Source organism: Lissotriton helveticus, chromosome 3_1 (assembly GCF_964261635.1).
Source record: "Lissotriton helveticus chromosome 3_1, aLisHel1.1, whole genome shotgun sequence".
In the NCBI taxonomy this organism is placed as follows: Eukaryota; Metazoa; Chordata; class Amphibia; order Caudata; family Salamandridae; genus Lissotriton; species Lissotriton helveticus.
This window is the reverse complement of record NC_136061.1, coordinates 678,834,727-679,850,658: the sequence shown is the minus strand read 5'-3', so window position 1 is coordinate 679,850,658 and position 1,015,932 is coordinate 678,834,727. Positions and strand designations below refer to the sequence as shown.

At 45.9% G+C, this 1,015,932-nt stretch overlaps 1 protein-coding gene and 2 pseudogenes across 2 annotated transcripts; all 3 read left to right on the top strand.

Annotated features, from left to right (window-relative positions):
• Positions 1 to 188,012: 188,012 nt before the first annotated feature.
• On the top strand, positions 188,013 to 188,861 carry LOC144824712 (calcium-regulated heat stable protein 1 pseudogene; annotated as a pseudogene). The gene has a single exon (XR_013609074.1). The product of XR_013609074.1 is annotated as a calcium-regulated heat stable protein 1 pseudogene (transcript).
• A 1,545-nt stretch (positions 188,862 to 190,406) lies between these two features.
• On the top strand, positions 190,407 to 938,370 carry ICE2 (interactor of little elongation complex ELL subunit 2). The gene is made up of 15 exons (XM_078680821.1): positions 190,407 to 190,681; positions 201,315 to 201,419; positions 223,357 to 223,618; positions 262,834 to 262,953; positions 358,713 to 358,847; positions 392,812 to 392,934; positions 497,139 to 497,298; positions 556,087 to 556,256; positions 585,600 to 586,509; positions 686,625 to 686,803; positions 764,410 to 764,539; positions 849,164 to 849,248; positions 897,624 to 897,674; positions 935,639 to 935,897; positions 937,578 to 938,370. Exons 1-15 carry the CDS (start codon positions 190,650 to 190,652, stop codon positions 937,770 to 937,772), a joined length of 2,916 nt encoding a protein of 971 aa, XP_078536947.1. The 5' UTR covers positions 190,407 to 190,649; the 3' UTR covers positions 937,773 to 938,370.
• LOC144825298 (SLC35A4 upstream open reading frame protein pseudogene) lies at positions 845,360 to 845,673 on the top strand (annotated as a pseudogene).
• Positions 938,371 to 1,015,932: the final 77,562 nt, after the last annotated feature.

Below are 1,015,932 nucleotides of genomic sequence, written 5' to 3'. Positions count from 1 at the left end.
GAAAAGATGACTCTCCATAATGTCAGCAGTCCGAAGTAGGCTTTATTTAAACAGCGCCTTATCCACAGCTCGCCAGCTCAACAATTCGTAACACCTACTGACACACATAGAATAGTATAGATTTAAGAAACATTCTATTTGGTGTACAAGCAAAGTCTCGGGCAAATCACTCTCTGCATCACCAAGATTTAATGAACATGACATTGCTTTGAGTAGGACGGTGCTTTGTGTCGCCAGTAGATTTTCAGCAGTCCAAGGTGGCACCATCACCACAGGTAGTCTTTCAGTGCTGTGAGGATGTGGGTCCTTCTTTATCCAATTAATCTGTGTGAACAGCGGGGTCTCTTTTGACGATTTTCAGCACAGAAACAGCCAAAAGTGACATATATAGTTTTTTTTATTGCCTATAAATCAAAATCTGGTACCAATTAGGGTCACTGGTAGCTAGTGAAACACCCCGAGGTAAAATGCTTTAAACTTATTTTACCAATCCTCTTTACTGCAATAAGCTTTGCACTATTACATGTGAACCAATCCTATTTACTGCAATAAGCTTTGCACTATTACATGTGAATGATAACCCAACTTTTTCATTTCATTCTCCTTCAAGGATGTAGTCTCAAAGATGTGCCTCGGTGTGGGTTAAAGATTACCCTCCAAACCTAGCTTTATCTTCACCAATATCTGAGATTACGTTGGAGGCTGCACATTCACAACCACTAGGGATGAGGGAAAGCAGCTCAAGTGCGAAGAAAACAAAATGTTTCTCTTCAGATATTAAAGTTGTAAGAGACAAAACCCTTTAAAGTGAGCTTAGTCACAGCCTGGCTCAAAATTGGTCTAAAATGCCTCAAAATAAAACAAGGATCTTCGGCAATGTATAAATCACTGTTTAAGATAATTTGGTGAGTTAGTTTACGCTTGTCATGGCATGGTCCATAATCTTCAGAGTTGGATTGGCTTTTACAAATACTTGCAAACAGTTTCAGATCAACTGTGGGACTCCTATTTCTTTTTCTTAATTAAAAGAAAGGGGTGTTTTATTAGTGGAAGTCAACATATGACAGCATAACACTAGCTGGAGACCAGTGTAGACCAGTCTAGAACCTGCCCCCTATATAGTCACAAACCCAAATAAGCATCAGATGGTTAATACTTGATTTAAAAAAAATAATAATAAAGTACATCTCTCTTTTTTAAGATTATAGTCAGGGTTTGGGCACATATACTGCAATTGTAAAATGACACCTGTCGCACAAGGTTGACCTCTGCGCACTACTTCAAAGAGATTGTGCTCCTACGACAGACCAGTAAATGGTACTGCGTACCTGTCTGTCTTGTAAGAGTAAGCAAAAGATATGGTCTTGCAACGAGGCATGATTTGCTGCTCCATCTGGAGCTCTGTGAGCCATTGGCATCTGCCCCATCTCACTTAGGTACTGATTTCCCTTTGCTTGCAGTAACTCTCACTATACTTTTTGCTTAGTGGTGTTCGTCTCCTTTCACTCTAGCTTTGTTTTCCTTATTATGTCCACCTTCTGGTGCACTTTGGTGCTGTAAGTACAGCTCCTTTTACCTTCTTGTTCTATGGCTTATCTTGTCATCTTTGCACAGTTACGGGGTGAAAAATTATTTTCGTTAGTCATTTATATTCTTTAAGTTGAGCTACTATACAAATGTAGTTGAAGTTGTTACTATATCTTATCTATTTTGTGTTTTTCAGAGGTTCCCCTTCATGCTCTTTCTGACTCTGTCCTTTTGACACTTTAAGTAAAAGTGGGCTTATCTAGAGGACATGTGCTTGCTTGCAGTTATATCTACAGTATAAAAAAAACAACGTTCCTCCCGACTTAAATGATTGTTGTCAATGTCACTTTTACACAAGGATAAGACACTGAAAAAAGGAGTCGTATAAGAGCAGAATCTGCTTGACAGTGCCTTGTTCAGTTTGGCAAATGTTTGCGTTGTCATTCAGTATAGTAAGGCCTGGTTTTAATATAGCCAACTAGTTAGAAGACGTCTTCTGAAATGTTCAGAAACATCTATCTGATCACTTTTCCTATGGAGATAATAACAGCACTCCTCAGAGGGATCCTAAAATATGCACTGGTCTGCAAAATGCCAAACTAATATGAGACTTTTGCACATTCTGGCAAGCCCAGTGATTTTTACGTGGCATAGACTTTACTTCTTGTGCGGTGCTTGATCTACTTTGTGGAAATATTTTCCAGGGTATTGTGAATTTTGTGCATTGGTGAAACTGGTGGAGCCAACTACAACTGAAGCTGAGGAAATTGCCAATCATGCTAATGGCAGATTGTGAATTTAAATAGCATTAAATAGCATTAAAACAGTCATTTTGCCAGAAAAAAAGAGCCGAGTGTGCTCTATCTTTGTGTGAACTAGGTGGGAAATATTTGCAATGGCTGTTAAGAAACAGTATATTGGTTACAGTACTTAAATCGCGGACTGCCTATTCCTTTTAAACAAACATTTTTCCCAAGAAGTATTTGTACAAAATCGGACCAAGAAACTGCTCTTCCGCCAAAAGGCCATGTCATGTCACTATATTTATAACCAGTTTTGTAATCCTGTTATTAGTGTATTGAAGGATACTTATCGTACCACATGACCAAATATAGATTCCTTTTCAACACTCATCATCTTCTGTATGCTCATGTCAGCCATTTTACCCAGGGTTCTTCAGTGTTAAGACTGGTGCACTAGCTGGATGTATACCTACATTCTATAATTTTCACCCCAACCAAACTTTCTTTAAGATGCAGCAGACTTCCATTAACTAGCTCACACCTCACTCAACCCACCTTTGGCCATACATGTACTGTGGGACAATACTGCTTGCCTAGTCTAGTGGTTGGGTATTTTTAAACTCATATTTTCATGCTATCCTTAGATATCACTTACTCTGCTATCCACCACACCAGCATCTTTTCAGACCTCTCACCTGAAGAACAGTTGGAAAGTCCTGGAGTATCATTGTTTGCTTAATGTATTGCACTTGATGTACTGTTGTTTTTACTAGTTATTTTCTTCACAATGTTTGGAATATCTGGCATAGTAGGATTCTTCCAACTGAAATCATTGAATTGGGCTGTATGTGAAACAAAAAGGACAACCAATACTTGCCTTTTATCAAAAGCTTTCTGAATATGACCAGCCTTTCATACAAGCGTATTAAAGGGCAACCTGTTCCTCATTTCTCTTTATGTTCACAAATGTCTAATTGTATCTTCTTGCACCAGTTTCCATGGTTGAAAGTGAGGCAAAAACCCTTGATAAATCCATTACAGTCATGCCGAGGCGTAAGACCATTCTATGCACTAAAGAGTAAATAGCTACTCACAACTTAGCACTTCATCTGATACAGATCAATTTATGACCCTGGCATGTTGCACACTGGAGAGTTGCTGGTAATCGCCATCACATTTTGTACATAGGAATAGCATGACTTGCCAAAGGAGTCTCTGTTTCATCCCTATTGTTTATGGAGCATCAGGAATATGTTCAGCCCTATTCCAAATACAGATGTCAGCACTCAATTGAGGTTAGGACACAGGTTTGCAAATACATTTTGCTTGGTTACCCCAGTCCTAGTCTTCAAACTCACTTCGGTTAGTTGCAGGCAGATACATTTAAAGATGCTGACTTGGAATCTTCATTTGGGACTACAGAAATGTAGGATAATAAATGTACCAATCATCAGGCCACTTTGCGGGTAAGGTATGTGGGTTTGTTTATGTAGTAAGTGTCCGAGCTCTTCTTAGATGTCACCTTCTTAGCCGTGTGTACCTAACTACAGGGTAACTCTATTCCTTTTGAAACTTGGATTTTATTGTTATATACAAAACCAAAAGCTCCACTTAGTGGAATTTAAATTAAAAATTAATGATTTCAACATACAGTTGTTTACAACAATGAACGAATGAAGTCGAATCATTTATGAAAGGCCATAAAGGAAGTACAGGTGTGGATGGTCTAACTCCCGAAAAAAGTGTCACACACTTTGGTCATAAGTGAAAAAGAGATTTGAAAACAATGAGCCCTGATTTAGATGGCAAGTGGCAAGATGCAACTGTAAGGGTCTCAGTCCAGCAAAAGCTGTGTTACATTCATTGTTAGCAATTGTAGGGTGAAGTCACATTTGTATAGAATTTGGATACCCACGAGTGAAATTGTTGCTTCTTTTCTGACTCTAGCGCTTGAACTGAGCTGCATGTGAAAATGCACATTCACACAAGCATTTCCAGGAGCAAACGTTATTACTATGCTGCAACCACACTGACCTTTCATTTTCACTCACATCCGTTTTTTTTAATTCCATTCATTTGGAAAACACCTCTTTTGACAGGAACGTGTATGGGCAAGATCCTTTCAAATGGGAGGCTTGTCGTAATTTAAAAGAAACCCATCATTTTCTAACTGTGCAGAAGTGTTTTCACTGTGGTTTGTCCATATTTGTGATACATCAATAACATGTAGTTGCATTTAGTATGGAACAAACCATTGTCCTCGGAATATATCTTTGATTTCTGTTCTATGCAAGAGTGATGTAAATGCCTGTTTGCCCAGCATTTGCTCAGTGGAATGCTATATGAGCTACCTCTCCCACCAGTCCTCAGGTCTGCAGCAGAGAGGCTACACAGGAGGATATTATCAACAGTTGATTTCAGATAGGTTTCTTCATACTTCACAAAACGTATTCTGAACCAGGCAGAATTTCTGATCCAGCAAGCCTAGGAGGTTAACTGATTCGTGCTCAGGTGAGGGACCAGCACCATTAGATTTGGTGGGTTTAAGTGGCACTCACATTTACGTCTCCGTGGATACTTCTGTGTTTTGAAATATATGTTGTTCTTCTGGTTCATCTTCCTGATGCAGACTTCACAGGGAATGTGGAATCTTCAGCAGACTAGGGTAAATCTTTCGAATGTATTAATAATTTTCTAAAATCACCATTGTTGGTTTTGTAGCATTCTAATTAATGAACATTTATGTATTCTGGTAGATTACCTTCATTTGGTTGAAACAACACGTTTTAGTATTGCAAGCACTAGGGGCACTAACTATATGTGAAACGGTCAGTTCTAATATTATTTTATTGCACTGCAAAGGCATTTTCATTCTGTGACTGGGCCTTTGAGAAATGCATTCAGTTAGGTGACTGAGTTTACTGACCAAGGAAATTCTGAACTCTCCTGTCATCTGTTTGCTGCCAATCCCACAGAGCACCAGCAATTCTACTGACTTTTTGTCTGGTTCCATTTCACTGCTGTGCACGACTGGCTTAGTTAGCTCTGTAACTTTATGTGATCATTCCACCTATATTGCCAAACATGTTTGTATTTCACATGCAGCAGCTTAGCAGACAATTGGTTTTGCAGCAAAATGATATTTATTTTTATCCAAAACCATGCCCAAATTCCATTATCTTATGCATGTCGGGACAATCACGGGGACCCCTTGTATTTGTCTACATATTTCCCAATTTGGGCCAGTGTTAAGAAGTGCACCAAGGAGACAGAGCATCATTTGAATATATCATCCTCTCATTAGATCACCAAGTGCAGGTAAAAAAGAACACGATGTCCATTCTACCAGCACAACAGATTCCCAAATATTTAGCAATTGCATGATTGATCAGTTTGCTGTAATTAAATCGAATGTCAAAGAATTAGCAGGCTGCTCTTTAATACGCAACACCCATCTTATGTTACCAAGGTTCTCAGTGTATGTATATAATGTATGTGTGCTTGTGTCTGTGAATGTGTAGGTGTGTGTGCTGCTGCTTCTAGATTGATAATGCCAATTAATTAAAAAAAGGCTATGTATTAAAACATAAGCATTGGAAGGTGGGGAAAGATTTTATTCTATACAAAGCCTTGTCTGGACCACTTTAGAGAGACTTCTATTTTTTTAGCCCTTCTATAAATATGTATGGCACTTGAAATGTTCCTGCAATAAAATGTGATTTGTTTGAAGATAAACAAAAAACGATTTTGTAATGTGAAACAATGAAAGAAAGTTATGTAATTTTTTAAGAAAAGAAACCTCAAAAAGGAAACTTTGTATTATTTTCTTGATGGAATTTGTCTATCTGTCTATGAAACTTATGTCATTAAATGTGCCATAACAGAAATGTGCTTTTGTATAAAAAGAATTGTTGGTAGATTAAAGGTTTAGCTGTTTTGTGTTCTGACATTCCGAAATGTGAGACGAGAGCTGTGGTAAAATCCGATTGGATCACAGGCTTCCATAAGGGAGCACTGCTCTTGTTTGCACAGGTTTTTCATTCCTCTATAGTGCAATATGTACCTAGAGCACTTGCGGGTGTCCTTGGATCCCTCAGGGAAATAAAATACAAATGTGTACAGGTTTTCTTTCACTTTTGTTTTTGTTTGTTTGCTAAGGAATGTCAATCACATCACTTCATTGTTATTGCAAGAACCAGCCAAGTATTAATCCCAGAACCCACAATGTATAAAGTTTAATTTGATCATTTTTAGCACTCAGAGAAAGCTGACATTTAAACCATGATTCATATAAAACATTTTTACATATTAGACAGGATCATAATAACACTGACTTAGAGGTTAACACCAAATTGTCATTATAAACCGAAAGACCTAATTATTTCCGACCTTGACTTTTATTGCTACCGTTTTTTGGTATGTTTAAAACAGTCAACAGTAGGAAGAGGAGGCAGCAGTTCCATATTTTAAAAGGAGAAAACAAAGGGCCTGATTTAGAGTTCGATAGATCGGTTACTTCGTCACAAACGTGGCAATATCCCGGCCGCCTTAATACAAGCGCCACAGTATATAATGCACATGTAATACAGCAGATGGGATATCCTTCACGTTTGTGATGGGGTGTCTCATCCACCAAGATCTAAATCAGGCTCAAAGTGTTTTGTGACTGCATTTGTAGAATAGCACACGATGCATACCACCAGGTTCTTTTTGGATAGACACCATTTGCTCAGTTACCCGTATTGGAATCTTTGAGAATGTAAGCATTACATGTGTGTACATGCTACCGACCAGGCGTGGCAGAGCAATCAGAGGAAAGCCGGTCTAGAGATGTAGGACGGCCTGGATGGTTTTATTTTGTGAACCTTTATCCTTCCTTAACACGAGGAAGGTCTAAACAGAACTGCAGCAGCTGTTCTGAAGGGTTGACTAAAAATAAATGTTGTCTACTATGCACCGTATTTCATTGGGTGTCACAAAATTTCGGGATGACTATTATCTGAGCGCAAAATCCGCTCCGATCGCGGATTTTGCGGATTTTCGGTAAATCCGCGATCCGCGAACTCTCGCGAATTTACCGAGAATCCCCAATCCGCGATCGGAGCGGATTTTGCGGTCAAAAGTTCAAGCCTACATCATTTACGATGGCGCCGGCAAGCTGCCAGCGCCATCCTCAAATGGTTACTTAATTAGCTTCGACAGGAAGCTCTAACAGATAAGATAAAGCAGGGGCTCGAGCGCCTGCTTTATTTTATCAGTTGGAGCTTCCTGTTGAAGCTAATTAAGTAACTTTTGCAGGATGGCGCTGGCAGCTTGCCGGCGCCATCGTAAATTATTCAAACGGTGGTGTCTTCTTGAATAAATATGAAGGGCAGGGTTCATTCGGGCACGACGGTCCTGGCACAAAAAATAAACCTCAGCAGGAAACACTGCAATCGTGAGCGTTGTGGGGGCTGGGCAGGTGTGCCTTCTTCCCAAATATACCATCGAAAATCCGCTGTGATGCTCGCCAGAGGCGTTTGCATCTTTGACTTTGACGAGCGGAATCCCCGTGCTGTTCCTGTGACCAGGGGCTTCTGTCTCTTAATCTGCTGCTCTGATCGGTCTCTGACCTTTTATACACACACGCGGCATGCACCGTCTTCCCGCCATTTACCCACTATGATGGACATTTCACTCAAGGGACCCCTGCGCACTTCGGCGCGATTGCATAGTAACACACACTTGGTCGCTGGAACTAGTTGAAGCGCAAATGCAGTGACTCATTCATCAGCCCTAAAAACAATCGTGAGCGTTGGGAGGCTGGGCAGATGTGCCTTCTTCCCAAATATACCAGGGGCTTCTGTCTCTTAATCTGCTGCTCTGATCGGTCTCTGACCTTTTATACACACAAGCGGCATGTGCGCTCGCATGGAAGCCCCGTCCGTTTGGCCCCGCCCACACACTCGAGGAAGCCCCGCCCCCAAATCCGCCGATCCGCATAATCCGCGGATTTTGCGGATCCACGATCCGTGAATCCGCAAATTCGTGAATCGTGGATCCGCAAAATCCGCCCATGCTTAGTTGGTACACATTATCATTTACTAGTTGAGCAACTTTAGCATTGGTTTCTAAAACAAAAAGTGAGGTACCAGCACTGCATTTATTGTTGAACTGGAAACCCCTTGGTTAAGGATAATCCAGTTGGTATAATTTAATTTTAAAAGTAATTGGAGACATTTTGATTACTTTTTCTAGTAATTTGATGAAGAGCAGAAATTGATTAATGTGTAATTAAAATAAGGTTGTGTTAACTCCAAGTTAGAAAATTGCTCCTCATCATCAGATATTGGATCTCTAAAAGGGTGCAAGGATTTTAAAGATGATTGCCATTCAACAATGGGAGTCTCAGGCCATCCAGGCCCTTATATGCAATTTGTGATGATCCATGTTAACCCTTAGTGGAAGGAAAGAAGAATCAAGTCTACTTTAATTAAAAAAAATAAAACACATTTCAGTTTCCCCAGCTCTTCTTTTTGGCTTACATCAAAATGATGAAATAATAGATATTCCCATTTACTTAGATGTGTACACTAAATCTGCATGATGGAATACAATTAGGCTTGCTTAGATAGAAAATCTTGCAACAAATAGCATTGGAATGACTGATATGTAAAGCATCGTACAGCTCTGTCAGCTTATAGTACAGATTTTTTGCATTTGGGTAGAGCTTCCCTTTTCTCAATTTGCTATCACTGCAATCCATTTTTTAGCTTTCAATATTGTAATCTGTATTGTTTATTAGTACCTTTAGAGACTTCCTTTACACTTAATATTGGATCATCAGCATTGCCATGGAACAGTGCTAATTATAGTGCTTCAGATGATTTAAACCAAATTTAATTATACGATGAACCATAAACTAATCCTTTGAAGCTGTTAAAAAGATTAATACTTTAAAAAGTATGTAAGATCTCTGCAGCTAAAAAAATCAAACAAACATCAGTTGATAAACCTATTGCTAAAATAAATTGTATATATTAAATATTTTCAAGTCATGGCAGATTATGAAACATTTGCTTAAATTAATACAAACATTGAAGATCTTGGCATACTCACCTTGTTTAGATCTACAAAAGTGACTGGTAAAACTCATACATGTGTTGTGTTAAAGATAAATATTGACAGTAAGGCCTTTGACGCTGCACATTCTAGGCTTTTGTTTTTACTGTCACTGGTTTAAAAGGCTTCACAAATACCATTGTTTTAGAGCACCCTGCAGTGTGAGTGTGTCTGATATTCAAATAGACATTTGAGTGGAAAATAAAAGCTATATATTTGGCACATTTTTCAAATTGAAGGAGGTAGAGGGTTTCTTTAAAATGCAGAGTGATATTAGCTTATGGTGTTTGGTTGACAATCAATACTAGATATTTTATGTTCTAGGTGTAGGAGCCATTCGCTACAGCAATAACCTTGGTTGTTAGGGTGAGCCCAACTCTTAAAACCAATTTTGCATTTTTGTATACGCTGCAACACTATACAGATTTCAAAATTAGAAAATAGTTACTTAAATGTATAAAAAAGGGCAATACTACACCAAAGGAAAATGTTTGTGATACTGACGTTTGAGATTTCAAATTGACAAGTTTATGTTTCCTAGTGTAATACATTTTGTTATTACTCATTTTTGTAGAAGAAATGCACATACAATAGCAGTAGGTAGTTGATTTGGGGCCATCAGAAAATGCATAACATAATTCAAAAGACAATCTGCTGAGTTCCAATCTTTTGATGAGGTAGCGGACGATTGCGCGTATTTTATACAAAAAAGGGTGCCAATAAAATTTTGGCTGTAATCTCATAGAAATCTGTTTCCAGACATTTATATAAAGCTCATTACAAACAAAGCTGCCAGTGAAATTATTATGTCTCTTTAACAATAAAAATAAAATCCATAGTGCTGATCACGGACAGTCATACAAAACATTCATATACATTTATCAGTACTACTAATTCCTAAAAGTTATTTTATAATTTAGATAAAATGAGGACAACTCTTTTTCATAGTTATCTAAAGAATATAGCGCAAAGTGTATTCTCTGTTAGCATATACTATTAAACAATTCTCTACGTGTATATACTCATAGAAGTTTAATTTCACTTAGTCACTCACTGCATTCAAGCTCAGACTAAATGAATCAGTCAACTTTAACGAAACACAGCATTCCTGATTAATCATAGAATTAATGTCCTAGAAATGGTGGTACTGGAAGAGGTTTCCTGGTAAACTTTCACAAATTTCAGTGGTACATAGGAAGCGATCTTAATGTCCTTGTTGAATGTGGTAAATGCCTACATTTTCAGATATTATCCTAAATGCTGCTAAATATTTTCCAGTGCTCTGTAAATATTTGTGGTTGAAAGACACCTTTAAGCAGTTGCACTTGAAGCATGGCCATCGTACAAAATATAGCATTCATAATAATGCACCAATAGAGTATGCACATTCAACTCCATTTTTTTGACAAACATTGACATAAATAATGACAATACAGAGCTGGAAAATACCTTTAACATGCAGAGATTTTTTTGAAAGTTCAAAAGTAGACGTGGTCCTAGTTTTACATCGTATTATCTATTTATAATCTGGGAATAGTGGTTGGCTGATTCTTCGTATTTCATTGTGTCTGTCTGCTCTCTAATGGAGACCGATTTTTGTATACAACTATCTGGGCAGTTAGAGGCTTCATCAAATTTTCCCAGTTTTATTCAATAAACGGCAAGCCCCAGACAAGGCTTTACATTGTCACAGAAATGCAGTGTTTGGTGGTTTATGCGCAAAGAGTTTTAAATGTTGTCCATTTTATGGCACCTTTATAGATTTTCTTGTTTCCAAAGTACAATAACAATAAATTATATATAATAATGTAGCCATAACTGAATGTCAAGCAATAGAAAAAAAAACTTGTGCATTGATAACTCACAGTGTGTACATCTGCATGTAAATGCAATCTCATGTTTTTTTCTACGCAAGCCTCAGATATCTTTTTATTGCTGAGTTAAGGACTGCTAACAGCCCAAATTTATTTTTCATGAACATTTATTAACTCCCTTCATAATCTTCTATTTTATTGACTTTCCTTCCTGTTCAGTACTATACAAACTGATGTTCTGGCTTTCTTTCTGTATAGGTTTGAAAAAAAGGTATGTCACACTATAAACAGCCTATTCAGTGCAAATATTTATCTGTTTATCAAATACCACAAGATGCTGTATAATATCGGTTTTGCAATATATTCTATTTTAGGCGTAATTGTTTAGAACCAGAGGTGTGTTAGTTTTGTGTTTTTCTAATGTGTGGTGCTAGAAAAGGTTCATTTGTGAACAAAAACAAAATCTTTTAACAAACAATACGACCTTTGGGTCTTGTTAATTTCATGGTGTACATATATACACATTATTGTAAATGCCCAACAGGTACCTGTATCAGAGTGCTAGGCTTGGGATATGCTTCTCTCTTTAAATACAGAGGATACTTATATAAAACATTCTGTAATATATTTATTCCAGACATTATTACCTCTTTAGCTTTAAACATTTGACATCAAAACATCGACATTGATTTAGGAGGTTTCTACTTCTTTACTATCAATGCCATTTGGCTGTTATTATCAATCTGGATTATGTTTACCACAATTTTCAATTAAGTTAATTATTGGTATTCTAATAATATCCACTTTGGATAAAGAACATCTATACTTGGTATTCTAGTTGGCTTAAAGTTTAGCCACTACACCTGTAGACTCTGTATGTTTCAGTGCACTTGTTAAGGTGCTGTGTGTACAAATTAGTGGTTTTGCAGCCTTAGATTTGTACCATTAAATGGCTAAAAAGAGAAAGGCTTTTGCTATAAAAATCATATTAAAAGGTTATTACTGTACACAGATGACTGAAATATTACAGGTTTCCTTAAAGTCAATATTGTCAGCAACTTTAAACTAAGTTTAATTTAAAAAATAGTCATAGTTTTCAGAGAAAAATGGTGTTTAAATAATCAATGCACTCAACATGCAGAGACACATTGTTTAATTCAGAAGCAGTGCATATGCAGCTGTTGGAATAAATTATAGTGTTTCAGAATTAATGAAACTGAAATAAACAAACATATTAGTCCATCAGTTAATTGTAGAATATATCAAGCTTTCTCAAATGTTTGACTGATGGTTTACAATATTAATAAATATGACTTAATTGTTTAATGATTTTAATGGACCTTTATTAAACATTTTGAATCAACAGGCTAATCACATACAATTTAAACATTTATAATTTTGTGGTTCGGGCATATTGTTATCAAAATGAAAAGCACCCACAACAGGAATGCTTTATTACTTTTTTGATATGTCAATGCATGGTTAATATTTTCTCCAACAACCAAATGTCTGAAGTAAAAAGAGGGTATTTTTCATGCTGAGAAAGTGTGTTGTTTGAGGATACACACCTAAAACTAAAGAACAAAACCTCAAAGGCAATAAGCTATTTTCCCGTATTTGTGTGTAAACTGCATGCAAGTTTCATTATAATTATACTGTACTTGTAAATATGTTTTCTGTTACATCTATGGTATATAGAAACAAACTCACAGACATGATGGAAATGTAAGCTGCTTGCAGGGATAATCAAGTATTACTTTCATTAAAACCTTGCTCATGGTCTTTTGTTTTAGATATTTTTAATCTTCTGTTACCAGACAATTAATCTTCCTTTAACTTACTCTTACAGCAATCTGCTAACACTCACAATGTGTTAATTTAGTCTGGAAAATAGTATTTTGATCCATTTTGTAAATATAATTGTAAAAAAGAGATTTAATGTTGTCTTTTAAATACTTCAATTTCCATTCTAATATGAATGTTGTTATATTGTTCTTAGAAGCTGTACCTTTAATATTACCTTTAATAAAAGTACAATGGCCACATCAATTTTAGATGTGCTTTATGTACAAAGACCCTATAATAAAACTGCAGCTTGTAATGGATCCTTTGCCTTGTACTTTCTGTTCCATATTCTGCCTGTTTACATTTGTAAGATGCTATACACTTTTTTATATACTTTTGACAGAATGCTTTTTCATTTTCTTTGTTTTGTTCTTTGTTAAATCCTAACAACACACTCAGTATAAGTGTCTTCTTTGGTACTTAGCCATATTGTCTAACACAGCCATTGAAGAGACCAAGGACCCTAAAACAGTGTTTCTTAGCTCCATTAGTGGGGACCTCAGTGAGGTCATCATTATGCTGTATTGTGAGCTCCTGGTCATGCACATCAATCAGTTAAAACCAGGGCTGCTGAGATTATGTATGCGGGCGTATGTATGCAGCAGGAATGACTAAATCATTCAGCAAGTAAAGACATGTTGTGCAGAAGTCAGGTAACACAAGTGTCTTAGTAGGAAGTTCCTAAGATTCAAAACCCAGTACCTAAAAAAATACAACATATTTGTAATTTTTAATACAAAAATAAGTACCCTGTTTGATCCACTGCAGTTTTGAAAACTATGGGACCGATTGATAAAAGCATATATGAGTATAGGAAATAGTACCACATGTGTACTCTTTTACGTACTCTTACATGTCTTTTGGAATAAGCCTCAAAAGTTCCAACTCCCTAAAAGTACCAAGAGTGTTAGTCCTTTCTGTTTATACCTATTGTACATGAATATTCCCATTGTAGGAATACCGCTTTACAGTCTACAAAATGCCTTCGTGAATAGGCTGCAGTGTCTAAGATGTGAATAAGTGTTAAATGTGAAATAACAAAAGGAAAGACAAAGGAGTCAGTTTATCCACCCCGTGTGGGATACTTTTCAATATTTAACATTTTTTATTTACTGTTACAGCAAAATACCCTACCCATTCCATTAAAAGATGCTATCTACTTTGTCTGGGCAACCTTGTTGCCTTTATAAATGGATAGTTATGGCCGCAATTAGGTTTTGTAAAATATTTTGCCCATCATAGCACTGCAAGTGCAATAATCGTATTAGCTTTTGATCTGTTTGAGCTAAAAACTTCTTTATATTAATGGAGAACTCGCCAAACAAACATGTTACTCCATTGGCCATCATTATAAGTACTGCTCAAATTAGTAACTTTGGAAATGCAGGTTGCGGGTCACTGTAACATTTATCTTGGGTTACTGTGGGAAGTGTGATCATGTCAGTGTAATGCTTGAGAAGCTATTAGTAGTGGTAGAGCATGCAGGCATAGAAATACATTGATGTTGCACAAAAGACTTATAAACGGTTTCTTTTACAAGTGAAGGAACTCCTAGTGGAAGATTATTTGGGATCTTGTTCTGCTTAATAAGTCATGGATACAATGTATTAGTCAGTTATGCTACTTAAGAAGTGTATTTATTTAACTTTCAGAGCTCAATACTGGTTGCCCAAAAAGTGTAATTGGACCACTGCTCAAAACTTGACAAGGAACATTAAAAAAAAAAACAACATAAAAATACAACATTTTACAGAAATGATGGTCAATGGGCAAAAAGGAAAAATTATAATACAGAATAAAAATAACTCTGAAGTAGAAAATGAGACAGAATAACTATTCAGTTGTTTCTTCTATGGAGCATGGGTTGAGAAGGAGTTCCTGGACTGTCAAAAAGTTGGGAAACCATTTTAGAAATGATAACATCTTGAAGCATGACAAAGAGTCCACTGTGAAAGGGAAGGCATAATCTTTGGTGGAAATCAGCCCTCATCAATGGAGCACCAAGCTAATGCAGAAGGTTGAGAATAAAGTTGCCTTGGAACTAAAAATATAGATTTCAAGTTTGGGTGTAAACTATTCTGGCTGCTGTATGATCAGTCTTATGGGCGCTGCAATAATAGAAGGAAAACCCAAACATACTGGAGAAACCACTGAATAAAAGAATCTGATAATCTGGTGAAACTACCACTCCCCAAGATGTTTATTTGGCTGGCAACACCGGTCATAAAATAATTAAGTTTATTATCTCCTGTGTTTCATAACACTGCCTAAAGACTTGTATCCACAATGAATCTTACAGCATCCTCTGTGTCATTCAGTTATATTTTCATGTGTGTTTCCCTGCAATATTATAAAGCTGGCATCAGAGGATCAAATGATACCTCTCTGAATGGAAGCGTCATGTTGTAGCTGTTTTTATAGTATAAACCAATGGACCTATTGGGAAAAACTACCAGTCTGTTAGTTTATGCGAAGGACCGGCTTCCATCTTCCAGGAAATGTGTATATTATTTGAATTACTTAGAAGAAGCAGGAATAATTGTGTAAGATAGATAACATGATGTAATCACATGTCTATCCTCTTCATAGAGCAGTTATGACAGACAGTCCTTTGAATAAGAACTTTTGAATCTTTTCAGCAGCGATCAGCAGAGCCAGGGCAAAAAAGATGGGAGTATTGAAACTACATTTTGTAACCAGTAACAAAAACATCGATACAGTCAATGAAGCTAGGAGACACGTTTGAGTAAAGATGTTTTTAGGTCTTGCTTGACAGCTTGGGGCCCGATTCACAGAAGTAATCAGACAAAATCCTAACTTTACGACTTTTGGTATTCACAGAAGGCATTTAGGAGTACTAAAGTTAGATTTTGTCTTAGTTAATCTTACATTTTGGTCTTAAATTAAACTTAAGACAAACTTTAGTTTAACTGAGACAAAATCCTAACTTTATGACTAGGATTTTGTCCCAGTTAAACTTAATTTTGTTTTAAGTTTAACCTAAGACCAAAATTTAGGGTTAATTGAGACAAAATCCTAACTTTAGTACTCCTAAATGCCTTCTGTGAATACTGAAAGTCCTAAAGTTAGGATTTCGTCTCAGATTACTTTTGTGAATAGGGCCCTTGGTGTCTGCTTGAGCTCATGTTAGCAAAACATACAACTAACAGTGAGGATCTACCTTCACCCATTGGCTTATTTAGGTGAGCACCCTTTAGGCATTGGCCTAAAGAGTTATCCATCATGTTTTGTTAGCCCCTGCATTTCATGGATGTGTACATTTTCCACAGTTGAAAATCAGGTTTGGTACTCATACCACTAACATCATTATGTAGTCCACTGACAGCAGTAGCACTCATGAATGGCACACTGTTTTGACGACTAGCACAGTTGCATGCAGGCCCTCGCTTCTTTCCTTGTTCATATTGCTATATAAAAACTGCTCTTTTTTGTCTTTCCATTGGCTGGATTTAATTCCTATTTCTGAAACCTGGAAACCAACTCTTTTCTCCAGATGCAAACCCAGACTGGTCATATGTTTTACAGTTAATGCGGAGAAGTGGCAACACAGTAAAAAAAATATTGGGTGTTGCTAAGGCTAGTGGCATAACGTGGAATGATGGGAGCTGCATTGAAGACAATGAATTGGCTCAGCGCTAGTAACGCCTGGTATAAGACTTCTGCTCTAACAGTACATGGTTTGGCTTTCTGTTGCTCCTTATTTAATTTAGAAGGTTGTTCCCAGAGTGGGCGACTTTTCTAATAGCATAAAAGCCCATCTTTCGCGGGCTATATCGGTTATTAACGGCCCTCTCTTTCGTTACAGGTCAGCACATGAATCGCAGGGCTATTACTCTAAATCAGGGCCTTTAACAACCCATTTAGCACTCTGCAGCAGGCTAAAAGATTATAATTATTGTGCCCCCTACAGAATTTGATTAAGGGGCCTTCAGTCTCTGATATCCCACAGATATTTATTAGCATTGGACTGTATTGGGGCCCCAGAAGGATTGCCCCCCTCGCCCCACCGGTACTGCAGGGGCTTGTTTTACGCCCTTGGATAGGGCAGGCTGGTACAACCACACACCTGGACAGAGTGGGATTGCAGACCAATCATCATTTTGTTCGGACCATGCTGTTCGGCCTCTGGCAGTCATTCAGTGTATGTGAGCTAGTCATGAGATATGCTGCAAAAAAGATTAATGAATTTCATTAGAGGGAGAGTTTGTGAATGAGTATGTGCTTTGATAAGCAGATTGAGGCTGTGCCTATGACTGCACTGCTGCTCCCCCTGCAGCTGACAGTCATGACTGTAAAAATGTATTCATAGTCGTGGAAGATATTTTCAAATGTGATTCTCTCTCTGGACATGCCATAATAATTCTGAATTTCACAATTCCCTGCAGCTGTCCAAAGTTGGGAAAGCGTTTTAGTACCTCTGCACATATGAGGCAGATCCTCTGTTGCCAGAATATCTTTTTAATGGCAACCTGCCACCTTCCTCGATTGTCATATTCACTAAGACCACATCCTTAGTTTTAGAAATTACGGAAATTCTGAACTGCACAGTTCTTGCTTTCAAACTTATCCTAGAAAGTTCATCGGCTATATGTTGGAGACAGTTTGCAAAAAGCGTAGGGCACTTTTAAGATCACTTTGCTCACAACTGTGAAATGTAGTTCAACTTGTTTCTGAACATCACCAGTTCTGGCAGATAAGAGGCCTAAAGTCTGTATGGTGGTGGTAGGGCAGTTATCCAGGATCACACTTTTTTGGTTATATGTCTAAGCTGGGATTAGAGTTCTACATTTTTGATTCCACAGATAGGACTTTGCAATCAGGCCTTCGTTGAGCCTAATTAAACACAATCAGAGTTTAGGTCCGCTTATGCATCTAGCTGCACTTTGCTCGGCTGGAGTTTCGAACTTCATAACTTTCTCTGTTCTTCTTTTGTTCAGTGCTCTTAAGCTACATAGGTGATATGTATTGTTTCACAAAACTACTCCTATGTGAATAAAGATACCTATTACAAAATCTCTCTCATTGTATGGCAGACCTTATTTTAGTTGGCCACAAGGCAGAAAGGAACTACTGGACCCCCTACCATGGCAGTTGAGATCATTTACCACAGTTGTCTTGTGGCCCATCCTACTATGGCTGTGCAAACTGGGCCAAATATACCCTTTTCCCTTTTAACTCTCAAGGTAGTGAGGGCGAGCAGTCAATGGCTTCTCAGGGAGGTAGTGTGGGGGTGCAGGCTCAGAACCCAACGAAAAATCCACATCTCTAATAACTCACCATCTAGCTTAGTGCTTGTCTTTTTAGAAATAAATACTTTTACAATCACAGTGGTATGACATTCTACACATTCTAGTAAGTGTCAGACTTAAAGTTAAACAATCTCATTACAAGGCTTACACTTAAAGGCTGAACCCCTACCCCTCCCTCCTCCACACTTTGTGGTTCCTCCCTCGTGTCTCCATAAGCTGGGTTTATGTAAAATTAGGCACAGGTGCAAGTTTCACTAGGCTGTTTCCCTTGTCACATGTCAGATCAGTTCATATAGTTTAACTAAAAAGAGTGTTACTGGTAAGGATTTTCCCTTATTGCAGTTTGGCTTTGTTTGTGTTTAGTTTATGGAGTCTGTGTCAATTTGTGGAAAATTAGTGCGTTTTGGTGAACATTATCTGCGCCATCTTGCCTCTTCCCCTGATGCCACACTTTTGTCGTGCGCGCCCGCCATTTTAAGATGCCCCGATCAGAACAAACCCTTTTGCATGCCGCTGGCCCCTGACATAGCCCTTTGCCTTCGCTAAGCCTGCACGCTGACCACCCCCTGCTTGCACCTGCCTTGAGTCATAAACCCCTCTTCGGCGCTGCTCTGCCCCAGGCCCTCATCCTGTTCCCAGCGCGACACCTCCCTGCTTTCCTTTCATGATCTCCGGCCCTTAGATGCAAACCCCCTTTTTCCCCGTGTGCCCGTTTTGTCCTCCCCGTTCCCAAGCCGGCACCCAGCTCTGCCGATACCATCCTTGCCCCTCCCCGTACAATAGAAAGCTCCCCCCCATCAAAGAATCCCCGGGTTGATCAAAGCCCCCACCCCATGAGATCCGATCAAACTCCCCACATTCCGTGAATCGGCGGATTATCCAGCTGCGCGATGCTCATCACCTGTTGTGACTAGGGTGGGGACTTCAACTGTAAATGTGTGTGGGAACGGGCCCAAAGGGGAGTTCCGAGAATGTCTTTTCCGTACATCAAAGCTTTTACATGTATGTGTAATCTCCAATAAAGTCATAAATGTGGGTATAAGAGGCCAGGCCTCAGAAATACAGTTAGAGCACCTCAGAACGATACCTTCTGTCCGTTTCGTTGTGTTCTCCTCCGGAGAGAATAAAAAAACCTTGTTTCCTGCTTTCCAGTCTCCAGCGCCTGCCTCTTCATTGATTTAAATAACTAGAGGGTCACAGAGGCAATACCGCCGGGCAAATATCGATTGTCCCCGACCCGATTGAACTTTTTACAATTGGCGTCCCAAGCGTGGGGCCCATCAGCGACTCGTGGATCCAGTGGGAGAGGTCCCGACGACAGAGTGAACGACTGCAACGATCGGGAGAGCTCTTGCCCAATAGACCCTCGTCTGGCAGCCGATCATCCGAACTTCACTAGTTCCGAACAGACCTCTCTCGAGTGATCTACGGTCCTGACTGGGAACCATCAGGAGTGCCGTGAGAAATACGAGAAAAAGAGGACGATCGGGCGCTGGATTCGGAAGACAAGAAACTGTCCACATGGTCCGGGTAAGGTCGTGTTGCCACGACAAGTTGCGAAAAAAAAATTTGTTTTGATTGCTTGATTGTTCAAAATACTAGTATTGCTTTGTTTATTTTTATTTGGAGATTCACTGTCTGCAAACGGAGAAGCAACAGGCTCTCTCTCCCTTTGCAAGCAGTGGAGGATAGGTAGGGTAGCAGCCGTGCTTGTTCTTTTTCTCCCCCACTCAATAATTGCTTGAAACTGAACTGTTGTTCACAAACTATTGTTTCCTGGAGATTCCCTGTCTGCAAGCAGGGAAGAGACCACCCTTTTTGCAGATAGTGAAAAGGGTAGGTAACGCAGATCTTTGCGGACCTACTCATTCTCCCCATTGTTATTTATTGGTCGTTTGGTTTTATATTTTTTTTTGATCCATGAGGTATTCACTACCTGCAAACAACGTAGAATAGAAATATTCTGTCTAGTCTTTGCACCTAGTGATAAGATAGGCAGTGCTGACTTTTTAGTCCCTCGTTACGAGCCGTCATGTCTGTCTTCTCCCCACTGATAAATAGCCTGTTTAGCCCGGACCGGGTGTTAGAGGTGGACCATATGGCTCCACTAGAAGGCACCCCTAATAAGGACATGTTCATAAACTATGGGTTAGTCACCATAGCTTATAATAAATTATGGCACAGGTATACCGAAGATAGCCAAGACAAACAGTGGCCACTGGCAGGATCCTTTGACCTTGATAAAATAGAAACGTTAGAAATAGCCTTTCGAAATAATAAGACGACGCCAATTATGCTCGACAGTCTCGGTATGTGGCGCAGAGAGGCTACGAAACGACAGAGAAAAGACGAGGATAAACCAAGTAGGGAAATATACCGACAGGACAACCCCAGGACACCGCTACCCACAACTTATCCCCTGACACTATGCAAAGGACGACCAGACTTAGGGTCAGACCAATGCGCTTTTTGTAGGTATGTCGGACACTGGAAAGCCCAATGCCCGACTCTACTGAGCGTGAGTAAAGGCAAAGGGCCGACAAGAACGACAGACCGACAGTACGAGAAAAGGCGCGAGACAGAGAAGAACCCGACTTACATAGACAGACCAGACAGAACCACCACGTTTGATTATGCCCGATGGCACAGATTTCGCCAGGAAAATCTCAGCGGCATGCTCAAGTTCTCCTAGGTCGGGCAATGTCAAGACGGGAACCCAGCCTCGTTTAAAATTCACAGACGGAAAGAGATAATTATGACCAATAACTGTTTTTATATTTGTCTTGGGTCTTTGTATGTCGTACTTGTACTGTCCCCCGTCTGAGTTCGTGTGTATGTAATGTACAAATCTGCGTCATCCCTCTACACGTGTTTCCGTGTTACTCGACCCCTGTTAGCAGAAACTTAGCATAAAAGCAACCTGGAAAGAAAGAAATGATAAAACAAAACCCGTAGACCATTAATAAACTTGAACTTTTAATTTAACACAACAAACAAGGAATAATAACGATAAACTGTAGAAAATGAAAGTCAAACAGAACATTCGCCCCCCCCCCATTCTGGAACCTTCCAAAGTAGGGCAGGGTTACGGCTACGCCCAACCAACGGCAACCCATATAAGGCGAGCCCCGCCGCCAACTCTTGGTCAGGAAATCTTAACGTATGGGGGAGCCGGAGGAGAGGCAGGAGCCCGCAGCCTGGGCATTTGCAGGTAGTCCCGCCACATGTCTCCTTGGCCGGCCGCAACGGGCCTGGAAAGACTAAGGTAGTCCCGCCACATGTCAAGAGGAGAACGAGGCACCTCTTCCTTTTCTCTTCCGTCACAGCCGCAGCAGTCCTGGACGGCGGGATGTCCTGCACGTACCTCCACAACAATTTGTCCAAGTTGGGCTGGGAGGGAGAGGCGACGCGGACGAGCCTCTCCCACCTCCACCGGTAGGAGGTTTCCCAGCCCCCAGCCCGACGCCGAACACCCCCAGTCAGGCGATGGTGCCCATACTTCCACAGCACCGGACACACCATGGTGGCACCCCAGTACTTGCGCAGCACCGAACGTACAATGGTGGCACCCCAGTATTTGCGCAGCACCGAACGTACAATGGTGGCACTTGGGGAACACCGGATGTGGAGAGGCCTTCATGCGGGGCGATGAAAAGGAGCGGCATGGAGTGCACCGGGAGAAGGAGACGATGTGAACGAGTCTCCCTCGCCCCCCATGTGGGGGCATCACAGCTGCACCCCAGCTGAACGTCCCGCTCTCACAAAACAGGGACCTCTTCCTTTCACTCCGAAGGGTCTCTTCCATTCTTGCAAACTCGACGAGAGTGGCCCCTGTAGGGCCTCAAAATGGCGTCTGGATCCGCCGGAAGGCGGGCCCCGGCCACTAGAGTAACTTTGGCCAGCCATACAACTCGAACATTTGTCCCATGGAGCACGAGCCCCCATCTCCGACAGCATCTCCGCAGCCTTGAAGATCATACAAAGGTCCCCGGCGGAACCTTCGGCCTTTGCAGGTTTCCGGTAAGGGACGGCTGCCTTGATCGCCAACGAAACAAACATGACATTGCCACACCTTCTGTTAGCGTGAATTCTAGAACTGCCGAAAAGGACTCTGGTCCAAACTGCCAGTAATGGAAACATTTCCCCCTGATGCTGCTTCCGGACTGTGCCGGCCCCGCCCAAAATGGCGCTGGTATCGATCGGAACTTACGAACACCTCGTGGTGTTCCTTCGCACTAATATAAACTTGATGTTCTGAGATTTTATATGATCCTTTGTACACTTGGCTAGAAAAGACGAAGAGAACTCACTCGACGAATAGTGTGAAAAGATCCCCGTTACAAATGTTGATTACGAATGTACAATGTATTATATTTTTATAACTGATGTAAACCTCATTTACGATGCACACGTACGGTATGCATATAGGAAATCTGATTACAACTGTTATGATTATGCTTCTAAATTATGAAAATATATGCCCCCGAACCCCCAGCCAATTAATAGACGTTTTAGTCTCTTACAAATGAATGAGTAAAACTTTCCGATGTTTTTATTGTTGCAAACGACACCCCCCACTGTACGCACTTTAGCCATTGCCACGACCGACCAAATACGACCACACCCTCCTAATCCATATGCTGAAATGAATTTGCAAAATAAAGTCTTTGAAACTATGGACGGGTATTGCATGCTTTATTTTAAAACAATATGGGATGGGTAGGAAAGTTCTTTTTCTGTGCACCCTACTCTGCTCTCTCTTTAAGGTTAAAGGAAGATGGTTGCCCAGCCCTGGAGGACGGATCGGATCGACAACACGACACTCCGTCTTAAAAGTACGCGACTGACTCATGAACTCTCGCGTAGAGGAAGACCGTGACTTCCAAGGATGGGTAAAACGAATGGTGTAAATGAGGGAATGTAAAAGGAGGGTGAAATGAAATAATGTAAATATTGTAAAGTACAACGTTCCAAAGTAGCAGGGACCCAAGAACCGAAGAACTTTAGAACGCCACGGCGTTGAAAGAGGTTTAAGGATCCCGATAGTGAGATATATCCTTTGACTAGATACCTCGCACTAGGCACCTCTGGTTTCCTTTTTATGTTTCCCCGCACACGCCCTACATGAACACACTACCCCCCCCTCGACTCCGAAAACTATATCCCCGGGGACCCTGCCCCAAGGAGGAAAGACGAGTAAGAGGTAAGTAAAGGACTTATGAATCCATGTATTTGAATGCGCGCGAATGCTGTCTCCCCCACCCCCCCCCCTTTTTTTCCTCCCTCTGCAGGTTACATCAGAGATTACAGCCAAGGTGTGGCGAAGATCTGAGACCTTGCCATGTCTAAATACACGAAACGGACTAGCGCCGCAGGGTGGTGTCTAAGCACGCCTGCAAACTACTCACGTATCGAACAAACCCGAAAAATTAGCACAACCTGATAAAAAGTGATCACCCTTAAACCAGACCGGACGAATGAACCCATGTCACGTATGATGCGAAACTGTGAGGGAATGTGTGTGTGTGTGACTGAGGCGTTGACCCAACTGGTCAAAGGACCGAGAATGCGAGAAAGTGCGACAAAGTGGTACCTCCTTTTTTCTTCTTTCCTTTTCTCAAAGCACGTCCCCTCTACCCTGTCTAATGCTCAAACTGCATGATTACAAGATTCTAACGCGGACTCGTGAATACCCTTTACTGTGTAATGCACTAAATAGCCTTTCTTGAATGCACTGCCGCCCTCTCTGTTGCACGTGTACTATTTAGCCTGCCGTTGCACTCTCTCTCTCTCTCTCTCTCTCTCTCTCTCTCTCTCTCTCTCCCTCTCTCTCTCTCTCTCTCTCTCTCTCTCACTCTCTCTCTCTCTCTCTCTCTCTATTTTTACACTACCACTCTTCCGAGTGGTTAGCCCCGAAATTGGCAGATTGCCACCCCTAGCACACCACCTAATTGGCTTCAAATACCGTCAGTATTTGCACAAACGCTTGTCTTTAATACAATCACCCTGAGGCCGCGTCATTACCTCTCCTTTTCCGCTAGAAGTCAATGAACCCAGGTTGGGCCGTAAGGGAAAGGACAGGTAAGACGACAGAGGTTCCCTAATCTGGCCCGAAATAAGGGAACTACATGTCAACGGCTCCTATAGTATAAAACAAGGACCTCAGAATACGCGACCCTCCCCTCCCCGAATCGTCGCAATACCCAAACCAGAAAAACGATCACCCCCGTTACCTCCCCTGTCTATGTCCCTGGTTGTTTCCCATAAAACCCCTGTCCTTCCTAGTTAAGTAACCGGGCTGTAAAAGGTTACGTAGGACCCAGAATGATGTTTTACAAGGTTAACAGACTAGACCAAGGTAAAGAAATCATCAAAATGAACCCCGCAGTAGTTGAAAAACAGGATGCACCGATAGAAAGGAAATGTTTAGCCATGTTCGTCTCTCAGCAAAATACCTGTGTAGTACCATGTTGACGACTCACTGTACCCTTTTGTAAATGTGAAACTCTAGAGAACGGCATATCTTTGCCAGATTTGTCTCCCGAAGGTGGGTTACCATCAGATGAACTGTCATGCCTGTAATAAATGATTATGAAGGAAAGTCATAGTAAATCCAACAGGTCCGCCACCGGTCATTCATATGCCAGTTGTGAACGTTAAATATAACGGACATTTTCATTCTTTGCCTGGAGCTGGGAGAGAAATAGACTTTTTGATTATCTTCATCTGCAAATTTTCTAAAAACTGTCTTTTCAAACTTGTTTAAGGGTACTGCTGTTGGAGGAGAGAAGGACCGGATGTGGGAGCACGAGGCCCGACTGCAGACTAAGGGACACCTGCGACATTAGCCAAGGCGAGACCACGACTGAAAGGAGCTGCAGGACGAGGCACTGTTTTCGACAGCATGAAAAGAAAGGGTCGACCTGATGCCCCTGCTCGACGTCCAGTGCCTTTCGACAAGTCCCCGCTCTCTGAATTCCGTCGCACGCCCGCCCATTTGAAGTCTCTCGTTCCCCTAGTTTGTTCCCAATTTGGCCTTGCTCCATCCCCCTTTTTCCTCTGACCTACCCTATGGACTGTTTTGAACGCTCTTCTTCCATCGGAACTTTCTGACAATCACCTCAAAGGACACAGGGCGAAAAGGACCTTTCCGACCAGAAACGCGAGGAAAGGGTCGTGCCCTGCAACGCAGAACTTAGAACAGAGCTGGACTTGTAGCTCCACCGCCGGTGCTCAACAGCGCCAACGAAAGACCACAAAGAACAATGAGAACTCATAAAACTTCGAACATTCGACATCCTCAACCACCGTTTTGCTACGCCTCATTTCTCTCCCAGCCGCCATTGTATTGATCCTGCTCCAATCCGAATCTGAAATATGTATTAACCTGCCAGTTCACGTTATGATATGTACTTGCTGCTCGCCGTTTTTGTATTTCATTCCTATGACTTTCCTGCTGAACAAATTTATCAAAGTTTATCAAATAGGTGCACCTCCTAAAAAAACTAGAAACCTCAAAATGTATTGTTTACAACTCTTTTTTCATCTAGGGTTCCTACCGTTTTCTTTCTCATGCTCACCACAGTAGAACCGAATAGAAAATGAACCAGCAAGATGTCTTGAATATGTTAAAGGGAGGACTGTGGAAAATTAGTGCGTTTTGGTGAACATTATCTGCGCCATCTTGCCTCTTCCCCTGATGCCACACTTTTGTCGTGCGCGCCCGCCATTTTAAGATGCCCCGATCAGAACAAACCCTTTTGCATGCCGCTGGCCCCTGACATAGCCCTTTGCCTTCGCTAAGCCTGCACGCTGACCACCCCCTGCTTGCACCTGCCTTGAGTCATAAACCCCTCTTCGGCGCTGCTCTGCCCCAGGCCCTCATCCTGTTCCCAGCGCGACACCTCCCTGCTTTCCTTTCATGATCTCCGGCCCTTAGATGCAAACCCCCTTTTTCCCCGTGTGCCCGTTTTGTCCTCCCCGTTCCCAAGCCGGCACCCAGCTCTGCCGATACCATCCTTGCCCCTCCCCGTACAATAGAAAGCTCCCCCCCATCAAAGAATCCCCGGGTTGATCAAAGCCCCCACCCCATGAGATCCGATCAAACTCCCCACATTCCGTGAATCGGCGGATTATCCAGCTGCGCGATGCTCATCACCTGTTGTGACTAGGGTGGGGACTTCAACTGTAAATGTGTGTGGGAACGGGCCCAAAGGGGAGTTCCGAGAATGTCTTTTCCGTACATCAAAGCTTTTACATGTATGTGTAATCTCCAATAAAGTCATAAATGTGGGTATAAGAGGCCAGGCCTCAGAAATACAGTTAGAGCACCTCAGAACGATACCTTCTGTCCGTTTCGTTGTGTTCTCCTCCGGATAGAATAAAAAAACCTTGTTTCCTGCTTTCCAGTCTCCAGCGCCTGCCTCTTCATTGATTTAAATAACTAGAGGGTCACAGAGGCAATACCGCCGGGCAAATATCGATTGTCCCCGACCCGATTGAACTTTTTTTACAAATTCACCAGCTCAGCAGAGGACTGGGCATGGTGGCCAGTGGCGTAACGAAACTTGAGGGGGCCCCCCTGCAAAGCACATGGAGGCCCCCCCCCTCCCCTGGCGGCGCGGCCCACCATCTACCACTTTGCCCTACCACCCAGAAATCTAGCATATTTTGATTTGAAACCTCCAACATTTAAATAAAATGCCTCTATATTGTCTTTCTCTAAGTTCTAATGAGAAAGTGGGAAACACTTTTAACATACAAGCTATGCCATTTGTAACAATACTGTCAAAAGCAGATTATTTAACTGAGGCAGCAATCAGAACAATGCCAAGGAGTGATCCTATTGTTTCAGGAACTGCCTATGGCTGAAGAACAAAGAACAACTATGAAGGGTCTGAAATAGAATTGACAATACCATTATTCTCTTCTTTCCTACTTCCCTTCTCACTCTCCACTCTTCCCATTTCTTCACCTCTCTTCTTTCTCCCTCAACCCTTTCTGTAGCTCCAATCTTCTTTTCCTTCTTTGTTCCTTCTCTTTCTCCCTTGCAGTCTTCTTCCTTTACCCCATCACTCTCTCCCCATCTCCTTGCAAGCTTCCTTCCTTCATTTCTGCGTTACCAAATCTATATCTTTCTTCTAGCTTTTCTTCCATACTTACCTTCCACCTTCCTTTCTTCTCTCCACCACTCCCTTTTCCTTTCTTCCTCCCTCCCTTCAACTCCTAACTGTCGTCTCCCCACCTCTCCTTCCTTCCATTCCGCTCTCTCCTTCCCCTCTTTCTGTCTTTAAGCGCCCCACACCCCTCTTTGTTCGCTCCCACCCTTGTTACGTAGCTGTAAGTCTGGCCCAGCTTCATATGAAGTGCAGCAGACACCCACTAAGGGTTTCTCAGAAATCATTTAGCAATGTTTTGTTCTGATCTCATATGTAATTAACAGCTCGATTAATATTTAAATATTAACTTGCTTTATACACCCTAACATCTCTGTTAACTCATTTATTGATGTCACTTTTCAGACTGGCAATGGGGGTCATGTCATTATAGAACAAAGAGAATTTAAGACAGTAAAGACAGGTGTAAGACACACCCCTGACATGAATCAACTGCAATTTAAAGAAATATGACTCTAAACTGCTTGATACGCAGCCAGCCAAAAAGGCAGCGCTACTTAATGAATGCATGATGTCAATGAGCTTCAATGACATCCACACAAGTCTCCAAGGAGCATCATTTATACATTATAGTCTAATACCTCCTGCCTTGAAGGAACTGCACTGGCTTTCCATTAAACTAAGAATTACCTTCAAAGGTAATGTATACACATCCTTTCAAGTATATGGTCCTTTCTATCTCGGTAACTTGACCCCAAATGTAAACCAGGAAACAACCTGAGGTCAAGCAGCACAAGTCCTCCAATAGTCCGACATGCAGATGAAAGCAGCATGCGGAAAACAGTGAGAGCTCAGGGGATGCTTTTTGGAATTCCTTGCACCACAACCTTTAAGTCACCGTCAAACTTGCATCCTCAACAAAGTACTGAAGAAAAAGTTATTCAAAGAAACCTATGACCATGAGCAGACACTATTCAGGACCACCCATCACCCTTTTTATCATAGCGCTCCTCAAGGTCCGTTGGCTCACAGTGTAGCTCCCACCAATATCCATCTCAAATATGCACCCCTAACAGTTGCCCACGTCAGTTTTTAAGCCAAATGTTTATACTGAGAATTCCATCTCTCTCCTACTCGAAGTGTAAAGTCTACTTAGCAATAGGTTAGGGAATTACAAATGAATTATAAAACAAGTACATAACTAGAACAATAAAGGCAAGTGAACAAAGTGTGTAACTTTTTGTGGAATTAAATATAAACTCCCCCCCAGCACCATAAATTTAGAGGGTGTTCCCTCCACATTCCCAATTTGGATATAGATAATTTAAGCCCATGTCAAATTCATGTTCTCCGAATACATCAAGGCTTGCTACCTGCCCATCCCCACACTAGATAGCTATTTATTCCCACCCTTAAAAATGTGTAAACCCTCTACTAGATCAAGGTTGGGAAAGCCTTCCAAACTTTGCAAATAACCGCACACTGCAAGTTTCCACTATTTTTCAAGGACCCCCCCCCCCACTTGAATGACCACTCCACACCACTCCAGTGAGATGTTTGCTCTACCATAAAATTACATCATGATTAAATCAAGTAGCAAGTGAAAATTCACGACTTTTGTAAACACTACATGCAACCTGTAGAGCGGCTAAATTAATCTTAGTTACGCAAATGGCTTTGGTAGTTACATCCTGTGTCAAACAAATGGAAATATCTGGCAATTGACTGATTATCTATCACTTAGTTTATTGGCGTCAGTTTCTACCTGGAAAATACCCAAACAGTATGCACTTCGCTGGACTGTTGATTAATGAATATGAGGTTTCTAAGGACTCTGTGTCTGATAATCAGTCTTAACCCACCTTAATTTAAAATATGTATTGGGCTTTCTTATTTCTCATCCACAAAGAATGAAGAAGTTTTTCTGTGGGTGGCACACTGTAGACTGAATTATCCCTAGACTTTCCCAGTAATTTTCGGCAGATTATGAAAGGTGGAGAAGGTGGGATAATTGCTCAGGATAACACAACGTGGTCAACTGTGAACGTTAGGATTTGAACCCTGGTTCTCCGTTCACGCTGCCTTCTTTTTCTATTTTCAAATCCCAAGCAATGCATCTGTCTACTACCTGGCAGCGCAGCAGTGGCAGGCAGCTCATCGCACAGCAGCTTACAGTAAAACGTTCATTATTAACACGCGCCTGCTGCGGTATGTACTTCCACTGGTCAGCTAATCCGGGACAGGGACTAGGACTCTGGCAATGTGGCAGAACAGCATTCCTCAGGAGTTGTGATGGGAGTAGGACGACTCTGATGTATGTGCACCTTTCAGGGAAAGCAACTTGCCTGGCTTTTTTATGCCAAATCCGTGTACAAGTAAATGTCTGTGTTTAAACATGCATCTATTTATAAGTGTGTGTTTGTAATCTGGGCATTTATGTTTCCATCCCTGTGTGAGTGTGTGCCTATATAAAAGTGTTTGTGTAAATTACGTGTATGCATTTGTGGGCATTATGACATTTATGCGTGTGCCCGTTTGTTTGTATGCGCCTACAATTTTGTGTTTGTTTATATTTTTATGTCTCTGTTACTCTGAGAATTTGTGTGATTGTGTACATCCCAGTTTACCTGTGCATTTTCACATTTTTATCTATATACCACATATGGGTTTTTCATATGGGAAACTTTATATGTGCGTGTGCATAAGTTTGCATCTCTCAGGCGTAGTATACCCTGTGCATGCCACGTTTGTGGATTGATAGTTTATGTTCATATTCCCGCGTGTAAATGCCTGTGTAATATTGTGTGATTTTCTACTACTGTGGTGGGGACTTGCCATATTCACCGACCTGAGAGGTCTGGGAGGCCATCGCTTGGGCCCTGACGTCCACCGGGTTCTTCTGTTGTCCTGCTGCCTCCGTTTGCCTGCCGCCTCCCGGCCATCGCGGCGAGGCGGCGTTTCGGGACTACATCCCCCGGCATCACTTGCGCCAAGGAGGGCGCGCATCCTGTCCCGCCCCCGGAGGTGCGCATAAGGCCAGCGCGAGCCCCGGGGGAGTGGGGGACTTGCCATATTCACCGACCTGAGAGGTCTGGGAGGCCATTGCTTGGGCCCTGACGTCCACCGGGTTCTTCTGTTGTCCTGCTGCCTCCGTTTGCCTGCCGCCTCCCGGCCATCGCGGCGAGGCGGCGTTTCGGGACTCCATCCCCCAGCATCACTTGCGCCAAGGAGGGCGCGCATCCTGTCCCGCCCCCGGAGGTGCGCATAAGGCCAGCGCGAGCCCCGGGGGAGTGGGGGACTTGCCATATTCACCAACCTGAGAGGTCTGGGAGGCCATTGCTTGGGCCCTGACGTCCACCGGGTTCTTCTGTTGTCCTGCTGCCTCCGTTTGCCTGCCGCCTCCCGGCCATCGCGGCGAGGCGGCGTTTCGGGACTACATCCCCCAGCATCACTTGCGCCAAGGAGGGCGCGCATCCTGTCCCGCCCCCGGAGGTGCGCATAAGGCCAGCGCGAGCCCCGGGGGAGTGGGGGACTTGCCATATTCACCGACCTGAGAGGTCTGGGAGGCCATTGCTTGGGCCCTGACGTCCACCGGGTTCTTCTGTTGTCCTGCTGCCTCCGTTTGCCTGCCGCCTCCCGGCCATCGCGGCGAGGCGGCGTTTCGGGACTCCATCCCCCAGCATCACTTGCGCCAAGGAGGGCGCGCATCCTGTCCCGCCCCCGGAGGTGCGCATAAGGCCAGCGCGAGCCCCGGGGGAGTGGGGGACTTGCCATATTCACCAACCTGAGAGGTCTGGGAGGCCATTGCTTGGGCCCTGACGTCCACCGGGTTCTTCTGTTGTCCTGCTGCCTCCGTTTGCCTGCCGCCTCCCGGCCATCGCGGCGAGGCGGCGTTTCGGGACTACATCCCCCAGCATCACTTGCGCCAAGGAGGGCACGCATCCTGTCCCGCCCCCGGAGGTGCGCATAAGGCCAGCGCGAGCCCCCGCGTCGCGGGATCGCGCGCGGGTCAGCGCCCGGGGCTTAGCCCGGGCAAAGGGCGGGCCCTCTGTGGCCCTCAGAGGCACAAGGAGGATGGGGACGGGCTTGACCCCTTGCCATTTCCGCCTAAAAGAAGGTACATTGCCCATTCTCGGTTGTAGAAGATTCAAGGACATCAAAGTTTAGTACCTACTTAGCCACATTATAAAAAGTATGACTTCCAAGGGGGACTATCCTATCTTCTTTCAAAAAGCTCGCCTGGGCCAGGTTTTGGACACGTTCACTCAGAGCCATCTGACACTCATCACTATCAGTGACACAGAATCTGATGACCGCTGTCAACTCCTAGATCCAATTTTAACCCTCCCACAATCCTCTGGCAGGACAGAAAAAGGGTCATATTGGGAGGAATTAAATGCTTTGTGCGGGACAAATTTTATTCCAGTTATGGCCCCTTCCCCCGCAACAGCTTCTACTATCGACCCTCGTGCAGATAAACTTTGAGAGTCACCCCTCTGTACTGATTTCCCATCGCCCACCATTATTCCTATTCCATCCAAGGTGCACACTGGAACTTTGGAGGACGAAGCAGCTTCCCCCTACCTACAACTATTGCCCCACTTCGATTTGATGCTAAGATCTGTACTAGCACCCCTGCTTGACCAAATTAACATCTTAAGGGATAGGTTGACAAGCCTAGAGGCTATCATCAAAGCCAATTCTTTCCAACCGGCAAACTTAGTTATACCTAACTGTTCCACTTCCCCCACTGTCCCCAAAGTGTCTCTCACTATAAAAACTGTCCCAACTGCAAGTCAATCCTATAACTGTTCCCCTAATACCGCTATTAGAACAGTCCATACATCCATTAGACCTCCTAAGAGAAAATCTCCAATCGCCACCAAACTCCCTCCCAAACCAATGCCATCCAATTCCTCTGCTACTGGAGCAGAACTCAACAGAGCCTCCTGTATAAATTTGCCCCCAGAAGCGGCACCCTTTGTGCTTGTTCTTGCAGGAGTACCTCCACCTACCCGCGGAAAACCTGAAAGTCATCAGGACCTATTTCACAAAGTCCGGTTTTGGCTATCAAAAAATAGACCCCTTCCACCCAATAAAAACGGTGGCATCCTCTGTGTCAGAAGGGTGGGCTGGCTGGGGACAACAGCTAAAGATATTCCTGGGGACCTAATCCTAGTTAAATTTAGGGACAGGCACACAGTCCCCTATTTACGATTCTCCCAGCCCCATGAAAAAGATGGCTCCATTTCCGTTCTGGATCTTCATGATTTTTACCCGAGTACCCCACCTATCCCCTCATCAAGTTCAACAGCCTCGTGCAATTATTTGTCAGGTAGGGTTTCTATCAACTATTAACTTTCCAACACCCATAAGATTAGCTCTAGTCATGAGAAATCGGAATGAATGTTTATGTAATTTGTTATTATGTAAAATATATCGTGGTTTTTATAGAAGCTTGTATTTTTTATATCGCTGTATACTTTTATGATTTCTTTGAGGAAATCGAAATAAAGTTATATTTGATTTGATTTACTACTGTGGTACCTGTAGGTACGCTTACTGGGCTCTGTTCTCATGTGTGTGTGTCTTTAAGTGTCTCTGTGACTGCAGTGTTCGCACACGTGCCTCTTAGCTTATTACGTTGATTGAATCGATATGTGTAGGTAACAGTGGCGGCAAGTGACATTTGAAAGTGGTGAGTATAAAAAATTTGTCGTAGTTCACTGTGGCTAGCGAGGGACCCTGAACCACCTACGGGAAATTCGGGGGGGTTCTCCCCCGAGAAACTTTTGAAAAAAGAGTGTGCAAATGGTGCTTTTTCAAGCAATAATGAGAAGAACAGACGGAATTGGTGATGAAAATAACGGAAACAAAAAATGAGATAAAGAGAAGGGATCAGGGTGAGGCCTGCAAGCTATGCACAGGTAACGTGTCAGGTCAGAGATCTACAAATAGGGACTGAAGAAACAGTGTGATGGACACAGGCAGACGCAGGGGTGATGGACCAATAGTGTGACCAGGCAGGTTGGTAAGTGATGTACAGGTCTTGTGCCATGTATTAGAACAGGAAGAGACAGATGGGTGATGGAGGTACAGTGTTTGTCGGAATAGACAGTGTATCAGGCACGTAGACTGTGGGTTGTAGATAGAGGGACTGACCGAACAGGCATGAGGTAAGTGATGGACAGAACACGTGTCAAGGTTTCAGGATAGGCAGACAGATGCTTTATACAGGGGATGGTGATGGGTAGAGGGGGTCAGGACAAACAGGATGCAGGTGACATGAAAGTTCCAGAGTGTCCAAATAAAGAACATTCAATGACAATACAAGTAAGGTCCAGTAATCACAATCTAACTATGCATTAATATTTCGGGTAGGGTGCAGTAATCATAACAAATATGTTACACTGTCACTCTACCTCTTATTTGTGAAGATGTGAAAAGATCACTAGAGTTGCAAATTTACACTGCTGTCCATAATTTCCGCTCAAATCTCTCAGTCTCAATTGAAGATCTATATTAAGTAAACAGAGCAATGGGTGAGCAGCGCTGGCGCACGTTATAAGAGATTCTAACAGAAACTTTTAGTGCTACTGTATGGGAGGGAATACACGCCTTTAGCATGTGCGAACTGGGGCCTCTGGGATTTAGGGGCTGTTTTGGCACTAACCAATTAGCGGATGGGGGCAGTGGCATTTCATTGTTTGCACCAAGGGCCTTGGCATTCCTGCTTTGCTACCACGTCAAGGCAGATTCTTAAATGCATACCTCGGCATTCCCTGCCGCACACGGACCTTGAACTCCACAGAATAAACACATTTAGATATTGAGATGAACCCTTGTACACATTAAAGGCACAGAAGAATGTGCATTGCACCCTCATACACACTGCCCCAATAACAAAGACATGGGGTGGGGGGCTCTAAAGGACCACGAGATTTGGGCATCACAACCTTACAAACACTTCCCCAATAACAAGGGCACAGGGGGCACTGGAGGAACACGGGCCCTAAAGAATCACACCTTCATATGCACTGTCCCAATAACAAGGGCACTAAAGTACCACACGATCTGGAAATCATAAGCACTGCCCTAATAGCAGGAGTAGACCTAGCACTAAAGTACCACGAAGTCTGGGCATCACAACCTCACAGACACTGTCCAAATAACATAGACACAGCGGGCACTGGAGGAAGACCAGCTCTGGGCATCAAAACCTTACAAACACTGCTCCATTAACAAGGGCGCAGTTGGCACTGGAGGAACAAGGGCCTGGGCATCGTAGTTTTACAACTGCACACTGTGCCAATAACAAGGGCAGAGCGGGCACTGAAGGAACAAAAACCCAGGACATCACACCCTCACAAATACCGCTCCATTAAAAAGGGCAGAATGGGCACCGAATATATACTGCTCCTGGGTAGTACAACCTTAAAGAGGTGGTGCCTGTATTAAGAATAGAGCGGGCACACAAAAAAGAATGACTTGTACATCCCACCTCACACCCCCTGTCCCAATAATAAGGGTAGAGCAGGCACGGTAGAAACAAGGGACCCACATCGACACCTCACAAACACTACCCCAGTAACAAGCATGTGACGTGTGCCCGGGCTCAGAGTGCCAAGGAAGTCGTGGCCGGCAAAACGGGCGGGTGGGTTCGCGCAGAGGGGAGGGGGGTGGGGGGAAGAGGAAAATAAATCTATATAAAATAAAAAAAACTTCACTTACCTTCCTCTACAACCGCGCCGCCGCCTCAGCTCCTGCTGCTCCTGGCATGTAGGCAGCCTCCCTCCTCCAACTTGAACCCAACTTCTGCATTAATCATGCAAACATGATTGCAGGTACAATGGTGGACATTATTTCTTTAAGTTGTGACCTTTCTGTTGCACGTACTGACAGGGACACTGCAGGTTCCACAAGCCCTCAGTTACCTGACCCCACCATGTCCCACGAGCACTGAATTACCCATGATAAGGACAATGCTGACTCCACTATAACCTGCGAGCCGACAGTTAACTGTGTTACGAACGCTCCTACCCCACCAGGCCGCACGCCCCTCATGCCCCTGTCTGTTTCCCGCACGGCGCACACCAAAGATACAGATAGGTAATATATTTAAAAGTTTCACGTTTCATCCTCGTAAAGACATGTCGGAGCGGGCACTGGCCACATAGCAGCTATGAGCTACTAGCTTATTGCGATTGCCCTGGAAGTCACCTGCCTCAGAGTCAGACATACTCACTCACCTGTAGCTTCTGAGGCGAGCGGGCAAAAGATGGCGAAAGTCAGCGCACTATTAATTACAATGCGCATGACAATGGAGGCATTAAGCACCAGCCCGCCCCCGCCCTGAAAACCGCGGCACCGCGCAGACGCATAGACAACTGCGCACTGCCAAGCCCACGTACCATTTAAATCGGAAGAGCCGGGCATACAGTACAGCGCACCAAACTATTTAATTAATTTATTAAGAGGCTCAGAGTCAGACGTGCGCACGGCACCATAATTAATGAAAAAATAGTCTGAGGTTTAGAAGAGGCTGTCACCGTTGCATGCGCGCCACCGTTTAATTTATGGGGATTGACCTTGGGAGGCCTGGACCAGGCCGTGCGCGCTGTTAACTCTTGAGCACCATTTTATTTGCGAAGACTGGGCTTGCTTGCAGCCGTCTCCCTACGCTGAGAGTGAGGGGCCCTTGGAGCATGGGGCCCCCCCCCCGCACCGCGTGGGCTGCGGGGGCCTGTGTTACTGGCTGGTATGCACATTGGGGTACAATGGTCGGGCTTTCGGTGGAGTCTCTTCATCTGTGCCAGCATCCTGCTTCTCTCTGGTGGACTGCTTCAGGTGCCGACTTATCAGGAAGGCTAACAGATGCAGCCTCCAGACTAAGTATCCTTGGCAGGTGTAACCTACAGACCAGTTGTTCCCAGCAACTACAGCTTCCAGGCAGGGGTAGACTTCCCAGTCTGGCTACGACTAGTCCTTCATGGTTGCACTGCACACTGGCAGCAGAAGCACTAGTCCTCTGGCTGTAGCTGTGCCAGTTGGCATGCAGTTCACCAACAGAACTGCGCCTGTGGAGACCAGATGACCTCTCACAGCATCATTCGATCTCTGTGACCCTTCCATTGATAGCTTCTTCTGGGTAACCCACACATTAGGGATGTATGAGTTATACAAGTCAAGCCTACTATGTCCCACAGGACAAGAGTAATCATATAATATAAAACATTGTGTATTGTGGGGTTCATTAAATATGATATCTTCCATAGTTATCGCAGGTTATCAGAACAAATTAAGCACAATTTGATAACACCAAAAGGGGATATACAAATTAATTTCATGAAAAATCACAACTCAAATGCTTTTCAGTTCTCATTTCTATCATTGTTCATCACTTATTTTCATATACAGGTGTAAACAAAGAAAGCCAGTGCAGACGATGCACACTGCTTGTGACCAAGAGATATATTCAAGGATGTAATAAAAACACTTAAGAAACTTCCCTTGTGGGTATCCTAGCATAATACAGCAATGAATCCTATCCTATAGATTGAAAGTGTTCCATATTCGACACAATCATATACCCAATGCTGGTGGGATGCATACATTTCAACTCGTAAATAATTTGTCAGGTCTCCTCAGGACAGATATGTCTTGCTACAGCACCAGCATAGATTGTAAGTTCAGACATCATAAAAAAACAAGCATTTGCAATGCAATAGATCTCGCATTCACACCAGTTTGAGCTATTGACATTGTAAATGACAATGCCTTTTATTTTTGTTTTCGTTTTTAAAACATAAATAAAAGTCATTGACATTTATAATGCCAATAGTTTAAACTCTTGTATACCGAACACGTAGGTATTCTATATATCTGCAGTGATACTGATCTGACCCCTATATCTGCACTGATGGTGTATTCACACCTATATCTGCAGTGAGTCATCTCACATCTATATCAGCAGTGAAAGTAATCTCATACCTATATCTGAAGTAATGATGATCTCACACCTATAGATCTGCAGTGATAGTGATCTCACACCAATATCTGCCGTGATAGTGATCTCACACCTATATATGCAGTTGTGGTTATCTCACATCAATATCTACAGTGACAGAGATCTCACACCTATATCTGCAGTGATATTGACCTCACCTATATCTACAGTGATAGTGATCTCACACCTATATCTGAAGTAATGGTGATCTCACACGTATATCTGCAGAGATGGTGATCTCACACCTATATCTGCAGTGATAGTGATCTCAGACCAATATCTGCCGTGATGGTGATCTCAGAGCAATATCTGCTTTGATAGTCATCTCACACCCATATCTGCAGTAATAGTGGCCTCACACCTATATCTGCAGGGATAGTGATCTCACACCTATATCTGCAGTGATAGTGATCTCACATCTATATCTGAAGTAATGGTGATCTCACACCTATATCTGCAGTGATACTGATCTCACATCTATATCTACAGTGATAGTGATCTCACACCTCTATCTGCAGTGACAGTGATCTCACCCCTATAGCTGCAGTGATAACAATCTCACACCTATATCTGAAGTAATGGTGATCTCACACCTATATCTGCAGTGATAGTGATCTCACACCTATATGTGCAGTGATAGTTATCTCACACCACTATCTACAGTGATAGAGAACTCCCACCAGTATCTGCGGTGATGGTGAACTCACACTTATATCTGCAGGGATGGTGATCTCACACCTGTAGCTGCAGTGATAGTGATCTGACACCTATATCTGCAGTGATGGTGATCTCACACCTATATCTGCAGTGATGGTGATCTCACACCTATAGCTGCAGTGATAGTGATCTCACACCAGTATCCACGGTGATGATGATCTCACATCAATATCTGCAGTGATAGTCATCTCAAATCTGTTTCTGCAGTAATAGTGATTTCACACCTAAATCGGAGGTGATAGTGATTTCACACCTATATCTGCAGTGATAGTGATCTCACACCTATATCTACATTGATGGTGGTCTTGCGCCTAGATTTGCTGTAGTAGTGATCTCACACCTATATCTGCAGTGATAGGGATCTCACACCTATATCTGAAGTAATGGTGATCTCACACCTATATCGGCAGTGATGGTGATCTCACCCCTGAATCTGCAGTAATAGTGATCTCACACCTATGTCTTCAGTGATAGTGATCTCACACCTATATCTGCAATGATAGTGATCTCACACCTATATCTGAAGAAATGGTGATCCCACACCTATATCTGCAGTGATATTGATCTCACACTTATATCTACAGTGATAATGATCTCACACCTCTATCTGCAGTGATAGTGATCTCACACCTATATCTGCAGTGATAGTGATCTCACACCTATATCTGAAGTCATGGTGATCTCACACCTATAGCTACAGTGATAGCAATCTCACACCTATATCTGAAGTAATGGTGATCCCACACCTATATCTGCAGTGATAGTGATATCACACCTATATGTGCAGTGATGGTTATCTCACACAAATATCTACAGTGATAGTGATCTCACACCTATATCTGCAGTGATATTGATCTCACCTATATCTAAAGTGATAGTGATCGCACACCTGTATCTGTAGTAATGGTTATCTCACACGAATATGTGCAGTGATGGTGATCTCACACCAATATCTACAGTGATAGAGATCTGACACCAATATCTGCAGTGATAGTGATCTCATACCAATATCTACAGTGATAGAGATGTCACACCTATACCTGCAGTAAAAGTGGTCTCACACCTATATCAGCAGTGATAGTGTTCTCACACCAATATCTGCAGTGATGGTGATCTCACACCTATATCTGCTTTGATAGTGATCTCACACCTATATCTGCAGTGATGGTGATCTCACCTAAATTTACAGTGATAGTAATCTCACACCTATATCTGAAGTAATGGTGACCTCACACCTATATCTGCAGTGATAGTTACCTCACACCTATATCTGCAGTGATAGTGATCTTACACCTATATCTGCAGTGATAGTGATCTCACACCTATAGCTGCAGTGGTGGTAGTCTCACCTATATTTACAGTGATAGTGATCTCACACCTATATCTGCAGTGATGGTGATCTCACCTATATTTACAGTGATAGTGATCTCAAACCTGTATCTGAAGTATTGGTGACCTCACACCTATAACTGCAGTGATAGTGACCTCACACCTATAGCTGCAGTGATAGTGATCTCACAACAATATCTGCAGTGATGGTGACCTCAGAGCAATACCTGCAGTGATAGTGATCTCACACCTATATCTGCAGTAATAGTGAACTCACACCTATATCTGGAGTGATAGTGATCTCACACCTATATCTAGTGATAGTGATCTCACACCTATATCTGCAGTGACAGTGATCTCACGCGTATATCTGCTGTATTAGTGATCTCACACCTATATCTGCAGTGATAGTGATCTCACACCTATATCTGAAGTGACAGTGATCTCACACCTATATCTGCTGTATTAATGAACTCACACCTATATCTACAGTGATAGTGATCTCACACCTATATCTGCAGTGACAGTGATCTCACTCGTATATCTGTTGTAGAAGATAGGAGGCTTCCTCGGGGTGGGCATCAATGAAAGTCATAAAAAAACACAAAAACAAACAAAAAGGACACCACGGTTGCGGAGCAAATTAGGGAGAAAAACGAAAAAAATATCCTCATCAGCTAAACTAGAAGGAGTTCACCGGGAGGACAAAAATGAATTGAAAAATGAAACAAACTTAAGAACCTACAAAAGAAAAAAACATGATGACAACATCTAAAGAATTCAAAATTCTCTCATGGAATGTCAATGGGCTCAGAACAGCCAGCAGACAGAGAAGGATCTTTGAATACTTAAAGGAAGTGGATAATGAAGTGATAATTCTTCAAGAAACTCATCTCCTGAAGGTAGAATGGGAACAAATAGTGGAAACCATTGGCTGGGTTGACTCCTACATATGTACTAATCAAGACTGCAATGTAAAAGGCATCGCAATACTTTTTAAAAAATCACTTCATGTGAAAATTGAACAGAAGGTAGTGGACAGCAAAGGCAGGTGGGCCTTAGCTAAAGTAAAAATACATGATAACAGCTTTACCATAGCAGGATATTATGGATCAAATACTGATGACCCAAATCCCCTCTAAAGATTATACACAGAATTATTATCAACAACAGCTCCAATATTACTAAGAGGTGATTACAACATTATTCTGGATCCTAAAGTGGATAGATCTCCTCCAGGAAGACAACTCAATCTACCAAAAAATTAGAGAATGGCTAGGTATTTATAAAAATGACCTAGACCTGATTGACATGTGGAAAGAGAAGGGTAACAAGGGGTCACCTTTTACTCTCCATAATAAAAAACTAGGCCACAGATCCAGAATTGACTATTTTCTGATTAGTAAAAACTTGCATAACAACATTAAAGCTATAGATCACCTACCTGCACATCTGTCTGATCACTCGGCAGTACAACTAACTATGCAAACTACAATAAATAAATCACAACCCAGATGGACAGTCGACCGCACTTTATTATTAGACCCTAAGATACGGGAAGAACTGGGTATAACCTCAGCAAACTTCTTTGAGGATAATCGAGTAGGCACTACAGACCAAATTACTTGGGACTCATACAAGGCAGTTATAAGAGGGAAACTAATCAGCCTGGGAGCTCACAGATCAAAACTGGCTAGACATGAGATTGGAGACATGGAGAAAAACATAAACCTAATCGATGCACAGATAACCACAGAAAGCGACATTGGTAAAAAAGATACAATGGAGAAGGAAAGGAGAGAGTTAAAAGAAAAGTTAGCGGACTACCTAGAAAACAGAGTGAAGATGAAGTGGGAAGCTAGCAAACTCGCCAATCATGAGTATGGTGAGGGATGTGGAAAACTGCTGGCATGGAAAACTAAAACTGACCAAAACAGAAATAAAATAGCCAGCATACAACAGAACATTCAAAGTGGCCTAACTTCCGAAGAAACTGCAATTAAGCAGGAATTCGAAAATTTCTTCGCTGACCTATACAAGGAAGACTCCATCTCTTCAGAAGAACAAATAGGAAATTATCTAGACCCTTTACTACTACCCAAATTGTCGGAAGAAGAAAAAGAGGAGCTAAACACAGAAATAACGATTGAGGAAGTGAAATCCACACTAAAAGGTCTGAAAAGAGGGAAAGCAGCCGGTTCTGATGCTCTACCTAACGAACTTTATTCAGTTCTGAGAGAAGTCTTGGCCCCACCGATAACGAGGTTATTGAATACAATATATAAGGAACAGGGCAAAATCCCAGACTCATGGAACGACGCAAATGTCAGCATCATTTTAAAGCCAGGGAAAAACCCCGCAAACTGTGAATCTTACAGACCCATCTTGCTGCTTAACTGCGATTATAAAATCTTTATGCAAATCGTAGCAAAGAGAATGGCCCAGGTAATGCCAAAACTGGTGCATCCGGACCAAAAGGGATTCATAAAAGGAAGGCAAATATGCGAGATAACGCATAAGCTTTTTGCTGCGGTTGATGTAGCAACTTGCGAAAAGATCCCCCTGACTATAGTTACTTTCGACGCTGCTAAAGCGTTTGACAGGGTCAACTGGTCTTTTCTAAACAAAGTCATTATTAAATATAACCTTGGACAGTGCTTTAGTCATCTGGTGGCTGAGACTTACAAAAAACCAAGAGCAAAGATCCTAATCAACGGCGGCCTCACCAATAACATAGAGATACAAAGAGGAACGAGGCAAGGATGCCTGCTGTCTCCGTTGTTATTCAACCTTTACATTGAACCACTTGCAAACACTCTCAGGAACAACGGGTCAATAACCCCTTTTAAATACCATGAGTGGGCTAAAAAGGTGGCGTTATATGCGGACGACCCAATGATCTTTACAGATAATTTCCAAAGTTCCTCCCCAGCAATAAACAAGGCAATTGCGGAATTTGGCAAAGTATCTGGATACTTGACCAACGCAGCTAAAACCGAATCTATGAGCTGGAACGTACACCAGAATACCCCATACTCTAAAGACAAAATAAAATATCTGGGTATAACATTGGTCAAGGATCTAGGAAAAGTGCCCCAGTTAAACCTCAATAGGATTGCACTTGAGACCAGAAAACTCCTCAAAGTATGGGACAGGTTAGGTTACCACTAAGTTTTATAGGAAGATCGAACATGGTAAAAAAGTCGATCCTCCCCAAATTATGTTATACCACTAGAATTTAAGAGAGACTACCTGAAGAAGATCCAGGGAGAAATCGCGAGCTTTATATGGGCATCAAAAGGATCAAGGATTGCCTGGAACAAAATAAGGAGGAAAAAAGAACAAGGGGGAATAGCCAGCCCAGATCTCGTTGAATACTGCAGGGCCTTTCAGTTCAAGAACACGAGACCCCTTGTAAAAAAACTACGAGCTCTACCCTCAATTTCTCCAAATACTGACAAACAAAACTGACCACTTTTTATTTAAATTCGGACACCTGAAATTCTTCAAAAAAATAAAATTAAAGACACTAAACAACGCAGCAAGATTATGGTATCAAGTCAGAAGCACCTTGAACATTCCCTACTACAGTTCCATGGCCCCCATTTGGGATTCCCCTGGTACTCCAGAATGCCTTAAAGATGCCCTGGCATTACCACTAAAAGCGGATGGAATCAAGGAATGGGGCCAGCTGATGAGAGAAAACTCAATAGAACCTTGGGAACACCTAGTAGAAATCACTAACTCAGCAGTGTCAAAATTCAAATACTACCAGCTCACAAGCTGAGCAAGCTCACTAACAGATAAACGAGCAGGGAATGTAGACCTAGAGAAGGAAATGACTAAGACCACCCCAATAAAGAAGGAAATATCAAGATGGTATTGGGCTCTAATCTAATCGGAGAAGAGAATGTCTTGATCCCAGAGTCAGCCTGGAGTAAAGACATTATAGAGCCGGACCTGCAAAACCTATGGCAGAAGTAAGTTGGAAAATGTTGGTCAATCATCAAACCAGCACGCTTGAAGAGAAACCATTTATTCACATTGCATAGGGCTTATTGGACACCCAAAAGATTGTCAAAATTCAAAGGAGCCAGCGTAAAGTCCTGCCCCAAATGCAGGCTAGAAAAGGCAGACGACCTACACATGTTCCAAGGCTGTCCCCTCTTGGATCCCTTCTGGCAGGAAGTTGGTAAGACGTTATGCCGGGTACTGGGAAAACATCTAGAAGTAAGTACAACTCTAATTCTTTTGCGAGCGTGTGTGATGTGTGGATCGTCCTGAGGCGGAAGCCGGGACCTTGCCAGTGACTTTTTCGAGTGTTGACAAATTGTTGCTGTGTTTTAAATTATCGTCCCTGCTGCCCAGTATTTTAAACTTATTGCTCTTTGCTCTTTTGCACTTGGTCTCACCTTTCATTGGAGACTCTTCCCCCTGGGTCCCGCCATCTTGGGTGAGGAGGCGGCCGAGCAGACTAGTGCACCGCTCCTCCCGCCCCTTCTGACATAAAAACCCGAGCATTGTCGCATCCCGCTGATTGCGAGCGTGTGTGATGTGTGGATCGTCCTGAGGCGGAAGCCGGGACCTTGCCAGTGACTTTTTCGAGTGTTGACAAATTGTTGTTGTGTTTTAAATTATCGTCCCTGCTGCCCAGTATTTTAAACTTATTGCTCTTTGCTCTTTTGCACTTGGTCTCACCTTTCATTGGAGACTCTTCCCCCTGGGTCCCGCCATCTTGGGTGAGGAGGCAGCCGAGCAGACTAGTGCTCCGCTCCTCCCGCCTCTTCCGACATAAAAACCCGAGCATTGTCGCATCCCGCTGATTGCGAGCGTGTGTGATGTGTGGATCGTCCTGAGGCGGAAGCCGGGACCTTCCCAGTGACTTTTTCGAGTGTTGACAAATTGTTGCTGTGTTTTAAATTATCGTCCCTGCTGCCCAGTATTTTAAACTTATTGCTCTTTGCTCTTTTGCACTTGGTCTCATCTTTCATTGGAGACTCTTCCCCCTGGGTCCCGCCATCTTGGGTGAGGAGGCGGCCGAGCAGACTAGTGCTCCGCTCCTCCCGCCCCTTCCGACATAAAAACCCGAGCATTGTCGCATCCTGCTGATTGCGAGCGTGTGTGATGTGTGGATCGTCCTGAGGCGGAAGCCAGGACCTTGCCAGTGACTTTTTCGAGTGTTGACAAATTGTTGCTGTGTTTTAAATTATCGTCCCTGCTGCCCAGTAGTTTAAACTTATTGCTCTTTGCTCTTTTGCACTTGGTCTCACCTTTCATTGGAGACTCTTCCCCCTGGGTCCCGCCATCTTGGGTGATGAGGCGGCCGAGCAGACTAGTGCTCCGCTCCTCCCGCCCCTTCCGACATAAAAACCTGAGTATTGTCGCATCCTGCTGATTGCGAGCGTGTGTGATGTGTGGATCGTCCTGAGGCGGAAGCCGGGACCTTCCCAGTGACTTTTTCGAGTGTTGACAAATTGTTGCTGTGTTTTAAATTATCGTCCCTGCTGCCCAGTATTTTAAACTTATTGCTCTTTGCTCTTTTGCACTTGGTCTCACCTTTCATTGGAGACTTTTCCCCCTGGGTCCCGCCATCTTGGGTGAGGAGGCGGCCGAGCAGACTAGTGCTCCGCTCCTCCCGCCCCTTCCGACATAAAAACCTGAGCATTGTCGCATCCCGCTGATTGCGAGCGTGTGTGATGTGTGGATCGTCCTGAGGCGGAAGCCGGGACCTTGCCAGTGACTTTTTCGAGTGTTGACAAATTGTTGCTGTGTTTTAAATTATCGTCCCTGCTGCCCAGTATTTTAAACTTATTGCTCTTTGCTCTTTTGCACTTGGTCTCACCTTTCATTGGAGACTCTTCCCCCTGGGTCCCGCCATCTTGGGTGAGGAGGCGGCCGAGCAGACTAGTGCTCCGCTCCTCCCGCCCCTTCCGACATAAAATGTCACCCCCACCCAGGAAGCGCAGCGGACGAGCACAGCGGGCGCGCCGGCGGCGCGCCAAAGGCGAGCCCGTCTGCGCCTGTCCGCGGCCGGCCGGGGACAGGGGCCACGACCCCTGGTCAAAATCGGACAATGATATGCTGGAGCGCACAACAACTTCGCGACCTCTGTCCCGGCTATACCAAAGACTGCCTCCACAGTCTTAACGCGGAAGATACCAACAGCTGCAAAGTGTGTCAGTACAACTGGCAGAGTAGACCTCCTACCAGGGCTGAGCACACTAGGTTTACGTGTGGGCTACTTAACACCAGATCCATGAGGAAACATAGTCTTGATATATATGACCTGCTTTCAGATATGAAACTCGATCTTCTGTTTCTCACGGAGACCTGGCTTGATTTCAACTCAGAGCCGGACATAGTTGCCTCTCTTCCTGCTGACTACACTCTGGTACACCGGAATAGATCTGTAGGCAGAGGTGGGGGGATAGCTATAATATCTAAACAGCCATTGTGTTGCCAACTTGAACCTCTCGCTATCGTTGATAGCGAGACAGGAGCTTTCTCCATTAAGGTGAACGCTGGGAACACGGTGAATGGCCTATTGATTTATCGTCCACCTGGTCCCTCTACCCATTTTACCACCAGCCTGACTGAAGGCATCACGGAGACTGCCCTGCGTAGGGATAAGTTTCTGCTTTTGGGTGATCTTAACATCCATTTGGACAATCAATCAGACAAAGGAGTTACTGACTTCTACCAGCAATTACAATCCCTCCAATTATCCATTGGATCTAAGGCCCCTACCCATCTAAAGGGCCACTTGTTGGATCCCATCTTTGTCAACTGGGAAGGTGTAGAAGTTAAGTCCCCAGTTCCTGTCCCCTGGTCAGACCATTTTTTAGTACCTTTTATAATAACCATCCCTGCTAGTAATACCCAAAAGTTTGCTAATACTAAATACCTGAGTCGCAAATGGACTGTGTTCTCCAAAGCCAAGTTCGATTCTGCCTTGACCAAAGGTGGCAGACCAGGAGGTGAGGATGCTGCCACGGCATCAGATAGACTTGATGATCGCATTACTAATGCCTTGGATGACACAGCCCCTCTTTGTCATAAAAAACCTTGTAGTAGACCTCATAAATCCGCCCCTTGGTTTAGCGAAGAACTTCGTCTAGCTAAAGCTGAATGTAAACAACTAGAAAGGCAGTGGAGGGTTGCCTACCTTGATCAAGCAAAACTGAGATGTATAGGCAAACGCAGGGAATATCATAGCCTGATCAGGCGTGCCAAAACCAATTATTTCTCAGGTAGGATTGGAGAAGCTCATAACTCTACCAAGGAGCTATTTAAAATCTATAAAGAAATCTCTCTTTGTGGCTCATCTGTTGACCCATCCTCGGTTTCAGTGGAATCCTGTAACCGTATTGCCACCTACTTCTCTGACAAAGTGGCTACTATCTATTCCGCTTTTTCAGGGGGAAAGGAAAAGGCAACAGAGTTCAGTGGAAATATATCGTTAGATACCGGTGCTAATAGGTTAGGCAACTTTGTCATTCCACCCTCTAATGAGCTTCAGCAGATCTGCCGCTCTATCAAGTCAGGGTCCCCTCGTGATCCGGCCTCACCGAAACTTCTTGGAGAGAGTATTGAAATCCTTGAACCTTATATCAGAGATGTTCTGGATCTTTCTTTCGGGACCGGCACCGTACCCGTGGAGAAGTGTGGCTCAGGGGTTAGAGGCAGCAGACCCGGAAGCTGAAATCAGTCCTGGACCAGGGTTCAATTCCCCGCCTCGGCGGGGTCTTGGGCTAAAAATTCCACGGACTCGATAATTCTCACCCCGGTGCCTCCTCGACTCACGGGTTCACACTCTGCGACTCTGGGCAATAGCTTGCTTAATCTCCACAACGGCCCCTCGCGGCGGGATGCCTGACTTTCACCTTGTGGATACCCTGCTATCTCACAGGGGAATACCAGGAAGGGTTCCCTAAGCAAGCGCCGGGAAACCCACTGCGGGTAGCTGTGCGCTATATAAGCTCAACTACATTTACATTCACATTTACCCAAAATGTGGAAGCAAGCGATTGTGCACCCGCTTAAAAAAAAAACTAATCTCAGCTGGGACAGGCTGGACAACCTCCGGCCTATTTCCCTTCTTCCCTATATGGCCAAAGTGGCAGAAAAGGTGGCCAACCTCCAACTCATGACATTTGTGGAGGAAGCCAACCTTCTTCATCCCACTCAGTTTGGCTTTCGCTCACGCCACTCCATGGAGTCTGCGATGCTCATGGCCACTGAGACCATCAGGCAAGGGGTAGATGAGGGACATACTATGGCTCTCATCTTAGTTGACCTAAGTGCCGCCTTTGACACTGTAGCACACTTCACCTTGCTACAGTGTCTCAACAATGGCGGAGTAAATGGGGCGGCACTCAGATGGATCCAATCCTTCCTGACAGATAGGGGCTTTCAGGTTAGACCGGGAGAACACTACTCCCGCGTGTTCAATCTCGATCAAGGGGTTCCCCAGGGCTCGGCCCTGAGCCCCACCCTGTTCAACCTTTACGCCTCCCCTGTAGCCACTATTGTGGAAAGGCATGGCATCCAATTAGTATCATACGCCGACGACACACAGCTGGTCATCTCTCTGTCACGGGCACCCGGAATTGCGGCATTCAACTTCAGTGCTTGCATGCAGGATCTTGCCTCCTGGATGTCTAACAACTGCCTGAATTTGAATGGGTCCAAAACTGAAGTGCTCGTGGTGGGGGGGGGGCGTCTGTATGGTCCTCGGCCTGGTGGCCAGACTGTCTGGGCTCTACTCCAGTGCTGTGTCAACAGGCCAAAAATCTTGGGGTACTATTCGACTCCGAGTTGTCTTTTGCTCCCCAGGTTAATCAGGTGGTTGGAATGTGCTTCGGGATACTCAAGAGCTTACGTAAGGTCCTTGACCTACTTCCTGTTGGTGCCAGGCAGACTCTTGTGCATACCTTGGTCACATCGAGACTCGACTATGCCAATCTCTTATACCTGGGTATCATGGCCAGAAGTCTTAATCGTCTCCAAGTACTTCAAAATGCCACAGCCCGGCTGGTGCTGAGGCTTCCTAGGAGAACGCCCTCTAAAGCCGCTCTAAAGTCCCTTCACTGGCTTCCGATCCGTGAACGGATTACCTTCAAAGCCTTATGCATGTGTCATCGCATCCTTGGAGGTAGAGCACCCGCCCCCCTAAACAGCCTCATCACCCCTTACAGACCAGAGCGGATGCTTAGATCCTCTGGCACTGGTCTGGCTGTTGTCCCCAAAATCCGTAAAGCTCGTATGGGGGGCAGATCGTTCAGGCTCCTTGCAGCCAAGAACTGGAACTTGCTCCCCATTGAACTACGCCTCGAACCCTCTGAGGCCAAGTTCCGCAGAGCCTTCAAAACCTACCTCTTCCGCCTAGCACTACTGTAACCTCCTGATCCCCTCTTCGCACGCTCACTCTCAGCGCGAGAACACGCCAGAGCGCGTAACCAAGCGCTTTATAGAATTCCATAATAATAATAATTATTATTATTATTTTTGGGATCAACACCAAGGCTGACTTAAGTGAGGCGAGGTTAACCAGAAAAGAGGAAAACCTATTATTTGTATTAATACTTCTTGCAATAAGAGAGATATGCCTGAACTGGGTTAAACCAGTACCACCACTACACGTGGACTGGCTAAACTCCATAATAACAACGCTCAAAATGGGGAAACATCCTTTACAACGAAACTTTTACAACGCAGTGCTATTACAACGCAGGTTTTACAACGAAAACCATTACAGCGCATTGCACTGGGGGGCGCTTTAGGATAGGGAATAGATTTAATTTACTATCCAACACCTTCCCTACTACCCACGGGGACTGGAGTTGGAATAGTAAATTAAACTATTCCCTAACCAGCACCCCAAAGCGATATGCGTTGTAACAGCATGCGTTGTAAAAACTGCGTTGTAACAGCATGCGTGGTAAAAGCATGCGTTGTAATGGCATACATCCCTCAAAATGGATAGGAAAGGAAAGCCCACCAAAAAATCTAATTTCTGGGAAATTTGGGAAAATCATCATGCACTCAATAAGTAAGACAATGAAGGAATCCGAATAAACATAATATGTCCAATGATTAAAGCAGTGACAATAATTCAGACGGGAATCATTCCCGCCGAGTAGCCAGGAAGGCTAGCTCCCCACAGCCGATACAAAGAATTATTGATTATGGTAAAGGATACAAGAGGACTAAATCTGACAGATGCAACAAAGGGATACTCTCCGCTGCCGGAACAGTAAAGTTGGGAGAGTGAAGGCACATTACTTGGATGTCACAAAGTCCCGTCACACTCCTTATACATTCATGCGCAAAATGAGGATTACAAAAAAAAAAAAAATAGTGATCTCACACCTATATCTGCAGTGAAAGTGATCTCACGCGTATATCTGCTGTATTAGTGAATTCACACCTATATCTGTAGTGATAGTGATCTCACACCTATTTCTGAGTGACAGTGATCTCACACCTATATCTGCTGTATTAGTGAACTCACACCTATATCTACAGTGATAGTGATCTCACACCTATATCTGCAGTGACAGTGATCTCACGCGTATATCTGCTGTATTAGTGATCTCACACCTATATCTGCAGTGATTGTGATCTCACACCTATATCTGCAGTGACAGTGATCTCACACGTATATGTGCTGTATTAGTGAACTCACACCTATATTTGCAGTGATATTGATCTCACACCTATATCTACAGTGATAGTTATCTCACACCTCTATCTGCAGTGACAGTGATCTCACACCTATATATGCAGTGATAGTGATCTCACACCTATATCTGTAGTTATGGTGATCTCACACCAATAGCTGCAGTGATAGCAATCTCACACCAATAGCTGCAGTGATAGCAATCTCACACCTATATCTGAAGTAATGGTGATCCCACACCTATATCTGCAGTGATAGTGATCTCACACCTATATCTACAGTGATATTGATCTCACCTATATTTACAGTGATAGTGATCTCACACCTATATCTGAAGTAATGGTGATCTCACACGTATATCTGAAGTGAGAGTAATGTCACACCTATATCTGCAGTGATAGTGATCTCACACCAATATCTGTAGTGATGGTGATCTCAGAGCAATTTCTGCAGTGATAGTCATCTCACACCTATATCTGCAGTAATAGTGAACTCACACCTATTTCTGCAGTGATAGTGATCTCACACCTACATCTACAGTGATAGTGATCTCACGCCTATATCTGCGGTGACGGTGATGTCACGCGCATATCTGCTGTAATAGTGATCTCACACCTATATTTGCAGTGATAGTGATCTCATACTTATATCTGAAGGGATGGTGATCTCACACCTATATCTGCAGTGATAGTGAACTCACACCTATATCTGCAGTGACGGTGATCTCACACCTATAGCTGCAGTGATAGTGTTCTGACACCTATATCTGCAGTGATGGGGATCTCACACCTATATCTGAAGTAATGGTGATCTCACACCTATATCTGCAGTGTTGGTGATCTGACACCTATATCTGCTTTGATGGTGATCTCACACCTATATCTGAAGCATTATCTGCCGTTATAGTGATCTCACACCTATATCTGCAGTGATAATGATATCGCACCAATATCTGCAGTGGTGGTGGTCTCATACATATATCTACAGTGATAGAGATCTCACACCAATATCTACAGTGATAGTGGTCTTACACCTATATCAGCAGTGATAGTGTTCTCACACCAATATCTGCAGTGAGGGTGATCTCACACCTATATCTGCTGTGATAGTGATCTCACACCTATATCTGCAGTAATAGTGATCTCACACCTATTTCTGCAGTGATACTGATCGAACACCAATATCTGCAGTGATGGGGTTCTCACCTATATTTACAGTGATAGTGATCTCACACCTATATCTGAAGTAATGGTGACTTCACTCCTATATCTGCAGTGATAGTGACTTCACTCCTATATCTGCAGTGATAGTGTCCTCACAACTATATCTGCAGTGATAGTGATCTCACACCTATATCTGCAGTGATAGTGATCTCACGCCTATATCTGCAGTGACAGTGATCTCACGCGTGTATCTGCTGTATTAGTGATCTCACACCTATATCTGCAGTGATAGTGATCTCACACCTATATCTGCAGTGACAGAGATCTCACACGTATATTTGCTGTATTAGTGAACTCACACCTATATTTGCAGTGATATTGATCTCACACCTACATCTACAGCGATAGTTATCTCACACCTCTATCTGCAGTGACAGTGATCTCACACCTATATCTGCAGTGATAGTGATCTCACACCTATATCTGTAGTTATGGTGATCTCACACCAATAGCTGTAGTGATAGCAATCTCACACCCATATCTGAAGTAATGGTGATCCCACACCTATATCTGCAGTGATAGTGATCTCACACCTATATGTGCAGTGATGGTTATCTCACACCAATATCTACAGTGATAGAGATCTCACACCTATATCTACATTGATATTGATCTCACCTATATTTACAGTGATAGTGATATCACACCTATATCTGAAGTAATGGTGATCTCACACGTATATCTGCAGAGATGGTGATCTCACACTTATATCTAAAGTGAGAGTGATCTCACACCTATATCTTCAGTGATAGTGACCTCACTCCTATATCTGCAGTGATAGTGACCTCACAACTATATCTGCAGTGATAGTGATCTCACACCTATATCTGCTTTGATAGTTATCTCACACCAAAAACTGCAGTGATGGTGATCTCAGAGCAATATCTGCAGTGATAGTCATCTCACACCTATATCTGCAGTAATAGTGAACTCACACCTATATGTGCAGTGACAGTGATCTCACACCTATATCTACAGTGATAGTGATCTCACACCTATATCCGCAGTGCCGGTGATCTCACGCGTATATGTGCTGTAATAGTGACCTCACACCTATATCTGCAGTGATAGTGATCTCACACCTATATCTGAAGTTATGGTGATCTCACAGCCATAGCTGCAGTGATAGCTATCTCACACCTATATCTGAAGTAATGGTGATCTCACACCTATATCTGCAGTGATAGTGATCTCACACCTATATGTGCTGTGATGGTGATCTCATACCTATAGCTACAGTGATAGCTATCTCACACCTATATCTGAAGTAATGGTGATCTCACACCTATATCTGCAGTGATAGTGATCTCACACCTATATGTGCTGTGATGGTTGTCTCACACCAATATTTACAATGATAGAGATCTCATACCTATATCTGCAGTGATATTGATCTCACCTATATCTACAGTGATAGTGATCTCACACCTATATCTGAAGTAATGGTGATCTCACACCTATATCTGCAGTGATGGTGATCTCACACCTATATCTGCAGTGATGGTGATCTCACACCTATATCTGCAGTGATAGTGATTGCACACCTATATATGCAGTGATAGTGATCTCACACCAATATCTGCAGTGATGGTGATCTCACACCTATATCTGCAGTGATGGTGATCTCACACCTATATCTGCAGTGATAGTGACCTCACACCTATATATGCAGTGATAGTGAACTCACACCTATATGTACAGTGATAGTGATCTCACACCTATATCTACAGTGATAGTGATCTCACACCTATATCTACAGTGATAGTGATCTCACACCTATATCTGCAGTGATAGTGATCTCACACCTATATCTGAAGTAATGGTGATCTCACACCTATATCTGCAGTGATATTGATCTCACACTTATATCTGAAGTTATGGTGATCTCACAGCCATAGCTGCAGTGATAGCTATCTCACACCTATATCTGAAGTAATGGTGATCTCACACCTGTATCTGCAGTGATGGTGATCTCACACCTATATCTGCAGTGATGGTGATCTCACACCTATATCTGCAGTGATAGTGATCTCACACCTATATATGCAGTGATAGTGATCTCACACCAATATCTGCAGTGATGGTGATCTCACACCAATATCTGCCGTGATAGTCATCTCACACCTACTTCTGCAGTAATAGTAATCTCACACCTATATCTGCAGTAATAGTAATCTCAACCCGATATCTGCAATGATAGTGATCTCACACCTACATCTGAGGCAATGGTGATCTCACACCTATATCTGCAGTGATATTGCTCTCACCTTTATCTACAGTGTTGGTGATCTCACACCTATATCTGCAGTGATAGTGATCTCACACCTATATATGTAGTGATAGTGATCTCACACCAATATCTGCAGTGATATTGATCTCACCTTTATCTACAGTGTTGGTGAACTCACACCTATATCTGCAGTGATAGTGATCTCACACCTTTCAATCGGAGGCCACCGTTTAGCATAAACAATGACACCAGCCAATGAAAATGATGGGCCGCCCTCAAGTCCCCTTCTGAAATCTCCTCTACCACAATATGGCTCGCAGGCGTTCAGTGCATACGCGCTACAATGCTAGGTGAGATCTAAAAACATTACTGGATACTGAAAGGGATCTTGGATCCACTCTGGACGAAAATCACTTGAATTAACTTTTAGTGAGACGGTTCTTTAATCTGAAAAGTGTGACCCGATCACAACCAAACCATCAAGTACTGACCTCAATTGCACAGGCATGCACGATGCACTCATCCACTATGGGGGGTATCCATGGCATATGATTGTAGAGCATGTACTTTTGAAGCAAATTCTGTGCCTGTGCAGCATTTGTACAAATAAGTACATTGAAAAAAATGACCATTTAATGTTTGGGGACTAGCTTTACAAATAATTTAGAAAACGGAGTGTGGTTGCCTAAAAACGGAAGAGATATTTGATTTATTTTCAGAAAGAGATATGCTGATAAAGACAAAGTAGTAAAATTTCCAAGCCATATTTGAACCAGATAGCTAATTCGAGCTGAGTTGGAGATACTTGCTGCTGTGGTTATGTACTTTGTGCCAGAAGGTGCCTGCTACTTCGGTTATTATTTCAGTAGGCATGTGAAAGCAGTACATATAGATAACGTTTTGCCTGGAATTGTTGTGGTCACTATGGTGCAGTGAAGTTTTTAGTAGCTCAGAATGATTTTCCTTGACCAGAAATAGCTCTTGTTATAAAAGCGGTTGGTGTAAGGTGATGGCTCTCACAGCAGGTAATGATGAAGCTGGCTCCAAGCAGGAGTATCCGATACATGAGCATAATAAAGCGCCAAGACTCTACACCTAGCTGTAATGAGCTTTCCTGAGGTAGCATTGAGGGACAGACAAAAGTGCAGGCCATGCCTAAGAACCTCCTTATCTTTAACAGCAGACATCGTGGACTTACCCCTTCTCCCTTTCCATCTACTAAATGGCAGTTCTCAGGAAAATCTAATCTGTGGTTCCTCGCTAAAATATCCTCATGGAATTTCTGAGTGTAGCCATGGCTCCTTCCTCCCTCACTTAAATATCTGGGTCTCCACCCCCTGGCTTCAAGAATGGAAGCAATACGCTTCCACTGTCTGTGAGAAGCCATCTCTGGCCTTCATCTTATGCCATGTTAAACCAGGAGCCACCCAAAATGGATTTCGTAGATCCTAATAAACATATCCACATTGCTCTCAGTGTTGCATGCACTTGACACGCAAACTGGAATATCAGCGCAAAGAAGGATGCTAGACTGAAGCAAGTGGGGAGTGGCAAAAGTAGGCCATACTTGTTTCCAATGCAGAAATAAGGTCTGATCAGGAACATACATTCGCACAAAAATGGTAGGTTGCCACTGCCAATCTATGTAAGCAACCAACACCACAAGCAATAATCATGTAATTAGAAAAAAGGCATGCTCGGTGCGCCCATCCCGGTTACAGAACAATTTCTGGACCGTGGCATTACCAGGGACAGGCCTAGGCTTTAAGAGACTTACTTGATTACCACGATAACTGGGTCAGTAAAAGTCAGAATAAGAGATTCAACGGTAGTTGAGGTCACTCAGGGTAAGAACACACGCCTGTATACCATGTAGGGTGCGGGTAAGGGGGGACATTCTCAGCCAAACACATGTATTTCAGAAAATTGGAAATATGTGAAAAAGGTAGCACCCACAGGGGTTATATTTTTGTTTAAATAAGCCTTAATTAATTAATATGAAAAGTCAAGGAATATAAATCAGCTTTCAACAGTTATTTGGTTTTTTTAATAAACAAATGACTTTCAAGTCACAGAGGTGAAACTGTAATGGTGAAAACGTTTGTATCTCTGAAAAAAATGTTCTAAATATTTTTTCTATGTCTATAACAAAAACTCTTCTATGTATTCACTGCAATTTATGGTCCTATGGTGAATAACAAACTATTGCGAACAAGGCAAAAGCTAAAACGCTTTGGTTTGTTGCAAAATACAGTTGAAAATCACTGTGCGAGTATGCCCAGTTAGTTTTTTTATGGAAATGGCAGAATCAATGGGAATGCATTTATTTATTTATATATATTACCCAGTGGCGCTTGCCACTGGGTAGTTATAGTTAGAATCGGGTTTCCATAAAAAATTGATTTTTTTGTATTGCTAATAACTTTGGCACCTTTTGACAAATTTCCACAAAACATTCCAAAAAGGTGCTGCTTATTGCCTAATGTGGGCATGGAAAGTTTCGGGGTGATCAGTCAGGGGTGGGGCTGAGAAAAAGGAGAGTCCCAAAACACGTTTTTCCCATTTACTTTCCCATAGGAACTTTAGACACAGCTACAGCTGAACGGATTTACACCAAATTTGGCAGAAAGCTAGTTCTTGGTACAAAAAGAGTGCTGTAGTTTTTGAGCAAATGATACTCAAAATCTTTGTACATCTAGGGATGGGAGCCTCCATGTATCCCTCAGTTCTCAAGTGACAGAGGGAGATAATTTTACTGCATAGTTATCCAAGCACACCCTTATCACATAGCTAGCATGAGCCCCCGTGTAGGCCCTGCTGCTTGGAAGTTATAGGCCTCAGTTACATTGGCCTGAGCACTGCCATTTTCTATTAGCTTAGAGCAGAAGCAGAAAGCAGGTCTGACCAAGCTTCACTCAGCTCCACTTGTCTGCGTGGCTTCGCACCCCTTCATTTAGGCCCCCACCCTACTGTATGCTAGGTTCACGAACGATAAAGTTCAAGTTCCTTATTAATCTTGCAACACACCCCAGGCCCCCCACCTGAAAGCTGTGAACAGAGAACAGAGAAAGAGGAAGTTCCCACCACAGCTAAGGCTATTCCGATAAATGAGGACAAAGTGGCAAATCAGTATCACAGACTGGCACATAAACGCATGAATAGAACCCTTCAAAGTAATAATAACACATTTGTGTTGTGCATGATAAATTAATGACAAACCTCCAGTCAAGATGCCAGGAACTCAGCCTGGACTGGCGTACGTGCCACACACAATTACGAGAAAGGGGTTACATCTACACTTATGATGGGAAGGTACCAGGCAGGGGCGTGAGAGAGGATGGAAAGATACGAGTTGGCGTGATATGACGTAATTACAGTCTCATTGTTTGGTCACTATAAAAGGGTGGTCCGCGAGAAGATCGTTGAACTACTCCGCGTCTGCACTTGAGTGTCGGACAGTAGTTTTCCCAGGGGTTACTCGAGATAGCCCTTGTTCCATGTACTTAGGCTCTGCTCCTCTATTGTATATTCTGCTTTATAATACTATTTTCTTATTGCATTTAAAGTTATATTTCGCCACTTGAAATGTTATGCTATGTTATGTTTTCTCTGACCTTGTTTTATCTTCACTGCATTAGAGGTGTTTAACTTGTACTTGCAGGATATGACTTTATATACAGTGGTGAGTGTTCCCAATACTATGTGCTTAACCTTTTTCTATGCAATCTGCCTTAAGGCTCACAAGTGTACTTAAAGCATATTTTCTCTCTCATAGCAGCTGTAAACTGTTTTGTAAATCCAAACTGGTCCAAGCGACTTTCAAGAGAATGCTAGGAGCATTACCAAGTACTATGTGATTTCTTGTGATATCATTGAATATTTCCAGAAGCTGTGTCTTCTAATAAAACTTGTACAACTTTCAGAAACAGTCTCCAAGGCTCATATATCCATTTTTTCCTGTTTTTAGAGCAAGCGTTCCAGGAGCACCGGTTACAAATTAAGGTGTGCCATTTCCCTTAGTTCTCTCTCACGGTCTCCCCAGCGCGGCTTCTGAGCTGCTGCGCCAAGCCCCCTGACCCCTCCTGCCCACAATTAATTTTCCCTCCAAGATCTTGGTGACCTCGCTACGTGATGGCTAGAAACTAACTGAACAGGATGCATCTGGATTAAAGGGAGGAAGTACGAAGCTGTTAAGCGGTTCTGCACCACTCTCCGGCCGGGCCATTGGGTTGAACACAGCGCATGGGTAAGCATCATATTATTTGACTGCCCGTCGCTGCCATTGTTCTCTCTTGGGTGCGGAGGAGAGGTGTGTTGTGTCGTGACGCAAGCAGTACTCTTGCCTGTTTTTCCATGCTCCCTGTCTGTTGGCCTCGCCATTTGATCTTGCGCAGAGGAGGGATTGTGTGCTAAATGGAGACTGAGCCTGATAGTTAGGTCATTACTATGATTTACGTGTTTCTCTTTCTGTAAATAGCTAGCTGCATGTTATTGCTGCGCCTCGTGTACTTACAAAGAAGAATTGCATCTGTCATTTTGTAACGCTTATTTTTACATTTAGCTTTTTTATTCAGCATTTATTTAGCGGTTAAAGGAAGCCCCTGTTGTATATAGGATACAGGGAAGGAGAGAATGCATGTGGCAGTTCTTTCGACATTTGTTTGTATCTCTGAAGGGAGAACCTCTGACTAAGTCTAATAGATTATCGGGGAAGGGAAGGTGCGTCTGGCGTCTTCCAAATACATATGTCTGTTTTTTAGGAGTTCCTCTGTACTTATAAGGTTACGGAGAAGGAAAAGAGTGGAGTAAGTCATCTTTTCGGTATTTATCAAGTGAGAGTTCCTCTGTACTTATAAGGTCACGGAGAAGGAAAAGAGTGGAGTAAGTCATCTTTTCGGTATTTATCAAGTGGGAGTTCCTCTGTACTTATAAGGTTATGGAGAAGGAAAAGAGTGCAGCAGTCATCTTTTCGGTATTTATCAAGTGAGAGTTCCTCTGTACTTATAAGGTTACGGAGAAGGAAAAGAGTGGAGTAAGTCATCTTTTCGGTATTTATCAAGTGAGAGTTCCTCTGTACTTATAAGGTTACGGAGAAGGAAAAGAGTGGAGTAAGTCATCTTTTCGGTATTTATCGTGTCAGTGTGCCTCTCTGTATAAGGAAAGAGGGGGCCTCCATTTCAGTACTAATGGAGAAGAAGCTAATCTGAAGATCCGCGTAGCTAACGGTATTTTCAGACACCGCTTGTCCCTGCTGTGTGACCAGGGAAATTCCTGCTGTGTGATCAGGAACATTTATCATTTTAGCCAGTGTATTTTCGCCAGTTAATAGTACCCTCTGTGTTTTTCTCTTCTTTTGCGTGCGCTGTTGTACATTGCTTTTTCTTTCTGAAACACAGGTACTAAGGCTGCTAATTATTAGGTACTCTTTTAAGATTGTATGTTGTTGCTTAGTGTCCAAGTAAAGAGTCCTTTGTTTGATTATATACATATGTAGGTTGATTGTAAAAATATTGTATTTCTTAATATTATGTTGACTGGCCCCATACCAATCCTATTATTTTTGGGTAAGGGCCTGCTAAATATTGCTGCAAATATTTTGTGAACAGCAATTAAAGACTGGGTTGTTAGTGAGATTCAATAACTAGGGAGATCATAAATGCATTTTTATGTATCCCCATGTGTTGATCTGCCACTGATAAACTAAGAGTTTCCGCAAAGATACAGCATATTGAGCACCACAATTGTCATAGATATATTGTTTTTTATTAATGCTGCTACTCTCCTGTGTGCACACGTGGCATTCAGGATAGACCCCTCCCTCCACGAGCACTGCAGGCTTCACGAGGGAGGACACAGAGAAGTACTCTGCGCTCTCTGGATGACTGAGTGTCATTTAGTATAGCATGGAATGTTTATTTTTATTTTTATTTTACCTACATACCACACAAATGAACAGGATACATAGACAATAAAATTATATCAGTGCAGAACGTTAGTGCACAAACCCATAGGAAATTTAACAGAAGCCAAATTTCCTTAATATCTAGAGCGTGGGACTTATTGGGAATCCCACTCACACAGGGTACCGAGATAAGGGCATCTACATTGCATCTAGTGAGACTGTGCCTCCCAGTAGCAACGTATACATCCCTCACTGATAACACACAACTCACACTTCAGTCAGTAGGTAGTGTAATTAATAGTGAAAGCCCTGATATCGCCAACCAGTGTTCACTCACACCGCCTCCTCCAAGCACCAGCTACCTGGAGGGGCAGGGAGATTCACAAGATACCCTCACTCCACTAGGTTGTGAACATCACGCCCACGAGTTGCATGACCAGCTGCAGCAGCAGCCATCACCAAGTCTCACAGAACTACTACAAAGACACCCTTCCACGACGCGTTATCCAGAAATGTGGGCATATTTACAAAGCCGCATGTTAAAAGGAGATTAGTATTGCCACATTCACTGCCACAGATTGCTCGCCGCCCAAAGACAACCCTAGGATATGAGCAGACAGCCCAGACAAAACCCAAGACTACAGATCACGGTACACATAGTGAACGGCTGTATTGTTGCCCTTTCTGAAGGTACAGCAACATCCCCTGGGTCTGTCTCACACCTGACATGTACAGTCATTTTGACACTAATCTCAGCCCTAGGAATTGACGTAACATCCTTGCAGCAGGTAAGGCTGACAATAACACCCGGTGGCGTTACACTCTTACCCCTGCTTACACACAACACAGAAGAATAATGTCCACACCCACAGCACATCCACCAGCCTATGACGCAGATGAAATGTATCCAGGACAGAGTATCAAGACTGACATAGAACTCTTATCAAATGTCCAGGCAACTATAGGCCGTGACGATGCCTCAGCCCCAGACATCTCAGATAATTCCCAAAACGCAGTACTGCAAGGAGCAGCATCAGGAATGCCAGGTCAAATTGACACGCTATTGACAGTAAAGATGAGATGTGTCCAACTCTGCAGCCCCCAGCAGGAAGAAAATAAAGAGAGCAATGAAGCCTCTGGAGGTTCACAGCACAGCTCCCACATGCCACTCCCCAGACTTGACCGCCCAGCACCCACATCCCTCACTGAGGACCATAATCCCACAAGAACAAGAACAAGACATTATGGCCCATTCCGATCCCCTAGTCATCAGCATTATGATACACAGACATATTGGAATGAGTGGCAGCCCCTTAACACAGGTTCTAACAGAGAGAAAGAACCCCAGTTACAGTTCAATGAAGTAAGAAGAGACAGCGAACAGTATCCCTCTGAGGTAGTAACTGAGGGAGACCTTAGCAGAAATAGGACAGAAAGTGACCTATGCCAAAGAATGGATAGAGAAGCAGGGGACATGTCACACAAACAGTACTCAAGAAGCCCCACAGGTAATACAGCAACACTCAGCAACTGTCATTATACCTAGCCAGTATAGGGGATAGCATGACTGAGCTGATGGGTGACTTGGGCCAATGTAGTAAAAAGAAAAAACTAGCACCAAATGGATTAGCTAGTGGTGCAAAGGAGGTAGGGCCACACAGTGGTGGGGTCCCAACTATCATGCCACAGCAAGGGCCATGGGTAGACTTACATCAGGAAGCACAAAGTGCAGCCCCACCACAGATCAACACAGCAGCTTCTCTCACAGCCAACTTAAGTGTGCCCCAAGCTCCGTCCACAATAATTAATTATAACACTCAGGTGACACGACCACCTACGCCTATACCTCAGACGTCACCTCCAGTGGTTATACCACGTAGGCTAGAGAGACCACAGCCAGAGCAAGACTATTTGGATCTACCAAAATTGTTCGAACAGGCAGAAAAGAGGAGAAGGCAGAGAAGAAGAGAGATAGAAATTGCAGTGTTAGGTAACGAAGGGCGACCTGAAAACATTCCACAGGAATATGATGTATCAGGTACAGCACGCCTGCGCACAGCAAGATCTAGAGAACTGAACAACATTGCCCTTTACAGGCCAAGACAGCCATTGACCAGTGGTCTGCTGACGCCAAATGAGATAGTAATACTTGGAGAAGGGAGCGACCTTTATGTCAATCCATTTTCAGATAACTTGGCAGACTGGACAAAGGCTAATGCACTTCAAAAGAATATCTGGCCCCGAGAAGGATCTTTTGAGCCAGAGCAAATGGCCACTGCTGATGAATGTATCTTGCAGGAAGAAGGAGATGATGATTGGAACTACACCTACATGCGCCAAGGCCTAAGGGTCTCGAAGAAATACGCACGCAGGTATGATAACACAAGACCCACAGGGGTAACACACCAGCTGCCCCTGCCGTCCGAAGAGGTCAATGACCTCCCTATCTCAGTCACTTGGTCCCTAACGGACAAAGAAAAAATGAAGAAAGAACTCCCACCCCTCACAGAGGGTGCTGGAAAGTGGATACAAGCCTTTGAAAATGACACTACAGGTGTGTCATTGGCTATTTGGGATATGAGAAGCCTACTCACATCCCTGATTGGAAAGGATGCAGAGGATATGTTTTCACGCATCGACGCAAGGCTTTCCACCACTAATTCAGAATTAGATGGTGATCCTTTCAATAAGATAAGATCAGCGCTATGGAACGAACTGCGCCGAAAGTTTCCCGATGTCTCAGACATTGGATCTCTAATGTCACAAACAAGGCAATTAGCTATTAAGAACGCAGCTGCTAAACTAGAACAGCAAAAGTTAAAGAAAACAAAGGCTCTTGATGCAGTTAGGCTAGCTACACCAGTGAGTCAAGTGGCTACTGTCACTAATTCTTCACAAGATGCCTTGAATATACTAGGAAGTGACACACAGGTAACAGCACAACGACCAGAAGAGCAACACATGCCTGAGTACCAAATGGTGCCCCAGACTCAAGCTCCTGTATCACAGGGAGCTACAGTACTGCCCCCCATCAATTCGGTTTCACAGGGCACCACCCAGCAGTACCAGGATGGAGGTTATTCAAGTTAGGAAAGCCCACAGATAGCTCTAGTGTGTCCCGTGTTGTCATGTATCACAAACATTAGAGAGGACCCAGTTGTGAATGTCATGATTAACAACAACACGTGTAGTTTCTTGATTGACACAGGTGCCACATTCTCCTGTATAAAGGAGGGGGCACTGCCCATTTCCAGCCAGAGCGCAAACACACTAGATTTCTCTGGGGCGATATTAAGGGTCCCTTTCACAGAGCCAGTACAAATAGAAATAGGAGGTAAACGTATTCAACAGCATCTACTTTACACACCACAGTCCCCAATAAACCTCTTGGGACGTGATCTGATGGCCAAAATAAATATGAGAATATATTTCAGTGAGAACGACACAATGACGTTCTCTATTCCTGATACACCACCGACCAGAATGATGTATGTCAAACAAAAATTCCTCAAGTTATGTCGTATTGTTTGATCACTGGCCTGAAGACTGCCCTCTTCAGTGTCCCATTGCACGCTAACAACGAGTATACTTTCAGTTTCAAAAGAACATAAATGTCTCTATGTGGAGGATCAATTATAATTCACACTGTAAACTTCACCAAATATTGCAAGTCTGAGCAACTGAGTAGAATAAATTACTCCTGCCTCCCAATATTCAGCAAGCAGCTGACACAAGCACAAGCCAGAGATAAACGATGTAATGGAAAGCACACTAGTTGCATCACGTTTCTTTTCAGATAAATAAATATCACGAGTCACGAGATCATGTGCTGCTAGCATTTCATCCTTCTAAGGTGGATTCAAAGAATACCTTGAGTTGGAATACAAATAAAGATCTGCTGTTTATCATCAATATATACCATTTTGAGTGAACATGTGCATTACAAATAAGCCATCTTTATTTTATAATACAACACGTATATTTTGCATATTGCAAATAGAGACAACACATGTTTTCAGATATTATAAAGTGCAGAGAAATTAATAGAGTTTCTTTTTATTTTCGGGCCACGTAGCACTCCTGGCCAAACTGCATATTCTGGGCATAGAGCCAAACAGGAAACAGGCTTCCTGTAGTTGGCAGCGAACAATAAGATTGATAAGAAGGAAAAAGGTCTTGTGAAACAATACATTGGTCTATGGAAATGAGCAAAAGAAATGAGTGGCCTAAGACCACACAGTTTGGTAATACAATTAATAAGGAATATGTATGTGCAGATGGATAAGAAGAGATAAGGAATACGTTTCCAGATATGCACCGCTGTGTACAGCTATTGCTTCACACTTGCCCAGTGCTAGGAAAATGCAATTTAATGCAGAAACACAGTAGATTTCAATGTTAAAAGTACGAATGCAGGGAGTAAGCAATGCTCAGTATTACAATATTGTCAGACTAGAATGTGCGGACTTTAGAGGTGGTTGTATATCTGACTTGTACTTCATTGATGGTTTTTCTACCAATAATGAGGAAAAAGGGATGAGATGTACAGGAGCTGCAGTAGTAAGAGCGATACGGAATGACTACTAAGACAGCAGATAGCATTGCCATCACATTACTCAGCACAAACAGCAGCTAGAAGGCCCAGACATGCACCATCTCTATCCCCTGCACAAAATGATTGAGCCCCCCCCCATTCTGCTTGCCCAAAATGCACCCTCAACAGTGCAAGAAGATCCATCATGCCCATACACTATTGGAAATACACAGCACTATGATTTCATTGCACAGCTGCACCTTAGAGAGATACAGGGAAGTGCCCCACCTGAAGGAAAAGAGCTGTGGAAGAAGAGGGGAGTACACAGGAATCAGATTTTATTTGTTTATTTAATTTTCAGACACACAAGGACAGGAAGGCTTTTGCAAATAGCACACACTCAGTTACACCTTCCTACACATGCTCCTAGTGATATCATGTCCACCACTTTGCAGACAGAGTGGTCCATCCCCAATGCACATGAGCATATACAACTCTTGGTTCATTAATGCCTCATGGTATCGACGGTATTTCCCTAATTCAGCTATAGAAACAGTAGCATCAACAGTACCAGGGCCCAAGGTTCCATTGACTATGTTGACATGCTTGACAAATGCCAGAAATACAGACACGTCATGGTAGTGGTAGCCGGACCGTGTGTCCATTGTGACACAAAGGCCGCAACTACATTCCTGCTTTGTGAGGTCATATGTCACTGAGGATTACTGGATGCCATTCGCAGTGACTCGCAGTGACAATGACGGTCATAGTGCCCAATTGGAAGGTAATGGCTACATTACCTTTCCGTTGCTCTGTTTACACTAAGGAACACTCCCAGCGCTGTTCATCACATCTCACCGGCTTGTCACTGACAGATCAATGTATGTGGTTGTTCTCTCCACCAGACTTAAAACAAGTCACTGGGCCCTCTTCTGATATTGTAGGCGACGAATTGTTGTTCGTTTATGTGCACTAATGCGTGCTCCAAAGTTCTTTTTCATTCAGATATCAAAGACAAAGAACAAGGGTCCGATCTCTGATGAACTTCCGTCTAACTGCTTGGGGACACACATCTTTGTATATGAAGCAGTCCGGAAGTGGAGAAACTTCAATTCAATGAACATTTGCAAATGGACTTTTTTGAGGTTCCACCCGTCACCGTCCAAGATCTGAACATTGACAGCAAAGAAGACATCATGTGCCAGCTAACTATCCAAGATCAAGGAAGTGGAGATCGTATGATGGCCTACGGACTGAGACGCAGCAACAGAACCACCCTCCATGTCAAGCTTTCAATGAAAAAGATATGTACAATTGCAATAATATTCTTTGTTATGTTTGTAGTTTCAGTAGCAGCATTCCGCTGGTTAGCAGTGCGATCAGAGAGAGAGAGAGAGAAGCTATTAGCAATATTAAGTTTGTCACGACCACAGAGCTTCCCGTGTTCCAAACACTTCCTGGTAACAAGCAAACTGGGATAAGCACCAGCAGTAGCTATGACATCTATGCACCACCCACCTCGACACCTTCCTCACCCCAAGCAGACCCCACAGATAGAGACTTGGTACCTGAACTCACCCTGAATCCCCCTATGACAGGTACACCTGAACGTCCCCGCCAAAAGAAAAGACGTGTTAGATATAGAATGAGTCGCGAGATAGTGCCAGTTCGATATACATCGTGTACCCAACGTAAGGAAAAACAGGCTTTGCAAATTCCAGACTGGATCACTAATCTCCAAAAGACAGTTGTTTACACCTTCGACCAGCACTCTATGCCTGATTCCCACTCCCAGCGCCCTAGTGAGAGAGCAGAGGATAATGAGATTCACAACGTTCTATTAGATAACATGTGGTATAGAGACATGAGGGAGGTTGTAAGAAGGGTCAAAAATGAGTCCTGCTTTGTATGTTCACACATTCCTCACGCAGTAGGCGCAGATAGATTGCTCTTTCCTAAAGAAATCCCACCACCCACAGCCAAATGTCTTCTACACCTGTTTCTTTGCCGCATACATGGTCAGATACAGCTCCACTCAGCCAAAGTGGATGATGCATTTGTAAATACCACAGAGTGGGATGACAAGTATGTAACATTTAGGGTCATCACTAATACATTGGAAATTGAAAGGAGAATGGAGGTTTATCGTGATATGAAAGTACCAGCCAACATAATGCAGGTTTGGGAACGTCACTATAAGAAACTAGGGTTCTTCACCTTCCCAACACCCCCATCGAAATGCCACTCACCTGAACATCACCAATGTAACAATACCCATGACACATGCCCTTGTCAGTGGAGACCAATTCTACACCTGAAGGCCAACATTTATTTCAACAACAAGTGCAATGGTCCACATGACTTAATATGTAAGGCAGCCTCTTTAGGTAGCACACCTGTAGGACAAGAGCACAAACATAATTTAAATGAGGATATAGAGAGGGAGTGTGCTGAGATATGGGGTAGGCAAACTAGAAGATACACTTTTAATGAGGGTACACCATACAATACGAAAAGAGCATACAAGCTAAAGTCTCCTCTCCTTTGCTTCCTAGGTAATGGAACGGTTCCTGTGGGTTGGAATACTAATTGCAACAGCACTAGTTTTAATTCGAACTTGAAGTACGGCACATCCATCCTCATGGACATCTATTGGATCTGCGGAAAGAATCTCTATCTGCAGTTGCCCCCCCAATGGCAAGGACTTTGTTCCATCGTGACGATGCATGAATTGCATCTCGTCGTCCCAGCAGCGAACATTTCCCACATCTATGCACACCCAATGGCAGGTGATATCACCCTGCTCCACCACCGACAAAGAGAAGTCAAAAAGTACTCCTCAGATGACACATTTCAGGAGATTCCGGAAGATTTCAACGATGCTGAACTTTACTTTGGGGGAGTTATCCCCATGTTCCAGACCAAAGCCAATGCTCGATGGCTCCAAGTAATGAGATATGAACTGATGCAGCTTGTTAACAACACCCGTGATGGGTTCAACACCGTGAAAGAAGAACTACGTCCTTTGAGACTCATGGTTCTGAAACAACACTATGTTTTGGACCAGTTAATTGCGATGAATAGTGGTGGATGCGCCAGGATGGGAAAGTCGTTCTGCTGTGCCTTGATATTGGCCGATGATGCGGATAACAGAACACTTACAAAGGCCATTGAGGACTTGGACAATTTGGGACAACAGATGCCTGAGGATGGAAGTGCAAAAGCAGATGTTTTAAGTAATTGGTCAAATTTGGACTGGATGCCTTTATGGCTATCTGCAGTACTAAAATGTATAAGGCCTATATTATGTGTGCTTGTAATTGTGTATTGCGGAACACAGATTATGTTGCATTATGTTAGAAGATTAAGGTCTAAGAAAGTTGAGATGAACTACACAGATGTGAACACAGGTATGCACAGGGGACAAGGGGAAGATGTAGAGATAGCAGTGTTGAACATAGAGCGTACTGTCCCCGACCCTCACTTAGAGCAGGTCCCTTCTGAAAGTCAGTACCAGTCCCCAGTACATGGTGGCCCATCACTTCTCTCAGGGAGAGACTTGGTACGTCCCTATGAGACAATGTGTAAGAGATTAGGAGGACCAGGTGAGGATTTAGGAACTACTTCTTTATAACTCGCCCTGGCCACTTCCCCCATTTCCAGTTAAGTATGCAGTTCCTATGATGTTTAAACATGTTTGATTGGTTCAAATATGAACCAGATGGGGGAATGACAGAGGGAGATAAGTTTACTGCATAGTTATCCAAGCACACCCTTATCACATAGCCAGCATTAACCCCTGTGTAGGCCCTGCTGCTTGGAAGTTCTAGGCCTCAGTTACATTGGCCTGAGCACTGCCATTTTCTATTAGCTTAGAGCAGAAGCAGAAAGCAGGTCTGACCAAGCTTCACTCAGCTCCACTTGTCTGCGTGGCTTCGCACCCCTTCATGTAGGCCCCCACCCTACTGTATGCTAGGTTCACGAACGATAAAGTTCAAGTTCCTTATTAATCTTGCAACACACCCCAGGCCCCCCACCTGAAAGCTGTGAACAGAGAACAGAGAAAGAGGAAGTTCCCACCACAGCTAAGGCTATTCCGATAAATGAGGACAAAGTGGCAAATCAGTATCACAGACTGGCACATAAACGCATGAATAGAACCCTTCAAAGTAATAATAACACATTTGTGTTGTGCATGATAAATTAATGACAAACCTCCAGTCAAGATGCCAGGAACTCAGCCTGGACTGGCGTACGTGCCACACACAATTACGAGAAAGGGGTTACATCTACACTTATGATGGGAAGGTACCAGGCAGGGGCGTGAGAGACGATGGAAAGATACGAGGTGGCGTGATATGACGTATTTACAGTCTCATTGTTTGGTCCAGTGCTTAATTTGTAAAATATGAAGTGCAGGTGCTCCCATTTTTTAGGAGGCCACACCCACTTCCCTGGCTCCACCCACTTCCTCAAATGGCTCCACCTACCTCCTTTATTGGCTCCATCCACATCCACAAGCCTAAACACATCAGAGCCACCTCCTCACTTCTAGAGTCCAGCAAGAAGCTGTAGACCTGGCTCTTTACATAAGCACCTCGAGTACCTCACACCTACACACCTGCCCATTGCCCAAGCACCTGGATACCCTCTTGGGTGATTAGTGCGCTATGCAAATCAATATAATATAATATAAAATACGGAAAGTCTATAACAACAACTTATAAGTCAACTTGAGTTACAGAATGTGAGTAAATGTCAAAATGCAGCTTTAGGAAAGGACGTGAGGAAGCTTCCCAACTTAAAGGCAATGTGCTTGTACTGTGCTGCTTGAAAGAAAGAAAGGAAGGGATGAAGGAAAAAATACATTAAGGAAGGCAACAATAAATGCAGACAGGAAGGGGAGTACTCGTCTGGAGTGAGGAAATAAATGACTAAAGGATGAGAGGAGGGGAAAAAAAAGAATGTGGAAGAAATGAAGGATAGAGAGAAAAAGGAAGCAAATGATGTGTGATGGATGACTACGAAGAAGAATGGAAAATGGAAGAAAAGCAGAAGGAATGGTTAAGTATAAGAAAGAAAGAAATTAAAGAAGGGATGGAGGGAGCAGGAAAAAGATTAAGGAACGAAAGGAGGGAGAAGGAAGAAATACACTAAGTGTAGTGATTGAATAAAAGATCTCAGGTCCCCTTGAGACAAGTTGTACTAATAACCTTTATATTCTGCTTTGTACACCCCCACGCCCTGGCCAGTGAGCCTGTTTTGCTTAAACAGGTGCCTCTCACAGGGACATGCTAAAAGCGCGAATACTTGCACGTGCTGCTAGCCTGCTGATCCTGTACAAGAAATAGGTATGTTATATTACATTAATAATATCCCTTTCAATAACCTGCCCATGACAGGAATGTCTTTCCATTCCTCCGGAGTGCCTGTGAACTTCCATCCACAACACCAGCCTGTTCCTCCCATTTCAAGAGGAATCATTTCTTTCATTAAACATGCTTTTTCAAGCACAGTCCTCTCCCTATTTTGAAAATAAATTACATTCCAAGCAGATTCTCACATAATATGCCTGTGACAATGCTAGCTAACGCAGGGCTGACTCACAGTATAAAAACAACAACAGGAAAATACTGCTACAAGAAATAATTAGGACGCTTGAACTTCTACACTGCATTAAATTTCAGTCTAGAATGCCAGTAATATAGCTCAGTAAGTTAGTGCCTAGTGTAGCAAAGATTTGAATACATGAGATTCTTTCATTCTATGACTTAATTTTGAAGTCATTAAAATGAGCACCACCAAGTTAGTTTTTAAAGTACTATGAAGTCCCAAGACTAATGCACTAAGTACTATATTAAAAAAAAAGGTTATTCCTTACAGGTTGCAGAAAGAGTTACTGCCCCCGGCACACACCTTACCATCATGGCTTCTGCCTGACTGCAGCAAGGACCGGGCTGCCCCATATTAGCAAACTGAATCGAACGTAGTGAGATGAAACACCAGAACCACAGGCTTCACTTTACTGAGACTGCCTTTAAGTTCATAGCTGCCAAGGTTTCAGATTGCTAAGTGTTATATTTTCACAATTTCAGTGTAATTATGAGTGACATTTTAACGACTATGAGTGACACTTTCTCACGAGAGCATTAAGCAATTTAGACATACAAATAATTTCAGAAATGACACCCATTTGAGCAACGAGTAACTAAGAAGCCACTTAACTAAATTGTACTAAGGGCAGGCAGCTGAAAACTGAGCAGAGCAGAGTCAGGCTGCATGACTGCACAGTTTTCAGACTCAGTACACCACAGGACAAGGGCGCAGGCAACTCCGATTGATTGAAGCATCAATGTTATTTATCAACAGTATCCATAGCAAGTTAGCTTAACTACTAAAACACAGATGCACTAGCAGTCTCGCCCACACTGGCCCCCTTGGGTCCACCTTACAGCCGGCAATCAATCAATCAAGTCAGCATGCAGAGAATTAGTGTAGATTCCAGGGCCTCTGTCCCACGTGGGACCCGGCCCACAACAGAAGGACCTGAGCCCCGAACATGAAAAACACGTACCTCGTCCTCAGCTGTAATGTCTCTAAGCTGCAACACTAGTGGACACACTCATTGCAGTCACCTGTTCTCGAGTCTTGCCTGTTCAGTACTGCATGCAGTGCGGGAGTCGGACTCGGGCTTACTGTGCAGCTCATTTATAATGGTAGCAGATTCACCACTCTGAGACAAGCTCTTCTGAGACCGTGACTGCAAGCCTTGTCAGCCGGCCTGTGCCTTTTGAGAGAACCGTGGTCGTGGAGCAGTGCTACCGGCATGTAAGGCAGCAGGTGAGTTGGCACAACACAATTGACTCTAACGGCCCTTATACAGACAAGCATTGGAAATGCAATAGGTCTCGCACCATTAGAGTTAGTGTTTTTAGAATTGTTTATGGGTTTTTTTTGTAAATGTTTAGCATTTTTGTTTCCTGTAGCCAATGCTAAAGTATTACAAATAAAAAAAGCCATAAACATTTCTAAAAGCTCTAACTGAAATGGTCTGAGAACTATTGCACTGTGTGAGGGTGAGTGAGGGTGAGGGTGAGTGAGGGTGAGTGAGGGTGAGGGTGAGTGAGGGTGAGGGGTTGAGGGTGAGTGAGGGTGAGTGAGGGTGAGTGAGGGTGAGTGAGGGTGAGGGTGAGGGGTTGAGGGTGAGGTGTTGAGGGTGAGTGAAGGTGAGTGAGGGTGAGGGTGAGTGAGGTGTTGAGGGTGAGTGAGGGTGAGGGTGAGTGAGGGTGAGGGGTTTTGGGTGAGTGAGGGTGAGGGGGAGTAGTTGAGGCTGAGTGAGGGTGAGTGAGAGTGAGGGTGAGTGAGGGGTTGAGGGTGAGGGGTTGAGGGTGAGGGGTTGAGGGTGAGTGAGTGAGGGTGAGGGGTTGAGGGTGAGTGAGGGTGAGGGTGAGGGGTTGAGGGTGAGTGAGGGGTTGAGGGTGAGGGGTTGAGGGTGAGTGAGGGTTTGAGGGTGAGGGGTTGAGGGTGAGGGAGGGTGAGGGTGAGGGGTTGAGGGGGAGGGGTCGAGGGTGAGTGAGTGAGGGTGAGGGGTTGAGGGTGAGTGAGGGTGAGGGGTTGAGGGTGGGTGAGTGAGGGTGAGGGTTTGAGGGTGAGGGGTTGAGGGTGAGTGAGTGAGGGTGAGGGGTTGAGGGTGAGTGAGTGTGAGGGGTTGAGGGTGAGTGAGGTTGAGGGTGGTTGAGTGAGGATGAGTGAGAGTGAGGGTGAGTGAGGGGGTGAGGGTGAGGGGTTGAGGGTGAGTGAGTGAGGGTGAGGGGTTGAGGGTGAGTGAGGGTGAGGGTGAGTGAGGGTGAGTGAGGGTGAGTGAGGGTGAGTGAGGATGAGTGAGAGTGAGGAAGATCACCTGCCAATGTGAGCCCAGCATTCACTCGAAAACTGAACTCCAGTTGTCTTACAGGAAGTATGCAGCGGGCGTAGATAAATGGGTGAATAGTTGCGACAGTCAGAGAAAGTGTATCAGGCCCTGCGAAGATTATATTTCTATAAAGCGTACTGGAGCTTTACAAGGCCCCTTACTATGTCAAACTCAACCCTACTTGTTGGGCCCTCCGAAGGAGGTGAGGCTGGGTTGGAACAGAGGGAATCGAATCAGTAATTCGAAATAGTGCTCCCAGACATGTCACATTGGCGCTAGGCAGGAGTAAGTACGCCATCTCTGCAAAGAATGCTCATCAAACCAGAAGGCAAAATGAATATAGTTTCTACCCTGGGAGTCATCCATTAATTCTATTTTAAAGTGCCCCAGAAGTAAGGCAATGCAAGAACTCAGTTAAAGACGGTGCGAGATAACTGTATTCTAAACTTTTTTTTTCCAAACAAAAGGGGGCAAGAATTGTTCAGTTACAAAACAGCTGAACGAACTAAGTAGTGCAAAACATACAAAATATCAGGCAATAACTTTGGAGCCACGGTGGCTTGCACTTGAAATCTAGTAAAGCAAGCTTTGCCAAACAATGTCCACAATAATGTCACTCAATGGTCAGTTTGTGGCATTGTTTTAGAACAGTCGACGTTTCGATCCCTAGCTCCTAGATAAGGGGGATCATCATCAGGACTAATTTAAATACAATTGCCTGGTGTCTATCGTTGGAGCCTGTTGGGATAAGGAACAGGAAAAAGGGGGGAGGAAAAACAGACAACAGCGACCTGTCAGAATTACTGTAATAGTTGCATTTCAATATGTCAACAACTGGTGTAGGGATCAAGTGCCACCATATTTGTAGACAACATAAGTTAAAACAATGTTGGAGTCGGGTACTCGTGCCACCTGTGAGATGTGTGCTCCTAGATAGCACTTGTGCATGTCAGGAAAACTGCTAGCTTTGTGTTATTCGTGGCGAGGTATACTGTGCAAGTGTTTTCACAAGTGTTCAAGAAGGTGATACTTATGTTCTAATGGATTTATGGGGGTGATCGAGTGTATGCGGAGGGTCAATTAATTTAGTGGCGAGACGTGGGAAGAGAAGTTTGCAAGGCGGCAGGGTAAAGTGAACGAATGGGCGGAACTTCGTAAATGGACTGCCTTACCCTAGTTCAAGCGAAATATTGCTTGAATCCGAATGATTAAGGTGTATAGAGCGCTGCGTCATTCCTTTTGAAAGAAAGTGATGAATGTCAGGGCTGGTTGCCGGGCATATGGCGTCAGAAAAGAATGTGAATAGCCAAGGGTTGAGCATTACCTTTTCTTCGCTCAGTGCGGTCCTTGGAAGTGGTTCCATGGTTCGTATTTGCTCGGAGTGGCTGGTAGGGCAGCTTAACCTCGCTGTTTAGCGGTTTCTTGCTGTTGGAGCTGGGGAGTGGGAAAGGGTGTAGGTTGTGTCAGCGGTGCCATCCTTTACCATTGAAAGGTAGAAGGCATGGGGAGCACAAGGGTGCGCTCAGCATGATGATAAGGGCTTACCTCTTAGGAGTCTCGTGGAGGTTGCAACGGTGTGCGGCTCCGGTCCTCGGCACAATGGCAGGAACCTCGATAGTCTGAACTAGGCTTCGAATAAAAAAAAATGCGACACGGCGGGCAGGGGAGGGGGCGGAGCGGGTAAAATAAACAAACGAGACGGAGGGAAGAGAGGGGAGGGGGGAGGAGAAATGCGACACGGCGGGAAGGGGAGGGGGTTGAGCGGGTTAAATTAAACAAACGAGACGGAGGGAAGAGAGGGGAGGGGGGAGGAGAAATGCGACACGGCGGGAAGGGGAGGGGGCGGAGCGGGTTAAATTAAACAAACAAGACGGACGGAGGAGAGGGGAGGGGGGAGGAGAAATGGTACACAGCGGGAAGGGGAGGGGGCGGAGCGGGTAAAACAAGACGGACGTGCACGCGCTTTTAAGCTCAATGCGCATGCGCATTGAGCTTAAAAGTCACGGGCACTGCAAGGAATCGCCACGATTCCTTGCAGTGGATAAAGAGTGGATAAGCCCCCATAGTCTCGCTTGCTCGATGCGCATGCGCATCGACAGGCGAGACATAAAAAAGGCTCTATGGTGAGAGAGCACCAATCTGGGAAAAAATGTATAAGTGCACCATATTTACAAGCACATAGTTAGTTAACATATACCTTGCACCAGAGTGTCTTATATTCAGTAGTGAAATGTATAGAGTGTTCAAGTATGGTAACAATAATCATAGCAGTGTGAGACTAATGTAGAAATGTTGGAATGAATATGAAAACCTCACGTTCTCATGTTAAAGGAATCATGTAAGAGTTAAGTGGAACCTTGCAAACCAGTTACATTGTGTAGGCCTCATGGCAATTCACAGAAAATCTAAACGTGCTGCTAAAGTAATGTGAGGTGGGGTTAACGTGGTTCTTCCAAAAATGTATTATCGAATTTAGTATTGAAATATATGCTTTATAGATGTGTTGCTTTTAGAAACGTATGTTAGTTAAGAATGCTGTTTAAATCAAGTTAAATGTTTTCAGAGTGCAGGGACCCGCTTCATGTAAATCAAGTAGGCCCGAACTGATAACGTTGTTCCTTTGATCTGTAATGTGCTCGTTAGAGAAGAAGTTGAGAGGCGCCAAGTACTGTGCTTTCCATATGCTTTACGACCTATAGATATGGTGGAGCCTGGAATTTGAGGCCCACTGTAGGACGGCCTGTATGCAGGTGCGAGGGGTCCTAATCAGTCGAAATGAATGGAGCTTTGTTCAGTGGCGCTTGGCGCAGGCCTGTAGGAGTCTTCAGGAATTTCAGGGGGTACCGGCGCACTGAATGAAGAAGCCTGGGAACCAAGGTCAACTTTAACGAGGGTCTTGAAGAGTACCATCATGGAGTTTACCGCGCAAAGATGTACCACGTGAGGGGCGTCCCAAGGGGCGTTCCTATCGGGAATGTGATTTTGTATTAGGGAAAGCGACCCGGGAGGAGAGCAGAGCAGATGATTTTGGGAGCCTAAGGAAGCGGATGGGTAGGCAGATAGGCTGATCAGGAAAGACCCATTATCAGAGAAAAGAAAAAGAGAAGTGCGTGATCTTCTTAGGAAGTCACCAGGGCTGACACCTTTTTGGGGTAAAGATCTTGTTAAGTAGGGATGTCACTTAGTCTAGTGTAGGGACAGACTAACCTGGATTTTCTTTTCTGTAATGACTCTTAAGTTGCAACTTGTATCCATTTTGGCCACACTAATGATTTTTGAACTTGTACTTATTATTCTGTTTTGTAGACTCAGACTATTCAAAGAATTTATGTTTATAGTGATACCAGTATACCTTTTAAACCTTATCTTGAGAAGTTTGTATCTTCAGTTATCTTTGGCTTTATATTAAATCTTTAAACTTTATCACTGGTCAGTGGTTATTTAGAGTGGTGTAAGTTCTTAATTGACTAACCTAGTAGTAGATTATCTTTTACTCAATGACAGGTACCAACGATCCAGTCGACTTGATTTGGGATCTGGTAAGGTAATTAGAAACCAGAAACCCCGCGTTAACAGTTGGTAGCAGTTTAGGATGGTTATCTTCTTGAGGAAGGTAATCTAGAGAGGTTAGTTTACCCCAAGGCCCCTAGACATCGAGAGACGAGCAGCGGAAGAATCGTGAGCCGAAGGTGCAGACGGTGCGAGAAAAGCAGCAGTATCGGAGGAGAGTGAGTATAACAAGGGTCATGCGTGAACAGATTGCGGTGTTTTGTGTTGTATTTGTATTGTAATGTCTTGCGGAGTTGAATGCCTGTAGTGTGAATGAGAGAAGGTTGTGAGCGCGCGCAACCTGGTGAACTGGTAAACCTGGTAAACGGGTGAACTGGTGAATCTTAAGTTCAGGCCAGAGCTTAAGTGGTTTTGGGTGTATCGAACATCCAGAGTAGTTGTCGACCATAGTACGGAGGTCACGAGGTACCATTGACCGCCGTGGGACCGAGATAGGGGGAGTGTAAGAGTGAGCGTATGAGTAACGGACGCTGGTCGGAAGTTACTGTGTGTGAGTAACCTATCAGAGAGGGCGATTGTCTGGAAGGAAACGGAAAAGACATTTCGTCAAGTCAAGGTGACAACTACAGAAAAGACTGTGGGCGTACAGTCAAGAAAGGTGATCGCTTGGACGGAAGTAATCATTTTTTAGAGTATGAATGGGACGCATGCATGACCGAGGAGACGAGCTGAGAAAGGAGGGGAACTGCTGCGAAGGGGGACGGGTGACGTCGGTTAGAGCCGCGCTGTGATTGAGCGGTCGGTGTGACGTTAGCTAGAGCCGCGCTCTGGTTGGGCGGCTAGAGTGACGTAGGAGGAAAGCCGCGCTCGGATAGGCCAGTTAGCGGGAACAGAGCGGCGATTGGTAGATTGTCATTAGGAAGTAAACAAACGCGGAGAAAAGAGAAATCATGAAGTGCTTTAAGTGTTTGAAAGGGATTTTTAAAAGAAAAAGAAGTGAACATTATTACGGGGAAGAGGCACCGCCGGAGGGTACACCAGCTCATTATATGGCAACGAATGTGGGGCTGCATACAATATTATGGATTGGGGCTTGGAATAAGCTTACGGAAGGGAATGAGGAAATGCAGTTCCCGAAGTATGGGCCGTTTAAGTTAGAGGTGTTACATCGGCTGAAAGCAACCATTTCCTCATTGAAACCCTCGCCTAGACCAACACAGTTTGAGGCCCTTAATGCATGGATTAGGGCTGCGCATGACAGGAATTTGAACAGGCGTCAACAAAGATTGACGCGATCGGTAAGAGCAGTGCGAGATTCCAAATGGGACGAGGAGGCAAAGAGATGGAGGGTACAGGCTATTGAAGTAGAGAAATTGTATCCCATGAGGGAGGTGGGAGGAGGAGGAAACCTCATGGAAGAGGACGAAGAAAGTGAGTCGGAAGACAACCTGATAAACAGGTTGCTGTTAGATAGACCACCTCCGAGAGTTGGGGAGATTGAAGATAGGGGACTCGCAAGGGAAGGTGGGACTGCCATAGAGGGGTATACACCACTCCCTGTATCAGAATGGACACCTATTAAAGGCGAGGAGACACCTCACAACAACACTGTACAGAGTGTGGTGGGAAGGTTTGTGGTGCAGAAAACGCCAACCACCGAAAGGGTTGAGTCTTTTGGATTGCCAGACGCTCTTCAAGTGCCTGTTACCATAGGACCTATAGTATCGATCTATAACCCTGAGAGAGATAGAGAGGAAGAACAGAGGCAATTGGATAGAGAAAGGATTGAGATGGAAAGGAGGAATAACGTGACAAATGCATGGAAGCAATTGCCAGGTTCGGTAACGTGGAACACCCCATTAGATACAACGGTAGGTCCCAACTCAGGACAAGGAGGTCAGAGAGGACCGATGGACCTAAGGGGACCGCGGCCGAAGTCCTATACAGAATTAAGAGCTGATCTGAGGGAATGGGATGGGTCCGCAGTAACCCCGAGTAACAGGCCAAGAACAGAACCAGAGTGGGAAAACAGAGGTAACGGGACTGTATCTCATTGTGGGGCCAGCGAAAGCAGTCAGGGGCGGGAAGGTCAAAGTCAGGAGAATAGAGGAGTTACACGTCCTACGGATGAGAGGGAACAGCAGGAGCAAAATAGTAGGAGTGTAGAGTGTGAGGAGATGTCCCGTCTCTGGGAGAAAGGTGGAGACCAAATGGTACATGCTTTTCAGAATAGGTTTAGGTGCCTTCATCATGCACTCGGAGAAGACGTCCAACATTGGAGAAAGGAGAACAGTGATAGGTCCCGCCATGCCTCGAGTAATCAGGAATCGCAGGGAAATAGTGAGGAAAGGGGGAGCAATGGAATGCCTTACTATACATCCAGAGAAAACAGGCAGAACGGGGAAGGTGGGAATATGAGAAGCAATGGAGTATTTCACCATCCACCCCGAGAGGATGGAAAAGCCTGGGATCTAGAGAGGTGGGAGCATGGGAAGACTCCGCATAACTCACCGGAGCCTGAACGTAGATCTCGGAGCTGGGATGGGAGAGATGCGGATGGAGTAACTAAATTTAGTGTGTTGAAAGCTGCAATTAAGGCAAAGAGACTTGATGTCACCAGTTTAAAATCAGATGTCGATGAGATAATTGATGGTACATTGCCTTTAGAAAGGATAGAATTGTATGAACAGGATGAGCTGTTGTTCATGGCAAAGGATATTACTAGGAAAGCTAGAGCGTTTCATGAGAAACTGACCAATTTGGCAGACAGGTACGCCGTAGATTTATCTAGGACAAGGGCATTGCTGAGTAACCACAGATTGCAGTACTCGAACCAAGACCTAGATGAGAAGAGAACTACCGGATTAAAAACACACATAAGAGAATTGGTATCAGGAATAAGGGTGTGGAGAGAACTGGACAAATGGGAAGAGAGGTGGTCGAAGAAGGGCACTGTTAGGCGGAGTACAAGTGTGATGACCCCAGAGGGAAGGGTAATGCAGATGGAGGCATTCCCTTTGCGAGAAATATCAAACGGAAATTATGTACATGTGCCCTGGAGTAGAGGAGACTTAGCTGCGTTTACCAACTCATTTCCGAAGTTAAGGGACAATCCAGTAGAGTGGTATAAGCAGGTAGAAAGGTTTGTAAAGATCTCGAAGGTATTGTGGATTGATTTGAACACGTTGTTTGACATCGTGGTTCCATCTGATTTATGGACATCATGCACCGTCCGAGATTGTCATGCAAAAGTATGAAAGGGTAATAGCTTGGCTGAAAGATAAGGTACCACCACAGGACATAGATTGGGTAAAAATAGACCGAACGAGACAAGAACCAAAGGAGACCGTTCATGAGTTTTATGAGAGGTTGTTGAAAACATTCAAGCAATACAGTGGACTCGATGTAATGGATCCCAAAGATATAGGGCAGTTTGTGTCAAAGTTTGTTTTGGGGTTGAGACCTGATATTTGTTTGATGATTCAGCAACATTTAATATGTTGGCAAAACAAACCACTAGATGAGATCCTGCGATATGCGAGATACTGTAGTGACGAAATAGATTCTAAAGCCAAGAATCTAAAGGAGAAATTGATGGTGGTGCAAATGCAGTCAGCCGGGAAGGGCGGACAGCAGAAACAGGGAACGGGGACAATGGGACGGAAGTCAAGTGGTCAGAACAAGGATAATGAAGAAGGTCAGAGACCTAGGGTAGACTTTGCCACTCTTAAAAAGACGACAAAGTGCCACCAGTGTCACCAGGTGGGACATTGGCGTCGCGAGTGTCCCTTTAACCCTGAAAATGGAGAGCTAGAAGTAGAAGAGCAGGTTCATGAAGTTCCAGCTCCGAAGGTGACAGTTCCAGGAAGCAAGGTGGCCAAAGGGGGGACTTCGGCTCCACGGGCCCAGTTCCCACAGCCACCGAAAATAGCGACAGGGGGAAAGGTCTATAAACAAATGCCTCTCTTTATCGAGGAAGAAAAGTGTTATTATATTGATCCATTGACAGGACAACGTGTGAGTGGAGAAGAGGACTGTACCCTTGGGGCAGTCCTAGAGGTGGATCAGAGAGGGCCGTTTGTAGAGGCAGAAGTGGCAGGGTGTCCTACAACGTTCTTAGTGGATACTGGAGCTACTCGATCAACTCTGAGGTCAGCGGTGGTTCCAGACTTGCCGATGTCAGGGGAAACAATTCAGGTGGTAGGAGTCGCAAACAAAAGGCTGACTAGTCCATTGACAGAACCCGTGTCTGTGAAGATAGGAAACCATATGAACGAACATCAGTTTGTGGTTTGTGATTCGAGTCCTGTATGTCTGTTAGGAAGGGATTTGCTGTGCAAATTGAACTGCACAATATACTGCACCCCGCAAGGAGTGGAGGTACAGACTACAGACGATGATGCTACTTTCAAGGTAGCCAATTCAAAATCCTGTGTAGAACTATATCCTACTCTGACAGTAGAAGATCTTCCCCAAGACTTACGAGATGCAGTAGCGTCAGATGTATGGGATTTCACAGGAGAAGAAATAGGATTGATTAAAGGGGTAGAACCAGTAAAAATAATGGTAAAGCCAAATGCCGAGTTTCCAAGAACGCCTCAATACAAATTGTCCCAGGAAACAATTGCAGGAATAAAACCTGTGATCGAGTCAATGATTCAACAGGGAATACTGAAAGAAATCGTGGGTAGTCCCTGTAACTCCCCGATTATGGGTTTGCAGAAACCTAGCGGGAAGTTCAGGATAGTTCAGGATTTACGAAAAATTAACAATATAGTCGTTTCATGTTGTCCAGTGGTACCGAATCCATCAGTGATACTGTTTCAAATCCCATGTCAAGCAGAATGGTTCACAGTGATAGATCTTTGCCAGGCTTTCTTTTCAATCCCATTGGATGAAGAGAACAGGTATCTTTTCGCTTTTAAAATGGAAGATCGCGTTTTAACATGGTGTCGAATCCCACAAGGATTCACAGACAGCCCATCTATCTTCAACCAGTTGTTGAAGAAGAATCTCGAAAATCTAGTACTGCCGCAGAATTCGGTTCTGGTCCAGTACATAGATGACCTACTTGTTGCGTCAGAGACTGAGGAAGCTTGTAAAGTAGATTCCATTGCCTTATTGAACCATTTAGCTGAAAATGGACATAAGGTATCTCCGAGTAAGTTGCAGTACTGTCTGACAGAAGTACAGTATTTGGGGCACCGGTTAGAAAAGGGAAAGCGCAAGGTGTCCCCAGAGAGGATTGAGGCGATAATGAAGATGAATGCGCCTACGACACAGAGAGAAGTTCGGATGTTTTTAGGAATGGATGGTTATTGTCGACAGTAGATAGTTAACTTTTCACTGAAAGCAAAACCCTTACAGAAACTGACGCACAAGGAGGTGAGTGATCCGGTACCATGGGACGACGAATGCCTAGTGGCGTTCTTGCAGCTGAGAGACGACTTGTGTCGTGCTCCGGCTCTGGGGATGCTCGACTACGAGAAATCATTTTCACTCTATTGCTGTGAGAAGGAGGGATGTGCTTTGTCAGTCTTGGCACAGACCCACGGAAATGCCCGTAGACCAGTTGCATACTTTTCGGCTACATTAGATCCGGTAGCCGCAGCGTTGCCCGGATGTCTCAAATCCGTTGCTGCAACGGGTTTCAGCATTGAAAGGAGTGAGAGTATAGTAATGGGACACCCGTTAGTGGTGTATGTACCGCATTCTGTAGAATTGTTAATGACCAGGATGAAGACGCAGCATCTGACTAATAGCAGGCTCACGCGCTACGAGCAAGTTATCCTTGCCGCGGAGAACGTGACCCTCAGGAGATGCTCTGTCTTGAATCCTGCTACTTTGATGCCATTACCTACTGTAATAGAAGGCGAAGGATGTGAAGACCACGATTGCCTTGATGTGACTGAACTATGCACGAAACCCAGACCAGATATTGTGGATGAGCCGTTGTCTGACCCTGACGAGATTTACTTTGTCGATGGCTCATGTTTAAGAGACGATACTGGTCGGTTGAGAGCAGCTTATGCTGTTTGTACCATTACTGGGGTTGTGGAAGCCGCTTGCCTGGAAGGAGTACATTCCGCACAGGTAGCAGAAATTATTGCCCTAACTCGTGCCTGCATAGCAGGAAACGGAAAGAGAGTCACCATATACACTGATAGTCAATATGGTTTCGGTGTGGTTCACGATTTCGGGCAGTTGTGGTCTCAGAGAGGTTACATGACCTCCTCTGGTTCGCCCATTCGAAATGGAGAATTTGTGCGATTGTTGTTAGAAGCACTACAAGGTCCAGTTGCCATAGCAATAGTAAAATGTGTAGCTCATACTAAGAATACAGATTTTGTATCACAAGGCAACAGGTACGCTGATGAGGTCGCACGCTATTGTGCGGAACAAGATTATTCTTTCTCAAAAGTGGAAATTGATGGTGCTGAAGAAAAGACAGAATTAAGCATGATGTTAGAGACCGTGGATACCTGGGAAGATTTAAGGGTAATGCAGGAGAACGCACCGGAAACTGAGAAAAAGGCATGGGAAATAGCAGGTTGTGTGCGAAGTGAAATGGATTTTTGGGTTTCAGCAGATGGGAGGGCTGTGTTACCTGAAGAATTAGCTAATCCCATGGCAAGAGAAATACATGGTCCAGTACACCTAGGAAGAGACGCTATGATGAGAGTGTTTAGGCAGACTTGGTATTGCCCAAAATTTAGAATAGCAGCAGAATCAGTATGCAAGCGATGTGTTACCTGCCAACAACTGAACATAGGCAAAAGGACACCAGTCACACTGAGTCACATTGGGAGGTCGGGGGGCCTTTCAATAGAATGCAATTAGACTTTATTGAAATGCCAAGAGTTAACCGCCTTAGGTATGTGTTGGTGGTTGTATGTATATTTTCCAGATGGGTTGAAGCGTACCCTACACGTAGGTGCGATACACTCACAGTAGCTAAATTGTTGCTCAGGGAGCTGATACCGCGCTTCGGGGTGCCTGCCTCTCTGGAATCGGACAGAGGAAAACATTTTAACAGCGAAATAGTGAAGATGTTGTGCTCCACATTAAAGATCGATCAGAAACTGCATTGTAGTTATCGACCAGAAGCCTCAGGGATTGTGGAACAAGTAAACGGCACTCTGAAGAATAGATTGGCTAAAGTTTGTGCATCCACATCTTTGAGTTGGCCAGATGCTCTTCCTTTAGTGCTCATGAGCATGCGCAGCACACCTGACAGGAGGACAGGTCTCTCTCCACACGAGATTCTGATGGGGAGGGCCATGAGACTTCCCACGGTTCCAACTGCTGCCCTATTGAATATTACAGATGATCTGATCTTGGATTATTGTAAGGGACTGTCTGACGCCATCCATTCTGTGTCCCTTCAGGTGCATGCGGCTGAAGTTCCAGCATCAAGGAATCTGTGTCATGATCTGAACCCAGGGGATTGGGTGTTGGTCAAGAAGCACGTCCGGAAGAACTGCCTAGATGTACGCTGGCGTGGGCCCTTTCAGGTAATCCTGATCACGAACACCGCGGTGAAGTGCGGAGGGCTGCCAAATTGGATCCATACATCCCATACTCGAAGAGTTCCAGCACCTCTAGAAGAAACAGCTCCTATCCCGGATGAAAGTTCAGTCGTGGAAGAAGAGTCACAAGAGGGGATTGGATCAGCTGAGGGGGTGTCGGAAGAAGGTGGGAACGCATCGGATCCAGAAGAAGAGAGAAGACAGGACGGCAGTGAGACTGAAGACGCAACTGAAGGGGAGAGCTGCAGTGAATACGACTCAGACACAGATCAGTACCAGAGCGACCAAGAATTGCGATTCTCCTATTAACATGACCAGAGAATCTGGATTTCATTAAAGACACGGAGGCTGACATTATGCATTTATCCTTTAATAGCAACTCACACAGCCGCACTACATCACAAAGGATAAAGTTCTAGAGTCATAACAAAGGATGTATCTAGGAGATGATCTGCCTCTTTTAAAAGAATCGCAGCAGGAAGAACTTCAAAAGGAACTGAGAGATCCGGTAACGGGAAACAACTTCGTGAGATGAAACATCAAGGAAGGAACTTCAGCAAGTCGAAGGCCAGCCGGTTAAACGGAGTTGCCTGAAAGAAAGAAATGAGTAAGAACCAAGAGCCTGAAGAGTAAATTCAGTACATGGTCATAACAAAGATTAAAACCATCTGAAGCAATTCATAAAATCATGCACAAATACAGTACATCAAAGATGTAGATGTAATAAGTTGACACCCCTCAAGTTGTGAAAGGGAGGAGGGAGGGATAATGTCAGCCTCCGTGTCTTTAATGAAATCCAGATTCTCTGGTCATGTTAATAGGAGAATCGCAATTTCATTACAAGACCGGAGGCTACATTATGCATGTTCGTAGCCCCGAAGGACCACCTCAGACATATGCTCGATAGGCTTACAGTAATGACGAGCAAAGGTATTAGCATTTGACCAGTCGGCAGCTTTCAGAATATCATCCAACTTACCACCTGACCAGAAGGACTTACTGGCCATAGCTCCTCTGACAGAATGAGCTTGGAACTTAGAGAGGTCAACACCAGCGAGCTTCATGGTAGACTTAACCCATCTAGCAATGGAGGTGGAAGAGACAGGTTTGAAAGGTTTCACAAAGGAAACTAAGAGTTGATTTGCGCCATTGGGGCGCAGGAGAGACATTCTAGCGTCATATTCCTTCATGCAAGCAACCACACAAAGTTTAGGTAAGGTGTCAAAACGAGGATAGAAGATAAAATCTGACATCGTTTTGGTTCTTCTAAGTAATTCGAACTTGACACCAAACATATCATAACATCTATTAGAAATGTCTAAACTTCTGATGTCAGAAACCCTTCTACAGGAAATTAAGCACAAGAGTGTAGCAAGCTTAAAGGAGAGAAACTTTCTATTAAGGGAAGAGTTATCTGGCCAGGAACAAAAAAGGTCTAAAATGCACTTGACGTCCCAAAGGGTCTGGTATTTAGGCCTAGGGGGTCTCCTTAGTCTTATACTCTTGAGGACCCTACAAATGATAGGATTTTTACCTACCGATTTACCGTTGATAGGAGCGTGACCAGCGGAGATTGCGGATCTGAAGCAGTTAATAGAGCGATAGGAAAGGCCTCTGTCGAATTGTTCGACCAGGAAATTAACGATATTCACGACAGGAGTCTCCACGGGATCCAGACTCCTTTCCAGGCACCAATGAAACCATTTCTTCCAAATGCTGTTGTATCTAAGGTGTGTCCCAGGTGCCCAAGATTCTCCGAGGAGGGAGAGAGCTGTCGACGAAAGTCCAGACAGCTCGTTAGATTGCCTGACACTTTTCAGGCAAGAAGGTTCAAATTCCCCTCGAGAATAAGACGGTGGTCTTCCCCGTCTGCGTTTGAGACCAGGCCTGGAGAGGCTGGGATGAGAAAGGGAATGTCGCATGCTAGTTCCAGGGCTGTCGGGAACCAGGCTTGGGACGGCCAAAAGGGGGTTATCAGGATTAGGGAGCATTGCTCCGATCTGACCTTCTGAAGGACCCTCTGAATCATGGCGAAAGGAGGAAAGGCATAACCCAGGAAGTGGGACCAGGGTTGGAGAAACGCGTTCACAGCAAGAGCGCCCGGGTCTGGCATCCAACTGAAGTAGTTGGGAAGTTGGAAGGTGAGCCTGCTGGCGAATAGATCCACGTCTATGGGACCCCAAAAGAGGGAGAGGGAATTGAAGACGTTCACGTCGAGTTTCCAGTCCGAGAAGTCTATAAGGAATCTCGAATTCCAGTCTGCTGAAATGTTCGATTTCCCGGGGAGATATTCCGCCCTGAGGGAGATTTTGTGTTCCAGACAGAACATCCAAAGTCTCCTGGCAAGGTTGGAGAGATCCGCAGATCTCGTCCCTCCAAGGCGATTGATATAGGCCACGGCGGAGACGTTGTCCATTTTCAGAACAACGGACCTCCCTTGGATGGAGTGTTTGAAGCTCATAAGAGCGTATAAACCAGCCATCAACTCCAGAAAATTTATGTGTTGGGAGGATTCCGATAGGGTCCAAACCCCACCGGTGTCCTGGTCTCCAAAGCGAGCACCCCAGCCATGAAGACTGGCGTCTGATTCTAGGACAAAATCCGGGGATGAGCCAAAGATGGCTTTGCCGTTCCAGGCATCTAAGTTCTCTAGCCACCAAAAAAGCTCTGTTCTCGCATCCGGATCTAGGGAGACGAGGTCCCCATACCACAGGCCTGAATTGAGGGCTTTCCTTTTTATTCTCTGAAGTGCGCGGTAGTTCAGAGGGCCGGGAAAAATGGCCTGGATGGACGAGGAGAGGAGCCCAAGAAGTCTGGCTAGTTCGCGGAGAGTTAAAGACTCTTGTTTCAGAACGGATCTGATCTCCTTTCGGATCTTGGCAATCTTCTTGGCCGGAAGAAGGAGGAGACATTTCGTGGTGTCTAGAGTGAAGCCGAGGAATTCTATAGTCCTGCAGAGAGAGAGCATGGACTTGTCTCTGTTGATGATGAACCCAAGGCTCTCTATCAGGTTCATGGAGGTTTCTAGGTCTCTTAGGAGATCTGAACGGGATTGGGACATGATAAGAATATCGTCCAAGTAAATGATGAGGCGGATACCCCTCTCTCTTAGAATTGTAACGACACACTTCATGATCTTGGTAAAGCACCAAGGGGCAGAAGAGAGGCCGAAGGGAAGAGCTTGGAATTGGTAGAGATGTTCCTTCCAAGCAAATTGAAGGAAGGGTTGATGTTCCTTGTACATAGGAATCTTGAAGTAAGCGTCCTTCAAGTCTAACTTGGCCATCCAGTCCCCTTCCAGAAGGAGATCCCTCAGGAGGTGGATACCCTCCATTTTGAAATGGCGATAAACTAGGAATTTGTTGACTTCTCGAAGGTTTATTACGGGTCTCCAACCCTTGTCCTTTTTTTGGACGAGAAACAGGGTGCTTATGAACCTTGCATCGGACCAAGGAACCTCCACTATTGCGTCTTTTTTGAGCATGGAAGCGATTTCTTCCTCCACGATCTTTTCTTGATCTTCTGAGAGGACAAAGGGGTGGGGTAGGTGTGACTGGAGGGGAATCTGTAAGAAGTCTATCTTGAAGCCCCTGACGGTTTCTAAAACCCATGGATCTTGGGTAATTGAATCCCAAACATGATAAAACTGTTTTAGCCTGCCCCCTACTATGGGGATAGAAGAAGGAGGAGTAGTACTTACTTGTAGAGTTGGAGGTGTTGGGAGCGCCTCGGCCTCTTGAGCCACGGTTTCTCGGGCCTCTTCCTCTTTGGGGGAAGAAGGGTTGTCTAGGGGGGTAGAAGCCCCTTCCTGTTCCTCTGAAGGATGAGTAGGGTCGTTGGTTGCCTCGGCCGGAAGAGCGACCCCTTCTGCCGGCCTGGCCAAAAAGGTTGGTGTTGAAGACCCGTCTCAGGTTGTTCTGGGCTCTATCAAGGGCAGTAAAGGTGTTTACATATTTGCCAATTTCTTTGATTATGTCCTCTCCGAACAGGAGGCCTTTGGGGTTCTGGGAGGGTTCTTTCTCCGCCATGTCACCTAATTTGGGGTTGATTTTGTTCAGAATAGATCTCCTCCTCTCAATGTTCAAACCAGAGTTGGCGTTGCCAAGGAGGACGATAGCCCTTTGGCTCCAGCCTCGAACGAGGTCGACGTTCAAGGGGGTAGAGGAGAGGTGGGACTGCTCCGCCATATCTAGGATTCTAACCAAGGGTCCCAGGACGTCCAGGAGTCGGTCTTGGCAGCCCTTGAGGGCCCTCTCCAAGCCTTTTCTGGGGTCACGTCCTAATTTAAAAAGGAATTTAATGAGGCTAGGGTCTAGGTTTGGAGTTTGGCAAACTCTGTCATCAATGGTAGGTCTGGGGGATTCAGACCTCATTGTGTTTCTGGTGTTTCTATCCAGAAGGTTTCTCAACCAGCGTGCCACAAATTTGGAAACATGATCCTGCGGGAACCATTTAGAGCTGTTGGGGTGAGAAATGTTTAGGGGGGAAAACATTTCCTCCCCAATAGGGTTTAGAATAATATTCTTTGGAGTAGGTTCCGGATCGAAATGGGAGTTGAGATCATGTTGGACCTCATCCAGGTCAAAGACGAACTCGTCTGAGGGGTCTTTGGAGGAGTTGTCATCCAAGGAGGAGGGAGAGGAGTCAAGACCAACATTTGTATTTGTTTGAATAGCACTATTCCAAAGTGTGCCGCGAGGGACACCGTACACATTTGTGCCGCCATGGGCACCGGTCAAAGGAGTGTCCCGAGGGACATCAGGTTCAAGTGGGGCGCGGTGGCCTCCCATCCAAAGCGAGGTGCTAGGACCTCCTATGTTTTGAAAGGCGCTAGGGCCTGTAGTGCTTTCGCAATGTTTGGTCTTTTTGGGTCTCTTACCGTGTAAGGGGAGATCCTGGGGGTCACCTGGTCTTTTAGAGAGCATGACATCCCTGAGGGAGGACATCATGCAAGACTTAATTTCTTGTTGCAGGAATTTTTTAAGCGAATCGTTAATGGGGGCAGGTGAGCTAGCAGTGGCATCATCAGAATCCACGTCAGACATGGTGTGGTGAAGAAAGATTATTAACAGGTAAGGTAATAATTAGATCCCCCTATTACTCCTCTCCTTTTTTTTTTTTTTTTTTGGTATTCTTTTTTTTTTTTTTGCAGGTGAAGCCTCAGGCTATTCCCCCTTTTTTTTTTTTTTTTTATATTTAAGTTATTTAATTATATTTAATTAAGGTAATTATTTATTTAATTAAGGTAATTATTTATAGGTGGATTAATGGGGAAGTTAAGAGTTTTCAAGGCTACAGCAGAGTATTGAAACGGCAGGGAAATATTGATGGAGTGAAGGGACGCTTAAAAGCGTGTTTAGATATATTCCCAGATGAGAGCGCAGTGGTCGCAGGTCCCCGGCGGCTGAAGCAGAGCAACTGACAAGCTAAATCAGTCGCGCTCGAGCTCAGCCGCCGGGGGAAAGGAAAGTGGCTTGGCAGGGAAGGCACGCAACGCGGGTGTCGCGAGCGTGCTTTCCTCTAATCCCAAGTCAGGAAATGGATCCAAATCTCAAGCGCGCCTCTACCGCATGAAGCGGAGGTCCGACGCGCGTTTAAGGGGAGATCCGACGCGCGTTTAAGGCGGAAAGAAGGAGGGTCAGAAAGCCGGTATGAGGGGAAGCGCGGTCGCGCGTTTTATGAGAAGGGAGGTGGACAACCATAAATTGGAAGTCCATTAGTAGGGAGGTGGGGTGGGAGGGGGGAAGCCTGCGCCACCCACCACCCTCAAGATCTGTGCTGAGACACAGAGTTGAAGGAAGAGCATGGCGAGGTTGCCAGAAAACGCTGAAAAACAGGCTTAAAACACTGAAAGTAGGTCCAAATAGGCATAAAGGTACCTAGGTTATACAATACAATGAAAATAAAGCAATATAGAGATAAAGAGTAAGGCAAAGTACAAGTCTAGGCTTAAAGACAAGGAGCAAGTAATAGTAGTGACTTATCTGCTGGCGAGCCGCTTTTAAAAGAGGCAGATCATCTCCTAGATACATCCTTTGTTATGACTCTAGAACTTTATCCTTTGTGATGTAGTGCGGCTGTGTGAGTTGCTATTAAAGGATAAATGCATAATGTCAGCCTCCGTGTCTTTAATGAAATCCAGATTCTCTGGTCATGTTAATAGGAGAATCGCAATGACAGGACGGCAGTGAGACTGAAGACGCAACTGAAGGGGAGAGCTGCAGTGAATACGACTCAGACACAGATCAGTACCAGAGCGACCAAGAATCGAGTGTGAGGACGAGAAATAGGAGAACAAGGCTTGGAGCTGCCACTTGGCCGGAAAGAAGAAGGAGGCTAAGTTTAAGGTCGGCTCAGGAAGAAACGCTTGCTCCTATATCCGAAGACTCGGATCCAGAAGAAGATACCCAGGATCAAGCCGAGGAAGGTCTTAGAAGATCAAGGAGGGTGCGAGTGCCTAGCAGAAGTTACTCTACTCCCGATTGGACCTACCTCGTTGCAGATGTCCGTGGGACACAGAAACGGGAGGGTCAGGGAAGTGAGCCTGATCAGAACTGATCCGATCATTACAGTGCAAATAAGATTCCTGCTGCCAGGAGCGGAGACCGAAAGGTTGCTGACACTCAACATCGTCTATCCTCCTCTCCTGAGCGGAATAAGAAAATTGATTTTAGAGACAGTTGATTTTCCGGTTTGCTGTTCACGATATCCAGTGTTGGAGGGAACTCTTCTTCGACTGGAAATGCTTGAGCGAGTAGTGGAAGTTCTTGGAACACTCATTGTCTTGGACTAATACTTTGTTGTAAATGTCTTCAAAGGGGCGTAGAACTGGGAAAGTGAAGAAGGTGATCCTGGTCAGAACGGACCCCTTTGTAACTGTGGATGTAGAACTGATAGTACCAGGAGTGGAGATTGAAAAGACATTAACTCTTCATTTTGTTCGTCCACTTGTCCAGAGTGAAATAAGGAGAATAATCCTAGAGACAGTCGAATTTCCGTGTTGTTGTGAGAACTGCCCAATATTTGAGGGAATCCTTCTTCGTATGGACATTTATGAAGACGTAGTGTCACTCCTTGCAACATTCATAGATTCTGATTGATAAAAGACTTTTGAAAAGGAATTGTAAATATTGCTGCAAGATAACCTAGCGCCGAGTGGAAGAAGAAAATGATAGGGTCTCCCTTTTAGAGGATGGAGAAGGGCTAGGGTTGTCTATTTCCTACAGGACTTTAAACTGTTTTGCGGAGCAAATTGTCAGCTTCTTAGTGTTCAAGAGAGAGACGTTGTTTGAAAGAAAATATTTGTTCAGAGAGAAGGAGAAGCTGATGCTGGAAGAACATCCAGAGCTACACTGTTTGAGAACATGGAGGCTGGCAACCCGAACCGCAGGGCAAAATGTATAGTTGGCACACTTTTAGGAGTGGTGATTTCACTTATAGTTTTAGTGGTTACTGTCTCATACATAGTGGGACATGAGAGAGATGCAACTGCAGTCAAGGAAGTCAAGGAAGTTAAGGGAGTGTCAACACAGAGAACAATCACTGTTAATCATAAGGGAAACATCAATGATAAAGACAAAGCTTTGTTAGACGCGGAAATTAAGAGGTTGCATACAGATGAATCACAGGGGAACTTCAGGTCAAATGCTTATGCCAAATTGCTTTACGAATACATTGATGTCATGGAGGCAAAGAATTGCTACGTTTGTATGCAATTACCAGCTTCGGTGGAGGAGGGTATCAGATACCATCATCTTCCATTGACATATGGAATTACATGTAGTTTATTGTTAAGCATATTCTATGGACGAGAGGGGTTCGAGTATTATTTCTCGAACTTTGACTCGACATTGCCAGAGGTCCCAAATTACAAGCATCTGAACAAGTGGGACTATTACAAGAGCGAAGACAGATTACACAAATGGTTCATTCCATGGAAAACGTTAGATACTTCACATGCCCGAAGAAATAATCTGACTTGTCAAGTGTCAGAAATTGAGAAAAAGTTTATAGGGCAGGTAGATACTAGATATAGGAGGCAGAAGATTCTAAAGGCTTCAGGACAATGGGAAACAGATTGGACCAAGGAAGAAAGGATACATCAAAGAAAGGGTAGCTTTGGTCCAATTGCTTTAGACAAGGAGAAATGGGGGAAACTGTGCATTCACAGGAGTTACTCCTATTATGAGAATCTGTATGTAGGTCAAGTCAGTTGTGAACATGCTTTTCAATTGGAGTACTACTCCAAAGATTTTCTGAAAGAGATGCAAGCAATTCCAAATGTATATTTTGTATGTGGAAGAAATGCCTATGTGAAGCTACCAGATAATTGGTACGGATCATGCTATCTAGCAATTGTCTTCCCCAAAATATATCATGTTGAGAACTTGGAAACGATAAAGAAAGGAATACCAACTAGAGGGAAGAGAGGGCTAGGTGCAGCAGAAGTAATTGGGGATGTATTCGGTGTTGCATTCCCTATCTTGGGAGTGATACTGAATGACATCAAAATTAGGAGATTGGCTACAGTCGTAGATAGGTTATCTGCCAGTACTGCTAGATCATTAATGCTGGTGGAGGGTGAGATGCAATCGATAAGGGCAATGGTTCTTCAGAACCGACTTGCTCTAGACGTTCTGTTAGCCAAAGAGGGCGGAGTCTGTAAGGCTTTGAAGGTCCAGGAATGCTGCACTTACATTCCGGACAATTCAAAACCTTTAGAAAAGTATATACGAAACATCACTGCAATTCACCATGAAATGGAGGATCTGACAAAAGTGAACGTGTGGGAAAAAGTAGGTCATGGAATGGGTAAAGTTGGAGGTTGGTTTGCCAACCTAGGAAAGGGTATCGTTTGGTACATACTGAAACCCATCATCATAATTGTGATTTGTGTAATCACTTTGTGGGGATTGGTGCGTTTGTATCAGTGGTACAGAGCAAACAGATTGCAGAGATCTATGAGAGAACAGGAGAAAAGGTTGACAGCGATGCAAGATACACAATATAAGAGTCTGAAGGCATTGGAGACAATGAAAAGAAGTGGTTCTGCCACGACTTCACTTTGAAGAGTCCTACATTTTTGTGATGGTGTTTTGATGGTGATGACCCCTGAAGGTCATCAAAGGGGGGACTGAGAGAGCACCAATCTGGGAAAAAATGTATAAGTGCACCATATTTACAAGCACATAGTTAGTTAACATATACCTTGCACCAGAGTGTCTTATATTCAGTAGTGAAATGTATAGAGTGTTCAAGTATGGTAACAATAATCATAGCAGTGTGAGACTAATGTAGAAATGTTGGAATGAATATGAAAACCTCACGTTCTCATGTTAAAGGAATCATGTAAGAGTTAAGTGGAACCTTGCAAACCAGTTACATTGTGTAGGCCTCATGGCAATTCACAGAAAATCTAAACGTGCTGCTAAAGTAATGTGAGGTGGGGTTAACGTGGTTCTTCCAAAAATGTATTATCGAATTTAGTATTGAAATATATGCTTTATAGATGTGTTGCTTTTAGAAACGTATGTTAGTTAAGAATGCTGTTTAAATCAAGTTAAATGTTTTCAGAGTGCAGGGACCCGCTTCATGTAAATCAAGTAGGCCCGAACTGATAACGTTGTTCCTTTGATCTGTAATGTGCTCGTTAGAGAAGAAGTCGAGAGGCGCCAAGTACTGTGCTTTCCACATTATACTTACATTATTAATGGTATTTTATTTTAACATTTACCACTGAAACCTAAAGCCAACATTTCCATTCGAAAGACTATTTTATAGCACCAAAAGACCCATAAAAAGTGAGTGATGTGCTCTAAGATATCCAGAAATAATATTAATAATAATGCACCAGACCTGGCACCAGAATCATGTCTGCCATATTGAAAAAGGTGAAACAGGTGTTGGATGAACACTCAGGGCCTCTGCTTACACTGGAGCACATTCCAAAATGTGCCACGGGATACAGAGGCCATAGTGGTCACAGCTCTGCCTGGAATCTTGCAGCTTTCTCCAAGACTGTCAGATAATTTACCCTGCTTTTCACTGGCTTGATCTTCTCTATGGCATCATTTGCACGTAATTTTCACAATATAAACTAATCAATTCTATTTTTTTTTCAAGAGTGGTAGGTTCCTTAAAAGGTGCACTGTCTCACCAATGTTAGCCTAAAAGTATGCACCAGTCTTGTAGTTCATGTTGGTCTTTGGTGAGAATACTATGTGCAGTCATATCAAATCCAGAGCGGTCATACTGACAGCAGCACATGCGTGTCTGCCCAAACATGGAGTGGTGCCACACACTTTAACTTTCTTTTCTGTGGTCACACTGTCATGGTGCACGACTTTATCCTATCATTCTGAGCTCAGAAAAGAAGATTTCAGAAGAATTAATCGACAGATTAATTAAAAAGCAAATGTATTAAACAGATATGTTTGGTTGCAACTCAAAGTGATTCAAACAAGCTGCTTGTTCAGCTGCTTCTGTCTCATCTTTCACTCTGTAGTCGACCTGTGAGTCTGAAAGAATCTGACTATCTTCCAATGATTAGGACTTTAAGGACCATGATAACAAGGCTCCACTGGATGTCCCCCCTGTTAAAGTCGATGATATAAGGCTGTGCACCCGTCCCACACATCCTGCATGTGCATCATTTCATTTTCTGCCATTAACCATTCTTTCTCAGGCTGTTACTATTGTTCGCAGAAATGATGGAAAGGCCACGGTGATGCTGACTACATGCATAGAACACGAGAGCATCAAGACTTTCTTTATAGAGGGCTACCTAGAGGGCTACCTAGGGTGGGCTATTGACAGGAAGGCCGCTCTCAGCACTTGCTCTGATAAAAAGATGCAGGAAGCTCCATCTTTACACAGTAGTGTGATGGTTACTGGGGATATTTCCTAATGGTGAGGCTTCTCCCATTGGTTCTGTGGGGAGGGTAAAATGAAAGAGAAAAGGCGCATTTTGCTAGAATTTCTTAATAAGAAAATAAGCATTTACCCATAGAATAGCTAGGGAACGATGCCGACATCGTATCAATATTGAGGCTTCCCAGGAAGGCAAAGTGCAGCAATTGGGAAACCAGCAGCTGCATACATGGAGCAGCGGACGGACCCCATTCATCTACATAATTTAAACAAATAATAACAGCTCTTTCAGTGCAGGCAGTTAAAATGTGCTCTGGAAACTTCAGCAGTTAGTTTCTTGCATCTGTCAAGACGCAAATGCAGAGGAATAACAGTTTAATACGCTACATTTACATATTTTCCCAGGCAAGGTTTAAAAGAAAATTTTACACTCCAATGGACTCACACTTACTTGTGAGTAGAGCATGGAATTCCGGTTTACAGGCCGACTGCCCGCCTCTCCAGAGTCTGGCCGCAACTTCTCTCACTCGAACGGCAAACGTGCCCCCAGCCTCCCCACTCAGTCAGGCTTACAGCAGGGACAGCTCAGTGCGGAGCGGGGCAGTGGGCTGCTGCGGCCCCCCGCAGTCCGTGGCCGGGGGCCGGGGGTCACCATTAATTTAAAGTTACCGCCGCCGGTGGAGTTTTAAATTACCTGAGGCCTGCTGCGCAACACTCAGTTCGCTTCTTCTGCTTTCAGCGCCCGATTAGTACTGAGGCTGCGCAGTATGCTGCTGGGGCGGGCCGCGGGCGTAAATAGTGATGATCACTGGTCCATGTCGGAACCCATACGTAAGGATTTGCGATCGAGGGACGGGGCCTGCGTACTAAAATATTTTCCAATCGGTCATGATGTCGGTGATGTATTGGTGTAAGCTGAGGCAGTTTCTGGCAGTGTGTGTTGCATAATAGGGCGGGCGTCCACAGCACCCAATTTGAAATATGTCGAGCACAGTAATACGAGCGATATCAGCTCTCCGCTGCCACCGGGGAGACCTGAGTGAACTCTGAGCAGGCAGCAGCTTATATCATGTATAGACCCGGCCCTGACAAATAAGTGCCGGTGCTAAGCACCGGAAAGCACCGGCACAAATTAAGCACTGGTTTGGTCACTATAAAAGGGTGGTCCGCGAGAAGATCGTTGAACTACTCCGCATCTGCACTTGAGTGTCGGACAGGAGTTTTTCCCAGGGGTTACTCGAGATAGCCCTTGTTCCATGTACTTAGGCTCTGCTCCTCTATTGTATATTCTGCTTTATAATACTATTTTCTTATTGCATTTAAAGTTATATTTCGCCACTTGAAATGTTATGCTATGTTATGTTTTCTCTGACCTTGTTTTATCTTCACTGCATTAGAGGTGTTTAACTTGTACTTGCAGGATATGACTTTATATACAGTGGTGAGTGTTCCCAATACTATGTGCTTAACCTTTTTCTATGCAATCTGCCTTAAGGCTCATAAGTGTACTTAAAGCATATTTTCTCTCTCATAGCAGCTGTAAACTGTTTTGTAAATCCAAACTGGTCCAAGCGACTTTCAAGAGAATGCTAGGAGCATTACCAAGTACTATGTGATTTCTTGTGATATCATTGAATATTTCCAGAAGCTGTGTCTTCTAATAAAACTTGTACAACTTTCAGAAACAGTCTCCAAGGCTCATATATCCATTTTTTCCTGTTTTTAGAGCAAGCGTTCCAGGAGCACCGGTTACAAATTAAGGTGTGCCATTTCCCTTAGTTCTCTCTCACGGTCTCCCCAGCGCGGCTTCTGAGCTGCTGCGCCAAGCACCCTGACCCCTCCTGCCCACAATTAATTTTCCCTCCAAGATCTGATTTGCTGCCGCCACCTCAACCAGGAAGAGGTTGCAGCCACCTTAGGACTCGAGACTCGATTCTGAGTCCTAAAAAAAGACATAAGGGACAGGGTAGGGATACCCTGACCCCTAGGCCTGATTGCGGGGTCCACAAATTTGCAACTAAAGTTTAAAAAAAGAAGTGCAGGCTTCTGCACTCGTTTTTTAAACCACCGCCCCCGGGCTAGGTCAGGACCAGGGCTTGTGAGGATGAAGGGTTCAATCAATTTCATCTTTATTTGGGTTCAAAGGTATCCATAAAAACACAACAAAAACCACATGCAATGTACGATACATGAATAATTAAAACATTTGTTTCATAAAAATACAAGTATAAGATCCAAAACGTAACAACCATAGCATGACATCCAAACAAGGGACAAAGCTGCTTAAGTATACATACAAATCTAGACAGTACTCATCGAAAGATGAGCTTTGACAGCAGTTTTCAAGAAAGTACATATATGAAAAATAGACTCCTCATCATTAAGTTGAAGCAGCATACTAGATGCTACCTTAAAATCAGTAATATTATGCCTCTTGATTTGGGGGAGCAAAATACGCTTTGTATACATAGAATAAGAAATCACTTTTTTTTTTAAAGTGCAGCATTTATTTAACCAGAAATCCCATTGCACGGGCAAGATAAAGAATCAATGTTCACCTTGAAGCCTAAAGGGAAGCATAATAGATATTTAATAGTACCAGTCTTAAAGCGAACCAACAGGCTGCGCTCCCAATGGCCCAAGGTTTGATCTAATACCTTGCAATCAATCTGTCCATTCCGCTATTCCTATAAGCCGCAACACTCTGCTTCTTAGTCTCTAAAGCCAATCTTTTGTCCTGAAAAAAGTTTAAACTGGGCTAACTCCAACTGCCTTTTACTGATGGCTTGGAAACCCACAGGATTCTCAAACAGATGCTGATAGCCAACCTTACATCAAGCGGGATTCCACCGATGCGAACCAAGAATGCACTTGCTTTTAGCGCAAGAGAGGCAATCTAAAATAATATCTCTTGCAAGACTTGCCTCTTTGTTTCTCCAAACTACTAACCATAATAAAGAGGGATGAGTACTGATGTAATCTTCAATAAAAGGTATCAGTCGGGGCCGGAATTAGTCACGGGTGGTCGTGCGGGCAGGTGGCAAATGTAAAAAACAAAATTAAAAACCGTACCTGGCCGCCATACGGCTGGGGCCTGCGTTTTCTTGGCTCCTTCTTCTGTTCTCCAGCCTCCAGCAAGAACAGGAATCAGGCAGCCTCCCTCTCCTGCCCTAACCCAATCACAACACTGCAATAGTAGCGTTGTGATCGGTCGGGACGGTGCCCAGCCAGGCGCCTATGGGGAGACCATTTTCTCCATGTAGGCTGCATTGTAGCCTGCATGGAGGAAGAGCAGAGTGTGCATGACTGGTTTGGGTTGCCCCAGAGGGCCGACCAAACTAGCCATGCTCACTCAGGAGTGGGCACACCACTCCTCCCCTGCCCAGACCTGCTCGTAGAGCAGCCCCGCCCGCCTGCAACCAAACACTTCTGCTTTCTCACAGTGTGAGAAGCAGAAACATAAAAGGGTAGTTTTACCATTTTATGTTTCTGCTTCAAGCACTGCAAGAAAGCAGTGGGGTGACGCTCCTCTACCCTAGTGGAGGACTCGCCCCTGAAAGGTATATTCAATTCACTGTGACAGATAAAATTGGAGGTTGAGATGGGCGCCCCAAGACTCTTCGGCAAAATCTATTTTCTTCTGCCTGAATTGTATTACATTTGATAATGCCCTAGACCTCAGCCCCATATGTAGTCATCAGGAGGCATTGCATTAAAAAAATATGCACAAGTGGCAAGAGAAAAACACCCCACCTGGGTTGCGGCAAACTAAACAGCGAGCCAATCACCCTGGAAAATGTATTCCTACAATGCGCAATATGCGCCATCTAGGACCCATGAATGGCAAACACTAGGCCTAAATACAAAAAAGTGCATGTGCGTGGATAAGGCAATGCGCGGTAGGGCTGGCAGACGGACGGAAGCAGGGAGAGTTTGGTGATGACATCAGTGGGGCTGAGGGGTCAGTCGGGGTACTTTTGTGGGCTGCTGGGGTCAGGGATTTTGTTGCGGGCTGGGGTTGGGTCTGGGTTGTTTTAAGTGTGGCTGGGCGGTGGGCTGGAGTACTTTTGTGGGCTGTGGGGGTCGGTGTTTTATGGACTCGGGGGTGGGTCGGGAATGTTTTGTGGGCTGGGTAGTGGGTCGGGAATGTTTTGTGGACTGGGGGTGAGTCAGGGTAGTTTTGTGGGTGGGGGTGTCGGGGAAGTCTAGCTTCAGACGGAAGCAAGGAGAGATCAGTGGTGAGGTGAGTGGGGCTGGGAGGTGGGTCGGGGTAGTTTTCTGGGCTGGGCTAGTCGGGGTTGTTTGCTAGACTGGGGGAGAGTCAGGGCCAGTTTTCTGGGCTGGGGTGAGTCGGGGTAGTTTTCTGGGATGTGGAGAATCAGGGCTAGTCTTCAGGGATGGGGGGGGATTGGAGCTAGTTTTAAGGGCTGGAGGGGTCAGGGGTAGGTTTCAGGGCTGGGGAGGTCAGAGTCGTTTTCAGGGCTGGGAGAGTTGGTTTAGTTTTTTTTAATTAGAGGTTAGGGTATTAGGCCTCAGGGAGGGGAATGGGTAGTCGGGGTAGTTTTTAAGGCTTAGAGGAGGGCGGGGAGTTTTTAGGGCTGGGTCAGGGCTGGCTAGGGTCAGGTTAAAGGACAGGGTTAAGGGACAGGATTGTAGGCATTTAGGCAGGGGAGGACACAGCATGGGATTTGGGAGGGGGTAGGGATATTTGGTCAGGAAGGGGATGGGGGAGTTTGTACCTTAGGGTGGTGGGGAGGGAGGTGGCAACCTTAGCCATTCATACTCCTTTACCATGCATGCCTTTACCACTAAAATGTGTGGTAAAGGCATGTGTGGTAAAGCAATGCGTGGTTAAGGTGCCGTTGTTATTCAGACCGCGTTGCTTAGGTATGCGGGGTTGAGGAACTCGTTGTTCCATCATACAACCAATTAGGTGGCCTCTCTCCACCCAATACGACCATCAAGCACCCCTGAAGGCTGAGGTTCCACTGGAAAATCCATCCAGAGCTGCTTCGCGACACTCTCCAATTTAGCATGATGTAAGAAGTAGGCTGGTTTGACCCCAAAAGACTCCTGAGTATCTGGAAACGTAAAGAAGGTATCGCCTGGGTATTTCTCACCCACCACCAGACACCGCCCCCACTTTTGTTCCATAGACTTGTCCATATCTATAGTCCTAAAGGGAGCCAGATCTCACAACTGTAGTTCCTTACTGAAGGGGGCCCTACTGAGAACCTTTTGGACTAACTTCTCCTAAAGTTCAGCGTGTTTCGAAATAAATACGGAAGTGTATTGTCTGACCTGCCCTTGCATCAACAGCTGAGGGAAAGTGTCACCACCAAACTTGGTCCCAAGGAACCGTTTCCACCATTTCTCAGAATCTGTGAGGCATCTAGCAGGAGCATAATAGTAGAAATGTAAATCCAGGCCTGTTTAGCTCCCATCTTCCAAGTCCTTCTTGAGCGTTGCCAGCGCCACCCTGCTGCACTTACCCGCCTACAGGAGATTCACCAGCAGGCTATCCAACTTGCAAAAAAAATGGACGAGGTACAGGCAGCGCGGAAGGAAAACCATTTTAGCTACAACTGCCCATACCATTATTAAGAGAGGACGCTTATTCCAAAATTTAATGGAGTTCTCTAGCTCCGTCAACACCCTAACCACGTTTTTATATTGATGATGGGCCTCAGTGTGCATAATCTAAATTCCCAGGTACTGAAAATCTTCCAACTCCCAATGGAGACCCACATCCTGCAGTTGGACCAACGGTTTCTCAATTAAGCCACCTAAGAGGAACAAGAGTGAATTACGGATATTGTTCCTAAAACCCGAGGTCGCACCTAAGGACCCCAGTAATTGTAACAGAATAGGAACGGACTCCCCGGGCACTTGCAAATACAACAGTGTGTCATCTGTGTATAGGGAAATAATGTGGGATGTGTCCCCCACCCTAACCCCCCAGGGTTCTAGCTCTGCATGTAGCAGCAGCACAAGGGGTTCAATTGCTAAGGCGAATAAAAGGGACAAGAGAGGGCACCCCTGACGAGTGGCACTCCACCCTGGCCAGGCTTCAGAAAGCTCACCACCCACCCTGCTAATAGTATAAAAAGCTCAGTATTTAGAAGTATCCAGGCGCAGAAGACTGCCATTAGATAGGCCCACTCCACAGTATCAAATGGCTTTTCAAGATCAAGGGAGACCAAAGCCATCTAACTATCTCTATCCAAGGTGTTGGGTAGTACATAGACCAACCTATGGAGGTTATGAGTGGTGCTACGCTCTGGCGTGAAGCTGCATTGGTCCTCATGGATCAGCTCCCAAACCACCCCTCGCAGCCTTGCTGCCAGTATTTTGCACAGTACTTTAAGACCTGTGTTGAGCATAGTGAGGGGCATGTAAGCAGAAGGGTCTGCAGAGTCTCCTCCAGGCTTTAACATCAAACACACTATCCCCTCTCGCATAGTTGGAGGGAGAAGATGTTTCTCCTTCACCTCTATATAGACCGCCAGTAGTTTGTCTTTGAGGACAGAAAAGAAGGCCCAATAGAACTCTGCTGGGAACCCATCTCCACCCAGAGCCTTGGACCTGTTAAGCACCTAAATGGCTGCACCCACTTCCTCCAAAGTAATGTCCTACTCCAATTCCTATATGACTTCCCTCTGTAACTGAGGCAGCCCCACTCTGGCCAAAAACCTATCCACCTCTCCCACATTGTCCAGTGGGCCAGCTCTATACAGCAACTTGAAGTGGTCCAGCAGGGGAATAGAATTTCCACTGCTGCATCTGCAACTGACCTCATGCGCGCCGTATGGATACAATGGAGAGTACCTCTGTTTCTCGCCCGTGGACCCATGCCAGAAGCTAGCCAGATTTATCACCTTCCCTGTGTAACAGCTGACAATAGGATTTCAATGCAGTTTTATCCAATGCATCCCAGAGGTAGTGTAGCTCCCTGTGGACCACTAAAGTGATTGCCCATACATCAGCCGAGTGTACCTCCTGTTTATGTAGGTCAGCTAGTCGACCCCCTTGTCTTCTGGTTCGCTATAAGCCACTGATGAACTCCGCATATGGTCACAATGCATCCCCCCAGAATTACAGCCTATAATGCTTCCCATATGATCGCCCTGGTGTCCATGGTCCCCTAGTTCCCAGTGAGGTAATTCTCCAGAGCAGTCCATAAGTCCGTTCTACAGGTCACGTCCGTAAGAAGATCAGAGGGCATAAGCCATGCCCAACCCAGCTCGACTGCTTGCCCCAGGCTAGTGTCAGCAACATCAGGCATGATCAGAAAGGAACCTTACCATGTGCAACACCGCACCTAGTCATGCATGATCCAAATCTCTCACCAAGAACCAGTCCAACCGACTGTAAATATTATGAATCCAGGAATGACAGGTATATATATGACCACCCAGGTGTAGTAACCACCACCGATCCAGTAGACCCAAATATTGCTTCACCTTCCTCAGCGAGATCACCATTAGTGATTTGGTACCCTGTCCCATTTTACACACAATTAAAATCTCCCACATAGATTATGGGTGCATCTACACTGTCTGCCAACATGTCCTGCAGACCTTCAAAGAAATGTCTATCATCAACATTGGGGATGTAAAGTTCAGTACTGGGATCTCCTTGCCATCCAGGATGCCCTGGACCAGGAAGTAACACTCCTTCACTTCCGCCTCGATGTAGGTGTGCCTGAAGGGGACCCCTGGAGCCACACAGATGGCCTCCCCCCAGCATAGGAAGAATTTGAAGCAGAGAAAAGTTGACCTCTCCACTTTTTTTTTTGCAACTTCTGTGTCTCCTCACCCATGAGATGTGTCTCCTGAAGACAAGCAATTTGGATCTTATAAGGCCTAACAAATGAGTGCACCCTGTATCGCTTGGAGTACCGTCGTAGCCCACAGACATACCACATGACAGCATTCAGTTTATCAGCCACAGGCGCAGCAGATTCTCATGCGAAACTCCCCCCGCCCCTGCCACCCAGAATGTCCAGCCCAAAACCGCCATAAAAAAATATCTGCACCATTGAAAATAACCCACACCGTTATAAAAAGCAACAAACAAACCCAAACAGCGGAATCCAAAAAACAAACCCCTCACCTCAAATATGCAGCATAGCAACAAACTTTCACACTGCAAATCCAACTAAGAGCTTGCTGTCAGACCTACAGCTTAACTTAACTCCCTCCAATCATGGCCTACCACTAACGTGGGGCGGTTACCCACCAAGACATGACCCACACACAGAATATCATGCCGGCAGAAAAAATCCAGGTATTGCATATGCTGATAATGATTACCAGGTAATCCAACAAACCATGCACACAAATCCCCACCCTCAACACTCTACAGGCATTGAAAGAACAAGCATTGCAATGAGTCCTTTCTGCCAGCAGAGAAAAAAAATTTGAGTATTGCCGAGGTTAAGACCACATTAAGTGCCACATCGGTTGACATCAAATCGTACTCCTGCATTGGGGAAGTCCCCCCTGACCCTATCCGCCGGGTCGACTGGGCCAAAGCCATGGTCCCATCCTCCTGGATCTCACCCTGGTAGGACCATCCTTTTCAGGGGACCGTCAGTGCTCAGAAGCTGACCCGTCCTCCAGTCGGAACTCTCTACATTGGCCGACCTCCAGTTTCCAGGATTCGGTATGTATTCAGGATTTGAGTTGCGCCCCCGAGATCACTCCCAGCCTGGCTAGGTATAACAACATGTAGCGAAGGCCCATCGTGCAAACCTTGGCTTTAACCTTCAGGAATGTTTTTCAGGTGCCCTGTACCTTCTTGGTGTAATCTGGATTAATGGAGATCCTCTGGTTCTTATATTTGGCAGTATCAGTGTCGCTTGCCGCCCTGAGGATACAATCCCTGCCCTTGTAGTTTGTTATGCGTGCTAGGAAGGCCCAAGAAGGAGGCCAAGGGTGAGGTGAAGCCACCACCAGGCGGTGAGCCCTCTCAATGATGAACATAGGGGATTGTCCACTGGACTTCAGGGTGCCACACAACCAAGACTCTACACACTGCTCAGTGTTCTCCCCTTCGGCCTGCTCTTGGAACTCCAGTAAGTGCATGTTATTGTGGTTCGATCGTTCCTCCGCATCCTCCATCCTAGCCTTCAGAGCCCCAGACTGAGACGTGACCACAGCCACCTGTTTCCTCAAAGTAGCCACCTCAGTCTGAAGTTCTTTAATAAAACCTTTGGCCAACTGGACCTTCTCAGAGACCTTCACAGAAGATTTACTTTAAGGGCCATCATCTGTACCTTGTTCTACAGGGCCCGGAATGACTACCAACAGCTTGGCTCTCGAAGGCTTCCCTACCGACATCTCAGACTACTAGTCACCCAGGCCAGAGGTGTGTCGTATAATGCGCACGAGGCAGGGGCCGGAGTTGTGTAATGTTCCATTATGTTCCGCTGGGTAGTTCAAACTTGCTTATTCCTACCAATGGGGAGCAAGAACCTCTGTGTGCACTCACACCCCGATCCCCCTCCTGCAGCAGTTTCAAAGGACCCCCACGCGCTTCAAGGGGGCAAGGTAATGGGGCCAGCAGCAGTCAGGTGCACCCCTTGGTCCCCAGATGGCCAAGCATGCAAAATGCAGGTCGGCAAATAAGACCCGAGAGTCCAACACTGCCCAGACTGTGCATGTCCGAAAACAACAGAAGGCACAACCCAGTGGATCCAAGGCTGCCCCAGGTACCTACTTGACAGCCGCAGCAGGCTTCCCTACGCCGTTCTCCGAGCCACAGTAGGGGCAGTGACAGCAGGTGCCGTCCGTACGGTGCCGCCCCCGGCAATGTTGCTCAGCGCTTCAGATGCCTCCCACTTCACAAGCCCCGCCAGGGTGCCCACAACAGGCCCGTCCAGTGGGGGAGGGGAACACCCCCCAGCCAGCGAAGGCCTACGAGCCCACACGTGCAATGCTGCACAACAGGACACAGGAGTTCCCCAGGCAAGATTACAGGATGTAAGGCTTTTTAGGATGGCACTCCAGCAGTGTGTTGGGCAAATTACCCCTGTATGCAGCAGGATTACGCAGGATAAATGGGGCTGGTTGGGAGCATGGCAGCGCCCCCACAGTTATAATTTTAAATTGGATTTCATCATAATTTGTTTTATTTTATTCTTTACATGCAGCAAACACAGGTCTTTATTATTGTAGACCTGTTAAAGTTCAAGATTGATCGAAACACTCTGGCAGCAAGTGTGTGTGCAAAAAACTACAATTAAATTCAAACTTTCTCTAATGAAATTAGTCTGTAAGGCTTGTAAAGAAACTCTTATCATATGTTTTTGTTTGCAAAAGCGAAGCGATTACTCTTCAGATTTCTTCACCTGAGAATATGATTTTTTGCACTTTGTACAATAGCTTGTAAGCAACTTAATTCTAGGATCAGTCACATCAACTTCTTTCTAGGATCAGTCACGTTTTTCTGTGCTTGCAAGACTTCAGAAATCACAGATTCTTTTCTTCTCTGCTCGACTTGAGCCTGGGAAAACTCACTAAATTTACTTCAGTTTTAATTTTTGCCACCCCCTGTAATTAAGAGCTGATGCTACTTTTATGGTAGCTCCAAGCATCATCCCACTGCCAGGCTAATATGGTCTTAAAAGAACAGTATAGTTAGGGGCTGCATGTCAGCAGAAGGTCTCATCATCTTAATTAATTCTAATGCAAACCTGCTTCTGCAAGACCACAAATACTTCTTAGAACTTCGTAGGTGTCACACAGTTTAAGAGCATCCTTACACTTCTGATAGAGAGGCACGTTTTGGGTCTGTGGTAGGGTTTGCCTGAACTGTCACAGGACATACTGTGGCTCTATTTTACTCATTTGTGCCTCTAATGAGGTGTAATATAAAACACATCACACTTAAACAGGAATTGGCAAACAATTAGCTTTGATCCTCGCACTCAAGCCCTGACTGAAGCAATACAAATTGCTGGTACATTGCAAAATAATAGAAACATGCATTGCTAAAGACAATAGATCATGGCTATTTTAGGTGAATGGATTTGTGCTGCACTGGCTGTACATTACTTAATATGTGTGACTACTATACTGAGGTTGGTCAGATCTGCAGGCAGACTACTCTGTGTCCCTAGATAGCAAAGTTACTCCTGGGACTGAGTTATTGGTAGCCCCCCCACCTCACTACAAACTTTGAAGAATGTATGTTGGGATGGAAATTACGCTGCATGGTAATGGACGTGTAGCCCAACTATACTGTTATCTGGATCATTAATGCTGCTTTTTGTTGACACAGGCAAACGCTGAAAATGAGTGTACGTCGTGACATAAGCCTGTCTCACAGAAAGCGGTCTTGTTCGACAGGGAGAGGCACCGAAAAGCTCTATCCTCATAGTGGTGGAGGGCTACTGACTTCACCAACAGTTAAGCAGCACATATCAGGGACCACCCGGTATGGGTGGTGTTCGGTAGGGGAATAGGCCTCCTTTGTACTAGCCCCTTTTTGATGGCACTCGAGATCTCATGGGATCTCGAGCATCTCTAGCGGTTGCGTTACTGACCGCATTGCAGTTGTGGTCTATATAGACCACACCTAATCTAGGAACACTGCTTGGCTTACTGCTGTACTAGTGTCATCGTTTCCCATTGGTCCTCAGCAGGCTGCTCTCACCAGCTCCTTTCCCTAACATATGACCGCTTGTTCTTGGTGAGCAGCTTATTCCTCGGTTGCTGCCTTTGATTGCTTCCTGCTTTTTTGAGGCAAGCGGGTTTCTTCTCACTGGCTGCCAGTAACTCCTTTCCTCTAGTTTGCAGCGAAAGGCTTTCTTCACAGCTGCCATCCCTGAATCCTCATCGTTTGTACCTGGTGATCTACTCTTGCCCTAGCTTCCTTTCCTGATCTACTCCGACTGCCTTCGACAATCTGCCTTCACCTTAGCTGCCTTTTTGTGACTCGCTCCTGCTTGATGACAGGGAGCTCCTCCCTTACTTTGTTGCAAACTCCTGCTTGTTCTGATATTTGAAATCCTTATTCTTTTTTGTGCTTCTTTTCCACGAGGAGTTTTGCTCCAGCCCTCCCCATTCTATGTTTATTCTGCCTGTTGTCTGGAGGATCCTACTGCTGATTTATTTGTTATAGCACCATGTCTAGATTGCCTTTGTGAATAAACAAAAGGGATTGTGATTAGGTGTCCAACTACATGGATATTTTCACCTCGCAGCATCACAACAGTAATGGAGGTCAGTGCACTTAACCTTATGGACATATTTCTTTGACTCGATATTTGATACGGCGCTTCAAACATTTGCTTAGTGGAAACTTGAGAAAGCATCATGGATCGTATGTATTTTGGATATTATTTTGAACGACTTTAATGGATTGGTCTTTGTTGAATGGCTGTCCCCTTGAGTACACGCTTTTGCATCCTATGGGTAAGTTGACCAGGGCATGTTGTTGATGATATATATCATTTATGCGTGGTGTATCCTTGGACAAATAATCACAGACTTTCTTTCTTTCTGTAGTGCAAGGTTGTACCAAGGGGTATAGCATGCATTACCAGATGGACATGGGCATCCTTCACGACATACAGCACATACAGCACTAGAGCAGCATGAAGGTTGTCAGGCTGACTTTTCTTTTGTTATTTTTCCTAATATCTTTTTACCTGAGGGGTCAGTCGCCGACTCTTGCTTCTGGAGTGTGAGAGTCGAGCGTTGCCTTGAGAGGGAATAGGGAAAACTATCTTCGCTCCTGGAGAACTTGGGTTCCTTGGGTGAGTGATTCTGGACAGCACGAGCAAGTTGGTGGCAGCATATTGTGTAGTGATCAGTAGGAGTGGACAGGTCCTTTTTAGGTCTCGCCTAGGCAGCGCATGTGCCGTCTCTTCAAGACATGCTGTATTCAGGTATGGCCTTTAAGCGCCGCCCATTTTTCACCCATCTTTTCAATTGGCTCTTGTTGCTGTCCTTTGTAAATGATGCCTTTTAGTTCGTGAATAGGCTTGGTAGTCCCTTCTTTTACACTTTTGTATTCTCCCATGATCACTGCCCCATCTTCATGTGTTCTTACTTTCACTGTTATTTATGGTGCACGCCGCTTTGACTTTAAGTGCGCCTTTAATTGTTTAAGAACAGCGCTGCTTTCACTACCACAAATTTGTAGTTCTTTATTTCACACTGTAGCATGGCCTTGCCCCTTTGTTTATTTATAAATGCCGCCACTTTCACTTTAAGCATGCCTTTAATTGTTTAATAATGACACTGCTTTCAGTACAGCATTATTGAATTTCTTTATCTCACACAGGAAAACCAATTTATTTGCTTTTCCGAAGGAGCTCAGTTACATCTCTTCATTTCACACTGTAGCATGGCCTTGCGCCTTTGTTTATTTATAAACAGCACCAATTTGACTTTAAGTGCACCTTAAATTGTTTAAGAACGGCACAGTTTTAGTACAGTGTATTTGCATTTATTTTTTCAATCTGGCAAACCAATTTATTTGCTTTTCCGAAGGTGCTGAACCCACACAGATGGTTGTTCTCCCGTACCCCAACCAATCAATGAAATCACTTTATTTAACTTTTGCAAAAGAAGCATAAAAGTCCATTAAAGTGTTAGAACCGGGGTCTCTAGTTGGCAGGGGTATGCACCCTAGTCCAGGTAGGGACCACCGCTTAGGACAGGGTAGCTTGGCGCAGAGCAGAAAGGCTTAACTTAAGAGGCGGTGTGTAAAGTATTTGTGCAACATACACCGACAGTGACACAGTAAAAGCACTCATAAAAGGACACACCAGTTTTTTTCAATAGAAATAAGTGTCTTTATCCAAAAACTATGCAAGATCCAAAAATACGGCGAGAATATTCCATGTATAGTGGAAGGTTCCTAATATGTAAGGTCTCTGGGAGATTGCCACCAATACTGGGAAGTAGCTGTCTCTTGAGGGAAAGTACTGGGGCAAGCACAACAAAACAGTTCCCAAAATGTATTGGAAAAGACGCTGTTCCTAGAAGTTGTGAGTATAAGGCACTTTGGGGCACAGTTCACGATATTCAGGGCAAAGGAAAGTCTCAAGCAGGCTTGTGCCCACAATGCCCAGATCAAGAGGATAAGGAGGGCGTGTCACTCATAAAAGTGTGGATCACCTTATTGCACTCATTGGCTGTTGGCAGTGTGTTCTTAGCTACAGGGGGACCAAAAAGGTGCAAAGTCAATAGACCCCAGACGTTTTACACAGTCCCCGATAGGCCCGCTATTAAATGAGGGCAATTCCTGGCAGGCCCGTTAGTAAATGTCTACAGCCCCCGGCAGGGTCGGATTGGGATCACAATTCGGCCCGGGCACTGACGAAAAAAGTGGCCCACATTCAAGAGGCGTGGCCCATATTTAAGGGGCATGGCCCACATTCAAGGGGCGTGCCCTTTCATGAAACACCATTTGCACAGACAAGGAATGAAAGTGGGAGGATACTGTTCTTGCACAGGACACAGGGCCAAGGTGACAATGGCCTACATGCTGAGCAACTAAAAAAAATAGCAAGGCCCCTTTCTGTCACAAAATTATTCCAGCCCAGGAGCACCTGAAAAGCAGCAAAGCCCCTGCTATTACTAACCTACTTAGCCCTCCCCAGACCTTCAGCTCAGGAGCACATGAACAGAGGTAAGCCCCCTGCAATTAGTAAATTAATCAGCCCTCCAGGCCTCGGGAAAATGTCCTGGCAGGGGAGCACAAAACACAGCTTTCTGGGTCATTCAAGGTAGCCAGGTAGCCAGGGGGAGGCTGAGGTGAAGCTGGAGCATGGGAATTGCCTTCCCAGTGTGTTCTGGCAGTTTGAGTGTTTACCATTTACTGTAGTATTACACTTGTACCTGTGTATGGTACCCTTTTGTAACTTGCAAACGTCACTTTTCTCTGGTATCACACTGTATGCTACCTCTCACTTTTGCTTGCTTTAGATACTTGCACAAGTGCCACCATTGCCTACGTAACGTTTGTTCTTGTGCTGGAGTGTCTGCCATTTATTGCAGTATATACCTCTACTTGTACTTTGTACGCTTTTGTAACCTGCACACATCACTTTTTCCTCCTGTAATGTACCGATTGCTACCTCATGTATTTTGGTTGCTCACTATTGTCACTTTTGATTCATGTAACTTAACGTTTGCTTTTGTAATTTGTCCACTTGTAATTTTTTTCCTCATGTATTATTGCTGTTCCTAGTGTGAAGCGCTCTGACACCTTCGGGTAAAGTCCGCGCTATATAAAATCGCATAAATAAATAAATAAAATAAAAAAATTCCAAACATCACCTGGGCCCCACACCAAGACCCATTCTTCCTCGCCCACTATGCCCTGAATGTGAAGGGCTGTGGGCGAGGTGTTAAGACTAACACCGTTTCTGGGCTGCATGGGCCCCAGGTGAAAATGTCTCAAAGGGTTGAGAAACACCTGGCCCCCAGGGAGGCCGATTCTTGCAAACAATCACCCCTCCCCAGCCCAGCCTCAGCTTGATTGCTTGGCAGGGCAGGGGTGAAGGAGAGGCCACAGCTGACAATCGCTGTACGGCCGCACAGCGAGGCTGCTTTCATTTTCTCTGTCTGTCTCCGTGCACGCTGTGGGCCGGTTTTTTTCTCCCCTTTCCTAGTCCACTCTCTGTGGACTGGGACAGGGGAGAAAAAAACAGCCCACAGAGGGCACCGAGGCACCGGCCCATCGGCCCATGCCCGAATGCCCGCCTTGCCAATCCGCCCCTGGCCCCCGGCAGTCCTGGTGACTCCCTGACGAGAACAGTTCCCCCAAGCAAGAGCAAGCTCCGCTGAGTCAGGCCGCAATAAAAGAATGATGGTCCCTGGCAGGCCGCTTCCCAGCCGATAGCCTCTCCACGGCCCCACTCGGGAAGTTAGCTGGCTGCGGCACGAGGATCTTTCGGTGTACAGGTGTTCTCACAGCTTCTGTCCCGCAGCCCGTACTGAGCAACTCCAGGTGAAGCAGCAGATCGTTGGGACTCGTTCGGGTTGCTCGGCAACGCCTTGTGTCTCCTTCACTCAGCACTGCTCCTCCTCATGACGAGCCCCTCGTTGCCGGGCAACCCTGTGCATCCACCAATCCCAGCGCAGCTCGGCCACTGGCGTCAGCAGTGATGGGCACAGGGAACCCAAGGCTCCCGGGGGCAGCAGCGATGATTTACAGTCACAACACTTCACCGCGGCGCCTTCAGGGGCAACGTTAGAAAGGCTCCCCTCGCGCCTGCAGGGCAGAGTACAGTCGGGTGGCCCGGACCAGCAGCGGTGATCTCTGGCCAGACAGCGGTTCAGTTCAGATCGCTTTACAATTCAGTTAAGGTCCCGCCGCAGCGCTCTCACTTCCCAGCACACTCAGGCCCCGGGCGGTGACTCCACGGGCACCCAGCGCTTTTTCCACACAGCGCTCCCCATCACAATGCTACAGAGACACAGCACAGTGCTAAACAGTCCAGTTAGGTCCTGGGCGGCGGCAGCAATTCAAGGGTGCTGAAGAAAACAGTTTGGCACACCCAGGGCTGCAGAGGCAGTCTGATAACAGGGCTAAAATGTTGTAGTCCTTATAACTTCTCCACCAAGCAGGGGGACAGTCAGCATACAGTTGTGGAGTCACTCTGAAGATGGTATTCCTGGTTCCCCTTTGGCCGGGCAATATCAGCAGGCAGGGCAGCTCAGCTAACTTGGGGCAGCAGTTTCTAGGAGCAGTCAGCCTCAGCAGTGTAGCAATCCTCCTAGCACAGCAGTCTTCACTCCAGCAGAGTATCCAGGTCTAGTAGTGTAACAGGGATGTGTGGCCAGAACCTTCCCTATTATACACTAAGTAAGGTCAGGTGACCGGTAGGGGTGGCACCTTCTGGAAGAATCCAGGGGTTAGAAATCACTGGAAAAATCAAGGAGGCTCTGGGGTGTTCCCCTTCCTACCTGTCCATCAACCAGGGACAAAAGGCTACAGTTACAAAAAGTCCCAGAACATGCAGACTACCAGTATGTAAATAAAGGGTAGGCCTCACTGCAGTAGCAGGGCCTGGAGCTGATACTCTAGGGTCATCATGATTTTACAGGAGAGCACCTGCACCTCAGCACTGTTTAGCAGTGGTGAGGGGCCCAGAGTCCTAATGTCCATCACAAATATAGGTCTGTTAGGAGGCAAAGAGGGCAAAACATAAAGAAGAAGACCATCCTAGGGCTAACAGGTCTAACAAACAGTATATGTACAAATAATCATATTGATAAAGTGTCTACCAAATTAAATCAAGCACTATTTACAAGAATAGAAATGACTGCTATATTATATGTAATATAGCCCCACCCATCCCCTCTCACTGTTAATCCAACTAACTCTAGTGTCCCAGCCTCCCTACCCCTCCTCCATCATGAACCACTTCCATTACCCCAGTCTCCTAAGCGCTGATCGCTTGTCACAGCAGAAACATTGCTTCCAAGCAGCCATCCCGGGTCACATGTCTAAAGATCAAATATTTGCATTTCTTTCTTTCACACTGTAGCATGGCCTCACCTCTTTATTTATAAATTGCGCAGTTTTGAATTTAAGCACACCTTTAATTGGTTCAGAATAGCGCCTCGTGGAAAACCCTGCCAAGAGGACTCCCGGTTCGAGGTGTGAGGAGACAGCTGTACACCAAACGTGTTGTTGCCAGTGTGCAGGATCAGTTTGGGGTTCCTCGTATGCCAGGAGAGAGGCGTCGTGAAATCAGCTGTGAACTGAGTGCCGTACAGGGAGTGTAAAGGCCATACTACTTCGTTACTGCAGCTCAGTTTGCCGGGAGGGGCCACTGCAGAAGAAATTGCCGCCGACAAGGTGCCAAGACCAGTGTTGGTGTTAGCAGTGACCTCGTATTCCGTTGGGGCTGCTGTGCAGTTAAGACCGATGCTTTACCAGCAGGTACTGTGACAACCCTGTATGCCAGGAAGGGATGCCAATTCCAGGTACTGAGAAGTTCAGGCCACCATCTGAAGAACTAAAAGTTGTCATCTGTGGGTCGTAACCAGCATTGAGGTCTGCCCCAACCTGCCTCGAGGACTTAGGAGGATGCATAGAGGACATTGCCACATTGCTGGGACCAGAGAGGATCACCATGATCAACCACCCCCCCTGGTTTCGGAAGCACTGAACTTACCTTGCTGATGGAAGACCAGGAGCACTACCAATTGTTGTTTGAGCTGGTCATGCAGCTCAGGTGAGCGTGTGTCGACTACTGCTGGAGCTGGTTAGACTTGTCACTGTAGACAAACTTGACTGTTTTCTAAGAGTCGAAGAGCACTTTTGAGTAAGGCCTACTAGTGAGCATTCCCTGGATACAGCCACCAGTGAATGGGGAATAACCCTAACCAATTTACGAAGAGAAGGTGGGACAGTGATATGCCAGTGAAACACAAGAGCCTCACCTCAAGGGGATTGTGTTATTGCTTATAAATATAATACTTCTTCTAATGCATTGAATATAAATAAGCATTTGACTGGACATTGATTTATTGACAATGCTATGGCATTTTTGTATTTTGAGTTGTCTTGTTCACTTACCTATATCTACTCTCCCCACCTCGCCTCGAGGGAGCCTTAAACTGCTCGTCCACAGCTACCACTGAGATTCAAGTGCAGAAGGGGTGCTTGACCAGTTGCTCAGGCTCCATAGTGGGACAGGCCCTGGGACATCAGGAGTAAAAGGCCTTAATGATTATGGTTAGCGCTGTAGCTTCTACATGCCCCGTGGCCCTTCTGAAAGGTATCATGACGATGTAGCTCTGACAATTCGACTTCCAGATACCACAAACCTCACGAAATACCTTTAAAGGTAAATTAACTTTACTGATTAATGCAGAAGATGTTCTCTGCAATATAACACCCTACACTACAATGCCTGCTATATACCTTATCTTTGTACAACCATTGCAATATCCCAAATATAAATATGCCAGTTGTGGTCTTTGGCGGGCGTAAAGAACTTGTAGACCATCTGTCGATCATTTGAAATGGATCTTTACGCCTTCATAGCAAACTGTTTGTTCCATTGCCAAACACCTTTCCTCTGCCATAATCAGGATATCGTCCAGGTAAACAATCAATGTAATACCCCTGGACCTCAACCAACCCACAAGTGGTTTCATTACCTTCGTAAAACACCACAGAGCTGATGCCAGAACGAATGGGAGACTCTTGAACCTCCACTGATTGCCGTTCCACCTGATTTGAAGATAATCTCTGTGCTCGACACACACAGACACCGTCAGATATGCATCCTTCAAGTCCAACCTTGTCATCCAATCTCCTTTTCTTAACACATCTCTCAATAAGTGTAGGCCCTCCATTTTGAAATGGTTGTAACAGACCCAATCGGTCAGCTCCCTCAAATTTATAACTGGTCTCATTTTTTTGTCCTTTTTTTCTACCAGAAAAATGTTGCTCACAAAACATCCTGGAACATCCCTTGCAAGCTCTCTAGCACCTTTCTCTTCTAATGCTTTTACCTCTTGAGTCACTAACTCCTGATTCTTTGCAAACCTCAGCATGCTTGGGCGCCTTTCCTGCACTGGAAAATCCTTTAAATCTGTATGATATCCCTCTACCGTTTGCAAACCCAAGGGTCCAGAGTTATTTCCTTCCACCTTAAAACAAATTGGGCTATTCTGCCAGCCAATTTTATAATGGTAAAAATAGGGCCTTTGCATTGTCTTACCTGTTGAACCTCTTCCTCTCCTTTCAGACCGCATCCCACTGGCTCTAGATCTCTGTCTTTGCGGGAAGAAACTACCCTGCTCAGATCTTGAATTGAATCTTTATCCATAACCATAAATGTAGGGTCTGAATCCCCTCGAAAAAGATCCTCGAGTGATTACCTGACCTCGACCAGGGGACCGACCCTGCATCCTCCTGGCCAAACCAAAAACCTTCCTTATGTCTTTTTGTAACGAATTAAAGGTGCCCACGTACCTGGACAAATCCCTAACAAACTCTTCCTCAAAGAGCATCTCTTTGCTTAATTCACCAAATTCTTTTCTTTACTTGCCAAATCTGCTAACTTCTGGTCAATTTTCATTAAAATGCTTTTCCTTCTTTCCATACACAAAGCGGCATTAGCATTACCCAAAAGACGGATGGCCCTCTGCACCCATTTGCGCATCTCATCCACATCCACTCCTGAGTTACTTGTATGTGCCTCTTCACACATATCGAAAACCTTCATGAGAGGTCCAAGTATGTCAAGCAATCAGGCTTGACACCTTTTAAGTCCCTTCTCCAAACCCTTCCTAGGGTTGTGACCTGTTTTATTGAGAAAACTAATCATCTTTGGATCTAGCTCAGGAGTATAAGCCACTTTATTATCTAAACTCGGTCTCTGACACTCCGATCTAAGACGTGTCCTTACCTCCTTAGGGATTCCTCTCCGATTCCAGTAAGAAATATACTTAGCCACGTGTTCTGCAGGCATCCATTGTGGTGACAAAGGTGCTGAATTAATGAGGGATCAAACATCTTAATGTTCAAATCAAATTTATTTTTTCATTGTTTTTTCACGTTGGTTGATTCACCAATCATTGATTCGAATATTCAATATCATATCCTTGTTGTTGGTTTTATCATGCTGTTAACACATCCCTGTTGGTTTTATCATGCTGTTAACACATCCCGATGCATTTCGGGCACCGCCCTTCCTCAGGGGATTACTCTACAAAAAACAATCCAAATAAACGATATTCAAATAAACAGTTCATAAAAATGTAAGTCAAACCATCTAACACAAGATGCAGCGTGCACATGTATAAGTACACCCATATTCAAAGTAACTCCAAATTATGACAATAATCACCAAAGTCAACTCATAATAGAATCATCAGCAAAATCAACGTACACTCGAACAAAGTGGGCAAGCACAAAGAACGTGATTAATTAAGGTGACTAAAAATGTGGCTCGAGAAAAATATATTACCAGAGAAAATAACCGATAATGTGAACCCGCTTCCAGAACGCGGGTGTTAAAGAAAGAATAATAAAGTGCTGCAAACAAACTCATTAACAGCGTGGAGTTCAAACCCAGTGAATCACCATATCTACACGAAGTACTAACAAGGTGAAGTTAGCGCATATAGCCTCAAGTCCCGTAGTGAAAAAGACGGGTTCCCCGGAGGGGTGACTTACTTGTGCATGTGTCTAACAGATTCGAATCAATGATTGGTGAATCAACCAACGTGAAAAAACAATGAAAAAATAAATTTGATTTGAACATTTGGATGATTTTCCTTCATATACCTCATGACTAACTGTGGGATTTAAGCAATAAGACCTGATTGGTCCTTTACGTAGTGCTCGGAGTCGCCTTCTCCTGGTTGAGAGGGCCTTGTATTAGTTCCTTGGATTTTTCACTGCAAGGCCAGGCAGTGTTCAACTCCAGCAGCACACTTCACCCTGCACCCTTGGTTTACCTGTGATTTATTTAGCTGTGCGAGTTCCCCCTGCATATAGTTGGATCAAACATCTTCTCACCAAGAGAATCTACAAAATCTCCCAACTCCATTTTAAACATTTTATCATCCATATTCCTTTTCTTTCTCACAATCTCCTCATCATCTGTGTCCTCAAAACTTGTTGAACACGTTAATACAACATCCCCACTTGAAGATGAGGAATCACACGTCAAAGCACTGTGGCTTCTCTTCTTCCCCTTTATTGCAACTCCTTTGGCCCTTCTTTCCTCCTGAGCCTTACGCTCAGTACCTTTTTCCTTCATTTTTGTTTCTACATTTTTCCTCTTTTGCGCTCTTTTAGCGCACTCCTGCTTTGACCGACTTGCCACTACTTCCACCTCATCCGTGGACCAATATACTGCCTCCTCTACACCCTTTTTCTTCTTACCCTGCTCAGATAAACTCTTCTCCACTGTATTCTCAATTTTCTTATCTATAGAAACAGATAATTCCCCAAACATTTTCTCCATTTATTGTTTACATTTCTCATCAAACCCGGAACCCTCATTCTGCTCCATCATTAACTACTATCTTAGCACAATCAAATAAATATACCTATCTTTTATAAACCTTCCTGTAATGAATAATTCCATTTATTCAAATCTCTTTTTTCTTTCTTCACTCGTTATAATTAGCTCCTAACAACTCCTCGATTGACCTCTGAATGCCTCCGGACTCTGTGAGACTGTCCCTCGATCCTTTCTTTCCCATGATATGGTGTTCCCTTGTTATTCCTTATCCCAACTTCTTAATATGGCCGCCTTATGCTACATATGCTTATGGCAGCCCAAAACTAAACACTAGTCAATTACCTCAGCGGGAGCAAAGTCGAACGCTCTCCTACCGCTGTGAAACACCGAAGGAATGCACGCTAGTCAGGCGCTTGACTTAGAACGCTCACACTGCTCACGTGCACTAATGCGATGATCTAATCATCTGCGAGCTACCAGCTGCTTAATCCTCATGCCCGTCTCACTCCAGCACGCGCAACTATCAACGGTAAGCTAACAATAAAATTGAAAATTTAAAACATAAAAACAATGCCTTAAAACACTTGTGCTTCTAAATAAAAATCATTTTAAACGTGAAATCTCCATTCCTACTCCTTATTCATTTCGCTGCGAGAAACACATTTTCACATTTTAAGGCAAAAGCACATGTTCACCACACAACAAAACTTTATCAAAAAGGACAGTTATAGCATCCATTTCCAGTAAAGAGAGTTCTTTAATTTTTTCTCTCTTTTATTGTTTCATTTTCATTTCATGTAGATAAAACACAGCGTCCTGATTTAATGATTCAACACACAGAACAGCCAACGCGTTTTGTCCTAGTGCAGGACTTCTTCAGGGCTGTTAGATACAAACAAGAGCATATACATGGCCCTTAACCTGCTTTATTATATTCCTAGATAGATTTAATACATTTAGAACATATGCATGCTCCTCACCCACTGTGGTTCTGACCGATATTAGTCCCTAACACTTTTGGGCGATGCTGTACTCCATACCCCTGGTGTATTTGAGCCTGGGTTCTATCCATATCAACATAGGCAAATATGGCTGACAAGCTACCGCCGCTATTGGGATACTATCTATGTATTAGGTAGAAGGCCTCCTTGAGAGCTCGAACTAGGTTGAGTCATTTTCCCTCCTTCTAAAGTAGTTTGAACCTACAAATATGAAACTTCTGGCTACTCTAAAAAGTGGTTGCCTGCGCAGTACATGTTATTCATGGGCACTGACATTTTTAATAGTGAGATTGACTGTTATTGTGCGGATTAATGTTGGAACGCCTCCTTATATTATGGCAGATTGGAAACTAATGATTAGTTTACGCTTAGTAGTCGTTGGCGTTTCAAAATATACCAAATATAAGTCAATCCTGGTTACATTTCCTGCCACTATAAGATGGCCGCCACGTTAGAGCGAACCACATGACCTTAGATTGGACGCCCCCTCCGCTTGACGCAGGTGTTCCGGCTTCTCGAGGTTTCCGGCGTTATTTAAACAAGACGCCGATATGAGGGCGTTTCCCTGCCTGGCCGTGTTGCTGTTACGTCCCGCAGCGCCCTTTGTGAACTGCGACAGCTCTATCTTGGTAGGTCGCATGCTGTCATGCTGTTGCTTAGGTTATTTAACCTTTGTTGATCTTTTGGTTATTAGCACAACGGATGTTTCCGCAAGTCTATGTTCTTCGCTCCATGGTTTCTCCTCGGGGGGTCCTAAACCGATTATGGTTTGATGTATGTGGACCTCTTGATTCTTCCCTCATGATTACATTGGTAGTACAATCAATACGCTTAGTGACGCTGTGTCTTGGAATTGTTGACCCGTTTTTTTACTACTTTAGCCTTCCTTCCATGTACTGGGAGAGAGGTGGGCTAGTAGGTTAATCGTGTGGAATAGAGGTGCTTTCGCAGAGGGGGTGGTAGAATCAAAGACACATGAAGGCAAGTTCTATCTGATATGATTCAAATACATGATAGATACAGGTCTCTCATGCTATATTGTGATTTAACCTTTATGGACGGCTTTCTCATTTGGTGATTTAATTCTTTTATAGACTGTTATTTTCCCGCCTTATTGGTTTGCAACTATTCAGTTGTTTGCAATGGGACGTCCACTCTGCCCAGATGCATTATAGGTAAGATTACATATACCATTAAGGTGCTCATGGTCTTGAGGAGCAGCTAGACAATATATTGCCCTCCTGACCAAGTTTGATATGGTGTTAGTTAGCTTGCCCAATTGAGTTTTTGTATCTCGTTACATTGTAAGATTTATTGATCAGAATATATTGATTTCCTTGCAGGTGTAGCGGTTTTACCTACTGCACAGGTCTAACCTTTATCAGGGGGTGCCACTCTCTCTTCTTGCCTCTAGGCCTGGTGTGATAATTTGAAAGGTATGTGTTGATTCATCAGATTGTCTTATCTTGGCATGATATTATGTAAAGTTTAATGTCTCTACATTAAGTTTAATCAGAACTGCTGATAATGATATTTGTTATGCCTCTATGGTGTGTTTATGTTGGATTTATATTATTCCTTTTTCACTTTAGATAACTTTCCATAGGATTTACGTAGAGCATCATCACAATATAAACTGGCGGAGTTGGACATCACTACAGTGGGATGGTCCTCTTTAGTTTTTAATTGATTGTTGCCTCTATATAGACGGAGCTATTCCTAGATATAATGTAAGTGTAGAGTATACGGGTTTTGCTATGTCAATATAATTCTATTTGATGCCACCACTGTTAAATTTGCAATTACCTGATTGCTGTTTTTACATTGTAGATTCTACCAGACAGGGAACAGCTCTCCTTAGGGAAACCTAGAACCAAAAATGTATGGAGGTGTTTGACTCTACCTTCATCTAGTGGCGGGTACTCTCCTCCCCTCTTGTACGCATCAGCCTCTTGGTGTTTTTGTTGCCTCTTTTGTCGTCCCCTTAATATGGGGGTAGGCTTTTGCGACCAAGCTGCGATACTCCATTCTCTCTTTTAGGCCATCCATTCTATGGTGTCTTTGCATTCTTGCCATCAACCAATCAATCAAGACACTTATAAAGCGCACTACATACCCGTAAGGGTCTCAAGGCGCGGGCAGGGGGGGGGGGGGTAAGGGGGTGCTGCTACTGATAGAAGAGCCAGGTCTTGAGGAGTCTTCTGAAGGCCGGTAGGTCTTGGGTCTGCCCTAGGTTGGTGGGGAGGGTGTTCCAGGTCTTGGCGGTGAGGTGGGAGAAGGATCTGCCGCAGGCAGTCGTTCTTCGGATGCCAGGTACTGTGGCAAGGGTGAGGCCAGTGGATCGGAGCTGGTGGGTGGGGGTGTAGAAGCTGAGTTGTCTGTTGAGGTATGCTGGGCCGGTGTTGTGGAAAGCTTTGTGCGCGTGGAGGAGGAGCTTGAAGGTTATCCTCTAGTTGACGGGGAGCCAGTGCAGGTCTCTCAGGTGGGGTGTAATGTGGCTGCGGTGGGGGGTGTCGAGGATCAGGCGTGCTGAGGCGTTCTGGATGCGTTGCAGCCGTCTCAGGAGCTTGGCCGACGTTCCTGCGTAGAGGGCATTTCCGTAGTCCAGCCTGCTGGTGACGAGGGCCTGGGTGATTGTTTTTCTCGTTTCGGTGGGGATCCACTTGAAGATCCTGCGGAGCATTCGGAGGGTGTTGAAGCAGGATGAGGAGACGGCGTTGCCCATCTTAGTCATGGAGAGGGTGGCGTCGAGGATGACCCCTAGGTTGCGCGCGTGGTTGGTGGGTGTCGGTGCTGTTCCCAGTGTTGCCTAACGAGACCCGGGTTTTTTTGGAGTGAGGGAAATACTAGGCGCACTGCTCACGGTGGTAGACGTAATACTGATAGGTCAAGGTGCAAGTAGGTGAGGGGACAAATGCCCTAAACCCCTCCAAGAGTGTGTGCCGAGACACACGCCGTACATATAAAAACACAAAACCTGTTGCACACCAGTTCAAGAGAATATAGAAAATTATGTCTCAATGGACATTTGTAAGTTAAAGTTTCCACATTTGAAGAAAGGAAAACGATGGGTAATACGATTCCTCTTTTATTGGAAGGATGACCAGCCGACACGTGTTTCGTCGCCAAGTAGTCACAGTGCTTACACGACTCCTCAGGGTTGGGGAGGATACAAAATACATAATGGAATTCATGGTAACATATCAATGAATATTACGTTTCTTGGGTGGCTAGTGCAAGCGCAGGGTGCAGGTGGAAATCGTAACAATATGAAGTGACAATCTTGTGGAAGCACACAACACCGTTCCGCCGTCCAGTGTGGATATCTACAAGTGTGGACGCAAACAGGATCGTGGTGCGCTAGGGGGTTCGTCTGTGCAGCAAATAAATCTAGTGAAATTGTGTTAGAAAAAATCTAATCGCGGTGACGGAAGGACCGGGCGGGAGAGGAAGGTGCAATAAATAAACATTGAATGCAGATCGGTGTACACAGGACAAATCATATGGTGAAAAGAAGGTGCGCTTCCTACCTGTAGCGGGGGGATACTGAACCACAGGTCTGTAGCGTTACCAAAAAGGAGGGAACAAAAGGGGCAAAAGGAATTCAAAACCAGATCTTGGATGGCAAGACGACAAAGGCACTCAAAAACTACTAGTGAAGTATGTGGAAAAATAAATGAACAGGGTGATTAAGGAATGGGGAAGCTCACCGCTTTGCCGGTGATAATTCCGACCCGGCCCCGCTCGAGACCATTTTGAGTAGTTTCAAAACGTCTAGGTAGGTTGTCCAGAGTTACTAAAAGTTTGTGAGATAATAGAGCTAAAAGGGGGCAAAAAATGAATTTACAGATCACTAAGCTTCATCTAATTCGCAGAACATTGGTGAGAAGAGCTATAACTTGCAATTTCTACAGTGTGGTTTAATGGCATCTCACTTTGAAAATGGGTTAGTGGTGCTCTGGGTCGACTTCTGTAAAGCGGTACCGCAAGAAGGTAAACGCATCCACTCGGTCAATTATGGTAAGTGTGAGGGCACATCAGCGTTGAAACTGGATATTTACGATTTCCACCTGCACCCTGCACTTGCACTAGAAATAACCACCCAAGAAACGTAATATTCATTGATATGTTACCATGAATTCCATTATGTATTTTGTATCCTCCCCAGCCCTGAGGAGTCGTGTAAGCACTGTGACTGCTTGGCGACGAAACACGTGTCGGCTGGTCATCCTTCCAATAAAAGAGGATTCGTATTACCCATCGTTTTCCTTTCTTCAAATGTGGAAACTTTAAAACTTACAAATGTCCATTGAGACATCATTTTCTATATTCTCTTGAACTGGTGTGCAGCAGGTTTTGTGTTTTTATCTGTTCCCAGTGTTGTCGGCCACCAGGAGTCTTCCCAGGCTGAGGGGGTGAGGCCAAGGATGAGGACCTCCATCTTGTCTGAGATCAGCTTCAGTCAGCTGTTCTTCATCCATTCGGCGACATCCTTCATTCCTTTGTCGAGGTTGGTTTTGGCGGTGAGAGGGTCTTTAGTGAGAAAGATGATCAGCTGGGTGTCGTCGGCGTAGGAGATGATGTTGTGGTCGTGCTGTCAGGCAATGAGGGCGAAGGGTGCCATGTAGATGTTGAACAGCATCAAGCTGAGGGATGAGCCCTGGGGTACACCCCAGATGATCTCGGTGGCCTTGGAGCGGAAGGGGGGTGGTGGACGCTCTGAGTTCCGCCGGAGAGGAAGGATGTGGTCCAGTCCAGGGTCCTTCTCATGGATTCACGTCGTCGTGCAAGCGTGTTCGTAGTGTGTTGTGGCAGACCGTGTCGAAGGCAGCTGACAGGTCCAGGAGGATGAGGGCCGTTGTTTCTCCGTTGTCAAGCAGGGTCCTGATGTCATCCGTGGCGGCGATGAGGGCAGTTTCGGCTTTGTACTTGCTGCGGAAACCGAACTGGGATGGGTCCAGGATGTTGTTCTCTTCGATGTAGTGGGTCAGTTGTTAGTTGACGATTTTCTTGGTGACCTTCGCCGGGAACGGAAGCAGGGAGATGGGTCGGAAGTTCTGGAGGTCCTTCGGGTCCGCCCTGGGTTTCTTAAGTAAGGCATTGATCTCTGCGTGCTTCCAGCTCTCCGGAAAGGTTGCTGTCTCGAAGGAGATGTTGATTACTCTCCGGAGATGGGGTACGATGGCTGTGCTGGCTTTGGTGAAGATGTGGTGAGGGCATGGGTCTAATGGTGATCCGGAGTGGATGGTGTTCATGATCTTGCTGGTGTCCTCGTCGTTGACGCTGGTCCAGGAGAGCAGGCGGTTGGTGCGGGTGGTGGTCGTGGGGGTGGTGGTTGTCGGGGTGTTCATGGTGCTGAAGCTGTCTTAGTTGTTGGCGATCTTGCGCTGGAAGAAGGTGGCCAGTGAGTCGCACAGGTCTTGCGAAGACGGGATTTCATTGGTGTTGGAGCTGGGGTTGGAGAGTTACTTTACCATGTTGAAGAGCTCTTTGCTGTTGCGTGCGTTGTTTTCTAGGCAGTCCTTGAAGGACACAGAACAGCCAACGCGTTTTGTCCCAGTGCAGGACTTCTCCAGGGCTGTTACATACAAACAAGAGCATATACATGGCCCTTAACCTGCTTTATTATATTCCTAGATAGATTTAATACATTTAGAACATATGCATGCTCCTCACCCACTGTGGTTCTGACCGATTTTAGTCCCTAACACTTTTGGGCGATGCTGTACTCCATACCCCTGGTGTATTTGAGTCTGGGTTCTATCCATATCAACATAGGCAAATATGAGCTCTGATGAGTTCATGGTGTCTGCGGATGGCATTCTTGTGGGCTGTGTAGCTGTCCAGTGATCGTTCTCGGAGCCAGTTCTTCTCCAATTTTCGGCATGTTCCTTTGGAGGCCTGGAGGTCTTCGGTGAACCAGGTGGCTTTCTTGCTGGTGTGGCTGTTGGAGGGTGACTCAAGCGGGGCGAGGGTGTTGGTGCAGTCGTCGATCCAGAATGTTTGAAGAAATTGAATTGGGAAAACAGTGAGAAAGTTGGCATCTGGTTCTATTGATTTGTGATGATATAAAATATCATCAAAGAGGGGATTGATGGAGCAAGAATTCGCACGTAAAGCGTCTTGCTTGTATTCATGAACCTCGAATAACCCTAATGAACTAATTCAACCTGTTTTGTGTTACTAATATTGCACATTTTACATTACACGGGGTGTCCCAGTGACGCTTGCCTATGTGTTTACTTATCCTAAACCGCTTGTCGCTAAAATGGCCGCTGCTTAGCGGGGTTTTCTTCTGCGCATGCGTTGGTCACAATCACGTGACGTGACGTACTCGCAGTTCTGGTGGGAATCTTTGCGCTTGCGCACTAGCATTAAGATGGCCGCTTTGTGTTCTCACATGCCGAAGCTTGCGCTGCTGCTTTTGCGCTACTGTTCGTTTGCACTAATAATAATGCTATAAGTTAGTATAAAGTAAGGGGAACCACATAGGGATTCCTGGTATACAGTGTATTCATTTATTTCTGTGTTTTTAATTTGTTTTCGCTTACTTTTCATGTGCCAAAATCTGTGGGCATGAGGGATGGGAATACTTCATATTGAACAGCCTTTCTGCGCATGACAGTCTTCTGCCAGTGGACGAGCTCTATGACATTGAATCCGTGCCAACCCGAGGTCCCCGCCAAGATGTGCCTGGGAAGATGCACCTTCGCCTAGCAGAAGAAGCTGACATGAACTAAATGTATCATAATTCATAGATGCGCTATTGTAATTCAGAGACTTATGTCATGGGAACCCCACATTCAATAGGCGGTCCCAAAAGATGCAAAATTTGACTTGTAGAAGTCTGTCCTAATTGGTGTGTTAACCTGTCCTACTTGAGGACCAATCGAAATTTGGGGATTCTTACACTTGCAACATTTGGGGGGTGGTACACTGACCCGAAAACAGTATAACTAGCCTAGGTTTTAGCTAGAGAAATTGTCCGACTTGTCCGAATAGCTGACCTGTCACTGACCCAACACACTCAATAGGTGACTGATACAGAGAGCTGCGGAGTACTCTGTCCGTAATTTCCATAGACTCAAGCGGGGTTTTGGAAACCTTAAGTGCTGGCGGCGCACTTTGCTGGGGAATTCGATAACCCAATCGGGGTTCTGACTGATAGCTGCAGAGAGGGTGGAGCGCAGGCGTTGCTTCCGAACTGCGGGTGCTGGTCTTACCTTGGTGATCCTGTCCTGATCCTAATCTGGTTTTCCTGTCCTGTCCTGGGGTGTCCATTCTGCACCTGCTGGCCTACTGGCGACTGTCCTTCCTTGGGGTTTCTCCTGTCCTTAACTGACCCGTGGCCAGGGTTGGTCTTCACACTTCTAGGTAAATATAGTGCTGGGAAGTCTATTCTGCATCTTTCATTCTTTCCTTTGCTCTAATAAAACGTGGTCTTGCATATTAATTTTCCATGTTTTCTTTGCACCAACAAACGAAAAGGTCATACATTATAATTGTTATTTTAGCATGTTCCATTTCTTACCCATCCTTTAAGTACATTCCTGTTTTCAGTCCATGAAATGCAGTTTGTTCCTTTTTCTTTACCTTCCCTTAGCTAAATGAAACGTTTGCTCTGATATATTAGCGTGTTCCACTTTTACCTTCCCTATAGTTACATACTACTTTTCGAGTCTCCATAGATTGATTACATTTTCATATTGTGTCACTTTTAAAGAGGTATATTTTAGCATGATCCTTATCTTTCCCTGTCCCTTAGTCACTCTATGCCTAGTCTAAACTCCTGAAAATCCTTACTAGAATGTTCCTTGTCCTTACCTCCCTTTAGAATTCTAAATGGTTGGCCTGATTCATTTCCTTTATGGATATGTGCTCTTTGTAATCTTGGTTATTGACTGTTTACTCATTGTAAATCTTATGCTTTCGGAATTTGATGAATTTTAGATAAAGGTTTTCAAAACTTCCCGAGTTTGTGGTTATTATGAAGATAGAAAATATAGAAAAGGTATTTTTGTGTCTGCCTTTCTTTTACAGCTAGCTCCCTGATCCATTGTGATCATAGGTACCCGTAACAGTGGATTGGTAAGTCGGGTACAGTGGAAAATAAATAGGAAGGAACAAGGGTTACTGGTAGTAGAGTGTAAGGTTACCCGATTAATAAATGTGGTGAATTGGATTTTTATGGGCCCGATACGTGTATGGTAAAATTATAGTCAGGTGACCTGCGCGCTCTATCACTCCGGCAGGTGAAGTGTCCTTGGGTGTGCTTCGGGGAGGTCCGGTAGCAGGTGTGTTCTCAGCCGTTGTCAAGTGCTTGGAGGGTGCTGGCATCGTAGCTCAGTCGGGTGTCGTTGCGTCCGTGGGGACCAGTGGTTCTGGCGCTGGGCGTGGTCCAGGCGCGGACGGGCGCAGATGGGCTTGCCTTAGGCGCGCCTGCTGCGCGTGGCACAAGAAGGAGAGGTGGGGAGGAGCAACTGGGTGGGGGAAACGGACGAATGGGAGCGTGGGGGCGGGGCCGCAGGGGACGCAGCGGCGGGAAGCAGGACCGGTGAGGGAGCAGAAGGGAAACGGACGCAAGAGAAGGCAAAAATCCCAAGCACAGGCAAAGGCAGGAAAACAGCACAAAATACAAAATAACAGTTTTAAATAACAACTAAAGACAGTCACAGAGTACAGAGCAGTCAGAAGCAAACCAAGGCGGGCTTCGAACTCGGCAGCAGCTGGGTAGTAGCACAGGCGCAGTCAGGTGGAGCTACGCAGTGTGGTGAGTGACCTGCCTGGAAGCAGGGTCAAAGGTCGCTCTGGTTGCCATGACATTGTTTATTCCTCTAAATCCTTGGTTTTTCTGCCCCTCCCTTTCTTTGCTTTTTGCTTTTAAGCCCCGATGGGTAAATTCACTTTGTTCTTTTCCTCTTTCGTGTACCTATTGACAGTGGATTACAGTGTATCCGTCTCATATAATGAAGTGCATCAATATGATGCCACTGGAGACATGTAAAAATGAGGTTGTTTTGATCCTCATTCGTTGCCAATGAATATTAAATATTAATGTATCGTTTATCTGATGTAAATAGGAACTTTTATAGCTGTTTAATACTGTTGGTCTGTCTGTGTCGTGTATATGGGCAGGAAGTTAGCCCACACGTTTCTATGTATAAACTGTGTTATATTTGTTGTAAGTGGTGTTTTAATATTTGTATATTTATTGGTTTGTATCTAACAGCCCTGAAGAAGTCCTGCACCAGGACGAAACCTGTCGGCTGTTCTGTGTGTTGAATCATTAAAACCGGACGCTGTGTTTTATCTACGTGAAATGAAAATGAAACAATAAAAGAGAAAGAAAAAAGAAAAAAATGAATAACTCTCTTTACTGGAAATGGACGATAGAACTCCTTTTTGATAAAGTTTTGTTGTGTGGGGCACCTGTGCTTTTGTCTTGAGTTGTTAGGTTCCTGTTTGGAACAAGCACTGCGACGGTGGGTGCTATCCAGTGTGCACACAGATCCCACCTAGTATAGAAGGGACAATATTTAAGGAGTGTCAAACAGGTTAGGTGCTGGTAATCAGAAGGTTCCACTGTCAGGTCTTTTTGTTTATGTACATTTTATATTTAATCACGTTTATAATCAGAAACTCACTCCAAAACTAAAAATCTCTTATGCAAGTCACATCCCTTTCACACGCATTTTAAACACATTATATAAAGACGCTTTCATAAATAAAAAGGACATTTTTAAATATGTACTTATCTCTGTATGAGCAGCAACAAAAGAAGGAAGATGGCTGCCTGTGTTGGGTTTATATGCATGTTCTGTATTCTAGACTTTTGATAATGTTCGAGTTCTAGGTTTGGAGCAATAAAGGAATACTGCATAATATTGGCCTCCGGGTCTTGCCATAAAATTAGAAACTATAACTTTTTCACACTTTTTGAAGTCGGGAGTAAAATCATGTAGTAAAGCCTGTTTATTGTGTCAGCAAGCAGATAGGAAGGATCGATCCTTAAAGGTTTGAACTTTTTTGAAGGCTTTTTTAAAACCTGAAAAGCAATGAATTGCTGATAATATTTTACCATTTGTAGAGAATAGTCAGGTGTTTATTAGTACATTGCAGAATCATGCTAAGATTTGTACACTCCAAATATACAATAAAGTTTACATGTTACATCTACACTTGCAAGGACATGTGAATACATGCCAGCATATGGGGACAGTCAAAAAGGACATTTTTAGACTGGCAAAGTGGGAATTAAATACTAATGATAAAATAAAGTGTACTATCACCACTTTAATGAGAACGAGAGGCTAAAACAATGTGCAAAGTAACAACATATTAACAAATTGGCATTCGGCTGTCTCAGGGAAAGATTACATACTTGATTACCCGCCGTCAGAACAATATATAAACCAGATGCGACACTGATCATAATCTTTTACGTGGTTCCTTTGATTTAAAAAATCACTATATTAGACAACACATAAAGAATTTTTTTTCCCTAATAGTTAATTTACGCAAGGAGACTATGAAACATAAATCTGATTAGCTATGTTTTATTAAACTTTTAAATGCATCAAAAAGGAGAACAGTTACTTAGGTGACTCAAACAAGCACCTTAGGGAGTGACAGAGGCGACTGCCAGAATTTATGCATTGTGACTAGGTTCTGCTGTCCCAGCACAACATTCAACATAATCATCCCTTTAATTCTCTCTCTGGCATCAACCGACTGCTGGAAACTGCACTTGAAGAACTGTGAAACACATTAATGGGCATATGATCCTTCTGTGGTATGCGCCACTGCCGGAGAGCTGGGGGAAGGATATTCTCCCTCGGAGCATCTTGGCTGTGAAGCCTCGATGATGTTGGTGGCTGAAGATGGAATAGCTGACCAAGTGCCTTGCCTGAAACGCTAAACTGAACATGCAGGTGTGAGTACACTATGGGGTTAAGACAGGTGTCTGAATAAGCACTCGGATCTGGCCATAGCACTTCAGCCTATCTTGGGCCTGACGACACTTTGACACATGATGAAAGAAGAGGACTGTGGTGCTGGCAGGATGGGCAAATTGGAGACCGCGGCAAGACTCAGAGCGCCGAGAGAGCAAACCTTGAGGCAAGCAGTCCCCCTAGGGCTGGAAACACTATGATGCCTGCAGGTTGGCCTAACCTGAACTTCTGGATCGTGGGCACTAAAGTACATGATTTATAAGGGATGCGAGTGCATACCAGCACTTCCTCCCCAGCTGTCAACTTTCTTTATATCGTAACTTGGATACATGATAAACAAGCCCTAGCGAAAAGGACTCCCTTGCATCAACAATTACACATAGACTTCAAGTTTGATCGTGAGTGACTGTCACAAATGTGCAGAGCAGAGAGTTGCATGGAAGGGCCCAACAAGTTGTAGACTGCAGCACTGCAAGGGACACTGGGGGTGACTTGCCCAAAAGTAAAAGATTGGAACAGTCAAAGAACAGGTGACATTAATGATTTATTACCCTGGGGTTTGGACACCAGTTTATATTTTAAAGGTACTCCACTAAAAACAATATCATGTCCACGATTTTTTACACCCTGGCTAATTCTGCAATTAGAGAACTGACTTCAGCAATATTTTTTAAGACAAACCTTTATTTACATACACTTGACATCCGCATTTGATAGAATGTCTTTGTAAGAAATTGAGTTTAGAGGATCAACATAGCACCAATCCTCACGCAGCTGTACCCTATTCAGATTGTTGCCTCTGCATCGCAGTTATAAGAGGAAAAGAAATATGTCATGCTTAAACTGCACAGAATTTTCACATTAACAATACTTAGAATTGTGATACCAATAACTTCATATGTATATTTTGAAGTGTTCCTGCAGCAGGCTTTACATGGGCAAACTGAACATAAAATAAGAAATTGGTTATAAAACATAACAAAATGATTAGACATAACTTAACATTAGCCAACTTAGCGACTTCAAGTCATTGAACAATTTCCCACAACTTTGAATTTTACCTTTTGTGACACGTGATACTCTATTCTACTCGGCTGGCGAATGCCAACTTACTTAAATGAGCGCCTAACTATTTTCATTTGCCCTGAAAAAGTCCTATGGTTGACATCAGTATAAGACAAAACACATGTTGGCTAGAAGTCTGTTGAGCCTTATCAAGAGGAAATAAAGAAGACAAACAAAAGCCTTTCACGAATACTGTTGCGGACTTTTTCTAATAAATTGGATAATTTTTGCTCAGGACATTAATCCATTTTTCGCGTTAGCTGTAGAACTTTGTTCTATCTAGTTGGTGATGGTGGATGGCCCTCACTTATGTCCTTAGAGCATTTCGAATTGTGAAATATTTACAGTATGCAACTCAGTGCGAAAAGTATTCCAATCATCCTTTGCTGTGATAATATCTATAAGCTCCCTCTGGTGCATGGATACTCACAAACATTTCCTCAGTTGCCAAAATGCATAGTCCTGGGTGTACCCCGGGGGCTGCAGAGATTACGCTGGGGATGTGGGGGGCGATTTGGGATCAGGCGGGGCTTAGTTGGACAAGGCATGGCGGGGAGTTTGGTGGACAAATTGTACTACATGTAGTGAAACCATTCATGGAATTCACAAAGTACTTCTTTAAACAAACGGTTCAAAAGATTGGGAAAATGCTGCATTTTGAAATAAACATGTGGATAGGTTTGACATCTAACCATTTCAAAGGATGTTCAACTAGTAGGTGCCCAAGATGTTTGCTACGAGCTCAGACCATGTGGTCTAGGTAGGTACACTCTCAGAGGCCGGGCTTGCCCAGGACAGAGTGCCGTGACTACCTAGGCGAGACAACTAGTAGCGCTGTATCGATTTGCCCGGCTCCTACAGCAAGCTCAACTGCCTACCTACTAAAAAAACAGACAGTCCTAAAAAAAGAACACACTGATGTTGCTTGGTTAAATAACTTACCTACTCAAAATGAGGCGGAAAAAATTAAATTGCCATTATTACATTATCACTAAAAGAAAGACCAGCATTTCTGCCTGCCAATAGCAAGCATGTTTATTTTATCTGCTTGACAATACGTTTAATCTTTTATGTGGCTTTTTAAAACCGCCGAAACCTATATTTACCTCTTTAATGCTCATTACATGTTGTGTAAATCTGGAGAAACCTGCTATGGAACACCATCATGCTTCTACAAAGCAGAGTCGGACTGAATGCAGTGGTATGTTGAGGATGAGTCCTGTTCCTTAAACAAGCAGAACTTCCTTTAGAAACAAGCCCAAACTAAAAAAACGATGTTAAGTGGATTAAAAAAAGTAACGTTTTAAAAACTGGCCAAATAAATACATTTAATCCCACACTAATACTAAAAATATTGGAATTTAATAGTGATCATGGTAGAAACCATGCATAAGGCTCCTTAAAATCACTATCTCTGCACCTTTTGGGCTTCCACCCTCGCTTCACCAAACCCTCCCTGCCCCCACCTTACTGTTCTCTGGCGCCTCCCATTTCCTGATAAGCTTACATTTGTAAAAATGAAATTCTGTCTGCAGATCCTTGTGAGGTGTAGGAGTTTTCCTTTCTCATTTAGGTGCATTTCTGCGGGCAGCTTGGCTTCAGAGGAACTCGGGGTGCTGGTCAGGTGAGAGGCAACGCAGTCTGCGACCGGCAGGCTGAGGAGAGTCTTAATTCTGGCCAATGCCGGTAAGCTATAACTTGCTTTATTGAGGGGAAACATCTAGAGGGATTTCATAGTTTTGTTACATGAAAAACGACCCTTGCCCTTGTATTGCTGCAGCCTACAAGCACACGTCTCAATCTATAACTTGATCGAGTGCTGATATTAATACAGGTGTCCGAGTCGTTTTGGCTTAATTACCTTGGCCAGCACGTTGTTGTTTTTCTGATCCCCCGTTTTTACATATATAATTGTGACAGTCACTGGAACTACGAGTCGGGAATTGTTACTTTTATTTTTACTCTTATTGAATACTGCCATCTTTGTGATTGCCACATTTTTAGGTCGAGGACAGCTTCCGGTCGGAGATTTAATGATTTTGAGTACGGGGCTTGAACCCGCCTCTGTACTCCACCTCTCCTCCATTGGCTGGCTTCCTAAACGGAGGCCAGCCATTGGAAGAGAAAGGAGTCACTCGAAACAAGCCCCGTCTCTTTTGGATTCGGGGGCGTGTTTTTGGCGTTCTTTCACCCTGTGACGTCACCCGTCACTCAGAACGCCTAAACCCCCCCCCAATCCAAAATTTTCAGATGCTTGCGGCCGCCATTTTTTTTATCGTCTGCCGGTGAGGGTCGTCTTGGTCTTGAGCCGTTGCTTTCTTGTCTTCTTCTCCCTACCTATTCTTCCTCTCTCTTCCGGTCCTCTAGAATTCCTCCTACAACCCATCCTTCTCTCCTTCCTCTCCTCCTCTGTCTATCTTCCTCGCCCTCTCTTTCCTCTCCTTTGCCGTCTACTATGGGTCTCTTCCGCCCCGTCCTGCCTCTCTTCCCCCGTCGCAATCAGTTGGCTGCCATCCCCGGCATTCGGATTTTTTAAAATACTCCTCTTATTGTGTTGCCAGTGTTTACAGCAAGCATGGGTGTCGCCCCTTGCCCCTGACCCCTGCAAAGTGCCCCCCCTCGAGCAGAGCACACACGGACAGCAGACGAGCCCGCTTTTGACCCCCTGCATCGGTGAAGGAGGCTGCCGGAATACTTAAAGATACACAGTACCTCCCTTTGTCCCAAGAGGGCCGGAGAAGTGAATCAACATTGAGGTGAGTCTGGGTCCCGGTTCTTACTCGGTAGCAGCTGGAGGCACACGTGAGAGAGAAGGGCTTCTCCCCCCTTTAACACCCGCGGGGCAGGAAGCTCTCCTTCTACACGCCCGCAAACCCACCCCAAACAGCAGTGGGGACTCGCACCATCACCCGAGTGCACCCGCGTCGCTCTCAGTGTGCTGGTCGTGGTTCCGGTGCTGACCGGTTCTTCAGGTACTCCACAGGCTGTCGGACGGATCAGCTGGGCTCACCACTTGCTTGCCGTCGCTCAGGAGTTCCTGCTCCGCCTGGCCTCACACCAGCAGGAATTCTGCTCGCCTTCCTGGGCTGTCTCCTCCGCTGGGCCACCTTCAGTCGTGTTGGTCGCGGACCTGGTTCCAGCCCGATTCGGCCGGTCACTCAGTGGGCTTGCTCGTCTCTGCTGCAATGCACTTCTAAATTTGCTGGACAAGAGTCTCGCTCACCAGGCTTGGCTTCCGACGGTTCTTCTTTACAAACGGTGACACTGCCTTTTCCAATGTAACAGGTGAGCGTCAGCAGGAGTTGGGGGGGACCCCTCGTCGGATCTGGGGGCAGGGGGCGTCCAGCAGCACTGCACGGGCGGCTCTCCGACGTGGCTGCCGCAGGAGCCGGGTGGGTACCTAGCGTCACCGTTCGTTTCTCTTTGTTGTTCGCCCCTGTCTCTTGTTCTGTCTTGTGCAGTGTTGTTGGCCTGTCCGTTTGTGTGCGCATCAGCCTGTCTCTCTGGCGTTGTCAGCCTGTCCCTCTTGTGTCACTCTGTATTTGTCTAATGCTGTCTGTCTGCTTGTATTGCTCATCAGCCTCTGTATGTATGTCTGTCCTTTGTGTCGGTCTCTCTTGCCTCCTGACTGTCATACTGTGCATGTCTGCATCGTTGGCAAGCTTGTGTTTTTGCTGGTCAGTCGCTTGCTGGGTGTCAGCATCTCTCGTGTGTCAGTCTGCCTTTCTGGTGCAGCTCCTGTGTGTGTGTCAGTCTGATCTCTCGTGTGTCTGTCTGTCTCTAGTGTTGTCAGTTTGTGTCTCCAGTTAAAGGGTTGGTTTGTGGGCACAGGGCGGGAGTCGCCTTTCCTGGATACATGAAACCACTCCCACTATTTAAAGCGCCGAGAGAAGGTTGAGTGTGCGGTGGCGCTATATAAAGAATTGTCACAGTGATGAGCATCGCCCCTCAGACCTGCAGTTGGCACTCTGTCTTCCCGACCGGTGCAGTGCCCGCTGGATCCACGCAAGGCGTGCCGCAGTGCCACTGGGCGCTGTAAAAATGCAGCTATACCATTACCCAGCGCTGTGCTGCCCTGGCACCGTGCCATGCAGTGCCAGCGCCTGCCATGCTCGGGCAGATAGTCCGCACAAAGGGGCAGTCATGGTTCCGCAGCACCGCCCCCACTGCGGGTTTTTAGGCTCCGGCCCTCACTCTGCCTTTGCCAAGGGGCTGTGGCATGGTGCCAGCCAAGGCTACGAGACCAGGACACATCCTAGTGTCGCTGCTGTTCACAGGAGTCACTGTGAAGCTCAAAGCCTGCCAATTGTTCGGCTTCTTGGCGCTGTCTTGCTTGTCATCAGGTGGGACCCGCACTTCCCAGGCTCAGAGTGCTGCTTCACGCCCCTTCCCGCCCATGGCTTGGGTGGCACCCGCCCTGGTTTTCTAAGGATAGTCCCTAGTTTGAGGCATCATATTCCCTTGTCATTTCTTCATTGTATAATTTATAAATGGGTCACATCCATGGCGGTGACTAGCAGCTCCGCTGTGTCCTAGAAAGCAACAGGTGAATGGCATGTCTCTCTGCGGGTGGAGGGGGTTGGCTGAGGGCGCTGTCCGGGCAAGTGTTTATCTGGCCCTTCTTGCCCCCTCATTAGAGGACGTATCCTCCCCCCAACAGTTCAGGCGTCTAGCGCTTAAATGGATAATGGGATTAGCACATCTCGGCCGAGGCGGTTTTAGCCTGATGTCAGGCTCCTTAGAGGGTGGGGGTCATGCAGTCCTTGAACTGGGAGGCGATAGTTCTTAAGAGCGCTTGATTATGCCACTCAACTGCTTTCTAAATGCTCCAGAACAGCGAGACATAAGGGGGTCTGCCCAGGATCACACAGACTGTTCACGCCTGGACGCCGGGATTAAGACTTTCGATGCATTTTATTTGTTAAATATGCCACGTCTCGTTCAGGTGCAGTAAAACATAGATTTGTGTTGATAGATGGGATGGTCGGTCCTGGTCGCTTTTTAGCTTCTTTGACATTTTGCAGCTTTTTAAAAGTAATATACGGACTGTGGTTGTGTATACATGATATGGTTGTGATAGTGTGAACGAACATTGTCTACGTTTCGCAGTCTATGTATGTGCCCTTTTGCACTGTGCTCTCTGCTGCGGCTGTGCGCAAGGGTAAGAAACGGGTACTCTATTAACCTCACATGGACCTTACAAGAATGAAACCCAGAGAGAGCCCTGCGAAATGTTAACATATGTGCAGTTATTGTAGGTACACAGTCGTCAGCTGGTCCCCTGTCGAGGCTGTTCCCCTCAGAGGACAGCACCAATGGAAAGTGAAATACAGGCCAGCATGTTTACTGTTGTTAAAACCAAATCTCCGCATTACGCGTGTGCTTGTGGTGGTGGTTGGGGGGGGGGGGGAGGGGATTGGCGTGTAGCTGTGCAAGTGTATATTTAAACCGGAGTTTAGGCCGTTTCGAAGAACTCCCGGAGTTTGGCAGTCTTTTTTTGTTCCTTTAAATTGTGTAATCTTAGCAACGATAAAAGCGCCAAGGAGTCTTTCAGTTAGTGTTGGGCGCTATAAAAAGCGTCTGTTATACTATTGCTTTTGTTGTTGTTATTAATATTATCGGTCGTTCCAGTGTGTTTATTATCATCGATCGGCTGCTTTTTCCGCAAAGCACTGGAGAGGGGCCTCTGCGTCGAGTGGTTTCTAAAGAATCTCTAATAACCACAGTTGGCACTCTTCACCTTCCCCCTTCTCTTAACCCACACCGAAACCCCCTCTATCAAGGCGCCCTGGCTCTTCTATTTACCTTTGTGATCCGTTTTAGGTCTGGCGGTAGCCATACTACATGAACTTACCAAACGTAAGTAATGTAAAGGGACTTGTGACCTGCTATCTTCATCCATTGGTCTGTTTTTGTGTCATTTACATTTTTGTCCGCCCACTACAGCACGGGGCAATGGGTCAGCCCTCCAGGCATTGGATAACTGCGCTTTGAGTGACGGAATTCTTTTCTTCGTGCCAGGGGCAATATGGCAGTGTGTGTTTTTTGAGACAAACTGCTTTGCGTTAAGCCATTTTTTTAAATAATTTTTTTTAATAAGGGCAAATGCCCCCGCCTCACCCAACAATAAAGTTTTACAAGAACAGTAATGGAACATAACAAATAATTAAAAGCACAAGGCTGGTAGCCAATGTTAGACCGGCCAGCTTTGCCAATGCTTGTCTAGGTCTGGCTTGATGGTGCAGCTCACTGGAGACCTTTTGTTACCAATTATTTGGAATGCAGATGGGGATGGAGTTTGCTCCGCCCAGAGGAGTTCTTTCCACTATTTTCATGCTATGTGGCCGTTTGATATATCATTCCACCTCCTATGCAGCGCTTGCATTGCAATGCACAAGGGAATATTTTACATCTGAATAATAAAATGAATCTTGGCATTAAAACATTTACCTTTATAAATGCACTGATAACAGAAATAACCTTTTTTTGTTCCTTTTTTCACAGTAGCAGACTTAAAAAAAAGTATTTGAGTCAGTATTGAATTTGCAAGCCAGACCTATTTGCTTTGTAAATTGCATTTCTGTTCCTCTTCAAGTGCTGGGTGGGGGTGGCTCTGTCTGTGTGAGGGTGGCTTTGTGTAGGTGGCTCTAAGTGAATGACTGTGTGGGTGGCTCTGTGTTCTCTGTGTGGGTGGCTCTATGTGTGTGTGGGTGGCTTTGTGTGTGTGGCTCTGTGTGGGTGTAAATGCAATAGGTCATGTATTTGCGAGCGATTAAGCTAGTGGCATTGTAAATGACAATGCCATTTATTTAACGATTAAGCTATTGGCAATGTAAATGACAATACCATTTATTTATGATAAAAAAAAATCATGAGCAGTGCCAATAGCTCTACCTTTAATAATGCCGAGACCATTGCATTGTAAATGCTTGTTGTCTCTAGTAATGAGCTTTGTCAGCGCATTGCTATGTCCTGTATTGATGATTCTATCAGGCGTTGACATTTGGGTGGGTGCCGAGGTGTGTCTCGCTCATTTATTTAATTGTCTGTCATGTTTTTGGATCGTAATAATAATATGTTTTGACATTATTAGAATCCTCTGTACTTACTATGCGCATCAAAGTTACGCTTTTGATGGTTTCTCTTTGTAGACCGCTCTGCTTTTTACCAGTGCTGAGCATAAAACGGGACGCTTTCATAAGGCTCCGTGTCATTGCAGATTTGCATGCTTCCGTGCATGATGGATTTGCTCACGTTTAAGATTGTAATATTGATAACATCTTGACCTATTTTGGTGAACTAATATGGCACCTCCAGCAAGTGTCTTTAAGCAAATTACTTTGGAAATGTTACCTATGAGGTTACATTAAGATACCTGTTTGGTTCTTTCCTAGCCAAATAATTGGGCGCTCAGTTGGTTGAAGGTCTGATGCCACTGCCATAAAGTATATGCAGCTTTCCAGATTCAGTGTGGCTTAATTCATTATTGCCAGTAAGTCTGTATCATTTGGGCTTGATTATAAATCAGCTCTTGCCCATGCGAGTGGTATTAATTTTGTTTTCTTGTTCTAGTTGTTTTAAAGTATCTACGGTCGACCATAAGTAACGATTGGTCCCATCATTTTTATACAGGTGATGTTGCCTGCTCTTTTTACACACTTTGGTGCAAGCCCCTCTTTTTAAGCCACTTTGGGCTTTGGTGGTGGCTTACTTTACTCTTCTTTACCTGATCTTTCACGTGGTTTTTGACCTTGAAGCCTTTTTTCTTTCAAAGAAAGCCTATAATGACATGAATGTATGTACAAATGAATGAATATGTTTTAAAAATGATTTTTTGTACAGATATACAACGCTCAAGAAAAAAAAGTCCTGAAGATGACCGCACAATAATATAGCGGTCGAAACGCCGTAGACGCTTCTTTGTGGCCCAAATTGAATTAAGGACACAATATTTAATGTCTATGCTGTTCCTTTCTTCTAATATGTAAGGTTCTGTTTGCCACATGTTTGGTTTGTGTTATATGTTTCTCTTTTACGTACACCAGCACTTTTTGTCTTGAGCATAACTGTTTTTAGAATTGCTTTTTGTACTATATGTAATAAATTATGTTCTTTTGATATCAGCAATACTGTCTAAAGGGCTTCTTTATCTTTTCTAACTACTTTTCGTTGTTTCTTCCTTTATTCTTATTTTGAGTATATTGAATCACATATAGTTTTGTTTGATCTTTTCCCTGAACCAATTGTTAGATGTATCAATTCCTTTGATGAGGCAGGGCTGGCAATGAGGCACAGCTGTGGACCTAAATGCGAGTGGCGAGGAAAGGCTAGAGCAGGTAAGACAGGACTGCTGGGCTGGAATAGAAAGCCAGAATCCTGCATGCCCTTTTTAAAAGCCTCTTCTGCATGCAAGTGAAGTCACTATGCAGGGGAGGGTGGGCAGGTGAGACACTAATTGCCGTACTTTGAATACCTAGGCTCTGGTGTCACAAAAGATGTTACATGGCTGGAGTCTGGATGAATTATAATCTGATGACAAGCCTTAGAAAAATCAATTGATGAAAACATTTTCTTTTCACCAAAGTGCTCAACATTTGGTTGATATTTGGAAAACTGATAACTATCCAATTAGACTAATCAGGTTGCATAAATCAATACATATGCAGTCTACCATCAGATATCTTAGCTAGAACAGGATTCAACCGAATCTGAAGCTTCTATGGATTCTATCATCCCTTCATCAATAAGCTTTTGCAACTCTGCTTTTAATGCCTCCTTCAAGTACAGAGGTACTCTCTTCAATTTGGGTACTTTTTTGGTATCGCACCCGGTCTCAAAACCATATGATGGGAAAATCCTTCCAATGTTCCTAGAGTGCTATTGAAAACTTCTAGAAATCCTCTTTTTCATGTGTTCACTTCCAATACTTCTGTCACCAAGACATGCTGTGAATGATTTCGGTCTAATGAAATGTCCAACCCCTTTTGCTCTCTTCATCCAAGGAGCAATCTTCCCTTCTGTATCACAAACATTCTTTCATGAGGAAACCTCCTCTTATATGACAGAAATGTGTCAAACCAACCTACTATTGGTAACCTCACCCCACAATACCCAGCACGTCTAATATCTGGCATATTTAATTTCACAGCTTTGAATAGTCTCCATGTGTTCCAATCGATTATTGTACAAGTAAAATAGGAGTCTGCCCACATCTCCACACCCACTTCATGAATAGCCACACAGCATTTTGGTGGCTCGTAAGGTTCAACAACTCTCAGTACAGTACATTCATTCACTCTGTCATGGTCCATGGCTTTCACATCCTCTTTTACAACCCAAACTTCACCCTCTTCACTGGTCTTTGATACACCTGGAAGCCGTAGGGTGGGTTTCCCCCAAACATTTTGCCTTACTCATCTATATTTTCTGATCCCATTTTTGTTGGCCTTAGGACTCTGTGATGATAGTTGCGATAGAGACGGATCACGCTTTGACCAGAGAGAAATGTAAGAACTGTATGCTAAAAATAGCCACATGGATGAGTAAGTACTTCCTACAGCTTAACTCCAATAAAACAGAGATCCTGCTGTTCGGGAAAGCAGAGGAGTTATGGACCCCTGACTGGTGTCCTGCAGAACTCGGGCGAAGCTCCTACACCAAAAAAGTGGGCGAAGAATCTGGGCATCACAATTGATGACAGACTTTCCATGGAGGAGCACGTAAAACCATCTCAGGCACATGCTTCGGTATGATGTGAATGCGGAGAAAAATCTTCCCTTGGATTCCCCTTTTGGCCAGAAAAGCCCTTATACAGGCTCTCTAGTCAGTAACTGGATTATGAAAATTCGCTACTGGTAGGGATTAGGGAAGACTTATTATCAAGGTTGCAAGTTGCCCGAAACACAGCAGCGTGTCTAGCCTTTAACAAACCCGCACAAACTCAGTCAGTACCCCTTCTGCGACAATTGCACTGGCTCCCTATCAGGAAAAGAGCAGTTTCTAAGTTCTTGTGTCTAGTGTTTAAATAACTTCAGGGAATGGGTCCTGCCTATCTAATGATGAAATAAGAACCATACATTCCCGTGCGCCAACTTAGATCGAGCAGCCGAAATCTGCTCTGCACTCGGAGAATCAGGAAAGCTAAAATGGGCGGTCGTGCCTTTTCTCACCTAGTCCCAGCCCACTGGAACAGACTGCCAGACTGCACAGTTCAAGAAACTGCTGAAAACCTGGCTGTTTTAAACTAGCAATTTTTAATATATCGTCTGCTACCCAGGCGCCGAGAGATCCCCCTGGGATGATTAGCTGCGCCATACACATTTTAATAATAATAATCTGTATATTCCAAGAAACATGGGCCATGACTATCCATCACAGATTGGGATTTGCTACTTATGCTGAGCTTGCAACTAAGGGACCTAGAGGTAGACCATCTGGTGGTTTGACTATATGGGTGGGTGTCCACCTTGGGTTTACGGTTAAAAGGATTAACACCAATAACCGTGATATACTATGCATTCTCTTAACTCGCCCAAACTCACCCAAAATAGCAATTATCAACATCTACCTACGCCCTGTCCAGGGGGGTGGGGCTTCACAGACTCTAGAGTCCTTAACCGTTTTATTGAACAGCTTCTCAAGCGAGACCAAGGTGTTAATGGGGGGAGACTTCAACTGCCATTATGAGCCACTTGGGGGGGCTTTTCAGATAACAACAGATGAGGATGACGCTTGCCGGATCCCACCCCCCAATGTCTACCAAACCAAATCTTGGACTCCTATGATCATGCAGCTCACCTCACTGACGTACACATTCTCGCTCAGAGCCTGTAATGGTCGCTTCCCGGGGGATAGCCCAGGAAGGAGTACCTATAATGGAATGGGCCACTCATCAATAATAGATTACCTCATGGCTAGCTCGTCCCTATGGCCACTAATCCGACAATTTCATGTACATGATCGCTCGGAAAGTGACCACAACCCCTTGGTAGCAGACTTGGATTTGCCACTTTCCGTTGGGGCGTATCAAGAGGATGATATGGTCTCTAGTAACATCAGGATCATACAGGGTGGTAAAAGAATCCGATGGGCCTCTATTAAGGCTTCGCCAGATAATCTGGCCTCATTGTATAAAAGTGTCACTCCTCAGCTTGAGCGGCTGATAGCACTGCACGAGAGCGTCCTAAATCATGATAAAGGCGCTAAGACCTTAGTTATTCATAAAGAACTAATAACGGCCCTGGCGGGTAGCTTTTATAAACCATCAAACCAGTCCCAACGACAGTTACGGGACACTAATCCCTGGTATAATCAGTCTTGTAGGAGGGCGAAAACCACTCTAGTTTCCGCTCTCAAACTAGGCAATAGAACCTCCATTTTGACTGCAAGGAATGCCTATAAGAATCTCCTCTCTAATGCAAAGTCCGAATGGGAAACAGAGAGATGGTTTGCTATTAAACAGGCATTAACTGCGAAAGATGCCCGAACCTTTTGGATTTTGGTTCACACTGGGAAGCCAGAGGGCAAGGCAAAGATCGATCCTAACATTGCTGAGGAAGCCTGGTGTGCCTATTTTAGTGATCTTTATTCTAGTCCTGCTTCCCAAAACAAAGTCTTATCAAGCCCGTCCTTGAGATTGGCCTCCGGTTGCCACCCTCCCTCCTTTACCCTGTTGGAAGTCACACTAGCGGTACAAGCATTGAAATGTAATAAGGCCCCAGGGCTGGATAAGATCCCTGGTGATCTTTTTAGAGATGAGCCGAAGATCTGGGTTCCCTACTTAACCGTCATACTTAACGCTATCCTTGACGGCCAACAAGTTCCAAGTACCTGGCTGGGGGCCGAAATCATCCCGATCTATAAAAAGGGCTCTCCGCTGGCCCCGTCAAACTACAGGCCAATTAGCCTTATCGACGTTACCCAAAAAATCTATGCCAGACTGCTTTTACAACGCTTGCAGGATTGGATTAGTGAGAATAAGATCCTTTCCCACCTGCAAGCGGGGTTCAGAGCTTAAACATCAACTATCGACCAATTACTACGGCTCCAGGTACTTTACTGGAAGCATGTGGTCTTGGAAGGGGGCAGCCTCTACCTTACATTTGTGGACCTCAAATCCGCCTTTGATATGGTGGACAGGAATCAACTGTGGAGCATATTAACCACAATGGGGATTCCTCCCTACTTGTGTTACCAATTTAAAAGACTCCACGAAGGAACCTTTGCGAAGGTACGATATGGCAAATTTGGCCAGCTGACATGAGCTTTTCCAATCGAGAAGGGAGTTAGGCAGGGATGCGTACTTGCCCCTACCCTATTTTCTCTTTTCCTAAATGGCCTTGTTGATGACTTGACTAGTGTAAACAATATTGACGCACCCAATTTATCTGGCGGTAAATTTCCTGCACTTATGTTTGCGGACGACACCCTGCTGCTCTCAAAAACACCAATGGGGATGCAGCGGGTGCTAGACCAATTCACCGAATTCTGTAAGAAAAGGAATTTGGTGATTAATATAGACAAAACAAAGTACATGGTGTTTAATGCCAGCACAACCAATTGCCCTCGCCCGAAAATGGATGGACGAGCCTTGGAAAGGGTAAATAATTTCACCTACCTAGGTCTGACATTAAATGATAAAATGGGCTGGGATACCCAAATGTCAAAGGCTAACCTAGGGCTTTCTCAGTCCGCGGGGGGGATCCTTAAAGTGCAGAAATCCTGTGTGCATAAAATAGTGAGTGCACCGTTGGAAATATACAAGATTCAAGCCAGATCTTCTACTCTCTATGGGGCGGAACTCTGGGGGCACCGACAAGCGAGTGAGATTAGCATAACTGAGAACAACTTCATTAGACAGTTGGTCTCTCTACCAAAAAATACTCCACTAATTCCACTGAGGCTGGACTTAAACCTGAGGCCAATTGCAGAAGCAATTGCCTCACGCCCGCTTCTCTACTGGCGTAGACTGTGGAGTGTCCCGGAGCTTGAGTGCTATAGAGAAGAACTGAAGATTGTGATGGCATGTCTGGGTGTAGGGAGGATAAAGTGGCTATCATTTATAAGGGGGCAGGCGTCCAGGATTGGCATGGAAAATCTCTGGTCCAATCCAGAGGTCGCGTGCCAAGTCATCTCGAGGCGAACCCTGGCAGAGACCATTAAATATCATAACTTACAAGAAGCTCTCCGATCAGCCAGGCCCTCTAGTCTCACTGATAGCTTTCTAGATTCCAAGAATGTCTATAGCTTTGAGAAGGAACTAGACACTATAGAACCGGTTCTAGCAAAGAAACTGTATCTACAGTTCAGATACGGTACACTACCCCTGCACTCTCACACAGATAAATGGAAAATGGGTCCAGCTCGCCCTTGCCCAGGTTGTGAGGATCCAAATGAGTCTCTAATGCACGTGATTTTGTTCTGTCCTGCTTATTCCGCTAGCAGAAAGAAATGGATTATACAGCTATGTGTGAACCTAGGAGTTAGGAACTACTTAGAGTTTTTTAGAATATTAAAATATGACACTAATGCACTTATAGTTACAGCTATTGCTAAATTTTTGTTTTCCATGTGGTTAACTAGACGGAGAATGATTCGGTAGCAACAAGGTATCCTGATTGTAGTTAGATAACTCGTCTCAGGAAAACTTGGGCTTCCACTGTCTTCAATTTTTTTTAATCTGTGCATACATAAATTATTGTTTTAGCATTTTAATTGTTACTGCATAAACTATATGTTAACCTATTGACTGTATATATGAAATGAGATGTAACTTGTGTATTAGCTTATTGCTTCAAATTTTTTTTTCCTTGTTGTACTTTTATGGTTCATAAACAAACGAAATAAAGTTTAAAAAAAAAAAAATAATAATTTAACTATGCTAACCAGTGCTTAAGTGCTGTGCTCACTCCTTATAACACGGTAATACTGGCTTATCCCCAATTGGCATATTTAATATACTTATAAGCTCTTTGTAAAGTGGTACTACATGTACACAGGGCCTGTAGTAGTGGGTCTGCAGCACTTGTTGTACCATCCACATAAGTAGCCTTGAAAACTTGTCTCAGGCCTGTCACTGCAGCCTGTGTGTGGAGTTTTAGACTGCCATTTTGACCTGGCAAAATCAACTATTTGCCAGGCCAAAACCTTCCTTTTTAATACATATAGGTTATCTCTAAGGTAGGCCCTAACACATTCCACAGGGCAGAGTGCAGTTTATTTAAAAAATAGAACATGTACTTTTTACGTTTTACATGTCCAGCCACAGAAAAACTCTTACATTTGTTTATCACTATTGCAAGGCCTACTTCTCCCATAGGATAACATTGGAGTTCCCCTATTACATTTAATAAGGATAACTTCCAAATTGGAACAGGTGAACAGTTCATGTTTGGTGTCTTTGGAATTGCAATGAAACATTCTCTTTTATGGTAAAGTCAGATTTCACATTACAATTTTGCAAATGCCTCTTTTTAGAAAGCTGCCATTTTTCTGTCATTGCCATTTAGTGTCTGCAGCCTGTCTATGGGTGTCATGACTAGGTGTAGTTGACTATTGGTCTTTGTTTATTCCTCCTGGACAGCCCATACACAATGAAGAACTTAGGTGTGCCTGGATGGGTTATCACTGGCAGGAAGGCGGGGCTGGGCACAGCCCCACTTACACAGGAACAAGTTGTGTCCTGTCTTCACACAAAGGCTTGTATATCCCCCTGTAGTGAGTCTGGAGCCAGGGGAGGCAGGAAACCTGAGCACTTCGAAGTGAATTCTCTAGAAGTCTCTCCCACTTGAAACAAGGCACCATAAATATTGGACTTCAGACACCAACTCTTCAGTACACTTCTGGAAGACTCTACCAGGAAGGACTGCCACTCTGCTGCCCTCTTGCCTGAGTGAAAAGGACTGGATCTGCAACCTCTGCCATGGACAGCCAGAGTGGTATCCAGACATGCTTGTGCACAGGACCCCTACAGCAGATAACTCTCACTGGTCACATGGAACACTCCAACTTCCACAATTCATAAGGGAACTATATTGACTTGTAGATACATGGGATATTACACCTCCCTCGTCCCCCATACCTCCCTCAAATGACTTGCCCCACCCTTTTTTCTTACATATTGTTGTGAATCCATCTAGGACCTTAATTAGATATCCCCGATTCATGCCCTTATGTGGTTATAACAAAACATATCCTTATAAAGGCATAAGAATCATATCCATATTTAGTCATAGCCCATGCAGTCCACATACGGCAAGGCTACTCCCATAGACTCCTAGAAAGTACAACGCGTTCTTTAAAGAAACCAATCCTCCAGCAGCCCGGGAAATCCCCCTGCTTTTGTTTTGGATTTGAACAAGAACTCCTGGAGTCCAGAAAGAACTGTTAGTTCTTAGTGACGCCTTATGTCCAACCTTACGTCAAACTCGGCACCTTTCAGGTATAAATATACCAACGTTGCCTTAAGCAAACACACAGTGGTTTGGAGCAGAGCGGCTATCTACTTGCCCGACGCCCAGCTGATGCAAGTGCCGAAGGAAGCCAACCCTCCACTTGACGCACTGAGAGAGACGCTGTCTTTTCTCCTGCCGAGAAATTCCAGCTCCGGTGTTTCCAGTCACCCTTGCGGGTTGCTGGGAGATCGAGTCCCGAGAGAGAGATACAGGACCTCCTTCATTCTATAACCAAGGTACGGAGCTGATTAAACCCTTGAGAGAATTCTTGATTCAGATTCTTGGCAAAAACTAACTTAACTTAAACTGCAGCTCACTTACTCCTTCCCACGTACTAGGCTTAGGTTAGGTACACCAGGGTAGGCGTATCTTAGAAGCACCAATTGAGTACTTTTAGTCAATGATTTTATGTATGTATATATTTTATCCGTTTTAAAGTATCACATGGCTCAGAAACCATATAAATGCTTTTACAGTATTATTTTATAATACTCCTTTTACTGTACGCACTTTACTTCATGATAAGTATTGCATTTGTGGCAATTCACTTCTCTTGCATGAGAAAGAAGACTGCTCAATAAATAACAACTTTTATTGAAAACGCCCGTCTCTCTATTTCTCTGCACTGCTGGTGAAATTAAGCATGCACGATTGACTGAGTGAAATAGTTATCTATTGTTTTCACACGACTCTAGAGATATACTCTTGATTCTGAGGGAGCAAAGTTGTCATGTTTATGCGGTTGTCAGAAACTAATCCCTTCTTGTCTAATCAGGAAAGTTAACTCCTTCCTGAACATTCGAGAAAGTTTCTAGTGACCTCTGAGCTAGCTGGCAAACCTAATTAAGTCTAACAGTCAGTAGAGACCTAGATGACCTCAGTCCTACGTCTAAACTGCTGTTTATGTTATTCCAATGCGCAGAGCCTATTGGGAATATAGGAACTACACTACATGGCGCCCAACGTTTGGTAAGGCGATAATCTAACGCAAGATATTAGAGTAACTCAGTCGTGCTTTTTCACACAGACCCTTTTTCCCGTAAAAACTTCAATAGACATCTGGAGTGGGTAAAAGGTTAATATCCGCCACAACTTAGTAGGATGAGAATCCTATGTATTAGTTTTTGGTTTAGTCAACGTTGAAGGATACAGTGTTCCAAAATATTGTGCACCTAATCTTTGTTTCCTTGAAACTTGCTCTGCAACAAAAAAAACTTTCTTTAGCGAAGACAAAAGGGAGAAAGCTAGAATAGCAGCTCAACTCCTAGCGGATGACACAAGTCTCCAAAATGATGACCTGAATGCTATAATCATTCCGGTAAATGTAAGAAAAACTATAACTATTAAACTTATAGAAAATGGACTATCATCGAGAGCTGGTACAGTCATATTTGTGGTAGAGGCCCATGAATATCGACAGACAGAGGTGTTCTATTCCTGGATACATTTTCCAGCAGCACATGCTGTGACACACAAATTCCACTATTACAAAATAGAGGAACCTCCGGACGAATACGCTCCTTTCGAGGATGTTGAAATTCCACTAACATACCAAGAGCACCTGCTCTGGTTTAATGGCGCCCTAAAACATCAAAATCACATTACCAGGCTCGGTCCACTAGGTAGACCAGGAGCCACATGGCCGGTTTTAGCCAGCTACACACCACATCCCGACATTGAAAAAATGTCAGACCGGGAACTTTTAGCTCAGTTAAAACTACTAATTAAAATACATAGACAATTGGTCCAATATGTCATGCGGAGTCCAACCAGCAATTAAAATTCCACAGCACACCCCTCAACAGGGGAACACAAATAAAATTACACCACAGAATATACAATCAGCCATTGGCAAAATACCCGCAAAACGGGAACAAATTCCATTCTGGTTAGCTCAGAAAAATCACTCAAATAGAGGCAGTATTTCCTGATACCACACCTCATGAGAAACACAGGATTCTGACTATCTGCCTTCCAATGGGGATCGCACCACATGTGGAGGACTGTGACACTTGGGGCACAGTCTTTGCTTTGATTTACACAAAACCACATGGTGTTCCGTCTATGGCGGTTATACCAGACGTACTAAGAGATTCAAAATGAATACAGTCCAGAACCTGCTTTAACTCTGGGTATGAAATTACTGAATTACTTTAAGCAGGTCTAGGCTATATTATTAGCAAACATAAAAGGAGAAGCAGCATCTGTGGCGATCCGCCAGAAATTGAAAGAAACAGATATAGCAGAACAACCTTTTGAACTTGCCAGAATCATAGAAAAATCCTATGAAGAACTAGGTAGAGATAGTTTGGTGGGAAACCACTTAAACCACAACTAATTGAAAATCCTGAAAACACTTTTATTAAAAATAGTCTGAATACTCCAAAAAAGAGTTGGGATGGTGATAAAGAATCTACTCCCAGAGAAAAACGGTTTCAGTCCAGAGGAAGGTCTCCTCAACGGAGAGATAGATCTCCAGAAAGAGGAAGCAAGTCTCCCCACAGGGAGCCCTCTGAGAAAAGATACAACCTTAGAGATAGGGATAAATTGAGAAAACCTGACAGATATCAAGATATTGATACACGTCCCTCTCGATCGTTTCAGAATTCCTCACAGAAATCGGAAAGTAGAGGACGGTCAGAACATAAAGAAGAGCACGTCAAGTCCAAAGACAAGGAACCTGCTCATCAAAGTAAAAATTTACAATTTACAAAAAGAAGTTAGCTAGTATTAAAATAAAACATGCAGAGGATTCTGAGGACACAACTGAAAAACGGAGAGTGGCCCAGACAATGCTAGACAGCGCAGCAGAAGTAACCATAGCTCGCAAGATCCTGATGAATCTTCTGGAGACAGTGGACACAAATTAATACATTCAGGTGGAAACTGCAGACACCAAAGTTAGCAAACCCCATAAATTATATGAAATAACATTACGTATAGAGGGGGACAAAACTAGGAAAATAAAGGGTCTCTTTTGGGATAACCTTTTGAAAGGCCATGATATCCTGTTAGCTGAGAAAGACTGGCCACCAGAGTTTGTCAGGGAGTGCCCTCATGGCGAAGAAATTATTATGCCTGCCTTCTCAATTCACATTCCAATTCATAAAAAATACACATTTGCAAGAAAATGGGCAGTGGCCCAAGCTCCTGCATTATATAAAAATCATGTAGGATGGGATGAGGATTCTCCTCCTCACAAAATCCAGTTAAAAAAATCAACCTACTGCACAAAGGCAGTATCCTGTTAAGCAAGAAGCCAAAAAACAAGTCAGGGAGATCTTAGATCAACTTGAATACCAGAGGGTGATTGAAACATGCACCTCACAAATGAACAATCCTTTGTTTCCTGTCTCCAAGCCAGACGATTCATATCGTCTAGTTTTGGACTACAGACACTTAAACTCCTGTTGCAAAACATTTGCAGTACAAAACTCACACAGTGCAGCATTAATGAATAACATCGTGCGCAAAAAATATAAAACGACATTAGATATCTCAAATGGTTTCTTCTGTCAAAACATTGCACCAGAAAGCCGGTATTTGACCGCTTTCTCCTGTATGGGGGCGCATAAACAATTTTGCCGTCTCCCACAGGGATTCAAGAATAGCCCAGGATTATTCTCAGCAAGGGTAACAGAGTTACTACAAATGTATGATGATGAGGCATTATCTTATGTCGATGACCTCTATCTCGCAGACGATGACCTGGAGACACACTTGAAAAGAGTGAACACCATAATACTTGGGTTCGCAGCTGAAGGGTACAAATTTAACTTTAAAAAGTCACGAATTGCTCACCTAACTGCCCTGTTTTTAGGATATGAATTATCAAGTAAAGGCAAAAGCCTAGCAGACAACTTCTTAGAGAAGTGTGCAGTACTCCAAGCACCAAAAACGCTGAAGAACTTACAATCAATACTAGGTTTCCGGAATTTTGGAAGAACATACATTCTAAATTATGCAGAGAGGGTTAAACCTCTCTACGAATTAATAAAACCTGATTTCAAACAAATCAATTGGACTCAGAAACACACAGAAATTTTAAGATCATTACAAACAGACATGTTAACTAAAACAAAACAGCAAACACGCGCAAACGAACGCAACCTTGTAATCAGAGTCATCCCAGGAAGATGCGGATTCACGTACCTAACCTCTAATGAGGGAGAAACGGTACCAATAGCTTACAAATCACACTTGTACACACAAGCTGAAATGAAATTCAGCTCTACTGAAAAAATTCTAACAGCGGTTCAAACTGCTGTAGCAAAAGAAAGAGCCCTAGTCCAAGGGAGAAACATATCTGTATTAACAGCAGAATCAGCCCTTGAGGCAGTAACAAGACCACGCAATCCGAATGCTGTGGCATTAGATCCAAAATGGATACAATGGGAAAATTCTCTTGCTGCAGAAGACGTGAAACACGCATTTGATCCGAAAATGAAAAAACTAGAAAATCTGGAATACGAACATGAATATCCTCTGCCAATCGAAATTCTGCCTCTAGAACAGTATACCTGTGTAATCTACACGGACAGATTTGCACAACACTACGATGTGGATAAAAAAATCTTACGATGCAGCGTGCGCGATTGTTAAAGGTCGCTGGCGCTTAGGTAAATTCAGACCGATAATCACCAAAACTGAATCACTCAGAAACTGTACAGCTCAGCGAGCTGAAATAAGATCTTTAAAGATGGCGCTTGACAATGCAGATCGCAAATTCCCGACACTAATAGTGGGCGATTCGCATTATTGCGTCCAGTCTTACAATAATGACATGCAGACATGGATCAAAAATGGTTACAAAGATGAGACTGGTGCCACAATAAAGCATAAAAAGTTTGGGAACAAGTAGTTCTTTTAGAGAAAGAACTACAAAAGACTCACGTGATACATACACTGAGTCATCAGCGTGATGGCGTTCACGTTGCAGGGAATTCATTGGCTAACAAAGCCACAACGGCAGCAGTTCAACCGGCTTCCGTAGTCACAAAAAAGCGTACTAAAAAACAAATAGACGGTGAAACGCTACTAGCAGTAAAAGCCTCAATGAAAGGCAACTATGCGGTGTTACCTCTAAATTATCCACCTGGAAATAAATACATAATTGATGCAAACTCAGTTCCTTTTGCTCAAATCCCTGGAGTGGGGGATAGAGTAATTCTAAACACGAACCGGAGGGCTTACTTGATTCAAGAAGCACATATGGGACAGGGTCTGAGGCACCAAGAGATCTTGACATCTGTAATAGAATTACAATCACAATACTGGTGGCCGGGGATGTGCGTGCAAATTTACAACTTTGCAACTAATTGTCAGAACTGCAATAGAGATTGCAGTGGGGAACCGGACGAGACACCAGCCCAGATACCTTTATTAGAAAGCATCAGGCTATCTATATGCAATCACAATACTGGTGGCCGGGGATGTGCGTGCAAATTTACAACTTTGCAACTAATTGTCAGAACTGCAATAGAGATTGTAGTGGGGAACCGGACGAGACACCAGCCCAGATACCTTTATTAGAAAGCATCAGGCTATCTATATGCAAAAATCCAGAAGGAAAAAGGCGGTCCCATAATTATCAAGACGAAATTCACTTAAGATGTAGGCCCTAGCGCTCGGCTGACGCCAGAACTGTAATAAAAGATTTGCGAGACTTTATCGGCACATATGCAATTGGCATGCTACATTCTGACCAGGGTCCTGCGTTTAGCTCTCGAGCTTACAAAGAGGCCATGGCCAGCATGGGCATTGCATTTCGGTACTCTTCTCCCTTCCATCCCGAGGGAAATGCGGTAGTGGAAAGAAAAAACCGTGACATAAAGCAATCTATAACGGCGAGGGTATTAGGTTCGGGTGATGGGTAGGTCAAACATTTAACAAGTGTCCAACGTAGTCTTAACAATCTGCCAAGAAATTCTCTAAAAGGTATCACTCCATACGAACTATTGTTCGGTACTAGAATGAAAATCCAGGACTTAGATTGTCAGACTTCAGTGGTGAAAGAAAAATGCTTTGATATCAAAGATCGTTTGTCTGTTTTACAGGACTTAAATGAAACAAGAAGAAGTCTGAGTAACATAAAGCTAAAGCCAACGGCCACTGAAGAAAAACCACCTGTCCCAGCAAGACCTGTCTGGATTCCAAAGATTGGGGAACTAGTCAGAGAGAAGATCGCGGTGAAGAAGGAATTTGGGCCTTTTTACCGAAAAGCAGTACCTGTCTTAGCTGTCAGCGGAACAAGATCAGTAGTACTACCGCCCCTTGCTGGTAAAAAGGAGAACAGAGTTGTATCAATCGACCTGATAAAACCACAATCATGTGGCCAATAATAAGTAGTAGGCCCAGTGGACTCCCAAGAAGTAGCAGAAGACCAAACCGTGCTACAATCCAAGAGGTTCAAACTGAGAGACTAATCACTTTTGATAAACCTGCAGTAAATAAAAAAGGACTATGGAACAAAGCCATGGAACTTGTGCCTCTTGAAACCCAAATTGCAACAGTTCGTCATGAAACACCTGTCTACAATGATGTAGCTTCAGACTATACTAATGTGACAAAAGAAGATTCAAAGACTAAAGAAAATCCGGAAGCAATTCCAACAATTAACAGAACTGCATCTGGCTACTTCATCAATTTCGATGACTTTTCTGATGATCCAAGTGAACATGAAGAAACGCCAGCAACAAAAAGTTTAACAAAAAATGACTGAAATCTTTCATCAACTCAAAGAAACATATCTGATTTCACCATGGATTGAATTTTGGATTGTGTTAGGTGTACTTTTCCTCCTGCTTTGGCTCATCATGGTTTTATGTTTGGGTAGATTTATTGATGGAAAATATAGTACAATGGACACAGCAAGTCTGAACATCAACTTGGTCCTAAAGCCACACAGATCCTCTCACATCGAGAAAAGAGAACTGTCATCAGTGAACATCACAGCCAATCCAATACCCGGTGGAGTAGCATGGGACAAAACGGATTACGAAATCTATGGCCCGATTGAGCTCTTGAAATATCCACATCAGTTCAAGATTTCATTAAGTGACTTTGTAAAACCAAGTACTTTCTCTGATGATTGGGACTTTAAAAATATTAATAATCTGATGTCAGATTTAGTAATGTCAGCAAAATTCACAGAACAAGATTTGCAGGGTTCAACAAACTATGAAGAAATGTACTGTTATAATCATTATGGTCATCACTATTTGCATAAATCTGCTAATCCTAGGAATGTTTTTACTTATAACCAAATGGGAACATTGTCCAACACCGCCAAAAGGCAGCTCGAAAACATTTTATGAGAAATTCCCATACTTCTCAGGGTTTAACACAACTGATCCAGAAACGTTTTATTTTAAAATGTTAAATAAGACAGGAGTGAAAAATATGTTGACAAATACTAAATTGATTTATTCTGAAACATTTTATGAAAAAATGGTTACATTTGGTTTTGAATTTTGGAAAAACAATATTGAAACAAAAACCATCTGGGGTACAAAAGACTGGCAGGTACAAGGTCTAGAAGCATTATTTAGAGCCTGCATGATCCCAGAACAGATAATATTCCTGAATGACACCATTCAGCAAACAACCTGTCTTGGTTTAGCCAAGATAAAAGACAAACAAACCGTCTATTCCAAAGCCCATACCTGATAGTAATAGCACTACAGATGTGGAGATGGACATATCCCATATTTTACACCAAAACAGAACAAATTCTGATTGGAAAAAATGGTTGATCTGGCCCACAGACACAAATAACTGTCAAGATAGATTCCTGACAAAACACAGGGGTTCAAATAGACCAGGCCAGACCCAAGATAATCCCAGAGACAACATCCAGGGATAGTTACAACATACAGTGTAGGGAAACTATGCCTCGAGTGGCTACAAAAATCCACACTGGCTGAAATTAAGCAACACTTGACTTTACTTAAGGACGGTGCTGACTTGCGAGATTTCATAATGGGACCTCGCAAACGGCGTCAAAATCGTTTCATATACGCCGGTATATACGGTGCTTACAACGAAGCTTGGAAAGTGACGCAAATTGAAACTGCAGAAAAAATACGAGAAATTGATCGTATTCATTTGGAAAAATCACTTTCTGTAGTGGACAATGGGTTAACGACTCTGTCCTCCAGAATGTATTCACTGGACAGCATTGTATCATCTGCTATTGATATAACAGAGCAGGGCTTGCTAATGTTACAACATGGCCAGTCCCAATTGCGTTCTATTGTACAGCTAGGCTGGACGTTACAAAATCTGCGTTCAGGCCTCGTGCCATGGCGTCTAATCAACATAACGTCATTATTTTCTATCTTTAACCTTACTGATAAACACATCAGTTTGGCAAAAAAAGGAGCAGACTATACGATTCTGAGCATTGAAAAACTTGAGAGATTACCATTGACAATGTCAGAGAGACCTGACATTGAATGGATAATACACGGAACAATTACAATTCCCATAACAACTTTCCAGTTTAAGTATTGCCAAAAGTATATACCAGCAGGCCTGTATGAAAGGTTGGGTAACGGATACATCAAATCAACCTGGAATTGACCTTATACACACAAATGTTAAAGTGAAGGAAAAAAAAGAGGTATTTCTTAGTGGTAACAATTGTACAAAATCACTAAGCGGTACACTTCTGTGTCAAGGTATTAACTTTCATGGAGCCTGCGATGGTTCATCAAATAACCTTTCATGTCACCTGCATGGCACTCCTGCAACACAGATAGAGCCATTTTTCAGACAGCTTTCCAATGGCAGCTACGTTCTAATACGTGACCACAGCTGTTGTGGCATGGTGCCAGGAAAAGCCTATCTCGTAACAGTTACGTCCAGGGTCATTTGCTGTATGCAAGTATTGTATCCGAACAGCAATCCAGACATGGAGGCGGCAATATGGCCTTCTTTGAATATCTCTTCTATTCGAATTGATACTTTAAGCAGAATGAAGTCTATTCTTTTACAGACAAATGTGCCTTTAACCTCATCCAAAGAGACGTATGATCTGTAAGTTGCACGGTCAGCCGCAGAGATACATACCCTATTATCAACAAATTGCCCCGTACATTTCGTAGAAATGTTAGGTAAAATTTTAAACATGTCTGATACCAGTGGCATCGTACATGTAATTAAGACAATTTTTTCGGGACTGTTAGCACCCTTTGAAACAGTTCTGGGCATTTTCCCGAATTTTGAGCATTCTTTATTCGGCGGCCTGCCTCTTCTTTTGGGACTCATAGCAGGAATTTTATTTTTGATCCTTCTGCTCCGATATGGCAAGCCAAGCCACAGACAAAACTCCAGCTACGATGGAAGAAACGATCCTAGCAATACGCTACCGAGACCGAATCACTAGAGTCCTCGGATTAGCCCGGCTAAGAGATCTGAATACAACCTGGTTTCTTTCATTCAGACCAATCTGGCAAGATTGCATCTTACCTGTTCTTCGATGTCTGCTATGCGGAGAAGAATGCGTGTTGGACATCTGTCTTACACTACCATCAGCAGTACCAATGGATATCGATACTTTGCTTGGTTCGGTAACGGCTCATGCAACGTGTTGTCCCCAGCGGCTACCTATTCTGATGATGGCATTCGTTGAGACTTCACCATTACGAGTAGGTGGCGGTGAAGTACGGAATGAAAGCAGCACCACACAGGTACAACCTTCGGTGAGCATTGCTGATCCAGACACCGATGATGGCAATGATTTGCACTATTTCAGCTTTTTCGAACTTGGTCGAACTTTCACCTGATGTTGCAGACCAATTTTTCGCAAGCCTGTCTGATCTGATGTTCTCTCCCAACAACGAGAATAACTTTTAAAACAACGAGCACACAGCGTTCCCTGAACTCTGAATCCGGCCTTCAGTTTTTGATAAACAACACTACTTAAAACATTTGGAACTATTTTTTCCCCTGAAAGCGAAATTATTTTTTCCACTTCCAAAATATTAACTTTTTTCAGGCACATGGTACTCTGCTTAAAGTAGAACTATTCTTAGAGAACAGAGCTTATATTTTTAGAGACACTAGAGACAATATTTTACCTCAGCCTCTAGCACATGTACAGTATTGTATAAATATGTGATGAAATGGTCTCGACCTTCTTTTCTCTATTAAGAGCCATTTCATAAATGTAATTTTCGCTATTCATTCAGCCAATATTTATATATGCATTTCCTGAATGATACCACTGCTTGAAAACCGTACAGTATAAATACTCATTTTTGTGTATATACCATACACCAGTGTTTCCCAAACTGTGGTCCGCGGACCCCCAGGGGTCCGTGACACATTCCCAGGGGGTCCGTAGGCAACAGTTTTAAAAGCACAGAAACATTTCATGTATAATTAGCAGCCTTCCAGCAACAATAAAAGTGTCAAGAGAATGCCAGTGATTAATGTACCTGCTGGAGAGCGAGGAGAGTGTTGTTCAGTGGCAGCTTTGATTTAACTAATGTAGCACAACGGGTTAATGTGTCTACTGCAAAGAACGTGTAACATACATCTTAAAAAGCAGCATTTTATGTGCCTAGGTTCGTGGTTACTGCTTTTGTCACAGAGATTCCTTTATTACTGTGCACTTCATAAGTGACAATCATAATCTAGCAGAGGGACCTATAAACTGTCACCAAAGAGCTGCTTGCAAACTGCATGGTACCAGTTAGTAACTTATATTTTGTCCCAGTTATTCATTATCCTGATGCTGCTAAAAATATATATTTTTAATGTTAAAGTCAATGCTAGCCACTGTGTTATGCTCTAAATCCGGAGTTTGTGCTTTTCCAGACCAAGCACTCTTTAAACATTTTATATACACACTGATTTACATGTATGATTCAATGTCTCTATATGTGTGTGATGTAGAGTGCTCTGGCATCCTACAATGGTATGAGAGATGCTACAAAACAAATTAAATACATTTGACAGAGGGGCTATTACTTCAATATAAAATACTAAGGGCCAGATGTACGATCTGTTTTTATATGCGCCGAACGGGTTCGCGAACCCGTTTGCGCATGCAAAAACCTATTGGGCCATGTACATAGCCTATTTTGCGAGTCGCAATTTGTTTGCCTCTCTCTAAATAGGTTTTGCAACTTGCTATTTGGAAGGGGAATTCTCTTCCAAATAGCGAGTCTCAAAACCATGTACAAATGTTTTGCGGTCGCAAAACAGTCACAATTACCACCTACTTCAAGTAGATGGTAATGCATTCGCAAATGGGAAGGGGTCCCCAGGGGACCCCTTCCCCTTTGCAAATGCATGCAAAATTATTTTTAAGGTCAGGCAGTGGTCCCAGGGACCTCTGCCTGCCCTTAGAAAATGAAACAAAAACGTTTCATTTTTTTTAAATAAATGGTAAACAAGCTGCATTTTTTTTTTAAACTGCTTTATTTAAAAGCAGTCCGAGGCATGGTGGCCTGCAGAGCCCAGCAGACCACCATCGCTGGGAGGGCTGGCATTCCCAATGGGCTCGCAAATTGCGAGAGGCTCATTAATAATAATGAACCTCACAATTTGCGACCCCATTGGGAATCCCAAACAGTGTTAAACAAACTGTTGTTCATTTCATTTAGCAACTCGCAATTTGCCCCTCGCAATGTGTCGCCAATTGAGAGGCGCTAAATGAAATGGTTGTACATCTGGCCCCAAAATCCTTAGTACTTTGAGTATTTGTTTTGTGTGCACACGTGTGTATTTTTTTGCGAATTACTGTTTTAATGTTTGAAATTTAACTCATACAAATTGCTTGGGGGTCCCCGGCTTCCAGTAGTGACTCAATGGGGGTCCTCAGGAGTCAAACGTTTGGGAACCACTGCCATACACCATTTCAAATGCAATTTATGTATTTTGGGGTGGGTTGGAAAACACATGCATCGGTATATGTTTAGTATTACTTAGTATTTAGTAATGATTGACATTAATACGTGGATTGGGTGTTGTGAATCTATCTAGGACCCTAATTAGATATCCCCGATTCATGCCCTATATGGTTATAACAAAACATATCCTTATATAGGCATAAGAATCATGTCCATATTTAGTCATAGCCCATGCAGTCCACATACGGCAAGGCTACTCCCATAGACTCCTACAAAGTACAACGCGTTCTTTAAACAAACCAAGCCTCCAGCAGCCCGGGAAATCCCCCTGCTTTTGTTTTGATTTGAACAAGAACTCCTGGAGTCCAAAAAGAACTGTTAGTTCTTAGTGACGACTTATGTCCAACCTTACGTCAAACTTGGCACCTTTCAGGTATAAATATACCAAGGTTGCCTTAAGCAAACACACGGTGGTTTGGAGCAGAGCGGCTATCTATTTGCCCGACGCCCAGCTGATGCGAGTGCCGAAGGAAGCTGACCCTCCACTTGACGCACTGAGAGAGACGCTGTCTTTTCTCCTCCTGAGAAATTCCAGCTCCGGTGTTTCCAGTCACCCTTGCGGGTTGCTGGGAGATCGAGTCCCGAGAGAGAGATACAAGACCTCCTTCATTCTATAACCAAGGTACGGAGCTGATTAAACTCTTGAGAGAATTCTTGATTCAGATTCTTGGCAAAAACTAACAACTTAAACTGCAGCTCACTTACTCCTTCCCACGTACTAGGCTTAGGTTAGGTACACCGGGGTAGGCGTATCTTAGAAGCACCAGTTGAGTACGTTTAGTCAATGATTTTATGTATGTATATATTTTATCCGTTTTAAAGTATCATATGGCTCAGAAACCATATAAATGCTTTTACAGTATTATTTCATAATACTCCTTTTACTGTACGCACTCTACTTCATGATAAGTATTGCATTTGTGGCAATTCACTTCTCTTGCATGAGGACTGCTCAATAAATAACAACTTTTATTGAAAACGCCTGTCTCTCTATTTCTCTGCACTCCTGGTGAAATTAAGCATGCACGATTGACTGAGTGAAATAGTTATCAATCGTTTTCACACGACTCTAGAGATATACTCTTGATTCTGAGGGAGCAAAGTTGTCATGTTTATGCGGTTGTCAGAAACTAATCCCTTCTTGTCTAATCAGGAAAGTTAACTCCTTCCTGAACATTCGAGAAAGTTTCTAGTGACCTCTGAGCTAGCTGGCAAACCTAATTAAGTCTAACATAGTCAGTAGAGACCTAGATGACCTCAGTCCTACGTCTAAACTGCTGTTTATGTTATTCCAATGCGCAGAGCCTATTGGGAATATAGGAACTACACTACAATATTGCACAGCAGTGCAAGCTGCTATGCAACATGGCTTAAATAAATGATACAGTTATAAATGGCCGCTTCATAGCACTTTTTGTTTTTGACTTTAAGCTATGTTGCACAGCAGCTTGTTCTGCTGTGCGATATGTTACAAAAAACACTGACGAAGACAACAGATCTCGCATAAGCGAGATCTGTTGTCTTTGCCTTTGCTTCTGTTTTACAGGCTCCCCTACCCAGCACAACATTAGCCATGACATCCTGGCACACTATATTTTCTTATTCCTCCCGCTCGCCTGTGCCACTTACCCACCTCTATCAAGGGACAGGGGTTGGGCCAATAATACGCCAGCAATCCTAGGCCACTGGAAACTTTAACAACAATTCAAATGTCAATGCTAATGATCCTTTCACACTTTCAATACTTACTTCATGATAGTGCAAGTGAATTCATGTGATTTTTTTTTAATACTTACGTTGTGGTCGCGCAATTGAATTCATGCGATTACCATTTATTTTCTTCTTAGTCAAAAACATTCAGTAATTTTTTCTGAACAGAATCATAGACAGTGGACCTACAAACATACATATAAACCTTTTTAGGTCTTGCTGAAGCCATTCCGTTAGGGATGCTTTGGCGAGATTAAAGTAAGGGCTTTGAAAAGTGCACCCAATGTGCGGATCGGGTACAGTGCATGTGAGCACAACCACGCGCATTGTGCACAGCTCCCAATTGCCACCAGACACTTACATCTTCCTGTGTGCGCGCCGCGATCTGCCTCTGCTGCCAAACGCATTTAGCTCACCAGGCTGCACACCCCCTCACCCCCCACATGCTCGCTCGCCAATGTCCTTCCCACCCTTCCTCCCGCCGCAAATTCTGACATCCTCCTCTCCGCCCCCTTCCTTTAATGGCCCTCTTCTTCCTCATCACATTCTCTCACATTTCGGCTTCCGGACATCAATGCTGCTTGTTTGATATTAATCTCCCACATGACATTTAACACAACATATCACTATCACATGTGGTTCACAAAAAGAAACATAACAACAGATTGTATATCAACAACAGCGACAGGTGTACCAAGTTCTGAATTTGAAAACCCAAAGGGAGCTCACATAACTTTACCCAATACTACTAGCTCCTGTCTATTGGGCCATAACCAGACAGTGCTAACCCAATTCGTTTAAAGACTGGCTGCTAACAGGAATGAGTCTATTATGCCATTAGGTCAACTTATTTTCTGTATTCCAGTGATGTCTCTTAAGTACACTTTCTGGGTTTAAACACTGTTGACGCTTTTCGAACCAATTTCCAATTTGGGGGTTCTCAAGACTCAGAACTACTGGATACATCGAAAGTATAAGTACCCATCATACCACATCCATACAGGTCACAATAGCTTCACACTGCAAATATAGAAAATGGAAGTACGCACGTATATGATCATAAGATTTTCCTTGTGGTAGTGGTTATCATACAGGCGAGGGCAGAGTGCACCCAATTCGAAAGAAACAGAGTGGTGGTGGCCCCTTAGGCCCAGAAGTGCAACAGCAGCAAAAGAGAGTGCTACATAACACAACCAATATTAGTTAAATCACCCGTTTTTTTACTTTTATATAGCGCAAACTAGACCCAAAACATCGGGTATCACAGCGCTTTACATTAGCACCAGTTTCGTTACACATGGACACATTCATTTTTGTTAGGCACGGAGAGATTAAGTGATCTGCCCAGAATCACAGGGTGTCGAGGGTCGTTGCCGAGACTCGAACCTGGTTCCCCAGCTTCAAGTCTGACCCCTCTAGCCGTAAGGCTACATCCTCTCCTGTGTTAGCTACTATCCAGTTAAGACCTAGAGCGTATTTGGAGAAACAAACTAGAAAGAACAACATTATCATGGCACCATCATGGGACACACTAGGTCACACATATTACCGGCTGTATAGATTTTATAGTATACAGGGGTGTTGACAGCAGGAGCCTTATCTGCTTATTAAAAGCAGATAGTTGGTATTGTAGTTGCTTCAAATGGGCTAAACACAGAAAAGACAAAGGAATAAATCACTCAGCTAGAGCCACCATGACACCCAAGCAAGCAGAATAGAAATTCTGCAAAGCTGTAGTATGAAAGTGATTTAACTGCATGAGCACAAAGAAGGGATGGAAATGGTAACAGTCTATACTGCAATGTCACTGCCCAGTTAGGGGCAACAGAGGTGCATGTAAGAACTCCAGATGACATTGGGATGGTACAGATTGTCACCTATAACACATGTAGGCCGACTGTAGAATATACAGATAGTCTGCAACAATAGCATGCCAACAGCCCACACAGATATTGAGACGTTTAACTATCTCATGGAGATCTTTGGTATCTGCTCAGCTTAAGGATGGATGCCCGTTTCAGCGGCAGCCAAAACTGCCACAGCACTTGCCAGCAGGAGAGGCGAGCAGGACCACAGCTCCCAGCATTCCTAGCGGCCGAGAACCGCCGACGAGGGGGAGGTCGGGCCAGGAGATGGCTAAGAACGTGCCAGGGCTCCCGCTGCACCGGACACATGCGGGCATACCCGGGCCAAGGCCTGGCCCGTCTGCGACCGCCAGTGACAGACAGAGGCAGGGCAGGGCCATCCCCCGTTGTCCTAACATTGGTAGCACCTCCAAACTGTAAGTAGTGCACTATACAATATAACTTGGGAGCATTGCTAGCATCCTCTCGCTTATTTTGTCCTTCATTTTATTTTTCCCGTCCACACGCTGGTCATTGTGCACATCTTCGCTTGCTCCTACGCGTCCCCTGTTTAGAGTGCTTACCATAATAGGAAAAAGGAAAGCAGCGGATAAAGGTATGGGCGCAGCTGCACCATGCCGCAGAAAATTGCACTTTAACAGAAATTGATGAGTTGACAGAGGAGGCAAAGGTTCTTTTGGTTCCCCAGTCAAGATTGCTAGGCACCAAGGTTAAGATGAAGGAAAAACGTCCCAAGGAGAGCTGAACCACCACTAGTAAAAGCATAGCCTCTTATTTTGGGACCTCTACTGTTAAAATCGCATGTGCTATTTCGCCTAACTCCAATCCACCCATAGTCCCTCAACAACAGCCTTCCCCATGCACAGTAGATTCTGGAATCAATAGTGAAGACCATTAGGGCGTGGCCATCAACAGGGCAGACTAGCCGCAAAAGCCGAAGCTCCGGCTAGCCAACTTTGATCCGACCCGAAATCCGGCATCTTCCTCACTCTTTTCACACTATACTATTCTCCGAATCACTCCGATACCTGGTAAAGAAGGTTATGCCGTCCTGTTTCGCCAGAGTAAGGGTGGCGAGGATCTCAGACTGAGGGCGCAGCTGGTGAAGATGGCGCCTGCCTCCAAGTCTGGTCCGGGAGCTCGCTGAAGAGAGGTGTCCGGATTCCACCGCGACTTCGGACCGGGTGCAGGAGAAGTCACTCCAGTAATGTTCTGGGTGCGGTGGAGGCCTGCACTGGCAGAGAAGCTGCAGAAAAGATGACTTGAGCTGATGGGGCTCCTGGCGGGCTCTTGAGAGACGGGGCACCGGCCTGGCACTCCCTGTAGCGGCCCCTGCGGCACAGGAGTCAAGAGGCGAGAACCTGCGGCAGTGAACAACCCGGTGAGTAGAGGTGGGCTAATCCAATAACGGCCGACAGTGTATGTGCGGCGAGCTGATCCGGCGTGACTGTATGCAGGGAGACACTGGGCTTGAGTGATGCCGGCCGGGGCTGATGTGCCTGGGCCCCGGTAGTGTGCTGGGGACGCAGCTGAGGTGGGCCCGCTGGAGGGAGGAGTGGCGTAGTCCAGCAGGACGCCCGGAGAGTTCGACACGAGGCTGAAGAGTGCATGTACTGATACCCTAACTACCTAGAGACCATACCTTGGAGCCCAGCTGTGCGCTTGTCTTGGGCCCAATAGAAGACGCCTGAGTGCCATGGGGTGCAGAGAGTGCCTGAGGCCTTGGCAGAGGGAGTGTCGAGCTCCCTCTGGCTCAATCATAGACAGCAGTCTCCCACCCCTGTGAGACACCATTTACTATATAGTGGACACGGAGGCTGTCGACCCGGACGGTGAGCCCCCACGATACAGCCAATTGTGAAGACTGGCTGAGGCAGGCCGTGGACATTGGTGAACAGAGTTAATAGCCATACATAGCGGTCAGGTCCCCAGCTGGAGCCAACTTGGAGGAGAGATACCCTATCGCGATGTGGGGAAGGAAACAGAAGTCTTGCAGCACCATCATTCTGAGGTGGGACGCCGGGTGGAGCGAGTGAGGGTCCTCACTGACGCTTCCTTGAGGGGTCTCACTCGTCCAGCCTCTAGTGTGAACAAGCAAGAGGCGCTAAGCAACGATATTGAAGGTGAGTCCGGAGGGAATCGAGGGAAGACATGGGGAGGATACCTCCTCAAGTGGCTGACAGACACACTCACAAATGCCTCATTCTCTTCCTGTTTCGTGACAGAGCGAGCACACAGGATGTCCAGACCACTGCCGGGTGCGCCCCCCAGGCTGGTAATCACCCGGTTCCTCAACTACCAAGACAGGGTTCTAATACTCCGAGAGATGCTTCGACTGGGAGAAGTTCGGATGCAAAACACAAAAATAATGGTGTTCCCGGACAACTCTAGAGAGATGAAGAAGCAGAGGAGAACTTTTGACTCTGTCAAATAGAAGCTAAGAAACCTCTGCATTCAATACATGCTCCTCTTTCCGGCCAAACTAACAGTCATATTCCAGGACAAACCCTACTTTTTCCAGACTCCGGAGGAGGCAGGGTTATGGGTAGAGGAGAGGCCCATTGTGTCGTGAACCAAGGAACGGGGTAGCTCCAGGAGTCAGGCGCCGGAAACGGTGGTAAGACCCAAAACCATGAGAGTCAAAATTAAACTACGATTGGGGCTCGGGTCCGACTCTCACAGCAGCACTCCGAGGCGGCGCAAAGTGACGATGGAGAGGACAAGGTGGGAACGCGACTCGGAAGAAGACTCAAACCAAAAGACACAGGATCGGCCACACTATTGGTAGACCTCAGCTAATTTTACTGTTGGGATAAGGAGGGGGGTACATAGACCTCTCAAACTGTAGCTTCTACACAGTTGTCATGTTGACACATTGGGGTAAGTGTGGGGGATGTGGGAGAGAGAGGTGTGGGGGAGAAAGTTCAGATGGAGGACGCAAAGGGTGGCTTCCGGAATACGATGATCGGCATTGCGACACATGAGCTTGCAAAAAAAAAGACAAAGGCGGCAGGCTAGGATCTCACATCTCGGGTAGGCAGGGCGGAAATACTTTCAGGAGATATGACTGACAAGGGATACACGGTTATGACCTGGAACGTAAACGGGCTGGGACACCAGATTAAGAGCGTCCTCATAATTAAATACTTTAAAAGAATGAAACCTGACATAGTGCTCCTCCAAGAGACACACCATGTCTGGTTAGAATGCACCCGGAGGTACAAGGGTTCAGAGCAGGCGGAAGGGAAGAACGCTTCTCGCTTTACTCCGATGACTTCCTCTTGTATGTCACCAATCCCCCATCCACAATTCTGATTCTTTTTCGATAACTGGGCATATTTGGGAAACATGCAGGCTACAAGATTAATTGAGGTAAATAAATGGTTTACCCAATGGGCGGGCCAATTTATACGCAGGATTTACCCCAAGAACTTCAAGTCACATCAGAGGGTTTTAAGTACCTGGGGATCTATGTATCCAAGGACAGTTCACAAAGCCACAAGCAAAACATTCGGAGGGTTTTGACAGAATTTAAGGCTGATGTGGAGAGATGGAGAAGGTTGCCCCTCAATCTGTTGGGAAGAGCTGCAATGTACAAAATGGTTACACTCCCTAAGCTACTGTATAGCCTGCAAAACACATACCATAAGATCCCCGAGGACATCTTTAAGGCGATAGAGGGGGAAGTGCGCGCTCTCTTATGGGACGGGGGCAGCCACGCATTGCACTCACCACGTTGCAATGCAATCAATATAACAGAGGGATTTCCCTCCCAGAATGCACCTTTCTGGGACGAGGCAAGTATACCACTCTGGTTCATGCAGGATTCACATCCGGCTCTCAGGGGTGGCGATACTGGCCCAGAGGACCACACCCTTTCGTGTTTCCAAAACATGGTCCGACCCTAGCGGCACTTACCTGGCGGTACAGAGAGTTTGGGGACACAGGGAGATCCTTTTAGCTAGGGTTTGCACACCCCCTTAATTACAGCCGCAGACTCTCGAGAAGGTAGCGGAGGTCCTGCTGGCGGCAGATTCTCCCCTACATTTGGTGGGTGGGGATTTTAACAACGTGATGGATCCTGCCGTTGATAGGTCAACACAGGCAGGTAATGTGCGGGGAAACACGAAGTTGGCTGACTTTGCCTGCACCTTGGGTCTGCAAGATGTTTGGCGCCAGCATCACCCCACTGCACGGACGTACTCATATTTTTGGAAGCACATCCAGTGTTCTCTAGACTAGCTTATTTCTTAGCCCCAGCGGGAGAGCTAGGCGAGTCACATCGGTGGATTATCTAGCGAGAGGGTTGTTGGATCACTCCTCCCTTTGGCTCAAACTAGGTGGGCAGACCGGGGGAAGGACTGGAGACTGGAGGCTAAATGCCAGAGAGCCTAAAGATCCTGGGATGATGAAGGGGTTAAGGGTTGAATCAGAGCTGTATTTAAAAGATAATAAGGGATCAATAGTCTCTGGCATGGTCCTTTGGGAAACCTTTAAGGTAGTGTTGGGCTGCAGAGCCCAAGATGCTATTGCACACAAGAATAAGAAAGAAATACAACAGCTGGAGGGTAAACTCCTGGAGCAGCAGGTGGGGCAGGGACCCAGTCCGTCGATCCTCCGACAAATAGCAATTATCTGTGTGGAATACCAATCGCTTGCACGAAGAGAGGTGAAACAGCAATACCTGGCCCTTAGTCATCAGCTATATGAAACTGGAGATAGTTTTCTGCACTATTAGCCTGGTTGGGCAAGAAGGAGATAGCATCCAGATGGGTGGGAGTCATTCACAATGATGGAAGGGACCTTATTAAGGCACAAGATATAGTGAACGCCTTTGCGGATTATTATTCCGCCTTATATAAAGAACAGACCACAATGGGAGATGCGCCGATTCGGGATTATCTTGAGAGGATAGACCTCCCAGTCCTGTCCCCAGAGGACAGGGATGCTCTAGAAGAGGAGATGACTTTAGAGGAGGTGACCGAGGCCCTGAACAGGCAAAAGTCCAGGAAGTCCCCAGGCCCTAATAGTCTGCCAGCAGAGTTTTTTTTAAGCTAACTCCACATTACTAGGGCCGCACCTGTTGGACATGTTCAAAGCAGCTAGGGAGGAGGGTACGCTACCACCTGATGTGTGGAAAGCCACATTAGTGGTGATCCACAAGCCAGGGAAGCCTTGCCAATGGATTGTGGGTTGGACCAGCAATTTCACTCCTGAATGTGGAGGTTAAGGTGCTAGCTTCTATTCTGGCAAGGAGATTAGCTGGGGTGATAACTTCCTAAGTGCACGCTGACCAATCGGGGTTCATGCCAGGGAGAGCAACACGATTTAATCCGAGACGACTAGCGAACTGGATGAGTATGACCCAGGGAAGAGCAGAGTGCATATGCTGCTCTCCCTGGAGGCAGAAAAGGCATTTGATGCAGTCCACTGGCCTTTTAGGTGGCAGATACTAGGGAAATTCGGATTTTGCCCCAAATTTATAGCATGGATCCAATTGCTGTACAAGTCGCGAGGGTGAAGGTGAACGGGGCATCGTCAGAGGAATTCGAGTTAGAAAGGGGTACTAGACAGGGTTGCCCGTTGTCTCCGATGCTTTTTACACTGACTCTGTAGCCGCTAAAGTGTCTGGTTAGAATGCACCCAGAGGTACAGGGGTTCAGAGGAGGAGGAAGGGTAGAACGCATCTAGCTTTATGCGGATGACATCCTCTTGTATGTCACCAATCCACGATCCACAATTCTGATTCTTTTCGAGAACTGGCATATTTGGGAAACATGCATGCTACAAGATGAATTGGGGTAAACCAATCCTTTACCCAGTGGGCGGGCCACTTGATGCGCAGGATTTCCCCCAAGAACTTCAAGTCACATCAGAGGGAGTGGTATTGAAACTTTATTGTATAGTTAATTAAAACCATTACAAGAATACAATTATGATAATATGCTAAAACACAGAAAATTTACACTAATGTGAGAATGATGAAATTTAAAAATGGCGGTAAAAACAAATGTCTTTCTGGGGTAAAGAATAGCAGTTCCAAGTTCAAGATTTTGCCAATGTTCTTTGCTTTTTCTCAAAATATTCAATCAATTTGATTGACCTACAAATGAATTGCGGGTCTGTAGTACATAATGTTTGTATAATCGCAGACCTACAGTCACATCAGAGTATCCATGGACAGTACAAAAAGCCAAACGCAAAACATGCAGAGGGTTTTACCAGAATTTCAGGCCGATGTGGAGAAATGGAGAAGGTTGCCCCTCATTCTGTTGGGAAGAGCAGCTATATACAACATGGTTACACACCCTAAGCTACTATATAGCCTGCAAAACACATACCATAGGATTCCCGAGGACACCCTTAAGACGATAGAGGGTGAAGTGCGCACTCTCTGGTAGGACGGTTGCAGCCTCGCACTCACCACGTTTCTACGCAATCAATATAACAGAGAGATTTCCCTCCCGGATATCAGGTCATACTACAGGGCAGCGCAGTTGATTGCAGTAAAAGAGTGGGGGCATATGCCGAGATCCCATCCAACTTATGCGCTACAACAGGACCAGTTTGTAATACAATCCCACCTGCACTACATATATGAGGGAAAAGGGGTCAAACAGTTGCCCAAAGGGCCCTGGAGGCTTTGAAGGGAGCCGGGAAACAAAAGGGTTGGCACAAGAAAGTAACAAGACAAACTCCATTGTGGAAGGGTAGGCGACTACCAGAAGTGGGGAAACTGAAGGGGTTCAGGGATTGGGACATGATAGGCATCTCCACAATTGGGGACCTAATAAAAGAAGGTTCCTTGATCTCGTTTGCAGCCCTGCAACAGGTATACCAGACGGGCAAGAGACAGAGGTATAAGTACACACAATTGCAACACGCATGGATGGCTGAGGGACTAGATGTGGTTGGAATTCCTGAATTCGCACCATTGGAGGGCAAACTCCTGCAAGATAAGATATCGGAGAAAGCCATATCTTGGACCTATAAGACTCTTATCAACAATGTCCCAGACAACTTAGTGACCTTGAGAGGGACCTGGGAAGAGGTGCTGGGAAAGCTGGAGGACTTCGACTGGGAGGCGGCCCTAATGTACCCACAAGAAGTGGCAATTAAACTGAGGCTGTGGTTAGTTCAACTCAAAATACTGCATAGAACGTATATAACCAGGTCCCGACTCCACAAAATGGGAATGGCAGAATCTCCAGCGTGTCTCCGCTGTCTGACTGCGAAAGGCACGTTTATACATACATTATAGGAATGCACACAAATACAACAATACTGGTCTCTAATAGTGAAGGAACTAAGTGAAGTCCTAGGGGCTCAGCTACCGAAGGATGCTAAGTATGCATTGCTGGGGATACCCTCCGACATAGACCTACCCAGGCAGAGTCTTAACCTGTGTAATCTAGGCATGTTAGTGGCCAAAAGGGACATAGCTAAAAAATGGGGAGCGCCAGAGATCCCGACCCTTAGTGACTGGAAAACTGGGATGAACATGTATATGGCTGCGGAGCAGGTGACTTACAGAATGAGAGGGTGTCCGCGGTAATTCTTCAAGATTTGGCACACCTGGCTCCAATAGTACGGGCTTGAACGTCAAGACACACAGGGGGGGCAAACAACGTAGTATCGCCCTTGGAAGAGAGAGGCCCCGGTGAACAGTCGCCTCGGAAGGGGAGTAGATCCTAGTGGTAGTCCACTGCCTTGTCCATTAGAAGTATCATGATGAGCTGACAAGAAAAGCATTTACTGTATCTGCATGAGAAATGTGTAATGCCTGTTGACCATATGTGTACCAAAATGTGAAACTGATGTGTCTTGCAAATCAAGGAAAAGTTTCAATAAAAAGAGTTATAAAAAAAATTGTGGAGACCATGTTGTCATCAATGTGGACTGAGCAAACAAATACTTACCCCAGGTTCATTGTGACCCTACAGGAACTGACGTTATAAAACTAATTGGTGAGGAGGTGCCAACAGCAGCCTCCCCACCTCTCATTGTCTCGGGACTTGTTGATCAATTGAACACCATTAAGCAAGAAGTAAAATCCCTAAAGGCGACTTTAGAAAAAATGGTTAATCTCCTAGTTGTAAAATTGAACTCCCTTTTTGAGACTGTAACAGTTTGGGGACCCTCTGACTTTCGAAAGAATACTGCCTCTAATAGACCGGTAGACAACGAGCGCCACAAAAGGACCCTTAATGTGCCACACACAAACCCACCTTCACATATCCGACTCCCCCAATGCAGCAAAAACACCCTGCATGTCGACAACTCATCTTATTCTCATCATCCTTATGCAAGGATATTAGGGCAGAACAAACCTGTTACTTTGTCAAACGTTATTGCGAATAACAAATTCTACATTCCTTCTATAAAGAAAACGTATAGTGGTTCCAACAGTAGTGGAACGCCCTACATGCAAAGCTTTGATGCATACATGATGAATGTTCCAAAACCTCAGAGGCCCCAATTTGAGTCACGTGAGGCCCTAGTGAACAAGGTAATCCATTGGATCCGCAACAAAAGGGACTGTCGCTCATTAGGGAGGACATAAACGCCAGGAGATTCTCAACAGATAACTCCGAGAAGGATTATGTAGGTGCAGCTTTTAGGGATGTGGTTCTGGCAGAAGGTCTGATTGCAATGGAATTGTGGTTGAGACCAGATATAGAGTTACAGATAACCTTAAAAATTAAACATCCTTACCACACATTGAATATACCAGCTAAAAGCCATTATAATCAGTCTTACAACCCATTGAAGCTCAACACCCGCGAAAATCTCAGAAACTCTAACACTTCTGACATTGATTGACTTTCAACCGATTTGTCCGACCTGTCCATTCCAATCCAATCCCCTAATGCAGAAGCAGCCAAGGGGTTCTCAATAGTTAACGAAGGGATAGGTAGGCAGAGGAGTTCAGACATAGGCTATGATAAAGGGGAACCCAAAGCAATACAGGGAGAGCCGGTTATGCTCACCACGAGATCTATGGGGGTGTTAGAAGGAGAACATCTAAGACTATTATCATGGAACATTGCGGAAATTAGAGCTAAACTCCGACCCTGAGTGGGGAACATTTATTGACGGCCACCATATCATCTTGTCCAAGAAACCTGGGATATTGAACCATTACCTCGCCCAGGCTTTTATTGCTTTTAGTGAAAGCGCAGTTCCTTCATGTGCAGGGCGACCTTCAGGTGGGCTCTTAGTCTAGCTTAGGCTGGACTTGTTTCCAATAATTAAAATGCTTCCAATTGATCCTAAAGGTCTACTTGCCCTGCAAATTACCATCAAACCCCGTTCTAGGCCTTAGACAAATAATCTTAGTTTATATGTACATTTGGTCTGTAACACCAAATATGCAATCGATGATAAGTAACCAAGCTGGACGATTTCTTAGGACAGTCTGCCCCCAAAAAAGCTTACAGATTGTAGAAGGAGATACCAACACCTGCATTGCTACATCAGTATGGTCTAGAAATGTAGAAACCTCACCCCATCGTGATTATAAGAATATGGGGAAAATATCGACGGTAGCTACTCAATTTGCTGATCTTATCATTGACCATGGCTTGAGACTAGTTAATGGCAACACCAAATCTGATTCTCCTCCTAGCTTTACCTTTAAGAGAGGGTATAGTACCTCAAGAATTGACAACATACTACTGTATAACGACCTCTGGCCAGAATTATTGGATATGCAAGTGTTTCCTAGACCAGACAGAGACCACCAGGCCCCAAGTGCATCCTTTTCAATGACTACATTTAGGGATACAATGCTGGAGTCAGTCACATCTACCCCTTTAATTACAATCTCAAACAATATGAGAAACATCAAGTGGGCAGAATTGATGGCAGACGAAAACAAACTAATTTACATTTATAATCAGTTTGTGTCCAAACTTTCCTAGACTGTTCCACATAATATTGAAGATACTAACTTTATCCAACTTCACTGCAAGCTCATGGACACATTGAGACTGTGTTTCATGAGGGAACAGAGGAGAGGAGCATTCACAAAGATAACACCTAACTGGTGTAATAAAGCTTGCCGTCAAGGAAAGCCACATCTACTATGTGCAATCAAAAAAGGCTTGAGGCCAGATATTATAATGTTCAGGAGGGAGTATAAAAACTGTTGGACTTGGCCCTTTTAGCATGGTCCTCCCTGAACGTTTTTCCTTCCTCCTATATTTTCTCTGACCTGTTAGCTGTTTTATGACTCTGGGCACTTTTTGACTGCTGATCAGTGCTAAAGTGCATATGCTCCCTATTGTAAATTGTTGTAATGGATTAGTGACTCCATGATTGGCTTATTTGATTTACTTGTCAGACTACACTACAGTGCATCATGTGTGCCCAGGGCCTGTAGATCAAAGGCTGCCAGTGGGCTTGCAGCACTGATTGTGCCACCCAGAGAAGCAGATTGTAAAGTGGGTCTCAGGTCTGCCATTGCAGAGCCTGTGTGCAGTCTAGTACTGCCATGTCGACTTCGGAAGTGCACCCACTTACCAGTCCCTAAACCTTCCATTTTCTACATGTTAACCACCCCTCAGGTAGGCCCCACGGCATGATGCATTGTAAGTAAAAGGTAGGATATGCCCTGGTGTGTGTGGCATGTCCGGATAGTGAATTACAGCCAATTTCGTTTGTCCCCATTGGCCAGAATGGACAGTTTGGTTATAACATCTTATAATCCTAACTATTCCAGGGAACATCGTAGAAAAACAAATTTAGTATGCCTGAACTCAGAATGTCAAAATACATCTTTTAGTGAAGGTGATTTGTACATTCTGTGTTTGAAAATACGACTTTTAGAAAGTAGGTATTTTCTTACCCAACCACCCAGCCTGCCTTTCCTAGGTTGTGTATTGCATGTCTGGTTTGTGAGTGACAGGACGGCTTGGGCTCCAGCAGTCTGATGAGTCAGGGCTGGGCTGAATAGGACCTTGGCTGCATAGAGAGTGGGGGGGGGGGGGGGCGGATATTTCCTTTCACTCCCCTAAACCCTCATAGAATAGAGAGTAGGAGATTTCCTTTCAGCTACCTGGGCCAGGTCTGCTTTCAACAATGCTGTCTCCACCTCCTGCCAGGAAGCTGCACAGAACTGGTTTTGGCCAGGCAAAGGCACCCTCTGCCTTCAGAGGACAAAGGATTTACTAGAATAAATATTGGGGCCTAGACCCCAAGACGTTGGATCACTTCTGGGAATCAAGACAAATCTTTGCCAAGGAGAGGAACCATAAGAAGCTGAAGGAGTTGATTGCCCCTGTGCCAGTGTGCTATTTTCTGGGGTTGGCCTGCGGTGGTTGCTTATTTGCCAAGGAAAGGAGAAGGAACTTTTATTGATCTTTCGTCATCTTGAAAAAGAATCTCCAAGTGCTTGAATTGTGCTTGCCTCCTGCTGAAGTCTCAAGGATACAAGACTACACCACCAGCTCCCCCCCCTGAATTTCCTTGCTGGGAATTCTGCCTGCAGAAGCCTGCATATTGTTGGGAGCTGGAAGCGCGACTCAACGAGAAGAAGAGTGTCGCATCCGCAGCTGTTGCCGTTGCATCATAAGAGATCGATTTGCCACCGCAAGGGTCGCTGTCGCATCACCAGTGAAGCGTGTCTCCATCGCAGCTGTTTGTCGTCGCAAGGGTCGCATCACCAGTGAAGCGTGTCGCAGGGCCTGTCGCGGCTCAGAAGTTCCAGAATTGCCATCGGGCATGCATACATCGCCGTCACGTTGTCGCATCGCATCAAAGACGCCATCTTGTCGCATCGCACCAGATCGTGCCATCGCGGAGCCATCTTGCCGTATCGCAACCGGAATGCAACAAGAGAACGACGCATCACCTCCTCTCTGGTAAGGAACAAACGCATCGCCTACTTTGCTCAAGCACTGAGGAACAGACGCATCTCCTTCCTCGAAGCAAACAACGACACATCGTTCTCCCTGCGATCCTTTTGGTGCCAAAGGTGCTTTGTGAGAAACGGGTCGCATTTACCATCATCTTTGAACTAAGCTTTTTCTACCATCTAAAAGTTATTTTTCTTAACACTATTGTGGATTTTTGTGGTTTGGGTCTTGTGTTAAGTCTATATAAAGAATACTTATTTTTATAAAACCAGTGTGGTGTACATCTGTAGTGTTTTCAGTGTATTACTGTATGTGCTCAAAAATGCTTTACACACTGCCTCTCAGATAAGCCTTCCTGCTTGGGCCAAGCTACCACAGGGTTGAGCAGGGGTTATTTTAGGAGTGTAGCCCCTTTACCCGGATTAGAAGCAAGGGTCCCTATTTGGACAAAGGTGCAAACCATTGCTAACTAGAGACCCCCAGTTCTAACAAAAACCTATTACCGTATTTTCCGGCGCATAAGACGACTTTTTAACCCCTTAAAATGTTCTGGAAAGTCGGGGATCGTCTTATACGCCGGGTGCCAAATTTGACATATGTTTTCATGCGTTTCTTACATAGCGCGGACTTTACTTTTAGTTCTGCCAGCTTTAATACTCCTGTACTTGACCTCACAGCGCTGAAATGTTGAACTGCTACTCTCAGCAACCGTGACAGGGGTGGCGCTCCTCTTCCCCTGAATTGTACTGTTACTTATGACAGATTTTCCATCCAGGGGCTGCTTGCTGTTTTTCCCATCAGGTGTCAGAGCACTTTACAGTAGGAACAGTATTGATACAAGAGGAACAATTACAAATGAACAAATTACAAAAGCAAACGTTAAGTTACATGGATCAAAAGTGACAATAGTGAGCAACCAAAATACATGAGGTAGCAATCGGTACATTCCTGGAGAAAAAAGTGATAAGTGTGCAGGTTACAAAAGCGTACAAAGTACGAGCCAACTATGCAGGACTGCGTTGGACTGCGCTGGAAGCGGGGGTAGTCTTATACGGTGAGTATAGCACGAAACCTACATTTTATCAAGCAAAGTAGGGGGTCGTCTTATACGCCGGAAAATACGGTAATTAAAACTCAATGGGAGTGGGATGAGGAACAGTGGCTAACCCTAGCAGATTCCTTAGACAAGGGTGATCAAAAAGGTGTTTGGAAACTCGTAGCAGCGAACCCCCCAATTGTAACCCTTTAGACCTAGTGATAATGCCTGAAACTTGGGAAACTCACTTTAGTAGTCTTTATGAATGTCCCTAGAAGAACATGGCAGAGAGCTCTACCCTAGAGGCTAAAAGTTCCTATAGACCTAATGGGATCACACCATTTTCCATGTCAGCTGTTCATTCCCCCCTTACATTTAATCTATTAGATACTTATAGGAAAAATTTACAGACCGAAAAGGGCAAGGCCCCAGGTATGGATGGCATCCCGTGTGACCTTTACCGCTCTGAACCCAATATATGGGCTCCTTATTTGAATGCTTTATCAGAAAACATAATAAAAGATTATACGATCCGTCTGTCTTGGCAAGGTGCTGTGATCATACCTGTTTACAAAAAAGGTGAGCGTAACATCCCCTCTAATTACAGGCCCATAAGCCTGCTTGATAACACTCAAAAAAATTTGTAGAGAGGTCTTATATAGACTAAATGAGTGGATGCTACAAAACAACATTCTGGAGGAGTCTCAAGCAGGCTCTCCTACGAAAGTTAGCACACTGGACCAGGTCCTCCGCTACAAGGTGATAACCTGGAAATATATCACACTGTTACGTGATCATCTTTGAGTCGCTTTTATCGATCTAAGAAGGGCGTTTGACCTGGTACCAAGAAGTACGCTATGGGAGGTGTTAGATGGGTATGGCATCCCTCTAAACCTCCTAAGAATACTTAGGCTCCTTCATGAAAACACCTATGCAAGAGTGAGATGGAACATGACTGGGGATTTGATAGGAAAAATTGCAATTTCAAAAGGGGTTAGACTGGGATGCGTCCTTGCACCGACTCTATTTAGTATTTTTATAAATGGAGCTGCAAAGAGTTTGAAGGCATGCACGGTACCTGCAGATTGCCTGGGCCTTAAGAAGGAAGGCTACTCTCAATCCCAAAGGTTGATAGAGAGTTGATAAAACTCTTGCTTGGACAGGACTCTGCTCGGACATGACGTTCTCTCTTTATACTGGTTTTGCCTCAAAACTCGTACTGAGTGCATCTATTTTTACCATTTACTCACGTTTTAATGGCTATATGGAAAAACTAAGTATATAATATAATAATAATAATAAATAATAATAATATATACTGCTGTACTTTGTTTTCTTTTCCAACTTTGTTCAAACCTCTGACTGCCTTTTTGCACACTCTCTCTGTTGTAAATATATGAATGTCCTTGAAGTAACACGGTCAAAAGTAACCTAATTGTGTAATTTTTTGTATCCATAGCCTTTTAACCCAGCTGTTTAGATGATGACTTTTCCCTTTTTTTTGATATATTAACTTTTAATCCGTTTTTATAGTATGACATTTCGACTCATGATTTCTGTTTTATTTTCCTTTTGTTCTTTTAGTGTAAAATTGCACAAAGTATTCTAGAGCATTTATGCTGTATGTTGTATTGATTGATTGCGTTTTATGGGCTGTGCCCGAAAAAAACGGTATTAAAAAACCAATTATGGATAGCAGCACTTCAAAAGCCTAAATCGGTAGCCATCTAATTAAGTTAAAAGCCAAAAATTGAATAAGTAAATAAGAAAATAAACGAAACGTTGACAACTACATCTATTTCCTCAGTGATTTATTTTCCTTAAGGAATTGATTTCTGTGCTGATCAGTCTCATTTTCTGTTTATGTATTTTGTTTGGAATAGATGCTCACACTAATAACTCGGAAGTATCAGTAATCACGAATAATTTGTAAACCTCGGTCGTCGTATGTTTTAGTCTTTTGTACCCTTCTCTTTTTTTCATCATCAAAGTTTGTATTTTGAAAAACTCACACCCGTTTTAAGAGTATCTTTGGCAGATTTACTGTGATAAACATTAGCTAATTGGATTGTTCATTGTTCAATTGTAAGCTACCGATTGGAGCTTACGAGCACTGTTGTGTGTATCAAATGTCGAACTAAGTGCACTGAAAGAAATCCCTTGTAAGTACAGTTATATGTCAGTAGATATATTACCCAAGCCTCCCAGGGTCAACTGGGTTCCCCACTTTTTCTTGTCGGATCCCAACCTAAAGCACACCCGGAGGGCAGGCGCGAAGGAGCCCCACCTACTGAATTTACACTTAGGGGTAACGACCTTCCCACACTTAGCAGGGGCTACCTGCTATATGACAAGGGACACACTGACTAGACTAGTAGCAGACCTGGTCCCTGCAACATAATCTGGTCTGAGATAATTCCCAAGGGCGAGTGGCAGGGCGCTCAATCACACTCAGCAGTGAAGCCTCCAGGAGAAGGAAGAATGCTACAAGGCAAAACTTTGCTAGAAAACCTGAACTTGGAGTTGTGAAGCACGGCCCGCTAAGCACAAGGATGCCCACCCACTTTGCTCAAGTTGGGGTGCACCTATCGGACTTGGGCAACAAGCTATTTGCGTGGAATATTTGTTGGGGCCAATGCAAATCAACCCTAGATCTACACAGCTGGAGGGACTTAGGGTCATGGTAGGCCACCCTGAGCCATGGCGGGTCTCATTGGTGATCCTAATGCAAAAAGCACTGAATACCCCATCCGGTCGAGATAGGGCCACTAAACATGACATCTTCAGGTCAAGGGGGCCATGAGAAGAACGCAACGGCGACCACTTCATTCCGTAAGGGACAATTGGTATCCTGACAGCTGGTAGTTAGCCTTACATCGCTCTGTGGTGGCATGGGTGCAGCAACCATTAAAATCATTGGGCTGCAGCCCGAATGCAAAATATACAGCACCGGATTAATAATAAGCCGGCATGGTAATGCCCGGTGGCTGGAGACTGTTTCAGGATGGGTGTCAGTGGTTAGTCCTAAACAGTGCTGCACTAGTATGATCACCCATAAGATAACACTAAATGTGACCTGCATAATAGAATATGAATAAACTTGCAACAGCTTTCCCGCAAAAAGTGTGGTCTTTTTTGTTTAAGATGCAACTGTATTTTGTCACAAAAGTAGGTGTGTACTTATGATTATAATGATGCTTCCTGTTGTTTGTGAGGTCGGAAGACAGACATTCTTATCACTGGCATTTTCCTGCTTTCAAATGTCTGTCACTATTATGAAAAAAAAATTAAGTTGTATATAATTTTATTTAAAAAGAGTACGTGTGTACACGTTAGATCACAGAAAGGCTGGGGTGGATGGACAAGTCACCTGCAAGGGGACACTAAAGGGAACAGCTCCTTAGTGTTTCCTCACCGCAAAGGGGTAGTATTTTTTTTTTATGTGGCCATCTGGCCTATGAAGATAACCACGGCCAACGAAAGATCACGCCTCCCCGTGACCCCAGGTGTATGACGTCAGGTTGGGGAGGTCGTGGGGTATTTAGGTGGGCCTTTACACCTGAATATTCCTCTGACGGTAGCCCGCAGCAGAGGAATTTGCTACCCACCACCCTGAACAGGAGAGCAGCCAATCACTAGACAGCATAACAAGTGGGGTTCCAGGGAGATACTAATGCAAAAGTAATGAACACCCCATCAGGTGGAGATGCATGAGACTCCTCAGGCCAGATAGGGCCCATGAGAAGACCGTGACAGTGACCCCTTCATCCCGTGAGGGTCAGCTGGTATCCTGACAACTGGGGGTTAGCCTTACTGCGCTCCATGGTGGCACGGATGCAGCAACCATTCAAATCAGTGGGCCACAGCCCAAATGTGAAATACATAGCGCCAGATAAATAATAAGACAGCAAGGTTATGCCTGGTGGCTGGAGATGGTTTCAGAATGGGTGTCAGCGGTTAGTCCTAAACGGCGCTTGATAAAAGCTCTTAAACAGGATAAGTTGGAAGAGCAGGTTTATTGGCACAACCATCAGCAGCAAGCAACAGCAACTGACTCAGTATTTAGAATGTAATCATTCCATCAATGATGTAAAGTACACAGTGTTCCATTAAAGAGACAGTAACCATAACACATCCCCTAACCAAAATAAAAAAGGAAAAAATGAATGAGATTTAAGGACAAAAACAGCATTAAAAGAAACTGTATAAAAATAACTTAATATAGAACATAATCCTTAAACTTCCTAGGAGCCTGTCTTGACCTAGGAACTAGTCTTGAACTACCAAGAACATTTTCTTGGCTATAACTAGAGGAAGTGCAAGTATGACTGGAATTATCAATAGGCCCAGAACCACTATTAGGATGATTTTTAAACTCGGTACACTTTGCCAATCTAGACATGTTCCAAGTGCACCCATTGTCTAACATCACAACATTTTTCCTAATAGCAGTAATGATGAAACGACCACTGAAATTGGAAGTACCCTTGTGTCCATATGTTGGCTTCTTCACAAGAACACAATCACCCACATTCCATTTATTAAATTTGACAGCCATCCTATCATAACGTTGTTTATACTTCCATTGATATTCAGCCAGCGCATCTCTCCTTCTCAACTCATTCTCAACACTATCATCACAAACCCTCTCAGGAAGCCAAGCTGGGTTGAGCTTGGAATTAGCCATTCTCCCCCTCAATGCTTCAAAAGGACTTTTGCATGATAGCATTGGGAACTGTTCGATGTGCCCACCAGGTCTCCCTCAACACACTACTGAAAGAAACCTTAGAATGCAAAGCCCTTTGCGCACAACTCTTTACAACCCTATTCATTCGCTCAGTAAGTCCATTCGCTTGAGGGGAATAAAGAGCTGTCATCTGGTGAACAATCCCAAGATCTTTAAGAAAACAATCCATCTCATTGGAGGTAAATTGTACCCCATTGTCAGTGAGCACATACTTAGGCACCCCTTCTGACACAAATACATCCTTAAAAAACTCAATTATGGCTCTAGAATTCACCATACCCATGCATTTTGAAATCACCCACTTTGAAGTGTAATCCACCAGCAAAACCACAAACCTCTCATGTGAGGGCATGAGCTCAAAAGGACCCGCTATGTCCAACCCTACTTTTGTCCAAACTGTAATAGGAACTTCTACTGGAGAAAGAGGAGATTGGCTAATGGTGTGTGATTTGTCATTAGCAGCACACAAATGACAATCCTTTACAACAACTTCCACCATCCGATCCATACCAGGCCACCAGTATCTCTCTCTGATGCGAGCCTTAGTGAGATTCCTCCCCAGATGGCCCTCATGAGCCAAATTGACAACTTTCTCTCGCAAATCACCTGGAGGTACCAATCTGTCCCTTCTCAATAAGTTTTCCTGACAAAACGTCAAATCATTTTTAACTGTCCGATATGGCTTTAATTCATTATCCAGTTGATCATACATAGGCCAACCATTTCTGATGACATCCCTCAAAGATTGAAAAACAACATCATTCACAACACAACTTAACCATTCATCCTTAGACAATGAAGATTCGAGTACCCAATTTACACATTCTAGGCTACCTGAAAAACCATCCCTTTCAATCGGCAACCTAGATAAACAGTCCGCAGGCTTGTTATTTTGGCCAGAAATGTACTGTACAATAAAATTAAACTCTTGTAGTCCTTCACTCCATCTCTTCAATCTAGGTGTCATATGGCCACTTTGATGACACGAAAATATCTGAACAAGAGGGCGATGATCAGACCTCACAACAAACGGATTGCCCCATAAAAAGAATTTAAAATGATGTATCGACCAAAATACAGCCAACGCTTCTCTCTCAATGCAAGAGAGATTCAATTCTGCATCCTTCAAAGCTCTTGAAGCAAAAGCCACCACAACTTCCTCCCCATTCACAATCTGAGAAAGTACCGCGCCAAGACCTTTAAGGCTGGCATCGGTAGTGACAATAGTTTTTAATTTAGAATCAAAATGACCCAAAGTGGGCATCTTGCCAATCTAAGTCTTTATTAAACGGAATGCTTCCTCACAATCACTAGACCAAGTGAACCGTACGCCCTTTTTCAAAAGAGATCTTATAGGCTCAACAATGCTTACAAAACCTTTGACAAATTTGGAATAAAATTCCGCCATGCCCAAAAAAGACTTAGCCTGGTCTTTATCTTCTGGAGCCGGTGCCTTAACAATACTCTCTGCTAATTCTAACTTCGGTTGTATCCCTTTCCCAGAAATTACATGCCCAAGATAAGGGACTGAATCCAAACCAATTCTACACTTCTCTTTCTTAACTGTGAGTCCCCTATCAGATAACCTGTCTAAAACTGATCCTAACACTGCATCATGTTCCCTTGCATCTACACCATGAATCAAAATATCATCCTGGAAAAACATCACATTCCGTAGATCTCCAAGAACCATTTTCATCACCCTTTGAAAGCAAGCAGCAGCCGAGGCCAACCCAAAGGGCATTCTTAAGAACTGATAAGCACCAAGGGGTGTTACAATTTTTTTTAAATGTCTGGACTCTTGATGTAAAACAATTTGGTGGTACGCAGAAGAGAGATCTAGAACACTAAAAATATTTGCTCCTTTCAAGATACTGATTGATTCAGAAATATTCGGCAGCGGCTGCCGATCAACCCAAATACATTCATTTAAACCACGCAAGTCCACACACATTCTCACCGCTTTACCACCATCCTTGGGTGCTAAAACTATCGGACTCAACCATTCTGAAGACTCAATCTCTTCTATTACTCCCAATTTCAACAATTTCTCAATCTCCAGTTTCAAAGGCTCAACCATCATATTCGGAACTTTCCGAACTTTATGTACACAGGGTTTTGCTGAACTCTTAAGAATAATCTTGTGCTCAAATCCCTTTAAACATCCCAGTGTATCAGAGAACACTTTAGGATATTTTGAAAATATTCTGTCAGATTCAGACACACTGCTAACTCCATCAGGAAAAGCAGAAGAAAGTAAGTCTTCCATAGGCATGACTTGATCATGAGGATTTTTAGCACAAGGATTTAGAATTATTCCAAAATCATGTTGATGTTTCCATCCAAGAAGATTTTCTCCTCTAACAGCTACATAAACTTTGCCAGTAATTTCTTTATCCCTGAAAGAAATCTTAGCTACTGTGTACCCTAAAATATCAAGTCAAGTCAAAAGATCTTTATTCGGAATAAAAACATCCATAAAAGTACGACAAAATCGATCAAAACAATACAGTACAGTAATATGTCAGCTGGCTAAAAGACGAAAGGTCAGTCAGTCAATTTCACATTAACATACAAAGTATCCCTCCTTATTAAAAACAACAACTTTTACACAATTAGAACAAATGATTTCTAAAAACATAGTTAAAAAGGATGAATGTTATCAGCATCATTAATAGGTCCACATCAGTAGTGTGCAAAAATGCAAAAATGTGCAAAAATAGAATTACAAAGTGCAAAAAGAGCCCATGTGCGGATGTTATACATCAATATGTAAAGTGGCTCGTGAACGGACGGCAGCTTTGAGGAAGCAACTCACTCTAAATATTACTTCATCTGATCCCAGTAATAAAAAAGACCTCAGTGCAGTTCTAAAACTAGACAAATTATGTTTTCTACAATAGGGCATTAAATAATGAGCGGAGAGATTTTTATAAAAACCACAGAAAAACAAAAAGTGCATAAGGCTCTGTTTCATATTAGGGTTACATGGGCAATACAAAGTTTCTAAATGTTTGTTGTAGCCCAGAGGGAAGTTTAGTAAATTTACTATACTCCCATCTCGAAAGCGAAACAATAACCTCCTATTCCATCTGCCAAGGTGTAAACATAAATACCTATGTGGGGGACCTGGATTTTTAGTGTGAGGTTCAAAATAACCCTTGTATTTTATGATAGTACACTTTGACAGGTTCTTCCTCTCACGCTCGTCTCTATACAGCTGATATAGTGCCCTATGAATAATAGTTTTATGAGTGCGATTTATTAAACTGGGTGATGTAAACAAAAAACCATGTCCTACGCTATCAAGGCATTCTTTTACAGCTTTTAGCCATGGTATACAGTGTGCCCTATCACACTTTAAACAGTCCAAGATTATGTCACGGGTGAGGGTGGCTGCCGGGTTAATCCATATCTTTAGCCAGAAGAGAGCGGGTCTAGATTTTACAAAGTCTTCTATATATGAGATGTTTAGTTCACTGTGACATATATAGGAAGGGGAACAAATAACCCCACCCAGCACCTTCCGGCAGAACCTATTTTCTTCGATTTGGATATGGGTACAATTTGTATAACCCCAAACCTCGGCGCCATAAGTACCAGTTGGGATGCATTGAGTTTGGTAAATCTTTACTAGTGGTGTAATCACATCAGCATAGTTGGGTTGTCTCAAAGAGGTGACATTTATAGCTTTACCCAACTTGTTCCTAGCGTAAGATACATGTGATTGCCACGAACCAGTATTCGAAAATAGCAGCCCCAGATAGGGAAAAGTGCAAGTACTTTTCAGAACATTTGACCCTGATTTAATCTCAGAAAATTTATATTTTTTAGGCCCACAGCTCATGATTAAAGATTTTTTTAAATTAGTGGTCAGACCAAGGTCTGCCATAAAGTGAACAAAGCCTGAAATTAAAGTACGAAGTGCCTTTGGTGTGCGGCCCATTAGGACCGCATCGTCAGCGTAAAGGAGAGTTAGTATAGGGACTCCATTTACATGGGGGACATCATGTGTAGAAGTACTCAACCAGCAGCTCAGATTATTTATATAAAGAATAAAAAGGAGGGGGGCCAGCACACACCCCTGTCTGACCCCCCTACCAATCCTGATGTCGTCAGAGACTTCGCCAAATTGGTTAATACGCACTCGTGCTCTTAAATCACTGTGCAAAAAAGCTAAAAAGTGGACCAAATAATCATCTAAACCATAATTAAGAAGGGTGGACCAGAGGCGGGAACGGTTAACAAAATCAAATGCAGAACTTAAGTCCATAAAACCAAAATATAGAGGGGATTTTTTAGCAATGTTATATTTTGCCATAATCAGACTCAAGTTCAAGCATTGTTCCACCGTGCCAACATTGCTACGGAAACCAAGCTGGCTGGGATGTAGAATCTTACTCTCATCCGCCCAGGTTCTGATCCTTTTAAAGATAACCCTCCCCAAAACTTTCAAAGTGTTATCGATTAACGAGATGGGGCGGTAGCACCCGGGATCCAACCTATCACCCTTTTTAAAAATGGGGACTATTGTACTGCAAGACCATGTTTCTGGAATTTGTTCATTCGTTAGGTTGTTAAAAACGTTACACAGCAATGGGGCCCAAAAGTCAAGCTCACATTTTAACTGATCAATTGAGAGCCCATCGGGGCCAGGCGCTTTATTTCCGGCGCTTTCAGATATGGCATCCTCAACCTCAGACACAGAGATATTAAGAGGGCTTAGAGGGAGGGAGGTTAAAGAGGGGTTGTCTGGTGTGGCATAAACTTTAGCAAAATGTTCAACCCACGTAGGACCAGTAATGTTACAGTTAATTGCTGTTAAATTTGAACCTAAAGATCTTAGCTTCTTTACCTCACTCCAAAACCCAGTGGTGTCTTTCAATTCGGCCAAGCGTGCCAAAGAACCCCAGTGGGTCTTAACCAGTTCATTTGTTCTGAACCGTAGAGTAGATTTATACTCTGCTCTGAGTGACCTTACTTGGGAAATATCCCTGGGTTCTACTTTTAGAGCGGCTCTCAACTGCCTGTTTGCCTTGGAGCAAGCAGCATCAAACCATCTGGGTGTTTCCTCAGATTTCCTTAAAACTGGTTTGGAGATCTCACTTTTTATTGCAGAGCAGAGTTCAGTAAATGATGTAATTATATTACCCTCATGTATATCAGTAGTGAGACAGTTTTCAATCAGAGCTGGGTGTTTTTTAATGACGTTTGCCAGGATTCCCCTATTATCCACGCCCCTCCAAATTACCCTCAATTTATCTGTTGAAACCTCCAAGTTTCTTGCACCTATTTCGTTTTGTGTACGCTTACCCCTCGGAAGTAATAGGTGAATTACGATGGGGTAATGGTCGCTATATACTTTGCAGACAACTTCCGCCTTCGTTAAAACATTTGCAACAGGAGGTGAGACAAATACATAATCGATTGTAGTACCACTCCCATGGCCAATGAAAGTTGGAAAAGGGGCAACGCTGGTTTCCCTGCCAGCGTGCTCCATGCAATTTACAAGATCTCTAGTTGCAAGGAGATTTGACAGTTCTGTGCCCCTCCTACATGGGGGATTTCTAGAATGTATATGGGCATTGAAATCCCCTCCTAGACAGATGCCGTCAAATTTCCCATATTTCTGTCCATCCATAATTCTATCGATAAAATCAAATAAAGCAATAAAATTACAGTTAGGTTGGGACAAAAAGTCGTTATTGTAAAAATTGATCAGACATAGCCTTGTCTTTTGGGTATATGATAATGCCATGAAGCTTGGAGAATCGCTTTGGAGTGTGTCGACTTTAACTTCTGCAGCTATTTTGACCCAGATAGATAAGCCCCCACTAGGGCGACCTAAAGGGGAGGCCAAAACAGTCCTATTATGACAGCTGTACCCCTCAAATAACAAATCATCGGTACACCAAGTTTCTTGGAACATTAATACGTCGTGGCAATTAACCCAATCCTTCCAGGATGTAATTTCCATTTTAGCCTTTAGGCCAGCAATGTTCCAGCTAAGGATTGACAAATTTTTATCTGGCTTCGAGCAAAGGCCTTGGTCAATTCCTGGGGAGGGTGTGATTGTAAAAGGCCTCTGTTGTTCACATAATGTTTCAAGTAAGGAAGTTTTAGATGTTAGCAGTGGTGCCTCAGATGATGTTCCCACTGTGTGATCAAGAACTGGACACACAGGGACAGGTTCTACAATAGTAGGGGACAGTCAATCCAGTGTTCCCTGGTCATAGAGTATTGAGAACCTAATATGTACAGGGAATACAGGTGGTGGCTGCATCATTTTGTGTGGGGGACGGTAAAAGTAATTTAACGATAGAGGAGTCACCACAGTGGGTGGGCCATGTTGAGCAGAATTTTTGTTCAACAGAAATTTCGCAGTGCCCGGGTTCCTAAAGTTAACTACAATACAGTCCCCGTTAATATTTTTAAAAAGAGGACCTACCCAAGTTACTCGGCGTGTGGATATAATTTCTTTAGAAATATCATAACCCACCCCCTTGTACTTAGCTAGCCAGTCGATACATTTATTATGCAATTGGACCCACGATTCTCCTTGCCCTTCCCTAAGTGGTGGAATTCCAGCCAGAACCAAGACGTAGGGACACGCCTCAGGTGGCAGATGTAAGGCAGGGCCTTGATGTTTAAAAGGCCTGGTGTCTTCGTCAGGAGTCTTATTGTGACGTTGGCGTTGGCTGGAATTTATGGACGTCTTCTGCGTTGTAGTGCTTATAGCAGGGTTACTGTTATGATTAGTTTTTAGGGCACTAGTAACAACAATGGGAGGCAAAGGAGATTTATTCGAGGAAACAGAGGGATTACTTTCCCTTACGCTTGTAGTCGCCACAGATGTTATAGTCGTGGGTAAGTTAGTGGCAACCTTAGGTTCCTTGGCCCTATTTGTAATATGATCGCCGCTAGTTAACGCACGAGTGGTGGATTCCAAGTCTTTTAGCAGGCGTTCACCTCTTAGTTTATCCAAACAAACTGAGCCTTTTCTCTTGGCATCATCATTTTTGATTAAATTTTCCAGTCTATCAAGTCTTTTAAAAATATTATTAAATTGTTTGATCATTTGACCTTCAAGTTGCTTACTAATTGTATCCGCGATGGTCTCAATTAAATTCCCCTCTGATTTTGGGTTATAGCCATTTACATTGAGGAGTTCGGTCTGAGTGGAAATAGACACTGAATTGGAACCATCATTGTTTATAACTACAACGTCATCCAGGTGAGGTTGGTCCTGCACGGATACTATGTATTGCTTTTGTTTCTGTTTCTTACCCCTGCTCCACATACTTTGTGGTGTCGGTTGGTTGGCACTCCTAGGGGGCTGCTTCCTTTTGTTATATGTCGGTTTCGCTGGGCCCCTTTTACGCTTAGCTCCTGTGTTCTCAGCAATCTCAATGACCTCAGTAGTTGATGGTAATGAGGTAGGGTCAGGAGCTACAACTGGGGCAGTATACACAATAGTATTTTCATCTTCATGGACAATGGGCACACTGGCAGCAGAATGGGGTGGTTTAACCACGATGACTTCAGGGGTTATGTGCATATTGTCACTTAGATTGCCTATTTGCACTTATTGGACTTGATCTTGATCTGTTAATAGTGCGTGAACCCATGGAAAACCTCCTCTCGGTTTCGGCAATTTCATTGAATGCAGTGTCTATCAATGTCTCGAAAGATGTAATAAGAGATGCAGAGGTTTCAGCGCCCTGAGTGACGAAAACTGTGATGTTACTAATGGCGTTACAATCACCCATTTTAAGAACTTGCTGGAATGCTCACCTCTCACAGGGGATGTTAGAGGGGAGGCCCGCCCGACCACTGCTGACCTCTGAGGGCCTCAGAGGGCCCACCCTTTGCCCAGGCTTCGCCTCGGGCTCTCCCGCGGGCGCGACTCGCGGGGCGAGAGGGGTGTCAGCCTTTTACTCGCGCCTCCGGGCGCTTGTGTGGCGTCACGGGCGCGCTGCTGCCCCAGCGCCTGCTGGGTAGTGAAGTCCGGTCCGGGCTGCCTCCCGGTAAGAGCTCCGCTAATCCGCCGTTGCCCTCACGGCTCCACTGGTGTCTGTGGCAAAGCAGGTACGAGCGTCTGGTGTTCCCCACTATGCTCGCGGGGGTCAGCCTTTTACTCGCGCCTCCGGGCGCTTGTGTGGCGTCACGGGCGCGCTGCTGCCCCAGCGCCTGCTGGTTAGTGAAGTCCGGTCCGGGCTGCCTCCCGGTAAGAGCTCCGCTAATCCGCCGTTGCCCTCACGGCTCCACTGGTGTCTGTGGCAAAGCAGGTACGAGCGTCTGGTGTTCCTAAAATATCTATTTTTGACCGACCATAGCTTAGAGGAGCAATGTCTGGAGGTAAAAGTGGAACATTTTCTAGACCAACAACCTCATCCCAAATTTTGTTTCCTATTAAAGTAAATGGAGATCCAGAATCCGCCATAAGTTTAAATACATACTTGTCAATACCTATATCACAAAATGGCATAGTAATTCGTTCAGAATCAATGCTCTCTCCGATATCTTTTACATTTGACACAACCACAGTGCGTACAATGTCAGACATATTTTCATTAGACTCTTTCTTTTTGTTAGACTTACAAACACGAGCATAGTGACCTTTACCCCCACAATTATTGCAAATGCTATATCTTGCAAAACAATTCGGAAAATTTGAAGTGTGAGAAAAACTTCCACATCTGAAACAACGCATTCTCTGATTAGTATATGAGCATTGTTGACGAAAATCTCGTTCTTTAGGTAAAGCAGACTCTTTAGTAAAAGAGGGACGATTTTCTTGAGAACTTTTCTGAGCTAATGAGTTCTTTTGAGACAGTTTGTTTCTTGAATTAACTGAAACTTTGGCAATACCATCAGGAGTTTATCCAAAAATTCCTCTTCTTCCAGTCTATGTACTACATCTTGATTTTTCTTTTTTACGTCAACCAAAGTGTGATTCACTTCCTCTTTATTTTTTCTAATCTCTTTAACCCAAGTAGAAGTATTCTCCATACCCTCAACAATAGCCATAGCCTCTTTCAGGGTAGGGTTTTTGGATAACAATGTTTCTTGTACTCTTGTGCTGTTCGTGCACCTCACAAGCTGATCCCTCACAAGTGATTCTGATAATTCTCCAAAATCACACGTGCGTGCAAGAGTTTTTAGAACAACTACATAAGTACCTACACGTTCAACAGGACCTTGTACACGAGTGAAGAACCTATGGCGTTTTAAGACAACATTAATTCTAGGGCCAAAATAACTTTCCAACATAGACTTTTCAAAGATATCTGAAGGTTCCCCATCAGCTCCACCTACTGGTATGGTATCCATGCTATCATATGTGTGCCTGCCTTCAACTCCTAAATTATGCAATAAAATTGCCTGCTTTCTAGTGGCAGAAAAATGTTCCCCCCCAATCGGCACCAAATACGAATCAAAAAGATTTTGCCATCTCTTCCAAGGAAGTATATGTTCTCCTTCCTCAGAAAGAAATGGTGGGGGTTGTGACATGCTGGAAGTAGTAGCCATATTGTTGTAATAAGTGAAATGAAATTAAATCAGAATTAGAAAAGAGAGAAAAAAGAATAACTCACATCCCACACAAAATCAATGAAGAGTTTCACTACCCAGACAAAATCATGAAGAGTCAATATGCTGTCATGCACATCGACGTTGTGAATTAAAGCTAATTATTAAGGAAGCATCAATGCGCTGCCGTGCGCATCGGCGTGATTAGTTACCGTGGCAATCCCAAAATGCGCTGCCGTGCGCATCGGCGTGTTTCCAATCTAAAATGCGTTGTTGGCTAAGGTAACAGTGATCTAAAATGGCCGCTGTGACGTTGCACGTTGCGCGCGTTAGACGTCAAAGGTCAGAGTTCCTTTGGTTATTTCCAGCATCGTATCGCGTTTCCAGCGTCGTGTCGCGTTCAGGAGCCGCTCTTAGAATGGAAGATGCCGGAGAAGGGAACACGCTGAAGAAACGGGTAAGCTATACACGATGCCACACGCGGAGCTGGTTTCAAAGCAAAACAAAGTCTCGAGAAGCAACCGTAACTGTTGAACAGGCAAACGAAATCAAGTGAAAGTTACCTGTTTTAAGAAATATTCACATAAACAATCCAGTAATCCTTGCAGGATAGCAGTTAAGGAATATTTCTTAGTTTATTGTGAAATTGCCGATTTTCACAACAAGTAAATAGTCAATCCAGAGGAAGATGAAGGCATAAATAGACAGTTCAAACATCTAAATCCAAGTCCGAATAAGAAGTGCAGTAGTAATCCAAATCCAAATAGTAAGAAGAATCTGTAGAGTGTACCAGTACAGTAGTTAGTCCAAGATGAATCCAAAATCCAAATTTGTCCAAGTCAAGTCCAATTTAAAATGTAGGGGAATTGATGGTTGTAAATGCTTGTCCCCAATCAAGCCTTGACCCTCGTCGCCAGTGATGAAAGCTCTTAAACAGGATAAGTTGGAAGAGCAGGTTTATTGGTACAACCATCAACAGCAAGCAACAGCAACCGACTCAGTATTTAGATTGTAATCATTCCATCAATGATGTAAAGTACGGATGAGACGGGGGAGGAGTCAGAGGGCTGTCCTTACTCCAGCTCCACACTCAGGACGGCACCGGGGTGGTACGTTCAGCGCTCGGTACCACAGACGCGACCTTCGGTGGAGTAAAGCGGCTCAGAACTTCGGGGTCAGGCCATGGTGTAACCACAAATATGTCTACTGAATCGACAACTGACATCCCTGCCCAAGCAAATGGCTCTCCAGTGTCTTTCTCACCACCAGCACCACCAGGAAAGCACCACCTGCCAGGGAACCACAGACCCAGTGATCGCTCGCACTCACCCATGAGGGGGCTCCGCGTTCCCAGCCCGGTACCTACTCGGCGGAACAGGACATACTCCGCGTCGACGCGTGCTTCAGAAGGCCCAGAGTACAAAGGTGTCTGCAAATGTTTCTGTCGTTCTAAAGGTCATGGCTTTATCACTCCTGCAGATGGTGGACCTGATATATTCCTTCACATTTCAGACATCGAAGGGGAATATGTTCCAACAGAAGGGGATGAGGTCACCTACAAGCTCTGTACTATTCCGCCCAAGAATGAGAAGATACAAGCTGTTGAAGTTGTGATCACCCACCTGGCCCCAGGAACCAAGCACGAGACGTGGTCTGGCCATGTTATCAGCCCTTAAACCCCAATCCCCATGATCACTGATCCTTGACAGAGACTGTGGGCAGATACAAAGATGCCTGTAATTTGCCCTAAATACCTCCATCCCTCCCACCCCTCCCCATGAATGTGTGACACACACTGCCTTTCACGAAGAGAATATATTACATTTGTCAATCATTTTGTATAAGTGTAAGAGGAAAAAAATATTTTTAAAATAAGCTGAAACATACATTAAAGAGGTTAAATCCCCCCAAAAAAAAATCAATGATGTAAAGTACACAGTGTTCCATTAAAGAGACAGTAACCATAACAGTGCTGCACTCGTATAATCACCCGTAAGTTAACCTTACCTGTGTATACTGCATAACAGAATATGATTAAACTTGCAACAGTTTTACCACAAAAAGCATGCAGTCTGTTGAGTTAATGATGCAACTGTATTTTGTCATAAAAGTATGTGTGTAGACATGTCAGATGACAGAAGGGCTAAGGTTGGAAATCCTAAACTGGATTACCCTAAATCAGAGATACTCAAAGTACGGCCCTGTGGCCGCATGTGGCCCTCCTTCCCTTTAGTTGTGGCCCCCTGGTGACCAGCAGCACTGGGCTGTTGTTCACTTGACAGAGGAGGAACATTCAGGAAGCTGTGAAACGGTAAGACTTTATTTTCAGGTTAACTAAACTAAAGGTGAAGAAGCAAAGAATGTTTTCTAGAAAACTTATCTTTATCATGCACCTGTTTTGCGTTCCCCCTAAGCGAGGGTGACCAGGTGTCTAGGATTTGCCAGGGTAGTCCTGTTTTTTCACCAGCTGTCCCGGCAGACTTTGGTAAATGTGTCCCTTGTCCCGGTTTTTAGAGAGGGTCTAGTAAAAACGCTGGGAGGTGCCTTTTTATGTTTTCCAAAGCTGGGACAGTAACAACTGTTATAATAAAGCAATTCAATTACAATGACATACTGGCTTCAAAAAATTAGTTGACTTTATGCTCTTACTATCTTTTCTGTAATCCTATGGTGATTAGCACGGTCATTCTGTACGCTCAACTGAGGTAAAATTGTAGTCCTACTTTGTGAAATGTCCCACTTTTTGGCTTTAAAATTCTGGTCACCCTACCCTACACCCACCTTTTAACACCCCGCCCTTCCCATGCTGACATCGATGCGACCCTCGGAAAACTACAACCAGTACTTTGTAGCCTCTGGGGAAACGTTTGCGGGTATCCATGCCCTAATTACCGGGTCTGAGATAGGCCCACTTAAAGCCCGGAGAATATCCAATGCTGTTCATGCGCTCTATAACTTAGTGATCTGTAACCCTCTTAAACCAAACACCACAGAGCGCACCCGGCCAGCCGCGAGCCAAACATCAGTTAATTCAAACAACCCCTTCATCAACCCAAATGCAGCACGAAAGTCTGAAATGAAGGTGAACCTCCGCTCATTATAAACTCCCGAGGGATTAGCCCAGATAAGTGCTGCCATGATATCGCTTCTCACATTTCCCCACTTCCGCCCGTTCCAGAATCACAAGCGGCCCAAGCTTGGTCTTTCCAGATACCGACCAACTATCAGCAACCAGGCGAAACAACCGAGAAGACTTTTCTGCGGGATGTTGTCTCGGTTGTTCAAGGCGGCTTCTGAAGAGGCACATGTGAACTCTACAGCCAATCAGCGGTTCGGACTCCACAGCCAATCAGCGCTTCGGATTTCTGCGCAGAACATTCTGATTGGTCATAGTGCTCCAATCCTAAACCCTTTTATATTTTACCTACTTCCAGCATTTGTACCGCCGTGAGATTGGTTGTTTTGCGACCCGGAAGAGTTGAAATTATGGGCAAACAACATCCTTTTTAAAAAACAAAACTGGAGTTTTGCTGAATAAGTGGAAATAAAGGATAGCCGATACTCGCTTTAGCGTGCGCTCACCACTACCACTTAATGTATTAATTAAAAAGAAAATACAAAGATTGTTGCGTTTCCTATAGAAAACGCCTTTACAAGTCCTCTCTCTGCTGAAGAAGGTATCTGGTCTTGTTATGGCTGAAGGCAAAAGTGGAATTCCTATGCGGTAAGACTTTGCAACAACAAGTGCAGTGGAGGCTGAGCTGAGGAGCCAGAATATCTAAAATGGGCATTTGTAGGGAAAGCAAGCGGCTTCCGGGCTGACAGTTGGAGATACTGGCTGGTAGAGGAATTTAGAATAGAGTGAAATTGGCATTGAGGTTTGGGTGCACCAATCACATAGCCAGTCGTACGCGGGAGGGAAATGATCCTTAGTCAAGGGGGCATGATAAAGCACAGGAAATAGGCACAGAGCCTAAAGAAGTGCTGCAAGTAGTGCTGGTCTTTGCCCAGAGAAAGCCCTGGATGAAACCGAGTTAAGCACCCACACCTCCACGTGTCCCCTTTTTGGTAGGAGGAAGGTAAAGGGGTCAAGATTAAAGAGCCCCATGATGAGAAAAAAAACTGAAGCAGACAAGTCTACCTGAAGTCTTAAATACCCTTTTCTTTAGATCTAAGCCATAGAGAGACTGATACAGAGAGATCCAACATCTAGTTGTCGAAGTGCATACAAAAAATGAGAACTTTGATGCTGCGCGTAAGGGGCGGGTGAGTGAACGTGCAGGCGTGGCTAAACATATTCTTTAACTTTTTTCGGTCTTTCACCTTCCAGTAACTACTTATAAAATAACACACAGCTTACATGAAAATTAAACAGAAGTTATGTTAATCAGTGGAAAATGCACTACCATGTATTATGAAACCTCTATTAGTTAAAGCACTGCACCAAATCTTGGTTGGTGCAGTGGGGAATAGCACTTATATATGTTCAGTGCTACAGGGTCCCAGTCTGTGACAAAGCCCTGTGAACATGCAAGTCATAACTTTAACCTTGCATTAAACACAAGGATGCTACAGAATGCACTAAAAGTTTTAAGATAACAAGTGTTTCCTAAAGATAGATTTTTTGCAAGCACATTCTTGACAGATTTGCTGGTAATTCCCTTACAACACCCCTCAAAAAGAATAAATGTGAGTCATCGGGAATCAATTGTTTGGGGAACTGTCTTTTAAAAGCACACACTTCACATCTTAGCTGGTAGTTCCCTTACAATACCTCTCAAACATAATAAATGTGTGCCTCCAGGAAGCTGCAAGTAATTCCATCAATTAAACCCAATACCGGCTTTCAGGCGCCCTTTATATTTGCAGATTGACCGGTTGCGCACATTTACATTTCTTTCAGGTGGCAGCACCCTGACAAGAAGGCTTGTTTAGCTGTCTGCCACTTGCGCGTTTCCACAGCATAGGAGGTGACCTGAAGGACACTTCAGCTGAAGCATTTCAGCTGATGGAATCCCCCCCCCCCGTACCGGACGGTTGTCTGTTGACAAGAAGTAGGGGAACTGCTTTCCTAAAATAAAAAAGTATGGGCATGATGTTTCCCTCATATCCCTTCCACTTGGACCATTGTCAGCGCTACTCTGCAGTTCGGCACCCAGGGCGCAGTCCCAGCCCACTCACGCTAAAGGCCATCCCATTTGGTTGGCCACCAGAGAGCTAGTTTGGTTTCCTTGTTATGTAATCGCTTTCTAGCTAGCCAGAATTAATGATACAGAGCTGTATCCCTCCATTAGATAGAACTATGGTTCCCAAACTTTTGACTCCTGAGGACCCCCATTGAGTCACCACTGGAAGCCGGGGACCCCCAAGCAATTTGTATGAGTTAAATTTCAAACATTAAAAAAGTAATAAAAAATAAATACACACGTGTGTGCACACAAAACAAATACTCAAAGTACTAAGTATTTTGGGGCCAGATGTGCGACCATTTCATTTAGTGCCTCGCAATTGGCGACACATTGCGAGTGGCAAATTGCGAGTTGCTAAATGAAATGGACAACAGTGTGTTTAAAACTGTTTGGGATTCCCAATGGGTTCGCAAATTGCGAGGTTCATTAATATTAATGAGCCTCTCCCAATTTGCGAGCCCATTGGGAATGCTAGCCCTCCGATTGACGGTGGCCTGCTGGGCTCTGCAGGCCACCATGTCTCGGACTGCTTTTAAATAAAGTAGTTTTAAAAAAAATTGCAGCCTTACCATGTATTTAAAAAAAAAAAAAGAAAATGAAACATTTTCGTTTCATTTTCTAAGGGCAGGCAGAGGTCCCTGGGACCACTGCCTGCCCTTAAAAAATAATTTTGCATGCAATTCCCATTTGCGAATGCATTACCATCTACTTGAAGTAGGTGGTAATTGTGACTGTTTTGCGACCGCAAAACATTTGTACATGGTTTTGAGACTCGCTATTTGGAAGGGAATGCCCCTTCCACATAGCAAGTTGCAAAACCTATTTAGAGAGTCGCAAACAAATTGCGACTCGCGAAATAGGCTATGTACATGGCCCAATAGGTTTTTGCATGTGCAAACGGGTTCGCGAACCCGTTTGCGCATATAAAAACAGATTGTACATCTGGCCCGTAGTATTTTATATTGAAGTAATACCCCCTCTGTCACATGTATTTCATTTGCTTTAAAGCATCTCTCATACCATTGTAGGAATGTCAGAGCACTTTACATCACACACATATAGAGAAATTGAATCATACATGTAAATCAGTGTGTATATAAAATGTTTAAAGAGTCCTTGGTCTGGAAAAGCACAAACACAGGATTCAGAACATAACACAGTGGCTAGCATTGACTTTAACATTAAAAATGTACTTCCACCCAAATATATCTTTTTAGCAGCATCAGGATAATGAATAACTGGGACAAAATATAAGTTACTAACTGGTACTATGCAGTTTGCAAGCAGCTCTTTGATGACAGTTTATAGGTCCCTCTGCTAGATTACGATTGTCACTTATGAAGTGCACAGTAACAAAAGAATCTCTGTGACAAAAGCAGTAACCACGAACCTAGGCACATAAAATACTGCTTTTTAAGATGCATGTTACACGTTCTTTGCAGTAGGCACATTAACCCTCTGTGCTACATTAGTTAAATCAAAGCTGCCACTGAACAAAACTCTCCTCGCTCTCCAGCAGGTACATTAATCACTGGCATTCTCTTGACACTTTTATTGTTGCTGGAAAGCTGCTAATTATACAAGAAACGTGCTTTTAAAACTGTTGCCTACGGACCCCCTGGGAATGTGTCACAGACCCCTGGGGGTCCGCGGACCACAGTTTGGGAAACACTGAGATAGAACACATTAAAAGTTATCTCATCCAGAATGTGGACTAACACACACAACTGAGACTGCCAGTCCAGTTCTACATTTTTCCTCCTTCCGAGGGAAATATCCGGCTCAAATCCACAAAGTTTACCACCTGCTTTGTGCATGTGCTTAATGTTGTGGAGCTTTTTTGTTTTGCCATTGGAAGGCGGGCATGATTGAGGCCGGAAGAGGGCAGATTTCTTTTAACTTCAGCTGGAGGGAGCTTCTTCTATTTCCCATAGCTGAAGAATGTGGTTTAGTGGAGCTGGGTGCGACAGCTCTGCAGGGAGGTCTGGGCTTAGTGTCTCCAGGCCTGTAATTATCAGGGCTGGAGGCTATGGACCTGATAATTCTGAGCTCGAACAAACACCAGCAAGAACTTAGTTGCCCTGAGCTAAAAATCCCCTGGGAACACCATCCCAAGCAACTCATAATGGGCCACATAATGTACTATTTGGCAGCGGACAGCCAAATGGATAAGTAGCTTCATGTTCCCCTTTTGTAACTTAAATACATTCGATAGTGAGTGGCCATGCAAGTAGACACATTTTATTTTCTTCCAGGTGCTGGCTAATTAGTAGAGATTCTGTACTTAGCCACCTGGTAAAATTGTATAGTTTCTTTTCTATTTCCATGACCAGCAAACATAAAAGTACTTATTTGCATATTGTCAGAGCTTCTTCTATGAAACTTTAGTTGGAAACTTGTTGTACAAGAAGTGGATATTTTGCTCTTTTTATTTATATATTACTGTGAAAAGAATGCAAACACCATACATTATATCATGTTAGTGAAAACTCCATTCTACTTCTGTACACTGATCTACTGAGGTACTTAAAGCTGCTTTACAAACCTTGTTATGAGCCACATAAATGGGCTGCCGGCTTATCGACTGGAATATTTTTGGGGGGGATGCACATGGCTCCTAGGCATGTAGACAGTGAAGTACCGGCTCCCTTTCCTAATAAATGGTGGGGCAGGGGGATGAAAGGGAGGTGTGAGGGTATATTATTAAAAAAAAGCACTTACCTGCTGCTGCACTGCCTGCCGCCATCTTGGGGTTTTTCTGCTCTGATCCCTGTGCAGGCTCCTTGATGCCAATCAAGACTTTGCTCTCATGAGAGCAGTGCTGTGATTGGCCTGAGCGGGCTTGTTTAGCACTTGCTCACGTTATAGGTGCCTGTGCCTCCACTCTACCTGGCTGTACAACACAGTTTAGGTGGTGAGAAATCAAGGTGTGTTTGAAGTTTTGGACGGCCTTAGAAAGCCGGATACCACGTCATGTGCACTTACAGTGTGCACTACTCCTCGCCCTGCTCTCGCCATGGCCCGCCTAGACTTTGCTGCATTTAGCCAAAAGAAAAATAAAATGAAAATTTATTTTTCCAGTTTGTCAGCTGCCTGACACTTAAGGGGGGCTGGGGGATGACGCTCCTCCGCCAGAGAGGAGGAGCCACGGCTGAGACAGTCACCCCCAAAACCTCCTGTGATTCTGGGCAAATCACTTAATCTCCCCGTGCCTAAAATGAATGTGTGTCCGTCCTCATGTAACATAACTGGTGCTATGTAAATCGCTCTGATACCTGATTCGGTTCGGGTCCATTTCGCGCTATATAAAACTCTGCAAAAAAAACCAACAAAAAAAAACCTGTCTAGGTGCCTGAATAGGGCAGTTGTTTGTTGAAGATTGCATGTTGATCTGTTGCTGGGTGCTTGTGCGTGGTAACTCTTTGCTAGGTGAGAGAAACTAGTAACCGTTATGAAGCCCAGGTGCTAAGTGACGTGTTGTTAATCAAATCTCATGGCAGCCAACGTATTGTAGGGGACCCCAATGTAAAAGCCAATAGTAAATATTTTACACTATTCTGTAATTTGTAGAAATTGTGTAATGAGGTAATAGTGTGCTTCATAAATAATAATGAATGATAATAGAACAGAAATCCCTCCTACATGTGAAAGAACACCACATTGCAACTCGAGAACAAATTACCTATGTGAAACCTGATAATTTGCACTGGAGCGCTTTATAAAAAATTTGAGTCTATTCCTTACTAACACCCCAACACTGAAAAGTAATATTGCAGGTGGTGATGGTCTTATGTCTAGATTACAGAACGTTATGGCAGCATATCTAAATCATCTACATCCCTCTAAAAAATCCATTCTGAAAATTCAACGGATGTAAAAAATTCATCTGCATCAACCATGGTCTGACGAATAATCATCACACTTCTCATTAAATATTATTTTTGGCCTGGCTGACCATATACAGAAGTCTCAACACAGGTCGCTAAACCTGATATAGAAAGCGATCAAGGAGAATACCCTATAGTTTTTGCCATAACTCTTCCGTTTCTATGAACTTGCTTGACTGCATACAAGTTGTACTTCCCTATGCAACAATTGTACGAATTTTGAAAACAAATGGGGCAAACTATCAAACATTGTCACCAAAGGCCTAACACTCAACAACAATGTCACCACTGGAAATTTGAACAACATCTGCTTAATCAGCAAGCATTCACAACATGATTTTCAGCTGCCCCTTATTCTAGCTTATCTAGATTATCATTTATCACTAGGGCTATTCTACCAGCCTGGACATGCGTAGTCATATACCTTGATCTATTTGACCTACAGGACCATAGTTAATGCAAGTGAACCTACAGAGTTCAGCAGCGTAGTACCCCAGGGCTCCTCACTGAGCCCCACCCTCTTCAACATCACCATGGCCCACCTCGCAGTTATCATCAGAAACCACAGACTTAACATTGTCTCTTAAGCCGACGACACCCAGCTGATCATTTCCCGACCAACTAACCCACAACTGCCAGAACCAACGTCCACAACGGGATGAAGGCAGTCGCTATCTTGATGCGAGGCAGATACCTCAATCTCAACACAGACAAAACCAATGTATGCATCCTGGGACCCTGACCCTCAGCCTGGGACAACTCCTGGAGACCTGCCACACTATGAACCCCTCCCATCCCTACGGACCACGCATGCAACCTTGAAATCATACTGGACTCCCTGCTCTCAATGAACTGCCAAATCAACGCAGTATTCTCATCCTGTTTCCGCACACTATGCCTACTTTGTAAGACTTTCAGATGGCTCCCCACAGAATCCAGAAAGATCGTCACCCACACACTCATCACCAGAAGACTTGATTATGGCAACGTGCCCTACGTCCGTGTCACCCAGAAACAGCTCAGAAAACTACAGAACGTCCAAAACACCACAGCAAGACTGGTCCTTAACATCCCCCGCCGCAACCACATGACACAACACCTCAGGCAACTCCACTGGCTCCCTATCAACAAGAGAATCACCTTCAAGCTCCACACACACGCCTACAAAACTCTCCACGACGCAGGACCAGAATATCCGAACCACCACTTCGCTTTCTACACACCCGCCAGACAACTCCGCTCCGCCCAACTTGCCCTGGCTTTCGTCCCATCGGATACACAAGACCAGAACCACCTTCTACCTCGCCGCCTAGACCTGGAAAACCCTGCCCCTCCACCTAAGTCAAACCACGTAATTGACACAGTACAGGAAGGACCTCAAGACCTGGCTCTTGGACTGAACCCCTAGACCGATCGGCAGACCCCCCAGCGCCTTGAGACCCTCACGGGTGAGTAGCCGCACTCTACAACTCACTGTTTGATTGATTGATCAAATGATTGATTGAAAGGCCTTCTAGGCATGTAAAAGAACTACAACAGCAGGTATGTTAGGATGTATTACAGTGACTAAAGTGCACATTTTGGGCAATGCCAGCCTGTCAGGAATAAATCCCATTTTGTCTGGGTGTATTAGCCTGTAAATTTGTGAGTCAGATGTTTCACTATGTCTTGAGCTAGCATTTTGGTTTCTAAGTTTGTTAAAGACAGTGGTCAATATGACTGACACATTTGCATGTGTTTACATTGCTAGTTGTAGAAGCACTATAAAAATTTCCTCATTGGTAGAATCAGGTAGCATACTGTTTTAGAGTGCTTCATTGTAAGCTGGCAGAAAAGGAGAGCTTAGCAGCAACTTTTGTGATTTACAGAATTCAGTTGTAAACCCTGAAAAATTACCATTGACTAAACCATCTATGGCATCATGTATTTCTTCCACAGTAAAAGGTTTATTCAGTGGTCGTCTATTGGCCCCTTCACCCAGGCCATCATCATCTCATTCAGGTGTTCTGTTATTTGTTTCAGTGTGACATGTGCCTGCACTGTAAATTGGTGCTTATAGTAGTATGTAAAAACATCAATCATTTCTTCAATAGTGGTCATTGTTTCTCCTTGCTCATCTCTAACGCTAGCATTCTGTTATTTTTGGTTGTGGCTCTTAAGAGCAATGGAAGCCTTCTTGCAGGCCTCTTTCTCCATATCTCTTTGCTTCGGCATGTCTGCCTACATGTGCAGTTTCCCTATGCAATTGTTCACTAACCGATTTTAGGATGACTAACTGGAAATGCACACCCTTGTTATCTTATAGAGCATACCTCACTTGATCTGGTGGTGAGAGACATCTGACAGTTCTCCTTTTCTTCGAAAAGTTTTTTTTTCCTATTGGGGCTGAGAGGATGTACTAGGGGTGATTCGAATGAATGGTATTGGGGTGAACACTGCTGTAGGATGCATCGTTATCCATTCTTGACTGTCTAGGATGCCATCGTAGGTGTTTCTGGCCCTCCAAAGTCGTAGCGGAGAAGGGATTGAGTACCAGATAGCGAGAAATAAATTTGAGACTTGGGCATGCAGTGCTCAGATTAGCTAGTACATACTCTATATAACCCCCTACCAGCTTACAAGAATCTTAGCAGAGTCCTACACACACATCCGGTAAATGCAGCTGACAGACACCATAGAGCAGGGCATAGGCCTTTTCATAGCCCCATCCTCCATAATCTTGGTTGGATTGACGCTCCCCTGGCACATGTAAATTAAACGAAAATGGGAAACTTGGTCACTTGCCCTAAGGCTTGCCTGTCCACCACCCCTTCTATGCAACCAGATAGCACCCACTATGAAAACACTAATAACATATGAACAGAAGATATACAGTAACTTTTCAAAAATTACCAATAGGAAATTAAGAACATTCAAAATTGATCTTTTATGATTGTTTAAGCTGGGGGGCACATAAGGAAAATCAGCGCTCAAAAACATAGTAGACAATTATTTAAGCATGAATACAAAATTTGTGTGGTACTACAAGGAGAGGAATGTCAGCCCTGCATCCCTTCAACTAGAAGGTTACAATAATTGACAGATGCCTCTAAGCACACGCATATATGTACAAGTTCAGTTGTATAATTTATCTAAGCGTCCATGTATTCTCAGGTATTTTATCTATTCAATACACTCTGCCAGCCAACATGTTTCATTCTCGTATAATCATCCAAGCCAAGTTCACCCATTGCGGTGTTGCAATGGGTGCACTCGCTGTGGATGATTATACGAGATTTAGTTAGACTACGGGCAATCACTGATACAAACGGAAACGGACTCGCTTGAACATTATGGATTGGGGAGTATTTGACTCCCATATCGTATCATGTCACTAGGAGAGGACCTAAGCTGGGAGCAGATTTTATCCCGACAACAGATTGGATTTATTCGAAGCGGCCCTGAGGAAGTCGTGGGGTGAATTTCCCAATGATGAAACATGTGTTGGCTGGCAGAGGGAATTGAATAAATAATGAAAGAACCTGAGACTACACAGACGTATCGATAATTTATACTACTGTACTTGTACATATTTGCATGTGCTTAGAGGCTTGTGTCAATGATCTCTCATGATTGCCAGAATATTTCCACACACTTCGTCTGAAACATTTCAAGCTAGAGATCCACAATAAAAATGCAATAGTGAATTAGCATCAAGTGATGCGATTGAGTAGATTCAGAGACCCAAGGAGAGATACAAGAGGAAGTGGTAAAAAAAAAAAGCAACCAGATTTATTTTTTGTATTCCAAAGTTGTAATGCAAAATAAGAGAAGGCAAAATACAAGAAAAGTATATATTGCAGAGCCAACAAAAGAAAACCTAAAAACATTTGAAAGTGTTAACTTCCATAGCTGAACTTGCACTATTAGAAAAAAGGGATTCATTTTATTGCAACAGAAAGTACAGGTGTTTTTTAAAACGTTTTTAAACAACTAAAGTGTTCAAATTCATGCGCAAACTCAGGCTAAAATTGTTTTTTGGTAAAATTGAACAAATATACCAGCGGAAGACAAAAAATACAAATATATAATTATAAATATTTATATTCAATTCTTTCCCACCAAAGAGCTTAGCTAGCCGCAGGGAATGAATACTACAGTGTATCTGTATGAATAATTAATTTGTAAGGATTCAAAGTAATTGTAACAGGAAGCAACATAATATTTGAAAACATAATATTGATTTCAAGTGAATTATTGCCCACTTGGGCGCTGTGCATTAGTACGATTTGATGAGATTATACCATGAATATTTGACATGGCTGTCGTTTCAACTTGTGTATGCTAAAGAATAGCTACTGTTTATCTGCTATAAAACCCTTATTCTTAAACGGCATTGGCGTAGTTGGTAAGTCTTTTCTATTGGAAAAAAACACAATTTCACCATCATATTGACAATTGTTGATATTTTTAAAGACTAATTGTTTGCATTTAGAATTATTTTCATCGTGCTATGAACAATACTAAGCCTGTTTTCTACATTGATCTTAAAAGTGCATTTTAATGATTTCTGATTCATGCACATAGCTTTATTCTCTTCAAGAAAGACTCACGTTGGTGTCTGGGCAGCATGGAGAAAACATCATGCATTTGTGTGCTCAATTCATTTCTGTATTAGAAACTTCAATTAAAATAGATAAATTAAAAAATAGTAGGGTTTTCTGACTTTTAAAGGATTCTGTTTTTACTGAATAAACGTATAGGTACTCACCCCTTTAGAAATGTATGGTATTGGGTTTCACCCCTCTCTTATATGTGCCAATTTCAGTGCACATTGCTGCTAATGTCTGCAAAAGGAACCATTAAGGTGTGCTTTGTTTTTTATTTACGGTGTTGTTCCTCAATAACATACTGTTACTAAGTGCAAAATAAGGTCCTCTGATACCTAGTGTGGTCCTTTAGAAATACTAGGAAAAGGGCACTAACTAAAGCAGTCTTTTCTATCATGTGCATTGGTAAATTGGCAAGTATTTTAGGGTCACACTTAGTTGTATCATTGATGTCCGAGGTATTGATTAATTTCCATAACAAATGATTTAGGATGATTTAAATTTCTGTTTCCATATTGTCGTAGGTCTTATTATATTAGTTTTCAAACGCTGATGTTCTTGTCTTTTCACATTATTTCAATATGTATTTTTTAATATGGTTAGAATTATGAAATTAACTCAGCATAGTGTAGTTACATTTTACATTTGTAGGCATCCAGTGCTCTTAAACTAATCCGATATTCTTTCCATAGCGACGTTGTGCGAAAAAATGGAATTGATGTCTTCTTCTCTCGAGAATCATATGAAAAATATTCAATGTCTCCAAACCTGTTGGAACTGTGGCATTTGGCTAACCGGTACGTGTTTTGTTATTTTCATCTGGGTTACGATTTAATTTTCTTTATCTTTGCCTGTATTGAATGCTATGTACCTTTTAGTCTTTCCATCTGCTTGCTCAATACTTGTGAGTCAGTGATGGTGACACATTTTTATTCCCTCGTCCAACCTTTGTTAGTAGTCCCTGTTTAATTCAAAACTGTACATCAAAGCCACACACATTGGACCCGATTCACAGAACTAACTTAAGACATAATCCTAAACTTACAACCACTTTGGTATTAACAGAAGGCTCTTACTCATTTTGGTATTCACAGAAGACACTTACTCATTTTGGTATTTACAGAAGGCACTTATTCATCAATGAGTAAGTGCCTTCTGTGAATACCAAAATGGTAGTAAGTTTAGGATTATGTCTCAAGTTAGTTCTGTTATGTCTTAAGGTAGTTACTCATTAATGAGTAAGAGCCGTCTGTGAATACCAAAATAGGCAAGTGCTTTCTGTGAATACCAAAACAGCCTTTCCTGATGCAGTTGGTGCACGTTCCCTGGGTAACTCTTGCCGTAGCGAACTCATTTATTTCGCCCGAATCTTGCCCCACTTCATATTTGGGTTTCCAAAGATTGCACAGCATGCCTGTGTGATGGGAGCACACATGCCTGCCCCCGCCTTTGTGGGACAAACTGCCACGGTAATGGGAAGGCAAAGAGACTACATGTGCTACAAGTACCAGGACTGGGCACAGTTTGAGACTGGTACAAGAACGAGCAGGCACATAAAGGAATTATAGAGAAAGGCACATCAACACAAACACGTTTAGGAGTGGACAACATTATCTGTCCGGCAGAGTAAGATACATTTTGTATAGGTAGTCACTGGGAAAATGGTATTATCAGAATACCATAGTTTCAAGGTGGGTCTTTAAGGATTTACTGAATTTCAAGCTGTCCTTTAATAGTGTAAAGCAATTAGGTAGGTAGTTCCAGGTGGTGGTTCCTTAATGAAAATGGATGCTGCCAGAACATCTTCTTTCACAGAGGCATACTGATGTATTGTAAACTGGTAGCCAAAGGATTTGTGCTGCCAGGAATGGGCCTACTCCTCTGGTGGACAAAATAAAAACAAAAATGTGATACCCTTGATCCCTAAATAATGCATTCTGGGTGTTGGGCGTTCAGAATGCCATACTGCTGCCATGGCATTTTGATGATGGTCACATATTAGGTTTAGATGATGGTGTCTAGTAGCCCTTTTGTTAGACTGTAAATGCAGTCATGTGTAACATTTATTTGAGAGCTACTCAGTGTTTGATGTAATTTCTTTGGCGACATGATTACATATTAATTGCAATTTATAGATTTTCTAAATTCTGTAAGGGTTTGCTGTTGGTATGCATCAGCATGATATAAAGTAACAGTGCTGTTCATTAATTACTCTTAATAATCCATTTGTTTTACTTTGCTGTCATGATATGTTGTTGGATTTATGTATTTTTTTTCAATCAAAAAGCAAAGACGTGCGTACGTGCTTTTTCCTAAAGCCGAGTATGACAACTGTAAATGATTTCTTTAATCATTTACCAACTGCAACTCGAAAAATGTGATCTACTGTATCAAGTGCCCGTGCCAACTACGATACATCAGACAGGCAACGCTACAGATCAAGACACGGATCTCCCAACATAGAAGTCGAATCCGTTGCAAAGTGCTTACGGCACCATTGGTGGAACATTTTTTGGCAAAAGGTCATTCGGAAACAGACTTCACCTGGCAGGTGATAGATAGCCTGATACCAAGCACAAGGGGTGGTAACCAACAGTCTATACCAAATCGCCTTGAGTGCAAATCGATCTATAATTGCAAGACAATTGAGAGGGGACTGAACACTCTAGATGAGTGGAATACGTGTTTCTAATACAGACCTTGATTCCCACTCTATGTCAACCACCTGCAACAAATGACTATTTATGTGTACCTTTGTGTAAATGTATGACAGCCCTGCAATAGGTTTTCTATTTATCTGATTCCTTGCAAAATGTCTTTTCCTTGCTAATCATGCCAAATGTTATGTTCTCCTTCTTTTGAAAAACAACCTCCAAAAATGTCTCGCTTTTTTGGCAAACAATGGAATGTAATTCTAGCAGCTGCTTACTGTATGGAATTGTTCTCTCAATGTTATTGTCACAAATTTCCCCGAACATACTGTAGTCCTAAACGGTGTTAAAAAGCACATTAAACTACATTGCCCCTCATGCACTCGTGAGCGCAAGCCAGGTTAATTTTCCGAAATACGCAGGTGCGGTAGCATTGCCACTAAAAGGACCCATCGTGCATGCGCGTAAACATAGCGTCACTCCCGGAAGCTTAAATCACCAAGCCCATCATGCCCCTCGTCCGCAGCTTTAGCACTAACGGCAGCTGTCGCCAGGACGAGAAGAACCTTTCTGGCCATGTAAACGAGGAGATTAAGTAAGTGCCCCTCCCGCCGCTACACTATGGCCTGTCTATGCCGCCCCTCACTCAGCCAGCGTATAATACGCAATATTGTATTGCAGATCCAGACCCGAGGCAAGAGTCCGGGATCCACAAGAGTAATTATGAGCACGCCCTGCCACAGTCGACAACTCTTTAATTAATTCAGTCGTCCCTATTCAATCAATCAGAGCATTTGTATAGCGCACTACTCACCCGGAGGGTCTCAAGGCGCTGGGGGGGGGGGGGGTCCGCTACTGATCGAACAGCCAGGTCTTGAGCTGCTTCCTGAAGGCGAGGTGGTCCTGGGTCAGGCGGAGGTGGGTCGGAAGGGAGTTCCAAGTCTTGGCGGCCAGGTAGGAGAAGGCCCTTCCTCCTGTGGTGGCTCTTCGGATGCGGGGGACGGCGGCGAGGGCGTGGCTGGTCGATCGAAGCTGGCGCGTGGGAGCGTAGAAGTTGAGGCGGCTGTTGAGGTATCCAGGTCCTTGGTTGTGTAGGGCTTTGTGTGCGTGGGTGAGGAGCCGGAAGGTGATTCTCTTGTTGACCGGGAGCCAGTGCAGGTCTCTCAAGTGTCCGGAGATGTGGCTGCGGCTGGGGATGTCCAGGATGAGTCGTGCTGAGGTGTTCTGGATCCGCTGGAGTCTCTTCTGGAGTTTGGCGGTGGTTCCGGCGTAGAGGGAGTTGCCGTAGTCCAGACGGCTGGTGACGAGGGACTGGGTAACTGTCTTCCTGGTCTCGGTGGGGATCCATCGGAAGATCTTGCGTAGCATTCGCCGGATGTTGTAGCACGACGATGAGACGGCGTTGACTTGTCTGGTCATGGAGAGGGAGGAGTCCAGGATGAAGCCCAGGTTGCGTGCGTGGTCAGTTGGTTTGGGTGCGCTGCCCAGGGCGGGGGGCCACCAGGAGTCGTCCCAGGCGGAGGGTGAGGATCCCAGGATGAGGACTTCCGTCTTGTCCGAGTTCAGTTTCAGGCGGCTGTTCGACATCCATTTGGCTACGTCTGTCATCCCTTCGTGCAGGTTGGCTCTGGCGGTGGTGGGGTCGTTGGTGAGGGAGAGGATCAGCTGGGTGTCGTCGGCGTAGGAGATGATGTTCAGGTTGTGCTGGCGTGCGATGGCTGCGAGGGGGCTCATGTAGACGTTGAAGAGAGTTGGGCTGAGCGAGGAGCCTTGAGGAACGCCGCAGATGACTTCGGTGGCCTCCGATCTGAACGGGGGGAGGCGGACTCTCTGTGTCCTTCCGGCGAGGAAGGAGGTGATCCACTCCAGTGCCTTCTCCTGGATTCCGACGTTGCTGAGGCGCCGTACTAGGGTGCGGTGGCAGACAGTGTCGAAGGCCGCGGAGAGGTCCATGAGGATGAGGGCCGCTGTTTCTCCGTTGTCGAGCAGGGCTCGGATGTCATCTGTAGCTGCGATCAGGGCGGTCTCGGTGCTGTGGTTGGCCCGGAAGCCAGACTGCGAGAGGTCGAGGGAGCCGTTCGTCCCGAGGAAGGCGGCCAGTTGCTTGTTGACGGTCTTCTCGATGACTTTGGCCGGAAACGGGAGCAGCGAGATGGGGCGGTAGTTCTTGAGGTCGGTAGGGTCTGCTGATGGTTTCTTGAGTAGAGCGCTGAGTTCGGCGTGCTTCCAGCTCTCCGGGAAGGTGGCGATGTCGAAGGAGGTGTTGATGATGTCCCGCAGGTGGGGTGCGATGACAGCGTCGGCCTTATTGAAGACGTAGTGAGGGCAGGGGTCTGTCGGAGATCCGGAGTGGATGGAGTTCATCGTGCGGATGGTGTCTTCGGTGCTGATCGGGGTCCAGGCGCGGAGGGTGGTGGGGGGCGGTGGTTCGGTCGTGGCGTGCGTTGGTTGAGTGCTGAAGCTGTTGTGTATGTCCGCGATCTTGTTGTGGAAGTAGGAGGCGAGGGAGTTGCAGAGGTCTTGCGAAGGGGTGATGTCGTTGTTTCCGGCGTTGGGGTTGGAGAGCTCTTTCACGATGTTGAAGAGTTCCTTGCTGTTGTGTGCGTTGTTGTCCAGTCGTTCCTTGAATGCGGTTTTCTTGGTGGCGCGGATCAGCTGGTGGTGTTTTCGGGTGGCGAGCTTGAGGGCAGTCATGTTGTCCGGTGTTGGGTCTCTGCGCCAGGTTTTCTCGAGTGCTCTGCAGTTCTTCTTGGAGCTCTTGAGTTCGTCGTTAAACCATGGGGCTTTCTTGCTGCCGGGTCTGCTCGGCGGGGTCTTCAGCGGGGCGAGGTCGTCTGCGCAGTCGCTGATCCATTTCGTGAGGTTGGTGGCTGCTTGGCTGGGGTTCGTTGTGCTGGTGGGAGGGTTCTTGCTCAGGGAAGTAGTGAGCTGGTCTGCAGTGATCTTGTTCCAGCTTCTGCGGGGAGCCTGTTGCTGGTGATGGTGGAGCGTGGTCCTTCTGTAGCTGAAGTGGACGCAGCTGTGGTCCGTCCATTGGAGTCCCGTGGCGTGGCTGAAGGCGATGTCCTTGCTGGAAGAGAAGATCGGGTCGAGTGTGTGTCCGGCATAGTGGGTGGGGGTGGTCACCAGTTGCTTGAGTGCGAGGTTGGTGAGGTTGTCCAGCAGGGTGGTGGTGTTGCGGTCGTTGTTGTTCTCCAGGATCACAATCACGCTAATTGTCTTTCTAAAATAGTTTTTAGGATACAGAGTGCATTCCACTCCAACTACTAATGTTTCGCCTTCAATTAAATAGCGAAGTAAGCAACAATTTATGTTATCCCCTTGATATTTACACTGAAATGTTCAATGGGCCATTATAATATACACTATTCTTATCCGTCCCAGACCAAGCCTCCAAACACGATGGTCTAATCATTCCTATACTAAATTTCCGCAGACGCATGGATTCATACTCCAGATGTTAAGATCGACTCCATAAACAGAGAAGTAAGACACGCACACCTCCTTATACCTAATTAGATTAGTGTATTTGTGACCCAGTAGGCTTAACTCCTGTTCTGGCACCATGTTAGAATTGACGAATGATACATGCTTGATTACCCTCATATCAATGAACTCCTACTATAACTAGTAGAGTTACGTAGTACTGCGCAAGCGCCTACGCATGCGTTAACTGCTCTTCCATCCATTTGCATGGGATCACTACTGCAACCTACATTAATCGGTATATGACTAAGCACTGGGAGCACATTGGCACTGCATTGTACTAATTAACTGTCCTGTAGGGCACAGCGCTAATACATGCTCATCTCTCAATTTAGTTTCAGAACGCTCACTCTGTCCTGATGATGATCTTGACTAACTAAAGATTGAAACGTCGTCGACCCCCAGTTGAAAATCCCCCCATTTGTACATATTGTTCTGGATTTCTTTTTTGTTATCCAATATTTCGTATACTGCCATTTTCACTCAGTCACGCTACGCACCCGTGTCACTTATGTGAGCACCTTAATGTACTCGTGTAAATACTAATCTGCCTATTACTATGATTAAATATATACATGTTGCCCTATGAAGCCTGCTCCCCAATTGATTTATTCATTAGACAAAATAATACTTAACCTTGTGTTACTGGGCCTAGTCAGGCCTCCCTTGAACCATTGTTCTTCTCATAAGTATATGCCTTTACAACACAAATTTCATCTTCTGACTTCTTTTGAAAACATATTCCTTTAAGGACACCATTGTCCGCATTATTGTAGCCCTAGATGTTACATGATTATGGGATTTTCACACTAAGGCAGCTGGCAGCACCACACTGAAAGTGACCCACCTACTACCAAACCTTTCTCCTAAAAATGCAATACAAATATGTTTTTCTGAGGCTTGTCTTGTGTAGTGCATAATACTGGTGTTTAGCCAGTTAACAGGCATTTCCAGTTTTGACAGATAAGGTAACTGATGCTTGAGGGACATACAGTGAATTTCCTAGTGTTGCACGTGTTTGCTCCAATTGAAAATCTAAGGTTAGGACTATGTTCTCCTTGTTCTCAGTTGGCAGCTTGAATATGAGACTACTGCCTCCCAGGTACCCCTCTGGGTGTCTACTGTGATCTAAAGGTCTCTGTATTGTTTGTGGCATTTTATACTTCGCACATTTCCCCATGTTCTACCAATTGACTATTCTTTTAGTTTGGATGTAACACAGTTGTCACTAATTTCTTTCTTCAGACCCTAGTGTCCATTTTATTCATTTACATAGTGCTAAATCCCAACATAGACGATCAATGACTGGGAGTTGAGCCTCCTGTGAATTTAGGCTGGAGTCCTGCTACTACATTTCAAATTCAACTCCTGTCATTGAAGTTTCATTCCAGAATCGTCCATCACAAGGCATTTACAAATATGAGTTTCCAAATGAATCCTTGAGTATTCATTTTGCCTTACCTTAAGTTTTTTTTTAATTTGATTCTGTGTGTTTAAGAAGTTCAAAGATTGTTGTTATATTTCCAAGTCGGAGACTTTTATTCTCTTAATGTTGTAGCATTTCTTTCAGAAGGAAGCTTTAAACATACACCCATTGATAAACTCCCACCAGCCTGTTGAAAAATGTCATGTCTCATCCATCTCTAGCTTTCCTATCCGAGAAAATGTGAATTTAAGTGTTGCAGACTTTGTTCTTGTGGTAAAACCAAAGTACATATCCTGGCTTGGCAATTGGTAGTTATAAATACATATGCATCTTCCCAGTTGTATAGCAGAATAGTTGAAAACACACTGCTGAACACTAGTGAAATGGGCAGCAGTGCGAAGAAAGTTTTAAGGTGGACAACCAGGGCTTTAAGTGGGCCGGGTCTTAGCACCAGCAGTTTTTTTAAAGGGGACCTCGAAACGGGTCTCTATCGGGCTCTGTTTTGTGCCCTGGCACAGGCGGTCTGTTTTTTTTCCGGACTGCAGTGACAGCAGGCACTTCTATGTCTGCCTGCTCTCACTTCTCACTGCTCACTTCTCACTAGTGGAGACATTACGGCATGAGGTCATGCCAGGTGAGCATTGTAAAGGAAGGGAAATCCTTTGAAGAGAGTCATTTTCACTCTGGATTTCCCTTCTCTTTTTGAAACTCCGGAGCAGCAACATTGTTGTGGTATCACCAGGGCTTAAAGCGGATTCTTTTTCAATATTATATACAAGCCGTAGTTGCTGCTTATTTATCTTATGCAACTAACAACCACTGACTAATAAAATAGTCCTGACTAGTTGTAGGTATGATGTTACTTGTTGTATATATCTGGATGCTGTGACAGAAACAGCAAAATACAAGTCGGGCGGCTCACTATGCTAAGCACTGATTTTTAGCTTTCCTGTTTTTAAGCCACACCCCATTGGCCACACCCCTTCGAGAGACCCCCTCAGTTTTTTCATCACACTTAAAGCCCTGTGGACAACAGAAGCATTCAAGAGCACAGCAACGAGAGGGTTGCAGCCATCCTGCTGCAAAACAAAACAGGGCTTGAAATATTATTTTGAAATATGAAAGGGGGCGCTGGTAAACGACAAAATATACTGTCCACACCAAACTAAGGAGCCCAGCCGTGGCAGAGAAAATGCCCCTAAAGATCCAAACACACTAAAGAGAAAACAAACCGAGGGGTACACGGGGTACCAAACAAGAGAGCCTAAACCCAAGAACCACTCTAAAGCCACACGAGTGGAATGACAACGGCCAACAAGAGCGGATATCCCAACCGATACCACAGAGCAGTAACAAGAGATTCGAACTCCTGCAAGCTAAAAGAGGGCTAGGAAAAATGGCCGGTAATGAAGGTAAACTGGCGCAACAATTGAAGAAAACCAAACCGGAAGGTCACCCAGAATCCCCCTTTAAACAGAAGGCGGAAATCAGCAGCACACTGGACAGCATACTTAAAAAGCTGGCTGAGGTCCACGACTTGGCCAAAACTATGAAGAAAACTACAGATGCCATACAACTGGAACTAGCAGCAGTCAGAGCAGACATCCACACGACAAACAACAGACTATCAACAGTGGAACAAAGAGTCAGCGACATAGAGGACAGATCGCAGCTCACAGGCAAGGCGATGGGCACCATTGCCAAGGCAACCACAGATCTCCGCAAACAAGCAGCAGAGTTTGAGGACCGACAAAGAAAAGGAAACATAAGAATCCTGGGAGTGCCGAAGGGAGAGGAGGATAAAGCTGGCTCATGTGTGGCAATGTTACAGGATCTCATACCCAATCTGATGGATCTCAAATTCGAAAACCCATTCGAACTGGAGAAGGCCTACAGGGTCCCGGCATTAAGACAAACCAACAGATCAGGCCCAAGACCGATAATTTGCAAACCACTACGCTCACACTAAACGGTCGCCATCTTCGGGGTAGCGAGGAAGAACCACAACCTACAAGGGAGCAGACACAAGATTATCCTCACACAGGACTACTCGAAGACAACAGTAGATATTAGGAAAGGCTTCCTGGCCCAGAGAGATAAGCTGAGGGAAGAAAACATCAACTTTTCATTCGCCGGCCCATCAAGATTTAGGATAAACAAGAAAGGAATCACGCTAACCTTCGAGCACCCAGATGAACTGTCACGATGCCTATCAGGCCTGCTACTACAGGAAATGGAGATGACAACCCAGACAAGCAAAAGAAGTGCCTCGCCAGACCTCCAAACTGACTAGACAAGACTCGCATCAGCCGAAAACATCTCAGATTGCACCCAACTACCAAGAACAGAGAAAGGAAAACTGCAAGCACCTTACAAAAGAACCTACCTCATGGAAAAGACAATGTAAAAAATCAGCCTAGACACTAAAAGAAGAGAAACCGTCCGCAGGGGCTCCCAAGCTCTACTGCATTTTACAACAGAGCCTACCTCATTGAAAGACAATATAAGAACAGAATGGTACAGATGGCGAAACAAGAGCTCATAGAAGGAAAGACTGATCCGACCAAGCAGATGTCTGACTGTATCCTTTAACCTCTATGCAATAACTGCCACTGACCAACATAGAATAAGCAAACTAGACTAAAGTATTTGACTATCCCGGGGTTGTAGCGGGGTGGGAGAGGACCTTGCTATCTCACGTCTACAGTATGACACACTATAAGGGGGGGGACTGATGGGAGGTTTGGGAGGGGGACAGGGAGGAGAGGGTTTGTTCCGTCCGTCATGTTTGTACTGTCTGTCAAGTGCGCTCTGTATGTCTTTTTTGCGTCTTCGTCCATGTCCATACCAAACTCTCAGACAGAATGTCCGGGTCAAAGGAACAACCAACTCCAACGAACCTGACTCACACCCACAGACGCCTAATGACCGCAGTAAATACACTACGGCAGAGCCGCGATCTATCTGCCTGCACACTGAATAACAACAACGCACTACAGGCTGACCTAAAGATTGTCTCTCTCAACGTCAAAGGTCTGAACCACCCGATTAAAAGAAGGAAAGTATTAGACTACCTGGCTAAAACTAAAAGTGATATTATCCTTCTACAGGAAACCAAATTCTCCTTGGAAGATGTGAGTAAGCTTAGAGCGAGATGGATAGGTCAGCTAGCCTGCTCACCGGCGGTAGGCATAAACAGGGGGTAATCACCCTAGTGAACACTAACTCCATGTTAACCAGTGAGAAAGACTAGTATGACAACGTAGGCAGACTACTGATTACCCAACTCAAAAGAGGTGAGGAAACCATACTAGTAGCAAACATATATGCACCAAACACAAATGACACAACATACTGTGAGGGGGTGACAAGGGAACTAGAGGCAAATCAGTCAAACGACGTGACCATCGTGGCAGGTGACTTCAATCTAGTTTTTGACCACACCCTAGATAGACAATCAGGGTCCCAATTACAGCCTCAGGCCTCCTAGAACATCCTAAAAAACATATGTAACAGATTCGACCTGCAAGACACATGGCGCTTACAACACCCAGACACCAGAGATTACACTTTCTATTCCAACCCACACAACTCCTATAGCAGAATTGACTACATCCTCATCTCAGGCTCTCACACACACCTGATAGAACACACAGCAATTGCGGCAAGAACAATCTCAGACCACTCTTGCATCAGTCTACAGCTAACAGGCCGCCGTCACAATGAGCACATCACTCGTCGATGGAGGTTCAACAACATAATGATGGTAAAACAGGTGGACAAAGACAAAATAGAGAAGGCCATTAAGGACTATATCAAAGAAAACAACACACCGGACATAGATCCAAAAAGCCTATGGGACGCCCTTAAGGCGACCATCAGAGGTGCGCTAATAGAAATCAAGGCCAGAAGAGACAGGGAAACAAGAGCTCAGCTAGAATCGGACATCAAACAATTGGAAACTAAACATATCGGGGACACTTCAAGCCGTTCTGATAGAACTCACAGCGAAAAAGTACGAATTCAACAGAATTCTTAGTGAGAGAGCGGGTCTGTGGATAAGAAAGTACAAACAAATCAACCTCTGCGAAGCCAATAAAGCAGGGAAAATCCTAGCATCATATCTCAAACACAAACAAAGACAACACTGTATCTCCACAATCACAGATGCTAACAACAAGACACTGACCCGACACAAGGATATCCTACACACGTTCATGGAGTTGTACAAAGAGCTCTACAAAAGAGACGACAATCTCGACCAGGAGGGCAGCTCAGTCTACCTAGACAGACTAAATTTACCCACGATAACGGCAGAGGGAGCTAGGACACTAGGGCAAGACATAAAAATGACTGAGATCACTATAGCCATAAAGTCACTAAAAGATAACAAAGCCCCAGGGCCAGACGGTTATACAGCAACCTTCTACAAAACCTTCCAAGACCAGCTTCTTCCAGTCTTGGCTAACGTCTTCAACCACTGCGGAAAGGAGGGGGTAGTAACAGAATCCATGGCACAAGCCAATATAATTTTTATACCCAAAGAAATGAAAGATTCACAATGCCCCACGAACTACCGCCCCATCTCACTAATAAACCTAGATTGCAAGTTATACTCCAAAGTTCTAGCTACAAGACTAAACATAGTGCTACCACAGCTGATTGGGAACACACAGGTAGGCTACATGAGAACACGAATGTCTCACGATAACACAAGACTCCTCTGCCAAATAATAGAGCACTCCTCAAAATCACACAGCTCGGCGGTAGCAATCACGCTAGATGCAGAAAAGGCCTTTGACAGAGTATCCTGGCACTTCCTAGAGAAGTGCATGCAAACATACAACCTAGGAGACAGCTACACGAAGAAAGTCATGGCATTGTACAAATACCCCAAAGCACAGATAGCTATTAATGGAACTTCATCGGCCCAATTCAACCTTGAGAGGGGGACAAGACCAGCCAAGGTTGCCCACTATCCCCGCTACTGTTCCTACTAGCGCTAGAGCCCCTGATTAGGGACACATTAGCTAACAGCGATATTGCGGGCGTTACCATTAACAACACCACAGCCAAACTTGCCGCCTATGCAGACGACTTACTCATTATAATGGAGGAACCCGATCAATCCATACCAGCACTCGTGCAAACCATCGAAACGTACGCCAAACACTCGAGATACAAACTCAACAGAGACAAATCTGAATGCATGCCCCTCAACATACACACAGCCAGAGAGGTAATAGGTACCTCAGTGCTGGCCTGGCAACCTGGGTTTGTCAAATACCTGGGTATTCAATTTGGGAAAGCCTAAGAATCACCCTAGAACAAAATGAGAAAACAACACTGGGAAAGATCCAAGGGCTACTAGAAACGTGGTTACTCAGGCTCATCATCTGGTCGGGCAGAATAGACACGGTAAAGATGATGATCACTCCCATAGTAAACTACTTAGCAAGTATGCTTCCCTGGCCCTCACGGATGAATTCCACAGGAAGATAGACCAAATTTTAAACAAATTTATTTGGCGGTATAAGAAACCCAGAATAGGCCTCCCAAAACTAAGACTATAGAAAAGACTAGTAGGCCTCAATGTGGCGGACCTGAGAACCTTCTAGACAGCCTTCATAGCCATACAGGGAATGCACTGGGTAATTCCAAAACAGCAATACACACTGACATGGCTCTCTATAGAGAAAGCCATCCTAGACAACACAGACCCTTTAAATCTCCTCACCGCCAACAAGCAAGCACAAAAGAACAACCCGATCTTTAAGATCACAAGGGACGCGTTGCTCAAAGTAGACCGGAAACTCGAACATAGCATCAAGAACTCGCAATGGTAAACACTCTGGGCAAACCCCAAGATTAAATACAGGGAGAAGCCCCTTGACATAGAATCATGTAGAAAACTAGGACTCTCGTACCCAGCACAGCTGGAAGCTGAGGGGGTGCCCCACACCTTCAACAGCTTGAAAGCACGACACGACCTCCCAGACATAGAACTATACAATTTCCTGGCAATCAAAACAGCCTTAACAAAATCTAAACTAGCCAAGCACAAACCTTCAATCTTTCAGTACATGGAAACCATAAACATGACAGGTCACCAAGTCTCACACTTATACAAACTCCTCCGACCTGTCTCCACCAAACTCAACGCCAAGAACACCAGTTACTGGGAAACTCAGCTAGGCTCCAAACTCACGGAACAAGAACTACAAACCTTCTGGGCGGCCCCATCAAAAAATATGATATTCCCAGTGCTGGCACAGACAAAATTCTGGCTATTACACCAACCATACTGGACACCAGCTCGCCTTGCTTCGATAGGCCTGAGAGACAACGATAGCTGCTGGAACTGTGGTACAGAAATGGGAGACCTCGCACACCTCATATATCTTTGCACTAAGGTCAGCAACTTCTGGGGGAAGGTGCTCAGCTTCATCAACAAAACCATAGGTTGCAATCTAGAACAAACATTTGCCACAACTACCACGGCACACACATAACAGCAGACATTGCCACACAACAGGATAGAAATCTCCTAGACTTCCTCCTGACGACAGCAGTCAAAACAGTACTAACCAAATGGAAGGACACCTCCAAAGCCACATTCAAAAGTTGGCTGAACTGGGTGACCTTCCTCAGAGGGGCCAACAACACTGCACGTTGACTCACACCATGGAGGAACCCTAACAGAGGGATGTGGTCAAAACTAGACATATTCCTAAACCCTTACAAACCCCCATAAACAACAGAGATATGCTTAGCGAGCCAAACCAGCTCAACACAACTCCACGGTAGCCCGTCGCTCATGTGACTAAACAACGATAAAACATTTCTATGTTTTATGTACCAACTAGACACGTGTCCATTCGCAATAACTTAAATGTTCAATTTTCTATGTGTGCTGAACTGTGGGGCAGACAAGCGAAAAACTAGAAAAACAACCACCGTTTGCCCTATACGATTGACCGTGTAACTTGCTATATGTTTTTTTTCTTTTGTAACAGTGCCTTTTGTATTTTGTAACATGTAAATACCAAAAAAAAATTATAAAAAATAAATAAAAAAAAAGAAATATGAAAGATTCCAAAAATGTTCTAAGCAAATTGACAGAAATAGAGGACGCAGCTTTTTTTCTTGCAGAGTGTTACTGCCCTCCATCCATCAAGGGAGCTGACAATAAAGGAGATGGCTGCGGAAAACGAGAGCTAGAATTTGGGCTTGCGGGGGTCATGGGTGAATGGTTTACCCATTGAAAATAGTCTTTGAGCAAGACAGTATGAATTACGGCTGAAAATGCCAGTTTTCTGTGCAATGCCAGCTTTTATGACCGTCTAAAGTATAATAATATGCATGTGAGCAGAATTAGATTCAGTGTCTGCCTGCAACACTAATAAAATGCTATCGCTGAAAGCTAAGGCACTAATAATGTACACTGCGCATTTCAAGTGGGAGGATGTGGTGTAACATATAGAGCTGTCAACTTTGGGACTGGAAAACCAGGTTAAAGTCTCGGCGTCGGCTCTTTCTGTGCCTACAAAAAACATGCCCATCGGAACAAATACAATTAGACAACAGGGAAACCAAACACAATTTCAAATGTCTTACAAATGCTGATCGTAGTATAGCAATGGTTGAGCTCCCTTCCAATGTACACGTATGGGGTGAATGCATAGAGGAACAAAAGCCCACGCGAGCGGCCAGGCGAGAGCAGAAAGAAGTAGTAGTTCTCCAAAACTAAAACATATGATCAATAGTGCAAGGATCCATGTGGCAGCGGTAGTTTCCAAGGCGGAACAAAGCAGCCAAAAGGCACGACAAGTGTATACTATTCACCATCAAAAACAAAGGAATTTCTAAAGGCAGGCGAAAGAACCAATGGTAAGCGCGGGGCGTGTTCAAAGTCCATAGACTGATTACCACATGTCTCGAAGACAGCGCATGCGCTGCCTAGTGAGACCTAAAAAATAGACTAAACAGTTAATGGATCACTAATTATATACCTTGAATAGGAGGAGACAACAAAGGACTGTATGCAGGCTCATGAAGATATTTCTAAATGACCATGTTTTCATACGGTATTGAAAAGCAGAAAGGAGGGCAAATAGATTGCTCTGTTTATAGAGGTGACAACATTGCACGTGTAGTGTAAACATTCCTTATTTAATAGACGGGCTTTCGTCTACTGCAGAAAACAAAACCCCTAAGTACTTTATTTAATTCCAATAAAGTGGAAAGAAACTTTGGATTGTTTTAAATGTCTCTATTAACAAATTCATGTTCAAGTGCCAAACACTTAGCACAGTCACTGTATATGAATCACAAATATGTTGCATCCATTTTAAATGTTGAATTTATTGCTTCCTGGAGTACCTCTTAAGAAGAAACTTATGAAAGATACCATTCCGCTCGGTAGAATTTTTTTATTCTAAAGAGTTACTGCACCTCTTCTGCATAATTTTGGCTGTTCAAGGCTGCATAATTCCAGTGATTCTGATTAATTCTTCCTCACCATTCCCATCAGCCATGCCTCTTATGCTTTCCGCTGCTATTTTGCTGTCAGTAAATTTGTCTTGAAGGGTATTACACCTAACATCGATTTACCCAATACCCATTCCACTTCTAAAGCCTGGAAAAATGCCCTAACACACCCAAAGCGTAATCAAAAACAAAACCCACCATTGAGAAAAAAAAAAAAGAACCTGAACATCTAAAGCAGTTTCTAAATCCAAAAAGATTCAGAAAAGGGGGTGGTGATGAACAGAGTGTCTGAATTAAGTAGACCACTCTTACCTAGTCCAAAGATCAGGGCTTGATCCATCACCGTTATTTAGCTCACTGCCCCATCCCAGCTCAGAACCTGGCTATATGCAAATTAGTCTGTCCCTGGCCCAGTGCATCATGGGAACAGGGCAGACCAAACTACCAAGCCAATTCTTCACCAGAAAGGAGACAAGCTTCCGGGGACCGGTTTCTGCCATTTCAGGCGTCGTCGGCCCGGCTTGCTTGAATCCTGATGGAGCAGTGAGCAAGGGACTCATGTCTGAGTATACCCTTCCACGCTTATGGTGGACAAAATGATTCAGAAAAGGGGGTGGTGATGAACAGAGTGTCTGAATTAAGCAGACCACTCTTACCCAGTCCAAAGATCAGGGCTTGATCCATCACCGTTATTTAGCTCACTGCCCCATCCCAGCTCAGAACCTGGCTATATGCAAATTAGTCTGTCCCTGGCCCAGTGCATCATGGGAACAGGGCAGACCAAACTACCATGCCAATTCTTCACCAGAAAGGAGACAAGCTTCCGGGAACCGGTTTCTGCCATTTCAGGCGTCGTCGGCCCGGCTTGCTTGAATCCTGATGGAGCAGTGAGCAAGGGACTCATGTCTGAGTATACCCTTCCACGCTTATGGTGGACAAAATGATTCAGAAAAGGGGGTGGTGATGAACAGAGTGTCTGAATTAAGCAGACCACTCTTACCCAGTCCAAAGATCAGGGCTTGATCCATCACCGTTATTTAGCTCACTGCCCCATCCCAGCTAAGAACCTGGCTATATGCAAATTAGTCTGTCCCTGGCCCAGTGCATCATGGGAACAGGGCAGACCAAACTACCAAGCCAATTCTTCACCAGAAAGGAGACAAGCTTCCGGGGACCGGTTTCTGCCATTTCAGGCGTCGTCGGCCCGGCTTGCTTGAATCCTGATGGAGCATTGAGCAAGGGACTCATGTCTGAGTATACCCTTCCACGCTTATGGTGGACAAAATGATTCAGAAAAGGGGGTGGTGATGAACAGAGTGTCTGAATTAAGCAGACCACTCTTACCCAGTCCAAAGATCAGGGCTTGATCCATCACCGTTATTTAGCTCACTGCCCCATCCCAGCTCAGAACCTGGCTATATGCAAATTAGTCTGTCCCTGGCCCAGTGGATTATGGGAACAGGGCAGACCAAACTACCAAGCCAATTCTTCACCAGAAAGGAGACAAGCTTCCGGGGACCGGTTTCTGCCATTTCAGGCGTCGTCGGCCCGGCTTGCTTGAATCCTGATGGAGCAGTGAGCAAGGGACTCATGTCTGAGTATACCCTTCCACGCTTATGGTGGACAAAATGATTCAGAAAAGGGGGTGGTGATGAACAGAGTGTCTGAATTAAGCAGACCACTCTTACCCAGTCCAAAGATCAGGGCTTGATCCATCACCGTTATTTAGCTCACTGCCCCATCCCAGCTCAGAACCTGGCTATATGCAAATTAGTCTGTCCCTGGCCCAGTGCATCATGGGAACAGGGCAGACCAAACTACCAAGCCAATTCTTCACCAGAAAGGAGACAAGCTTCCGGGGACCGGTTTCTGCCATTTCAGGCGTCGTCGGCCCGGCTTGCTTGAATCCTGATGGAGCAGTGAGCAAGGGACTCATGTCTGAGTATACCCTTCCACGCTTATGGTGGACAAAATGATTCAGAAAAGGGGGTTGTTGATGAACGGAGTGTCTGAATTAAGCAGACCACTCTTACCCAGTCCAAAGATCAGGGCTTGATCCATCACCGTTATTTAGCTCACTGCCCCATCCCAGCTCAGAACCTGGCTATATGCAAATTAGTCTGTCCCTGGCCCAGTGCATCATGGGAACAGGGCAGACCAAACTACCAAGCCAATTCTTCACCAGAAAGGAGACAAGCTTCCGGGGACCGGTTTCTGCCATTTCAGGCGTCGTCGGCCCGGCTTGCTTGAATCCTGATGGAGCAGTGAGCAAGGGACTCATGTCTGAGTATACCCTTCCACGCTTATGGTGGACAAAATGATTCAGAAAAGGGGGTGGTGATGAACAGAGTGTCTGAATTAAGCAGACCACTCTTACCCAGTCCAAAGATCAGGGCTTGATCCATCACCGTTATTTAGCTCACTGCCCCATCCCAGCTCAGAACCTGGCTATATGCAAATTAGTCTGTCCCTGGCCCGGTGCATCATGGGAACAGGGCAGACCAAACTACCAAGCCAATTCTTCACCAGAAAGGAGACAAGCTTCCGGGGACCGGTTTCTGCCATTTCAGGCGTCGTCGGCCCGGCTTGCTTGAATCCTGATGGAGCAGTGAGCAAGGGACTCATGTCTGAGTATACCCTTCCACGCAAGCCGGGCCGACGACGCCTGAAATGGCAGAAACCGGTCCCCAGAAGCTTGTTTCCTTCCGAGTACAAGAATTGGCTTGGTAGTTTGGTTTGCCCTGTTCCCATCATGCACTGGGACAGGAACAGACTAATTTGCATATAGCCAAGTTCTGAGCTGGGATGGTGCAGTGAGCTAAAAAACGGTGATGGATCAAGCCCTGATCTTTGGACTGGGTAAGAGTGGTCTGCTTAATTCAGGCACTCTGTTCATCACCATCCCCCTTTTCTGAATCATTTTGCCCACCATAAGCGTGGAAGGGTATACTCAGATGTGAGTCCCTTGCTCATTGCACCATCAGGATTCAAGCAAGCCGGGCCGACGACGCCTGAAATGGCAGAAACCGGTCCCCGGAAGCTTGTTTCCTTCCCAGTACAAGAATTGGCTTGGTAGTTTGGTTTGCCCTGTTCCCATCATGCACTGGGACAGGAACAGACTAATTTGCATATAGCCAAGTTCTGAGCTGGAATGGTGCAGTGAGCTAAAAAACGGTGATGGATCAAGCCCTGATCTTTGGACTGGGTAAGAGTGGTCTGCTTAATTCAGGCACTCTGTTCATCACCACCCCCTTTTCTGAATCATTTCGTCCACCATAAGCGTGGAAGGGTATACTCAGATGTGAGTCCCTTGCTCATTGCACCATCAGGATTCAAGCAAGCCGGGCCAACGACGCCGGAAATGGCAGAAACCGGTCCCCGGAAGCTTGTTTCCTTCCCAGTACAAGAATTGGCTTGGTAGTTTGGTTTGCCCTGTTCCCATCATGCACTGGGACAGGAACAGACTAATTTGCATATAGCCAAGTTCTGAGCTGGGATGGTGCAGTGAGCTAAAAAACAGTGATGGATCAAGCCCTGATCTTTGGACTGGGTAAGAGTGGTCTGCTTAACTCAGGCACTCTGTTCATCACCACCCCCTTTTCTGAATCATTTTGTCCACCATAAGCGTGGAAGGGTATACTCAGATGTCAGTCCCTTGCTCATTGCACCATCAGGATTCAAGCAAGCCGGGCCGACGACGCCTGAAATGGCAGAAACCGGTCCCCGGAAGCTTGTTTCCTTCCCAGTACAAGAATTGGCTTGGTAGTTTGGTTTGCCCTGTTCCCATCATGCACTGGGACAGGAACAGACTAATTTGCATATAGCCAAGTTCTGAGCTGGGATGGTGCAGTGAGCTAGAAAACGGTGATGGATCAAGCCCTGATCTTTGGACTGAGTAAGAGTGATCTGCTTAATTCAGGCACTCTGTTCATCACCACCCCCTTTTCTGAATCATTTTGTCCACCATAAGCGTGGAAGGGTATACTCAGATGTGAGTCCCTTGCTCATTGCACCATCAGGATTCAAGCAAGCCGGGCCGACGACGCCTGAAATGGCAGAAACCGGTCCCCGGAAGCTTGTTTCCTTCCCAGTACAAGAATTGGCTTGGTAGTTTGGTTTGCCCTGTTCCCATCATGCACTGGGACAGGAACAGACTAATTTGCATATAGCCAAGTTCTGAGCTGGGATGGTGCAGTGAGCTAAAAAACGGTGATGGATCAAGCCCTGATCTTTGGACTGGGTAAGAGTGGTCTGCTTAATTCAGGCACTCTGTTCATCACCACCCCCTTTTCTGAATCATTTTGTCCACCATAAGCGTGGAAGGGTATACTCAGATGTGAGTCCCTTGCTCATTGCACCATCAGGATTCAAGCAAGCCGGGCAGACGACGCCTGAAATGGCAGAAACCGGTCCCCGGAAGCTTGTTTCCTTCCCAGTACAAGAATTGGCTTGGTAGTTTGGTTTGCCCTGTTCCCATCATGCACTGGGACAGGAACAGACTAATTTGCATATAGCCAAGTTCTGAACTGGGATGGTGCAGTGAGCTAAAAAACGGTGATGGACCAAGCCCTGATCTTTGGACTGGGTAAGAGTGGTCTGCTTAATTCAGGCACTCTGTTCATCACCACCCCTTTTCTGAATCTAAATCCAAAAAGAGCATGACTTCAACAAACAGAAAACCACCTAGCTTAACTATTTTAAAATGCAGCCACAACACCTCTAAATTCAAATACACCTCCATTCCAAGAAAATACTTAGTCATAAAAACATGTAAAATGATGAACGTCAAATAATCACATCTAACTTAAACCGCACCGAATATCATCAAAAGAGCGTCCGGTCAGTTTAATGATTCCAAATATCATCGAATGTCAGAAAACCTAAAAAAAAATGCCCTTCATTTAAAATATACTTAAAGCATTTACAACGCTGTCTTGTGAGCCCTGCTGCTTTCTCGTCATATAGAAACAAAGTATTCTAACTCGGTCTCTGTTTCTTGATTGGGAGAAGAGGGTTTGGCAATGTTAAAATGATCACATACTTATTTACAATAGTGCTGCATGTACGTAAAGCTAACAGAACAGCACTTAGCAGCAGATGAAAATTACACGAGACCCCCGCCCCGGATTTCAAACAGGACGAAGCACCAAAGCCCAACCACCTCTCACAGTGGGTCATCTGGTGCGGTCTGCTCTTTGCAGCAGCCAGTCAAAGATCACTCTGTTCTTCAAATCTCGCCTATGTAGAATTGTTTGGGTTAAGTGTCTCTCTACGATGTAGGCCAATCAAGCTTCATTCTACTCGGGTGTTTGTTTGGCAAAAACTAAAACATATGGCCAATAGTGCAAGGATCCATGTAGCAGGGGCAGTCTTCAGGTTGGAACATAACAGTCAAAACGCGGGACAAATGTATACTGTTCAGCAACAAAAACAAAGGAATTTCTAAAGGAAGAGGAAAGAACCAATGTTAAGAGCTGGATGTTCAAAGCCCATAGACTGAATACCACATGGCTGGAAGCCAGTGAATGCGCTGCCTAGGCGAGGCCCAAAAAAAGAACTGAGCTTCTCACAGGTAATACTACTTCAGATGTGGCACACATGCTTGTAATTGTTTCTCCAGCTGAAATAAGAAATTGTGTTTCTTGCAGGTCAAGAAAAACAGAGTGGTTAAAAAAAAACACACTCATCATGCTTGTGTTTGTAGCACACGCTGCTGCTGACCTCTGCATACTGAAGGGCGCACCAGCCTCTCACTGCTCATGTAGCAGGAGTGGGGCGGTTGATAAGTTAAGTCTCTGAAACTACAGAAGTAGCCGCATCCTTTCTGAGCTACAAACCGACAAAATTAGGACTATAGATACTTAATATACTTACGACGATGTATTTGAGGCATGACTAGAACTTCCAAATTCCGATCCTGATGAAATATCCAAAATGGAAACTGCATTATCAGCATCATTTCCAGCCTTCCTTTGGCCATGCTATTATTTGCATAAAATACTTCCTACCTTGTAAATATCACTAGTAAAGCTCCGGTATTATCCGTTATTTGGTAATGAAGACAACATTAAGAAAATGCTAATATAATGGCCAGCGTCTGTGGACAGACATTTTTTGGGGCCAAATTTGCAATATGGGAATAAGAAAATAGCCTCAAAGGAGGCACTAGGCTAATATGCTTGTTTATATAAGAGTACAAAGTAAATAGTGATCAGAAGGCTTACATTTCAAAAGTTATGAAATAATATCTGGCGTTTTGTGAATTAAGTTTGTGTAAGATCACATGCATCCTTTTGTGAACTCCGAGTGTTAGCAAAAGAGAATACATATTAGGCCACATGTATGTTACTTCATCGTGAACCAGTTTGATGAATGTATGCCTTTGCTATTTTCTTATAGATATGGTGTGGTGCGCAGAAGCAGGAACAACCTATTAAATATACTCAATTGAGGCAAGAGAATGCATTCTTACCGACAGGCATTTAAAGGACCAATGTAACATTAACAAAATATTTTGAGGACATTTAAATATTAAGGAGTTTTGTATTTATTTTTATGATTCATTTACATTTTATGGAGTTTGATGTATGACACAGCTCGTTTAGTGAAATCATCAATTAATTTTTACTAGTCGAAACTGAATGTTTGTAGATTATGTAACATTTACATTTTTCCTTTCAGTCCGACAAGTGAAAAATCCTCAAGGAAGGATGATCAAGTTTCTATGCCTCGTGCAACCACATCATCTGACGAGGTTAAGGAGATACCACAGACGACATTGACCATTGTTCCTCTCCCAGAACCCGTCACTCCGTATCCTGCATTTTCTAATTTAACTGCAGCACAGCAGAAGGCTTATGTTCATTTAATGGCACAGTACCCCAGTCGACGTTATACGGCCAATCAAAGGGGGCCTCAAAAGCTAGCATACCTTGAGTACCAGGTACATGTAATTTATTGTATTCTCGCATGCTTTACAGAAAACATTTGAACGCTTTGTACTCTCAGGCAGTGGTAACCTATTCACTCTTATTTACAAAGGGGTGGGGTAGGCCCTTACAAAGACAATGGAAATGACTGCCTAATTTTGTGCTGTTATTGTGTTTTGGAATTGCATGGATAAGCCTTAAATACATATCGGATCCCGCAAAGCTGTGGGAGCTGCACAGAGTGAAAAGAAGAAAGCTCAAACCAACATAACACCACAGAGAGTCAGAACCACACTTTAGAAAAAGAAAATGTACTGTTTTGCTTCAGACAATCTGCATACACTTGAAGAATTTTTGCAAATGGATATGCATCCATGGAATTGATGTCTGACACCAGCAGTTTGAAACTGCCTCATACATGTGAAATGCAGTTCTACAGAATTCTAGTCCTTCTGGCAATGTAGGCCATAGTGGACCCTTACGTGGGTTCCTGATCTAATTAGGAACATGAATTGTTTCTGTTTTCGCTCTTTTCAGGGTTATTCTTAATAATAGGTTGATGGGCAGGCTTTCTGTACCCTGGATGTTCACCACGGCTCAATCTACTTAGAGCGAGCAAAGGCTGTGGCTTCTGAGACCTTGCTTATGATGCTTGGCTCTGCAGGTAAACGAAGGAGGACTGTTGCTGCTATGTTAAGTTGCTGTTTCACCTGGCCGTTAAAATTGACTTTAATCTGAGCCGGGTAGTGTTCCTAGCACTCCACAAAAGGAAGGGAAATGTCTTGATCTCAATCTGAGTGCTCTGTAACATGACATTTGTGTGTCAATCACTTGGCTTCTCCCACATACCTTTAACCTCTTATGCAGGAGTGAGGTGGAGGAAGTGTAGCTAGGCTTTTTTAGGGGGGAGAAGTGTTGGACACCGAAAATATGTAATTCACTTGGCGTTTAATTACAGATCTATGTTACATCTATGATTTGATCTGTCATTTTCTGCACTTTTAGCTTGCTACACCCTAATAGAGTAAGGACTGTGACAAAAACTTTTAGCAATGGTAATGACCTCATAATGTACCAGTTAGCTTCATTATGAAGAGGTATACTCTTAATTGTAAAAGTTATAATTCTCATAGACTACATCTCTTTCTGTGTTGTTGACCTTCTAACCTGGAGAAGTCTAAACCCAGTTTTGGCCGCTTACTCAAATTGGTTACAAACTGCGTGGGTTCTGCAGGTCTCCTACTTCGAATGTGTTGTTTGAATTTATTTGTCCCTGAGTAGGGGGAAGGGCAATCAGAAAGTAACATATTTATTAGGGAAGATGCTGAATCAACAGGGAATAAAATCGAAACCAATATAGGGATGCGCATAATTACCAGAGCAGTGAGGCAATTCTGTGCTCTACGTTTTTACTGAAAGAGGATGAGATTCACATTATGCCTCAGTGCATCAGGGTTTTAACCACGTGAACACATGTACACTTCAAATGGCAAACAGTGCAGATATCTATGATCCAGCAAACAAACCTGTTACAGAAAGAAGGCTCTCCTTTAGTAATAATTCTGAATCTTTCACATTTAATGAATGGTAGTGCTGCTGTGGCTGACCCAGATATAAGGTGATTTTTATGTGAGCTCATATGGTGTGCTAAATACACATATAGAACAGATCGGAAGCAGTGGCTACAGTCCCTCCTGGGACGTTTCTCCAAGATGCAACTGATTAGAATCAGTCAATATGGTTTATTAGAAATCAACAGTGAGCATTATCTTATAATCATAGGCAACATATTTTCTTTGCATGTTCACAACTTATATTTAGGATCTTCATATTACATTATGAAGACTAGAACTAAAAGAATGTTTCCTTTACCTGCTCTGAAATATTGAGACAAGACCACTGCCCAACCATGATTGCACCGTTGTATCGGATAGATAATGTTAGAAAAGCATACCGGCAGCCACACTGTAAGCCACACTGCAAACATCAGTGGATTTCTCCAGAAGAGATCTTTATATTTCAGCAATGTCAAAAATTTTGCCAGTAGCCTCCAATCTATATCAGCTGAAGTTAAGGAATAGATTAGGCAGGTGATAGCCCAAGTACCCCGCCTCCCCCTCAGAACTTACCTACAAACAGTTCTCTGTCTGGTCAAAGCCCTTGCGAACCCAGTTCCTGTGCCTCGAGGCTTCTGCCTCACTTCTCTTTTCATCTTGCGCTCTCTCTCTCTTTTCATACTGCTCTCTCTCTCGTGCCACTGTTATTTTGTGACTGCGTTTGCCACTGTTCTCTCTGTTGTGCTTTTTTCACCATATTTCTCTTTTCTTCGCCCTCTTGTCTTGCCACTGTTGTGCGTACATTTTGTTTTTCCTCTGTTTTGTGCCTTTTGTCTTGTCATTGTTTTTCTTTTGTACTTGTTTCTTTGTCACTGCTTTGTGCTTTTTGTCTTGTGAGGCTTTTTCTTTTGTGGCCTGTTGTTTTGCCACTATTTCCTCCTCGTGTGTGCTGCCACTGGTGCGTTTTTCTATGCCTGCTGTCTCTGTCCCCTTTCCAACCTGTTTTCTGCCCCCCCTGCCTCTCTGCTGCCTCCTATGACTTTCTAGCCCTACCCGCAATACTCCTTCCCCCGGACTTACTTCATTGTGGATGAAGCTCCTTGCTCCTTCCGACCCTCTTCAACATCAACATGACTCTGGTGGCGGAAGTCATCTGAGCACACAACATCAACATACTCACCTATGCAGAGGACACACAACTTATACTGTCCCTCTCGTACAAAATGCCCAGCGCAGTAACCAATTCAACACCTGCATGACTGAAGTGGCCACCTAGATGCAGTCTAACTGCCTCAAGCTGAACACAGACAAGAGCAAAGCGGTGATCTTTGGAAAGTATACCTTGTGGCCTCCAGACCTTGGACCCAATCCCAGCCCACAAGCAAGAAATCTCGAATCATCATCATCAACAGCAAGCTGGAGTTGTCCGCCCAGGTGAACACCGCCACCATCGCCTGCTTACGTAACCTGAGGTTGTTGACAAAAATCTAGGAATGGCTACCAAACAACATGAAGAAGACCTTCATCCAAGCCCTGATCACCAGAAGACTCAACTAGGAATGCCCTTTACGCAGGAGTCACCAAGTATTTCACTAAAAGATTACCGACTGTCCAAAACAAAGCTGCAAGACTTGTCCTCAACCTCCTGCACAGAGCTTGCGTCACCTCTCTCCTGATGGCACTCCGCTGGCTGTAAAATGAACATTCCTCACAGTTCAAGCATCTCATCCACACATACAGAGCAGTACACAACACAGGCCCAGCCTACCTGAATAGCTGCATGCATTCCAGTCAGCTGAACTCACTAGCACATTACCCACACATGTCCAAAAGCAGGTCAGGAGGTCAAGCCTTCTCAGACATTGCTCCTAAAGCGTGGAATGACCTCCTACGCCACATTATGTTATGTTAAGATTTTATTTATATAGCGCACGGCTACTCAACAAGAGTGTCCCGGCGCTTTCAAAGGGCGACTCAGCAATTAAAAAACATAACAGTAAACAAACAGAGAAAAAGAGTGAAATAAAAGAAAACAGCCTAAAGATTAAAAAGCCAGGTCTTCAGGTTTTTCCTGAACAGGAGCAAACTAGGAATGCTACGTAAAGCAAGGGGCAAGGAGTTCCACAACTGTGGGGCCTTAAAGCTGAAAGAACGACCCCCGATGCGAGCCTTCCTCACACGGGGCACCATGGCCATGAACAAAGATTCCGACCGCAAGGAGCGGGCCGGACGGTACAATGCCAGTCTGCGCTGCAGATACTTAGCTCCAGAGCCAGAGAGTGCCTTATGCACCAGCGTCAGCGTTTTAAACATTATCCGCTTTCGGATAGGGAGCCAGTGAAGTGACTGTAGCACCCCAGATGTTCTTGCCCGCCTATGAAGGCCGTATATGGCGCGAGCCGCAGAGTTCTGCGCCACTTACAGCCTTTGGATCAGATACTCCGGAAGCCCCAAATAAAGAGCATTAGCGTAGTCCAGTCTAGATCCTATAAGAGCTTGGACAATGATCTTCCTATGCTCCTCTGTAAGCAGGGGTAGGAACTTCCGGAGCATCTTGAGGATGCCAAAACAGGTGCCCGTCAGACCAAGAATGTGCGATCTGAACGTGAGGTCATTATCGACCTTGACACCCAAATTTTTGGCCGCCACAGATGGCTGGGCACATATCAACTGGCCACCAATCGCGCCATTCCGGTTCCGAAGCACATCCAAATAGCAGTACCTCAGAGTTTGCCTTAAGACCATTCTGCTGAAACCAGTCAAAGACCCTCTTCAGACATCCCTGGATGCTCTCCCCGTCAAATGACTGGTCTTTCCTGCAGGTGAAGAGAAGCTGCGTGTCGTCCGCATAGGACACGATCTGGGCCCCCGAAGTCTCCACGAGTGCCGCCAGAGGGGTCATAAAGATGTTAAAAAGGGTCGGGCTCAACACAGAGCCCTGAGGGACCCCGACTCCCAGTGGCGGCATCTCAGCGGAACTCGAAGAAGCCCAGACCGTTTGTCGACGGTCCTCCAAAAACGATGTAAACATTAGAGCCTCCTCTCTTCTTGAATGCCACTTGAAGCTTAAAACCTGGCTCTTTGAGTAAGTCCCTTTGAGGCTAGCCTCACACACCTGAGATTAGCTTACGGGTGATAGGGCACTATAAAAATAAACATAACATAGGATGTAAGCCAATCTGTATGATCTGTTAAAAACCAAATGTGTCTACTTGTAAAAGATCTTCAGCTATCTCGGCTTCAGTAGTTTCATTTAAATAATGCTGTGTTTATATCTCACCCAAATAATGCTTTATTAATTGATGATACAACTGCCAAACAATGTGCTAGATGAGTCAACAAAGGGGTCATATTCTATCACATGGTACCTAAGTGTGTGAAAGTGGTAGTTGACCACCTTTAAAGCTAATAGGTAGATAAGTTGTATTTGTACCTTAAATCATTTTGACTTTGGCGTCATCAAGGAATTCAGCCAGCTTGGTAGACCTGTTGCGGGGCAGCCGTCACGAGGACTTGTTTTGGCTCTAGTTCCTCGAGGAACTACCACTTTCACATACTTAGGAGGCACAAAAGGCTCTTAAACGATTGGTCCTGACGAAAGCTTCTAGAGATACAAGGATGCTGAAACATGTTGACCGTTCTCACCAGTGCGTAAGGCTAGTAACTAGGCCTGAAGACGCACTTTTCTGTTTTTAATTTCCTATACCATTGATCTACAGAATAAAACACGAGAGACTTGGCATAAGGAATTTTATTTCACACTCACCTGAGCACAAACACGCCCTCATTTTTATTTCTGGCCACTACTGTCACACCGGTTGGTCTTCCTCCATGTGGAGGTCAGCATAACATACTAAGGAAAAGAACCAATGATAATGCTGTTGCTGCACTGAATGGCGGAGAACCAAGATATACCGCCTGACGCCTGTGTTCGCATATGAGGTTTTTTTTTTACAACTATGGCCCCTCCCACGTTATCATAGACCCTGGGAATACAGGAAAAGTGTTACATTCTCCCCATCTTGATTTTTTGCTCTAGCCTAACGAATCAGAATGGACTTCATCTTCTTATTTTTCCCCCTTAATTGATTTTTGAGTCTCTGCCTTTTAGAAACATTCTCAGGAAAGACAGCATCACCTGGACCATGAGCGGCAGAGATGAATCAGAAGCACCTGTTTGTAAGTTAATAAAATGTCCTTGAGGAAAGAGAATGCAGGCACCTCCAGTATCTGCCACCGTATAGAGTTGTTTGCATGATTTAACATCTATAAATAGATTTTGACTGGCTGATCCTGCAAAAATCTGTTTAGCAAGCCCATCTACTGCTACCTCTGCGACTAGCGTAACTAGTGCCATAAAGCCTGTAGTTCTACAGTGGACTTTGTGGCACATGGCCAAAGTGAGTGTCAACTTACAATAACTGCAGGTGTCAGAAGCAGTACCTGAATTGTAGCTCCGCAGGAACGATACAGCCAGGAGATGAGATGCTAGCTCCCATTTCCACTACACCCCAGGACCCAGTCTAGGCTGGATACTGAGATACGGGGGAAAGGGGAATGGGACAACAAACAAGAGAGACTGCCACACACACTGGAGTCTTCGGAATTCTTCTTGTAGTAGACTTCCTGTAAAGCAAGGCAACAATAAGCAAACTTTCCTAACACTGTTTCTACCTAAGAACTCCCCAAGACCTTTTCCTACCTGAAAGTGTGCGGGAATTTGCCTCCCTCTATGGTTGAATAAAGAACGTGTAGCAGAGAGAATATTGTAGTAATGAAAAAAGAATGACACCTCTGCTCACGACGAGCTCCTTGTAAATAGCCCAAAAGTCGAATGAAGTCTGTGGTGGTGGTAAGCACAAATATATATATATATTTATATTTACTTGAAGACTTTTGAGAATGTTCTTTATTCAAAATGCTGGCAACTGGTGAAGAATTCTGCTCACTGCACCAAAAGTTCGATAGTGTTCTCAAAGAGGAAAAGTAACTGAATATTGCTAGAAGAGTTCTAATGTCTTTAGCAATGACGTCCTGAACCCAGAACACTAGGAACAATAATTATACTAGGTAATGGATTCTGACACTCAAAGAGGCTTCAGTCTCTGGAGAAAAATAAAATGAAAATGTAGCTCTTACCCAGGCTCTCTCGCTGACTGGAAAAAGAAGAGAGAAGATAAACTGCTACCTTACTGGGTCGGATTCTTCCTCAATAAAGGCTCGAGGAAAGCAAGGGAAGTTCAAACAAGCTTCAGACTGAGACGCCGAAGCTCACTGGAGACAGGAAACTGGACCGGAGCCTTCCTCGCTAGAAATGCTGGATAGCGAGCGAAGGGACGACAAACTTCAGAAGAAAGTCTGAAGCTCACAGGATTCAGGATTCAGAAAAAAGGAACGCAGACTGAAGAAAAGGCTGCTTCTCAGTCAGCGCGACGGTTGAAGTGCGAAGCCTTCAAATTGCTCGCGCACCACCTAACCGCTGTCAGCTGGGGAAAACAGAAAAGACTAGAACGCTAACTACAGACTAAACGTGGCAACAGGGAAGAGAGTCGAGTGATCTATTCTGAAGAGGAATGTCGGCTAAAGGACCTAGCAAGCCTCTGTGTCCAACCCCACGGGGAATGTAAAACTGAATAGCCTTGTCTGCACCTAAAGATAGGAACCTGGTGTGTGCGTTGAGGGCAAACCTGCTCAGTCCTGACAGTACCCCCCACCAAAACCCCCTCTCTAGGCTTTTGTGGGAATGTCTTGTGAAATTCTCTAACTAATCTGGGAGCATGAACATTAGAAGTAGGTTCCCAGGATCTTTCTTCAGGACCAAAACCTTTCCAATCAATCAAATAGAACAGAATTCCGCCTTTATTCTTGGAATCCAGAATTCTTTTGGTTTCAAATTCCTCCTCTGACTGTACCTGAACAGGTATTGATGGGGAACTAAGTCTTAAATCTGGTGGACTTCGTTTCACTAAAGACACATGAAAGGTTGGATGGATTCTCATTCTTTTAGAAAGATCAATCTTAACTGCTACTGGGTTTACCATCTTTAAAACTGAATAGGGTCCCACAAACCTCGGCTGAAATTTTCGATTTCCCCTCAATCTCATATGACGAGTTGAAATCCAAACTTGATCCCCGGGCTTAAAAACGGGACCCTCTCTCCGTTTCTTATGTGCCTGACCTTTGTACTGATTCCTAGCCTTAATAAGATTTTCAGTGGCTAACTGATAGTTCTTTTGTAGATCTTTTAGAAGATCACCTGCTGCTGGAGCCTCAACCTCAACCTTCCCCAAAATCATATTTGGATGCCTACCATTATTCAAGTAGAAGGGAGTGAAGCCTGTAGCTGAGTGAATGGAATTATTATACGCAAATTCTGCAGTACTAAGCAAAGAGGGCCATTTATCCCTCTTGATCCATTAAGTACAATCGCAGATATTGCTCCAGGTCCTGATTAACTCTCTCAGTTTGCCCATCCGTTTCTGGATGAAAACTTGAGGACAAACGTGAATCTACACCTAGACCAACCAGAAAGGATTTCCAAAAACGAGACACAAATTGAGGGCCTCGATCTGAAATCACCACTTGTGGAATTCCATGCAATTTTACCACATGCTGGATAAACAAAGTGGCCAATTGAGAAGCTGTGGGAAGATTTTTTAGTGGAACAAAATGACTCATTTTAGTTTATTGATCCACTACCACCCAGATCACTGAATACCCCTGACTGGAAGGCATCTCAACAATGAAATCCATAGACACAGTGTGCCAAGGAGATGGGGCCAGAGGCAAAGGCTGAAGAAGTCCCTGTGGGGACTGGCGAGCAATCTTCCCCTTTACACACTGCTCGCACGTGGCTACATACTGTCTTACTTGAGCGTCCATACCTGGCCAATTAAACGTTCTCTTCACAAGTTCTAAAGTCTTTTTAACTCCTTTATGACCAGCCAAATGATTATCATGGCATAATACTATGACTTCTTTTCTCAAATCATTTGTAGGCACAAACAGTTTTCCATGATGATAAGGCAGACCATCTCGGATCAGTCGATTTGGTTCTTTAGATTCCCACTGCTCCACATCTTCTTCTTTCTGGAACTCTTTTCTAATCTGATCCTCCAAAACTTGAAAAGAAGTGGTTCTCACAATTTTCTCCACTGGAATGATGTGACCTTGTACTGAGGCTTCTTGTCCATCCCTCAAACCCATCCGAGAAAGAGCATCGGCCTTTCCATTGGCAGATCCAGGTTTCTAGATTAAAACAAAGTCATAATCAGCAAAAAAGAGAGACCACCTAAGTTGCCTAGGAGTAAGAGTTCGGGCTGACTTCAGGAACTGCAGATTTCGATGGTCAGTATAAACAGTGATTACCTGATTGGCTCCAAACAAATAGTGTCTCCCCTCCTGAAAAGCTTCCTTGACAGCCAGAAGCTCTTTGTCAGCAATGGAATAATTGATTTCTGCCGCAGAAAGTTTTCTTGAATGAAAGGCCACCGGGTGGAGTTGACCTGTGTTCTTATGCCTCTGGGATAACACTCCACCTATTGCAAGGTTGGAAGCGTCAGCTTCCACAAAAAATGGCTCATTTAAATCGGGATGCTGAAGGATAGGGGCGGAAATAAACATTTTCTTCAAATTTTGAAAGGCTTCTTCAGATTCCACTCCCCAGATGAATTTCTCATTCTTCTTTAGTAATCGCGTGATCGGACTCACCTTGTCCGACATTTTTTGAATGAAACGTCTATAAAAATTGGCAAAACCCAAAAAACTTTGTATTTCCTTGACTGATCTTGGAGCTGGCCAATCCTCAATAGCCTTAACCTTGGAATTGTCCATGGACACTCCTTCAGGTGAGAGTATGTATCCCAGAAATTCCACTCTGGTGGAATGAAAAACACACTTTTCAAGTTTTACAAAGAGGTGGTTTTCTTGGAGACGCTCCAAAATTTTTCTCACATGACAAACATGTTCCTCTCGGTTCTTGGAAAAAATCAATATGTCATCAATATAGACGACGGCAAAACGATCCAAAAATTCTCGTAAAACATCATTTACAAAGTGTTGAAATGCCGCCGGGGCATTGCACAACCCAAAAGGCATGACCTGATATTCAAACAAGCCAAACCTAGTGCGAAATGCCGTCTTCCACTCATCTCCCTTGGCCATTCGTACTAGATGATGAGCGCCTCTTAAGTCCAGTTTGGTATAAATCTGGGCGTCTTTAACTTGATCCAAAAGTTCTGAGATCAGTGGTAAAGGGTACCGATTCTTTTTAGTGACAAGATTCAGGGCACGATAATCGATGCATGTTCTTAAACTCCCATCCTTCTTTGGAATGAAGAAAAGGGGGGAAGAGACAGGTGACTGGGAGGGACGAATAAATCCATTAGCCAAATGTTGATCCAGGTACTCTTTCAAATGCTCGTTTTCAGATTCCGAGAGGGCATACATTCGACTACATGGCAGGTTCGCCCCTGGCTCCAGTTCAATCTGACAATCATAATCTCGATGTGGAGGGAGTTTCTGAGCTTCAGTTTCACTAAACACTTGCTCCAAATCCGAGTACTCATCAGGGATACTGGGAACTTCAATGGTGCAGACCATTTGAGAAGAATCTGCCAGACAGGAAGACGAAGTAACCTTTCTCTCTCCAAGAACTTGATGAAAACAATTCTCCAAACAATAACTTGAATCCAATTCCATAGATCTCTTGGCCCAATCTATCCTTGGATTGTGTTCCGTCAGCCATGGCAATCCTAAAATCAATTGAAACTGGGGAGCGTCAATTAAACTGAAATTTATGTAGCTATGATGTTTACCAGGCCCCACCAAATGGATTTCTTCTGTGTCGTAGATAATGGGGCCAGAAGATAAGGTTGTTCCGTCCACGGCCCGAACAGGTTCTGGTTTCTCTTTTCTGACAAATTGTATTCCTAATTTCTTGGCAAATTGAATGTCGCAGAAATTTCCCATAGCCCCTGAATCAATCATCACGGCCACTTCCTCCATGCGATTTGAACCAAAGAAAATTTGACTGGTAATTAACAAATGAGGGGCTGAATACTGTAACGTGTTAGCTAGAGATTGAATATCTGGAGTTGTCTCCTGAGCAGCTCCCACCAGAGCAACTCCGTCTACTGGTGGAGCCTGTCTTTTACCCATTGGTTAGTCTTGGGTTTCTTTGGACATTCCTTTACAAAATGTCCCGAACCCCCACAGTACATACACAATTTCCCCTGACGACGTTTCTCTCTTTCTTCTTTACTTAAAGGCCCCCGCACTGTGCCGATTTGCATGGGTTCTTCATTCATAGCTCCTTCATTGCCCTTCACAACTTCAGTTCGCATGCGATCGAATCTGGGGGGAATTGGACGAACATCCTTCCTTTGTTCACTTTTTCTCTCCGATTGACGCTGATCAATCTGAAGAACCAAGTCTATTAATTCTGACACCTCCGTGGGTCTTTTAGGAATCTGAGCCAAACCATCTTTAAGTTCATCCTTCAAGCCTCTGTAGAAAATGGCTGCTCTCTTAGATTCCGGCCACTTAGTTTCTACAATTAATTTATTAAACTGAGCGAGGTATGCAACCAACTCTCGATTCCCTTGTTTCAATTCCAGTAGTTCATTATCTGTAGACTGCGCAACTGCTCTTCGGTCAAATATACGTAAACACTCTGTTTTGAAATCTGCACAATTGTACAAAATGGGATCATTTGAAGAAACTATGGGCATAGCCCATGCCGCTGCATCTCCACCCAAGTAAGACAGCATAAACGCCACTTTGGACTGATCTTCTTTAAAGATAATTGGCTTGCATAGATAATGCAAGGAACACTGTGTAATAAATACCTGTGCCTTGTGAGGATCTCCCTGAAACCTTTCTGGAGGGGCCAAAGGTATAGTGGGAGACATGGCATGAACTACTTGTGTAGTTAATTCAGATGAAGAGGGGGATAATGACTGAGGCTTTTGTGCTCCAAAGTTTGGACTAGGACTAACCGTAATTTCATCTATCCTTTGCCGCAAGTAACTCGCCTCCCTATTAGATTTTCTAACCTCCTCTTGTGTCTCACTTAACTGCTTTTGCAACCCCTCAAGAATACTAGCCAAGGCCTTGACATCAAATCCTTCCGCCATAACGTCCAAGCGAAACAATTGCGGGCACTTCAATCTGTCAGAAGCAGTACTTGAATTGTAGGTCCGCAGGAACGATAACAGCCAGGAGATGAGATGCTAGCTCCCAATTCCCCTACACCCCAGGACCCAGTCTAGGCTGGATACTGAGATACGGGGGAAAGGGGAATGGGACGACAAACAAGAGAGACTGCCACACACACTGGAGTCTTCGGAATTCTTCTTGTAGTAGACTTCCTGTAAAGCAAGGCAACAATAAGCAAACTTTCCTAACACTGTTTCTACCTAAGAACTCCCCAAGACCTTTTCCTACCTGGAAGTGTGCGGGAATTTGCCTCTCTCTATGGTTGAATAAAGAACGTATAGCAGAGAGAATATTGTAGTAATGAAAAAAGAATGACACCTCTGCTCACGACGAGCTCCTTGTAAATAGGCCAAAAGTCGAATGAAGTCTGTGGTGGTGGTAAGCACAAATCTATATATATATTTTTATATTTACTTGAAGACTTGTGAGAATGTTCTTTATTCAAAATGCTGGCAACTGGTGAAGAATTCTGCTCACTGCACTAAAAGTTCGATAGTGTTCTCAAAGAGGAAAAGTAACTGAATATTGCTAGAAGAGTTATAATGTCTTTAGCAATGACGTCCTGAACCCAGAACACCAGGAACAATAATTACGCTAGGTAATGGATTCTGACACTCAAAGAGGCTTCAGTCTCTGGAGAAAAAAAAATGAAAATGTAGCTCTTACCGAGGCTCTCTCGCTGACTGGAAAAAGAGAGAGAAGATAAACTGCTACTGATAAAAGCACTCAATTCAATAGAAGTATAAGTTGAAGAGTAGCTTTAATGTACAACCATCAACAAGCAAAAGTAACAGCAACTGAATTCTCAGCAATTGCAATATAATCATTCCATTAATGATGTAATCCTTCAAGACACTCTTAAAGAGACAGTAAACATAACACATCCCCTATTCACAGTAAAAGAAATAAAAATAGAATTCGAAAAAAGGATATTAAAACATCAACTAGAAAAGAGAATGTATAATAATAAAATAAATTAACGCATTACATAATCATTGAATTTCCTAGGAAGCTGTAAAGACCTTCTAGGAGTATCTCTCTGACCACTTGTAGGAGAAGCAACACTGGGATTGCTGGAGAATCCGGAGCCACCAACACTAGGATTGCTGGAGAATCTGGAGTCACCATTAAAGTGATTCTTGACATCATTGTACTTAGCTAATTTAGACATATTCCAAGTGCAACCATTATCCAAAGTGACAAAAAATTTTCTTATGGAAACAATGGTGAAAGGACCAGTGAAATTCGAAACACCTTTGTGACCAAATTTCGTTTTTTTCACCAGAACACTGTCACCCACATTCCATTTCCTAAGTTTGACAATCATCTTAGCATCTTAACGTTGTTTATATTTCTGCTGATGATTTGTCAACACTTCTCTCCTCCTCACCTCCTCCTCAATACTGTCACCATAAACCCTCTCCGGAAGCCAAGTAGGATTGAGCATAGAACTAGCTAATCTCCCCCTCAAAGCCTCAAAAGGAGATCTCTGCATGATAGCATTGGGAGTCGTGCGATGTGCCCACCACGTTTCTCTCAAAACACTGCTAAAAGAGACTTTAGACTCCATGGCTCTCTGTGCACAACTTTTCACAACTCTATTCATTCTCTCTGTGAGACCATTCGCTTGTGGAGAGTAAAGAGCTGTTTTCTGATGGGAAATTCCAAGACTTCTCAAGAAATTATCCATCTCTCTGGAGGTGAATTGTACCCCGTTATCAGTGAGCAAATACTTTGGCACACCTTCCGACACAAACACCTCCCTCAAAAATTCAATCACGGTTCTAGAATTAACAACACCCATGCATTTGGAAACCACCCATTTGGAGGTATAATCCACCAACAGCACAACAAATCTCTCATGTGAGGGCATGAGCTCAAACGGGCCTGCAATGTCCAACCCTAATTTAGTCCAGACAGCAACAGGAACCTCAACAGGTGAAAGAGGAGCTTGACTAGTGGTACGTGATTTGTCATTGACAGCACATAAATGACAATCTTTGACAACAGATTCCACCATACGATCCATACCAGGCCACCAGTATCTCTCTCTAATCCGAGCCTTCGTGAGATTTCTACCCAAATGCCCTTCATGAGCGACATTAACAACTCTTTCTCTTAAATCACTTGGGGGCACAACTCTGTCACCTCTCATCAAATTATTTTGGAAAAAAGACAAATCATCCCTCACCGTCCAAAAAGGCTTCAATTCACACTCCAGAATATCATAATTTGGCCACCCGTTCCTGATGACATTTCTTAACAATTGAAAAATGACGTCATCATTAACACACTGTAACCATTCCTCCTTGGATATGCTAGACTCCAATACCCAATTTATACATGTAGTGACACCAACTGCAACACCATCTCTTTCGATAGGAAGACGTGATAAGCAATCAGCAGGTTTATTGTTTTGTCCTGGAATATATTGTACTATAAAGTTAAACTCCTACAAACCTTCACTCCATCTTTTCAACCTAGGCGTCATATGATTACTCTGATGACAAGAAAAAATTTGAACCAGGGGACGATGATCAGATTTAACAACGAATGGAATACCCCACAAGCAAAATTTAAAGTGAAGTACGGACCAAAATACTGCCAACGCCTCTCTCTCAATACAAGAATAATTAAACTCAGCTTCCTTTAAGGCTCTTGAAGCGAAAGCAACTACAGCTTCTTCTCCATTCACAACTTGGGAAAGTACAGCACCCAACCCCTTAAGACTGGCATCAGTTGTCAAGATGGTCTTAAGTTTGGCGTCAAAATGACCCAGAGTTGGCATTTTACCTATTTCCATTTTAACCAATTCAAAAGCTTTCTCACAATCAACAGACCAAGTAAAGTGTACACCCTTCTTTAAAAGAGATCTTATGGGCTCAACAAGACTGGCAAAACCCTTAACAAACTTGGAATAAAATTCCGCCATTCCTAAAAATGACTTGACTTGGTCTTTGTCTACAGGAGTCGGTGCATTCACAATGCTCTCAGCCAATTCCAATTTGGGTTGAATTCCACTTCCAGAAATAACATGTCCCAAATATGTGACAGACTCTAGACCAATACGACATTTTTCTCTCTCAACTGTAAGTCCACTGTCATGTAACTTATCTAAAACTGATCTCAATACTTTCTCATGTTCACACTCATCTACACCATGAACTAAGATATCGTCTTGAAAAAACATCACGTTGGAAAGATTGCCAAGGACCATCTTCATCACTCTTTGAAAACACGCAGCAGCCGAAGCTAAACCAAATGGCATTCTTAGAAATTGATAAGCACCCAAAGGTGTAACAAAAGATGTTAGATGTCTGGAATCCTTATGTAATACGATTTGGTGGTAGGCTGAAGATAGATCAAGTACACTGAAAATCTTTGCACCTTTCAAAATACTAATGCTCTCGGCTATGTTGGGCAATGGCTGTCGATCCACCCAGATCCACTCATTCAATCCACGTAGATCCACACACATCCTAATCGATTTCCCACCATCCTTGGGTGCTAAAACCACTGGACTTAACCATTCAGAGGATTCAATCTCTTCAATCACACTTAAATTTAACAATCTATCAATCTCATGTTTTAGTGGCTCAAGCATCATGTTAGGTACTTTTCTAACTTTGTGCACACATGGTTTGGCAGATTTCTTAAGAATAATTCTGTGTTCAAATCCTTTTAAACACCCTAAAGTGTCAGAAAAAACTTTAGGATAATCAACAAAATATTTGTCAGATCCACACACGAAATCTACTTGAGTAGGAAGAAAACTAGAAAGGAAGTCTTCCATCAGCATGACTTGGTTCTTAGGATCTTTGGCTCCAGGATTAAGAATTATACCTAAATCATGTTGATGTCGCCATCCAAGAAGGTTGTCTCCTCTGACAGCAACATAAACTTTGCCACAAATATTCTTGCCTTTAAAAGTGATATTGGCTACGGTGTAACCCAAAATCTCTATCTTTGACTTATTATAACTCAGAGGAGAAATGTCAGAAGGCAAAAATTGAACATTTTCTAAACCTACAACTTCATCCCAAATTTTGTTCCCAATTAAGGTAAAAGGAGACCCTGTGTCTGCCATAAGCTTAAATACAAAATTGTTAATTCCTATATCACAGAATGGCATGAAAATATGTTCTGTGTTAACCATTTCACCTTTAACATTGGAAACCACAACTGTACGTACAATGTCAGAGATAGTTTCATTAGTATCCCTTTTCTTACCAGACCTACATACGGGTGCTTAATTTCCTTTGGTTCCACAGTTATTACAGATACTGTCTTTAGCAAAGCAATTAGGGAAATTAGAAGTGTGGGAGAAACTTCCACACCTGAAACAACGTATTCTCTGGTTGCTAAATGGACGTTGTTGACGAAAATCACGTTCTTTAGGCAAAAGAGACTTTTTAGAAGAAGAAGGACGATTTTCAAAAGTGTTTTTTTGAGAAATTGAAGTCTTTTGAATAGGTTTGTTCTTTGAACCTGCATTGATTTTAGCAACTTCTACATGACACTCACCAACAAGCTCATCCTCTTCTAACATGTGTACTGAGTCAAGGGCTTTCTTTTTATTAACACTAACAGTATGACTTTCATCCTCTTTATTTTTTCTTATTTCTTTGACCCATGTAGAGGTATTCTCCATGCCTTCTACAATGGCAACAGCTTCTTTTAATGTAGGGTTCTTAGACAATAACTTCTCTTGGACCCTAGAACTATTCGTACATCGAACAAGTTGATCCCTAACAAGAGATTCAGATAAATCGCCAAAATCACATGTATGTGAAAGAGTCTTTAAAGCAGCAACATATGTCCCAACACGTTCACGTGGACCCTGAACACGAGTAAAAAATCTATGTCGTTCTAAAACAACATTAATTCTTGGACCAAAATACTGTTCTAACATAGTCATTGACATTTCAAAAACGTCTGCAGGTTCACCATCAGCTCCGCCAACAGGTATACTGTCCATACTGTCATAAGTGTGTCTGCCCTCAACTCCCAAATTGTGTAACAAAATGGCTTGTTTCCTAAAAGCCGAAAATTTCTCTCCACCAATTGCAACTAAATATGAATCAAACAAGTTCCTCCATCTCTTCCAAGGAAGAATGGGTTCACCTTCTTCTGAAAGAAATGGCGGTGGTTGTGACATGCTAGATGTTGTAGCCATAATGAAGTAGTAAATAAACAAGAAAATAAACACCAAAGCAATGTGTTCCTAGTAAATTACACTAACACAGAATAAGAAAAGAAAATTAATAAACTGTGCTAAACATAAGGAAACATTGGTAAAAGCTCTAAAATACAGCAATTATCAATGTACAACTGTGTACATCAGTGTAGAAAATATCAATGAAGAGTTACAGAGTTAAAATTGAGTGATGCACAGCTGTGCACATCAGTGTTGAAAGAGTAATCCAAATGTTTAAATGAATCGATGTGCAACCATGCACATCGGTGTGGAAGCAATAATCCAAATATATATAAATAATTGATGCGTAACCGTGCGCATCGGCGTGGAAACAATAGTCTAATTATACAAATAATCGATGCACAGCCGAGTGCATCGGCGTTGTAAGCGTAGTCAAGGAAACAAGAAAATGGCCGCTTGCGTGATGATGCGGGACGTTGCGTGAAGACGTGGACGTCGGGCGTCAGGTCAAAGTTCTCAGCATCGCGTTGGAACGAAGAAGTTGCCGAATGGAGTCACAAAGACAAGAATCTGAAACGTTGCACGCGATATGAAATGCGAGGTAACTCCACCGATGCAAATTTTAAATCCAAACAAAGTAAGCGAAAATTGGTGAATCCGATCCGATTTAAGATATAGGAGGATTTTAATCGGAATTTCTGTACACTGTTATAAAGTACACGGCTATTGCTTCTTGTTCAGATAATTTTGACGACAAACCAGTTTCATAGTCATTGTAACAGCCAAAAAAAAACATAGTGAAGAACTTCACAGGAACTCTAATTGAACTTCAAATTCATTAAAATTGTAAAAAAGTATATATGTAGACAGCAGTTGAATATTGAAGTAAAGTGAAAAAATCCAATGAAAATAATCCAAACGGTTTAACAGTGTAAATGAATTTTCAGAGTCAATCCAAGAAACATGAAATCCAAAGTAGAACTGTTGTAGTTCAAATTCAACTAATTAATAGCATTAGTGGTACCATGCTATAGTAAATCCAAATAAAGTAGTACCTGTAGGGTATCCAAGTGAAGTAGATAGTTCAAAATTTGTCCAAGCCAAGTCCAAAACAGAATTTTCAAATCTAGGGGAATTGATGGTTGTAGTTGCTTGTCCCCAATCAAGCCTTGCCCCTCGTCGCCAGTGATAAAGGCACTCAATTCAATAGAAGTATAAGTTGAAGAGTAGCTTTAATGTACAACCATCAAGAAGCAAAAGTAACAGCAACTGAATTCTCAGCAATTGCAATATAATCATTCCATTAATGATGTAATCATTCAAGACACTCTTAAAGAGACAGTAAACCAAAAGTTCGATAGTGTTCTCAAAGAGGAAAAGTAACTGAATATTGCTAGAAGAGTTATAATGTCTTTAGCAATGACGTCCTGAACCCAGAACACTAGGAACAATAATTATACTAGGTAATGGATTCTGACACTCAAAGAGGCTTCAGTCTCTGGAGAAAAATAAAATGAAAATGTAGCTCTTACCCAGGCTCTCTCGCTGACTGGAAAAAGAGAGAGAAGATAAACTGCTACCTTACTGGGTCGGATTCTTCCTCAATAAAGGCTCGAGGAAAGCGAGGGAAGTTCAAACAAGCTTCAGACTGAGACGCCGAAGCTCACTGGAGACAGGAAACTGGACCAGAGCCTTCCTCGCTAGAAATGCTGGATAGCGAGCGAAGGGACGACAAACTTCAGAAGAAAGTCTGAAGCTCACAGGATTCAGGATTCAGAAAAAAGGAACGCAGACTGAAGAAAAGGCTGCTTCTCAGTCAGCGCGACGGTTGAAGTGCGAAGCCTTCAAATTGCTTGCGCACCACCTAACCGCTGTCAGCTGGGGAAAACAGGAAAGACTAGAACACTAACTACAGACTAAACGTGGCAACAGGGAAGAGAGTCGAGTGATCTATTCTGAAGAGGAATGTCGGCAAAAGGACCTAGCAAGCCTCTGTGTCCAACCCCACGGGGAATGTAAAACTGAATAGCCTTGTCTGCACCTAAAGATAGGAACCTGGTGTGTGCGTTGAGGACAAACCTGCTCAGTCCTGACAGCAGGACTAGAATCATCTGTAGTAACAGAGAACAGATCTAATTTTTTAACTGACAAGGGAGAGACAAAACCCAAAACTTATTGGAGGTTTAAGAGTTGAGGGGAGATCCCTCTCTGAGTTCTAAGGAGGAGGAGAAGTGTTGGGAGACTAAGTCAGTGTCAGACTGGAGTAAAAAAGGCCTGGATACCAAATAAGAGGCACCAGTTATGAACTGGGTTCATGAGGCAGAGATGAAAAAGAATGGGTAAGACTCGGAGAAAGAGAGAGAAGTGTAAGGTGGTGCACAGAAGATGCCTGAGCTGGAATCAATAGTAAGCAGCCTTGTTATTTGGTCACCCTGGTGTTCAGCAGTGCTGCTGGCAGTTTCTAAGAAAAAAACACTGGGTCCCTAAACCTATTTATTTACTTTTTTACAAATTAAGTACTGGAAATAGCACTGGAAACAGTACTATAAGAAGACCAAAAGAGAAATTAAGAGTGGGAGGACCGAATAGAAACATATTCTTCCTGGTTTTATGCAGTTTGTGCACATTGTACAGTAATTAAGCCAGATCCAGTGCAAGGACTGAGAAAAGCACCCCCGAATGAGCTGGAAAATAGATACCCCTTCCTCACAATCAGACAGCAGCTGTTGTTTTTTGGCCCTTATGTTAGCACTCAAAGCAGTGGATTCAACAAAAAGAGAACCATCAGAAAGCTTCGGTACGAAATCTTTGGCAATAGTAAGCAGTACACAAGATAGTTAGTTAGTCTCAGATCATCGTGAAATGTACATCCACTTGGCCTCTCAAGTAATGTTACTTGCACTTGTAATCACAGTCATACTCTTAGCCGGTTAGCCTCACATAAAAATTCCAGTGATCCGTGGTGTACATCGCACACCACTCTCTTGCCTGGTAGAAGCATCGGAATTAGCTTCAGTTTCGGAGCACAACAGAAGGGGTGGTGAAAATATATTTAGTCCCAGACCAGAGGTGCAACTAGAGCCCAAATTTGGGGGGGTGGGGAGAGGCTACTACAAATTTTGGGGGGCGGGCTAATTCTTCCAGCAATAGGCAGAGTGGAGATGAAGGGGTGAAAATACAACAAAACCTCACAAACAGCCTTGTTAACACGTAAATGGTCTTTTAAAGACCTGTGAAGAACTCGGGTGCGGCTGCAAACAAGACGGTCGCAAGCCCGGGAAGCTGTCTCAGCCCGGGCTGACACATACAAGGGGGGGGAAGGATGGGGAGCTCCAGGGATCCATCAGTGTGCAGAGATTCTCTACTTAGGGCACCAATAATCACATCGGACGATGGGGTCGCCGTGAAGACTAGATGTGCTGTTAGTGGTGCGGGCCCCTTACACAGTTGAAAGTGCACAGTAGATTGAAGTGCAGATAATCTGTGAATTTAGAAGCAGGAAGTTCGGTGGACGACTTTGGGGCATTCTTGGCTCTTTCCACTATTTTTCCTGTGATTATTGGTGCCCTACATAGAGAATCTCTGCACACTGATGGACGGTCGTTAGATATATTCCCTTTGAAGATTTTCTCAGGAGTAGAACCCTCTGGAGTAACTACTAGACAATTCTTAACAACGAGACACATAGTTGGATCGCCTCAGATGGTGAAATTGGTCTAATGTGCATCTTGCCCTCACAGGATTTTGAGAGCGGCGCTCGTTATCATCTGGTCAAGAAGCGTCTGACCCTCAGACATTCTATTTAGATACAGCAGTCTGTAGTATAATGTAGGATATTTGGAGCTGTCCTTGCGGTGGTATCTCTTTCCCGGGTGGAGTGGCCCTTGTTTTAGGGCAATATATCTGGCAGGTACTGATGAAGGTGGCATCTCATCTTTCAGCCACCGAAACGCGTCGACCACTGCTCTGATATCATCCTGCACATTTGCAGTTTTTCTCTTTGGCCCCTCCAACTACGTTGTTATTCTGTAGTTGAGACCCCCAGATAGGTTATGAATGTGAAAGTTTGTTTGCGTGTGTGTGAGTAGGTTTTGTATGGTTGTTGTGAAGTTGTATTGCTTCTCTCTACCTGGGTTCATTTGACTTAGTTGTATCTATTGTGTTGTGTTGATTTATGAACTTAGAATTTATGTTGAAAATGCAAAAAGTATTTAAAAATATGTTTAAGCAATGAAAATATTTTTGATAAAAGAATTGAAATAAAAGAAATATATTTTTATTATTGTTGTAAGACTTTGTTTAGTGGGTTACTAATTTGGTCAGGGTGCTCATTGTATGCAGGTGGATTAAATCCGTTATAGAATAATTTAGGTCTTGAGGGAGATTTTTTGTTGTGTAGACATTTTTATTAATACCATTCATATTATCAACGCTAATAATTACAAGTAGTTGGGGTATCCCTTGCAGCATTACTATACGGAAAGACCTACTCTCCAAACTTTGAAGCAAATTGTTGCCATTGTGTGCCCTCGTTCTCAGACCTAGAAAAACCAAAGGAAATGATGGACGGCGCGTTGACAATACAAGCACTCACCCCCAGTCAACTGATCTGGGTTTAATCCATCACTGTTCTTTAGCCCACTCTCCCACCCCAGTTCAGACATGGCTATATGCAAATCAGTCTGACACTGTGCCTCATGGGAATAGTCCAGCCCGAACTGCCAAGCCATGCCTTCCCTGGACCGGAAACAAGCTACCGGGGACCGATTTCTGGCATTTCAGCCGTCTTCAGCCCTGCTTGCTTGAATCCAGTGGCAAAGTGAGCAAGGGACTCACGTCTGAGCATACCCTGCCAACGTCTGAGCATACCCTGCCAACTTATGGCGAACAAAGAAAAACCAAAGGAAATGATGGACGGAGCGTTGACAATACAAGCACTCACCCCCAGTCAACTGATCTGGGTTTAATCCATCACCGTTCTTTAGCCCGCTCTGCCACCCCAGTTCAGACATTGCTATATGTAAATCAGTCTGACACTGTGCCTCATGGGAACAGTCCAGTCCGAACTGCCAAGCCATGCCTTCCCTGGACCGGAAACAAGCTACCGAGGACCGATTTCTGGCATTTCAGCCGTCTTCAGCCCGGCTTGCTTGAATCCAGTGGCAAAGTGAGCAAGGGACTCACGTCTGAGCATACCCTGCCAACGTCTGAGCATACCCTGCCAATTTATGGCGAACAAAGAAAAACCAAAGGAAATGATGGACGGAGCGTTGACAATACAAGCACTCACCCCCAGTCAACTGATCTGGGTTTAATCCATCACCGTTCTTTAGCCTACTCTGCCACCCCAGTTCAGACATGGCCTTATGCAAATCAGTCTGACCATGTGCCTCATGGGAACAGCCCAGCCCGAACTGCCAAGCCATGCCTTCCCTGGACCGGAAACAAGCTACCGAGGACCGGTTTCTGGCATTTCAGCCGTCTTCAGCCCGGCTTGCTTGAATCCAGTGGCAAAGTGAGCAAGGGACTCACGTCTGAGCATACCCTGCCAACTTATGGCGAACAAAGAAAAACCAAAGGAAATGATGGACGGAGCGTTGACAATACAAGCACCCCCCCCCCAGTCAACTGATCTGGGCTTAATCCATCACCGTTCTTTAGCCCACTCTGACACCCCAGTTCAAACATGGCAATATGCAAATCAGTCTGACACTGTGCCTCATGGGAACAGTCCAGCCCGAACTGCCAAGCCATGCCTTCCCTGGACCGGAAACAAGCTACCGAGGACCGGTTTCTGGCATTTCAGCCGTCTTCAGCATGGCTTGCTTGAATCAAGTGGCAAAGTGAGCAAGGGACTCACGTCTGAGCATACCCTGCCAACTTATGGCGAACAAAGAAAAACCAAAAGAAATGATAGACGGAGCATTGACAATACAAGCACTCACCCCCAGTCAACTGATCTGTGTTTAATCCATCACCGTTCTTTAGCCCACTCTGCCACCCCAGTTCAGACATGGCCATATGCAAATCAGTCTGACCCTGTGCCTCATGGGAACAGTCCAGCCCGAACTGCCAAGTCATGCCTTCCCTGGACCGGAAACAAGCTACCAAGGACCGGTTTCTGGCATTTCAGCCGTCTTCAGCCCGGCTTGCTTGAATCCAGTGGCAAAGTGAGCAAGGGACTCACGTCTGAGCATACCCTGCCAACGTCTGAGCATACCCTGCCAACTTATGGCGAACAAAGAAAAACCAAAGGAAATGATGGACGGAGCGTTGACAATACAAGCACTCACCCCCAGTCAACTGATCTGGGTTTAATCCATCACCGTTCTTTAGCCCGCTCTGCCACCCCAGTTCAGACATTGCTATATGCAAATCAGTCTGACACTGTGCCTCATGGGAACAGTCCAGTCCGAACTGCCAAGCCATGCCTTCCCTGGACCGGAAACAAGCTACCGAGGACCGATTTCTGGCATTTCAGCCGTCTTCAGCCCGGCTTGCTTGAATCCAGTGGCAAAGTGAGCAAGGGACTCACGTCTGAGCATACCCTGCCAACGTCTGAGCATACCCTGCCAATTTATGGCGAACAAAGAAAAACCAAAGGAAATGATGGACGGAGCGTTGACAATACAAGCACTCACCCCCAGTCAACTGATCTGGGTTTAATCCATCACCGTTCTTTAGCCTACTCTGCCACCCCAGTTCAGACATGGCCTTATGCAAATCAGTCTGACCATGTGCCTCATGGGAACAGCCCAGCCCGAACTGCCAAGCCATGCCTTCCCTGGACCGGAAACAAGCTACCGAGGACCGGTTTCTGGCATTTCAGCCGTCTTCAGCCCGGCTTGCTTGAATCCAGTGGCAAAGTGAGCAAGGGACTCACGTCTGAGCATACCCTGCCAACTTATGGCGAACAAAGAAAAACCAAAGGAAATGATGGACGGAGCGTTGACAATACAAGCACCCCCCCCCCCAGTCAACTGATCTGGGCTTAATCCATCACCGTTCTTTAGCCCACTCTGACACCCCAGTTCAAACATGGCAATATGCAAATCAGTCTGACACTGTGCCTCATGGGAACAGTCCAGCCCGAACTGCCAAGCCATGCCTTCCCTGGACCGGAAACAAGCTACCGAGGACCGGTTTCTGGCATTTCAGCCGTCTTCAGCATGGCTTGCTTGAATCAAGTGGCAAAGTGAGCAAGGGACTCACGTCTGAGCATACCCTGCCAACTTATGGCGAACAAAGAAAAACCAAAAGAAATGATAGACGGAGCATTGACAATACAAGCACTCACCCCCAGTCAACTGATCTGTGTTTAATCCATCACCGTTCTTTAGCCCACTCTGCCACCCCAGTTCAGACATGGCCATATGCAAATCAGTCTGACCCTGTGCCTCATGGGAACAGTCCAGCCCGAACTGCCAAGTCATGCCTTCCCTGGACCGGAAACAAGCTACCAAGGACCGGTTTCTGGCATTTCAGCCGTCTTCAGCCCGGCTTGCTTGAATCCAGTGGCAAAGTGAGCAAGGGACTCACGTCTGAGCATACCCTGCCAACTTATGGCGAACAAATAAAAACCAAAGGAAATGATGGACGGAGTGTTGACAATACAAGCACTCACCCCCAGTCAACTGATCTGGGCTTAATCCATCACCGTTCTTTAGCCCACTCTGCCACCCCAGTTCAAACATGGCAATATGCAAATCAGTCTGACACTGTGCCTCATGGGAACAGTCCAGCCCGAACTGCCAAGCCATGCCTTCCCTGGACCGGAAACAAGCTACCGAGGACCGGTTTCTGGCATTTCAGCCGTCTTCAGCATGGCTTGCTTGAATCAAGTGGCAAAGTGAGCAAGGGACTCACGTCTGAGCATACCCTGCCAACTTATGGCGAACAAAGAAAAACCAAAGGAAAAGATGGACGGAGCGTTGACAATACAAGCACTCACCCCCAGTCAACTGATCTGGGTTTAATCCATCACCGTTCTTTAGCCCACTCTGCCACCTCAGACTGTCAGAGTTTTAGGAGGGTTTCGGTCTCTGATCTGACCATACTGTGTCCTCTCCTGGGCTGTGCCTGAAATATGCTCTCATCTTATCCAGGAGGTGCAGCTACCTCAACTGGTACCGGAGGCTGGACCAGCTGTCAGCCGTTACCTTCACCACCACACAAGACAGTGGGAGTCACAGTCTGCAGTGCAGTACACACAGCTTAGAGGCTCGAGTGGTGGTACTTGCGTGGCACGCCGATCCTTTGTGGTGCGGCCTATTCCAGGACAGCAGATGGCAGTTTCTTCCGGGATGAGGGAGCACTCATTTCCGGGTCACTCTGCCCCAGCATATTGATAAAGTCACTGCCCAGCCATCAGCCCATCTCACACTGGGATTTTATTTTATTTCTCATTGCTGTGAGCTGACACACTTTTGCTCATTGTTGAAGACGTCTGACATATTATTTAAGATGTCCCCGTACTCCACAAGCTTATCATACTACACAGCGCTTCATACTGGTGCTTCATAGCATGTGCCTTAGTGAGTGGGTGCTGATAAACTCCATAATGCAGTGGGTGGCAGAGTCTTTGCCGAACTCCACGCTCCAAGCAGAGCACAGAATGGTAAAACTCTACAAACTCTGCCGGCGGAGCTGAGTTTACCACCCACTTCTAGTTTTGAGAACTCTCCCTTTCTTTTGGACCTTGCCATGAGCAAGTATTTTGCCTGGAAAGGAACATCTGCTGGCAGACTATCCGAGCTTGCTAAGCATTATCACAATTATGACCTGGGGTTGTCCATAAAGGTGCTTGAGACAGTGTTTAGCCAATGTGGGAAAGCAATTGATAGACATATTCACGAGCAGCACCAATTCCAGTTCAAGACATTTTGATCCAGGAATTAAAAAAAAATATATATATATATTAATTGGCATTTCAAGCAATAGTACATCAAAGTGTAATATTTTGTAACATCATAGAGCAACTGCCTATTGCACATGACCGTACAACAGGCTGGTAAATTAGCAGGACAGTTTGGTACTTTGTGAAAAATGTATTATAATTAACGCAAAATAATCATCAACAACTGTTTGCACTTCAGTTAGTGCACTGTGCTCCATCAAAGAAACATAAAAGTACTATGATCAACAACCTAGACATGCACAGCTTGCAGTAACACTGTAGTTAACACTTAACTCCACCTCCCAATCTCTTCCCTCCCAGCTTTCGATCCGTTATTGGGTCACACAAAAAAGATTGCCCCCAGTTGAATCTACGAGTCTTCAGCTACCATTTCTCTGTGTGATTGGTCACTCATTCTCTTGTGGTCAGGCATCCTTTCCCCAAAGCAGCTCTACCATACTGCCTCATTCAGTCAACTAGCTTTCTAGGAGGTTTGTTGTAGATGTCTCTTGTATATCCTTTTAACATCCCATGGGAGTTTAAATTGCACTGTGTTTCCTCTCAAATCTCTAATTCCCAGGTTACTTCAGAATAAGACATTTCATTTGGCAAATTTGATACTCATTGAGCCAGTCTCTTAGCATCGCCCACATGGTAGGCATCTCTGCTGATGTTCAGTTTTATGCATATAGCAAAGTGCATGTGATGACATAACGTCTGTCATAATATAGAGTACAAGTGGCCCATGTGAATTTCCGAACACTTGTCTTCGAATTTGGAGGTCAAAAAGATATCCTAGATGCAGTTATGTATGTGATTTTGTGAAAGGGACCTCTTCTTGGCTAGAGATAGTCTGAAAGTTAACACAGTTGATGGTTACTTTATTGGTATTTCGGCCGATACAGGTTCCTATGAAGATGGATCATTATTTAAAATATTAAGCTTTTGAAACAACTAGTCAATTGAGTTATGCTGAAAACATTTGTTCATGTTCAGTGAGACTATAAATTGTGATGTTACAATGTTCTCAGTTTTCACTATAAATGACAAGCTTACCTACTTGTTATCTTCTGTGATGTCAATATTATTTACACTAGATCCTGGCATTTAAAAATAACTATTTTAAAATGTATATGGTAACTTACATATTCAGTTCCTAGTGATCTTGAGTGTGCAAATCATTAACGAATGATCGTTTGGATTACCACTGCTCCCTTTTAATATTTTAAAAGCATTGAGACCACCTCAATTATGTACTTGAGCGGGGGGGGAGGGGTTCTGCAGAACTAAAATAAAGGATGTGAAAGCAAACCTTGTAGAGCTGAGCCACGGACTCAGTTTATGCAACATTGGTGCTTCATCTTTCGGCGTTTTCTGATTGCACACTAAAAGATTAGCTTTATGCTTATAAATGGCTGTCTGGACCACCGAGCGTAATATTGGTGTTATCTCCTACTGTGCCTCTCCACCACCTATGCAGCCACTGTTGGCCACACAAGGACAAATGCATCTCCTGAAGGTATGCTGTGTGTATGACGTTGCGCCACAAATACTGCTAGACTCTGTATCTCTTGACATAATTAGCCATCCCCGAACATTCCAGGTCAGAAGGAGGTGGTAGTGGATACCGCTGTGGATCCTGTCCCTAACCCCCAGGCTAATGCACCCCTCAAGTGTGGTCCAATAACAGTTGCCAACATTGCACTAACTCAATAAAGAACAATGCAAGAACAATAATACCACATTAAGAGCACCCCAACCCACAGTTCCAGGCCAATGCACCAACGGGTGCGCAACCATAAGCACTACAATGCTCATAGTTGTGGTCTATCAGCAAGTATCAAAAGTGGTGGGAGATTGACCCATAAGGAGTTCCAGACAATTGATGTGGAGAGCCTCGTCTTGCTCTGATCACTGTCCTCCTGTGATATCTTCACAGCATGCGCTGCATCCCTGGCGGCTTCCGTAGGACTCAATATCCAGATCCAGGACTGATCCATACATTGCTCTGCTGTTCCAGGCATGCATGTGATCGAGCCACAAACAAAGATTCCTCCAGGCCTCTGGAGAAAGATCTCCTGTGCATACATCAGGCCTCTCCTGAGGCACTTTGCCTTAAGGTGTTGCAGGGCCAGGTAATTCAGTGGACTAGGAAAGATCGCCTGGATAGAAGAAGACTAAAGGTCTACTATCCTGACCAGATAATGGATGTACATTGTCTCCTTCTCCAATGTTTTGCACAACTACAGACAGATCAGAAGCATATTTTTCTGGGCCCACTATAAACCCCAGGTGTTGTAGAAGGGTCTTGGTCATCTGACGTTGGTGCATTAGGAGAATGCCGCCCAGGTACACTATTAGCTATCAATTAATAAATTGTGCATTATTATGTAATAATTCTTAGCTGCGATTTATCAATTACTGAGCTATCTGATAATTTTACAGTCTATTTGCGCCTCCGTCATGCGCCACTTGCACCTCAGTCATGCCGTTTTCTCTTCAATAATTTTGTTGCAACAGTGATATTATCAGTGATGGCATAGAAGATGTCATGAGTGATGTAATATGTGGGGTAATTAGCAGTGCATGACATGAGTTATAGTTACTGAAGCTAAACGTAACTGGTGAATTTCTGTGGTTTTTAGAGTTTAAAATGTTACGGTGTTGGTGAAAATTTCACCTAATTATAATGTTACTTTAAACTTTGTTTTTTCTGTGAATTTGCAGGTTGTTTTTTTACCGTAAAGTAATATTTTACTAGCATACGTCAAGCCAACCCCCTACTGTGCGTGGCTTTCAGTGTTTGGTGTGAGTTGACCGCAGCCAGGCCATGCATCCAAGTTCCTGCAGGCAGCCAACCCCACACTTAGCACGAGCTTTAGCCGTACTCAGCGGGGGTTGGCCATAGGACTTGGCCTGACGGATTGGGAACTGAAAGCAGCCCTGGCAAATTTTGCCTGACCAACCCTCGTCCGGCATGTAGTGAACGAGCGCAGCCAGTGAGCCCGACCACTACCAGGGGGGTTGGGGGTGGGGGGGGGGGTTCTCCCCTCAAGAAAAATTTGGAAAAAGACAGACCAAAATGGTGAATTTTACAGCACATTTTTCATTACATATTCAATTGTATCAACTTTCAAAGCACAGTAAATAGTAGATGACGACCTTAAAGAGCACCAGGTTACCCACCCAGTCATATGTACCCATAGACATTCTTTCAGAGAGCACCATAAATAGACAAGAGTAGTGAATCAGAGAGAACAAAGTAAAAGTGAGACCAGCCCCACATGGTGTCTAGCGAGTAAGCATTCTCTCATGTTATCTCAATTCCCCCTCGCTCGACTGCATGGCTTTACCTCTGGCCTCCCTCCCCTGCAGTGACGTTTCACGACTTTCACATCTTGCCCTTCTCTTCAATCTCTGCCCTGGCATACTCCCAATATGCACAATTTCACTTCTGGACACCCCCCCACCCACTACTCTGTCATCTCTGCCATCCCTCACCCACTGGTGTAGTATCTCACTTCTGGCTCCACTCTCCTCTGTCACCTATGGTTCTCCACTGCTTGTCACCTCTGACATCCCCACACATGTGTCCTCGTCACAAATTGGGTTCTCTCACCCTGACCACCTTCCGCCTACTTTTGCATTTAATTTTTGCTGCATACATTCGCAGCCCTCTGTCACATCTTGTCCCTTCACCCCTTGCTGCCCAGTCTTACAAAGGATCCCTCACTGCACTGTCTCACGTCATACTGTCCCACCTCACCGCTGGCCCCCTCTTCACTCACAGCTCCATCTCATGTCTATCCCCTAAGCCTGCGCTGCACTGTCCTCATATTAGGCTATTCCTGCTGTCCCTTTTCACACCTTGTCAACAAACCGGCCCCCACCCCATCCAGCCTACCGGGGGATTGCCCGGTGCCTGGCATTATCAGTCCGGCCCTGCCTGTGGCCAACTCCCAGCATGCTTCCAACCCCATGCCTCGCAAGCCTTTGGCATGCTTGGCATAGGGTTGGCCATCAGACCCCAAGGACCCCATCCACTGAGCCAAACCATATATATTAAGGCGAGGGGCCATGCAGCCCCCCCCCAGCCTTAATTGGCCTTGGTACCCTATCCCCGGGGCACAATTACACTAAAAAGGGGTGGAGGGCCTCATGACCCCCATTCCTGATACTTAAAAAGCCCAGGAATCTTCTTTCTAGGGTCAATTGCAATTAATTAGGGATGGGTGTGTGTGGCCTTCTCTCACCCAGTCTTAAAGAGCCAGGGCACCCCATTCCCCGGGGCCAAGTAGAATAAAAAAGGGGAGGGGGCCTTAATAGGTCTGGCACCATATCCCCTGGGGCCACATGTTACAATAAGGAGGAGGGAGAGCGGCGTGGCTCCCCCTCACTGAGACTATTTTGGCCTCAGGGACCCCATCCCCAGGACATTACTAAATTGTTGGTGGGTGCCCCTCTGCCCATCCAGGGTACCCACCAACCACCATGTTGGGGTCTGCCGAGGCAGCCCCAGGGTTACTACGGTGCCACCAGCTCTCCGCATTGTTCGGTAGGAGGCATTTCTTCCACCCAGAGGGAGCAGATGTTTACTGCTTGCTCCCTCCGAGCAATATGTGTTCTGTTTGATGGATCACCCCGAAACCTTCCATGTGTAAACTAGTAAAAAAGAAGCTCTTATTGGTAAAGGTTTGAGGTGATTGGTCAAGTCATCAAAGTTACACAATCCGATCGATAACTACCCAGTGGTATCTATGCACGTGTGAATATATGTATGCATCTTCCAGAGGAGAAGAACATGCACTCCCAGCAGGTAATTAGAAATTTGCAGTTTATTGAGCAGCACGCTCAATGAGTTTCCACTTAAGAAGAAGACACTTTGGTGTTGAAACGCTTGCTTGCTTATATAGGCGCCACTTCAGCTCACTGACCTCAGTTCTTTTCTTTCCTCGCCAATCAGCTCAGATCTGGAGAGAGCTACCCTCAGTTAATTTTTCACAGACTTTTTTTTAGTCTTTGAAAAAATGTATATAAATCTTTTTTTTGTGTTTTGAGATTTTTCTCCTGATGTAGCAGGATGTTTGCTAGGAAGGCTGGCACCTGTCATCATCAGATTGTGCCTTGAGTGCGACCACAACGCGACGGCCTGCGTTGACTGCTGCTTCATGCACCCTAAGACTTTACTGCCCGACTTGCTGTGCCGATAGGGTCTCAACCTCTGTAGAGAGGAAGGTCCCAGGATCGGTCGGCATCGACATCCCCATTTTCATGCCTGACTGACACGAAGCCGGGGGCTTCGTCCAATACAGACTGGAGCCATGCCTTCCAGGCCAGAGCCTGGGCTCTGTTTTAATGGGCTGGGACTCGGGGAGGATTGGAACGAGACGCTGGACTCTGAAGAATATCAGCCCCTAGACTCCAACATGGACTGGTGTGAGGAATTGGCGGACGACAGTGGACTGGACACCTCTCCAGATGCTCTCCCCCACTACAGGAGCTACGGAGGTGGGAAGCTTCTTTTGGTATGGTGGTGAGAAGGGCAGACGAGGTCCTGGACCTTAGCTTACCCTCAGTAACGGTCAAGACTAACATCTTGACTGAGGTGATATCACCGAAATGGAATAGCTATTCGAGGACGGACAGCTCAGACCGTTCCAACAGCTTATGGACGACTACAATCTCCCCCCCCTGGCCAGTTCCTTCTTCATCGCCAACTACTAGAAAGCTACCGTTTGAACTACGACCTCTCGACGGGGGAGCCAGCTACTCACCCGGTCATCCACACAATCCTCTATATGGGAATGCGGCACCACCTGACCACATGGCTTTATAAAGCAGTCAGGGAACTTGCAAACAGACCCCTAGAGACCCTACAGACCACTTGAGAGGAAGAATTAGGGCGTCCACTGCATGAGATAGAATGGGAGATGGCCCTCGAATACCCCAAAAAGGTATCTAGAAACGCACGTTTTAAAATATACAATTCTATATTCTACACAGGGCGTATCTCACGCCAGCACGCCTCCACTGATTTTATCCTGACACCCAGTTCCTTTGTCCCAGATGCCTCTCACAGGAAGCAGATTTTTACCACATTTTTTGGAGCTACCCAACACTACAAGCATATTGGCAGAATGTTCACAAGTCACTTGGCGATCTCACAGGGCTTACACATTTAACTACCTGGGAAGCATGTGCACTCAGTATTTTCCGGAGACAGAAGCAACACAAAGTACCCATTCAATTAATCTCACTGGTCATTTTGTTGGCTAAAAGGAGTATAGCCAGTGTGATCCCCCACAGGCCCTCTGATCGCGGCATGGGTGAGAGATGTACACAAATGGGCAACGGCAGAGGAGGAAACACTATATTGAGGAAGAGGTGAAAGAGGGACGTAAACACCCCATTTCTATGGAGTGGGACCTATTATTGCACCAATTCAAACAGGCGCCGACCAGTGATGAGGCAGACTGCGACCCGCACACACCGACGGACCCACAATCTCAAGCCCAGACCAGAAATATACACATCAGATCTCCTCCTTCAGTACACACATAGCGTAGATTGCTCTTATTGCCACACATCACACAACACTCGAAGATCAGACTTGGGAGCAGGACCAACCATATTTTCCCCTCTCACCCACGGTAGCAGCACACTCTTACTAAGGATGAGGAGTTGGTCCTCTCCAAAGGCCTGGGTTTTGTCCCTACACCAACCAACGACCCATTCACCCTGAATACAGAACTAGCCCAGTTCTTTAGAAAAATAAAACTCAGGATTCACTTTGGGGATATCGTAGATGAGCAGGACGACAAATCCATCTCAGACCATCCCATGTCATATACTAGCATTCGAGCAGGCGTTTCTGAAAGAAGTGGAGGGGATTAACTTCCGAAACAAAAAAAGGCTTCCAGAACCTGACAAGGGGAGAAAGGACAGCACTCCAAAAACTGAAGAACAATACTGATCTCATCATCAACCCAGCAGATAAGGGGGGAGCCATTGTTCTGATGAACCAGAAGATGTATTGAGCAGAATGTAACCGTCTACTCTCTGTTGTTTCCAGAGTGCAAGTTGTTCTTCTCTCTCCTGGGGTAGTGTTTTCGCATGTACTAGTTCACCCCACAGACTTGTGTCATCAGAGACCCATGGGACACTACCCATGTGGTATTCGCGTCTATACCGACCTGCCCAATTAAGAGCACTTTAAAAACCACTCTCCCCACATCCGTTTACTGTCGGGGAGGAGAGGAGCACACACATTGGTGCACTTACGGGAGACACACTTTGATGTAGTAAGTGGGTGACTGAAAAGATTGTTTAGAAAGGGGGTACTTTTAAGCTCTTTTCAACTTTCTGCAAATTACATTTTTAACATGAACTTGTACAATTGTCTGTTCTTAAATTTCTTCCACTTCCAGAGTTTGACTGCAGGGGTCTTCCCTTCTTTTGCTCTCCTCCCATTGGGCATTTAGGTCTCTACTCCAGGTTAAGATGGACCCTGTCTCATGTACTATGTTTGAAAAATATACACAAAAGAACGTCACATGTTGCACATATAGCCACCCACCATTAATGAATTGTGCATGTGGTTCAATGGAATATTGGCAAAGTGACTATAAAGGTTTTTCATTGTATTTTCATTTTTCATTTATTTTCCAGACTTTGAAATAAGTCCTTTCCTCTCTGGAGTGTGACATAGGTCACCCCACCTAGTTGCATCTTCTCACCACAAGGCTGGTAAGAACGGAGCCCTTCATTAATTTTATGTCCTAATGAATGCCACGACCCGACTGGGCCACACGGCAGAAACATGTTGACCGCACCTACAACGGTGAGGGGACAGTAATTTCCCCATTGCACCGTTCACTTGTTTTTAATACCATATAGCTGCCTGCCATATTCAAATTAATTTGGTAACTATAATGGTTTTTAAATCTCACTCACTTGTCATGGGCCCCCACTTAGTTTAGTAGTGCATCCTTGTCGTCAGGTGTATGCCTGCCCTCCACCAAACCGACTTTCTGGAGGGTGAGGATTGGTCAATGATGAAGCATGACACCAAGTGGTGTGTGAGACCAGTCCGTCACATTTTGTGAGATGCCAACACTCACAATTTAAGCTTCACCTAGGGCACTACCCTAGGAGTGGCCCCATTTTGTGTTGAACATTGTATGTTGGAGGTTGGGCTGCTCCTAATGCCAGTGCCTTTAGTTACTTCTCCCAGGTGCCCCTGGGAATAGAGTGTTTCTCTTGTGCATCCCATCAAGCTGTATGATAAAAGGGGTTTCCTGCTTGAACAATCACTCCCCCTTGTCCATGACTCCCTGTGCTCACTATTCCTGTGCCTTCACCTGAGGCTGGCCTCCTGCCTGAATTACAGGTGCTGATGTCCCTTGAACAAGTACATCAGCAAATTGCTGTAGTGGCATATAAAACTGTGGTAGTGGAGTTGTTTGTTGTTGGGGGACATACTGGTAAGGCTGGCCCTGACAAGTTCACATTTTGTCGTTCCCTTCATCTCCGTATCCCTGCGCTTCATCACTCTTCTTAAAGCGGCATTCAGCAATAATATGTCCAATGTTCTCGTAGTAATTGTATTTAAAATGTCTTCATTCTTGCATCTGTCTTTCCTCTCTTTGACCCCTGACTTTCTCCCTGTTTAGAACAGGAGCCTGTACAGTAATTTATTTATCTGTGTTTTTTCTTTCTCATTTTTCTGTATTGTTTGTGTCACCAGTTTGGCTTGGGCTCTGTCACTTTAGTCTTTATTTTTTCCACTCCTTTTCTTCCTTTTTTTCTACAAAAATGTATAATATGTGCTTGTATTTCTGCCCAAGGTTTTACACCTAAGGCCACAACCTAATCTAAGTGGTCTTGTGTGTCTCCTAGTACCCCCTGTTTTAAAACATTGTAGAATAATCTACAACTACCTCTCATGTCTACAGGTCCTACATCTGCTTCCCACTTTTTTTTTCATCATTGTTATGAAGTCTGCACAGGATTGTCCTGGAGACATAGTTTGTGTCATCAATGCCCCAATGTCTGATCGGTCTGGGTACCTATATTTAAAGTCAGTCCACACCCTAGAGCTTACTACTCCAAAAGCAGACCCATCATATTTTCCTTTAGTAATAGTTACTCCTTTTATCTCTGCACTTCTCATTATACTGTCCACCGCATCCCCTACTGTGGAGCTCAGCAGGCTCTTTACATCTCCAAGAGCTAAAGGTATCCCAGCTTTTGCTTTTTCAAAAGCATTTATCCATTTCGCTGCTCCTTCATGTAATGAAGACAAGCCTTTGGTAGTTTAGATTTTCTTTATCAATGTGTTACCATCGAGCATAGACAGGCTGTGATCATTGTGTCTTATACACCAGTGACATCTGCGTTACAGTTATATGCCTGCCACCATGTCCCTCATAAGGTGTCCAATACCTTATGGCATATTTCTTCCACACAAACAGACATTGTTGCATGTAATCATAATCCGACTCTCAGTCCCCATAACCTTGAAAAATATATAAATCGGCCATATTTATCAATTCGGTGTCAAAGGATCCTGCTCTTGACCACACTTTCATCTGTGGCACCATACCTTCTGTCCACCCCACAAGGTTATTAGTAAATGGGACAACAACATACCAACTGTTTTCTCCCTTTGCTACTATTTAATTGAGTGTCAAGTCACTATTCCCTTTCCTTTCTTTTCTCTGTATTAAACTTGTGATTCCCTGCATATTTCGTACATGAAGGAATCTTGCTCCCTCCGGAGGGGTCTTTGTCCTTACTCTATCATACCCTTCTCAAAATTGATGCCCAGACCTTGTTATACTACTGGGAAACACCTGCTCTGCTCTTGTTTGTTCTCCAAAGGCACTTTGTTACCCTAATCTTCTTTTGTTTATTTCAGCGTCTCTTCTCAGCCTCTTGCCACAATTACATGCGTTCACAGTTGAGAACCCTTTTTATTTCACTCCGTTCTGAATTTATTTCTTCCTCATCTTTTCCCGTCACATTCATGAGTTCTACATCATATCCTATATCCCTTACAACTGGCTTTTCATCTGTCTTATATAATATAGATTTTCATATATTTATGTGAAAAGTCATCAGCAATATGGCTTAGTCTCTCAATTGTGTTCTCTATTCCCATTACCCTGGTGGCCATGTCACGATACCCCTTACCCTCTTCGTGATATATCTTTGATCATGCCCTTAAATCAAACTTCATCTGTTGGGTGCTAGTTTAGTATCCATTTCTTTCACTTGAGTTTTTAGGTATCTTACTAGCCCATTCTAATATGTCTTTTGACCCATCAATTTTCAATTATTGTCTTGTCTTAATTTTACGGAAATATCTCCTGTTAGGGACACTGTTCCCTCACATATAGGACTTGAAAAATCCACTTTCCCACTTGCATTTGTGAGCCAGAATTAATTAGGGTGAGCTATTTTTAGGTCCTACTCGCCCTTTCCGTCAAATAGGAAGACAAACTGACTTTTGACCTCTTTCTCTGAAAGCAGATTAAATGTGACAAGATAGCAAGATTTAAAGGCATCTTTATTGCTCATAAAAGTGAATGAGCAATAAAAATGCCTTTAAATCTTGTTAACGTGTCACATTTGCTCACAAAGTTCATGTGCATTACAGTTAGGTTGAGTTGATTTTTTAAGTTAATAGGCATGCAGGTCTTCAGTTATCCCTAGATAAGCAAGATGTTAGAGAGTTTCATATGACACACTTATACTCTTTCTCTGACGTTTTCCAAATTCAAACTGTCAGGATATACGTCTTCTATATTTCCTTTTTCTCTAATAATTCCATAAGGGAAAAATAGTCTGCCAAGTTTAGCTAAATACACATCTATTTCTCTGACGATTCCTAAACAAAGGTCTGCGAAGATCAACCAAATACACATCTCCTTTTGGAGCGGTTGTGGATCACTACACAAGGAATCGCTGATTGCCCTTCTGTCTTACCTTTTCTGGCTGCTGCAGACGTCCCCCAGACCAGTATGCTTGTAGTAAAAAAAACAGATCTTTCGTCTCAACTGGCGTCTGTCATCCTCCTCAAATTGTGCACGACTAAATTAGTTCTCGAAAGGGAACTCTTCAGCGGCAGGCCGGAGCAAAGGGGATCTCTTCGCTGACGATGTCAGCCTCAAATTACACACACTGCGAGTCCTCCTTTTAATTGTATTTTTGGCAAACAGCCATAAATTCAGTACAATATTAGCAATAGAAAAAGTTTTCTGCTTTTCCGTTCTGTCCCACCCAGACTACACACATTTCCGTAAAGTACAACTTTCCTGTTTTCGTGACTCTAAAAGTCACGCTACCTATACAGATCTATGTTTGGAACATCCTCTGCTGCTCTGAAATTCCTGCAATATATTCTAGTCACGAAGGTTCCCAGGAACACACAATAAGAGGAAAAAACACTTAAAAGTAAGACTGCGTTTAAGCCTTTTTTCAAAGTAGGCTGTAGATTATTACCAGACAAAATGTGCAACTTAAACATGCTATTTTAACCACACATTTAAAAAGCCTCAAATAAAATGTCCTTCTTTACACGATAATAATGCATCACAGTTTCTGGGAAAGAGACAGGTAAAACAGAATAATGAACAGAATGATTAGGGCCTAAAACTAAATTTGGCTTTTTATGCTTTTCAATCAGAATGATGTTATCACGGTGTGCACATAGTTTGAATTCAGAAGGGGTTGGGTGGGTGGTGCAGAGCAGATGGCTAAGCGGATGACCATGTTTTACATAGTTTGTACATGAACAAGTGGGCAGCAAAGTGCTTGCTTTAGGGAGAATTACAAGAAGAATATGAACACCATTAAACAGCATTTCCTTAGTACAAAGATGGTATCTTAACAAAAGTAAAAGATAAGATAATGTATTTAACCTTGTACATTTCTTGTAGAATAGCTAAATGTCACATGAGTGGATAGGAAAGTATCAAAGGTAGAAACAATTACAATAAATACAGTCATTAGAAACCGACTGGTTAACTATTATAATGAACAAAATCTACAGAAATATTTATTGATATAGAGCTCAGGTAAATAAGGGTCCCAAATCACTAAAATCCGAAAGATGAAATCTCACTGTAAATCTGGTCTTAGATCAGGAATAACAAGATTCTCAATCATTGCTGGAGGTATTGTTGGGAAAGCAGCTTTTCATTTCACTTTATAGGTGGGATTGGTTCTGATAAAATTTGCAATGGTGTTTTTCCGAGTATGCATGAGGATTAGGTAGTGATAGACCAAAGATGACCTGTACTAATGATTACGGAGTGATAGAGCAAACCTGAACATGGCCTATGATTAATGAGTGATGGTGCAAATCTAGTCAGGCAAGATAGTCTTCAATGCATGTTCAGACATTAAATTAGATAAGTGGTGGTGTGAATATGAACATGTGTCAAATAATGCTGAGTGATGTGGCAAATTTCAACATGCAAAATGTTAATTAGTCTTGAAATATTGTGTTGTGTCTCCTGACAATAGTATCTTGTCATCAGTAATGCTTGAACTGGCACAATTATTATAATTATTATCATGTTGTAGGTAATATCCACTCTTGGCACAGTGGTGTTTTTTCCGTGTGTAATAGTTGAACTGGCAAATTATTGACAATTCATATCATTCTTATGTAATTATTATTGCTATGATCAGAGGCCAAAGCCTTATAGATTTGTGTACTCTGTCTTCATTCATCCATGCTCTCACTTACCCGTTCACTCATTCTTGACTCTCACAGTGATCGATCCACCAATGCATGCAATTACATATTCACTCATTCATCTCTGTCCTCACCTATCATACATGCAGCCACTTAACTGCTATTTATCAATGCACTAGGTCTGTGACTCACTCAATGTTCGAGTACTCACCAGTACCCACACGCACTGAGATCCTGACCTCCTTTGTTGCCAGTTCTTGCCTTTTTGCCAGTTGTTTCATTTGTCGTTATTTCTCTGTCTTAAATGTGGTCATTCACTCTAGAACTACTACTTTAGGCATTTTAATCTTACTATTATTATTTTTGTCTGGTTTCCTTCTGCTATGAATTGTTGATGGTATACCCGTGCATGGAACGTTTATTGTTATAGTTTTCAGCATTTTTGTAGAAATTGGATTTGGATCTCCATCTTCAAAAACGGAGTTCTTAATGAAGAAATTTCACTAGCTTGTATTAGTTTTATAAATTCTTAGACTGCTAATAAACTCAAGATGTCATTATTTGTAACATATACCCACTTTATTGCTCTTCCCCAGAAGAGGTTTAATGTAAATACAAGACATTTTGATCATATGCTAAAAGGGCAGTTGTTCACTTGTGGTTTAAAACTTTACAGTTCTTTCTTTTTCTTTCAGAATTACAAGGCGATGTTGGATAAAGAAATAGCAGATTTTTTAAAGTTCATGCAAAACAATGCGAGGAATTGTGCTGCCGATTATGAACACATTTCAAAGGATGCACTTCAGTACATGGAGGTTAGCACGATTTTGACTATTTTTGTTTCATTAACGTGCAATATATTTTTTATATGAACTATGCACCAGGGCCCATAGAACCCTTTCTACTCTATTGGTGGTTTGGTTGCGTGTAATTTTAGGTCAGTAAAGCGCAATCTGGGTGCAGAGTGTACGTCAAATCCATGTATTTTTTGTCATTCAATTTTGTCCCTGCCAATCGAAATTTGCCTAGCTTAGTAACGGTAAGTTTCAATTCTATTAAGGACATGGAGGCGAGGATTATGCTTTTCTTCCTCGCTTTATTCTTATGTAAAAACTCACAGCAGCCAGAAAAGTAATACAAAATTATTTTCCTTACAGAGAAAACATACATCATTTGTCTCATAAATGAGCAAAATCAGTCCAAAATCAGTCATAAAACATCAACGCCCATGAGTCCCAGGGATAACCTAGCAACGGAGTCCTTCCACTCGGTCAATGGCACCTAGAAAGCTTCACCATCCTGAGAAACCCCCCTCTTTCTTCGCGCAAGTCACGCCTGATTGTTACTGGTCCTGCTTGGCTCCATCGTGTCCTGTAATGTAAGAGAATCTTGTGAGGTTACTGCATCACCGTTTCCCAAAAGCTAACACCACAAGCTGCAAAAACTTTGAGTAGGGCAACACGTCTTGCATCAGAAACCATAAAACTAGTTTACTTACGTAAGTACGGGTGGGTTCACACCAACGGTGCAACGGGAGGGATTATCCTCGCCTCCGTGTCCTTAATAGAATTGAAACTTACTGTTACTAAGCTAGGCAAATTTCGATTCTATGTCAGGACTGGAGCCTCTGAATATGCTAGTTCAAAGCTTACTTACCACCAACTGAGCAACCTCCACCACCGGTTTGAAATAAAACCTCTTGAAGGTGGAATCAGAAGACCAATCTGCCGCACGCATAAGGTCCTCTAACCAAGCTCCTAAGGAAAAAGACTTCGAGGCCATCGCCCCCTAGCCGAATGTGCCCCAAACTGTTTCGTGTCCATACCCGCCTCTTGCATGACCCAGCTCACCCATCTGGCCATCTTGGGGGAAGAGACAGCATGATGCGGTTTCCGTAGGGCAATCAAGAGTTGCCATTCGCCCGGAGGGCGAAATTCAAGCGTCATTTCCTCATAGGATTTCAGACAGTTTACCACCCATAGTTTGGGGACATCTGCAAAGGCTGTATAAGAGATTGTCCTGGAATCTGACTTAGTACGGCGACCTAGAGTAAACGTACCCCTTCTGGGGAGAAGACTCTCGCCGTAATGTCCAAAGCTCGGACGTCCGAAACCCTGCGACAAGAGACTAAGCACAAAAGCATGGCCAATTTGGCTGAAAGTTCCTTCAGAGAAGATATTTATTAGGCTGCCAGGACAAGAAGAGGTTCAGGACCAAATTAACGTCCCAAAGGACGGAGTAACGAGGTTCCGGGGGCAAAGACAAACAGATCCCTCGCAAAAGCCTACAGATGAAGGGGTGTTCCCCGATCGGGGCACCGTCCCCCGGACAATGAGCTGCCGAGATCGCCAATCTTATTGCATTGTGATAGTTCTGTAAGCCAGCCCCTCTGTAGCGGATTCAGCTAGAAAATTCAACACGGGAATGACACCTGCGACCACGGGATCCAAATCCCCTCGAAGACACCAGAGCGCCCACGCGGACCGATAGCATTTAGATGTACTGTCTGCCCAGGCCTTTGCCAAAGGCCCAAGAGCGACCAATGTCTCCTGAAAGCCTCCATGCCATGAGGTGGAGAGACCCTTGGAGAATGAGGTGGTGACGCTCCCCGTCCAGATTCAGAAGAAGATGAGGTAGAGGGGGGGATAGGATACGAAAATCCCAAGAAAGCTCCAGAAGAACTGGAAACCAGACTTGAGACTTCCAATATTGCGTTACCACCACCACATCCGGCTTCAACAGACGTATCCGGGCCGCCGTTCGAACCGGTGGGAAGGCATAATCCTTCTCTAGACTCAAATCTTGTAGAAACGCGCCTGTGGCCTCCGCCAGAGGGTCGGGTCTCCAGCTGAAAAAGCACGGAAGCTGATGATCCAGACGGGACGCAAAGAGATCTGCCGAAAACGGACCCCAGAGGTGTTCCAACCATTTTAAGACCGGAACATCCAGCTTCCCCAGGCTGGAGTCGCTAGGATGTTTGGAATGCCAATCTGCCACCCGATTGGCCTGCCCTGGGAGATACTCTGCTGTCACTGAGACTTGGTGTGCCCAGCAATATTCCCAAAACTCTCTGGCTAGGTCTGCCAATGCGCGGGGATGGTTACTCCCCAGACGATTGACGTAACGGACTGCTGATACGTTGTCCATTTTCAACAGAACACACAAGTTCACTTGATGTGTGGCCCAACAACAGACGGCGAATGGTCCCGCGAGAAGTTCCAAGCAATTGATATGCAACTTCTGCTAGTCTAATGACCACACGCCGCCGGTGGAGAACTCTCCGCAACGGGCACCCCAACCGGACCTGCTGGCGTCCGACTCTATTACTAAATCCGGGGTTGACCCAAAGATTGCCCGACCATTCCAGGCCTCCATATGGGTCAGCCACCATGTCATCTCCTCTATGACTTCCTCTGACAGGGGAACTGACTGGTCGTACGATAGCCCCTTCCTGAGGTGATGCGCTTTCAGGCGCTGCAAAGCTCGATAATGGAGAGGGCCTGGGAAGATCGCTTGGATGGAGGAGGAAAGGAGACCCACCACCCGAGCGATCTGACGGAGTGACGTCCTGGGCCTGGAGATTGTCTGTCTCAAGGTGTGACGGATCTTTGCCATCTTGCGGGAAGGCAGACTCAATAAAGAATTCACGGAATCTACAACAAACCCGAGGAAGACCAGACTTGGAGTCGGAGAAAGGATAGATTTGTCCTTGTTGATGACAAAACCTAAGCTCTCTAAAAGGGATACCGTTTGCTGCAGTTGGGAGATCAACGTCTGTGGACAGTACACCATAAGAAGGATGTCGTCTAGATACACAATCATCCTCACGCCTTGTCCCCTCAGAAATTCTACCACCGGGTGAAGCACCTTTGATAAGCACCATGGTGCCGAAGACAGCCCGAAAGGAAGGGCGGTGAACTCCTAAACCTGACCCCGCTAAAGAAACTGGAGGAAACGTCGATGAGGAGGATGGACTGGAACTACCAGATACGCATCCGTGAGGTCCAACCTGACCATCCAATCCTGTGGTAAGAGAACATCCCGTAAAAGATGGATTCCTTCCATCTTGAAATGATGGTACATCAACCACCCGTTGAACTCTTTGAGGTCGGTCACCGGGCGTCGCCCCCATCCTTCTTTTCCACCAGAAAGACGTTGCTGAGGAAATCGTTGGGGTGCAAAGCTGATCGACACATGGCGCCCTTCCTGAGTAGAGCGGACACCTCCTCGTCGATCAGCTCGGCATCGGGGCGGAGAAAGAAGTGGGGTGTGGACGTTCGCCCTGCCGTGGTTGGTCGTAAAACTCTATATGAAAACCTTTCACGGTCTGTAGAACCCAGGCATCTGCCGTTAGAAGCGCCCATGTGTCTTAAAAATCCGCTAAGCAGTCCCCAATACGCACTTGCTCAGCCGGTGTTAGTCTTGAAGCTGCCGCGGCCTGGAAAGCGCTGCCCACTGGTCCCCTACCATTGGTCTGCTGACCGCCAAGGCCGGTCACGCGGCCCCTACCGGCCCCTTGGCAGAAACGAGTCTGAAAAACTCTCTTTATATTCGATTGTGCCTTATCTAATGGGGTAAAGGTGGCCACGAATTTCCCCAGTTCTTTCACAAAGGGGTCCCTAAACTGGCCCTCCTGGGCCACAGCTCCAGCTTCGGAAGATGCCAAGTCGCTCAACTCTGGGTCGAGCTTAATAAGCAAAGAGCGACGGCGTTCTGTCGACAGGGCACAGTTGGCGTTCCCCATAAAGGCTATTGCCCTCTGCGCCCAGTTAGACAGCACGTCGGGGGAGATGACTTGGCCACCTTGTCCCCAGGAGCCCAGGCTGCGGAACGTAGATGGATAATATCATCCGGATCCAGCATACCGGAGGCATCCTTAGGCAAAGTGCCCGCGGAACTGGACGGGCGCCAAGAACTCAAAGACCCCTCATCGTCGTCCGTGTCAGTAGAGGAACCCCCATCTTGCGACGGGGAAGGAGGTGCCGTAGATACTGCGGGTTCCTGTGGCGGGGGAGGCACAGAAGGAGGGGGGGCACGGACTTGGCAAATAAAGCACTCTTCAGGTGCTCAAAGGCATCCTTGTCCAACCCCTGCGCCAGAGAGTCTATGGCAGGTGGAAGCCTTAACCCTAAAATAGCAGTCAAGGGAGTCCATGCATTGCAGGCAACTATGAGGGATGACACCACCCCTATCTCCACACTGTATTGAGAAGGCCTCTTGGGACAGAATTAGAAACAGAGGGAGGAATAGCCTGCTAATGGCGGCTGTTTCTCCCTCTGGCGGTTATCACTCGACATCACACGCTCCCCCTAAAGACATGCGGACCATGGCTCTGTTCATCATGCCGATCCTCTGCTTAGTTTGCACCCCCTTTCATCCGGATTATGGTGATCCTCTGAATTCATCAACAACTCACCCCCCCCCCCCCTTACAACCTTACGATGGTCGCCTCAGTCATTGACTCTGAACTCTCCATCGACAGCTGAGACCCAGCCATTTTAACTGATGCCTGGTGGAGCTACCTCGCGAGCTAAAGGGGAGATGGGCTATGGATTCCCTCCTTGGCCATCACCTACCCAGCCGGTCCTTGGGCAAACTCTCCTGCATCTCTCCTGAGCTTATCTCCCTCTTCCCCCTTCATCCTACCCCCTACCGCTCTACTGTTCTCTTCTTTCCAGCTATTGACCCCTGCCCTCACCCGTCCTTGCTCATAGTTCCCACCCTGTTTATCCACTGGACTTTCTTTTTTTTTTTTAAATAGTTTTATTGATAAATTGCATGGCAGACAAATAGGCAGTAATTACAAACAATACTTGCAAGTTACATTTAGCATGGCACTTGGGACAAAGGCCGGAAAAACATATGTATTACACAGTTGTTTCGCTGTCTCTACTTCTCCGCATTTCCAGTTCCACCACAGGTGATACACATATCTCCCCCCTATAGGAATTCCACTTTGACCATCTCCTATCCCACGTCTTCGAGCACCCCCTAGCTATAAACACTTCTTTCTCAGCTACCATACATCTGTCGAAGTCTTTCAGCTATATTGCCACTGCCGGCGGCGCCACTCCGCCCCCACCCTCTCGCTATCTCCCTCTTGATTAGCGTGAAGCCCAGCATCGCCAACTGCTGCTCCGTCTCAGTCAGGTCTGTATCTTCCCATACATTAAGCAGGCCCAAGCGGGGCGTCAAGCTGAGCGTCTTCCCCAAGGCTGATTGCACATGAGTTGTGGCCCTGTCCCATAATTTCCGCACTAACGGGCAGTCCCACACCATATGATAAAAGGTAGCCGGCTGTCGGCAACCCTTCAAACACAGGTCATCTTGTCGAGACCCAATTTTTGCTAGTGTTATTCCTGTCAAATAGGAGTGGTGTAGGATACGAAGCTGGATTAGCCTAAATCTGAGCATGATAGCAGCCTCTCTAGGCGACATCAGCATCTGTCGCCAATCTTCCTCATCAATTGGCCCAAGGTCTCCCTCCCAGCGCTCCTTAAGCTTTCCAAAGGAATCAGGCAAATTATTACTACGTTTTTTATAGGTCAAGGAGATCGCCTTGGACTGCAACAGCCCATCCAACAGGCGATCCTCAAGGGGTGACGATTCCGTTATGTCCTCGCAACTGGGGAAGGCCGCCTGCAAAGCATGCCTGATTTGTAGATACCTAAAAACCTCTCTTGAGGCCAATTGGTAGGCCTTTGTAACTCCTCACATCTAAGAATCGCTCCTCTTTTTACCAGGTCTTTAACTGTTGAGATACCAATGACATTCCACCTATCAAACCCCGGGTGATAGCAAAGCATTCCGAGTTTCTGTGAAGACCACAATGGAGTTGCCTTGGTGAGCACCCCTGCCCAGCCCAGACGTGAGTTAGTCAACCGCCAGATCTGTACCGTATGCAGAGTGGGGCCAATATATTGTTGCTTCTTAGTGCGGGAGTACAGAGCCCCGAGATAGCCCGAACGATCCATCTGATACCTTTCCAGGGCACATGCCAGGTCATCCGGCGGGGCGTACCGCCATCTATTCATAGCCACCAATTGCGAGGCCCAGTAATACAACCTTACATCGGGCAGCGCAATGCCCCCATCATACCATCCTTTCATCAATTTCTGAAGAGCATACCTCTGGGCTTTACCATCCCATAGCAACGTGCTTATCTCCCCCTCCAGCGCTACAAAATATGTATCTGGAATCCTGTGCGGGCAGTTCTGGAGAATGTACAAAAAACGTGGGAGGGCCAGCATTTTAAAAAGAGCTGCGCGGCCCACCAGCGACAGAGGCAGTTACCTCCAATGCTTAACATCCAAGCGCAGCCTGGCCAACGGGGGTGCCAAATTGAGGCTATAAAAGAGAGCAGGATCCGGCGTGATGAAGACTCCAAGGTACTTAAATCCATTTGCTGAGACCACCAGCGCACAGTCTTTAGGGAGACGGGGGGGGTCTGCCCATGCAGCACATACAACACGGACTTACTCCAGTTAATTGCGTACCCCGAATACTTCCCGAAGTTCGTGAAGATGTTAAGAACAGTATGAATTGATTTGTATGGAGAAGCAAGATATAGCAATATGTCATCAGCATAGAGAGATATTTTATCTTCACACTTCTGGTGACTATCTAAAACCCCATACCATTACGTCATGATGAATTGAGGCCGCCAAGGTCACCAGCATGAGGGAAAACAACAACGGTGACAGAGGGCACCCCTGCCTGGTCGTCCACCGGCTTTCCGGCCTATGGATAAAAACTATACTGGCTAGACGCTGGTCAGGCGGCAGAACTCCCTTCTCCCAGCTTTCCTGATACATTGCCCACAGGTGCAGGACCACTTGGGAGGCCACAGCCTTGAGGAACTCCACTGGGGTACCCTTGGGCCCCATCGTCTTCCCAGATTTAATTTGGCTGATAGCCTTTTGGATCTCCTCATCTGATAGATCCGCATCTAATAGATCCCTATCCATATCCGAGAGAGTTGGTACGTTACTATCCGCCAGAAGTTGATGTGAGTCTTCTGCTGTATATGTCGTGGAGGGAGAGTACACCATCTCAAAGTAATCTGCAAACCCTGCCGCTATATCACCGGGGCGATGTAGAACCTCACCACTGGGCAGCATTAATCGGGGCACCCACCGCGCACTCTGCTCCTTTCTCTCCAGCCACGCTAACGCCTTTCCTGCCCTGTCACCAAGCTCATAGAGCCTATGTTGGGTAGCTGCTTGTTTACCCAACATGTGTTCCCGTGCCTTGAGCTTGTACTGCTTTAATGTCAAACAATGCAGTGCCTCCTCTGAAGGATGTAACACGTGAGCTGCCTCAAGCTCTCGAAGGGCTCTCTCTAGCTGTACCAGGATCTCACGCCTTTTTGCAATATATTTCACTTTCAACGAACAGGCATATCCCTTTAGAACAACTTTGTACGGCTCCCATAGCGTTTGCGCCGATTCCACCGACCCTAAGTTTTCTTCCAGGAAGTAACCAGTTTGCATCCCGAGCTCCTCCCTGATATCCGGAATTTTCAACAGCCACGGGTTAATGACAATGGCGCATCGCTGCTGCCTTTCCCCATGAGTGAAATCCACTCTCACTGGGGAGTGATCTGAAATACCTCGGGGATATGTCCGGGGATGCCTAAAGTTACCCACTGAGGACGTGTATGTTAAAAATGAGTCTATTCGGGAGAGACTGCCATGCACACTAGAAAAATATGCCTACAGCTTGCAGTTCCCTTCCCACATCTGAGAGGCCCAATGCTGAGGTAAATTCCCCCATAAGCTCGTTCGGCCCTGCCCCCTGCCTCTGCGGGTACCTATCAACCGTGTCGTCCATTGTCATGCTATAGTCCCCGCCCATTCGCAAAGTACCGTCAGGAAGGTTGGTCAATCCTCGGCCTAGTTCTATTAAGGCATCTCTACCCAACGCTGGTGGCAAATAAACAGAAACTACAATTAGGGCCCTCCCCTCCCACTGGGTCTCAGCCACCGCAAACCGCCCCCCGGATCCGCCCATGTGTTATGTACGATCAATGGTGTGTTTTTCCTAACCAGGATACATGTGCCCCCATCTCCCAGCACGGCGATACTCCTAGCCAAAGAGGTCAATAATACAGCAATCACTTCTGTACGCAACTTGCAAATAAAGGCAACACCATCCCATCTAAGTTTGTCGCATTGAATAAGAACAAAGAAAACAGAACATTGCAACACAGTACAGTCATTGCGGAACTCGTCTCCGAAACACATGTTAAGAAAGCTATCCAATCCGCAGCAGATGAGTTCACCACCACTTTGAAAACAGCAAATAGCTGCAAAACACCCCCCTCCACCCCTTACCCCCAAGCCCACCCCCTCCCTACCTGTGGATTTAGAACTACCCACCCCCAAACACAGCAGAGTGCCTCTCACCCCCCCTGAAATGCTAGAAATGCAGAGGGAACCGACCCCCCCCTGCAGATACACGTCACAGTTATCGTAGTTCGTAGCCATCCTCTACTTACAGTAACAAAGCAACGTCATATCACATCAAAAAATCCAGCAAATAGCACCATATATCCCTGAGTACCTAAACAGTCTTACATAAGTGAGTTTGCCCACCCCCCCATCCATGTCCCTCTAATTGCGTAAACTGCTAGATCCAAACTCCTCAGCCCAACGCCAGAGTTATCAGTCCTGCTCCTCCAGCCGACTAGTATCCGCAGTAGGATCCGTGCTCGCCGCCTCCAGCCGGACTCCTCTTTGTGGGCCAGATCTGCTAGGGCGGTCTCTCCTGCGGCCCCCCACCGTGTTCCAGCCCTCCATCCAGTCCCAGACCACCTCTGGTGAATCAAAGAGCCACTCAAATTAAAAAAAACATTCAAATTCAAAAAAAACTTGTCCATAGGACGTTGCTACTTCAATATATTATTTCAATAGAACGACCAAATGTCAGTTTCTACTGTAGAAACTGACATTTGGTCGTTCTATTGAAATAATATGTTAAAGTAGCAACGTCCGAGGGACAATGTTTTTTGTTCTTTTTCACAACCGTGTTTATTAGAAGTTTAAGCAGATCATATGTACAGTCCTCCAAAATCAGGAGAACACGTCAGTGGTCTACGTACAATAGAGTATATGCATAGCTTAAACGTTTAACTGGCCCCACCCACCCCTCTGTCCCCCCCAACAATCTTAATATTCCCCACTACCCACCCCTTATCCCGCCCTAACCCGGTGCACGTGATCACAATCAGCTGCATTATATACATTAAAGCAAAAACAGGTGTCATGGAGCCACCTAGGCCCCGAGGTCTCTATCAGTAGACAGTCCATCATCCATTTCAATGGGAGGTTCCAAGGTCAGGTCCCTGTAGTCTGCCCACCGCTTCCAGATCTTATAATGTTTCCGAGGGCAGCCCCTGGCCTCAAACACTGGCAATTCCAACCCCATGAGGAAGTCTAAGCCCGCCCTCCAGGCGCCAAGTGGGGGAGCGCGATCACTCTTCCAGGCTCTCGCCAGATCCCTCTTGGCCACGACGAGGCCCAGCAGAAGGAGATGACGCTTATAGATGTTAACTCCCACTTGATCTAGGATATGAAGAAGACCCAATCTGGGTGTACGAGGAAGATCCCACCCCAGCACCTCCGATAAGCAGTCCCACACTCCATTCCAGAACCGGACCAGGCCCACACACGACCATACAGTATGCACCAATGTGCCTCTCTCAGTCCCGCAGCGCAGGCAGTCTGGGGAAGCAATAAGGCCCGCCTTCCACAGTCTCTCTCTGGTGTAATAGGCCCGATGCAGGTACTTATATTGTATGAACCGTAATCTCACTGCAATTGCCGCACCTCGGGGGGACTCTAGTGCCTCCCGCCAGTCATCCTCATCCAACGGACCGACATCCACCTCCCAGGAGGCCTTCAACGACATAAGGGAAGAGGAGCTGTGAGTGACCAGCGTCTGGTAAATTTTGGAGACTTTTTTATCCCCCAGATCTCCCATGAAAAGCTTAGCTTCCACGGGGCTCCGGAAGCCGGTCCAGCCCTACCAGACTCGGCGCAAGAGCATGTCGAAGCTGTAGATATTTGAAAAATTGGGTCTTAGGCATGTCAAATTCAGTGCTGAGTGCTTGGAAGGATTTGAGGGTAGTCCCGGTAAGGACATGGCCAAGTGACGAGATCCCTATGGAGTCCCAGCCACCAAACCCCTGCAGCGAGGCCAGCTCAGGGAGCTGTCCGTTATTCCAAAGTGGAGTTTCGGCCGTCAGCCGTCCCCACCAGCCCATGCGACGCAGTACCTGTCTCCAAATCAGGAAGACTACTTGAGTAGCCTGCGGCAGTTTCCTCCGCTGCCCGGCCGAATACAAGAGTGTATGAAGCGTGGCATCCCCCATCAGAAAATGTTCCAGGGCATATGCCGGATCGCCATGTCCACCGTACCACCACTCGTTTAAAACCAACAAATGGGAGGCTTGGTAGTAGGACAAGATGTCTGACGTTGCGAGACCTCCACAGTATGTGGATAAAAAACAAGTCCGCAGTGCCACTCTGGAAGCGCCCCCAGCCCATAAAAAGCGGCCCAGCAATGAATTCACGCGACGGAACCACTGCGGGTCCACCCTGTGTGGATGGTTTTGCAGTTGGTATAGTAGTCTAGGAAGGGCCACCATCTTGAAAATTGCAGACCTGCCATAGATATTAAGGGGCATGCGCGACCATGTTTTGACGTCTGATTGAACCTTGTCCCATACCGGCTGTATGTTACGCTCCCATGCAATGGCAGCAGACTCTGACAGGAAAACTCCCAGATATTTCAGTCCACCAATCGCTACTTGCAGATCCGATGCCCAAGAAGACACCTCGGACCGTCCCCCTAGCACCCAGAGAGTCGACTTTCGCGGATTGAGGTAGAGTCCCGAGACGTCACCAAAAATGCGCAGTATCTCCAAAATTCGAGGGCCTGAACGATCAAGGTCCGTTAAAAAGAAAAGGACATCATCCACATAGAGCGCGATCCTGTCTGAGAGTCCCGCCCCCCATACAAAGCCACGAAGCTGCGCATCAATGCGCACCCATGCAGCTAGTGGCTCCATGACCAACTCAAAGAGATACGGGGACAGGGGGCACCCCTGTCGGGTCCCCTAGCAACCGGAAACCTCTCCGATATGGCTCCTGAAATACGTACCGAGGCGGTGATGTCAGTGTATAGCAGTTTGACGTATGAGACAAAAACCGGACCCAGATTGAGGCGCGGCAATAGAGCAAAAAGGTAAGTCCAGCTGACAGAGTCAAACGCTCTGTCGATGTCCGCAAGCAGGAGCGCCGCCCGCTCCTCTGTCGCCCCCATCGCATCTACCGCCACCTGCGCACGTCTGATATTGTGCCTTGTCGCTCTGCCTGGCATAAAGCCCGCCTGATCCGGGTGGACCAAATCCACTATATACGGGAGGAGACGATTCGCTAACGCTTTAGCCAACAATTTGGCTTCAAAATTGATTAAAGATATTGGGCGATACGACTCGTGCCTATCGGGAGGCCTGCCCGGTTTCTGGAACACCACAATCTCAGCCTGACGCCAGTCCACCGGCAAGCTACCACACTCCCGCGCTGCTTCCAAAGCCCGTCGATAGTGCGGTCCCAGCTGCAAGTGAAATTTCTTGTAGAATTCACTGGGAAAGCCACTCGGTCCGGGCGCCTTACCAGCGTTGAGTTGTCCCAGTGCATCACCCAGTTCCTCCGCAGTCAGGGGAAGGTCCAGAGCCGTCCTGGCCTCATCCGATATCGCCCGGGGGGGAAGGTCAGCTATGAATTTGTCAATGGCCTCCGGTGGGAGACTGTCCCGTGGGGCGTATTGTACCGCATAGTAGTCAGCAAAACTCGCCGCAAGGGCAGCAGGATCTGTCATGGCAATCCCCTCCCCGTCTGTGAGACCCGGTAGAGTGATCGGCTGTAGAGTTTGTTGACACAACCGGTGGAGCATGGTGCAGGACTTGTCGCCCCATTGGTAAACCCTGCTCCGCGTGGCTAGCCAGGCTTGTCGAGCCTCGTCTAGTAGGACCGAGGCATAGGATTGCTGTGCCTGCAGGAGCAGTCTTAACGCTACATCGCCATTGTCTTCCCTACACCGATCCTCCAATGCTCTCACCTTAGCTGCAGCTGCCACTGTGACCTCCCGGCGCTTTCGACGGGCGGCAGCACACCAGGCGATGTCCACGCCCCTCAGCGCTGGCTTCATGGCCTCTCAGACCGTCACACTATCTACACCCTCAGTCAAGTTCTCCTGCCAGTATTGGGCTATCGCTCCGCGCATGTATGTCGTATAATCTGACTGTTGGAGATGCCACGAAGACATCCGCCACCGGAACGGCCGGTGTGACTTGCGCAGCTCGATCCGCACCACGACCGGGGAGTGGTCCTACAGCCCTCTAGGTTGTATCGCGGCCTGCTTCACCCTATCGAGGAAGGCCCCTGGTACAAACACACAGTCCAGCCGGGAGAAGGAGCCATGTACTGCTGACACATACGTGTATTCACGCGTCCTGACATGCAAATGTCTCCAAGCGTCCACCCAGCCCAACCCATCCACCATTGCCCTCAGACGTGTAGGGGAGGTTGCCACTGCGGCCCCTTGCATTCTCTGTCTGTCCAGACCCACATCCACCACATCATTCCAGTCGCCACCTATCACAGCCAAGCAGTCCGGAATCTCAGCCCACAATTCAAACAGGCGCTCCGCCAGTGCCCATTGCAGAGGTGGGGGGGCATATACACTACCAAACACCACAGGTTCCATACCAATCATGCCCTTAACAAACACATATCGACCCTGGGGGTCGAGCCAATGGCGTTCGTGAGTATAAGACAGTCGTCGATGAATGAGGACGGCTACCCCCCTCGACCTCCTGGTAAAACCTGCATGGAACACCTGGGTATATCCAAACCGTTGCAAGCTTAGAACCTTCGTTCCCAACATATGCGTCTCCTGCAATAGCATGACATCAGCTGAGTCCCTCTTACCCCAGCGCAGCACTGCCCCTCTCTTAATTTTGTCCAGCATTCCCCTGACATTCCAACTGAGGATTCGCATGGAGCCACTAGTAGGCGCCTTCTCTGGGGAATCACCCATAGTCTCGATGGGAAAGTCTCTGAAAGTCCCAGGACCCAGCCCAAGCTCCCTGTACTACAGAAATCTTGGCAGCAAAAATCACGTGCATCCCTATCCAACCACCCCATACCCCCACCTCCCTGCCCACCAACACAACCCCCCCAACTACCCAACCTCCGTCCATCCCCCACCCCCACCCCTATACCTCACGGAACTTTGAAGTATCTGTCGCGGCATGGGGAGCTCCAGGCCCAAAACAGAGCGCCTACAGCCACCCATACCAATGGATCCCACTACTCTCCCCAACTAACAGTACCTCCCCTTAGGGCCCCCCCTCGAACGTGAGAGGACTAGGCCGCCCATGGGTCAGTACCCCGAGCCCCATTGAACCACATGTGACCCACCGCTTAAACGGAGTGGGACAGTTCAACAACACTCATAAAGCCCCTCCTGTGCCAAGCCATGGCCCAGATCTCACCACACCAGGCGCCAGGTAATTGATCAGTGAGGCAACTACTCAGGGCCACTAGTATAGACCAGTGACGAAGTGTCGCCTGGGAAGCAAGAAAGGGGCTTCACGGCCCTCAGGTCCCAGACTCGGATTGAGTAGTGTCAGACTGTGCACCATCCAACGGGCCGCCCCCGGATCGGGAGCGTCGCCGTGACCGAGACTTCCTGTGTCTTTTACCCTTGTTGGAAGATTCGACCCTCTCCTGCGACGACCCACGCGATGCTCCGGGGTTCAAGCCCGGCTGGGCATTCGGTCGGATCCTGACCGTCTCATCAGTCCAGCTAAACACTGCCTCCGGGGTATCAAAATAGTGGGTCTTGGATTGGAAGACAACTCGGAGACGAGCCGGGTACAACAGTGAATATTGAATTTTCAGACCACGCAATTTGGCCTTCGCATCTTGGAAGGATCGACATTGCTGCTGCACCAGCCTAGTATAGTCCGGGAAAATCATAATCCTGTGACCCTCGAACAACAGATCTTCCTTGGCCCTCGCTTCACGAAGTATAGTGTCCCTGTCGTGGAAGTTGAGGATTTTAGCGATGACCGGACGTGGCCGCTCTCCCACCAGCGGTTTCTGCATCAGGGCCCTATGGGCGCGGTCCACTACAAAGCAGCGCGACAGGACGTCCGGGGGAAGCCAACTCTCCAACCAATGCGTCAGGAACGCATCCATGGACCCCTTCTCACAATCCTCTGGAAAGCCCACGAAACGCAGATTATTTCTTCGCGCTCGCCCTTCCGCATCTTCGACGCGTAGTGCCAGCCCCTTTTGGATCTTGGCCATGTCCTCCACCTTCTTTTTCAGGGCCACTACATCATCTTCCACCCCTGTAATCCGAGTTTCCGTTTCTGTGATGCGAGCAACAGCGTTGCGGAGGTCCTGGCGCAGCAGCATGACATCAGCTCCAACCGCACCTATCTTGGCATCAAGCATGTCCCTGGATTGTGTAATGGCGGCCATCAAGGCCGCATTATCAGGACCCGTGCCCTGGCTGCCCCCGGAGTCTCCGGATCCCCCACTGGGTCCAGTGAATTTATCAATCGTTCCTTGTTTGGTGGAACCAGTGCCGCCCCCACCTCTCGTCATGGTGAGCGATAACTGAAAGGTCCGCTCTGCACCTGCGGTGGGGCCTTCCCAAACAGCAATCTAACAGCAGAGTCCACTTGGGGGGCCAAGAAGACACTGTCGAAGCCTGGACGCCGTCTCCAGCGAGCACCCCCAGATATCGGGCACCGCAGCCAAGTTCCGGGCGGTAAGCCCCGGTAGAAAACGTTCGTCCCCACCAGATGTGCAAAATAAGTCAGTCTCCTTACTTGTTCAGGGCCTCCAAGTACCAGGTCCGGACCTCCACCAGGACCTATGATCCAGGGCGCGTACAGTGTAGTCCCAATTCACCGGGATGCCCAGCCGCGTCGGTCCTCCTGGCTCCCCCGCACCCTACTCGGGTCTCAGATCAGCAGATGCAGGACAGGCACCCGGGCCCCCAAACTGAATAGTACAGATCACCCCTCGGGCCACGAGTCTCCTCACTGCGCCATAGAAGCAGGCCCACCAGGGAGGAGGGGGGGGGGCACTCACAGTTTGTCGCGGGCCATCTGTGGACAACTCCCGGTCCCCACCAGGGTAGCAGGCGCGTACCTCCAGGCACGTATGTAGGTTCCACTGGACGGCACTACACAGCGTCAATCCACCGCTCCATCCAGCACTGCGAAATCAGTCCCAGCCCTCCAAATCGGACGTGGCGCTCGGCCCTCCAGCACCCCGGCTGCACAGTGCTTGCACCCTCGTCCAGGAGCCAGCGAGGATACTGCCCGGCGGGGGGTCGCCAAATTCAAGGCCTCGGCGTCCCCAGGGCCAGGCAGGCCGCAGTCGCACTCTGATGCCCCAAGTGCCCGAAGCAGGATCCAGCAGGGACTCCCTCCGTCGCGCCGCAGGTTCCAAGCGGCCCCGGGCCAGGCCAGGGGAAGCGCGCCTCAGGACTTACTTCACGAGCAAAGTCTAGGCCACCGGGCAGCCGGGCCCCAGCTGCGATCCACCCCTTCGTGCTCCTCCTGTATGTGCCCAGTGGTCTTCGGGCGCTGCAACCGCCCCACCGACACCAGGGGTGAGCCTCGGCGACCCACCGTCATCCGGGCCCGGGCCGGCCCGGGGTCGCGAAACTCGAGGCCCCGGCTGCTCGGGGTCCGTACAGGCCGCAGCGCCTCCACGCTGTCTCAGAGTCGCCTCAAGGTACTAGGCCGCTCCACAGGGCCCCACAGTGGCGTCCACAAGCTCCGGTGTTGCTGTCTCCGGGTGGGGAATCGCCCGACCGGCCCGACCACCGGCCGTCGGCGTCCGACCCCGAAAATCGAGGTCCCGGCGCTGCCCGTGAATTCCAGGCCGTACCTCGCTGCTGATGATCTCGGGTCACTGGGACGGCAGAGGGAGCGGGTCGGCACACCGGAGAGATCCGGATGCCACCAGGAACACTCTCCACACCGGTAGGGCAGTTAACGGGCTCGGGGGCCAGGATAATGAACAGATTATGAATGGGCCGGCGGGAGCTCCTCTAAGCTGCGACCGCCATCTTCGCCCTCCAAGCCACGCCCCCCGGGTCAATGTTTTTTTTTTATTTGAATGGTATTTGAGTGGAGGGCGACCTTGTTTTCCCTTTTCCCTCTTGGCTCCTTTTTGGAATAGAGTCAAAGAACCACGACTTGCCATCCAAATCCACTCCCAACCGTGCCGGGAAGAACATCGCATATTTCACCTCCCGATCTCTCAACTCCTTCTTCACCACTTCAAAGCTTCTGCGCTGTGCCTGAACCTTGGCCGTGAAATCCGGATAGAACGCCACCTCATAGTTATCTAACTTCAAGGGCGGGCTGGACCGTGAAGTCTGTAGTATTATGTCCCTATCACGGTAGTTGAACACCCGGGCCATAAGGGGTCTTGGAGGTGCACCCTGCTTAGGTCTACCACCCGGTACCCTATGGGCTCTTTCTATAGAGAGTAGCTGGACAACGTTTTGGGCTTTAGGTGTTTCATAATGAGCTCTTCCACGTACAAATCCGCAGCCGGCCCTTCCGTCCATTCCGGAACCCCTAAAATTCGGATGTTATTCCGGTGGGCTCGACCTTCATAGTTATCCAGCTGTTGCGACATTCTTGCCTGCTTATGCTGCAAGTCGAGCATCTGTCTCTGGAGTTCTGAATGTGTCCGTCTGCAGGGCGCTTGTCACTAGCTTAAGTTCCTTAACCTTCTCATCCATTTTCTTAAAGTCTGCTCTAAGCAGCCAGACCTCAACAGTAACTGAGTCCACTGAGGTACGCACCCCACCTATTGCCGCCATGGCATCATGAAGAGTCGGCTCCGGTCCCGGTGCAGGGGCCACCGCTGACCCCTCTCTTACCGATCGCAGCGAATCACTTTTTTCTCCCATTGTAGTCCATGCAAACTTCGCCAGTTGTTTCTGGGCGTTAGCCTTAGGACCCTTCCCTCCTGTAGCCATGATTGCAGAGCCTGAGATCTTCAAACAGATGTAGTGGGCAGCCAGCGGACACAACCGCAGCCAGGCGAAGGACACAACCAAGCCAGAACTTCAGCACTGGGAAGTGTCTCCTGTCAGGGCCCGACTCGCCTAGAAGGTCTTCACTATCAATGGCTAACCCCAGGAATCGGGCCAGCCACCCCCACGTCCAGGTAAGGATACCCACTCTTCGCAAGGCTCGTTGGTACCAGTGCTTCCACTCCTCAGGGCGCAACAGGGAGGGCCGGCTCTCACCATGGCAGTACAGGCACTGGGACAGGGGTCCTCAAGGGCCATGGCACAATCTCAGTGCGCCGCACACACCAGGGGTCCTGGTCTCCGCTGCATTCACCAACAAGGCACCCAAGCAGGACAGCGCCCGCACATCCGTCCCACCAGGCTTCTATCTGCAGTGGCCCACGCACTATCAATTATCCATAGGGGACCCAGCCAGGCCGATCACCGTCTCCCAGACTGCCTCTCGATGCAACTGCCGTCACGCCACTCTCCGCACTCCTCCTTTGCCGGGGCCTACCACACAATCTCTTGGACAGGCCGCACCCTTTCCTTGCAGTGGGCAACAGCCAGCGCTCCCTTAGCCCACCACCTGCAGCCAGGCATCCACCGACTTCAAGTCTCTTATCAAGCCCCCGCAGGGAGTCCAAGTGTCACCACCCCCGGGCACACGTTATGGGGGGACGCAATCCAAAGGCCACAGCGGTCGCAGATCAGCTCATCTTATGGCCTCCATAGCGCCACCACGCCCCGCTCTCCCAGGTCCCCTCCGCCTGCCCACAGCAATAATCGGGCCAATGTGTCCTCCGAGGCCCCCCGCCGTCACCACTCACAAGCCTCTTTCCACTCCTTAGGGCACCGCAGGGCTACCCCACCAGTACGCCGGCCGCCGCTCAGCCCTTCTCACCATTCAGGCCGCAAAGCCGGGGCCTCGATTACCAGGGCGTCCTCCGGAGCAGCACCCGCTCTTCTGCAGTGCTGAGGAAGGCTTCACGAACCCATCAGCCCAGGTCTCGCGCCTCCGCCGTCAATCGCTGCACCCCACCGCAGGCAGCAGACCCCTCGGGGCAGGATCTCCGTCACACTCCTGGGCCGCCTCTTCTCACCGGCCGCACCTCGGGTCCGCCATTTCCCCACCGGAGCACCTTACAGTCTAGACGATTCCCGGGAGGCAGACACTATGTCAGGGGGTCCAAAAGGCTGCACGGGGGTCGGGAGTCAAGCCCCCACCATCTCCCTGCAGCACACGATCTCGGATGGCGTAGGATAGTGGAAATATCAGCGGAGGGAAGGAGCTAGTCTAGGCAGCGGCCATTTCCCACAGCTGCAAGCCACGCCCCTGCCACTGGACTTTGTATGTGAACTTTCCCTCGTCAGTTGAGACCTAGCTAATTGACTGATGCCCGATGGAGCTACCCTATTTAGATAAAGGTGAGACGGGCTGTGGATTCCCTCCTCGGTCGTCACTTACCCAGTCTGTCTTTGGGCAGACTTCCCTTCGTCTCTCCTGCTGTCTTTTCCCTCATCCTCCCCTTCGCACTTCCCCCCCTCCCTACTTTTCTCACCTTTCTTTCCTCTTTTAATGTGTTGTTTATTTTTGACTTAATGTGTAATTGTTATAATTTTCTGTAACATTGTATAACCGAATGTAAAGTGCTCTAATAGCTACGGGTCTAGCCAGCGCTATATAAAACTCATTAAATAAATAAACAAATAAATTAACCGAAGTGTCACAAGACAAGCCGCCAACCTCCTGCCAGAACTCCGCAGTTGGTTTTCTGGGCAGACCGTTGACTCATCATTCTGCAGTGCAGCCACCTCTGCCGCAGCCCATATTTCCACCTGTCAGATATCTACTGTGAGGCAGGCCATGTGGTGATTTCCAGTGGCGTGCCATGTCTCTACGTGCTATTCCCAGGGCCAGGCCTAGAAACCTATTACCCACTTTTTTCCTCTGGCTGCCTGCTATACAGCACTAAGCAGGCATATCTTCTCTGTGCAAACTTGCGGTCGACCAAGGGCATGCTCTAGGTCTGGGCAGTCCCATACCATATGTAAAAGGCCAGCATCCGCCATAGCGCAAATGTAAAAAGCACTCCTATGGCAAGAGTTTGTTGAAGGGAGTGTTTGTCTACCAACTCCATGGTCAGGCGAGTACTAGTGTGTTCGCACATGCGTTTGAGGCATGCGGCTTCTTGGATAAATGCTCCCTGAATGACCATCTGGAGGTGTCCCAAATTACCAGTTTGTGCGTGTGCCCCATATCATTCAGAGTTAGAAATTCCGTGTGTTTCTCTCGAACCTCAGCAAGGACCACCGAGTCCTGGAGGAGAGAGTCATTCAACCGCAGGAGTTACCGGAGCGCCTAGTCTGGGGTCGATCCCATCGAAGAGCAAAAGCTAATGGTCTAACAGAGTCAGGTGGTCGGCCTCCAGGAGAGTGTCTTCAATATGGTATTTATAAATATAAGGCCAATTCGAGCATTTGTAATGAGAGTTATCTATTGTGAAGGGGTGTCACCTGCACCACACATCTATTAGACCTAAGTCTGTCCGGCAATGCCCGTCCCTTAGGTGACAACATGATGTTTTCTCCATGACTGTTGCAATCCATCATGTGGTAATCTAAGGATCATGTTAAATTCTCCTCCAATTATCCAGGGGCCCTCAGTGTAGGCCGTAATGATCTGTATTGTTTCCTTGAGGAACAATTCCTGACCGGAGTTGTGGAATAGAAATAGGCTATACATCTGCAGTCAAACGTTTTTTGAAGTAGGAACAGCAGTACCCAGCAAACGAAGCTCACTCAAAATACCCAGTTGTTTGGAGGGATTGTTGAGACCTTGAACATTAAAACATTGCAGGACTACTGGCCTTTGAGGACTAATGACTTAGAAAGGTTTACTCTCTCACTTTCATCCCAGGCCAGATATACAGCTATCATGAAGGATAAATGCCAGTGGATACCCTCCCACCCTCTTCTCAACCCCTAAACGTAAAGGCCACGAAAATATAAGAAACATCAAAGGGAAGAATGCAAACAAAATCAACCAGTGAGTGTGCCTACCGTATAGACTAAAGTTATCTTCTGCAGTGTAGAAGGTCAAAGAGAGGTAAACTGGTGCATAAATATCAAGCCTCTCCTGGGCCCCACGCCCGCTGCGGTAGAGAAGGAGAGAAGTGTGAGGCAGGGCCAGTCCCATTGCGGGACAGGCTTATATGAGTAGAAGAGTGCAGCTGGGAGGCTCCGTCTCCTACTCACTGTTCTGTGAGTTATCATCTACTGAGCAGCACAAGTCTTCCAAGATCTCGACATTGCTAGTTTAAATTTCGGCAGGGCTGGGTCAGTTCTGCCTCAGCTGCCCTGGGACCATGCTCCACCCGAATCCCTGGGGGTCGCTGCGCCCTTCGAGCCTCGGAGGTCCCTTCCTCCACAGTCTCCACAGGCAGACCCAAACTTTTCTTTGCTTCGGTGAGTGACGCTGCAGTGTGTGTTCGGACAACACTGGAAAAGACTATGCGGAATGGGTGGGCCCAGCCATATTTATTGTCATGGGAGATGAGGAGATCTCTAACAGCTTTGAAGCAACAAAACTTAGCAAGCGTGACCGTCAAGAGGTCCTGGAAAAGGAGAAGCTGTACAACAGTAAAAGAGCTGGCCCCCTTTTCCACCCCCGCCTTGGCCATAAAAGCTTCTTATCTGTGAAACAGTGGATGCAGGTAAGAACATCTGGTGTACGTTCTCCAGCTCTTAGGAGACGGATAACTCCATGGGCTCTGTCACCATGTATGGAGGGTCTCTCAAGGATAGTGTCAAGGAGGTCATAGAAGTATTTGGGGCGTTCCGCAACTATGCTTGGTATACCTCTAATTGTTGAAACAAGAAGTTTTTTAGGTCTCGCTAGCTATCGCGAAAGCGATGCTTTGCGAGATATAGTGGGCCTTCTGAAAGTGCTCCCAAACAGGCGGATCAGGTATAGTGCATGTGCGCCGGGCACGCACACCATTTGTTAGCCTGGTACAGCTGTACTCCTTGCATTCCCCCTCTCCCTTTTAGCCCATGTCTTTCAACAACAGCAGCAGCTGGCAGGCACCGTAAGGGGCAGAGCGGCGCAAGCAATTAAACTCTGTTTACCCGATTATGTGTTTCTTTTTTATCTTTATTTGATTCAGAGGCTTTAAAAACGCAGGAAACAAAGTGTGATTATTTCCGTGGTGCAAGACTCGGCGTTTTAATTTCTGCATTTCGCAATGTCCTTTGATAAGTTAGGTACAAGACAAGACAGATGACACACATTCCCTTTACTGCAGCTTTTTCACGAGTAGATGCAAACAGAACACTTGTTGGTGCTTCATTATATGTCTGATTTTTTTTTTCCAGCCGAGCTTACTCTGCACGTTTCTTTTATATTATTTCCTTACTGCGTTCCTATACAAAATGAGATTAAAGACCCTTGCGTGGCTAAAACCTCAACTTAACACAATATTCACTTTTGTAACTCAATTGAGCTAGTTGTCATCGTTGTTTTAGTGTACCAGTTCTTAACGTAAAATAGTTATAATAAAGTATTATTTCTGTTATGGAGTCGTTTTGTGTCCTAATACTTGAGGAAGAGTTAAAATATGTGGTTCCTAGAGCCTTACACGTTTCTGAATGGTTGTAAAATGTGCCGAAATTCAGCCTTTAAGCACATAGATCATGATTGGAAGCCGCTAAATATGTTGCCACTGCCGCAGGATGGTTCCAACCAGTATCTCTTCACAAGGCAGGCATATCGACATTCCTTTTCCGTGCTTCAGGAATCTGGCCTTGTGTGATGCCATATTCTGTGTGAAGTCCGTGCATTTCAACAAACGCCTAGAGGCGCTGCTGAATTTTGCACTGCCTGCTGGCAGACTCCTGCAGGATTACTACCACACCCACCTCCACCACCGCAACGTCCACCACCCACCACCACCACCATGTTCACCACCTCTACCACCATGTCCACCACCACTACCACCACCACATCCAACACCACCACATCCACCACCACCACATCCACCACCACCGCCACATCCACCACACCCACCTCCACCACGTCCACCACCACCACACCCAGCACCACCACCACCACTTCCACTACCACCACCACCACCACATCCACCATCTCCACGTCCACCATCACCACGTCCACACTCACCTCCACCACCACCACATCCACCACCACTACATCCACCACCACTACGTCCACCACCACCACGTCCACCACCACCACGTCCACCACCACCACGTCCACCACCACCACGTCCACCATCACTACGTCCACAATCACCTCCACCACCACCACATCCACCACCACTACATCCACCACCACTACATCCACCACCACTACGTCCACCACCACTACGTCCACCACCACCATGTACACCAACACAACGTCCACCACCACCACGTCTACCTCCACCACCACCACATCTACCTCCACCACCACCACGTCCACCACCAAGTCCACCACCACATCCACCACCACATCCACCACCACCACGTCCATCACCACCATGTCCACCACCACGTCCACCACCACCACGCCCATCTTCACGTCCACCACCATCACGTCCACCACCACGTCCACCATCACCACGTCCACCACCACCATGTCCACCACCACCATGTCCACTACCACATCCACCACGTCCACCACCACCACGCCCACCACCATCACATCCACCACCACCACAACCACATCCACCACCACTACGACCACCACCACTACGACCACCACCACTACGACCACCACCACTACGACCACCACCACTACGTCCACCACCACTACGTCCACCACCACTACGTCCATCACCACGTCCACCACCACCACAACCACCACCACTACATCCACCACCACTACATCCACCACCACTACGTCCACCACCACTACGTCCACCACCACTACATCCACCACCACCATGTCCACCACCACCATGTCCACCACCACGTCCACCACCACTACCATCATGTCCACCACTAACACCAACACATCCACCACTAACACCACCAAATCCACCACTAACACCACCACATCCACCACTAACACCACCACATCCACCACGTCCACCACCACAACCACCGTCCACCACCACCATGTCCACCACCACCACGTCCACAACCACCACCACCACAACCACCAACACTACATCCACCACCACCACATCCACCACCACCATGTCCACCACCACTAAGTCCACCACCACACCCACCACCACCACATCCACCACCACCACGTCCACCACTACCACCACTACCACCACCACGTCCACCACCATCATGTCCACCACCACGGCCACCACCACATTCACCACGAGTCCACCACAACGGCCACCACAAGGCCACCACAAGGCCACCACCACGTCCACCACCACCACGTCTACCTCCACCACGTCTACCTCCACCACCACCGCACATCCACTACCACAACCACATCCCCACCAAGTCCACCACCAAGTCCACCACCACATCCACCACTACATACTCCACCACCACATCCTCCACCACCACCACGTCCACCACCACCACGTCCACCACCACTATGACCACAACCACCATGTCCACCACCACCACATCCACCACCACCACATCCACCACGTCCACCATCACGTCCACCACCAGCACCACGTCCACAACCACCACCTCCACCACGTACACCACCACCACATCCACCACGTACACCACCACTATGTCCACCACCACCACGTCCACCACACCCACCTCCACCACCATGTCCACCACCACCACCACCACGTCCACCACCTCTACTACCACCACCGCCACGTCCACCACCACCATGTCCACCACCACATCCACCACCACATCCACCACCACATCCACCACCACCACATCCACCACCACCACGTCCACCACATCCACCACCAGTACGTCCAACACCACTACGTCCACCAACACCATGTCCACCACTACCACGTCCACCACCACCACGTCTACCTCCACCACCACCACGTCTACCTCCACCACGTCCACCACCACGTCCACCACCAAGTCCACCACCACATCCACCACCACCACGTCCATCACCACCATGTCCACCACCACGTCCACCACCACCACGCCCATCTTCACGTCCACCACCACCACGTCCACCACCACGTCCACCATCACCACGTCCACCACCACCATGTCCACCACCACATCCACCACGTCCACCACCACCACATCCACCACCATCACATCCACCACCGCCCTCTATCTATCTATCGCCCTCACTCTATCTATCGCCCTCACTCTATGTCTCTCTATTGCACTCACTCTATCTATCGATCGCCCTCACTCTATCTATCGCCCTCACTCTATCTATCTATCGCCCTCCCTCTATCTATCGCCCTCCCTCTATCTATCGCCCTCCCTCTATCTATCACCCTCCCTCTATCTATCACCCTCACTCTATCTATCGCCCCTACTCTACACTCAACACCACCATATCCGCCACCAACACATCCACCACCACCACCAAATCCACCACCACATCCACCACCACCACGTCCACCACCTCTACTACCACCACCAACATGTCCACCACCATGTCCACCACCACCATGTCCACAACCACCACCACTACATCCACCACCAGGTCCACCACCACATCCACCACAACCACATCCACCACCAGTACGTCCACCACCACTACATCCACCAACACCATGTCCACCACCAACACCACCACACCCACCTCCACCACCAACACCACCACACCCACCTCCACCTCCACCACCAACATCACCACACCCACCACCACCACATCCACCACATCCACCACCACCACATCCACCACCACCATGTCCACCACCACCACAAGGCCACTACCACGTCCACCACCACATCCACCATGTCCACCACCACGTACACCACCACCAAGTCCACCACTACCACGTCCACAACCACCACGTCCACCTTCACGTCCACCACCACATCCACCACCACCACGTCCACCACCACCACGTCCACCACCATGTCCACCACCACCATGTCCACTACCACCGTGTCCACCACATCCACCATGTCCACCACCACCACATCCACCACCACTGCCCTCACTCTATCGCCCTCACTCTATCTGTCTATCTATCACACTCACTCTATCTGACTATCACCCTCACTCTATCTATCGCCCTCACTCTATCTATCTATCTATCCCTTCCTCTATCTATCACCCTCCCTCTATTGCCCTCACTCTATCTATCGCCCTCACTCTATCTATCGCCCTCACTCTATCTATCGCCCTCACTCTATCTATCGCACTCACTCTGTCTATCGCACTCACTCTGTCTATCGCACTCACTCTGTCTATCGCACTCACTCTGTCTATCGCACTCACTCTAACTATCGAACTCACTCTATCTATCGAACTCACTCTATCTATCGCACTCACTTTATCTATCGCACTCACTCTATCTATCTATCGCACCACCACAGCATCACTCAGGGGCACCACAACATCACTATGTGCTACCACAGCATCACTGAACGCAACAGCATCGCTCGTCGTCACCACAACATCACTCAGCGCCACCACAGCATCAATCTGGGCAACAATTCAACAACAACTGGTTCAAATATGTTCTCTCAATGTTTCAAGCTTTATTACAAATGTCACAAAAAGATGTTATTTCACTTCTGTTCTTGGATTTTCGTCACAATAAAATACACTGAACATAATCTTCACAAAAGTTATTTACAAAAGCTTAAGCTATTGCCATTATAAATTACAATAACTTTTATTTAAGTATTAATTATTAGAACAAAATAAAAGTCATTGTTATTTGTAATATCAATACATCTAAGTCACGTAAATACAACACATATTGCATTACAAATGCTATAGGTGTCACATTTGCGAAAGTTATAACTATTGGCATTGTAAATGACAAAGCTATTCATTTTGCTATTTTCAAAACCAACACATAAATACAAAATTTGTCATTTACAATACCAATAGCTCAAACTTTCCTAATGCGAGACCTAGTGCATTGCAAATGCTTGTTTTCAAGGTGAGTATGGAGATTGTGTTGGAGGTCGGTTTCAAACCCCTGTGAAGTTCCTGGAACAACTTAAGGAGCAAGTCTTTAGTGATGGGCTGCTATTGGTCCTTTTGGGACTCATTAGGCCATCCTGATGCAGATAAGGGCAAGTCCTTGTCTTTCAATTTGCTTTTTAAGGACTGTTGGAGGAGGGTCTAGATATTGGAGTCTTTCTTGCTCAGACCAATAGTGATGAAGAAGATGAGGCCAAGGGACTTTTGTTTTGGCTGCGGTTGTCAGGAAATCTGTGGGTCCCATACAAGGGTTTTTGGTGGTAGCGATAATAGAAGGCACTCCCCATATAACTAACAACACAGGTCCAAAGGGTGACCACCACAGTCAGTGGGGGAGGTGGGGCAGTAGTGGTAATGAAGAGTGTCTGTAGAGGGGACCACAATGCCTGTGGTGGGCCCCTGAAGAAGTGGGCACAAGTGAGGTGGGGCCCCTGTTCATGGCTGATATGTTATGTGATCTGAGGATCTAATGCAGATTAAAAAGGTAAACAGCAAGCCTGGGGCACAATGCACATGCAGACTAAGGATCTCAGGCACCCTCAAGCTCTGTGGCAAGGTCGATGGCAAGAGTCGTCCATGCAGGCATGGAAAGACCTGGGTGAAATGAAAATTCCCTTGGAACCAATGTCACTAACAACCACCGTTAATCTTTTCCATTCAACATTACATCCACACCAGTGCCAAAATAGGAGATCCCCACAGTTATAAGTACAAACACAAAGCAATTGAAACTCCCAATTATAAGAAAATATTCAAATTTATTTCTTAATCAATATAAAACAAAGACCTGCGAAGAGGGGCAAAGCAAAGTGCTACAGGTAAGCGCCCCCTGTCCCTCTCACCTCATCCAAGCGGCGCGCTAGTGGCGAAGGGCCGCAGATGAATGCACTCGGCCCCAGGCCCAATAATTAGCCGGCCCATGTAGTCCCTGGCCAGGGGGCGCAGTGTCATCTCATCCCACGCCACTAACAAGGAGCGCTAGGTAGGGCCACCAAAAGCCAGGCTGTACAGTCCGGAGCTACGGTGCTCCCGCAGCGCAGGCTGAGAACCAGTGCGACAAGTCAGTGAGCCCATCGACAGTCCAGCTGGCACCACTCGGCTCAAGGGGCAGAGCTGGAGGTAAAAGATCTGCCAGTGCTAGGACTAGTTTTTTGGATGATTGGGCCGGGTGGGAAGCCCAGGAATCAGGTGTCTGCCATGTTGAAGGGCTAGGCCAGGACCTCTCCTTCCCATATCTTAATTTTTAATAGCGTATTTTTTGGTTCTTTTTGGGTAACATTTGGGGGAAGAAAGTTGATGTGGGCATCATCGATCACGGATGAAAAAAGTGGGTAGTGAGGGCTTTTGAGGAATGAAAGCTACATCTTTCAAGTGTTCAAGTTGTCTGCATTACCTCCAGTCCTAGAAGGAATTATGTAGACACTCAGTAACGGTTCCCATCCTCTCTGCATTTTCTGGTGCAAAATCATTTTGGGGTGCATGAGATCTTTGAATAAGTTGTACATGTGGGAATCTACACCAGGCTAGCCTCTGTAGAAATGTTTGGCGTTCTCATTCCCTGGGGTAATGACTTTAGTCTCATTTCAGTCATTTTAATTTTCAACATGTCTTCTCTACTGTAAGACCCCACATCCTTGGTGTGGTGTTTACACAAACTTTTTGGCTTCTCCCCTCCTGTTTTCTGAATTTTGTTTATATCGGTATTTGGGCTCCATGCTCTTTACAACTGCTAACCAGTTCTAAAGTTTTTGTGCTCTGTCCTCTAAACATGGCAAAATTGACTTACACCCATTTGGCACATATATTTACTTACATGTCCCTCATTGAGTGGTACTACATGTGCCCAGGGTCTGTAAATTAAATGCTACTAGTGGGCTTGCAAAAGAAACAATTAATGGACGGAAATCTGCACAATGCAGACATTCACCCCCAGTCACAAGGATCTGGGTTAAATCCATCATTCTTTTGCTCACCACACCACCACAGTTTGGACCCAGCCATATGCAAATCAGTCTTGATCCTGTTCCTTGTGGGAACAGTCTAGCCCGAACTGCCAAGCCAGGTCCTCCCTGGACTGGAAACAAGCATCCTGTGACCAGTTTCAGGGCATCACCCTTCATCAGCCAGGCTAGCTTGAATCCAGTGGTGTAGTGAGCACGGGACCCACTTATGGGCATACCCTTCCCACTTAGGGTGACATATGCAAAAGAAACAATTGATGGACTGAATGCTGGACAATGCAAACATTCACCCCCAGTCACAAGGATCTGGGTTTAATCCATCATTCTTTTGCTCACCACACCACCACAGTTAGCAAAAAACACGATGGATTTAGGCCCAGATCTCTGAACTGGGGTGAATGTATGACATTGTTCTAGATTCTGTCTATCAATTGTTCTTTTTGCATTTGTCTCCCCAAGGGACGGGTATGCCCAGGGACGGGTATGCCCAGACGGGGGTCCTGTGCTCTCCATGCCACTGGAGTCAACCTAGCCTGGCTGATGAGGGCTGAAAGCCCAAAACCGGTCCTAGGATGCTTGTTTCCAATCCAGGGAGGACCAGGCCTGGCAGTTCGGGCTGGACTATTCCCATTGGGCGCAGGGTCAAGACTGATTTGCATATGGCTGGGTCCAAACTGGAAAGGCTTGGTGAGCAAACAAAACGATGGATTTAGGCCCAGATCTCTGTACTGGGGTGAACGTATGACATTGTTCTGCATTCTGTCCATCAATTGTTCTTTTTTCATTTGGCACCCCGAGTGGGACGGGTATGCCCAGATATGGGTCCAGTGCTCTCCGTGCCACTGTAGTCAAGCTATCCTGGCTCATTACGGAACATATGGCCCAGGTTCAAGCTGTCATGCACAAAACGTCGGTTAAGATTTAGCTCATCCTTTGACCAGAGGGATAACAATAAAAGCAGAGGTCGAAGGTAATTAAAACCGGAAATAAACGTCAGCCCTAGTTCTTCATGCGCTATCTCACTAGGAATACCTTGGAGGACATTTAAGAGGCCTCAGGAAAATGTTTTCAGTACCTATAAGGGAGATATTGGTGCATAACCTCAGATGTTGCACCCTAAGCTAACTGTGGCAATACATTTGGCCTTCTAAACTTGGGAGCGTTGACTCAATATGTGTATGGCTTAAGCATCTTGAAAAAGCACTAATACTGTTGGTAACCCTTTTGAATAGCATAGTGTTTTTCTTAAGCAGTCGTTGCCAGGAAAAATAGGAGTCCAGTAGAATGCCCAATTAAAAGAATTTCCACCCTGCTGACAGGATGGCCCTTAACCCCAAATGTTTTATAGCTGGTATTTGTAGGGCCTAAGACCATAATATGGGACTTATAGTGATTAGTCGAAAGGTCAAGGTCATCCATGAAAGTGATTAAAAGGTCTAGGAGGCACTGTAGACCCTTGACCGTGCTTGCTATTAAGATGGCGTCATCTGCATATAAGAGTGCTGGCAATAAACGACCGGCCACGCGTAGCGTGTCTGTCCCGAGTTCACTTAAAGCTGTCTCTAGGCCATTGATGTAAAGGATGAAAAGAAAGTGGCCAAGATACATCCCTGGTGCACCTCTCTCTTCAGATGAAAAGGCTGTGTACATTCACCGTTGGCCCCGTACCTCACAGAGACGGGGAGGCCCTCATGCTGATCACGCAGGGTGGTGACCAGAGCTGGCTCGACCTGCATGGCCCTCAGCATGATCTAGAGCTTTGCTCTATTGACCCTGGCAAAGGCCGAGCTGAAGTCCATGAAGGCCAGATGGATTGGGCCCCCCTTGCCCTTGTGTATTTGGAAATCAGTAAATAAAGATTCGGTTTTGTTCGACAGTCCCTCCTCCCGATCTGAACCCATATTAGATCTCTGACTGAAAATGATTGTTTTTACCCGTATAGTGAGGCGATTTAATAGCTCCCAACCTATAATTTTAACTTTGCTATCCACCAAAGAGATTGGGTGACAACAGGCAGGGCCCATTCAGTTACCCTTTGTAAAAATGAACACGATCACAGAATGGCACCAACTTGTTGGTAGGGAGCATTGGGTGTCTGCATTAAGATGATGAGTCGCTGTCGGGGCCCATATGTCAACTGCTAATTTAAACAAATCTCCCGGTACCCCATTCGGGCCAGGGGCCTTACCATCTGGAAGAGACAGAATGGCTTTCCTGACTTCCTTCCACTGAAAGTTAATCCCCTGGTCCTCACAACCGCTACGGTGCGAATCCACACCCTTCTCAAAGCCATAAATGGCCTCAAAACGTCAGTGAGGCATTGGTGAGGATTGTGCTGACATCTGCTCCGAGCAAAACAGAGGGTGGTTCACTACCCTTCAGAAGGCTGCACCGTCCCGTTTGGCACAGGCCCCCAAAAGATGATCCCATTACAACTTTTTTAGAAGCCTCTTTCTTTCAATACGTGCCAAGCGATATAAAGACCTGGCTTTCCTCACCTCTTCTTAGTTACAGGGCTGCTGGTGCAAGGATGCCATAAGCACTCTATGAGCCTGCAAACATGTCTTTTCAAACCATTTATATGGAACTGCATAGTATGCTACACTGGGTAAGGAAAGGACCGTCTTAATACATCCTGTGAGACTAGAGAAAGCAGCCAGGATCATAGCATGAGTGGCTTCCTCATCAAGGCAAATATAAAACTCAAATTGGCAGGAAAGTAGCAGGTAAAGATTAAAGTCAACCGGTACTACCTTGTCCCCACTTTAACCTTCTCCCCTGATATTTTATGCTAACTTATTCTGTGGATAGGCTGTCAGCCTTATCAGGTGTCTGAGACTGCAGAAAGTTAACCAGTGGGCGGTGTTGGTCCCTTTGTGTGTGCCAGACTACATTCAACTTAATGAGAGAAGAAGATAAACAGGTAGAAACAAACAAGTAATGAATTATTGAACCAGAACCTGCCCCTTAAAGGCTGGCATTCGTCCTGGGCCAATAACATCCCCCTTGTTAAACATGTTCACAAAATTATGTTTGACGATCAGGTTGTTAAACAGGTCCCCCTGTGAAAAATTAACTTGGTCCATGCCATGAGGTGCATCAGCAGTATCACCATACGAATAACAGTCCATAAAAAGGTACAAGTTAAAACCCCCCATCAGCATCCTCACCATAAAACTTGGGAGAAATAGTAGTAAAATCATTTAAGAAATTCCCAGGATTGCGCACCACGTCATGTTCCCTTCGGGCTGAAATTGAGCTGAGCCCCAGCAATATTCCAGCAGATCACTGTAGGATCTTTCTGGCATAGTCACCTCCATTTTATCTCTGGTGTCAGTGTGTTTTGACTGTGGTACACTGGGTCCTGCTAACCAGGAACCCAGTGTCAGTGCTCTCTCTCCTAAATTTACTGGTAAGTACTTTTAACACCCCACAATTGGCAGACTGGTGTACCCCTGTAAGTTCCTAGTATATGGTACAACAGTGGGAGCTTATGAAAACTGTCTCTACAGGCCTTCTGTTGCAGCCTGTGTGAAATGGTGTATGCACCATTCACCTCAAATATAAGGTTTTCCTTGTATCCCGGTCACTGCATTTAAGACCTAAAAGTCATCCCTAAGGTAGGCCTTTCAGCCCATAGGCAGGGTGCATGGTTCTAAATGTTAGGGACCAGGCATGAGCAGAGGCACACCTACAAACCCTGTACTCCAGTTTCTGGGCTTTGTAATTATAGGAAAGCCATTTTAAGGTATGTAGTGGACAATGGCAAACTCGAAATGTCCAACTACATAATGGCTTTACCGAACCTGGTAATTTTGGTATGAAACATGTTGGAATCATGCAGCTACACTGATTCCAGTGTCAGTTGCATGATACCTTGTACTAGGGGGTTTCCTTAGAGGAGCCCCCCAGCTCTACCAACGTATGCTTGCAGGGTCTGCGTGCAAGCCTGTGCTGCTGCCGACCCCAGACACTGTACTGTCCTCCTGCTGGCGAGCCAAACTCAGGCAGGGAAGGCAGAACAACGAATTTCCTGTAGAGGAGAGGTGTGACCTCTTCTCCTTTAGAATAAGGTCGGGTGGGGGTGCTTGTAAGAGCCTCCAGACTGCTTTGAAGGGCGCATTTGGTGCTCTCCATGCATAAACCGGGGTCCTCCAATGCAGGAGCCCTTGGTGCGAAACTACACAAAGGACAGGGGAGTGACCACCCCTGCCCAGCTCCTCCACCGGGAGGTGCCCAGAGCTCCTCCAGGTGGCCACTTGATTCTGCCATCTTGATTCCAAGATCAGCAGAGGCTCCTGGGAGCAGTCCTTCAGAGTTGCACCCCTGCTCTCCCCTCCCCTTCTTCCCCGATAGGTGGGTCACCGCAGAAAACCTCCTTCCCCCTTCCTGGGTTACTTAAGGACTTCCCTGATGGTGGGTGCTTAATTTTATCAACCGACTGGCTTTGCCTGAAGGTTTGTCTAATGACTCTTCTGCTGCACCGAGCCAGGAACCAAGACAAAGACTCCTACTTCAACTTAGTCGCCGTGCTCTTTCCAAGTTCTGCAACCTTCGTGGCTGTGCATCCTGCTGAGTCCCCCACAACTCTGCATGCATGAAGATAGCAAAAAGGAACCTCGCTTGGAGTGAAGGAGTCACTTCCATGCATTCACAGGCACCTCAACGACGACCGGCTTGTGGATCATGCTGTCCCACGGAGACCCGAAGTGTCTGCAACACAGGTGGTGGCCCTCCAGAGGCCTAACCAGTCTTCTCTGCAACTCGGAACTGCATCCCTGTGCACCACATCTGTCTCCGTTGCCAAGGCTTGTTGACTCTCCAGCTTACAGATCTTTGAACTCCAAGAAGCCCCAGCCTCAAGCATCACACAGCTCCAAAAGCGACATCCTCTCTGCATCTCCTGTGACGTGGGTCTGCATCTTTTTTGTGCTGCCAATGCCTCGCTGCGACTTCCTGTGCCTGCTGTCAGAGGGTTTTCCATTGATTCCTTCTGGCTTGCTGAGGGCCGACTCTAACTTACCCTTGCTGGATAAATCCCACAGACCTTACTGGTCTGCAACTAAGCATTGTTTTCTGCAACACATCTGTTTACGTTTGCCAAGGCTGGTTGGTGGTCCTGCTGGCCATTGACCCTCCTGCATGGGACTGCTTGTCGGTGGCTTCTGTGATCCTGCATCTTTGCCTGGGCTCCACAGCTGCATCTTGAAAACCTCTGTGCTACAGCAAAGTACTCCGATAAGGGCCTACTATATGCTCCTGATGTACACTTCTGGGTGATTTGGACTCTGTCTCCTCTCTCTTCATTTACTTCTTATCTAGAATCCACATTTGGGTTCCACCGACCTGGTCCACGAGACTCTGTAGTTGCCGGACAGCTGAGGTCCTCCATTGACTTCAACGGGCGGTTCCCACACACCTTCACACCTATGCAGCTGGGCTATCTGGGTAGACATCCAGGTTCCCTGGGTATCTATATTTGGGGGTGTCCTCCAACCTTCCTTGATCCAGCGGGTTTCTTCAGGGTCCTGTGGGAAGGATCCTGAATCCATAAAACATCAACTGTGACTTACCCACATTATCCTATGGATGTTGACACTAACCGGGCACCTTGGGAATCCTAACTACTTACCTTTGGTGGTTTCTTGCTTCCCCTGGTCTACAGATCTTGGTGGGATGTCTCGTTTGGGTACTCACCTCACATTCCATTTTTTTAGTATATGATTTGGCCACCCCAAAGGGGCCCAAGTGTTTTATGTGCTTTCCTTACCTGATTTGAAGTATAACTTCTTGTGTATTGATATCTCCGGGTAGGAGATATAGCAAAGCAGTGCTAATGTTGTGTGTAATAAATACAGAAGTATTTTTCTAATACTGGTGTGGCTCTTTCTTCTCTAAACTTTACTGAATGACTAATGTGGTAAATGCACCCACTTTAAACCCTCCTGGATAAGCCTTAGCTGTTCTCCACAGCTACCCCTTGAAAGCTTTGGTTATCAGGAACCTCTACAACTATCACTAAGAGTTGCCTGGACTTGGTGCAGGGTGCCTCACCAATAGGTGTACACAATATACTGAGCCAGCCTCCTACATTATCACCTTTAGGAAATTAGAAATGCTATAATGGTTAGTCTTGACCGAGTTATCCTTTCAGAAGGTGAGTCAATCCTGAGTGTCTAGCTCGCTAAGGGGGATCAAAGCAATTACTTAGTGGTAGACTGGGGGCATTCTCCTGCTGACGAAAATGACTGACACCAACCTCTTGGGTAGAGTTCAAATCTCCCCTCCCACCACCCCTCACCAGCCGCAGGTCTAAAGGTTTGTAAAGGAAGCCCAAGGGGAGCAGGGATGTATTGCTGCTCCTCAAGGCAAAAGTAGGGGTGACCTTGTTTTGAAGGTGTCCTGCCCGCCTCGTATTGCAACAATTAATAACAATACAGTTTCCATTTTGTTGGAATTCCGATCCACCCCACTCTCCGGGCATTGTAAAAAAAGAATTGCATTTTACATGGCTCGGTGAGTGGGGTGTATCCATAACAAAAGGTTATTTTTAAGCTTTCGGTAGGCCTCAGAATCCACTTGTTTGAGGGGAAGGACGTTAACCATAACCAATACATAGGGGGTGGAAGCAGGGGGAAGTTGAATAACAACATCACAAGGTGAAATCCCCACAGGGGCCTTGAAGAATTTTGGGTGACCCCTTTCTATATGTCGTTGTACTAAAGGTTCTTTGGAATTGGCCAATTGGGTCAGGAGCACTGCAAACCTGGACACCACTCTGAAGAGGGGGAGGCCGAGACCGAGGGAGGGTACTGACGATGGAATCAGTTATGGGACTGGCAGGCTTTGGCCTCTTCACCTGGTTGTGGGGGTGGACCCGGTACCATCAGCGTGCGTAGGAGCACTTGGATTAACAGAAAGTAGTGTCGGGCAATGCGCCCGGTTTGTTAAAGGTTTTGACTAAAAGAGTATGAGTTGCGGGCTCAGAATCACCCACTTTGCCCATAGACTATTCCAATTTGGAGATACGAAGCATGAACTCATCAAATACTGTAGAAATTAGCCACTCTAATTTCTGAAAGGAATCGAGATGAGAACAGGGCTCTACTTCTGTGGCTGAATCTTGAGTCGAGTTCCTCTTTCTGCCATCTCTAGGCGGTTTATTGCCTACTTTAAACTTGCTTGATATCCCCGTATTTTTCTTTTTGAGCTTAGTCCCCTCCCTCAATGCTTTGGCTTGTAGAGGGTGTGTGGCACCAACCAGTTCTTGGGTGGGATTAGGTGGAGGGTCCTTGGATTGATCTTTAACAAGAGGGCTCTTCTCTTCGAGGAGCTGTGCTGTGTAAGGGTACTGACAGATGGTCCCGCAATGGTTGGCGGGGTGGCCTTTGTCCCTGAGTGACTTAATCTCATGTGGGATTATGGCCAGCTGGTCTTCCGCACCGGACATTTCCACAGTGAGGGCCACTACTGCATTGTTAAGGAAAGATAGGATGGTTTTACTGGTCCTTGCATGTTTGTCAACAAATTATGCGTATCCACCTCCCTCTTCCCCATATTGTAACAAGAAAAATAAAAGAATAGGAAGAAAAGCAGGAGCCCCCTCCCCAATACCCCCACCTGAGAACAAAATGGTATTAAAGGTCAATCACAAATGTCCCAGCAGAGTCTGATTGGGCAAGAAAGCAAGCACACCCCAATAGACATGAAACAATAGCATACCTGGATATGATGATAATGTGACTGAGGATGCCAAGTGGCTTCCTGCCGCAGAGCCAAGGGGGGGGGGGGAGTGTAGCCCTGCCTCAGCTCTACCTGGTGGTGATGGGTGCTGGATGGGTCTGCCCTTCCTTGACCCAGGCAGTCAAAAGCGCTAAATGGGTAGCCCCCTCTCAGGTGCAACATGGGTGGTGGCACCTCCTGGCGCAAAGAGGACTGGGATGGGTAGTCCCCCTCGACAGAGTTTGCATCCCAAGCAGTGGGGAAGTCAAAAGTGCTATAGGGGTGTGGCTCCTCCCCCCTCAGGTACAGCGCAAGTGGTGTCGCTTCATGGCACGAAGAAAACTGGGACAGGTAGTCCCCCTTGAGAGTGCTTGTGTCCTGTGTTGCCGTCCCGCGCAGCGGGGCAGTCTACAGCGCTAAAAGCGCCACGGGATATGGTCCCCACCCCCCAGGTGCAGTGCGGGTGGTAGTGTCTCCTGGTGCAAAGTAGACTGGGACAGTTAGTCCCCCTCAATGATACTTGTGCCCTGAGTTTGAGTCATTAGTGAGTTTTTCCTTAATTTGTTCTCGCCTTGATGCCAATTATTACTCAGAATCTGAACACCTATTCTTCCAGTAATTTCTAATGTGGGTTGTTGACTCCAGGAAGGGACAGTTACTCTTTTTTTGTGTCGTGTATTACAATACATAGGAAATGTTACAAAAGTACATCTATGGAGTCCAGTAGTTAGGAATTAGCATTTTAACAACCATCTTTGACTCACAAATTTCAAGCGTTTACTATCAACACTATATGCATGCTTAGTGGCTATGGGGGTGTGGGGAAAAGAATTGCTTAGTATAAAGATAAAAATAAGAAAGCCAGTAGCAAAGAAAAAGTTCAGTTCAAAAACCCATCATCTTCCACCCCGGCCTCTTTCCCCCCTAAACTCTTACTTCCTAGATGAGAGGATAAGCATGGGCCCAAAACCAACATTCTCTCACTTATTCATTTTACACTGAGATCATTCAGAGAATCCACGCAGATACCAACCCAGCCATACAAATAAGCCACGCTTCTAGTTGGCATGTGAAAGAACATAGATGTGCGGAGTACATGGAATAATTGAGAGATTTTAGACTAATTTAGTTTAATGTGTGTGCTGGTAGCTTGAGTGGCGGTTTAATTAGACTAAATAGGTATCATAAGCAAGGTGAGTTGAGAGGTGACCTGAAAGTCCCATCTGCGGTTGCCAGCTAGAGGTCTCGTTCCATAAAGTCAACTCCCACATCGACCTGAACCTTAGATGATCCAGTGATCATTTGTCATTCATCAAACCTTAATATCATCCAGCATATTTTTCTTATCGGGATCTTCCGTTATACATATAGTACCTATATAGTGGTATCTAGAGCACATCTAGAAATCCCTTTTAATTGCAAGGAGAGAGAAGAACATTTCCTGCCTATTCCTCATTCCAAAGAATAAAGCCAACAGGGAGTGAACCGCGAAATGCTGCACGAGCAGTCTGCATAGACATCTTAAATGCCAACTTTGAGAAACTGGCTCCTCGAAGTGTCCCTGCTGAGCATGCAGCAAACAAGGGCTCCTAATGAGGTATCATAGAAGAGACTGTTGGCTGTGGAGCGACCCCTTAATATGATTCCCTACGCATTATGAGCATAAGATCATTTTTGTGGCTGCTTGAAAGCAGCATTTGCTGAACTGTCAAAAAAAGAAACGTGTCAACCCTTCAGTTGGAAAGCACACCCGGTTTCTCTGCACGCTGTTTGTTCACCTGCCTAATATAATAGACCTGTCAAACCAACAGTTAAAAAAAACGAATTGCTATGAAAAACACTTGAGAAATATCCCAGTTTTATCGCAACAGTGCATTATATCCATGCTTCAGTCTCAACCCCATAGCCTGACTACTTGAATCATGGCAACGTATTAGATGCACAGTGCAAGGAAATTAAATGTCTCATGCTTTAAATTACTTCTTGGGAGAACTTTATCAGCTCTTGTTCTCTAAAATGAGATGGTTATGGCAACTTGTAATCTTAAATTAATGAGGGGCTATACTAAAGCATCATTGGTGCCAGGACACGAATGTTTAACTCCAATAATATTATTTAGTGTGACTGAAATAGTTTAGCCTCTGCTCTGTAATATCTATTTTTCCAAACCAGGCATGCTGCAAGTATATTAATCATGACATATGCTGAAATAAGTAGGCTCAACATGTGCTGCTGAGTCAGTTCTTGCCACTATGTTGTACAGCACTATTGGTGTGATGTACAACGCTCACGTAATCTGCTTCACAGTACATGACGATTTGTGGAAAAAATGTAAGTTGTGATAAGGGGCGTGAGGAACAATACAAAACCAAAAGAACATGAAAGTCTGTGATGTCCACCACAGGGTTGGAAAGTGTGTGTGTGTGTGGGGGAGGAGGGGAGAGGAGGCGAAATTGTTGTTCATTTGTCATCTAGTTATGTCCTGGAAAATTCTACCTCAATTTGATGATTCTTGAGGCCTGTCTTAAATGCAGACAGCAATGGAGCCACTCTTAAACTAGTAGCAAAGCATCCCGGTGGTCTAGAGAGGAAGCAGGAGCTGAATCCAGGAGAGACAGAGGGATGCTCGTAAAATGGCGGTGGAGCGTTCACCATTAGGTGTTGTGCCTAGGATCTAAGGACTCAGCTACATGTGTACAGAGATAGATTGAGACATGTAAGAACGCACCATGCCGTTGATGGGTGTATGACTTAAGTTGAGAAATTAGTAGACTGCTTGTTACGGTGTAATGAGGCATACTTTCAATTGATGAATACACCCTTTTTCGCTCTTGCCGACCTGTTGTCTACAATATTCAGAATAGGTTATGCAGCAGTCCCTTACTTGTAACTGGATGGCTCGTTATTGGAAAACTTTTCACTCTACTTTTGTTTGCGTCACCCCTGGAGCATGGTATCTTTACATCAGTTCAGACTGGAAGATTTGTATCCTTCCAATGCTGTCTGGATAAACGACCTGTTTTTAGCTCTGTTTCAGCAGTCCATGGGAGTTTCCTCACTCACTCACTCCTCACCTTCCCCCTGCTCATCAATGGCTCCTTGCTATTCATTATACATATATATATTTCGACCGGGGCATGACCACATTTTGTTTCTTTTTCTTTTTAAAGGAGGAGGGATGCGCGGCCCCCCTCCTTAGGCCTCTAGTGTCTCCCGGGACCCCATTCCCTGGGGCTGTGCCTCTTTATTTATTTTTAAAATTTTAATATTGAAAGGGGGCCGCGTGGCCCCCCTCCTGGGCCACTTCTGGGAGCCCTTTGAGTTGGGAACCATGGGGGGGAGCCCCAATGCCCCCACGGTCCTGCCGGCTCCCTACCTCTTACGGGAGCCGGCATTGCTTTTGAGCAAGGGGAGACTTAATTCCAACAACTTAAAACGCGCCACAGGGCGTGTTTGCAACTTGTCACATCAGGTCCCGCCCCCTCCCTTCACCACTGTGCAAATGGGCCCTCTGGCACGTTGTAAGTTGGGGGGGTTAACTCCCCTTGAATCCTCAGGATCCTTGAGGTCCCACTAGCCCACCACATACCTCCAGTAAGTGCCATAGAGCTGCATTGCGGCGAGGTGTAAGAAGGGGCGTGGCCTTTGACCTCCTCTTTGCAAAGCAGCTCTGTGGCGTTTACTGGATGTACCCGGTGGGCTAGTTGGCCCACAGGGACCCTCAGGATTCAAGGGGACTTAATCCCCAAACTTACAGCTTGCTAGGGGGCGCGTTTGCACAATGGTGCAGTGAGGGGCGGAGCCTGATATAAGAAGTTAGCAATCCTGCTGTGTTGGTCTTACTGGTGGTAATAAAAGGGGTAGTTGGCCCCCAAGGTTGATGTTGGGAGCTAAATACTCCTCCTGTTACCGCCAGTAAATCCCACACAGTGGGATTTCTTCGAGGTGTTTGAAGGCCACGCTCACCTTTCTCCACCACTCTGCAAATACAACTGCTATGTTATAGTTAGAAATTAGCATTTAAAAAACCATTGCAATTCACTGAAAAAAAACATAGGTTTCAGGCACTTTATAGTTAGAAATTAGCATTTAAAAAACCTTAGAAATTCACTGAAAAAACCATAGGTTTTAGGGACGTTATAGTTAGTTGGACATGTCACTCGTTCAAAACCAGAAAAATTCCGCCATTATAGTTAGTTCAGCTAACTATAACTCGCGCCCCCGCAATGTACTGCTGATGTCCTATATTACAACATTCATGACATGGTCAGTGATATCACTGATGATATTATCCACGTGAAAATCTGATGCACCGTCTCTCACACTAATATAACCTTTGATACACCCACTGTAAAATACAGACTACCATTTTCGAAACCATCGACACACCAATACCAGTTACTACATACGCATTCACTGATTCCTAGGTCTACACATACATCCACTTATTCACCTATACAATCACTCATACATGCAGTCAATCTTCAAAACAGCACTATCATATGCACTCATACACCTATACAGACACTCAGACACGGCCACTCGTCCATGGAGTTACTCACACACCTAGTCAGTCATGCAAAGAATCAATCACACTCCCATTTACACACGTATACAGTTATACACACACCACCTCACTTATTCATACAGATACTAACGCATACTTACTCTTTTATAATCACTGATACAAGTACACACTCGTCTATGCAGCCACTCTCACAATCACTGACTCTCACGTATAGTCATTTATATACTCTAACTGTCACATACACCGCCTTTTACATATGTAGTTACTTGGACATGTACCACTGAGACATCCATTCACTCACAAACACACCCATACACACAGTCATCCACCCATACAGCTGTTTCCACATGCACTCTTGAACCCATACACCCAGTGAATCACCCACTCACACATCTATGCACAGTCACACACCTCCCACCCTCCCACACACACACACACGCAGTCTCCCATACAAATACTCAGGCAACCAATCAATAACCCATATAGACACTCATGTAGCTACTGACCAACCCAAGCAGAAGCTTACACAACAGACAGACTGATACAGACATTCACACAGTTTAGTCACTAACCCATGCATTCAGTAATGTACATTTAATCACTCACTTACACAGTCAGTCACGCACCTACTAAATCCTCCATCCAGACACTTAAACACCCACTCATTCTTCAGTACACCTTGGGCATATATATATATATATAACAAATATTTAAGCTTTAAACAAACACACAGTCACTGGATGATGTCATCAGCGATGTCACTGACCATGTCATGAATGATGTAATTGTGACGTCATCAGAGGTGCATTGCGGGGGCGCCAGTTATAGTTAGCTGAACTAACTATAACTGCGTAATTTCTCTGGTTTTGTACGAGTGAAATGTCCAACTAACTATAACGTCCATGAAGCGTATGGTTTTTTCATTGAATTTCTAAGGTTTCTTAAATGCTAATTTCTAACTAGAACGTGCCTGAAACCTATGTTTCTTCAGTGAAAAATATATATATATATATATTATGTATGTATATATTATGTATGTATGTATATATTATGTGTGTATGTATAGATTACCTAGGTGCTGCTTGCAATTCTGTTGCTGGATATTTTATCTGCGGCTTCAGCCGTTTGGTGATGGTCATACTTTTTGATGGTGGCTTAGTTTCCATGTATATCTGCTGGTTGTAGCTGAACTATTCTCTTCCTCCTTGCACTTCAATGACACACTCTTGCCATTGGGAGCCATGTATGTCATAACTGGTGCAGATATAGAAAATGCTGTAATTGCACATAGCTTCCCTTGCCTTTGTGTAGTCATAATTCTGAATCAGCAAAGTCAAGAATCATTAAATGGTACTCCAATTACATATGCTACAGAAAAGCCAATGTTGAGCCCTGGAAAATTGTTGGATTAGATTGAACCTCCCCTCGTATCACTCAGCTTGTCTTAATCAGCAAGTCAGTTACATGGACGTCCTCAAATAAAAATAGCTTGTATTAAATGAGGAATCAGTCAAATAGATAACTCTGGCAAATAACACTTCACTTCTTATAAGGAATTGGCAACCTTTCATTTATAACTTCTGTCATGGATCCTTCTCTACCACTGTCGGACCTGTCCTTTTTTGCAGGGTTATCCCCAAACTTTTTGCCTTTCTCCTGTATTTGACCTGTCTTTGTTGTCTTTAGGACTCGGGGTACTGTATTACTGTTAACCAGCGCTAAAATGCATATGCTCTTTGTCTAAAATGTATTGATGATTGTTTTATCCTTGATTGCAAAGTGAACCAGGTGTGCCCAGGGCGTGTATATCAAATGCTAATAGTGTGCCTGCAGCACTGATTGTGCCACCTACATAAGTAGCCCTGTAAACGTGTCTCAGTCCTGCCACTAAAGTGTCTGCGAGTGCAGTTTCAAACTGCCGTTTCAACCTGGCAAGTGCACCCACTTGCCAGGCCCAAACCTTCCCTTTTAATACATGGAAGTCCCCTCTAAGGTAGGCCCAAGGCAGCTCCATGGACAGGGTGAAGTTTATTCAAAAGGCAGGACATGTACTGGTGTGTTGTACATGTCCCAATGGTGTAATACTGCTAATTTCGTTTTTCACTATTACAAGGCCTTTCTCTACCGTAGGGTAACATGGGGATTGCTTTGAAATATCCTTTTAAGTGTAATTTTCCATTGGGAGCAGATAGAGATTCGAAGTTTGGGACCTCTGAACTCACAATCTAAAAATACATCTTTCTGTGAAGTTGGTTTTGAAATTGCGTGTTAGAAAATGCCACTTTTAGAAAGTGGGCATTTTCTTGCTTAACCATTCTGCCTGTCTGTAGAATACATGTCTGGGTTGACTAACAGTAGGGCTCTTGTACATCCACACTAGACAGTCACACAAAGGGAGCTGAGGTATGCCTCGCATATCCTCATGGCCCATCACCAGGCTGATGGGTCTTCCTGAGCTAGAGCAGTGGGAGGAGTTGTCACTGACACCTGAATAGGGCTGTGCCTGCCCTCACACAAAGCTGTTTCCAACCCCCTGTATTGTGTCCGGTGACAGGTCAGAGATAGACAGTGTCTTGTGCACTACAAAGACTTTACTTTGAAGTTTGCTTACTTCAAAGGCAGAAAGGTGTATACGTATTGGACCTCTGAGAACCCAAAATCAGAACACTTCTTGACTTAGTACATTCTTGCAGGAAGAAGAGCTGGATGCTGAGGAGGGACTGTCACTCTGCTTGTTGCTTTGTTGTGATGTGGCCTGCTGTGTGAAAGTCCTGAGAGTGAAAGGACTGAATTTTGCTCTTTACAACCTGCTTCCATGGTTCTCTAAGGGCGTGTGTATACTTGCCCCCTGTTAAGTGTCGGGCCATCAAAGACTTTACCTACCAGTGCCTCGGCCCTTTTGCCGAGAGTCGTGACTTGCCAAGTGGTACAAAATCTAGTTCCTGGGCCCTTGTACATGTGACCTGGTGATCTTAAGGAGAGAATCCACGCATCCGCTCCCATCGCTGCAAAAGACTGACTCAGTGCTTGCTGCACGGTTGAGGAATCGACACAGCGCTTGCTTCACAGCTGTAGAATCGACGCAGCACCTGCATGGATGAAGCAGTTTTGGATTTTCCACACATCATCCCTGGGCACCAATTCTTCAGCATCGCACGCTGTAGGAAAACGAGGCTCCATGCCCACAAACTGAAGCATCACCTCCCCTTCCCAGTAAGGAACCCATGTATCACCTCCCCTGCCAGTAAGGAACTAACACATCACCTCCCTTGCCTAGTAATAAGGAACCGATGCACCCACTCCCCTGCCAGTAAGGAACAGTAAGGGACTGGCTCATCACCTATCCTGTGTAGTAACGAACCAGCGCACCGCTTTGCTTTTCCAGCTTCCCACCTCCCCTGTGCCTTGCACCGTCTTTGTTTTTTGATGCATATAAGGTACTTTGTGCTAAAAACAAACTCATCCATTGATTTCTATAGACTAAACTTGCTTAACATTTTAAAAGTGATATTTTGACTTGTGTGTGTTGGATTTTTGTAGTTTTGGTCTTGTTTTATACTGCTAAATATTGGCTGTTTTTGTAAGCTGGTGTGGACTCCTTTTGTTCCTTTGGTAGTGTTTTCACTGTGTTACTGTGTGTGTAAAAATTCTTTACACATTGCCTCTGAGAGGAGCCTGACTGCTCATGCTAAGCTACAAACTGGGTGAGCAGGGGTTATCTTAGCTGTGTGTCTCCCTTATCCTGACTAGAGTGAGTGTCCCTGCTTGGACAGTATGGAAACCACTGGCAACCTACTCATGTTAAAAATGTTGTATGCCAACACATTCTTTTGAATTCCTCATCTGTAATTGGGGCAAATATACATAAGAACATTGATGCCCCATTGCAAAAGCACCTACTTTGTCAGTGGTTGCCTTCAACACAGAGGACCTTAAAAAAGCACAAGTTACTGCACTACTGAAGAGTTGAATGCTAACCTATACTGTCTCATTGACTGTTGTTCAATATCCGGCTTCCTCTTACTAGCCAAAATACAGAGGCCTAGCTACCTCCCTCCTCTCATTCCACTATGACCATAACGTTTCTTAGTGATTTATAAGTCAGCTTGTCTCCTCTGAGGAACAGAGACATCTATTATCATCATTTCTGAAAATCTCTTAATTTTATCTGAATAAAAAGGCCACTTGTGCCTGCATCTGTCTGTGGCATTGGATATTATTGAGCATGGATTTTTCAAGACGCCTCACCATATCAAAATGACCCCCTTCCTTCACAAACCCTTTGCCATACTGGTAGTGTTCGTGAAGGATCAACTTCTCTTCCTTGCCCTTTTCAACATTTGTATGATATCACTTGTAAGAATTTTCCAAAGCTTCAGTCAGTGTTATCATATACATGCTGATGATACCCAAATTCACATGTAGTTTCCCAGTGACTCTGTTAAGCACAGTTAAGGCAGAGAATGTCTGGAGTGTGCACAAATCGAATGCTCCAAAATTGGTGAGGTCTTAATGTAATCTAGAAAGAGTCAGAGCTACTTGGTTTAGTACCTACTTCCTTTAGAATAGTCAAATTCTGTGGATCTTCCACCTTCCAAAATGGCTGCAACCTGGCTTTTTTCAACTCTAATGTAATTGATGCCACTGGTAAATACTGGTACATAAAAGCTTTATACCACCTATGTTTCTCTTTTTCCTGTTGCCTCAAGGGAGCACATTTTCAACTGCTGTTGTGAATTCCAGAGTAGTCTGTTGCAGGGGAATGTATGCAAGCCTCTTGGCAAAAACCGTGGAACCTGATTTCCAAAACTATACTGCTGCCGCATTGTGTGAGACATTGGACATGTTATCAGCCTGTCATGGTTTCGGCTTTGGCCAAGTGAAAACTCTGTCTTGTAGTCATAGCTGTATTAATGGTGTGCACAGTCGCCAAAGCTTCGAGGCTGTGAAACCACTTCTGAAATTGATTGCCAATACCAGCTACCATCATTGAAGGAGAGCAATATCTTCATTTGTTTTCTGAAAAGTGCACAAGAAGTCTGACAGTGGAGAGATAATGGAAGGATATGCCAAGCTGAGCACCTGCAACTGAAAAAGCTTTAGCCTTGTGGTTAGTCTGTATTTGGAGAAGGGTACGGGAGGAAGACCTTATTCTACAAAGTGAATTTCATAGTATGGTATGGTGGGCTTGGGTCCTGGAATCCTGTAAAATGTTCATGTATTTTACTCGGGAATCCGTTTTATGGCTTAGTCAGGAAAGCCTTTGAAGACCACAAGTGGACTTCTCCTTTCCATGGTAAGTTCAAGTGTTTTGTTTCCATGTGTCTGCAGTCTCACCGTTGTTTTATTGAATTCCGAGTAAACCACCCGGGTTGGATCTGTTCTGTTTTTCCAGCCACATTAGCTAGGATGCTATGCGTGTGAAGGGTCCTATTCTTTTATACAAGTACAATATTCAGATGCAGTACGTAAGCTCAGCTTTGATCAACTTTTGTATTTCAGTAGATCATGAAGTTATTTGATCTCCGTTGACTTGAACTATTTAGCATACAAGACCGCTATCTGCCCACAGGTTTTTCTACACAGCTTAGTTGTCCTCGGTTTGCAGTGTTGTAGAGCTCTTTGAACCATGGCACCACCACATCCTAATTTACCTTTTCCCTTTAGTTTCACATCTTCTTGAACAACAGGCGTAAGATTAGCAATAATACTTTTTTCCGATTGCCATCCATGGACCTGGAGTCAAGTCTAGTCTAGACAATACTGCCCTTTGGTTGAAAAATTACCCCCCAATTAGCTGTAGTCATGTTGTTCTGCGGCCTCAAATCTGTGATCAGTCTTGTAGTGCCAAAACCTCATTCCATTGGTAATAATCCATGGTGACTTTCAAAATTAGTCTAACGTGCTGAGCCTGAAGCGAAGGGCATTACTACATCATAAACCCAGATCGCCTCTATTCAATTCCTGAATATTGCTACCCTGTGCTTTCACATCTAACTCTTGGTTCAAGAAGGAATTTGTTAAAATGTTTTTTTAGGTCCTGGCTAGTTTCCTAAAATAGATCAAACTAGGATAGGATGAGTGTCACTGTCTTCTTGGTGGAGAAGTGTGGCTCAATGGTTAGAGCGGCAGACCTTGATGCAGAGGTCTGGCCCGGGACCAGGGTTCAATTCCCGCCTCTGGGGCTCTTGGACACAATCTCCCCGGACCTGATAATTCTCGCCTCGGTGCCCAGTCTAATCATGGGTCCCACTCTGTGACTCTGGGCAATAGCTTGCTTAATCTCCACAACGGCCCCAGCAATGCTTGGATGCCTGGCTTCACCTTGGTGGTGCCCAGGAGTGGACATTTCACATAGAAAAGCCAGGAAGGTTTCCACAGCGGTATGAGTGCAGCGCCGGGACGCCCCGTCGCGTGGGCAGCCGTGCGCTTTACAAAATACAACATTTACATTTACATTCTTGTGAAGAGCACAGAGTTGACCACCTCATCACAACCAGCCTTCGAATCCCTCACAACTAAAGGCAGACAATTCATTATGGGCTCCCTTCGAGTTGTTCTCAGCTCCAAAGATTTGATTATTCTTTGTGCACAGAAACCTTGAATACCTTTTAGAGAGCCTTTTAGAAGGTTAATGGTGTTGTGATACCTCTGCAGACTACTTACAGCATGGGGTTCTACAACTCCTGTCCTCCTGCCTTTGCTTGTCCTCGGCCTGTTTTGTACTACAGCCTCTGCTTCTCTCCTTGTAAGACATCAAAACCATGCTAGTGCCTCAAGCTGTGCCTTTAGTTCCTCCCACAATCACTATAAGAATGCAGATTCATGTATCAGTGAACCCTGAGCTTCCTTTATCAGGAAGCACACATATCAGGTGGGATAAGAGTGGTGGTAGGAAGGAGTGAGGAGGGATGAAAAATTCCTTCCAGTTCCCCTCCACCTTAAATCAGCTACTCTTATCAGCTGTATAACGGAGAAGCTGTAGATTTTTAACTAATTGTGGTGCTTCCAATACTTGATGCCTACAGTGATGAGAAGGGTTCCGTTTTTTGTTTCTTTAAAGTTAAGAAATATGATAGAATCCCAATATTAAGCTTTCCTCCAGCCTATGATGTTGGATGATTTACCAATATTTTAAGACTTTACCCACAGAAAGTCAAAGATATTTTCAAAATAATTATGACTTGATTCTGGAAATGCTCTGTTAGTCTTGGGAACTTTTAAACACTTGCGTGAGGCGCTAGATCTTTGACTTCAGGGGAAGAATCCTGGTCTTTGTTAAGGCTGGTACATGCTGAGTAGGTGAAAAGGAAGGTGGTGAACCTCCTTTGATAAATGGCACTCTTCCTTCCTCTTTCCCCTGAGATGGTGAGGTTCTCACTCAGCCTTTCCAAGACTCTTCTATGAGCCTTTTGAAAACAGCGCCGTGGGCCAGACGCTGCAGGACCACATGCCTGGATTACAAATTGTAATCCGGCAGGTGCTCTGTGGTGGAGTTTGGCGGTGGGAGTGGGACTTAGGCGTGCCACCCTGCTCCCACACCGCCAAACTCATAATCTGGCCCTCAATCTTAACGGTCCCCATCAGCAAACGTTATGCCCAGGTGAGAGTACCGGAGCTTCCCTGTACCTGCTCTTAAAGATCATCAAATGTCTTGTTGGTTTAATGGTAGATAATGATCCAGCGGAAACAGTGTGAAAATGTATAATCATTCACGTTAACCCTACTATATCATGAATAAGAATTTTCTCTATAACTAAGAGTTTTAGCCCATGAAAACTCAATAATCACTTACATTTATCAGCATAGATCTTTGGTAGAGCTAATAGCGACTCGATAATAAGAGACGGGTGCTATCTCCTTCATGAGGACCTATAATGAAGAAAAAGCCTAACTAAAAACCTATAGTCACAATATGTAATATGTCAAATAACTCATTAATAAAGACAAACTCTGAATACTTATTAAGTTACTTTTCTCTGAATATTTTAAAATATGAATGGTCAATACACAAGTACATAAGAATTATCAGTACTTCATTATTTCGTTATTACAGATAAATTCACAATAAGGAAAACCCAGTTCATGACAAATGCATCATAAAATCAATAACAAAAATCAATAACAAGTGAGTGAGAGGGAGAGTGAGAGAGACAAAAGGAAATAATTCATTCCAACATCAGTTTGCAATTCAGAATTTCATATGAACCTAGATCAATGAAAGTAATGCACAGTGTGCAATAGTCAGGAATAGCCTACCCTTCGGCCGAAAAGGTATGGCATGAGCAACATCATCAGCTGATGCAGTGCAAAGTAATCAGGATAGTCTCTCTCAGGAATTGCAAGGATAATAGCCAGCCAGATTAGCATAGAGAGACAACAGCAAAGCTCTCTTCCCCTAGAAACAGCTACTGCCAAGTTCTTTTCTCACAGTAATAATTATACCCCAAATGTTAAAAAATCCAACCACTCCAATGTTTCAATTTTACAGTTCCACACAATTGTATTGGTCAGGCTTACGAGGAGATTGTCGCCCTAGTCAGTTCATCCGGATTCTCTGTTAAAGTTCTTTGTTAAAATGAATGTCATTGTCGCCCTTCGGAAGCAGGAAAAGACATTGTGATTTCTTCGTGCCCTCGTGCTCGCTTCCACATCAACTTGCAACATAGTTGCCAAAATTATTCATAGAAAGAAATACTCTAACTGTAGGAAACAATCATTGTAATATGCTTTGTGAACAACTAAACAAATAAATCAGCATTTTAGGAATAAAGAAGGACAAAATATATTCCTCTGAGACCTACGTTAGAAAAAGGAAAAGAACTCTAGCAGTTTTTGCTGTCTTCTTGGAGAAACTAAAAATCGTTTTTCTGAAGAATAGAGAACACATTACTTGTTATGGATATAGAGAAATACATAAGAAAAATCATTTTTGAAGATTCATTATTCTAATTAAACCCATGAGCATTATCTAATTTCAAAATGCAAACTATTGATAACCAATCATTTTCTTTATTATGAAAAAAGTAAAACATTCACAAAACGTTTTTCTGGTAGCTTTTCCATTATTACTATACTTGTGGGTTTCTAATGCACATTAGTCAAGTCTCTCTCATATTCCGTGTGTTTTCATTAAAAAAAAGTTTTCTGCACTGTAATCATTGTACATTTTGTTTACTAAGTGTGTTGTGTCTTTCTTGTGCATTTTTCATGTTATTCTTTTAAAGTACCTATGTTAATAATTTTCACTCTGTTAGCCATTGTTTTGTTTATAATACACTTATGAGCAGATTTGATCAAGCAAGATTATTTCGCAAGAATCATGCTCCATCAATAAAAATGTCAGTCTCCCCCGTTCTCTTGTGCCACTCCCCCACACCTATTTTATTAGCTTGTAGTTTTCTGAACTCCCATAAGAAGAAAAGTGTCTGGCATAAGTGGGCATAGAACTTATTTCTCCACCCCCTCGTCCTGTGGCATGGCGCGACTCGCTTCTGGGTGCGAAGCAGCCGATCGAGGAATGCGACTCGGATGGAAGCTGATCTGCCTGGTTGTTTTCGTTTTCAGGAACAGCCTTTCAGCATGACCACAAAATCACGGCAGTGGCCCATCTTAAATTACTGTTTGCTTCATGTATGGGACTCCTGACTGCGGCGCCAACCTTGCCCACCCCCCCATGAGCAGGCTGAAGCGGGCGGCTGGTTGCTTCTAGAACGGGGCTCCTAACTACAGTGACGCTCCCTGTCGAGCATGTGGAAGTGGCTTTGCCCCTGGAATAGGCTCCACGGACATTTCAGCCAGCTGAGTAGGTCAACGGAAGGCATCGATTTGCAGATTGTTTTTTTGTTTTTTTTGCTATACTAACCTACGCAGCCACTGCTATTCGGCTGTTACTCAGCTGACTATTAACGCGGCCTTAGTAATTGCTTGTGGCATTACTTCGTCCCAGAAAGCTCAAGGGGCCAAGCAAAGGATACAGCAAGAGACAAGGAGCGACGACCAGGTTTCAGGCTAAGGGCACCAGGGACGTTTCATATTGTGGGTCTTTCTTTCATCCTGCTGCATTCCCTGCTGCTCATCTTCAGGAGGGACTCCCTGTCACAGACACCATCGCTACCTGGAGGGAGGAGCCAGCGTGCACATAAGTGCAGGTAGACACCCGCAGCGGGCCCTTGCCCATCATTGCCAGGAAGAGCCAGGGCAGGGCCACCCCCCATTAACTTGAGTGCTACTAAATCGAGAGTTAAACGTCCTGGTTTCTGCTCTAACTATTGACTGTATACATTGACTTGGACTCTGTTTTTGGTTCTCTGCAGTTGCCACACGATTTAAATGCTTGAACTTACCTGTTACTAGGGGATGTTTGCTATTTGCCTTTATTTTTCATTGGTTTACGAACCTCTTGGGTTGATGGTAGCCACTTGCGGCTAGCGGATTGTTGACCCTGACCCTTACCCTGTTTATCGCTCACAGCATTCCACTGTTTTATATAGTGTGGGCATAGTAATCTGTGAATTGCAGTCTGCTCTGTTGCATTCTGTTGTGCACTGTTATACACTGTTGTTACGATTTGTGTGCCCTTAGGCAGCTAGTTGGGCACTTAATCACCCTCTGACTATAGCCTAAAAAAGGGTTCTGGGGAGAATCACTGGTTAAACCTTAGACCTGTAAGGCATTATAAACCACAATCTATCATGGGGAAAAGGAAGACCAGAGTCTCTGAAAAGGGGATGGAGGGGCACAACCGAAATCAAAAGGAAAAAAAACGAGTAAGTTGCGCAAATCGGCTTGAGGTAACTGTGTCCTTGACCGTATGGACGACCTTCTTGTCGAATGCGAAGACATTCCATCTCCGCCGGCTACTTTTTACTGACCCCTTGCTCTCCATGCTCACTAATCCACTCTATTAGCTCAAAGTCAAGCAGGCCCAAACGCTTTCCTTCTATGTTCAAAAAACCCAAAACACGCAGCACAAAGTACGGTTCTGTGGACCACTCTCTCGTACCCGAAATATCTAACACTGACGTAGAAGAGGTAGTAGAAGTAGTAGAGGGGGCGCCAGCCACCGAGCTCACAGGCATGTTCTTAGACAACATTTCAGCTTCTAGTATTTTAGCCATCGATCTTACCCTCACCAATAGGTTTTTCCCCCTACAGGCTACCCATGAACCCCCAGTGATAATGGTATTGGGGACTTGTGATCGTCATAACCCAGATGTTAGGAATGAGGAATCAAGAGCAGGCCAAGGGACCAGAGATATTCCAACTTGGGAAATAGGTGAGACCGCAATTAGTGACCAGGTTGGTAGGGGCCAGGACACATCTAGATAATAGCTGAATTGAGAATAGAGGTAGATAGTTTGAAAAAGGCAGTAAAGAGCTAATGGACCAAATTAAATTGCTAATAAAAAAGGTGACATTAAAGTTGAACTACCCAAGAGGCTCCCTAAGAAAACCCTGATCCGCACACCTACCCTTGATAGTCCCACTGTTTCATCTTGAGGCGCTGCTGCTAACACAATTTCCAAGAACCCCTTAGGCCTCAAGCCTAAACGTGCAGCACCCTATGCCAAACCAGCTCTAAGTCAAATCTCAGCCCAGTCTCCATCTAGTGCCCCGTCAATCCCTCCCCCCAATGATACTCTCTTTTGTCGTGATTTCCTTAGTTTGGAGAGCCTTACCACAAGGACCCCCTAAGAATATCTTTTTGAGCAGTGTCCCTAAACTGCCACCGACCACAAGACATGAAAACGAAGACTCCTTCATTAACAAAAGTATACACTGGATACGCCATGTGAGGAGTTGCTCATCATTAATCAGGGAGGATATACATGGGGCCAAAAGAGTTATTGGACCTAACTCCATGACAGATTGTATAGAACTGCTTCTTGGCAGTGAGAACTTGGCACACGATCTAATTGCACTAGAAGCTAGGTTTAATCCCTCAACTCGTACGGGGATACAGATAAAATATCGCCCCGTAATGCATAAACCAATCATAGTCTGGTCCATCAGCCGACCCATAGTTCTAGCCTTGACGCCGATGATTGACTTGAATATTCAACCATTACATCAGGTCCTATATTACCTCCTCCTGCATCAATTGCACTCATTCCTGTGCTAATCTACCCTACGTACTTTACTCCACCGTTAGGTTCCACATCATTCCCTCTCTCTCCAGCTACATCCAATCCAGTGCTAACTAGCCCTGACGATCCTACCCACACCTTAAAAAGGCCCTAGTCACTACAACTGGTGATGGTTTTTTGACTGTAACCAGCTGTCATTTAGTGCGGGGTAACCCTATGGAACACAGGTTGGGATCCCAGGAAAGCGCAATGGGAGAGGGCGATATTCCTCTATTCTTAGGCAACCCAGATTGTGTGATCAGTCCTTCTTTACTATCATAGAATATCGCCGGGGTGAGGCCGAAACTCGCACTTCCCCACTGGATCGAATACGTAGAAAAGTGTGATATATGTATTCTACAAGAAACATGGTGCCCTTAGTCTGTCTTTATCCCTGGGGTTCTTACTTTCCATCGTATTGCCACTGCTAGTAAATCTGGGCGCTCAAACAGTGGTCTACTAATTCTAATTACAATTGATCTCCACTGCTCTATTAAAGAACTCATGACCAACAGTCCGGATATACTAGCGATCCAGATAAGGGCAGAAGATAGGTTGGGCATGGATCTTTTTAACATGTATGCCAGAGGGACGAAAGCAGGTAGTCCATCTTCTACACTCCAGGAGTTGGAGCATCTCTTAGACGTTAGAGATACCTCATTAACAGTAATAGTCGCAGGAGACTTTAATGTCCCCTATAAACCTTTGGGGTTGGAGGATCTGTGTGGAAGTAAAGAAGAGGAGGAACTATGGCACATTCCCCCTTTGGAACTTACTCCCATCAATAAGTGGTCACAAACCGCATTACAGCCTAATGCGCTTACACTTGAATTTGGTTTGAGGACTCCTATTGACCAAATTAACTCTGATAGGGAAGGAGCAAACACTTTTAATCGGACTGCTAATTTGAATCGAATTGACTATTTTTTATTAGACCTAAGACCGTGTCGAAAGTTGTTGACATGATTGTAGGATCTACCACGGATAGTGACCACAATCCCCTTGAGCGAACTCTAATTTCTCCTTGGGCCAGACGCCCAAACTCCTTTGATGCCACCCTAGCTACTAGGGTGGTCCATTCCACCAATATTAATAGGCGCCTTAACTGCGCATGTGTTGCAATGGACTCAGAGAACCTAGTTCTCATTAACACTAACTTGGAGATCTGTACTAAACTGATGCATAGCCTTATTGAAACCTCAGGTGATCTCGGCAAGATTGCTGACTAACTTGTTTAACTTGTTGGCCACTTATTTTAAAACCCAATGGAAAAACAGGATCAAATGTTCTAAATCGCAGTTCGCCTGGTTTACGTGGTCCTTGGAACCCAGCTGGCTTCTGCAATCCATTCGAATAATGTTAATCTAGTGATGGAAATTAGGCGAGCATATAAAAAAATGACGGAAGAGCGCTGGGCACTGATCAGCGGTGCTTGCACAAAGAAAGATATACAATGGTTTTGGCTCCTAGTAAGCAGGGGAGAGGAAGATAGGTCCCAGACACCTGATGATAATATTGCTGTCGAAGAATGGCATTCCCACTTTTCGTCTCTATACACTGAGAGCCTGTTGATGTTAACGCAGACCTAGCAGCTGCTTTTGAGAGCTGTGAGACTGACGAGTTCTTCAATATTGTGGAAATACGTTCTAGTATTCATGCAATCATCAGCTCCAAAGCCCCTTGGCCGGACGCTATTCCGGGCGACCTATTTCTCAGTAACATCGAGAACTGGTCACAGTATATTCTGGCACTGGCAAATGGAATAGCCGCCGGCTCAGCAATTCCATCTTCATGGAAAGGGGCAGAGGTAATTCCAGTGTTTAAGAAGGGTGAGTGATCGTTCAGTGCCCTAGAACTATAGGCCAATCCGCCTGATCGACAGTGTTCAAAAAGTCTTTGCCCGAGCACTTTTGAGGAAACTACAAACTTGGATAGAAGATAACAACAATCTAACTTCTTTCCAAGTCAGGTTCAGACAGAAAGTTAGCACTGTCTATCAGGTTTTTCGTTTTTTACTACTAACATGGAAGACAGTGCATTCTCAAAGGGAAGCCTATATGTAGCTTTCATTGATTTACGGGCTGCTTTTGACCTTATCCCTAGACACAATCTTTGGTGTGTCCTGAAGGAAATGGGTATCCCACCTGAAATTTTATCACTGACTATTCGCCTGCATGAGAACAACTTCGCAAGGGTTCGCTTGGGGACCCATGGTCAATTGTCTGACCTGATTAGAGTAGACAGAGGGGTCCACCAAGGGTGTGTGATGTCCCCTTCTCTTTTCTCTCTCTTCATTAATGGAGTTGTTCAGTTTCTCAGTGAAAACCCAGCTGATGCACCGACCCTGGGGGGTCAAAGTGACAACCTTACTTTTCGCAGAAGTCACCTTGTTAGTCTCCATGACTACGAGTGGGCAAACGACCTTTACTTTGCCGTTGTTACACTGCAGTACATTTACATCGCTGCCATTACAACACAAGTTGTTCAACGACTTGCGCTAGATGGCGCTATACCCAAAGGAATAGTATGATTTACTATTCCAACACCCTCCCTACTGTTACGTAGGCTGGAGTTGGAATAGTAAATCATACTATTTCTTGCATTGTAATAACTGCTATGTAATGTACCACGGTGTAACAACTGCGTTGTAACGTCACATATTCCTATGAGTGGCCTACAATCTCTTCTGAAACGCTTAGTCATTTTGCATATTGAGAGGGCTAGAGATAAACACGGCAACGACCAAGCTCCTAATAATCAACCCTCACCGCTCCTTTAAGGGCAAGCTCTTCTTAGAGGGGCAACTGCTAGAGAGAGTGAATAACTTCGATTACTTGGGCATCACTCTCTCTGACGACCTCTCCTGGAGATCTCATGTAAAGCGGCAGAATCTTCAGCTAAGGCGTATCTCAGGGGCTCTGATTAAGGAGCATAAACTCTCAGTGAGCAAGCCAATAGTTCACCCCACCTGTATTTACGACCATGAAGGCCTGGGAGCAGCTCTATATGGGGTGGATACTCTGGAGGTTTGAAAAATTGGAGGCACTTGTAGTGACTGCAAATACATTCCTGAGATCACTCTGCTCCCTCCTGCAGAGCACCCCTCTGCAGCTGCGGAGATTTGATATAGGCAGATTTACAATTGTGCAAAAAGCTCAGCTACGACCCCAGCTATTTTTGCTACATCTAAAAACTACTGCCTAACTACATTAATATGCTGCCGCTCTGGGCGAAGTCAGTGTGCTAGATCGACACAAGAAAATTGGCTGGATAAACAGGGTGAAATCATTATTGTCCACTCTAGGGATGGAAGGCATTTAGGATAACGAAACCCCAAAATCTTTACCAACTAAAGCCCAACTTAAGAAACGTTACTGGGACTGGGTGGCGCAATCCCTTATCTCCCATCCACTCTGGGGCCGCTTGACTCGAATATATGGAGTTCAAACTGGAAGCTGCTTTTGAACAATATTTGGAGGTTGTCACTATTACCCAGGATAGGAAACTTTTTATGCAATTTAGATTTGGTTCCCTACCTCTTAACACCTTTGTTGCTTCCTGGTCCAAGCATCCCTCGACGTCTGTGACCTGTCCCGCCTGCTCTCTTGAAGCTGAGTCCATCAGTCACATATTCTTTACTTATCCCTGGTACCACAATTTTAGATCTAGGTGACTAGCTCCCAACTGCAAACAGCTCGGTACTCGTTGTCATGGTGACGCACTACGTATCCTAAAATCTGATTCCAGTACGTTAACTGTATGTGCTGTTGCTAAATTCCTAGGCAAAATGTGGATTAGCAGAAGGTATTCTTTGGCCATGTATCAGATGTAATTCCTTTGTTTTTACCACTTTTTTAAACTGATTTTAACTATGTATTTATTTATTAATCAAGTACTGTATTAACCACAGATTGTAAGGCATGACGGGTCATGTCGCTATCTCTAGCGACAGACTTTTGCAGTTACACTTCCTGTTTCTAGGGTTAATTGGTTTTATCCTTTTCAACTTATTATATTAGACAATTAAACCGAACTTGCTCTTACATTTTTTGCACTGAACTCCTAGTTCTTTATGCACTTTAGGCACTGGCACTTTCTGGGTTTCTATTTACTTACAGGGGATGGGCAGACTTCAGTAGCCCCAGGCTCCTCCTCTGCAAAATTATCATAAATCTATCTACCTATGAACATGTATCTCTGTGGCACCTTTTTACCTGGGTCTTAGGAAATTTGGACCCCATGAAGGAAAAGCTTTTGCTGTTATGGTCTGTTTTTATAACTGATTGTTTATGATGGTTGTATTGTATTGTATGTTTGTGATACTTTTATGGCCATAACGGCCGAAATAAAGTTATTGACTATTTCTCCACATACCTTAACCGTACCTCAACCTTGGGCTATACTCCTGGATTTTTTGTGGGGGTTGAGCAGTGTGTGTACTCCTGGGCTCATTTTTGTTCCATTGGCATTAACTGACAGAATTTATTTTTAATCAAACTGTGATGGAAGTCCTGACTTATGCTAAAAATGATTTCCCACACATTTGCACAGTTCTGGTTTGCCTGTGTATCCAGCAGTAATGGAAAATTACTTTTTTTAAATATATATCTCGTTAGTTGGCATGTACGGGAGAATACATTAACAGATGCTATAATGGGCCCCTGCTATATTTCTGATGACAATGATAAGATCTAGCTGATTACACATGTTGCACTATGTTTCAAGTGGTTTAGGATCAAGGAACAGTCTGAGGCATGCTGATAGGATAACTCATTCTATCCAGCACCTCTGGGGCAATTTCATTTTTCAGATGTTCTTAAATTATTTTAATGAGAGTTAAAAGTTAATTAACTTTGAATCAACCACATTTATATTTGCCTTTTTTAGACAAGAACCAGTTTGAGAGTGCGGACACACCCAACAGGTGTGCTTGTTCCCGTACTTTGTATTATTTATTTATTTGGACATTTTTAAAGCGCCTGGTGACTCCAGAAGGCGTGTCCCCGCGCTATAGTAAGTGAGCAGTTGCCATCCCCCCGTGGTTCCAGAAATACGACACATTATAGAGTATCGATTAGATGCCGTGATAAGATCAATTGTCTGGAACAATATTCTGCTCTATGCCACATATTTACCATCCTTGTGTGGCATACAACAGAACAACCTGTATTGATTGAAGAATGAGAGTGGAATGTTTGATTCTTAGGTAGGATTAGGCTTTGAAAAACTGAAAGAATGATAGTATGATTGAAGTATGAAAATGTTACTGGGTAGGTTCGAAATAAGTATGTAATTTTGTCACTTTTTTATCGCTTTCAAATTGATTATGTGTATTATATTTATAAAATAATTATGTGTTATGGATGTACATAAATGTTTTCTACACTAAAATAAAAATACTTATATATTTGCTAAAAACTGTCTCTTATAAATAATTGATTTATGTTAATTTTGTAATGTGCAGTACCAACTTCTAGGTTTATCACCCCATGTACATTAGGATCCCAGACTTGGGACCACATTATCCACTGGCGGGGTTTGTTCTTTGTTCTTTGTTCAGTCATCCCCCCCTTCCCAAGGTGCTACCTGCTAAAAAGGTGAGTTTTTAATTTTTTCCTGAACAGGGCCTCTGATGGCTCGAGACGGAGGTCTAGGGGCAGGGCATTCCAGCACTTGGGAGCAAGGTACCTGAAAGACCTCCCTCCCATCCGTGCCTTCCTAACTCTGGGCACCACAAGTAGTCCCGTCCGAGAGGACCGTAGATTGCGGGTAGGCTCATAGTGGGACACCAGACTCTGAAGTGGCACAGGGGCTTTGCCACTCAAAATGCGATGGCACGTAGAGAGGGCCTTAAACTCAACTCTCTTCTCCATTGGAAGCCAATGGAGAACTTGGAGAGCGGGCTTAGAGGGAGACCTTCTCGGGAGTCTTAGCACGAGCCTGGCTGCGGCATTTTGGAGCACCTGAAGGCGCCCCATGACCTTGCCTGAAGCCCCCAGATAAAGCAGGTTACCATAGTCCAGGCGCGAGGTGACCAGGGCGTGCACCAGCGTCCTACGAGCCGAGATGGGGAGCAGATCTAGAACCTTCCTCAGGGTTCTCAAGACACCGAAACACACCCCCGTCACCCGGCCAACCTGCGGGCCAAAGGCAAGGTCATTATCAAGCCACATGCCAAGATTCTTGGCCTCCAGGCTGGGTGTGGGGGCCTCACCTAGGCAGGATGGCCACCACGCAGGCGACCACGCAGAAGGCCCGCCCCCCACCACGATCACCTCGGTCTTGCTGCCGTTCAGTTTTAAACAGTGTGCGGACATCCAGGCTGCAAGATCTTGCATGCAGTTCCTGAAGATGTCCGCCGCAAGGCCGGGGGAGCGAGATAGGGAGACGACCAACTGCGTGTCGTCGGCGTAGGACACCAGGTGGATACCGTGGCCCTCCGCGATGGTTGCTAACGGGGAGACGTAGATATTGAATAAAGTCGGGCTCAGGGACGAACCCTGTGGTACGCCCTGGCCCAACTCGATCTCCCTCGAATAGCATTCACCCATCCGGACTTGGAAGCACCTATCAGACAGGAAGGACTTAATCCAACCAAGCGCAGCACCTGTGACCCCTCCTTCACTCAGACACTGTAGCAAGATGGTATGTGCTACAGTGTCGAATGCTGCACTCAGGTCGAGTAGGATCAGGGCCATAGTCTGGCCCTCATCCACACCCTGGCGGAGTGCCTCCACCGCCGCCAAAAGTGCAGATTCCGTTGAGTGGCGGGGACGGAAGCCAAATTGTGAATCGTGGAGTAGCGATGCCTCCTCCACGAACTGCATCAGTTGCATATTAGCAACTTTCTCCGCTATTTTGGCCATGTAAGGCAGAAGGGAAATGGAGCGGAGATTGTCAAATTTCTCGAAATTCACATTGGCCTTTTTTTGCAGGGGGAGGACAACCGCCCGTTTCCAGGCCTTGGGGACATTCTGGGACAGAAAAGAGGAATCAAGTAGGTTACGAACATAAGGTTCGAGAACCTGCAGGCTGCCCTTAAGCCGACTGGGGGTCGTCGGGTCTCTTGGGGAGCCAGATTTAATTGACCCGCAGATGCGAATCAGCTCTTCTGTGGGCGGGGTAAGGAAGGAGGTAAACTGTTGTGCTCCCGTCTTTTTCACACCCTTCCCCCATATGGGAACGTTAGATGCCTGTCGAGGAAAGGAATTGTAGAGGTGAGTGACTTTGTTGGTAAAAAACTCTGCAACACGGTCACAGCCCTCCACCGTGCAGAGTTTCGGGGGGCATACAGCAGACTTGCCTATGGTGATGGACTTATAGATTAAAAAGAGTTCTTTGGTGGACTGCTCAGCTCCTTCAATCCTAGTGCAAAAGTACGCCGATTTGCCCTTCCGTAGTAGTTTATGGTAACTACGCCTGCGGCTGGTATACTCTGCTTTAGCGGAGGCAGAGTATGCTACTCTCCATAGCCTTTCAGCCCTTTTGCACGCTGCTTTTGCCACCCGCATTTCAGCATTAAACCAGAGGGCAGATCTCTTTACTCGGCCCCCCGATTTGGCCGCACCAAGTGGAGCAACCAGATCCAAGGCCTGTGTAATGCGTTGGTCTAGGTTGGAGTTGATCTCCGCCACACCTATTCCGCCAGGATGACCTTTGGCCGTGAGAGCCAAATTGAATGCGGATTGGGAGAATGCTGCCCATCTCCGCCTAGGATGTTTATCAGCTGGAGGGTCAATCGGAGCAGGTTCTTGATTCCCTATGGTAAAGGGGACAAGATGGTGGTCAGTCCATGGAATGGGGACCGGTGTGCATGCTTCCACTTGACTCCAATTAGCAAAAATTGGGTCAAGAAGATGACCCAGGTTATGGGTAGGATGCTGCACCTTCTGCTCAAATTGTAAATTCGCCATTGTAAGACAGAGGTCGATAGCTGTCTTATCTGACAGAGTGTCCAGGTGTAGGTTCAAATCACCTAAAACTAGAAACCTATCAGTGTTCAGAGCAGCTTCAGTAACAGCTTCCACAAGTTTCTCAATGAAAGCCGTGGGGGAGACCGGTGGGCGGTAAATCAGGAAACCCTTTAAGGTGGACTTGCCATTCAGAGAGATGGAAAAGACACCCGCTTCACTACCTTCAATAGTGGTGCGTTCAAGCTGGCATTGGTATTCCTGTTTCGCCACTATGGCGATACCCCCACCTCTCCCTCTAAGTCTGTCTAATCTTTGAAGGCAGTAACCCTCTGGGATGGCCTCGATAATTTCCGGCATGGAATCCGAGTCCAGCCAGGTCTCTGTGAGGAAGAGTAGGTCCCATCGCTTTTCAGCAAGGAGATCATGGATGTCAAGACAATGCTTTCGTAGGGAGCGGACATTTAGCAGACCACACATCAAAGGATGGTGGGCACTGATTATGGTTTGCCCTGCGCAAAAGGTGTAGCCGCAATAGTTGCAGTCCACACTCTTGTCCGCCTCCATGCCATGTGAGCAAGGTGCCAGATGACCATGGCGGAGGAGAAGTAGTTCCTCTCGACTCCAGCGAATATGTGCAGCAGGAGGACCAGGGGTTCTGGCCCTGGGCCGCAATCGGCCGCGGACGGGCGCAGACGGGCTTAACTCAGGCGCAACTCCGGCGCGCCTTCGTCGCGCCCGCTGCGCTCGTCCGCTGCGCTGCCTGCAACACATCCGCCTTATATCCCCCCCAGCGCCCAACAGCTAGAGCGCTGCAGGCACCTTCCGGAAGTGCTGGCTCGGACCCTCCACGCCCTCTGCTCGAACGGTGCTAGTCACCGGCGTCAGAACGAGGCGGGAGGGAGGGGCGAGTCCAGCACTCCGTTGCTAAGTGATGGTAAAATATCTCCCAGCTATTGAAGCTCAGCCGAGCAGATTACAATGGCGGGATCAGCAAGAGCGCAGTGAGGCTTGTGCGCGCTGTCACACCGCTATGCCAGGTCAGGACAGATGCAATTTCAAAATTAAATGTTTAAAATATCACCCGCCCGGTAGAGCGCGCAGCGCACAGGTAGCAATCACCCACACACTGACGAACGCTGCAGTGAGGCGATGAGAACACTGCCAGGTCAGGACAATGTGGTTTTAAAAGCAAAGTTAAAATTTACACACCAAAGTAAAGCGCACAGCGCACAGGTAGCAGTCACCCACGCGCTGGCGAGCGCTATAGCAGAGAAGTGGTAGGGACACTGCCACTGCCCACTTACCACGCGAGGGAGCAGGCTCCAGTGCCTTATATCCCCCCCAGCGCCCAACAGCTAGAGCGCTGCAGGCAGCTTCCGGAAGTGCTGGCTCGGACCCTCCACGCCCTCTGCTCGAACGGTGCTAGTCACCGGCGTCAGAACGAGGCGGGAGGGAGGGGCGAGTCCAGCACTCCGTTGCTAAGTGATGGTAAAATATCTCCCAGCTATTGAAGCTCAGCCGAGCAGATTACAATGGCGGGATCAGCAAGAGCGCAGTGAGGCTTGTGCGCGCTGTCACACCGCTATGCCAGGTCAGGACAGATGCAATTTCAAAATTAAATGTTTAAAATATCACCCGCCCGGTAGAGCGCGCAGCGCACAGGTAGCAATCACCCACACACTGACGAACGCTGCAGTGAGGCGATGAGAACACTGCCAGGTCAGGACAATGTGGTTTTAAAAGCAAAGTTAAAATTTACACACCAAAGTAAAGCGCACAGCGCACAGGTAGCAGTCACCCACGCGCTGGCGAGCGCTATAGCAGAGAAGTGGTAGGGACACTGCCACTGCCCACTTACCACGCGAGGGTTCGTTCCTCAAACTCTGCTGTCCTGAGGCCTTACTACGTCTCTGGTGGATCGGAATCCCCAAGTGATGCACCTCTCTGCCCAATCACAAGAGGCCATATGTTTTCTCACTCGGATTTTCCAGCTGCAACTGCAAGGAACATTCTTGTAAGATCCAGCCAGTAAAATCATGTGCAACCCTGGTTGGCGCCTGCCTAAGCACCTTGTGTGGCATGGGTAGGCCGGAACGTTCTCCCTGCTAGACGATTTTGTTCTCTTTACCACTCTGTCTCCAGCCTTTCTCATTTAGTGCCTGTGACAGCAAACAATAAATAAGACCGGATTTGTCCCAGTAAGAGGGATTCCGCGTGCTGATGTATGCCTTGTAATTGCGGGTTGACATGTTTCTAGTTCTTGAGACAAAAACTCTTAATAGCCGTATTTAGGTGTGAAGCTATCGTCCAGTATCATTTTTTCCAGCCACCTAAATCCGGACCACTTGTAAGCGGACCGGGTCTCGGAAACGGTAGTAATTAAACATTGACCTTGAATTGGGACACTATTGGGCCTTAAGTTCATGTCGTAACTTTACTGAGGAAAACAGTGATCCATTAAAAAAAAAAGTTATCCAGGTCAGGGATATCGTTTCTATTTACATATCACATCCTTTACTTAATCTTGCATTCCCCAAGAGTTTTCAGGATGTTGTGTTGCTGTTTTTCTTCCGCGCAGCATGTTACTTTGTATAATGGATACTTTGATCAAAGTTGCTTCCAGGTGTATATAATAACTATATAATGACTACGTAGGATTGAAAGCTCTAGAGTTGAGGCTGAAGAAAAGTATGAGATGCTCACAGTGCCTGCCTGTCAGTGGGTCAAAAAGGTGTTCAGAATACATGGTCTTCAAATCCGTGCAGAGGGATCAGAGCAATGGGCATGTATTCCAGTTGCAATTGTGATTCTGAGCAAACGTGTGGACGAGGTACACGTTTTTTAAAATACTGACTAGACGAAAGTAAAAAAACATAGTGATTACAGGTGTGTGGTGTGTTTGAGGGTGGTGAAGTAAGGACGTTCGAGGACATACAATCAGGGTAAAGTGTAAGTGGGTCCTAACAAGATGAGGTGTAAGATCTGTAGATGGGCGATGGAGGAGAGTAGGATCTGCTTCTTATAGTTACCCCCACTTTTTGCTGATCTTTTGCTGTTTTCGGCTCAGACTGGCTGGGATCCTGCTATCTAGGTCCCCAGCCTAGCTGCGTGCTCCTCTAAATTGATTGCATGTATTTTAGGCACTCTCCAAATTGGATTCTGTGTTACCCTTGTGAGTCCCTAGTATATGGTACACTATGTACCCAGGGCATAGGTACCCCAGAGGCTTCCCAGGGGCTGCAGCATGTATTATGCTACCCCTGGGACACCATTCAAAATGACACAATAGGTCTGCTACTGCAGCCTGTGAAGGTGGTGCATACACCCCTTACACAGATATAGGTTCACTATATCTACCTTATATCACTGGACATATAAACCTATCAGTCACCCCATGGCAGGCCTTATCAGTGCTGAAGGCAGGGTGCTGGGTTTTATGTGAGAGGGTGCCCATGCATGAGCAGAGCCCCTCTGCAGCCTTCGGAATCTATTCTCCGGGGCTGTTCTGTGATGCAGCCAACCATATACTCTTAAGTGCATTATAACCTTGCGGTAAATGCTAACTTTGAAATGGCTGCAAGGAAACATGTTGTGTTTGGTGTCAAACACCTTGGAATCATACCTCTCTCCTGGCGGGGAAGGTATAATTCCACCCTCCTGAAGGGACATATGGGACACACCGGTATACCCGGTGCCAGCTTTCTCGACCCTGGCGTCACAAAATGGATGCTGCCAGCCACAGACACGAGTCTGCCCTCCTGCTGCTGAGCCAAGCTTGAGTAAGGGAAGGCTTGAGAATAGGCTTCCTGTCACAGGGAGGTGTAACCACCTCCCAGACTGGCTTCAGTGTATTGGGGCTGGGTGGGTGCACTCTGAGTGCTTTGATGTCTGCACTGGGGGCACATTTGGTGTCCCTGTGTATAGTCCAGCTCAAACAGGTTGCAGGAGGCATTTTGCTCCTGCTCTGGCGATAAACTGGAGAAAGGACATGGGTGTAGCCACACCTCTGTCCTGACCCTCCAATAGGTGGATCACCAGAGTTTGTCCCACCCCTTCCTTGGGTATAAAGTAGGAACCCCCGACTACTGGAGTTTAGATTTTACATGTACTAAACTCTGCTACAGAAACCAAGTACTTCGACGATCTGCACAATGCTGGACGACTGAAGAATCTCCCTTGGAGTAAAAGAGTTACTCCCCTGTATGGAAGGCACCTAAACCCATCTGACCCGTTTGCATCCCCGAAGGTCCTGAGGACTCTGCAACACAGGAGATGGGTTCCCAAGGTCTCTGAGGTTGATCTGCGCTCTCAACAATTCTGAGGCCTGTATCACTCGTGGGGACCGTGCAACCCAAACCCCTGTACACCGTGCTCTTTTGCAGCGGCGTGTGCTTTCCGGCTACCCCTGAGGCTATGCTTTGGGTTACTTGTAGTCCTGACCCAGAGCAGTGTTTCCACCGAAGATTTCCGGCCTACACTCCACGAGTGTTCCGTGGGCTGGTATTTTGTGATTCCTCTCGAGGTCCCTTCGCGATCCCTGGTCAGTTGGCCTGTGGGTCCCTGTGAAGGTAACTTTAATTTTCCGTGGGCTTTCCTGGTTGCTCCAGAAGTGCCCTGACTCTCCATAATTGGAGAGTCCCCAGGACCTTGCTGGTCCTCACCGAAGCTGATTACCTCTGACCGTGTGGGTTGCAGTTGCCAAGGCTTGTTGGTTTTCCATCCGGACACTGACCCCCCAGCACTCAACATCCTTCGTGGGACATCTCACCTCTGGACTTTGGTCATCCTCGACGTCACCTGGTCCCCGTGGCTGCAGAGTCAAGCCTCGTGTCATCTCACCTGAAGCACCCGACATCGGTGGGCATTCGCCTACCGAGCCCCTGGTCATCCTGAAGTGACCTAGACTCTGTCCCCTCTGCTATTAGGTTTTTCTCATCTCCGATCCAGGCTTGGATCACACCGTACACTTGTCCTCTTCACGGTAGCAGCACTTTTCAGCATCACGCCATTGAAAATTCACCCGGCTTCCCTGGGTTAGGTAACAAAAGTACTCCGGTGCTAACAAAGGTGCTGACCTTAGAACCTCCCATGTTTGACAGAGTTTGCTCAAAGTCCTCTCCGAAGTGTTCTTAATCTTTAAAATTCCGACAGTGACTTTCCCATAGAGTTGTAGGGAGCTCACGGCTGTGTTCTCACACTGCACCCGTCCTCCGTGGGTCCCCTGTGTCACTACCTTGAGTGGTTCCTTGGGGTCCCAGCCATTCTACGTGCTCTAGGCACTGTGTCTAGTCAAGTCATGGTTGTTATACCACTTTCTTCGTATATGGTTTGGTCTCCCCCTGGAGCCCACTGTGTATTGTGATATTTACTGTCGTCCTAGTGATTTAATAATGTGTGCTTTGTTCTCTAAACTCATCAAGAGATTAGTAGAGAGTGTTTAGTAATAAATGCATATATTTTATGTATTCCTTGTGTGGTTCTCCTTTCATTAGGTCATTCAGGAGGATCTCACCTGGTAAAACAAGCTGCTTTACATTCCTTCGAGACTTAGCCTGAAGCCTGCTCTCCATAGCTATCACTAGGATAGCTTTCAATAAAGTTTGTCTTTTACCTAATCATCAATAAGGGTTGTTTGGACTGGTACAATGTGCCCACTATAATTAGTGGTCAGCATATACCAGGCCAACTTCTCACATTGGTGTGCAGCAGTTGGGATTCAAGCTTGCTATTGTTTTACCAGATACATCTCATTGAGTGATTAACTGAAAACCACTAAAGGTATTAGTTACATATAAATCAAGACTAGAATAAGTAAGTTCTACTGAACTTAGAGTTGAGTAGTCAAGGGTATAGAACACCCTTTCTCCAACTCAACAGAGTTTAGTAGCTCCCATAATGTTAGGTAGGTGCCTACATCACATAACACTAGTATGTCTTCTAGGCCAGAAGCCTCTGGGCCTTTGCCAACTAAGTATGACAATCTCTCATTTCAAGAATTGTGAACCATGTGTACATGTAGGAAACTGAAGACAGGGAGACATGCAGGCACTCAACACCTCATAGAGGCTTTGCTTTTAGATGACTTCAGAAAGACTCCAGTGTTTGATGAGGCAGGCAAGTTGGATGGGACAGCAGAGGAAGAAAGGTCAGGAAGTGAAAACTTCTATGACATGGAATCCAATGCTGACCACGAGGATCTAGATGATTCTAACATGGATACCCCAATTCTTCCTATGGATGGAGGAGAAGGCCTCAGTGGTCCTCTCTTCACGCCACCAGGAAGAGTTGGCAGTCTACCAAGAAGATCAAAATCTCCTTCTTAGGAGTCTAATCATTCTGATACTTCTGTAGGGATCTCAGCTTCTCACAAAAAGGAATCCTCTTATGAGAAGAAGTGCAGACTGCTTGAATTTGAGAGAGCTAAGCTCAGAATCAACAGAGAGCAGTTGGCCTTAGACAGGGAATCCCTAGTGCTCCAGAGAGCTTTCAGAAGGCTGGGGCTAGAGCCCCATGGTGGCAGCAACAGTATCCCTAGAGGTAGAGAACCTACTCATGACCATAGAAACCTAAACAATATTGTCCCTTCTTATCAGAGTGGGGACGACATCCACAAATGGATAACTGCACTAGAGAGGGCCTGTAAAGTACAGAGGGTCGTTCAAGAGCAGTGGGCAGCAATCTTGTCGCTCTCCTTTGCAGACAAGGGTAGAGACAAGCACCTCACTGTAAGAGAAGAGGATGCTGATAATTACAAAGTCTTAAAGAGTGCTCTGATTGATGGGTTTGGCTTAACCACTGAACAATACAGGATTAAGTTCAGAGACACCCAGAAGAGACAGACTCAAGACTGGGTTGACTTTGTAGATTGTGCTACTAAGGCTCTAGAAGGCTGGTTACTTGGAAGTAAAGTGTGTGAATTTAAAAGAGTGTACAATTTAATTATGAGGTAGCAGATCCTTAATAATAGTCAAAATCAGTTGTTGCATCAGTACCTGGTGGACTCTGATCTGACCTCTCCCCAAGAATTGGGTCAGAAGGCAGACAAATTGGTCAGAACCAGGGTGAGGCAGAAGGTTCAGGACCAAGGTGGTGACTCCAAGAAGCAAGATTCAAAACCCTCAGATAAGGGTGGGTGAAGGGTAAAGACCAGAAGTCTTCTCAAGGGCTCCAAAATATTCATTTGGTGGGGTGTCACAATCCAGCAAGGGTAAAGGCAAGAAGAAGCCATGGTGTCAAATCTGTAAACAGAAGACCCATTGGACAAGTGATTGTAACAAGTCCAAGGACTCCACTCCAACCACCACTGCCCCTAAGGCAACTGTTCCCCCTAGTTCAGCTCCAAGTGGTGGTACTCAAAATAAGAGTGTAGGAGGGTTAACCCAGGGATCTGAGATGGACTCTGGCCTAGTCAGAGTTCCCACTCAGGCTGTGTTGATCTGTGATGGAGGCTTGGATATTGCCTCCTTATTTGTCAGTCCCAGTAATCTGGGCAAATACAGACAGCAGCCTTTGATAAATGGAAAAGATGATTTGGCATTCGGGGACACAGGAGCAAGTGTCACCATGGCGACAAAAGATCTTGTGGCTCCTGAGCAAATCATACTTGGTGAGATGTACAAATGTGACCAATGCTAGCAATGTCAGGACGGACCATTCCTTGGCAGTTGTTAATTTCACTTGGAGAGGGGTAACTGGCCCTAAGAAGGTTGTGGTAAGTGCAGACCTCCCTGTTGAATGCTTGTTGGGCAATGATTTAGAAACTTCATCTTGGGCTGAAGTGGAACTCGGGACTCATGCAGAAATGTTTGGGATCTGTGCATATGTGTTTGCTATGACTATGTCACAGGCAAACATGTCTACCACTGAACAGGCCCTGGATCCTGGAAAAATGGACCAGTTACCTTCCAAGAGAAGGAGCAGTAGGGGTAAGGCAGTGTCTTCCCCCTGACTCAGAGTACAGATCAGTCTCTTGAGGGAGCTGGTCTTAGTCCTGAAGAAGGAACTGTCCCAGAGGAGCTTGAGCCTGATCAGGTTGAGGGACAGGGGGCAGATCTGAGTAAAGTGCAGCTGAGCTGCCCCTCTCTTGAACCCCTCAGACAGCAAGCTGTTGCTGAGGCTTCTGGGAGTGCCAGTGGGTCCCATAGGATCTACTGGGATGATGGACTTCTATACTCGGAGAGTAGAGACCCCAAGCCTAGTGCTACCAGGAGGTTGGTTATACCTCTGAGGTTTAGAGGCTTCCTTTTGACACTGGCACATGACATCCCATTAGCAGGTCACCTAGGCCAAAACAAGACTTGGGACATGATTGTGCCCCACTTTCATTTGCCTTACATGTCGGACGGCATCAAGTACTTTTGTCGCTCCTGTGTCACCTGTCAAGCCAGTGGTAAGGCCGGTGGTACTACAAAGGCCATGCTGATACCCCTATCTGTGGTGGGGGTTTCCTTTGAGAGTGTTGGGATTGACATTGTTTGTCCCATGGATCCTCAAACTGCACCTGGGCACAGATTCATACTAGTGGTGGTGGACCATGCCACTGGGTATCCAGAGGCAATTCCCCTTAGAACTACCACAACTCCTGTTGTGGCTAGGGCCCTGCTGGGAATCTTTTCCAGGGTGGGCTTTCCTAAGGCCTCAGACAGAGGTGCAAAGTTCATGTCTAGTTACTTAACTGCTATGCGGAAGGAGTGTGGAGTAAATTACAAATACACCACCCCTTATCACCCACAATGCAATGGGTTAGTTGAAAGTTTCAACAAAACCCTCAAGGGCATGATTACAGGTCTCCCAGAAAAGCTTAGGCTCAGATGGGACATACTTTTGCCCTGCCTTCTCTATGCCTACAGCGAGGTTCCACAGAAGGAGGTTGGTTACAGCCCATTTGAACTTCTGTTTGGACATCCAGTTAGGGGTCCATCGTGTCTAGTGAAGGAGGGATGGGAGTTACCTCTCAAACCCCCTAAACAGGATATTGTGGACTATGTACTTGGTCTCCGCTCCAGGATGAAAAGTACATGAAGAAGGCAACTAAAAACCTTGAGGCTAGCCAGGAATTGCAAAAGGCCTGGTATGACCAAAAGGCTATGTTGACTGTTTATCAGTCAGGACAGAAAGTCTGGGTGTTGGAGCCTGTGGCCTCAGCAGCCCTCCAAGACAAGTGGAGTGGCCCTCATACAATAATTGACCGGAAGAGAGAGGTTACCTACCTGGTGGACCATGGAACTCCCAGGAGCCCCCATAGGGTGCTCCATGTCAACAGGCTAATACCATATGTTCTCAGGCAGACATGGACTTGCTCATGGCTTCTGATGAGGGACAGGAGGAAGAGAGTGATCCACTCCCTGACCTGGTCTCACAGAATCCTGATGATGGTTCAGTTGATGGTGTAGCATTGGCAGACAGCCTCACTGTCCAGCATCAAACTGATTGCAGAACGTTCTCAATCAATTTAAACATATGTTCTCATGGACTCCAAGTCAGACTACCTGATGCACTCATGAAGATGACACAGGGGACAGTCTGCCTGTTAAAATTAAGATTTACAGGCAACCTGACCTTGTCAGGGACTGTATCAGGACTGAAGTCCAGAAGATGTTGGATTTGGGAGTGATTGAACCCCCAGATAGCCCTTTGGCTAGTCCACTAGTCTTGGTACACAAACCTCACACCCAGAATTGTAAGAGAGAGATGAGGTTTTGTGTTGACTACAGGGGTCTCAATGCAGTCACTAGGACTGATGCCCATCAATACCAAGGGCAGATGAGCTTATAGATACTTTGACCTCAGCCAAGTTTCTGAGCACATTTGACCTAACAGCTGGCTACTGGCAAATCGAACTAGCTGAGGATGCAAAGCCAAAAACAGCATTCTCATCCCCTAGTATGCACTACCAATTTGTGGTGATGCCCTTTGGTTTGAAGAATGCACCTGCCTCTTTTCAAAGGTTGGTGAATAAAGTCCTTACAGGCCTGGAAGCCTATAGTGCAGCTTATCTAGATGATATTGCTGTCTTTAGCTCCACCTGGTCTACCTGAGAAATGTTTTGGAGGCCCTACAGAAAGCAGGCCTCCATGTGCCAGATAGGGCAGAGTCAAGTTGTATACCTGGGCCACCTTGTAGGTGGAGGTCAGGTTCAACCATTGCAGAGCAAAATCCGGACCATCATGGACTGGGTTGCTCCAACCACCCAGACTCAGGTCAGAGATTTCTTGGGCCTGACTGGGTACTATAGGAGGTTTGTCAGAGGTTATGGATCCATAGTCACCCCTTTGAATGACTTGGCTTCCAAGAGAATGCGAAAGAAAGTTCAGTGGACAGTTAGCTGTCAAAAGGCATTTGATGACAGGAAGCAGGCCATGTGCACTGCTCCCATTCTGTAAAGTCCTGACTATTCCAAACAATTCATTGTCCAAACAGGTGCATCTGAGTTGGGGGTATGGGCTGTGCTATCACAATTGAATGATGGTCAGGATCAACCTGTAGCTTTTATTAGCAGAAGGCTGAACCCCAGAGAGCAACGTTGGTCAGCTATTGAGAAGGAGGCCTTTGCTGTGGTTTGGGCTCTGGAGAAGCTGAGGCCAGACAGGCCATAAGCTCCTCTAATGGCTAAAACAGATTTTACCTGGACTTAACTCTGCTACAGAAACCAAGTACTTCCTTGATCTGCACGACGCTGGACGACTGAAGAATCTCCCTTAGAGTAAAGGAGTTACTCCCCAGCTAGGTAGGCACCTAAACGCATCTGACCCGTTTGCATCCCCGAAGCTCATGAGGACTCCGAAGATTTCTGCGACACAGGAGGTGGGTTCCCGAGGTCTCCAGGTTGATCTGTGCTCTCAGCAATTCTGAGGCCCGTATCCCTTGTGGGGACCATGCAACTGGAACCCCTGTGCACCATGCTCTTTTGCAGCAGCATATGCTTTCCGGCGACGGCTGAGGCTGTGCTTTGGGCTACTTGTAGTCCTGACCCCGAGCAGTGTTTCCACCGAATATTTCCAGCCTACACTCCACGAGTTCTGTGGGCTGCTATTTTGTGATTCCTCTTGAGGTCCCTTTGTGATCCCTGGTCCGTTGGCCTGTGGGTCCCTGTGAAGGTAACTATAACTTTCAGTGGGCTTTCCTGGTTGCTGCAGACATGCTCTGACTCTCCATAGCTTTGAGAGTCCCCAGGACCTTGCTGGTCCTCACCAAAGCTGATTTCTTCTGACCTCGTCAGTTGCAGTTGTCAAGGCAGTTTGGTGTTCCATCTGGACACTGACCCCCCAGCACTCGACATCCTTCATTTGACAGCTCACCTCCGGACTTTGGTCGTCCTTGACGTCTCCTGGTCCCCGTGGCTGCAGAGTCAAGCATTGCGTCATCTCACCTGAAGCACCCGACATCGGTGGGAATTTGTCTACTGAGCCCCTGGTCACCCTGAAGTGACCCAGACTCTGTTGCCTCTGCTTTCAGGTTCTTCTTATCTGTGATCCAGGCTTGGATCACACCGGACACTTTTCCTCTTCACTGCAGCAGAACTTTTCTGAATCACGCCATTGAAAATGACGAAGATTCCTGACATCACTTAACAACACCTATGCACCTGGCTTCCCTGGGTTAGGTAACACTAGTACTCCGGTGTTCACAAGGGTGCTGGGCTTGAATCCTTGAAGCGACTTTCCCATAGAGTTGTAGGGAGCTCGCGCCTGTGTTCTCACACTGCACCCGTCCTCCGTGGGTCCCCTATGTCACTACTTTGGGTGGTTCCTTGGGGTCCCAGCGATTCTACGTGCTCTAGGCACTGTGTCTAGTCAAGTCATGGTTGTTATACCACTTTCTTAGTATATGGTTTGGTCTCCCCTGGAGCCCACTGTGTATTGTGCTATTTACTGTCGTTCTAGTGATTTAATATTGTGTGCTTTGTTCTCTAATCTCATAAAGAGGTTAGTAGAGAGGGTTTAGTAATAAATACATACATTGTATATATTCTTCGTGTGGTTCTCCTTTCATTTGGTCATTCAGGAGGTTCTTATCTGGTAATACAAGCTGCTTTATATTCCTTTGAGACTTAGCCTGAAGGCTGCTCTCCATAGCTACCACTAGGATAGCTTTCAATAAAGGTTGTCTTTAACCTAATCATCAATAAGGGTTGTTTGGACTTGTACAAGGTGCCCACTATAATTAGTGGTCAGCATATACCTGGCCAACTTCTCACAGGCGAGGTATGGAGAGAAAACGCGTGTAAATGTCTAACATAGAGTCTGGGTCGGTTTTAGGAATGGGCGAGCTAGGCGAGGCCCATGGCGCCTAATTTCAGAGGGATGTACTAAGCTTACCTACAAAACTATTGTATTATTGTTCTAGGCACCTGTACCTGTTCTTTATCTCCATGCGCTGCATAAATGACATTGCTCCCTCCCAAGTAACTCCTGTTATGTATAGCACTTAGATGAGAGCAGCGAGGAAGAGGATAAGGTAGGGCAGCACATTTGGTTCACCGGAGACACTTTCTTGGCAAAGGCAGCCTCTGCATAGTCAACATAATGGGAGTGATTGAAACACTCCGATGACCACTACCCTTCCACAGACTTCAGTAACGTCTAACCCACAATTCTGCACTTTCAGAATCGAAATATTTTTAATATTAATTTTTTACAACAAAATTATTATTCTTACTCATTTATCCTCCGCTTCTAACAATCACTGACAAAGCCAATAGTCCTGGCTGGTTTTAGTTGTATGTTAGTTATGATGTTATATATCTGGATGCAATAACCAAAAGCTCAGAGCCATCTAAATACTAGTCCGATGGCACACTACAGGAATCTCAGAAATTGAGTTTACATGTTGAAGCTGTGCCCTTAATTGCAAAAGCCATGCTCCTTTTAGAGATCCCGAAAAGGGGGTGGTGATGAACAGAGTGTCTGAATTAAGCAGACCACTCTTACCCAGTCCAAAGATCAGGGCTTGATCCATCACCGTTATTTAGCTCACTGCCCCATCCCAGCTCAGAACCTGGCTATATGCAAATTAGTCTGTCCCTGGCCCAGTGCATCATGGGAACAGGGCAGACCAAACTACCAAGCCAATTCTTCACCAGAAAGGAGACAAGCTACCGGGGACCGGTTTCTGGCATTTCAGCCTCGTCGGCCCGGCTTGCTTGAATCCTGATGGAGCAGTGAGCAAGGAACTCATGTCTGAGTATACCCTGCCACACCTATAGTGGCCAAAAACGATTCAAAAAAGGGGGTGGTGATGAACAGAGTGTCTGAATTAAGCAGACCACTCTTACCCAGTCCAAAGATCAGGGCTTGATCCATCACCGTTATTTAGCTCACTGCCCCATCCCAGCTCAGAACCTGGCTATATGCAAATTAGTCTGTCCCTGGCCCAGTGCATCATGGGAACAGGGCAGACCAAACTACCAAGCCAATTCTTCACCAGAAAGGAGACAAGCTACCGGGGACCGGTTTCTGGCATTTCAGCCTCGTCGGCCCGGCTTGCTTGAATCCTGATGGAGCAGTGAGCAAGGAACTCATGTCTGAGTATACCCTGCCACACCTATAGTGGCCAAAAACGATTCAGAAAAGGGGGTGGTGATGAACAGAGTGTCTGAATTAAGCAGACCACTCTTACCCAGTCCAAGGATCAGGGCTTGATCCATCACCGTTATTTAGCTCACTGCCCCATCCCAGCTCAGAACCTGGCTATATGCAAATTAGTCTGTCCCTGGCCCAGTGCATCATGGGAACAGGGCAGACCAAACTACCAAGCCAATTCTTCACCAGAAAGGAGACAAGCTACCGGGGACCGGTTTCTGGCATTTCAGCCTCGTCGGCCCGGCTTGCTTGAATCCTGATGGAGCAGTGAGCAAGGAACTCATGTCTGAGTATACCCTGCCACACCTATAGTGGCCAAAAACGATTCAGAAAAGGGGGTGGTGATGAACAGAGTGTCTGAATTAAGCAGACCACTCTTACCCAGTCCAAAGATCAGGGCTTGATCCATCACCGTTATTTAGCTCACTGCCCCATCCCAGCTCAGAACCTGGCTATATGCAAATTAGTCTGTCCCTGGCCCAGTGCATCATGGGAACAGGGCAGACCAAACTACCAAGCCAATTCTTCACCAGAAAGGAGACAAGCTACCGGGGACCGGTTTCTGGCATTTCAGCCTCGTCGGCCCGGCTTGCTTGAATCCTGATGGAGCAGTGAGCAAGGAACTCATGTCTGAGTATACCCTGCCACACCTATAGTGGCCAAAAACGATTCAGAAAAGGGGGTGGTGATGAACAGAGTGTCTGAATTAAGCAGACCACTCTTTCCCAGTCCAAAGATCAGGGCTTGATCCATAACCGTTATTTAACTCACTGCCCCATCCCAGCTCAGAACCTGGCTATATGCAAATTAGTCTGTCCCTGGCCCAGTGCATCATGGGAACAGGGCAGACCAAACTACCAAGCCAATTCTTCACCAGAAAGGAGACAAGCTACCGGGGAAGGGTATACTCAGATGTGAGTCCCTTGCTCATTGCACCATCAGGATTCAAGCAAGCCGGGCCGACGACGCCTGAAATGGCAGAAACCCGTCCCCGGAAGCTTGTTTCCTTCCCAGTACAAGAATTGGCTTTGTAGTTTGGTTCGCCCTGTTCCCATCATGCACTGGGACAGGAACAGACTAATTTGCATATAGCCAAGTTCTGAGCTGGGATGGTGCAGTGAGCTAAAAAACGGTGATGGATCAAGCCCTGATCTTTGGACTGGGTAAGAGTGGTCTGCTTAATTCAGGCACTCTGTTCATCACCACCCCCTTTCTGAATCATTTTGTCCACCATAAGCGTGGAAGGGTTACTCAGATGTGAGTCCCTTGCTCATTGCACCATCAGGATTCAAGCAAGCCGGGCCGACGACGCCTGAAATGGCAGAAACCGGTCCCCGGAAGCTTGTTTCCTTCCCAGTACAAGAATTGGCTTTGTAGTTTGGTTCGCCCTGTTCCCATCATGCACTGGGACAGGAACAGACTAATTTGCATATAGCCAAGTTCTGAGCTGGGATGGTGCAGTGAGCTAAAAAACGGTGATGGATCAAGCCCTGATCTTTGGACTGGGTAAGAGTGGTCTGCTTAATTCAGGCACTCTGTTCATCACCACCCCCTTTTCTGAATCAATTTGTCCACCATAAGCGTGGAAGGGTATACTCAGATGTGAGTCCCTTGCTCATTGCACCATCAGGATTCAAGCAAGCCGGGCCGACGACGCCTGAAATGGCAGAAACCGGTCCCCGGAAGCTTGTTTCCTTCCCAGTACAAGAATTGGCTTTGTAGTTTGGTTCGCCCTGTTCCCATCATGCACTGGGACAGGAACAGACTAATTTGCATATAGCCAAGTTCTGAGCTGGGATGGTGCAGTGAGCTAAAAAACGGTGATGGATCAAGCCCTGATCTTTGGACTGGGTAAGAGTGGTCTGCTTAATTCAGGCACTCTGTTCATCACCACCCCCTTTTCTGAATCCTTTTAGAGATCCCAGCATTTCTCATCCCACATAAAGCCCTGCCTAAGAGTTTATGAATTCCAGTTTGTAGGTTGATTGTGATTGGCATGTGTCAGAAAGTATCTGAAGGATAGCTATTGCACCTGCTCCAAACCTAGTTGCATCCGACTACTGATTTGGATGCATTTGCTAGCAATTCTAAGGTTGTCTTCAAAGCTGTTCCTGCAGCTGGGGCCAGAGCTTAGAGTTTTCCCACCCTGTGATTTGAGCACTGTATGTAGTAGTACTACTGGAAAAGATTTTTGAGTTGTAGGCTATTGACTGCAGTTTTATCAAGAGCCTAAATAAATAATTTGTGATTTCTGGAATGACAGATGTCGGACATTGGTGCAGGTGATTGCTACAGGGCTCCTCACAGCATTTCAGAAGATTAGAGACAGAGATGGCTAAACGCATCTCCATAAATCCAAAATTTGACTCTGGAGTGAGGAAATGTTTCTTCAAAGTCTTGGACAGTGGCAGCTGTCAAATATATGAACAGATGTAACACGAGGCTAGGGCAGAGTACCATGGTTACTTAAATGGTGACTTGGCTGCTTAAAATTCCTGAATAAGTCTACAATTGTAGAAAGAAAAACGTTCAATACACGTAAAACTAAAGAACTGCAATTGTATCATGCCTCTTTTTCAAACAAAAATGTGGCCGCGGTTCATCTTGATGTCATCAGTGCATTGATTTGTCTAGATTCCATCACCAGGTTTGCTTCACAGATGTTGTAGGTGGCTTTTTATGTGGTAGGGCCAATGTAAGGGCACTCCATGCAAAAAGTGCAGACGACCCGTATTGGTTTACAGGACTTAAATTAATAATCCAAAGTGCTGTATTTGTGGTAGTGTGGTCAAGCAGTTTAGGCTTATCAGATGGTAGTGTTAAGCATTGGTTGTACACACAGAGTCAATAAATTAGAGACACACTCAAGAAGAAATCTAGGACCAATTTCGAAAAACAACACATATTTGAATATCATTTGAGGCCCCAAGATCATCCGAAGCGGGTAAGTACTTTCAAAGTTATAGATTTCAGTATATATAGAAAATACAGTTGAATAACGGTATTGAGGTATGAGCCTCTACGTGGTAATGTTATCCTATGGGAGAAACATACACTGCACAGATATACTTGCAAACGTTTTTGGAGGATGCCTTCTTGGACAAAAGGTGCTTAGTTTAGTTTTACCTGCCCTAGTGTGTCTGGGTGCTGGTCGCTTTGGTAGCCTCGAGCGCTACGTGGTAAAGTCTATGGAAGAGGTACTTGCAAAAGAAAGGTTGCAAGTGGGGACTTGGGACAAGTTCAGCAGAACCCACCGGGGGCTTCAGCTCTTGAGGATCTCTAGAGCACAGAGACACAGTCGGGTTACGTGAACTCGGGCTGGGGAGCTCAGGTGCAGAGGTGTTTAGTCTGGCATAACGGTGTACTTTGCCAACCTGGTGATGAAGAGAAAACAGGACAGCAGGGCTACTCTGGATGAAGACCTCGTGGATCCTGAAGTCCCTCGACGGCAGGACAGTGTTGGTGTCGGTGGTGTGCGGACTGGACACGCAACAAGCCTTTGTAGTTGTGAGGGCTCTGGTACCCAGGGTTTTGGTGCTGGGAGGCTCCTGGATGGGTCAAAGGCTTGTGACTTGGTGAGAGTGACAGGGCTGACCTCCGGGAACCATGACAGCATCCTCCTGATGGTTGCTCCCTCAGTGGGCCCGCTGGTCAGCAAGACGAAGTACCGGGTTGATGCAATCGGTGCCTGCAGATGCAGTTGAATGGCTCCTCCACCCCAATGGAGATGCTGCTTGGTTGTTGAAGGTAAGAACAGTCCTCCATGGGCTTTAGGGTGCGGTTCAGTTTCTGGACAAGTCGGTCGTTGTGATTATCACAGTGCAAGCTGCCAGGTAGGGTTTGGCACCAATTTCGGTGCAGGACGTCTGCTCTCATGACATAGGCTCTTCTTTGTCCTTCCTTCAGTTCCCAGTGAATTAATCTGAGTTTGTGGTGTCAGGGGGAGGGGAGGGTAGTAGGCAATGGGCTACTTACCCCTAGAGTTACTGCACCCCTTATATGACAGCTTCCTGTGGAGAGAGGACATAATCTTGACCCAAAGTTCCTCGTTTCACTAAATCAAATATGGTGAAACCCTTTCTCAACTGTCCACTTCAGGAGTCCCACTTTAGGTGTGTGCCTAGCCTGAAAGTGTGACGCTTTCTGACTGTCTACTTTTCTGCCTGCTCTAGTGCTAAATGGGCCTCAGGGCAGGGAGTGGCATTCCCCAGGTCTGGGGGAAGCCATAGTTGCATATGCAAGTTGGCAGAGGCTTTGAAGCCTCTGTCCTTCATATACTGATTTCACTAGCCATCGTGCTGGGGTAGGTTTGATCACTTTCTGCCGGAGCACACACTGTTTCTGAGAGCGTGGCCCGTAACCAACAGGGAGTCAGGAACTTGTCTGTGGTGGCAGGCTGGACGATGTCAGTCACCCTGCACACTAGAGGACTAATAGGTTTTCATGGGGTACATCTAAGGTGTGCCCTCTGGGTGCATGTCTCAATAAATCTCGTACTGGCATCAGCATAGATTTGAGTCGATGTGTTTGATAAGAAATACCATTGGTTTTAGTGCCGCTAACATGTAGCTGGGTAACTCGTAATGACCAGTGCCCAGTACATGTATTAAGATGGCTGCCTGATCACTTCCAATATCTATTAATAAAACTAGGCATCACAGTGTCCTTTCTGCTCATGCAGATGTGCCCTCACATATAATAATATGCACCCTGCCTTAGTGATCTAAGGCCTGCTGTAGGGGTGACTTACTTATGGTATATGCAATGTACCTTGGCATGGCACACAGGAAGTGTACCATGTTGTTGTATTTTCAAAATGGTTTGCACCATTTCACGCATCCTTCAACGGCAGTCTGCATGCAGTTTTTGGGTGGGTCCCCTGTGTGACATAATACATGCTGCAGCCCAAAGGGACCCTCTTTAGTACCCATGCCCTGGGTACCAAGGGTACCATTTAAAAGAGACTTACAGGGGTGCTAAAGTCCTTGCCAATTGGGTTATTTGACTTTTACCTTGATTTAAGGGAAATAATGCTGGCACTGGGGGGCTGGTTAGCATGGACCAATTGCACTTTAAGTAAAAAAGCCTTAGCACTAAGGAAAAAAAGTGTGGGGGGTGACCATGTCAAAAAGACACTATCCTACAGATTTCACTAGCATGACCTCTGGACAATACTGCTGCTTTTAGGACCACTCCTTTGTAACAGTGCAGATTTGAAATGTACCTGTTTAACACTTAAACCATTGATAGATAGCCTATGAAGCACCAACGTCACTGATATGCATGTGTGTGAGTGTGGTAAGAGTAAAGGTGTGTGTGAGATACTGTGGTAAAGAGAAGTAGGGAGAAATGGTATTTAGGGTGTGTTAGGAAAACGCAAGCAGTTTCATGTTGAAAGGGCAATACTCAGAGTGTTTGATGGAAAGCAAGATGTGAGATGATGATGATGATGATTGAGAATTTGTACGGCGCAACTTAGCCCAAGGGCATCAAGGCGCCCAAACTAAAGAGACCGTCTCAAATTCACCGAGTACACATCTAAGAGTACGCCTGACAGAAAAACCAAGTTTTCCATTCTTTGCAAAAGTGCGCCAAAGAGGGTAATCCCACCAATTCCGGGGGAAGGGAGTTCCAAAGCTTAGGAACTACGGTGACAAAGGCTTTCCCACCTCATCTTGCTTTGGCAAATCTAGGGACTAATAGGAGATTTTATGAAGATGACCGAAGGGTCCTGCAGGGAGAATAGGGATGAAGGAGAGATCTAATACTCTCTGAACCAGAGCCATAAACAGCCCCATGAGCAAGGCAGAGAAGCTTAAATGTGATCCTGGACTCAACAGGGAGCCAATGGAGAGATTCCCTGGCCAGAGTTGAAGAAGAGAGCCTAGGAAGATTGAGCACCATTCTGGCCGCAGCATTCTGCACCATCTGTAAGCGATGGATAAGGCTCTTATTCATGCCCACATACAGAGCATTACAGTAGCCCAGTCTTGAAGAGACCAGAGTCACTGCAGCCTATTTTCGGGCATCCAGGGAGAGGTAGGCTGCAATCTTTCTGAGGATCCTGATGATACCACAACAGGTGGAGACCGTCCTGCTGACCTGACGGTCAAAGGAGAGAGAGGTATCAATCAGGATCCCCAGATTCTTGGCGGAATGTGATGGAGTAGGACAAGCACCCAAGGAATCCGGCCACCAGTCATTAGACCAGATGTCTTGTCGGCCCCCAAAAATCAAGACCTCCGTCTTCTCCCCGTTGAGTTTTAGAAAATTTCGTATCATCCACTGGGAAACTGCCTCCATACAAGTTCTAAAGTTGAGGGCAGATTCACTCACAGACTGTGTGGGGATACCATGATTTGGGTGTCGTCGGCATACGATAACACCTCAAAACCATAAGACCTCACTACCTTGGCAAGAGGGGCGACGTATATATTAAAGAGGGTAGGACTTATGGAAGATCCATGGGGCACCCCACACTGCACTGGTTTGGGGGTGGACACTCTTTGTTCCCTCTGATGTAGGAAGGAAGTAAGAAGACTAAGTGCCGAGCCTCCAACTCCTATCTCCCTGAGCCTGGCAACCAGGACTAGGGGAGACAGGGTGTCGAAAGCTGCCGTGAGGTCGAGTAGGACCAGAAGAGTAATCTGGCCCCTGTCGATCCTCGAGCGAATGTTGTTAACGACCACCTTAAGGGCAGACTCGGTACTATGGGACTTTCGGAAGCCATGCTGCGAAATGTCCAGCAGGCATGATTCACCCAAGAAGGTTGAAAGGTGGCGATTAAGATGGGCCTCGAGAATCTTGGCGGGGCCGGAAGCAGAGAAATCGGTTGAAAGTTTTTCAGTACCGCAGGATCAAGAGAGGCCTTCTTCAAGAGGGGCTTGACAACCCCCTGTTTCCAGGAGAGGGGAAAAGTTCCCTCAGTAATTGCCAGGTTCATCATCTCAAGAAGAGGGGGAATAACCACTTCCCTGCAGGCTTTCAAAATTTTAAGCGGACAAGGGTCCAAGGGGGAGCCTGATTTGATGTTATCAAGGAGGCGGTTAATCTCATTGAGGGTGAGAAGCGGAAAGACGGACAGACTCGGCCCAGGTTCCGAGGCCTGGATCCCTGCTACAGAAGCAGGAGAATGAAGAGGGAGCACACCAGGCTCAGGTACGGGAGCCAAAGGCACTGCTGCGAGAGGGGAAAGGTGAGAGGGATCCAGCTGATGATTAAGGCAATCCAGTGCATTATAAATGTCAGCAATTTTAGTGTGGAAGAAAGTGGAAATTTTGTCACAGAGCTCCTGTGTTTCAACAATAGGAGCGATGGTCTTGGGGGCAGAGAGGGAGTCAGTGATTTTGAAAAGATCTTTGGAAGATTTCAGAGAGGTGGTAAGATTAACATAGAATGCCTTTTTTTCCTCTATGACCGCTAATGTATATTCTTTTAAGAGAAGTTTATGTTTTATCTTCTCAGTGGGATCGAGATTACCGCGCCAGAGCCTCTCTCGTCTTCTGCAACCCTGTCTCAACTGTCTGAGCTTGTCAGAGAACCAGGGCGCAGAAGGGCTCTTTCTAGCGGAGTGATGCTGTTTAGCGGGAGCTAAAATATCTACAGCCTCCATGATGATATTAGAGAACTCCCCTACCGAAGAGTTAGTGTCCTTATTTAAGGAGGAGCCAAGTCTAGACAAAAAAGGGGCTAGGGCTTCATTATTGATTTCCCTAAGATTTCTTTTAAGTCCCCATTTCTTGGAGTCCGATTGAGCAGGGGCTGTGCTGAGTATCATAAGCTCAATGGGCACAGCCCAATGATCTGACCAAGCCAAGGGATCGGGGTACCTGCCTTCAGTCTGGAGAGACTGTGAGAGAAATTCAGATTTTATAAGGGGAAATTTTCATTGAGAAGAGGGTGCAAGTACATGATAAAACAACAAGTTAGGTGAAGATGGTTATGCAGGAGCATTGGTATAAATGCTAAGGCAAGAAATTGAGAAAACGCAGATGAGACATAAAGATGTTTGAAATGAGGTAGAGGAAGTTATGTAAGAGAATGGTAAGACGAGTGTTATAAAAAGTAAGGTGTTACATGCAAGAGTTGAGTTAGAGGAAAGTGACGGAAATAGGGAGGGACAGGGTGTCACATGATGGAGAGAGGTGAGAAACGTGACAAAAACAGGGTCTGAGCTAGGAGATTGGGAGAGAAAGGTATGCAGAAGAGAGGGTGAGAGGTTTGCACGCTAATGTAAGAAAGCATGCATGAGAAGAGAAAAAAGGTTGATTGATAGGGAAGTGTTCAAGACAGATGAGATAAGAGATAGAGGAGACGTGGTTTGGGCTTACATCAAAGTGTGGTGACACCTAAGGTGCCACCAGCATGGGGTGTCATATTTCCCTTTCCTCCAGCAAATGTGGACCCAATGCTAGAAGGGGGAATTAAAATGGGCTTTCATCTAACTTGAAGAAAAAAACTCTTTTACTTGGATTTGAGGTGGAAAAATGATAAGAGCAGGGATAGGTGTAAGAGACCATCATATGGCACAGGATAGCCAGAAAAGGGTCGCTGTGAAAAGGTGTGAGCGCTGTACCTCTCCTATAGTGTGTCTGAAAACATAAGATGACCTTCAGCGTATCCTCTGGCTTAAGGCACACTACAGGAGAAGCACAACTGTTAGCAACGCATTCATCAGACACATTCAGCATAATCGAATATTTGGATTAATAGCAGATTTGACTGAGCAATATTCGGACCAATATCAGTACTTCAGAAGATGTTCAAAATAAGGAGTTACAAACACCAACAAAATATATTGGCATAAACGACCATAATGAAGACTGTTACTCTTGTCTTGAAACCTCTATGGTCTACCCATTGTTCTTGGCATCATCACAAAAATAATGAAGTAGCTCATTGTTGCATTCGCCATTGTGAAGTCCCAATTGCTACGGAAGTCACCAGAGCGGCACACAGCTTGAATGTCTGTCTATGCTTTTAGGTCTTGCCGAGGAAGCACATGCTCTGTGTCTTCGAGACATGCTGTATCTAGGATATGAGCTTGAAAAAACACCCATCTTTTTCATTGGTTCCCTTGCTGTCCTTTAGAAATGCTGTCCTTTCATTGTTGATCACACTTAGTAGTCCCTCCTTTTGCAATATTGTATCCTCCCATGAGGACTGGCCCTCTTCCATGTGTTCTTACTGTTCAGGTTCTTTATACTTAGAGAGAACTCTTTTTTTTAGTTGGCCTGCCTCTTTGCTCATTAACTGTTCTGTTTACTTGTACAATGAAACTTCCCTCCTTTCATTTACCTACCCTGTGCCTCCCCCTCACCCCTCCCACAACACTGCTACGGTCTCTGTATCTCCCGTGCCTCCCCTTCGCCCCCCCATGACACTGCTCGAAGGCCCCCACCACCCCTCTGAGGCCACTGCTATTTTGCTCGTTTGGTTAATTTATGCAGTCCACCCCCACCCACTTGCTCAACAGCTTGCCTGCCCACAAGCGAGATTGCTGCTTTTAATTTTTATGGTTATTTTAAATTAGTCGCTTTTATTTATATAGCAAATCTATCTATGTGCTTGAGCCAACACTAGGCTTGAACACGGATCCCCAGCTGCCCAGTTGGCCGCTCTCTCCACTAAGCCATATCCTTTCCCTAGGCATGTTGCCGGGTGCAGTACCACATGTGGCCAAACTTGGTCCCAAGGGATATCTAGTGAAAGACTATGGTATTGCACCCACGCAACACTGCTAGTTTTTCGTTGTTGAAGGGCAGCTCTAGTTTCTTGTTGAGGTCGGTTCTTGGGCTTGTTCCTTCTCCACCTAACACATCCCTCGTCTGTGACCTGTCCCTAACAATGATTTCTAAAGACACTGTGCAAATGCTTGCTGCAAGAGTGAAACTTGGCGAGGTGTGACATAAAATGACACAGCTGCAGTGCTTGTTGTAAGGCATATTGACGGGTCTATTTTTGGCCGAAGTTTCCAGGGCGGCGCAGCACTCTGCAGACATATGTGCATTGCACGTCCCCAAAGCGTTTTTTTGTTGTTGTTTCTCTTTTGCCCATTCTCCTCAGAAACGCTGCAGGACTTTCCTGGGAGCAGAAGAGAGGAAGAACAGCAGGAGCATACCTTGCAGGAACGCTTACATGCCAACCCTCCCGATTCAAAAGGGAGACTACTGGTTTCAAGGCTAGTCTCCCGATTCCTCAACGAGCTTCTGACGACAGGGACTGGTCTTGTATGACTCGGAGAATGCTCTGCCAGTAACCTGCTCCCAGGGCACAAGTCCTAAAAAAGAAGTGGGGGACTAACCTAGTTAATTAGTATGCAAGTGGCATCGAAGCACGTGACATCGCGGCTAATGACATCACAGCGCGTGACATTACAATAATTGACATCAGATCTTAAGCCCTCACATATATGTTTAGCAGGTGTACCATGAGTACTTTTGAGCACATTTTGAGTATACTTGCAAACCCTCCTGATTTAGGCAGAAGATTCACACTTTTGTACGCTACGCATAAAACAATTTTACCTTTTCTCAGCGTTAAGCTTTCTATAGCCATAGTGCATTAAAAGAAATTGTGATATTTAAATTATTACAACGCCTCCACTGAGGTAGTAAGCACTATATAAATGCTATTTATTTTGCGCAAATACTGGGAAAGATCAACACATCTGACGTTCTTACAGTGAATGCATAAGGTGAGTGCCTTTGTTTCATCTCAGCTTCATTTGCATTAGGTGTGAGGCTCCTGACTGCTGCCAGCCAGGGGACTCCAACAAAAGGAGGCCTGATGACCCCTGAGATCGGGCCTTAGTTATGGGCCCAGCAGGAGTCAGATATAAGAGACATAAGAGAAATAAGAGAACCCCGTCCTGCCCGGCACGTTGTCGCAGATAAAAAACAGATAACGTGCAGGCGCTGCTGAAAGTGTCCCGGTGTTTGGGAATTACACCGGGACAAATTCAGCATCTTTTTTAGAGGGGCCAACTTCTTGGCAGGGTGGACGGCGTCCACCCTGTGAAAAAAGTGGGGGACGCCGTCCACCCGACTCGTGCCCTGCCTGCTCCTGCAGGCCAGTACACAACATCTTTGTCACGCTCTCTTTGCCTGCCATAGCATCTTCTCCATGCTCCTGACAGGTAAAGAAAACAAGCATTTACAATGCAACGGTTTCGCCTTTGTAAAAGTTAGAGCTATTGGCATTGTAAATGACAAATTTTGTATTTATGTGTTGGTTTTGAAAACAGATAAATAAATGGCATTGACATTTACAATGCCAATAGCTTAATCTCTCACGAATGCGAGACCTATTGAATTTGCACACACACACATAGCACAAACACACACACAGAGCCACACACACACACAGACAGAGCCACACACACACACAGAGCCACCCACAGAGTCATTCACATAGAGCCACCCGCACACACAGAGCCACCTACACAGAGCCACCCGCACACACACAGAGCCACCTACACAGAGCCACCCTTACACACACAGAGCCACCCTCACACAGACAGAGTGGGGGGGGGGACGAACACCTGCACAACGAAGAGGAGCGGGGGTGGGGGGAGGGACACCAGCACAGCCAGGAAGAGCGGGGTGGGGGGGACCTGGATGAAGGTGTGACTCCAGCCACCGGAAATAGTGTACTTCTTAGCTTGGGCTATGAGGTGATAGATTCTTGAAGATATAGCTGTACCTGGGTCAATATGTTGACCTTTTGCTGCTTTGCTAGCGGTGTGGAGCAGCTGCATGACCCAGAGAGACGAAAGCTGAGGTGACTGTCGTGGTTGGCTGTACGATGGTGTGCAAGGTCCCTGCACACAGAGCCTTACATCTCTCATTCATAGGGCACAGCAAGGGAACAAAATCACTGTCTCTTTCGTTCTCTGCATCAGCGCTTAGTGTTCTGCGCTCAGGCACAACATACCCCAAACTCTGCCCAATTTAAACCGCCCTAACTGTTTACAGTGGACTCAGACTGTAAATAGAACAGACACATGGTTTTTCAATAATGGCTCTGGATGAATCGTTCTGTAGTGCTCTGGTACATCAGTGGTCTTCAGCTGCGGGGGGGGGGCTCCCACTGGAGGAAGTGGGTAGGGAGCGGGCCACGGAGGGATAGTCTGGTGACATCAGGCAACGACTGAGGTTACCTCAAGAAACCACTTCAGTGGTGCCTAGAATCACACAGCATTTTGTCGAGGTTTAACTTGCTTGCACGAAGGGGGCCTGAGGTTTTAAGAGCAGTGTGACCGACTGAAGGACAGTGCACAAGCGGCAATTGTTCTGCTGGGAAGCCATCTCCACACTGCTGCCCATCACAACCCGGAAGAGCGGGGGTGGGGGGTGACGGACACCAGCACAACCAGGAAGAGCGGGGGTGAAGGAATTCTGCCTACAAGCAAAAAAATAAACAAGCTTCACTGTTGTGAAGGGAAACACCTTGTGGCTGTTCCTTTCCTTCTAGGCTGAAAGATCCCTGCCATGCCGGCAGGTATTTCTAAATATAGCAAACAGTCCCCCATGAGGATGATGGAGGGCATGAACTGTCACACCTTAGATGCCTAGTGTCTAAATAAAGTGCATAATCCTTTGGGAGGTAGAACAATCAGGATGGTCCGAAGTATGGATCTTTGGGGAGGTTTGGTGTCACAGAATGAACATTTTGAGGGGATTAACCCACTCAGCTATCTCAAAAAGATTAAAAAGATGCAAATTAAATATTTTATAATCCTCCCTTTTAAACAGCCATGCTCACACAATCATAACAAGAGTAATGTCTGTATGTCCCCACTCTCTATTTAATAATTTGCTCCCGCGTGGTTAAGGAAATGGTCATGGAATGCTTCATTTGAAAGAACCCTTAAAACTAAAACTCGTTTGTTTGCAATCAATAACTCATTTTTGTTTGCCTGTATAAAAGATTCTAGGTTTGAAAACAATCAGAGAAAGTCGTAATTCTTATTCTGAACATAGCAGTTAAAAAGCAGGGATATTTAGTTAGTGTCCCAGAGTAGGGGCTGGAGGATAGCCCTCCTGGTCAGAAGAGACGTCTGTGACACAGCATGCTCACTTAAATGTGAAACCAGCAACACCAACCAGAACACACACTAAATACGTAGGTCTTCTTACCTTTAATAATCAAAAGGCAGACAGCTATGGGCTGCTGTGGCACAGTATTCCGATGTCTGTCATGCCCTTTGTGCTAGTTGGGTGTTTACTTGTAGGTTTTCTGGGGTATATCATCTTATTGTGCAGATATAGCCAATCGCACAATAGGCAGCAAGCAGAAAGCCACGGGTGTTTTCAAAGCGAGCTTTGTCCAGAGTCTACTGAGGCAGAAAATTGGATTAGTGTTTCAAATGAACATTATTTTAAAGCCACTTAAAGGAACAAACTATTCAAATATTATCCAGTCCGCTTACCAGAGTGACTGTGAGAAATGCATTCGCAAAGAAGAGAACCAGCCCGACTTATTTTCTGAGGCTTGTGAAGTACACACACAACCCAGTAAATCCTGTTTTTCTTGCGGGAGGGGAAGTGAGGAAAGTATTAACAAAGCCGACCACCTACCTTAATAGGTGGCCAGCAATTAGAACAGTAACGAGCCCGTCCTTGTGTTTTCATGCATTCTCTGCTGACAGACGGACGGACATTCCTGAGACAGACCTACTCAACCGAGTCCCTGCAAGCTAAACCACTTTCTGTTAATTAGAAGGTAGAGCCGGGGAACCTGTGAAGACGGATCGCCTCATATCCTGTCCGCCCCGCTACTCGCCAGCCTACATCAGAGGTGTCTCCGCCTGGGAGGAAACGGGTTTCACCAATCTGAAAGGTGACAAAGGCGCACGAGGAAGCTTGTGGTGGAACAGGAAACCTTTGCATTTCTCTGCACTAATCCACATCAGAGTGTACCCCGAAGCACTCATGGACGGCTGGGGTAGAGTCGTGCGGTCCGCCTTGGCATGTTGCAGCACATGAGTAAGGTAGCCTTGTACATACTGAGGAAGGAGGCGGGGGCTCGAGACTGTGGATAAAAAGGGGTGGACAGGGCCGTATATACTGACCTGCAGGCTGCCACTTCTCCAGGAAGCGCTCCCGTTCCTATACACTACGGCCGAGTCAGGACAACCCCGTGCGAAAAAGGAAACTTTTGTCTTCAACGTGTCAAAGTCCACACTGGGAGAATTATTGACGGAGGAATCTACGCTGTCGATGATGACGCCCTTTATGAGCGCATCCGAGACTACAGGAAACCGAGACCAGCAGACCCCCGAGGCCCGGCTCCTGCCTGCACGTCAGCCACGAACAAATGATCAAAACATGCCGTCCCAAAAAAAAAACAAATCCGCCCACCGCCAGAATGACGTTTTCAAAGGGGCGGAGAGCGAAAAAATCGCCGGCACGCCCACGAATCTGCTCCGTGAATTACGGACAGATGTCTCTTCCAATGGCTAGCCTCCATTTATGGAGCTAGCCAATGGAAGAGCAGGCGGGACAAAGCCCCCGTACTGCTTCTCAAAAGATTTCGCCTGCGCGAACACTGCTGCGCAGTGGACGCCAGGCGTAACCTAAAAAGCAACTATATTTACATTTAGTACCATACATGACAATAGAAGTCAATGGGAGAAATACATTCTCCCGAATATTTAAAAAAAATCTCACACTTTCCTCTTCTCAAATGTTGAACATTTTAGAAGAGGAAAGTGATGGGAACATCAAGAAAAGCTAAATGAGTTTATCAAAGAGGGCAGAGAGTATTTTAGCAAAGATGGCAAATGTGGGAGTTATAACAGTTGTGTTATTTTGTGGTGGAGTGATTTGTATGGAAACCAAGGCGCCAAACAGCGTGACAGCAAATTGAAAACTACATGTGCGTGTCAATAGCCCGTAAATCTCTATTTCCAAGCAGCAAAGCTCATTATCAGACGGGGACTGTGCTAGAGAGCAAGGGCCTGCTTGGTTGGAAGACTGAAATAATTTTAGACTGCATTCAGTTTTTGTGCGTTTTTGGACACCATTCTCTCTATATAAACACCTTGTAGATTCATAAACCATAACAATCATTCATACACAATCATGAATGAACTTGCCCCTGGAAGGAAACCAGATCAATTAATTAGTCTAGTATAGGTATGATCTTTACAATATCGCTTCCTTTCTACCATGCCTTCATTAATGCAGAAGTACATTCCCAATTCACTGTTATTTGGTTTGCTCACTGATGCGCACTGCGTGCCCTATCGCCCTCCTGCGCCTCTAGCATTTAGCAGCATTCTTTACATGGCCCCGCCTCCCCTATCACAGACACTCTGTTCAGCTGGTGGGGCCTTCCTCTCTCCCCTCTTCTTCCTCTACCAATTAGCAACAGACGTGCAGCCAATTGGCTTGTTCTCCTGCCCCGAGAGCCGAGCAGTAACTCATCCTCTCAAACGGGCATCATCCTTCTGATTGTTAACTCCTACAGACTCCTGAGGCTTGAGCCGGGAGTGTAGTCACTGCGTTTCACTACTGTTGCTTAAAATTTTATCGCTGCCGATTTTAGCTTTCTGCTCTATTTTAAAACTGTTTACCTGTGCCTGGGGAAATTGCGGGGAACAGCGGGAGGCACTCTTGTGACACGGGCGGCAGGTCAGGCCCTTCTTGCAACTCTCCCAGTTTAGCTGCGAGGTACGCCATCTTGGGGGGAGTGTGAGGTCAACAGGGCAGCTGTTTTGGCCCCGAGCCTATTAATGCGGGCACAGCTGCGCCCACGCGCCAAAGGCTAGCCCGTCTGCGCCCGTCCGCGCCGGGTCACCACGAGCCGCCAGGGCCCCTGCTTCAGCTACTGCAAAATTGACCAGGAATTCGCTGGCAAAACACCATGCGTAGGTGTTCGATCTCCTAGTCGACGAGTCCCCCGACGCCCTCTTTCTCACGGAGACGTGACTTACACAAGACTCGGTAGCGGAGTCCTGGTTAGCGCTGCCGCAGGGGTATGCACTAGCGACAATCAACAGAGAGGGGGGCAGAGGGGGAGGTATAGCAGTAATTACCAAGGAAGCCTATTCTCTCAGCCTGTGTAAGGAAATCATTGCGGGCTGTGAAAGCGCCTTATTTAAAATCCATCTGAATCACAATCTCACTATATCCGGCCTGCTAACCTATAGGCCCCCAGGACCGTCCAGCTTGTTCAGGGACAACCTACTAAGTGCGGTTGGGCCACTGGCTAGTAAGTCGGCAAATTTTATCATCCTGGGGGATCTCAATCTCCATTTAGAGAATGGGGGAAATGCCGAGGTTGCTTGTTTTTTGGCTGACTTAGAAGCCTTCCAGCTAATGCAGCACGTTACTGAGGGCACTCATGTGGCGGGCCACCTTTTGGACCCTATCTTTTCCAACTTAGGTTCTTTGACTGTCTTCTCTCCGGTCCCGCAAGTCTGGACCGATCACTTCTTGGTTCCATTTGCTCTGCAATCACAGGGCAAATTAGAAGAGCCCTGCCCAGTCCGAGTGCTTAAACGTACTTGGCACAAATTGGATCCGGACCTTTTCTCAAGTTGGTTAACGGAGCATCAGCCTCATCTCCCACGTGATGCGGAGGCGGCCAATTTGTGTCTTCAGGAATGGCTGACAGCAGGCCTGGACAGTTGTATTCCAGCCAAACGAGGAGGCAAGGGGCGAGGACCTGCTAATCCCTGGTTTACTGAATCACTCTCGCTGGCGAAAAAGCGCTGCAAGCAGCTAGAGCGAGCGTGGTGACGCTCATATGAGTCGTCTGCAAAGATAGAGTATCGGGCAGCTATCAAACAGTACCACAAAGGCATCCGCAGAGCCCGTGCTGATTATGTGGCCAATACAATTTTAACCAGTTCAAACCCTGCCAAGACTATTTTTTTCGGCTTAACGGTATGAAGAGTGTGGGGCTCAAGAGGGCTTCTTACATCAGCTCTAACAAACATTGCGATGAGCTTGCACAGTACTTTCTGAATAAAGTTGAGCAGGTTTACAGGGGTCTACCAACGACATCCTCCCCTTTGGAAGGAGGGGTGTCAGACAAATCTGGAAACCCAGGGGTAGTCAGCCTGTCCTCTTTCCCTCCTCTGACCCTGTCAGGATACGAGGCTTTGTGTTCTAAAATCAGATCTGGCTCCCCGGTGGACCCTTTGCCACCTGCCCTCCTCTGCCCTCTGCACTCCTCAATTTCCCCGGTATGTCTCGATCTGGCCAATCTGTCCTTGAGCTCCGCTTCCGTTCCTCGGGCATGGAAGCATGCTAAAGTGGTTCCATTACTAAAAAAGCCTTCACTGGACCCGAGTGACCCCGGGAATTATTGACCGATTTCCCAGCTCCCATTTCTGGCCAAGTTGGTGGAATCTCATCTGAACTCTATCCTGGCCAAGTTCCTTGAGCAGAATGCTATTCTTGATATCACTCAGCATTGTTTTCGGCCGCAGCACAGTACCAAGTCTGCTCTACTCACAGTGTTAGAGAACATCCGAGGCAGTCTGGATGTGGGGGACTCTGCGGCACTGGTCCTTCTGGACCTAAGTGCCGCCTTCGATACGGTTTCCCATGATATCCTTCTGAAACCCCTCAAGGAAGTGAGAGTGAGAGATGTGACATTGGCCTGGTTTCGGACCTTTCTTGAAGACAGGTTCTTTCAGGTCCTTGTTCCTCCATACCACTCTCGGGAGGCTGTTCTACATCGAGGAGTCCCTCAGGGCTCCGTTCTGAGTTCTCTTTTGTTCAATCTGTATGTCAGACCCTTGGCAGAGGTGGCTAAGAGCAGGGGGCTGTCCCTGGTGTCTTACGCCGACGATACCCAATTGGTGTGCTTTCTCGAAGAAGTGCGACACCAATTTGGGTAAGTTTAAGGACGACCTCTTGGCTATATTGGACTGGATGGCGGCTAACTGCTTACAGTTGAACGCCAGCAAGTCGGAGATTCTGCTCTTCGCCAGGGATCGTGAGCTGTGGTCTGACCAGTGCTGGCCGAATCGCCTTAAGCCTGCCCCCCCGCCCCGAAGAGGCAGTGAAAAACCTGGGCGTGTGGTTCAACAGCAACCTGACCTTTGATAAACAGTCGAAGGCCGTTGCAGGGACTTGCTTTGGACTATTGCGCGGTCTCAGGCCACTGCTCGGTTTCTTTCTCTCTAAGGTGCGACAGACTATCATCCAGGCGTCTATCATGTCCAGATTGGACTACGCCAACTGCCTTTACCAGGGCGCCAACAAAGCGAGCATCAAATGCCTTCAGAGGGCTCAGAATGCGGCGGCTCGGCTTTTGGTTGCACTGCCTAGATCTCACTCGGTTGCCCATGTGCTTCCTAGGCTCCATTGGCTGCCAGTTGATTGGCGTATTGAGTTTAAGGCACTTTGTTACTCTCACAAGATTTTGTCACGACAGGCCCCTCCAGGGCTATTCCACTTGCTGGAGTACTACGAGCCGGGTCGCCTGCTTCGATCTGCTGACCTTGCATTGGTCCGTGTCTCACGCATCTGGAGAGCGAGGGCCGGTGGTCGCTCCTTCGGTTATTTGGCTGCGAAACTTTGGAATACACTCCCTCTCACTATGAGAGTAATGCCCAATCATCTGGCATTTCGTAAAGCCTTAAAGACCTGGCTCTTTCCTTGTAAGTAGTCTAATCTGTTCTTGGGGTTTCTGATAGCGCTGGGACGCCTCGTTGCTGAGGCAGTTACGCGCTTTACAAATCCAAATAATAAATACATACCACAACAGTGAGGCCCCTGCAATGGATGGCTTTGCATGTGTTGGTGTTTTAAAACATGAGTAATGCAGAAATGCGGCTGTCCGTAGGGGGCCAATCTAGCAGGGCGGCCCTTTAGTACCATTTTGGGCACCACCCACCCGCTCTAGTCGTTGGGGGTCCCTGGAGGAGTCTTCTCGCCAGGTCGCCACTGTGGCGTCAGTTCCGGTACGCCAGGTAAGGAGAGGGCATATAAGCCTCCCCCGCCCCTCCTGGCCGTCTCTGTTCACCTAGCCATGCCATCTTCCACCCTCCTCTTACCCGGCGACCTGGCTGGTGGACAGGGTACTCTGAATGTGTTAACGTTTTCTTTTGTGTTGCAGGTGGAGTCACAGGGATCTGGAAGCAGACGGGTACAGTAATGGTACCTCGGCGCGGCACAGTAGGAGTGCCAGAACCAAAGACCAGGAGCCTCAGGGCAGGTTCCTGGAAAATTGCGATGGCGCCCTGTTAGTCCTTCGGGCGGTTGGGGTTCTGACCAACCGGGGGTTTGCCCTGCTATGCTCAACCCTGAAAAGGGCGTGAGTAAAAGAGACCAACGTGTCACGTGATCCGGAAGAGGATCATCAAAGGTAGCACTGACGGGGTGTCCCACAGTGCTGGCTCACCAGGCGGGCATGGGCAGCATAGGTTGGCACAGCTGCCCACCCGTAAGATAACCCACATATTGCATACTCTTGTATGGAATAAACCTGCAGCGTTATTTTCCCAGAACAAAATTTGTCTTGTGTATTTATTCATTCTTGCATGCTCAGACTGGGGGTGGGAGAAGTTGCCGATAATGGCACTAAGAAGATGCATTTGTTGCCAGTGACAATGGAGGCAGTTGAGCAGTTGCATCGTCCTCAGCACCACTCGGGTGGGTGGTGTAACCGATGCAGCTACGCAGTTTGCACTACATTGTTTCAGAAAGACAACACCCAGTGTATGGTATACAGAGCAGGAGGCGCAATTGGAAAAAATATATGCCGGTCCCTCGCCGCCACACTGATATGAAGCATTTCAATTATAGCACTTTCTTAATGTTTGAAGCCCTGAAGTGTTTTAGCTTTAAACATCTTAAGCGCGATTGCTTCAAAAGTCAAATAAATAGAAAAAAAGGCAGGAGGCCACCATTTGTTTTCCATTTACTTTTGTAGCAATGGCGGCATGCCGAGCTTTATCCTTAAACATTTCGAGCTAAAGCACCACGTGCCGCCATTTATTTATTTCATTTATTTAATGCGATGTTATATAGCGCGAACATTACCCGAAGGTGTCAAAATGCTTTACAAAAGAACCAGTTGCGTTACATAAGGACTTTGGTACAAAAGTAAATAAATAGATACAAAAACAAGAATTTGCAATGCGATATGTCTTGCATTACTAAAAGTTTGAGCAATTGGCGTTGCAAATAATAATGTAACGCCAATAGCTCAAGCATTCAGTTTTTATGCACACCTGCAAGTACGTTACAGTGGAGAAAAACAGCTGGAACAGAGATGCCCCTGATGAAGAAATGTGCATAAATATTTTGTCTCTTGCTTTATTTTGTTATCAGTTTCTGAGAAATCTTGTGCATTACTAGTTGGGTGTGCTTTTTTCTGTGCAGTGCTACCTTTTAGAGAGGGGTGGCGCAGCGGCCAGAGCTGTTGACTCCGGAGCGTGGGGCTCGCGATTCGAACCACGGCGGCAGCTCTGCTCAGCATCATGTGACTCTGAGCTCACTTAATCTTCCTGACAGCCCCAGGGCCTCGCTACCAGTCGCGGCCGATATGACTTGCGGGTAGGGGATTCAAGCACGCGCGGGGTGTTAAATAATATTTTATAAAAAAAACGTATCCTCCCGGGTCCCACGACGTTGCGGCTCCTGGCGGGATCCCATTTTCCTGCACTTCTGCTGAACAGGAAGCAAGCAGCCTTCCTCCCCTCCCCTGAGCCAATCACAACACTGCAATGGCAGCGCTGGGATTGGTGAGGACGACGCCGAGCCTGGCGCCTGTGGGGAGACCACTTTCTCTATGTAGGCTGCATGCAGCCTACATGGAGTTAAGGGAGAATGCGCATGACCAGTTTGATCGACCCCAGGGGGCACACCAAACAATCAGGGCCCACAACATTGGGCAAGCCACTCTCCTGACCCGCCCACCCCCAGCAAGGCATGCACTTCTGCTCTCTTGCAGTGCGAGAAGCAGAAACATAAAATGGTAGTTTTACTATTTTATGTTTCTGCTTCTCGCACTGCGATAAAAAGCAGTAGGGGCGACTCTCCTCCGCCCTAATAGAGGACCCCCCCCTGCAGGGTACCCTAATGGGTGATAAGTGGTGGTTTACAAATAGAGACTTTAGATTTTTAGATTTAGGGTGACAGAAATGTAACGACTGAAGCAGATACCTCCATATGTTAATGAACCTGCAGCAGAGATGTGCATACAAGCTCCCAGACACGGGTTAAAGGATGGAATGATTTTGCCTTTCTTTCTTCAGTGTTGAATATCATTAGGACGGATGAGTTTTGTAATAGAAACAATGTTTCAGTATTTAGTATTATTACAGTTACCAGCTTGAGATCGGGGACATATTGGATCGTATGTTTTAGATTTGTTATGGGAAATTAATTTCACAACTGAATCGTATCCATTGGTTTATTTTTTACTGATAAATATAATTATGCATTCCTGGTTTAATGTAACAATGTTACAGTTGATTTGTATGTTTGTGAGTGTGTACTTGCCTCCTCAAGGAAGATAATTGTTACAAAGAATTCATGTTCTAACATTAAATGTTTTTTCTCTTTGTAGGAGTTGATAAAAGCATCTCTAGAACTTGTGAAGAGGTATCCTGAAACTTACATTCTTCATGACACAACCAGCATTATGGGTGGAAAAGTTTGCACGGATCTTGCCTTCAAACTAGAAAAAAAATTGTTGGCATTGGTATGTATATTGTTTGGCCTAGAACTAGGCTTTGTCCCAAAAGGTGTTGTACAATGTCTCAGAGGTTGACAGTCGTCCCTCTTACGACTTTCTGCATGCCTTGGTGATAATGTATCGCTCCTCTTGTGAGGGAGAGCGCAAGGTCTGTTTAGCACCACAGAAGGTGGATTCTGGGAGGTTACTGTGCCTCTCCAGACAGACGGGCAGCGGTGAATAACAATGTAGTGCTGTCATTTTCGTTAGGGTTGATAGTTTTGACAAATGTGATGACAACAGTCCATTTTAGACAAGCCTCCTGAGATGTGCCTCTTACATTGAGAAGTCACAGTCTATAAAACCAAAGCAGTCTGCTGTAATTATATATCGGAAAACGCATCCTGTATAATTCTTGACTTTTTGTGGTTGATATTAAGCATTGAATTTTCGGTAGATTGTCACCTCATTGTACCTGAGACAAATTATAAACACTCTTATTAGGACGTATTACGACTCTTCAATCCGTTGTTATTATTATCTTCAAGGCACAGGTGCTAAATCACACCACAGGCAATAAAAACGACAAGTCTTAGGGCATGCTTTCTCATTCAGTTTCTTTTTAGATGTCTTTTTCCGTATCACTCTTAAATGTTTAATTTTACTCGTGTTTTCTTTTGTCCCAATATTTTTATTAGAACACAGTTAAATGTATTACTGATAGTTTACACATTTCTGACAGAAACTTTTAACTGGATTCCTCGGGTTTTGAATATTACCTAGGTATCAGACTGGTTCCGTAAACTTTGGAGCAGTACCTCTGCGCGCCAGTAGGTGGTACTCAGCACTGCATGTGTTCCATTCTTGTAATCAAGTGCAGGGCCAATATAGACGCCACTCCCACGCACTGATGTTAGTTCCTTTCTGTCTGTACCATCAGTCATGGATCCAGAGCAACATCCCGTCTCTTTTGAGACCCGTTTGCCCCAAATTTCATCGTGTGCAGGTGACCGTTCACCTCACAAGATAACAGGGTACAAACCTTGTAAAAACTGTCGCAAACAATTCTGTGACTGATCCACGTGTGGTGTGCCTGCATGCCTGAGGTAGAGCTCAAAGGCCTTCAGTGCCTGCGGATCGATGAACCCAAGGGCATACAAGATCAGAAGGTGAAACTGTAGGTCACCAAGCATCAGTAGACTTCAATTCGAGACAGTTTCGAGGGCCGGTCTCAGGCCCATTCCCAGTTTCGAAGTCGCCAGAGTCGAACTCGAGGTGGATTGTGCTCACGCTCCAAATTCTCTGGTAAGTTAAAGAAAAACTATTCACTGGGGGCACTGCCCCTCCCAATCTTGTACACCTGAGAAGGCGCGAGGACATCTCCATGCCTTACAATCTTCTCAGTTGACAGTGGAGCCCATGCCGCCTCTTGTTTCGACACAACCTGTATTTCTGAGTCCGTCTGTAACATTGAGGTAAATCCAAGAGTTCTGCAGGCCATCCTCTAACTCTTTACACCAGTTCCAACTTCCTAGATCAAGGCTGTGTTCAGTATCTGTTGAACTGCAATCTTCCCTATCTGACCAGCTTTGCGCCCCACCTCTGCAAGGCAGGTCTCATTCCTTGTTTGGGACAGACTCCGATAGCGATTATGATAAAGGTGATAAAATTGGCCAACTCTACCGCGAAGAAAAGTGGTATGATCGCCTCCAGGTTGCCAGTGTTCTTGACAATTCTACTAATCCCGGCTTCATCTCCCCTCCAGGTCCTGTCACTGAGGAAAGTGGCTCCTTTGTGATAGCCATTCAGAGGATGAGTGAAGTTCTCAACCTCCAACTTCCCCACCTTAGAGATCAAAACTAATGTTCTGACAGAAGTCCTCTAGCCGGTGCAAACCAATGCAGAGTCCCTGTTGCCTTTCGTTGAGGCACTCACTGACACCCTCTTAGGGGCTGTGGCCAAACCTTGTTCTGGCCCGCATTGGCAAATTGTGATGCGCCACTGACTTGCCCAGGCGACCCTAACTTTTGTCTCTGCACCCCTCGCCTGAGAACTTGCTAGTGCAGCTTTCCACTGTTCAGACAAATCCTAACACTTTACCGACTACTCCCCGAGAGAATAAAGACTTTCGGGAAGAGGGTGTTTACTTCAACTAGTTTAGCCCTCCTGTTGGTTAATGGCAGTTGCCTGCCGTGCCTCTATTCCCACTCTTTGACATTTGCTTGCTCATATTCTAACTGGTGTATTGAAAGACCTTTGCCTCGTACTGACCCAGGCTATATAAGATGGCCATGATGCTGCCAGGTTTACAGGTTTACGTGCCATAGATTCCATCGGGTGAGCAAATGGCTTGGCTCTAGTGTCTCTATTAGTTGCCATGATTAGTTACTGTTGAAAGGGTTCTCCAGCGATGTACAACCTTTCCTTATGCACATGCCCTTTGTTGGGATGAAAAACTTTGGGGACAAAGAAGATTCTATTCTTGGGTGCTTCAGAGAAAGCACAGCCAAAGCGCTCTCCTTGGAATCGTCTGCTTTGCCATGCCAACCTCATCAGTCCTTTCGTTCTTTTTGCGGCTTTGGCACAGAGGTACTTCATAGAAACAGCCACTTCAGCCTGAGTGAGGTACCAAGCGCTTTTCGTGGGTGAGCCTTTGCCATCCACTGGCCCTGCAGTCAGGGACAACATACCAGTCAGCCCCTGTCCCCCGTGTGACCCTACCTGCCAAACTTCTTTAGCATGCCCTCAGTTGAGAATAGCCACCCAGTTGGCGGCAGGATTCAACAATTTCTACTGGGCTGACAGGCCATATCATCGGACAGGTGGGTCCCGCAAATTATCCAAAGGTGAGGAGGGTTACTCACAACCTTTCATGGCCTCTATGCCGCCCCCTCCATCATCCTCGAAAGACTGACAGAGAAATACCTGTCCTTCTTGCGGCAGGAAGTACAAGCCATTTTGGCCAAAAGGGCTATTGAAGGGGTGCCTGCGCCTGAAGTGGGTATTGGCTGTTATTCCTACTACTTTCTGGCGCCCAAGGAGGATTGAGGCCTTAGTCCTTTTTTAGACCTTTGTCCCCTCAGTGCCTAGTGACGACTTGTCGTTCATGGTGGATCGGGAAAATGTTCTGTTTACTGTGCTTCCCTTTGATCTGAGCAGTGTAGCTCCGGTTTTCACAAAAGTGATTGCAGTAGTTGCAGCACACCTTTGGCGGTCAGGGGTCCCAGTCTTCCCCTTCCTCGAAAGCTACATTTTGAAAGCAGGCTTGCCCAGACTATCGTCAACCACCTCCGGATGACTGCGAGCCTCTTCGGGGTTCACTATCAATGTGCCAAAGTTACACCTGACGCCTTCTCAGGCGCTCCCCTTCATTGAAGCTATTGTGGACACGGTTTAGTCCAGGACATTCAGGCCATGATTCTGATCTAACAGCCTCGGTCCTGTATTTCAGCGAGGTTGACTCTTAGGCTTCTGGGGCTGTTAGCCTTCTACATCCTGCTAGTCAAGGATACCAGGTGGGATATGCAGTGTCTGCAGAGGGATCTGAAGTCTCAGTGGGCCCAACATCAAGGGGATGGCCAACCACTTCCAGATTTCGGAGAAGACTGCAGGTTACTGGGCCGCTGTTGGGCCAGCAGCAGAGCCCCCCTTTGCCCTCCTCCTGAACAGACAGTGGTGACTGATGCACCACTTCTGGGTTGCGGCGGCTACCTGGAGAGGTGGAGGCCAGAGGCCTCTGGTCTCCAATGGAGTCCTGGCTCCATATCAACCTCATGGAGCTGAGGGCCATCTACTTGCCGTTAAAAACCTTCCATTCATCCAGCAAGGGAAGGCAGGCATAGGAGTTTACGGACAACACTGGTGCCATGTGGAATAGCAAAAAACAGGGTGGGGTAGGTTTGTGGACCCTTTGGTTGGAGGGACTACGTCTCTGGAAATGGCTGGACCATAAAAGAATTCTCCTAGTGGTGAACCACCTGGCAGGATCTTTAAAAGCTAGGATGGACGAGCTCAGCCATCGACATCTAGGGGATCACAAGTGGCAGTTGCACCCTGAGGTGGTGCACGGCCTCTTTTGTGAATATAAGTAATTCTGAGTGTTGGAGTTTCAAAGGCATCTCGCACTAGGAGAAACTTTCCGTCTTGGATGGAACTCAGGACTCCTGCATGCCTTCCCGCCGATACCGCGCCTTCCCCAACTTTTATGGAGGATCAGGACTGACCAAGCCCAATTAGTCCTAGTGGCCCTGGATTGGACACAGAGTATGTTATCAAGAAATGCTTGTTCATTTTGTCCCTCACCCGGCAAGGATTTCTCCGGGTACAGGTTAAGGGTACCTTTTGGCTCTTTTGCCCTTTTTATGGTTGCACGACCAGCCCTCATTATTTTAATCACCTAAAGTAGTTCTTTTTGTGATAGGGATATAGCATTGGTTTCTTCCCTTTGCCTTTCCCGTGCCACAGTGGAGCTTAAATTTGGCGCTAACATTTTTGATGTGCAGTCCTTTTGAGCTGCTTCACAGCTGGTCTTTGCAACTTCTCACCCTCAAGACAGTGTTCCTCATCGCTATAAATTCAGCACAGCGGGTGAGTGTTCTTCAAGATCTCTGTCAATCTGCTGTTCACCACCTTCTTCCCAAACAAACTGGTTCTACAAACACAAGCATCCTTAGCGAAAGTTGTGATGCCTGTCCCCTTCTATCAAAATATCACCTTACGAGCATTCTTTGTCCCGCCTCACCTCCCTAAGGAGATGAGACTCCATTGCTCGGACCCCAGAAGAGCACATATTTTACTTAAATCGCACCAGAGAACACTTGGTGGAGTTCACTAGAGCGAAAAAAAGGCAAGGCTGTGCAGAAAAGGACCATCTCCTGCTGGATCGTGCTCTACATTAAGATCTGCTACGCATTGGCCAAAAAACAGCCTCATGAAGGACTGATAGCTTACTCCACTAAGTCAAAAGTAGCTACTACTGTGTTGGCAGGTGGAGTTTTTGTCCTTGACATCTCCCAGGCTGTTATATGGGAGTTACTACACACCTTCATACATACTGCTGTCTGGACAGCCATGTTTGCTGAGAGGGGCGTTTTCCACCCCTCTATGCTACAAGGCTTATTGGTTTGAGTCAATTCACTCAACCAACTCCAAATAGGTACTGCTTTAGTATCCATTCAAATGGTGAGGAATCTTAGGTTAGAATTCTCAATCAGAAGTACAAGTAACTTACCTTCGGTATCAGTCTTTTTGGTAGAGATTCCTTCTATCTAACCGCAGATTCAATGTCGAACCTCCCTATTTTATGAATTGGACTCTTCCATTTAATAGGATCCCAGGTCTAAAAATCTGCACACTGATCAAAGGCAATTTACTGTTGAGGTTCTCCGTATATGGTCGTGGACAGCCTCAAAAGCAACTGATGTCAGTGCCTATATTGGCCCTGCATTTTATTTCTTGAGTGGAACAGTGGCAATGCAGAGCCGCACTGCACCAACTACCAGCACACAGAGGTACTGCTAAAGAGGTTCCAAATCCAGTCTTATGCCTTGAGAATAATCAAAAGATGAGAAATCTGCAGTTAGAATCTCTACCAGAAAGAACGTTACCAAAGTTAAGTAACTAGTATGTTTATAAAGGATTGGCAATGCCAATATGTCTGATTTTAAAGTGATAATATATACAAACACAAGCATACCTAAGTATGTTTTCCATTGGCATTGTCAATGCTGGTTTCAAATGTGTATTCCTGCTCTGTTAGTGAACACAGTGGGCAGTTGCTTCTGCGCATAATGCAGTATTGACCATATGCGATTACTGTATATTTTGTTCATTAGTTTGGTTGGAATATTAAGTTCCCATATTGTAATAATATAGTGAGAAAACTATAGGTATCTTCAGTAACATGATGTCTCCATTGTAAATAATAAGCAATGGCCCATGTTACTGTTTTGCAGCCAAACCTTTTCAGGTGTGGGTTTTTTAAAAATCTTATTTTTTTATTTCACCAAGTAAATGTACGTAGCTGGGTGTACAGGTAATGAAGGTTCATACAACACTATCTTCTTGAGTAAATGTCATGCAAGTATTTCAGATGGAGAATAGCCACAAGCATATTAACATAGCGATGCTGGCCACACCAATAACTTTACATGGGCAACTGTGATAATCAGTAAGTACTCCTCACGTGCACAGCAGACAGCACAGTGCCTAGCACAAACATATTGAGCATCCACATACAAGGAAAACCACACATCTTTGTTAAGTGAGAAGAGCAATCAGTGAGGGTAAATGGACATGCATCTACAGAAATGCACTTGCAGCAAGCCAGTGCAAATAATTATGACTAGTGAAACATGGAGGAAAGGAGCACTCCACATAAAATGTAGGTGCTGAGGGAAAAAAGAACGATAAATAAGGCAGGAAAGGAAATTAACATATTAAAGAACACGGGGAGGGGGAAAGGCAAATGTGCAAATAGAGACGTAAGAGTAAAAAATAGAGAAAACAGGGTCAGGACAGGAAGTAAACAGACTGGTAGGTACAGAGTTTCGCTGAGGAGCATTTGTCTTGATGTGACCAGGCTGAGATTGCTTCGGCTACAACTACTTCTTTTGTGCCTCTCCAGTGCTTAATTTGTAAACGAATAAGTGTTGGTGTCCAAAGCTCTGCTCAGAAGCACACAGCCAGGGCTACTAAATGACACTGCACTGAATATTTAGTCGTAAATCCACCTCATGCCTCTTTAATCCATTACCAGACCCAATCTGCCCCTTTATCTCTCTCTTGCAGGTTTCTGATTTTTCCCTTTGTGAGGTTTTGTTCAATTTTTCCCTTCCTATTTCTTTTCACTGTGTTAGTTGTTACCTCTCTTGCTGTCGGTCAATGTCCGATAATGAAAAATAAGTGCCGGTCCCAAAGTATGAATGCTAGTGGGCCTCGCTGGCAGCTCCTAGCTCAAATTAAGCACAGATGATCCTTAAATACCCTTGAACAATATCTGCTATCACCGAACCCAGAGGGTGTTAATCTGAGCTCTGATGATAATTTCCCTACTTTATTTAAGTAATGATGTTGAAGGCTTTGTGAATTCAAAGTCTTTAACTGCTGGCTGGGTAGAGGGAAGCCACCAGAGAGGCAGTGAAGGTGTAAAGTACAATAGCTGGGTGATTTTTGCAGGGGTGTTTTGAGAACATAGCCTGTAAAAGTATTGCAATTGTATTTTTAGCTCTTGCTAACCCTGAATAGGTGTTAAAGCAGTTATACACATTAATGTTAGTCATGCAAACTAGAATTTCTGCAGATGCCTAGTAACCTACAGTGAATGTTTCGAGGCATCCTGAAAACCTGAAGCTGGGCTATCAGTATTGTACAGTAAGTACATTATATATCGCTTACTACCCCTGAAGAACTGTAGCAACACTTTATGCTGCGCAACACACTGCTCCAGAATCCAAAGTTAGTGGTTAATCCAATAGTTATTGATTACTGATGATTATTTGAATTAGTTGTGTGCTCTGAAGGAAAGCTATGCCGTGCTATTTACCCTAGTTTCTTTGTGATGTATTCAATTATTAGGAATTAGATCTGATCATTAGTTGGGGGTATGTGAATTCATTCAGATCATTGGTGGGATCAATGGATGAGCTAAAGGAGATTAGGTATTGTTAGGTTGCAGAGGTATAACTTACAAAATAAGGTGGTGCCATCTTTGAATTGAGGTGTGGGCACTTTGGAGATACAAAATAATAGAGATTAACGTGAATATGTCTTAGAGTCATTCTTTATTGGACATGCGGCATGTGATTTCTTTTTAACGTAACTAAAGCATTGGGTGGTAGCTCCCTATCATTTACAGACAACACATTTTCCATTGACATAGATACTACGTTTGCCAAGGCGTATTTTTATCATAAAACTATATTTATTGTAGTTAACATGGGGGTGCTGATTAATTCACTGCCCACATGTTCCTGACCACTGCCATTTGATGCATGGCTGAGGGTGGGGCTGTAGCATCTGTTCAAGGTAGGCAGCTTTCATGCCTGGTTTGTCACTTTGTCTGTCCCCAATTTGTGTGTAAAGGAAACTGATGATAGGCAGGTGGAGAGGTCTCACACTTCATTGTGCTCATTTCATGGATATCCCTGCTTGGCACAAGCCCCAGTCCTCCCTACAGTGAAACACATCTGTTTACACAGAGGGTGTGCCTGGACTTGAGAAGACACTTGAAAGAGAACTAAACGGATTATCCAGCACGAGTCTGATAGCGCGCTCTCTGCGGTGGTGCTGCTGTTTGCAGTGCTGTGACCTAACCTGTCTTTTTAATGGTGAGCTATTAGACCTTAAAAGTTAATCTGCCCACAATAAAATATACCTAGCCTGTTGTTTTACATACAGTATAAGTGTGCAATACATACTGGTGCACACAGTACTCCTCGCCAAAGCTTCCATGGGGGGCTCGCTGAGCTTGGCACTGTGCACATATAATGCTAGGTGCTATTAGGGCAGTGTGTTATATCCTATGCTTCCTAGTCCTGGCTGCTCAGCCTGCATGAGTGTGATGTCATAGAATGTTGGGTGTGTGTGCATGCTTTGAATGAGTGATCAGTTGGAATGAGTGGGGCTGAGCAGCAGGATGCTGCTCCCAGAGGGGCACCCTACACCAACTTACATGAACTATTTAATCTACTTAACTACATCTCTGGCTCCTGGTCTACCTATGATGACAGTACTTCTTCAGATACAAAAATGGCGACGATGTTAAAAAGAACCACGCATGAAGAGCCAAGAAATTACAGATGGAACTAAAAGATGATAGCCAGAGTCTGAAAAGAAGCCTGAAAATCAAGCCTGCGCAACGCCTGGTATGCCCCACCAGTGTCTTTTCCAACAGACAGTTCACAGAGGTATGTGTTGGGCATTGGACATTATGTGGCTCGAGTGACTTGAAACCTGCCTTTCTACTGACTATCTACTTTGTGCTTGGAAGTCGCTGCTAGTGTCTGGGACTTGTTCATGTAGCAAGCACACCAAAGGTCAGTGACAGAGTGTGTTGCAGAGAGTGTGCTCTGATTGCACCAGCGGCGGAGTACAGTGCACGGTAATTGCACGATGAAAGTGCTGTGATGGCACCAGCGGCTGAGTGTGAACAAAGTTGGTGTTAGTAGTACCCACTGGAAGCCTGAAGGAGAATTAGTGAAGCGTGAAGGGAGAATTAGCGTTGAAGGCGAGCTTCTCTTTAAAAGTAAACAAAGCCTGCTGGTCTTGAAGGTAAATCACCCTGATGTGCACGTGTGTATCCAAGCGCGAGGGAGGATTAGCGCTGAAAGGAAGCTCTTCGTTAAAAGTAAACAAAGCCTGCTAGTCTCTGAAAATAAATACAAATCGTTTTATTCATATGTGAAGCTGATCTTAGATAAATGTGTTTTGGTGTGCGGTGAACTGTGTCCAGTTCCACCAGTTGGCAGCACAATTTAGATGAGGATGTTACAGAAAGTTTAAGTGTGAATTTTCGTGCTGAACAAAGATTGACCTTGTGCACCCAACCCTGCATGTCATATCTGCTGTGAATTAAGCGGAGTTCTAGTGAGAAGGAGCGGCACATGCTTTGGCACTCTGAGGGTCCTCAGGAAGACATTGGATTATTTGCCATTGACAGCCAGGAAGACCATGGTCCATGCACTGATGACATCGAGGCTGGACTATGGAAATGTCCTATATTTGGGAGCCAGTGCTAAATGCTTTCAGAGGTTGCAGCGCATACAAAATGCGGCGGCCCGCCTGGTCCTGATGCTGCCTAAAAGAGCCTCTGTAAAGAGAGCACTGAGAGCACTGCACTGGCTTCCAATTAAGAACGTGTGACAAAAAAACAGTCAAGAGCATTTCAGATTGTGACTTGTATGGTTCGGGGCACGTTTCCAACGAGATGTGATTGCGGAAACAGCGCTGCGCATTTCAGATTGTGACTTGTATGGATCGGAGTCAGGTTTCCAACGAGATGTGATTGTGGAAACAGCGCTGATTTTAGTGAGTCGGAGCCGTGAAGCAGTGTCTTGTGAAATAAGGAATCTGTGTGGAATAAAGAATTGTTTAAATTCCCACCGGAGAAAGGCAAATATGTAAAGCGTCACTTTTAAATGCAATGGACGGCGTGTTACGGACAGTGATTTGTAACAGCTAACTACATCATTATTGTTATTGCTTAACTTACTGTGATTGTCAACTGGCAATTCACGTGAGCTGCTAGCGCGACCATTGTTTATATGAACTCCTTGGCAACCAGCGTGGCCATAGTTACGGAGGCTGTTATTCCTGTAACGCACGTCAGTGTGCTCCTTTCCCGAATCTGGTTTTGTTTCTGTCACGTCTATCCCGGCGTTGTTGCGTTCCAGTGACTATTAGGGAAGAACATCACAATGTGTCATTGCGCTGGTCAGATTTCTTTACAACATGAAGTCGCCAGTCTCTGTGTCAAGTTCAAATATACGCTTTTAAGAGACTGAACTGCATGCTTTCGATGCATCTTAAGGTTGGAGCTGCGCATGTATCAAGTTACAAGGAAATGAGAGTTTAGGAACAACTGCAAAATGTTGGAAGCAGTGTCACCGGAGAGGTTTGATTCAAGACTTGTTATCTGGTGGAGCTCTTGTTCTAGCAACTCCATTTAATGACAACGGTGACTACTTTGTGTTGTTTTAGTTTATTATTTTGATTATTTCTGCTAAACAAGCAAGAAGAAATTTTCATGTTTTACCTGCACATTTAATGCATGTTGTACTGTGGTAATATTATGTAAGACCCTTCAACCAAAATTTAATGTGAATGTACTTCTATATTATTTTAGCAGCTACTGTTATTTACATGCTGAGATTGTCTATAAAATGCCTGTGGGGTATGTACCGTGTTTTGTCTAAGCATGTTTTGTGGGTCATGTAACCTGTGTTGTATTTTTTTGGGAGTGTCCCTCGCACGTCATGGTTGCGTTGGGAGTGTCCCTCGCACGTCAGGGTTGCGATGAGAATGTCTTTTGCCTCGCACGTCAAGGTTGCGTTGGCAGTGTCCCTCGCACGTCATGGTTGCGTTGGGAGTGTCGCTGGCACGTCAGGGTTGCGATGGGAATGTCTTTTGCCTCGCACGTCAAGGTTGCGTTGGCAGTGTCCCTTGCACGTCATGGTTGCGTTGGGAGTGTCCCTCACACGTCAGGGTTGTGTTGGGAATGTGCTTTGCCTCGCACGTCAAGGTTGCGTTGGCAGTGTCCCTCGCACATCATGGTTGCGTTGGGAGTGTTCCTCACATGTCAGGGTTATGTTGGAAATGTGCTTTGCCTCGCACATTAAGGTTGCGTTGACAATATTCCTCGCATGTCAAGGTTGCATTGGGAGAGCTGTTTTTTTTTGCCTCGCACTTCAGGGTTGCGTTGGCAGAGTACTCTGGAGTAGTGCGGTGATGTCATTGTGCATTACATTTTTTGTGCTCTCCCTCGCACATCATTTATTGTGCGTTACTACATCTATGCTGGAACATGTGCACATTTTTGTTTTGTTTCATGTTCATTGGCAGAGGGAGATAGGTGTGTTGTGGTGTTCAGAGTGTACTGGGTAAGTGTGGTGATTGCATTTGCCATGTAATAATTGCAATCTGTTATGATTCCATCCTGCCTGAAACGTGCAATTTTTTTTATATTTGACTTTACATGTTTCATTAACATCTATATGGAGAATACATTTAGTTATGATATATGTTCTTAAGTGAAGTAGAGAGGAATCATTTATCTCTTACCATCTTATTTGACCTTATTGACTTTAATATCCCAGAATGCTATTTGATTTTTGTTGTGAACTAAGAATGCATTTACTTATCTAATATGATTTTTGTGACCTATTTTGATTTCGTTTCCAAGGAACGGAATCTGATTATTTTCTTCACTTTGCTTTGTGTTGTTTTATTGTTTCTAAAGGACGGAGATATGGTATATCCTGTGCTTCCTAGCCCTGGCTGCTCAGCCTGCATGAGTTTGATGTCATAGAATGTTGGGTGTGTGTGCATGCTTTCAATGAGTGATCGGTTGGAATGAGTGGGGCTGAGCAGCAGGATGCTGCTCCCGGTGGGCACGCTGTACCAACTTACATAAACTATTAAATCTACTTAACTACATCTCTGGCTCCTGGTCTACCTATGATGACAGTACTTCTTCAGATACAAAACAGTGCATACTAAGGTAGATACCATAAACATTGAGGAGTGGTACAGCACAAAACTCACTGCTAGGGCTTGCCCAGAGTCTTGCTCTGAGTGTGTGTGTGTGGGTGTATATATGTATATATATATGTATATATATATGTATATATATATATAGATATAGATATAGAGATAGATAGATATATAGATAGATAGATAGATAGATAGATAGATAGATAGATAGATAGCAGTTACACTGCAAGTGTTGTTTGTATCACTATTTAGAAAGTAGTGCGAGGTGGGTTTTAGCAGGTCTGAACTCGCCATTCATTCACCACCGTTTGGATTGCCTTTCAAAAGCACAAATATTTTCGAGCTTTTCTGCATCTTTTGATAATACTGTTTCTAGTGGACAACATGCACTGCGTTATTGACCCCATAGAAGGAAGAAATGTGTTTGTGTTAAAGATGAAGAAAGTGGTTTGAGTGAGAAATTCGATGATGAGTGAAAAAAAAAAAAACGATTGTCCATAGGTAATGTAGTGTAATGTGACCCTAGCATCCACATTTTGGCCCATACTTTGGACTGTTGAAAAGCGGAACTACAACTTCCAGGCTGTATCGCGCTTTAAATACAGCAATGGCTCCGTGTTTCATATGAAATACGACAACTTGGAAGCTTCTATGCGTACTTAAACACATGAACTAGACCCAGAGTAGGCAACCTTCTGAAGCCCCTAGGATGATACTTACAGTTAATTATCCTCCTTCCCCTCACTCTTGCTCCCCATGGTGGGGAAAACAAAGACCACCTACGCCACGATGGGCAAACAGTCAGTTGTGAGCCTGCACGGCAGGAATGAAGGGCAAAGCAGGGGATCGCCGCAGCATCCAATCAACACAGCACTGCTCTGATGTGCCAGCTTTCTAATAGAGCGATATCAGTGCTGCTCTACTGTATCTAAACATACTGCCTACATTTGCCCAGGGCACGACTAAACTTTCTATCAGTCAGTCCTTTATATAAGTATCAGTAGGAAACCATCCATTGATGCTTCCTCTGCCCCACAAATCAGGTCTCCGCACCCTGTTCAACCACATTACTCTGCACATACACAAACCCACTTCTTTAAATTATTGCAGGACAGCCTTCTCCCTGAGTACAGCCAAACATGACAGCTGGTTCACACTGATGCTGAGTTGCCGGGGACAACAGTATTAGACACTATATGCTTTTGATCAGTCTCATGCACGGTGTTAGAATCTTGCGCAGACATCCGGAAAAGGCTACGGAAAGTCGTACATGCATATTGTTTCCCCATACCTACTTATACAGAGACCCACTGCTTCAGGTTCTGCAACTTTTTCTGTAATTACTTTCTAGCATCTCAGATACTACCAGACAGTATTTTTTTAAGTCGATAGCTCACAGATGTCATGTGGAGTCCTTAAAGGTTCCACCTCACCACTTTTATGTATAGTCCTTTCACAGCCACTCAGCATTCGTACACTGCTGTTAGTAATCAAGGTGGCTGACTACCTCAACTCTATCAGTTCTTAGATGCAGAACTGTTGGCTTTGCCTCATTGATTACAAAACGAATAATCTACGTCCAACCGGCCTCTGATCCCTTTATTCTGTTGAAGTCTGTTTTATTTTCAGGCAATAGCACATATCATAGGTCCATTTAAACACAGCGTTAAGCCTACAACCCTAAGCAGGGCCGGCCGCGAAGGAATGCAGCATTGGAGCCTTGGGGCTCGCGAAGGAAGGCAGAGTGGTACACAGCGTTTTGCCTACAACCCCACTGGGGCCGGCCGCATTCCGTGTGTTGGCTGTACTGTCGTATAAACATTGAAAAAGCCAGGACCCCTAAGAACAGTCTCAAGGAACAAGTGGGCGACTAGCCCCATACCAAAAGTCAGCCCAACAGGGCCCAACAATTATCGGAATGAGAAAGAGATGATCCGAGGCAGCTGCCACATCTCAGGGATTCTACCGTAGCAGCCTACCGGGAGCAGAAGGGACAATGGCATCTTCAAAGAGATGCAGTGTTCTGAGCCTGGTAGGCATGTGGCGCACATGTTCTACAGTGCAGAGATATTGAACTAAGGGCTGCCAGACTGCCTGGAAACGCGTGTCGCGTGCCTGCAAGCGCGCTGTAAAAAGCTTCATCGTGATAACATGCCAGAGCCGTACAAACCAAGCTGCTATTGGGGGGGGCTTCATTTCTCTTCCAATATAGGGCTATAAGCTGCTTAGCCGCTCCCAGCATCTGGAGCGTCAAGATCCAATCGCTTCGGGTGAGCGCCTTCAGGCCGGCAGGTTTGATGCCTAGGAGGATTGTGCTTGTGGCTTCAGGAAGCGGAAACCCCAATACCCCTTTCATATGGCTAAGGACCTCCTTCCAAAAAATGGCCAACATTGGGCACGCCCACTAGATATGGATAAGATCCCCAGGTGCAGACTGCACCTCCAGCACAGGGGGGAGGATGTGGGGAACATCCTGTGAAGACGTTGAGGCGTATAATACCATTGAGTCAAGAGCTTATAGGCATTCTCCCTCTGTGGGATGCTCCGGTACACTTTGGGAAAGTCCCGCCAAAGTCTATCCCACTGCGAAGGCTCAATGTCTGTACCTGACGCCAGCTGCCATTGTTGCTGGTACGGGTGAGAGGGCACAGTCGGCGGGTGCTTCAGGATCGTGTAAATCTGAGATATCAGCACTTTTGATCCCCCGAGAGAGCGTGCTAATCTCTCAAAGGGAGTAAAGTCGCGGGTGGCCGCCTGGTACATTTCCCCCGCAGACACCCAATGCCGCCGCTGAGCGTGCTGCATTATCGCTTCCGGTGGCACGTGAAATTCCTCCCTACACTGGTCAAAGGTCTTGAACGCGCCCCCTCATTCAAGTCGCAGATTACTCTGCAATCCCCTTGCGTCCATTTTTCAAAGGCGCGGGTTCGGTGGGCCTGCGGAAAGAGCGGATTCCCCGCTATCGGGGTATGCGGGGAGGGAAACGTGGTAAGGCCTCTAGAGACAGCTGTGGTGTCCCATATCCCTAGGACAATTCTCGTAGGCACTTCTATATATGCGCTCTTAGATCGTGCCTCCCGCTGCAGCCATGCAAGACCCAGATGGTTCACCCCGTCACCACTCGGTCCATATGCAGCCATCCCTTCTTGCTCTCCCGCACCCCCCACTCCACCACAAAGCAGAGGTGCGAGGCCCAGTAATAATCCACTAGATTAGGGCACGCCAGCCCCCCCCCTATCCTGCGGTGTCATGAGGCGCTTCTGGGAGAATCGAGGCCGCTTCCCGCCCCAGATAAAGGACACGAGCTCACGCTGCAGGCCTCCTATACAGCGGAGCGCGATAGGAGTGAGGAGACATTGGAACAGATATAGGAATTTAGGGAGGATCGACATCTTGATGGCATTGAGCCGACCCAGCCATGACATCATCAGAGGTCTCCATCTCCGCAGGTCTTCAAGAACCACATTCTCGCCAGTTCACCGATGTCCACGTGTCAAAAGATAGGGTCAGCAGGAGGCCTAAGTAGCGAATGTGCCGATCGGCCCACTGGTAGGGTACCAGGTCTCTCAAGGGAGTCAGCTCCTCTTGCGGGATAGTGAGAGTGAGGGCCCAAGACTTATCGTGGTTGATCTTGAGTCCAGAGGCCCTCTCAAAGAGGCATAGTACTGCGTGCAGCGCCGGGAGAGACTCCTGAGGACGCGTAAGAGTGAGGATAAGATCGTGTTCAAAGAGCGCCACCTTGTTTTCCCGTACCACCGAGGGAGATTCCATGGATATCGGGTGCCGACGAATCATCTCTGCAAGAGGTTCCACTACAAGGACAAACAGCAGGGGAGATAAAGGGCACCCCTGCTTCGTACCCCTATGGATAGAAAATGGTGCGGTGAGCTGACCATTGACCCGAATCCTGGCCTGTGGCCCTATATATGGGGCCATGACCCTCGTGATCATCTTTGGGCCCATCCCAAGCTTCTGTAGGACCGCCCGAAGGAAGGTCCAATCCAACTGGTCGAACGCCTTCTCCGCATCTAGCGAGAGAAGGCAGGCCGGGATCTTCCAATGATGCGCTTTCCCCACAAGATGCGCAAGCTTGCGCACATTTTCCCTCCCTGCCGATTGTGGATGAAGCCGACCTGATCCGGGTCCACGAGCCCCGGCATATAGGGATCTAGGCGTTTCGCGAGAAGTTTAGTATACATTTTCAGATCAGTGTTTAATAGAGCTATGGGACGGTAGGATGCACAGAGGGTGGGGTCCCTCCCTGGCTTGGGTAAAAGCGATATTTCTGCCATACCCATGTCAGAAGATGGCCCCTCCATTTCTGTAAAGGAATTAAATGGCCTCAGAAGATAGGGGCGAAGCTGCGATTGGAACATGCGATAAAAGGACAGGGGTAGGCCATCCGGCCCTGGGGTTTTCCCCAAAGGAAGATCCCTCTTGGCTGCCGTTATCTCCCTCTCGAGGATAGGCCCCTAAAGTTCCCTCGCACAGAGAGAGGTGATATGACCTCGAATCGTGGCCTTAAAGGCTTCCCACACCACAGCAAAGGGCGTCTCCGGGAAGTCGGTACTAGCAAAGTAAGAGTCAATGGCGGCCCGGATGCTCTCAGCGCCGGCTGCATCCCGGAGAATACTCGGCGGCAAGCTCCACCGCACCTCTCGGGTAGGGCAAGCGGCCGGGTCCTGCAGGAGCTGCTCGAAGTGGGCATGATCAGCACATCGCGCACCAGGGCGTGCGAGATAAATAATCTATGCGAGAGTATGAGCGGTGTGCATGGAAATAAAACGAGTAGTCCTTCAACCCCGGGGAGTGGTATCGCCACGCATCCATCAACCCCAATTCCGTTATCTGCTTGCGCAGTGCAGAGGACATAGCCCCGGTGCCGCTGAACGAAGTGTCGCTACGGTCCATCGTCAAGTCCCACACTAAATTGAAATCCCCTCCGAGCACCAGAAAGGGGTCGCCATATGGAATGTGTTGCCGCAAGAGTGCCTGGAGGTATCCATCCTGCTGCTGGTTGGGCGCATAGACATTGCATAGAGTAAGCCGACGCCTCCCAACCTCCAAGGCAACCTTAAGAAAACGCCCATCCCCACTCTAAAAAAGTTTAGTGTCCCTGAAGCCGGACCTGCACAGTATCGCCACACCCGCCGTTTTAGTGTCAGCCACAGCCCAAAATTGGAGAGGATATTTAGGGTGCGCCATGCGCTTCACATCCGCTTGCAGCAGGTGAGTTTCCTGCAGGAATATGATGTTGGGGTTCTGCTGGAGGAGGTAGTGCCACGTTTGCCTCCACTTATTGGGAAAGTTCAGGCCCTTGACATTGAGCGTCAAGATCTTTAAGGGGTTAGGCAGGGTCGCAGTCATATTAAGTGCCAAGCGGGCTCCACCCACGACCCCCAATTCCGCCACTGCAGGGACATGAACACATGAAGGGGCCTATCCACCCACACCCACTCAGGCGGCCGCAGCCACCCTGACCCCCACCCATCGCATACAGATAGAAAGAGAGAGATGGGGAGAGAGGTCAGTAAAGAGTTAAAAGAAGTAGAAGAGGTCAAGAATCCCAAAAGCGGCCAACCGGGCCACACAGCAGGAGGTATCAACAAAGGCCAACAGGGCCGTACTGTACTGTCCCAGTTACAGGGCATCCTGCACCCGAAGGTTTATAATAATAATAATAATAATAATAATAAGGGAAGCTTGTAAAGCGCTTGGTTACGCTCATGAGCGTGTCCCCGCGCTACAGCAGAAAATCACTCCAAGCCAAAGTGAGGAGAGAGCTCTGTTATCTTGTAAACAGGTACGTTTTTAAGTTCTTCCGAAAGTTGGCTTCAGATAAGTCCAGACGTAGATTAGGAGGCAGGGCGTTCCAGCTCTTCGCTATCAGATGTCGGAACGAGCGCCCTCCCATGCGGGCCCTTTTAACCCTGGGGACCTTAAGTAGGCCTCCATTTGAAGAGCGCAAAGTACGTAATGGTACGTACTTGGAAACTAGGTTCTGAAGTGGTATTGGCACTTTTTTGCAAGAATACAGTGACAGGTACAGAGGGCTTTAAATTCCACTCTGCTTCTCACTGGCAACCAGTGGAGGGTCTGAAGAGCAGCTTTAGAATCCGATCTTTTTGGGATTTTTAAAACAAGGCGGGCAGCCGCATTCTGTACTATCTGGAGCCGATTCATTGCCTTGCAAGTGGCTCCCAGGTATAGCAGGTTGCCGTAATCTAGGCGTGAGGTCACGAGGGCATGTACCAGCGTTTTCCGAGCGGACCTAGGAAGGAGGACAAGAACCTTCCGTAAGGTTTTCAAGACGCCAAAACAGACACCTGCTACTCGGTCTATCTGGGGTCCAAAAGGTTTAGATGCATTCAGGGATGTCACTCCCTTAGGAACAGCTCAGGGGAGTCCCGCAGTGGTCTCAAGGGCGAACACCGGTAGGGCCCCGACGACCCAGCTACGCTAATCGGGAGTTGGAATGCACACGCAGGATCTCCCACCTAGAGCTCATCCGGGGAGGGGAGGACAGCATCAGCGGAGGTGCAGATCTCCAAACAGTGTAAATCACTGAACAAGCGGTCATGGCGTGGAAGGGTGTGAGGGTGGCCCCTCTCGGTCACCCTCAAGGAAGCGAATGTGCGCAAATGATGTCTTGCTTGGCCTGTGAGGCAGATCGCACATCAAGGGGTGGGGAATGGTGATAACGCTGTACTGTGGTCCAGGAAGGCTTGGCCGGGTCCCGCTCCCGGCGCCGTTGTCGAGAAGGGCTGGTTGAAGGCGACTCTGGCAGCCGAAGTAGCTGTGCTGCCTCCTGGTAAGATCGGATTAATGGTCGCTTGTTCTCCCACTGGAAGATGAGGGCAAAGGGATGACCCCATTGATATGAGATATCTAGGGCCCTTAGCTTCTCCGTCACTGGCTTGAAGGCTCGACGTCTGCGCAGAGTGTTGGGTGCCAAATCCTGAAAAATCTGTATCCTGTGCCCTTCATATTTAAGGTCTGGTTTGTCTCTTGCTGCTTTTAGAATAGCCTCCTTCTCAGTGAAAAAGGGTACCTGTGTCAAGATGTCTGGGAGAAGTCCCGGTCTCCCCGCGGGCCCGGAAACCTCTTGGGCCCGGTCCAAAGCCGGCGGGGAAGCGTCCTCTTCTCCCCAAACCTCTTGGAGGAGTTGCGCCACGTAGGTCAGGATGTCGGTTCCCTCCGCCCCGATAGGGACTAGCTGGATACGGAGGTTGTTCCGGCGACTCCGGTTCTCCAAGTACTCCTGTTTGACTTGTAACTCTGTTTTGTTCTTCCAACACTGCCAGGCGCTGCCACATGTGTTCCTGGTCCTCAGTACGTCCGTCCACTGTTTTCTCTAGGCCATCCGCTCGATCTCCCAGCTCAGTGACATCCTTCGGAAGTTCCCTCACGCAAGAGTGCACCTCAGATCGTAGGGAACCAATCTCCATTTTGAGTTCGGACATGAAGGAGGTCATAAATGTCTGGGTCACTGGCAGCAAGTCCCCAGTAGCCTGCGGTGGCCCCTCAATGGGCGCCGACGCTCCTGCTTTGCCCCACATTGCCACAACTGAATTGCCCTTGGTGGCCGCCGCCTGGTCGGCTTTGCCCCCTTTGGAGCGTGTCATCGTCAGTTCCGGTGCGGCTGGTCTGCCAGCCCCCGTTTCCGCAAAGTCCAGTGAGCAATAAGCTAGGGGTCAGCGCTCCAAGTGCCGGGTTAGGGCCTCAAGATGGCGGCCCAGGCACCCCTGATATGCAGAAAAGCAGGATGGTGGGGAAATTGCTCTCTCAGCCTCGCCGCCCACTTCTCACCAGATATCACTGTGTCCAACTGCCCCTCTCCACAGAGGGCGTCTACCCACCCTCCGGGCAGCAATGCAGAATAGGGCAGAGTGTGGGGGAAGCGAGTCGCACCTCCAGGCCGCTGTCCCAAAATGGTGGCCGATGGCACCACTACCCTGCTTCCTCCCCCGTCGTCTCACAGTGGCCGGTCAGCGGCTCCGCGTGCCCACCACTCGCCACAAGGCCCCACAGGGCCAGCTGCAACAGGGCCCCCCAAGAGAAACACCAGCAGCTGATTCGGTACCTCTCCCCTGCGTAGTAGATATGCCCTGGGGTCCCCCTCCTTTAGCCTAGGCAGTGTGGCATGTCTCCCAGACCCCGTCAGCACCAGAGCAAGCCACCCAGTGTCTCCAGTCCGCCTCCTCTAGCAGCCCCAGAATGGCGCCATGCACACCCGGCGCGTTGTGTCTCTGTCCCTGACACCCAGAAGCAAAAGCAGCGCAGGTATTACAGGCAGCACAAGTCCCCCAGATGCAGCAGCGCGTAGATGCCAATGCCTTAGGGCCACTCAACAGAGGATCACAACGGAGGGGGTGCGCTTGTGTCACTTCACCCCTGGCTGACCGCTCCCAGTCTCAGCCACGCCGCTCCCAGCTCGCAAGTCCCAGAGGGTAATGTCCACTTACCCACCTCTCATCCTGCCAGGGAGGCGTAGGGCACAGACCAACGCTGTGCTGCTGCTATTCGCCTAGTACCTCAAGGCCGCCCCATACAGCATCCTCAAGATGGCAGCCGATACTTGCAGTGCGGGATTCCCCCCCCCCCCCTGTTGACCTCCAGCAGCCAAGCAGGCAGCAGCAGCCTCCCACAGGTTCTCTCCTGGCCCCCCAGGCAATGGTGTAGGGGAGGGCGGGAGCCCAGGGACAACACAAGTCCCCAGGGGCAGCAGCGCACAGAGTCCGGTCGTTAAAACGGCGTCGCTCTCCTGTAGTCCCCTCGAGGGCTCTCCACCTGCATCCGGTGGTCAGCACCCCCAGCCGCGGTGCATCCAATAAGGGCCCCAAAAGCTGTGAGTGTAGGCTAGCCAACGTGGTATACATGGCAGGCCTCCGTAGCGTTGGGGCGGGCCGCCCAGAGCCCCCAGGGTTGACGATCACAGAATGGCGGCACTCTCACCCTGAGCCGGGTGCCCCCCTCGCAAACACCCAGCTGCCGCCTCGTAGCCTGCCGTTCACACCGTCTCTCTGTCCCCCCCACCCCAGATAGTGTCACGGGGTGCAGAGGCCTCGGGCAGGGAACAGACTCTCCGGATGCCACATCGCATAATGTTCCGAGCCCCTGGGCCGCCCGGTGCAACGGTCTCTAAAATGGCAGGGGGACGCTCGCACTGCCGTGCCGCTCTCTTATGGCCCCCAGTCCCCAGCCGCCCTGTACCTGGAGTGGGCCCAGTACTTCCGCAGTGTGATGGGCGCCGACAATCCCACCGGGGCCCTGTGCTGCAAGTTCCGCCTTATGAGAACCGCAGGGTGGGCCCTCCCAGGCCGACGCACGTCCAGGCCGCTCCTCCGTCTCTTCCGGCCGCCCAGGCACAGGCCCCTCCGGAGTGATCCTCGGGTCGCCGTCGGCCAGTCCGCCTCGGTCTCCTCTAGGCGCTTATGCTCCTCAGCCCCGCCACTCTCGCCTCCGCTGCTTGATGTGAAGCCCTATGAGCCAGGGTCCCGACGCCTCGCTTGGGCGGGGGGGGGCCTCCACCTAGGCCCCTCAAAGGGACAGCTCTCTCCCCCCGGCCGCTCGTCCCCGGTCACCCGCCGTACCTCCGAGCTGCAACGAGCAAGGTGCAGCTCATCCAACGGTCTCCCAGGCCTCCTCAACCGATGCTCAGGGCAGGGGCGGCCGCGGCCGTGTCTCAGCGCACGCCACAGGGGAGGCCCCACTGGGCCGGTCAGCTGTCCCCCACCTCACCGCTCACCCATCTCCCGCCTCTTCCAGCACGGGCTACGCTGCCGCAGTCGTTCAAGCCCCTGCTGCCGGTCTGAAAGCTACAGCCAGAGCCAGATCTTTAGGGGAGTCCGCGATCTCGTCTGTCAGGGATCCCAAGGAGTCTGCAGAGCGCGGATGGGCTCCTCCAGAGGGCTCGCAAAATGGCGGATCTTCCCTCCGGACCTCGGACTTTCTTCTTTCCTCTGCCTGAAAGACCGCCGCCAAACGACTCACAGCTTCCCCGCAGGTGTCTCGAGTCGAAGTGGTCAACTTCCACCCCTGGGGCTGCGATTGCGGCACCCCAGCTCCGCTATAATTGCTAATGTAGGTAGCGGACCGCCGGAGCTCCCCAGAGACACGTCTCACCACATCGCTGCCGAGACCATGCCAGTCTGATCCCTTTTTTGATAACCCTCTGGTCAGGGTAAAAACCGTGAGTGTCATCTTCAAGTCATTTCTCCTCTTTTCTTTGCTTAAGTGATACCCTGTAAGCTATCACTGAACTGAAACCTTTAAAAATATATTTTTCCAGTCAACACAATTTCACACAAACAGACTGTAACAAATTGGATTATTATTTGGGAGTTTGTGGGGTGACTACCCACCTCATGAAATAATCAAAACCTTTGTCAGGGTGAACCTACAAACTCACTAAATTAACCTGAGTTCAATCCCCTGGTAGCCAGGGCACAGAGCAGACTGCTCTGCTTAACTTAGGGCAATGTGCAATGCATGTATGCAGTGCCAAAACAGTAATACATTTGAAATGCAAAACAATAAAAAATCCCATACTGAATTAAAAAAAATGGAGTAAAAATGCAATAAACAAAAAGATAGCACAATAACAAAAATCTAGTACGGAGAACTAATGATATTAATGTTTAATGTTTTAAGTAGGAACAGAGACCAGAAGCATAAATTGCCAATGATAATCAGTAGTCTTGGTAGACCAGGATTTAGGAATTTGAGGTTGACCACAATGGAGCGTGTATTGCAATAGTCCTGTGCACACATATAATCAATATTTCACAATGTATGTTTGGTATTTAAAAATACATCAAAACAAATTCCGTTGTGGTTTTCTTTGTTCCTTTAATGGGTGTTGGCATAGAGAACAGCCAGCCGACACGTGTTTCGTCTGAGAAAAAATAATCTCCAACTCTTCAGGGCTCAAGTCACAATGGACGGTATATATAATCCTTGAACCGGTGATAATTCCAACCCGGTTGGGTTCAAAGAAAATTCAGTGGAAGGGTAGTACAGATCATCAGGCAAGTATCCAACAAACATCAATGTGTAATGCGATTCTACAAAGCCAATACGGGGTCGACAGGAAGGGATAGTTCAATCAAGGGTGATGTAGATGACCGAAGAAAATTGTATCCGGTCTTGGCTGACACGTGTGCGCGTCCTTCAAACACAGTAACGGCGTGGACCCCGCGTCTTGGCGATGTCAAATCAAATGCGGAAGTCAGATTTGACATCGCCGAGACGCGGTGTCCACGCCGTTACTGTGCATTACACATTGACGTTTGCAGGATACTTGCCTGATGATCTGTACTCGCCTTCCACTGAATTTTCTTTGAACCCAACCGGGTTGGAATTATCACTGGTGCTACAAATTTCATCAAAACAGGTTTGAAATCACAGTTCCCATATTCCACAGTTCGATCAAAGTGTGCATATATCAGCTTCAAGACACTATGTGCAAAATGGTAAAGTGCTGGGTGCAAGGTCAAAAAGTGGGTATGCGATTTTGTTCGGATTGTACCTTTGATTACCATAGTATCAGTTATCAAAGCTTTAGCCCAGCTTTGGTTCTTATAAGACATTACATTGAATAAGTACCTGCTTACGCTAAAGACAATTGGTTAAAACTTAGACTTTAGTAATTTAAGTCCCAATTCACCACATTACTACACTTTTAACACCTCCCAGGACCTCAGGAGAGGTATTTAGAGACTCACGGGAGGTAAGGCAGAGGCCAACAGCATTGTCCAGTCCAGTCCAGGTCCAAGTTGCCACTGTTCAGCTGAGCAGTTGGAGGATAGGCCTCTTGTAGCTTGTTGTATCCCTGTAACTTGAATGGATAGGAGGTCACCCTCATGATTCTTGGAATCCACTTCTTTGTCCTGGGTGCAAGAGAGAGCAGCTTTAGTCTTTCCCAACTATTTTCAGGTTGCAGACAGCAGGCTCAGTCCTCTTCTGATCTTCCTCAGGTGCAGGTCTTTTCTGAAGTGTGCTCCTGGAGATGCCACATTTATGCCTGGTACGAGCTAGTGGGCAGTAATGACTCCTCAGCACACCCTTAGCCATGGCGTAAAAGGTACTGGACAAACCCTACCTACTTTGGGCATTTTCAGTATGGGAACATTCTTCGGCCATACTAAACTTGGGCTCTGAGGGTGTGTCAGGGGAGTGTATTATGGTAAACCTAGTGTCCTCCACATCCGGGACATCCATGGTACCCACACTAATCCTACAGAAATAATTCTGGTATCACTGAACAGGGTTCATCAGCAAGCAGACAATGGTTACACAATAGTTATCTTGGCATCCTTTTCTCATCCTTTGAAGTATGTCCCAAAGTGTTATATGTAAACCCAGCATATCTGTCAAGCAGACTATGACACTCAAGCACAATTTGACATACTAATCTTAATATGGATGCTCACATCCCCCACGCTGCATATTTTGTGAGGTTCAGATGAGTCATCTCTGCCCATTCAGGCCATCCTCCAGAGAAGCATTTCACACTTTGTTACCTACTAGGTTGCTTATCCCTAGCTAAGAGAAGTTCGAGAGTAAATGCAAATCAGCTTCCAGTTAAATCAGGTAGGGTAATGTTATCCTTTTTTTTTCAGTTTAAAAGCTTTATTGAATCAACAAGATATAAAAACAACAAGTTGACATCAGGAGGAACAAAATGAAGAGGAGAGAAAAAAAGGGAGTGATAATAAACATTCAACTACTGATGTCACCAAGAAAAACCAAGCCTTTTTTAATTTTGAGGGGGGGAAAGGGGAGAAGGGAAGGAAAGAAAGGGAATAGAAAAACTATGCTAAAACAACAATCATATATATAAGTAAGTATAAAATAAACAATTATCGGCATAGGAAAGCAAAAACAAGTGCACAATAATTAAAAACATAAGCATAATTATAACATATGCGAAAAACCTAAACTGTGAAATTTAAGGAACGAAACTGCGGACAGAAGTACATATATTCAAGGGGGCTTAAAGTTGTCAGAGGAGAGTGGAGTATACCGTTTGTTGACAGAGTGATCTAAATACAAAGTAAGGGGTAGCCAATAAAGCTCAACATTGCGAGGAGGTTTGCAAGAGGCAGCAAAAGCAACATCAAGTCTGTGGGAATTACAGAGAAGATTCCACCAACCACGAATGGAGATAGTGGTAAGGGACTTCCAATTGGAGGCAATGTATTGAGAAGTGTGGGCTAGCATGAGATCAAGGAGACCCAATGAGTGTGGAGAAATATCCAAAGAGTCTGAAAGACTTCCTAAAAATATAAGGGAATTGGAAAAGGGAGCAGAGAGTGTAAAGATGCGTGAGATGCGGGACCAAACTTGTTTCCAGAAGACTTGAACAGAGGGACAAAGGAAGAAAAGATGAAAGAGATCAGCTTCAGGGGTATTACATGTCCAACAGTTAGAGGAAGAAGAAGAAAGAAAACGAGACAGGGAAAGAGGAGAAAGATAGAGTCTATGATAGAAGAAAAAGATGGACTGAGTAAGGGAAGCAGAACAAGAGGTCTTCAAAGTTTTAGTCCACAATCTATCCCAGAGAGAGATAGGCCAAGAACAAGCCAACTCTTTCTCCCAGGATAATTCTATCTTAGATTTGGGGCGGTCAGGATTAGGAGCAGAAAAGAAACGGTAGATAAGAGAGGCTTTAGGAACAGTGGACAGTATGGAGAGAAGAGGTGAAGAGGGAGGAGTGACTTCGGAAGAAGGGAGAGAATAATAGCGATCCAGGACAATTTCCATAAGTGTATAATATTTCTGTGCGAATGAACGAGGGCAATGAAACTGCAACTGAAATTGAAATTGAGGAAAGGAGCAAGGTGAAGAGCCATCAAAGAGATGATGAACCCAAATAATACCTTTTGATCTCCAAGAGGACCAGGAGATGGGTCGATTATGGAAAAGGATAAGCGAGTTGTACCAAATAGGTAAAAGTAGAAAAGATTCACGAGAGATGATTAGTGGGGAAAGTAAGGGTTTCAGAAGAGAGGAAGTATATTTGTACAGAGGAGGGATAGTATAAGGAGATTTGGAAGTAAAGCGAGGAACCTCTTGAAATGAAAAAGGCAATAATAAAGAGCGTTCAACATGAAGCCAACGCGGAGAGAAAGGGGATAATTCTGAGGAGAGCCATCGGGAAGCTTGACGAAGAGAGAAGGATTTCTGATAGAGTTGAAAGTTTGGAAAATTAATTCCTCCATTTGATTTGGGCTTGCGAAGATTCGCCAAAGATACACGAGGTTTTTTCTGTTTCCACAGAAATTTGGAAATAATAGAATCAATGCGATGAAAGTAAGTGGCTGGGATGTGGACAGGAAGCATAGAAAGTAAATAAATCAAAATAGGTGCAATCATCATCTTGACAGAGTCAAGACGACCCCACCAGGAAAGGAAGAGGGGGTTCCAAGAAGAGAGTAAGCGCTCAATTCTGGAGAAGACTGCTTTCATATTAAGTTTGATAGAAGAGGAAATAGAGTTAGTAAAAATAACCCCAAGATACTTTATCCTTTGACTATTCCAAGCGAAGCCTGTGGAGGTAAAGAAGTGTTGGAGACAATATTTATTTAAGGGAAGAATTTCGGTCTTGTCGGAGTTGATTTTATATCCTGAGACAAGAGAGAACTTCTCAAACTCAGCTAAGGAAGAGGGGACGGAAGAAATTGGATCGGAAATAAATAAAAGAATATCATATGCATAGGCAGATAACTTGAGTTGATGCTCTCCATATGGAAAACCAGAAATCTAGGAATTGTTACGAATAGAGGACAGAAAGGGTTCAAGAGCTAAAATAAAAAGAAGTGGGGAAAGAGGACACCCTTGACGGACTCCGCTTTGTAGTGTGAAAGATGAAGTGAGTTGACCATTTACTAAAACTGATGCCTTGGGAGTAGAGTAGATTAAAGAAATAAATGAGATAAATTTGGGACCAAAACCATGCCATTTTAGGGAAGCAAGTAGGAAAGACCAATCAACTCTGTCGAAGGCTTTTTCAGCGTCCACAGAGATGGCGCCAGGGGGATAGAAAGAGAAGAAGCTTTATTTAAAACATTGAGAAACAATCTGGAATTATCCGAGGTGAGACGACCTTTAACAAATCCACATTGTTCTTTCCCAATAAGGGATGACATAAAGGGGTCAAGACGGAGGGCCAACAATTTAGCATACAATTTATAGTCAACATTAACCAAAGAGATAGGGCGGTAATTTTTACAGAATTTCGGATCGCGACCTTCCTTAGGGATAAGACAAATAGTAGCATCTTGAAAGGAACCTTGGGCAAGACCAGTAGAGCAGAAAGACTGAAAGAGAGAGACAATTTGGGGCAAAAGAAGGTCAGAGAAGTGTAAATAAAATTCAACCAGAAAACCATCGGGACCTGGGGTTTTCCCTTTGGTGAGGGAAGATAATGCAGTGGAAAGTTCCTGTAGAGTAAAATCTGTTTCTATGTCTGAGAAGTGAAGTTGGGACGTATCAGGTTTAGGTAAATTATCAAAGTAGGATTGAAGAAGATTAGGTGAAGGGGGATTTTCAGGAGTATACAAGGATTCATAAAAAGACTGAAATTGGTTCAAAATATCCTTATCGGTGTGCAGGAGGACATGAGAAGGGGAATAGATGGAATCCATGAAAGTACGTTCTTTCCGTGACTTGAGGTAGTTAGCAAGTAATTTACCAGATTTGTTACGGCCCCCATAGTAGCGTACGCTGCTACGGAGAAGAAAGGAAGAAGCCGAATCAGTGGTGAGTTTGTTGAAGGCGATTTTAGCTTGAAGGAGTTACGGAGGCATATGCTTGGTGGAGGAAGTATAAAACCGGTGCTCTAAGGATTTAATGTGTGCTAAAGCAACAGTACGTTTCGGGAGAAATTTCTTTTTTTTCTTGGAAACAAAGTCAATGATGAAACCCCGGGCTGTAGCCTTGAAAGAGTCCCATAAAATGTGTGGAGGAAGGAGAGGGTCAGAGTTGAGTTGAAAGAATTCAGTAGTAAAAGAGCAGAAGGATGTGGAGAAATTAGGGTCAGTCAGTAAGGAAGAATTAAAACGCCAACGAGATGATTTAGGAGGGGGGGGGGAGATCAAAGTCTGTAATAATAGGAGAATGGTCAGAGATGACAATCGGTTCAATAGAGGAAGATAAAAGATTTTGAGATAGAGAAGAGGAAAGAAAAATATAGTCTAGGCGAGAGAAGGAGGCATGTGGGGGAGAGAAGAACGAAAAATCTAGGGTGTCAGGATGAGTGAGTCTCCAGGAATCAATAAGGTGGGCCTGTGCAATAGTATCCAAGAACTGTTTATGGGGTTTATGTGGGGCGAAGCGTACAGAGGACTTACGATCTAAGAAGGGATCAGCTATTTGATTACAATCGCCACCAAGAAGGAAGCAATCATCTTTATATTGGATGCATTTGGAGGTGATTGTGGGCCAAAAGGAAGAATCAGAGAGCGTGGGGCCATAACATTAAACAGGGTAATAGGGATAGCATTGATAAGTAATTTAGCCAATACCCAACGACCTGCATCATCTTTGTCTTCTAGTACAACCTTGCATTTAAGCCATTTGTGTATCAAAATGGCAACTCCATTCTTTTTATGTGTAGCCGGGGAAAATAACACAGTACCAACCCATTGTCGTTTCAACTTTAAGGATTCAACATCAGAGAGGTGGGTCTCTTGGATATGAGAAATGTCAAGGTTATAAGAGGAGAGGTGAGATAATACTTTCTGCCGCTTAATAGGATTGTTAAAACCTTTCACATTCCATGAAACAACTTTAAATATTAAAACAGAGTAAACAGTTCAAATGCAAAAAGTGCAAATATATAGTAATGATGGAGAGACCAAATATAAAAAAGCCGGAAATGAGAAAGTATGAAAAAGGAATACGGGAAAGGGGGAAAAGAAGGGAGAAAGGAAAGGAAGAAAAACCGGAGCGAGAAAAGGAAGAAAGGAAAAAGAGAAGACAGTACAAATCCATAAGGATGACTGCAAAAAACATACCTGAAGAAGAATACAAAAAGGGATATGGGGAAGTGGTGACGCGTAACAAGACGAATCAGACCAGAAGCAGAAACAAGACCGCACCGAGACGTCACAGAACTAGGAAGGGATGACATATGATGAAGGGGATATTCAGTAAGGCACAAGTCAACAATGAAAGGAAACAAACACAATTAATAAGAAAGTTGAATTGAACACAAGGGAATAAAATATAAGATATAAAGGTCATAAAAGAACAGAGAATACAAAGAAACGGAATGACAGTATAATAAGAAATAGAAATAAAGACTACAGTATACCAGAGGAAATAAATAAAAGGAGAAATAACAAGAAACATAACATGCATGAAATATATAAGCACACGAAAGAGCAGATCAATTAGAAAGTAGAAGCAGGAGAATATGAAACCAGTTAGCCACTATTCGAAGGGGAGGACTCCATTCCTTCACCATTCTGCAGGAGGAGAAAATTGCGAAGTTCACCAGGTTCTTGAAAGGTCCAATTCTTATTTTGATGAGTGACTCTGAATGTGCAGGGATGAAACAGGACCTATCTTGCTCCCATGGAGCGCAAAGAGGGGCGAAGTGAAAGAAATTCCTTGCGTCTAGCGGCAGTTGCATTGGATACATCTTGGGTTAGAAAAATACATTGACCTTGCCAGGATACTTGTCTTTTGGCTCTAGCAGCAGAAAGAATGGATAGGAGATCCGTAAATTTCAAAAACAGGATGATGACACCCCGAGGTTTTGTAGATGTAGTTGTACGTGGACCGAGTCTATGGGCCCTTTGGATGCTGATATTTGTAGAGGATGGCATGTCCAAAAGTTTTGGAAGGAAAGAGGTGAAAAAAGTGACTGGGTCATCCCCCTCAAGAGATTCCGGCAAACCATAAACACGAAGGTTATTCCTTCTATTTCGATTTTCCAAATCCTCCGTGTGGTGTTGAAGGGAGAGTACAGTCTTTTCCAAGGAAGCGATGCGTTGAGTATTAGTTTGGACCTCAGGGAGTTGTTGTTCAATTGAGGAAATGCGAGCATCCATGGTCTCCCACTTATCTTTTAAAAGTTGCATGTCTTTACTGGTTTCCTCCACAAATGGTCGTAACGCCCGGATTTCTTCTAAAATCAAATCCATGGAGGATGTGGAGGAAGATTTATCCGGTGAAAGTGGATCTTGTTTAAGTCGTTTGGAAGAAGGCGCTGGAGGTGAGGATTTATTTGAAGAGGACTGCAATTGTGAAGCCCGCTGAGAAGCAGAAGTCGCCAGGTTGAGAGTCTGTGAGGGAGCGGGCAAATCAGTGGGAGATCCCAGAGGAGTCTTCACAGAGGAAGGAAAAATTAATTTAGGCTTGCGTAACTTGACCATACGAAAAAGTTCAGTATTAGTGATAATACAAAAAGACGGTGTGTAGAGAACACGTCATCTATTAAAAATTAGTCAAGTATCGTGACCAAAGACAGGAATAGGAACTGAACTGAGAATTCCACAGAAAAAAGTAAGTTGTGCTCATGGACTTACAAAAAATCACTGAGAGACACAACAGTCTTGTAAAACATGGGAGAGTTCAGAGCATCCATGACATGAAACATGGCAAAAGGTGCAAAAAGGCTGGAACCTGGTTGAAAAGGTGTCATAGAACACAACATGGAATGACCAGTGGTCCAACACAATGCAAATGATGGGAGGCTTCTAATAGACAGGTACACTGTATAAAGCGTAGAGGTGCCAAAGTAGAGAAACTGTCATATCCAAAGGAAAGTTCATGATAAGGAAAGTTCATACATGAAACAGAGAAGCACAAGTTGTACACTGCAGTATTTAACAAACATTCCGTAGGTCAGGAAGAAAAAACGTTGTTGAAGAAGGTGCAGCGCTCAAAATGCGCTCAAAATGGCGGCTTCCTGACAGGAGACAAGCGCATTTTGAGTAAAAAATGGAAATTAGGACATAGTACAGGCAGCTGGAATCTCTTCGGCGCTTACCGCGAAGTCCGCAAAGATAATGAAGAAGAAAGCGGAGCGTCAACGTTGAGGAGGTTAGGTACACGGAGAAGACCGTTGGAGCTGCGGTAGCGCGAAATGGCGGCTTCCCAAAGCGCGCGCTTTCCAGTACGCAACAGGCGCGTCGCGAATTATACTGGAAAAACGGCGTATAAGGGGTCGCAAAAGAGATGTAGATGCTCACCACCGGTTCCGGTGCTAGATGGTGTATGCTGCTGCGAAAACAGGTCCCTTCGCATCGGGAAACTTCAGAAAGTCCTTGATGCGGCGGAGCTCCGCAACTAGCCCGCCATCTTGCACGGCGTCCAAACCACGCCCCCAACGGTAATGTTATCTTTATAAAAGTTACTTTTCGTTAATTTATTACAAACCTAATTTAAACATTGAATTGGATTTTAACTATTAAGAATAGTTGTTAAACTATTTTTCTTATGAGTACCATCCCCGATATACATTATTTAGATGTGTATCTGTACTCTGGTTTTCTATATAGGGCAACTAGGTCTGCCACATTGAAAAATAGCTTTTGGAACTTAATCACTGTGAGGACAGTTTAACATTACATTTCCACATGCCCGACTGATAAATACAATGCATCCTGCTTTGTAACTTGTGCCTATGGGTGACTTATTAATATCTTTAAAATGGAGTTTTGACCTGTCAGAAGGGTTTATTTTGGCAGGCAGAATCGCAAAGTTTCAACATGTGTATAACTCACGTTGTCAGATGCGACACGGCAAAACGGGACAACGCATCGCCCATGTCCCTATCAGAATAATTTCTAAGCTCCTAACCGTGCCCCATGTCTGATGTTTTTATGGGTAAACAACGTTTACCACAAATCTTTCATCCCCGCAGGGAATCACAACGCGGTCGTTACAACGACCGCTTTGTGATTTCGCATACCATTACTCCGCAAGTCGGAACAGCGACTAGTGGAGGGGGGGAAGGTGTTGGATTTAAAATCCAACACCTTCCCTATTGTCCGCACAGACTGGAGTTGCAATAGTAAATTATACTATTCCAACATCCAGCGCCCCCCTCCGCAAGTCGTTGTTCCGACTTGCGGACTAATGGTATGCGGAATCACAACGCGGTCGTTGTAACGACCGCGTTGTGATTCCCTGCGGGTAGAAATAGAGCGGAATAATGTCACACATTCGTTTTTATGGCATCATGTCAATGCCTATTTCCTTGCCCAGACGTGCATTGCGAGGTATCCACCACTGGCCCAGACAAAGTTCTAGGTACTACACAAAACCTACTGGACCCCGGCGCGACTAACAGCGCTAGGCTTCAGAGAAAACAACCTATGCTGGAACTGCGAGAACGCAAAGGGGGACATGGCACACCTCATCTTCTATTGCCCTAAAGTTAGAAGGTTCTGGGAGGAAATATTCATTTTTATAAAAAAAAATGCTGGGATGCACACTTAAACCAGAATTCCACACCCTTGCCACAGCGTTTATAACCACTGACCTAGACTCACAACAGGACAGGGACTTGCTAGACCTCCTTCTGACCTCGGCAGTTAAAATGGTAGTCTCCAAATGGAAGGAAACAGCGAAGGCGAAATTCAAGGGGTGGCTCAACTGGATAACATACCTCAGAGGCGCAGACAGTATCGCACTGCGGATCTCACCCTGGAGGCCAGCAACCATGGGAATGTGGGCATCGCTGGATGAATACTTAGACCCCTACGAACCCCTGTGAACACAACTGAAGAAGAGCGATCTTCCACAATGCAATCTCCCGCAGGCCAAATTAGACCCGCAAGTGTTAACTTCTGCTGGTGCAATATCCTCTTCCTTCTCTTCTTGTTTCTCCTTCTTTCCTTTTTTCTGTCTTTCCCCTCCCACTCACTATCATTCCTATAGTAGGACAGTGGAAAGGGGAACAGTCGAACATGTACACCATTTACCTGTATCATTGGCAAGTACAGCCAGTTTGTGTTGTTACTCCGCGATGGTAAAGCAACGATAATTGTATGTGTTAAAAATGTTCTTAATAAAATACTTTGAAATTAAAAAAAGTATTTTAAAAATAGAGCTACACTTTGAAAAACACCAACATTCCTGTTAGCTTTAATATTTCTACATATTTTCTGTTTATTAATTAAATTAACAATTTAATGATTTGTCAATTTTTTTTATGTATATTTGGTCTAGTTGTGCGATTCAGTAACTGAATTCAAAAGTTTAAAAAACGCATACAGCATGGAGCAGTGGGTCAGCCCACTTCAGCTCTTGGCTAACTTCACTGTGAGTGGTGGCATTCTATTCTTTCACAAGAAACAAATCCTTACACAAAGGAGTTTGCTTCAGTATCAGGGTCTATCTTTTGTGACTCGTGATTTATGACACCCAAAAACATTTTTGCTTTTTGTATTTTAAATGTTGACGAGGGTCTTGCATGTGCCACTACAATGTTTTATAAAAAACAGACAAGCATTAACAAAGCCGAAAGGCTGTTAATCAATGCCAGAAAGGTTGACTTTGCCAATGCTTGTTTCTTTTTTGCTTCTGGGCCTCCGTAATCCTTAATTTCTAGATGCATACTATAGCATGGGGGGCACAATGCTGCAAGCTACATTTCTCCAATTCTTAATGGATTTTCACGGCAGAATTAAACAGCTAAGATCTGAGCTTTTTGTTGTTGAAGAAATGCAAACTATAGTGTCATTCATGAATTAATACATTTCATGACCTATGAAGCATTGCAGTAATAAGACTTTTGTTCTTGTATGTTTTGTGGTTTTAGGGCAAAACATATTTCATTAAGGTATGCTTTCCTGTCATGCCTTCGCTCTTGCCAATTCCAGTGGATTACAAAACGGTATCCAGTTCTGTGCCTGCCGAGAAACGTGCTTCAGCTCAGCAGCAGGTGAGTACCAGTAGTCTTAACATCCGGCTTGACATCAGTACCAGCGGGATGAGTCAGTGCCTTTGTTGGGAATGCATTTTGTTCGCCTTCAAAAGTTAAACTGAGAAGTAAAATCTTCTTAATACAATTTGTTTAGGGTCTCACCATCTTGAATTTTCTCTTATCCATAACGATGTGTGTAATGCATTGAATTGTTATGCGTTTATGATTTACCATGTGAAATTGAATAAAGCCTATATTGAGTTGAATCTTCTCCAGCTGTCCATACAACTGTTTTCTTAATTCAGGTGGCGCTCAATGTCACACTGCTTTCCTCTGTTTATGATCTATCTTATCAGCTGAGCATAGTTATGTGAGTATCACTAGAGAAGGGCTTTGGCTCCACCCATTTTTGGGAACCAGCAGTACATATTTTGATTGGGCAGAAGTTGTGTGCTTCCGAAATAAAACATGCTTGTCCTCCACACAGCTGTGATCATTTTATTTATTCAGCTGCTTCAGCTTAAAGTTTCCAGGGCACACGTGACATAATGCAATTAAAGTGTCTTAGATAGGATAGGTCTCTCGAATAGTGTCTTTAGGATAGGATGGGCTAACATGTATACAGCGCACTAGAACACGCAGGTGCCAATGTACTAAAGCAGGACAGATAGATCAACAAGAGCAGAGCAGCCAAGCATCGGATTCTGAGATGAAAAAAGCCAGGTTTTCAGATATTGTTAAGGGACATAAAAGAATCTGCTTTAGAAATATAAGTAGACCGAGTGTTCCATAGTTTGGCTTCTGCCACTGAGAAGGAACGCCCACCCCATCTAGTCTTAAGAAATCTGGGGATCCTAATTTATTTATAGCATGAGGATCCAAGTGGCCTGCCAGGAGTGTACCAATGGAAAAGAGCATTCATTTGGCTGGTGTTCCCTGCGGTGAAGAGCCTCTAAAACTAAGCAAAGGGCTTTGAGGGAACGTCACCTGCTGACTAGAAGCCAATGAAGGGAACAGATTCCATCTCTAACAGGGTGTCGTTTGGGAATGTTCAGAATAAGGCGGGCTGTCACATTCTGTACAACCGTGCGTTTTTTCAGGGAGGAGCTGTTGATATTAAGGTAAAGTGCATTACAGTAGTCCAGCCATGAGTTGACAAGGGCAATAGTGACTGGTGATTATAAAGAAAGATCTATTTCAGGGTCCTAATGGTATAAAAGCAAGTGCTATCAGTGCGACTGACCTGTGCATGGAAACTTAGTGTTGTCAAAGATGACCCTGAGGGTTTCAGCTGACTTGAAAGGCATATGGAGAGGTCCACAGGCTTCCGGCCACCAGATGTTTGACCAGATGGAATTTTAAGAGCCAAACACAAGCACTTCAGTCTTGTCTGCATTAATCTTCAGAGAATTGTCTTTCATCCAACAGATAATGCTAGACATACACTGGTTGAACCTCCCTGCAACCAAAGACATGTTGTTGGAAGTGGATACAATAATTTGAGGATCCTTTGCATATGACCGCATCTGCCAGATGGGTAACATACATATTAAAGAGTGTTGGGCTCAAGAATGAGCCCTAAGGCACCCCACAGGGAAGGCTGAAAGCCTGTGCGTTGAAACTGCTGCAGGTTAAAATTTGCACCCTCTTGGATAGAAAAGAGTGGAAAAGCTGCAGGGTGATCTCGCTAACCCCAGCTTGCTGCAAACTCTGAACCATCCTTTCTGATTGGCTTGGCAATGGATGCTGTTTTTAGCCACAATAAGGGAAGTCTCTGTACCTAGATCATTTATGGTGTTTTTCTCTAGCTGCAGCACAGATGGGAGAAGGGCATTCATTAACCTACATGGATGTTTAGGTCTGGCTTGATAGTGCAACTGTCGCTTGATCTTATAGCCAACACCAATATTATTTGTCAGTTCTTTGCTTCCTCATAAATATTAACCCTGGGCATAGCACTACACTACGCTCGCATAGTTTGCGAAGTCTGCGCAACTTCACTCTACGCGAACTGCACGTAGCACAGTGCAAACATGCGTAGTGTAGTGTAGTGAAGCGGTCATTTTTTGCTTTTTCGCGGTCCTCAACGTCATGTTGGCGACCACGAGCAGCAAAATGACATCCTCGCGAGACTTTTTCCTTGTTCGCGATCAGCAACATCAAGTTGCCGATCACGAGCATGGAAAATAAACCTCCCGGCGAGATTCTCAACGCGGGGAGGTCAGGATTCTCATTGCGAGTGGTCGCGCATACTCGCGACCGCTCGCGATGAGAAACTACCAGTCTGCGTTGAGAAAGCTGCAGCTCGAGTAAAAATCTACTCGAGCGGCAGAAAAGAACAGCTCGCACTGTGCAAGATGCTGTTTTCAATGATTGCACAGTGCTGGATGCTTGTCCGCACTGTGCAATCATTGAAAACTACATCATGCGCAGTGCGAACATGCTACTACGCAGTTCGCGTAGTGCTACGCGTAGTGCGAAGTGCACTTCACGTAGCTACACGTAGCGCTACTTCGCGAACTATCCCTAATAAATATATATCCATTCCCATGCTGTTTACTTGTAATGCGTGCAAAAAACAAATTGCCTCTGACACCATAAATTAAACTGAGATATATCTTCCCATATGATTTTTTAATTAACGTTGGGATATAGACATTTATATTTTTCTCAGTTTTCTTATTTAAATTGCAAAACAAACATACCCAACATTGAGCAAGCTAGACCCAAACTTACTAATACATTGGAGCATTGAAAAAATACTTTGATTCCAAAGGACAGTGTGTCCAACAATTATATACAGTGAAAAAACTTAATATATAGTGTTTTGTACATTCAAAAAAGTGCATTAAATCAACACAAAGTCTTCAAAGGTACGTATCCGAAAGAGTAGTCCTGTTGACTTCTATACAGGGGCAAGGGCAGATTGCTATGTTTTACTGTCCTCAAGTTTGTGTTACTTTTTAAGCCAAGGGAGAGGTCCGTGTGGATTCTTAGGACACGAGAATAGACCCTGAGTTAGGGGCTGGTTTTAGTCCAATTTTGGGACCTAATTTTAACTCAGTGCATCTGAGAACCTTTCTCAAAGGGGGCCAACGCGTTTCGACCTTCTGTGTGGCACTCCTTTTAATGAAGGTCTTCGTCAGGGAAGGTGGATGTTCAGAACAGGACTTGTGTACCGTAATATTTTCTGTGGGCCCACATGGGGTCCAAAGGTAGACTCCGAATTCTTCTTATCTGTGGCGATTACTCGTTTTGTCGTTTTGCTTCCCAGTCCGTTTTCTAACGTGAGGTGAAGCTGGTCCTCCCTCGGGTCTCTTAGGGTGACAGTTTGTGCAGCGCTGCGGGTTCCGGGCATCCCGTGTTTCTTTTGCTGGCGCGTCTCTCCGGGTGATTGAGCCGGTGTTCTCTGCTGCTTCACCGTCCTTTTTCTGTTTCTGCCGTCGACGCTACCTGCTGTTTTCAATGATTGCATAGTGCTGGATGCTTGTCCGCACTGTGCAATCATTGAAAACGACATCTTGCGCAGTGCGAACATGCTACTACGCAGTTCGCATAGTGCTACGCGTAGTTCGTGTAGTGCGAAGTGCACTTCATGTAGCTACATGTAGCGCTACTTCGCGAACTACCCGTAATAAATATATATCCATTCCCATGCTGTTTACTTGTAATGCATCACATTACCATACAGCGTTCCTTTAAAGCCAGTCCTATCGGCATTGCCAATGCTTGTTTTACATTCCTTTACCTGAAATTTTGTTACACACTTGTCTTTTTTGGTCAGCCATGACCTTTTGATTTTACTAAAATAAGTATTCATTATACTTATACCTACAGGGACTTCCAGAGAGCCCTCATAATCTATTCTGTTATTGACATAAGCCTTATTCTTAACCATGGGTATATCCCTGCCCTGCTTAACTAAAGCTGCTTCAAGCCTATTAATGTACATCAAAAACAGCACAGGAGCAAGGACCCCCCCCCGCAAAATCCCCCGAGACAACATAATAGACTTAGCGTGTTTTGCCTTTCATCCCATATCTGACAGCAGCTGTCATGTCACAGGGGAGACCAAGTAAGAAAGTAACAATGGGCTTATCAACCTCCAAGAACTCTAGAATTTCCCACAGTTTGGACCTAACAACACTATGGAAAGCACAGAAAAAATCCATGAAGGTCAGGTAGATGCACTCACCTTCCTACCGAAAACTTTCATGACAGAGTCCAACAATGAGATATGATGCTAACAACTGGGATTTGCATAGTTACCCTTTTTTAAATTAAGCATGATAATCGCACACTGCCAGGAATGAGGGAAACCAGACTTGCAGGCTTCATTTATCAAATTTGCAAATAAATGTGACCAAAATTCTATATCTGATAGATACATCTATCCGCAAATTCCTCACCTTTGAATTTCCCAGGCTTCAGACTGGATCTAGAAGATTTTCTTCAAGCAGTACCCTCGTCCGCCTGCAGGTGCTGTCGGTCGGGATCACATGACTTAATCAGCGCTGTCTCTGCCATTTACACTATACCAAAGAAACGTGCCTAAACTGATACAAAAATTCAACGTGAAATTCACTCAACAAGGGAGAAAACTCATTTCAACCTGAGATATTGCTAATCAATAGCGATTTATTCATTCAATTTGACGTGATTATTTTTTACAAAAATTTTTACATTTTATATACAAATACTACACCATTATTCAATGTAACAAAAATCATTCATACTTGTCAGACATATCACAGTCATTCAACAGCAAACATCTATATGTACACAAATCTGGTAAATAAAGATTTTGCGAAAATACCAGAGAGGATTTTTAGTGAAGGGAGGGAAAAAGAAAAAGAAAAAGACAAAGGTTGCTCAAACAATCAACATGTGTGATATAATATACTATACATATATACACTTGGAGTTGAATCTCAATCAACTTGATTGATAGAATACAATGTGTGTAACCAAATTAAGGCACAGGGTTTCTCAACTTTTAAATTTAGTGAGAGCAACATTTTGTACATAGGCCTACGCGTTTCGAGTCGCAATCAGAAGTTGGAAGGGGGGACTCTCATCAGGGCCAATGAAGTATCTGAAAAAAAGAAATTTCTCTATGTAAGAAAGTTCGTTCGGAAGCCTATATGACACTAAAGAGTGAACAACCATACCCTCAAACAGCTTACCCCACTGGTCTACAAGGCCACTTGAAGGGTGTAGGGATGTAATAAGTCTCTTTTATTGATGCGCAGCGGGTGGCGCTCTGTCTTTGGATGGGCGTTTTTTGGTGGAGGAGTCACACTGGAAGGGAAGAGAATTGGACATTACCTTCCATCAATAACACTAGATGACCTAAGAATGCAAGGGGGTGTGGACTGTCTCTTACCTCGCTGGGTCCAAACCTGGAAATTCGAAGGCACCCACGAATAACGGGAAAACAGGGAGTGGGTTTCACAGCTTTGTTGAATCAGGCGAAATCAAGATTACTGACCTATAAGAAATGAAGGATGTTTCAGAAAACCATATATGTTCTAAGCCCTCAAACAACTGGCTAAGCCATCAAAAATTATCACGGGGGTTCCTTGTAATTTAAATAACAAGGTTGACTGCTCAGGGATTTCAAGCTAATTGCGGAGTTCAACCTAGAACAATGATCGTATAAGTCCGAGTAAGTACCTGCAAAGGGGCAGCACCTTCACTCAGTTGAAGAACGTCACGAATGTATTGAAGCGAGAGCTTCATCCATTTGGTTAACTCCTGCAAAGGGAGCCTGGAGGTTAATAACGGGGTGTTGGAAAACGGAAATTATCAACAACTAATCCCTCTGGAGACTAAACTTACCTAGTGTCACCTTTTCGCTGGTCGCCCGTATTGGCGTCTCAGAAGCACTAATCCTTCGCGCATGCGCCGGGTAGCAGGAGTCAGGTACCAGCTGCCTGCATAAATAGTCATGCCCGCGGGAGAAGCTACTCTCCCGCGCGTGCGCATTGCGGTTTTGATCGGAAATTTGACGCCGAGTCCTGAAACCAACTGTTTCAATAAAGGACACCCGATTGGACACAAAAGGAGAACAGACAAAGGCAACCGCTGCAGGCAACGTGAATTGCCCACTGTATGTACAAAGCAAGGGAAAATTAAAGTTTATAAATTTCTGACAGTTCATTAAGGCCAGTGACGGCCGTGTTAAACTTCACAATGAGGGGCGCTTCCCTTTTAGAGAGCCTGGCATCCCAGTCTCCTCCTCGGGGATCACGCTCCACCTTGGAAATGATTGTCCATTTTAGATCCTTAATCTGATGGGACATTCTGTTCCAATGGTTGACCAGTGGTGCTGTCTCCACCCGATTCCTGAGTCTGGATTTGTGTTGGGAAATTCTTTGGCGAGCTTCCTGATTGGTCTTACCAATGTACAGGAGTCCACAAGGGCACATAACTCCGTAAACAACATATCTCGATTTACAATTACTGTGTGTATCGTGTTTCCACGATATACCCCTATGTTGAAACAGAGAGCCCTCTATTGTGGACTCGCAGCACAGACAGGTGCCACATTTGTGGTGCCCTGTGATGGGATTTAAACCCATCATTTGTCGGATGGTAGGAGGTGCTTCCTTTGGAGTGGCTGCTCTTACTACAAAATTGGCTATACTTTTGTCTTTTTTGAACGCAAAAAGTGGCGGTTCATTCAGGCACTCTTCTAGATTTTTTACAAGGTGCCAATTTTGATTTATAACCTTTTTTAGCTGGTTGGCGTTGGGACAGAATGTAGTGACGCACACCTGACGTTTTAATTGTGGTTTATTACATCGTTCCAGGAGGGTTTCCCTTGGGGTCCAACGTGCCCTTTTCATACAATTTGATACCAGCTTTTTCGGGTATCCACGGTCGCATAGCTTCGTCACTAGATTATTCGCATGATGCTTATAATCTTCGTTCATAGGACAATTTCTTCGCATTCGAAGAAATTGTTCTATGAACGAAGATTATAAGCATCATCCCCGTGGAGGAGACTGGGATGCCAGGCTCTCTAAAAGGGAAGCGCTCCTCATTGTGAAGTTTAACACGGCCGTCACTGGCCTTAATGAACTGTCAGAAATGTATAAACTTTAATTTTCCCTTGCTTTGTACATACAGTGGGCAATTCACGTTGCCTGCAGCGGTTGCCTTTGTCTGTTCTCCTTTTGTGTCCAATCGGGTGTCCTTTATTGAAACAGTTGGTTTCAGGACTCGGCGTCAAATTTCCGATCAAAACCGCAATGCGCACGCGCGGGAGAGTAGCTTCTCCCGCGGGCATGACTATTTATGCAGGCAGCTGGTACCTGACTCCTGCTACCCGGCGCATGCGCGAAGGATTAGTGCTTCTGAGACGCCAATACGGGCGACCAGCGAAAAGGTGACACTAGGTAAGTTTAGTCTCCAGAGGGATTAGTTGTTGATAATTTCCGTTTTCCAACACCCCGTTATTAACCTCCAGGCTCCCTTTGCAGGAGTTAACCAAATGGATGAAGCTCTCGCTTCAATACATTCGTGACGTTCTTCAACTGAGTGAAGGTGCTGCCCCTTTGCAGGTACTTACTCGGACTTATACGATCATTGTTCTAGGTTGAACTCCGCAATTAGCTTGAAATCCCTGAGCAGTCGACCTTGTTATTTAAATTACAAGGAACCCCCGTGTCAATTTTTGATTGCTTAGCCAGTTGTTTGAGGGCTATACTTTTGTCTTTTTTTAACGCAAAAAGTGGCGGTTCATTCAGGCACTCTTCTAGATTTTTTACAAGGTGCCAATTTTGATTTATAACTTTTTTTAGCTGGTTGGCGTTGGGACAGAATGTAGTGACACACACCTGACGTTTTAATTGTGGTTTATTACGTCGTTCCAGGAGGGTTTCCCTTGGGGTCCAACGTGCCCTTTTCATACAATTTGATACCAGCTTTTTCGGGTATCCACGGTCGCATAGCTTCGTCACTAGATTATTCGCATGATGCTTATAATCTTCGTTCATAGGACAATTTCGAAGAAATTGTTCTATGAACGAAGATTATAAGCATCAAGCATGATGCTTATAATCTTCGTTCATAGGACAATTTCGAAGAAATTGTTCTATGAACGAAGATTATAAGCATCATGCGAATAATCTAGTGACGAAGCTATGCGACCGTGGATACCCGAAAAAGCTGGTATCAAATTGTATGAAAAGGGCACGTCGGACCCCAAGGGAAACCCTCCTGGAACGACGTAATAAACCACAATTAAAACGTCAGGTGTGCGTCACTACATTCTGTCCCAACGCCAACCAGCTAAAAAAAGTTATAAATCAAAATTGGCACCTTGTACAAAATCTGGAAGAGTGCCTGAATGAACCGCCACTTTTTGCGTTAAAAAAAGACAAAAGTATAGCCAATTTTGTAGTAAGAGCAGCCACTCCAAAGGAAGCACCTCCTACCATCCGACAAATGATGGGTTTAAATCCCATCACAGGGCACCACAAATGTGGCAACTGTCTGTGCTGCAAGTCCACAATAGAGGGCTCTCTGTTTCAACATAGGGGTATATCGTGGAAACACGATACACACAGTAATTGTAAATCGAGATATGTTGTTTACGGAGTTATGTGCCCTTGTGGACTCCTGTACATTGGTAAGACCAATCAGGAAGCTCGCCAAAGAATTTCCCAACACAAATCCAGACTCAGGAATCGGGTGGAGACAGCACCACTGGTCAACCATTGGAACAGAATGTCCCATCAGATTAAGGATCTAAAATGGACAATCATTTCCAAGGTGGAGCGTGATCCCCGAGGAGGAGACTGGGATGCCAGGCTCTCTAAAAGGGAAGCGCTCCTCATTGTGAAGTTTAACACGGCCGTCACTGGCCTTAATGAACTGTCAGAAATTTATAAACTTTAATTTTCCCTTGCTTTGTACATACAGTGGGCAATTCACGTTGCCTGCAGCGGTTGCCTTTGTCTGTTCTCCTTTTGTGTCCAGTCGGGTGTCCTTTATTGAAACAGTTGGTTTCAGGACTCGGCGTCAAATTTCCGATCAAAACCGCAATGCGCACGCGCGGGAGAGTAGCTTCTCCCGCGGGCATGACTATTTATGCAGGCAGCTGGTACCTGACTCCTGCTACCCGGCGCATGCGCGAAAGATTAGTGCTTCTGAGACGCCAATACGGGCGACCAGCGAAAAGGTGACACTAGGTAAATTTAGTCTCCAGAGGGATTAGTTGTTGATAATTTCCGTTTTCCAACACCCCGTTATTAACCTCCAGGCTCCCTTTGCAGGAGTTAACCAAATGGATGAAGCTCTCGCTTCAATACATTCGTGACGTTCTTCAACTGAGTGAAGGTGCTGCCCCTTTGCAGGTACTTACTCGGACTTATACGATCATTGTTCTAGGTTGAACTCCGCAATTAGCTTGAAATCCCTGAGCAGTCGACCTTGTTATTTAAATTACAAGGAACCCCCGTGTCAATTTTTGATGGCTTAGCCAGTTGTTTGAGGGCTTAGAACATATATGGTTTTCTGAAACATCCTTCATTTCTTATAGGTCAGTAATCTTGATTTCGCCTGATTCAACAAAGCTGTGAAACCCACTCCCTGTTTTCCCGTTATTCGTGGGTGCCTTCGAATTTCCAGGTTTGGACCCAGCGAGGTAAGAGACAGTCCACATCCCCTTGCATTCTTAGGTCATCTAGTGTTATTGATGGAAGGTAATGTCCAATTCTCTTCCCTTCCAGTGTGACTCCTCCACCAAAAAACGCCCATCCAAAGACAGAGCGCCACCCGCTGCGCATCAATAAAAGAGACTTATTACATCCCTACACCCTTCAAGTGGCCTTGTAGACCAGTGGGGTAAGCTGTTTGAGGGTATGGTTGTTCACTCTTTAGTGTCATATAGGCTTCCGAACGAACTTTCTTACATAGAGAATTTTTTTTTTTCAGATACTTCATTGGCCCTGATGAGAGTCCCCCCTTCCAACTTCTGATTGGGACTCGAAACGCGTAGGCCTATGTACAAAGTGTTGCTCTCACTAAATTTAAAAGTTGAGAAACCCTGTGCCTTAATTTGGTTACACACATTGTATTCTATCAATCAAGTTGATTGAGATTCAACTCCAAGTGTATATATGTATAGTATATTATATCACACATGTTGATTGTTTGAGCAACCTTTGTCTTTTTCTTTTTCTTTTTCCCTCCCTTCACTAAAAATCCTCTCTGGTATTTTCGCAAAATCTTTATTTACCAGATTTGTGTACATATGGATGTTTGCTGTTGAATGACTGTGATATGTCTGACAAGTATGAATGATTTTTGTTACATTGAATAATGGTGTAGTATTTGTATATAAAATGTAAAAATTTTTGTAAAAAACAATCACGTCAAATTGAATGAATAAATCGCTAGCAATATCTCAGGTTGAAATGAGTTTTCTCCCTTGTTGAGTGAATTTCACGTTGAATTTTTGTATCAGTTTAGGCACGTTTCTTTGGTATAGTGTTATAGGTGCTCAGCCTAACTGATTAGAGCCAACTCTTCATTGTTTATATAGTCTCTGCCATTTAGACATCCTCATCACCTATATAGGCGCCACCTCAGCACGCTGAAGTCAGATCTTTTCTTTCCACGCCAGCCAGTGCAGTTCCGTGAAGAGCTACCCTCTGTCACTATTTGACAGGCTTTTTCGACATTGTGTCAAACGTATTTTTGTTGTGTAGGTTTTTGACATGTCCAAAAAGACTTCTGGATTCAAACCGTGTTACACTTGCCTTCGCACCATGTCGTAACAGATCCACACTTAGTCTTTGATGCTTGGAGTGCGATCGTGACCCATCCGCCGACCACACGCTCGACCCCGTCTTCCCCTCAAGCCTGCACGTCTCCGTCAGCCACACCACCGAACTCCTCTGGACCAACCACAGCTGCATCCACTTCGCCTTCCAGAAACCTACCGCACCCAACAGATCCCCCGCCGTTGCTGGAGCAAAATCACCGAAGACCAACTACCCGCAAACCTCTCAGCCCACCCACCAAACCCTCCAACACCGACGACGCTGCCCACAGCCTCAGACGCTGGATCGAGGACTACGCCAACACCCTCGCCCCGCTGAAGAAACCCCCCCCACAGAGACACCAGCAAGAGAGCCAGCTGGTTCACCCCTAGAACTCCTAGGCTCCAAGCAAGCCTGCCGTAAACTAGATAAGAAATGGCACAGTGAACAAACTCCGGACTGCCACGCAGCACACAAGGACGCCATCCGCAACCACCACCACCACCTCATCAAGGCGGCCAAGAGGACCTCCTTCAAAGACCGCCTCGACAACAATGCACACAATAGCAAGGAGCTCTTCAACATCGTGAAGGAACTCTCCAAGCCTAGCTCCAACACCAACGGCATCCCGCCGTCGCAAGCCCTGTGCGACTCCCTCACCACTTTCTTCCACTGCAAGATAGCAGACATCCACAACAGCTTCAACACATAGACAGTAACACAACAGACCCTCCGCACACCATCGACCACGACCCCCTGCTAGCCTAGGCCAGCGTGAGCATCGAGGACACCAAGACATGCACACAATCCACTCCGGCTCTCCGTCAGACCCATTCCCGCACCACGTCTTCAACAGAGCAAACAGCTCCATCACACCCTACCTGCGCAACGTCATCAATCTCTCCCTCGAGACCTCGACCTTCCCAGAGATATGGAAACACGCCGAGATCAACGCCATACTCAAAAAACCTAAGGCAGACCCAGCCTAACGGCTAACGGCTAGGGTGGTTGACCTCGAATCTGGAGAACTGGGTTCGAGTCTCGGCAATGACGCTGGACATCCTGTAATTCTGGGCAAATCACTTAATCTCCCCGTGTCTAAGAAAAAATGAATGTGTCCTCATGTAACATAACTGGTGCTATGTAAAGCGCTTTGAGACCCGTTACCGGGTCAAGTTTGGGCTATATAAAACTCAGTTAAAAAACAAAAGAGAGACCTCAAGAACTTCCGGCCCATCTCTGCTCCCCTTCCCGAGAAAACCGTCAACAGACAGCTAACCCGATACCTCGAAGAAAACAGAATCCTGGACCCTTCCCAGTCAGGGTTCCGCAGCAACCACAGCACCGAGACTGCCCTCATCGCCACCACCGATGACATCAGGACCCTGCTGGACAACGGCGAGACCGCAGCACTCATTCTCCTAGACCTCTCTGCCGCCTTCGACACCGTCTGCCACCGCACACTCCGCGCACGCCTCCACCGCACACTCCGCGCACGCCTCCACACCGCAGGGATCCGAGACAAGGCTCTGGAATGGACCACCTCCTTCCTCTCCAGCACAACCCAGAGCGTCCGCCTCCCACCATTCCGTTCCAAAGCCTCCGAGATCATCTGCAGCATACCCCAGGGATCCTCCCTCAGCCCGACGCTGTTCAACATTTACATGGCGCCGCTCGCACACGTAGCCCAACAGCACGACCTCAACATAATCTCCTACGCCGACAACACTCAGCTGATCCTCTCCCTCACCAAGGACCCCATCACCGCCAAAGCCAACCTCCACGAAGGAATGAAGGCCGTTGCCGACTGGATGAAGACCAGCCGTCTGAAGCTGAACTCGGACAAGATGGAGGTCCTCATCCTCGGCTCTAACCCTTTAGCCTGGGACGACTCCTGGTGCCCGACGGCACTGGGGCAACCCCGACACCCACTGACCATGCATGCAACCTGGGAATCATCCTTGACTCAACGCTCTCAATGACCAAGCAAGTCAACGCCGTCTCCTCCTCCTGCTTCAACACCCTCCGCATACTCCACAAGATCTACAGATGGATTCCGACAGATACAAGAAAGACAGTTACCCAGGCCCTCATCAGCAGCAGACTCGACTACGGAAACGCCCTCTACGCTGGAGCCCCGACCAAGCTCATCAAACGACTACAACGCATCCAAAACACCTCGGCACGACTGATCCTCGACGTACCACGCCACGGCCACATCACCCCACACCTGAGAAACCTGCACTGGCTCCCCGTCAACAAGAGGATATCCTTCAAGCTCCTCACCCACGCACACAAGGCACTTCACAAGTCCAGCTCAGCATACCTCAACAGTCGGCTCTCCTTCTACATCCCCAACCGCCAGCTCCGCTCCGCCGACCTCTCACTCGCCACCGTCCCACGCATCCAAAGAAGAACCACTGGTGGGAGATCCTCCTCCCACCTCGCCGCCAAGACTTGGAACACCCTCCCACTGAGCCTACGACAGACCCAAGACCTGCTGACTTTCAGGAGGATACTCAAGACCTGGCTGTTCGATCAGTAGCGCCCCCCCCCCCCCCAGCGCCTTGAGAACCTTGCGGGTATGTAGTGCGCTTTACAAATGATTGATTGATTGATCTGGGCTCCGACTGCTAGGCCATGGCTCCGAAAGCTTTGAAGGAGAGGTCCCTATAGCGGCGTGCAGCCCGGCACTCAGCATCATGTTTGTCCTGGAGGTCTTGGTCCCGATCGAGAGGAAGGCCTGGCACAGATAGAGAGAACTCCTGAGGCGGAAAAGCCGGGAGCAATGAACACTTTTTTACAAATTGTATTTTGCTGTGTATTCTTGTGTATTTTAACTCACCCTCCTGGCAATACTCTCGCTACCACTTCCCCCGCACAGCCGATCTAAAACGCTGTCGCGGGCCGCCATACTTCACCTCGTCATTCTGGGGAAGCCTGGTCAGGCCACGCCCCCTCCACTATGGGCCACGCCCCCTCCGCCTTAAAACGCGCCAGATCACAAGCGCTGGCAGATAGAGAGAACTCCTGAAGCGGAAAGCCGGGAGCAACGAACACTTTTTTAAAAATTGTATTTTGCTGTGTATTCTTGTGTATTTTAACTCACCCTCCTGGCAATACTCTCGCTACCACTTCCCCCACACAGCCGATCTAAACGCTGTCGCGGGCCGCCATACTTCGCCTCGTCATTCTGGGGAAGCCTGGTCAGGCCACGCCCCCTCCACTACGGGCCACGCCCCCTCCGCCTTAAAACGCGCCAGATCAAAAGGGCTGGCAGATAGAGAGAACTCCTGAGGCGGAAAGCCGGGAGCAACAAACACTTTTTTTAAAATTGTATTTTGCAGTGTATTCTTGTGTATTTTAACTCACTTTCCTGGCAATACTCTCGCTACCACTTCCCCCGCACAGCCGATCTAAACGCTGTCGCGGGCCGCCATACTTCGCCTCGTCATTCTGGGGAAGCCTGGTCAGGCCACGCCCCCTCCACTACGGGCCACGCCCCTTCCTGTTTCTCTCTTACATAAATCATGTGCCTCCCACGTCCGCGCAGCGGACGGGCGCAGCTGGCGCGCCGGCGGCGTGCCAACGGCAAGCCCGTCTGCGCCCGTCCGCGCCAGGACGGGCCTGTGGGCAGGCCATGCTGCCCACCCCATTAGATACTCACCCCAAGCACTTAGAGACCTTCAGAACACTGCCATCTCGCCATCTCCCACGGCATTGCAACGCATCTCCTCTGCTGGCCTCATGCGCCCCAACCAACCCCTCCTCGACGGTTGCCTACATCCAGCCACACCGATTAGTAATACCACGTCCATCAGGGTTTCATACCTGAACACCCGCTCGCTAGTAAAGCACTCTGAGGATATTTTCGTCTTGCTATCCAGTTCGAACCCCAACATGCTTCTACTCACAGAAACGTGGCTTACTTCAGAATCCCTGCCAGATATTCTGGCGGCCCTCCCCCAGACTATTATATTCTTCACGCCGACCGCCCTGGCGACCGGCCTGGGGGTGGGGTAGCGGCCATCATTTCCAAACGCCTAAACTCCATCGCCTCCTACTCTCTCCCCCTCCCTGAGGTGGAGAACCTACTCATCAATGTGCAAATGGATACCGGTCCCCTCACTCTTCTTCTGTTATATCGACCCCCACACTCCATGCCATCTTTTTCCACCATCATGAGCGAACAACTGTCCTCCCTCCTCACACTGCACTCCCACCTTGCTATCTTTGGCGACCTAAACTATTGGTTTGGTGATACCAACGCCGGCCCCCATGCTACTGAGTTCTTTGAGACTCTTGAAAATCTGAATCTCGTTCAACATGTCTCTCAACCCACTCACATCAAGGGACATGTTCTGGACCAGATCTGGACCTGCAACCTGGAGCTGTCCCCACCAGACATACTTCCGTGTGCCTGGTCTGATCACCATCTGTTGGACACCACCATCACGGTTGCCGCTCAGACCCCTGCCCCTCTGATGGCCGGCGGCCTCTCTCGCAAATGGAGCTCATACGACTCCCAGGTCTTCCTCACCGCCCTGGCCGACTCCTGCCCGGCGATTCTTGACCCCACTGACATCGACGGGTTAGAACAAGATACGGCCTCCTGGCTTGAGTCGGCCAGTGACCTGTTTGCCCCCTTAGTCAAATTCCCCTGTACCAGACACCGGAATTCTCATAGGTGGTTCTCCGACGACCTTAAAGCCCGGAAACTAAAAACACGTCAGTTGGAACGCACCTGGAGACATGACTACTCTGACTCAGCCAAACAACCCTATCTGACTGCTCGCAAAGATTTTAAAACAGCTATCCGTTTAGCAAAAATGGAACACTTCTCCAACAGGATCTCCCTGGCAGTCGATAAATCTAAGGAGGTGTTCAGAGTCCTGAACGAGCTAACTTCCGACGACAGAACCCTCCCAGCCCAGACCCCCACTCAGGAGGCCTGTGACACCCTGAACTCCTTTTTCCTAGAAAAAATCTCCACAATCAAAAAATCCATCCCTCCACTTCTCCAACTGTCACTACCGGATAATTCTTTTAACAACCCCTTAACCTTCACTTCCTTTCCTATTCTAGAATCCTCCTCCCTGGCGGAACTAGCTACTCGCGTAAAATCTGGATCCCCGAACAACTGCTGTCCACCATCCGTCCTGCGGAGCATATGCCTCAACTTACCTGATAGTATTTTACACCTACTTAATAGCTCCCTCAGCAGTGGTATCTGCCTCTCCTCCTTCAAGGAGGCCATCCTGGTACCCCTCCTAAAAAAACCTGGTGCGGATATGGCGGAGCCGTCGAATTTCCGCCCCATTTCCCTCCTCCCCTATTTTTATAAACTTATGGAGGCCCACGTCACTCGCTGCCTGTCAAGCTTCATAGAATCTTCCTGCTATCTTCTACCGACTCAGGCAGGCTTCAGACCTGCCCATTCCACTGAAGCCGTTATCCTGGCGGTCCTTGACACACTCAGGAGTAACGCGGACGCGGGAACCCCCCAAGCCCTCGTCCTACTGGACTTGTCTGCCGCGTTCGACACGGTGGATCATAACATCCTTCTCCACCGTGTCGAGCAGGCGGGCATCCAGGGCGTTGCTCTTGAGTGGGTCAGGTCCTTCCTCACGGGAAGAACACAGGCGGTTCGCTTAGGCCCTTACACTGCCAAAAAAACCTGCACATCCTGTGGTGTCCCTCAGGGCTCTTCCCTTTCCCCGCTCCTCTTTAATCTTTATCTTCGGCCACTCATCCAGTCACTTTTGAAATGGGATATCGTCACCTATAACTATGCTGACGACTTACAAATCATCTTCTCCCTTAACTCACCACATGCCATTAAAACCTTTCACGGAGCCATGACCCACATCCAACTCTGGATGAACCAGAACCAACTGAAGCTGAACCCCGGTAAAACTGAGCTCCTTCTTCCTGGACTCAGTCACATCTACTGGGGCCCACAGTTCTGGCCTTCAGAGTTCGGCTCCCCCCCCCCCTGTCCCAGCAAAAACAGTAAAGAGTCTGGGCGTCATTATAGACACCGAGCTCTCTCTCAGGGCTCAAGTTGGAGCGGTGGTCTCCTCTTGTATGTATCAACTTCGGAGGATCCGCAAAGTTCGCCATTTTCTTCCCCCGGCGGCACTCACCCAAACTGTCATTTCGCTGGTACTCTCCCGTCTGGATTTTTCCAACGCCATCTTGCCACAATTTTTGATTCAACGCCTCCAAGTCGTCCAGAATCAGGCGGCTCGCCTGACTCAGGGAGCTCCAAGATGGCAATCAGCTAAACCTCTGCTTATGAGCCTCCATTGGCTCCCAGTTGATCGGAGGGCCGCCTTCAAGGTGGCTTGCTTCACCTTCAAAGCACTTCACTGCCCTAGCCCCGCTTTTCTAAAATCCCTCATTCACCCTCACTGTCCTACACTCAATCTCCGATCTGCCCACCGCGACTTGCTGACCACCCCTAAGAGCAAAACCAAGAAATTCGGCGGCCGCCGGTTCTCTTATCTAGCTCCTGCGCTCTGGAACCTCCTCCCCCTTCCGATCAAATCTTGCTCTTCCCTTCTGAATTTCAGAAAAATGTTAAAAACACACCTTTTTCCCACCCTTACTTAAGATCCTGCTATTCATGCTCCCCCCTCATTTTGTTCTGTTTATCAGCGCCCGGAAGCTTCGGTGTCAGTGCGCTTTATAAGCTACACTTAACATAACATAACTTAACATAACTGCTCCGCAAGCCCCAAGTCTTCATCCTCACACTCTAAGTCCTCGAGTAAGTCAGGTGAAAAGAAAACAAAAAACACAAAAAGTCTTAGCGATGGCGGGGTCTCGGTGCTCTAGGCCTCGTTCCACTGAACATGCGCCTGGATCGGCTGTGCACTTCCCCGCCTTCCCAAGGGCCAGAGCGACCCCCGCCCAGATCAAAGAATTTTGTAATGCCATGTATCTCATATTTGGGCGGCCTGACCCCCCCAGTGCATTTTCGGGCTCCAAAGGTTCAGAGGGGGTTCCATCATGTTCCAAATGGGCGGCTCCAGCACCGATACTGGCAAAAAAATTGTTATTCTGTCTGCAAAAATACTTTAAATAACGAAGGAAAGAACTAGTCTCTCTAGGGTGCTCTAACAAGTCACAGATATGCGTATAACAAGAGTACCACTCACAAAAGTAAAAGTAATTAAAAGCACAAAAAGTAAGGCCAAATGGTATATATTGGATTAGATCCCGGGGCGGAGACAAGACTTGTGTTTCTTATTTCTTATTTTTATTCATGTTAAGGCGATCACACTAGACATATATAGATCAAATCAGGATGATAAGTACCATACAGTGAATAAATTGATATAGACAACCATGTCAGAACACCCAGCGAACCATCACACATGATCTATCAGGCATACCACATTCATACCACAAACAGTCAACACATCCTAAAAACAACCTACAAAAATGAACAACTTTGGAGAGACCATCTTAGAATAAGGATAAAAGATATTCTAATATATAATTATTTTTAAAGTTGGAATAGTCTCAGTGTCTTACATTTACATCAGAAATAAACAACTGCTAAATCACAATGGAGGTAATAGAATGTCCAGAAGGAAAGTTCTAAGTGACACTATAAATCATAGCTGCATGTAATATTTCTGATTCAGGTGGTCTCCTTAGAGTGCGCCGACGCGCGTTTCTGTATTAGACCTAAGAAATAGGTCAGACCTTCTTCAGAGCGCTAAAACCGTAGGAGAGGCAGTGTCTTGGTGTCAGACAGAAGTCCAAGTACAGCCACCGATCTACATCTGTAAATGTACATCTTATGAACAAGCAGGCGGCCCAAACGGGCAGGCGTCCTAAGTGAGATCCCTTGCGCAGCGGTCCTGTCAAAGGGCAAATGGGGACCAGTGTTCAAGCCAACCCGCAAATGAGTAACAAAGTTTCAATGAGGGAAGTGAACGAATCATGAGATGTCCACCATCACTCAAAGTCGGTGGACTTCGATGGAAGTGTAAAGATGACAACGGTCGTCCACGCCTAGAGTAATGGCATAGCTTCCGTCTGGATCTGGCTAGGAGCTAATAGTAGTCAGCAGTCGCGGCATGCTCCAGCACCGATGCCATCCATGGATCCGGTGAGGGAATCACACAGATGTTGGTCGTGCCACTGCGACCTTCCCTTACTCCAGTCCCAAAGCAGAGACACCCAACGCTGCTGGTGCCCACCAGCGTGGTCATCCCGATTTTTCTCCCAGACAACCCGGAGCCTGAATGCGCCGATTCAGACGCCGACAGATTCCTTTGGTTCTAGGTCACTTCCTCAACCCTATTATGCAGGGCTAGGAATGGCCAAAGATTGAGAAGGGTCGCTAAACCCTTTACAAGACCAGCCTTATGAGATGAACTCGTATGAGGAATTGGGTGAGGACAATGGACTGTATACTTCTCCAGATTCTAGCGTGCTTTCTCACCCTACTGTGGCTATGCAGAAGGGGACATCATACGCTATGGTGGTGTGAAGAGCAGCTGAGGTCCTGGTCCTAAAGCTCCCTTCCGTGGCAGTCAAGACAAACATCTTGACGGAGGCTCTGCAGCCTGGTATCTCATCCTCACAATCCTAGCTGCCTTTCGATGAGGGCTTATCTGATATTCTGTGATTAGGACAACTGCCTGCCGCTATCGCCCTGCACTGGGTGGCCCAACTTTTCTACCCAACCACCTTATCCTCAAGGGTTTGGTGGTCCAAAACTCTACTTCACAAGGCACGTTCTCTTCCGCCCCCCAGGTAGGGAATCCAAGAGGCTGGATAGTTGGGGTAAATAAAAAAAATCTTCTGCCAGCCTTGCATTGCGGTCAATGAACACCTCATGCTCACTGGGCCGTTACTCCCTCACCTTGTGGGAAAAAGTTGTGCAAGTGCTGCCACAGGTCACGTAGGAGGCCCTGGCCATCCTCTCCCAAGCAGTGTTAGACGGGAGAGATGCGGCAAAGTTAACCATTGGTTGTGGTCTCGACATGACCGATTCACTAGCAGAGCGATTTCATAGACGGTGGCTGTTTGACTCCACACCTGCTGAAGACTACTGGCATTTGAGGGGAAGCCCAGGCCTCTCTCATGGACATGCCCTTTGATGGCAGACGAGGTACACATGAAGCTCGAGTGCTTTAAGGACTAACAGGCTATGGCCAGGCTACAGCCAAGTCGTTGGTCCTCTCGGTGGCCACTCGTCCTCAGCCTGCCTTTTGCCCCTTTAGTGGTTAAGGAAGGTTCTTTCAGCCGCATCAGCCATACACCAGCAACAAGACCGTACAAGTACAACAACCTCTGCGTGGCTCGTTCCGACCCCATGGGTCGGGCAGACAGAGGTCAGGTCAGTCCAGCTGCCACCTTAGCCTCCAAGCCCCCCTAAACCTTGCCCTTCAAGATCTTGGGCAGCAAGTTGGTGGCAGGATCAGCCATCACCTCCACCACTGGCAGAATATTACCTCGGACAAGTGGATCCTTCAGATATTCTGAAGGGGTTATCCCTCCCCTTCGAGACTACCCCTCACTCCCTGCCTCCAACTTACTATCGGATGATGGAGAGTCACCTGACTGCTTCAGGAGGAAGTTATGACTCTCTTGGCCAAGAGGGTTCTGTCACCAGAAGTAGGCTGTGGTTATTATTCCTGCTACTTTCTTTTCCCGAAGAAGAAAAAGGGCCTGCACCCTATTCTAGATGTGTGAGCCCTCAACTACTTCCTCAAAAAGGAAAAGTTCAAGATGCTCAGGTCTTATCTGCCCTAGGTAGTGTTGGACTTGCATGACACCTTTTTCCATATTCATGTCCTGCCTGATCAGTGTTACCTGAGGTTTAAGGTAGGCCATGAGCACTTTCAGTTCAGTTCACCATGGTCCTCTTTTGCCTCGCCAGTGCTCCCCGGGTGTTAACCAAGGTGATGGCGGTGGTCTCAGCTCATCTCAACAGAGAAGTGCTGTGAGTCTTCACCTAGCTCGACTACTGGCTGTTGAGACTGTCATCTCCAACCTCCAGAATATGGAGAACCTCCTGCATTCGTTGGGGTTCACTACCAACATGCCCAAGTCACAGCTGACTCCCTCTCAGTGGCTCCCTTTCATTGAAGCTATTCTGCACAGAGTGCAGTTGCGAGTTTGATCCTTCCGAGCAGCTAGTACAGGATATTCAGGGTAATGATACCGATGTTTCAGCCTCTATCCTGGATTTCAGTGAGTATGGCCCTGAGGCTGCTGGGCCTCATGGCCTCCTGCTAGTGACACACGTCATATGGCATCTGTGGCTCTGCAGTGGGACTTGAAGTTCTAGTAGGCGCAGCATAAGGGGCATGTTTTCAACATGGTCCAGAGCTCAGGGAGAACTTCACAAGACCTGCACTGGTGCATAAACAACCACGATTGGGTCAGAGGCAGATCCCTCTCCCTTCCCCAACCAGAACACACAGTAGTGACAGATGCAGCACTTCTGGGATGGGGCGGCCATCTGGGAGAAGTGGAGATCAGAGGACTCTCGTCTCCAGCAGTATCTGGCTCCATAACAATTTGCTGAAGCTCCAAGTGATTCGCTTGGCATTGAAATCCTTTCTTCCTTTAATGAAGGGAAAACTGGTTCAAGTGTTCACGGACAATGCCTTCGCCATGTGGGGTGGGGTTGTGGACTTTTTGTCAGGAGACACTGAGTCTCTGGATATGGCTGGAACAGCAGGGCCTATCCCTGGTTCAACACGTCAGGTTCTCTGAACGCCAGTGTGGACAAACTCAGCCGTCGTTGCCTAGCGAATCATAAATGGCATCTTCATCCAGAGGTGGCGCAAGGTCTCTTTAAGCAGTGGGGAGAGCCTTGGTTAGATCTGTTTGCCTCCGCTGAGAACATGCAGTGTCATCAGTTTTGCGTGCTGGGATTTCCAAAGCGGCACTCACTTGGAGATGCTTCTCATCTCGAGTAGAGCTCAGGCCTCCTATACGCCTTTCCACCAATACCCCTCCTCTCCAGAGTACTCAAGAATATCAGGAGCGACCAGGCCCCAGTCATTTTTGTGGCCCAGCACTGAGCACGGAGAGTCTGGTATCCAGAGCTTCTCCTAATGACCATCCATCCTCTGATCAGATTGCCCCTTTGGAAGAATCTTCTGCCTTGCGTTGAGATTGAGAGACGGCAGTTGATAGCTTTCGACTTTCGTCCGGAAGTCTGTAATGATATTATTTTGAGCAGCAAGACATCCCTCTACCAAGACCGTGCATGCCTGCCGGTGGCAAAAATGTGTAAAATATTGTACAGAAAGGTCTATTGATCCTCTTTCTGCTTCCCTTTCTCATGTTTTGCTTTTCATTTTGACCCCTGCCCAGCAGGGCTCTGCACTGGGCACTCTCAAGGGAAATCTTACGCCCCATTTTCCTTGTGTATGGTTTAAAAAAAAAAATGTTTAATGATTTTTTTATTAATTTCAATAAAGTAACATCAATAACATCAGCATGATGATTCAATCTTGCTTTTAACATTGTAAAATAGTAATAAAATCGAATGGCATAGGTAGGGGGGTACGGAGACACTCATTTAAGTGGCATTTAGTGTCCGTTTTGCTGGCTGGCTTGCTGCTTCACTCCGCAGCACCGCACTGCAGAAGGCAATCAAATTATAACTAAAGTACCTGAAAGGCAATCGGTCATTGTTCCTCAAATCCAGGTCAATGGTGAATGGCATACATTTGCAGAGTAAATTATAAACTTGAACAAGAGATACACAACAAAGAATAAAGATTAATGAAAAGAAAAAGACAATGAAAGCCGATCTCTACCTGGTAATATCATTGTAAATACGTTTCGCGGTCTGGCGCAATAATAATAATAGGTATGTATAATTGTAGGGGTGTAACGGACCCTCAAAGCCAAAGCCATGGACTACCACAAGCGCAAGCAAAGTTAGGGAGGAGGGGTGTCAGCCGAGAGTTTAGTTTCAACCACTGATGAATATTCCTGCCATTGTATAGGGATTTGCCTCGGGAGCACTGACCCCCGCTCCGCTGTTTCTTGTTGTTTTGTACATTCCAAGACCAATCCCTTCCTTAGGTCTAGTAGCCATGCATTGATCTTGGGACCTGTTTGTGCCTTCCAGGTCATGGCAATTTTGCGCTTGGACAAGCCTAGAGCGTGATCCAGAAATTTGTTCAGATTCTTACGGGGCAAATTGCGCCTCGTGACTCCCAACAGGAAGTGGAGAGGTTCCCCCTCTTCCCACGCACCTGCTGCTTCTGTGAGCACAGTGGCCACCTCCGACCAGAATATTGAATGTTAGCGCAGGTCCATACCATATGTGTAAAAGTGGCTCCCTGATCTCAACATCTGGGGCATATGTCCAGGGCAGTAGTGTACATGTGTGCCTGTCTGTGGGAAGTGCGGTACGTGTGGTGAAGATAATTAAATTAAGTATATTTTACACTGAAATTGGTAGAAATAATTTTGCGGTGGTTAAGGCAGTGCAGCCACTGCTTTGTCAGTCAGGGTTGTGGACAGTTCGCTATCCCAGTACAAACGCAGCGTCGCCAATGCAGAAGGATCGCCAATCTGATGGAAGTGTATATGGCTGTTATGGCTCGTCGGCCACAGCCATGTCTGAGCAGTGTGTGAAGTAGGTGTGAAGTGATAGGTTCTGCCCGATCAGTGTTCCATGTTTGCAAGGATTGGTGTGTCAGCAAGGCATGCTGTAGAAAGGAGCCCTGTGGTACTCCATATGTATCTACTAATTCCTCAAACTTTTGTAGTTGTGAGTCCGCATACATGTCCCTCCATGTGTCCAGCCCGCTCTCCTTCCATACCGCCAGCTCCGGGCGTCCATGACAGAAGTACTTGTCTGGGAGAAGTTCTAAAGGCAGGCTGGGAGCATAAGGCGCAGGACGATTCCTGGGCTTCACATATCTAGTCCAGTCTCGTCTGGCTGCTGTCATTAAGAAGTTACCTCGCCGCTTCTGTGTCGGAGTAGTCGTTCCCGACAGCCACTCCAGGAGTGTCGAGGGAGGGTTGGGGGGGGGAGGGTCCCAGGACACGGCTCCAGTGATCATCTCAGCGAGGTTGCTTTTGACTAGCCACCGCATTGGCCATTGCATTTGAGCTGCAGCTTAATATTGTTCATAGTTTGGAGAGCCCAGGCCACTCTCCGACAATGGCAGATATAATTTATGGAGCGCTACTCTGGCCCGTGAGTTTCCCATTATCAGAGATACTAATAGTGACTCCAGTCCCCGAAGATTCTCCGAGGTAGGTGGTATGGGAGTGTGCAGAAAAAATGAAAGAGGCGGGGGAGGACTAACATCTTGGATATGGCCACCTGGCCCATCGGGGACAAAGAAAGACCCATCCAGAATGGGAGGGTCAATCGGGCACGCGTTATAGGCCGACCGAGATTGCCATCAACCATGTCTGGCTCTAGGTGGTAAATCTGGACTCCCAGGAATTTAAAAGTGTTGAATGCCCACTTCAACAGGGTAGTTGGTGCCGTTTGCCTTTGTGTCGGTGAGATTGGTGTCATTGGAAACACCACTGACTTAGTCCAATTAACCTGAAGTCCGTAGATGTGTGCGTGTGCATTTAAGAGGGCCGTAATCGATTGCAGTATCTCAACCTTGCCGCCCAAGTATATTAATGTATTGTCTGCATATAATGACACGATGTGCCATCGTTGATCTACCCATAGGCCCCAGTCTCTGACCCATTGCCGTAATTTGCATGCCAATGGCTCCATGGCCAAGGCAAAAAGGATTGGTGACAATGGGCAGCGCTGTTGCGTTCCCCTTTCTATCGAGAAAAGCGGTGAGAAGGTGCGACCTGTCTTCACCCTAGCTTGTGGCCTAGTGTATAGCAGCCTAATCAATCTCAAGAAATTAGGGCCAATTCCAAACCCTGCCAGTGTCATCTCAAGGTATGTCCAACTTAAGGTATCAAATGCCTTTTCTATGTCTAGAGAGGCAATCCAAGGTTGCTCCCCCTCACTTCGCGCCCAATCCAGCAGTGTGAACAGCCGCCGTAGATTCAGCCCTGTGTTGTGGTCCGGAATAAAGCCATTTTGGTCCTCATGGACCGCCTTGTGTATTGTTATACGCAAAAACAGCCAAACACGTGAAGAGACGAGTGGATGCTCTTAGAAGTTAATCCACTAAATTTATTAAGAAAAACACTCGCCCCTATTGAGAGGTCGTGTTTCTTTCTGCAACCTTATTTGTTGATTTATAGCCACATTTTCCAGGCATTTTTTTATTTTAAGTCTACCGTTTCATTATCTTTAGAACACTGACTCAATAGAGTGCTTTCTTAACACTATCAGCCACATGTGACTGGCATTATTTTCAGTCCTCTATCCACGGATAGGATATGTGAGTATCTCTACTTTGCGACTTCTTCCTTTCCTCATCTTGCGACTTCTTTCCTTCCTCAATATGTTTGTTGCCTCCAACACGGATTGGGGTTTCCATCATCGTCAAATATTCACAACGAGCGGTAATTTCCGTGGACTGTCATGGCAGCTTGTCGCATATTATATATTTTTATCACCCATTTCTTTACCATCTATCTTTCTGTGCCTAGCACAGGTGTTGGGCTCTATCTAGACAGAATACTTTTATGTATTACACAGATAACTATGCTCATTATTCACCCACTGCACTCTATTCACAAGGGAGTCCTGTCATTTTGGACACACCATTAGACTCATGGGAAGCAATTCTTGACCTTTTTCTTTTGCATGCTCTTGAACACCTGCTATCCCGCTTCTTTCAAAAATATGGTATTGGATCGAGAACTGTTGTAGGTATGTATCTTTTTATTGTTTCAGGATCATTGGAAGAACATGTGGCTGTTTTGCTCCCGTTGCTTCCCCTCTACCCCATATGTATAGCTTCTAGTCAAGTTAGTGATCCCTGAGGAAGGTTTTGGCCTAAAGTTGGCCCTTACCGAAACTTGCATCGTCACCTATTACAGGAAGACTTGAGGACCTACGTTGTTGCATATACAAGGGGACCTCCATTCCATTGTCTAAAGGATCCATCTAAGAACTATAATCATGCTAAAAACAAGTCTCTGATATACTCTATATGTAACATTGAAGATCTTGGCTGTAGAGCTACCTGAAGAGTACCTCTTCAACAATGGATCTAGGAAAACTTGACTATGCAGTACTGAGAAAATGTTACTCAAAAACTATTCAATGAAATGAAATGAAATGAAAATTGGGTTTATATAGCGCTGCAGTTGCCCTGAGGCGTCCAGGCGCTGGAGCTAAACCTAACAAACCTGGCCACTAAGGCTGTTAGTTGTTAAACAGGAGGGTTTTGAGCTGTTTCCTGAAGCTGGTGAGGTTTGTGTTGTTTCGCATCTGCAGCGGGAGAGTATTCCACAGTTTGGCAATGTTGTATGAGAATGAGCGTCCTCCTGCTCTGGATCTAAGTATTCGAGGGATTGTGGCAAGAGTAGCAGTTGAGGAGCGTAGAGTTTTATTGGGTTGGTATGGGGAAATCAGGGAAGAGTTGATTTCTGGGCCCATTCTCCAGAAAGTCTGGTGGGCGATGCAAAGAGCCTTAAACTTTACTCTATCCCTGACAGGCAGCCAGTGCAAAGTTTTGAGGCCGGATTTTATTGAGGTCCTCCGAGGGATTCCCAGGAGCGCCCGGGCAGCACAGTTTTGAGTGCGCTGAAGTTTTTGTAGAGTATAGTCCGGGGCTCCAAGGTAAAGGGCATTGTTGAAATCCAGCCGTGATTGGATCAGGCCCTGTATGACAATTTGTCTGGCCTCGAATGGAAGGAGGGGAAGGATTTTTTTGATTACCCTGAGAAGGCCAATGCAAGTGGCTGACACTTTGGTGGCTTGAGTGTTTAGGCTCAGCGACTTGTCAAGCCATACTCCCAGACTTTTGATATTATCTTTGGGGAGGGGGGGGGAGCCCATGCTTGAAGGCCAGATTAACTCCAGAGTGGAAGGAGCTGCTGGGCCAAGGAGCATAAGCTCCGTTTTGTCATCATTGAGTTTCAAACATGAGCTTGACATCCACCTTTTTACGTCCTTCAGGCAGGCCGCCAGGTCAGGTGGAGTCTGAAGACCGCTCTTCTGTGCAAGGGAGACCACCAGCTGGGTGTCGTCCGCATAGGAGATGATATTAACACCATGCGGACGAACAATCCCAGCCAGCGGCCTCATGTACACATTGAAGAGCGTAGGGCTTAGGGAAGAGCCCTGCGGCACTCCGCACCCCAGTGGCCTACTGGAGGATACAGCTGTGCCGTCGAAGACCTGGAAGGTTCTGTCTGACAGGAAGGATTCCAGCCACGACAGGGCATCTCCAGATATTCCCAGGTCGGCAAGACGGTTCAACAGGATCTTGTGATGTACTGTGTCGAACGCGGCGCTTAGATCGAGGAGGATCACTGCCACTGATCCCCCTCGATCCAAGATCCGTCTTGCATCCTCGGTCACAGCCAAAAGGGCAGTCTCTGTCCCGTGTTTGGGGCGAAAACCCGTCTGGGAAGCATCAAGGAGGTGGTTGTCCTCGAGAAATGTCGTCAGAATGGTATTGACGTGCTTCTCCAGGATTTTTGACGCCCACGGGAGCAAGGAGATGGGACGATAGTTACCCGCATTAGCTGGGTCCAGGGAGGGTTTCTTTAGGAGGGCCCGCACCATAGCGTGCTTCCAGGTTACGGGTACTGTTTTGCTCAGTATAGAGGAATTCAGCAGCTCCAGCAGGGTGGGGAAGATAGTATCACTGGCTAGAACCAGAGGGCCTGGAGTGTAAGACATGACACTTTGCCACTATTCCTGTCTTTACTCCCACAAAGTTGGTTTATTTTGTTTATGAGCCTGTAAGCTGTATGAGTAAAACTGAGGTATGAGTGAGAGATTTGTTGAGGTGTGACTGTTTCTGAATAAATAGTGAGGGGTAGTGAGAAAAAAGAAAAATTGGGGAGGGTAAAAGTTTTTCAAATTAAATGTAAATATCACTATGTATATAATTTGTATAAGCTATCTTGAATACAATTTTTGAAATGACCAGTTTATGAACATTAAATAAAAGGTAAAAATCATATGTAGCTTTAAGAGTAATATTTTCAGAAATCTCGATCCAAGCCTTTGATTTAAATTCTTATTTATCAGCTAGATATTTCCGCACCCCTACAATATAGGCAGGCGGCATTTCCTCCCCTTTTTTGTGGGTGTTTTTTTTTATTCTTGTGTTTTTCACGGCCTCCTGCCTTTACCCATTCCGGGAACCCTCTTTTCCTTGTATAGTTATATCTTTTGCCCCTTTCCGCCTTTTTGAGGCTGCCTGACCAACCCTCCTTATTTAAATCCCCTGTTGTAAATAGATTTCTTAATGGGTTTTTACTTATGTTCCCACCTGCTCCTTTCATCATGCCTCAGTGAGCCCTTAATTTGGTTCTCTACTTCCAGATGTGTGCTCAGTTCGAGGTTCTGCACAGCTGCCTCCTTCTGCTTACCATCAAAACAGCCTTTTTAGTGGCAATCACTTCTGACAGAAGGGTGAGCGACTTGCAGGTTCTGTGTCATCCAAGTCTCCTTACCTGACCATCTTCCTTGATAAGGTCGGTGCTTCGTACTAGGGCCTCTTTCTTACCGAAATTGTTAACACCATTCCATGTGGGGCAATCTGTCACCTTGCCCACTTTCTACACCCCTCTGCATCCCTCTAAAGAAGAGCAGAGACTCCACCGTCTGGAACCAAAAAGAGCCTTGTCATTCTACTCTGACCGCAATAAAGGGCCTTAGTTGTTCACAAACACACCAGTGCCAGTGCACTTCATAGATCCACGCTTCTGACATGGAAAGTCGTGAAAAGTAACTAATGTCATTGCCGAGGTAGCGCCTAAATAGGTGATACGGACGTCACAGTGGGAGAAACCAGGTCGAGGAAGACATCAGAAGCCAACCGACGCCACCTACCGGCGTGCAAGTGTATTGCCTGAAGAAAATATTCTGGATCCAGTCTGACGCCCGGGAAATTCAAAGGTAAGGAATCTGAGGCTAGATCTTGTCCACCAGATAAAGCATTACCAAAGGTAAGTAACTTGTCTATTAGCCTGATATAAATCCATGGGGATGCCATCCGGGCTGGGGCTTTTTGTTTGGTATAGCCCCAACAACCTCATCCATAGAAAAAACAAAAGCCAGGAGAACAAAAGGAGGAAGGTTGTTCTGTAGCCATGGTTACACAACACGTGTTGTATATTTAACAAAAATGCTCCACTCTTTGATCTGGGTCAATATTGGAGCAGATTATGTTATTATGACTTGTAGACTGCTTATTACCATGAACTACGTGCCAGACAAATTGGTATTTCAGGTTTTACAAGATAAAACCAGGTTGTGCTAAATATCAGTCTACATATCCAGCTTTCTTCTCCAAAGTGCCTGCTATGTACCCTCCAACGGTCGGCAATCAATCTGTAGGGTTGGCATGCAGTACCTCCTGAAGACAGATATTAGCTAACCTACAATCAAACCATAAAGGTTGGATGTTACCCCTTGGCTACTATGTCATATAAAGTGCCTCTCGGATTGGAACTTCCAATTGAACAAATTCCTGAGTTCCTCTCGGGTACTCCTGTTCAAACAGCAATATATGAGAGCCAAGTAGTTGGCGCAGAGTTTCCCTAACAGTTCAACCGTATTATTCGAGAACCAGACTAATCTTCCCCCTTGGTCCGTGGTAGAGGTATTTCTTGCAACGCCCCCTGGTTTCTTAGTGCCATTATCAAACCCCTGTAGGGTGATAAACAGGGGATTTTGGTCACTGAAAGCATACTTTTGAGCTGAACCATCAATGACCTGATTCAGTAAATGCTGTGAAACAAAAATATAATCAATAGCGGTAGCATGCAAACCACCACACCCCCAAATAGGTGGCAACCGCAGATTGAGGGGGAGCCACCACTTCCATAGCATTGCTAAGATCAAAATATACCAAATGGGAATAAAGCACACTATCTCGTTGAGCAGCCTCTTCTGTTCAAGCAGGCTCAAACTAATTAATCCTATTACCATTGGGAACATTCCTCAATTTCGCAATAAAATCTTCTGCCATGATCAAATTAATTATTTTTTCTTTCTCTGCATATTTACACCCAAGTTCACGTATAAATTCAAAAAGTGAAACAAAATTCAGATTGCTATTATCAATAAAATTATCATTGTAAAAGTTAATCATAATATCACAAATTCTGTGGCCCCCACAAATTAAAAGCTTGGATCAAACCACACTTTTGGGACTGGGGGAAATAGTGCAATCCATATTTGTCCTGAACCAATCAGTAAGCCCTGCCCTTACCTGTCCAACCTCAGCGGGGATAGTGGGAACAGAATAGCAAATAAACCCTCATAAAAGACATCTGAAGTTGCCCAGCTTTCCTGCGTTCAAATAGTATTAATGACTGAATACATTCACCCAGTTTTCCAGCCCTAATTTAGCTTGAACCCCAACGATATTCCAACTCAGTAATTTAATTGCACTCAGAGGAACAGCTGTCGAGATAGAAGCACTTAGGGATGAACACTGAACTCCCGGTGCAAGATACCAATTATTAGCAACAGACCCTGGCCCGTGCATTTACTAACATTTGATATATTATCAGTAGGGCTGGTAGGGGGATGAGGCTGAAACCTTGGCCAAACTTGTTTAATAATCAAACCGCCCTGTTGTCAGTCCTTATCTGGCAAATCAACCAGTGCATAATACTTACTGGATACTGGTAAAGAGCAAATTGATAGGGAGGAGGAGGTATAGCAGCTGACAGCCCAGGTGTTTCTAAGGCACCCGTCGCAAGACTTCTATAGATATAGCCCAGAAATAGCTTATTCTCTGAAATTCTAGCTGGACCTTGGAGTGGGGCCTGTAACAGGCCACAAGCTATGGAGGAATATTTAAAATTAGTAACAGTACAATCCCCCGAAACTCCATATCCAGGGAATGAACCATTCCACTCTTCGTGCAAAAGGAATACAATTAAAAAGCCTGCCCTTACACCGAAGATGAGTGTGGAACCAAAGCATAACCTTATTAATTAGCTGTCCTGTTGACTCTATCTTAAAGAGACTATCTGAAAGAAACACGTAGTGATAGATTCCTTATCTTAGAATTACCCCCAGGCGTCAGACCGGATTCGAAAAGTTTTCATCAGCAGTACCCCTGCACGTCGTAAGGTGGCATCGTGCGGCTCCATGTTCGTCGTTGGCATCGTGGTCACCGAGATGATGTTGCGGCAGCTACTTAAGCGCCGCTCTCGCGCGCTGACGTCAGTTCTTTCTTTTTCCGTGCCAGCAAGCTCAGATCCGGAGAGAGCAGTACCTCCAATCATTTTTTGACTGAGTTTTTCAATGCCTTTTTGTCTCTATTTTCGAGTCGATCAACTCCTGGTGCAGTAGGAATGCGCGGTTTCAAGTATTGTGGGAACTATCATCGCATGATGCCGGTGACGGACCTGCACCGTTTTTGTCTTTTCTACCTGGGGCGCGACAGTGGGTCCGTCGGCGACTCCGGCCCAGCAGCAGGAATTTCTGTCAGCCATGCCCCGCCTCTTTGGGCCATCAGGCACCGCCAGCGCGTCTTCGGGCCCCGCCAGCCCAACTGGGGGCCCGCGCCCTTTACTGTTGGCGGCTTCGGCATAGCTGTCGACTCCGGCCCCGGCGCCGCAGGGCCCCCAGGTATCCATGCCTGGATCCCGGTCGACGTCAGTTGACCTTGTGACACCTCCACAGACGTGAACCCCACCGGCACCACCTCCGACGTCGCCCGTGCCCCCGGACGACGTCGTCCCCGGTTTCAGCCCTGATGTGGACATGGCGCCGGAACGGCGTCGCTCAACGCCAATGCCAATGGGGCCTTTCTACCCAGATGTCCAGCCTCCTTATTTTCGCCCTGTTCATCAGACTTCAGAGGAAGGGGAGGCCTGGGCGGGGTCTGAGGACCCACTCAAAGCACAATGTGAGTTTGACCCGGACTGGGCAGAGGAGCTGAGGGATGCCAGTGGTCTTGATACCTCTCTTGACCTTGGTATGCCATCTCCTCCTACCGTGGTTCGGAGGAGGGCGCATGTTACGCAGTGGTGCTGCGTAGGGTGGGCGAGGCTCTCCACCTCGCACTCTCTACAGTGGCCGTCAGGACTAACCTCCTGATAGATGTGCTTCAGCCGGCGGCTACCTCTGCGGAGCCACTGCTACCTTTTAATGATGCAATTTCAGACATTCTTTTGGGCACCTGGTCCAGGCCCAACACAGGGGCTCCTGTGGATAGGAACGTGGCTCCAACGCCATCGCCCGGCCCCATGCTACCCCATTTTCCTTTCCCAACACCCCACCCCTGAGAGCTTGGTTGTCCAAGCCTCTGTGTCCCAAAGCACATTACCTACCGCACCCCCGGACAGGGAATCCAAGAAACTGGAGCAGTTCCATAAGAAGATTTTTTCTTCCGCCAGTTCAGGGCTGCGGTCTGTGAACACCTCATGCCTCTTGGGCCGTTATTGCCACTCTGTGTGGGATACGGTGGCGCAGGTGCTGCCTCAGTGTCCGGAGGAGGCTCGGACAGTGCACTCTCAAGCTATTGCTGAAAGGAGAGATGCAGCAAAGTTCACGGTTCGATGTGGCCTTGACACCGCCGACTCGCTGGGCAGGGAATTTCCACAACAGTGGCGCTTTATCGCCACGCCTGGCTGAGGACTACTGGTTTCTCTGGGGACGTCCAGAACACCCTAATGGACATGCCCTTTGATGACATTCGCATTTTTGGCAACAAAGCAGATAGTGTGTTGGAGCGCTTTAAGGACTCGCGGGCTACGGCCAAGTCCTTGAGCCTTTCCTCCACGTGCCCTCCTCCGCTTTCTGCTTTTCGCTCCTTTCGTGGTCACGGAAGGGGCGCCTGACACATTCGCTTCAGAGCCACAGGCCTGCGTAGCAACAGTCATAGCGCGTTCACGGACGTGGGACCCGCCGAGGCAGGTCAGGGGACCAGCGGGCGGGTGAGTTCACCTCCACCCCAGCCACCACTGCCTCCACACTTCCTAGTCTAGTTTTTCAGGCCCATCATACGCCAGTGGGCGTCAGGATTCACCATCACCTCCCCACTGGTGCACCACCACATCAGACAGGTGGGTTTTACAAATAGTCAGAAGGTGCTACTCACTCCCCTTCGAGACTACCCCTCCAGCCGTGCCACCCCAGTACCACCACATGTGGGGGGATCACTTGGCACTTCTTCAACAGGAAGTCGCGACCCTCTTGGCGTTCCTGCGCCAGAAGTAGGACGTGGTTGTTATTCCCACTACTTTCTGGTGCCCAAGAAGGACAAGGGCCTGTGTCCTATCTTGGACCCGAGGGACGTCAATCGCTTCCTCTGGAAGGAGAAGTTCAAGATGTTAATTCAGTTTACTGGCTCCCATTTGGCCTGACCAGCGCCCCTCGGGTGTTCACGAAACTGATGGCGGTGGTTGCAGCTCATCTGCGCAGATCAGGGGTTCCTGTCTTCCCCTATCTCGAAGACTGGCTGTTGAAGGCGGGCTTGCCCCAAACAGTCCTCTCCCACCTCCAGACTACGGCTAACCTCCTGCATTTGCTGAGGTTATCCATCAATGTGCCAAGTCGCACCTGATTCCCTCTCAGAAGCTTCTCTTCATCAAAGCGGATCTGGATATGACACACTTTCGGGCCTATCCTCCTGAACGGCGAGTCCAGGATATTTGGGCTATGATTCTGATCTTTCAGCCTTTCTCCTGGGTTTTGGTCAGGATGACCCGGAGGCTGCTGGGCCTCATGGCCTCTTGCTTCCTGCTGGTCACCCTTGCCAGATGGCATATGCGGGCTCTGCAGTGGGACCTGAAGTTGCAGTGGGCGCAGCACCAGTGGAGCCTGTCCGATTACGTCAAGATCTTGGAGGGCACTGCACAACAGCTGCAGTGGTGGCTCACAAACCAGCATTGGGTCAACGGCAGATCCCTCTCCCTTCCCCAACCGGAGCACACAGTGGTGACAGATGCATCCCTCCTGGGATGGTGGGGCCACATGGGAGAGGCGGAGATCAGAGGCCTTTGGTCTCCGGCGGAGTCCAGCTTGGGCGATCCAACTTGCACTGAAGGCATTCCTTCCCTCTGTCAAGGGGAGAGTAGTGCAGGTGTTCACAGACAACACCACCGCCATATGCTGCTGCAACAATCAGGGCGAGTGGGGTTGTGGACCCTATGTCAGGAGGCTCTGTGCCTCAGGACATGACTGGAACATCAGGGCATTTCCATGGTGGTTCAACACCTGGCAGGTTCACTGAACGCCACGGTGGAAGAACTCAGCCGCAGGGGCATGATGGATCACAAAAGGCGTCTTCACTCCGATGTGGCGCAAGGTCTCTTTCAACAGTGGGGAGAGCCTTGGTTAGATCTATTCACCACCGAAGAAAACACGCAATGTCAGCAGTTATGCGTGGTGGAATTTCCAAGGCAGGCCTCGCTCGGTGAAACTTTTCGTTGTGAGTGGAGTTGCGGTCTGTTGTACGCCTTTCTGCCTATACCACTTCTGCCCAGAGTGCTGAAAAAGATCAGGCGCGACCGAGCCCAAGTCATTCTTGTGGTTCCAGACTGGGCTCGAAGAGTTTGGTATCCCGTGCTACTCAGTATGACCATCGATCCCCCGATCTGACTGCCTCTTCAGGAGGATCTTCTGTTGCAGCAACAGGGGACGGTCCTCCACCCGAACCTGTCCAGTCGCCACCTCTTTGCGTAGAGATTGAGCGGTGGCAGTTGATTCCTTTTGACTTGCCTCGCGAAGTCTGTGATGTTATTCTGGCAGCCAGGCGTCCCCAAACTAAGTTGGTATACGCCTGCAGATGGAACAAATTAGTGGCATGGTGCACAGCAAAGGCTATGGATCCCCTTTCTGCCCCTCTTTCAGAAATCCTACTGTTCCTTCTTTCTTTGGCCCAGCAGGGCTCTACTCTGGGCACTATCAAGGGCTACCTTTCTGCTATTTCGGCCTTTCTCAGGCACCCTGATCAGCCCTATCTTTTCAAGTCCCCTGTTGTAAATAGATTCCTCAAAGGCATTACTCACCGTTTCCCTCCTATTCCCTTCGTAATGCCACAGTGGGAATTGTACCTGGTTCTCGCATATTTTTTGTGTTCTCCCTTTGAGCCTCTTCACAACTGTCCTCTTTGTCTGTTAACTTTGAAGACCACTTTCCTGGTTGCCATCACCTCTGCCAGGAAAGTGAGTGAGCTCTAGGCTCTTTCTTGTAAACCTCCTTTTCTGTCTGTTCATCCGTACAAGGTTGTGCTCAGAACACGTCCATCCTTTCTGCCAAAGGTTGTCACTGCCTTTCACATCGGGCAAACCATCACTTTGCCCACATTCTTTCCGCCTCCGCATCCTTACAGAGAGGAAGAGAGGCTCCACCATCTGGACCCAAAACGTGCGCTCTCATTTTACCTGAATCGCACACAACAGTTCCGTGTGGATGATCAGCTCTTTGTTGGCTACGTAGGCTCCAAGAAAAGTCGGGCCGTACACACGCGGACTATCTCCCGATGGTTCGCCTTGTGGATAAAAGCCTGTTACTCTCTAGCGAAAAAGGAGCCTCCGGTGGGGCTGCGCTCCCATTCCACCAGGGCGACGACTGCCACTACGGCTTTGGGACGTGGTGTCCCCTTACAAGACATCTGTCAGGTTGCTAAGTGGGCCTCGATGCACACTTTTACTAAGCACTATTGCCTGGATAGCCAAATCTGGAGAGACGGCTTCTTTGGCCGTTCTGTTCTCTGGGACTTCCTGGTGTGATCTTGGTTTGCATGCCAACCACCGGGGTTGGTATTGCTGGGGTATCTATTCTAAGGTAAGGAATCTATCACTACATGTTTCTTTCAGATGAACAAGTTACTTATCTTCGGTAACGATATATCCGTAAGAAACATTAGTTAGTGATAGATTCCTTACCACCCCACCCATCCTCCCCCTTCTGCGAACTGATTTCTAGGGTCAAGGTCATCCCTTGCAGGGCCCTAGTTTCAATGCACCAGTGGTCAGTATCTTGCATGGCTCTGTGTTCCTGGTGCGGACAGTCGTGTGCAGAACTGATGTCAGCGCGCGAATGCGGCGTCTAAGTAGCTGCCGCAACGTCATCTCGGCGACCACAACGCCAACGATGGACACAGAGCCTCAAGACGCCACCTTCCGATGCGCAGGGGTACTGCTGACGAAAACTTTCCGGATCCAGTCTGACGCCTAGGGGTAATTCTATGTTAAGGAATCTATCACTAACTAATGTTTCTTACAGATATATCGTTACCGAAGGTAAGTAACTTATTCATTATTTATGAATTCCTTACCTTAGAATTATCCCCAGGCGTCAGACTGGATCTGGAGAAATGTTTTCTCAGCAGTACCCCTACGCGTCGGTAGGTGGCATCGGTCGACTCTGCATTCATCGATGGTGTCGTGGTCGCCATCCTGACATCGCTCTATCTACTTAGACTCCGCCCCTGCACTTTGCCTTCATTTCTTTTTTTTTCCGCGCCAGCCAGAACAGATCCAGAGAGAGCCGTACCGTTAGTCAATTTTTGACTATCTCTTTTTCGACTTTTGTCAACGTCTTTTTCGAGTCTTCCGACTCCTGGTGCACATAGGGATGTCCTGTCCTCGGACCGGCTTCAAGCCTTGGGACTCCTCCCACAAATTGATGTCCATCACGGATCTGCACCTCGTGTGCCTCTGGTTCCTGGAGCGCAACCATGACCCGAAGTCATGCTCCGACTGTCGGGCCATGGCCCCAGAGTCTTTACAGGAGCGGTCCCGAAAGCTTCTGGAGGCCTAGCAGTTGGCTCCGTGCCGTTCCAAGTCCTGGTCGAGAGGGAGGTCGCAGGACTGGTCGCGGAGCCACTACTACAACTCGTCATCGAAGTCTTCATCTTCGGGTATGTCGAGGCACAAGAAGAAGTCAAAGTATCATTGTCACTCTTCGCCTGCTCCCTGTCCGTCGGCGTCGTCCCCCACCCTCCCCTTTAATCAGAAATGGAGTCGGACCTGCGTTATGTTATGTTATGTTATATGATTACTTGTAGCGCGCACTGTTAGTCAAGACTGTCCTGTCGACCTATGCTGGATCCGACTGGCAATTTTGTGCCTATTTTCTATTCCCTTTCGCCCTGAGTGGCGGCCAGAGGATGAGGAGGAGGATTGGGAAGGGTCTGGAGACCCTTTAACAGACGAGCTCCAAGAGCCGGACTGGGGAGAGAAGTTGGGTGATGCCAGTGGTCTTGACAAGTCACCAGACCCTGGTATGCTTTCTCCCCCTACCGTGGCTACGGAGGAGGTAGTTTCCTACGCTGTGGTGTTGCGTAGGGTGGCTGAGGCCTTGGGCCTTGAGGTTCTACGGTGGCAGTCAGGGCTAACCTCCTGATTGCGGTGCTTAAGCCAGCAGCAGCCTCTTCGGAGCCCCTACTGCATTTTAACGAAGCCCTCACTGACATCCTACTGGGCACTTGGTCCAAGCCCAGCACTGGGGCTCCTGTGGACAGGATGATTGCCCAATGCCGCCACCTTGCTCTGGGCGACCCACTTTTCGTCTCCCAACACCCTGCCCTGAGTGCTTGGTGGTCCAAGCCTCAACGTCCAAATGCGCATTCCCTACTGCTCCCCCAGATAGAGAATCTAAGAAGCTGGATCATCTTGAGAAGAAAATGTTTTCTTCCGCCAGCTTAGGACTGCTGTCGGTGAACACCCCATGTCTCTTGGGCCATTATTCCCACTCTGTGTGGGATTCTCTCTCGCAAGTGCTGCCACAATGCCCGTATGAAGCCCGGGCTTTACTCTCCCATGCGCTTGTCGGAGGGAGGGACGCAGCAAAGTTTGCCATCCGCTGTGGGCTGGACACCGCCGACTCGCTAGGCAGGATGATTTCCACGTCGGTAGCCCTGAGACGCTACAGCTAGCTGAGGTCCACTGGCTTTTCAGGTTATGACCAATTGACACTTTTAAATGTGCCCTTTGATGGCCGTCGCCGCCAGTTTGGCGACGAGGCAGGCAACACGCTTGAGCGCTTTACGGACTCTAGGGCTACAGCCAGATCCTTGGGCCTGACTACCACCTCGCGCCTCATGAAATCTGCCTTTTGCCCCTTTCGTGGCCACAGAAGGAGTGCCCCACCGCGTTCCGCCCAGAGCCACAGACCGACACAAGCTACCCAGCATCTGTGCGGCTGGGGACGTGGGACCCACCGACGTGGGTCTGGGGGACAGCAGGTGGGCCAGTCCACAAGCGCCCCTTCTGCAGCAGCCACCAAACCTTCCTAGTTGGACCTTCCAGGGCCACCAGTTGCCAGTGGGCGGCAGGATCCGCCATCACCTCCCCCACTGGCACAACATCACGTCGTACAGGTGGGTTTTGGAGATAGTCCAAAAGGGCTACGCCCTACCGTTCGAGACTACCCCTCCCTCCATGCCACCAAAACTCCATCGCATGCCGGAGGATCAGTTGGCCCTTCTCCTTCAGGAAGTTGTCGCTCTCTTGGCCAAGGGAGCTATCGAGCGCGTCCCTGTCCCAGAAGTAGGTCGTGATTGCTACTCCTACTGCTTTCTGGTGACCAAGAAGGACAAAGGCCTGCGTCCTATCTTATACCTCAGGGACGTCAACTGCTTCCTCCGGAAGGAGAAGTTTAAGATGTTGATGTTGGCTCAGGTTCTGGCTGCCCTTGACCCCGGAGACTGGATGGTAGCGCTGGACCTACAGGATGCATATTTCCACATTCCTGTCCTACCTGCCCACCGGCGTTACCTACGGTTCACGGTAGACCACAAACATTTTCAGTTTACCATGCTCCCCTTTGGCCTTACCAGCGCCCCTCGGGTGTTAACGAAGGTGATAGCGGTGGTCGCTGCACATCTGCGCAGATCAGGGGTTCCAGTCTTCCCCTATCTCAACGACTGGTTGTTTAAAGGCGAGGTCGCCCCAGGCTGTCGTCTCCCACCTCCAGACTATGGCGGCATTCACTGGGGTTCACAGTCAATGTGCCAAAGACGCACCTGACCCCCTCCCGGAAGCTCCTTGTCATCGGAGCGGTTCTGGACACAGCGCAGTCTCGGGTATCCTCCCAAACAGCGTTTCCTGGATATTCGGCTGTGATACCGATGTTCCAGCCGCTATCCCAGATTTCAGTACGGATGACCCTGAAGCTACTGGGCCTCATGGCCTCCTGCATCCTGCTGGTGGATCATGCCCGGTGGCATTTACGGGCTCTGAAGTGGGACCTGAAGTTTCAGTGGGCACAGAATCAAGGGAATCTGTCTGGTGTCGTCCAGATCTCGGCAGGGACAGCACATCAGTTGCAGTGGTGGCTTATGAACCAGGATTGGGTCCAGGGCATATCCCTCTCCCTTCCCCAACCAGAGTTTACAGTGGTGAGAGATGCGTCACTTCTGGGATGGGGCGGCCACATGGGAGAGGCTGAGATCAAAGGCCTCTAGTCTCCGGCAGAGTCCGGGCTCCACATCAACCTATTGGAGCTCTAGGCGATTTGTCTGGTCCTGAAGGCATTCCTTCCCTATGTCAAGGGAAGAGTAGTGCAGGTGTTCAGAGACAACACTTCCGCCACGTGTTATTGCAACAAACAGGGCAGATTGGGGTCGTGGGCCCTCTCTCAGGAGGCCCTTCGCCTCTGGAAGTGGCTGAAACATCAGGGCATGTCCCTTGTGGTTCAGCACCTGGCATGTTCTCTGAACACCACGGTGAACAAACTCAGCTCCTGGTGCCTGATGGATCACGAATGGCGTCTTCGCTCAGAGGTGGTGCAGGGTCTCTTTCAGCGGTGGGCAGAGCCTTGGTTGGATCTATTCTCCACAGATGAGAATGTGCAATGTCAGCAATTCTGTGCATTGGAGTTTTCAAGGCGGCACTCATTAGGCAACGCTTTTCAATGCGAGTGGAGTTGCGGTCTTCTGTACACCTTTCCGCCTATACCACTTCTGCCCCGAGTGCTGAAGAAGATCAAGAGAGAACGGGCCCAAGCCATTCTTGAGGCTCCAGACTGGGCACAAAGAGTCTGGTATCCCGAGCTCTTGAACATGGCCACCTATCCTCCGATCAGACTGCCCTTCGGGAGGATCTTCTGTCGCAGCAGGAGGGGACGGTCATCCACCCGAGCCTGCCCAGCCTCCACCTCCTTACGTGGAGATTGAGCGGCGGCAGTTGACCGCTTTCGACCTTCCTCCCGAAGTCTGTAATGTTATTCTGGCAGCCAGGCGTCCCTCCACCAAAACGGTATACGCCTGTAGATGGAACAAATTTGTGACATGGTGTGCAGCAAAGGCTGTGGATCCCCTTTCTGCCCCTCTTTTAGAGGTTCTCCTCTTCCTGTTTTATTTGGCCCTGCAGGACTCTGCTCTGGGCACTCTCAAAGGCCATCTTTCGGCCATTTCGGCCTTCCTTCGCCTTCCAGATCAACCTTCTCTTTTCAAGTCCCCTATTGTAAATCTCTTAATCAAGGGCATTACTCGCCTTTTCCCTCCTATTCCTTTTGTAATGCCCCAGTGGGACTTGAACCTTGTTCATACTTATTTGATGTGTGTGCCCTTTGAGCCGCTGCATAACTGCCCTCTCAGACTCTTGACTCTGAAGACTGCTTTTCCAGTTGTCATCACGTCTGCTCGCAGGGTGAGTGAGCTACAGGCTCTTTCTTCTAAGCCTCCTTTCCTTGCTGTTCATGCGGACAAGGTTGTCCTTTGACCTTGACCTTCTTTTCTTCCCAAATTGATTATCTCTTTCTACATAGGACAGACCATCACTTTCTCCACCTTCTTTCCGCCTCTGCATCCTTCTGAAGCAGAAGAATGGCTCCACCGTTTGGATCCAAAATGTGTGCTTTCATTTTACTTGGATCACACAAGACAATTCCGGGTCGATGATCAGCTCTTTGTTGGATATATGGGCGCCTAGAAAGGTTGGGCTGTGCAGAAGCGAACCATCTCCTGATGGGCCGTTCTTTGCATAAACATCTGCTATTCCTTGGTGAAAAAGGAACCTCCAGTAGGGCTGCGCGCTCATTCCACCAGGGCGACAGTGGCCTTTACTGCTTTGGGACAAGTAGTCCCCCTTCATGATATCAGCCAGACATCCACGTGGGCTTCAATGCACATGTTTACTAAGCACTACTGCCTGGACAGCCAAGTTCGATGGGATGGTTTCTTTGGCCGTTCTGTTCTTCAGGACTTCCTGGTGTGAACTTGGTTCGCAGACCCACCTCCGGGGTCGGTGTGACTGGGGTATCTATTTTAAGGTAAGGAATGCTTAACTAATAGTCTCTTTCAGATGAACAAGTTACTTACCTTCGGTAAATATATATCTGTATGAGACATATTTTAGTTATGGGTTCCTTACCCATCCTCCCTGTTCTGCAAACTGACTTCTAGAGTTAGGGACTCCCTTTCAGGGCCCTAGTTGTTGTGCACCAGTGGTCAGTGTGTTGCATGGCTCTACGCGTCTGGCGTGGAATATCGTGTAAAGAAATGATGTCAGTGTGCACGGGCGGCATCTAGGTAGAGACCGCCACGCCACGACTGCAACGACGACGCCAATGAGGAACGTGGAGTCGACCAACGCCACCTACCAGCGCGCAGTGGTACTGCTGAGAAAAAATTACCCGGATCCAGTCTGACGCCTGGGGGTAATTCTAAGGTAAAGAATCCATAACTAATATATTTCTCTTACAGATATATCGTTACTGAAGGTAAGTAACTTGTTCGTCATATGCTGGCCTGGTTTAGGGACATTACCCAGAATAACCACATACGGACAAACTGCTGGTGGCAGATGACAAGTAATTTTACTTTTACTTTTCCCCTCTTGACGACATGTGGGACTTTGCTGGGATCCCTCTCACACAGTGCTCAACTAACATATTCCCTAGTGTCCTTCGTAGAGTCGTCTTTAGGGGAGCAGACAGAGGTGCACATTCCTTCGACAAAAGTTGGAAAACAGGTCTCTCACTCTCGAAGATTAGAAACCACAGATGCGGTAGATGCCGTGGTCCGAATTGCAGCAGACTTGGTAGAAATGTGTCGGCCAAAACCACCCTGCCATTCCCCATCCTGATCGGAACTAGAAAAAATCTTGGTGTTCAATTGAGTCCAGACGCACAATCAGGGGCTTAAGACAGTACCCTAATACTTTCTTGAACTGGCCACAGATGTCAGTTATCAGATTGTTCTTAAGTACATCCAAGTTATCAGATCGCTTTTAAGTACAGATTGCATCTTAGGTACATCCAAGTTTCAAAGGGGCGTAGGGGTATTTTAAGAAGAGGCTGAGAAAGAGTTATCCCTGAACCATTTTCTTCAGTTTTGAAGTTTTTTTACTGTTTTCCTCGCTTTGGTCACTTTATGACAGACACTGGGGTTGGAGACGATAGAGCAGGGCTGTTCCCCAGCAGCTTTAGACGAGGCCGTACTGAGTAAAACACCAGTCACCAGACCCAAAAGAGCCCACCCTGACAGTGCTACAGGCAGCTCCAAATTGTCCAGAGTCAAGTGAAAGGTGTCTCTCGGCCAGCTGAATTTCCCTGTTAATGACCCCCACTACTCGCTCAAAGAAACCATCCAGGTTGATGGTGTTTCTTTTACCACTCAGTCTGTGTATGTCTGGTTTGCATTTTACCATACTGTCCCTGTAGCCAGAGAATTAGGTCAGGTCATCACAACATATAGGGTAAAAGGGCTTGCTGGAAAGCCCCCAATACTAGCCCAGTAACCTTTATCAAAGTATTTTTAAAGTTTGAATTTATTGAGTTTATTGAAAGTAAGAGCAAAGAGAACAACAATATAATAATCAAGATAATACTCAGTGAATGTCAAGATTATATGAAGAGAGAATGCAATGTTTACAATAAACATACTATAAAAAAAGGAAGGGTATAGAGGGAAAAAAGGGAAACAATATATTATTACACTGCACAAATTTAAAAACGAAATATGAAGTTAAACACTGTAGGCAAAGCAAACATTCAATGAATAAAAAATTGCAATATAATTAGACAAGCAAAACTAAGAAAAAGACAACATGGTGTAATCACAGCGGTTTCCAGATATCATCTAATGAGATTACAACATTAATAGTAGAAATGTTTGAAGAAGCAGAACAAGATAAATGTGTAGTAAGTGGGAGCCATAACAGATCTCTTTTAATTGCTAGGGAAATGGGGGTGACATAGTTAGTGTTGAGTCTATAATGGAAACATACAGCATTCCACCAAGCTTTAAAAGTAACTTTATCTATCTCGTGCCCACGGGGCACGAGATAGAAGAAACGTTGGCAAAAGTAGCTATCGCGAAAAATAAAGTGGCAGATATTTTTACAAAAAAAGCTATAGAAAAAGCTATGGTGAATAAAGAACGCATATACGAACTTAGCGAAAAAGTAGGACACCAATTGGCGGTGCGAATAAGACAAACTATGGCAAATACAATCAAAGAAATTAATAATTCTAAAAATGGTCTTACACAAAACCAACTAGAAATAAGAAATGCATTTCATCATTTCTATCAGGATTTATACACAGAAACTGGTAAGAATCAAGGTAAAATTGAACTCTATCTAGAACAGTCTAATAGCCTACAACTATCTATTGAAGACCAAGAAAGTTTGGCGAAAAGCCCAGAATGGGTCGAAATCTTACTATCAATTAACAGTCTACTCCCTGGGAAAGCAACTGGCCTGGATGGGATCCCCGTCGAATTCTATGCTAAATTTTATAAACCATTGAAGGAAATCTTAACAACTTTAATGACGCATATTTTTAACGGGGGGCAACCACCCGTTGGTTGCCCCCCACACATGGGCCAGGGCTAAAATTGTAGTTTTCCCGAAAAAGAACAAAGATCCCGCACAACTGGGATCCTATCGCCCAATTACATTGATTAACTGCGACTCTAAAATATACTCAAAATTACTGGCAACAAGACTGGCTCAATATATACACAAAATCACATCCCCACGACAACACGGCTTTATTCCGGTCCGATCAACCACTGACCCTATTCAGAGGGTCATCACACTCTTCGACATTACAGAAGTTGCAGGAGACCCTATGGCCCTAATCCTTTTAGATGCCGAGAAGGCCTTCGATAGGGTCTCCTGGCAATACCTGTGGACAGCAATGTCGAAGTGCGGTATTGGTAACCGATTCATTAACGCTACCCGTATGTTATACACAAACCCCGAAGCAGTTATCACAATCAACGGAGAGATGACCGAGAGCATTAAAGTTACCAGAGGGACCAGACAGGGTTGCCCGTGCTCTCCCTTATTGTTTGCCATCTTCATTAATCCTTTCATCCTGAAACTAGAATCCAATCCGGCCATATCACCAATCAAAAGCATCAACGGCAATACTAAGACGCTAGCCTATGCGGATGACATAGTGTTAGACCTGTCTGGCCCTTTGCATAGTCCCTCCAATTTATTATTTATTTTGTTCCCTTTTTGCCCCTCATACCCTTATTCATTTTTGTGTCCACTAGATTTTTCAAGGTGTTGGTCTAGGGGATAGGTGCTCTTTCGCCCTCATAGTTTTTCACCTCAGGCCTAGAGGCCTTTCCTGACAGGAATTTCCTTAGAGTCATAAAATGGTGGCTACCAACTGTCACAACTGTCATACCTGGAACCTGTCCCATAGGATAGAGTAGGGCATTCCAGAACCTTCTGGTCCCTTCTGGACCTCTGAGGGTCAGCTTATATAAGGCGGAATGTTGGTCAGCCATTTTGTCTTGCAGTGTAAGCTGGCTGGAGTTAAGGCTGGAGTATAAGACGGGGGTAGGATCATCAGAGGGTTGACCTTCCATTGTAGGGACGCTCCTTACTGGTTCACCACCCTTCTACCCTTATAGTCGTTGTCCTGACCCTGCCTGTAGGGGATCCTGAAGACCCTGAGCACCTGTACTCATCTGGTCCCAGCGAAAGGCGTGGGTGAGGGAGGTTGTACCTGTGGGAAGCCCCCTGACCAGTGAGGAAAGAGGCTCTAGTGCAGAGTTTGAGGAAAGGGACTCCTGGATACTTCCATCGGTAGCCAAGGGGACTGTGAGCAAAAGAGGAGTCATCAGACATTTTAATCAAACCTTTCTTCCCCCAACTCCCCGTTACCTGGGGTAGCCCCTTGTCAAGGAGTAGTCGGATTGACTGGATTGGGGCTAAAATTGTGTCCCTGGCGAGGCGTCACCGAGTGTACTGGCCGCCTGGTAAAGACCGCTCTCATCGCCCTGGGTCCGGTGACTGTGGCGGTGACATCGTGTGAGGAGAATCACCCTTTCCTTCCCTGTCTCTGATCAGCGCCCTGCTGTCTGAGCGCGTCAGTCGGCGCGTGTGGGCGGGACCGGAGGAGGTAGTCCTGCGAAGTCGAGCAGGCTCTGGCCTGAGCCGCTACTCTCCCACGCATGCCCGGTCGAGCCGCTTCCCTCAAGGAAGGCGGAGACGGAACCGGACAGGGAAGCGCCTGGAGTGTAGCATCGGCTCGTGTTTGTTGTTGTGCCTTCTTTCCCCCGCTTGAGCGCCACACGGAGGAGCTGGCTTGAGCGGGAGGGGAGAGCCGAGGAGCCCCCAGAGGCTGGTGAGCCACAGTGTGATTCGGTTCCTTTTCCTTGCCGCCCCCGGCGATCAAAGACACCAGCCCAGCAGATTCTCTACAAGTAAGGAGGAAGTCGAGAGGGGGAAGTTGTCCTCTTTAAGTAAACAAAAACAAAGGCAGAGAAGCAAGGCCTAGTATTTATTTAAACAAAGGATCAAGCCTAAATCGTGCAGCGCCCATAAATACTTCCATAGGGGTCTACACAGATTGTTGTTTCCTACTGGCTATATAAATATTGGTACAGTGCCTGCCTCGTGACAGTTCTCCAGAAGAGCAAGTCCTTAAATAAGGGAAGTGTGGAGGGTTAGCCAGTACTTCCTGATGTCGGTGGTGGAGTGGGAGTAAATGTGTTAACCATTCTTTTAGAGGAGTGCAGTCATTGCTCCCTGGGAACTTCTGTAATGTGATGTAAAGTTAGAAAGCCAAATAGTGAAAGAGTTTTGGCAACTTTGAGGAACTTAATAATCTCATGATTAAATGTAATGTACTGAGCTGTAATTTCTGAAGACAAGAAAGCAAAGAATATTTTTATAAACAAGCTCGTATTTTTCCAAACAGTGGTGTAGTGTCCTTTTTGGGTGATATTGCATTGAATTACTGCGGGGTGGCTTGCAACCTTTACACATGTGCCTCTGTTGAATTTGCCTTACCCTAGGCCAGGCTACCCTAGGTGACCTGACATATTTAGGTTCCAACAAGTTGGTGTCTAGCGGTGGGATGTTGACTGTGGTTGCAACTACTCTGCAGTAATTGAGTGTAATCCACTAACCTACACCTGGAGTTTTCTCCTAGCGGCCCTCCTAATTTTTATTTTTGCTTTTTCCAAATTTATTCCTGGTGGTGGGGTGGAGGTAGCTTCAGGTTGCCCCTGCAACTCTATTCTTTTTGTGTGCTTAACCTTGTGTTGCCTGTTGCAAAATGGAATTTGCACTGGAAAAACTGGACACTTATTCATTGGCCCAGCTAAAAGATTTATGTCAACAAATGGGAGTGTTCTTTAAGCGTGGTGCCAAGAAGGGGCAACTCCAGACCAGTTTGAGGGCTTGGGTGGAAGCGCGCAATGAAGAGGGAACGGTGGAGGAGGAGGAATCGGACAGAGGTACTGTCATTGATAGGACTGCGGAATGTCCCCCGGGGGTGGGTGAGATGTCAATCAGCCCCAAGGCAACCTCACGGGAGGGCAGCAGTGTGTCATCGAGAGGGTTGTCAGAAACCGAGTTAGCTGACAGGAGAGAGGAAAGACTGTTCAGGTGGGAAATAGCAAAAATGGAGTTGGAAGAAAAGAGGGAGGGGAGGAGGTTAGAACAGGAGAAGGAAGAGCGGAGAATGGCTCATGAATTCAAACTAAAAGAGTTAGAACTCCAGGCCCTGCAACGGGGACCCTTTCCAACTCCGAATGGTGGCAGCGAAACCAGAGAACCAACCAGGGAGTCCAGACCCTACCTGCCTAAGGATATAATTGCCAGCTATAGTCAGGGGGATGACATAGCCAAGTGGCTGGCAGCCTATGAGGTCTCCTTAAGAGCCCATGGGATCCAGGAGAAGCACTGGGGGGTGGGTTGTACAAGTACATGCCTCCTACCGGTCGGGACACTTTGCTAGCCTTAGAACCGGAGGAGCAGACCAACTACCCCACCATGAAGCTAGCATTGATCAGGAAGTTTGGGTTAACCCCAGAAAAGTATCGCCAGAAGTTCAGGGGGAGCCACAAGTTAAGCACCCAGAACTGGGTGGACTTCCTAGATTATGCGAGGAAGGCATTGGAGGGCTGGGTACAGGGCAGTGAGGTGAAGGATTATGAGGGGTTGTATGATCTTTTTTTGAAAGAGCATCTACTCGAGAAATGTTTTCCCGAGCTGCGCCAACACCTGGTGGACAGCAAGCTGACTAATCCCCGGAAGCTTGCAGAGGAGGCGGACATCTGGGCAAGTACCCGGGTGTCCTCAAAGGGGACTGGAGGGGATTCTCAAAAGGCCGGACAGGGCGCCCCTCAGAAGAAGGAGGGGGGAGATAAAAAGCGGGAGTTCTCTAAAGGTCCCCAAAACAGTTTCAAGGGAAAGGGAACAGGTTTCACCCCTAAGGCTAACCCGCCCAGAAACCCTCATCCTGGCCAAAGCCAGCAGCCAAGGGTTGTCCACTGCTTCGAGTGTGGTGGTGTTGGACATTATAAGGGAGATGTCAGATGCCCAAAGAGACCACCCCCTCCCACCGGAGGAAAAGCCCCGGGAGTAGCTAGTGTAGCGCTTGGGGAGGAGTTGCCCTTAGATAAGGGGGGTGAGTGGGCGGGTGTCACCTTAGTGTCCCTGGGAGAACGGGAGATGGTTCCTAAGATCCAGGTGCCCCCAAATACTGTTAAGTATGGACAATGGATCACCATCAATGGCCAGAGAGGGGAGGCTCTGAGAGATACAGGAGCCAGTATGACTATGGTGAGAAGTCAGCTGGTGTCTCCAGAGCAGGTGGTTCCCAATGTACTCCACCCCGCCGCGATGGCTGACGGCAGAATGGGCCACTATCCAGTGGCTGAGGTTCCCTTTGAGTGGGAAGGGGTTGCAGGTTCACTTCGAGTTGCCGTAAGCCCTGCCGTGCCAGTTGATTGTCTGCTGGGCAATGATATGGAGCACAATGCTTGGAGAGAGGTGGAATACCGGACGCATTCTGCGATGCTGGGTACACCTGACTGGGCCTGTGTAAGCACAAGGTCTGCGACTGCCCGGAGAGGGAGTTCGCCTGGGTTGGAGCCTGGAACAATGGCCCAACCCGCTGCCAAAAAGGGACAGACCCGAAGACAGGAAGAGCCTACTTCGGCTTCCACACCCCATGTGACAGATCGGCCACCTGTGATGGTGGACCAGGAGTCCGTGGAGGGGGAAGTAGTTTCTCTGGAGGACCTGCCCATCCCTGCTGAGTGGCATGTGGAGGGAGGGCCTACCAGAGAGGAGTTCTGTAAGGGCCAAAAGGAGTGCCCTACCCTTGAGGGACTGAGGCGACAGGCTGAAGCCCAGGCAGCAGGGGACGTTGCGGGACACTACCACATTTACTGGGAGGATGGACTCCTCTACAGTGAACCCAAGGTACCCTTACCTGGTTCATCAAGGGCCTTGGTAGTCCCGCAACGATACCGAGCCTTTCTGCTGGAATTGGCTCATGCAATACCCTTGGCAGGACACTTAGGTCAGGACAAGACCTTTGCTCGGCTTGTCCCCCACTTTTACTGGCCTCAGATGAAAGTGGCGTCCAACACTTACTGTCGGACATGTGTATCCTGCCAGGCCAGTGGGAAAACAGGGGTGAAGCTCAAAGCTCCCCTGGAACCACTTCCAGTCGTTAGCACCCCCTTTGAAAGGGTGGGCATCGACATTGTAGGGCCATTGGATCCACCAACAACAGCTGGTCACAGGTTTATCCTGGTTCTGGTGGATCATGCCACATGGTACCCAGAGGCAATTCCTCTGAGGACTGTCACTGCACCTGTGGTGGCTAGGGCCCTAATGGGAATCTTTACCCGAGTGGGTTTCCCTAAAGAAGTTGTGTCTGACAGAGGGACCAACTTTATGTCAGCATACATGCGGGCAATGTGGAAGGAGTGTGGAGTGACCTACCGGTTCACCATTCCCTATCACCCCCAGTCCAATGGACTGGTAGAAAGGTTCAACAAGACCTTGAAGGGCATGATCAGAAGTCTGCCTGAAAGCCTGCGGAGGAAATGGGCCGTCCTCCTACCCTGTTTGCTATTCTCCTACAGGGAAGTGCCACAGAAGGGAGTGGGCTTCAGCCCCTTCGAACTTCTGTATGGGCACCCTGTACGCGGTCCTCTCAGCCTGGTGAAGGATAGTTGGGAAAAGTCTCCCAGGAAACCCCCCCAGGATGTGGTGAGCTACATGCTGGCCTTCAGGAGCCAAATGGCGAAGTTGTGGAAGCAAGCTTCTGACAACTTGGAGGCCAGCCAGGCAGTCATGAAAGAGTGGTATGACCACAATGCTCACCAGGTGGAGTTGGAGCCTGGCCAGAAAGTGTGGGTGATGGAGCCTGGAGAGCTTAGTGCCCTCCAGGATCGCTGGACAGGCCCCTTTGAGGTGTTGGAGAAGAAGGGTAAGGCCACATACCTGGTGGACCTTAAGACCCCACGACAGACCCTACGGGTGCTTCATGCCAACCGACTCAAACCCCACCATGAGAGGCCCGAGGTCATCTTAATGATGGTGACTGATGGGGGAGAGGAAGCGGAAAGTGAACCTCTCCCCGACTTGTTCTCGTCTCAAGAAAAGGATGGGTCAGTGGAGGGAGTGATTCTCTCTCCCACCCTAACTCCTGAACAGCGGGAAGACTGTCGCCAGATACTGGAGCAGTACTCTACGTTGTTCTCCCTTGTCCCGGGAAGGACTCACCTGTGTACCCATGATGTGGACACAGGGGACAGCCCACCAGTGAAGTCAAAGACCTACCGGCTGTCCGACAAGGTGAAGGCTAGCATCCATGGAGAGGTTGCCAAGATGCTAGAGCTAGGAGTTATATAACCTTCCAACAGCCCCTGGTCCAGCCCGGTGGTGCTAGTGCCAAAAGCCGCTCCACCAGGCACCAGGCCAGAACTGAGGTTCTGTGTGGATTACCGGGGACTGAACTCAGTTACAAAAACTGATGCCCATCCGATCCCTAGGGCGGATAAGTTAATTGACCGACTAGGAGCTGCCCAATACCTAAGTACCTTTGACCTCACTTCAGGGTACTGGCAGATCTCCTTGACAGATGGAGCAAAGGAAAGGTCAGCCTTCTCCACGCCTGAGGGACACTTCCAATTTTGTGTGATGCCCTTTGGGCTCAAAAATGCCCCTGCCACTTTTCAGTGGCTGGTGAATCAGGTCCTCTCCGGAATGGAGGGTTTCTCCGCTGCCTATCTGGATGACATTGCTGTCTTCAGTAGCAGTTGGGAGGACCATTTGCAACATTTGCAAGCAGTTCTCCAGGCCCTGAAACAAGCTGGATTGACAATCAAGGCCAGCAAATGTCAGATTGGGCAGGGGTCGGTTGTGTACCTTGGACACTTGGTGGGCAGGGGGACAGTGCAGCCCCTGCAGGCAAAGATTGAGGCAATCATGGCCTGGGAACCCCCCAAGACACAGACTGAGGTCCGAGCTTTCCTGGGTCTCACAGGCTACTACCGTCGCTTTGTGAAGGGGTATGGCACTATTGTAGCGCCCCTCACAGAGCTCACCTCAAAGAAACAACCTCAACGGGTAGTTTGGACGGAGGCTTGTCAGCAAGCCTTTGAAAAGTTGAAGCAGGCAATGTGTGCAGCACCGGTCCTGAGGGCCCCAGACTTCTCCAAGGAATTCATTGTCCAGACAGATGCATCAGAACATGGCATTGGGGCAGTGTTATCGCAACTGAATGAAGAGGACCTGGATCAGCCTGTGGTTTTCCTATCTAGGAGACTGCTTCCCCGGGAACAGAAGTGGAGTGCAATTGAGAGGGAAGCTTTTGCGGTGGTGTGGGCTCTGAAGAAGCTGCGGCCATACCTGTTTGGCTCACACTTCCTGGTTCAGACTGACCACCGACCCCTTCGTTGGCTAATGCAGATGAAGGGGGAGAATCCCAAGTTGCTGAGATGGTCCATCTCCCTACAGGGAATGGACTTCCGGGTGGAACATCGGCCTGGAGTGGACCACGCCAATGCAGACGGTCTCTCCAGGTATTTCCGCCTTAGTGATGAGGACTCCCAAGGGGTTGGGTAGCTCTCCCCACTTTCAGCTGGGGGGGACGCGTGTTAGACCTGTCTGGCCCTTTGCGTAGTCCCTCCAATTTATTATTTATTTTGTTCCCTTTTTGCCCCTCATACCCTTATTCATTTTTGTGTCCACTAGATTTTTCAAGGTGTTGGTCTAGGGGATAGGTGCTCTTTCGCCCTCATAGTTTTTCACCTCAGGCCTAGAGGCCTTTCCTGACAGGAATTTCCTTGGAGTCATAAAATGGTGGCTACCAACTGTCACAACTGTCATACCTGGAACCTGTCCCATAGGATAGAGTAGGGCATTCCAGAACCTTCTGGTCCCTTCTGGACCTCTGAGGGTCAGCCTATATAAGGCGGAATGTTGGTCAGCCATTTTGTCTTGCAGTGTAAGCTGGCTGGAGTTAAGGCTGGAGTATAAGACGGGGGTAGGATCATCAGAGGGTTGACCTCCATTGTAGGGACGCTCCTTACTGGTTCACCACCCTTCTACCCTTATAGTCGTTGTCCTGACCCTGCCTGTAGGGGATCCTGAAGACCCTGAGCACCTGTACTCATCTGGTCCCAGCGAAAGGCGTGGGTGAGGGAGGTTGTACCTGTGGGAAGCCCCCTGACCAGTGAGGAAAGAGGCTCTAGTGCAGAGTTTGAGGAAAGGGACTCCTTGATACTTCCATCGGTAGCCAAGGGGACTGTGAGCAAAAGAGGAGTCATCAGACATTTTAATCAAACCTTTCTTCCCCCAACTCCCCGTTACCTGGGGTAGCCCCTTGTCAAGGAGTAGTCTGATTGACTGGATTGGGGCTAAAATTGTGTGCCTGGCGAGGCGTCACCGAGTGTACTGGCCGCCTGGTAAAGACCGCTCTCATCGCCCTGGGTCCGGTGACTGTGGCGGTGACATCGTGTGAGGAGAATCACCCTTTCCTTCCCTGTCTCTGATCAGCGCCGGCCCTGCTGTCTGAGCGCGTCAGTCTGCGCGTGTGGGCGGGACCAGAGGAGGTAGTCCTGCGAAGTCGTGCAGGCTCTGGCCTGAGCCGCTACTCTCCCACGCATGCCCGGTCGAGCCGCTTCCCTCAAGGAAGGCGGAGACGGAACCGGACAGGGAAGCGCCTGGAGTGTAGCAGCGGCTCGTGTTTGTTGTTGTGCCTTCTTTCCCCCGCTTGAGCGCCACACGGAGGAGCGGGCTTGAGCGGGAGGGGAGAGCCGAGGAGCCCCCAGAGGCTGGTGAGCCACAGTGTGATTCGGTTCCTTTTCCTTGCCGCCCCCGGCGATCAAAGACACCAGCCCAGCAGATTCTCTACAAGTAAGGAGGAAGTCGAGAGGGGGAAGTTGTCCTCTTTAAGTAAACAAAAACAAAGGCAGAGAAGCAAGGCCTAGTATTTATTTAAACAAAGGATCAAGCCTAAATCGTGCAGCGCCCATAAAGACTTCCATAGGGGTCTACACAGATTGTTGTTTCCTACTGGCTATATAAATATTGGTACAGTGCCTGCCTCGTGACAGTTCTCCAGAAGAGCAAGTCCTTAAATAAGGGAAGTGTGGAGGGTTAGCCAGTACTTCCTGATGTCGGTGGTGGAGTGGGAGTAAATGTGTTAACCATTCTTTTAGAGGAGTGCAGTCATTGCTCCCTGGGAACTTCTGTAATGTGATGTAAAGTTAGAAAGCCAAATAGTGAAAGAGTTTTGGCAACTTTGAGGAACTTAATAATCTCATGATTAAATGTAATGTACTGAGCTGTAATTTCTGAAGACAAGAAAGCAAAGAATATTTTTATAAACAAGCTCGTATTTTTCCAAACAGTGGTGTAGTGTCATTTTTGGGTGATATTGCATTGAATTACTGCGGGGTGGCTTGCAACCTTTACACATGTGCCTCTGTTGAATTTGCCTTACCCTAGGCCAGGCTACCCTAGGTGACCTGACATATTTAGGTTCCAACACATAGCAATAGTCACCGGGGACCCTAACACAGCAATTAAATCAATAGAAGAAGATGCCAAACAATTCGGGGAGGTCTCAGGATACAAACTTAATCAGGGAAAAACCCAGATAGTCGTTAATAATAAAATCATATTTCTTGATGATCGGGTAGTCACTAACGCCATTTATCTAGGAGTAAATATAAAATCTGACCTAGACAATCTGGTCAATATTAATCTGGAACCCCTAATAAACCAAACAAGCAAAAACCTGCGTAGAATTCACAATCTTCATCTGACCATAGTAGGAAGATGCAATGCCATCAAAATGCTATATCTCCCAAAATTCCTGTATTTCTTCCGGACCATCTGTCTAGACTTCACTACACAAATATTCCAGGACATAGATAATTTATTCTCACAGTTCCTATGGAATTATAAAAAAACACGTAGGGCACTCAAATATATTACACTCCCGAAAGATAGGGGTGGGCTCTCACTACCGAACTTCAAAATATATTGGTGGGCCACTATCATAGAGTATAGCAAAAGACTTCTGACCTAGTATAACTACGTAGAATGTGAAGAAACGATCCTGACACCACAGGGTTTAATATTAGGTAAAGAAACAAGAGCACATCTCTGGCGACTAACTTACAATTGCCACTATAAAAAAGTACGATTTAAAACCCTAAGGGGTTTATACTCAGCCTGGAACAATGTTCGAAAGATATGGGGGATTGGGAGATTCTCATACTATACAGCGCTAGTGGGAAATACCAATCTACCAGATCTATTTAATGACGTGTGCATGAAAAGGTGACAAAGGGTTGGGATTACCCAGTGTGGTGACTTTTATTCTAATACTGGATTCAAATCATTTGATGAATTAAAATCAGAATTTGGACTAAGCCAAACAGATTTTTTCAAATTTCTACAAATTAGAGATTTCTTAATGAAGAAAGGGGAGGCCTGGCCAAATTCGGAAAAATTCATATAATAGAAAAGTAACTTTATCTGCCTGTTTCGGGTTTGAGGTTATTAAATGTAGGGCAACAGCTAACACTAAATCTAACAAACAACTTAAAATTAGATGGTGACTGGGGCCAATGAGGTGAGAGTGAGCCTAAGAACATATTGGACAGCGAAAAGGGAACGTTAACTTTAAAAATCTTGTTAGTTTGGGACCAAACTAATTGCCAGAATTGGAAAATATTAGTGCATTCAAATAGCATGTGCTTTAAATCAGCAATAGGGCAGGGACCGGACCAGCAAGTAGATGAGGCATCAGGTGAAAAAGAACCTAATGTCGCAGGTGAACATAATAGACGCTGGTAAACAAAATAAAGGGTTTGAGTAGTAGTAGCAGCTTGTGATGTCTTGTGGATCTTAAGCCATAATTTATCCCAAAAGGAGGTTGGCCAACATTGTACTAAATCCCCTTCCCATGCCAATTCAGTCTTTGATTTGTGCCTTTAGGAGGCTGATAACAAACATTTATAAATAGAAGATGCTGAGGGGGAAGTATCAATTAAGGGAAAAATTGTAGAACATGCTGTAGGAAGACTGGGGTCATGTGGAAGAGTAAGGAGATATTGATTAAGAGAAAGGAGTAGAAGATTATATTGTGTTTTGAAAGTAATAGGAAGAGCAAATGTAGATTGAAGTTTGGTATAAGATAAAAGAACATGATTAGTTAAAAGTTGGGAAATCCAGATCAGAACTTTGGATCGCAAGATTTCCAATAAATGGGACGGTTTTTGATACGCAACGATTTATTATGCCAAATGAGTGGCTAGGATAACAAAATAGTAAAGGGATAGGAAGAAGGCAGAAGAGGGGCTAAAAGCTTACAAGTATTAGAAATGACAGAAGGGCGTAGGGAAGAGAAATTATGAGTGAAAGCGAGGATTTCTTGAAAGTCGAAAGGGGAAATGAGAAATTTTTCTATAGCTAACAACATCAGGGGATGTGTGGCAAGATTAGAGGAGATCCAGCGGGAAGCTTGCTTAAGAGAACAAGCATTTGCAATGCAATAGGTCTCGCATTAGGAAAGTTTGAGCTATTGGTCTTGTAAATGACACATTTTTTATTTATGTGTTGGTTTTGAAAATAGCGAAATTAATAGCTTTCTCATTCACAATGCCAATACTTTTAACTTTTGCAAATGTGACACCTATAGCATTTGTAATGCAACATGTTTTGTATTTACATGACTTAGATGAATTGATATTACAAACAACAATGGCTTTTAATTTTTTTAAATAATTAACACTTAAATAAAAGTTATTGTAATTTGTAATGGCAATCGCTTAAACTTTTTTAGATAACTTTTGTGAAGATTATTTTCAGTGTATTTTAATATGACGAAAATCCAGGAACAGAAGTGAAATATTAACAACTTTTTGTGACATTTGTAATAAAGCTTGAAACATTGAGAGAACATATTTGAACCAGTTGTTGAATGGTTGCACAGATTGATGCTGTGGTGGCGCTGAGTGATGTTGTGGTGGCGACGAGTGGTGCTGTGGCGTTCAGTGATGCAGTGGTAGCGCTTAGTGATGTTGTGGTGCCCCTGAGTGATGCTGTGGTGCCCCTGAGTGATGCTGTGGTGCCCCTGAGTGATGCTGTGGTGGTGCAATAGATAGATAGAGTGAGGGTGATAGATAGATAGAGGGAGGGCGATAGATAGATAGAGTGAGGGCGATAGATAGATAGAGTGAGGGCGATAGATAGATAGAGTGAGGGCGATAGATAGACAGAGTGAGGGCGATCGATAGATAGAGTGATGGCGATAGATAGAGTGAGTGCGAAAGATAGACAGGTAGAGTGAGGGCGATAGACAGATGGACTGAGGGTGATAGATAGATAGAGTGCAATAGATAGATAGAGTGAGGGCGATAGATATATAGATAGATAGATAGAGGGCGATAGATAGAGTGAGGGCAATAGACAGATAGAGGGCGATAGATAGATAGATAGATAGATAGATAGATAGATAGATAGATAGAGTGAGGGCGATAGATAGATAGATTGAGGGCGATAGATAGAAAGAGTGAGGGCGATAGATAGATAGAGTGAGGGCGATAGATAGATAGAGTGAGGGCGATAGATAGAGTGAGGGCGATAGAGTGAGGGCGATAGAGTGAGGGCGATAGAGTGAGGGCGATAGATAGAGTGAGGGCGGTAGATAGAGTGAGGGCGGTAGATAGAGTGAGGGCGGTAGATAGAGTGAGGGCGGTAGATAGAGTGAGGGCGGTAGATAGAGTGAGGGCGGTAGATAGAGTGAGGGCGGTAGATAGAGTGAGGGCGGTAGATAGAGTGAGGGCGGTAGATAGAGTGAGGGCGGTAGATAGAGTGAGGGCGGTAGATAGAGTGAGGGCAGTAGATAGTTAGAGTGAGGCAGATAGATAGTTAGAGTGAGGGCGGTAGATAGAGTGAGGGCGATAGATAGATAGAGTGAGGGCGATAGATAGATAGAGTGAGGGCAATAGATAGAGTGAGGGCGATAGATAGAGTGAGGGCGATAGATAGAGTGAGGGCGATAGATAGAGTGAGGGCGATAGATAGAGTGAGGGCGATAGAGTGAGGGCGATAGATAGAGTGAGGGCGATAGATAGAGTGAGGGCGATAGAGTGAGGGCGATAGAGTGAGGGTGATAGAGTGAGGGCGATAGAGTGAGGGCGATAGAGTGAGGGCGATAGAGTGAGGGCGATAGAGTGAGGGCGATAGAGTGAGGGCGATAGAGTGAGGGCGATAGAGTGAGGGCGATAGAGTGAGGGCGATAGATAGAGAGAGGGCGATAGATAGAGTGAGGGCGGTAGATAGAGTGAGGGCGGTAGATAGAGTGAGGGCGGTAGATAGAGTGAGGGCGGTAGATAGGGTGAGGATGGTAGATAGAGTGAGGGCGGTAGATAGAGTGAGGGCGGTAGATAGAGTGAGGGCGGTAGATACAGTGAGGGCGGTAGATAGAGTGAGGGCGGTAGATAGAGTGAGGGCGGTAGATAGAGTGAGGGCGGTAGATAGAGTGAGGGCGGTAGATAGAGTGAGGGCGGTAGATAGAGTGAGGGCGGTAGATAGAGTGAGGGCGGTAGATAGAGTGAGGGCAGTAGATAGTTAGAGTGAGGCAGATAGATAGTTAGAGTGAGGGCGGTAGATAGAGTGAGGGCGATAGATAGATAGAGTGAGGGCGATAGATAGATAGAGTGAGGGCGATAGATAGAGTGAGGGCGATAGATAGAGTGAGGGCGATAGATAGAGTGAGGGCGATAGAGTGAGGGCGATAGAGTGAGGGCGATAGAGTGAGGGCGATAGAGTGAGGGCGATAGAGTGAGGGCGATAGAGTGAGGGCGATAGATAGAGTGAGGGCGATAGATAGAGTGAGGGCGATAGATAGAGTGAGGGCGGTAGATAGAGTGAGGGCGGTAGATAGGGTGAGGGCGGTAGATAGGGTGAGGACGGTAGATAGAGTGAGGGCGGTAGATAGAGTGAGGGCGGTAGATAGAGTGAGGGCGGTAGATAGAGTGAGGGCGGTAGATAGAGTGAGGGCGGTAGATAGAGTGAGGGCGGTAGATAGAGTGAGGGCGGTAGATAGAGTGAGGGCGGTAGATAGAGTGAGGGCGGTAGATAGAGTGAGGGCAGTAGATAGTTAGAGTGAGGCAGATAGATAGTTAGAGTGAGGGCGGTAGATAGAGTGAGGGCGATAGATAGAGTGAGGGCGATAGATAGAGTGAGGGCGATAGATAGAGTGAGGGCGATAGATAGTTAGAGTGAGGGCGATAGATGGTTAGAGTGAGGGCGATAGATAGTTAGAGTGAGGCCGATAGATGGTTAGAGTGAGGCCGATAGATGGTTAGAGTGAGGCCGATAGATAGTTAGAGTGAGGCCGATAGATAGTTAGAGTGAGGCCGATAGATAGTTAGAGTGAGGCCGATAGGTAGATAGAGTGAGGCCGATAGGTAGATAGAGTGAGGCCGATAGGTAGATAGAGTGAGGGCGATAGGTAGATAGAGTGAGGGCGATAGATAGAGTGAGGGCGATAGATAGAGTGAGGGCGATAGATAGACAGATAGAGTGAGGGTGATATATAGATAGAGTGAGGGCGATAGATGGTTGTGTGTGCGTGTGGGGGGGTTGTGTGTGTGTGGGGGGGTTGTGTGTGTGTGGGGGGTTGTGTGTGTGGGGGGGTGGGGTTGTGTGGGTGTGTGTGGGGGGGTTTGTGTGGGGGTGTGTGTGTGGGGGGTTGTGTGTGTTGATGTGTGTGTGTGTGGGGGGGGTTGTGTATGTGGGGTTGTGTGTGTGGGGGGCTGTGTGTGGGGGGGGTGGCTGTGTGGGGGGATTGTGTCTGTGGTTGTGTGTGCTTGTGGTTGTGTGTGTGTGGTTCTGTGTGGTTGTGTGTGCTTGTGTGTGTGCTTGTGTGTGGTTGTGTGTGTGGGGGGTTGTGTGTGTGGGGGGTTGTGTGTGGGATTGTGTGTGGTGGGTTGTATGTGGGGGGTTTGGGTGTGTGTGGTTGGTTGTGTGTGTGGTTGTGTGTGTGTGGTTTTGTGTGTGGGGGGTTTGTGTGTGGGGGGTTGTGTGTGTGGGGTTGTGTGTATGGGGGTTGTGTGTGTGGGGGGTGAGGGTGTGTGTGGGGGTTGTGTGGGGGGTTGCGTGTGGGGGCTATGTGTCTGTGGAGTTGTGTGTGGGGTTGTGGGGTGGGGGTGTGTGGGGGGTTGTGTGTGTGGGGGGTTGTGTCTGTGGGGGGTTGTATGTGTGGGGGTTGTATGTGTTTGGGGTTGTATGTGTTTGGGGTTGTATGTGTGTGGGGCTGTATGTGTGTGGGGTTGTATGTGTGTGGGGTTGTGTGGGGCGTTGTGTGTGTGGGGGGGTTGTGTGTGTGGGGGGGGGTTGTATGTGTGGGGGGGTTGTGTGTGGGGGGTTGTATGTGTGTGGCGTTGTGTGTGTGGCGTTGTGTGTGTGGGGTTGTGTGAGGGGGTGTTGTGTGTGTGTGGGGTGTTGTGTGTGTGGGGGGTGTTGTGTGTGTGTGGGACGTTGTGTGTGTGTGTGTCTGGGAGGTTTGTGTGTGGGCTGTTGTGTGTGTGGCGGGTGTTGTGTGTATGTGGGGGGTGTTGTGTGTATGTGGGGGTGTGTGTGTGCATGTGGGGGGGTGTTTGTGGGGGGGTGTTGTGTGTGTGTGTGTGGTTGTGAGTGGGGGGTTGTGTGTGTGTGTTGGGTTGTGTGTGTGGGGTTGTGTGTGTGGGGTTGTGTGTGTGGGGTTGTGTGTGTAGGGTTGTGTGTTTGGGCGTGTTGTGTGTGTGGGGGGGTGTTTGTGTGTGGGGGGTGTTTGTGTGTGGGGGTGTTGTGTGTGTGTGTGGGAGGGGTTGTGTGTGGGGTGTTGTGTGTGTGTGTGTGGGGGGGGTTGTGTTTGGGGGGTTGTGTGTGTGTGTGGGTTTGTGTGTGTGTAGGGTTGTATATGTGTGGGGTTGTATGTGTGGAGTTGTGTGTGTGGCGTTGTGTGAGGGGGTGTTGGGTGTGTGGGGGGGTGTTGTGTGTGTTGTGTGTGTGTGTGTGGGGTATTGTGTGTGGGGTGTTGTGTGTGTGTGTGGGACATTGTGTGTGTGTGTGGGGGTGTTGTGTGTGTATGGGGGGGTTTGTGTGTGGGGGTTGTTAGAAGGGGCGATCCCAGGGGAGGCCGGAGTATGTACTCGGCCACCCTGTGACCCACCTCTCCTAGGAACACTGGCGGGAGACCCTCAGGGAGAGAGTCTCGAATCTAGGATTGCACGCGCTGAGCTAGCCCCACTCGACAAAGGGACACCACACTGTAGGTTATCAAGAGAACGTATTCTTTATACTTCAAGTAAAAGGATCTTTATGATCCGCAAGATTCTTATGTACAAGTAGAGCAAGGGCTCAACGAGTCTCGGTAAGGGTTTGGGGTAGCGGGACAGTCTTAATGTTCAAAATAGATGCAAGGGCGTATCCGGCGCACAGCTCTCAATCCTCGAGCTAGGGGATACGGGTAGATCTTGGGTTCAGCCGGACCAGGATAGCCTCTAAGTCGCGACTACGTCTGCAGGGATCGAGCAAGGATGTGGCAGTTCTTACGGTCTTAGGGGAGCCGCGATCGAATCAGCAGAGCTCAGGTGTTCTTAAGTTGCGAGGGGGCCGCGACCACGTCTGCAGGGCTCAGATGGTTCCAGGCAGAAGTCCTTCTCTGTCGGATAGGAGCCGCGACGATGTCAGCAGGGCTCAGATGGTTTCGGGCAGAAGTCCTTCTCCGCCGGTAGGAGCCGCGACGATGTCAGCAGGGCTCAGATGGTTTCGGGCAGAAGTCCTTCTCTGCCGGGTAGGAGCCGCGACGATGTCAGCAGGGCTCAGATGGTTTCGGGCAGAAGTCCTTCTCTGCCGGGTAGGAGCCGCGACGATGTCAGCAGGGCTCTCGTAGTTCCAGGATTCAACTAACTTGATGGTCCCAGAGCAGCCCTTGATATAGGACTCTTTCCCTTTGATGTCCGGAGTCCTCGCAGGCAGAGGTCTTAGCACCTGGGAGCCGCTTGTTGGGGGTTCCTCCCACGCGGCCCCTTTCATCCTTTCACGTTGGGTCTGGAGGGATCCCAGACACGCAGCAGGCTTGGAGCCAGCCCTCAGGGATGCCGGATGGGCGATCAAAACTCATCTCTCGAGGGGAGGTGGGAGGTGTGATCGAACTGCTCCTTCCTCTCTCGCTCACGGGGCGCTCTACCCCCCAGCCGGGTATGGCGCGTCTAGGGCCGAGGTCGTGCTGGGGCCGGGGGCGGCCATCTTAGGTGCAGGGGAATGGGCACCTGAGGTCTTTTGGGGCCTAGAGGGTTTGGGGTGCGTCCGGTACCGGGAAGATGGAGGGGGAGAACGGGGAAGTCCAGTGTCGGTGTGTGGATCAGGGAGGGAATGGTCGGGTAAGCCGTGATAATCAGGGGCCTGGTGTGGTGCACGGGTCAGGGTTGGGTCACTACGGGTCAGGGAGGACCACTCAACGAGGCCGGGTCTAACATGCGTCCCCCCCAGCTGAAAGTCTGGGAGAACTACCCATCCTGTTGGGGGTTCTCTTCGCTGAGGCGGAAGAATCTGGAGAGGCCGTCAGCGTTGGCGTGGTCAGTACCAGGGCGATGCTCTACGGTGAAGTCCATCCCCTGGAGGGAGATCGACCATCGCAGCAGTTTGGGGTTCTCTCCTTTATCTGCATTAGCCACTGTAAGGGTCGATGATCTGTTTGTACTCGGAAGTGGGTTCCGAACAGGTAGGGTCGTAGTTTCTTGAGGGCCCAGACTACGGCAAATGCTTCTCGTTCGATGGTGCTCCATCTCTGTTCTTGGGGCAGTAACCTTCTGCTGATGAAGGCTACGGGCTGATCTATGCCTTTCTCATTGAGCTGTGACAGTACAGCCCCAATGCCATGCTCGGAAGCATCCGTTTGGACTATAAACTCCTTTGAGTAGTCAGGGGCTTGGAGCACGGGGGCCGTACACATGGCGGTCTTTAAGGTGTCGAACGCCTCTTGGCAGGAGGGGGTCCATTGCACTCTCTTGGGCTGCTTCTTGGAGGTTAGTTCTGTGAGGGGACCCTCTAGGCTGCCATAACTTTTTATGAACCTCCGGTAGTACCCGGTGAGGCCCAGGAAGGCTCGGACCTCAGTTTGTGTGGTGGGTGGTTCCCAGGCCAAGATGGCATCGATCTTAGGCTGGAGAGGGGCGACTTGCCCGCTTCCGACCTGGTGCCCTAGGTAGAAAACTGACCCCTGCCCAATCTGGCACTTGCTAGCCTTCACTGTCAGGCCTGCCTGGCGCAGGGCCAGCAACACCCTCCGGAGGTGCCGGAGGTGCTCGCTCCATTGTGAACTGAACACCGCGATATCGTCCAGATATGCAGCGCTGAACTCTTCCAGCCCGGCCAGGACTCTATTTACTAGTCTTTGAAAGGTGGCTGGGGCATTTTTCATCCCGAACGGCATCACTCGGAAGCGATAGTGCCCGTCTGGGGTGGAGAAGGCAGACCGCTCCTTGGCTGCCTCTGTGAGCGCAATTTGCCAGTAGCCGCAGGTCAGGTCGAAGGTACTTAGGTAGTGAGCAGACCCTAGGCGGTCAATGAGCTCATCTGCGCGGGGAATGGGGTGGGCGTCGGCTCGGGTGACTGCGTTGAGCCCCCGGTAGTCTACGCAGAACCTTAGTTCGGGGGCGGCACCAGGGGCAGCGGCTTTAGGGACCAGTACCACCGGGCTGGCCCAGGGACTGTCGGAAGGTTCGACCACCCCCAGGCTGAGCATTTTTGAGACTTCGACCTGGATGCAGGTCCGGACACGGTCGGGTACGCGGTAGGCTCTGTGTCGCACCGGCGGGCTGTCTCCGGTGTCCACGTCGTGGACACACCAGTCGGTGACCTTGGGGACCAGGGAAAATAAGTCTGAGAACTGCCCCAAGAGCTGGTGGCAGTCTTCACGTTGCTGGGGAGTGAGGGAGGGAGAGAGGCTCACTCCTTCTACGGAGCCATCTTTTTCCTTGGCACACAGGAGGTTCTGGGAGAGGCTCCGTTTCCTCTTCCGCCCCATCGTCGGTGGCCAGGAGCAAACTCAACTCCGTCCGCACGAAGTGAGGCTTGAGGCCGTTCATGTGGAGGACCCGGAGGGGGTTCCGAGGGGACTGGACATCCACCAAGTACGTCACTTGGCTCTTTCGCTCCACGACTTTGAAAGGCCCGGTCCATTTATCCTGGAGGGGGCATGGTTTCACCGGGGACATCACCCAGACCTGCTGGCCCGGTTGAAACTCGACCAGAGTGGCATTCTGGTCGTACCAGCGCTTCATCTCCTCCTGGCTCGCCTCGAGATTGGCCTCGGCCAGCGCTCGGAACTTCCGAGTCTGATTTCGGATGGTTAGGATGTACCTGAACACATCCTGTGGTGGTTCTCGGGGTACCGTCTCCCACCCTTCCTTGACCAAGTTGAGGGCCCCCCGGACGGGATGTTCGTAGAGCAATTCAAACGGGCTGAACCCCAGGGATTTCTGGGGGACTTCCCGGTAGGCGAATAGGAGGCAGGGGAGGAGGACGTCCCACTTACGCCGGAGGGGCTCTTCTAGACCCATGATCATCCCCTTCAGAGTCCGGTTAAACCGCTCTACTAGGCCATTTCCTTGGGGATGGTACGGGGTGGTGAACTTGTGGGACACTCCGCATTGTTGCCACAGGGACATCATATATTTGGAGATGAAATATGTGCCGTGGTTGCGCACGACCTCTCGGGGGAAACCTACTCATGAAAAGATCCCCATCAACGCCCGGCCCACCACGGGGGCCGTTACTGTGCGAGGGGAATGGCCTTGGGGTATCGTGTGGCATGGTCCACCAGGTCTAAGATGAATCGGTGACCTTGAGAGGTTCTGGGGTCTAGGGGCCCCACAATTTTGATCCCGACCCGCTCGAAGGGGGTACTGACAACGGGGAAGGGTTGAAGGGGAGCCTTGCGCGTTCCTCCACTTTTCCCACTAGCCTGGCACGTGGGACAGGACTTGCAGTGGGCCTCTACGTTCGCTCTCATCTTTGGCCAAAAAAAGTGCGTAACTAAGCGGTGATAGGTCTTGTCCTGGCCCAAGTGTCCCACCAGGGGTACATCGTGGGCCAGGCCCAGGAGGAAGTCTCGGAAGCGTAGGGGTACCACCAGCACTCGGGCTGACCCTAGCTCGGCAGACTTCTGCTCGCTGTACAGGAGGTCATTCTCCCAATAGACTAAATGGGTTCCGGATTGGTCGCCCGCAGCTTGGGCTTCGGCCTGTTGCCGGTGTCCGACCAAGGAAGGGCAGGTGGCTTGCTCCTGGCAGAACTCCTCTCGGGAGGGGCCCCCCTCGTGACGCCATTGTGCCAACTCGGGCAGATCACCTAGCTCAGTGATCTGTGCGGGATCGTGAGGCAAGATTTCGTCGTTGGCGACGGGTTCTCCTCCTGGGGAGAGGTCGTCGGGCTCGGTTCAGTCGTCCCTGTCTTCGCCTACGGGGGTGTGGCTGGGAGGCTCGGCTTCGACTTCCCCGAGGGGGGGCAGTCGGGCAGACATGGATCGCGTGGTGGCGCACACCCATTCGGGGAGGCCCATCATGCTCAGGTGGGTTTTTCGCTCAACTTGTCCCCACGGGGAACTTTCTAGGTCGTTACCCAGGAGACAGTCCACAGGTTGTGAGGTTCGGACAGCTACGCATAACTTGCCTGCCACTCCTTCCCATTCGAACGGTACCAAGGCCATTTTACACACGCTCTCTGTATTGTCGGCTGATACTACGGGACAAAAGACATTCGGGATGATTTGGTCCTCTTTGATTAGGTGACTCAGGATGCCTGTGATGCTCGCCCCGGTGTCACGAAGGGCCTCCACTCGGTGGCCATTAACCGTCACTAGCTGCCGGTACTTTTTGGTGTTAGCGGGTAGGGGGGCCCGGGAACCATTTCTCGGTCTCCTAGGGAGACTAGGATCATGGCAGCAGGTTCCAACTCTTCGGTGTCCTCCATCTCCTCCCCTAGGGCTACGATGGCCATGTGTCGGGTAGGGGGAGCTGTTGTGGTGGGTCGCGGGGTCATGGGACACTGGGGGTCACTGGCGTAATGCCCGGGCTGTTGGCAGCGGAAACATGTGATGATGACTCGGTGCCCGTGTCTACCTGGGGGACCGGAACTGGCTGGCGGAGGTTGCTGGGAAGTTCGGGGTTGGCTTCTGGGGGGACTACGCTGGGGACCTGACTGGGATTCCCTCTGTCTTCCTTGGTTCCCCCCCCCCACTCTCTGGCGGGGAGGTCCCTGACTGTTTCGGGGGTAGTCTCCTACGGGGCCCCGGGGAACCCGGGTGTTCACCCAGCGGTCTGCTTCGACGGCCAGCTTCCTCGGATCTGCAAGCTTGCTGTCAAGCAGGTGTTGGCGTACGTCCACAAAACAGTTCGAGGACAAATGTTCCCATGCAATGAGGTCGGTTAGTTCTTCAAAGGTGGTCATCTTGCTGTCCTTGATCCACCCTTCTAATGCCCGACTGTAAAAGTTCACGTACTCCCCCCACTAGTTGTTCCATGGAGCTTCTTGCAGTCTCGGAACCGCTGGTGATACATTTCGAGGGTGAGCCCGTATCTTGTTAGGAGGGCCTCCTTCATATGGCTGTAGGAGGTCTGTACTGAGGACGGCAGGTCGAGCAGGGTGTCTCTCCCCTCGCTCAGGAATCGACCCCACAACCCAGCCCCCCAACCCTTCTGTGGGACTCGGTGGGATGTCATGGCGACTTCGTAGGCCTTGAACCATTGCTGGATATCGTCGGTTTTATAGTATTCTTTCACCACATCCTTGGGGATGTGGACTTTTGTCTCTACTGGGGTGGCGGTCTCCCTGTTCCCCGGGGGTCGGCTTTCTTCGCTTCTTGCTTTCAGTTCGATTTCCTTCAAGCCGCGCTCATGCTCTGGCTGAAGTCTCTTGCCTTCATGTTCTCGTTGGAGTTTCTTCTCCTCCAACTCCCCTTGCACTCGTAGCTGTTCTACCGCTAGCTTCTTTTCCGCTAATTTTAGATCGCCTTTGATTTTTAGTTTGGCCATTTCAAGTTTGTGATTGCGGCTTCTCTCTCTGTCCGCTAGCTCTTCTGGGGAGGGGCCCCCATCTGGTACGTTGCTTCGTACCTGGGCACTGCTGCTTCCCCTTTGGCTAAGTTCGGTTTCGGCCGGCTGCTCCGCTTCTCCTCCTGTTTGGGGAAGGGGTGGTCCGGACTCCACCCAGGCTTGTAGGGCTTTTTGCATATCTTCTTTCGCGTTTAGGCCTGTGGTAGCGATTCTCCGTTCTTTGCAAAATTCCTTCAATTCTTTGTGTGTGTACTCTTCCATCTGTTCCACACGGAACGTGGTACTCGCATCGGTTTCGGTAGGACTCATGGTGTTTCCTTCTTCCCTCTTTGTTCGGTAGTGCGTCAGCCGCTCTCTGTGCGATCTCTAGATTGTGGGCTCGGATCCCGTCGCTTGCCACCAATGTTAGAAGGGGCGATCCCAGGGGAGGCCGGAGTATGTACTCCGCCACCCTGTGACCCACCTCTCCTAGGAACACTGCCGAGCACTGGCGGGAGACCCTGAGGGAGAGAGTCTCGAATCTAGGATCGCACGCGCTGAGCTAGCCCCACTCGACAACGGGACACCACACTGTAGGTTTTCAAGAGAACGTATTCTTTATATTTCAAGTAAAAGGATCTTTATGATCCGCAAGATTCTTATGTACAAGTAGAGCAAGGGCTCAACGAGTCTCGGTAAGGGTTTGGGGTAGCGGGACAGTCTTAATGTTCAAAATAGATGCAAGGGCGTATCCGGCGCACAGCTCTTAATCCTCGAGCTGGGGGATACGGGTAGATCTTGGGTCCAGCCGGACCAGGATAGTCTCTGAGCCACGACTACTTCTGCAGGGCATGGATGTGGCAGTTCTTACGGTCTTACGGTCTTAGGGGAGCCGCGATCGGATCAGCAGGGCTCAGGTGTTCTTAAGTTGCGAGGGATCCGCGACCACTTCTGCAGGGCTCAGATGGTTCCAGGCAGAAGGCCTTCTCTGTCGGATAGGAGCCGCGACGATGTCAGCAGGGCTCAGATGGTTTCCGGCAGAAGTCCTTCTCCGCCGGGTAGGAGCCGCGACGATGTCAGCAGGGCTCAGATGGTTTCGGGCAGAAGTCCTTCTCTGCCGGGTAGGAGCCGCGACGATGTCAGCAGGGCTCAGATGGTTTCGGGCAGAAGTCCTTCTCTGCCGGGTAGGAGCCGCGACGATGTCAGCAGGGCTCTCGTACTTCCAGGATTCAACTAACTTGATGGTCCCAGACCATCCCTTGATATAGGACTCTTTCCCTTTGATGTCCGGAGTCCTCGCAGGCAGAGGTCTTAGCACCTGGGAGCCGTTTGTTGGGGGTTGCTCCCACGCGGCCCCTTTCATCCTTTCAAGTTGGGTCTGGAGGGATCCCAGACACGCAGCAGGCTTGGAGCCAGCCCTCAGGGAGGCCGGATGGGCGATCGATACTCATCTCTCGAGGGGAGGTGGGAGGTGTGATCGAACTGCTCCTTCCTCTCTCGCTCACGGGGTGCTCTACCCCCCAGCCGGGTATGGCGCGTCTAGGGCCGAGGTCATGCTGGGGCCGGGGGCGACCATCTTAGGTGCAGGGGAATGGGCACCGGAGGCCTTTTGGGGCCTAGAGGGTTTGGGGTGCGTCCGGTACCGGGAAGATGGAGGGGGAGAACGGGGAAGTCCAGTGTCGGGTGTGTGGATCAGGGAGGGAATGGTTGGGTAAGCCGTGATAATCAGGGGCCTGGTGTGGTGCACGGGTCAGGGTTGGGTCACTACGGGTCAGGGAGGACCACTCCACGAGGCCGGGTCTAACAGGGGTGTTGTGTGTGGTTGTGAGTGGGGGTGTGTGTGTGGGGGGGGTTGTGTGTGTGTGGGTTTGTGTGTGTAGGGTTGTGTGTGGGGGGCTTGTGTGTGTGGGGTTTTGTGTGGGGGTTGTGTGTGTGGGGGGTTGTGTGTATGGGGGGTTGTGTGTGTGGAGTTTTGTGTGTGTGGGGGGTGTGTGTGTGGGGGGGGTGTGTGTGGTGGGGTTGTGTGTGTGCACAAGAGTGAAACACGGGCCGTTTAGTTCAGAGCCACCTCATGTAAATACATTTAAAGGCTAAGAAGAAAAAGCTGTGTATGCACCTTTGATTTGTTGGACAAATAGTTTTTGTTGCATTTAAAATGGGGTACTGTAGGCAAAACTACATGTACCAGAATGCAATGGGGGAACTAGAAACTACACCCATAACACAAAAATGCATGGTTTCTGTTTCCTTTAGTGTGCATGCACAGTAGGTAATTGTGCACAAACATGCACGCAGTTTGCATACAAAGAGCTCCAAGTTTACAGACATAGCACACATGGAGTGTGCAAACACATACAGAGATCGCCCTGTTCCCCTACTCTGGGCATAGAGGCATCATGCCAACGGATAACGCAGAGTACAAAACATAATGATTGTAGCATGCATTCAGAGCACACGGCGCATAAACACATACAAAGGAGACTGTATGTACGGCAGTCACAAAAGGCGCGCATACGCACAGTACATATAGGGTATGACTAACAGATGACGGAGTGAACACACACAAAAACACACGCAGAATGCAGTCCATTAGAGTAAACCCCGCCAGTAATCACAACAGCTGCATAAGATCTATCGATGACCAGCGAATGCACTTACTTGCTCGAGCCATGCAAATTACTGTCTACGTGGTGGCATGGAGCTGGGCGAGCCGTGCAGAAGAATAGAAATGTGCGGTCGCCGTTGTTGAAGCTGAAGCACGGCGTGGAGCTTGCCTGCCATACCAGCCTTGCCATAGTGAGTGAGAGTGGAGAGGGCCGAAAAGCCTGTGCCAGTGAGCGACCTCCTCAAGGTTTCATGATTAGTGCATGGTTGTGGGTCAGTCTAGTGGAGCGGGATGGGGTCTGATATGGAGAGATGGGGGGCTGTGGCATGGGAGAGGAGTCGGGATGAGTGAGTGAAGGGCTAAGATAGTTTGGTGAGCCGCGCATAAGAAAAGAAAGGCACGGCCGCCATTGTTGAAGCTGAAGTGCGGCATGCCGCATTGTTAGAATTTTTTTTTAGCTAAAGCACCGTGATGCGCTGTTTAAAAAAAAAACAACATTAGGTTGTGTGCAGAATCAGAACAGCTTCATGAGAGCTATTGATGATTAGCGGAGGCATTTACTTTGTTAAGCCATGCTAATGACTGTCTCTTTGGTGGGTTGGAGGTGGGTGAGCTGCGCAGAAGAAAAGAAAGGCGCAGCCGCCATTGTTGAAGCTGAAGCATACCTCAATGCTTAAAATAAACATAATATAAAGCGAGGCGTGCCGCGCTGTTTAAAAAAACATAAGAAAGAGCACGGTGTGCTACGCTGCTTATAAAAATATATATTAGGTTGTGTGCAGCGTATAGATAAACTGTGGCATGCCACACTTACTTTGTTGAGCCATGCTAATGAGTGTCTCCGTGGTGGGATGGAGTTGGACGACCCACGCAGAAGAAAAGAATGGTGCAGCTGCCATTGTTGAAGCTCAAGCATGCCACAATGCTTAAAATAGATATAATATGTGGTGCGACATACAGCACTGTTTAAAAAAAAACATAGGATAAAGAATGACGTGCCTTCGCTACTTAGAACAAGCTCTCGGCATTGCGTGGGGAAGGGGGGCGGGGGAGCGGTTGAGCGGATTCCTTTGAAGTCTGATGCCAAGGCTCAGACAAATGGTGTGGGATGTGGCTGGCAATGGTGTGGGTGTGCGATGTGCACGCGCCTGGCTCACATGAACTGTCCCCGATCCGCAGCAGTTTGGGTAGACTTTTGAAAGCCTCACGATAATCTCGACAAACATGCATTGCTAAAGCAATGCTGTAGGTCGAGACCTAAAAAGCATAGTGGTAAGATTTGAAATCAGGAAATTTAAGGCCTCCACGGTGGTTGTCTTGTTTTAACGAGGAAAGAGCTATGCGAGATAGTATGGTGTTCCAAAGAAACTTTACTAAAAACGAATCAATTTTCTTGAAGTAATATCTGGGAATATGCACAGGAATCATAGAGAGAATGTAAAGAATCAAAGGGGTGAGCATCATCTGAATTGAATCCAATTAACCCCACAGAGAAAGACAAAAAGGGGATGCCATCTTGTTACGGAGTCGTTTAACAACTTGGCAATATGGTCAAAGTTTTATTTTAAAGTCTCTGAGGCGTTCGACGAAAACCATTAACCTAAATATTTTAGCTTAGAGGGCTGCCAAGAAAAACCGGTATGAAGAAAATAGTGTTTATGACATAAAACATTAAGGGGCAAGACTTCACACTTATCCTGATTAAGGCGGTATCCTGATAATCGAGAAAAAATATCACATGATGAAGAAAAGGAGGAAGAGAGGTATCAGGATTAGAACAATTTAAAAGGATATCATCCGCGTATACCGACATTTTAACCTGATGCGGACCAAGGTGAAAGCTATTAATCTTGTCTAATTTTAGTTAGAAAGGGCTCCAATGCACTATAAGCAATGAAGGTGATTAGGGACAACCCTGTCATACTCTCCTAGAGAGAGAGAAGTATTGTGTGACTCTGCCGTTGACAAAAATAGAAGCCTTGGGGCCGGAATATTATAGGGAAATCAAGAAGATCAATTTAGGAGGAAAGCCTATCCATTTCAGGGCACAAAACATAAAATCCCATCCAAGCCTATCAAATGCCTTTTCAGCATCTAAGGCTATAGCAGCAAGAGGGTAATCTAAAGAAGAGGCCTTGCTAAGTACTTTAAAAAAGACTCTGGAGTTATCGGAGGATAGACGCCCTTTAACAAAGCCAGATTGTTCTGTACCAATAAGTTCAGGTAGAATAGGATCAATACGGAATGCCAACATTTTTGCTAAAACCTTACAGTCTGTATTGACTAAAGAGATGGGGGCGATAATTTTTGCATACAGAGGGATCCTTGTTGTCTTTAGGGATTAAGCATATCATGGCTTCTCGAAAAGATCCTTGCGATGAACCATTTGTAATAAAGGAGTTAAATAAGAGAAGAAGATTCGGAAGAAGAAGCTTAGAAAAGTGCTCATAAAATTCCACCGTAAACCCAGCAGGTCCAGGGACTTTACCCTGACGTAATACCGAAACAGCATGGGTAATTTCAGCTAAAGTGATATCATTTCCAGAGAATCAAAATCAATATTGTGAGAGGGAGGAGGGGTAATAGAATGAAAATAAGAGGATAAATCTGAGTTGGTTGAGTTTCAGGAGTATATAAATGCTTATAAAAGGAAACAAATTCATTCAAGATATCCTCATCTCTAAAAACAAACAGAGTTCCATCAGCGCTTTGCAAAAATTCTATTCTAGTTCTGTCTTGTATTTTTTTAAGTAATTAGCTAATAACTTCCCCTTTTTATTTTGACCTCCATAATAGCGAGAACTACTTTTCAAAAGATAGGAAGAAGCAGCTTCTGTGGATAGTCTATTAAAAGTAAGCTTGGCCTCGATAAGATTTTTTAAAGAATATTCAGTTTTAGAGTGATAATAAGCATGTTCTAGTTGTTTAATTGTTTTGAGTAATTGAGTGGTTTGTTTTTCAAAACCTTTTTTCCTTTGTGAGGCAAAATTCATTATGAAACCCATCGCAGCTGCTTTAAAAGAATCCCAAATCATTGTAGGAGAGGACCCCGGAGTCGTATTAATAACAAAAGATTTGGAAGCAAAAGAACTGAATTGGCTAGAGAAAGTTGGATCTGCAAGTAATGAATTATTAAAACGCCATCTACCAGTACAAAGGACAAAAGGTAACAGATCAAAATCAACAAAAACCGGGGCATGATCTGATATTAAAATAGAACCTATCTCAGATTGAATTGTAGTGTAGCTCCTATTTTCCCAATAGGCTCTGCGCATTGGAATAGTACCTACGATAGTAAAGGCCTAGACCAGACGTTAACTAGGTCTACTACTGTCGATACTAGACTTAATTTTTGGGTTTGCCAGCTAAGCTCAGAGTTCGCTAGAAACTTTCTCGAATGTTCAAGGAAGGATTAACTCCCCTGATTAGACAAGAAGGGATTTAGTTTCTGACAACCATACAACATGACAACTTTGCTCTCCCCTAATCAAGAGTCAATCTCAAGAGTCGTGTGAGCACAAGGCAATTATTTTACTCAGTCAGTACGTGCATTCTTAGTCTCATCAGAATGTAGAGAAAAGGAAGAGACGGGCGTGTTCAATAAAAGATGTTATTTATTGATCAGTCTCTTTTCTCGTACAAGAGAAATGGATCGATATTATTGCAATACTTATAGTTAAGTAAAGTGCATACATTAAAAGCAATAGTATAAAATAATACTGTAAAAACATTGATATGGTTTCTGAGCCATATGATGCTTTAAAATGATTAAAATATATTTACATACACATATACATTTGACTAAACGTACTCAACTGGTGTTTCTAAATACGCCTACCCCGTGTACCTGACCTAAGTCTAATGCGTGGGCGGGAATAGAAAGTTACAGTTTAAGTTAAGTTTGTTTTTGCCAAGTGAATAACTAAAGAATTCTCTAGGAGGGGTTATTCAGTTCTGTACCTGGAATTTAGGATGAATGAGGAATGGTATCTCTTTCTCTGCTCTCGATATTCCAGGCTGCCTGCGAGGGCTGCCCAGAAACGCCGGTGCTGGGTCTCTCGGCTTGAGATAGCAGCGCGTCTCTCAGCGCGTCAGGAAGGCGGGGCTGCTGCCTGCGGGGTCTGCTTCTGCTCTCGGCTTCGGCAAGTATGGCTGCTCCGTCTTGTCACCACGCGTGTGTTTGCATAGGGCAAGGTCGGCAATATTTATACCTTAAAGGTGCCGGGATTGACGTAAGGATGGACATAGGTACGTCAATAAAGATGTCATACGACTTGCTCGTTAGCACATTCTTTACTAAAGTTCTCTGTGAAATCAAAACAATGGCCGCACGGATTATCCAGGTTGTCATAGGTTTGATTTGTTATGAGAACGTCGTATGCCTTATCAGGGGCTGGAGGAATGTCGCTTGTCTAATTAGATCTCAAGCGTTATGACCTAATCAGATAACACGTTCCTGTGCCGTAGTGTGACTGCGTCAGATAACGGTATCTGCATCATGGGGGATTTCTTGCCTCATGGGCTGACTGTTAGTTAACTAGCTAGGTAGTTTAACCAGAATAGGGTCAGGAATAGGGGGATCGATTCAGAACCTATAGAAATACACGACACCCACTCCACGCTAACTATGGTCATATCTACTAATCTATGCATAGTATAACATAGTACAACATACTATAGAGTATAGTGTATACCCTACCACCCCAAAATACATAAATGCATTTTGAAATTTTCAAATATACTGAAAAATTGCAGTCATATATATTGTATGCACTTAAGCTATGAATTAAATGCAAAAGTAAGCACGCATTGTTATGCATTATTGCTTGTTGGTATATGAGAAATACACATGAAATGGCTCTTAATATGGCTATACAGAAAAAAAGTCGAAACCATTTCATCACATAAAATATATTGTGAACATACCATCGGGCAGCTAAAGTCTATATAAAGTCTATAAAGTATCTAAAAAATAGAAATCTTAGTTCTCTAGGAATAGTTTCTTACTTTAAGCAGAAGATCAGTGTCCCGGAAAAAAATATATAGAAAAATATTTTAAGGGGCTTTCTGAAAAAATTGCTGTCCGTGAACTGGATTGTAATTGTTCATGTGACTTTATTTTGAAAGTTGAAGGCCGGATTCAGGGAACGCCGTGTGCGAGTTTACTCAAAAGTCTCTATTTCTGTTCCGGAGAGAACATCATATCATTCAGGCTTTCGAAAAAACTGTCAACAGCTTCATGGGAAAGTTCCACTAAGTCGGAAATAGGGGTAACCATGCATTCATGCGCATGATTGTCTGCATTGACATTCTGATTTGCATTGCTGACAGAAGGTCGTACCTGTTCGATGCTGCTTTCATCTTGAACTTCACTACCCTTCAATCGCAGTGGTGAAGATTCCAGGAATGCCGTCATCAGAATTGGCAGACTTTGAGGGCAGCACAAAGCGTGAACCTTGGTAGGAACCAGCAGTGTATCTGCATCCACCGGCGCATCCGATTGTAGCGTCAGACAGGTGTCTAACACGCATTCTTCTCCGCATAGCAGACACCTTAGTACAGGTAAAACACACCTTTGCCACATTGGTCGAAATGATAGAAACCAAGTCATGTTCAGGTCTCTAAGCCGGGAGAGTCCCAGGATTTTTGATATCCGGTCCCGGTATCCAATGGCTAGGATCGTTTCTTCCATTGTCGTGAGAATTTGTTCTGTGACATGGGTTGCCATAACGAAAAATAAGGACTAGGAATAGGATTCCTGCAATTAGTCCCAGGATCAAGGGAAGTCCGCCAAAAATCGAATGGACGAAATCTGGAAAAATACCCAGTATGGCTTTGAATGGTGTTAATGCCATCGAAAATACTGTCTTAAATACCTTTGAGACCCCAGTGGTATCAGAAATATTTAAGATTTCGCTCAGGATTTCCGCGAAATGTACGGGGGAATTAGTTGATAATAATGTATGTATCTCTGCAGTCGTCCTTGCGACTTGTAGATCATACGTTTCTTTAGATGACGTGAGCCTTGTAGGCGTCTGAAGAAGCACTGTTTTCATTCTGCTTAAAGTGTCTATTCGAATAGAAGTAATTTTCAAACCGGGCCATGCCCTTGCCTCCCTGTCTGGAAAGGAGCTGGGGAACAAAGAACGTCCACAGCACTTGACCTTCGCCGTCGTAGTGACGAGATAAGGAGTCCCGGGCATAAGACTACAACATCTGCGGTCTACAATAAGAATGTAACTCCCATTATAGAGTCTTTGAAAGAATGGTTCTATTTCAGTTGCAGGTGCGCCTTGCTGGTGACATGAAAGGTTGTATGAATTCCCTTCACAGGCTCCGTGCAAACTAATACCGTTACACAGAAGCGTGCCGCTTAGTGACATAGCACAATTGTTGCCACTAAGAAACACTTTCTGTCCTTTGTTACTGACACATGCATGTGAATAGGGCAGGTTCCAAGTTGTTTTAAGGTACCCCTTTCCCAATTTCTCGTACAAGCCAGCCTGTATATATTTTTGGCAGTATTGAAACCTGAAGGTTGAGATTGGAATATTTATGATTCCGTGGATTATCCATTCACTGACAGGTCGTTCTGACATTGTCAACGGTAATCTTTCTAGTTTTTCAATGCTCAAGATTGTATAATCAGCACCCTTCTGCGCCATACCGATTTGTCTATCAGTAAGGTTAAAGATTTGGAATAGTGACGTTGTGTTGATTAGACGCCAAGGCACATAGCCTGAACGCAGATTTTGTAACGTCCAGCCAAGCTGTACAATAGAACGCAATTGTGACTGACCATGTTGTAATAACAGTAAGTCTTGCGATAATATATCGATTGCTGAAGACACAATGCTGTCCAATGAAAAAATTCTGGAGGACAGAGTCATTAACCCATTGTCCACTACAGAAAGTGATTTTTCCAAATTAATACGATCAATTTCACGTATTCTCTCTGCTGTTTCAATTTGAGTAACCTTCCAGGCCTCATTGTATGCTGCATATACAGAGGCTGCTATGAAACGCTTTTGACGCTGTTTGCGTGGTCCCAATATGAAATCACGCAAGTCAGCACCATCAGTAAGTAAAGTTAGGTGTTGCTTAATTTCAGGCAGTGTGGAAGACTGTAGCCATTGAAGGCATAATTTGCCCACACTGTAGGTTGTTATTATCCCTGGGTGATGTCTTTGGGGATATCTAGGGTCTGGCCTGGTCATTTTGAAACCCTGTGTTTTATTCAGGAATCTATCTTGACAGTTATTTGTATCTGTGGGCCAGATCAACCATTGTTTCCAATCAGGATGTGTTCTGTTTTGGTTAAGTATATGGTTTATGTCTATTTCTTCATCTGTATCAGAGTTATTGCTAAACATTGTTGGCTTTGGAATAGACGGGTTATTTAAATCTTTGATTTTGGCTAAGCCAAGACAGGTGGTTTGTTGAACAGTGTCATTTAAAAAATATCATTTGTTCTGGGATCATGCAGGCTCTAAACAAAGCTTCTATACCCTGTACTTGCCATTCTTTTGTACCCCAAACACTTTTCAAATCAACATTTTTGTCCCAATAATCGAATCCAAAAGTATTCATTTTTTCAAAGAATGAATCAGAATAAATCAATTTTGTGTTGGTTATCATGGTTTTGGTCCCTGTCTTGTTTGACAATTTATAATAAAATGTTTCAGCATTACTAGTGTTAAAACCTTGAAAGTATGAATATTTGTCATAAACGGTTCTAGAGCTCCCTTTTGGAGGTGTAGCACAATGTTCCCATTGATTATAATTTAAAACATTTCTAGGTTGTGCAGATTTATGTAAAAAATGGTTACCATAATGGTTATAGCAATACATACTATCATAATTTGTAGAACCTTGCAAATAATCATGTTTTGTAAATTTAGCAGACATTACTAAGTCAGACATCATATTGTTTATACTTTCAAAGTCCCAATCATCAGCAAATGAGTTTGGTTTTGCAAAGTCACTCAAAGAGATCTTAATTTGGTGTGGATATTTCAGGATCTCGACCGGACCATAAATTTCATAGTCAGTGTTGTCCCAGGCTCCCCCACCAGGTATTGGAATTGCTGTGAAGTTGGCTGAAGAAAGTTCTGAAGAAAGTTCTCGTTTCTCGACGTGTGAAGATGTGTGTGGTTTGAGGACCAAGTTGATGTTCTGACTTGCTGTGTCCATTTTAGCATATTTTCCCTCAATGAAGCGTCCCAAAGTAAATACCATGATGAGCCAAAGTATGAGGATAAATGCACCAAAACCCACCCAAAATTCAATCCATGGAGAAATCAGATATGTTTCTTTTAGTTGTTTCAAAAGTTCCTTCGCTTTGTCTTTAAAGGATTTTGATGATGGCTGTGTCTTTTGTTCGCTGAAGCCTTCAGAGGAATCATCGAAGTTGATGAAGTAACCGGATGCAGTTCTGTCAATTGTTCCAATTGGTTCAGGATTTTTGATTTTTGCATTTTCACTTGGTACTTCAGTATAGATTGGTATATCTCTGCTAAATGTCTTTATTTGGGTTTTCAGAGGTCTTAGTTCTATTGCATTGTTGCATAGTCCTTGTTGTTCTTCTGTAGGCGTTTCGAATGTGATGAGCCTCTTTGTTAGGACCTCTGTACTGGTAGCAAACCTTGGTGTTCTGCTACTTATTGGGAGTCCACTTGGCCTACTGTTTGTTATCGGCCACATGTTGTGGTTTTACCAGGTCGATGGATACAACTCGGTTCTCCTTTTTTCCAGCAAGTGGCGGTAGTACAACTGATCTTGTCCCGTTGACAGACAAGACAGGAACTGCTTTTCTGTAAGAAGGCCCAAATTCCTTCTTTACCGCGATCTTCTCCCTGACTAGATCCCCAACTTTTGGAATCCAGACAGGTCTTGCTGGGACAGGTGGTGATTCTTCAGTGGTTGTTGGCTGTTGTTTCAACTGTATGTTGCTCAGGTCTTTTCTTGTTTTGTTTAAGTCCTGCAAAATAGCCAAACGGTCTTTGACATCAAAGCTTTTTTCTATTACCACTGAAGTCTGACTATCAAGGTCAGAGATCAACATCCTAGTTCCGAATAATAATTCGTACGGACTGAATCCCTTCAGAGAATTTCTTGGCAAGTTATTTAGACTACGTTGGACACTTATTAGATGTTTGACCCACCCAGCTCCCGAACCTAATACCTTTGCCGTTATAGATTGCTTTATGTCACGGTTTTTTCTTTCAACAATTCCGTTCCCCTCAGGGTGAAATGGACAAGAGTACCGCAATTGCACGCCCATGCTGACCATGGCCTCCTTATAAGCCCGAGAGCTAAAAGCAGGACCATTGTCCGAATGCAGAATGCCAATTGCGTATGTGCCGATAAAGACCCGCAAATCTTTTATAACAGTTCTGGCGTCAGCCGTTCGCTGGGGCCACATCCATATGAATCTCGTGCATGAGTCCACTGCGACCAAGATATATTTATAGTTACCATCCCTTTGTAAGGGACCGCAGTGGTCTAGATAAACACAGGCTAATGGTTTATCCGAGATTAGAAGGGGCGTCTGTGCTGGACGTCTCACAGTTGATACTTTCATTTTTTGACATATTTCACATGCTAGAACATAGTTCCTTGTTTGTCTTCTCATTTGTGGCCACCAGTATCTCTGTTTTAATAATGATACTGTGGCTGAGACGCCAGCATGGGTAGAAGCAAGCCCTTCGTGTGCCGCTATTATTAGTCCTAACCTATGTTCCATGTTTGGAATTGCCCTATCCCCCACTCCAGGGATTTGAGCAAAAGGAACATTGTTTGCATCAGTTATGTATGAGTATTTTACTGGAAAGCCTTTAGGGAGTGGTTCTATCGAATCCTTTTCTGAAGCGCTGACAGCTTGTAATATTTCACTGTCTATTTTTGTTTTTGACCGGGTGACGGCAGCTACGGAAGCCGTTTTAGTGGCTGCCGCTGCGGCTGTCTCAGCCAATGAATTCCCCACAACGTGAACGCCATCACGTTGATGACTCAGTGAGTGAGTCACGTGAGTCTTTGGTAGTTCTTTCTTCAAAAGAGCTACTTGTTCCCAGAGAAGTCTCTGCTTTATTGGTGCATCTGTGTCATCTTTGTAACCGTTCTGAATCCATGTCTGCAAATCCTTGTTATATGCTTTGACGCAGAAATATGAATCTGACACTATAAGTGTCGGGAATTCGCGATCCGCATTATCTAGCGCCATTTTCAAAGCTATTATTTCAGTTTGCAGTTCTGAATTAGTTTCTACTGAGTGTGATTTTGTTAATAGAGGTCTTAGTTTACCTCCGCGCCACACTTCTTTTGTAATCTCACATGTGGGATTGTATGCATGTTCTCCCCAAACGGAGGGTTGAGCATGTCCGTCTGTATAGATTACACAGGCGTAATGTCGTAGAGGCAGAATGTCGATTGGCAGAGGATACGTCTTTTCATATTTTAGATTTTCCAATTCTTCTAGTTCTTAAAAGACTGTCAACCAGGCAATACTTGATAGTTCATATCCTCCGTACTGGATTTTCAGATGGGCAATTCTGGATTTTTTGAAGTTGAATTTGTAACCCTCTGCAGCGAAACCAAGTATTATGGTGTTCACTCTTTTCAAGTGAGTCTCCAAGTCATCATCTGTTAAGTAAATGTCATCGACATAAGATAATGCTTCATCATCATATTGTTGTAGTAATTCTGTTACTCTCGCTGAGAATACCCCCGGGCTATTCTTGTACCCCTGGGCTAACCGACAGAATTGTTTTTGAGTGCCATTTACTGAGAAAGCTGTTAAATATCTGCTCTCTGGTGCTATGTTTTGACAAAAGAATCCGTTGGAGATGTCCAAGGTAGTTTTGTATTTTTTGCGCACTATGTTATTCATTAGTGCAGCACTGTGTGAATTTTGCACTGCAAAGGTTTTGCAACATGTGTTAAGGTGTCGGTAATCCAAAACTAGACGATATGAATTGTCTGGTTTGGAGACCGGAAACAAAGGATTGTTCATTTGTGAGGTGCAAGTTTCAATCACCCCCTGGTATTCTAGCTGATCTAGTATTTCATTTACTTGTTTTTTAGCTTCTTGCTTAATTGGGTACTGCCTTTGTGCAGTTGGTTGTGATTTTAGCTGGATTTTGTGAGGAGGAGAATCCTCATCCCATCCTACATGATTTTTGTATAAAGCAGGTGCTAAGGCCACTGCCCACTTTCTAGCAAGTGTGTATTTTTTATGAATCGGGATTTGATTCGAGAAGGCAGGCATAATTACTTCTTCGCCATGAGGGCACTCCCTGACAAACTCTGGTGGCCAGTCTTTTTCAGCTAAAAGGATGTCATAACCCTTTGAGAGGTTATCCCAAAATAGTCCCCTTATTTTCCTAGTCTTATCTCCCTCTATACGTAATGTTATCTCGTATATTTTGTGGGGCTTGCTAACTCTGGTATCTGCAGTTTCCACTTGAAGGTATTCATTCGTGTCCACTGTCTCCAGATGATTCATAAGGACTTTGCGAGCTATGCTCACCTCTGCTGCGCTGTCTAGCATTGTCTGAGCCCACTCTCCGTTTTTCAGTTGTGTCCTCAGTATTCTCGGCATTGTTAACTACCTTGATACTGGCTACCTTCTTTTTTGGAAATTGTAATTTCTTTTTCAGTTGAGCAGGTTCCTTGTCTTTGGACTTGGCGTGCTCTTCTGATCGTCCTCTTCTTTCCGATTTCTGCGAGGAATTCTGAAAAGATTGAGAGGGACGTGTATCAATGTCTTGATATCTATCAGGTTTTTTAATATTATCCCTATTTCTAAGGTTATATCTATTCCCAGAGGGTTCACTCTGGGGTGACCTTTGTCTCGGGTTTGGAGATTTCTCTCTTCGCCTAGGAGACCTTCCTCTGGACTGGAATTTCTTTTCTTTAGGATTGGATTGTTTGTTCCCATCCCAGTTCTTTTTTGGTGAATTATTATTATTATTAAAAAACATTTTTTCTGGACTTGTAGTCAGTTGCGGTTTTACTGGTATTCCACCTAGACTATCTCTGCCTAGTTCTTCATAGGATTTTTCTATGATTCTGGCAATTTCAGCTGGTTGGTCTGCTATATCTGTCTCTTTTAACCTCTGGCGGATCGCCACGTTTGCTGCTTCACCTTTTATGTTGGCTAGTAATATAGCCGAGACCTGCTTGAAGTCTTTTAGTAATTTCATACCAAGAGTTAAAGCAGGTTCTGGACCGTATTCATCTTGAATTTGTTTTAGCACATCTGGTATCACCGAAATGGATGGAACACCGTGCGTTTTTGTGTAGATGGAAGCAAAGACTGTACCCCAAGTGTCACAGTCCTCAATGTGTGGTGCGATTCCCATTGGGAGACATATAGTCAGAATCCTGTGTTTTTCTAATGGGGTGGTGTCAGGAAACACCGCCTCTATTTGGGTAATTTTCTGTGCCAACCAGAATGGTATTTGTTCCCGTTTTGCTGGGACTTTACCTAGGCAGGATTGGATGTTCTGTGGTGTAATTTTATTTGTGTTCCCCTGGTGAGGGGTCAGCTGTGGAAGTTTAATCGCTGGCTGAATTGTTGAAGTCCGCATTACATACTGAACTAATTGTCTGTGAATTTTTAGTAGTTGTTTTAGCTGTATTAACAGCTCTGCTGCAGGCATTCTTTCGATGTCTGGATGTGGTGTGTATCCGGCTAGGACCGGCCACGTTGCTCCTGGTCTTCCTAAAGGACCGAGCCTTGTAATGTGATTGTTATGTATTAGGGCGCCATCAAATAAGAGCAAATGCTCTTGGAATTTGAGTGGTACTTCCACCTCCTCGAAAGGAGTGTACTCATTAGGAGGTTCCTCTACTTTGTAATAGTGGAAGTACTTTGTTACAGCATTAGCTGCTGGAAAATGTATCCATGTATAGTATACCTCTGTCTGCCGATATTCGTGTGCCTCGATTACGAATATGACTGTGCCACCTCTAGGTGTCAGTCCATTTTCTATAAGTTTTAAGGTTATAGATCTTCTTTTTGCGACCTGGATGAGTATTATATCCGGGTCTGCTGTTTGCATGGTAGCATCAGCATCTGCTATTTCAGTAGCTAATCTAGTAACCTCTCGTTCTTCATCGCTGTCCATTTTGCTGACAGGATGGTATTATGTTTATTTGCAGATCAGGTTTCTTTATGGAAACAGAGATTAGATGCACAATATTCTGGAACTGTTTATCCTTCAACGTTGACTTGACCAAAAACCATACATAGGAGTTCCCTCCTGCGAGGTTTTGGAGGATATTATAACCTTTCACCCACTCCAGACGTCTTTGGAGTATTTGGGAAAAGGGGTCTGAGTGAGAAAGCACGACTGAGTTACTCTAAATGTCTTACGTTAGTTTTATCGCCCTTTCCAAACGCGTTGGGCGCCATGTAGTGTAGCTCCTATTTTCCCAATAGGCTCTGCGCATTGCAATAGTACCTACGATAGTAAAGGCCTAGACCAGACGTTAACTAGGTCTACTACTGTCGATACTAGACTTAATTTTTGGGTTTGCCAGCTAAGCTCAGAGTTCGCTAGAAACTTTCTCGAATGTTCAAGGAAGGATTAACTCCCCTGATTAGACAAGAAGGGATTTAGTTTCTGACAACCATAGAACATGACAACTTTGCTCTCCCCTAATCAAGAGTCAATCTCAAGAGTCGTGTGAGCACAAGGCAATTATTTTACTCAGTCAGTACGTGCATTCTTAGTCTCATCAGAATGTAGAGAAAAGGAAGAGACGGGCGTGTTCAATAAAAGATGTTATTTATTGATCAGTCTCTTTTCTCGTACAAGAGAAATGGATCGATATTATTGCAATACTTATAGTTAAGTAAAGTGCATACATTAAAAGCAATAGTATAAAATAATACTGTAAAAACATTGATATGGTTTCTGAGCCATATGATGCTTTAAAATGATTAAAATATATTTACATACACATATACATTTGACTAAACGTACTCAACTGGTGTTTCTAAATACGCCTACCCCGTGTACCTGACCTAAGTCTAATGCGTGGGCGGGAATAGAAAGTTACAGTTTAAGTTAAGTTTGTTTTTGCCAAGTGAATAACTAAAGAATTCTCTAGGAGGGGTTATTCAGTTCTGTACCTGGAATTTAGGATGAATGAGGAATGGTATCTCTTTCTCTGCTCTCGATATTCCAGGCTGCCTGCGAGGGCTGCCCAGAAACGCCGGTGCTGGGTCTCTCGGCTTGAGATAGCAGCGCGTCTCTCAGCGCGTCAGGAAGGCGGGGCTGCTGCCTGCGGGGTCTGCTTCTGCTCTCGGCTTCGGCAAGTATGGCTGCTCCGTCTTGTCACCACGCGTGTGTTTGCATAGGGCAAGGTCGGCAATATTTATACCTTAAAGGTGCCGGGATTGACGTAAGGATGGACATAGGTACGTCAATAAAGATGTCATACGACTTGCTCGTTAGCACATTCTTTACTAAAGTTCTCTGTGAAATCAAAACAATGGCCGCACGGATTATCCAGGTTGTCATAGGTTTGATTTGTTATGAGAACGTCGTATGCCTTATCAGGGGCTGGAGGAATGTCGCTTGTCTAATTAGATCTCAAGCGTTATGACCTAATCAGATAACCCGTTCCTGTGCCGTAGTGTGACTGCGTCAGATAACGGTATCTGCATCATGGGGGATTTCTTGCCTCATGGGCTGACTGTTAGTTAACTAGCTAGGTAGTTTAACCAGAATAGGGTCAGGAATAGGGGGATCGATTCAGAACCTATAGAAATACACGACAGAATAAAATGCTGAGCTAAGGATTTACTTAAAAATAGATAATCAATACGAGATTGTGAGTGATGTGGGGGTGAATAGTAACTATATTCTTGAAGGTCCAGATGGCATAGCCTCCAGATGTCGACTAAAGATTTCCGACGTATGGTGGAGGTGCATTTTAGTGTTTACAAATTTAACTTGAGAGTGTCTGTCTAATCTAATATAGGGTTGTGAATTTGATTGCAGTCACCACAAAAAACAATATAATCATCGTCATGCATAAGTAATTTATCAGAAATTGATGTCCAAAATGTTTTATCAACAGAAACTGGACCGTAAACATGAAAGATAACTAATAGTATGACCCAACGACCATTAGATTCTGATTCTTGATGAACAACAGAAACATGAATTTATTTATGGCAAAGAATCAAAACACCGTTTTTCTTACCCAGGGCCGGGGAAGAAAAAACATTGCCAACCCAACATTTTTTGAGCTTAGGACGCTTCTGCACCTGACAAATGTGATTCCTGAAGAGCAATGTCAGTTTTTAACTTAGCTAAATGGGTTAACACCCGTTATCTTTTATTGGGATTACCAAACCCTTTAATTTTCCAGGTCGTAACTCTGAATGTGACCGGAAAGAGATAACATAAGCAAACATTAAGCATACAGTGTCATAATCAATCTTAAAATTGAGAACAAGTAAAAAGATAATAACAAGGAGCAGAAAAGAGAAAAAAGAAAGAAATTGAATAATAATTCAGAGGAACTGAGCAAATGTTAGAACAGGACAGAGAACAAGGAGACAGTACATGCCATAAAATAAAACTTGAAAACAACATATGCCATATAAAGGACGACTGAAACTCCTACCTACAACACAAAACGAAGATGCGGGATGGCCACACCAGAAAATGACAACGACACTAGTAGAACTCCACCGAACTCCAGAAGAATCAGGGGTAAAACATCACAAGGAAGAAACCACAAGGGAGCAAATGATGGAAAAAGTACTATACATGTGTGAGAAGAAAAGAAGGCAAGTGAGAGACAGAAAGAAAGCATACAATATCATAAAGCATAGAGCGATAATAAGGATATAAACAAAACATCAGTCAAGAGTTACACAGGTAAAAAACAATCAGACAAAACGAAACCAGAAAACAGATCAAATAGGTCTTGAAATGTCCATAGCCAAACATCCATGTTGACGAAGAGCTTCTTGCAGGACAATTAGATCATCGAATGTCGTAGTTTTATCTTTATAAGTGACTTTGGAAATTCAGCCATTAAGGGAACGCAGTTCAGGTCGAAGATCGAGAAACTTTTTACGGCAGTCAGCTGTAACTTTAGTAATGTCTTGAGAGAAATAGAGACAGTGACCTCCCTAAAAAAAATGTTTTTGGGATTTTACTGCAGACGGGACTTGCATAAGGTCGGTATACTGTAAGAAGAACATAATGACTCCACAAGGCCTTATAGATATCTCCGTACCCAGTCTGTGAGCTCGCTGAATATTGAGGGAAGAAATAGGTGAAAACTCCAAAAGTTTAGGCAAGAAAGTCTGAAAGAAAGTGGTTGGATTAGATCCTTCAATATTTTCTGGGAGACCATAAATTCTAAGTTTGTTCCTGCTGTTTCGGTTTTCCAAGTCCTCGGATTGTTTCTTTAGAAGAGAGATTTCAGACTCCAAAGTGGAAATGCGAGAACAAGAGGTCTAAAGAGAGTCTGTTCTTTGCTCCACAGCAAGCACACGTGACTCCAGCAAAGACCATTTATCATCTAGAAATTGTAGAGTTTTTTTGGTATTTTCCGTGAAAGGTTTTAAAGCACGAATCACCTCAAGAATGGTATCCACGGAAGACTAAGATGAGTTCACAGGAGAAGGGGGGTCCCTTTTGGTCCGTTTGGTAGAAATCGCAGGCAATTTACCGGCAGAGTGTGATTTTGGAATAGAGCCTGTTGGGAGATCAGATCTTTGAGAAGAAAAGTCCTCCATACCGTTAGGAGTGGAGTCGGAGTCAGATTGCGGAACAGGTTTAGAGGGGGTGCTTGATTTAGGATTTCTCACTCTTCCCATATGAGTGTGGTTTGTGAGATCTCAAAGGACCAGCGGCGTGCCAGTAAGAAGAAAAACTAAAAACGCAGAAAAGGATTGCAATACAATTTGACAAGTAGCGTCAACCTTACTAGGTCCTTTTATGTCGTTGACCAACGCTGCAATGTGGCAGACATCCAAAGACCAAGGTACAGATCCAAATCACAAAAGAAAGTCACATCATGTTGAGAGACTGTAAGAAGTGATGATGTTGCTCACTCCAGGGCAGCTATTGATAATGATATTGCTCCATATGTCCCAAAACAAAAGGTAGCAGCTAGGCAAAATGACATGAAAAACATCAAGTGTTTCCAAAGAGGAAGAGGGAATATACTGGCGGTATGAAGTAATCACAAAATGGCGGCCATTCAATACAAACAATCCATCCAGTCCCTTAAAATGCCTCAAAGGCGTCCAAACAAGCAGGGAAGTAGGAGAAAGGTCACTTGCCCAACATGAGTATCAAGCACAGGAAAAAAAACGCTGCAAAAAACGCATAAATTAGACATGTCTGGGTAATCCTGAAGTATAGTTTGAAGATAACAAGGACCCCCTGATTATGGATTAAATTCCTGGGTCAGGGTAAAACAATTTGTGTAAAGTAGCAAGCCCAGGCAAGATATTGAGAACAAGGCAATGTAAACAACAGAGACAAATTGTGCACAGAAAGTAGCGAAAGTATTCAATTTAATAAGTTCGATATAAAATGATACAAATACTTTGTCATATGTATATTTGAAAGTACATGGAATAAAATCAATCGTTGCGTACAGTTTAAATCAATGTGAATAGTAATGGCCCAATTCATATGGGAAAACAAGACGGTTTCTTCTACGTGTTTCGACACAGTCGTGTCTTCATCAGGAAAATACCATTTTTAGTAGTGAATCTAAAAACAAGCGAACAATTTAAAAAAAATTATATACATACTATAATATAGAGTAGATATACATAGCACAATTTGTACAATACATTGCCTATAAATTGATGAATGAGACATGATATACCGCTATTAACATTTTCTTCTGACAGAATGTCTACTACTAACATATTTTGAACCAATTGGTTTTCAAGGTCATAATTCATTTCCTTAAAGATAGTAAAGGATATAAAAGGAGAATAATGAGAAATGAGAATGAAGAGAAAAAGAAAAAAGGGGGATAAAGTAGGGATGAAGACTGGAAGAATAGCCACACTAACAAGGTTTTTATTAAGTTAAATCAGGTGTGATGAACCATAGGGAGAGGGTATCTATAGCATGTGGGGTTGCAAAAATATATATGCATTTATACTGGAACTATATACATGGAGAGAGTTGTACATCCAAAAAGGACTTTATTAGTGGAACATAAAGAGAGAACTTAGGCTATAGACGGAGTTCATTTTGTTATTTGATTAAAGACGTCTATATATTATTGTCGCTTGCCTGGTCTATCTTACCTTGTTATAAATGAAGAAAAAGTGGTGAATATTGGTCAAAGGTCACGGTATAACGACCTATCGAATTGAAGGTGGCGTTGATATAGAAACTGGAATGGATATGAGAACCCTTAGTGAAAAATTAAGAATGTAAGAAAATACACTAAAGAAAAATGTGGTGAGAAGTGTACGGATTATGTAAAGATAGTGGAAGTGTATGGTTACCTGCAAGTTCCGTTTAGAATGAGGTGCTGTATGAAGCTGTAGCTGCCGTTTTAGAGTTTGCTGGTTGGAGACTATCAGTTGATTTTAGGGCACTTGAGTGTATAAGGCAAGGATGATTTCAGCAAGAAGCGTTACAGGCGTATGGTGACATCAATTGGTGCCCTGTGATATTAGGATACATCGTAAATACCTGCAAATGGTTATTATTATACATAGTAGGATATTGATCACATCGTGCTGGTGTGGCATTAAATTACAAACCGGTAGAGGCAAATTAAATATATGGGAACCATGTTGGTTCAGCCGCATGAGTTTTAGATTTTACTCTAAGGGGGAGAGGGGCAGGACCCTTGTGTAGTATCAATAAAGAGATTTCCCCAGTATTTAAACTAGCATTTAGGTACGGCATTTCACTTAGTTAACGATTGGAAGTTTGGCAGTTGATAGTACCTGGCTTAAGGTAGCCCATAGAATGGAGTGTGATCCGTAAAATGGCATGTCTTGTTATATAACACACTCTCGGTTCGGGACACTTCCACGTGGGCAGGGTCTTAGGGCTGAAGTATAATCGATAATTATAGTGAGTTAGCAGGTATATACACGTTAAACTGACAAATTAGAAGCAATATTTATGAGAACTAAATAAAGAGATATGGCTGTCATTCAGGTCTCGTGCTCCAGTGGGTTAACAGTTCAAAATGCAATAGATACCTGGATTAGAGTGGCACATATGATAAAATGCGGTTCATAGAGGTGCATATTGTATTGAATCTTCCCCTCTTAGTTCGGGACAATTATAGTTAAGCTGAGTCTCGCTGTTGAAATAATAATAATAATACACACCAATAATTTCAAAGAATGGGTCTAGGGACATGTTTATCATTTAAATGGCACGGATTGACAGTTCATAATGCAATAAATACCTGAATTAAAGTAGCGCGTATGGTGAGGTGCGGTTCATAGAATAGGTGTTATGTCGAATCCTCCCCTCTCAGTTCGGCACAATTATGGTTAGGCAGAGTCTCGCTGTTAAAGTAATAGTATATACCAATAATTGCAGAAAATAGCTCCGTGGACATGTGTATGATTTAAGTAACACGCTCCAAACATTTGGCAGTTCAAGATACAATTGTAAAAAATACCTGAACTAGAATTGCAGTTCGTAATAAAACGCGCTTCATGTGGCAGCGCGTTTAGTCAAGTATTCCGCTTTCGATTCCAGGCGCTTATTAATGGGCAGGCTCTTGCTGTCAGAATAATAATATATGACACGAGTCAATTGAAGTCAGACAGATGATAGCATTTTACTCTAAATGCGGCGGCAAGAACTCGCGGTTAGAGTACATACCTTGATGTAATCCTGAAGTATATACAGCGTTGAAGTGCATCGGTCGCGGTTACAATAATGTCGAAAACGGAGGCAGAAAGTACATAATCCAGGCTCAAATGCTGCCCGTTATCGTTAGAAGGCACACGCCTACATAAATGGTTAGGAATGAAGGCTCCCTCCGGTGGTAAAAAAGCTGCGGTCGCAGTGCCGGCACGGAGCTCCTGGATCACGCCGCCATCTTGGTTGGTGCCGAAACCACTGTAATGTAGTCAGCAGTCTAGTAGCTAGGTGGGTGGAGTTAGCCGGGGACCAGGGGAAGAGGAGGAGCGTGGTGTGGAAGTGGGCAGATAGAGTAGGGACAGGGACGCAGAAGGAAGAAGAGAATAAAGCTCCTTAAACCCAATGAAGTGAGTCTGTCTTTTCATGAGACAGGATACGACAACTGGCGAGGAGGGTGGGATGAGCAGCCTGCTCTCTTCCTGAACCCTGGAAACAGCGTCCTGTCCCGGGGCATAGTTCGAGGAACAGTCGCGGTCGTGACGTATGCGCCCCAAAGGAACTGCCGCCCAAAAGAGGCCAGCAGCCGGTTTCCCAGCTCCGCGACTCAGCGGTCGTGTGGAGCCATAGGAGAGGAGCGCGGTCGAGCGCCAAATGAAATTTTAAACCAGGCGCCGTTTCGCGCCTAAAAGTGCGAGTGAGCTCGGGAGCCATACGAGACCAACGAGGAAGCTGGGAGCCCACCCCAGACTTCCTGAAGAGCCCTGGAGGCTAAGACCGTCTGGAGCGGTGTGGAGAGCCGTGGAGAAGTCCAAAGAAATTGCCCAGTGAGAACACCGAAAGTCGGAGCTCACCCCCGATGCGTGGGGAATGGCATGCAAATAATCGGGAGCTGACCCCAAGCCTACCTGAGGGTGTACGAGGACGAGAGACACGAGAGAGACTGAAGGAGACCTGCCGTCTGCCAGAAAAACTGCCGGTGAGTACCGCGGGAGCCCCGTGAGCCTGGAAAGTAAATGCAGCCCCCAAACCTCGTGGTGAATGGGAATTCAAGGGAGCAGCCATCTTGGAGTCAGGCAACCTGAAAGGATATCCCTGTGTGATTCGAGAGCGGCCATTTTGAAGTCAGGCGTCCTTGATAAACAAGCCTTGGCACACATGAACTGCTGAAAATAAACAAGCACAAGTTAATGCAAGTGACAAATAATAAATAAATAAACACGAGCAAAAGCAAATGCGATATCACAAACAAGCACAAGTCATTGTAAAACAGAAACAATACACAAGCATAAGCCGAAGCAAGTGGGAAACCACGAATCAGCCCAAGCACTCGATAAGAGGAAACAATCAGTTAAGCCCAGTTAAGGGAAAGAACAAGAAAAAGGGCGTGCTGCCACAATGGTGACCCCGAACACCTCCCCACAACGAAACGAGGTCAAACCAATCATCACGGGGGTGTCGCATCTGCGGGCCCCAGAACCTCTAACTCTAACCACTGGAGGAAGCATGGGCCCCAGATGGCAGAAGTGGGTTGAGGATTTTGAAGACTACATTAAAGGGTCGAAGGTGACAGCAGATGAGGAAAAATTGATTGCCCTCCGCAATCTAGCGGGCCGAGAAATTAGCAAAATAATCAAAGACCTCCCTCCTGCGGAAGTAGGAACCTATGACAAGGTGCGTGAAGCCCTGAACAAGAAATTTCTCCACAAAAGAAATGTTGATTATGAAAGACATGCATTTCATCAGGCCCGTCAAGGTAAAGATGAAGCAATGAGTACATTCATTACCAGACTGCGGCGATTGTCGAGGCACTGTGAGTTTGACATTTTTTCAACAGATGCCGCCATCAAGTCACAGATCATCGATGGATGCCACTCTGAACCGCTCCGAAGGCGGCTACTAAGGAAGCATCATGAATTGGACGACATTGAAGAAATGACTCGCGTCTATGACCAGGCGGAAGAACACGCTAGGAACATTGAAACTGGACGGAATGTAAGCCGGGAGCAAGTGTGTCGAGTGCAGGCCAGCAGCGGCAGTCGTCGTAACTCAAGGGAGAAACAATGGAGACCTCGGCCGTCTTCCCGTCAACGACACACTGAGCATAAGAGGCGTGACACTGGTCGAAGTGAAAGGAAGCCGGGGAGAACGAAAAGGTGCTATAGATGCGGATACGACTATCCCCACTTCGATGCATGCCCTGCCATGGGTCAGCGCTGCAGAAGATGTGGGCGGACGAATCACTTTGAAGCGATGTGTGGGGAATATCAAAAGGAGAGACGGAGTGGAGCTACGAGGCCATCTCGCTCTGATGCGAGAACACATCACATAAGATCAGTTCAAGACAGACCGAAGTTATCCTCAGGCTCGTCACACTCCAGTCGGGAGTCACGAAGGTCTCTATGGGAACGGAGATCGCCATCCCGAGACTCCAGATCAACATCCATCAGTGGAATATGTGAACATGATTGCAGATCCTGACCAGCTCGAGAAATATCCACGCCTAGATATAAGCGTGGGGAACCACGCAACCAAATTTGTGCTGGACAGTGGAGCTTCGCTAAATTACATTCCGGTCACCGAATATGAGAGAATGAAGCCTCAGCCACCATTGACTCCTGCACACGTCCGGGTATTCACCTGGATGGCCAAGGAGCCACTTCCTTGCTTGGGAAAATTCCCAACGACACTTAGACACAATACCGTAACCATACCTGCGTTCATACATGTGATCGAAGGCCTGGAAGCAGACTGTCTCCTCAGTTTGCCAACTGCGGAGCGCCTCCGGCTTGTCGAGATTGTTTATAGGGTCAATGATGATCCGGACATTATCAATAAGTTTCCCAAACTATTCCACGGACTGGGGAAAATGAAAGGATGTCAAGTCCGTCTCCACATAAATGAACAGATCAGGCCAGTGGCGCAACATCCTCGACGAGTACCATTTCACCTCCAGCAAGCTGTAGAGGATGAACTTCAGGAACTCTTGTCAGCGGATGTCATTGAAAGGACTGATGGTCCGACTCCGTGGGTGTCGCCGGTAGTCATCGTACCGAAGAAAGGTACTCCTGGCAAAGTAAGACTGTGTGTTGACATGCGACTCCCCAACACAGCCATAGAAAGGGAGCGACACCCTGGGCCACATCTCAGCGACATGATCTCTGCACTAAATGGAGCGAGGGTGTTCTCAAAGCTTGACTTAAACAAGGGCTACCACCAGCTGGAGTTGCATGCCAAGTCTCGTTACATCACAACATTCGCAACTCACCTTGGATTATTCAGGTACAAAAGACTGAGCTTTGGTGTTTCCTCGGCGGCAGAAATCTTTCAGGAGACAATTCGACAAATCATTCAACACATCCCCAACACCTTAAATTATAGCGATGACATTCTCGTGTATGGATCCAACACTCTGGAGCATGACAAGGCTCTGGATCGGGTATGTCATGCCCTGCTGGAAGCCAATTTGACACTAAACAAAGACAAGTGTGAGTTCCACCAATCCACTCTGAAATTCTTCAGTGACATATTCTCTGGTGCTGGAATGAAACCCGACCCGGAAAAGATCACTGCTTTGAATGAAACCAAGAGCCCACAAGATGTTGGAGAGTTGAGGTCATTCCTGGGCATGGCCAGCTATTGTGCCCGCTACATAAAAGACTATGCAACTGTTAGCCATCCGCTTCGGGCTCTCACAAAACGAGGTCAGCCATTTACTTGGTCCCCCCAGTGCGAACAGGCTTTCAGAGACATTAAGCAGGCGGTGGAGTCTGCTGATAATCTCTCATACTTTAGTCCTCGCCGGAAAACGTAGATAACAGTGGATGCCAGCCCGGTGGGGTTGGGGGCGATTTTGGCGCAGTACGAAAATGACTGATCAGAAACGCATCGTTGCCTATGCTAGTCGCAGCCTGTCGGATCCTGAAAAAGCATATTCTCAACCTGAGAAGGAGAGTCTTGCGGTGGTATGGGCGTGTGAACATTTTCATGTCTTTATTTATGGCAAGCACTTTACCATGATCACGGATCATCAGGCGCTGGTCACGATCTATGGTAACCCAAGGTCCAAGATGCCACCAAGGATTGAACGATGGGGTCTGAGATTACAAGAATATACGTTTACAATCATACATAAGCCCGGGAAATCGGGGAACCCAGCAGACTACATGTCGTGACACCCGCAAGCGTCATCTGAGTCCAAGCCCTCCATTGCAGAGGAGTATGTCCACTTCGTGGTTGATCAAGCACAGCCACCTGCCGTTCCCTTGGAAGCCATTCGAGAAGCCATTGCACAAGACATCATTTTGCAGAAGGTGCTACGTCGGCTCCAGACAAACCGGCGGAGACATGAAAGTGAAGAAGATGCCAATGATCCGACTGTCAAGCAGGAGATGCAAGCCTTCCAACATGTCTGTGATGAACTGTCTGCTACCACAGACGGTTGGATACTGCGAGGTCAGTGGATTGTCATCCCCAGACAGCTACGGCAAGGTGTTGTCAATCTTGCTCATGAAGGCCACAGAGGAGTGGTGTCAACAAAACGAGCTCTCCGGGAGCGTGTGTGGTTCCCCTCCTTGATCGGATGGTGGAGTCAACTCTGGAAGACTGCCCCCAGTGTCAGCTGGTCAACAGGGGAGACCCTCCGGCTCCATTGCAAATGACCACGCTACCTGATGGGGTGTGGCAAGAGCTTGCCATGGATTTTTATGGACCTCTGCAATCAGGCAAATATGTATTGGCCATTATTGACGAATACTCACGGTTCCCCATTGCTCAATTTGTGTCATCAACAAGTGCCTCCAGCACTCTCAGTGTGTTGGATGAAGTGTTTGCAGCCTGGGGTGTTCCCAAAGAGCTGAAAACAGATAACGGACCCCCTTTCAATGGACACGAGTTCAGTGCCTTTGCAAAGCATCTGAACTTCAAACACAGAAGAGTCACACCTCTATGGCCACAGGCCAATGGCACCATTGAACGATTTATGGCCACCCTTAAAAAGACTTTTCAACAAGCCACCATTGAGAAAAGAGATCTGCAAGTGGCCTTGAACGAGGTCCTCAGGGCATATAGAACAACCCCTCATGCGACCACTGGAAAGTGTCCTGCAACGCTGATGCTAGGGCGTCCCATAAGGACTCGCATACCAACCTGGGAAGGAGCTCTGCGAGCGGTGTCGCCTCTTCGCAGCTGTTGGAAACGGGATCCCCGGCTGGCCAGGGCTTTCGCCAAAGTCAGTCAGAGATCCCTATTCCCAAGTCAGGGCAAGGGAGTCACACAACAAGATAACCCCTGCTCACCCTCTAGGTAAAGTGGCGCGAGCAGCAAGGCTGAACTTGGAGGCGATGTAAGTTAAGTGTTTGCGCGCGCACCCCCAGCAACAACTCCCAAGGCCCACCACAAAGGAGACTCCACACCAGGTTATATAAAAATAGCCTTTGTATTACAATAAACATACATTAGATAAAACACACATCTTGTTACACTGTGCTAGAGGCACGGGCAGAATTTACAAGGGCTAATGTACAGGACAGGGCCACCTGGACCACTGTCAAGGGTATGCACTTTTTAGAACTTAGCACTTGTAGAAAGTAAAATCACTGTAGCACAAATTATAAAAATAGAGTACACAACCAGTAATCACTGGTAACAGGACCTCACTAGCACCACCTGTACTAGGGAGAAAACAACCACCTACATATCACAATACCTGTAGGGGTGTAAAAACATAACACATGATGCAATGCATAACATTCATTCAGAGGTGTAAGAAGGGAAAACACATGATGCATCACAATACATTCAGAGGTGTAAGCAAAAGCAATTGCGCAAAACCCACATGAGCCACAACCTGTGGCAGTCCCTAGGCCAACTGGCCTCTCTAGGGCTAGGACGCCCTGTGTCCCAAATGTCAGGGCCTAAACGTAGCAGTTGCCCACAAAGTGCTGGGCAACTGGTGCAGGGAAAGTTAGGGCAACGTTGGAGCCTCGTGGGCTCAAGAATCACCTGTGAGCCTCACAGGCTCTACTCTCCCAAACAACTGTGCCCCTGAGCCTCTCTAGGCTCGCAAAACAGTTATGCTGGTACCATAGAGCTTCAGCGCTCTAAAACAATGAAAATGCCCCAGAGCCTCTCTCAGGCTCTCCAACAAGACTGGGTACTCAAGCCTCTCTGGGCTCGCAAAACAAATAATGGCCTGGAGCCTCTCGGGGCCCCACAAACAAGACTGTCGCCTTACTGGGCCGTGGGGTCCCTCTCGGGGGACCCAGGAACACTTAGGGCGCTCGGAGCCTCTCTGGCTCGCCAAACCACTGTGGCGCCGCGAGCCCCTCTCAGGGGCTCGAAGGACAACTGGCACTCGTTGGAGTCCCTCACGGGGGACTCAGCCTCAAATAATGCCCCCTTGAAGCCCTCGTGGCTTCACTCTGCAATTTAGCGCTATCTCGCGCTACCGGAAAGGGGGGGGGGGCGGACACCGACAATGTGTCCCGGCGCCCCTCCCTCCAGCACTGCCACACTCACCGGGTCCTGTAGAGACGGTCCGGGGCTCTTCTTGGGCGGCGGGGCTCTCCTCACCGCAATGGAGCCCCGCCTGCACCTTTTCGCCGCCTCTCCTCGCTGCTGGGCTCTTCTCTCCCGGCGGCGAGGCGGGACTTCCGGTTGCCTCTCCCGAGCCGCGCAGCGATTGGCCCGCTGACCCAGCACTTCCGGGTCGCGGTAGGCAGCGCGGCGGCCCGGCGGGGGCGGCACACACTCCTGGGCTGCGGCGGTGATCTCTGGACTTTCACGAGGGGTGGGCTCCCTCCGTAATTAGATCACAAAACGGGCAAAGGAAAGCGGCAAATGAGCGGGGTGGCACCCGCGCTTCCAAATCACCACACGGGGCGATCAGATGCTGGGTGGGCACCGGCGAAGGGCACCCAAAGCGCTAGCAGCGCTAATCAGCGAGGAAAGGCGCTCCCAAGCGCCACAGGACGAAAATACAGCGCTCACAGCGCTATGGGCAAAATAAAGCGCTTTCAAGCGCTAGGCAGGAGATTTCAGCGCTCCCCAGCGCGGAAGGGCAGAGAGCAGCGCTCTCAGAGCTGCAGGCAAGGAATCCTCGGTGCTCCCCAGCACTGGAGGACAGGACAAGGCTCCAGCAAGGGCTGGAGGCAGGCAGGGGGGGCAAGGCTGGGCCAGAGCCAGCACACTGGGTCTCCAGGCAGGGAGACACCCCAAGTGGCGGTCCTCCCGGCCCCAGCAGCAGCAACAGCCCCCTCTGGCAGGATCCAAAAGCAGAACCACATTCATGGGGACACAGCCCCTTCTTATACTGTAAAATCCTTTGTTTCAAGGTGCAGGGTGGGGGGAAAACCAGTTGCAGCTGGCTTGGGAGCACTCTTGATGGCCTAACCACCCATTTCTTTCACTGGGGAGGCTAGGGTCGTTAGACACACCACAGGGGGGCGGAGCCAGCATTGTGTGGGGAAAACCCAGCCCATCCAGGACACAGGTACACTCCTCCCACACATCACTCATGCTAATCTCACACTCACCACCAGGCAGACCCATCCAGACTTCCTGGAGCCTGGCATGCCAGCCAGCTCCAGCCAATCTTGCTCCAGCACCCTCACTGCACACATATCTCAATGTCCAGAAGTAGCACTTCCCTTCTAGACACCTACATGCCGCATATACCATCTCGCAGCATTCACTCTCCCGAGTTCATACATACTAAACTCGAGCCTGCACTCCCCACGCATCAGGAACTACCAGGGACACACACATTCCCCATGCATTCCTATGGGAGGGCAGGCCAGCCATACTACACGCACGCACTTTACTCTGGGACCCAGGGTAAAAGTGCGCAGAGACCCAAGGGCAGGTTCACCCCTAGACTTTTTGCCTTTAAATGGGGACCTGGTGATGGTGATTTTTGGATTCTGCGCACTTTCACTGTGTCCCAGTGGAAAGTGGGTGCGCACTCTGAGTGCATGTGCGGAGCTGGGCCTGCCCGCCCATAGGAATGCTTGGGGAATGTCTGTGTTCCTGGTAGTTCCTGATGCGTGGGGAGTGCGGGCTCGAGTTTGGTATGTGTAAACTCGTGGGAGTGAATGCTGCAAGATGGTGTATGCGGCATGTATGTGTCTAGTGGGGAAGTGTCATTCCTAGACATGGCTGTACGTGTGCAGTGAGGGTGCTGGAGTGTGATTGGCTGGAGCTGGCTGGCATGCCAGGCTCCAGGAAGTCTGGATGGGTCTGCCTGGTGGTGAGTGGGAGATTAGCATGAGTGATGTGTGGGAGGAGTGTACCTGTGTCCTGGATGGGCTGGGTTTTCCCCACACAATGCTGGCTCCGCCCCCCTGTGGTGCGTCTAATGACCCAAGCCCTGCCAGTGAATAGAGAGGGTGGTTGAGGTAAACAGAGTACTCAAGAACCAGCTGCGACTGGTTCCGCCCCCACCGTGCACCTACAGACAAAGGAATATGGTGTATAAAAATGGGGCTGTGTCCCCACAGAAGTTGTTCTGTGCCAGGATCCTGAGGGGGCTGTTGCTGCTGCTGGGCCAGAGGACCGCCACTTGGAGTGTCTCCCTGCCTGGAGACCCAGTGAGCTGGCTCTGGGCCCAGCCTTGCCCCCTGCCCCTTGAAAGAAATTTTTCTGGACCTTTATCTACTGCTAGCGCTGGGGAGCACTTTCTGAGGTTCCTAGCGCCTGGGAGCGCTTCGTTTTCCTTCTAGCGCCTAACAGCGCTTTATTCTGGCTGGAGCGCTTGGGAGCGCGTAATTGCCCAGCCGGTGCCCACCCGGCATTTGGTCAGGAGAGCTGAGCCCCTCGAGTGCCCACCTCGAGTTATTGTTTATTTCCCCCTTTGAGCGGCTGCCCACGCCGCATTTGCCTGTGGATTCACCGCCGCAGCCCGGAGGGTTTTTAAAACGTTGCCGGGCCGCTGCCAAGTGCGACCCGGAAGTGCCCGCCTCCCTGCGAGGGGCCGCGCTGCAATTGGCTGCCCGGCCGGAAGCCAGGCAACCCGTGGGCGGGACTGCGGGACAGCCGGAAGCAGCCTGCCTTTCCTGCCCGGTGCTCCCAAGTGAGGAGAGAGCCCCGGACTCCTGCAGCAGCCGGGGAGGAAGAATCCTGCAGCCGCCGTCTGCTACGAGGCTCCCTGAGTGAAGGGAGAGCCCCGCAACGAGCAAAGACGACCCGCCCCAGCAGCTGAAAATCCGGAGGAGCTCTCCCCCGCAGACAGCCGGTGAGTGAAGCTGACCGGGAGGAGGGGGTGTGAGGCCGAAGCCCCGTGGTAGTGTGCTGCAAGAGAGGGAGGCCGTCGGGGCACATTGTCGGTGCCCACGCCCCCCCCTCTGGTGTGTAGAGCCTGTTGAGGCTCAGGGGGTATATCTCTGTGTCCGAGCCCCCGAGCGGGGCTCCTACGTTGCCGGCATTCCCTGGGGGCATTTGCAAAGTTGAGTCCCCCGTGAGGGACTCCACCAAGGCGGCATTTTGTGGTGCGAGCCCAGGGAGGCTCTGGGGCATTTTTTGATATCGAGCCCCAAGAGGCTCGAGGCACTCCCAGTGTTCCCGGGTCCCCCGTGAGGGACCCCAACAGCCCAGTGGGGCTGCATCTTTGTGGTTTAAGAGCCCAGAGAGGCTCCACAGCGCCACATTTGTGTTAAGAGCCCAGAGAGGCTCTAGGGGGCACATCTTTGTTCTGGGGCACAGAGCCTAGCGAGGCTCCCACGTTGGCCCCAGTATTGTCTGCACAGCTGCCCAGCACTTCGTGGGCAGCTGCCATGTTTAGGCCCGCTGACATTTGGGACACAGGGCGTCCTAGCCCTAGAGAGGCCAGTTGGCCTAGGGACAGTCACAGGTGGTGACGTATGTGAGTTTGGCGCAATTGTTCATTTTACACCTCTGAATGTATTGTTGATGCATCATGTGTTTTCCTCCCTTACACCTCTGAATGAATGTTATGCATTGCATCATGTGTTATGTGCTTACACCCCTACAGGTACTGTAATACTTAGGTGGTTGTTTTCTCCCTAGTACAGGTGGTGCTAGTGAGGTCCTGGTTACCAGTGATTACTGGTTGTGTGCTATGTTATGCTAAAGTAATTTTACATTCTAAGTGCTATTTCTGAAAGTGTTACTTCTGATTCCTGACAGTGGTCCAGGTGGCCCTGTCTTGTACATATCCCCTGTAAATTCTGCCCGTGCCCCTGGCACATTGTAAAGTGTGTGTTTTATCTAATGTGTTTTGGTGTAATACAAAGGCTATTTTTATATAACCTTGTGTGGAGTTTCCTTTGTGGTGGGTCCTGGGTGTTGTTGCTGGGGTGCATGCGCAAATACTTAACTTACATCGCCTCCAAGTTTAGCCTTGCTGCTCGCGCCACGTTACCTAGAGGGTGAGCAGGGGTTATCTTGGCGTGTAACTCCCTTGCCCTGACTTGGGAGTGGTGGTCTCTGACTGACTTTGGCGAAAGCCCTGGTCAGCCGGGGATCCCATTTCCAACATTGGTGGCAGCGGTAGGATAAGGATTTGTGTTTGCGTTGTACCACATAAGCAGCTGGCCGCACTTCAAAGCTCTACATTTTTAGATAACCACATTTTGGGGATTATTGTTTTTGGTGAAATTCCATTGTTTCTTCTCCTGTAGAGTGTCATTGGATAATTGTGTTCAGTACATTTGTCCCCCGCCCTGCTTCCAGAGTTTGGTACCTGTGTCGCTTTTGGTCAGGTTGAGAAGTCAGGGGTGGTAGAAACTGCTTTACCGATCCGAGGGGAGGGTGTGTGTGTATGAATGGTGTGTTTTCCTAGACGCATGAGTATGAGTTCTCTTTGATAAGGAGATTGTTGAAGTTTTGGAATTGTGTACTCTTACTTCAGATTGTTAAGTCCCCTGTGTTGCACGTGTCTGTGAGCATCTTGCCAAGATGGAGTCTGCTTTTAATGTCTGGGGTCTGTTTATGCATGAACTGAGAGAGTTTTGCGAAGAGAGAGACATTGCAGTGAATGAGTCAGACACCCAGTCCCAACTTAGGGGTAACCTAATCCAATGGCAGAAGGAGGACTGGGAGCGTGAGCACAGTGAGGAGAGGGCCCGGGTCTCACACCATGAGGTTGGTGGGTCAGAGGGGAGCCCTGAAGAGTCTGAGGAGGAGGAAGAAGATGATAGCACAGGGACGCCAGCAGATAGTGAGGACCCCATAGATAGGGAGTCCCTTGCTGGGTCCAGCGTAGGAGGCAGCGCCTCATCCCTTTACCTGTCCCCAGAGGAGCTGGAAGATAGGAGGAGAGAAAGGGAGCACCAGCTGGCTTTAGAAAAGCTCAGGTTGGAGCATGCCCAGGCTATGGCACAGCTGGGCGTTAGAAAGCAACAGCTGGAGACCGAGAGGGTCTTAGCGCAGGAAAGGATAGAGGAGGCTGAGAGGGCCGCCACCAGAGGCAAAGTAGCTCTGGAGGGTAGACTATCCCCTGCGCGCAGTGTTGAGTTTCTGGATCCCCCAGGGAAGGTTGAGTCCAGTGGTGGCAGCTATTTAGATTCCAGTATAGGAAATCCCAGTCCCAGTTCCCCCAGTCTGGTACCTGTTTCCCCAGAGGAGGAGTTAAGGTTGAAGTTCAGGGGCAGTAGGAAGCTGCCTCACCAGTCGTGGGAGAAGTTTGAGGATGAATGTCATGGAGCACTGTGGGCTTGGGTAGAGGTTCACACTGACTCTGATTTTGAGAAACTGTTTGATATGATTGTCAAAGAGCAGGTGCTCAGTGGTTGTTGTCCAGAGTTGAGCCAACACCTGTTGGAATATGGGTCTCCTTGTTCAGAGCAGCTTGCTGCGGAAGCAGACCGCTGGGAGAGGGCCAGAGGTTCTCTAGAGTCCCTAGTGAGTGACTCCAAAAGTAGTGGTTCAGGTATCCTCCAGCCCAGCGTGGTGGAGGAGGCTCAGTGTAGCCCAGCTAGGTCCCAGGATAGCGAGGAGGGTGTAGGGGCTCACTGCCTGGCTCAGTGGAGCAGGAGTGAGGGGGAGACCGAGGTTCCCCAGACGCCCGAAGCCCTGCCACAGGACTTGGATGGTTTCTTGAGGGAACACCAGGTTGGGGACCTAGGCTGTCCTGTTAGTCCATTTGAGGAAGATCTCCTAGTGAGTAGAGGACCTGGAGCGTCTGTAACCAGAGCTCCTGTGGTTCTAGAGTCTGACAGTACCGCTCCGGTAGGGAGGGTACAGGAGTCCAGAGTGAGGAGTGAATGGGGGAGTTCCCCAGTGGAAGGACCAGTGGGTCAGGGACTACCCAGTTGGGCTAGGTTCCCGTGTAGTGACCAGGGTGACACCACTTCTGTTCTGGGGGATCTTCGCACACTGTCAGGTGGACAGGGAGCGGGAGATCTGCGCCAGACAGACAGTCACACGACACATGGGTCATGTGTCAGCCTCAGGGGGATGGCGTGTGAATCCCCAGAAGTCCTGGAGTGCCAGGCAATTGTTCCACCAAAGGTTTTAGACCAGAGGTTGGAAGGCTAGGTTCAGGATCAGCCTGACCTGAAGGGTAGGACGACTGTAACCAGCGTCCTGACCGGTTCTTCTTCCAGAGGAACTTCTCCAGGTGGGAGAGGGCAGACCTCTGGAAGGGGGTGCAGAGGGTGGGAGAGCCCACCTCTGACCCCGGTGCGACCTGAGTGGATAAGCCCTGGGTTGGAATGGCGTTCTAGGTGTACCCCTCGCCGGAGGAGGAGGAACCCTAGAAGAAGAGGTAGGGGGAGGAGAGCCTTCCCCGAGACTCCTGGTCCGCCTGAGGTTGTAGACCCTAGGCTGGAGAACCAGTGGCAGTCTAGTCCTGTCTTGCAGACAGGAAGAGTGGAAAATGGCTCCTATGTGCCAGGGGTTACTACCCCCCGCTCTGCGAATAGGCAAGGACCAGTGGCACCTGGGTGGCCCAGTGCCTGGTCCTGGCCGCGGACAACTTGGGAGTACCAGTGGGGTAGCCCAGTTGGTCCAGACAGTGTGTTGAGAAGGAATCCCATGGGTTCACCGTGGCATAGAACAGGAGGGTGTCCCTGCAGTTGCGGGCCCGCGTCCGTGTTCTATCGCCCCAAGCAGGGAAGTCCATCACGGTGGTGATTGTTCTCCCCTGCGTTTTGGCTGGAAGGGGGTTGTGTTGGACTTGGCCCTTAGGGCAGGTTCACCCCTAGACTTTTTTGCCTTTAAATGGGGACCTGGTGATGGTGATTTTTGGATTCTGCTCACTTTCACTGTGTCCCAGTGGAAAGTGCGTGCGCACTCTGAGTGCATGTGCGGAGCTGGGCCTGCCCGCCCATAGGAATGCTTGGGGAATGTCTGTGTCCCTGGTAGTTCCTGATGCGTGGGGAGTGCGGGCTCGAGTTTGGTATGTGTAAACTCGTGGGAGTGAATGCTGCAAGATGGTGTATGCGGCATGTATGTGTCTAGTGGGGAAGTGTCATTCCTAGACATGGCTGTACGTGTGCAGTGAGGGTGCTGGAGCGTGATTGGCTGGAGCTGGCTGGCATGCCAGGCTCCAGGAAGTCTGGATGGGTCTGCCCGGTGGTGAGTGGGAGATTAGCATGAGTAATGTGTGGGAGGAGTGTACCTGTGTCCTGGATGGGCTGGGTTTTCCCCACACAATGCTGGCTCCGCCCCCCTGTGGTGCGTCTAATGACCCAAGCCCTGCCAGTGAATAGAGAGGGTGGTTGAGGTAAACAGAGTACTCAAGAACCAGCTGCGACTGGTTCCGCCCCCACCCTGCACCTACAGACAAAGGAATATGGTGTATAAAAATGGGGCTGTGTCCCCACAGAAGTTGTTCTCTGCCAGGATCCTGAGGGGGCTGTTGCTGCTGCTGGGCCAGAGGACCGCCACTTGGAGTGTCTCCCTGCCTGGAGACCCAGTGAGCTGGCTCTGGGCCCAGCCTTGCCCCCGCCCCTTGAAAGGACTTTTTCTGGACCTTTATCTACTGCTAGCGCTGGGGAGCGCTTTCTGAGGTTCCTAGCGCCTGGGAGCGCTTCGTTTTCCTTCTAGCGCCTAACAGCGCTTTATTCTGGCTGGAGCGCTTGGGAGCGCGTAATTGCCCAGCCGGTGCCCACCCGGCATTTGCTCAGGAGTGCTGAGCCCCTCGAGTGCCCACCTCGAGTTATTGTTTATTTCCCCCTTTGAGCGGCTGCCCACGCCGCATTTGCCTGTGGAGTCACCGCCGCAGCCCGGAGGGTTTTTAAAACGTTGCCGGGCCGCTGCCAAGTGCGACCCGGAAGTGCCCGCCTCCCTGCGAGGGGCCGCGCTGCAATTGGCTGCCCGGCCGGAAGCCAGGCAACCCGTGGGCGGGACTGCGGGACAGCCGGAAGCAGCCTGCCTTTCCTGCCCGGGGCTCCCAAGTGAGGAGAGAGCCCCGGACTCAGACTTCCTGGAGCCTGGCATGCCAGCCAGCTCCAGCCAATCACGCTCCAGCACCCTCACTGCACACATATCTCAATGTCCAGAAGTAGCACTTCCCTTCTAGACACCTACATGCCGCATACACCATCTCGCAGCATTCACTCTCCCAAGTTCATACATACTAAACTCGAGCCTGCACTCCCCACGCATCAGGAACTACCAGGGACAAACACATTCCCCATGCATTCCTATGGGAGGGCAGGCCAGCCATACTACACGCACGCACTTTACTCTGGGACTCAGGGTAAAAGTGCGCAGAGACCCAAAAATCACTAACACAGGGTCACAAATAAAAGCAAAAAGTTTAGGGGTGAACCTGCCCTAAGGGCCAAGTCCAACAGCAGCCATCAAGAGGTGATGGAGACAGACAGTCGCAACAAAGACAAAATGAAATCATACGCAGACGCAAGGAGGAGAGCAAGGTCATTGTCTCTACATGAAGGAGATTGCGTCATTGTCAAACAAGACCAGCATCGGAAAACTGATTGCCGTTTCCGAGCCGAACCTTTACTGGTCACCCAGCAGAAGGGCACCATGATAACAGCGGAGTCTGATCATCGACGAGTCACCAGGAACATATCTCACTTTAAGAAGTGTCCTCCGGACATGAGAGAAGCCCTCACCAAGATGACTGGAATATCAGGTAATGAGGGACCTGATCGATCTGACCAAGAGAGCGGGAGTCAGACAAGAGATCCTCTGGTGAACTCTGGGACCGAAACTGGAACCATGTCTCTGCGACCCCGCCGAGATATTCAACGACCAAAAAGACTCATTGAAGAAATCTGAGCCAGTCTATTGTTTTGTTTGTTTGTTAAGAAAGGGGGAGATGTAATGTAGTCAGCAGTCTAGTAGCTAGGTGGGTGGAGTTAGCCGGGGACCAGGGGAAGAGGAGGAGCGTGGTGTGGAAGTGGGCAGATAGAGTAGGGACAGGGACGCAGAAGGAAGAAGAGAATAAAGCTCCTTAAACCCAATGAAGTGAGTCTGTCTTTTCATGAGTCAGGATACGACAACCACGTCCCACCCTTCATCAAAGTATTAAAAGCCAAGAGGGGTCACTTGCTGTCAAACAGATTAAGATCTCAGGTGCAACATCCATGAGGGAGGGACCGGCCTGGTCAATGATTGACAGAGAAGGGCCCGCCCTTGGCCTCAGCCGGGCCCACGTGCGCTTCCTCTCTGCTGAATATGGGGCCATTCTATACAGCATAGATGTCAGGCTCCGCCCACCCTCCAGTCAGTAATGTTGGGACTGAAAGTCCCTCGTACCTGGGAAGTCCTCTGGTTGCGGCCCTTGCTGTATAGCACAGATGTCAGGCTCCGCCTCCCCAGCCGGTGATTATGGGACTCGAAGTGCCTAGTGCCACGGAAGTCTGTCGGTTGAGTCAAAATTACTTGTTAGGCGTCACATGGATGTACAAAAACGCTCCTTCTGTCTACTGATGTTTGAACTTGTAGGGCATCCCCAGTGTATCTTGAGTGCGCAAGCAGAGCAGATAGATTCAGAACATCCAAGTGTTTCTGCAGATTCATCATCTTAATACTGGCAGTTATGTGAGGCGTATGAGTAACTTAACAATGCTGATGATAAAATTAAACTGAGAAGCTTCTGATTGAGGCGTATGGGGAAATCCATGGTCCCATTTTGTCAACAGGATTTACATTTCTAGGTAAAGAAGTCACAATCATTGTACCACTACATGTTGACAGAATTTCTTTTTTTTTTGGTTTCCAGGATATTAGCTCTGATCCAAATGCCGAAAAACTTGCATTGAAATACCGTCCACAAGTTGCTTTAACTGCCCAGTCTTTATTTACCTTGTTAAATAACCACGGCATTAACTACAAAGAACAGTGGGAATTGCCAGTGTGTGTCAAAATGCTTCAAAATGAAGGTATGTTATCTAACCAGTCTATATAAATGTAAGCTTCTCATTTGTTGTATTTCTATTTTTAACAAAAACACAAAGATAAAGAGGGGTCTATAGGGAAACAGGTTTACCGACCAAAAAGCACCCTATCCCCAAATCTAACTAGTAGAAAACACAAAGGGGTGCTAAAGGTCTAAGTGGACTAGAAAGTGTCTGCTTTCCTCTAAACAGTGTGTGTATATAGACTGACAGAAAGTGAGAGGAGATAAGAAAAAAAAACATCAGCCCACCCATTGGCGGAGCTTCATCATCTGGGATGTAAAAGTACGAGCTGGTATCCACTGGATAACTCACTGTTGTATTGTGAGTATTTACTAGTACCGGATCCACCAGTGATGAAAGAAAGTCAAAAGAATATAAAGAGCTGTGGGCAGGATTGTTGCAGTGCTCAAAGGGTATGTGCTAGTGAAAAAGTGGTGTGTTAAAATTGACTACCATGGTGCCTAAGTATAACTTTTATTCTGGCGGTCACCATGATGACAAAGATTAAAATACAGAGTGTGGATAGAATTTCAGCTCAAGTGAGCTTGGAGGTACCGACGGACAGAGCGGGGCCTCATTACCTGAGCGAGCGCCAGGCGAGGTGAGGCCACCCCCAAGCAGATTTTGGGAGAGGTGACTTGATATCCATGACACGTGGAGCTACCACTCACCAACATCTTAGTTGGTAGGTCATCCTTGCATGGTATGTAACTCTCACTATACTTTTTTCAGTAATAGTTGCAGTAGTGTTGTTACCATAGGTCCTGAAGAAAGCCACTCACGGCTGAAACATGTCGACCAGTTAACTTACCACCAGGATAGCAGTATTTGCTGAAATTCTATCCACACTCTGTATTTTAATCTTTGTCATCATGGTGACCGCCAGAATAAAAGTTCTACTTAGGCACCATGGTAGTCAATTTTAACACACCACTTTTTCTCTAGCACATACCCATTGAGCACTGCAACAATCCTGCCCACAGCTCTTTATATTCTTTTGACTTTCTTTCATCACTGGTGGATCCGGTACTTGTAAATACTCACAATACAACAGTGAGTTATCTAGTGGATACCAGCTCGTACTTTTACATCCCAGATGATGAAGCTCCGCCAATGGGTGGGCTGATGGGTTTTTTCTTATCTCCTCTCACTATCTGTCAGTCTATATACACACACTGTTTAGAGGAAAGCAGACACTTTCTAGTCCACTTAGACCTTTAGCACCCCTTTGAGTATTTCTATTTTTTCCTTTTATGCGGTCTAATTGTGACCTGCCTCCGTTACACCACTATCAGTCTCTGTTGAAATATTGTTGATACGAACCAGCTTGTTTTAAGGATGCTTAAGTGACAACATTGGGAGTTAAGTGATATGTTTCTGTTGCCTAACTGAAATTCCACAGATCTTAACTTTTTTTTTTTATAATTGCAACAAAATTTTATCATTACATTTGACCTCGTACTGCGCTCTGCTGCGTTTGGTATTTTCTTGCTATAAAAATAACACATGCACGCATCTGTGTAATACCAAATTTGCACTTTGATTGGCTTTTGAACCAAGCAGGGAGATGTAGTGCTTGACATGAGACCTGCCTAAATGCAGCCACAACCTGTTTGTATGTGCTTTTTTTTAGATGTATCCAGCACCTCACTAGGGTTTTAACATTGAACATGTTAGAGGTGAATGAACACTTTAAATCCAACTGTCCTAGTGCCCAGTCAGCCCACCGATAGTCTGCGGAGGATGAAAACACGTATACGCTGTCTGTCCCTGCTCCAGTTGCAACTTTTTTGTTCTGTCTGGGTGAACTCTTAAGTGACCAACGTAAAGAGCATCTTTCTTATGATCATCTTATCCTCATTTCTGTTCTTACTTTTATTTTGTTGCCTAGTGTTATCTCTGCCCATTTTTCATGTTAGTCTCAGTGGAAGGGTAGGAGGATAGAAGGGTAGGGTGGAAGGATTGAGATTGCACACGTTGCCTGGTGCATGGTCTCCAATTGGCTAAAAGTTGTTGAATCAAGACTAAGCTGGCAGGATCACCTCCAAAACATTACTTGCTGTATTTTGTTTCCATTTTAGGATCTTTAACATTTCATAAAAATATAAAACAACGCGTTTTCCTTAAGAAACACACTAGCAATCACATTTAAACAGAAATTTCATGCTGCAACAGCATGTTTTTTCAGTGATACTTCAGAAACCAGGAAGAATCTGGCAACACCTAAGCACCAAAAGTGTTGCAGGACTGTTACTCTTCAAATAACTTATAACTTGAAATGGAACCCTGAGAAATGCAACATAACATAAAATCACTCAGCTTTTCTGTATGATATTCCCAGGCACCGAACTAGCACAACCTCTTTGCAGTGCAAAAAACTGCTTCTTCAGTTGTTGAAAGCCAAATCTGTTTGAAGACTGGATCACATATTCACACTTTAAGCATGTGTACAGCAACATACGCTCATGTATAACATTGCACAGCCAAAATCCACATCAGGCCTCCGTTTTGGGCAAGACTGAAACCAATCTTGTACGAAATCGAAATCGTCTTAGTGAGTTTCCTCAAACATGTTCCCCCGATGCACATGGAACCCGTTTCTTGTTCTTTTTTTTAATGTGTTTGTTGTTTCCTCTTTTTTGTATGTATAATCTATTTTGCATAGTTTATGCCAATACAGTCAAGCTTCAACTCAGTATCCTTTTTGTCTGACAGTGCACTGCAGCTGACTCATACCAAATATATTATTTGAGCGATAATATTCTGTTCAGTTTCTGCCTATTCTGTCAGGCATTTCAACAAATGGAACCTCTCCTTGCAACCTCTCATATCTCTTTTACTATTCAGATTTCCCAAAGTATCCTTTCTTAACCCTTCCCTCTCATTCTTCCCCCTCCAACTCCCCTTTACTCATCCCCAACATCCTCCTACTGCTATGAGCTAAAAAAAAAAAACACTTTCTAGACCCTTCCCTCTACTATCCTCCCACTATCCTTTTCATTCCAATTAACAGACTAGCATGTCAACCGTTCAAATTATTTTCATTTTCCCCTATAGTAATTCCCCACTAATATACTTTGGGTTCCGGCATAGCGTGCTATCTGCCACAAATCACTTCTACACCTCAAAAGGGGTAACATGCGCTATATACAGGCAAACTCTTCCCTCTTCTATCCCTCCAGTATCCTTTTCATTCCAAAGAACAGATTAACATGTCCACCAATAAAATTGATTTAATATTTCCCTGTACTAATTCACCACTGATCCTTTTTGGATTCTGGAGTAGCGTGCTACTTGCCGCAAAAGTGCTTCAATGCCTTTTCAGGAGTAGTGTGCACTATATACATGCAATTGCAAATACAAATATCCTACAAAAGCGATCTTCAACAAATGTGTGACAAGGGTTCATAAAATATACCACATCGAATACTGAACTAGTTGGTAACCAAACAGAAAATGCATTTGGAAAATTGGGTCTCGTATTTGAGCAAATAACTATGATCATTCGAATCATTCCTTCTTGACAATAGCTGCACACTCCCTTCAGAGGGCAAGCTCATGATTCTAGTCCTCCATGATATAGTACCTTTTGTTGTGAAAACAACTGGTCATATGTTCATATTTCTCCTGATATAAATGAGATTATCTCCGTGCTCTCCTTTCAGTTTTGTTTGATATAGTTCAATAAGTTCTTAGTGGCGCTATCCTTGTTGCACTGTACCTGTCAGTGCCTTTGCATAATTGGGGAGTGGGTGGTCATCAGATCACAAAGGATGCGCTCCTTAACATGAAACCTGCGTGGTTTCTTCACACATTCATAACCTTTCAATAGGCATTTAAATTTCCATTTGTATGAATCTTCAATAATAAAGAATCCGTTTCTGATTTTCAAAAATTCAGCATTTAATTTTTCTTTCAAAATATATAGGGTCATTCATTGCAATCATGAATAGTTCATCACATTACATCATGCCCAATGCATTTCGGGTTGAAAAGAGAAAACCCTTCGTCAGGGGCCTGTGAAATGAAAACATACAGGACCTTTAGCATTCAAAGCAAAAAACAATCGTGTAAATATAAGGAATTACGATACACGCTATAATATACATTTGTGCTTATAATGATCACACAAAAAACGTTTAACAGACATTCTAGCACGATTAGTGATATCAAGTCCATAGTCAAACATATAGTAGAGAGGATAAACAACGATAGTATGAACTATAGTGGGATCACTCAAAGAAACCAAACAACGGTAAATTAAACGACCAGTACTGGCATAAGGTATAACGGTAAAACAGCAGTCAGACGTAACACAGTAGAACCGAGTGGACACAAGGATAACTTACTGCATGTAACGCGAGAGTGGTCACGGCGGTCCGAGCGCGGAAGCGGTGGGATGGCCAGGGAACCAATCGTGCAAGTTTTTATAGTGCAGTGATTAAGTCACATGGCGGCGGAATATGCTGGGTGCTGGCTGGCTAAAGTAGAACGAAACAAATTGCACAGGATAAAAGAACCGTGTGTATCAAACACATGAAGAAATAAGGAGGGACAAGATATAAAATGAAAAATAATAAATCAAAATGCGGTTTACGGCGAAAAACGCCGAAAGTGTTGCCGTGGCAACTACAATCTGAAATCTGATAGGAAGAGGGTTCCGATCACGTGATGTATGCAACATCAGGAAGTGGATGTTATAATATCGTAGTCTGTAGCGAAAAGTAAACAAAACGTGACACGCAAAAACTGTCTAGGAAGATAGATTCAAGAATAGTTAAGAATTACGAGGACAGAAAAATACGGTCTAAACAACGTATAATTACACAATACATTAAATAAAACGAATTCAATTCAAAACACTGGATGCAAAAACATATGCCATTTTGATGAGTTCATTCAGGGGTGAATGTATTAATAAAACTTCGATGGGGGTAAGAAAGACTGTTAGAACCAATGGCTGTGCTGAGCATATGTTGTGTTTTTTATAGAAAACATGAGAGTTCAATTCTGTCATTAATCCCTGTTGGTTGAAGGGCATTAAGTTTCTTGATCCAAAAAAATTCAGCCTGTAGGCGTTGTTTTGCTGGATCCATGTCACAACGTTGCGGGAGTATCTCCAGTATTGTAAATTTCAATTGGGCGATTTGATGATTAGATTCCAGCCAGTGTGTGGCTACTGCTGATTTCCTATTTTTTGTTCGAATATTACTTTTGTGTTCTGATATTCGTACTTTTATTTTTCGTTCCGTTTGGCCAACATAAATGTTTCCACAAGGGCATTTGATGGCGTATATAACATTCTTAGAATCACAAGTTCCTGTGTATTTGAGGTCAATTTTGGTACCTTTTGTGGGATGCATGAAAGTCTTTCCTGTGATAACATTATTGCAATGTATGCAATTTAAGCATTTGGCCATTCCTTTGTGATGTGATTTAGTTTCTTTCTTTGAAGTGAGAATCTCTTTTACATTTTTTGATCTCTTAAATGCAAAAGTTACGCGCTCACAATACAAGTTTTGAAGATCTGGTTCAGATATGATTAAAGACCAATGTCGGTTGACAATTTTCTTGATTTTGTTGGCTTCAGTCGAGAATTTTAAGACACATACTGTTTTTTGATCTGGAGTTTGTTGTGCTGGGCTCAATAGGTTTTCTCTTGAGAGTTTTGCTACTTTTTTAAAGGATTCCTCTACAATCTCATTGGGATATCCTCTAGTCAAATATTGTTGTTGTTGTTCTTTTAAAGCGTGATTTAAGATATCCGCATTAGAGGTAATTCTATTCAGCCGGATAAATTGAGATGTGGGTAAATGATTTTTGAGATTTTCAGGATGGAAGCTCTGGTATAACAAGCTGGAGTTACAATCTGTAGCTTTTTTATACACTTGAGTTTGGATTTGATGATTGATGATAGTAATTTGTACATCAAGAAATGATATTGTTTCTTTATTTATGTGTGTGTGAATTTTTTTTTTGGGTTCATTTGGTTCAACGTAGAAATGTTTGCTAGTAGTTGATCCTTTTCTCCTTTCCAAATTAAAAATAGATAGTCAATGTATCTTTTGAATATTGTCAAGTTGTTGGTCCAATTCGTGTTACTCAAGATATGGTCATGTTCAAATTTTGACATAAACAAATTAGCATATGAGGGGGCCCCCCCAAAGCCCATGGATGTGCCGTTGCATTGGTTGTAATAAGTATTTTGCCATTCAAAATAACTGTGATATAATGCAAAATGCATTAACTCCAAAAGGAAGATCTTATTCGCTTCACAGTCTTCGTCCCTTAACAGATTCCATTCAAGTGCTTCTAAGCCTTCGTTGTGTGGGATTGATGTGTACAGTGACACAACATCAACTGTACATAACCAATAGTCTGTATTTTTTTTCCAGTTTTATGGTTTTGAGTAGATTGAGAAAAGCTGTTGTATCTTTGATGTAAGTCTGTGTTTTTTGTACAATGGGTTGTAAATAACAGTCTACATATGTACCAATACTTTCGGAGATTGACCCGCAGGCTGAAACTATGGGTCTGAAAGGTGGTTTCTGGGCATTTTTGTGAATTTTTGGTAACATGTATAGTTTTGGTCTGCGTGGATACTTTGTGTCTAGGAATTTGAAGATTTTGTCGTCAATCCATTTCATATTAAGTGCATGTTCAAGAATTGATGCAAGTGTTTTTTGATATTCTTCCGTTGGGTCTGCATTAAGCGGGATGTATGTATTTAGATCGTTCACATGCTCATTCACACTTTGTTCATAGAAAGCAGTGTCCATAATAATCAGAGCCCCTCCTTTGTCAGCTCTTTGGAAAGTTAGATCTGGATCATTTGATAGATTTAGGATTGTGCTCCATTCAGCCTTAGATAAGTTGCTTTTCTTGGTTGTGTTAAACTTGATCTTATGTATTTCAGATATTACAGATCTTTCGAAAGCTTCAAGTGTTTTGTGCGAGTAGGGTGCACAAAATGAGCTTTTTGGTTTCAGCATTCTTGTGTGCTCTGTTGCGGGTATTGGTATATCCTTGAAGAAGTACTTCAATTTCAAAGTTCTGAAAAATTTAAATAAAGCAATTTCAGTTTCTGCTAGGCTGGTTTTGTATGTCGGGACAAAAGATGTTCCTTTGTTTAGTGCCTTGATTTGTGCTGATGTTAGAAGTTTTGAAGAGATATTAATGACTAGGTCGTTTTCACTGCTTTTTGACTCCGTGCTCTTTTTGAGATTTCTTCCGCTGTTTCTTCTGCCCCTCCTGTGGCGCCGGTAGGTGGTGCATTGGCCGCAGGGCTTATGTCTAAAAAAGACTGTTTTTTTGATGATGTACTTGATTGTTGAGAAATTGGTTGTCTTGACTGAGAGATGTCTGCTTCAGAGACTAAGCTTTCCTGTGATGAATTCCCAGATGTTTTAGGTTTAGGTTGTTGCCATTTTCTTTGGTTATAAATTTCAGCCCAAGTATATACCTCGTCATATTTATAATCAATTGTATCTCTTTTGTGTTTCCTTACTTTCCGATCATTTACTTCCTTAGCATATTTATCTAGTTTTTTGTTGACATCGTCTAGAATTGTTTGTAGGTCTGGTAATTTATCGATTTCTTTCTTCATATTTTCCAAATCTGTTTCAATTTCTTTCAAGACCTTTGAGAGTTCTTGGATTATCAGTAGGATCAGATCTAACGAACATTTGTTGAGGATCTGGTACCATCTTTCTACAAATTGTTTATTGTTTTTGCACAGCATTGGTTTGAGAGCGATTCTTAGCCCTCTTGGAATTCTTTTGTTTTTGTGGTAATATATTAGAGTTGTTGCGTGAAGTCTTTGATTAATTTCTTTTTTGCTTAAAAATTCAAACTGGCAAATAAGTTGTGTTGTAGTTGAAATGTTAGGGCTGAATGCTCTGGTCTCCTGTATGAGTCCATATATTTCTTCGGCTGCCTCTGGTGCGAAGGCTAATAATTCTGCTTGGTTGGTCGTAATTTGAGCAATGTCGTCGAATTGCATCTTGTTGCTTAGTGGGTGCACTGGGAGATAGGTTAGGTTGGAGTCCGTAATATAAATGAGATTATCTCCGTGCTCTCCTTTCACTTTTGTTTGATATAGTTCAATAAGTTCTTAGTGGCGCTATCCTTGTTGCACTGTACCTGTCAGTGCCTTTGCATAATTGGGGAGTGGGTGGTCATCAGATCACAAAGGATGCGCTCCTTTAACATGAAACCTGCGTGGTTTCTTCACACATTCATAACCTTTCAATAGGCATTTAAATTTCCATTTGTATGAATCAATGAATCTTCAATAATAAAGAAGCCGTTTCTGATTTTCAAAAATTCAGCATTTAATTTTTCTTTCAAAATATATAGGGTCATTCATTGCAATCATGAATAGTTCATCACATTACATCATGCCCAATGCATTTCGGGTTGAAAAGAGAAAACCCTTCGTCAGGGGCCTGTGAAATGAAAACATACAGGACCTTTAGCATTCAAAGCAAAAAACAATCGTGTAAATATAAGGAATTACGATACACGCTATAATATATATTTGTGCTTATAATGATCACACAAAAAACGTTTAACAGACATTCTAGCACGATTAGTGATATCAAGTCCATAGTCAAACATATAGTAGAGAGGATAAACAACGATAGTATGAACTATAGTGGGATCACGCAAAGAAACCAAACAACGGTAAATTAAACGACCAGTACTGGCATAAGCTATAACGGTAAAACAGCAGTCAGACGTAACACAGTAGAACCGAGTGGACACAAGGATAACTTACTGCATGTAACGCGAGAGTGGTCACGGCCGTCCGAGCGCGGAAGCGGTGGGATGGCCAGGGAACCAATCGTGCAAGTTTTTATGGTGCAGTGATTAAGTCACATGGCGGCGGAATATGCTGGGTGCTGGCTGGCTAAAGTAGAACGAAACAAATTGCACAGGATAAAAGAACCGTGTGTATCAAACACATGAAGAAATAAGGAGGGACAAGATATAAAATGAAAAATAATAAATCAAAATGCGGTTTACGGCGAAAAACGCCGAAAGTGTTGCCGTGGCAACTACAATCTGAAATCTGATAGGAAGAGGGTTCCGATCACGTGATGTATGCAACATCAGGAAGTGGATGTTATAATATCGTAGTCTGTAGCGAAAAGTAAACAAAACGTGACACGCAAAAACTGTCTAGGAAGATAGATTCAAGAATAGTTAAGAATTACGGTTCTACTGTGTTACGTCTGACTGCTGTTTTACCGTTATAGCTTATGCCAGTACTGGTCGTTTAATTTACCGTCATTTGGTTTCTTTGAGTGATCCCACTATAGTTCATACTATCGTTGTTTATCCTCTCTACTATATGTTTGATTATGGACTTGATATCACTAATCGTGCTAGAATGTCTGTTAAACGTTTTTTGTGTGATCATTATAAGCACAAATGTATATTATAGCGTGTATCGTAATTCCTTATATTTACACGATTGTTTTTTGCTTTGAATGCTAAAGGTCCTGTATGTTTTCATTTCACAGGCCCCTGACGCAGGGTTTTCTCTTTTCAACCCGAAATGCATTGGGCATGATGTAATGTGATGAACTATTCATGATTGCAATGAATGACCCTATATATTTTGAAAGAAAAATTAAATGTTGAATTTTTGAAAATCAGAAACGGATTCTTTATTATTGAAGATTCATTGATTCATACAAATGGAAATTTAAATGCCTATTGAAAGGTTATGAATGTGTGAAGAAACCACGCAGGTTTCATGTTAAAGGAGCGCATCCTTTGTGATCTGATGACCTCCCACTCCCCATATTTCTCCTGATGCCACATTTCTTTAACTCACATATAGTTAGTTGTTCACAGCCTTTAATCTTATGAAATAAAAATAGATGTTCTGGAATGCAACTTATTCCACAATACATTTTTTGCCCCTCGGGGAGAGCCCAGGTGCGCCAAGTGTTGCTTTAGGGTTTTGATTAAAGGAAAATTTCAGGGCTGCATGAAAGTTCAGCACTGCTCAGTATCATGGATGTACGAGGTAAAAGAATGCTGAAATTCAGCAAACACAATTGAGGATGCGCTGCAGTGCAGCTTTTCTCAGGGTTGTGTAAAACAACAGTTATATTGGTATTTAATGACTGTAGATTTCCTGTTATGACTACTTCAGTAAGGTTTGTCCTGAGAAGGGAAGAAGGTAGGCATGTATGCCTTTCACAAATACTTAAGGATGCTCTGCTGGCTAACAGGGTGTCTGTTTACCTCGGCATCGTCGGATGTGGGTTGATGTCTTCATCCCATTTACAAGATGTGCTGCAGACCTTTGAAAACAACCAGGTAATCCTGGTGTGCCTGCAGGTCTTTTCCTGAGGATAGTGTTACATATCAAACGTGATGCAAATTTGAAAGAAAGCCAGTTTAATCCACTATATCCCCTCAACAAACCACCACCCTGAATTTTTGGATACTCCTGAGTTTCCAAAAAGGGTTTCAGATACCACTCATTACTCCAGTAATCCCTATTGCCCTCTCACTCAACAATAATAATTGCTATACTGAGCCCTTCATAGCAAAAGCAATAGTTAACTGGTAGAGATCAACAAATACAAGCCCGAGTTCATGAGTAGAATATCACTTGAACAATCTGAGATAGTATGATCGGCCCTCTTTTGGTGGAAGACTTCTTCTTTCTACACTTTCTAAAGATTATAAGATCTATTGTATTAATGGACTTCTAATAAGATATTGTTGTCATGGACAGTTATAATTTACGTAAAGATTGAGATGGAATGTTGTTAAGGGATCTTCTTCCCGCGGTACACCCAGGAATTACACTGTGATATTTCATGCTTTTCTCCAAGAACAACAAAATCAGAAGAAAGTTAAGTCGAGTATACTGAATGCAATTCTTAACCACATGAATGCTACAGCAATTTATCCTCTGTGCAGCAGATCAATTATTTCCATTGTTCATGACGAGCTCAGCTCGTCATGAGCACACAAGCAGTGTACTGCATGATGAGCTCAGCTCGTCATGAGCATGGAAGGGGTTAAAGCATTGACATCACAACACTATACTCACGGTTCACCTCTCTTAGTGTTTCAACGCCAAGCATGAGGCTTGTCATAAAAATATTTAAAAACAGTGATATTTAATATAAATGCCATTAAAAAGAGGGGATTTTGATTTCTAGCACAATAGAAATCGCATTTTTATAAACCTGAAACTAAAGGTCAGTATTATACTCACAATTTAACTCTAGTCCCTTCAATGACTGATTCATTTAAAATCGTATCTCTAAATGTAAAAGTATTAACTAACACTGTTAAGAGGAAGTTCCTTAACTCTATATTTAGGGCAGGGGTCTTCAAACTGTGGGGCGCGACCCCTGGGGGGGCCGTGGAGCGATGCAAAGGGGGTCGCGCATTCCCTGTCACACTTCAGCCCAATGGCTCTAGAAATGTGTCCTGTGCCTCAGCCCGGGCTGCTGTAGTGCAACTCGAGCTGCTGGGGGCTCAGCTGGGCAGTGTTTGGAGTCTTATCTCCAATGTTATAAACGAGGGGTAACCCAATTGGAGTCAAAGGACCTGGGTATCAAGTAATATAGAAAAAATGGTCCTAGACATTAATTTAACATACACAATGTCAACATAAATTGTTTGTTCATTTCACTTCAAATAACCATCCGAATGAATCTGTAATGGTAGATATCAATTAAACCAAAGAACACATATTAGCCCAAAGTATTTGTTGATGCCAGAAGGCCTGAAATAAAGGAAAAAAGAGAAGAAACACTGTGTCTCATTCAGTCTGAGAGACTGTATTATTTAATATACACTTAGAAAAACAGCATACTAGGCTTTCTTCAAACTAAAAATATACACAGTTATTTACATAGGGGGTTCATTTGTCAAGAGACGTGCATAGAAGAGAGTGATAGTAAGTGCTCATGTGTGAAAGCGACCAAAGAGGTCAGTGAAAAGAAGTTAAAAATACAATTAGGTTTTTTGACAGTCACTAAGGTTCAATCCTTAGTATGGAACATAGGTGAGCCTGCCCTCCACACTAGCAAAAAATGTAATTCTTTCTTGCAGGTACGTGATTGAAAGATCCTCCGTATTCTGATTGGCACAGGGGAGAGGGACGTAGGAAGAACACAGGTGCAGGCTCGGGGAAAATATGTCAACGTTTCGACCCAAGGATAAACAGGGTAACTAATTTCCTCAAGGGCTAGTCTTTATCAGGACGAGGGGAGTAGAGACTCAAAAATGCACGTGAAATAAAGTGACCCCAAATTGAATGGGGAGATGTGGTCAAATTTTTTGCATCCTGTGATCATTCTTGCTGCCGCATGTAGTGTTGTTTTTAATGGAGCCAAGTGTGATTTGGGGATACCTGTAAGGATTGAGTTCCCATAGTCCAGTCTAGATAGAACTAGAGATTGAGTGGCTAGTTTAAGGTCTTTGTTTGGAATGAAAGGTTTGATTTTGTTCAGCAGTCTGAGGTTGAAGAAAGCACTTTTTGCCGAGTTCTTAATGTGGTTTGTCAAGGTTAATTTGGGGTCAAGGGTGAAACCCAGAGATTTGACGGAATCAGTTGGCGTGAGAGAACCTTTAAGAGCATCAATCGACTTCAGCCATTCAGTGATTTGAGGATTGTCTTCTTTGTTTGAGATGAGAAGAGTTTCGGTCTTGTCGGGATTGAGTTTCAGATGGTTTTTTGTCAGCCAGTCTTGAACATCTTTTAAGACAGCATTTTCAACAGTGATCACTCTGCACTCACAGTGCACTTGCGCTGTTCACCCTATACCTCACACTGCAGTCACACAAGCACACTACTCATCCTGAACTTATGTGACACTTCATTCACCTGTCCACTTCACTGCTCAATATGCAACTCACTCAAACAAGCCCATCAGTAATCATACATTCATTCGTCTCATTCTGAACTTGCAACTGCACCCAAATTCGTACGGCCACCTCACTCACCCTGCAGCCACTCCTCACCCTACTCACACACTGTTGCATCGCTCACCGTGCACTCACATGGGCACTCTTGTCACCCACACAGTGCAGAGGGTTAATGTGCCTGCCACAAAGAATATGTAACATGCAGATCACAGAAATGAGTGCGACTTGAAATCTTTGTGATGTTAATTGCTGTATTTTGGTTATAAACAGGTACTGATGGGGTGAAATCTTTCCTCAGTGTTACTGTGTGTAAAAAATTAATTTCAAAATAATAAAGCAATGCTGTCCCAAAATACGCTGCATCACATAACATCATTTACATTTTCTTCCCATTCAGTTTAGTCAAGCCTGTTGCGTAATTTGGTCCTCACCTGCCTCATAATTCCAGTAGCCCTGCCTACAGGTTTAGACATTTTTGTCAGGAGGGGATCCTTACACCTCAAAATGTTGACAGGGGGTCTCGGCATCCAAATGTTTGAAGACCTCTGATTTAGGGTAAAGGGAGACTTCGTTCCATTGCAAAATACAGAGCTGTATGAAAAATATGGTAATTTAAATGCTGAGTTTGTTTATATGATCCAGTTCATGAATTTGTTTTTGTAAGAGAAATTGAGAAATACTGATCTGTTCTAAGCACTACAGCAACGTTGTAAGATCTCATACCTTTGGTGTTTAAATGATGATCTACTAGAAAACTAATCAAATATTATTTTGCAAAGGACATCATACTGTATAAGTTTGATAAGGTACACTAATATCTTTGGTTACCCATTTAAATAAGGGGAGAAATGTCCTAATGACGTGTAAGTTAAGAACTTCAAAATGCAAATATAATAAAATCATTAGCAAAACTCTATAATAGAAATAGAACGATAAACGTTTGTAGTTCTTACCAGACAATTAAATATTTACTTAATACTTAAAATGAAAATAATTCAAAACCTATTTTATGAATCATTATGTAGTTGAGGACCTTGCCTTTAGAAAATCTTACCTACGATTACTTGTCTCAAACAACTCTTCTGTCCTTGGATCAGGTCCTCATAATTGAGTTAGTCAAGTAATTCCCTGAAAAAATTGACGAGAGCAGTTTTGTGTGCTCCAAGTGATGACCCCTGAAGCCGTATGGCATTAGTGCAGTGATCTAAAACTTTAGAAGCAAAGCCTTGTTGTAAGATGATAAGGATATTTTAAATCCAGCAAACTATTGGCCAATTTCCTTTCTTAATTTTGATTGGAAAGTGTACACTAAGATTTTAGCAAACACTGTCAAAAATCCTCTTTAAAGTGACTAATGGTATTCAGACAGGTTTACTAAAAAGATGATTGGAGATGGTGCTAGATTATTCTTTTGTGTTTACTGAGGAAACTAAAAGGACAGATTTCTCACACCAAATGTGGCGGAAGATGCTGAGAAAGCCTTTGACTGCATTTCATGGAATTTCTTGTGTGTCTTCCTTTCTAGATATAATTTTGAGTCTAGCGTCAGACAACCCCCTACCTAGACTATAGTTTTTTTGTTTTTTTTTAAAAATGGGTGCGGGTGGTCTGCCCAGATATCTGGCTTAGCCCCACCCCTCAAATAATTGCAACAGTCTTTCTACTGCCCTAAGGAGGCTGATACGGAGTATTTAATCCCAATCTGCCCCCTTGGGGAAGGGTGGCAGAAAACCAACTAGACACCAGGGAGTTTGGTATTGCTACAAGGTGTGGGGGTGGCCTGCCCACACATTGGGCCTAGCCTCCACCTCCAATATGATCTCAACAGTTTTTTGGCCCCCGGTGGTAGATAAGTGGTCTTTAACTCTAACCTCCCCTGACTATACCTATTCTGGGGTGGGAGTAAGGCATGATGCCTTGGTGAGCCACGCCCATCCTTTCTTTGCCCACTCCAGAATAGGTGCATCAGTCTTTCCATCCCATCTACCATCAAGGTCAGTAAATCAAAGCGGAGGGAAGAGTAGAGAGAGCGGATAACTCTCCATCCCTCTTTTATCTCTTGTGCGTTAAGTCACGCGAAGTGCGCGCTGTTCGTGGAGCTCCCAGGTCACCGTGTTCCTGGTTGTGTCGTCCACCAACCAGGAACACGGTGACCCGGGAACTCCACGAACAGCGCGCACTTCGCACGAGAGATGAAAGAGGGATGGAGAGTTATCCGCTCTCTCTACTCTCCCCTCCGCTTTGATTTACTAACCTTGATGGTAGATGGGGTTATCCGCTCCACTACAGTTTCACTGAAAGAGCTCCTGGGATTCCTGTTAAATTACAAATTAACGGCAGTGTCCGTCTCTACTTTTTTACTTGAACTGGTCAAGGGCCCCACCGGGTCGGAAGTATCACCAGCAGAGCGACCTTCAACATATACGCAGTCAATTTGGAGCCCTGAAGATTCACGCAAGCGATGAAACACGTGTCGGCTGGCTGCTGCTGAGTACATGAAAATTAAAGAATTGAAGTCTACATTTTCTGTTCTGGAAATCACTGCTTTTCTGCTGCTGTACTTTTATTTCTTATTGCATGTCAATACTATTCAAGTTTAATTGAATATCAGATGTGTGTGCATAGGGTTTGCCTTTTCCCTTGTTTTCTTCTGTAGCATATGTTGGCACAAGTAAGACAGATCTTCTCCAGGGTTGGGGTGTGTATGGTCACGAGGGTGCAGAGGCCCCACCATCCGGGGACGAGCTGTGCATAGGCAAATTATTTGCATTGCCAGTAGTAATTCATCAACATGAATGTGCCCCATTGCAGGTCTGGTTTGTGCAGTATTGCTTCATAATTGTAATTGGTACCAAGCAGTATTGCTCCTTTGCAGCTGAAACACAAAGAATACAGTCTAGGTTTCCATGCAATTAGGTGTTGCCCATTCCCTTCCACCTGTGTGTACCTATTTATTTTGGTATCCCAGATTTTCTGTGCTGTTGTTTGACCCCCCTCCCATGGGACCCATTTTCTCCATCGTCATCAAGGTGAATGGCCCTGCACTAGAATTCCATATTGAGGTCCAAATATGTTTAGGGTCACCCTAGAACCACAGATGGAGGTGGGTGCAGACATACTCATGCACTGGTTGCAGTGGTTTTGCTACCTCCTAGAACCTCTTTTCTACAAAGTATTGGGCCAAATTGTGTCCTCCCCTATTGTACCTCTTTTGCCTATCCTGTCTAGCTAGCGTTTGAATGTTGCTAGGTTCGATAAAATGGTATAGTGCTGTGGGGTTGTTACCTGCTGATATTTGCTACTGCTCTATGGAGTTCTACTCTATTGGGTTGTATCTTGGCTCCAATCCTACAGTGGTACAGGTGGATGAGACATTTTGCTGTTTTGGAGGCCATCTCTTGGGATAAGTAAAGCCTGTCTGCTCCTACAACGTGGAGTATCTGCAAACATTTGGAACACAACTTGTTCGTGGTTTGGGTTCCCACAGTGCTCATGTGCTGATACCATGTGTTGTGTAGGAGTGCACTGTGTAGTGCGTGAGAAATGCTAGTATTCGGTTCCCTTTAAATGTAAGTGTCGGAGGGTTGGTCGGAAACAGAAGCGAGGAGGCCGTATGGGTTGAATAGTGTAGGGTATTTATTAATGAAGAACTGCAACCCTGAATAGGGTGAAGCAATTGGGGTTATAAACATAAGAGTCCAATATCGCCAAACAATCTCTTTGGGTGGATCCTCAGTGTCCACTTCTCAAGGGATGGTCAGGTGGTCCAGTGAGTCCCTCTCTGATGAAAGCTGGTGGATGCTGAACTTCCCCTTGGGTAGAGTCTTCCCGGAGTACTCAAAGGAAAGAAGAAAAATAGTGGTCACTGACCCTGTCTGGGTAGCTTTAAACCCTAGTCCGTCACCACACCATGAGTATCGCTCGGGGGTTAAAGAGAAAAAAAGGAGTTGAAGTAGGGTGTGAGAGATAGGGCTGTATGTGCGGGTAATACGTGAGAAGCTCTTTACGGTTCTGCATAAATGAGGGGAAAGTGACAATGGCGGCGCATACAGTGAATTCAAGATCCGGGACCAGGTGGTAGATAGGGGAGGGAACAACAGTACGAGATTAACTCCCCCAGAGGGCCCAACCCGCGTCCCGCTTGTAAATCAGCCCGCAGTGCCCGTCAGCCCGCAGTGCCCGTCATGTACCTGGCTCGGCCACAACTCTCCTGAGTTGTGGCGGCTCGTGCGTGTCTTCCGGGCTCCAACACTCCTCGGACCAGGTCTCGGAGTCCTCCGGTTCTTCTTTTTGGTTTCCCTCAGCGTCTCCTCGTCGTAACAGGGAATCCTCGGTTCGGTCGGCGTCTGCTTCTCTCTCTTCCGTCTCAGCGTGCGCGCCGAAGTGCTTCACTTTCTGCTTTTTCTGCTGGGTACGACCTTTGTTCCTGTAATCCGGTTGGTTAGGCTGCAGAGTCCCGCCTCCTCCTGGAATGGCTTCCGGGTTACCTACGCCACACTGTGGGGCGGGGAAAAGATTCCCGGTTACTGGGCTGTTCGTGTCATCGCTGCTGTCGTCGAGAAAATGGTAAGGAGACCATCGGGACTGTGTATCAATGGGGAGCGTCTCGGTGGGTGGTCTCTCCTGTCTCTGACCCGGGCATTTCTCACATCCCCCCACCCTATCTTTCTTGTTTACAAGAAAAGGATCCTGAGGGTATCTCAACAGGAAATCTGCATTAGCTTGATCCTTTCCTTTCCTGTGGTGAACAACGTATTGGAAGGGTTGAAGGGCAAGGAACCACCTCAAGATTTTGGGATAGTGTCCTTTGTTTTGAGACAACCATTCCAGAGGGGCATGGTCTGTATAGAGGAGGAATTGTCTCCCGTCAAGATAGTATCGGACAGCTTCTACTGCCCACTTAATGGCCAATGCTTCTTTTTCGATCACCGCATACCGGGTTTCGCGGGGATATAATTTGCGGCTAATATAAAGAATGGGCCTCTCTCGTTGTCGGTCATCTATCTGGGAGGGTACGGCTCCTATACCACTGTTTGAAGCATCTGTTTGTAAAATGAAAGGTTTCCCGTAATTGGGGTTCATCAGAAGTGATAAGGCGTTTTAGGTGTTGGAACGACTCCAGCTCAGTGGGAGAGGGGTTTTTTCAGCTGTTTCTCTTTGTTTGTCTCCTTTTTCAGTAAGTCTGTTAGAGGACTAGCAATCTGGGAGAAGTGTGGAATAAACCTTCTATAGTATCCGAGAAGGCCTATGAAGGCCCTTATGTCCCTTCTAGTTTTTGGGAAGGGAACTTGTGAGATTTCCCTAGCTTTCTCTTCTTGGGGTCTTATACATCCTTCTCCTAATAGAAAGCCTAAATAATTTACAGAATTGGCGGCTAACCTACTTTTGGCGGGATTAATGGTTAAACCCCCATTACTTAGAGTGTGGACTACTGCTGTGAGATGTTGGAGGTGCTCGTTGGAAACCTTGGTGCTGTTGGGACCTACATAGCTCGGCCAAAGCTGGATTTGGACGATTGGACCGGGGGGTTGGTTTCTATGCACCAGTCGGGGCTGCCCTGCATCTCATTGGACTGTCTCAGGGGCGTGTCCAGCCAACCCCACTCCAGGGTATCAACAGTGGAGAGGCCCAGGCCGCTCCGGGCACTTGGATGGCAAACTCTAGCACAGATTTCCGATTGATATAAATACTACAGGACCAAAATGGTTTGCAAATTCAGGTAAGGAAATGTTTTGGGAAAGGGTATGAAAGGGATACGTCATGTTGGGGGATGGTTTTGGACTTAATGCGTGTTTGCATTCTGCGATTGTGCAAAGAGATCGCCTCCCCAGACAGTGACCCCCTCCCTGCTGGACTGGGCTCCATGTCTGCTGCGGCTGTTGCCATGTGCATGACCAACCACCCAGCCGCTGCTGCGGTGCAGTGGCTGTTGCCTGATTTCCCTAGGCTTATTATATGATGCATTTGCGTTACGCTGGGCTGGTTTTGGCAGTTTCTACCAAGAGGTGCATGACCTGCTCACTGCCGAACTAATTTGCATAGCTCTAAGAGGCTACCTGTATAGTCCAGGACTATCCCCTTGAAGGGGGCTCGATGGACTAGGATCACCATGGCTGGCGTCCATTTGGCATGGGTATGGTTTGCTGGTTTGTGCCCTAGAAGGTAGGTTCCAGGGGAAGAGCAGACTATAGTCCCGTTCTCAATCTACTGGATGGGCATTTTTAGCTTGGATAGTAGGTCTCGTCCTAGTATATTAGTCGGGAAGGAAGCAGAATGCACCAATTGTTCCCTTATCCTATTCTCCCCTATCTCCATCCCGAGGGGTTCTGTGAGGGGGACCTCGGCCACCGAACCACATTCCTTGTATTTTGGCAGTGATTTTTTGGGGCGGCTCCTTTCCGCCAGCAAGATCTCCTTCCCTGTATCCACCAGAAAGTGGTATGGTTTCTTGCTTATTAATATCGGGGCCACGGGGCACTCCTTAGAGCAGTCCGGAGCGTACAGTGTGGTGAGCATGTCTTTGGGTGACATGCTGGCCTCTGAAGTGTGTTCCCTGTTTTTCCCCTGGGTTGGTGAGCCCCACACTACAGTCTTGCTGTCTGATCTTGAAGAACTAGAGCCTTATTCTTTAACGTCGCAAGACCTGTAGTTGTGTAGGTTGCAAGTTTGCAAGTTTGGGCCACCCTGATGTTGGTCCATAGTTTTAACAGAGCCATTCTTCCAGCCTCTCTTGACCCACATATCTGGTCTGAATGTGTATGTTCTATTATGTTGGTATCAAATGTTACCCCCTTAGGCCAGAGGAATGCGTATGCCTTGGTATGTGTGTGCCACTCACAGCAGTGTTTCTCTTGTTTCCTAGCCTGTGTGGGGGAAATGTAGTATGCATGTGTCCTAGCGGTGACTCCATGATGATTTAGGAAACCTTTTAAGGAGTTTGTAAACTTCTGACTTTATCAAGTTTCAAATAATGCCAAAGTCTACTCTGATCGTGAGAAATTGTGTTCATTGGGTTGTGCAGGCAACAATTACTGTTAATGCGCTCTATTAAGGGACAACAATACAGCACATAAAAACACTTAACAGTAGATCAAGACAATGCAATTAAATAATAACAATCTGTAAGAAAGTGCAATGGTTAGTTCAGAACAATGCGAGTTACTTTTTAGCAATTAAATAGCAAATATGGTTAATATTACATTAATGTATTCACGGGACATTACATTTTAACATAAAATACAATTGCAAATTTTAACAGCACCACAACATCAACAATGCATAATATGAAAAACGTAATAAGAATAGAGGAGAAATAATTGACATAAAAATTGATTCTTTTGTCAAAAAACTCTTAGCCCGCTCCTAGCGCCTGCTGCCCGATGAAGAGGGAATACTCTGCACGATGCACAGAGCTCAGTGAGCCCAATAGTCAGTATCAACTTGGGGACCAAAATAGCAACGATCTGCATGGAGAAGAAGGAACAATCTGACAATTATCGGCCCTCCCTGGTCAGACACAAGCTATACATTATTCACCAACATCCAAATGTTTCCCTAGCGTCCAAATTACACCCTATATCACACCTAGGAGTCATGTGTACCATTTGTGTGACGCTCATCGGTCCAAGCAGAAAAAAACACCTCTTCACTTCTTCCATACACTGTCCGTGTTAAGAAACCGACAGTCCCTAAGAAAACTTCTTTATATTAAAAAGATAAGATCAAGACAGTAACCCTATATCACAACCAGGGCCTATACGTTCTATATGTGTCACGCCTAATGGTCCAAAAGAAGAAAATATAAAAGCAACCCTATATCACACCCAGGGTCTATGTATGTGTACCATCTGTGTAACGCTCAGCGGTCCTAACGAACTACATTATAAACTACCTTCACCTTCCCTATCGTACTGACTAAGGTAAAAAGTGATCTCCGCTCTTCCCCTAGTTTGCCACATGCTGGTACTAGGGAGCAGATGTAGTCTCTTACCCTGTGATTGTGGCCTCCTGATGGACCTCTGCCCCACTGATACATCAGAACTTTTAATCCATTATGGCGTCTGCCCACTGGTCTTGTTGCGCTGATGGGAATCAGTTCGGGCAGGGGTCCTTGTCCTTCAGCAGCAGTTGGGCTTGATGAACCAATCTCTCTTGTCATGCTCGCCAAAATGTTTCTTGGATACCAGTTTACCTTGAAAAAATAAAAAGACGAGGTGTTTGGCAAAACACAAATAAGTTGGTTTAATTAGAATCAGCTGTTGGTAGAACAGCAACAGAGGCATATCTGAAGACTATCTCTTTTTTTTGTCCTCCTCTCACCATATAGCGTCTGCAAAACAAGTAAGAAGCCATCGTTCCGACCTGGGCGCCTCGTGCTTCTGCAACTGCATTGGCTTTAGGCCTAACTAGGCCAGCTTCTTTGTTTGAAGCTTGGTGTAATCATTGGACCGAGGGGCATTGAACCAGTCTCATTTCCCTACCCCATGTTAAGAGCAGCGACCAGATGTTAATATTATTGTCATTCAAATGTCCCTGGTCCAAGCGGACCATACCAAATGAAGCGCTCAGCCAGTTCTCAGATAGTGGGGGCCTTGGATCTTTCCACAGTTTACAAATCTCCTTCCGGGCAATAATAATCCGGTACAATAACACGCCTTTTTGGATTGCCAACAACGAGTTCATCAGTTCATTTATTTTTTTTATTTTTTTATCATCTTTATTTCGACAGGAATGTCATAAAAGAGGTCACAATGCATCAACAATAACATTTCAGCTGAAATCATTACATTTTAGCATTAAAAAAACAGGAATACATCGTGTCAATAAAACTATTTCATCATAATAAAATAGAAAAGCATTATAAACAGTTAAAAGAAAAGTCGACTCAGAGTCCCTCCCCTCACTAATAACCTTCAGACACCATGAAGCTATACAAAGATACACTAGATCTCATTTTGCCACAAACTTCCTTCTGATGTTCCACATAGCAGCTAAAAATTTAGTTACAGCAAAAACAATTACTGGAGATAAATCAGTTTTTAATATTCGGTAGGAGTGAAAACACTGCCTAATCCCCAAGTGTTTGCAAATTGGAACAATCCACTTCTTCCTGGGTGTGTGATAGGAGGGGCAGAAGAACATTACATGGAGATCATTTTCTAGCTCCGCGGAGCAGGCTGGACAATTTTTAGAAGTAGGTGGGCACCATCGGCTAGTAAGGGCTCTAATTGGCAGAGAGTCGTGTCTCCATTGGAGATACAACTTCCTAAGACCAGTAGGACTGATATCATCAAGAACGGTCTCCATTTTGTAGTAGTCTTTCATTGCTAAGAATGTACTTGACAAATGTCCCCATTTGGGCATTCAATAAGCAGGCAGACAGATTGTAATCATAATACAAGTTAACCAGCTCTTTACGGGATATGCTTCTACAAGCTTGTTCCGGGTTAATCCACAGTAGGGGGCAGCCTAGCCTCTCAAATTCCTGCCTTATATATTTTAGCCAGGGAAGTTTCCATGCATTCGGGAGATTTAGCAGCTCCGCAAGTTCTTGCCTATAACTGGCGAGTTCTGTTACCCAGAGTCGCCTCCAAAAAGTTAAGGGCTTAAGGCCCAATTCCTCTTTTAATGGTCTCAGTCCCAGATCGAGCCTTAGGGGGAGCAGGGGTGTACTTGTAGGCAAAGATACCAACTGCCTAAGGAACTTGTTTTCCGTGATGGTAATTGCTGGGGCACACTGGTGACCCCACAGTTCGCCACCATAAATTACCGCCCCACGTGCCTGCATTTAATACATTTCAAGAGGTGGGCCAATAGGTTTTAGCATGGATTTATTTAGTAGTTTGAGAATGCCCCCGCCTTTTGAGAGAGCTTTAATTGAGATTTAATCTGGTGTTGAGCCCAGGTCATATTTTCATTGAGAGTTAGATCCAGATACTCAAACGTCTGCACTCTTTCAAGCCGGGCACCTCCTATAGCAGGGTTTGTGCGTGATGTTTTCGGGGGATTGAAAATCATGAATTTCGTTTTAGATGTATTTATTTCCAGCCCCCGATCATGGCAGAAGGTGACAAAGCCATCCAAGACTCGCTGTATACCCATCGGAGTCTTAGAGAGTAACAGGGTGTCATCTGCGAACATAATCGCAGAGATCCCCGACCCAGCGAGCCTTGGAGCATCTCTGTTGGGGACCGCGTTCAGATGGGGGATTACTCCGTTGACGTAGAGGCAAAACAGGGTAGGCGCCAAGAGGCAACCCTGCCTTACCCCCCCTGCCAACGGAGAAGCTTGATGACAGATTGCGTTCTCTCCCGCACCTGACCCTCGCGAAATTCTGAGTATGGAGTCGTATTATGATGTTCAGAAGGGGGACCGGGATGCCTAAGTCCCCTAGAACGCTCCAAAGTTTCCTGCGTGGGACCAGTTTGAAGGCCGCACAGAGTATATAATGAACCGCCCTCTACCTTGACCGTTTTCCAGAAAAGCATAGTTAATCTGAAAATCTGGTCCATGGTGGATACGTTCTTTCTAAAGCCCGCCTGATACGGGCTTAAAATTTCAGAATCCTCTATCCAGTCCAAAAGGCGGTCCAAAATCAGCCTTGCAAAGAGTTTCTGGGATACATCTATTAGGCTGATTGGCCGGTAGTTGGCTGGGAGCAGAGGTGACCCCCTTCTTGAATATAGGGACCAACTCTGCTCCCAGCCAAGTACTTGGGACCGCCATACCTCCAAGGATTGCATTAAAAATCGTTAGTAGAGGGGGAGCCCAGATCCCGGGTTCATGTTTGTAAAGATCACCCGGAACCTTATCCAGCCCTGGGGCTTTACCCGCAGGGAGTTTAGATATAGCAGCCCGGACCTCACCTAGAGTGAACCTAATCTCGGGTGAGCCAAGGACAGGGCTTTTCAATATGTCACCTGGAAGGAACTCCATACGGGAATTGTCCCCCTTATACAGGGTACTAAAGTGTTCTTCCCATACCACTGCTGCAATGTTCGACGCTACTGCCAGCTCTGGTTCAGCCGAACCAGTGCTCACAATCTGCCAGAACTTCCGCGCATCTTTAACCGCTAGGGCTGATGTTAACTTCGCCCAGTTTTCATTCCCCCACTCGATCTTAGCATGATGGATTAGCTGCCGATATACTTGTCTCCTGCGCTTTATAAATTCCCTGTTATTATTCTGTTTCAATGAGCCAAGGAGTTCTCTTTTCGCCAATCTGCAAGCCCTGTTATACCAGGTTGGCTTCCTTCCAGCCCTTCTCCCACTAGGACCCGGGGGATTTAAGATATCTGAGAGACTGTTAAGTAATACCTTATTAAGTTCTCCCAGCCTTTCATAAAAATCATACGTAGGATGCTGTTCAACAAGGGCAACCAAGTCAACTAGTACTGGGATAACCCGGGCATACAATTCGCCTACTCCATCTGGAATTTTGACCAGCTTGTCCCATCTTACCCTACGTCTGTTACTTGACAGGATAGCCCTGTTAGGTGTGCCGGACTGTAAAGATGAGCTGCCCTTATGGATGCCAGGCAAGGAAAAATCATCCAGAATCAAGGGGTTATGGTCACTCTCTCCCCTGGGTACAACCCTAAAATCTAGTACTCTATTCCAAGCACTGCACTCAACAAAAATATAATCAAGTCGTGCCTCCCTCCCTGGTTTGTTAAAGGTGGACATAGGCGGGTTGTCAGACTTTGTACGGCCATTACATGCCCTGATAGAATGGGTCAGCGTCAGGGACGTAATTTGAACGGCCAGGGGAGCCCATGACCTTGTCAAAGGGGCTGCCACTTGGGGAATTTTCCAAACATCATCCTCCTCCTGATTTACGCCATCCAGCAAACCCTCAAGTGGTTCAAAGTGGGAGTTGAGATCTCCTCCCACCACAAGCGTGGCTCCCTCAGGAATCTTAGTTAAGAAGGAGGATAACTCTTCAATGGCTCCCGACTCAGAAGTGGGGCTCACAGGTCTAGAATAGATATTGACCAGTGCGAGTCTGGAGCCATTCTGCCACTCTAGAATCACGCATTTTACGTCCTCTGATGCTGTGTCCATAATTCTAGCACTGCAACCCAGATGGGTTGCTATCCAAATTGTTAGGCCCCCCAATGGTCTACCTTTTCCCCCCCACCTTGCGGGGACTGAGAATGAGGCGAATCCTAGACGGAATTGCTCCTCCCGCGCCCATGTTTCCTGGAACAGACAGATGTCATTCAGGTCTATAAATGCTCCCCAGTCAGGGCAGGCCAGTTTGTTACAAAGGCCCGCTACATTCCAGGAAAGGATTTTTAATACAGATGAGCTGGAGGGGCTGCCGGGAGGTTGCATAGAAGGTTCTTCATTGATAGTGTTCGCCGGGCCAGGGAGTAAGTGCTCTCGGGAAAGGTGACTACTATCAGGGATATCCGCCACTGTCCCCAGCTGAGCTGAGATAGCCAGGACTATTTCCTGGTTATTACAGAGATTTATATGGGCCACCCCCCCTTCTCTTCCCCCTGTACCTGCGTCCCACTGTCGTCAATCTACCTGGTCAAGGCAGCTATACCTGTTGATATAAGAACAATCACCAGGGATAGGTGCATCATAACGGATAGGCCTGTGCCTTCTGCCTTGAAAACTTGTTCCCACCCTTGTCCATCCTTCATCAATCCCTGGATGCAATCGGGTGTTTGGAGGTGGGTAGAAAAAGGACAATGGCAACGGTTGAATGGTTGTGTTACCCGAACTATCCAGCCAATTGCAAATATGAGAAACGATCTGTGGATTCCTAAAGTTTACCAGGATGCAATCACCCTTAATTTTCTTCTTGGTGTATCCCACCCATGCAACCCTCCTAACCACCAGCAGTTCACTTCTCATGTTGGGGGGAAGGGGCCTATAGATGTTCAACCAACTGATCACTTTATTTTTGAGGGAATCAAAAGTTTCAAGTGCAGAGTTGGTGAGCTCAGGCACACCACTAAGAATTACTACGTGGGATGCCGCCTCTGGGGGTAGGTTAACTATATTTTTCTGACTTAAACTACTTGAATCCTGGGCAGAACGGTCACCCGTCTCAGTGGGGATCCTTACCGGCCTAGTTAAGTTCTTTGTAACTACCGACTTGGAGTTCTGTGCTAAGGGCAAAGGGACTGGTTGCCTAGGGGAAGGTACTAAGGTAGGGATTGGTGGGTTGGATGGAGGTACAGTTGCTGGAGTGGGGGGGTTAGGTTTCTTGGCAGTTGGCAGACTAGATGGATCAACTAGAAGGGGGACCCCCCCGTTTGTCAGAGACACTCTTTCGATGCTACCCATACTTCTCAAGTAATCCTCTATACCCCCGTTGACCGTTTCTATTACTTGTAACCTAGTATCAATACGGTCAGGGGATCTAACAAATTCTTCAGAACATTAGTGAAGGCATGGGTAAACTGTTCCCCCCCCACCAAAGGACCCCTCCCCAAAGATAAAAGAAGCAGGCTGCGCTACCACCCGTGTTTGTAAGGGCTGGATGGAACTGTCATTTACATTAGCAGTTGAAGGGGGAGCACAGTCCACTATATGGGGCGTGTTCTCATGGTTATTAAGTGGTAGGTCTAATTTGGCCTTTTTTCCTCCCTTAAACTGCCTCCCTCTTTTCCTTTTCGGGACAGCCCCTTCCCTCAGTCCTCGTAAATGGGATACATTTGGGTCACTCCCCTCATCTGACAGCAGAACTGACTCAAATGTTGAAGCAGGTGCAACCTCAGGTATGGTCTGGAGCGAATCTCGATGTGAAGATGAGATAGACCTTAGCTCTTGCAAGACAGACTCAATCGTTTGGTCAATACTGTCCAAAAGAGCTATATGAGAAGCGTCAACCTTTTCAGGGGTTCTAGCGTTCGCAATTAGACCCAAAGAGGATCGTCTAGTGCTTTCAATCCCATCCGAGAGCCATCTTTCTAAAACAGTTAGTTCATTGTTAACCACAGAGTTAGCTCTAATGAGGAAACTGTCCAAAGTACCTGCAACCATGGAAGTTGATGCCGTGGCTTTGCTTCTCATTTCCCTTGAAGTCATTATCCTTATTCTTTATGGAAATCCCAGCCAGGTATGTAAAAGAGCGTTAGAATCCTCCGGGTAGGCTAGCCACAGACCAAGAGGGGTGGCCCGGTCCGGTCTCGCCCGTGCTCGAACTGGCTAAAACGGGCCCGCCCTTGGCCCGGGCTTCGCCCGGCGCGCGCCCGCGCGCATACTGCGAAGCGGAAGTGGAGAACGCCTATATACCTGAGCAGGTGTGGGCGTGGTCCGGGAAGAGGACACAGCTGGTGGTGAGCGTAGGCTGCCGGGCCTCGCAGTCCCTACCGCTCCCAAATGGCCCAGAGCAACGAAAAACAGCACCAAAGTCTTACCGCTGCGAGCGGATCCCGCGAAGCGGGGGCCGCGAGCGGTTATGAGGCTGCAGGCGGGGGCGTGGTCCGGGAAGAGGACACAGCTGGTGGTGAGCGTAGGCTGCCGGGCCTCGCAGTCCCTACCGCTCCCAAATGGCCCAGAGCAACGAAAAACAGCACCAAAGTCTTACCGCTGCGAGCGGCTCCCGCAAAGCGGGGCCGCGAGCGGTTATGAGGCTGCAGGCGGGGGCGTGGTCCAGAAAGAGGACACAGCTGGTGGTGAGCGTAGGCTGCCGGGCCTCGCAGTCCCTAACGCTCCCAAATGGCCCAGAGCAACGAAAAACAGCACCAAAGTCTTACCGCTGCGAGCGGTTATGAGGCTGCAGGTGGGGGCGTGGTCTGGGAAGAGGACACAGCTGGTGGTGAGCGTAGGCTGCCGGTCCTCGCAGTCCCTACCACTCCCAAATGGCCCAGAGCAACGAAAAACAGCACCAAAGTCTTACCGCTGCGAGCGGCTCCCGCGAAGCGGGGGCCGCGAGCGGTTATGAGGCTGCAGGTGGGGGCGTGGTCCGGGAAGAGGACACAGCTGGTGGTGAGCGTAGGCTGCCGGTCCTCGCAGTCCCTACCGCTCCCAAATGGCCCAGAGAAACGAAAAACAGCACCAAAGTCTTACCGCAGTTCATTATCAATGCCGAATATTACCATTGAGAGATTCAGATTGATCTTGACTTTAACAATGGCTCCAAGAGCACACTACACTTTCTGCAAAAACCCACTTAGGTTAGCGCACTCAAAAAATATATGTATATCTGTTATATTCACCCTGCTCGCTCTGTGTCTCAGCCTATGTCGCGCGCTGAGCTCGTGCTTCCTGACTCTGTGACATGTCCAGTGTTCTGTCCAACGGCGGTTAGTTGCCCGTTTGGTCCCGTTCTTGATGGTTGGGTTTTCTACGTCTCTGCTTAATAAAAGACCCTAACCTACACGACGCTGGTGTACCGCCTGTCATTCATTTATAACATTTTGGCGACAGTCGAAGGCGGAGGCTAACGTGAGAAGGCAAAGACAGAGTTTAACGAAGAGACGACGCAAGAAAGACAACCCGACCAAGGGAAGTACCCGCAGTTCAGTGAAGGCGGATCGAAATTAAAACAAGTAACATAAGCCTCAAGAGAAGGTATGTTGAGAAATCTCTCACCGTGAAGGGAACTGTCTTCGTATGAGGCATGACGGAATCTTAACTGTTGATCTTCAGCCCGTCAACGCAGGCAACAGCGCCCCCATGGTGCCATTGCTCTTAAAGGGGAAACGATTATAAAACGGAAAGGCAGTACCAGTGAGCCCCACCACTGGGAGGGAACAACTTAAAAAGGGAAACGCACTCGAGCAAAGGAGGTGCATTTAAAACAGACACGAGCGTAATTCAAGCTACAGTGACACACTCACTTTAAAGCAATTTATAAATGAATGACAGGCGGTACATCAGCGTCGTGTAGGTTAGGGTCTTTTATTAAGCAGAGACGTGGAAAACCCAACCATCAAGAACGGGACCAAACGGGCAACTAACCGCCATTGGACAGAACACTGGACATGTCACAGAGTCAGGAAGCACGAGCTCAGCGCGCGACATAGGCTGAGACACAGAGCGAGCAGGGTGAATATAACACATCTCTTTCCCTTAAACAGAGAATGGAAAAAGGTGCAACAGAACAAATTGGACAAAAGCTTATAGCAACCTTTTGCAAGAGAACAGGTGAGATATCAAGAAAACAACACAGCATTGAATACATTTCATACTCTTGAGAATGCAGGGCCAGGTAATACAGGCCATGTAACCCCACACCCCCCCTTAAACAATCAAAATTAAACGTAATCTTTTAAATAGGCAGGAGCAACCCTACGGCGAAGAGGTCTGTAAATCCCTTCAGCAACAATATTCTTAGTGATTGGCACTGAACAATCAGGCTTAACCTTTTTCTGGTAAAGTGCCACCCTGCGGAGGTTCCACGTTTGTCCATTCTGCAACTTAACGTAGTTGCCAACTACCGACCTTACTTGGTAGGGCCCTCTAAATTTGTTGAACATCCTCTGATTGCCGCCAGGTTTCACTTTTACCAGGTCCCCTTCAGCTATTTTAGTAGAGACGCATTTTCCCGGGATGTTGCCTCCCACCTTTTTTTCTCTCTCTCATGTAGCCAGGTAGGAATTAGTTTCGTACCTGCCGCCCTCCCCCACATGAGCTCAAAGGGTGTCACGGACATGTTGCTATGGTCTGTAGTGCGGTATGCCCACAGCATTTCTTTAATTTCCTTCTGTACCGAACGGCCTGAGGCTAAAGCAAGCTGCATAGTGCCCTTAACAAGTCTATTTACCCTCTCACAAAGTCCATTCCCTTGGGGGTTGTAGAGCGAAGTACGCAAATGCTTTAAGCCCAGAAATACAAAATAATCCTCCATAATGGCAGAGGTAAGCTGTGTGCCATTATCTGTCAAAACCATGGAGGGAATCCCTTCACGCCTAAAAACCTCATCAAGTACCTTGACAGTGGACTCTGCAGTGATACTTTTCATAAAGGCAACCTCCACCCACCTGGAAGTTGAATCCACCAATACCAAAGCGAATTTCTCAGAATCTAATAGGTCATGAAAAGGACCTATGAAGTCAACGCAGACCTTCTGCCACACACCATCGTCAGAAACAATCTTTCCCATTCCATCCTTACTTGCACGAACCTGTAACCTCTTTTCAGACTCCTTGCATAACTGGCATTGTTCAACCCAACTCTTTACCTGTGCATCTACCCCCGGCCACCAGAAGTCAGCTTTGATGCGTTTGCCAGTAAGGGTTTGGCCTAGATGGCCCTCATGCGCCAAAGCAATGATACGGGGTCTAAGGGATACCGGAGGTATATATTTTTCGCCCCGCACAAGAATATACTCGCCCTGTAAAGAAATCTCATCCTGTAACTGAACATAAGGCCTAAGAGCAGGTGAGACCGTACTCTGCCTTGACACCCCTTCCTTGCACATCTTAATTAAACCAACCATGACAAGATCTTTTCTCATTTCCTCCATCCATTCCCGCCTAGATATAGAACTGGGTAAATCACTTTCTAAGTCATCTAAAAACGCGACTACATTCTCAGTCACCAACTCTTTAGGCAGCTCTTTCGTGTCGGGCAATCTAGATAAACAGTCCGCAACACTGTTACACCAACCAGGTAAGTATTCCACATTGCATGTGAACTCTTGGACACTGACAGCAAGTCTCGCTAACCTCCCAGAGCAATTTCTAATTCCCCCAGGGGCTAGAACCTTCAACAGAGGCTTGTGGTCCGTTCTGAGCGTGAATGTGATTCCCCATAAATACACTCGAAAATACCGGGTTGCCCATGCAGCCGCCAATGCTTCACGCTCTATGACCGAGTAATTCCTTTCGGTCTCAGTCAGAGAACGCGAAGCGAATGCAACAGTGTTTTCTTTACCACCCCCTTTTTGTGTCAGGACCGCTCCAATACCAACAGAGCTGGCATCGACAGTGAGGATGGTGAAATACGACTGTACAAAACTTGAGAGAATATTAGCATCTAAAATGTTTTGTTTGATCAATAAAAAGGCATTTCTTTGATCTGCACCCCAAGTGAAACCTTTCCCTTTCCGCATGATGATTCGCAAGGGTTCTACCTTTTCTGCAAAGTTTTTAACGAACTTCGCATAGTACTCAACCATGCCCATAAAAGACCTTAGTTTGTCTTTGTCATCAGGTTCAGACACATTACATATTGCGCTTACAAGGTCTTTTTTGGGTTGTATCCCAATGCCAGACACGTGGTACCCCAGGTAATCTACTTCCTCAACAGCAAATACACATTTTTCTCTTCGCAATGTCAAACCAGCCCTTGAAAGAGCAGTGAGAACCTTGTCAAGAATAACATTATGGTCATCAATGTTCAAACCATGAATCAGGATGTCGTCCTGAAAGAATACTACCCTTTCAATGTCTTTGAGGACATCTGTGATGATTCTTTGGAACGCACTTGCAGCCGAACAGAGGCCAAAGGGAAGTCTTTTAAATTGGTATGTACCCTCCGGAGTGATGAAAGATGTGAATTGCTTCGAGTCCGGATGAAGCTTTACCTGGTGATATGCGCTGCGGAGGTCCAATTTTGAAAAGATCTTTCCTCCACCCAAACTCAGGACAATTTCGTTTATGTTTGGAAGTGGAAAGTTATCCATTATCACAGCTTTATTAAGGCTTCGCATGTCTACACAGAAGCGCAAGGACTTGTCCGGTTTCTGTGTGATCACTACTGGACTCAACCACTGTGTGGCCTCCACAGGTTCAATTATGTCATCCTCCAATAACTGCTTGATAATCTTTCTGACCTCATCTCTTGCAGATAGGGGTATCTTCCTTGCGGTGTGTTTCACAGGTGCTGCACTCTTCTTGGTTTTAATAACATGTTGGTAACCAACAGCCTCCCCCAATTTCTCATTGAAGATGTTTTCATGTTTTTTAAGAATGGCTTCTAAGTTATCGTGAACTATATTGCAAACATTTTCTCCTTCCACACACATTACAGGTGGATCAGCTCTCGGGTTCACTCTTATATTTAGCTCATATTGGTGTAACCATCCCAAAATTGCAGGGCCATGAGGGGATACATAAACCTTTCCCTGAGTAGTTCTCCCTTTACACTTAATATTTGCCTCAAAGAACCCAAGGACACCAATGCTCACCCCTTGATAACCTCTTAAAGTGATGTCAGATTTTACCAGAAAAGACTCGGTGCAAGATGAGTTATACAATTTCTTTGGGATGATTGTATAAAGTGACCCAGTATCCACCATTAAGTTCACAACATTCCCATTCAGCTCAAAATCTGCTTTAGGCCGAGATAGGACAACACCCTCTGTTAACTCCTGGCTGCCAGCGGACGTAATCATCATTACTTCCGCTTCATCATCAGTAGCTTCACTCTCAACCATAGCAACCTTTTTTGCACTATTTGTTCTACACATGCGTGCATAATGCCCTTTCTTCCCACATTTTAAGCAATCCCTAGACAAAGCCGTACAATTCTTGGAATCAGCTAAGTGAAAAGGGCTTCCACACCTGTTACAAGACCGAGTGGTCTGTTTAAACTTGCTTGTTGTCCCACTTCTATTAAAAGAGGTTGTGGGTTTCCCCCCTTTATTTGTTTGTCTCCCTTGTATTAAACCTATGCTTTCTAAAGCATCTGCCTGTAAAATTGCAACTTCTTGACTACTTGTGTGTCCCAGTTGTATCCTTTTAAGTTCCTTCATGCACCTATCGCTTTCCTCAGCAACTTTAGCGATAGTAATGGCCTCAGTGAGAGTGGGGTTTTTGGCTGCCCACAACTTTTCTTGTGTTTTTTTGCTAAAACATTGCACAATTAATTGATCCCGAATCATCTCATCCTGTATGTTCCCAAACTGGCATTTCACAGAAAGTTCTCTTAGCCTAGAGATAAATTCATCTATTGTTTCATTTTCCCTTTGAGGAGCAGTGTAAAATTTATGTCTGCGCATTACTACATTCTCCTGTTTAGCAAACCTAGTATACAGTCTAAATAGCGCATCTTTATACACATCATCAATATCTAAAGGCGGATTCGGCAAGTATTTAAATACTCTTTGTCCCTCCTTCCCTAAAGCACCCAGTAACAAAGCCTTCTTTCTGATAGCAGAAAATGTTGTACCATCTAAGGCTATGATGTAATTCTCAAACGCCTCACACCAATCATCCCATTCCATGGATGGTTCACCAGGAGTACTTAGGAAGGGGACAGGGGCTTGGATGGCATTATTCACATTCATGTGGCCGGGGGTAGATGCACAGGTAAAGAGTTGGGTTGAACAATGCCAGTTATGCAAGGAGTCTGAAAAGAGGTTACAGGTTCGTGCAAGTAAGGATGGAATGGGAAAGATTGTTTCTGACGATGGTGTGTGGCAGAAGGTCTGCGTTGACTTCATAGGTCCTTTTCATGACCTATTAGATTCTGAGAAATTCGCTTTGGTATTGGTGGATTCAACTTCCAGGTGGGTGGAGGTTGCCTTTATGAAAAGTATCACTGCAGAGTACACTGTCAAGGTACTTGATGAGGTTTTTAGGCGTGAAGGGATTCCCTCCATGGTTTTGACAGATAATGGCACACAGCTTACCTCTGCCATTATGGAGGATTATTTTGTATTTCTGGGCTTAAAGCATTTGCGTACTTCGCTCTACAACCCCCAAGGGAATGGACTTTGTGAGAGGGTAAATAGACTTGTTAAGGGCACTATGCAGCTTGCTTTAGCCTCAGGCCGTTCGGTACAGAAGGAAATTAAAGAAATGCTGTGGGCATACCGCACTACAGTCCATAGCAACATGTCCGTGACACCCTTTGAGCTCATGAGGGGGAGGGCGGCAGGTACGAAACTAATTCCTACCTGGCTACATGAGAGAGAGAAAAAAAGGTGGGAGGCAACATCCCGGAAAAATGCGTCTCTACTAAAATAGCTGAAGGGGACCTGGTAAAAGTGAAACCTGGCGGCAATCAGAGGATGTTCAACAAATTTAGAGGGCCCTACCAAGTAAGGTCGGTAGTTGGCAACTACGTTAAGTTGCAGAATGGACAAACGTGGAACCTCCGCAGGGTGGCACTTTACCAGAAAAAGGTTAAGCCTGATTGTTCAGTGCCAATCACTAAGAATATTGTTGCTGAAGGGATTTACAGACCTCTTCGCCGTAGAGTTGCTCCTGCCTATTTAAAAGACTACGTTTAATTTTGATTGTTTAAGGGGGGGTGTGGGGTTACATGGCCTGTATTACCTGGCCCTGCATTCTCAAGAGTATGAAATGTATTCAATGCTGTGTTGTTTTCTTGATATCTCACCTGTTCTCTTGCAAAAGGTTGCTATAAGCTTTTGTCCAATTTGTTCTGTTGCACCTTTTTCCATTCTCTGTTTAAGGGAAAGAGATGTGTTATATTCACCCTGCTCGCTCTGTGTCTCAGCCTATGTCGCGCGCTGAGCTCGTGCTTCCTGACTCTGTGACATGTCCAGTGTTCTGTCCAACGGCGGTTAGTTGCCCTTTTGGTCCCGTTCTTGATGGTTGGGTTTTCTACGTCTCTGCTTAATAAAAGACCCTAACCTACACGACGCTGGTGTACCGCCTGTCATTCATTTATAACAATATCATCCGCTGCAGAGAAGTCACTTCTTGGGCACTTCAGGGAGGAGAAAGGGGCAAATCTGGCTATTTTCATGGGGGTGTAATATAGTCTGTTGATAACATAAAAATGGTTCTTTTGAAGGGATTCCGGTTTAACAAACGTATATAATGTTTGAAGAGATAAGTCATACAAATCAGCAGCTATAGTGTCCAAAACTGATAGGTTCCAGACAGCGTATTGTGGGAGGTGATCTGTAACATCGGCGTCCAACAGATTCTTATACCAGTACCCAACCTCCTTTTTTATGTTTTTTAATTTTTGAAGGCGAGACTCAATTTCCCAGTTTCCACCAATGGACTTTTTCTCCTCTGTATACCAGGAGGACAGTGGTAAATATTTAAATTTTGAAAAAGAGCTTCCTATTTTTGATCTTATTACCTCCCAACGGTGGACTTCGTCTGAAGATATAAGATCCGACCAGATCGCAATGCCATCCTATTTAATGGGCAACGCGAGACTATACTCCAGACATGCGGGTAAACCAGGGGAATTCCAGATGGGAGCAAATTCAGAACAGTAGCCGATTCCCCATTTACTTCTAACCCTATACCACACTATAAAAGCTGTTCTTGGAACTTTCAAACAAACCTTTTTAAAAAACCTTGGAGCCCCGAACTTATATAAAAAGCCCTCACCCCCGAACGTGGCCATTTCTCTCAATATCTTCCCCCAGTTGGGTTCACTAGTGATAGTAAGCAGCATCCGAATATTTGTAAACTGGAAAGCGAAAGAATACCAAAGCAAATCCGGGAGAGTAATACCACCCTTCAGGAGCTTACGTCTTTTACTAACAATCTTACTAGGAAAATCAAGGGGGATACTACTAAACAAAGATGTTAATTTTGGCAAAATAACCATCTTTACTAAGTTGACCCTACTGTATATAGTCAGAGGTAAATTATTCCATCTTGAAAAAAGGTGGTCAATTTCTTTAGACACCTTCTTCAAATTGATCTGAGGGATATCATCCAGATCTTTAATGATGTTTATCCCCAAGTATCTAAATTCCTTACTTATTCTGCCAGCCCAGTTGTTGATATTTCAGCACACTACCTCTGTCTTAAAGGAATTGACAGGATAGCCTGAATATGAACCAAATTCCTCCAAGAGGGCTTCCACCCTTGGTAGTACCTCTGCTGGGTTGTTAGTATACAGTAGCAAGTCATCCGCATATAGGGTTAACTTACTGCTATATTGATTGACGCTTAAAGGAGTAATTAATTTATCCAATCTTAAAGCTTGAGCGAGAGGCTCTATGTATATGTCAAACAGTAAAGGCGAGATGGGACAGCCCTGCCTTGTTCCCCTTGTTATGTTAAAGCTTGATGTTAACATGCCATTTAACAGGATAACTGCAGAGGCACCCTGATAACATCTGGTCAAGGTCTGTATAAAGATTGAACCAAATCCCATTATCTTTAGGGTTTCCCAGTGGAAGACCCAACAGACCCGGTTGAACGCCTTAGCTGTGTCAAATGATGCCGTAGCAAGGGCGCCGACCGTGCAACTGCTAGATCGATACTGCCTATTAATTGCAGTGTCTGCTCCTGAATAAAGCTCCCTGGGATGAAGCCCTTTTGGTCTGTGTTTATCAGTTGCGGAACCAGCTTGACCAATCTCTCTGCCAAAATGCTCATAAAGATCTTATAATCTGCGTTAAGCCGGGAGATAGGTCTATATGAGTATGCTTTAAGGGGGTCTTTACCAGGCTTCAGGATGAGAACAATCTGTGACGGCAAAAAAACGCCAAATTTAAATAGATACCAGATCCTGTCCACAACAATTTGCTCCTGCAAAAGCTTTCAGGAACGGACCATATAAATATATATATTTTTAATTCTTTTTATTTCACACTGCTCAGTAAACCATACATAAAGGACACAAATATAGTGGATCATCACTCCGTGAATCTCAAGTATAGTGGTCAGTTCAAGTATTGCAATCTTCTTATAGCTGAATATCCAGTCCTATAAACCCCGGTAGACCTGCCAATTCCCCATATCCTTTCCATTTCCGTAGATATCCCCTTAGATATATTGTGTGTTCAGCTTGCCAACACCAGTCTAAATCTGCCTCCCAGTCTTACACCCTCAGCGGAGAAGCTACTCCCCAGCACTGCACTGTGTTACGCTTTGCTATACTTGCGGTGCGGCCAGTGCCAATCACTGCCTCTTATATCTAGGCCAAGTCTCATCTCCAGAGACCAGCAGCATGTACCATATCGCCTCAACTGGGACCTCAAACCCCACCACCTCTGACATTACCCTCCCAATTTTTTGAGCCAGTAGTCGTAAATCACCGGACATTCTAACAATATATGATAGAAGGTCCCTTCCAGCCCACAACCCCTTTGAACCAGATGTAGGAAAGTAGGATCTGCTTTAATGGTCACCCCCACTTTTTCTGCTGGTGGCACTCTGTTTTTCTGACTAGTCTGACCAGGGTCCTGCTAATCAGGACCCCAGTCACTGTGCTCTCTCCCTAAATTGGACTATGGTAAGTACTATGGTACTAAGGTACCCAGGGCTTAGGTACTCCAAGTTTCTTCCATAGGCTGCAGCATGTATTATGCCCCCCATAATCGAAAACTCAGACTGTGACTACATGCCTGCAATTGCAGCCTTTGTGAGCTGGCGCAAGCACCACTCACCACAGATATGTTTCCTTATATCTGAGGTCACTGCACTTAAAACCTATAAGTCCCCCCTTAGGTAGGCCTTTCAATCCTGAAGGCAGGGTGCTTGGTAAGAGGTGTGAGGGTGCCCTGTATATGAGCAGGACAGCCCTCAAACCTAGGAGTCGAATCTCCCAGCTTTTTAAGTGCAGCCAGCTATTTTATACATATAGTGGACATCAAGTCAATTATAAGATGTCTAACCATATATTGGCTGCTCCGAGACCAGTCATGTTTGGTATCAAACATGTTGGAATCCAACCCCAACACCCATTCCAGTGTTGGAAGTAGGATCTCATGTGGGGAGTTCCCCTGTATTTCCAGTACCAGCCTTTCAGGGTCTAACAGCAAGCTAATGCTGCTGCTGACCACAGACACAATTCTGCCTTCCTGCTGCTGAGCCAGGCTCGAGCAGGGGAAGGTAGAACAATAGGTTTCCTGATGTAAGGAGGTGTGACCAACTCCCAGACAGGACTTGGTGTATGGGGATGGAGTGGGGTGCTTGCCAGCACCACCATACTGCTCTGGAGGGCACATTTTGTGACCTCCTTGCATACTCTAGTTGGAACCGGTTCAGGGAGCCGTTGGCTCCCGCTCTGGCGCGAAACTGAACAAAGGACATGGGTGTAGCCTCCCCTCTGTCCAGCCTTTCCTCAGGGAGGGCTCCCCTGAATCATCCCACCCCTTTCCTTTGGGTCCTTTTGGGCTTACCTGTGGGTGGCTGTTCAGATTCGTCGTGGGTCAAGATTTCGATCAGAAACCACTTCATCTTCAACCATCGGGGCACGTTGGACTTTGCTTTGGGAACTGAAACTGCATCTGGAAGACTCTTGCTGCTCCTGGTCTCGTCGACTTGCCAGTGTTCTGCATCATCTGTGCCTGTGGTCCATCCAGGTTCTTCTCCAAGCCTGTGGGCATCAAAGACACCTGAAGGAATCTCCTTTGGAGTGAAGGAGTCACTCCCCTGCATCCACATGCACTGCAACTAAGCTGACCAGTCTGCTGCTTCTGATCTCCTACAGATTCCGAAAGGATCAGCAACACAGGAAGTGGTTCTGGAACTCCCTTGAGGCCTGCAATGTCTTCTCAGGAAGTTTTAAACCAGTATCCCTCGTCATAACTGCTGGAGCAGTACCCCTGTGCACCGCCTCGATGTGATGTTGCCAATGCTTTTTGACTCTCCAGACATCTTCGGACTTGAAGAAGCTCCAGCATCGCCTCCTACCAAGATCTTCATCCTCACCACATCCTCTGCCCCGTGGCCTGCATTCTTGGTGAGCAGCTCTAGGTTCTCTTGCGTCTCCTGTGCCTCTGGCCTGTGGGTCCTCTTGACGGTCTTCTTAGGTTCCGTGGGCTCCCCTGCTTGCTCGGGGCCTGCTCTGACTCTCCCTTGGACCATGCTGTTCCTGACACTGCACTTTATTTGTTTTCCTCGTCGGTTGCTGCTGTCAAGGCTTGTCCGTGCTCCCTCCAGACACCGACCCCCTGGCTCTCGACTTCAGACGTGGGACAGCTCGTGAACGGCTGCTGGTTTTCCTCTGCGTCGCCTGGTCCTCACAGCTGCAGCGACAAGGTCTCCGTCAACTCTCCTGCATCTTCGTTTATCGGTTGTCATTGGTCAACGTGCCTCCTGGTCACTCCAGAGTGGGATAGACTCTGTCCCCTCTGCTTGCAAGTACTCGTCTTCAAGAATCCACCCTTGGATTCCACCGGACTCTTCCACCTTCTTTACCAGCTGCATCTTTACTGAAGTCCTCCATTGTTGTCTACGGCTGTTTCCACGTCACTTCACACCTATGAACCTGGCTTCCCTGGTGTAGGTATCCTGGTTCCTGGGGTATCCATGGGTGGCGTGGCTCTCCAAATTTCCATCTTCCACAGGGTTTCTTCAGGGTCCTCTGGCAAGGGTGCTTCTTGAAAACTGCAACCATGACTTCTGTATTGACTTGTATTGAGTACATGGTCATGTTTCCACTTTGCACACGGCCTCCATGGGATACCTGGGTACTTACCCTGGGTGTTTCCTTGGGTTCCCAGCTCTTCTAAGTCTTCTGGATCCAATCCTGACTTTGGTCGCAGTTCGCATTCCACTTTATTAGTATGTGGCTTGGTCTCCCCCTGGAGACCACTGTGTATTTGTGCTACTTACCTGTTGTACTGTTGAAGTATTGTGTGTATTGCGATTATATCTCTGGATCTAATGTGTTAGTGAGTGTTTATAATAAATGCATGTTTTTATAACTACATTGTGTGGTTCTTTTTCACTTAACTTACACTACATAATTAGTGGTGGTAAAACAAGCAGCTTTATACTTCTTCTGGACTAAGCCTGAAGACTGCTCTCCACAGTCACCACTTAGAGAGCTTTCTCTTGTTGTTTAAGACCATTAAAATCACCATTAGGGTTGTCTGGATTAGTGTAGAGTGCACCATATACTAAGCCAGCCTCCTACATTGGTGGAAGCGGTACAGACTATTGTCAACGTGTCCCAAACTATGTAGCAATAATCTAGAATAGTATATTAGATGGAAAAGTTTTAGCTGAATCAGCCGGAAGTGGGAGTGTATTGACACTTCTCTCAGGCCTTGTAGAGCTTCTGCTCAGTCTTTATCCTCTAGTGGGCTGAGATTATTCTCCCAACCCACCCTCAGCGTTCCCTGCTGGTCCGGGGAGTTGTTAATTACCTTTTTGTAGATTAGCGATATGGCCTTCTCCCTCAGAGGGTCCGTCAACAACAGATCTTCCAGCAGGGACCCTTCCACTAGTTCTTCCCCCTCACAAATATGACCCCGCAGTGCATGACCCAGCTGCAAGTATCGCAACCATTCTCCTACACCCAGATCATATTCATGGCGCACAACGGCGAATGTGATGAAAGCCTGTCCCCTTCACACATCACCCAATCTCTCGAGGCCAGTCAGTTTCCGTTGATCAAATCCCCGCAGCTTCCCACACTGCAGAGCATATCACTGTCACAGAGCGGTGTCATCACCGTTAATCTGCCCTCCCAGCCTAGATGTTTTGTTGCTGCTCGCAACGCCTTTACCACCATTTGTGTGTGGACCAGGAGACCTCTCTCCTTTTTCCTGACGTACAATAAGGGGAGATATCCCCTGGCTCCCATCGCCATTCAGACCACTCGGTATGCTGGTTCTGCCCGGTCCCTAAACACCCAACCATTCACCGTAACCAGCTGAGCATCCCAGTAATATTTCTTGCTATCCGGGATCACCAGTACCCCCTCATAGACTCCTCTCTGCAATTTGTGCAGAGCTATATGAGAAGCATCCCCACTCCACAGCAGGTACTGCATCTCGGCATAGACACGTCGAAAGAAGGCCAGCAGAACAGGATATGGTGTGTTTTACAAAATGTATAAAAGACGCAGCAGCGTCATCATCTTAAATAGAGTCACACGGCCCATCAATGAGAGAGGCAATGATAGCCAATTCTGGACATCCCTAGTCAATTTGTTTAGTTGGACCGACAGGTTCTGCTTGTAGAAAAGCGGAGCCCTCCTCTTCACGCAAAACCCCAGGAAATTAAAGACCATCCATCACCACAGGAACCTTGCACCGAGACGTCAAGCTGGGAGTTCCTTCCACCAGCGGGAATTACAGGTATTTGTCCCAGTTTATGCGATTACCCAAATGGTCTTCAAATATACGGAAGAGCTTCAGAATTCTGTCAGCGGACTGCCTTAGTCTCGTAACGTAGAGCAGAATATCATCTGCATACAAGAAGATGCGCTCCTCCCACTCTGCCCCCACCTGGATACCCCATATCAGGGGATCTTGTCGTATCCATGCCGCCAAGGGCTCCAGGGCCAAAGCAAATAACATAGGGGATAAAAGGCACCCCTGCTGCGTCCCCTTCTGAAGAGGGAAAGCTCCGAACACCGTGGCAATGACCTGCATCCGTGTCAGCGCTTGCTCATATAAAAGTTTAACCCATCCGATGAATTTAGGCCTAAGCCCAAATGACGCAAGCCAACTTAGAGGTGACACCATTCCAAACTATCAAACGTCATCCTGGCATTCAAGGACAGGAGGGTCGCCGGGTCAGTGAAATCAGACTCAGTGACTTGTAGGATCCCGAACAACCTCCGTAGATTTAGCCAAGTCCCTCTATGGGGCTTAAATCTAGATTGGTTCGGATACATGAGCGAGGTAATAACTGTACGCAATCGTATGGACAAGGCCTTTGCCAAGATTTTAACCTCAAATTAAGTAGAGAAATTGGCCTCTTTGACCCACAGTCTGCTAGCGGCCTACCACTATCACTGCTGTTCTTTGGTCCCTAGATAGGGCGCCTTCTCTTCTGGCCCCCTGGAGCATATGTAAGAGGTGCTCCAAAGTGTTATCTAACATACATACATAATTCCACCAGCACGCCATTTTGCAATTCCGACCTACCGCCTTCCCAGACTGTAGTGCCTGTTCAGCCGTACTTCTCTCCTCCACCATTAGATCTCCCTCCGACATTTCCAGATCGCCTGTGGACAAGTGTGCTAAGGTTATGTCTCTTAAAAAACCGACACAGTCCAACTCCGACATCTCGGATGTGGATGTATACAGCCCCTAGTAATAAGCTGCAAACACCTCAGCAATCACACTGCTGATCATGTGACTCACTCTTGCACCATTGACTATCTCTATGACCGACCTAGCACCTGCTTCTGTCCTATCCTGCCACGCCAATAATTTACTAGCCTTGTCCCCACCTCATATAGGCGATGTTGGGTGGCCAGATCCTGTGCCCTGGCGCTATCCTCCTTCAACTCCAGCTACTCTCGCTAGTGCAGTCTCAACCGATGACCAAATGCCAAAGACACCGCCCCCTCAGTGGCAATGCAGGCCTCCAGCCTGAGATCACTCCCTCTAGAGTGAAGAACTGTGGCCTTTTCTCCTTCTTGATTGCATCAATCTAAGCTTGGGTGTGTCCCCTAATTATCATTTTGAACGTCTCCCAGAGCGTCACAGACGAGCTCACAGACCCCAGGTTTTCTCTCTTGCTGGCCCTAAATGTATTGTCCTTCAAATACCATGGGTCAATCTTCGGGGGTAAAACGTAGTCTCTCGTCAGACCCTCTAATAATACCTCAACTGGGGAATGGTCGCATAGCCCCCTCACTATGTGTATGGCCCTCTTAAAACCACCCAACTGGTGGGTCTGCGTTTCCAAGTAGTCTAGCCAGGTGAAGACCCCATTAGCTGCCAACAAGTGTGTGTCTGTCTGAGGTCAGGGTGTTGATGTCATCCAAACCCATGGCCAAGAGAAAGTCCCCCAATTGACCCAACTTCCTCCCCGAGGCCCCCCTATGACAACGTGATTCATGTCCCCTCCTAGGATCAATCGACCTTTCAGAAGCTGGAGGCCTGCAACCTGGGCGGGATATATATCGAGCCAAAGTCAAGAGTCTGCCCTCCCATTGGCCACTCACGGCCTCACAAATTCACCCAGCGGTTCACTCCATGTTCTCATTTCGGGGAAAGGCAGTGTCCTCCTACATAGTACTCCCACCCCACTGGAACCAGCCATTTATCCAGCATGTGCAATCAATGTGTACCCAAATCTATCCAGTGCCATACACTGATTGCCCTTGAGGCAAGAGGTGAGTTTCCTGAAAAAGGATTACATCCGGAGTATGCCTCTTAATGAGTTGAAAGACCACAGTCGCTTTATCATACCATTAAGGCCATTGACATTACAGATCCATACTTTTATCAACTGCTCGTGGGTTTCAGGCATATCTAAAACAAAAGCCTCTTCCCCCCCTTCGGTTCTACCTTATGTAGACAGAGAACAATTTTCTCCCTTCTTAGCATCTCCATTGTAAGATGGTGACTCCGCCGCACCCTTGCTGAGCACCTACTCTTCTGCTCATGGTACTGCAGTAACTACCCAACTTTCCCCAATTGTGACCCCTTGCCCCACCGTGCAACCCTGCTAGAGAGGTCTAGCATTCCCCCACTTCCCCACCTGCAGAACGTCTGTCTCCCAAACAATAACATGCAAAACATGATATGAGGGGGTGCCTTTGTACCACATAAATAATCAGTAGAGTAGGGTATATAGTATTGACGACTGTGCTAATAATGACAGTCTGACATCCCCATGTTACCTTTAGTTCTGTAATGTCCGAGGAGGTATATCAGGAGTCTTTGCTTATAGTTCAACCTCCTTGCATCTTCCAGTCCAATTCAAGCCCGGATCAACACACCACCTCTGTGCCCACCCCACTGCCCCTGTTGTTCTTACCTTCATGGCATGCCCACCCTTCGGCTCCTGAAACCTCCAACATCACCTCACACTGTCTCTGCAGACTCCACTTACGTCTCGATCTGGTCCTTCTCGGCTGCGCCACAGTCTCTTGCCAGCACTCTGGCCAGCCGTGCACCAATTCTCCAGCCATTCCCAGGCTTTCTCCAGAAATGTGAAGTGTCATGTCTTGTCTTCCGCTATTACCTGAAGCTTTGCTGGGAAGAGCATCATGTATTTGATATCACACTCACTGAGTTCTCTTTTAACTGTCTCAAAGCTCCTCTGTTGGCGTTGGACCTGGAGCATGAAGTCAGGAAAGAAGTGAACCAGGGTATTTTCAAAGTGGATATATCCCCTCGCTCTGGCTACCTGGAGAATTGCATCTCTTTCACGGTAGTTGAAAAACCATGCAATTATCATGTGTGGGGGAGCCCCGGGTTTGGGTCGGGGCACCAGGGCCTGATGCGCCCTCCCAATCGGTAAGAATTTGGACAGACGTTTGGAGAGCAGGGTGTTCAATATAAAGTCCTCCAAAAAGAGATATACGATGGGGCCCTCTGGGACCCCCACCACTCTGATATATTGTTCCTTCTTTCCTGGTTTTCAAGTTTTGTTGCCATAGACCTGGTCTGCTGTGTCAAGGATTGTACTTGTGATTCACGGCGTTTTGTCATATATTGAAGCTGGGCTATTTTAGTCTCCGCCATTGTGACTTTCTCACTGAGCTTCTGTAGGTCCGCCCTGATCAAGTTAACTTCAATAATCTCAGTTGGGTTCTGGGGTGCATTTCACATCTTTTATTGCTGCCATTATTGACCAGAGGGAGGGCTCTGTCGCTGCTTCCCCCTTTACTGTCAGGGAGGCATTCGGGACTGCATAATTATCCATTTTGTATTTCTGGGGCTCTCTGGGCCCCTTGAGCTTTACCATCACTATGCGGGCTGCTTTCTGAAGCTCCCAGGGTTATTCTCCCCTCCGTGTTTTAACTGGTCGCCATCCTTATTTATTGTGGGGGCTCGTTCAATTCTTGGGCGCCCTGTCATCTCTCGCGGGGTTGGGCCCAGTGACCTAACTAATCCCTCCTCCTTGCTCTGGACCCACGTCTTCTCACCCTCAGTGCCCCTCCGCACCTCGCTTTCTGGCCGGGTCTTGGGCCTGCTCCATCGACAGGCTTTCCACCACTCTCATTGTCCAAGGGCTCAGGGGGGCTATCAGTCTGCCCTCATTCACTGCTCCTTAGGTTGATCAACGCACTGGGCCCAGCGCCCCAGGCCGCAAATCGACCTCTTCCAATCTCTTTTTACTGGAGGCCATCAGGCGCAGCAGGCTACACAGCACCTCATCTCCTTCTTGATGGCACCCTCTGAGTCCGTATCACTCCTCTGTCCCTCCCATTGGTCCCTCCACTGGCGTTGCATATCTCGCAGGCCTCGGGAGAGCTCATCCCAACTCAGGCGCAATCTTCACCCCTGAGTCGGGATTGGTCCAGCTCTTTCAATCTTCACCGGACCATCCACCTCCTCGCATCTCCCACAGCCGAGGGTACTCTTATCCCTGCAGGATGTTACTCATTGCTGCCGCCCTGTCCGGTCACTACAGCACCACTCCTACTCAGCTCCATGTCTCAGAACGTGCCACTCCTCAGCTCTCTGGTTTCGCCTCGCCCACCAGCAAGAGACATAGGATCACGGGGGCCAGGACAGGGCCTCCAAAAATGCATGGTGTCTTCGGTAGAAGCCAAGACAAGCCCCGCCTTGTGTGATATTTAAACGTTATATTTATTCTCATTGTACGGTTGTTAGTTGCGTTGCTTGCATTGTTTTAGATATTGTTCCATGTGGCAAGGCATGAGATGTACACCTATACTAAACAGAAAAAAGTGTTTCTGAAAAATGCAGATACACCCTACTGACTGCCCACATGTGCATGACTTACATGTCTGGGTGGTTTCATATAGTCTTCCATTTGCGATATGTATGGTGACAGTGTTTGTATGATTCGTAGACAGACATCACATAAAGCAATATGGAGCTACACTGTTCTTAGTTCAAGTTAACCAGATAGCTCAAGCTCGTTGCCGCCGCCGGTGATCATATCTGGATCTGCCCTCTGTTTCCCCAGCTGCTCCCTCCCTGGGAGTGATGGGGCCGTGGTGGGGCCGAGAGTGGGGCTGTCTGCCTTCAGGGAATTTCGCTCACTCCATGAGGTCTGCTGCCCTTTCTGTGTCACGAGAGGGAGATAGGGGACGCTCTGGAAGGGGCTCCAGCTCTCCCCCAGGGTTACCCAATGTGGGGGCAACTGGCTGACTCCTCCAGATGGACTAGACCATTAAGGTGAGAGCATGAGGGGGCTGTGGTGGGAGGTGGTATAAACTGCCCCTGCTGTCTAAGAGAAGGGTCGGCGGAGGGTCTGAGTCTGCATTTCGACCCGTTACCCAATATAGGGGTAACTGACTGGCATCTTCAGGTGGACAGAACACTTAAGAATAGGGTGCCTGGGGTCTCTTGTAATGGTGGAACCGAGTAAGCACCCACTGTCTTCTAGCAGGCGCATTAGATGTGATTGTTAGGGGAGTTCGCTGCTTCCCAGCGCGGAGAGGTGCTTAGATCTATGAATGGCTAAATACGTGGCTTCATGCTGTTTCAACTTCTCCAAGTTCTCTTTTAGGGCTTTGGCTGAAACCTGTTATTCCTGTAAAGTTGTGATAAATTCTCATGGTTTCTAAGCACTTTATGTTTTCATGCCTATATTTTTGGAGCACAATTTCCCCCAACCAGCCAGTACACTAGCTCACTTGCGCCAGCTGCAGAGATATGTGAGTAACATTTGAATGTTAAAACGGAGCTCGGAGTCCGTTGTGTTTATAGGAGCCCTCTGCTTAGCGTGTTTTAAGCAATTCCAGTCTTTTGCAGGAAAGGAACCAATGCTAAAGAAATAACAGTTTTTTGCCCCGGTCCACACTGTTTGACCTAGTTAAAACACCAGGATTCTGTTATGCCGAACTTTGTGGGTGAAAGAGCTGTCGATTTTTGCAGCAGAAAGTGTGTAGAGCTGAATTTGATATTTAACTTGTATTGCTTTGGGGGCAGTTGTGTATGAGAAACTAGAAAACAGGTTAGCAAATATGAACACGTTTTTCTAAAGAAAGCGAGGTGTTGGCATCTCGAACCAGTTTTCACTCCCGGACTCCAAGCCTCCAGACCGCGTCTCATGTACCATAGGTAATTAACCAGCAAGAGAGTGAGTATGGTAGAGGTAATAATTTCACCGATCACTCAAAAACAAGATGATGTCTTTGGGCACACGCTCCGCCACTAATGGGGGGCACATGGCAAAGTTGCCTGCTACATTTCCTCAGGTGTACGCTGCCTGTTAACCGCAATGTAGACAGTCTGGTCAAGGTTAAGACACTCACTCACACACTCTCAAAACTACTCGCACATCCACCCATACAGATACAAACACACACCCACTCACACGTATACAGACACTCAACCCCACAAAACCACACACTCACCCACCCATACACCAACTCACACACCCATTCACAGACCCATTCAGACGTTCAATCCCACAAAACCGCTCACACGCCCATGCAGCCACTCTCACACCCACTCACTGATCTATACAGCCACTCACACACACACTCAAAGGTTACAATTTCCAAAAATACCCCCAAAAATAAAGGGTACAGGGACGTTTTAGTTGAGAAATAACATTAAAAATTTTAAATTCACTTTAAAAAAAGCAAAGGTTACAGGGAAACGATTTTTTTAAAACTTATAAATTCACTGAAAAGGGATGTTGTAGTTAGGCTCAGATTTCGTTTGAACAAAAAACATAGAATTTCATCAGTTATAGTTATAGTTACCTGAGCTAACTATAACTTACTCATCGCAATACGCTGCTTATGACCTCACATATTACATCACTCATGACATGGTCAGTGGCATCACTGATGACATCACTTATATCATCCACAGAACCAATCACACGACTCATACCCACATACAACCTCTCACACACCCACAACCACTGATACACAATTCCAGACCCATACAACTACTGACACACACCCAATCACTCACTCACCATCCAGCCACTCACTCATCCATATAGCTGCAAACAGAGCTACTCACTCACCCATACAGCCATTCACTCATCCATAAAACCCCTTACATTCCTATTCACACATCAATAAATGTACTGCCATACCCTCATTCACCTATACAGCCTCTCACACTGATCCTTACTGTGCAAAACAGCCACTCACCCATCTACCCACTCATACACCCACCTACACACCCAGTCACTCAGTCACTCATACATAGAGCCATTTACACACCCAGTCACTCACCCATACAGCTACTCACACGCACACTCACCCACTCATAGAGCCACTCACACAGCCACTCAGCCACCGATACAGCCAATCACAAATCCACCCACCAATACAGCCAATTACCCTACAGCTATTCACACACCCACTCACTTACCCATATTTCCACTTACACACCCACTCACATACCCATACAGCCACTATCATACCACTCCTACACTGATAGTCACACAGCCACCCAGGTTAGAAACAGCTATCACTCATTAGTAGTAAAAAAGAATAGTGATTTAACTAATGCAGTAGCTTAGTATATATATCTTTAAGTCTCAGAAATATTTTCAAAATACTTACACTCACTAGATGATGTCATCAGTGATGTCATTCGAGATGTCATGAGTGTTGTCACTGACCATGTCATGAGTGATGTAATATGTGAGGTCATAAGCAGTGTATTGCTGAGGTGTAAGTTTAGCTCAGGTAACTATGACTGCTGAGTTTCTATTGTTTTGTATGTGTGAAATCTGAGCCTAACTATAATGTCCCTGCAACCTTTGTTTTTTTAAGTGCATATATATATATATATATATATATATATATATATATATATATATATATATATACAAATCGAAGGTTTGCCTGTGTATATATATAAACAAAGTCCTGTGAGATTGGCTCACCACGCGTTCTCCTCCTCCAGGTACAGATCTCTCAACACCAAAATTCAGTGAAATAAAGTGCTTTTATTCTCTCCTCTCCATCAGCATGTCGCGTTTCGGCCGTATAACAACAGCCTTGATCACATGGCCTCAAATCACCAATGGGGGTGTTTAAATACTGTGTTCATTGTAGACATCATCAAACATGAGGGTAATAGACATAAAGGAAATACTGATACAAACATTCACGATATATATATAGTGATAAGCACGAAACTTCCTGGGGTTAGTTTACTAAACCAAAACTCACTAACCCATATATATATATATATATATATATATATATATATATATATATATATATATATATATTATACTTTCACTAAAAAACAGTGGTTAAAGTAATCTTATTGTTTCGTCTGATGAATAGATCAGTTTAAAAAAAGAACACAAATTCACAGAAAAAGCAAAGTTTTAAGTAACGTTTTACTTACACACAGCTAACTATAACTTGCATTCCCTGCCATGCACTGCTAAGTACCTCACATATTACATCACTCATGACATGCTGTATGACATTACTGATGACATCTCAAATTACATCACTGATGGCATCATCTAAACTTCTGGCCGGAGCATTTTTAAAACTCCACACCAAATATTGCTTACCCCTGGAGGGAATATGCTATTTATGCTGCAACCTCCGGGCGGGTACAATCTGAAAATTCATCAATTTTAGTTAGCAGAGCTAACTATTACTTGCACTCCCCGCCGTGCACTGCTTATTACCTTATGTTTTACATCACACATGACATGTTGTATGACATCACTGATGATATCTTAAATGACATCACTGATGACATTATCCAAACTTCTGACGGGAGCATTTTTTAAAACTCCCACCAAACGGAGCAAACGCAATATTGTGTCTACCTGGAGATAGCACGCTATATATGCTGCTCCCTCCAGGCAGGTATAATCTATTGATCTGTGTCAGGTAAACAGATCAAGAGTCTGCTCCCAGCTAGCACACACTAACCAAAAGAGAGCACTTTTTTGCAAGTTTTGTGAAGATTCCTCAAACCGTGCCAACGCTTTTAGTATCACAACAAAGGCATACCATGGTCACCAGTTATAGTTTAATTAACTAACTATAACTTGTGCCCCCAACCAAAAGCTTTTTATGATCCTACATATTTCACTTTCAAGACTGTTTCCCTGCTGAACAAACCTGTTCTCCAGATAAATCATCAAAAGCATCCCCAGCATAACGCCTGTCCTATCTAGAGGCCACAATAAGTACACTTAACTGGAGAGTGTTTGTTCGGAGAAGAGACTGTTATAATAATAATAATAATAATCCACATTTGTAAAGTGCACAATCACCCGTAAGGGTCTCTAGGCGCTGGGGGCCGTCGGGAAGATTAAGCGAGCTAGTGCCCAGAGTCACATGGTGCTGGGCTAACCTGCCGCCAGAGCCGGGGATCGAACCCTGATCCCCAGATTCCAGCGTCAGTCGCCCTAGCCGCGGCGCCATCTATCAAGAACAAGTGCCCTTGATTTATAAACCGGTACAAAAAGGGGGTGGTGATGGACGGAGCATCTGAACCAATCAAACACTCACGCCCAGTCAACAGATCTGGGTTTAATCCATCCATCAACGTTCTTTAGCCCACTCTGCCACCCCAGTTCAGACATGGCCATATGCAAATCAGTCTGACCCTGTGCTACATGGGAACAGTCCAGCCCAAACTGCCAAGCCATGCCTTCCCTGGACCGGAAACAAGCTTCCTAGGACCGGTTTCTGGCATCACAGCCGTCTTTAGCCAGGCTTGCTTGAATCCAGTGGCAAAGTGAGCAAGGGACTCACGTCTGAGCATACCCTGCCAACTTTTGGCGAACAAAGCAGTGCAAAAGGGGGTGGTGATGGACGGAGCATCTGAACCAATCAAACACTCACGCCCAGTCAACAGATCTGGGTTTAATCCATCACCATTCTTTAGCCCACTCTGCCACACAAGCCAGGAATGGACTGTGTAAGTTAGGGTGTACTTTGCTGTACTACCAACAGGGTTAGTTTAGGATGTTGTGAGATTGGTGCACTGTTCTGACATTGGACAGGATAGATCGAACGTGCTCCCTAGGAGGGGGGGTACATTATCCTGTGTGACGTGGGATTCATCGTGAACTTAGGACTGAGCAAGCTCCACCGCCGGTGCTCAAGAGCGCCAACGTTGATGAATACTAGGAGGCTGGACCAGTGTGGCTCTGACGGACACTGGGAACACTTACCTTTGCTATCGGTTTTATTGCATTCCTCTTCTTGTACCATTATGCTGTAGTGTAGTTCCTATATTCCCAATAGGCTCTGCGCATTGGAATAATATAAACAGCAGTGTAGACTTAGGACTGAGGTCGACTAGGTCTCTACTGACTATATTAGACTTAATTAGTTTTGCCAGCTAGCTCAGAGGTCACTAGAAACTTTCTCGAATGTTCAGGAAAGAGTTAACTCTCCTGATTTAGACAAGAAGGGATTAGCTTCTGACAACCGCATAAACATGACAACTTTGCTCCCTCAGAATAAAGAGTGTATCTCTAGAGTCGTGTGAAAACAATAGACGGTTATTTCACTCAGTCAATCGTGCATACCTAGTTTCACCAGAGTGCAGAGAAATAGAGAGACAGGCGTTTTCAATAAAAGGTGTTATTTATTGAGTAGTCTTCTTTCTCATGCAAGAGAAATGAATTGCCACAATTGCAATACTTATCATAAAGTAAAGTGCGTACAGTAAAAGGAGTATTATGAAATAATACTGTAAAAGCATTGATATGGTTTCTTAGCCATATGATACTTTAAAATGGATGAAATATATACATACATAAAAACATTAACTAACGTACTCAACTGGTGCTTCTAATCTACGCCTACCCCGGTGTACCTGACCTAAGCCTAATACGTGGGAAGGAGTAAGTAAGTTGCAGTTTAAGTTAAGTTGGTTTTTTGCCAAGAATCTGAATCAAGAAATCTCTTAAGGGTTTAGTCCGCTCCGTACCTTGGTAATAGAATGTAGGAGGTCTTGTATCTCTCTCTCAGGACTCGATCTCCCAGCAACCCGCAAGGGTGACTGGAAACACCGGAGCTGGATTTTCTCGGCTGGAGAAAAAGACAGCGTCTTTGTCAGTGCGTCAAAAGGGGAGGGGCGGCGTCCTTCTGCTCCTCGTATCAGCTGGACTTCCGGGCAAGTAGATAGCCGCTCTGCTCCAAACCACTGTGTGTTTGCTTAAGGCAACGTTGGTATATTTATACCTGAAAGGTGCCGGTTTTGACGTAAGGTTGGACATAAGACGTCACCAAGAACTAACAGTTCTTTCTGACTCTAGGAGTTCTTGTGCAAATCAAAACAAGAGCAGGGGGATTTCCCGGGCTGCTGGAGACTTGGTTTGTTTAAAGAACGCGTAGTACTTTCTAGGAGTCTAGGGGAGTAGCCTTGCCGTATTTGGACTGCATGGGCTATTACTAAATATGGATATGATTCTTATGCCTCTATAAGGATATTATTTATTATAGCCATATAAGGGCATAAATCAGGAATATCGAATTAGGGTCCTAGATAGAAACACAACAATGCATCTGTTTGGTCGACCTATTGAGGAGGCGTAACAGCTATTTGCACCACCGCCACGTTTAGCGCTGGGTTGGTCGAAAAAGAGTAAAATAATTTGCATATTAATAGTTGTGATGCTACTAGCAACAGTACTTGGAATGTCTTGGTTCTTAGAGGAGAAATTCCCTGTGCACCTCCTGATGGGTAATACCACCATTCCCTTTGAGCACATTTTTGTTACTGTTGCCCCTCACAAAGAAGCGCCTAGAAAGTCTTACACAGACAATGTATTTATACAAATGTTGCATCAAGCCCATAATGTGTCCAATACAACTACTGGTTGGGTTTGTGGATTGCTCCCCTCAGTTACTCATAAGAGTGAAAATTTGTTGTCTATGCCATTGTCATATATTGTTAGCTGTGAAGGTTGGTTTGAATTGTTCCTTATGTTATGGTGCACTACCATTTCCAACTCTCTACTCTGGTTATGACACCTGCCGATTCTCGCACTGTGGTAGAGTATGTACGTTTTCATCATGGTTTTACTCCCTTAGGACCGGCAGGACAAGGGACCTCCGGTACATTATCCCCAAAATCCTGTATGAGCACATATGAAAAAGTGAAGAACGAAACATGGCTTCCAGTGGAAATGGCTGATTTCCAAAAGTTCAACACCTCTGAGTATTTTCAATCTTTCAAAGCTAGCAATATTACTAAGGACAAACTGATGCCGGTGTCCGTGGTCAACACAACAGCTAGTTTCTGTGTCCAGGGGACTGGGGAGGTTAAGGTGGGGGAGAGTAAATGCAATTTCACCTACAGACTGAGAACGATTAATAGTCCGCCTTGGATCCTACCCCATAATGTCTATTTTGTCTGTGAATCCCAATCTCATGTCTGGTTTCCGAGGGGATGGTCAGGCAGATGTTACCTCTCTTTTCTCCTTCCCCCGGTGTATGTTGCTCCGTCGAATTATCATAAAGATCATCAGCTGCAGCGTAGGAGAACATACTTGCCCTGAGTCATAAGTGTTGTTGACATAAAGGATATAAATCAGACAGATACCACCACACAACAGTTTAGGTATGCCATAAAGGGTCTTTTTGGGGCCCCATGGCTAATGGTCTTCAACTTCATTGGCTATCAAGAGTGATGGAGTGGGTTATTAATACAACTGCTGGAATACTGACAAGCATCACTGCTGAGCTTCAGGCTCCGAGATTAGTCACTTTTCCGAACCGGATGGTGTTAGATGTCATACTTGTAGATAGGGGTGGGGCTTGTCGCGTCATTGGCAGCAGTTGTTGTGTTTACATACCTGATGCTCCCAACGTGTATGCAGCTATACAAATATTGCATAGAATTTTGTCTGACGTACACCAAGAGACAGGTACTGGGACCCTATCAGGGTGATTCTGGTACATACCCACATCCTAGGATTGGAAGATCCTCACTTTTCAAGCTGTGGTTGCTGGCATTCTTCACGTGTTGCCTCTGCCTACAATGTTTCCCAGCGTGTTGCTCCTATTGTGTCACTATCCTTACTCCCTAGCCGAAAATGCCAGTTTATGATACTAATGCAGCAGTTATGTTACAAAATCAGATTGATGATGTGATGCAGATTGATGAGGGCATCTTTGATTCTATATCATCCCTTGCAGCTTCTTTTCCTGATATTAAGTATATGGATTGTTGAATACACTGTTCTTATTAGCGCAATCCTTTCCCACTAGCTGGAGGCCTGCTCCCACTAGTCCGGTGATGGGTAAAGGCAGAACGACCTTGGCAGAGAGATAGTGTGTGCCCGGTCTCAGGATCGAAACTTTTCCTTCTGTACCTCCTTTGTGTAGCTGCCTACATCTGGAAATTTCCTTTCTGGGCGTGTCTTCATTGGTTCTGAATCATACATAATGTATCACCATGTTTTCTGATGTCAGTCCTCTCTGCAGCACCCCTAATGGACTGGGCAGACGGGCTCCGCTTGAGTGTATCTGAATAAACATATACTTTGTTTGTATTCTCTACTGTCTGACTGACTCTTGATTTGTATGAAAGGCTGAGAGGTGGTCGCAAGTGACCCGGGTGGCCCCAATCGGGTCTCTTCCTTCAGTTCCATATGGGGTTATTGCAGTATTTACTCAAAGACCAGTAGTCTCAGAAACAGGACAGTTGAAACAAAAAGCTAATTCTGACAGTACCGGCAAAGCAATCTCTAGTGTGGTGGTGCAGGTGGAGAAATCTCTTACAGCAAGAAACACCACTATAGACAATTGTCATAGATGCTTCATTGATAGATGGGAAGCATATCAAGAGAATTTATCAGTCCAGGGTCAATGGAAGGAGAAAGAAACATTACTCTCACATCATCCGCTACCTGGAAGCATGAACACCACATCCAGCGCTCACATCTATTCTGCCATTGCTGAAATCCGACATCTTGAGTAATACACACAACACCACAGTGAGATACTACCTGAAGAAGCAAGGACTCTTTCACAAGAGGGATAAACAATTTGGTATTAGCAAGAGGTCTTACATTGAAGGTGGTGCACATTCCCAGAACACTAAACCAACAAACAAACTTCCACAGCTGATTTTATGAAAATGACCTCGAATTGTACTAGGTGACGCCATTTTGCAAGTCATCTTTGTGCCGTGGAGAACCCGATCCATAGAACTGCACAGTACAGCTTAAAACAAAAAAATGCTGCGACTTCTTGCCAAGGGTTCTAGAGCAAAGCCTTTTAATAGAATGGTCAAAAAGATTTTTGTATATCTGTACAACCATTCCACTTGTTCAAGTAGTTCTTTTGAAATTACTCAAAACTCAATTGAAAAGGATACTGATATTCCAAAATGGTAGAGGCAGTGGTGGTACCCGGACCTTCCTTACAAACAGAATCTTCTCCACAGACTTCAGGTGCAATTTCAGCTTGCCAATACAGCTTCACTGAATTTGGCAGCCTGGCTTCTAAAGTCCGATAGTATCGACATTTAAATTATGCACCTGCTTGTATTGGTATTCTAACTCAAGTGGCGTAACAAAACCTTAGGGGGCTCCCCTGCAAAGTACGTGGACTTCGGACTCACCTAGGAGCTCTCAGGCGAGGTTACTGTGCTGAGAAGCCCCCTGTAGCTAGGCTCCCCCCCCCCCGCACTGCTGGGCTTTTGTTATGCCACTGTTCTAAATGAGGGAAAATACCTTTCAACAAGTACATATTATGCAATGGCGTGAAATTGGTTCTTCAAATGGTGCCAAAATAATGGCCATGTTCCCCTCTCATGTCAATAGAATATCATCATTCCTTACCTTGTATACCTATTCCAGTGAAAATTACAATTCTCTTACATAAAGGCTCATCTTGCTGCTGTTGCAGCGTGTAGGAAGACATCAGATCAGATTTCTTTTTTATGATACCTGTAGTAAAACACTTCCTGGAAGGTCTAAAAAAGTATTCCCCTTTGCCCCTCAATAAGAACATCATCACCATCTTAGGAACTCTCTGGTCTTATCTATATCAATGTGTCTTCCTTTTGAGTCCCTTCCCTGGGCTATACTGCAGCATTTGTCTTTGAAAACCTGCTTTTTTGATGGCAGTATAACCCGCTTGTAGAGTTAGTGAAATCCAGGTGTTGTTACTGGTAGAACCATACACAGTATTTCTTGCAAATAGGGTGGTCATGAATTCAGATCCATCTTTCTACCCAAAGGCGTTTAGGAATTTCATATGAATCAGACAATCCCATTACCTGCATGCTTTCCCAATTCATCCACTCCAGCAGGGTGATTGCTGCATTCCTTAGGTGTTAGATTGATAAGGAGATACAACGAATACGCTTAGGAAATCAATCAACTTTGTATTGTTTATGTGCACAACTGTCTGGGAGCGGCTACATCTACGCTCATTTAACTAGCGGGAAGTGAAAGCAAATGTCCCCTTAGTAGATCGCTAAAAAACTGAAACTTGAACATCGGTTCATGCATTAACAAAGCACTGCTGCCTACATTTGGATACACGAGCTGACACTAAAATAGGTCAATCCACCTTAAAGAATTTGTCTGGCTAATAATGAGCTACTCAGAAATACTGTTACTTTTTCTTTAAAAATGATCCTTTATGTGCGTAGGAGACGAAAAGAAGACTTCTAATATCTTGTGACTTTCGTCTAACTTTTATGACTTTTGATGAAGATTTTATAATGTAAAAGAAATGGTTATTTACTTATAGCTGAAGTCCTGGCTCTGCATTGCAAACATATTCATGGGTTATGACATCAAGTGGTTGTGGGTCAATGCTAATTTAGAGGATAGTCTCAAGACAGGCAATAGGTCAGATGACGCTATAATTAAAGTGCAAAATTGTGATCTATCAGCTCCTGCCTATTTTGCTCAACTTAAATGAGCCTCCGTTTTGTACAAAAAACTAATTTTCATAACTACTGTGAATCGAAGGCTTAATTTTTCTAAAGAGACTGCACAGATATTAGGCTTTTTTGTTTTGTTTTATACCTACTGTAGCTGAAGTGCTTTGGGCCGAGGTGATGGTTCAGGCATGGGAGGGTGTTTAATTTCTAGTGGAAGCTCAATTTTATATTTTCCAGTGCTGCGGACTGAAAAAGTGCTTTCTGACAGCAGAACTACAAGTGCTGCTCTTTAAATAAAGGAGAATAACACTTGCCCTGAAGCTCTCATTGACTCTGATAACCCGAGGTCTTTCTTTCATGCTACTTAGGGAAATAAGCATTATTTCAAGCAGCCAAAGTATGTGTTTAATTGCCCTCTTTCTAAATACATTCGTCTAGTAACATAGGATTCATAATCAGTCGTCGAGGGGTGTTCCCATGTCTCTTCCAGCCTTTCTTTATTCCTGTTTCTTCATCCTGCACATCAAATGAATGTCATTTACCACACCTTTAAACAAAAGAGCATATTTTGAGCCCTAGTTGTCTGAATAAGTCAACAAACGTAATGCTATACCCAAATAACAACTTTCTAGAAATCTTTAATATCGACTGGGATACAACTGCAAAACATATAATTCTATCAAAGCTCTATTGCAGTTAGTTGAGCTATACCAGCAGTCTCCAATCTTTTCTGCAATAAGAGCTACTTATGCTATATGAAAATTATCCCGGGCTACTAATATTAGTGTGGTAACTGTGACTGTCATCACGTCAGAGAAGATTACATTCGTGGGTACTTTAAGCATTGCTACCAGCAGTGATATTCTCATTGCATCAGGCAGGGGTTCCCAGCAGTAATGTCAAAAAGCCTTTATTAATTTTGAATGTCTAACTATGGTTATTACGTGACGGCTGTAACTGCATTGCCCTAGCACCAATTTAATAATGTTAGTAATAAGTCTCCACATTCATTCAACCTAGCAAAAGCTTCTAATTTAGTAGTCAAGTCTACATACTAAAGAGCTACTTACAATTATCTGGAGAGCTACCAGTACCTTACAAGCTACTCATTGTAGAAGCCCAATCTATACCAACTGTTGATATGCCCACAACACATGAAGAGACACATACTTTTGCTCTTCTTATGAGGTCCATCACTAGTCAAATGATCACCACAACTGGAAATTGATTAATCAGACAACTTCCCAGTATCATTCCAACTCTTTATCCCTCGCAATTGCATAATGGGTAAAGGTCCAGCATAAAGAGTCTTGAAACACCCACTTAAAAACCTATATGTATTGTAGCACTTGAAGAGCTAAGGGCTATACGGGTTGTTAAAGGTCCTGAACCAGAGTCAGAGGGCCTTTAACAACGGGTGTAGCCGGAGGCAGAGGACCCTAAGGCTATTTAAACATTCCACCCATTAAGGACAGAATGTTCTTAACTAAAAAGGGAGAAATGTGAAGACAGACATTGGAATGTTGGAGCTCTGGGCTTATACCAGCCATAATAAGTCTGAGCCACTCCATTGTCTTCAGTAGAATTTTCAACATTCCAAAGTTATAATGAAATAATAAATGCCCCCACTCTCAGGTGATATCCTGGAACTGTCTATAATGTGGCTACATTACAACCTTCATGGTTAGGCACAGCCTTTGAGGAATGTGTGTCTTTTTTACTGCTCACATAAAATCGGGAAACCTACCTTGTTACTCATCAGGTTTCCATGCGGGCTGTAGCATTTAAACAGCTAAGTTACAAATCTTGGGTGATGTTTACTGGAGTGACATTTGCATCCTGGCAGTATTTAGATTTCATGATTACATTCGACATGGTTGACAATGGGAGTATACTGTGGATCCTGGAACATCTGATGAGAATCAGTGGCACAGTGCTGCACCTGTTCAACTTCTTCTTTTCAAAGAGATTCCATTTATAAAAAATTGGCAGTCACACCTCAACCTCGTCCATAGTGTCCTGTGGCGTTCCTTGGGTTTCTTATTAGGAATGCATGTTAATCACCTTGTACAGCCGGTCTCTGTTCTGAATAAAGGCAGAGAACGTTGTAGAATAAAATTATGAGGTTTAGTTTAGCCAACTTAACTGTCCAGCACAGCATTCTTTTGGAAGTTATCGGGTCTGTGTGGCATAATGCCATCAGCAGATGCTATTTTGATGACTCCACAAACAGTTCAGACAGTAAAGTCAGGTTTTTTAAACTAGGTCTGTGAATGTTTTGCTGTCATCTCTTTATTAGTTTCTAATTTGAAATGTAATTAAGGTTCACCTATTCTTTATCTAACCTTTGCATTCTGTAGGAGCAGAACCAGTTAAGATGGTATATATTGATCCACCACTTCCAAAAAAAGAGTTGAGTGTGAGAGAGAAGAACAAAATGTTTCATGAAGTCCCTTTTGAATTCTGGATGACTAAAAAAAAATTTGCCCAGACACCTATAATGCATCTTGACCACTTAAAAAATGAACTGGTGAGTCACTGTAATGTACATGTTTTCAGTTTCTCACTTTACTGATCTTTTTATCTTTTTAGAGACCCTTGTAATGCACACAGAGTTTTAAATATGTATTTGTTGTTTATTTGACATTTTTTTAAGCCTTGCTTTACAAAGAAAGTGTCAGCACGCGGTCTATGGAACATTTTCAGAAATGGAAAAAGCTTAAAACTAAACAGCAGGAAGATCAATCTGAGAAGGCAAATTTTGCCTTCTCAGATTGATCTTCCTGCTGTTTAGTTTAAAGCTTTTTCCATGTTCAAAATCCCCTGGCTTAACCCCTTCCATGCGCATGACGAGCTGAGCTCGTCATGAGTTGCGCCGCTCGCATGCTCATGACGAGCTCAGCTCGTCATGTAACGCGGCTTTTCTCAATTTCTCAACTTGCCGCACAGTGCAAAAATAGCGGCCGCACGCATGCAGTTAAATATGTGAAGGAGTCCTTCGAGAAAATTGAATGTGCAGATTTATTTGCTAACCCTTCGAAATTAAGTATATATATATATATATGATTAGGGGTTCAATATTTATATATATTTATTTGTAAATAGGGCTTTTTAAACGGGGTTGATCAGTTAAGATGTGTATTTTACAATAATACCCCTCCTTTCTTTACTCATAGTCATTCAATTTATTTAATCCAGTATTAATCCTGTTAATATGACATGGTTATAAATGTATTTCACATTTATTTAAGAAACATATTGATACAATACAATGTTGGATGCGATGCAAAGTATGTTTTCTATGTTTATTACGAAGTTTGCACAGGTGACTTCAGTTAACCACTTGCTTTCACTTTAAAAGGTGTACCTAACTAAGTAAACGCTGTCATGTGATCAAGGCTCCGCTGAGCCGAAACGTCGGTGACTCTTTCTGCCGAATAAAACTTTATACACCTCGAGGTCCGTGTCCGGAGTCTGCTTGCTGTGTTGCACGAGCGCACGAGTTTGGAGACAAACGGTGTACAGGATATATATATATATATATATCATCATATTTTCTCGAAGGACTCCTTCACATATTTAAGCCAGGGGATTTTGAGTCCATGGTCCAGGGAGAGACAGTCTTCTATAACATGCCTGCTTAATGCCGCCTCCTCATTTGCCAAGGTCTTTACCCAACAAACTAGGGGATTGACAGCCCACCTATCCATAATATAACGGGCACCCAGTTCTTCATGTATAATGTGGGCTGGCGTGCTCTGAAGAACTTTTAGCAAACGCCTAAAATACTTATTCTCTTCTATTTGTAATTGGTTCGCCTCAGTGAATCCCCACACAATAGAAAGTGATAGGGATGAGGGCAAAGAATAGATTAAAGACAAGATAGACTGGATCATTCATTGTAGGATGTACATTGGAAGTTGGGGGTGGGGTAAGGAAGTATGGGACAGAAAGGATGAAATGTGGAATGAGTGGCTAAGTTAGTGGAGTGGGAAGATCGATGGAATGAGGAAAATTAGTTACTGGTCAAAAAATTATACAAAAAGTTACATGTTTCTCAGTGCATCTCAGTTCTGGCAGGGTTCCTCTGACTGGGGTTGCTTGCTGCTCTTAGATTGATTGCACTGCCGAAGCATTATGACTGAATTAGTCTTCAGTTGGAGTCTTTTCATCCTGACATTTACATGGAGGAGCAGATATATATATTTTTTTTAAAGTTTAGGAGATTTAAATATGATGCATTCTAGCTTGAATTAAGTTATCGCCACGGGGGGAACAAATGTAGTTTCCGAAGAAATGAAATTATGTAGGTAAATCTTTTTTTTCCAAGGCAAATGTCTGGATTCAAAGTATAGAGTTGCTCTGAGTAGTTCTAGATTGGCTTTCATCACTCCTAGAAGGGTGGCATTCTCATAGTTAGCATGATAGATTGGCATTGCTTTTGCCACAAAGTAGAAGTCTTAATGTTAGTGACATAGTTTTAGGTTTTTACTGATTGAAGAGCCAATCGGGAGGGTTTACTAGTGTGTTGAAAGTGAGAATGTGGTTTAGCGGGAATATATCCAGGATACAGAAACTTTAAAATTTTACTTCTGGGCAAAAGAAGATGTCAACAATGCTGAAAGATTTTGGCTTTAGTTTGATTGGGAACTAGGCCAATAAGTGATGGGTTGTGCCCAGTGGTGCAGGTGACGTTTCCTCAGGCAGTGTTTCATTTCACACATATCTTGATTTGTGAAGATTTTTAAATTGATATGGGTGCCATACACATATTGGTGTCTTGAAGAACCTGTTTTTTTCTATTGTTAATCTCAGTAATTTGATATATAGACTAATTAACATTGGAGCTGAAACCTCCTCGGGTACTCCACATGTTACTGGGGTGGTGTTGCCCATCATACCTAGTTGTTTAGAAAATAACTACACCAAGTGAGTACCATGTCTTCAAATTCAAGATAGTGTTCAATGATCTATTTGAGTTTTGATGGTCTAAGGCTGCAGGAAAAGTCAAGACGTCATGTGTCCACGTTGTTTGGGATGGTGGATCTATCATTGAGAATGTTAATAGGTATGGATTCCTTGCCACAGCATTGCATGAGTGAGTTAGATGGTGAGAAGTTTGCTCAGTGAATGCGCTGATTTGTTCAGCCATGCATTTCTTAATTACTTAGGCCTCCCAGGATAGATTGTTGATTGGTTTGAAGTTGGTGATTTAGTTGGGCCAGCATGAAGATTCTTTAGAGGTGGTGTGAATGGATCAATTTTGGTGAGTTGGGGAAATTACAATTTCTAAGTATGAGTTGATGAGTAGGCCGAAATGATGCAATTGAAATAAAATGTGGTTTTTCTGCACTTTACAACTTTGGTGAGGAATTTCTCTGAAATACCATGGGGCCTAATCTAGGGTTGGAGATTGGAGATAGTCTATTATCCTCTTTCAAGTTAAAATCAATGGAAATGTATCACCTGATGAGTATTTGTAGTAGGATGGTGATGGGGGAGGGTTACTATGAATTGATGTCGATAACTTGCAATAGTTGTTTTGGCCTGTTGTGAGAGGTCTGAATTTAGTTTTGCTGAAAATAATCCTTTGTTGTGTTTCGGTTTAGATGTTCGGATATATGTTTTCCCAATACATGTCCTTATATAGGCACAATTCGCATTGCCCTTATATAGGCACAAAATCCCAGCCCTTCTTTAGGCATTAGCCATGCTTTCAAATTATGGCCTGGTCACCTACATCCGTCCACCCCAACGTCACAACGAGTTCTTAGAAACCAGACCCTTGAGCTGTTTGGGACTTTCCTTAGCTTAGGACTATTGATTTCTCCAAGAACTCATCTAAAATGCATGGACTGCTATTCCTTAAGGGTTCATTCATGACGTCTTCCTCTGCCCGACTTTACGTCAATGTAAACATTCCTAAGCACCTTCCAGGTATAAATATTCCTTCCCTTGCCATGCCAAAGCACGGCTGCAAGACACGATACTGCTTGCCACGGCAAGTTCGGAAGAGACCGTATCCCAGCTTGACACACTGACCAGACGCTGTCATCCCTGCTCGCAGAGAATCCAGCTTCCAGTATGCTGACTCCCTTCGCGGGGTGTTAAAGTTTGAGATCTGGAAAGAGATTCCCACCTCTCTCATTCTAAGGTATGGAGCGGACTAGAACCTAGAGGAACTCTTGGCATACCAAACAATAGCTAACGATACTATAGAATACAGCACCTACTTCTTACCTTGTACTACACTTAGGTTAGGTACACTGGGGTAGAACTAGTTAGAAACATCAGATGAGTATCCACATTTTAACCTGTGTTAGTTATGTATATGTATATGAATGTGTGTCATAGCTAAAAGACAATGCTATTGCAGTATTATTTCTTTCTACTGCTTACGCTGTACGTAATATATCTTGCATACTGTCTTACACGAGAAACAAGACTGTTCAATAAATCCTTTTATTAAAATGCCTGTCTATCTCTTTCCGTGTAACTCTGAAGAAACTAATCACGCACGATTGACTGAGTTAAACTGTTACCTATTGTTTCCACGATTTTGAGACATGTTCCGATTCTAAAGGAAAACAAAGTTGTCATGTTTATGCGGTTGCCAGAAACTACTCCCTTCTTGTTTTTCAAGGAGTTTCTAGTGGCCTCTGAGTTAGCTGTCACACAAAGTAATTACGTTTAATGTACTTGATAGAGTCCTATGCCTAAACTATAGTGTATATTATTCCAATGCACAGAGCCTATTGGGGAAATAGGAACTATACTACAAGAGAGGAATGTGTCAATTGTCTTTTTTTCCTTGCAGCCATTAGATTGAAGAGCTTAGATGTGGTTTTATTTGATCTCCATTGTTTTCCAGTTTATAGAGTTCCTTTATCTTGAGAAAACATTCTCTAGAGAACCAGAGATTGTCCATAGCAAAAGACTGTTTTGTTTTTGTGTTTTTTTGAGGTGCTCTCTTGTCAGTGGCACTTTAATAAGTTGGAAATTATTTCAAAGTTTGTTCAGTGACATGGTTAAGTGATCTTTTCTAAACGATCTTGAGCTATTTCAGTTGTGTGAGTACCTGTGGACATGGAAGTGTGCAATGGGACTAACAGTGGGCAGACCACTCCACTTCTAGTGATGTTTGATAACTTATTTGATTTGGTCGGGTATAACTACATTGAGGACTTTTACATTGGTATGTGTGGGAACTGAGCTTTGTTCATGGTCAAGCTACTGGAAAAAGATATTGGTAATATACCTGGCATTAACATCTTTTTTGCTTGCCCTCTTGGAAGGATGAACTTAACTCCATTGATGTTTTGTTGCACAGCACTTCTTGGTGGCAGTAAAGTATTTGTTCAACTTGTAGGAGGATACTTAATGTGAAGGTATAGAGTTTTAGTAAGAAATTAGTTTCATGCAGCTGATTGTGTTTCAGAGGAATAACAGTTAAACATGTTAATTTTGTATTACAGGAAAGTGTACTTCTATTAGTTAAACCTATTTTCATCCTGGGATTTAGTCTCTTACCCGATGATAAACAATAAACATCTGTTATTTTAGTGCCAAGAGACCCAAGGTGTGGGTGAACATGCACTTTGCAAATACACATTATGCTATGATGGAATTGCCTAGGTAACCAAAATATCTGCATTGAGTTAAGAATATACATTTAGCTTGTATTCAGTGAGGTGATAGGAAGTCAACATGAAGTCAGTGAAAGCATCAGAAGTAATATAATACTGTGTTTTTGCTGATCTACAATTGTGTAAAATTTCCTTAATAGTGGTGTGTGGTAGTTTTAGATGGAAGATAATTGGAGTCTTTCTTAATTGATTTGAGGTGGTGGAGTTTCATGGCTCTGTCTGACTTCTATTTATAGTCCTGCGCCTATCTCGTTTAAGCATACTTTATGTAAGTTTAGGCAGACCCATTATCTATGAACAGGTATGCATGTCTGGATTAATCTTATAAATTTTTGACTGAACTTTTTTCTCTACTTTTGTCGACTTCGTTGCAGTTAGAGTCCTTCGACTCCTGGTGCACGAGGGATGCCCAGCTTTAAGGCATGCGGTTCCTGTACCCAACACATGTTGGTGACAGATCCGCACCGCATCTGCTTCTACTGCCTGCAGCGCGATCCCAATTCATGCTTCGATCGCTGGACCCTGGCCCGAAGTCTTTGTGGTAGGGGACCCGAAAGTTACTCAAAACCCGGCAGTCGGCTCTGCACCGCGCAAGGTTCCGGTCATGGAGGTCGAGGGACCAGTCGCGGAGCCACCATCACTCTTCGTCGAAGTCTTAGCACTCCGGGTCAGGTAAGGCGAAGCAGAAAAAGAAGTTTAAGAAACTTTGTCGCTCTTTGACTTCTCCCTGTCCGTCAGCCGACGCGACGAGGGATGCGGGTGGTGCCCCTCCTGCTGCTCCGTGTGAGGAGTTCGCTGGGTCGATACTGGGTTTCCCTCCCTTCCCGGGACCCGGTGCGACCCCATCCCAGCTTCGGGGTTTCTTCTAAGTGATGCATGCCGTCTTTGGGCAGCCCGACTCTGCCAACGCGCCTTTGGGCCCCACGGACTCCCCAGGGGGCACTGGGGCGTCCGCGGCTTCGGCCTCAGCACCGCAGGGTCCCCTTGGATCTAGGCTTGTATCCGGATCGGTGCGGGTCGGTCTCGTTACACCTCCCCCGGCATTGATTCCACCTACACCACGTCCGCCACAGGCGTCGGCTGTGTCACCAACCAACGTCAACCCTGGCCTCCACCTTGAGGTAGACACAGAGTCGGACTGGCGATGACTGATGCGGGATCCTACGCAGATGGGTACTTTTGTGCCCCTATTCTACCCTGGCTCTTTGAGACCAGATTGGCAGCCAGAAAAAGATGAGGAGAACTGGGAGGGTTCCGGAGACCCTTTGACAGACCAGATGGAATATGAGCAGGACTGGAAAGAGGAACTGGGAGAAGCCACTGGTTTGGATACCACACCAGACTTTGGCATGTTGTCTCCTCCTACCGTGGCTACAGAGGAGGGAGCGTCATACGCAGTGGTGTTGCGTAGGACATCCGAAGCTCTCCTCCTCGAGCTACCTATGGTGGCAGTCAGGACTAACCTCCTGACAGAGGTGCTTCAACCAGCAGCGAGCTCTTCGGAGCCCCTGCTGCCATTTAATGAAGCCCTGACTGACATCCGTTTGGGCACTTGGTCCAGGTCCAACACAGGGGCTCCTGTGGACAGGATGATTGCCTGACGCCACCACCCTGCCCCAGGCGACTCCACTTTCCTTTCCCAACAACCCAACCCTGAGAGCTTGGTAGTCCAACCCTCTACATCCAAGGGCGCATTCCCTACCGCACCCCCGGAAAGGGAATCCAAAAAGCTGGATCATCATGGGAAGAAAAGGTTTTCTTCCTCCAGCTTGTGACTGTGGTCGGTAAACACTGCATGTCTATTGGGCCGTTATACCCACTCTGTATGGGACACGGTTGCGCAAGTACTGCCTCAGTGCCAGGAGGAGACCCGGGCAGTGCTCTCTCGAGCAGTTGCTGAAGAGAGAGACGCAACAAAGCTTACTATCCGCTGTGGGCTGGATAACGCCGACGTACTTATTGCGACGTCAGTAGCCCTTCGGTGCTACACCTGGTTGCGTTCGACTGGTTTCTCAGGGGATGTTCAATCCACACTCATGGGCACGCCCTTTGATTGCCGTCGCCTTTTCCTCGACAAGGCAGACAACGCGCTAGAGCGCTTTCAGGACTCTTGGGCCATCACGTCGTACAGGTGGATTTTGCAAACAGTCAAAAGGGGCTGCTCCCTCCCCTTTGAGACTGCCCCTCCCTCCATGCCACCTCAGTACCATCGCATGTCGGAGGACCACCTGGCCCTTCTCCATCAGGAAGTTTCAGCACTCTTGGCCAAGGGTGCTATTAAGCGTGTTCCTGCCCCAGAAGTAGGTCGTGGTTGCTATTCCCACTATTTTCTGGTACCCAAGAAGGACAAAGACCTACGTCCTATCTTGGATCTCAGGAATGTCAACCTCTTCCTCCAAAAGGAGAAGTTCAAAATGTTGACGCTTGCTCAGGTCTTGTCTGCCCTCGACCCTGGAGACTGGCTGTAGCTTTGGACTTGCAGGATGCTTACTTTCACATCCCCATCCTGCCGGCCCACCAGCGTTACCTGCTGTTCACTGTAGTCCACGAGCACTTTCAGTTTGCCGTGCTCCCCTTTGACCTTACCAGAGCCCCTCGGGTGTTCACGAAAGTGATGGCGGTGGTCGCAGTTCATCAGCGCAGATCAGGGGTTCCAGTCTTCCCCTGTCTCGACGACTGGCTGTTGAAGGCGGGCTCGCCCTAAGCTGTCGTCTCCCACCTCCAGACTATGGCTGACCTCCTGCATTTGCTTGGGTTCCCCATCAACGTGCCAAAGTCACACCAGACTCCCTCTCAGAAGCTCCTCTTCATTGGAGCGGTACTGGACTCGACGCAGTTTCAGGTTTATTCTCCCGAACAGTGAGTCCGGGATATTCGGGCTATGATTCCGATCTTTCAGCCCCTATCCCGGGTTTCGGTCAGGATGACCTTGAGGCTGCTGAGCCTCAAGCCAGGTGGCATATCCGGGCTCTGCATTGGGACCTGAAGTTCCAGTGGGCGCAGCATCAGGGGAATCTGTCAGATTGCTTCTAGATCTCGGAGGGCAGTGCACAACATTTGCAGTGGTGGCTCATGAACCAGGATTGGGTCAACGGCAGTTCCCTCTTCCTTCCCCAATCAGAACAGACAGTGGTGATAGACGCATCTCCAGCGGAGTCCGAGCTCCACATCAACCTTTTGGAGCTTCGGGTGATCAGTCTTGCACTCAAAGCATTCCTTCCTTCTGTCTGGGAAAGAGTAGTACAGGTGTTCACGGACAACATCACCGCCATGTGGTACTGCAACAAACAGGGCAGGTTGGGGTTGTGGACCGAATGTCAAGAGGCCCTCCGCCTCTGGACATGGCTGGAACATCAGGGAATATCCCTGGTGGTTCGACACCTGGCAGGTTCACTGAACAACAGGGCAGATTAAGTCAGCCGCAAGATCAGGCTGTTAAACACTAATGCTCAGGCGCGAGTACCGACTGGTCGTAGCTTATCGAAGGCTTACTAGTCAGGTTGTAGAACTAGACAGGGGTGCCCCTTCTCGTGGATGATATTTGCTTTGGCAGGGCAGCCATTCGCCGGGATCCTGAGAATAGAAGGACATGGACAGGGAATTCCCCAGTATACTATGGAGTATGTTATTTCTCTTTATGCGCCCAATATACTTTTGTATCTCTACAGTGCTACACATGTTCATCCCCGTGTCTCTGGAATGGGTTCAGGCCTTTTCCGTGTTGCCTAGATTAGGCAGCAAGTGGGAGCCCCATATGTTCAAATTCTTGGCTGTAACAATTTAACACAAAGAGGTGGGTGTCCGATATGGGAGCATAGCTAATGTGCTGAGTGCAATAAAAAGTAACGTGGCATTTTGACGCACAATAAATTTGCCTATAATGGCAAGGATCACACTCTCCAAAATGGCGATACTCCATTTTACTAACCTTTCAATGTAACTCCCCCACTGATGGTTAAAAGTTATGAATGCAGCACTTTAAGAACTGCTTTGGGAACGCCGGATGTTTCTTCTACTGCAGAGCTGGCACAAGATGTAAATAGTGGACCCTCAAACCCACTCTTTGCTACACCCCTGGACCTGCGGAAGACTACAGGAGGCCTGCCTTGTACTCCAGCTGCTTTGAGAGGACGACATTCAGCAATTATATTTTTATTTAATGATCGTAGGTCTGCACACAATCTGATCCCTCCATATTTTTTTGTGCAATAACAATACTCAAAACTCATTCTGAATATTCAACTGAAGAAATAATGTTTTCTTCACACAACCTGTTAAGCATTTCTTTTTTTAGAACTGGAGCCCTCACAGTTTTAAAACAATGTCATGTGAAAAACCCTGAATACAACCAGCCTCATTACTCAAAACAGAAGAGAATTCTTCAAATACCATTTAAATCTTAGAATCAACATCATTTATCACACACATTAAAGAATTTAAAGACTTCTTGCCCTGAATACTGGTATTTAATGACTGTAGAAAGCGGTCTCTCTATATAGTGTACTAAAACGAAATACACTTTGCAGAGAGTCCAGTGGGTCCCTAATTGGTTTACAGAGGCAAAAGTATATGATACTAACGCACACTTTTGAGGTAGTGTAGGCGATCAGTTACGCTCATCAGAGGATAGGGCTAAGCATTTGTTGTACTCACATAGGCAATAATGAGTCACACACTCAAGGAATAAATCAGAGACCAATTTAGAAAAATAACACTTCTTTTTATATACCGTCCGGGTTTTACCGGGAGCAAGGTGCTGGCGAGGCTGGTAGCTGGTGCGCTACAGAGAAGGGAGGCCACCTGAAAAGAGGCCGCACTGGGGGACTTGCTGGCAAGTCCAAGGGCTCGCAAACAGGAGCTCAGGTCACAAGGGGTCTTGCAGCACAGAGGCACCCGGTTCAATGGGACTTAGGCCAGGGAGGCTCAGAGGAGAGTGGTTAGATTGACTGGGCTGGTGCTCAAAGATGCATCTCTCGGTCAGGGACAAGCAGCTGAAAGAGGAGAAATCAAGGCTGCTGGGCCACTCTTAGTAAGTAAGAAATGCCCAGCTTTGTCCCTGCCCACTGATAGTGGATGAGGTGCCTAGCTCCCAAGGTGAGAAGCTCTCAGCGTTTCCACCATTGGACCTCGAGGCCCTAGCATGGCCAATATCAGCAGTTAAATCTGGCACGCTGGAAGACCCGGTCCTCCCAACGTGTTCAGAATGCCCTTCCGTTAGTGGGGAGTGAGCTGCTATCACTTCTAAACTCCTCCCTGGCAGCAGGGAAAGTGCCACTCAGATTTAAGAAAGCTGTGGTAAGCCCATTATTGAAGAAATCTTGGACAGACCCCAAGAGCCTAAAGAATTTTGCCCAGTATCTAGGTCATATTTCCCAGCTAAAATTATGGAACATGTAAACATAATCCTTGCAGAATTTATGGAGGAGCACCAATTGCTCCATGCTCGCCAGGCAGGTTTTTGGGCCCATCACAATACGGAACTGGTGATGCTTTCTTTACTGGAGGATCTCAGGCTGGTGGCTGAAAGTCCTCTGTGCTGATCCTATTGGATTTTACAGCCGCATTCGACACGGTTGACTATCAAGTAGTGCTCATGGACCAATTGCAGGTGCAGGAGATTACAAGTCCACTCTTCGGTGGATTTCTTCATTCCTGAAGAACTGATCACAGAAGGTACAGCTGGGTGGCTATGTTTCTAGAGCAAAGAACTCCTGTGTGGGTTTCCCCTGGGATCTGCTGTTTCCCCACTTCTGTTCAATATCTAACTCCATCCTTGGCAGTCCAGCTGTGCTAGTGCCGCCACCTATTTAATTATGCAGATGACACCCAGCTGATCCTGCAGATTGATAACTCTAGGCAAGCGCAGTTGAATGCACAGTATATCCTTAGGTTTATGGTGAACTGGATGATGGCTAATTCTCTCAAAGTGAATCCAAACAAGACAGAGGTCTTGGCAAACACCACTAACGGTAACCCTTGGATGTAATGTTTTTGGCCTCCGGATTTAGGCGTTACCCCGGGATCTGTGTCTGTTGTGAAGAGCCTTGGTATTAAATTGGACAAGAATCTGGCAACGACCGGGCAGGTGACGACAGTGGTGGGAAGCAACATGGCCCTACTTAGGCAGCATCTTCAATTCTTCTCAACAATGTGAACAGTGGTGGCAGCACTGATTTTGTCGTGGAGGGACTATGGTAATGCTTTATATGTTGTCGTCCCGGACAAGTTGCTGGATAATCTCCAAGTGGTCAAGAATGATGCTGCAAGATTATTATATAATTTACTTAGACTGGCGCATGCCTCTCCACTATTGCAAAAATTGCACTGGTTCCTATTAAAGCAGAAGGCCAGGTTCCAGGGCTTATACATTGCCCATAAGACACTGTAGGGGACGGTACCAGCGTTCATCAAGGACCGTCCAAGGCGATATTTACTGGGACACTGTCTTCGTACCTCTGTGTCAATTTTGCTGACCCGTCCATGATTTAACAAATCAACAGGTGTTGTTAGGGCTTTTTCAGTTTTGATGCCTCAGTTGTGGAACGGACTCCCGGAAAGTATGCGAAGACCAAATGCCCTCCTTCCATTGCGTAAGAGATTAAACATCCTTTTGTATGAACAGGCCTTTGGTAGAGTCTGATTGAATGTCTCGGTCAAGTATTATTCGGTGCAAGTGGGCTAACATTTAGACAAGTGCTAAGAGACTAATGGTAATTTTGCATAACATAATTCTTGAAGTGGGTCTCAGTGATGCTGACATCCCTTGACAGCTGCTTGGTCCTGGGGCAGTGTGAATCCAGATTGGACTCTCGCTGTTGTTGTTTGATGCAGGACATCTAGTACCCGGGGTTGTACTGCATGGCTCCATTTGGTCCTGGTGTCAGATCCTGACCTTCCAGAGAATTAGACCTTCTCCTGGTCATTGGTGGCGTCAATCGGGCCTGGGAGCTGCAAGACAGTGGACTGGACTCTGCATTTTGGTGCCGACCAGACTGCAGGGGTGTAGCTCCTCTACTCCAAGAGAGACTTTTTGTGTTTATTGAAGTGCTGGCAGGCTACCCAAGTCTTTGATAGTTCTCCAGCTTGTAGGATGAGTGACTGTAGCTATTGTCGAGAGAGGGCTGAGGATGGCAGGGTTTCACAGTCAAAGTCCAAAGTTCTGCTGCAGTTCTCACCAGGCAGTGACTCTTGTTCATCTTTCTTCTGTTGATCCCTCAAATCTCAATTCTTGTGTTCAGGGGTTCCACCTAAAAACTCAATTTAGTGGCATTTATTGGGAGTGACAAATAGTAGCCAATGGACAACTTACCTAAGGGTGTCTTCACCCTCTATATGGATACTTCCTGTGGGAAGTGGGCATTACCCTGACAAAGGCTAATTCCATCCAAAACACCATGGAGGAATCTGAAAAGTGGGGCACCCCTGACCTGCCCTAGGGGTGGTGCTGGCTGAATGTGGGCCCACTTTCTAATCTTACAAATTGTCACACCTGTCTTGCCGCCAAAAAGTGGGGTCAGGACAGGAGGGTTGGCACCTCCACTATCTGGAGAGGCCTGGGTCGCATAACAAAGGCAGCAGGGCCTTTGAAGCCTCCCGCCCTGGAAGGCCCATCATGGTTGAACACCTCTGCCCTGGGCAGGCTTTGATCCTGACATCCGAGAGTGAAAGCTCTCACCTCAGGATATTAGAAACCTGTCTATGGTGGCTGGCTAGCCGAGACCAGTCAGTCAACACTGACAGTCAGTAAACACACTAGTAGTCAGTATCTGGGGGCACCTCTAAGGTTCCCTCTGTATGCATTTATTAATAAATCTACATCCAACACTGGCATCAATGTTGGTTTATTAAGACGAGGCGTTTGATGCCAAATTCCTTGGAGTATAGTGAATTCATCATGTTCCTGGGGAGCTCTTAAGCACGAGTGTCGAGCCATGTATTCGTCATGGCTCCCTTGCGCACTCGTAGAATCTGAGCGCGAACTTAGATATCACAGGGACAAATACACTCAGGCAGATATGCCCACACATGGGTATAGTGCACCCTGCCTTTGGGCTGTAAGGCCTGCTGTAGGGGTGACTTACATTTACCACATGCAGTGTTTTGCTGGAATGGCACACAGGGAAGTGTGAAGTCAAATGAGCATGTGTATAGTGCACTCCTTAACTAAATATCTCTATAAACCAAGTTATTAAAATGTATCCTGGGCTGGGTGCATACATAAGTGAAAGGAATCATGAATGAGACCAAATACCAAAATTATTTGGCCTGAATGTGCACTGCTTTTTGTGATATCCACAAATTACAAGTTGTTCTACCTGATGAACAATTTAACTTAATTTATTTAACACTTAATCTTAAAAGGAATCACCTGGTTGTGCAGGTGTTTATCAGTGTTTATATGTTTACACTGGTGAGGGCAATTTCACTTTCAGTGGGGTTTTATCAGTTATTATAGGGTTAAACCTAAAGCAGGATAGCCTTACATAAGCCGCTCCTATTCTAATAACCTAATCGTTGTTAATTATTGCAATCCATAAAACTATCCATAAAATAATTGTAATATCATTGTTTTTTTACGTTCAAAGTAGAGATGTACAATGCATTTCTGGATGAAATCCCTTCTTCAGGGACTGTTCTAAAAATAAGACAATGATACAAGTATCTTATGTATTAGAAAGGAGATTCGTTTTGAGATTAAGTGATAATAAATTAAGTAAAATTTTGGTATTTGGCCTCATTCATGACACAGGGATGTCTGCCACGTCAACTCTTTTTTTTTCTCTACACCAAGACTTGTAGGTTGCAGTGGCAGTTTACCTGAGCTTGCTGAGGGGTCCCTTAGGGTGGCACAATGCGTGCTGCAGCCCTTGGGGACCCTCTTTGGTTCCAAGCCCTTGGTACCAGGGGTACCGCTTACCAGGGACTTGCAAGAATCCTAAAAGTGTGTCAGTTGTCGAGCAATCATACACTTTAGGAAAGGAACACTGGTACTGGGGATCTGCGTAGCAGGAACCCAGTACACTTTCAGTCAAAGTTGCACTAGATACCAAGCAAAAAGTGGGGTCTAACCATGTCAAAAGGGCACTTTCGTACAATTACTTTTTCATTCAGTTAGGTTCTAACTGAACAGGAGTCACCAATCCAGATTTAAGAATGATTCCTAAGCGTCCTTGAGCCAACTATCCAAACACAGCTTTAACATTGATAGTCACTTATATTTAAGTTGTAATACTCCTGTCCTGTATGTTTAAAGAATCACTGAATCAAACCAGCATTTTATCTCAAATCCATCAAAGTCATTAGGATAGATATTGCTTTTAGTTTTTTTTCTACCCAAAAATATTTAAATGTGCATTGGGCCAAGGTAGTTATCAGTGAGCCCACATCAACCGTTCTGATTAATTGAACATTACCTATGTTAACTTTACAAAATGGCCCTTTCTGTATGAGATCAGTCTGAATTATTATTAGAGACCATTATAAAAACAATTGTGAACCTTTCCTAACATTCTTCCAGCTCTGACTCATTTACAGTGTGTACATATTATACATTAGTACTATTCCTTTTACTTGAATTGACGGAAACATTCTTTTTAGATCTGCATATCTTAGAGAAATGACCAATTACATGACATTTGAGACACCACTGCTTTATTGTAGGACAGTGGACAGCATTACCCAGATTTATTTGTGACCCACAACAGAGGCAACTAAATAATTTTCTTTTTTCCAGATCCACCCTTTTACCCCTATGTAGATTGATATGTACCACATTCAAATCCTCTTTATGTTCATTAATTGCCAATGCTCTCTTTGAAACCATAGATTTCAATCCCTTTACCTGTACTTATCAACTCTGTTAATGTTGGATTACAAGGATATAAGTCTCTTTTGTATTTTCTTACTGAAACATTTTACATTTGTTCACAAAAATAAGTGTTGATGTTACAGCCAAAGTAACAGGAAGAAGCTAATATTCTGAGATTAGCCAGAAATGCATTAATTATTGTTTCTTCACTGCCTTCTTATAGTGAAAAGAAGTTGAACCTTTCTGTAATAGCATTCAGTTCTTCCCCAAACTGCAGTTCAAGTCTTTGATACTTCATGATAGTAATCCCAGGTGCCAAAACTATCATGAGGAGTGTCCATTTTTGGTAAATACTTAAAATAATTCCTGAGAAGTTGCTCCTAAGCTACTGAGCAAAAGTGATTTATTCCTTTCTTTTTTTTTTTTTTTCTTTTTTATTGAGATGGATCGGAATATAAAAAGAAAAGAAAATATACACATTTACAGATATCAGCTGGATAAGAACAAGATAAAATCAGACATTAGAATTAAAATTCTGCAGATATATATATATATACATACATACATCTTCTACATCTTCCGGCTCTTAGAAAACAACCAAAGAACTTAACAAAGGATAAGTCTGTGTGAGAGAAGTTTACATTCCAAAGCAGCAGAGGTGGCGCGGGGTCTATTCAAATTATTCAGCTCATTTTCCTCCAATTACTAAGAGGAGCCCAGATCTTTTTACCGTATTCTTTCCTCTTTTTGCCTTTAAAGCTATAAAGACATTCCTCGATGTTATGAGTCCCGAGCAGTCTCGTGAGCCACAACTGAAAAGTGGGAACTGTCGAATCCTTCCAGGCCGCCGCAATTAAAATTCTAAAGACAGCAACACACAGAAAGATAAAAGCTTCGGCTTCCTTTCCTATTATAAGATTTTCATCCCTGCCAATCAAAACAGTAGTAGGGGATAGAGGAATTTGACACTCTAGCAGCCCCGATAAAAACTTTTCCATTTCTGTAAAAACTGGCTTAAGTTTCTGACAAGAATAAAACATATGCAATAGATCTGCCGTGCCCTGATTACACCTTGGGCATCCATCAGTATCTCTTTTACCCCATTGAAACAACTTAGCGGGGGTATAGTAAAGGTTAAACACCATCTTATAATGTTGCGCTTTTAAGTTGGTTGCTCTTAGTACTTTTCTATTCAATGCCAGAGCATAGTCTACATCTATGTCTGGGTCCCCAATTCTTTGAGCCAAGGCAGTTTCTACTTGTCCGATGTCCTCTCCCAAACCCTGTAGAAGATATCTATACCCTATTTTGATCTTCTTGCCCCCATTCATTATGTAGTTCACAATCGGATTTAACTCCTGAATAGAGATCCTCGGTCTTAGTGAATTCAGAGTTTGCTCTAATTGTTTATATAAAAACCAGTGGTTCGTAGGGATACCATACTTTTGTTGTAAAACTTCAAACCCTAAAAGATCCTCCTTACACATAACATCCCCCAAACATCTGATGCCTAGACTCTTCCATAAGCCGCTATTCCTGTTCTGTCCAAGATGAATGAATGGGAATGAGTTCCAGAGATCTATTATAGCATTGATCTTAGGGATCTTGAGAAATTTCAGTAACGCCTTCCATGTACCCCACGCACTTAACATCACTTTGCTTTTACTTCTTTTAAAATACAAAACATTGATTTCACGTGTTAAAATCCCCCTAGCCCCTTCACCAATTAATAATTCATATATTGTGGGGATTCTGTGGGAACCGGGCGGCCTATCAGGGACATCATAATACAATAAATAATTCATATATAGCATTAAACAGACCCAGTGATAAAGCCTTAGATTAGGTGCAGATAATCCTCCACCCTCTAATGGTGAAGAGAGTCGGGCTAGTGATCTCCGAATTTTACCATATTGCCATAACAATTGTGAAAACACTGCTTCCATTTTTTTCATCAGACCTTCATCAACTAATAACGGTATAGCACAAAATAAATACAGTAACTTTGGAAACATTGACATTTTCAAAACATTCACCCTTCCGATCAGGGACAGATGTAATACATCGATTCTTCTCAGCTCTTTGTCTATTGATGTAAGTAAGGGCCCATAATTCTCCTGGATGATTTTGCCTACATTTGCATTTATTTTTACTCCTAGATAGACCGCGGAGTCCACATACCTTTGATCCCTTTTGTGAATGTTATTTGTGCAAATTATCGTTTTTTCCGTGTTAAGCTTATACCCAGAATACTTCCCAAACTCCTGAGCCAAATGGTTTAATTCCTGTATTGCAGTCTGCGGATTAGTGGTGACAATTGCCAGGTCGTCCGCGTACGCCAATAACTTGGTGGTATGCCCGTGGGAGATAACAGGAGATATTTTATCAGTTGCGAGAATCTTCCTAATTAACGGGTCTATATAGAGTGAAAAGAGTATGGGAGAGCAGGGGCATCCTTGACGGGTGCCTCTTCTAATCACCACCTTGTCCGATTGGAGGCCCATTGTAGTGATTCTGGCTACAGGATCCATATACATTGCTTTAATTGCTTTCCTGCATTTCTCCCCAAAGCCCCTTCTGGCCAATACCTCCCACATAAAATCCCAGACCACTCGGTCGAAAGCCTTCTCGGCGTCTAAAAGGATCATGGCCATATCTCCACCCACAGCAGCCATTGCATCAAATAGTGAAATTGCCCGCGCTGTGTGTTCCGTGGTACCCCTCCCTGGGACAAACCCATGCTGCCAGGGTGAGACTAGTTGACCAATAATCCGTCCTAACCTTTTCGCCCATACTTTGGAATATAGTTTGGTGTCCGCATTTATCAGCGAGATCGGCCGATATGAGCCGGGGTTCTCCTCCGGTTTTCCCTTCTTATGGAATATTACAATATTGGTCTGTTTCTAGGTATCCGGGACATTGCCTGAGCAGATTATTCCATTAAATAGATCTTCAAGCAGAGGAAGGATTTCATCCCCTAAAATCCTGTAAACTTCTAATGGTATGCCGTCTGGGCCTGCCGCTTTACCCGATGCCAGTTCATTCAAAGCGATCTTTATCTCCTCAGCTGTTATGTCCTGTTCCAATTGGACCCTATCCTCCTCCTCCACCCTTGGGATTGGGGGGGCCTGATCTTGCACGGATGGTACCACCCCTGGCTCTTGGTCGTAAAGTTTCTGATAGAATTTCTGAAATACATCCATTATTGATTCTGGATCTGTATATTCTACCCCATTATACCTAATCTTACCAATTTTGTTATGATTTGTTTCTTGCCTGATGCGCAGCGCTAATGCTCTTCCAGCTTGTTCACCAGTCTCATACCTCCTTGCTCTATGAGTTTGAAACTCACATATCTCCTTCTGCGTGATTATTTTTAGGATCTCGCCCTTGATCCGAGCCATATTTCTAACAGTCTCCCCACTATCTTTGCCTAAAACTATTTCCTCTATATGACATCTCTCTACCTCTGCTAAGTCTGATATGAGTTTTTCAGCCTTACTTTTATCCGCTTTCCTTAATTTTACTGCACAACTAATCGTCTCCCCCCTTAATGCAGCCTTAAAGGATTCCCAAACTCCATTTCTGGAAGCGCTGTATCTATTGCACTCAAAAAATTCCTTCGCCCAATTTTTAATATGGCCTACAAACCTTTCATCGTTTAATAGTTTCCTTTCAAAGGTCCATCTTGATGTTTTCCTCTGTACATTGGGAACCTTATACGTTAAAATCAAAGGGTTGTGATCGGAGACTATTCTCGGTAATTTGGCTATATTAACCTTACCAATCTCCCCCACTGTGACAAAAAAATAATCCAGTTTGGAATATTTCTGTGCCGGGTGGGAAAAATATGTATAACCTCGGTCTCCGGGCACTTTTTCACCCCATACCTCCACCAAACCATGAGACTGAATCAGGGAGCCTAACGCTCTATTTACTTTACGTTTACAACCTATATAATTACTCCCCTGTTGCCAGTCTGCTGAAATATTCATATCGCCACATACTATCATCGGGGTGGACCAATTAGCCAACTCTTCTTCCAATTTATCATAAACCATTGGGTCATCTTCATTAGGACCATATATCACGCATAATGTGAATCCCAGGTTTAGTTCCACTAATACCCATCTGCCAGACCCATCTGTTTTACTACGTTTCACCCCACCCAGATTACTTTTTGCTAAAATAGCCACACCTCTAATCATAGATGATTGCGATGAGCAACCGATCAAGGTATAACCATAAATTTCCAACAGCTTCCTTTTAGCCCAGGGAATATGGGTTTCCTGGATACAGACTATGTCTATATTATTTGATTTAACCAAGTGACTCAGTCTTTGCCGTTTCTTCCAGTCGTTTAGGCCACCTGCATTAATGGTACAGATCCTAATGTCTGACATTGACATTGTTGACTCGATTACTTTTCCTACGTTGACTCTTAACCATGTATCTGATATCAGCCCAAATCATATTCCTTTCCATCTCAAAGTTTTTCATTTTTTTAGTCCACCCTTTCCCCCCCTCCCCCACCCCCTGCTCCCTCTCCCTCCCCTTACCTAGCTCCAAATCGGAGCTCCCCGTCACCCACCCCCCTAGTTCAGAGGCGCTCAGACAAATGGTCTGTGCACGTGATGGTTTGCAGCCCTGATTGAGGAGATACAATCCAGTATCCAATTTTCAGTTCCTGTGACCCTCCACCATATACAATGCACTCCACCCCACACTCTGTATTCCTACTTATATAGTTTTACATAAGGTTAACAGGTATCAATTCTTGTCAAAACTGCCAAAATAGTGATCTCAATTGTAATTACACACCATTATTATCAATCGGAGCTTAACAATTCTAACCATTTTCTAGACCCCCTGTGACATCAAGAATTCTTTGGCCTTAACCTCGGAGGAAAAATATAAAGTTTTTCCGTCTTTGATTATCTTCAGCTGAGCGGGGTTTATCAGGTATGCCTGCATGCCCCTGTCCTGAAACGGTTTGATCATCTGCCGTAATCTCCAGTGCCTCTCCACCGTAATATGGCAAAAGTCGGGGCGAACAAAGAAAGAATAACCATCGAACGACTTTTTTTTATCTGGTCTCGCCCTCTCAGAGATTGCTTGCCTCAAGTTGAAATTGCCCAGAAAAATTAAGATCGCTCTGGGCTTGTCTCCCTCTTTCGCATTCTTGTTGATATTGGCAGGAATACGATGTGCCCTCTGAACCTCCCTGGCGAAATCCCATTCTTTCAAGTCGGTGAAGGCATGCTCGAAGAGTTTGACAACAAATGCTTTCATGTCTGTATCCTCTGAACCTTCAGGGATTCCAAGAATGCGTAAATTATTCTGGCGCGATCTGTTCTCCAACGACTCAAGTTTCCACTGTATATCAGTAAGCTGCTTAGTTTGCATATCGACCTTGCTGGACGCTGCCGCTGACTCTGCTTCTGTTGAGACAACTCTGTCTTCCAAGTTTTTTACTCAGTTTTTGAAATATATCAGAAATCGGGGTGGTGCCCTGAGAGTCTGGGTTCACTTTACTGCCCCCTTGCTGCTGTACAGTTTTTTTAACTGGGGAGACTTGCTTCTTCTTGTTATTACCCTCTAGTTCTATCACAGAATCCGCTAGCGCTGCCTTCCTCCTTGCGGCGGCGGCTTTGGCACTTGCGTTAGTCTTGGGAGCCATGATTTCCCTCCTCCTTTCCTCCAGCCCAAACTGCTCCTTACCGCCAATACTGTCAGTAGTGCTGTCTCCGTTATTGTCCAACCGTTTCAAGCCCAACGGAGCCTCCAGGGCATTCAGTTTATCCCCCTCCACCTTTTGTTCTGAGGTCGCTTGCAAGCACGATCGGGTCTCTCCTGGCCGTAATCCTGCTGAGCGGAGCTGTCTGCACCGCTGCCGGCTCCGTTTCGTCAGCAAGCTCCGCACCGTTTGTTTGGTGAGAGCTGCCTCGGCGAACTCCGCAGCCTCCGCCAGCAACCCAACAGCCGTCCCGCCTCTCAGCCTCCTTGCGACCTGCAACACGTCCAATAGCAGCCGCTTAAGCGGCTGACGGCAAGACAGTCTCATTCAGCAGATTTCCCCCTCCGGCTCGTTCTGATCACTCGAGCCGCAACTACTCGGGTCTTCCGTGTCTCGTGTCTTGCATCTTCCCGCTAGGTTGAGTATTCAATATTGAGTACTCAGTATTCAACATCTAAATGCACCGTGGCAGCATAATTCCGTGAGTGCGATGTTGTGGAGTCACCATTCACTCATTCCAGCACCTCCTCAATCGAGCTGCTTCCCGGCCGTCCTACACGGCCGCCATCTTGCCTCTTAGTGATTTATTCCTTTCAGGTTCAACTTTTTTTGCATCTATTGCGAAGGGATTATTTTTCAAATTTCTGAACCAAGTGCACCCCTTCAACAAAGGCTTTCCTGAGTTTTGCAGAAAAGTATGAGGTTATACCATAAATCCCTGCAAAGCCATTATACATTGGATTAGAGTACAAGGAAAGAAATATGTTTAACATAATGAATATCTCTAAAGAAATAAGATTAAAATTGAAAGTATGCAATGATATTTCAGAGTAATGTTATTAAGTTCTTTCAAGATGGCAGACACATTTGTTTACAAGTGTTAAGATGTACACATTCAAGAGTGCAGGTAATAGTATGTATTTGCACTTTTTTTTAACTTGCATCCAAAGATAATATATATATAGTATGAGTCACGCCTTACATTTTTATCCAACTTCAAGATGGCCGGCTCATTCTTCTCCGTGCATTGTAATGCACCTTCTAAGTGCATGCAACCAAGACATGTGCAATCCACTGCTATTGCAGGATATGCATTCCTACATAATCAAGCAGGGCGTAGACAAAGAAGGCGTTCTCCCCTTTAGCCAGTTTACTGATTTCAAGATGGCCACCTCTTTTCTCAGTGATTGTTACCCATCTTTGATTGTATTTAAATAAAGCGTTAATGTTCCACTGCAACTAGAAGATTCCCGTGTAATCCACCAAAACTCGAATTAATGATGGAAAATAAACAAATAATGGTGGTTGGGGAACTCTATACTGCACCACCTGTAGTATCCACAGGGTATTTACACTTGCTTCCCATCTCTATGGGTCAGCTACTGGATGGGCCAACAGTAAAGCCATTATTTTGGATTAAAGAGGCAACATGAATGAGTAAAGAATGAAAAATAGTTTTTATAGTAAATATATCCGGTGCAAAATAATAATCAGTTTTCTTTATTCTTTGTGCTTTATTCTTCTGCAAATGACAACGATAGTGCCAACAGCGCATTTTTCCCAGCCAAGGGCTTCACCAGGGCAGAATTTGGTGCCTACAAATTCAAACAAGGTAAATGTAGTGAATTCTGGCAGAAAAAGCGACCATCCAATAGAAACACTTATGGTGAGTATAGCCTGCATCCAAAGTCAGAGTATACTTCTAGTCAGAGTATACTTCTGTATACTCTGACTTTGGACTTGGTCTTTCTTGCTGAACATGGCTTGGGCGACTGAATCATCCTTTTTGATTTGCTGAGCGTAAATATTGCGAGCATCGTCTTCATATTAATCACTGCTCGAGGTCTGTACTATAAAAATGATGGAAACTGCCATGCTCTCTTCCCACACAATAAACGCTTTGACTGCAGCCGCGATAGTGCCAGTTGGGAACACACCAGGGGTTTCCAGAAACTCGTGGATACTTTGTTTAAGGATGTTTCAGGTTTATCATATATGTATTATATTTTAATTGTTTCTTCTACTGTTTCACAACATGATTTCATTTTATGTAAAGTTTTGAGCATCTAATAAGCGCATTGTATGAATGCACTTAATGATTGTTAGAATTGGGGGTCTCTAGTTGGCACAGGTAGGTACTTGTGACAAATAGAGACCCTCTCCTCTAGTCAGAGTAAGGGGGGATTACACTCCCAAAATAACCCCTGCTCATCCTCTAGGTGGCGCGGCGCAAGCAGTCAAGGCTTATTTCAGAGGCGGTGTAAGTTAAGCATTTATGACCACATACAGTAACCCAGTGACAACCCTACAAATGGACACCACACCTATTTTATATAAAAAATAAGTTATACTTTATATAGAGTTACCACAAGACAAATGAACGACAAAAATAATCCACAGTACTATTAGCTTTCAAGAGTTCTTGTTGAAAAAGGCTTAAATCAAGGTTCTGTGCGAGTCGGTAGCCCGGACGGGTGAGCACTTTAGATGTTAAAGGGCCCTGTGATGGAGGGTCCGTGGAAGTATGGCCTGTATTGATGATGATAGGAGGCCCACCACCCTTGCTAGGTGGCGCAAGGATATTGTGGATTTTGCTAATGTCCATCTCAGCTCGTGCCTGATCTCGGACAGTTTGCGAGAGGGAAGGCTCAGAGTCGCGCTGACTGAATTGACCATGAACCCCAGAAATTGGACCTTCTGAGAGGGGGTGAAACTTGACTTGGATTCATTGATCATAAACCCTAGAGTTCTTGTAAATTTGTTTGCTGCAACTAGATGAGCAGACACCGATGGCACTGATTCATTATGAGGATATCGTCCAGGTAGACTATCAGCCTGACTCATCCTATCGCAGAGGACTCCGCCACAGGTTTCATTACCTTGGTGAAGAACCATGGATTGGAGGATAGTCCGAAAGGGAGGGAGGAGAACTCGAATATCTGGTTGTTTCCCTGGAACTGAAGAAAGTGCTTGTGAGGGGGAAAGATGAGGATCGTGAGGTACGCATCCCTGAGGCCCAGGTGGACCATCCAGTCCTGACCCTAGAGATGATCCCTGAGGAGGTGAATACTTTCCATCTTGAAGTGTCGGTAAACCAGCCACTCATTGAACTCCTTGAGGTTTATCACCCAGCGAAAGCCCCCGTCCCGCTCTTCCATTAGGAAGAGGTTGCTGAGGAAACCTCAGGGATGGAGGGTGGAGGGCACGATGGCCCTTTTCCGGTCTGAAACTTTCCTGTGTATCAGTTCCATCTGTTCCACCGGGAAGAAAAGAGGTCTGGGGCGCACCATATGGGTAGGGTATTCGAAAAGCTCTATTTGGAAATGCTCTACCGTCTGTAAGCCCCACACATCTGAGGTTAAGGAGGCCCAATTGGGGCATATTGTTGTAGTCTGCCCCCTATTCTTATATCCATCGAGCTCTGAATACTCACCTTGTGGCGTGGGTACAGTCTGGTAGGGTAGAAGTTCCCGAACCTATTAGGGTCCTGCCACTGTCCCCTGCTATGCGCTGCGGACTTGTAGGGGGCTTGATTGTAGGGTCGGCCGGTCGTGTGCCCCCTGTCACGACTGGCTGCTCCAAAAACATACAGGGTGAAGATACGCTTTATTGACGTTTCGGCCTTGTCATGTCAAGTAAACATGTTCACAAATGTACCTAACTCCTTATTGAAAGGGTCACCAAAAAGATTGCCCTCCGTCACCGGTCCAGCTTCTGAAGTGGCCAGCTCTCCCAAATTAGGGTCTATTTTTATCAGTAACAGCCCCTGCTTCGTTCAGTGGATATTGAGGCATTCGCATTCCCTAAGAATATGACTGCTCTCTGTGCCAAAACCAGAGAGGGCCTCTGGGGAGATACATGTGCCAGCGGTTTGTGCGACCTCCGCCATGTCTAGTACCTCCGCTAGAGAACCTGCGATGTCAAGGAGTTTGTCCTGGCACTCCCGCCAGGAACGGTCTATGCCCTTTTTTGTGTCACGCATAAACTTGGCAAGGAAGATGGCTACCTATGGTTCCACCTTCTGCATAAGGGAGACTTTCCCCTCCAAAGCCGCTCTCGGGCATTCTGCTCGGAGACAGGTTTTAACTTCCTTGTCGAGCAGTTTCCAAAGCCTGGCAGCCATAAAAGCTGCTACCTTATGGGCATAAGTCTATTCCGCTGACCTTGGATGCAAGAGATCCTCCGGGTTTAACATATAATTACCTGTGTCGGGTTCCGTAGCCTGACCTGCCGCTGCAGGGAGCCATGGCCTGCCGGAATCTCCGTCTCCTTCTGAGGTCTGGGGGGACTCGTCCGGATCCCTCATAGGCAAGGTGTCGGGGTTTCTCGAGGGACCTCTGAGGGGCGAGTGGGACTCGAAGTCTGGGAGTTCATAAAGGCCTTCAAGTGCGCGAGCGCATCAGCATCTACTCCAGCGTCCTCAACGCGCTTGCGTTTGGGGTTTGTGGCAGACGTGGAAGTCTGCCTTGGAGGTTGGGGTTTCTGGGCCCCAGAAAGATCTTCCCGTTGCGGTGCGCAAGATGGCACCTGGATGCGATAATCCAGTTGCGTTGCGAGAAGATGGCGCCCTTGATGCGGCGATGCGATGACGATGACGCCCTGGCAGCCTTGCGACGACTCTGTACTTTGGAGCCGCGACAGGCCCTGCGACACGCTTCTCAGGTGATGCGATGGCGACTCTCTCAATGTTGTCACGCTTCTCCGGTGATGCAAAAGCAGGCAGCTTCGATGAACACACGCTTCCGGGGAGATGCGGCGAAGGCTCGCTTCTCCGGCGTTGCGATGATTTCAGCTGCGGCGGCGACACGCTTCTTCTCGATGCATCGCGCTTCCAGCTCCCAGCGGCACGCAAGTGACTGGAGTCAGAATTCCCAGCAAGGAAATTCAGGAGGGAGCTGGAGGTGAAGTCTTTTGGCCCTGAGACTTCAGCAGGAGGCAAGCACAGTTCAAGCCCTTGGAGAATATTCTGTAGATGAAAGTCCTTACAAAGTTCCTTCTCCTTTCCCTTGGCAATGAAGCAACCACTGCAGGCCAACCCAGCAAACAGCACACGGCAGAGGGGCAGTCCAAACTCCTGCAGCTCCCTTGGTTCTTCTCCTTGGCAGAAAGGTTTCTTGTTCCAGAAGTGATCTAATTTCTTGGGATCAGGGTCCCAATATTTATACCCCACAATCCTCTGTTCTCTGAAGGCAGAGAGGCATCTGCCTAGTTCAAACCAGTTCCTGAGAACTTTGTTTATATGACTCTCTTCTTCCTTTCACTGTGCAGGACAGATACATCAGCCGCCCCCCAGGAGGTGGAGCCAGCACAAGGGAGGGAAGATTCAGCTCTGGAGCACTCTGTTGACATGATTCCTCCTCTCCTTTCACAGTGCAGGGCAGATACATCAGACATGCCACAGGGGGTGGAGCCAGCATTGTAGAGGGAAGGCCCAGCCATATTCAGGTCCCAGGTGCACTCCTCCCTCCCATCTTGATGAAAATGTCTCTATTCACCACTGGGCTGTCCCAGCCTGTCTCCTGGAATTCCCCAGCCCTGTCACACACAAACCCAGACAAGGAATACACAACCCAGCAGAGGGAGGCTCAAATGGTTAGGCAAGCAAATACCTGCTTTCTAAAAGTGGTATTTGCAAACACAGAATATTAAAATAAACTTTACTAAAAGATGTATTTTATTATTCTGAGTTCAGGCATACTAAATTCGAATTTCTACCATGTTCCCTGAGTCAGTTAGGATTATAAGAATGTAACAATCTAATTGCCCATTCTAGCCTATGAAAACAGGTAGCCTTCAATAGTGAAAAACGAAAATGGCTGTAATTCACTATCAGAACCTGCTACACACATTACAGCATGTCCTACCTTATACTTAAAATGCACCCTGCCCTTGGGCCTACCATAGGAGTGTCTAATTTGAAGCAAAGAGAAGGTTTAGGGACTGGCAAGTGGATGCACTTGGCCAGGTCGACATGGCAGTGCTAGACTGCACACAGGCCTTGCAAAGGCAGGCCTGAGACACATTTTACAAGCTGCTTCTGTGGGTGGCACAACCAGTGCTGCAAGCCCACCAGCAGCATTTGATTCACAAGCCCAGGGCACACATGGTGCACTGTACTAGGGGCTGACAGATAAATCAAATAACCCAATCATGGAATAACCAATCAGTATATCAATTTAAGATAGGGAGCACTTTCACTGTGGCACTGATTAGCAGTGGCACAGTGCCCAAAGCATAAATCCAGCAAAACCATATCAAAGCAGAGGAGGCAATCCTTCAAAAATGGAAGGGAGACTCACACCAATGATGTCAGGTTTAACAGTACACAATTAGTGTCACACAAAATGAAAACATATCTTAGTGATAATGGCATAAATCACTTTACAGTATCCTCTTCCAAGTCGAACGGTTTGGTGAAAAGAGCAAATAAAATTATTATAGAGGGCCTTCAAAATGTGTGTTCCTCTGGCTTAATAGTAAGTGATCATCTGCAGCGCAAGTTTTGGAGTTATCATAATACACCACATTCAACTACTGGTGTCACTCCATTTGAGTTATGTCAAGGAGTTGGGTTTTGTAAAGGTTTTTCACCATGGATTGATGATAGTATTAATATTGAAACAGCCACAATTGCAGAGATCAGAAGAAGAGTGAGTATGAAACAGGCTCAGTTGAAATAATAACATGACAAGAAATGTATTGCTAAAAATGAAAATATTGAAATTGGTGATTGGATGTTCATAAAAAGAATGGTTTTGTTGCCACAGGTCCATCCAAGTTTCAGGCTCCCCAATTGGTTGAAAAATAGGGGAAATTCTGTATTGTTGAAAGGAAAAGGATGATGGAATCTGAACAAAGTATTGCTTTTACAACTGACTCAAGCTACCATTGTGGACAGAGCTAAGGTTCATGCTGAAATTTCTGATAGAAGTTTTTATTTTGCTACAATTTTGCAAAAATATGCTTCCTACTGTGAAACAAATAACTATGTTGTAAATCTAATGGTTGACAGTGAGCAAAATGAGTTCTGACTCCAAAAATATGAATGTTCAAAACAAAGGATATTGCACAGATTATAACTCTGAAGATATTGACATCGATAATGTTTTTAGAGCTAAAATGAAAATTGTTTTACCAGCAAAGTTCAAAGAGTTTGAAATGGGATGGTCATAGTTTATTTTTTATTTGTTTATAGTTTATTTTTTTTTATTTTTTTTATTTTTAGGGAAAAACAGGTGTGTTGTATCTTTGTTTCCTTTGATCAGTTTTTCATTGATGTAAATGCATGGTTCTTCGCATGGCTCTTCTCTGTTGTATTAATTTACCTCAGGCACGCTCGTGCATCGGTATCCTGGCTCATGTCACCCTCGAATATTGTGGTTTGTGATTCAAAGGATGACAGTTGCCAGTGATGTGAGTTGGATGTGCTTGCTGTGCAGGGGGCTTTTTTATCGCATTAATAAACTTGAAGTGAGTACTTTACTTCTCTATATCTTGATTTCATGACGCATAGAGGCAACAAGGATCCTGTGGAACCCCACATTGTACTAACATCTTCACAGGCCTGAAGGGAGATAACAAAACGGCCTAATAACCCCATGCAAAGAATGACTAGAATTTTTTCAAGACAGTGCCTCTCCAATCGTACCTCGGTTATACTCTTATTCATAATCTCATGGTCCAAAGTATCAAGTTCTGCAGCTTGTTCCAGCAAAACAATTCTTTTCACATTGTTTTTCCCCCATTATATTTCTGGTGTCATCAAGGGCAATTACAAGTGATTTTCTCTCACATATCTTACAGGCGGTGGGGTAAGCCTAGCTGACATTGGTCAGTGGCATTGGAATCTTCAAAAAAGTCAAGAGCTGTTAACAAGCAATGCATCCTTCATGTTAGGCAGAAATGCTATATGCCTTAATGACATCATCTAGTTTACTTGTTTACTATTTATGGTGGATATTATGATGGATTTGTTGGTGCCAGGGGGTGTCCATGGAGTGAAGCCGCTAGATGTCTTGGACAATCTAGCACCATCCTATTGTGAGCTCGGAATGTATGACTATGAAGTGTCTGTTCATGTAGTAAGAGGTAGAGCATCTGGGAAGGGTGGGTGGCTGTAACTCTGAAAGCAGGGGTGCTTTAGGATTTGTGATGTTTGATCCCTACCAGTCAGGCAGCTGATAGTCTCTGTTTATGGACATGATACCCCAAATAAGGCATTCTACATGTCTGGGGGAGACACCATACGAGTGACTCAAACAGGAAGCTGTAGTATCAGAAAAGCTGTGCCAGCAGAGCTCTGGGCAGAGAGTCCTCTTTTCTCATATTGGAGGCTTGTGGGGGGCGGGGGGGGGTTGGGTTTGGGTTTGGGATCTATAGGGGAACCTCTCATAGTGGGCACCGAATAACATTAGGGCTGTTTGATATTAAGCACCACTTGAGCATCATTACTCTGTTTGTATCCCAACAGCGTCATTCTGACATGTGGTTTAACTTGTTTGCACCACTTTTATCTTTGGCTGTAAAGTGGATGGCCCTGACCTTAGAACATCCTTAAACACTATTGATAGACACAGCGGATGATAAATAGGATATGTGCAGAGCCATAGACACTGTTGTTCCTTCATTCTGAGATAGACCTAAAATTGATATTTTTCTCATTTTGTTTCTATGCACCTTCAGGTGTCAAATGACATTGTTTCACCTTCGAAGCGAGTGGAACCTGAAAGCATGGAGCTTGACTTTGAGGGGGACGTGACGGAGCTGGAAACCTTTGGAGTGACGTGTAAACCCTTGAAAACTTTTAAAAAACCCAGCAGCCCTGTAAAACCCAAATCTTTCCCTGCACCGCTCTTGACCAAGCTGGAACTAGAGAAAAAGTTACTTTCCAGTGGTGTTTCGAAGTCCGAAGATCTTCTCACCAAAGAGCAGAGAACTGAACAAAGGCCCTGTAACTTTAATAACCAGAGTAACCGAAAGCGCCCAGTGCCCTCTTATGAGAGCTTGTTTTCTGATTCTGATGATGCCCAGTCATTTAAAGGATTTGCATCAGATGAAATAGAAGAATTTATTGAATCCAATTCTGATGCAGATACAACTGAAGTTTCAGAAAGCAGTTCTGAGATCCGAACTAAACGAAATTGGTCAAAGGAAGAGACCAGCACTGACAATGTTGAGAGGAGCACATCTTGCGCTAGTGATACAGATGAAGAGCGTTTAGTTATTGACATTGAATCCAAAGATAGCGAACGTTGGCCTAAAGATGAAGCATCTGCTTCAGAGGCCATACCGGATACCCCCAGATCTCCATCCCCTGTGCCAACTGCATCAAGAAACTCATTGAGAGTTGGACGGAAAAAGAAATGTAGTCCCACTAAACCTGTAAATAGACTTTCCAAAGATGTTGACCCTGTGGGGAAAATTTTAAAAATGCAGGTAGAGCTCATGAAGTTAAACCCCAAAAAAGCAGCAGAACAACCTATGGGTAGTCCTGACAAACGTTCTTCTGTGAGTCTGCCTCCAATTTTGAGCCCTACTACTGAAAATGCAACCGGTGCAACCACCACTTCGGAGTCTTGCGAGACTGAATCACGTGAGTTTTTTTATAACATTTGAAAAAGATTACAAAGTGTGCCAAGGTATATACTTTAGAATCTGTGGTTTGTTATTTTATTAAAATCATATTTTAGTGCCAATCTGGACAATTTGTTTTCTTAATTTCGCTGAAAGTAGTAGCGAAAAAGCCACATTTTGCAGAATTCGATCCTGCAGTCCATGAAACAGGAGAACAAAGGTACCAAAACAATGCGACAAAGCCAAGAATTTTGTATGAACATTTGTTTCGTGGTGATTCAGGTGTATTGCACTATAGAATGGCAAAATGTTCATAAAATGTACCCCTAAAGAGCGGGAAACATCCTTTACAACGCAACTTTTACCATGCAGTGCCTTTACGATGCAACTTTTACAACGCAAACCATTACAACGCATTGCGCTGGGGGGCGCTCTAGGATAGGGAATAAGTTTAATTTACTGTCCAACACCTTCCCTAGTGTCCACGGGGACTGGAGTTGGAATAGTAAATTAAACTATTTACTATCCAGCGCCCCAAAGCACTATGCGTTGTAATGGTATTCGTTGTAAATACCGCGTTGTAAAGGCATGCGATGTAAAAGTATGCGTTGTAACGTCATACATCCCTAAAGAGCAGCAGAATTCTGCGGGATTTTGTGAGGCAGTACACTTTTCAGGTGCACTCAGCAAATCGTTCTCCGCTGGCAGCATTGCACTTTTCGTGTTTCTATGCAGTTATGCTCAGCACTAAAATTAAATGTATGTAAGGCTTTGGTCAGGAATGTATTTTACCCAGCTATAAATATGTACTTTTGAGTCAAGGAAACTGGAATGGCGCAGTATTGTCCTGTATGTGATGTCACTTAACAATTAAGCAGAGCACATGGCTCCTCACAGAAAAAAAGGCAACAGAAGCATATTCACTGTTACAAAAGTAGCTTCTTTACAAGATTATTTCTGCTGGGGGTTCATTGTCTTTATAGCAGAGCGAAATGTCGAGAAACCTGAGAAATATAATTACGTCTTTGATTTCAAGTACATAACCCTGCCTGATGTTCTCCCTAATGTTTTTATTTAAATTCTTCAAAATAGCTGGTACGTGGATTTTTTTAGAATAAACGATCTACTTGTCCACGGGACTGGATGTTTCAAAAATCAAAATGTCCTGAATTTTATTTATTTTTTACTTGTCCTTTGTTTGGAAATTTACTTCTGACAAGGGCAGAACTCAAACGTTTTTAGGACAGGAAAAAAGGGGGTTGTAAAAAAAAGTGAACTTTCAAACACTCAGCATATTTTCACATGAGCAAGCGGTAATATGCATATCTGCTCAGGCTAAAATGCAGTCCACAAACTTTTTGTATTTGTACGGTTTCAAGGCCTACTTCTGTAAACTCGTGTGATTTCATGAAAGCCGTAAATCTGCACTATCGCAAGGGTGTATTTTTATACCTTTCTTTAATATTTGAGCCCCTAATTACATGTGTTAGCCAAGACCTTTCGTTTTTGTTAAAATTATATATGGACAGTTTCATATATGATTAACATCACTGTGATGATGGCATTCTGCTCTTTTTTTTTTTTATTTATTTTTTTAAAACCTTTATTTACGAAAAGGTGCACACAGCTAATCAGCCAAACATCCCGGAGGCATGGCAGCAGAATCGAGAACCAAACAGATACGGCACACACAGGAGAACAATACAGGATGAAAAGGGTTAAATTTTTTCCTTTTTTGAGAATAAACCAGGATATACACAATAAAGACGTAACACAGTGCAATACAGTAACGAGAAGAGAAGACAGAAAAGAAAACGGGAGGGGACCGGGTACGGGATCTGAGGTAAATTCGTTCGCCGGGCCGGCAGAGAAGTAAGTCCAAAGCCAGAGACGACAGCAATTATAAGGGATCAGTAGAGGCAGGCAGACCAACCCTGGGTACTCACGACTGACGCTCCCCCCCCACCCCCGACGAATCCAGTGACAGGAGAAACTAAACGGCAACAGTCCCAGCACCCGTCCAAAAGTCCTAACAATAACCCGATATACTGGTCCCAGACCCAGAAGGAGAAAAAGGAAAGAGAGTCAAGTGCAACCAAAAAATAGAGAAAAAACAAAAAGGGCCATAGAAACAGAAAACGGAACAAAAAAAAACCCCAACCCCAACCCCCCACCCTGCACCTCTGCAGACGGCTACGGCCCACCCCCCAGCAGCGTGCCTGTCGCCCAGCAACCAAAAACCCGAAATATAGGAGAAAGAGATCTATAAAAGGGAGAAAAGAAAAAGGTAAGAAAGGAAAATGAAGGAAAATGAAGGGAGGAGGAGAGTTGCACAATCCCTCAGCCGCCCCCCCCCGCGACGTGAAACCCTAGTCATTGACCAATCAGCAACAAACAAGCACTAGACGGCAGTAGCCAGGGAGAACGCCTAATCCCGCCCCATCCCCCAATACAAGAAAATGGTGGACCCCGGTACTTCACAAGTGTATAGCATAAGCAATGGACATAAGTCTCACCCTTGACCTCTACGAACGGTAACTCCAGGTTCCTCATATCGCACCAGCCCATCCACATGACAAATCATAAGTCCAGCCAGTCCACAAATCTGCGCGGCGAGTCGAACAGAAAAACGAAAACCACCACAATCCACCTCCGCCATGAAACTCGCCCCGAAACGACCAGTCCCTGACCACCTCAGGTTCCACCTTGCCACACAGCTCACACGGTCGAGAAATACGTGCAGCCTCCGTCGGGTCACGATTTCAACCAAGTCAGTAGGGGACGGGCATGTGGGCACATTCACAAGTGAGCTCGCCAACGTTAGCGGGCGAGGCGCCATGGCGGCGGGTTCCGCCGCGCACTGCAATCCGGATAATGTTATCCAGGCTCCGACACTGGATGGGCCACGGTCCACAGAGTCCTGGGGCAAAGCGGGAGAAACGACCAGCGTAGGGGGGCCCAACAGAACTGAGTCTTTGCGTGATTGGGCAGTTTCGGTGTCATCCGCGATCGTCTCGTGGGACAGAGCGGCCACGTAAGAGCGCAAATCCCCAATGGCGGCCAGAACGGTTCGCAATGAGGGCCCTCCGTCACCCCGCACCTCCGCAGAATAGTCGACAGCAAACATCGGAGCGCCCCACAGGACACCCAATTCTATCAAGGAGGTGCGAGTAGGGCAGGCGGGGGGAGCAGGCACACTGACCAGCGACACCGGGGTCCTCTGGACGGGGGCCCCACCCCGGCGGACGGGCTGCACCAAGAAGAGGACCCCCGACCCCCGGGCCACCCACAGGGCCAGTACTCCTCCGCAAAGCAATTAGAACCGCTGGCATGCACCAATCCAGGAGCTGGTCGCTCTGTTCGACAATGGACCGGACCGTGTCAGGGTCCCCCAGCCGCTGTTGCTGCGTTGTACCCCAGCTAGATCAGTACTCGAGGTCCCGGCTTTTGGACAATGGGAGGCCAAGAACTTCCACTCGAGATAGCTCTGTCAATCCGGGATGTAAAGTCTCCGGGATCACACCATCAAAGGCAGCAACAGGTCAGACACACGGGGGTGAGGCGAGAAGGCAGGATTTATAGCAGGATATTCAGTCGCAGAAGAAGGTCGACGGAGCCGAGAACTTATGCGACCATCTTCATTCGGCAGCAAGCTCCTCCCCGGCATTCTGCTCTTTGACAAGGATCACGTTAGCGCGAAAAGTAGTTTCCCGTGGACTACTATGGCAAAGTGTGATTTTTTTAGATGAACAACAATTTTGATTTTTGCCAGTTTGTGGTACGTTGGTGAGTGCCAAGCAGTTTCCACAACAATAAGTTTTATAAAACTATGTCAAAACAGAACACTCATTGACAAACCAAAAACGTGGCAATCCGCGCCAGACCTGGTGTCTTTGCTGGTATGTCATGTTTCCCATAATCTTGCTGAAACTAGTTTTACACAAATATTTTTTCGATAATACTAACATGTATCAAACACATTGTAATAAACAATGCCTCAAAAAATGATACTTAAAGGTGCAGTTTTCCAAAATGTTTTTCTTCTAGTTGCTATTTTTATGTGTACATTTTATTTTGAATGCAAAGAATCATGAATATTGCTTTGAGGCTTTTGCAAGTATGTGCATCTAATCAGGAAGCATTCTGTGAGTTGAGCTTGGCCCTCTTGTCCAAATGAAAAAAATATGGAAACCGGATGTCCTCGACCACCCCCCTCACCCACGCCAAAACAATGTCCAGGCATTGAGAGAAAGGAATTCCACACCCCTGAATGAGGTCAAAGATGTATTGTTCATTTTTATTATGGTTTCTGATGGATACTTCTTACCGCAGATACCATACCTTAAGCATATCCCCCGGTGTCAGACTCGATCTTAAAACTTTTACACAGAAGTGCTCCCAAGATCTGGCAAGTGGCCCTCCACGACTCTGTATTGACTTAGTTCCATCCAAAAATGAACAACAGGCCCGCATACATCAGTTCCTTTCTGTTCGAGGCATGTGGGCTGCTGAATTCATATCTATAGCATAGATCGCCGCTTAGTGTTGGGTCCGGATGATTGCACATTGTTGTCCTGGAAGAGTCTTCGAAGTATCACGAGATAGGTGGCTCCTCCCCTGGACTACAGTGCGCATGGGCATCGACTCCATCCCCGGATTGTTTTTTTCCGCCATTGGGTTCGGATGTATATTCGACATCTCCGGTTCGGAATCGATATAGACTTTTCTTACGGCCCGAAGGCCTTTTCTTAACTGTCGGTATTGTTTGCGTTCGGTCCCAACTCTGTTCCGGCTCAGTTCCCGAGTCGGACGTCCAGAGGAGTCGCGTGGCTCTTCGGTACTCGGGGCCCAGTCGACGCAGCAAGACTTACGACGACATCATGGAACGGAGTCCGTTAAAAAAATGTCCTGTGTGCGGATCTAAGTACCCGCACATCGACGTCCAGCCTGTGTGCAACAAGTGCCTGTCGCCGGACCACGATGAAGCCAACTGTATGGCTTGTTCCAGGTTTCGATCGAAGAAGACGTTGCGACTTCGGCGCGTGGCGCGCCAGGAGGCCCGGCAGTCGGCCCCGGCACCAGTGGATATCTTTGACAGAGAAGAAGCAGACGAGCAAGAGATTCATCTGCAAGTTTCCCCTCCAGCGGAGGAGATCGACTACGGATACGATGCAGACGTCGAGGTGGTTGAGGCAACAGAAGTCGTCGACGAGGTAGGAGACGACAATGAGGCCTACGGGGCCACGGAAGATAGCTCATGTGAAGAGCTAGGCCCCAAACTAACTATTACTACGGCTCAGGTCGAGGGATCGCCACGCGGCCTTACCCAAGACCTTCCACCCAGATCCACGGCCTCGCCTACGGGCCCGGCTACGGACACTTCTGCGGAGCCGACTTTGGTCAAAACGAAACCGAAACCTTCGGTGTCGACGAAAGCGAAAGTAATTGAGACGCCATCGAAACTGAAGACGTCTGCCACCCTGGCCGCCTCCTCGTCTTCGGACACGTCGGGGCAGCCGAAGCCGAAGAAGGCTGTCGACCCGGGGAAGTCGGCCAAGGGCGCCGAACCGAAGTCGGTCAAGGGCGCCGAGTCGAAGTCGGTCAAGGCCGTCGACCCAAAATCGGCAAAGGGCATCGAACCGAAGACTGGGGCCCCGCACCCCGTAGTCAAGGCCGCCGGCACGAAGCCGTCGACGCAGAAGGCCGTCGGACCGACAGGGGGGCGCAGCGCGCAAAAACAGGCTGATCCAGTCCCGGATAACCATAAGGCATCGACGCAAGAGTCTTCCCTCGCTGGTGGACCAAAGACGTCTGTCGGATCGACGAAACCGTCCGCTTCCTTTACAAAGCAGGTGTCGGATTCTCTTCAACGCATCAGGAACAAGGCTTCCGCGTCTGCACCGAAGGATGCTTCCGCCGCGAAGCCAGCTGCTACGACGCAAAAGTCTTCGGCGCCTCTCCTGTTTACGTTGCCGCCAAAGGTGGCACCGAAGGCCTTCGCTCCACGGTCGGTCACCGAAGCGCCGGTCCCAGTGTCCACGGCGCAGAAGCTTGAAACCTCGACAACCCTCGGTGGAGGAGCAGTCGGAGCACTATATCGACGCCGACACCGGGAAACTCACCCTCTACAAGAGGAAGATCACGGCGACCCAGCCTTTGGAGTCCTACACGATTCCTTTGAAGCGCAAGAAGCCTGCTGCGGACTCCCCTGTTCTGGTGGAGCCTCTTGCTACACCGACTCCACGAGTGGCTACACCCTCACCCACTTATTCGGATGTGGAGGGTGGGGATGGTGATGACGAGGAGTATGGCTTTCCTGCCAACACTGATCCTGAGGATCACAACGACTCATGGACAGTTGCAGGTGACACAGGGGATCAGCACACTGCCCAGGACCCTCAAGTGTACGCTGTCAAGACCTCTCCTACCGAGGATTCAGTTGCATTTAATGCTCTAATTGAGAGGGCGGCTAAAAACCACGACGTGGACCTCCACACTGACCCTATCGAAGTGGACTTCCTTTTTTATACCTTTTCCACTGCAGAAAAGACTGTCAAGACTCTCCCCATGCTCAAGGGGGTTCTCAAACATGCTGCAGACATTTTTAAGGAACCTACACGGGCCAGGGTGGTCAACCCTAGGATTGAAAAAATATATAGGCCGGCGCCTGGCGACCCCACCTACATCAGAGGCCAGTTGCCATTAGAAACTCTGGTTGTCTCTAATGCCCGGAAGAGGGCGAACTCACAAACCACTGGTGATGCTCCTCCCCCCGACAAGGAGTCTAAAGTGCTGGAGGCATCAGGGAAGAGAGTGGCGGCTCAAGCGGCCAATATCTGGCGTATCTCTAACACTCAGGCGCTACTAGCCAGATATGACAGGGCGCACTATGACACACTAGAGACCCTGTTGCAACATCTTCCAGATCAGTATAAAGAGGCAGCCGAGATGCTTATTCAGGAAGGGAAGCTTATCTCCAACGCTTCCATTAAGTGTGCACTGGACGTAGCGGACACCGCGGCCAGAGCCATTAACACCAGTGTCATGTTGAGACGTCAGGCCTGGCTCAGGATCTCCGGTTTCAAGCCGGAGATACAAACTACCATCCTCAATCAGCCAGTAAACCCCGATAGGGTATTTGGTCCTGAGGTGGATACCACCTTGGACAAAATAAAAAAGGATACCGAAACTGCTAAATCCATGGGGGCTCTCCAGTCCCAGCAGTTTCGAGGCAGCACTTTTCGTCGCTCAGGCAATAGAGGTGTTTCCAGAGGCCAGATGTCCCAGCAAACGCAATACAATAAAGCTGGGGCGCAATCCTCTTACACCAAGCAGACTAGAGGCGGCTATCGGGGCAACAGCACCAAGGGCAGAGGTCGTGGAAACAACAACTCCCGCTCCTCCGCCACCACCAAACAGTGACGCCCTGTCGCTGCCCCCCGACCATACTACACCTGTCGGGGGGCGACTCCAGCGGTTCCTGCCCGTCTGGAGATCCATCACCACAGACAGGTGGGTCAGGAAACGTATCCAGTTCGGTTATTGTTTGGAGTTAACATCAACTCCACCCAACATGCCACCAAAACACCGTCCTATGTCCACAGAGCATTTGCACTTATTGCAGCAGGAGGTACTCGTCATGCTGCAAAAAGGGGCAATCGAGCTCGTGCCAGTGGAGGAAGAAGGCACGGGAGTGTACTCCCTGTACTTCTTAATCCCAAAAAAGGACGGATCCCTCAGACCCATACTGGACCTCAGACCCCTGAATCAGTACATTCTCTCAGAACACTTTCATATGCTCACACTGCAGCAAGTTCTCCCGTTGCTCAATCAGGGAGACTTCCTCGCAACCTTGGATCTCAAGGATGCCTATTTCCACATTCCACTGCATCCATCACACAGGAAATACCTCCGGTTCACTATTCAGGGTCGGCATTATCAGTTCAAGGTCCTGCCTTTCGGGGTGACCACAGCACCCAGAGTGTTCACAAAATGTCTGGCGACAGTAGCTGCGCACCTCAGGAGGCAGAACGTTCACGTTTACCCTTATCTGGATGACTGGCTTGTCCAAGCGAAGTCGGCCCAGCAGTGCGCCGCCAACATGTCCCACACTATTCACCTCCTTCGCGATCTGGGATTCTCAGTAAATTATCCCAAGTCGCACCTTCAACCGGCCCATGTGCGGCAATATCTGGGTGCGACGATCAATACTCTGGCAGTCACGGCTCAGCCAACTTCTGTGAGGATCGACAGCATTCAGTCGCTGATCCAGAAGTTCAAACCGCAACACTCGCTTCCAGCAAGAGTGTTCATGCAGTTGATAGGCATGATGGCCTCCTGCATCTTCATAGTCCCGCACGCGAGACTACATATGCGTCCGCTCCAAGAATGCTTGGCTCATCAGTGGACTCAGGCTCAGGGGCAGTTGAACGACCTAGTGTTGGTGACCGGTCGGGCATACAGCTCTCTGCATTGGTGGAATCCACACAACCTTTGCAAGGGCCGACCGTTCCAAGAGCCTGTGCCACAGATTATCCTGACAATATACGCATCTCTCCAGGGATGGGGAGCTCATGTGCTCCACTACACAGTGCAGGGACTATGGACACCGCAGCAGAAGAAGATGCACATCAACTACCTAGAACTGATGGCAATCTTCATGGCATTGAAGACATTCAAAGTACATCTGTGCAACAAATTCGTGTTGATCCGGACGGACAACATGACGGCCATGTACTACATTCAAAAGCAGGGAGGTACGCACTCTCCGCAGTTGTCTCATCTAGCTCAGAGCATGTGGAAGTGGGCCATTCAGAGGAACATCTTCCTCATGGCGGAACACCTCCCGGGCAAGGCCAATCAGATGGCGGATCTGCTCAGCAGGTACAGCCACCAGATGCACGAGTGGGAGATACATCCATCAGTACTCCGCCCGTACTTCCAGCAGTGGGGTCATCCAGAGATAGACCTCTTTGCCACAAAGGAAAACGCAAAATGCCAAAGCTTTGCCGCCAGGTTCCCTCACCCGCAGTCGCAGGGCAATGCGATATGGATGAACTGGTCAGGCAGATTTGCGTACGCTTTTCCCCCAGCACCTCTCATACCGCTGGTGGCACGAAAGCTAAAGCAACACTCGCTGACACTCATCCTGGTTGCCCCAACGTGGGCACGCCAGCCATGGTACACCACGTTTCTAGAACTCTCCGTGGTACTGCATCAAAGGCTGCACCTCACACCCAGGCTTTTGACGCAGAGCCATGGCGACATTCAGCATCCAGACCCGCAACAGCTCAACCTGGCGATCTGGCTCCTGAAGTCTTAGAGTTTGGCTACCTTAACTTGCCTCCTGAATGCATGGATATCATACGGGAGGCAAGGAAGCCCACCACCAGAGCTTGCTATGCAGCAAAATGGAAGCGGTTTGTCATTTACTGTACTGAACACGACATCAACCCGCTAGATGCATCCATTCCTAACATCATCTGTTATTTGTTACATCTTTACAAATGCAATCTAGCATATGCTTCCATTCGGATACACTTATCCGCCATAGCGGCTTATCTCCAAAACAGGCAGCACCTCTCCGTTTTCAGAGTGCCTGCCATCAAAGCCTTCCTAGAAGGACTTAAACGGGTCATCCCTCCCAGGACCCCTCCAGCTCCTGTATGGAACCTCAATGTGGTCCTCACCCGGTTGATGGGCCCACCTTTTGAGCCTCTGCATTCCTGCGAGATTCAGTTCTTAACATGGAAAGTGGCGTTTCTCATTGCCATTACGTCTCTGCGACGTGTTAGTGAGCTGCAGGCGCTCACTGTACAAGAGCCATTCATACAGATTCACTCCAACAGGGTGGTGCTGCGCACTAACCCTAAATTTCTTCCTAAAGTGGTTTCGCAGTTCCATGTCAATCAGACCATTGAGCTGCCCGCGTACTTTCAAAACCCAGAGACAGTGGCAGAAAGAATGCTCCACACTCTTGATGTCAAACGAGCTTTGATGTACTACATCGATAGGACAAAGGATTTTAGGAAGACACAACAACTCTTTGTTGCCTTCTCAGCCCAGCACAAAGGCAACCCCATTTCCAAGGCAGGGATAGCCAGGTGGCTCGTTAAGTGTATTTAGATTTGCTATCACAAGGCTAAGCGCACTTTAACGGTCCCCCCTAGAGCCCACTCCACCCGCAAGTTGGGGGCCTCCGTGGCTTTCCTTGGTAATATCCCTTTGGAAGACATTTGTAGAGCAGCCACATGGTCTACCCCACACACATTTACTAAACACTACTGTGTAGATGTGCACTCCAAGCAGCTGTAGGGCAGGCTGTTCTAAAGACACTTTTTCAGACATCTGCAGCTGGCACAGGCGGCCGCCGTTAATGGAGGGACTGCTATTTATTCTATGCTATAGATATGAATTCAGCAGCCCACATGCCTCGAACTGAATATGCTGCTTACCAGTATGCATCTGTTCTTGGCATGTAGGGCTGCTGACATTCATATCGCCCGCCCTCCTCCCCGGCGCCTGTAGCGGCTGCAGAATTTACACTTATTCTTAGCATGGTCATCGCCCACACTGTTACACTCCATCTTCGCCACAATGGCTAAAAACAATCTGGGGATGGAGTCGATGCCCATGCGCACTGTAATCCAGGGGAGGAGCCACCTATCTCGTGATACTTCGAAGACTCTTCCAGGACAACAATGTGCAATCATCCGGACCCAACACTAGGCGGCGATCTATGTATAGATATGAATGTCAGCAGCCCTACATGCCAAGAACAGATGCATACTGGTAAGTAGCATATTCATTCTGGAACTCTGCTCGCTTTTTTCCTCATCAGTTTGACTATGTCCCCTCTTAAAACTACCGGATTTAATCCTTACTGGGACTGTCTCAAACTAATGTCTGTGATAGACCAGCACAAGGTATGCCTGAGGTTGGGCTCAGAATATGACTCTTGTGTGGGGAATGCACCCTTATGAAATCCAAAGGCGATACAGAAAAGTGAAGCGAAGCAGTATGTCACTATAAAATCAAACAAGTCCTGCTCTCTTTGGAAGTCAAGAACGCAGACCCACTCCTGAGGACTTTCCCACAACATATCCTCATTGCAATTGAAGGCTTCGGGTAAGCCCAAATCAAAATCAAAGAGGAAGCACAAGAAAGCCAACTGGGACTCGTCCCCTTCCCACCTCTTTCTGTCTCCAGAGAAGTCGAGAGGGCATCAACGGGCCACTCAGTCTCAACCCCGATCCACTCTGGAGCTGATTTTCATGATGCACCCTGAGTTCCTTAGGCCATCTGCAACAAAGCAGCAAATTGTGATTCTCCTATTACCATGATGAGTGAATCTGGATTTCATTAAAGAAACGGAGACTGACATTATGCATAATCTTTTACTGCAGTCTCCAAGCAGCCGCATACATCACAATACTAAAAGGTTCCCGAATAGAACATTAGAAATACATAGAGGGCATGAGCCATCAACAATCTGCCTCTTTTAAATGTGGAGAAGAGAAAAATAAGTCCATGAATTATAAAGAACTTCTAAATGTCCAAACTTCAAGACTTTAAAACTTCTAAAGGATCCTCAGGTGCTCATCACGAAAGAGAAGAAAATGCGAAGCCTCGTAGTTAAGAAGGGTTTCCTGAAAAGAGGAGAAGTAAATACCTCCTGCATGAAATACAAAGTATGACAACATAGCAAGTTATACTAGCACTGTTAATAAATAACATCACAAGTTGTACTAGCATTGTTAATAATAAGCATACAGATATTGTAAGAGTAGACGTCCCAAGGGTGGGATGGGTGGGATAATGTCAGCCTCCGTGTCTTTAATGAAATCCAGATTCTCTAGTCATGGTAATAGGAGAATCGCAATTTCATTACAAGAATGTACGCTACATTATGCATGTTGGTAGCTTTGTAAGACTACATCAGACATATGCTCGATAGGCTTGCAGTAGTGTCGTGCAAAAGTGCTAGCATTCGTCTAGTCGGCCGCTTTGAGAATGTCATCCAACTTACCTCCAGACCAGAGAGATTTACTAGCCATAGCACCTCTAAGAGAATGAGCTTGACATTTTTTTAAATCAATGCCTGCTAAGTTCATGACGGTTTTAACCCATCTAGCAATGGATGTAGAGGTTATACCTTTTTGGCTTCTAATAAAGGATATGAGTAACTGGTTCACACCCGGGGCACAAAGATCAGGCATTCTCCGATCATAATCTCTCATACAGTCAACTACACAAAGTTTAGGACAAGAATCAAAACGTGGATAGAGTATTGAATCAGACATAGTTTTGTTCTTATATAAATCTCGAATTTAACATCAAACATATTATAGGACCTATTTGAAAACCCTAGAGGTTTGACATCAGAAACTCCTCGACAGGAGATGAAGCATATCAGAGTAGCAAGCTTGATTGAAAGGTTTTTTCTATTCATCAGAGTATTATCTGGCCAGTTAGTGAAAAGATCTAGAATTAACTTAACTTCCCAGAGAGTCTCGTATTTGGGCTTAGGAGGCCTTCTTAGACTAATGCTTTTCATTACTCTGCAGACGATGACATTTTTACCTACCGTTTTACCATTGACGAGGACATGACCAGCAGAGATAGTCGATCTATAGCAGGTGATAGTTCTATAGCTAAGGCCTTTCAAACTGTTCAACAAGGAAGTTAACTATTTCAACAATAGGTGCCTCCAAGGAATCCAGGCTCCTTTCCAGACACCAACGAACTCAGCTTCTCCAAATGTTGTTGTATCTGTAGTGAGTGCCTGGGGCCCAAAACTCTCTGAGGAGAGTTGCAGCTGTTGACGAAAGCCCTGAGATTTCATTGGATCTCCTGACACTCTCCAAGCAAGAAGGTTCAAACTCCCTGTCTGAATTAGGGGGTGACTTCGTCCATCTATGTCTGTTAGGAGATACTCTTGGGTAGGGACTAAGAAGGGGGGTTGCATACTAGTTCCAGAGTGGCGGGGAACCAGGCTTGGGATTGCCAGAAGGGAGTTATTAGGACAAGGAAGCACTGGTCCTGTCTCACTTTCGGTAAAACTCTTTGGATCATGGCAAAGGGTGGAAAGGCGTAGGCTTTGACTCCTTTCCAAAGCTGGAGAAAGGCGTTCACTGCAAAGCACCCGGGTCGGGCATCCAGCTGAAAACGTTTTCTCCTTGAAACGTTAGTCTGCTTGCGTATAGGTCTATTTCCAGGGGACCCTAAATTCTTTTCAGGGTCCTGAACAAGGAAACATTGAGTTTCCAATCGCTGTGATCTAACAGGAATCTGGAGTTCCAATCGGCAGAGATGTTCATTTTCCCGGGCAGGTATTCTGCTTTGAGAGCGATTTTGTGCTCCAGATAGAACATCCAAAGTCTCTTGGCTAAATTGGAGAGGTCCGTAGATTTGGTACCTCCCAGGCGATTGATATATGCTACCGCGGACATGTTGTCCATCTTTAAGATGACTGACCTACCCTGGAGAGAGTGTTTGAAGTTCATCAAGGCGTAAAGACCAGCTGTTAGTTCCAAGTAATTTATGTGATGAGGGGACTCCTCTTGCGCCCAGATACCACCAGTGTTCTGATCGAGAAGGCAAGCTCCCCAGCCATGGAAGCTCGTGTCGGACTCTAAGACAAATTCTGGTTTGGAGCCAAAGATTGCTTTGCCATTCCATGCGTTTAGGTTGTCTAGCAACCAGGTTAGTTCTGATTGGGCTTCATGATCCAGGGTAAATCCGATCTTCGTACCAGAGACCAGATCTTAGGGCTCTCGCTTTTACCCTTAGGAGGGCCCGATAGTTTAGAGGGCTGGGAAAGATCGATTGAATGGAGGAGGAGAGGAGACCGAGTAGTCTGGCTAATTCCCTCAGGGGAAGGTCTTGCAGTTTTAATACGTGTCTTATTTCTTTCCTGGTTTTGGCAATCTTCTTGGAAGGGAGTAGGAGAAGGCATTTGAAGGAATCTATGGTGAAACCGAGAAACTCCAGAGATCTGGAGGGGGTCAGGATAGTTTTTTCTTTGTTTATAATGAACCCTAGACTTTCTAGGAGATCCATCACGGTCTTCAGATCCAGGAGAATTTGTGAGAGTTCTTGTTACATTATAAGAATGTCGTCTAAGTAAATAATCATATGAATGCCTCTTCCCCTTAGGAATGAGGTAATTAGTTTCGTAACCTTGGTGAAACACCAGGGGGCAAAAGATAGTCTGAACGGAAGCGCTTGAAATTTATATAGGTGATTTTTCCACATGAATTGGAGAAAGGGGTGGTGAATCTGGGCAATGGGGATGGTAAAATAGGCATCTTTCAGGTCCAGCTTGACCAACCAATCTCTTTCTAGGAGTAGATCTCACAGAAGGTGGACGCCCTCTATCTTGAAATGTCTGTAAACCAAATATTTGTTTAATTCCCTTAAATTTATGACAGGTCTCCAACCCTTCTCCTTTTTCTGTATGAGAAAGAGTGTGCTTATGAACCTCAATTCTCTGGAGGGACCTCTATGATAGCTCCTTTCTGGAGCATCGAGGAAATCTCCTCTTCTACTATTTTTGGATGGTCTGGGGAGATAGGGATGTCTCGTTGGAAAGAGGTTTGTATAGGTGTTTGTGTAAAGTCTATTACAAAGCCCTTGACAGTATTTAGAACCCATGGGCCCTGTGTGATTGATATCCACTTTTGGTAAAACAGCTTGAGTCTGCCTCCCACTTTTGGGAAAGAATTGGGAGGAGGGGGGAGAAAGGTACTCACTTGGAAGGTTGGTGGTGTTGGAGGATCAGCGGGATCTAAAACCTCTTGAGCGGAGGCCTCTCCCTCTTTGGGGGTAGAATTGAGGTGTGTTGTATTGTTGATAACCTCTTCCCAAGCCACGTGATCTTGAGAAGGGCCTTTCATTAAAAAACCTTGCGCATGTTTTGTTGGGCCTTATCCAGGGCCGTAAATGTAGACACATATTTCCCGGAGAGATTTGATGAGATCTTCTCCGAAGAGTAAGCCTTTGGCGTTTGATGATGTCTCCTTGTCTGCCATGTCAGAGAGTTTCGGGTTGATTTTTGTTAAAACAACTCTTCATCTTTCAGCGTTGAGGCTTGCGTTGGCGTTTCCGAGTAATATTAATGCTGTCTGACTCCAGCCCCTAATAAGTTCTGTATTAGGAGGAGTTCCATTAATATGGCTTTCCTCGGCTGAGTCTAGGATTCTTGCTATAGGGCCCATGACGTTGAGTAGAAGGTCCTGGCATCCTTTGAGTGATTTTTCCATTCCCCTTCTAGGATCCCGTCCAAGTTTGAAAAGGAACTTGTTCAGTTCCGGATCTAAGTTGGAGGTGTTGCATGTTTTGTCTTCAGTTGACTGTCTAGAGTATTCGGCTTTAAGAATGTTTCTAGTATAAGGCTCAAGGAGATTTCTCAGCCATTTTTTAATACATTTTGCTACGTGGTCTTGGGGCCACCACTCCGAGCTTCTGGGGTGTTTAAGATTTAGGGGGGAAAATATTTTATCTCCCAAGGGATCGATAATATTATCTTTAGAGGATGATGGGAGTTCTTCTGAGGTATAAAATTCTTGGTCGTCCTCATCAAGGTCAAGGATATACTCATCGGGGATGTCTGATGAGTTGTCATCGTAAGAATCATTGTCTCTGATATTATGACGAGCACTTTGATTTTTTGTGCCGCTAAGGACACCCGGATATTTTGTGTCGCTAAGGACACACAGATATGTTGTGCCGCTAGGGACACCCAGGGAGTTCGAGGTGCGATGATCCCCATTAGAAGTTGAAGGTGCTAAGACCTCCCAGATAGTGATCTTGAGGGTAGAATCTGTGTGTTTACTTTTCTTTTGTCTTCTACCCCTCACTTAGTTGTTATCGTTAATAAAGATCTCTGCGATTTCCTCTTCCTCGGTGGGGAGAGGTCTTTTAGAGGGCATGACCTGGTTTAAGGTCTCCATCATACAAGTCCTCATCTCTGAGTAGGAATTTTTTTTTTTTATTTTTTATTTTTTTTTAACAAAACTTTATTGACAAATTGGCGCAGAAGTTATTTTCAACATGTTCATTGCTTGTATCCGATACATATTGTGTTATGATGGCTGTGTAGACGGTTAAGTGACAGGATAGAACGGCGTACAAGGTCACTATACACAATGTATAAAAAAGAATGAGGTACATAGAATTTCCTTATAACAGCATATAGGTCAACATTCCACAGTCTGTTCCAGTTCGTATTTTGCCCACCTATTATATACTGCAGTTAGTGTTCAGTGACTTCTGCGTATGGAAGGAAAATGATCTCTACAAAGAAAAAAAAGGGACATAACTAATGTCATCACCACTATATACAATTGTGCTCTGTCATAAAATGGTGTCCTCCACTGCATAAAGCTCACACACCGGCTCATAGTTTACAGTCGCTGCTCCCTCCACCCCCACACAAATCAGAGATCTTCACATCATTCCGCCCCTCTACTCATCCTCTTCCTCTGACTCCAGTTCTTCATCCTCCGGCAGCGGGTCACATGGCTCCCCCCTATATTTATTCCAAGGTGTCCATACTTTGTTCCATTTGCGCGGACAAGCCCGCAACATATAAACCGCCCGTTCCTTCACCATGAGGAGGTCCATATTTCTGACCCAGCCCGACACTGTCGGTAAGTCCGGAGCACCCCATTTTTGTGCTATGTCCCTTTTTGCCACTGTCATAGCCAATGTGGCCCATAACTGTTCATACTTGTTCAAATCAGTAGGATCCCAAATGTTTAACAGACATTTGCGGGGCTCAGGCAGGAGCGATATTTCAAGGGCCTGGGAGACTGTACGCATAATTTGTTTCCATACCTCTTGAAGCAATGGGCAGTCCCATAGTGTATGAAGCAGGGACCCCTCCTCCCCGCAGCCCCTGAGACAGAAGGGGTGTGGTGTCTTCTGTATCCTGTGCAAAAGTGTTCTGGTATAGTAGGTGCGGTGTAGGATCTTGAGTTGTACCAGCCTAAACCTAGCTGAGATGCCCACCTCCCTCGGCGAGGCCAACGCCTCGTTCCATTCTGAGTCGTCCATATCCCCGAGTTCCTCGGCCCATCGCTCTCGGAGCTTCTGTGTGGGATCCGGCAGGTTATTAACTAGTTTTTTGTACGTAAGGGAGGTTGCCTTCTGTTCCATGAAGTCAGTTAGCAATCTGTCCTCTAGTGGGGAGGATTCTGGGAGTATTGTGTCGGGAGGGATTGCGTGCAGTAGGGCGTGCCGGATTTGCACATACCTGTAGGTTTCAGTGGGCCCCATATCATACTGTTGTTGCAGTTGTGTGAATGCGACCACTGAGCCCTTATCCCAAAGGTCACCTACAACCGAAATTCCTATTTGGTCCCATTGTGCGAAACCCTTACTGGCTCTTAAGTTCCCTAGCGATTTCGTGTCCCACAATGGCGTCATATTCGTAATTTTCCCCTGCCATCCGAGTCGGGACTGCGCTGTATGCCACAGGGACACCGTGTGCAGTGTCGGACCGATCAGTCTACGGGCCCTTGCGCGATTGTATAGCACCGCGAGCATGCCGTCCGTTCCCAATTGTGACCAGTCCGCTTGGTATGCGGGGTCCCCCCGCGGGACGTGGATCCACTGATTTATTATCTTAAGCTGGGAGGCCCAGTAATACAATTGAAGGTTGGGTAATGCAATCCCTCCCTCGTACCAGCTTTTGACTAATTTATCGCGGGCTATACGAGCTGGGCCATTGTTCCATAGCAGCGCAGACACAAGTGCAGCGACCTGTCTGAAGTAGCGTGGGTCCACCACATAGGGAGTATTCTCCAACACGTAAAGAAATCTAGGAAGAGCCATCATTTTGTATAGTGCTGCTCTCCCAAGGAGGGTTAATGGCAGGGTGGCCCAGTATTTAACGTCTGCACGGAGACGTGCCAGAGGCGGTACCAGATTTGCGTTATAAAAGTCTGTCGCATTAGTGGTGATAATAATGCCCAGGTACTTAAATGAGCCTGACGCCAATTGTAGGGGGCAGTCATCTCGCAGTGTTGGTTCCGGGCCCTTGAGTACGAAGATGATAGATTTGGACCAGTTAAGGGTGTAGCCAGATGCCTTCCCATGCTCGTTGCATAGGGTCAGCAGGGCAGGGATACCTTCGTTGGGATCGGTCATATAGATCAACATGTCATCTGCATACAGTGACACTTTGTCTTCCCACCCGTCCTCCCACGTGAGTCCCCGAAACAGTGGTGTTGCCCTAAGTAGAATGGCCAGCGGCTCAAGCACCAGCGCAAAAAGTAGGGGCGATAGCGGGCACCCTTGTCTCGTTCCACGACCTAACGGAAAGGGTTGTGAGATGTGACCATTCGCGACCACTTGTGCCATTGGCGACCCGTACAGCAACCGGACCCACGCCATGTATTTCGGTCCGAAGCCCATACGGGCCAGGACTGCAAATAGGTACTCCCACTCCACAAGATCAAACGCCATTTTGGCGTCTAGGGATAGGACGACTGCCTGTTTGGAAAGGAGATGTGCTCTCGCCAGGACCCCATGCACCCTCCGCAAATTCAGTGCTGTGCTCCTATGCGGCATGAAGCCCGATTGGTCTGGGTGTATCAGAGTGTGCAAGTGCGCCGTCAGGCGGCTAGCCAGGAGCTTCGCAAGTATCTTTGCTTCAACATTGAGCAGGGAGATAGGTCTGTACGAGGAGCATAGTGTCTGTGGTTTGTCAGGTTTGGGGATAGCCACTATGGTGGCCGTGCGCTGATCCAGAGGGAGTGCGGCTTTAACAAGACTTTCTTTATACATATCCAGTAAGGGTTTGCTCACTAGGGGGGCTGCCACTTTGTACCACTCTACGGGTATCCCATTCGGACCAAGTGCCTTGCCAGATTGCAAAGACTGTATTGCAAATTGGAGTTCAGTTTCGGTTAGGTCAGCGTCCAGTTCTAGTTGTGCTTCCTGGGAAAGTGTGGGGACAGTGATTTGGGCGAGTGATGCTAATGCCTCCCGCTCTGAGACCGCCCTAGTTGGTGTGTAGATTTCCTGAAAGTGGTGTGCTAAAGTGTGTACGATTTGTTCAGGGTGCGTCAGCAGCTGGCCCTCCTGATTGTATAGCCTCTGAATGCCTCTGTTGCTACCACCCCGTCTGTCCAACCACGCCAGCATCTTTCCGGCTTTGTCCCCCACATCGTATATCCTGCTGGCAGTGCTCGCCAGGTGTCCCTTGGTCACCGTTGTGAGGTGGGCCAAGTGCTGTTGCTGTTTGAGATGGAGCGTGTGCGCGGTGTCAGGGGTGGGATCGGACATGTGGGCGACATTCGCGTTGTGGAGGGCCAGTTCTAATTGAGCGAGTTCATTCCTGGAGTCTCGCTTGTGCCCTGTGATAGTCGCTATTGCTGCGCCGCGCAGGACCGCCTTGTACGCCTCCCAAAGTATTGATGGTGAGGAGACCGTCCCTGTATTTTCTGTAAAGTAGTGCGAGGAGGCCAGTTTAAGCTTCTTCCGGACACCTGGGATCTGTAAGTAGTTGGGGTATATTGGGTATAGCCTGGCACGTTTTTGCTCCCTGGTTGTGATGTGGAGGGACACCGGGGAGTGGTCAGATATACCCCTAGGTAGGATCTCCAGTTTGTCCACGGAACCCAGCCCTACCCCCAAGAAGAAAAGATAGTCAATGCGCGAAAGGCTGTTATGTGCAGATGAATAGTGCGTGTATTGTTTAGTCGTTGGGTTCATGTGACGCCAAACATCCGTGAAGCCCATTGCGGACAGGAAACCAGGAAGCACGGTGGCCCCTCGCTGCCGATTGCGCAAGGGAAATGTGTCTAGTAGCGGGTCTGTTATGGCGTTAAAGTCCCCGCCAATAATCATGTCACCCTCTGGGAGGTCTATGAGAAATTGACCCAGTGCAGGCAGTGCCGTGGAGTGTAGCGCCGGGGGAATGTATACTGATACCACATTGAGGGATTTCCCTTCCCATTGGCCGTGCAGTGCCGCAAATCTGCCCTGGTCATCTGTTTTGTGGCTATTAATCATAAAGGAGGAGTTCTTCTTGAGAAGTATCCCCGTGCCTCTGGATCCCGTGGTGAACTCTGCATGCGCTGCCATGGTATATCCGCGCCTGTCAAGAGCTTTGCAGGTGGACCCGGCCAGGTGCGTCTCTTGCAACATCACCAAGTCCGGCCCGTGACGTTTAATAGTTTGGAGAACCAACCCCCTCTTGATTTTGTCCCCCAGGCCCCTAACATTCCAGGTGAGCAATTTTAAAGGGGGTACTGCTGTTAGGTGCGAGTCGCCTATAGCGGGTGCGGTGCTATGTCGTCGGGCCATGTGGAGGTATGACTAGTGTGACCGAAGCGTGAAGGTGGAGCACAGCGCCTGCGTGAAGAGCTGTGATATAGAACCAGGAGTGTATGGCCTGCAGCGGGACCATGATTCGTATGTAAGCGGTGATGTCTGAGAACATTATCAACCAAAACAATACAACTTTCCCCCCCCCTCCCCCTCCCTGCTCCCCTGCACCACGGACGAGAACCCGCCCGCAAACCCAACTTGGCAGAGTGCTTGAACCCTTCCCCGTCAATCTTACTTGCTCGTGGGGTTGGTGATACCCCTACAGGCACCGGCCGATGCCCGCCCTACTCGGCTCCAGCAGCATCAAGGTCCCAAGTGTTCACAAACATGTTGCCCCCAATGTAGAACACTCTGATTAGCCCCTGATCGGTTGTCCAGAGTCAAGTGGGTCTCTTTCAAGATCCGAATCCATTGCCGTCGCACCCCCTTCGTTCGCGGGTGTACCTGATGAGTGTGTCGACTGCCCCCCGCTGCGATGGTGCTGCCGGTCTCTGTGCTGGCGCTGTGGCTGTCCCACCTGCCTCCATCCATCAAGCCACTCCTGAGCCACCTTCGGTGTATCGAAGAACCACGTCTTTCCTTCGGCTACTATGCGTAATTTGGCGGGGAAAAGCATGGAGTATGGCAGTCCTCTGTCTCGCAGTGCTTTTTTAACGTCCAGGAAAGATTTTCTGCGCCTGGCTACCTCCGCCGTGTAGTCTGGAAAGAAGGCCAGCGTTGAGTTTTGAATTTTCACTGGCGGGGAGTTCCGTGCCGCTTGTAGGATTGCGTCTCTGTCCCTAAAATTGAAGAGCCTGGCCAGCACCGGCCGTGGGGCGGCACCCGGTTTGGCCGCACCACCCGGGACTCGGTGCGCCCTTTCAACAGAAAAGAAGTGAGATAGGCCTTTAGGTTTTAGCTGGGTTTTGATCAGATCTTCAACATATAAGTCCATCGCAGCTTTACCTTCTGTCTCCGGCAGGCCTAGGATGCGGACGTTATTCCGTCTGGAGCGCCCTTCTTGATCGTCGAGTTTTTCCTGCAGCTGCTTAGTGACTCTTTCCATGCGCTCCATGGCCACCTGCAGGTCTGAGGTGTCGTCGACAAGAGACTTCGCGACTACTTCTACTTGCGAGACCCTTTCCGCCATTTTGTGAAAGTCAGCTCGAAGTAGCGTGACTTCGGAGGAGATGGAGCCCACCGTTGTCCGGACTTCGTTGAGGGTCTTCATGATGTCTTCAAGGGTCACTTTCGGATTCCCTCCCGTTTCCGGAGGAGTACCAGTGGAGTGACGGCCGCCACTCTGGGAATGTCCATTTTGGCCGTAGGCGAATTTGTCGAGCTTCGCCTGCGTCGTCGTGCTCCGTGTGCCCTTCCCGGCCATGATGTCGTGTTGCTGGCGGAGGTATGTATCCTTTGGGTCTCGCAAGGCCTGTGGGTGTCCGGCTGACAAAGCTATGGCCCGTTGAGTTGAGGGGGCACCTGAGTTCCACCCAGGGCCCGGGGTGATAGGCAGGTCGCCGCTCTTCGGAAGGTGTTTGTGGGGTTTACAGCGGGGCTGAGTGTGAAGGGTTCGTGCAGTGCGGCGCCACCCAGTGCGACGTCGTTCCTGAGGATCTCCCCCTTTATAGTGCTTCCAACCTCCTTCGTTCACTGGTACAGTGGGGGACCGGTTGCACCTGGTAGGCGCCCACACCGGGCCGGTCGTGCCACAAACAGCCCCGCTCCACGCCGCTTCTGCGTCAGGATACCTGTGTCTCTATGAGCCCGCCCGTGGAGCCAGGGTGCACCCCAGACCGGTGGCCGTGTAAGGAGGCGTTCAGGGCTCAGTATAATCCCCCTCACCTTGGTGCGCAATCGGCGTCACTGGTATCTGGGTTCACAAAGTATGGCGCAGTCTCTGGCGCTGGGCGGCCTCCGCTGTGTTGTCCCACCTCACCTAGGGGTGCACTTCTCGATCTCCGGCACCTCCGGACCCCTCGGTACACCCAGGTGTGGGCGCTGGTGGGGCGGTGCGACTGCGTGACCACAGGTTTGATGCGGAGCAGCCGCCGGGTGGTGTCAGGGCGCCCGGGCCGGGGAGGGCGAACTTCCGGCCGGGTCCGCCGTCCACTCGAGGTCGGTGCTGACAGGCTGGTGCAGGCCCCGTTATGGCGCTTCCAACAGGGGCCGTTCCCGGCGGCCGTTTTTCACCGGGGTCGCAGCAATCAATGCCGCTCGGGTTCCTGAGCCGATGCAGCCCCTTCGGGCGGGCGATGAAGCGGATGGAAGTGCGGATAGTCAGCGAGGCCGGTGTGCCTGACGGAGCTCCCGCTTCAAGCTGCCGCCATGCTCGGCAGTCGGCCACGCCCCTCTGAGTAGGACATTTTTAAAGATTTTCATTCTCTAAGTTAGCCGTAGGGGCAGTAGCGTCATCTGACTCTGAGTCAGACATGGCGCAGGTTCAGCAATAAAAACTATGATATAATAATGTATAGTAGTAGTAAAGGTAGGGATTATCGGAGCAGGGTAAAAGCAAAGAGGATCTGCTTATTAAGGAAATCGAATTGAAGGTGATACTGCTGGGAGAATCTGCTTAAAATCGATTGTAAGGCTGGGTAGTAGTTGATTTAAATCACTTTTATCTCCTTTTTTATATAGATTAATAAGAGATAAATAAAATATGACTTGCGCTGGCTTCGTGTTGTGGCAGCAGCTGATCGCGATCAAAGGGAATAACTGAAACTCCCTGGCACGTGATCAGCTGCTGCATAGTGCATTTTCTGAAGTCGGGTCTCGCTCCCGATCGACGAAGGGATCAGCTGTGTGTTGTGAAAGAATGCTGAAAAGAGGCCCCTGGCAATGGGAGCACAAAGCGTCACCGTTGTCAAGGTGTTCTCCTCTAATCCCTGAGGCGATACCCACCCGCGTTGAGAGCGGCGGTCGGCATCGGAAGGGGAAGGGAAATCGAGTCGCGCTGAAGTCGCGAAGGCTTAAAATCAAGTGTACACGACCCTCTTGGAGTCCGATTGGAGGAAATAAAGCACACAAATGGCACCGATTAAAAGGCGGGCAGTGAGTGAGCTAATTATAAAACGGTGAGAATGAGGTAAAGAATAAAGGGTGAATTGAGGGTAGAATAACGATATAATTCCAACGATCAGAATTAAGCCATGAATAGGTAAAAGGAAAAGTCAGGGTGCCCGCACAGGAGTGGGGGTAGGGTGAGGGAAGGAGAAATCCGTAAATTGGAGATCGGTAGGGAGGCAAAGGGAAGGGGGGTGGGGTGGGGTCCTCCCAAGTGGTAAATAAATAGTGAAAAGGTAGTTAGCATTAATAAGTAAGTAAGAATCTACTTATCTGCTCATAGCTGCATTTAAAAATTGGCAGATTGTTGATGGCTCATGCCCTGTATGTATTTCTAATGTTCTATTATGGAGCTTTTTAATATTGTGATGTATGCGGCAAGATTATGCATAATGTAGCCTCCGTTCATGCAGCGCATCTTTGGCACTCATCTAATTCCCTTCATGGCCTGAGGATCTGCAGTCTCTTGCAGTCTGATTGCAGCTGGCATATAAGTCATCCATGCTGTTTGTGTCTCTAGAAGCCGCTTTGGTGCCAACTTCCACTCTGACGCCACACTCTGGTGCCTTTCAAAGATGCCAGGTTGGTGGCAGAGGAGCAATCTCTACTGTTGCTGGTGTGTGACTAAGACTGCAGAGACTGTAGGCAGCAGTCTGTGCCAACAGGACCAGTCACTATGACTCTCGAAGAGTAACACAAGGGCATCCTTTATAATTATTAACTTTAGCAACAGCAGGCTTTAGGGAAGGGCACTCCTGCACAAAAACTATAGAGAGAATATGGTTATTCAACTCCATCTACACTAAGACTAGAGCAACTTTTAGAGACCTGGTAGAGACAGGATGTAAAAGATAGAACAAAATAATTGTGTGCCCCACCTTGGACGCCAATGTTGCAATTAACCTGTAATCTGATCCTGAAAAGAAGGTAAGACGCCGGTCGATTGTGCAGTAAAGTATGATTGTGAATATAACATGACTATAAAGCAGAAATAAGTTACTACAACTCAGTTTTAATAATATTCATCAATCTAATAAATATACAACCATCTAAGACATTTAAAAGCAGCACTTATGTGAAAAATGCATAATCCAATATTCTGCATAGTTTGCACATTTGATATTCTCTTTCAGTGTAAGAAAAATTAGTTGCCCAATACTTAATTTTTATCTCTGTTCTGGCTGTTTAGGTCGAAGCCTAGAGCTGCGCACATGCGCAGTCTTGCTCGCGAGATTTAGGGTTTTCATGAGATTACACTAGCGGGCTTTAAGCCCCACCCCTTTTTCCTATTGGCCGGCCTCACCGTTTATGCTAAACGGTGGCCGGCCATTGGGAAAGAGGTGATTGTGACGTACACTTTTCTCTTTTTTGTCTGTCCCACTTGGACTGACTGACCTGCTTTCCTTCTGCTGCAAAAGGTTTGTTATCTTTATGGGGCCAAACACATGGCCCCATAAAAACCTTTTACTTTAGAAGGAAAGCAGACCTAAAAAGAGAAAAGTCTACGTCAGGGTGCTCGTGAGTGTCGGCGTGTTTATTTTTGCATCTGGCTTTCACTTTAAAGTGAAAGCGAGATGCAAAAATAAACCGTGGCTGCCTGCCGAGCGCTTGTTTCCCTTGCAAGTTAGCAGCCATGAAACCATACTCGTGTTTTGAAAAAAGATTGTTAAGAGTAAGAATTCTTCTTTAACAATTTCAGTTGGCTTTCCATGGTCAAGTAACACAAGGTGAGTTCTTGAAGCGCTGACAATGCTATCTATCTCTCCATTGGTCTGTGCCGGAAAGGGAACTTTAAACCAGTGTCACTTTTCAATGTAATATGATTATAAATGCTGAGTGATATGTTCGTAGAGGGCTGTGGCGCCTTCAGACGTACAGAAGGACACTTTGAAATCCATTCTTGCCGTGGCTCCCTTCACCCCAGCCGTCCACTTTGGCGTGAGCGCACGGACATGACGCACAACGAGGTTCCCTCCTGCACAATGGCTAAGGAGGACCCCACATTTTATTTCAGCACTCACGCTCATCCGCTCACGCATTATTCTTATCCTCCCCGTTTTTACTCCATGCCGTGCACGCATTCCATGACTTCCTCACTCAAGGACAGCCCCGCCTCTCACTCCTACACACATGTCAGGCGCCCTTCTACAGCGTGCCTGGCCCCGCGGGGCTTCCGTGGTGTGGGGGAGATTTAGAAACCTGAGATTATCGTAGTTGTCCCACCCACCCCCGCCACCGGTGATATGTACAGGAAATCCGAGGAATATTTACATGAGGGGCCGCAAGAAGTCATTGAATTCGCTCTCTTCGGCCAGGTGCTGAAGTGAGACAGGGCACCGCCGAGAGCAACGACTACACCAGAAGACCTTCTTCAGAACAACGAAATCCGGAGACAGTACTGCAGAATTAACTACTGCACTACTGTTTAATGATGACCTCCAGCACACAGGGCACAGTGCACCTAAAAAAAAACTATAATCTGGCTGTCTAAATCCAGCTGCGCCGTCACCAGGCAATGACGCTGAGTCGTTCCTCTGGCGTATCCACGTGCGTTCAGGGAGCCTACGAAGAAACGCATCGCGCCCGCTCATAAACAAATGTCGATGGTGGAGAAAACAACATAATTGTTTAAGAGGCTGCAGCAGCAGCAGATATGTGTGAGAGGTATCTAGATTGAAGGTTTGAATCCTGGTATGGCTGACTTAGACTATTCACCTCCCAGTCGTCCATAAAAGGACAATTTGAGTTGGCTGTCGGGCATGCTCATTAGTACCCTCTAGCAAATGCTGAGACTGATTCAGGCAGGCACTGGCGTTATGTTTTCCTTAACTCCTGTTTCTAAGCATTAGCACACGATGGGCTGTGCAGACCCTGTCAGGCAGTCAGAATGGTAGGCCGGCTTGTACAGTGCTTCAATTTGGAATGAAGAAGGGGGAGGTGAAAAAGGACAAGGCCAAAAAAGCATAACCAGGAGTCCTTTCCAAGAGGGGTGGCCTATGTAATTATGGCTGTAGGTTAAAACATATGAACTAGAATGCTATGCTTCACACTGTATGACACCCAAATAGTTTTTGGAGGCTTTTCTGTGAGTTTTATGTTTATTAATCAATCCATACTACACAGCGAAACACAAGCACCAAAGACAAACCAGTCATATTAGCTTTGCGGATGCTTGTTTTTATATAGCCCATTATCCCACAAAGTAGCGTATTCCCCATTTGCTCGCACACTAATACACCTTCACTCCTGCCCTTCAACATCATTTTGCTATGCATAATTTCCTCAGCCCACACCCAGTCCTTTTTATTCCTTTTCATATTATAACACAAGCTGATTTGTACCGCCTTACCACACGTATTCCCGTTTGCCTCCCACTTGCTTTCTCCCTTTCCAAGCCGGACTCTTATACTCTACATTATCTGCTAGTGCTAGTCACCCAATATTTCAAAGACTCAGTGCTTTCTCCTTATTCCTTTCCCCCTCCCCTGCCTGCTACTATTTATAAGTGTCCCCAAACCCACTGCTGCTTCTCTGCTCTCATCGGCTGTATAAATTCCCCATACCCACTCCCGTTTGCCTACCTAATTTACAACTGTCTCCTCTGTATGCTTTCTCTTCTTCCACCGTCAAATCAAAAAATCTGTGTACACGAACACATCTACGTCAATTTTGCTATTTCCCCTTACCTACATTTCCCACATACTAAAAAACATTTGTTTTGCAAGTACTACTTACTTCTCAAACGTACACATTCAGTTGCTTCCGCACTTACAGGGAATTGTGCTCTACCCCAGCTCCATAAACTGTGGACAATACAACGCTGGAACCACATATCTAGCACACTCTCCCTCCCCCGACCCGCCCCTCCTCCCCCCCAAAAAAACCAAGCAATCGCAATGCAATAGGTCTCGCAGTTACCCAAGTTTAAGCTAATGGCATTATAAATTACAATGCCTTTTATTTATGTTTTTAAACGAAAACAAAAAGAAAAGGCATTGTTATTTGCAATGTCAATAGCTCAAACTCGCATAAATGCGAGACCTATTGCATTGCAAATGCTTGTTTTAGAACATTGTTCTACAGTTTTGTTTATTTGTTGCTGTAACTCTTGATGTTTATTTGCTCTCTCGTTTGCCCCCTCCTGCTTTCTCTGCTTCCTTGCTCTCCTGACTCTAATGAGCCAATCTCTTATATAAGTTTTAATTTGTGAGAACGCTTGTATGTTGATTGTGTCTATTTTTTAAAAATACCAAACCTACTTTATCTCTTATCTGCTGCACTCGCTCCCCCCGGGGGTCTCGCATTACAGGCGGCCGATTAGGGCTGCTTTGGATGCGGGATTCTGCTACTCGGGCGCATTTTTCACGGGCGCCATCTTTGGGGAAGTGGAGGTCGGCGGGCTAGTCTTGCGGGCTGCACGGGCCAATAGACTACATATAGAGCCCTTAACGCCAGCATTCTCTTAGCTAAAGATTCCTGAGGCGGAAGATGGGAATCAGAGGAACGCGCTTTTGAATTTGTGAGAACGCTTGTATGTTGACTGTGTCTATTTTTAAAAAATACCAAACCTACTTTATCTCCTACCTGCTGCACTCGCTCCCCCCGGGGGTCTCGCATTACAGGTGGCCGATTAGGGCTGTTTTGGACGCGGGATACTGCTACTCGGGCGCATTTTTCACGGGCGCCATCTTTGGGGAAGTGGAGGTCGGCGGGCTAGTCTTGCGGGCTGCATGGGCCAATAGACTACATATAGAGCCCTTAACGCCAGCATTCTCTTAGCTAAAGATTCTTTAGGCGGAAGCCGGGAATCAGAGGAACGCGCTTTTTAATTTGTGAGAATGCTTGTATGTTGATTGTGTCTATTTTTTAAAAATACCAAACCTACTTTATCTCTTACCTGCTGCACTCGCTCCCCCCGGGGGTCTCGCATTACAGGCGGCCGATTAGGGCTGTTTTGGACGCGGGATTCTGCTACTCGGGCCCATTTTGCACGGGCGCCTTCTTTGGGGAAGTGGAGGTCGGTGGGCTAGTCTTGCGGGCTGCACGGGCCAATAGACTACAAAATGAATCTCAAAACGCGTACGCATGCAGCGGGCGCACCAGAGGCGCGCCAGAGGCAAGCCCGTCTGCGTTTTTCTGCGGCCAGACGGGGCTAGGGGCCACAACCCCTGCTCAAATTCACGACGGCCCTCTCAAATACTCCCGTGAGGCCCTCATTTCCCTTCGCTACAGCGACTGTGCTCTCACCACCCCCTTAAACTGCGATCTTAGCCCATTACACTGCCATAGCTGCGGCTTCCCTTTTCTTCTTTCCTCACCCAATACAAATAAGGATGCTGTTGACCCAGCACAGAGTTCCCATTTAAACACCAACAGAATTAAACTTTCTGAATCTACCTTCTTCAGTTTAAATTGTAGATCGCTCCCTAGACATAAGAGGGACATCTACGATTTACTCTCGGGCTCTCAAACTGAGGCCATCTTTCTCACTGAGACATGGCTAAACGATAGCTCCGGCCCAGATATTGCAGGTGCTCTCCCCCCAAATTATACCTTTTTGGGGAGAAACCGGATTGGCAAAGAAGGAGGAGGAATAGCAATTATTTACCAAAATAAGTATAAATGTAAATTGAATGACCTGGACTTCCCTGATTGTGAAGCCAGCCTTTTCAAACTATCACTCTCTCCTAATTTTACTCTCGCTGGTGTGCTGATCTATCGCCCTCTAGGTCCAATCAGCTCCTGGGCTGCTTCTCTCCCCGATCGTATTGCCCTGCTCCTGCTTCAAGCCACTAATTTTTTAATTGTGGGAGATCTTAAACTACATCTTAACGATATTTCTCAATCGAATAGTGTTAATCTTATCGCAGACTTAGCTGCTCTGAACATTACCCTTCATAACTCTGGTCCCACGCATAAAGCAGATAATCTGCTTGACCCGATTTTCTCTAACCTTACCACAGTCCTATGTAAACCGGCTACCCCTATTCTTTGGGCAGACCATTTTTTGGTCCAATTCCAAATTAAATGGGAGCAATCCCCGAAAACTCCTCCATCTTCATCTGGGTCCATAAAAAGCAGAAACTGGAAACATCTGGAAGCAAGCAAACTTAATCTCCTTCTTGAGAACACCAGACCAGTAGCCTCGATTACTACTTTGGAGGAAGAAGCGGTCATCCATCATTGGTTCTGTGCATCTATTGATTCTTGCCTCCTCTTTTCAAAAAAGAAATATAATAACCACTGCTCTCCCGCCCCTTGGTTCTCTGAGGCCCTTAAACTGGAAAAAACCAAATGTAAAAACTTGGAGAGACATTGGCATAAATATTATGATCCTAAAATCAAACGACTGTATAAATCAGCCCTCAATGATTATCACTTATTATGTAACAAAGCTCGGGCAGAGCACGCCAATCGAACGATTCTAGAAGCACAAAACAGTCCCAAAATTCTTTTCAAAGTTGTTAAAGAGCTTTCAGGGGCTTCCTGTCAGCCTAAACCTCCCTGCCTTGATTCCAAACAATGTGATGATTTAGCTGATTTCTTTGTCACAAAAATCACTACTATTTATGATGATTTCGAGAAACAACCACCGACAGTCACCATTCCCCCTAATCAATCTTCCTTTCTAACAATGGCATCGTGCTAGATAAATGGTCTCAGCTGGACATGACCTCACTTTGTAACATCCTGGGTAGCATTAAATCCGGCTCCCCCAATGATCCTTTCCCTCCTTCAGTTTTTCAAATCTTGAACTTCTCCACATTCAATCTAATCATGGAATTATTGAATACTTCCCTACTAGAAGCCAAAGTTCCTGCAGGTTGGAAACACGCCATGATTGTCCCCCTCCTGAAGAAAGCTAATTTAGATCCAGAAGTACCATCCAATTTCCGTCCCATCTCCCTTCTCCCAATTTTTTCGAAAATCCTGGAGAAGCATATCAATGCTCAGCTTACTAACTTCATTGAGACACATAACTTCTTTCATACTTCCCAATCCGGCTTCAGAGCAGATTTATCTACGGAGTCCACATTACTGGGTGTCACTGAAAACATCTGGCTTCAAGTTGATAAAGGTGAAACCGTGGCACTTATTCTCCTTGATTTAAGTGCCGCGTTCGATACTGTCTCCCACTCCATTCTCTTGAACACCCTTCAATCATGTGGTATCACGGGCTCTGTACTTGAGTGGCTATCCAGCTTTTTACTGAATAGGATTTTTCAGGTTTTTTCTTCCATCTCCAAATCTAAAGTTCATGCTTCCCAGTACGGAGTCCCTCAGGGTTCCATACTGAGCCCGTTGCTCTTTAATATCTATGTCAGTCCTTTAGCGGATATTGCTGAGCAAGCTGGGCTCACGGTTTACTCTAATGCCGATGACACCCAGCTTATTATTTCACTCTCGGCCAAATCCAAGAATAACACCTCCTTGCTCAGATCCGGGCTGACAAATATCGCAGATTGGATGCACACCAACAAACTAAAACTTAATGGTGGGAAAAGCGAGCTCCTTCTCTTTGGGAATAATCAACTGTCTGGGGCCCTCAACATTGGCCGGTACAGATGGGATCTCCTCCGTCTCCTGTGCAATCCGCTCAGAATCTTGGTTTCATTGTCGATAACCAGCTGACAATGAGGCAACAAGCTGGCAAGGTAGCCTCTACCTGCTTTGTTATTCTGAAGTGGCTGCGAAGAATCCTATGGATGCTCCCACTGCCCACCCAAAAAACTGTAATCCAGGCTCTTATAATATCTTGACTGGATTATGGAAATGTATTGTATTTGGCGGCAAGTAAGGAAGTGTTACACAGGCTGCAGGTGGTACAAAATTCCGCCGCAAGACTGCTTTGCAATCTTCCTAATCGAACTTCTATGTCAGTCCCATTACGTGACCTCCACTGGCTTAAGATTGAAAACCGGGTCAAATTCAAAGCTCTGTGTTACATGCATAGGATCAACTCGGGGGTAGCTCCCCACTATCTAAAGGCTTTAGTACATCAATACTGTCCCTCTCGCCTTCTTCGATCTTCTAATCAGCACAAATTTCACATTCCTAGGATTAAACGTGTCAGAATGGGTGGACGCTCCTTTTCCCATCTGGCTCCATCACTCTGGAACTCTTTGCCTTATCATCTACGTATTGAACAACTCTATCATAAATTTCGCAAAGATTTAAAAACTTGGCTCTTTAATCAAATTCAAATTCAAAATTTCTTTATTCGACTGTAGATAAAAACAGTCATAAAAGTACAGAGAAAAGCACATATATATACAGTTCATTAGTTAAAAAGAGAAAAGCACATATATATACAGTTCATTAGTTAAAAAGAATTCAATTTAAAACAATGAATCACGCAATAGCCTGTCACAGCTCATACAAATGTGAATGTTCAGTATATCAGAGACTTATATACATAAATAAAACGGGGCAGGTAGAGGTTATCCTTCCATGCTTTTTCTAAATTTCAGGGCTGCTTTTAGAAAATTACATACGTATAAAGTGCTTTCACAGTGCAGCATTTTAAGGTAAATTAGTGCAGGCCTTAATTGCACAAAATTCAGTTTTTTAAAAAGAGGTTTTAAAAACATTTTCCGTGGTAACGTATAGTAGGAGCATATAAATAAAAGTGTGCCAGATCTTGCGGAGACTTATTGTCGCAGCCGCAAGCTGGCAACACTTGTCCCCTATGGGCTCCACTGGGCACGGCTAGCAACAGGTGAAATAAATCAAAACGAAATCTGGTCAATAAAAAGCGCTCGTATCTGGAAAGGGCCCAGGATAGATATGGTTCTGTTTGAATGCATGATTTGGTTAAAACATGACTCATCACACTACCCTTCTTCAATTCAGCCTCTTCCCTAGCCAACTTTCGGTTCATTAAAAAAGTGCTCTTTACAGATGTTACATCGCGCTTAGAAACTAACTGTGGTGTTAAGAAAAGATCCATCCTGCCCAAATCACGAAGACAATTACGAATATATTTTATCCAGGGTATCTTAAATTTCCCATCCCATTCCAGTGCTTCAGATAGAATGTCTTGGGTAAAAGGTATTTCATTGTTTATCCAACAGTTCAGCCAGCACAAGAGGGGGTTTACCGCAATTTTGTCCTCTAAGTAGGGCATGCCCAGTTCCTCGTGAGTGGAGAAGTTAGCCGTGCTCTTCTGTAAACATAAAATTTGTTTTAAAAAGTTATTTTCAATAATTGCAAGATCGGACACTGGTAAAAAAAACCAGAGGTCACTCCCATAGCAGGCTACTGATATACTTTTTGCTTGGTATAGTTTCATTAGTGCTACCGCTGGGGTGTTACCCATTTTACGAGCAAAATCAGTTATTGCAACATTGGTCCTTATTAGATCTCCTCTCTTTTTCTTTAATGCGGGTCCCCATGTAAGTTTACTGTCAAACAATACACCAAGATACGAGAAGGATGATGTAGTAGGTATTTTTTCCCCATTAACAGAAAATGGGTAGGACTTTTTGGACCCGGATCCTACCTTCATGACATATGACTTGGCATTGTTAATAGACAGTCCGCGTGAGTTCATAAATTGAAAGAAAGAATCTAATAAAGTTTGGAGGCCAAGTGCAGTTCTGGAAATAAGGACGGCGTCGTCAGCGTAGAGCAGGACAGGAACGCCCTTTTTCCTTATATATGGGTAGTCCGTATTTGTTTTTAAAAGATGCTCCTCTAAGTCGTTAATATAAAGATTAAAAAGAAAAGGCGCTAAGATACAGCCCTGTCTAACCCCCCGGTTTATTTTGAAGTCTCTGGTTACTTTTAAGTCTTTACTATACCGCACATTTGCTTGTGTGTTGCTGTGGAGATCGGCCAGGAAGTTGATAAGGTTTTTTTCCACCCCCAGTTTCAGCAAGACGTCCCAAAGTTTACATCTGTCAACGCAATCAAAGGCCGAAGAAAGGTCCATAAAGGCCATATTTAGTGTGCCATTTCTGGCCAAAGTATATTTACCGCTAATTAAATACAGGTTCAGGCATTGGGATATTGTAGAGTGCCCTGGCCTGAAGCCATATTGTACTGGTGACATAACTTTGTTGTTTTTGGCCCATACGGTCAACCTGTTTAGAATAATCCCACCAACAACCTTGGCGACTGAATTGATCAGAGAAATTGGCCTATAACAAGCAGCGTTGTTTCTGTCTCCTTTCTTGTACACGGGTACAATGGTTGAGGCACCCCAAGACTTTGGTGCCCCAGTAGCGGCTCCAGCATTAATGACCGCCGTAAGGATTGAGGCCCAGAAGGAGACATCGGATTTAAATAGATCTGGGGGAAGGCCATCTGGGCCCGGAGCCTTGTTACTAGTTGGACTACGGATCCCCCTTTCCACTTCCTTGTCTGAAAACACCAGCAGAGCTTCTTCAGGAAATTTGGGAGCTTGTATTGGCCGGGTGTCATTGCTCTGAAAAATTTGGCTGAAATGGGAGATCCACTCGTTTTCAGGAATACCAGTTCCGATGCTAGCAGCATTAGGGTCGTCGAACATCGGTTTGTTGATTATGCTCCAGAACTTGGAGCTGTTGCCCAAAATTGATGGATCAAGTAAGGATTCCCATATATTCACCTTTATGGCCTTTTTACGAGATGCCAAAGCAGATTTATAATCAGAGCGCAGGATTTTAATTAATGTGGGGTCCCTTGGTTTATTCTTAAGAGCCGTTTTCAATTGCCGACAAGCTCTTGTGCAGGTATGATCAAACCATCTTGGCTGTTGATTATTATTTAGTCCCTTTGATGGTACGGAGAGTAAGTGATCAACTCTTCGGGTCAGCACAGCAAAAGCAGATAGTATAAGATCCGGAGGTGTGGTTATGGATGTGCAGAGGGTAAGTTCTTGAATACAGCTCATTTTGACGGATTCAAGTAGGGTATCGCTGTTTATCGATGACCACTTTAATCGACGGTTACCATTATTTGGTTTTAGGACACCCGGATCTTTACGATTTTTACGAAGTTCAAAGAGACCATTTTTGACTTCCACTGAAATCGGGTTATGGTCACTATAAACACTTTCGTGGATGGTGAAATTTGTAGCTGAGTTTGCCATATCAATGGAAAGTAGTATATGGTCTATAAAGGATCCTTGTTCTGAGCCTTTGTAGGTTGGAACTTCAAAGATAAAAGAATCCTCTTTCATGGACATTGCAATTCTCAAATCCAGGCCGTCTATTAAATTGTTCATATAAGAGCCTCGGGGACAATGCGCAAAGTGGAGACCTGTCCTGTTACCACATCCCAGAGAGCCCAGAGTTGACGATGTCGACTGTCCACAGATATGCGCATTAAAATCACCTGCAATTATTTTGTTCCTAGGTAGTCTTGCCAGGTTGTCATAGATTTACTCATAAAGTTTGGTAATGTTACATACACCTAATGGCATTACAGAATTATAAAAGTTAACCAGAGTTAATGTTTTAATGCCCTTTCTAAGCTCCAGAATCTGAATATTCCTATTGTCCGAATGCTTGTCTTTTACCTGTGACACCAGGGAAAGAATAATAAAAATTGCCAGGCCCCCCTTTGCCCTTCCACTGGGTGACGAAGATGCAGGGACAAAAAAACTTTGGAACCCCTCGATAAAAACGTTATTATCCGTGAGCCAAGTTTCCTGAAAACACAGTATAGTATAGTGTCTGACAAAAGCTATCCACGTGTGGTCATTGGCTTTTGCAGCCAAACCTGCGATATTCCATGATAAAATTTTGATGGAGTTAGGGTCATTATGGGCCTTCCCTGACTCTACGGATGTGTATAAAGGTAAATGCTGGATTAAATGAGGGTTACTTTCAGTATCTCTCTGGGGATTTCTGTCACCGTCAGAATGGTTGGGACATGTGTTATTGGGGGGAAAGCATAGGTCAGCGCTAGGAAAGACCTGTGTACCTTGTAAAGGAAAACTATCAGGGTTAGGCGTTGTCAATTCTGTTTTAGAGGTGTCTAATTCTGCGCTAAGAGTGACGTAGGTGCTCACAGAGTTATCAGAATTTACTAAATTAAAAGGTATAACAGGGATTAACTGAGCAGATGAGGAACTGGGAGACAAGGCGGATGACAGTCAATCCACCTCGTCCAGATAATCGTAGGGATACAAGGCATCATATCTGTTTGAAGTTGGAATCTCGTATAGATTATGAGCCGGGTACAGGTTTGATATATCTTGTTTGTATGAGTAATGAACAGGTTGTGGGTTTTCATACAATGAATGTGATGGATAATTATAAATTCTACCTTCTCGGGAAGGGGCATAGCGTTGCGCTTCTAAATCCAGGGTTGTCCCCTGATTGGGAGCTAGAGATGGAGCCCATGTTTGGGAGTGAGTTTGAAGCGACGTGGGCCCCTCGTAGTCAGAACGTCGTTTAAGGTTATGCCTATGACCATCAGGGTTACGGGGGTAAAAATAACTTAATCCCATTGTACGGATCAGACTATTTGTGGAGGGGCTCCTCCAGTTGGTGATAAATTTGACAGCTCCTCTATCTTTAAAGCTGATCACGATACAATCTCCCTCAGTGGATTTATATCTTGTTCCCACCCAATCTACTCTCCTCACATGTGAGATGGTCCCTATTATGTGGGAGGGAAGTGGTCTATGGGTGGTTAGCCATTGCATAACCTTGTTCTTTAATTCCGCGTAGGTTTCCCTCCTGGTTTCCCTCCTGGTTTCAGTTAACTTGGGTACCCCAATCATAACTATTGTGTAGGCATTAGACTCCGGTGGAAGATTTATATGTGTGGTTGTTCTTGTCATCCTAGGTCTAGGTGGTTTTGTCCCTGGAACATTATTGGAAGTGTTCCTAGTTGGAATATTGGGATGCCTAGGTGTTTCCTTGTTGACTACAGCTATGTCCGAGGGGGAACCCTCCGCAGCCCATTCACTATCATCAGCATCCTCGGGAATGGGAATGGTCTGCGTGTTGTTTATAGGTTTAAGTACAGACTGAATAAAAATGGGTTCTACTTGTTGAGTTGAGGAAGAGTTGGTTGTAATTGACAAGCCCTGTTTCTGTGTTGTGTCCTGTTTTACAATATTAGCCCCTGAGTTATTGATATTCATAATTTTCGGGTTGCTACCATTGAGAGATGTACTAGCTGGCACAAAGATAGAGGTTGTATTGGAAACGTTAAGCTTTTTGAGGATGTTAGATGAGACTTCATTCTGTGCTCTTTCAAATTTCCCTAAGGCCTTCTCTAGGTTAACTATCCGATTATTAATAGGATGTAAGAGGGATTTGATCAATGTTTCAATTTCAGACAGGGATGGCATTTTCGTTGATGGTATTTGGACTATATGTCCTGTCTGCTCGTTGACCCGGACGCTCTCTGAGTTGGTATTATGATGTCGAGGCAGAACCGGGTCTAGAGAGGAGGTGGGGATGGGCCCTATTAGAGTGTTGTTTATAGGGTTCCCCTTTTTAAGTTTGTGCCACATGTCTTTGATTGAACGTTTTGGTTTGCCACCAGGATAGAGGATTTTTTTCTTTGGATGTTTGGCCTTGCGTTTTCTCTTTGCGCACTTTTTATGACTTGAACGACCAAGCATAGGCATTGGAGCAATTTGACTGACGGATGCATGGCTCTCTATTAGCTGGATATCAGAGCCTGGAGAGGGTATATGCAAACGATTTGTGTTATTATCACAGTTAATTAGGATTGAAGGGCTAGTCTCAATTGCAGACGTAGTAGAACACGCAAATAGGGATTTTGATGTTGTATCCTTCATGTGCGAATTTGGCAAGTCTGTAAAAGATTGCATCAATAGGGATTCTTGGGAATTTAAACTATCATCCACGTTACATGTGTTGTTAGTAGTATGTAAAGATAAATTTGGAAAGCACATGTCTGGCGTCAAAGAAAGCCGTTTCTCTGTATTCTGAATAGCGTCTGCCACTACACAGATAGTTTTTTGTAGCATTATGTCAATGGCAGTTATAGTTGGTAGTGGGGTACTCACGCTTTTCAATCGCGATGTAGATCTTGTGGCCATTGGGGTTTTCAATGATTTCGTCATCTTCTGTACAGGGGTATGTGTCCTCCCAGCGTATCTAAAAACGCGTTTGTTGCCTTGTGGCAGAGTGACTTCTATGCAAATATCAGGGGAGGGGCCCGTCCCGTCACCTTAGGTCCCCTGAGGGCCACAGAGGGCCTGCCCTTTGCCCGGGCTTAGCCCCGCACGCTCCCGCGACGCGAGGGTGACGCAGCCTTTATGCGCCGCCTGGCGTGGTAGATGGGCATCCAACGCCGCTAAGCCTCCTGGGGGATGTAGTTTAGATATCCCCCTCCGCTCGGCGGCCGCGACTCACACTCAGGTGCGGCGGCGGGAGGGGGACGCTGCTGGCAAACTCCGCGAGGGACTGCTGATGTCTCCCCACTTCCACTGTGCCCCGCTGCAAGGTCTGGCTCTGGCGATTATTTTTTCCAAAGGCGTCACCCGCTCTGCCGGGGTGACGCAGCCTTTATGCGCCGCCTGGCGCGGTAGATGGGCGTCCAACGCCGCTAAGCCTCCTGGGGAATGTAGTTTAGATGTCCCCCTCCGCTCGGCGGCCGCGACTCACTCTCAGGTGCGGCGGCGGGAGGGGGACGCTGCTGGCAAACTCCGCGAGGGACCGCTGATGTCTCCCCACTTCCACTGTGCCCCGCTGCAAGGTCTGGCTCTGGCGATTATTTTTTCCAAAGGCGTCACCCGCTCTGCCGGGGTGACGCAGCCTTTATGCGCTGCCTAGCGCGGTAGATGGGCGTCCAACGCCGCTAAGCCTCCTGGGGGATGTAGTTTAGATGTCCCCCTCCGCTCGGCGGCCGCGACTCACACTCAGGTGCGGCGGCGGGAGGGGGACGCTGATGGCAAACTCCGCGAGGGACCGCTGATGTCTCCCCACTTCCACTGTGCCCCACTGCAAGGTCTGGCTCTGGCGATTATTTTTTCCAAAGGCTCTTTAATCAATAGGCCTTCTCCCTTACTCTCTCATCTGTTTTCTCACCGTTCTGCGTTTATCTGTTTTCTCACCGTTCTGCGTTTCTAGCGCCGGGAAACCTTCGGGTAGCTGTCGCGCTGTACAAATGCAATAAATAAATAAAATAAATAAATAAATAAAAAATAAATAAGTATAGAGCACGCATTGAGCTGCTGCAATGAAAAACCAAGGCTGACATTTTTTTAAAGGCAAATTGACCCAGTAAATGTGTCTTCAAAATTCATTTTTTAGGAGAGAAAATACACTGAAAGTACATTTCTCCTTAATAGTAACATTATTACATAAACCTATTCTCACAAAAGAAATACAATACATTTCAAGGATATTTGCCATTACTGGCAATAAAATTACTTGAAAATGAAAGCATTCAACAAATGTAGAACGGTGCAAGACTATCAGGTAGATTCATCAAGCATTTTTGCGAGCGCAAACGGTGCAAATCGCAAAATTCGCCCGTTTGCGCCCGCAAAAATGGCATTTGAGATTCATCAATGGTTCATGAACTCGCAATTTGAAAAATCGCAAATAATTGCGATTCATCAAATTGCGATCGCATTTAAGGAATCTCAATTAGAGATTCCTTAAATGCTATTCATGAACCATTTCAGAATTGCAAATTCGCAATTTTTGGCCGCTATTTACCGCGAAGTCTGACTTCGTGGTAAATAGCGAAAACTTAGAAAAATGCACTTCAGTGCATTTTTCTAAGTTGTGTGTTACACACACACATGTCCTTTAACATCAGTTTACATTTTCATTTCAGGGGTGCTACAGGGTGTCCTTTGGACACCCCTGGCACCCTTGAAATCGCATCCTTATTTGCGATAAGTAATTTGCTAATCGCAAATAAGGAAGCTGTAGGAATCACAATTTTTTTTGCGATTTCTACATGAATCCCGTTTTGCGAGTCTTTAATAGCGATTCCTTAATAATCGCTATTAAGGACTCGCAAAACGGGACATTGATGAATCTGGCCGTATGTGCTGTTACTGGCAAAAACTTTACATGAACATGAGAGCTATCAACAGTCCCAAGAAGACGTTCTAAGCCCAACATGTACTGAAATTTACCAACCCTAATGACCAGATTATCTGATAGCGGTATCTAGCCGCAGATTCCTTATCTTGGAATTCTCTGCAGGTGCCAGACTTGATCCAGATTATTTTTTTTACAGCAGTACCTCTGCACATCGGTAGTGGTCGTCTAGCGACTCTGTAGCGACATCGTCCTCCAGATATGACGTAGATGGAGCCCATATAAGCCCTCCCCTGATGCCAGTTTCTTTTTTTCTGTGCTTACAACGCACATGCGATAAGCAGCTCCTCAGGCCGTTTTTTGGTCTACCTCAACGGTTTCGCTGAGCAGAACAGTGTGCCTTTAAACAAACTTCTCATGTCCTTCTGATTCGACCCTTGTGGGTCCTGTGGACGAGAAATGTCTGACACGGACACTTGCTCTGTTTATATGTGGCACCTGGGGGAGCACCATGACTCCGAGGTGTGCGACTTCTGACGCCAACTTCGCCCGAAGGCACTGAGGGAACATTAAATGAAGCTCTTAGTGGCTTAGATGTCATAGCTTTCCAAGGCTTTCAGTTGACCTTAGTCCCTTTTGTGCTCCACAGGCCACCCGCAGGCCCGAATCTGGAGCAGTTCACATGGACGTCACTCTCCATTGACGTCCCGAGATAAGTCACAACACAGGCAGTCGAAGTTGGAACACCCCCTGACTTCGCAACAAAAAAGCCTGTTCCCAATCTTCAGTTGAAGAGTTGGTTCATGAGTCTACCCTGTGCCTCCCAACCAACCTTGGAGCCAGGACGACTCTGACCCAGGTGAGAGAGTATTACAATTCTCTTCATAGTATTTTTGGGTCTTCACCTTCCCCTGGAGCGCCCTTGGACCCCAAGGAGGTGCACAAAGCCATGAATGTGTCCACGCCAGTGACTTAGCCCTCGGCTTCAGTTCGTTTTTCAGATTCAAATCCATTTAGATGCCGATGCACTGTCCAATGGGATTACCACATTTGGTGCCTGGGTCTGGTAAGCTGACGACAGCGCTGTCCAGTGCCGCTCGATGCCTCATCATTTCCCCTCTCTGACGCCGAAATGTTGCCTCTTCAGCACCGGATAACATCGGATGCTGTGCCAGTGGGCCCTCCTGTATTAGACACCTTTCCTCGGCTCGCTATAGCTCCCTCTCACTTCCTGTTTTTCCTTTGGAGTAACACAATTATGGAGGTGATGGAGAGGATTTGGAGTTTCACCACCACATCTCTGACATGGCCCAACCTCCTTTGAAGACTAGCTGGCTGACTGAGTTGGGTAAAGCTAGTAACTTGTCGTCTTCCCTGGCTATCGGCCTCCTATCCCCTCCTGGTTTGGCTACAGGGACAAGCTTCTCTCTGGCAGATATGCTCAGACAACTTTGTATTGTTTTGGATATGACACTTTCTGTGGAAATTACAACAGATCCCTTACTTGGTGTACTCCATCAAGGCCAATCAGGGGTAGAGCCGGTGCTTCCTTATAGTGAGGCTATATTTGACATTCTGTTGGAGACTTTTACTAAACCTGATTAAGGGACCCCTGTGGATTGCTCTATTTCTCACAGACACCGTCTAGCACCCTGGAGATCTGGCATTTCTCCTCAGACATTCTACTCATCATAGTTATGTGGTGCAGGCTGCTTTGGCCTACTCTTTTCCTACTGTCTCTTCAGACAGAGAGGCCAGAAGACTAGACTTGTGAGGCAGGCATTTTTTCTCCTCCACCAGTTCTGCAATGCAATCCCTTAATACTTCTTGTTTCCCTGGACGCTTCTCCGATACCTTGTGGGACTCTTTGGCATGCCTGCTGCCCTCCCTTCCGGAAGACACCCGAAACAATCTTGTTCAGTTAATACAGGATGGGCAACATGCAGCTAGACAAAATATTTGCTGATATGGATACCACTGATTCAGTAGTACGGACCATGGTCTGTTCAGTGGCACCACGTTGGTATGCCTGGTTGCGCACCTCTGGGTTTTCGGAGGCTGTTTGCGACACCTTGATTGTTATGCCCTTTGGCTGCTGTCTATTTGGCACCAATGCCGACTCTGCTTTACAACGGTTTCAGGACAGTCTGGGTGGAGCAGACTCTTAACTCTACTATCTGTTTCCCTTGTTCTCCTGTACTAGGTTAGTTCATGAAAGTCCCTTTTTCATTCACATATAATCCATTCCAGGGCGGAGCCATTGGCTTTTATTTTCAAATCCACTTTCCATTGACTGGTGACACCCATGGAGCTGTTCCTATCTTTGAGCAGGTACTTGTATTCTTCTTATACTGTGAGGGAAAGGTTATATTTCCCGTTATCTGGGACGTATGCTATTTTGTGGCCCATTGTGTGACTGTTTTAACATGTTTCTTTCCATAGCTAGTTTTTTGTACCAAGTTCTTATTCTATACTGGGTATTTTGCTTGCATTGTATAGTTGCACTCTTGCCTTGTTCCCTGTTCCACGGGGACCATCTTCTGTATGCCTTATAGGCATTTTGGAATCTGTTTCTGGCACTTTGTATCCCTTACGGGGACTTCAGTTTATCTGCCTCTGAAAACATAGTGCTTGTGATTTCTGCCTTCTGTCCTTAGCAGAAGCAGTGGAACTAGTGCGTTGATCCGTGGCCTGGGTAGATTTCTGCTCTCACTACGCAGTGGAAAGAAGGCTTCCTGCCACTGATCTTTCAGGTTCCTTCTTAGGCTATAGCATAGTGGTGCATTGGATTTCAAAGGCCCCTCTAATGCAATGGTTCATATCCCACCACGTCCGCAGGATTGCCTTGGTCCTGTGCCACCGACCTTGCTGCCTTTTCTCTGCTTCATCCCTGGAGAGGATGCAGTGACAGCTGGCATCTACGGAGAGGGGAGACTGGCGAGCATAAATATAAATTTATAAAAACGGCTCGGAACGCAACACCAGAACTGGATGCAGCAACTCCCTTGACCAATCAGAGTGCTGCTCTCATGCAGCATCCTCCCAGCTGCTGTCACTTAGCAGTAGCCCGCCCCCATCCTGACGCTCAGCTCGGGACGGGATGAAAAATAAAATGATAATAAAGTACCATTTAATTTTCAGACCTTTGTGGGAATTTTAAGGGGGGCGACGCTCCTCGGCTCCAACGGAGGAGCCACCCTGAGAGCATGTTATTACTTGTCACATTCTGGAATGCCTGAAAGGGTCCCTTTTTTACTGTTACTGATTGCTCTTATTATTGCTGCTACGCTCTGTGTTTTTATGTAACTGGATATCATTTTAACTTTTAATAATTGCTGGTTGCTGTTGCATTTTTTTCTGCTTTACCGAGTGTGTTAAACTCAGTTCTTTCTTGCCCTTCCACTTTACGCGGTTGTTCCTCCCCGGGGGCCATTTTGTTAGGCCACACGCTCCCTCCTGGCAGAGCTCTAGTCGCTGCATGCCGTCCTGCCTAATCCATTACTGTCAACGGACGCACAGTGGACGCACGCAGTGGGCACGCCGAAGGCAAGCCCGCCTGTGTCCGACCGGGACCACGACCCCTGGTCAAAACAAAAGGCATCGAACATGTTACTCTTCCAAGCAGCTCTTGGAATATCGTTAACACGCTGCTCCCTGAATGTACTTTATTTTATCCTGAGGATAGGAACACAAATTGTTTATGCTGTGGATTCTCCTTTCGAAAAGAGTCTTGTAAAGATTCCAGCACGCTAACTACTACTCTTACTATTACACAGGAAGACACTCCCCCTAGCTGTGGCACCTCATTCAATAAGGAATTTACTTTCCTTAGTATCAATTAAGGCTCGTTCCCCAAACATAAAGCGGATATTTTCGAACTTCTGGTCAGCAAACAACCGGACGCAATATTTCTTACTGAAACACGGCTGGTCCTGATGCAGCTGCAGCTTTAATTATGCTATAGTCAGGAATGATAGGGACCTCAAGACCGGCGGTGGCATTGCTATCATTTATAAGAAGTCCTACCTGTGCAAATTCAAAGATTTGCTATTTACAAGCTGTGAGACAGCTTTGTTTAAGCTTGCCCTGACCCCTAAGTTCACTTTCTCAGGAATACTAGTTTATCATCCCCCTGGGCCGACAGGACTATGGGTTTCATCTTTTTTTTTACCTAATAACCCCTTTTCTCTTGAATGCCACCAATTTCTCCATCGGGGGCGATCTCAACTTACACTTGGATGACTCCGCATGCACTAGTGCTACTTTTTTTTCTGATCTGGTAGCATTGAATATTGCGCTTTGTAACTCTGGTCCTACTCGTGGCTGGCCACCGACTGGATCCTATTTTTTACAGTTTATCTAACATTCAATACCCACCAGCTTTTCCCTTATACTGGTCTGATCATTTTGCGATCACCTTCTGTTTCGAGATCTTAGTGAGCTCACCTGTAGCTGCATCTGGCGTCAGGAAACCAACTAGAAACTGGGCAAAACTGAATATTGAAGCTCTCAATAAGATCCTGTCTTCCAACGCTCCTATCACTAAACAAATGTCTATCACTCTTTTGGGTGTTGTCCAAAAGTGGCTTCTAAATGCCTTTGATACCTGTCTCACACCCTCCATTAGGAGGACGATTAACCACAGCCCCCCTGCCCCTTGGTTCACTGAAAATGTAAAAACAGAGAAAAACAAACGCAAAGCTTTGGAAAGATGCTGGAGGAGGAATTATGCGCCTGATACTAAACTCACATGTAAAAGGGTGAAAAGAGAATATTATACACTTTGTAAGTCATCTTGTGCTAAATATGTCTCCTCCACCATCTCTAGTGTGCTGAATTGCTCCAAGACATTATTTAAACTGGTCAAAGAACTTTCTGGCTCTGAAACTCAATCTACTCGCCCTTCTCTGAATGGTTTGCAATGTGAAGATTTAGCTAAATTCTTCCTCCATAAAGTGGAGAAAATATACTCTGAAATGAAGGACATCAAACCAGGTTACCCCTTTAAAGCAAGCACCTACACTCCCTCAAATAGCTAGAACCATTGATCATAGTGATAGCAGGATCTTTGAACCCACTAATACATTGGAAACTTGGTCTCCATTAGACATGAGCTCCTTTAAACGGCTCCTAGCTAGTATTAAATCTGGCTCACTCCGTGACCATCTTCCGATTTCGGTGCTCCAGCAGCTTAAGTCGCCCTCACTCACGATAATCATGGAACCTTTAAATGCCTCCTTACAGGAGGCAATGGTTCCCCCTGAGTGGAAACACGCGATGGTGCTTCCTCTTTTGAAGAAGGCTAATGCTGATCAGCCTTCTAACTACCGGCCTATTTCACTGCTCCCAGCTTTCTCGAAAATTCTAGAAAGACACATTAATCTACAGCTATCTCAGTTCGTTGAATCACAAAACTTACACTCATCCCAGTCGGGCTTTAGAGACGGCTTTTCGACTGAAACTACTCTTTTTGGAGTCACTGAATGGCTGCGACACCATTTAGATATTGGAGACACGGTAGCCCTCATATTACTTGACTTGAGTGCAGCTTTCGACACCGTGTCTCATACTGTCTATGTGAAAGCCTTACAATCTTTGGGTGTTATTGGGCCGGCACTGAATTAAATCTGGTTAAAAAAGGTCTGTGATACCACTTCCACCTTATTTTGTGAATTCCTTCTGTTTGAAGGAATTTTCTCTCCCTCTCTTCCTTTGGAAAGTGTAGGTCTTTTCCCCTTCTTTAATTGTGGTACATTGTAGGTTTAGCTTTGTATACATCCTGTCTCCTGTTGAGACATTTGATGCTGGCCTCAATCCTCGTTGTGCTTGTGTGCACAGCCATCCTTTATTTTCAGCTTTTCCATTTCAAATGGATTGATCCGTTCACTACTTTGTACTCCTTCTTTTATCAGATGCTTCAGCCAGGTCTTGCTGCCTAATTCCTCTGTCTACTGGATAGAAATTCGTTATCTGTGAGGCCTACCGTTAGTTGGATTTTGTTTTGACTATACCTTTTGATGGACCCCAGTGGTGTCCTTATTCCCTTAATAGCAGTTTTCACAACTGCTGTTTTCGATTTATTTTTTGTTAACCGCCTGATGGTACCCTCATCAGTCAATAGTGTTAGTTCATGGGCGGTTGCCATTATTTTTCTAGAATGGGTGGTGACATCCACTCCCACTCTCCTCTTATATGGTGTTATGTTGCTAGTTGTCCAACTTGGGGCAAAATCTGTAATTTTCATTCTGTTGCAGTTGTAACTTTGGTCTATCTATTGCCAATTTATGTTTGCACTTGTATCTATCTCTCGATGGATACCTCTATTCTTTGGGTGTCCCTCATTCCTACACTGGTTTATCTCCCGCTTGCTGCGGGAGGTTATGGTTTGCTCCCCGACAGCGAGGATAATACTTATAATGAATTCTGACTTGTGTGTATGAATATATATCTATATGCATATATCTATATGTGTTCACTTAAATACAGGTAGATATTGCAAGTATGGCTGTGCTAACTTCTTCTATGGTGCGTGTGTATCTGCTTTAGTAACTACGCCTTACTCCAGTATTGGAACTTTCTTAGTATCACATGTTTGAATCATTCCCCGTCATCGAGATGGGAGTCCCCGGTACCTTATAAAAGCAGTGTCCCAATAGACATAGAACATTAAGGCCTAAGGCCCCTTTTGTTTAGTAACATATCAGTGTCCTTAATAAAAAAAAAAGACCAAACTTAAAAGTCAACCAATCAGATGATACCACCCTTTGGAACCTTCCTGGGAGAAGCTACAGTGCCTCTGAATTTCTACTGCACGTCGTGCTAGGGAGTCTCTACAAATCTCTGCTCAGTTTTCTTCAGGCACAACTCTCTAAAGAGATTTTCACAGCTTTTTCTACTCTACTTCAATGGTTTCCTTCTTCAACTACCTACTTTTGGTCTTTTGGTGCTTCAAACTGGTTTCCACTATGCCAGAGACACTAAAAAAGGGGATCTTCAGATCCTGTGGCACCTGTAAGAAGACGACATTGATGACCCTCATGAAGATTGTATCTACTGTATCTATCCGGAGCACTAGAGACTGCAAGGTATCCGAGATTGTCAGGACAAATTAAAAATACAGTAGTCCAATCGCGGAAGAAATTCCCAGACTCAGCTTTTCATATTCCATTAGTAAGTACAAAAAAACAAAATTATATTTGAATAGAATATTGTTTGAACTTCAGATGAACTCTGTGGTTAAAAGCATCCATTACAAGTTTCCTATGCTGATAAAAATCAGTCCTCTCTTTGTGCCCGCCCATCTCATTGAACTTACATTGGCACTGATACTCCCCAAAACTGGGTTATCCAGTAGCTATGAAGACCCGCGAAGTATCAGATTCAAAATTTGCAAAAGATTCAATACTATGTATTATGCATAAAGCCTTACCAAATCTAACCCCAGCTATCTCAAATCATGGTCTACACTGTACCAACCAGCAATGAATCTTAGATCTAACACTGCTTATCAACTCATTTAATAAATGTTTAAATGGCTGACATTTTTAAGTAGATCACTAAAATGCGTTGACCAGCACTTTTGGACTACCTTAACACCTGCATTGAGAAGTCTAGAAAGGCATTATCAGTTTAGGAAAGACCTCAACATCATCCCGTTCACAGAAACATTCAACCAACCATCTGACTGTAAGGCCATCTTGTAAAGAGTGTCACTGTTTCCTTGTTTTGATTGTTTCGACATAGCAAAACTAACTTTTATAAAGCCCTTTTCACCTTTTAATATAGCCTTAGAGCCCACCGTAGCGGGCTTTACCGGCCATTAAAGGCCCGCTCCTCGGGCCTAGGCTCCTAGAGGGCAGGATGTTCTAATTTGTAAAACAAAGGTTTTACTGAGCCCAAGTGAAATTCCCTCGGCTCCATGAGGCCTTTGTTCACAGCTCTTGCTGTGAACAAACATTGGAATATTGATGCTCCGGACTTCTACCGGCCATTGGAAGCCCGGAGGACTCCATTGTTTTCATTGGAGCTCTCAACATTCCAATGTTCTAATACCATTTAAACCTTCTTCTCTGACATTCTCCTTCTCTGTTCTCCTCTGCTTCCTATTCACAATGTTCTGAAGTGGTCAGTTTGGCAAAATGTAAGCACCTCATAAAACACCTAAAATAAATAAAATGCAGTAGTGAAACTTATCAGACTTGTTGCATGATGCTAGCTAATTGCAGAAAATCAACAAAACAGTGTTTACCTCCAAATCGTTAATGAAAGAGATGTAATGGAAGTGCCTGCCTAGTTAATTAGATAAGTCGAAATACTCTGTCAAAGAGGCATAATTCCCTAATGGGCCAAACAATTCATGACAGTTAGTATGCATTCACTGCTTGGGAAGAGAAAGTGTTCATCCTGGGATGAAAAACATGCAGCGATTTTTTTGTAGAGACCGTCAGTGGCTGCCGCTGTGTTTGGATGACCAGGGCAGAGAAGGTGCACTTTGACTATATTTTATCAGTGGATGGGTGAAAAAACTATATGGCATGGCTTTAGAAAACTTAGTCGTTCTAGAATTTAGATGGACCACTTCATCTATGAGGCATGTGATTCCAGTCAGTTTTTTGAGGAAAGTTACGGTTTCAGAGGCCTTTTGGCGAGCAGGTGCTATCGTTATGCTTTCCTTATGGATTGAGTGTTTTTTCAGATCCCGGGTCCCTGTCCCTCTAATCGTGCCTGGCCCTGTACGTTTACCGCTAGAATTCCCGTTGCTCAGTTGTATGTGTTTTGGCTGCCTGGAGATTTTGGGTTAACACACAGCTTAACACCAGTTTTCGGAAGGGCCCTGCGCCCTTGATGCAGAATGTCTTGCTCCACCTGCAGAGGGCTTTGATTTTAATCTTGTTCTCCACTGGCAGCTGATGGATTTCCATGCACTGGTGGATATCCAGTTCTGCTTTTACTTTTTAGGATAGGAATAGAGGCCTAAGATCACCAACTATTCTACAGAGGTGATATTTGTTTGTTTATTCTTCCTGTGAGTCACCACTATAAGGTTATCTTCTTGATTATCAGTCACCAGTGATCTTCACTGTAGAATGATGATTTTTCTAAATAATTTTATCAGTATGCTTTATAGGTTTGACTTTACAGTCGAATCACAGTTGCACATCCAGAACAGGTGACTTGTGTATGCAAGTAGAGAAGTTAATACTTACGAATATATGATAAAGAAAGTTGGATTAAAGTAAAGAAATAGTGCGCAGGCCATGGAACATCTGACTACCCACAGATGTGAAGAGAGTGACTGAAAAATCCATCATTTATAGTACAGAACAAAACAATGGGAGCACACAAGTATTTCTAACAAAACCAAGAACATTTTCCATATGTGTGTAGTATATTATCAGTTTTTTTAATTGTGATGACTTGGCGAGTCATATCGTAAAAAGAAAAATAATACACCCAACACGTGTTTTTTCCACCGGATTTCTTCAAGGGCTTTAATTATCTATACTACTATTATAAAGAGAGAACTTGCACCTTTTGGCCAGGTAAACTCGGGAACGACAGCGCCAATCCACACACCCAATACATTGTTGGAATCCTCAGGGTGTGTAGATGGACATAGGCGACATTAAATTTAAAAAAAAACGTAAATTAAAAAATTAAATTTTGTAAACAAAGTAGTCCCCTAAAACAAGCGCCGGCCGCGACGTAGCACTGACCGCGACCTAGACGTAACGACGATATGCGGGGAGGAGCGGTGACGTGCGGCGAGGAGTGGCGGTGGAGTCCGGAGTGGGCGGCGGAGTCCGGAGTGGGCGGCGTCTCAGGTAAGGCAAAGAGCGGCGAGGAGTGGCGGTGAAGTTCGTTGCGGGCTGCTCAGGTAAGGCAAAGGCAGGCTGGAGGCGGGAGGCGGGCGGGAGGATCGAGGCGGGAGGCAGGCTGGGCAATGTCGAGGCGGGCTGGGCAATGTCGGGGCAGGCGGTGGGGGGCGGCGGCGAGGCGGGAGGCGGGAGGGATGCAGTCTGGGCAATGTCGGTGCGGGCGGGATTGCACAGAGCCTTAAAATGCTGCCCCCAGCTCCCTTCTGCCCCGGGCAACGCCGGAGAGGACTGCTAGTATATTATGTAAGCATACACACAATTAGATTTTAAAACAAAAGGTAGCAATAACATTTGTTTTATTGATATACTCATGTGCTCCCATTATTTTGTTCTGTTTTATGCATTAAGCCTAAAATATGAATTACTGTCTGGTTGACTCATTCTATAGATCACCATATCCAGTCCTTTGCTTTGATGCATGAACAATTCATGTGAGTGAACTTGTTGCTTCATCTGTATTTTGTCAGACCTCTTGTTACAGAAGTTTTTTTTTAGTGCAACCGTATAAGTTAAATGAATAAACTGGTTTTCAGAGTTTAGAAAGCAAGTTGAAAAATTAACAACTTTAAAGTTTTGTAGGTAGAGAAGGGCCCAATGCTGAAGGGCTACAATTTAATTACTTAAGTTAGGTTAGGCTGAAGTAGGAGATGATGCCTTTATGCTCTCAAACCTTTGTGCTTTGGAGCTCAACCTGTTCTAATTTCAGTATCTTCCTTAAGAGGGAAGAAACATTGTATATATGAAATAGATCGTCGATATTGTTACCCTAGTTCATCAAAACTGGAACATAAAACAGCTAAAGATCGACGCGGATCTCGCGATGGGCCCGCAAGTCTCTGCTGTGGTCGGATCATGCATTGGTGTGTTGAGGCAGCTTCGAAAGTTAGTCCCAATCTTATCTGCCTCCACCCTGCAATCGATCGTATCCGCCACAGTCATTTCGAGACTCGATTATGGCAATACCCTATATCTTGGCCTACCACAAAAGCTGCTGAGGAAGCTGCAGGTTATTCAGAACGATGCAGCTAGGCTGATTCACTCTTTGCCCAGAAACTCGCAGGCAACCCCCCTGCTTCAGAAGCTACACTGGCTCCCAATGAAATTCAGAGTCCAGTTTAAGTGTCTCTGCATGGCCCACAAGGCACTCTTTGGGAATGCCCCAGAGTATATCAAACAACGTTTGATGAGGTATGTTCCCGGAAGATCCTTGCGTTCAGGAACAACCTCTAACCTGATTCAACCTAGGTTCAAACTAAAGACTAAAGGAGGCAGGGCCTTGTCTGTGCTTCTTCCACAACTGTGGAATGAGCTTCCGCCCACCTTGAAGGATGAGTTATTGCCCTTCAGAAAGAAATTAAAAACTTATCTCTTTAGGAAGGCTTTTGGGACGGTTTAGGCGGTAATATAGTTGCAGGCTTTCTTTTGGGCTTCAGTGTGTTATGTTGTTCTTGTTAAGCGCTTAGAGACCGGCGGTGATAGGCGCTATAAAAATATTCTATAACATAACATATGTTGACATATTTTTAAACTGAGTGTATTCTTTGATTTAGCTTTAGTTGCTGAGAATTAACAAGACACATCTCGAGCAACCAGCATGTGTTTCTCCCTGTGTGGTCTTCCGAGGGCTTTCTCAAGGCTCTTCTCCTGTCAAATTTCATTTTATGTCAAGCTGTTTTGTTTAACTGTTCCTCTAGGAGTGGACATGGAAACGTTACTATAGTGCCCTTATTCAAAAAGCCACTGCTTGATGCAACCAAGCCAGAGGAATTGAGGCCTATTTTGTTGCTTCCTTTCACTTCAAAAGTAGTAGAAAAATATGTAAACCATCAACTATCTTCTTTCATTGCAGCAAGGGACCTCCTGCATGAGACCCAATCAGGATTTAGCCCGCATAAAAGTACAGAATCAGCACTCATATTTGCTTCTAAATCTATGAAGCTGTGTATAGAGGAGAATTGATTGCCTTGCTGCTGCTGGACCTCAGCGCAACGTTTGATACCGTGTTCCATAGCCTCCTATTAGAATGGATGCGAAACTACAGGTTTGGTGGTAAGGCTCTACAGTGTTAGACGTCTTTTTTACAGAACCGCACTTTCAGGTGGCACTTGTACCCTTCAACTCAAAGACCCTTCCACTGCACCAGGGGGTGCCTCAGGGCTCTTCTCTGAGCCCAACACTGTTTAATTTGTACATGCGCCCCCTAGCTGAAAAGCTGATATGGTCGTGCGACATGGTCTTACTATTGTGTTGTACACCTACGACACACAGATAATAGTTACTCTGTCCCAAATCTCTGCTGACTCAGCAACACAACTTCACTCCTGCTTGACAGAGGTAGCAGTACGGATGAGCCTCAGCTGTCTCAGGCCTAATGCGGGGAAAACAAAAGCCCTCATCCTCTGCAAACAGCTGTCTATTTGGTCTACGGCTTAGTGGCCGGATACATTGGGACCTCTTCCAACACCCAAGCACAACGTGAAAAATTTAGGCATCTGGTTTGATTCCAAAATGTCATTTGAAAACCAAATCACAAGCCTAGCAGGATAGTGTTTCAGGATCTTAAAATCCCTAAAATTAATTCCTCCCCCCTCCTCCCCCACCTCGTGGCAGCCAGAGAGACACTGGTTCAGGCCCTCATAACGTCTACTCTAGACTAAACTACTGCAGCATATTATATTTAGGAGTCTAACAGGCATGCATTATGCGACTCCAGCGGGTGCAGAGCATAGCAGCACGCCTACTGCTGAATTTACCTAGGCGCTCCTCCAAAGCTCCTGCTTTAGCCAAACTACATTGGCTTCCTTTGAAAGAATGAGTCTACTTTAAAGCACTCTGCTACTGCTACCGAATCCTCAATGGCAAAGGCCCTAGTTACCTCAGTTCCTTCTTATATTTTCAAATCGGTCATCAAACTGTAGATGCGCAAGTGAAATAGTTATATCTTGGTTTTGCACGATAACATCATGTATTCAGAAGAAACGGGTCCTTTCAACATTTCTTTAAAGCATATGAGTCATCCTGCTCCTCCCACTTCTGGAGATGCAGCCATAGTTCAAAAGTTTATTATCAAGTGTCCTTTCAAAGTTTCATTAAACCGTCGAGTCATCCTGCTCCCCCTGCGTCGCTCCTCCCGAGGATCAGGATGACGTGTGCGGTTTAAAGAAACTTTGAAAGGACACTTGATAATGAACTTTTGAACTATGGCTGCCCCCTCACTTACGCTGACCAATTTCTTCTGAATACCTGATGTTATTGTGCAAAACCAAGATATAACTATTTCACTTACTCATCTACAGTTTTTGAAGGATTACTGATTTGAAAATATTAAGAGGAACTGAGGATTTGTGACAGGAATCTGGTGTGTGTTATCATGATCAACATTTACTGATACTACTTTATAGTGCCCTGAAGAAGCCCTTGTTGTTGGGTGAAACACGTTGGCTGCGTCTGCATGCCTGATAAAGAAGAACTTTGAATACCGAATTTTCCTGTTCACATTGGGAACTGTGGATTGAAACTGTTCGAACTTGGACTTTTCATTTGGGATTATATTGCCTCTCATTTTGCTGTTATATATGTATCTGTATTATGGCCACGTGGCAGCTTGTCATTTGAGGTGGGCAATATAATATTTGTGACTTAGGATTGACTATACTAGGTGGTGCAGTAATTTATGCCTTGCTGCCATTCTTTGTTCGAAGTCCTAGTTACCTGCGTTCTAGGATCGAAGGCTACTCCCCTAAAAGGTCTCTGGGATCAGCCAATGACTTTATAAGATTCGTCCCTGGAATCAAAAAAAGTGTATTAGATGATGCTCGTTTAGCTTTTTAACAGCAAAACTCTGGATTTCACTACCTTTTCCACTCAAGACAGAAGTCCAAGATCTCTTTCTGCAAAAAACCTGAAAACATGGCTCTTCCGATTCACTTAGACTGTCTCTCCAGTTTTTTTGTGCTCTGTACGGAGGATAGGGAAGCTTAGTGCTGGGACACGTATACTGACGTAATTGTGCGCTTTACATTATTATTATTATAAATGAGGTGAGATCTCAAAAGGCTCCTCAGGAAAAAAGAAGCTGGGGTTGCTTGGGGTCCAGTCTGGACCTCACTGGGATATTGAAGATAGCAGATTGACAGACCTTACTTAAAACACCTGTAGAGTAAAAATAGAAGGAATATAAATTAATATGTTATGCAGATTTGAAGAGTGCACCTTCACTCAGGATAGTATTCTGGGGCTAAGCAGGTGCTAATTAACCACTTATAGAGCTTAGTGGGACTACTCGAAAACCCAGATCTTCAGCTTCTTGCGGAATTCAAGAAGTGAGGAGGCGGCTCTTATGTGTAGCGGCAGGTCGTTCTGCGCTTTATGTGTGATGTAGAAGTCTCGACAGCCAGATCTGGTTTCTGTATGTAAAGGACGTGTGCAGGTATGAGTCTGGATGAGCAGTAGTGTCGGAATATTTGTGACAGCAGATGTGATTTTTGAGGTATACTCGGTGTTAATGATGTGGGGCCTTGAAAGAGTGCATAAGGATTTGAATTGAGCTACTTTGTGAACTGGGAGCGAGTTGTGCTCCTTCAGGTGTGATATGAATGCGGTGTGGAAGGTCGAGTGCAATTCTGGCTGCCAAGTTCTGAATGGTCTACAGCCTTCTGGTACATTTTTTGTTGATCCCGGCATAGGAGGTGCTCCCATTGCCCGCTTGCTTGTGACCTCGGCGTGTGTGTTTTCCGGGTGCTTAATGAGGGCCATTTGGTAATCTTCCTCAGCATTTTCATGGTATGGAAGCATGAGGTGGTGATTGCATTTTCTTAGTGCTATATCTGCCGACCACTAGTTGTAGTGACACGATGATGAGCTCTTCCTGAAGATCATGATTTTGGTCTTGTCGGTGTTCAGCTTTAGACACTTGGTCTTCATTCAGTGGGCAATTTCAGTCATGCAGGCATTGAACTTGATTCGAGTACTGGACTTCTTGTCTGTGAGGGAAGGAATACGTTGTGTTTAGTCAGTGTAGGAGAGACCATTGATGTGGTGAGAGCAGATGATGCTGGCTAAAGGGATCATGTCTGCGTTGAAGAAGGTTGCGCTCAGGGAGGATCCTTGCAGATTTCCACAGGTGGTCATGAGCATCTGAGGTATACAGTGGCAGTCTGACTGGCTGGGCCTTTCCATTGGTGAAGGAGCAGATCCACCAGAATGTGTGTTCTTGGATTCTGATGTTGTGTACATGTTGGATGAGGATGGTTTAGGAATCTGTGTCAAATATTGCAGAGAGCTCCAGGAGGATGAATGCCACTCTGTCTCCTCCGTCCACTGTCGTGCGGATGTCATTTGTGGGTGGCGCTAAGGGCAGTTTCCTTGCTGTTGTTGGGTCTACAACCAGACTGAGTAGTATCAGTGTTGGTGGTCATTGAGCTATTCAATGAGGCTTGGCTAGGAATGGTAGCAGGGAATTTGGTCTGCTGTCGAGCTTTGAATGGTCGCAGAGGGTTTCTTCAGCAAACGGACGACAGTTTAAGCATCTGGGAAGGTCGCAGAAAGGGTTGAGGAATTCAGAATGGGTGTGAGCTTTGCACCAATGGGTTGTAATCGCTGGAGAAGGCATGGTGGCGGCAGGGGTCCAATTGAGCTAATAAGAGGATGGACTTCATGATGGCAGCGGTTTTCTTCTGGGGTGATGACATGCCGACATGCCATGTGGTTACCAGTGGTTCTTTGGATAAGATTGGTAGACATTTTTCACGGTCTATGTGTTTCCACTTGCAGGTTGAAATTACTGTAAATGGTGGTGATTTTGTTGCTGAAGAATTGCAAAAGTTTATTGCAGAGATCCTTCAAGGGGGTGATCGAGTTGGAGGTGGCAGTTGGGGAGGTGAAATCTTTCACAATGGCGAAGATTTATTTGCTTCTGTTGATGCTGCTATCGATGCTGTCCGCCAGAGCAGCGCGGTTGGTCTTTCAGATCATTTGGTGGTAGCATCTTTGGGTGGATTTGAACATGCTCTTATCTGCATTGTCCTGGCTCATTCTTCATTTACGCTCCAGTTGTTTGCAGTGGCGTTTCATCAGTCTGAGTTCCTCCGTGTACCAGATGTCCTGGGTGTTAGACCTGACAGCCCTTTGGGTGGTCCCTCCTAATTTTTACCTCCTTTTCTGCCTTCCCATTCTTTTTCTTTTTGTCCACTACATTTTTTTTGGTGTTGTCCATAGGTCTCTGGGCGCTCCATGATGTCTAATTAACCATGAGCCGCAGGTGCTCCTTTAAAATGGAGGGTGTGTGAGAGTCAATTACAAAATGGAGGCCTACCAGCTGTCAAGTTTTCACCTCAGAGCTTGGTGCCATAGGGGGACATGAGGGGTTCCAGAACTTTCTGGACTTCTCTGGACACTCTGGGCCCAAGCTATATAAGGTAGAATGCTGGGCGGCCATTTTGGTGGGTTCAGACTGTGGTGGAGATCGCCTAAGCTGGAGTGAAGGCTGTGGGGCGAGGAGGTTGGCACGCTGTGAGGGGTCTGATTGCCTCTAGGGGCTACTACCCTTCTTCTGATGCTGTCCCTCACCTATTGACCTGGCCAAGCAAGGAAACCGATTACTGAATCCACCGACGTGAAAGAAGCGTGTAACTACCTCGAGTGGGGCAGTAAGGCCATGGACTGAGGGGGAATTGTCAGGTGAGAGCGCTGGAGGCTGCGTTCTGTAAAGAGTCAAAACCCCGGCAGTCAAAACCCCGGCAGAGTAGGCCCCGCTCTAGCTGTCAACTCTTTACCTGTCATTAGTGAACTCTCAAGGCACTGTCTGTTTCAACTGATGGTGTGAAAGAAACTTACCCTCCAACGTTGCTGCAGACCCCAGGTACCCCGGCATCCTCTGCGCTGTTGTGGCCTTGCCGCCACTGAGCTGTGAGAAGTCCGGAGGTCGATAGGGGCGTGGAGCTCGATTGTCGGAGCCCGCCGCGGTCGCCTGTTAGATCCCCAAGTGCTCCGGCAAGAAGCTGGAGTTAGTGTCGGGCCCCGTCTGGGTGCCGGTTCCTGTGGGGAGGGCAGCATTGTCTGGAGAGGGGGTGCCCCACCTCAAGAAATTAGGCACAGAGGAGAGGAAGTGTGGAAAAGGCCCCCCCGGCCTTAGCGCTGACTAGAGGCGGGACCGGAAAAAGTGAGGTGGGCCTGGAGGAGTTGACGGGGGAGGAGTCTTCCCTCCGTGTGGTGGGAGAAGAGGAGCGTGGAGGCAGCGTAGGAAGCTGACGGTGGTGAGCGCTTCGCCTTCAGGGAAAATCCTGCCTCCAGAGGTCTGCCCCCTGTGAACTGGGCCATAAGCTTTGCTTAAAAGTTATGAGTGAAAAGCCTTCATATCTCAACCGTTGGACAACGGCCGGTCTGGACAAGGCAGCGTCAAGAGAATAAAGTAAGCGGAGATTTTGGTTGCATGGCTAGGGGGAGGAAGTTTTGTGCACAAAATCTCTCCGCTGAGCCTGGTGATTTATGAGGCTTCTTGCACAGACTAAAAGAATATATGGTTTAGCGGAGAAACGGGAAATTGGCAGTACTGACAAGAAGAGTTCTCTCCCTTTCTGTACAAAGAGGCAGCGAACCAAAGAACAATTGAAGAACTGTAGCTATTAAGTGTAATCCAGCTTACAGCAGCTCATTTGTGAGTGTAGAACTGTAACTCATCAGTTTAAATGTGTGTGCTGTGACCCACTTTTGACCGAGGATATGGTTAGGCTGCCAAGCTGGGACTAATGAATTACCAGAACCAGAGTGATGTGCTTTAAAGGAAATTGACTCTTATCTCGAATTTTAGCATTGGCTTACTGGATAGTTTGTGCACTGCTTATTTATTACCAGAAGTGTCTTAATATTGATTATCTCAAGGTCCTTCACTCTAGTCAATGTGTAATGTGAATCAGTAAGTTGTTGAAAAGAAACTAATCTGCAACCCTTTGATAGAGCAATGATGTGACTAAATAAGATTCACTGGCAACCCATGGTTTAATGCTGTGTATTCCTACAGAAGTTAAGAATATTAAAAGTGAAGTGATGAGTCAGTGAGATAACGCAATTGAAAATAAACTTTAAGAAGAAAAGACAAACTGTTCTACTTTTCTAAATAGAAGGTGTGGTGTCAATTTTTGGGTGGGCGTACGCTGGGTTACTGTGTGAGTGTGACGCAAGTACATCAGACAGCTTTAGAGATAGGCCTTACCGCTTGAGCCAGGCTACCCTAGGTGGACCGGTAACCCCAGGTCCAACATATTGGTGTTCAGCGGTGGGACAGTGGCTTAGTGTGCACCACGTACCCTACACCTGGAGTTTTCTCCTAGTGGTCTCCCTAATTGGATGTTTTGTTTTTTCCAAAATTCCTTTCTGGTGGTGGGGTGAAGTAGCCCTATTTGATGCCTCTTTCTTGAATACTCCAAAGTAACTGTCTGAGGCCCCGCTTGGTAAAATGGAGTTTGAATTGGATGAGTTGGAGACCTACACAGTGGCCCAACTTAGAGAATTTTGCCAGGAAAAGGGGGTGTTCTTTAAGCGTGGTGCGAAGAAGGTGGAACTCCAAACCAGCTTGAGAGCATGGGTGGCAGCTCACCCAGATGGGAAAAAGGAGGAGGAAGAGGAGGATCGTGACACTGTCATTGAAGCAGAGATGCTGTACCAAACCGAGGGGGGAAATCTGTTACCCGGTCCTAGGACACCTTCGAGGGCGGGCAGTAGTGTATCTGGAAGGAGCTGACTGCAGCGGAGTTAGCTGACAGAAGGGCGGAAAGACAATTAAAATGGGAGTTAGCTAGGTTGGAAAAGGAGAGGGAGGAGACGAGGCTCGCTCATGAGCTTAGCCTAAAGGAGTTAGACCTCAAAGCCCTACAGGTAGGGACCTCCAGTACTCCTATTGGTGGCAGCGTACCTAAAGAAACAACCAGGGAACCCAGACCCTATTTGCCCAAGGACGTAGTCGCCAGTTTCAGTGTAGGGGACGACATTGCCTAATGGTTGGCTGCCTATGAGGTCTCGCTAAGAGACCATGGGATATCAGAGAGTCACTGGGCGGGTGGCCTGTTCAAATATATGCCTCCAGTAGGGAGGGATGCACTTCTAGCCTTGGAGCAGGAGGAACAGACTAATTACCCCACCATGAAAGTGGCCCTGATCAGAAAGTTTGGGCTGACCCCTGAGAAATACAGACAGAAATTCAGGAACAGCCATAAACTGGCTAGACAAAACTGGGTGGAGTTCCTAGACTATGCCAAGAAGGCCCTAGAGGGTTGGGTGCAAGGCAGTGAGGTGACTGACTACGAGAGGTTGTATGACTTGATACTGAAGGAGCACCTACTCGAGAAATGTTTTCCAGAGCTGCGTCAACACCTAGTGGACAGCAAGCTGACTAGCCCTAGGAAGCTTGCGGAGGAGGCGGACATCTGGGCTAGTACCCGGTTGTCCTCAAAGGGGACTGGGGGGACTCCCAAAGGAGTAGTCAGGGCGCTCCCCAGAAGAAAGAGGGGGAGACAAAAAGAGGGAGTTCTCAAAAGGCCCCCAAAACAGTTTCCAAGAAAGGGGATCAGGTTTAACTCCTAGAGCCAATCCACAACCCCCCCCCCCCCATCCTGACCATAGTCAGCACCCAAGGGTTGTCCGCTGCTATGAATGTGGTGGAGTTGGGCACTATAAAGGAGATGCCAAATGCCCAAAGAGACCACCCCCTCCCACTGGAGGAAAAACCCCGGGAGTGGCTAGTGTAGTGCTTGGGGAGGAGTTGCCCTTGGATAAGGGAGGTGAGTGGGCGGGAATAACCTTAGTGTCCCTGGGAGACAGCGAGATGGTTCCTAAGATCCAGGTGCCCTCAAATACTACCAAGTATGGGCAGTGGGTCACCATCAATGGCCAAAGAGGGGAAGCTCTGAGGGTCACAGGTGCCAGTATGACTATGGTAAGGAGTCAGCTGGTGACCCCAGAGCAGGTGATCCCAAACGTACTCCACCCCGCCACGATGGCTGACGGCAGAATAGGCCACTACCCTGTGGCTGAAGTTCCCTTTGAGTGGGGAGGGGTCGCAGGTCCTCTTCGAGTTGCAGTAGGCCCTGCCGTGCTGGTCGATTGTCTGTTGGGGAATGACATGGAGCACAATGCTTGGAAGGAGGTGGAATACCGGACTCATTCTGAGATGCTGGGTACACCTGATTGGACCTGTGCAAGCACACGGTCCGTGACTACCCGGAGGGGAAGTTCACCAGGGCTGGAGCCTGGAACAAAGGCACAGCCAGCAGGGCCGGCCTAAGGCATGTGCAAGCTGTGCACCTGCACAGGGCCGCCAAACCCCAGGGGCCGCCACGCCAGTATATATCCTTAGATACATATTTGCGTGGCGGCCCCTGACAGGGATTTGGCGGCCTCGGGCCCCCTACCTACACTCCCTGCTCAGGGCCTCCGTGAGCCTAGAGCCGGCCCTGCAGCCAGCTGCCAAAAATGGGAAGATCCGGGGACAGGAGAAACCTGCCTCGGCATCCACACCCCGTGAGATGGATGGGACACCTGAGGTGGTGGGCCCGGAGTCCACGGAGGGGAATGTTGTCTCCCTGGAGGACCTACCCATCCCTGCGGATTGGCATGTGGAGGGGGGGGCCTACCAGGGAAGAGTTTTGGCAGGGCCAGAAGGAGTGCCCTACCCTTGAGGGTCTGAGGCGACAGGCCGAAGCCCAGGCAGCAGGTAACATTGCAGGGAACTTCCACATTTACTGGGAGGATGGTCTTCTCTACAGTGAACCCAAGGCTCCAGTGCACGGTTCGTCACGGGCCTTGGTAGTCCCCCAACGTTACCGAGTCTTTCTCTTAGAATTGGCTCACGAAATACCCTTGGCAGGACACCTGGGTCAGGACAAGACCTTTGCCCGGCTTGTCCCCCATTTCTACTGGCCTCATATGAGGGTGGCGTCCGACACTTTCTGTAGGACGTGTGTGTCTTGCCAAGCCAGTCGAAAAACAGGGGTTATGCTGAAGGCTCCCCTGGAACCACTACCCGTCGTTAGCACCCCCTTTGAAAGGGTGGGCATCGACATTGTTGGGCCATTGGAACCACCCACTTCAGCTGGTCACAGATTTATCCTGGTTCTGGTGGATCACGCCACTCGGTACCCAGAGGCAATTCCTTTGAGGACCGTTACTGCACCTGCGGTGGCTAGGGCCCTGATGGGGATTTTTACCCGAGTGGGTTTCCCCAAGGAAGTTTTGTCCGACAGGGCGGCCAACTTTATGTCAGCCTATATGCGGGCTATGTGGAAGGAGTGTGGGGTTACCTACCGGTTCTCCACCCCTTACCACCCCCAGACCAATGGCCTGGTGGAAAGGTTCAATAAAACCTTGAAGGGCATGATCAGAAGTCTGCCCGAGAGCCTGCGGAGGAAATGGGACGTCCTCCTACCCTGTCTGTTGTTCTCATAAAGGGAAGTGCCACAGAAAGGAGTGGACTTCAGCCCCTTTGAACTTCTGTACGGGCACCCTGTCAGAGGACCTCTCAGCCTGGTGAAAGACGGATGGGAAAAGACTCCCAGGAAGCTTCCCCAGGATGTGGTGTGCTACATACTGGCCTTCCGGAGCCAAATGGCTAGGTTGTGGAAGCAAGCTTCGGACAACTTGGAAGCCAGCCAGGCAGTTATGAAAGAGTGGTATGACCACAATGCTCACCCTGTGGAGTTGGAGCCTGGCCAGAAAGTGTGGGTGATGGAGCCTGGAGAGCTTAGTGCCCTCCAGGATCGCTGGACAGGTCCCTTTGAGGTGATTGGGAAGAAGGGCAAGGTCACTTACTTAGTGGACATTAAGACCCCCAGGCAGCCCCATCGGGTGCTCCATGTCAACCGCCTCAAACCCCACCATGAGCGGCCCAAGGACATCTTGATGATGGTGACTGATGGAGCCGAGGAAGAGGAAAGTGAGCCTCTCCCTGATCTATTTTCGTCCCAAGAAAAGGATGGGTCAGTGGAGGGGGTGATCCTCTCACCGTCCCTAACTCCTGAACAGCGGAGGGACTGCCGTCAAGTCCTGGAGCAGTATTCCTCGCTGTTCTCCCTTATCCCGGAAAGGACCCACCTGTGTACCCATGAAGTGGATACAGGGGACAGCCCACCTGTGAAGTCCAAGGCCTACCGGCTGTCAGATAAGGTGAAGGCCAGCATTCATAGTGAAGTCACTAAGATGCTGGAGCTAGGAGTTATTGAACCTTCAAGTAGCCCCTGGTCCAGTCCGGTGGTGCTGGTACCAAAAGCTGCCCCGCCGGGCACCACTCCGGAACTCAGGTTCTGTGTGGATTATCGGGGACTGAATTCAGTGACAAAAACTGATGCTCATCCAATCCCTAGGGCGGATGAGCTCATTGACCGGCTGGGAGCTGCCCAATATCTGAGTACTTTTGACCTCACATCTGGGTACTGGCAGATCTCCCTTACAGATGAAGCAAGGGAAAGGTCAGCCTTCTCCACGCCTGAGGGCCACTACCAGTTCTGTGTGATGCCCTTTGGGCTCAAGAACGCCCCTGCCACGTTTCTGCGACTGGTGAACCAGGTCCTCTCCGGAATGGAGGCCTTATCTGCTGCTTATCTAGACAACATCGCCGTCTTCAGCAGCAGCTGGGAGGACCACTTGTGTCACTTACAGGCTGTTCTCCAAGCTCTGAAGCAGGCTGGATTGACAATCAAGAACAGCAAATGCCAGATTGGGCAGGGGTCGGTAGTGTACCTAGGCCACTTGGTGGGCAGGGGAACGGTGCAGCCCCTCCAGGCTAAGATTGAGACTATCATGGCCTGGGAGCCCCCCAAGACCCAAACTGAGGTCCGAGCTTTCCTGGGCCTAACAGGATACTACAGTCGCTTTGTCAAGGGGTATGGCACAATTGTGGCACCCCTGACTGAGCTCACATCCAAGAAACATCCTCGACGGGTAGTCTGGACTGAGGCGTGTCAACGAGCTTTTGACACCTTGAAGCAAGCAATGTGTGCGGCTCCTGTCTTAAAGGCACCTGATTTTTCCAAGGAGTTTATTGTCCAAACGGATGCATCAGAGCATGGCATTGGGGCAGTGTTATCGCAATTCAATGAAGAGGGTCTGGACCAACCTGTTGTTTTCCTATCAAGGAGACGGCTCCCCCGGGAACAGAAGTGGAGTGCGATTGAGCGGGAAGCCTTTGCGGTGGTATGGGCTCTGAAGAAGCTGCGGCCATACCTGTTTGGCTTGCACTTCCTGGTACAGACTGACCACCGGCCCCTTCGTTGGATGATGCAGATGAAGGGCGAGAATCCCAAGTTGTTGAGATGGTCCATCTCCCTACAGGGAATGGACTTCATGGTGGAACATCGACCTGGAGTGGACCACGCCAACGCGGACGGTCTCTCAAGGTAGTGAAGAGAACTCCCTAGGGGTTGGATAGTTCTCCCCACTTTCAGCTGGGGGGGACGCGTGTTAGACCTGACAGCCTTTTGGGTGGTCCCTCCTAATTTTTACCCCCTTGTCTGCCTCCCAATTCTTTTTCTTTTTGTCCACTACATTGTTTTTGGTGTTGTCCATAGGTCTCTGGGCGCTCCATGATGTCTAATTAACCATGAGGCGCAGGTGCTCCTTTAAAATGGAGGGTGTGTGAGAGTCATTTACAAAATGGAGGCCTACCAACTGTCAAGTTTTCACCTCAGAGCTTGGTGCCATAGGGGGACATGAGGGGTTCCAGAACTTTCTGGACTTCTCTGGACACTCTGGGCACAAGCTATATAAGGTAGAATGCTGGGCGGCCATTTTGGTGGGTTCAGACTGTGGTGGAGATCGTCTTAAGCTGGAGTGAAGGCTGTGGGGCGAGGAGGTTGGCACGCTGTGAGGCGTCTGATTGCCTCTAGGGGCTACTACCCTTCTTCTGATGCTGTCCCTCACCTATTGACCTGGCCAAGCAAGGAAACGGATTACTGAATCCACCAACGTGAAAGAAGTGTGTAACTACCTCGAGTGGGGCAGTAAGGCCATTGACTGAGGGGGAATTGTCAGGTGAGAGCGCTGGAGGCTGCATTCTGTAAAGAGTCAAAACCCCGGCAGAGTAGGCCCGGGTCTAGCTGTCAACTCTTTACCTGTCATTAGTGAACTCTCAAGGCACTGTCTGTTTCAACTGATGGTGTGAAAGAAACTTACCCTCCAACGTTGCTGCAGACCCCGGGTACCCCGGCATCCTCTGCGCTGTTGTGGCCTTGCCGCCACTGAGCTGTGAGAACTCCGGAGGTCGATAGGGGCCTGGAGCTCGAGTGTCGGAGCCTGCCGCGGTCGCCTGTTAGATCCCCGAGTGCTCCGGCAAGAACTGGGAGTTAGTGTCGGGCCCCGTCTGGGTGCCGGTTCCTGTGGGGAGGGCAGCATTGTCTGGAGAGGGGGTGCCCCACCTCAAGCAATTAGGCACAGAGGAGAGGAAGTGTGGAAAAGGCCCCCCCGGCCTTAGCGCGGACTAGAGGCGGGACCGGAAAAAGTGAGGCGGGCCTGGAGGAGTTGACGGGGGAGGAGTCTTCCCTCCGTGTGGTGGGAGAAGAGGAGCTTGGAGGCAGCATAGGAAGCTGACGGTGGTGAGCTCTTCGCCTTCAGGGAAAATCCTGCCTCCAGAGGTCTGCCCCCTGTGAACTGGGCCATAAGCTTTGCTTAAGAGTCACGAGTGAAAAGCCTTCATATCTCAACCGTCGGACAACGGCCGGTCTGGACAAGGCAGCGTCAAGAGAATAAAGTAAGCGGAGATTTTGGTTGCAGGGCTAGGGGGAGGAAGTTTGGTGCACAAAATCTCTCCGCTGAGCCTGGTGATTTATGAGGCTTCTTGCACAGACTAAAAGAATATATGGTTTAGCGGAGAAACTGTAAATTGGCAGTACTGACAAGAGGAGTTCTCCCCCTTTCTGTACAAAGAGGCAGCGAACCAAAGAACAATTGAAGAACTGTAACTATTAAGTGTAATCCAGCTTACAGCAGCTCATTTGTGAGTGTAGAACTGTAACTCATCAGTTTAAATGCGTGTGCTGTGACCCACTTTTGGCCGAGGATATGGTTAGGCTGCCAAGCTGGGACTAATGAATTACCGGAACCAGAGTGATGTGCTTTAACGGAAATTGACTATTATCTCGAATGTTAGCATTGGCTTACTGGATAGTTTGTGCACTGCTTATTTATTACCAGAAGTGTCTTAATATTGATTATCTGAAGGTCCTTCACTCTAGTCAATGTGTAATGTGAATCAGTAAGTTGTTGAAAAGAAACTAATCTGCAACCCATTGATAGAGCAATGATGTGACTAAATAAGATTGACTGGCAACCCATGGTTTAATGCTGTGTATTCCTACAGAAGTTAAGAATATTAAAAGTGAAGTGATGAGTCAGTGAGATAACGCAACTGAAAATAAACTTTAAGAAGAAAAGACAAACTTTTCTACTTTTCTAAATAGAAGGTGTGGTGTCAATTTTTGGGTGGACGTACGCTGGGTTACTGTGTGAGTGTGACGCAAGTTCATCAGACAGCTTTAGAGATAGGCCTTACCGCTTGAGCCAGGCTACCCTAAGTGGACCGGTAACCCCAGGTCCAACACTGGGTTCTAGATCTTGTTGCATTGCTGTGTGTCAAAACTCCTTTAAGGGGGCCATGGAGCAAGCAGGATTTACTGGACCCACCTGTGGCGGCTGAGGCCTTTTACTCCCGATGTCCAGGGGCCTGACCCACTATGTACCCTGCTCAACTGGGCCAAGCACCCCTTCTGCACCTGACTCTGTTCTGTAGCGTCAGACGAGCAGTCAGACTCCTACGTGTGGAAGCTCAGATACAGATCAGTGAACACACTTCATAACTCTGCGTGCAAGCAGCGTGAATAATAAATCAATGTCCAGTCAAATACTTGTTCTTATATTAAAAGAAGTATTTTAATTCAAATTCTACACATGCAAAGGTAAACAACATTCAAAAGCAATATAGCAATCATTCTTGGGGCTCAAGTAGTTGTTAGGCCACTCCCTGTCCCATAACTATAGTGCAGTGGGTTCATTGTTACTCCCTATTCACTGCTGGCCACATCCAGGAAATGTAAACTATTAGGCCGTACTTTAGAGTTCTCCCCTCTGACTCTTTTCAGCAGTTCAGTCTCACAAGAGTGTACAGAGTCACAGTACAATTCGCAGTATGTACCCCAGGGCCCCAAAGGCCCAGTTTGTGGCTTACCCGCTCAGGTGGTATGGAACCACTAAGCAGCACAGCAAAGTCCTGCTTCGAATCAGCAAAGTCTGGCTGCACCCAATCGCAAGGTACAGGCGCTCTCTTCCTAGTCGTGCTACCTGCTGGTTATAGCGAACAGGGTTGTTCCCACTCTGGTGAATACACGACAAGTCAGACTTTCCTTTGCAAGACCATGTCATGTGTCGTAAGTCTGCGCCTGGAGCCTGACAGCGTGGGCAGAGTGCATCAGCTTGAGGAAAGAATCAATTAATTTGAGCCAGGATGAGGTAAGCGCAATTCAGCATGAAGTGTTGCAGGTTTTCAAAACTTGAGTTATGGGATACCTTTTGTGGGAATTCCACGGCAGTTCCCCGCTCCTTATCATGTAATGCATGCCCAAACTCCTCCTCTCATTTGTGGCATAGGGTGTCTAGAGGAAGCATTGTTAATTTGAGAATGCCTTTGAACGGCCAGGTAATAAAGCGATGGCCAGGGTCCATCATAAGGATTGTTTGCAGCACTGGGTGTGTTGTAGGTTTTGACTCTGTAATATTCCATAGGACATGTGTGAAAGAGTGGCCGATGGAAGAGGAATTGCCCTGGGGGATAAATCATAGTCTGTGGCTCAATGAAAGGAAATGACCATTGAAAAAAAGATCCCCAACTATGAGGCCTGAGTGCTTCATCCAGGGGGCCAGGTTGCAGCGGGCGTAGGTACCAGGAATTTTAGGAAGATCAGCCAGGGACAACGCAGGAGCGCATACCGGAGATTTCAGGGACATGTGGTGTTGTCTGGTCATGCAAGCCCGAGCCACTACCACCTGTAGATGTGGCGTGGAGGGGGACACTGTTTTTGGAAGGAGGAGGCGATGGACAGCTGTTGAGGGTAGGATGCCGTCCTTGCTACAGGTCTCTCCAGCTTACCGCCCAACATTCCAGCGTGATAACCATTGTAACTGCGCTGCCAGAAAATACACTGCAAATGATGGGGCGTCCAATCCTCCCTGGTCCACTGGGAGCTGTAGTATGCTAAGTGCTACACAGCATTGTCCGTTGCCTCAGATAATAAGTCAAATTCCCTGAAGAATGAGGGGGGTAGGATTATGGGAAGGTTAGTGAAGTGGTAGAGCAGGTGAGGTAAGATAATTTTCGCTAGTGCAGTTTTGCCTATTGGGGCAAGGGGCAAAGATCACCACAAGTGCATTTGCATCTTCATGCCCAGCAGGGCCACCCGAAGGTTCCTTTCAAATATATCCAGCGGAGTGTGGTAGAGACAGATACCTAAGTAGCAAGGGGGTGCCCCTTACCAATGAAGGGGGGTGGTCACTAAATTAATGGATTGTGGAGGTTGATCAGGGTATAGTAGATGTATTGTTGATTTTCCCCAAATTACCCGGAGACCAGCTGATGTAGCGAACTCAACTAGTCTATGTTGAAGCGGTAAGAAATCAGTAATCATGTCTTTCAAATAAATGAGGATAGTGTCTGTGTACTGGGACACTGAGTGCGCCCTGTCTTCAGGGGTCCCAGGATGCTTTTTTCCGGTCCAGGGAAGACCTGGCTTGGCAGTTCAGGCTGGCGTGTTCCCGTAATGATCAAGGTCAAGACTGATTTGCATATGGCTGGGTCTGAACTGGGGTGGTGAAGTCTGCTAAAGAACGATGATGAATTCAACCCAGAACTAATAGTGACTGGGGATGAGTGTCTGAAAAGTTTCAGTGCTCTGGCCATCATCTCCTTGCGGTTGCTTTGTTCGCCCGAAGTTGGCAGGGTATGCCCAGACATGATTCCCTTGCTCACTTTGCTACTGGATTCAAGCTAGCCTGGCAGATGAGAGTTGTTACCCCTAAACCGGACCCAGGATGCTTGTTTCTTGGATTGGAAACAAGCATCCTGGGTCCTGGCTTAGCAGTTCGGGCTGGACTGTTCCCAAGAGGAAAAGGATCAAGATTGATTTGCATATGTCTGAGTGTGAACTGAGGTGGTGAAGTGAGCTAAAGAATGATGATGGATTCAACTCAGATCTAATAGTGACTGGGGGTGAGCGTCTGAAACGTTTCAGCTCTCCGTCCATCATCTCCTTGTGTTTGCTGTATTCCCTAGCTACTGCCCTTGCACCGCAGGTGTATTGCAGGCTCCAACAATGCCGTTTGCTCCTCGGGCTTCCTTCAGTGTAGTTCACTGTATGCGGGACCCGCCTTGGTCACACCAGCAATTTCTCAGTCCCTGGCGACGGCCTGAACCCTTGGCCTCAGCGTCTACTGCAGCACCTCGTGGCATACTGGGTCGATACCACAGTACTCACAAGTTCGGGCACACTGACCTTGCGTTAATGCTCATGTGGCCCCCACTCTGACAGAGAGGGTCACCCATCACAAGATCAGTCAGGCCTGTCGCCCTCCACACAACCCTCGCTCCTCAGCTCAGTCCACAGCTGCCCCTCCTGGCACACAGGGGTCGCTGAATCAATCCAGCACATGGGCTACCGTCTGATCAGTCAAAGAATGGATTCCTTGCACCAGAAGTCCACACAATTGGGCTTCTGCCTGGACCTCTCTCCCTTCAACACTCTCCTCTTCTTCACAAGGCACACTGGTCTTGTTGAACAGACAAGCGCTGGTGCTCGAGTCTCAAGGGCAGGTTGTAGTGTAGGTCCTATATTCCCAATAGGCTCTGCGCATTGGAATAATATATTCAGCAGTGTAGACGTAGGACTGAGGTCGACTAGGTCTTTACTGACTATATTAGACTTAAGGTTTGCCAGCTAGCTCAGAGGTCACTAGAAACTTTTTCGAATGTTCAAGAAGGAATTAACTTTCCTGATTAGACAAGAAGGGATTAGCTTCCGACAACCATATAACATGACAACTTTGCTCCCTCAGAATAAGAGTGTATCTCTAGAGTCGTGTGAAAACAATAGACAGCTATTTCACTCAGTCAAGTGTGCATACTTAGTTTCACCAGAGTGCAGAGAAAAGAGAGCCGGGCGTTTTCAATAAAAGGTGTAATTTATTGAGCAGTCTTCTTTCTCATGCAAGAGAAATGAATTGCCACAGTTGCAATACTCATAGTAAAGTAAAGTGCGTACAGTAAAAGGACGATTATAAAATAATACTGTAAAATCATTGATATGGTTTCTTAGCCATATGATACTTTAAAATAGATAAAATATATATACATATATACATTGACTAACGTACTCAACTGGTGCTTCTAAATACACCTACCCCTGTGTACCTGACCTAAGCCTAATACGTGGGAAGGAGTAAATAAGTAGCAGTTTAAGTTAAGTTGGGTTTTGCCAAGAATCTGACTCAAGAATTCTCTCTAAGGTTTTAGTCAGCTCCGTACCTGGGTAATAGAAAGCAGGAGGTCTTGTATCTCTCTCTCAGGACTCGATATCCCAGTAACCCGCGAAGGTATCTGGAAACACCGGAGCTGGATTTCTCGGCAGGAGAAAAGACAGCGTCTCTCTCAGTGCGTCAAAAGGGAGGGGCAGCGTCCGTGGGCTCTCGCATCAGCTGGGCTCTCGGGCAAGTAGATAGCTGCTCTGCTCCAAAACCACCACCGTGTGTTTGCTTAAGGCAACGTTGGTATATTTATACCTTAAAGGTGCTGGGTATGACGTAAGGTTGGACATAAGATGTCAATAAAGATGTCACTAAGAACTGGCTGTTCTTACAGTGCTTTACAGGAGTTCTAGGGCAAAATCAAAACAAAAGCAAGGGGGATTTCCCAGGTTGCTGGAGGTTTGGTTTGTTTAGAGAACTCGTTGTGCTTTCTAGGAGGCCGGGGAAGTAGCCTTGCTTAATGTGACTGCATGGGCTACGACTAATACGGATATGATTCCTTATGCCGTTATAGGGATATTATTGATTATAGCCGAACAAGGGCATAAAATAGAAATATCGATTTAGGTTCCTAGATAAAAACACAATACCCACTCCCCGATCTAATGTCCATCATTACTAAAACTAAGCAGTAGTAAACATATAAAAGTGCATGTGTATTCCGACCCACCCCAAATTACATGTTTAGCATTTGAAATGGTGCATACGATACACACGAAAATGAATATAGGTACTGTACGCTATTCAAGCAGTGTAATCATCCAGTAAAAAAGATGCATATATATATTAGCATGAATGATTTGCGAAATTTACACATGAAATGGCTCTTCATACAGAAAAGAAGGTCGAGACCATTCCATCACATATAAATACAGTTTGCTGTAAATGTGCTAGAGGCTGAGGTAATATATTATCTCTAGAGTTCTTAAAAATAGACGCTCTGTTTTCTAAGAATAGTTCTACTTTAAGCAGAGTACATGTGCCAGAAAAAAGGTAAATATTTTGGAATTGGGAAAAAATAATCTCGTTTTCAGGGGAGAGAGAAAAATATAGTTCCAAATATGTTCAGTAGCTTTTGTTTATCAAAGCCAAAGGCCGAATTCAGAGTTCAGGGAACGCTGTGTACTAGTTTGCTTAAAAGTTATTCTTTTTGTTCAGGGGAGAACATCATTTCAGACAGACTTGCAAAAAAGTGGTCTACCGCTTCAGGTGAAAGTTCGACCAAGTTGGAAAATGCCGCAACTGTGCAGTCGTGAGAATGATTGCTATCATCGATGTCAGGATCAGCAATGCTCACAGAAGGTCGTACCTGGGTGATGTTGCTCTCATCTCGTACTTCACTACCCCCTAATCGTAGTGGTGAAGTCTCAACGAATGCCGTCATCAGAATCGGTAACCGCTGGGGACAACACAATGCATGAGCCGTTACAGGACTTAGCAAAGTATCTGTATCCAATGGTACTGCTGATGGTAGTGTAAGACAGACGTCCAACACGCCTTCTTCTCCGCATAGCATACATCGAAGCACAGGTAAGATGCAATTCTGCCAGATGGGTCAGAATGAAAGAAACCAGGTCATATTTAGATCTCTTAGCCGGGCTAATCCAAGGACTTTAGTTATGCGGTCCCGATAGCGAATAGCTAGGATTGTTTCTTCCATCGTTGCTGGAGTCTTGTCTGCGACTTGGCTTGCCATATCGAAGCAGAAGTATCAAAAAAAGAATTCCTGCTACAAGTCCCAAAAGGAGTGGTAGGCCGCCAAAGACAGAATGGACAAAATTAGGAAAAATGCCCAGAACTGTTTTGAAGGGTGTTAACAGTCCCGAAAATATATGTGGGATACCGCTGGTATCAGACATATTTAGGATTTGGCTTAGCATTTCTGTGAAATGCACAAGGCAATTTGTTGATAAAAGGGTATGTATCTCTGCCGTTGTCCTTGCAACTTGCAGATCATACATTTCTTTTGATGACGTCAAGGGCACAGTTGTCTGTAAAAGAACAGACTTCCTTCTGCTTAAAGTATCAATTCGAATAGAAGAGATAATCAAAAAAGGCCAAATTTTCGCCTCCGTGTCTGGAGTGCTGTTTGGATACAATACTTGCATACAGCAAGTGACCATGGAACTAACGCTCACGAGATAAGCTTTTCCTGGCACCATGCCACAACATCTGTGGTCCACTATTAGAATATAGCTCCCGTTAGAAAGCCGTCTAAAGAATGGCTCTATTCGTGTTGTCGGTGTGCCATGCTGGTGACATGAAAGGTTATTTGAAGTCCCCTCACAGGCCCCATGCAAGTTAATACCTTGACACAGAAGTATACCACTTAGTGATCGTTTACAATTGTTACCACTAAGAAATACATTCTGTTCCTTTTCACTATAACATGTGTGTGTGTAACGTAATTTCCATGATGACTTAATGTACCCTTTACCCAACCTTTCATACTGGCCTGCTGGTATATACTCTTGACAGTATTTAAATTGGAAAGTTGTTATCGGAATTGTTATTATTCCGTGTATTATCCATTCAATGACAGGTCTTTCTGACATTGTCAATGGTAATCTCTCAAGTTTTTCAATGCTCAGAATCGTATTGTCTGCTCCTTTTTGTGCCAAACTGATTTGTGTATCAGTAAGGTTAAAGATAGAGAATAATGACGTTGTGTTGATTAAACGCCAGGGCACGTAGCCTGAACGCAGATTTTGCAACGTCCAGCCAAGCTGTACAATAGAACGCAATTGGGACTGACCGTGTTGTAACATTAGTAAGTCCTGCTCTATTATATCAATAGCAGATGATACAATACTGTCCAGTGAATATATTCTGGAAGACAGAGTCATTAACCCATTGTCCACAACAGAAAGTGATTTTTCCAAATTTATACGGTCAATTTCCCGTATTTTTTCTGCGGTTTTAATTTGCGTTTCTTTTCAAGCTTCGTTGTACGCAGCGTATATACCGGCCGCTATGAAACGTTTTTGACACTGTTTGCGTGGTCCCATTATGAAATCACGCAAGTCAGCACCGTCTTTAAGTAAAGTCAAGTGTTGCTTAATTTCTGCCAGTGTGGATGTCTGTAGCCATTCGAGGCAGAGTTTTCCTACACTGTATGTTGTAACTATCCCTGGAATGTTGTCTCTGGGAGTATCTAGGGTCTGGCCTGGTCAATTTGAACCCCTGTATTTTGTTTAGGAATCTATCTTGACAGTTATTTGTGTCTGTGGGCCAGATCAACCACTTTTTCAAATCAGGACGTGTTCTGTTTTGGTTAAAAATATGGGATACGTCTATCTCAACATCTGTAGTGCTATTACTGTCAGGTGTTGGCTTTGGAATAGACGGTTTGTTTAAATCTTTTATCTTGGCTAGACCAAGACAGGTTGTCTGTTGAATTGTGTCATTCAAGAATATTATTTGTTCTGGGATCATGCAGGCTCTAAATAATTATTCTATACCTTGGACCTGCCAATCTTTGGTACCCCAGATGGTTTTTGTTTCAATGTTCTTTTTCCAAAAGTCGAAACCAAATGTAGTTATTTTTTCATAAAATGTTTCTGAATAAATCAATTTAGTATTTGTCAGCATTGTTTTCATTCCTGTCTTATTTAACATTTTGAAATAAAACGTTTCAGCATCACTTGTGTTAAACCCTGAGAAGTATGGGAATTTCTCGTAAAATGTTTTTGAACTACCTTTTGGTGGAGTTGCACAATGTTCCATTGATTATAATTAAAAACATTTCTAGGCTGAGCAGATTTATGCAAATAGTGATGTGCAAAGTGGTTGTAGCAATACATTTCTTCATAGTTAGATGAACCCTGTAAATAATCTTGTTCTGTAAATTTTGCCGACATTACTAATTCTGACATCATATCATTAATGCTTTCAAAGTCCCAATCATCAGAGAATGTACTCGGTTTTACAAAGTCACTTAATGAAATCTTGAACTGATGTGGATATTTCAAGAGCTCGACCGGGCCATTTATTTCGTAATCAGTTTTGTCCCAAGCTACCCCACCGGGTATTGGATTGGCTGTGACATTCACTGCTGATAGTTCTCTTTTCTCGATGTGAGATGACTTGTGTGGCTTTAGGACCAAGTTGATGTTCTGACTTGCTGTGTCCATTGTACAGTATTTTCCCTCAATTAATTTTCCCAAACAAAGAACCATGATGAGCCAAAGCAGGAGGAAAAGTACACCTAACACAATCCAAAATTCAATCCATGGAGAAATCAGATAGGTTTCTTTGAGTTGATGAAAAAGGTCTGTTGCTTTGTCTTTAAAAGTTTTTGTTGTTGGCTGTTCTTCAGGCTCGCTTGGATCCTCAGAAAACTCATCGAAATTGATGAAGTAGCCAGATGCAGTTCTGTCAATTGTTGGAATCGCTTCCGGATTTTCATTTGCTTTTGGAATTTTCTTTGTTTCATTAGCATATGCTGAGGCTACATCGTTGTAGACTGGTGTTTCTTGACGAACTGTTGCAATTTGGGTTTTCAAGAGGCATAAGTTCCATTGCATTATTGCATAGTCCTTTTTTATTCACTGCAGGTTTATCAAATGTGATTAGTCTCTCAGTTTGAGCCTCTTGTATTGTAGCAAGTTTTGGTACTCTGCTATTTCTCGGGAGTCCACTGGGCCTACTACTTATTATTGGCCACATGATTGTGGTTTTACCAGGTCGATGGATACAACTCAGTTCTCCTTTTTACCAGCATGGGGCGGTAGTACAACTGATCTTGTTCCGCTGACAGCTAAGACAGGTACTGCTTTTCTGTAAGAAGGCCCAAATTCCTTCTTCACCGCGTTTTTCTCTCTGACCAGATCCCCAATCTTTGGAATCCAGACAGGCCTTGCTGGGACAGGTGGTTTATCTTCAGTGGCTGTTGGCTGCTGTTTTAACTTTACGTTGCTCAGGTCTTTTCTTGTTTCATTTAAGTCCTGTAAAATAGCCAAACGATCTTTGATTTCAAAGCATTTTTCTTCTGCCACTAAAGTCTGACTATCTAAGTCCTGAATATGCATTCTAGTACCGAACAATAGTTCGTACGGACTGAAACCTTTTAGAGAATTTCTTGGCAGATTGTTAAGACTACGTTGGACACTTGTTAAATGTTGGACCCACCCATCACCGGAACCTAATACCCTCGCCGTTATAGATTGCTTTATGTCTCGGTTTTTTCTTTCCACAATCCCATTTCCCTCAGGATGGAAGGGACAAGAGTACCGCAATGCAATGCCCATGCTGGTCATGGCCTCCTTATAAGCTCGAGAGCTAAGAGCAGGACCCTGGTCAGAATGTAGCATGCCAATTGCGTATGTGCCGATATAGACTCGCAAATCTTTTATAACAGTTCTGGCGTCAGCCGAGCGCTGGTGTCTACATTTTAAGTGAATTTAGTCTTAAATGATACAAACTACAAATTGTTGAAAACAATTTTATTAGGCAGATTGCAGCTTTACCTGCCAGTACTCCCCTCATCCCGCTGAGACTTGATCTAGGCCTGAGGACCATTGATGAGGACCTGGGGCTAAGACCAATTACCTTCTGGCGCCGTATCTGGAGCACTCCAGAACTTATGAGCTATAGGAGTGAGCTCCAAGAGATTCTTAGTCTACCTAAATCAAGAGAAATTCCATGGTTAAAGTACATCAAATCAACATGTGAGAAACTAGGTAGACCAGAACTATGGCTAGACCCAGCTAACTCATGTACCAGGATCCCACGTAAACTCTTAGTGAGAGACTTCCGTGAGATTAATCTCCTCGCTACAATGGGAAAATTGAGGGAGGGGTCTTTGTCAGAATTGTTTTTTAAGTTTAAAGAAGTGTATTCACTCGAGCGTGTACTAGATGATATCTTCCCAGTCCTTACAAGGAAAATCTTTTGACAATGGCGCTATGGTACACTCCCAACTAGGGCTTTTACAAAACACTGGGCCCAGTCCGCATCGAGAGAGCATTGCCCGTCATGCAAGTACCATCTGGAGAACGATCTTCACATTATATTTTTCTGTAAGGCCTATCGAAGACCGAGGAAAAATTGGCTTGTCCCCCTTCTTAAACAACTGGGTTTTACCCGTTACCTCCCAGCTTACAGGATATTAAAAACGGACCTTTCACCTATTATTGTATTCGGGGTGGCAACATTTTTAACTGCGATGTGGCATATCCGTAATCGCTTTTTAAAATTGGACCAAGAGTCGGCATAATTGTAATGTTTTGATTTTAGGAAACTGTTATACCTAGATAATGTTGTCTATACCTTTTTAAATGTACCCTAATCATGTTTGGTTGTTCTTGTTATTTTAAAATGAATATATTCTGTACATCTTTTATGATCTAAAGTTGATCGAAATAAAGATTGAAAACGGATATAAATTGGGACGCATTTTTCCTTTTTGATTTTGCGTATAGATCGCCTTATGCTGTCTAATATGGGTCCTGGCAATACTCCGGCCGGTTCACCACTGCGATCTCTGTTGCAGTTTGGACAGCCCATTGCAAATTTGTAATTTTGCAGGCTCATCCCCGGCCACCAGTATTCTGATTGTAATTCTGTCAGAGATTCTTTGATCATCTGGTGCCTTAGACCTAATCCCATATGTGCTTCTTGGATCAAGAAGATTCTCCTGTTCATGTTTGGAATTACTCTATCCCCCACTCCAGGGATTCGAGCAAAAGGAACGGAGTTTGCATCGATTATGTATGTATAATTGAGTGGATAGTTCACGGGTAATGCTGCACGGTCGCCTTTTGAAGACGTTTTTTACCGCCAGCATGGTTTCCCCGTCTATGTATTTTTCTGAACGTTTTTTTGTGGCTACGGAAGCCGGTTGAGTTGCTTCCGCTTTGGCTGTGTTAGCCAATGAATTCCCTGCAGCGTGAACGCCATCACGCTGATGACTCAGTGTATGTATCACGTGAGTCTTTTGTAATTCTTTCTGCAAAAGAACTACCTGTTCCCAAAGCTTTTTATGCTTTATTGTGGCACCTGTGCATTCTTTGTAACCGTTTTTAACCCAGTTCTGCAAGTCATTATTGTAGGATTTGACGCGGTAATGCGAATCGCACACTATTAGTGTGGGGAATTCGCGATCGGCTATATCGAGCGCCATTTTTAAAGCTAATAAATCAGTTCGTTGACCTTAATTGTCTTTTACGGATTGAGACATAGTTACCAGTGGTCTCAATTTACCTTCGTGCCACCGGTTTTTAACAACCGAGCACGTAGCATTGTAAGCTTGCTTTCCCCAAACTGAGGGTTGAGCAGATCCGTCTGTATATATTACACCGGCGTAAAGTTGTACGGGCAGAATTTCAATTTGCAGAGGATATTCTTTTTCATATGTTACATTTTTTTGTTTTTTCATTTCCGGGTCAAAATAGTATTTCACTTTTTCTGTAGCAAGAGAATTTTCCCATTGTATCCATTTTGGATCTAATGCCACGGTAGTTAAATTGCGTGGGCTTGTTAATGCCTCGAAGGCTGATTCTGCTGTTAAAACAGTTATCCTTTTGCCTTTGGCTTGGTCTCTTTCGTTTGCTACAGCTATTTGAACCGCATTTACAACATTTTCCGCAAGACTGAATGTTTTTTCAGCTTGTGTGTACAAATGTGATTTGTAAGCTATTGGTACCGTTTCTCCCTCATTAGAGGTCAGGTATGTGAATCCGCATCTTCCTGGGATGACTAAGATTACATGGTTGCGTGTGTTTTCGCGAGTTTGCAATTTTGTTTTAGCTAACATGTCTGTTTGCAGTGATCTCAACATTTCTGTGTGTTTTTTAGTCCAATTGATTGGTTTAAAATCAGGTTTTATTAATTCATAGGGAGGTTTAACCCTCTCTGCATAATTTAGAATGTAAGTTCTTCCGAAATTCAGGAAACCTAGTATTGATTGTAAGTTCTTCAGCGTTTTGGGTGCTTGGAGTACTGCACATTTCTCTAAGAAATTGTCTGCTAGGCTTTTGCCTTCACTTGATAATTCATATCCTAAAAACAGGACAGTTAGAGGGGCAATTCGTGACTTTTTAAAGTTGAATTTGTAACCCTCTGCTGTGAATCCAAGTATTATGGTGTTCACCCTTTTCAAGTGAGTATCCAAGTCATCATCTGTTAGATAGATGTCATCGACATATGATAATGTTTCATCATCATATATTTGTAGTAACTCTGTTACTCTTGCTGAGAATAATCCTGGGCTATTCTTGAATCCCTGTGGGAGTCGTATAATCAATTGGTGGAGGGAGGAAGAGTGAAGATCCTTTCAATCTCCTTTCAGTAATTCAAAATCAATATGGAAAGGATCACTGGTCCTGCATAACCAAGGTCTGCAGGTAGGTAAGTAGGTGTCTCCCAAATAAAAGACCCTCATACACGTGTTTTTTAAAAGTTTCGTCGCGGTATATCCTTGGGTCAATTTTTTGTTTGCACCCTCTACCAAAGGTAAAACCTCCTGGCGGAGGGTGCAAACAAAAAATTGACCCAAGGATTACGCACAATCACGTGTAACAAAGAGCGGGGGCACATCATATACCGCTACGAAACTTTTAAAAAACACGTGTATGAGGGTCTTTTATTTGGGAGACACCTACTTACCTACCTGCAGACCTTGGTTATGCAGGACCAGTGATCCTTTCCATATTGATTTTGAATTGATTTTGAATCCCTGTGGGAGTCGACAGAAATTTTTCTGCAACCCCATTATTGAGAAAGCTGTCAAATACCTGCTTTCAGGTGCTATGTTTTGACAAAAGAATCCATTAGAGATGTCTAATGTTGTTTTGTATTTTTTGCGCACAATGTTATTCATTAGTGCTGCACTGTGTGAGTTTTGTACTGCAAATGTCTTGCAACATGAGTTAAGGTGTCTGTAGTCCAAAACTAGATGATATGAATCGTCTGGTTTGGAGACAGGAAACAAAGGATTGTTCATTTCTGAGGTGCATGTTTCAATCACCCCCTGGTATTCAAGTTGATCTAAGATCTCCCTGACTTGCTTTTTAGCTTCTTGCTTAATTGGGTACTGCCTTTGTACAGTTGGTTGACATTTTAATTGGATTTTGTGAGGAGAAGAGTCCTCATCCCATCCTACATGATTTTTATATAATGCAGGAGCTTGGGCTACTGCCCATTTTCTTGCATATGTATATTTTTTATGCATTGGAATATGATTTGAGAAGGCAGGCATAATCATTTCTTCGCCACGAGGGCACTCCCTGACAAACTCTGGTGGCCAGTCTTTCTCAGCTAAAATGATGTCATAGCCTTTGGAAAGATTATCCCAAAATAGACCCCTTACTTTCCTAGTCTTATCTCCCTCTATACGTAATGTTATCTCGTATATTTTATGAGGTTCGCTAACTCTGGTATCTGCAGTTTCCACCTGAATGTATTCATTCGTGTCCACTGTCTCCAGATGATTCATCAGGATCCTGCGAGCTATTGTCACTTCTGCTGCGCTGTCTAGCATTGTCTGGGCCCACTCTCCGTTTTTCAGTTGTGTCCTCAGTATCCTCGGCATGTTTAACTATTTTAATGCTGGCTACCTTCTTTCTTGGAAATTGTAATTTTTTACTTTGATGAGCAGGTTCCTTGTCTTTGGACTTGACGTGCTCTTCCCTGTGTTCTGACCGTCTTCTTCTTTCCGATTTCTGCGAGGAAGTCTGAAAAGATCGAGAGGGACGTGTATCAATGTCTTGATATCTATCAGGTTTCTTTCAATTATCCCTATTTCTAAGGTTGTATCTTTTCTCAGAGGGCTCCCTCTGGGGAGACTTGTGTCCTTGGTCCGGAGATCTTTCTCTCCGCCGAGGAGACCTACCTCTGGACTGGAATCTTTTTTCTTTGGGAGTGGATTGTTTGTTTCCATCCCAGCTCTTTTTTGGAGTGTTTAGATTATTTTTAAAAAATATCTTTTCAGGATTTTCAGTTAGTTGGGGTTTTACTGGTTTCCCACCCAAACTATCTCTTCCTAGTTCTTCATAGGATTTTTCTATGATTCTGGCAAGTTAAATTGGTTGGTCTGCTATATCTGTTTCTTTCAATTTCTGGCGGATCGCCACAGATGCTGCTTCTCCTTTTATGTTGGCTAATAATATAGCCGAGACCTGCCTGAAGTCTTTCAGTAATTTCATACCCAGAGTTAAAGCAGGTTCTGCACCGTATTCATTTTGAATCTGTCTTAGTACATCTGGTATTATCGCCATGGACGGAACACCATGTGTTTTTGTGTAAATGGAAGCAAAGACTGTGCCCCAAGTGTCACAGTCCTCCACATGTGGTGCGATCCCCATTGGAAGACAGATAGTCAGAATTCTGTGTTTCTCAGTAGGGGTAGTATCCGGAAATACTGCCTCTATTTGAGTTATTTTTTGTGCTAACCAGAATGGAATTTGTTCCCGTTTTGCGGGTACTTTACCCAGACATGATTGTATGTTCTGTGGTGTAATTTTGTTTGTGTGCCCCTGATGAGGGGTCAGCTGTGGAATGTTAATAGCTGGTTGGACTGTTGAAGTCCGCATTACATATTGGACTAATTGTCCATGTATTTTAATTAGTACTTTTAGCTGGACTAAAAGTTCTGGTCCTGACATTTTTTTCAATGTCTGGATGTGGTGTGTAGCTAGCTAAAACCGGCCACGTTGCTCCTGGTCTACCTAGTGGACCGAGCCTGGTGATATGATTATTATGTTTTAGGGTGCCTTTAAACCAGAGCAGGTGCTCTTGGTATTTTAATGGGATTTAAACCTCCTCGAAAGGAGTGTATTCATCCGGAGGTTCCTCTATTTTGTAATAGTGGAAGTCGTGTGTGACAGCGTTTGCTGCTGGAAAGTTTATCCATGAATAGAATACCTCTGTCTGTCGATATTCATGGGCCTCAATTATGAATATGACTATTCCACCTCTCGGTGTTAGTCCATTTTCTATAAGTTTAAGAGTTATAGTCTTTCTTATGTTGACCGGAATGATTATAGCACTCGGGTCATTTTCTTGGAGACTTGTGTCATCCGCTAGGAGTTGAGCTGCTATTCTAGCTGCCTCCCTTTCTTCTTCACTTTCTGACATTTTTACTAACAGAAAGGTTTTTGTTGCAGATCAAGTTTCAAGGAAACAAAAGATTAGGTGCACAATATTTTTGGAACACTGTATCCTTCAACGTTGACTAAACCAAAAACTATACATAGGAATCTCTTCCTACTAAGTTCCGGCGGATTTTAACCTTTTACCCACTCAGACGTATTTTGGAGTATTTACGGGAAAAAGGGTCTGTCTGAAAAAGCACGACTGAGTTACTCTAACGTCTTGCGTTAGATTTATCGCCTTACCAAACATTGGGCGCCATGTAGTGTAGTTCCTATATTCCCAATAGGCTCTGCGCATTGGAATAATATATTCAGCAGTGTAGACGTAGGACTGAGGTCGACTAGGTCTTTACTGACTATATTAGACTTAAGGTTTGCCAGCTAGCTCAGAGGTCACTAGAAACTTTCTCGAATGTTCAAGAAGGAATTAACTTTCCTGATTAGACAAGAAGGGATTAGCTTCCGACAACCATATAACATGACAACTTTGCTCCCTCAGAATAAGAGTGTATCTCTAGAGTCGTGTGAAAACAATAGACAGCTATTTCACTCAGTCAAGTGTGCATACTTAGTTTCACCAGAGTGCAGAGAAAAGAGAGACAGGCGTTTTCAATAAAAGGTGTAATTTATTGAGCAGTCTTCTTTCTCATGCAAGAGAAATGAATTGCCACAGTTGCAATACTCATAATAAAGTAAAGTGCGTACAGTAAAAGGAGGATTATAAAATAATACTGTAAAAGCATTGATATGGTTTCTTAGCCATATGATACTTTAAAATAGATAAAATATATATACATATATACATTGACTAACGTACTCAACTGGTGCTTCTAAATACGCCTACCCCTGTGTACCTGACCTTAGCCTAATACGTGGGAAGGAGTAAATAAGTAGCAGTTTAAGTTAAGTTGGGTTTTGCCAAGAATCTGACTCAAGAATTCTCTCTAAGGTTTTAGTCAGCTCCGTACCTGGGTAATAGAAAGCAGGAGGTCTTGTATCTCTCTCTCTCTCTGGACTCGATATCCCAGTAACCCGTGAAGGTATCTGGAAACGCCGGAGCTGGATTTCTCGGCAGGAGAAAAGACAGCGTCTCTCTCAGTGCGTCAAAAGGGAGGGGCAGAGTCCGTGGGCTCTCGCATCAGCTGGGCTCTCTGGCAAGTAGATAGCTGCTCTGCTCCAAAACAACCACCGTGTGTTTGCTTGAGGCAACGTTGGTATATTTATACCTGAAAGGTGCCGGGTTTGACGTAAGGTTGGACATAATACGTCAATAAAGATGTCACTAAGAACTGACTGTTCTTACAGTGCTTTACAGGAGTTCTAGGACAAAATCAAAACAAAAGCAAGGGGGATTTCCCAGGTTGCTGGAGGTTTGGTTTGTTTAGAGAACTCGTTGTGCTTTCTAGGAGGCCGGGGAAGTAGCCTTGCTTAATGTGACTGCATGGGCTACGACTAATATGGATATGATTCCTTATGCCGTTATAGGGATATTATTGATTATAGCCGAACAAGGGCATAAAATAGAAATATCGATTTAGGTTCCTAGATAAAAACACAATAAGGTGGCCTTGGTTTCCCTGGGTGATGTCCCTCACCCAGCAGGGAGACTAGCAGGCTGGGCCCTCAGTCCTGGTCACAGGCAGAAGTCATGCTGAGCTTCACCTGTTCACACAGTCCCCTCGGCAGATGACAGAGTTTGGGGTCTGAAACTCTCCTACCTATAGCCCTTTTCCAGATACAAAATGTTATTTAGTGTGGGAGTCTTTGAAGTTTTATGTTGAAGTTCAGCTTCTTTAAAATGGGCATCTTTCCCCTTTATTCCTCTCCTGATGGATGTCTGTCACAGCAGGCAGGACTCCGAAGCTGATGAACCCACAAGATTCATAGTAGTGATCAGAGTTCACACCTGGGTGTCCACAACAGTGATATGTTCATCAAAAGGTTAATCCTGGGCTTACAGCCCTACTCTTTGATTCCCTTATCAGCCCCATTCTCTCTTCCTGAGATGTCCATGCCCCTTCCTTGTGATCTATAAGTCAATCAAAGACTCCTTGAAATACAAAGAGAGAACCTGGCTCTCCATCCTCCCGTGCATGTTTCCCAAACTTAAAAGAATGCAGCAATACACAAATCTCTCTGGGGGGAATTTCTCTACTCCTCATGTTTTCTACCAAGCATGCCTGGGCTTCTGAAAATGAAATCCAAGGTCCTACATGTAATGTACTAGTGCAGGCACACTTGCACTGAGTGTAAATCCACAGCACACTTACTGCGAAGTACTGTCTATTATGTCACCACAATCATAACTACATGCAGCAAATACATTCAGTCTGCGCACACTGTTCAATACTGCAGCCTTTGAGTATTATGTCAGTGTGTAATTTTAAAAATACCCACTACCAGCATGCACACATTAACCATGTACTTCACCACTTGCGTAGTTCTATTGAGCACACATGCATTCAGCATGTTTCCATCACACACTCCCTTCCACTTCTAACTGATGTAGACATGGGATAAGTTAAGCACACAGCAGCTGAACTTTAAAAAAAGAGCGTGAACCTGTAGGCCTCGCTCCAGTGACACAGGGTAAAATGTTCTTGTCACTACTACTGATCATTACACTGTATGCTGCCACCACTGGGCTTGTGCTGCTTAACTCCTGATGAAGGCAGTAGCCTTCCACCACTATGACGGCAGTGCTTTGGGCGCCCTTGACGGTCCAAGACCGCAATCCGTGAGATGGGCCTATGTCAGGGCGCACATGCATGATCCATGTTTGATGATGAGAAAAAAAATCTGCATTCGAGATCGACAGCTGGGCCCCCAGTCCTGGTCACAAGCAGAAGTCTTACTGAGCTTCACCTGTTCACACATTCCCCTCGGCAGATGACAGAGTTTGGGGTCTAAAACTCTCCTACTTGTAGCCCTTTTCCAGACACAAAATGTAATGTAGTGTGGGAGTCTTTGTAGTTTTATGTTGCAGTTCAGCTTCTTTAAAATGGGCATCTTTCCCCTTTATTCCTCTCCTGACGGATGTCTGTCACAGCAGGCAGGACTGCGAAGCTGATCAACCCACAAGATTCATAGTAGTGATCAGAGTTCACACCTGGGTGTCCACCGCAGTGATATGTTCATCAAAAGGTTTATCCTGGGCTTACAGCCCTACTCTTTGATTCCCTTATCAGCCCCATTCTCTCTTCCTGAGATGTCCATGCCCCTTCCTTGTGATCTATAAGTCAATCAAAGACTCCTTGAAATACAAAGAGAGAACCTGGCTCTCCATCCTCCCGTGCATGTTTCCCAAACTTAAAAGAATGCAGCAATACACAAATCTCTCTGGGGGGAATTTCTCTACTCCTCATGTTTTCTACCAAGCATGCCTGGGCTTCTGAAAATGAAATCCAAGGTCCTACATGTAATGTACTAGTGCAGGCACACTTGCACTGAGTGTAAATCCACAGCACATTTACTGCGAAGTACTGTTATCCTTATGTATTATGTCACAACAATCATAACTACATGCAGTAAATACATTAATTCTGCACACACTGTTCAGTACTGCAGCCTTTGAGTATTATGTCAGTGTGTCATTTTAAAAACACGCACTGCCAGCATGCACACATTAACCATGTACTTCACCACTTGTGTAGTTCTATTGAGCACACATGCATTCAGCACGTTTCCATCAAACACTCCCTTCCACTTCTAACGGATGTAGACATGGGATAAGTTAGGCACACAGCAGCTGAACTTTTAAAAAAGAGAGTGAACCTGTAGGCCGCGCTCCAGTGACACAGGGTAAAATGGTCTTGTTCACTACTACTGATCATTACGGTGTATGCTGCCACCACTGGGCTTGTGCTGCTTAACTCCTGATGAAGGCAGTAGCCTTCCACCACTATGACGGTAGTGCTTTGGGCGCACTTGACGGTACAAGACCGCAATCCGTGAGATGGGCCTATGTCAGGGCACACATGCATGATCCATGTTTGATAATGACAAACAAAATCTGCATTCAAGATCCAGACAGTTGGGCACTCAGGGGGCAGAAGGACACGTCTCTTACCATGCAGAGGAGTGTTCCGTCCCAATACTGTGTTTGAGGGGGTCAGGTAGTCTGCGCAGGAGGTGATTCAATAGTTGAAATTCTTGATGGCTTTGGGGAGGGTGTTGCTTTATTCAGTCAGTGGTTGTTGGGAGCAGTTTCCAGTCTTTTTAAGTAATGCTGATCCAGTTTTGGCGTACTTGTCTGGTGATGGTGCATATGCATTGGGAAAGGGATGCTGAACTTGAGATGGGCATGGTCTCTTTAGGAGATTAGTGTAGGCTTGTGGATTCCGATGTTAGGTGCCGATGCAGAGTTCAGCCAGTTTTCCATGAGAAAAAGTAGGTCCGGGCATTGTTGTGTAGCAGGCTTCAAACCTCTATGGCATTTTTGATGAGTGAGAGCGGATTTTGAGGAGGATGTATGCGAGTATGGAGTGTTGTGTGGGTAGTTGCCAGACTGCATGAGTGAGAAAGTGGGGTGTTGGGTACTGTTGATGTGGGTGCAGTACCCAACACAGTGTGTGGGTAATTTCATAAAAGCTTGCAGGAAGCACAAAAGAATGCTTCTTCTGTGTTGTGTGGTGTGGCAAGGCTGCAGAGTATGAAGTGGTGGCCAGGGTTGAGGGCACGGACTGTCTCAGCATGGTAGCTGTGGGAGGACCATTGTTCATGGTGCTGGGTGCGGACGGGTGCAGACTAGCTTGGCGTTAGTGCGAGTGCGCTCACCAGTGGCTCATCGGCTGCATGTCCATGCTGTGGCAGATATTAAGTAGTTCTTGGGGGGTTGGAAAGGTGGGAGGAGTGATCTCACTTTCTGTGCAGATGATGATGGGAAACCCAGTGATGTCACTTCTTGTGGGGATGCATTATGGGAAATCCAATGATGTCACTCTCTGTGCAGATGGATGCTAGGAAATCCAGTGATGTCATTTTTTGTACAGATGGATGATAGAAACGACTCCTCTTGTTCGGCTTCTTCTTTTAAATGGTGTTGGTGTAGTGAGTCTTATGCTTTATCTAATCCGGTTGTTGTCACTTGGCATATGATTTATAATTAACTTCGCTTTACTGTGTAAAAAGGGCCACATGCTGTAAGAACTTTCTCATCAACCAGGTAGTTCAGATCCATTTCTGCAGCTGTATTTTATTGCCCTGAATTTTACAGGATTCACATTTGGGGATACCTGTTGCACGTAAGGTATCCCACTGCGGAAAACGATAAGGTGATGGGTGGAATGGTTCTATTAGTTTTTGCCACTGGCAATTACTCAGGATCGCACTCTTCTCCATTGAGTTTTTTTTTTTGCCCCCATGCTACTCTTGACAGAGTCCAGCCATATACAAATCAGTGTTGGTCTTGCTCCATTATAAATAGCCCTGCCTGCACTTCTAGGCTGAGTGCCCTTCGAATCGGAACCAAAGCAGACGAAGAGTTGTTTGTGCCTATTTAGATCTTCTTGGTGAGGTATACATTGATCCATTTAACACGGTGAGCACAGGGCGCACATCTGGACATACCCACTGCACAAAGAAAAAGCTGATGGGTGGAACCGTTAAATGAATCACAGCCACTGGTAATTACTCAGGCCGCACTGCAGCCTATCACTTTTTGTGCCTACTGTTTCGCTCCAAAGACACATTAGCCATATGCATATCCCCCTTGGTTCACTTTGCCAAAGGTATTCAGCTACATCTTACTATTGGGTACCAGGTAGGCGAAAGCAGTCTGCGATTGCTTGATTCACATTCAGATGGAACCTGACCTGGCTGTTCAGACTGATCTGTTCAGAAATAGGAACACTTCTGATTTGCATTAGACTAGGGACACTGTTGACAAACAAACAAACTGGAATATAATACAGCGTAATCACCAGATGAATTCAGGTATACCACCCATCTCCTTTTTGTTTTCCTCAGACAGAACAATGAGCAAAGCACAATTTAGAGTAAGATACATATATTTTTACAGAATTCTTTTTCCAAATTTTAGGTCACTTTGGAAAGCCTTGGTCAGTTTAAGCCCCATACTGATAGGACATAACTTGTTGAACAATAAACCCTTGACTATGATGTACCAACCGATTACTGCGTGAGTTAAAGAACCTTTTCAGTTCATGCACCTATTCATCAGAGATACCATACTTCCTCTCAATATAATGAATCTGAACACATTTGTCAGTTACAAGGGAGGACGGTGGCAGAGTCTCCCCGACCCGCTTTTACTATCGTGCTGTGAGTGCTACAGCGCTCTGCGCTCCTTACTACCTGACACCTGTTTGCTGTGCTTCTGCACATTTTAATTTTTAACGGTGATTACTACTTTTAAAAATATTGTGTGATATTTACTGTCAGTACTGTGTTGGTGCACCGGGGCTCATTGGGGCTTCCTGCATCAAAGAGGGCCTGCGCTCGTTCTTCCCCTGCCCCGCCCCGTTCCGACGCGGCAACCAGTGCCGTTTGAGCGGAGGGCGGGACAGGAAGAGCCAGTCACCCCACCCAGCCTCTCGCGCGGTTAGCGCTCTAGCTTTTGCAGCAGGCAGGGCACTTAAGGCAGCGAGGAGCAGCGGGAGCTCGCGGAAGGGAGGACGGTGGCAGAGTCTCCCCGACCCGCTTTTACTATCGTGCTGTGAGTGCTACAGCGCTCTGCGCTCCTTACTACCTGACACCTGTTTGCTGTGCTTCTGCACATTTTAATTTTTAACGGTGATTACTACTTTTAAAAATATTGTGTGATATTTACTGTCAGTACTGTGTTGGTGCACCGGGGCTCATTGGGGCTTCCTGCATCAAAGAGGGCCTGCGCTCGTTTCTTCCCCTGCCCCGCCCCGTTCCGACGCGGCAACCAGTGCCGTTTGAGCGGAGGGCGGGACAGGAAGAGCCAGTCACCCCACCCAGCCTCTCGCGCGGTTAGCGCTCTAGCTTTTGCAGCAGGCAGGGCACTTAAGCCCTCTCGTCGCCCAAGCGCGCAGCGGTTGCGCGCAGGGGGCGCCTTAGTCGCGCCTGAGACGAGCCAGAGAGGAGCCCGTCTGTGCCCGTCCGTGACCGACCGGGGCCAGGGGCCATGGCCCCTACTTCCTCTGCTCCCTCCGGTAGTGGAGTGAACAGACTAAGGTACTCCTCCAATGACCTACGCAATCTGTGGATTCCTCCGCTAAAAGGCTGCGCACAGGACTCTGGGCCTTGTCCTGGAGGCCCGTTTTCATGTAAGCACTGCCATTTTCAGTCATACTCCTGTGAACTTCCCTCTGATATATTGTCTCTTGAGGACCTTAGTCTCAGGCCCCTTAGGGGTAACAGTATACTGTGCAACATTAGATCACTCCCGAAGCACCACTCTGAGGTTTGGGATCTGATTCACTCCACCCGCCCCGACTACTGTTTCTGTACGGAGACCTGGCTTAAACCCCATCTGGTTCCTGCTATTACATTGGGGATCCCTCTGGGGTACAAGATACTTAGGCTGGACCGCCCTGTTAAGACCGGCGGTGGGGTCGCCATTATTTACAGGGACACTCTCACCGTTACCATTCTTGATCAATGCTGTACTAGGGACATAGAAATCCTGGTCTTTAAAATTGGTTCCAATTTACTGGCCGGCTGGAAGGGGGCATTGGTCCCTGTGCCGATGCTTCTACCCTCCTTTTGGAGACGCTGGCCCCACACATCAGTATAGGGACTAATTTTATACTCCTTGGAGATTTTAATATCCACAGCGAACTGCTTGACAACGTAGTAGCCCATAACCTGCTGGCTGATTTATCTGCTCTGGGCTTTAAACAGTGTAACCAGGGCCCAACCCATCGCGCCGGTCACACTCTTGACTTAATTTTGTCTAACTCGCTCTCTCTGACCTGTTATCCTCCTATACAGGTGGAGTGGACCGACCATTTTGTGATCAATTTCTCCCTTCCCAACCTCACCGAGGAACACCCCCATCCTGCTCCCCTCCCGCTATGGCGCAGGCAGTGGCACAAGGTGTCCGCAGATACTTTTAAATCTGCCTTTATCTCTCCGGACTTTTCTCCCTCTGATACCCCTGACATGGCCCTTTCTAAATATAATGCTGCCTTGAACACTGCGGTTAACCTCATTGCCCCTCTAAGACTCTGCAACCAGCGGTCTAACCGCAGGCAGGAACTTTGGTATTCTGACTCGCTGCGTGCTGAAAAGAGAGCATGCAGGAAGTTGGAGAAGACCTGGAGAAGCTCGCAGAATGTAGCTGACAAAGCTCGCTACCATTCGGCCTTGAGACTCTATCATAGGAATATCAGAGCCGCCCGCAAAAATCACATTGTTTCCCAACTATCTGAGGCAGGTAATGATTCTAAATTACTGTACCAGGTTCTCTGTACATTCACCAAGCCCGTCGCGTGTGACACCCCAGAGACGTTGTCCCAAAAACTGTGTGAGGATACTGCTGGGTTTTTTGCCAATAAAATCGATGCAATTTATCATAACATTGCTCAATCCATCACTTTGGTTGATATCAATGATCCCTCTCCCAGCCTTCAGCCCGGAACAGCCGGACCTAGCCCTTCTGCACTGTCCTCTATTCCTGAGATCAGTCTGGATCAGGTCAACTCTTTGATTAGGACAATTAAATCGGGCAGCCCGGTTGACCCTGTACCCGCCCGTGTCATGCATCTCATTGGGAATGTTCTCAGTCCCACCATTCAGACGGTGATTAATCGTTCCCTTTCTGAAGGATTGGTCCCTCTGGAGTGGAAAAAGGCCATGGTCAAGCCCATTAGGAAAAACACCTCCATCCCGTGGTCGGACATGACCAACTTGAGGCCTATCTCCCTTTTGCCGTTTGTCGGCAAATTGATGGAGAAACATGTCAACCACCATCTTTCCAGCTTCATTGAGCAGACCGGCTGTCTGGACCATTCTCAGTCAGGGTTCAGACCTAGGTATAGCACCGAGACGGCTCTTCTTTCTGTCACGGATGCTATACGCATGTCTCTGGACAGGGGTTTGTCTGTGGTGTTGGTGCTGTTGGACTTGTCCGCAGCATTCGACACCATATCCCATGCCATTCTCCTAACCAGACTAAAGGAGATCGGCATAGACAAATCCGCCCTGGCCTGGTTCACCAGCTTTCTTGCAGAGCGCACCCAGAAGGTCAATATGGGCCCTTTCAGTTCCACCTCTACCAACATTACTAGAGGAGTCCCGCAGGGCTCCTGTCTCAGCTCTACGCTGTTTAATGTTTATGTCTCCTCCCTGGCCGACATCATGAGGTCTTTCGGGTTTTTACCCATCTCTTACGCTGATGACACGCAGCTGCTGTTTACCTTTAAATCCTTCACCCCGTAGATAAGGCAAGCTTTCTCTAACGGCATGACTGCGATCGCCAGCTGGATGGCCAGGAACTTTCTCCAGTGCAATGTGGGAAAGTCGGAAGTCATGCTGTTTGGAGAGGCAAAAATCTTGTGGACCCCTGACTGGTGGCCCACAAGTCTGGGGAAAGCCCCTTCCCCTAAGCAGGTGGTGAAAAATCTGGGGGTCCGTCTAGACCATGACCTCACCCTTGCTCACCATGCCAACATCACGGCGGGATCCTGCTTCCATGTCATCAGCCTCCTTCGGAAAGTGTTTCCTCTTCTCCCTGACGGCACTAGGAAGACCTTGGTCCAGGCCCTCGTACTGAGTCGCCTGGACTATTGCAATGGCCTACTTTTAGCAGCCAATGAAGGAGTGCTCAACAAACTTCAGGTTGTACAGAACACCGCTGCACGCCTGGTGATCAATGCCCCCCCCCAGAACACCTTCCTTGCCCCTTCTTAAATTGCTCCACTGGCTCCCCATCCGGAAACGGGTGGAATTTAAGATCTGTTGTGTGGTGCACAAGAGTCTTCATAACTTAGGGCCGCACTATCTGGCCGAATAATTTGTCCACCACCGCCCTTCCCGTAACTTGAGGTCTAGCAATCAGCTGTTACTACAGATCCCTCGACACAATAAGACCAGACAGGGAGGTCGCGCTCTTTCTGTTATGGGACCTCGTTTGTGGAACAACCTCCCCCTTTCCCTTAGACAGTGCTCGAGCCATCAAGCCTTCAGGAAAGGTCTTAAGACAACTCTATTTTAGAATTAGTGCCAGTTTGGACCTGTTCGCTCAACAGCACTGCGCGGAGATACACCTTCGGGTGTGATTCCGGCGCGTTACAAGCCCATAAATAAAATAAATAATACCTCTGTCTCTTTATTATATTTCCACTCACCGATTTAAATAAATTAGGACAGTATCCACTAAAAAATTGTTGAAGAGGAATGCATCACAACTTAAGGAATCCTTGACTTGGACTTTGTGCTCTGTATGTATCTTCATCCTAAATCCAGTAGACCTCCTGCTAACACTGTGTGCACGGCTGCTAGTTTATATAGTCATGCAAGACGTTATTGAGAAATGTCATGCTGGATGGGTGATCAAGATTCAGGTCAAATAAGGACGCAAACGTGGTCTTAGAAGTAAGGTCTGCATCTGTAAGAATGCTGGTTGACTTGCCAGTTGCTTTTGACTTCTTTGACCACCCCTGGCCAGACAGCCTGATGTGGGCTGGACAATAATAAGAATGTCGTAATCATCCTGCTCGTTACCTATTGGTTTGAATAATTTTTGCTTAATGAATTATTAAGCATCAGTATTGAAAAAGGTGACTCCCGATCTGCATTATGCAGCATGTGGGAACCTAGAGTGTTACCTTTGGTCTTCATTGAAACTGTACAACCATTGCATCAACTTCTAGTAGATGTTCAGTTTCATAACTTTGCAGATGTAATTCACTCCTTAAAGTATCAGGGTCATATGACCAATATTCTGACTTCCTGCAATTGATATTTGCAAAACTTCAATCTGATAGAGACGTATACCTGCAGATACCTTATCTTTAAATTAGCCCCAGGACCCAGACTGGATCCAGAAATGATTGTACTGCAGTACTTCTGTCCGTCGGGCGACGTCATCCACTGGATGTGATGTCAAGAGAGTCCACATAAGTCCTCCCCTGATGCGCTGACGTCAGTTTCTTCCATTCTGTTTCTACGCGAATATGGAGAATGAGACCTCTAGCCATTTTCGGCCTACCTCGTTGTTGACGAAACTGTGTGCTTTTTCTAGCCATCTTCAGGGTCCTCTGAAATATGATTTCGACCCCACGCCCTCATCCTGTCTGCATGTGGTGTCTGGGCGCACACCTTGACCCCGAACCGGCGGCTCATGTTTTCAGCTACGTTTGTTGGCATGGCAGGAGCGCTGCATGATGCTGTTAACAGCGCAGTGGTTGCAGGCCCCTCGTCTTCCATGGTCCTCTTCTCCCTCGAGAACCGCTGAAGGGCCAGCTTCTGAAGTTCTCTGTCCTTGGTGTCGCCTGATAAGTCACTCTGTGGACGGTCGGCACCGGTCCTTCCTTGACCTTACAGTGTACACGGGGTGCCCCTGACATGCTCCTATTCCTCTGAATTCAGAGTGGGAGTGAGAATCCGTCCCTCGCTTTCTGCTGTTTCCTAGCGCTGAGGCAACTCTGGCTTAAATGAGGGAGTACTATCTCTCCTTCCATACCATTTTTGGTTCTCAGCTTCCATCTGGTGCCCGTATAGGCCCCAAGGAGGTCGGTGAGGCCTTGTCTGACTCCAAACTGGTGGGACCTCCTCGGTGTCAGTGAGGCCCTCAGAATCTGTGATCGATATCTTATCCGCTCTGGTACACAGCTATTCAGGGTTCCCACCTGGATGCCTGTGTTGGATCTGTTGGCTCCACCTTTGGCGCCAACCATCATCCCCTACTTTGTCTCTCCTCCCCCATGCCGGATTGCCGGCCCTTTGATGTCGGTAATGGTGTCAGTGGAACAGTTTTTTAGGGCTACATCTGCTTTTAGAGGAGCCCCCTGCTATTTTCCCCTTGGAACACAGGTATTTTGGCGATGTCGGTGATGACATAACTGACGTCCCTCAGCCTCCTCCGGAGCTTCGTTGGGTTTCTGACCTTGGTGGAATCTAGTGGCCTTGAGTCTTCCCCATCCTCTGGCCTGTTTGCTACGGAGGCTAGCTCGCCTTTTGCTGAGCTTTTGCGGAGAGTTGCTGTGGTTGTGGGCATGCAGCTTCCTGCTGTAGAGGTGGCCATTGATCCCCTCCTTGGGGTGCTTCATCATGGCCAGATGAGAATTGAAACTGTGCTCCCCTTCAGTGATGCTCTCTTTGATATTCTATGGGGCGCTCGGGCTAAACCTGTTTTAAAGGCCTCATTGGACCAGTCTATAGCTCATAGGCACCATCCTTCCCCGGGAGACCTCTCAGCCTCTCCCATCAGCATACTCTGTGCAGCTGTGTGGTTCAAGCTGCTACAGCCTCCCCCGACATCAGCACTATGCCCGACACCCCCCCAGACAAGGAGTCTAAAAGTCTAGATGCTCTTGGCCGATATCTCTTTTATGCCACCAGCTCCCCTTTGTGGTCCTTTAATACAGCTTGTGTTTTGGGCTGTTTTCTCATGTGTTATGTGATTCGGTCACGCGCCTTCTTCCCTCCGTTCCTGATGACTCTTGGGACACTCTTACTCAGCTGGTCCAGCGGAGCGTCAGGCGGCTCAATTGCTGATTCATTGTGGCATGGACTCCACAGATTCCATCAGACGAGCCATGGCCCTTTCAGTAGCTCTTCGCCAGCGGGCCTGGCTACACATCTTTAGCTTCTCTGAGGCTGTTCAGTCTGCCTTCATGGACAAGCTGACTCCGCTTTATGCGTTTTTGTGATAGTCAGAGTGGAGCAAAATTGTAATCCATGATTGCTCTACAGTCCTCTCATTTCCCCCGTACTCAATCTGGCCTGGGATGGTCTCCTTAATTTGTTTTCTATGTGGACCATTATTGAAAGGTGCCAGTTGTCTTTCACTCGTCGCCTCTGAGTGGCATCTGGTGTGGTGTGCCTCCCGGCAGATATTTCCGTTTCTTGCATTCTTACCCTGTTAATGAAAAATTGTGATGCCTGGTTGTTCTGGGACTCGTCTCATTTTATGGCCATGTTTGATTTCCACACCGGTGACTGCACGGTGTTCTCCTGCTTTCTACCCTAGTTCTGATTGGAGTATTTTCATGGTATTGCATGGATCCCCTGTTGCCTTGTTCCCTGGCTTCACTTGCCGTGCTTTGGTGCACCGGTGCCAGTTGCAAGATGGAGCATGGGGGTTCTCCTTGCCACCACCATCTCAACCCCGTTTGAGTGTTTCTCCACTCTAACCAGGGGGTTCCTTCCTTCCACTCTATCTGGTGCCTTTCTTTCCTAGCAAACACAAGGGAAGGGGCATGCTTCTTGGCCTAGGGTGCACTGTCTGGTCCTGACCTAGGTGGTGTCCCTTCTTTCTCTTTTCAGGCATCAGCACTTATTGTGCTTGTTCCTGTTATAGACGGGTAAGCCGGGTTCCTGCCCCCTCTCCTTTTTCTCTCAGATTCCTAGCGGACATACTTCTCCGTGTCTTGGCATGGGTGGCATACTCGGGGGACCCTTTCTCTTCTTTGCCTCTGTACGACCTGTTTTAATCTGCTTCTGCCCTGCATGCAGCTGCTGTTATTTTTCACTTTTGAATTGGAGATGTTTCCATGATACCTCAGATACCAACTCCAATGTTTGGCCTGGCTGTTCTTCAGATGTGATACAAAAGGGGATGATGGATGGAGCGTTTGAGCAAATCAAACACTCACCCCCAGTCAACTGATCTGGGTTTAATCCATCACCATTCTTTAGCTCACTCGGCCACCCCAGTTCAGACATGGCTATATGCCATGTCTGAACTGGGGTGGCTGAGTGGGCTAAAGAATGGTGATGGATTAAACCAAGATCAGTTGACTGGGGGTGAGTGTTTGATTTGCTCAAATGCTCCGTCCATCATCCCCTTTTGTATCGCTTTGTTCTTCAGATGTGCCTTCTGCCCCTTTTGAGGATGTAGGGCTATTTTACATCTTCAGTTTTTTCTCAGATATCGGTTCCTTGACCACCTTCTCTTGGTTGTATCGTGCGGAGGTTGGTGTTCCCTTTGGATCCTTTCCAGGGACTTTCCTTCACTTCTTTGAGGCATGGATACAGTTCCACACCTTGGGTGCGTTGTTTCCCTTGTACTAATGAGCATACCAAATACAATCTTGGGTGACGCCAGTATCCTCACTCACGAAGTTACATGGCTTGTTGGCCAGGCATGGGTTGTTCCGTGCAAACGAGAACTTCTTTTGCTCTGGCCTCCACACCTGTTAGGCTATAGGCACTGCAAAACCAAAGGGGATGATGGACGGAGAGTTGAGCATCGCAAGCACTCACCCCCAGTCAACTGATCTGGGTTTAATCCATCATCATTCTTTAGCTCACTCTGCCACCCCAGTTCAGACATGGACATATGCAAATCAGTCAGACCCTGTGCCTCATGGGAACAGCCCAGCCCGAACTGCCAAGCCTTATCTTCCCTGGAACGGAAACAAGCATCCTGGGACCGGTTTCTGGCTAATCAGCCGTCATCAGCCAGGCTAGCTTGAATTCAGTGGCAAAGTAATCAAGGATGCTTGTTTCCGGACCAGGGAAGACATGGCTTGGCAGTTCGGGCTGGACTGTTCCCATGAGTGAGCTAAAGAATGATGATGGATTAAACCCAGATCAGTTGACTGGGGGTGAGTGCTTGCAATGTTCAACACTCCGTCTATCATTCCCTCTGGTTTTGCTAGGCTATAGGCACTGCCTCTCCATCTGTTATTTCAGTTCTTCATGCTGGTTCTTTCATTGGACCTTCACTTGCAGCGTTAGTCTTCCGATGCTATATTCTCCGTCTGTTGTCAGCTGCTTCAGCCGGGTCCTTTCTCTGTTTGCTATTATTTCTAATAAGATAGGGATTAGCTATCTGATTAGGACTCCTCAGTGTTGGCCTCGTTTAACTCAACCCTTTTTCCAGTCCTCCATCGCAGTCCTTATTTCTCTATTCTAGCAGAGTTGTTTCTCCCCTGCTGTTTCTTTTCAATTGTCTCTTGAGTGCCTGATCGGAACTGTTCAGTCGATAGTGTTGTTTTCTGTCTGCTCATTTTGTTTTCTGGGATGTGTGTGGTTTCCACCCCTCCCGCACCCCCTATCCTTTTTATTCGGGCCATATGGCTGGTTGCCAGCTCGTGGATGTCCCATCTTCGGCCCATGACCCATGTTGTGGCTGTTTCTATGTACCCTTCTTAGGCACATTTTACTATACAGTGTACATTTTATGTATGCATATATATATATATTTTTTTTTTCCATATATAAGCAATATCCACTTCAAAGAAAAGGGTTGATGACGCTTTGTAGGAGCTTTTAGAATCTTTATTTGATTGTTATAAATAAATACCTTCTTTTATTAGGTACTAGCAGCCCGTCCCGACGTTGTCCGGGTATGAAATGTTATGTGTGTAATGTTTGTAATAGTAAACGTTAATGTGTGTACGCTGATCCCGTGTTTGCGAGGGCTGGTTTGAGGCCCCGCCTGAGCCCCGGACTAAATTTCAATTGTGAAGTGGCTTAGATAATGTGGTACGCTGCCTGCCTTCAGTGTCCGTTGGAGCGTGAATGTGGCGATGAGTGAATGGCGCGCCTGTGCGCCCCTATTTTTTTTTTTTCCTGCAGCCACTTCTGAGAAATCTTACGTTCCTAAAGTAGTAAAGTTTTGTTTTGTTAGTTTAATTTTGTTGGCAGTATGGCAAGGTCCGTCAAATCGGAGCCTGTTGGTGTTTTGATACGGCCGTGTGAGAAGTGATCAGAACGTCAAGGTGGAGCGTGAATGTGCGCGCACATTGGTGGCGAAAGCCGCGCCCCTTTTTTTGTTAATGTTAGTGCAGCCCCCTCTGACAACGCTGACGCCCACAAAGTTTGCGCCGCACTATATATCATTAATGTCGCGTCACCAGAACGCCAAGCTGGAGCATGAATGTGCACGCACATTGCTGGCGAAAGGCGCGCCCCTTTTTATTTTAATTTTGGTGCAGCCCCCTCTGACAATGCTGACGCCCACAAAGGTTGCGCCGCACTATATGTGATTATTAGCGCAGGAATGGCAATGTGCGTGAATGCGGCGCAGCTTGGTGTTTGTAGACGGACGTGTGAGACGCAAAGGTGGATCGTGAATGGGCGCGCACATTGTTTGTGAAAGGCGCGCTACTGAAGTACGTGGCCATTTTTTGTTTTATTTGTGGCACGCCCCTCTGACAACGCTGTTGTGCCCCTCCCCTCTGTCAATGCTGCACGGCCACAAAGGAATAATGTAGTGTAGTTTGACACGCCCACGCCAACGCCCAAGTGTACTTTGACACGCCCACACCAACGCCCACAAGGGTCTACTTTACCCCTAAGGTTGTTTGACCTTTGTAATGTATATGGTGGCCAGCTGTATAGCCTATGTCCATCTGCTGCATCTCCCCTTTACAATGCTGTATTGGGTGTTGTGATTGGTACTGTACTTCTTGAGTTTATCCGCCTCAAAGGTTTCAGCTCTCTCTTTATAATAGTAGTATAGATCTTATAGTAAGTCATGTTCTCCTGCCTCTTATCTAGGATGAGGTTTTTTTTTGCTGGCTTTCTTGCGCTTTTCCTTGTGTTCTGGAGTATCTTCTGCATGTTCGTTGCTTTACACTTGCAAACCCCCTGCCCCCTCCTCCACCCTCTTGCGGCTAGACGTCTCCATTAGATGAAGAGGTTACTTACCTTCGGTAATACCTTATCTGGTAGAGACAAGATCTAGCCGGAGATTCCTTACCGACTCACCCCTCCTCCCCCCTCTACGAACTGATTCTTCTTATCTTCCAGATCTCTTCAATGCACTCTTGTGCCTTTAATTGATAACAATAAAAAAATAATTTATAGAAATATTTTTAAAAGGAAGATTATTTTTGGGCACACTGTTTCCATAGCTGTTTCTATACCTGGCTTTCTGGTTAAGCGCGAACGAAGCTCATGTCAGCACATTGGAGAAGGGCTTTTATGGGTTCTGTCAATTTCACAACTTCGTTACGGAGTCACTCGACGCCCTCAACAGACGTGCCGAGGTACTGCTGTAAAAAAAAATTCCAGATCCAGTCTGGTATCTGGAGATAATTCAAAGGTAAGGAATTTGTGGCTAGATCTTGTCTCTTCCAGATAAGGTGTTACTGAAGGAAAGTAACCTATTCGTCAAAACTGGACTGCAGTTGACTCTCTTAATGAAGTCAGAAGTGAACATCTCCAGGTTCTGTCTCCGGCAAGATCAAGCAAACTGAAACACTTTATCACCAGTTGAGGATTACAGATAATGTGACAAGATATGACCAAAATCTTGGAAAATCATGTTTCATTCCACCTTTTAGCTAGATTGTCAGTTTGGTCACTTTGTCTCCTCATCCAGCTGCAGTTTGTCTAATCTGTCATTCAAAATTAATACCATCTATGGCTGTCAGGGAATGGTTATTTTTGAGATCACGAATATTTGGCATTTTCTTATTTTTTAGCCTGCATTCTTTTTTAGCCACAGGTTTAATGCTAGTTCCTGTCCTCCATTTACTCTGTGGGTGAACCTTCTTGACGCATTGCTGCTTGTGCCTGTTACAGTTCTCCAAATCTGACATTCACACTCAGTGGTTGTAGCATGATGGAGGAGCACCACTGAAAACCATTGACAAAATATCCCCTTCTGTGAATCACTTTCTTTTCATTTCTTCAATAAAAACCTTTTCAGTTGGACGTTCCAATCTCAAGGTTAAAGCCTTTTGAATTTTCAAGAGTTTGTTCACAGCAGTTGTTAATCTTAGGCACCTTTGCTAGGTTTATGACTTATAAGGCTATGCAAGACTCCTTCAAAACACTTTACAAGGCATCCCCACACTCATTCCTGAGTAACTACATATCCGGTGCAATAACTGCCTCGCAGACACTTCATAGGGGGAAGGGCCGGCTCAAGTTATTCAGTGAGTGATCCAGGTACTTGTGGGGCTGAGCTGGGTGAAAAATAGTTTTCTCTGTTACATTCTTCACTTTTCTCTTTGATATGAGTGGGCTCAAAAACTTTGCACTAAGTCTCACTTATTTTGTGATGGTGCCTGTTCTCCCTACCAACCAGCTCGAAGTCCAAAGCAGTCTATAACAAAAATGTGACAGAAGCTTTGTTCTACCGTTGTCGTGCATAAAAGGCCTGACACAAGCACCGTCCTCTCCCTGATGAACAGATTTGAAAGTATTGACCCTTCCAATGTAGGTCCTCTTAAAATACTGAGGGGAAAAGCTGTTAGGAACTTGAAGAGGGCCGCTGCTGCCGTCTGGTGAAGAGGGGAACTTGGAATATTCGAATGAAAATGCTACCTATTTTACACAGTAATCACTCGATATGGAAGAGTAACTTTTTTAACTGTTTAATTGGGAACTGACGTTTAATAGTGTCTGAAAATTAATCAATACATTATGTTGAAATGTCATGTGAAAAGTGTAAACTTAACGTTGCATTGACACATATTTATTTGTGCTAATGTAGGCCGCAGACAAACACCTGAGATGTTTTAGCTACTTAAAAGGAAGCTTGATATTGCTGAAATGTGCACAACATGATTTAGCCGCTTGAACTTAGAATGACTGGCTTACGGATGTTGTCATAACTGCAGAACTTCGCATTTCACAAAAAGTATTATATTGCTATGCAGCATTTATTCTTGAATGTCATGAACTTCCTATTTCTTAATGTTTCATATAAGAATTGAATAACATAGCTTGTGCATTTAAACAATAAATAACTGGTGCTTAAATTAAAAGAATGTATTACCTAACCATGATTTGTCTTTTAGTTAGTAGTGCATTGTTCTCGTAGTGAAAACAAGTAGAGAGATAAAAGGTCAATCGCTAGGAAAAGCCTATGGGGAAAATGCCTGATGTTTCCAGAATCTAACCTGCAAGGCTGTCTGTAGCTGACAACATAAAAGTTGAATCCACATATGGAGAAGCTTAACTTTCTTACCAAAGAACACTGCCATCTATTGGCTAGTGGAGGAGAAAGTCGGCAACAATGGTTTCGATATGTGTTCTTGACCTTTATATTAGTGTGTGTTCCTAGGTAGAAGCAGGACATTCTCTTCTTTTCTTGAAATATTTCCCCAGACCTAGGCCCTTGTCAGTGGTAGCCCCTGCGACTATAGCTTCTTTCCTGTACCTGGTATTACTTGGATTCAGCAGTTTACTACTGCAACTGTATGCTGATCTGAGACTAGTTTGTGTCTCGTGAAATGCTCTTTATGGGAAATTCTGCTTTTTAACTTGATTTTCGAAGCCATATGCTCCTTTATTTCACTCTTTACAATTGATTTAGCACTCTTTATGGGTTCCTAATTTACTAAAATTCTGATCCTGATTTATAGAATAGGGATTATATTTCCTTTGTAGAATAGACTTAAATGTATTGATAATGATGATTGACTCTTTCTATCCAACTTACTTTATGAGGAAATATCTGTAAACTTAATTGATTGATGGACTATTTTAATAAAGATCACAAATAAACGGATCTTTACTAATTTCTTAATGAGAAATAAACTTTTGAAATGTCAATAAAACTCTCATTATTGACAACTTAAATTGTTATTGATTTGAAATGTCTTAATTGCTCCTTGACTCCTAATAAACATTTCAACGATCTCAGCGCGGGGTGGCATCTTAGCACCAACAAGTGATTACATTTTTGGCCATTACCGCGCTATCACATTCTAAGCCGTGAGAACTAGAGAGTGGGATGTTTCATGTAGCAAATGTTTCCGAGAATCCATAGTTATAGGTAAGTAACTTGTTTATGTAAAGATGTTCGATGGACGCTTATTTTTTGCTGGTTGGGAATTCTTCCATTTTAATGCTCTCCTACTGAACGTGAATTAACATCCAGCTGTACCGTTATTGTTACATGCCTTTCAACGTTTTACATTTATAGAAGTTTAGCTAAATATCTTGCATGCCTTAAAATATGCGACCTGGCTCCTATCCATATAATAGGTGTGGGGCTGCCTACGATATTCTCTACATATCCCAGTTCAGATCTGTTGGGGGTTTAGATCACCTACAGAGTTTGCTGTGTTTAATAAACCAGTAAAATGGAAAATACTGCTGGATTAATTATAGTATAATTTGAGTGGTATGGCACCCTTCAGAGATTAGATCAACAACAGAGTTCAATTGCGTTTTGTTTATCTTTTTTCCTTTTGAAAGAAATGCTTCCAGATGGACTTCAAATGCTTGTCGAAGATTCCTCCGAGTATACTGCGCCAGAAGATGGGAATCTGGTTTATAAACTGTTCAGTTTGGATGGAATGCTGTTGCTGGTTCGTTGCAGTGTACATAAAGCACGGACCGACATGAAGAAATTTGAAGGGAAAAGACAAATTCGAGTAAGAAAGTCCATGTTGAGTTTTTGCATCTCTTGTACCATGGTCTATTCTGTTACAAATTGCATTTGTTGAACTGTTAACATCAAAATGTGTACTGTATAGACAGGGTCACGAATTATAAACCTTAGTAGCATTGGTAGGTGTGTAAAGAGGTCATGTTGTCGCTTTTCAGCACTGATAACTAACACCATGTTCTAATTGTCGTCCATGTTCTAATTGTTGTGTTATTCCACACGGTGATGTATAGGTTTTTTTTTTCTCCTTGGAGCAGAGGAAAAGGGCTGAACCAGTACTTCACCCCAAGCAAAACAAGCATTTGCAATGCAATATGTCTCACATTTACGTGAATTTGAGCTATTGACATTGCAAATATTAATGCCTTTTATTTTTTAAAACATAAATAAAAGGCATTGTTATTTACAATGCCAATAGCTGACACTCTCGTAACTGCGAGACCTATTGCATTGCAAATGCTTGTTTCTTATTTCTTTTTGTCAGAGCCCGGCAGCTGCACACTCCTGACAAGCCCTTTTTGTTTTTTTTAATGCAGATTTATATAGTGCGAACTCGACCCGAAGGTATTGGAGCGCTATAGATAAGCACCGGTTACGTTACACTAGGACACATTCAGGCTTTGTGACTGGTCTTTTGCTCCACACCATTAAACAACCCCTTGCTTTATTTTATTTTTGTTTCCTTCACATTTTTCTAATTACTTTTTCAACTGCCAGTGCTAAAGAGCAGCTTGCAACTATCTTTGTGTTGCATACACACTTTATTTCCTTAATTTACCACGGCCTTCTGCCACCTTGGAACAGTAAATTTTGACTAAAGCATAAAAACCATTTTAAGATGGCTGTGATACAAATGCAGGCATATGCACACATTGGTGGCCATCCAGAAATTATTCATTATTTTTTGGGGGGAAAATGTTTCATGGTGTCTACTCACACATGGCAGCCATCTCAGAATTCTATTTTATGCTTTGAAGAAAAAAAAACCAAGATGTCCATACATTAATCCGAACAAATGTACATTCAAAGGCAGCCATCTAGGAATCGTTTTTAGGTCGAGACTGTAGCAGCGCGCTTGCCCTGCTCTGGCGAGACTTTTAGTAAGAAGCTTTCAAAAGCTCACCACACACTCGTGCGTGTGTGGCCTATTGCTTGCGGTTACCTGCACAGGCACCATCTTTTTTGAATTATCGTGCGCAGACGCGTGCACGATAAATCAATACAGATGCCTCGCTGTGGCGCGCGCGCACCACTCGCGTGCTTGTTCCACCTTCCTACGGCTCTGTTTCCCTTTCTCTTGGCTCAGTGCCTCGCCGCACACCCATTTCTTTCCAAACTGCAAATGTGAAGCAGTTTCGTGCTTTCATTCTGGCTAAAGCACACAAGTAGTAAACAGACCTGCATCACCAGCAGCTTAATGTTTAAAAAAACACACAGCACATTGAGTTCACTCATTCAAACAGTTCCAAATTAAAACATACCCTTTCGAAGTTCCACACGTCTGTCTAAAAATATTGTCACTTTCAGCCATTTCTCAGCTTCGTTACAAATTGTTTCATGGAAAAAGTGCACACGGTGCATAAAAAGTAAAAACAAAAATGTTCATTTGAATTTCACTTGCAATTATGTAACTTTTTTTGCAAAAATAGACTGTTGAGTTTTTAAGTGAGTTTTATTATAAGGGCATGACATCAGTTCTCGTGACATAGGTCACCTCTCACAAATCTTCCGATCACACTCATTAAATTGCCAATAAGCAAAATGGCTACTGTATGTAGTGATTTATTAGTTCGCCACCAATAAGTCAATCAAAGGGTAAAAAACACAAGACACACGTGATATTGAAAGCCCCGAACTCCATCACCTTAATCCAAGCACCAGTTGAGGCCTTCTTTGAGAACCGGCCCTGTGAGTGCGCACAATGCAAGCGGCAGGGAGAGGCTAACGGCTTTACTCCTTCTGTGGTCAGTTGTGAGTAAGCCCCACCGGCAGGTACGTGTTGCTTTCACCCCTCCTACTGATGGCCACACAGGGGAGTTTCCTCCTCACTGGTGCATTGTGGCTACTCACAGGGGCCTGATTTTAACAAAAAGGCTCGATTTTTAAGTCTTGCAGTGCGTTTACCTGATTCATAACTCGTCTCTGTTTTTACTACCCTCTTTCTCCTAGCCTTTAAATTTCTTTAGTAGAGGCGAGCTGCTGAAAGTTCGAGACAGGCTCCAGCCTGAAGTCTGGCTCGGCTTCATATCCTTTTCAAACCTCCAGTCCACAACTGCCTCAGCTATCATGTGGCCTCTACGGCTCTGCCTACCTCCCTCTACACTACCCAGGATTTGGCGTTACACTATGAGCTGCCGAGTTTGGAACTGGGAAACCGGATTCGAGTCTCGGCATCAGTTCAACCACCTGTGATTCTAGGCAAATTACTTAATCTCCCTGTGTCTAAGAAAATATTAATGTGATCTTGTGTTATGTAACTGGTGCTCGTGCCAGGCAGTCCACTACCTTCAGCCGAGTTCAAACTATATTAACACTGCAGAAAAATGCACAGAGAGGTGAAAACAAAGTATTAACATAAAGAGCAGAGCCAGATACTCATTTAGTGAATGATTTTTACCAAGTGAAAATTTAAATCCGGAAACTTTGCAGCGTCCTTGCTTAAATTGTGTAATTTTAGGCACAATTTGTATTTCACCCAAACTACTTTTTCTTCATAATCATGTATGGAAGCCCTTTGAAATAGGTGAGTTCAAAATACCAGCTGCACAGAAATGTGTTGTGTTGTGTTTGATTTAATAATAATAATAAGCATTTATCTATGAGAGTCTGCGCCACGTAGAGTTCACGTGACAACTGTATTGCCTCAATTGACTAATCGCACTGTCACCAGGGTAGAAGCAAGGGCAGCAATGGTTCTAATCCCTAAGTTTAACAAGCATTGGCATAGCCAATAGGTCTTGCGTTTAGGACCTTATAAGTGTTCACCCAATCAACAGTTGGAGGTGTTGCACCAAGGATATTGTGCTGCATTGCTAAATACTTATAAGGTCCCAAAGGCGAGACCTATTGGCTATGCCAATGCTTGTTTCAAAGGATGTGCCAAAACAAAAACCTAAGCACTGCAAGGTCAATAGCTCTGCACCCGCAACTAAAAGGCAAGATCCAGTAATTGTAGCTTCTGTGACTCAACAAATCAAAAAGGTCAGTCATCCAAGTAAATTTATTAGTTAAATATGTTCCAATGCAATGAATTTGAAAGCAAAAAAAAAAACCAATCTATTTCATTGTCGAAATCAATTAAATCTTTACTAACAAAACTGATCACAATCGGGGCACCAGTCTGAGATGGACACAAGCTGCACTCCCACTAACATTTTTAGAGAAATTACAGCTGTTTATCTTGGCTGATGGAGGCCTTGCTATGCTATGCTATGCTACGCCCTAGCGCTGGTCCTGTGCATGTACAAATATTTTATTGCAATGTGACTACAGTGTGTGAACACCCCATTCCCCTGTCAGCACCCTCTGTGAAAATGGCTCAGCAGGAAGCTGTAACTAAATCGCTTTTCTGTGTAGGGGTGAGAAGTACACACCATTAGCCCTTCCATCTGGTGGGCATGAAAGTGAGTTTGTGCTTGAAAGCAGATGAAACACCAAAATCGCATTACTGCAAGAAATTAGCTTTAAATACATGTTTACATATTGGAAAGCGCTTTATACATGGGTTCATATGGGCAGCACTCGTTTAAGCTTCCAGTGAGTTTCATTATGAAACCAAGTACTCAATTTCGAAACCTACATGTGACATAAAATAAGTTTTTTAAAAAGCCAAAGTTTGTTGGCATTTTTTAGGTATAATTAAATGTCCTGATTTTTAAAACGTACATAGAGTGACGAGGCCACACAGAGCAGTAAAAAAAAAAGTGTGCACTTTAGTTATACCTTCATATACCTACAATAAGAAATATTGGCGGTAGGAGTAACCGGCAGTGATAGATCAGAGATGCTGAGGGGGAGAACAGGTTACGCGCAAGATGGACCATACCCACAAGGCAGGAGTTTCCGTTACATGCTGGTGAATTATGGAGGGAAACGAGATGTACGAACTGCACGCCTCATCAGCAGAGATCAGCTTAGTTCGCTACAGAACTGTAGGCATAAGGTGAGCAATGTGAGACAATGTATCGCCCAGGGAAAGCATAGTTTGGAACATAGTGTGTGGGTGGGCACTATCATTTTCTGCTATGATTTGGTGGGAGTGTTGACCTGCAGCCTGGTAATGCCTTGTGCATCCATCCCGCAGCTCCCGGCTCCATACCTCTGTCAGGCTCAGCGAGCACCAGAAACAAGCGCGGTCCGGCCACAAAAGTGAAAACGTCCCGACTGGCAAATTCCACAGCAAATTAATTAAATAATCAAGTGCGGTTCCGAAAGTGAAAGAGGACCGTGCTGCAGCCGGAGCATGGGTGGAACAAGCATCGATCTCTTGTCTTTATGGGGCCATGTGTTTCAAATTAGAAACACATGGCCCCATAAAGATAGGAAAGTGCTTTGCGACAGCCGCAAAGCAGGCGAGCCACTCCGGCTCGCAGGTGAAAGGGCGTGAATCAAAAACCCTCCTTTCCAATGGCAGGCCACCATTTAGCATAAACGGTGATGCAAGCCAATGGAAATGAGGGGCGGGGCTTAAAGCTCCCTTCTGAAATGTCCTGCATTACAAGTGTTCTTTTCAGAGCGAGCAGCGCTTTGCTCTGCAACGGTACACGCGAGACCTAAAAAACTGAAACAAAAAAACTGAGGAAAGTTATAATGGTGAAAATACCTCGCCTACACAAGAGTGCCTCTTTCCATAATCAAAGGAGAAATAAAGCATATTTAAAAATGAAGCCCTCTTCTTGTCAAAGATGTATTCGGTTGAGCAAGAAAGTGGCAAAATCTAAAAAATGAACGTAAACGCTCTCAAAAAGAATCCTGAGGGATAGTTCCATCCTTGTCTCACACAGTAATCCGCATTTCACAATAATTTTTTTTTAGGTTTAATGAAGCTGTTCATGCCCTACTCACGTGTGCGTTTCTGTGCTTCTTGTGTTCTTTTTTAGGTCTAGCTGTAGCTAATACCTTTTAATTTGACTAAAATTACATGTATAATATACTTTTTTTTAAAAATATGTTTATTTGCTTCAAACACAACCGAAACATATGGTGCTGTTCAGTTAGCTAATTTTGTAAGATAGTGCAAGTAAAGAAGTCCATCAATATCTTACATGTTTCACATTTGCATTAACAATCATCATCACTTAGCAATATAACCTTATCAAAGAGCACTTAATTTACTTACCCAGGAATAGAGAACACACTTACAGCTGCCTACTCCTCTTTGTTGCGTTAGAGTGTATCCCGTAACATGCATATTAAACTTATGCTGGCTTTTTAGCCAGCCCTATTCATCCATAGGTCTGTTTTTGTGCCATTCCTGTTTTAATTCCTACCACTCTAGCATGGGGCAATGGGCCAGCCATTTTGGCTAATTTCCCTGCAAGTGACAGCATTCTACACTTTCACAAGGAGCACATTCATGCAATTAAGTAGTTCTCTTCAGTGTCAGAGACTACTATGTCAGTGTGTGCCTTTTGAGATCAAAAAAATATTTTAACCTTTAGCCAATGGTATTTTTTATAATAGATTAAGTCCCGCTAGAATCCACAACAATAAAGTTTTGCAAAAACCATGACGAAACAAAATGAGCCGTTACAAAGCCAGTGAACGCCTGACCTGTTATCTTTGCCACTGCTTGTCTAACTTGTTCAAATAAACTTAATTCCAGCGGTGAGTGTAATACGATGACTGTTAAAAGGGTTTCTAAGGCCTATAACTTTTCCATTAGTGGACTGAATTGTTAAAGTTTTTGATGAACAAGAATATTACCTAGCATTTATTAAGCTTTGGGTATATTTGTGTACGAGGTCACAATTAATATCCAACTGATAAATGGTAACTGCCTCATATTAGCATTTAAAAGTTTATAGTTAGCACTCCTGTGAACTCTGCTATCTCTTTCACTGGTAGAGATTCGGATGTAGCTGGCACAGTTGACATTTTCATAAGAAGGCAGACCCGTTCTCATTCTTGCCTCCAAGTTGTAATGGAAATATGAAATCCATCCCTGAGAAGAATAGCATCCAATAAATCTACCTGATCCAAACGCTTCGTAGACTTAACATTTGGATGATCTTTAATTATCTCAAGTGATTCCTCATTAGCTTTCAAATTCTGTTATTTTGTTATAATGTAAATTTCCATTATATCTTCATCTTTCCTTATTTAACCATATGCTGCTGTATTTGTATTAGAGAAGTTTGCAGCAGAGTTCATTTTCACATATGAATACATTTCAAACAATTGTGCCCCCATTACTGTATTTGAAGGATAGATATGCTTTCAAAGAGAATCTTCTAGTGTAATCTGGTAATATAAAACGCATTCCCAATATTTTGAAAATATTTTTCACTCTAAATCCATTTTTCTCCCTCACTCGTTATGTTGATCAACTTTGACTCCATAGTGAAGTCATTGGCAATGTACTGCTAGTAGAAATTAACAGTCAAGAAACCACCTATTTATGTTCCATTTGTAGGTGCAGACAATTCTGCAACACCCTTGTAGCTTAAACCAAGGCGCAAGCAGTTCTGGGATTTGTTTAGCTACACGTATTTACTTAGAATGTTTTGCAGATAGTTGCGTGCTGCCGTTTGGTTTCTTTAGAGCATTGTAGGCAGAACCACAGATTAGGTTAATTGGTTAAAGAAAAGGGGGAGGGTTAAAGTCCAGCTGTTGAGTGAGGGCCCAGTCCAATGTTCATCGAAATCCCCAGGTGAAATGTTCAGTTAAAGTGAAGTCGGAATAATCTGCTTTAGGCACTTCTGAAGCACATTCTTGGATTGCATGTATTGCACAGTGTAGGCCCTTGAACTACCTGTTGATGGTCATGAATAATGCTGTCTTATTGTTGCCTCCTCGATGCTCTTGCTGAGGAAGAGACGGTTAGAGATATGCCAATAAAGCATGTATTTTAGGGCCTTTGCATTTTCTAGGAAGAGGAGGTTTTAATCACAGAAGTGATGAACTGGTCAAGAGAGGTAAAACAAAATGTATCCAGGAGGGCACGGCTGTATAGGGAGACTGGACACTTTGTAAGTTTGTGCTGAACTTTTATACCAACATCGGTTTCTGGGAGGTGAAGAAGGTTTGGATCAGAGGTAGCTAGGACACTGAGGCGGAGGAATGGTATTATGAGCGAGGGCATCACTGATAATGGCAAACTGCCAGCAGACTTCACCCAACCTTATGCAAAACCCAGTACCTTGCAGGGTGTCATTGTGATTGAAGAAGGTGTGATAAGTACCAGCCGTTCTGTTTAGCTGACTAAACCAAGGGGCCAATAGTGATTTACCAGATGTCGACCACCACTTTCTTTCAGTATATTTAGTTTGGCTGGTATTCCACCATACAAATTTGCTGCTACTTTGGGAATTATTGAAAAGGTGAAAGTGGCCATACCTGGGCAGCTTTTCTTTTGGGAATGCCGTTGTAGTATGGAGACTTGTTTTGTGGAAATTCCTTGGCAATGTGAAAATGGTAACATTAGCATACTATGACATTGTGGTTTGATTAATGTTGACAATCCATGGCATTATGGGAACTGGTCATGGAAGCCGAAAAAGCCTGAATGTAATGGAATGTGGGTAATGTTGTCTTTGGGAGATGATAACAATTGAACATTGTTTTTGTTGGGTCACAGCCGAAACAGATAATAAAGGTAACTGAGCATTTCAGCAACCTCCCAGTATAAATTGGTTCTCCTCAGCCTCAGTTTAGTACCCAGCATCTTTATAACGTGAGACACCGCAGTGGGCCATGCACGGACTAGTACCCCTCTGGACATTGGTTTATACAGTGGTATTGAAGTTCTTTACTCCATAGGTGAGGATATTTTTCTTCAGGATATATTCCACCATGTGCGCATTTGATTGACCCAACAACGGGGTAGAATCACACAGAGTTTGGTGTTCATGACTTTCTGTATGCCAGCGATTCCTAGGAAAGTACAGACAATCTGGCTCTGCTGTGCTTACTGTACTGGAATGCAAGCCACACACTTCAGTAGACAGCCTACACTGGAGGCGGCTCTGGCAGCAGTTGCAGAGATGCAGGTCATGAACCTGCTGTTCTGACGTTTCTGGCTGATTCTTGGCTTCCATTTGCAACTGTATAATTGCTCAGTCCCATTTAACCTCATACCCAAACGGAACCAAATAGTTATACTGTCATGAGTGAAGGTCAGAAATTGTATGGATGTCAGATGTGGGTACTAGAGCGGACTGCACCCGTGTACCAAGATCCTTGTGCTGCATAAGACTCATAGGTGTCTTACATCCTCACACTTCAGCCACATCTTGGTCTGGTGGCAGTATACTTGGTGCTTCATGTCATCATTCAAGATATCAAACGTATGGCCATCAGTCTTGAGCAGCGTGAAATGTTGGGGCTAGGAGCACACCTATAGAGTCTCTCTTTCATGCGATCTCTTCTCTGGGCCAATAAATCTGTGGGTAGACCTTCAGGTTGTTGCAAGGCTGGTTATATCCATGCAGCCGCACACTTCAATGTCTAGTACCCCTATGCTTTCCATGGTTGTTACTTCCTTCATACCTCCTCCCAAAAGCGTTTAATAGCAAACTTTCCGCAGGACTTCTTTTTATGAGCTGGCAAGGAGCCTGGCAGTCAAAGATCCTAATCCTGTTGGCTTCAGAACTTCTCAACACATACGTGTGTGTTGACAGTCTGGTTTTGGTAGTCCCTGGCACACTGTCTTGAGGATTCTACCCCATGTGTATTCCACTATGTGTGTTCTGTTTTGGGTTCAGTCTGATTTCAGCATGGTCAGTCCCTTTTTTTTTTTTTGTATATGTTTTTGTTCTACAGATTTAGCAAGCTTAAGCTTGTAAAAGAGTGTTTCCCATTATGCACTTGTGAGTCTGCCCACCTCAGGAGAGTAATGAAGCAGGAAAGGGGCATGGGCTGTCCCTTCACTTGAAAGGGGACTCTTTCTCTCATAGGATCCTGGTCTACTTCAGAAATATCCAAAGGGATTCCTTGAACTCAAACTCCTGTCGGTCAACCTCTCTCCATTCTCCATGCATGCTATCCCTACACTCACAGGACATCCAAAATGGAACCTTTTTTTCCTGACTGCACACGCACCTCTCATTTATTCTGACACATTATAGAGCAAATATATGTGCACCATCCATGTCCCGCTTGGATGGAATCTAGGATCCGAGATAGAGAAAACGGGTAAGCCTGTTTTTCTTTTACCAAGGGGTGCTAATTGGCCACGTTCCTAATGCAGGGAACAGATTAAAAGGCCGGCTCCTACAAATATAATAGTTTGTTTCCTTTCTATCACTTCTGAACTGTCGGAGGGAGGGCTGGAAATGGAAACTAGGAGGCCGGAGTGTTGGTTGAATGATGGTACTTATTAAAGAATTGTAGAAAATATTTTCAAGGCAGAGATTGTCAAAACAAAATGATCCTGGGAATGATGGGACTGTTCAGATGATCAGGTTGTCAGATGGTTGAATCCAGGGTTCTCCTCTTCTTCTTCCACCCAAGTCCAGTCTACGACAGCCTTCCCGGTAGGCTCAAAGAGAAGGAGCGAGAGCGGTCAGTAAGCTGTACGTTCTGATTTTACCATCACCACACCCGAGTGCACAAGCCAAAATAAAAGAAAAATTAAATCCAGGAACTAGTAGTTTCTTTAATCTTCCTTTATCGGGGATATGTGGCCCTTTTCAGGCTTATAGAGCACAGGAACGGCTGAATTAGAGGGTCTCTTCCTTCTATCTTACTACAGCCGACTTAGGCTCCTCGCTTGTAAAAAGAAAATAAGAATTCAGGGTAGTCTATTAAAGTGAAGTGACACAGATTTGGGTGTAGCGAGGTGGGAGGTGAAGTGATATGCCAAAAGTTAGCGCAGGGAAGGTGCAGTCATTCGAGCACTATGGTAGGCTTAAATCAGGGGAGACCCCAGGGTATTTCCCTCCCCCGCGTTCCCTTCCTCCACCCTTCCCTCCCTTGCACGATCACTCACCGTGTCTGCCGCAACTCTCCAGAGTTGCGGCGGCTTCTCGGCATCCTCCGGGGGCGTCCACCAGTCTTCGGACCAGCTCTCTACGTCCTCGTCGTTGGCCTCGATTTCACCCGTGATCTCCTTCTCGTTTTCTTTCTCCTGATGTTCCTTCTTCCACCGAGGTCCCGTTATTTCCAGCTCCGTGGCGTCTTCCGGGTTCCTCCACTGCTGCGCGCCTCGTCCTCCAGCGTCTCCTGCCTTAGTGTGGGTTGCCCGCCTTATCCGGCCGGTTCCCTCCTTGGCATTTGTTGGTTTCTCCGTCTTTCTCCTCTGTTTCCTGTGAAGAGGAGGAAGGGGTTTTTATTAACTCCTTAAGTCCCGGGTTAGTGTTTAGACATAAGGTAATGTTCGGACTCGATGTAACCGAGAAGGGTGAGTCTTCATCTGTACGCGATCCCGCTCCCTCACAGAACCCATTGAGAGGGCAGTAGTCCCTCTCAAATAAGAGGGGTGCAATTGGTTGTGCACCCCCAGACTACAGAGCTATTATCAGTCTGTAGGAAGCAGAATTATTCAGTTGGGAGCAAACTTCCACACCACTATACAAAACTATTTCGATGTTAGGCAAACACTGTTTGGTCCTGTGTACTCCTTAGGAGTGCAGGACCAAGACTGAAGTCTGCTTTAGAGAATTCACTTTAAAGAAATCCTTCAGTAAAACTCCCAAACCAATTTAGTAAAATTAAATCATAATTTATGATTAAATATGATGTACACATTGGATCATTAACTACAAAGATATAGAGTTTCAAATGTACATTTCCTTTCCATACTTTTTATATTCTGTTTAGCTTCTCACTACAGAAACACAACATGACTTCCAGCGTCAGGTTGCCTTCAGTTAGGTCAGAGTGGAAGGATAACATTCTGTCGCTTTGACGGGGCTTGGCACTGAAGGGGGCGTGACTTGGCACTGCACCAAGATGGCGATTTAATTTGGCTCTGCCGGCCAGAGTAAATATCCAATGGTATATCCCGCTCTGCTGCTCAATATCTGTCAGCATCGGCAAATGAACTGTTCACCAGCTGCCATGCACTGAGTGGATGCGGCCAAGGCCTGCCACGGTGCCTGACAAATGAGCGTTGAAGAAAGACCTCCCATACTGGACCTGCATTGCTGATCTGCTGCCCGTGGCTCAGACCGCCATGAGTGATGTCTCACCAGGGCTTGTGCAGCCTTTCTGGATGCCATTGCGCAGTTTGACCTGATTGATCTTTGGCAATCGCTACATGACTCGAGAATACTCCTTCCATTTAACTGTTCATGACACCTCATCATGGCTTGACTTCTGGGTGGAATCATTGGATGTGGTGGGTAGGACAGAGAGTTTCCTGCATCTATCAAGAACTTTGTCAGACCGTTTCCCAGTGGTATTATACATAGCCTTGCCTAATAAATGGGTATGCATGCCTTTGTTATGACTCCAACCCAAAAACTTGGTAGATACTGTATTTCAGGAAGAGATTTGAGCTGCCATTGAAAATTGTTACTCTGAATAAGGGTTCTGTTGCCACCTTCTGGGATGCCTTGAAGGTTGTCATCTGGGGTGAATGTATAGCTAAAGGGCATGGAATCCTTAGGTCAATAAGAGGTAGACTCGCTAAGCTGGAGCAAGATCTTTGCGCCTTGGAGCTCCGATGTGAGGATGCAAAGGATAATAGCCTCTTAGACCCCTTGCGCTCCTTCCTACTGTAGTTTCAAGACAAGGCTGATAGGGAAGTGAAGTTTCTGTGCAAACTCTCCTAGGCTAGAAAGTATGGGGAGAGCTATAGGCCAGGGCATACTCTTGCGGTACTGCTTAAACCCAAATGCGCTGGTAACCACGTTCATAGTGAGGATACACCTGATGGGCAACCTGTATATGACCTGGTGGATATTCTACAGGAATTTGTCACCTTCTGCTAGCGGTTGTACACCTCTGCAAACATGACCGCTTACCTAAGTAGACTGACGTTAGCATGGCTAGATCAGGCAGAATGAGAGCTCCTCTGCTAACCCCAATCAGCTGCAAAGATTAAACATGTTAGCAAACAATTGAAAATCAGAAAGGCACCGGGAAGCTACGGCCTTCCCATTGAATTTTATAAAAACATATGCAGAGGAGCTGACACCTCTACTATTGTCTGTCTGTAAAGAGGCTTTTTCAAATAGGACGACTACGCTTGACAATGAGAGAGTCCATAATAATCTCAATTCTTAAAAACAGATCAACCTCCGAATACATGTGAGTCATATTGGCCCCTATCTCTTATCAATGTTGACAGTAAAATCCTTGCCAAGCTACTGGCAAACAGACTACTGCTATTGATGCCAAAACGGGCCAATCCACAGCAGATAATCTTCGCTCACTCTTCGCCCTTACTTACCATCTAAACCCTGATGTACCAGTTGTCGATCGTTGGATCATCCTGCTTCCTTTTCTGGCAGGCAGGGTGGCTCTGATGAAAATTATTGTTTTGTCCAAGTTACTATAATTTTTTCAAAATATTTCCATTCCTTTAAATATGGCTTTTTTTCCAACTGTTCTCTGTTATGATTAGACTTTCCTGTTTTTAGTTTCTATTTTTGGTAAATTCTGGTGATGTTTTTTCCAGTGTTTTCCAGTGATTTCAATACCTCAAAAAACAGTGCTTTTCAGTGGTTACTCATTTTCTCGCCATAGAAAACAACTGAAACTGTGTTTTACCGGTGTTTATGGAATGCTTTGCTTTTATTATTGGTTGCTTTCTTCATTGATGCATGGTATATAGACAGTGTACGCACGGTGTATATGAGGTCCAAATACATTTTTAGAAGTCAAACTTATTGTAGTACACTATACAATATTTCTTCAGTGAGCCTTTGGTAATTCGCGTTCTTACTTTCCTTCCCATCTAAACTTTTATTTCTGAAAAGGCCCTCTCGACATTGACACTTGAGACTGGCAACGCCAAAACAGCCAGTACACAATTTGCCAACTCTGGCCACTAATGTAACTTTCCATGCCAATACTGGTGCACCTTAAGGTTGACATTCTCTGGGACAGGTTCTGCGACGTATGCGTTGAACTGGATGCATATGCCCTCAGAGGTATTAAAGCAGTCAAAAATTAAGCTGTACTTTTCAAAGTCTACAGAAAATTCCCCTTTATGGAAGGGATCTAACACCTGTGCAGAGTACCACAGTGAGGCTTCATTGACTTCAAACGCCATGGTTGGTGAAGGGACATTTCTATGCATCCTTGCTAGCCATTTCTCATTCATTGTAAAATAAAAATTCCTGAATTGGTCCTCAACACTTCTTTCCTTACCAAGTGGCAAGCATTCTAACAGGGAACATGTTGCAGTGCCAAAGTCACTAAAAGTCTCGCCTAGGCTACTCTCGAGGAAATGTTTCACATCTACACCAATTATGCTGAACACTTGGTAGACAAGGGTGTTTTTAGACTCTAGTTTTTGGATTATGTCCACTACAGCAGTCATGTTTTTCTGTAAAAATCTGAAAAATGCAGTATAGTGTACTTTTTTCACATCACTATCAATATGCACCCAAAGAACCTCACAGTTCTTGCCTTTTGCATCATTGCTAAACAAAAATTCGGTAAACGTCGCCACATAGATAATATTGCATTCACAGCCTCTAGGACTGAGACCCACAGACTAAATGACACAGTTGGGATGACTTTCTTTGCTGCCACACAAAATGTGAAATATTTGTGTTTTAGTTCCAGCGCACAACGAAACAGTGCACCTGAATGGACTACAAAATCAATAGCATTCTTCAATAACTCAGAAGATTGTAAAGATGCTTTCAGTATACCTTCTAGCAAGCATCTCTTACAGGAAAACCCTTCAGCTCAGGTATTGCTATTGACAGGTCATCACATAACTTTTTCATATACGTAGCTGAATCGCTGCAAATACAAACAATATCACTCAAATCTTTGTTAAACTTGGTAATAATTCTCTGCAGCAGCATTCCAAATGACACTGCATTGCATGGTTCCAGTACATCTAGATCTGCAATGATGGTACATCTGTACCATCCATTTTTTGCATCACAAAATGTGATTAGCACTTTGAGCAGCAAGTGTGCAGGAAACAAATACACACAACAACGAATACACCATAGGCAATAACAAAGAATGAATTGAATACCACACTGAGAAACAAAAACATGCAGACAAACACATACTGAATAATAAATATACTAAGCAACAAAGGTTTGCAATATCAGGCGTTGTTGTGTTTTTTTACTATTTGTGTGCGATTAGTTGGCAATAAACGATTGTCTGTCACCCCTTCTCATTATAATGATGGGTACCATCGCTTTTACCTGTGTTTCTTGGTACTGGTCTGCAGCTGTTTGTATTATGGTGAAGTGATGCTTGTAGGTAACTAATTGTCACCAAAGTCTAAGCAATGTAGAATTCAGAAATGAAACAATTCAAAGTTAAAGTGGTAATCTGTCCCTGTCGTCTGTGCCTAATGCCAGCGTAATTGAAAATGATGTGGTTGCTTTGGTAAACAACGTTTACCCCAAAACTTTTACAACACAGGGAATCACAATGCGGTCGTTACAACGACCGCGTTGTGATTCCACATACCATTACCCCGCAAGTCAGAACAATGACTTGCGGAGGGGGGTGGAGGTGTTGGATTTAAAATCCAACACCTTCCCTAGTGTCCGCACAGACTGGAGTTTGAATAGTAAATTATACTATTCCAACATCCAGCCCCCCCCCCCGCAAGTCGTTGTTCCGACTTGCGGAGTAATGGTATGTGGAATGACAACGTGTTGTGATTCCCGGCGGGGGAAAAGCCAGCGGAGTAACGTCATAGATTCGATTGCTTTTAATAATGTTTGTACACTAGGCAGCACTTACGAAACTACCCTTGCCAGTGATTTTGTGTCTGTAACAGGTTTCCAAAAGTTGTTGTTTTAATTCCCAAGATATGTGTGCATTCGGGGGAAATGGTCACCTCTAAATTCATGTTCAACATGTCCGGCTCATATTTTGGAGATAATAGCAAATATACGGCACGTTTAAAAAAACAAGCAAAAAACTTGAGTTTGCGGCCTCTTCCCCGGTGCTCACCCCGTCACCCAATCCTTTATTAATTTCTTCTCTACTTAAAAATGTTCTTTAGTTTTATTGTAAATGCTGTAAGTAACACATTCCTGTAATTAACTTGTATCCATATTGCCCACTGTAATGGTATTCGACTTAACAACCTCAGAAGGATGAAAGGCCGCCGGAATTCCACCCTCTGATCTGCACGTCACACACAGGTGTTAGTGGCGAGCATTTAAGTAACCGGGCCATTTTGCGGAAATAGGCCAGCACTTGAAATGACAAGTAGATTCTGCACGACAGTTTTTACTAATTGCGGCCACTTAGGGACCATGGTGTCGAGCGATGGGATTTTGAACCCTGCCAGCTCGAGCAGGCCACTGCTGATAACATCTGAAGGCAGCAGAGAACAAACTGTTAATGGCGGCCTTCCTGGAATAATATGTTCCATGTGGATTTTGTGTTGGCTTGCGAGGTGTCCTTTTCACTGCATTAGAGCGTCTCGCGTTTGTCCCAACTGATGTCTGTGTTTTAGGTAAGTAATACCCATTGAGAGCGTTTGAGCCGTAGGAGCCCCGGTACATTATGTCATAAATATAATTAAGTCACTGTTGAGAGGAAGCCAGTTCTCCTGACCTTTATTAAAGGAAGGCGCAACATTTTGCAGTTTGGCTTGTAATGCTTTGGATCCATGAAGTGGCCAAGTGGTGCAACAACTATGAAAATCAGTGACAGTCGGATTAAACTGGGTCAGCTGATTTTCATATGGTAGAGCACTGTCTGGCACAGTCGGTTTTAACCGATTTCCGGACAGCCTAGTTATGATTTAGTTGGCATGGGCTAGTTTGACAACACCAAATTGAGTGACTTACATTGCACCTCCCGTACAATAGGGAGCATTTTGTGGCTTCTCATTTTGAAGTGTAGTATGTGGTGGCACAGGTGCAATTCATCCACCACTGGTTCCACAATAGTAGACAGGGCCCCCATATTTTCGAGTGCGGCCTGATTTTTCCCCCACTCCCTGCGGCCCTGATAGAGCGCGCAGGTCACCCGACTTATAATTTTATCATGTACGCATCGGGCCCATAAATTCAAAATAACATATTTATAAATCGGGTAACCTTACACTCTACTACCAGTAACCCTGTTCCTTCCTATTTATTTCCAGTGTACCAGACTTACCAATCCACTGTTACGGGTACCTATGATCACAATGGATCAGGGAGCTAGCTGTAAAAGAAAGGCAGACACCAAAATACTAAAATACTATTTACTCTTATTTGCACTCATATAATAACCACAGACTCGGGAAGTTTTGAAACCTTCACAGCAAGTAAACTGTCAATAACTAAAATTATAAAGAGCACATATCCATATAGGAAGTAAATAAGACCAACCATTTAGGATTTATAAAGGGAAGGTAAGAAAGGGAACATACTAATATAGGTTTCAGAGCTTAGACTCAGTATGATGTCTAAAGGATGGGAAAAATAAGGAACATACTAGAATTTCACAGTTTGAAAAAACCCCGTAACGGTGGGTAAGGGAAAAGAACTTTAATCTGTACTATGATAAATTTGAGATACCAAGTAGCTATAGGGAAGGTAAGACTGGAACAGGCTAACACTCAGAGCAATTACTTTAACTTCAATAAAGTGTGGGTAAGGAGAAGGAACATCTATATATTCAGATATGTGTATTTAATTTATTCACCCATAGGGTAGGGGAGAAATGGAACAAGCTAATGAAAGCACTTTCACGATTTCAGAAATTTATAAAAGGTAGGGTAAGAACAAGGGACATATGCAATTATGATTTAGCAAAAGTTCAGGATAGGATAAGGATAAAGAATGCAAGTGTGTTTCCCTAACAGCTCTATATTTACCTAGCACGGTGTGGAGACCAACCCTGGCTAAGGGTCAGTTAAGGACAGTAGGAACCCAAGGAAGATAGACGCCAATAGGCCACCAGGTGCAGAATGGACACCCCAGGACAGGACAGGAAAACCAGATTAGGATCAGGACAGGATCATCAAGGCAAGACCAGCACCCGCAGTTCGGTAGCAACGCCTGCGCTACACCCTCTCTGCAGCTATCAGCCAGAACCCCGATTGGGTTATCGAATTCCCCAGCAAAGTGCTCCGCCAGCACTTAAGGTTTCCCAAAACCCCGCTTGGGTCTATGGAAATTACGGACAGAGTGCTCCGCAGCTCTCTGTGTCAGTCACCTATTGAGTGCGTTGGGTCAGTGACAGGTCAGCTATTCCGACAAGTCGGACAAATTCTCTAGCTAAACCTAGTCTAATTATACTGTTTTTGGGTCAGTGTACCACCACCCAAATGTTGCAAGTGTAAGAATCCCCAATTTCGATTGGTCCACAAGTAGGATAGGTCAACACACCAACCAGGATTTGACTTTTCAAGTCCAAATTTACATCTTTTTGGGACCTCCCATTGAATTTGGGGTTCCCATTACATATTCAAAAAAATACAATGAAGAATACAGAGTTTTTATACAATTGTTACAACTGCAGGACAGTTCAGCTTCTTCTACTAGGCGAAGGTGCATCTTCCCAGGCGCATCTTGGCGGGGACCTCTGGGTTGGCGCACGTTCAATGTCACAGAGTTCATCCTCTGTCGGAAAACTGTCATGCGCAGAAAGGCTGTTCAATATGGAGTATTCCCATCCCTCATGCCCAAGGGTTATGATACATGAAAGTAAAGGAAAACAATTTAGAACATAGAAATAAATGAATACACTGTATACCAGGAATCCCTATAGGACTCCCCTTACTTTATACTAACTTATAGTATTAAGATTAGTGCAAAACGAACAGCAGTGCAAAAAGCTGCAGTACAAGCTTCGGCATGTGAGAACACAAAACGGCCATTTTAAAGCTAGTGCGCAAGCGCAAAGATTTCCCACCAGAACTGCGAGTACGTCACGTCATGTGAGTGTGACCAACGCATGCGCAGAAGATATTCCCGCTAAGCAGCGGCCATTTTAGTCGCAAGCGTTTTAGGATGAGTAAACACATAGGCAAGCGTCACTGGGACACCCCGTGTAATGTAAAATGTGCAATATTAGTAACAAAACAGGTTGATTACATTTTAATAATGTTATTTGAGGTTCTTGATACAAGCAAGTCGCTATACGTGCGAATCCTTGCTCCATCAATCCCCTCTTTGATGATATTTTATATCATCACAAATTCATAGAACCAGATGCCAACTTCTCACATTTTCCCAAGTTCAATTTCTTCAAACATTCGATTCAGTTTCTCTTTAGTCTCTTTATTAGGGTGAGAATTTTTCACCCTTTTATAAGTCTGATTATTCAGTTCCTCTAATTCAAGTTCATCCATATTTCTCTTCACTCCTCTCTTGTTCACAGTGTACTTCTTTTGGTGCTTTTGACATTTACAACAAATGAATATGATGAATATTACTAAACCTATTCCCGCAATTGGCATCAGTACTTTAATCAAAAAACTTTTACCTAAGTTAGCAACTCAATGACCTACGGCGGAGAGTCCATCAGTAAGTCTCTGCCAGGCACTATCAACCTCCAGTGGTTTGAGCTCCTTTGCCAAATTAGTAATGTTCCTTACATACCCTTTGATTTCAACACTTTTGTCAGGTATGTAAGTGCAACAATGTTGCGCTTTCAGCATTCTGCAGACTCCGCCCTCTTTTGCCAATAGGGTATCAAGAGCCAGTCTGTTCTGTAAGACCATTGATCTGACCGCAACCATTTCGGTATTGACCATCAGGAAACCTCCAGCAGTGTCAGTAGATAACCGATCCACTACTGTTGATAATTTGCAAATTCTTTGTGTGTTCAGAACCACTCCCACTGTAGGTATCATTGCACTAAAAATATCTCCTACAATTTCAGCAGCACTTTCTCTTTTAGTACGTACTAATTGGTTAGTCTGTTCAGTGCTTCCAGTGATTTTCCCCACATGGTATATCTTTGGGAAGACAATACCAAGATAACAACTCCCGTACCAATGGTCGGGCAACTTGAAATAAGCCTTGTTCCCACATATAAAATAAATTCCAGGAAACACAGGCTCTGACCCATCTTTGAACCCCCAACCTCCAATTACCTTGTAATTATGTTCGCACTCACTGGAACCAATGAAAACATTGTTATAATAACTAGTCATTTCTCTATGAAGACAAAGCTTCCCCTTCTTTTCGAAATCCAGCAGCATGGCAGCATTAGTTCCACCATTTGAGGTGCTCCCTATACTCTCTGCCCACTTAGGAACCTTCTGGTTCTTGTCTTTGGCTTTCTTTTGGAAACTTTCTCTTCTCTTTTCTACCATATCTAGAAATTCTTTCTCCTTTTCATGTAAAGAACAAGTCAAGTTATTTTTGTGTGCGTCATCTATATTTATTTTTCCTACGGTTAGAAAATAATCACTCATGTATTTAGCTACGTCTCTAGTCGTATGTACAGGGTTCAGGTTTCTCCGAACAGGAAGTTCAGAAAATGTCACGTCAAGGTTTGAGTATTAATACTGTAAAGGCCCTTTTTTATAAAATAAACTGGTTAGTATACTACAGGAAATTCCATAGGTTAAGGGCAAATGATGATAAGTCACACCTTCAGCTACAGAAGTAGGTAGCTTCATGCAGACATAACAGTCGTCTATTTCCATAGTTTCTACATAATGTAATAACAGGTTTGCGAAAACATTCAAATGAGTCTTGTTCTTAACTTTGTTAAAGTGTAATCCTTCCTCATCTGGTGCTTCTAAATCTATGCTTGTTTGTTTCAAGCTAAGTGGTTTGTCCAATGCATCTACTCTTCGTGGTGTAATTCTAGTGTGTGATTCTACAGTGTCGTCAGGTAAGTTATTGTTCGGGTACAAACTCGGGGTTTTACTCATCACAGAAGGAATAGTTATAGTTAGTCCTATCCAAAGTATCAGTACTATTGCTACACTACATAAACATACTTGGCAGCATGTTTTACAACAACTTCGTCTCGGTCTCTCATTCTCAGAAGAATCAGACATTTTTGGCTCAAAAGAAGCTTCAACCCCTCTTTGTAACTCTGCACAGCTTGCTTACTCAAGTAACTTTCAGGTTGGGGTTGCTTCTTCACTGGTCTGTTCAGCAATCAATTCTTCAGCACTTTCATCACTTTCGTCACTTATTTCCAGATTCTCAAATTCCTCCAATACAAAGTAAGTCCATTCAGGACTCGCGTATTTGTTGTTAAGCTTCTTGATATGAGCACTTCTTCTCTTTTGCTTTGTCACAACTGGGTCAGTTTGACTCGAGACCTCATTTATTTGTTCAGGCTCCTCGTTTATTGTCTTCAGACGCAATCTCAGCCTTTTCACAAATCGTGGTACTGAGTCACCTTTTCTGAGTCTTTTAACTGGCACTGTGTCTTGGCCTTCTTCAAACACTCTTTGTTTTCGTTCAGTTGTAGCACACTAGAATCAAGTTCGTTTTCAGTATTATCCCCTAACTGACTAGGTCCAGGCCTTTCATCGGTTTCTTCTGCCTGGTCCCTAAACTGGCCTTGTTCAGGTGTATGCTGATTTTGACTTTGATCTGTTTCGATCTCTTCTTCCTGAACACAATTGTCTAATCCTACCTCTTCCTGTTCAAGCTCTTCGAGCTCTTGATTTTCTTCCGCTTGAATTTCCGCCCTAATCTCTATCTGTCCCTTTTCTGGTACAGGTGTTCTGAGTGGAATGTCAATTACCTGCTCTTCCCCTATCTGGTCCTCCTCAGAATCAGATTTAACGTGGATTTCGATGATCTGAGTAGCTTCTTCTTCACCTGTCTCTTCCTCACTATTCCACTGTCTATCTAACTGGGCTTGACTTCTAGTTCGTATAGGGTCGATTGTCAGATCGATTAATGGGACCCAATCTTCTTGACTGGAGCTCAGTTGAACTTCTTCAGCTACTTCAGAACCGATGTCTTGGGATCCTTCAGCTGGGCAACCTTAAGCCTCAGTTTCGTCAGGTTCAGTCACTTTCTTCGTATGGCTGGCATGGATCCAGCGTGGTACTCCTGCACACTTTACAGCTGTGGTGGTTACCAGAATCACCTGTCGTGGCTTTCCCCACCTGGGCTCGAAGGCAACTTTTCCGAGTGTGCTTCTTTATTACGACCCAGTCACCTGGATTCAGGCCATGGGCTGGAGTCGTTGGTCTGGCGACGTCTTCTCCCCCAACATGGCGAGAGATAGAACGCACTTGGTCAGCCAGCTCTTTACAGTATTCCAGTACCAAATCATCAGATATGCTTATTATTTTGTATCCTGGCACCCATGCTTGCCGCATTGCTCTTCCCATCAGGATTTCATGGGGACTCAAGCCCGTGTTCCGATCTGGAATACTTCTGAGTCCCATCAACACAAGAGGCAGAGCATCTGGCCATTCCAGTTGAGTGTATTCACACATCTTTCCCAATCTTGATTTGATTGTGCCATTTATCTGTTCTACCACTCCAGAAGCCTCTGGACGATATGCACAGTGCAGGTTTTGCGTTATTTTGAATGCTTCACAGATTTGACTTATTATTTCGAGGTATAAGTTCCCTAAGTAATAATTTTGCTACTGTGATGTTGTCATTTCTACGTGCAGGGAAAGCTTCCATCCATTTTGAAAACAGGCAGACAATGACAAGTAGGTATTTCATTCCTCGACAAGGGGGCAACTGAATGAAGTCAAGTTGTAGTCTAATAAAGGGGCCTTCTGCCTTCCCAATTTTTCCTGGCAAAATAATAGTTTTCTTTCCAGGGTTAAATTGTTGACAGATCAAACACCTCTGGCAGAGTGCCTCTGCTACACTTCTGAATTTCGAATTGAACCATGTCTGGCGGAACATGCGAATCATCGCATCCCTGCCTACATGTGTATTTCCATGTATCAGCCTAGCCATAGGAGTGAGCATACAGTCTGGCAACACAGGCATATCATCAAGGTAAACAATGACACCATCTGCACCTCTCCTACGACAACCGAAGTTTCTCCATCTTTGTTTTTCCTGTGGCTCTGCTGCTTCCTGTAAGTCTCTCACTTCCTCCCATGTATTCACTCCCTCTAGCATCAAAAGTTGGCAGCTGTTTCTGTTTCCTCCCACCTTTATATTGATTGAAATTCGTTCGGTATTTTGCACAATGTTGGGCTAACTGGTCAGCATATCGATTACCTGCTGTCACTTTGTCATCGCCAGATTTGTGAGCAGCACACTTGACCACAGCCAATTCTTTTGGTAACTGGATTGATTCCAGTAAATCCTGCACGTATTTTCCATTTCTGATAGGGGTGCCTGAAGAAGTCAGGAACTCCCTTTGCATCCACAGCTGGCCAAAGTCATGCACAACCCCATAACCATACTGGCTATCAGTATATATGGTTATTTTCAAATTTCTCCCAAATTTACAAGCTTTTGTCAATGCAATTAATTCGGCTACTTGTGCAGACTTGACTCCATACAAATAGGATGCTTCCACTGGACGATCTAGAGTGCATACTGAGTAGGCAGCACTTAGGCCACCATCCTCATGTCTCATACATGAGACGTCTACAAACAGCTCATAATCTTCACTGAACAGAGGGTTCTCTTTGATGTCTGGGCGTGGTTTGGTACTGAATTTAGTCAAGTCAATGCAATCATGTGCAAATTCTTCCCTCGCTTCTGCTGCAAATGAACTTGGCAGTAAGGTAGCTGGATTTAAAATGTTACATCGTTCAAGAGTCACGTTTCCTGCACCTACAAGGATTCTCTCATACTTAGTCAGCCGACTAGGTGTGAGATACTGGGTTTTTGTTCTTGTCAGTAAAATTACAACAGAATGTGGAACATACACAGTTACCGGATGTCCCATAACAATGGACTCACTCTGTTCAAGACTCATGCAAGTTGCAGCTACGGCTTTCAAACATCCAGGTAATCCAGCTGCCACAGGGTCCAATGTGGAAGAAAAATATGCCACTGGACGTCGAGTCAAACCATGAATTTGGGTCAGGACCGAAAGTGCACAATTGTCTAGTGTGTCACAGAACAGTACAAAATCTTTTGAATAGTCAGGCATTCGTAATGCAGGAGCAGTACACAGACATCGTAATTTTGTAAAAGCTGTCATGCTTTCGTCATCCCACTCTACTGGGTCCTTTGCTCCTTTCTTTGTCATTTTTATCAATGGTCTTGTTAGGACTGCAAATCCCACAATCCACTGCCTACAGTACCCTACAACTCCAAGGAACATTCTAATTTCCTTCTGGGTATTTGGTAATTCCATGTTTCGAATTATCCTGATTCTTTCGGAGGTGACTTTCCTAATACCCCTCTCTATCTGGTGCCCCAGATATTTCACTGATGTGGTACAGAATTGCAGCTTTTCAGGTGATACTTTATGTCCTCCCTCACCTAAATGGTTCAGCAAGCCAATGGTGTCAGTTACACAATCTCTTCGACTTTTAGACGCCACCAAGAGGTCGTCTATGTATTGCACCAAAACTGACTTTCCGGGCAAAATTAGGTTCTCAAGGCATTTTTTCAGAATCTGATTAAAAATTGAGGGGCTTTCTGTATACCCCTGAGGGACGCGATTCCAGACGTAGACGTGACTGTCGAATTCAAATGAGAAAAGAAATTTGCTGTCTGGATGCAATGGAATTGAAAAGAATGCATGACATAAGTCAATGATGGTAAACCATCCAGCATTCCAGGGAATTTGGTATAGAATCACAGCAGGGTTTGGCACAACAGGACAACAAGGAACCACAATTTTGTTAACCTTGCGTAGGTCCTGTACTACCCTGTACTTACCACTAGGTTTCTTGATTCCAATTATGGGCGAATTACATGGACTGCTCATCACTTCTTTTATGATATTTGCTTCTAGCACTCTTTTTATTTCAATGGCAACTCCTGCTTTTGCTTCTGCACTCATTTTGTACTGTTTAATATTTGGGTATACTGCATTTTCCTTTATGGCTATTTTAATTGGGTCAACATTTTCCATTAATCCCACATCTTTTCCAGTAAAATCCCATACTTATGGTTTCACTGTTTCTTGGAGCTCTTCAGGTAAGTCTTGTATTGTCAGTCTTTTAATCTCTGAATCAGGTCTTGCTAACATTAATTTGTAAATTCCATCTTCGTCTGGGGTTTGAATATCAACGCCATTTGGTGTGCAAAAGATAGTGCAGTTCATTTTACACAACAAATCTCGTCCTAGCAAGTTTACAGGACTGGAATCACAGACAACAAACCTATGCATTTCCTTAAAATTCCCAATTTTAATCTCCATAGGTTTTGTAACTGGGGTACTAATTAGCTGATTAGAAACGCCAACTACCTGGATTGCTTCTTCCGAGAGGGGTAGGTTTGGAACGTCTGCTGTTCTCACAGTAGAACGGGTAGCACCAGTGTCCAACAGAAAGGTGACATCATTCCCTTCAACCTTTCCTTCAATGTATGGCCCTGACTGGTCCACCGGCAAGGAGGCGCCAAGCACGCACTCCTCGTCCTCCCCCCTCAGGCACCGTCAGTAGGTGTCATCACAGAGAAACGTGTCATTTAACAGAAATTGTGAAGTTGCTGCATTTCTATTCTCCCTTCCTTCCCACACTTCGGTGTCTTCACCCTGTTGTGCTTTGCTCCTATAATTTTGTCTAGGTGCACGAGGCAACTGATTCTGCTTTACCTGTTGCTGGGTCTTCCGTGGTTTCTCATTCTGCGTCTGTGGATTTAAATCATTTATTTGTACGTTACCATTCTGTACAGCTGGTCTCTCCAGTGACCTATTTGTCCGCACCCGTGACAGGGAAACTTCGTTTTGGCCTCCTCTGCTCATTTTTACTCTTGGCTTTCCCCCACCCCCGGGGCCTTGATTCTGATTACTGGTCAATTTATTTAGCTGCTGCTCCTGGTGTTCTGCTAATTTCACCTGTGCCCACATGACTTTTTCCTTTAACTCTTTTCGTTTATCTGCCAATTCATCCTCGCAATATTTTGCATATTTCAGGACTTCATCAATTGGTTTAGACTGCCAGCAGATTTTATTGTCTTTGATCCACTGTGAAATCTCAGGTCTCAATCCTAGCACAAATCGATAGATGAAGTGGGTCATGTCTTTCATCTCGATGTTGTCCAGACCACTGTACGTCTTGAACACCTGTAACAGTTGTTCATAATAGGAGTGCACAGTTTCATCTCTATTCTGGGTAGTCCTGTCTATTCGGGTCCAATCAGTTTCCTTTGCAGGCACTTTTCCTTTTAAATGCAATATTACCTGATTGTACTTTTTCATTACTTCTGCAGAAGGAGCCCCTGTGTTTGGGTCTCTCGGGTATTCCTCACTAGGCCAATCAATAGAAATTTTACATTCTGTCCACAAATCTACGGGAACTACAATGTCAAAGAACCCATCTAAATCTTTCCAGAGACACTTCTGGACCTTCACAAATCTCTCGACCTGTCGGTACCAATCTACAGGTTTTTCTCGTAATTTTGGGAAGTCATTTGTAAAGGACACAATATCTTGTCTGGACCATGGAACATGCACATATTTTCCCCCTGGCACTTCTCACATGGGGAAAAAAAATTCTGCCTTGTCTGCTTCTTTTAACACGTACTCAGATGTCATTTACTTTGATCTGATTTCCTCTTTTGTCTTTGCCCACCTGGCTTTCCATTTTTCTAATTCTCCCCATTTTTGTAACAGGTTTAACAATTCTCTGATCTGTACCTTTTTCCCTGACACATTCATGTTTTCCAAATCTTTGTCTGAGAACTCTGCTCTATAGGGTTTTTGCAACACTTTAGATTTACCAATATCTATTCCCATACTAGCCGCTGTGTCCATTAATTTCTCATGGAACACTCTAGTATTACGGGTAATGCTTTTGTAAATAAATAGCAGTTCGTCCTCAGTCAGGGTGTTCAGCCTGTCTAAACCCACATTTCCAGCCATCAGTTCTTCTAATTCTATTCTCAGTTTGTAAATATCTAATGGTTTCGGCTGAGGATTTTGTTTTTCTAATTCTCTGCTCCATCTTTCAATCTCTTCAGGATTCACTACCGTGGCACTTCTAGTACCCGCACAGGACTCGATCCGCACTTCTCTTGAAGTGAAAGGAGAGTTCTTTCTCTGTAAACCCCTTTCTGGTTCCCTCACTGGTAAATCCATTAAGGAAATTACTGAGTCACATTCACTTGCCTGGTCATCTACAATTAAGGGCTCTTTTCTCTGCAGTACTACCGATGGGGTAATAATTGGGGTCTTTGGATTCCCCTGTTTGTCCCCGTACAGAGGAACAACTGGTCCAATAGTTACGGGAATTGTCAAGGCTTCAGGACTTGTATTCAGTTGGGAGATTTTCTGAATTAATTCTGTTCTCTGTTTAGCTATAGCTTCTCGTTCTCTATCCTGCAGTACTCTTTCCATTGTTGTTTCGTGCACTTTTTGCGGAGTTAAAGTTGGAGCAAAATTCGGGGCAGTTGGATGCATCATACTTGGTCCTTCACCATAGTTAGGTTTTAGGAAAGGGTTTCCTGTACTCAAAAGTCTTTCCTCCTCCCGATATGGAGGCCGTAGACAGGTATCTCTTGCATCTAAAAATCTCGATCCCTCCTGGTAAGGTGGTCTTAGGCAAGTATCCCCTACGCTTGAGGATCTGGATCCTTCATTATAAGGAGGTGGATTCTTCATTAATAATTCCTCCAAATAATCATCATCTGAATCCCCACAGGTCATCAAATGCTTTGTTTTCTCTGTCTTTTTCTCTCCCAGGGGGGCTTCTCGGGCTATCACAGGATACAGTCCTTCTACCATCATATTCTGTCTCCATTTCTTCATTTTGTTTTCTCGGGTTTCTTTATTTACCTTAGGATACCATTTTGTCAACCCCTTGTCCATTCTGGGCCTGTCTCGCTCGAAATCCTCTATCTCCCATTCTTCTAAGGCCTCATATTGCGTTAGTCTGGGTCTGGGGTGTAAATCATTCATTCGGGTCCTCAAATTGAACAGAATCCTGCTATTGAATGTACCATCTAACGGAAATGCCAAGATTCCGTCTTCTTTAGTATATTCCACCCAATTTTCCAACCACACGCAAGCATGGTATCCCCTGTCGAACATCATAAATGATGCGGGAGTATTTGGTGGTGGAATGACAACTCCTTCTCTAGTTTTAATAGGCTTGTCTTTCTTAAAATAATTCTTCACCTTGTTCACTAAGGTCATTTTCCTCTTATTTCCGTACATAACGTCTTTACGACTTTTCCACTGATCTTTTCCGTACCCTAGGTATCTTGGATCGGGTCTAGTCTCTGGATGAGACGGATGCCACATATACTTTTCCACAATCGACTTTGTTTACAAAATCACTTCCAATACAATTTGCGTCTCTTATTTTTCTGCAACTAATCAAATGCGCGATTTCAAAATAATTCAACCAATGGGTGCGCGGCATTTCTCGTACACGAGTTCTCACGCTCCTGTGCTCACCCCTCCCTTACAATTTTGTCTCAGCTACACGCCGCTGTCTCGACCAATACCAGCGCGGCACTGAGTGACGTCAGCGCAGCTCCGCGACTGACTCCCTCCTTCACAAGGTAAGAAACACTTTGATTTCTACCCTTTAAAGTGCAAGTGCTCTGTTTAATTTACAACGTAAACACATTCGCCACTGTACTCGAGTGTCTAGAAAGAAAATATTTGTTTCACTGCAAGTAAACTTCTTCTATTTACTTTTCAATTACTACGAGTAGATCCCTTCTGCCTACTCTTCACACAAGCATTAGTGAACCTGTTACTCCTTCGACTCATCCACTTTGGGATATATACTAAGCCAAAAGTTTCACTAGTGAACTCCTTTGCTACCAATCAAGCTTAGATGAACCTGCTACTCCTTCCGTGTGACCCTTACTAGGTTATATCACAATAGAAGTTTTGCCAGCGAACTCTTTGCTACCATTTATCCATACATTTATTCAGAAAACCCTAATTAGTGCTTCCAGTTTTGCCTAACCTGCACCAATTTTCCTTGAGCAAGTGACCTCACTGCGACGTGGATTCTCCTCACCACCCGCTATTCTGCCCCCGGGGATTCCAGACAAACATATAACAAATCACTAACGAGTAGATTAGTACATATATCAATATATCAACAAGAAACACAATTTAAAACATTTCATAATTTTTCAAAGCAATAAAACAACAATTGTACGTTTGATCGATTTAGCAGCAAATAAAATGTTCCACAGTTTAGCAGCAAATAACTTACCTACCTATCCTAACTAGTCCTACCTACCTTTAACTAGACCCTAACCATCATTCTGCTACCAGAAAATTACTGATAGAGCGCGCAGGTCACCCGACTTATAATTTTATCATGTATGCATCGGGCCCATAAAATCAAATTACCATATTTATAAATCGGGTAACCTTACACTCTACTACCAGTAACCCTGTTCCTTCATATTTATTTCCAGTGTACCCGACTTACCAATCCACTGTTACGGGTACCTATGATCACAATGGATCAGGGAGCTAGCTGTAAAAGAAAGGCAGACACCAAAATACTAAAATACTATTTACTCTTATTTGCACTCATATAATAACCACAGACTCGGAAAGTTTTGAAACCTTTATCTAGTTTTCGTCAGATTCAGAAAGCATAAGGTTCACAGCAAGTAAACTGCCAATAACTAAAATTATAAAGAGCACATATCCATATAGGAAGTAAATAAGACCTACCATTTAGGATTTATAAAGGGAAGGTAAGAAAGGGAACATACTAATATAGTTTCAGAGCTTAGAGTCAGTATGATGTATAAAGGATGGGAAAAATAAGGAACATACTAGAATTTCACAGTTTGAATAAACCCGTAAAGGTGGGTAAGGGAAAAGAACTTTAATCTGTACTATGATAAATTTGAGATACCAAGTAGCTATAGGAAAGGTAAGACTGGAACATGCTAACACTCAGAGCAATTACTTTAACTTCAATAAAGGGTGGGTAAAGAAGGGTGGGTAGAGAAGGATATATACATTCAGATATATGTATTTAATTTATTCACCTATAGGGTAGGGGAGAAATGGAGCAAGCTAATGAAAGCACTTTCACGATTTCAGAAATTTATAAAAGGTAGGGTAAGAACAAGGGACATATGCAATTATGATTTAGCAAAAGTTCAGGAAAGGATAAGGATAAAGAATGCAAGTGTGTTTCCCTAACAGCTCTATATTTACCTAGCACGGTGTGGAGACCAACCCTGGCCAAGGGTCAGTTAAGGACAGTAGGAACCCAAGGAAGATAGATGCCAATAGGCCACCAGGTGCAGAATGGACACCCCAGGACAGGACAGGAAAACCAGATTAGGATCAGGACAGGGTCATCAAGGCAAGACCAGCACCCGCAGTTCGGTGGCAACGCCTGCGCTACACCCTCTCTGCAGCTATCAGCCAGAACCCCGATTGGGTTATCGAATTCCCCAGCAAAGTGCTCCGCCAGCACTTAAGGTTTCCCAAAACCCCGCTTGGGTCTATGGAAATTACGGACAGAGTGCTCCGCAGCTCTCTGTGTCAGTCACCTATTGAGTGCGTTGGGTCAGTGACAGGTCAGCTATTCGGACAAGTCGGACAAATTCTCTAGCTAAACCTAGGCTAGTTATACTGTTTTTGGGTCAGTGTACCACCCCCCAAATGTTGCAAGTGTAAGAATCCCCAATTTCGATTGGTCCACAAGTAGGATAGGTCAACACACCAACCAGGATTTGACTTTTCAAGTCCAAATTTACATCTTTTTGGGACCTCCCTTTGAATTTGGGGTTCCCATGACATATTCAAAAAAATACAATGAAGAATACAGAGTTTGTATACAATTGTTTCAACTGCAGGACAGTTCAGCTTCTTCTACTAGGCGAAGGTGCATCTTCCCAGGCGCATCTTGGCGGGGACCTCTGGGTTGGCGCACGTTCAATGTCGCAGAGTTCATCCTCTGTCGGAAAACTGTCATGCGCAGAAAGGCTGTTCAATATGGAGTATTCCCATCCCTCATGCCCAAGGGTTACGATACATGAAAGTAAAGGAAAACAATTTAGAACATAGAAATAAATGAATACACTGTATACCAGGAATCCCTATATGACTCCCCTTACTTTATACTAACTTATAGTATTAAGATTAGTGCAAAACGAACAGTAGTGCAAAAAGCTGCAGTGCAAGCTTCGGCATGTGAGAACACAAAACGGCCATTTTAAAGCTAGTGCGCAAGCGCAAAGATTTCCCACCAGAACTGCGAGTACGTCACGTCACGTGAGTGTGACCAACGCATGCGCAGAAGAAATTCCCGCTAAGCAGCGGCCATTTTAGTGGCAAGCGTTTTAGGATAAGTAAACACATAGGCAAGCGTCACTGGGACACCCCGTGTAATGTAAAATGTGCAATACTAGTAACACAAACAGGTTGATTACATTTTATTAATGTTATTTGAGGTTCTTGATACAAGCAAGTCGCTATACGTGCGAATCCTTGCTCCATCAGCCCCTTAAGTTGTGCTTCCTAGACCATCTCAGGAAATCCATATAGTCTGGTGTACTGTTTGGGCCTGAAGTAGATTGACTTCTTTATGTAATGTTCCAGTACCATACTCTTCGCACACACCCATTAAATATTACCACGTGCTACAGCTCAACTGTGCCCCGGAACTACTGATGTTGCTTAGGAAGAAACACATTAAAAGACTGGGTGATTTATATGCGACAATTATGTTGAAATCATACTGACAATTTCTGGGTGACTCCCCTGTCACCATGCTGGATGTTCCTACCAATGGTAAGCTCTCCCATGAGGTTTGCCACCTCTTTGTCATGTTTCCATAGGAGCCCCCTGTGAGAAAGTGCCATCTTTCTTGCCTTGGTATGCCCCCACTTTTTTTCTGAACTGCGTTGACTGAGTGTGCCCTGGGTCCCTGCCAACCAGGTATCCAGGGCCTGTGTTCCTTCCCTAACAACTAAGCTGAAACAAAATCCCCAATTGGCATTTCTGGACACCTGTCAGCCCCTAGTAAATGGTACCCTAGGTACCCAGGGCATGGTAATCAGAGAAGACCCCTGAGGGCTGCAGCACTGATTGTGCCACCCTCAGGGGTCCTGTACCCTGGCACCCACACACTGCCTTTGCAGGCTGAGTGCCTAGGTACAGAACTAAAATAAGTGTCGACATGGCACACATCCCTGTGTGCCATGCCCACAGAACCCACTGCCCTGGCATACCTCAGTCACCCCTCTAGCTGGGTGCCCTATGTCAGAGGTGAGGGCATGGGTACATGAGCACTGTGCCCCTGCAGTACCCAGGGCCATTCCTGGGCACTGTAAGTGCAGTGAGGCCATTTACGAGTATATGGTGCTGGGAGGTTGTCATTACGAACTCCACAGCACCATAATGGCCTCACTGAAGACGGACAAGTTTGGTACCAAACTTCTCAGCACATTAAACCCGCACTGATGCCAGTGTGAGTTTAATGTAACATGCACGAGAGGGCATCTTAGAGATGCCCTCTCAAACCCGAACCTACAATCCACGTCTGGGCTGAGTGGCTGCAGAAGCTGCCACACAGCAGACATGTTGCTGGACCCCTGGATGGAGTGCCCCCCGCACTCCTGGGTCTGCAACAAAGCACATCCTGGGCGAGGTGCTATGTCTCCTCCCCCAGGATGGACAGGAGGAAGCTTCAAAGGCATACCGCCTCTGAGAGCTTCTCCATACCATTTGCTGTACCCAGCAACCAGCCCCCCACCAGTCCTACCCCCACTTTGGCGGGAAGACTGGCGGTAAAAACTACGTCATGAAGGAGGGAGTGCCAGCCTGTGCCAACTCCACCCCTCAGATGGAGGAGGTGAGGTGAAGCACGACCCCGGGCTCCGGCCATCTTGTAGATGGGGAGTCCTGCCCAGTCCCAGCTAGGCTCCTGCCACCCTCCCACAGGAGAGGAGCAGGCTAGGGGGTGTACTCACCCCAGGACCGGGACCCATTGGTCCCTGCCCTTGCCCTACCTGTAACGCCCCTAAATTTAGTATTTAGGTGCTCCCTGAACCTTCCTTCCTCAGATCCCGATATCAAAAGAAGAAAGAAGATCAAGAAGAAGAAGACCCGCTGCGCAGCTGCTAACAACAGGACACCAACTGACTTGGCCCCAGCCCTGCCGGCCTGTTGATCCTGGAACCTACTCCTGCCTAATCCCGGCGACCACCGCGAACAGCAACCTTGGGACACCCAGAGGACCTGCCTGCCTTGACCCTCTCGAAGATTGGGACTCCCATCAGCAGAGGCTCTGCTGCAACAACCCACCTGGTGCCAGCCAGGAAGCTCCGGACCAGCCCACTCTGCACCAGCTGAGCCCGGGCCGGGCCAACCCGAACCAAGACCACGAGGACGTTCCCCCCGGCGACTGGGACCCGGAGTCCAGTGCCCAAAGACCCTCCTCGATGAACCAGCCGACGCCTGCAGACTCAGAACCAGGGGCCACCCCAACCGCGACCAGCCGAGGGTAAGCTTTATCGACCCCCAAAGACACCCGGCGCCCTGCGGCCCCCTGTGCCTCCCTTCGGGGTACCTACCTGTGCTCCAAGATCCCAACTTACCTCTCGAAGTGCTGGTCGCCCCTGGAGAATCACTATCCCCGAGCCTGCAGCCTTAGTTCCTTCTCCAAGATCCTCATTGGATAACATTGAGCGCCCGACGGCTCAAAAGCACCCTGCACCCAGCCGCCCAAGTGCCGCTGCCTGTGACCTCTCTGTCCTATCTTACTTCCCCCCTTGCCCTGAGCAAGTGCCCAGCAGACCAGCTCCCAGAGCCGCGTGGCCTGCTTGCCAGCCGCCACCAACCAAAGGCCCCCTTCCCTCATTGGATAACATTGGGCCTACCTACCTCTACACCAGGCCGCCCCGGTGCCGCTGGGACTGAACTAACTGTACTCACCTGACCCTGGGGGACCCTTGAGTCTACGCCCAGAACCCTAACTTCACCAACCAAGTACTCACCTGGAAACCGGTAATTCACTTACCTGCCATTGGATAACATTGACCCATTTTGACTCGAAAATTTTCTAAGTGTGGAGTTTTGAAAACTGAAAATATTCCTATAAAATCAGCCAAAGTCCGACTTCGAAAATACTCACCTGTGATCAGGAGAGAAGCCAGTACTGTACCTTTCAGCCCAGCAAAAGTAATCCCTAGCGGGTTTACTAGTAACCTGTATTTTCTCCATAGGAACTCATTGTCTGCTTTTCTATGAAATTTCTTCTAAGTGTCTACTTTTGAAAACTGCAAATATTCTTTAAAAATCGTACGAAATACTGAAACGCAATTACCTACCTCTTTTGAGTTAAGCCCCCAGTACTGGCCCTAGGAGACTAGTACTGGGTTACAAAAGTAACGCAATCGTACTTTACCTGTAACCTGAATTTCCTCCCATTGAATAACATTGTCAGAATCACCTTGAAAAGTTTCCAAGTGTGAACTTTTAAAACAGCTTTATATCCAAGAAAATTCAGTACAGTAACTAAAACGTTTTTGCTAATCTGGTTTCAGCTTAGACCCCAGGACTGAATCTACGATCTAGTCCTGGAACCACCGAAGTAATTCATAATGTAAATAACCGTACTTTCCTATGAAAAACCCATTGAGCTCAATGTTAGAGTGTGTTTAGAACTGTATTGTCATTAGCTAGCTAGGGGATATATGCTGCAACATTATCACTGGCTGCTCTAGTCCGGGACTTTTGGGACCCTCTATGTTCTTATTTATTAAAGCTGAATCCTGATTAAGGACTGTATCACTCTTGCATTGGTGTTGCTTTAGTGGCTCTTGCAAGGTATATTGGACTACTTATCCTGTTTGAAACTATGTGACATTATATAGTTGTCCTAGGGTATGTTTAGATATTAGTGTATTCTAGGGACCTCTGTCACCTTTTTTGTGATCCTTGTTTAATGTACATCTATTCCTGCCCTATTATCCATTCCAGTCATCATGCCATGTCCTGCCTTTTCGAAGTGCTGAATCTATTATTAATGTTTAATAAAAAGATATGAATACATTTTAAAAAGTTAGTCACTTTGAGCAGGCACAGTTCAGAGGTTACACATTTGTAGAGTTCCTTTCGGATGGAGAGGTGTCCCTGTCTTGCATCCTCACAGCACACATAGTCTCATCTGAAGTTGAAGTGACTCCGCCTATCTAATTGCCAATTCAAGCCTTGGTACTGACAGCAAAGTCCTTACATTCCACTGGAGAGTTCCCCTTTCAGATACAAGTTCACAGTGAGTTGTCACTGGCTTCCAAGTTCCAACAAATACCAGTGCCAAACTAGTTACAGCTGGTCAGATAATATGTTTTACGGGAAGAGTCCTCTCTGATGTCTTTTGTGTCCCCGGGGTCCACCTAGATATTAGCGTATCCTTGCCCTCGTTTAGAACACAAACATGTTTTGGCCAGGGTAGTCAAAATTCTTACCACTTTTTCAGGAGTCTCAGATTCTGCAACTTGCATGTTTGTTGTCTGGCTGTCTTCTTGACGTGTTCAGACTTCAAGCCATGTTCTGTTTGCTCGGGTGCCCTCTGAAGACATGGCGTTGGTGGTTGACAAGCCATACACTACATCCAGCGAATTCATTTTTGTCGAGGGTTTGAGCCTAATTCTTGTCATGCCTTTCACATGTCAAGAAACTGCACAGGATGAAGTGTTATCCGTTCTCTCTGAAGCTTTAACTCCAGACACCATTGGATAGGGTAAAACTTGCATAAATGATGGGATACCTCTTGTCCGATCCACCACCCCCAGCCGCTTCCTAGTTTACTACAGGGTTTTCTCTTACCACTAAAACTCAGGAAAGGGGTTGATCACTTTGAAGCTTTTCAAAATATTGCAACTCCTAATGGTAAAGAATGGGATGTTCTTATGAAGACCATTTACCAATGTTCTCTTCAATAGAAAAATGCTACTCATTTTCATAATCTAAGAACCCAGGCTCTTTTGGATACCAGAGCTGCACTATATATCTTGTTTGCTCAGTCTCATACAGTGTACGGTTAGAAGCTACATTATGTCACCAGGAGGATGCCCGTGTGATACCATTCATGAGTCTCACAGAAGAGAGCTGGGGTGACCCTGTCTACCCTGAGCTCACTCAGCAATGCTGCCTCTGAACAATATATAAGGCAGGTTGTTCACCTGTAACTCAGAAACGTAATATAGTGCGTTTACATTCAATTACAAGCACTCTCTGAATCTTTCTTGCATTTAAATGGAAAAACATGCAAAGAGAACCCAATCAGTGTATTCAATGCACAGTCACAATAGCAGCAGGATCCAGCAGAACAAAAATGAAGGAACCATTTTTAACTGGCCTTCAACACACATGCATGTCCTTGTGTTTGCTGAAGCAAAATAAAAATCCCCATGCCCAGAAACTTGCTATACCGGCACACTCCACAGAGCCACGCATGTGTCTTTCTCGTTCCAAAAACATTCAAAATAAATTAAATGCACCTTTATGCATATTGCAAATCAGCCTCAAAGATCTCAGACAAAATATTTTCTTTTCAAAATGTCAAGATATTGTTTCTGGTATACTACACTAATCAAACATTACAGCCTAGGAAAGTTAATTCAATAAAAGACATTTTCCTTCATTTATGCTTTACTGTTTTGAGGCCCCATCTTGTTTGAGATTTGCATACTTTGAGGTTTTACTCAAAGCATGATGGCGGCCGCAGAGGAGGCCGGCAGCAGCACTAAGGAGCCTAGGCGTGTCTCTTGGTGATATGAAACCCTTGTAAGGACAGCTGAATGCGATAGAACCACTTGATTATTAAGTTTAGTATTCCTCCCCCTATGTTGAAGTCTCGGCGCCCCTGGAGCAGAGTCTGGGCGGCCTGGACTAAAGTCGGGTTGCGGATACTCAGACGCACTGCAAATAAATACCTGAATCAGATGGTACAGAAATCGGGAAGCGGTGCGAAAATGGCCCAGAAAGTGGCAGCGAATCTCGCTGCATCCAAGTCCATCGGAAGTGCAAAACTGCGAGGAGAAGTGCCAGCAGACCCTAATGGGCTGGACAGTCACTGGGACGCCTACAGCATAACCTCACGCCTGACCCGCCAATAGTGAAGAGAGGAAGAGGCGGAGTAAGAGGAAAAAATCGCCCGGCCGGCAAGTCGGTAGCTGAGCTATTACTTAAAGTGAAAAAGCCACAGACTGAAGCAGGAGCGGCGAGAAAGGTGGCGAGAAGGGCAGAGAGAACAAGGTTGTGAGTCGGAAAGAGACTCAGGATATTCCTGATACAAGGGCCATAGGGGGCATTCTCCCGAATCAAGGGCAGGGGGTGGAGGGTGAGACTCCACCCCCCTTCTGTATGAGAAGGTAATCTGCTGGTACCCGATAATGCGACGCATGCCATGGCTGTAGCGACGATTCAGAAAAGGGGGTGGTGGGGGCAGCAACAGCGGCTTGTGTATCATCGGCCCCCTCAGAGCCACGCGGGAATGTGGTAGAGCCGGATGCGGCGGGTATAACTAAAATGGGTGGCCCTACTGACAATGTGGAAATGCAGCAAATAGACGGAAGTAATACCCAGTCTCTTGTCTTAGTGCCCGAGGGGAATGCAATGATGGCAACAGATTTGCTAGCAGGGGACAAGAACATGGCTGAACTAGATAAGGAGCCTTGTGACTGTTTCTTTTCCGTCTCAGAGGGGGCAGAGTGTCAGATGATGGTTTGAGTATGTCAGGCTCCGCCACAATACTCCCCGGGGCTGTGCTGAGAGACCTATACCCACACCCACGCAACCACCCTGCTGCCTGACTTGGGAACCACAGACTAACAGAATGGTCCCGTGAGCGCGGGAAAGGAAGGGGACAGTGGGGAGGGAGGTCTGAAACGACAAAGACAATGTGTTTAGAATAACACCCCCCTCCCTAACTAGTACTAGATTCCTGTACACCACAAGTGTTATAACAGAAAACTCCTATGTGTTCAGACTCCTAACTGAAAAGGAAAATAAGATGTCTTTATATACAGGAGAGAGAGGCTAGGGTCCTATCTGAGATGGCAACCAACTGGAAAGAACAAGGAAAAGTATAAGGTAATGTTATCTTCCTCACCAGGTGCATAAACTTCTTCCAGTACTTCACCTGCCACTTCATTTCAGTTTTCTGCCTTGAGTTGCACGTTTCCCTTTGATTAGGCACCCCCCTTGTAGTTTCTCTCCTGCACTGAAGAAAAGATAACAAAAGGTGTTGTCGACAAACAAATGATATGCAAAATACTGAAGGTTACTTCACCCTCATTTCATGTCTTCTCAGGTGTTTAAACTTTAAACTTTAAACGTTATATTGCAAGGAAGAGTCTGTATAACCCCTTCTTGATCCACAGAGCTGTATATACATATAGCAGTTTGAGCCCAAACTACTGATATCAGGAGAGCGAGACGATAAACCCAAAGTACTTCACTCCAAAACGCTCGTCCAGCTCCTGACTTGGTCACACCATATAACGTTAATATCAAGTTATTTTCCCCGCAAGAGAATGCAGCCGCACTTCTCCGCCAACAGGGAAAACAGTCAGAAGTTCCTTGGGGAATAGCTAAGGCACTCGTGAGAGACTGATACACACCGCCGTGTGTATCTCCAAAATGACACAGCACAATTCCAGCCTGTCAACAATCCGTGTAACTCCAATCAAATTCCACTCGGAATGCTAGTACTCACGTTTGTGTCGCTTTTCCCTTCACTACTAACCACTGCACCAACTCGGCATGAATTATCGGCACCACCAGCATCCGCCTCCATGCTTAAGTTCCGGGGATTGCGTGGCTGACGTCGTTGCGTAGCGTAACCGCTTGGCCCTCTGGGAAATGTAGTTCAGGGTGGATGGATTGCCGAATGCTACGCATTGCGCGGACAGCGGCCCATGCATAACCACATCCTTGACAGTACATCCCCCCCTCACTAGGGACGCTGTCCAGGAGCTGGCCTATCAGGATGCAGTCTATGGAAACGGGACACAAGACGGGGAGCATGCACCAAACCTGCCGGTTCCCAGGAGTTCTCCTCAGGGCCGTAGCCTTTCCATGAAAGCAAGTATTGGAGTCTCCCCCTCACCCACCTGGAGTCCAGCACTTGCAACACCTCGTATTCCTGATCCTGCTGCACCCAAACAGGCACGGGAGCACGATGAACAGGGACACGAGAGGGTTTCAGAAGAGACACGTGAAACAAAGGGTGAATCGTGAAATGAGCAGGCAACCTCAATTTCACAGATACCGGGTTCACCGTCTCACCACCCCATAAGGACCAATGAACCTGGGATTAAACACACTGTCTCCTGAATCTGATATGTTTAGTGGACAACCACACCAGGTCCCCCTTTTTGTACACAGGACATGGCCTTCGATGTTTATCCTCCTGTGTCTTGTACCTCACCTTGGCCCGGACAAGATTCCTACGCGTCGCCAGAAGTATCCTGCGAATGCGCAGCAATCTTGTTTTGACGTCTGGCAGCCGGACAGTGTCTCTTGGGAGAACCAAAGGGTTAACTGACCATAGGAACTGAAAAAAAGGGAATGACCGGTAGAGGAGTGTTGAGTGCTGTTGTAAGCCAATTCCGCCACCCATAACCAATCCACCCAGGAATCTGAATCTGCCTGAACATAGCAACGGAGATATTGTTTATGGGATTGATTAAGTCTTTCCGTTTGGCCATCGGACTGCGGGTGAAAACTGGTGGATAGGGACGAGGATATGTGTAACTACGAACACCAGACTTTCCAGAAACTTGCAGTGAATTGGGCCCCCCTGTCCGACACTATCACCTTCGGGAGACCATGCAACCTCACTACGTGTATCAATAGAAGGTGTGCTAATCGACCCGCGGTAGGGACCTGATCACAAGCAATAAAATGACCCATCTTTGTAAGATAATCCACGACGACCAGTTTGGCCGTCTTGCCTTGATCCTTAGGTAGGCCAACAATAAAGTCTACTGAGAAGCTTTCCCAGGGTGTTTCAGGCGTGGGTAACGGTTGCAAGTACTCCTGGGGTTGTTGACGGTCCGATTTCATTCTGGCACACTGTACACATTGATTTCCCCAATGACTCAAATCCATGCGAATGGAAGGCCACCAAAATTACCTGAACGCCTTCTCCAGAGTCTTCACATGTCCCATATGACCTGCACTAGGCGTTTTGTGGCACCATTGAAACACAGTACGTTGCAATGCCTTGGTAGGTACAAGCAATTGCGTTCCCTTCATGGCCACTCCTTGTTTCATTTTCCACTCAGGTTGGTGACGAAGCCAGGTTCTCCAAACGCAGGACTGTAGCCCTGAACGTACTGCTTGTACAAAGTCTCCGGATTGGGCAACACACACCACTTTAGCTGGATCTATGATGGATCTGTTTGGGGTTATGGCATGCATCACAGGGTTTTCTTGCCGGGTCAGAGCATCGGCCTTTTTGTTGTTTACTCCTGGTCTGTAAGTGACGACAAATCGGTACTCCTCAAAAAATAGCATCCAGCGTAATTGTCTGGAGGTGAGATGACGGGCTGCTCTTATGAATTGCAGGTTGCGATGGTCAGTATAGACCGTCACCTGATGAACCGCTCCCAACAACCAATGTCTCCACTCCAAAAAGGCGTCTCTTATTGCCAGTAACTCTTTCTCTGCGATGGTGTAATTTACTTCTGCAGGACTGAGTTTCCTCGACATATAAGCAATAGGGTGTAGAATTCCAGTGGTTTCATGTCTTTGCGAAAGAACAGCCCCTAACGCAACTTCAGACGCATCTGCTTCCACCACAAAAGGTAATTCGGGATTGGCGTGAGTCAATACAGGTGCTCTGGTAAAGGCATCTTTCAACCCATCAAACGCATGTTGAGTCTCGGCATCCCAAAGAAACGGAACGTTCTTTCTTGTGAGGCGAGTTAAGGGGGTCACTAGGGCAGAGAATCCACTGATAAACCGTCTATAAAAATTAGCAAAACCCAATAGACACTGGATGTCTTTGACTGTACATGGACGAGGCCATTCCTTTATGGCTTGGATTTTCCTTTCGGCCATTACCTGACCTGATGGAGTAAGCATCACCCCCAAGAACTCAACGGTGGTCACATGAAATTCACATTTAGTGATTTTACAGTAAAGATGGTGGTTCATCAAGGCTTCTAACACTCTGCTCACGTGTCTTTGATGTTCATCCGTTGAGTTAGAGTACACCAAGATGTCGTCGATGTAGACGACTACAAAGTGATCCAGGAACTCCCTTAGTACTTCATTCAAAAAGAATTGGAATGCGGCAGGGGCGTTACACAGCCCGAAGGGCATCACTAGGTATTCAAAGAGCCCATACCGCGTCTTGAAGGCTGTCTTCCATTCATCGCCCCTTCTTATGCGGACCAGATGGTATGCGCCTCGCAGGTCCAGCTTAGTGTATATTGTAGCTGCTCTGACTAGTTCCAGTAAGACCGGGATCAAGGGCAAAGGGTACTGTTTTTTTATTGTTTTGGAATTTAGAGCACGATGGTCAATGCAGCACCTCTTTTCTCCGTTCGCCTTAGGGATAAAAATTAGAGGCGACGACGCCGGTGACCTTGAAGGTCGAATGTACCCGAGAGCCATGTATTTATCCAAATAAGCTCTTAAGTACTCGGTCTCAGGTACCGTAAGAGCGTAGAGCCTACCGTTTGGTACTACTGCTCCTGGAACGAGGTCAATACGACAATCAAATGCTCTATGAGGTGGAAGGGCCTCGGCTTGTTCCTCACTGAACACCTTCGAAAAAGCAGAATAACAGGATGGTAACGTCACTTCTTTTTCTGCAGCTGTGGCGATGTTATGTAACAATGCCAAGGTCCGAGACGGACTCTCTGTATTCGCTAAACAATGTTTTTTGCAATAATCTGAGACGAAATGAATCGACTTAGAGGTCCAATGAATGTACGGTTCGTGTTTTTGAAGCCAGGGAAGCCCCAAAATGATGCCATATTGTGGAGCTTGTATTACGTTAAACGAGATCACCTCCTGGTGGCTGCCATTGCATATGCACATGTATTCCGGGGTATGGAATTTTATGGGTCCTGCGATCAATTCACTACCGTCAACAGCATATACCAGTTCAGGTTGCTTCTTTGGAATGAGCGGTATTCCCAGTCTTTCGGCTTCTGTATAGTCCATAAAACAGCCTGTGGCCCTGGAGTCCACCATAGCATTGACTCCTTTTTCTCCTGACTCCATAAACAAAGACATGGACAAAAATACGTGGTTCCTTTCCTGATCACAACCAGGCGTAATTGAAGGGATGATGGTCCTGCTTGAGGGTTCCCCTCCTTCCACTCTCAAGCACTGGAGTTTTCCGTCTTCTTATCTAATGCTCCGGCTGCGGCTTGACCGGTCCTATATCTTCCGGGTTTTGGCTTTGCTGGGCACTCACGTAGGTAGTGCCCTTTTTTCCCCACAATACAAACAGAGGCCGTTTTTTCTGCGATGTTCTTTTACACTGAATGATAAAGAAGCCCGGACAGCTCCTATCTCCATAGCGTCTTGTGCCGAGGTTGTTTTTTCGCCACCCCCTCCTCCTCGCTCATGAACCACCACTACCGGCTCTTTCTTTCTTAGTTCTCCTTTGCGCTCCCTTATCCTATGATCCAGGCGGAGAGCAAGCTCTATAAGAGCAGAACAGGTACGGGGTTGTGGGTCTATATGTGCCAGCACATCCTTCATTTCGTCGTTGAGGTAGAATAAAGCAGATTGTTTGACCTCGGGCCAATCTGTTTCCGAAACCAGGCGACGGAAACTATTCAAATAAGTCACTAGATCCGTGTTACCCTGTTTAAGGACCAACAACTCCCTATCCGCTGAAAACGTTTCAGCTCTGCGATCGAATGTTTTTTCGAACTCTACCCTGAATTCATCCCAGTCGTAGAATATGGGGTCGTCTCTCCTAACCACTGGGACCGCCCACTGTGCTGCTTCCCCCCCAAGGTAGGAAATTAGAAAAGCCACCCGGGCCTGATTGGTTGAAAACATCTTTGGTTTACACATGAAGTGTAAGAGTACTTGTGTCATGAAAACCTGGACTTTTTTATTGTCCCCATAAAACCTTTCAGGGGGAGCCAGTGGTATTTGTGTGGGCATTTCTACAACTAAAGAAGGGGGAGGTGCAGTACTAGCGCCAGCATCAAAAGGATTCCCCTGCAACCGGTCCATGCGGGCCCGCAATTGAGCATTTTCAGTTCTGGAAGCCGCCACTTCTCTATTGGAGGCTGCCAGCTCTGTCTGCACTAAGGCTAGCCAGAACGTCATCAAGCGTGGCCATTCTCCGTCAACACAGCCAAGAGGAGGACAGTTTTCTTGGGCCGATAATTCTGTCAGGCTCCGTCACAATACTCCTCGGGGCTGTGCTGAGAGACCTATACCCACACCCACGCAACCACCCTGCTGCCTGACTTGGGAACCACAGACTAACAGAATGGTCCCGTGAGCGCGGGAAAGGAAGGGGACAGCGGGGAGGGAGATCTGAAACGACAAAGACAATGTGTTTAGAATAACACCCCCCTCCCTAACTAGTACTAGATTCCTGTACACCACAAGTGTTATAACAGAAAACTCCTATGTGTTCAGACTCCTACCTGAAAAGGAAAATAAGATGTCTTTATATACAGGAGAGAGAGGCTAGGGTCCTATCTGAGATGGCAACCAACTGGAAAGAACAAGGAACAGTATAAGGTAATGTTATCTTCCTCACCAGGTGCATAAACTTCTTCCAGTACTTCACCTACCACTTCATTTCAGTGTTCTGCCTTGAGTTGCACGTTTCCCTTTGATTAGGCACCCCCCTTGTAGTTTCTCTCCTGTACTGAAGAAAAGATAACAAAAGGTGTTGTCGACAAACAAATGATATGCAAAATACTGAAGGTTACTTCACACTCATTTCATGTCTTCTCAGGCGTTTATACTTTAAACGTTATATTGCAAGGAAGAGTCTGTATAACCCCTTCTTGATCCACAGAGCTGTATATACATATAGCAGTTTGAGCCCAAACTACTGATATCAGGAGAGCGAGACGATAAACCCAAAGTACTTCACTCCAAAACGCTCGTCCAGCTCCTGACTTGGTCACACCATATAACGTTAATATCAAGTTATTTTCCCCGCAAGAGAATGCAGCCGCACTTCTCCGCCAACAGGGAAAACAGTCAGAAGTTCCTTGGGGAATAGCTAAGGCACTCGTGAGAGACTGATACACACCGCCGTGTGTATCTCCAAAATGACACAGCACAATTCCAGCCTGTCAACAATCTGTGTAACTCCAATCAAATTCCACTCGGAATGCTAGTACTCACGTTTGTGTCGCTTTTCCCTTCACTACTAACCACTGCACCAACTCGGCATGAATTATCGGCACCGCCAGCATCCGCCTCCATGCTTAAGTTCCGGGGATTGCGTGACTGACGTCGTTGCGTAGCGTAACCGCTTGGCCCTCTGGGAAATGTAGTTCAGGTTGGATGGATTGCCGAATGCTACGCATTGCGCGGACAGCGGCCCATGCATAACCACATCCTTGACAGAGTACACCATCAGGCACCAGCAATCTAGACAAGATCCGGAGGAGAATGACTCAGCCCTCTCTATAACAGCGAAAAAAATCTAACTTCCGCCCCGCTACTGAAGGTCGGGGGAGAAAGGACTTAAAATGGGACTATTCATCAGCAACTCCGTTATCAGGCTCCCCTTTGGGCATATCATCCTCGGAACCGGGCGTGACTCCCCCTACATTGGAGGTAATCCACCACTCCATCCTTTCACATAGGGAAGAAAAGCGCCAAGACAGCCGGAAAGCGCAGGCTGCAATGAGGAAGATGCAAGAATTTGTTAGGAAGCTCTCTAAGGCATGCATAAATGTGGGGGAAAGGGTAACGAACCTCGAGGAGAGAATTGTAAATACAGAAGCAGAAGCGGCAAGTGCAGTAACCCAGGTGGAGGCTCAAGGGTCGCAAATCAAAGATATCCAGTGGAAGCTGGAGGAATTTGAGAATAGACAAATGAGGAATAACCTCAGGGTGCTGGGGGTTCCGGAGGGAATTGAAGGGTCTGACACCAGGGCATATATATTTGATCTCTTTAAGTCCGCATTCCCTGATTTGTCAGACTGGAATTGGTCAGCAGAAGTACAAAGAGCCCATCGCACCCCCTTTAAGCCGCGAGCACAAGCAAGAGAAGGTGATAAACCGCGGGCGATTTTAGTGTTCTTCGGCAACTTCCTTTTGCGACAGACTATCTCAGACAAGGCGAGACCAGAAGCTAAATGATCAAATGGGGGGGGGTCGTTCTTTGTGCCGCCCGACTTCTGCCACTCAACAGTAGAAAGACGCTGGAGACTGAGACAGCTTATAAAACTCTTCCAGAAGAAAAATATCTTGTTCATGGACGGCAAGATGGCCGCTGTAGCACTGTAGAGTGAGGTCGCACTCTACTCTCTCTCCTGCCGGGATACTATGGTCCCAGTGTTCTGTATCCAGGAATGCGGCTACTCGCTGCACTAACACAGGCTACTATAGTTGGTACACTCGGAGAAGGGCGGCTAAAGCAGAGAACACTAGCGGCGGTGCAGATCTGGAGGAGTTATTGGAAAAGTATAATCAGTGCTTTCTCTGCTTTCCTCACGATGTCACAACGCGGCAGGCAGGACAGAGAAAAGCTGCCGATCACTGTTGCAGACTCGACTAAAGGTGTAGCAACGCATGATGATCGCCGCCTGGGAGCAACCCCAAAAATACTCGCCGGCTCAAAAAAAGTAAACGCTACCTCTTTGCCTTCAAAGGTTACCCAGCAGAGAAAGACCGACAGAACCGAGAGAAAGCCTGAGCCGAGGCTTGCTACGGCCGGTCTAACCAAAATACAGAAAGAGGCATCACAAGACACTGAACGAAGCAGAGCGCAACGGGCTCATCCTCACTCACAGAAAGATCCTATGCGACAGCCCACCTTATCAGAGTCTTTTGCAGTTGCAGTAAAAGCATCCTCCGCTCCCTCGGCTGCCGAAGGTGGAGTTGCCCGGCGCACCTCCGTGTTGAATGCAGAGGACGGGGACGCCGTCCTCGAGGACGCAGCCGCTTGTGGTTCGGTTGCCGGGCAACCAGCAGGCACGTCGACAGATAGCACGCATACCGCCGGGAGCGTTGGTGCTGCTCTCAATGGAAATGGGAGCTCTGCGCAGGTGAGCGGGGATACAATGGGGATGACAGAGGGGCCCCTGGTGTTTCTTGAAAAACAAAACAATGTTTTGATGTTAGATGCTATACTAACAGTGGAAGCAGAGCTTAATGCGCAAAAATCTACAGAAGGCAAAAGGGGGAGCCTAACAAGTATAGAAGCACTGCACGAGCAGGACCAGGAACTGGAACTGGGGCAGGAGCAAATGGGGAGGAAAGACAAGCATGGTTCTCCGGAGTTTTTTTCTGTCAATGAAGGGTCTGACACCACCGACATTAGTGAGCATGAGCATGAGGGCGAGGATCCCAGCTACTCCGATGCCACTTCTGGCTCAGATACAGGCTCCAGAGACATAAGTACGCTAAAAAGAAACAAAATGAGAGTAAGAAGAAGTGGACAAGGGTCTACGAGCAGCATGAATAAAAAACTATCATGGGATTACTCAGCCACCACAGGAACTTACCAAGAAAGTGGGCAAGGTGAAGGGGCTAAAGGAGGGCCATCGGCTGGGTCTACTTCCCAGAATGTAACAATGGAAATTATGTTTGGTACCCTCAAACAGATGCAATCAGAGGCTAGGGTGGAAAGTCGGAGGGCGAGACGCGATACGAAAAAGATTCAGGCGACGCTCAGAAAATTGGACAGAAAATATGAACAGATCGAGGAAAGAGTTACACAGGTGGAAGAACGAACAGGGAGGATGGAGGATGAAGTAACAGACTGGCAGGTCTTCCAAAATGAACAAAGGAAGGTAGTGGAGGACCTTCAATGGAAGATTGAAGACTTTGAGAATCGTCAGAGGCGGAACAACGTGAGACTCTTGGGACTAGAAGAAGGTTTGGAGGGGCAAGATCCAAGGGGGTATGTGATTAAACTCTTGAAAGGGGCCTTTCCGGAGTCCCAGTGGCAGTGGGAAGTAGAAGTTCAAAGAGCTCATAGATTTCCTCTAACAATTAAGAAAAACTGAGGGGGCCAACAGAATACACTACCTAGGGCAATGTTAGTGTTTCTCGGGAACTTCCTTGCAAGACAAGAGATTATGGATAGGGCCAGGCCAGATTCCAGGAAAGTATATGAGGGTGTAACATTCTTCGCCAGGCCTGACTTCTGCCATGTTACAGTAGAGAGAAGGTGGAAATTGAGACAACTGCTCACCCCTTTTCAGAAACAAGGCGCGGAAGCATACCTACTATACCCAGCAAGGTTAAAGGTTATCAGTAAGGGGCATACTAGGATGTTCTTTTCAGAAGTCAAGGCAGGTGAATTCCTGACAGAGCTTACTGAGCAGTATAGGGGGAGGGATAACAGAGGAAGAAGCCCAACGAAAACACCATAGGATACCATGTATAAACAGATATACACTGATTGAACCAGGTAGAAACCAGTAGGTTGAGGTAGGAGAGAGAGGCGACACTACAGGCTGTAGAGGCTACATATAGGTCACTATTGACCTATTTGCCTGTAATCAGGGGGGGAGGGATCTCAAAAGGGGGGGTGCAAGGGAGGGGGGCCAGGGGGGGAGGGAGTGGGGTGGGGAGGAACTAAGGATGGCGAGCACAGCACTTATGGAGAAAGTATCTGTAGCATGTACGAATGTAAGGTTTTTTGCATGGGAGCACAGTTCAAGGGAGCATAGTTTGCAGGTGGTTATAAGAACATCGTTTGGGATTATAGAAAGGAAAGGCTTAACAGAATAAGATGGGGGTAAGGATTGTCACTATTAATATCTGTGGATTAAACGAGGGAGGTAAAAGACAGAAAGTCTCTGCCATGCTAAGAATGTTGAAAGTTGACATTATATGCCTTCAGGAAACGCATATAGAGGGAAATAATAAACATCTGCTAGAACAAATGGGGTTTGAGGTTCCAGCCCATACGAGACAAGAAACTAAAACAAGAGGGGTGGCCATATTAGCAAAAAAGGGGACCTTTATAACAAAGAGGAAAAAAGAAGATCAGGGGGGGAGATGGGTTATGATTGAGGGCAAATCAAAGGCAGGATATTGTACTATTGTTTCGTTATATGGACCTAATGATGATGACCCGGAGATTTTTGAATTCCTAGATCAGGAATTATCTTTGTGGCCTGAACCGATTATTTGTTGTGGGGATTTTAATGTCAACGGTTTAATGGGTTTGGGTATGACGGGTGGGAAGTACGGGGGGAGGAAAAAGAAAGTTTGTAATGCAGTTTGTGATCTTGCACGTCATAACGCTTTAGTTGATAGTTGGTCTCAAAAACACCCTTATGGTACGGGAAGTACATACTATTCGGCACCACATAGAATGGTCACTAGACTGGACTATTTTTGGATTTCTAACTCTCTGGTAGGCGAATGTCAATTGGAGAGGCTCCCGAGGATATTATCGGACCACAATCCACTTGTGTTAACCCTACCATTGGCTGTCGGGCGGGAAAGAGAGCCTTACAACTGGACTTTTGAAAGAGGGCTCCTTAAAGATAGAAACTATCTGATTAGGATGAGAGTATGGATTAACCAATTCTGGGAGGTTAATAGAGGCACTACCTCGTCTGGTATGGTCTGGTACGCCTTCAAGGCTTGCATTAGAGGGGAAACCTTATGCTTCACACTACAAAGGTCCAAAAATGAAAAAGAGGAAATGGCTAAAAAACTAAAAGATTTAACAGACTTGGAAGAGTGCCTCATAACAGCTATTTCTAAGCAAGACCCCCTGGAAGATATATTGCTAAAAATGGAATTGAATAAAGCAGACGCAACTGAAAGCCTAGTTACCAGAACAGCAGCTAATTATCTAACTAAAAGGGAGAAAAGTTACGAGTACAGCGACAGAATAGGACATCTTCTTGCAATTCGGACTAGGCAGAACTTGGCGGCAGGACAAATAAAGGAGATAAAAGATGAGACAGGGGTGCTGGTAAATAAGACAACAGATATACAGGAGGTTTTCAGGAAATTTTACATCAAACTGTACGAGCAGACACTCACAAAGACAGAACAAGAGATCACTGGATACCTGGGGAATATAGAGCGCGTAGAGCTAGATGACGAGGAGAAGGAAAAATTAGAGCTTAAACTCACATTGCAAGAAGTGCAGGGTGCAATAAACAACCTTCCGATTGGAAAAGCTACGGGCCCTGACCAGATCCCAGCAGAGTTTTATAAAATCTTCTGGGATGTATTAGGAAAGGACATGCTTGAAACACTATTGCAGGCACAGATAGGTAATTCAATTCCACCCTCATGGGGAGGAGCTGATATTATCGTGATTTTAAAGAAAAACAAACCCCCACTAGAACCCGGTTCCTACCGCCCGATAACTCTAATGAATTCAGATGCTAAAATTTATTCGAAATCACTTGCATAGAGATTAAGTAGGATCATAGAGCACTTGGTGAGCACAACACAGCACGGGTTTATCCCAGGAAAGGGAACTACACAGCATACGAGGCAGCTGATTACTATCCTAGACGCTATGGGAGTTGCAGAGGACCCTGTCGCGGCTATATTTTTGGACGCAGAGAAGGCCTTCGACAGGGTCTCCTGGAAATATTTATGGGAAGTAATGAAATGGCATGGGTTAGGCAATGGATATATTAAGGCAATTCAGGCATTATATAAAGAACCTAACGCTAGAATAAAAATAAATAAAGGATATACTAATCTAGTACCTATTAATCGCGGTACAAGGCAGGGTTGTCCAGCTTCTCCCCTATTATTTGCCCTGTATATTGATCCTATTTTGCGCAGACTAGAAAACAACTGTACGATCCCCCCAATTAGGCTACATAGCAGCAATTATAAAGTATTCGCTTACACGGATGATGTGGCCATAATCACAAATAACCCAGGATGCGCTCTACCTGAGATAGAGAGGGAAGCAGCAGATTTCGGAACAATTTCAGGATATAGTATAAATAGCGAGAAAACTCAAATAATACAAAACAGCTATATGACCTATCAAGATATTAGAGTCGTCAAAATTGCAACATATTTAGGAATAAAAGTTACTACAGAACTAGATAATCTGGTAGAGATAAATATGAGTCCACTAGTTAACAAAGTAAAAGAGAACACAGAAAGGATACATAAGTTGCATTTGACATTGATGGGGCGCATAAATGTGATCAAAATGACTACCTTTCCAAAATTTTTGTATTTATTTAGATCAATCCCACTGTTTTTCGATCACTTTTGGTTTAACAAAATAGAAGCAATTTTAAATAAATTCATTTGGGCACATGGTAAAACCAGAAGGGCATATCGACACCTAACACTGCCAAGAGAAAAGGGGGGGTGGGGTGCACCGGATTTTAGGTTTTATTATTGGGCTACAGCTATGCAATACTTTCATGGATTAATAGGGGGCAGCGGTATAGAACCAGGAGTAGACACACAGGGTTACACCAATGTTTATACAGCAATTATGGGAGAAGGGGCTGATAACGGATTCTTAAGCACAATTGATTTTAGTTACTTCAAGCATACTAGGTTTAAAACTTTAAAAGCTGCTAATAGTATTTGGAAGGTGGTACAAAAGAGAATGGGATTAGGAAGATACAACAGTTATACACGACTGTTTGCCAATAGATCCTTACCAGGTGATATTTTTAGGGATACGGTGATGAAAGACTGGGACAACAAAGGGATCAAAAAGGTAGGGAACCTTATGAACCCACAGGGGGAAATCTTACAGTTCCAAGAGATCCAAAGCAAATTTAAGGTAGCAAATAACAGTTTTTTTAAATACCTACAGATCAGACGTTTCCTATCGAATAAACAGGGTGGAACGCTGGGCTTTGGGAACTGCCGTATAATGGATTACATAGAAAGGAATTCTCACCCCACAATTCGATACCTATACGCCGAATTGTGCATATATAAATCCGATGACAGAGGGAAATATATAAAGAAATGGGCGGATAAGTTGGGGTTGCAGTCAGTGGGTTTCCAGGTGTCTCTTGATCTGGGCCGAACGATTTTATGCTCGGCCTCTTTACAGTCACAGCATTACAAGACCCTGTACTCACTTTATCATACGCCAGACAGAATCGCACAATGAGGGGGTAACACTGGTACATTATGCCCACGATGTGACTCGGAGCGGGCAGACATCATTCATATGTTTTCACAATGCCCACAACTGTATTCTCTTAAAAAAGAGATTGAGAAATTTTCTGGGGTATCCTTAGGGTTTAAAATAAAGCTAACGGATGACATACTATTGTTGGGGGTCTCGTCAGGAGCAGAAGAAGTTCCTTTGGAATTTATGTTCATGCTGGCTGCAGTGTTCCGGATTTGTATAGCCTCTACATGGCTTGACAGGGTACCACCGACTTTTCAGTTGTGGATTGCTAGGTTATTATCAACATACAATTTAGAAAAGGCAATTTATGACAGGAAGGGAAAAAGAGGTAGAATTCTGGGGAGGAAGATTTGGTATCCAGTGACAAACTGGAAAAACAGACTGGTAAATCAGGTTGGGACGCCGGCCGTTAGCGATTAGTTAATTGTTGTAATGGTCTGAATTGAAATGCAATGTATGGGATTGACCTCTGTATTTATAGTTTTGCCCTCTTTTTGTTTCTTTATCGTAATTGCTGCTATAACTATCTGCAAAAAACGATATTAGTATTTGAATGTGCTTGTATGTCCAGAATTTGGAAACGTAGTAATGTGCTGTAACATTTACTGACTGATCATTTTGGAAAATAAATTTAAAAAAATTATTAAAAAAAAAAAAAAATATCCAGGTCTATCTCATCAACCCTGTGCAACTCAAGGTGATCCATGGGGGGCAGACTCAGTATTTCTCATCAGAGATAAAAGCAAGAGAGTACCTGGACTCTCTGGACAAATAAAGTTAAATCTGGAGTAATTTGGAAAAAGAAAAGAAAAGGGAAAGAAAGTGTATATATTGCTGGTAATAAAAGGAGTAAGGGAAGATAGGGGGGAATTGAAGAAAGCACGTTGCTGTTTTAAAACGAGTGGTTTAAACCTATGAATTAATAGGAGCAGGGGGGCAATGTAATGTATTCTGGAATAGTAAGACCCTGGCGGCTAGCGGTGTGTACATCATATACACAGACCACGGTCTGAGCACTTCAATGGGGTGGCAAGGGAGGGAGTGGGGTGGAGGGGCAGAGAGCGCGGTGGGGGGATGGGGTGGTGGTGGGTGCACATGGAGGGGAAGAAAAGAAATACCTGGCAGTATTTTGTATTGTGGCTTAAGGTTTGCTATATAAACCAGATAAATGGTCTGAGTGATGAGGGTTGTGGCAATTTCTTAGAGAAAAATGGGGAAGCTTAGGATCTGTACAGTCAATATCGGGGTTTTAAATGACTGGAGAAAGAGGCAACGGTTTGGACAATTTGTTAGGTCAAACCGGTTAGACTTGGTATGTCTACAAGAAACCCACTTACCATGGGCAAAAAGGCATTTGCTTAATATTTGAGGATATGACTTGCTGGCTTGCTCCTCCCAGACTTCCACTCTCACAGGGGTTGCAATACTGGCTAAATCAGCATTGGGAGGGACAAAACTCCAAATAACAGATGCCCTCGGCAGATGGACGGTTGTAGAACTTGGCTTAGGGATAGAGTTAACGAACTGGCTGAGACCTATGATAGTCTGCGGCGATTTTAATATCTCTGCTGATTTTGTCAATAATACTGGGTACGTAGGCCGTAAACCAAAGGTATTTCGAGGACTGAATTAATTAATTTATTCACATGGGTTGGTAGATGTCTGGGGGAACAAGGAACCTAATAAACCAGGGTTCACATATTTTTCTTGCCCTTTTAAGAAGTATACCAAGCTGGATTATTTTTTGATTTCGATGATGGAAATTACGAAAGCTACGATTGAGAAATTACCGAAAGTAGTATCGGGCCACAGTCCGTTAATCCTACAGCTGGATATAGAAGCCATAAATAAAAGTCACTCAAGATGGACCTTTGAGAGGAGGTTATTAGCTAATCCTGAATTTATAGAATATATTAGGAAGTTGACTCAAGATTACTTCGATATGAACCGGTGTAGTGCATCCCGGGATATCGTTTGGAATACATTTAAATCAGCCCTTAGAGGGGACCCGATCAGCTTCTCTGCTAGGTTAAGAAAAGGGGCTTGGGATGAAACAGAGATTATTGGCTCAGTTAGTAGCTGCAGAGGAACAACATATGATTGATATTAGCCAGCAGAAAGAGGTTACTGAGATTCAGCAGAAGATTCTGACCATCAAATCAGTAATACATAAATGGATAGCTCAGAAATCTGCAGATGAATACCAGTCACATAGAGGTAAGCTATATGAGACAGGAGAGCAAGCGGGTAAACTCTTAGCACTCAGGATCAGGCAGGAAAGTACAAAGAATGCAATAACAAATATAAGAGAGTGGGATCAGAATTATACAGAACCAGACAATATACATATAAGGTTTTTTAAAACTTCTATCAAAAAGTAAATAAAGAAGAGATTGGAATAGTTCCCGATAGTTTGGAGCTTGATGATACAGGCCTTCAGCTGGATAGTCAGACCAGAGCAGTACTTTTTCAATAGGGGAAGTTAAGGATGCATTGCAAGATCTATTAGCAGGGAAAGCGGCTGGGCCAGACAGTATCCCGCTCGAGGTATATAAATGTATTCAGAGTGAGTTTGCCCCCTTTTTGTTGGATCTATTTAATGGCATAATGTTCTCTGGTTAAATCCCAGAATCCTGGAAGGAAACTAACATTGTAGTGTTTCACAAAAAAGGGAAACCCAAAGAGAATCCTGCATCTTATCGCCCAATATCCCTCATCAATACAGACACTAAGATCTACGCGAAGGCTCTGGCGAAAAGGTTGGGAGGGGTCATAGGTGGTCTTGTGTCCCCGTGGCAGCATGGGTTTATCCCAGGCCGAGGGACAACGGACCATATAAGGCGGGCCATCACGCTTTTTGATGTGCAGGCTGCCACGGGGGACGGATGGCCATGATCCTTCTCGACGCGGAAAAGGCCTTCGATCTTGTGACGTTAAAGTATTTGTGGGGGGATACTGGAGCGTAGGGGCTTTGGCCTTAAAATAATGAGAGCGATTAAGGCCATGTATTCAGAGCCAACGGCTAGAGTACAAATTAATGGGAGGCAGCTCGGAAATAATTTTTATCTTTAGTGGGACGCAGCAGGGCCAATTATTTTCGCCCTTTACATCGATCCGTTGATCCAGAGATTATTGGGAATTCAAGATATTAGGCCAATAGTCTGCAATGGGTTTGAGACCAAGCTTTTGGCCCATGCGGATGACTTGGCCATAATAACCCCGAACCCAGTTAGGGCTATAAGAGCTATCACGGAGATCTCAAGCGCATTTGGGCATTGTTCGGGCTATCTGCTGAATGAAAGTAAGACTCAGATAGTCTGCACCAATAATATCATAATGAATGATGCAAGATGTATAGAAACTGCAGGCTATCTTTGGGTCAGAATAAGCTCCACAATGGATACGATTGTAAAGGATAATTTTGTCCCAGTGGTAACATCAATTGCAGCGGATTTAAAAAGAATAGATGCTCTGCATTTGTCTATAATAGGGAGAGCCAATGTACTAAAATTGACTATGCTTCCCAAAATATTAAATCTTTTCTCGGTCTGTCCCGTTCTTGATTGACGAGGGTCTAATGAAATCGATAGAGGCAACATTCATGATTTTTTATGGCAGTATGGGAAAATCAGGCGTGCCATGAAATATATGTCTTTGCCGTAGGTAAAGGGAGGACTGGCGATTCCTAATATTAGACTGTATCATTGGGCTTGTTTAGTAAGTCAGATGGCAATTTTATTCGGCTCTGCTAGTAGCCCGACCAATATGTTATCTGGTAGCCAGACTCTTCCTTCCATTTATGAATTTATGTTGGGCAGAGTAGCCTTAGGGCTTTTGTTGCGGAAAACTGACAGGCGGTAGTACAAAAAAATGCGCTATAAGTTAATGGACAGTGCCTGGGAGGTATGGAAGCTGATACAAAGAACGCTGGCAGTTCCAAGGATAAACTTTTATACTCCCCTGTGGAATTCAAGTATATTCTCACAACTTAGCTTTGATAGGTTGGGGACATCTTGGAAGCAGCAAGGTGTTAGAAGAATAGGAGATATACTTGAAGGGGATCCATTGATGGCATTCATTACTATCCAGCAGAAATTTGGCATTCATGCAAATCAAGGTTTCAAATGTATACAAATATACAATACTCTTATGGGTATTAGGCCACGGTTCTCTCCAGGGGGTAGAATTAATATGATCGAGTATTTATTAAGTGGAGGAACGAAAATTAGAATGGTGTACTGCTCCTTATTATTGAGTCTACAAGATGATCTCGAAAAATTTGAGGTATCTTGGATGAGGAAATTAAATAATCCAGATGTAAATTTGTATAAAGCGCTGGAATTAGCAGGAAAATTGTTACGCTCCACAAATCTAAGAGCCCAACACTATAAAACCCTCTTCAACCTTTATTTTACACCAGCCAAATTATTTGATTGGGGGAAGAGGGAGGATGACAAGTGTCCAAGATGTTTGGAGTGGCCCGCTAATCTGGTACACTTGTTCCATCACTGTGATAAACTAAGTGTAATTTGTGGAGAGATCGAGAAGTTCTGGGAGGGTTTGCTAGGTATTAAGATCGACCTATCCCCTACCCTAATGGTGACAGGAATTGATAGCAATCTGGGCCTCAGTAAGGAGGAGGAAGCCTTTGTTTTTATTTCTGTGGCAGTCCTGAGGATATTGCTGGCGGCGGGCTGGAAGAATACTGTAGCACCTACTTTCCAGATGTGGCTGGCTAGGCTCCTAGGGATCCATAATATTGAATCCTCTTTATACTCTCGGAGGGCCCGCAAGATGAGGGAGCTGGGGATGAGCATCTGGGCCCCTCTCAAGGGGTGGAGGGACTCTCGTCTGTGAGTAGGGGCGAGGGTTGAAGATTATACTGACCACTGACCCCCCCTGCGGCCCCGCCCCCCCCCCGTGCCCATTGGCAGCCTGCCCTCCCGCCTCCCAGCTGACCCCTCCTCCCCCTCCCACTTATGGAGACCGCGCAGCGGACGCGCGCAGCGTGTGCGCCGCTGGCGCCCCGAAGGCCGCCAAAGGCAAGCCCGTCTGCGCCTGGACCGCGCCCAGTGCCAGGACCCCTGGCCCCCGAAGATGCCAGCCAACACGATGGACGTACGACGCCACCACCCTCAACGCACTCAAACCCGACCGGAACCCCGCCTGCTACCGAGCCACACCGAAACGCACCCACGGACCCTTCACCTGCCAAGCCTGCAAGTTCACCTGCCTCCGGACCATCACGCACCCGAAAGGCCAGGCACCAGCAACAACCACCTCAAGTGCATCCTGCTCAACACCCGCTCCGTCCACAGACACGCCGTCGAACTCTGGAACCTGCCCGACTCAACATCTCCAGACGTCGCCTTCCTCGCGGAAACATGGATGAACGCCTCCTCAGCACCCGACATCGCCATAGCCATTCCGGACGGAAACAAGATCACCCGGAAGGACCGCGTCAACCAGACCGGAGGAGGCATCGCCATCGTCCACAGGAACACCATCCGCATCACGACCAACTCCGACGACACCCTCACCGCCGCCGAGCACCTCCACTTCCAGATACACACCGACCCCAAGACCACCCTCAGAGGCATTCTCATCTACAGACCCCCGGGACCACGCACACAATTCAGCGAAGCCAATGCAGACTTCATCAGCCCGCACGCCCTCGCCTCCTCTGACTACATCCTCCTAGGGGACCTCAACTTCCACCTGGAGAGCAACAACGACAGCAACACCACTACCCTGCTGGACAACCTCGCCAACCTCCGACTCAAGCAACTGGCGAACACCCCCACCCACTACGCCGGCCACACGCTTGACCCCGTCTTCTCCTCCAGCAAGCACATCGCCTTCAGCCACTCCACCGGACTTCACTGGACCGATCACAGCTGCGTCCACTTCAGCTTCAAGAGAACCACAACCCACCACCACCCGCAACAAGTTCCCCGCAGGAGCTGGAGCAAGATCACCGCCGACCAGCTCACCACCTCCCTCAGCCAGAACTCTCCCACCATCACGACGGACCCAACGAAGCAGCCTGCATCTTCATACAGTGGCTCATCAACTGCGCCGACGACCTCGCACCACTGAAGAACCCACCCAGCAGACACGGCAGCAAAAAAGCCTCGTGGTTCACCAACGAACTCAAAACATCCAAGAAAAACTGCCGCACCCTCGAAAAAGCCTGGCGCCACAACCAGACCACAGAAAACATGACCGCCCTCAAGAACGCCACCCGCACACACCACCAGCTGATCCGCACCACCAAAAGGACATCATTCAAAGAACGCCTGGACAACAACACCCACAACAGCAAGGAACTCTTCAGCATCGTCAAAGAGCTCTCCAACCCCAGCGCCGAAAACAACGACATCACACCCTCGCAAGACCTCTGCGACTCACTCGCCTCCTTCTTCCACCGCAAGATCGCCGACATACACAACAGCTTCGATGCACCAACCACGCACCCAACCACCGAAACAACGCCCCCCACCACCACCCTCTGCAACTGGACCCCGGTCAGCACCGAAGACACCACCTGCACGATGAACACCATCCACTCCGGATCCCCTACCGACCCCTGCCCCCACCACGTCTTCAACAAGGCCGGCTCCATCATCGCACCCCAACTCCGGAACATCATCAACATCTCCTTCAACACCGCCACCTTCCTGGAGAGCTGGAAGCATGCCGAGCTCAGCGCTCTCCTGAAGAAACCGACAGCGGACCCCACCGACCTCAAGAACTTCCGCCCCATCTCGCTCCTCCCTTTTCCTGCCAAAGTCATCGAGAAGACCGTCAACATACAGCTCACCGCCTTCCTCGAGAAGTATGGATCCCTCGACCCCTCACAGTCTGGTTTCTGAGCCAACCACAGCACCGAGACCGCCCTCATCGCAGCCACCGACGACATCAGATCCCTGCTTGACAAGGGGGAAACAGCTGCCCTCATCCTCCTGGACCTCTCTGCAGCATTCAACACAGTCTGCCACCGCACTCTAATACAGCGCCTCAGCAACATCGGAATCCAAGGGAAAGCACTGGAGTAGATCACCTCGTTCCTCGCCGAAAGAACCCAGAGAGTCCGCCTCCCCCCGTTCCGTTCCGCGGCCACCGAAGTCATCTGCGGCGTACCTCAAGGATCCTCGCTCAGCCCCACCCTCTTCAACGTCTACATGAGCCCCCTCGCAGCCATCGCACGCCAACACAACCTTAACATCATCTCATATGCCGACGACACCCAGCTGATCCTCTCCCTCACCAACGGCCCGGCCAACGCCAGAGCCAGCCTACACGAGGGAATGAAGGACGTCGCCGAATGGATGAAGAACAGCCGCCTGAAGCTGAACTCAGACAAGACGGAAGTCCTCATCCTGGGATCATCCCCCTCCGCCTGGGACAACTCCTGGTGGCCCCCTGCCCTGGGCACCACCGCCAAGCCAACGGACCACGCACGAAACCTGGGCTTCATCCTGGACTCCGCCCTCGCAATGACCAGACAAGTCAACGCCGTATCGTCATCCTGCTTCAACACCCTGCGCATGCTCCGTAAGATCTTCCGATGGATCCCCACCGAAACCAGGAAGACAGTCACCCAGGCACTCGTCACCAGCGGAATGGATTACGGGAACACCCTCTACGCGGGAACCACTGCCAAACTACAGAAAAGACTTCAACGCATACAGAACGCCTCCGCACGACTCGTCCTGGACATCCCCCGCCACAACCACATCTCCGCCCACCTGAGAGACCTGCACTGGCTCCCCGTCAGCAAGAGGATCACGTTCAGACTCCTCACCCACGCACACAAAGCTCTCCACGACCTGGGCCCCAAATACCTCAACAACCGCCTCACTTTCTACAAGCCCACCCGCCAGCTGCGATCGACCAGCCTCGCCCTAGCCACCGTACCACGCATCCGCAGAGCCACCGCCGGAGGAAGATCCTTCTCCTACCTGGCGGCCAAGACATGGAACTCCCTCCCATCCACCTACGGCTGACCCAGGACCATCTCTCCTTCCGGAAGCAACTCAAGACCTGGCTTTTCGAGCAGTAACGGCCCCCTCACCTCCCCCCCACCCCCAGCGCCTTGAGACCCTTCCGGGTGAGTAGCGCGCTTTACAAATTGTTCTGATTGATTGATTGATACATGGATCTGTGTGGAGCAAGCCCCTCTAAAACAACAGGATGGCATAATTTTTAATGGACCTGGAAATCTGCATGATGCCTTTTTTGGGGTCTCTCACTTTGATTTTTACGTATATTAATTAACTGCTCCTCAAGTAATGGCAAAGTGCCACAATATATTTATATGCATTTTTTTTACATTTTATAAATCTGTGTTTTTTGGGTTTTAACAGATCAAAGTATGAAATGTATTTATTACTGCTGTACCAGGTATTTAATAAAAATGTATAATAAAAAAAAAGGAACTTAATACCTTTGAGGCAATGGCCTACAGTGTCAAACTGGTGACATTTTAGGAGCCTTGCTTCATCCCTACCAAAGACCCTACCAGAGTTTATTATGATGAGAAAATATTTCTTCCTACAATTGTTTTGAAACCTTTATGGGATGATGCTAATTATCTGGATGTTAGGAGGGCTTAAATTTTAAAGAGGCCTCTAAAAGCTGTATCCCTGTTATCGTGATCATTATACTTGCAACAAAGCCCCTGAGACTTACCTTGTCTTACTTGAGACTTCGAATGTCTACTGTTCACTGAAGTACAGTGAGATAAGGGAAGATTTTTGTCATATGATCCTCATGGGCATTTAGTAAGCGCCAAGTAAATGTCAGTGTCTTTCCATTGTAATGTCACTCTTAATGTGCAATATAGAGCAGCCGCATAGGCAACTCCACACGTTTCTGCAGGCAGAAGGCCTTGTATGTCCACGCTACAAGATATATACAACCATGCTTCAGACCCAGCACCTACCCAGCTCACCGGTGCCGAAGCATGTACTGAAGTCATGCCATTCGGCTCTGACCGCCCTTTCAGCGTCAGCCTCAAAGCCATCTTGGAACTCAAGATCAATGGCCTCACGACCTATGCGAGGGCTGAAGGGAATGGAACTGGTGGGCTAAGCGTACAAGTACTGCTATGCTCATTGTTTTTAAATTTCTGATTTGTGCTAACCCTGGTTGTCTATATGCGCTTTCTTATCCCCTAGCCCATCTACTACTTTTTTTTTGCCTTTCTCCTTCCCTCCTAATGTCCCGGTAGTGCTGGACTATGTATTTTGAAGTGCACCAGTGGGCAATTAACAGTGCCATTTATGTAGTTGGTTATTGTGAAACTGTATATTCGTGGCATGTGTAGCTGTAGGTACACATATTGGCTACTCTCCTTTCGTCTGGTGTTGGGCTCGGATTTGGGCAACTTCTTTTTCTTCAAAGAAGTCTTTAAATCACAAGATCTATTGACTCCACATATTGCTGGTAATGTGCATACGCATCGGCTCTATTGCTAGATGATTTTTTTTGTCCGCAGTGTGGTTCAGACATGTTCTCACCAAGCCACAGGTCAATGCCTTGTAGTGTTATTGCCGAGTCCATTTGGATCCTCGAGGCTTGTCTGCGCAACAATCGTGGCTTCATCTAGAAGGTTTGGTTCTCTGTATGCTGTTCAGGGTTTCGGCCCCTTCATGGCCTTCTCTGCAGCTCAATGTCTGAGAAAGTTTCATCTGTGATGGAAAGGAGTCTATTCCGAAACCACCCAAAGTGCTGCACCAAGTGTCTATGGAAATACCTCTATCTGTCTGTCTCTGGAGCATGACAAGGCCTCCTGTACTTCTTGTCTCGCATTCCATAATAAGAAGATCATGCACTACCGTCAAGCTCGACGCCTTGCACCTGTCTCCATGGTGTATCAACAGAGCGACAACACTCCAAATCTCTTCTGCTAACGGGACGTCAAAGCTGAGCTGCAACCAGGGACTTCCACCACATAGGTGCAGGTCTTCTCACCAGAAGAGAGCTCTGGCTCCAAAGCAGAGGTCAATGAGCTGCCGCCTCCTCAGCATCATCAGTTGAAGATGGCAGCTCTACCTGCTACCACACGCTTAAACCTTCTCCGTAGAGTGTTCCAGATGATTCCATTTCCTGTCCGCAGAACCCTGATTCAAGCCTTTGGTTATTAGCCGGATCAATTACTGCAATGCTGTCCTTGCATCGGCCAATGAATCCCTTCTAAATAGAATGCAGGTGATTCAGAATATTACAGCTCGCCTGGCTCTCAATATGCCTCCCAGAACCTCTGCCCAGCCATTGCTGAGGCAGCTTCACTGGCTTCCCATCCGCCAGTGAATTAAGTTCAAAATGTGCTGTCTAGCCCACAAGGCACTTCATTGTGGAAGCCCAAGCTATCTGGCGGAAAAACTTAAGCTCTACCTTCCTGGCAAATTGCTTCATTCAGAAGGTAAAGGGCTGCTTGCTGTCCCCCGCTATAGAAAACTCCGAACTGGTGGCAAAACCTTTGCCTTTTTGGCTTCGAAATATTGGAACTTATTGCCCGTTGAGCTGCGTAAGTGCACCAATCTCCTTCTCTTTAGGAAACTCCTAAAGACAGAACTTTTCCGTTACTGATTACTCTGGCCTGGCATACTCCTCTTCTGTTGCGCGGAGATACCCCTTTGGGGGTGATTCCAGCGCTTTAAAAATCCCATACAAATATAAATCTACCCAGCTGCCAGTGCAAAAGCATGTTCTGAAGCCATGCCATTCAGCCCCAACCGCCCTTTTGGGGCCTGCTTCGGAAACTCACTCAAAGTCATTTACAAACTCGAAATCCTCAGAACCGAATTCAACCTCAGTGCCACCAGCCCAAAGACAATCTTCGGGGCCGAAACGCTTGATGCCCAAAGTGTCATCCTCCTCCACCTCTGAAGATCAAGATCATCTTATCCTCACATGCCTTCAGGATGCATACAATACCCTGCAGAGCTAATCCTCATTCGCTCACAGACTGGTTAGATCCTTGCTCAACCTCCCCGAAAGATAAAGACCCTGCTCCCCCCAAGAGGAAGCCAACCTTTGCAGAGGCCCTCAGCACACCAGCAGAGCCAGCACATAAGATTCCACAGCGCCGTGACAGAGGCACCAGTTCACCACCTCCTCTTCCTCATCTACCTCCACTTTACCTTTTCCCAAGTCTTCCTTTGCCTCCTTCTGCACTTCCCCTTCGTTCCCCTTCACCTCCTTTACCTGCACCATTACTGAAGCCTCGTCTCACTCTCCACAGGGGTCACCACACTCTGGGTTTGGAGGAGGCAGTCCAGGATCACCTCATGATATGCTGTTAGGCCCACACCCTCAAGATGACCTGTGGGACAATTATGATGTTGTGCCACCTGGGGATACTGATGCGGATGCCTGGACCCTGCGAAGACTTCCCCGCCTGACGACGCCTAATTGTGGGTTTCTAACCATTAGTTTCCCCCTAGGGCAGCCTTGCACCATAATGTTTAGATTCATAAACTACTGAAGGATGCTGATCTCTTGCTGAAAATGCTCTCTTTTACCCTGCACTCCACGCAGTACCTCCCCATGCTTAAGGGAATACTTAACCTGCTCTCAACATCTTTAAGGAGCTTGGAAAAGCCAGGGTTATCACCCCCGGGTTCACAAGTATACATTTGGGGACAATGTCCACCGGACTTCCTTGCCGCCCTTACCACCTGCAGGCATGCTAACACCAAGGGCACGGGTGATGCACTACCTCCAGACAGGGAAAGTAGGAAAATAGATGCAGCAAGTAAACGAATTGCTGCAGAGTCTGCGACACATTAGCGTAATGCCAAATCTGCCAGTTTACTTTCCCGGTATGACAGGGTACACTGGTATGAAATGGAGGAGCTTCTTCAGCACCTACTGGACTGGCTGAGGAGTCCCCTGTCAGGAGGCTCTGTGCCTCTGAAGTTGGCTGGTGCATATTAGGAATTTGCCTGATTGTGAATTGCTTGAATGCCAAGATGGACGAACTAAGCCAGCGTTGTCTGGAAGATGCCAAAGGAAGTCTGCATCGCAGGGTGGCGCAAGGCATCTTCTGACATTGGGGAGAAACCAAGGCATCTTCGACATTGAGGACAACCCTGGCTCAATCTTTTCACTCACTTTAAAAGCACCCAATGTCAAAGGATTTTTGCATTGGAGTTTCCGCAAAGAAACTCGCTACGAGATATATATCAGCTCCAATTTAACACGAGCCTCCGTTTGCCTTCTTGTCCTCAACTCCTATCACCAATTCTGAATAAGATCAGGTACAACCGACCCAATTCTTCCTAGAGACTTTAGATTGGATCAGGAGACTGTGGTACCCGAAACTTCTGGGTATGAACATCTGTATTCCGATCAGGCTCCCACTTCAAGAGGATCTCCTGTTTCAGTAGCAGGGCAGAGTCCTTCACCCGAACCTGCGCAATTTGCACCTCCACTCAGCAACAATGAAATGTGCTTGATCTGCTACCTGAAATGGCAGATGTCATCCTCGCTGACATGAAGACTTCCACGAAGTCCATGTACACCAGGTGCTGGGACAAATTTGTGGTCTGGTGTGGAGTGCACAAGCTTCATAAGTCAACCTGTTGGTTCTCCTGTTTGTTTTGTCTTTGAGCTAGCAAGGCCTTGCAGTGGGCAATATTACAAGTTTTCTCCCTCCCATTCCACCTGGGCCAAGGCTCCTACCACCATGTGGAGGAGAGCATGTCCTTGATGTCTGCCAGGTTTTGACATGGGTGGTGGTGCACATGTCTACGAAGCAGTACTGCTGTGACCGTCAAGGCCGACTGGATGAGCTTTGTGCCTGTTCGTCCTTGTGGAATTTAGGGTCTGAGCCCTCTCCAAGTCCCTCCACCTTGGGGATGTACTGCTAGAACCAGTTACTTACTTTTGGGGGCACTCTTTCTGGTGACTACTTCAACTGCAAAGTCCTAACCACACTCCCACCTTCCTGTACCCTGGCGTAAACTCTTTTTTTTTTGTTTAATATCTTATGAACCTGCACACTGGTGCCAACAATTGTTTCATCCTTCTCATCTGAGAGCTTGGAATGAGTCAAACATGAAGCTGATGTCGGCGCACAGGGATAGCGCTTATATGTGGTTCCACTCTGTCCGAAAGGGACAGTACAAAACAAGCACCAAGGCTCACGGCGCCACCTAGCTTTGCTATGAACGTATCCGGATCGAGTCTAGCAGATGGAGAGTGAGTATGCTATGGTGAATAATCTGCTGTTAGAGACGCCGGTATCAACCTGAAAGAGCGTCACCGTAGTTGAGCACTTAAATTCATTGGCCACAAGATGGCAGCAGTTAATAAAAATTGAAAGCTATGATGACTGTTTCTACTTTTTTTCTAGTTTTATATAGCACGTACTTGGCCCAGTGGCATTAAGGAATTTTACGTGAGCAGCAGATTACAGTATACACAAGGTCAGAATCTTGTGGTTTTTATGGCTCGGGGAGATTGTGATTTGCCCAGAATCACAGGAGGAGGAGCTAACGGCAGACTCGAACCTGGCTCCCTAGTTGCAGTCAGTATCTCTGGCCGTTTGGTTACGTAATCGCCCTACATTTTGAATCCTACTTTGAAAGAAAAAACAAATATTTTTTAGGGTGCCTGGAAATTATCCTATTCCCCTGCCTAAAAGATTCGAAAAGCGTATAACTCTGCAGTAAACAGCGGGTCTGCAGCAGCTCGAGCGACGCCGAATGTCGGCTAAACATCGACCGCATCCAAGAAGTTTATATTAGGGGAAAGGCGGCATGGTTACGCTATTGAAAACTTCAAAATAAATCCATTGCTAATTAACCCAAAAAACTGTGAAAGTTCCTTGTATAAAAGTACTAGGAATTCAGTATGTATTGATAATGTCAAAATGAATACCTTGCATCCTTTGATTGTTGTCTAATGACTACGGAGATATAACAAATATGTACGTACTGATTAATACAATTAAATAACGCTTCGAATAGTGCCTCTAAAGGCACATTCAAGGCTGCATGAGTTTTATATGGCTATTGCTCTGAAGACAAGGTTCCTCTGTATAGTAGCTGTGTTTTCTGGATATTAAATAGTTTTATATAGGCGCTACCTGTTCAATAGCTCATCCTCTCTGTTTCAGCCTGCCATAGCAATGATCAATCAATCAGAGGTTTATAGAGCGCGCTACTCACCCGTGAGGGTCTCAAGGCGCGGGGGAGCAGGGCTGGGTCAGTCGAAAAGCCAGGTCCTGAGGTCCTTCCTGAACGTGTGAAGTGTTTGGGAGCGTCTTATGTTGACTGGTAGCTCGTTTCAGGTCTTGGCTGCGATGTAGGAGAAAGCTCTCCCGCTGGTTCTGTTTCTGTGGATGCAGGGGACCTCTGCCAGGGTGAGGTCGGCGGAGCAGAGGTTCCTCTTGGATACGTGGAATTTGGAAACATACTCGGTCGATGAATCCAAACAGACGAGTCCATTATCACTCATTAGAGGAAAGCACAGCTGCTTCTGGGTATAGGGTTTGGTGGCGGTTTACGTGTGCCGTCCAGTAGCTTTCCGTGAAATACTGCATGAATGCCTCGACGGCGACTGCAGTTTGCGGAAATGTAGCCAGGCCCGGACTGGCCGTTGCAGGCACCGGACAATCCCCCGATGGGCCGCACGGGTGGGGGCCGGTTTGGGGCCCCTGGGGGCCGTGTTTGTTACAGGGCCGTTTTTGCAGCATGGCTGCAAAAACGGCCCTGTAACAAAATCGCCCGAAAAGCGGCCCCGGCAAACAGCGCGGCCGACCCTCCCTCCCCTGGGGGGAGAGGAGGGGGGGCCGGCCGAGCACTTTGCCAGGGCCGGTTTTGGTTCCCAGTCCGGCCCTGAATGTAGCGCCTGCGTAGGTGCAAAGGTCAAAATGATCCTTAAAGGGTCTGACTTAGCATAGATCCTGTCCGCATTGACTGCTTTTCATTTTGCCATGGCAGAGTGCCAAATAATTTTTCTCGGCTGGATGTCAATCTGTGGTGATTCCACCTTAATAACGAGGCAGACTGAGATGTGCAGAGCCTCTGTCCGTGACAGGCAGAGCCATCACCAGTATATATCGGTCCGAATGGGGAAAGTGGCCATTCAGGACAGAAGTGCACACATTCGGACTCCTCTCTGCACAAATTTGACTCTCTGGTAGGTTTCTTCTATTTTGTATGATTATATGTGTATGAATTGGATCCATCTTTTGCGATCTAAATGAAAACCTCTTGGGTCATTTGGCTACTCGGTAGTTACCACCTCTATCCTTCAGAAGGATTTGTTTCCAAACCTACCTTACAAGACCCCACTTCAGAGTAACTTATTCTGCATTCAGTACAGCTCCTTGCCAAGGGCTACCCAGGCTAGAAACTTCCTGCCAACATTGAACATTTTGCAGTCAGATAATCCATACACTACAATTGGTGTTTGATAGTTAAAATTGTGGGTATATTTTTTTAGTTTTGTCTTTGCAGCCTTAAATTTTTCTCTGTTGTTAGGATACAACTTTTTGGACCCCCGTTGCTCCAGCTAGGGGCAATTTGTTCCCTTATGCAGTGTCATAGATTACTTTAGTCAGAGGCCTTTACAATGAGAGGCCAAAAAGCTGAGACATTCAAGTATGCCTCTTGGTGAAAAAGAAAACATGTATATCACATTGGCGTCTCGGTCACCACTATGTACTTAAGGCTCAAACGCAGGCATTTTTTCATTTGCCCATTGCTTTTGAGCGCATGGATATATTGGCAGTTTACTATCTTAGTCGTCTAAGCTTTGGCATGCCAAGTTTCATTGCAGGGAGGGGCTAAGGAAGTGTGAAAAATGTTTTTCCCATTTTGGTTCCCATGGGAAATTCTACTCACGCCTATAGCCCGAACTGTTGAACGTACCAAACTTGGCATGAAAAAAAAATTTTATTCAGAAAGTTTGCATTTGTTTGTTTGGTTTCATTCCATTCAGTAGTTTTTGACATATTAGTGATTTTAAATGTTGCTGAGTGAAACTCAGAGGGTTAACACTTTTGTATATCTCTGCCGTTTGAGACTCACAAGTTCTGGAATCAAAAAAAAGAAAAGACAGATCTGATTGGATGAGAAATCCTACTTTTTCCTCACCCCTTTCAGAACCTAATTACAGAGAGATCTAATTGCTGCCACAAGACAAAAATTTCTCTTGCGTCAGCCATTACAGGACTCGGGGAATAGTCCACATGTCCTGCAGTTATAAAAAAAAAAATGGCCATATGTGGGTGGTCAGGATAAGTGCACCCGGATTCCAGTCAACAGTTGGGGGTAGAATGGGTCTCTATATTCCTGTAATTAAAAAATAATGGTTGGAATTGCCAGATTCGTAATTCCCTTGTGACTAGTTTAATGCCTGACATCTAAAATGGCATCCAGCGTCAGCGGTACCAAAAGTGATAGTACGGACCTTGGCTGCCATTTTAAGTGTTGGCTATTCACAAGTCACAAGGGTATCACACGTCTCAAATCGAGAAGCTTGCCGTGGATTCTCTAATGCATAAAGAAAAGTGTAAAAGAAAACCAGAAAATCAAAGTCTCATCAGGCTCTGTGGGTCAGCCCTTAGGCACAGTAGGGTTTGGCTGCACATTGCGGGGGTAAATGTAGGGCCGGGCCTTAGGTGCTTTCCTGTGGCCAACCACTGCAGGGCATAGCCAAAAGCCGTACATAGTGGGGCATTGGGCGTCCGTGTGTGTTGGGCACAGGGACTGACTGCAGGTAAAGGTTGCTTCCCGAGCTGATGACTGCAGCAGCTTGAGCAAACGTGGAGTTGTGCGCCCGCAGCAGTGAGATGCAGGGCCTGGTCCATCCCCCTGTGTGCATGGCTGATGGCCATGTGCAGCTAGGGTTGGATATTCAGCACATCATAAAAAAGAATGAAATTCACTGAAAAAAAACACAGTTGAAACGTAATTTACGGTTCTGATTCAAAAGTGCAAAAGCACTGAAATTCATCTGTTTATGGTTCTCCACACACACAACACACTCCATAACAAAAAACACCAATTTACCAACAGCACAGAAACATCTTCATTTGAAGAAGCTGCAAAAGGAAATTCTAATGCTTCTGTCCAAGGGAGCCACAAAAATTGTCCCCAAGTTGCAAAGGAATCAAGATTTCTGTTCCAGATTATTCTTAATAGAGAAGACTGGTCAATGGAAGCGGACTCTGAACCTCAGAGAGCTCAACAGGTTTATAAAGAGACAGTCGTTTTTAATGCTTCCTCTGCAAGAAATACTCCTGATGATGCAGGAGTGGCTGTTTTGACCTTGCTGGACCTTTGGGATGCTTACTTCCACATATTCCTACATCGGAAACACAGGAAGTACCTTCGCTTCTCAGTAGTGGGGCAGTACTACCAGTTCAAGCCGCTCCCTTTTGAGCTTAAATCACCGCCGAGAATATTCACCAAATGTTTTGCTCCAGTTGCTGCTTTTCTCAGGAGAGTAGGTAATCAGGTGTTCTCATACCTAGGAGACTGGTTAGTCAAAGCGCCAGCTAGAGACCAAGCGAAAAGCATGCCCGAGTGCATGCATCAGTCTCTTCCAGAGATTAGGCCTCACTTTGAACAGGGAGAAATCTTTGTTGGTGCCCCAAACAAAGATCCAATTTCTGGGAGCAATACTTAACACTCAGTTAGGGAAAGCCTTTCCATCAGCAGAAAGGATAAGAAAGTTACAGAGATTGTCAAAGACTGTTGCTGTAAAGCAATCAAAGTGAGGCAATACAAGTCTCCAATAGGTATGATGGCATCACGTATAGGTCTCATTTCGTTTTGCAGGCTTTGTGTGAGACCTGTTCAGCAGGGGCTGGATTCGCAATGGAAACAAGTGGAAGGCACATTGGAAGATAGGGACTGCGTCACAAGGCGCTTGAAACTTTCTCTGATCTGGTAGAGAATTCCAGATACCCTAACTGCAGGTCTCTCTTTCTTACCAATAACAGAAAGGTTATTGCTCACCACGGATGCATCCATGGACGGATGGGGAGCCCACCTGCAAGAGCTTTCAACAAGAACCCTTTGGTTAGATGCAGAGAAGAGGCGCCACATCAATGTGTTGGAACTCCGCACCGTAAGACTGGCTTTACAAGTGTTCCTTCCTATATTGCCAGATCAGCCAATCCTAGTCAGAACAAACAACACAATAGCCATGTTCTACATATCCACGCGCTGACATCAGTTTCTTCTTTTCCGCACTTACAACGTGGATCCCATCAGTGGTCCCTTAGGCCGTTTTTTCGGCCTACTTTGACGATTTCGTTGAACGGAATAGCGTGCCTTTCATATGTCCTCGGGGTTCAATGATGGTGTGAACTGTGGATGACAGATTTTGGCCACTGACCTTTACTCTGTTTGTATGTGGTGCTTATTTGAGTACCATGAGTTCAAGGAGTGCTACTCATGTCAACGCCTTCGCCCAAAGTCGCTAAAGGAACATCAGATGAAACTTCCAGCTACGCAGTTGTCGCAGTCTTTCAAGACGTCCCATCAGCCTCAGTCCCCTTTTCATTCTGATGACCGGCCGCGGGTCCGATCCAGGAGCCATTCCCTGGGACGTCACTTTCCATTGATGTCCAAAGATAAGATAAGCAGGCGGTCACAGTCGCAGCATCTACCTACTTCGCTGCAAAAGGCCTGATCCCAATTTTCAGCTGTAGACTCGGTGCCTGAGACTACTCCATGCCTTCCAGCCTACCCGGTAGCCAGGTGGACTCGGACCCAAATGAGAGAATAATACAACTCTCTATAGTTTCTTTTGGTCTTCAACTTCCCCTGGAGTGCCCTCTGGCCCCAAGGAGGTGCAGGAAACCGTGAATATAGCCATGCCTGCGGGTTCGACCTCAGCGTCTATCTGGTTGCTGGAGTCTAAATCTGCTTGATGCCGGTGCTCAGCCCATCTGGGTTACCACCTTGGGTGTCGGGGTTTGGTCCTCCAACTTCGGCCTGCTGACTTCAATGACAGCGTTGCTCGACTCTCCACCTTTCCAGTCCAACTCCAAGGCGTCGGCGTCGAATGCGACGTACGTTACTGAAGTCCTTCCACCAGTTTATCCTGCTGAGGATCAGCATTTTGGGATTCCTTAGGGCACCTTCTCTCCTCCGTCTGGATGAGATACGGAACGTTCTTGCCCTGTTAGAGCGGGACAGGCAACAGGCAGCCAAACGGAATATTCGCTGTGGTATGGATACCTCTGGTTCTGTAGGTCAGCTTATGGCCTCTTTAGAAGCTCTCTAACGTTGTTGCTGGTTTCGCACCTCTGTTTTTTTCAGAGGCGGTTCGGGCCTCTTTGATTTCTATGCCTTTTGATCACGCCTGTCAATTCGGCACGCCTGCTGACTCTGCTTTGCAGAGATTTACAGATAATCGGGTCGGAGCAGATTCTTAAATCTGCTGACTGCTTTCCTAGCAGCAAATAGTTTGTTTGGGGACCTCCCGTTTGCATATGAGCCATACACAGGGCGATGCCATTGGCTTTTCCCTTCTGACTTCCCTTTCCAGGGTGATACCCGGCGAGGTATTCCTGCTTGCTGCATGTACTTTTTTTCTTTGGAGTCCGTCAGTGACATGTTACGTTTTCAGTGATCTGGGACATATGTTACATAATCTATTGTGGGTATTTTATTTGTGTTGTGCGGATCAACTGTGGTCTTGTTTCCTGTTCTCCAGGGCTATCCTCTGTATGCCTTTTGGACATTTTAAGTTTTTCCTTTGTATGCTTAATATCCCTTATATGGGTTGCAGTACTGTGTTTGATCACACAGTGTTTATGGCTTCCGCAGAGCACCAGTGAGTTAACTTATCCTCCCATTGTGGCCATCAAGTAGCTTTCTTTGGGAAGGGAGGCAGGATCCGTGGCCTGGGCAGGATTTTAGCCTGGACCGAAGACATTTTATGGGGCGTAGCACTTCTTGCTGTTTATATTTGACTCTGAATTGGCAGCAAGGTTTCCTACCATGGCTCTCTCGATATCCTTGTTAGGTTATGTATCAGGGAAGGTCTGTCTAATGCAATGTCTTGGGTCTCACCTCAACCTTGAGGTCTCCTTGGTCCTCTGCCACTGTCTTTGTCACCTCTTCTCTGCTTCATCTCTAGAAGGATGACCTGTCGTATCTAGAATGTTTTATTTTCCTTGTTTCCTATAAGTATTATTCATTTGCCAATGCTGATTGCAAACATGGTATTTTTTCTAGTCAGCCTACTTAAAAAACAATCCTCAAAAGAATGGAACTATAACGTCCAAGGGACACACATTCCGGAAGGAAACTCTTCAATGAAAATTAGCCTCAGCACCAACCAAAATGAGGAGTGAGATGACAATATCTGAAGAACTGCCAGCCGGTAGAAAATACCATGTTGTCTTTTCTCTACTTTCCCGTCCCCACTCACTCCCTTGATGGACAACCCTGATTTTACGCCAGGTACCAATGCTGTGGCCTATGCGAGGTGGAGACCGGCTGGTTGTCGATGGCTCTTCCATATGTACACACCGGAAGGAGTGATTCCTTATGCAGTTTCGGAAAACGTACGGAATGCCAGAGATTGAGAGGCTGCATTACCTCCAGGTGCGACACTGGACACTTAGTGAGCAGGTGCGTCCAATGGCCGATAGGCACCTCTTGCCCTATGAATGCTGGCTGATCACCCGCACGACGGACCAAAAATTCATCTCTGACTTATACAAAATGTTACTGGTTAGGTACACACACACATATATAGTGCTGGTAAGGCGCGTTGGGAAAGAGAACTGGGCAGGGCACTTAGTCATAAGGAGTGGGAGGGGATATTTTACCGAGCGCGACATTCTGCATATCACATGGGGCTTACTGACACTCTCACAAAAATTGCAACTTACTGGTATTACACTCCGGAGCGTCTACACGCAATGGATGGTACCAAGGATGCGACTTGCTGGCGGGGTTGCGGGCAGGTGGGTCCACTGGTCCACATCTTATAGGATTGTGTGCACCTTCAGGCTTACTGGAAGCAGGTGTTGGACGCGGTGGATGCGCATTTTGAGACTGAAATCCCGCGCCTCCCCTCATATGTTCTTCTGGGACTCCCTAATCCTTTAACATATCCTCTACGCTCTCCTAGAGGCCGGCTGATTGCTATAGGACTGGGTTCGGCCATGCAAAACATCCTCACACACTGGCACACCACCAATATTCCTGCATTTAATGGCTGGCTTCACCGACTGTGGCATGTACTTGGGATGGAAAAGCTTTCCTTAACCTTGGCCGGGGAGGGATCCAAATATGCAGAGTTATGGCAGCCTTTCTTGTCCCTACTGGCCTCGGAATTCCATGAGGTCACGTAACCTCGGTACCTCCGACTACTTCGCCTCTCTGACACTGAGCATCCGAAAGCGGACTGAGAACTGCAAGGGTATGAATGGTATGAGTGGTGGACTTGGAACACGGGTGGGGGGTTGGGGAGGAGTTTGGGGGGGGGGGGGTATTGTTGGTTTTCTTCTACCTCTTATTTTCTGATAGAATTTAATGTCGGCTCAGCCTCCTTTGATGCAGATCAGACTGCATTAGCATAATTAACCTGCTTGACTTCTTGTCATATTAGAGGCAATGTGATGACTGCGATTGATGATATTGTTTTTCTATGTGCTGCAATTCTTCAATAAAAAGATTTAATACTAAAAGTGCTACCAAAGCCTTTTGCCGGCCACCAGTGTGTGCGTTCACGCGCACGTGAACTTACACAGGCCATCTGGCTTTTGTAATGGCTCATTGAGCCATGCTCCTCTACCCCCCCCCCCTCTCTCTCTCTCTCTGCTCTCAGTACCCCCTCCCTGCGCCCCCTCCCTCTTCGTCAGCTTCTGACGTGGTGATTTCTCTTCTTCACCTTCTGATGTGATGTGATTTTTGTTTTTTAAACATCCAAACAGAAGGTCCTGTTCCTGCGACTGACTCGCACGGAAAGCATTATGCATCTTGGTGACCTTCGCGTGCACTGGAGAGGACTTTACTTATGCGGCACTCCTCTGTGGGGCGCCCCTGCCAGTCAGCTGGAGCCGAGAGCTGCAGCCAATGCTTGTTTATTTAGCATGTTGCATTTTTTGTTTCTTTTATGTAGATTTGCTGTTTAAAACCAAATATTTTACCTATCACATATTGTAAATTTGCTTATCTCGTCTTTCTGTGATCAGTCAGAAACAGGAATCTTTAGAGTTTTGCATTGGTAAGCACAAACTGCTCACGGCTCGCTGTTCACTGCAAGGAAATGAAATACAGGCTTTTAACACCAAAGGGGAAAGAAAGGAGCATGATAGAACCTTAATGAAATCTTTTTTCTTTGTAACGTTCTATTACAAAAACAATTCAGTGTATTCGTCCATATCAAACATGCCCTAGTAGGGTATGTTAGAGGTATGAAAACACAATATGAGGCATGAAAAGTTTGAAACCTTTAGATACAAATAATTTTACTTGGCAGCATTTGGGCCATGATTAAGATGTGTACGGAGCCGAATTTCTGTGTTGAATTCCATCCCACACAATTCTAAGAGGCCCGGATGTGAGAACACCAGGCCCGATTTTGCCAGGCCGAAAATCCAGATGGTATAATTGCATTGGGAAAGGACTGCATTGTAGCCTGTTTCTGGTGCTCTGCTGCCAGTGGAAATATGCGGTAGGGGTAGACCAAAATATGTGGCAGGGTTGACTAAACCATGCGTCAAAAAAGGAAACTTAAGCAGCATAATATGGCAGATTTCGTGAAAGTATTACTTCATTATTTTTACACATCGTAACTCTCTATGGGCAAATATTTCACCTCATTTGGTCCAGTTTGACATAAAGAGTTAGCAGAAAGCAACTGAAAGACAACCACCTTCGTAAAAGGTCTTCCAAAGGGCATGAAGACGTTGACATGTTTTTAGTAACTTTTGATCCATTTTAGCTTAAAAACATTTTTTTGTTTAATTCTGTTGATTATGCAGCAGATGGTGGGTCATATATGTGGCAAATGCAGCACATCCATAATTATGTGGGAAATGCAGTTACCTCAGAATAGCATCATTCCAGTAGCCCTGTCTCTAACTAAGCAAGCTGGGCCGAAGACGGCTGTAATGCCAGAAACCGGTCCCCGGAAGCTTGTTTCCTTTCCAGTAAAGAATTGGCTTGGTAGTTTGGTCTGCCCTGTTCCCATGATGCACTGGGCCAGGGTCAGACTAATTTGCATGTAGCCAGGTTCTGAACTGGGATGGTGCAGTGAGCTAAAAAACGGTGATGGATCAAGCCCTGATCTTTTGACTGGGTAGGAGTGTTCTGCTTAATTCAGATACTCTGTCCATCACCACCCCCCTTTTTGAATCGTTTTGGCCACCACAAGTGTGGAAGGGTATGCTCAGATGTGAGTCCCTTGCTCACTGCACCATCAGGATTCAAGCAAGCTGGGCCGAAGACGGCTGTAATGCCAGAAACCGGTCCCCGGAAGCTTGTTTCCTTTCCAGTAAAGAATTGGCTTGGTAGTTTGGTCTGCCCTGTTCCCATGATGCACTGGGCCAGGGTCAGACTAATTTGCATGTAGCCAGGTTCTGAAACTGGGATGGTGCAGTGAGCTAAAAAACGGTGATGGATCAAGCCCTGATCTTTTGACTGGGTAGGAGTGTTCTGCTTAATTCAGATACTCTGTCCATCACCACCCCCCTTTTTGAACTGTCTCTAAGGCATCAGGGGCTTGTAATGCTCCCCCTGCCAGAGAATATCATTCCCTCACCCACTCAAAAACCCCCTCCACTCCAAACGCCTCAGAGTCATTTGCCAACAGCTCAAAGCAGGTTTTAAATGAATGTGTGACACCCCACAGAATTGGGCGCTGGAGCCAAGCCTCAATAGTAAGTTGTGATTATGGCCAAAGTTCATATTCCCAACTGTGTATTGCAAACGTAAATTTTCGAGGAGCCAGGTTTACAACATTATTGATGGGCCCCAGCTCACATGATCCAATTTTGAAACTAAATTGGGAAGAATTGGAGGTAGGACGGAAGTGTGGTGAATTTATGCACTTGAAAACGTAAACAATTGTATCCATTTTAAGACTGGACAGAGCAGTAATGGCATTGCCAAATTTCTCAGTTGCCATCTCTACACGCAAACACATTGTCCCTTATGCTCGCACTGCCTTCTCTGCCCCTTCCCCTTAAGTGGTTGTGGGCAGTCTTGTAAAGTGGCAGGAAGGCAAGAAAAACAAGCATTGGCATAGCCAATAGGTCTCGAATTTGAGACCTTACAAGTGTTTAGCCATGCAACAGTTGGTGTTGTTGCACCAAGGATATTCTGCTGCATAACTAAATACTTATACGGTCCAAAAAGCGAGACCTATTGGCTATGCCAATGCTTGTTCCCATTGTGGACTGACTAGTCCTATTCACGGATCTTTTTCTCAGTTTAGTTTGCAGACCCGCCTCCAAGGATGGGGTTGCTTGGGTATATAATTCTAAGATGAGGAGTCTGCGGCTAGATGTCAGATCAGATGAATAAGTTACTTACCTTCTGTAATGCCTTATCTGGTAGAGACAGGATCTAGTCTCACATTCCTTAACGACCCACCCATCATCATGAACTGTAGGTCTTGTTACCTACAAGATCCCTGTTGTGACATTCTGATGCCCTTCTTTAGGAATTTGTAATTGTTTAACACAAAGATGTCTCTTTTTTGGAACTCTGTTTCCATAGGCAGTTTCTACAGTGGCTCAGAGTTGTTGGCATGAAAAATAGTAACCGTAGAACTGGCGTTAAGGGGCTGCTTATATGGACTCCATCGTTGTCACATCTGGAGGACAATGTCGCGACGAAGTCTCTAAACGACCTCTACCGACGCGCAGAGATACTGCTGTGCAAAAGGTTCCGGCTCCTGTCTGGTACCTAGGAATACGTCTAAGAGAAGGAATCTGAGGCTAGATCCTGTCTGTACCAGACAAGGCATTACCAAAGGTAAGTAACTTATTCTTCTCGCCATATATCCCAGAGCCCGAGGTCTTCAATGGGGTGCTTTAATTTCTTGGACCCAGTAGCAATTGCTGATGGCCCTGTCCTGTCTGCATGTGGATCCCAGATCTCGTTAAAGTCTCCCATAACTATCAAGTTTCCCTCAGTAAAGTCTGCCAAACTAGAGAAAAGGAAGCATAGGAAGTCATCTTGGCCTGTATTCGGGGCATAGGTTGCTGCTATTGGGAGTTTCCTCCACTCTGGTAAATGATTTATCATTACCATCCTTCCCTTTTTATCCTGTTTGGTGCGAATTACTGAAAAGGGCAGGGAAGAACTGCAAAAGATTGCCACTCCATTGTGTTTTAAGGTGGGCGAGGAAATATAGGAGCGTGAATAGTTGTTTTTTTGCGGAATGTTGTCTCTTCTGACTTCTTTTCGTCAATAGCCACTATGTCCATACGCTCATCATTAACATGATAACAGATGCCCAGCTTCTTGTTCACGGTGTTTGGGCTCTTAACCATACATAACAAAACCTTAACCATATTGGGACATCTAGCTAAGGGTGCTATCAGACACAGCCCCCCTCTCCGCAAGTGAGTTCCAGGGGGGTTGTCTGATGTTTGTAGAAATATGTGGCTAATTTACGAGGTTCCAGAGGCTCAGCCCTGGACAGAATCGAACCTCAGGTAGTCTTAACTTTATCCCTCAACATAGTAGAACAGTTAAAACAAAATCAAACAAAACGAACAGTGTGAATCAACATTGTGGTGCTTGGTTGGGCTCCACCACAGAGGATACCCCCTGACTATCCTTTGATACATACTTACACCACTGCCACCCCTTCCCTGGCACATGAAATTCAAAGGGAACTTTAAATGTTGTAGATTTTTGCCAGCAATAAGTGACTAATTCGAAAAGAACAAGCTTTTGGTAGGGCTTGTTGTGATAATTGAAAGCCGTGCCAAACAGGTAGAGCCCCCAGTATCAGATTTTATCCATTTTGTAGCCTCTCAGTAATTGGCCTAAATTATCATCTCCTCACTAAGGCAGCTGTGGCTATATCCTGAACGAGTGTGCAGCCCAAGTCACCAAATTTAACACTCTGTTGGTCTCTGACTGTTTATAGGACTTTCTGTTTAGGATAGTCATAAAACTTTGCTAAAATGTCTCACGGACTTCGAGACTCTACTTTGCGGAATTGTCCCACCCTGTGGACTCTGCTGAGTTAAATGTCTATTTGATAATCTTGTAGCAGGGCGTCATGAATGCCTTTGACAAAGAGGTCCGAGCTGGTGCCCTCCACTCCTTTCTTGTAAATCCTAGATCCTTAGGTTATCTCTCCTGGTACAGTTTTGCAGGTCTTCAGGTTCTAGAGTGGTGATTTCTGGTTGAGTTTGTGAGGCGTGGAGTTTTGCTTAAAGGTAGTCTCTGCCCTCCATCGGTCACTGGATTTTATTCTCTGTCTCTACGATTCTTGTCCCAGCTCAGTCGACGTTGCAGTGCAGGGTAGGGTATTTTGTTTGCTGATGTCTGATCGGCGGTCTGCCAGTAACTTTGCCAGATCTGCCTTAATCCCATGCCTCAGATCTGTTTTGAATGCTTGCAGATTATCTACCTAATGTCACTTGATCAGAGCCATAGCATCCCATTTGGCTGCCTTCTCAGCAGATTCCAGCTTTGGGGCAATAATCTGGGAAGATTTATAGCATACCAGTACATATGTGCATTAAAACCGTTGTCAACAAATATCTGTGAAAAAGTGAGGGCTAGGAGGGTCAATTATGAAACGACTTTTTTAAGGTTGATACTGTTTATAGTTGATTGCTTTCAGAGATTGTGGCATAGATTGGACATAATGTCACTGATGTGTAGGGTCGGCATCTCCACTTTCAAAGTGACCTGTTCAATTTTATGTGCTTATTTCGTTTTAATTATATTGTATGCATTTGTGTTAATTATACAGTAAATATTTAACAAACAAATGCTATCACTATATCATAAATTACCCTTCTTATTTTCCGACTTTTCTTTTTCTCTGTGCAGTTTAAGCCCACATTTATCCTTCCTAAGGTTGAATATCAAGCCTGTTATGGAGTTGAGGTCCTCACAGAGAGTGAAATATGCCGCTTATGGACTGAGAGTCTCCTGCATTCCTGCTGTACTTTTTTTGTTGGTAAGTTTTCCATGTTTGAGAAGATTCGTTTTAGTTATTTAGAGTTTCACTGCACATCGTTTTTTATTTGTATTCTCCCTCTGTTTGACTTCTTTCATTATTTAAAAAACCCTGAATTTCAGGGCTTTCGCCTAAAAAATAAAATATCAATATTGTTATTGCTTTGTATTGTTTGTTTGAACTCTTGCCTGTCTGATTCCAGCCTCTCTACAAACGTGTTTCCAATTTTGTAACTCGCTGTAGAAATCCACGGGAGGCAATATTGTAGTACAAAGGTAGTTTATTCAGTTGGCAGTAAAAGTACAACCATCTAATCATGTCGTGGTCAAAGCCAGAGTGTTCCCTATGTGGAATGCACTCAGAGAACACAACAGCATTCTGAGAATCCATAGTAACAGAACACAAGGAATAAACATAACAAGAAGTGCAATATCAAGTGCATGAAATACATAGAATATTACATCACCTCCTTTTCTCAAAAGAATAAAATAAATAAAAAATTAAAAAAAACAAAAGAAGAAAAACAGGAAACAGAAATATTATTCTCTAAACCTCAAAGGTCTATTGACAATGCGAGAACTCTTCCTGACACCAAATTCAGTGGAAGGAGCTTTGGTGAGGAAGGAATTAGTGGAAGATTTTTTAGAGAGAGGTGAGGTAGAAGATCCTTTTGAGACAGCAGAAGAGTTACTGATGACTTTAGCAACTCTGTTCAAATTCCACCAGAAACCTCCCTCAACTTGTACAGCATTACCCACAATCTTAACAACTTTTACAGGGGGCCCAAATTTGCTTTCACCTTTGTGTACATGTACAGACTTCCTAATCCTCAAACAGTCCCCAACCTCCAAAACGCTCTCTTTTGTACCTTTCCTTACATCAAAATTTTCTTTTTGCTTGGACTGAGCATGCAAAACATTACTCTTTACAATGGACATGAGACTCGAGCTATCAGAAGTAGGCTTCATCCATTTAGACATCCATCCAGGACAAAATGAAGTGTTAGGTTTACGTCCTCTCATTAACTCAAAAGGAGAAACCTTAGTGGAGGAATGGGGAGTAGTCCTGTAAAACCAAATCATGCTCTTCAACGCTTTGCTGACCTCAACATTACTGCTCCTAGCCCACTTCACACAGTCTCCCACAACTCTGTTCATCCTCTCAACAAGACCGTTCCCTTGAGGATGATAAAGGGAACTCTTGACATGTTTAACTCCTGAATTGGATAAAAATTCAACAGACTCATGACTCACAAATTGCTTTCCATTGTCGGAAACCAACACTTCAGGAAAACCTTCCCTACTCCAAACATCACACAAAAATTCAATGACAGTTTTAGTATCAGCATCTTTTATCAACTTAAACTCTGGCCACTTAGAAGCATAGTCAACTAAGACTAAAATGAACTTGGAACAGCCACTCAGCACAGAATAAGGTCCCATTATATCAATACCTAGTTTAGCCCAAGGACGATCAGGGCACTCAACTGGCATAAGAGGTGGAACCCATGTCTTAAGACTCTTATCCGAAGATTTACAGATACAACAGTTCGCAACAAAAAGATCGATATCCGAATCCATAGTGGGCCACCAGAACATTTCACGAATTCTGCGCTTGGTAAGTGAACAACCCAAATGACCCTCATGAGATTTTACAATGATATCCTTCCTAAATGCAAAGGGAGGAATAATTTTGTCGTCGCGAAGTAAAATACCATCCTCAATGGAGATTTCATGTCCAATCTTGGAAAAGGGTTGAAGAGAAGAGGACAAGACCTTCTCACGCGGCCAACCCACCTTGACGAAATTGCAAACATCTTGAAGAACACTGTCTTCTTCAAAAGCCTTTCTCCACTCTACTTCAGAACAAACTTGTAAATCAGGGATGTCTACACTAGCAACTAAACAATCGTCACAGTCTTCTTCAATAAGATTGGAAAGGGAGATGTCAACATCATCATCACATACAGCAGGCGGAAACCGGGACAAAAAATCTGCCCTTACATTTTTCCCACCAGCAATATACACAACATCAAAATGGTATTGTAAAAGCCTGGTCACCATTCTCAAAATCCTAGGTGTGCAACACTTAGTAACACCACCACCCAAAATGTTAACCAAAGGTTTATGATCGGTTTGAAGTAAGAAACGCCTTCCCCAAATGAATGGTCTAAACTTCTCAATAGCCCATGTACAAGCCAAGAGCTCCTTTTCTATCACGGAGTATTGAATCTCAGCAGATCTCAACACCCTGGATGCAAAGCTGATAGTTCTTTCGATTCCACATTCACTTTGCGTTAAAGTGGCACCAAGACCAACACGACTTGCATCAACAGTCAAACAGCACGGCAAAGCAGGGTCAAAAGGCTTAAGGACAGAATCAGACGTCAGAGATAGCTTAATTTCTTCAAAAGCCTTAACGCATTCCTCACACCAAACAAATTTAACGCCCTTTTTCAACAACTTACTAATAGGACGTACGATAGTCGCGTAATGAGAAATAAACCTGGCGTAGTATTCACAAATACCTAGAAGAGACTTCACCCCAGTTTTGTCAGACGGGATCGGAGCTTTAGAAATAGCGTCCAAGAGCCCAGGTCTAGGCTTTATACCATCTTGTGTCAAAATGTGACCAAGATATTCAACTTCGGTACACATAAACTTACACTTTTCCATCTTCAAAACTACACCATGATCTTGAAACAAACTTAGAACATTATCAAGGACCGAATCATGAGTAGAAACATCCTTGCCAAAAATCAACACGTCATCTTGAAAAACTGTCACTCCCTTAACACCTTCCAAGATATTACTCATAACTCGCTGAAAAACCGACGCAGCCGAAGCTAGGCCAAAGGGCATGCGTCGATACTGAAAGGTGCCTAAAGGAGAGATGAAAGCAGTCAAATGAGGGGAATCAGGATGCAGTTCGACCTGGTGGTAAGCACTGGCTAAATCTAGTTTGGTGAAAAACTTCGCACCTTTGGTAGCTGCAAATAGATCATTAATTCGGGGAAGAGGGTGAGAATCAATCCAAATAACTTTGTTGACAGAGCGAAGGTCAACACAGACCCTAAGTTTGCCATCCCTCTTACGAGCTACAACTAAAGGCGAAAGCCAAAGAGAAGACTCTGCAGGTTCTATCACACCATTCTCACACAGCATTTCAAGTTCTTTTTTCAAATCGTCTCTGACGCTGAAGGGCACACCCCGAAGTTTATGTTTAACAGGTGTTGAACCCTCTTTAACAATAATCTTGTGTTTGAATCCTTTTATTTTACCCAATCTTGAACTAAAAACAGAAGGAAATTTGCATTTAAACATTTGTAAATAATCAGAGCAGGTAACAATAAAAACTTGTTCCTTAGCACCAGGCTTAAGTGTCATGCCGAAGAGACCTTGATGAAACCAGCCCAAAATATTGAGCCCTTTAATCGCAACATACATTTTCCCTCTAATCTTCCTCCCCTGAAAACACAAAATGTCCTCAAAAAATCCAAGAAGACTAATTTTCCTTCCTTCGTATGACACAGGAGCACGGTCTGGAGGAAGAAGAGGTTGTGAATCATTCCAAGTATTATCAAAAAGTTCTTTATCAATCATGGTGATTTTTGCACCAGAATCGACAAGAAGTTTCAAAATCTTGTTACCAACAGCAATATCAATAATAGGGTCGACACAGGAATCAGGATCGCCTTCAATAATAGGTTCCTCAGAGCAATCAGTAACCACTTCAATAGTTATTTCTGATTCTGAGGAAGAATCAGAATCAACAACACCAACAACAGGTTTGTTGAAATTTTTCTTGTTTTTCAACTTTAAACAAACTTTTGCAAAGTGTCCTACCTTTTTGCAGTAATTGCAAACTACACTAGAAGCAGGACAAGAAGAACCCTTTTGGTGTGAGGGATTACCACACCTAATGCACATTTGAGAATAAGACGAAGACTCTGACTTATTCAAAACCTTCCCTTTGGTAAAGTTATACATAGATTTCTTTTTATTGAGTTTGGTAGAAGAATTTAAACTTAAAGCGTTTATAGGTTCAATAATTTTGTCTTCTAGTTCCTTGAGGGAAATCATGGACGTTTCTACACTCTTAGCTAGCTTAATGGTGTCATCCAGGGAAGGATCGCTCATAGCTAATAACTTTTGCCTAATGTTTTTATCCTTACAATGGCAAACAAATTGATCCCTGATAAGCTGGTCATTAAAGTTTTCGAATTTACAATCAGATGCTAATCTCCGCAAGATAGAGATATAAGTATCAATATCTTCCGAATCAGCTTGTTTCCTCTTAAAGAAAGTGTGCCTACGAACCATTAAGTTAGGTTGTTTGTCAAAACGAATCTTAAGTTTTTGGACAGTGTCATTATAATCATCAGATACAACACCTTCGATAACAGGTAAATCTGGGAGATGTTTAAAGACAGACCTGCCCTCAAAACCCAGAGAGTGTAAAAGTAGGCACTTTTTTCTTTCAGGGCGAAATCTAGATGCCCCAATGGCTCCCAAGTAATTTTCAAAAGCATCATGCCAAATTTCCCATCTAATTGGAGGTTCACCAGGAGTTTCCAAAAAGGCTGGAGGTGGATTAACAGATTGCAGGGTAGACATGACTTTGAAAAATGCAATAAGAATAAAATAAGTAAATGACAATAATATGAAGCAAAACAGCAATAAATAATAGAAGTGAAAAGGCTGTGCACATCAGCGATGACTGGAGATGACAGGTGATGAGTTGATCAAAAACTTGGAGATTGAAGTAGTAAACATAAAAATTAAACACTGTATCACTAGTTATAACTTGATAAAATAAAGCTGTGCACACCAGCGGTGAGTAGGTAAACAACTGTGTGCTAAAATGAGTTTAAGAAATAAACAATATATCACACTTGTTGTAACTTGACAGACTGAAAGCTGTGCGCACCAGCGGTGAATAAGTAAATAACTGTGCGCTAGAAATGAGTATTAGGTAAAAGATGCGCTGTAAATCCAACAGGTAACGAAAGGGAGAGCTGTGCGCATCAGCAATGAATCAAGAAGAAATTCGTCGCAAAGCAGAGTGAGCTGTGCGCATCAGCGATAAGCAGCGTGAGCTGTGCGCATAAGCGATATACAGGAAGACTAGGTTGCTAGGTAATGTAATCGTCACAGAGCAAAACAGAAAGTGACCAATCCGGACTGTCTAAACTTGCATCCAGTAGGAAGACAGCACACACGCACTGCACGCTGAGAAATGTGATGATGTAACGCGCTGTACTGACGCTCCTGAAGGAATGAGAATGTCGGAACTAAGAGACTGGAACACGAGAGGTGAGGCTCGAGCAGGTTCTTAGTAATGTTATTTGAAAAGAAGACAGTCAACGGTCGAAACAAAAGGAGAGGCCCCAAATGTCACGAAAATTTTGTTTAAATGTGAATAGAAGTTTCGAAATAAGATCAGAACAAACTGATAGACGTAACCTTCGTCAGGCAGCAAGACAAAAGTCAAACACACAGACACGGAAGAGAAAGTCTTACAGTTTTGACGATGTCTAGGTTTGGACAGACTCAGTAGAAAGTAGTGGTTCAACGAGGTCTGGTGTTGACGATGTCAAAGGTTGTACTTTAATCCTCAAGACGACACAGAGTCAGCAGCAGGGCAGTCGAGGACTAGAAGGAAGATGAGGCTCTCTCTCTCTTCTTGATAGAAGAGAACTTTGCAGGTCCCAAGGAGATCACAAATGTTGAGCACGCATCGTCGCCAGTAAAATTATGTAGAAATCCACGGGAGGCAATATTGTAGTACAAAGGTAGTTTATTCAGTTGGCAGTAAAAGTACAACCATCTAATCATGTCGTGGTCAAAGCCAGAGTGTTCCCTATGTGGAATGCACTCAGAGAACACAACAGCATTCTGAGAATCCATAGTAACAGAACACAAGGAATAAACATAACAAGAAGTGCAATATCAAGTGCATGAAATACATAGAATATTACACTCGCATAACCAATAGCTTCATTTTTTAAGATATTCAAATCTGTGTAGTCACCCATAAATGTAAAATTTAAAGTTGGAAAACATCTTACAATCATTACCTGATGGAGCTTATTTTGTGTGTATGAGCTGCCATTCAATTATATCGTACACAGTGGTGTGCTCAGAGTTCGATCATCTCTTACCTCGAAGGCCTAAACTGATATCAAGTTGATATGCAGTTGCTTTGTGGATAAAGAAAGACATGATTTGACCAACACTTAGTTTTTCTCTTAGCCAGCCTCAGGACTCGCCACTCCTGGTCTTTGTACGTACGAGTTGGACAGTTCTTGTAAACAAGCATTTGCAATGCAATAGGTCTCACATTAGGAAAGTTTGAGCTATTGGTATTGTAAATGACAAATTTTGTATTCATGTGTTGGTTTTGAAAATAGCTAAATTAATAGCTTTGTCATTTACAATTCCAATAGTTTGAACTTTCGCATATGTGACACCTATAGCATTTGTAATGCAATATGTGTTGTATTTATGTGACTTAGATGTATTGATATTACAAATAACAATGGCTTTTAATTTTTTAAAATAATTAATACTTAAATAAAAGTTATTGTAATTTATAATGGCATTAGCTTAAACTTTTGTAAATAACTTTTGTGAAGATTATGTTCAGTGTATTTTATTGTGATGAAAATCAAAGAACAGAAGTGAAATATTAACATCTTTTTTGTGACATTTGTAATAAAGCTTGAAACATTGAGAGAACATATTTGTGAACCAGTTGTTGTTGAATGGTTGCACAGATTGATGCTGTGGTGGCACTGAGTGATGTTGTGGTGGCGACGAGTGATGCTGTGGTGTTCAGTGATGCTGTGGTAGCGCATAGTGATGTTGGTGTGCCCCGGAGTGATGCTGTGATGGTGCTGAGTGATGCTGTGGTGATGCGATAGTTAGAGTGAGTGCGATAGATAGATAGATAGAGGGAGGGCGATAGATAGAGGGAGGGAGGGCGATAGATAGAGGGAGGTAGATAGAGTGAGGGAGGGCGATAGAGTGAGGGAGGGCAATAGATAGATAGAGTGAGGGAGGGCGATAGATAGAGTGAGGGAGGGCGATAGATAGATTGAGGGCGATAGAGTGAGTCAGGGCGATAGAGTGAGTGAGGGCCATAGAGAGAGTGAGGGCGGTAGAGTGAGGGCGGTAGAGTGGTAGAGTGAGGGTGGTAGAGTGAGGGCGTTAGAGTGAGGGCAGTAAAGTAGTAGAGTGAGGGCGGTAGAGTGAGGGCGGTAGAGTGGTAGAGAGGGCGGTAGAGTGGTAGAGTGAGGGCGGTAGAGTGAGGGCAGTAGAGTGAGGGCAGTAGAGTGAGGGCAGTAGAGTGAGGGCAGTAGAGTGAGTGCGGTAGAGTGAGGGTGGTAGAGTGGTAAAGTGAGGGCGGTAGAGTGAGGGCATGAGGGCGGTAGAGTGAGGGCGTGAGAGTGGTAGAGTGGGGGCGTGAGGGCAGTAGAGTGGTAGAGTGAGGGCATGGGGGCGGTAGAGTGGTAGAGTGAGGGCGGATGAGTGGTAGAGTGAGGGCGGTAGAGTGGTAGAGGGAGGGCGGTAGAGTGAGGAGGTGAGGGCGGTAGAGTGGTAGAGAGAGGGCGGTAGAGTGAGGATGGTAGAGTGGTAGAGTGAGGGCGGTAGGGTGAGGGCGGTACAGTGGTAGAGTGAGGGCGGTAGAGTGAGGGCAGTAGAGTGAGGGCGGTAGAGTGGTAGAGTGAGGGCAGTAGAGTGAGGGCGGTAGAGTGCTACTGTTAAACTGTTAAATGTTGTAAGAAACCATGGGGAAGAAATCTAGATTCAAAGCCTACCCACCGCCCTTCTCACAGAAATAGCATGTTGTATGTAATTTCCAACTCATGTGGCTAGCAGGAACACATATTTGAAAGGTTGCTTCTGCAATAAAAGAGAAACTATTTTTTTCCCACTCAGCCACGTCAAAACATGCAAACAAGTCCCCTAAAAAAAAAAACCTTCAGCATAGATAACTAGGTTTTAGTAAGACGTATTGGAAACCATAGAATGGCAGAGGAAAGGCAGCGCTGGGAGTGGGGCTGGACAACCATGCCAGCATTCTGATTCACAAGCAGATGGTCCTGTTTATGACCTGCGGAGCGCGTGAAGTGGCTGGTGGCAAATGGAATCAGAGCAGCCGCAGTCGCTTTGATGTTCTTGTCTTGTCTTGCTTTGTGGAAGGGGTAGGGGGAGCGAATTCCTGTGCACGCGCCTGGCTCACATGAACTGTATGCGAAACATCTGGCTTATAAATAAGTGTTTCATCAGTCATCGATGGCCTTAGGCATTTAATAATCATATATGATCTGTACGGGGTTACCTATTGTGCGAAGAAAAAGCCTAGTGTGTGAGTTCCAGTTTTAGGATTTTTTAGTCACACTCTGAAGCCCACCATTATAGGCCCAGTCAAACCCTCGTGAGCCCCAGTGGGAGGCGGCAACTGACTGAGAGGGAAGCTCATAGCCGCAGATCGCACAGACAGGCGCAGCTCATGCCACACCAACTGGTACGAGGTAGCAGTAGTAACATAAAGAGGACATCATGAGTGCTCACTTAAAGCCCACATAAAAACTAATAACGAAACCTGCCCACTCCCAGCCAAACACAATGAAACAGTATTCAGGATGACGCCTATGCCCAGCAATGCTTGAAGAAAGGATGTTGCATAACATTTAGAGCTGCCGACTTTGGAACTGGGGGGACAGGGTTCGAGTCTCAGAGCCGGCCCTACCTGTGCAAACAAAAAAGAAATGCAGAAGGGGAAATAAACTGCGAAATTCCCCCCAAAAAATGCAGATTGATTTAGAGAGAGGATGAGGTGCAACATCCAGAGCTGCAAACCTTGCAAACTGGGGAACCAGGTTTTAGTCTCGGCTCTTCCCGTACCTATAAAAAAACACATTGCAGAGACACAGAAACCAAAATAAAATTCAGATTGGAAACAAAAAAAAGCAACGGAAACAAAAGGACAAGTGCCGATAGGTAGGTTTATTACCACTACGGTGGTCTTTTCTGAACTCCCGCTGGGTGAACACGTATAGTTAGAAAAGCCAACATTTCGAGAACAAAATAAAAAAAATATTGAGCTGCATGTCTGCTGCATGCACAAAAAGGCAACTCTACAAGTAATAGGGGCATGCTCAATGGGAGAGCACATGAGCTGCCTAGGGAAAGCCTAAAAAGATGTTAAAGTCAAAACAGCCCTCCACTAATAAATTCCAACTCACGTGGATAGCAGGAACACATAGTTGAAAGGTTGCTTCTGCAATAAAAGAGAAACGATTTGTTTCTCACTCAGCCACGTCAAAACATGCAAACAAGGCCCCTAAAAAAAAAAACATAGATAACTAGGTTTTAGTAAGACCTATTGGAAACCATAGAATGGCAGCGCTGGGAGAAGAGCTGGGCAACCATGCCAGCATTCCAATTCACGAGCAAATGGTCCTGTTTATGACCTGCGGAGTGCGTGAAGTGGCTGGTGGCAAATGGGATCAGTGCGGCCGCGGTTGCTTTGATGTTCTTGTCTTGTCTTGCTTTGTGGGAGGGGTAGGGAGAGCGAATTCCTGTGCACGCGCCTGGCTCACATGAACTGTACGCGATCTGCACTTGGGTAGACTTTTCGGAAGCCTTACTATACATCTCGCCTACCATCCCTATGGCATGGAGTAGACGAGACCTAAAAAACAAGCATTGGAAATGCAATAGGTCTCGCATTAGAAAAGTTGGAGTTATTGGTCTTGTAAATAACATATTTTATTTATTTGTTGGTTTTTAAAATTGCTAAATTGATGGCTTTGTCATTTACAATGCCAATAGTTATAACTTTCGCGAATGTGACACCTATAGCATTCGAAATGCAACATGTTTTGTATTTACGTGACTTAGATGGCAGCTCTGGTCGTTAGGCCACATCTCTAGAGAGCAGGAGAGTGCAGCAGGGGAGAGAAGCACAGCAATGCAATAGGTCTCGCATTAGGAAAGTTTGAGCTATTGGTATTGTAATGCACACATTTTTTATTTATGTGCTTGTTTTGAAAATAGCGAAAATAATACCTTTGTTATTTACAATGCCAATAGTTTTATCTTTCGCAAATGTGACACCTATTGTAACACAATATGTGTTGTGAGAGTGAGGGTGAGGTTGAGGGTGAGGGGTTGAGGGTGAGTGAGGGTGAGGGGTTGAGGGTGAGTGAGGGTGAGTGAGGGTGAGGGTGAGGGAGGGTGAGGGTGAGTGAGGGTGAGGGGTTGAGGGTGAGTGAGGGTGAGGGGTTGAGGGTGAGGGGTTGAGGGTGAGTGAGGGTGAGTGAGGGTGAGGGTGAGTGAGGGTGAGGGGTTGAGGGTGAGTGAGGGTGAGTGAGGGTGAGGGTGAGTGAGGGTGAGGGGTTGAGGGTGAGTGAGAGTGAGGGTGAGTTAGGGGTTGAGGGTGAGGGGTTGAGGGTGAGTGAGGGTGAGGGGTTGAGGGTGGGTGAGGGTGAGGGGTTGAGGGTGAGTGAGGGTGAGGTTGAGTGAGGGTGAGGGGTTGAGGGTGAGTGAGGGTGAGGGTGAGTGAGGGTGAGTGAGGGTGAGTGAGGGTGAGGGGTTGAGGGTGGGTGAGGGGTTGAGGGTGAGTGAGGGTGAGGGGTTGAGGGTGAATGAGGGTGAGTGAGGATGAGGGTGAGTGAGGGTGAGGGGTTGAGGGTGAGTGAGGGTGAGGGTGAGTGAGGGTGAGTGAGGGTGAGGGTGAGTGAGGGGTTGAGGGTGAGTGAGGGTGAGTGAGAGTGAGGGTGAGTGAGGGGTTGAGGGTGAGTGAGGGTGAGGGTGAGGGGTTGAGGGTGAGTGAGGGTGAGGGTGAGGGGTTGAGGGTGAGTGAGGGTGAGGGGTTGAGGGTGAGTGAGGGTGAGTGAGGGTGAGGGTGAGGGTGGGTGAGTGAGGGTGGGTGAGGGTGAGTGAGGGTGAGGGTGAGTGAGGGTGAGGGGTTGAGGGTGAGTGAGGGTGAGGGTGAGTGAGGGTGAGTGAGGGTGAGAGTGAGTGAGGGTGAGGGTGAGTGAGGGTGATGAGTGAGGGTGAGTGAGGGTGAGGGTGAGTGAGGGTGATGAGTGAGGGTGAGTGAGGGTGAGTGAGGGTGAGGGGTTGAGGGTGAGTGAGGGTGAGGGTGAGGGTGAGTGAGGGTGAGGGGTTGAGGGTGAGTGAGGATGGGGGGTTGAGGGTGAGGGGTTGAGGGTGAGTGAGGGTGAGTGAGGGTGAGGGGTTGAGGGTGAGTGAGGGTGAGGAGTTGAGGGTGAGTGAGGGTGAGTGAGGGTGAGGGTGAGGGTGGGTGAGGGTGAGGGTGGGTGAGGGTGAGTGAGGGTGATGAGTGAGGGTGAGTGAGGGTGAGTGAGGGGTTGAGGGGGAGTGAGGGTGAGGAGTTGAGGGTGAGTGAGGGTGAGGGTGGGTGAGGGTGATGAGTGAGGGTGAGGGTGAGTGAGGGTGAGGGGTTGAGGGTGAGTGAGGGTGAGGGTGAGTGAGGGTGAGGGTGAGTGAGGGTGAGGGTGAGTGAGGGTGAGGGGTTGAGGGTGAGTGAGGGTGAGGGTGAGTGAGGGTGAGGGGTTGAGGGTGAGGGGTTGAGGGTGAGTGAGGGTGAGTGAGGGTGAGGGGTTGAGGGTGAGTGAGGGTGAGTGAGGGTGAGGGGTTGAGGGTGAGTGAGGGTGAGGGGTTGAGGGTGAGTGAGGGTGAGGGTGAGTGAGGGTGAGGGTGAGTGAGGGTGAGTGAGGGTGAGGGGTTGAGGGTGAGTGAGGGTGAGTGAGAGTGAGGGTGAGTGAGGGTGAGTGAGGGGTTGAGGGTGAGTGAGGGTGAGGGGTTGAGGGTGAGTGAGGGTGAGTGAGGGGTTGAGGGTGAGTGAGGGTGAGGAGTTGAGGGTGAGTGAGGGTGAGGGTGAGTGAGGGTGAGTGAGGGTGATGAGTGAGGGTGAGGGTGAGGGGTTGAGGGTGAGTGAGGGTGAGGGAGGGTGAGTGAGGGTGAGGGTGAGTGAGGGTGAGGGGTTGAGGTTGAGGGTGAGTGAGGGTGAGGGGTTGAGGGTGAGGGGTTGAGGGTGAGTGAGGGTGAGTGAGGGTGAGGGTGAGTGAGGGTGAGTGAGGGTGAGGGTGAGTGAGGGTGAGGGGTTGAGGGTGAGGGTGAGGGTGAGGGGTTGAGGGTGAGTGAGGGTGAGTGAGGGTGAGGGTGAGTGAGGGTGGGTGAGGGGTTGAGGGTGAGTGAGGGTGAGTGAGAGTGAGGGTGAGTGAGGGGTTGAGGGTGAGTGAGGGTGAGGGGTTGAGGGTGAGTGAGGGTGAGTGAGGGTGAGGGGTTGAGGGTGAGTGAGGGTGAGGGGTTGAGGGTGAGTGAGGGTGAGGGGTTGAGGGTGAGTGAGGGTGAGGGTTGAGGGTGAGGGAGGGTGAGTGAGGGTGAGGGGTTGAGGGTGAGTGAGAGTGAGGGTGAGTGAGGGGTTGAGGGTGAGGGGTTGAGGGTGAGGGGTTGAGGGTGAGTGAGGGTGAGGGGTTGAGGGTGAGTGAGAGTGAGGGGTTGAGGGTGAGTGAGGGTGAGTGAGGGTGAGGGGTTGAGGGTGAGTGAGGGTGAGTGGGTGAGGGTGAGTGAGGGTGAGGGAGGGTGAGGGAGGGTGAGGGTGAGGAAGGGTGAGGGAGGGTGAGGGTGAGGGAGGGTGAGGGGTTGAGGGTGAGTGAGGGTGAGGGGTTGAGGGTGAGTGAGGGTGAGTGAGGGTGAGGGGTTGAGGGTGAGTGAGGGTGAGGGTGAGTGAGGGGTTGAGGGTGAGGGGTTGAGGGTGAGTGAGAGTGAGGGTGAGTGAGGGGTTGAGGGTGAGTGAGGGTGAGGGTGAGGAGTTGAGGGTGAGTGAGGGGTTGAGGGTGAGGGTGAGGGTGGGTGAGGGTGAGTGAGGGGTTGAGGGTGAGTGAGGGTGAGTGAGGGTGAGGGTGGGTGAGGGTGAGAGGTTGAGGGTGAGTGAGGTTGCGGGTGAGTGAGGGTGAGGGTGAGTGAGGGTGAGGGTGGTTGAGGGTGGGTGAGGGTGAGGGGTTGAGGGTGAGTGAGGTTGAGGGTGAGTGAGGGTGAGGGTGAGTGAGGGTGAGGGTGGGTGAGGGGTTGAGGGTGAGTGAGGGTGAGGGTGAGTGAGGGTGAGGGTGAGTGAGGGTGAGGGTGAGTGAGGGTGAGTGAGGGTGAGTGAGGGTGAGGGGTTGAGGGTGAGTGAGGGTGGGTGAGGGTGAGGGCGAGTGAGGGTGAGTGAGGGTGAGTGAGGGTGAGGGAGTGAGGGTGAGTGAGGGTGAGGGTGAGTGAGGGTGAGGGGTTGAGGGTGAGTGAGGGTGAGGGGTTGAGGGTGAGTGAGGGTGAGGGTGAGTGAGGGTGAGGGGTTGAGGGTGAGGGGTTGAGGGTGAGTGAGGGTGAGTGAGGGTGAGGGGTTGAGGGTGAGTGAGGGTGAGGTTGAGTGAGGGTGAGGGTGGGTGAGGGTGCGTGAGGGGTTGAGGGTGAGTGAGGGTGAGGGTGGGTGAGGGTGAGGGTGAGTGTGAGGGTGAGTGAGGGTGAGTGAGGGTGAGTGAGGGTGAGGGCGAGTGAGGGTGAGTGAGGGTGAGGGGTTGAGGGTGAGTGAGGGTGAGGGTGAGGGTGAGTGAGGGTGAGGGGTTGAGGGTGAGTGAGGGTGAGGGGTTGAGGGTGAGTGAGGGTGAGGGAGGGTGAGTGAGGGTGAGGGGTTGAGGGTGAGGGGTTGAGGGTGAGTGAGGGTGAGGGTGAGAGATGAGACGGTCTTTGAGGCGCCTCTGCTGTATTTGCATTTGGTAAAACAGCCTTAATGATGTGTTGAGAGGCGCCCCCCTGCCATTGTTGCAGGCCGCCGTGTGGGGGCCTGCTAAGTGTACGGGGAGGGGGCAGCAAGCACAATTTATGGTGTCTAAAGCGACCCTTTCCTGAGAGACAGCCCTGGAGACAGAGGATGTTTATTTCAAGGAAGTCCAGCGGCCTTCGCGTCTGGGCAGCATTTAGTAAAAAAACAAAAAAAAAAGTACAAATATTTAGAAGCATTTACATATGCATTTAATCCATCGTGCAAGTCTCTCATTGCACGCGGGTGGAATGTTTGTCTACTTGCTGTTTATTTTTGGCATCAACAGATGCAGGGAGGGTGACGCTCTGTGAAGGAGTGCAGCGTGGGACCCGTGGTGTACGTGGCTGTTAAGTAATGTTTCGGCTGAGATAACATTGCAAAGGCTGACGCATGGATGGTTCAAAACAGGCGCAATAACAAAACGTGAATAGTGCGCATATAGTAGTTACTGCAACAAAACCTACAAAACCGCATAAAACCTAATTAAAAAAAAAGAAAAAAGAGACAGGCTGTTATAAACAATGGAATTTACACACGTGCTTGTTGGTGATGTATTCGCCTACGCCTACATCACTTATAAAACAAGACGGATTGAAGGCAGAGAAGGGGGGGAGGAGAAATGCGACATGGCGGGCAGGGGAGGGGGCGGAGTGGGGAGAGGGTGTTAAGCAGCAGGGGCCTTTGAAGTGAAGCTAAGCTTCACTCCAAAGGTGTGGGAGGAGTGCGGCTGAGGGAACAGACGGCGATTTGGTGATGTGCACGCGCATTTTAGGTCAATGCGCAAGCGCATTGACCTAAAAGCCACGGGCACAGCACCAAATCGCCGCAGTTAGGTAAACTTTGTTTAAAGCCCTATAGTCTCGCTCTGCTCAATGCGCATGCGCATTGACAGGCGAGACCTAAAAAGGGCCTGTGGTCGCCTGACTTGTATCTTCGCACTATGAAGGTTGGTCAGCTCAATATCTCTGCAGTTGCATCAAGGAGGCGTGGTTGTTGCTGCAGCCTTCTTTAATGTGGGGTGTAGATTCTCACCCAATAGGATTAGCAGAGAAATTGCTAAATTCTCCAAGGATTGTGAGGTAACAAATCCTATCTTAACGTTCATGGTGGAAATTATACTACTAGAAGATTTCTTCTTTTGCCACACCAAACGTGCTGTGCTGTCATGTTGCAATAGTAGCATTGAGGGTTTTGTATTCTAGTTTACAAACTCCTAATAGTAACCGTATTCTGTTAATTATTATATCTGCATTGTTTTACAAAAAAGTAAATTTGGTTCACACGCTCCTTTGTAGTTTTTAGCAGTGGTCCCCAATGCCTGTTTCGTTTAGTTTATGTTGCAAGCCCATATATTTAATTCTATGTTTGTGAATTGATTCGTGTAGTCACTGCGTTTGCTGACTTTTTGTGATGCTAATCTCTAGCCCTCTTCGGTTTTAAGGTATCTAGAGCAGCCCTCCGCAATTTAGGGACCTGTACAAACAAATGTTCCATAATTCACTTTGTAAGGATGAAAAGATTAACTTGTAAATATTTGGTATTTCATTTGATTTTTTTCTTAGTTTTGACAATTTTTAAGTTGCAACATAGCGCCTGATTTTCAAGTTCGAGTCGGTCTACAAACAAATTTAATTAATGCACAGCGACAGAGGAACTCTACATATATTGTTTTACTAAATAAATGTGTTTCCGTGTGTTCCTAAAATTAAGGAAATCTGAAATTACACTCTAATAATGGTTACGCTTTGTTTTCCTCCGGTGGACGACTTAAAAACTGTGTAGGTGATTACATTCTTGGTATATGTTAACTTCAACACAATTCAAAAGATGGACTTTGGAAACTAATTTAAGAAATAAGACGCATCCCTTTAATTGACAAGATGTTTAACCAAGTTCCAATGTAAAGTTTTAACAATAAGCTTTATGCAGTCATCAGAGCTGGCATTTGAGATAAATCTGGAGAACATGGAAATGTTAGCATCTTCAACGGTGTTGTTGCTTTAATGCATTTTTGGCTAGATTCCGATTTGAGTGAGGGATTATAAGTCTGCCACACAGAGGAAGTTGCATATCAGCCTCTAGCTGTCTCTTTAGATGTTAAAGCCCATTGAGAACACCCCTGTGACTTCACATAAATGCATTAAATATGGATGGTGTCGGACCTCATTCGAGGATACGACAGCACATGGCAGAAATGAGTGACGGACCAACAACCGGTGTGTTTGAGGTCATTTGCCATTGAGGTCTTGGCATCCGTCCTACTATGGCTCCACAAACTGGCCCAAATGCAACCTATGTAATGCTTGACTCCCAAAGTATTGAAAAAGAGTGGGCGAACCCAATAAGCCCCTGGAGGCTTGGGCAATGAAATCAAAAATAAGTTAAGGAGTGCCTGCAAGGGATTTTGTTCACAATCTTAGTTAAATAGTTGTTTATAACGCAATCATTTTTGTTCAACCTGGTCAGTGATTAACTTGTGATTAAACACACCAAAGGGGAATTTCTTTGCTTATAAGTAAACCAATTTTGATATAGGTTTCAATTATATGACAACGGGGCAATCTTTTCTTCAAAAGAACAAATATTTAATATATACAAAAATGAAAACAAGGGAATATTTGGATCTATTGCCCCAGGCTTCTAACCTAGTTAGGGTTGATTCTTGTTCAAATGTCATTTCAGGCTGCTCCTCAGACAGCCTTTGAGTGAAGCAATGATTCTCCCAGCAGGTAGCAATGTGGCTGGCTCCAAGCAGGAGTTCCCTAGACAGCAGGGTACTTAAGTTTGACATCTCTGCACCTCTTTTTTATTAACTTTACTCTATTAGTAATCAAAAACAGACCAAATGGCAAGTTCTATCTAGACACCTCCTCACCTTTAACAACAGAAACCTCAACCCACAACTCTCCCCTATCATTTACCAAGTGTCAGTGCGCAGGAAGAGCTAATCAGTGGTCCCTTGTTAGCAAGGTCCTTATTGAGCTTCTAAGAGTAGCCCTGTCTTCACTTCTTTGTCTGGATCCAGCAACAGGAATGCAGGAAGTACATTTCCACTTGCTGGCCGAAACAAACATCATCTTCCACGTTTGCCGTCCTAAGACATGGGATTCAAAATGGACCCCAGGACTCCGATTCACACAACACAGCATAGAGACCTACTACCATACATGTGCCACGCATGCACCACACGTGCATTCTCGACATGGATATGTGATGTCAGTGTGAGTTTGGGGTTTCACAACACAGTAGGAATGTAAAGTAAATGGAAATTGATGATGAGTGAAACGTTGAGAGAGATTCCTAAATTGAGATATGTCATGAGGAGTTGTATGGGGAGAGAGCGGTGTAGAAGAGGCAGCAGTGAGTTTCAGAAGAGTATAAGAAACAAGGAGGAAAGTATGATTGCAGACGTCGGGTGGGGGGGAGTGAACTTTCAAAAAATAAAGGGTGGTAATACAGACAAAACTATAAAACTATATGAGAGTTTGGTGTGGACGAGGAGCAACCTGAGGAAGACAGGAAGAGGTAGAGAGGCACAGAAAAGGAAGAACAATTGATAGAGGTGAAAAAAGACCTGCATATGAAAGGTTGAGGAAAGAGGAGGGGACAGAGACGGAAGGAGGAATATGATGGTGGTGCTGGAACCCATCAAAGTCAATGGAGGTGATGACGCCTTTTGGAGGATAGGCTAGATCTTGGAGTCCTCCCCCCTCGCACCGCATCAGTAAGCAAAATCCAGGCGGCTGAACGGCTGTCCCGCGCTCCGGGAGCCCTGTGTGATTTTAAGCGCCTTCTGGCGCACCAAGGTTGAATGGTTGCAGCGTGCAACCCGCTGGGCAGGCTGGGTCTTAGAGGTCCACGCGACGTTAGGATGGATGCACTCTGACAACAAATATCCACTAAATATTTAACTTGTGGAGTTTTTTTTCAACAGGGACTGAAGCAGCCCTTTTCATCTGTAGCGCATCTATTTACATACCAGCAGATTATAAGATTGCTTTACTGGATGTGTATTCGCAGATGAACTCATGCAGGCAAGTTGTTGTTCGCCCTGCTCTCCCCCAAGTGGGGAAATCACCCTCTCTGTGTTCCTGCAGGAAGAATGTTTTCTTAGCTGGTGATTTCCCATTGTAGCCCAAAGGCAAAGGGTAGAATGGTGAAGGCGCAGTCTGCGGACAGGATCTGGTATGGGCTATTCTACAATAATGGAAAATGTTCTTGAAAGAGAAGACAGACTGTCACCGCAACATGGAAATTAAGTGGTGAACAAACATAGGAAAAATAAGCAACCTACCGCGCTATAGTAGGCAGAGGTCCTTTTCGACTAATGCATGGGTTCTTAATTAGGAGCACAGCTCAAAAACATTGTTTGTTATATATAACATGTACACCATTTTGTTTATCTTTTAAAATATACAACTATGTTTGATGACTCCACATGGGATAGCAGTCAGGGCTGCCAAACTAGGAAGTGGGGATCTGTGTTCGGGCATCGGCTCAACATCCTGTGAATCTGGGAAAATCATTTAATCTCCACTGTGCCCGTGCTATATAATTCTACTAATTTAAATAAAAAAATTAAAAAGCAGAGATCTCGGAGGGGTGGTGGGGTGGGTAAGCAGTATTGTGGAAGGTTGAGGGAGTGGGCAGGGACGGCACAAGGAGATTAAGTGTGAGAAGCTGTAATGTAAATTAAACAAAAGAAAAAACAAGCGTAGGAAAAATAAACAACCTACATGGCTATAATAGGCAGAAGTCCTTTTCGAGTAATGCAAGTATCTTTTTTGGGAACACGGCCCAAACTGTTTTAAAAATGTAGAATCAAGTACGGGTTCTTAATAATTAGCACAGCTTAAAACCGTACTTTGTAATACTCAAATGTACACCATTTATCAAATCTTTTAAATGACACAACTATGTTAGATGATGCCACATGGCGCAGTGGTCAGAGCTACCGACTCGGGAGCCGAGGATCCGTGTTTAAGCCTCGGTAGCTGCTCAACGTCCTATGAATCAGCAAATCACGAATCTCCCCCGTGCTCACACCATATAATTGTACTAATTTACATTAAACATAAAAAAACAGCATGTCTGAGGGGTGGTCAAGCAGTGCTGTGGTAGGCGTTAGGGGTGGGGAGAGACAGCACAGGGAGATTAAGTGTGAGAAGCTGTAATGTTAATTAAACAAAAGAAAAAGCAAGCAGCGACCTCAGAGGTGTGGTGGGGTGGGAAAGCTGTGTTGTGGGAGGGGTGAGGAGATGGAGGGACAGCACAGGGAGATTAAGTGACAGCAGGGCAAATGAAGATGCAAAAGCGAAGTAAACAGAACACTTAACGAGCAGATAAAGGCCAACAAAAACAAAATGTGCTCTGAAAGCTCTCTAAACAGCCTGGCAAGTAAGAACACATGTAACAGGAGCAGTCCCCATGGAAGGATACAACAGTCCAGAAGGAGGGTCTACTAAGCGTATTCACCAAACAAAAGCCAGCATTTTCAAAGGACAGAAAGAGTAACCAATTAAAAAGATGGGAGTTGCTCCAATCCCATATTCTAGATACAGCATGTCTTGAAGAGACAGCGCATGCGCTACATAGGCAAGATCTAACGAGAACAAGAAACATTTCCTAATAGACTATTTCTTCCTTACGTCCTCTGTCTAATCTTCGAATGTATTAATACTTGCTGCACCCTTTACAGTATTTTGACTGGGTAGTGGCTTGGTTGTGATGGTCATATGGTTTTCATTTAAAAAATGTGTGAACTAACATAACAATTCTTGGTAAATATTTGCGAATTGAGTTAACCTGGCGTGAGTTTCTTCTCCCCACACATTATCGTGAACTCTTCTGTCCGGTACCCTGTTTACCTAGTGTCACCTCTCTGGTAATCTGTTCTGCCTTGTACGCACTGTATAAAAACTCTCCATACATAAATAGCAAAACAGTAATGAAACAAAAGCAAAAATGCAAACTTCTCATTCAGAGGTTGCGTCGTCGATCCAGAAAAGGAGCCTGTCTTGTAATCTTAGGCAGACAAAGCATTAGTTGAGAATTAGATCCTCTTCAAGCCTCTGCCATTAACTTCTGGGTATGCACAACACTCATGCACTTTGCATTCTATGCCAGGAGAGCTCACTGCATTAATAGTCCCTCGCTCAAACAGCACCCCATTAATAATCCAACAGCACAGAGGAGGCTCAATGTTAACACACCTGGCAGCACACCTCTGCCTGCATACAGTGCAGTTGCACAATGTCACAACAACAGAGGAGGAAACTTAAAATCCAAAATCAGTGATGTAACTCAGCACAAGATGCACCAGCATAACTTTAAACCTATACGAATACATGCATCATTCTCGCGGAGCGATATTTTATACCGCAAAACCATAGGGCAACTCTCAAGCCATTAGCATTAGCAGTAAACAGCTGCCAATAAATGATTCATCTTCCTTTATTCAAAATCTCGGGAATGTCCCAAAAGGCGGATTAACTGCTTCAGATGAGGTCTACACTTGCAGACCATGATCAATGCACCCAGCAACGAACAGCATGATAAATGGCAATAGTTTGGGGGTAAAAAAAACCTGTACAAATAATTATTTACTCACAATTGCATGCCTGATCTCCAACTCTGGTGTACCATCCTCAAAGCCCTTCTTCTAGGTAAGCCTTGAGTTTCTCAGATATCTCCAGAATGTGTCAAAAATCCTTTACTAGTCCATACAACATCAAGGAAGTCACATCAACTTGCCCTTGATATTGCTGCTTTCTGCCTATCGCAGCCTCTGGGTCCACCATTTGCATACATGCTGTCATTGTGCACCCTAAATGACACATAACTACCTGGTGCAATGTCCAAACGTTTTTCGGAACAAATTAAGTATAAATGTGCCATTCAGAGAGAAAATGACTTCAGCATTAAAGGCAGCCCCCTCTCTAGCGATGCAATAACATGGCTGAGTTAATAAATGCTGAAATAGCTCAAGTATCCAAGAAAATAGCTGGGTTGGCAGAAGCCCTTTCCACACACACAGCAATATAAGGAGGACTGTGTGCCTAATTTATTTGTTACAATATTAGTGTACATCCTCATTTGTAGTTAACATAGGTCTCTCGCTCTTTGGCTTTCTCTATCCCTCCCTCTCCCCTTCCACTTACATCTGGCCTCAAGTATTTATGGCTTCTACTAGCAGGAAAACACAGGAAGAAAGGCACAGTTATCAATTGACAATGACAATGACAACAATGGCACTTTATTTGTGTGATTAATAAAAACCAATACAAAAAAGGAACGATTAATATAAAAAGGATAGTTAAAATTGAGTAAAATAATAATGTATATACACGGCTTAATCCTAAAACTACCATTTGGTGTTTTGTTTTCTAATATGCAGTAAATGTTATTCCTTTAGGTGCACCAGATAAGTTTTTAGTGGGAGCCAGACTGCATAGGGCCTTCCTCTGGATGAATTCCATGCAGTGCCATGGTTGACCTGTCCGTTAGGGCTTGTCGGGCATGATAGATGAACTTAGAAAAATTGTGCTCCACCGTGTCCAGCAAGTATAGCTGAAGAACTGCCTCCTTTGCCGTCTGCGTGCCCAGTTGGAGGAGAATGGGCCTTAGATGGATTCGGCGGATTGACAACAGGGCGGGACAGCATAGTAAGATGTGGGCCAGTGTTTCACACTTTTAATGGCAGAGGCGACACTCCATAATCGCTGGTCTTACTTTCACTGAAGGATACAGATGTTTTATAGGAAGCACGTGCAGTCTGGCTGCAAGAATCCTTTGTAGGGCTTGCCTCCCCACCGGCTGTGTGAGGTGTGGTTTGAGGCCATATGAAATGCGAAGGGAACTTTGGGTCTCATGGAAGCCTCTAGCTGTCCAAGCTTCGACATCCAGTTATCAATTGAAACATAACAGAAAATGAACTTAATACCTGGGTCAGTGGCAATTGACCTAACACCTCCAATAGTCTGTGTAATGCCAACCAAAACAGAAGCAGAAGAGTAACTGTCCTCAGACCAAAAACAAGGTCTATAAAGGCAAAGCTGCTACATCACTAAATTTCCTCTCAAGAAATGCATGAAATCATCATTCAGTTGCTAAATATTAATTCAAAACTCAAAAAGGGCTGCTTTGCCTCGACCCTATAACTGCTTGCCGATTGGTTACTTTTCGAGAATGCATTAAGCTTAAAAATAATCAATTTGATCAAATCCAAAGCACTCCACTGGTCCATTGACCCAGTGAGCTTGACTGACCTCTGAATTGAGGGCCTGTTCTGTTGAGCACTTCTTGGCATTACTTACCTTAAGGTTTATTATGCATAGTGCCCCGAGGGCGCAGTGGGCCTGTGCGCCCCTGAGCACTATAGTACAAGCATCTGCAGTAGTGCTTTAAATGGGCCGGTACTCACCGGTACTGAGTACCGGCACTTCTTACATTTATCCCTCTGAGTACCGGCACTTCTCTATTGCAAGAGGAGAGTACCGGTACTCATGAAACGCTGGTGCTGGCGGCCTTTCATTGATAGCCAAGGCACTTCTGTAGACCGGAGCCGAGCCCAGCTGAGCAATTCAGCGTGGGCTCATTTGCAAACCGTCCTGGAGTTCACCATCATGCAGTGTTGCAAACAAAGGCAAGGCAGCCCGATGGAGACAGCGTAATTAAGAAAGCCGTGGGAGGTCACCAGGTTCGAATGGCTTTAATCCCACCTGATCTTTTGTTAGCTGTCTGTTTATGTTTGTCTGCTTGCCTGTGTGCTTGCCTATGATTGTTTTTGTGTGCGACAAAAACGAGATAAAGAGGGGGCGAGGGAGGGTGGGGAGAATAGAGACCCTATGTTAGAAGTTATATTAAATGAAATGTGTGGAATGCTTTGTATGTGCATGTCTGCTTGTTTCTTTGCGTCACTCGAGAATATATAGCATTGTGCCAAGCAACAGCAATTAAACAATATTGATGTTGCATACATTACAAAACAAGGAAACCTTAAAATATCGCCGTGTTTGACTTTCGTTATGTGTAAACCTGCGAAGTAAATAAGTATCCTAAGCCCCGCCCCTAGCCCCGCCCACTCGCCATATTTAAATGAGTACCTGCGCTATTTCCCCCCCCCCATTTAAAGCACTGATCTGTAGCATATTCTGTGAAAGTCATAGTGCTGGTGCACATGTAGAACCGGACATGTAGTTACAGGACATTCCTACATTTACATGGAGGCGTGGCCCCATTCAAATGAGGGAATCATTTGCCTTTGCACCCGCACGTTATTACGGATGCGGGCGCAGAAGCAGGCTCTTGGGAGGCACATTGACAGTGCGCCACCAAAAGGTGATGCACTGTTAGTGCGCCGCCTGAGGACAGCCCTCTGGAGGTAGGAGGGTATCCCATAGACCCCTCGCCCAGAAATCCTGCTGCAAGTGGGTGCAGTCACACAGATCTTTTGAGTACAGGTGGCTTGCCTCCTCCTTCGTGAAACACGGAGCACTTGGAAGCAGCTGTTCTGTATTTCACTGAATGTGCTGGCCACTGCATTAGGGACAGCGCATTCATCATAATAGGGCAAGGACGGGAGGCTGACTATCTCAATGCCTACAGCAGAATAAAACCTGTTATCTAAACCTGCAGATTGAATACATTTAAGTATTGTCAAACAACCCAATTCCAAATTATGGCACACTGAATCTGAAAGGGATCTGATAAAGCAGGGGTACTCATGGTACGGCCCGCGGGCCGCTGCCGGCCCGGCAAGCCTTCCCTGGCGGCCCGCATGCCTTGCAGACATCGTACCCGAGGTTTTTTTTTTATTATTAAAGGCTGTCTGCAACCAGAGCTCTACTCATAGACTCTGCTGCCTGTGGGGGCCGGGCGATTTCCGCCGTAGTCAGAGTGGGGCTGCAGGGGTGCTGAGAGGTGAAAATAGCCTCATTAACATGCTAATGGTCTTTTAAAGACCTGTGAAATGCTTGGGTGCGGCTGTGTGCGCGCGCCTGGAAGCTGTCACAGGGTGGGGGGGGGGGGGGGGGGCACACAGGCAGGGTCACGAGAAGGAGGCAGTCAGAGAAAAGGTGGAGGGACTGAATGAGGCACATGCAGGCATTAGCAACAGGTTAATAGCTACATTTAATTGTACATAGCGTTACATGGCCCACGGGGGTCTCGGAGCGCCTAAAAAGAAACAGCGAGGCCAAAAAGTAAGAAAAGTCGTAAAAACGGAGGATGTTAGTGGGGAGTTAAGGTTCCCTTCTCCCGAGCTCCCCGTAATCCCTGGCGCAGATGCCTCTGCGCTCTCCGCTGATACCCACCTCCTGGAAAGGGTGCCCTCTGCACTGCCACACGCACAGACACAATGTCACGGGGCATCTCTGGCCCAACCAGATCATCACCATTTCAGCCCTCTCCTTACTGCGCCCGTTTATATCACTCCTTCGGTATAGTGCCACGTGCAGCCGGGAGCTGCTTCGCGGCACTTGAGAATGTAGCGGTGCCAGCTTAGAATAAGCAGAGACGTCTACCAGGGCCCAGCGGATGCCAAGCCCGCCGAGGAGGACGTGTACAAGTGCCCACCAGCTCCGTGGCTGGAACAAGCCTGCGACCACAGTCTTCGGGAACCATGAGGCTGGGCGCGGGGTCACCACGGCAGCCCAGGCGCCAGCTCCATGAAGGGGGGCACGTCTCTAGCTGGCAGAGACGTCTAGTGATGGGCAAGGGGCATCACGGACGGAGCCCCTCCCTACAGCCTTTCTGACACTTCAAAGTAATAACTGATCAGCTGGCACGTCTGTGATTCTTGTGCCGGGGGATCCTGGCAGTGCCAAGGGGCTTGTATATCAGGAAATGAAGTCCTGCTGGCCACCTTTCCTACCCAGTTCTCACTTGAATCTGTGTGGAGATACCCACGCATTTGTGTGCCATGGTACAAAGTTGGCAGTGCCAACGGTCATTTCAACAGGGCAGTGAACCAGCTCCCACTCTTCGTATGCACTGCGTGCTCCATGGGGCACTTTAAAAGGTCATACGTGCCACTCTTGCCCTGGGGTACTTCATTCTAAAGTGGGCAAAGAAGTCATCACGAGATGGCGGTGTGGGCAAGTCCAGCGAGCAGGTGCGCCTTCCCTCTAATTAACTTCTATCATACCCCCTACAGGAGACAACTGTAAACTGGCACAGATATCCCTTTTGGGGTTTGGCGCAGAGCACACGACTAATTATGCCCCAAGCCCAGGCTGGCTCTGCTAGGAGACACGGCGCAGTACAGCGAGCCCTCCGCTAACAACACAAGCACGTGTAAACTGGCATGGGAGAGTCACTCAAGAGATGCCAGGATACGATAACTCCAGGGTGAGAGAGTATGGGGTGATAGCAGGTGCTGGAGGGGGGTCCCGAGTTTACACCCGCCTCACTTCAGAGCCTAGGGACCACGTGGCTAGCTTCGTGAAGCTGTAGCAGTCCTCAGCCTTTCAGATGCTCCCAGTTGGTGCAAAGAGTGTACCCACCGCTGCATTCTCTGAGTGAGAGCCGTAGGGCACACCCACACCTGTCTCCTGCTGTTGCTGGAACCAACCCAGGGGCCCAGTAACCGAAAATAAGTAGGAAGAAGCAGAGCATGGCATGGCTTTAAGTTGGGCGGGTCCTGCCAGTGCTCCGCACTCCCAGTAAATGAAACGGCATTCCCCCATCCCCCACCCCCCCCCCCGACCCATCATTCATGCCATTAACTTTACAAGGAAAACACCAATTTCTGCCAGCGTGTGCAAGAACCTTTCAGGAGATCCAAGTAAGCGACTTAGTCCCTGTTAAAGTTCGTTCGCTTTGGGGGCGTGGCTTGGACGGCAATGGAGACGGTCGTCTAGGTCCGGCAGCTCCGCATCCCTGAGGGGAAAACAAGGGGGCGTGGCTTGGACGGCAATGGAGACGGTCGTCTAGGTCCGGCAGCTCCGCATCCCTGAGGGGAAAACTACCAGCCAAACGAGACAATACCGGAACAAAGGGACTGCACAAGGTGTAGGAAGGGTCTGCACAACTAACCGACGTGCAAGAAGGGCGGAAAGCGCAACAACGACGAAGGAATCAGCCCCTGAACATACCGGGCAGGCAACAACAGCGCGACGCAAGATGGCGGTGTGAGGCGAGAAGTGAAGGACAGCGGAGAATACGGAGAGAGACGAAGGGGCCTCCACGCCTGAGACACGACCGCGGTGCCCCCGAGACCGACCGAGCGATCCCAAAACACATCTGCAGCTGGAGCAGGCGAGACAAATAGCGGAATCGCCCCAAGTGAACGACAACACGAGGAAGAAGGCAAACCGCAGCGCGGAGGAAAGGAGCGGAGAGCAAGTGTCCCATACCTTGCAGAAGCCGAACGCTCCAAAGCCCAAGCCCGGAGGGCCGACGCCAGGTAACCGGAAGTGTGTGGAGGCGAGGCGCCATTACCGGAAGTCTTCCCCGATCTAGAGCGGAAGGTGAGGTATGCTGCCAAGTGACCCGGAAGCGGAAGAGAGGAGCCAGTCAACCGGAAGCAATAGCGAGTAAGCAGAGAGACGGTGAGACTGAGGGGCGCGAGTAACGGCGAGCGCCAGCGGAGTCTAGCGGAGCCCAAGGAAGAGGCGAAGGGCGGAGGAAAGAGCGGCAAAGGTGGGCGCGGGGGGCGGAATGCTCAACACGCCAGAAGCAGCGAGACCACTGCAATTCTGAAGCCGAGAGCCTAACGAGCGCAACAACAGCGCGACAAAAAGCCAGGCCATAACAGGAGAGCACACCGGATGCCGCTAGTACCAAGAGGGAAGGTGCTGAACAGGCACCGGCACTGAAGCGGAGCCAAGAGCGGGGGCAACATCGAGAAAGGGGGGCCGTACTAAAGAAAGACCTGAGCAACACAAGAGGACAGCGCGATAAGTGGCCCTCTGACACCCCAAAACTACGCTAAAACGCTAAAAACGCACCAGGCCTGGGAGAGGACAGCATCCCTAGCAGAGGGAGACAACAGGCAGCGGGGGCAGAAGGCAGAGCGAGCACCCTAAGCCTGAGAAGCCCGTAACTCCTGCCCTACGAGCAGCACAGAGACAACACACAGCGAAGCGAACACGCCCGCTGAGCCATAGTGGGGTGTGAAATACCTAAGCCCAACAGCACACAGGCACCCAGGCACCCCAGTACACCCCCTCAAAGAAAGCCGGGACAGTTAAAAGAGACAGTGGCCGTGCAAGCCACTAACTAGGCAGCCAGCACGCTGGCTGGGCCAAAGGCAAAAACAAGAACAAGACACATTAGAGAGCCAAGCAGATACAGACAAGCTGCCCAACCCACTGCTGCAAAAGTAAAAACAACAAGTACACCTAAGGTGGCGCAAGCAGGAGGGAGGCTGATCAACATCCTGTCAAGGAGGGGCATCCGAACAATGGCAGGCAGCGATGGGAAGCTGACAGGTGACCAGCAGAAGAAACCAAAATTTGACAACCAAGGGTCCCCGACCAAAACAAGAGGCGAGCCGGTCACGCTGGAAACCATCCTGCGGAAGGTAAACGAAGGCAATGAGGTGGGAAGAGAGACGAAACTCAAGCTGGAGAACATGCAACTGGAGATGGCGGCCATTAGAGCGGACCTCCACAAAACAAACACAAGAATAGAAGCTGCAGAAAGCCGAATAAGCTCGGTAGAAGATGAAACGAGCAGACACACCAAGGCTATAGCAGAGCTGAGAACAGCCACAAATGCTGTACAAAAACAGCTAGCGGAGAAGGACGACAGGGCAAGAAGGGGCAACATAAGAATACTGGGAGTGCCGGAGGGGGCTGAAGATAAGGCAGGCTCCTGTGCCGCCATGCTAGAGGAGATGATCCCACAACTTACAGGTATCACCTTCCAAAGAGGCTTCGAGGTACAAAAGGCATACAGGATACCAGCAGGGAAACCAGCCACAGGAAGAGGACCAAGAGCGATAATTTTCAACCCGCTGAGACTAAATCAGACAGAGGCCATTTTTGCCTTCGCCAGGAAAAATCAGAATCTAACGTGGGCCGGCAACAAGATAGTATTGACCCAGGACTATTCAAAGCCGACAGTGGAGCTAAGGAAAGGCTTTCTGGCGCAAAGAGACATCCTGCGGAGAAGAGGAGCCGCGTTCAGCTTTGTTAGCCCAACAAAATTCAAGGTGACAGACAAATGGAAGACGATGTTTTTTGAATGCCCAGAGGCTCTAAAACGATACCTGCAAGGTCCAGCAGTAGAGGACATGGAGGAGAACAAAAGCCCAGGGGCAGCAAAGAGGAGCGCGTCGCCGCTGAACGAACAATCAGAGTAAAGAGGTGAACGGCGAGGACCAGCAGGGAAGCACAGAACAGCGTATCTACCTCAGAATGGATAATGAAGGAAGTGCACAGACAACAGATAGAGACTGAGAGACTGAAGGGCTGAAGGACATAAAAGAGACCCGAACATAGAGGAACACAACAGCCGAAGATATAACCAACTCTACCTCAGGGATGATGCGGGCAGAGGAACTTTGTCGTCGCACACCCTTTTTGCAAGTAAGGGAGGGAGGGGGGCGGGAAGGCGAGAATGGGGGAGGGGGGAGGAGGGGAAAAGGGGAGGGGGGGGGTTTGTACATGGGCGGACTGACTATCTTTTCTTTCTCTGCATCTCTTGCATCCTTTATTTCTCTTTCACACTTGCACCAAGTAGGAGCAAAAGGAAACAGGAAGACATGATTAGGCACATGGCGAGGAGAGCAAACGAGCCTAAGGGTAGCCCACCAGCACAGCGAACGCAAAGCAGCATTAATGACACATAACGGACAGAATAGCATAGGGTCAGATATCAAAATAGTCTCCCTAAATGTCAAAGGGCTGAATAGCCCTGTAAAAAGAAGGAAGGTGCTCGACCACCTAAGGAAACTTAAAAGCGACATTTATGTGCTACAAGAGACCAGACTAGAAGAGGCAGACATCCCGCGATTAAGAGCTAACTGGATAGGGGAGGTGGTGGGATCGCCAGCCCCAAACAAGAAGAATGGGGTAGTAACACTAATCAGCAAAAATTCGAACCTGTCTCTCACAAGCTATCAAGCAGACACCCAGGGCAGGACACTAGTGACCAGTCTCAAGCGAGCAGGAGAGACCTATCACGTCGCAAACATATACGGCCCTAACAGTAAGGATAAACAATTTTGGGAGGGGATAGGTGCCCAGCTACACAACCTACCAATGGAAGATCTATTGATCGTTGCCGGAAATTTCAACCAAGTCCTAGACCCAGCTATAGACAAGCACCCCTGCAGACGCAACACAACTACTAGCCCTAACATTCTCAGGAACCTGTGCACAAAACTGAGCCTTAAGGACCCGTGGCGCCTAAGCAACCTGGACGCCAGAGAATACACATTCTACTCCAATCCCCACAACTCCTACAGTCGGATAGACTACATACTGATGTCAGAAACACACACACACCTCATAGACCACACAGAGATAGGACCCAGAACAATATCAGATCACGCACATATAAGCCTATCCCTATCAGGCAGACACAACGAGAAGCCAACACGCAGGTGGCGATTTGACGACGGCCTTCTTCAACACACAGTGGCGAAGGCAGAGATAGACACAGCAATTCGAGAGTACCTGACAATCAACGACACACCAGAAACGCCTAGAGAGGTACTTTGGGACGCCCTTAAAGCGACCATACGGGGGGTAGTAATTACAATAAAAGGGAAAATGAACAAAGCAAGGAACAAAAGGATCGCCGACCTGGAGAAAGAGATCAAAACACTAGAGAACAGCCACATAGCCAGCCTAGAAGACAACAACACACTCACAGAGCTAACAAAACGGAAGTATGAGCTCAACAGGATATTAAGCGAAAGAGCAGGGACCTGGATCAACAAATACAAATCAATCAACCTATGCACTGCCAACAAAGCGGGGAAAAACCTAGCAACCTATCTGAAAGGGAAACAAAAGCAGCACACAATTGGGGCAATCAAAGACAAACACAACAAGGCCCAGACTGCCAATAAGGACATCCTTGAGGTATTCAGGGACTTCTATGAGGGCCTATACACAAGAGACGACACGCTAAAGGAGGATGGGGGCGAGGAACTCCTTAACAGCATAGCTACACCCACACTAACAGACCGAGAACGAGACGTCCTAGAGCTCACGGTCACAGAGGATGAGATAAAGAAAGCCACGGCCGGCCTCAAAGAAAACAAGGCTCCAGGGCCTGACGGATTCACAGCAGGGTTCTATAAACAATACCTGACCACACTCCAACCCACTTTGAAACAGGTATTTGAGGAGTGCGTCCGCAAAGGACGCATGACCCCATCAATGGCTGAGGCAAATATAATAGTCATACCAAAGGAAGGGAAAGACATGACAGAGGCGAAGAACTTCAGGCCGATCTCACTCATAAATGTAGACTGCAAGATATATGCGAAGATACTAGCCAATAGACTTAACGCCTACCTACCCAAACTCATACACAACTCCCAAGTAGGGTACCTCAAAAACCGCATGTCCCATGACAACACCAGATTACTATGCCATATAATCAACCACTCGGCCCAGAGTAGCAAAGCGGCCGTAATGATAGCCCTAGACGCCGAAAAAGCTTTTGACAGAGTCTCATGGCCATACCTGGATCACTGCATGGGGAAATTCGGGCTAGGACCCAACTACAGGAGAATGGTGATGGCGCTTTACAACAGCCCCAAGGCGCGAGTGGTAGTGAACGGAGGCACCTCAAACATACTAAACCTGGGCAGAGGCACACGACAGGGCTGCCCTCTCTCACCCGGCCTCTTCCTATTGGCAATAGAACCGCTCTTAACAATGATACGAACGAACGAAGATATAGCTGGGGTGCCAATAGGAGGAGAAAATTTTAAGCTGGCGGCGTATGCAGATGATGTGCTAATAATGACAGAAGACCCTGAGAGATCTATTAAGGCACTGACAGACACAATTGAGAGGTACGCCCAGGTCTCAGGGTACAAACTTAACAAGGACAAATCAGAATGCAAGCCCCTAAACATCCACACAACAAGGACAGTACTTGGCACGTCAGGCCTAGCGTGGCAAAATAAACCTATTAAGTATCTAGGCATTCTCTTCGAGAGAAACTTGAGCACAACACTGGAACATAATGAACAGGTTATAATCCAGAAAATCAAGGCCACGGTAGACGGGTGGTCGCCCAAGTTCACAACATGGTGGGGGAGGGTAGAGACAATAAAAATGATGCTCACACCAATGGTCAACTATATGCTAGCCATGTTACCCCTAACCAACACAGAGGACTTCCACAAAAAGATAGACAAGATACTGAACGATTTCCTATGGAGAGGGAAGAGGGCCAGAATAAGTATGCAAAAACTCAGATTATCAAAGGAACAGGGGGGGCTAAACATAACAAACTTCAAACGATTCCACGAGGCGTGCCTAGCTAGACAGGGACTGCACTGGCTAGACCCAAGACAGGACTACACACCGGCATGGTTAACACTAGAACAGGGGTTGCTAAAAGGTATGAAACCCATCGCCCTCCTCACGGCCACCAAACACCCGGCAATAAAAGACAACCCGGTACTCAGAAACACAAAACGAGCTCTGCTTAAAATTGACAAACTTCTAAACACGAGCGTCAAAGGAGGGCCCTTTGAAGCAATCTGGCACAACCCATCCCTAAAATACAGGGGCAAGGTCCTAGACATGCACGACTGGTATAGCCAAGGGATATCGACAGCCAGGGACCTTAAGAAATAGGGCGCCGACGTAACATTCGACACCCTGAAAGGAGAGTACAACCTAAACAGCGTAGAACTATACAACTTCCTGAAGATAAAAGTCGCAATAAGGAAGGCGAACCTCAACACCCTGACACCCTCGATAATACAGCTGGCTAACAGCCTGAACGCGCTAGGACACCACGTAGCACACCTTTACAAGATCCTAGGCCCCAAGCACACCAAACTCAATGACAAGGTCATAAACTTCTGGGGGGAGGCAGCAGGTCAAGCACTCAGTGAGGAAGCGAAAACAGAGCTATGGAGGTCCACGAGTCGAAAAAAAGTGACGGCCACGCTGAACCAGACAAAATTCTGGCTGATACACAAGGCATACTGGACACCAGCCCGATTAGCCACCGTAGGCATTAGAGACAGCGACGTGTGCTGGAACTGTGATAAAGAAAGGGGAGACTTAGAACACCTCCTACTAAAATGCCCAAAAATCAAGGACTTCTGGGGGAAGATCAGAACACTTATCCACGAGATCACAGGCACAGACATACAAACAGACCTCACAGGCCTAGCCCTAGGGTTCACGTCCCAGGCAATCACAAAGACGGAGGACCGAGACCTCATAGATCTCATGCTGACAGCCGCAGTCAAAGTAGTCCTAACTAACTGGAAGGACACATCAAAGGCGGCCCCACAGGCGTGGCTCAACTGGGTCACGTTCCTGAGGGGGGCGGACAACATAACAGCAAAACACACACCGAAGACGCACAAGCAGTCGACCATGTGGGGATCTTTAGACCACTACCTGTCATCACACAAGCCGCCGTAGGCGTGAACGTGATACATCTGTGGTCACGGGCTGAAACAGGCTAGTGCCAACAGAGCACCGTGTACATCTCCTACTTAACCTATAACCTATATCTCTCTCCACTGTCCCCCGGGGTGGCGCGGGGAGCAAGATGCTTGGTCACAAACGCCAAGGAACACCAATGGACGCAATATGGACTATGAGACTATGAGACTTTGGGACTATGAGACTACGAACTGGCGAATGATCTCAGGAGTACGGAATGCCCCCCCCCCCCTTTTTTCTTTTTTTTCTTCTCTCTCTTCTTTTCTCTCTTTTCTTCTTTCCACTCATGTATAAGCCTCTTCCATGTATGTAAAATTATATTTTTCTATATACAATAAAGAATTTCGGAAATAAAAAAAAAAAAAAGTTCGTTCGCTTTATTTAATGGTGAACTATGTGTGCACCTCTATTTCCTTAGAATATGTTCATATCTCAGATGGGTTTCAGTAATGTTGTTTTTCATGCAATGCACGAATCTTGCATAACCGCACTGCAAGCCCGGTCACCTCAAGGTGTCTGTGTGAGTTCAGGGATGTGGGTGACTGTTCATGACTGGGCATGATTGAGAACTGCAGCTGAGGCTGAAGGCAGTTCGACTTTCTGACACAGACTCGCATAACGGTGTTCTTACTAAATGCTCATCCAATCCTTGGCCTCTCTGCTGGCCGCCCAGAACGATGGCCACATGTGGTTTAAGACAGAGCCTCGCATAAAGGTGTTCTAACTAAATGCTCATCCAATCCTTGGCCTCTCTGCTGGGCGCCCAGAACGATGGCCACATGTGTGCCAATTGTAACGGCGATTCTATGGGAAAGTGTATGGTGGTATGCAGCTGTCAAAATAAGGACAGTGCCAATGGAAAAGAAAATGTGGGGCGTGTGAGAGGCGATGTTGAGGGGGGAGGAGTTATAAGGAAGGATGTGTAGGAGAGAGTGAAAGACAGTGGTGCAGATGGCGTGAAATATGTGGATGGAGAGACTTCAAAAAGATGAGTGGAGCACAGGTTGTACGTGAATGACAGAGAGAGGGGGCCTGCAGCAGGAAGTGATGTGACAGGAAGAAAGTGAGTTACTCCTTCATGTGACATAGAACAAAAATCTGTGCTAACAAGCATTGGTACAGGTAATGGTCAGGCATGTTTTAGGTGTTTGTGTTACCTGAAGTATGATGGTTTTATAAGCACTACCAGACATCACACATAAATGAATACTTGTCAGGTGGCATGCAGAGTTTAGGTCCCGTTTAGGCCCAACCCATAATTTTTCCAAGATTTCCTAGTTACACCTAAATACCCCTTTTGGAGACACCACCACCTTTTCCATCCACTAAAGCACTGACATGGGAGATCGGGTCCCCAGAGAGCAGCTTGTGTGTTTTTGGGGGAAGAGGTGAGGGTGAGAGAAGGAACGCATCTTCCGCATCTTACAACAAGTTTAAAAACAAGCTATTAGCCTTGCGCCACTGCCAGTGATTGCTTGTGTTTTAAGGATTAAACACAGACAAAACCATATAAAAAATGAATTCCATTACGAGGGAGGGAGGGAGAGCGAGGGGGAGGGAGAGCGAGGGGGAGGGAGAGCGAGGGAGGGAAGGAGAGCGAGGGAGGGAGGGAAGGAGAGCGAGGGAGGGAGGGAAAGGAAGGCAGACAGAGGGAGGGAGACAGAGGGAGGAAAGGGGAGGGAGAGGGAGACAGAGGGAGGGAGAGCGAGAGGGAAAGGGAGGGAAGGAAAGGGAGGGAGAGCGAGGGAGGGGGAGGGAGGGAGAGAGAGGGAGGGAGACAGAGGGAGGGAGGGAGGGAGAGAGTCAGAGTGAGTGAGACAGAGGGAGAGATGGAGAGATGGAGACAGAGGGAGAGATGGAGACAGAGGGAGTGAGAGAGTCAGAGGGAGACAGAGAGTCAGAAGGAGACAGAGAGTCAGAGAGGGAGAGGGAGAGAGGGAGTGAGACAGGAAGAGAGGGAGTGAGAGAGTAAGAGTGAGTGAGACAGAGGGAGAGATGGAGAGATGGAGACAGAGGGAGAGATGGAGACAGAGGGAGTGAGAGAGTCAGAGGGAGACAGAGAGTCAGAAGGAGACAGAGAGTCAGAGAGGGAGAGGGAGAGAGGGAGAGAGAGAGGGAGGGAGGGAGGGAGGGAGTAAGAGGGAGAGGGGAGAGGGAGAGAGATGTGTGTCTATGCTGGGTCTGGTGGCTCAGTGGACGAAGGCGTCCGCTGCAGGGACCTTTGATCAACCTCATGGTCAGTTTTTTTGTTGCTCTAGCCCCGCCCCTTCCCCACTGACCCCGCCCCCACCGGTGCGGCCCTCGGACACAAACCACACTGTAAATTTGGCCCCCGAGAGAAAGTTTGTGAGTACCCATGTGATAAAGTATTGGTTCCTTTGAATCAAGGGTAATGAGAGGAACGTGTGGGACATTGCTTGAATTGAGAAACCAAAACGGGTCTTCCTTGTTTTTGACACAGAGTACGTATAGCTTCGCCCCTTTCCCCCTCCTCTTGTGCTCTTTCACTTCTCTGCCTTTCCATTTGAGCATTGGAGGCTGAATGCGTGTAGGTCAGTCTTCAGTATGTTCACCTGATGGTACAATTACATCTGTTTAATGTTGTCATTAAGATTTATGAGAGACTCAGTTGTACATAAATCAGGCATTTTTTAAATCCACCTATTAACGAGTCAGCAATTATGGGAATAGCCTTTTAAAAAAAATTTAAAAAAGCCCCAGGCTTCTCGTCTGGAATCGAAGCACTTTATTTCAGGCCTCTACACGTTGGTGTTGCTGTCTTGATTTAAGGAAGAGGGGATAAATACATGAAGACATGAGAAACCACATTTTGTAGACTCTTACGTTACGAGAATGATTGGGCTAACCTTTGCAAATACACTACCGATAGCGTGAGGGACTTTTACAATTAAACAGTATTCCACAAACTGGCCTTTGTGTGGTCTAACACCCCATCCAATTTCCAGCACAGGTATTTCCCAAATCCCAACTGCTAGATGGGTTGTAGGCCTTAAGAAACACGCTTGACATCTGACAAAATGCCCACATTAAATATATTTTTTAAAGAGGTGCTTGGCACCACAAGAGAGATTCTTTGTCATGCTGTCCATCTTTTATCGCAAACACCCCAGCTGTGACTGAGACCCTCCGTCCTGTGCTTGATTATGAGGCAGGCCCAACTGATACTCTTGCACTGCATGCTGGTGGTGAAGCTGAGATGCAGGTGTATGTGCTTAGCACTCAGAACACTCACTGGCCAGAGACATTTAAAGGCAGGGGCTAAGTGGGTCATTTCCCAGGGCCATCACCTTCGAAGAGCCCCCCTTGGCATAGTGAACTTTCTCTCTATTTGACCTGTCAGTAGTCTATTGCTCTAACTAACTTAACCACTTTCTCTTCCTAGCCACCTCTATTTCTGGCTCTATCTCTCTAATCGGTGTCCTGGGAAAGACCGATTTCAACTTGTTTTTTGTGACTGTGTTAAAGTTTGACATATAATATATTATTGTTTGCCTCATGCAGGTTTGAATTAGCAGGAAAGGTGTAATAAAATCTGATTTATTCCATAGGGTGCCCGAAAATACTTCTTGCCCAGGCTCCCCAAAAGTCTTAAGATGACGTGGTCACTGACATGATAAATGCAAAGCAACCTGCCCCAGTTATACAATAATGCAAATAGGACTTCAAAATGAAAGAAGGGCTCTTAACTGACTGCCAACGGCAAAACAATGGAAGGTTTAGTCACAGTGATCTTACTTATAGTGAGTGGACTGATAACGCACCTGAATTGTATACATTAGTAGATCTTCCAAATGGGTTGCTGTGTATTTGTACTAAAGATAAGATCTTTATTCTTTCTCCGGTTGCCATTGAGAAAAACTGCAGAAAAGAAATGCATCATAGGAGCCTATGGTCTTTACATAAAATTCAAAGATGCTAACTTTGAGTCGTAAATCCATTTATGGACCTGACCCTCCCTACCCGAAGCTATACTTCACTTCACTCCATAGTACCACAAGAGCTTTGACGTCGACCAAGAAAGATCTCCTGGTCCTTCGCAAATAAATAAGTAAACAGGGAGTAGGCAACTCCTTCCCGGTCCTTGCGAGCAGCTGGTAGAATGCCTCGCCCCCACACCCCCGGAGATCTTTAAGAACCCTTTGTTTGCGTTAGTCTGTATTACCGAGGCCCAGCTTCTAGCTGCCCTTCTTTGGTCCCCTGATGCTGTGCAAGTAAGGGGCTGGTTGAGCCTGTGTGTGGAGCCGAGCGTGAAGTGCGTTTCCGCAAGCAGGGTATGCTATTTAATCTCCTAGAGCACAGAGGAGCCGTACTTCTGGCAGGCAGGTGTGCACTTATTTTACGACAGTGCAGGTCAGAGGGAGAGCCGTGCTTCTGCCAGATGTTTTTCATTCCCTGCATCATAGAGCAGAGGCAATCCGTTTGGAGCCAGATGTTTCATGCTTTCCAGCAGCTAAGGGACTCCGCTGCCAGATGTGTGCTTCCCTTTCCGCAGCAGAGGTAATGTAGTCCATTGCCAGATGTGTACTTCATTTTCTTCGGCAGAGAGTAGAGGGAATCCGTTCTGCTGCCAGCTGTTTACGTCCATTTCTGCACCACATAGCAGAGGGAATCTATCTCGTGCCAGATGGGCACTTCACTTACTCCATCGCAGACCAGAAGTAAAGGCGCACTTCTGCATTAACAGTTGTGGGAGATCATGGAAAGCATATTCCGTAAAAGTTGCTGTTCGAACATTCTTCCTCTGTTTTTTCACTGCTGGATTATTATAATGACCTCAGACAGTCCTCATAGTCCTTGCGTCTGCCAATTTTAAAGTGTAAATGTCAGCATATTTGCTGTGGTCATGGAGGCGTGGCAGTGAGCGGAGAGCCCAGCCTTGTGGATATGGTAGAGTTTATTTTTATTTCCCTCAGTGTTCTGATTTCAAGTCAACACGTATCGTTAATGTCGTAGCGAGCCGCTGCATTATGTCACGACCGAGGTAAAGGCGACCTCCGACCATTATTGATGTAAATGGTTGAAGTTCGGCCACCAAATTCAATAGAAAGTGCTTTATATAGACTTTGAAATGCCTGCTTCCCTCGTGACATTAGCCATTCTGCGGCAGCCGCGCCCCCGAGCACAGCCTGCTGGAGAAGAAGTCACTTGCCTGAAATGAGCGGGCTCGGCTCGCGTTGGCACATCCGGAAGTGAGTCAGTGCAAACAAAGTTCAGGACTATCCTGCCCCCGTATCCAGGGCGGCTCAGCCCAGCTATGACTTACATCCTGCCCAGGAGAGCAGCTGTTTTGTTAGCGGATCTCCAAGGCAACGTCCATTCTCTGCTGTTAGCTCTCTTCCATGGGCTTCGCGTTCACATCAGTCACTTTGAATTCCCTTTTCAAGTAATGTTAACCCCTTCGCTGCTAGGCCTTTTCCCCTCCTGTGCTGAGGCTCTTTTTGGCGTTTTGGAGTAGTGCGCGCTTAGGCCCTTGTAACTTTTTGACCACATAAGGTATCCACGCCAAATTTGCGTCCTTTTCTTCCAACATCATGTGGATTCTAAAGGCGCCCAGGGTTTGTGGATTCCCTTGGAGGGGTCCCATAAATTAACCAAAATATAGTGATTTTTTTGTTTTTTTCAGAAAAATGGGAAAAACGGGCTGCAAATGAAAGCCTCTGGGTTTTTCCCTGAAAATGGTATCACAAAAGGGTTTGTGGGGCTGAAATCTCAATTTTCTCAGCTTTCAGGGAATGACAGACTTTTGTCAGAGACCCGAAATTTTTCACTCAGTTTTGGCATTTTTCTGGGACATAGCCTATTTTTGCTATTTTTAGAGCTTTCCACCTCCTTCCAGTTAATGGTAGAAATGAGTTTGAAAGCAATAATGGATCCTGGAAAGCTTTACATTTTCGAAAAGTAGACAAAATTCTGAATTCAGAAAGGGGTCATTTGTCTAAATCCATGAAGGGGTTTCGTTATAGAAACTAACAGTTAGATATTGGAATATTTGAAATTTTGTTGAAAAAAACAGCCTTTTGTCTCAACGTTTTCACCTATAACTTTTTCTAATTTTGACAGCCCTTGGAAAGCAATATACCGTTACATTCGTTAGACCTTCCTGGTTGTGGGGATATATAGGACTTGTAGTTTCACCAAGAACCCGACGAACCCAGATCCAAAAACTGAGCAGCAACTTGCAATGCTATTTTTTCATTTACTGGGTATAGTGCACTTTGTCTTGGAAAATGTATACATGGAATAATCTGTATGAAAGACACCTATGTATTTCTGAATTGGGTACAAATTATAGAGTTCAGAAACAGTATATAATTGCACATTTTCAAAGTTGGGAATACTCATACTAGCATGAGAATTATTGGTCATTTTTCATAAAGATTTTTTTTTTACACAATGTCTTTCATTCAAAGGGAGAAATGCATGAAAGCTCAATTGGTAATAACAGTTGATTTACAAATCTGAATTACCCCAAGTGTCCCGATAAAAATGGTACCTCACTTGTGTGGGTCGGCCTTGTGCCTGCGACAGGAAACGGCGCAAAATGCAACGTGGTCACACCTAAATTTAGCGGTTACAAATTGACCCTTTTTTGGCAAAGTGCCTACCTGTAGTTTTTACACCCTAGCTCTGCCGGCACCTAGGGAAACCTAGCAAACCTATACATTTTTGAAAGGTAGACACCCAGGGGAATTCAGGATGGGGTGACTCGACTGCCTACCACCAGGTTTTGTTACCCAGAATCCCTTGCAAAGCTAAGATTTTGACAAAATAAACACATTTTCCTCACATTTCTGTGGTGGAAAGTTCTGGAATCTGCGTGGATCAACAAATTTCCACCCACCCAGCGTTCCCCCAGGTCTCCCGATAAAAACAGTACCTCACTTGTGTGGGTCGGCCTTGTGCCTACGACAGGAAACGGCACAAAATGCAACGTGGTCGCACCTCAATTTCCCAGTGAAATTTTACGTTCTTTGGACAAAGAGACTACCTTTTGTTTTTGAGCCGTAGCTCTGCCAGCACCTAGGGAAACCTAGGAAACCTATACATTTTTGAAAACTAGACACCCAGGGGAATTCAGTATGGGGTGACTCGTCTGCCTACCCCCAGGTTTTGTTACCCAGAATCCCTTGAAAACATAAAAATTTGACCAAAAAAACACATTTTCCTCACATTTCTGTGGTGGAAAGTTCTGGAATCTGCGTGGATCAACAAATTTCCACCCACCCAGCGTGCCCCCAGGTCTCCCGAAAAAAATGGTACCTCACTTGCGTGGGTAGGCATAGTGGCTGCGACATGAAACAGCGCAAAACGCAGCATGGTCGCACCTCAATTTCCCAGTGAAATTTAGCACGATTCGGACAAAAAGACTACCTTTTGTTTTTGCGCCGTAGCTCTGCCAGCACCTAGGGAAACCTAGCAAACCTATACATTTTTGAAAACTAGACACCCAGGGCAATTCAGGATGGGGTGACTCGTCTGCCTACCCCCAGGTTTTGTTACCCAGAATCCCTTGCAAACATAAAAATTTGACCAAAAAACACATTTTCCTCACATTTCTGTGGTAGAAAGTTCTGGAATCTGCATGGATCAACAAATTTCCACCCACCCAGCGTGCCCCCAGGTCTCCCGAAAAAAATGGTACCTCACTTGCGTGGATAGACATAGTGGCTGCAACAGGAAACGGTTCAAATCGTACGGTGGTGAATTTACATTACCTCATTGCAAAACTACCTTGATTTTGGGGGGGGGGCATCTGAGTTTGTGGCCCGGGGCTCGGTGGTATTCTTTGCAAAGTAGCAAACCCAAACAGTTCTGAAAACTAGACACCCGGGAGAGTCCAGGGAGGTGTGGCATGTGTGGGTCCCCCAATGTTTTCCTACCCAGAACTCTTTGCAAACCTTAAAAATAGGTAAAAATAGCACTTTTCCAAACATTTTGGCGTGGGATCGCCGTGCCGGCAAAAAAGTCCTACCACCCTGCCTTCCCCTTGTTCTCCCGAGTAAAAGGATACCTCACTTGTGTGGGTGCCCCAAAGCAGAACATGCCAAAAATGAATTTTGAAAAAAGTAGTTTTTAGTCATATTTAAGTTTTACAAATTAAGCACCCCAGCCTGAGTCACATGCCTTTGGCCCACCCACACAAGTGAGGTATCATTTTACTCGGGAGAACAAAGGAAACGCTGGGTGGTAGGACATTTGTTCCGGCAGCGAGATCCCACCCAAAAAAGTATGGAAAAGTGGGTTTTTGGACCAAAATTTCAGGTTTGCAGGGGTTTCTGGGTAGGAAAACATTGGGGGACCCACGCATGCCATACCTCCCTGGACTCCCCCGGGTGTCTAGTTCTCAGAACTGTTTGGGTTTGGTAGTTTCCAAAGATGCCTGCCAAGCCCCGGGCCAAAAGCTCAGGTGACCCCCTCAAAAAATAAGATTATTTGGCTAAAGGTAATGTTTTGGTCTCCACAGTATGAATTGGGCCTTTTCCTAAAGCAGCTGCTATGCCTACCCACGCAAGTGAGGTACCATTTTTATCGGGAGACCTTGGGGAACGCTGGGTGGGAGGTAATTTGTGTGAGCCCAGTGATGCCACGCTTTCCCACACTAAAACGTGTGAAAAAACTGATCAGAAGAGAGGAAATTCACTTACCTCTCCCCTGATGCCTCTTTGCAAACCCCCCCAAATATCTCAAAACCAACCTAACACCTCCAGGCGCAGGAAGCAAATGGCTTCCCGACCGCCTGGGAATCCCTGAAGATGTTGGCGCGTGCTGTGCGCGCTGACGTCATCAGGGATTCTCATGGGGAGGGGGACAACAGAATTACTGTGGTTAACTGTGATGCTGGACAGAGGCACTTGCATCCTTGATTTTCACAAGCGCAATCCAAAAACAGTTCCTATGACCAGGAGCTTCTTTCTCCCCATCTGCTGCTCTCATCAGTCTCTGACCATTTATACACATAAGAGGCATGTGAACTCACACAGAAGATCCCCGTTTGGCAACGCCCACCAACTAGCGGAGTGCACCATCTTTCCTAAATTTACCCACTATGATGGACAGCTCACTCAAGGGACCTGTGCACACATTGGTGCGATGGCATAGTAACACACACGGTCACTGGAGACAAAGCAAGCGCTCGAGTTGCAGCACAAATTTAGGAAAACATTCATCAGTCCAAAAACATTTGTGACCTTCCCACTATGATGGACAGCTCACACAAGGGACCCCTGCGCACATCTGTGCAATTGCATAGTAACGCACACATGGACACTGGAGACAAAGATGGCGCTCGAGTTGCAGCACAAACTCAGGAAAGCAATCATCAGCCCAAAAACATTTGTGACCTTCCCACTATGATGGACAGCTCACACAAGGGCCCCCTGCGCACATCTGTGCAATTGCATAGTAACGCACACATGGACACTGGAGACAAAGATGGCGCTCGAGTTGCAGCACAAACTCAGGAAAACAATCATCAGCCCAAAAACATTTGTGAGCTTCCCACTATGATGGACAGCTCACTCAAGGGACCCCTGCGCACATCGGTGCAATGGCATAATAACACACACAAAGGTCACTGGAGACAAAGCAGGTGATCGAGTTGCAGCACAAATTCAGGAAATCATTCATCAGCCCAAAAACATTTGTGACCTTTCCACTATGAAGGACAGCTCACACAAGGGACCCCTGCGCACATTTGTGCGATTGCATAGTAACGCACACATGGTCAATGGAGACAAAGATGGCGCTCAAGTTGCAGCACAAATTCAGGAAACAATCATCAGCCCAAAAACATTTGTGAGCTTCCCACTATGATGGACAGCTCACTCAAGGGACCCCTGCGCACATGGCATAGTAACACACACATGGTCACTGGAGACAAAGCATGTGTTTGAAAAGCAGCACACAAAAAAAAACATTCATCAGCCCAAAAACACTAGTGAGCTTTGCCTAGGCAGCACAGGTGTGTTTTTCAGCCACTTCAGGTACACAAAAAATAAAAGAGATGAAGGACAGAGGCACTTGCATCCTTCAATAAAATCAGCACTACATTCACATTTTGAAAGTGACCCCATCTGGTTTTTTTCTTCAACAAATGAACATTTTTTCATACCAGAGGCATGAAAACAATTCAAAATTATTGTTACCCCAAAAAGGGGAGCGACCCTTCCCCAAGGGGCCGCTCCCCGAACAACGAAATTGACCACAAAAGAAAAAAAAAAAACTCCCTACCATTCCAGCTGCACGATCGCACGATCGTGCAGCAGGAATGCTCTAAACTTGCAACGAGTGAAAGGAAAAGCCTTTCCTTTCACTCGATGGCCTTTTCAAAACTTTCCCCCCTGCCCCAGCCGCAAAACAAACCTCTGATTCCTCCGACGCGCAGGAAGCAAATGGCTTCCCTGCGCGTCGGTAAACAACAGGAACCCCCAGTGACGTCAGCGCGCCTTGCGCGCTGACGTCATTGATGACGCGGGCGGGGAGGGCGGGGGGAGGCAGGGGACGGTCTTCCCCTGCCATCCCAGCAGAAATCCTAACGATCGGGCAGACTCGGTGGGAGCGCTGGCGCTTCCCCCGAGGGTGGGGCTCATGACGAGCTGGGCTCGTCATCAGCGTGCGAGCGCCCTACTCCATGACGAGCCCAGCTCGTCATCAGCCCCGAAGGGGTTAAGGCAACTCCAAGTACACCGCAAGCATTTCGTTTTTAGTGACTTCAATAAAAAAAATTGACTACATAGCAGGGTGTAGTGCACGATAGTGCTTATTTATTTCCGTTATTAGCGTTTAGTGATCTTAAGTTGACGTTTTGCATGACACATCTGATCCAATGGCATTGATTTTTTCCAACTGCTGCAGTTTGTACGTTATCCGGGTTCTGGTGCCTATGGATGCTGCTGACACACTGATCATGGCCGAGTCTGGCATAAGTGGCATATTGCATGGGTTCCTGGTTGAAGGACAGCCTGCGGGGGTTCGTTGTATGTTCGACAATGAGAAAGCTCGAGTGTGTTTTTAGCAGTCCCGAAAACTATTTCTAGACGGTGACCTGTGGTGCCAGGCTTTGTCCCTCCAACCTTGGTTTGGGGAAAGATTGGCACGGGTGGAGAGTCCTGCTTGAATGTTTTCTGCCTCTGACAGACATAATATTTGAAGATCCAAGTGTTGTGCAGATCAGCAGTTGCTAAGTCCAGAGCCGCTGGCAGCCAGGTTCCGTGGGGGCACCTTCACCGCATGCCACCTCTGTAGGCAAGCTTGTGGAGGAGATGAGTGGTCAAGTGAAACCCAGATCAAACCACCTTCTTGGAGCCATTAAGTGGGTGAGGCACAACAGATCCCACGTTAGGACTGCTCAGCAAGGGCATGAGAAGGATCTTGAATAATTGTCGCTGCACCCTCATGGGAAGGGCCAGTTATAACCCTGTGTGCCGCTAAGTTCTTATGCCGACAACGCAGTCAGGTGACCAGAGCGGGAGGTGACCTAAGGAACTTGACAAACCCTTACTGAGGGGTTGACTGCTGGATTACCTCATATCTCTGGAAAGCTCTGCTTGTTTCTCTTCCTTTAGGGACATAAATGAAAACACATATGTGACTTGGCTCTGAAGTCTCAGCATTATAAGCTTTCTTAAGAGCACACAGGGTGACTGCAACTCTTGTGTGAAATGAAAGGTATGTTTGATACCGTCTTCTGTCAATAGTTAACATAGACGAGACTTTGAGGGACCGAAAGGCAGATCTACCTATGTTGTTGGATTTACTGAAAAGTTGAAGGAATACAACCCATTCACAGTGTTTAATGCATCTGGCATTCTTTTCAGTATTCTTTCGTCATTCTGAGCAACAAATATAGCTTCTCTGTGGTGCTTTCAGCAGTGGCTATATTGAAACGTTTCTTAGCCATTCTTCCATCTGCCAAATGACTATATCTCAAGTTCCATCTTTAACCACTGTTTACTTTTTAGCCTACATAAGTTGGCATTTTGAGGTCTACACTTTTCCTATTATGGCCTAAAAGCCAGGGTTGGCTGGCAGTATCATAGATGACGTTCAGCCACTTGGAAGTCTTCCAGCGAGTGAACTGGCCCAAGGAAACCTTCTGTGTTACAGGGCTGGGACAAAAGAGGGCACTGCGGGTTGGTTCTTCCAGGAGAGTGACAGTTTATATAGACATCTAGCAGAGGTAGGAAGTGCCCATGCTTCAGCTGTCGGGCAATCATAAGGACATGCTAGACTTCTGACTTGAAACTAGAAGCATATTTTTGGACTGATTCCATCAAGAGATTTATTTATGTATTTATTTATTTTGAGGCTTGTAGAGCGCACAGCTACCCCCAACGGAGGTGTCCCGGCGCTAAAGACAACAGCTGGTGAGGTTCGATAAAGTCCAGGGAGATTAAGTGGGCTAGATCAAGGAGAAGAGCCAGGTCTTAATTTTCTTTCGAAACAGTTGCTCTGATGTAAGGAATCTAAGTTCCAGTGGCAAATGATTCCAAAGTTTGGAGGTGGCCACTGAGAAGGCCCTCCCTCCCGTACGCGCAAGACGAAATCGGGGACAGAACATTAGTCGAAGATGATTAGATCTAAGATTGCGTGTTGCTTGTGAGAGCTTCAGTCTGTGTCTCAGGTAGGCAGGGCCGCGTCCATTGAGAGCTCTAAAAGCCATGGTCAGAGATTTGAATTGGATACGTAGTATCACTGGGAGCCAGTGCAATTTGATAAGATGGGGGGAGATAGAATGGCGGTAGGGGATATTGCAGATCAGCCTGGCCGCTGAGTTCTGTACTGTCTGGAGTCGATTAATGAGATACATCGGAGCTCCCACATACAGGCTATTGGCGTAGTCCAAGTGGGATGTTATGAGGGCATGGACTACTATTTTACGAGAATCGAGTGGTAGGAAAGGGATAATTTTTTTAATCATGCGGAGCTTTCCGAAACAGGACGCCGAGACTTTATTAATTTGGGTTTTGCAGGAGAGGGCTGAGTCAAATTGGAAGCCAAGGTTACGGGCAGATTGGACAGGTACAGGGCGAGGATCCAGTTCAGCTGGCCACCAGAGGCCAGTAGGGATGGGGGATTTCTGATTAAAAAATAAGACTTCCGTCTTATCCGTGTTTAGTTTTAAGTTATTTGAAGACATCCAAGAGGCGATATTCAACAAACAGTGGCGAAAAATTTGACAGAGAGCTTTCAGAGTGATCTTTAAAGGAAAACACAAGCTGAGTGTCGTCAGCATAAAAGATCACTCTGACGCCCCATGATTCTACCACTTTTGCCAGAGGCTTCAGGTATACGTTGAACAGGAGAGGGCTGAGAGCGGATCCCTGCGGAACCCCCCATGTCAACGGTTTCTTGGTGGAGAAGAAGGAGCCCAGCATCACTTGTTGAAATCGATCCGTGAGGAAAGACTTGACCCAAGCCAGCGGGGTCCCACCAACTCCCACCTCCTGAAGACGAGTTGTCAGAGTTTCATGGGAGATGAGATCAAATGCTGCGGATAGGTCGAGGAGGACCAACATGGCCTCCTCTCCCCTATCCGTGCACTCCCGAATAGACTCGGACACTTCTAGTAAGGCTGATTCCGTACTGAAGTCCGGCCTAAAACCTGACTGAGAGTCATGGAACAGCAGATTTGATTCAAGATAGTCGGACAGTTGTTCTTGTACCGCTTTCTCGAGTACTTTGGCTGGCTTGGGGAGGAGAGAGATTGGTCGGTAGTTGCTAAAACACATTGGATCGACACCAGCTTTTTTTTTAATAGGAATCAGCAGCGTGTGTTTCCATACAGAAGGGACAACTCCCGATTGCAGGGAGGTATTCCAGATTTCAAGCATGGGATTAATGATTAGCGGGGCAATGTCATTTAGGATCAGTGCAGGGCTGGATCAAGGGGTGAACCTGATTTACATTTTAGGAATAGAGTCAGGGCATGCTCTTTAGTCAGGGGTTTAAAGGAAGTAAATGCTTTAGTACAGGAGAAGTCAGGATCCAAACTAACTTCTGTACGATTCAGAAGAATTGTTGCCGTAATATTGGCAATTTTTTCAGAGAAGAAGTCTGATAGGCCTTCACTGAGCAGTTGGCTGGGGGTGACAGGAACGGACAGAGCAGCCGGGTTAGTAAACTCTTTAACAATGTTGAAGAGGGTCTTAGTGGCGTTTTTCGCGCCAATAATTTTTTCTGCGAAGTGTTGACTCATAGTATTGCGTTTGAGTTTATGAAACTCTTTAAGAGCCCGTCTATAGAGGGATTTGTCAGCCGGGTCATAGGTACGACGCCATAGGCGCTCCAGTTTTTTGCACCTGCTTCGATTTTCCCTTAATTCCTGAGTAAACCAGGGAGCTGACGGTTTAGATCTGCGGGAGGTGAGGGTCTGCAAGGGCGCGACTCGCTCAATGGCGGCCGTGAGATCTTTATTAAATATAGAAACCGCTTCATTGAGGTCGTCAGGGAATGAGTATAAATTATTCCTAAACGTTTGCTCCAGGGCATTAAGTGAGACCTTATGCCATTTTCTGCCTTGTTCTCTAATGGCAGATTCCCTCTTAGAAGGCTGGGAAATGGACACTTCGAACGGAATCAGAAAGTGATCAGACCACGTCAACGGTGTGGAGGGGAGGATCTTAAGCTCCGTCCAGTTGGAGAAAATCAGGTCAAGGGTGTGTCCAGCAGAGTGTGTGGAGCCACTAATCCATTGGGTCAGGTTCAGACTTTGCATGGAATCTAAAAGATGAGTGGCTCGAGAGCAGTCAGGTACGTCCACATGATGGTTAAAGTCTCCCAGTACCGTGAAATGCGGGTGTTTAAGAGAGAGATCAGCAATAACTGCTAATAGTGCCGATATGGGAGGCTGTGGGGTATTAGGAGGACAATATACCAGGATCCCCGAAAAGATGGCTATGATGGTATCCGAAATGGAAAAGTATAGTGCCTCTATGGGCCCTAAATTCGGTATTTTCCTGGACGTGATTGTCAGATGGGACTGTAAGATAACCGCGATTCCGCCTCCGGGCTTAGAGCCTTCACGGCTTACTCCTGTGAGGTGATATCCCGGGGGCAAAGCAAGGGAAATGTCTGGGTTGGAAGAGTCCTTGATCCATGTCTCTGTAAGAAAGAGTAAATCCCAGGACGTTGATGAAAGCAGCAGCCAAATGTCACTAGAGTGACATGGCAAAGAACGACAATTCAATAATCCCATAGCGAAGGTTCGTACAGGTGAGGGGAAGATTTTTGTCGATAGAAGGGGACATTTTTATGTGGGGAATGAGGGAGAAAGAACAGCTGTTACATGTAAAATAAGGGGGACTAGTCAGTGGGAGATTGCACCGTGCCGATGGAGTGCAAAATTTCACTCTTCAATCCAAAAGCTGTGATCTAGACCATGTCTGCCTCTGTACGGGATGGGAACCGGCAGCATGGCTGGCCCTAGGCCCGGAGCAGGCGCGGACGGGCTTGCCTTAGGCGCGCCTTCGGCGCGCAATCGGCGCGCCCGCTGCCCTCGTCCGCTGCGCGTCCGATAGATAAACATGGTTTATAAGTGAGGGGGAACGTGAGAGGGGGTGGGGGCGTGGCCTAATGATGGTGGGCGTGGCCTGAGGGATCCCAGGTGATGGCGGCAAAAGTTAGTTTGTAGCCCGCAGCAGCGTTAAGTTCCGCTGCGCGGGGGTGCCCAGTGAGTGGCGAACAAGTAATAGTAAGTGCCCAGGGGGAGAGGGTCAAGAAGTTAAAATACACAATATCACAGTCAAATGTTTAAAATTAATGCGATCGTTCTCCCGGCTTCCGCCTCACGAGATTGCTGTCTCAGGCACGCGCTAGCGTTCAGCGCGTCTTAAATGCTTTCGGCGGGGGCGTGGCCTAGCGATGGTGGGCATGGCCTGAGGGATCCCAGGTGATGGGGGCAAAAGTTAGTTTGTAGCCCGCAGCAGCGTTAAGATCCGCTGCGCGGGGGTGCCCAGTGAGTGGCGAACAAGTAATAGTAAGTGCCCAGGGGGAGAGGGTCAAGAAGTTAAAATACACAATATCACAGTCAAATGTTTAAAATTAATGCGATCGTTCTCCCGGCTTCCGCCTCACGAGATTGCTGTCTCAGGCACGCGCTAGCGTTCAGCGCGTCTTAAATGCTTTCGGCGGGGGGCGTGGCCTAGCGATGGTGGGCATGGCCTGAGGGATCCCAGGTGATGGCGGCAAAAGTTAGTTTGTAGCCCGCAGCAGCGTTAAGATCCGCTGCGCGGGGGTGCCCAGTGGGTGGCGAACAAGTAATAGTAAGTGCCCAGGGGGAGAGGGTCAAGAAGTTAAAATACACAATATCACAGTCAAATGTTTAAAATGAATGCGATCGTTCTCCCGGCTTCCGCCTCAGGAGATTGCTGTCTCAGGCACGCGCTAGCATTCAGCGCGTCTTAAATGCTTTCGGCGGGGGGCGTGGCCTAGCGATGGTGGGCGTGGCCTGAGGGATCCCAGGTGATGGCGGCAAAAGTTAGTTTGTAGCCCGCAGCAGCGTTAAGATCCGCTACGCGGGGGTGCCCAGTGAGTGGCGAACAAGTAATAGTAAGTGCCCAAGGGAAGAGGGTCAAGAAGTTAAAATACACAATATCACAGTCAAATGTTTAAAATGAATGCGATCGTTCTCCCGGCTTCCGCCTCAGGAGATTGCCTGCTCTGTCCAAAATCTGCTTTGTATAATATAGTATAACATGGAGAAACATTTTTGTGTATTTGGTGGAGTTGAAACTGTTATCAGTAAACATATTTTTCAGGCAATATTTAGAAGGATGCAAACCCAACAGTCGATGGACAGAATGCAGAACAATGTCATACATTCACCCCAGTACAGAAATCTGGGCCTAAATACAAAATTTTTTTGCTCACCATGCCATTCCAGTCAAGCTATCCTGGCTAAAGAGGGGTGAAAACCTGAAACCGGTCCTAGGATGCTTGTTTCCAGTCCAGGGAGGACCTGGCTTGGCAGTTCGGGCTGGACTGTACCCTTGAGGCACAGGGTCAAGACTGATTTGCATATGGCTGGGTTCAAACTGGATTGGCATGGTGAGCAAAAAAACGATGGATTAAGACCCAGAACTCTGTACTGGAGTGAATGTACGACATTGTTCTGCATTCTGTCCATCAATTATTGTTTTTTCAATATTTAGAAGGAAGCATCCTGTAAAAGGAAGGTTAGCAGTAGGATAGGTGAAGAGCAATAGAAAAAGCCGGATGTTAGAGAAAGGAAAATTTAAAGAGGAAGCCCAGGCTAAAGTTCTAGAGAGTCAAGATTTTTAATAACGGCCAGTCAAGGAAGGCCGAGTTCTTGAGTTAAGAAGAGAGAAAGGAGATGGAGTGATGTGTGTGAAATAAGGTGGAGTTTAGTAAGTAAAATTGCTGACAGATTTGTGGCAAAAAGTCCATTTATATGGACGACAAATGAGTGTTTTGTGTTCGAGAGTTATAAGTCCAGTTTGTTCCAGGTGGAAATAGAGCTTTTTTACTATCTCCAGGGAGATTGCTGTAGAGTCACATTGTCTGCGTGCTCTCAGATCAGATATCTATGATATCAGATAACTTTTTTAGTGCTATCGCTTCCATATACTTGATAGAATCAAGTATCACTAAACTCATTAGCAAGATATTTCATGTGTTCGGATTGCGAAGTTAGGCTTGAGTTACTTAGAACCTCTTTCAAGCCGTTTACAGCCCACAACGTAATGGAATGGTAGAGAGGATCAATAGAATGCTGAAAGAATGTATCCAGGTAGCTTTGGCTTCTGGTGAGTCAGAGTTGAAAGCTGTTCAGGACAGATTATTTGAACACTCCTCACCAATGTTCCCTCTAATTATTATTCCTTGTGTGCGGAATCAGAATGTTTGTGTGCACACATTTCTAGCTTGTGTCCACAACCGAGTGATGAGATGTGCAACTAGGAAAATCAACTAGCTACCACTGGAAGGTCTGGCTTATATTTAAAAGTGCCTCCTTAGTCATTGATGAGTTTAGGTACAAAATAAGTTATCATACATGCATTCTGTTACTCATGCATCTATTCATCACTGAGTAACTCTTATCTTCACTCATTTATACAACCACAATAAAGTGCATGGACAAGCTCAGCAAAAGGAAATTAAAAAAATAAAAACAGGAAAAAGAAAACGTAATATTGCCTAAAAATGACAGACATATGTTCGCAGTAACAAAATTAAACAAAGCAGCAGGTGGTCGTCTGGCAATGGTACTGTACATAGTGTATTGTTTTATAGTTGCATCACATTGCCATGTTTAGAACCAACATGTTGACCATTTTGCAATGTTAAAAGCAATGAAACCCTATGGACAATATTCCTCAATGATGGTCAGGTGGTTTAAATGCAATGGTTTTACATTGTGCAGGACACTGTTCTGAGCGGCAAGCAAGCAACAAGTTAGAACTGTCTCTGGAGGTGTGGCAGGCTTTAATCATGAAAATAAAGAGAAGAGGGAAAGCAATGAAAGGGCCATATAACTAGAACATGGAAAACTAAAGGACTGGCCCACCAGCCTTGGCACTAATATGCACCACTTTTCAGGTGGCTGTGTATATGTGGTTAGACAAATGTCACTCACAGGGCAAGAGAGTCAATGACTGAAGTGGTTTATATACCATGCAGGAGCTTGCCTCCTGGATAGATAAGAACTGCCTGAAACTGAATGGCAGCAAGACAGAGGTGCTTGTGCTGGGGGTGATACATTGAGCTGGACGTCGGCTTGGTGGCCTCTGAGTCTGGGCCCAACCCCCATACCATGCACCGAGGCGAAAAATCTGGGGGTCTGGGTGGATTCCACTCTTTCCTATGATGGACATATTAGTAGTGGGGAAATGTTTTGGAGTCCTTAAAAATGTACGCAAAACATTAGATCTCCTCCCGATAAGGGCTAGGAAGACGATGGGGCATGCTCTTATTACATCTCGCCTAGACTATGGCAACATACTCTACCTTGGCACCACGGCAAAAGGTCTGGGGAGACTACAGGTCTTGCAAAATGCTGCCGCACGGCTGGTACTTATGCAGCCTAGGAGGGCTGGATTCACTGCACTGGCTTCCAGTAAAGAAAAGAGTGATGTTTAAGGCATTATGCACCTGCCACCGCATCACCCAGAACCTTGGCCCTTCATATCTGAGCGACCTGGTCACCAGCTATGTGCCAGGAAGGTCCCTTAGATCCAGTGGGACCGGGCTGTTGAAAATTCCGAAGGTAAAGAAGGCCAGAATGGGAGGCCGTTCCTTCAGGTTCCTGGCAGCTCAAAACTGGAATAAACTCCCTGTTAAACTCTGGATGGAGATCTCTCAAGCTAAGTTTAAGGAAAGCGCTTAAAACATATTTGTTCTCCGGTTAGCATAGCATGGACCTCAGGTGCGGTTAGCTGTTGCCTCCCTCTCACTCAGCGCGAGGACACGCCGAAATGGCGTAACCATGCGCTTTATAAATTTTCTTTATTATTATTATTATTATTGGTATATATAGCAGTGGTATATATGTTTTTAATTACAAGATCCTGGCAGACATTTAAGCCTGTCAAACCTTCTGAATAGATTCTAGAAAGAACTATTGCAGTGCAAATCGTGTACCCCTAAGGTTTGTCCAAAAGGTAATAAACATAAAGTCTTGCCTAAAAATAAATATGTGAGATTTCATATAACTAATTACTTCTGCAGGCTTTAACACGGTGCAATAACAATTCGCCCTTGGAGGCCTATTGGCTTTCACAGGTGTGTTTCATAATAAATAAATCAGGCCTATAACCTATGTCAGAACTTTTCATAAGAGATAGATCAGACCTATGGCATATGAAATAACGTTTCCCATTGAACCAATCAGGTCCATAGCATTCATCATTGGCTCATCACTGTAATAGAGGCAGGCTAACTGCACTGTGCATAAACTTTAATACAAGCCACAGTAAAATTGCAAATATATAAAAAATGTAAGTTGTCATGAAAATTTAGACCCCTAGCCTAAGAAAACCTAACAAGAATTATTTTAGTGCAAATCTTTTATGCCCACAGTTTATTCGAGTAAGTCACAAATACCAAACCCCTTGCCTACTACAGTCGTCTTCTGTTGTTTATTGCTGTATTTGGGTGTTGAACTGCTACTGATAAGGTGAGCCCTTTTTCAAGACAGTGTTAAACTGTTAAAAAATGCCAGAATATGAAGCAATACTATCACTAAATGTGCTGCATTGTACAGCATAAGTTGCCTTTCATTGCCGCATAATTTAGTCAACCCTGACACATAATTTGGTCTTCCTTGGCCACAATTCCAGGGGCCCTGACTATAAGAAGATAGTAATGTGCTACTCTTCTCTGTAACCTATTTGTTAGTTTGGATATACGGCCATGAAAACAGAATTACCTAAGCAATAGGATTGTGAAGATTAATTTAACTGATTATTTATTAAACGATCAAAATCTGCAGCATTGAAAATCTGAGGATTTTTAATAACACATTAACTGAGGAGCTACCAGATGGTACTTTGCAGACTTGGTACCTGGTGCCACTGCACCTGCTGCACAATTTCTATCCATGTCGCTCTTTAAAACAAGAGAAGTTTGAGCAATGAAAATACACAGTTCTGTCAGCTAGTGAGGTTTGAAACTATAAGCGGCCAAAACTGATGGCTCTCAATAAGTGATGAAGTGTCAGCCTCTGGATTGTTACTGGTGGCTGACACCCGAAAGGTGAATGTGTGCCCCAACTTCTAGAGTATGTTAATATCTGCAAACTGGCACAATTCCCAATGTATGCTTCAGATTGGACTCTTGGGCTTCACTGAAGGCTCTGTGGCCGCTCTCCTGCTGCTTCTGGACTGCCCGTCATTGCAGGTGTTGAAACTTCTCTGTTAGCATTTTTAAAGACAAAAAAACACGTCTTTAAAAATGTATTTAGCAGCTCAGCTCAATCACTACGGCTGCATTTCAAAGGCTTGAATTAAGCACTTTAAAAGTGCAGAGGAATCCTTTGTGGTGCGCGGTGCTTGAGTTTCTCTGCGCTGAGAGAAATGCAAGTGTGCGCGCGCGCTCAGGCGCGCAGCTTTGAGGGTACTATGCTTCTCACTCCTCCAGGGGCATTGCACCATTTGTTTTATTGAGTGAGAGGCATTCATCATGTGATTTGTCCCCGGCAAGGATTTTGGAGAGAACTGGTGCATGTAAAAAGGTACCTGACACAAAGGAAGTGCATGGAAGAGTGGAGGAGGTTCAAATCAAGAGGAAGGAGAGATACAGAGTGAAAGACACAATCTTTCAGAGCTGGAGCAAGATCACCGCCGACCAGCTCTCCACCTCCCTCAGCCAGAACCCTCCAGCCAGCGCAACGGACCCCAACGAAGCAGCCCGCATCTTCACACAGTGGCTCACCAACTGCGCCACCGACCTCGCACCACTAAAGAACCCTCCCAGCAGACCCAGCAGCAAGAAAGCCTCGTGGTTCACCGACGAACTCAAAACATCCAAGAAAAACTGCCGCACCCTCGAAAAAGCCTGGCGCCACGACCAGACTACAGAAAACATGACTGCCCTCAAGAACGCCACCCGCACACACCACCAGCTGATCCGCACCACCAAAAGGACAACATTCAAAGAACGACTGGACAACAACACCCACAACAGCAAGGAACTCTTCAGCATCGGCAAAGAGCTCTTCAACCCCAGCGCTGGAAACAACGACATCACTCCCTCGCAAGACCTCTGCGACTCACTCGCCTACTTCTTCCACCGCAAGATCGCCGACATACACAACTGCTTCGGCGCACCGCCCACGCACCCAACCACCGAACCAACGCCCCCCACCACCACCCTTCGCAACTGGACCCCGGTCAGCACCGAAGACACCACCCGCACGATGAACACCATCCACTCCGGATCCCCAACCGACCCCTGTCCCCGCCACGTCTTCAACAAGGTCGACTCCATCATCGCACCCCAACTCCGAGACATCATCAACATCTCCTTCGCCACCGACAGCGGACCCCACCGACCTCAAGAACTTTCGCCCCATCTCGCTCCTCCCTTTTCCGGCCAAGGTCATCGAGAAGACCGTCAACAAACAGCTCGCCGCCTTCCTGGAGATGAACGGATCCCTCGACCCCTCACAGTCCGGTTTCCAAGCCAACCACAGCACCGAGACCGCCCTCATCGCAGCCACCGACGACATCAGATCCTTGCTCGACAACGGGGAAACAGCTGCCCTCATCCTCCTGGACCTCTCTGCGGCGACAACACTGTCTGCCACCGCACCCTAATACAGCGCCTCAGCAACATCGGAATCCAAGAGAATGCACTGGAGTGGATCATCTCGTTCCTCGCCGGAAGAACCCAGAGAGTCCGCCTCCCCCCGTTCCGATCCGCGGCCAACGAAGCCATATGCGGCGTACCTCAAGGATCCTCTCTCAGCCCCACCCTCTTCAACGTCTACATGAGCCCCCTCGCAGCCATCGCACGCCAACACAACCTGAATATCATCTCCTACGCCGATGACACCCAGTTGATCCTCTCCCTCACCAAAGACCCCGCCACCGCAGAGTCAACCTCCAGGAAGGAATGAAAGACGTTGCAGAGTGGACCAGCCGCCTGAAACTGAACTCAGACAAGATGGAAGTCCTCATCCTGGGATCATCCCCCTCCGCCTGGGACGACTCCTGGTGGCCCCCCACCCTGGGCTCCACTCCCAAGCCAACGGACCACGCACGAAACCTGGGCTTCATCCTGGACTCCTCCCTCTCGATGACCAGACAAGTCAACGCTGTCTAGTCATCCTGCTTCAACACCCTGCGCATGCTCCGTAAGATCTTCCGATAGATCCCCACAGAAACCAGGAAGACGGTCACCCAGAAACTTTTCACCAGCCGACTGGACTACGGGAACACCCTCTACACGGGAACCACTGCCAAACTGCAGAAAAGACTCCAGCGCATACAGAACGCCTCCGCACGACTCATCCTGGACATCCCCCGCCACAGCCACACCTCCGACCACCTGAGAGACCTGCACTGGCTCCCCGTCAGCAAGATGATCACGTTCAGACTCCTCACCCACGCACACAAGGCTCTCCACGACCTGGGCCCCAAGTACCTCAACAACCGCCTCACCTTCTACACGCCCACCCGACAGCTGCGATCAACCAGCCTCGCCTTCGCCAGGGTACCATGTATGCACAGAGCCACCGCCGGAGGAAGATCCTTCTCCTACCTGGCAGCCAAGACATGGAATCCCTCCCCATCCACCTACGGCTGACCCAGGACCACCTCTCCTTCAGGAAGTAACTCAAGACCTGGCTTTTCGAGCAGTTATCCCTTTGGAAAATGTAAGACGTCTTTGAAACGAAGATACAAATATATGAATACAATTTTGAATTCAATACTTCATAAAATCTTGTTGCCAACATTGAATGCTTTAATACGAGTTGCAGGAAATGTTCAAATGCATTACTGCAAATAAAATGGATTTTAGGCCTACTAGAGTCACAAAACTTTGCAATTATTATAACATATATCACTTCACATTGTGATGTTCAGGTTCTGGGGGAAATTAACGTTTAAGCAATAAGAATACTTGATTTTTTCACACCTACTCAGGAGGTTCAGGAAACCTTTTGATCAGGTCTCATTCGCTGTAGAGATCAAACACAGGCTTTAAACTCGTACAATCTTAGTGCAACATCTCTGTGCTTCAATCGCAGGGCTCAGAGCAGCCCACTATAATAGATAATGCTTGCATAAAGTTGAAAGTTTATCGTGATACATTTATTCATCAAGGTCTTAATTGGATTGACAACAAATACAGAGTAAAGCACTTTTAGTCTAAGACATTAGAGAACAACACACACGAATGTTGAATTATGGCAGCTACATAATTGAAGAAGTTGGCACAATTTGTCCTGGACCATGCTGGCCAAAAGTCCAAAAACTGCTGAATAAACTATTGGGATTGGAAAGTAGACATACAATGTACGTTTAGGAATTCATAGAAAAAAATAACTTGATATTGTAGAGGCATAAGAAATAAAGGGTTCAGCAGATTTCTCACTGTGCCCTCCAGAGCAGACATTACATGTTAACACACAGTCCGTAGTAGCTTTGATAGTAGAGAACTGGGGTCTCAGGACCTGGGCCACAGACTGGGGTTCCTCCCATTAACCACCCTAACCTGTCACTGAAGAATATTTTGTTTGAATTCTTCCCTTCAATGTCTTGCTGAACTCCCGATGGCACAGTCAGTATTGAAAATGTAACCTGCTTTCAGATTACATTCTCAAGTAGGCATTGAGGTAAAGGAAGTTACAGAGCGGCTAGAAAAGGAAAATATAAATTAAAAGAGAGACTATAAGGCACAATGAATATGTAAGAGTTCAAGGCAAAAGAAGGACTCACATTATGATAGGTTTAGTAAGTGGCGGTGTACCACAACCTCCAATTCATTCAGATAGACCATCCCATAACACATCTTTGGTGATCAGTCATCATACCCTCACATAAACAATAAATAAGTAGAGATGAGATTGACTACTGGGGGCTGTAAAGAACGATTTTTCATAAATACAACACAGATGGGAACCCATGTGGTGAAACGGAAAGGAAGGAGTAATTTTCTAAATTGATGAAGTAGTAGGTACACCTAAAATTCACTTAACCTAAACAGGGGATGAAAGTGGAATGGAAGTACACTGCCATGTTGCTACTTTCTGTTTTCTTTGCTGCAGAAAACATACTTTTCAGGTCACAGAAAGTGAGTAACCAATGAAGCAAGTCTTCAAAATAAACGGAACAAAATCCTCCCAACATTGGTCCGTTCTTTATCTCGCAGCAGCATTTAACAGATAACTTTATCCTGCCACCTTTTCATGTTGTTACGTTGATCTTAAATCATTTTTAGGGCTCGGCCTACGTCACCACGAAGTGGGGCGGAGCTCTGAGCTCCTATTGTAAAAGAAAAAAAAAAAGTGTCTTTAGGGGTCTGGGCCGCAACATTCCTTAGTGCGCAAGCTTTTTTTATGGCATCTGCTTAGTGATTCGTCTTCCCTGTGCTGTCTTTTTAGTAGCCTTGACGCCATAGGCTATATTTAATTTCCGTCCGCCATTGTTGGCATTTTCATGGCATTTTCTGTGTGGTTACGCGCACGGCAGACTATTAATCTTAATTAGGAGCTGTCAGAGTGCCCGTGTAATGCAATCCAGATGGTGGGAGCGCATTCACCATTCAGCATTGCATTGCATGTATCAGGCGCGCGTGTAACATGTACCTTTCGCGCACAGCAGTCCAATAATTTTAATTAAGAGCTGTCAGGGTGCTCCTCCAAATGCAATCCAGATGGTGGGAGCGCGTTCACCATTCAGCATTGCATAGCATGTATTATGAGGGCAGGAGGCCTTTTCTTTCTGTCAACATACTTTCCTCTCTGCATTTAAGTTACTAATTTCACATTCTTTGAAAAGTACACTTTTGTTGTCTTATGACTTATCTAAAATGTTAAAGAAACATTACATCGCCTATCCTGCCGTTAACATAAACTTGATAGCTGGCTTGAAACTTTATACATGTCTTTCACTATTTTTTATTAAGTATCTTTTGCAGTTTGCAAAGTTATTTGAGTAGCCTTGGGCAATGTGTCCCACTCAGCATCCACATGCCAACACAGAACAATAAATTGGCAGGGCAGGCATAATTCCGTATGCACAGTGTCATCTGATATGAGCACAGTAATCAATTAGAGGCTAACCTATGGTAGAACACTTGTGGTGGCTAGCCTTTTCAGAGCCATTCTGCACACAGGCTGCACCGACCCAACTCCAGGCATAAAGGGGGGCACCAGCATGCAGACATTAAGGGGCAGATTTAGGGAGTGCAGAGTGCATAGGGAGCGCAGAGTGCATAGGGAGCGCAGAGTGCATAGGGAGTGCAGAGTGCATAGGGAGCGCAGAATGCATAGGGAGTGCAGAATTCATAGGGAGTGCATAGGGAGTGCAGAGTGCATAGGGAGCGCAGAGTGCATAGGGAGTGGAGAATGCATAGGGAGTGCAGAGTGCATAGGGAGTGCAGAGTGCATAGGGAGTGCAGAGTGCATAGGGAGCGTAGAGTGCATAGGGAGCGCAGAGTGCATAGGGAGCGCAGAGTGCATAGGGAGTGCAGAGTGCATAGGGAGCGCAGAGTGCATAGGGAGCACAGAGTGCATAGGGAGTGCAGAGTGCATAGAGAGTGCATAGGGAGTGCAGAGTGCATAGGGAGTGCAGAGTGCATAGGGAGTGCAGAGTGCATAGGGAGTGCATAAGGAGTGCAGAGTGCACAAGGAGTGCAGAGTACATAGGGAGTGCAGAGTGCATAGGAAGTGCAGAGTGCATATGGAGTGCAGAGTGCATATGGAGTGCAGAGTGCATAGGGAGTGCAGAGTGCATAGGGAGTGCATAGGGAGTGCATAGGGAGTGCAGAGTGCATAGGGAGTGCAGAGTGCATAGGGAGCGCAGAGTGCATAGGGAGCGCAGAGTGCATAGGGAGCGCAGAGTGCATAGGGAGCGCAGAGTGCATAGGGAGCGCAGAGTGCATAGGGAGCGCAGAGTGCATAGGGAGCGCAGAGTGCATAGGGACTGCAGAGTGCAGAGTGCATAGGGAGTGCAGAGTGCATAGGGAGTGCAGAGTGCATACGGAGTGCAGAGTGCATAGAGAGTGCAGGGTGCATAGAGAGTGCAGAGTGCATAGGGAGTGCAGAGTGCATAGGGAGTGCAGAGTGCATAGAGAGTGCAGAGTGCATAGAGAGTGCAGAGTGCATAGGGAGTGCAGAGTGCATAGGGAGTGCAGAGTGCTTAGGGAGTGCAGAGTGCTTAGGGAGTGCAGAGTGCTTAGGGAGTGCAGAGTGCATAGGGAGTGCAGAGTGCATAGGGAGTGCAGAGTGCATAGGGAGTGCAGAGTGCATTGGGAGTGCAGAGTGCATAGAGAGTGCAGAGTGCATAGAGAGTGCAGAGTGCATAGGGAGTGCAGAGTTTGGAGTGCAGAGTGCGTAGTGAGTGCAGAGTAGTGAGTAGAGTAGTGAGTGCAGAGTAGTGAGTAGAGTAGTGAGTGCAGAGTAGTGAGTAGAGTAGTGAGTAGAGTAGTGAGTGCAGAGTAGTGAGTAGAGTAGTGAGTTGAGTAGTGAGTAGAGTAGTGAATAGTGAGTAGAGTAGTGAGTAGAGTAGTGAGTACAGAGTAGTGAGTAGAGTAGTGAGTAGTGAGTAGAGTAGTGAGTAGAGTAGTGGGTAGTGAGTGCAGAGTAGTGAGTAGTGAGTAGAGTAGTGAGTAGAGTAGTGAGTAGTGAGTAGAGTAGTGAATAGAGTAGTGAGTGCAGAGTAGTGAGTAGAGTAGTGAGTGCAGAGTAGTGAGTAGAGTAGTGAGTAGAGTAGTGAGTAGAGTAGTGAGTAGTGAGTAGAGTAGTGAGTTGAGTAGTGAGTAGAGTAGTGAGTAGAGTAGTGAGTGCAGAGTAGAGTAGTGAGTAGTGAGTGCAGAGTAGTGAGTGCAGAGTAGTGAGTAGAGTAGTGAGTAGAGTAGTGAGTAGTGAGTACAGAGTAGTGAGTAGAGTAGTGAGTAGAGTAGTGAGTAGTGAGTGCAGAGTAGTGAGTAGAGTAGTGAGTAGTGAGTAGAGTAGTGAGGTGAGGACTGAGTGCAGAGTAGTGAGTAGAGTAGTGAGTGCAGAGTAGTGAGTAGAGTAGTGTGTAGAGTAGTGAGTAGTGAGTGCAGAGTAGTGAGTAGAGTAATGAGTAGAGTAGTGAGTAGAGTAGTGAGTAGAGTAGTGAGTAGTGAGTAGAGTAGTGAGTAGTGAGTAGAGTAGTGAGTAGTGAGTAGAGTAGTGAGTAGTGAGTAGAGTAGTGAGTAGTGAGTAGTGTAGTGAGTAGAGTAGTGAGTAGAGTAGTGAGTAGAGTAGTGAGTAGTGAGTGCAGAGTAGTGAGTAGTGTAGTGAGTAGAGTAGTGAGTAGAGTAGAGAGTAGAGTAGTGAGTAGAGTAGTGAGTGCAGAGTAGTGAGTAGAGTAGTGAGTAGAGTAGTGAGTAGTGAGTGCAGAGTAGTGAGTAGTGAGTTGAGTAGTGAGTAGAGTAGTGAGTAGAGTAGTGAGTAGAGTAGTGAGTAGAGTACTGAGTGCAGAGTAGTGAGTGCAGAGTAGTGAGTAGTGAGTAGAGTAGTGAGTAGAGTACTGAGTGCAGAGTAGTGAGTGCAGAGTAGTGAGTAGAGTAGTGAGTAGAGTACTGAGTAGAGTAGTGAGTAGAGTAGTGAGTACAGAGTAGTGAGTAGAGTAGTGAGTAGAGTAGTGAGTGCAGAGTAGTGAGTGCAGAGTAGTGAGTGCAGAGTAGTGAGTAGTGAGTAGTGAGTAGTGAGTAGAGTAGTGAGTAGAGTACTGAGTAGAGTAGTGAGTAGTGAGTAGAGTAGTGAGTGCAGAGTAGTGAGTAGAGTAGTGAGTGCAGAGTAGTGAGTAGGGTAGTGAGTAGGGTAGTGAGTAGAGTAGTGAGTTGAGTAGTGAGTAGAGTAGTGAGTAGAGTAGTGAGTGCAGAGTAGTGAGTAGAGTAGTGAGTAGAGTAGTGAGTAGTGAGTGCAGAGTAGTGAGTAGTGAGTGCAGAGTAGTGAGTAGAGTAGTGAGTAGAGTAGTGAGTAGTGAGTGCAGAGTAGTGAGTAGAGTAGTGAGTAGAGTAGTGAGTAGAGTAGTGAGTAGAGTAGTGAGTAGAGTAGTGAGTAGTGAGTGCAGAGTAGTGAGTAGTGAGTAGTGAGTAGAGTAGTGAGGTGAGTAGTGAGTGCAGAGTAGTGAGTAGAGTAGTGAGTAGTGAGTAGAGTAGTGAGGTGAGTAGAGTAGAGTAGTGAGTGCAGAGTAGTGAGTAGAGTAGTGAGTAGTAAGTAGAGTAGTGAGTAGAGTAGTGAGTAGAAAGTAGTGAGTAGAGTAGTGAGTAGAGTAGTAAGTGCAGAGTAGTGAGTAGTGAGTAGAGTAGTGAGTAGAGTAGGGAGTAGTGAGTATAGTAGTGAGTAGAGTAGGGAGTAGTGAGTAGAGTAGTGAGTAGAGTAGTGAGTAGTGAGTAGAGTAGTGAGGTGAGTAGTGAGTGCAGAGTAGTGAGTAGTGAGTAGAGTAGTGAGTAGTGAGTAGAGTAGTGAGGTGAGTAGAGTAGTGAGTGCAGAATAGTGAGTAGAGTAGTGAGTAGTAAGTAGAGTAGTGAGTAGTGAGTAGAGTAGTGAGTAGAGTAGTGAGTAGAAAGTAGTGAGTAGAGTAGTGAGTAGAGTAGTGAGTGCAGAGTAGTGAGTAGAGTAGTGAGTGCAGAGTAGTGAGTAGAGTAGTGAGTAGAGTAGAGTGTAGAGTAGTGAGTGCAGAGTAGTGAGTGCAGTAGTGAGTAGAGTAGTGAGTAGAGTAGTGAGTAGAGTAGTGAGTAGTGAGTAGAGTAGTGAGTAGAGTAGTGAGTAGAGTAGTGAGTAGTGAGTAGAGTAGTGAGTGCAGAGTAGTGAGTAGAGTAGTGAGTGCAGAGTAGTGAGTTGAGTAGTGAGTAGAGTAGTGAGTAGAGTAGTGAGTAGAGTAGTGAGTAGTGAGTAGAGTAGTGAGTAGAGTAGTGAGTAGTGAGTAGAGTAGTGAGTGCAGAGTAGTGAGTAGAGTAGTGAGTTGAGTAGTGAGTTGAGTAGTGAGTTGAGTAGTGAGTTGAGTAGTGAGTAGAGTAGTGAGTAGTGAGTAGAGTAGTGAGTAGAGTAGTGAGTAGTGAGTAGAGTAGTGAGTGCAGAGTAGTGAGTAGAGTAGTGAGTAGAGTAGTGAGTAGAGTAGTGAGTAGAGTAGTGAGTAGAGTAGTGAGTAGAGTGTAGAGTAGTGAGTAGTGAGTAGAGTAGTGAGTAGTGAGTGCAGAGTAGTGAGTAGAGTAGTGAGTGCAGAGTAGTGAGTAGAGTAGTGTGTAGAGTAGTGAGTAGTGAGTGCAGAGTAGTGAGTAGAGTAGTGAGTAGAGTAGTGAGTAGTGAGTAGTGTAGTGAGTAGAGTAGTGAGTAGAGTAGTGAGTAGAGTAGTGAGTAGTGAGTAGAGTAGTGAGTAGAGTAGTGAGTAGAGTAGTGAGTAGTGAGTAGAGTAGTGAGTAGAGTAGTGAGTAGTGAGTAGAGTAGTGAGTAGTGAGTAGAGTAGTGAGTAGAGTAGTGAGTAGTGAGTGCAGAGTAGTGAGTAGAGTAGTGAGTAGAGTAGTGAGTAGAGTAGTGAGTAGAGTAGAGTAGTGAGTAGTGAGTAGAGTAGTGAGTAGAGTAGTGAGTACCGAGTAGTGAGTAGAGTAGTGAGTAGAGTAGTGAGTAGTGAGTGCAGAGTAGTGAGTAGAGTAGTGAGTAGAGTAGTGAGTAGTGAGTGCAGAGTAGTGAGTAGAGTAGTGAGTAGAGTAGTGAGTAGAGTAGTGAGTAGTGAGTAGAGTAGTGAGTAGAGTAGTGAGTAGAGTAGTGAGTAGAGTAGTGAGTAGAGTAGTGAGTGCAGAGTAGTGAGTAGAGTAGTGAGTAGAGTAGTGAGTAGAGTAGTGAGTAGAGTAGTGAGTAGAGTAGTGAGTAGAGTAGTGAGTGCAGAGTAGTGAGTAGAGTAGTGAGTAGAGTAGTGAGTAGAGTAGTGAGTAGAGTAGTGAGTAGTGAGTGCAGAGTAGTGAGTAGAGTAGTGAGTAGAGTAGTGAGTAGAGTAGTGAGTAGAGTAGTGAGTAGTGAGTAGAGTAGTGAGTGCAGAGTAGTGAGTAAAGTAGTGAGTAGAGTAGTGAGTAGTGAGTAGAGTAGTGAGTAGAGTAGTGAGTAGAGTAGTGAGTAGTGAGTAGAGTAGTGAGTAGAGTAGTGAGTATTGAGTGCAGAGTAGTGAGTAGTGAGTAGAGTAGTGGGTAGAGTAGTGAGTAGTGAGTAGAGTAGTGAGTAGAGTAGTGAGTAGTGAGTGCAGAGTAGTGAGTAGAGTAGTGAGTAGTGAGTAGAGTAGTGAGCTGAGTAGTGAGTGCAGAGTAGTGAGTAGAGTAGTGAGTAGTGAGTAGAGTAGTGAGGTGAGTAGAGTAGTGAGTGCAGAGTAGTGAGTAGTGAGTAGAGTAGTGAGTAGAGTAGGGAGTAGTGAGTAGAGTAGTGAGTAGTGAGTAGAGTAGGGAGTAGTGAGTAGAGTAGTGAGTAGAGTAGTGAGTAGTGAGTGGAGTAGTGAGGTGAGTAGAGTAGTGAGTGCAGAGTAGTGAGTAGAGTAGTGAGTAGTAAGTAGAGTAGTGAGTAGAGTAGTGAGTAGAAAGTAGTGAGTAGAGTAGTGAGTAGAGTAGTAAGTGCAGAGTAGTGAGTAGTGAGTAGAGTAGTGAGTAGAGTAGGGAGTAGTGAGTATAGTAGTGAGTAGTGAGTAGAGTAGGGAGTAGTGAGTAGAGTAGTGAGTAGAGTAGTGAGTAGAGTAGTGAGTGCAGAGTAGTGAGTAGAGTAGTGAGTAGAGTAGTGAGTGCAGAGTAGTGAGTAGAGTAGTGAGTAGTGAGTAGAGTAGTGAGTTGAGTAGTGAGTGCAGAGTAGTGAGTACAGTAGTGAGTAGAGTAGAGTAGTGAGTAGGACATCACAGGCAGCAGCTGTGCAAGCTTCTTACACTCACAAGGAGACCACAGGCAGCTGAGGTGCAAGCTTCTCCCACTCACAAGAAGGACATCACAAGCAGCAGCGGTGCAAGCTTCTCACACTCACAAGAACGACATCACAGGCAGCAGCAGTGCAAGCTTCTTACACTCACAAGGAGACCACAGGCAGCAGAGGTGCAAGCTTCTCACACTGGCAAGAACGACATCACAAGCAGCAGTGGTGCAAGCTTCCCTCACACACTCACAGCAGGTACTGTGCCAAGGCAGCAGCAGCAACAGAGCAAGAGTCCCTTACAAAGAACAGGAACAGCACAGAGATGCACAATACAATCTTCTCATACTCACAGGCAGCAGCGGTGCAAGCTTCTCACACTCACAAGAAGGACATCACAGGCAGCAGCTGTGCAAGCTTCTTACACTCACAAGGAGACCACAGGCAGCTGAGGTGCAAGCTTCTCCCACTCACAAGAAGGACATCACAAGCAGCAGCGGTGCAAGCTTCTCACACTCACAAGAACGACATCACAGGCAGCAGCAGTGCAAGCTTCTTACACTCGCAAGAACGACATCACAAGCAGCAGTGGTGCAAGCTTCTCACACTCGCAAGAACGACATCACAAGCAGCAGTGGTGCAAGCTTCCCTTACACACTCACAGCAGGTACTGTGCCAAGGCAGCAGCAGCAACAGAGCAAGAGTCCCTTACAAAGAACAGGCACAGCACAGAGATGCACAATGCAATCTTCTCATACTCACAGGCAGCAGCGGTGCAAGCTTCTCACACTCACACGAAGGACATCACAGGCAGCAGCTGTGCAAGCTTCTTACACTCACAAGGAGACCACAGGCAGCTGAGGTGCAAGCTTCTCCCACTCACAAGAAGGACATCACAAGCAGCAGCGGTGCAAGCTTCTCACACTCACAAGAACGACATCACAGGCAGCAGCAGTGCAAGCTTCTTACACTCACAAGGAGACCACAGGCAGCAGAGGTGCAAGCTTCTCACACTCACAAGAAGGACATCACAGGCAGTAACAGTGCAATATTCTCACACTCACAAGGAGATCACTGGCAGTACACACCACATGAACACACTCCATAACACATAGCAACAATACATTGGCATTTACAATGCCATTAGCTCAAACTCAAATAAATCCGAGCCCGAGTGCATTTCTAATGCTTGTTTCTATAGCTGTTAGTCATTATAGAGGTATGTTTGCTTCTGGGCAGGAGACAAGTAGTCCAGATTGGCTTTTTATGTTGTGACCAGAAGCTTTGAAACTAACTTTAGGTAAAAGTACAAAATAGCTCCTTATTTGGTAAATACTGGAAAGCGACGAAAGGTGAGATATTGAAGATTAGTGTACTCATTATTATTTTTTTTCTGTAGGCTTTATATTTTCGTTTTAAAACCTTAGAATCATTGTGCTTCTATTAAGCAAAATTGTTTTGTCAATTAAGGTGGAGGTGCCAGCTTGGCACCTATTTGGATTCCCTTTCCTGTAACACAGGGCGCTCCCTGATCATCCGCCCCCTGTCCAATTGCTACATGAGCCGCTGGAAGCACGCACCAGCACAATGAATTTCTGATGTATACTTCTAACCCCAGATATTTCACCTTTAGAACATTACTCAGGTACCAGACTGGATCCAGAAGCTTTTCAAAGCAGTGCTAAATTGTGCCTCAAGGAGTGGCTCCATGTAAGCTTTGTTTAACTGGAGTAGAGCTGGATATGAGCACCACCCGTGCATGCTGACATCAGTTCCTTTCTTTCTGTACCTTTGAACTCAGATAAAGAACTCTGCTCCCACTTGTGTCAGTCTTTCAACAACTCCTAAATCAAAATTCAATGTGAAGTGGAACAATACTCCTTCCTAAAACTACAGACTTCAAACCAGGCTTGACATCAGAAAAACAGATGTTGGTCACATGATTTCTCTTTGGTGTTCTGAGTCTGGGCACAACTACAAGTCGAGTGATGAGTGTCCAGACGCAATAGACCGGCTACTGGCAACCCTGATTTCTTTACACCACATCCTTCTCTAGAGAATCTGCGGGTTCAGGCTTCCACCAGCATGGTGAAGCCCAATTCATTCCCATGTCCCCCCTTGCCCGCCCAGACAAGGATTCAAAGAGGGTTGAGAAGTTGGAAAAACACATGTTCCTTTAGGTTAGCATTAGTCACTCAGTGCTGTTTATTGAGCTGGTATACACACACCCTTTAGTACATGGCAAAAGAGATCCCAGAAGAAGTTAAAGCCTCTTTGGCACAAACCTTTCGAGATGGTCAAGATACTGGCAAATATTGTACTTGTGCTTGCCTTGATAATACTGATTGTCTGGGGACAGCAGGTTGGTGGTCCTCATGGCCTCCTTCTAATGATACATACCTTTTGGCATATGCAGACTCTGCAGTGCACTCTGAAGTCCCAGTGGGCGCATCATCAGGGGTATCTCTCCTACCTGGTCCAGATCTTGTAAAGAACTGCAAAAGACCTGCAGTGTGTAGCTAGTGAACCATAATTGAGTCAGCCTTCCCTCTTCTCCCTTCTCCAACAAAGCTGACTGAAGTGAGAGATGCGGCCCTCCTAGGCTTGGACAGCCATCTGGTAGAGGTGGGAATCAGATGGCTCTGGCAAAGTACGAACTCCACATAAACCTGTTGCCATTACAGGCGATCTGGCTAGCATAGAGATCCTTTCTTCCTTAGATGAAGGAAAAGCTGGTGCAGGTGTTCACATACAACTCCACTGCCATGTGGTACTGCAACAAACAGGGCGATGGCTGGTCGTGGACCGTGTGTCAAGAGGCCCACGTCGCTAGGCATGTTTGGCACAACAGAGAATTTTCCTATTGGTTTAACACTAGGGGTGGCTTCTCCGTCTGAACGGATAAACGTCGCTCACTGAAATGCCCCCAGAGAGAATAGTAATGACGTTAATTCATTACCACTTTATTTTTCTTCATCCCGTCCCAAACGGAGCGTCAGGACGGGGACGGGACTGCTGCTGAATGACCTCAGCAGAGAGAGTTGGGCACTTTCAGTTTAAAGTGCACATGTCTTTTTGGACAGCCATCTTACGGTGGGCAGCCACACATGCATATTTTAAACCTCTGTAACTCAACTGTCTTAAAACAGATAGGTTAGAGAAAGCTGAAGCCTCCAGAGCACTGTAGAGCGTCAATTGAGGCCGCTCCCACCAATCCTAGCACTGCTGTCATGCTGGTGAGAGCAACACTAGGATTGGTGAAGGGAGTTTGCAGCCTACCTGCCTCTCTTGAGAAGAGAAGACCATCGAGGAGGAGGATGGCGATGTGTCGTACTTGTTGGTAAGTTGTTTTAATAAAAAAAAAACTGTTAACGTCCCACCCGACCACCACCCTTGGGACATGCCAGCCCCCACTGTTATACAAAAGGGGATGATGGACGGAGCGTTTGAGCAAATCAAACACTCACCCCCAGTCAACTGATCTGGGTTTAATCCATCACCATTCTTTAGCCCACTCAGCCACCCCATTTCAGACATGGCTATATGCAAATCAGTCTGACCCTGTGCCTCATGGGAACAGTCCAGCCCGAACTGCCAAGCCATGTCTTCCATGGACCGGAAACAAGCATCCTGGGACCGGTTTCAGATTCATAATCCTCATCAGCCCCCACTGTACAACATCTTGCAGGCTATTTGAACGCCAGAGCAGACAAACTCAGCCGTCTAAGACTAACGGATCACAAATAGCATCTCCGTCCAGAGGTGGTGCAAAGTCTCTTCCATGACTTAAGAGAAACTTGGCTAGATCTGTTTGCCATCACTGAGAAAGAGCAGTGTCAGCAGTTCTCTGCGCTGTAGTTTGCAAGGTGGCTCCTGCTCAGAGACGCTTTTTGTCTTGAGTAGAGTTCTGGTCTCCTGAACTCCTTTACACCGATACCATTCCTGCCCAGAGTGATCTAGAAGATCAGGAATGACCGGGCTCAAGTCATTCTTGTGGCTCCAGATTGGACACGGAGAGTTTGTTATCCAGAACTGCTAAGCATGAGCATCTGTTCCCCGATCATGCTACCTCTTTGCGAGGATCTTCTGCTGCAACACCCGAACCTGCACACGCTCCGCCTACATGTTTTCAGATTGAGTGGCGACTGTTGACAGCTTTTGAACTATCCCCACCCCGCAAAGTCTTCAATGTTATTCTGGTAGCCAGACGTCCCTCAACCAAGGAGGTATATGCCTGCCATTGGGGACAATTTGTGATATGGTATATGCCTCGAAAAATGTTGACCATCTTTTTGTACCATTATCCCAAGTGTTCTTCTTTATTCTTTCTCTAGCCCAGCTGGGCTTTGCTTTGGGCATAGACAATGTGTGTCTTTCAGCCATTTCGTCTTTCTTTTGGTTGCTGGACCAACTGTCTTTGTTCAAGTCCCCCATTGTGTCTCATTTTCTAATGGCCTTTCAAACCTCTACACAACTATCCACTCAGTTTACTCGCCATCAAAACAGCTGTTCAGGTGGCCATAACATCAGCCAGAAAGGTCAGAGGACTGCAAGCACTGTCTGGTCACCCTCCTTATACAACATTTCACCTAGACAAACCGGTCCTGAGAACTTGTGCCTCTTTTCTCCCGAAAGTAATAACACCTTTTCATGTGGGTCAAAATATCACCTTGCCTGTCTTCTTTGCTCCGCCTCATTGTCAGAGTTCAGGGTGAATGATCAGCTCTTTGTTGGGTACGTTGAGCGAAGAAAAGAAAGGCTGTGCAGAAAAGTACCATCTCATGATGAAAAGTTCTCTCCATAAAAATCTTCTAGGCATTGGACAAGAAGCTTCCCCCTGAGGGCTTGCATGCTCATTCCAGTAAAGACAATACTGCAACCACTGCATTACCTTGCGGAGTCCTTATCCTGGACATCTGTCAGACAGCTACCTGGGCATCTCTGCACACATTCACTAAACACATGGGGGGAGGGGGCACACTGCATCTCAGCACAGTTCACCCCATTGCATCTGGTAAAAGCTGTATGCTTACTTCAAAGTTGCTGCAGTGTTTTACCAAAGTTGGTGCAGGTAGTGTTGTTATCTCTAGACACATGTTTCTGGGGTTATCCCTTCATCAGTTCAGAGCAGTAGTAGTACAGAGCAGAAAAAAATCATCTGGGGTTGCTGAAACGCTGCCCAAGTCTTCACATGTCACACTACCACTCCACAGGTGCATCCCAGGTGAGCAAGTCAGCTTGTTGGCTCACGAGGGGGAGTGAGCACACTTAATCTCATCCCATCATTTTGTATCTCTACTGATGAAGGATAACATCGAGAAACCAGTGTCTAGAGATGACCAGGACTAACTGCACCAACTCTGGTGAAATACTAAAATTATTATTAAAGTAATCACTAATTGTGGACTGCATTAACCATAATGCAAATGGGCGAACTGTGCTGGGCTGTGAGGCAGTGTGCTCCCATTCCCCTTCTGTTTAAAAAGGCTCCCTTGAGCCAGTGAGCTGATGAGAATTTGGAGATGCACGTGGGTGCCTCTGAGAAGTACTGAGACCTGAGATGACTAATGCACAATTCTCATCAACCCCTGATCAAATTTGTTTCTGATCTCTACTGATGATGGATAAAATCCAGAAAGTGTCTAGAGAGGAAAAACACCACCTGCACCAACTCTGGTGAAATACTAAAACTAATATTCAAGTAAGCGCTAATTTTGAACTGCATTTGCCATAATGCTAAGGGGCAAACTGTGCTAGCATATGAGGCAGTGTGCTCACATCCCCCTTACATTCACTAAGCATTACTGCCTGAACAGTCAGCTCTGTTGTGACTGGCACCTTGCCCAATCGGTCCTACAGGACTTTTTGGTCTAATCTGTTTGTGGACCCACCTCCAGGAAGCTATTGCTTGGGTATCTATTCTAAGGTAAGGAACTTGCATCTAGAAATCGCTATTAGATTAACTAGTTACTTATCTTCAGTAATGCCTTATTTGGCAGAGACCCCATTAAGCTGCATATTCCTTACTGACCCTCTCATTCTCCCCACTCTGCATAGGGATTTGTGCATGGGGTCACCCTTCTCAGGCCCTTAGTGCTGCACACTAGTACATCAAAACACACAAGATGATGGACGGAATGTTGCACAATGGCAAAACATTCACCCCCAGTCACAGATCTGGGTTTAATCCATTGTTATTTTGCTCACCAAGCCACCCCAGTTCAGACATGGCCATATGCAAATCAGTCTTGACCCTGTTCCTCATGGGAACAGTCCAGCCCGAACTGCCAAGCCATGTCTTCCCTGGTCCGGAATCAAGCATCCTAGGACCGGTTTCTGGCTATCATCCGTCTTCAGCCAGGATAGCTTGACTCCAGTGGCTTAGTGAGCACGGGACCCACATCTGGGCATACCCTTCCCACATAGGGTGAACAGCAAAACACACAAGATGATGGACGGAATGTTGCACAAAGGCAAAACATTCACCCCCAGTCACAGATCTGGGCTTAATCCATCGTTATTTTGCTCACCAAGCCACCCCAGTTCAGACATGGCCATATGCAAATCAGTCTTGACCCTGTTCCTCATGGGAACAGTCCAGCCCGAACTGCCAAGCCATATCTTTCTTGGACCGGAATCAAGCATCCTAGGCTGGTTTCTGGCTATCAGCCGTCTTCAGCCAGGATAGCTTGACTCCAGTGGCTTAGTGAGCACGGGACCCATGTCTGGGCATACCCTTCCCACATAGGGTGAACAGCAAAACACACGAGATGATGGACGGAATGTTGCCCAGACGTGGGTCCCGTGCTCACTAAGTCACTGGAGTCAAGCTATCCTGGCTGATGAAGGCAGATAGCCAGAAACCGGTCCTAGTTTGCAGCTTACAAGAGAGGCCATATTATCCACTATCTAAAAAAAAAGTGGATTCTGAAGACCAGTCTGCTGCTCTCATTATATATTCCAATTGAGCCCCCATCGTGAAAGCTGTGGAGGCTATTGCTCCACTCGCTGAATGAGCTCCGAAAATGGAGATATCTTACCTCCTTCTTGCATAATCCATCTCAGCTATTGAGGGAAGGTTGGGGTGGAAAACTCCATAATATATTTATCTATGGCAATCAAAATGTCACTAGTTCCAGCAGGTGTAAACTGTTTAGTCATTGATTCATAAGTTTTGATGCATTGTATGACAGATAATTTGGAAGAATCTTTAAATTCTAAACATGTCACACTTTTGGTATTAGAATGCTGGTGGAGTGTAGGAACCACCGACACTACTTCCAATGGCACTCCGGTGGGGATAAATATCCTTTAAAGAAAGTTTTAGTGGTGTAGACGATGTAAACTGAGGGTAACAATTTTTCTCAAAATTTAATTGAAGAGTTTTATTCAACTAGTCACATATTTCAATCATTGCGACATAGTTCATTGTTCATGAGACATATAGTCCTTTTATACTCCAAGGTATCCGATTGTAGTACCAGTGTCCCTATGCATTTCGGGAATGACGCCCTTCCTCAGGGGACTAGTTACAATCTGTGGATAAAATTACAGATATTCAGGAAGTGGGTACGCCCCCACAGAGCAAGTACATATAAACATGACTGCAACAGTGCCTAAAATCATGCAAGAGATATCGAGTAGTGCCGGGTATTGATGATCACGAATGGAGGTGTAACAACAGAGAATAACACGGGGTGTAAGGGAAGTATCCTAGGTAAAAAATGGGTGTAAATATCAAAATGTAAATCTATCCGTCTAAATAGGCACCCATAGATGTGAAACGAAAATGTAAGTGATAGTGAATCAGTGAATTAGGGAGGAGATGTAGACTAAAATCACAACGTCGATTACACTCTTAATGATATGGGTATACGCGGAAATGTTAAACGTGGAATCCGAGGGCGTGGTGTATACCGAAAAGCCGTTTTGTGAGCCTAAAGGGTATCTATCACCGTGATAAGACTTATAAGAAGTGGCAATGAACAGCACAAGCTTACCGAATAAATCTTGCCGAGCAGTGTCCTGGTATCTTAGGTGTGTTAGTATTCCGAGTGATAATACGGAAGTAAATAGGTGCATCAATGGAGTGCGTGACGTGCGTAATCGGAAACAAGCAAAGGACTGATAAAAGGTCGACACTAATTGCCGGTTAAAAAGGCAACGAGATGTCAAGGGTCAAAAAAAAATAATGAAAGAAAGAACAAACATTAAATGAAAGATAAAAGTAAAGACAAAAAAATGGAAGGTACCATCGGCAAATAAGGTAAAAGTATACTAGTATTAATGGGAATAAAGGGCGGACAAGTTAGTGCGGCCATCTTGAGAGAGGTTCAAAGAGAAAAGGTGTAAATCAAACACACAGAAAAACCATGATATAAGTCATAAGAATGATGGAAACAATGGGATATAGGTGCCACCGATAGACACGTGTAATACGCAATATTGGTAACAGCAGGTAGAAAAAAAGGAAAGTGAGGAAAAGTGTAGACGTGCAAAAGAAAGTATGATGGGACAAGTGTCAAGTGTATAAATCAAGGAAAGCAACTATATTCCATTCTATCATTGAGGTCTTTCGGTTGGCACGCTTCAAGTCTCTTGATCCAAACAATTTCTCTTTGTAAGAGTCTTTTTCTGTTGTCAACGCCCAGTCTCGTAGGTACAGTCTCCAAGACAAGGAACCTCAATTGACTGACGTTGTGGTGGTGTGATGTAAAATGTGCAGCAAGGGGTGATTTCACAGTCTTATGTTCGGTTAGACGAACTTTTATTTTCCTCTCCGTTTTACCCACGTAAGGTAAACCACATGGGCATTTGAGTAAATATACGACATTCATAGAGTCACATGTAGCGTTTGTCATAAGTTTGATGGTTCTACCAGATGATGGATGATTCATGGTGTTGCCTTTGATGCTATTGTGTCAATGGCAGCAGTTGTGGCAGGGTCTGGTGCCCGTAAAACAGGTAGGGGATTCGATTGGTTGAGTTTCCAAGATGTTTTTGATGTTTTTAGATCTTTGATATGCAAAAAGTGGTTTGTGGTTAAATATTCCACCAAAATCAGGTTCATGTTGAATCATTTCCCAGTTTTTCAAAATAATGCTTTTAATGGCAGTACTCCTAGTAGAATATTTTGACACGAACGCGGGTCTCTGGTTGCTGGTCTGGTCAGTGTGAGGGGTCAAAAGGTCTTGGCGGTTCTTGAAGGAAATGCGTTCTCTAGCTGTTTGAAGGGTAGATTCCGGGTATCTCCGCTCTCTGTATTTCTGGAGAATGTTGTGTTCGGTAAGTTTGTAGGTATCAGGTTCCGAACAAATTCTTTTGGCCCTTAACAATTGAGAGTACGGCAAGTGATTCTTCAAAGGTGTTGGGTGGCAACTGGTGTAAAATAAGGCATGGTTTCTGTCAGTGGCTTTAACGAACAGGTTTGTGATAATTTTATTCTCCTAAAGAGAGACATGAACATCCAGGAAAGGTAGACTCTTGGTATTCAGAGTGGGTGAACTGTATATGATCATCAATGTTGTTGATGTAGGTAATAAACTCAGTTATTTCTTCGGGTGGGCCAATACAGATTAAGAAGATATCGTCAATGTATCGCCAGAATGGACGGATTTTCTGCATCCATTTGATATTGTTCAAAATGTGGTCCAGTTCCATGCGTGTACACTTTTGGTATTACCCTTAGTATGTTTAGAAATACAATAGGTGACTCTGAGGAGTAAACATCCTACCTCTTAACCGCGGGCGGATTTGACGCGTGCGCATATCAGACGGCCTCTGGGCGTCCGGTGTACACGCCCACCGTGACGTCAGACAGCAGGGACCGTCCGACGCATGGAAGGGGTTAATTCCAGGGAACAGACATCCGATTTACGCTTTCATGATACAAAACATAGCAGCATCACAAGCTTACTTGTTAGCTCCTTTCGAGAAAGATATTGATTCTAAATTCAATACTCTAGGAACATCCCACTATCCAGTGTATTTCGGGACTGGAAGGACGCAAAGTATTACACTCTCTGTAGGAGAGTAGGGTCTGCTTCCTATGTTCACCCCCACGTTTTGCTCTGATCCACTGGTTTTTCGACTCTAGTGTGGCTGTGGGCCTGCTAATCAGACCCACAGCCCAGCTGTTCTCTCTCTAAATTCATACCATGTACTTTAGGTACATATCCAATTGGGTATTGGGTCACCTTTGTGAGCCCCTGTAAAGTGTACCATAGGTACTCTGCAGACCAAAGGGTGTCCTCTAACGGATAGCCCTTCCACAAGGACACGACCTGCAGAGATGGCAGCATGCACATAATTTACTGCCTTATAAGTTTCACCTGCTGGTGCAATTTCAGTTAGGAAATTCAGTACATGCACAATGTTGGCCCCTTGTTTTAGACACCAAGAGGCCCATTGCCCCTTTGCTGATCTATGTTGTTTGACAGTACTCCCTGACTTGGCTTGCCTGATAAGCTCCTCAGCCTGTTTTGAAAGACCAGGGCTCCTCCAGCTTTCCCTGTAATCCTCTATGCCATGAACTTCAATTTTCCTTCCACTACCAGTTGGTGAGGATGTCCTAGAGGATCCTGCAGAATATTCTGAAGGAGTGGGAGATGGATCAGTGAATCAGAGGAAAGTTCCATCAGAATTGGAAAGCACACTTGTAATCTCCAGATTGTAGTGATGGTGATGAGAACTATATGCTCTCCCTGGGCGCCTCACTTTAGCCGCTTCCATGGTGATCGAGAACAGAGGAATGGTGTAACTGGTCCCTATACACCATTACTACAGAAATGTATCTGTCGCTACCGCTCTGGGATTGAGCCTCCAGCTGAAGTAGTGAGAAAGTTAATGGTTCAGGTGGGATTCAAAAAGATCTGTCTCAAACAGACCACAAGTGATTCATGATCTCTTGAAACACCTCAGGCAGACACTTCCATGCAATGGAGTTTCTGAGTCCCTGGATTGCCAATTCATTTTAAAATTCTGAGCCCCTGGTAGATACTCTGCTGTGACTGCTATGCGTTGTTTCAGGCAAAAGAGTCCAAAATATTTTATTAATTTTGCCATAGCTCTGGCTCTCGTGCTGCCGAAGTGGTTGGTGTGATTTACCACTGACATGTTTTCTATCTGTATAAGAACGTGAAAGCTCACTTTATCCAGCATTGGACTGTGAAGAAACCCACCAGAAGTTTCAGGCAGTTGATGTGCAAGGCGAGTTCCTCTTCTGACCATCTTCCTGCTGTAGATAACTCCCTACATGTGGATCCCCACCTGACCCACTGGCATCTGACTCTTATTACAAGATCCAGGGTAGAGCCAAAGATCACTCTCCCACTCCACACATCCATGTGCTGTAGCCACCAATTAACCTCCTCCTTTAATTCCAAACTGAGATCCACTGGCAGTAGGTGAGACCCCTCCAAAAGACAGACATCTTTAACCTTTGAAGGGCCCGTTTGTGCAGCGGCCCCAGAAAGATTGCCTGACTAGACTTGTAAAGGAGTCCCACCAAGGTAGCAATCTGTCACAGTGATATCTTGGGATTGCTCAAGGCTTTCCTCAGTTTTTAGGTCTTGCGCCTAGCGTTGCACTGCACAGTAGAGCTTCGCGAAGCGCGAGGCATTTTGTAAACGAAAAACGGGGTTTCAGCAGTCACTTTGGACTGTGAAACGCTCGTGCGTGTGCTTTTTTGTAAAGTGGTACCCCATTGGCCTTTGCGTGCATCTTATTGTAAAAGACTGCACGCAATTGGCGCGAAGCACGCGCATAGCTCCTCCTATGGCCTATTGGTGTCTATTATGCGCACCAAGCGCGTAATCGACACCAATAGGCCGTGGGAGGAGCTATGATTGGGCCCACACAGGCGTGACGTGCGCGCCACTTGTTTTAGATGAACCGTGTTCACTTACTCCTCATAGTAAGCCTGGCAAATTCTCCACCATTTAAAGAAGCTTGCTCTTTCCAACCCATTGGGCCGTACACAGTGTATCCTACTAGTTTCTGAAATCCAAGCCATCCAATCGGAGGAGGAGACGAGGCCTGGGCACGTTGAAGGCGTCTCATTTCTACCAGTTGCATTTACTGTCGTTTTGGAGGCGGGGTCCAGTGAATGCCAGTAGGCAATCACAAGCGGGCGCGAGAAAATTGAAGCACACTGCATCATAGTCTTTCCTTCCGCTGTCTTGAGTTTTCGTCGTTGTTGCACGCGACGAAAGGGGATCCGTTGCTGTGCTGTGAAAGTTGTAGAGGTGGCTCGACAAGGTGAGGAAGGGGTTGCGAGCCGATTTTCTAGGGTCGCTTTCCGTTCGTTGCCTTTCCGCTACACTTTTTCTTAAAGGGGTTCGGCTGAGGTGATCAAACGGAAGCCTCCTCTAGTGGCGTTCAACGCGACTAAGCAAAGTCGGTTTATTTAAGCATTGCGTAGATTCTAGAGGTGCTGTTTGCTTTTGAGCAGTCTCTGTGCAGGACTTCCCTTTGTGTTTACTATTTCCCCATTCCACTGTTGCCTGCATGATTGATATGTACGCTCCAAAACATGTTTGCATCACATTGTTAGCTAAGACTACTGTGTTTTGGTAAGCTCCTATTTTATGTTTTTGACAATCAAGTTTGATTCATTCGGATGCTTAGATGGGGATAACATATTGGTGCTGCACATGCACGTGTTGATGTAAGACACGAAGCGTATGCATGTTATGTATTTCTCGTGATAAAACACTGGCTAAAAACAAGCATGTTTACTGTGTGAATGCGTGGATGATGTTGCCTTGAAACCGTATGCACTGTGTATGCTGGATGTGGTTAGGGTGAAGTTGTGTGTTGCATCGACCTCGTCTAGTCAAGTTACAAAGTCATTGGCAGACGTTTGCATCATCAAAAGTCTGCCGTTGGTAATGGAATGTGGACGTCACTTATGTTACAGAAGACTTATCAGATATTACTGGACGTGCTGACAAGAACCAGTGACGTGGTTATACAACGTGCCATACCCCATATGTCACTAACCTTTGTTAGCAAAAGGCACTTGATTATGATCTGTTTGTAGTATGACTTCGTAACATTACAGAAAACATTATCAACCAAATCTCACTTATACATTAAATTCCTGTCATTCCCCGCTTCCTTAATTCCAATATGTGAACATTTCAGTTGCAAACCCCTGCTAAATGCTACTACCTCCTTTCATCTTCCATCCAGCCTTTTCCTTTCATTCCCCAGACTCCCTCGCACTCCTGCAATCCCCCCATGCGAACTCCCCCATTTTGCTCCAAAGTCCTAAACTTACTCTTTCCCTTCCTTGAGCCTTCCCTCCCCAAGTGAATATACCTGTACCGGACAACCCCCTCCCCCCAAACTACTGTCACTTTAGGGCTCCAACGTGCCTTCCGGTTTTATCGTGGCAACAAGTTTTGATTCTCTTAACTGGAAAGATCCTTCTGCTAGATACTGAAACAGCCGGCCTACTTGGTTATTGGAGCCTATGCCTACCTGACTTCATAACACTACAGTAAACATCATTAACCAAACCTCACTAATGCATTAAATTCCTGTAATTCCCCCTCCCTTAAACTCCCAACTTGCGAACATTGCAATAATAAAACTGCGCCGTACGCTTCCACCTCTTTCCTTTCCATTATGCCTTTTCCTTGCATTCCCCAATATCTCTCACGACCCAGCAACCATCCCCAAGCCATCTACCCTAGTGTTGATCCAAAGTCCCAAACTTCCTCTTGCCCTCCTTTGTTCTCCACCCCCCCGCCACCCCGCCACCCCACCCCCATGCCCCCTCAGCGGCACATGAGCTTGCACCAGACTCTCTATGCCCCCCTGTCCACCTGCTTCCACCTGGGAAAACCCTGTGTTGTGTTCCTTCCCCACGTACCCCTCCATACTTAAGTCAAATAATTGATACTCCCCTGCACACCACCACATTTAATTCCATCATTTTGCTAAAATCTCCCTCAACTCTAACATTTAATAGGCCTGACCGAATTTAGACAAAAGCCCCCTGTCCACATAAAATAAATAGCCTTCTTCTTGATTGTGTTTATGAGACAAAACTTCAATTCCCATAAACGGGCAGAAACCCCTCATTGCTATATTCAGCTTCCTTTTATCCTTATGCATAGCATCCTTTTGTGCCCCTCCAATACTTTCTCTGTACAAACTCCTTCCATAAAATGCAAGTGCTAGTTCATTGACTTTTGAACACCTGTTAATATTCCTTCATTTGTTTAATGAGCATCAGTCTACCAGTTGCACTATATAATTGACACTTGGCGTTTTCACGGTCAACAGGGATGGTTCGCTCCCGGCTGAACCACGCTGTGTTTAATGTGCATGTTTAGCAGTAGTTGGCTGGTGCACTCTGGGAGGGCTAAATGCCGGAAGAGGCGTGACGTACGCATGCCCTTGACAAATAGAAAGAACGCAAAATGGAATGATGATGGTGCCAGCAAATCTGAAGCCTATGGACTGTCTGTAAGTCCACAAAGCAGATACAGCATGTCTCGGTTTGAGACAGCTCATATGTGCCACGTAGAGCTGAGACCTAAACATTATGTGACTTCAATAAAATACAAGCATTTGCAATGCAATAGGTTTTGCATTTGGGAGATTTTGAGCTATTGGCATTGTAAATGACAATGCCTTTTATTTATGTGTTTAAATAAACTTGCAATAATAAAAAGCATTGTCATTAACAATACCAATAGGTCAAAGTTTCAAAAATGCGAGACCTATTGCATTGCAAATGCTTGTTCTTGATGACAGCCTTTTTCCTTTTGGGAATTTTAGGGTTTCCTTTTCTGAGTCTATCACTAAACCCAGGAGCATGTTGATGCTCCCACTGAGATTTTCCCCTGTTGATTAGGAACCCTAGGTCGTGCAGAAGGCCAATGGTCACTGCTAACTTTCCATTAAATGATGAGTCCTACTCCCATCGTTCTGAGGTATTCCATTACAGACTGTAGTAGCTGATGAAAGTCCAAAAGCAAGAGCTGCAAATTCATACACCTAGTTGCTTCCAAATGAATAGGAGGAATCTGCGATGGGGTGCGAGGCTAGGAATTGTCAGAAAGGCGTTCTTGAGTTTTAATCTCACCTTCCAGTCCTGCAGAAAAGTATGCCCCTGAGTATATGACTCCTGCCATCTTGAAATGGCAGAAGATCAACCATTCATTGAATTACAGCTGAAGGTGATCACCGGACAGTGTCCCAAATCTTTGTTTGCCACCAGGTAAATTTTGCTGAGGAACTGTTGTGGATTCAGTTGTGACTGGATAACAGCTTATTTGGCTAGCAATGCGCGTACCTCTTGGTCTATGAGATCGCAGTTTCCGGTCGAAAAGGTGATAGGCCTCAGTTTCTAGCATTGCTTGGGCAAGCCGTAGAGTTATATGTTGTATTCTGATGCTGTCTGGAGTATCCAGGCATCGTTCGCTATCCCCCTTCATTTGTGACTGAAATTGGAAAACCTCCCCCAATCTGCACCTCCTTGGAGAGCTAAGACTCACCTGAGAATCCTGCCGTGGGGTTACTCTTGGATCCCCTGAAGAAGCCTCTGTTCCCTCTGCCTTTGTTGCACCACCCATGAGAGGGCATGAAGCCTGCAAAGCTGCTGTTGTCAAAAGAGGACCCTGGTTATGGAAGCAGCCACAGGAGCATCTTCTGCCATTCCCAACCCCACTAAAAAGCTTTTGACAAAATGTTTTTAATTGAGTTCTGTGTGTGTGTTGAGTTGAGTTCTGTGTCTTGCCCAGTGAAGCAAAAGTCGATGCATACTTCCTGAGCTCTTTAAGGAAAGGATCCCTGAACATTCTTCCTTCAGCTCCTTATCTTAGAAGCTACGTTTATGAGCAGTGGCGTTCTGTGGAAATCTGAGATGGTTCTTCCCCCTTCAGTTTATGGTTTGCTTTAATCATCCAGCAACACACTGAGCCACCTTACCTGCAGCAGTCCTCTCTGAGGACTTACGGTGAGAGAGGTCTTTGGGATCCAGCGTACCCTAGGTGTTTTATCTGGTTGCACTAGTCTCAGCTTTTGGACGCTTTGGGTGTGGCGCCGACCTTCAAAGTTTCTCAGCATCTTATCTGTCCTCTTTTGGAACCTTGATTTCCCCAAAGGGCTTAGAAGGTCAGGGACACAATCACGTTGGCACAGTGCTTCCATGGTATTCGTGGTCATGACCTGTGTCACCTTGCTTAGGCCAACATAGAAAGGCTTCTCAAAGCCTATCAAAGGTGTCTGTCACGGGGGGGCTGCTCCTTCTTCCTTTTGGCATTTAACTTGGCAGCTCTCTGGCCCTCCTGTTCCCGCAATTCATGAGTTCCAGGGAGGAAACCTAGGTCTTGCCTCCAACGGAGGGATTCAGATTAGCCAGCGGCCAAGAGCAGTAATGGCTTCTTAAGAGCTGTAGGGCACTGGTGACCGCCTTCTGTACTGGGTAGAGTGACCAACCGTCCGTAAATTTCACGGACGACATGATGTTATTTTAGTATGATGTCCACAAGGCGACAGTAATTTGGAGACCCCAAATTATGGGCGCCTTACAGACATCATACTAAAATCGAAATGGGAATCTTCAGTAAGGAATGCGGTTTCCCTGCGAGAGGCCCCATGAGTTTAAAAGATTACTCCCGGGTCTTCTCACACCTACCTTTTAAACTGTAGAGGCTGCCTGCAGCCCCTCCCGGCCCCTCCCGGACCTCGCGCAGACTGTAGACTGGCCCATTGTCATTCTGAGACTGCAGCTGATTAGCACTTTTATAATGACATTGGGCCCAATTGTAGTGACAGCATGCGCCTAACAATTTGCCGGTGAAGATGTAGGACGACAAGAGTTCTACACCAAAGCTGAAAGATCTGGCTTTTCTGAAAGATAAGTTGGAGGGATTGAGCATCGGGTGGAGGAGGAGGTGCAAACTGGCGTGACCAAGGAAGGCTCGTTGCTAAGTTCTCCATTTCTGAAGGGCTTCCTCACAGGGTATGTGGTGGCCAAGCTCCAAGCCTCAGCTGTCCTAGGTTTTGCTATTAGTGCATGCACCAGGATCTATGCAGCTCAGAACTATGCTGTTCCGAACGTCAAGCAAACCATTTGTGATTACCTTGGCTCTTTCAAGAAAAGGTGGTCAGACTAGCAAAGCACCTCAGATATTGCAGCTCTCGTGCTGCTAACCTTAAACAACCTGCACAGTGAAATATTTGCACATCTTCTTAATGAGAGAATGATATGCTGTTTTATTGTTGACTTGGAAAGGTGTTTGATAACTCAGCCGGTCTGCTCACACACTACGAATTAGGAGACTTAGTTTGGGGGTCAATACTGGAACTAAGGAGCCTTTTCATTTCCCTTTCTGACCTGAAGACTCTTAAGATATAGTTGTACTATTTTAATAGTTGATGTATAAAGAAAAAGTTGGTTTTATTTCAGCAGAAATCTCTCATAATGGAAAGTTTAGTTTACTTCAACTGGTTTCCAAAGGTCAAGTTGTTGTTGATGTGTTTTCTTAAATTCCAAAGCAGCTCTGAATTGCAAAGCAGATGAATGTGGGTCTGCTTCAGCCAAGTTTGTACTCTGCTTCTCAATGTTACGAAGTCTCTGCGGCAATGTTTTAGTTTGGGAACATAACTTCTTTCGCCTAGTTTCTTGAGAATATGGTTCTGTAGGAGGCTGCAAATAAGAAACCCTCCTGCTCTACACTTGGCAAGTGGTTTAATGCCTTTACTTTATTGTAGCATTGAAGTTTTGGGTCGAATTTCAAGGTCTTCAGTTTGAAGCCTTTAAGGTTTAGGACTGACTGTATTAAGTTTGGCCCAGAATTATCACAACTATCTGCATGCTAACCAAACAAAGCGTATTGTACCACAGGTCTGAATTTCCTATAAAATGCGCTGTTCCTTTCTTGCTCTGCTTAATAAATTATGTAGAGAACTTGCTAGTGACAGCATGTGGTGTGCCTTCTCCCGCATCGGACTAGGGCAAGGCATCCTGCTTGTCTTGGCACCATGCTGGAGAGAATAAAAATAAAATAACCAACAACGTTTCACTGTACATTTAAAAGTCAGATTTCAACATACAAATAAAAAAATACTATTTCATGCTTATTGTTACATTAGCACAAATCTTGATTGCAGAAAATACCTGATGTCACTTGCAAAGCTGTGCACATACTGAAAAACTGTGGAGTTCATGATTGTCTCAACCTTATATAAAAACTTATTTTGACTTGTATTTATTTTGGTTGTCTATTTACTTACTTTATTGTGCCACCTCCTCTGATATGTCTGCAAAACGTATGTTTTGTCCCAATTTTTTGTCCTGAATTTTGACCTTCTGTCCTGAATTTTGACCCTTTGTCCTGAATTTTGACCCTTTGTCCTGAATTTTTACACTTTGTCCTGAATTTTTACACTGACCGTCCTGAATGTGCACCCATGCCAGTTGGTCACCCTGGTACGGAGTTGTCCACCACCCCACCTCTAATATGTCGTCCTCCCAGGGAGGAGTTCCTCTACCTATTCTAGGTCTTCCATGACTCTTAATATGTTAGGGCACAGGCTTCAGATTATACTTTTCCATTTGGGAGGGCTCAGGGTAAGCACTTAGGCAGTTGATATGAGAGCAGTAGAGGTGGCGAGCCACGGGACACCTGCCTCTGAAATTCTTAGGGTAAATCAAGCTGCAAACGTGCCCTCATATTGTAAGGTTGTGTACGGCAGTAATGACTTGCCGACCGCAAATCCTGAGGAGACGCAGTCATGGGTAAGGAGCCGCTCGCGCCGCTAGAATGGCTTGCGAGAGAGAAGTCTCCAGCGGTCACCGCGCGTTTACAAATCTTCAAAAGATTTAGCGCCTCCTGCGGGGAAGGGAGCCCTGCTGTCAGCGCCATGTTACAGGGTCTGACCACACCACGGCCACCTGGTGCCAGGTGACACGGTGTGCAGAGGGGGTACAAGAGGCGCAATCCCGGCAAGCGGCTCTTTTCATACCGCAGAAAGAGATCGCAATGCCGCACTAGCAATAAACACAGTTAGCAGTCTCAATTTAAACCGGTATTAACTTCATGTCAATTGATAGGGCCATACACCTTAATAGCCGCTGGAGCAGCGAAGAAAGAGGTGGAAGTCCGGCTGCACTGCATTGTTATCGGCTCATGACATGGTTCCTTTGAAACTCCCCTTGTCCATGGTGTTCAGGGAATGGTAATTCGTAATGTTGTTGCTTTGAAGCTGCTGGAGAAATTACAGCGAAGTAAGATAGCATAATCGGATCCCTGGCCTAGAATTAATCTATACATACCAGCCGCGGCCGGTAGTGGGAGTACCGGCCGGGCGGTGACGTGGGGAGGGGGAGGGGCAAGGTGGGGGCTATTAATGTATGGAATTCAGACCTTAACAGGTAAGTAAACATAAAAGTAAATAAAATGAATTTCGTTGCGCGCACTGCATCACCAAATGCGATGCTGTGTGCGCAACGAAATTCGTTTTATTTATTCTTATGTTTACTTACCTATTAAGGTCCGGATTCCATACATTACTAGCCCCCACCATGCCCCTCCCCCTCCCCACATCACCGCCCGGCCGGTACTCCCAGTACCGGCCGCGGCTGATACATACTAGTTTGCTTTGTTTCATTCTTCTCTGCCGTATGCCACCCTCTTAGTGAAATCTGAGACTAACGGGTGTCTTCACACACTGATGTTCAGACAATCACGCCCGAGACATTGGTTACTGAGAAGGCAAATCCTTCCTTCTCCAATAAAGCCTCACCGAGGTGTCTACTGCCCCAGTTTGTTATCTCTTTCCGATATCCGTTCTATGTTGGGAATGTCTGAGGACTGCCTATAGGAGGCGGCAAGATGCGTGCTTGTGTTACTAGTTCTATCACTATTGAATTCGCTGCGGGTCGCCACACCCAGCCTCTCTCCCGGGCGTCCTAATTCCGGATTCTCCCGAGTTTAAGTAAAGCTGCAGTTTTGCCAGTTCTGCCTGCATAATATAGGGCGATGGTGCTGAGGGGGCGTGGAGTAAAGGCGGAGGTGTTTTTTGCTTGGCAGGTCGCCGTCTGGCAGTCAGCACTGGTGGGAATAGTATCTGTACCAGGGAGAAACAAGCAGGTACGTGTAACCAGGAGACGATCCATGCACTTAAGATTTAAAAGTACAGTTTTTCCGTTTTGACGAGTGCTTTACCCTTCCATTGGCGGAGCAGCTTGGATTCCGTCCAATAGGAAGAGACTTTCATCTTTTTACCAAGGTTTGTATTTTGCTGCTACAATTCCAATGCTTCTTTTTTATGTTGGACATAGTAGTGGCCAAGTGTAATACATCTCGGGTACCGTGGTTGTATAGGTGTGTCCTTCCCACGCTGCTGGTATTCTCGGTGTATTTTCATGCTGCCATTGCTCACTCAAGGGGTTGACACTTGTAGCACTTTGCCCAAACTTGCTCATCATTGGCAAGGGTGTGAAAAGAACATTTGCGTGTGCCCTGCATCCAGTATGATTGCAACTCCAGTGAACAGTGTGTCTACTAAGTGCAATCTTTTCAAAATAATTACGTTGTGCCATTAATGTAAGTATATTTTCGATAATTTAATTTGTTTATCTAATGCACTTTACTTTTACAGGTCACATAGATGTTTTTTCATCAGGCCTGTTTATGGTAGAGGAATTTGCTGCAGACGCTATCCAAGACAAGTTTGGGACATTCAAGTAAGTCGCAACCTCATTTAATAAATACATAATATAGGGGTCTTTTTCAGCCCTTTTCATTAATTGGTCTGTTCCAATAGTCACATTTTGCTTCCCCGTGCAAAAGCCTGGGACAGTGGGTCAGTCCACTTTATCTATTGGCGCTCTTTCACTGCTTTTTTAGTGGCAGGTAATACTAGATAGCGCCATGTTTCCATAGGAAAGGCATTTTTTGGTTTGCATATAACTTATAACTTTGGTGCAGTTTGACGAATCTTCACGAAACTTAAAAGAAAAAAAAGTCTACTCCACCTCAGCACAATCCTGGAAAGTTTGGCTGCGGTTAGTCAAGCAGGGGCGTAGAAAAGGGGGTGGAGTCACAAAAGTGTTTTCCCATACATTTTTCTATAGGAAAACTGAACAACTATACTACAAAAATGGCTGAAAGGTATTACATCAGATTTATTAACAAGGAGGATCTTGGTCCAAAAAGCTTGCTTTTTGTGATTTATTGTAAATCAGTTCAGTTGTTTTTTAAAAACTGAAGTTCAGATTTGAACTTCCGACAGATCTACAGGTAAGATTTGATTGGCTTCCACCACATTAACAAAAATTTGATTGCAGCCATTTTAGGACCTAGGAACTCTTTCACTTGTCCTGGAAAAAGAAGAAACAAAAGACATGGGGGCAGGGTAGGGATACCTTGCCCCCGCCAGGCCTGGTGGGGGGTCGCTGGGAACAAAAACAGAATTATTTTTAAGGGGGACTGTGAATCTGCAGCGCAGTAAAAATAAAAAAAATAAAAACATGCTTCCACCCTTTTAATATATGACCCCCCTGGAAAGGACGGGGGGCAGGAGGAGCATGACAAAATGTTGTTTATGGAGGAGGAGACGTGCAGCCCGTCACCCGAGATTTCTAGACGGGGCCGACGTCTGTGGCCTGTTGGGGTCCAATTCTAGCAGACCAGCACATCCTATCTCAGCAACCAACAGGGCACCTCCGAGGAGTTGGCTGCGGGACTTGGAGGCGTGTCTTGGCCCCCTTCCCCCTCTCATTCACCAGCGAGCCCGGGGGTGCGGAAACATCTGGGGTGTGATGGGATCGGGCCTGGGGGCCTGCAACGATCCGCCTCATGGGTCAGAAGGCCAGAATCTGAGGCGGGGCACTGGACAGCAGCCTTCTGTGGTCCACTGGTGGTGGACCGGCCCACCCCGATCAACTTTACTCTCTAACTGGGCCTTGATCCTAGGCACCGTCCCTCCTCCTCGTTGCAGGATGCGTGCTTGGGGACTGTGACCGGCCAGCCGAGAGCTTACTGCTCCACCGCACCAAGTAAGTATATTTGGCAGTCTTTAAGATGAGACACACATAGCTGTGGTGTGCCACTTGACACACGGCTGGTGAATCAATCCTTGGCCGGGATATCTAACCACCAACAATCAAAGAAAGACACTACAGTAAAAGACATGTTTGCCCGATCAAACTCGAAAAGGACACGCCACAGGAGGCCGAGGAACACGGGACGCCCACAGACAAAGATCGAGGTCAGATGGCGGCATGGAGGATTCCCCAATCGGTAAAGCATTCATGGAGCAGCTGTTTAGATCCCTTCGCGATAACTTTGCAGAGCTCAAACGAGACATTACGCCAGTCATCAAAGGCATCAGACAGGATGTTTTTGCCATTGACCAAAGATTGACATCAATGGAGCAAAACCAATATGCCCGGGAGGAGGAACTGGAGGGTCACCGCTGGGAGCTACTGGAAGTACGGGATCAGAACTCAGAGTTGCGCTACCAAGTCAAAGATTTGGAAAATAGGTCCGATGCTCCTACATACGGATTAAGGGCGTGCCGGCCCGGGCCATCTTGAGTGACCTGGAGCGGTTCATGATCAGTCTCTTCAAACATGTGACACCCTCCTTACATGACCAGGAGATCGTCCTGGACCTCACACACCGGGCCGGGAGACCAGCCAGCTCGCCTGGCCAACCCCAGGAGATACTCACCTGCCTACACTATTACAGGCAGAAATACCCCATAATGAGCGCGGAGAGAGAGCTGACAGCCATCAAATTTGAAGGCTTTAAAGTTTGGATTTATCAGGAACTATCTCCGACCAGGCTGTAGCGTCTTAGGGCCCTCAAACCACTAACTGACTTCCTTCAAGCATAGGAAATTCTATCAAAATGAGGCCACCCTTTTTACCTGCAGTTCGTATGGAAGGAGGAAGTTCGGATCATTCACACGTTGGATGACACTCGCGACCTGCCAGACGTACCGGACTTTTGACAATCCATGCCCTCTGAGTCACTGGTTCGAGAGCTCACTGTTGAGGGGCGGAGGGTGAGACGTTCTTCCAGCCAGATCGGAAAGTGTTTAATAAGCCTACCATAGCTGATAGCCGTGAGGCGCGCTCGCGTCTACTCCACCAACTACAGCAGGTAGGGAACCCAGGGCTTTTCACTGACGATCATTGAGAGCCTCGGGGTGCCTAGTTCCCGCTGGCCACCTGGTCTTCTTGCCACCCCGGCTGGATGGTTCTCTCTGCCAGATCTTCATCTGGATGATCAACTCAACTGCAAAACCTGTCTGGGATATGGACTCCAAACTCGATGCGTCAATAGCTCCCTGGTGGGAGATGTTGTTTGATTTATTGACTCTATCGTGTTCTTCTTTGCTCTCTAATTTCCATAATTTACGCTCAACCCAGTTCTTTAACCCGGGGGGTGGGTGGAATAGCGTGGCACCTGGTTGAGTGGATATGTTGTGCATAATCACTGATCATGGAATCTCTGCTTAGCCTCAATGTCAGAGGTCTTAACTCCCCAACGAAGCGGCTTGCAGTTCTCTAAATCCTCAAGGACACAAAGTGCGATGTTTGCATTCTCCAAGAAGCCCATCTGCCTCAAAAAGACTGGCAACGGTTACATTCTCTCTGGTTTGACCAACAGTACTTTTCATCTGGGCCAACCAAGAAAGCTGGGGTAGCCATTCTGTTTGATACGCACTTTGCAGGGAGGGTGGATGGGGTTTTTATAGACATCCCAGGCCGACTGTTAGCGCTGCATGTACAAATGCAGGGCACCCGGTACATGATTGCCACTGTCCATGCCCCCAATGACAAGCAGGAAACCTTTTTCAGGGATGTTTTGGCCCGCCTGATTTCCACCCCAGATAGGGAGATGTTGGTGGGGGGTGACTTCAGCATTGTAATGGACGACCAGAGAGGCAGAACTATCCTCCGAGCGGGCCAAGACAGGGGACTCAGTCCAGGTACTAGGGGTTGGATGGACGAAGCAGGGCTAACAACATTTGGCGCCACACACACCCCATGGAAGTAGACTACATATTTTTCTCAGCGGCTCACTAAACACACACATGCATTGATTACTTCCTCACAACCTCAGGGATAACGAGGGACACAACAGCTGCGGACATAGGAGTGGCCGCTCTTTCTGACGACTCTCCCATTAGTCTGCTCTTCCGCTCTAGAGCGCATTCAACAATACACCATCGCTGGCACCTTAATACAAAACTTCTCGCATATGACAAAGTACGAAAGGCCACTCTAGGACCATTGACCTCCTTTTCCTGGAGTTCAACAATACTCCTGAGATGGACATAGCCACACTGTGGGAGACCCAAAGGAGGTCCTTCAAAGCCACTTTGTCGGAATTGCTACAGGTATAACGGGGGGCAGGATAAGCGCCACCGCCTAGAAGCTCAAATTAAGGAGCTGGAGACAGCACATGCACAGTCGGGCTGTGGCGGTTCGCCGCCAACTGACAGCTATCCGAAAACAGTTACACGCGATAGACTTGGGAGGGGCAGAGTAGGCTTTGCTATGGCTGCGCCAGAAATACTATCCTGGGGGCAATAAGGTGGGACATATGTTAACACACCGCCTCCCGGCACAGGCCATGGAACGCCGGATATCGGAAATTCAAGGGGCGGATGTCTTCATCTGCAGTACAGACAAGGGCATCGCAAACGCCTTTGGAGCATTTTATAGGGCTCTTTACACCGCCGAACTCTTACACAATGGAGACATGGCGACACACCTGGTCCACGTCCCCCACGATACGGGGGCGCCCGTGTACAATGCCCTGGAAACGGACATTACTATACAGGAGGTACTCACTGCGATACATAAGCTGCAACGGCACAAAGCACCGGGCCTGGCAGCTACGGAGGGGAATTTTACAAAACATTTGTGCCCACCTGGCCCCGATTCTCAGGCGCTTGTTTAAATCCATTGATAAACTAGGAGCCCTGCCAGACTCAATGCGATTGGCTACCCTGACAGTTATTCCAAGCAAGGCAAATAACCCAAAAGCTGCACCTCCTACCGCCCAATCTCCCTGTTAAACGTGGATGCAAAGATCTTTAGTAGTATACTGGCCCATAGGTTGGCACCCTACATGCAGGGTCTGGTCGATCCCGACCAGGCCGGGTTCGTCCCGGAGCGAGGACGCAGCAACAACATGAAGAGGCTTTGTCACTTATTGGACAAAACACATTAATCCCGGATCCCAGCGCTTGTACTAATGATCGATGCAGAGAAAGTCTTTGATTGAGTGCACTGGCCCTAACTATATTACCGGGTGATGGCACAGGTGGGAATTGGGCCAGGATTCCGCAGCTGGGTGCAATCCTGTTACACAGCCCTTCGCTAGCATCTGTGTCAATGGTGTACAGTCACCCACCTTTCCAATAGGGCTGGGGACCAGACAGGGCTGTCCCTTGTCGCCTCTCCTTTTTGCGCTCTATATGGAGTCGCTGGCGGAACGAATAAGGGCTAACATGAAGGTGACCGGGATCCAAATGGAAGGGAGAGAGCACAATATCATGTTATATGCAGATGATGTGCTCATGACCCTCACAGATCCGTCTAACTCTTTGCCGGCTTCCTTGACAGAGCTTCAAAATTAATCCACAGAAATTTTTGATCCTGGACCTGTCCCCCCAGGAGACTGAAAGAACCCAGCTTCGCAACCAGTTTACGTTTCAATGGGCAGAGGATGGGGTCCCATACCTAGGACAACAGATATTTCCCACGCTCCAGGCCATCACGGAGCATAATTATGGGAGCCTACTCGCAACGACTAGATCGGACCTCACTAAAAGGAAGTCACAGGGCTTTTCATGGTTGTGACTGATGGCAGCCATCAAAATGACATTACTCCCTAAGCAACTCTACGTTATGCACATTCTCCCGCTCCAGCCCCCACCACGAGTACTAGATAAACAGCAGGCTCTGATTTGGGATTTTATCTGGGAGGGTAAAAGGGCAAGAATGTCCAGAGCACGGGCCTTTCTCACACTGGCTGCGGAAGGGCTGGGGGTTCCCGATATCTACAAGTATTACCAGGCAGTCCAGCTGCGGTATATGGTAGAGTGGTCCTGTACACTCACGGAAAAACACTGGTGTTTCATAGACCAAGCCATTGCAGGTACACACATTTGGAAAATACCATGGCTACCTAAACCTCATAGGCCAGTGGGTGTGTACATCTCTCCAGTCACGAGATCCACGATTGGAGATTGGAACAGGGTACAGCAGAAACATGACCTCTCCACCTCGATATCCCCACAAACACCGCTGATAGGCAACCCAGACTTCCCCCTGGTGGCCATGGGACCTGGTTCATGGTGTGGCAGGAGGTCACTTGCAAGCAGGTGGGTGACCTCTTTGACGCTGATGGACTAATGGTTTTCGCCTTATTATGAGCATGCTACCCCCTCACAGATACGATGAGATGGCAATATCTGGCAGTGGCATACTGGGTGATCCCTCCGTGGATCCAACCACACACTAGTAGACCCTTGCTGCCCTTTGAGAAGTGGATCCTCACACAGTACTAATATAAGAAATTGCTTTCTGATATTTACATATTTTTAACACAGACCATACACTTCCCGCCCGCTCCCGCAAGAGCTAGATGGAAGAGAGTGCGAGCTGCCCTTTTCAGACAGAGTGGAATGACATTTTATATCGAGCACACACGTCCGCCCTCAGCACCACCAGTAAAGAAATGCTCCTCAAAATAGCACACTACTGATACCTCACTTCTGCCAGAGTACCCATGTGGGACTCCAGGGGGGGATGGGCTGTGCTGGCGGCAATGTGGCCAACAAGGCACACAAACACCTCCTATGGCAGTGCCCCAGAATAGAATCATTCTGGTCAGGTGTCTTGGTTGCCGCCAACGCAATGTACAATACGGATATACCCAAATTTCCAAGCTACATACTACTGGAATTGCCTAACCCACTCACCTACCCATTGTAATCGCCTTGGGGCAAGGCTATCACTCTCACATTGGGGGCAGCAAAGCAACTTCTTTTAGCTAGATGGGGGACGGACAAGATCCCCGCTCACCCAGACTGGCTACATAAAGTATGGGAAATGCTGTGAATGGAGAACCTGACTGTCGCAACCACACAACAACGCCCCCGGTTTGACAAGATGTGGCAGCCTTGCCTACAGTATTTGTCAGACGAGTTTTGCGAGTTATCCCGCCTCCAATACTTGTGGATCTTGCGACTGACAGCCACCAAACATACCGCACAATACTAGACTGCAACCACCTTTGCAGGACACCTTTGCACTAGAGGGGCAGCCCGCCTCACTCCCTCTCCCCACCCATCCTTTGCCCTCCTCCTCTCTAACTATATCTGTCTATAACTCTGTGCCTCCTACTTTGTTTGCTACCTACTAAGTAACCCTCCCTTTGCAGTTACCACCGGCCAAGGGTTGTAGGTGGCTTATGCTGTATTGTTGTTTATAATATATAGAAACTATAAAAAGTATTTAAACCATAAAAAGAAAAAACAATATGTTTCTGAGTCTTTCTTTCAACATTTAGCCCACAACATGCAATCAGAAAAAGAATCACAAGGGATCTATGCACTCCAGCTGAAGAGCCTAGAACTCCAGCTTGTCAATTATGGTAAGTTCTCCTTGGGGGATGTTATGAATGACTCAGGAGACTTCCAGTTTTTATTTAATGATGTTGGAGGGCTGCTACACTACTCGCATACCTCACAACATAAAAAAATACTTAGTGGTGCCCCTGCTCCTTGTAGGGACACCACCAAGCTAAAAAAACCAGAAATGTAAAAAGCCCTCGTAGGGCATGATGAGCTGCTCCTTCATGCAGCAGTGTATAATAAATGAGCGACTCCTGCTGCTTATGTATTATTCTTTTTTTCTTTTTTCACACTTTGTGTTTGTCCCACTGCTCGCCCCTGTGGCCCCAGCCAACCCACATTGTCTGTACCAGCCGTAGCTGCCAGCCGCCTTCCCAGTTGGTCACTCCCATCCAGGTCACCTTATCCCTCCGCCACAGACTGGATTTCAGCCACTTCAGATTTAGCCCTTCTTGGTAGCTGTTCTCAATACAGTCACCGGCAGGACCTACCCCAGCGTACATAGGGTATAGGCATTCCAGCAGCAACTGCTTTTATTTTCAGGAAGATTGTCAACTCACAATCAGAACAGTAATGCGCCTCCAAGGGATGATGGCCTTATAGTATCCCAGTACTATGAGGGCCATAGTACCCCACACCAAAAGTCTGAAATAAAATGTAATAATTCTAATGAGGGAAAGGAAGGTCTCATGGGAGAAATAAACAGATAAAAAAAAAACTAGGATCTTCTATCCAGGTCAAATGTTCCTCGAATCCAACAGTAACAAGCATTTGCAATAGGTCCCGCAATTGTGAGATTTTGAGCTATTGGCATTGTAAATAACAATGCCTTTGATTTATGTGTTTAAAAAATCTGCAATACCAACAGGTCAAAGTTTTAAAAATGCGAGTCCTATTACATTCCAAATGCTTGTTGTTTACAAGCGCCCCATGCCACCATTTCACGTTAATATAGGCCTCGCCCCTTTCTTTAGACGAGCCATGGCATTAATAGTAAAGAAAAGAAAACATGGGGCCGTATTCAGTGCAGCAATAAAACAAAGATGTGGCCGTCACTGAGGCGTGCAGTGCAATACAAAAAAAATATGTCATAATATAAAAGTGTGCAGCGTGCTGTGATGTCGTGGGAGGAATAGGGGTTAGATCATTAAAAAAGTAGTGCTTAAAGTTTAGATGAAGCAGACAGTGTAAGAACACAAGTAAAGTAAGCACTGCCTCAGGTGGCTGCATGCGGGGCTCATCGGCACTCAATTTTGGGGACCCTTCTTAATTTTCATCATCAGACTTTAACGAAAGCAAAAGAGAAAGGCAGAACGGGGGGACAATAAGGAGGAAGCCAAAGACGAGAAACAGTTATGACGGCAGGATGTCGGGATTAAACCGACGCTGCAGTAGTGAGGTAAAAGAGTAGGTGGTGAAGAATGGTGAGTTCACAGGCATGAGGTTAAAAGAAGACTAGACGGTCTTGGTATTCGACAAACCTCCACACTCGGGAGAGCTGGACACAGGCTTCTGAGGGAAAATGTTGGTCCCGGTACTCATGATTTCACAAATTAAGCGCTGCACATGGGCATACACGTCCCAGCATTCAGTATGCTGCAGATTTGAAACCAGGACTGTCTGGCTGAAGTTGTAAACTGCATAAGACCATTTGTCAGTCGGTACCTAATCAGCTGCGACTAGTTACCGCTGGTAAGGATGAGTTCGGTGAATATTCACAGTAACCAAAAGGGGTTACGAGCCTACATCCAAAAACAGTAAATGGAATTGCATGCATTATGTACACGTGGAGGTTGCAGTCCTTGTTAGTGGTTGTTCATAAGGACAGAATGTGCCAGTGTGACTTATAGGACAAGCTGTGCCAAGGACTAAAGGCTCAGCAACATGCAATATTAATGCAGAAACAATGGGTCTGCGGGAACCAGTACTCCTTTTGCTCTCGTCACGGGTGATGAGGGAAAGCTCTGTTCGCAAGCAGCCACTGTGGCCTACCTGCACAACCGTGCTGCTCCCGCCTCAGGTCAAACAAATTCCCCCGACTTTACTTCATCGTGCACCACGCAGCCCCTCAGGCTTCCACTGGCACGAGTCACGTCCTTGTGTTTCACGTGAATTGGAGATCAGCATGCTTCCTGCTGAAAAGGGTGAGAGATGAGATTTCAGCCAGCCATCAGAGAGAGATGCTTCCTGTTTCGCAACAGACTTGCTATATAAAACAAGCATTACCACGGCTGTATTAAATAAATAAATGGTAACGGGTTTGCTGCTCAAAGCTGTTTGGGAGGTGGGAGGGGCGTTCATTACTTAGTATGTAATGTGAAAAACAAAAGTGAGAAGGAGCGAGACGAAGAGGAAGAAATCGAGAGGGGGAGGGGCAGCGCAGGAGAAGTGAACACTGACTTGTTTAAAGACTGGAGAGAAAACAAAAGTGGCACTTTCGTGTTTAGTTGTGAATAAAACCAATCTGATCAGTTTTTGTATTTCTAGCCTTATTTTTTTCTTCGATCGAGGGCACGCTTCCGAGATCCTACATTAATTTTTTTTTTTTTGCTTCGGTGGGCATTGTTTATCGGCTTCCTCCGGTAGAAGAGCCTCTGCACTTACATCGAAGGTCTCCTAGATCTTGAGCCATAGACCCTCGATCTTGGTGACACAACCTCCTTTGTATGTGTGACAAACTTATTCGCGAAGGGATGCCAACCCGCTTCGCCGCCTCTTACAGCCGTGAAGCCATGGCTGAGCTACAGGGAGTGTTTATTAGGAGCTGCTAACTTCGCTAATAATAAAACAGCAAGCGCACCTCCGTCCAGCGTGCATGTCTGGACAAAGGGATGCCAGCCCGCTTCGCCACCTCTTACAGCCGGGAAGCCATGGCTGAGCTGCAGAGAGTGTATATTAGGTGCTGCTAACTTCGCTAATAATAAAACAGTGAGCGCACCTCCGGTCAGCGTGCGTGTTTGGACACCGATGTCAGCGCGAGGAGCGCATGCGCTCTTCAATGCTAGGCGAGACCTAAAAAGCACTAATTGTATTATTTTAGGGGCAGGTTTCTTGGCCCATAAGGCACTCTGCAGTCCATTGCAAACAAAACAACCATGCAGACGTGGGTTTCTCTGTCTTTGCCGTGTTCCCAAAAGTGAACCTGCTGGGCCACTTTATTGTCCTTGTTCTGGTTCGCCCTGCCGCCAGGGCTGCTTCCACGTTGTTGCTTTCGCCCCCTTTGCTTCACTCTATCTTAGATGGCCGCCTTGATATCATGTCGTTTGCACAGCCCCCTCGCTTGTGCCTTACTGTGTGATCTAGGGGCACCTGTGGGTACCTGTTCCAGCGATTGTTGGCCTGTGCCACACCGTTTATTTTGTGTGGTACACCTACTTCCAAGATGGCCGCCGTCGATGCTCGGTACCTTGGGTACTGTGGGCATGGGACCTGTACTTGCTGTGTTCGCTTTCCCTGCCGCACTCTGCCTGGCTCCTCTTGGGATCGTTCCTAGCGCTCTGCTCCCATGCGTGCTGCACGTGCGCTCGAGGCCCGTTCTCCCTTGGCTTCCGCCCCTCACAAGATGGCCGCCGTTTATATTTCCTTCTCTTTTAGGTGTCTTGTGGGTTCAGTGTTGGGCATTTACTTGGTGTTGTGCGCAGAGGACCTGCGCCTGCTTCCCTTGGCTTCCCTTTGGCCCGAGAACTTCGCGCTCTGCTTCCATGCGCTATGCCTCGGAGCCTGTTCTCGCTTCTGCCCCTCCCAAGATGGCCGCCGTTGTTTCCAGACGTCTGTTTGCACTGTCTATGCCGCTTATGCTCAGCGCTACAGATTTATTTCCTTTTAAAGGGAAAACGCCAGCGGCTTACTTGCTGAGGCTGCGGTTGCGGTTACTCCCTTGAGCGGCGCCTGGCCTTGTTGGCTACCTCCGCTTGGCTGGTGCGCGTCTAGGGTAGGTGTATCGCTCTGGCGCCTCTTCTCCGCATCTCCGCTACCCCACCTCAGTTTCTGGCGTCTTGTGTAGCTGCCCACTTGTGGATGTGGATGTGGAGGTTTCTTCGGTCTAGACGCGCTTCCTGTGCTACCTCCTCGTAGCCCACTGTTGTTGTGTGGACACCCAAGATGGCCGCCCTTGTTGTCTGTTTCCTTGCATCTCCGTCTTTATTCTTTTTCTTTTCCGTCTCGGTCAGACCTCAGTTGTTCTTCTACGGGGCGCCACACCTTGCGTCCCAGAGCTGTCTTGACTCAAGCTTGGTATTGCTGTTGCTTCCGCTGTAGCGATGTTACCGGGTTTTACGACTCCGCCATCTTGGGCAGCATCCTTCGTATCCCCTGCCTTGGAGGATTCAGGCTGTTTCTGCTTTGGGCGCGATGTTCCCAGATGCACTTGCCGCTCCTGTGTTGCGCAGTGTGTTCCTACACACCTCCTGCCGCTTTGTGCGGGGGTTCGATCCGTTTCGCCGTTCTTTTCGCTGGTTTTTTGCCCGGGGTCACGGAGCTCGCGAACTTAGGCAACCGCCTGCGCTGCCATCCAAGCCACGCCAAATCCAGCCCAACACAGTGCGCGCAACAAGCGGATCAGCACAAGAAGGGGTGGCCACCCGTGCATCAAGGAACAAAAGGGTTTGGCGGGATGACGACCAACGACATCAAAAAGATTAAAACGAATCAAGAGTCACCAATCAAGCTGAAGACCTTACAGAACACGGAGACAGCGATGGACCTGCTCCTAAAGAAAATAACAGAAGCCAACGACTTGGCAAAAGCCACAAAGATCTCCATGGACAATGTTCAACTAGAACTCACAGCCATACGGGCCGACCAGAGTAAAATAGCAGGCAGAGTAGGTGAAACGGAGAGGAGAATCAGTGATATGGAAGACAAATCAGACACCATGGAAAAAGATGTTCGCTACATATCCAAGATCTCCAGCGACTTGCAAAGAACGCTAGCAGAACAAGAAGACAAAAACAGGAAAGGGAATATCAGACTCCTGGGCATACCGGAAGGAGAAGAGGAAGAAGCAGGCTCATGCGCAGCTCTACTCGAAGTTCTGATACCCAAGCTGACAGGGCTAAACTTCGAAAGAACATTCGAAATTGACAAATACAGAGTGCCTGCCACAAGACAGCCGCACATGAAGGGCCCGAGAACAATCATCTGCAAACCGCTGAGAGCCAACCACACGGAAGCCATTTTTGCCTATGCACGTAAAGGCCAACCCCTCAACTGGAAGGGCAAAAAGATTGTCATCACCCAAGACTTCTCCAAGGGCACAGTAGAGACAAGGAAGGCGTTCCTGGCACTAAGGGAGGCAATGAAGAGAGCCAGGATAACTTGCAGCTTTGTGGGCCCAGCAAGAATGAGGATAACAGACAGGAAGGGCACGCGAACGTTTGATGATCCGGCAGAGCTACGCAAATACCTTCGGGAACCAGACCAAGAGGAGATGGAACAAAGAAGTCCGGGAACGGCAAAAAGAAGAGCATCCTCAGACAGCTCGGAGACAGGCGAAAATGGCACAGCAGGTCGTGGCTGAAGGACACTGTCAAGAGACCGGGCAGATCGGACTATTACCCAAAATTGAACATTGCTACCTCAACTGGAAAAAAAGACACACCTACCTCAAGATAAAGGAGTATAGAACTAAGCTAAGACAAAAGATAGTCGCCCCAGGGAACGGACACGAGACCCAGCCAAGACCACAGTTACACCCAGAACTCTTGAGCCAGACTGGGGAACAGAGACAGACAAGATATCCTTTTATCAACGCTTAATACTGAAGGGTGCGGGGGGGAGGATCTAATGTATCCGGGGGGCGGAGGGCAGTGAACCGCTGCTGTCGCACGTTTACAGTACTTTGACAGGGGGGAGGGGGGGAGGGAGGGGGGGTGGAGGCAGGGGGTGGGGCATGCAGCGCGGACAATCCATGATCGGTGGGGCTATAAACCCTTTTCTTCTTTCTTACTTCCCTTTCACCTACTTATACACACTTCCCTATCCCAACCCAGACCCCGGGGGGAGCCCACAGAGGGGGGGAGAGAGGTGAGTCTACACCGGAGGCAGAGATCACACAAAGGTCACAACCCAGAGAGCAGCTATCCTATAGGTATACCATGACTACTCACAACACTCAAGGCCTAGCACAGATTACATCTGACATCAAGATTGTGTCACTGAACGTCAAAGGCCTCAACCACCCCGTCAAGCGACGGAAAACACTAGACTACCTGAATAGGCTCAAAGCCGACGTGTACGTGCTCCAAGAGACTAGAGTAACCACAGAGGATGCTAACAAACTTAAGGCAAACTGGATAAGCGACATAGCTTGCTCACCAGCAATCAACAAAAAAGGAGGGGTGATAACCATTATAAGCAAGAAAGGGAAATTCAAGACTCTGGGCAGTACAGCAGACACGGAAGGCAGGAGACTAGTCACAAGCATCAAAAGAGGAGAGGAAGTAATGCACATAGCTAACATCTATGGGCCGAATGCCTCAAAAAAAAAGTTCTGGGAGGAGGTAGAGAGCGAGCTCAGCAGGATACCACTGGGAGAACTGGTGATAATGGCAGGGGACATGAACGAGGCGATGGATAATGCCACAGACAGGCACCCGCACAGGCCGAGCCATGCCACACAAGAACAGAACATACTCAAAAACCTCTGCACCAAGCTCGCACTAGCGGACCCATGGAGACTACAACACCCCAGTGCCAGGGAATACTCATTCTATTCAGCACCACACAACTCATACAGCAGAATAGACTACATCCTCATGTCAAGCTCACACACACACTTGACGGACAGAACGGAAATAGGGTCGATAACAGTTTCAGACCATGCCCACATCTCCCTCTCCATTAGCGGGAAACACAATGAGCTACCGAGCAGGGGGTGGCGCCTCAATAGCGATATACTTGAGGATCCCGCCAACACCGGGGAGATTGAGGAGGCGATCAAAGAATATCTCTTATTTAATGACACAAAAGACACAGAGGAGGGGACACTGTGGGACGCGCTCAAAGCCACAATAAGGGGGAAACTTATAAGTATTAAGGCAAGAATGAACAAAAAAAGGAACAAACACATTAAAGAACTGGAAGAACAGATAAAGGAACTAGAGAACAACCACATCGCAAACATACTAGACAGGAATACACTCACGGCACTAACAAAGAAAAAGTATGAACTCAACAGACTATTAAGCGAGAGAGCAACGACATGGATAAACAAATACAAATCCATAAACTTATGCTCAGCAAACAAAGCAGGAAGGGCACTTGCAGGGTACCTAAAAGCCAAACAGAGACAACACTCGGTCGCAGCGATCACCGACACAGACAACATAACGCACACAGGGAACAAACAAATCCTCGAAACCTTCAGGAGGTTTTTACAAAGACCTATACACCGCAGACACAGCACTAAAAGCGGATGGAGGGGCGAACCTTCTCGAGAAACTTGACCTACCCAAACTAAGCCGCGAACAAAGTGAGGCGCTAGACCAAAACATAACAAAAGTAGAGGTAGGGAGGGCCATAGACACACTTAAACCCAACAAAGCCCCGGGGCCGGACGGATTTACAGTGACCTTTTACAAAAAGTTCCAAACACAGCTTAAGGACATATTAGTGAGAGTATTCCAGACGTGTGCAGAGAAAGGAAGCATGACAGACTCAATGGCAGAGGCAAACATTATTGTCATCCCCAAAGAAGGGAAGGACCCACAATTCCCACAAAACTATAGGCCAATATCCTTAATAAACGTAGACTGTAAAATCTACGCTAAAGTAATGGCAGCCAGAATAAACACATACCTACCCACCCTCATACACAAAACACAAGTGGGATACCTGAGAAACAGGCTCTCACAGGATAACACAAGACTGCTCTGCCACCTAATAAACCGCACGGCAAACAGCACAGAGAAGGCAGTAATGATCGCACTAGACGCAGAAAAAGCCTTCGACAGAGTCTCATGGCCATTCCTAAACGAATGCATGCGCAAATTCGGATTTGGAGATAGATACAGAGGAATGATAATGTCCCTATACAAAACCCCCCGAGCTCGAGTGGTAGTGAACGCAGCAACATCAGAAACCTTCACCCTAAGTAGAGGGACAAGACAAGGCTGCCCCCTGTCGCCAGGACTATTCCTGCTGGCAATAGAACCCCTTCTCCACATGATCAGAACTAACACGCAGATCGCAGGTGTGAAAGTGGAGGGTCAAGCCTTCAAACTCGCGGCCTATGCGGATGACATCCTGATCACCACAAGCAACCCACGGGAGTCAATCGAGGCACTGGTACAAACAATAGAGGAATATGCACACGTCTCAGGGTATAAACTCAACAGGGATAAATCAGAATGCAAACCAATGAACTGCCACACCACCAGAGCAGTACTAGGCAAGTCAGGCCTGGCGTGGCAAACAAAACCCCTAAAATATCTGGGACTCCTCTTTGGGAAGGACCTTAGATCAACACTAGAGCACAACGAGGAAGCAATGCTGAAAAAGATCAAAACGAAGCTAGACACATGGGGACCCAAATTTGTCAGCTGGTGGGGCAGAGTAGAGACAGTTAAGATGATGATCACCCCAATGCTCAACTACTTGCTGTCCATGCTACCGCTATCACTAACGACAGACTTCCACAAACAAATCGACAAAGCCATTAACTTGTTCCTATGGGTGGGTAAAAAACCTAGAATAAGTCTAGCAAAGCTAAGGCTGAAAAAAGAGCAGGGGGGACTGAACCTCACAAACTATAAGGCCTTCCAGACGGCATGCCTTGCCAAACAAGGGCGACACTGGTTAGCACCAACACCAGAATATATGCCAGTATGGCTGGAGCTAGAAAGGAGCATTTTAGGAGGAGCAGATCCAATCATGGCCCTCACGGCAAACAGACACCCAGAAGCCAAAAACTCAATAATACGGAACACAAAAATAGCACTACTGAGATTAGATAAAGAGCTAGAAGTAAGCATCAGAGGCACCAAATGGGAGTCATTATGGTACAACTCCAAAATCACATACAAAGGGAAAACGCTAGACAGCAAAGAATGGCTCATCAGGGGTATAACAACACCGGCACAACTAGAGGCAGGGGACAACCCACTCACCTACAAAATGATCCAACAAACAACTGGCCTACCAGACAAGGAATTCTACGAGTTCCTAAGAATCAAAGCAGCCATCACCAAAGCGAACCTCTCCAAACACAAACCAACCATCATACAATACGCACAGAGCCTTAACACAACAGGTCACCAAACAGCGCAGATCTACAAAATAATCATACCACGCACCACCACACTTAATGACAAAACAATAGCCTTCTGGGAAGAGACCATCCACAGACGGCTAAGTGAAGAAGAGAAGGCCAGACTATGGACATCTGCGTCCAAAAACAAGATCACACCACAGCTAGCACAAACAAAATACTGGATACTACACAGACTACACTGGACACCGGCGAAACTAGAGAGAGTGGGGGCTACCGACAACAGCGAGTGCTGGAACTGCCACAAAGCAAGGGGAGACCTAGCCCACATGATATACGACTGCCCCAAAGTCAGAGCGTTCTGGAGCAAAGTATATAACCTAATAGACTCGATCACGGGCTGCCAGATACAACGAGGGCTAGCAGGGATAATCACCGGATTCCTAGAGCCACAACTCCAATCCAAAGAAATACGAGATTTGGTAGACATGCTCCTAGCGGCAGCTGTTAAAAATATTCTGGGGTACTGGAAGAACTCCAGCAAAGCCACTTTCAAGCGCTGGTTCAACTGGGTAACATTCCTTCGAGCGGCAGACAACATAACCGCCAAACACAAGACGGCGAACCACACAGCCAAAGACGACATGTGGACAGCCCTAGACGAGTATCTGACGCAATAATCCCCCCCCCCATAACAACCCCCCCCTCTCTTTTCTTCTTTCTTTCTCTCTCTCTTTGCTACCACTGAGCAGCATACATGTAAAGCAGCCCAAGAAAGTCAACTGTATACAATGTACATGTGAAACTTATTCAATTCAATAAAAAAAATTGAAATAAAAAAAAAACAAAAAAAAAAAACAACCATGCAGACCATAACTAGCAAACGAAATGTAATTCTCATTTCCTCACTCTTGATCAAAGAGATGCAGTTACTGTCATAAACAAACTTATAGGTCAGGTTATATGTCCATTTACCATTAACTCTAGCAATGAGACAACTATGAGTATTGTATTATGTATTAGTTAGAGTATGTGTTATTAGTTAATGATTTTTTGATTTGAGGAGTTACCTATTGTGAGGGCCTAAGTATTACATTTAGAGTGCGAGCTAAGATTTGCAGGGCTGTTGTAGATTGCAGAACTCGCCAAAGGTGATGCATTACAGTTTTCTTTTTGCTCTTAGTTGGGCACCATAACTGTACTTTAACTGCAGTTTTTTCAGTGATTTACTCATTTTCTTATGATGTACTACATCCAACTTATTAGAAATGGTTCCAATTTCCTCTGCACACAGCCTTTAGCTGTGTGCAGAAGAGGTTGAGTTTGGCCAGGCCCGACGAGAAGCCATCATGGGTGCCCAACTCTCACTTCATGTGAATTGGCTGAAAGGTTTGGTGTCGGGCAGGCTAAGTGGCCATCCCAGGAGGCGGAAGAGCCCTCTTACGCAGAGCCTTCTCCCTTTCTCCACCACTTTGCACTGTGCCTCCTGGCGCACTGCTGCTTGGGGGATGAAGTCTACTTTACTCCTGAGACCCTCAAGAGGCATGGGGAACTCATCACCCCACGAGCAGTGCGCCGAGAGGCGCATCTGCAGAGTGGTGGTAAAAGGGGCTTCACTTCCAACCACCTCTCAGGTCTCTAGCTGTGTGGGGCTTACTGGAGGTCACAGGTGGGCTACCTGGCCCCTAAAGACCCACAGCAGCGAAGGGCACTTCATCCTCCAACCAAGAACGCGCCAGGAGGTGTGTTTGCAGAATAGTGAAGAAAGGGGGCGGGGCCTTGCCGAGTTGCCAGTTTCGTTTTTTGTATTTTCTTTATTTTAGGCAGGGGGCTGTGTGGCCCCCCTTTCCTTTACCCTTTTCGGCCCCTGGGACCCCATCCCTCGGGACTGACATATTAAGAAAGAATATTCTAAGTAATAAAACAAAAGGGGGCCTTGTGGTCCCCAATCTAGGCCGATTTCGGCCCTGGGGAACCCATCCCCCGGGACCTGCCGTCTATTTTTTATATACCAAATTGGAGGGGGGCCGCCCAGCCGCCCTCCTGAGTCCAATATAGCCCCGGGGACTCCATCCCCTGAAGCATGGCCACATCCTTTATTTATTTATTTTTTTTAAATGGGTACCTACCCAGGCCATTTTTAGCCCCGGGTACACCATCCCCGGGGCATGGCCACTTCCTTGGGGACCGCGGGAGGAGCCGCAAGGCCCATGTGGTCCCTGCCAGCTCCCCGTCTCCTGCGGGAGCCGGCACTGATTACGGGCAGAGGGAGCTGCTAAAATGCAGCTCCCTCTGCTTTGTTTCATGGAAGCGAGAGCATCTTTTCTGCTATTGCTTCCATGAAGCGAAGCAGAGTTTGCCACTCGTAGACGCCGCTCCGTACGGGATCTGATTGTGTGCTTCCCGGACCACACTTCCCAGAATGCACAGTCTCATTTGAGCCTCCCATCGGTGGGTGTGTTATATATAAAATGGGGAAGTGGGACGGCGGTAGCGCACACCGCTTCCGTTAAAGCCCCTGAAGAGAAGCATATGGAGCTTCGAAACGCGTCGGGCAGATCCCGTACGGAGCGGCGTCTACGAGTGGATCCCCGTCCTCACCTATACATAAACCAAGCTGCTGTTCGCGTGCTACTCAAAGGTGGACACCTTCGAGCATTGATATATATATATATATATATATATATATATACACACAATTTCAAACAGCCCAACCGTGATCAAGACTGCGAGTCAGTTGAAACGCGTTGGTGGTGGTCTTTGGTGATATTTGCATAAAATAAATTGTTGAAACGAAATACTTTGTGGGAGTGCGGTACTTTCCTGCATAGGAACCTTTGATGTGGCGAGATATATATATATATATATATATATATATATATATATATATATATATATATATATATATATATATATATATATATATATATATATATATATATATATATATATTTTTTTTCTCTAAAGCGCACTCAGTGGTAAATTTCAACACAAAGAAAGTCCACACTCCGCGTCAAGTAAAGCTCCACCAAGTCTTATTCTGCAATGCGTTTCAGCCACCAAGGGTCTTCATCACGGCCTCGTGCACAGTTAGTGTGCCCATTCACCTCTTAAAACAAACAATAGACATAGAAGGTGCATTTCCGTCATTGTCCAGCATGAAATAGGTGAATAAATAACAATTTGTTAAGATGCTAAAGAAAAAGTATTTATCGTGCGTTTCTTCTATGCATGAATATATGTTGAAAGTGAAATGATGTGTGTAAATATATCATGCATATGTATACATCATAAGTAACTCCAAAAGTATGTTTATGTAAACCCAAATCGTGAAGCACTTTATGTATCCCAAAGTGCATTTATCCCACAGTCAGGGGTAACTAGAGGTGCTATTTCACCTAAATTAAAACAAAAAATTACAGGCTCAGTGGCCAAACCATAACTTCAAGGGTTACACATAACAATTCATGTATACCCAATATTCCAAACAACATAAAACATATTAAAACACATCTCAGTCTTGTTCATAACAGCCCAGTGGCTTTAATTCCTCAAAATAAAGGAATATGAAACTTATATATGGAAAGCCATGCTTAACAGCCCATGTTAATCTTGTCAAAGACACATGCAAGGTAATCCATTATCACCCATTCTGGACCAAAAAGTAAAGAAAACAATATAGAACAAAACATATAATATTATCCAACCAGCACAGAAACTCAATCTGTAGGGACTCCCGTAAAACAAAAGGAAAGGTCCAAAGTAGGACTGCACTGTATAGAGGGTAAGAGGGGAGTTAGATGGAAGTTCACTTCAATAACTACCACATCAGCCAATCTGTACAAGACGCTCTTCATCCTTGTTAAGGCAACCAGGGGACTTGGTACAGAGCAGAATAATATATTCTGACTCAAACAGTCTGAGCTTCTTCTCTCTGTCTCCACCTCGAAAATTCTTCTCAATCCTGTCGACATTCTTCTCAATCCTGTCAACCTCTATACCAGAGCTTTCCAACTGTGTGCCCCGACACAGTACTGTGTCGCCTGTGAATGGTGGGTGTGTCGCGGGCACTTAGCACATAATTGCTGTTAATTAAGAGAGGCATTCCTGACACTCTTCTCTATGGTCTTTTAAAGACCTGTGAAGTGCCCGGGTGCGGCTGTGTGTGAAGCTGAGGTGCCTCCCCCAGCACCTTGAGACGCTTACAATTCCCTGACTGATTCCTTTGTGATTCATAATTTATTACTCTTTTTTTGTCATGAACGTAAGCTGAGGTGAGGTGCAGATAAAATCCAGGAAGTTAAGTGCGGGACTTTACTCATTTACATACAGTATGTAATGTTTGAGGAAGACTTGCTGTGCAGGATCATGTTTTACTACCGGATGAGAAAAAAAATCCTAGTTCCGCTGAGATGGCGTACTTTCGATGAGACACAAACAGCCCTGATGAAACTCACCGAGATAAAGATAGATCAAGATCACCCCTGTATCCCACCAAATGAAACGCTGCGAATGTGAAACATACAGTAGAGGAAATGTTTTGTTTTTTTGTTATCGTTGCCTGGGCCGCCTAGATCCTATGTAATTGGCACGGCCCATGTCCGTCATTACATTTTGCTCGTCATCAATACATTCGAGAGACAACATTTCCACTTTCATACTGTCTACAGTAGAAATCGTGATAAAGGCCGAAGGTTGTGGATTGCAATTGCGATTAAAAAAATGCCACTGCTGACTCGAGTATATACCCACCTGTATTCGCTCAAAGGTAGAACATTTGTTATTGAAAGTTGCCTGTTATGGGAAATATGAGATAGAAGAAACACAAAGTAAGCTTCGTACATGCTTGTCAAACAAAAAGGAAATGCTTTCCTCATTCCTGTAATAATGACGCTGGTAGTATCATCTCATTAAGGCAAGTGCAGCGATTTTGCCTCCCTCAGTGAAGGAGGTGCACTGGGCAGCGTATGGAGGACTCCACCCACCCCGGGACCCCAGAGTACACTCTTCATCTTCAATTAGTTTTTCTGTAAAGCGCTGTGACACCTTTGGGTAATGTTCACGCTATATACAATCGCATGAAATAAATAAATATAAAGGTGACAGAGGGTGACAGACGGAGGGAGGAATACAGAGGGAAGGAGACAGAGAGAGGGAGACGGAGGGTGGGAGACAGATGGAGGGAAACACAGAGAGAGAGAGACAGAGGGAGGACAGACAGAGGGAGACAGAGGGAGCGAGACAGAGGGAGGAGGGCGACAGAGGGAAGGAGACAGAGGGAGGGAGACAGGGGGAGGGAGACAGAGAGAGGGAGACAGAGGGAGGGAGACAGAGGGAGGAGGGCGATAGAGGGAGGAGGGCGGCAGAGGGAGGAGGGAGACAGAGGGAGGGAGACAGAGGGAGGGAGACAGGGGGAGAGAGACAGAGAGAGGGAGACAGAGGGAGGCAAACAGAGGGAGGGAGACAGAGGGTGGGAGACAGAGGGTGGGAGACAGAGGGTGGGAGACAGAGGGTGGGAGACAGAGGGTGGGAGACAGAGGGTGGGAGACGGAGGGAGGGTGACAGAGGGAGGGAGACAGAGGGAGGGAGACAGGGAGGGAGAAAGAGGGAGGGAGACGGGGGAGGGAGACAGAGAGGGAGACAGGGGGAGGGAGACAGAGAGGGAGAGACAGAGAGAGGGAGACAGAGGGAGGCAAACAGAGGGAGGGAGACAGAGGGAGGCAAACAGAGGGAGGGAGACAGAGGGTGGGAGACAGAGGGTGGGAGACAGGGAGGGAAACAGAGAGAGAGACAGAGGGAGGGAGGCAGAGGGCGACAAACAGAGGGAGACAGGCAGAGGGAGGAGGGTGACGAAGGGAGACAGAGGGAGAGAGACGGGGAGGGAGACCGAGAGAGTGCGACAGAGTGTGACAGACAGAGTGCGACAGACAGAGGGAGACAGACAGAGGAAGACAGATAGAGGGAGGGAGACAGAGGGAAGGAGACCATTTGCCCACTTTTATTTCAGAATTTTCTTCCGGGGGGAGAATTCCCTCCCCCCCACCCCCTCCCCCCCTTAGGTAGTTCGGGCTCGCTTGCTCGCTACACTGCCTTACTGTGTCACAAAATGATGCATCTCCAAAAAGTGTGTCACCAACATGAAACGTTTGAAAAGCTGTGCCCTAGATGATTGATATATCTCATTGCCGAGACATTGTCCATCTTTAGGATGATACTGGAGTGGATCCTGTCTTTGGTTCAACAACGTACCCCGAACGACCCCGGCAAGAGCTATAGGTAGTTTGTGTAGGCTCTGTTCTTCTAATAACCAACTTCTTCCTTTGAAGCATTCCCCACAACAGGCGCCCCAGCCCGATATGCTGGCATCTGATTCGATGGCCATACCGGGAACAGAACAGAATATCACCCTTCCATTCCACGCCTCCATGTGGTTTAACCACCATGCGATCTCCTCTCTTGCCTCTTCTGTTAGCGGTAGCGATAGGGCATCCGTCAAGCCCCACCGCAAGTGGTGTGCATATAGGCTTTGGAAGGCCCGGTAATGGAGCGGGCCCGGGAAGATTGCCTGTATTGAGGAGAGAAGGCCCACCGAGCGAGTGATTTGCCTGAGGGACGTATGCGGCCTAACCAGAGTCTGGCACAATTCATGCCATATCTTGCCCATCTTCCTAGAAGAAAGGCTCAATGATGCAGACGTGGAGTCCATGACGAACCCCAAGAATGTTACCCTCTGAGAGAAAGAGAGGAGTGACGTCTCATTGATCACAAGCCCCAGGCTTTGCAGGAGATTTACTGAGATCTGAAGCTGGGCAACCACCTTCCTGGGGCATTAGGCCATGAGTACCATGCCGTCCAGGTAAACGATTAGACGGATGCCCTTGTTCTGAGGAACTCTATTGTCGGCTTGAGCACCTTAGTAAAGCACCACATCGCCGAAGACAGGCCGAAAGGGAATGTGGTGAACTCAGAGATCTGTTTGCGCCATTGGAACTGCAGGAACCTGCAATGGGGAAGGAAAATTGGAATGGACAAGTACGTGTCCTTCAAATCGAGGTGCACCATCCAAACTGATGGAAGGAGGTGAATTCCCTCCATTTTGAAGTGGCGGTACAACCGCCACTCGTTGAAGTCTTGGAGATTAACGACCGGGTGGCGGCTGCCGTCAGACTTGCCGACCAAAAAGATGTTGATAAAGAAACCCTCTGGATGCAGGTCCGAGCGACATATGGCTCCTGTGCACAGAAGCGCTGAAACGTCCTCATCGATAAGTGCCCAATTGTGAGCATAGAAACAATTGGGACAAGGGTGTGAAGTCTGTTAAGGGCAGTTGTAAATTCTATATGAAAGTCCTGCACCGTCTGCAATACCAACGCATCTGAGGTGATGGAAGCCCAGGCCGCATAGAAGACCGACAAGCGCCGACCCCCCCCCTACCAGGAACTGAGCAAAGGGAAGAAAGCTCACCATTAGATTTGGCACTTCCTGCTTGTTCTCTGCGTCCACCTCGGCCTAAGAAGCGTCGGCCTCGTGTGGGGTAAAAGTTGGTGAAAGGTGAGCAAGTTTGGTACTGGCCGCATCTGGAGCCTTGTCTCTTGGGAGGGTTTTTATATGAAGAGCAGCCGAGCGAGCAGCCCCTGTCTGCCTCATCGAAAACCTGCAGTGTGAAAATTCTTTTAATATTGGATTGTGCCTTATCCAGCGAGATACAGGTCGCCACAAACTTTCCCAGCTCCTTGACGAAGGAGTCCCCAAAGGGGCCCCCTTGAGCCACCGCCCCTGCCTCCAAGGAGGCCAGGTCTCCTAATTTGGGGTAGAGCTTGATGAGTAGGGAGCACCGGTGCTCCGTTGAAAGGGCGCAGTTGGCATTACCCATAAAAATTATGACGCTATGTGCCCAGTTTGAGAGTACCTCCGGGAAATCAGTTCTCCGGAAATCTTGGCCTCTTCCGCCAAGTCCAAGATCTTGGTCCTGTGACCTATGGCGTCCAGAAGCTTATCTTTGCATGAGCACCATGATCTTTCTATGCCCTTTTTTGGGTCCTTCGTGTACTTCGCTAGAAAAGTGACCATTTTTGGAATAGATGTCTGGGGTAAGGGTCACCTTGCCCTCCAGAGTAAGCTGAGGGCACTCTGCCCTGAGGCAGTTTCAGACTTTCTTTTCCAAAGGCTTGCTTAGGCGACCAGCAACAAACTGAGCCTTGTTGCAGGGGACCCACACCAAAGACCGCGGGTGAGTAAGTAGTCCAGGTCCAGCATATCTGAATTGCCTCCCTGCTGTGGGGAAGGCGCTGAGGCTGTGTGCCAGGTTCTCGTGGAGCCAGCCTTGTCCTTCGAGTCCCCAGGGTAGTCCTCATCCTGGGGCTCGGGGGTGTCGGGGTGTTGGGCTCGGGAGAGGCTGGGGACTCTGGGAGAGCAGGCTCCTGAGGGGCATTTGGCGAGGAATGCATCCCGGTCCACTCCCTCTTCGCACTTCTTTTTTAAGGGTGGGGGGGGGGGAACATCCCTTGGGGGTGTCCATTGTCAGAGATCTTTGGCTTGGACCTTGGCATGCTTGGAGCAATCTATCAGAGAGGCGCTGCTTCATAGGTCCCACTAAGTCATTGAGAACCTTATAAATTAATGAATCCAATGCCTCATAAAAATCCTTGTCCCATTGCAAATAAGCATGGGAGACCTCCTCCTCATAGGTATTGTCTGAGGTCTCCATTACATACCAGGGTGTTTAACAGTGAGATGATCAGTGGGAGAAAAGGCACACGAGGTGTAACTTTGAGTCAGCACAAGTCATTGTGCAGAGTTAGGAGCTGGGGAGACCCAGGCTATGTGGGTGGGCCTGAAGCACACAATCAAGACGCCATGATCCCCTGACATGCTCCCGCCACCAACTTCATTCTGGCTCTGCTTCTAGGACGTGTCTGAAATATGTGAGGAAAATTTGGTGCAGTACTGCCCGAACGGGTGCCTACGTGAGCGGTGCTCGCGATTAGAGACCCCCTCTGGGAGCGTAGCAATTCACTGTGGGAAGAACACAGACCCGTTTGACCGGGCGTAACCCTTGGCAGCACGAAACAAGGCTCTGCAGCACGCAGCTCCAGCAACGCGGTCTCCTGCTGTAGAGAAGGACACAAAATGCGCCCCCGGTAGCCAGTGAGGTGCGCAGAGCAGTGCCCTATAGCGGTTGCAGAACACACCTCGTTCTGCGATCCGGACCCTGGCTGCGTGAGGAGCTCGATAGCGGGCCCGCAGCCAGATCGGTGCTCTCAAAAGGAAATGAGCAAAAACAATGTTATCCATCGAAGGCGGAATACATAAATGACCCTCACAAAGTATTACAGTGGTAAGCATAGCCTGAAAACAACGGAAGATCCCCACAGAGAAACAGGAAGAGCACTTAACAGGCTGCTGAGCAGCGAAGAAAGAGAGAGCCCAGGCAGTGAGGAAGGACTATATGGGACCCTGTGTTATGGACAGTGAAGAAAGACTCATAATTTGTTGATGTTTTCCTGGTGTTCATAGGAAAAGAGTTTTGTATTGAATGTTAAAATTGCTGCTGTTGTGGAAAAATGGTATTCAAGCAAAGGAAGAAAAGCATAATCCTCACCTCTGGTCCTGACATAGAATTTACACATATCTCTTCACTTGCAACAACATTTATGCATAGATGGGACGTATGATAAATACTTTTCTTTTTGCTCTGTAGTGTGGTTTATGGGCCTCTTTCTGCGTGCATGTTAAGTTAGCATGGCTTATTAGGAGTTTAAACGCCATTTTTCCTTTTGCTGCTTTTTTGCACACGACACTGGTTAGCTGTTTTTGCAGAGTTAGCTTAAACGAAGGTCTATACATAAGAAAAGGTTTGTTTTTCGACATCTCTGGACATACATCGTGTCCCCTGTCTGTACAGTGAGTGCCGAGCCGCCAAGGTTATCATAACGTGTGAGCCTGTTTATCAGCGTGCCCGTGTAACACATTCTAGACACAACAATTTGGCAGCTGCAAGCCGAGTAGGGTTCTGGCGCCTTTATCATAGCACACTTGCCAGAATTGAACACACTTGGAAGATTCCAGGTATGCAGAGAGACTAACCGATCCTGATGTAATTTACACTTACTGAGCGGACAGGTAAATGGGGTCCCCTAAGAAAGCTCAAGAGACCTTCTATAGTTTTATAATACTTAGTTCCTAGATAGGGAGGGTGCTTTTTATCACCTGTTTGCACTATCATTATAATATGATTCCTCCTTTTGTATTTTATGGCATTGTAACCATGCTGACCGTATTATTCTTAATCATATGTATACTTATGTTGATTAAAATACCGCGTTCGAGATCACGTCGTTAAAATAAACATTTTAACCTTTCCGTGTCTCTATTTTACACCTGTTGTGGGCTGGTATGAACGTATAACAAAAGAGTGTTCTCACTTCCCACCATTCCTGAGATGGTCCTTAGTTGCATATTCTAGGTTGTCTAATCATTGGTTTCTTTGCTATAGGACGAAGAGCTAATGTGACACTGATTGGTAGTCTGGTAGGGGATTTTGGGTACTAAGGTGAGTTTTGGCACACCCTAATTCACTGAGGTCCGAAGTCTCTATGCACAGTTCTGTGTCTGAGCAGAATCACTGTAACAGCACCTAGGTAAATTTTCTTTAAACATTAGTGCCAATTTAAAATTAACAGCCTATTTACACAAAATGATTTGAATCTCGTTACGATTAAAGAAAATGTATCTTATTCACCTATTTCATCCTGGACAATGATGGAAATGCCCTTCTGTGTCTATTGTTTGTTTTTGTTTTAATATGTGATTGGGCACACAAACTGTGTTCAAGGCCATGATGAAGACCTTTGGTGGTTCAAACGCGTTGCAGAATAAAACTTGATGGAGCTTAACCTGAACGCAGGCTTTCTTTGTGTTGACATTTTACCACAGAGTGCGCTTTGGATATTGATGGGATTTGCACATCCTGCACCAGCCCCGCTTGGTGGATGTGGCCGGTTTCCAATATATACTATGTGGTAAAATTTCAACACAAAGCCTGCATTCAGGTTAAGCTCGATCAAGTTTTTGGGGCTGAAACGTCATGCGGGGACTCGAGAATACCACAAGGACACTTACCTGACCGGACACTTTCTACTTTGGCACATCAAGTCGAGTCCCACACAGCACCAGTCCACAGAGACAAAGATTCCATCACGGTTTCCCCGCGCAACATCATTCCCAAGTGAACTGTGGGAGTTGTAGTCAGTACCAGGCTGCAACTTGATGGGCGATCACATGACCCGGGGAGAATAGTGCTTGCACCAATCGTAGTGCAAGGGGACTAATTTAAACGCTGGTGTGTCAACGTCCGGACTCCAGTGCCATCTGAGGAAGGCTACCCATAGCCAAAATGCATTATGCCGAGTAAGAGGTCCAATAAAGTGCTTTCAAGATTTTCCCCGTGGGCTTCTTCTCTTTTGTTTCAGGAGGGCTTGTGGTTATATTTTCACGCTATCCAGAGGCGTGTTAAGAAGCCCCGTTTCACAAGCAGGCTGGAGCCTTACTGGAATCTGCTTCTGCAGCTTTTGTTTTTGCCAAGTTATTGGATGTGCTCCGGCCCGCCTCGAAAAGCAAGCAAAAGTCAGGTCTGCTGCCAGGTGTAGATCATCACTGACGAGGAGTTGGATTTACTGATTTTCATCTCCTGGCCCGACGGATGTCTACTTTTGGGGCTGAAACGTCATGCGGGGACTCGAGAAAACCACAAGGACACTTACCTGACCGGACACTTTCTACTTTGGCACATCAAGTCGAGTCCCACACAGCACCAGTCCACAGAGACAAAGATTCCATCACGGTTTCCCCGCGCAACATCATTCCCAAGTGAACTGTGGGAGTTGTAGTCAGTACCAGGCTGCAACTTGATGGGCGATCACATGACCCGGGGAGAATAGTGCTTGCACCAATCGTAGTGCAAGAGGACTAATTTAAACGCTGGTGTGTCAACGTCCGGACTCCAGTGGCATCTGAGGAAGGCTACCCATAGCCGAAATGCTTTATGCCATGTAAGAGGTCCCATAAAGTGCTTTCAAGATTTTCCCCGTGGGCTTCTTCCCTTTTGTTTCAGGAGGGATTGTGGTGATATATATATATATATATATATATATGTAAGGATTTTTAAATGCTAAATTTTAACTATAACGTGGCTGAAACCTATGGTTTTTTCAGTGAATTTCAAAGGTTTTGTAAATGATCATTTTTAACTGTATTAATTGTTATATTTTTTATACTAATTTACTACATTTTTTTAAGTGTTTATTTTTAGATATTTTATTTTTTACATTACATTACATATCTTTAATATAAATTGAAAAAAAATGTTTTTAAAAATATTGAAATTGTAATATTTTTTTCTTTATTTAATATTTTTTTAATTTATATATATTTTATATAGCAGGCAATGATGTCCTATGGAAGGAAATTCAAGTTACTGGTAAGTACAGTTAAATTTACTTTTCAGGAATAGTAGTGAGCTGAAAGATGCAGCACTGAGGTATCTCCTGATAACAGGTGAGTAAATTGGAATTCGTAGTTCGACTGATTTTTGAGGAATTTTTTTAGGTTCCAAAACTCCACACTTACAAGAATTTTCAAGTGAAACCAGCAGTCAATGTTAGCCTATGGAAGGAAATTAAAGTTACTGTAACTACGATTAGAATTACTTTTCATGATCAGTAGTGAGCTGAAAGATGCAGCACTGAGGTCTCTCCTGATAACACGTGAGTAAATCGGAATTCGTAGTTCGGCTAATTTTTGAGAAAATCTTTAAATTTCCAAAACTCCACACAGAAAAATTTGCAAGTGAAACCAGTCAATGTTAGCCAATGGAAGGAAATTCAAGTTACTGTAACTACGATTAGAATTATTTTTCAGGATCAGTAGTGGGCTGAAAGATGCAGCACTTAGGTCTCTCCTGATAACAGGTGAGTAAATCGGAATTCGTAGTTTGGCTGATTTTAGAGGAATATTTGTATGTTTCAAAAATAGACACTTTGAAACTTTTCTGGTGAAAATCACACAATAGATTCCCATGGAAGGAAATACAAGTTACTGGTAAGTACGCTTAGATTTACTTTTCAGTGTCCGTACGGGGCTCGAAGATGCAGCACTGACGTCTCTTGTGATAACAGGTGAGTACATCGGAATTCGTAGTTCTGCTGATTTTAGAGGAATATTGTGCTCAATAGTGAAGGAAGGGGGCGGGGCCTGAAGTGACGTGTGCAAACACGACCTGTGGCGTGTTTTAGATTGGGGAATTAATTCCTCTTCAATCCTGAGGTCTCCTGTGAGCCAACTAGCCCACCAGGTACCTCCAGTATGCGCAAGGGAGCTGTGTTGCAGAGAGGTGTTCAAAGGGCACGCCCCCTTTTTACAACACGCTGCAACGCAGCTCCGTAGCGCTTATTGGAGGTACCTGATGGACTAGTTGGCCCCTAGGGAACCTCTGGATTGAAGAGGAATTAATTCCCCAACTTAAAACGCGCCACAGGGCATGTTTGCACACATATCACCTCAAGTCCCGCCCCCTACCTTCACCACTGTGCAAACGCGCCCCATAGCGCGTTCTAAGTTGGGGGATTAAGTCTTCTTGCATACTGGGGGTCCCTGGAGGCTAACTAGCCCACCAGGAACCTCCAGTAGGTGCCAGGGGGCTGCGTTGCAGAGAGGTGTAAAAAGGGCCGTGGCCTCTTTACACGTCTCTGCAAGGCAGCCCCCTGGTGCGTTTGCAGAGGGGGAACTAATTCCCTTTGAAAACTGGCGGTCCCTGGGGGCCAACTAGCCCACCAGGAACCTCCAGTATGCGCCAGAGGGCTGCATTGCACAGAGGTGCAAAAAGGGGCGTGGCCTCATTACACCTCTCTGCAATGCAGCCCCCTGGCGCGTTTGCAGAGGGGGAACTAATTCCTCTTGAATACTGGGGGTCGCTGGGGGCCAACTAGACCACCAGGAACCTCCAGTATGTGCCAGGGGGCTGCGTTGCACAGAGGTGTAATGAGGCCCCACCCCTTTTTACACCTCTCTGCAACGCAGCCCCCTGGCGCATTTACATAGGGGGAACTCATTCCCCTTGCATATTGGGGGTCCCTGGGGACCAACTAGCCCACCAGGAACCTCCAGTATGCGCCATGGGGCTGCGTTGCAGAGAGGTGTAAAAAGGGGCGTGGCCTCTTTATACGTTTCTGCAAGGCAGCCCCCCGGCGCATACTGGAGGTTGTTGGTGGGCTACTTGGACCCCCAGTATTCAAGGGGAATTAGTTCCCCCTCTGCAAACGCACCAAGGGGCGCGTTTGCAAAGTGGTGCCTTAATTTTTTGGGGGGAATCGGCAGTGTACGCGTACCCCGCGATTTAAAAAGTAAAAATTGGGGGGGGGGGGCCTTGGGGGTCCTTGTGGGACCCCTTGAGCAGGCCTAGGGGGTCAGGGTGTTTCTACCCTGCCCCCTTTTCTTTGTTTTTACCTTTGCTTCCCTATTTTCTTGTGACTCAGTTCTACCGAGGCACAAGATGGCTGCCAACACTTCCTGGGTTCGAGTGTTGACAGACAGTTGACTGCCAATCAGCATACAGCTCGTGCTCGGGAAGGTACGCATACTGTACTCCGTCTCTAGATAGCGCTATGATTTTACTTTTGATTTTCTCAGGAACTACTGAACGGATTTACACCATTTAACAAAAAGCACAACCTGCTAAACGAAATCTACCTGACTGCCAAATCTGGTGTAATTCCGTTCAGCCGTTCGGGCTGTAGCCCTGGTTAAAGGTCCTTATGGAAAATTGCATCGGGAAAACATGTTTTGGGTCCCCCCTTTTTTCTCGGCCCCCACTTGATGAATCACCCCCAAACTTTCAGGGAAGGAGCGGAGCGGAGCAGGCCATTTTCTTGGAGAAATTCGCAAAGATTCGTCCACCGCGCCAAAGTTATTCCAAATAGAATGTTGCGGATTTCCTATGGAAACTAGGTTCTAACTATAACTACCTACTGGCGACCGCCAGTAGGTAATATATATATATCACCAAAAATCCTCCGAATACAGGAGCCCCCAACCCTTCAGGGCGGCCTCTTAAACAGTGGGTACGGAGCAACAAACTGAGGCCCAATACTGGTGAAATTGCGTTTATTTCTGGCACAGCAACACGCAAAGGCTTCCTTTTCCTTACGCGTTTTGGCAAACCACTGCCACCTTGGTCACAGTTGGAAGCAATGTACAAAACAAAGTGCAACCGTGCCTGCTTTAAAAGTCTTTGAGTCACATGACCAGTTAGTTCGAAATACATTTCCCATAATGCAGGTTAAAGTCAGTTTTGGATACAAGCTGGAAAATCCATTTTACGTTTTACCTGCATGATGTAAGTATAGAAATAAAAATGCAACTGGTTATGTGTGTCCATAGTTCTTGCAGAGTGCTCAATTATTTACAAGTGCCATGTAAAGCGCCCGTCTCCAGCACGATCTGAAAGGATATCCTCCTTCCAGAATCCCTTCCATGCATTCTCACACACACACACACACACACACACACACACAAATTACTGTGTAGTTAAATCAGATACTGATATGAAGGTGGTTATTATATCGGTTAATATCAAGTGTGTTGAACATCCATAGTTGTTGATTATATTATTCCTTGTATGATATAGAGGAGTTTCAGTTATATATTTTACATTACAGACTTCCCTGATGAAGGCAATGAGCCGAAATGCATTGGAAGGATTGTTGTGATTGATCATTTGATGAATTCGAGAGTTATGAAAATTTAACACACAGTGCTACTTTGTAGAAGTATGAATAAAATACTTTGAATAGACACACAAGAAATCTCACTAAGGATACGTTATTTGGATAAAAAACTTTATTGATAAATGCTTGCTGGACGTTTCCAGCACCTGAATCAGTGCCCTAGGAGACACCCGCACATCCAGTGTCGGTGCTATCTTGCGCAGTTTTTCAATATACTCCCGGGCGGGGAGTAATCCCAGGAGCACGATAAATTTGGTTTACCTATGATTTAACTTGAGCAGTGCACAGTCAACATCCCTTGTTGTTAAATCAGATACTGCCATCGAGGGTCTTGTGTGACATCATAAATCACAAGGCCGAAGGCCAATTGATTTCCAAATGTCACCAGAACCCCAAGATGTCAGTATTGTGGACTATGGTACACGTTACTCTTTAAGAATTTTTTTTTTTTTTTTTAATTACATGTTCATTTTGAGATAGCTTCCAAAGCTGTATTTCTTAAAGTGGAGTTGCAAAAGCTGTATTTCTCAAAGTGGAGCTAATCTTGGACACTGATGGTAATTAGAATCTTTAGGTCTTATATACCTTTCATGAGCATATTGTTGATTAAAACAATGTACAACTATGAGAGCCAGCGGTTTTATGGGACTGTGATTTATGAAGTGGCCTCAGCATTTACAGCATGATTATAGATATACCAAACCCCCAATCTGTTTTGCCATCTAATATAGCCGAATAGCCCACCGTAGCAGGCTATACTGGCCATTAAAGGCCTGCTCCAGGTTAAAGGCCGAGACAAAGGCGAGGGCCTTCAACAAAGGGGTGGGCCGTTAATGGCAGGAATAGCCTTCTTTGGAGGGCTATAAGCCATTAGAACAATCCGCCCTTAGAGGGTAAAATGTTCTAGTTAGTAAAACAAAGGCCTCACGATGCCCGAGGTGGTTGAAATCTCCTCAGGTTCTGTGAGTCCTGTTTTTCACAGAAACGGCTGTGAAAGGAAAGCATTGCAATTTTTTTGCTCCGGATTTCCACAAGCTATTAGAAGCCTGAAGCAATCCATTGTCTTCAATGGAGCGTTCAATATTCGTATGTTTTAATAAAGCATAATTTCCAGATTTCACCAAAAAATTTGTTTCTAGCTAAAAGGGGTGAAAATAATACTCGCTGACGAAAGGTGAAATTCAACTCCTTTTTAGCACGGCACAGTACAGGAAAAAAGACACTAAAATGTGTTACTGCCTCACAGATTACATGTAACAATTACTTTAAATGTGGAAACAACTTTCCTAATAGTTCTAATATGTCTTTGACTACACTGTACCAATCAATGTAAGCCATTGCATCCCATTTTGGTTAAATTTACTTTGCTATAAGAAGTACAAATGAAAAATACTTGGGCATAAACCATATGTAGAATATGCTATTTCTTACTATTGTTGATTGAGGGGGTGGTCATCTTGACTCGCTTGAGGTTTCACCTCTCATGGGTCATGACCCCTAACTGCCATTCAAAGGTAATAAATAGAAATAGCATATCGCACATTACTTCTCTGTGTGTTTGTGCGTGTGTGTGTGTGCGTGTGTGTGTGTGTATGTGTGTGTGTGTGTATATATATATATATATATATATATATATATATATATATATTACTACACAATCCTTCACAGATGGTAGAAAAATGGGTCGCACTCCATAGATTTTTGCAATTTTTTCATTTTAATTCCTCATTCTTATAAGGAGGGAAACAGGCGACAGACCAACGTGTTTCACTAATCCACAGTGCCTTTTTTCACAGAAACAGCTGTGAAAGGAAAACATTGCAATGTTTATGCTCCGGACTTCTACAAGCTATTAGAAGCCTGAAGCAATCCATTGTCTTCAATAGAGCGTTCAACATTCGTATGTTCTAATCAAGCATAATTTCCAGATTTCAGAAAAAATGTTGTTTCTAGCTAAAAAGGGGGAAAATAATACTTGCTGACGAAATGTTGCACGATTTGGGGGGGGGGGGGTTTGCCACACAATTTTGATAACCTTGTACAAATTGATTTACTTTGCCATCTTTTTATAGTATTGCTGACAATCATAAAGCTCTGCCGAGTAGTTTAGGAGGTGTCATTATCATGATGAAATCTGTATCTTACAGGTAACTGGGAAATACTTTATATTGTTCACCTCTCATGGATCATGGCCCCTAACTGCCCTTAACAATGGTAATTAATAGAAATAGCATATCACACATTACATCTGTGTGTGTGTGTGCGTGTGTGTGTGTGCATATATATATATATATATATATATATATATGTGTATCTCTATATATACATATATATATATATATATATTACCACACAATCCTTCAAAAATGGAAGAAAAATAGTTTTTGCAATTTTTTCTTTTTAATTCACCATTCTCATAAGCAGGGAAACCGGCGACAGAACAACGTGTTTCACTATTCCACAATACCTTGATTTACACACACACACACATTACACACCTACCTCTTGGTACTCTGCCATTCCTACAAAATGTCCTCTTCGCGGTCGAAGTCTTGGGTTAAATCTAAGTCAAAGCAGAAACACAAGAATGTCAAGCGGGTCTCTCCCTCATCCCACCACTCTCCATTGGAGAAGTTGTGACCGTGTAAAGGTGGCACTTCATCTTGCACCTAAACTGATTCCGAGGAACAGATTCTGCAATTGATCTTCATGCACTGAGAGGTCCCCAGGTCAACAGTCATGGTGCAACTGATTGGGGCCTTCAGAGAAGCTATGTTACAAATCTTTAGCACTTTGGCCTTTGGGCCTAAAGGATCCATGGAGCCCTCCAGTTTGGTTACACCGGCGGATGCATCATCAGCGCCATCTGTGCCTCTCAGACCCATTTTGGGTCTCGCTCTAGCTTTGGAATTGACTTTAAATCTGGTGGCAAAATCCATGTCTGATCCTTTGACACATACGCCAGTCACGATGCCGCAAGGGCTGGATATAGACTAGTTTCTGATTCCGATATCTAACTCCGAGCAGAACTCATCTTGTCTGAGATCACGTTGCAAATTCACAGCACTGCACCCGATCCCAATACATTTGAATTCTGACAAGACAATACCTGTACCACAAAGCTGTTCTCCAGTGTTTCACCACCTTTTTGGCTCTGATTCTGATCAAAGCCAACCAACCTGCAAAGATTACCTTGGAGATGATGGACATGCTTACCTTTACATTATGATAACAATCTGTATGTGGACTTATAGGAGGCCAGTCGGTTGAACACTTCCCTGGGTAGTTGGTTAGTATCTTCCCGTAGGCCATCAACGGAAGACACTGCTTCTTTTTTGATGGTGATAAAATGTGCAGTGGAAGTCTTGGACTTAAAACTTCCTTCCGTGTAAGTTAAGAAAAATGTGCATGCTGAGGTTTTGCAGCCTGCACAGTGTTTCTCGGAAACGGAGAAGGAGGCCTCACCGATACATTAATGGGCACCTGGTCTAAGCCAGGTTCTTGGCTAACAGTGAACTTACAAGTAGCCAGTTGCCACAGGCCAATGCCAGGTGAAACAGATTTTTTGATGCAGCATACTACGCCAGAACATCTGATAGTACAAACTTCTACCAGCAAGGTGAACCCCAATTCTTTGCCTACGGCCCAACCCCCCCCAGGCCCAAGCCATAAGGTCTATCAATGCCAGCTGCCTGCTTGGTGAATTGCACACATGAACTTTAGAATATGGTCAACTAGTCTGTGCCATCAGTTCCTTAAGAATGTCAGGCCTCCATGTCTCAGATGATCCAAGATGGGCAGAATACGGCCAAATAACTAATGCAATATGATCTGGATACCAAAATGTGCTTGGGTGTAGCAGTTGGAACCAGTATTGTGCTACGGCACCATGCAGAGAGGAGAGCACCAGGATTGGCCTCACCATTTTTGTCAAAATGCTAATTCTACCCTGGAAGGCTTCAATCAGACCTGGGCTATGGCATGTGGGCCTTTTAACCCTTGCTAGACAGTTTCCTCAGCAGTTTTGTCTCTTTTAGGGATACTCTAGACAATCAGCATATAGGCAACACGAGGACGCTCTGACCCTGCAGCAGGCACTCCAGTCATTTTGGGCTAAAACCGTCAAGGGCAGCAACCTTCCCATTCCCCTACCCCTGCAACCTCAGCCTCCACACTACGTTAGTGTACCCCTACTAGGTGCATGACCACACTGTGGGAGGTAAAATCTGATATTTCCTCCACAGGTGGCAAAATATAACGTCTGTCAAATCGTTATTTCAAATTGTTCAATGGGGACACTCCCATCCAACCTGCTGTATCTGCCAACCTCATCACAGCGACTTTCCGAGGAGCACCTGGCCATCTTTTTGCACACTCTCCTGGCCAAAGACGCCATAGAGAGGGTACCAGGCTCGAAAATGTTGACTGGCTGTTTCCACTGCTATTTCCTGGTGATATTTCTTGGTCTATTTTAGGTCGCCACCTGCCTAACACCTATCTGTAGGGTGAAAGATTCAAGAGGCTCACACTGTCCCAAATTCTCTCTGCCCTCGATCTGGGTGACTGGATAGTGATGCTGGACTTGCAGGTTGCTCACTTTGATGTATCCATTATGCAGTCTCACATAAGTTACCTGTGTTTCATTGTGGGACAGGAGCATTGTCAGTTTGCTGTGCTCCACTTTGACCTCACCAATGCCCCTCAGGTGTTCATGAAAGTGATAGTGATGGTGGAGCTCGTGGAACACCTTTGAAGGTTGGGGATATCCGGTTTTCCCTATCTTGATGACTGACTTTTTAAGCGAGTCTTGCCACTGTCATTCGTACACCACATCCAGAGGTATGTGACCTTTTCTACGCGGCCACTACTTCGGACTGCCTTTACTTCGCATCATCAGTACGCAGAAACCATTACTACGCATGGTTTTACTGTGCATGGCCGTCACTTCGCAGGATATCCACATCGTTGTTTTTATTTAGGTGTTTCCGTTTCTAAATAACGTAGTACGACTCTGAAGACGCAGGAAGCTGAAGCAGTGGAAGGTGATCCACGAGGAGAGATAGGTGAGTGGGGCTGTGTGTACGTTATTGTAGGTGTAGTGTAGAGTAGTGTATTTGGGTGTAGGGTAGTGTAGGGGGTCGTGAAGGGTAGTGTTTGTATGTAGGGAATGGACTGGAGGTAGGGGCAGGGTCGTGCAGGGGGGAGTGTTTTGGGGTTTAGGGTAGTGTTGTTGTGTTAGTGTAGTGTAGGGTAGTGTTTTAGGGTTTAGGGTAGTGCTGGGGTGTTGTGCAGGATAGTGTTTGGGTGTAGGGACAGGAATAGGGGTCGGGGAGGATTGTGCAGGGGGTAGTGCTTTAGGGTTTAGGGTAGTGTTTTGGGGTTTATATAGTGTAAGGTAGTGTTTTAGGGTTTAGGGTAGTGTTTGGGTGTCGTGCAGGGTAGTGTTGTAGTGTAGGGAGCGGATTGGGGGAAGAGTGAGTGTCGTGCAGGGGATAGTGTTTTAGGGTTTAGGGTAGTGTCGGCGGTTGTGAAGTGTAGTGTTAGAGTGTAGGGTCAAGGCAGGGGAAGGTCGTGTATGGGGTAGTGTATTATGGTTTAGGGTAGTGTAGTGGTGTTTAAGTAGTGTAAGGTAGTGTAGTGTAAGCATGATTTTAGTGTGATGTTTTAAAATAGCATAACCCATAGTACATTTATAACTATTTGTGTTATAAATGCATGTGCAGTTAAAACATGCGAAGTAATGGTTTATGCTGAGTAAAAACATCGCACTAAAATCATGCGAAGTAATGGTATGCGAAGTATAGACATACATCCCATCCAGACAATGGTGACTATACCAACATCGCTGGGGTTCATGATCAACATGCCAAAATCACACTTAACTCCTTTGCAGATTCCCCCTTTCATTGGAGCTGTCTTCCCACTAGCACAGTGAGTCTAGAACATTCGGGCTGTGATCCCAGTATTTCAGTCTTAGTCCTGGGTTTCGGTGAGATTGACTCTAAAGTTTCTTGACCTCTTGCATCCTTTTGTCGAATCTACCAGGTGGCATATGCTGGCCTTGCATAGGGATTGGAAGCCTCAGTTGGCCCAGCATTATGGTAGCCTGTTGGATTTCATCCAGGTTTCGGAGGAGACTACAAAAGCTCTGCAGTGGTTGCTGCTTTGCTGCATTTGGATTAATGTCAGACTCCTCTCCTACCCCACCCAGAGCTGACAGTGGAGTCTGATGCATCTCTGCTGGGTTGAAGAGGTCCTCTAGTAGAGGTGGATATCTGTGGAAATGCAACTCCATATCAGTCTGCTGGAGTTGCAGGCCATTCGCCGGCAGTTGAGTGCCTCACTACCATCCATCAAAGCAAGGCTGGTGCAGGTCCTCACAGACAACAACATCGCAAGCAGGACATAGTGGGGTCCTTGCCCAGAGACGCAGCGCCTCTGAAATTGGCTTGAACGTCATGGCATCTTCCTGATTGTGAATCGCCAGGCAGGACCTTTAAACATTAGGACGGGCAAGCTCTGACAGTGATACCTTGTGGATCATGAAAGGCAGGTGTATCCTGCGGTGACGCAGGGCATCTTCAGGGGAAAACCCTGGCTGGATCTTTTCACCACCACTAAGAAGCAAAATGTCAGAACATCTGTGAATCGGAGTTCCCTAAATGCTCTCTCCAGGAAATGCTTTCAAGCTAGAGTGGAACACAGGACTCATGTACGATTTTCTTCCAATGCCTTTTCTGCCCTGAGTTCTGAAGATGTTCAGTAGTGACTGAACTCAACTCATCTTAGTGCTTCCGGATGGGCCACGAAAATGTGGTACCTGGAACTTCTGGGCATGAGCTTCTGTCCTCTGATCAGGCTAATGCTCCGGGAGGGTCTTTTGTGCCTGTAGCAAGGCGAGATACTGCACCCATATCTGCTGACTCTCCCTTTCCTTGTGAGGAGCAGCAGCAGTTGACTTTTCAATCTACGGCCCAAAGTTGTGAATGTCATCCTTGCTGCTTGGCATCTCTCTGCAAAGTCCTTCTACACTGGACTCTGGAAGAGATTTGTGGTCTGATGTGGAGGCCACAACATGGGCACTGTACAAGACAAATTGACGGTTGTCTTATTAATTGTGTTCTCTAGCCCACCAACAACATGCGGTGGGCACCATTACATTTTGTTGGCCTTTCAGCATTTTTGAGTTTACTTAAACAGGTGTCCTTGTTTAAATCACTTTTTGTGATGCAAATTCTGAATGTTTTCACACACATTTCCTACCAAACCCTTTTTGATGACTCAGTGAGATCTCAATTTGGTCCTGACTTTCCTCATGTATTCCCTTCAAGTCAGTGCACAGCTGCTCATTGCGTGTGCTGACTCTGAAGACTAACATGGAGTGCTTTTCTAGACATCTGTCAAGTTGTGAAGCGAGCATTACTGCACATTTATTTATTTTTAGTTTTATAGAACGTGAACTTGACCCGTTAGAGTATCAGAGCGCTTTACAGGATTAACGGGTTGAAAGGGGGGGGGGGTGGAAAAATATAGGATACAAACATGTCCCAGAACCTTCGTTGGCCGACCTGACCTGGTCAGAACCGGACACTCCTCCCGCTCCTCGCTGTGACTGATTACCTTTTGCCAACATCGTAATTCCATCTGCCTGGACTGCCTGCTTGGTATCGTACCCCTGCATCTGTGCCCAGAGTAGCATTGCATTCTTTTGATTTTATTTGGTATAAGTGTTAATTTCATCCGTCTGTTTCCGCACCCCTGCATCTGCGCTTCGATTTTCATTTTCTGGTATTAATGCTAGTGACCTCCTGACTGTGCCCCGATCTCGGCTGCATTATTGTTGTGCCATTTGGCTGCATTATTGTTGTGCCATTTGTTGTGCCTCTCAGCCCGTCCCTGCCGCTGCTCCCCCGCGGCCCCACCTCCCGTCCCCTACTGCATTCCCAATTCAATCCCTTCCCCACTCGCCACCCCGCTCCCGCCTCCCAGCTGCTCCTCCCTCGCTCCGCCCCCCTCCGCTCTCCACTTATGTCAGATGCACCTTCGCGCAGCGTACACGCGCAGCGGACGCGCCCCATGCGCGCCGAAGGTGCGCTAAAGGTAAGCCCGTCTACGCCCGTCCGCGCCTGTACCACGCCCAGCGCCAGACCCCTTGGCCCCCGCAAAAACCTCCTCTCCCGCCTAACGTACGACACCGCAACCCTCTCTGCACTCAACACCGGCCGACTCCCCGACTGCCACCAAGCCGTCCCAGGACGCACCCATGGACCCTTCACCTGCCAATCCTGCAAATTCTGCTGCATCAGGACCCACACTACATCCACGATCGCCAAACGGAGCTCCGACAACAACCACCTGAAGTGCATCCTGCTCAACACCCGCTCTGTCCACAAACACGCCACTGAACTATGGAACCTACTAGACACCACAACACCGGACGTCGCCTTTCTTACAGAGACCTGGATGAACGCCACATCAGCGCCCGACATCGCCATAGCCATCCCGGACGGTTACAAGATCATCCGAAAGGACCGCATCAATCAAAAAGGAGGAGAAACCGCCATCGTCCACAAGAACACCATCCGCATCACGACCAGCTCCGACGACACCCTTACAGTCGCCGAACACCTTCACTTCCAAATACACACCGACCCCAAGACCACACTTAGAGGCACCCTCATCTACAGACCACCAGGACCCCGCACACAATTCAGCGAAGACATCACCGACTTTATCAGCCCACATGCCCTCCCCTCCGAGAACTACATTCTCCTAGGGGACCTCAACTTCCACCTAGAAAAGAACGACGACAGCAACACCACCACCCTTCTGGACAACCTCGCCAATCTCGGACTCAAACAACTAGTAAACACCCCCACCCACTACGCCGGACACACGCTCGACCCAATCTTCTCCTCCAGCAAGCACATCTCCTTCAATCACGCCACAGGACTCCACTGGACGGACCACAGCTGCGTCCACTTCAACTTCAGAAAGACCACGACTCACCACCACCCACAAGTCCCCCGCAGAAACTGGAACAAACTTACCACCGACCAGCTCACCACATCGCTAAACCAAAACCCTCCCGCCCAACCATCGGACCCAAATTAAGCAGCCATCAATCTCGCACAATGGATCACCCACTGCGCTGACGAGTTAGCACCCTTGAAAAAGCAACACAACAAGCCAGGTAGCAAAAAAGCCTCCTGGTTCAATGACGACCTCAAGAACTCCAAAAAGAACTGCCGCACCCTCGAGAAAGCCTGGCGAAAAAACCCAACCACAGACAACATGACCGCCCTCAAGGACGCCACCTGCAAACACCACCAGCTGATCCGATCCACCAAGAAATCAGCATTCAAGGATCGACTCGACAACAATGCCCACAACAGCAAGGAACTCTTCAGCATCGTCAAAGAGCTTACCAATCCCAGCGCCGACACCAACGACATCACTCCCTCTCAAGACCTTTGCGACTCTCTAGCCTCGTTCTTCCATAGAAAAATCGCTGACATACATAACAGCTTCGGCGACCAGTCCTCCCCCCTTAACACCGAACTGAAGCACCCCACCACCACCCTTTGCGCCTGGAACCCGATCAGCACCGAAGACACCATCCGCTTGATGAACTCCATTCACTCCGGATCACCAACCGACCCATGCCCCCACCACATCTTCAACAAGGCCGACTCCATCATCGCACCCCATCTCCGGGATATCATCAACTGCTCCCTCAACACCGCTACCTTCCCGGAAAGCTGGAAACATGCCGAACTCAGTGCCCTCCTGAAGAAACCTACAGCAGACCCCACTGAACTTAAGAACTACCGCCCCATCTCACTCCTCCCTTTCCCCGCCAAAGTCATAGAGAAGACCGTCAACAGTCAGCTAGCCGCCTTCCTCGAATCCAACGGCTCCCTCGACCCCTCACAGTCCGGCTTCCGAGCCAAATACAGCACCGAGACCGCCCTCATCGCAGCCACAGACGACATCCGAACACTACTCGACAACGGGGAAACAGCTGCCCTCATCCTCCTGGACCTCTCCGCAGCGTTTGACACGGTCTGTCATAACACCCTAGTACATCGTCTCAGCAACGCCGGGATACAAGGAAAAGCATTGGATTGGATCATCTCGTTCCTCTCCGGAAGAACCCAGAGGGTCCGCCTCCCCCCTTTCAGATCAGAGGCCACCGAAGTCATCTGCGGCGTACCACAAGGATCATCGCTCAGCCCCACCCTCTTCAACGTCTACATGAGTCCCCTCGCATCCATCGCACGCCAGCACAACCTCAACATCATCTCCTACGCAGACGACACCCAGCTGATCCTCTCCCTCACCAAAGACCCAAACACTGCCAAAACCAACCTACACGAAGGGATGAAAGACGTAGCCGAGTGGATGAAGAACAGCCGCCTAAAACTGAACTCAGACAAGACGGAAGTCCTCACCTAGGTTCATCCCCCTCTGCATGGGATGACTCCTGGTGGCCACCGGCCCTAGGCAGCGCACCCAAACCAACGGACCATGCCCGCAACCTGGGATTCATTCTAGACTCCTCCCTCTCGATGACCAGACAAGTCAACGCCATCTTATCATCATGCTTTAACATCTTACGTATGCTCAGAAAAATCTTCCGCTGGATCCCCACCGAAACAAGAAAGACGGTCACCCAAGCACTTGTCACTAGCTGACTGGACTACGGAAACACCCTCTACGCCGGAACCACAGCCAAATTACAGAATAAACTCCAACGCATTCAGAACGCCTCCGCCCGGATCATCCTAGACATACCCCGCCACAATCACATATCCAGCCACCTGAGAGACCTTCACTGGCTCCCCGTTAACAAGAGAATTACGTTCTGTCTCCTCACCCACGCACACAAAGCCCTCTACGACCTAGGACCCAAATACCTCAACACGCGCCTGACCTTCTACACCCCCACCCGCCAACTACGATCATCCAACCAAGCCCTCGCTGCGGTTCCACGCATCCAAAGAGCCACCATGGGAGGAAGATCATTCTCCTACTTAGCGGCCAAAACCTGGAATTCTCTCCCCACCCACATCCGCCTTACTCAGAACCACCTATCCTTCAGAAAACAACTCAAAACCTGGCTATTTGATAAGTAGCGAACCCCTCCCCCCCCCCTCTCAAGCACCTTGAGACCCTCTGGGTGAGTAGTGCGCTATACAAATACTTGACTTGACTTGACTCGACTTGTTTGGATGTCCGGAGGTGCCGGTTGGATAGCATTCGGAATGTCCAAGATGTGGCAGTAAACGGAAGAAGATCAACACTGAGTTGGTTGCAACGCAAGAGATTAGGAGAGGAATTTGCCCATTAGGAAGGTTTTGGCCTCCTTTTTAAAGCATGCCAGAGATGGAATTCTTCTAATAGTTGGCGGGAGTGAGTTACATATTGTTGGTGCGGCCCCAGAGAAGACCTGATTGTACGTTTTTTTATTTCGCAAGCATGCTGGTTGGAGCAAGAGATCTCTGGCGGACCGGGAGTTTCTGGTTCCTCCGGGTTCCATGAGTTTCTGGGCAAAAAATGCAAGGGAATTTGTGCATAGCGCTTTGTGAGTGATACAGGTGAGTTTAAGTTGGATTCTGGCCTCAAAAGGAAGCCAGTTCAAAGCTTTCCGGTGTGGTGAGATGTGGTCGAATTTCCTTGAACCTGTTAGTAGTCTGGTGGCCGCATTGAGGCAGGCTTTTAATGGGGCCGTGGAAATTTTTTGGGAAACCCGAGAGGGTAGAGCATCTAGAGATGACTAGTGCCTGGATTTTAGGTCTGGAGTGTCAAGGAAGGGTTTCATTTTTCTTAGGAAGCTCAGGTAGAATCTGGCTGATTTGGCCATTGAGTTGATGTGGTCATGCATGTTCAAGCTGCAGTCAAGGGTTATTCCAAGAGATTTGGCAGAGTCCACTATGGTAGGTGGGCAGTTCAAAGCTGTGATTGCCTTAATCAATTCCTGAATGTCAGGGTTGGTTTTGGGTGGGGAGATTAGGAGAAATTCCGTTTTTGTTGAGTTTGAGCTGGTTAGCTGTAAGCCAGTGGACAGTTAACTTTAAAGCCTCATTCAGGGAACGCATCTTCTCAGGAGAAGAGAGTTTGATGTAGACCTGGGTGTTGTCGGTATACATGTAGTAGGAGATATTTGCGTTATGTAGTACTTCAGCTAGCGGTTCAAGGTAAAGATTGAAGAGGGTAGGGGACAAGGTTGATCTTGAGGGACTCCAACCGTGATCGGAGAGAGGAAGCAGACAGGTTACAGTTGATTAGGAATCGCTGTGAGCGGTTCTGGAGGAAGGACCTAAACCATTCCAGGACAGGGCCATCCAGACCCCTCCTGAGTTCGAGGCATTCAATGAGTTTTTCGTGGTTGACCGTATCAAAAGCCGAGGAGAGATTAGAGAAGATTAGGAGACAGGTTTTGCCTTGATCTAGGGCTTTGACAATGTGGAGAAGGGTGGTTTCAGTGCTATGTCTAGTTGGCTCAACTGCTGTTGCACACATTTCTCTAGAACTTTAGCTAGGAGTGAGACATTAGATATAGGTCTAAAGTTGTCAGGGGTAGCGGGATCCAGCGTATGTTTTGTAAGATTGCGAGGACTTGGCCGGCTTTCAGAGAGTCAGGTATCGACCCCTGTAGAAGGGAGGTGTTGATTATTGCAGCCCAACTAGGAGTGATAGATTGAGAGGTGGCGGCTAAGCACTTAGAGGGTAGTGGGTCATTAAAGTGGTTGTTCGGGTTAAGGGATGAAAGAATTTTCGAGACCGAATGTTCGTCATAAACGTTGAAATTGGTCCAGTGCGCTTGGTTTTTGGGTGACGTCTGCGGGGGCAGCGCGAAGAGCGGAGGCAGATTCGGAAAGGGTTGGGAGCTGGTGGCGGATCTAAGTTCGTTTCCGAGGGCAGAGAATTCCTTGCCTGATATTAGTGATTTTGGGGTTTCTTTAGAGGTTTTAGCCAGGTTGTTGGATTGGTGTTTGACCATTTCGAAAAGCTTGTGAGGTCTGTAATTGCTGTTCCCCAGTTCAGATCTAAAGAATTATTTTTTTGAGTTGAGGATGTTCCTGTTATAGGTGTTTCTGGACTGGCAGAGAAGTTTTAAATGTGCGGCTCAGGGGTGCTGTCTCCAAATTCTTTCTGCGCGCCGGAGGGATCTCATCTCATTGTTGAGGGATCCGTTGGGAGGAGCAAGAAAACACTTGTCCCGCTGTGAAGGCGAGTCGGGACAACACAACTGTCTTGCAAATAAAAGGTCTCACAGTATAATTGAGTACCTATTTGACGAGGTGGATAGCTGGTACGAGGGGCCTTGGCTACTACCTGTCACTGTGTTTACAAAACAAGGGTCCAGAAAGGTGGATTTAGACCTCATGCCCTGACGAAATTGCCACTAAGTTATACAGGCAATGAAACATGACGGCCCATCATTAAATGGTCCGCAAGCATACAGTTTGTTTTTATCTTGAATAGGCCCAGGAGTTATGAATAAAGTTGACACTTGGTGGATGTGTGGCCTATCTCAATTTTAATTCCACAGGGTCTCTCTTTTTTGTTGTTGGTGACATACACACTATTTTTCACTGGTTTTCTGGAAACCGATTTATTTTTCAAGCGAGATAGCTACCGATGATTAGTGACGTGGGCACAACTTGTGAGAACCAACCAGCAAGCTCTTCTGGTGTTGCGCACGTGAGATGCTATCTCGTTTTTTCTCATATTTTTGTTTTATGTACACGTGTTTAAGTGGAGGGTATTTGTTTACAACACAGTGACTTATAATTCGAAGGTTGTTTTTTTTTTTAATTAGATAGGGCCAGAATGAGTTGGGATAATACCTGTGAAACATGAAGGGTTGTTGGTGGGGTATATAAAATGAATTCCCATTCCCACTCGTAAAGTTGACAGAATTAAGTGCCCATTTTTGATCAGGTTTGATTGATATTAATGGAGGGATCCGTTGAACCAGGGGTTTCTGTCTTTGATTTGGGTTCTTTTTAGTTTTATCAGAGCAAGATCATCAAGAATGTTAGATATAGTCGTGGAGTAAGGATCATTAAGGTCATTGACCATTGGGATATGGGGGGGACGGGAGGTCAGACTTACAGCGAGCAGTCAGTTCCCCATGATCAAGGTTCTTGGTGTCTCTGACCCAAAGTTTTGGAATTACAGGTAGCGGTGCCCATGTCTTGTGGGTGCCAGGTAGTAGGAAAGTGATAGCGTGGTGGTCAGATCAATCGCATGGGTCTATAGAGATAAGCTTGACCATTAACTCTACTAATGATCCAGTCTAGAGTGGCGCCTTTCGAGTGTGTTGGGAGTGAGCATGCTTGGGTAAGGGCTTGGTCGGCCAGGAGGACTTTGATGGGGTTGACCTGAGGGTCCTTATGGTCGTTCCAGTGCAGATTGAAATATCCAAGGGGAATGTCTTTAAAATTGGGGGGAACCTTGGCTGTGATGATTTCCATGAGGTGGTCGGTGAGGTGGTCGGTGAAGGTGTCGTTCATGCCTGGGGGGGTGGTAAAAAATGTGCAGTCTGCACAGTTGGGTGGTGCTGCTGCATATGGAAAGTGCAAGGTATTCGCAGGAGTCTGTGGGTTTTGCCAGAAGTTCAGTGATGAAGAGGTTAGAGCGGTAGATGCAGGCGATGCCTCCCCCTTTTTTATTAGATTGGCTGTCCAGTCTTGCGATGTTCTAGTTGGGAGGGACTATGAGGTCTAGGCTGGGAGATGAGGATTCATTGAGCCATGATTTGGTCAGGATTGCTAGGTCGACTTTTTGACTCCGGATGAGAGCTGCGATATCCGAGGCATGCTTAGCTGCTGAGCGGCAATTAATTAGGAAGTCGGACAGAGGGGGGTCGGAGAGAGTGTTGTGAGTTGGGGCGGCCACGGGTACTAACCCTAGGTTGCTATCAACCACTCCTCTGTTGTGGCGGAAGCTGATCTGTTGGGGTTGATTGCAACCGTTCGGATAGTACATGTTCACGAAGCACTGCTGCCTTCACAGTCAGGGCAAATGATAAGGTCAATTTGCCCGCTCGATACTGCAGGAACTTTTAGTCTGAGCATGGGAGGTACTGCTTTGATAACTAGTGGCTGAGTAATTTCCTGTTATAAGTATCCATCAGAAGAACAAGTTACTTACCTTCTGTAACCCTCTGTGTGGTGGATACTTTCTTTAACCACAGTTTCCTCAGTATCCTCCTGCTTCCCCGTTCTGTGGAATGACGTCTTTTCTCATCTGAAAAGGTCCCAAAGTAGAAATCTGCATACGGTAACCCTGATTGTTGTTGGGCTCTTCGCCTATGGGTGCAGATATTAACATATTTGTTACATTTTGCCCCACAGAAGCCAAACAATGTGCCTTTTGCTTGTTTGACTAGGAATGTAAGGGCTACAAGGGACGCCTTCGCCATTTGCAGGTTCAGCAGTCATTGATGTCACTGATGTCATTCTACGCATATTTATTGCCTCCCAGTGAGGTCATGCTAAATAATTTCATTCTCATTTGCTCCACACACTCTCTGTACTCTTTGAATTTTTGACCAAGGTCTAAATGTTTTTGTGTTGGTTAGTGATTGGTCCTGAAGGGAAAGAAGTTGGAAAGAAGTGAGAATAGTAGTCACGAGACTTGCTTCAGGCCGGGTAAAAGGAAACATAATTAAGGGGGATTTGCACTGTCCTTGTGTTGAAGGTGTCTGATCCATGAGTACTTTTTGACCACAGCCTCAACGTTTGATCATAGTTTGATTGCAATTGTGTTATATCATTGTTTGATGCTTAGAGTTTTACATCCACTTTTGTTGTGTCTGGATCCAGAGTCATTCGTCCATGTCTTTGTTTTGTTGGCTCTGGTCTGTGGGCAAATCCTATGGGCAGGACTCTTAGTTATGATAGCAAAGGAAGCGTAGTTCTAATTCTGCATGACTTCCAGTTGGAGTTTGTATCCAGTTGACGCCTATGGTCTGTGGTTTTCCATAGTTCATTACACCTCCTCGTTCACTGCAGACCTGTTTTGTTTCTTGAGTGAAATACAATCGTGTGTAGTGATCCCCAGGATAGCAGCAATTTGTCCTCTCTTATATTTACAAGCCGCAGCAGACAAGTTTTTCCAAGTGCTGTACCCAAAGTATGTAGCAAATGTCCCACAATAGAGCACATACACATCTGCCTTCCAGTCAACAGTAGTTTGGAAAGTTTGGCAAGATCAATCTCTGTGTTGCCTTTTCGTCAGTGCAATTTTAAAATCGCAACACTGAAGAAAATACTTTGGTATTCTGCTTTGAAGAGCTCAGACCCGTTTATTGCATGTGGTGAAATCAGACCAGTAAGAGGTGCTCTTTTGTCTAATATGCTTTTTCTGAAGTTACCAATTTAAAATCCCAATGTTCGTCAACGGATTTTATGCTGTGATTGTACTGATTTCTATCTTCGTTTTTGTTTCCCAGACCTTCCAATTCACTGAATATTCTCCGACACATCTTGAAGAAAGTCACTAGGTATGTTTTGTTTCCCTTTTTCTGAGACACTTTCTTTAATGAATAGAATGACGTTTTGACCCTTAACTATTACCAATACAGGTAAGACTTCAAGACTCTCCTCAAACATCTACAAAGTGGTTGTGGTATATTGAGGCATTCCCAGAACACAGTAGCTTCAACGGTCTCCAGCAGCGATAGTATCACATGAGGGGCCCAAATGATCCACATGACTTGCTTACCTTTAATATCTGCTTTGCCCGTCCTACCTGGGGATCTCTGTGTATACTCCACAATCTATTCTTTGGGTACTCACAAGAAGAAAAACCTAACAATAATTAAAGACTCCACCAAAAGGAGCTGATTTTTGTCACAGGAAATTCGCCCTGACCATCAGTCGTTGTGAGAGGCTCCCTCAGTGAGTGCCACTGCACATGAGCCTTTTGTGCTTCAGTAGAAAAATGAAATTCTGGGAAGAGCAGGTAATATCTTATATGAGGTAGGCACTTCTGGCATATGTTAGGCTTGTGGTATTTCTGTTGTAGTCAGTTAGTGTTCACCTGCTGTAGATAAATATTGATTTCTACCTGGATAATTGCTACAAGGATGTAATTTTATTCTGCAAGCAGCCTATGCGATGGCTATGTCTGCTACCATAGTCTTGTCTCCATAGTTCTCCTTTACAACAAGGCGTTCTCCTGAGATGAGAAGTTGTTATTCTTCTGACAACGTTTTTCTGTAAAGCAAGACTGAAGCAGTCCAGTCCAAGCACTTAGTTCTGTCAAGTGTGCACTTCCTGATGTTTTCAGTCATTTGGGTTTGCTCTGTCCTACGATTACCGACAGTGTATATGTTAATGTTGCATACATTTTTTTAAATTTGTTAAAGGTGAATTTCATATTACTGAGCTGTCCTGCATTACTTAAAAGCAAGTTAGGTGCACCGTATATTGTTCTACTTGGTACTGGTCAATGAATGTGAACTTTTACCTATTTTAAGTGTAAGTCAGCTTTCCATCTGTTCATATGGTGTATTCTGGGAACCACACCATGTATACTGTACATTAACAAAAAATTGTTTCCGTTTGGTTAAATAGCTTGTCATTGTACTGCATTCTGACAGCAGAACAGGCCTAGACCTTGTGTCTAGGGTTCATTTCTCAATGAGCGTGGAGTTAATCTCCTCGGTGAACATGAAGAGTAATCAGGAGTGATTGAAGGATAGGGATTATATTCATTTCCTTGTATTCACTTATTCCAGTTTTCCGCTGCCAAGCAGGATAAATGTATGTGACTGAACGTTTATAGGTGCACACTCGTGTAGTGCAAAGGCCATCTAGCCTATGGGCTGAAATTAGTTTTGTAGGCAGGAGTTAGCTAGAGTTGGTTTGGAAAGGTCCCTAAAGGCAGAGGTCTATATAGTAAATTGATCAATAAAATTATGTCTCCCCACTCTCTTAATTCCAGGGTCTTTCAGTATCTAGGTTGCAGAAAAATCACGAATTGCTTCTTTATCTTGGTAGCCACAACAATTTGTGGCAGATCCTGATTCACCAATGCTGTTGAGCATTTGACCAACATTTAAATGACTCTTGCACCGAGACTGCAATATCTGTGTCATTAAGAAACTCTGATGGGTCTGCCCATCATAAGAACGTAATGAGGATGATCATAATAATGATATTGGTGTTAAACAAGTTTGCCTCTTTCACTCAGAATTCACTGCATTGGATTTTTAGCATCTCATGCATGAGCCCATCAAAGGTATAAATATCTCTCGACAACTTAAAGAGTTTTGCTGGGCAGGCTTACTGGTAGCTATTGCAGTTAACCAGCAGTTACTGTGAGCTCTAGGCTTCTGGTTCTTTCAAGTTAATGAACTTTAAACTCATCCATCTTCTGCTCCCATCTTGTCCATCTGGAAGTCCCAGTATCTGATTCTTCCAATATCAACCGACCATCATCGTTTTTTTTTTCTCTCCTCTACCTTTTCGTGAAGTCCATTTTTATTCCTACACCCTAAACCTTTCTTTTCTATGTCACCTTCTAATACCTATGATCCCCCGTCTTTCACCACAAGCTCCATCCGTAAGCTCCAAATGTGTCTCCTCCACTTCCTCTTCAATGCCCTTGATACAAAGGAGAAGTCATCACTTCTGTTCTAATCCTAATCAGGAGCCTAAGTGAAATGTATAAAGATCAGCTAAAACCTTAGGGCACACTTCAACTCCATGCTTTCATGTCGATGAGAAGATCTAACTATTATAGCTCACACTGTTGTGTCTTACTACCTTACTCCCTGGCGCAACTTCCTCTGCATCACTACTCCACTGTCCTACTCTATCGTCCAATCCTGAACTAAATAAGTCTTAACGTCTCCCCCTTCTCTAAGTCTAACCCAAATCTAGAGAATATGAATAATCATCACAGGTCATCTCTCATAAAATTGATCACCTGATTAAGATAATCAATTGTACCATATTATTGCTAATATTAACACTCTGAAAGGTGCTCAAATTTCTTTTCAGTGACCAACTAATAAATGCAATTTACGGTGCCTACAAGCAATCTCAAAACTTGCTACACTAAAGATATTGTTGAAGAAAACTTCAAACTGTCGTCGGTCTTCTGGCATTAGCCACAGAGCCGAGCTCCCAGAGGAGAAGCGTAAAAACATTTAATACCAATTTCAGAAGGTTTTAGATTCTTTCACATGCCTATAAGTTTCACTATTCTATTGAGCATGTGTCAAGATGAGGTCATGGGATTCGGAGACACAGAGAGTAGGTGGCATTCAAAATTATCAAAACACACATTATTTTCTACAAATGCTGCAGTTTTTGTAAACTATGCTTTCAGCTGTCATGACAATATGGCCATTTACAATAGTCGGTACAAAAGGGGGTGGTGATGGACGGAGCATCTGAACCAATCAAACACACACACCCAGTCAAAAGATCTGGGTTTAATCCATCGCCGTTCTTTAGCCCACTCTGCCACCCCAGTTCAGACATGGCTATATGCAAATCAGTCTGACCCTGTGCCTCATGGGAACAGTCCAGCCCAAACTGCCAAGCCATGCCTTCCCTGGACCGGAAACAAGCTTCCGAGGACCGGTTTCTGGTATTACAGCCTTCTTCAGCCCGGCTTGATTGAATCCAGTGGCAAAGTGAGCAAGGGACTCACGTCTGAGCATACCCTGCCACACTTACGGCGGCTAAAGCAGTACAAAAGGGGGTGGTGATGGACGGAGCATCTGAACCAATCAAACACTCACACCCAGTCAAATGATCTGGGTTTAATCCATCACCGTTCTTTAGCCCACTCTGCCACCCCAGTTCAGACATGGCTATATGCAAATCAGTCTGACCCTGTGCCTCATGGGAACAGTCCAGCCCGAACTGCCAAGCCATGCCTTCCCTGGACCGGAAACAATCTTCCGAGGACCGGTTTCTGGCATTACAGCCTTCTGCAGCCAATAGTCAAGCATTATTCTAAGCAATTTGTATTTATCTCACTATTTCGCCCTTCTGTTCTCTCCGTAGCACAACCTATCATATTTTTAAACGTAAGTACTATTTAAAGAAAACACTTCCTGCCCTTCTTCACAGTTCTATACATTCTTTATTATGATCAATGAAGGATAGTGGGAGAATAGAAAAACCCCGCTTTAATGTAAAAACCTTTATTAAAACTGTAAGAACATGGAAGAGTAACTAATCGAGTTATTTTATGGTAGGAGTCATGAGGATAATGTTGAATAATGCATTTCCCCAATGCCACATCACTCTCTTAAACCAGCACCAGATATCCTGCCATTCTCCCATTTTTTTATAAGGCTGCGGTTAAAGTCACTAACTCAATGTATAGTTTAAATATTTTGGGTTTACAATTCATGAGTATTTGGGCTGGCAGGCACCTGAGAAATGCTGGTGAATGTCTAATGCTTTATTCAATTCTTGAGGTAGTAAAGAAAGAAAGACTCCCTTTGTAACTTGAAGAGTATTCAAAACCTTGGGATAAACTCACATATCAGTCTCTTGGCCACTGAAAATATAGACTATTATTGATGCAAACAAATAGGAACAATAGCTAAGCATAAGACCAGAGCTATGTACCTTGGAAACTGGAGAGCATCAAACAAGCTCCCTTCATCGACTACCACCCACCAAATTTAGAGATTCCTGCTGGCCGTGCCGCAATCTCTGTACATTAAACCGCCATTACGGCAGTTGCTTTGAATGTAATAAACGTTTGGAGGATGGGCACTAACTGTTTATAACAGCAATTCACCAAACGTTTGCATTTTATTTTCCAAAAACAAAAACTAGTGGCCCCACACGCTGGCAGTTTTCCCCTAAGGTGGGGGGTCAATATAGTTTTTTTCCAGTACCTCGGACAGTAAAAAAAATATTGTACACCATCCACCCTCACTAGAGCTGGCAATATAGTGTCCTTCCTCCATTGACCTCTGTTCTGTTTGTCCATCAGAGAAAGTATTTTTACAGAGCCAGCAGGGCTCCGTCAACAGAAAAGTTGAGGTCTGCCTTTCTCTACATGAGGCTGGCGGACTGAGGGTTGGGCCGGCAGAGTATTACATTGCATTTGCAACCAAGTACTCTGTACACCAATCCCTAATTCATTTAGACCCCAATTGTTTTCTTTTAGTCACCATGTTCCTGTTTTAGTTCCCTGAGGACAAAGCCCTCTTTTTCTGAGCAATGAAATATAAATGGTTTTGAATGATATGTTGAAAATGCCTCTTTTTGCATCCCCATTTCTTTTCTCTGGCCCTTAAGACATATTCAAATTGGCCACACTCCTAAATGGCATATTTAAGTTACCTATTCCCTACTATATGATTCAGAGTGTGCCACGGCCTGTAAGTTAAATGTCACTAGTGGACTGCAGTACCCATTGTGCCCCCCCCTACAGTGATAATGCAAACATGACTGCAGGCCTACCATTGTAACTTCTCCGTGCACTTTGGACCTGTCAAAGTAAACATTATTGACAGGTTTGAACCTTCCCGTTAAATAATATTAAGTCACCCGTAAGTCAACTATACTGCCCAAAATACAGGGTGCAATGTATTTCAAAGTAGCACACGTAAAGATTTAATGTGAAACATATTCTTCCAGTGAAAAGGCCACAAACGCCATAGGAATGAATTAGAATACAATATTACATTTACCAGTGTTATTTAAGGCCAAGAAACAGCTACACATTTCATTCTTGGGCTTTTTAAAACATGTATTTCAATCTCAAACCTCTAGTAAGGCTTGATTTTTAATAATTAATATATATAGGGTATTTTTGGAAGGTTACTTTTTCCGTGACTAAAGCCTCTGGAGAACCCTTTCCATGAGCTTCAAGTGTCACCTATGAGCTGAATAGCCTCCTTTGGGAAGTGCGAACTTGCTCCCAGGTCTGAGACAAAGGCCTTAGGCTTGGGGAGGTTTCCTGTTCCTCTGACAGGATGACAATCGCGACTGTGCCCAAGAACGTGATTCATTTCAAAGAGGCCTACCCTGTCGCAGGAAAATGTTATTTGGCACTTGGGCGAGGCCCTTGGTTGCTCCCCCAGTCAGACAGGCACCAGTCTCAGTGGCAGAGAAGCTGCTACCAGGGCTAGTTTGAAGTGAGCACTGAGACCATTCTGTTAAATAGACTTCATAGTCTTGGGATACGGGATATCCCCTTGGCCTGGATAAGATCTTATCTGAGTGGTAGAACTCAGCAGGTCTTCCACCGGCCTTTTGTTTCTGAAGAAAAACTACTTAGCTGTGGCGTACCTCAGGGCTCTGCACTGAGCCCTCTCTTCTTCAATGTCTATCTTTCACCTCTGGCTGAGGTAGTTGAATCTTAGGGGGTCAGAGTGATCTCTTATGCTGATGACACTCAGCTTGTGTTTTCATTTAGAGATCACTCTGACGGCGGCTTTACCAACTTTAGACGCTGCCTGACTAACATTTCATCTTGGATGACCCTCAAGCTTAATACGGATAAAACCGAGGTGCTGTTCTTCAATCAAAGTGCACCACTTCCTTCGCTACTGAGGTGGCCATCTGAGCTTAACCCTCCCCCGGTACCGGTAAAATCAGCTCAAAATATGGGTTTCCAATTTGACAATGAACTGTCATGCAAGACTCAAATTAATAAGGTCACCTCTGCATGTTTTGGTAAACCCCGTATGATTAGGAAAATTCTTCCTTTCCTGCTTCTGGATTCACGTAGGACCGTCATCCATGCCCTTCTCACTTCTCACCTGAATTGCTCCAATAGCCTTTATGCGGGAGCCCCAGCCTATCGGATTGAACGGCTGCAGATTGTGCAGAATGTCGCAGCAAGGTTGATATGCAATATTCCCTATCGCCACTCAATAACCCCTCATCTAATGAAACTTCACTGGTTGCCTGTTACCTATCGCATCCAGTTTAAATCCCTGGTTCTGGCTTTCAGGGCTCTAAATGGCCTGGGGCCCGGCTTATCTCAGATGCAGGCTAAAGCCTGTGCAGTCTGCCCGAGCTCTCAGATCCAATTACCTTCGTCTTCTTCACCCGCCCCGTTTCCGTCGTTCCAGAACGGGGGGCAGAGATTTTGCTGTTGTGACTGCCAAACTGTGGAACAGCCTACCACTGTGTCTGCGGCTGACCGAATCTGAATCTTTGTTCCGGCGCAACTTAAAAACCTGGCTGTTCTCCAACCTCTAGCCGTGATAGACATCCCTGCTGCTCCTAGTTCGTAGCGCTGGGACACCCCCATTGGGGGTAGCCGCGCACTTTATGAGCTTCAAAATAAATAAATAAAAAAGGAGTTGCTAAATTCCCTGGCCACACTCCTTGGTTGGGCACACAGGCTCTGCACAAAGGGAGAAGGGTAACACCATCTTGGATTCTTGAGCAGAGAGGGTCACTGTGAGATTGTTTGTGGTAGGAACTGCTGCAAAAGTGGTAGATTTACCCCTGAGAACTTTTTTCCCTGTTGGTTATGGAAGGGCTATGAGTCACCCCACCCACATACTGGGGCCAGGTACTAATTTGACACACTTTTCAGAATACTACTGTAACTGTAAAAGACAGAAGATGAACAGCACTTGCTGTTGAGACTGGTGAGGGGGCCTGAAAGGCTGGACATACTTCTACATGTACCCAGGACAAAAACTGCACTCCAAAGGTCAGTTGTCTGACGTATTATTAACTTACAGGGACGCAGCATGCTGTCAGAAGCCCTTTTTCCTAAAGAGCCCAGTTCGCCAGTTCACGCTGGGCCTACCCTGGTAGTGGTGTCTGCTGGAATGAGTCTTGACCCCCAAATGCTGTCCCTGAGATCCTCACAGTGTATTTCTCTTACAATCCTGAAAAGCTTGGAGTTTGGAAACGTTTTGGCTCCAAAGGCCTCCGGAGGACTGAGACAAACCTGCCAAGTCAATCCAACAAAGGTGCCATGCCTCTGGCCCAAAGATTCAGGTTGCTCACGCTCTGAGCTTCTCTGCAGCAATAAATCTAGTTCACTTGTACATTACAGAGAAGGTAACCAGCCTCATAAAGCCCTTTTTGGCTACAGCTGCAGTTTTGCCCTCCTAGAGAAATCCAAGGGCCAAACAAATGACTAATTCCAAACATAAAAATCTTCATCAGGCGAAGGCGCCAAAAGTATCCGGCTGGCGAGGAACCTTCCTTGGGTGCTATTTTTGAATTGCTCATGCATGGAGCTTTCGCGCTAAAAGTCAGCGGCTTCACTGACGACTATCTGACCTTGTAGAGCCCTTCTCATCCACAGCCTTCTGCCTTGCCCCACTGAGGATTTTTGACTTCCCTTTCAGTGACTAAGTCAGAAGGTAAAAATTACGACCGGGTTGAGCCTGTTTTCTGTTTAAGATCCATGCTCGATTGCAGTTGGAAATCATTGGGCCTAGGTACCAGTGAAGCACAACCAGATGACCACAGTTTGTGCATATCCCTGGTTCCCCTTATTGGTGTTTTGGCTTCATTTTTGTCATTACATTTTTTGCTACTTCTGTTTAAACCTTTAAAAAATCATATCTCCAGTTTTCTAATTTTATAAATTGGAAAGGGATTTTATTGTGCTGTGTTTTTGACATTTTAACTATTTTGGTACTTCTAAAGGCTTTATGCATTTTTTATTTATGTCTGTCTGTTCTGTGCCATAACTCCCAGGGGTTGAGCTCAGGTTTTATTTACTGAAATCTTTATTGGCCCTAACAAGAATAGGTGCGTTGTTACTTATGGTGAACTACCATCGACCCCACCTACTAATCCACTTTCTGACATCAGGCTAATCTCAGTGCATGAGCTGAGGGTAGTGTAGTGTTCAAAAGTGTAAACGTGTTTTAATCTTCTGTGGGCCAAGGCAAGAGCTCAGGTGTGTCTCTTCTTATAAGATCCCCAAAAAACATTTACTTTTTGGCATATCATAAATAACTTGCCACGCCTAAGAGGATGCAAACCCCAGTGATGATGTGTGGTAACCTGCGGGTGGCCTGAAGGCAATTTGAAAATGGGTGTTTTTCTCCTTCTGAAATGTCATGACCTAATAATGCACCCCACCATAAACAAAAGTCTTTTTTTTTTCTTTGAGCTCTATTTCACTATTGAGTTTGTCCGTAGAATTGGAGGCCCCCAGCAGGTCATCTACACACTGACTAAGGACAGAGCCACAAGGGAAAACAAAGATTTCTAAATCAGTTTTAATAGCTTGGGGAATGATGAAAGGTGTTCTTGTATGTCCTGATGAGTCTCGTTATTTGTTTCCTTGGAAAGAGAATGGCAATGCAAATAAAAATTGTCTTACTATATGTAAAGGGATTTAAAATAAGGCATAAAACAAGTCAGCCCCACAAGGAAATAAGTAGCTGTAGGCAGAATACAGGAAAGAACTGTGGCAGGGGTTGGAAAAACAAAGAAACTAAGCAATACAACATAAAATAATAATTTTCTTAACTGCAAGACTTCTGCATGGCTCTGGAGAGCATGCCCTCCTGCCGTTTGCTAATCTCTTGGCAAGTCACTGGAAGTTTGCTGTTCTTTATTTATTTATTTTTTAGTCCTCATTACGCAACATTTTAAAGTAAGGAAAGTTTCAGGGACCCTTCTCAACTTCGGGCAACTCTGAGAAAGGGAACCTCATACCTCCATATACTTGTAAGGAGAAGGATCCTTGTATCGGATTTGGGATGAGCTAGCCATTGTGGCTACTCTTACAAGCCTTCCTTGATATTGTTGCGGTGGCGTAATCATTGGACATTACAACGAGGTTTAAAGAAGGATCCAGATATATTCCACAATATGGTATACCCTATATATACACCTCACAATTTTAAATTTTAAATCACCCTTTATGAAACTCTTCCCAGATGTCCCAAAATTTATATTTTTTAGAGGTAAGCTTCTTATTTTTATCAAGGTTATACACTTTCAAGATTGACGCCAGCCATTCGCTATGGGCCGGTGGAGCTGGATTTATCCATTTTACACAGATCTCTCTCCTTGCCAAAAGAATCAGATTGAAAATTAAATTCTCTTGAGCTCTAGACAAGGGGCTTATAACATTTATATTGGTGACCCCAAAAATAACTAAGTTCATACTTACAGGTAGTTGTATTCCCAATACCCCTTCTAAGGTATTACCCACATCTTTCCAGAAGCTATCCAGACTGGGACATCGCCAAAACATATGGAGGTCGTCAGCCATCTGTAAGGCGCATTTTGGACAGCTCTTCACTGTGGCTCCGTTCATTTTGGATAACCTTTTCGGAGTCCAGTAGGCTCTGTGTATAGTGAGCAAATGATTTCCTTTGAGAGCAGCAGACGTTACAATCGACCAGCATTTGTTCATAGATACTTGCCATAGGTTGCTTGTATCCAGCGTCGGCAGGTCTTTTCCCCAGGTCCTTTCCGGGATTAGAAAATCATCCTCCCCAGCCAAAATTAAGGCCCAGTACCAAAAGGATGTTTCTTTCAAAAATGGATTTCTCGTCTGCATCTTTATTTCCAGGGAGATGTTACCTTTCCTAGTTTCTTTGAGGGTCTTGCTCCAACTCAATAGCTGGTAATATTTGAATTTCGAAAGAGTAGAGTTTGTACCTTGAGATAATATTTCCCATTCAAGAAGTTTATTTTGAAAGAGAAGCTGTCCCCATTCTGTTATTCCGGCAGATATTAGAGGGATCGCTAAACTGTCCTTAAGGCAGTCTGGTGTCGTCTGGGAATCCCAAATCGGGGCCTTATCGCTATAGAAGGGGATGTCTACTGTAGATCTCACGCAATACCACAATCTAGCAGCTGATTTCAGGACCTTCAATTTAATTTTTTTGAAGAACTTCGGGTGGCCGAATTTGTACAAAAAGTGGCTGGTGTTGTTCGTTAGATTTTGCAGGAATAGTGGATAATTTTCGTAAGGGCCCAACAGCACTCTACTGCTTTTAAATTGGAAGGCTCTGCAGTATTCAAGGAGGTCTGGACTAGCTATACCTCCCTGCTCTTTCTTTCTCCTTAATTTATGCCAAGCAATTCTTGGTTTCTTTGAAGACCATATAAAACTGGATAAATCACCCTGCATCTTTTTTATCTTTTCTCTATTAAATTCGAGCAGGATAGCGTTAAATATAAAGGTGAATTTTGGCAAAATTGCCATTTTTATGATGTTAGATTTACCCAAGAATGTTAAAGGCAAACCCTTCCATACTTTCAGGAGCTTTTTTACTTCAAGTTCTACCCTATGGAAGTTTATTTGGGTTATTCTGTCAATATCTTTTACTAAGTCAATACCCAAATACCTTATTTTTTCTTTACAAAAAGGGGAAGCAAAATTTTCATTCCAGCTTATAATTTCAGTTTTTGTTTGATTTATCTGGTATCCAGAAATCCTTCCAAAAGATGTTAGGGTCTCTTCTGTTGTTTTAAGGGCCTCTTCTAGATCTGAAGTAAAAATCATGAGATCGTCTGCATATAGTGCTACTTTCTTATGCCACCCTTGATAACAAAATGGGGAGATTGAGGGGAGATTCCTGAGACATTCTGCAATCGGCTCAATATAGAAGTTGAAAAGCAAGGGGGAGAGGGGACACCCTTGGCGTGTTCCTCTACCTATTAGGATATTGTTTGTTAAGTTGCCATTGATTAGGATTTTAGCTCTTGGAGAGTTGTAGATGTTTTTTTACAGCTTTTACAATGTTATCCCCCAACTTAAACTTTTTTAATACCTCGCTTAAGTAACACCAGTTAACTCTGTCAAACGCTTTGGCAGCGTCAATCGTGATTATAGAAAGTGGGATTTTCTCTACGATGGCGATGTCAATTGCCCCGATCAATTCTTGTGTAAGGTCTTGAAGGTGTCTTCCTGCCACAAAGCCCTTTTGGTTAGGATTTATTAGAGAACCGGCGATTTTCCCTAGTCTTTTTGCCAAAATTTGGGTGAAGATCTTATAATCACAATTTAAGATGGATATTGGGTGGTAAGATTCACATCTTTTCGGGTTTTTACCTGGTTTCAAAATGACAGAGATGGTAGCATCATTCCATGATTCAGGGATTTTCTCGTTATTTATAAGAATCGTATTAAATAGCACTGTTAATTGGGGAACCAGAATGTCTTTTAGCCTCATATAAAATTCATTAGGAAGGGCATCCGGACCTGCTGCTTTACCTTTTTTTAGTTTCTTTATAGCTTGGTCTACCTCCTCTATTTTTATTTCTCTGTTTAAAATTTCTTTTTCTTCAGGGGTTAGAACTGGGATATTCTGTGCGTCTAAAAAATTGGTTATTTCCTCAATTTTAGGATTACAGTCCTCCATATAAAGGTTCGAAAAGAAGACTGAAAATTCTTCCTTTATTACTTTTTCTTCTGACCCATTTTGAGAACTGTCTGTTGGAATTATACTGTTTATTTTATTTCTAGCTTGGTCAGTTTTAAGCTTCCACGCTAGCATTTTTCCACAACCCTCTCCATATTCGTAATGGGCGAGTTTACTACTTTCCCATCTTTTCTTGATTTTACCTTCTAGTAATGTCGATAAGTTTTCCTTCAGTTTAAGCCTTTCCTTAAATATGTCATGGCGTCTCGGGGGTGATGTGTCTATCAAGATCTGTCGATCCAGTGTTTTTATATTCTCTTCTATTCTCTGAATCTCTTTTTTTGCCTCCCTTGATTTATATATAGTTAGGCTACAGATCTTGCCTCTTATTACTGCCTTATATGCTTCCCAGACTGTTAGGGGTAAGGGACTCCCATTATTGACCTGGAAATATAGGTCAGTCTCCTGTATAAGTTGTTCAATTAATCCAGGATCTAGGAGAACTGAACGATCCAGTGTCCATCTCGGGATCGTTACATCGCTAGTTATTTTTAGTGTCACTTGGACAGCCGAATGGTCTGAGAGGTGCGCGGGAAGGTGAATCACATTATCAATTTTTTCTACTAGCCCCTGATCTATTAAGAAGTAATCGATTCTCGATTGTATACCAAGCTTTTTATTATTAAAGGTGTACCTATCCTGTTTGATGCCCTTTTCTTTCCATATGTCAGTAAGGCTTAAGTCTCTTTTATATGCTCCCAACCACTCTCTCATTTTTGGCAGGCTATGCTGTTTTCCTCTAGGGTTTCGGTCTGTTTTGGGATCTAGAATAATGTTAAAATCACCGCCCAAGATCACAGGAAAATTTACCGAGATTAGTTGGGAGTATAAAGATTGAAGTGGGGTAGGATCGTCTGTATTAGGTCCGTAGTACCCTGCTAAAATAGGAGTGTTGTTAAGTATACTAATCTTAGCTAGGGCCCATCTCCCCTTAGAGTCTGTCTGAGATGTTAATATTCTCGCTTTCAAAGATTTTTTTATGAGGATAACAACGCCTTTTATAACGCACTGTTGGTCAGTACATACATAATCATCGACCCAGTGGAGCGTTTTAATTATCGCCTCCCATTCTTTTTTAAGTAAGTGTGTCTCTTGTAAGATTAGAATTTCGCTATCAATAGATTTTAGATATTCAAAGATTTTCCGTCTCAACCCATTAACATTCCAAGAAGTTATTTTTATATTCTTTAGGTTCCTTCCCATCTCTGTCTGTTAAGTGGTTGGATTCCATTTTTAACCCACTGGGTCCTGAGTATCTCCTTTCTTTTAAGATGAGGACTTTTTTTTGTATTTTTCCCTACTTTGCTCTCATCCCCCGTGTGCTCCCCCCCCCCTCCTCCCTTCTTAAGAATACAAAGAACCAATTGTGGTTGTGATTGTGATTATATACAATGAACCGAAAAAAAAGAAAGAAGAAGGCACGGGGAGACACACTCCCTCCCTATTTTTTGCCTAATGAACCGGACAATCATGCATGTCCACTGAGGGTCTTCCTGTTCACACGCATTGTGAACCTAGAGTTTGCCTTTGAAGTTGAAGGGCAACACACAATGCAACCCTCTTTTACAGAGAGTTGCTTCTGCTCCGGCTGTAGTAGGCTGACTAGTTTTAATGTAAACTAACATGGTATCGCTTCTACTGGACATTCCATCTCCCCCATAATGCTTACTAGTCCTTGCAGGTTCTTGGTGGTGTGGGGATAAACCAGTCCTTACCTTTGTTTAACTAAGAATTTGTCTCTGCTGGGATAACCCTCCTACTTTTCTGTAACTTCACTCCAGAACACCTCAGGATTTGTTTTTTCTAGACCTTCTGGCACTAAGGACCTAGTCAATATTGCAACCTGAGAAAGAGAACCCTGTGGACTCAGCACTATGTGAGTGAAATCAGTCCTGTGATATTTCACAGGGATAGTTAGTGTAATCACAAACCCTCTTTCATCATGAATAGGCACACTCAAATACTAGGAAGCCAGGAATATATCCTCAAGATTTATTGAAATTAAAAACCTATTCTAGTGCACGCAATATGAATAGTAACTATTGTAAAAATAAACAAGATTGTAGCAATGATATTTGTTAGGAGGCAGAATAATAGAAAATATTGTAACATTATGATAGTATCATACAGCTTCTTTACATAACTATCCCCACCTCACATTTCTCGACTAGCTTTCCACCAAAAGAGACCTATGCAAGTTTTATAGAATGTTCACATCCTCAATACCTTTTCTGAACAATATAACCAATGTACAGCAAAGAAACTGAGGCTGCTGTTCCTGTCTGAAAGTTGGCCGACAAGCCAAGTGAAGGCTGGATGTTCCTTCCCTGTAGCCTTCAACAAGACATGGTGATTACAGCTTCTGTACGACCCTGTCTAGAAACCTTGGTACGATGTTCCTCTCTATCTCATTACACTGTGTTCAAATTTATATTCTAACTGAACATTTTCAAAATGAACAATTAGTAATAAATCCCTTCTAGCCTTTCCCTTACTCAGGTTGGGGCAGACCATCCATATGAGCTTGGGGGAGTTACCCCCCACCCCCATCTTTCCCCCACTGTGAGCCATTACATGGTAGTCATATTACTCACATATTTTTCTTTAAAATAACTTTCCCCAGTAGTGCCATTAATATTGCTACCTTTAGTTGCGAGGTAATGGAGCTCTCTCTCCAGCCAAAACAGAAGGCAGCTAGGTGTCTGCTATTGTGACACATCGTAGTTGGCTTAGGCTGTGTTAACCAAACTAGGCCTGTAAGATTGACTGTTGTTATCGCTCTGGCCAGCTTGACATGCGCAGTTTTGGCTTTCACGAGCAAAGATAGCAGAAACTCCGCTCCATCAATCAATCAATCAATCAGTACATTTATAGAGTATGCTACTCACCCGTGTGGGACTCAAGGCGCAGAATCGGTGTCTGACTGAGAGCTTTGTTTGCCTGTTCCAGACAATCCTGGCACTGCTCCTATGCTATTTAGTATTTTAAGCAGCATGAGAGCAGTGCTTGGATTGGCTTGAATGCTATTTCCCAAACTGCATATTTGTTACGGTTGTATAATGCTACATCGCAAACGTTAAGATCACATACCTTTACATAGGCGTCTTTACATCGCATGCGCATTCACAACGCACGCTTTCACCACGCAAACCATCCCTTCAATTCTGTATCCAAATGCATGCAAAACACATTCACAACGCACACAAACACCCGCCTGCTTTTAAATCGCGATTTGTTTCCCGAATACCCTCCTACATAACACACACTACCCTAAAGCCTACACAAGTACCCTACACTTCCCTAAGCCCTAAGACAGTACACCTAACACACTGTCCTACACAACACACACTACCCTTAAGCCTAAAAAAGTACCCTACACTTCCCTAAACCCTAAGACAGTATGTCTAACACACTGTCCTACATACCACACACTACCCCAAAGCCTAAGAAAGTACTGTACACGTTCTAACCCTAAGCCCTATTACACTACGCCTAACACACTGCCCTACAGTATGACCACCAAACACTGCCCTAAACCCTAAACACTACACTGTAAGCACTATCTCCAGACTCTTCCCTAAACCCTAAACACTACAGTCTAAGCATAAACCCGCTTACCTCATTCTCCTTGTGTTGTCCCGGTGCTCCTCCGCCTCTGTCCCGGTGCTCGTTGGTGCCACCTGCCTCGCGTCCATTACATCACATGCGATTTAAAAGCGTATGCGTTTTAAATGTGCATGCGATGCAATGGTACGTGGGGGTAGTGGTCCGCATCGCAACATCGCGTGCGTTGTAACGCTTGCGACGTAACACATGCGTTATAATGGATGTTCGCCATTTTTTACAGTTAGCCAGCACGCGAGGCGAATTTAATATTTTCAAATTGAACTCCTGTGCACAAGGGAAAAATGCCCCCACCTGAGACTACAGGGTTCAAACCGTGCCATGAATGTTGAAAACTGATGTTGGTAACTGACCCGAACAAAGTTTGCCTTTAGTGTTTGGGCTCTGGGTACGACACGTTGTGCAATGAGTGAGATCATACACCCTCATGCACTGAAAGACGATCAAGTTCTACTGCCATTGGAGCTTGGAGACTGCATGATGTCTCTAGACCTACAGGATGTGTACTTCCCCCTCCCTATCCTGTAGTCCCATCGAAAATACTTTCTGTTTGTTGTGGGTTCTATGCACTACCAGTTTGTGGCACTACCCTTTGAATTGACATCAGCACCTTGAGTCTTCAACAATTTGATGTTGGTGGTTGCAGCCTATCTCAGACGGTTGGGTTTGCTGATCTTCCCGTACCTAGACGTCTGGCTCCTCAAAGCCAGCCTTGAAGTGCTGGCTATGCAGGCAGTGGCTCCAGTATGGGGAAGACCTGTCTGGTTCCATCGTAATCTCCCCCAAAGCTGCGGTTGATGTGACTTTGTGGGTGAACGAGGCAATCCTGACATGGGTTGGCCTTTACTCCTCTGCCCTGACTACTCTAGTGACGGACACTTCTACCCTGGGGTAGAGAGCTCATCTGGAGGATTTGGGAGATCAGGGGACTCTGGTCTACGGAAGAGCAGATTCTTCATATCAGCCTGCTAGAATTGTGAGCAATTAGGCTGGTGCTCAAGGCCTTCCTCCCCTCCATCATAGGTCGGTCCGTCCAGATCTGGACGTACAACACAACTGCAATGTGGTATGTCAACAAACAAGCAAGCAACTCCTTTGTCTGGATGCTCTGAGACTGTGATCTTGGGCACACTGTCAAGGGATCTAGCTCGCCGCCAACCACCTTGCGATTTCTCTGAATGTCCGAGCTGACAGTCTGAGCCAGGGTTATCTTGCCGATCACGAGTGGCCGCTCCTACCGGAGGTAGTTCAGGGCATCTTTGCGCAAGCAGGGCACTCCTCCGGTCGACTTATTCGCCTCATCAGAAAATGTTCAATTCCAGAAATTCTGCGCCCTCCAGTATCCTTTGAATGGAGCCTTGGGGAAATCTTTTCAGTTGCAGTGTAACTTTCAGCTGCATTACACTTTCCCCCCATACCTTTGATTCCTCCAGTTCTGAGGAAGGTTTACCAAGACTGGACACAAGTCATTCTTATAGCCCCAGATCGGCCCGACATGGGTATGGTACACAGACCTCCTGTGCTTTTCCCATATCCCCTGCCCCGCCAGCCATTCAAGCTGGATCTTTCCTTCCAGTCGAGGGGACTGATCCCAAATCTCCGAAGCATCCACCTTCATCATGGGATATTGAGCGCGGGCAATTGAGCTCTTTTTAGCTGCCACAATAGGTGTAGACATTATATTGTCTGCGCGTCACCCCTCCACTAAGTAGGCATACTCTGGCAGATAGGGCAACTTTGTTGCATGGTGTGCAGACAAGGGTGTGAATCCCTTGCAGGCCAAGTTAACCCAGGGGCTGCAGTTCGATTTTTCCCTAGCTCAAAGAGGGTGTAGCGTTGGCACTGTGAACGGATATTTAGTCACTTTGTCTACTTTCCTCTTTCTGCCGGATCAGCCATCCCTGTTGTCTTCTATTGTCTTAACATTTTTTTGAAGGTCTAATGTACCTTTTTGCTCCAACTCCATTTGCAGTTCCTCAGTGGGACTTGAATTTGGTCCTTATGTTCTTGATGGGGACTTCGCTTGAACCTCTCCACAGTTGTACACTTGCATGTTGAATCTTAAGACAGTATATTTGGTTGCCATCACGTCTGCTAAAAGGGGCAGTAAGATACAGGCCCTTAGCTGTTGTCCCCCATTTGCTACTTTCTTCCCAGACAAGTTGGTGTTACGAATAAGGGCTGCTTTCCTTCCCAGTCTAATAGATCCCTTTTACCTGGCCCAATCCATCACCCTTCGAACCTTCTATCCGCCACCTGATTCTTTAAAGGAAGAGGAATGGTTGCATCGGTTGGACCTGAGGAGGGCAATTAATTACTACCTGGATCACACCAGAGATTATCGTGCCAATGGCCAGCTCTATGTCTGCTATTTTGGAGTCCGGAAGGGTGAGGCGGTTCAGAAAGAACTCTTGCCCAATGGCTCATGCTCTGCATTAAAATCTGCTATGCTCTCGCCAAGAAGGTACCCCCGAAGGAATCACTTCCCATTCCACTAGGGCTAAGTCCACCACTTCGGCACAGGTTCAAGGTGTCCTTCACTGCGGAAACATTCAAAGCAGCAATGTGGGCTTCCTTGCACACATTTGTGAAGCTTCACTGCCTTAATGCAGAGGAACACAGGGGCAGAAACTTCGCTGGAAGGATTTCCTGTTCTGAGTTATCCACCAACCCTCCTTCTGGGCAGGGCATTGTTGTGAAATCTGTCCTACAGGTGAAGAATTTGCAGGAAGAACTATCCATCAAAATGAAAAGTTACTTACCTGTGGTAACAAGGTTTCTGATGGATAATCTACCTGCAGATTTCTCACCGACCCACCCGGCTTACCATTTTGATTGATGACTCTCGGAACAGTTAATACGGTTCCATATTATTTATACTTATTTCTACTGCAAACTCTCGCCTCGAAGGCTTGGGAAAAAATGGGACGCTTTATGGGCTCTGGGACTTCACTTGACATCACTTCCAGCGCTGGCTGAGTCCAGCGTCCTCTACTGGCAACATAATAATAATAATAATAATCCTGTATTTGTAAAGCGCCCAGCTACCCGTAGGTTTCCCGGCGCTGGGGTCCGTCGGGAAGATTAAGCAAACTATTGCCCAGAGTCACATGGTGCTGGGCAGACCCCTGCCGCTGGTGCCAGGGATCGAACCGTGAACCCCAGTGTCCAGCGTCAGTCGCCCTGGCCGCTGCGCCACACCTCTTCCACATCAACAAGGCTTTGAAGTTGTCTGGATCCAGTCTGATGCCTGGGGATCGTTCTAACAGGAGAGGAATCTGCAGGTAGATCGAGTAATCACCAGAAACATTGTTACCACAGGTTAGTAATTTTTCCTGTTGGTCCACTTGAATCTTTTAGATCCTTTGTCTCCATTTAAGTATCGATATATGTTCAGTGTTGAGCATGTCCTCTACAGGGAAGTGCTATTCCTGTCCTCCTCAGTGCACTTATCACAGTTCTTTAAAAATCTGCATGTGGTTGTTAGGTCTCCACCATCATCTGTTAAACTACTGTGTTTCAGTGGCCCCCCCTACATTTGGGAGAGCTCTGGTTACCACATGATGGCTTTTACAGAGGTACCAGAAGAGCCGAACCGGCTACTAATCATCAACACATTCATCCATTAAGGCCTTTACGGGGCACCAAGACACATGCAATGTCCCTCCCGAGCAAGGAATTTGAGGCGCACAACATATCTCTGGATATCCTGACCTCTACCCTACCCCACCCCTCCCCACCACCTAAATATTCACATCCTTTTCATACCCTTGAAATGGCCTTTAATTTAGTATCCTTTTTGTTATCATAAACATTTGGGCCCAAACAGTTACAATAAAGAAAAAATATTCATTTAAAACAATAAAAACAGTGAGCTCAGTGAAGTGCCATGCCGTCCTACACCCAAGTGCCCCATGGTTAAGCCTCCATCTTTTTTAAGTTTCAAAAGGTAGGTTTATTGCAGATATTATGAAAGGAAGACATCAAAATATCAAGTAATAGTACAACAATGCTAAAGGTATCACTAAAAGCATATAGGCAGGTAATCCTATAAGAATAGAAAATTCATGGCATGAACAAAAGGGTGAAAACGCTGTTACAAATTAATAAGTATGCAAATATAACAAGATTAAATTGAAACGCGGAGATATTGGAATAATCATAAAAAAGAAAAAATGTAAGGGGTTTGAGCAACTTCTTGAATACATGGTACTGGAGCAAAGAATCTTTTAGCACTATTATCTAAAAATTGTGTGAAAGGAGACCATAAAATAGTTTTTTTTGTTTAAGAGACATGGGAAAGACAAAAGTCATGTCAAGTCTGTGATTGTGACATACAGAGTGCCACCAAGCTAAATACAATAGTTTGGAAGCATCTTTCCAATTTTTTGTTATCTGCTTAAAGGCTGCAGCCAATAATAGGTCAATGACTTACGTTTGTGTTTTTGTTTTATTCCAACTAGTGGAGAGGCTACCTAGAAAAATATTTGCAAATGTAAGTGGAATGTTAGCATAAAAAATAGTGTTAATTTGTGACCAGACTGATTTCCAAAACTGCATAACTTGTGGACATGAAGAAAGTAAGTGTTGGAGATCTGCCTGTGGAAGTGAGCAAGACCAACAATTATCAGGAGTACCAGAATGTATTCTATGCAAGGAAACTGAAGTTAACAGTAGTCTGTTATAGATTGTTTTTTTAAAGTTTGTGTAGCGCTTGCTGCTCTGGAAGACTTTCTGATTTTTGTCCAAATTTTATCCCCAGCAGAGATGGGCCAATGTATATCTAAGTCTGTCTCCCAAAAAATCTCAATCTTTGTTTTGGCTCTTGGCGAAAGTGGGGTTAATAAGCAGGTGTAAAGAGTGGAGGAGTGGAGGCCCTAGGCACTCTACAGAGGATGTTTGCTACCAATTATGGTCTGGGTGCGAAGAGGGGTGAGGCAAGTATTTAAAATGAGAGTGAAAATTTAACATAGCTGACGGTAAGCTTAGGAATTTATGTGAAAATGATGGAGGTAAATGAAAAAGAGAGCAAGCCGTTGAAAAAGTGAGGAAGGTGTCATTCTCAAATAATTGATGCACCCATAGAATGCCTCTGTCTCTCCAGGTTTTCCAGTATATGGGTTTTCCCTTAATGCAAATGAAGTTATTATGCCAAATGGGGGAATTGAGAAATGTATCTGAATCATGTGGTTCAAAATGAAGAAGATTATTCAAACTTTTACAAGAATATTTAATATTTGGTGTACACAAATTTTGTGGTTTTCGTGTGAAACGTAAATATTCTTGGAAAGAGAATGGGGAGAGGAAGGAACCCTCTAGATCCACCCAAAGGGGCAAATCAGGGGATGGAACAGACAGCCACTTGGAAATATATCTTAGTAAAAAGACTTTATGATATTTAGAGAAATCTGGGAAGCGATTGATTTCGGGCGCGATAACTTTAATAAGGACATTCCAGGTTTTTTCTTCAACCAGAGAAAGGAAGTGAGGATAGAATTAATTTTGTAGAACCATTTTGTAGGAATGGGTACAGGAATAATAGATATAACATAAAGGATAATAGGCGTTAGCATAATTTTAATAGTGTTGAGACACTCCCACGATGAAAGATATAAAGGGTGCCATTTAGAAGTGAGGGAGATAAGTTTCTCAATACATTTATTAAAATTAAGAGGAATTGATGATTTAATTGAGGAGGTGAACCATACACCAAAATATTTTATGTGAAGTGGGTTCCAAGTAAAATTAGACCTTGAGAAATCCTCCTTAAGAGTATATTTAGTTAAGGGTGAAATTTCACACTTGTCATTATTTAATCTATAACCAGAGACCGAGGAATATGATTAGACATCTTTTAAAAAGGCCGGCAGGGAGAGGTTGGGAGAGGAATAAAAGAACATTATCGGCATATGCAGCTAATTTAATCTGTAAACAGGTTGAGGTGAACCCTTAATGGATTGGTTTTCGCTTATTTCGGACATGAAGGGTCCTAGGGCTAGGTTAAAAAGAAAAGGGGATAATGGACAACCCTGTCTTACTCCTCTGTGAAGAGTAAAGTAGGATGAGGTGAGGCAATTGGCAAAAATTGTAGCTCTAAGGTTCGAGTAAAGCAGGGCAATTAAGGAGATGATTTTCAGGCCAAAACCAAACAATTTTAGTGTCTGAAAAATGAAAGGCCAGTATACTCTATCAAAAGCCTTTTCAACATCAAGGGCAATGGCTGCTAGCGGTTCTGAAAGATTTGATGACTTAGAAATTGTGAGAAGTTGGCCTGATATGCAGTGCTCACTATTCTAGTGATCACTATGTATCAGTCCAGACAACCCTTATTGATGATTGGTTGTAAGTCAACCTTATAGACCAGCTATCCTAGTAGCATGGATACGAGCAGTCTAAGGCTAAGACTCTAGAGGGCGTGTTAAGCCAGCTGTTTTACCATCACATATACCCCTTGAACACCAAGTGAAAGGACACCACACAAGTTGTTATGAAAATAAACGTATATTTATTTCTAACAAGACTACCCTGGCTCTTTATGAGACAGGGAGCTAAGCACACAACAAAACTCTTACGAAAATACTTAAAGTCGCACAATTTACACAAATGCCCGAGGGGCACGAAAAACCATATACACAAAAAGTGGAATGCGAAATTACTAGCAGGTAAGTACTATTCTCATAGGCTTTAGAATCGCTAGGACTGGACTACTGAACCTTTAGATTACAAGCAGGAGGCCTAGGGACGTCGTGTGCAGAGTGGGAACTCTCACGCGTAAGGCGGGAAAAAGTCTATGGAGGCTAGTAAAGACAAAGTTACTGTTCTCGGGTGAACCCGACTAGGTAGGTCAAAAACGAAAGTGGATCCGGACACTTAGAGTGTTGGACTACGCTGGAGCACCGGAGTACTCGGTTTACCTAGCCCAGGGGCTGCGGCTGCATAGGGTTCAAGTGGCGTCGGAAACCCTCGTTGACGAACCAGGAGCCTGAAAAAAAGAAGTTGCTGGCAGGCGGCCAGTGAAGAAGTTCGTGGTGATCCAAGCCTGGATCAGGGAAGAAGAAGACCTGTAAGCAGAGGGGACCAAGTTCTGAATCACTAGCCAGTGATTTAGGTGGGCACCAGGATGGCACCGGACGAAGTCACCTCGACCAGGTGAGTGGGCGCTGCTGGGCTCTGCAGTCTCTCGGACCAGGAGGCGTGTCGGCGACCAGGATGGAGGTGCGAGCTGTCCCACGAAGGTGTCTGCTGTCGACATCGCTGGACCCAGGATTGGGGCAACAAGTCTTGGCAAATGCAAGCCCACGCGGTGGACTTAAAATGGAGTCTGGAGTGGACCAGGAGGGTCCAGGGTGCTCCTCTGTTGGAGGGGAGCAAGGGCTAATCTGGAGCAACCAGACCAGCGGTGTTTGTCGTCGTGAAGCGTCGTAAGAGGGGCCACTAGCCAACCGGCAAGTGACCTGGACAACGCGGTGAGCAGCAAAGAGCAGAAGGGCCCCACACAGATCTCGTGGATGCAGGGGGGCCGAACTTCGGTGCTGGAGCTGCTCAGGGTCGGGGCTTCTCTTACCCCAAAGCACTCAGTCGAGGGTCACTCGGTGGTCGTGCTGGACAAGCGTCGTGCAGTCTTGATGATGGCCGGTCCCTCGAGGTCTCGTCGCACCCACGGGTCTCAGCTGGGCTGAAGATGTAGGTTGAGGTCAGAGGTGCCAGGGAAGCCGGTTCTCGTCGAGCTGGGCAGTCTTGATCCGGAGGAGAGACTTACAGCAGACCGCGATGCTTGGTTGGTGCCTGCTGCTGCAGGGTGAATACTCCTTAGTCACTAGGGAGAAATCTTAGGAAGAGTCTTGAGTTCCTCTCGTAGAAAGTCGGTTCAGGATTCAAAGATTGATCTAATTTGGAAGGGGGCCTGCTCCTACCTATATCCTGCAAAAGGGGGCTGGCACGCGACTAAGTCCTGCCCTATGGGTGGGACTAGGAGGGGGGTGGTTACACCCCTCTCCTTTGGCGGGCTTTTCCCCAGCTCAGGGGCTGGTGTGCCCCTGGAACTGGTTCAAGCTGGCCTATGCATAGTGAGCACCGGGGTGCCACTTGCAGTCACCTTCCTCTAAAGCCCTGCCTACCTAGGATACACAAAATCCTGTCTGGGACGGTGCTGGCACCGCCCCTGACAGGAAACCCTTTGTCCTTGCCTCCTGCGCTGGGAGGACTCCCAGCAACAGGAGGGCAGACTTGTGTCTCGGTGGCAGCATCCATCTTGTGGAGCTGAGGCTATGTCTGACTTTAACCGGGGTTACAGGTTACCAACATGTCGTGTCCCTCTAGAAGGGTGGAATGCTAACCCCGTCGCCAGAATTGGCGAGGGGTTAGTATTCCAATTCGTATGACACCTTACTCGACATGTTTTGATAAAGCGATACCAGAGTTGGCATATAACCGCGAGGATTATAAGGCACTTAAGAGTATATGGTATGCGTTATCATGGAACAGCTATTAGGACTTGGTTCCGCAAGCTGCAAACGGGCTCAGCTCATGCCAGAGCACCATCTCACATTATTCCAAGCACTCTGCCTTCAGGATTGTTAAGGCCTGCCATAGGAGTGACTGATAGGAATATATGTGTCTATTTTAGGGTTAGATATAGGAATACTATATCTAAAGCAAAGGGTGATTACACCACCTTGCCCCAGCTGTCAAGCAGCCAGTTGTGTCAGTTTTGGATGGCCAGCCAGGGGTGGCATAATACATGCTTCAGCCCCTGGTAGGCCCTGGGTACACCTATGCCCTGGATACCTATGGTATACTGTACAGGGACTGATAAGGTGACTCAGTATCCAATCAGATATGTACCTAGGGTACATGGAATCCATTTTAACAGAGAGAGCAGTGGGCCTGGGGTCCTGAATAGCAGGGCCCCAGGTCAACTAAGTCAGAAAACCAGCAAAACACCAGGCAAAAAGTTGGGGGCAACCATAGTCAAGGATCTACCTTCCTACATAACCCCCCCCCCCCAAACGAAAGGAGATAAGGCTATCCTTGACCAGGTAAGCCTATATTGCCTAAGTGGCCATATAAGGAAGTACCAGCACTGGCATGGTTACCCCCTATCTCATGGTCCACTAAGCAATCCCTCACCCTAAGGGTATCGGAGGGTCTCCACCATAGGGAATCTCTACCTGTGGTGTGTTTTGGCAAAGTAAAAGGCTGGGATGGAGTACTGAAGTGAGACTCCACTAATGTTGGGCTCAACTTCCTCCAATCACCATCTACCATGTGTGCCTTTCTTTCCAGGACTGAGTTGCTATGAGCTCTCAGGGTCAACCTCTGGCTACCTAAAGCTGGAGGCTGGGTCCCTCTGTTTGGCTTACTGGAGGGACAGGTCAGGTCTGGGGCCCTCAGGTCCCAAGTTTGGCTGTGCCCAACAGTGTCCATCTGTGGGAGGTCCCTAACTAATTTTAAGGGGGATCCCTCAGGAGTTTGTTTTATTTTCACTTGGCTAGGACTACTAGCTTCAGTGCCCCTAATCTGCTGATTGGGGAATTCTTTTGGACAGGGGGCCCTTTGGGGTCCAACACTGGCCTCACTGACCTCTACAGCCCTGGGCTGACTGAGGCAGGGTAGAGAGGGGCAGGTTACCTGCTCCAGACTGGGTCCCACCTTGGAAGGGTCCACTGACATCAGGGGTTCTGCCAGGCTAGGCCTGACTACCTCTGTGGCAGTTTCTTCACAAGGGGTCAGATCAGTTCCCTGAGGAGGCTGATCCTTTCCTAAAGTCTAGTGGGAGGGAGATTTCTCTTCCTCCTCAATGCTCTCTGTCTGAGTGGAGTGATACATAGTTTCAGGCTTCACAACACTATTATCTGTCTGAGTTTGAGCTGTGGCCATCACAACTCTACCAACCTTTTCAGGAGGGGACTCAGTTTGGGTATGGGCTGTGACCATCACAGCCCTGCTAACCTTTTCTGGGAAGGAAGCTGTCTGAGATTGGGCTGTGACTGGCACAGCCCTCCTGACCTGTTCAGGGAGGACATCTTGGACTGGGGCTGTGGCTATCACTGCCCCACTAACCTTACCATGGAGGTTCGCCATTTTCAAATGGGTTTCTTGCTCTACCTCAGCCCAGGCTGAGGTCTCTAAATCATTCCCCAGTAGGCAATCTACAGGCAAGTTGGATGACACTGCCACTCTCTTGGGGCCAGTGACACTTCCCCAGCTGAGATTTACCACTGCCATGGGATGAGTTTTCTTCACTCCATCAATGTTTGTCACCTGGTATGTGGCACCAGGTAAAAGTTGCCTTGAGGGGACTAGACTCTCAGTCACCATGGTGATGCTAGCCCCTGTGTCTCTGTAGGCCTCAACTTTCATTCCATTGATGAGGGGCTCTTGTCTGTATTTGCCCAAAGTGTTGGGACAAGTGGTGAAGTTGGCAAACCCCATGCCATTTTCACAGACAAGAGTATCTAAGTCAGGGGACCTGGTTAGGCCAGAGTCCCCAGGAACCCCAAAGTAAAGGCACCCAAATTCTTGGGGGCACTCCCACCACCTGGGGAATTACTACTAGTAGTAACAGGAGGTTTGGGAATGTTACCTGGGGGTATGTTCTCCTTATTGGGGTTCTTTGGACAACTGCTGTCAGTTTTCAAATGACCCACCTGTTTGCAGGGATAACAATAAGGTTTCTTCTGGTTATTGGAAGGATTCTGGGACCCACCCCCTCAGAGGATTTTTGGGGCCCTGATGTGGTTTGATCTGGAGATTTATTCCCACCCTTCTCTTGAGGCTTGGTTGATTCCTTCTTCTGGTCACCACCTTGGTTCTTGGGCCTAATCCTGGTTCTGACCCATTTGTCTGCCCTCTTACCCAATTCCTGTGGAGAGGTCAGATCAGAGTCTACCAGGTGCTGGTGTAATAACTGGTTCTGACAATTATTTAAGACTTGCTCTCTCATAATTAGATTATACAATCCTTTGAAATCAGTAACTTTGCTACCCAGCAACCAGCCCTCCAAAGCCTTAGTGGCACAATCCACAAAGTCAGACCAGTCCTGAGACTGAGTTTTCTGGGTGTCTCTGAACAGCAACCTGTACTGCTCAGTGGTTAAGCCAAACCCATCAACCAGTGTATTTTTCAGGACCTGGTAATTTTTAGCATCCTCAACTCTAGTAGTGAGGAGCTTATCTCTACCTTTGCCATCAAAGGAGAGCCACAGTATAGCTGCCCACTGACTCTGGGGAATGCACTGCACAGTGCAGGCCCTCTCCAAAGCAGCCATCCATTTCTGGATGTCATCCCCTTGTTTAAAGGGGGGCACTATCTTTGTCAGGTGTTTAGTATCTAAACCCTTCTCTTTATCTCTTGGGAGATTGCTGCCACCAGTGGGAACTATCCCACACATCTGCTACTCTCTAGCAAAGGCAAGCTTTTCTTTGGCCAGGGCAAGTTCATCCCTTTCAATCCTCAGAGTAGCCTGTCTCATTCTGGCTTCATGCTCTATTCTCTGAGGGGAAGTCCATCTCCTCTGGGGAGAGTTCCTTCTCCTCTGAGAAGAGGCATTAGAGTGCAGAGATCTATTGGAGTCCCTAGAAGGAGATCTATTTCTCCTAACTCCAAGGTTAGGCCTAATTAGAGTCAGTACTGGGGGTCCCCCAGATCCTTGCCCAAGTAGGTCTAAGTTGGCCCTAGTAAGTCTGCTGACTGTCTCAGGACCTTTGTCTGCCTCATCCCCAGAGGTCTCCTCTTCTTCCTCCTCCTCAACTGCATCTGCTGTGTCAAGGAGGTCTGGATCACCAAGGTGTCCCTCTAAGGCTGGCATATTCCCATCTCCCTGAGATGCTTTCCTAGCATCATATGTCTCTAAGAGACCTATCAGAAAGGGAATGGTGGGGTTAGACCCCTGTTTCAGTTTCCTGGAGGTACACACTTGTCTCATCTCCTGGAAACTGAGAGCTGCATATCTTGATTTGACCTGTGGAGGGTCAATAACCACCAGGGAGTCTCAGTAGACTCTCCATGGGTAGACATGCTTTTCTAGTGAGGTGTAAGTGGTGCACTTACCTACACTATTTGTTTACCTACTGATCCCTTGCTAGAGTTGTAGTTTAGGGTGTGCTAGGCCCTAGGAGCTACAACAGCTGGTTCAGTAGAACTCAGAGTATTCTAAGCTAAGTTATATGTACCTCAGTACTTATGTGATCTTTCAAATGATATTCTTAGGATACGTGTGGTAAAACAATAGCAAGCTCAAATCCCAACCGCTGCTCACCAATGTGAGAAGTTGGCCTGATATGCAGTGCTCACTATTCTAGTGATCACTATGTATCAGTCCAGACAACCCTTATTGATGATTGGTTGTAAGTCAACCTTATAGACCAGCTATCCTGGTAGCATGGATACAAGCAGTCTAAGGCTAAGACTCTAGAGGGCGTGTTAAGCCAGCTGTTTTACCATCACATATACCCCTTGAACACCAAGTGAAAGGACACCACACAAGTTGTTATGAAAATAAACGTATATTTATTTCTAACAAGACTACCCTGGCTCTTTATGAGACAGGGAGCTAAGCACACAACAAAACTCTTACGAAAAAACTTAAAGTCGCACAATTTACACAAATGCCCGAGGGGCACGAAAAACCATATACACAAAAAGTGGAATGCGAAATTACTAGCAGGTAAGTACTATTCTCATAGGCTTTAGAATCGCTAGGACTGGACTACTGAACCTTTAGATTACAAGCAGGAGGCCTAGGGACGTCGTGTGCAGAGTGGGAACTCTCACGCGTAAGGCGGGAAAAAGTCTATGGAGGCTAGTAAAGACAAAGTTACTGTTCTCGGGTGAACCCGACTAGGTAGGTCAAAAACGAAAGTGGATCCGGACACTTAGAGTGTTGGACTACGCTGGAGCACCGGAGTACTCGGTTTACCTAGCCCAGGGGCTGCGGCTGCATAGGGTTCAAGTGGCGTCGGAAACCCTCGTTGACGAACCAGGAGCCTGAAGAAAGAAGTTGCTGGCAGGCGGCCAGTGAAGAAGTTTGTGGTGATCCAAGCCTGGATCAGGGAAGAAGAAGACCTGTAAGCAGAGGGGACCAAGTTCTGAATCACTAGCCAGTGATTTAGGTGGGCACCAGGATGGCACCGGACGAAGTCACCTCGACCAGGTGAGTGGGCGCTGCTGGGCTCTGCAGTCTCTCGGACCAGGAGGCGTTGTCGGCGACCAGGATGGAGGTGCGAGCTGTCCCACGAAGGTGTCTGCTGTCGACATCGCTGGACCCAGGATTGGGGCAACAAGTCTTGGCAAATGCAAGCCCACGCGGTGGACTTAAAATGGAGTCTGGAGTGGACCAGAAGGGTCCAGGGTGCTCCTCTGTTGGAGGGGAGCAAGGGCTAGTCTGGAGCAACCAGACCAGCGGTGTTTGTCGTCGTGAAGCGTCGTAAGAGGGGCCACTAGCCAACGGGCAAGTGACCTGGACAACGCGGTGAGCAGCAAAGAGCAGAAGGGCCCCACGCAGATCTCGTGGATGCAGGGGGGCTGAACTTCGGTGCTGGAGCTGCTCAGGGTCGGGGCTTCTCTTACCCCAAAGCACTCAGTCGAGGGTCACTCGGTGGTCGTGCTGGACAAGCGTCGTGCAGTCTTGATGATGGCCGGTCCCTCGAGGTCTCGTCGCACCCACGGGTCTCAGCTGGGCTGAAGATGTAGGTTGAGGTCAGAGGTGCCAGGGAAGCCGGTTCTCGTCGAGCTGGGCAGTCTTGATCCGGAGGAGAGACTTACAGCAGACCGCGATGCTTGGTTGGTGCCTGCTGCTGCAGGGTGACTACTCCTTAGTCGCAAGGGAGAAATCTTAGGAAGAGTCTTGAGTTCCTCTCGTAGAAAGTCGGTTCAGGATTCAAAGATTGATCTAATTTGGAAGGGGGCCTGCTCCTACCTTTATCCTGCAAAAGGGGGCTGGCACGCGACTAAGTCCTGCCCTATGGGTGGGACTTGGAGGGGGGTGGTTACACCCCTCTCCTTTGGCGGGCTTTTCCCCAGCTCAGGGGCTGGTGTGCCCCTGGTACTGGTTCAAGCCGGCCTATGCATAGTGAGCACCGGGGTGCCACTTGCAGTCACCTTACTCTAAAGCCCTGCCTACCTAGGATACACAAAATCCTGTCTGGGACGGTGCTGGCACCGCCCCTGACAGGAAACCCTTTGTCCTTGCCTCCTGCGCTGGGAGGACTCCCAGCAACAGGAGGGCAGACTTTTGTCTCGGTGGCAGCATCCATCTTGTGGAGCTGAGGCTATGTCTGACTTTAACCGGGGTTACAGGTTACCAACATGTCGTGTCCCTCTAGAAGGGTGGAATGCTAACCCCGTCGCCAGAATTGGCGAGGGGTTAGTATTCCAATTCGTATGACACCTTACTCGACATGTTTTGATAAAGCGATACCAGAGTTGGCATATAACCGCGAGGATTATAAGGCACTTAAGAGTATATGGTATGCGTTATCATGGAACAGCTATTAGGACTTGGTTCCGCAAGCTGCAAACGGGCTCAGCTCATGCCAGAGCACCATCTCACATTATTCCAAGCACTCTGCCTTCAGGATTGTTGAGGCCTGCCATAGGAGTGACTGATAGGAATATATGTGTCCATTTTAGGGTTAGATATAGGAATACTATATCTAAAGCAAAGGGTGATTACACCACCTTGCCCCAGCTGTCAAGCAGCCAGTTGTGTCAGTTTTGGATGGCCAGCCAGGGGTGGCATAATACATGCTTCAGCCCCTGGTAGGCCCTGGGTACACCTATGCCCTGGATACCTATGGTATACTGTACAGGGACTGATAAGGTGACTCAGTATCCAATCAGATATGTACCTAGGGTACATGGAATCCATTTTAACAGAGAGAGCAGTGGGCCTGGGGTCCTGAATAGCAGGGCCCCAGGTCAACTAAGTCAGAAAACCAGCAAAACACCAGGCAAAAAGTTGGGGGCAACCATAGTCAGGGATCTACCTTCCTACAGAAATTATGTCCAAAAATAGACGGTGTTATCATTAATAGGTCACACTTTGACAAAGCTCAATTGTTCTCTACCTAAGAGATGGGCGAGATGAGATTCCAAACGAAGAGCCAGTGACTTCGAGAAAATGTTGTAATCTTTGTTTAGTAGGGAGATGGGTCAGTAGTTTTTGCGATAGTGAAGATCCTTTCCTTCCTTCGGGATAAGACAAATCAAAGCTTCCAGAAAAGTGCCTGAGGAGTTACCAAAAGACAGAAAGGAGGAGATTAAAGCATGTAACTTTGGTACGAGTAATTGAGCAACATGCAAAAAGAATTCAACAGTAAAGCTGTCGGAACCAGGGGCCTTATCTTTCTGGAGGGTTTTGAGTGTATTGACTAAATCAGTCTGAGTCAAATCAGATTCAAGGAGGTCTAAATGTAAAGACGGGGATTGGCGCTTTTGAATTGAGGAGAGATAAAGGGAGATGTTGTCGTCAGTTGGATTGCACTCCGGTTTATAGAGTTGTTCATAGAATCTAACAAATTTGGGTAGAATATCAGCGTCTTTGTATTTAGAAGTATTGGTATCCATTATTATAGATTCTATATGGAGTTTATTCTGTTTGGTCTTAAGATAATTGGCTAGCATTTTACCAGATTTATTTTGTACACTGTAGAATTAGGCGCTAGCCTTTAAAAGAAGTAAAGAGGCATTGTCAGTCGTATCTTTGTTGTACTGAATCTTAGCATTAATCAGATCAGTATGGGATTGATTAGATTTAGAGGTGCAATAAGTATGCTCTAATTTTTTTATCTTAGAAAGGAGTTCTGTGTTGAAAGCCCGAGCCAATTTCTGTTTGTTGGAGGTATATCGAAAAATAAAGTCACGAGCAAAGGCTTTTAAAGGCATCCCAAATGATATAAAAGGGTGTAGTGTCATTGCTATTAAAAAGAAAATATTTGTTGAAAAAAGAAATAAAAGAAGAATTAAAGTGGGGGTCTAAAAGCATGGAATTATTAAAGCGCCATCTCCTGGGGTGGTCAGAATGAGGAAGCATGTCTAACTGGATGGAAACAGGAGCATGATTGGTGATAAGTATGGGACCTATATCTGCAGAAATCAGAGATTGGGAGACATTCTGTGATGTAAAAAAATAATCAATCCTTGTCTGGGTTTGATGAGGAGGAGAGTAAAAAGTCAACTCTTGCAGAGACGGATTGCACAGTTTCGAGGCGTCAGTTAAATGAAGGTGCTTTATAGTTTGTGTGAAAGTTTTATGTGCTTTTGATGGAGTGAAAAAAACTTTAGATTTCCGATCCAGAAAAGAGTAAAATACTTGGTTCCAATCCCCATCCAGGATTAAGTTGTGAGCATTGTTGTGAGAAAGCAATTGATGTCCATAAGACCAAAAAGGGCCATCGCCAGAAGTAGGGGCGTAAACATTAAAAAGAGAAAACGAAATACCATCAATCTCCAGCTTGGTAAACAACCATCTATCGTCATCATCCTTTTCTTGTGAAATAAGGGATACCTTCAAGGATTTATGAACTAAAGTAATAACGCCATTTCTTTTGCCATCGCCAGATGAGAAAAAAACTTTAAAGATTCAGGCCCTGAGAGATGAGTTTCCTGCAATAAAACAATCTTAGCATTCAATTTAGATAAATAAGATAATACCTGTGTCTCCTAATAGGGGAATTCAAACTTTAACATTCCATGTAATGAGTTTTAAAGCCATAAATGAAACAAAGCAAAACTAGTGATAAAATAAACCAGCCTTAATGCAAATATAATTGAAAGATAAATAAGTAATAATTAGATGTAAGTTAACCCTGGAACTTGAAAGAATAGGGAAGGAGAAGTCAGGAATTGAAATATCAAAAAATAGCAATTGAAAATGAAAGGTATTAAAGGAATAGAAGAAAGAGATAGAGTGAGAAAAGGGATAACAGAAGGTAAGAAAGAGAGAAACAAAAACAAGAGATACCACATACTTGCAACAAATCCAAATTTGAAGGTGGGGGTAGAAACCACATGAAGGGGCGGTGCATCCAGATCTCAAGAAGGAATGGGCACAAGGGCGACTGGGTGTTACACAATGCGAAATGACAGAATATGTTTACAACAGGGGAACCTATAGGGAAAAAAGACAAGGTGTATGGTTAAACTACGGATTAAGAACAGAATAGTCACAATGTGTTCAGATTAACATGGAGTGAACATAACTGTAAATAAAAGAGGAGAACACACTGTTAAAAAATTTGACAAGTGAAACTAACAGCATCTATTGAGTAAAACATTAAAGTCAAACAGAGTGAGAAGATGAGACGCCAGAGATGTCCATAGTCTCTACTCTGCAAGCATTGAGAAAACTTTTCAATTTCACAGGATTTTCATAGGAGGTTGTTTTATTTTTGTAGGTGACCTTAAAAAGACATGGGTGGAACATGTCATATCTAGCACCAAGAGCACGAAGATCCGGTCTCATGTTAAGAAACTCTCTTCAACGGTCAGCAGTACTTTTGGCATAGTCCTGTGAAAAAAATAGTGTGTGACCTAACCATGAAATTCGTGGCAACTTTTTAGAAGCGGATATAGTTTTAAGCAAATCGGTATACTCCAAGAAGTATAGAATGACACCTCTTGGACGGTTAGACCCAGAGGTGCCAGTATTCTGACGTCCTAGTCTATGAGCACGCTGAATGTTCAAGATAGTATCTGAAGGAAGCTCCAATAATTTAGATAAAAAGGACTCAAAGAAGGTGAGAGGGTCTGCTCCTTCTGTGTTCTCCGGCAAACCATAAATATGTACATGATTCCTTCGATTTCTATTTTCTAAATCTTCGACATGCTTCTGCAAGGAGGAAACTTGTGATTGAAGAACAAGAACATTACTCTGTCATGCTGAGAGAGGAGAGACACTGCTACACAGCAACAAGTCTCTCATCTAGTTGTGAGCATCGTTTAGTCAGGAAATGAAGTTTGGAGTTTGTCTCCGCCATAAAGGGCTTTAGGGCACGTATTTCTTCCAGTAGCAAATCCAGCGAGGCAGGAGGAGGCGGCTTTGTTGTTGATGGAGGGTCTTTCTTAAGACGTTTAGGATTAGCCTTGGCAGAGGTCGTTGAAGTTGAAGCCAGAGACTGCACAGGTGATGGTATGCCAGTTTTTGAAGGAGGAGCAGAGACAGACTCTATTGCAGCAAGCCTTGAAAATATCGTAGAATTTTTTATGAATCTGTGCGTAGGAGATGAGGCTAAGGGATTAAGCCTCCGTAATCTCCCCATAAATCACTTGAGGTAGCCATTAAAAGAAATGCAGAGTGATATATGTATGCCTCAAAAAGTAATATGCTAGGTCAATGAAGGATTAAAACAGAGGAAAAATAAGAAGGTAAGTAGAACATTCAGCGTCAACACTGCAGTAAAGGTAGATTCCAATTTTTCCAATTTAAAACATTTATAAAGCGCAACGTTCACCGTACGGTTTCTTGGCGCTAGTGAAGGGTCCAGCAACTGAGGCAAAATAAGCCTGTCGTAGGGCAAGAAAAGGCCAGTTTACACGGAGAAGGCCTGTTTGAGAAGGAACGTTTTTAGATCTTTGCGGAAAGAAACATAATGAGTGGCAAAGCGGAGGTGGTCGGGGAGGGAATTCCAGAATAGAGGAGCCAAGGTGGAGAAATTGGCTCCACCCCACTTTTTGCGTTTGAAACGTGGGATTTGAAGGAGAGACTTAGAAGAGGAACGAAGCTCTCTGGTGGGGACATATTCGTTTATCAGCGAGTAGATGAAGGCCGGGCAGTGCCTTGGCGGGCCTGGAAGACCATGCAGCCTGTTTTAAAAATGGAGCGTTCCTTAACAGGAAGCCAATGGAGCTCCCTGAGGAGGGGTGTGGAGTGGTGGTAACGTGGGAGACCATAGACCAGCCGGGCCGCCTGGTTCTGGACCATTTGGAGCCTCCGCAGGCTGTATGCCGGGATGCCGTTGTATAGGGCATTGGCATAATCCAGCCGCGATATTACCAGAGCGGCCATAATCAACTTGAGTGCCTGGGGGGAAAAGAAGCGGGAGACAGTGCGGATGGTTCGGAGGGTAAGGAAGCAGGAGGAGACTACAGAGCTAATTTGTGAATGGAGGGTGAGATGGTTGTTCATTTTGACACCCAGTGTTTTGACCGTGGTTGAAGGAGTGGGGGCGGGACCAAGAGAAGAGGGCCAGAAAAGAGAGTTCCAGGGACTGGAAGAACCACCAGTAAGAACCAACTCGGTTTTGTCCGGGTTCAATTTGAGATGGTTGTGGTTCATCCAGTCCCTGATGAAAATCATAATGGACTGGAAATTAGAGACAGAGAGGGGAGAAGAGGATAGGTCAAAGATGAGCTGGAGGTCATCCGCATAATTGAACACGGTGACCTCCAGCTGCTGAAGAGCAAACATGAGAGGAAAGATATAAAGGTTGAACAGTAGGGGGGAAAGAGAGGAACCCTGGGGGACACCACAAGTGACAGGGAGTGAGGTGGTCGTGAAGTCTCCTAGCCAGACCGCCTGGGTGCGGTCCCTCAGGAAGGAGGAAAGCCAGACCAGGGCTGATCCCTTGATTCCAGCCGCCCTGACACGGGACAGTAAGATGGTGTGGTCCACCGTGTCAAAGGCGGCGGACAGATCGAGGAGCACCAACGCCTGGTGTTTGTTGTGATCCATTCCCTTCCTGAGGTTGTCTAGGACCGATACCACGACTGATTCGGTCGAGTGCCTGGGGCGGAAGCCGGCCTGGCGGGAAGCCAGACCCCCATTTGCCTCTACATGGAAATGATGAAATGATGAAATGATTACGCTCTTGTATAGCGCACGACTACCCGTAGGCATCTCGGCGCTTGCTTAGGGAACCCGTCCTGGTATTCCCCTGTGAGAGACCCCGGAAGGGTGTCCACAAGGTGAAAGCCAGGCATCCCGCCGCGAGGGGCCGTAGTGGAGATTAAGCAAGCTATTGCCCAGAGTCGCAGAGTGTGACCCCGTGAGTTGAGTAGGCACCGGAACGAGAATTATCGAGTCCGTGGAATTTTTTGAGCCCGAGACCCGCCGAGGCGGGGAATCGAACCCTGGTCCACGGCTGATCTCAGCTTCCAGGTCTGCCGCCTCTAACCACTGAGCCACGCTTCTCCACTACATGGGTACTGAGTACCGCGGTTACATGGCGCTCCAGCACCTTGCCCAGATAGGGCAGCAGGGAAATGGGGCGGTAGTTGGCTGAGATGGACGGGTCAGCGCCAGGCTTCTTTAGAATGGGCACTATGGTGGCTGATTTGAGCGCAGGGGTCACTACTCCCTGCGTTAGGGAACTATTGAGGAAAGTAATGGGGGGTTCAGGACAGAAGGAGTAGATTTGGCATACTGCGTTCTTGAGAGAAAAAGTGATGGAGTTATTTAGTTGAAAGTTAGCATGGCAGCACAAAGGTTTGTTGCAACCAGACTCATGAAGAGGAAAGTGACGGTTTTTTGAAAATAATAAAAAAGAAGAGAGTATCACATGTGTAGCGTTAAATACTCGATATCTGCAAAGTCCTGCCATTATTCATTGGAAATTAGGGTTTGGCATGTAAGAGAGGCCACAGAAACCAAGCCTGTCAAATACGGGAGAAAAAATTGAAGAAAAAGAAGAGCGCCACTTCAGGAGGGTGGGTCGGATGACAGCTGTGACCGTATCCCAAAATGGCGGCCGCGTCTGAGGCAGCAGCAACAGTGATGAAATAACTTGGAAAGAACGTTGCTGGTGTGCAATTAGCACTACCAGATTGTCGATGGGCAATTCATGGCAGGGAAACCGCACTTCAATGAGGCGACGGGTCGCGAGACCCGCAAAAAACTGCCTCCGCTTGTGCGCTCGATCATGAGCTCACGGGTCACCCACCATTCTTCGTGGGCATCAAGCCATGGCCCCCGTTAAAGATCCATCTTAAATTTGGTATGTACTAACTGATAGAGTGGAGGTCTGCTCTAACCCCAGTCATCACCCGTATTTGAGTTGTTGGAATTCCTGTCTATCGCACCAAGATTGTTGATGAAAATTTCAGAAAACTCCTTTCAGATGAGTCTGTAATGCATTTATTAAGACGTTGTAATCCCAGAAAATGGGGTGGGGATCCCCAGCAGTGGCCACGTTGTGAGGGGCATGAAGAGAAGTAGCACACAAATGTAGTCCCAATTTTATTAGGTTCTATATTCAGTCACATGCCTACGTTTCACTTGTATAATGAGTAGGTAGAGGGGTGAACTAATGCGAGCTATTTCATGGTTCCTAACACTGTTCACATTGTAACACTTGCAGTCTCAACTTGCCTATATTAGCATAACTGTCTCACTTGTTTCCTGATTCCTTACTGCAAGCTCTATTGTCTTTGATTATCTGTTGCAGTCTGTATTATATTATCTGAACTCCTCTGTTGGCAGACAAAGTGAGTGACGTCTCAGGCTAATTCATCTTCGCCTGCTTGATGTACTCTCGTTGGCATCTTGAACCATCACTTTGTTCTCTGAATCTAGTAGACTAACGCAATCTAGCTGAATATACAGAGATGGCCATTTTTATAGACTAACCCCTAGATGCTTCAAGCACCCTTTTTGCGATTCCTTATTAGCGAAAAATAAGGATTTGCTAATAAGGAATAGCAAAATGCTATGCATGAAGATCTCGCTTAAAAAATAGCAATTTCTTAAAATTCCTTAATTGCGACTCGCAATTTATTTCTGTGGGCCTAGAGGCCCATGGGAATGAATGGTAAGACAATCTCAATTTGCGATTCTCAATTAGAGAATCGCAAATTGAGATTGCAATTTCAAGGGTGCCAGGGTGTCAAAAGGACACCCTGTTGCACCCCTGAAATCTGCATATGGGTACATCTTGCACACACACATGCCCAAAGGGCATGTTTGTGTGTAAAATGGAACTTTGAAAAATGCACTTTAGTGCATTTTTCAAAGTTTTTGCAAATTACCATGAAGTTCAACTTCATGGTAATTTGCGCCCCCTATTAGCGAAATCGCTAATTTTGTAACTTTAATGCATTGCATTTAAGGAATCTCAATTTGAGATTCCTTAAATGCAATAGCAATTTAAGTAATCGCAGTTTTGCGATTTCTTAAATTGCGATTTTTGGATTTGGAATGATGCATCCCAAATGCAAAAATACCGGTCGCAAAGGGGTAGATGCTGAGAATCTGCCCCTTTGCGAGTGGATTTTAGCTTGATGCATCTGGGCCTAAGTTCAAATGTTTTACGTATGATTCCTATTGATGTGTTTCACATGTATCACAAAGGGGTTGCTTATCTTTTTCACATAATACTAGACATTTTCTTTTGTTTTCCTTATTATTTTCGAAAACGTCCCCTATTTGTAACCATTACGCTTGGCACACACACCAAAGTGTAAACAATGAAAAAGGTTGTTATTCAAAATAATATTTCTATGTAAAATGGTGATGTAAAACTCGTACTTATCTTTGCTGTTTTCTTCTTCAGTTTGCAGGAGGGCTCATACCTATTGAGTCATACAGCAGGTGATTCCTCGGTTTTGATCTACAAGAGCGCTAACTGCAAAGTGCGAAAGTCATCCTATAACCTTCACAAAGCTCACTCCAGCATGCCTCAAGCACCGTCCACCCTCTCCGTTCCCTGGGTTCCACTGGATCCCACTATTCTGTTGCCATATCATGTCTCTCAGGGTAGAGCTCCGTGCACATTCCCACCGCCACCCGAAGATGTCACAGACAAAAAAAAGGTATGCTTGGCATCTGGATTAAATGTATTAAAGCTTTCTTTTTTTTAAAAAAATTTGTATAAAACATTAGGGTTTTCAATTTCATAGAATGCAACGTTGTAGTTGTCAAAAACAAACTGAAATGATTTTCAGTTGGCAGCACTAGAGAGTGGTGGGGCAGGCTCATGGGCGGGGACACATTAAAGGAAGAAAAAAATAAAAACTCACTTTCCTGCACAAACGTCCTCCGCTCTCTGGTCCGGTTTTCATCTTTTCGTCTTCTCCTCCAGTACGGGACCCTTAACAACTCCTCTAACCAATGCATGAGAGCAGCGCCAGGATTGGAGGGAATGGCCTCTCTTGCCGCTCATGGGGACACTGGAGCCCTGCACTTACTCTAACCCTAGGTTAGAGCTTTCAAAGTGCGCCTGTCTGCCTGGCCGTCACAAGATGGCCGGCCAAAAGGACATGCGCACTTTGAAAAGTGCCCAGACAGCCCACCCTCCTCCCTGCTGCTGCCACGCACCAAGGCCCGTCCTGTCCTGACACTCGGTTCGGGACAGGGAGGATGAAAAAAACAATGGTAATAAATGTACTTTATTACCATTTTATTTTTCATCTTTAGGGATTTTTTGGGGCATTTTGGTTAATGGGGCGACGCTCCCCCGCTGAAATGAAAGAGCAACCCCTAATCGATTTTCAGCTGTAATAGCCATACACCTATTTCATCAGTATTGTTGGTTGCTTTGAACGCTCTGGGCCTAACACATGGAAATGCTCTAAGATTTAATGTCAAGCAATGTTTGTTTATGATGATAACTGTGAGAAATCTGGATGCATATAGAAAAACCTACGCGCAGGTGTAGATATTCTCTTTTGATTGTCCCTAGCATTATAATCACAGATGTTCACAGCAACATACTAATGACATCCAATCGCCCCCTTGTTTCAAGTCTTGGTTAAGTTACCGGGTGGCATGCATACTGACAATAAATAAAGCAATTTGAAAGATTCATGGTACTGCATGATATCTGCAGAAACGCACAACGATACGGTCCGTGTTAACTTTCTCTTCAAATGTTAATGTTGGAGATGATACAACGAAGAATAGTTGTGTTTCTCTGAAGCAACAGGATGAGATCGTATTAGAGGACTGCTTTAGAGTTTGGCCGAGAGAGCACTCCGTCCCTCCATGCCTAAATCACAGTCCTCGTGGCGTAGCAAGGGGATGGGTGGCCCCCTACCCACCCCCCAGCTCTGACCTGCGGACACGCGGGCTGCGAAAGCTGGAAGGGATCGCCACCACACACACACCCCACCCCCGGCTCGAGGTCATTCCTGTTTAAAAAAAACTCTCGCTTTTCGAGTTTGTTTTTGAAACATGAAAAAATGTGTAAAGGTTTGAGTGGGGTCCTTCCTGTTTGACAGATCCGTCCGTCAGGCTTTTTCAACCGGCACTACAGTTCTTTCACTGTTAAAAGGTGTCCGCAGGCCTGGTGTACAGCTCTACATTTGACAGGCAGGAGTCCCTTGGGATGGTTGGGACAATGATCTCTGCCAACCCATTGCAGTGTGCACTTAGTCTGCCAAATATGTGACACGATTTGTGTTTTAAGTATAGGTTATATTCGATTGTGTAAATTACTTGTGGTGAATCGTCAGGATGCTGAACCAGTTGTTCCTCAAATTTCTTTTTTTCAGAGCCGTCAAGTGGGTGTGGCTGGAAAACAGAGAAGAATGCCTAACTCTTCGTCCATGGAAACCGACTGCAGTGATGTGTCAACAGCAGCAGCCAAGGGTGGGTCTCAAAAGAAAAAGAAGAATAGAGGCAGACGGCAGAAGAGGTTTCAGAAGTGGAAAGCCATGAAAATGCACAGAAACCCAAAGCTATCATAAATACGGACTGAGCGCGTGTAACGGACTGAGAAAGGATGGCAGTAGGAGGATTTGTATTTTCCAGCTCCGGGAGGAATCCCGTCGGCCGCTGGCAGTGGTGTGCTGGAGGAATGCATAGAACATGCCAGAAATACCACGCGCTGCAGCCTCACCTTTTGAGCGAGAGCCCAGCCAGGCCTGGCTCTCAGACAATCACTGCGGGGTGGGGCGGGATTTCACAGACAGGAGCGGGAACAGCTCCTTGTAGCCTTCCACAAGGGAACCCGTTGTTATTCACACCCCTCTCTGTTCAGACTAAATTCAGCCCACCCACAAACAACCACATCCCCCAAGTGCCGAGGAGACCTTGGAAAAAACAAACAAATTCCAACAGTTTTGCTAAAATACGTGTACAAGTAAATGACTGTGACGTGTCTTTGTTTCACTGCCCTGGAACTAAATTACCACTTGGTGTCAGAAGCCACTCAGTAGTTTGAAAGCAACAGTGACTTCATGGTACAATACTAAAAGAACGTTACTATTCGTGCAGTAATTATGAGGCATGGCTGTAAGAAGAAACTCAGGATATTAAATAAGGCAGCCATCCCTGCTTCTTTTATGTATGTTTGTGGTTGTATTTATAAAGCGTGGATACAGATATAAAACAAATAAACTCTTGCCAGCATGCACATAGGGTAGGGTGAGCACTTGGCAAGAAGGAAGATTCTGGATAGTGACAGTAAAAGCTCAGGACAAAGGGTCATAATTCAGGACGAAAATTCAGGACAAAAGGTCATTTTTACAGACACACGTGAGGACGTTGAACGGTCATAAAATATTCAGCTGACAAATATGCAAGCCAACATTTTTTTATATTGTTTACTTTAGATTACACATTGGAGTATTGAGCAAACATTCACACATAGTTGAACATATTAAATGATACAAAAACTTGCAAACATATACTCTATACACGTTCTGCAGAATTTGAGAGCTGACATTAGGGTCAGTTTTCACTGTTTTACCCTGTGTCTTAAATGGTAGTGCCAGAAGCAACGCTGTGATGCTGTACATAGACTTAGAGTTCCCAGGCAGTAGCACCAGTTGTGTAATAGCCCGGCAGATGCCGCAGTACTGGCCCTCCCCTCACCATAAATGCAGAGCTTGAGCACCGATTGATTTGATTGATTTGAGCCTTGTATAGCGCAACTTTGCCCGAAGGCGTCAAGGCGCTGGAGATGGAAAGAAACAAGCTGAGTGTGAAGAAGGGGAAGAGAATCGACTAGAGGTAGGCTTCCCTGAAGAGCCAGGTCTTCAAGGCCTTCCGGAACTGAAGATGAGAGGGTTGATCCCTAAGTTCCACAGGGAGGGCGTTCCACATCCTTGGAACAAGGGAGAAAAAAGCCCTACCGCCCCATCTTGCCTTCAGAGTTCTGGGGACAGCAAGAAGGTTTTTGTTCGCTGAGCGAAGGTCCCTACCGGGGACATAGAAGGACACAAGGGAACTGATGTCTTCTGCCCCAAGCCCATGAAGGGCGCGATGGGTGAGGCACAGGGCCTTAAAGTCAATCCTGGCTTGCATGGGGAGCCAGTGCAGATTGTTCCTAATGGTTGAGCCTGATGAACGCCTAGGAGCATCAACAACGAACCTTGCGGCCACGTTTTGCACAATTTGGAGACGCTGGACAAGTTGTTTTGTAATTCTCAAATAAAGTACATTGCAATAGTCCAGGCGGGAGGCTATGAGGGCTACCGTGACCTGTTTACGGGCTTCGATCGACAGGTTATGTACGATTTTACTCAGGATTCGCAAAACCCCACAGCAGGTTGAGGCCGACCTGCTGACCTACTTTTCGAAGGAAAGCGAGGAGTCAAAGATAACACCCCAAGTTCCGAGCTGACTGAGTGGGTGTGGGGCAAACACCGAGAGCAGAGGGCCACCAGTCCGCAGACCAGGTCTCCTGCTTTCCTCTGAAGATGATCACCTCCGTTCTCTCCCCGTTAAGTTTGAGGTAATTTCTTACCATCCACTCCGTGACTGCCTTCATACAGGCTTTAAAATTCAGGGCAGTGATGTCAGCGGTATGTGAGATGGAGACCATGATATGGGTGTCGTCAGCGTAGGATACGACTTCCAGACCAAAGGATCTGACAGCCTGGCCAAAGGTGTTACATATATATTGAAGAGCGTGGGGCTCAGGGACGAACCCTGAGGAACCCCACACTGCACAGGCTTGACGGGGAGAGGTGGTCGCCCAACTTGACCCTCTGTTCGCGCTGAGTCAGAAAAGATGTTAGAAGGCTGAGCGCCGGTCCGTCCACTACTATCTCCCCCAGACGCCCAGCCAAAATAGCAGGGGACAGAGTGTCGAATGCGGCTGTAAGGTCGAGCAGGACCAGCAGGGTAGCCTGGCCACTGTCGACCTTAGCACGTATGTTATTGGAGACAACTGTCAGGGCGGACTCGGTGCTATGGGCTTTACAGAAACCGTGTTGGGACGGGTCAAGAAGGCTGGCATGATCTAAAAGGGCGCTCAGATGGATATTTAAGTGGGTTTCCAGTATTTTCGCAGGAGCAGGGAGATGGGGCGAAAATTCTTAAGAATGCCAGGGTCTAACGTGGGGGGAGGGGCTTAACGATGGCCAATTCCCAAGGCTTCGGGTAAACTCCCTCAAGGATTGCCTGATTGATCACCTCTAGAAAGGGAGGAAGTAGGACATCCCGGCATTCCTTAAAAATTTAAAGAGGGCAGGGGTCAAGAGGAGATCTTGACTTCACGTTGTCTAGATGCAGATTAAATTATTCTAAGGTAAGCAGGGGGAAGTTAGTAAGATAACCACCCTGCGGTGTGACGGAGGTTGCAGCTGGTGAAAGAGTCTCCAGGTCAGAGGGGGGCCCTAGGTCATGATTAAGGGCTTCTAGGCCCGAGTAAATATCCGCGATTTTCTCATGGAAATAGGTGGAAATTTGATCACAAAGGTCCTGTGAGGCCTCAATAGGGTCAGGAGATTGAAGGGCACACAGAGAATCCACTATTTTAAATAGCTCCCGAGGAGAGCTAAGGGAGGCGGTGATCTTGGTGAAATGGGATTTCTTTCCTACCTGCGTTAGCTTTATACTCCTTGAGCAGTCTCTTGTGGATGTCTTTTTGAAGGGGGTCAAGATGGAGTCTCCAGAGCCTCTCCTGCTTTCTGCAGCCCTGCCTGAGCACTCTAAGAGTGTCTGAGAACCAGGGTGCTGTGGGGCATTTCCTAGCAGCATAGTGCTGCTTCAGCGGGGCCAGAGTATCAACGGCTTTAGAAATAGCATTGTGGAGTGCAAGAGCCAAGGTGTCAGTTCCTCTAGTAGGAAGGGGCATAGGACTAGACAGAAAAGAGACCAGGGTTTCATTGTTTATTCCCTGAAAGTTTCTCTTTAATTCCCATCTGCTAGAGCCTCCCTGCGCAGCATTGGGAAGCGGGGGAGGAAAAGTCAAAAGGGATGGCTAGATGATCTGACCAAGACAGGGGTAGGGGGGTCCCTATCCTTATTCTAGGGTCATTGCTCCTTTCCACGAGCAGGGAAAGGGGGGACTTCCTTCCTGCTTGTGGAACGAACTCCAACCAATCCTGTAGCTGGTTTCATACTTTGAAAGCAGCTCCAGAATTGGTGGGAGCAGGCTCACCCAGCGCTCATTTTGAGGCTGCGGGCCTGTGCCAGCAGTCCCAGACTGTTTCACAGCCTTTGGATTGCCGGGTCTACAGTGTGCATGTCGAGCTGGCTGTCGCAAGATGGCAGGCCAATCCGACATACGCACTGTAGACCAGTGCTGACATCCTGTATTTGTAGGATTCAGCCTTGCCCCCACCATTGGGCTGTAGACAGTGCGAGCGGTGCGGTGGCAAATAAATGAAATGGCATTAGAATGCAATTTTTGGTATTTGTGTTTGCCTGCTGCTCTCTCAGCAGGTGGGGTAAAGCTCCTCTGCCCCGGAGGAGGAGCCACCCCCACAGTGGGGCCCTTCAAGTTTCCTTATGCCAGTGAGTAGCACTTCTAGCGAGTTTAAAACAGAGTGCGGATTGATGGTGTTGAAGGAGGAGACCGGGTTGCATACAGAGATGAAGAGGCAGGCATTTGAAGCAGTGAGAAGAGGAAAGCAAGCAAGGGTCTGTCAGCTGAGAGCAAAAAATAACAGGCAGTGAAAAGCGAAAAGAGGATTACAGAAGAAGATGGGGCAGAGAAAGGAGCAAAAGACAGATACAGAAAGATGCTTAGGGTGACAAAGAGAAGGTTGAGAAGAGAAAAAAGTAGAGAGGCCCCACGCTCTTGCCTTTACTGGATGTGCTTAGAGCAAAGATTGGGCCCACACTTTCGAACGGCATTGAGATCTTTAAGGGTAAAATGAACAATTCCTTAAATAAACTGACAATCAAACTCTACAAGAAATTGCTCTATCTGCCGAGTTCCTCCTCGCCAGCTCAGGTCAGACTAGAGTTGGGCTTAATTAACTACGAATTCTCTAACGTTGGCTCATACCTTAACCTGATTCACAAACTAAGACAGGTAGAAGCTGGCACCCTGGAACTCTTGGTCTGGAAGGAAATCAGTGTGAGCAACCCGGGAGGGTCATTTGGTCGCCTCCTAAATGACTACACCCAACAAATGTCTGCTGCGGACCTCTGGGCCCTTAATCCAAGCCAGACCGCTTTCAAAATCACAATTAAAAAAGCTATACGACTTAAATCCCTGATTACGGACAAAGCTCTCTTTGTGAAACGTAGCCATGCTTGGGCAGTAGCCAACTCCTACAAACGATTATCCCCGGCTAACTACCTTTCGACTACTTTTTCTTATCAGTTAAAGCGATGTCTGATCGCCCTAAGACTGGGAGACTGGCGCTTCCTTCAAAATCTCCCTGTATGGCGTCGAAAAAGGGATGATCAAACGTGCAGAGGGTGTAGGTCAGCAAATGAAACTTTTTTGCACGTGCTTTGTACATGCCCTTTTTTTATTCTCCAACGCAGACGTCTTCTCAGGCCAGAATGGAACAGGCTGGGAGTTCGGACCTGTAGACATGCCACTATTGCTGCTCTGTCCTTAGAGAACACTGTTTTAAATCTAAAATTGGCCAAATTCATTCAGCAAGTGTATAGTCTTTTAGAAAAACTGGACAATTGTGCAGACAAACATGTACTTTAATCTCATCTGCATAGTGCAGGAGTGCTAATTTCTAAATTGATACGTTGCAGTAAGCACTGATAAGAAGGCCAAATTTTACTCTGTTTTTACATTTCCTTTTTTCTTAATTTCTTTTAATCTATAAAATTGTGTTAATGTGCTGAAGAATCTTTTAAAGATATGTTTTATATATCTAAATAAAGAATTTATTATTATTAGAGGGGGTATATAAAAAGCAAGGTAAAGAGAACTGAGAGAAAGTATGTGGGGGGAGTGAGAGAGGCAGAGACGAATGGCAAGGTAGGAGAGAGAGGATGGAACAGATGGAGAACAAGCATTTGCAATGCAATAGGTCTCGCATTAGGAAAGTGTGAGCTATTGGTATTGTAAATGACAATTTCTTTTAATATGTGTTGGCTTTGAAAATATATAAATTAATAGCATTGTTATTCACAAGCTTAATAGCTTACACTTTCCTAATGCGAGTCCTATTGGCTATGGCAATACTTGTTGGTAGCAAGCAAGGACAGTGCTGTTGTGGTGCTGAGTGATGATGTGGTTGGGCTGAATGATGTGGTGTATTAGAGTGATGTGGTGGTGTCCCAGAGTGATGTGGTGGTGTCCCAGAGTGATGTGGTGGTGTCCCCGAGTGATGCGGTGGTGTCCCCGAGTGATGCGGTGGTGTCCTCGAGTGATGTGGTGGTGTCCAAGAGTGATGTGGTGGTCTCCCTGAGTGATGTGGTGTTCTGAGTGATGTGGTGGTGTCCCTGAGTGATGTGGTGGTGTCCCTGAGAGATGTGGTGGTGCCCCTGAGTGGTGCCACTGAGTGATATGGTGGTGCCCCTGAGTGATGTGGTGGTGTCCCAGAGTGATGTGGTGGTGTCCCCGAGTGATGTGGTGGTGTCCCCGAGTGATGTGGTGGTGTTCCTGAGTGATGTGGTGGTGTCCCTGAGTGATGTGGTGGTGTCCCTGAGTGATGTGGTGTTGTCCCTGAGTGATGTGGTGGTGCCCCTGAGTGATGTGGTGGTGCCCCTGAGTGATGTGGTGGTGCCCCTGAGTGATGTGGTGTTGTCCCTGAGTGATGTGGTGGTGCCCCCGAGTGATGTGGTGGTGTCCCAGAGTGATGTGGTGGTGTCCCCGAGTGATGTGGTGGTGTCCCGAGTGATGTGTTGGTGTCCCCGAGTGATGTGGTGGTGTCCCCGAGTGATGTGGTGGTGTCCCCGAGTGATGTGGTGGTGTCCCCGAGTGATGTGGTGGTGTCCCTGAGTGATGTGGTGGTGCCCCTGAGTGGTGCCCCTGAGTGATGTGGTGGTGTTCCTGAGTGATGTGGTGGTGTCCCTGAGTGATGTGGTGGTGTCCCTGAGTGATGTGGTGGTGTCCCAGAGTGATGTGGTGGAGTCCCCGAGTGATGTGGTGGTGTCCCCGAGTGATGTGGTGGTGTCCCCGAGTGATGTGGTGGTGTCCCCGAGTGATGTGGTGGTGTCCCTGAGTGATGTGATGATGCCCGTGAGTGATGTGGTGGTGTTCCTGAGTGATGTGGTGGTGTCCCCGAGTGATGTGGTGGTGTCCCCGAGTGATGTGGTGGTGTCCCCGAGTGATGTGGTGGTGTCCCTGAGTGATGTGGTGGTGTTCCTGAGTGATGTGGTGGTGTCCCTGAGTGATGCGGTGGTGCCCCTGAGTGGTGTCCCTGAGTGATGTGGTGGTGTCCCTGAGTGATGTGGTGGTGTTCCTGAGTGATGTGGTGTGTGAGGGTGAGGGGTGTGAGGTTGTGAGGGTGGGTGAGGGTGTGAGGATGAGGGAGGGTGAGGGTTACGGGGGTGAGGGTGACGGGGTGAGGGTGTGTGAGGGGGTGTGAGGGTGAGGAGTTGTGAGGGTCCGAAGTAAATGGTGGCAGGGCAGACATCATAAGACAGAGAGAAGAGACTGCGTGGTGACTGTGTTGGTCAGTTTCAGAATCAGGAGGGGCAGAGTCAGCACAGTCTGCGAGGGATCAACGTGTCTAGAGGCAAAGCATAGCGGATGTAGCATTGCAGCTAGCAAGTCGAGTGGTTTCAAGCTGAGTGTCCCTAGAGAGATGGCAACATAGCAACAGCATTTGAGGAGCAAGGCTACTGTAAACAAGCGCAGTAGGCTTTCACTTTCGTCCAGAAACAAGCTCTCGGCATTGCTGTGGTGGGAGGGGGGGGAGGGAGAGGCTGGGGAGAGGCAGCCTTTGAAGTCTGATGCCGAGGCACAGACAAATGTTGGTGCGCGATGTGCACGCGGGGGGGGGGGCGGAGGAGCGGAAGTCTGATGCCGAGGCACAGACAAATGGTGGTGTGTTATGTGGCTGGCAATGGTGTGCAGGCGCATAGATCACATGAACTGTATGCGATCCGCAGCCGTTTTGATAGACTTTTGTTTTCTGCTTACTATAATCTCGCCGGAGCAATGTGCAAGCGCATTGGCTCAGACGAGACCTAAAAAGGAACTGAGAAAGAAGGAGGTTTTAAAAAGAAAGTGTACAGAGATTATGTGCGGGTTCACTGTATTACTTGCATGTCAGAGCTTTCAACCCCAATTCCAATGCACCATTTCTTTGGAAATATGGTGGTCTTCTGCTCTTTCATGCAACAGAGAACAGAATCTTAATTTACTTTGCTGTGTTGCGTGGAATGTTAGTAAATCTGCCCATCAATGGTTGGGTACAGATGTACAGACATACATTTTGTCTTGGACCTTGTACAGTGTTCTCCTGCCTTTTGGCTAGGATCGCGCTACTGAAATAACAGTTTGTGTGGTGCAGTCCCCAGTACAAAAACAGAATGTTGTTCTTTAGGCTCCGGCAAGAGGAGGTTCACCATTTTTTAAAGGGAGAAACCTGCTCATAGTTCTTAAATTCAGTTTACAGACACAGCTGAATGGGTTTCCCATCAGTTTTTCTAAACTGAGGATATCACAACCAGGAACTAGCTCAATGACCTGTTTACTGTGAAGGACATGACCAATTTAAAAGGTATCACGCTACTCCTGTGACTTTTTTGCTATTATATTCCTACCATTCGTCAACACACTGTTCCCCCGTGTATAAAATTAGATGCTATCATTTCCTGCACAGCTTTGAAAGCATAGGTTTGGAAATAGTATTGTTTATGTTGTTAACTGTGTGCAGTTAAGAAAGTACAGGGAATCCCAACCCTTTATTTGTAAGTGCTGGTGAGAGACTAATAGATAACTCCCCAGGCTGGCCTATTGTCATTCTGTACGTGACAATCAGCCGGCAGACAGAATGACAATGGTCTCATCGCAGTCTAATGCAGGTCGGGGAGGGGCTGCTGCAGCCCCTTGACTTCAGAGGAGTGAAGCTGTCACAAGGAGCGACTGCTGCAGAACTTGGCGGCTTCTCACAGGGAAACAGCATAACTGGCTGCAATCCCAGCATTATGGACAAAAGGCCTCCATAAAAGGGATCATTACGGGCAACAGAAATAACACCCAAATAACGGACAGCCCGTGAAAGTTAGACAGTTGGTCACCCTAACATAGAGAAAGCATGGCGAGCAGTTACTTAATTTGGAAAAATAATGCATGCTGGTGCCTGAACTTTTTCTCAGAGCCAGCTGCTGACACTGCTGAATGCTGGAGTTGCTTAATATCAAGGTTGTTTAGTCTTGTTTCAATCTCATGCCTCTTTATTCTACCACCAGACATTCGCTGCTCCTTTATCCTACTCTTCCATGCCTTCTCTCTGTGTCGCTGTTTTTCCATTGTTCTATTCCCCTTTCTTTCTCTTGTTTCTGTGTTTTTCTCTTGTTGTGGGTCAAGGTTTAATGATGGAAAAATAGATTTTGGGGTCAGGTTGCGAACAGTGTCCCGGGGGTGCAACAGGCATGTGTGCCCCGGCGCTCTGTACTATTACAGAAGAAGGCACTATTGCACCCTCTTTTGCAATATAGATAGCCCTGGCACACATGAAGCACTGGCGCTGTCTACAGAGGGTGTTCCTTCATTAGCATTGGAACATGGTCCCATGCTAATGAGGGAAACACCTTTTCTCTGTGCCAGTGATTTATTATGGACGCTTCAGAAGGCACACTGACTCTACGCCTCAAAAAGGTGGTGCAGAGTAAGTGCTGCCATGAAGTCCCTTAGTACGACCCCTGTAATGGACCCCCTAAGACATCCCCCTTGGAGGCTGGGGCAGTCAGTCGCTGCACCTGCCTGCAGGGGGAACCATGTTCCCTCTTTAAAGCACAGGTGGGTGCAACCGGCAAAGAGAAAGACAGAGCAGCTGATTTAAACAGCTGTCCCATATTTCACTAATTCACTGCATTTGTTGCAGCATAAATATTCAGCTGTCCTGCTGGTAGCGCATAACTTCTAAAAGGGTGTGGCAAAAAAGGGGGCCAGTGCGCTCATTACATAATACATGTCTTGGTCTCTAAAAAAAGAGTGCCGGTGGGCACCCCCTGCAGCCACCAGCTCAAATTAAACACTGAGGGTCACGCAATGTATCTTATTTGTGGTTGTACTCCTCATACAGTATCAGTAGGATTTCTGCTTCATGCTGTAACCCATCACAACATGGTCTTGAATGACAAGACATAGAGCAACACATTGAGCTCCTCGCTGTGAAGTTAAGCATATGACTCCCCTAAATCAGTAGTGCATGCTATTAAAGGATTGCAACCAGGGCTGAGCTGGGAACCAAAAGGAGCCCTGGCAGATTTAGTCATACCAGCCTCTGTTTTGTGGAGAGAACAAGTACATTGTGTAAGTGGTGCAACTAGTGCAGAGGAACTTTTGGGAGGTTTCAAGGGGCTTCTCTGTACGAAAGTGGTGTATTTTCCATCATAATTGATTAATCTTCTACAGACTTCCAGTACATTCCCAGCTCCCCCCCCCCCCCCCACCCCCCGATTCCTCCTTTTTAGGTCTCGCTTGAGCCAGCGCATGTGCTGCTCTATGAGACATTTAGTAAGTGGGTTTTCAAAGTGCAACCACACGCTTTTGCTGGCCTCAAGCTTGCGGTTACGTGCGCAGACACGCTCGCAGCCGCCATCTGGCTTTCCTCCGTCATGGGTCATAAAGTGCATCGCTCACGGCCACCCTTACAACCCGCGATCACTTTCACATTCGCGGCCGTGAAAGTGACGCGGCCAATGCTTGGTTTTTTTTTTACTTTCAGCGCGAGGCGCGTGCTTGTGTTTGTTGTCAAAATACCTCTCAGAAAGATTCACCAAGAAATATCGTGAGTGCCTTTTGTGTTGTGCTGCCATCTAATTGCTCCTAAACAGAACACACCACCTCAGCTCAGGCTGATGATATACTAGGATAGCTGTTTACAGCTCAACCCGTAGGTAAACAAATCTAAATACATGTCTGCATAAAAGAGGTAATATCCTCTACTTGTATATGCGTATGCTTGGCATTTTAAATTTTGCACATTAGTGCAGGATTTAGGCTGTATAAGTAAATTACCAAAGCATCATTAAAATTGGACGGTTCAAGCTTGCTTGCTGACAGAACATTCTTGGATATGTGGAAATGGAGATATGTTTTATGGAAAAATAAAAACCTATTGTAAGATAAAGTTGCACGGCCCTATTGTGAACATTATCTGCCTCCTGACACACAGTTAGAACAGGGTATCCAGCGTCAGGTATGTTGTGTATGTACTTTCAGGCCACCGTGTATTTCTGCCTTTTCGTGATCATTTTCAAACCCTTCACTACGTTTCTCTTTGGCCCTTCTGCTGTGTGCTGCTCCTGGCATTCAAATAGCGTTTTCCGTAAATAAGTATTTCTTCTCTACCTATTAAACGCCTCTCAGTGTTATGGGGTTGAGGTGCATTCCCCAGTTGAGGTGCATTTACCAATTAAGGGAACATCCCAGATTTACAACTGGTAAGCTGGGTCTGACACAGCTTTCCAGGTGTTAACCTGGAAATGGTGTTAAATCGGAAAAAGTAGCAAAATTACATTCTGGTGGATACAGAGACGTGCTTAGTTTTTTTCTAGTTGTTGTACATCAGGTTCACTGAATCTACAAACTCAATCGGTCAGCAAAATGGAACAGATGGAAAAAACGCATTATAACATTTTACTTATTTAAATACAAAAGGATGTGGTTAATGCTACTTTGAGATTCCTGTTTGTAAACCCAGAAATATATTCAGTGTTGTGCTGGTGTATCAAAAGTAAACACAAAGGGCCTCATTAGGAGCCCTGTTGTAATCCTGCCAGTCAGGTTTAGAAAAAATCACACACCTCCCACGACCACCATCACCCTAGGACCTTTGGTTCTATAGTTTTGTATGGTGTAAAGCAGTCCTGGTATATTATGTCATATAATGTGCTCAAAGTTTCATTCAATATATTTGAGTAGATAGAAATTGGAGTTAGGATGCAATTTACCAAGAGTTAGAGAGTGAAAATAAGTTTAATTTGGAAGGTGTATTGTTTGTTGTGTATCAAAAGTGCCATTCTAAATTTGAGTCAAAGGCATTTCTTATTTTGTAGAAGGATGGATTTGGTATGTGAAGAAACACATTTTGCTAACTAGTTTAATATTTAAAATGTGTTGCAAACTCATAGCATCAGTAGAACAAGCATTGGCATAGCAAATAGGTATCGCTTTTGGGACCTTATAAGTATTTAGTTATGCAGCACAATATCTTTGGTGCAACAACATCAACTGTTGCATGGGTAAACACTTGTAAGGTCCCAAAAGCGAGACCTATTGGCTATGCCAATGCTTGCTTCACTTTTCATCTGTTCTGAGTCCCATTCTGACTACAACTCTCACACCTCCTGTCATCAGCTTCCTCTTTCTTACTGTCTTTTTCCTTTTTACCTGCTTATTCTTCTTTACATATATCTTTTTCTCCTCATTTCCTTTTCCCTCTCACTTTCTTCTCTTATTTTCTGTCCTGTTATATCCTCGCCTCCATCTTCCCTTTTGTCGTTTGCTCATCTTTGATACTACTCCTTCCTTTCTCACTTACTTCTTTATCCTCTTTCTAGTTTCACTTCCTCACCTTACTTCATCTGTCTGTCTCCTTATTATTTCTATCTCTCCCTCCTTTCTATCCTTCCTTTTTGCTCTTAAAGGTAACTAAACACTCAAAGTCAGTGGGAAAGAGACATACGTGCAGACAAGCCACTGAAAGCCTTTGCTGTGTCTTAATGGATTTCTTGTTGCACATGCCTTTTTGACTTACCTATGTTTTGTTTTTCATTGATTGCTCATTTTTCATCATTAATTTCCTAGTGTAGTACACAGAAAGAGCTAAACCATGCCTAATGAGAGAGTGGATTGGATCACTAGCAAATAAGGTTAACGTGGCCATTTTCAAATTAAATATGGAGACTAAAAGTGTTCACAATTAGCCTGATAAAAATATGCTGAACTTAGTCACTCCCCCTTCTTCTACTTTACACATACCTCCTATGTCATCCACTCTGCTTTAAGCATAAGCCCTGATTTGTTTCCATTCTGAAATGATTCTCTCTCTCTCTCAATCCTCTAATTTCACTTTTGCATTCACCATCTCTTCCGGTCTCCTGTCTTACAGCTACCTTTCCTATGTCTATCGGTGTCCAGTCATAATATCGAGTTTTTTATTTAGACTGGACAGAATATCGAGTAAAAAATATAGAAGGGACATAATATCGACTAGACATAATATAGACAACAAAAATATTGATTAGAAAAAATTAATATCGGATAGAATGGACATAATATCGAATCAAAAATATAGAATGGACCTAATATCGACTAGACATAATATAGACAACAAAAATATCGAATTTAAGGTAAGTTAATATTATTTTTTATTTTTTGTGTAATAATAATTCTGTAGCGGGTTGTGGGTTTATAGGGGAATAGAGTGGGAAGTCATTTAATTATGATTAATTATGTTAATGTATTAATTGTTAATTAATTTGAATTAATTGTTAATTAATTATTAATTGGTAATTAATTAAAATATAATTGGTAAATAATTGTAATTGATTCATTGATAAATAATTTAGTTTTAGTAATTTATTTTCTGAAGCGGGTTGTGGGTGAATAGGGTGGGAAGTAATTTAATTATAATTAATTGATTGTTAATTTATTAATTGTTCATTAATTTGAATTATTTGTTAATTAAATATTAATTGGTAATTAATTAAAATATAATTGGTAAATAATTATAATTGATTAATTGATAAATAATTTAATTTTAGTAATTTATTTTCTGTTGTGGGTTCATATGGGAATAGGGTGGGAAGTAATTTAATTATAATTAATTAAATAGGTCAGTTAATTTATTGGTATATATTTAGAATTAATTGTTAATTCATTTTTAATAGGAAATTAATTAAAATATAATTGGTAATTAAAATTAATTGATTAATGTACAAATTGTAAATTACATTTTTTGTTAATAGGTAATTAATTAGTATTAGTAGATACTTTTTATAATTCAATAATTATAATTTGTATTTATAAATAATTATTTAATATATTTTATACAATTGTAAAATATTTTAATTAATTTTTAATTGGTAATACTATTTATGTTAATTATATTTATATATGAAGTATTTGCTTTTCTTACTATTGCACTAACTAGAGTTGGATTAGTCATTTTTACCCCTATGCTATCCAACGCTTTCCCTACTGTTGCACTTGCTGGAGTTGGAATAGTAATTGTAACCCCTACGCTATCCAACGCTTTCCCTACTGTTGCACTTGCTGGAGTGGGAATAGTAAGTTTTTACCCCTACGCTATCCAACTCTTTCCCTACTGTTACACTCTCTGGAGTGGTAATAGTACATTTTACCCCTTCACTGTCCAACGCTTTCCCTACTGTTGCACTCTCTGGAGTGAGAATAGTAAGTTTTACCCCTACGCTATCCTACGCTTTCCTTACTGTTGCACTTGCTGGAGTGGGAATAGTAATTTTTACCCCTACGCTATCCAACGCTTTCCCTACTGTTGCACTTGTTGGAGTTAGAATAGTAATTATTACCCCTACGCTATCCAGCGCTTTACCTACTGTTGCACTCGCTGGAGTGGGAATAGTTATTTTTACCCCTACGCTATCCAACGCTTTCCCTACTGTTGCACTTTCTGGAGTTGGAATAGTAATTTTAACCCCTACGCTATCCTACGCTTTCCTTACTGTTGCACTTCCTGGAGTGGGAATAGTAATTTTTACCCCTATGCTATCCAACTCTTTCCCTACTGTTGCACTCTCTGGAGTGGGAATAGTAATTTTTACCCCTACGCTATCCAACGCTTTCCCTACTGTTGCACTCTCTGGAGTGGGAATAGTAATTTTTACCCCTACGCTATCCAACGCCTTCCCTACTGTTGCACTCTCTGGATTGGGAATAGTAATTTTTACCCCTATGCTATCCAACGCTTTCCCTACTGTTGCACTTGCTGGAGTTGGAATAGTAGTTATAACCCCTACTCTATCCAACGCTTTCCCTACTGTTGCACTTGCTGGAGTGGGAATAGTCATTTTTACCCCTACGCTATCCAACTCTTTCCCTACTGTTACAGTCTCTGGAGTGGGAATAGTAATTTTTACCCCTACGCTATCCAACGCTTTCCCTACTGTTGCACTCTCTGGAGTGGGAATAGTAATTTTGACCCCTACGCTATTCAACGCCTTCCCTACTGTTGCACTCTCTGGAGTGGGAATAGTCATTTTTACCCCTATGCCATCCAACGCTTTCCCTACTTTTGCTCTTGCTGGAGTTGGAATAGTAATTATCACCCCTACGCTATCCAACGCTTTCCCTACTGTTGCACTTGCTGGAGTGGGAATAGTAATTTTTACCCCTACGCTATCCAACTCTTTCCCTACTGTTACACTCTCTGGAGTGGGAATAGTAATTTTTACCCCTACGCTATCCAATGCTTTCTCTACTGTTGAACTTGCTGAAGTTAGAATAGTAATTATTACCCCTACGCTATCCAACGCTTTCCCTACTGTTGCACTCGCTAGAGTGGGAATAGTTATTTTTACCCCTACGCTATCCAGCTCTTTCCCTACTGTTGCACTCTCTGGAGTGGGAATAGTAATTTTTACCCCTACGCTATCCAACGCTTTACCTACTGTTGCACTCTCTGGAGTTGGAATAGTAATTTTTACCCCTACGCTATCCTACGCTTTCCTTACTGTTGCACTTGCTGGAGTGGGAATAGTTATTTTTACCCCTACGCTATCCAACGCTTTCCCTACTGTTGCACTTGTTGGAGTTAGAATAGTAATTATTACCCCTACGCTATCCAGCGCTTTCCCTACTGTTGCACTCGCTGGAGTGGGAATAGTTATTTTTACCCCTACGCTATCCAACTCTTTCTCTACTGTTGCACTCTCTGGAGTGGGAATAGTAATTTTTACCCCTACGCTATCCAACGCTTTCCCTACTGTTGCACTCTCTGGAGTGGGAACAGTAAGTTTTTTGCTGGAGTGTGAATAGTAATTTTCACCCCTACGCTATCCAACGCTTTCCCTACTGTTGCACTTGTTGGAGTTAGAATAGTAATTATTACCCCTACGCTATCCAGCGGTTTCCCTACTGTTGCACTCGCTGGAGTGGGAATAGTTATTTTTACCCCTACGCTATCCAACTCTTTCTCTACTGTTGCACTCTCTGGAGTGGGAATAGTAATTTTTACCCCTACGCTATCCAATGCTTTCCCTACTGTTGCACTCTCTGGAGTTGGAATAGTAATTTTTACCCCTTCGCTATCCTACGCTTTCCTTACTGTTGCACTTGCTGGAGTGGGAATAGTAATTTTTACCCCTACGCCATCCAACTCTTTCCCTACTGTTGCACTCTCTGGAGTGGGAATAGTAATTTTTACCCCTACGCTATCCAACGCTTTCCCTACTGTTGCACTCTCTGGAGTTGGAATAGTAATTTTTACCCCTACGCTATCCAACGCTTTCCCTACTGTTGCACTCTCTGGAGTGGGAATAGTAATTTGTACCCCTATGCTATCCAACGTTTTCCCTACTGTTGCATTCTCTGGAGTGGGAATACAAATTTTTACCCCTACGCTATCCAACGCTTTCCATACTGTTGCACTTGCTGGAGTTGGAATAGTAATTATTACCCCTATGCTATCCAACGCTTTCCCAACTGTTGCACTTGTTGGAGTTGGAATAGTAATTTTTACCCCTAAGCTATCCAACGCTTTCCCTACTGTTGCTCTCTCTGGAGTGGGAATAGTAATTTTTACCCCTACGCTATCCAACTCTTTCCCTACTGTTGCACTCTCTGGAGTGGGAATAGTAATTTTTACCCCTACGCAATCCAACGCTTTCCCTACTGTTGCATGCTCTGGAGTGGGAATAGTAATTTTTACCCCTACGCTATCCAACGTTTTCCCTACTGTTGCATTCTCTGGAGTGGGAATACAAATTTTTACCCCTACGCTATCCAACGCTTTCCATACTGTTGCACTTGCTGGGGTTGGAATAGTAATTACTACCCCTATGCTATCCAACGCTTTCCCAACTGTTGCACTTGTTGGAGTTGGAATAGTAATTTTTACCCCTAAGCTATCCAACGCTTTCCCTACTGTTGCACTCTCTGGAGTGGGAATAGTAATTTTTACCCCTACGCTATCCAACTCTTTCCCTACTGTTGCACTCTCTGGAGTGGGAATAGTAATTTTTACCCCTACGCTATCCAACTCTTTCCCTACTGTTGCACTCTCTGGAGTGGGAATAGTAATTTTTACCCCTACGCGATCCAACGCTTTCCCTACTGTTGCATTCTCTGGAGTGGGAATGGTAATTTATACCCCTACGCTATCCAACGCTTTCCCTACTGATGCACTCTCTGGAGTGGGAATACTAATTTTTACCCCTACGCTATCCAACGCTTTATTTTCTGTTGCACTCCCTGGAGTCGTTGCAGTAAATTTAAACCTCTTGCTATCCTACGGTAAAAATATTGTATATGTTTTGTTAATATATATATATATATATATATATATATATATTAAAAATAATGTAATTATTTTAAAGTTATAATAATTATTTTTTAATGTTACGTTTATTTAAGTAATTTAAATAAGTTAAAAAAAATTTATTATATTACTTTTACATTACTTTTAAGACATTTTAAAAATTCGATATTTTGACAGTCTATATTTTTTTCACTTGCTATTTTGGAGTCGATATTTTTGTACTTACCTGTTTAAAGATAGGAAGTCGATATTTTGTAGTCGATATTTTTACCTCGATATTTTTTCATCTCGATATTGTGACTGTCGATATTCTGTCAGTGATCCATGTCTATCCAATCTTTCTTCACTTATTGCACATTGAATGTCCTCTTCCTCTTATTTAACTCCTCCACCACCGCCTTTTCAGTATTATATGTGCAATGAGTTCAATTATTCTTCCAGAAATGGTACGCAGTACTTCTGTTCAGATCCCTTCATGTTTGAACCATTAATTTGTATATATGTGCTATTCCTGTGGCACAATTCTAAGCAAAGGCAGCGGAGTTCTGTACAAGGTCAAAGACCAGCATAAATTCAACCATCAATGGGAGACGTAGCTGGTTTGTAGACTGTTAATGCATAGTGATGTATTGTTCTTTAAAGAGGTGTGTATTCAACTCTTTCATAAATTCGAGCAGTGTGTGGGCAGTCATGATGGATTTATGGATTTTTTTCAGATTCTGGGTGCATAGATGGTATAGGCCTGCTGCCTTTTTTTTCTTATTCACACTTAGGGCTGATTAAAATGCCATAGTAAACAGCTCTGGCCTTCGGTCGGAGCCATTCCTACGGCATCGTAATCAGCTTTTGGATTAATTTCTCACCGACTCATTTGGATGGAGTCGGTCGGAAAGGAATATGAACTGGATATCAAAATGGCTTCCGACTGGCTTGGAGAGCCCGTCTACCATTCAGAAAGCCTCCAGTAATCCCAAGGGCGGCTCTTTCTGCCCGAGGGACTACAGTGTCGGATTCCAACAGCCTTTCTGTGCCGGCCTTTCCGTCACAGAAAGACTGTTGGAAGTTGACTTTGAGAGGCCCCCAGCAGGACTCCCATTGATGCAGGGCCACCGGTTGGAGGCCGTGTCCCTTGTTGATCCCTGCACCCCGTGGCAAGCACCTTGAGGTCTGGAGTACAAGAAGAAACAACGACCACTGAAAATCCCTATGTTGGACGGTACTGTGAAAACCGTGATGGTGGACGCTTCCAAAACAGTCTGCGACATACTCATGACCATCTGTGCTAAGATAGTTGTCTGGCTTGGCAGTTCGGGTGCCTGCCACGGGGTACAGGGATGAACTGCACCTCGTCTCTTTACAATCGGAGCATGCATTCCGACCGAAATTCATTCTCCCATTGTAAAGAATAGGAGTGCGACTGAACAGTGGTAGGTCGCATCCTAAATACTGGGTTGGGACCGCCAACAAGAGGTTGATTGGTCGGTCCCAGTACCGAATCGATGTCGGACGGACTCACCTCCGTCTGACATTGAAATCGTGCCCTTAGTCTGCAGTCTGATAGTGTCCTTGCTGTGAATATGCCAAGAACCAGACAGATGGTGAGCTTATCTGAAAAATTAGTGAGGGTACTAGTTGAATTTTGTTTAGTGTCAGAAATTAATTCAAACTGATGTGCACCACTTAATCAGTGATGTACATCAAATAGCAGCAGAAGAATACATCTTCAGTTATTTGTATCTCAAACTCATTTCTTACCTAACACAGCAACTAAGATAGGTTTGCAACGTCTGTATTTTTGTTTGACTTTTGCATAGTCTTTCATTCTGGTGGATACTTATAACCACTTTTTCCCCACCTTTAGTCTATCCACTAGTCCCAGACTAGATCTGGAAGATTTTTTAGCATAGTCCCAGCACACCGCCAGGTGGCGTCGTGCAGCTCCACATCAACTTCGTTCCACCCTTAATCGGCCTGGCTGGCTGAATCAGATCTAGGCCTTGGATCCCTGTTCTCCACCACCGAGACCCCCACTCACAGACCTCTGCTCTGAGTACCCATCCGCCCCTGCTGGTGGGGCCTGGTTCTCTACGAGTCCATGCGGCATGGCCAGCCTGGGGGATACACCTGAGACTTTCACCCTCACCTGGGCCAGCCCCCCTGCACTTTCTGGATGTCTGTGGCCTGGCCTTTGTGCGGCTCTGCCCTTTCTTCGCAGTGGCTCAGACTGGCTGCCGGCGCGCAGTGATCCACCATTTTGGGGACGACCCTGCAGTGCTCACTTTCCTCTTATGCCATGTTCCACGTCAGCCCTCTGTTGGTGTGTTTCCCATAGGGACGGGCGCCCCCTCATTTTGGGCCCTCTGCCACTCCGTCATCACCCTACGTGACTGCCACCCTCGGTGGGGCTGAACTTTGATGGCGCCCCGCCGACTTCCCCTTGCTGTCTGTTATTCGGGGGTTGAGACGCTGGCTCGGGCCCCTGCTGACTTTTCTTATTTGCCTGTCGTGATGATGTCTCGTACTCCTTGGCCTACCCGGCGAAACTGAGGGTCAGTCAGGGTACCAAAGCACTCGTCTTTCCAATCCAAGAGAGGCCCAGGCATTTGCCAAGAAATTCGAAAAAGAGGTCCGCTCCTCTCCTCCAAAATCTCAGCTCGACGGCGCTGATCGTCTCAGTGACAATGATGGAATGTGCTGACATTGTTTTTTTCTAACTCTAGTTCTGAAAGATGCCTAACACTACCTAAGCTTGGCCACCCTGCTGTTTTGCAGGGGTGTACGCCTAGCCCTGCCATGCCCCCACGTGATTATTCCCTGCTCTACAGCTGTTCTCTCCTCTCCCAGGTGTGGGTTCCTTGGGTGGGGCGGGTGGGTTACTCAGCTTAATTGGGGGGTTGGAGTGGGTGCGGGGTTGGTGGGTTTTCTCCGCTTGGGGAGGGGTGGTTTTTTTTGGGGGGTCTCTTGTTCCTCTATTTGGGATGTGGCTTTACTTTGCCACCATTTGCTTGTTTTGTACTGCTTTCACATGACTGGACTGCGACACTGCATTGTGCTTTCTGCCTCTTCCTGCCTCAAGTCAATTGTTATCCACATTTTATGAACACACTGCTCCTTTAGTCCCTCCCACTTGCTTGCTTCATTCGCCGGGTCTGGGTGCCAGGGCACTACCCTTGCTCACCGGCGCGCTCTGCATCTTTGCTCCATATCCGCCAGTTTATGCCTGCGTGTTCTCCCCCGCTGTCCTGCCAGCTGACGGCCCTGATGCACTAATTGCACCTGCCCGCGGCGCCCCCCAACTGCGCTGGGAAATGCTACACTTAGGGACACCTCCTCATGACTGACCCCGTCTGCTGGACCTGGAATGTCCGTGGCCTGAATGACCACGGTAAGGCCAGACTGATCCACTCACACTTACAGCGACACAGGGTGGACATATGCCTCTTACAGGAGATGCACCTGATGCCCAGCTCCCTCTCCAGAATCCAGGCGCGCTATTGGGGGGAATCACACTCTTCTACCCACTCTTTATATGCCTGGGGGGTTTGTATTCTGATATGCAGGGGTCTCCCCTGGCACACTGCTCAGGCACTTATTGATCCTGAGGGCAGGTATGTAACCCTCCATGGCACACTATTAGCCCAGCCCGTGACAATCGCCGCGGTCTACGGTCTCAACTCGGACGTTCCAGACTTCTTCACTCATATTTGGCACCTCATCTTCGCTTGTGGCCCTGCGGCTGTCGTCTGGGGAGGGGATTTTAATGTCACCCTATTGGCGGCACTTGATCGGTCTGGTTCCCACACATCCCACCCGTGCGCCACCACGGCCCTCACGTCTATTTTTACTGATAACTCTCTTTACGACGCTTGGCACCACCTTCAGCCTGATGCCTGTGAGGGAACCTGTGTCACCAGTGCGAGGGGCTGTTGGTCACACTTAGATTTTTGGCTGACCTCCCCGGATGTCCTGGTCTGGCTCACTGATGTAACACACATGGCGCGTACCTTCTCTGACCATGTGCATGTCCAGATTCGCCTCAGTCTTCCCCACTCCCCGCAACGTGTGTTCACCTGGCGTCTCCCCCCAAACGCCCTCCGGGACACTGTCTTTTGTGCGGACATTCAAACTGCTATTACTAATTATTTCGACTTAAACACGGGATCCGTGGACTCTGCTTCCGTACTCTGCGAAGGTTTCAAGACCGTCATTCGGGGTGAATGCATTTCCAAACAGGCTGGTGTTCTTTGTTCCATCCGCACCACTCTGGCTAAGCTCGAGACAAATAAAAGATCTGGATGCCGCCCAGGCTGCGCACCACAGTCCCGATACGCTGGCACTAATACGCCAAAAACACACAAAATTTACTGAAGATGCAGACCGCGGGGCAGGGAGGGCCGGGCTCGCTGCTTCGGAGAAGGCGACCGCCCGGGACATACTTTAGCCAATCTCCTCCGCCCACCACGTGCTGCTTCCTATATTACAGTCCTTAGCGACGAGGGTTCATCTAGAACTACCTCCCCGGAGGAGAATAAGTCCCACTTCCTAGACTATTACTCACAGGTATTTTCAGCTGGTCCCCCCCGTCACGGGAGGCCTTTGATCAATACTTCGAGTCTATCATGCTGGTCTGGCTTGAGGACTACCACCTGGAATTTTTAGATGAACCTTTCACTAGGGAGAAAATACTCGCAGCCATCAGTGGCCTATCCGGCGACAAGGCCCCGGGCCTGGATAGCCTACCGGCCTCATTCTACAAAACGTATGCGGATCTCCTAGAACCACACTTGGCAGCTATGTATAATGAATCCTTCGATAATGGCCTCTTCCCTCAGTCTCTCCGCGAGGCTACGATAACTCTGCTTCTCAAACCCGACAAGCCTGCTGACCATCGCGATTCCTACCGTCCCCTTTCTTTAATAAACATTGACAACAAAATCTTCGCCAAACTGATCGCCTCCCGTGTTCTGCTACTCATGCCCTTCATTGCTCTTTCAGACCAATCTGGTTTCATTCCTGGTAGAGCTACCTCGCACAACCTCCATACAATTTTTTCAGTTCTACACCAAATTAATCCCAATCTTCCTGCGGTGGCTGCCCTGCTGGACGCTACAAAGGCGTTTGATACGCTTGAATGGCCCTTTTTATTCTACCTCTTATTGCGCATGGGCTTCAGCTAAACATTTATATGCAAGATCATGCTCCTTTACACCAACCCCTCGGCACGTCCCCACATCAACGGCCAGATCTCCGACCCCATTAGCATTGATCGTGGCACCCGGCAGGGATGCCCACTATCGCCCATGCTTTACGCCATTGCAATGGAGCCCTTGGCTGCCAGGCTCCGGCAGCACCACACTCACAGGGGAATAGGTTTTTCGGCCCGCTTCCTTCTCATCTCCATGTACGCGGATGGCGTTACCTTATACATTCATCACTCTCAGGAAAACCTCAGCCCCATAGTCCGGGAAATCATACGCTTTGGCGTTCTTTCTGGTATTCAAGTAAACTGGAGCAAGTAGGTGTTGTTCCCCTTGACTGATGCCACTACGCTGTTCACACCGGACTTCCCGTTTGCGTAGGCTTTGGGCCCCATGCGCTATTTAGGCATCTGGCTAAGTAGGGATCTGGACAAACTGTGGAGATCTAACTTTGGTTGTGCAGTTGATTGGTTGGAATACAGGATACTGACTTGGAGCCAGCTTCCGCAATCCCTGGCTGGCCAGATCGCAATCACTAAGATGGTGGTCCTGACAACATTTCTCTACCTGTTTTTGAACGTTCCTATCCCCCTCACCACTCATTTGTTTCGCAAATTGCGCTCCCTAATCATTTCGCTCATCTGGGCGGGTAAACCGGCAAGAGTCGCATACGACATCTTAACTGTCCCCATGTCTATCGGAGGTTTGGGTGCTCCTGTTTTCAAGATCTATGCCTTGTATGCTCAGGCCAGCTTTCTGCACTTCTGGATTCATCCTACCCCTTATCAACCTCACGTTGCCGTTGAGACGGATATAGCATCCCTCTGGCCTTTGTCCACGGCATTGTTCGCGCCGGCTGTGCGCCCGCGGGCAGAGTTGGACACAGTCGAGACATTGTGCTGGGCCTGGTCTGGCCTTCACCGGCTCTCCAATCTTCCCTTGCTCTCTGCAAATGCTGTGCCAATAGTGAACCACCCTGATTTTACCCCACTCCAGCCTTCTGGCATGTCTAGGCATGCGACGTGTTTGGGTTTGCTGACAGTGGCGGACCTTTACCCAGGGAACACATTTTACTCTCTTTCTGACTCCTCGGGCCCCTTTGACACGCTTTTATTCTACCAGCTGCGTGCTATTTGTCGGAAACTACACTCTACACTCCCTCAGCCCCCTCCCACTATGCCGGCTCTTGACTTTGTGTATACATCCGTGTCCCCACACAAATTAGTCACCAAATTATACGCTTTTACTCGAACGTTCACCTCCATTTCTACAGACTGTGCGCGGGAGGCTTGGGGCGCAGATCTTGGTATGGACATTGGTCAGGCTGACTGGCTATACTGCTGCAACCAGACGAAGAAGCTGTCACCTAATTACCGGCTCCGTCTGATACATTTTAAATTTCTGCACAGGCTGTATCGCACCACTGCTCAGCTCCACAAGCTCGGACTCATTCCAAATGACACCTGTATGCGTTGCGCTGTACCTGCCCCGGACTTCGCATATTTAGCATGGTTATGCCCTAAGGTCTCCGAATTCTGGCGGGTGGTGTGCTCCACTGTTTCGGACATTACTAGTACTACAGTGCACCGTGACCCTTCCCTGTGCCTACTTGGTTTCGTAAAATTCTGTCCAGATGCTTCCCGACGCCTGATAGCGATGCTGCTGGTCCTGGCCAGGCGTAGGATGGCCATGTGTTGGGATCGCAGACCGGCTCCTAGGGTTAACAGCTGGCTGGAGGACGCCTCTCGGTGTCAGACTCTGTTATCGGAGTTCTGGGACTTACTACCTGCCAAGTCCCGACCTGTTAATATTTGGGGCCCTTAGGTGACTTATCACGACTCCTGTACCCCTCCCAGCGGTGCTGCTTCCCCCGCGGAAGCCGCCGGTGCTGGCGGTGACTGCCTCCCCCCTCTTTATAGGCCCCCCGCCCCGCGGCACTCACCACTGATGTTGTAGCTGAGTGTGTGACATTCATGTGTCGAGGGACCCCGTGCAATGATGCTGCGATGTCAGCATTAACATGTTCATGTTTCTTGCAAGGTGCAGTCGTCTTGTTTCCGAATGCTTGACTTGGTCTATACTGTGTTAATGTGAGTTGCTATGTAGCACAGTGTAATGTGTCTGACTTGAACTTCCTCAATAAAGGTTTTGAAGAAGAAAAAAAAACTTTGTTCCACCCTTGAAGTGATGGCTGAAGCCAGCATTTAAGCGTCACCCAAGCATACAAATGTCAGTTATTTTCTTTCTGCACCTTCGTACGCGGATCCTGAGCCAACTCCTAACTCGTTAATAGACAAGGTTTTTTCTCGATATTCCTTTACAGTGTGCAACGGAACATGGTCCCTCCTAAAACAACAGAGTTTACACCTTGTAGGGAACTGTCACAAGATAATGTTTGTGACAGACCCCCCACGAGTTGTGTCTTTAGAGTTTGGGTTCAGGCAATGACCTCAAGTAGTGTGAGGAGTGTGCTCTTCTGCACCTGATGGTGATCCGGGATCATAAATCCAGGCAATACATGGCCAAACACTCACGTAAGCCCTGCTCCCACTCAGTCGAGAGTGCAGTCCCATTCCCACTCTTGCGGCTGCTCTAACGACAGATCTTCACCGAGGCCTAAGTCTTTGGGTAAGTTAAAGTCCAAAAAAACATGAGAAGCTCAAGCACGGTTCATCCCAGACATGCCACTCTTGTTCTAAGAAATTGTCACGACATCCATATGCTCCTTAGTCTTACTCTGAGTCTTACACCAAGGAACCGATTCCTTAGCTAATCCTGATGCCCCTGGAATTTCTGGGGCAGTCTGTGACATTGCAACAGATTGAGATGTTCAAGGAAGCCTTGTTGTGAATTTTTAGCACCCTACCGGATCCTTCTGGTGGGCATTCTGACCCAACAGAGCAAATCCTTCTTCTGTGCTGACGGAGCCAGCACTTTTCACTCTTTGGATCGGACTCTGACTAAAGTCAACCACCTTTTGATGACAATGGAGATGGGGATGAATTTCTCCCACAATATGATGATGACAACTTTTACTTAGATCTACGATAGGTCAGTAGATAGGGCAATTCCCCCTGGATAGGTACTTGGTTCCCTGACGGACCTTCAACGAAAGAGACTTCCTTATTTGCTTTGGTTATCTGACAAGCAGGTGAAGTACTGGACTTAGTTACCATCTCTTAAGGTGAAAACCAATGTTCTCATGGAAGTCTTACAGCCTGGACAGACAGTTTATATTGATCCTACCAAAGAACATATAGTGGACAACCAGCTCTTGTAGAGGTTTCTGGAGCAAAGAAGGCCAAGACAGCGCAAAAACAGACCAACTCTAGATGGATTGTTTTCTGTGTAAAGTTTTGCTACACAGTGGTGAAGAAGCAGCCTCCAGAAGGCTTATGGGCTGATTCTACCAAGACCAAATTTGCTACTGCTTTGTTGGCATGCTTAGTGTCTTTGACATTAGTCAGACAGCTACGTTGACATCGGTACACACCTTCACAAAGCACTACTGCCCTGACATGTGTGGTCCATGGAAATGGGCATTATATCGTCAGCAATATATACAATCCTTTCACCTAATTGCCTTTTATAAAAAAAAGTCCTTTACCTCTGCGCTTTTTTCTCTAAACTTGAATGCAGTTCTCTCGCTGGATGTATAGAAAAAGAATAATTATTATTTTCCTTTTAAATCTATATGGTGTGTCTTTCAGATATGACTCTACAAAGGGGTCACCATCCTTTTCTGTACTGAGCTACTTATGTTCAATGAAACGCATTGAGAGCTACTAATATTATTAGTGTTGTATAATTTCACTTTTTTCAATTCAATCAAATAAAAGCTTTCTAATTTAATAAGGCGGGCTGCACACAGGTGAGCCACTTAGAGGTAGCTGAAGAGCTACAGTAGCTCACGAGCTACTGGTTGGAGACCTCAAACTTAAGAGAGAGTTCAAAGCACAGGACTCCAAACTAGTTTAATATGATAGAGACTTAGCTGTTGATTCCTTACCGTAATATATTACTCAGGTGTCCGAGTGGATCTGGAATTTTTTTTTTGCTATCCCCTTGCACGCCGATAGGTGGCGTTGTCAGCCCAGCATGGTGTCATTGGCATCATCCGCACTGGAAGTGACATTTGTGATGCAAATATAGGTGCCACCCGAGACCGCTGGCCTGTTTCTTCTTTTCCGCGCCATCAACGTAGCTGGATGAGCTGTCCTCAGTCATTTTTTGACTGAATATTTTGTAGAATTGGACAAGCGTGCCATTTTTCCTACTGTTTTAGAGTATATTTTGTCGAATTTGACCAGTGTGCCTTTTGTCCACTGTTTTCAAGTAGGTCTCCTTAGAAACTGACAAATTTCCAAGCTTGTGGTGCAAATGTCTGTGAAAGACCACTACTTGGTATATCTGTGGTGCCCGGAATGAGACCATGACTCTAAGACCTGCACAAATTGTAGGACTATGAATCTGAAGGCCAACCATGAGTGGACAATGAAGGTTCTGGCCGCTCGCCACGCAACTTCTCAAGGGCCCGTTCACGATGGAAGTCCTGGGACTGTTCTCTGAGTTGCTTGTGCCAGTCATTGTTGCGATCTCTTTGTGGAAAAGTAAATTTTGCCATGTTCTGTGTCCCTACGTGTCCCCCATCTTATGCTATGTGTGCATGATTAATATGCATATGTATCCCCCATGTTCGATTAAAGACGCGATTATAGTTGTGTCCATCTCTAGTATGCCAGTTCCCAGTTCTCGTGAAAGCTACGAGTATTAGGCCTATGTAAAGCTACGTTGCCACGTTTCCCAGTGTGCACGTTATTTCATTGAAAAGTCCCCGTTTCTAGGCCTCAAAAGGGCCCGGACACCAGATTCAGCTCCTGTCTCCTGAACCCTCGCTGAGGAGCGATACAGCCCCCACCTGTATCCTCGACCCTTCACTTACTTCCTGCCTCGCAGTGCCCGGCTCGGCCTGGCTCTGCCTACGAGTCTGCCAAGAGTATGTTATGATTCTAGTTATCAGTCCAGCCCTCCTTTTCTGCATTCTTAAGCTACTGAATCGCATCAATAGTTTCCGTCATTGTCTAGCCTTTACGTCTCCATGTAAGAGAAATACTGCATTTAATGGTCATTTAATATTCTTCATCACGCACTACATGTAGAATGATGCATGCTCCAGTCTTAGAGTCTGTTAGCCTCTCCCCTCCTGACTCTTAGTTTATATCAACATGTTCTCTAAACATTAGATACTAGATAGGGTTTAGGTACATGTCGCCCTGACTCTCCAGACTTCAGTCTCTACTCCTAGCACAGAGTTCATAGCCCCCAGCTTCTCCTAGTAACACGTCATTGTCAGTTTGCGCGCACCATTAGGTTAGAGGTCCCGGCTCCTTAGGTAGCCCCCTCCATGTTTCCGCCCCATTTATGACATATTCTGTTACGTTTACATCACATGTCCATGTATACGCCTCCTGTTACACCTACTTTCACCCTTATCTTTCGCGACTGCTATTGACCACACCCACTGCTCCGCCTATCGTATGTATTGTAATGCAACTGTTTTAGTATATATGCTTGTGTACTGTTATTAAAGTTAGCGCGCTCATTCCCTGTCCCCCCTGCAGGGCCCTGCCATCCTGTTCCCGTGCAGGTTGTCCTGTTCCTGTCCTTTATGCTGTATTAAACCTGCAAACTCCTACTACCTCGAATCTTAACTCTTATTTATTGAGCTATCTGTTATTGCTATGTCCAGTCAAACCTAGATCCGGTATTATTTATTTATATACCACATAATGGCGCCCGAATAGGGACTTGCCCTTTCCCCACGCGCCGGTGAAGCCACGCCGGCCCCCTGACCCTCTGCAGCCGTGACGGAACCATACCGTGCACGTGCAGATATTTCTGCTTCAAGTATCCCTCAGGCCCACGGAGGAGACGGAGGTGGCGGTCCAGCATCCAGACGAGGCGGTGGAGGAACGCGGCGAGTCCCGACCAGAGCCCAAGCCGAGAGTCCAAGGTCCGAGGTATCCGGAGGCCCACCCGTAACTGAAGTCCGAAGTTCGTCCGTCCGGCGTCGAAGCAGTCCAGTCCAGTCCGAGGCCTTCCGTTCTTGCTGCCCGGTGAGTACCGTTGCTGGGGTAGTATCTAGACAGGGTCAATCTAATTGACTCTGGTCCGTGGGTTTTGGTGGTACACAGACCCAAAACGAAGTGTCCACTTCGGTGGATGCGGGTCCTGACGTGTCTCTTTATGAGACCGGTAAGTTTCGTACTGTTTTAGCAGTGCATCTAGTTTCTGTTCTAGTCAGTTCTGTTCTCGAGAAAATTCATGTATTCTGTTTTCAGTATTCCAGGTAGTATTCTGTTCGGACTGTTATTTCAAATGTCATTCATGTATTTTAATGTCGTGGTATGAAAGTGGTGTAATTATCGTGTTCATTGTGTATTGTATTGTGTCTAGATTACAGTTCAGTCATGCCCTTATTTTCTAAACTACGTCAGTTAAAAACCAGAAAAGGTCTGTTAGAAGCAGCAGTTCCTGTCCCGCCTAGGGACAGTCCAGGTCACTTTATGTATCAGAAGCATGGCATAAGTGCCATATTATATCTAGATTTATGGGTGGAGTACACCAAACAGTTAGAAGAAAAGTATAGATGGCCCGTATCAGGCACATGGGATGCCGAGTGCGTCATGCGAGTAGAAGAAGCATTATGGAAAAAGAAAGCCAGACAGTCACAGAAAGATGCCATCGAGTTATGGCGTAAAGAATCTCATAAAAGAACCGAAAAAGAAATCAGAAAGTCAGAATTAAGTAGAGAATCCTTAGAACGAGCCCAAGAAAGGGAATTAATCGAGATAGGTGAACGAGTTAAAACCGAACAGTCAGACAGACAGAGGAATGCCCTCATTAAGGGTATGTATCCTCTTCTTGCCGAGGGCTTGCCAAAAGCAACCCCGGAGGCATCCAGTAATTTTCCGCCACCATTAGTTCCGACCAAGCTACGTCACAAACCGACCGCAGCTGATATTTTTATTTCGTCCTATTTGGACGACACGGTTCCAGAATATACAAATCCTGTTCAGCCAGCTCCTGTAAATAATGTAAATCCTGCTCCTCCAGTCACCGGAGTACCTGTTACGGTACCCCCGGTCCAGCCCACATTACAATTTCCCGCCGCGCCAGCACGAAGAGTATCAGTCGACGATTCCAGTATAGGGGCCGCAGGAGGAGGTCCTCCTGGTACCCCGCCACCACACCAACGAGTAACGTTAGTCGAGTTACATGAAAGTGCGTTACAGCGTACGCCCAAATATAAGTCCGTTGCAGAAATCCGACGAGCCCTTACTGAATGCCGCTATGATCCAGTTGCAGGTGATGATAGTACAGTTATATATTCCATCCGTGTAAGACGGGTGACCGGGTATTTGGACACCCTACCGAATATGAAAGAAGATCTAGACAGAATATATCGTTTCATCCGTACAGGGGATGATCCAGAAAGTATTGGCGAAGCCATGTCTCAAAGGAAAGCTGAGATCCAGCTCATGTTATTAAAGTTTCTGATTAATTGTTTAATAAGAGAACAAGATTACCCGACCAAAGATCCAGCCGAAATGAGAATCCTGACAAGGTGGAGTGATAATATAGCCGAGGGTAAGCACAGAACCATCAGTAGTATAGAGAGTATGTACAAGAAAATTCGTAAAGAAATAATAAAGTTACATGAACAACGTAAAGCAGCACAAGTAAGCGAGAAAGAAAATGACTCTTCTACTGAAGAGGTAGAGGACGAGAATCCCGCCAGAATAGCGTATGTAGGTAGAACTAGACTTTCCGACCGACATTCACGTCTAGACTACAAGAAAACTGTCCCTCATCCAGCACCAGAACAAGGTTCTCTAGAACAAGTATTTCAAGCTACCGATCACATTCTGAAATCACGAATCGGTTACAGTGAGTTAAGTACCATGCATGAGCAAGAACTAGCCCGATCAGCAGTCCGATGGATTACTGATTCTACCACTTTTCCAGACGAAATAGTGGCACAAATGTTTCTGAAACTGCCCCCAGCCGAGCAACGACTGGTGGGTATGTATATGATCCAGCACCTCATTACTCTGTATGAGGGTCAACATTCTGATCCAGGTCCGTTACACGATGTCCTGAACGAGTTACTCCAGTATAGATGGAAAGGTCTAGGTACCGATTTAATTAGTGTTATTCTAGAACAGCGCCACAAATATAGAACGTTCCTGAACCCGCATTTTGTTCATGTCTCACCTCCAGAAAGTAAACCCTTTTACATAGACAGACAGAATCCGTTACGAGAAGTACACCCAGTCAGGACAGCGGATGGTGAAATGCAACGAGTGTTTGTTTACACTCCGATTACAAAGATGGAACTCTTAGAGATGAAGAAATTAATTCCCTGTCATGACAAAGATCCAGCAGGGTTCCACCGAGAATTAAAAGACATGCTCCGTATGGGAGAATACACGTATCCAGATATAATTAAAATGTTAAAAGTCCTGTTGCCCGCAGGCATATATGAAAAACTCAAGGAAAAAGAATGGGAGGTGGGAGAGAAAAAGATCGATTGGGCAGTTCTAGAAGCTGAAGATAAGATACGAGTACCAGGTACCGGTCTTGGAGAGAAATGTAAAGAATTACCTGAATTATTGATACAAGTTTTGCCAAGATTATTAGCCACTAAAAAGGAAGACTGGGATGCAATCTCAGCCTGTAAACAGAAACAAGACGAAGACACTAGTGATTTTTATTCTAGATTTGAGAAATGCTTTATTATAAACAGTGGCCTCAAGACAAGTAGCGAGTCATACCCTCATCTTTTTGTTACTAAATTAGTCGAGAATTCAAGTCCACAAGTTAAGAATCGAGTTTTGAAAGTCGAAAGTATCTGGCAAGCTAATACCCCGTCCCAAATGTTACAGATGCTTCAGTATCACCAGAATAGAATCAGAGAAGAGCAAGATCATGAAAGAAAACGTATGAAAGACACGAAAATGAAAGTACTAGTTGCACAATCTGTTCCTCAAGACAGTCAGAAGAGGGGTACGACTCAAGCCAGTCATCCTGCAGCTCCCGTTAAAGGGACATGCAATTATTGTAAACAGCCAGGTCATTTTATAAACGAGTGTGCAGTTCTGAAACATAACATAGCTACCGGTAAGACTAAAGAAAGACCACGTCCGCCTAGACAAGAACAAGTTTCACAGACTTCTCAGCCACAGAATGCACAACAGACAGTTCCAGCGCCGCAGTCTATTGCTGCAACACAGCATGTTACACAGCAGATGTACCAGTATGCACAGACAGAGTACCCAGAGTATCAGCCATATTCATGAAACAGCCTAGAGAGGGAGGTAGGCTTGCCTCTCATCGAGATACCTGTAGATCAAGAAGGTCCCTATGTTCATAGTCAAGTATTAGGGAAAGACAGAAAGTTTCTGATTGATACAGGGGCAAGTAGGACGACCATTAGTCACGCCGAAGTTCCAGGGGCTCCGCTCCCAGGCTCTAGAAATGTTTCCCTTGGATTTTCAGGAAAGCCTATTGTAAACGAGATATCTAAGCCAGTTACTCTAGAAGTAGGTCCATTGTCCCGCACTACTGATCTGTTACTTACGAAGTCATGTCCAGAAAATCTGTTAGGTATTAAAACACTGAAAGAATTAGGTGCAGTTATTTGCTGCTCCCCAGAGGGAATACGCCTGTTTCTACGTGACTTAAAGGGTCACTATGTATTACGAGATTTTGATCCGAGATTGTCCAATGTTCCACAGCATCTATGGGCGCAAGGTCCAACTGATGTTGGTTTCATGCAGATCACACCCCATCGTGTGACTCTCAAACCAGGTGTAGTGTTACCACGAATCAGACAGTACAGATTGCCGCCTGAGGCTGTAGCAGCCTTATCCAAAATTATTGACGAGCTCATGGCTCAAGGAGTAGTTGTAGAAACTGACTCCAATGTATGTAATTCTCCGATCATTCCAGTCATGAAACGTACTGATCCAAATGCACCCCCAGTATATCGATTAGTGATTGACCTTCGAGAACTCAATAAATGTATTATTCCCCAGTACCCAGTTGTCCCAGATATCTCTTCCCTATTGACAGCTATTGATTCCGAAGCCTCATTTTTTACAGTCATAGACCTCAAGAACGCGTTTTTCAGTGTCCCCATTCATCCAGACAGCCAGTTTCTTTTCGGATTTTGTTTAAATGGAAGGAGCTACCAATTTACACGAGCTCCTCAAGGTTTCACAGAAAGTCCTAGTATTTACAGTCAAGCACTTAAGAGACAACTAGACAATATTCACATGCCAACTGACACTGCCCTGCTCCAGTATGTCGATGATCTACTGATCACAGCCCGTTCTGAAAGTGCTTGCGAGCGAGCATCACTTACAGTCCTGTATTTCCTTGCCGAGATGGGGCACAAGGTGTCCCCTTCGAAGCTTCAATTCTGTGTCCAGCAAGTGATCTATTTAGGCCACTTACTGTCCAAGAGGGGTAGGCAGTTGACACCCGACCGTATCCAGTTAATAGCGAGTCTTCCTCAGCCCAAGACCCAGAAGGAGGTACGTGCTTTTATCGGCCTCACTTCTTACTGCAGACAATGGATTCCTCAGTATGCATTTCTAGCTAAACCACTGATACAGTTAACGACACAGGAGGCAGCTGTATCGACTGTCCTCCCTTGGACATCTGAACATACACTTAGTTTCAATGAGTTAAAGAAAGCTTTATGTCAAGCTCCTGTTCTAGCTACACCGAACTACAGTAAGCCTTTTACACTTTTCGTCACTGAACGTGAAGGTACAGCATTATCTGTTCTCACACAAGATCAAGCAGGACAATACAAGCCCTGTGCTTATTTTTCGAGCACACTAGATCCTGTAGCCCAGGCTCTGCCTGCGTGCCTCAAGTCAGTTGCAGCCACAGCACTAGCTATCAGACAAAGTGATTCCATAGTATTAGGACACTCCTTGACAGTACAAGTTCCACACTCCGTGGAAGTTCTTTTAAACCGAACACAGACTCAGCACTTGACAATTGCACGTTTAACAGGTTATGAACTGACACTGTGTGGAAGTAGTTAACACTATGACTAAGCCAAGACAAGATCTGACAGATATTCCATTACCAGATCCCGACCTGACACTTTATGTGGATGGTTCATGTATGAGAACAAGTACAGGAGAACTAGTAGCCGCGTATGCAGTGACTACTGACACTGAAGTTATAGAAACACACCGTATTGACACCCTGTCTGCTCAAGCAGCAGAGCTAGTTGCTCTGACACAAGCCTGCATACACGCCAAGAACCTGAAAGTCAATGTTTACACAGATTCACGTTACGCATTTGGAGTCGTACACGACTTTGGAGTGCTCTGGCAGGAGAGAGGTTTCATGACTTCTCATGGAACCAAGATTCAGCATGGTCTCCTTATTCAAGCTCTGTTAGATGCCATACACTTACCGACATCTATTGCTATCATGAAGTGCAAAGCACATACGAAAGTTACTGACACCATTTCTCAAGGTAATGATCTAGCAGATCGTACAGCCAAGCTTACAGCACAGACTCCAGACATTCCAGTTAATCCGATACAGACACATACTCTAGAACAGACTACTTGTATGACAGTTAAGGACCCTACTCAAGATGTCATAGATATCCAGTTACATGCTACTCCCGATGAAATCAAGAAATGGTCCGAACAAGGAGGGGTCCAGACAGATCAGGGATGGGTAACGAAGGGAAAAGCCACATGGTTTCTCCCCGACTCTATGGTTCAAGTCATTATCAATACCGCACATAGTCCAGCACATTTAGGAGAAAAAGCTATGTTAGACAGTATTCAGAACATTTGGTTTAACAAGCATTTACGAGCTGCAGCCAAGCAGAAAGTCCGTACCTGTATGATATGTTGCCAGTTTAATCCAGGTAAAAGTGTCCCGGTGGAACAAGGTGGATTCCAGCCTCCTGACCACCCTTTTGAAGTCCTCCAGATGGATTATATTCAGATGGAGCGATGTCGAGGTTCCAAGTATGTCCTTGTAGTTGTATGCGCTTTGTCCAGGTGGACAGAGGCATATCCGGTCCCAGATTACACAGCCGCGACCACTGCCAAGCAGTTGGTTCGTGAATTCTTCCCCCGCTACGGACTCCCTAGGGTCGTATATTCTGATAACGGCCAGCCATTCTCATCTGAACTCATGAAACATGTTTCCCTTTTGTTAGGGTACCAGTGGAAGTTCCATTGTGTACGCCATCCTGAAGCAGCCGGTCTCGTAGAGAGACATAATCAGACCCTGAAAATCCGCATCGCCAAAATATGTAAAGAGAAAGGTGTGGACTGGCTAGTAGCTCTGCCAGTCGCTTTGTTTTATATGCGCATGGTCGCACATTCCAGATCAGGTCTGTCCCCGTACGAGGTCGTATTCGGCCGCCCCCCTAATATGTGGGGTACACCTAGACCCCGAAGTATTACCGATGTTTCAAGTAATATGCTGACAGATTACCTAGCTTCCTTGATGTCTGCCCTACACTCTTGTCGTTCACAGGTTGCCGCCGCATTTCCAGACAATACCGAGGTGGCACCGCATGAAATCGTTCCCGGATGCATGGTTCTTGTAAGGAATTTTGATCGTTCAAGTCCGCTGGAGCCCCGCTGGAAGGAGCCCAAGCAGGTCCTCCTGGCCACCCGTACTGCCGTCAAGCTGGAAGGCAGGAAGGGCTGGGTCCACCTGTCTCATGTGAAAAGATTTTACGGACTAAAGACTGTTTCCAAGAACATTTCCGAGGATTTTAAGGATTGCCAAAGTACTATTCTTAAGGACTGTCCCGCAAAAGACAATGATACAGATTCCTCCCTGTTAGAGAAAACTCCGCAGCAGGAGTACAAGCTAAAATTAAGGTCTAGTAAAATAAGTCAGCCAGTTTGATTGTCTAAGTCCTCCCCTAGGTGAAACGGTTAGACCGGTTTCTGACATGTATAAAATAGACCCCCACAGAGAGAGAGTTAGTGAGAACTCTAAAAGTTGTATTATTATTTTATGTTTTCTGCTATATCTCAGCCTTATGAGTACCTGCACAAGTTATGCATTTTATTTGTATTTTCCAGTTTCTCATGTAAATAAGTCTGCTAATGCTACAGTAGAGCACACGTTTAGTGATCTGCCTCCTCATGAACTCTCTTATCGTCTTGCTATGCGAAATAATTCCTTTATCCGCATGTTACATTATTCACACCAGACCAGCAATGCCACTAATTGTTGGGTGTGTGGTCGACTCCCGCCTTTCCAGACACCGAAGGGAGTTCTGCCACTCTTTCCTTATCCATTTTCACATAATGGTTCGTGTGGAGCATGGTCCACGTTAACGTCATCCTCAACAGATATGTCTTTTCTTAACAGTACATGTTTCCCAGACAAGCAAGGTCTTCCCCACAGAACAGGGTTAGATCTAGAAAATGAAGTTTACAATTTGGGTAATTATTCTTCGAATTTCATGGTCCTGAATGTTCAGTCTGATACTACTCTAGACTTACCTGCTATGTCAGTACTACCCGTTAAAGGCGAATTATGTGTCCGAAAGAATGGTTCCGTACATGTAGGCCATAGTGATTGTACTACTATTGTCAAGTATAGTGACAGTAGGAAATCTATTTTCAAAGCTTCACGTCATTCTTATTTTGTTTGTGGTCAGACCGCATATGTTCGTCTGCCCCTCGATTGGGAGGGAACCTGTTACATTGCCTTCCTACTGCCACCAGTTTTTCTAGCCCCACCTGACTACCATAGGAATTCCCACCTAGTACATATCAGACACAAGAGAGACCTCCCGATTGTCGATTATACTGAAACTGCTCTAGAACAATATATAGATATCAATAAAGGTGTCTTCCCCTATTTAGGTACTGTCGTGAATAGTAAACTGATACGTAGATTAACGAGAACCCTTGAAGCAGTAGTGATTGAGACTACTTCTGCTCTAGGTAACTTAACCGAAGAGCAATCCTTTATGAGAATTGTCGTGCTCCAGAATCGTCTCGTCCTTGACGTCATACTGGCCGATAGGGGCGGGGCATGTAGAGTCATCGGATCTAGTTGCTGCATTTTCATTCCTAATAACGCACCGTCTGTTTATTCAGCTATTACCAGACTCCATAATATTGCCCATATGTTACACCAAGATCCAGGCACCTGGACATGGTCCGGTTGGTTCTGGAATATAATTTCCGCCTGGGGATGGAAAGTATTGTCCTTTCTAGGTATTGCAGTAGCGATCATATTCAGTTGCTGCCTCTGTATACAATGTGGCCCTGCGATTTGTGGCATTTGTGCTACCTCTTGTATTCCTAGTCCCAAGTCCCGTTCTAAATCCCGTTCCAAGACAATTCGAGACGAGCAAATGATACTGTATGAAATGATAGATGGTATCATGAATATTGATGTTTCCTGATGGAAACGTAGTGACAAGGAGGGAATGTGGAAAAGTAAATTTTGCCATGTTCTGTGTCCCTACGTGTCCCCCATCTTATGCTATGTGTGCATGATTAATATGCATATGTATCCCCCATGTTCGATTAAAGACGCGATTACAGTTGTGTCCATCTCTAGTATGCCAGTTCCCAGTTCTCGTGAAAGCTACGAGTATTAGGCCTATGTAAAGCTACGTTGCCACGTTTCCCAGTGTGCACGTTATTTCATTGAAAAGTCCCCGTTTCTAGGCCTCAAAAGGGCCCGGACACCAGATTCAGCTCCTGTCTCCTGAACCCTCGCTGAGGAGCGATACAGCCCCCACCTGTATCCTCGACCCTTCACTTACTTCCTGCCTCGCAGTGCCCGGCTCGGCCTGGCTCTGCCTACGAGTCTGCCAAGAGTATGTTATGATTCTAGTTATCAGTCCAGCCCTCCTTTTCTGCATTCTTAAGCTACTGAATCGCATCAATAGTTTCCGTCATTGTCTAGCCTTTACGTCTCCATGTAAGAGAAATACTGCATTTAATGGTCATTTAATATTCTTCATCACGCACTACATGTAGAATGATGCATGCTCCAGTCTTAGAGTCTGTTAGCCTCTCCCCTCCTGACTCTTAGTTTATATCAACATGTTCTCTAAACATTAGATACTAGATAGGGTTTAGGTACATGTCGCCCTGACTCTCCAGACTTCAGTCTCTACTCCTAGCACAGAGTTCATAGCCCCCAGCTTCTCCTAGTAACACGTCATTGTCAGTTTGCGCGCACCATTAGGTTAGAGGTCCCGGCTCCTTAGGTAGCCCCCTCCATGTTTCCGCCCCATTTATGACATATTCTGTTACGTTTACATCACATGTCCATGTATACGCCTCCTGTTACACCTACTTTCACCCTTATCTTTCGCGACTGCTATTGACCACACCCACTGCTCCGCCTATCGTATGTATTGTAATGCAACTGTTTTAGTATATATGCTTGTGTACTGTTATTAAAGTTAGCGCGCTCATTCCCTGTCCCCCCTGCAGGGCCCTGCCATCCTGTTCCCGTGCAGGTTGTCCTGTTCCTGTCCTTTATGCTGTATTAAACCTGCAAACTCCTACTACCTCGAATCTTGACTCTTATTTATTGAGCTATCTGTTATTGCTATGTCCAGTCAAACCTAGATCCGGTATTATTTATTTATATACCACATCTTACTCCTTCAGGTAAGTCCCACAAGAAGTCAAAGTGCTCTTAAACTTCTCTGCGTAGATCTCGTTCATTATACGAGGTGCAGGAATGAGGACACAATTCCAGGCTTCGCTCCCAGGTTGTCCCTGTGGAGTCTGTGCCTGACACTGGGTCCGCTCCCGGCTTCCCTGAGTTTCCCCAGAGTGACACTCGCCCAACTTAGAGAGTTTTATGAGGCCTTGGGCCTACTTTTTGGCCAGCCAGACTCCTCTGAAGCTCCTTCGGGCTCTATAGGTTCAAGAAACCGAGCTGGGACTCTGCCGGCTGGTCCGCCGTTGGCACCAGTAGGGCACTCGGGATCCGTTGGTTGATCCTGATCAAACGGAACATTGCAACTTCCTCCAGAGAAAGTTCCTGGCCGCTCTAAACCAATCGTGATTCCTGACTCCAATACAGAGCTGGACCAGTGACAACCAGGCCCCGTATTGCCTGAACTGGAGATCGATCATTAGTTCCCTTACTAGTCTGCAGCCAAACACGAATGAAGGAGATCTAAGGATCCCTATGGGTATTCCAACCCCCTACCAGAGGACCCGGCTGATGCCAGTGGTCTGGACACCTTATCAGACACTGGCTTCCTCTCTCCTCCCACAGTGGCTATGGAGGAGGGGGACTTTCTTTGTGAAGGTGATCTGGAGGGCAGCTGAGGTGACGGACCTTCAGCTACCCATGGTTGAGGTCAAGACCAATGTATTAACAGAGGTGTTTCAGTCAGGGTTGTCCCCCTTTAAACCCATACTCTACTTCATTGAAGCCCTCACTGATGTCCTGCACGCGATCTTGGCCAAGCCCTGTACATGCAGTCCTGTGCACAGGACTATCCTGCCACCATCGCCCTGCTCCCGGGGACCCATCCTTCTTCACCCAGCACCCCTTAGAGCCTGTTGGTCCAGGCCTCAAGCTCCAGGATCAACTCTGGTGTGTTCTCTACCATTCTACTTGTTAGGAAAACCTCGAAGGAGGTCCAAGCCATACGTTCCCAAGCTGTTGCTGACTGGACAGATACAGCAAAGTTCACTATAAGATACCAATTGGATACAGTTAACTTGCCAGGCAATACTATTGCTTCCACAGTGCAGCTCCGACATCACCCCTAACTGAGGACAGCTGGCTTTTCAGAGGATGTCCGGGCATACGTTATGGGATTGCCCTTCAGTGGGACTCACTTTTTTGATGAGAAGGCGGATTTGGTTCAACCGAATTTAATGAAGATGCCAAAAATCCCAGAATGCACTGCTCTAACAACCAAAGCCCAAGATTGGAAACAATGTGTCCTGATGGCATAAAATAATCTTGTAGTGTGTCTTTAGGTGCGCCTTGCCCTGAAAGGGTTCTGGGGAAGAGCTAAGTGAGAGACATACATTGGAAATGTTTCCCTTGGATTTTGATTTGTCCAGGCTCTCAGCAAGTACCCAAACTTTTAGGTCTGTCCTAATGTTTTCAAAAAAATCAAATATATGTGTATATACACAGGGGCTTTCGGTCAGTCTTTGTCAGCCATTGGTCATAGTATCATTCAAATTTTACGTTCACACACCATTCACCACGTCGCAGTGTGTTATGTCGCTACACTATGAGTCATCACATTATGCTTGTGCTCAGCTGCCTAAAATGTGCTCCGCCCCACTGCCCGTGCCAGTGTTGTATTTTTATTTATTTTGGCAATGGCTCTTGTTTCACATTCATTTGGACTTCACGTTGAGACGACATCATTTTCATTTTTTATTAATTTCACGCCTTTTCATGCCTAATGCGTGTTTGTGATGGAAAAACCTTTGAGTGTTTTCCAAAGAGTAACAAATTGGCTAAAGCTTTTTTTCCATATCTCTTTTAGCCTAGTGGGCCAACGTAATGTGAACCTTTCAGTGACACTGGCTTTTTGCCCAGCAGTCCACTACATTCTTGACTTTGAATTTCACATAACTCTTGCAGGCTGGATTGTTTGATCCTATGACTGCTAAATCCTGGTAGTTAAAAAACTACGACAGACCGAAGGGTGTCAGATATTGACATGAGATCACTTGCCACCAAAATATTTTCAAGCGGTTTGTCTCTTTACAGCAACAATATCTCAAAGATAAAGCACAGAATTGGATTGCAAGAGTTGCCTGGTTTTCGGCTGGCCGTTTGCTATGATGTATCCTCTACCTCCACTCTCTCACTCATTCCAAACCCCATTCTACTACGGTGAGCCCCAGAATAACCCTTTTTAGACTCTCACATACTTTTCACCCTATACCTCTCTCAATATATCCTCTACCTCCTCTCTCTCACTCATCCCAAACCCCATTCTACTACTACGATCCCCAAAATACCCCTTTCTAGACTCTTCCCTCCTCTATCCCTCCTTGCTTCATCTCATACCTCTTTTAGTATTCAGATCTCCCAAACAAGCCTTTCTAAACTCTTTCCTATGACTTTCCTTCCTCTACCTCCCCTTTACTAATCCCAAACATCCTCCTACTGCTATACTGCTATGAACTAAAACAAAAATCTAAATCCTTCACTCTTCTATCCCTCCCCTATCCAATTCAAAAGACAGACTGACATGTCCGCCATTCAAATTAATTTCATATTTCCCTATACTAATTCCCCACTAATCCTGTCTGGGTTCCGAAGTAGTTTGCTACCTGCCAAATAGCGCTTCAGCACCTCAGAGGTGGAAAGCGCTATGTAAATGCAAACCCCTCCCTCTTCTGTCGCTCCACTATCCTTTTTCAATACAAATAAAAAACTTGCATGTCTACCACTCAAATTAATTTCATATTCCCCTATGCTAATTCACCACTAATCCTTTTTGGGTTACGGAGTAGCGTTCCACTAGCCGAAAAAGTGCTTTGTAAGCACTATATAAATGCTGTTACAATAATCTGACTGGTTATTTGGGGTTTTTGTTTCGGTGCCCTTGGCCATTGTAAGGAGCCCTGGGTGGGGCCCTGATGTTGTAGCAACATTAATTGTCAGAGGGGCTAGGATGTAAACAAGCATTATACTTTGACAGGTGTTCCCCCCCCTTATCAGCTTTCATATTACTAAGGCAACTGTATGGTCATTAGGCCTGGGAAGAAGCCCACTAACTAATTCCCTTCTCTATTGCAGTGTGGAGATGGCTAATTCCAAATTTTGCAATTTTGTCATAGGGGCTACACACTGACTTATAGGGGATTTAAGTTTGTCTAAAGTAGTGTCCCAGCTTATAGTGACTCCACCTCACCATCTACCTTAGGCCCAAATGAACCATGTTTCCTTGTTTTTTTTTATAGGGGGTTTCCCTCCAGCAGAACATTTATTTCTACATTTCCTTTTAGCTAGAGGGGCTCGTTCTATGTTTATTCAGCCTCGTCCTCTTAGTGGTAGAATGATCTGTGTAGTCAGGCTAGTCAAATCGATCATGAATGGTGTACGCCAGAAGACCCAATACTCCGCGGGACCGTTGTCGTTACTGATCGTAGGCCTGTATGACACACTGACTCCTGTTTCCACACAAGGCAATTGGGCAACACAAGAGTACATTGTGTATTGTTGATCACGATTGATTTGACTAGACTAACCACAGCTCATTTTACTACTAAGAGGACGAGTTGGAATACACAAAGAATGAGCCCTGATGAAGTCTGCTGTCACGTTTACAGCAACATACGAAACATGTGTTAGCAAGTAGCAAGTCCAAGTATAAGATAGAAAATCGATATTTGAATAAAGAACTGTTGGTACCATGACCTCAAAGTCAGAATTCTTTGAGTGCTCAGAGAACTTTTTTGATTCATTTTGGAATTCCCTCCAGCAGAGGAAGATCAGGTGGCTCTTCCCCCTCCAGTGCACCAAACGACATACGGACATCCATTATATGGACCCTCAATTGTGCTGGCCTCGCATACACAATAGGCTGTGCGTGCCTACACTCCCAGCCAAGAATTCTTTTTTTTCTGACAAGGCATCAAAAGGGCCCGCCGAGGTAGCTGAGATGCAGTAATGGAGTACAAAGTTTGGATTGCCATTATATTTTCAGACCCAGGCATGGGGTTTGAACTTGAGAAAGTGTCTGTGACAGATTAAAGGTAAAATGGATTTGCCTGTCCGACTGGAGGAGCTGGGCTGCAGCTTGTCGAGCAGGGCATCAAAGCAGAGACAGAGCTGTCTAATTCTTGTGAAGGCTAGTCTGTCCTTCAAAAGACAAATATACGTCAGACAGCTGCTCAAGATAAGGACATTTGCTGCACATCAACATTGAGGGAGACAGGAAACTCCATGTTGTCATTGAAGCTGAGACTGCTTAACCCCTGACCCCTCCCCTGTAAGATCCTGTGTGTGCACTTCAAATTACCATCTGTAGCTGGGGAAAGAGTGCCCTGTTGAAGAACTAACCATTTCAACCCTTGGTCCCTGACCCAAGGATTGCACAGTCTCTAGCGTTTTCCTTGCTTGTCCTGCTTTAGAAGCTGTCCCCATGGGTAACCTGCTATTAGAAAATCTAGACTGAGCAGTGGGATCTGTGGTACACGTCTCCCCTCTTTCAGGTCATCTGAGGGTGAACTGGCACCCTGGCCAGTCCCTACCCTCCTACAGCTAGCCCAGTAGAGACTGTACTAACGGGACTCCAGTATGGAATGAATACATGTTTATTTAGACAATTGGTCTCTAAAACACACAAAAACCCACAAGCATTAAGAATCCTAAAAGAAATACATGCAGCTAAATAGCCTAAACATTTATAGCCAATGAAACCAATTGTATTAACGTCTTAAAATGTGAACAAAGTAAGATATTAGCAAGTCTTATGGACAGGCGATAGTCACCATACAAAATTTAAAAACAACATAAACCAAGAAATCCCTCTCATAACCCCATTAAAAATTCCTTTACAGTGATCGTAAATCTCCCTACTGCATAGGCAGCATCCAAATAGCGCATGTCTGTTAGCAGCGGCCCAGTTTGCACACAATTAAATGTGCCATATTTCACAAATAGCAGTCTTAAAATAGATCTCCGAAGAGATAAGACTTGTAAGCAATCCAATAGAATGTGCAGGTTATCACATTTTACACTCTAACCACATATGTATTCCCCCTCCACATCCATCATCGCCATTTTTGTCTTGCCGCTACTGTAGCATGGGTTAAAACCAGACCGCAACCTAAACAATTCATATCTAAGCCGGCGTTTGTGTATTAAATCCACATAAGGGAACCATTCTTCATTATTCCAAGCTTTAAGCATAATATGCAATTCCTTACATGCGGCCTTCGGAGTTTTCCTGACCTCCTTGGCCCAGCATAATTCGCTGTCCTTTTTGCACCACAGTGATACCTTTTGCCCTGCTCCATCATTCACCCTTTGCCAGATCATCACCCGCCCATCCATGCCATGTAACTCCATATCATACCTTTTTCCAATCTTACTGCCTGTATCATTATGGACCTTGGGATGGACAATAGGCTTTTCAAACATTTACCCGCCTCAGGGCTCCAGGAACTTTTGCCACTTAGGCTTACCAGCTCAGCTCTATACTGGAATTGGTGGTGGATCATGGCCTCATACACTTTTAAAACAGGTCTTTAGGGCATCTCTCCATAGTTTCTATTAGATGTTTTTAGACCGCTTACAGAGGCAAGTGCTCTCGCTTTAAACGCTTCAGTATGTACATTTGATTTTAAATTCTTCTCAAACCATACAAATACATACTTATATTCAAGTGCAGAATCCAGCTTGATAGGGCCTAGATGCCACCTAAACTTTGCAGGTTTTTTACCAAAACCCAGAAGTTTCATTTTTTGCATGTTTACCATAAGCGTTTTATGGTTACAATATTCCTTAAACACATTTAACTTCCTTTGTAGGTTGATCTCTCTTAAATCCATAATCATAAGATTGTCTGCTTACAGGAGACATGCTATAGGGTTTCCATTCATTTTGGGGTGGACTCCCTTGGCTGTGACCTGGGTTACTGGCATATCTGCTATAAACAGAGAAAATAGTGGGGGGCCAGCACTCTTTCCTGCCCCAGCCCATCGTTTATTGTGATTTTCTAGGGCAGTGTCCCCTCAATGTCTGTGATTACCTGCATCCAAATATGTGAATGTAGTTCTTGCATCAAAACCAGGAGACTCTTAGGAATCCCATGTGTTTCCAAGGTTTCCCACAGACAAATCTGGTCTACCAGTTGGAAGGCCGCATACTAGTCAACAAAGCAGCAGAATAGACTGCCCCTTTGCTCCACTGACTTCTGTCCTAGGACCATAGACTGAAACAATGATCTATCATGGAGTGGCCTTCTCTAAACCCCCCTTGTTCTGGGGGTACAATATGATTTAGCACTGCCCATTCATTGAGGCTTCCTAGAATATTGTTTTAGGTCATCTGAGGGTATCCGGGTGAACTGGTACCCTGGCCAGCCACTACCCCCCTCGGCTAACCCAGTAGCTACTGGACAAGTGGGACTCCAGTAACTGTGACAAGACACCAGGCACCTCTATCCAGGCTCCTGACATCACCAGAGCAGTGCCTTGCGAAGGAAGGGTGGGCACTTCTGTTTCTTTGTATGGTGGGACAATGAGTGGACCAGGAATATTTGACTTCATATCAACTGCTGAAATCCTAACATTGTATTATTGTATTTTATTGAAATTGCATTTATATAGCGCTTACTACCCCTGACGAGGCGTCGAAGCACTTTTTCGGCGAGTAGCACGCTACTCCGGGACCCATAGAGGATTAGTGTTGAATTAGTATAGTGAAACATGCAAGTACATTTTATGTGGTGGATAGGTTAGTCAGTTATTTGGATTTGGAATGATAGCAGAGGATAGAGGAGGAAAAAAGGTTTGTGTTTATATAGCGCTTGTTACCCCTGATGGGGTGTTGATGCACGCTATTCAGGAAGCCCATAAATGATTAGTGGTGAATTAATATGATGAAATATGAAAGTCATTTCAGTGGTGGATATTAGTCAGTTATTTGGAGTGAGAAGGATAGCGGAGGGATAAAAGGGGAAGAAAGGTTTGCATTCATATAGCACTTGTTACCCTTGATGGATGTTGAAGTGCTTTTCTGGCGAGTATCACGCCACTCCAGAACCCATCAAGGATTAGTGTTGAAAAGGAGTATAGTAAAATATGAAGTAATTTGAGTAGTGGATATGTTATTCAGTTATTTGGATTGAGAAGGGTTGGGGAGGGGTAGAAAAGAGGGAAGAGTTTAGAAAGGTTTGTTTTGGGGGATCGGTATAGTAAAAGATGTGTTAAATGATACAAGGAGGGGTAGAGTAGATGAGAGTCTAGAAAGGGTTATTTTGGGGATCATAGTAGTGGTATGGGGTTTGGGATAAATGAGAGAGTGCATGTAGAGGATATATTGATAGACGTATAGGATGAGAGATAGGGTAGTGCACTGGAAAGAGTAGTAGAAAGAATTTTGAGATGAGTCAGAAGGTTGGACTAGAAGATATATTGAGCGAAGTATAGGCTGAGAAATAGGGAAGTGCATTGGAAATGCTAAATTAGAAGCAAGTGATAAATATACTGATCCATAAGTACATTGAAAGTATATAGATACATAAAGGAGGTATGTATATTGGGAAGCATTTCTGGCCCTGGTCAGTCTCGAACAGGCTCAAACAGGCAATTGCCGTTGTCCTCTCCGCCCTTAACAGGCTCAAACAGGCAACTGCCCATGTCCTCTCCACCCGGACTGAGACGCCCTAACCCTGGCCTTTTATAGCCCTAGTAATCAGGTGACCACGTCAGCCAATGGGAACCCTAGCCCTAACACTATCCAATCACAACACAAGCCCTAAAAATCTAGTACCAATAGGAAACCAGGACCTTACAGCCAATCTTAGCCCTAGTCCAAGCACCCAATCAGATCAAAAATCCTGATCACTACGTCCAATAGAGGCCCTAGCCCTACCAGTAGTCCCAACCCAAGTCCAAGCAACCAGTGGCACAGGAAGCCCTAGTCCCTACTTCCAATAGAAAGCCTTACCCTACTCTTAGTCCCACAACTAGTCCAGCAACCAATCACACCAGAAGCTCTAATCGCTACTTCCAATTAAAGCTCTAACACTAGCCGTAGTCCCAACAACCAATAACACAGGAAACCCTAGTCCCTACTTCCAATAGAACTCCTAGCCCTAGTCCCAACCCTACATTGATTGAATCACAGACCCAGCAACCAATCAGAACAGTCAAATACCCAACCAACGAGGACACTAACCCTAATTCAATAGAAACATCAGATACAACCACCAATCAGTGTATACATGTACCAACCACTAGCAGACCATATAAGGTCCCGCGACCTCAGACAAGGTTTGCTGGCCAGGGAGTTGGAAGCTGCGTCTCCTGTTCAGAATCTCCTAGAAGGCTCAATCCACACTTTGGACTTCTGCAGGTAAAGGGCAAGGCATCACTAACTTGAAATCTAACAATACTGTTTGAATAAAACTTTACTCCCTCTCCTGGCCAAAAAACAAAGTGCATATTCCCTAGTAAACACAGTTTAAACAGCTCACAGAAGTACACTCTGATGTAGAATATCCCTGTTGCTGGGGGTGGGGGGGGGGGCAGGAGGGCTGGTTTCACTGGCTTGTGAACACAAAATGGTGGCTGGGGGTGCACTGTTTTAACATACAGGTCTTAGCACAGAGCAAAGGAGAAATTTGGAGGGAAAACTGAATAGTCACCAGGAATGAGAGGTGTGCTGCTGAACAGAGCAGGATGTGTCTTAGATGTGCACAGACTATATGTCCAAAGTGAATAACCTGTTGATCACTGGCAGTATACAGGTGCTGGTCCTATACAAGAGATGGGGTTTTTAATTGCTTATATGCCTTTGAAGTAGTGCTTATGTACTAAAACTCTGTAAAAACTAGTTATTAAAAACCCTACAAGCTATCATACTCCAGGGCGCCTTTCACAGGTCAGAAAATCATGCCCAATACTGCCCTGAAGGAGAGCAGGCAAGCCTGCTCCATGCAGACTTGCGACAGGAAGGGTGGAGCATGTATTGTACGGGCCTGACAGAGGGGAATCATGCTTGGGTTTTTTGGGAAGGGCATGGTTCCTCTAACAGGCCATAAGAGAGTGGGAGAGAAAGTCCCATGTGGTCATTGAAAGAGAAAGAGTGCAGGTTCTATTCAGCTAGCGAAAGAGTCTTTTTAAAGTCTCGTGCCATCTGCAAGGTGCACAAACACTTTCCTTCAAATTTATCATGATAAACAGTAGCACCCTGCTCCTCACCTCGTGTGACGTGAAGGGAACTAGAATACCTATGCCCAGGACAAAGTTGTGTAGACTAGGGACTCGGTGCCTCCATTGCTCTAGCTTTGAGGAGTAACCCTGTGCAACATGGTCTGTTCACTGAAATCTTAACTGAGTTTTTATAGTGCTTAGTGACTAGGTGCTATATTACTGTTTGAGGTCAAATATGTGGCTCAGAGGGTTGGAGAGACTTCTGGGGTTCACTGTGTATATTAGTTTTGTGTGTAGTATAGTTGTCTTGTATGTGTGGTAAAGTACTTTTCTTATTAGGTACATTGATCTTATTAGCTGGTATTACAGTGTAAACTGTAGTCTGAATGTCTAATCCACCGCATCTCTTTGAGTAAGTCTTGGACTGCTCTGTCTCACTACCCTGAGAGAGTTAAGTGCTGGAGAGGAGTACTTGGTAATCCAATGAGGGATCCAGTAGTACCCTGGCCCCAGGACACCAGGGATGGCTCCGGGACACCAGCTGTGATGAGCTCCAGTTAATGCAACTGGAGCCTAGTAACTCCTGACTGCTTTGGTGCCCCAAGAACCAGGTTGTTACATCATATACACATTTTGCATATTAATTAGTTCATTCAGTATTATAAAAACAATGTGATTACATATTGCTTAAACGTCTACCTCATCACCAATCTTCTCAGTAAAGCTGCTATCTAAATAAATGTTTCCATTTCACACATCTAAAGATTTGCTGAAGGTGGTGTCTTTTGACAACTGATGCGTTTTCCAGCCATTTTATTTGTCACTGTGTGCTAAAGCCTTGTTAATAAATCTACTGATAGGGAGCAGTCACTTGCATTTTCCATGTGCATCAGTACCTCCAATGCTGTGCGATTAGGTATCACAGAATAGACGCCAATGCAGCTAATTAGACTGGTTGTAGCAACGTTTGTCAATTCAGTTAGGGCAGCACAGTCTAATGTTATCTGTGAAGAATAGATTAGATGTTGGGCTCTTAAAAGAAAGATCATAAGCTCCTTAGAAATATTGTACCAAACACCTTTTACATTCATAAAAGATAAAACACCCATTCCTAAGAGGATGCAGCTTTGCTTTACTTTGTTTTGGGGAGTAATCCCAACTGTCCTTTAGCTGACTCCCCTTGCTTTTAAAGACAAGGTCGGAAAGTGTAAATGAACTTTTACCTAATACCTAAAAGCAAGATCTGCATTTCTTGAACAATTTTGCATATATAACAAATGGCCTTGGAGTGGACGCAATATGTTGCAATACGTGACATCAAGATATTCTAATATGACTGTAAGGTTTGACAGATTTTTACATCTTGTCGCTTAAGAGTATGTGATGTGCTCCTACATGATGAAAGATAACTGAAAAGGGGTTTAGGTTGCTTACCTATGAATTGCCAAAATGGCAAGGCACCACATTGAATATTTCATGCCTAATGGTTTCATTCATAGACATTATAATTTTAATGCCCCAAAGTAATTTCCTGATGGGCTCCTCAAGCTGGTCAAAACTACTAAGCAATGGGATGAAACGGTTAGGATTGGCTCCACATACACCTTTCTATAGGCAATATGTTGAATCTTGTTTTGACCTTCAAACGGGGCACTGACTGTTTCCTTGACCCCTAAATCAATTTCAAGACATGTTTGTTGTCTAGTAACAAACTCAGGTAAGTGTCGTCGTTGACTATCACTGACCTATTGTCATTGAGAAAGAAGCTATTACAAGTCACTGTGGCCAAATCATATTCCTATATTCCCTGGGTTTTTCCATGTTTACAGTAAGGTTGTTGTTTTAGACATATGCACCGGTCAGTCGATTCCACACTGAAGCCCAACAAGATGCAAGTCCAAGAATACCATTGGCTTCGTAACTGGCAAGATGTGCTCAGCCATCTATCTTGGTCGCTTAGTGGGAGGTGGACAGGCACATGCTCTCAAGGCTGCGATTCAGGCCATCAACGAGCAGGGGATTCCATCAACTCAGAAACGTGTTCGTCCATGGACTGGTAATTTATACTCTAACAAAGGTATATTAGAGACTAAACAATCCTGCAGGGAAACCCATCATATCAGGTTGTGGATCTATCCTCGAACCACTCTGCCAATACCTAGACCGATTTCTCAAATCATGTATACCATTTGCTATCTCATTTATCAGGGACAGTATGCACTTCATTAGCATGATCAAATGCATTGTGCTCAATGAAAACACTGGCTTTTTGGTCACCACGGGCATACAATTGTTATATACGATTCTCCAGTATTAGGGGTGTCTTTCATAGATTCACATGCCTGAATCATTCCCCGTCGTCGGAGTGGGAGTCCCACGGTACATAAAAAAGCAGTAATATGCCATAATTACATTGGAAAAAACACTAATTCCCAACCAGGAAGTATAGTAGCTCAAGCTACCATAGAAAAAACTTCCACCTCGTGACTATCCCAGTCATTATGTATAGTCTAAAGTCCAGTCAATCAGGCGCCAGCACCCACCAGAACCTTCTCCCCAGAGGCTCAGGCTCTCAGATTTTTTACCGCGCGTCGTGTGTTAGGGAGTCTCCCTGAGCTCTGCTCAGTTTTCTCAACTTTACTTCAATTTGAACTACTTTCAAGATGTCTTCTTAGAAGTCTCTCTTCAGAGCCTGTGATTGTTTTGGTAAGCTTCGGCTTTTTGAGAAAGATCCACACAAAAAGTGTATATATTGCCTATACCCAGATGATCAGGCCTCTGACTGTAAGATCTGCCGAACCATGCCTCAAAAGACTCTCAGGGATAGAGAGGGTTGCTTACTTCTGTGGTTGAAAAGACTAAAGGATTCTTCTAATCCTGCATCTGAGGTGGGCAGCATTGCCTCTGGTTCAACTGCAGCCTCTAGGAAGAGGCCTGCGCCTGAAGGAATGTCATCACCTAAGGCAAAGGTGACTAAAAAACAACCACCTACTAAGGGACTGGATAAGCCTTCAACATCCAAGGCTGTCCCCACAGGCAAAGGCTTTGAGAGCACTTCTGACCTTCAAAAGAGAATTACCATCAAGATTCCTCAGTCATCTGAGAGGAATTTACCGCAGACCTCATCTCCTCAAACGGCGATGTCCTCTTCAACCTCCTCGTCGACGAGAGCGACGACTACAGTGACATCGACGGTAACTATTTCCTCACCTAAACCTCATATGATTATGTCATCGTCGATGTCGTCACCAACTATGGTATTTGTCTCTGTGAAGCCTGTTCCGTCGACGGCCGTCGTTGACGCCTCGTCGTCGACTCCTCTGAAGGCTCTACCGTCGACGAAAAAGAAATCGTCGACGAGCTCGTCGACGGGCTCCACACCGTCTACGAAGGTAACACCGTCGGCGAAGATTGACCCGTCACCGAAAGTAACACCGTCGACGAAGAGTAATCCGTCGACGAAGAGTGACCCGTCGAGGAAGAGTGATCCGTCAACGAAGAGGGTCCCGTCGACGAAGACTGTTCCGTCAACGAAGAGGGTCCCGTCGACGAAGACTGTTCCGTCGACGAAGAGTGTCCCGTCGTCGAAGAGTGTCCCGTCGTCGAAGAGTGTCCCGTCGACGAAACAGAAACCGTCGACGAAGGATGCCTCGTCGACGACAAAACCATCGGAAGGGAATCCTCCGTCGACGCCACAATTATCATCATGCACGGCACTACAGGTTTGGTCTCCGTCGACAGTGTTTCTAACACCACAACAAGCATCAGGGCAAATATGTGAAACAACAATGCAGTTTTCACCCCTTTGTATTTCACCTCAAAAGGTGTCTTCTGAAGTGCCAGACCAACTTTTGGACACTGAAAGTGAGGATGAGATGGTCCAGAATACATTTGGACAAGCAACTAGCCCATCGGAGTTGCCTATCAAACTTCAAGAAGAAGAAGATGATGTTTCTCAATCTCCGGTTCATATATCGACACCAGTGGAAGATAACCCGGTTGCTCAAGTGCCTATGGCTTTACTATCCAACTTACAATATATGTTGGACGATTACTATAGGAGGTTCCCACCATCAGAGTCAGCAGGTTCTGGGCCGACAACTCCAACTACTGAAGCACCTCCACCTGTGCTTCCTCCGGTGCGTCCGTCTTCACAATCACAACCTACTCAAGAAGGAGCTCCGCAGTCTTCGGAGGATGAAGACCAAAGGGAAGAAGGAGAAGTGGAAGATTTGTCGGAGTGGGAGAACTATCAAGTACAATCTCCTTCAACATCTCCTCAGACTACGTCGGCCTCCCCTCCGGTGGATGTGGCTAGTTTTCACTTACTAATGGAGCGTGCAACCAAACGCTTTCATATACAAATGGAACAGACGGAGCAAGACTGTTTCTTGTACGATTTTAAGGATCAGCCCAACCGACAGATAAAGACAATACCCATCATTGATTTCATCTGGCAAGAAGGGATTAAGGTAATGTCAACGACGGCCTCCATTCCTCCGGTCTTGCCACGCATAGATAAAAAGTATAAAGCACCTGAAAAATCGCCTGCATGTCTGATTGGACATCCAAAACTTGACTCAGTAATTGTCCAGGCGGCCCAGAAGAGGGCCAGAAATCCATCCTCTGCAGTCACGGCACCGCCGGACAGGGATGGCAGACGCCTAGACTCAATCGGAAAACGTGTTTCCACCATGGCTGCAACAACTGTTCGTGCTGCCAATGCATTGGCCATTTTAGGGCGGTACGACCGCCAAATGTGGTCTGACATCGCACCATTTATCGATCTCCTCCCTGAGCAATCCAAAGCTGAAGCACATCAAATTCTTCAAGAAGGCCAAAGAATCTCTGAAGAGATTATCGATTCAGCTATAGATGTCGCACCTACAGGATTTCGACAGTTAGCAGGAGCTGCTGTCCTGCGCAGACAGGGGTGGTTACATTCAACTTCTTTCAGGCAAGAAGTCCAGAACAGAGTTTTAGACATGCCATTCGATGGCGAATATTTATTTGGTCCCAAAGTAGAGGATGCATTACAAACAATTAAAAAGGATACTGAAACAGCAAAATCCTTAGGCACCCTGCAATTCCGCAAGCCGCCCTTTCGAGGAGCAAGAGGACGAGGAACGTCCTCCAATAGAGGTGGATACCAACAACAATCCACATACAGACAAAGTAACCAGCGCTATCAGACACAGCGCTACCAGTCTTATGGACAAAAAAGATCAACCTACACCCAGAACAGGGGTAAGACAAACTACAGCGGCAAAGACAAGCGCCATAGAGTCTTTTCACCTGCCACCACCAATTCTCCACCCTCACAAAAAACTTGGCGGAAGAATATCGAAATTTTACTCCAACTGGCAGTCAATAACAACAGACAAATGGGTCCTGGAAATTGTGGCCAGGGGCCATGCCCTAGAATTCGAAAAATTCCCTCCAAATGTTCCGCCAAAAGGACAGCCTCCAGCTCACCTGAGGGAGCTGTTTGCCCAAATCAAGGTGATGTTACAAAAAGGAGCGATCGAGAGCTTTCCACAAAAGATGAGAGGAATGGGGTTTTACTCCAGGTTCTTCCTGGTAAAGAAAAAGAACGGGGAGTGGCGCCCGATCCTCGATCTTCGCGCTCTGAACAAATATCTAAAGAAATTGACATTCCGGATGTTGTCACTTCAGGAAATATTACATCTTTTAGCAGCAGGAGATTGCATGGTCACCTTAGATCTCCAAGATGCATATTTCCACATCCCCATTCTAACTCGTCACAGAAAATTCCTTCGCTTCAGGGTGGCTGGCAGGGACTACCAATTCAAGGTCCTTCCCTTCGGTTAACGGTCAGCTCCAAGAGTATTTACAAAAGTTTTAGCTCCAGTGGCTGCGCACCTCCGGCTGGAGGGAATACAAATTTTCCCATACCTAGACGACTGCCTTATAAAGGCCAGTTCTCACGAAACCGTTCATCAACACCTTTAACAGTGTCTGCACCTATTTCAGTCTCTAGGCCTGACAATCAACTTCAGCAAATCCTAAATGCAATCGTCTCAAAGAAGGGCCTTCTTAGGAGCGACTCTAGACACTCAAAAACTCAAAGCTTTCGTCTCAAAAGAGAGACAGATAAAAATAAGTCGGCTAGCACAAGTTCTAATGCAAAGAAAGTCAGCTTCAGTCCGACTGTACAAGTCTTTTCTAGGGATGGCATCGGCTTCTATTCCATTACTTCCAAATTGCCGGCTCCGAATGAGGCCGCTTCAGGAGGAACTGACCTTACAGTGGCAACAGGTTTCGGGCACTTTCGAGGACCTCATTCAAATCACGCCACTCATGAAGAAGACCTTTCTCTGGTGGACACAGATAAGTCATCTGAGGCAGGGGTGCGCGTTCCTTCAAGACGCACCGAGTCTAACCATCACTACAGATGCGTCCCTCGAGGGCTGGGGGGCTCATCTACAAGGCCTCACGATCAGCGGCAAATGGACTACGCAGCAAAAAACGGTGGCACATCAACCGTTTAGAACTGAGAGCCATTTTTCTTGCACTCAAGGCGTTTTGTGCCATCATTCAGGATGCCAATGTGTTGATACGAACAGACAACACAACAAGCATGCACTACGTCAACAAGCAGGGAGGAACACGATCTCTTCTCCTGTCTCAAGAGGCGCAGGATTTATGGTCATGGGCTCTTCACCACAATGTAAATCTGTAAGCAGTGCATGTTCCGGGGACAGAAAACGTCCTCGCGGACGCGCTCAGCAGAACAACATTCACCACCCACGAATGGGAGCTTCACCAGGAGACAGTGGAACACATATTTCATCAGTGGGGTTGGCCAGACCTAGATCTATTTGCGACACGGACCAACAGCAAATGCCAAAGCTTTGCATGCTGGCATCCCCACAAGAACTCTCTGGAGAATGCGTTCTCCATCAATTGGTCTCTGACGTTTGCGTACGCTTTCCCACCGATTCCACTAGTCCCCAAGGTTATGCGGAAGATGAAGAAGGAACCTTGCCGACTCATCCTGATTGCCCCCAGATGGCCGCGCCAATATTGGTTTACAGAGCTCCTCCTACTGTCAGAGTGCAAGCCAATTCAGTTACATCCAATCCCGAACTTGCTCAGCATTCAGGAAGGACAAGTCTTCCATCCGGACCCAGCATCTCTGAGATTAGCGACCTGGCTCCTGAACACCGTGAGTTCGCACACCTGAACATCCCAGAGGACTGTAAAGAGGTGTTGGCCAAGGCTAGAGCGCCTGCTACCATCAAGACGTACAGTCTGAAATGGAAGCGCTTCTGCATCTGGTGCCGTTCAGCAGGGGTTCACCCTTTTTCAGCAAAACCTGAGGAAATTCTTCCTTTTTTCCTGCAGTTAGCACGAACAGGTCTGTCTCATGCTACCTTAAAGGTGTTTCTGGCTGCAATATCCAGATATCGACAGGATTGGACCAACTCTCTGTACTCAGCAAGGATTATCCAACAATTCTTCAGAGGCCTCTTTAGAATGTTTCCTCCTGTACGCTGTCCTCTTCCTTCGTGGCATCTGAATGTGGTCCTAGCTCAACTCAAGCGTCACCCATTCGAGCCCATTCTCAAGGCCGACTTGAAGTACCTTTTGTGGAAAGTGTCACTGCTCTTGGCTTTAACATCCTCCAGGAGGGTTAGTGATATCCAAGCTTTCACTGTGCATCATCCTTTCCTGCAATTCACAAGTGACTCTGTGATACTTCGCACAAATCCAAAATACATTCCGAAAGTACCTTCGGATTTCCATCTGAATGAACCTATTGTTCTTAAGTCGTTCTTTCCAGACCCGCAAACACCTGCGGAAAGAGCGTTACACTCGCTTGACATTAAAAGATGTCTTAAATTCTACCTACAAAGAACGTCTACTGTACGCACTTCTGACCAGTTGTTCATTACCTACGGTGCGATTCGTAAGGGGCAGGCAGTTTCAAAACAGACTATTTCAAGATGGATCTCGGCTGCCATTGCCTTTTGCCATGCACAGGCTGGGAGACCTTTACTGTCAGCGCCCCGAGCGCACTCTACAAGAGCGGTCTCTTCATCTACGGCCTTATTTGCTGGAGTCCCCCTTCAGCAGATCTGCAAAGCGGCTACTTGGGCTAGTCGCCATACCTTTACCAGACATTACTGTCTAGAGTCAATCAGCGAAGCTGATACTTCTGTGGGTCGAGCTGTTCTACGGAATCTGTTTCACTAAGGTGAGCCTCTGTTTCTTCCCACCTCCTTGTTTCTGCTGTCAGACGCTTCTTATGTTCTGTTCACACATGATTCCATGATTGCATTATGTTATGCTTAATACAATATGTGTATTTTCACTTTGCATTGTTATATGCGTTACTTGCTGACAAGCTTGGCTTCATTAGCGTCTGCCCAGCAAGGATATGTACTGCTAGCTACTCTGATTCAGGCATGTGAATCTATGAAAGACACCCCTAATACTGGAGAAGAACAATAGTTACTTACCTGTAATCTGTGGTTCTCCAGTATTGGTGTCTTTCATAGATTCACATGCAACCCGCCCACCTCCCCTCAAAGGCTTTTAGGCTATAAGGGTTTTACCTACACTCCTGCGAGAAAATCTGAGAGCCTGAGCCTCTGGGGAGAAGGTTCTGGTGGGTGCTCGCGCCTGATTGACTGGACTTTAGACTATACATAATGACTGGGTGAAAGTGGAAGTTTATTCTATGGTGGCTTGAGCTACTATACTTCCTGGTTGGGAATTAGTGTTATTTCCAATGTAATTATGGCATATTACTGCTTTTTTATGTACCGTGGGACTCCCACTCCGACGACGGGGAATGATTCAGGCATGTGAATCTATGAAAGACACCAATACTGGAGAACCACAGATTACAGGTAAGTAACTATTGTTCATATCCCTCTAATCGAAGCACACAAGGTGATGGCGGACCTAATGGACACATGTGAACAGCTGACTCAAGTACCTGGCAGTTCATAGTAGAACTTCTGGAGATTGCAATGACAAAGAACTATTTTCAATTTGACAACTGCTTCTACTTTCATACAAAGGGAGTAGCCATAGCAACAGGCTATGCATCAGACCTGGCTAACCTTTACATGGCCAACTATGAAACGCCCAAAATCTTCATACCAGGCAACACATTTAGTGACAATATACTGAAATGGACGAGATACATAGATGATGTCTTTATGCTATGGAGGGGTTTCCTAAGTGATCTGTGCTCATTCCATGCATGGTTTAACACTCAATCCACAGATATACAATTCAGAATGGAACAAAACTCAGATAGCATTCCCTTTATCGACCTACATGTCGAAATAGAGGAAGACAAGGTGTTTGTATCACTCTACAGGAAACTGATAGAAAAGAACTCCTTACTATAATATAGCAGTAGCCATCCCAGAAAGCTAGATCGACCATGTGCCCTTCAGGGAAATCCTATGTACCCACAGAAACTGCACCAGAAGACAGGATTGTTTTCGAAGAATCAGACATCCTAATAAAAAACTTATAGAGAGAGGGTATCCATGGCGATTAGTAAGACAGGCTAGAAAAATGCCTTGGTGTAACCATAGGGAGAATCTATTAGAACCACATGTAAAGTAAAACACTATGGAACGTATTCTTTGTGTTACTACCTTAAGCCCAGCCAGTAAGGAGGTGAAAAAGATCGTCAAACGACATTGGGGACTAGTGGGTGGGCACCCAACTACCAAAGAGGAATTGTTATTCTCCTTTAAACAGTGCAGGAATCTAAAGGATGCATTAGTGAAGACAACTCTGCCACACCCACCAAGAACGACCCTTAAAACCCTATTGGGACTCCCAGAAATAGGAGTCCATTTTAAGCGTAGCCAATGTGTGGCCTGTAAATTCAGTATGAATACTAATACCTTTATTCACAGGAATGTCAAAATGGCACTGACAGGTTTCTCCAACTGCTACACCCAGGGTGTTATCTATGCTTTATGGTGCCCATGCTTTTTAATTTACAAAGGGCATGCTACGCAAAAGGTGAAATGTAGGATATTGCAGCACAGAAGCAGAGTCAATTGCAGAATGACAGGAGCACCACTTGTGGAACATTTTCAAAGACACCACCAGACCAGCAGAGACATAAGGTGACAGGTAATTGAACAGATCTAATTCAGCCCACGAGGAGGAGATAAATCTGATCTTCTGTCCAGAAAAGAAGTGCTATGGATGGACAAACTGCAATCAATCACACATGGCTTAAAAATTATAGAGGGCTGGAGGCAAGCCGCCTTCATTTAAAAGCTCAATGTGTTTCTAACCTAAAGCAGTGTGTAAGGACACATAGATTCTATGCAGACTGTTGGGAAGTCTTCCTTTCTCAAAAAAAAAAAAATATATATATATATATATCTCCTCCCCGACACTACTGACCACATCCACCTGGGCGAGACACGGGTGGTGGGACCCGGTACTATATGAGAAGAAATTCCGTAATCCAAATACAAAAGGATCATGTTCGATCATGGCGGTCTTTTTTAAAAGCCAAATTACATGTTATCACCATCTCCATTTAAAGTGCCATACCATAAAAGACAGACAATCCATTTAGGCTGCTAGCATGGATACAGAGACAGACTACACATCTTTTGTAAAATCCATCACATTTACCTACATGATTTCACAGTTGATTACTCATATATATAATTTACAAATTCTGATCAGAGCGTAATGCCCAATATGATGATTACACGCTACTCCAATGCAACAAATAGGATCAGAGGCATTTTGCGAAAGAACTGGAGAATCATAAAATCAGACGCAGTAATAGGGAAAGATTTGCCCTCTCAACCAGGAATGACATTTAAAAGATCCCGGTCTATAAAAGACCATATAGTGGAGAGTCACCTACCGGAGGTAAAGCAACACTCCAGTCTACTAGATCTCCATGGTTCTTTCCCGTGCGCGAAATGCAAGGCCTGTATTAACAGCAAGATAGTGATCTCATATAAGATAAAGGGCCTTACAAAGGAGAAGAGAACAATGAAATTCATGACCTGTAATACAACACGTGGTCTACTGTCTGGTCTGCCCGTGTGGCCTACGATATGTGGGCAGCACAATACATCCAGTGAAAGACACACATTTTGGAACACCAAAGGGCCATTAACAATAATGACGTGAACTAACCTGTTGCACGCCATTTTGCTAGTCACCATAACAGCAGCAGTGCACTACTACAATATTTTTGTTTGGATCATGTGCCTAGGAATATGAGAGGGGGTGACCCGGAGAAACAACTGAGGTGATTAGAATCACAATTCATAATAGATTTACAATCAAAGTCACCTGAAGGCCTCAACAGTGAAGAGGAACTAGCTGTACATTTATGAATAATGGAAGGGAGGAGTTTTCACTAAGGAACAGAGATGAACAACACAGGGTTACCCATTCAGGGCTGGTTAGCCGATGCATACAGATAGTAGCACAAAGTGTAGAGAATGTCAGCCTTGAGAATTAAATTAGTAAATGAGGGGCTACCCAATTGATTGATCAATGCCCATACAGGGCTTAAAAAAGTTACAAAGTGAACAAATGTGCAAAGTGTAGAGAATATCAGCCACCCATAGCTTAATTTGTAAGAGGATGAGATACCATCTAACTTGAGAGAGAAAAGACCCATCTAGCGAGTAAAGAAATCTATACTGTGATACCCACATGAATGACCTCAGTTGGGGTATCCATACCGCAATGATGCTAGATTTATGTGTGTGTGTTTATAGTGTGATTTTGGAGTAAGGCGATTATTGCAATCATGAATTTTTGCGCTTTGAAATTCAAGCATAATGTTCTATACATAATAAATCTTGTATATGGTTTTAAGAATTCTAATTTTGGGTACATATACCGCATAGTTGCCGGATATTGCTCACAGCGGCGTTTTTTGAGGAGCCAAGCCCCGTATGAATCACTCGATTGAAGCAAGTGTTGTTCTGAGCAAACTCTTTTGAGTTTTCTGGTGGAGTTTACCTAATTGGTTTGAATATTCATCAGGTTCTCAAATAACCTGTACGTCCGGAGACGTATGCCTGGAACTTCCTATAAACTTCAATCAATCTTCTGGTTCATTGCTAGTGCTTAACCAGTAAATAAGGGTCATTATCCACTCTATATTCATTGTCCTGAAGATGGTCTGATGGATTTGTAAGCCACAACAGACCGAAACGTCAGACAAGTTCATCTAATTCCCTTTGCCATCTGTTTTGCCAGTAATTGTTTTCTGCTTATTTCTGTTAAATCATGCTTTTGGAATAGATATTAACACAAATGTTTTGAAGGTCATCACTTATGTGAATCATCTATTTTGGCTCTTTCATTGTTTTTAGCTATCAGTTTCTGTACCCTAAATCTTATTTAATCACATTAAATGAGTTTAATTTGAGAAATCTTCACCCATGTTCTACAAAGTAGATTGCTTTATATATTAACTAGCAGCCCGTCCCGACGTTGTCCGGGTATGAAATAGAATGTGTGTAATGTGTGTATTCAGATACGGTCATTCGCGTGTTCCCCCGCTTGAGGCCCAGCTGCAACCCTGGTTGATGTTAGCAGGCGCGTGTCCCCCCGCTTGAGGCCCAGCTGCAGCCCTGGTTCATGTTAGCAGGCGCATGTAATTAGTGTAGTGATCCGCCGCCTGAGCCCGGCTACAGCCCCAGCTGATGTTAGCAGGCGTGTGTAATTTGATTTAATGTGATAGTTCAGTACCAGCGCGCATAAGAGGCTGCAGTAATTGTCCCCGCAGACATGCTCAGTCGCGTGTGCCCCCGCTTGAGGGCCAGCGGCGACCGTCTAACAATTAGAATTGTGTGAGTCTTGAATGATTGTTTCCCGCTGCTCTTATTTGTTTATGACCCACACCGACGCTCTTAGGCCCGAGTGCTTTTTAGACGCACCCAGGCCAAGCCACACACTGCGTTCGGCCCTTATAGACGCAACCAGGCCAAGGCACACACTGCATTTGGCACCCCTAGTATGTGTGAGACAATGGGCAGTACCCCAAGGGAGTCTTGCGAATGGTTACTTACCACGCTTCGAGGTGAACGACTTTGTGACGCTCCAGCACACAGCCACAGCAGACGGTCTGATTAATGTACGACCCAGATGGCATGGAGTGCGGAATGTAGCACACGCCCCCAGCATTTGTCACGCCCCCAGCGAGCCCCTAGATGCGGCACAATTGCATAATTGGTGCCTCACATGGCATGAAGGGCGGACACACGCCCACAGCGCGGACACACGCCCACAGCGTTTGTCACGGCCCCAGCGTGTCACGCCCCCAGCGTGCCCCTTGATGCGGCGCAATTACGACTCACATGGCATGAAGGGCGGAATGTACCACACGCCCCAGCGTTTGTGACGCCCTCAGCACGCGCCCACAGCAGAAATCAGACACGCACACAAGGGACTACTTTGCTGGCACGGTTCTTTTACCTTTTAAATGTATATGGTGGCCGTCTGCATAGCCTATGTCCTTCTGCTGCAACTGCCCTTTCCAACGCTGTATTGGGTGTTGTGATTGGTGCTGTGGTTACTGAGATTACCTGCCTCAAAGGTTTGGGCTCTCTCTTTTTAATATTAGTATGGAGATATATATGAATCGCAACCCCAAAGTGGCAGTATTGTATCTTCTGCCCAAGCTCCATAAGAATCCAAACAGACCCCCGGGCAGGCCAATTGTATCTTCGATAGGTTCTCTTCTTGAGAACACGTCGAAATACATTGATTTTTTTCTTCTTCCTTTTGTAGAGGGTGTACCTTCCTACCTTAAAGATAGCAGGGATTTTATCAACAAATTGACAGACTTTGAGTGGCAGGACAACTACTTGCTTATTACATTGGATGTGTGTAGTCTATACACATCCATTAGACACAAGGATGGCATTAATGCTTGTCGCCAGTTTCTTTACACCAGGTCAATCTCTTATCTCAATCATACTGAGATGATTGTGCAAATGATGACCTTCTGCCTGGAGCAGAACTTTTTTGTCTTTAATGATGTCCATTATAGACAGAGACAAGGGACAGCGATGGGAACTTGTTTTGCTCCCAGCTTTGCTAATTTATTTATGGCAAGCTGGGAGCAGCAGGTAGAGAGAACTCACACGTTATACCGCAGCCACGTGAAGATGTGGCGGCGGTATATAGATGATCTTTTCATAATCTGGGAGGGCCCTCAGGCCCAAGCTGAGCTTTTCATTGCAGATCTGAATAGAAATTACCTCAATCTGGCCTTAACAGGCCAGTTGAGTGCTCAGACGATTGTGTTTCTTGACTTATCCATCAGAGTCTCTGGCAAGAAACTGGCGACAAAATTGTACCGGAAGGATACTGCTGGCAACACACTGTTGCATGCGCAGAGTGGACACCCCAAATCATTATTCCGCAGTATTCCGTTCGGCGAGTTCCTCCGGGCTCGGAGGAACTGCAGCACGGATCAAGATTTTCTTGCGGAGAGTGAATGCATGAAACAGCGCTTTATGGAAAGGGGTTACCACCCCAAAGTCATAGAAGAATCATATGTAAAAGCCAGCAAGATTAGTCATTCCATTCTGTTGGTTCGCCATAAGAAACAGGAATCTCCTGACAAAGATAAGGTGAGATGTATCTCTACCTTTCATTCTAAATCCTGGCAGGTACAAAGTAGTTTCAAAAGACACTGGAATGTACTCAAGACGGAGCCTACCCTGGAGGACGTTTTGGGGGACATTCCTAACATAACATACTGGAAGGCTAACTCACTTAGGGATAAGCTGAGTAAGAATGAAGTGAGCACCACTATACTCAGGAGCAATGACATACAGGGTTTCTATACCTGCATGAAGTATGTCAAAAGGGTCTTTTATCCAGTAGAAGCAGTGTAAAAAACTATTGGTAAACACCTGACTTGTTTATCTGAATATTGCATCTACATTTTGGTGTGCCCTTGCTCAAAAAAGTATGTCGGGAGAACGATGTTCCCCGCGAAAAAACGAGTGTTGGAGCATATGCGGGCTATCCAAAATAAAGACCAGACATCTCCAGTTGCCCGCCATTTCGAGGTACTTCATAATGGCAATCATAATCTTTTGAAATTCTTCGTAATTGACAAACTCCCAGCTATGAGCAGAGGGGGAGATAAGATTTGGCAGTTGAGACAAATGGAGAATCGATACATCCTGAATTTAGATACCCCGATACCCAATGGCCTAAACTTGGAAGAAGAAATGAAATGGCATTTGGGGGAATAACATGTTGCTATGTCCTACAGATGTGAATATTGTCTTCCGGATTTAGATGATGTTGGAGACGTTGTTGCATTTAATTTCTCCATGTTTTAATGAATTGATGTGTACATGGTGGCCCGAGTTTCCTTCTAGCTTCTTATGATGTTTTTTTTAAATTCACGTATACTCATTTATTTTACATTTTGAACTGTTGAGGACCTTGGCCCGTGCTGGCCTCTTGTGGTATATGAAAGGTCATTAGATATCATGAGTTTGACTGGCTTCCCCTTTTTTTCTTATGTTTAGGCATTTGTGGAGTAGCAGGTCATCGGATATGAGTACCCACTGGGGTTGAGATAAGAACCATTATCCTGCTTGGATTTCGTTGTTCAAGATTCCCAGTTGGGGAGAATGAGATGTGTCCTATCAATTGTGTTTATTTGTCTTAAATACCTGTATACAGTAATTATGTTATGATTATTGACCTTGCCCACTGGGGATGTTGATTACTGATTTCGTGTGCTATTAGTTCCCTTACAATGTTAGGTGATATTTATACAGGAATGCGTAATAGCAATATTTAATTTCCCTATATAAATGTATTAGGAACACGCTTAGGAAATCACGGCAGAATTTTGGTTACCGAATGAATTTACGACCAGTTATTAACAATTTTCACTGTTTGCCTTAATCATTTAATTAATTGCACTTGCATTGGTTTAAGCCAGTTCTTTGATTTGTTGTCAGTGATACACCACTACAAGATGGCCGCTGCATAACGGGTCCTGAGTCCTTTATTTATTTTCACATTTGTGTTCACACGAGACTTGTTCTTTCAAAACTTTATTTATTGTTTGTGAATCACTGTAAAAAATACCCGTGACCAAGGCGATTGTTTCGCCGAAACGCGTTGGGGTTTTTTGTTCCATTGCCCGTTTTCACATGCTGCAATGAATAAATAAATCTTCCTTGGACTGTGCATCGGAGATTGGAGTGGTCTTTATACTTTCGGAGTAGAGTGCATCTGCGTAGTTTTGGCTGCGCGCTGTGAAACTGAAATATTTATATATATATATATATATATATATATATATATATATATATATATATATATATATATATATATATTGTTTCCCAAAGGCCTGAGCTTTTAAGAATTGCACTCGCAGTCTCGGCTGATCTAAATAGAATTTATTGCAGTGGCAAGTCGACAGCATTTTCTCAGAAACTTCAGCTTTCCCGACGCATTTCGAGCACAGCCTCTTCTTCATGAGGTACTGTTCATGATGAGGCATGGATTTCTAACAAGCACGCTGCCTTTATTGTCCACCCCCAGTGGGCCACGTGATTAGCGTTAATTATTACTGCAGCATACTGGACTTTGTAGTTCATATTGGTAAGGTATTATCCTTGGTAGGCTCCATGCCGCATTCTAACATTTAAACAGTTCTTTTAGAGCATTATCCACCTTAGTAGGTCCAAGAAAATTGCTTTGGCTCTTTTAACACCCCTTCCGGACTGTGCTGATCGCAGCTTGCAGGAAGTCCTGACGTTGCGCAGCCCCTTCCTTGCTTGTCTCGGCGGTAGGTGGTGCAATCCTTCACGGCAAGGCAGCAGTGTAAAATCTTGTTTCCCAAAGGCCTGAGCTTTTAAGAATTGCACTCGCAGTCTCGGCTGATCTAAATAGAATTTATTGCAGTGGCAAGTCAACAGCATTTTCTCAGAAACTTCAGCTTTCCCGACGCGTTTCGAGGCACAGCCTCTTCTTCATGGGGTACTGTTCATGATGCGGCATGGATTTCTAACAAGCACGCTGCCTTTATTGTCCGCCTCCAGTGGGCTACGTGATTAGCGTTAATTATTACTGCAGCATGCTGGACTTTGTAGTTCATATTGGTAAGTTATTATCCTTGGTAGGCTCCATGCCGCATTCTAATATTTAAACAGTGCAATTCTTAAAAGCTCAGGCCTTTGAGAAACAAGATTTTACACGGCTGCCCTGCCGTGAAGGATTGCACGGCATGGAGCCTACCAAGGATAATAACTTACCAATATGGACTACAAAGTCCAGCATGCTGCAGTAATAATTAACGCTAATCACGTGGCTGTCGACTTGCCACTGCAATAAATTCTATTTAGATCAGCCGAGACTGCGAGTGCAATTCTTAAAAGCTCAGGCCTTTGGGAAACAAGATTTTACACGGCTGCCTTGCCGTGAAGGATTGCACCACCTACCGCCGAGACAAGCAAGGAAGGGGCTGCGCAACGTCAGGACTTCCTTCAAGCTGCAATCAGCACAATCCGGAAGGTGTTAAAAGAGCCAGAGCAATTTTCTTGGACCTACTAAGGTGGATAATGCTCTAAAAGAACTGTTTAAATGTTAAAATGCAGCATGGAGCCTACCAAGGATAATAACTTACTAATATGGACTACAAAGTCCAGCATGCTGCAGTAATAATTAACGCTAATCACGTGTCCCACTGGGGGCGGACAATAAAGGCAGCGTGCTTGTTAGAAATCCATGCCGCATCATGAACAGTACCCCATGAAGAAGAGGCTGTGCCTCGAAACGCGTTGGGAAAGCTGAAGTTTATGAGAAAATGCTGTCGACTTGCCACTGCAATAAATTCTATTTAGATCAGCCGAGACTGCGAGTGCAATTCTTAAAAGCTCAGGCCTTTGGGAAACAAGATTTTACACAGCTGCCTTGCCGTGAAGGATTGCACCACCTACCGCCGAGACAAGCAAGGAAGGGGCTGCGCAAGGTCAGGACTTCCTTCAAGCTGCGATCACACACAGTCCGGAAGGTGTTAAAAGAGCCGAAGCAATATTCTTGGACCTACTAAGGTGGATAATGCTCTAAAAGAACTGTTTAAATGTTAGAATGCGGCATGGAGCCTACCAAGGATAATAACTTACCAATATGGACTACAAAGTCCAGCATGCTGCAGTAATAATTAACGCTAATCATGTGGCCCACTGGGGGCGGACAATAAAGGCAGCGTGCTTGTTAGAAATCCATGCAGCATCATGAACAGTACCCCATGAAGAAGAGGCTGCGCCTCGAAACGCGTCGGGAAAGCTGAAGTATCTGAGAAAATGCTGTCAACTTGCCACTGCAATAAATTTTATTTAGATCAGCCGAGACTGCGAGTGCAATTCTTAAAAGCTCAGGCCTTTGGGAAATAAGATTTTACACGGCTGCCTTGGCGTGAAGGATTGCACCACCTCCCGCCGAGACAAGCAAGGAAGGGGCTGCGCAACGTCAGGACTTCCTTCAAGCTGTATTCAGCACAGTCCGGAAAGTGTTAAAAGAGCCAAAGCAATTTTCTTGGACCTACTATGGTGGATAATGCTCTAAAAGAACTGTTTAAATGTTAGAATGCGGCATGGAGCCTACCAAGGATAATAACTTACCTATATGGACTACAAAGTCCAGCATGCTGCAGTAATAATTAACGCTAATCACGTGGCCCACTGGGGGCGGACAATAAAGGCAGCGTGCTTGTTAGAAATCCATGCCGCATCATGAACAGTACCCCATGAAGAAGAGGCTGTGCCTCGAAACGCGTCGGGAAAGCTGAAGTTTCTGAGAAAATGCTGTCGACTTGCCACTGCAATAAATTCTATGATGCCACCAGTAATATTAAGCTCAAATCAAAAACCATCCCACAAACAGCCTATGACTCCATAGACACATTCCACGACTTGATCATTAATGATCTCAAAAAACTACAAGCCAAAGGTCCAGATCTCCGTGAAGAAAACATCACAAAGGATGAATGGAAGGCAATTATGGACCTAAAAAATGACGACCACTTAATTGTGAAACCCTCAGACAAGGGGGGAACATTGTCCTTATGGACAGGAAGCAATACCAGAAAGAAGCATGGAGACAAATAATGAACAAGGAATGCTATAACATTGTGACAAGAGCAACATATGAGAAAAGTGTCATGGACTTTTACGAAATAATTGAAAAGTGGCATGATAAAGGAATCCTAAAGGATTTGGACTATAAATATATCCGATGTGAGACACCAGAGATACCGACTTTCTACCACTTACCAAAAGTGAACAAATGCACTAAAAACCCACTAGGAAGACCCATAGTCTCCTCATTGAACAGTTTACTGGAAAAAGCATCCATATACATCGATTGCTTCCTGAACCCATGGGTCCGAGACTTAAGCTCCTATGTTAAAGATGCCAAGGACTTTTTAAGATGAATAGCTGGTATTGAGTGGGAACCCGATATACTCCTTGTGACGCTAGACGTCACAAGCTTATATACAAGCATCCAACATGAGAAAGGGTTCCAAGCGATTGAGTTCTTTCTAAAGAAACGTGAAGCCAAATATTATGAGCATAATTGCATGTTGATGGAACTCATTGCATTCTGCCTTAAAAATAATATTTTCCTGTTTTCAGGAGAGCTCTTTCGACAGGAATAAGGGACCTCAATGGGTTTGTGCTTCTCCTCCAGTTACGCGAATCTTTTCGTGGGCTGGTGGGAGAATCATGTGGCATGGGCAGGGGAGCACGAAAAATGTCTGGAAAACATTGTGCTGTGGGCGTGCTAGATAGATGAACTTTTCATTATTTGGAAGGGATTTCGAAAGACGTGGAAAACTATGTAGCGGCCCTCAACAACAATGACTGTAATTTGGAATTCACTGATTGCATCAGTGATAAAGAAGTAGCATATTTGGACTTGAGAGTATACATTGAAGAAGGTAACATACAGACAGCTTTGTACCGAAAACCCACAGCAGGATACAGCACACTTCATGCGAATAGATTTCATCCAGACAATGTTATCAAAGGGATCCCATTTGGGGAACTTGTGCAAATGAAAAGCAACTGCACAGTAGACAGCGAATTCCAAAAAGCAAAGGGTGAATCATTCCAAAGTCTCAGAGAGAGGGTTTACAAGGAAGGTCCACTTAAAGCGGCTGAAAAAAAAGGGGAACAGCTAGAGAGGAAGAATTTGATTATGGGAGAGACAAAGAGCAAGGAGAGTAGATCCAACAATGAGCTGAGAATGATTACAGATTACTCAGCACAATCCGAAAAAACTGGAGAGTACTGAAGCTAGATAACATCATAGGGAAAGAACTCCCAGAAGTACCCCTAATCACATATAGGAGAGGGCCGGCACTCAGCACCCATCTGGTGAGGAGCCACTTTTCTAAAAATCTGAAAAGGAAAGACGCAGTAACAGGATACTTTCCATGCATGAACTGCAAAGCATGCAGGAATGGGCAAAAGGTGAAGGAATTTACGATCCCAGGCAGGAAAACTAAAAGGAAAATAAACAAACTGATGAACTGCAACACTGAGTTTGCAGTGTACTGCCTAACATGCCCCTGTGGATTGAACTATATAGGGAGCACGATTCACCAAGCGAAGAAGAGAGTGCTCGAACATATGAGAGCCATTAAAAACCGAGACATGGTATATCCTGTAGCACGCCATTTTCAAGAACATCACAAGTCCAATTCCAATTTACTTAGGTACTTCTGTATGGATTACATCCCCAAAGATGAGAGAGGAGGTGATAGAGTCAAAAAATTACGGAAACTTGAGTCCAAATATATAATAGCGATTCAGTCGAAGAGTCCCACAGGACTGAACAATGAGGAGGAACTTTGGGTGCATATAGGATGAGCCTGGATAGAACAGTATTCAGAAGCAGAAGATTAGTGCAAATAACATCCAGGATAACACTTTGAACTTAGAACAGCAGTCTGCACATGTTTGAGATGAGGGAGAATGAGAATCAGGAAAGATGTATACATTGCACGTAGGGAGGAGATAGCATGGACTAGAGTCTTTACCCATCCCGAGCTAGACTGGGTGACAAGCTGCTAGAAGGGAGAAATGATAGATTGCATCAATGTAAGAGTGGAACATTGGTCACCCATTACATCCGTACACTCTCCCCTGATGCCTGGGTGGTATATTACACCCAGATTCTCCTAGCTGCGGGGGGCCGCCAAATATATAATATAAGGAGGGTATTGTTTATACACAGTGGTAAGCCTGTACGCCCATCCAGGGCTAGAGTGGTAGAACAGGGACTACAAGTCTCTGACCCAAATTGTTCAAATGGTGAACAATCGAGAAACAATTAAATGAATTATGCAGTGAATTTGATAAGCCACACCGAAGCATGAATTATATCTTTTAATTGTGGTATATCAGTGTAAATAAGATGTGTATATATGTATATAGAAACAACTGATAATGAATTAAATGTGGAGTTACATTTGGATCGCAATACACTCTCCATACATTACAAAATGGCCCTTGTATTTACACCATGAAGGATTGACTTGTTTGTCCCTCATTGATTTCAACTAATCAACATTTTTTCTTGGCATGAACTTTATTGTTTTGTAAATAAATGTGGTTGGAAACATTACCTCCCCGACATTGACAAAGGCGTGTAGCCGAAACGCGTCTGTTGGTTTTTTTTGTTGCGGAAAAAAACTTGAGAAAATTTCCTCCTGGTGTGCGCCTCATTCATGGTCCAGAAAGGGAGCATCGTACAAAAGATATATATATATATAGATATAGATAGATATATATATATATATATATATATCTATATATTACCTACTGGCGGTCGCCAGTAGGTATATATAGTTAGGATTTTTTCTCTATGGGATTTTTGAAAATTCTATGTCTAATAACTTTGCCGTTTGTGGACGGAATTGGCTGAAATTTTCAGGAAAATGGCACATTTTGTTTCTGAGCAGCCTTTGAAAATTTGGGGGGGGTTCGTCAAGGGGGGGCCGAGAAAAAAGGGGGGTCCCAAAACGCGTTTTTCCCATGTTAATTTCCATAGGGCGGTTGGCCTCACTTTTAGACCGAACGGCTGAATGGATTTGCACGAAACTTGGCAAAATTGTAGGGACTGGTAGCCCGATGTGCCTTTTGTAGGTCTCAATATATGTGCTCCAGTGGATTTTGAGAAATTAACGTTTAAAAAAAGATATATATCTGTAAGCGCGGACCGGGCAGCGGCCTAGGACGCGTACTTTTCGCGCAACGGAGCTTTGTGAAGCGAAGCTGATTGGTTCTCCGGCGTCTGTCAACATTCCAAACAGTCCGTAGTGGCCGCAAACAGTCCGTAGTGGCCGCCATCTTGTCTCTCGGTAGGATCGAGAGACAAGAGGAGGCCAAAGCGAAGGGGTAAATGACCATAAGGGGGAATAGTAGATCCTCGCTGACCCCCTAGGTTTGATGTGGAGGTTTTAAAAGGGCCCCGCGGGGCAAAAAAAAAAAATTATAATAATAATCTTACGGCTGAATGGATTTGCACGAAACTTGGCAAAATTGTAGGGACTGGTAGCCCGATGTGCCTTTGCTAGGTCTCAATATATGTGCTTCAGTGGATTTTGAGAAATTAACGTTCAAAAAAAGATATATATCTGTAACAGCGCACCGCTTCGCGTACTTTTCGCGTTACGGAGCTTTGCGAAGCGAAGCTGATTGGCTCTCCGGTGTCTGTAAACATTCCAAACAGTCCGTAGCGGCCGCCATCTTGTCTCTCGGTAGGATCGAGAGACAAGAGGAGGCCAAAGCGAAGGGGCAAATGACCATAAGGGGGCATAGTAGATCCTCGCTGATCCCCTAGGTTTGATGTGGAGGTTTTAAAAGGGCCCCGCGGGGCAAAAAAAAAAAATAATAATAATAATCGAACGGCTGAATGGATTTGCACGAAACTTGGTAAAATATTAGGGACTGGTAGCCCGATGTGCCTTTGCTAGGTCTCAATATATGTGCTTCAGTGCATTTTGAGAAATTAACGTTCAAAAACAAGATATATATCTGTAACAGCGCTCCGCTTCGCGGAGATAAAATTATATCTGTATTACCTAGCTGTTGCTAACACCAGTTAGCGACGGCTAGTAGGAGATAGCGACCATCTTGGGCCCCACTTTGCATGTGAGTGATATTTATCACTAATGACATGCAAAGTGGGCATGCCAAGATGTTAGCGACTGGAAACAGTCGCTAACATCGCTATCTCCTATTATCAACTTTTGGAAATATTCGAGATAAGCGCGAATATCTCCAAAAAGTAACAGCTGCCCTGAGCAGTTCTTAGCCATGTTATCCTATGGGAGGTGGATAACATGGCTAAGAGGATTAGCTCGGTAATGCATGAATATCGCTGAGTTTTCAGCGATATTAATGCATTGCGGTCGGTTTTTATCGTATTTGCGATAAACTTTGATAATAGCAAGGTTTATCTGCGATAATTTCTGACGGTAAAAAAATCTTTGCAATGCATCGTTAGGGATAAATATCGCTTAACTTTGGTAATATGCCCCAACGTCTGTTAACGTTCGATTCGAAGGAAATCAGGAAGTGTTGAAAAACATTGTCTGCGCCATCTTGTCTTTTTTCAAATGCCACACTTTTGTCGTGCACGGCAGCCATTTTAGATGCCTTGACCAGACCCACTCTGTGCACGCTGTCGATCCTTAGCATGGCTCCCCACCCTCGCAAGCATCTCCCCCAGGCAGTGGTCACCCCCGCTCTCTGTCTTATGCATGGGTAATAAACCTTCCCCCATCTGCGCTGCTCTTTCCTGAGAATCACACCCTGTGCCCGCCCGACACCTCCCTTTCGCCCTATTCACTACTGCACCCTCTGACACTCCTTTTCCTCTGTGTCCGATTGTCCAGGCTGGTCCTAGGGTATCAGCTAGCCCTGCAGATGTAGTTTATGGCCACAGCTGTAAAGATTCACCCCTCTTCAAAGGAGTTATAGTAGATCAAGGCCCACACTCGATGAGATCCGTCACAGCAGAAGCGTTGCTATTATCTGAAAACCATCCTGTATTGTGATTGGGGAGGGGACCGAGCGTGAAGCGGAAGATTCCAGGGATGACTCTTTGTACATCAAAGTTTTTACAATTATGTGTCACATTAAAAATATATAGCACTCCGACAAAGTAGTAAGATTATAAAACTTTAATAATTTATAAATATATACAAGAAAACAAAAATAGTAATAACATATAAACATTTTTAGGGAAAAACAACGAAGTAGCGGTCGGCTGTGCGAATAGTCCCAACGCAGCACAACGTCCAGATTTCCGGCGTGGGGCGGGTCATCAGTAGCAAACTGTTGTGCGAATAGTTCCAAGGCAGCAGAACGCGCTGAAATCTAGATGACACGAAAGTGATGTCTAGTAAGTTGCCACCCAGCAAATAACGGCGTGGGGCGTCGCGGGGGGTGGGTCTTCAGTAGCAAACTGTTGTGCGAATAGTTCCAAGGCAGCAGAACGATGGCACCAAGGTGATGTCCAGTAAGTTGCCGCACTGGTTTTGGTATCCTACAATGCTGCTCCGAATAACGGCGTGGGGCGCCCCGGGGGAGGCGGCGTGAACGGGCCTCTCCAGGTGGAGTGTCATCTGTTGTAGTGGGGCGCCCCTTTACCGTTTCAGTTGCCATTCCGTCCGTTTTTGGTCCACTGTGTCAAAAGCCGCAATTCAGCTGAGTTGCGCCCACTCTTGCGGTGCAGCGATAGGCGGCTGTCACAGGACTCTCAAAATGGCGGCAGGCTCTTTCCTTTTTGGGCCTGGTCCACTGAAATGGCCCTGGGACACCTTGGAAATCGGACGCTTGTCTGCTAGGTCTTGGACCCCATTCTCGAAAGCGTCCCCTCCGCCTTGAGAATTCATCAAAAGTTTTGGGGGCCCCGACTCCTGCAGGCTTCTGGTGGGGAGCGGCTGCCATGATTGCTCGCGGAATGACTACGACGGAGCTACGAGATGGTGGTGCTCTCATGCTGACGCCAGCTTCAGTCTGAAACATCCAGAAACAAGGTGGGGCTTTCATCGTTTGGAAAAAAAAAAAGTTTTCATCCAATGAAAAGTGTTGTTTTTAGGTCATATGATCAAGCCTTCCATCATTAGGAAACCAAAAGTAAAATGAACCAATGAAAAGTTTTATAAACAAGTTACATGACCTGTTATGCGGCATAGGGTATAAAATGCGGAGAAAATACGTTGGCACGTGAGGCGGCGTCAGTAGCGGACCGATGTGCGAATAGGCCGAAGGCAGCACAACGCGCCAAGATCCGGATGGCACCGAGGTGGTGTCCAGCAAGTTGCAGCACTGGTGTGGCCATCCTACAATGTTGAAAGTCGGCGTGGGGCGCCCCGTTGGCCTGTGAGTTTGCGTCAGTAGCGGACCGATGTGCGAATAGGCCGAAGGCAGCACAACGCGCCAAGATCCGGATGGCACCGAGGTGGTGTCTAGTAAGTTGCCGCACTGGTGTGGCCATCCTACAATGCTGAAAGTCGGCGTGGGGCGCCCTGTTGGCCTGTGAGATGGTGTCAGTAGCGGACTGATGTGCGAATGGGGCCAAAGGCAGCGCAACAATATTTTCTGACGAGAAGACACCACAAGGCGCTGAGATGCCAAGATCCGGATGGCACCGAGGTGATGTCTAAGTTGCGGACTGATGTGCGAATGGGGCCAAAGGTAGCGTAACAATATTTTCTGTATGGAAGATACCACTAGGCGTTGAGATGCCAAGATTCGGATGGCACCGAGGTGATGTCTAGCAAGTTGGTGTGGTCATCCTACAATGCTGAAACTCGGCGTGGGTCGCCCCATTAGCCTGTGAGATGGCGTCAGTAGCGGACCGATGTGTGAATAGGCCGGAACCAGCACAAGGCGCCAAGATCCGGATGGCACCGAGGTGGTGTCATAGTTGAGAGTTCTGAGCAGCGCTTGTAACACTGTCTGAAGTTTATTTGCACCTGCTGCAGCTTCACTATTGCCCTGGTGTGGCCTAAGATCGCCCATGACATAGGCGGCCACCTCCCGGGGTCCGGCGGAACTTTTTTCCTTTTCCTTTCTGCATCTTGTCCCAAATTCGTTTGACCTGAAGACACGACCAGGTCCCTGAATGTGTGCAGGGGGACGCTATTGATTGAATCAAAATGGCGGCTTCACACAAAGCTGACTCAAGCGTTTTCTGGTGGTTTCATAGTTGAGAGGCACTTCATCTGCAGTGGGGCGCCGAGATCCGGATGGCACCGAGGTGATGTCTAGCAAGTTGCTGTGCTTGTGTGGTCATCCTACAATGCTGAAACTCGGCGTGGGTCGCCCCATTAGCCTGTGAGATGGCGTCAGTAGCGGACTGATGTGCGAATAGGCCGAAGGCAGCACAACGCGCCAAGATCCGGATGGCACCGAGGTGGTGTCCAGCAACTTGCCGCACTGGTGTGGCCATCCTACAATGCTGCGCCGAAAGTCGGCGTGGGGCGCCCCGTTGGCCTGTGAGTTCGCGTCAGTCAGTGGGGGCTGTTTGAGGATCTGACTGCATTGGAAAGCAATGTGATGCTGTGCGTCGCCCCCAAGATGGAGGTTCCTCGGCTGCAGTGGGGCGCCCCTTGGTGTTTCACTCGCTATGCAGCTGAGTTGCGTGCGCACTTGTGGCGAATAGGCCGAAGGCAGCACAACGCGCCGAGATCTGGATGGCACCGAGGTGGTGTCCAGCAATTTGCCGCACTGGTGTGGCCATCCTACAATGCTGCGCCGAAAGTCGGCGTGGGGTGCCCCGTTGGCCTGTGAGGTGGCGTCAGTAGCGGACCGATGTGTGAATAGGCCGGAACCAGCACAAGGCGCCAAGATCCGGATGGCACCGAGGTGGTGTCATAGTTGAGAGTTCTGAGCAGCGCTTGTAACACTGTCTGAAGCTTATTTGCACCTGCTGCAGCTTCACTATTGCCCTGGTGTGGCCTAAGATCGCCCATGACATAGGCGGCCACCTCCCGGGGTCCGGCGGAACTTTTTTCCTTTTCCTTTCTGCATCTTGTCCCAAATTCGTTTGACCTGAAGACACGACCAGGTCCCTGAATGTGTGCAGGGGGACGCTATTGATTGAATCAAAATGGCGGCTTCACACAAAGCTGACTCAAGCGTTTTCTGGTGGTTTCATAGTTGAGAGGCACTTCATCTGCAGTGGGGCGCCGAGATCCGGATGGCACCGAGGTGATGTCTAGCAAGTTGCTGTGCTTGTGTGGTCATCCTACAATGCTGAAACTCGGCGTGGGTCGCCCCATTAGCCTGTGAGATAGCTGTTCTTTGGATTTGGGCCTGGTCCACTAAAATGGCCCTGGGACACCTAAGAACTCGAACGCTCGATTTTTTTTTCCTTTCCTGTACATGCAAAAAAAGGTAAATGCCCGGTATGTTACACGCTTCATCTGCCACGATGAACTCTCCAGAGGAAACGAAAAAATATATAGTTGTGGTAACTATACCATGCATCGTCATATGGAGAGGTGGCACCAATTAATTATAGTGCTGCATAAAAGAGAGATTTGGAGGAGAACCCCTGACCTGCTAGTACATTCATCAAAGAAGTGGCACTGAGAGCTTCAGAGGCAAGGGAAACGGTCCCAAATATTTAGAAGAACTTTGGAAAGATTAAAATGACATGTTTAGATTGTGGTAAATTAATTTCATGTGGGCAGATGAGTGTTACTCTAATAAATACAGCATATGAACATCATCATAGTCGATGGTTGGTAGAGACATTTTGACTATATCCTGGACCTGCCCGTCCTCGCCCAAAATGGCGCCGGAATAAATGGGACTCGTAACTCCTTGTTGTGTACTGGTTGCAGAACCTTGAAATCACGAGATACGTATGCAGTTTTGAAGCACATGGCGGGCGGGGACGAGAATTGATTGAATATTTCGACATCCCTATTGATATTAAGTTCTGATGTGTTATTGATTACTGTACTGTTGAAAGTTCGAATTAACGTCACCCATGGTACTTGCCCGCAAATGTATATCTAGATAATTTTATTGTAACTGGCCCTGTCGTATTTTAATTATAAAATGTACGTCCACCGATTCCATAACTGTTAGACACCTTAGTTCTTGCAACCTAATGGCCCGCCCGTTACGTTCCTCTACAGTGTAAATGTCTACTCATCACATACGATTACAGTTTGCTCCGTGGCCGGCCCACGTGGTTATAGGCTCGTATTTGTATAATGAAATTTTCACAATAAAGGTTTTTAAAAGAAAACATGGTAGTAGTATATACATTGGTAAAGTTTGTAATAATAGTCACTGTTTTAGAATCATTAAAAGGCAAGTGAAATAAAGCAGACCAATTACATGAAGGGTAAAAGGTATAATACGAAGGAACGCAGTAAAGATAAATGGTCAAGGGCTGTTGTGTTTTCTATTCCTGCAACATAAAGTGATCGATAAGAATCTCATATTCAGGCGTATCGGCGACTAAGACAGCAGGTCGACCCTCTTTTGCTCAACGGCTCCATCATGGGACGAAGAAACGCTCTTTTTCTCGAAAAAAGAATATATTTTACTTGCAGGACAGTTGTAAAATTTCCGGGAAAGTACATTAGCCTGGAACATTATAACATATATTTAAGAAAAAATAATGTTCGGAAGTAATGAAAAGCGTAATTTTTAGGTCATATGAGCAAGCCTTTCATCATTACAATAAGAAAAGTAAAATGAACCAATGAAAAGTTTTATTAACAAGTCACATGACTTGTTATGCTTACGTTACGCGCTGCGCGCCCCGGATGACTTCCGGATGCGCTAACGCGGCGCGTCATATGACGCATTACGCGACAACGCAGGTCCAGAATATAGTCAAAATGTCTCCACCAACCAGCGGTCGGAACACAACCCCTTTCAGCAGGCTAAATAGTTCTGTTAAATGAGAACAGAAGGGACAGGCAACAAGATCCATCAGTGAAAGAGGGGAGGGCTAGTTCTTCTCTACCGGGTTACATTGGGGCGCTACCGGAACTGATCGAATTGGTAGTCTACAGTGTTTCTGGATGTTTCAGACTGAAGCTGGGGTTAGCATGAGAGCAGCATCATTTCGTAGCTCCGTCGTGGCCATTCCGCAACCAATCATGGCAGCCGCTCTTTATCGTTATTTTGGGCGGGGTGGGTGGCGGAGCCGAGCTGTTTTGCAGCCATCATTGTGTGGAGTTCAGTTCATCTCACTAGTTTTGTATTTGTCATGAGGGGTTGTTCCTAATGTTTCTATTTTAGCGAGGTCAAAAAGAGATCCCATTAGTGGCCTACTGATTTTGCTCGATTCCTTTTCTTTTTTTTTACACGATTTTTCGTTATCTGCAAAGACTAAACAGAGTATTGCGACTCTGTGTTTGTTTGTAAATAGAGAATGAACCAAAGAGAACTAATTCTAAAACAGTAAATACTTGGATAACAATCAATCAAATGGAGAGAGAAGCAGGCACGACGGATTACAACGGGGGCAAAGGCCTGCGTTAACTACCTTTCACTATCTGCAAAGAGAGAGTACTCCTAATAGAAATGAGGGGGGGGGGGGCACCATTCAAAGCAGATCAGTGTGCATAAACACGAAAATGTTTTCACTTACCACGTACTTGACATTCGACAGCTTATGATATTTGCTATTAAAAAACCATTGAAATTCACTGAAAAAACCATAGGTTATAGACCATATATAGTTAGGAATTAGCATTTACAAAACCTTGAAAATTCACTGAAAAAACCATAGGTTATAGACCATATATAGTTAGGAATTAGCATTTAAAAAACCTTATTTTACTCACACAAAACCATTGAAATTACATATATAGTTAGTTGCACTAACTATATATCGCGCACCTGCAATCCACTGCTGATGATGTCACATATTACATCATTCATGACATGGTCAGTGACATCACTGATGACATCACTGATGACATCTCAAATGACATCACTGATGACATCACTGATGACAACATCCAGTGACTGTATGTTTCTGTAAAGTTAAAATGTGTCTTACATATTGAAGAATGAGTGGAAGTATAAGTGTCTGGACAAAGGATTTAGTAGGTGCATGACTGAATGCATGAGTGAGTGATTAAATGTGTCTCACTGAGTGCATGGGTTAGTGACTAAAGTGTCTTAATTTGTGCATCATTATGTCTGTTGTTCTGTAAACTGCTGCATGTTTTGATCAGTAGCTATATAATTAACTATATGGGTTACTGATTGATTGTCCAAGTATTTGTATGGGAGACTGAGTGTGTGTGTGGCTGGCTGGGAGGTGTGTGACTCTGTGCAGATCAATGTGTACTTGTATCAATGATTGTATAACAAGGTAAGTATGTGTTAGTATATGTTTGAAAATGTAAGGTGCTCTATGTTTAACTGTATAGACAAGAAAATGGAAGTGTCATTGATTCTTTACAGGACTGACTAGGTGTGTGAGTAACTCCATGGATGAGTGGCAGACTGTGAGTGTCTGTATAGGTGTATGAGTGCATATGATAGTGTTGTAAAGATGAGTGATTGTATGTATGAATGATAGTATGGGTGAATGAGTGAAGGTGTGTGTAGACGTAGGAATCAGTGAGTGCGTATGTAGTAACTAGTATTGGTGTGTCAATGGTTTCAAAAATTATATTCTGTATTTAACACTGGGTGAAACAGAGGTTATATTAAAATGTGAGGAGATGCATTGTATTGTCATATGAATGATATCATCAGTGATGTGGTCATTGATGTCAAATGAGATGTCATCAGTGATGTCATCAGTGATGTCATTTGAGATGTCATCAGTGATGTCATCAGTGATGTCACTGACCATGTCATGAATGATGTAATATGTGACATCATC

Excerpts from the sequence above, each read along its gene's own strand:
- ICE2 (XM_078680821.1), top strand. The coding sequence starts at position 190,650 with ATGGCTGAAGGCAAAAGTGGAATTCCTATGCG. Across the intron at positions 190,682-201,314 it reads AAAAGTGGAATTCCTATGCG|CGACGTTGTGCGAAAAAATG; the intron begins GTAAGACTTTGC and ends TTCTTTCCATAG. Across the intron at positions 586,510-686,624 it reads GTCTTGCGAGACTGAATCAC|AAATGCTTCCAGATGGACTT; the intron begins GTGAGTTTTTTT and ends TCCTTTTGAAAG.